Source organism: Pleurodeles waltl, chromosome 3_1, assembly GCF_031143425.1.
Source record: "Pleurodeles waltl isolate 20211129_DDA chromosome 3_1, aPleWal1.hap1.20221129, whole genome shotgun sequence".
Taxonomy (NCBI): Eukaryota; Metazoa; Chordata; class Amphibia; order Caudata; family Salamandridae; genus Pleurodeles; species Pleurodeles waltl.
The window spans coordinates 1991351658-1992486331 of record NC_090440.1 but is presented as its reverse complement, the minus strand read 5'-3'; the positions used below and the strand labels follow the sequence as shown (position 1 = coordinate 1992486331).

The 1134674-nt window shown below is 46.9% G+C and overlaps 1 protein-coding gene and 1 pseudogene across 4 annotated transcripts; both read left to right on the top strand.

Moving 5' to 3' along the window:
• Positions 1 to 175771: 175771 nt before the first annotated feature.
• TRIM37 (tripartite motif containing 37) lies at positions 175772 to 1119285 on the top strand. 4 transcript variants are annotated; one of them, XM_069226401.1, is made up of 25 exons: positions 175772 to 176336; positions 189852 to 189953; positions 242736 to 242776; positions 254659 to 254775; positions 281928 to 282015; positions 320373 to 320495; positions 326782 to 326905; positions 368384 to 368451; positions 434998 to 435122; positions 435640 to 435690; positions 436157 to 436238; positions 534672 to 534748; positions 612634 to 612813; positions 613122 to 613236; positions 654977 to 655177; positions 719601 to 719737; positions 774077 to 774165; positions 874916 to 875113; positions 932827 to 933132; positions 1013650 to 1013781; positions 1051080 to 1051275; positions 1051759 to 1051877; positions 1106234 to 1106380; positions 1117819 to 1117897; positions 1118037 to 1119285. In XM_069226401.1, exons 1-25 carry the CDS (start codon positions 176160 to 176162, stop codon positions 1118038 to 1118040), a joined length of 3078 nt encoding a protein of 1025 aa, XP_069082502.1. In that variant the 5' UTR covers positions 175772 to 176159; the 3' UTR covers positions 1118041 to 1119285. The 4 variants fall into 4 exon arrangements, with proteins under 4 accessions (XP_069082502.1, XP_069082501.1, XP_069082503.1 ...); XM_069226400.1 differs by having other exon boundaries at positions 176016 to 176336; positions 719598 to 719737; XM_069226402.1 differs by lacking the exon at positions 242736 to 242776 and having other exon boundaries at positions 176057 to 176336.
• On the top strand, positions 581048 to 587180 carry LOC138285941 (CYFIP-related Rac1 interactor B pseudogene; annotated as a pseudogene).
• Positions 1119286 to 1134674: the final 15389 nt, after the last annotated feature.

The following is a 1134674-nucleotide window of genomic DNA, read 5'->3' as shown; positions in this document are numbered from 1 at the left end:
CCCTGGTGTCAAATTCAACTATTTGTGACAAGTTAGGCCTCTTTGAAGTGTAACTAGCCCTTGGGCCCAGGCCACTCTGTCAAGGGAAGGCCAACACCTCCCCACATCCAAGCCCTTTGATCACTGGGATCAATTCACAACTAACCACAGAGGAGCCATCAGCAGTCAGGTGAGAGTTGAATACTGGCAGAAAGGCCTCCAGAGGTTTCGGGAAGGACAGGTAACTTTTCTAAAAATGCATTGACCACCATAGTAACAATTCAACCTCCCTATTAAATTGGACGTCAAAAAACTATTTTAATTTGTCCTTAAATTATATTTTTTAGCTGCTTCTAACCCAACATTTTCATTCTAAGGTATTAAAATGTAAAACAGTCTTTTCCTATTGGGCAGCTAACCCTGCCACAGTTGAAAGGGCTGTTGTGGCCTTATCACAGCAAGAACGTGTGTATCGTTAATTTCTACATGTCCTAATTTTAAGTACCATGAATCCTGCCTTCTTGGTCAATAAGGCCTACCTCAGTGGTAACATATATATATATATATATATATATATATAAGGTTTAGGCTTGTCGAAAGTGTGAGTTTGACAGGTCAAATTGGCAGTTTAAAAACTGCACAGCCAGGCTGCATTGGCAGGCCTGAAGATGTGCCTGCCTTATGGTGCTACTGTAGTGGATGGCACAATGAGTGCTGTGGCCCACTAGTAGCATTTAATTAACAGGTCCTTGGTACATGTGGTACGAAACATTATGGACTAATAAGTAAATTAAAGGTGTCAGGTGTGTGTCAGTTTCGGCACACTGTACGGGAGGGCACATCACTTTACTAATTGTTAGCGGGTGTAAAGTATGCAGAGCCCTAACACCAACAAAGACACTTCAGGTAAAAATCTGGAGCAATACCAGAAAAAAAGATGCTAATTTCAAGCACTGGCCCCTCAGGCAGAAGGTGGGGAGAGGTACCCACTCTGGTACCCATTCTTGTGGGAAGCTCTCATTGCTGGTGTGTGGGCGGGGAGGGGGGTGTCGGGAAGAAAATTTGCATTGGTGTGGTGAGTCCCAAGGTGGTGATACACTGCAAAGCACATTCCCTGTAGGGATAAGGATCACCTCAACAGTTTTGAATTCTCACACTCCATTTTTGTTATTCATCTGTGATCTGTCTGAACCGGAAGTAAGTCCCAAGCAGGTATGGTCTCAGCTTAGTCAGTGCCACAGGCAACTGCAAATGTCTCCCTCTCAATTGCACTCCACATTTGTTCCCTGGGAAGTAACCTGCTGATAAAGGCTACAGACTTTCTTAGAAGTCAGCTGTGTTAAGGGGGTAACAACAGTGTCATACCTTTAACACAGATTCTGTATTAAACATTGAGGCTCAGGAAAGCCCTCGCCTGGGTCTTGGGACATTCCTGGGCCCTTATGGCTTGTTTCTTAGTCTAAACGTGGTGACCCAAGTATAGAACTGACCCTTGCCTGATTTGTCCACTGGACTGGAATGTCTGGTCCCCTGGACTGGATCAGGTGCTACATGAGGGCTCAGTTCCCTCCAACATCTCTTGACACTTCATCTTTGATGCTACCTCTTTGACTGACAGCCTGTAAATTTATTTTTGACAGGTATGCTGTCATAGGTATGCCATTCAGTGACCCTTGTAGTAAGGGATCATAAAGGGTCAAACTGCTGCAGCAAATGGCAGTAGTCCCTCTGTTGTTCTTGTCCGGGTAGGGGAGAGGATGACTCCTTCCAGTGACCCATCTTGCACCTTTGAAGACAGGCGGTCTGGGAGGAGTTCACTTTCCTCCTCTTTGTTAGACTTTGCATGGTTGCCCCTAACGTTTTTCCCTTTGGCCTGTTTTTACAACCTATTTCTGCTGGCCTTTTGGGATATGTGCACATAACCACTGCGGACAAGAGCTAAAGTGCAGGTACTTTGTCCTCTAAAACATGGTAACAATGGCTTCTCCACAATTGGCATATTTAATTTACTTGTAAGTCCCTAGTAAAGTGCGATATGTGACCAGGGCCTGTAAATTAAATGCCACTAGTGGGCCTGCAGCACTGATTGTGCCACCTACCACAGTAACATCTCAAACGTGTCTCAGCCATGTCACTGCAGAGACTGTGTGTGCAGTTTTAAACTGCCCAACCCTCCCCTTTTATTGGATGTAAGCCACCCCTAAGGTAGGCCCTATTTACCCGCAAGGGCAAGGTGCTGGGGACAAGGACACCATGTAGGGAGGAAGAAGAACTGCTGTGCTGCCAGAAGGGACTGCCACTCTGCACTGTATTGCTGTGTTGGCCTACTGCTGCTGTGTGCTGGACTGCTGTTGTGTTGGCCTGCTACTCCTACCCTACTGGAGTAAGAACTGGACTCTCCTCGCTGTCTCTGCCCCAAGAGTCTCCAAGGGCTTAATGGCTTCCCCCAGTTCTCCAGAGGACCACGAAACATCAAAGACCTTTCCTGAATAGATTGGTGGCAAGAGTGCATCAGATTGCGCCTTGAAAGATAGGGTGTGGTGTTTTTCTTTGGGTGGGTACCCCTCAGCAACTCTCTGACATTGTAGTTCAGGTACCTGCAAGGATCACAAGTGGGGCCTCACCATCCTGCCAGTGCTGTGTCTACATCTGCAAGGTGCGCCCCCTTTCGGCCGATGGGCCCTGATTCGGAGCCGGGCAACCCCGCCTAACATCACCAGGAGACTTGAGGAGCCGCACTGTGCCTCAGTCCCGTCTCCACTCACAGCAAGCCGCCCAGCACAAGCCTTACTCCATTCACCAGATTCCGAGCAGGAGGGCTGCAGGGCTCATCTGGTTCTCTGCAGCCCAACTTCTCACATGGGGGAGCCTGTGTCCTCCAAGTTGGGCGCACCGTAGGGTGACCAGATTTTGAGGAGCAAAAACTGGGACAGGTCAGACATAAAAGGACTAAAGACTTTACTCTCACTTTTATATCTGGCCTGTCCCGTTGTGTTTTTTTTTTTTTTTTGCGTAGCTTTGTGAATGTGTGCCTATAAACGTGTGTGTGTATATATTCTCTCTGTCTCTCTGTCTCTGTCTCTCTCCATACATAAAATTATCTATGGCTTGACCTCCCACCCTGCCCCCACCTACCTCTCTCTCTGCTGGGAGCAGACAGGGGACTGTGTTGCCTGACAGTAATAGATAAATTATTTTAACTATTCCATACTTTACTTATGCTTCCTTGCATGATCTGATCTTTGTCCCAAAAATCGAGACATTTAATTATCTGACCTTTGTCCCAAAAACTGGGACGTTTGTTTAAAATTAAAAGAAGCGTCGGGACAGTCCTCTAAAAACCGGGACTGTCTGGGGAAATCCAGGATGTCTGGTCACCCTACTGCACTGTAATACTCCTAAAAGGAGCACTGCTTATTTTTCTGCATTCGGGGGCCATATCCAAAACCCCAGGATACACTTTTTCCGCCTCTCAGTGCTTTAACATGGGCACTGCAAGACAGTCACCACTCCTCTGACATTGCAAGGAGATTTATACAGCAATTCTTCATTGAACTCAGCAATTCTTCAGTGAACTTGCAAATTAATTTATTCCCAATGGTATAACCCCTGAATAGCTTATTGGATTTTTTGTCATTTTGGTCTTGTTTTCATCAGATAAATATCTATTTTTCTAAACTGGTGTTGAGTCTTTTTGTGGTGTTTTTCACTCTGTTACTGTAAATAAGTGTTGCACAAATACTTTACGCATTTCCTTTTAAGTTAAGCCTGTATACTCTGTACCTATCTACCAGAGGATGAGCACAGGTTAATTTAGGTTGTGTATCTGACTTATGACTAGGATTGTGGTTTCTACTTGGACAGGGTACATACCTCTACCAACTAGAGACCCAATTTCTAACACTCATCTGTCACCAAGAGCATAGTGACTTCAGACATCTCACAGTGGGTCTTGAGGTGGGTAACACACAGGACCCTTAAGGGTTCTTCGATGTCTCGAGGTCCGTCGGGTAGGTGACCTCCACTTTCTCCTCTTTCACCTTGTAGGGCCTGTTCCTGTAAGGCCCGGGGCTCCATAGGCTGCTTCACAGTTTTCCTGGCAGGGTTATGTCATCAGCCAACTCCATTAGGAAGGAACGGTTGCACTAGGAACCAACAACACTGGTTGACCCAGGCTCAAAGAACTTAGGCTCACTATACAGGAGACCATTTTCCCAATTAATGTGAATACCAGAGGTGTCGCCAGATGCCTGGACCTCAGCCGGTCACTGCAGAACCTCAAGGGTGGGGGTAATTCTACCCTTGACAGAACTCTGCTTAGGACCGTCCTCCTGCAACTTGCCACCCGGCTCCCTCAGGCGGGTCTCTCAGAGCAGCAATGTCCTGTAGGTTCTACGGCGTTACCCTAAAGATAAGGCTCCTTCAGGAGTGTGAGCACTTCAGGGGGTGTGTTTTCCGCACCCCTGACCTTCCTCTTGCTGGCAGGTACATGTGCCTCTTTTTCATGCTCGAGGTTCTTCTGACTCCCCAGAGGGACTGCCATGGACTGTAGTTAGGCAAATGAAGTAAGGCAATCTCATCTTCTCCATGTGAGACTTGAGCTCCATCTCTTTCCAGATGGTGTGCTGATTTTCCCCCTGAAGCATACTAAAAAGTGATGGATGGAATGGTTGAATTAATCTGGGCTACTGGTGTTCTGTTGCGCACCATGCCACCATAGTTTGGGCCCAGACATATGCAAATCAATCTTGACCCTGCTTCAGTAGGAACAGTCTTGTCCAAAGTGCCAGGCCAGGTCCTCCTTGAACCAGAAGACAGCCCTAAGACTGGTTTTGCCCTTAGTAAGGCTCATCAGTCAGGTTTACCTTGGTTCAAGTGGTAGTTTGCATAAGACCCACATCTGGGCATACGTGTCCCACTTAGGGTGTCACACTGAAGTATACAAAAAAGTGATGGGTAGAATGCTAGAAATAATCAAAGAAATAGCTCCCTGGTAATTCCTCTGGCTGCATAGCAGACCATTGTTATTTTGCACAGCATGCCACCTCAGGTTGGACCCAGCCTTATACAAATCAGTCTTAACGCTGCTCCAGTAGGAACAGCCTAGCCAAACTGCACACTGCGCCACTGGAACAAAGCTATAGCCGACTGATGGGCCCTAATAAGGGCAATGCCAGTCTTGGATTGCTTGTATTTTTTTAGGGAGAGAATGAATGGCCTGGACTGTACCCACTGAAGTAAAGTCAAGACTGATTTGCATATGGCTGGGTCCAAACTGAGGTGACATGGTGTGCAAAATAACAATAACAATGGACTAGGATGTGGCCTGAGAAATTCCTAATGGCTGAGATAAATTCAAGCATTCCATCACTTTTTTTGTATACTTGCCAAAGTCATTTTCCAACAGTCAACAGGTATGCCTAGACTAACCTCTGCCTTTAACCTACCTGAGACTCCTGTATCCCCCCTCCCCCCAATCAAAAGGAACTAAAGCCAGTGGGTTGTGGCTTACCTGGTTGTAATCTGTCATAACCTGGTGGACTATATTAGGGACTCTGGCTGTAAATACACCAGATGACACCTCACAGGTCTCACACTGGCTCTGTGTCTCTGAATACTTCCAACCTCTTCCCATTGATGGTGATCTACAGCCTATACTTGGTGCCAAAAGCTCACACTCCTGACAACAACTCCTCACCCAGGAACACAAGAGTAGCCTCTGCACTCTCACCAAAACTAACTTGGGAAATCTTCTCCCAAGCACTACACTGGTGATATCCTGAGTAGGCCCACCAGTGGAGGGAGGCTGCTTTCTGCGGAGGCAGATGGTGCCTCCTCCCAACCCACTACCTTTTCTATGCCCAAGCTAGTAGCACTGAAAGCATTTGGGCTGGGAGAAAGCCCTGTATTTTCTTCCCATAAAACCGTCCCTTCTTCTGGAGAGGATTAGAATAGAATTCCCTCCCCTAAAAGCACTTGGGAGAACTCACTTGAGTTTTCCCTGTCTTCCCCCTCCCCTTATGCTGGTGGCAACCCTGTCCACCATCTTGGGGTCCCGTCCTCCCAGGTACCTTCTTGGACAGTGGTAGTAAGTCTGCTTCCTTTGCAATATGGATCCAGTGAGCTTGAAGTCAGTAAGGTGTTGGTGCAGCTCTGTAAAACAATTACTGAACATGTGCTCTCGTAAGCAGATTGTACAGTGAATCATAGTTAATCACTTTGCTGGCCTTCACCCAACCATCCAGTGCCTTACTGAGGTCAACCCAGGGCTGGTGGGACCGCTTTAGCCTATCCCTAAACCTTAAGCAGTATTTCTCGGGATTAAGCCAAATTTAACAACAAGGGTGACCTTCATGTGGGCACGTCTGCTTTATCCAGGGCATAAAGGATATACCTCCTGATGACTGACATGGTTCCAGAGACTAAACCATGACGTTGGCCTCCTCCCCCCCTTCCCCCTCCCCCCTCCACCCCACCCCACCCCTAAATTTTACTGTGGGTCCCTGTTCATGCACTGGAGCACCTGGTAGGCCTCAAATCACTTGTCACTGTCATCGCCCACCACAAAGCTAGGCACCAGTTCTTTGGGGATGTATACTTTTTTTTAAATCTCCTCCAGGCACCTTTGTGTCACTGCCACCATCTCCACTGGACTCTGTGGACCATCTCACTTTCAGGTCCAGCTCTTCATGACTCACTTAACCAGCTAACAACATTCACTGCTCTGGGGCCAGTCTCTTTTCCTCCAGGACCCTGGCTGTGCATGCTTCATCTTTGTCCTCCTCCATAGATATCTCTTTCTTCTCTAGGGCAAGGGTAGCTAGTTGGAAATTTAAGGACCTCTAAGCTTTCATCCCCCCCTCCCCCCCACTATGAGGGGCTTAGGCTGGCAGTAGGGGTGCAGCAGTTCCCAGCCACCCACAGACAATGCAGGTGACTTCATTCCTGTGGACACCTCTTCCTCATTGTGGTGACCGCTAAATTGTTCACCTCTTCTGCCTCCCTCTCCTCATTTTCATCAGTATCATTCTCTTGGTCCTGTATGGTAGCTTGCAGCAGGAGGACCTCTTTCTAGTCCCTCTGAGCTATTTGATAGTCAACCTACGTGGACCCCCTCCCCAAGGTCAGCTCCCTATCTTTACACAGCTTCCATAGCTCCCCCATAGTGAAGCCTTCAGTGCTGCCATGCTCTACCTCCATCCTTGCAAAATATCACAGGTTCAAAAATCTGAGAGGAGAGGAGTTTGGGCAAAATTAGAAAAATGACCAATTAAGAAGCATAGAAAATGATTTTAGATATCATATTCTAGAAAGGGATTTTTGGTTTTACACAAATTCTGGAGTGGTACTGCACAAAGACAAGTACTGAATCTCACTGCTGAACACCAATGTAAGAAATTGGAATATTAGTTGAACGCTGTGAGGACCCACCTCAAATAATAATCACATACCTTGTCAGGGTGAATCACAAAATAAGCCTGTGATCAAACCTATGGTAGGAAAGGCACAGTGCAGCTAGACCTAACTTAAAGGCATTAAGTAAAGTATTAATGTAGTACTCCAGCAGGACTAAAGTGAAAACACTGCATAAGAAAATACCAAACCAATTTAGAAAAAGAGAACATTTTAATAAATATGACACAAAAACAACAAAAATCCAATTAATAGAACCAGAGTTATGAATTTTAAAATTTGTATTTAAAAATAGTGCTAAAATGTACCAAGCACCAACCATGGGCAACAGGTCACATTGGACTTGGACAAAGATAAGATGTAAGGCCAACTGTGATGGAGCACAGCTCGGGCACAAGGACTAGGTTCACCCCATTCACAGTTACCATCTCGCTTAAAAACGTTTATGAAGGTAGAATGTCTTCAGCAGGGCAGCAGCTGACTGGATCAGAAGAATGGTTCCACGCTGATAGGTGTTGCTGCACAAGGTCTTGGAGCCAGTTGGAGGCTGCTTAGTGTTGGGTCCAGTGAAGCTGGCAACAAAAGATGTCTACACTGGTCAGATGCAACTCAGTGTTGAGTCTGGTGAACCCTGGGCACACCCTTGCCAATTAGGTAAGAGTTACAGAAGTGAACCTACCCACTTTTACAGCACTCCCTATGTGTTGTACTGTAAACCTTTCCACAATGCTCCTCTCTGCCTGAATCCAAGGTGACAGAGCATTTCTTCCCATAGTCAGAGCTCCCTGGGCACACCCAGAGGTGTGGCTATGATAATGGTAATGGTAACTCTCCTTTTTGTCACTGTAAATCAGTTCTGGAGCAGCCCCTACTGGGTTTGGAGCCAAGCCGACTATTGTGACAAAGGAAAGGCCTGGTGTTAAGCTCATCTGCTTGTGAGAGGGTAGGCCTCTTTGAAGTGTAACTAGTCCTTGGGCACAGACCCCAGACCACTCTGTCAAGGGAAGGCCAGCACCTTCACACACCCATGCCCTTTACCCTCTATGAGCAATCCACATCTCACCACGAGGTGGCATCAGCAGTCAGATGACAGTTGAATACTGGCAGAATGGCCTACTGAGGATTAGGCAGGGAGAGGTAACTTTTATATTTAAAAAAATATATACTTTTTTCAACATAGTCAAAATTCAATTGCATCATTAAATTGGATTTCGAATAACTACTAAAACGAGTCCTTGAATTATACTTTTAGCCGCTTATAATCTGGGATTATCATCATAAAGTGTTCTAATGTAATCCTGTTTTTTCCAAATGTGGCAGCTAACCTTGCTACAGTGAAAAGGGCTTCTGGGACGTTTTCACGGCCAAGACATGTGCAGCATTAATATCTACATGTATCATGCACCCTGCCTTACTGGGCTATGAGGCCTACCTTATCAATAACTTATAAATATTCAAAAGGAAGGTTTAGGCCTGTGGAAAGGGTGATTGACAGGTTGATTTGGCAGTTTCAAAACTTCGCAGCCAGGCTGCATTGGCAGTCCTGGAGCCCACTACTAGCATTTCCTTTACAGGGCATGGGTACATGTAGTACCTTATACAAGGGACATATATGTAAAATAAATGTTCCAATCATATGTATGACAATTTCAGCATTTTTTTTTTTTTTTTTTTTTTTTAAGGGTGAGAGCAGCACTTTGCAACTGGTCAGAAGTAGTAAAGTGTGCAGAGTCCTAAAGCCAACAACAACACTTCAGTCAAAAATCTGGGGCAATACCACGCAAAATATGCTGATTTCCTACTGTCAGACAAAATAGAGCTTCTGAATTGGAAACCGCGATCAAGCACGTTTGTTGGCATTAAAATTCAAACAATACTCTTGTCTATGTCCTAAAACTAAAAGCACATTCTCTAATGTTAATTGGTGTCATGTTTACAAGCAGTCAGGCCTGTCTTGCATCATTATTGCACAAAAGCGCTGCCATACATGATATCCCTGGATTGTGCACTGATTGTCATGAATAACATTCACTTGCCCCTGTCTCTTATGCTGACTAAAACCGTGCAACTTTTTTATTCTGTGATTAATATAGTGTGTATGTTGTAGTATTAAATGTGGCTGTCATGCAGAAAAATGGTCTCGATTGGGAATTCAGGATACCGCTCAGTGCTTCAGACCATCAGGGTGCCATTCTTTAGTGTACCAGTAGAGTGTGGAGTTCCATTCCTTGTATGGGTCTGTGGAATGAACCCTCTCAGGTCAGAGATGCTCAAACACACAAAAGTCTTTCAGGACCAGTGCCTAATTTGAGCCGGTGGCTTCCGATACTCAGCACCGGCATCTGATTGTCAACACCGGCCCTTATTACAGTCTGCCACATGGTGACGCTGTCTGTCCAATTTACAGGGGAGTACAATAACAGTTATTTATTAATTAAATATACATTTAAATAACTAATGCCTTCTGCCCAAGCCATTATTATAGCTTTGGGGCAAGGAATAGTCTAAATTGTTACACTTGTAGGAGTGTGATGGTCAGTAGTTTTGTCGGTACGCTGCAGTGGTCTCTTGACGAGGGCTCTTTTTTTTTAAACAAATTAAGCAATGCTCAGCATGCAGTACTCTTGTGCTTGTGTGCTATTATTAACCCATTTCTCATTGATTTACACACTAAGCATCTCATTCAGGCAACTGAGCTTATTTATTTCTTCAGCAATAGTAACGTCATGACAAATGTGATTCCAACCAAGGTTACAACTGGAGCTAATCCAGTAATTAAACTAGATGTTAAAAACCCTTGTGTTTCTAGAGCTAATACTAATGTGTATTAGAATGTATGTAATCTTCCTTACCAAACGGTTCTATAAATGAAAATAGTACTTTTGGGTTCGAAGCAAAACAAAAAATAGTTTCGGTGCTCTCGTCAAACGCTGGAGGGTAAACCCTCTGAGTTCTTATTTGTGTTGCAGAATATTAATTTGCTGCATCAAATGTTGGGTCCTGTCTTAATGAAATTATGCTAGTTAATTTGTCAAAATGTGCACATAAGAATCTTAATGTCTGGCCAGTGGATCAAGGTAATTGCTCCTTACGATGATGGATATTTCATGTGAAGACAACATTACTCTATTTCAGTTACAGCCACTATATAACTGTACCCCGCTTTAAAGGAACAACCTGTTTTTAGAATCTCTCTAAATGTATACCATTTTTCATGGCTGTACGTATTACAGCTATTTCTTGTCTTGGGGACACTTTTGCTGTACAAATGTCATTCAAATTAGTTGTGTTACATTCTCCTTAGAATGAATTGTGCTTGCATACGAGAAACGTTCCCAGTGGACTAGAAACCTCCCTTGCTATCAAATAAACGAGACTGTTTTTAACAGATAATGCAGTTAAAATGGCCTTTCCAAGATAAACACTAAAATTAATTTCATACCTGTGTGTACCAGCCTATGTTTTTACAGACAGCAACCTTCGAAATGAAAAACACGTTGATTAAATTTATAATAAAGCCATGTATCAGTCATGTAATACTTGTGGCGTTGCATAAGGAGTATATTGTGACATGTTAAACTTCCGTACATGCCCATTTAGTTTACAAGGTTCACAAATAGTGGAGTGATTGATAATCCAGGGCACTTGGTACAATTATAACACCTGTAAAAAATGATTGCAATGCAGATATTTCGTTATATTGTTCATGTTGGGGGCTGTCTGATTTGGCTTTTACAGTATTAAAGGCAGACGATCCTTTAAGTGAACATATTTTTTTCTATCATCATTCTAAAATCACTTGAGTGCTCCTTGAATATATTGTCAAGTTTCCTAATTTTGTTCCTCGCTGCTTATTTGGTTTGCCAATTTCTACATAAGGGCAGTAAAGATGCATCACACCAGGTCAGTTTGTGATTTGCCCTTTTGTTTCGCCCGTTCGAGAAAAGCATTCAGATTAATTACTTCATGAAACATTTGTATGATTTGAGCGATGGTTTCTAATGAATTATCATTAACCCAGTGCTGACGTAATTTACCAATACTGTATTAATATGGACCTTACCATATCCAGATTCCTGTCTGTAAGTGGTTTTACAACACATGTGGAAAATCTGGCATTGATTTCTGTGGAAATTCCAGACACATACTTCCTCTAATTCAAAGGTTAATTTCGTAAATGTGCCAACGGTAGTCAGTTCATGTATTTAATCACTGGTCTATGCTCTTTTCCGCCTCCAATTTGCAAAGAGTAAATAATTCATCTAGCCACTAACTAAATTAATAACTAACACTTGCAAAAACCAAAACATGTAGTCGGTTGTACAGTGTCTTTCAGAACGATGCCACCTTTAGGAAAGCAACGAGCACGAAACAATGGGCCGTATTTATACTCTGGTTGCGCCGAATTTGCGTCGTTTTTTTCGACGCAAATTCGACGCTCAACTAACGCCATATTTATACTATGGCGTTAGACGCTTCGGGCGCCAAAGTGCCCGGAGTGGGCGTCATTTTTTAGCGTGAACCCCTTCCTTGCGTTAATGATATGCAAGGGAGGCGTTCCCGTCTTAAAAAATGACTCCCAGGCCTTTACGTGGTATTTATACTCCCGGGCAAAAATGACGCCCGGGAGTGGGCGTGGCCAAAAACGGCGCATTTGCGCCGCTTTTTAACGCCTGGGTCAGGCATGGCGTTAAGGGACAAGTGGGCTCAAAATGAGCCCAGAGTGCCCTCCCCTGCCCCCAGGGACCCCCCCTGCCACCCTTGCCCACCCCAGGAGGACACCCAAGGACGGAGGGACCCACCCCAGGGACATTCAGGGAAGTTCAGGTAAGTATTTTTTTTTTTTTTTTTTATAATTTTTTTTGGCATAGGGGGGCCTGATTTGTGCCCCCCTACATGCCACTATGCCCAATGACCATGCCCAGGGGACAGAAGTCCCCTGGGCATGGCCATTGGGCAAGGGGGCATGACTCCTATCTTTACAATGATAGGAGTCATGTTGATGGGGGATGGGCGTCGAAAAAAAATGGCGCAAGTCGGGTTACGACGATTTTTTAGCGTCAACCTGACTTGCGCCATTTTAAGACGCCCTAACGTCATTTTTTCCCAACGCCGGAGCTGCCTGGTCTACGTGGTTTTTTTCCACGCACACCAGGCAGCGCCGGTCTGATTGCGCCGTCTAACGCCATTCCATAAATACGGCGCCCGCATGGCGCTTCAGAATGGCGTTAGACGGCGCAAAATTTTTTGACGCTAAACTGCGTTAGCGCAGTTTAGCGTCAAAAAGTATAAATATGGGCCTATGTGTCTGATCACTAAAATTGCCAACCTTCGTTTCTCCTCCCTGATTGCAGTTGTATTCCAAACCACAATCCCCCGTTCAGCGTATTCTTCTAACAATGCATTCAGAGAGTGTGTAGACACGCATGCAAAGAGGATGCACACGAGCCCTTTCGCTGGCTGGGCCAGTAAGGGATCACATGCTATCTGAGGAGTAGCACATCATCCTTCAAAGGAAATTGGAACACGTTGAAAGCTACTTCCAAAGTAATAATGTCAGTATACAGGATTATCATGAGAGGTCCCGAAACTGGCCCTGGAGCAGTATGAACTTTACCTGTTTGATGCAATCCTGGAGATGCCGCTGGGGAGCCTAATCAAGTTCAGCAGAACTCATAGGGTTGGCCCTGCCCCCCCAAAAAACATCCTGTCAGACAAATTGGTGAGAGTATGTTTTTTCACTGATGTGGAGACACCTATATTAAGGGCCCTACAAGGGGGTGGTATTTCCTTAAATGGTGTCTAGATCCAACTCTTACAGAATTTATATGCAATCACTATTGCATAATCACAGATTTATTAAGAGCTAAGAATGTGAAATAATTCTGAGGCAGGCCAGAACACTAATGTGAGATACATAGCACAAGGGCACAAGAACTAGCTATGACAAAAAAACCCAAACAGGCTTGGCAGAAATCCTGACTAGCAGACGGGGGTGGCTCCCAAATAAAATAACCATTGGATCATCATATATGGTAGCACATTACTCTTAGATGACTCTGGAAGGAGGTATGAATTTGGAGGAGGCTGACAATAGTTGCTGGGACTGGAAATATGGTGCGTTAAGGGCTATCAAAGCAGGATATTGGATCTGGAAGGAGGGCATCTGAAATGATCACCGTAGAGTGAAATCCTTCTCGCAGTAGATGGGTGAATTATGTTGTATATCCTGAGCTTCACACTCATTCAGACTTCCAAAAAGGCTATTGTTCTTATTATTACAGGTTATTGATACTTGTAGATGGTGAGGCCTCTCTCCCGAACTTCAATACCTCAAAAGGAAGGTAGGAAATGGGTGTGTCTCGTTGACGAAGAACAGTTGGGGGATTGTTAGGTGGGTGGGAAGGCGTACTTGGTTGTAGAAGGTACTTAATGACAGAATCCTCAAACCTCCTGTGGACATGGAGGTTTAGGGCCTTAGAGTCTTACAGCACGTAGAAACCAAATGATGGCTCTGAGGCTCCCCACCTATAATGTTAAGGTCTTGAATAGCCCAGTTAAAAGATTGAGAATTTTGTGTGAGCTTGAGGCTGTAGGGTAGAAGGGATGTGTATTTCATCCAAGAAATCAACCTACTAAAGGTGGGTAAAATCCCAGACATTCCAGTGACCATTCTCATCTGCCCAGATTCCTGGTGTGCTTATGTTTATTTGGGCTAACTGCTCGTTTGTTGGTAGTGATGTTGTTGATTAGTAGACAGTGGACACGGGGCTGGGCCACTAGTTTTCCTGGTGCTGGCTTCGATTTATGGCCCCTCGCCAAGAGCAGGAGTTATTCTTTGCATAAAACAATCCAAGAGATTGTTATGGTTCCATCTGGATCCCTAATAGGTGTTAGTGGGCAAGAATGTAACAAATTCCATCTGAGACCTGGTGAGGCGGACATTGTTTACTCAACCTAGGACAAAAAAAAAAGCCTCCATGACGTGGGCCTAATTGAAACTTGGAGGCTGTGCCATCCCCTAGCAAGTAGCTTCTCACACTTCTCCACAACACACCAGATGTATGCCACAATCGATTTCCTTGTAGTGGCTGTTTTTTGTCTGAGCTGAGGAGATGATCCAGATCTTGCACATACAGGCTGGTAGTAGTGCACACAGCGTCTCTCCCTCTCTCACTCACACACACAAAAAAGAAAAAAGATGGAGAGCTTAATAAGGTCAGCAAAAAAGGTAGTCTAGGGGTTGCTCAATGCTGTAGTAAGGAGGCACATTTATTAAAGAGGCATCTCCTGACCTGAAGGCAATAAGGGAGGCTTTATTGACTAAACTAAACTTAACTTCTTTACAAATTAAGAAATCTAGACAGTAAAGGAAAAGCATTACTGCCCAGGGTCACCTGGCACAAACTAACAATGCCCTGGGGGCAGACAGGGCAACAACAAGGCTCATTACATCTTGGCCCTTCTAATGATGATTTATCATGAGGACGGACATAAGATAACTAGATTTATAGTGACTGAACTAAGCCCAACATATGCAAATCTTCATATTGAAGATGATAAATGAAGGCAGAATTGCACAGACCGAAGAGGGATAGCTTAAAGCCTGTAATTCTTTCTTCAGAATTTCTGTAGGGCTGTCCTGATAGGGGTCCGGTTGACATAACATTTATCTTCCCCTAAACTACCTAAGCTAAATGAGGTCCACTAAACACCAAGGAAGAGGTTTGGGGCAAGCGGTATATTGAAACTTGAAGACTCCAGACCTAAATGTTATTCAAGGCTGCCTTTTATAAGACTTTCACCCCCTACTACCAATAGTAGAAGTCTCTAAAGGCTGACCACGACTAAGGTGTCAATAATTGTGATACCAAAACCAGGCAAGGGTAGCACTTTGTGTGTCTCACACTTTCTGACATTCTTGTTAAACCTAGACATTAAGTTATTTACAAAAAAGGTTAGTCACTATACTAGAAGACGACTTACTGTCCCTCATCCATGCTTATCATACTGGCTTTCTTAAGGGTCAAGCCATGATTGGTAATCTTAAGAAGGCCATCCACTTGATGGAAATGACCAAGCATAGGCCAAAAGAGGTGGTGCTTTTCTCTCTTGATGCCAAGAAAGTATTTGACCTGGTGGATTGGGAGTATATGGCAAATGTGCTAGATACTCCGGGTTTGACCCACACTTCACCCAGTGGAAATGGGCTAGTTAAACCTGACAAAGATGTCGGTTCAATTAAATGGAAGATGGTTGGCTAACACCCTCTGCTGTTCTTTGTTTAGGTTATGGAGCCATTTGAGGATAATGACCTATTCACCCTCACAAAACAGAAGTGTTCCATGAAATTAGTAGTTAGAGAATTGGAAGAGTTCCAAGGAGCGTTGGAGTTTCAAGTGAACGTTCACATATTGGCAGGACTGATCCATTTGGAAGATGGTGGGGCAGCATTGCTTCTGGCTTTGCAGGCACATACATTAATCACATTGTTCTGATGGTCAATAGCAGGAATGCAATACCTGAGAAACCCCCAAACGTGCACATTTGTGCTTCTTATTTTCCATCCCCTAATCCATTTAGGACTAAAGGGGTGTGAGAATAGAAGGCTTACTCCTGTTTCAGCGACCCCTTCTGCTAATACCCTGGAGGTAAAAGAAGGCTCTTGATCAGAGGTAAAGATATAAACTTCACCCATCAATTTCAAGTGCAGCAAATCTTTTGTGACTGCATGAGTGTGACCTGGTGAACACCCACATAAAATATGCACAGGAATTTTCCACCATCAATATATATTTTTAATTTATGGGTTAGAACAGGGCGATATAATCTTAGAAAAGTATATGAAAGAGTCATGTTGTTTTCATTTGAGGAGTTTATGGTGACCTTAGTATGATTTATTTGAATAGGGACTTTAGGGAGTCCATCTAGTCCTATGAAGTAGTTGTACTTCTCTGGAAAGTCCGTGGATGGCGCTTCTTTTATGAGAGTTTTTGTACGCTTGATATTGGTTTGCAACCGGGTAACAGCTGCTACTTTTCAGATCTGCACCTGTACAGCAGATTTCTCAGCAGAGTTGCATTTGGTGTGGATTCCTTCATTTTGAAGGGCCAGCATGTGCTCAGTCTCCCCAATGGAAGCCTTCTTTTGATCTGTGCCCAGAACTGTTTCAATTTTATTGTCTTCTCTCCAGTGCTTACAATTGTAAGCATCGGAGTCCCAGTGTTTTAAATCTACATTGTACAATTGAATACAAAATGAGGAATCGGATACTATTAAAGTAGGACCTCAAGCGTAGCATTCTGCAATGCCAGGGTGAGAGCATAATATTCTGCTGTTTGTACCATTGAGTCACCTAAGTTCTCATTATATATATAATTATACTAAAACAACCAGGAATTTGCGCACTCACGGAGACTGGAATATATATTTATTTTTCGGAGGAGCACCCGTGTGTGTGTGTGTGTGTGTGTGTGTGTGTGTGTGTGTGTGTGTGTGTGTATATATATATATATATATATATATATATATATATAAAAATATAAAATAGGGTTGTATAAAGGAATACACCGAATTTATGAATCATATTTTAAAGTTGAAAACATTCATCAAACATACATAATGGAGGCTAGAGTGGCAAAATGCACAACTAAAGCAGCAGCTTTATTTACAATGATGTATGGGCTTGTCACAAGCTAGCAATACCAAAAGTACGACAAGGGAAAAGACAAAACCAACATTAAAACAGTAATTCTATCAAATAGAGAACTTACAGTGCTGAAGCCCCCAGATTCAAGGCCTGCCATGCTCCAAGAATGGGGGGATGATAGCATGCAATGTTTCAAAAATATGTGCATCTTGAAAAAATCTGCTAAAATCAAATTAGAGGGCATACATAAAATACTGAAAGAAATTGAAAATAAAAGGAGGAAGTACAAAAGTGTAAATACATAAAGTTTATGAAAGGCAAGAAGGATTATAACCAGGGCATGATATCCACATTTGCAAAACAGTTTGAAGCCTTCAAAAAGAAACATGCCCTGGATCAAACTCTGGCCAAGCCAGGCCCCAAAGCTGAAACTAGTGAATTGAATCCGGATATAAGTGAGCCTGACAGAACATTAGTGGCTGACAAGAGTACTAAACTAACTTTTTTAGAGGGGAGGAAAATAATGTTTATAGATCAAAGAACATCAAGGGAAAAGGTACGAGGTTGGGGTTGAGGCATGGGACAATGAGAGACAAAATGAAAACGAGAAGAGGACGTAAAAAGAAAGCAATATCATCTGAATATGAAGAAGAAAACCTAGGGAGTTTAGTAATTCTTAATTTATCTACTCGCGAATTATCAATGGATGAATAAAATGTCTGGAACAACACATTGATTATGATGAAACCAAAGCTGATACTTAAAACTATGCAGGAAAATTTAAGTTGGCCAAGATACATGTCTCCAAATCAACAGGACAGAAAACAGAATGCGAGCGTGTAGCTGTAGGTCAATCTAATATGACGATTGAACAGATTCTTGACATCAAGAATTTATTTGATCTTGTTCATAAGCTCAAGGATGATGAAATGATTGAGACTGAACTTCTACAAGAATAATCCATCAATACTAATGTGCATAAATATAGTAATTTGAAAGACAAATCAAAGCATTGTCCTAATCTATCTCCGGGTGATAGCCTTGATACCTTTTTCTATCTTGTTTTCTCATACAATGACAAACAAAAGAGAAATTAACAATGAATGAACAAATTGTATTAAAAAAAATCAAATGGAAAATGAGTAATTGATAATCAAGCCAGCTGACAAAGGTGGTAACACTGTAACATTGTGCTCCTCAACAATAAGGAAGATTATGTGAGAGAGGCTTATCACCAATTAAATAGTGAAATCAATTACAACAAAATGAAGAAAAATTGATGAAATCAGATGATTATTTCTTTGCATAATAAACTGAAAGAATGGCATACTGAGCTCTTAATTAATGATGATGAGTTTAGGTTTTTGAGGAATGAAAGTCCGATGATGCCTACAACCTATTTTCTTCCCAAAATCCACAAAATATTAATGAATCAACCAGGAAGACCAATTGTTTCAGCTTGTGAATCTCTCCATGAAACAGTCTCCATTTATGTCGAGTACTATTTGGCATCCATTGTAAAAAATGAATTCCATATATAAAGGACACCAGTGATTGTTTTGGAGAATACTGGCAAATATGACATGACATGAGGATTATCTTCTGGTTGAATGTGGTATTTCTTTATACCTCAATCGGTCATGATATCGGCCTAAAAGCATGTAAATGTCCTCAAGCAAAGAAATATTGGGTAATTACAACATTCAAAGATGTTCTTAACCATGATTGACATGTTCAACCAGTAACGTCTTTCTATTTAACCATAAAATTATTAATATTATTGTTATTATTATCGTTATTACTATTATTATTATTAATGATAAAAGAGCTTATAAAGCACAACACAAACAGCCACCCACAACAGGGTTTCCTGGTTGGTAAAGACAGATAGGGAGTGGTCATATCTCACTACTCAAACAACCAGGTCTCCAGCCATTTCCAAAAGAAGGACAAAGAAGTGCAGCTTCTCAAACGTAGCGGAAGACTGTTCCAAAGCTTGGGGCCTGTAGGAAAATGCCACTATTGGCATGGTCACCCCCTACATTTTGCCTAATGTTGATGCCAGCTTTGATTGGAAGTGTGCTGGGACCCTGCTAACCAGGCCCCAGCACCATGTTCTTTCCCTAAAACTGTACCTTTGTTTCCACAATTGGCACAGCTCTAGCACACAGCTAAGTACCCTGTAAAAGGTACCCCTGGTACCAAGGGCCCTGTGGCCAGGGAGGGTCCCTAATGGCTGCAGCATCCATTATGCCACCCTCAGGGACCCCTCACTCAGTACATGCACACTGATTTGCAGCTTGTGTGTGCTGGTGGGGAGAACAAGACTAAGTCGACATGGCACTCCCCGTAGAGTGAAATGCCCACAAATCACTGCCTGTGGCATAGGTAAGTCACCCATCTAGCAGGCCTTACAGCCCTAAGGTAAGGTGCACTATACCACAGGTGAGGGCATAGCTGCATGAGCACTATGCCTCTACAGTGTCTAAGTCAATTCTTAGACATTGCAGGTGCAGGGTAGCCATATTGAGTATATGGTCTGGGAGTTGTCATTACGAACTCCACAGCACCATAATGGCTACACTGAATACTGGGAAGTTTGGTATCAAACTTCTCAGCACAATAAACCCACACTGATGCCAGTGTGGGATTTATAAAAAAAAAGCACACAGAGGGCATCTTAGAGATGTTAGCCCAAGAGCTAGTGCAAGGCTGACTGATCTGTGCCAGCCTGCCACTTCCAGACGAGTTTCTGACCACATGGGGTTAGTTCTTTGTGCACTCTGTGGTCATAAACAAAGCCTGCTTCACACCTCACCCTGCAGGAACTGTAACACCTGGCTGTGAGGCTCAAAGGCTCAAGCCTGGTGTTACAATACCCCAGGGCACTCCAGTTAGTGGAGATACCCCCCCCCCCCCCCCCCCCCGGACAAGCCGCCACTTTTGGCAGCAAGTCCAGTGGGATAATGAGAATAACAAGGAGGAGTCACCCCCTCAGCCAGGTCTGCCCCTAAGGTGACCAGAGCTGAAGTGACCCCCCTCCTTGGGAAATCCTCCATCTTGCTTTGGAGGATTAGGACCAATAGGGATAGGGATGTGTCCCCCTCCCCAGAGGGAGTGTGAAGAAGGAGGGTGTAGTCACCCTCAAGGACAGTAGCCATTGGCTACTGCCCTCTGACCCTAATACACCCCTAAATTTAGTATTTAGGGGCGCCAGTGAACCCAGCTCTTCAAATTTCTTGACAACCTCAAGAAAGAAGAAGGACTGCTGAGCTGAAAACTCCGCAGAAAAGAGGAGACACCAACTGACTCGGCCCTGGTCCTACCGGCCTGTCTCCTGCTTCAAAAAGCTGCAAGAAAAGAAGCAACGCGTTCTGCAGGACCAGTGACCCCTGAAAAGCCTCCAGGGGATTGCCTGCATCACCAAGGAGCAAGAAACTCCTGTGGACAGGGGACCTGCCGAAAGAAAAGTTCAAGAAACCAACTTTAAAGCGACTCTCACCTCACTCCAGAAGAGTGAGTCCAACTACTCTGCATGCGATGCCCCCGGCCCATGTCAAGAGAAACCAACTTTCCAGAGAGGACCCCCAGGCGACTCCCACGACGTGTCCACCATGTGCTGAACTCCCTGCACCCCCACGACGACGCCTGCAGAGGGAATCGCGAGGACACCTCTGACCGCGACTGCCCAGGACAAAGATATCCGATGCCTGGAGAAGCACTGCACCCGCAGCCCCCAGGCCCGAGAGAAACCGACCACCGGTGCAGCAACGACCAGCAGGCAGCCCTCACACTTGCCCAGTCTGTGGCTTGCCCGAGAGGCCCCCTGTGCCCTTTCTGCAGCGCCTAAGTGACCCCAGGGTCCCGCCACAGAGTTCTATTGAGAACTCGATGCCCTGCTGGCACACTGCACCCGCCCGCGTGCCACTGAGGGTGTTGTTTTTATGCCTACTTGGGGCCTCTCCATTACTCCTCCAAACCCCCCTGGTCTGCCCTCCGACAACGCGGGTACTTACCTGCAAGCAAACTGGAACCAGAGTACCCCCTGTCACCAAAGACGCCCACGTCATTTTGGCTCCTGTTTGACCTCTGCACCTGACCAGCCCTATGTTGCGGGTGCTGGGTGCTTGGGTTGCCTTGAACCCCCAACGGTGAGCTACCTATGCCCCAGAAACTGAACCCGTAAGTGTAGTACTTACCTCAGAAACTGTATTTTACTTACCTCCCCCAGGAACTGTTGAAAATTGCAGTGTCCACTTTTAAAATAGCTTTTTGCCATTTTAATGAAAACTGTGTACAATATTGACTCTATTCAAAGTCCTAAGTATTACTATGCAAAGTACCTTTCATTTAATGTACTTACCTGCTAAATGAATCGTGTGGTTCTAAAATAAATGAAGAAAATAATATTTTTCTATATAAAAACCTATTGGCCTGGAGTTAAGTCATTGAGTGTGTGTTTTCACGTATTGCTTGTGTGTGTACAACAAATGCTTAACACTACCCTCTGATAAGCCTAACTGCTCAACCACACTGCCACAAATAGGGCATTAGTATTATCTATTACTGTCTCTATCAAGCCTCTTGGGGAACCCCTAGAGTCTTTGTGCACTATATCTTAGTTTGATATAGTATATACAGAGCCCGCTTCCTACAGGGCCCATATGGGCAAAGGGCTGTCCTCCAGAGGGAGTTCATTTTACTCTTGGAACCACACATCAAGAAAGATCACTGGACTGTAGGGAACGAGTAGGAAGATAGGATTTCACTAGTCCATGGCATTAGCAAGGGCCAACTCCTGATGTAGCACAGTGCACAAAGCAGAGAGTTTTAAACTGAATGTGCTTCTCCACCATAAGCCAGGGAAATTCCTTCAGTAGAGAAAAAGTCGGCGCACTATTTGGGAGTCTAAAGTAGCCTGGCTGCCAAGTTTTGGACCACCTGCAACCTTCTTAGAGAGGCTCTATCCGCTTGCAAATAAAGGATGTTGCTGTAGTCCAATCTGGATAGAATAAGGGCCTGAATGACTGTCCTTTGAGCAGAGAAAGGAAGAATCCAAAGGAACCTTCCCAACCATTTCAGACCCTCAAAGCACGTGGCAGCCACCTTTGCAACCTGAGGCTTCATGGACAAGTTGTTGCCCAGTAAGAAGCAGGGGTTTTTCACCTGTACAAGAAGTCAGTGCTATGGCTCCACAGAGACGGATTATTTTCCAGTAACAGAATCTCCGTCTTTTCCCCATTCAGCTTCAAGGTGTTCAAATTCATCCACAAAGCAACCCTGGCCAGGCACACATTCAAGGCCACTGAGGAGTATCCTTCACGGAAGACATGTGTCATCCACATAGGAAAATATGGTCAAGCCAAAGCTTTCCACAAGTTCTGCAAAAGGTTGAACAAAGATGTTGAACAGGTCCAGACTTAAGGCAGAACCCTGCGGAACCCTGAAGTAAGAGCATGTCGTGTGGAAGAAACATTAGCTGAGGAGACCTGGAAGGTACGGTCTCTCAAGAAAGATGTCATCCAAATAAGGCAGTGCCTTGTAGCCATATAGAAGCCAGTCTCTCCAACAGCAAAGCATGTGATGCAGTATCAAAAGCAACGCTGAGGTCTAGTAAAATCAGCACCTGCATCTCGCCCTCATCCAGGAGCTGCCTGAGATGTTCAGTTCTAGTTCTAGAAGAGCAGATTCCATACTGTGTCCTGCTCTAAACCCCGACTGAGAGAGGTGTAACAGATTATGTGTCCCCACAAAGAAAGACATTTGTGTGTTGACATGCTTTCAAAAGATTTTAGCCATTATAGGAAGCTTTGAAATAGGTCTATAATTGGACCAATTCAGAGAGTCCTTATAGGAAGCATTGAAATAGGTCTATAATTGGACCAATTCAGAGAGTCCAGGTTAGGTTTCTTCAGGAACTGCAAAATCATGGCATGTCTCCATGGTTGAGGAATGCAGTCTGCCTGTAAGGAGTTCAGAAGGTCCAGCAATAACTGCAAAATGTCAGTATCCAAAGCAAGACGGTTGACTGGAGGGAGAGGATCGGTGGGAGAGCCTGATATTATGGACTGTATTAGTGGTATGAGTAACAGCAGAGCCAACGTTTTCCATGCATTGAGTTTCTGGCTGGTAGGGGATTTAGAGGTAGGAGTTATGGCTAACCGGGTGGGATCCTTCATAGCTGGAGGTGACATCATGAGGTACGCCTAAGGCCAAACAGGCCCCTCCAGTTTTAGTGAGAGTCGAATGCCCTCTATCTTTTTAAATTGAAGGGCCACTTCTTCACACTGAGTTTGAGAAAATTAAGGGGGAGATAACTTGTAGGGGTCAGAAAGTTCTTGAACTACCCTAAAGATAGCATTTCAGTTGCTCTTTATACTTAAGTTTGGCTACTTCATCATATTTAGAACTACAAGCACTCTCTAAACCCTTTCACCTAGTTGTCTCCGCACGAAGCACCTCAGTGAACCAGGGAGCCGGAGGATGAGTCCGGACAGAATGGATTAGTTTGGAAGGCAGGACCTCATCCAATGAGTTCTGCCGCCACGCATCAATTATAGGCTCTTCACTTTCAGCCACCTAGGCTAAATCAGACATTGAACTCCTCAGCTGGGAGTTAAGGGCTGAGGTAGCTAATCTCGGCCAGGATCTGAACCTGCCCAGAGATCTGCCTTTCTTTTTACAGGGAGACAATCTGGCTGAAATAGTAAATAGAACTTTGTGATGATCTGACCATGGTATGGGCACTGTAGTAGTAGTGGGAAGATTGTTTAAGCTAAAAAAAAGATAGGTTCCAGAAGATGAGCTGCTATATCAGTTGGGGTAGAATTCATAAGTGTCAGGTTCAGGGCTTAAGGTCTCTATCAGAGTTTGCCCAGCACCATAGAGACTATCTCCTAGTTGAATATTCAGGTCTTCTACTTCAATAAAATGAGCAGATTTAGAATGAGGAGGGCAAGAATATCAGGTAGTCGTGTGCACCAATTCCCAGCATAATGCGGGGATGATATATTAAAACCCCAGATAAAGTAAATTTAGGAGTCAATTCCTGCGAGAAGGAGACCGCTTTACAAACAGGAACAGACAATTCTTGAATTTAGCATTTATATATATTCCTAAACAGAATGGCGATCCCTCCACCTAATTTGTTTGATCTGTCCCTCCTGATGGGGAGGCGCTATAACATCAAGCATAGAGGCCTCTTGAAGTCAGGTTTCTGTAGTAAGATACACCAACAACAATGCCATATAGGTATGGGCACTTCTTTCTCTCCAAGCTATGCCAATATTACCATGGGGTGGGGGGAAAAAGAACATGCTTAGGGACCAAATTAAGAGAACTTTGTAGAGAAAATTGTGTCATGGTTAAGATATATCTCTTTATAATTTGGAATGGATCACAAGATACATTTTTGTTCTATTTTGAGCACCTCAACAATAACAACTTGGGAATTAAAATTCACCTGTATGACCAATAAAGAGCGAGGGGATTTATTGGACATTACAGTGTATATACAAGATGACCACTGAGACAACACTATTTTTAAAATCCACTGCTACCATTAGTGTTCTGCATAGATCAAGCTTCCATCCAAAAGACGAAACTGCTCAAACGATATTGATGCACTCAACAAATATGACAAATTCACTAGGAGATTTACAAATAGAGTATATCCATGGAGAGAATTGAAAAAGGGCTTAGAGAGAGTTAAACAAAAAGCAATGATGCAGACTTTGATCACAAAAAAGAACATAAAAAGGAAATATCAACAAGTATAAATATCAAATTGGTTTCAACTTACAGCAAAGAAAGTGAAGATATTTGTAAAATGTTCAGTAGACATTGGAATCTTATAAGCCAAGACACTGATATTGGGGAGAGACTAGGCAAGAGACCTCAGATTACTTTTAATAAGGCACCATCTGTAAAAGAGAAATTAATGGGGAAATATTTTGGTGATTAAGGGCCCACCACCTGGGAACTCAAACTTCAAGCTGGCTTCACTTAGGGCAATATCTGCAAGGCCTGCAAGATTGGTAAAAACATAAAATGCATAAGGCACAAGAATAACTGCTCAATAACAATAAAAAAAAAGAGAACATGTGAGTCTCAATTTGTAGTATATGTAATTGAATGTGGAATAAAGTACATCAGCAGCACAACCTGTATGCAAAAAAAGATAATTTTTTAACATAGATGCACAGTACAAATCAAAATGTCAACTATGCCATAGCCAAACATTACATGTGAGAACATGATAGTAGTGATATCCACATGTGCACCTCAATGACAACACATTGCCTTCATCGCAAAGGGTTCGACACCACACCTCGAAGACATCTCATCAACGACTGCATGACTTGACGACAACGCTACACCAACTGCGCAGATCAGAACCGATGCATCGCTTTCGCATCAGCTCTCCTGCTCCTCACATCGGATCTTCAAAGTTAACCCAAGGTACTCATTCAACGGGACAAGGTTGTTCCCTGTAGCCGGCCTGCGCTCCATCGTGGTCAGCCTGAACTTTTGAATTTTCCCCAGTCTAGTGCGACCAGATAGCCCCAGGTGGCACTTAGAACTTTTAAGCACATTTGCAGATATTCTTTAAAAATTCATAAATGTACTTCTACTTTTTGGATTTGCATTGTTTTTGTCTTGTTTAGTTCACTAAATTAAGCTCTATTTCTCTAATCTGGTGCAGATTATTTTTGTGTGGTGTTGTCAATGATTTACTATAATAAGTATTGCAGAAATACTCTACACATTGCCTCTCAAGTTACGCCTGACTGCTCTGTGCCAAGCTATCAGAGGGTGGGTGAGCACATGTTAATTTAGGGAGTGTATCTGACTTATCCCTACTAGGAATGTGGTCCCCACATGGGCAGGGTGCGTACATTTGCCAACTAGAGACGCAATTTCTAACACTTTTGTACTAAACACTTGTTCTGGAATTTCTGGCAGCTTATGGGTAATCCATGGTTAACTGCAGCAGGCCATGGTGGGCAAAGGTGAACTCCTCAGGATGTTTTTCAGTAGAGTGGTGCTGGTTTTCCCTCCATCCCTAGAGAGGTATTTCCTCTGGAGGAGGCAGATGTTGTCTCTCTATCTCAAGTAGCTGGAGTATATATGCACACCATACTTGACAGCTCAGGTTTGCAGCTAAAGAGGATCATTGCACATCCTGGCCTGTCATCTAGAAGTGCCATGCCCTGTCAAACATCAGGCTGCCACCGAGTCCTCTTGTCCATCAAGGAAACAAGCTGATCATCTGGAGGCCAAGCGAGTGGCATGAAGCTAGGTAGCCACTGGCTTTGGTGAAGATCCCACTCCTAAGGAGAGTGAGTACTCCTGTGCAGACTATCTACCTTGGGGGTTTTGATTCTGTAGTGTGAGAGATAAGTGTGAACATACCATTCTAGAGACATTCTAAAGAACAACACAATCACCGCCAAATATTGGCTCAATTTTGGACACAGTTTCACTTGTACATCATCTTGCTTCTGGACTATGCTTGGAGAAATACAAGTTTATGCTCAACCTGTGTGAAGAAGCTGTGCATTTAAAGATTCCTATCACAGTATATCAGATCTTTTCTGTTGTAAATACTTTTTAGCCTCTGGAGGGTTCTGTAATGTTGGAATAGTTGGAAAATCGCTTGATTGCATGACAACAATAGCTTAACAGTTCTCACTCAATGAGAAAACGAAAAGGTGTCTCTGGAAAGAAATTTCCTCTGTTCTTCCTTGATCAGTTTTATCTTTAACATTGTAGCAAAAGGCTTGCCTTATGGGATTCAGTCCAGATGCCTAAGAATTCTATCTGTTGATTTAGGGCCATTGATAATGAACCTCAGATTCTGTAAAAGGTCTGTGGTTGATGATAGATTCTTCCTGAGAGTCATGGCATCTTGGGACATTTTTATCTTATCATCTAAGTAAATGATAATATTCATCCTGTGAGTTCTGAGAAACATCACTACTGGTCTCATTATGTTGGTAAAATATCATGGTGCTCAGGAGAGGCTAAACAGTAGAGCCGAGGATTCATAAACCTGTTTTTTTCACAGGAATTTTCTAAACCTTCAGTTAGAAGGAAGGCCACAAAGGTTAGGCAAAAGTTCTTTAGACTTAGATGAACTATCCTGTCTCCTAGATTGAGGCTATTCCACATAAGGTGAATGCCGTCAGTCTTGAAATGGCATTAGAGAATAAAGGTGTTGAGCTCTTTTAGCTTTATCACCAAGTGAAATCTTTTGTCTTTCTTCTTCATCAAGAGTGAATTGCTGATAATCCTTTTTGACTGACGGAACTTGGTATGATCACTCCTCTTTATAGGGGTGACTGGATTTCCATCTCTGAGCACAAGTCTGAGGTGAAAAATTGAGAAAATAAGGAATGTTTGTTTGCACAGCAGTCTGAAAGAATTCCAGGTGGAGTCCCCGAACTGTCTGTAAATACCATGCATTTGAAGTGAGTGAGTCAACTTGCAGAATAACTGGGCCAATGTGACACACTGCAATGTTGCAAGAATGAGTCTCCCCTATGTGTCTAGGGTAGTAAACTGAATTCATTCTCTGGCTCATCTTGTTTATGTTTATTTGGGCTTGGCTTTCATGTCTGGCAGTCTTTCTTGATAATTATCAAACCCCGCTAAAAGTGCATTGGACAAGTAGGAGCTACTGGACCCAACTGTGAGGGTTGAGACCTTTTACTCATAATCTCTTGGGGCCCGACCAATCATGGATCTTGAGCAACTGGACCAAGTACCCTTTCAGCACTTGAATTTCAGTGGTAGCACATATTGAGCAATCTAAAGCTTTTCAGGTGGAAATAGGCGTGAACACAGGTATACAACTCACTGTACATTCAATAGCAGTAATAAATGATTGTCTAGTCAAATACTGTCTTTCATGACAAAAGTAGTATTTATGTACAAACACAAAGTGGAATATGGCATTAATAAACAATACACACAGGCCCCTGAGGTCAGGGCTCTAGTGTTAAATAGGAAGAGCCCGGAGACCCACTTCCCTCTCACTAACAGAAGTCAGGTTAGGCCTCACTAGCAGTCCAAGCCTCAAGAGAGACGCTCCTTAGAAGAAGTCAAGTGTTCCAGCGCCATCCCACTATCTGGCAGACATGTTCCCCTGGGCCCTTCAGGCTCTTCTATCTGTCTTACCCATACCAACAGGGAATATATGACCAGAGCTTCCAAAAGTGCCCCAAGTTCCACTGATCTTTACCACGGGGGTTTGAAGGTTGCTTTGGTTCCATACTCAGTCAAGATTTGGGGCCCGCATGGGTCACCATGGCAGCCTTTCCTCATGATCACTGCTTGAACTGGGCAACAGTCCTTGTCCTTTCTGTGGTCCATGGACTGGTAGTCGTGGATGCTCCATGGCGGTGCCCCCTCACCCAGCTGGGAGATTGGCAGGTCTTAGCTTTCAGCCTTGCTCACAAGCAGAAGTTTTGAAGAGCTTCTCCTTCTCTTGTACAGCCCAACTGGCTGCTTGACAGTTGACAATTTTGGGGGCCTCAAACTTCCCTTCTTATAGTCCATTTCCTGACACCTAATGTGATTTAGGGGCTGAGTCTTTCAAGTTTGTGTTGGAGGTCTGCTTTTTGTAACAGTCCTCTCTTCTGCCCTGCCCTTCCCCCGTAAAGCAGTTTATTACAGCAGTTGTGACTCTAACTCTGATAGCCCTACAACACAGACCATAGGATTCTCTAGAGGTTCACACCTGAAATTCAGCCACATTGATATGTATATTAAGAACTTACTTCAGGGCTTCAGCTGTACTCTTCATGATTCTCTCAGCAGTCCCATCTCATTCCTGAGATGTGGCCAGACCCCTTTCCAGTGACCTCTCCTTAAAACAAAGAGCACCCTTTGAAGTGTAGTGTACCAAACAGCCTGGCTCTTGTTCCTCCAGTGTGTGCCCCACCCAGCTCACATGAATGCAGCAATCCACATAGCAGTGTGGGGGAATTCCTCTACCTCCTCATGCTCCTCTAGTCAGCCCCGGGTGTCCCAAAATGAAACCCAGAATTTTCCATGTACTGTACAATTCACATGCACACACACTCCCAGCACATACACATTGAACACACGCACTGCACAGCACAACAAATTAACTTGAAGTAGCCAAAAGGTGAGTTAAGCACCCAGCAGGGGAACTTTACATGAGTGAGTCTGTAGACCTCACTCCAGTGACACAGGGGAAAAGGCATGTTCACTTCTACTTATCACTACACAGTATGCTGCCACCACAAGGCTTACGCTGCTTAAGTCCTGCCAAAAGCAGAAGCCTTTCATGGCTATGAGGGAAGTGGTTTTGGCGACCTTTCCAGTCCAACAAGACTGCAATAAGTGAGACAGGCCTTTGTCATAGCGCACAGGCATGATCCATGTTTGCCTATGACAACAAAAATCAGCACCAGAGATCCAGGCATCGTTGCAGCTGGGGCAGTTAGGGCTGGGATGGACATCCGTGACCATAATAGGGACTTTTCTGTTCCAACAATAATCACATTCAATATTTACACAAGTTTTGTGGTCTTTATTATCATCTTCCAATGGGGTGGTTGAAAAGTTAAGAAATTAGCAATGGACTGGCTTTACTCTATGTACTCTTTTCTGCACTGCAAATCAATAATCTGGGGTAGGTTATCAGCACAGGCTATTCTCCTGAAATGAGTACATCTACGAGCATACATCACTTGTCATTGATGTCACATATATAAAAAAAAACAGAAGCCTTTCATGGCTATGAGGGAAGTGGTTTTGGCGACCTTTCCAGTCCAACAAGACCGCAATAAGTGAGACAGGCCTTGGAAGTCCTTTGTTCTGCTTTCCTGGGCCAGGCCTGGCTGGACCCCAGGAGGGCAGAAACCTGTCTGAGGGGTTGGCAGCAGCTGCAGTGAAACCCAGGGAAAGGCAGTTTGGCAGTACCTGGGTTCTGTGCTAGAGACCCGGGGGATTATGGAATTGTCACCCCAATGCCAGAATGGCATTGGGTTGACAATTCCATGATCCTAGACATATTACATGGCCATGTTCGGAGTTACCATTGTGACGCTGTACATAGGTAGAGACCTATGTACAGTTCACGCGTGTAATGGTGTCCCCGCACTCACAAAGTCCGGGGAATTTGCCCTGAACGATGTGGGGGGCACCTTGGCTAGTGCCAGGGTGCCCACACACTAAGTAACTTTGCACCCAACCTTCACCAGGTGAAGGTTAGACATATAGGTGACTTATAAGTTACTTAAGTGCAGTGGTAAATGGCTGTGAAATAACGTGGACGTTATTTCACTCAGGCTGCACTGGCAGGCCTGTGTAAGAATTGTCAGATCTCCCTATGGGTGGCAAAAGAAATGCTGCAGCTCATAGGGATCTCCTGGAACCCCAATACCCTGGGTACTTCAGTACCATATACTAGGGAATTATAAGGGTGTTCCAGTATGCCAATGTGAATTGGTGAAATTGGTCACTAGCCTGTTAGTGACAATTTAGAAAGCAGAGAGAGCATAACCACTGAGGTTCTGGTTAGCAGAGCCTCAGTGAGACAGTAAGTCATCACAAAGGGAACACATACAGGGCACACTTATGAGCACTGGGGCCCTGGCTGGCAGGGTCCCAGTGACACATACACTAAAACAACATATATACAGTGAAATAAGGGGGTAACATGCCGGGCAAGATGGAACTTTCCTACAGGCATGATCCATGTTTGCCCATGACAACAAAAATCAGCACCAGAGATCCAGACATCGTTGCAGCTGGGGCAGTTAGGGCTGGGATGGACATCCGTGACCATAATAGGGACTTTTCTGTTCTAACAATAATCACATTCAATATTTACACAAATTTTGTGGTCTTTATTATCATCTTCCAATGGGGTGGTTGAAAAGTTAAGAAATTGGCAATGTACTGGCTTTACTCTATGTACTCTCTTCTGCACTGCAAATCAATAATCTGGGGTAGGTTATCGGCACAGGCTATTCTCCTGAGGAAGGAATCCATTGTTTGCAATGACAGATCATGTTGGAGACATCAGGGAAGGCCCTGAATCACGCCCTTCAATCTTTTGTTTAAACTTTTCAAAAGATCAAACCAGTTTATCCTTGGATTGGATGGAGTCTCTCAGTTTATGGTTCAAATCTCTTCATTTGGTATCTCAAGAAGAAAATGAAATGAGCACATCTACGAGCATACATCACTTGTCATTGATGTCACATATATAAAAAAAACAGAAGCCTTTCATGGCTATGAGGGAAGTGGTTTTGGTGACCCTTCCAGTCCAACAAGACCGCAATAAGTGAGACAGGCCTTGGAAGTCCTTTGTTCTGCTTTCCTGGACCAGGCCTGGCTGGACCCCAGGAGGGCAGAAACCTGTCTGAGGGGTTGGCAGCAGCAGCAGCTGCAGTGAAACCCAGGGAAAGGCAGTTTGGCAGTACCTGGGCTCTGTGCTAGAGACCCGGGGGATCATGGAATTGTCACCCCAATGCCAGAATGGCATTGGGGTGACAATTCCATGATCCTAGACATATTACATGACCATGTTCGGAGTTACCATTGTGACGCTGTACATAGGTAGAGACCTATGTACAGTTCACGCGTGTAATGGTGTCCCCGCACTCACAAAGTCCGGGGAATTTGCCCTGAACGATGTGGGGGCACCTTGGCTAGTGCCAGGGTGCCCACACACTAAGTAACTTTGCACCCAACCTTCACCAGGTGAAGGTTAGACATATAGGTGACTTATAAGTTACTTAAGTGCAGTGGTAAATGGCTGTGAAATAACGTGGACGTTATTTCACTCAGGCTGCACTGGCAGGCCTGTGTAAGAATTGTCAGATCTCCCTATGGGTGGCAAAAGAAATGCTGCAGCCCATAGGGATCCCCTGGAACCCCAATACCCTGGGTACTTCAGTACCATATACTAGGGAATTATAAGGGTGTTCCAGTATGCCAATGTGAATTGGTGAAATTGGTCACTAGCCTGTTAGTGACAATTTAGAAAGCAGAGAGAGCATAACCACTGAGGTTCTGGTTAGCAGAGCCTCAGTGAGACAGTTAGTCATCACAAAGGGAACACATACAGGGCACACTTATGAGCACTGGGGCCCTGGCTGGCAGGGTCCCAGTGACACATACACTAAAACAACATATATACAGTGAAATAAGGGGGTAACATGCCAGGCAAGATGGTACTTTCCTACAGGCATGGTCCATGTTTGCCCATGACAACAAAAATCAGCACCAGAGATCCAGACATCGTTGCAGCTGGGGCAGTTAGGGCTGGGATGGACATCCGTGACCATAATAGGGACTTTTCTGTTCTAACAATAATCACATTCAATATTTACACAAATTTTGTGGTCTTTATTATCATCTTCCAATGGGGTGGTTGAAAAGTTAAGAAATTGGCAATGTACTGGCTTTACTCTATGTACTCTTCTGCACTGCAAATCAATAATCTGGGGTAGGTTATCGGCACAGGCTATTCTCCTGAGGAAGGAATCCATTGTTTGCAATGACAGATCATGTTGGAGACATCAGGGAAGGCCCTGAATCACGCCCTTCAATCTTTTGTTTAAACTTTTCAAAAGATCAAACCAGTTTATCCTTGGATTGGATGGAGTCTCTCAGTTTATGGTTCAAATCTCTTCATTTGGTATCTCAAAAAGAAAATGAAATGAGCACATCTACAAGCATACATCACTTGTCGTTGAAGTCACATATATAAAAAAAACAGCAAAACACCACTTCAAGATGTCCCCCCACTCCATAGCCCAATTGCACGTAGAGCAATAAAACTTTATATAATATGGCACTTCATGACTGACTTACTGGCACTTCATGAGTTGAGTGTTGTCATCCTAGTCGGTATCTTCGTGTTGTGTTGGGGTGCTAATGTCTGTCAGGCATAGCAAGTGGAGGTATTTGGGGCATGTTAGTTCCCTAAACCTTGCGGAGAGTACGGTGATGTATGGGGGAAGAGTTCACCATATAAGTCGCCCTGCACAGCGAGAGTAAGTTTCTCCATCCCCAGTATATCCATCCCTGATGCGTTGGAATGTGTCCTGTGAACCAGGCTAAGGCTAGTCCAAGTTGTCACCCCCTGCGGGATTTTAATTGGAAGGTGAATGCATTTGGAAGCCCCAGAACCGTGTTAGCAGGAAATTGAGGTAACTGAATATTTAGGTGTTTCTCAACATCGAGGATCTTGTACCAGTACTTTGTAAGCTTAGGACAATTCCACAAAAGTCCTTGGGGATCCACAGCCTTGCCAGCAATCAGCACTTCGCACTGGGTTGCCTCTATATAGGGATACCGGCGTGAGGTACCAATATGTGGCTATCTTTTGGCAGTTTTGATGCTGGCTGTGTCTCGTAGTACACCTTCTCCCACTCCTGTGTCAGTTGTTGCCCAAGTTCTAGTTCCCATCACTTTTTGGCATGCTGTTTTAACCTGTGGGGTGGCCTGGTGTAGGATGCTGAACAGTTTGGTTACTGGGCAGCTATCTGAGGTTTTTGTCACCAACCATTTTTTGAAAGGCGTAAGGGAATGGTGCACCCCTGGTGGACCGTAAGATGTACAAGCCACTTCCGAATTCAGAGATAGTGCAATCTCTCCATTTGTGATAGCGTGTAATTGGTGCAAAGTTAGTCAAAGGAAAGTGGGCCCTCCTCACTGAACATGTGGCCTACGGATTTGCATCCAGCTTGCTGCCACGGCAGGAACGTCATCTGGTCTAGGCCTGGGGTGATGTCAGCGTTGTCTATGATCTTCGTCAATGGGGAGGGGAACAAGGACAAATCTGTTGCACTCCCACCTGGTCTCATACCTCTACTGCAGCTTTAGTAACGGGAAAAGAGTAAAGGACTCTTTGGCCAGTCCATCTTTTCAAAGAAACAAACTTTCCATAAGTGCTGCCTAGCAACTGCCAAGTCCATAAACAGACAGTGTTTCTCTGATTCCTCTCTGGTCCATTCTTCCAAATAGTGAAGTTGTGTCACTCGATAGTACTGATAACGCGTCCCTTTATGTCAATTTATACACATTAGGACTCGTTTTAGGCCAATGAGTCTTTTGACCCAGTGGTGAGACACCGTAGGACAAGATAACTGATCATTGTGTCGAGCAATATGTCAATAATGTCACCAAGATTTATCACCACAATACACTTTACTTTGGATAAGAACATTGATCAAACTGTGGGCGCGACCATGACCTTTCAGTCATGAATAGCCACACCCTTTGATAGAATTTTATGAATTTTATTCCCTATTGATTACAATCTACTAGCAGGAGTGTTAATCTCAAAACCAAGAAGCATAAGAGCATAAGAGCATAGTTACAACATGGCAACCTTAGTAAGATTTCATTAATGCAAGAATCATAAACATAAGAATGTAACACGGAGTAAACATAGATCGGAATACAAAGAATTTTACGTAATTCTCAGTTCAGCATAGTGTAACATCAGTCAGTGTTTTATTAAGTCAGTCAAAGTGATTACCTACCCTAACCACTAATTAGCATCAGCATGTTGGGCTTCATGCAAAATAATTTAGAACACCAATTTAGAAAACATCTAGCTATGGCCTCTATTCAAAAAAACAGCAGTTGGTACCTAGGAAGAAAAGCAAACAGACAAATTATAATAGCATTGTCATAATTACTCTCCAAGGATTTATTTAGCACACAGGATCAGACTTCGTCTTCAGGTCATCAGTCGAATCTCCTTTAGTCTAGCTTCGTCTAAGAGACAGGGAGCACTTCCCTCATAAGGAGGAGAAGTGTAAGGGCAGTCTATGGGCAAGGATAATTTTATTAAGTCCCCAATCACCAAACAGAGTGACAGAGTTTCTGGATAAAATCGTCAGCATTCCCTACCTAGTTCTCTCGACCCTTCTGTGACATGAGTTTTTATCCCTTTTTCGTATCCCCTTCCCCCAAAATTCTATTGGTCATTTACTATGCCCTGCTATCTTTGACCTATCAAATTATACATTTGGTAATCCCAATTGTCACCCCACGATAATTTACAACACTTTGATTGGTCTTCATAATTGACGTCTTCGGAGGTGGCACATCCTGTATTAGTTCACCATTTTGGCACATTCCTCGGGTCATAAGTTCTTTAATCCGTTGGCTAAATGTCCTTGAATATTTCTTTCAATCTACTTTGTTGCGAATTGTATAGTAATCCATAGAAAAGCAGCTAGCATGCGGATGGGAACAAACCATTATGGTTACATGAAATGAAGAAAAGAACAAATGCAGGGTTATGGCCCTTTGTGAGTCAGCACACTGTAAAACAGAGAAAAATGCTTTAATATGAGAGCTTAGGCAGCTAAACCCACAGCTCACGCTAACTTAAGGCCTATGGTTTAATGCGATATTGTAAACACCAATATAAGCTCGATTAATTATCATGCAAGCAATCATTTTCATATTAGTTTGTGCACGCAATAGTATTTCTACGTTTCATTAACATAATTCAAATGCACATTAAGCAAATTACTATTCATTGTCGTTTTTCTATGCAGCATTTGTTAGACAGTTATATATGCATAATTAACATATTCAAACTACGCTCTCTCAGTCCTTCCTCTGATGACGTTCGTCATCACACAAACCTTTTCAATTTCTTGCCTTCCGCATAATGCGCATTTCAACATCTTGCCCTTTATGTGAGCTTTCCCAAATTTCATTGAATATTTTCTCTCTTTCACTTTCTTCATTTCTTCTTGTTCTTTTAGTCCAATTTCTCTTAATTTTATCATTAATTTTGCATGCCCCCCATAATCCTAATAGGCACATCAAGATAATCAGTAACCCCATTAATATTTTTGCAAGTACCCCATTCCAAATGTTGGTAAACCAACTCCCAACTCTGGCAATTCCCTTTCCAAATTTCTCCCAAACCCCAAGTTCCTTCAGATCCTTCAAATCTGTACTATCTCTAGTAAGGTTAGTAAGCATACTTCTAATTTTCTTACTGTTATCTGGAATATATGAACAACAATGACGCTTGTTGAGCATCTTGCAGACCCCTCCACTCTTTGCTAAAAGAATGTCTAAAGCAAGCTGATTTTGAAGAGTCATAGCTCTCTCTGCAGCAAGTTCAGTAGCCATCAGGAGTATAGCCCCTGTAAAATTTGTCAGCATGTTATCCACAATAGTAGACAACTTTTGTATCTTCATAGAGTTTAACCCCTTCGCTGCCAGGCCTTTTCCCCCTCCTGTGCCGAGCCTTTTTTTGGCTATTTGGAGCAGTTCGCGCTTAGGCCCTCATAACTTTTTGTTCACATAAGCTACCCACGCCAAATTTGCGTCCTTTTTTTCCAACATCCTAGGGATTCTAGAGGTACCCAGACTTTGTGGGTTCCCCAGAAGGAGGCCAAGAAATTAGCCAAAAAACAGTGAAAATTTCGTTTTTTTCAAAAAAAATTGGAAAAATGGGCTGCAGAAGAAGGCTTGTGGTTTTTTCCCTGAAAAGGGCATCAACAAAGGGTTTGCAGTGATAAAATCACCAGCTTCCCAGCTTTCAGGAACAGGCAGACTTGAATCAGAAAACCCAATTTTTCAACACAATTTTGGCATTTTACTGGGACATACCCCATTTTTATGATTTTTTGTGCTTTCAGCCTCCTTCCAGTCAGTGACAGAAATGGGCATGAAACCAACGCTGGATCCCAGAAACCGCAACATTTTTAAAAAGTAGACAAAAATCTGAATTCAGCAAGGGGTCATTTGTGTAGATCCTACAAGGGTTTCCTACAGAAAATAACAACTGAAAAAGAAAAATATTGAAATTGAGGTAAAAAAACATCAATTTTTCTCTACGTTTTACTCTGTAACTTTTTCCAGCAATGTCAGATTTTCGAAAGCAATATACCGTTACGTCTGCTGGACTCTTCTGGTTGCGGGGATATATAGGGCTTATAGGTTCATCAATAACTCTAGGTACCCAGAGCCAATAAATGACCTGCACCCTGCAGTGGGTTTTCAATCTATGCCGGGTATACAGCAATTCATTTGCTGAAATATAAAGAGTAAAAAATAGCTATCAAGAAAACCTTTGTATTTCCAAAATGGGCACAAGATAAGGTGTTGAGAAGCAGTGGTTATTTGCACATCTCTGAATTCCGGGGTGCCCATACTAGCATGTGAATTACAGGGCATTTCTCAAATAGACGTCTTTTTTACACACTGTCTTACATTTGGAAGGAAAAAATGTAGAGAAAGACAAGGGGCAATAACACTTGTTTTGCTATTCTATGTTCCCCCAAGTCTCCCGATAAAAATGATACCTCACTTGTGTGGGTAGGCCTAGCGCCCGCGACAGGATATGCCCCAAAACACAACGTGGACACATCACAGAAAACAGAGGTGTTTTTTGCAAAGTGCCTACCTGTAGATTTTGGCCTGTAGCTCAGCCGCCACCTAGGGAAACCTACCAAACCTGTGCATTTCTGAAAACTAGAGACCTAGGGGAATCCAAGATGGGGTGACTTGTGTGGCTCGGACCAGGTTCTGTTACCCAGAATCCTTTGCAAACCTCAAAATGTGGCTAAAAAAACACATGTTCCTCACATTTCTGTGGCAGAAAGTTCTGGAATCTGAGAGGAGCCACGAATTTCCTTCCACCCAGCGTTCCCCCACGTCTCCCGATAAAAATTATACCTCACTTGTGTGGGTAGGCCTAGCGCCCGCAACAGGAAATGCCCCAAAGCGCAACATGGACACAGCCAAATTGGTGAAGGAAAACAGAGGTGTTTTTTGCAAAGTGCCTACCTGTAGATTTTGGCCTGTAGCTCAGCCACCACCTAGGGAAACCTACCAAACCTGTGCATTTCTGAAAACTAGAGACCTAGGGGAATCTAAGATGGGGTGACTTGTGTGGCTCGGACCAGGTTCTGTTACCCAGAATCCTTTGCAAACCTCAAAATTTGGCTAAAAAAACACATGTTCCTCACATTTCTGTGGCAGAAAGTTCTGGAATCTGAGGAGCCACGAATTTCCTTCCACCCAGCGTTCCCCCACGTCTCCCGATAAAAATGATACCTCACTTGTGTGGGTAGGCCTAGTGCCCGCGACAGGAAACGCCCCAAAGCGCAACGTGGACACAGCCAAATTGGTGAAGGAAAACAGAGGTGTTTTTTGCAAAGTGCCTACCTGTAGATTTTGGCCTGTAGCTCAGCCGCCACCTAGGGAAACCTACCAAACCTGTGCATTTCTGAAAACTAGAGACCTAGGGGAATCCAAGATGGGGTGACTTGTGTGGCTCGGACCAGGTTCTGTTACCCAGAATCCTTTGCAAACCTCAAAATTTGGCTAAAAATACACATGTTCCTCACATTTCTGTGGCAGAAAGTTCTGGAATCTGAGAGGAGCCACGAATTTCCTTCCACCCAGCGTTCCCCCACGTCTCCCGATAAAAATGATACCTCACTTGTGTGGGTAGGCCTAGCGCCCGCAACAGGAAACGCCCCAAAGCGCAACGTGGACACAGCCAAATTGGTGAAGGAAAACAGAGGTGTTTTTTGCAAAGTGCCTACCTGTAGATTTTGGCCTGTAGTTCAGCCGCCACCTAGGGAAACCTACCAAACCTGTGCATTTCTGAAAACTAGAGACCTAGGGAAATCCAAGATGGGGTGACTTGTGTGGCTCGGACCAGGTTCTGTTACCCAGAATCCTTTGCAAACCTCAAAATTTGGCTAAAAATACACATGTTCCTCACATTTCTGTGGCAGAAAGTTCTGGAATCTGAGAGGAGCCACGAATTTCCTTCCACCCAGCGTTCCCCCATGTCTCCTGATACAAATGATACCTCACTTGTGTGGGTAGGCCTAGCGCCCGCGACAGGAAACGCCCCAAAGCGCAACGTGGACACAGCCAAATTGGTGAAGGAAAACAGAGGTGTTTTTTGCAAAGTGCCTACCTGTAGATTTTGGCCTGTAGCTCAGCCGCCACCTAGGGAAACCTACCAAACATGTCCATTTCTGAAAACTAGAGACCTAGGGGAATCCAAGATGGGGTGACTTGTGTGGCTCGGACCAGGTTCTGTTACCCAGAATCCTTTGCAAACCTCAAAATTTGGCTAAAAATACACATGTTCCTCACATTTCTGTGGCAGAAAGTTCTGGAATCTGAGAGGAGCCACGAATTTCCTTCCACCCAGCGTTCCCCCACGTCTCCCGATAAAAATGATACCTCACTTGTGTGGGTAGGCCTAGCGCCCGCGACAGGAAACGCCCCAAAGCGCAACGTGGACACAGCCAAATTGGTGAAGGAAAACAGAGGTGTTTTTTGCAAAGTGCCTACCTGTAGATTTTGGCCTGTAGCTCAGCCGCCACCTAGGGAAACCTACCAAACCTGTGCATTTCTGAAAACTAGAGACCTAGGGGAATCCAAGATGGGGTGACTTGTGTGGCTCGGACCAGGTTCTGTTACCCAGAATCCTTTGCAAACCTCAAAATTTGGCTAAAAATACACATGTTCCTCACATTTCTGTGGCAGAAAGTTCTGGAATCTGAGAGGAGCCACGAATTTCCTTCCACCCAGCGTTCCCCCACGTCTCCCGATAAAAATGATACCTCACTTGTGTGGGTAGGCCTAGCGCCCGCGACAGGAAACGCCCCAGAGCGCAACGTGGACACAGCCAAATTGGTGAAGGAAAACAGAGGTGTTTTTTGCAAAGTGCCTACCTGTAGATTTTGGCCTGTAGCTTAGCCGCCACCTAGGGAAACCTACCAAACCTGTGCATTTCTGAAAACTAGAGACCTAGGGGAATCCAAGATGGGGTGACTTGTGTGGCTCGGACCAGGTTCTGTTACCCAGAATCCTTTGCAAACCTCAAAATTTGGCTAAAAATACACATGTTCCTCACATTTCTGTGGCAGAAAGTTCTGGAATCTGAGAGGAGCCACGAATTTCCTTCCACCCAGCGTTCCCCCACGTCTCCCGATAAAAATGATACCTCACTTGTGTGGGTAGGCCTAGCGCCCGCAACAGGAAACGGCCCAAAGCGCAACGTGGACACAGCCAAATTGGTGAAGGAAAACAGAGGTGTTTTTTGCAAAGTGCCTACCTGTAGATTTTGGCCTGTAGCTCAGCCGCCACCTAGGGAAACCTACCAAACCTGTGCATTTCTGAAAACTAGAGACCTAGGGAAATCCAAGATGGGGTGACTTGTGTGGCTCGGACCAGGTTCTGTTACCCAGAATCCTTTGCAAACCTCAAAATTTGGCTAAAAATACACATGTTCCTCACATTTCTGTGGCAGAAAGTTCTGGAATCTGAGAGGAGCCACGAATTTCCTTCCACCCAGCGTTCCCCCACGTCTCCCGATAAAAGTGATACCTCACTTGTGTGGGTAGGCCTAGCGCCCGCGACAGGAAACGCCCCAAAGCGCAACGTGGACACATCAAATTTTTTCATTGAAAACAGTGCCTACCTGTAGATTTTGGCCTCTAGCTCAGCCGGCACCTAGGGAAACCTACCAAACCTGTGCATTTCTGAAAACTAGAGACCTAGGGGAATCCAAGATGGGGTGACTTGTGTGGCTCGGACCAGGTTATGTTACCCAGAATCCTTTGCAAACCTCAAATTCTGTCTAAAAAAACACATTCTCCACACATTTCGGTGACAGAAAGTTCTGGAATCTGAGAGGAGCCACGAATTTCCTTCCACCCAGCGTTCCCCCACGTCTCCCGATAAAAATGATACCTCACTTGTGTGGGTAGGCCTAGCGCCCGCGATAGGAAACGCCCCAAAGCGCAACGTGGACACAGCCAAATTGGTGAAGGAAAACAGAGGTGTTTTTTGCAAAGTGCCTACCTGTAGATTTTGGCCTGTAGCTCAGCCGCCACCTAGGGAAACCTACCAAACCTGTGCATTTCTGAAAACTAGAGACCTAGGGGAATCCAAGATGGGGTGACTTGTGTGGCTCGGACCAGGTTCTGTTACCCAGAATCCTTTGCAAACCTCAAAATTTGGCTAAAAATACACATGTTCCTCACATTTCTGTGGCAGAAAGTTCTGGAATCTGAGAGGAGCCACGAATTTCCTTCCACCCAGCGTTCCCCCACGTCTCCCGATAAAAATGATACCTCACTTGTGTGGGTAGGCCTAGCGCCCGCGACAGGAAACGCCCCAGAGCGCAACGTGGACACAGCCAAATTGGTGAAGGAAAACAGAGGTGTTTTTTGCAAAGTGCCTACCTGTAGATTTTGGCCTGTAGCTTAGCCGCCACCTAGGGAAACCTACCAAACCTGTGCATTTCAGAAAACTAGAAACCTAGGGGAATCCAAGATGGGGTGACTTGTGTGGCTCGGACCAGGTTCTGTTACCCAGAATCCTTTGCAAACCTCAAAATTTGGCTAAAAATACACATGTTCCTCACATTTCTGTGGCAGAAAGTTCTGGAATCTGAGAGGAGCCACGAATTTCCTTCCACCCAGCGTTCCCCCACGTCTCCCGATAAAAATGATACCTCACTTGTGTGGGTAGGCCTAGCGCCCGCAACAGGAAACGGCCCAAAGCGCAACGTGGACACAGCCAAATTGGTGAAGGAAAACAGAGGTGTTTTTTGCAAAGTGCCTACCTGTAGATTTTGGCCTGTAGCTCAGCCGCCACCTAGGGAAACCTACCAAACCTGTGCATTTCTGAAAACTAGAGACCTAGGGAAATCCAAGATGGGGTGACTTGTGTGGCTCGGACCAGGTTCTGTTACCCAGAATCCTTTGCAAACCTCAAAATTTGGCTAAAAATACACATGTTCCTCACATTTCTGTGGCAGAAAGTTCTGGAATCTGAGAGGAGCCACGAATTTCCTTCCACCCAGCGTTCCCCCACGTCTCCCGATAAAAGTGATACCTCACTTGTGTGGGTAGGCCTAGCGCCCGCGACAGGAAACGCCCCAAAGCGCAACGTATACACATCAAATTTTTTCATTGAAAACAGTGCCTACCTGTAGATTTTGGCCTCTAGCTCAGCCGGCACCTAGGGAAACCTACCAAACCTGTGCATTTCTGAAAACTAGAGACCTAGGGGAATCCAAGATGGGGTGACTTGTGTGGCTCGGACCAGGTTATGTTACCCAGAATCCTTTGCAAACCTCAAATTCTGTCTAAAAAAACACATTCTCCACACATTTCGGTGACAGAAAGTTCTGGAATCTGAGAGGAGCCACGAATTTCCTTCCACCCAGCGTTCCCCCACGTCTCCCGATAAAAATGATACCTCACTTGTGTGGGTAGGCCTAGCGCCCGCGATAGGAAACGCCCCAAAGCGCAACGTGGACACAGCCAAATTGGTGAAGGAAAACAGAGGTGTTTTTTGCAAAGTGCCTACCTGTAGATTTTGGCCTGTAGCTCAGCCGCCACCTAGGGAAACCTACCAAACCTGTGCATTTCTGAAAACTAGAGACCTAGGGGAATCCAAGATGGGGTGACTTGTGTGGCTCGGACCAGGTTCTGTTACCCAGAATCCTTTGCAAACCTCAAAATTTGGCTAAAAATACACATGTTCCTCACATTTCTGTGGCAGAAAGTTCTGGAATCTGAGAGGAGCCACGAATTTCCTTCCACCCAGCGTTCCCCCACGTCTCCCGATAAAAATGATACCTCACTTGTGTGGGTAGGCCTAGCGCCCGCGACAGGAAACGCCCCAGAGCGCAACGTGGACACAGCCAAATTGGTGAAGGAAAACAGAGGTGTTTTTTGCAAAGTGCCTACCTGTAGATTTTGGCCTGTAGCTTAGCCGCCACCTAGGGAAACCTACCAAACCTGTGCATTTCAGAAAACTAGAAACCTAGGGGAATCCAAGATGGGGTGACTTGTGTGGCTCGGACCAGGTTCTGTTACCCAGAATCCTTTGCAAACCTCAAAATTTGGCTAAAAATACACATGTTCCTCACATTTCTGTGGCAGAAAGTTCTGGAATCTGAGAGGAGCCACGAATTTCCTTCCACCCAGCGTTCCCCCACGTCTCCCGATAAAAATGATACCTCACTTGTGTGGGTAGGCCTAGCGCCCGCAACAGGAAACGGCCCAAAGCGCAACGTGGACACAGCCAAATTGGTGAAGGAAAACAGAGGTGTTTTTTGCAAAGTGCCTACCTGTAGATTTTGGCCTGTAGCTCAGCCGCCACCTAGGGAAACCTACCAAACCTGTGCATTTCTGAAAACTAGAGACCTAGGGAAATCCAAGATGGGGTGACTTGTGTGGCTCGGACCAGGTTCTGTTACCCAGAATCCTTTGCAAACCTCAAAATTTGGCTAAAAATACACATGTTCCTCACATTTCTGTGGCAGAAAGTTCTGGAATCTGAGAGGAGCCACGAATTTCCTTCCACCCAGCGTTCCCCCACGTCTCCCGATAAAAGTGATACCTCACTTGTGTGGGTAGGCCTAGCGCCCGCGACAGGAAACGCCCCAAAGCGCAACGTATACACATCAAATTTTTTCATTGAAAACAGTGCCTACCTGTAGATTTTGGCCTCTAGCTCAGCCGGCACCTAGGGAAACCTACCAAACCTGTGCATTTCTGAAAACTAGAGACCTAGGGGAATCCAAGATGGGGTGACTTGTGTGGCTCGGACCAGGTTATGTTACCCAGAATCCTTTGCAAACCTCAAATTCTGTCTAAAAAAACACATTCTCCACACATTTCGGTGACAGAAAGTTCTGGAATCTGAGTGGAGCCACAAATTTCCTTCCACCCAGCGTTCCCCCAAGTCTCCCGATAAAAATGATACCTCACTTGTGTGGGTGGGCCAGGTGCCTGCAACAGAATAAGGCCCAAAACTTGTAGAGATAGAGGGGATAGCACAGCAAGTTTATAAGGACATATTCTTTTATACATCTTTAGACTGACTCTGCTTTGGGGACCCACATAAGTGAGGTGTCATTTTACTTGGGAGGCTGAGGGGAACACTGGGGAGTAGGAATTTTGTGCTGGAGTGGTGATCCTACGAAGAAAAGTCAGGAAAATATGCTTTTTTTAAGCACATTGAGGTTTACAGAGGAGTCTGGGTAAGAAAATGTTGGGGGATCCACGCAAGCCACACCTCCCTGGACTCCTTGGGGTGTCTAGTTTTATAAAATGTCTGGGTTTGGTAGGTTTCCCTAGATGAAGGCCGCACACAGGACCAAAAACATAGGTGCCCTCTCCCCCCCAAACACAGGTAGTTTTGTAATATATCGTTTTGATGTGCCCACATACGTCCGTGATGTGCCAAACACTAAAATTTTGAAAAGAAACACAGTTAGGTTATGTGAAAAAGACCCCTCACCCACCAACCAAGTTGGTGGCATGCCTCATCATCGGGGTCCCACCTGAGGCACCTAGCGTGTCACAGGTGTGCTGCGACGCCTGATTACAGCGGAGCAGGTTTTGTCATTTTTACCACACATACTGGTTGGATTTGGCACGAGGGTGAGTGATGGTTCAGTGGATCAAATTTTACTAACAAGAGCTTTCACAAAAATGAAATGCACTGTTAGTAACTGAAAGGCAAAAAACTGAACCAATGACTCACAGCTCGTGAGCTGTAAAGCCGCGACAAGGCACCAACCGCTTTACAGTCCATTCACACAACTTTCATACATGACACACACAAGGCCATTCACACCGCCAGCCACGGGCCCAGCACATTACAACACTCACATCGACAGACAGCGCCACCCAAGGGCCCATCACTTACATACGCACACGTGCCTGATACAACAATCACACCAGCTGATGGGAGTGTGTGGACTGGTGTTTGGCTGGCAGTGTGTTGCAGTAGCCAACAGCAAGTCAATATGTACACTCTCAGCCAAGCCCCACTCCACCCACAATGGCATCATTTTTTTTTTTTTTTTTTTAACAGAGGAACCCCTAACTAAGTAGAAAGAATTACAAAACTACAAACACAAAAGCTCTAACTAAGAACATGACAGAAATGCTAACCATGAAACTAAACACATGAAAATACAAAACAGACATGAGTTTACACTCATGGTTGTTCCCAGAAATTCTTCTGGGTGTGGTAATTCTTAAAACAAGCACCGACACACAGCCCAGGCTTTGAAGGACAATCCGGGCAGTACATTCGAGACTCCCTCCGGATACCTCTTCGAAAACACACTCTACATTTCTTAGCTGGAAAGTCTTTTTTGGGTGTGGGAGGAATGTGCTCAGCAAAGTGGTGATCTTTCAATCTAGCCACATCCTCCACCACTGCTTCTCTAGGAACTCTGGCCTGTTCCACCACAATAAGGCTCTCTATCACTGACTCCTGAAATTTCACAAATGTAATCTTTGACTCTGGAGACCTATCCCTAAACACAATAAAAGCATTGAAGGTTGCTAAGTGGAAGAGGTGAAGTGCTAACTTCTTATACCAAACGTAAGACTTACGAATAGCAGTATAAGGTTCCAACCTCTGGTCAACTCTATCTACACCTCCCATGTGCTTATTATAATCTAAAATGCACACAGGTTTGCGCACTTCAGCAACCTGGCCCCAAACAGTCACAGGGGAAGTACTCTCATCATGGATGGTACTTAGCATGTAGACATCCCTCTTATCTGAAAATTTCAAAGCTAGCAGCTCCTCGTTCCGCAAGGCACAGCACTGTCCTCTCTCAAGTTTTTTACAGACAAGCTCCCTTGGATAGCCTTTCCGGTTAGAACGGATTGTGCCACAAGCAACTGTGTCCACTCTAAACAATTCCTTGAACAATTGCACACCAGTGTAGAAGTTATCTACATACAAATGGTGACCTTTGTTGAACAGTCGTCTACCAAGATCCCACACAATTTTCTCAGTAACTCCAAAAGTGGGAGGACAACCAGGGGGGTCAATATTGGAATCCCTACCAGTGTACACACGGAAACTATACACATATCCTGTCCTACTTTCAGACAGCATATACAATTTAATTCCATATCGTGCCCTTTTGCTAGGAATGTACTGCCTAAAAACCAAACGACCCTTGAAGAGGACCAAAGACTCGTCCACACTTAACTCTTTGTCTGGAACATAGACCTCCGAAAACCGATCTACAAAATGATCAAGGACAGGCCTAATCTTAAAAAGACGGTCAGAATCTGGGTGATCTCGTGGCAAGGCTAATGCATTGTCAACAAAATGCAGCATCCTAAGAAGAAGCAAATACCGATTACGACTCATGGTCGCTGGAAATATAGCTGTTGCCATCAAGGGACTAGTAGACCAATAAGAAGCCAGTGACGGCTTCCTTATCAACCCCATCAAAAAAGTCAAACCCAAAAACTTTTTTAACTCCTCCAAATTTGTGGGAATCCACTGGGCAGCTCTAGAGTGTGGCCTAAGTCTAGCAGCGTTGTCCCTCAAATGCTGCTCCGCATACAAATTAGTCTGCTCAACAATCTCTTCCAAAAACACATCATCCATGAATAACTCAAAGAAATTGATAGGCATAAAGTTCTCTGTATTGGCGTTACACCCCGGGAGACCAGTAAAGGCAGGCAACTCTGGCTGCTCCATGTTTGGGGCAACCCAGACATCAGGTCTTATAACGGGAAACCTTTCAGCCCCAGGTTGCTGCACTATTGGCACATCAATGTCCTCCTCTAAAACAGGCCCTTCATCTGCACTGAGTGTGGCTTCATCATCAGAAGATTCCCCTCCAAGAGAAACATCACTGCCAGAATCTCTGACTTCCTCCTCTGCCTCAGATGCAGAGTCTGTCTCATAGTCATGATCAGACTGTGACTCAAAAAGCATACCAACCACCTGCTGAGCGGTCATCCTGCGGCTAGCCATGATATCTCCTGCTAAAATTAACTGGACAAATTCACCACCAACAACCAGCACTGTGTAAGACAAGTGACAAAGTGTAGCTTTGTTAGTAAGAGTTATAAACTCAAAAACTATACCGCTCACTTGCCTGAAAAAGTTTGATTCACCAGCAACTACACAGCAATCACCAATGATATCCCACTAAAAATAAAGAAAGAAAGGCAAATTAGAAATAAGACAAAACAAATATCATTGTGCACAAACCTAAGGACAATTTCACACACAATCCTGCATTTAGTACACCCCCTACAAACATGTCATTCATGCATGGCAACAATACTCCTTTGGAGTAAATTGTTTTTACTTACCTAAAACATGCAACTGTGCAAACTGCAGGTCAACCACCGCCAAAACCGCAAGGAGCCACAGCAAATAAAGCAAAAGCTTTGAACTAGAACAAAAAGGAGGAAAACATTTTTTATCACAAATGCAAAGACTTCTTCAGTTGACAAACACCCCACCATCAAACATTTAGAAATTGGTGCCTAAGTGGATTCTGCCATAGGGGCAGATGGGCCTACTAATAAAATAGACCTGTCTACCCCAAGGAAGCCAGAAAATACCTTTAGTAGTGTGTCCCCATGGAGAGCGACCCTTGCCAAAGGGGACAGCCCTAAAAAAAAAAAAAAAAAAAAAAAAAAAAACACACACAACACTATCCCTGGTGCCTAAGTGGCTTCTGCCCCCCTTGGGGGCAGGTGGGCCTAAGAAAATAGGCCCATCTGCCCCCAGGGGGTGTAGAAATGGGCAACAGGTCAATGCCCCCCTTGGGGGGGCACCCCGTGACCAAGGGGACGCCCCCCCCACAAAAATAAACAAATAAAAAAAAATCACTGGCGTTCTAGTAGTTTCTGCCCCCCTTGGGGGCAGACCAGCCTAAAAATAATAGGCTGATCTGTCTCCAAGGGGTGCAGAAATGGCCTGGGTACATGTGCCCCCAAAGTGGGGGGCGACCCTTGCCCAAGGCCCCACCCATCCACTAACACACACACACACACACACACTATCCCTGGTGTCTAAGTGGCTTCTGCCCCCCTTGGGGGCAGGTGGGCCTAAGAAAATAGGCCCATCTGCCCCCAGGGGGTGTAGAAATGGGCAACAGGTCAATGCCCCCCTTGGGGGGGCGCCCCGTGACCAAGGGGACGCCCCCCCACAAAAATAAACAAATTTTAAAAAATCCCTGGCGTTCTAGTAGTTTCTGCCCCCCTTGGGGGCAGACCAGCCTAAAAATAATAGGCTGATCTGTCTCCAATGGGTGCAGAAATGGCCTGGGTACATGTGCCCCCAAAGTGGGGGGCGACCCTTGCCCAAGGCCCCACCCATCCACTAACACACACACACACACACACACACACACACACTATCCCTGGTGTCTAAGTGGCTTCTGCCCCCCTTGGGGGCAGGTGGGCCTAAGAAAATAGGCCCATCTGCCCCCAGGGGGTGTAGAAATGGGCAACAGGTCAATGCCCCCCTTGGAGGGGCGCCCTGTGACCAAGGGGACGCCCCCCCACAAAAATAAACAAATAAAAAAAAAATCCCTGGCGTTCTAGTAGTTTCTGCCCCCCTTGGGGGCAGACCAGCCTAAAAATAATAGGCTGATCTGTCTCCAAGGGGTGCAGAAATGGCCTGGGTACATGTGCCCCCAAAGTGGGGGGCGACCCTTGCCCAAGGCCCCACCCATCCACTAACACACACACACACACACACACTATCCCTGGTGTCTAAGTGGCTTCTGCCCCCCTTGGGGGCAGGTGGGCCTAAGAAAATAGGCCCATCTGCCCCCAGGGGGTGTAGAAATGGGCAACAGGTCAATGCCCCCCTTGGGGGGGCGCCCCGTGACCAAGGGGACGCCCCCCCACAAAAATAAACAGATAAAAAAAAATCCCTGGCGTTCTAGTAGTTTCTGCCCCCCTTGGGGGCAGACCAGCCTACAAATAATAGGCTGATCTGCCCTCAAGGGGGACAGAAATGGCCCTAAAAGACATGCCCCCCAAAGGGGAGCGACCCTTGCCCAAGGGGGCGCCCCCCCATCCACTACACACACAATCCCTGGTGCCTAAGTGGCTTCTGCCCCCCTTGGGGGCAGATGGACCTAAAAAAAATAGGCCGATTTGCCCCCAAGGGGGGCAGAAAAGGCCAACAGTTCTCTGCCTCCTTGGGGGGGGGCGCCCCTTGCCCAAGGGGGCACCCCCCCACATAAATACACATAAAAATAAAAAACCCTGGTGATCTAGTGTTTTCTGCCCCCCTTGGGGGCAGATCTGGCTAAAAAGTAGCCAATCTGCCCTCAAGGGGGGCAGAAATGGCCCGAAAAGACATGCCCCCCAAAGGGGAGCGACCCTTGCCCAAGGGGGTGCCCCCCCATCCACTACACACACAATCCCTGGTGCCTAAGTGGCTTCTGCCCCCCTTGGGGGCAGATGGACCTAAAAAAAATAGGCCGATCTGCCCCCAAGGGGGGCAGAAAAGGCCAACAGTTCTCTGCCCCCTTGGGGGGAGCACCCCTTGCCCAAGGGGGCACCCCCCCCCACATAAATACACATAAAAATAAAAAACCCTGGTGATCTAGTGTTTTCTGCCCCCCTTGGGGGCAGATCTGGCTAAAAAGTAGCCAATCTGCCCTCAAGGGGGGCAGAAATGGCCCGAAAAGACATGCCCCCCAAAGGGGAGCGACCCTTGCCCAAGGGGGCGCCCCCCAATCCACTACACACTCAATCCCTGGAGCCTAAGTGGCTTCTGCCCCCCTTGGGGGCAGATGGACCTAAAAAAAATAGGCCGATCTGCCCCCAAGGGGGGCAGAAAAGGCCAACAGTTCTCTGCCCCCTTGGGGGGGGCGCCCCTTGCCCAAGGGGGCACCCCCCCACACATAAATGCACATAACTATATACATCCCTGGTGATCTAGTGTTTTCTGCCCCCCTTGGGGGCAGATCTGGCTAAAAAGTAGCCAGATCTGCCCCCAAGGGGGGCAGAAATGGCCGTAACTAATTGCCCCCCAAAGGGGAGCGACCCTTGCCCAGGGGGCCGCTCCCCGCGTGCCAGAAACAGGTAAGTAAACAAAAACAAAAAAATCCCTGGTGTCTAGTGGGCATTCCTGCTGCCCGATCGCAATGCGATCGGGCAGCAGGAATGCTCAAAGAGACACCAGGGAAAAGGAAAAGCCTTTCCTTTTCCCCGGTGCCTCTTTAGCCCCAACCCCCCACCCACCGGGAAGAGATTCTTACCTCTTCTCTCTTCGCCGCACAGGAAGCAAATGGCTTCCTGTGCGGCGAGGATCCCATAATGAAGTCAGCGCGCGATCGCGCGCTGACGTCATTATGGGGGTGTCGGGGGTGGAAGGGGAAGGGCTTCCCCTTCCATCCCCGACTTTGGGGGGTGGGAGGGAAGCACACAGAGGGAGCGAGAGCGCTCCCTCTGGGCTGTGTGCCGAGGACGTAGTGGTTACGTCCTCGGCACAGCAGCACTGTGCCGCGGGACGTAACCACTACGTCCGCGGCACAGAAGGGGTTAAGATAACCCCTACTGAAGGGATTATTACTCCAAATATATCACCAATGACAGCCGCCACTGATTCGCGTTTTTGCCTAGTATGTTGTATTTCAGACATTTTAGGTATCTGTTTTAGGTCATCAATCTGGTAGATCTTTGGGAAAATTATCCCCAAATAACATGTCCCATCCCATCCTTTAGGAAGACGGTAATATGCATTAAGCCCACAGATGTAATAGATCCCAGGGATCACTGGATCTTGTCCATTCAACATAAAAGTCCATTTACTCTGAAACAAAAACACATGCCTGCATTCACTCGTTCCCACAAATAAATTGTCTTGTTCAGATTTAAGTCTATATAAACAAAGCCTTCCTACATGTAATGCATCTATAGCTAATTTCCCTTGTGTTTTGATTACAGTGTAAGCATAATCATTTGCATATGTACGTTTCTCGAATCCTTTTTCTAATCTTTCTTTTAATGCTTTGCGTCTATCATCAGTGTGGTCTAAAAAGCTCTTTTCTACAGGTGATAGTAAGCAGGTCAAATTATTGCGATGTGCATAAGCAGTTCCAAATGTAAGTGTCGGCTCAAAGAAACCTCTAACTAATTTTATATCATGTTCTTTAGCTAATCTATTCAAAAATTCAATCACAGGCACAAAGGAAAACACAACATCCAGGTTTGAATAGAAATATTGCACATGCTCTTGATTATAGAATCTTGTTAATAGCAAGCTACAACTAATCCCATAGGTTAAAGGGAGGCTATGATAAGTAACTCCCTCCTGCATAGATGAAGGAATCTTAGTGCACACATAACAGTCTTTCGCATCCATAGTCTCCACATATTAATTTAGCAAGCGATAGAAGACATTAGTAGAAAGTTCCCCCTTTGAATTAGTTCCCTCATGCATGTGTCGTGCATCCTGCTCGAATCTTTCCCATGGTGTTAGTGTTGTAGTTACAGGTTTTGAGGTAGCATTAATAGTCTTTTTCTCCAACCACGGCATTCCTACAATCACACCCACAATCATTATTGCACACACAATACCTACTATAAGGCTCAACCATCCACACACTTTACTTTTCTTGCTACTACTTCTATTATTAGCCATGTCTGTATACAATCAGATAGCAGAATAACAATCAACTAGAGGATGATCTAGATTTTTTTTCTTTTTTCCGTGTATTTACAGCGTTTTCACTCGCAGCAGGATCCCTTTTGTCAAATCAGGTTAGCAGCTTGTCACAATCAGGTTTGTTAAAGTCAAATCCGGTTCTAGTGTCACTTTTGGTAATTTATAAAGTCTTTCTTTTTCCTTTCTTTCAATTTTCAAAATTTTCAGATTTTAACCAAGATTTCTTTAGACTCGTTCAGGTACCGTAGTATTGGCCCGGTACTTCTCGATCAAAACAGAATGCCAGGAATTCTTGTTGCCATTCAGATGTTGTAGCATAAGCCCATTTAGGACCTGTATACCTCCTGTTTGCAATTCTTTTTCTTTTCAATTTTCGTTCACCTTGTTGTTCTCCTTCGCTCAAGTCTTCTACTCGAGATGTATCTCCTTCCTCTATTACTGTGTCTCTTGACACACCTCGTATTTTAGAAAGTGGTTTGTTTGGTCTGCCGTCACCCTTATGTGTCTGATGTGTCTTTTCAGGACTTTGGACAGCACCCTCCTCTTGTACTATGGTGTTTTCGCTTGATGGACCTGCAATTGGTTCAGGAGACTTCAGCTCACTCTGACTTTTCTCTCGTATTTCTCCTTCCTCTTCTTCTTCTACTTCTGGGTCTGTAACAGGTTCAAGTTCTAGCCTGTATCTGTCTATTTCTGGGAGGACTTCCTCTGGATTTTGTTCTCTTGTCGTTTCCACTGAGATAGGCTCTCTGTCACCTCTCTCGAACTCATTGACTGTTTGAGGGACGAGGCTGTTCTCAGTGAGCTCTCCAGCAGTCTCAATTCTTTCTTGACTGTTTTCTAGACTTGAGACTTCTCCCTCTGAAACAGGTGTGCTGGTAACTTCGAACTCTTCTTCATCTGGACATGTTACCCTTTTGGTGTGGCTAGCATGTATCCAGTTTGGAATTCCGGCACACTTTGCAGCAGTGGTAGTTGTCAAAATCACTTGATAGGGCCCTTTCCAACGTGGCTCCAGACACGACTTTCTCACATGCTTTTTGACAACCACCCAGTCACCAGCTTGCAGAGAGTGGCCTGGATCTCCGATCGGTGGCAAAGTGTTAGCTTCCACCTGGTGAGAGAAAGAGCGAATCACATCAGCCAAACCTTTGCAGTAATCCAACACCATATCATCTGTAATATTCACTAGAGCATTTGCAGGTACTGCTGGTAACCTCATAGATCTACCCATGAGGATTTCATGGGGGGACAATCCCGTTTTCTTATCTGGGGTGTTTCTCATTGACATCAGTACTAGAGGTAATGCATCTGGCCAATTCATATTGGTAGCTGCGCACATTTTTGCCATTCTCGATTTCAGGGTACCGTTCATCCGTTCTACTAGTCCTGATGCTTCAGGGCGATAGCTACAATGCAGCTTCTGTTCGATGTTAAGTGCAGCACACAGACGTTTGATCACCTCATTGTCGAAGTGTCTGCCCCTATCTGATTCTATAGAGACCGGAAACCCGAATCTTGGTATTAGTTCCCTAAGTAGTAGTTTTGCAACTGTGAGACTGTCATTTCTTCGTGTAGGGTATGCCTCAATCCAGTGACTGAAAACACACACAATCACCAACACATATTTCAATCCTCCGCAAACAGGCATCTCAATGAAATCCATTTGCATTTTGCTAAATGGACCTCCAGCACTCCCAATGTGGCTCATATTTACCATTGTCCCTTTTCCCGCATTCATCTGTTGACAGATGATGCACCTGTGACATATGACTTCAGCAGCGTGTCTGAATTTTGGATTGAACCAATCAATCTTAAATGACCTGATCATTGCGTCCCTCCCAAGGTGAGCTTGTCCATGGTACAATCGGGCAAATTGTGATAAAAGGCTATTTGGTAGAACTAATTTTCCGTCCTCTGAAACCCATACATCATCAGCTCTCTGGGTACATTGCATTCTTTGCCAAGAACGTTTCTCTTCTTTGTTTGCACGGCTCTGTAATGTCTTTAACTCATCTAAGGTATCAACTACTCGTAATGCAAGATTCAAACGTGTCATTTTCAGTCTGTGGTAACAATTCCCATTGCTCCTTGAACGATATACAGTTCAATGCGCAAAGTCTTGCGACTTGATCTGCATAGCCATTTCCCATGGACACAAAGTCTTGTGATCTAGTATGAGCACTGCATTTTACCACTGCAATTTCAAGAGGTAACTGAATTGCATGTAACAAATCTTTTATGTGTTCACCATTTTTCACAGGGGAACCAGATGAGGTCATGAAACCTCCCTGGGACCAAAGTTGGCCAAAATCATGCACAATTCCAAATCCGTATCTGCTGTCAGTATAGATAGTGACTTTCAGATTTACAGCTGCGTGGCATGCCTTAGTAAGGGCAATTAGTTCTGCCACCTGTGCGGAAAACACTCTTTCGAGCCAGGAAGCTTCAACAATGCCGGTTATAGTACATACTGCATAACCAGCTTTCAGCGTTCCTGCAGAATCTCTTAGACAGGACCCATCAACAAACATAATACAGTCATTTTCTTTTAACTGGGTGTCCTGAATATCTGGGCGAGGTTTGGTACACAGTTCGGTTACCTCCAGACAATCATGTTCAAATTCTTCCTCATTTTTAATCTCAGTGTTTTCAACAGGAAGTAAAGTTGCCGGGTTCAATACACTGCAGCGCTTCAAAGAAACATTTGGTGACCCCAATATGATCGTCTCATACCTAGTGAGACATGCATTAGTCATGTGCTGTGTTTTAGTTCGAGTCAACGGTATTTCAACTGAATGTGGAACCATTACTGTTAGAGGATATCCCATGACAATGCCTTCACATTGTGTGAGGCTCTGACCAACTGCTGCAACTGCGCGCAAACAACCCGGTAAGGCTGCTGCGACAGGGTCCAAGGTAGCTGAAAAATATGCTACAGGGCGATTTGCATCTCCATGGACCTGTGTTAAAACAGACAAAGAACAAGCATCACGTTCATGACAGAACAGTAGAAAAGGTTTCTCATAGTCTGGCATTCCTAATGCTGGTGCCCTGCACATGCATTCTCTCAACTCCAAGAATGATTTGAGCTCTTCTTTAGACAACACTATGGTATATGGCTCATCTTTGATCTCTTTGCCTGTCAGTTTTATTAATGGCTTTGAAATGATCGAAAAGTTGGGTATCCACTGACAAAAGTAACCCACCATTCCCAAAAACATCCTGACATCTCTTTTTGTCGTGGGGGGATTCATTTGCAAAACAGCTGTTATTCTTTCCTTTGATATTCTTCTGGGACCCTTTTCAATTAAGTGCCCTAAGTATTTCACCTCCTTCTGACAGTATTGTAGCTTTCTGGGTGACACCTTATGCCCGTTCTTTCCCAGATGATTCAGTAATGCAATGGTATCATATTTACAGCTGTCTCTAGTTTTGGACGCAATTAACAAATCATCGATGTACTGCACCAGAGTAGAATTAAAAGGCAGTACTAAAGGTTCCAAATCCATTTTCAATATCTGATTAAAGATGGACGGTGACTCAGAGAATCCTGTGGGAATTCTGCACCAGCTGTACACCTTATCCAGGAATTTGAAACTGAACAAAAATTGGCTGTCCTCATGAAGAGGTATTGAAAAGAAGGCTTGTGACAGATCCACAACAGTGAACCATTCAGCATCGCAAGGGACATGAAACATTTTTACTGCTGGGTTGGGTACCACAGGGCAGCACTTTATCACAATTTCATTTATTTTTCTCAAATCTTGCAAAATTCGGACCTTCCCACAGGGCTTCTTTAAACCCATTATGGGAGAGTTACATGGACTGCTCAAGACCTCTTTCAGAACTCCCTGCCTGAGAAAGTCTGCAATTATTTGTGACACTTCAATGAGAACATCTTGGGTCATATGGTATTGTGGTACTTGTGGGAATACTGCATCTGGCTTTATTTGGACTTTGACGGGTTCTACCCCTTGTATTAATCCTACTTCTTTTCTAGTCAGATCCCACACTTTCTCTGTTACTGTCCCCTGTAGTTCAGCAGGCAGGTCAATCAAGGTAAGCATTGGGAACAGGGTAATTAAAGGATAATCTTCATTAGCTGTTCCTGTATCATCTTCTGAGAACTGCCCTTCATCTCCCTCATCGTCACTATTTGTTTGTACTTCAATTCCGTCATTGGAACAGGTAATTGAACATTTTGTCTTACACAATAAGTCCCTTCCCAGTAGGGGGGTCCCGGACTTGAGTCACAGACTACAAACCTATGCAGTCCCTGAAAATTACCAATCTCAACCTGCACCGGATCTGTAACCGGATTTGTCAAATATTGGTTTGCCACTCCGACCACTCTTATAGTACGTCCTGAAAGTGGTAACTTTGGGACCTCAACACTTCTGACCGTAGAACGTGTAGCTCCTGTATCCACCAGGAATAAAACCTTGTAACCCATCACTTTCCCTTCTACATATGGACCCCTCTGATCCACCTCTAAGGATGCTGCAAGCCTGCACTCTTCACTGTCTGAGCTATCATCTGACCATTCCCCATTCATGTTATTTTCACCTCGTAATGGGAACTGTTGTACTGTATTATTTTGACTCATTATTTGACCTGTGACCTGCTGAGGAACCATCACCTGTTGCTGTCCCATCGGAGCCATTGGAATTGCATTTGCTGTCTAAGTACCATAGGAATCTGCTGTTGTGCTGGTTGCAATTGCACTGACTGAAAACGTGGCATTTGCATTTGTTGCATAGGCTGTGCCCCTCGCATTTGTACTGGATTGTTCTGAAAATTCGGGTTTTGATGTCTCACTTTCGGACCTCGTGAATTTTGTAACGCACCAACGTTAACACCTTGCTGAACAGCACCATCCTGCACCATATTCGGGCACTCCCGTTTCCAATGCCCCACGCCCCCACACGCGTGACATGGTGACATCTTCTTTGCCCCCTGCGTGTCATTTTGAATTACAACAGTATTCATGTCTGAACCACGGTTCACAAACCCTCGGCCTCGACCCCTTGATTGGGTCTGAAACACACTGTTCATTTGCGGTTGCTGCTGTATCATTTGTTGTACGTTTCCCTGTATTCCTGCCTGTGCAGCCCTTATCCGCATCACCATCACCTTTTCTTTCAACTTTTTCTGGTTCAGCTCAATCTCGTCACTACAGTACTTTACATACTGCAACACCTCATCAATCGGTTTTGCTTGCCAACAAATCAAATGATTCTTAATCACCTGGCTAACTTCTGGTCGTAACCCTTCAACAAATCTGAACACGAGATGATTCATATCTTTCGGTTCAATAGTTTCAGTACCACTGTAATGTTTAAATGCCTTTAACAATCTTTCATAGTATGCATGTATTGATTCCTTAACCTCATGAGAGGTCCGGTCGATTTTCTGCCAATCGGTCACTTTCGGCGACACCTTTTGCTTCAAAAACTCAATCACCTTATGATAATACTTCATCACCTCTTCAGAAGGTGCCCCGGTCACCTTATCCCTTGCTGGTTCCTTTGTCGGCCAATCGACTCCTCTCTTACACTCAAGCCACAAATCGGGCGGAACAATGATCTCAAACAAGGTATTCAGGTCTTCCCAAAGACATTTCGCAAGTTTCACAAACCTATCTGTTTGCTGATACCACTCGATCGGTTTCTCTCTCAGTCTAGGATAATCGTTAGTAAAAGATAGAATGTCTCCTCTGGTCCATGGCACATGAACTAGGACACCGCCAGCTGTCTCTCTCATAGGTAATATTTTTACTGATTCCAGATCGGGTGACTCCTTGGCTTGATTAGACCATGGACTGTCACCTTTTCCCTTATCTCTTTTCTTTGCCCATCTGCCTTCCCATTTCTCCAAAGCCCCCCAAATTTGCGCACTTTGTAATAATTCTCTCAAATGCGCCTTCATTCCTGCAGACCTCATGTGTTCAAAATCTTTTGAGTCAAAATCTAATCTAACTTCTTTTCAAATGTTTAGTGTTCCCAATATCAATGTTGTATTTATCTGCCAGGTTTGATAATTTCTGATGCACCTTGCCTACTTCTTTGGTAATATTAGGGCATAGGTATCTCAATTCTGCTTCCGTGTATGACTCCAGTCTGTTTACTCCCATTGTACCTTCCACTAACTCAGCAGCTTCTGCCCCTAATCTTACAAAATTCAGATATTCGTCTTGTTTTCCTTTTTCTGGTTCGACTGTAACCACTGCAGTCTTCTGTGAAGTATAAGTTTTTTCTAACCAATCATTTAACTGCTGGACTGTGAAACCCTGCAATGAGATGTTCCCTGCATGCACCATTGGAGAATGCGAGGTATTTATACTCATTGTCTGTGGTGTTAGAACTCCTAATCCTGCTTGACGCATTGCTTCAATGGGTGCTCCCACTGGACTAAGGTCCATTAAAAACCTCGGTGGTTCAACTGCTTGTTCTCCTGGGGCCATAATCTGGGGGGTTCCCATAGACCCTCCTCTTATTGCATCTTGAGTCATCACTCCCTGATCACATACGCTGGGTTTACCCTGTGCATACAATGGCACTGGTGGACCAACAGTAATTGGTAATGATATAGCGGCAGGTGTTTGACCCGTACCTAAACTGCGTGGAGCAGTGGCACCATAAGTCTACTCTAATGTACCTGGGAGAGGTACTAATGGTGGACCAGTTACTGGGTTGTACCCTGGCATTGGTTGTGGTTGTGGCTGGGACACTAACTTTGGAGTTGATTCAATCTGTATTAATTTTGGCTTTGTATATATCGACTCTGGCGGTACCATCCGATTTGTAGTAGTCTCAAGCACTGGGACGTCTGGGTAGATTCTTTGTATCTGCGGTGGAGGTTGCAACTGTATCGGTATGTCTGGTGCAGTGGGTACACTGTCACCATTCTGTATCGAAACCGTATCACTAGTCTGTACCGCATCAGCAACTCTCTTTTCCTGCGTCTGGTTCCCAGGATCCATGCTAGTACTTGGAGCACTGTCGCTCACCGCATAAGGTGGCGGGCGATCATGTAACAGTCCATCCATAAATTCTTCATTGTCTGAATCATCTTCCTTTTCCCATGATCTTTTATTTTCTTTAGATTTGCCTGAGTCTTTATCTGTTTTACATGAGTCTTTCTTTCCCTGTGTTTCTTCCCCTTGTGCTAATGCTGGAAACAGTTTTATCCCGTCAACTATTCCCCTTCTCCACATTTTACTCTCATCATCCCATCTAGCTTCCGCATAAGATTTTTCTGCCTTTCGCAACCTTTTCTGAAATTTCTCCTGCTTTTGTTTAAGAGCCATCAAATCCCAAACCGCTAACGCCTCATATTGTTCTGGCCTCGGAGGTGGTTTCTGTTCACTTAACATCCACCTCAATCGTGCAAGGATTCTCGTATTGAATGTTCCATATTTTGGGGAAGCTAAACATCCCTCCTTCTCAGTTAGTTTGCGCCACTGTTTCATCCATAAACAAGGAGCAACACCATTTTCTTCCATGACTATATAGGCTGGGGTACCTTCAGGTGGTGTGGGCTCCCCATCAGTCGCTATGATATATTTATCTCCCTTCAAAGCGCTCTTGAATGCTTTAACAAAATTCATTTTTTGCGATTTTCTTTTGTTTTGTATTTAATCAGATTTGACTTAGTTCCCAGGACACTCTTACCCGCCTTTCTCAACCTATTGCCTCTCACGGACGGCAGCCAATCCGTGCGCGACCCCTCTCGACAACTGACCTATCTCAGCGCGGCACCACTGACGTCACACTAACACACACTGCAGCTGACAAAGTCTTGCGCTCGTCCGCTCCTTATTGAATTCATACAAACCCATACAAACTATTGCAATTATTGCGAGCACCTTAAATGACAACACAAATCTGCCGGTTTACTACAGGAAGGGTAACTCATTTGCTTCAGAATTTTACAGAGATTTCACTTGAAGCCTCAGCCGCTACTTTCTCCTTATCAATTCCCGCATACGCAAGCAGAATTCTACCCGCAAATTCTACTCTCGACTTGTCAATGACTCCTTCTAGTGCACTTTAGAATTTGTCAAATCTCCATCGAAGGTTTCACACATACGTTTTGACTCAAACTCGATTTGTCAACCACGCCCGATTGACCTCTTAAATCGCACAGATTACAACATAAATCCAAATGTCTCCTACACTTGTTAACATACTCCGGAGTCTTAGACCTCAACAGGTCCGTACACAAACAACCAACCACGTGGATAATTTTGAGCATTAAGCGCCGCACTCACATGAAGTACGCCAACTTCCCTACTCTCATACCGCGGAGTACACCCACTCCTACTAAACAACACTTAATTCAGTCTAACACACACAAATCCTCACAATCTTCTGCAAAGAGGCATAAGCTAAGCAAGCGCAAAGACCCTAAACCACATACATTATGGCGCCGAGAACATTCCCAACTCACTTAGGCAGGCTCCGAGATCCCGGGAAAGTCATGGTGAACTTAGAAACCCATCATACCTCCAATTTGCATTATCACAGAAAAACTATTTAAACAATGAATCTTCGTCCTAGGGCCCTGTAAAGAAATGGCTCCCTGTTGCAGTTACCCCCCACTTTCTGCCTGATACTGATGCTGACTTGACTGAGAAGTGTGCTGGGACCCTGCTAACCAGGCCCCAGCACCAGTGTTCTTTACCCTAAAATGTACCATTGTCTTCACAATTGGCACAACCCTGGCACCCAAGTAAGTCCCTTGTAACTGGTACCCCTTGTACCAAGGGCCCTGATGCCAGGGAAGGTCTCTAAGGGCTGCAGCATGTCTTATGCCACCCTAGGGACCCCTCACTCAGCACAGACACACTGCTTGCCAGCTTGTGTGTGCTGGTGGGGAGAAAATGACTAAGTCGACATGGCACTCCCCTCAGGGTGCCATGCCAACCTCCCACTGCCTGTGGCATAGGTAAGTCACCCCTCTAGTAGGCCTTACAGCCCTAAGGCAGGGTGCACTATACCACAGGTGAGGGCATATGTGCATGAGCACTATGCCCCTACAGTGTTTAAGCAAAACCTTAGACATTGTAAGTGCAGGATAGCCATAAGAGTATATGGTCTGGGAGTCTGTCAAAAACGAACTCCACAGCTCCATAATGGCTACACTGAATACTGGGAAGTTTGGTATCAAACTTCTCAGAATAATAAACCCACACTGATGCCAGTGTTGGATTTATTAAAAAATGCACACAGAGGGCATCTTAGAGATGCCCCCTGTATTTTACCCAATTGTTCAGTGCAGGACTGACTGGTCTGTGCCAGCCTGCTGCTGAGAGATGAGTTTCTGACCCCATGCGGTGAGAGCCTTTGTGCTCTCTGAGGACAGAAACAAAGCCTGCTCTGGGTGGAGGTGCTTCACACCTCCCCCCTGCAGGAACTGTAACACCTAGCAGTGAGCTTCAAAGGCTCAAGCTTCGTGTTACAATGCCCCAGGGCACTCCAGCTAGTGGAGATGCCCGCCCCCTGGACCCAGCACCCACTTTTGGCGGCAAGTCCAGGAGAGATAATGAGAAAAACAAGGAGGAGTCACTGGCTAGTCAGGACAGCCCCTAAGGTGTCCTGAGCTGAGATGACTCTGACTTTTAGAAATCCTCCATCTTGATTTTGGAGGATTCCCCCAATAGGAATAGGGATGTGCCCCCCTCCCCTCAGGGAGGAGGCACAAAGAGGGTGTAGCCACCCTCAAGGACAGTAGCCAATGGCTACTGCCCTCCCAGACCTAAACACCCCCCTAAATCGAGTATTTAGGGGCTCCCAGAACACAGCAAGATAGATTCCTGCAACCTAAGAAGAAGAGGACTGCTGAGCTGAAAAACCCTGCAGAGAAGACGGAGACACCAACTGCTTTGGCCCCAGCTCTACCGGCCTGTCTCCCCCCTTCGGAAGAAAACTGCTCCAGCAACGCTTTCCCCAGGACCAGCGACCTCTGAATCCTCAGAGGACTGCCCTGCTCTAAAAGGACCAAGAAACTCCCGAGAACAGCGGCCCTGTTCAACAAAGACTGCAACTTTGTTTCCAGAGGAGCAACTTTAAAGACCCCTGCAATTCCTGCCAGAAGCGTGAGACTTGCAACACTGCACCCGGCGACCCCGACTCGACTGGTGAAGAAACAACGCTACTGGGAGGACCCCCAGGCGACTCCAAGACTGTGAGTAACCAAAGTTGTCCCCCCTGAGCCCCCACAGCGACACCTGCAGAGGGAATCCCGAGGCTCCCCCTGACCGCGACTGTCTGATTCCCAGATCCCGACGCCTGGAAAAGACCCTGCACCCGCAGCCCCCAGGACCTGAAGGTTAGGAACTCCAGTGCAGGAGTGACCCCCAGGAGGCCCTCTCCCTTGCCCAGGTGGTGGCTACCCCGAGGAGCCCCCCCCTTGCCTGCACCGCTGAAGAGACCCCTTGATCTCCCATTGATTCCTATTACAAACCCGACGCTTGTTTGCACACTGCACCCGGCCGCCCCCGCTCCTGAGGGTGTACTTTCAGTGTGGACTTGTGTCCCCCCCGGTGCCCTACAAAACCCCCCTGGTCTGCCCTCCGAAGACGCGGGTACTTACCTGCTGGCAGACTGGAACCGGGGCACCCCCTTCTCCATTGAAGCCTATGTGTTTTGGGCACCACTTTGAACTCTGCACCTGACCGGCCCTGAGCTGCTGGTGTGGTAACTTTGGGGTTGCTCTGAACCCCCAACGGTGGGCTACCTTGGACCCCAATTTGAACCCCGTAGGTGGTTTACTTACCTGCAAGAACTAACAATAACTTACTTCCCCTAGGAACTGTGAAAATTGCACTGTGTCCACTTTTAAAATAGCTATATGTGTTTTATGGAAAAAGTATATATGCTACTGTGATTATTCAAAGTTCCTAAAGTACTTACCTGCAATACCTTTCAAATGAGATATTACATGTAGAATTTGAACCTGTGGTTCTTAAACTAAGAAAAAATATTTTTCTATACAAAAACCTATTGGTCTGGAATTGTCTCTGAGTGTGTGTTCCTCATTTATTGCCTGTGTGTATGTACAACAAATGCTTAACACTACTCCTTTGATAAGCCTACTGCTCGACCACACTACCACAAAATAGAGCATTAGTATTATCTCTTTTTGCCACTATCTTACCTCTAAGGGGAACCCTTGGACTCTGTGCATACTATTCCTTACTTTGAAATAGTGCATACAGAGCCAACTTCCTACAGGACTCGTTTTAGGCCAATGAATCTTTTGACCCAGTGGTGAGACACCGTAGGACGAGATAACTGATCAATATGTTGAGCAAAATGTCAATAATGCCACCAAGATTTATCACCACAATACACTTTACTTTGGATAAGAACATTGATCAAACTGTCGGCGCGACCATGGCCTTTCAGTCATGAATAACCACACCCTTTGATAGAATTTTATGAATTTTATTCCCTATTGATTACAATCTACTAGCAGGAGTGTTAATCTCACAACCAAGAAGCATAAGAGCATAGTTACAACATGGCAACCGTAGTAAGATTTCATTAATGCAAGAATCATAAACATAAGAATGTAACACAGAGTAAACATAGATCGGAATACAAAGAATTTTACATAATTCTCAGTTCAGCATAGTGTAACGTCAGTCAGTGTTTTATTAAGTCAGTCAAAGTGATTACCTACCCTAACCACTAATTAGCATCAGCATGTTGGGCTTCATGCAAAATAATTTAGAACACCAATTTAGAAAACATCTAGCTATGGCTTCTATTAAAAAATACAGCATTTGGTACCTAGGAAGAAAAGCAAACAGACAAATTACAATAGCATTGTCATAATTACCCTCCAAGGATTTATTCAGCACACAGGATCAGACTTCGTCTTCAGGTCATCAGTCGAATCTCCTTCAGTCTAGCTTCGTCTAAGAGACAGGGAACACTTCCCTCATAAGAAGGAGAAGTGTAAGGGCAGTCTATGGGCAAGGATAATTTTATTAAGTCCCCAATCACCAAACAGAGAGAGAGAGTTTTTGGATAAAATCGTCAGCATTCCCTACCTATCCCTTTTTCGTATCCCCTTCCCCCAAAATGCTATTGGTCATTTACTATACCCCGCTATCTTTGACCTATCAAATTATACATTAGGTAATCCCAATTGTCACCCCACGATAATTTACAACACTTTGATTGGTCTTCATAATTGACGTCTTCGGAGGTGGTACATCCTGTATTAGTTCACCATTTTGGCACGTTCCTCGGGTCATAAGTTCTTTAATCCGTTGGCTAAATGTCCTTGAATATTTCTTTCAATCTACTTTGTTGCGAATTGTATAATAATCCATAGAAAAGCAGCTAGCATGCGGATGGGAGCAAAACCATTATGGTTACATGAAATGAAGAAAAGAACAAATGCAGGGTCATGGCCCTTTGTGAGTCAGCACACTGTAAAACAGAGAAAAATGCTTTAATATGAGAGCTTAGGCAGCTAAATCCACAGCTCACGCTAACTTAAGGCCTATGGTTTAATGCGATATTGTAAACACCAATATAAGCTCGATTAATTATCATGCAAGCAATCATTTTCACATTAGTTTGCGCACGCAATAGTATTTCTACGTTTCATTAACATAATTCAAATGCACATTAAGCAAATTACTATTCATTGTCATTTTTCTATGAGGCATTTGTTAGACAGTTATATATGTATAATTAACATATTCAAACTACGCTCTCTCAGTACTATAAGGGATTTGGGACGCCTAGGCCTCTCTCCTTCGGGGTCTATAACTCGGTTCCCTCCGCATCCGGGATCATCCCTCCGCCCAAAGCAATTGATTTCCCATTGTAGGGACTGGATCGAACTCGTAGGAGATTCCACTGGGTAAGCCTGGAATAAGAAAAAGATCTTTCGCTGAGCAGTCATCTTCAGGGCGGCCACTTAGCCGAGCTAAGAGAAGCGGTTGTGCTTCCACCTGATCAGGTCACTTTTTATTTGTTGGTGTAGGGTACTATAGTTTAGAATTGAGGTCGTTTTTTGCCAATGAGGCCAGTTGAATTCCCAGATAAGGGATGGAGGTGGCCGCCCTTTGGACTGGATATAGATGGGCAAACTGCAGCTCTGTCGCGGAAGACATGGAGAGGTTAAGAGTCTGTGATTATTTTTTTTAACACTGACGCGTGTAAGAAAGAGGAGGATTATGTGATATGGGAGTTAGTCCTCACCATGTAGTACTCTCATAATACCCCAAAGATGGTCCTTGGATTCACACTAGTAAATCCTTAGCTCAGTCCTGATAGTGTGGCAAAGAGCAGTCAGGCTTTACTTAGAGGGACATGTTAAGCATTTCAGAGCACAAACATGGACGATAACTAATAGACACAACTCAAGAGAAATCCAACACCAATAAATAGAGTTTATTTTAATCTTAATTTAGACACCAAAATGAACAGAATTACATAAGTATAACCAGAGTTATGAATTTTAGAAGCAAATATTTATCACACCAAAAATGTCATTTAAACATTGCGTTGAAGTCTACAGAGAAAATATTACTGGCTGCAAAACAGTATTTAAAGAACGAGTTGCGTGGGACCCTTGCAGGGTTAAGGTTGTGTGGTCCCTAGGACCAAATCAGTTCAGTTCTACCTGGCCCATGGCGTCTGGTTGCATAGTTGCCCTAGCTGTCCGTGGTGCTGACTGGGACTCTCAGTGGTGCTTGTTTTACCGCTTACAGAATGGTGCTGACAAAGGGATGCAAAATCTCAGCTGAGGCTGGGTTACAGATGACGGGTGCAGTCTGCATGATGTGCCATGCACTTGTAGCATCGACTGTGAGGGTTAGTTACCGGACTGGCAACCAACAAGCCTTGGCAGCGGCAATGGTGAAAAAATCCTCTGGGAACTTCACAGGGTCCAGGGGAGCTACGAAGCGGACTGAAACTTGGGGACAGGCAAAACTACAACTCCCAGAAGACACTGGATCACCTGGCTTTGGTTGATCCTAAGGCAGGCCCAATGGGCGGTGAATTTTGGATCCTGCAAGTGTTTTTGTCTGTAGTTTGCAGGGAACTAGTGCCACTAGTCCAAGGGAGTCTGAGGGTGCTTCTGGCTTCCACAAGGGTCCCTCTGCTCAGGAGTGACGAGTTACAGCAAAGGAAGAGGGTAGTTCACGCAGTTCCCAGTCTGTTGCCTCAGGGATAGAGTATCCCTCTTTTGCATTGGTGCAGTGGACAAAGCCTGGCTGTCGGTGATGCAGAGCTCCTTCTGGTCCTTCTTCGAAGTTGGTCAATCAGATCTGAGGTTCTAGAGTCAGGGGTGTCCTTTTAATCCTGGATTTAGGAGAGTTAGTGGTATGGAGAATAGTGGCCAATGGGCAGCTGTATCCTGCAACTAATCTGCCCCTGAGGTGACCACAACCGATGGGGAAGTGCACCTTTAGCCATCCAGAACCCTCTAACCTGCCACTCCTAGGAAGGCAGAAATCAAAATTTAGTGCACATGCTGGGATGCTCAACCTAGAAGTGTGGTTTGCCTACTGGGGGGTATGCACTGCCCTGTATACCTAATTTCCCTCCTGACCACGAACCAATGTATCTGGGGGCAGGGAGATGGCTGTTTCCTCCACTTGAAGACAGCACAGGTGGCTATCAGGGGCAGTGAAGCCTTTGAAGCACACAGCCCTGATGACTCTATTCACTAGCCTAACCCAGCTAGGAAGCAGGAGGTGTGACCTTCTTCCTGCCTCAGCCTTTGTCCCTGACTCCTGGGAGTGCCCACACTACCTGGCAGGGGGTCAGAAACCTGTCTTGGTGGCAGCAAGCATGGGAAAAAGTGCAGGCTGACCAGCCAGAGCACAAAAAAAGGTGGCACACAGGTGGGCAACCTCTAGTGTGCCACTTGGGTGCATGCCAGCCATCCCTTGACACAATATTCATACTGAGAGAGAGAAAGCATGTTGTTTGATACCATACTTGACTTGACTAGGCAGTACTATAATGGAGCTAGCAGTCCGGGTCTGCCCTGCCAAAAGTCTCATGTTATCCTATGGACCGTCCTGCACTTATAGTGTACCTTCATGGAAAGGACACTACAGAGACATATAAACTTGTGCTTACATACCTGCACCTTAAATATAATACACCCTGACTCCTGGGCTGCAGAGGCGTTCCTTAGGGGTGTTTGACATATTTGTAAAGCAATGCATGGGACTGTGCCAATCATGACAAGAGCACAGTCGAACTCAAGCAGTTTGCACCGTTCTGGCAGTCTGCAATGGCATCAACAATCTGTGTAGGTCATCTAGGGTGGCAAAAACTCATGCTGCAGCCGTGGGGCCCTCTCTACCACCTATGTCCTGGGTACCATTTATCAGGGACCTATAAGAGGGTAAAGTCTTTGCCAATCAGGAAATTACCAAGTCGACAAATCAATTTAGGGAAAGCTCAGGCATTGGGGCCTGGTCAGTAGGCTTCCAGTGCACTAATAGAGTCATACACATCAGCATTGGGGCAAAAAAGTGGAGGGTGCCCATACATAAAGGGGTACTTTCCTACAACAGCAAACACCACCTGGCCAAAGGTGTCTAACTCCAAGAAGGCCGGAAGGGTCATAATTGGATCTTCCATTGCCACGATTCCGTTAAACACATAAAGGATAAAATGCCACCCCCCCCCTCCTTTGAAGGTGACTGCCTTAATGTTAGAATTATTGTGAACACGCTGAGCCAGACTCCATGTATAGCTAAATAACAGGGGTGAGAGTTGATGTGTGCCTCTGTTTATAGGAAATGGAGTTGATGTCTGTCCGTTCACTTGGATTGTCACACTGAGTTGGCCATAGTTGTTGAGAATCCATGTGCGTAAGCGCCCGCTGAAGCCAAAATGGTTCAGTACAGCCTCCAGGTAGGGCCAGTGGACACGATCAAATGCTTTCTCAGTGTTTATAAACAAGAGCATTCTCTTCTGATTGGAGCGCTGGGTCTTGTGAGACATTTAGTGTTGTCATTACACCGTCTACTCGGCACAAAACCCGCCTGATCTGGGGCGATCAGGTCTGGCAAAAGAAGGACCTGTCAGGCAGCTAAAATACTAGTGAATAATTTGATATCCACATTAAGAAGTGATATTGGGTGATAGGAGCCACATTGTTGTTTGTCGTTCCCTGGCTTTGGAATGACCACACTAGAGGCCTCCAACATGGAAGGTGGAACTGTATCCAGACCCGCTAATATAGAGGCAAGTGTAGTGCAGAAGATTTTGTAAAAGAGCGCTGGAAAGCTGTCTGGCCCTGGGGACTTGAGAGGTTTCTGTTGAGCAATGGCAGAAATTACTTATTTTGTCCATCTCAGGTCAATTCAAAGTATCTGCCTGTTCTGGTGTAAGAAGCGATGTGCATGCTTCTTGGAGGTAGAGATCTGGTCCTTCCAGAACCAGGGTCTGCCCTGAGTAGAGCTCCTCCTAGAAATCTCAAAAGGCAGAAGCTATGGGGCCGTCTCCCTTAATTTCAGGGGTGTCCTTGGCCAGTAGTGAATGCACGGCTGCAGCCTGTCAGTGCACTCTTAATCTATTGGCCAAAAGGCATCCACATCTGTCACCCCCCCACATAAAAGGAATGTCTGAGCCAAAGTGCAACATATTTGGCCTTATCTAAGTCAAGTCCCACGAGTTGTTCATGCACTACTTCTTTTGTCAGACTCTCGGAGTGCTGGTGGGCATGTGTATGCGTTGAGTTCCTGTAATTGCTGGTGGCTTTTTTGTCCCCGCTAAGACAGTAATCAACTACCTTCGAATGACAGCCTTCCGGGTTTCCCATAGTGTGGTAATGGAAGTGTCAGCAGTGTTGTTTAGTGCTAGAAAATATACTATTGTTTGATTGACCCTCTTAACTACCTCGGGCTTATGCAGTAGGGTTTCCCGCATCAGCCATATCTGGGAGGGACGTCTCACTAGAGGGAAAGCTAGGGTAAGGGATACTGCAGCGTGGTCTGTTAGGGAGCGGGGCTCGATCTCCCTAGCTGTGATTAATGTCTGAGCTCCTTTGTACCCAGGAAGTGTCTAAGCTGGCAAATATTTTATGAGCGTGTGAATAAAATGTGTAATTCTGAGTGTGTGGGTCAGGTTCACACCAGAGATCTCTCAAACTCATCGCCTGTAGCCATTGTGCTCCCTCCCAGGATAGGACCCCAGTGTGCCCACGCATTGTGCTGTTCTATGAAGGTCGTTGTTGAACACTAAATTGAGGTCACCCCCGAAAAACACAAGCCTATGCTGGGTGGACATTACCTCTGCTACAGCACGGAGTAGGAAGCAATCCTGTCTATCATTTGGGCCGTACAGGGTACCTATGGTAAATGTATGATCGCCTAAGCTCACTGTGTGTGCCAGTAGCCTGCCTTTGAATTCAACCAATTTGGATCCCACCTTAAAGTGGAAGGAGACACATAACTAATACAGCCACCTCTACAGTCTTGGAGGGGACAGCTGTGAAGAATTGTTGTGAGAAGGCGTGAGAGCACAGCCTGTGCTGTAACTGGTGACTAAATGAGTTTCCTGCAGGAGGCAAAGGTCAGCCCCAGACTACTCTAAGTAGGACAGAATGGCACAGCATTTGATTGGCCATTCAGTACAAGCAGTGAAACCTCTTGTTCTGCGGGTTTAACCCCCAACAAACAATAAGAACAAGAAACAATAACAAAGGTGGCATGGCTCTTAGGCAAAAGACCTCAAAAGGTATCACAAATGTCCCATTGGGAATAAAATGATCAGGTCTGTGCAGTGGCTCAAGGTGTCCGTTCCCAGCCCCAACCGCTCAGTTCCACCTGCCGCAGGAGTCCTGACGGCTGTCATGTTGTATCTGTCCCTGCGGAGGTGCCAGACAGCATCTCCAGCACTGCTCGCTTCTCCATCGCAATAGTATCTGGGTCTGGTTGCAGCCCTTTAGGTCTGTTTTTGTTCCCTTGCCATTGTAAGCGCTTACGGGCCTTTTGGTCTCGTAAGTGGGGCTGTTGTTCGCTAGCAAGAGATTCCTCAACTCCTAACAGCTGGCAAGCTTCTGTGAGGGATTGGAACTGTGAATTTAACCATTCAGGTGGAAGATTATCTGGAACGGGTGACCCCAGGAATATGGAATGCCCCTAATCAACAAGTAAGGAGTCACTGGGCGGAAATCACAGCATTTTTGCAATGTGATGGATGATAGGTCCTGATAGAGCATCGGCATGTACCCTCTGAATTGCACATGGCGGTTGGCTCTGCGGAGAATGAGCTCTTTGAGCTGAAAATCCGGTTTCGGAAGGCCTACTCTATGTACTCTGTCAAGCTGTATCTCCTTATCACGTGGTGATTCCAGGATGTGTCGAAAAAGATCTCTAACAAATGCTCCCAAGTCTGCACCCTCTGCGCTCATAAGCACCCCCCTCAATGCATATGTTATTACGTCTCGACTGGCTTTCCAGATCATCAGCCTGGGCCTGCAAGACAATCTGAAATTCTCGTGCCTGATGATTTCCTGTTGCAGCTGCTTGATTTTTTCATCCCAGCTAGTTTCACGGTCTTCAAGGGTGGACACCCTGTCTCCCACTTCTTCAAGATCTTAGCGGACTTCTTTGAAATCATTTGCTAAGTCCTTCTTTACTGTTTGGATGCTATCGCAGAGAGAAACAAAGAAAGCTTCTAAGAAGAATCGGGTCCCTGGTCCCTCCCCATCATCACTGTCAGGCCTGTGCTCTAGCTAGCTTGTTGAGCGCGATCTCCAGACAGGCCTATAGCATACTTCATCAGCATTTCTTTCAGGGAGCAAACCTTCTTCCCCCCTGTTGCAGCCATGGCTGCTTGTTCTGCGGAGCTCAGTTTGGAAGAAAGTACAAAAGCCACCATGTGGCCTCTCTTCAAACGGGATCAGGGTCCAAGAGCGAGTCAATGGGTTAATCTGTGGGTGTCTGAACTCCTGCCACCCACTGTGGCAACTCCAGAGGCAGGGGCCTCTTCCAGGCTCTAATCTCTTCTGCCCACTTGCTGCAGCTCCTCCAGTCTCTGTGTTTGCCTCAATAGGAGCCCAGACTTTGCTGCCACCACTGTTTCTTTGCCACAGCTGGGGCAATATCTGAGTGCGTCTCTGAGCCCATCAGACAGTTTGTATTACCAGTACCTTACTTGTGGCTCTCCAAGCTGTCTCCTATGCAGTCAAGTCGCTGAATTCTCTCCTGGGTTTCTTCCAGAACACTACTTTCCATTCATGCAACCCACTGGGCCTTTCCTGGATAGGGGATGCTGCTACTGTTGCACGCCAGGAGAGCCCCGGATTGAGAGCACAATGTTCACCAGCGTAGGTCAGTCGTGGGAGTGGGCTATGGCCTTTTCACAAATCCTGTCCAGATGTAGGTGGACCCACCCCCCCGGTTCCAGTTCAGTGGGGGTGGTAAAAGGTAGCGTGTCTGGGAACTCCAGTGCTGCCTAACCTGCTGTTTGTGCCTCTCTGACCGTAAAACCTGCTATCTCAGGAAGTTGGTGGGTGCTGCGTGATAGTCTCCCCCTTCCCCCCACGAAAGATGCTGGCGCCATGGATCACTCATGCTGCCAGTTACAGCTGGACTTCAACGGGCCGTTGACCACGACGACTGCGTTATTCCCTATCTGTCCCCGCTTTAGGCAACAGTCTCTCCTGGGGTGCGAGGCCCGTGTTTACAGTAACCGTCCCCTTGCGCTTCGTGCGGGCAGCAGCACTCACCCATTTAGGATGCGGCGAGGGATCGCATCACAAGGGTACCTGGTATTCTTCCTGGGGCTATGGAGGCTGGGACCAGCCTGAAGAGCTCCAAATATGTCTGCGGGCGGCCCCTGCCCAGACGTCGTCCGGTGACCAACACCGGATCGCAGCACGGAGCATCAGGAGCGTCCCCGCATAGGCGGGCCCCTAAGTCAGAGTGGGCCACGTGCAGCGGGCCTCACATCTGCCTTGGCATGGCAGCCGGCGCGGAACACCGCGCTGTACTCCTTCCACGCAGGTCACTGCTCCGCGGGGGCGAAGTGGGAATTATCCGAGCAGCGCTGAGTGGAAGACCCTCACGGAGGAAGCAGGTGGGTCAGACTCGGTCTTACAAGCGCGGCAGCGCGGTCGCTGCCATTACACTTCGCATGGCCCAGCTCACCTTAAGTGACTGCCACTGGCTGTGGCTCCATTGGAGTGTCAGGGCTCTCCTCATAAGCCTACGCTGGTGCTGCGCCAGCTCTGGTGGTGGCGTATGCACCATGGGCTCACATAGCTCAAACATAGCTCAAACTGTAAAAGGCAGATAGCTGGGTCGGCGGGTAGCGGGGACACGTCTTATCCGGCTGCCATCTTGGCCATGCCCCGAGCGTCTGTCAGTTTAAACTGCACCTTACAGGGTCTCTCACTAAGAAGTGGGGCGAGGGAATTCCATTGAGAACAGCTTTTATAAAGAGATTCCAGCAGGCCACCTCAGTAATTTTAAAAGCAAGGCTGGGGTCATGAAAATTGGTAAGGGCGTGCAAAAGTCTCAGAGCGCTCGAAGGATAGAAATAAACCATTAAAGGAGATTGCCTGGAGTGGATGCACTGTAGGCTCCGTGCATCAGCATTTTTATATGGCACAATACAGGTCAGAGGGATGTAAAAAAAAACATTCGTAACATATTAAAAAAGCAAAACCCAAGCTATGCGTAAGTAATTTAAGGCAATCGGTGATCAGCACAAGAGGGAATATCACTTGTTTGAGCTGCTCAGCAAAAGAAAGTGGAGAGGATGGCTGCTGCACAGAAGTTTATAGGCTTACAGACTGTTGATTGTGCCATGGTGATGCTGTGTTTTATAGGCCATACCGATGGTATTGTAGTCTGTTTTATTTTTTCACTTTGGTAGTAATGAGCTGCTGTAAATTTCAAAGTAAGGAAAGCAGAGCATAATCCTCCCCTCTGATCCTGTCATGAAATCCAAATCTGGCATTTATGGAGACCAGTGCTGGAAATGCCAGCCTATTGGCCCACTTTGTAAATCAGTTTTCTCACATAAATCCCTACCCCATTGAGTCTTCAATTGCTCCACTGTAAACTTGGCCATACTACAAATTGACTTATGTAGTTTTGTGTGTCACTCTTCTAGTTTTTCCATTGGTCATCCGTGTATCTAGTAAAGTGAGAGTTGAGGGTTCACTTGCTCGGCATCCACATGCCTGCTTTTTTGTGTTTACTAAAGTTCTAAGGCCAGGAATAGGACCATAGGGATAGGATATACTTCCCTAATGCTCTAAAATGTATGGAGTTCCTCATTTTAAAATATATCGCCCATATGTAAAGTTTTCCCTTCATCCCACTTTTGCAAGTTTGCAATTACAGCCAATTCCTTGATTTTGGGAGTGCACCGTAGGGGTAGGCTCTGTGCATGTTATGTTTTGGTTTTGGGTAAACATTACTTCTGGCAATACCTAGCAGTGTCTATCAAAACATTAATTTTGAACAGTTTGTCTTTGTATCCAGACAGTGCTTCCAATAGGGAAGTTATGGAATTTTGTATCTGAGGGCCCTACTTTTCTTCCATTTCTATCTCTAGGCTATTTCATCACCCAATGCAGTTGCATTGACAGGTAATAATGTTCATAATCTGTTGCACCCGAGCTGCCATTTCCAAGTGAGAGTTGGAGTTTACAAAGTCCCACTCTCCTCCTGCACCATGCCCATCTTAGATCAGTTAGGAGCATGCTCAGGAAACTCAACAGCAAGTGGAGTATTTTTTTGGGATATTTGTAAAATAGTATTAGAATCTTGGAAGTAGTACCTGGAAGTAGCACCTTTTTGGATAGTGACACTCGTCCTGTAGTTGTGAGGGGGAGTCTCCTCCAAAATACCACTATAAGGGTCCGTTAGTGCTTTATTAATGTCACCGTCTACTGTCTTGGACATATTATAATAAACCTGGATGCCTGAACTTAAGGTTTCAGTTTCCCATTGAAACAGTGTGTCTTAAGTGAGTTTGTTAGTTCTTTAATAAGTTAACAGTTTCAGTTTCTCATTGAAGCAGTGTGTTTTAAGTGAGTTTGTTAGTTCTTTAATAATTTAACAGAAAAGTATTTGATGGTACACAGTATGCTACTGGAATTTGGTCCACTCTTGGAGGAACAGATATAACCATGCCAAAGAAAGGTAAGGACCCTGAATACTAGTTGTAATTCTCTGTCTGATGTTAGATAGTGTGCGTGTTGTAGTTTCTATTTATTTATAAATGCCATCTATGCTCTCCACCTGCGGCAACTGATCTTTTGCCCTGGTTTTATTATTGAGTGGGGAGTTGTGTCAGTCTTAGGTGACCTGCATCATTTTGCAGATTGTTACATGGTATATGGTATTCTCTGTCACAAACTTGACAGATATCCCGTCAGCTGCCTCACCAGAGCATTATATCCTATGTTACTTGTAATAAGGCAAACTGGACATCCCTAATGTTTGTGATGGAGTAACCCGTTCGCTAAACTCAAAATCAAGCCCCTAGTCATAGAGTTCAATGCCAGCAGACTGAGGTGGGGAGCCAGGTGTGGCTCTGTGTCCACTGTTGGGAGATTTATAGCTTGCTGAACATAGACAACGACTTGGCAGTGCATTATACGTCAACAAACTGGGAGGCACAGATCCAAGATCCTTGCAGTGACAGATACCTATGTAAGAAGGACGGTCGGTGGCAAACTGGAATTCCAGGCATCTTAGGGACTCCAGCAAGTGGAAGTTAGGTGTGCTATACTTTCACGCTCCGAGGAACCTATTGGGTCCTTTTCTCACAGATCATTTTCTCTCCTAACTCAACAACTTCCCAATTTTTTTACAGCTGTAAGAGCAGTACCAATAGGGGCCTTTCTCCAGAATTGGTCAGTGGGCCTCTCTTGTGCCTTGAGTCATGACGCAGATCAGGCATCAGCAGGCAGAGTTGGCCTTGTGACTCCATGATTAAAACCTCACACATGGTTCCCAGTACTTCTGGAACTGTTCAGAGGTTTCCTGATTCTGTTTCCTCCAACACAAACTCTTCTGATGAATCTATTTGGCCAGCTACGTCCCATGATGGCATGGAGAATTTCTGCTACCGATAGAAAGTCAGTGGCCTTTCGAGAGAATCTCTGGAACTCATTTTGCAGACCTGGGAAAATGGCCTATGAAACAATATAAATCGTCATGGTCTAGATGTATCAGGATGCAGTATGTATGTGCTTACCATTGCAGACTTGTGCCACGCAACACTATTCCAAGGCTCATGAGCATGCATGTCTTCAGGTGCAAGGAGGATGGAAGGGTGTGCTGCCAGGACCTAGGACTTATGTCTAAGAAGGATGCGTTTCATGAAAAACCTGAGTATTAACAAGGACTACATGTCCCATGAGCCCACAGGACTCTGAGACTTGCTGAAGACGGCAGCCATCCTGAAGCAAGGAGCATAGCTGCCTTGTGGTCCATTGCATCCTTGTTAGGCAACCGTCATACATAGTTGCTGAAGCCAAGAGTTTTTTTTAATCCTCTTATTTGTTTTTTTCCCCTGAAATTGAGGGAGACATCTGGGAACCAGAAGTACCTTATAAGTATAGACTTTCAATTATTTGTTTCACAAGTGGGAGTCACTCATAGGAATTACAAACATTGTACTCTTTTCGCAAGGAGTTGTCCTTAGGAATTATGAACTTTATATCATTTATTTGGGGCTGTTTTTGCTCAGAGTTTGTACTAGATTAAAAACCTTGTACAACCAGCTAGCTAGAAACTGTCTGAGGTTAAACTCAGGTGAAACAGAGGTCATGATCTTATGAAGTCTCTCCTCTCCTTGGTTGTCCAGTTGGTGGTGTGATTCTCTCCTTGTCCTGCCCTATAGCTGGTGAGTTCAGTGAGAAATGCTGGGTGATCTTTGATCTTCCCTCTCATTTCAACAGCAGATTTATAAATGTACCTCAACATGTTTTTTAGATCAACCTCTTAAGAAACATTCTTTCTTTTCTCCCAGAATCAGCTCACTTTCTTCCTGTCCAAGCCACAGTTGGAGCCTTGTTGTTTTACCGTAATGCCTTGTATTACTTGTATTCGATCGTTCACAATCCAGTACCCTCAAATCATTCAAAACAGTGCTGCTTGGCTACTTCTGAATCTTCTTAAGAATGATTCTGTGGTGTACCATTTCCAGTGTTTGCACTGGCTGACAATAAAGAAACTAAGAGCCTTTGCATTTGTTTTAAAGCTCTCAGTGATGTTAGTTTATGTATCAGCTATTTCTTTTTTCTTTTCTTTTTTCTTTTAGTATAAACAAAGTAACACTATAGCCAATAACATCGTTATCACAACATTTTGATTTTGCATACATAGCATAACAACAGCTTATATCAGTATCTTCACTACCCCTCTCACATTGTGGGACATATCCATCATATTTCAGCAAAGTAAATTGTCTAAAGGGTCCCGGCGGTAACCTTGGCGGATTGCAACTGCCGGGACACCAGGCTGCAGGCTGGCAGAAGCCAGGCGGTATCGGCGGTATTACCGTCATGGGTCCGCCATGTTCATAATGTGGCGGTAAGTACCGCCAGCCTGTTGGCGGTACTACTGCCACATTATTGCCTCCCGCCGGGGTCATAATGACCCCCATAGAGTCCACAAAAGAGTTCACTGCACAGTCTTCTGCTGATGTTAACCTGCAAAGAGACACTGGTTAGTTAATGTGCTGTGCCCTCGACTTACATCCAGCGAAGCCTCTCGTCTTTTTAGGAAAAAACACAGTCTAGAGCTGGGCACTGAAAGGTGCTTTCTCACTGAATGCCTGCATGTTGCATAGCCAGTTCACTATCGTAGGTGTGCTATACCTATGTCCATGCATTGCAATTCTGTGTTTGGTAAGCAAGCAACAAAGCTACGGCCATAAGCCTTGTAGGAAGTTGGCTCTGTATATACTATTTCAAAGTAAGAAATAGTGTGCGCAGAGTCCATGGGTTTCCCTTAGAGGTAAGATAGTGGCAAAAGTAGATAATTCTAATGCTCTATTTTGTGGTAGTGTGGTCGAGCAGTAGGCTTATCAGAGGGTAGTGTTAAGCATTTGTTGTACACACACAGGCAATAAATGAGGAACACACACTCAAAGACTTACTCCAGGCCAATAGGTTTTTATATTGAAAAATATTATTTTCTTAGTTTATTTTAAGAACCACAGGTTCAAAATTTACAGTTAATACTTTAAATGTAAGGTACTTCACTTAGATACTTTAGGAACTTCGAATGAATACAATATCATGTACAGTCTTTGTAAAAATGGCAATAAGCTATTTTCAAAGTGGACACTTGGGGCAAAAATCAACAGTTCCGGGGGAGGTAAGTAAAGGTTGGATTAGGAGGTAAGTAAAACATTTACAAGTCTCAGTTCTGGGGCATAGGCAGGTCACCGTTGGGGGTTCAAGGCAACCCCAAATTTACCACACCAGCAGCTCAGGGCCGGTCAGGTGCAGAGGTCAAAGAGGTGCCCAAAACACATAGGCGCCTATGTAGAACAGGGGTGCTCCGGTTCCAGTCTGCCAGCAGGTAAGTAACTGCATCCTCGGGGCGCAGACCAGGGAGGTTTTGTAGAGCACTGGGGGGGACCCAAGTAGGCACACAAAACACACCCTCAGCGGCACAGAGTGGCCGGGTGCAGTGTGCAAAGCAGGCGTCGGGTTTTGTATAGGGAACAATGGAGGGACCCGGGGGTCACAGGGGGGCTTCTTGTGACAGCCACCACCTGGGGAAGGCAGAGGGTCGCCTGGGGGTCACTCCTGCGCTGAGATTCGGTTCCTTCAGGTCCTGGGGGCTGCGAGTGCAGTGTTGGTTCCAGGCGCCGAGTCCCTTGTTACAGGCAGTCGCGGTCAGGGGGAGCCTCTGGATTCTCTCTGCAGGCGTAATTGTGGGGACTCAGGGGGGTTGTCTCTGGTTACTCACGGGCTCGCAGTCACCAGGGAGTCCTCCCTGAGGTGTTTGTTCTCTGGATCTCGAGCCGGGGGCATCGGGTGCAGAGTGTGAAGTCTCACGCTTCCGGCGGGAAACGTGCAGTCTTTGAAAGTTGCTTCTTTGTTGCAAATAAGTAGCTGGTTTTGAACAGTGCCGCTGTTCACTGGAGTTTCTTGGTGCTTTAGTCCAGGGCAGCCCTCTGAGGCTTCAGAGGTCGCTGGTCCCTATCGGATGCGTCTCTGGTGCAGGTTTTTCGAAGTTGGAGAAAGGCCGGTAGGGCCGGGGCCAAAGCAGTTGTCGTCTTCCTCCTTCTCTGCAGGCTTGTAGGTCAGCAGTCCTTCTTGTTTCTTCAGGTTGCAGGAATCTGATTTCCTGGGTTCTGCGTGCCCATAAATACTAAATTTAGGGGTGTGTTTAAGTCTGGGAGGGCAGTAGCCAATGGCTACTGTCCTTGAGGGTGGCACCCTCCTTGTGCCTCCTCCCTGAGGGGAGGGGGGCACATCCCTATTCCTCCAATCCTCCAAAACCAAGATGGAGGATTTCTAAAGGCAGGGGTCACCTCAGCTCAGGGCACCTTAGTGGCTGTCCTGACTGGTGGGTGACTCATCCTTGTTTTTCTCATTATCTCCCCTGGACTTGCCGCCAAAAGTGGGGGCTGTGCCCAGGGGGCGGGCATCTCCACTAGCTGGAGTGCCCTGGGACATTGTAACACGAAGCTTGAGCCTTTGAGGCTCACTGCTAGGTGTTACAGTTCCTACAGGGGGGAGGTGTTAAGCACCTCCACGCAGAGCAGGCTTTTGTTTCTGTCCTCAGAGAGCACAAAGGTTCTCACCCTAGGGGGCCAGAAACTCGTCTTTCAGCAGCAGGCTGGCACAGACCAGTCAGTCCTGCACTGAAGGATTGGGTAAAATATAGGGGGCATCTCTAAGATGCCCTCTGTGTGTATTTTGTAATAAGTCCAACACTGGCATCAGTGTGGGTTTATTATTCTGAGAAGTTTGACACCAAACTTCCCAGAATTCAGTGTAGCCATTATGGAGCTGTGAAGTTCGTTTTGACAAACTCCCAGACCATATACTTAATATGGCCACACTGTACTTACAATGTCTAAGAATAGACTTAGACACTGTAGGGGCATAGTGCTCATGCAGTTATGCCCTCACCTGTGGTATAGTGCACCCTGCCTTAGGGCTGTAAGGCCTGCTAGAGGGGTGACTTACCTATGCCACAGGCAGTATTTTGTGGGCATGGCATCCTGAGGGGGATGCCATGTCGACTTTGCCTTTTTCTCCCCACCAACACACCCAATCTGCAATGGCAGTGTGCATGTGTTAGGTGAGGGGTCCCTTAGGGTGGCACAACACATACTGCAGCCTTTAGGGACCTTCCCTTGTCACAGGGCCCTCTGTACCACTGGTACCTTTTACAAGGGACTTATGTGTGTGCCAGAGGTGTGCCACTTGTGGAAACAATGGTACATTTTAGGTGAAAGAAAACTGGTGCTGGGGCCTGGTTAGCAGGGTCCCAGCACACTTCTCAGTCAAGCCAGCATCAGTATCAGGCAAAAAGTAGGGGGTAACTGCAACAGGGAGCCATTTTCTTACAAGCCTTCTGTTAGTTGCTGTGAGCAACTTAACATCGCTGAGTAATGCAGTCAACAGATTTAAATTCAGCCTACATTCAGTCATTTGAGGTATATGGTCTAATACCTCTTTCCAAAATGTAAGTATGGAGCACATACCCATGCTTTATGGGCCACTCCTGCACATTCTGCCTGACAGCAGGAACAGCGATGCGAGCTCGAAGGATCTATGCCCTGTTACTTCACTGGGGTGTGGTATGCGTGACAAAGGAACTTTTAATACAACAATCTGATAGAGACTTTTAGTTGTCTATTCCTTACCTTAGAATAATTCCCAGGCATCAGACTGGATCCAGAAACATTTCCAGCAGTACTTTTGCTCGCTGGTAGGTGGTGTTCGGTTCTGCATTGACCATGCTGGAAGTGACATATGCAGTGCCTATATAGGCACTACTCCAGCGCACTGATATCATTTTTTTTTTACGCCAGTCAGCGCAGATTTGGAGAGAGCTACCTCCAGTCAATTTTTGACTGACTGACATTTTTTTACTTTTAGTCAAGCCTTTTTTGAAGACTTCGGGCCTGATTTAGATATTGGCGGACAAGTTTCTCCATCACAACGGAGACGGATATCCTGTCTGCCAAAATATAAATCCCATTATGTCCTATGAGATTCATAATTCAGCGGACGCGATATTCATCACCGTTGTGATGAAGTAACCCGTCCGACAATATCTAATTCAGGTCCTTTGTCTCCGAGTGTGGCAGGATGTCCCCTAAAAAACTGTGGGTTTTAAGTCCTGTGGTTCAGACTCTCATATGGTTTGCCTTTGGTGCTTGGAGTCGGACAACAATTCCAAGACTTCTGAGGACTGCCACAGCATGAACACCAAGGTTCTGAGGGAGTGCTCTGTAAACCTCCTTCTCACCCAATGGCAGTTACCTTCACGATGCTTGTGAGGAAATGGGGTTATTATATGGTGTGGTTATGCGACCTCACCAACCACTTTAGGACCCTTAGGTTTTGTTTGTCACACCTTCATCTCAAACCTGATTAGCTGTGGCTCTGAGCAGGTTCCCCTCTCCTTCCTGAGTGCCAGGTGCAGGGCTAGAAAAATCTACTCCACCACTCACTATGGCAAGTTTTATTTTATGAGGTAGAGCTATTTTTAGATTCCACTTGACCCTTCTGGCGAGTGGGTAAAGAAGAGGTGTTCTGTTCAGTCAGAAACTGAATTAGCAATTAAGATGCCTTTAAATCTTATTCTTGTCACATATGCTCTATGTTCAGAGACAGAGGACATTTGTCAGTTTGTCTTCTAGCAATGCAAATACTTTTCCTTGTGACTTCAGAGTTCCAGGATTTTGTAAGGTGAACTGTCTGACCTATGTGAAATGAAAAGCTTTTGGTATCAGGTTTATCCTAACACACAACATTTATATAACTAAGTCAACTTTACAAACATTTCAAAATATATTTCAGTAGCTGTGAAAGACCATTTTTTGTACTTCTGGGTAATGAAAAAAGATTTTAATAGGATGAAAAAAAAGTCAGAACACCTTACTTGGTGATGTGCAAATGATAAATGTTTTCTGAAACCCAATTTTTACAGATTATTGTTAATATACTATATAGTTTTATCAGTGAAGCTGCAAGTTAGTGGGAAGATTTTTGGCAATTTCTTGGAAATTTACTGTCTGTAAATGACAGTGCGCTACCACACCATGCTTTAGTAATATATTTATTTAAAGTGAGTGTTTAAACATAAACTGAGAAACACTCCTGCCCTGATGGCAAAGCTATTAGTAAACTAAGGCTCATATTTATACTCTGTTTGCACCGGATTTGCGTCATTTTTTTTTAACGTAAATCCGGGGCAAACTTAACTCCATATTTATATTTTGGTTCTAGACATGTCTAGCGCCAACATTTTTGAGTTAAAGTCATTTTTTGCATGCAGAAAACTACCTTGCGTCAATGAGATGCAAGGTAGGCGTTCCCGGGCAAAAAATGACTCCACGGCCCTAGCGCCTTATTTATCATCCTGTGGAAAAATCACGCACGGGAGGGAGGCAAGCCAAAATAGCAAGCTTAGCGCCATTATTTAACGCCTGGGTCAGGGCAGGCGTTAGGGGACCTGTGGGCCTATTGCCATGGTGGAACACCATGGAATAAGCCCACAGGTGCCCTCCCCAGGCCCCAGGGACACCCCCCAACCACACCAAAGGGACAACGGAGGATGGGGGACCTCATCCCAGGTAAGTATAAGTAAGTAGAGGTAAGTATTAATTTTTTTTTTAAGTGCCATGGGAGGCCTGACTTAAGTCCCCTGGGCATGGCCATTAGGCTGGAGGGGCATGACTCCTGTCTTTACTTAGACAGGAGTCATGTCCATTGGGGTTGTGTGTCTAACAATGGCGCTAGTCAGGTTAGAGGTATTATTTTGACTCTAACCTCACTAGCGCCATTCTTTCATGCACAACCTCCAGTTTTCCCTACACCTCCCCTACGCGGGTAGCATCATGTGTTTTAATGATAACTGGGCCTTAGCGCCGGTTTGCGCCATTCCTTAAATATGGCGCCCGGCTGGCATCCTGGAATGGCGCTAGCCGGAGCTATACTTTTTGATGCAAACCTGCACTAATGCGTCAAAAAGTATAAATGTGGGCCTAAGAGGCAAGTCATGCATGGATCATGTGTACCCTATATGTGGGCTAGATTTATTATACATGGAGCAAACGTTTAGTGTATTTAATCAATACAAAGAGGATTTTTTTACAGCAGAAATGCTGAACTCACATATTTGAAGGTGCACTCATATGTGAGAATGAGGAAAAAGGCGACTGTAAAATACAATATTTGCCTAGAATCACACAATTTGAGATCCATTTTCGGGTCAAGTACATTACAGTTAGGTCGAGTAGATTATTTAAGCTACTCGACCTGCAGGTCTAATAACATTTTTATGATTTTTCAAGGCCTGAGGTAGTCTGCCTAAACAGTGGGGCTGCCCCTCTCCCAAAAGTTTCCCATTTGCCCTTTAAAGGCAGCTTCAGCTTTCAAGCTCACCTTTTGGGACTTTTGGGTCAACACCCGTGTGGCTTCCTGCAGGAGAGAGGTAACACTGCTCTCCAGTACAGACCCCTCTTGTCTCCTTTCCAGGGAATCATTAGCACATCTGCCCAGGAGGAGAGAAAGCTGTCACGGGTTCAAGCTTCATGAGCAATCATTAAGGGCACAGACGATTGAAGGCAACAAAGTGCCAGCTTTGTAAAAGTTGCCCACTGTAATTTGTTAGATTAATTTTGATTTGAGACCCAAATTGGGCTTAAAATAACAAGTTGTTTAACACCTTGAAGTACCAACTTTGGTCGCACCATTGAGGAGTTAGCACAGCTGAGGGGTCAGTGATAACTCTGCACTCACCAACTGGACAACCATGTCTTTCCACAGTAAAGACAACAGTTTTATGTTTTTACTGTCAGAACATGTAAAACTCATGTTCTGCCCATGCAATATGCTGCACCCTGCCTTAGGGCTTGGTAGGGCTGCCATAGGGGTGATTTGCACGTTTCAGGGGGTCAGTGGACTTTGCTATGGCTTTTAAATGGCAGAGTTGGGCTAGCAGTTTGAAACTGCCCTTCCAGTCTGCACTGGCAGACTGGGAGACTCTTTTTACTCTTCTCACCCCCAGGTTGACCCAACCAATGCTACAATCTCTGGGGGGGGCTCTCTTTCAGGCCTGGGTAATGGATACTATGGACTTACAGGTAAGTTAGCCTATGCCAGTTGGTTATAGCTAATGTAACATTCTCATTTTTGGGTCTAGTTGGCAGGCGTCAGTGCACTCTCAGATTTGAAAAACCATCAGAAATTTATGAGGCCAAGTCTCTCATATTTGGGGAGGCCTCCCATCTGGAGTGTCTTCAGGCCCCATGGGTTTGGTGTGTGCTCACAATGGATTCACGCCGGTGGGCTCACACACTGCATCAGTCAAGTCCCTTGGATCTAGTTTCTGATCTGGAACAACTCTGATCACTAGACCGTGAGCTTTCCCGAAGCCAATTCCAGTGACATTGTTTCTGGCGGCACTGACCCCCTAATCATCCCGAACTCACATATGCAGCCAGATTGTCATCCGACATCAACTCTGGCTGAAACTCGACCATTCTGAGTCAGACCCAGTGCCTCCTTTCTTCAACAGGCCTGGAGAGGAGTATGACTGGGGAGGATCTGGGGATACTTATGGTTATACCAACCCCTTTGATGAGGCCAAAGATAATTGGTACGAGGAACTGGTGCATGCCAGTAGTTGAACACCTTCCCAGACACTGGCCTGGTCTCTCCTCCCAGTGTGGCTATGGAGGAAGGGGTTTCATTTGATATGGTAGTAAGAAGAGAGCCTGAGATCCTGGTCATTAAGCTGCCCTCAGTGGCAGTCAAGACGAATGCCTTGGTAGAGGTGCTTCAACCGGGAGTTGCCCTCCCGGAACCTCTCTTCCCTTTTAACTAAGCCTGCACTAATATTCTGCTCAAGCCTGGGCACAGCACTGCACAGGGGCGCCTGTGCACAGGATTTTCACCCTGCACCATCCTCCCGCTACTGGAGACCCAGCTTTCTCACACAGCATTTCACCCTGGAGAGTCTGGTGCTTTCCCTACCACTCCACCGGATAGGGAATCCAAGAGGCTGGCCACCTTTGGCAGAGGATGTTCTCTTCCGCTAGCTTTGAACTGTGGTCAGTGAACACCACATACCTTTTGGGGTGATACACCCACATACTTTGGGATTCAGCAGCGGAAGTGCTGCTCATGATCCTGAAGGAGACCTGAGCCATACTGTCACAAGCTATTGTAAATGGCAGCGATGAAGCAAAGTTCACCATTTGCTGTACACTGGATACAACTGACTTGCTAGACAGAAAAATTGCATCATCAGTGACACTCAGACGCCATGCCTGGCTGAGAACGACTGGCTTTTCGTGGAATGTCTGGGCATCTCTTATGGACATGTCCATCAACTGCACCTGTCTGTTCCGAGACAAACCAGATTCAGCCCTGAAGTATTTTAAGGACAGCCGAACCACTGCCAGCTCCTTGGACCTCTCTATGGTCCCATGCCAACCCCATTCTGCCTTCCGCCGCTTCCGTGGCTATGGTAAGGGCTACCAACCCCATCCATTCCCGCCCAGCTACCAAGGACAACAGACTCCCAGTCCTTTCATAGAAACTGACGCTTTTCCCACAAACCTTGTGGAACACATAGTCAGAGGTCCACTCGCTGTGCCAACCCCCCGCCCTCCTGCAGCTGCGGTCTCAAAACTACTTTAGGTTGCCCTAGTACCATTGCGAGCACCCAGTTTGTGGCATTGTTCATCATAAACGTGTTAGAGCAATCTGACTGGCATTGAAAGCCTTTCCTTCCTGCTATCAAGGAAAGTCTGATTCAGGTGTTCACGGATAACACCACCGCCATGTGGCATTAAGTTAGAGTTGGGGAAGTGGACCCTGTGTCATGACTCTCTGCACCTCTGGACATAGCCGGAATGTCAGGGCATTTCCCTGATGGTTCAACAGCTGACACGCTGTCTGAATGCCAGAGCAGATGAACTCAGCAATCGATGCCTAGTGGATCATGAGTGGCAGCACCATGTTGAGGTGGTACAAAGTCTCTTCAGCGATTGGAAAGAACCTTGGTTATCTCTTTTTTGCCACCGCTGACAATGTGTAATAACAGCACTTCTGAGCACTGGAGTTTTCAAGAGACTGTTGCTCTGTGACGCCTTTCATCTAGAGTGGAGCTCAGGCCTCCTATATGCCTTTTCGCTGATACCACTCCTGCCCTGGGTTCTCAAGAAGACCAGGAAGAACTGGGCCCTGTCAAAGCAAAACTTTGTCTGGAAGAGAAATGACAGTCAATACACAGTCATGGGATGAAAATCATAGCAAAGTTTATTTTCTAGCGCCTATGGGCAGAAGACTCTGCTCATAATAACACACTGTGGAGCTCTTCAAAAACATCAAGTCATCAGAGGCTTTTTATGAGGTTCAATGCTCATTAGTTTGCATTACAACACTATTTCACAAGCTACAAAAAGCTGTAAAAACATACAATTGACAGCAAATGTAATTTAGGATATGGCGCCTCCAAGAGGGCCTCCTTGTCTCAATTTCAAAGCCCCTGTCTAGGGCACATTGTATTTCATGTGTAGCATCCTAACCCCTCTAAAAGTCAGCTTCATAGTGTAAGAAGCTATAATTCTGTAACACGTCACTTTTATTTTCTCAAACATCCTGAAGAAGTTCCATTTACTAAATAACAAATTCTTTCTGTAAGCTTCAAAGGTTTAGTGATTTGCGACTGCACAAAGCTGAGATAACATCGTCTCTGCATCATGTCTGTTTTTACAATTAGAAGACAGTAGGAGAGAAAACCTCACGTTTTAGCTCAAGAGGTCATACAGAGGAATCGTATGCATGTTTAAAGAAAACGACCTTTAAACAGTATCCTAAATACAATTGCTGAATGCTTGGACAATGGTTCAAGTTCTCGTGTTAATTTTATTTTGCTTTCAAAGCCCAAGTTATTCTTGTGGCCTGGATTTGGCAGGGTATCCAAACTCCTGAGCATGACCATCAGTCCTCTGATCAGGCTGCCTTCTTGGGAGGATCTACTGTCATAGCAGTCTTACACTGAACCTGCATACACTCCACCTTTATGCATGGATATTGAGCGACAGCAACTGACAGTTGTAGACCTCCCCTACTAAAGGTTGTGATGCCATCCTGGTAGATAGGCACCCCTTAACCAAGACTGTTTTTGCCTGCTGTTTGGAGAAATGAGTGTCTTGGTGTACTACCAAAAAGGTTGATCCTCTTTCTGCACCTGTGTTAAAGGTTTTGTTATTTGTTTTTATTAGCCCAGCAAGGCTTTGCTTTGGGTACAGTTAAAGAGTATCTTCTGGCCATATCTGCTTTCTTTGCCGGATGAGCCTGCCTTCTTTAAGTCACTTGTTATGACTCAGATTTACAAGCTCTACTTAAAAGCTGTTCTGCATCTGTTCCCTCCAAAACTCTTCTCCTGCTTCAAGGGGATTTGTACATTCTTGATGAGCTCGTCCTTTGAGCCTCTCTACAACCGCCTTTTACTACCTCTGACCATAAAAACTGCATTTTTAATGGCTAGGAGGATTAGCGACCTTCAGGCAGTATCTGTGCACTCTCCATACACCACATTTTTTCCAGACAAAATGGTTCTGACAACACATAACTCTTTCCTGACAAAAGTGGTGACACTCTTTTCCTGTCAGCCAGGCCATCACACTGCCGACCTTCCTTGCTCCACCTCACCCTTCCAAAAAGTGGGAGAGACTCCATTGACTGGACACAAAAATAGCATTAATATTATACATTATTCAGACTAGGGAACATTGGGTGGATGATCAACCCTTTGTTGGGTTTGCCGGAGCAAAAAAAGGGAAAGCCATTGTACTCTCTATTAAAATCTGCAATGCACTGGCCAGGAAGCAACCCCAGAGGACTTGCATGCTCATTCTATCAGAATCAAAGCTGTGACCACTGCATTAACTTGCAGAGTCCCTGTCCTGGATATCTGTCAGGCTGCGACATGGGCTGCACACGTTTACCAAGCACTACTGCGTGGACCATCAAGTCTGTTGTGATGGGTTCTTTGCCCATTCTGAGTAGAAGGACTAGGCCTGTTTTGAGGTATTACGGTGTCTCCAGACATTAAAGAGCTCACACATATCTGTAATATCTTCCTACACCCCCTACAGATAAGGGCCTTCTGACCTCAGAGTGGCAGCTGCAGTCTAAAGTTGGATCGAGTGAGGGAGAAGTCTCCCTCCACCCATCTTGTAGACTCAGGTTCTGTATTTCTACGGATAGTAATTATATTCCTTGGAAAAATTCGGAAGTGTCCATGCTGGGAGCATATATGTTCGCCAGCAATTCCTTCTGTTGTAGAGCAACTCCTCTAGTATGATATAGCGACCTTCATGGTCAACATGTTGTCTAGCCAGCCACAAATCCACATGCCCACAGATTAAGATGATCCCTTGTCATGAACACGAGCTGTATGAGGAATAATATCTGTGAGGACCTCATTTCCTAGCCAGCGTGTCAGGGATTGTTGTTGATTTGTGCATTCCGTGAACCATTGCCAAATCCATTTTGTGCCTGTACAGGTTAGCCATGACCCTTCTTATCGTCTGTAGGTTGTTTACATTCCATGATATTAGTTTCAGAGCCTTGCTGGTCAGTGCTGAGATGTCTGTAATATCTAAGATATCTGTGTTAGTAGTGAAGTTGCTAAAAGTTAGCGAAATTGTTTGTGGTGACTTGATTTCTGGCATTACAAGAACACGTGAAATCCCATTAACCACTGTCCTCCCCACACTGAACACCTCACCTTTCAGTGCCATGTGATCCTCCCATATCCCATTTGAACATAGGTCAGACAAAACATGGTGATATAAACCTCGGGCATGGACCATCAGCAGCCCACTCCACTTTCCCTTTGGGTAATTTAGGCCTGCATATGCTGGAAATAAAAATATCAAAGCACATTCACATACTGTATTTGGAGCGTGTGGTGTAATCCATCCAGAGAGAGCAAACAGTTCACCATGAAATCCTACACCAAAAAGCGATACCTGTCCTTTCTGCAGTTCGTATCAAACCAGTAGAAACACTCCTTTAATCTACGTCTTTTGTGGATAGTGTCTGAGGCCGGCTATCTTGCTCCTGTGAGCTACAGGAGGGGTGATGGACTTGAAGTATCACTTTGGTGGCAGAAGTGAATATATGAGTGTTACCACCCTCTTCAGCTCTTCATCGGGCTGCAGAGAGCATGGCATATATGAGTCCCTTACAATGCAATGCGTGTTTCTGTGGGGAAAATGTCCCCTGGCCTCTTGTACCACCATGGTGAGTCAGAATAGATGCATATGTCCGAGCCATGTTATTGAAGGGAGACCCACTCTTGTGCCAGTTGCAGCACTGCACCTCGATTATGGAAGTTAAGGAGCTGTGGCACCATGGGACATGGGGGAGGCCCAGATGGGGGCCTCGGGTCCAACTAAGAATGTGCACACTCCAAAAGAAACACCTTAGAGAAGGATGCTCTCCTGAATGGTTTCACAAGCAGCATTTTAACATATGCATAAGAACATTGTCTTGGTTGTTTCTACAATTCCTGTAATTCGCATGAACATGCCTCTAGATCATATTTCATGGCAGCAGTTGATGAGAGTTTTTTCTCCATTTTCAGCACTTTCTCAGTAGTAGTGGTCTCTTCTTTCACATCCGCTATTCGCCTTTCAGCTGAATCTAAGCTTACATTCTGGCGATCTAGATGCTCTCAGAACTCCCCCTGTGGTCCCCAGTCCATCCATACAAGGCCGGAGATCCAGCCAATGAGCTCTGCCATCCTAGGCCAGGCCGCGCAGGTATTTTATCATTACTGCCCCTCAAGTGCTCTGCGCTTTGCCTCTGGTTATTACCTTCTGATTCCTTCAGCTATTAAGAGGCACTAGCATGAATGTAATTTAGCTTACCTTGTAAAATTGGAACAATATACCTCTTCGTCTTCGCTCGTTCTGGGATGACACTTATGATTGCTAGGAGGATGAAGTCATCTCAAAGATCTATTTCTTGACTGCTTTTTCTGAACAATTACAAATTGTTCATCAGGACACAAAGGTAAAGATTGTGCTTCTGTGAAGCTTTCTAGCCTCAAGCTTACTAACCTCAAATAAGGCCATGTCATTAGATGTTCTGAAACGGAACGTTTTGAATTACACACTCCAGGCTAGTCAACTACTTTCAAAAGGTCTTCAAACTTAGCCCCTACAGCCATGGTCTTCGATGTTATGGAGCCTCATTTCAAGTGTGTACCAAATATTTTAAAATAAATACCTGCCAGCTGCATCACCAGCGTAGCAATGAAACAGGTGCATAGGGTTTATATTTCACTTACTTTTTATTACATTTTAAAATGATTGACACACTACCAACGTTATTTAGCCATATATTAGCCTCCCCTCCCACCTGACAGTGACAGTGTGGTGTTCTCTCTGTCGGATACTCTGTCATGTCATCCTTTAGGTATCACTTCTTTTGTTTGGAATCTATGTTAGACCTGGCATCCTTAGGGTCGTCTTAACCCAGACTTTTTGTCTTTCCCTCCTGTTTTGTTGCTGTATCTTTTTGTTGGCCTTAGGACTCTGAGCACTTTACCACTGCTAATCAGTGCTAAAGTGCTTGTGCTTCTCTCCTACAAACATGGTAACACTGGTATACTCACAATTGGCCTGTTTAATTTACCTGTAAGTCCCTTGTAGAGTTTGAAATCATACTACCAGGGCCTGTAAATGAAATGCTAGTAGTGGGTTTGCAGCATTCATTGTGCCACCCACCTACGTAGCCCTGTAAAACTGTCTCAGGCTCACCACTGCAGAGCCTGCGTGTGCAGTCCCACTGCCACCCCAACTTGGCACTTAAAACCCCTTGCCAAGTTTTACCCTCTCCTTTAGCTTACATCTATGTCACCCCTAGAATAGGCCCTAGGGAGCTCATGGGGCAGGGTGCAATGTAAGTAGAAAGGCTGGACATGCACCTCACTGTTCCCATGTCCTGGTAATGAAAAACTCCTCCAATGCTTTTTCATTATTGTGAGGCCGAACCCTTTCATAGACCAGCATTAGGAATTCGTTATAAAAACCTTAAGTTGTTATTCCTGATCTGAGAGGAGTGGCTAGGTCATGTTTAGTACCATTGGAATGGTAATAATAAATCCTCTCTACTGGTAGGGTTGGATTTGTTACTACTAGTCTAGAAATGCTATTTTTAGAAAGTGGACATTTCTCTGCACTCACTGCTCTGTGAGCCTACAGCCTCCCTCCAATGCACGTCTGGCTTGGATGGGGTGACAGTTCCACTTGTGCATTCCCTTCAGACACCCACAAAACAGGACAATCAGCCATATCTGCATACTGATGGGTTTTCCTGGGGAAGGGGTGGGAAGGATCTCACTCTTACATTGCAAAGGGTAAGGGCTAGGATGCAGACAAGAGGGCTGCCACTCAACTTCCCCGGCTGCTCCAAGGAGCACAGCGCGACCTGGAGAAGTGCCTTAGTCCCCTGAGGCGAATCGCCTCCAACTTTACTGACTGCCTATCCGGAGTGGGACTCCAGCGGGACGCCCGTGTGCGACCGCTTCAGGCAGCAGAGCGCACCTGGCCCCATGGTCCAGCACTCAAGACGAGGGGCCTCCATCTGCACTGCTGCCCCTCCCGGGATCAAAACTCCCAATGTAATATGTTATGTTCTGTTTCTTTAACTTATCTGTTCTATTTGTGTTCTGTATTCCATATTGCATCAGTGCCCTGGCGGGGGTTTTAGAGCCGGTGGTTGACAGTTGGTGACTGGCTCCGGACTCGACAAGGTACTGTTTGCTGTCCTGGATCTTAATTAATAAAGAAGCTACAAGAACTTACACAGGAGTGTGAGCGGTCTTCCCTTGTGCTTTAAACTCTCCACCATTCTACAATTTTTGGTACCAGGAGTGGGGCACCGAAATTTGATCCACTGACCGCAACCGGTGTTTCTACTACGCGCTTTGGACGTCTTCGAAGAAACAACGTGCGTTGAACGTCTTCAAAGAACAATCATACCGCGGGCAACACTTATCTTTCTTTATTTCTGCGCTGCCCAGGAGGTAAGCTTTGGCAAGGAGAGCGAGAGAAAGGATTTTCTGGTTCAGCGCTCGAGCGGAAAAGGGTTTCCTCGTTAAGCGCTCGAGCGCACAGCTGACTGCTGACGTGTGGAAACACAAGCGTGCCTGCTTGCGTCACTTGATGCCAACCGCTACCTAGCAACTTCGTGTCTCCTGCTGCGTGTATTTCTGACGCTTGAGTTGCTAGCGCAACGCTTCCACACTGGAGACCGTCTCCTTGACTTCCGCTGACAATCCATTCGGACGCAGGTAGATGCTCGTTTAATCCCGTGAGTCCATGCTAGGCTCTGCAATATACTGCAGACACGGTAACATTTAAGAGGTGAATTATTTATTTATCCCAAATCGACGCTTTGCTTCTGCGTTACAAAAAAAATAAATTTGGAGTTTAAGACATTGAACCAGACGCAAAAAAAAAGGGGTATTTAAAACAACAACAAAAAACGGTGAGACACTATTTGCCTACGTTTTGATCTGTCTTATTCTTGAAACATTTATTGAGACAGTATCATTTTTTTGCTTATTTACGTGCTTGTTTGTTTGGAGCACTCACATTATACCCTGTTATTATGGCTTCAAATCAGCTGGTGATGCAATCTCCTCCTTTCTTGCAAAAAGCTGGCAAGCCGGAAATAAGATGGAATGAATGGCTGAGAATTTTTTTAAACTAATTGTCGGTGATAGACGCTGTTGGATACTCACCATCTAGGAAAATGGCGCTTCTGTTTAACCATCTGGGAATTGCTGGTCAACTTATTTTTGACAATCTACCTGTAATCCAACCACCGGCTGGAGATAACATTGTTTGGGACGTTTACATCGAAGGAAAGGAGAGGATAAAAAAACAATATTCAGATGACTCGAATGTTTTGCTAGAGAGGCTCAACTTTGCAATGTGCAAGCAGTCTGCAGATGAATCTGTAGATGAATATTTAGCTAATTTACGTGTACTTGCAGCAAAATGTGATTTTGGTAACATTGTTGATACATATATTAGAGATCAGTTTGTTTTCCATTGCTATTCGAAGAAAATTCAAGAATGCCTACTAGCTTGTCGCAACCCTTCCTTAGATGAGGTTGTTGATTTAGCTAAAGCTATCAAGAGATCAATCGTCACATCCAGAGTTGTGTGTGGACAGAGTGTTGCATATGGGCAAGGTGAACAAACTAATGTTAATCAGTTAGTTAATGAATCAGCAGTAAGCTTTATTAGAGAGAGATCAATTAAACAGAAGAAAGTTCAACCCCAATTAGGTAGGGCCTGCTTCCGTTGTGGTTCTCACAATCACATAGGTAACAATCCTACTTGTCCTGCTGTAGGGAAAAGGTGTTTAAAATGCCGTAAAATTGGTCACTTCCAAGCAGTTTGTAAGCAGTCAAGCTTTAATTCGAATTCTGGGTCCAAGATGAGAATAAGCAACGTGTATACTGAAGATGCAGAGGAAATAGCTTATTGTTTTAGTAGATTATCTAATGTAGTTCTCACTGTGGACCTTCCTAATCAGAGTAAGGGGTGTTTTGGGGAACACTTCAAGGGTCCAATATGAGAAGCAAATGTAGATTCAAGAGTAATATTTGTAATGGCCGACTCCGGTGCTCCTATCACCATTCTGGCAGACAAAACATTTTTCCAACTATGGCCAGAAACTAAAAAACTAGAAAGAGCCGACATCGCACCCAAGGCATTTGGAGATCAGGATATTGATCTTTTGGGTTTCTTCTATGCTGCTTTAGAAATGTTGGGTAGATCTATTATTACAAAAATCTATGTGGCTTTGAAAGGCAGGAATATAATAGGGTGGAAGGACTTAGCACGTTTGGGCATTGTACTATGCCCAGGGCAGGAGAATCCTATAAGATTAGGTGAAAGGCCGCACATGGATGAAGGTGGATCTGTTTTACACATCATGCCCAATAATATAGTTCCAGAACACTATACACGTAAGTTTCCCAAGTTTTTGTTGATAAAGTTGGGAACGTCAAAGGTTTTGAGCACACTATCAAACTCAAAGAAGGAGCTATTCCTGTTTCTCATAAAGTGAGGTCGGTCCCGCTGTCCATCAGAGACCAACTTAAGGAGTTGCTCAACAAGTTAGTAACAGACAACATAATTACTCCAACAAATGCATCAGAGTGGGTTTCTCCGATAGTGGTCACAAAAAAGAAAAATGGAGACCTTAGACTATGTGTAGATTTGAGATCACTCAATAAAAATATCCTAGTTGATTGTCACCCTCTACCACATATACAAGAACTGATAACCACAGTGGGAAACTCAAAAGCTTTCTCAACCATAGACCTACATTCAGCTTACCACCAAATTCCCCTTAGCAAGGACTCCCAAGATTTAACTACTTTCGTTACACCCTACGGTGCATTTAAATTCCTCAGATTACCTTTTGGTCTTGCCTCAGCGGCAAGCGTTTTTCAAAAAATGATGAATACTTTGTTTGGGCATCTTAAGGAAGTTTGCACTTTCCAAGATTACATTCTAATTCATACGGCAACTATAGAAGAGCATGAGAAAGCTCTAGATAAAGTATTTAGTATCCTCCAAAATTGTGGATTGACTATCAAGACTGAGAAATGCAATGTTTTGGTTGAAAGTGTGGACTACCTCAGTCATTCTATATCTGCTGAAGGCATCAAACCCAAAATGTGCAATCTGGAAGCCATTAGGAAAGCCCCTTCTCTGTCTAACAAAGATGAAGTACGCTTCTTTCTTGGACTCTGCGAGTATTATTCCAGATTTGTTAACGGTTTTGCAATAATAGTTCAACTTCTCCGGTCACTACTGAAAAAGGGGATCAAATTTGTCTGGGACAAGCAAGTCGATGACGCCATTGAGCATATCAAACAAGCTGTTCTATCTGCCCCTACTTTGAAATCTTTTATTCCTTCTTCTAGGTCGTTCATAACAGTTAATGCTAGTCTTAAGGGGCTTGGAGCGGTGTTTGGGCAGTGGCAGAATGGTCAAGAACATACAGTTGCATTTGCATCCAGAGCCCTTTCTGGTGCTGAAAGTAACTATAGCACTATTGAAAGGGAAGCCTTAGCTTGCGTTTGGGCCGTTCAGAAGTTTAAGACATACATTTGGGGAACTCATTTTGAGATCTACACAGATCACAAACCTTTAGTATACTTATTGAGCGGCAATAGTCTGGGTAAGGCGTCTGCCCGGTTGGTGCGACTCTTATCTAAATTGCAAGAGTATAATCTTGAAGTGAAGTACGTAACTGGAGGAAAACATGTAAGAGCAGATTGCCTATCTAGACTTCCACTGCCATACACTACTGATGTTGGTGATAATCAAGACACGGAATGTGTAGAAGGGGTGTTTTTTTTGCATCAGATGGGTTTTTCACACAAGAAGACTGGGAGTTGGCCATGGCCAATGACGTCTTACTATCACAAGTCCTGTTTTATATCAAGCATAGTTGGCCCAAGAAAAAAAATTATTGTGGGGAAATTAATACTTACAAACAACTTGCTATGGAACTGTCCTGCGAAAATGGCTTCTGCATGAGGGGATCTGTGTGTGTACCTCCCAGTGATTTGAGACCAAGATTGGTTAAAATAGCACGTGAGGGTTACCTTGGTGTTTCTGCCAAGTGCAAAATACTGAAGGGAAAATATTGGTGGGCCAATATGGATAAACAAGTAGCTGAGTTTGTCAACACATGTCCGTCGTGTGTAGTGTCTGATAAGCATTGGAAAAGTGTTAAACCCCTCCATACTGTTACTTTGCCAAAAATGTCATGGGAGAGAATTGCTTTGGATTTTTCTGGTCCGTTTCATTTGTTGCCTAAAGATATGAGGTATCTGATTGTGTCTATAGACTACTTTTCGATGTGGATATATTTTTCATTTGTGGAAAGTACAGATACAGATTCTGCAATTCAATTCTTATCAGATATTTTTGCTCTGGAGGGTGCTCCATCAGTGAGTCACTGATAATGGGGTACATTTCACGTCAAAGTAAATGGCATGTTTCTTAGAAAAGTTCAACATTCAACATCTACAAGTTGCTTTGTACAGTCCTGCTTTGAATGGCTTGGTAGAGAGGGCCAATAGAATCCTGAAAGAAGGAATTCAGACAGCTTTAGCAAGCAATCGTGATGTCAGAGATTTTCTCAAAGAGAAAATTTGGGCCTATTTGAATACGCCACATTCCAGACAGGGATTTTCCCTTTTACTCTTCTCAGAGGTAGGGAATCAAGGTCCAAGCTTGTACCGGTTTGGTTGGCCAACTCGCTTATGGACAATTCAAATAAGTCTGCTGTAGCCATGAGTGAGATGAGAAATCGTGTCTTAGAGAAACAATTAATTCCAAAAATAAATTACGATAAAAGAAACAAGGCCAAGGACATAGAGATAAACATTCATGATTAGGTGTTGATAAAAAAAACTCAGAGAGTTGCTAAAGGGGAATCGAAGTATTCTCTCCCTGTGATAGTATTAAAGGTAACCAAAGCTTCTGTTTTACTGGAGGGTAAAGGGTGGTGGAACAGAAACAGTGTTGTTCCTATCACTAACAGACAGGCACAGATATTCAAGGAAGTTTACTCAGATAGGAATGTTGATGTCTCTAGCGGTCTTTTATATCACGATGTTCCTACATCTTCATTTACAGGAAAAGGTATATCATTTTGTTTTAGAGATGTTGAAGATGGATTGCAAACAGATGAAACAGTTGACATTACAGAAACAGAAACATATCTCAGTCCACATGAGATAGACTCACCTGGTACTGACACAGGCAATTCGGATATCTGTAATTCACCAGGTTTGAAGTGTACCCGCAGTATGTTTTGATTTCTCTCTGCTTTTCCGACTTTGCATGTGTGCTGCACTGCACACCACAATACAAAGTGGGAAAAGCATTTGCACTTGTCTAGGCATAGTATTTTGTACAGGAAGGATACCGTTCCTGTACAAAACCTATGCTAGACTCACACACACACCCTAGCACTAGGCCGCTAAGGTGTGTGCATGGCGCATGGAATCTGAAATCAAATCAACACCGGTGCTAGGGAGAGGGCAGGAGAGTGCCCTTTGTATGTGAATATGGCACTCTCCTCCTCTCTCCTTGTCACGCAGCGTAGCACATCTTTTTTGGATGCTGCACTGTGCTGCATGACACCTACCAGAATCTGGGCCTGCAGAAAGAGATTAAACAGGCAGGTATCTGCCCACTTAGAGACTTAAAAAACTATTGACACAAGTAATAAAGAACACCCCTGCGACCCTTCAGATATACAAACTACGGGTAGAGGTCATAATTGCGGTAAAATGTACAGGCCAGATGAGTTGGAGGTAGGAACTGCCAGTGGAATTTTCACCTGAACAATGGGACACTATCTTCAGCAAAACCTACAGAGGAATCATACATTTATAGGACATGTAAACAGCTAGCACGATTCTACTCCTTGGACATCTTGCCCTGCACAGGATCCACTTGATTAATGAACACATTTCAAACCTTGCTGAAGGGGTTGTAACCCGATTTATCAGATGCAATGTATGCTATGGGACTTCCAGAAGGTGACAATGTTCTTGGAAAATATCCTCAACAAAACTGACAAGATAATCAATGCTAAAGCGCCCAGGTCCCCAGGCAGCATCCTGCTACGATGGAAGCACATTCTTAGATGTTGAAATCTGTGAACGCAAAGACGCTTGGTAAATGATTTTTTACTGGTTGTACCAAAGTATATCCTCATTATGTGGGGTAAAATTGCTTGTTCCCTCCACAAGAGACTGATACAACAGACTTAAACAGATTTTGGGCATGGAAAAGATCAGCTCAGAGTTACATAGCAATGATCAGATGTTTCCAAAACCTTGGAGCCCAGTGTTGAAATTGATTGCTAAAGACTACAGAGCCATGATATGTCTCAGATCTCTTAAAGCCCTAGAGATAGTCATTCTACGAATTAAGTGTTAAAATGGGGTTTCTGGTTGGCTAGGGTATGTACCTTGGTCAAGCAGAATTCACCCACTCTAGTCAGGACGAGTCAGAAATACAACTTAGGTTAACCTATGCTCACCCTCTGGTAGCTTGGCGCAAAGCAGGCACGCTAAACTTAAAAGGCAATGTGTAAAGTACTTGTGCAGTTTATCCACGCAGTGACTCCTCCGCATGCATCACATAAAGGATTTAACACAGGGATGTAGAAAAATACACAGAATCTTTATATTTTGAGGTATGTGCAAAAGTATCAGGAAACTATTTAGCAATGATCTTTCATGTATGATTGGAGTGAATCAATTTGGCAGTGTTCCACGAAAGTACAGTTTATATTAGCAGTGCTTAAGGTGAAAGCAACAGTTACCTGTTTAGTAGTAATCTGGCAAAACTTGGAGAATTGTGATAATAATTTAAAAATAGCAGCGCCCTAGGATGAGCACCACGGTAACATCGCACCAGTACAGGGTTGTATAGAAAATTATTGGGGCACTTCTGCCCGGGGTAATACAGTAATTTCCTTGGGTGCGCTTTCCGTCCCCGAACAGCCAATGAGGTATGCCTCTGACGCAAGATGCGGCTTCCTCGCCGCTGCGGGTGAAGAGCCATGGTGTGGGGGCATCAGTGAAGACGGTGCAGGGCTCAGTAGTAGCCGCAAGCCCCATGCCTTTCCTCTATGGCAGGTGAGGAGTGCAGGGGGAGCGGCGCCAGCAGTGAGTTGAAGGCGATTTGATTCGGTGTGTTATGGTATTCTCCGTTTGTGCTCTTTCCTGCCAGAGCGGCCGCAGAAAAGAAATGCTTTAACTGGCTGTAGAATGGTGGCGAGTTTAAAGCACAAGGGAAGACCGCTCACACTCCTGTGTAAGTTCTTGTAGCTTCTTTATTAATTAAGATCCACGACAGCAAGCAGCACCTTGTCGAGTCCAGAGCCAGTCACCAACTGTCAACCACCGGCTCTAGAACCCCGCCAGGACACTGATGCAATATGGAATACAGAACACAAATAGAACAGATAAGTTAAAGAAACAGAACATCACATATTACAACATTTCCCCCCTTTAAAATGAAAACAAAAGAAACATTTAAATGGTAGGACCCACAAACTAAGTAACATCAAAATCAATCTAAAACAAAATCATCAAACTTCACATCATACACACACATACACACACTCATACCCACCTGTTTTTAAAAGGTGTTAATTTTTGGCGCTAAACCTTTTCTTCTGATCTTTAAGAATAGGGTTTAGCGTCGAAAAACATAGGTGGTAGCACGGGTACACCCATGTGCCACCCATGTAACGTCCCTTTGATGCAAAGTAACGCAAAGCAGTGTTTCACCCTGCTTTGCGTTACTGTGCAAATCAAACCAACGCAAATACCTATTTGTGTTGGTTTATGAAGGACAAATAAGTTTAGCGTCGGTTTAGCGTTTAAAAAAGCAATGCTAAACCGATGCCAAACCTTTGAGAATCTGGGCCCTAGTTTCTAATCTAAGAGTGCCTAGAGCGTTTGTTTTCTTCCAAAGCAAAGTCTCTTTTTGCAACCAGTGCAAATCACTGATATTTATATGCCGATAGGGCCACAATATTAACCTCTTTGCAGCCAGAGCTATTTTTCTCTGTCATAAGGCCCATTCATAGACTCACTATAGTTATGCCTCATTTCTTAGCACGCTAGTAATTATGATGTTTCTGCTCTGCACTGTCGTACATTGCACATTTTTCGTTTGTGTCATTGTTTTGAAACACACTGTAATGTCACTTGTGCAGGCATTTTCCTGGGATTCTGTCTGTACATTCTCCGACTGCTCAGCAGGCACAACAAGTGCCAGGTGTTGTTTTCTGTCCATCCAGCAATTGTTCACAGGCTCCTATAGGCATAAAATAGTAGCTTTTCACTGTATCAATCTATTGTTATAAATTAGGTCCAATAGTGTTTAGCTTTAGAGAGGAGGATTCTCGCAGAGCTGACCCGTCTGTGGAACAGATGCACTCCGGGGCATGCAGCCTCTGTAAACTGGGTTTACACTTCTGTAGGAGGACCACTTGACTTTGCAATCAGAGGTATAGGGTTTGCTGCTACCAGAAATGACTAATAACAATAGTCTTCCTGCGCATACCATAACAGGATAGGCGTAGGCCACTAGCTTTGCATTATGGTGGCACTATTTGTGTAATACAGTTTTCTAATTGCTATTCTGATTTTTATAATTATTGCCAGTATTGTAATCACATCTAATTTGCTTCATATTAGAATAAATCAGCTGCAATACATATAGGCTCTCATTACAACCCTGTATTTTGGAGAAAGGTAATGCCAACAGGCTGGCAGTACTCTTCCCCAAAATATGACATTCCAATGTACCACTCCGTCCGCCAGGGCGGTAAAAGCCGCCAGGCTGGAGACTTCGGTCTATAGCCAGGCGGCCGTCACTGTCCCACCCGCGGGATTATGACCCCACCTACTGCAATGGTTTTCGTGGCTTCCTTACCGCCATGAAAACCATGACGGTAGGCACTATCAGTGACATGGAATCCCTTCCCTGTCACTGATAGGGGTCTCCCCCCCACCCTCCCCCTCCCACTCCAGACCATGGAAGTGATGGAGCGCTTTGATCATGCCGGGAGGGGGCAGTACCTTGAGTGGCATTCTTCATCAATGTGTTCAGTTCACCTTAACCAAAGCCTCGTTTGCTTCCAAGAAGGAGTATAGTAGTCTCTGTGTAAAGCTTCTGATATCTGCACCCTCAGCCTCTCTCAGGATGCCCTGAATTCTCAAATTATTCTTGCATGACCTGTTCTTGATACCTTTGAGCTTTTCCTGCAGGAAGATGTCTTGTTCACAGAGTACAAGCAGTTTTCTGTAAGAAGGAGGAGGATGAAGATGTCAACTTACCTGCAAGGGATCCCACACTGCTGCTAACTCATGCTGGACCAGACAGCCTTAAAAGAGAAAATGAACAACATAAAGGACAAATAGAGAGAGACGAAGGAACAAGCCAAGTATAGGCAGAAACAATCCTCTTCCATCAGTGATAGAGGGGTGGCTGCCTGCCACAATCCAGAAGGGTTGTGGCCATAGCAGGTGGGTGCTGGTCTTAGGCAGGAAGAGGAGTGGGTAGACCCCAGTCAAACAAAACCTCCCAATCCTTTGAATTAAAGTAATAAGCAAAATTCATGACTCAAAAGACTTAAAAGGGATAGTGTAAAAGGGAAGTCTAGCTCGATGTTATATGTGACATATGTGATTCTGCTGCCCAACGGAGTAAAAACAGGCCTTATTTTTGCTTTGCTGAAAATTTTTCAATTAAGAAGCAGATTGTTATAATTACTTATTACCATTATTGGCTCATAGGATCCAGGCTGAAAATTGTGCCTTTATTTAACTTAATTAGTTATTATTAATATTATTATTGCTTAATTTGGAAAAGGAAAGCTCTTGATGCAGGGTCATTGATCACCTACCCAACAGAGTATTTTGTTAAAATGAAATAGCCACTGAACTGTGAGTATGGCCAGTATATTGATTACTCCAATAATCAAAAGACTTAGGGGGTCATTTTGACCTTAGCTGTATTTTTCCAAGACCGCCGAGGGACCGCCGTGCGGAAAACCGCCAGTGGTGGCGGTTTGCCGCTCGGCCTATTATGACCGTTGGCAGCTCTCCGTCCTTTTACGGACGGAGAGCTGGCAACAGCCATACTGGCGGGAGGCGGGGAAGTGGAGGTTGCTCCACCTCCACCGCCACGCCAACAGAATACCACCCAGCGAATCACGTCCTGCCGGTGTTCTGTTGACAGTGTGGTGTCGGCGGAGCTGGCCCCATGGCTCCCGTCCCCTCCCGGAGGATCGTCGGACCAGGTAAGTTGATCGTCCGTGAGGGGAGGGGGGGGTGTTGTGTGTTGTGTGCGTGCATGGGGGTGTGCATGTGTGTATGTAGAGGGGGTGTGTGAGTGCGTGTATGCTTGCGGGGGTGTTGTGTGTTTGGGAATGAGTGCGTGTATGTCTGTATGGATGTGTGCGTGTATGTTTGAATGTGGGTGTGCGTGTCTGACTGTGTGTGTGGATGTTGGCATGTATGTCGGTGTGTGTGCGTGTATGTGTGTTGGCGGTGCCTGCATGCGTGTCGTGTGTGTATGAATGATGTTATGTTGGGGGTCGGAGTGGGGAGGGGGGTCCTGCCACCTTTGGGGGGTGGCAGGGGTGGTGGGGGGGTAGGAGAGGGAGTCGGGTGGGGGAGACCCCTATCAGTGTCAGGGAAGGAATTCCCTGGCACTGATAGTGCTCACCGCCATGGATTTCATGGTGGTTTCAAACCGCATGATATCCATGGCGGTCAGCAGGGTCCAAATACCGCCGGCGGTATAGTGACGGCTGCCGGGCTGGAGACCCAGGTCTCCAGCCCAGCGGGCGGAACGGAGAAGCGGCGGATGACCATGGCGGTAACCGTCATGGTCATAATACAAAAAAAAAGACCGCCAGCCTGTTGGCGGTCTTACCGCCGCTTCTCCGCCTTCCGCCAGGGTCATAATGACCCCCTTAATATTGCTTCTTGACATGTAAATCATTTGCATGGGGTATGGCACCCCAGGGCGTAGTTATCACCCACAAATTGGATTCCTAGGGCACAGCTGAAACTCCATAAAGGTTTTTTCTCTTCTTACATTTTCCCCCACCAACCTCATTTTCCTCGCCTTTTCTTTTCCAGTGTTACATTTCATGCAACTCACCTGCTGTTATTTTTATTTGCTTAATTTGTTTTCAGTTTGTTCACAATTGGAGGGGCCAGGGACTGTCTGGGAACTAGAAAAGAACAGCAAGAATACATCAATACCCGAAAAGAACTTGACCTACAGCGTACAACTGCAAGTTAACTGATCAATAAACTGTGAAGATTAGTATATTAGCCCATATTGTGTAATTAATTATTACCACAGCTCCACATTCTCACCTGAAGAACTCAATTTCTTCTTCTTGACCATTGTTCAATTCTTCCAGCCTGCGAACTCTTTGGTCAAATTCGTTGACATCTCTTAAACTTCCTGCAACTCCTATGTGAGGTCATCACAAATGTCAGCAAAGCCATCCTTCCGCCCCTGAAAGTATTCTTCCAGGAAATGTCTTCTGGCCAGGTGGCTATTAAAACCACACAGAGAGTCTATGGGCCTGATTACAACTTTGGAGGAGGTGTTAATCCGTCCCAAAAGTGACGTTAAAGTGACGGATATACCACCAGCCGTATTACGAGTCCATTATATCCTATGGAACTCGTAATACGGCTGGTGGTATATCCTTCACATTTGGGAAGGATTAACACCTCCTCCAAAGTTGTAATCAGGCCCTATGTTGGTATCATCAATCTGTTTCTTTTCTTGATTTTCATGCTTGGAAACCATTGCTCTGGCAGAACAATAGTTACCAAGCATGAAAATCAAGGAAAAACACACATCTGATGCTGACATATAAGGTTCCATGATCTCATCTAAAGCCGTAAGCAGTGATGTTTGTTGTTAACTCTTTGTCTGCAGAATATTCTGAAAACATGGGTAATCCTGTTTGTGCTTTATATGTGTGGGGTAAAGGTAGAAAAATTGTTATAAAGAAAAATGTGACAATTTGTTACAGATGTGTATTAAAGAACGACACAGATAACAATCCTACTTGCCCTACATGACTTAATCATTGCAACGTGTGTAAAAGGATAGGTCATTTTGAAGCAGTATGTAAAAGTTAGAAAAGTCCTGCGGGAATTGGTAGTATTGATGTTTCTGAAAATGACTGCTTTGAAGCAATTAACAATGTAGTGTTGACTGTTGAGAGTAACTGTACAGGTGATGTGAAGTTGGTTAAAGGACCTTTGTGTGAAGCACCTGTGGATAGTGTTGTTTTGCAGATAATGGCAGATGTTGGATCTTGTATTACTATTTGGTCGGATTTAACATTTTATGAGAATTGGACAGGTGTTGTTGTTTCCGAAAGTGATGTTAATCCCATAGCTTTTGGAGAGGACATTGATATGTTGCTTTGGTGTTGATGTTGTGGAATGTCTGGGTAGGAGTGTAACTACAAAGAATTATGTTGCCATCAAAGGGCTTGTTAATCCCATGGTTTAGGGTGACATGCCAATTTATTGTGGAAATTATCTGAATTTTAGCTTTGGTGTGGATTAAGGGCCATAGTTATACTTTTTGACGCAAAACTGCGCTAACGCAGTTTTGCGCCAAAAAAATTAGCGCCGGCTAACGCCATTCTGAAGCACCATGCGGGCGCCGTATTTATTGAATGACGTTAGCCGCCGGCGCTGTCTGGTGTGCGTTAAAAAAAACGACGTACACCAGGCAGCGCCGGCGTAGGGGGGAAATGGCGTATGGGCGTCCACAAATGGTGCAAGTCAGGCTGAGGCAAAAAAATCGCCACAACCCGATTTGCGCCATTTTTTTACGACGCCCATCCCCATTGAAATGACTCCTGTCTTAGCAAAGACAGGAGTCATGCCCCCTTGCCCAATGGCCATGCCCAGGGGACTTCTGTCCCCTGGGCATGGTCATTGGGCATAGTGGCATGTAGGGGGGCACAAATCAGGCCCCCCTATGCCACAAAAAAAATTAAAAAAAAATACTTACCTGGACTTACCTTAATGTCCCTGGGGTGGGTCCCTCCATCCTTGGGTGTCCTCCTGGGGTGGGCAAGGGTGGCAGGGGGTGTCCCTGGGGGCAGGGGAGGGCACCTCTGGGCTCATTCTGAGCCCACAGGTCCCTTAACGCCTGCCCTGACCCAGGCGCTAAAATCCGGCGCTAATGCAGGTTTTTTAGACCCGCCCACTCCCGGGCGTCATTTTTGCCCGGGAGTATAAATACGACGCATATGCATCGGAGTCATTTTTTAAGACGGGAACGCCTACCTTGCATATCATTAACGCAAGGAAGGTGTTCACGCAAAAAAATCACGCTAACTCCATGAACTTTGGCGCTAGACGCGTCTAACGCCAAAGTATAAATATGGAGTTAGTTTTGCGTCGAATTTGCGTCGAAAAAAACGACGCAAATTTGGCGCAAACGGAGTATAAATATGCCCCTAAATTCTACAGAAACTTTAGGATGTCTCACAGGATCACGTAGGATCAGTTAAGGGATTTGAGCATCAGATTAGATTCAAACCCCATGCTGAGCCTATGGAACATAAATGACAGCCAGTTCCCCTAAGTGTGAGGCGGGAGCTTAAACAGTTACATAGTAAATGATCACACCTTGTGACTCCTCACAGTGGTAGTAGTAGTAGTAGTAAGTTTATTATTTAGTTACTTAAAACCATAAGAAGAGTAAAAAAAAGATAGAAGAAGCTGACACTTTTAAAATGCATTGCTAATCATCATCAAGGGGTTATGCACACTCTCCACTCGTTTCAATATGCGCTCAGTATGAGCTCGTGAGTCACAGGGAGGATAGTGCTATTTTGTTAAATGTGGCTTTTGCATCCACAGTGATGTAGATTTCACTAAGGCACATTTCTTCTGCAGATCCCTAGGTGCGAAGCATGCCATCACTGCTTGTCTCCGTGTGCGTATGCCTTTTTTGTTGAATTTGTTCTTTAGTGGGACTTTTTGTTCCAGTGCAAGACGGTTGCATGAGCAGAGGACATGCAGGAGCTCTTCTGTGTCCTCGCCACACAGATGGCAGATAGAATTGGTTACGTCCCTCAGCCAAGGGGCTGCATTTGAAGCAAGTGATAATAGACCAAGACGATACTTTAAGAATTGCTCCTTTGATCGTCTCTCGAAACCCTGGCCTAGGTATGACTGGTGGTGCCAGAAACGTGTAGGTGTGCAAAGTCATCCATGCATGAGACCTCCGTGAGAAGGCTGCTTTGTCCTCCAGTAGTGACTCAAGCCTAATTGATTTCCCAACTGCTTTCTTAAAGGCGCTGTGCGGGATTGGGATCCTCCAAAGGCCAGTAAGCCTGGTCTTCTTAAGTGAATCGTCTAAGTGGATTCAAAATGGGGAGGTGTTCTTACGTTCAAGCTCTTGCCACATATAGTAATTGAGAGTGTCCGGGGTGGTACTACGGGCTTTGCTCCAGACGTTTTTATATGCACCGCGTCGTGCCAGGGATTGGTTCAGTAGGCCAAAATCCAGTCTCAGTTGGGCAGGGGAAGTGAACCTCGGTATGGTGAATATCATCAGGTGTACTTTGCTCACAGCGTGGTTTAAGATGGCTAGATCTCTGCCTCTTTGTACTTCGCTCCCGTATGTTACTGTGGGCAGAAGCTTTGCATTTAGCACCTGTAGGAGAGGGGTGTATGAAGGCCCATTCAGATAAGTGTTATGGCTATGGCCAGACTTTTTCCCATTAGGCTTTTTCTTTGATGCACAAAGTTCCATGATTTGTCAATAACGACTCCAAGATATTTATACTTGTCTGTTTGAACAAGTCGTGTCTTACCCCAAAATCATGCTCTCGTAGGTGCCTTAGATCTGATTAACAATGTTTGTGTTTTACCAAAGTTCACTGTCAAGGCATTGGGGGCTGAATAGTGTTGAATAGCATTTATTAGTCTCTGAAGGCCTATTTCCGTGTGACTGATCAGTACGAGGTGGTCAGCGTACATAAGGCACAGTAGTTCCAAGTCCCCGATTTTTGGGGGTGCGAGTTTGTGAGGGTGAGTGAGCCCACCATTTTGCTAAATAGAGATTGAACAGTATGGGGGCAAAAACAAAACCCTGTTTTAAACCTTTGGTAGTAGGGATCCGCCTTGACAGATGAGTACCTGTACCCAATTTTATCTGGCCCCATGTGTCTGACTGGAGGGCTATTATCAGGCGTAAGAGTGGATGTGGAAGCCCCCAGGTTTCAAGCTTCCTCCACAACAGATTCCTGTCCACGTGGTCGAATGCGTCCTTGAAGTCAACAAAGCATAGATGCAGCTGACGTTTCAGTGTTATAGCTTTGTTGATTAAGAGGGCAATGGTCATAATGTTTGTGATGGTGCCAGTCTGTTTGGAAAATCCTGCTTGGATCATGGGGATTATTCCTTTTTCAGTAGTCCATGCACGATGATGATCTAGTAACAGGCCTGCAAAGTACTTTGCGTCATTGCCAATTAAGGCAATCGGGTGATAGCTATTGGGAAGCGACCCATAATGGGGGAGATTATGGACCCCTTCCAGGACTGTGGGATCGTTCCGATCAGACCTATTTCCAGGTAGAGAGGTTCAAAAATATTTTCCCAGAAGGGGCTGTTATGCTTGAAGACTGCAGGCGGAAGTCCGCTCGGGCCCGGGGCACCCTCTCTCCTGCCCTTGGCTATCTGATTTTTTATAGTAACTGAGTCAGTGAGTAGTATAAATGTGGTCTCTAAAGAGGGCCTATGTGGGAGAAGAGTTCCTGGCGAAGTCGTGCTTTGTGTGGCCATGCTGAGTGATGTCTGGCCACTGAAATGGACTCCTAGATTTTGGGCCCAGACAGCTTCTTGTATATACAATATAATATTGTGTGATTTGGGTGTGTAAGGTTACATATTGTATGCCAAAAGTGCGCGCTATTGTTGCTCCTTGCCTCCGAGTGTAGCTTGGCCCACAAGTCTTCACTGTGTTTCCTATTGATTGCCCATTTTAGCTTGTTCAGTGACTGTTTGTGATGCCTTAAGTTTGCCAGAAGATCTGGATTGTCAGGGCTGCCATGGCGATGCCTTATACTGGAGTACATTTTTCTCTTTGGGTCTTGTAGTGCTGTCTTGTGGTCATGTGCCAAGAGTGTTGAGGCTGAGGGAGGTGCCAGTCGCCTGTCTGTGATTGGCTCGGAAAAAGTTCCACTAAGACTGGTTGTGAGTTGCTCCCATTTCTGCACTTCGCTATCATTGTTTATTCCTACTTCAAGTGCAAGATCCATTGTTGCTTCGGTGACAAGATCCATGTTTGATTGCCCACAATTGACCCGTTTGCAGTTTGTGGTGAAAGTTGTTATATGTGCAGTACTCATTTCCTCCATTCTGGTTATCTCCAGGTTGATGGATATTTCCTGTGGGCAGTGCTCACTCTCACTCCTGTTGCCTAGATGGTTGGAGGCTACTTGTTTGAATAGTGGTAGGGTGACAAACATGTATTCAATTGTGTTAGAGGCTGTAGCAGAAAAGTATGTTGCTGCTGGAGGCGAGTCCTCAATAAATCTACCATTCAGGGCTCTTAGCTGCAACAATTCTAAGCCATTGAGCAAAGACCTGCCGATCTTTGTGGGACGGCCGTGTTTGTTGGCCCCCTGTATAGGATGGTCCCAAGCACTTGAAAGGGCATTTGAGGTTTTATCTGTGGAGGATCCTAGTAGATGCAGATTGAAGTCGCCTGAGACGATGATATCAGCCATATCAGCTATACCATTGCTGCTCATAGAACTCTTGAGAAGAGGCAATAGATTATTTTACTTTGGGGTGAAGGTAAGTGTTTACGAGAACTATCTCTGCTGTAGGCACACTCGTCATGGCGGCAATTGTCACAATATTGGTAGAGGAGCAGGTGGAAAGCAAGGGGGTGAGTCGGACTGATAGTGCTAAAGAGAAGTAAGTGGCCAGACCACCTTGTGGATGACCATACTTCGCCTTCCTGGTTGCTGGGGTGATAAAGCACATATAGCCCTGAAAGTGGAATGGTTCATACAGCCAAGTTTCCTCCATTAGTATAATGTCAAAGGTGCTGATCTATTGGATGAAGTCATGGTCCAAAGCTTTAAAAAGGAGGCCATTTACATTCCAAGAACACAGGCAGAGAATCTCCTTTGACGATATAGGGCCTGCTTTTTATCTGAGGTTTGTCACCCTTGCCTCTTGCAGTTGTTGATTGTTTTTGAAAACCACCTTAAGTCATTGTTGTTTAAAGAGAAGTTAGTTGAAGGGAAGAGTTTATTTGGCCGGGAGTGACCCCTAGCAATAGAGGAGGAGCCTGAGGACACAGAGGAGCAGCCCCAGGTGCTCCTGAAAATGGAGCGTGTTCCCTAAGCCGGGGGTCTGGTTCAAAGGCAGGACCCGATGTTAAGAAAGGGCTTGGGTAGCCAGTCTCCTGATGCGTGGTAATACTAATGACCCAGCATTCAAAATTTGAACTTTCTCCTTAGAATGGTTGGGCGATTAATCTTGTCTTCCATGTGGCCTTAGTAGCTTCGGAGGCAGTAGCGTTGCTTGGGTGGAGAAATTCTACTGTTAGAAGATTAGTTGAATTCAGGCCACTTGTAGAGGGGATGTGTGAAAGTAGCCAAAGAACATTCCCCCTATTCAAGATATCACCAGATCCCCTGGATTTGTAGGGAGGATGGAAAATTAAAGAGTTAGTGGTAAGGGATCCGGTCGCGTTTCAAATTCCTGCGGCGGATGCAGAGGGTTCCCTAGGGAGGAGTCCCTTCCCAGATTCCAGCGGTTGTTTGGACCTGTTGGTTGTAGAGTTCCCCACTTGTGCTTGATGTGTGGGGCTTGGAGGTGTAATAATTGCTCCCTGGTCCTGTAGGGGAGGGGCCATTAGCTGGTCGGGGGAGGGAGAAGGGGAAGTTGCTTGTGTGGGTTGACTGCAACTGCCTGGAGATGGGGCCACAGCGGTGCGCTTGGGCTGCTGGGATTGCAGTACTATGGCATTGCCTGCCCTTCCTGTAGGCCAGGGGTGGACATTTTCAGTTGCGTTCCTTTGCCTGATAGCCATATTTAAAGGTGGGTCCTCAGAGGTTGTTGCTGGTGCAGGTGACCCAGAAGACGTAGCTTTATTGGAGGCCCAGATGGCGGATATAGTTAAGTTTGGGTCAGCTGCCAAGTCCACTCCAATCCCTGCGGTTCCCTTCTTGTGGCCTTTCCTCCGCTGAATGCTTCTCTCCTTAGCATTGGTTTTCACCATAGTGTTGACATCCACAGGGCTGTCGGTTGGGAGTTGGTTCTTTAAAGGTTCGGGTCCAGTAGCTGTTGAAGTCAGATTGCAGAGGGTTGCTAATCCAGGAGTCGCCTGGTTGGACCCATTTGTTTTGACATTGCTTCCTGTACCCAGGTCGATAGTTGTGGTCTCTGAAGGATCTATGTAGGTTTTTTTCAGGATATGTGTTGAAAGGCCGGATGAAGAGTGCGAGTGTGGATGATGACTGGAGGCTCCCATTTTTAGAGATGCACAGAGGTTAGAGAGCATGGAAGGTAATGTGGATAGTTTGTCTATTATTGGCCCACATGAACAACTCATGGGAGTGCTCCAGAGGTTTCCTTGTAAGTGCATGAAAAGGGATTTGAGGTCACCTAATTTCTCATCAGTACCAGCTACGAATACTGCCAAGGTGTTGAGCAGAGTTAGCTGAACGTCCATTGTCCGATTGATAGTGTAGTGCTTCCACTAGGAGCTGCATTTTTTTGAGCAGGGCGGCCCAGGCACCATCGTATGTGGGTGGTAACAGTTTGTGACAGGGTCCTGGCCAGTTGGTGATGCAGAGCTTGTGTCTGTGCTTGCTCTGATCCTTGAGTAGTCATTGCGAGATGGGTGACTGAAAGGTGGAATGATTGCATTGGTCCTTGCTTCGTTATCAGGAGACTGCTGGCTGGGATCTAAGGTGAATCGAGCAGCAAAGGGGGAATCTTGGGAGTATGCGACAAGCATATCTTCCCACTCTTGTGTGTTTAGGTAGGAAAAAGTTTCTTCATCTGCCTGTGCTAAGCCCCTCTGTTTTCATATTTGCTGGGAGAGATGTTGTGGACGGGGGCTGAGATCCTTCATTTATTACGGTTCCATGGCAAGCAGAATCTGGAGGCAAGGGTGTGGGCAGGGCGTCTGTGAGCAGCTAGCCCTCTTTTTTGATGAAGTCGGACTGTGCCGCTTTCAGTCCACAGAGCGCTAGATTGATTTGGTGGGTCGCACTTTGGTGAGGGGAATCCCACCATGGGTTTACTGGAGCCTGTCTGGGCTCCACAGTCACCACTGCTCTGATGAATGTCACAGGTTGCCCCTGGGGTGACAAGGTTGTGCTGGTTACAGAAGGCTGAACAGGGCTTAGGCATGATGTAACCCCCATTGCAGCAGAGTCAAGTCGTAACGGAGAGCTATCTGCTGTGTTTGTAACAACTGACAGAAAAAATGGTGGCTGTAACCCCAGTGTTTCAATGCTATTTGAAAGGAGAGTGAGTCCGACGTTTTTAAGAAAGGAGAACCTATACATTTTCAGTTGGCTGTTAGTGTTGCAACGCTTTTTAGATTGTTCCAGGCTGTTTTTGAGTTCCAGACTGTGCCCAGCATGAAGTCTGGAGATGGGTTGCTCCCCTTGCCCTTCCTGGTCTGGCTCTGACTCAATCTCGATAAGGGGTAAGACATTCTGTGCCTTGTGATGGCTATCCGGAGCCTGAGGTCTCCTCTTCCTTTTTCCCATTCCGAGTTTGTGGTGGGGTGTCTTTCTTGTTTTGCTTCACCGCATGGTCATGTGTTCCCCTTCCTTCTCTTCTTTCCCTTATTTACCTCCTGCGGTCCCCGTGGGCTTCTGCTGATGAGGTGGGGGAGTTAGTAGAAGCGGTAGCGCAAAGGAGTTGACGGTCGACTGTTGAAACTGTCGCTCGTAAGGACACTGGGTTCCGCTGGGACAGAGTCAGGTGCAAATTGAAGAATATCTGGAGAACCTATACTGGTGCCACCAATACTGCTGGCTTGGCAAGTGGGTCTCGCCGTCCGCAAGCTGCATCCACCCTAGGAGGGCCGCTTCTGCAGATACTGGGGCACACCGTTAGCCGTGGCTGAGTACAGTCGCGGCACTCTACTGTGACCTGGCACCTGCGCGCCGAAGAATAGATATAGCTGCTCCAAGAATTGTGCCCCGAAGCTGTCAGACAGATTAGGTTTGCCTCCGGGTAGCAGCGTCCAGCCTGGGACCAGAGAGTCCAATGCAAGGGGCCTGGAGGCCTGGTGAGCTGCAGGAGACCCGAGAGTGGGGAACAGACAATGGTGGCGCGATCAAGGGCTGGGCAGGACCAGCGGTCTCCTGCTCTGTCACTTGCCCTGACCAGCACCAATCCCCCTCGCCGCCCTCTCCCCTCAGCCTGCCCCTACTGCTCGTGGCAGCACCTGGCCAGCCGGAGCGGGGAGGCTCAGGAGAATCAGAAGCCCAGGATCTGGGAAGCTCTGGGACTCTGGGCCCGGGGGATCGATAGGCAGAACACAGGACGGGGGGTATGAGGTGGATGAGCAAGGACAGGGGAGCAGAGAGGGCGGAGCCGAGCTGGAGGAACCGGGAGAGCAAGGAGGGAGGCAGGGCGCAGATGCGCAGATTGCAATGCAACAGCAGGACAACAAGCCAGGCGGGTTGGTGAGTGAGTAAGTGGGCCGGCCCGTCCTGAAACCACAGACACCCCCTTTGACCACACAGTGCAACCCGGCTGAACACCTCTCCAGCCCCATGCCCCCACACACCACCCCGCACTTCGCACCACCCCTCAGCCCTCAATCCTCTTGCCTTACCTCGTTTCTCCCTCCTGTCTCCTGTCCCCTACCTTGCAACGGGGGTCCAAACATGGACGCAGAAGACGTTCGTCTCTCCCACTGCTCCACTGCTCTACTCGGCTCCGCTTGCAATTCGCAGCACGGCTCCGTCGGCTCTGTCTCAGTTTCCAGCAGGCAATGTACCAGCTCTCTCACACGTGTTGGCACTGCAAATGGATGCAGTCGTCCTGTGTCACAGCGGGTGTCTTTGGTTGTTATCTCACTTAAGACATCACAGGAGATTAGGCTTTGTGCGGATCTTCGAACCGTAAATAAAGGCATTAAGGTGGATTATCATTCATTCCCAAAAATACATGATCTTTTAGTCAATTTGGGGGGGGCTCCAAATGTTATCAGTCATTGATTTGAGGTCTGCATATCACCAGGGTACATCAACACCTGATTCACAAGAACTTACCACCATTGTAACAACGTTCGGTGATTTCAAATATATGTGGTTACCATTTGGACGTGCCTTGCCCAAAAGCTCATGGATAATTTGTTTGGAGATTTAGGTATGGTGCAGGCCTATCAGAATGATATGTTGACTTTTGCTGAAATGTGATCTAACTATATTATGTCAGAGAGGGGTGACTGTGCAATGAACCAAGCGCACATTTCTGGTGTAAGTGCTAGAGTATTTGGGTTATACCATTACTTCTACAGGTATTAAGCTGAAGTTTAGCTTAAGTGAGACTACTAAACTTGCAAGTTTGCCTCCAGATGAGGATGCATTGGGCCCATTTCTGGCTTTTAGAAATTATTATGCTTGATTTGTACAGGACCATGCACAAGTTGTTAAACCACTGCATTGCTTAAAATTGGATACATTTCTATGGTGTTCAGAACTGGATGAGGCATTTAGTATGGTTAAGCGTCTTACTGAAGAAGCTCCAGTATGGAAACATTTTATTTTAGGGAATAAATATATATTATCACAGTAGATGCAAGTTTAGCTGGACTTGGAGCTGTTTTAAGTCATTGGGTGTCTGGCAAGAAACATACAGTAGCATTTACATCCAGAATGATAAAGTTGTCTGAAACACACTGTAGCACTATTGAGCATGAGGCCCTAGCCTGTACTTGGGCAGTGGAAACATTCAAAGCTTACATACGGGGATCAAATTTTCAATTATTTACCAGTCATAAACCATTAGTGCATATTTTGAATGGTCAAGGAGCCACTATGGTTTCAGCAAGACCTTTAAGACTGCTTTCAAATCTCCAAGAATGTACCTTTCAGGTGAAATATCTTGCAGGGGGTAAGAATTACAGAGAAGGCTTGTTAAGCATTACATTAAACAACACAGGGGAAGTTGAATCCCTGGATGATTTAAAATGTGTTGTTGCTGCAGTGGATGCTATGAATGTCTGTGTCAGCAAAATATATGAAGATGATTAGTTGTAAGCTTATGTTAAGGACAAACAATTTTGTCAAGTGAAAGAGTACATTAAGATGGTGATAGAAATTGGATTTCTGGTTGGCAGAGGTATGAACCCTGTCCAAGCAGGAACCACAATCCTAGTCAGTCACCAACACACCCTTAATTAACCTGTGCTCACCCCCTGGTAGCTTGGCATAGAGCAGCCAGGCTTAACTTAAGTGGCAATGTGTTAAGTATTTGTGCAACACTACAAATAGTAAAACAGCACACAAAAAGATACCACAGCGGGTTAGAAAGATAGAGCCTACTATAATGAATAAAATAAGACAAAAGCACAAAAATCCAATAAGTAGAAGTCAAAATATCACTTTTTAAAGAATAAGCTTAGTTGTAGTGCTTAAAAGCATAAAGCACCAAATAGGGCTATCTGGTCATGCTAGGGTCAAATTTTAAAAGTCACGCAGCCCGCGATGGAGCGCAGGTTGGATATAGGGAACAACTTTGACCAGCTGAAACAGTCCCTTGGTTCGAAATTCCGTCAGCATTGAGAACCAGATGTGAGGAGCTGTCGCGTAGGCTCTCATTATCCTAATGAGACTACTGGATTTTGAGCGGCAAGATCGTTCACAGTGTGGGGGACTAGGTCTGACCCACGGTGGAGGACCCTTGTCACTCTAAATCTGGGTTTTGCTCCGGGTAACTAGCAGTGCCTCATCTCCCCCGAATGGAAGAGACAATTTGGCAGCCGAGCGCATGACATCTTAGCACTTCCCAGGGAAGTCGTGGTCACTCAGGTCACAACCGGTTCTCTCATACACAATACGGTCTCATATATAAATGACAAAGGCATCTGCAACGGGGCAGTCAGCATCTAGTTGTAGGTTCCTAGCCGGAATCTTCCTCTTGACGTATACTAGGACTAGGAAAAGTTTTTATAACTAACACGCAGATGTTCTAAGAAAATGACCCTACGTAAGGATGTGTATTTTTTACAAATACTGGAGACTAAACTTCTACCACGTTTACCGGCAATGTACCAGACTTTAACCTTGACTGAAGCACAGGGCGATCAAGAATGCATTATTTGAGAACACAGTGCTGAACTAAGCTAAACAGTGTGATAGAAGAAATTAAAACAAGACCGTAAAACTGGTTACTGTAAAATAACAACGCAAAGCTGAATAAAATATATCTAGGGCAAAGTGCACAGCGGCCTAATATGATAAACTAACGTGCATGAAGCTATATTAAAAATGGCTACACTACAGAGCAAAGGAGGTGATGACCTAGCATTGACCCCAAAGATAAAGGCAAAGCATCGGCTCCGAGTTGGCAAGTCATAGATGCATCAGGAATGGAGGCAATGCATTGCGCAGTCGGCAATATGGTGTTCCTGACCCTCGCAGCAGCAGTGATGCACTGGTGTTGATGGTGATACGGTGTCGTCGATCTTCGAAGCAGAGGCAGTGCAATGGTGTTGATGGAGATGCACCAGTTCCGAGCGGTGCAACATTGTCAATGTGTGAATTTTGGATTAGAACAGTACCTTATACCCACTTCCAAGGGCCCACGACTGGATTGGCACCACTTGGCAGGGCAAGACTTGCAACAAGCAAAGTCAAGGTGCTGGAGGTGATGAGTTGGAAGTCATTTGTGTTCCTGAAACTTCAGAAGAATAGGAGGCATGCCAGCAAGCCCTTGGAGTCACTCTCATTCTGGGTTCAAGAGTTGTGGTTCCAGTCCTTCTCAACAAGGCAAGCAGCAGGCAGCAGGTCAGCAGATTAGCAGTCCTTGTAGCAGCAAAGTAGTCCTTCATCCTGACAGAGTATCCACAGGTCCAGAAATGTATTAAATTGGTGGCGTTGGAGGTCCAGTGCTTGTACTTTGGTGCCCTGGTTCTGGAACATGGGAGAAGCTTATAGACAGTGGCTTTGAAGTACAAGGAATCCCTTTCCTCCCCTGGGCCGGCTCCAAACTGGCTGTGGTGAAAATAAAGGGTCGTTAGACCTATTGTGGGGAGACAAGACACAGGCCCTCATTGTGGCTTTGGCGGTCTTTTTCAAAGATCGCCGAAGCCACGTGTGCCATCATAACGCCAGTGCTGGCGGTATGATTGCCTCCCTGTTAGGAGTTTTCCGCTGGGTCAGCGGACAAAAACAGCGTTTCCGCCCATTGGCCCAACTGAAAACTCACCACAACATTGAAGCAGGCTTGTAGCAGGTGGCAGTGTTGAGATGCGTTGGGTGCAGCAGCACCTGTCTCGCATTTCACTGCCCGTAATTCCGGCAGTGAAATGTTCAATGGGGCTGTGCATGGGGGCCCCTGCACTGCCCATGCCAAGTGCATGGGCTTTGCAGGGGTCCCCTGACACCCACATTCCGCCAGCCTTTCCATGGTAGTGTTTACTGCCATGGAAAGGCTGGCGGATGGGGACTCGTAATCCCCAGGGCAGTGCTGCTTGCAGCAATGCCCTGTCGGATTACAACCACCAGGACCGCCAGGCTGCAGGCTGGCTGCAGCCTGGCGGTGTCGGCGGTAGGACTGTGGCAGATCAGCCAGGTTCATAATGGGGCGGGTCAGACCGCCCTGTCTGCGGCGGTCTGACCACCATCGCGAGGCTGGTGGTCTTAAGACCGCCAGCCTCGTAATGAGGGCCACAGTCTATTCAGGTGCAAGTGAGGCTGTGCTTTGCTTTCCCTCCCCCCCCCATTAACCCAGTTAATGGTCCTTCAGTGCCTCTTGAGTCACACCTAAGCTCCCTTTGTGAGTGGCTATCTGGAGGGAATGCGCAAGCCCAGCTGTCACCCCACCCCAGACATATACAGGCTGTAGGCACAAAGGGCGAAGAGCAGCAAAATGCCAACTTTCTAAAAGTGGCATTTTCAAAATTGTAACAATAAATCCAACTTTATAATTAAAAGGATTTATTATTACAGTTGCATAGGCACTAAACATTACAGCTCTAACCCTTCCTAATCAGGATTTACAGCTTATTAGATGTAATAAGGAATCCCCAATGTTATCGTATGTGAGTGGTAGGCTTCACAGCAGTGAAAAACGAATTTGAGAGTTTTTTACTTCCAGGACATGTAAAACTTAACAGTACATGTCCTTCCTTTTAATTACACAGCACTGTGTAAAAGCTTTACAAGATGCTCTACAGAGGTATGAGACTGAAATCATGAAAGCAAAAACAAAATGCTATTCTAGACCTATCTTGGCTGCACCCAACAGCGCAAAAAAAGTGTTCAATATAATGCGTGACTTGTCCATTCCGGATTGCTTGAACCATTCTCTACCCGCATCACAGGATCTATGCAATGATCTTGATATTTGATTCAAACACTGGGAACTGAACATGGTGGGTAAGCACTGGTTGGAGGACGGATGCTGGGCCCCGAAACATCAGCAATCGGTTGAGTGCTTCTTCAAAGGTTGTGGCTTTAATAGACTGCTTTAAAAGGGGTAACGGAGAGCACCTCTATAACTATAGAGGAGCGAGAACATAGCGAAGCATTAGTCTGTATTAAGGAGTTTTAAACTTGCAGTTCATGAGAGTTTAAATTAATAGTGTGGATGGAATAATGGCAGCAGCAAGAGATTCAAAACAGCGTGAGGCAGCTGATAAACTGTAACTGTAAATGATAAAACTAAAAAGGAATTGTGGGATATTCTATGGAAATATTCGAAACAGGAACAATCAAAGTGGTGGGAGGCGGTCACATTACAGAAATATATCAACTGTGGGAGGATTCCCGGAGGATTGAGGATTTTTGGGACACCAACTTTTGAGAACCCTGATCCAGAAATGATAGCTGAATGGGCTGCAAATAACCATCAGTGTTGCATTAATATGTTAGAAATTTGAATCAAGTATGAATGGAAAGAGCGAGATAAGAGGGGCGTGGCCAGGATGGCGACTGCGACGGGTGCCTGAAACGTAGGCTCCGTCCTGGGCCCACAAATAAATCCTGATCGGCGCCCCCAGAGGAGTTTTAAGCACAGGCGTGGAACAGCAGAACCCTTTGAAAGCCAATAGGGGTGTGGAGAGAAATCGCAGCGGAATGAGCGTGCCCCAATGGACCTACAGGCCGGAAGAGGCCTTGTTGTCGACCGGGGTGTTCTGCCTTCCTACTTATCTCGTATCAGAGCTTACAGAACCTCTCTGGAATGCACTTCTGAGTTCAAAGAAGACCTTTATTGTTGTTAATTCTTCCCCACCCACAAGTTCTTGAGAGACAAATTAATAGACTTCAAGCACACGTTCAAATGAGTAAAAGTAGTCGCAGCAATGAAAACAAAATATATCACAGTACTTCTCAGTTGCAATGTACACAGCAGATTATATATTCAATGCAAAGCATATAAATCAAAATGCATCACCGTTTGAGCAAGGCGGCAGGGCCTAACTCAGCTTCATCTTTCTGGGGTCTGCAAGTTGATAACTCCGGTCAACTGCGAGAAAGAGATTATCTACCCAAACGGGAGACTGGCAACTGGCGTCTAGTTCCAGCCTGAAGTCAAGCAGATTTGAATCTAAATCTCTGAAGCCCAGAGTCATCCTTACAAAAGCGTGCCCCCTCCTCTCAGACTTGGGAAAGCCTTTGGAGACTGGCCAGATCTCCTAGACTTCTCCTCTTCCCAAGCCTGAGCAGAAAGGAAAACACCAAAAGTACTCTCTCTTATCATGTCTAGTCTGGTGTGAAGAAAACAGCTTGGTTCATCTTGTGGAAAAACACAGCTTGGAAGAATACAGACATCTGCGATGTTTCAACTGCAATGTCTAACTCCACGTTAAAGCCAATAGGCAGCTAACCTAAATATCAAATGTAATGTCTAATATGTCAAAGCCAATAGGCAGCTGAGCTGAATACAAATTGTAATGTCTAATATCATGTCAAAGCCAATAGGCAGCTAAGCTGAATACAGAATGTAATGTCTAATATCATGTCATAGCCAATAGGCAGCTAAACTGAATACAGCATGTCAAAGCCAATAGGCAGAATACAGAATGTAATGGCTAATGCAATGTCAAAGCCAATAGGCGGCTAAGCTGAACAAAACATACAATGTGCTACTGGTGAACATTGAGCAACTAAAATGCGCAGTAGTGAAACAGAAAGTCATTGGTCAAACACAATTAATAGCATCACATTCCACCCTATGACCAATGAATTTTTGTTTCACATATCTCTTGTTTCAAACAAAAACAAAAAACATCAGCACAAAAAAAAACATTAGCAGCAAATCAGATTTGAATGATCAAAGCAATCACTGTAAAGCAATGGAAGTGGATTAACATATTGATCTCATAACCTTTCACATCAGAAACATCTACACAGAAAAGACTGAAACTTTTATACTCTGAATGAGATGATAGTGTCTCTAAAATAGCAATTTGAAATAGCATGAGTTCTACTCATGTAAAGGTGCACGGTCCACCTGAAAGGTTTGCTGGAAGGTAAGTGAAAGTCAGAGTTCCACACGAAAAAACACAGACAGTTAACTGTTAAGGTTGCTTAGTTCCAGTGGAAGAATGCAATCAAACAAGTTGAACTTGAACTGAAGGCGCCATTTGTGCAAAATGGATCCATGGTGCTTGCACTTTACTCAGCCAGGTTCAAGTTGGGGGTTCGGTCCCTTCCCCAACCCAACACGCACACACCCGAAGGGGGACCACACAGCACACTCAGGGACAGTGGCGAAACGTGGTAGGATCTGCAAAAGAAAAAAGTATGACTTTTCTTGCAAAAAACATTTGTCATTTGAAATGTACCCTTCCTCTTTTCCCTGTTTTATAATCAGCATGACGTTTTTGGGGCCCTTTATTATAATTTCTCCAGATTCTGGAGGGTCATCTGGGGCTTCAACCCGCACCTCAGCACTGAGGGTTTTATCTGCTGCACCACAGCTTCCCTTTTCTTGCACTGTCAGAAGGGCTGGGGCAGACTCATTCTTTACCAAACCTCCATTCACTGCATTTTTGACAAGTTGGGCCATTCTGTCTCCAATTTGTATGAATAAATCAGATTATTTTCTAGTTATCAGCATAATTTTGATTTCTCCTTGGTAATCTGCAGCAATCATTCCCCCTAAAACCTGATCAATTTGCCATATCTGTCCTGGTAACTTTCCTCTCTCCAACTGCTCTGTGACTGCTTGTGGGACAGATTTCTCTTGTGCGTGCTGCACAGTTTTTATCAACTCTAGGGGAATGTGCATCTCTCTCATCTCTGCCCACCTATAAGTGGCTTTTTCTCACAGCTGTTCACATTTCTGGTCCACCCACTTAGCCATCCCCAATAAGTCAGAATTCTGGGTGTACACTTCTCTCTCTGAATTTTTCTCTTTAACATCTGCAAGGGAATTGAACCAGTTAGGTACAAGCCATGTGGAAAACCAAACGGCTAAACCATTGGCAGTGAACCAAGAATCAGTGTAAAAATGACACATCTCACGTAGCTCTTGCTTTAAAATCTGACACACATTGTACAACACTGTTCCTTTTCTTGTGCTATACAGTAAAACAACATTTCAGTCAATGAATCATTAGTCAAACAAACATGCTTTTTATCCTCAGGGGACACGAATTCAAATGGTGCACTCAATTTCACTGGTGACTCTTTTACCTGTGGTACTCTCCAGTGTATGATCCTAGCTAGGGGCACTCTTTTCTTCCCCTGTTCCTGATTTACATGTAAATCCGTGTTTCCCTCTTGCACTGCGCAAAAACCTAAAGTCTGCATTATTTCATTTGCAAAATCACAAGCGCGCAGCTGCTTATATTTTTTCTTAGTGACCATATACCCAAGTGTTAGGATTTCACTCGGATGAGGGCTATTCTGTTTCCAAAAATCAAACAAGCTAATGAAACTCGGTGTCTCTTGCTTAGTGCAAACATTAAGAAACTCTAAAATCTTTCGTTTTACTTGTGCATTTTGCAATGGTACCTCGTACTCCGTGTTATCAGTTAAGGAATGCACTTCGACTGCCAAAAAACCTGGCTCACACGGAGGCTCAGACTGTCTCACAGCTGTCTTAACCCCCTCATTACTGGAATGGGAAAAGACAGATTCTTCTAAAACAGCAGTTTTATAACTTTCAGCATTATCTTGCATTAATGTATTCTGGCTAATTTGCTCACGTAAATTCTTATTTTCATGTTCCAACTGCCTACATTTCTCCTGCATTTTTCTGTAAGCAGATAAAAGTATCCAAACCCTTCTGTCAAAAACAAAAGGATCATCATTGCTTCCAAAAGGCACATTTTCTAAATATGCTTTATCACAGAAAGAAAACATGTTTCTCACAGTACCATCAGGCAGTTTAACTACACCTGCATTTTCAAACATGGTCTGCCGTGCTTCTGTAATTCTCCAAACAACAAAAAACAATACACTTTTAAATTCTGCACGTAGAAATCTATAATTCGACCCCACTCCTGGTACCAAAATGTTCTGCCTTCCTACTTATCTCGTATCAGAGCTTACAGAACCTCTCTGGAATGCACTTCTGAGTTCAAAGAAGACCTTTATTGTTGTTAATTCTTCCCCACCCACAAGTCCTTGAGAGACAAATTAATAGACTTCAAGCACACGTTCAAATGAGAAAGAGATTATCTACCCAAACGGGAGACTGGCAACTGGCGCCTAGTTCCAGCCTGAAGTCAAGCAGATTTGAATCTAAATCTCTGAAGCCTAGAGTCATCCTTACAAAAGCGTGCCCCCTCCTCTCAGACTTGGGAAAACTACGCAAGCCTTTGGAGACAGGCCAGATCTCCTAGACTTCTCCTCTTCTCAAGCCTGAGCAGAAAGGAAAACACCAAATGTACTCTCTCTTATCAGGTCTAGTCTGGTGTGAAGAAAACAGCTTGGTTCATCTTGTGGAAAAACACAGCTTGGAAGAATACAGATATCTGCGATGTTTCAACTGCAATGTCTAACTCCACGTTAAAGCCAATAGGCAGCTAACCTAAATATCAAATGTAATGTCTAATATCATGTCAAAGCCAATAGGCAGCTGAGCTGAATACAAAATGTAATGTCTAATATCATGTCAAAGCCAATAGGCAGCTAAAATGAATACAGCATGTCAAAGCCAATAGGCAGAATACAGAATGTAATGGCTAATGCAATGTCAAAGCCAATAGGCGGCTAAGCTGAACAAAACATACAATGTGCTACTGGTGAACATTGAGCAACTAATATGCGCACTAGTGAAACACAAAGTCATTGGTCAAACACAATTAATAGCATCACACGGGGCCGGGATCTCGCGTTGCTGGAGAAGCCGAGGGCTGGATCCAGATGACCAGAAGCGCCCAGAGGAGTCGACGTCGGCAGATCTCGTCGGGGTGTGGTGAGCGGATGGTTGGGGCCGGCAGGGGGGTCGTCACAAGCCAGGTGGCCCCATCTTCCCCCCCCCCGCCTCCCCCTCTCCCCATAGACACTGCTCGGCGCCCTAAGCAGAGTTGGACCTGTAGGCGCAGCCCAACGGAACCCCACTGAGATCCGGTGGGGGGGCGGAGAACCGCCGTAGTGCGGCCGGCAAGTCCCTGCGGGTCTCCGGATCAAGGGAGAACTCGACGATCGCCTGACTTGAGAAACAGCGCCTACTGGTGACATCGGGGGAGCAAAATCCGATGACTCCTCATGTCTGCCAAGCGGACACGAGTTGAAGTTGATAAGGTACGGTGTGCGGTGGCGAGGGCTCCCAGTGGGGGGGGCCGACACAACCCAGTGGGGCGCTTATCCTCCCCTACTCACCCTTCTTTCGGAGGAAGCGAGGCAGCAGTGGGCGGAGCCCCTCAGTGGCCCCCACCGGACAACTTCTGTGATACAGTGAGGTCTTTCTCCCACACCCCCCATCCCTCACTAGCGAGAGGAGTCTGCGGGGAACACACACTTTAAAGCAGGGGCCCGGAGTGGAGATACTGGGCTGTCGGGTCTGGTTGGATGGGATCTGGGCGCCGACCCATACAGAAGCTGAAGTGGGAGCTCTGCCCTCCACACTGCCCCTCCCAATGCCATAACTTACTTAAATGAGTGGGCAGTCTGATAGGATCGTCAACTTTCACACTGGCTGCTGCTGTTACCAAGGGGGAGAGAAAAAAGAAAAGAGAAGGGACTGAAAGGACCAACGGTGAGACTGTCGAGGTACGAGCCCCCTATATCCGCAGGGACTCCTGTTGAGGCGAAGCAGGGGAGACTGCACGGAGTGATTCTACGCTGGATCGTGGGGGCAAGTCCGCTGAGGAAATTACTACACGAAACACACATTGGAGCACGGACCCAAACCACGGCGGAGTGTCATTGAACGGAGGGCATGGTGGGTAAATCCAAGACAGCCAAGGCCCAGGAACGGCCGGCACCCACGGTAACACCAGGTGACCAGCAAACAATGTCCAGTCTACAATCCCTAGAAAACACGCTGCAAGCCCACTCGACTCAATTCGAGAAAATCCTGCAGGCGATCATGGACACCAAATCCTCACTAGAAAATAGAATTAACAGTGTCCCAAGAACTCAACCTACTAAGGGTGGACCACCGCAATCTGTCAGAAAGAGTCAGAATAGTAGAAGATACGATGAGCGGGCTCAACCCATTGGTAATAGAGAACCAGAAACAATCCAACGCTTGGATGCTGAGGTGAAGGTCCTATGGCGACGTGCTGAGGAAGCAGAAGGCAGGTGCCGCCACAAGAATGTTTGCTTCTTGAGGTTTCCCCAAAGATCGAAGGGGCAAAACTCTGAACTATTTCTGGAGCAATGGCTGATCACTGAAGTACTGCACAGTGCTCCATCAAAGTTTTTATCTGTGGAAAGGGCACACAGAGTCCCTGGGAGACAACTGGCCCCAGGGCTACAGTCTAGACCGTTGATAGCAAGATTTCTAAACTTCAGGGACAGGGACGCAATACTGCAACACTTCCGCAGCAAAGGCCCTATACAACACGAGTGCTCCTCCATCACTGCCTACCCAGATTTCACCCAAGAGGTACAGAGACAGCGCAATTCCTATATGAAAATCAAACAACGTCCCCGTGAGCACAACATCAAGTATGCCCTGATGTTCCCTGCTAAACTGAGAGTCATTTCGGAAGACCGAACACACGTTCTCACCTCCCCTGAAGATGCGTGGACATGGTTGCACGCCAAAGGACCGGGGGAGGATGAAGCATGGATCACTTCACCGGCACGGAGGAGACCCAGGAAACGCTCAAAGGCCCAACCTACCGAAAAACAAGCAGCAGCTGAGAGAGAAAAGGTGTTGAAGGAAGCGACATTACACACACAGAACCCCTTTGGTGCGCTATGGACTGATCTAAATGCTCATACAGACTCGGACTCAGTTAGTTCTGATTCAATGATACTGGAGGCGCTTAGGGGCCCGAAGCTCACACCCAGATCTGCAGATGCATTGTGACGATCAGAGGAGAGGATGGTGGAACTGTATAATTCCTTAAAGAATTCTGGGGCGGGATGGTGGACCTCTAGTTCTGTGGAATTGGCCAGAACAAGAAGGACATTGTGTAGGAAGTTGGCTCTGTATGTACTATTTCAAAGTAAGAAATAGCATGCACAGAGTCCAAGGGTTCCCCTTAGAGGTAAGATAGTGGCAAAAAGAGATAATTCTAATGCTCTATTTTGTGGTAGTGTGGTCGAGCAGTAGGCTTTACAGAGGGTAGTGTTAAGCATTTGTTGTACACACACAGGCAATAAATGAGGAACACACACTCAAAGACAATTCCAGGCCAATAGGTTTTTATATAGAAAAATATATTTTCTTAGTTTATTTTAAGAACCACAGGTTCAAGATATACAAACAATACTTTAAATGAAAGGTATTTCACTCAGGTATCTTAGGAACTTTGAATCATCACAATAGCATGTACAGTTGTGGCAAAAATGGCATAAAGCTATTTTCAAATTGGACACACTGCAAAATTCAACAGTTCCCGGGGGAGGTAAGTATTTGTTAGGTTCACAGGTAAGAAAAGCACTTACAGGGTTCAAAGTTGGATCCAAGGTAGCCCACTGTTGGGGGTTCAGGGCAACCCCAAAGTTACCACACCAGCAGCTCAGGGCCGGTCAGGTGCAGAGGTCAAAGTGGTGCCCAAAACGCATAGGCTTCAATGGAAATAGGGGTGCCCCGGTTCCAGTCTGCCAGCAGGTAAGTACCCGCGACTTTGGAGGGCAGACCAGGGGGGTTTTGTAGGGCACCGGGGGGGACACAAGTAGGCACAGAAAGTACACCCTCAGCGGCACAGGGGCAGCCGGGTGCAGAGTGCAAACAGTGTCAGGTTTGCAATATGATTCAATGGGAGACCCAGGGGTCTCTTCAGCGATGCAGGCAGGCAAGGGGGGGGCTCCTCGGGGTAGCCTGGGCTAGGAAGAGGGCCGTCTGGGGGTCGCTCCTGCACTGGAGTTCGGATCCTTCAGGTCCTGGGGCATGCGGGGGCAGTGTGTTTCTCAGGCGTCGGGTTCTTTGAAGCAGGCAGTCGCGGTCAGGGGGAGCTTCTGGATTCCCGTCTCCAGGCGTCACTGTGGGGGCCCAGGGGGTCAACTCTGGCTACTCACAGGCTCGCAGTCGCCGGGGAGTCCTCCCTGTAGAGTTAGTTTTCCGCAGGTCGAGCCGGGGGCGTCAGGTGCAGAGTGGAAAGTCTCACACTTCCGGTGGGAAACGTGTGGTCTTTAAAAGTTGCTTCTTTGTTGCAAAGTTGCAGTCTTTGTGGAACAGGGCTGCTGTCCTCGGGAGTTTCTTGGTCCTTTTAGATGCAAGGTAGTCCTCTGAGGCTTCAGAGGTCGCTGGACCCTGGGGGACGCGTCGCTGTTGCAGTTTCTCTTGAAGTGGGGAGACAGGCCGGTAGGGCTGGGGCCAAAGCAGTTGGTGTCTCCGTCTTCTCTGCAGGGCTTCAGGTCAGCAGTCCTTCGTCTTCAGGTTGCAGTAAACTAGTTTCCTAGGTTCTGGGGAGCCCCTAAATACTGAATTTAGGGGGGTGTTTAGGTCTGGGAGGGCAGTAGCCAATGGCTACTGTCCTTGAGGGTGGCTACACCCTCTTTGTACCTCCTCCCTGAGGGGAGGGGGCACATCCCTATTCCTAGTGGGGGAATCCTCCAAAATCAAGATGGAGGATTTCTAAAGGCAGGGGTCACCTCAGCTCAGGGCACCTTAGGGGCTGTCCTGACTGGTGGGTGACTCCTCCTTGTTTTTCTCATTATCTCCCCTGGACTTGCCGCCAAAATTGGGAGCTGTGTCCAGGGGGCGGGCATCTCCACTATCTGGAGTGCCCTAGGGCATTGTAACACGAAGCCTGAACCTTTGAGGCTCACTGCTAGGTGTTACAGTTCCTGCAAGGGGGAGGTGTGAAGCACCTCCATGCAGAGCAGGCTTTTGTTTCTGTCCTCAGAGAGCACAAAGGCCCTCATCACATGGGGTCAGAAACTCATCTCTCAGCAGCAGGCTGGCACAGACCAGTCAGTCCTGCACTGATCAATTGGGTAAAATACAGGGGGCATCTCTAAGATGCCCTCTATGTGCATTTTTTTATAAATCCAACACTGGCATCAGTGTGGGTTTATTATTCTGAGAAGTTTGATACCAAACTTCCCAGTATTCAGTGTAGCCATTATGGAGCTGTGGAGTTCGTTTTTGACAAACTCCCAGACCATATACTTAATATGGCCACACTGCACATACAATGTCTAAGAATAGACTCAGACACTGTAGGGGCATATTGCTCATGCAGCTATGCCCTCACTTGTGGTATAGTGCACCCTGCCTTAGGGCTGTAAGGCCTGCTAGAGGGGTGACTTACCTATGCCACAGGCAGCATTTTGTGTGCATGGCATCCTGAGGGGGATGCCATGTCGACTTTGCCTTTTTCTTCCCACCAACACACATAATCTGCAATGGCAGTGTGCATGTGTTAGTTGAGGGGTCCCTTAGGGTGGCACAGCATATGCTGCAGCCCTTAGGGACCTTCCCTGGTCACAGGGCCCTTGGTACCACTGGTTCCTTTTCCAAGGGACTTATCTGTGTGCCAGGGGTGTGCCAATTGTGGAAACAATGGTACATTTTAGGTGAAAGAACACTGGTGCTGGGGCCTGGTTAGCAGGGTCCCTGCACACTTCTCAGTCAAGTCAGCATCAGTATCAGGCAAAACATGGGGGGTAACTGCAATAGGGAGCCATTTCCTTACACAAGCCCCCCCCAGCCCGCAGGCCAGGAGACTCAGCCAAAGCTGGGAGAGTCTTCCTAGTCTGTCAGGCGAGGAAGAGTAGAGGAAATAGGCTGGTTTGTTGCAGGGCCTACTCTGCCTTACATCCTCCTGTTCAGGTCATTCCCTATGGGGAACTGACCCACTTCCACAGTGATAGGACCTAGTCTGAATTGCCTCTTGTCTGTGCTTTTAATGTCTTCACCCATTCTCTCTATTTTGGGGTTAGAGGTATCCACCTCTGCTAATCTTATCTTAGCCATGGTCACCCCTAGCTTACCCAAAGAGGTTACCCAGAGCTGGAGTAACCCCACCATGACAAACAGGGTCAGGGGCTCTAACTTGCTATTTGGCATGGGGTCAGACCACCATGCCAAGGATAGTGCAGCCATAAAGGCTAACACCCAGCAGAGGCCACTGACAGCTGTCAGTGCCCAGAACCACACCTTTAGCTCTTCACCTACAAGGGAAGGAGCTAAGTTACAGGCTTCTTTGGGTTCAGGGTGCCTGTCTGCTGTGTAAGAGTGGGGGGTTACTATATCTGGTAGTAAACACCCCTCTTCCACTCTTTCTTCTGTTAACTGCAGAGCCACCCACTCAGGTTTAACAGTTGCCTGACTAGCCAGGACTTCTTGTGGGTCAGGTTGGACTTTACCAGTACCATTTTTGGAGTTCTTCCCTACTGGAGCAGAATCTCCTTGGCTTGCTGGAACCTTGGCTAAAGGTTGTCCACCTTTCCTACTCTGTTTTCCTTTCTTTTTCTTTTGGGGCCTACTTGCAGTTACTGCAGGGGTAGCACCTCCAGAATCATTGGGCGACGACTGGCACTGGACCAGTTCCTCTCTTGGGCTCTGACTAACCTCTGGGTAGTCATTTCCAAGGAGACAATCAAGGGGGAGGTATGTACTGACTACCACCCTTCTCCAGCTAAAAGTCCCACCCACTTCTATGGCCACAAAAGCCACAGGCCTATCAGTGACCCTGTCTGGGCTAACTCTTACTCTGGCAGTCTCACCTGGGATGTACTGGTTTGAGAACACCAGCCTGTCATGCACAATAGTGTGACTGGCACAAGTGTCTCTCAGGACAGTGTCTGGGATTCCATTCACCAGTAGGTGGTGGAAGTGTCTACTTCCCTCTGGAATCTCCAACTCACCTGTTGGGCCCTTTTTCCAGTTGAAGGCTATGAAGACCTCCTCATCTGAGGAGTCATCCCCAATGGCTACACTGGTCACCCCTGGGATTTTGCTAGGGGGTTTGTTTTTGGGACAAGAAGTGTCCTTGGTGTGGTGCCCTGTCTGTCTACAGTTTTGGCACCATGCCTTAGTGGCATCCCAGTTCTTACCCTGGTACCCACCTGTAGCCGGTTCTCGATCAGCTCAGCTACAGATTCCTCCGACTGGCGCTGTTCGCGCGCGTCGGAGGAATGCGTCTACCGTCCCCATGACTACAGGGGGGCGGATCGCGACGCCATGAACCCGGATTTCCGGGTTCCAGCAACAGAAAAGCTGGACGACGGACTCCGGAAGGGCGCGCAGGAGGAGGAGGAGACTGAGGACGCAAACTGGAGAGCCGAAGAGAAAGAGAACGCCGGTGTGCAAGACGGAGAAGGCGCGGCTGGGAACTTCGGTGTTCCCAGCACGAAAACGGACACCGTGAAGGAAACCAACCAGGAGGAGACGTGCATTCACCGCCACGTCCCAGGAGGGACGTGGCTAAACAAGGTACGGTCCTTGTTCAAAGGACAGAAAAGGAATACAACAACAAGGGACGGAGGGGAGGAGAGCGAGGACGGAGGGGGAGGGCTGGAGAGGGGAACAGCTGAGAGGGTTTAGAGGGGAGTGACCAGGATAACTGAGAAGGACAGGAATACATGCTCTAACTGAAATACGGCATTAAGAAGTGTGGAGAGATAAGACCCTACTCGGGAGCACAGAGGGTGTCTGAGTGACGTGCACCTGTTTTCATCCACTTTCATACACAACCGGTTCTCTCTCTCTCTCTCTCTCTCTCTCTTTCTCTCGCTCGTTCCCTCTCTCTCTTCCAGTCTCACTCTTACGTTAGAGGTACACATATACCCTGACTTACCTTCCCTTTCGTTCCTTTCTTTCCGGTACACTTGGGAGTCCACCGGGAATCAGCGCCAGTCAAGAAGGGGACCTGGGAGGAACAATGTAGGAGGCTGGCCTGGTTTGTAGTGAGTACCAAGGGGTACTTACACCTTGCACCAGGTCCAGGTATCCCTTATTAGTGTAGAGGGGTGTCTAGCAGCTTAGGCTGATAGAAAAGGTAGCTTAGCAGAGCAGCTTAGGCGGAACTAGGAGACGAGTGAAACTCCTACAGTACCACTAGTGTCATATGCACAATATCATAAGAAAACACAATACACAGATATACTAAAAATAAAGGTACTTTATTTGTATGACAATATGCCAAAGTATCTCAGTGAGTACCCTCAGTATGAGGATAGCAAATATACACAAGATATATGTACACAATACCAAAATATGCAGTAATAGCAATAGAAAACAGTGCACACAATGTATAGTCACAATAGAATGCAATGGGAGCACATAGGGATAGGGGCAACACAAACCATATACTCTAGAAGTGGAATGCGAACCACGAATGGACCCCAAACCTATGTGAGCTCGTAGAGGGTCGCTGGGACTGTAAGAAAACAGTGAAGGTTAGAAAAATAGCCCACCCCAAGACCCTGAAAAGTGGGTGCAAAGTGCACCTAATTCCCCAGAGAGCACAGAAGTCGTGATAGCGGAATTCTGCAAGAAAGACCAACACCAGCAATGCAACAACGATGGATTTTCAGACGAGAGTACCTGTGGAACAAGGGGACCAAGTCCAAGAGTCACGATCAAGTCGGGAGTGGGCAGATGCCCAGGAAATGCCAGCTGTGGGTGCAAAGAAGCTGCCACCGGATGATAGAAGCTGTGGATTCTGCAAGAACGAAGAGGGCTAGAAACTTCCCCTTTGGAGGATGGATGTCCCACGTCGTGAAGAAGCTTGCAGAGGTGTTTTCGTGCAGAAAGACCGCAAACAAGCCTTGCTAGCTGCAAGGGTCGCGGTTAGGGTTTTTGGATGCTGCTGTGGCCCAGGAGGGACCAGGATGTCGCCAATTGCGTGAGGAGACAGAGGGGGCGTCTAGCAAGACAAAGAGCCCACTCAGAAGCAAGCAGCACCGGCAGAAGTGCCGGAACAGGCACTACAAAGTGGAGTGAACCGGAGCTCACCCGAAGTCACAAAAGAAGGTCCCACGACGCCGGAGGACAACTCAGGAGGTCGTGCACTGCAGGTTAGAGTGTCGGGGACCCAGGTTTGGCTGTGCACAAAGGAAATCCTGGAAGAGTGCTCAGGAGCCGGAGCAGCTGCAAATCACGCGGTTCCCAGCAATGCAGTATAGCGTGGGGAGGCAAGGACTTACCTCCACCAAACTCGGACTGAAGAGTCACTGGACTGTGGGAGTCCCTTGGACAGAGTTGCTGAGTTCAAGGGACCTCGCTCGTCGTGCTGAGAGGAGACCCAGAGGACCGGTGAAGCAGTTCTTTGGTGCCTGCGGTTGCAGGGGGAAGATTCCGTCGACCCACGGGAGATTTCTTCAGAGCTTCTAGTGCAGAGAGGAGGCAGACTACCCCCACAGCATGCACCACCAGGAAAACAGTCGAGAAGGCGGCAGGATCAGCGTTACAAGGTTGCAGTAGTCATCTTTGCTACTTTGTTGCAGTTTTGCAGGCTTCCAGCGCGGTCAGCAGTCGATTCCTTGGCAGAAGGTGAAGAGAGAGATGCAGAGGAACTCTGATGAGCTCTTGCATTCGTTATCTAAAGAATTCCCCAAAGCAGAGACCCTAAATAGCCAGAAAAGGAGGTTTGGCTACTTAGGAGAGAGGATAGGCTAGCAACACCTGGAGGAGCCTATCAGAAGGAGTCTCTGACGTCACCTGCTGAACCTGGCCACTCAGAGCAGTCCAGTGTGCCAGCAGCCCCTCTGTTTCCTAGATGGCAGAGGTCTGGAGCACACTGGAGGAGCTCTGGGCACCTCCCAGGGGAGGTGCAGGTCAGGGGAGTGGGCACTCCCCTTTCCTTTGTCCAGTTTCGCGCCAGAGCAGGGCTGGGGGATCCCTGAACCGGTGTAGACTGGCTTATGCAGAAATGGGCACCATCTGTGCCCATGAAAGCATTTCCAGAGGCTGGGGGAGGCTACTCCTCCCCAGCCCTAACACCTTTTTCCAAAGGGAGAGGGTGTTCTGCCTTCCTGGGCCAAGCCTGGCTGGACCCCAGGAGGGCAGAAACCTGTCTGAGGGGTTGGCAGCAGCAGCAGCTGCAGTGAAACCCCAGAAAAGGCAGTTTGGCAGTACCCGGGTCTGTGCTAGAGACCCGGGGAATCATGGGATTGTCTCCCCAATACCAGGATGGCATTGGGGGGGGCAATTCCATGATCTTAGACATGTTACATGGCCATGTTCGGAGTTACCATTGTGAAGCTACACATAGGTAGTGACCTATGTGTAGTGCACGCGTGTAATGGTGTCCCCGCACTCACAAAGTCCAGGGAATTTGCCCTGAACAATGTGGGGGTACCTTGGCTAGTGCCAGGGTGCCCACACACTAAGTAACTTAGCACCCAACCTTTACCAGGTAAAGGTTAGACATATAGGTGACTTATAAGTTACTTAAGTGCAGTGGTAAATGGCTGTGAAATAACGTGGACGTTATTTCACTCAGGCTGCAGTGGCAGGCCTGTGTAAGAATTGTCAGAGCTCCCTATGGGTGGCAAAAGAAATGCTGCAGCCGATAGGGATCTCCTGGAACCCCAATACCCTGGGTACCTCAGTACCATATACTAGGGAATTATAAGGGTGTTCCAGTATGCCAATGTAAATTGGTAAAATTGGTCACTAGCCTGTTAGTGACAATTTGGAAAGAAATGAGAGAGCATAACCACTGAGGTTCTGATTAGCAGAGCCTCAGTGAGACAGTTAGTCATAACACAGATAACACATACAGGGCACACTTATGATCACTGGGGCCCTGGCTGGCAGGGTCCCAGTGACACATACAACTAAAACAACATATATACAGTGAAATATGGGGGTAACATGCCAGGCAAGATGGTACTTTCCTACACAACCCCCCCCCCCCAAACGAAGGACAAGACTAGCCATGACCTGATGAGTCTTCATTGTCTAAGTGGAAATATCTGGAGAGTCCATCTGCATTGGAGTGGGTACTCCCAGGTCTATGTTCCACTGTATAGTCCATTCCCTGTAGAGATATGGACCACCTCAACAATTTAGGGTTTTCACCTTTCATTTGTTTTAGCCAAAGTAGAGGTTTGTGGTCTGTCTGAACAATGAAGTGAGTGCCAAACAGGTATGGCCTCAACTTCTTCAGTGCCCAGACCCCAGCAAAGGCCTCCCTCTCTATGGCAGACCAACGCTTTTCTCTAGGGGTCAACCTCCTGCTGATAAAAGCAAGAGGTTGATCCTGGCCCTCAGAATTAAGTTGTGATAAGACTGCCCCTACCCCTAATTCAGATGCATCAGTTTGGACAATGAATTTTTTGGAGTAACAGGGGCTTTTCAGGACAGGTGCAGAGCACATGGCCTGCTTCAGCTCCTCAAAAGCTTTCTGACAGCTAGCTGTCCATAATACCTTTTTAGGCATTTTCTTAGATGTGAGGTCATTAAGAGGGGCTGCTATGGAGCCATAGTTCTTTATGAACCTCCTGTAATACCCAGTGAGGCCTAAAAAGGCTCTCACCTGAGTCTGAGTTGTAGGGGGAACCCAATCTATAATAGTTTAGATTTTCCCCTGAAGTGGTGCAATCTGTTCTCCACCTACCAGGTGTCCCAGATAAACCACTTTCCCCTGCCCTATCTGGCACTTTGAAGCCTTGATAGTGAGGCCTGCCTTTTGCAGGGCCTCCAAAACTTTCCATAGGTGGACCAGGTGATCATCCCAGGTGGAGCTAAAGACAGCTATATCATCTAGATATGCTGCACTAAAAGCCTCCAACCCTTGCAGGACTGTTTCACCAACCTTTGAAAAGTGGCAGGTGCATTTTTCAACCCAAAAGGCATTACTGTGAATTGGTAGTGCCCTCCAATGGTTGAAAATGCAGTTTTTGCTTTAGCATCCTCTGATAACTTGATCTGCCAATACCCTGCAGTCAAATCAAAGGTGCTTAGATACTTGGCAGATGCCAGTGTATCTATTAGCTCATCTGCCCTGGGTATAGGGTGAGCATCAGTTTTAGTTACCTGGTTGAGACCTCTATAATCTACACAAAACCGCATTTCCTTCTTTCCATCTTTGGAATGAGATTTTGGTACAAGTACCACAGGAGAGGCCCATGGACTTTCAGAGTGCTCAACCACTCCCAGTTCAAGCATTTTCTGAACCTCTTGTTTTATGCAGTCTCTGACATGGTCAGGCTGCCTATAGATCTTACTTTTGACAGGCAAGCTGTCTCCAGTATCTATAGTGTGCTCACACCAAGAAGTGGTGCCTGGCACAGTAGAAAAGAGTTCAGAAAACTGACCCAGGAGATTTATGCAGTGGTCTTTCTGCTCAGCAGTAAGACAGTCTGCCAAAACTACACCTTCCACTAGAGCATCTTGTTCTGTGGAAGAGAAGAGATCAGGGAGAGGGTCACTCTCTTCTTCCTGTCCCTCATCTGCTGCCATGAGCAGGGTGAGATCAGCCCTGTCATAGTAGGGTTTCAGGCGATTGACATGGAGCACCCTAAGGGGACTCCTGGCAGTGCCTAAGTCAACCAGGTAGGTGACTTCTCCCTTTTTCTCAACAATAATGTGGGGTCCACTCCATTTGTCTTGGAGTGCTCTTGGGGCCACAGGCTCCAAGACCCACACATTCTGCCCTGGTTGGTACTGAATCAGAACAGCCTTCTGGTCATGCCATTGCTTTTGGAGCTCTTGGCTGGCCTGAAGGTTTTTACTGGCCTTTTTCATGTACTCAGCCATCCTAGATCTTAGGCCAAGTACATAGTCCACTATGTCTTGCTTAGGAGCTTTTAAAGGTTGTTCCCAACCCTCCTTCACAAGTGTTAGAGGACCTCTTACAGGGTGTCCAAATAGGAGTTCAAAGGGGCTGAAGCCCACTCCTTTTTGGGGTACCTCCCTTTAAGCAAAAAGGAGGCAAGGTAACAGGATATCCCATCTCCTGCGGAGTTTTTCAGGGAGTCCCATTATCATTCCTTTGAGAGTTTTATTAAACCTCTCAACCAGTCCATTTGTTTGTGGATGATAGGGTGTGGTGAACTTGTATGTCACACCACATTCCTTCCACATGGCCTTTAAGTAAGCAGACATTAAATTGCTTCCCCTGTCTGATACCACCTCTTTTGGGAAGCCCACCCTGGAAAAGATTCCCAGGAGGGCCTTTGCCACTGCAGGAGCTGTAGTGGTCCTTAGAGGAATTGCTTCAGGATACCTGGTGGCATGGTCCACTACCACCAAAATAAACCTATTGCCTGAAGCAGTAGGAGGGTCAAGGGGGCCAAGTATGTAAACCCCTTTCCTTTCAAAGGGAACCCCAACCACAGGCAGTGGAATAAGGGGTGCCTTTGGAGTGCCACCTGTTTTGCCACTGGCTTGACAGGTTTCACAGGACTTACAAAATTCCTTTGTGTCCTCTGACATTCTAGGCCAATGAAACAAGGGGACAAGCCTGTCCCAAGTTTTCATTTGCCCTAAATGTCCAGCTAAGGGAATGTCGTGGGCTAGAGTTAGGAGGAACTCTCTGTATTGCTGAGGAATCACCAATCTCCTGGCAGCTCCAGGTTTTGGATCCCTTGCTTCAGTATACAAGAGGTTGTCCTCCCAGTAAACTCTGTTAGAGTCACTGACATCCCCATTTGCTTGTTTGACAGCTTGCTGTCTTAGACCCTCTAGTGTGGGACAGGTCTGCTGTGCCACACTCAGCTCCTCCCTGGCAGGCCCCCCTCCACCCAAAAGCTCAGCAGTGTCTGCTTCCAGCTCCTCTGGTGTAGGTTCTGCACAGGGTGGAAATTCTTCTTCCTCAGAAGTTGAATCCACTGTAGAGGTAGGGATAGTAGGTAGTGTTTTACCTTTACTAACCCTAGCTTTAGGGAGAACTTGGTCCATTCTTCCAGGATCCAAGTCACCCTGTCCTTTTTGCTTTTTGGCCTGAGCCCTTGTCAAAGCAAAACTATGCCCAGGAATGCCCAGCATTGCTGCATGAGCCTCCAACTCCACTTCTGCCCAAGCTGATGTCTCTAAATCGTTCCCTAGTAGACAGTCTACAGGTAAATCTGAGGCAACCACAACTTTCTTTGGACCAGTAACCCCCCCCCCCCCCAGTTGAGATTCACAACAGCCATGGGGTGGCTCTGAGTGTTGTTATGAGCATCAGTCACTTGGTACTGGTGACCAAGTAGGTGTTGTTCAGGGTGGACCAGTTTCTCTATTACCATGGTAACACTGGCACCTGTGTCCCTGTAGGCCTGAACCTCAACACCATTTATTAGGGGTAGTTGCTTGTACTTATCCATATTAAGGGGACAAGCAACCAAGGTGGCCAAATCAATGGCCCCCTCAGAGACTAACACAGCCTCTGTGGTCTCCCTAACAAGACCAACCCCAACCCCAACTAAATTACCAAAAGTGAGCCCAGCTACTCCCTTGGATTGGCTATTAGTAGGTTTGCTCCCACCACCACTGCTATTACTAGGGGCACTAGGTGTAGCAGTAGGGGTTGTGGTAGTGGGAGGCTTGGTGCTTTTCTTTGGACAACTGGGATCAGTTGTCCAATGGCCTTTTATTTTACATAAATAGCACCATGGTTTCTTTTCTTTATTTTGATTTGAAGAGGATTTGGGCCCACCACCCCCACCAGAGTGTTTTTGTGGGCCTGATGAAGACTCATTTTTAGATTTGTCCCCACCCTTGTCAGGAGACTTACCATCCTTCTTCTTGCCATCCTTGTCACCCCCTGTATGAACTTTTCTGTTCACCCTTGTTCTGACCCATTTGTCTGCCTTCTTTCCCAATTCTTGGGGAGAGGTCAGATCAGAGTCCACTAGGTACTGGTGCAACAAATCAGACACACAATTATTAAGAATATGCTCTCTCAGGATTAAGTTATACAGGCTTTCATAGTCAGAAACTTTACTGCCATGTAACCACCCCTCCAAGGCCTTCACTGAATGGTCAACAATGTCTACCCAGTCTTGTGAAGACTCCTTTTTGGTTTCTCTGAACTTGATCCTGTACTGTTCAGTGGTTAAGCCATAACCATCTAGGAGTGCATTCTTAAGAACTGTAAAATTATTGGCATCACTTTCCTTCACAGTAAGGAGCCTATCCCTACCCTTTCCACTGAAAGATAGCCATAGGATAGCAGCCCACTGCCTTTGAGGGACCTCCTGTACAACACAGGCCCTCTCAAGTGCAGCAAACCACTTGTTAATGTCATCCCCCTCCTTGTAAGGGGGAACTATCTTGTGCAGATTCCTAAATCATGCTCTTTTACAGGATGACTATTTGGAATACTGCTGCTGCCACCATGGGGTCCAAACCCCAACCTCTGCCTTTCTTTTTCTAAGTCAAATGCTTCCCTGTCTAGATCCAGCTGTTGCTTTTTAAGCTTCAGCCTGGACTCTTCCACTCTCAATCTATTGAGTTCCCTTTCTAACATTCTGTCTTCAGGGAGGGTGGGTTGGGCATGCCTTGACACAGAAGAATGGTGTGAATGAACAGAGGGAGACCTGTCCCTAACAAATGGCACTCTAACACTCTGTCCTACAGAAGTAACACTCCTACTGTGATGAGAACTCACATTAGTACCAGCCATGCTAGGTGGCCTGCTAAGGGGCAGGTTGGGAAGGTTCCCTTCTAACACTTTTACTGGGGCTACCCCAGAATCAGAGTGTGAACCATCAGCTAATCTCTCACCAGATGTGCCAACTAAGGTCTTATCCTGTTCAATGAGCATATTAACTAACAATTCTCTTGAGGGATTCTTCCCTACCCCTAAACCTCTTTCAATGCAGAGACTCCTTGCTCCTTTCCAGCTAAGGTGGTCATAAGCAACTTTGGTCAGATCAACAGTTTGACCTGTACCAGACATTATAGAAAAGGTTTAAGGGATAGAAAAAGATAGAAAAAGGTTCAGAACTTTTTAAAGAACAGAAAAAAAAACTTTTTAAACTTTTTAAGAACGTTTTGAAAGTTTTAGAGGTACTTTTCAGCACTTAGCAAAAAGAGTAAGAGAAGAAAAGCAAAACTTTTTGTTTAGGTGTACATACACTGAACTTGTTTTGTATATTTTTTTCTTATGAAAAGTACAAAATGACAAAGTGGTAAGTAGTTGCAAGTACTTATCCCACCGCTGCACAACCAATGTAGGAGGCTGGCCTGGTTTGTAGTGAGTACCAAGGGGTACTTACACCTTGCACCAGGTCCAGGTATCTCTTATTAGTGTAGAGGGGTGTCTAGCAGCTTAGGCTGATAGAAAAGGTAGCTTAGCAGAGCAGCTTAGGCTGAACTAGGAGACGAGTGAAGCTCCTACAGTACCACTAGTGTCATATGCACAATATCATAAGAAAACACAATACACAGATATACTAAAAATAAAGGTACTTTATTTTTATGACAATATGCCAAAGTATCTCAGTGAGTACCCTCAGTATGAGGATAGCAAATATACACAAGATATATGTACACAATACCAAAATATGCAGTAATAGCAATAGAAAACAGTGCAAACAATGTATAGTCACAATAGAATGCAATGGGAGCACATAGGGATAGGGGCAACACAAACCATATACTCTAGAAGTGGAATGCGAACCACGAATGGACCCCAAACCTATGTGAGCTCGTAGAGGGTCGCTGGGACTGTAAGAAAACAGTGAGGGTTAGAAAAATAGCCCACCCCAAGACCCTGAAAAGTGGGTGCAAAGTGCACCTAAGTTCCCCAGAGAGCACAGAAGTCGTGATAGGGGAATTCTGCAAGAAAGACCAACACCAGCAATGCAACAACGATGGATTTCCAGACGAGAGTACCTGTGGAACAAGGGGACCAAGTCCAAGAGTCACGATCAAGTCGGGAGTGGGCAGATGCCCAGGAAATGCCAGCTGTGGATGCAAAGAAGCTGCCACCGGATGGTAGAAGCTGTGGATTCTGCAAGAACGAAGAGGGCTAGAAACTTCCCCTTGGGAGGATGGATGTCCCACGTCGTGAAGAAGCTTGCAGAGGTGTTTTCGTGCAGAAAGACCGCAAACAAGCCTTGCTAGTTGCAAGGGTCGCGGTTAGGGTTTTTGGATGCTGCTGTGGCCCAGGAGGGACCAGGATGTCGCCAATTGCGTGAGGAGACAGAGGGGGCGTCCAGCAAGACAAAGAGCCCACTCAGAAGCAAGCAGCACCCGCAGAAGTGCTGGAACAGGCACTACGAAGTGGAGTGAACCGGAGCTCACCCGAAGTCACAAAAGAAGGTCCCACGACGCCGGAGGACAACTCAGGAGGTCGTGCACTGCAGGTTAGAGTGTCGGGGACCCAGGCTTGGCTGTGCACAAAGGAAATCCTGGAAGAGTGCACAGGAGCCGGAGCAGCTGCAAATCACGGGGTTCCCAGCAATGCAGTCTAGCTTGGGGAGGCAAGGACTTACCTCCACCAAACTCGGACTGAAGAGTCACTGGACTGTGGGAGTCACTTGGACAGAGTTGCTGAGTTCAAGGGACCTCGCTCGCCGTGCTGAGAGGAGACCCAGAGGACCGGTGAAGCAGTTCTTTGGTGCCTGTGGTTGCAGGGGGAAGATTCCATGGACCCACGGGAGATTTCTTCGGAGCTTCTAGTGCAGAGAGGAGGCAGACTACCCCCACAGCATGCACCACCAGGAAAACAGTCGAGAAGGCGGCAGGATCAGCGTTACAAGGTCGCAGTAGTCGTCTTTGCTACTTTGTTGCAGTTTTGCAGGCTTCCAGCGCGGTCAGCAGTCGATTCCTTGGCAGAAGGTGAAGAGAGAGATGCAGAGGAACTCTGATGAGCTCTTGCATTCGTTATCTAAAGAATTCCCCAAAGCAGAGACCCTAAATAGCCAGAAAAGGAGGTTTGGCTACTTAGGAGAGAGGATAGGCTAGCAACACCTGGAGGAGCCTATCAGAAGGAGTCTCTGACGTCACCTGCTGGCCCTCGCCACTCAGAGCAGTCCAGTGTGCCAGCAGCACCTCTGTTTCCAAGATGGCAGAGGTCTGGAGCACACTCGAGGAGCTCTGGGCACCTCCCAGGGGAGGTGCAGGTCAGGGGAGTGGTCACTCCCCTTTCCTTTGTCCAGTTTCGCGCCAGAGCAGGGCTGGGGGATCCCTGAACCGGTGTAGACTGGCTTATGCAGAAATGGGCACCATCTGTGCCCATGAAAGCATTTCCAGAGGCTGGGGGAGGCTACTCCTCCCCAGCCCTAACACCTTTTTCCAAAGGGAGAGGGTGTAACACCCTCTCTCTGAGGAAGTCCTTTGTTCTGCCTTCCTGGGCCAAGCCTGGCTGGACCCCAGGAGGGCAGAAACCTGTCTGAGGGGATGGCAGCAGCAGCAGCTGCAGTGAAACCCCAGAAAAGGCAGTTTGGCAGTACCCGGGTCTGTGCTAGAGACCCGGGGAATCATGGGATTGTCTCCCCAATACCAGGATGGCATTGGGTGGGCAATTCCATGATCTTAGACATGTTACATGGCCATGTTCGGAGTTACCATTGTGAAGCTACACATAGGTAGTGACCTATGTGTAGTGCACGCGTGTAATGGTGTCCCCGCACTCACAAAGTCCGGGGAATTTGCCCTGAACAATGTGGGGGCACCTTGGCTAGTGCCAGGGTGCCCACACACTAAGTAACTTAGCACCCAACCTTTACCAGGTAAAGGTTAGACATACAGGTGACTTATAAGTTACTTAAGTGCAGTGGTAAATGGCTGTGAAATAACGTGGACGTTATTTCACTCAGGCTGCAGTGGCAGGCCTGTGTAAGAATTGTCAGAGCTCCCTGTGGGTGGCAAAAGAAATGCTGCAGCCCATAGGGATCTCCTGGAACCCCAATACCCTGGGTACCTCAGCACCATATACTAGGGAATTATAAGGGTGTTCCAGTATGCCAATGTAAATTGGTAAAATTGGTCACTAGCCTGTTAGTGACAATTTGGAAAGAAATGAGAGAGCTTAACCACTGAGGTTCTGATTAGCAGAGCCTCAGTGAGACAGTTAGTCATAACACAGGTAACACATACAGGGCACACTTATGAGCACTGGGGCCCTGGCTGGCAGGGTCCCAGTGACACATACAACTAAAACAACATATATACAGTGAAATATGGGGGTAACATGCCAGGCAAGATGGTACTTTCCTACAAACAACAAGAGAGACATTAAAAGAAGAGAAACACGCCAAGACACCAATTCCATATTTGCAAGAATTCATAAATAAATTCTCACTTACCCCTATTCAAGTCTCCGGGTCCTTCATATCACCTAACCCACCCCGTAACAGTGGTGTCAGAAGTGGGATCTTGTATAGGTGATACGAAGGAGACATCGAACATGGGGGAAAGGCCAACACTGCAGGACATGATTCAACAACTAGCGGAAGGTCAAAGGCACCTTCAGCTAGTATGGGAGGCCCATCAGAGAGAGGCAAAGGAAGATCGGGAAGCCTTACAAACCGCTCTAAAGAGCCAAGCCACCATCATGGCTAATAATCAACTGGTGCACGAAACAGCATTACAGAAACTGACAGATACCAACGCGGCGAGCAAGGTACATCCTAATGTCCCGAGTTCTGTCCTTCAGAAATTCCAAGACGGAGAAGATCCCTACGCGTTCTTCACGAACTTTGAACGCGTGGCCTCCTCTGCTCAATGGCCAGAAGAGCGGTGGGGACAATACATTGCACCACTCTTAACAGGTATTCTGCAAACAGCATACCAAGCCGCCAATCCAGGAGGTACTACACCCTATAAGGACATCAAGAGCCGTATATTAGAAAGGGTAGGCCATGACTCCGAGTATTATAGAATGAGGTTTCGGAAGATCAGGTGGGGACAGAGTGAGGATCCCAGAACCTTCTATTTCAAAGTTAAAGATCTCGGACTGAAATGGTTAGGTCCCCTGGGCACCGAGAGGGAAGATGTAATCAAGGCGGTAATATTAGAACAATATCTAGACTCTCTTCCCGCCCCTACTAGGAGTTGGATAAGGCAACATCCAAAAGTTCCCTCTATCTCTTCCAGTCTCACTCTTATGATAGAGGTACTCATATATCCTGACTTACCTTCCCTTTCGTTCCTTTCTTTCCGGTACACTTGGGAGTCCACCGGGAATCAGCGCCAGTCAAGAAGGGGACCTGGGAGGAACAACAAGAGAGACATTAAAAGAAGAGAAACACGCCAAGACACCAATTCCATATTTGCAAGAATTCGTAAATAAATTCTCACTTACCCCTATTCAAGTCTCCGGGTCCTTCATATCACCTAACCCACCCCGTAACACCACCTTTGTTTTGGGTTGTGGATTGGGGCCCACCCACCTGGTCTGGTTTTTGGGGGCCTACAGAGGACTCTTTTTCTTTATTCCTAGTGTCACCCACTTTCTCCTGGGGAGGCTTTGTAACCCCTTTCTTTTGGTCACCCCCAGTGGAAGATTTGGTTACCCTAGTCTTGACCCAGTGGTCTGCCTCCTTTCTCAATTCTTGGGGAGAAATTGGACCTAGGTCTACCAGATACTGATGCAACTTTTCATTGAAGCAGTTACTTAAAAAGTGTTCTTTCATAAACAAATTATAAAGCCCAACATAGTCATGCACTTCATTTCCAGTTACCCAACCATCCAGTGTTTTCACTCAGTAGTCTACAAAATCAACCCAGGTCTGGCTCGAGGATTTTTGAGCCCCTCTGAACCTAATCCTGTACTCCTCAGTTGAGAATCCAAAGCCCTCATTCAGGGTAGCCTTCATGAGGTCATAGGACTCTGCATCTTTTCCAGATAGTGTGAGGAGTCTATCCCTACACTTCCCAGTGAACATTTCCCAAAGGAGAGCACCCCAGTGCGATTTGTTTACTTTTCTGGTTGCACAAGCCCTCTCAAAAGCTGTGAACCATTTGGTGATGTCATCACCATCTTCATATTTTGTTACAATCCCTTTGGGGATTCTTAGCATGTCAGGAGTATCTCTAGCCCTATTTAAGTTGCTGCCACCATTGATGGGAGCTAAGCCTATCTCTTGTCTTTCCCTTTCTATGGCTAGGAGCTGTCTCTCCAAAGCCAATCTTTTGGCCATCCTGGCTAACAGGAGGTCATCTTCATTGAGGCTGCCCTCAATGCTTCCAGGGTTGCTGGACTCCCCTGTGGGAGAAGCAGCATCTCTGACTATCGCTTGTGGAGTCAGGGTTGGAGGAGCCCTGTTCTCCCTAACTAGGACTGGAGGGGTGAAATTCTCCTCCACATCACTAGCTTCCCCCTCTGTAAAGCCATCATCAGAGGGATTGTTTTTAGCAAACTCTGCCAAAAGCTCCTGGAGCTGTACTTTGGTAGGGTTTAAACCAGTTTTTATCTTTTTGATTTTTCAGAGAGACCTTAACTCTGACATCCTAAGATGCAGGTAAGGGGTGAGGTTGAGTTCCATCGCTATCTCTTCTGCAGCAGACATTTTGTTTCTAAAAGTTGGAATACTTTTTAAGAATCTAAAACTATCTCTAGAACTTAATTCAAACTTTTACAAAACTTTTAAACTCTAAAAGAAATGCTAACAGGGACTAACACAAGGCCCTAGCAGGACTTTTAAAAATGTAGAAAAATAGCTCAAGTTTCAAAAATCAGTTTCTAATGACAATTTTTGGAATTTAGTCGTGTGATCAGGTATTGGCTGAGTAGTCCAGCAAATGCAAAGTCTTAGACCCCACCGCTGATCCACCAATGTAGGAAGTTGGCCCTGTATGTACTATTTCAAAGTAACAAATAGCATGCACAGAGTCCAAGGGTTCCCCTTAGAGGTAAGATAGTGGCAAAAAGAGATAATTATAATGCTCTATTTTGTGGTAGTGTGGTCTAGCAGTAGGCTTATCAGAGGGTAGTGTTAAGCATTTGTTGTACACACACAGGCAATAAATGAGGAACACACACTCAAAGACAATTCCAGGCCAATAGGTTTTTATATAGAAAAAGTTTATTTTAAGAACCACAGGTTCAAGATTTACAAACAATACTTTAAATGAAAGGTATTTCACTCAGGTATCTTAGGAACTTTGAATCATCACAATAGCATGTACAGTTTTGGCAAAAATGGCAATAAGCTATTTTAAAATTAGACACAGTGCAAAATTCAACAGTTCCTGGGGGAGGTAAGTATTTGTTAGGTTCACAGGTAAGTAAAGCACTTACAGGGTTCAAACTTGGGTCCAAGGTAGCCCACCATTGGGGGTTCAAGGCAATCCCAAAGTTACCACACCACCAGCTCAGGGCTGGTCAGGTGCAGGGGTCAAAGAGGTGCCCAAAACACGTAGGCTTCAATAGAGAACAGGGGTGCCCCGGTTCCATTCTGCCAGCAGGTAAGTACCCGCGTCCTCGGAGGGCAGACCAGGAGGGGTTTTTAGGGCACCGGGGGGGACACAAGCAGGCACAGAAAGTACACCCTCAGCGGCACAGGGGTGGCTGGGTGCAAAGTGCAAACAGGCGTCGGGGTTTGTATTGAAAGCAATGGGGAGACCTGGGGGTCTCTTCAACGATGCAGGCAGGCACAGGGGGGGCTCCTCGGAGTAGCCACCACCTGGGCTAGGCAGAGGGTCGCCTGGGGGTCGCTCCTGCACTGGAGTTCGGTTCCTTCTGGTCCTGGGGGCTGCGGGTGCAGTGTTGGTTCCAGGCGTCGGGTCCCTTGTTACAGGCAGTCGCGGTCAGGGGGAGCCTCTGGATTTCCTCTACAGGCGTTGCTGTGGGAGCTCAGGGGGGTCAACTCTGGCTACTCACGGGCTCGCAGTCGCCAGAGAGTCCTCCCTGTAGTGTTGGTTTTCCGCAGGTCGAGCCGGGGGCGTTGGGTGCAGAGGACTTAAAGAAGAAATAAAAGATGAGTTAGTACACTCCACCCGAGTTGAAGATCTTCGTGGTCTGATGGATCAAGCACTTTCCATCGACTACCGTCTCCAAGAACGACGATTGGAGAAGAGAAAGAGTAGAGGACCTTCCCAGCCAAGCACTTCACAGGTTTATCTGCATCGTTCCGAGGAACCTCGCCCTCCTGCTAGAGACATAGAGGGAGAACCTATGCAAGTGGATACCACTCGAGGCCCACTTTCCGTTAGCGAGCGGGAAGACAAGCGTAAGAAAGGATTGTGCCTGTACTGTGGTGCTGCTGGCCACATTCTTCGTACCTGCCCCGTGCGTCCTCAAAGGCCATCGAGAAACGCCACTTCCCGTCCTCTGTAAGAAGGGAGGGGACGGGATCATCGGCTATACCTTCCATCAGTTCATTTAAGGACAATGCCACGACCTTGTTCATGTTACCTGTCATGTTACAGCTACCTGACGGCCGTCAAGAAACAACAATGGCTTTACTTGATTGTGGTGCAAGTGGTATATACATGGAAAAGACTTGGGCAACTACTCAACAAATTCCAACATGACCCAAAGAAATTCCAGAACAAGTGCACACAGTGGATGGATCCTTAATATCCTCTGGTCGAGTCGATACTACCACCCTGACAATAAGTTTACAATTTGGTAACCATCAAGAACACATCTCCTTTGATCTAATATCATCCCCCAACCATACCATAATTTTAGGAATTCCGTGGTTCATAAGACATAATACGTATGTGAATTGGGAAACCCGGACTATTTCCTTGGCTTCACAGTTTTGTCATGAGAACTGCTTTGCTTCAGACACATATTGGTCACCTAAGAGATTGATGCCTACTGAAATTACTACTGGATGTTCCATCAATACAGTCCAAGGAGTCCCTGAACACTATTTAGAATTTCAAGATGTGTTCCAAAAACCATCCAGACCTGTGTTACCCCCAAATCGAGATTACGATTGTGCTATTCCCTTGGAACCTGGAACTGTCGTTCCCTTTGGGAGGATGTATTCACTCACGGAACCTGAAAGGGAAGTCCTAAAGGAGTATCTGGAAGAAAACTTACAGAGTGGTTTTATTGTACCATCGTCCTCTCCGGCAGGGGCTCCCCTCTTTTTTGTACCCAAGAAGACGAAGGATCTTCGTCCTTGCCTGGATTTTCGAGGCCTGAATAAGATAACTATAAAGGACTGTTATCCTTTGCCCCTCATCAAGAATATACTAGAGGCAGTCAGAGGGGCTCAACGATTTACCAAACTGGATCTACGGGGAGCCTACCACCTTTTACGTATTAAAGAAGGAGACAAGTGGAAAACAGCTTTCAGGACCCCATTTGGTCACTATGAGTACAGAGTTATGCCTTTTGGTCTCACTAATGCCCCCTCCATTTTCCAAAGATTTATGCACTCTGTGTTTTCTGATCTTTTGAACCAAACGGTTGTCATCTACTTAGACGATATTCTCATTTATTCTAGACGTCCTGAACAGCATTCACCTCACGTGAAACAAGTCCTTCAAAGACTCCGGGAACATCAACTATCTTGTAAACCAGAAAAGTGTGAGTTTGACAGGACGGAAGTCAAATATCTGGGTTATCATTTAAGTCCCACTGGCATAGCTATGGACCAAGAAAAGGTACAAGCCATCCTAGATTTGCCTTCTCCTTCTTGTATTATGGAAACACAATGTTTTCTAGGATTAGCTAATTTTTATCGGCAGTTTATCTTAGACTTTGCAAAACAAACCAGCCACATAACTCAAACTTTAAAGAAGGAAAATGTAAAGAAAGGTTTTGTCTGGACTAAGGCGGCTGAAACTGCTTTTCAAGGTCTAAAGAAGGCTTTCACTCAAGCTCCTATATTGAGACACCCAGATACCAACAAACAATTTATTGTTGTTACTGATGCCTCCGAAAGAGCCATCGGAGCTGTCTTACTCCAACAACAACAAGATGACGGTCTTGAACATCCTGTTTTCTATTTGTCCCATGTACTCTCTACGTCGGAACAACATTACTCGGTACTAGAAAGGGAGTTATTAGCTCTGAAAACAGCCTGCCTAGAGTGGAGACAGTTTCTTATGGGTTCCAAGGAGCCTTTCGAGGTGAGAACAGACCATCGTAATCTACAATGTTTACGTGATTTTTTATGCCAGAATAGTCGCCAGGCTCGTTTGGCCTTTTTCTTCAGTCAGTATGATTTTTACATCACCTATGTTCCTGGATCCCAAAACATTCTGGCTGATGCTCTGTCTCGGCGTTATCTAGATTGTACTCCTACCCCATCACAGTATCTACTTGAGCCTAGTAAGATCATCGGAGTAGCTCAGTCTTTCCTGGATGAGGTACAACTGGAATATTCCAACCTGTCTGATCACGAATTAGAGAAATTAAACCCCCTTATATGTAAAAGGCAAGGATATTATTATTATCAGAACCTGTTGTTCCTCCCTACTAATGGAGTAAGAGAAAGAGCACTACAAATGTGCCATGATTCGCCGGTTGCTGGTCATAGAGGGATCAAGGCCACACAAGAACTTCAATCGCGATCTTTCTGGTGGCCTACCTGGAAGTCGGATGTCGAAAGATACGTTCAGGCTTGTCCCATATGTGCTCAAGTAAAGATTCCCCGTACCAGACTTACAGGATTACTACAACCATTACCTGTTCCACCAGCTCCCTGGAACACCATTTCTACTGATTTCATGTGTTCGCTCCCTCCATCAGCAGGAAACCGGGTTATCATGGTCACAATCGATTCCTTTACTAAGATGGCTCACTTCACTGCCCTGAAAAAGTTACCTATGTCCCAAGAACTAAGTCAGATATTTATCCATCATATTTTCCGTCTCCATGGACTTCCACATACCATTGTATCTGACAGAGGATCTCAGTACATCTCCCGGTTTTGGAAACATTTTTGTAGGACACTGAATATCAATATAGCACTATCATTGGGTTTCCATCCTCAAACCAATGGACAGACTGAGCGTCTTAACCAAGGATTAGAGCAATACCTTCGCTGTTTTTGTAATTCTACCCAGAGCAACTGGAACACTTACCTCCCTATTGCTGAATTCTCCTATAATAATACTGTCCATAGTGCCTCCAAAGTCACTCCTTTTTTCTGTTCTTATGGTTATCATCCTACCTCTTTTCCTACTTCTCCTCAGTCTACCTCTCCTCTGCCTGCTGTTACTTCCCTTTCCAGACAACTTCTACAGATCCATAGATTAATTCGATCTAACTTGTTGAACACCAAGAGATATATGAAGAAAATAGCAGACAAGAAATGTAGGGACATTCCAGACTATCACCTTCAGGATAAAGTCTGGCTTTCATCAAGATTCTTGCCTTTACGCCTTTCTCAGAATAAGTTCACACCCCGCTACTACGGTCCTTTCCGTATCCTTCAGCTGATTAATCCTGTCACTGTCCGTCTTCACTTGCCTCGTACATGGAAAATTCATCCGGTCTTTCATGTTTCCCAGCTCAAACCTTACGTACCTGATCCTTACTCTTGTCAGTTTCCTTGTCCTCCTCCTGTGTTAGTGGATGATGTACCTGAATATGAGGTACAAGAAATTTGTGACTCTCGTATCTTTCACAAACGTCTTCAGTATCTGATTCATTGGAAGGGTTATCCTCTCAGTGAATGCTCTTGGGAAGATGCATCTTCTGTTCACGCACCTCTTCTGATTCGCCATTTTCACCGCTTGTTTCCTCACAAACCTGGACCTTTGGGGGGGGGCCTACTGTCGCGCCGCCACGTGCGTCTCGAGCCAAACATTCGGCTTGGGACGTCGAAAGCGGCCACAAGACGTGCCGCGCCCCCAGACTACTCTGCATTCTCAGAGGGCCCACAATTGACATGGGGCCTCGTTTTCCTTTTCTGCAACACGCGTACATGCAGGTCTGAACCCCCCCACTCACCTGTTCTTTTCTTTTCTTCTCTGCTTTTCCCTGGCTATCTGGTTGTGCCTTCCTTTATGTTTTTTTCTCCCTTCCCATATCTTCCTTCGTTTCCCAACATTCCTTGTTCACTGCTCTCTATGGCTCCTAGTTCATTCTATTCTATGTATCTTTTCCCTATCTAAGATGGTGTCTTTGTACTTCCTGTCGGTCGCTTCCTGTTTGTTGGTATTTAAGGACTGTGATTCTTTCTCTCCTTGCGCTGCAACACTTTCTGTTTGGATGGTGTCTTCGCTCCTGTTTCTTTGCCTTCCTGTGCTGCTTCTCGTAGATTCAGTGTATTTCCTGTATTTTGCCTCTGTTGATTCCTGTTCTTTTGTTCCTGTTTCAGGAATCTATCTGTTTGGAGGTTTTTTCCCCTTTTCAGGGTTTGTTTCCCTCTGGCGCTATTTCTGAAGGGCACGGTCTGTTCTTGCCGTTTCCATTGCCTACAGCACTGTGGCTACCAGAAAGAGTCACCCCTATCTGGGCCAAAGCCGAACATTCAAGACCCACGCCACCCGAACTGCGGATTCCAGGCGTAAGCAGCACGTGAGTCGTGACAGTAAGTGTTTTACTTACCTGTGAACTTAACATTTACTTACCTCCCCCAGGAACTGTTGATTTTTGCACTGTGTCCACTTTTAAAATAGCTTATTGCCATTTTTGTCACAACTGTACATGCTATTGTGATTATTCCTAGAATACCTGAGTGAAATACCTTTCATTTGAAGTATTACTTGTAAATCTTGAACCTGTGATTCTTAAAATAAACTAAGAAAAGATATGTTTCTATATAAAAACCTATTGGCCTGGAGTAAGTCTTTGAGTGTGTGTTCCTCATTTATTGCCTGTGTGTGTACAACAAATGCTTAACACTACTCTCTGATAAGCCTACTGCTCGACCACACTACCACAAAATAGAGCATTAGAATTATCTCTTTTTGCCACTATCTTACCTCTGAGTGGAACCCTTGGACTCTATGCACACTATTTCTTACTTTGAAATAGTATATACAGAGCCAACTTCCTACATTGGTGGATCAGTGGTGGGGTACAAGACTTTGCATTTGCTGGACTACTCAGCCAACACCTGATCACACGACTAAATTCCAAAAATTGTCATTAGAAACTGATTTTTTTAATTTGAGCTATTTTTCTAAATTTTTAAAAGTCCTGCTAGGGCCTTGTGTTAGTCCCTGTTAGCATTTCTTTTAGAGTTTAAAAGTTTTGTAAAAGTTTGGATTAAGTTCTAGAGATAGTTTTAGATTCTTAAAGAGTATCCCAACTTTTAGAGAAATAATGTCTAGTACAGATGGGATGGTGGTGGAGCTCAACCGCACCCCTTACCTGCATCTTAGGATGTCAGAGTTAAGGACTCTCTGTAAAATTAAAAAGATAAAAACTCGATCAAACCCTACCAAAGTACAGCTCCAGGAGCTTTTGGCAGAGTTTGCTAGAGACAACCCCTCTGAAGACAACCTTACAGAGGGGGAAGCTAGCGACCTGAAGGAGAATTTCCTCCCTCCTTTCCTAGTTAGGGAGACCAGGGTTTCTCAAACCCTGACTCCACAAGTGATAGTCAGAAATGCTGCTTCTCCCAAAGGGGAGACCAGTAACTCTGGAAGCATTGAGGGCAGCCTCAATGAACATGACTTCCTGTCAGCCAGGATGGCCAAAGGATTGGCTTTGGAGAAGCAGCTCCTAGCCATAGAAAGGGAAAGACAAGAGATGCGTTTCGCTCCCATCAATGGTGGCAGCAACATAACTAGGGTCAGAGAGAATACTTACATGCTAAAAATCCCCAAAGGGATTGTAACAAAATATGAAGATAGTGATGATATCACCAAGTGGTTCACAGCTTTTGAGAGGGCTTGTGCAACCAGAAAAGTAAACAAATCTCACTGGGGTGCTCTCCTTTGGGAAATGTTCACTGGAAAGTGTAGGTATAGACTCCTCACACTCTCTGGAAAAGATGCAGAATCCTATGACCTCATGAAGGCTACCCTGATTGAGGGCTTTGAATTCTCAACTGAGGAGTACAGGTTTAGGTTCAGGGGGCTCAACAATCCTCGAGCCAGACCTGGGTTGATTTTATTGACTTCTCAGTCAAAACACTGGATGGTTGGATTAATGAGAGTGGTGTAAATGATTATGAAGGGCTGTATATTTGTTTATGAAGGAACACCTTTTAAGTATGTGTTTCAATGATAAACTGCATCAGCATCTGGTAGACCTAGGTCCAATTTCTCCCCAAGTATTGGGAAAGAAGGCAGACCATTGGGTCAAGACTAAGGTGACCAAGACTTCCACAAGGGGTGACCAAAAGAAAGGGGTCACAAATACTCCCCGGGGGAAGAGTGTTGCGACATCCAAGGGAAAAAGTAAAGAGTCTTCTACAGGGCCCCAAAAACCTGCTCAGGAGGGAGGGTCCAAAGCTTCTTCACAATCCTCATTTGGGTACAAGGATAAAAACTTTGTTCCAAAAAAGGCCTGGTGTTGTAGCTGTAATCAGCAGGGACACCAAACTGGAGACAAGGCCTGTCCCAAGAAAGGTTCCACTTCTACTACTACTCCAGTTAGCACTGGAATAGCCAGTCTCCAGGTGGGATCAACAGTGTGCCCAGAGCAAATCACACACTGAAGCTACATTAGTCTCTGAGGGTGGGGTGGGCCTAGCCACCCTAGCTGCCTGGCCTGAAACATGGCCTAACATGGCCTAACATGAAAAAATACAGGCAGCAGCTCTTCATTAATGGGATTAGTGTAGAAGCCACGTGTGACTTCAAGGCTGATGGAACGGACCCCATTCCGCTTCTGTCCAAAATGCCATAACAAGTATCCGTATACGGATCAGCATCTGGCCTGTAACTTGTGCTTGGTCCCAGAGCACAAGGAAGATACTTGTGAGGCCTGTCGAGCGTTTCGGTCCAGAAAGACGTTAAGAGACCGAAGAGCCAGAAGACTGCAGATGGCGTCGACGCCGACAGGACACGAGCTTTTCGAGGAGGAAGAGGAAGCTTTCTCTATCCACGAGTCGGACTCGGAAGAGCTCGAGGCCGAAGAAATGCCGAAAACCGTGAGTAAGATGTCGAAACATAAGACTCACGAGAAGTCAACAAAAGCTCAGGGGACGCCACCGCCAACAGGCCATGGCTTAACCCAAAAAATAGGTGACCGAGCCAAGGCACTGAAAAAGGGCACGCTGGTGTCGAAGTCATCCGACTCCGGTCGAGATACCGCCACACAGCAATCTCAGACCCGAGACATCGGCTCAGAGAAATTTCGGCACCGTGACAGCGGCACCGAACAAATTCGGCACCGAGAAACCACCACGCCGAAAATTACAAAGGTTTCTTCGGAGCCTAAAAAGACGTCCGAAAAAGTTTTGGTTCCGAAACATCCAGCCTCGGAGCCGAAAACAGGTTCCTATACAGAGGAACAAGGATTGTCCTCCCAAATGCAAAAACATAGATTTGGAGAGGAACTTCAAGCTGTAGAGCCAGACTATACTCAAAGGAGGCTCCACATTCATCAAGACACAGGGAAGATAACCACTCTTCCCCCAATTAAAATAAAAAGAAAACTTGCCTTTCAAAAAAAGGACAAGGAGCCACAGGCAAAGGTGGCAAAGAAAACAACTCCACCACCGTCTCCACCACCATCAGTGCACACATCACCAGTAGCAACTCCTCCACTGATGCACTCCCCGACTCATACTGCCATGAGTCAAGATGATCCCGATGCATGGGATCTTTACGATGCTCCAGTATCGGACAACAGCCCAGACTCGTACCCTGCCAGGCCGTCCCCTCCTGAGGACAGTACTCAGGTGATCGCAAGGGCAGCTGCTTTCCATAACGTCACCTTGCATTCCGAACCAATTGAGGATGACTTTTTGTTTAACACTCTATCCTCCACTCATAGCCAATACCAAAGACTACCTATGCTCCCAGGAATGCTAAAACATTCAAAACAAATCTTTCAGGATCCTGTTAAAGGCTGAGCCATAACTCCAAGGGTGGAGAAAAAGTACAAGCCACCGCCAACAGATCCTGTTTATATTACAACCCAGTTATCACCAGACTCAGTAGTTGTCGGGGCAGCTCGTAAGAGAGCAAACTCTCATACCTCGGGGGACGCACCACCTCCAGACAAAGAGAGTCGCAAATTTGATGCTGCGGGTAAAAGGGTTGCAGCACAAGCAGCAAACCAATGGCGCATTGCCAATTCACAAGCACTTTTGGCAAGATATGATAGAGCTCACTGGGATGAGATGCAACATTTGATAGAACACTTACCCAAGGAGTTCCAAAAAAGAGCACAACAAGTGGTGAAAGAAGGACAAAGTATCTCTAATAATCAGATACGGTCTTCAATGGATGCAGCAGATACGGCTGCAAGGACAGTAAATACTGCAATAACAATAAGAAGGCACGCATGGCTGCGCACGTCAGGTTTCAAGCCGGAAATTCAACAAGCCGCGCTAAATATGCCATTTAATGAACAGCAGTTGTTTGGGCCGGAAGTCGACACTGCTATTGATAAACTCAAGAAAGACACTGATACAGCAAAAGCCATGGGCGCACTCTACTCCCCGCAGAGCAGAGGCACATTTTACAAAACACCTTTTAGGGGAGGGTTTCGAGGACAACCTACAGAAACCACAACATCACAAACAAGGCCCACTTACCAAAGCCAATATCAGCGGGGAAGTTTTCGGGGGCAATATAGAGGGGGACAATTCCAAAAAAATAGAGGAAAATTCCAAAGCCCCAAAAGTCCTCAAAATAAGCAGTGACTTACAAGTCACACATCCCCATCACATAACACCTGTGGGGGGAATACTAAGCCAATTTTACAAACATTGGGAGGAGATAACAACAGATACTTGGGTACTAGCAATTATCCAGCATGGTTATTGCATAGAATTTCTCGAATTCCCTCCAACAGTCCCACCAAAAACACACAGTATGTCAAAACAACATATAAATCTTCTAGGATTAGAAGTTCAAGCATTGCTCCAAAAAGAGGCAATAAAATTAGTACCAAAACAAGAACTAAACACAGGAGTTTACTCACTGTACCTTCTGATACCCAAAAAAGACAAAACTCTAAGACCTATACTAGATCTCAGAATATTAAATACATACATCAAATCAGACCACTTTCACATGGTTACATTACAAGAAGTAATCCCACTGCTCAAACAACAAGACTACATGACAACACTGGATCTAAAGGATGCATATTTCCATATACCAATACATCCTTCACACAAAAAGTACCTAAGGTTTGTATTCCAAGGGATACATTACCAATTCAAAGTGTTGCCATTCGGAATAACGACTGCACCAAGAGTTTTTACAAAATGTCTAGCAGTAGTAGCTGCACATATCAGAAGGCAGCAAATACATGTGTTCCCGTACCTAGACGATTGGTTAATCAAAACCAACACGCAAATACAGTGTTCACAACACACAAATTATGTCATAGAAACCCTACACAAACTAGGTTTCTCAATCAATTACTCAAAGTCACACCTTCTGCCGTGTCAAACACAGCAATACCTAGGAGCAACAATCAACACAGTAAAAGGAATTGCCACTCCAAGTCCACAAAGAGTCCAAACATTCCACAATGTAATACAAGCCATGTATCCAAACCAAAAGATACAGGTCAAATTAGTAATGAAACTCCTAGGCATGATGTCCTCATGCATAGCCATTGTCCCAAACGCAAGGTTGCACATGCGGCCCTTACAACAGTGCCTAGCATCACAGTGGTCACAGGCACAGGGTCAACTTCTAGATCTGGTGTTGATAGACCGCCAAACATACATCTCGCTTCAATGGTGGAACAGTATAAATTTAAACCAAGGGCGGCCTTTTCAAGACCCAGTGCCACAATACATAATAACGACAGATGCATCCATGACAGGGTGGGGAGCACACCTCAATCAGCACAGCATCCAAGGACAATGGGACATTCAGCAAAGACAGTTTCCTATAAACCACTTAGAACTGTTAGCTGTGTTTCTAGCGCTGAAAGCATTTCAACCCATAATAACCCACAAATACACTCTTGTCAAAACAGACAACATGACAACAATGTATTACCTAAACAAACAGGGAGGAACACACTCGACACAGTTGTGTCTCCTAACACAAAAAATATGGCATTGGGCGATTCACAACCACATTCGCCTAATAGCACAATTTATTCCAGGGATTCAGAATCAGTTAGCAGACAATCTCTCTCGGGATCACCAACAGATCCACGAATGGGAAATTCACCCCCAAATACTGAACACTTACTTCAGAATGTGGGGAACGCCACAAATAGATCTATTTGCAACAAAAGAAAACTCAAAATGCCAAAACTTCGCATCCAGGTACCCACAACATCAGTCTCAGGGCAATGCACTATGGATGAACTGGTCAGGGATATTTGCATACGCTTTTCCCCCTCTCCCACTTCTTCCATATCTAGGAAACAAGTTGAGTCAAAACAAACTCAAACTCATACTAATAGCACCAACATGGGCAAGGCAACCTTGGTACACAACACTACTAGACCTTTCAGTAGTACCTCATGTCAAACTGCCAAACAGACCAGATCTGTTAACACAACACAAACAACAGATCAGACATCCAAATCCAGCATCGCTGAATCTAGCAATTTGGCTCCTGAAATCCTAGAATTCGGGCACTTAGACCTCACACAGGAATGTATGGAGGTCATAAAACAAGCTAGAAAACCTACCACTAGACACTCCTATGCAAATAAGTGGAAAAGATTTGTTTATTACTGCCATAATAATCAAATTCAACCTTTACACGCATCTGCAAAAGAGATAGAAGGATACTCACTACATTTGCAAAAATCTAAACTAGCTTTCTCTTCCATTAAAATACATCTTACGGCAATTTCAGCTTACCTGCAAATTACGCACTCAACTTCATTGTTTAGGATACCAGTCATAAAAGCGTTTATGGAAGGCCTAAAGAGAATTATACCACCAAGAACACCACCAGTTCCTTCATGGAACCTCAACATTGTCTTAACACGACTCATGGGTCCACCTTTTGAGCCCATGCACTCTTGTGAAACGCAATACTTAACGTGGAAAGTTGCATTTTTAATTGCCATCACATCTCTAAGAAGAGTGAGTGAAATTCAAGCATTTACCATTCAAGAACCATTTATTCAAATACACAAAAATAAAGTTGTTCTACGGACCAATCCTAAATTTTTACCAAAAGTAATCTCACTGTTCCACTTGAATCAAACGGTAGAATTACCAGTGTTCTTCCCACAGCCAGATTCTGTAGCTGAAAGAGCACTACATACATTAGACATCAAAAGAGCACTAATGTACTACATTGACAGAACAAAACTAATTCGAAAGACAAAACAACTATTTATCGCCTTTCAAAAACCTCATACAGGAAATCCAATTTCAAAACAAGGCATTGCTAGATGGATAGTTAAGTGCATTCAAACCTGCTATCTTAAAGCTAAAAGAGAACTGCCTATTACACCAAAGGCACACTCAACCAGAAAGAAGGGTGCTACCATGGCCTTTCTAGGAAATATTCCAATGAACGAAATATGTAAGGCAGCAACATGGTCTATGCCTCATACATTTACCAAGCACTACTGTGTAGATGTGTTAACTGCACAACAGGCAACAGTAGGTCAAGCTGTACTAAGAACATTATTTCAAACTACTTCAACTCCTACAGGCTGAACCACCGCTTTTGGGGAGATAACTGCTTACTAGTCTATGCACAGCATGTGTATCTGCAGCTACACATGCCATCGAATGGAAAATGTCACTTACCCAGTATACATCTGTTCGTGGCATTAGTCGCTGCAGATTCACATGCGCCCACTCTCCTCCCCGGGAGCCTGTAGCCGTTTAGAATTAGATCTTAAACATTTGTACATTTGTAAATATATTACTTGAAACTTCATTATGTACATACGCATTCACTCCATTGCATGGGCACTATTACTAGCATACACAACTCCTACCTCACCCTCTGCGGGGAAAACAATCTATAATGGAGTCGACGCCCATGCGCAATGGAGTCGAAATGGGAGGAGTCCCTCGGTCTCGTGACTCGAAAAGACTTCTTCGAAGAAAAACAACTTGTAACACTCCGAGCCCAACACCAGATGGCGGGATGTGCACAGCATGTGAATCTGCAGCGACTAATGCCACGAACAGATGTACACTGGGTAAGTGACATTTTCCATATATATATATATATATATATATATATATATATATATATATATATATATATATAAGCAAAGAGTTCATTGACAGATATAAGTTTTGATTAACTGTATACTAAAATGCATCACACTACGATATTCAGGAAGCAGAATATAAATGAGTTGAATACTTGTGATAAGCTTTGATTTACTGCACACCAAAATTCATGTTTCAATTACTGCAGCAGGCTCTCACTACGATGTTCAGGATGCAAAATATAAACGAACTGAATACTTCAGATAAGCTTTGATTTACTGCACACCAAAATGCATGTTTCAGTTATTGTAGCAGTTCACACTAAGAGGTTTAGAAAGCAAAATATAAACGACCTGAATACTTCAACGTTATTTCACAGCCATTTACCACTGCACTTAAGAAACTTATAAGTCACATATATGTCTAACCTTCACCTGGTGAAGGTTGGGTGCAAAGTTACTTAGTGTGTGGGCACCCTGGCACTAGCCAAGGTGCCCCCACATCGTTCAGGGCAAATTCCCCGGACCTTGTGAGTGCGGGTACACCATTACACACGTGCACTATACATAGGTCACTACCTATGTGTAGCGTCACAATGGTAACTCCGAACATGGCCATGTAACATGTCTAAGATCATGGAATTGTCACCCCAATGCCATTCTGGCATTGGGGTTGACAATTCCATGATCCCCCGGGTCTCTAACATAGTACCCGGGTACTGCCAAACTGCCTTTCCGGGGTCTCCACTGCAGCTGCTGCTGCTGCCAACCCCTCAGACAGGTTTCTGCCCTCCTGGGGTCCAGGCAGCCCTGGCCCAGGAAGGCAGAACAAAGGATTTCCTCCCTTTGGAAATAGGTGTCAGAGCTGGGGAGGAGTAGCCTCCCCCAGCCTCTGGAAATACTTTGATGGGCACAGATGGTGCCCATCTCTGCATAAGCCAGTCTACACCAGTTTAGGGATCCCCCAGCCCTGCTCTGGCGCGAAACTGGACAAAGGAAAGGGGAGTGACCACTCCCCTGACCTGCACCTCCCAGGGGAGGTGCCCAGAGCTCCTCCAGTGTATCCCAGACCTCTGCCATCTTGGAAACAGAGGTGTTTGTGGCACACTGGACTGCTCTGAGTGGCCAGTGCCAGCAGGTGACGTCAGAGACTCCTTCTGATAGGCTCTTACCTCTCTTGGTAGCCAATCCTCCTTCCTTGGTAGCCAAACTTCCTTTTCTGGCTATTTAGGGTCTCTGCTTTGAGGAATTCTTTAGATAACGAATGCAAGAGCTCACCAGAGTTCCTCTGCATCTCCCTCTTCACCTTCTGCCAAAGGATCGACCGCTGACTCCTCAGGACGCCTGCAAAACCGCAACAAAGTAGCAAGACGACTACTAGCAACCTTGTATTGCCTCATCCTGCTGGCTTTCTCGACTGTTTCCAGGTGGTGCATGCTCTGGGTGTAGCCTGCCTCCTCCCTGCACCAGGAGCTCTGAAGAAATCTCCCGTGGGTCGACGGAATCTTCCCCCTGCTAACGCAGGCACCAAAAGACTGCAACACTGGTCCTCTGGGTCCCCTCTCATCCTGACGAGCGTGGTCCCTGGAACTCAGCAACTCTGTCCAAGTGACTCCCACAGTCCAGTGACTCTTCAGTCCAAGTTTGGTGGAAGTAAGTCCTTGCCTCCCCACGCTAGACTGCATTGCTGGGTACTGCGTGTTTTGCAGCTGCTCCGGCTTCTGTGCACTCTTCCAGGATTTCCTTCGTGCACAGCCAAGCCTGGGTCCCCGACACTCCTTCCTGCAGTGCACAACCTTCTGAGGTGTCCTCCGGCGTCGTGGGACTCCCTTTTGCGACTTCAGGTGGACTCCGGTTCACTTTCCTTCCAAGTGCCTGTTCAGGTACTTTTGCGGGTGCTGCCTGCTTCTGTGAGGGCTCCCTGAGTTGCTGGGTGCTCCCTCTGTCTCCTCCTCCAAGTGGCGACATCCTTGTCCCTCCTGGGCCACAGTAGCACCCAAAAACCTTACAGATGCCCTTGCAGGTAGCAAGGCTTGTTTGCGGTCTTTCTGCGTGGAACCACCTCTGCAAGCTTCATTGCGACGTGGGACATCCGTCTTCCAAAGAAGAAGTCCCTAGCTCTCTTCTTTCTTGCAGAACTCCAAGCTTCTTCCATCCGGTGGCAGCTTCCTTGCACTCTCAGCTGGCATTTCCTGGGCTCCTGCCCACTCTCCACACTGTTGCGACTATTGGACTTGGTCCCCTTGTCTTACAGGTACTCAGGTCCGGAAATCCACTGTTGTTGCATTGCTGGTGTTTGTTCTTCCTGCAGAATCCCTATATCATGACTTCTGTGCGCTCTCTGGGGGTAGTAGGTGCACTTTACACCTACCTTTCAGGATCTTGGGGTGGGCTATTTTTCTAACCCTCATTGTTTTCTTACAGTCTCAGCGACCCTCTACAAGCTCACATAGGTTTGGGGTCCATTCGTGGTTCGCATTCCACTTTTGGAGTATATGGTTTGTGTTACCCCTATACCTATGTGCTCCTATTGCAATCTATTGTAATTCTACACTGTTTGCATTACTTTTCTTGCTATTACTTATCTAAGTTTGGTTTGTGTACATATATCTTGTGTATATAACTTATCCTCATACTGAGGGTATTCACTGAGATACTTTTGGCATATTGTCATAAAAATAAAGTACCTTTATTTTTATTAATTCTGTGTATTGTGTTTTCTTATGATATTGTGCATATGACACCAGTGGTATGGTAGGAGCTTTACATGTCTCCTAGTTCAGCCTAAGCTGCTTTGCTATAGCTACCTTCTTTCAGCCTAAGCTGCTAGAAACACCTCTTCTACACTAATAAGGGATAAGTGGACCTGGCACAAGGTGTAAGTACCTCTGGTACCCACTACAAGCCAGGCCAGCCTCCTACAGTTCACATTTACCATACACCTGGAGACTTGAGGCACGGCAATCTGGGGCGCGCACTGAAATCCATGAGGGGGTCACTACGCTTCTGGTGCTCACTACCACTATCGCCGTTAGGCAGAGTGGCGGTGGCGAACATGTTTTTACTCCCCCGACTTCTCTACTTTTTTGCGGGATTGCCGGTTGCAGTGCCAAAAAGCTTTTTCCGCAAATTAAACACAGTATTATTGGGACCTATATGGGGGGGGAGCAGGACCCGAGTGGCACTTGCCACCCTGCATCGTCCATTGAGTGAGGGTGGACTGGGCGCCCCTAATTTTGAACTATACTTCGCTTCCGCGCAATTGCAATTAATAATATTAAATTGGATACACAGACCCGAATCGGCAGAATCCACATGGATCAGGACACAGTTGCATTACGTGCCGCTGATTACATGGCTGTCGAATGCCCTAGTGAAAGGGGCCCCCGGTAATCCATTAATGATAGCTGCACATGAATGTTGGACATGGTATTAACAAAAGGACCGCGGGGTTCCCGTACTCTCCCCTTATCCCCCAGGACAAATTCCGGAGAAGGGTAATATATCTGGAATGTATTCTACTACTGTTTGGGCAGAGGCGGGGATATCAACGGTAGGAGACTGCTTTGAGGAAGGAGTACTAATGTCATTTGAATCCATAAATGATCTTACGGCAGTGGGACCAGGGCAATTTATGGCATATTATTTTATACGCCGCTTAATCAAGAAGGCATGGTCGTCAGGTGACCGGGAGCCAAATATCTCCCCCGCATTACACCATATGTTGCTAGATGACACTCAAACTAAAGTCATAACAAATTTATCTAAAATCTTAAACAGATTTCCCGAAACCGGATTAGAGAACGTAAGGAGCCGTTGGAACCCTGTTCTACCGAACCAGTTATCACCCGAGGAGTGGTCACAGGCCCTGCAACATGCCCGAAGGGTGTCTAGAAACCCCTGGTTCAGATACACCCAATTCAATTATACACACCAGACGTACCTCTCACCAGCTCGGCTGAGGCGTATGTTTCCTGGTTCTGACCCTCTCTGCCCTCGCTGCGGCTCCCCGTTGGCCCATTTCTATCACATGGTTTGGGAGTGTGGTCCCCTTGAGGTGGAGTGGCGGAGGGTAGTGACTGACATTTCAGAGATAACGGATCATTTATTCCTGCTGGACCCCGGCTCCTGCTTATTGGGAGTTAGGATAAGGGAAAAACAGCACAGACACATACATAAGTCCGCAGACCTAGCACTCATAATGTACAAAAGATTGATTGCAATGAACTGGAAAGCCTCTAAGGCACCAGATTTGAAAACATGGCAGACAGAGGTCAGACACACACTGGATGTGATGCCTGGGAAACATTTGTCACTAATTTGGAGGTCAAAAACAATGAGCGTCCACCATGAAACCCGACATTATCATAAGGCTGTGGGAAGAGGAAATCCGATACACAGCCCTGCACATACGGGAAATAGTTACACAGAATACACCCACTGTGAACGCACAAACAGACTGATACTGACCCATGTAACAGCAGGGGTCAAAACTACGGGGTTAGGAAGGAAATGCCGTCGGGCTCCATATACAACGCGGGAGCGCACTCTCTCACAACTGGCCTCGGTGAGGAACGGCTCAGACCACAGGCGTTCCACAAGGAAGTAACAAATACACAATTGGAGCATACATCATAGCGGGGACTATTACATGATATACCCCGTCACATACTAAGTGTGAAAAATAGATAACGGAATTCGCCAAACTACTGTTCATAACTTCATTTATAACTTATGACTCAGCTACGCATTAAAGAAGAGGAATCCTGTGAAATGCAAGTAGACCTATGTTGTTATTAATGTAATATGTTATCACGGATCAACGAGATCCTGTTACTGTAATTGTAGAATCGATTGTCAAAATCTGTGCAGAAAATAATAAAAAGATGTTTAAAAAAAAAAAGAGCGAGATAAGTTAATAGTCGAGACTGATTGAGTCACGATTGAAATGAAGGAGAAATGTAGAACTGAAGAATTTGACAAGGAAATGGAGAGACTTGACACTAATAGTATTGAAATTGAAGAAACAACATAAGTTCCTAAGAGATCAAATTGATTATGAGAAAGGACAGATTTTGGTGGTCATTACAACCCTGGCGGACGGTGTTAAAGGTGCGGTAATACCGCAAACAGGCCGACGGACAAAAAAAGAGAATCATGACCGTGGCGGAAACCGCCAACAAAGATAGCCATTTTAACACTCCGCCCGCCACGGCGGTACAGACAGGCAGCGCGACGTTCACCGCCAACAGATAGGCGGAAGACAATGTACCGCCCATAGTGTCACAACCCGCCAATCCGCCACCTTTTCCGGGGCGGATTCACTGTGGATAAAAACACGGCGGAAACAATTTCTGCAATGGGAAAACGCTCACCTTAACACATCCCACGAGGAAGGAGGACATGGAGCCGGAATTACAAATCCTACCTGCCCTTCTCTTCCTACTCATCTACGAAGACCAGCACCGGCGGCCGCGAAGACAACGGTGAGTACTGCACCTACAACATAGGGGAGGGGGGAGGCAAAAGTCAGGGACACACACACGAAACACCCCCACCGCCACCCCCACCCTCGCATATTACAACACACACACCAATGCATTTACAAACATCACAGTAACAACCCACAACCCCCCCGGAAGAATGCAAGGACAAAACAAAATCAGTTCAAACATTGTAATGTATCAATATACATGTGTCAATTATATACAGAAATATACAAACTCATACAAAGGTATATACATTACGAGAAGTTGTGCAAATATGCACATCTCAATGTCCGTGCACCACTAGGCCAAAAATGCATGGGCGAGGCCAACACAAGATACCTGTCCACAAATGGAGAGAACACTGCCGGGGCATCAGAGAGAAAAACAACAGGCACCTCAGGGGGAAGGGAAGGGGGGGGCACCTCAGCCGGATTACAGCACCACGCCACATCCACGACGGGGCTCCATGCCCATTGATGTATCCTGGGGAGTGCAAAGCCACAGTCTCACAAGTCTCTACAGTGGGTGGCTTGCCCACTGTTCAATCCTGGGGAGTGCAAAGCCACAGTCTCTCAAGTCTCTACAGTGGGTGGTTTGCCCACTGTTACATCCTGGGGAGTGCAAAGCCACAGTCTCTCAAGTCTCTACAGTGGGTGGGTTGCCCACTGTTCAATCCTGGGGAGCGCAAAGCCACAGTCTCACAAGTCTCTACAGTGGGTGGGATGCCCACTGTTCAATCCCGGGGAGCGCAAAGCCACAGTCTCTCAAGTCACTACAGTGGGTGGCTTGCCCACTGTTCAATCCTGGGGAGCGCAAAGCCACAGTCTCTCAAGTCTCTACAGTGGGTGGTTTGCCCACTGTTACATCCTGGGGAGTGCAAAGTCACAGTCTCTCAAGTCTCTACAGTGGGTGGGTTGCCCACTGTTCAATCCTGGGGAGTGCAAAGCCACAGTCTCACAAGTCTCTACAGTGGGTGGGTTGCCCACTGTTCAATCCTGGGGAGTGCAAAGCCACAGTCTCTCAAGTCTCTACAGTGGGTGGTTTGCCCACTGTTCAATCCTGGGGAGTGCAAAGCCACAGTCTCTCAAGTCTCTACAGTGGGTGGGTTGCCCACTGTTCAATCCTGGGTAGTGCAAAGCCACAGTCTCTCAACTCTATACAGTGGGTGGGTTGCCCACTGTTCAATCCTGGGGAGTGCAAAGCCACAGTCTCACAAGTGGATAACAATCTCCACTGGTTCTGGAGGGGGACTGGTGCCCAGAGTGCTTCATCCTGTGAAGGACAGACGGAGTGGATGCATGTCTCCACTGGTTCTGGAGGGGGACTGGTGCCCAGAGTGCTTCATCCTGTGAAGGACAGAGGTAGTGGATGCATGTCTCCACTGGTTCTGGAGGGGGAATGGTGCCCAGACTGGATTAGTCTCCCCGTGACAGTTCCTGTCCCGTCACTGTCCCAGCTGCACATGGGATAACGATGCTTGATGTGGCGGTCTTTTCCTTCTTCAGCGGTGCTTGCCCTGTTCAGCGGTGCTTCGCCATGGCGGTCTCTGGACTGTTCAGTGGTGCTTGCCCTGTTCAGCGGTGCATGCCCTGTTCAGCGGTGCTTCGCCATGGCGGTCTCTGGACTGTTCAGCGGTGCTTTGCCATGGCGGTCTCTGGACTGTTCAGCGGTGCTTGCCCTGTTCAGCGGTGCATGCCCTGTTCAGCGGTGCTTCGCCATGGCGGTCTCTGGACTGTTCAGCGGTGCTTGCCCTGTTCAGCGGTGCATGCCCTGTTCAGCGGTGCTTCGCCATGGCAGTCTCTGGACTGTTCAGCGGTGCTTTGCCATGGCGGTCTCTGGACTGTTCAGCGGTGCTTGCCCTGTTCAGCGGTGCATGCCCTGTTCAGCGGTGCTTCGCCATGGCGGTCTCTGGACTGTTCAACGGTGCTTTGCCATGGCGGTCTCTGGACTGTTCAACGGTGCTTGCCCTGTTCAGCGGTGCATGCCCTGTTCAGCGGTGCTTCGCCATGGCGGTCTATGGACTGTTCAGCAGTGCTTTGCCATGGCGGTCTCTGGACTGCTCAGTGGTGCTTGCCCTGTTCAGCGGGGCATGCCCTGTTCAGCGGTGCTTCACCATGGCGGTCTCTGGACTGTTCAGCGGTGCTTGCCCTGTTCAGCGGTGCATGCCCTGATCAGCGGTGCTTCGCCATGGCGGTCTCTGGTACTGGGCATTGGTGTGTGGCATGACGGTCCCTCATTGCCCAGCGGGGCTGTGGCTGCCGGGGCCCTCCTGGGCAATGCCTATGGCGGTGGTCTCCTGACCAGTGACGATACTTGGGCCCTCCTGGGCAATGACTCTGGCGGTGGTCTCCTGACCAGTGACGATACTTGTGCCCTCCTGGGCGATGCCTATGGCGGTGGTCTCCTGACCAGTGACGATACTTGTGCCCTCCTGGGCAATGACTCTGGCGGTGGTCTCCTGACCAGTGACGATACTTGTGCCCTCCTGGGCAATGACTCTGGCGGTGGTCTCCTGACCAGTGACGATACTTGTGCCCTCCCCTCCTGGGCAATGACTTTGGCGGTGGGCTCCTGACCAGTGACGATACTTGTTCCCTCCTGGGCGATGCCTATGGCGGTGGTCTCCTGACTAGTGACGATACTTGTGCCCTCCTGTGCAATGACTCTGGCGGTGGTCTCCTGACCAGTGACGATACTTGGGCCCTCCTGGCCAATGACTCTGGCGGTGGTCCCCTGACCAGTGACGATACTTGGGCCCTCCTGGGCGATGCCTATGGCGGTGGTCTCCTGACCAGTGACGATACTTGTGCCCTCCTTGGCAATGACTCTGGCGGTGGTCCCCTGACCAGTGACGATACTTGGGCCCTCCTGGGCGATGCCTATGGCGGTGGTCTCCTGACCAGTGACGATACTTGTGCCCACCTGGGCAATGACTCTGGCGGTGGTCTCCTGACCAGTGACGATACTTGGGCCCTCCTGGGCAATGACTCTGGCGGTGGTATCCTGACCAGTGACGATACTTGTGCCCTCCCGGGCGATGCCTATGGCGGTGGTCTCCTGACCAGTGACGATACTTGTGCCCTCCTGGGCAATGCCAATGGCGGTGGTCCCCTGACCAGTGATGATGGTGCTGGCGGTGGTGTCCCGGCCGCCGGGAAGGATGCCGCCCTTCTCCGCCGTGATGCTCACACCAGGCTGTGCAGACTTTTTCTGTCCCTTCCCCACTTTTGGAGGAGTCAAAGCTGACTCTGCAATCCCCCTGGGACCCCTGTGAGTTGTTTTGCCTCCAGGAGTCTTCACCCGGTCCTGTCGGCCACTTTCCAACTTCAGAGCCTTTACAGGGGGTGGACTGGCAGTGCCTTGGCTCCGTGTCACACTGCCTGCCCTGGTGGCCGGTGCACTCCACACACCTTGAACACGCACCACTGGTACTGGAGGCTTTTTGGCTGAGGCGCTACGACGGGACTGATGAATTGGAGGGGTGGGGGCAAAAAGGTCAACTTTGCAGTGGGACAGTTTCTGACAAACACTGGGATGGGTAGCTGGAGGGGGTCTGGGAGTGGAGGAAGAGGAGGTGGTTGTAGGAGGTGTCACTTTAGGTGTTTTGGGTGCAGGTGCTGGAGGCTGTCGTGAGGTGGATGGATTTTGGGTGTGTGGGTGCCCGCGTTTGTGTACTTTGGGAGGGGGCGTCACAGACACACTGGGAGAGGACACAGGGGACGTGTAAATGGGAGTGAAGGTGGTGAGTGCAGGTGAGCGGGGTGTGGTGCTGGGTGTTCTGGTGCGAGTCCTGGTGCCTGTAGATGTAGTGCATGCAGGTGAGAGTGTAGACGACACTGGGAGGGAGGAGGCAGACGACGACGAGGGGGACACAGTGGAGGCAGTGGATGTTGCTGTGTCTGCATGTGTGTGATGCTTGTGTGTGTGCCTGTGGGTTGTGTGGTGCCTATGTTTGCGTGAGCTACTTTTGGGTGTTGAGGTGTATGCATGCTTGTCTGATGGTGTGCTTGGGACAGGCTGGGGTACAGTGGATTGGGTCTGGGAGGAGGAAGTTGGAAGGGGGAGGCTGGAGACAGGGACAATGGCTACCATCAGTGCTGAGGCCAGAGATTGCAGGGTTCGATGATGGGCAGCCTGACCAGAATGAATGCCCTCCAGGAATGCATTAGTGTGTTGCAACTGCCTTTCTACACCCTGGATGGCATTCACAATGGTAGACTGCCCAACAGTGAGTGACCTGAGGAGGTCAATGGCCTCCTCACTGAGGGCAGCAGGGGTGACTGGGGCAGGGCCTGAGGTGCCATGGGGCGAAGGTAATGCCCACCCTCCTGGGTGAGCGGGCACGGGGCGAACGCTGAGGGGCTGCTGGGAGGGCGGTACTGGTAGGGGAGGTGGCGGCTGTACCTGTAGAAGTGGGGGGCACAGATGTTGCCGCCACCACAAGGGAGCTCCCATCGGCGGACGAGTCCGTGTCGCTGGTTGGTGATCCGGTGACCGACGTGTAGCTCCCCTCGCCCTCCGTCCCACTGGTGCATTCTGAGTCCGTGGTGTGGCCCTCCATGGCCATGTGGGATGCAGCTCCCTCGTGCCCCGGTGCCACTGTACCTCCGCCTGATGATGCAGATGCACATAAGAACAGGGAGAGCAGAAAAAGGGGGAGAGGACGACATAAGAAAGACAGGTTGAGTGCATGGCTTACCGCTACCGTTGGCGGACAATACAGACAAAGCAGCCCCCTGCACTACGCCATGCTCTTGGCCTCTACAGAAGCAAATCCTGCGATCTGGCCTACATGCCTATGGTGGACATCTGCACACATGGATGCCACAGGGGCATCCATACCTGTACTTGGGCCACTACTGAGGTGGGGTGGAGTGCCACATGCCCTGCATTACGGAGGGGCCTAGCCTACGTATTTCTGCTTGGCCTAGGTACACCCACAGCCCTCCTCCCTCAGCCAGCCCCTCAACTGCGCGCCAAGTACCCAGAATGAGGTTGTACTCACCCCATTGTGTCTGCTGTGATGCCCTCAAGCGCCCATCCAACTCAGGGTAGGCCACCGCCAGGATCCGGAACATCAGGGGGGTCATGGTGCGACGGGCACCCCACCCACGTTGGGAGGCCATCCCCAGCTGAGCCTCCGCCGTCTTCTTGCTACAGCGGTGAATGTCCTCCCATCTTTTCCAGCAGTGGGTGCCCCGTCTCTGGTGGGCCCCAGGGTCCGGACTTCCTTGGCGATGGCACGCCAAATGTCCTTCTTCTGGTGGGCGCTGACCTACATGACATGCACAAGGGAAGAAGAGAAGTCATTACCAACTGCACCGTTGATGTAAGTGTCCCCCCTCCCTACCCTTGCCATGTGGCACATGCATTAACATGCATTCATGTTCCCTGAACTCTGCCACCTTCCCTCTTACAACCAGCCCTCTCCACCCAGGCCTAGCCCATACAACGTGCTCCCCTTGTACTTACCTGTTGGTCTGGAGGACCGTAGAGTAGCGTGTACTGGGGGAGGACCCCATCTTCTAGTTTCTCCAACTCCTGAGCAGTGAAGGCAGGGGCCCTTTCCCCAGACGCAGCAGCCATCGTCGCTTAGAGACCGAGGTCACAGCAGCACTTGCAGTGTAGGTCCTCTCCTGTCGAAGGTCAGGTATTGAGTGATTGGAAAGATAGAAAATGGCGGTCACGTACGCAGCGGTGACGTCCGCGGCGGTGCGTATCATCAACGCCGGCACACTTGTTCATTGGCTCCTGGGACCCATAGGGTCCAATGTTAACCAATGCAGCATTGCGCCGCGGTCTACCACCGCCTACTGCGACAGTGTGCAACGCCAGCACAGTTACCTCACAATACCATTGTCCCAGTTTAGAGGTCAGGCAACCGCCATTTCAGGGGGCCACATGGCTTCATTTACTTCTGCGTCACACATAGCTAGGCCTACACTCAACACACATACAGGAAGGGTTTTGTGTTCTGTGTATCTGTTGGTACATACCTGGAAATTTGTTGACTCTGTGGTCGCTGTTGTCCTTCCTAGGCACCGTCAGCTGGGACAATTGAGAAGATGGCGGAATCCTCCGGTGTACCGACCGCTGGTGGACCTGTTAACAATGGAGGAGCGACATTTACTCGTCACCTACAGGTTTGACCGTGCCACTATCCAGGAACTATGTACCCAGTTGGAGCCAGACCTGATGTCACCAATCCGCCATCCCACTGGAATCCCCCCTGACGTGCAGGTGCTGTCAGTGCTCCATTTCCTTGCAAGTGGGTCTTTTCAGACAACAGTGGCCATGGCTTCAGGGATGTCCCAGCCTATGTTTTCCAACGTGTTGTCCAGAGTGTTGGCTGCCCTGCTGAAACACGTAAGGAGATACATCATTTTCCCTGAGGTGGAGGATTTGGCTACAGTGAAAGGTGACTTCTATGCCCTTGGACATATCCCCAACATCATCGGTTCTATTGATGGGACCCATGTAGCTCTGGTCCCCCCCCCACAGGAGTGAACAGGTGTACAGGAACCGGAAGAGTTATGATTCCATGAATGTACAGATGGTATGTTTGGCAGACCAGTACATCTCCCAGGTAAATGCTATGTTCCCTGGCTCAGTGCATGACGCCTACATCCTGCGGAATAGCAGCGTCCCTTATATGATGGGTCAACTCCAGAGGCACTATGTGTGGCTATTAGGGGACTCTGGTTACCCCAGTGAGGAATCCCAGGACCAGGGCAGAGGAACGCTACAATGAGGCCCATGGGCGGACTAGGAGGGTGATCGAACGCACCTTCGGCCTTCTGAAGGCCAGGTTCAGGTGCCTCCATATGACAGGTGGATCCCTATTCTACTCACCGTAGAAGGTGTGCTAGATCATCATCGCCTGCTCGATGCTTCACAATCTTGCTTTGCGACGCCAGGTGCCTTTTCTGCAGGAGGATGGTCCAGATGACGGTGTTGTGGCAGCTGTGGAGCCTGTGGAGCCTGTGGACAGTGATGAGGAGGAAGCTGAGGAAGAAGACAACGACAACAGGGAGTCAGTCATACAGCAATATTTCCAGTGACACACAGGTGAGAACATTTTCATTTTTACCATTACATTCACTGTCACACGTCTTCCTCTATCCTGTGTGTAATTTCATAGCATTATTTGGTAACTGAGTTGTACCTTTCCATTACGGTTTCACAGGTGTGGTTACCAACGTGTGTTATCTGCTTGCATCCTTCAAGAACTTCTGATGTGTGACATAGGTATGTTGGCTTTACAACTAGAAACGCATTTTGACACTGTCATTGATAATACATTTTACCAAATCCCAGACTGACTCCAGATTGTTTTGTGGTTCAAGGGTGTTTATTTAAGTGTTCAAAATTGGAGGGGGGTTGTAATATGGTGATGGGGGACGGTGGAGGAATGTCCATGGCAGAGTCCAGTCCATTGGTCACACAGGTGCACTGGCCATATGGGCAAAGGAAGTGGAGCTGGGGCAGTTAAAGTATGGACAGGTTAACAAAGTGGGACAGTGGGAGGACAATCAGGGTGGTCTCATTTCCAGGGGGGGGGGCTTGCCATCTTGCTCTGTCCTGTTCCTGGATCTCAGGGACCGCTTGCGTGGTGGTTGTCCGTCTGCAGGGGGTGGGGTGCTGGTGTGGTGGTCCTGTGGCAGGGCGTCCTGTCCACTAGCGCCGGCGGAGGTGGTGGGCAGTTCATCGTCCTGGCTAGTGTCAGGGGCCCCTTGGAGTGCCACGGTGTCCCTCAAGGTCTGCTATATGTCCTTCAGCACCCCTACGATGGTGCCCAGGGCGGAGCTGATGGTCCTGAGCTCCTCCCTGAACCCCAAATACTGCTCCTCCTGCAGGCGCTGGGTGTCCTGAACCTTGGCCAGGACCGTCGCCATCGTCTCCTGGGAGTGGTGGTATGCTCCCATGATGGAGGAGAGGGCCTCGTGGAGAGTGGGTTCCCTTGGCCTGTCCGCCCCCTGTTGCGCAGCAGCCCTCCCAGTTCCCCTGTGTTCCTGTGCCTCCGTCCCCTGAACCGTGTGCCCACTACCACTGCCCCCAGGTCCCTGTTGTTGTTGGGGTTGTGGGTTATCCTGGGTTCCCTGTAGTGGTGGACACACCGCTGATTGACGTGTCCTGGGTACGGAGGTATGGGCCCGCTGGGTGGGTGCTGTGCTGGTGTTACCAGAGGGTGGAAGGTCAGTGTTGGGCTGTGCCTGTACAAGGGGAACCGACTGTCCCGAGGCCCATGATGGTCCGGGCTGGTCATCAGGATCCAGTAGGGCAGAGCTGCTATTGTCACTGTGGGCCTCTTCTGTGGGTGGAGTGGAGTTGTCTGGACCCTCCGGTGTGGTGACGGTCCTTCGTGATCCTGCAGGGGCATAAGTGCACGATTATTGCATGTGTGTGTGTCATGGTGTGCAATGGGTGGCTCACCGTGTACACCAGTGCAAGCATTCCTGTGGGGGGGCTTGTGTGATGATGGTTGGGGGGGTGTTCTGGGTATGTGCAGTGAGCATGCTTTGGTGAGGGGTGACCGTGCTTAGTTGTGTCATGCAGGGCTTGGTGTTGGGATGAGTGGTTTGTGTTATTAGTACATTAGTGAGGAGTTGGAGTGATAGGGGAGGGTGTGAGGGTGGGGGGGTGTGATAGCATGCAGGTAGGGTGGGGGATATGATAGTTAAGATTTGACTTACCAGTGTCCATTCCTCCACCTACGACTCTGAGGCCCTCTGGATGCATGATGGTCAAGACTTGCTCCTCCCATGTTGTTAGTTGTGGGGGAGGAGGTGGGGGTCCGCCGCCAGTCCGCTGAACCGCGATGTTGTGCCTGGAGACCGCTGAACGCACCTTCCCCCGTAGGTCGTTCCACCTCTTCCTGATGTCCTCCATATTTCTTGGATGCTGTCCCACAGCGTTGACCCTGTCCACTATTCTGCGCCATAGCTCCATCTTCCTGGCTATGGGTGTGTGCTGCACCTGTGAGCCAAATAGCTGTGGCTCTACCCGTAGGATTTCCTCCACCATGACCCTGAGCTCCTCCTCGGAAAACAAGGGGGTGTCTTTGGCGTGACATGGGGTGGTGTAGGTGATGTGTGGGGTGGTGTATGTGGTGATGAGTGTGGTGATGTGTAGTGGTGTGTGGTGTTTTGTGCGTGGATGTTGTGTGGGTGATGGTGTTGTGTGCCTCTGTGTGGTGGGTTGTCTATTCTGTGCTCTCTTTCTGGCCTTCGTCTCTATTTTTTGGTCGTAGGGGTTTGTGGGTGATGTGGGTGTGTGTTTTATATTGTGTTGGGTGTGTGGGAGTGTTGTTTGTATGTGTATCAGGTGTGTGTATTTGGAATTGTCCAATGTGGCGGTGTTTTGGAGATGTGTGTGTATTTTGAGCGTGGCGGTGTGTACCGCCAATGGAATACCGCGGTTGAAAGACCGCTGCGTGGATTCGTGGGTCGTAATAGCATGGGTGTGTTTCTGTTGGCGTGGAGGTGGAGGTTTTGTTTTCGCCAGTTTAACACTGACCTTTGGTGTGGCGGACTTGTGTGGGTGTCTGAATTTTGGCGGATTCCGAGATGTGTATCATAATAGCTGTGGCGGAATTCCGCGGCCGCTGCAGTGTATTGGCGGTCTTCTGCACGGCGGTAAGCGCCTTTTACCGCCAATGTTGTAATGACCCCCTTTGACTTTTGGCAGGAAATATGATTGGATTAGAGAGACACCACCTAACAGAAAAGGAACTAGTGAAATTTTAATCCACTGAGTGGTTCATTTGAAATAGTTAAGGAAGTTTTCGTTCAAGATTCTGGAATGGGTTCTAGAGAAGTAGGAAGTGATGATAGTGAAAGCGATGCATCTGTACAGTCTGACATGGGTGGAGTAAAAACCAAAATTTTAAAGGAGTTCGCCCTTATAGCCCAGGGAGGCTAGCGGTACAAGCAGGAAGAGGAATAGAAAATTGCAGTGTTCACAGAGAAGGAAGAGGAGCAAACAAAAGAGGAAGAAGTGATTTAACAGAAGGCCCAGTGGGCGAATGAAGAAGGGGCCATTTGGCAACAAAATGATGAATAGAATGACAGTGGTTAATCTCTCTGATGTCTGCTTGATGGAATCAGAGGAGGATGTACTTTCTTTAGGATTATCTTTCTGTCCAATAGCACAGTTTGACTATAGTCAAAGTCAGAATGATTTGTTTCATTTTACTAGAAATTTAAATTGAAAAAATGGTTTGCCACTAAATCTAGTGAGGTACAAAGAAAAAACAGATTGTACCATCAAATCTACAGAAAAGTGACATTGATGTATTACATACAATTTGTGAGTTGGATGAAGAAGTGGGCGCAATTTCTGATCCTGTCCTGAACTTGATTGGTATGGGAATAGATATTGAGGTGGGGTGCCCAAGTGGAAGTAAATCTAAGTCAGTGGTTTGCCACCAGTGAATAATGATGCCATTAATGTTTCTGAGAAGTGTATCATTAAAGAATTGAGCAAATTGAGATTTAAGACCAGGGTACAGTACGATAACCTTCAACTCCGACGTAGAGAGGCTATCAAGTCATTGCAGAGCAATAAGGCCATTGTGATTAAGAAATATGATAAGGGAGGTAATGCAGTGGTGCTATCAAGAGATATATATTTGAAAGAAGGCCTCAGGCAGTTACAAGACGTCAGCAGTTATGAAATCTCGAGTAGGGGTGAGGTGTTACAGGCCAAATTGAGATATTTTGAAAAACTAGAAGAATGGCGAGTTAGAGATTTGATCAAATGGGAAGAATATCAATTTTTTAGAGAGAATTTCCCATGATAAAAGCATTTTTGTATCTTAGTTACATAAAGATGCAACTAATCCCCTAGGAAGACCCATTGTTTCTTCTAGAGGCAGTTTATTAGAAAATACTTCAAAATATGTAGAATTTTTTTCTACATCCTTTTGTGGAAACATTGCCTTCATACATTAGCGATACAGGGGACTTTTTTAGGATAATCAATGGAGTTGCTTGGGAGGATGATTTTCTCCTTATGAGTCTTGATGCCAGTAGTCTTTACACATGTATACCCCACGATGATGGAATTAGGGCCATTAGACAGTTTTTGAGAGCCTGGTCTTTGCCATATCTGTTACATACAGAAATGTTACTCAATATGATCTATATTTGCCTTACCAATAATTTCTTTATCTTTGACAAGGCAGTATATATCATCAAACCCAAGGGAATGCGATGGACACCTGTTTTGCCCCAGCTATGCTAGTTTGTACCTCGGCTGATGGGAGGAACAGGGGGTTGGTAACATCATCGAGTTTGAAGAACACGTGGTTCTTTGGGTTAGGTACATCGACAATGTTTTCTGCATTTAGAAGTGCAGTGTTGAGTCTGCATTGCAATTCACTACCATGCTTAATGATAATTCTCTCAATTTGAAGTTCACCTATGAAATTTGGTTGGAAGCTATTGAATTTCTCAATGTGAGGATCTTCATTGAAAATGGTAAGGTGGAGATCCCACTATTTAAAAAGAAAACTGCAGGGAACAGTTTGCTCCATGCTAACAGTAATCACCCACAGAATCTGATACATAGTATTCCCTATGGAGAATTATTAAGAGCTAGGAGAAAGTGTAGTTCAGAGGCAGCTTTTTGTAAAGAGACTGAAATCATGATAGAGAGATTTAGGGAAAGAGGATACCCTGAGTCCACTATTACAAAAGCTCTGACGAAGGTAAGACAAGTCAAAAGAGATGATTTGTTGACGTTTAAAAGGAGGATGTAAAAGAAAGTGAACTCATGAGGTTTATTACAATTTACCACAACAAAACATGGGAAGTGAAAAAGATATTTTGGAAATGTTGGCCGGCATTACAAACAGACAAAAGTGTGGCCAAGATAGTGGATGAACACCCTATATTCACTTTTAGGCGAAGAAAGCCCTGAAGCCCTCGAAGGATAAATTGAGACAATGTTTGTTACCACAAATAGAAACTAGTAAATCCATTAGTTTGTCCCTGGAATTGCAAAGCTTGTAAGTACAGTGGCAATTGTAAGGAGGTAACATTCCCAGGAACATTTAAACCATATGTTATAAAAATAATGTGTCCTGCAAGCGTACATAATGATAAGACCTATCCGGTGGCACGACATTACAAAATGTGTCACGATCAGAATGTGAAAACACTTACATTTGTAGTTTTGGACGGAATCCTATTGAGAGAGAGAGAGAGAGAGAGAGGAGATAACAGAACCTTGGAATTGAGAAAACTTGACTCAAGATTTATCATTAGCCTGAATACATTAGATCCTGACGGACTGAACAAGGACGAAGAATTGGTGGTCCATTTATCTTAAAATGCATGATTAACATACTGTATTGGGTTGTGATTTGGTTCTTTGTTGGTTTTGTTTTAAAGTATGTTTAAGGGTCTCACGCTGTTGTTTACATATATACTGAATTTTAACTGTTGTTTTTAACTACAGGTGGGGTGCACAGTTTTATAAATGTGTCACACAGTTGGACTTTGTGATATTGGATATATACTCTTCCTGAGTATGGATGAGAAAAGCAGAAGAGCTGTTGTATCCTGTGTGGGGGTGTAATAATATGTTTTTGTAGTGTGAAGTAAGAGACATGAATTGGCTGTTTTGTGCAAATAGGAGGAGGTTTCAGGAAGCAGTGTCAATATTAGGAGAGGATGGCACAAAAAGAGGTAATCTTTATGGCCCACTTGGGCTGATAGGATGATAATGATATGAGATTAAAATTTTAAGGCTATACATTGAAAATGGTTATACCTATAGGGGTTGATATTTGTATTTTAGTATTATGAGGGTGGGTTGTCATTTGGAAGTAGCCCAATTATTAATGCTAATGTAATAAAATATAAATAAATTAAAACGAAAGAAGATTTAAGAAAATACAATGAAATAGTATAGAACAATAATTCAATCATTAATACAATAGCAAAGTCGCATAATGCAAATAATATTTTTACAAACTGTTGTACAGGTTTGAATATCTACTGTACTTCTATAAGGCGAGCAGCGCATTGGATATATATCGTAAGATGGTTGATTTGTTCCTACTGAAAACATGCGAGTTGTCACGTTAGTCCGTTTTTATATTATTACAAGGGCACCGGTGATTAAAAATGGTGGATGTTTTGTAATTGTTTTACCCTTTATCAAGGAAACTGAGATTTCCGAAACGTGTTGGGTGTTTCTGCTGCCTTTTGCAATAAATGTTTGCTTTGTAAGATGAGCGTGGCCTTGGCTTTTCCTTTACTTCGTACTCAAGATAGGAGGAGTCGCTTTAATAGGGAACTGTTGATGTGATTTATGGCGGTTCGCAACCCCGCCAGGCCTGCCGCGAAAGGGCTGGGGAAATGGCGACTTAATGTTTCATTTTATATATATATATATATATATATATAAAGGAAGGCAGGTGATGGATGTGATTGGTCAACATGGTTGGGAGGCTCTGACAATAATGTTAGTGGTCAGCCAACTGATTATGACAATTTGCATATGTTGAATCCTCAGCAAACAGTTTTGTAGTCTGAAGAAGTACATATAAATGACACTAATTCTTCTGTGCAGGTACGGGATAATCCACAACTTTCTTCAAGTTCTTCATTTTGTTTGAAGATTTCAAGTGAATCTTCAGAAAGTTCAACATTGATGATGTATCTAGCAAAGCAAGCCCAGTTGTGACTACTGATAGAAAAGTCAGTGCTAGAGTTTCCAAGTTCCCTGAGATATTTTGTGATTATTATTTGTACAAATGAAGTTAAAGAAAATGATGATAAAGTGGGATAGATGATACGATACTGTGTTATTGTTGTAGCTGGTTAGTTGGCAGATTTGGAATTATTTGTATGGATCTGTAAATAGGCTAAGATTTGTGTTTTGCGATGTATTTAATTGGTTGACTCTGTTCCAGTGTTCTGTATTGTGGAAGGGTCGAGCCGGAGATTCTGTAAATTGCAGTTGCAGGAGACTTCTAGCTGGCAACAGTTCATTCGTGGGCCGAATTTTATGGAAATAAACCACATTTATACTTAAAGAAATTTCGCGTTTCCAATTCAACACATTGTATTGTATTGTAATAGTATTTATATAGCGCCTACTACCCCTGACGAGGTGTTGAAGCACTTTTCGGCGAGTAGCACGCTACTCCGGAACCCAACAAGAATTAGTGATGGATTAGTATCGGGAAATATGAGTACAGTTTTAGTATTATTATGCGATACATATTTTCCAAAGAACTATACATAACTAGAAATGGTTTATTCTTGTTTGTGAAGCCTTTTACATCACAGTGTTTCTGGTGATGTTTCTGACAATTTAAGAAACAATGCATGAATGAAGATGTTACCTTATTATCTGCGTTTAATGATTTCAGACGTCATGGAAGTCTAAACTCGAAAAATATTAATTTCCCATAGAAATTATTGATAATGACATCTCAAATATGCATGGACTGGATATTTTCTAAAAAAAAAAAGTAAACCTTGATATATTATAAACAGCTATTTCGCAGAACTTTGATAAAACACTGTTTTTTGTTTTTCTATTGGCCCATAATAACATTTGGTTTTCTACGTAACTTTAGCGTGGCTCTTAAGTTTATTTTAAACATTTTAGCCGCGCTGTATCACTGCGGAGCACATCCAGTGAAAGACAGTTTTGAAGCGTTGCATAACTGCACTGCAGTTGTGTCCACTGGGCAGGCGCGGAACCGATTGAAGCGTTTCCATGGTGACAGTTTAGCCTCATTATTTAAAACTAAACGCTGTCGGTCCACAATCTTCCGAACGCTGGTTCCGCATTCCTTAGAAGGATTTAAAAAGATTGTAGAATGGACTCAGTCCAGAGTAACGACACAATAACATTTTAATTTCAACGTATTGTTATTAATATCGGCAAGTCAAAACACTGTTTAGTAATTGGAAGCACAGCCTAATAAGTAGTAGCGATATTTCGTAAATTGATGCTTACCACTGTGAAGCTTATATTCGTGATATTCGCAGAGTAGTAGGCTATTGGTTCTTAATCGATAACGTGCTACAGCGTTCTTACATTGTACGTATTTTCTGCTGTGCTGCACATGTAACGCACTCACTTTAATATGGCCGCCATACAAGAGGTTTTGTTGTTGCTGCTACCTTGGTTAAGCCGTAAATCTTAAACCGTAACTGGAGAGGAACATACCCAGAGAGAGAGAGAGAGAGAGAGAGAGAGAGAAAGAAAGAAAGAGGGGGAAAGAAAGAAAGGGTGCGCGCAGGTGGCTGCCATGTTAGGTGAGGGAGAACCCAGCGTCCACTGGAGAGAGAAACGACATTGATCTGTTAACATTCCTCCAGCAGTACCATTGCATTCTTAGTTACATGCGCGAGTTCTAGTACAAGTAGCGGTCCAGTAAACATGGCGGCATAAACTGAGAGGCGTTGGTGAGCTGTTGAGGGAGACCAGGACGAACCCCTGACCGAGGCAGAGCAGGGCTGCTGCATGTCTGGGAGGGGGAGCCTGACAGACCAGCTTTTCACCTGTTTCTGCGGCACCCTGCGTTACCTAAGCGATTTGCGTGCACTGAAGAGAAACGAGACCGGTCAGGGTGGCGGTGGCAGACCAAGGGTGCGAGCGCTCTGTACCAAGCTGGAGACCATGGACGAACAGAGCGTGGAGGTTAGTCAGAGCAGGACTGCATAAATGAGTTGGGGTGCGGGACTGATTCTAAACACCTAGCGTTTTTATCCCCATTTATCGAATACTGTTTTCGCATGTATATTCATTATAATTTTATCCCTGCATGAAAACTGACCTCGAAGTTAATCTGTTGAGTGTTCTCTCTTTTTATAGAATGTTTCTCACCCTCCACATTCCTTACTGGCTCATAATATAGCTAGCCTGTCACATTCCTGTCTGTCTTACTCTACTATAATTCTGCAGACTGCAACTGGTCAAACCTCTTGTTGGAAAGGGCCTTTTCTGCAGGGTTATTTACAAACTTTTTACCTTTCTCCACCTATTTTTCTGACCCTCTTTTTGTTGGCTTTAGGATTCTGGGCACGATACCACTGCTAATCAGTGCTAAAGTGCATTTGCTCTCTCCTACAGCTTGGTATAATTGTCTTACTCCTGTTTGGCTTATTTAATTTACCTGTAAGTCCCTTCTAAAGTGTTTTACCATATACTCTGGACCTGTAAATTAAATGCTACTAGTTGGCCTGCAGCCTGGATTGCTCCACTCACAGAATTAGCTATTCAAACCTGTCTCAGGCCTGCATGCACAATTTTCTGCCACACTGACCAGTCCTAAAGTCCCATTTTACTACACCTAAGTCACCCCCAAGGTAGGCTAGATAGCCCTATGGGCAGGGTGCTGTGTATGTAAAAGGTATGACATATGTCTTTATGTACAGGAGACCCAAAACAATGCTGCTGCTTGGCTCATTCTGAATATTAGCCGACATGTTTTGGTTAGGGAAGGTCTGCAGGCTCTTCACTGGCTGAGAATTTCTTTCAAAGTTTTGTGTATGGTTCATAAAACCCTCTGTCTTAAAAACACTGAACAGCCTCATGCCATATTCCATTGGTATGTACCTGCAAGACCTCCCAGATCTTCCTCTTGCAGACTGGCATATTGTCATAAATAATGTACGACAAATGATAGGAGTTCCCGAGATTTATTTACACATAAAGAAAACACGTCCTGTCAGTCCCACATCCATCCACGATTAACCGTCATCCCCGTGCCTTCCCCATTCCCCCCGTTCTACATTCCAGATTCCCTCTTACCTTCCATTATACCACATTCTCTCTATAACATACTTTCCCTCTTTAAACAAAAAAAAATAAAACAGGTATGTATCTATAGCCATAAAATGATGAACAAACTTAACAAAATAAACTTAGAAACCCACTGCAATAAAACATCGTAATAAGAGTCTTTTTTTCAGATGTACTGTTTTTCTAAACAAAATCCTTGAACTTGGCTGGTTGACGTCTTACCCTAAAGTTGGACTTTACTCGTGATGCAACAGAGGTATCCCCCACAGCAACAATAACGTCACCGTCACACGTCTGCATCGATTCTTCCTCTCCAGAACTATCCTCCACCACTTCCTGATGATCACAACCAACTTCACCATATCGCATACCATCTTCAATCCTAAACAAAGGATTTCTAGCATAACTCCTGTCCTGGTCCTTGTCATTCCACGCACACTTTGCTAGTCTACTTACATTCCACACCTTGCCATCCTGCGTAACAACACTATTCCTGAACACTTTTATAACTTTCAAAGTCTCTCCAAACCTAGCCGCTCCTTTCACCAAGAAACCAGGTTCACGCACCTTCACCCAATCACCCACCTCAAAACAAGGTTCTTTCACTTTCCACTTATCATCATACCTCTTCTTGAAATACTCCTGTTTCCTCCTTAACCTCTCTCTAACTTCTTCAACTGAGACTTCCTCCCAGTCTCTATTCTGCTTCTTCTTGAACCACCAAGGGCACAATTTAGACACGGGGTGTCTGCCTTTAAGTAATCTAAATGGACTTACCTCTGTAGTACTTTGCGGAGTGATACGATAATGCCACAACCTCTCCCTCAATTTTTCTTTCCACAATGCACCAAATCCACGCGCCCAGAAAATACTATCTTTAAGAACCCGGTTAAATCTTTCAACTTGACCATTGCCTTTAGGATCATACAAAGGAGTAGTTACATGTTTGATGTTACTGTACTTAAGAAAACTTTTCATCTCACTCGAAGTAAGCTGGACACCATTATCTGAAATCAAAACTTCTGGATAACCTTCTCTAGCAAACACCTCTTTAAGGAATTCAACAATAGTTGCTGATGTCACCTTGGAAACCAACTTCACCTCTGGCCATTTGGAAAAATAATCTATCAACACCAGAGCATAACGTGTATCTGTTGGAAGAGAAAAGAACGGGCCCGAAATGTCAAATCCTAATTTCTGCCAAGGTGAACTCGGCCAGGGAACAGGAATTAGAGGAGCAGGAACTGTCTTCAACATTTTCTCTGCATTCACACACACTCCACACTCCCTCACTACCCTGTCCACCATTTTATCCAGTCCTGGCCACCAAAAACAAGTACGAATCAGTCTTTTCATGGATGACATTCCTGGATGACCCTCGTGTGCTAGTTTTAAAATCACATCCTGCATTCCCTTTGGAGGAATACATTTCCCTTCCTTAAACAACATATCGTTCTCTATGTCCAACTCATCTTTCACCTTACCATACGGCTCTACTTCAACAGTTACACTTCTTCTGTTCGGCCAACCTTCCCTCACATACTTCTTAACCTCTTGGAGCACTTGGTCCTCCTTATCACAACTGATCCACTCATTCTCGTCTATACTACCAAATTCAGCAGACATATAACCCGAAACAGCAGAAACCAAGTCACACTCCAAAACACTCTCACAAGCTCCTCTCTCCATCTGTGGAAGGCGCGACAAACAATCCGCTACAGCATTGTTTCTTCCTGGCACATATTCAACCTTGAAACAATACTCCTGCAACCTGGAGACTAATCTGGCAATACGAGCAGTAGCATTCCAGCCACCACCTGGAGATAAGATACCAACCAAAGGTTTGTGGTCTGTTTGCAAAATAAATTTAGATCCCCAAATATAATCCCGGAAATGTTCAACCGCCCAAATGCACGCTAACAGTTCCTTTTCAATCACTGCATACCTTCGCTCTGCCTTGGTCAAAGTACGAGATGCGAAGGTAACATTCCATCTGTCCTTCCCACACCACTGAGATAACACACCACCAAGTCCATACATACTTGCATCCACCGTCACAATGCATTGTGCCCCCACACAGAAAGGCTTCAATGTAGGTGCCTCAACAATTTTTTTTTTGATTATCTCAAATGCATTACTTTGTTTATCGGTCCAAACATACTGACCACCTTTGCGTGTGAGCTCTCTCAAAGGTTCCATCTTGGTAGCAAAATCCTTGATAAATTTGCTATAATATTCACACAAGCCGGTGAAAGACAACAATTTCTCCCGATTATCAGGCACTGGAGCATTAACTATTGCTTCCACAAGAGATTGTTTGGGAACTACCCCTTCACCTGAAATAGAGTGACCCAAATACTCAACAGATTTCGCAAAGAACTTGCATTTCTTCGCCTTCAAGGTCAATCCATTCTTACTCAGTACTTTACATACATTCATCACATGCTGTTTATGTTCATTCTCATCCTTCGAGAAAATCAGAACGTCGTCTTGAAAACATTTTACGTATTTGTCCATGTCCTTAAACAGATGAAACATTGCTCTCTGGAAGACAGACACAGCTGATGCCAAGCCAAAAGGCATCCTTTTGAACTGGTATAATCCTTGCGGGGTAATAAACGCTGTTAAATGTCTAGAGTCTTCAGTTAACTCAATCTGATGGTACGCTGATCTCAAATCTAGTGTGGAAAAGATCTCCGCCCCTTCCAACATACTAATAACCTCGTTGATCTTTGGCAAAGGATGACAATTGACAATGATATTGGTATTTACAGCTCTCAGATCCACACATAGTCTCAAAGATTTATCAGACTTACGTGCCAAAACAATCGGAGAAACCCACTCAGAGGATTCAATCTCCTCTATCACACCTTCACTCACCATCTCTGATAACATCAACTTTAACTCTTCTCTCACACTGATGGGAACATTTCTAAGTTTCTGTATCAGAGGTTTAGCATTAGCCTTAACCTTGATTTTATGACTATAATTGGCTAATTTGCCTAATTTGCTAGTGAACACTTGTGGAAATCTGGACATAATCCATTCAGTCACCTCCCTTGACTCTACCACCAAGACAGGCTCGCTACACCGGGGGTTCAAAATTATACCCAGTTTCCCTTGGTCTCTCCATCCCAGGACATTCACACCCTTAGCAGCAACATACAATTTAATACTCGCACATCTCCCTTTAAAATTGATAACAGTATCCACAAAACCAATCACCTCAATAGTACCCCCATCAAAACTTTCCGCAACAATATCAGATTCTTTTAGATCATCCTTATTCCAAATCCCCTCAAAGGTCTGTTTAAAATACTCAAACGTGACGATGGTCCAAGGGGACCCCGAATCTGCGATTAACTCCAATTTCCTTCCAGCAATATGCACTTCACACCTAGGTTGACTTAAACGTTCATACCCTATTACATTTCCCTGCTTGAGCGACAACACCATCCCTCTGTGCTCGCCATCAAACTCCAGACACTCTTCACTATCTTTCTTGACACTCATGCACGCCATCTTTCCCTTGGCAACATAGTTCCCTTTCTTGACATCTTTACACACCCGTGCAAAATGTCCTAACCTTCCACACTTCATGCACTCTTTTCCAACCGCAGGACACTGAGGTGACGAAGCCAGGTGGTTCAGACTACCACAACGAAAGCATGACAGTTTTTCCGGCCTGTCATGTTTTACCCATTTCCTGCCTGCTGCAGTATGCTTGACAGCAACATTACTATTCAAATTACTGCCCACCATTGCACCCACCACCTCAGACTCTAAACATTTGACCTTGTCAGTATCTTGTACTGATCTCATCCATTGTTCAGATTGCTCTAAAGCTTTCGCAGTTGTAATTACATCTTGTAATTTGGGATCACCCATAACCCATAGATGCTCTTGGATTTTCCTGCTTTTGACATGCACAATAATTTGATCTCTAATCATTGCATCAGTCATATTTCCAAAATTGCAATGTACAGATAGGCCACGTAACGCTGTAAGAAATTCATCAAATGTCTCTTCTGAATGTTGTACTCTTGTGTAAAATTTGAATCTATTCAATGCTAGACTCGCAGTAGGTTTGAACCTCTTCTCCAATCTCATTAGCGCCTCTTTGAAGACATCCACCTCTCCATCGCCTTGATCTTGTACTGGAATCGGGGGTAAAGTTCTAAAAACCATTTGCCCCTCAGAACCCAAACAATGCAATAAAATATTCTTTTTCCTTTCCTGTGACATGTTGTCATCATCAATAGCTTTCATGTAGGTTAAAAACTCCTCCTTCCACCTAGACCAGTGCATTGGTGGATCACCCTTGCTCTGTAAAAATTTAGCTGGGGGTTCAAATTGCATGTCTTTGTCTTTTTACCTTACTGAGAAAAGAATAACCAAATAGAAATATATCAGATTCCACAAGTTATTTCCTTAAAAAAAAATCTGAACTTATCCAAGATGTTCTTTTTTGAAAAATAACATTTCCAGATATTAAAATTGGTCTTAGCAAAAAAAAAAAACTGCAGAAAAGTCCTCTTCTAATGTCAACACAAATGTCTTTATCTTTATATAGTCCTTTCTCGTTGACACTACAGCCAGAAACAAAGTCCTTTCACCATGTCCACACCTTGAGAGGAGAAAAAAACACAGGCCCGCCCACCTTCAGACCAAATACGGCACAAGCGGCAGAAATGCAGGACACAGATAAGCAAATCTTTAGTAACACGGCCTCAACCAGAAAAGAAAACGCTCGTAAAGCTCAGAATGCATCTGAGCTTAAAAATTCCAACAGGATGACGCGCTTATGAAGGACAAAAGCTGTCTTGCGGCGCGTTGTTCAAGATAATGCAGCGCGACTGTCTTTAACTGCCGTTACACCAACAGGCAGGTAGGTTCAAACTGGAAAGATAATCCCAAGAAAAGTGCCAAGTTACCGCAAATTTGTCGAATTACTTAAACTCCCTTCTCAATGTTTGCCGTATTCTTAAAGCGTGGGCGGCTTCCTCCTAGTGTGCAGCTTGCTTCGCGCTAAATAGTTCAGGCGGGCGGCTCCTATCTTGCTGCTCCTTGAATTGTTCAGGCGTGGGTTCGTCGTAAACTCGTCGCCAAAATGTCATAAATAATGTACGACAAATGATAGGAGTTCCCGAGATTTATTTACACATAAAGAAAACACGTCCTGTCAGTCCCACATCCATCCACGATTAACCGTCATCCCCGTGCCTTCCCCGTTCTACATTCCAGATTCCCTCTTACCTTCCATTATACCACATTCTCTGTATAACACATATGTCCCTAGATTTTGTAGAGCTAGATGGGGAGGAAGGGCATTTTCTGTGGGAGCAGCCAAATTATGGAATATCCTGCTGCCTGACATTGCAGATGTGGAAATCTTCTCAGTCTTAAAAAAAAGACTGAAAACTTGGCTTTTTACCCAAAATGGCTTTGAATGAATATATTTCCTCTACTCGGAGCAGGTTTTTGCCATTGCCTTCATACCCTCTGGTTTAGTGTGCTCCATAAAAGCCTATAACATACCATATCTACATGTCCTAGTAGTGACAAACAGCCTATTTAATTTCTCACTACTGTGAGTGCTGCTCATCTCATAGTATTTTATTGGAAATGCTCTGACATATGTATAAGTGGTATCTTCTCATCTATGAGGAATAGCGTGGGCACGTTTAGTATGTTTGGAATAGTAGTGAGAAATCATGATTATTGTTCTGGATGGATTTTTTTTATTACCATTGTAGAAATGCCACTTTTAGAAAGTGCATTTCTCTGTGCTTATAACTCTAGTGCTGTTGCAGCCTGGCGCCAATCCACATCTGGGACAGAGCGACAGCTCCACTTGGTGCATACTTTCTAGAAAGCCAAAACACAGAAAGGGCTGGGTGTGACAGAAGTGGCATCTGCATACTGATAGTCTTCTTGGGCTGGGGAGAGGGAGGGTCGTTCCCACCTTACAAGTGGATAGGCTGTGTCCTGCCCTCACACAATGGACTGATTACCCCCTACTGATGCCTGGAGACAGGGCTGGGTTAAAAGGGTGTTGTGCTTCACTTGGAAGGACTCTTTTGAAGTTTCCCCCGATCAGAGTAATTTTTTAGTATAAGTAGAATGGCTCCACCCCCTGATTGAGAGAGCACTTAGAGGACTGAAACTCTGCTGGACTTCATAAAGGAAAAGAACCCTTGACAAAACACTATACATTTCTTATTATTGGAATGGACTGGGGATTACCAAATTTCATCCAGCTGGAATCAGGATTACTACTTTTTTATTTGTTTATTTTATTTATTTATACAAATTTGCATATACCAACAATAACAACCCCAGGAGCTATGAACATAGCACAAGAAGCCCACAGGTGTGCTCACAAGAATATCAGGGATAATCAGTAACAAATTCCAATGGGCAAGTGTCCCAGCGAGGCCGGAGCCATAAATCCAAGTAGCATCCCATACCCATACCAATAGCAACAACATAGAGCACACCCCCAGGGGGAGTCTAATTGCAAGAGCTCTTGGGGTACAAACCAACAACAACCATGACAGCAGAAGGGCGGAGGCGGTGCAGCAGACTCACGCAGCGGGATCGTCCACCAAACAACATTTCCAACACATGCAGGAGCAATGCCCAATCCAGCCCATCATATGCCTGGCCTCGCACGCCGCAGAGACTCTCGCAATTTAACCGGATGATTTCAAGAAGGAATGGAAAGGCGCCCATATGTCTCTAGGGCGAGAGCACGCCGGAGCCATCTCCCAAAAGATTGACAGAATGCGGCATCCTGCAGCCAATCAGAGCTCCGCGGAGCCCTGTCTCGCCCCCAGCAGATCGCCACTCTTCTCTTCGCCAAAAAAGCAACATGCCCACGAGGCATCTCCACTCCACCGGCACCTCATCCAGCAGGCCCAGCAACGCCATCACCGGGGAAAAGGGCTGATTCAAACCAGTCACCCCAGCTATCACATGCATCACTTCACCCCAAAAGCCGCGCACCTCTCCACAAGTCCATGCCAAGTGCAGAAAATCAGCATCCGGAGCATGGCAGCGTTCACATTGCGCATCATCACGCAGGATTACTACATTTCATCTGACTGGAACAGGGATTAAAACATTTCATCAGGCTAGAACCGGAATTACTATGTTTCATTTCCCATACACATTATAGTATTAGGAAGTAAACAAACTATCATGCGTGTGTTTCTTTAATCTTCCACGTTGTCAATGCCAAAGAATCATGCAACTGCAAATTTTATGGTATGAAGTCAGAGCCCTCCTCAACTGTATGACGGCAACCTTGGAATCTACGGGCCTGTGTGAAATGGCAGATCTTTAGTAAAGCAGTGTGTCTGATTACCTTTTTTTCGGAGCAGTAATCTAATCAGTCAGGGCAGGCAGATCTCCATTGGCAGCAGTCGATGAAGATGAACTGGACTCCTATCTGGCTCAACAAATGTTGACCAGGAAGACACAATTCAGTTGGCAATACAATATAGTTTTAATCACAATATAGCCAGGAGGTCAGTCAACCCCATAAAGCAGAGGCTGATCTCACAGTACTGCTCGCAGGCCGCTACTTTTATATTCAAAAACTACAATGACTTCATGCACATTACCTTAAGCAGTAAACGGGCCATGGAATAAGACAAGCTTTTGATATATTTCCATGTAAACACCACACCACCTGCATCCTTGAACTCATGTCCTTCTCCTCTTGGTATCCCTTATCTTGAAACTGACACAACTTTGACACATTAACCTTTCCTCCCCAGTGTTCATTGCACTGTTCACAGGGTTTCTTATCTAACTTTCTGGCCTGCTGTTAAAACTAGCTTTTACTACATATTTTCTGAGCAGCATCTATGCTAACAGTGGGAGTGAGGGGGGTACGTCCTTGTGTGCCATGACTGCAAATTCTTCAAGGCTTTTTTAATTACGTTTTCCCGTTTAACTAAACTTGCTGATCTTTTTTCTGTTTTCCTGTGAAATCCCACCTACTCTGTGTCCTTGTGAAACTTAGGCATGTATTGTTCTTTAATTACATACAGTTCTACAAGGCTTTCTGCTGATGTCTGTGGTGGTAAGATTTCCTGGCATTTTATGTTTTTCTTACTACATGTGGTAAGAATACTGTTCACAACTGAGAGCAGGCTTGGTGTAGAGTAGCATGCAAAAGCCTGAGTGCATTACTCAAAGTTGTTTACAAAGAGGTGATTGTTTTTTATTTTTTTTTTGCATCTTTTTTTATTGAGTTTACTATCTCATTTACAGACAGAATATTGGCATCAGTTGTTATGGAATCTCTACAGTGTATTTTGTCACAAGTTCTAAAACACTGTAGTCACTCCAGTGTCCTCATTCTAACCTTCGCGCATTTGTTTACTATAGCAGTATTTTCAACAGTGGACATATTTTTGTCAAATTCTAAATTTTTCATAGTTCGTGATTATGTTGAGGGCTAGATAGTATTTTTTTTTAATTTCAAATGTTGTTTAGTGAGCTTTGAGAGAATATACATAGAACAAAAGAAAACATAAGTACTGTACAGTATAAAAGATTTTAGGTAACAAAACAGCTTTAGTAGATTGTTGTCTGAGCAGAATTATGCTAGCCATATAGGGAGGATTGCAGATCGTGGTTGAAGTGTTATACAGCTGATCTTTTTCAGGAATTCAATATTTGGAACCTGCAATAATATACTCATGTACTACTTAAGGCTTTAGCCTGGGTAAATTGTATGATTATGTTGGAGTTTTTTTAATCAATAAAGGTAATATTCTATGAAATACACATAGGATAACACATAAAAATGATACATTTGCAGACAGGGAGAAGGTGACCATATATTTTGTTGACAACATTTATACTGTCTTGGCGTATACCACAAAATAGTCTTATTAAAGTCCAGCTCAGTTATATTTTTAGATGTTAGGGTGCCAACCCTGCCCACCTTGTAGTAAGTGCACTGCTTCTCATTATGCTTCACGGTTGACTCTTGGAGCGGCAAAAGTGAGCAGTCACAGGCTTCTCTGAGAGGTAGTGTGAAAGTGCTCGAACCTAGAGCTCAACAATCAGTTAACAACACAAAAAAGTGAGTGCCCAGTTCACTGCTTATCTTTCTTTCCAAGAAGGAAAGTACCTTATTACACAGATATTCATTACTCTACACTACTAGCAGCTGAACAAAAGTCAATATAACTGGGGGCTATGCAGCAGATGGTGTGCCTGTCCCCGCTCCTGTTCTGCATTCACTGTACCCAGGCTCCCTTCTCGATTCTTGGTTGCCCCCTCTATCTTTCGGGGGAAACAGGAGTAACATCAATTTAGCACAGGTGCAGTCACCCCCAAACCATCTGTGCGCTCAGTCTTTTACCCGCTCATGAGGGTAATTTCATACATTCTGATGTTTGCGGACATGCCTGCACACTACGATGAGTGGCAGTCCACCGGCAGGCTATCTCATGGTGGTACTTGCCTTGGGTACTGGGCTGCATTCCGCAATGGACCAACTCCAATTCATCGGTTTCTGGGAAGTGGCAACCCTAAGATGAATCCGTCCCAATTAGACTAAGTGGTATGTATTGTGTTTCTAGGGCTAATGTCTGAGTCCACCTGAGGCCAGATAGACCAAGGATGAAGACTCAGACAGGGCGGTACGATACTTGAGAGATACAGCCCCCATGTCAGCTGCTCATGAAATCTGATGTAGCGCAGCACAGACTGGTCACAACTTCAGCTGTTGCAGCCCTTCACAGGCTGATCACAGCCTGAAATTACAGCGCTTATTGGGACCAATCAACTTTCCCTTTCATCCACCAGAGGACCAACAAACAACTAGGCCTATGTCCTCTCAAAAGCTCAAGTGATTTGCACCCTGTCATCGAATTGGCTGTAGTTTTGTTTGACAATAAAGTCAACTCGAGAGCCTTACTCCAATTAGTCCCTCTATTGTTGGCCAATTGATTGAAGTGTTCCACTTGCTCATTGGCTTCTGGGTGACTCGCTTCTTTTCTTTGATGGATCCCATCCTCGTTGCCAGTGAGATAATGGAATAACAAAGATTCCACACACTGGTAGGTTTAAAAGATTTATTGTAGTAGTACAACACGGGAGCAACGTTGTGCTGAGCCAGTCATAGTGGCTGCCACATTGAACGCCACACACAGGGAGTTGGTTCCTCTAAGGAGTGGAGGAGCATCACCCGCCTGCTGCAAGCATAGCAGGCAAACATGAATAAATAAAATTACATAATATTGCCATTTTATTTTGCCCTCATTGTCGTGCTGTATACAGCGTGAGGGCATGGGGCGGGGCTGCATCCTGCAATTGCAGGATGACTGCTGCCCCTTCCATCGCACATGTCGGATTGGCCGACTGATGAGCTACGGCCAGCCCGACACGCACACTGTAAACCCAGCAATCCCAGGACTGTCAAACAGCTGGGGGATTGCTGGCACAGGCTCCCAGCCTCAAAACGAAAACCGCATGAGAGCAGCTAGAGGATTGGTTGGAATCGTGTTCCACTGAGCATGGAGAAAGTCCTTCTTTTCCTCCGCGTGGATGCGGAGGAAAAGTGCAGCACTGGGGGGGAGCCTCCAATATGGTGAGTTTGGCACCATATCTCCCGAGCATAGGTTACACCTGTAGGTCACCACTGGCCACACACCTCACTTTTCACCACCCCTCGAGAAATATGCAGCTGATGTGATAACATTTCGACCCCTCCACTTCACACAGAGTGGGAGAAAAGCCAAATACCACAAGACCCAACTCCTTATAACCTTTTTCCAGGTCTTTAATTGCTCTTTTTGAAAATAGCACTGATCACTTGTATTACTCGACTTTAAGATATACTAGGATTGTGTTTCTCAAGTTTCACCCACTATAGCTTACTGACTTTTATAGGCCATAATAGACTTACCAGGCATCATCTGTCAGCAAAACAGTTTAATTTGATATTCATATCATCCTATGCTTTTAATTCTCTCATTAGGCAACATTGCACATGCTACAGGCACCATTTTCGGTTCGTAAATGGAGGAACTTGCTGGCAGCCTTCTGTGCCCTCTGCTTAGAGCAAAACGTTTTGACAGAATCCTGTTAAACAACACTCCTTGTAGGAACATTGTATTAAATGTTAACCATTGAAAATATCCTAGTTCAAAGCCAGGCAGTTCTAGTACTGTGAAAACATAAGTTCTTTCGTACCAGTTGAATACTTCTTTTAAATTGGTGAAGAGCAGCATTACCATCTGGTTGTTCGTTTACCAAAGATGGATAAGATCAGTACTTTTCGTAATATTATCTACTTGATGTTACCGTACAAGCCCAATCTGCTTCCTTCACCCTGAGTTGGTAGATATTTGTCCAAATTGCTTGTAAAGCCATTTGCCTGCACTGTTAATTCTACAATAAGTAGAGACAGTGGTTAATAAGATGCAGAAAGGAGGATTTAGCCGCCTTTAGAAACTACTGGAAATGATGACTTCAACTATGAAGGCCTGAAGTAGCTGTTTCTAGAAAACCCATTTAAGTAGTCAGACAATTAAATTTACAAATTTAAAAGTATTTAAAAAAAAAAAGACTCGGTAAAACTATTTCCCCACAGTCTTTGCTTCCTGGTAGGTAAATAATATTTTGTTTTGTAGGGGGGGCAGCCATATCCCGAGCTTATTGTTAATATTCAGTGTAAAGTTGAACTAGGTTAATTTAGTTTTCATCCGTTTTAGAAAATTGCCCAGTTGAAGAAACTATGCCAAATAGCTGTTTGTGCATGCATAATGTCTAATCTTGTGACATAGTATTGCTGGGTGTAAAATTAATTTTCAGGACCAAGCATTCAAAATTATTTCAGCCATTAAAATTTTTTGTAGACTTGAAAAGGCTAGATTCGTTATAGGCTATTTTATCTTTGCACATCTGCTAACATGCGTTGATATGACTGCTCCCACACCTTAGCTTTTGATGCCCTTCACCTGGCAGAACACAACTACTCCAAACATTTAAATTCAATTTTTAGCATAAATGCACATCTAGGGCAAGAGATCATGAAATAAGTAAGGGTCGGCAGTAGAGAGTGCTTGAAATAAAGTTTATGAGTTCCATGAGAATGTTACTTTTTCCAGGAAGGGTCATAAATGCATGGAGACACGTTACAAGCGGGTGTAGAGGGACAAAATCAGTAACACCATTAATTCAGAAACATAATATGGACAAATTGGATAAGAATCATTGGCTGAGAGCAAAGACTATACCTAAAGGTAGCCTGTGTTTTTGCAACTACCAGTGAAATCTGCATGCTAGATGAAACTGATTTGCTGCCAATAACATGTATCAGTGATTAAACTGTAAATATTTCGTGAGGTATAGTTTTAATGTTGTTACCTCTGATCATTCTAGAGCATTGCAGAGGTGTTTCGGTGCTTTATTTGTATGGAAAAGCTGCGTGACGCACGTCTCTGCCCACACTGCTCCAAGCTTTGCTGTTTCAGTTGCATTCGTGTAAGTCTTCTTCATGTTATCCTTAAAAAGGCCTAACCAAAATGTACTGTTTTCTAGCTTCAGTTCTGTAATAGTTAGCACACTCATTATGTATCAGTCGTTTCTTTAATTTGTTGAATACCATTGCCTATGCATACAAAGACTTGATTGAAAAATGTTTAATAATTTATTTATATTTTCTGATATTGCGTGTGTTGCCACCTGCTGCAAATTAAGTAGCTGAAAAAAGGTAGTGGTCTTTGCTTCATAAAAATATTTGGGCAATTTTATATTCCCCTATTGTTGGCTTTCTGACAAGTTTGAATATTGGAAAAAGTATTTTGTGTGCTCTTATATATCTTATGAAGATTCAGGACTAGCCTATATCTGCCTGTTTGTGCAAGGTATTTTGTGGACCAATCCAAACTTAAAGTATGCTTTTGTTCCACCCCACTGCTTACTATTCGTTGGATTTCCCATCAACCTCATTTTCTTGAATCTTATTTGATAGCTTTCCTTCCGTTCTTTCTATTTGTCCTTCTCCTGGAACATAATTTATTTACTATCCTTTTGATTGTATTACCTGTGTACTTCCTCTGCTCACATTCAGGGAACTACGGCGCATGACCTATTTTGGACTTACCAAGAACATACAGGGACTTGGAGTCTACCCATTGTTTACCATTAGTTAACTTAATTCAGTTATTTGCCTGCTCCATATTTAGTGTCCCAGCTTGTCATTCTTGTGCTTGTTCCTCCCATAGTGCATAGCCTCTTTATCGTCTCTTTTGATTGACTGGCTTTCATGCTTCCGCTGCTTGCTTTTCAAGCATTACTCTTTTACTTTTGGGTTAAGCAATCCGTAGGAGTGCATTTATGTTCCAGCTGTCTCCCTCATGTACTTCTCTTCCCCCTGCACTCTGTGTTGCCATGTGCTCCTCCTTGCCTCTCTCCATGTTGCAGTTGCTTTAGTGTGCTTCCACACCTTTAGTTCTTGCCCTTGTGTTTCTCCCCATCAGTCCAAGTTGTTCTGTGTGTATGCCTGTTGTGTCTTGATGGCCACATCATAATTTCATAACCCCTCCACCCTTTTTTCCAGTTTTTTAACCATACTACACAGCATTGGGGAGGCTGTACAACATTGCTAAAAACGATTTCCAAAGCCAGTTATTCCCAAAGGCAAGACCTATTGGCTTTGCCAGTGCTTATTTCCATTTCTTTTTAGCATTTCATGGGTGTTGGCTTGATTTCCTCCTTGTGTGCTGATTCAACTTCTGATACTCCTTGTCATTTCAACACACTGTGTTGCTCCCTCCTTCATAGTCTGTTGCCCCTTCCCTACACAGATTTTTTTTTTTTTTTTTTTTTTTTTAATTGAAATGCCTACCCTCCCTCCCACCCAAGTCCCCTTTTGTTCCCTTCCATCACCCCACCTCCCTTGTCCTTCCTCTTAGTCTTTGTGTTCTTTTATAAAACATCAATGCTTTTTAAAATTATTTTTTAGAGTTTGTGGCAGATGCTCTTTCCTACCAGCAGCATGATTTTTTTTCGATGCGCTTTCGCACATATATATATTAGAAAGGTGAGCTAAAAATTTGTCAAATGAAAAAGGCCACAGAGTCATTACTCTCTTGTGCGTTTACATGGTGCAATGGTAGTTTCCCTGCTAAGTCTGAGTCGGGAGGACATTCTAGCAAACACTAATAAAACTCTGGTCTTCTATTATCGATTTTTGATTTATCAGCTGTACCTTTACTTGAAGAGCGGGCTGCAAGTCCCTGGCAATTCAGAGTTAATACTATGCACAGTTATTGGAGTGAATTGTCAAAATTAAATCACTGGTCATTCAGAGTTGATACTATGAAAAGTCTCTGGATAAAATGGTCAGAATTTGAGTACTGGCACCTAGAGCGGGCTTTCTATTTGGACTCAGCACAGACAAATCACACAAAACAGGCGTGAATATTAAAAGAATGTTAAGGTTTAAGATCTCATCCCACTCTTTAAACGTTGGGAGTAAGGAGTGAAGTTATTCCATCTGATATAATGAGTCTGACAAAAGAGAATCCTCATATTGTACCAGGTATGGTGCGGTCACGTGCAGTAGTTATGTGATTTATCGAAGGTTTAACATAAAATCCCAAAACAAATGATGCACAATGTTGTATTATCTTTTTTTCACAAATAATTATCTTTTAGGAGTCAAAGTTTTGTCTTCCTGTATTGTTAATTTGACTAATGCACCTAATTTTTGGGAACAAATGCTTCTGATAAGTTTTTACTTTATATCAAGCTAAAAAAGTAGTTCTCCGTTCCTGTCTAGACCTTCTGGTCTAGTGCCTTATCCTCTTAAGTATTTCATTCACCTGCCTCTGACTACATTGTCTTCATCCATCATTTCACTTAAAATTCTGGAGTAATTCAGAATTAGTAAAATAAACAGCAAGCTTCTTCTTTTCAGCTGTGTCCTGGCCTGGATGTTTATTCTTGCAGAATACCAACACCAGGCTGCTCTTTTGCAGAGGTCAAAGTGAGAAGGAGCAATGTTCCCATGGTGTGTGTGTGTGTGTGTGTGTGTTTTTATTTTTTTATTAATTTAAAACCATTCCTATACTATTCTGAATAAAACCAAATCTGTTCCAACTCTGCATTTTCTTGACCTATCATTTCCACATAGAAAGCAGCAGTGGCTCCTCCGCTATGGCAGCTGAGCGTCGCCCCACTGGCTCAGAGCGGGCAGCTGAAAAATAAAATGATCTTTTAATATGGTTTTATTTTTTTAGCTGCTGGCTAAGCCAGCGTGTACAGGGAGGGGCGGACCGGGCCATGGGCTGAGGGGGGAGGCATGGAGTGCAAATAAATTTGTGCATGTCAGTTTGCCCAGCCATCTTAGGCCAGCCAAACTGACATGCCCACTTAGGTTTCTCCAACCCAGGAACAGCACAAACTCTCATGCACTGTTTGATCGGTAGATCAAGCTGCTCAGTCCAATTCTGGCACTGCTTTCATGCTAGTTATAGCACGAGAGCAGCACCAGGATTGTGTGTGTGTGTGTGTGTGGGGGCGGGGGGAACCTGTGCTGGTTCCCAGTGACCGCTGGGACACCTTTAGGAGCAGGAGAGGAGCGAGGTGGCTGGCAGTGTTGGCGGCGGGACAGGTACGTTTTTTTCCCCCCTAATCCTCCGTTCTCTCTACTCACCCCTGCCCCCCACCCTTGAGAGTTGCGGCGGCAGCCACTGATAGAAAGAAAAATATATCATGATGTAAAAGGGGCAGCTGTCATAACGGCTGTTCATGTTGTCGTACTGATGCTCACCTGAAAGTATATGAAGTAACTGGAAATTCCAGGTACTTCTTGTGGCGAAAATCAACTGGGTGCTTAAACAACAGCGATTCACTTCCACATGAACATTTTAGTGTGGGTGTGGCACATAGCATACTGCAGCAATGTTTCACAAAATTGAAGAAATAATAGATGGATGCTGCAAAGAGTTCTCACTTCAAGGTTAAATTTGCCAACTTTTATAGAGTAGCTTTCAGTTGATGTTAACTGTTCCTTGAAATGCCTTCTTGGCATGGTTACCCCCTAACTTTTTGCCTTTTGTTGATGCCAGCTATGATTGAACGTGTGCTGGGACCCTGCTAACCAGGCCCCAGCACCAGTGTTCTTTCCCTAAACTGTACCTTTGTTCCCACAATTGACACAGCCCTGGCACACAGATAAGTCCCTTGTAAATGGTACAACTGGTACCAAGGGCCCTGTTGCCAGGGAAGGTCTTTAAGGGCTGCAGCATGTCTTATGCCACCCTGGGGACCTCTCACTCAGCACATGCACACTGCCTCACAGCTTGTGTGTGCTGGTGGGGAGAAAATGACTAAGTCGACATGGCACTCCCCTCAGAGTGCCATGCCCACCTCTCACTGCCTGTGGCATAGGTAAGTCACCCCCCCCAGAAGGCCTTACAGCCCTAAGGCAGGGTGCACTATACCACAGGTGAGGGCATTTGTGCATGAGCACTATGCCCCTACATTATCTAAGCAAAACCTTAGACATTTTAAGTGCAGGGTAGCCATAAGAGTATGTGGTCTGGGAGTTTGTCAAATACGAACTCCACAGTTCCATAATGGCTACACTGAAATCTGGGAAGTTTGGTATCAAACTTCTCAGCACAATTAATGCACACTGATGCCAGTGTGGAATTTATTGTAAAATACACCCAGAGGGTATCTTAGAGATGCCCCCTGAATACCAGTCCGACTCCTAGTGCTAGGCTGACCAGTTTCTGCCAGCCTGCCACAACCAGACGAGTTTCTGGCCACATGGGGTGAGTGCCTTGTCACTCTGTGGCCAGGAACAAAGCCTGTACTGGGTGGAGGTGTTTCTCACCTCTCCCTGCAGGAACTGTAACACCTGGTTCATGCCTTTTGTTACAGTACCCCAGGGCATCCCAGCTAGTGGAGATGCCCGCCCCTCCGGCCACTGCCCCCTCTTTTGGCGGCAAGGCAGGAGAGGATAGTGAGAAAAACAAGGAGGAGCCACCCACCAGTCAGGACAGCCCCAAGGTGCCCTGAGCTGAGGTGACTCCAGCTTTTAGAAATCCTCTATCTTGAGATAGAGGATTCCTCCAGTATGAATAGGGATGTGCCCCCCCCTGCCCTCAGGGAGGAGGCACAAAGAGGGTGTAGCCACCCTCCAGGACAGTAGCCATTGGCTACTGCCCCCCAGACCTAAACACACCCTTCAATCTAGTATTTAGGGGCAACCCAGGAAATCAGATTCCTGCAACCTTAACAAAGAAGAAGGACTGCTGACCTGAAAGCCCCGCAAAGACGACGTAGACGACAACTGACTTGGTCCCAGCCCTACCGGCCTGTCTCCAGACTCAAAGAACCTGCACAGCGACACATCCGACCGACCAGCAACCTCTGAGGACTGCCCTGAACCCGAAGGACGAACAAACTCCTGTGAACAGCGGCACTGTTCAAAAACAGCAACATCTTTGCAACAAAGAAGCAAATTTTAAAGAACTCACTTTTCCCACCGGAAGCGTCAGACTTTACACTCTGCACCCGATGCCCCCGGCTCGAGCTCTAGAGAACTAACTCCACAGAGAGGCCTCCCAGGCGACTACGACGACGTGAGTAACCTGAGCTGACCCACCCCCCGCTTCCCCACAGCGATGCCTCCAGAGAGGATCCAGAGGCTCCCCCTGACCGCAACTGCCTGGTAACAAGGAACCCGACGCCTGGACCAAGCACTGCACCCGCAGCCCCCAGGACCGAGAGGAACCAACCTCCGGTGCAGGAGTGACCAGCAGGCAGCCCTCTTCTTAGCCCAGTTAGTGGCTGGCCCGAGAAGCCCCCTGTGCCCTGCCTGCATCGCCTAAGTGACCCCCGGGTCCCTCCATTGCTCCCTATAGCAAACCCGACGCCAACTTTGCACACTGCACCCGCCCCCCCTGTGCCGCTGAGGGTGTGTTTTGTGTGCCTGTTTGTGTCGTTGTCACCTCCGCCCCACAAGTGCTCTACAAACCCCCTCCCCCGGTCTGGTCCTCGAGGATGCAGTTACCTGCCAGCAGACAAGAACCGGAGCACCCCTGTTCTCCATAGGCACCTATGTGTTTGAGCCCTCCTTTAACCTCTGCACCTGACCGTCCCTGTGTTGCTGGTGCAGTGACTTTGGGGTTGCCTTGAACCCCCAATGGTGTGCTGCCTATGCCCAGGAGACTGACTGTGTTAGTGCTTTACTTACCTGAGAAACCTAACAATACTTACCTCCCCCAGGAACGGTTTATTTTTGCACTGTCCACTTTTAAAATAGCTTATTGCCATTTTAACCTATACTGTGTGTACTACTGCTTTAATTCAAAGTTCCTTACTTACCTGTGTGGAGTACCTTGCATTTTATGTATTTACTTCAAATCTTGAATCTTGTGGTTCTAAAAATAAATTAAGAAAATATATTTTTCTATATAAAAACTATTGGCCTGGAGTAAGTCTTTGAGTGTGTGTTCCTCATTTATTGCCTGTTGGTGTACAACAAATACTTAACACTGCCCTCTGATAAGCCTACTGCTCGACCACGCTACCACAAAATAGAGCATTAGAATGATCTAATTGTGCCTCTATCAACCTCTAAGGGGAACCCTTGGACTCTGTGCACACTATCTCTAACTTTGAGATCGTATATACAGAGCCAAACCTCCTCCTTTGGTGTATCAGCGGTGGGGTCTAACACTTTGCATTTGCTAGACTACTCAGCCAATACCTGATCACAAGAATACAATTCCCAAAATTGTCATTAGAAATAGATTTTTGTAATTTGAACTATTTTTCACAATTTTTAAAAGTCCTGCTAGGGCCTTGTGTAAGTCCCTGTTAGCATTTCTTTTAGAGTTTAAAAGTTTGTAAAAGTTTGAATTTAAGTTGGTGTGGCTTGGCGGCAGCAATGGCGGACGTGTAGAAGCGCTGCTCCGCTGAGGCCTACAGGTTATCCTTTAATTATCAACCCCAGAGGCAGCCTGTGAGGAAGATACGGGTGCGGGGGTGAAGAGGTCAGGGCGCACTGCAACACTGCAAAGGAGCAGAGCGGAGCCTGCACGCGGCGAAGATGCGGCGAGAGCTGGGATGCGGCCGACACCGGCGGGCTCCTGGAGGCAGACCTGGGGCTTAAGCGGCCCCGAAACTGAGCTAGCGCCAGAGGAGGCACGATCAAAGCGCGGCCTAGCGGGCGCTGGAGCTGGCGGCTGGCCTGCGGGACGCACCACGGCGTTGCGAAGGAGCAGAGTGAAGCCTGCACGCGGCGAAGACGTGGTGAGGGCTAAAGTGGCCCTGAAACTGAGCTAGCACCGGAGGAGGCAAAACCGGAGAGCGGCAGGCCAGGGAGGCATGGTTTATCTTCGACAGGGGCAAGGACTCTGCCCATCGGGGGAGCGCATGGCCTTGGAGGGAGGCCCGGGACTTGCTGTGGCCCTTCAGTAACGAAGCACTGAGCGCGCTAGAACACAGGTGAGCGCTGGGGTCCTCGAGGGGGCCCTCTGGCAAGGAGAAGGAGGCTGGCCTGAGAACGCACTGCCCCGGGGGAGTAAAGCAGGGAGAGGACTGTGAAACACAGGGCCGCCAAGATGCCCGAGTGAGCAGGTCCAAGAGAGAGTGCACAGAGCTGGACAGAGGGTCTATGCCCCTTCGGCTGGATGTTAAAATATTCACAGCTGCAGGTGAGACGCAATGATGGGGCATGACCAAAATGGTTAACCAAAGGTATGTAGGGTGCCTTTTGGAGCGGAGAGCTCAGCTGAAATAAAAGGAGAGGAGACAGAGGGTGATCACTGACCTAAGGTGCACCATATCTGGGGCTGTGCTTGCCTTGAGCGCATTGAGAGGAGGACAGAGGTGTGAGCACAGCGACTGCTGCTGATTCCTGGCCCGAGGCTGAATATCGACCCATAGCCTCAAGAAGGGAAGGCTGCAAGGGAAATAACGCACTGGTAGCCAAAGCGCTTCGGAAATGGCCGAACCGGTACCACATTCTTTACAGGTGACACTGGACAAGATCCTGGGGGCAATAGAAGAGTCCAAGACCACGCTCCAGTGTGAAATTGGTCAGGTATCGGTAGAACTAGGCCTGCTGCGCGCAGATCACCAGAAACTAGCGGACAGGGTTTGAGAGGCTGAGACGACGCTCACAGGGGTGGCACCAGCGCAGCAGAAGATACAGGTCACGCTGGGGCAACTAACAGACAGTGTTCAGAGACTGGAATGCAGAGCAGAGGATGCAGAAGGCTGCAATCGGCGAAATAACGTGCACATTATTGGGCTGCCAGAAGGAGCTGAAGGGACGGATGCAGTGGCCTTCCTTGAAAAATGGATGAAACAGGAAGTGGCCCCAGGCCTACTCACATCATTCTTTGCCCTGGAGAGAGCCCACTGAGTACCGACAAGACCGGTGGTGCCTGGGCGCCCTCCGCAGACCGTGATAGCCAAATTGCTCCACTACAAGGACATACTGTTGCAGCGCACAAGAGAAGCAGGGCCTTTCAGGATAGGTAATGGGCCAGTGACCCTATGTGTGGACTTTACTGCTGAGGTACAGACCAAAAGAGCATCCTATATGGTGGTGAAAAGGGCCTTGAGAGATGCTGGTATCCAATATTCGTTCCTATTCCCAGCCAGAATGAGAGTAATGCAGGAGGGGCACAGCACATTTTTCCAGACACCGGAGGAGGCCTGGGAATGTTTGGAGGCGCATAAGGCTGAGGGGAACTCTGGGTCCTTACCAGTGGCATCGCAAAGACGAAGGCGCAGAGGAGAGAGGAGACTCCGGAACAGACCACGCTCAGGCATCAGATCAACACCAGCACAGAAAGATCTAGCCAGGAGATCGGCCTTAGAAGCTGTAGCATCACTGCAGTAGGGAAAAGCGACAGCTGAGGCCAGTGGTGGGGATTCGGACCACCGAACTTACTCCACGGACTCGGATTCCAACCATTCTGATGGAGCCCCAATAGTGACCCCACAAACAGCAGATGACATGTAAAGAGAACAAAAGAGAAAAGGGTTGGCCTCCCTCTGGGGGAACAACCCGGTTAATGGCCTGTAGGCAATAACGGCCCCCCACCCGGATTCTTGACCAACATCACCAAATGGCGAGTATTCTACATGACTTAATGTTACTGTTTTGCTCACTGAGTGTAAACTGGACAACCACCCGTTGTGGAATTGCCCTGGGAAGAGGGAGTTGGGGGTTTGATGTTTTTGTTACATTTCATGTGCAGGGGTCAATTATTCTGGAATCAATCTATATGGCGTGCCTGAGACACGTAAGAGTGATGAAGCGTTGCGAACACTGGAGGGGGATAATGATGATCCTAATTAACTCTGTACCCGCATTCCGATGGAATACAAACTGATAACTTGGAATATCCGGGGGATGGGGTCACCGATTAAGCGTCATAAGATCCTGTCATACTTCAAGAGAAGGGGGCTACACATAGCAATGCTCCAAGAAACGCACCTCACCTCACAGGAGGTAGACAAACTGAGGCATAGGTGGCGGGGACAGCTCTTTGCAACTACATCTTTGGCGTTTGTAAGGGGGCCACTGATCTAGGTCAGGGCTCGGGTCCCATTCTAGGCCCCCTCTATAGATCTAGATCCAGATGGTAGATATGCCATTGTGAAGGGTAGGCTGCAAGGTGGCCTCGTAGTGCTGAGCTGTATATATGCACCTAACCAGGAACAGACCTCATTTTGGCGGACACCCTCGGGGCGCATGGCTAGGTGCACTGGGGACCACTTTCTGCATGGGGGTGATTTTAATTGTGTATTAGACCTCAGAATGGACCGCTCCTTTCCTCTCATGTCAGGGGGGGGGGGGTACATAAGATAGTGGAGAATTTTGGAGAGTGGGTGAAACACTGGGGAGTAGAAGACGTCTGGCGATTACAGCACCCACAGATCTGGGACTACTCATTTTACGCTACATCATCTGCACACCAGGATAGACCGGGTGGTGTGCTCGGGCTCCATTACACACAAAATAGTCGCTTCTGAGTATTTGGGGCGTACGTTGTCAGACCATAGCCCATTACTGGTCACCTGGCAGAGATCAGAGGGGAGGGCCCCCATATCGACATGGAGACTTCAGCCGAGAGCACTGGAGGATCCAGTGTACAGAGAAGAGCTTTGGACACACCTCAGGGAACACACGAGGATTAATAAGGGCTCCGCAGGGTCCCGCAGTGTAGGATGGGAGACTCTCAAAGTAGTGACTAGAGGCCATTGCATGGGGCAGTCAGTGGGGATCAGACGAACTCTTGTGAGTGAATTGACGCAGCTAGAAAAAGACCTCCATGACGGAGAGATTGAACAAGGGGTGGACCCGGAAGCCCGCCATAGACTATTTAAGGCTAGAGAGGCATTTCACTAGACACTAGATAGATTAAGATGACACTATTACCTGAGGCACATGATGTCTGTACAAGCTGAGGAGGGTAGGGTGGGCAGATTTGCTATGTTGGTATGACCCGTAGGAGGTAATGCCCCGATAACAAGTGTACGAGGGGTAGCTGGGGACCAGGAGTACACACTATTGGAGATTAACAATGCTTTCAAATCCTATTACACGGCTCTTTACAGGCACCCAGGGGACGACTTGCCACAGATGCTGGGGGATCAGCTAGAGTCACTTCCATTGGTTGGCCTCGGGTTGGACGATAGGGGTTACTTGGGGGAACCGATATCAATAGAGGAGGTGAAAATTGCTATCACACAGCTGGCTGCGGGTAAGACTCCGGGTACAGGTGGGCTACCTATGGAGTTCTATAAGACCGATGTAGACATCCTTGCCCCAGTATTGGTTGATCTGTACGTGGAGGCATTTGAGACTGGTATTCTCCCGGGGACCCGGAGAAAGGCGCTGGTGGTTCTGCTGCCCAAGACCAAAACAGCCGAAAGATCAGTGACCGATTACCGCCCACTGTGCATGTTAAATTGTGATTTAAAATCCTTAGCAAGACGCTGGCTAATAGGTTGTTACAACACATTCCCGCTCTTATCCACGAGGATCAGAATGGCTTTGTGCCTACATGAAGCACCTCCTTGAACCTTAGATGGCTGTTTGTGATACTGCACCGACCACTAGAGGAGCGACGCCCTGAGGCTATGCTCCTATCGGTAGACTTAGAAAAAGCATTTGACTCGGTGAGATGGGACTATCTTCGGGCAGTGATGGTAAGAATGGGGATGGGAGAGATCTGGATACGGTGGGTCGAGCTGTTATACTGCTGACCAGTGGCCAGGGTGCGAGTAGGAGGAACGATATCTGAATCTTACCCCATATGTCGTGGTACCAGACAGGGATGTCCCTTCTCGCCTTGTTGTTTGCAATTGCCATTGAGCCATTGGCGGCACAGTTCCGAGTAGAGGGACAGGGTAAGGGTGTAATGCTGAACCGGACAGAACATATTATATCGCTCTATGCAGATGATCTGCTGATATATTTACGTGACGGTGGTTCTGGGATTCCATGGGCACTGATGCTGCTGGAGGGTTTTGGTGCGCAATTGGGCCTCAGAGTTAACAGGGGGAAGACGCATGTTTTTCCGTTGTCTGAGGGTGCCATCCGCCCGTCCGCGTGCCCTGCCAATCTCCCATGGTCGCCACGCTCTTTTCAGTACTTGGGCATCCAGGTCTTTCACGATCTGTGTGATCTGCGCAACGGAAACTTGGGAGCGGCCCTCCAATCCTTACGATCTGCTGTGCCGTTCTGGCGCTCCCATAAACTCCCAATGATGGCCTGGGGGGCCTTATCTAAAATGATCATGCTACCTCGCCTCCTCTATTACTTCACAAACCTACGGTGTCTATTCCAGGGAGCTGATTTAGAGAACTAAACGTATTCCTTTGGGGCTCTTATGGGAGGGGGGGTGCCACGAACATCGCTCTCCACTCTCTGCTGACCTACACTTGAGGGGGGACTGGCGGTCCTAGATTTTGAATCGTACTAACGGGCATGCCGGCTCCAGTGGGTGGCTAGATGGGTCTCTGGGGGACATGAGACGGAATTGAGTGTGGTTGGTGGTAAAATAGTGACGGATGCTCTGGAGGCGGGTCTGCTGGAGATTAAGAACCTCCCGCCTGGGAGATCGGTCTTGCTGACGGCGGCTCTTTCCTGGGAAGAAGAGTCTGAAGCATACTGAGGTGACGGTCGCCTATTCCCCTGAACTGCCGCTGACGGGCATACCGTTGGGAGCACCAGGCCACACTTGGAGTGGGGGCTGGGTCAGGGCGTGGACCCAGGCGGGGATACTGACGCTAGGAGACCTTTTCTGAGACGGGTACTGAGACCCTTTGTGGGACTAATGGAGGAGGATGGAATCCCTGCGGGACAATTTCTGACATACCAAATGCTGGTGCTAGCTGTGTGAAGATTATGGCCCACAGTAAACGCGAAACTGGAGACCCATGCCTTATTGCATCTACTATTGACTGCGGGGAGGACAGTCATCTGGTCACTAAACTTTACAAGACTTCCATTGATACTACATTGAAGCCCTTAAAGACCTTGAGAGCGAAGTGGGAGGAGACCGGGGGTAGAGCCTTAACGGACACCGAGTGGCAAAGAGTATTGGCATATCCTCGGACAGTAACACACGGTTCAAATACATTCAATACAACTATACAACTATATCCACAGAACATACCTCACCCCACGTAGACTTAGAGTGATCTACGGGGGGAGCCCAGGAATTGCCCCAGATGTCAGGTGGTGGACCCGGACTTTCTTCACATGGTTTGGGAATGCCCCAGCATACAGGGGGGATGGGTGAGAATATTGGAGGAACTAGGAGAGGTCGTTGGTGCTCGATTACACATGAGCCCTCTTCTGTGCTTGGTGGGACTGCACAAAAGACCTGCATCAAGTGGGTAGTAGGTTTTTGGATCTTGCAATGGTCTTGTTTAGGCGCAGAATTGCAATGACCTGGAAGTCTCAGGTGGGACTTTTTGTTTTTAGTAGTTACTTTTTAGCTACCTTGTTGTTTATATGGTTTACAGTTAAATGGGGCTATCCAGCACGCGGGTAGAAATAGAGCATGAGAATGATGGAGAGCATTAACGGCAGGCACATGTGGATGATTACAACAATGACTAACTGAATCACGAATGACCCTGTCGTTGAGCGTGACCCGAATGTATACAATGAGCCCTTAAAGTAAAGATTGTATTGAAGAATATATATATATACCAATGATTTATAAATGGTAAGAAAAACCAATAAACAAAGTTTAAAAAATAAAAGTTTGAATTTAAGTTCTGGAAGTAGTTTTTAGATTCTTAAAATGTAATCCCAACTTTTAGAGTGATAATGTCTAATACTGATGAGATGGTGATGTAACTCAACCTCACCCCTTACCTGCATCTAGGGATATCCGAGTTAAGGTCTCTCTGTAAAATCAAAAAGATAAAAACTGGGTCCAACCCTACCAAAGTAAAGCTCCAGGAGCTTTTGGCAGAGTTCAGAAGGGACCACCCCTCTGGGGATAATCCATCAGATGGGGAAGTTAGTGAACAGGAGGATGATTCCCCCCTCCTGTCCTAACCAGAGAGAACAGGGTTCTTCAAAACCTGATTCCACAAATCATAGTCAGAGAGACTGGTTCTTCCACAGGGGAGACCAGTAACTCTGGAAGCATTGAGGGCAGCCTCAATGACCATGACTTCCTGTTAGCCAGGATGGCCAAGATATTGGCTTTGGAGAAGCAGCTCCTAGCCATAGAAAGGGAAAGACAAGAGATGTGTTTAGCTCCCATCAATGGTGGCAGCAACATAACTAGGGTCAGAGAGAATACTGACATCCTAAAAATCCCCAAAGGGTTTGTAACAAAATATGAAGAAGGTGACGACATCACCAAATGGTTCACAGCTTTTGAGAGGGCTTGTGCAACCAGAAAAATAAACAGATCTCACTGGGGTGTTCTCCTTTGGGAAATGTTCACTGGAAAGTGTAGGGATAGAGTCCTCACACTCTCTGGAAAAGATGCAGAATCCTATGACCTCAAGGCTACCCTGATTGAGGGCTTTGGATTCTCAACTGAGGAGTACAGGATTAAGTTCAGGGAGGCTCAAAAATCCTCAAGCCAGACCTGGGTTGATTTTGTTGACTTCTCAGTCAAAACACTAGATGGTTGGGTAACTGGCAGTGGTGTAAATGATAATGATGGGTTGTATAACTTGTTTATGAAAGAACATCTGTTAAGTAATTGTTTCAGCGACAGACTGCATCAACATCTGGTAGACCTAGGTCCAATTTCTCCCCAAGAATTGGGAAAGAAGGCAGACCATTGGGCCAAGACTAGGGTGACCAAGTCTTCCACAGGGAGTGACCAAAAGAAAGGGGTCACAAAGCCTCCCCGGGGGAAGAGTATTGAGACATCCAAGGGAAAAAGTAAAGAGTCTTCTACAGGGCCCCAAAAACCTGCTCAAGAGTGTGGGCCCGAGCCTCTTCACAGTCCTCAAATGGGTATAAGGGTAAAAACTTTGATCCCAAGAAGGCCTGGTGTCGAACCTGTAGTCAGCATGGACACCAAATTGGAGACGAGGCCTGTCCCAAGAAAAGTCCCACAACAAATATTACTCCAGTTAGCACTGGAATAGCCAGTCTCCAGGTGGGATCAACAGTGTGCCTAGAGGAAATCAGGGTTCACACTGAAGCTACTTTAGTCTCTGAGGGTGGGGTGTATCTAACCACAATTGCTTCCTGGCCGCCTAAGAGGCAAAAATACAGGCAGCAGCTCTTAATCAATGGGACTATAGTAGAAGCCTGAGGGATACAGGTGCCAGTGTCACAATGGTGACAGACAAACTGGTTTCCCCAGGACAGTAACTGGCTGGACAGACATATCCAGTTACTAATACTGACAATCAAACTAAAGTCCATCCCATGGCAATGGTAACTTTAGAATGGGGAGGGGTCCCTGTCCTGAAACAGGTGGTAGTCTCCTCTGCAATTCAGGTAGAATGTCTGCTAGGGAATGATCTGGAGTCCTCAGCATGGGCTGAGGTAGAGCTCAAGACCCATGCAGCCATGCTGGGTATCCCTGAACTAGTGTGATTCAAGACAAGGGCACAGAGCAGGCCTCAGGGTGAAAAGGAAGTGTTGGAGCCTGGAATAATGGCCCAACCTTCTAAGAGAAAAAGAAAGAAGACTGGGAACCAGCTTCAACACAGCAAAAGAGAACCTATCTTCCCAGGAAGATGTTTTATCCCCTGAGTGAACTGAGTCCATGGAGTTGGAGCCTTACCAGATTGAGCTCTTGGGCCCAGGAGGACCATCAAGGGAACAGCTATGTAAGAGGCAAGGAACTTGTCCCTCTCCTGGAGGCCTAAGACAGCAAGCAGCTGAGCAAGAAAAAGGAACTGTCAGTGGAACCCACAGGGTCTATTGGGAAGATGGGCTCCTTTACACTGAGGCAAGAGATCCAAAACCTGCTGCCACTAGGAGAGTGGTAGTGCCTCAGGAATTTAGGGAGTTCATTCTGACCTTAGCCCATGACATTCCCCTTGCTGGGCATTTGGGACAAACCACGACGTGGGAGAGATTAGTCAACCCTTTCTACTGGCCCAATATGTCCCAGAAGGTAAATGAGTTTTGCACCTCCTGTGTCACCTGTCAAGCCAGTGGTAAGACAGGTGGCCATCCAAAGGCCCCCCCCTCATTCCACTTCTAGTGGTGGGGGTCCCCTTTGAAAGAGTAGGAGTGGACATAGTGGGCCCACTGGAACCTCCTACAGCACCAGGGAACCAGTATATCCTGGTAGTAGTGGATCATGCTACCAGGTACCCTTAAGCAATTCCCCTTAGGCCCACTACTGCCCCTGCAGTAGCAAAAACACTCATTGGTATTTTTACCAGAGTGGGATTTCCAAAGGAGGTGGTTTCTGACAGAGGTACCAACTTCATGTCTGCTTACCTAAAGCACATGTGGAATGAGTGTGGGATGATGTAAGGAAATGCCTCCTTGGCATGGTTACCCCCTAACTTTTTGCCTTTGTTGATGCTAAGTTATGATTTAGCAGGGTCCCAGCACACTTTCAACCAGGCTAGTGTTCTTTCCCTTAACGGTACCTTTGTCCTCACAATTGGCACAACCCTGGCACTCAGGTAAGTCCCTTGTAATTGGTACCCCTGGTACCAAGGGCCCTGTTGCCAGAGAAGGTCTCTAAGGGCTGCAGCGTGTCTTATGCTACCCTGGGGACCCCTCACTCAGCACATGCACACTGCCTCACAGCTTGTGTGTGCTGGTGGGGAGAAAATGACTAAGTCGACATGGCACTCCCCTCAGAGTGCTATGCCAACCTCACACTGCCTGTGGCATAGGTAAGTCACCCCCCCCCCGAAGGCCTTACTGCCCTAAGGGAGGGTGCACTATACCACAGGTGAGGGCATATGTGCATGAGCACTATGCCCCTACAGTGTCTAAGCAAAACCTTGGACATTGTAAGTGCAGGGTAGCCATAAGAGTATATAGTCTGGGAGTTAGTCAAACACGAACCCCAAAGTTCCATAATGGCTACACTGAAAACTGGGAAGTTTGGTATGAAACATCTCAGCACAATAAATGCACACTGACACCAGTATGCAATTTATTGTAACGTACACCCAGAGGGCATCTTAGAGATGCCCTCTGAATACCTACCCGACTTCTAGTGTAGGCTGACCAGTTTCTGCCAGCCTGCCACACACCAGACATGTTGCTGGCCACATGGGGAGAGTGCCTTTGTCACTCTGTGGCCAGGAAAAAAGCCTGTACTGGGTGGAGGTGCTTGTCACCAATCCCTGCAGGAACTGTAACAAAGGCCTCAAAGGCTCACCCCTTTTGTTACAGCGCCCCAGGGCATCCCAGCTAGTGGAGATGCCCGCCCCTCCGGCCACTGCCCCCACTTTTGGCGGCAAGGCTGGAGGAGATAATGAGAAAAACAAGGAGGAGTCACCCACCAGTCAGGACAGCCCCTAAGTTGTCCCGAGCTGAGGTGACCCCAGCCTTGAGAAATCCTCCATCTTGCGTTTGGAGGATTCCCCCAATTGGATTAGGGATGTACCCCCCCTCCCCAGAGGGAGGAGGCAAAAAGAGGGTGTAGCCACCCTCAAGGACAGTAGTCATTGGCTACTGCCCTCCCAGACCTAAACACATTCCTAAATCTAGTATTTAGGGGCAACCCAGGAAATCAGATTCCTGCAACCTACACAAAGAAGGACTGCTGACCTGAAAGCCCCGCAGAGATGACGGAGGCGACAACTGACTTTGCCCCAGCCCTACCGTCCTGTCTCCAGACTCAAACAACCTGCACAGTGACACATCCGACAGGGACCAGCGACCTCTGAGGACTCAGAGGACTGCCCTGAACCCGAAGGACGAAGAAACTCCCGAGAACAGCGGCACTGTTCAAAAACAGCAACATCTTTGCAACAAAGAAGCAACTTTTAAAGAACTCACTCTTCCCGCCGTAAGCGTGAGACTTCACACTCTGCCCCCGGCTCGAGCTCCAGAGAACTAACCCCGCAGAGAGGACTCCCAGGCGACCGCGGCGACGTGAGTAACCTGAGCCGAGCCCCCTGCACCCTCACAGCAACACCTGCAGAGAGGATCCAGAGGCTCCCCCGACCGCGACTGCCTGGTAAGAAGGAACCCGACGCCTGGACCAAGCACCACACCGCAGCCCCCAGGACCGAGAGGAACCAACCTCCAGTGCAGGCAGCTCTCTTCCTAGCCCAGTTGATAGCTGACCCGAGAAGCCCCCCTGTGCTCTGCCTGCTTCGCCTAAGTGACCCCCAGGTCCCTCCTTTGCTCCCTATAGCAAACCCGACGCCAACTTTGCACACTGCACCCGGCCGCCCCTATGCCGCTGATGGCGTGTTTTGTGTGCCTGTTTATGTGTCCCCCCCCCCCCCTCCCCCCTCCCTCCGTGCTCTACAAACCGCCCCTGGTCTGCTCCCCGAGGACGCAGGTACTTACCTGCCAGCAGACCAGAACACCCCTGTTCTCCTTAGGCGCCTATGTGTTTTGGGCCCTCCTTTGACCTCTGCACCTGACCGGCCCTGTGTTGCTGGTGCGGTGACTTTGGGGTTGCCTTGAATCCCCAACGGTGGGCTGCCTATGCCCAGGAGACTGACTGTGAAAGTGCTTTACTTACCTGAGAAACCTAACAATACTTACCTCCCCCAGGAACTGTGTGTACTACTGCTTTAGTTTAATGCTCCTTACTTATCTGTGTGGAGTACCTTGCGTCTTATGTATTTACTTCAAATCTTGAATCTTGTGGTTCTAAAATAAATGAAGAAAAAATATTTTTCTATATAAAAACTATTGGCCTGGAGTAAGTCTTTGAGTGTGTGTTCCTCATTTATTGCCTGGGTGTGTACAACAAATGCTTAACACTACCCTCTGATAAGCCTACTGCTCGACCACACTACCACAAAATAGAGCATTAGAATTATCTAATTTTGCCACTGTCAACCTCTGAGGGGAACCCCTGGGCTCCGTGCACACTATCTCTCACTTTGAGATAGTATATACAGAGCCAACTTCATACACCTGTATTCTCATGCATGGTGCACCATGATCTAAAATCTTAGGCCTGAACTGACCTAAAACAGGAAACGTGTAGATTCGCCTGCTGGCATGGGCTGTCCCAGTTGGAGATGGTGCAATTGTCTAAGCACGTTTGGGAAAAGCTTCATACAATGAATTGTATGTGTCAACGATGAACAGAAAGTGTTAAAGATGATCTTAGATGAGCAGTTTAGAAAAATGCCATAAGAAATATGAAGGAGAATACCGACCGCAGTATGTCCACTGTTCCTCAGTCATGAGCACCAACACTGATACTGAAGTACTGGAACCTCCAAACATCTCTGCCAGTACACCTCAAATCTGACTAAAACACAATCCACTATTTCTTGGGAAATAGCCTTTATCACAGCTCCTTTACCATGTATGCTTTTACCACTCTGGTAATTACATGCAGGTATTTGTACCTTTCTCATGCAATACTTAACCACAGAGGTCATTGTTTTCTAGCATAACATAATTTTTATTATTATTATTATTTTTTTTTTTTAAATGTGGTTTAGCTGTAGGTAGAAGTAAAGGTGATTTAGGGTTTAGAGATGGGTAAAGGGAAGTAAGGTTAATTTTGAAGTTTAAGGGTGGGTAGAGGTAAAAGGAGGTTAAAGTACTTTCAGGGTTCAGCGGTGGATAGAGGTAGTGATAATTTTAGGGTTTAGGGGTGGATAGAGGCTTTGGTGGGTGTGTTCACATATAGGTGTGTGTGTGTGTGTGTGTATACGTGTGTATACCTAGTGGCACTCGCCACTAGGTAGTTATAGGTAGGACCTACTTTCTCTAGAAAGTGTTTTTTATATTTTTATTTTTGTTTTAATTTTTTTTTTTACTTGCCTATATCTTTGGTGCTGGTTGACAAATGTTTCCAAAAAAAAACTTGCTGCTCACGTGAGCTGCTGTCAGGAAAGTTTTGGGGTGATCCATCAAGCGGGGGTCGAGGGGAAAAGAAGGGGATGGGGGAGGTTTCTCAAAAATCTTTTTCCCCGTTCATTTTTCCATGAGGATTTTGAACAGCAATAGTGCCGGTACCTGTGGATGGAATTACACCAAATGTGGCAGAAAGGTAGCTCTTGGTTCAGAGAGCGACCTTTTCGTGTAAATCCGATCAGTAATTTTAGAGAAGTTTCATAATGTACCTTCCTGGGTGCCATAAAGAAACATGCAATTTACAAATGGTGATCATAATATGGGCTGAGCAACGTCTGAAAGTAAAAATAAATTGATTATAGTAACTTTAAACAAATACTAGTCAAATTCACTCTGAGTGCTGTCAGTCTTCATCATGGAAAATAGCAGACTAAACATCTTGACAGAGAGCAGCCAAACAAATATGGAAGCATACGGCCCAAGTAGGCGAGTAAGGGTTGTACAATGCACCAAAAGATACAAAATGCAATTTCTGAATATTGAACACAACAAAGGCACATCAAGGTCCACTAACAGTAAAAAGAGGTGAAAAATAAATGCCATGACTTCCCCCAAGTATTAACCTGGGAGCATGTCCCAATCAAAATATACTGCAAATATCGAAAAGCACACAAACGTTTGTGGGGAGAGACTGAGCTTGTCTGCTCATTGCGGTTCCCCAGGGATACTGGGTCCCCCTGCCCTTGCTTACTGGGGCTTGACGAGTTTTCTCAGTTGGGCTGCCCTTGTTTTTTCAGTGTCATGATGTACAGACGGCTATTTAACCTTGATGTCCTCTTGACAATATTCCGACCGAAACAAATTGGCATCCACAACTTTCCTTTCATGTTGCGGTCAGCCAATCAAGGTCTTGCTTTTTACTAAGATCCACAGATACAGCAGATTCGTGGAGGATCCTCGTCCAGAGATATTTATATTTTTCTCCCTTTAATAACTCCGAAATTACTCCACAGATTTACACCAAACCTCAAAAAGCACAATCTGCGGACCACGGTCTAGCTTCATGCCCAATTTGGTGTAATTCAGTTTAGCGGTTTGGGCTGTAGTGTCTAAATATTGTGAAATCCCCTTAGACATAAAATAAGGAAAAAACATATTGGGACCCCCACCCCCAATTCTCAGCCTGCTTCATGAATCGTCTTGAAAAATTCCAGATAGCAGCTAAAGTAACTTGTACACTTCTTTTGAAATGTTTGTGAAAATTAGTTAAACCTCACCAAAGTTATTAGCAAAACAAAAAAACGCTTCATCTATGGGAAAAGTTGGTCGTGACTGTAACTACTTACTGGCGTTCACCAGTAGTTAATGCATACATATCGACATACCCCTGCCTCCCCTTGTCGGGACTGTCGATACCTGCCTTGTGGGGAATAACCTTTTCCAATGTTTTTAAAATATACTAATAACAGAAAAATGTTAAGAAAAAAATTGTGATTCAGAATCCTTCTTCAAATTTGCAAATATATTGTTATTTGGTCATGTGCACTGAACTGTCCGTTTGGACTTGAACATGTGCTACTATCCTTATGAGGACCTATTCCATAATCATCATTTGTGATACAAATTTAGCCATGTGCCTTTGACTGTATTTTATCTGTCATACACATAAATAGCATAATGTTACAGTCATATTTGATATGCTGTACATATTCCTGGGGTATAGAAAGATGGATTATGTCAATGTGTCAGAAATATCACATATCATGATTAGAAAAACTCACTTAAACATGTATTCAATCAATTGCTTAGTGCACAAAATCTCAGTGGAACCCAGAATTTGGTTGGTTACAGTTTTCTGTCAAAGTAACTACTACAACATATCTCCCTAGGAACAACATGTAATGCTAACATCTGCATGTGAATGGTGTGTGATGATGCCCACAGAGGTGGTATGTGATCACAGTAGCACCAGAAATGGTGTCTTTAGCTGAGGAGGAAGTACCCCCAGAGATAGAATGTAATTATAGTGATATTCAGGTCCCCACAAATATATTGTTTTTAATACAGCAATGTTAATGCCCCACAGAGATAGTGTGTGATCAAGTCTTCACTGCACTTGGGTAGAGTATGAAGATAAGGTTGCTCAAGTCCAAACAGAGATTGTATGCAAGTCTAATAGGAATGTTCATTTCACCACAGAGAGTCCCCACAAAGATAGTGTGTGATTATATTGATGTTCAAGTTTCCATAGAGATAGTGTGTGTGATCATAGCAATGTTCAAGTCTTCGCAGAAATAGTGTGTGAAGTTGTGTTAATGTCCCACTGAGAGTGTTTAAAGTTAATGCTAGAGTTTCCACAAACACAGTGTGAATATAACGATTTTCAGTCCCCACAGTGTGATTTTTGAATTTCCATAAAGATAGAGTGAGTTCATCCTGTTTGAGAGCCCACAACGGGAGCATGTGTTTATTTTGATGTTCAGGTCCCGACAGACGTAGTGTGTGGTAGAGTGATGTTCAGCTCTCTAGAAAGATAGCGTGAGATTATAGTGATGTTTAGGTTCTCAAAAAGATAGTGTGTGATTATAACGGTGGTCAAGTAACTACAAAGATTGTGTGCAATTTTAGTGATGATCAGGTTTCTGTAAAGATAGTGTGTGATAAAGGTGATTTTTAAGTCCCCACAGAGATAGTGTGTGAATATAATGATGTTCAAGTCCAGAGGTAATGTCTTTGTATTGGCAGGGTCAAGCCTCCATATAGGTGCTGTGTGATTATATTATAGATATATTCAAGTCCCACAAAGATAGTATGTGAAGGTAATTCTGGTCAAATCCTCAGAGTGATAGTGTCTAAAGATAATGGTATAGCCCCCATACCATGCTTAAAGATAGTGATGTTTAAGTCCAAATAGAAACAGTGTGTGATTGTTGGCATTTTCAGACCTCCACATAAGTGATTGATTACTGTAGTGTTCAAGTCCCAACAGATATAGGGCCTGATTTAGGGTTTGGCAGATGGGGTTACTCTATCATAAACGTGACAGATATCCCATCTGCTGTATTGATCCCATTATATCTCAAGGGAATCGTAATAAGGTGGACAAAATATCCGTCACGTTTCTGAAGGAGTAACCGGTCAGCCAAACTCAAAATTATGCCCATCGTTTGTGATTATAGGGATGCTCAATTCCTACAAGGAGAGCGTGTCAAGATAATCTCTAAATCTCGATAGAGTAGGAATGTTCATGTCCCCACAGAGTTGGTGTGTGAAGGTTAATATGTTTAGGACACACCAAAGGTAGAGTGTGTTTATTGAGATGTTCAAGTCCCCACAGAAGAAGTGTATAAATATAGTGATGTTCAAGGTCCCACAAAGATAGTGATTATAATAGTGTTCAAGTCCTTAAAAGATAGTATGTGATTACAAAGGTGTTCAAGTCCCTAAAATATAGCATGCAATAGTGATGTTCTCTTCCCCATAGGGATAGTGTGTGATTATAGTGATGTTCAACTTCCCACAAAGATAGCGTGTGATTATATTGATGCTCAGGTTCCCACAAGGATAGTGTGTGAGTATACTGATGTCCAGACTCCCACAAGAATAGCGTGTGATTTTAATGGTGGCCACATTGATACAAAGATATTATGTGATTATAGTGATGTTCAAGTCCCCGCAAAGATAGTGTGTGATTATAGGGTTTTTTAAGTCCCCACAGAGATAGTGTGTGGATATAATGATGTTCATGTCCAGAGTTACTGTCCTTATATTGGCATGTTCAAGCTTCTAGGTAGATAGTGTGTGTTTATATGGTATTCAAGTAACACAAAGATAGTGTGTGAAGGTAATTATGTTCAAATTGCCAGAATTATAGTGTGTAGAGGTAATGGTATAGCCCCCATACAATGCTTAAAGACCGTGATGTTCAAATCCAAATAGAGACTGTGTGATTGGAATTATGTTACTAGTGACATATTGACAATTAATACCTTATAAGTGTCAAATGTATATGTTATCAAAATCTGTAAAGGGCCAAGAACATTTGCATTCCTCAAGTGATTAAGCTGTGCAAAAATACAAGTTCATAATCTTGATGTGATGACTCTTGAAGCAGTACATGGAAATGCAATCTAAATCACTAAACACACGTACTTTCCTAGAATACTTCTCTGTACCCAGTGAAGTCTTTCATTGACTCCAAAGCACTGCAAATAGTCTGCCAGGTGTCGCCTAACTCTGGCAATAAGATCCCAAATGTAGCAGTTATTGACTACCTAAGCACAAATAGATTTGGTGTTTGGTAGGTAACGTCTGCATGAAATAGGAGCACATTACATTGTTTAGCCCCCCGCCCTCACAAAAGGAGTAATCACCCTCCAAAATACAGAGAAAGACATCAGATTCTGTGGTATAATTGTCAGTATGCTGAGAATCATACACCCAGAACGGGGCTTTTCTTTTAGCTTCGAATATTTTATTACAGCTTTAATTGTATAACTACTCAACTAGAACTCCCCAGTGAAAAATAAGTTATTACTGTGATAAAAATCATTTCACCAGACTCTCCAGACATATAACTATTCCCACAAAAAAATAAAATGAGGGAGAAAGCAGTGAAAACAAAGAGAGAGCAAGGAGAAGGCACACAAAATACAGGAGGAAATGCGAGGAGAAAACATTGAAAACGGGAAAATCAAGGAGCGGGTGTACAAAAAAGGGGGGGAGCAAGGAGAAAGAAGTAAATAAGAGGGAAAAGCAAGAAGAGGGCTCACAAAAATACAGGTAAAAAACAAGGTGAAAGTAGTGAGAACGAGGAAAAAGCAAACGGAAGGCACTAAAAAAAACTTGGGGGGGGGGGGGAAGCAAAGAGAAAGCAGTGATAACGTTGGAAAAGCAAGGAGAAGGCACACAAAAACCGATGAAAAAGCAAGGAGAAAGCACTGAGAACGAGGGAAGAGCAAAGAGAAGGCACGCAAACAAGGGAAAAAGCAAGGAGAAAACAGGGAAAACGAGGGAAAAGGAAGGAGAAGGCACACAAATCGAGAAAAAAGCAAGGAGCAAGCAGTGAAAATGAAGGAAAAGCAAGGAGAAGACACTAATAAAACAGGGTAAAAAACAAGGAAAAAGTAGTGAGAACAAGGAGAAGGCACACAAAAAACAAGGAAACTGCAAGGAGAAAGCAGTGAAGACGAAGGAAAAGCAAGGAAAAGGCACTCAAAAAAAAATCTGGGAGAAGGCACGAGCAAGAGTGATGCAGCATCAATGAGAGAGATGGTCCTTTAAAAAAAAAAAAACATTGCTGGGGATTCGTGGCAAAAATATAAAAAAATATTTAGCCCCCAGTGGGGTTACTCTGGGACCCCACGTCCATGCCTAAGGAGTCGGAGTATCTGTTCCCTGCCCCTACTTATTTTTTTTAATGTTTTTTCGTGGGACTTGGTGGAATCTGAGTCCCAAGATGGCTGCCAGCACTTCTGGTTGAAGTGTTGACAGTCAGTCAGATCTCACCATGAGATTTGTGCTTAGGCTCTGCACATATATCTATATTTATTTTTTCTTTAATAATTACAAAACTAGGGAACAAATTTACACCACATCACTAAAAGGGTTCTTTCTGGACCAAGAGCTACCTTTCTGCCAAATTTAGTGTAAGCAGTTCAGGCTGTAGTTTTGTTCAAAATCCCTATGGGGAAACGGCATGAGGAAACAAGTTTTGGGACCAGTCCCTTTTTCTCAGCCCCTACTTGAGGAATCACTCCGAAACATTCAACAAACCAGCTGAACTGACTGTTGTACTAGTTTCAAAAATTTTGTGAAGATTCGTCAAACTGTGACAAAATTATTGGCAAAACAAAAAATGCTTTTTTTTTTTTTTTTTTTAGGGTATGTTTGGGAGCAAAGATATTTTTAGGGTGGGTATGAGTTTTTGGGTGGCAAGGGCCACTATTAGGGTTTAGGGTTTAGGATGGGTTATTGGGTGGCAAGGGTGTTCTTAGGGTTTAGGGTGGGCATGGGTTTCTAGGTGGAAAGGGCATCATTAATGACATCTCAAATGACATCACTGACATCATCCAATGGTTGTGACAGTTTGCTATATGGTTTTCATACTAGAAAGTGTTCAGCAAGTACACCTTAGAACAAATTAGAACACATCTGTAGTGCTAATGGTTGTAACTTTTACAGCATGTAGGATATTTGGTCAATCACTCACATTTAATAGTTATATTTTTTTGTAGTTATTTTGTTGTGTAAAAAAGTTGGAGCCATATGTTCAAAAGCAATTTTTCAGTAAGAATTGGGCTGTTACCGACTGCAAACATGCTTTCCCATATTTACAGAGTTCAAATTGAGATTAGGTAACATGTTACTACATCATAATTTGTATTTAGCAATTTGGTATTTGGAAGGGGTGTGTTTAGGGCGTCCCTTCCTAATACCAAATCGCAGTGGTATGTATGAATGTTTTGCGACCAAATAAAAGTTGCAAAACATACATCTTTTACTGACACCTCAAGGGTGGTGCTAATCATTTACAAATGGGAAGGAGTCCCCAGGGGGGCCCTATGTGTATTTTGCAACAAATATTTATATATATATTTTTTTAAAGCCAACAGTGGTACAAGGGACCACCGTCTACTCTTAAACAAGCATTTGCAACGCAATGGGTCTTGCGTTTGCTTGAGTTAGTTATTAGCGTTGTAAATTCCTAACTGGACTTTTCTTGCCCCATAAATTGAAAATGAAAAGTAAAACAGTTGACATTAGCAAGCCGGTTCAAACCGCCACAGCTGCCATGAGCATGAGCACGAAGGAGAGACACTAAAGGAAAAAGAAGTATGCTCGCAGTCAAGCATATTGGCAAAAATGCAATTATCCATGTAACTGGGTCTGGCCAAGGCGTTAACAAAAAAGGAGGGACAAACGTAAAGCATTTACCAATGATATAGTATTTTTGAATGGCGAGCCCATGAACTAGTGATATTGATGGGCGTGCGGTGGCTGTGGTTGAAAGCCCACAGATAGATTATAACAGGCCAGAGCGCTTGCATGCTCAACTAAAAATGTAATTTTATAGCTTAATGTTTAATTTTTTAAGACCTCCCATTTTCCTTTAAGGAAAGAAAGTTTGCTTTATTTTTGCTTTATTAAAAAGCAGTCACAGACCTGATGGTCTAGCCCTAGCAGGCCACCATCCCTGTGATAGCCACGATTCTTAATGGGTCGCACATTGCATCCTACTGCATTAATATTCATAAGGTAAGTCGATTACGAAACAATTAGGAATCAATAAATGAAACTCAATGGGTTTCGTACATTAGGAATTGTGGCTTGCTAATTGTCATTCACAAAGAATCTCAATTAGAAAATTGAAATTCCTAACATTTGTACATATGGCCCTTAGTATCTCTGTAGACTTTTTAACATGATCCGCAGTTTTATACCTTGAATAATATATATTATACTATTACTATTAAGGTAATATATACTATTATCTATATACTGTACTATACTGTTACTATACTATTAAGGTAACAGCTTCACATCTATGCGTTAGACACTGATAAGGCATGTACAGCCAGGCTCTATGGACAACCGTCTGTTGTTTGTAAAAAATACACTACATATATTCCTGAAATGAGCAGAATGTTGCACACTTTTGGAACAAGTGTTACAATTGTACTACAACTTAAACCATTTGTGAATTAGTTTTCCATGCATAATAGACTATTCAACAATTTAAAATGTCACTATGTGCAACTTACAAATCTCCAGTTTATAGAGAAATTGTTGAGTGGAGTAGCCTGGATGGATTGGTTTGGAGTGCCCTAGATGGAACTGGGATGGGGTGGACTGGATTGGGGTAGAGTGGGGTGGGGTGGGGTGGGGTGGGGTGGGGTGGGGTGGGCTGAAGGAGGTGGATTGGATTGAGGTAGATTGAATTGGGTTGTAATGAGGTGGATTGAACTGTGGTGGATTGCTTTGAAGTGAGATGGATTGGATTGGAGTGGGGAGAGCCTGGATGGAGTGGAGTGGAGCGGAGCGGAGCGGAGTGGATTGAATTGGGGTGAGGTGGATTGGAGTGGAGCATATTGTTTTGCATTGGTGAGAGGCATATTAGAGCGTGCAGGACTGTTTTTTGATTGGAGTGGGGCAGACTGGAGTGTGGCGCATTGAATGGGGTAGATTGTTTTGGATTGGAGTGGGGCGGATTTGAGTGGGACAGATGGTTTTAGATTGAAGTGGGAGGGAGTGGGCCAGGTTGTTTTGGGTTGCAGTGGGGCAGATTGGATTGGGGGATATTGTTTTGAATGTAGTGGTGCAGATTGCTTTGAAGTGGTTCAGATTGCTTTTTATTAGAGGGTGCAAACTGGATTTGGACATATTAGTTTGAGGTGGGTTGGGAGGATTGAAGTGGGGTGGATTGCTAGAATGGAAGTGGGGGGGATTGGAGTGGACTGGACTAGATTGGGGTGGATTGGTGTGGGGGTAAAGTGGGTTGGATTGGGGTGAATAATAGTGGGGCATATTTGAGTGGGGTGGTTGGGGTGTACTGCATGATTATATGATAAAGCATCATTTCAGATAAGACGTAGTTTTACAATACTTTTAACAAGTTAATTGCCATCTTTAAGAATAGAGCCCCCAAGCAAAAACAAAAGAAAACATTAAGAGAAAGTGAGAATAGAGGACTTGGAAATATATTTTTTTTTAAAAAGCCAGCTTTAAAAAATACAACTTTGCAATTTTGTTTGTCCTGCTGGGCACATTTTTGCCAGTCATGAGCCTACTGTTTGTAGGGCACTAGAATATAAAAAGAACAAAATAGTACCTTGATCACGTCGGGAGCAGCAGGCGGACACTTAATAAGTGTAATTAATTAGTGCTTGATCCCTGCTCCACGCAGAGGAATGGAAATGATGCCAGGCGTGCCTTGACGAATTACAAGGAGTAAAGAAGAGTGCCACGCAAACCCAAAAATAGTGAGTGACAGGCGGGCTCCAAGACCACAACAGAGACTCGCAAGAGAGACACATGCGCTAGAGCATTCACTTGCAGACTCGATCCAGAAAATGCCAGGGGGAGGAGGGAAGGGTTGGGGGGGAGGTTGCTGAAGTAAAACAGAGATGCTAGGGGACTGGGAAGCAAATTTGGGAACATAGGTCATAGGAAAGCAGCAGGGGGAACAGAAACAACAGAGAAGGTGCAGAAGCGCACAGGTGCAGACCAAGCAGCCTGGGGTGAACACATAAGTACAGGGAGCTCATGGCAAGACAGAATAACACAGAGGTGTGGGAAGCACCAAGGGGGATGGCAACAACATGGGGAGAGGGAGGGGAAGCAGAAAAGCACACAGCAAGACAGAGCATCACGGAGACAGGGGCGGAGCACAGAAGCACACAGTGATACAGAGCAGCATGGAGACAGCGGCAGAGAAGCATATAAAGAACACAGCTGGAAAACACATCTACTTTTCTAGAGTGCTTAACTAAAAAGAAAAAGTAGTACCAAAAATGAGCAGCATAAGTAAACAGGAATGTTTCATTGCTTCATTGAAAGGACAAACTCACCAGAGAAAGTAAAGGCCAAGCAATCATTGAAATAAGAAGCAAGCAAATAAGAGAGTCAGTGAGGCCAACCAGTGAAAAACAAAGTCCGGGCTCTAAGCACAATGTAAGTTAACTAAAAGTGTCACAACAGACAGATCAAGCACTTTTTTGAATAAGGCCTAACATGTCCTGGCACACCATGGTATTCTTGCAACCAGTAATAACTCATAGAAAGAAATGGCATCATGAGTATAGTGTGATATATATGTTCTAAAATATATCTGTCAGCCTTTTGAGTCTCCAAGAAGGGTATGATTCAATGGTTTTGGCAGGTGAGCCCTTAGAACTCAATGGAGGGTGATTCTCACTTCAGTCTACGGGAGGCATTTTGCTTGTTTCAAGGGTAGAAACGAGCAAGAGTGACATTTTTCAAATGAGGTTGACCTAAGAGTTTTTTTGGCCATGTATTTAAAACAACTCCTTTGCTGCAGAACTTCATTTAAAATTTGCAGTTGATAAAATCTTCTATTGTCAGTATTGCTTATATTATTTTATTTATTTATTTGGACTGTTTTATGTAGCGCAAACTTGGCCCAGAGCATCAGATATACATGAGAGGCAGACGTTACAACTTTTTTGTTTTGAGGCATGAGGAACTTAACTGATTTGCCCAGAATCACAGAATGTTGAGCTGAGGCAGGGATTCAAACCTGGATCCCCAGTTCCAAAATTGACAACTATAGCAATTAGCCCATATCTCTTCCCTAAAACTCTTAAACAAAAAAAAAAAAGATAATAATAATAAAGGTGTGCTGTAAAAAAGCCTTGATGTTGTGACTAGTTTTTAAAAGCCCAGCCCTCCAGAAATCCTGAGCACTAATCGTAAAATGAAGGCAACATAAATAGGATTTGTATCTCACTCATAATTAATATCGGGCTCCAGGCTCCTTAGGGCCTAAATTAGAGGCATGTGGTATCTAGGATCTAACAGATTTCAATGGATAAAACTGTATCAGGGTCCAAGGTTCAGTAGGATGTCATTACATGACAATGTCGGTGAGATAAAAAACAAAACTGCCTGTGATGGCTCATCCTGTGGGCCACAACATTAATAGGAGGTATTTACAGCACACGCCAAACACTTCACCCCAGAATTTTTTTATTTCCCAGGTGCATCCCTTTCTACCACTGTCATGAACAAGGCCTAAGTATTCAATCAGTAAATGGGCTTTAGGCTTGGATATGCTATTGCTTTATGTGGGTTTTTTAATAGTTTGTTAAGCTGTGCAAAGGGACGTGTTATGGGACAGGAACACTCAGAGTATGCCACTCAAAAACAGAGTAACTTAACTATCATGACCTAGCTTTCAGTGACGTCTTGGTGCCCAATGAAATCTGACAGCAACAACAGTTGGTACTGTGCTAGAGAGTTTATCTTAAGTGCAAGTGGAACACAACACACCACCCATTCCCCTTTGTACAGTAGCTCAGTGGTTAGCAACATAATTAAATACCAGTTTTAGAATTAGCATGGTGGATTACATAATCAGTTTTCAACCTTTTGTAACTGTGGCGCTACACAATTTCCCCTCCCATTAGTGTAACACAGTGTTGCAGATTTTGACACAATTCTAAATTGCGAGTATATTGGCATATCTTTCCCAGAGTGGGATTGATAAATTAAATATATACTTCCCACTAATCTGCTCAATGTACCTTTTAGCCCCAATAGTTTACAACAGCTAAAATCCCCATTGAAATTTAAATCAATCTGTTGCTACAATAACCACTTACAAATGGTGAGATGAAGATTGGATTTTGCAAATATGATTGTGAAATGTTGATAAACAGTTAAAGTTTGTGAGACTAGGAGCAGTTTTTAATTAAACTATCACCATATTTTAAATGTAACCGCAAAATAAGGTGACATTTAAAGGAACATTATATGACGTTTGTCAAGGTTTTAAGGTATATCTTTTTGTTTATTGATATGTCACCGCGTTTGAAGGTGTGGCCATAAAAGACCATTAAGAATGTAGATATGGTTTACTCAGCCTTTAGGGCAGAGCAAGATAAATCGCTCATTCACTTAAACCACCATACATCAAAAGAAACATTTCCAAGCAGCTTAACAGACTATGACCAAAGAAATTGCTATAAAGACAATAATATCAGCCTTCTACCATTACAATGCAAAGAACACATTTTTGTGTGATTTACTTTCCAGTGCAAGACTTGTTTTGTGCTAGAAAGTTGCCTGAAAGTAACGCAAAGCAGTGCAAAGCGCTGTTCTATTAACAATGGTAGATAGAGTTTTGCACCATAAATGAATGCTAATTTGAAGCAGGTGTTAAAGTATTTCCCCTAACATTTTCCAATTTGCATGTGTGCTGCACTGTACAGCACACATCTGAAGTGGGAAAACTTTTAAAGTTAGTTGTAGCATTATAATTGGTACTGGAAAGCTACACTTCCAGTACAAAACCTATGCTAGCTTCAAGCAGATAGCTTTGCACTATATTGGAAAGGTGTCTGTGTGGGGCACTCAGCACCCTGATTGTGCTTCAGCGCTAGGGCAGGATAGTGAAATGTCTCTGTAGATAAAGCACTTTCCTCCTCTCTCTACGTCAAGCAGTACAGCACAGAAACTTTGTTTGCAGCACTGCATTCTGTGACCATTTGTTAACTTTAGGCCATCATTTACCTGTGGATTAGCTGCAAACCCATACAGAAGTTAGATTGTACACTCAAGTAAAGGACACACATATACACGATGATTCACATATCTCTGCAGCAGGCACATGAATCTATTACATTGTCTAAACAGTTGCCAGACAGAAAGGAGGAGTTAGGGGCAGACATTGTAACTTTTCCTTTGAGATATTGATAATGTGACTAGATTTTGAAACCTAAAAATCAGAACAACCACAGACATAGAAGTATGACTAAATAGTGGCATCGGCCATGGACGGGAAGAAATACAGTGCAACCACAGAAATAGTGCAGCGTCCGACTGTGTTAGTTACAATCTTTGACCATTTTGTGAAGGCATCATTTGGGCCACTAGAACTATGTGGCAATAAAGGACAACATATGTGCGCGAAGTGACGTAAATATGAAGTAAAGATACATACCAATCAATTAAATAAAAGTATTTTGACATATTATGTGGCATTTTTACCTATTTTGAATTTTTGTTTAAAAATGAGCTCAATAGTTTTTTTTTTTTTTACTGCTAGAATTTATACATGTTACTTGAAGAAAAGTAGACCTGCATTGCAAAACCAAAAATGTTTTATGTGGTCCTTCTGTCATCTCTAAGAATTGTATGTAACATAATACTTTTATTTAAAACCTGCATATCACATGTTTCATCGTGAGTGTTTAGGTCACTAAGCCATACTGATTGTTGTTCTGTTTTACTAAAGACATGATGTTGCATTCACCTGAAAACAAAGCTTGTAATGAAGGTAGTGCCTCTTTTATTCTGCACATCCCAATAATGTTTGCAAGTGTCTTCAATGCTGGGCTTACCCTGTGTTCATTCCATAGTGCTAATGAAGGATCTCTGTCCTCTACAGGTAAGCCGCCCAGAAAAGCGTACTACACTGTATATACATATACATGTACATAGTGTCCGTGTTATAAGCATGTGTATAACACACTGTGGCGGTCAACAGAGCTTCTATAAGGAGAGTTTTTTTTCTTTTGCTAATACCTCTGGCACAATCAAATAAATTTTCGCAAAACTTTAAAAAAAAATAAAAAAATCGTTTACCTCCTGATCCTCCTGGAAAGTTTCGGGTGATCTATCAACTGGAGGTCAATGAGAAGGGAGGGTTCCCTTTCTCCCTCCTTGCAATTTAAAGAGGATTTTTTTTACAGGATTACAATCAGAAAGGCTACATATAATTACACCAAATTTGGCAGAAAATTACATGTTTACACAGAAATCATGCTTTTTAGTGTAAATCTGTTTAGTAGCTTTGGAGAAAGTAAGGTTCAAAATGTATAGATATATTGACAGTTGGGCTGAAATTCACAAATTCAAGCTTTCTAATTGAAACGTTATGGCGGTCCTTACAGGACTTGGTCTCCGGTCCTGAAAATGTTATAAAAAAGACCCAAGTAGGAAGGGAATGGAAGACCCCCGAAACTCTGCGGGAAGTCCCAGAGGTACCCCTCTTCCTTGAGCTAAAACTAAACAAAAAAAACTTTCTGGTTCACAGTACTGCAGTAGTACCTGTGTGGTACCGGGCATTTAAAAAAAAAAAAAAAAAAAAAATGTGGAGGTGCCATTTTAGTTTGAAACCCCCGTCAGGTAGATCAAGGCCTGTAGGGTTTGGCATTTTTTTGTTGTGGGGAGGTAGGCATAAGTATTTTACCACTGCTGGTGATAAACCATTTAGAAACAGGAAGGGGTCCCCACAAGAGAGCCCTTCTCCTTTGTGAATGTTGACAAAAATATTTTTAGGAACAGGCAGTAGTCCATGAGACTCTGCCTACTCCTATAAAGGTTTGTTTAACTCTTCAGTTTATTTAATGCATCCCAATTTTCATTTAGGAAAATGGGATGAATTCAAAGAAACAAAATGCTTTATTAAAAAGCAATTACAAACATGGTGATCTGTATTTTGTGAATTGTGTAAGACAGTTTGCTAAATCAGAATCCATTTGGTAAATGTTGGTGAGGAATTTGCAACCACTTCTACCATTTGAATTGTCGGTCCATGTGGCCCTAGGAGTTTCACGAATGCCTTACTGACAGTCTAATAATATACATTTCAAACTAGTTGTTAGGTTTTGTATGTATGTTATTGTGGTATCTAATATGGCACACATTGTACAACCGTGATGAGGAAAGAAAACCAAATCCGAACTTCTCACTGTAATACTTGGATTTGTATAACTGTCCTCCCCGTGTACCCTGCTAACTCTCCGGATGTGCGACTATAATCCCCTATAAATCAATGTCGATGTTCTTGGTGGGTTAAACAGGCAGATTTGTATGTGAACTGTAAGTTCCAACTTCAATGTTTGCTTTAAGTAAATAATGTTATTGAATTGCAAAAAATGGGCGTGTGGGGCTCAAAATGTGTAGGGCTAAATCATTAGAGTAAAACAACTGTGTTAACAATGTATTTCTTATGCAACAGATTTTCCCTGCTATTCATTTGTCATCTCACTAAAACTTCAATATAATGTTCCAGAAGTTAATGTGGAGCGGGTTCCTGTGCAGACCGTTAACTTCTCCAAATACACACTCACCTGTTCCATTCTCATGCATAAAGCAGAGCAGGCAGGCTAGTTCAAAGGCCAAGATTAATTTTCATGCGAGAATTTGGGTGCTGCACATTTACAGTTCAAAATGAATGGGATTCTACCCCCTTGCTCTCTATTCCTTAGGCTAAAGAGAACACAATCATCATTGAATGTTTTGAGATTCAGTCGTCTGTACATGCTGTAATAGTGCCCTGCTCCTTAAGTGAATAAAGAACAATCATTTTGGAGCTGTGTTTACTTTCTATTTAGCTTTTTAAAACTTAAGAAGGAAATAAGATGAATAGATAGAATCCTCTTAATGGCCATGTCTCGGATTAAATGTTTAGTATTGAGCTGTCTACAAAAATGTTATTTTCCGGATATCAGTGACAGAAACAACTATTTTTATGTGTGAAGTTTTCAGAGCAATTTTTGAATTAAACAAATAAAATGTAAATGTAATTACAGATTATGGTGATATATGAATATATCTTCTAAGCAGTTCCCTAGTTTTATAAGAACTTGCCTTTTCCGATAAAAATGAACTTCTCAATGCTGTGGGTATAAAATTCCTTCGGTGCGTTACCCTAGTCACTGAATCATCTAGCCATCCTCTAAAAGAACGTATACTGTAGTGCTTATTAATATGTAACCAAAGTCAAAGCAACATAAAGACTCTGAATTCCTAGTGCAAGCATTAAAATGTAGCAATTGGCATTGGTGCTTCTAGGTTATTTGAAAAATAAAAAAACAATCAGGTCAGTTTTAATTTGTATCACAGTGTAGTGCACCATCATTCTTTAATTGCAGATAAGGATCAAATGGCAATAATGAAGTATTCTGCGATACGAAATGACCCAAATTGCTTTTAGCAATATTTATAAAACCACTAACCATGTTCACAAAAAGTCTAAATTCAATAGCATCATGTAAATATAGTTCTGATGGATACAACTACCTGTGGATTCCTCACCTCATGAATACTCCCATGGCGCCAGCATTCTACGGAAATCTTCTTACTAGTCTCTGCACGTCGACGAGGACGTCACTGTCTCGCACGCGACGCCGTCTGACGCCATACAGGCAATAAGAGGTCCTCGACGACGTGCGGACGTCAGTTCCCTTTTTTCCGTGCATTCCAAACGGTTATCTTCGAGGGAGCAACTGTTACTCTTGCGGTTACAGTGTATATCTTGTTGCGTACTCTTTCTCTGTGGAAATAATGTCGCAGAGAAAGTCTGGATTTAAGCCTTGTCGTGAGTGTGGAGGCAAGATGTCGGTGACGGATCCTCATTCCGATTGCCTTTGGTGTTTGAGCTCCGACCACGACGTCTCGACTTGTGATTCGTGTCAGCACATGAATCCGAAGGCCATTAAAGAACGCGAGGCGAAGCTGTTTATGGCCAAGTCAAAGGAGAAGCATCACAAGAAAAAGTCTTCTCCAAGACATCGGCGTCATCGAGACTCCCGGCGCCGTAGAGAATCTCGGCGTCATTCAAGGGAGGCTCGTTCCAGGTCTCCGGATCGGCGCCGGAGGACATGGGAGGTCAGCCCCACGGTGACGCCGCATCCTTCGACACCGTTGCTCTCTCCGACGTCTCCAACTTCGCCTGGACAGGCGTCGGTGATTGAGGTATTGGAGCCTCAGGTGTTTTCTCCGGCGCAGACGCCGAGGCCGGCGTCGGGGTCGCCTCCGAGTCAGGCACCCCAGTATCCGGCTTTTCCCACCCCTGGAGCCGATAGTTCCGCATTCTTGAATGCGATGTATGCCATCTTCCAACAGATGGCTCCAGGGGGTGCTCCGGCTGGGCCTTTGGCCTTTTCTTTGGGTGATCCTGCGCCTCTTCAGCCGGCACCCTTTATGCCCTTTCTCCCGTTTGGGAACGTGGGCTCGGCGCCAGTGTCGGCGCCGGTGGCCGCTCCGATGGCTTCGGAGGGATTGGCCCCAGGGATTTCCATCCCGTCGACGTCGAGATTTCGGCCTGTGACTCCGGTGGGTCCATCCGTTTCATCTGCTCTTCAGTCGGCGCCGAAGTTACCTGTGGCGCCGGATGCGGCGTCGGTGGCTTCGGAAGATCGGCGCCGATCTCCGACTTCGGCGGAGGTGTTGTCGACTCCGCGGATTGAGCAACGACTGCATTCAAGGAGGCGTGCTCTCCGGGTACTAGAGGAGCAGGAGTACCAACGAGCCCTAGAGGAAGGAGAGCTAGAGGACTCGGGTGATGGGCTGCGTGGATTGGAGTCGGCCAGTGGGCTGGACACTTCCCCTGAGTGGGACCTTTCGTCCCCGGGGGAATATACCGAGGAAGCTGCTTCCTTTCATACAGTGGTACGGAAGGCAGCTAGTTTTTTGGACCTGCCTTTGCCGGTGGTGGAGGCGAAACAAAACATTTTGACAGAGGTGTTGCATCCGGCCTCAGCCGCGGCGGAGCCTCTATTACCTTTTAATGACGCTCTGCTGGATCCGGTTTTAGAGGTGTGGAAGAAGCCGGCATCTTCCCCAGCAGTTCACAGAGCCGTGGCCAGGAGGTATCGGACGGCTCCAACTGATCCTGGTTTCCTATCTAGGCACCCTACGCCGGAGAGCTTGGTTGTGCAGGCCTCCTGTTCGACCAAATCAGCGCCTGGTTCTTTCCCGACGGTGCCTGGGGACAGAGACTCAAAAAAGCTAGAGGCGCAGTCGAAGAAGATTTTTTCGTCCTGCAGTCTGGCGTTAAAAGCCACTAATGCGACCTGTATCCTGGGGAGGTATATTCATGCTCTGATGGATGACATCTCCTCTTCGTTTACAGAGCTTCCCCAGGGTCTTTTGGATCTTGTCTCTGATGCCCAGGCTGCTGCGACCCAAATTATCCAGACGGGACTGGATACCACCGACTCGGTAGCCAGAGCAATGGGCACAACTGTGGTGGAAAGGAGACAGGCCTGGCTACGTAACTCGGGCTTTTCGGCAGATGTACAGTCCACATTGTTGGATCTCCCGTTTGATGGGGACAAACTGTTTGGGGTTAAGGCTGATTCGGCCTTGGAACGTTTTAAGGAGAGCAGGGCCACGGCTAAGTCGTTGGGACTCCAAGCTCCTTCTTCCACGGCCTCTTCCAGATTCTTCAGGAGGTTTCGTGGTTTTGGGCGTGGCTCTTCCTCCTCTTCCTTTCGGGGAAGATATCAGCAACCTGCCTCTTCCCATCCCTATAGATCTTTTAGGGGGAGGGGTAGGGTCCGCACCAGGGGAGCCTCTCAGCAGCACTCTGCCTCTTCCTCATCCTCTGGCGGGGTGCAGCAGGGGAAGCAGCCTTAGGCTTCCACCATTTCCCACTCACTCCTCTCCTGTAGGGGGAAGATTACAGCATTTTCTCACCAAATGGGAGACTGTTACGTCGGACACTTGGGTTCTCAGTGTTGTGGGAAAAGGCTACACCCTTCCCTTTCGGGAGTTTCCGCCCCTCATCCCGCCCCGCCCTTCGTATTGCTCACAAGAACACCTCCTGTTGCTAGAACAGGAGGTAGAAGTCCTCCTTTTAAAGGGCGCGGTGGAGTTGGTCCCGGAGCAGGAAAGGGGTCAAGGAGTTTACTCAAGGTATTTCCTGATTCCCAAGAAGGATGGTCGTTTGAGACCAATTCTGGACCTGAGGATCTTGAATTGGTTCCTCAAGCAGGAAAAGTTCAAGATGCTGACCCTAGCACAGGTGCTTTTGGCGTTGAACATGGAAGACTGGATGGTGTCTGTCGACTTGCAGGATGCTTACTTTCATATCCCGATACTCAAGTCACACAGGAAGTATCTCCGGTTTGTGGTGGGATCGCAACACTACCAGTTTGCGGTCCTTCCGTTTGGTCTTACTTCAGCACCTCGAGTCTTCACGAAGGTGATGTCGGTGGTTGCGGCAGAGCTCAGAAGGAAGGGGATAGCAGTATTCCCTTACTTGGACGATTGGTTGATCAAAGCCAAGTCCCCGGAGCTTGTGTTGCGTCATCTGCAGTCAACAACCCAGTTGTTGTTCGACCTGGGCTTTTCGGTGAACGAGCCCAAATCTCACCTGGAGCCCTCTCAGCGCCTCCTGTTCATAGGGGCAGTACTGGATACGACATTGGGTCGGGCCTTTCCTCCGCCTCAGCGGATTCAAGATATTCAGGATTTGGTTCCAATGTTTCGAAATGGAGCGGTAGTTCCAGTCCTCAAGGTCCTTCGTCTGCTCGGTCTTTTTGCCTCCTGCATTCTGTTGGTCACGCATGCTCGCTGGCACATGAGGGCTCTTCAGTGGTGCCTCCGAAGGCAGTGGTCTCAACACAGAGGGGATCTAGAGGGTACTGTCAAGATCTCCAGAGATGCTGCTGTGGATTTGAAGTGGTGGATTGCAAGCAACAATCTTTCACAAGGAAAACCGTTCCAGCAGTCGCCACCAGTGGCCACAGTCATAACGGATGCTTCCACTCTAGGGTGGGGAGCTCATCTGGGGGATCTGGAGATCAAAGGTCTTTGGTCTCCAGAGGAACAGATTTTTCACATCAATCTGTTAGAGTTACGGGCTGTACGTCTGGCTCTCAAGGCCTTCCTCCCTTCCCTTCGTGGTCAGTCGGTACAGGTCCTAACGGACAATACTACCACGATGTGGTACATAAACAAGCAGGGAGGAGTGGGGTCGTACCTTCTCTGCAGAGAAGCTCTTCGACTATGGTCCTGGGCAAAGGACCATCGGATTTGCTTGATAGCAAACCATCTGGCCGGAGTTTTGAACGTGCGTGCGGACAGTCTCAGTCGCCACTTCTCGGCAGACCACGAGTGGCGTCTCCATCCAGATCAAGTCCGTTTAATCTTCCAGAAGTGGGGGTTTCCTCGGGTAGATCTGTTCGCCACTCGAGAGAACGCGCATTGTCCGTTGTTCTGCAGCCTTCAGTATCCGATGCAGGAAGCATTGGGGGACGCGTTTCAAATGACCTGGTGCGGCCAGTTGCTTTACGCGTTTCCTCCCATACCCTTGATTCCTCGAGTATTGAGGAAGATTCGCCAAGACCGGGCTCTAGTAATCGTAATAGCTCCGGATTGGCCAAGGAGGGTGTGGTACTCCGACCTTCTCCAACTCTCAACGTGCCCGCCGCTCCGTCTCCCTTTCAGGGCAGACCTCCTCTTGCAGTCGCAGGGGCAGGTTCTTCACCCCAACCTCCAGAGTCTGCACCTACATGCCTGGAGATTGAACGGGGCAACCTGAGTTCCTTCTCTCTCCCGCCTGAGGTAGTGGATGTTATATTAGCGGCCAGGCGACACTCCACTAAATCTATCTACGCTAATAGGTGGTCTAAATTTGTTGCGTGGTGTGGAGAGAGGCAGATTGATCCTTTACAAGCTCATCTATCGGACGTTTTGTCTTTTGCTCTATCTCTGGCGCAGAAAGGTTGTGCAGTGGCTACCATTAAAGGTTATTTATCGGCCTTGTCAGCCTTCATATGTCTTCCAGACCAACCATCTTTATTTAAATCCCCTATTGTTATCAGATTCTTGAAAGGTCTTCTAAATCAATATCCTCCAAAGCCATTCGTTATGCCGCAATGGGATTTGTCCTTAGTCCTGACTTTCCTTATGGGGTCCCCTTTTGAACCTATGCATTCTTGCCCCTTGAGGTATTTGGTTTTAAAAACAGTCTTCCTGATAGCTATAACATCAGCAAGGAGAGTGAGTGAGTTGCAGGCCTTATCAGTAAAACCCCCTTATACAACTTTTTATGGGGATAAGGTGGTGTTGAGGACCAAGGCTGCTTTCCTCCCGAAGGTTGTTTCGCCCTTCCATTTGGCTCAGGCAATTACTTTGTCCACGTTCTATCCTCCGCCTCATCCTTCCAAAGAGGAAGAAAGACTGCACCGTCTGGATCCAAAGAGAGCGTTGAGCTTCTTTATCGATAGAACAAAGGATTTCAGGCTGGAGGATCAGCTGTTTATTGGATACGTGGGCAAGAGGAGAGGAAAGGCAGTCCACAAGAGAACACTATCCAGGTGGGTTGTTCTTTGCATTAAAATATGTTACTCTTTGGCAAAGAAGGATCCTCCTGAGGGCATTAGAGCTCATTCCACCAGAGCTAAGTCGGCCACTTCGGCCTTAGCCAGAGGTGTTCCTGTGGTCGACATCTGCAAGGCCGCAACTTGGTCGTCCCTTCACACTTTTGCAAAACATTACTGTTTAGATTCTGAGGTTAGAAGGGACGGCCATTTTGCACGGTCAGTGCTGCAGGATTTCTTGGTTTGACCATTTAGGCACCCACCGCCGGGCGTGGTACTGCTTTGGGACTCTATTCATGAGGTGAGGAATCCACAGGTAGTTGTATCCATCAGAAGAACGAGTTACTTACCTTCGGTAACGACTTTTCTGGTGGATACATTAGCTACCTGTGGATTCCTCACGGTCCCACCCGCCTCCCCGTTGCCTTTATGGTCTTGCCAAGTAATCCTTGAGTGCGCTCCTCTTGATCTTTGAGGGTGCAATAGATGTATATATATAATATTTATATATATATATGTATATATCTTTGTGTATATACTTGGTGTGTGTATATATTTTAAAAGAGAGATTTTATATATATATATATATATGTACATAAAGAAGATTTACAGTTATTCATACAATGTGGTGTATTTTTACAATATAATGGATGTTGCTTTGTTCTTTCATTGCATTGCCTGGTTGTTCTCATGCACGTAAAAAATGATTGGTACTGACGTCCGCACGTCGTCGAGGACCTCCTATTGCCTGTATGGCGTCAGACGGCGTCGCGTGCGAGACAGTGACGTCCTCGTCGACGTGCAGAGACTAGTAAGAAGATTTCCGTAGAATGCTGGCGCCATGGGAGTATTCATGAGGTGAGGAATCCACAGGTAGCTAATGTATCCACCAGAAAAGTCGTTACCGAAGGTAAGTAACTCGTTCTTCTATTTTAATAAATAAAGAAAATGTTAATTTCCATGACAATATTTTAATAAAACAATGTTTTTAGGTTTTCCTTTGAAATGCCTGTCCTTTCTGCTGCTAGGGTGTTTCTGGTGAGCAAAGTGTGTTTAAATGCAAAGTGTGTTTAGGACTGAAGTACCGCTTCCTGTCTACAGCAGCAGAGCTGAGCAAAAATATAAACACACTTGATGAAACACAGGTCCCCACAAGGCACCTTTCAAAAAAGTTGTAAAAATTTACACAGATGTTCCTGAAGTCATTTTTTTTATCATTTACAAGAGATTGCCTTGTAGGGATGCGAGTTCAGGTCCCCACAGTGCAATCAAGTCCCCACAGTGTGAGTATGTTATCACACTCAAGTCCCCACAAGGATAATAACACAACCACCCCCCCCACACACACTTGTGTATAGAAAAATAAACAGAAACGTGTGTGTGTGTGTGTTTGTTTATATGTATATAACTACTGTCCGCACCGTCAGAATCTTCACTTTGACTTACATGAGCAGAAATGCTATACATGTCTGTATATAAACGAACACCTACACGTGTGTGTATATGTATAGTGTGTGTGTGTGTGTATATATATATATATATATATATATATTTACGTATATATATATATATATATATATATATATAACTACTCTCAATTAGAACAGTCCGAATCTTCACTTTGAGTTTATTACGTGAGGAGAAATTAAGTCACTGTCTGTTCACAGCAATACCATCTGTAGTACCCTGTATAGAAAGCCCAGAGCGGTCTACAACATCTCCCACAGTAATACTAATTGCCTGAAATAGTGGAGGTGCAGTGTTCCTTATGGGAACTTGCTTTACCCAAAATGTAATTGTTATAGTCGAGAAGGTTTTAAAAGGTTACAAGAAGAAATGAGTGAGGGATTTAAAAGCACAGGATACTCCGTTCTGGTACCTGAGTAAGCCAAACCTTTTATCCAACAGTAGGTGTTAGCTGACAAGATCAAGCACATAGGTGAGCCTGAAGCAAGATTAATTACCATCTATTCTGGTGACCCTTTCCAGATATACAGAATATTATGCAGAAATTGGCATATTTTGAGATTTCATGAGATCATAGAACACAGTCAAGCACGTATTCACAGGTGACATAAGTACTTCCATAAAAAACATCTTGTATATGGTCTCTTTATAACATCAGGCAACATAAGATAAAATATAACCACAACAGACTTTTACCATTGCATGAAGTGCATGGTATGCAGATGTAGCAGCAAAACTACAAAATATTGAGTCCCAGGCAAAAGTGAACCAGTTTTGATGAATTTCTCAACTGCAATTTCAAATTCCACAGTCTGCTGCTTGTAATGTCCGTGCGATTAAAAAGTATGTAGGCAGCATGATACACCCTACCACAAATAGAGACCTTAGAGTGCATGGGTGGCATCCCAAATGTTGATTTATTATATATGGTGGCAAGGCACTTCCAAGTATACCATCAGCATTCACCACCTTTCAATTTTTTCTGCCTACATAGGATACTCCCAAATGAACAAGGAGATAGAGTTTTAGCCCTAGAGAGCCTTGAGTCTAATTACATCATTCAGCTACAGACTAGAATCCCCTCGGGCTTAACAGCCATGAAGATTCAGCCACACATCTGGAGTAAAATAAATGCAGAATTAGCTCTTAAGTCTGTAGGTTGTATGGAGGAGGCATATGAGGCATGTTTCTAATATGTAGTGGATAGCTTGGCACTTTGAGCCATATTTATACTCTGGTTGCGCCGAATTTGCGTCGTTTTTTTCGACGCAAATTCGACGCAGAACTAACGCCAACTAACGCCATATTTATACTCTGGCGTTAGACGCTTCGGGCGCCAAAGTGCCCGGAGTGTGCGTCATTTTTTAGCGTGAACCCCTTCCTTGCGTTAATGATATGCAAGGGAGGCGTTCCCGTCTTAAAAAATGACTCCCAGGCCTTTACGTGGTATTTATACTCCCGGGCAAAAGAGACGCCCGGGAGTGGGCGTGGCCAAAAACGGCGCATTTGCGCCGCTTTTTAACACCTGGGTCAGGGATGGCGTTAAGGGACAAGTGGGCTCAAAATGAGCCCAGAGTGCCCTCCCCTGCCCCCAGGGACCCCCCCTGCCACCCTTGCCCACCCCAGGAGGACACCCAAGGACGGAGGGACCCATCCCATGGACATTAAGGTAAGTTCAGGTAAGTATTTTTTTAAAAAAAATTTGTGGCATAGGGGGGCCTGATTTGTGCCCCCCTACATGCCACTATGCCCAATGACCATGCCCAGGGGACATAAGTCCCCTGGGCATGGCCATTGGGCAAGGGGGCATGACTCCTATCTTTACAATGATAGGAGTCATGTTGATGGGGGATGGGCGTCGAAAAAAAATGGCGCAAGTCGGGTTACGACGATTTTTTCGACGCAACCTGACTTGCCCCATTTTAAGACGCCCATACGCCATTTTCCCCCTACGCCGGCGCTGTCTGGTGTACGTGGTTTTTTTCCACGCACACCAGGCAGCGCCGGTCTGCTAGCGCCGGCTAACGCCATTCAATAAATACGGCGCCCGCATGGCGCTTCAGAATGGCGTTAGCCGGCGCTAATTTTTTTGACGCAAAACTGCGTTAGCCAACCCTGATACCTTTCAGTTTACAGCACCTAGAAGTTCCTTTGTGTTCATTTTTTTAATGATTATTGAGCATTTAAGGGCAGTAGGGAGTAATCACACAGTACAGTGAACAGGATTGTTAGCCATCTATTTTGTTTGCCATCAGTGAATAAAGAAGCAGTTTGGAATTTCCTATCATCGCCTGATTCAAAGTTTGTTAGAGTTTCTATGATATCTATTTATCTGTCTGTCTGTCTATCATTACATTACAGAGTGGCAGTAACCACTCTGTAATTATAGTTAGGGTTACCAGAGGTAGGGATTCCTCATATTTTTACCCATTAAAAACTTAGCTCCTGTAGGAAGCTGGCTCTGTATATACTATATCAAAATGAGATATAGTGTGCACAGAGTTCAGGGGTTCCCCAAGAGGCTTCACAGAGGCAATGATCGATAATACTAATGCTCTATTTGTGGTAGTGTGATCGAGCAGTTAGGCTTATCAGAGGGTAGTGTTAAGCATTTGTTGTACACACACCAGCAATAAGTGAACACACACGATTTATTTATTTATGACCAATAGGTTTTTATATAAAAAAAATATTCGGTTGTTAATTGATCTTTAGAACCACAGGATTCAGTTAGCAGGTAAGTACATTAAATGAAAGGTACTTTGCATAGTAATAGTTAGGACTTCAAATCAAATCAATATTGTACGCTGTTTTCATTAAAATGGCAAAAAACTATTTTAAAAGTGGACACTGCAATTTTCAACAGTTCCTGGGGGAGGTAAGTACAGTATAGTTTCAGAGGTAAGTACCACACTTACAGGTTCAGTCTCTGGGGCATAGGGAGCCCACCATTGGAGGTTCAAGAAAACCCCCAGCACCAGCAACACAGGGTCGGTCAGGTGCAGAGGTCAAACAGGAGCCAAAATAACCTGGGCGCCTATAGAGTCAGTGGGGTTCCGGTCTTCTTGCAGGTAAGTACGCGTGTTGTCGGAGGGCAGACCGGGGGGCTTAGAGGAGCACTGGGGGCCCAAGTAGGCACCAAACATGCACCCTCAGCGGCACGGGGGCGGCCGGATGCAGGGTGCAAACAGGGCGTTGGGTTCCCAATGGAACTCAATGGGTGGACCCCACGGGGTCACTTAGGCGCTGCAGGCAAAGCACAGGGGGGCATCTCAGGCAAGCCACCAACTGGACAAGGAGGAGGGCCACCTGCTGGTCACTGCTGCACCAGTGGTCGGTTTCTCTTGAGTCTGGGGGCTGTGGGTGCAGTGCTTCTCCAGGCATCGGAAATCTTCATCCCGGGCAGTCGCGGTCAGGGGGTCCTCATGATTCCCTGTGGAGAGGTCAGCCCAGGGTGGACACAAGGTCGGAATCACCTGGGGGTCCTCTCTGCATAGTTAGGCCACCTGGACACGGACCGTGGTCGTCGGGTGCAGAGTTGTTTTGGAATCACGCTTCTAGAGTGAGGTTAGAGTCCCTTGAAAGGAGTTTCCTTTTCTTCTTGTTGGACAGGTCCGCTGTCCACAGGAGTTTCTTGGTTCTCGGTAATGCAGGCAGTCCCCTGGAGGCTTTTCAGGGGTCGCTGGTCCTGTAGAACACGTCCCTTTTCTTGTGCAGGGTCTGTGAAGCAGGAGACGGGCCGGTAGGTGTCTTTTTCTTCTCTGCAGTGTTTTCAGCTCAGCAGTCCTTTTCTTGAGGTCATCCGGAATCTGACTAGCTTGGTTCAGGAAGCCTTTAAATACAATATTTAGGGGCCTGGGGGCAGTAGCCAATGGTTACTGTCCCTGTGGGTGGCTACACCCTCCTTGTGTCCACTTCCTTTGGGAGGGCTGGCACATTCCTATCCCTATTGGTCTCTGTCCTCCAAACCAAGATGGAGGATTCTGAAATGAGGGGGTCACTTCAGCTCTGGACACCTGAGGTGGTGACTCAGTGTTTTTCCTAATTATACTTCTGGACTTGCCTCCAAAAGTGGGGGCGTGTCCGGGGCGGGGGGGGGGTGTTCTTCACCACTAGCTGGTGTGCCCTGGGGCACTGTAACACGTGGCCTGAGCCTTTGAGACTCACCGCCAAGTGTTACAGTTCCTGCAGAGGGATTGGGGTGGGGGGGGGGGGGTGAAGCACCTCCACCCATAGCAGGCTTTTAATTGTGGCCTCAGATGGTACTAAGGCCCTCACCCCAGGAGGGTCAGAAACGTGTCTGCTAGTGGCAGGCTGGCACAGACCAGTCAGTCCTACACTAGAGGATTGGGTAAAATACAGAGGGCATCTCTAAAATGCCCTCTGTGTGCTTTTTCTTAAATAAATCCAACACTGGCATCAGTGTGGGTTTATTATTCTGAGAAGTTTGATACCAAACTTCCCAGTATTCAGTGTAGCCATTATGGAACTGTGGAGTTAGTTTTGACAAACTCCCAGACCATATACTTAATATGGCCACACTGTACTTACAATGTCTAAGAATGGACTTAGACACACTATAGGCATATTGCTCATGCAGCTATGCCCACACCTGTGGTACAGTGCCTTAGGGCTTTAAGGCCTGCTAGAGGGGTTACTTACCTATGCCACAGGCAGTGTTTTGTGTGCAATGGGATGACATGTTGACTTTGTGTGTGTTGGTGGGGAGTAAAAAGGCAATCTACAGTGGCAGTGTGCATGTGTTAGGTGAGGGGTCCCTTAGGGTGGCACAACACATGCTGCAGACCTTGGGGACCTTCCCTGGTCACAGAGACCTTGGTACCACTGGTACCTTTTACAAGGGACTTATTTGTGTGCCAGAGGTGTGCCAGTGGTGGAAACAATGGTACATTATTAGTGAAATAACACTGGTGCTGGGGCCTGGTTAGCAGGGTCCCAGCACACTGTCAGGTCAGCATCAATATCAGGCAAAAAGTGTGGGGGTAACTGTAACAAGGGACATTTTCCTACAGGTACTATCAGTAAGTATTTGTTAAGTTATGAGGCATTTTAATTTAGTGATATCTGTCACAGTATTTTACCTAAATTTTGCAGTATTGCATGAAAGTACTCTGGTACATAGTGATGACAAGTCATTATGTGATTGGCTAATGACTGCCTTTACCAAAGTTAAAGGCAGCCATGTTGTTGTTAGGTACACTTTGCTTGTGTTCTGCGTTTCACCCTTAAATGTATGCAAGTATTAGGTTTAATAATTTTTCCTTACCTATTACCACTTTATTGAAGTGGCAATAGGTACGGAAAATTATAAATTTCATATATATATATATATATATATATCTATATATATATCTATATATATATCTATATATATATATATCAAACAAAGGCCCTTTCAGGGTTAGAGCGACGCATAAATTATGCAAAAAACAAAGGAGAACTCTGGGAAGTTCCCAATTTTAGGTGGAGAGCTGCTCTAGTAAGGAGCACCCTGCAACACCAGCGACACTCTAGATTTGCTCACCTCAAATGTCTGCTTATCTAGCAAAGTTTTTAAGCATAGGATCAGCACAGTGCTATCCTCGCCGAGCTAGATAGTGACAAAGTCTTTTGCCATTTGTACAGCAAAATCTTTAAGCATAGGATTGACACAGTGTCATCCTCGCCGAGCTGCAAAATGACAAAAGCCATTTACCACTCCAGGCACAGTATTACAGCTTTGGACTGGTCAAATACCGTCCAAGCCAACCTGGAATGAGTAAAGCAACCCCTGACACGTGTTTCGCTCTCATTAGAGCTCTTCAGAGGAGTATAGCTTTGTCCAGACACAAGGGAGCACCCAGTATAAGTCAAACAAAGGCCCTTTCAGGGTTAGAGCGACGCATAAATTATGCAAAAAACAAAGGAGAACTCTGGGAAGTTCCCAATTTTAGGTGGAGAGCTGCTCTAGTAAGGAGCACCCTGCAACACCAGCGACACTCTAGATTTGCTCACCTCAAATGTCTGCTTATCTAGCAAAGTTTTTAAGCATAGGATCAGCACAGTGCTATCCTCGCCGAGCTAGATAGTGACAAAGTCTTTTGCCATTTGTACAGCAAAATCTTTAAGCATAGGATTGACACAGTGTCATCCTCGCCGAGCTGCAAAATGACAAAAGCCATTTACCACTCCAGGCACAGTATTACAGCTTTGGACTGGTCAAATACCGTCCAAGCCAACCTGGAATGAGTAAAGCAACCCCTGACACGTGTTTCGCTCTCATTAGAGCTCTTCAGAGGAGTATAGCTTTGTCCAGACACAAGGGAGCACCCAGTATAAGTCAAACAAAGGCCCTTTCAGGGTTAGAGCGACGCATAAATTATGCAAAAAACAAAGGAGAACTCTGGGAAGTTCCCAATTTTAGGTGGAGAGCTGCTCTAGTAAGGAGCACCCTGCAACACCAGCGACACTCTAGATTTGCTCACCTCAAATGTCTGCTTATCTAGCAAAGTTTTTAAGCATAGGATCAGCACAGTGCTATCCTCGCCGAGCTAGATAGTGACAAAGTCTTTTGCCATTTGTACAGCAAAATCTTTAAGCATAGGATTGACACAGTGTCATCCTCGCCGAGCTGCAAAATGACAAAAGCCATTTACCACTCCAGGCACAGTATTACAGCTTTGGACTGGTCAAATACCGTCCAAGCCAACCTGGAATGAGTAAAGCAACCCCTGACATGGCAAAAGACTTTGTCACTATCTAGCTCGGCGAGGATAGCACTGTGCTGATCCTATGCTTAAAAACTTTGCTAGATAAGCAGACATTTGAGGTGAGCAAATCTAGAGTGTCGCTGGTGTTGCAGGGTGCTCCTTACTAGAGCAGCTCTCCACCTAAAATTGGGAACTTCCCAGAGTTCTCCTTTGTTTTTTGCATATATATATATATATATATATATATATATATATATATATATATATATATATATATATATATATATATTTGTTTTTTGTGTGTGCACGGAGTACCGCATTACTGCCTCAGTAGCACTGCAGTACCGAAAATACATTTAAAAAAAGTTTTAAAAAAATGCACTGCATTACCCTATATTTTGCAACTATAGGGTACTTCATATCTAAAACTTCAGTACAAAGAGTAAGCAGTACGGCGGTAATACCTAGAAATTATTGTGGTACTTAAAGAAACAACTGCTCTACAGATATACAGAAGAGTTTAAATACGTTTCTCTAACTATTAACACTTTAATAAAAGTGGTAATGGGTAGGGAAAATTAATAAAACCTACTACTTACCTAGATCTAAGTCCCTTACTCACAACACAGCGGAACCCAGCCAAATGTGCTGAAAACTACATGGCTGCCTCTTACCTTTGATAGACACAGCAGCTACTTGCCAGTCACATACTGCCCTATCATGCCCATGTGCAGCCGTATTTGATGAACTTACCACAGTATATCGCAATACAGTATATAACGTATTTTAAAAAGTATAACTTTATCATTATTTACACTATTCACACAAGCTACCAAGAATACAATTTACACCAAATCTATTTTCCTGCCACATTAACATCTAAATCCGTGAACACAATTTCACGTTACGTCTGTTTCAATTACCACACTTCACTGTACACCCCTACACTTTACGCTACTTCATTCTACACCATTCTACCCCAAACCACTCCACACTAATCCAGTGTAGTCCACTCTACACCACTAAACTGCACACTATAGCACACTACATGACTCCATTGTCTAATAACCCAGTTTCTGCAAGTACGTTTTACGTCCTTCAACACTATGCTTCTCCACTCTACGCTAGTCCACTGTGCACAACTCCACTCTACGCTATTCCACTGTATGTCACTTCAGTGTATGCTAATACTCTGTATGCCACTCCACTGTACACCACTTCACGACAATCCACTGCATGCTAGTACAATATACATCATTCCATTCTATGGCACTACACTCTACATCTCTACATCACTCTACTCTAATCCACTCTACCGTAGTACACTCTACTCCACAGTACGACACTCAGCTCTACACCACTCCACTGTACGCCATTCCAGTCTACGCTATTCCACTGTACCACGCTTCTCTACATTAATGTACGCCACTCCACTTTATGCTATTACACTCTCCACGCCTATCTACCTCACTCCAGTGTACGCTGTTCTACTATGTAACATCTGTATATGCCACTCTACTCCACGCTATTCAATTGAATGCCACGATACTGTACCTCACTCCACCGTATGCCACCCCTTTCTACAATTCTCCACTGTATGACACTCCACTCTTCATCACTCCACTGTACGCTCTTCTGCTCTACTTCACTCCACTCTATGCTGTACTACTGTATCCCACTCTTCTATACAGTATTCCAGTCTGTGCCACTGCCCTCTATTGCTAGTCTCATCTACGCTACTCCACTCCATGCAGCTCCACCCTTGTCGCTTCCTTGTATGCTGTTACACTACGCCACGCCACGCCACTCTGACACACCACTGTGTGACACTCTACTATATGTGATTTGTGAGGATTTGGATGTACTATATGATATGGCTGTGGTGCCTTATCATGCAGTACTCTCATGAATACTGTCTTGGGTCCAGTCAAACCTGTTTACTTAACCTCAAGATCAATCCCTGGCTAGATGTGGCTGTGGCAGTAAGGCTTAGCAAAGGAACTATATGTAAAGCATTTAACAGCACCAAACAACAAAATAAGAAAGCAATGACACACAAAAGAAAAAATACACCAGTTTATAAAAATAGATTATGTTTTTATAAAGTTTTAGAGACCTTGATGAACAAGATCCACAGGAGAGTTCTTGAGCTACATTTTTTGAAGATATTATCACTTTTCAGTGCAACTGCAAACAAGCATTGCTCAACAAAAACGTTTGAAAATTTTGAAACGGTTAGTTTGGCTTCTCTGGCCTGTGTTGGGCAACCAGTTCCGGCAGGTTAGAGGTTTAAAGGTCCAGAGTAGACACTTTGGACAGTTATCTGTTTTTTTTAGCCAAATCCAAACTTTACAGGACAACCTCAATAGACTTTAATGGAGTGGTCTTGAGGCTAATGGGTGAAGGCAAAAGAGGCTCAAAGGATGTTCCGGTTGTGGTGCGGTTGATGGGGATGTCTTTGCGTGTGTTCCTCGGTTCACGGGTGAAGTGGGGCGAACTTGGCCACAGATCAGGGTCTCTGGAAGTCCTATAAGTTACAGTAGCAGGCCAGCTGATCCTGGTCATTGTGCCCCGTGGTTGGGGTGAAATCCTTAGTTAGGTGCTACTGTCCAGTGGGTACAATGAATCTGGGCTTGGATAGCACCTCTGGGTCAGGCAAATTCAGGTGCAAGTTTCTCAGATTTGCAGAATTTCTGTGGTGGCTACCAGCTTGTCGGTTTGGGCTACTTCATCTCTTGTGCCCCTAGAGCTGGTTCCTGGAGATCAGCCGACTGATCCTTCGAGCCACTGTTGTAGGTTAGGGCTGGGAATCAACTTCTCCCCCAGCCACGAGCCATAGACACAGTCCAAACTTTGCAACGTAAAATGAATGGCTGTGATGTAATGACTACGTAAATTCTGCCTTAACTGAAAATCTTACACTGCTGGACACAGAGGAAAAGAATAGCAGAACATTGTTTCCAGGTCTATCCATTATGTTGTTCATCACTCATGGTGTTGCATGCAGATTAATGAAGCAGCCTAGGCCACCTCCTTCAGGGATTGCTGGTGCCCAGAAAATATTGGGTACTGCCAGACTCTTTCCAAGCACCGAACAGCAGGAATAGGATTTTACCCTGTTTGGGAGGACAATTGAAAAAAGAAAAAAAGGTGGGGGGGCAAGGACGTTCTCTTTGATGCATAGCTTTATATACATGTAATAAGGGTGGCCTAGCCACACCCTTTTACAACATGTATGTATACGTCAGTAGACTAGCCAGTGGGTTAAAATGTGACAAAAATATTGGCCCTTTGTCAAAGGTACCTGCTAAGCATCATTTTCCCGTGGATACCATTTAAATTCACGATTTAAATTATAAGCTTCATCTTCTGTTTCCATTTAAAAAAGCCCTACTTTGAGGGTGTAGTTTGACTCTGCTTTTGCAGTCTGTTAAGTAAAAGGGTCCTTTGTTTAGTTGTTTTTTATTAATATTTTTTTAAAGCACCTAGAAGCAATTATATTAAAAATCCAATCATTTTCCTCTCCTTCAGGGCCGGATTGATATATTTCATTCTTTAAATTGTAAACAACAAACACGCACAATTTACAGAATTAGATATAATAAATCATTTATTTATAAGTAAGACTGTGTGCTTTACTAAAATCAGCATATTTTTGTTTCTCATTACCAATGTTATGATTTGCAAAACGAAGTATAGAACATTCTTTAGTAGCACAAACCTTTATATGATAGCTAACTCTCTTTACCAGCCTGACATAACAAACACCACCCTTAACCTGTCATACAGACCACTCCTACCTACAGTTCAACCTGATGCTAAACACAACCTACCATACCAAATCGATCACGTCATCTACTTATGATATTTAATATACTTTCCTGTGATACCTACCATATCATACCTCTACTAACCAACCTCTTCATCTCAGGCATATGTACCTTGATACATATACCTGAGATGTCTATGTTACCTAACATACCTAACCGACCTCTACTAACTGACCTCTACACCTCAGGTATATGTATCTTAAACTTGCACTGAGGTTGCTAGTTAGTGGAAAAGTGCAATATTATGCTGTGCGACCTCAATTAATGCCTGAAGGCACTGCAGCCTGCTGCGAAAGTACTTTTGTGTAACTTGAGTGAACTCTAGTAAGGGCCTAAGATACAGCAGGAACTTGTGAATGACATTGCTTCTTTAAAAATAATGAGGGGTGTTTGCTTTTCCAATGCTTGTACTACTCTGAGGTGCATGCTTTATTTTGGTAAGTCTTTGCAGTCATCAGTTTTAAAGGTGCAGTGTTCAAATAAACAAAAATATGAGCATTGGGAAGCAGGGCTGCATATAGTGTTTTGTCTTTCTAAGGGTAATAGCATTTTTTTGCAGAACAATTCAGAAGCTTATTTAATTCTCTGAGAATGACTTATGGGATTTATTCTGCATTCTAAAGGTCTTTGCTTTTATTGTTGTCTTGTTAATTGAATGCCGAGCTAAGGGAATGAATACCTTTTATATTCCTACAGCGACGCTACATGGTATGGTGGTTAACATTTTCAAGGATATACTCTGCCATTACACCTTCTGCCAAATGTATTTTGTATTTTTTCAAAATGGAATGGCCTTGTGGAGAATTGGGGGGGGTGGTGGGGGCTTTGTGTGTGTGTGAATGTGTATGTATGTGTGTGTGTGTGTATATGTGTGTATATATGTGTGTGTGTATATATATATATATATATATATATATATATATATATATATATATATATATAATATGTGTGTGTTTTAATAGGAAAGGTGTTATTGATCTTCTCTCTCTGTTTTTGTTGTTGACCTTTAGCGTTGGCTGACAGAACAGAGAGCACAGTGCCCTCACTGCAGGTAAGACTGCTGCTATTTTTGCCATATGATTTTGTTTAAAATTCATGTCAGGTTACCTATGTTTGTGTCTGTTCTGCCATAAATTAACGGTTCTTAACCATGTGATGGATTAATTCAAGTGCTTGAGCCTGATTCCCAAATGTATTTCCCGCCATAAATATATGTTCTGATGGATACAACTACCTATTTTTGGTCGTAAAGAATAAGTTACTTACCTTCGGTAACGCTTTTTCTGGTGGATACATTAGCTACCTGTGGATTCCTCACCTTATGAATTCTCCCAATGCACCAGCATTCGGTGGACATTTTCTTCCCAGCTCTTCACGACGAGGATATCACAATTGCACAGCTCCGCACGCGACTCCGCCTGATGTCATTGTGGCAATAATAGGTCCACGTTGGCGTGCTGACGTCGGTTCCCTTTTTTCCGTGCCTTCGACGCAAACGGTTTTCTCCTAGCTCTCGGGGAGCTACTGTTTCGAAGGTGTCTTTCTATCTCTAGTTACAATGTCTCCTAGAAAGTCAGGGTTTAAACCTTGTCGTGAGTGTGGGGGTCTGTTTGTCACAGAACCTCATGATGACTGCTTACGGTGTCTAAGTTCCGAGCATGACGTGGAGGAGTGTGTGTCCTGCCAAAGGATGAATCCGAAGGTGCTGAAGGAGAGAGAATCCAAACTCTTTCTGGCTAAGGCGAAGAAAGGACACAGAAGTCATCGGAGATAGTCTTCCCATAACTCATCGAAGAAGCATAAGAAGTGGTGCAGGCACAACTCTCGCCGTCGGTCGGCTAGAGGTCATTCACAATCCAGGTCTCCATCTAGACGGCGTCGTGCGACATGGGAGGTTAGTCCTACTGTGACCCCACAGCCTCAAAGTCCTCAGGCTTCTCCGGTGCCATCGGTCTTCGAGGTGGTTGGGCCCCAAGAGAGTCCTCGCTTTTCGATGCCCAGCCGACCCAAATGCTGCAGGAAGATCAGCGGTATCCTTCCTTCCCTGCTCCAGGAGCGGATCAGGCAGCATTTGTGAATGCCATGTTCAACATGTTTAAGGCTATGGCCCCTGCTGGTGCACCGGCTGGTCCCACATGTCCTTTGGCATTCTCCTTTGGATCTCCGGGTCCATATAAGTCAGCGCCGTTAATGCCTTTTTTTCCGGCTGAGGGTGCTGGTTAGGTGCCGATGACACCGCCTCATAGGCCTACGACGCTGATGACATTGCCTTTTAGTCCTGCGGCCCCAATGACGTCGCCTCATACGCAGTCGACGCCAGTGACGGACGTTTTGCACCAGGCTCCTTCCCTGTTACACCTTCGCCCGCAGTATGGCCCTAAAATCAGTCAATGCTACCTGTGTGTTAGGTAGATATGTGCACACCCTGATGGACGCGGCTAAAGCTGTAGTTCCTGACTTACAGCAGGATAGGCAGGGGCAGTTCAGTGAGCACCTGTCAGACGCTCAAGCTGCGGCTAAGCAGATCATCCAGTCTGGTCTAGATACTACAGGCTCTGTGGCCAGGGCGATAGCTACTTCAGTCACCACCAGGAGGCATGCATGGCCGAGGTCTTCCGGCTTTCTAAGGATATCCAGACCACTTTATTGGACCTGCCTTTTGACGAAGAAAAGTTGTTTGGGGACAAAGCTGACTCTGCCTTAGTGCGCCTCAAGAAAAGTAGGGCCACAGCGAAGTCTTTGGGTCTACAGGCTTCTACTACTACCCCTTTCTGGTCCTTTCGAAGACCCCACTCCACAGTCCAGCAGCCTGCCAGCCTTCCATATAGATCCTTTAGAGGGTGGGGGAGAGTTCGGACAAAAGGGGCCACCCAGCAGCACCATGCATCATCCTCTTCTTCTGGGGGAAGCACAAGGAAAGCAGCCCTAGTTTTCTACCCATTTTGAGTCACACTTCTCCTGTAGGGTAAAGGTTACTTCTTTTTTTCTGCGAGTGGGAGTTAGCCACATCGGACTCCTGGGTTCTAAATATTGTGAGGAAAGGGCCTTCCTTTTTGGGAGTTTTCCCCGCCCATCCCTCCCCGTCCTTTGTTTTGTTCAGAAGACCATCTCCTGCTGTTGCAGCAGGAGGTTCAAGTCCTGTTATCAAAAGGCGCAGTGGAGTTGGTTCCAGAGCAGGAAAGGGGTCAGGGTTGTTATTCAAGATATTTCCTGATCCCTCAAGAAGGATGGTCGATTGAGGTATCTCCTGGATCTGAGGATTTTGAGCTTACTTTCATATCCCTATTCTCAAGTCGCACAGGAAGTATCTCCGGTTTGTGGTGGAGTCGCAACACTACCCGTTTGCGGTCCTTCCTTTTGGTCTTACTTCAGCACCTCGAGTCTTCACGAAGGTGATGGCTGTGGTTGCAGCAAGTCTCAGGAGGAAGGGAATATCGGTATTCCCTTACCTGGACGATTGGTTGATCAAAGCCAAGCCTCCAGAGCTCGTGCTGTATCAGCTTCAAATGACAACTCAGTTGTTGTTCGACCTGGGTTTTTCGGTAAACATGGCCAAGTCTCACCTGGAGCCCTCTTAGCGCCTCCTGTTCATAGGGGCAGTACTGGACCCAACATTGAATCGGGCCTATCCTCCATCTCAGCGGATTCAGGACATTCAGGCGTTGATTCCAGCATTTCAAAATGGAGCGGTTGTTCCAGTCCTCAAGGTCCTACGTCTGCTCGGTCTGTTCGCTTCTTGCATTCTGTTAGTCACTCATGCACGCTGGCACATGAGGGCTCTTCAGTGGTGCCTCCGCAAGCAGTGGTTTCAACACAAAGAGGATCTCGGAGTCGATAAAGATCTCCACAGACGCTGCAGCGAATATATGATGGTGAGCTGTGGACGGCAACCTTTTCCAAGGAAGGCCGTTTTCACTACCGCCTCCGGTGTCCACGGTCATAATGGATGCTTCCACTCTAGGGTGGGGAGCTCATCTGGGGGACCTGGAGATCAAAGGTGTTTGGTCTCCAGTGGAACAGACTTTTCATATCAATCTGTTAGAATTGCGGGCGATACGTCTGGCTCTCAAGGCCTTCCTCCTGTCCCTTCGCGGTCAGTCAGTTCAAGTCTTGACGGACAACACTACTACAATGTGGTACATCAACAAGCAGGGAGGAGTAGGGTCGTACCTTCTCTGCAGAGAGGCTCTGCGACTCTGGTCCTGAACCATCGAATTTGAAAAGTAGCAAACCATCTGGCTGAAGTTCTCAACGTACGTGCGGACGGTCTCAGTCTGCATTTCTCGGCCGATCACGAGTGGCATCTCCATCCAGACCTGGTCCTTCACATCTTCCGGATGTCAGGTTTTCCACAGATAGACCTGTTTGCCACTCGGGAGAATGCGCACTGCCCGTCGTTCTGCAGCCTCCAGTATCCGGTACAAGGAGCATTGGGGACGCGTTTCAGATGTCTTGGTATGGCCAGTTACTTTACGCGGTCACCCCTGCCCCCTACCCCCAACACCCTTGATTACTGGAGTTCTGAGGAAGTCTCTCCAAGACCGAGCCCAGGTCATTTTAAAAGCTCCGGATTGGCCAAGAAGGGTGTGGTACGCAGACCTTCTTCAACTCTCACTGTACCCTCTGCTCTGTCTCCCTCACAGGGCAGACCTCCTTTCGCAGTCGCAGCAGCAGGTTCTACACCCCACCTCCAGGGCCTGCACCTGCATGCCTGGAGATTGCATCGGGCAACCTGAGTTACTTTTCTCTCCCACCAGAAGTGGTGGATGTTATTTTATCGGGCAGGCAACACTCCACCAAGTCTGTTTATGCCGGCAGATGGGCGAAATTTGTGGCTTGGTGTGGAGAGAGGAAAAATTGATCCTTTGAAAGCCCATTTGTCTGATGATCTGATGTTTGCTTTGACTTTAGCACAGAAGGGTTGTGCAGTTGCGACGGTCAAGGGCTATTTATCAGCGCTGTCGGCGTTTCTGTGCCTTCCTGATCAACCTTCCTTAAGTCCCCTATAGTTGTTAGGTTCTTAAAAGGTCTAACTAATAGGTTTCATCCCACTCCGTTTCTCATGCCTCAGTGGGATTTGAATTTGGTTCTTACTTTCTTAATGGGTTCACCGTTTGAGCCTATGCATTCTTGCCTGTTAAGGCTTTTAGTTTCATCACTGCTATCACGTCTGCTAGGCGTGTGAGTGAGCTCCAGGCTCTTAGTGTTAAACCTCCCTTTACATCATTCTATGCTAAGAAAGTGGTGCTGAGAACCAGGGCCGCTTTCCTTCCTAAGGTTGTCACTCCCTTCCATATGGGGCATTCTATAACACGCTAATCCTTTTACCCTCCTTCCCATCCATCGAAGGAGGAGGAAAGACTTCATCGCTTGGATCCAAGAAGGGCTCTGAGTTTCTACATTGAGAGGACAAGAGACTTTAGAGTTGATGATCAACTTTTCGTTGGATATGTGGGCAAGATGAAAGGCATAGCTGTCCACAAGAGAACCTTATCCAGGTGGGTCATTCTTTTTATTAAGATCTGTCATTCATTGGCAAAGAAGGTTCTGCCTGAGGGTATTAGAACTCATTCTACCAGGACTGAGTCTACCACTTCGGCCTTGGCTAGAGGTGTCCCAGTTGCTGAGATCTGTAAGGACGTAACTTGGGCTTCCTTCCACACTTTCGCATTATTGCTTGGACTCCGAGGTTAGGAGGGACAGCCGTTTTGCACGTTCTGTGCTGCAGGATGGTGTGACAAGTCAGGCACCCACCTCGGTGCGGTACTGCTTTGGGACTCTATTCATAAGGTGAGGAATCAACAGGTAGTTGTATCCATCAGAAGAACAAGTTACTTACCTTTAGTAACGCTTTGTTCGATGGCATCTGTCGCTGTAGATACGCATGTTCTGCAATAGCTCGCCATCTGGTGTTGGGCCGGAGTGTTACAAGTTGTTTTTCTTCGAAGAAGTCTTTCGAGTCACGGGACCGAGTGACTCCTCCTTTTGTCTCCATTGCGCATGGGCGTCGACTCCATCCTCGATTGTTTTTTTTCCGCCATCGGGTTCGGACGTGTTCCTGTCGCTCCGAGTTTCGGAACGGAAGATTAGCTAATTTCGGAAGATTTTCGTCGGTATTGTTGCGTTCGGGATCGGCGTACTTAGATTCCACACCGCATCGAAGATCGAAGAGCTCCGGTGCCCTTCAGGGTAGTTTTTCGATCCCCCGTCGGGGCCTGGTCGGCCCGACCGCGTGCTGAAGAACGCCGATGGAACGGACCCCGTTCCGTTTCTGCCCCAAATGCCACAATAAATACCCCTACACAGACCAACACTTGGTCTGCAACCTGTGCCTGTCACCTGAGCACAGCGAAGACACCTGCGAGGCCTGTCGTGCGTTCCGGTCCCGAAAAACACTCCGAGACCGTCGAGCCAGAAGACTTCAGATGGCGTCCGCACCGACAGCCCAACAGGAGTTCGAGGAACAGGAAGAGGAAGGTACCTTCTCGATCCAAGACTCAGACTCCGAAGGATTCGACGATACACAAACCGTGAGTAAGACGTCGAAAACCACACAGAGACACATTTACAAGGCCCAGGGGACGCCACTGCCATCCGGCCATGGCTCCACCCATAAATTCGGTGACCGACCGTCGGCACCGAAAAAGGCCCAAACAGTGCCGAGATCGTCCGACTCCGGTCGAGACACCGGCACGCAGCCTTCTCGGGACCGAGAAAGTGCTGGAGACAAGCCTCGACACCGAGATGCCGGTGTGGACACGGCTCGACGCCGAGACAGCGGCACCGAAACAGATCGACGCCGAGAAGTTTCGGCCCCGAAAAAGAAAAAAGTCACCTCGGAGCCGAAAAAACACGCAGACAGGGTTTCGATGCCGAAACAAACTGCAAGCGACCCAGCTTCAGGCTCTTATACAGAAGAGCACTCGCTAACCTCCCAAATGCAAAAGCATAGGTTTGAGGAAGAGCTACAAGCAACTGATGTGGACCATACGCAAAAGCGTATCTTCATACAGCAGGGGACAGGAAAAATAAGCACCCTTCCCCCCATTAGGAGAAAGAGAAGGTTGGAGTTCCAGACTGAACAGACACCACAACCAAAAGTGGTGAAAAGAGTTACCCCACCACCCTCTCCTCCGCCCGTGATTAACGTCTCACCAGCACAAACTCCATCACACTCCCCAGCTCACACCACCATGAGCCAGGGTGACCAAGACCAGGACGCATGGGACCTATACGATGCCCCAGTGTCAGATAACAGTCCGGAGGCATACCCTACGAAGCCATCTCCACCAGAAGACAGCACCGCGTATTCTCAAGTGGTGGCTAGAGCAGCACAATTTCACAACGTAAGCCTCCACCCAGAACAGGTCGAGGATGATTTTTTATTCAACACACTCTCCACCACCCACAGCTCATACCAAAGCCTGCCTATGCTCCCTGGTATGCTCCGGCACGCAAAAGACATCTTTAAGGAGCCGGTCAAAAGTAGGGCCATCACACCAAGGGTGGAAAAAAAGTATAAGGCGCCTCCTACAGACCCGGTTTTCATCACTACACAGCTGCCACCAGACTCTGTCGTTGTAGGAGCAGCTAGGAAAAGGGCCAACTCTCACACATCTGGAGATGCACCACCCCCAGATAAAGAAAGCCGCAAGTTCGATGCAGCTGGTAAAAGAGTCGCAGCACAAGCTGCAAACCAGTGGCGCATCGCGAACTCCCAGGCACTACTTGCGCGCTATGACAGAGCCCACTGGGACGAGATGCAACATCTCATCGAACATCTGCCCAAGGACTTACAAAATAGGGCAAAACAAGTGGTTGAGGAGGGACAGGCCATTTCCAACAACCAGATCCGCTCCTCCATGGACGCTGCAGATACAGCTGCACGGACAATTAATACATCTGTAACTATCAGAAGGCATGCATGGCTCCGAACGTCTGGATTTAAACCAGAGATTCAACAAGCAGTTCTCAATATGCCTTTTAATGAAAAAGAACTGTTCGGTCCAGAAGTGGACACAGCGATTGAGAAACTCAAAAAAGATACGGACACTGCCAAAGCCATGGGCGCACTCTACTCCCCGCAGAGCAGAGGGAATTACAGCACATTCCGTAAAACGCCCTTTCGAGGGGGGTTTCGGGGTCAGAGCACACAAGCCAGCACCTCACAAGCAACACCGTCCAGTTACCAGGGACAGTATAGAGGAGGTTTTCGGGGACAATATAGAGGAGGGCAATTCCCTAGAAATAGAGGAAGGTTTCAAAGCCCCAAAACCCCTACTACTAAACAGTGACTCACATGTCACTCACCCCCTCCACACAACACCAGTGGGGGGAAGAATAGGTCATTACTACAAAGCGTGGGAGGAAATCACTACAGACACTTGGGTTCTAGCAATTATCCAGCATGGTTATTGCATAGAATTTCTACAATTCCCTCCAAACATACCACCAAAAGCACAAAATTTAACAACACACCACTCCAATCTCCTGGAGATAGAAGTGCAGGCACTATTGCAAAAGAATGCAATCGAATTAGTGCCAAACACACAAATAAACACAGGAGTTTATTCACTGTACTTTCCGATACCAAAGAAGGACAAAACGCTGAGACCAATCCTAGACCTCAGAGTAGTGAACACTTTCATGAAATCGGACCACTTCCACATGGTCACACTACAAGAAGTATTGCCATTGCTAAAACTACACGACTACATGGCAACTTTAGACCTCAAGGACGCTTATTTCCATATACCAATACACCCATCGCACAGGAAATACCTAAGGTTTGTATTCAAAGGAATACATTACCAATTCAAGGTACTGCCTTTCGGATTAACAACCGCACCAAGAGTCTTTACCAAATGCCTAGCGGTAGTCGCTGCACACATAAGAAGGCAGCAAATACATGTGTTCCCATATTTGGACGACTGGCTAATCAAGGCCCATTCGTTCATAGAGTGCTCAAATCACACAAATCAGATCATACAAACCCTCTTCAAACTCGGGTTCACCGTCAACTTTACAAAATCCAACATTCTGCCGCGCAAGGTACAACAATACCTAGGAGCCATAATAGACACATCAAAGGGAGTAGCCACTCCAAGTCCACAAAGAATTCTAAATTTCAACACCATCATACAACGCATGTATCCAACACAAAAGATACAAGCAAAGATGGTATTACAACTCCTAGGCATGATGTCTTCATGCATAGCCATTGTCCCAAACGCAAGACTGCACATGAGGCCCTTACAACAATGCCTAGCATCACAGTGGTCTCAAGCACAGGGTCACCTTCTAGATCTGGTGTTAATAGACCGCCAAACTTACCTCTCGCTTCTGTGGTGGAACAACATAAATTTAAACAAAGGGCGGCCTTTCCAGGACCCAGTGCCACAATACGTAATAACAACAGATGCTTCCATGACAGGGTGGGGAGCACACCTCGATCAACACAGCATACAAGGACAATGGAACGTACATCAATCAAAACTGCATATCAATCACCTAGAACTTCTAGCAGTTTTTCAAGCACTAAAAGCTTTCCAACCAATAATAGTTCACAAATACATTCTCGTCAAAACAGACAACATGACAACAATGTATTATCTAAACAAGCAGGGGGGGGACGCACTCCACGCAGTTAAGCCTGCTAGCACAAAAGATTTGGCGTTGGGCAATTCACAACCAAATTCGCCTAATAGCACAATTTATACCAGGGATCCAAAATCAACTCGCAGACAATCTCTCTCGAGATCACCAACAGGTCCACGAATGGGAGATTCACCCCCAAATTCTGAACACTTATTTCAAACTCTGGGGAACACCTCAGATAGACTTGTTTGCGACAAGGGAGAACGCAAAATGCCAAAACTTCGCATCCAGATACCCACACGAACAATCCCAAGGCAATGCCCTATGGATGAACTGGTCAGGGATATTTGCTTACGCTTTTCCTCCTCTCCCTCTCCTTCCTTACCTGGTAAACAAACTCAGTCAAAGCAAACTCAAACTCATATTGATAGCACCAACTTGGGCAAGGCAACCCTGGTACACAACGCTGCTAGACCTATCAGTGGTACCCTGCATCAAACTGCCCAACAGGCCAGATCTGTTGACACAGCACAACCAAAAGATCAGACACCCAGATCCAGCATCGCTGAATCTAGCAATCTGGCTCCTGAAATCCTAGAATTCGGGCACTTACAACTTACCCAAGAATGAGGTTTGTTTGCTACTGCCATATTAATCAAATACAACCATTACACACAACTCCAGAACATGTAGTGGGTTACTTGCTTCACTTACAAAAATCTAACCTAGCTTTCTCTTCCATTAAAATACACCTTGCAGCAATATCTGCATACCTGCAGGCTACCTATTCAACTTCCCTATATAAGATACCAGTCATTAAAGCATTCATGGAGGGCCTTAGGAGAATTATACCACCAAGAACACCACCTGTTCCTTCATGGAACCTAAATGTTGTCCTAACTAGACTTATGGGTCCACCTTTTGAACCCATGCACTCCTGCGACATACAGTTCCTAACCTGGAAGGTGGCATTTCTCATCGCCATTACTTCCCTAAGAAGAGTAAGCGAGATTCAGGCGTTTACAATACAGGAACCTTTTATACAACTACACAAAAATAAAGTCGTCCTAAGGACCAATCCTAAATTTTTGCCAAAGGTTATTTCACCGTTCCACCTAAATCAAACAGTGGAACTTCCAGTGTTTTTTCCACAGCCAGATACCGTAGCTGAAAGGGCACTACATACTTTAGATGTCAAAAGAGCATTGATGTATTACATTGACAGAACAAAAAACATCAGAAAGACTAAACAACTATTTATTGCATTTCAAAAACCTCATGCAGGAAACCCAATATCAAAACAAGGTATAGCCAGATGGATAGTTAAATGCATCCAAATCTGCTACCTTAAAGCTAAACGACAGCTGCCCATTACACCAAGGGCACACTCAACCAGAAAGAAAGGTGCTACCATGGCCTTTCTAGGAAACATCCCAATGCAAGAGATATGTAAGGCAGCCACATGGTCTACGCCTCACACATTCACCAAGCACTACTGTGTAGACGTGTTATCCGCACAACAAGCCACAGTAGGTCAAGCCGTATTAAGAACATTATTTCACACTACTTCCACTCCTACAGGCTGATCCACCGCTTTTGGGGAAATAACTGCTTACTAGTCTATGCAGAACATGCGTATCTACAGCGACAGATGCCATCGAACTGAAAATGTCACTTACCCAGTGTACATCTGTTCGTGGCATCAGTCGCAGTAGATTCGCATGTGCCCACCCGCCTCCCCGGGAGCCTGTAGCAGTTTGGAAGTTGCCTTCAATTATTTATATATGTATCATCTCAACCTTAAATAGGTGCATACTTAGTCACTCCATTGCATGGGCACTATTACTACAATTCAACTCCTACCTCACCCTCTGCGGGGAAAAACAATCGAGGATGGAGTCGACGCCCATGCGCAATGGAGACAAAAGGAGGAGTCACTCGGTCCCGTGACTCGAAAGACTTCTTCGAAGAAAAACAACTTGTAACACTCCGGCCCAACACCAGATGGCGAGCTATTGCAGAACATGCGAATCTACTGCGACTGATGCCACGAACAGATGTACACTGGGTAAGTGACATTTTCATTTTGGTGGATACATTAGCTACCTGTGGATTCCTCACAGTCCCTCCCCCTTGCCTGTCTGGTCATACCAAGCCTTTTGTTGCTGGATATGTATATACATTTTTGCTGTTTTTATATGAACAAGATGATGATTTAGCTTTGCGGGAGTGTGTTTTTTCCTATTTGGCTGCCCTCCACCAGTATGTAATTGTATGCCATATAGCAGGGTAACAGTCTTTTTATTTTATTTTTATTTTTTTAAATTTTTTAAGTCAGTAGTACACTTGGAAATATGCAATTGATGTGGCTTTCCAGGTGTACTATTTACACCTATGTTGTGAATCTTCAAAAAGTTTGAGTGCATTCAGAGAGTTCTAGAGCTCCCAGGTACTTTTGCACTCATCTTTTTGATTCTGGCTCATTGTTATTAAAGAGAGGTCTCACATGGCTGTCAAATAATTATGATCAAGGTGTTCATAAAAGTTTTTTTTTATTTTTTTCTTGATCTGATGATTTACTTGCAAGTTATGCTCCTATTTCTTTTTTTTTTTTTTTTTTTTTTTTTTTTAAGGCAGTAGGTGATTCTGCTGAATATGTATGTACAAGAGTGTGTTGCCACATGCCCCTGTAATATATTTGTAGCATCCATAGTCTTGGTGTCAAGTAGAAGTTGAAAGTCAATCTGTCAAACTCAAAATATAGATTTTGCATCTATTTCCCAGAAGGTTCACTTTTAGGTGTAATGACTAGCTGCTGATCCCCCAACCTAATACCTGTGCGTGAGGCACTGAATCGAGATGGGAAATCGGGTCTTGATTTATGGTATTATGCTGTGTGCCACCATTGCATTCGACAGCTGCTGATAAACCCATATTGGGCCCCTCTAACTGCTGAAAATTGCCTTTTGACCATGGCACCCACTTTCCTTTAGTTAGGTCGCACTACTATACAAATACTGCATACATCATACATCCAGCTTGAATTAAATCAATATTTTATTTTGTTTTCTTGTCCTGCAGAAAATGTTAGTAAATCCAGAGTATAGTAGCTACTATTTAGGAGTGGATTTTGATGAACAAAAAATGGTTTTGTAATCGTTCTGCAAAAACACTTTAAAAATGTATTATATGTTTAATGCTAAGACCTGGCTCCACAGATGAAAATTACTTTTTGACATTAGTGTTCTAGATCCTTGTTTACATGCATGCAAAGCCATTCTTATGAGCATATACATTGCATGTTTTTCTTTTGATGTGAATCTTGATATCTTACAGAGCACCATTGCAGCTGAGAGAGTTGGTCAACTGTCGGTGGGCAGAAGAGGTTACGCAGCAGCTTGATACCCTACAGCTCTGTAATCTCACCAAACATGAAGAAAATGAGAAGGACAAGTATGTTGATATCTTTCTTCTAATATCTGTGGTGCACTACATGTTATGTTTGGACATATATTGTAGTTCCTATAGCTGAAAGCATGTTTCGTCACATGGGTTGATTCCTCTTTTTGGTAAGTTTACCTGTGAAATGGATTAGGAGTCTGATTAAATATTTTTTCAAACTGGAGCTGGTATAAAGCAAACACCTACCTCACCTGACATTTCATCACACTTTTACTAGTATTCCTTTTACACAGATTGCTTCTGTAATTGTTACTGTAATGTTGCAGATTGGTGTTAAACATATGTGACCTTTTGATGATGAGCAGGAACAGGATATCTGAAGGAGTCAAACAAATCTGAAACAATTTCAAAGACATTCATGGATGGAGCACGATGATCCACCCTAGAAAAGAGCAAGTCACCTGCTTAACTAGCAATATATTTGTCTGCTTATGTTCTGTTCTGTGTGATAAATGGGAAATGCTAACAAGAAACAGCGGAAGATAGAAGACTTTCTGTCCACAGTAAGCAACAACCAGGGGCAGTCTTCTGCTGACAAAATGTCTAATTATGGGAATTGGCCTGAATCTCCTCAAGCTACACAGAACATATTGTACTGCCTGCTGAAATGAAATAGATGATAGTTATACTGTCTGGTAAGGTTGACTCTGTGGACATAGAATTGGACTTAATGGAGAAGCATTTATATTCAGTGACTTACAGACACGAAAGTGGTGGATAGGACACTTCAAATACTTTATTAGGAAAAGTGCAGAGCCTAACTCAGGGGCTCAAGACACCCCTGGCTTGAGGATCAAGAGAAAAGAACTAATAGGAATAGTATTTGCTTCCTTGGGGTACCTGAGAATATGTAATCATGCCCAGTCAAATCATTTGTCAGAAATTATATTTATTAGAGATATGTCTAGGGCAACCCTGTCTGATGTGCAGCCATCTCATTTGCAGAAAAGATGAACAGACAAATGCAGTTTCTGCAACAGCTGCTTAGTGACTTGCTTTATGGTTCTGGGGCTGTTCTAGGTGTGCCGGGCTGCTGACACTATATTCAAGGACACTCTCCTACCAGTGGCTGATGTCGATTTATGGCATTTCATGGGACAACTCGGTTGTTATTGAAGTTTGCCTCAGTTGCTTATTTCAGATAACATAAATGAACCTTTCATTTGTGGATTTGTAGTGCACATTTGTAATGCTTCCTCCCTCTGTGCAACTGGATGGCAAGCTCTTTCTCTTAGGGACGCCTGGACTTGGATCCTGTGAGGTCTTTAAGGGGTCCCTGAGGGTGGAGGGGTGGGGGGGCGGAGAGGTGGTGTGTGTTTGTGTGTGTTGTTTGGTTGACAGTGTTTTTGCACCTCCCAGTTCAGTCAGAGGGGTTTGGCATCTGCTCTTCTGGTGTCTTGGGCATCACTTCCACGCTAGCTTCCTCTGCTACGCTGATACTTTCCAGTGTGTGGCCCAATAGAGGGTCGCTACATGGGCCAGAGTAAATGGCATTGTCCCACTCACATGTCAAGCCATGTTTGGTTCTGGCAGGGACACGGAAGGACTATGATGTCATGATTGCTTTTTACCTGGGCACTGTGCTGGAGGACTCATGAGTTCAAGCCGCCTCAAGGATCAGCAACACACTGATGGTGCGAAGCTGCTTGTACATTACATGTGATAGTGCCACCTAGGTAGCAGTCTACAAGCTACTCAGTGCATAAGGTTGTTACTGAGCTAAGTGCCTGGACCCTCTAGGAGACCGTTCCTGGAGTGGTGTCACTCATTCCAGTCGGGGATACTACCAGTGATCCCCTGAGAACTTGATATCGAAGATTGACGTTAGTTGAAATGTATGTGTATATCACTTAAACGTATCATTCTAATTTATTTTACCCCTGGTAGTTTGGCAAAGAGATTTTCTGCCTTCTTCGGGTGCTGCATGTACTAGCTAATGACTGTGCCATCATTTTGTACTGACATTTTCTTTACTTTTGTACATGAAGTCTTCCTGTGGGGCAGGATACGTTTTATGCATTAATTAAAATGGGGGAGGAGGGTTTAGTGGTGTCAGTAGGACCTCTGAGGATGGAAAGGCTTTCCTCTCATGCTCATCACAGAGCTTTAGTGTGGAACACTCAGTGTTGTTATCCTTAGAAGGGTGGGATATAACCACTAGTTCAGGTTTGGCCACTGTCGTTGGTGAGGGGTTGGGGGAAGTCACCTTGGTTACACAATGACCTGCTTTGTACAAACACAACTTGTTAGGTTGATATTGCAGTTGGAACAGTGGGTTGTAGTCCGTGTTGAAATGGTCAAAGGTGAATTTCTTCTGAAATTTAGCTTGACCAATGGCATTCATAATAAAGGTAACGTCTTGGAACGTTAGGGGTCCCAACAAGTCTTGTAAATCTAGAAGTGTCACCTCGTATGCTAAGGTGCATGGTGTCAATGTTTTAATGATGCACAGTTAGCCTAGCAGGGTGTGGACCTGGCAAGGGACGGACGTTTATACAAGTGTCACCTTCTGCACATATCTTATTCAAGGGGCACATTAATTGTTTTTGATAGAGAGTGTGGCTTTTGAATGTTCCACCATGGTGGGTGCACAGGGATGGTCTGGGGGAGAAGGTAGGCCTGTGTATGGAACTGGCACTTTAATGGATCTCATCGCTAGATTAGTTAAGTTATGCTCCAAATGCTGATACACTAAAATAGCTAGATAAAATGGTCAACTGCTTACACCTGTATCTGGGTTTAATGTAATCTGGGGAGGTGATTATAAAAACAATGTTGGTATCCTGCCCCTACAACATAGAAGTGACTAGGCACAATAATTTCATATTACAACTTGACAGATGGCTGGCACACTTACAATCAATGGATGATCAAATATACTTTTTGCTTGTCAATGGTATGCATTACTGAATCTATCTCCTGTTTTTTGGCTTTTAATTTTAGATTGCTGCATTTTTCCTAGAACTCCCTTAGATCACTTGCCAGTCATTTTAGGGCTGATGCTCCCCACATCCACTTCTTCTTTGAGGATTTGCAGGTTAAATGTTGACAGATACAGTGTTTAGAAATCAATATGAGAAGGTGAAGGTCCTCTTTGAATGTAACCTGGGTACAGTTAAGAGCAACTGCTCTCTTCGTGAACCCTTTACATTGTATGTAAGGTGTGTTGTATATCTGGAAAGTGTGGATTCTCAGGGCCTATAAAGGGGAAGCTGTCCGAGATAGACACCTTGGATGGGCAGGAGAGGAAGTATGCATGTACTGAAGATGAGGCTATCATCCAGCAATTCAGCAATGCTTTTGCAGAATACCATGCTACAACTGATCCTGAAACTAAATTCATGTTTCATAAAAATGTGGTGCGGAAGTATGGCAAGAAAAACCGCCCCAGCAGCTTCTTGACATCGACCATGTAGAAGGAGAAAACTGATGCATTTTTTATTTTTTTTACTTATTCAAGATAGAACATTTTGGGCAATAGTCAGTCCTATGAGACTCGCATGAGTACTTGTTAGTAGGTTCGAAACCTCCTTTCACCATGAATAGACACTCTAAAGAATGCACACTAAGAATATACTTTTATGATTTTTATTAATATCAGAATCGTATTCTAGTGCGTACAATATGTATAGTTGTGACTATAAAAACAAGCGGACTAGTGACAACAGTAGCAGCTAATAAACAAAATATTTAGAAAACATTGCAACTTTAGAACAGTAATTTACAATTTCTCTGCATTTGTTTTCAAACCCCTCCAGCCTCTAAATAAACTATATTGGCATCAAAAGGAGCTTGTATGAGTTTCTTAAGTGGCCTTGACTTTCACATGCGTACCTTGATAAAACAACGGAGATATTTTTCCTTATTAAGTGAGATAGTGGGCTGGTAAAGCCTGTATGGGGGTCCTCGGGGTCCATGCTCGTGGCCTACCAGATGTTTGCAGCTCTTGCTTGCACAAGCCCAGTTTCTCAGCTCCCATCTCCCTTGAAGCATAAATATTGCTCTATCCCTAACACTTTTTTGTATTTAACTTAAATACTCTTTTCCAGATTGTTTTTAAAAGAATTGGTCTTTTGTTGACCTTTCTGTGCGTGTGAAACATTGATTGTTGAAATTACAAACACTGAACAATACGAAACATTGTTGTCTGTTGGAATTCATATACATAAAATTGCTGAATTATAAAAGCATACTGAAATAAACAGTATCTATGTGCTAATGTTACTAAATGGAATATTAATGAAAATATAATGTGCAAAGGGGATCCACAAGAAGGAAAAATGCGAAGAATAAATCATGATGGAGATAGTTACATTGAGGAATGGGAAATCAAACAATCCCTAAGTCAACTGGCCTTGGCTTGGATTGAAGACTGCCAATGTGATTGGCTAAATAAGCCGCTCACTGTGGGGTAGGTTAGGAAGGTCACATCTGACAATGTAGATATTGAGTTCTATAAATAACTCTCCCATCTAGTGGTGCCTCATCTCTTAAAGATGTATGGGGGATCACTGCGAAGGGGACGCTTGCCAGACTCTACCAGTGAAGTCCTCATTATGCTCCTGCTGAAGCCTAGCAAATGATCTACAGAATGTTTTTCATATAGGCCCCTTTTCATTACTTGATAATAAAATTCTGGCAAAGCTTTTCTCTTTCACACTCTTTCCATATATGCCATACTTGGTCCTTCGGAACTGAGAAGGATTAATAATTTGAGAGGACTTTTTTTCTATTATTCACAATATTAACTTGGAAATACTAGTGTTAGTGGCAACTGTAGGTGTTGTGTGTCATTTTTCGTTTGAAGCACTATGCAGAATTGGAGTTATTGGATGCTTTAATTCACTAGTCAGATTACTGAATGTCTCACCTGTGGCTAACGTTATAGATAATGGATTGCTCTCAGACTAAAATTGTTCTAGCCCGAGACACTAGAATGGGCCTCTCTTTTTTGGCCCTGTTGATGCAACTATTGGCTTGCATAGTACAAGCGGCCCATGCTAGTAGGGTTTGTGTACATAAACATGTTATCGGTCTGTAACATTCTCTTAATTGTTAAGTTCCTACAGATCACCTTAGCCTCTGTAATGGAGAATGACACCACTGTGGGTGAATGCTCTGGCCTATGCATACACTGGAACAATTCAGAGTTACACTCTCAGACCCCTGTCAGGTAGCAACTTAGCAACAAATGGTTGTATTACCCAAGTTGCTTTGTGTATTTTAAAATGTCCCAATAGTAGTCCCCAAACTGTTATTCCAGTAGTTATGCTCTGCAGTGTTGCGCCTAATATCAGCACAGTCAACCCTGACCGTGAGCTATGAATGCTTGGCATGGCCTATGAGGCAGGGGGTTAGCTTTTCATGGCTTGAAGTACTATCTGATAAAGCAGTCACACTATAGTTATGTTGGTGCCATCCAGGTGCCGACCTTCCAGTGTGAAGATAGAAAGGGTCAAGGCCAACCCCTCTCCCATCTTTTACTTAATGAATGTCAAACTGATGGTCTACCTGGTGTCATCACTTTCTTTTCTTTTCTCTTCCCACTCTGAAAGTTCAGTGAGTTGAAATTACATTGAAATGTAAGTTTCCAGGGAATTTGAAGAGTTGAGTAAATTTAAGTTTCCAGGGAATTTGAAGAGTTGAGTATCAAGCTGTTATGCTATTTTTATTAAATATCTGTACTTTTGACTCCAGAACACTAGAAGCGAAAATGTGGCTTATGTCCATTACAGTTAATTCAAATTAAGTAAAATTTACATAATTCCTGAAAGGTCCAGATGAGTCAAAATTGGTTCAACTCATCCATGAAGGCACCTGGTTTCTAATATATGCTCAGTAGTGATGAAGAACAAATCACAAATGGATCATGATTTGCATCAGGCCGCAAAAAAAACTATCTGGGTACACACTGTTGGCTCAACAATGGTCTCTTTAAACTACAAACATAAATTAATCCATTCCAGTTTCTTGCATCAAGCTTGTGCCATCTGTATTGGTGTGACCCAGTCATACTCTTTCCATGCCTTAAATGCTGTGCAGATGCAAGGGTTTTTCCCATTAATTATTGAATTTTGGCATAATATAAACTTTAGATTATCTGCTTTGCTTGGTGAATCCTTGTCTATGATGCCAGAAATAGGAATGTTGCTGCACGATGTGCAGCCCACTATCAGATGGCAGTTTCTTTGCTATGTATGGATCACCATCCAGCCAAGCAATGGATCGCGCTGAAGTGTCTCATAAAGCCCCATCCAAGATATGGAGAATGGCTCAAGGAATTAATTAATTTAAATAAAATTAGTGGACAAATAGTGTCCTCAGATTTAAGAACAGCTAGAGCCAAAAATGTCTGGTCAGACTTCTTGGCATTCCTCTTAAGAGGTTGATCGACTCCCACTGGAGGTACTGCTTTAGGACTAAAGTATAGTATATTTTCCACCCCCCCCCCACCACTCATTGAAAATGTAATAACTGTGTGATTTTATAGCCGTCACAATTATATTCTTTGCTTTGTTTTTTGAGGATGAATGTTTTGATGTTTTTGACAATGAATTCTAAAGTTATAAATAACGTTTTTAAAAATATATCTTCTCTCGTAGGGGATTTCCATGTATAGTCATAAGCACTGAATAGTTCCGCGCGCCTGCGGGGACCCCGGAGCACTGATGTGAAGTATATTCTTAAGTGCAAATACCAGCCCTTTGAAAGGTCTGTCAAAAAACCCACTTAAGAATAACATTGTGCAGCCTATGTGAACAGCTACACAGGCCAAATTGTTGAAAAGAAAAACAGCTGTAGTGTAAATTTACGTTCAAATACCTATTTATTTTAGAAATGTAATAACAAATACATTCTCATACTTTATTTGCACCTCTCATGAGAATAAAACAATGCAGGGCAGTGTAGCCCATAGGCTGCCATTATACAGAATGTAAATAGAGCTGTGCCTTTAAGAAAGTAAAGTCTTCCTGCATCCCATCATGCACAGCAAAAGGCAGTTGCCTCAGTTATTTTTTCCGGCTCCTTTCTGACAGGACCCTGAAGCATTGAGCTCTACCTCACAAAGCCTTTTTTTGACAGAAATTCATTTAAAATCTTTTGAATTTCAATTTCACTCGACGTTTTTAATATTGAGTGAACATTTGCTAATCTTTTATGTCAAATTCTGACAGAAATTTGAGGTTTTTCTAGTTTAGAAATGCCTTCACTTTTTGATAAATGCCCTTCTTGTGGCAGAAAAAAGGCTAAAACAGACCCACATCGAGTCTGTATAATTTGCCTTCCATCCAGCCACAAACCTGAATCATGTGACATCTGTAGAACTTTCTCCAGAAGAACTCTTCGTGATAGGGAGAAAATTCGACTTCAGGCAAGAGAGGACAGGAGAAAAAGTGGTCATTCTGCCACAGAGCGAGGAGAAGGTCAGTCTTCTACCAGGGCTCACCCTGTTTCCTCTGCAACTCCTACCAGACCTGCTCAGAAACTGCATAGTTCTCAGATGACGTCGAGACCAGGAACGGCGCCAACATGCTCGCCGTCGAGGACCGGTTCACCGGCGAGGAAGAAACCTCGTTCGACGTCGGCAGCCATTTCGCCGTCGAGACGACGTGGACGCTCGCCGTCGAGAGGGTCTGGGTCGCCGGCGAGGACGATCGACGTCGAGAAGATCTGGGTCCGGTTCGCCGTCGACATGGCGAGGGCGATCGGCGTCGAGAGAGAGTGCTCGCCGTCGGAGACGCTCGCCGTCACCACATCGACGTCGAGGAAGGTCGTCGTCGAGAGGATCTCAGCGGCGAGAGAAATCGATGTCAAGAGGCACTCACCGTCACCGTACTTCGACGTCGAGGAGTGTGTCGACGTCGAGGCGACAATCAAAGAGACCTAGAAGGGTTTATACCACTTCAGAATCCTCAGCCTCCCTCATCCTGCTTCCAGCGTCGCCACAGCTCTCTCCTCAACAGTCGCCATTGCCGCAGACACCAGTAACACCTACGGCTCCTCTTCCGGCTCCCCCTTCAGAGTCTGCTCCGAGGACTCCAACGCAATCCATAAGGCATTCTAGACATTCCTCTAGACGTTCGTCTTCCTCTCGGCACCATCGTCATGAGTCACGGCAGAGATCTCCACATTCACGTCATAGATATTCTTCTTCGTCGACACGGGACTACTCTCCAACCCTATCGGACTCACCGTCCCCGAGAGTGTCCCCCATAGACGACGTGAATACATTCCAAGAGGTCTTAGTGCGCGGAGCGACCAAACTAAATATCCTGCTGGCGGTACCCGCTCCATCGACCTCAGTAATCTTCGAGACTTTAGACCAGAGGACATCTTCAAGACCTTTGCTTCCACTGGTTCCGGGTCTTATTGAACCGGCAATGGATATTTTTCTGACACCGGCCACAACGAAATCTGCTCCTTCCAGACTTATTAAGAAGTATCGTCCACCGGAACAAGATCCTCTATTCTTGAGGTCGGACCCAGTGCCGGACTCGGTGGTTATAGTAGCGGCAAAGAAGTTGCACTCTACATCACCGTCTTCCTCCTCACCTCCGGATAAAGAGAGCAGAAAGATCGATGCTGCAGGCCGAAAAGTATGCTCTACCGCAGCCATCACAATGAAAGCAGCCAGGGCCACTGCTTTATTAGGGAGATACGACCGGGCCCTCTGGGACTCTATGCTGCAGTTTGCAGAGCATCTTCCTAAGGACAAAAGGGAAGATTTCTTGGAGGTCGTGGGTGAGGGAGCCATGGTTTCCAACCAGGTAATGAGCGCTGCTGCTGATTCTTCGGTGCTGTCTGCACATAACTACGCTCACGGAGTAGCGTTAAGACGACACGCATGGTTGCGATTGACATCTCTCAAACCAGAAGCACAGCAGAGAATACAGAATTTACCATTCTCAGGCTCCACTTTGTTCGGCTCTCATGCCGATGACGAGATGGCCAGGATGAAGTCTGAGCTAGACACTCTAAAAGCGGTAGGCATAGAACGCCCGAAAGAACAACTAAAAGTATTCCGTCCCTATCAGCGAAGACTTTTCACCCACAGGTATCAGACACCACACTGGATGTCTTCACGCCCCCAGCAGCAACAGCAACATCAAAGGGCCTTCTCGACACAGCGAAAGTCGACAAGGGGTCGTTCAACGCCACAAACTCAGGCAACTCGCCAGGCTCCCGCATCTAAGCCCTGAATCTTCGCTTCCCCCTCCTCCGTTATCCACTCCGGTAGGGGGAAGTATCTCAAATCATCTGGACGAGTGGCTAAGCATCATATCAGACATCTGGGTATTGAATATTGTGCGACATGGTTACGCTCTCAGATTCACCAGTCCTCCGCCATCTGTTCCACCCAAACCAGCCAGCCACCACCTCGAAGCTCTTCAGTTAGAAGTCACTATTCTATTACAAAAAAGAGCTATAGAACCCGTCCCGATCAGCCAACAAGAAAAAGGGATTTATTCGAGGTATTTTCTAGTGCCAAAAAAGGACAAACAAGAGTTTCGGCCCATTCTAGATCTAAGGACAGCAAACAAGTTGATTTGCAAAGAGAAATTCAGGATGCTGTCCTTGCACCAAATTTACCCACACCTTCGTCAGGGCAACTGGCTCTGTGCGATAGACCTTTGCAACGCTTATTTTCATATTCCGGTGAGCAAGAAACATCGAAAATTCCTAAGGTTCACCGTCGGCAAACGTCATTACCAATTGGCGGTTCTACCCTTCGGCCTCAAATCAGCGCCGAGAACTTTTTCCAAATGCATGGCGGTGGTAGCCGCCCACTTGAGGAAACATTGAATATTTGTCTACCCCTATCTAGACGATTGGCTCATAAAGGCCTCCAGTTATCTAGAGGCCCAACAACATTTCAAATGGGCTCTACAGCTGTTACAGAATCTCAGTCTTCAAGTCAATCTCCTGAAGTCCACAGCAACGCCTGTTCAGAGGTTGCATTACTTAGGGGCCATTATAGAAACCAATCTAGGAAAGGTGTTTCCTTCGGAGGAACGACGATTATCGATTCTCCAAAAGTGCAAACAACTAGAGAGAACTCCACAGACCACTGCAAGAGTAATAGCCTCACTACTGGGCTCGATGGCGTCTTGTATCCATCTCGTTCCCAATGCTCGCCTCCATATGAGACCCTTACCAGAAGACCTGGAGGATCAATGGTGTCAACTGATGGACGATTGGGAGAGCAAAGTCCTCCTTTCTCCCCACGCCCTACAGTCCCTCAAGTGGTGGTGTTCACCCAACAATCTCTTGGTGGGGATTCCTTTCCAACAACAGCTTCCAGCGCAAACCATCGTAACAGACACATCACTGCTCGGATGGGGAGCGCACATGGATCATCTTCGAGTCCAAGGCAAGTGGTCACAGAGAGAGAGTCTCTATCATTCATATCAACCTGCTGGAGCTTCGCGCAGTCCACCTTGCGCTCAAAGCCTTCCTACCCTCTCTGAAAACGGAAACTCTCCTCCTCCAGACGGACAACGTCGCCACTATGTATTACGTAAACAAACAAGGCACCAGGTCCAGGATATTATCCAGAGAGGCTCAGACAATCTGGCATTGGCTTCTAGCCAGGAACCTGTCGCTAGTGGCAACTCACCTGCCTGGCAGCCAGAATGTTCAAGCGGATGCTTTCAGCCGCGTAATGGACGAGAACCACGAATGGGTGTTACATGACGACGTCGTTCGTTCCATTTTCGCACTATGGGGTACCCCCTCTATAGACCTATTCGCAACCCCAGAAAACAAAAAATGCCAAAACTTCGCCTCCAGATATTACCATCCAGGGACACTGGGGAATGCCCTGTGGATAAGCTGGTCAGGAGCATTTCTTTACGCCTTTCCACCGCTTCCCCTGATTCCGGCAGTCCTCCAGAAGTTATCCAATGCTCAGTCCAAAATGATCCTAATTGCTCCAGAATGGCCACGCCAATGGTGGTTTCCAGACCTTCTTCACCGGTCACTCAAGCCACACATCAGGCTGCCTCATCGTCCGGACCTGCTCACGAAGTTCAGAGGGCAGATATCTCATCCCAACCTCTCATCGTTGGGTTTGGCAGCATGGCTCCTGAGCTAGTGCAATATGGACACTTGAACCTACCTCAGGACTGTATGGAAATCCTAAAAGAAGCAAAGCGCCCTTCCACACGATCGGCTTATGCAAGCAAGTGGAAAAGATTCTGTGTGTGGTGTTTGGACAACAACATTGACCCGGAATCTATCCTGCCATACTTATTAAGTTTGGCAAAATCGGGCTTACAATTGTCATCAATAAAGGTACACTTGGCGGCTCTAACGGCATACAGAAAGAGCCCCTCACAAACCTCCTTTTTTCGGATTCCAATTATTAAGGACTTCCTGGAAGGTTTAAAAAAGGTCTTTCCTCCCATTAGGAGGCCATCTCCTCCATGGGAACTGAATGTTGTCCTATCGCGTCTGATGCTACCTCCATTCGAGCCAATACATAAGGCATCACTTCAACACCTCACATGGAAAACTGCTTTTCTGGTTGCAATCACTTCAGCGCGTAGGGTCAGCGAAATCCAGGCCCTTTGCGCTCAAGAACCCTACACGGTTTTTCATTCTGCGAAAGTGGTAATGAGGACTCATCCAAAATTTTTACCAAAAGTCGTTTCCGACTTTCATGTGAACCAAACCATTTCATTACCAACTTTCTTTCAAAATCCAACTACTCCTGCTGAGAGAACTCTGCACTCTCTGGATGTAAAGAGGGTTTTGAAATTTTACTTGGACAGGACAAAATGCTTACGTAAATCACAGCAGCTCTTTGTTAACTATGGCCCAGTTAGAACAGAGTTGGGCACATCTAAGCAATCATTATCCAGGTGGATTGTTTCATTTATAATGTTATGTTATCAGTTAGCGAACAAATCCCTTGGTGGTAGGCCAAAAGCCCACTCTACTAGAGGGAAGGCAGCTACTGCGGCCTTGATGAGAAATATCCCTTTGGCAGAAATATGCAAGGCTGCCACTTGGAAGTCGGTCCATACCTTTACTCAGCATTACTGCCTTGATACAGACGCTAGGGCAGATGCGCAGGTTGGACAGGCCTTGCTTAAGAATTTATTTGCATAACTCATGTTTTTGTCAGTATTATTCTGTCTACTCCACCGCGGTTATGGGGATGGGCTTGCTACTCTATTCAGTGCTTATGACTATACATGGAAATCCCCTACGAGAGAAGCAATGGTTTCTTACCTGTAACTCCAGTTCTCTCGTAGGGGTATTTCCATGATAGTCATAAGCAACCCTCCCTCCTCCCCGGTGGAATACTCCAACAAATGTTTTGTTCCTTCATGTCAGGTTACAAGCCTTCAAAAAGAACTGAGGCAACTGCCTTTTGCTGTGCATGATGGGATACAGGAAGACTTTACTTTCTTAAAGGCACAGCTCTATTTACATTCTGTATAATGGCAGCCTATGGGCTACACTGCCCTGCATTGTTTTATTCTCATGAGAGGTGTAAATAAAGTATGAGAATGTATTTGTTATTACATTTCTAAAATAAATAGGTATTTGAACGTAAATTTACACTACAGCTGTTTTTCTTTTCAACAATTTGGCCTGTGTAGCTGTTCACATAGGCTGCACAATGTTATTCTTAAGTGTTTTTTTTTGACAGACCTTTCAAAGGGCTGGTATTTGCACTTAAGAATATACTTCACATCAGTGCTCCGGGGTCCCCGCAGGCGCGCGGAACTATTCAGTGCTTATGACTATCATGGAAATACCCCTACGAGAGAACTGGAGTTACAGGTAAGAAACCATTCCATCTAGCCCGAGACACTAGAATGGGCCTCTCCTTCGTATTATTATTTCGTGTACTTTCAAAACTAATGTATATATACTAGGCTGACAAAGTTTTGATTTCATTAACTTCAGCTGAGGCTTTTTCCCGGCTGATGTCTGAGCCTTTTTTAAGGTCTGGCAGCTTTAGCAGCCTATTTATAGGGAAAATTATACATAATTGTTGTTTTTTTGCACTAGATCACTTGACTGGAATGCAGTGACAATCACTTTGAGGTCACAACATTCCAGGCACTATCAAGATTCCGGGGTAGATTTGAATGTGGTCAGTTACGATCGGTTCGCTGCTTGAGGAGGTTGGATAAATGTGCTACGAACCTGATCAACGTTTATGAAGAGCCTTTGAAGTGATAAGTGTGTTCTTAACACTGTAGACGAGGGAGAAACTGTTGCCAACCCCCTAGATGAATTGGAACCCACGCAACCCATATTAAGCGTCTATTGAAGTGATATTGTGGACACCGCCATGAGAGGGGAGCCGTCGAGAGGGTGGAAGCACTGTGTATGTTTTTGCTGACCTGAGGTGTGGGTGGAAATTTGGCATGTTTTGCGACCGGCTGAAGGCAGTGAACAGAGCCGAGGTGTGAGCGGAACCTTGGCTCAGGTGCAACTGGTTGGAGGGACTGAGTCTGGAGAGAAATGTGCTTGCGTTGCTGTCTGCTAGCAAAATGAAGATGCTGTGAGCACTTGGGGTTCCGTCCAGCGTGATTGGATAAAGCTGGGGAACCTGTGAACTGGAGAGCAGGCAGTTTTGTTGCAACGATGTTTCTTCTTGCGTAACAGGGAAAACTTGATCGTAAATGCTTACGCCCATTTTTGATTAACCCTTCTCACACGGGTCACTCGGCAACAAGCGGTGATCTGCAGACCATTAATATTTAATTGTTTATTAACACGTGAATCAATTGGCAACAAGCGGTGATCCGGACACCCTTTTATTACTTATTTGCTGACAATAAATGAGACAGAATTTCATTTTTTCTCTCTCTCTCACTATATATATAAATATGTGTATAGGATGGCATGTGTAGCTGCAGATACACATGCTGTGCATTATTCTGCCATCTAGTGTTGGGCTCGGAGTGTTACAAGTTGTTTTTCTTCGAAGAAGTCTTTTCGAGTCACAACACCGAGGGACTCCTCCCTTTCGGCTCCATTGCGCATGGGCGTCGACTCCATCTTAGATTGTTTTCTTTCCGCCATCGGGTTTGGATGCGTTCCTCTTCGCTCCGTATTTCGATTCGGGAAAGTTAGCTAATTATTGGAAAATTTGGCGGTATTGTTCGCGCTCTGTACTGGTTTAGTGTTAGCACATCGACACCGAAAAGAAGAAGCACTCCGGCGGCCCTTCGGGGCTTCCACTCTTCAGCGGGGCCTGGTCGGCCCGACCGCGTCCATCTCCAAACCTCATGGACCGGACCCCCTTCCGATTCTGCCCGAATTGCCACGCAAAGTATCCTTATACAGACCAGCAATTGGTCTGTAATCTTTGTCTATCACCGGAACACAGGGAGGATACTTGCGAGGCCTGCCGGGCATTTCGATCGAAGAAGACCCTACGCGATCGAAGAGCCAGAAGACTTCAGATGGCGTCGACTCCGGCCGAACAGATCGACGTCGAAGAAGAGGAGAGATTCTCCATTCACGAATCGGACTCGGACGACTCCGAAACTGAGCAGCCGAGGGCGCAGCCGAAAACTCGGAGTAAATCTGCCCCGGCCAAGACCCACTCGAAAATGATAAAGGCCAAGGGAATGCCACCGCCAACAGGCCATGGCTGAACCCGAAAACACAGTGACCAAACATCGGCACCGAAAAAGGCCTCCCAAGAGCCGAAGACATCCGACTCCGGTCGAGATACCGGCTCCGAAACAACTCGACGCCGAGAATTCGACACCCCCAAAATTAAAAAGGTTTCCTCAGAGCCGAAAAAGAGTGTACCGAAACCTTTGGTGTTGAAACATGCAGCCTCAGAGCCGAAAACAGGCACCTACACAGAAGAGCACAGGCTTTCCAGCCAGATGCAGGGGCACAGATTTGAGCAGGAATTAGGTATGGGAGAGCCAGACCATACTCAAAGGAGGCTGCACATCCAGTAAGAGACTGGTAAAATTCAAACTCTTCCACCAATAAAAATAAAAATAAAGCTGGCATTCCAAGAGGCGGAAATGCAGTCAAAAGCAAAAGTGGCAAAAGACAAAACACCACCAAGGTTTTCGCCACAGACTTCACCACTGCACTCACCGCATCTGTCCCCGGTAGCAACACCCCCAATGCAGTCGCCAACACACACGGGGATGACACAAGATGACCCAGATGCATGGCACTTATATGATGCACCGGTCTCTGACAATAGTCCCGATTGCTACCCAGCAAGGCCATCATCACCAGAGGACAGCACTGCATATATGCAGGTGGTATCAAGGGCAGCTACTTTCCATAATGTAGCAATGCATGCGGAGCCAATAGAAGACGACTTCTTGTTTAATACCTTGGCATCCACGCACAGCTCTTACCAGAGTTTGCCAATGCTCCCAGGCATGCTAAAGCACGCCAAACAGGTGTTCGAGGACCCAGTGAAAGGCAGAGCCATCACGCCTAGGGTGGAGAAGAAATATAAACCTCCCCCAACGGACCCTGTGTTTATAACGCAGCAACTGACACCAGACTCAGTGGTCGTGGGAGCAGCCAGGAAAAGGGCAAACTCCCAATCGTCAGGAGACGCACCACTGCCCAACAAGGAAAGTCGGAAGTTATATGCTGCAGGCAAGCGGGTGGCAGCAAAGGCAGCCAATCAAATGCGAATTGCTAATTCGCAGGCTCTACTGGCTCGCTACGACAGGGCACACTGGGACTAGATGCAGCATATAATACAGCACTTGCCCAGGGAACACCAAAAGCGTGCCCAACAGGTTGTTGAGGAAGGACAAGTGATTTCCAACAACCAAATAAGGTCTGCAATGGACTCTGCAGACACAGCAGCTCCGACAGTGAGCACTGCGGTAACCATTCGCAGGCACGCATGGTTACGGAGCTCGGGTTTTAAGCCGGAAATCCAGCAAGCTGTGCTAAATATGCAGTTCAACCAAGAACAATTGTTTGGGCTGGAGGTGGATACGGCAATCGAAAAGCTAAAAATGGACAAGGACACTGACACGGCCAAAGCCATGGGCGCGCTCTACTTCCCACAAAACAGAGGCACTTTTAGAAGGCCACAATTTAGAGGGGGGTTTCGTGCACAAACCACAGAGCCTTCCACCTCACAAGCCAGACCCACATATCCGGGCCAGTACCAAAGAGGTGGTTTTCGGGGAACATACAGGGGTGGACAATTTCCAAAAGCAAGGGGGAAATTCCAAAGCCCTAAAACCCCTCCAACCAAACAGTGACTTCAATGTCACAAACCCTCACCACTCAACACCAGTGGGGGGGAGACTTACTGCATACTACCACAACTGGGCAAACATAACTACGGACGCATGGGTCCTAGCCATTATCCAACATGGTTATTGCATAGAATTCATAAATTTCCCCCCAGATGTGCCCACAAGAGCACACAATATGTCCAAGCAACACTTAGACCTCTTACAACTAGAAGTTCAAGCATTGTTACAAAAACAAGCAATAGAACTAGTGCCCAAACATCAGAAAGGAACAGGTGTCTACTCCCTGTACTTCCTAATTCCAAAGAAAGACAAAACGTTGAGACCTATATTAGACCTCAGAACTCTGAATCTCTACATCAGATCATTTCCACATGGTAACACTTCAAGACGTGATTCCCTTACTCAAAAAACAGGACTACATGTCAACGTTAGATCTAAAGGATGCCTATTTCCATATACCAATACATCCTTCTCACAGGAGATACTTAAGGTTTGTAATACAGGGAGTGCATTACCAGTTCAAAGTGTTGCCATTCGGGATAACAGCCCCAAGGGTATTCACAAAATGCCTTGCAGTAGTAGCCGCTCATATAAGGAGACAGTACATGCACGTATTCCCCTACTTAGACGACTGGTTAATAAAAACCAGCACTCAACAACAGTGTCTGCTTCACACACAATACGTTATAGAAACCCTACACAAACTAAGGTTCTCTATAAACTACCAAAAATCACATCTACAACCGTGCCAAATACAACAATACTTGGGAGCAACACACAAAAAGCGATTGCCACTCCAAGTCCACAAAGAGTACAAGCCTTCCAAAATATAATATTACCCAAACCAGCACTACCAAGTGAGGTTTGTAATGAAACTTCTAGGCATGATGTCTTCATGCATAACCATTGTCCCAAACGCAAGACTACACATGCGTTATGGATGAGTTGGTCAGGGATATTTCCTTACGCTTTTCCCCCTCTCCCACTCATTCCTTATCTGGTAAACAAACTGAGTCAAAACAGACTCAAACTAAAACTCATAGCACCAACTTGGGCTCGCCAACTGTGGTACACAACACTGCTGGACCTATCAGTAGTACCTCACGTCAAATTACCAAACAGGCCAGATCTGTTAACTCCACACAAACAACAGATCAGACACCCGAATCCAGCATCACTCAATCTAGCAATCTGGCTCCTGAAGTCTTAGAATTTGGACACTTAGACCTTACACAAGAATGTATGGAGGTCATTAAACAAGCTAGGAAACCTACTACAAGACATTGTTATGCAAACAAATGGAAAAGATTTGTTTACTACTGACACAATAATAAAATTCAACCACTACATGCTTCCTCAAAAAACATTGTAAGTTACTTATTACACTTAAAAAATCAAACCTAGCATTCTCTTCTATTAAAATACATCTCACAGCAATATCTGCCTATCTGCAGATTAAACATTCATCATCGCTTTTTCGAATCCCAGTAATCAAAGCATTTATGGAAGGATTAAAAAGAATCATACCCCCGAGAACACCACCAGTCCATTCGTGGAACCTCAATATTGTATTAACACGACTCATGGGACCACCATTTGAACCCATGCACTCTTGTGAAATTCAATACTTAACTTGGAAAGTAGCCTTCCTGATAGCTATCACTTCTCTTAGAAGAGTAAGCGAAATACAAGCATTTACCATACAAAAACCCTTTATACAAATACATAAAGTGGTTCTCCGTACAAACCCAAAATTCTTAACAAAAGTTATATCACCATTCCACCTAAACCAAACAGTGGAACTCCCAGTCTTTTTTCCACAACCAGACTCAGTAGCAGAAAGAGCCTTACATACGTTAGACATCAAAAGAGCACTCATGTATTACATTGACAGAACAAAACAGCTTCGCAAAACAAAACAATTATTTGTAGCCTTCCAAAAACCTCATGCAGGGAATCCGATATCCAAGCAAGGCATTGCTAGATGGATAGTGAAATGTATTCAAACTTGCTATGTCAAAGCAAAAAGGGATCTACCTGTTACACCAAAGGCGCATTCCACTAGGAAAAAAAGGCGCCACAATGGCTTTTTTAGGGAATATACCTATGACAGAAATTTGTAAGGCAGCCACATGGTTTACGCCTCATACATTCACAAAACATTACTGTGTAGATGTGCTAACAGCACAACAAGCCACAGTAGGACAGGCTGTATTACGAACATTATTTCAGACAACTTCAACTCCTACAGGCTAAACCACCGCTTTTGGGGAGATTACTGCTTACTAGTCTATGCACAGCATGTGTATCTGCAGCTACACATGCCATCGAACGGAAAATGTCACTTACCCAGTGTACATCTGATCTGGCATGAGACGCTGCGATTCACATGCGACCTCCCGCCTCCCCGGGAGCCTGTAGCCGTTTTAAGTTGAATGAAACTTGTACATTTGTAAATATATACTATTCTTATACACATTATGTACATACATACTTACTCCATTGCATGGGCACCTTTACTATATACACAACTCCTACCTCACCCTCTGCGGGGAAAACAATCTAAGATGGAGTCGACGCCCATGCGCAATGGAGCCGAAAGGGAGGAGTCCCTTGGTCTCGTGACTCAAAGACTTCTTCAAAGAAAAACAACTTGTAACACTCCGAGCCCAACACTAGATGGCAGGATAATGCACAGCATGTGAATCTGCAGCGTCTCATGCCACGAACAGATGTACACTGGGTAAGTGACATTTTACATATGTGTGTTATTTGTTTTGGTGCTCAGCACACTGTAGTCCTTTTAAACAATGGTGAAGTAAGTTGTTATCCCAAAGTACCTCTGGTGTTACTAACAATTCAGACATCATGGCAGGAGGTAATATGTCTGAACCTCCTCAGTCCCTTTCAGATAAGGGTGATTCTATTTTGCAGTGGAAAAGATGGAAGCAGATATTTGATTCGTACTTACTTGCAATTGGGGGAGAAAAATTTTCAGCAGTTAGCAAACAAGCTGTATTATTACATAATTTACGAATAGAAGGGATAAATGTGTATGAGAGTTTGGAGGAAATCATCATTGATCATGAGGACCAGACAATGTTTTTGACTTGTCTGTAATAATGTTGGAGAACCGTTTTGGTGCACAGATTAATGTGGTACTGGAAAGGCACACATTTTTCACAAGAGTTCAGGTGAAACCGTAGAAAATTGGCACATATGTCGCAGCCTTGAAAACGTTAGCTCGTACATGTGAATTTGAACAACTGACTGATTCGCTTGTCAGAGACCAGATTGTCAGGTGCATGAACAATGTAAAAGTACGAGAAAAATTATTAGCAAAAAATCCCACTTTGAAAGAGATGATAGCTATAGTTGAAGGTGTGGAGAATACTAGTATGTGGGTGTGTGAAATGCGTTATGAAAAAGGCAACATGCTTGTGGATGAGTCTGTGAATGAAGTAAGAGGAGTAGGTATAAATGCAGAGAATTAAGTAGACCAACATGAGAGAATGAAGAGCGAGGAGGGAGATAAAACATTTGAGAATAAGAAGTTTTCCCAACATCATACTCTAATATAAAAAGAAAAGTGGAGGTGTGAGATATTTTAGATGTGGGAGCGACGGACTTCTTTCCAATAGTCCTGGATGTTTTGCAAGGTTAGCAGTCTGCAAGAGATGTGGTAAGAAAGGGCACTATGCCAAGGTGTGTAGTTGGAATAAACAGGCGGTGAGTTGTATTGAAGGAGAAGAAAAATTTGAAGGAACATTTATTTTCAGTATGGAGGATGATGGATGTGTGGATGCAGATCCAATTGAAATGCCAGAATGTGAAATTGTGGTGGGAGGAAAAAAAGTTGTTGTATTTGCTGATTTGGTGTGATGTTTTGAGACTGAAGTTTGGGTCATGAAAGACATATAGGGAGAAATTTGACCAAGTCTCATTTGCGTGAATGGTACTAGTGCCCAAAAATGGATCAAGGTTGAAGTGGTGGTAAATGATTGTTGGCATTGTGCGAATAATGACAAAACAAAGAAACTCACACAGTTCCTTTGTCACCTGTTGAGGTTCCAGTGGAGCCATGGACTAAGCTAGGTCTAGAATACAGCAGGGCCATTTGAACTTCTAGCCAATGATGAACAATATGTTATGCTGCTGGTATACTATACGTCCAAGTGGGTGGTCACGAAGTGTGTGGCTATGGTAAACACTAAAATAGTACTCACATTTTTAAAAGAAGAATTTTCAAGGGAGGGAGTTTCAAAAACGTTTATAACTGATAATGGGGTACAGTTTGTATCCCAGGAAATGAAAACATTTCTTAAAGAATTGTCAATAACTCATTTCAAGACAGCCCTCAATTCACCTCAAGTCAGAGTATGAATAAGATAATATAAAATGGTGATCAGCGTTCACTTTTGAATAAAACATGAAAGAAATGCTGAGAGAAACCTGGTGAGCACACTGTCACTCTGAATAGTGTAACATATACATCCCCTATTGTTTCACTTAAAGGAAGGAAACCACATTGTAAACTCAATCCTGTGTGGTTAAGATAAGGGGGGAACAAAATGTGGACTTTTCAAATGATGAGCTTGTTCTGCATAGGAGGGAACATCAAAATAAATATAAAACTCACTACGATGCTAAGAATTGTGCTCATGAATCAAAGTTTCAGGTCTGTGACAGGGTTTTAGTGAAAAGATCTAATATAATAAGAAAGGAACGTTAAAAATTAATGGGTCCTTTTATGATAACTTCTCCTTAAAGGAATGTTTCTATTTTAGACTCTGGGGATGTCTGGAGTATATCTAGATTAACAAAACTAAATGGGGCTGGCTCAGAAACTATGCTAAAAGAGAGCCATGGGATGTAGGATTTGAAGGATGATGATTTTTTGTCAAGGAGAGAGATATAAACCTACTTGCCACAATTACTACGTAATGGGGAAAGTTACAAACTACAGACTTGATTAAGTCATAAAATTGAAGAATTTTATTAAATAAGGGAACCTTCTACTGTTATACATAAAGTGAGGGTATGTATACAATAGGTTTAATTTTCTTTTTGTACACATGATTTCCATGATGTAATTGGTTTCATTAAAAGCTTATCATTTTAATATTGATTTTTAACTATTGTATTCTGATATGATGTTATAAGGGAGGGAGATGTGTTGTGGTTTGCACTAGATCACTTGGCTGTAATGAGGTGACAGTCACTCTGAGGTCACAGCATTCCAGGCAGTGTCAAGCTTCTGGAGGAGATTTGAATGTGGTCAGTTATGATTGGTTTACTGCCTGAGCAGGTTGGATAAACATGCCACAAAACTAATAAAGGTTTATGAAAAACCTTTGAAGTGATAAGCGTATTATTAACAATAGTACACACATGTAGTGGCTCTTGGCAGATATCTTCACCCATTCATGTTTTGCTTTCACCCAATACGGCACCCAGTATGGGTCACTGGGTCAGCTCAGCAGCTTGCTTGGCTGACTGTGAAGGACTGTAATTTACTTGGGCACATTGTCAACAAATGTAGCCCCTCTTCAGCTGCAGGGTTTGTGGATTAAGAAGTGTAATATATTATTTTAGAAATGAGCTTTTTCCCATTTTCTGATGATCCACGCACATTGCTACCTGACTTCTTGCTGCAGCTTGTTATTTTTTTTGCTTGAGGGCAAAATAGAAAAAAAGGCTGGCACCACTCTGGTATGCATAACTAGCTTGGGTTTGATCTGGTAATCTCCAAACCATGCCAATCATAGAGAAAGGTGGCAATATGTTTGTTTTAAAAAAAATCTAAATAATGATTTCTTGTAGTCTGACTAATAAATTGGTACTTGGAAAATTGGTACTTTGAAAACAAAATAAATTGCCACCTTTAAAAGAGGCATCAGCTCATTTATGAGCATCTTTATTATGCATTTCGGAGTGCCTTTTAAGTCAGTGCTTGACCATCTTGTGCATTTTTCTCTAGGAATAAAGATACCAGTCTGACAGGAAAATCTCTTCACCTATTCCATTCCCTTGTCAAAACACTATTTTTAATTGATTACTTGAGTTCAACGCACATGATGGCCAGCACCAGTTTGTATAAACCATTTATGTTGGAGTGTTTTTCCACAAGAGTATGAGCTGGTCATTCTAAAAGTGAAGCTGAGGTATGCCTTCCCAGTAAACAGTTCTCTTCAGCAACCTCTGAACACCAGATGTCAGCTGAATTGAAATATATCATTATTTATTAGGATAGGGTGCACCACACAATGCCTTCCAATTTTAAAACTGTGCAAAAGTGCTCAGAGTAAAATTATAAAGACCCTTGGAATTCTAAGGTAGTGACACCCATAATTGGCCTGAAATTCATCCAGCACCACAGAATCTATTGGCCATATGATGATGCATTCCCTCTCACCCGCTCGTATTCCACATTGAAAGAAAGAGGGTGCTCATGCAAGGTCCTGGGGACTCGTCAGATAAGGACGAATCTTGGTGCAGCAGGCAAGTACATCATGCTATAAGCAGCAACGCAGTGGTACTTGGAGAACTAATTTGCGGTTTCAACAACATTTGACAGGGATCAGTAGGAGGATATGGAACTCTTGTTGCAACACTTTCTGGACACTCACAAGAACAGTGCTAACAAGATAGTGTGGGTTGGGGAGGGAGGTGGGCGAAATTACCACCATTTACGTCATACACAACAGTCTAGCTGCTCAGACACAATATTTATGAGAGTCCATCAGTGTTCTGCAGAGGCTCCTTTTATGTCTTAGAGACTTTTGCCCAGAATGCAGCATCCTATATGCCCCACTTTTGATGGCAGGCATATGCCTGGCCCTCAAATAGATGATATGGTTGGAAAAACATTCTGATGGTGTAGCAAGGTCATCATGAATCCTAATGCAAACTTGGAAATGAGGCCTCGCAACCACCCTTGCCTCTCCTCAGCCACACGTGGCTCCAACTGTGCTGACACAGAATGCACAACTGGTGCCATTATTGTAGCATCCAACAGAAATTTAACAGGTCTTCCCTGGTGAGTTTGGGAATCGTCACTAGTACATGTTTGGTAAAAGCAACGGAGCATGTAGAAAATAAGAAAAAGGCAGAATAAGGTAGTCACAGGTGTCATGGGATATTTAGTGTGTCTGGGTGCTTTTGTCACATGTTTATGGGAGGATTTTTATGATCTTCTAAAAAGAAATATGCATTTATCTTCAGCTGAACTAAATCGGGAATGAGTATCTCCTTCAGTCCAACTTAATATTCTGCATTTTGGGAATTTTAGTTTTGATATTCCCATTATCAATGCTAAAGTACCAATGTCCGAGTACAAGGAATAAAGAGAGGACTTGATATTCTACCGATGACGGACACAGAAAAACTTTAAGAGGTCTAACACTTTAAAAAAGTGATTATTATGGCTCTGCCCTTGTATGTCAACCATGGCGAGGTATGTATAAGTAAAGTTTTTTTTAATTTTTTTTTTATTTCCCTCATTCTGATTGCAGCTCATCTGTCATGGGTGCAGATAAGCGGTAGCAGCCCTCTTTCTGCATGTCAGGTTTTCTTTCACCAGCACCAGTGGGTTCAAATGTCTGCTTCTGATGCTTATTCTAATGAAAAGGCATTCTGCAGCACTTATTATTGAGATGAGTGACTTGAAGAGCAGGTGGTTCACTGCCTTGAAACCACACCCGTTTCTCCCTGAAGGATTTTGGTATCCTACAAAGCAAGTTTCCAATCCTCCAGTAATCTCTGGTTTCTGGATTAATTCATTAAAGCTTGCTCTATTGTGAAAATTAGCATGTACTTGAACGGTCACTCAAATTCTGATGCCATCTTTTAAAGTACCACATTTGGGAATTAATGTACTGTGAGGATGTTTCATCCAAACAAATCATTACTTCACTGTCTTAATAACATCAAAGGCACACATCGCATTCAAAGATTGATTTGGCAAGTTATTTTATTTTTTTGAGGGGGAGACAAGGGGCACAGTTATAAATTATAATTTGTTTTGCAGTGTTGAGCCTGTTTATTTATTCACCATTGACATGACAGATGCTGCGGTGTCAGCTCAAATGACTGAGCCGTCGTTAAAATACCTGCCATTGACATCTTGATAGGATGGACGAGACGAGGCTACAAAAAAGCAGCATGACATGCAGTGGCATGATTGGTGGGTGACATGCTCTCTCACCTAGAGAGCAGCAGCAGCTTTGGGCTTGGACAACTCCAGCTCAGGATTATTTGAAGGCCTTCAATCTCATAGCCACTTACTAAGTGAGCAGGCATGAGTGCAACAGCTACACTAAAAACTCCTTAATGAAGCTCTTGTGAGCTGCTTCAGTAACTTTACAAAATGACACAAGACATACAGAGTGCCGCCCCAACCTTTTGGCCCAGGTCCCATTGCACTGGCTGCACCAAAGATAACTATGCCCCTGGAAGATACAGACACTGCAAAAGCTGTAGGAGTTTTACAGTATCACCAGAAGAAGCAAACCTTTCGGAGACCTCAAGTATATGTTTCAGAAAAAAGGGTTTCAGCAACAAATAAATAGTGGCTTAAACCGCAAGAGCACTTTCAGGAAGGTTAACAACAATCTAAGCAAGCACAACGTACAAGAGGGGGCTTTAGAGGAATTGGCTAAAACAGAGGTAGAGGCGCACAAAGTAGAGGCACCTCCAAGCACTGACCTCATAGCACTTGCTGCCACCCAGCTTCAACTCCATGACTATCCAACACCTGTAAGGCCATGACTTAGTTTGTATCTTCCACAGTGACTGGATATATTTTCTGCTATAGCCCAATGTTATTGTTTAGACTTTCAAACCACCCTTCCAGCATTATACCCTGTTCACACATCATCACCAAAGAGCATTGCAAACTGTTGCTAGAGGAGGTTCGGACTCCTATTGAAACAAGTGATTGCAAATCCTTGACGGCAACTGGCTTTGCCTATGCTTCTTCTTAGACCGGTCAGCTCTTGGCATGGTTTACCCTGTCTTTTTGCTTCTGACTTTCCTGTTTTTGATCATTTGCTAAATTTCATTTTTGCTGGCTTTAGTACTCTAGCACTGGTCAGCAATGGTAAAGTAACCAAAGTGCAAGTGCTGTCTGTCTGAATGGTGTTGGTGATTGGTATAGTATAATGCACCAGGTGTGCCCAGGGCCTGGAAATCAATTGCCACTAGTGGGTCTGCAGCACTGATTGTGCCACACACGAGTAGCCCTGTAAACATGTCTCAGATCTGCCAATGCAATGTCTGTGTGGGCAGTTTTGAACTGCCATTTCGACTGGCAAGTACACAAATTGCCAGGCCCAAACCTTCCCTTTTACTACATGTACGTCAACCCTAAGGTAGACCATAGGCAGCCCCATGGTCAGTGTGGAGTGTATTTAAAAGGTAGGACATGTACTGGTGTGTTTTACATGTCCTGATAGTGAAATAGTGCTAAATTTGTTTTTTCACTTCTGCAAGGCCTATCACTCCCATAGGGTAACATGGAGATTGCCTTCAAATATCTTTGAAGTGTAATTTCCCATTGGGAGCAGATAGAGCTATGAAGTTTGGGGGTCTCTGAACTCTCAATTTAAAAATACATCTTTTGGTTAAGTTGGTTTTTAAATTCTAAGTTTGAAAATGCCCCTTTAGAATGTGGCATTTTCTTGCTTAACCATTCTGTACCCCTACCTGTCTGCTGAATACACGCCTCGGTCAGGGTGACAGTTGGGCTGTTTGTGAATTCACTCTAGACAGTGACACGAAGGGAGCTGAGGTGTGCCCTGCATATACTGATGGGTCTTCATGAGCTAGAATGGTGGGAGGAGCTGACACTTGCACCTGAATAGGGCTGTGCCAGTCCTTACACAAAGCAGTGTCCAACCTCCTGGAATGTGTCTGGGGCCTGGGCAGGAAGGGCATGGCAAATGTGGAAAATGTTACTTACCTGCAACTGTTGTTTTTATTTTACTTATTCATATTTCTTATACCAGTTTTGCTGACGCTTAGCAGTTACATTGTAACACATACCCAGATGGAAAAAACAAAATCTGAGCTGAATTCTGAGTTCCAATGCATTGAGGGTTTCAGGGGACAGATCGCAAGTCACCTCAAAATCTTAACTCAGAAAAACAAGTTATAGTGCCCAAGCCCAACACTAGACAGAAAGAGTGTGTACAGCACAAGCTCTTGTTTCCGTCCGCCATGACAATCTATTATTGTCCCAAAAATTTATGAAAATTATTTTTTTTATTTTGATTTTAAAATGAAGGTGAGTAAAATTAATTTGTATTCAGTAGTGACCTAAAAGTCTTCTGCCATCTACCTTGACCCACTAAAATTATACTAACGTGTATCAGGAATGGATAATTTTAGGTACAGGTAAAAAAACTGTTCGTTGTTGCTTTGAAAAGCTGTGGACCTGACCTCATGCACGATCCACTACAAAGAAAATAATTTATTATACCCACGACTTTTCATGAGAGGCCCTCTTTTTTTAGTTGAAAAAAAAAGTTTGTTAATTTTTTTAATGTTGCATATGAATATAGATTTTCCAGCATCCTGCTCAAGTTTTAGATTCTTCTTCCCTGCTCTTTTGATGATGTTCTATTTATTTTGATTTCTCTTATAATCAGCCTTTTGTCTTGTATAATGTCCTAGCTCATAGTCTGAAACATATGCACTATGTAAAATAAATACAGAATTCTCAGCCCTTTAAAATATAGATTTGAGAGAATTCAGGGGTCTCTTAACACTTGAAAGTGTAATTAAATTATTTTTTCATGCTTTGCAGATAGCCGTAGCTCCAAAATTAATAGGGGATCTTAATTGTATGCCTTATTATAGATATAGCAATTATAGAGGCTGCCACCTCTTCTTTTGTTGTTTTTGTGCTAGGTGTGAAAACCATCACGAAAAGCTAAGTGTGTTTTGTTGGACATGTAAGAAGTGCATCTGCCATCAGTGTGCTCTATGGGGAGGAATGGTGAGTGAAAAATAGAAATATGTTAAAACGTCTTGGTTGGAGAGATACTCTAGTTGATCATATATATTGGATGATGCTAATGCAATGCACTGGTTTGTGATGTTATTTATACTTTGTGTCCATTAATGTCCACAACACCTTTCTTTAGATATTTCCTTTTGATAGGTTTCTTTTTCTTGGATCAGAAAAAAATGTAAATCCGTATCTTCTTGCCCTTTTCTCCTAGCAGATGCACCTTGAAAAACTGTGCACTCCTTCACCATAACTGCTGTTTATGTATTGCTTCACATTTTGTGCCTTCCATCTAAAAGCCATTCTGCAAATTTTGCCCGTTTGCCTTCTGCGTTGTCATTAGAATCCATAAACATCCAATCATATGCCGAGTGTTAAACTTTCGCTTATCTTAGTTTAATACAATTTTGTACACTGGAGGCACATACTCATATAGAAATCTTACTGCGTATGCAGGAAAGATTGGTTTTGTAGAGATACAAGTGTATGCGAGCAGTGGACACACTTAGAACTATATGCTTTTAACAGCCCCACTCCACCCCATTTTAAGAGTTTTCATCTGGGTATTCGGCACAGAGGTGAGTATCCATTATTCCAATGATGAACAAGCTCACATCCTTGCATTGAAAGCCCGGAAGAATATTTTATTTTGATTTGTAACTAAAACATTTTTTTTTAAATATCTTTTAAATAATCACCATCAAATGTGTATTTCATCCAGTTGGGGATATGTAGGAAGCTCTGTATGTACTATTTCAAAGTAAGAAATAGCATGCACAGAGTCCAAGGGTTCCCCTTAGAGGTAAGATAGTGGCAAAAAGAGATAATTCTAATGCTCTATTTTGTGGTAGTGTGGTTGAGCAGTAGGCTTATCAGAGGGTAGTGTTAAGCATTTGTTGTTCACACACAAATGCAATAAATGAGGAACACACACTCAAAGACAATTCCAGGCCAATAGGTTTTTGTATAGAAAAATATATTTTCTTAGTTTATTTTAAGAACCACAGGTTCAAGATTTACACACATTACCTTAAATAAAAGGTATTTCTGATGGATACAACTACCTGTGGATTCCTCACCTTATGAATTCGATCCTTGCGCCAGCATCCGACGGAAAGTCTTCTTCCTAGCTGTCTACGTCGACGTCCTAATGGCACGGCTCCATGTGACTCCGTCTGACGTCAACGTGCCAATAAGAGGTCCTCGTCGGCGTACTGACGTCAGTTTTTCCTTTTTCCGTGCCTTCGACACCAACGGTTTTTCTTCCTGGCTCGTTGTTAACTGTAACAATTTTTGAAGGTTACAATGTCGCCTCCGAAGAAGTCCGGTTTCAAGCCGTGTAGAGAATGCGGGGGTCGGATGTCAGTGACCGACCCCCCACTGGGACTGTATTTGGTGCCTTAGTTCAGAACATGATGTAGAAGGTTGCTCTTCGTGTCAGGGCATGAATCCAAAAGCTCTGAAGGAGCGTGAGGCGAAGCTCTTCTTAGCTAAAGCAAAGAAGAAGGGCCATAAAAAGGATTCCTCCCTTGCTTCTCCCAAAAAGTATAAGAAGCGGCGTCATCATGACTCTCGGCGCCGTCATGACTCTCGATGCCGTTCGGAGCGGAGCCGATCGAGGTCGAGGTCTCGTTCTTCACGACACCAGAAAACATGGGAGATGAGTCCTACTGTCACGCCTCAGCAGGAGAGTCCAGAGTTGTCACTGGCGCCTTCAGTTTTTGAGGTCACTCGATGTAGCCCTCAATTTTCGCTGGCGCCGAGGGATCCAGATATTCAGCAGACGTCTGCGCAACAGTACTCGGCTTTCCCGACGCCAGGGACGGATCCGGACGCATTTTTGAATGCGATGTATACTAGCTTTCAGTCCATGGCCCCTGCTGGTGCACCGGCGGGTCCCACGGGGCCATTGGCGTTCAATTTGGGCTCACCGGCGTCATACAGGGCTGCTCCATTCATGCCCTTTTGCCCTACAGAGACTGGCGGTTCGGCGCCTAGGGTCTCCCCTAGCAAGAGTCCTCCACCTGTGACTGTGGATCCGCCTGCACGTCAACTGACTCCTTCTCCGCGCCATCCGGCGTCGTTGTTGTCTCCGTCCAAACCGGCTCCATCACCTTCCGGCCATTCAACTTCGAGAAGGTCATCAGACGAAGGTGATGTCAGTTGTTGCAGCACATCTCAGAAGGAGGGAGGTAGCAGTTTTTCCCTACCTGGACGATTGGTTGATCAAAGCCAAGTCTCCAGAGCTTGTGTTGTCTCATCTGCGAATGACAACCCAGTTGTTGTTCGATCTGGGTTTTTCTGTAAATGTGCCCAAATCTCACCTAGAGCCCTCCCAACGCCTCCTGTTCATAGGGGCAGTACTGGACACAACAATGTTTCTGGCCTACCCCTGCCTCAGCGGGTTCAGGACATTCAGGCACTGATTCCGTTGTTTCAAATTGGAGCGGCAGTTCCAGTCCTCAAGGTCTTACGCCTGCTAGGTCTGTTTGCTTCTTGCATTCTGTTGGTCACTCATGCTCGCTGGCATATGAGGGCTCTTCAGTGGTGCCTCCGCAGACAGTGGTACCAGCACAAGGGGGATCTCAGGGATTCATTAAAGATCTCCAAGGACGCTGTGGCGGATCTTCTTTGGTGGGCAGAGGACGGCAACCTTTCCCAAGGAAAACCGTTTTCACTGCCTCCTCCAGTGGCCACAGTGATTTCGGATGCTTCCACTCTAGGGTGGGGAGCCCATCTAGGGGACCTGGAGATCAAGGGTCTTTGGTCTCCAGCGGAACAGATGTTGCATATCAGTCTGTTGGAATTGCGGGCAGTACGTTTGGCGCTCAAGGCCTTCCTCCCTTCCCTTCGCGGTCAGTCAGTTCAAATCCTGACGGACAACACTACCGCGATGTGGTATATAAACAAGCAGGGAGGAGTAGGGTCGTACCTTCTCTGTAGAGAAGCCCTGCGACTCTGGTCCTGGGCTCAGGACCATCAGATTTGCTTAATAGCAGATCATTTGGCCGGGGTGCTGAATGTACGAGCGGACGGTCTCAGTCGTCACTTCTCGTTAGATCACGAGTGGAGTCTCCATCCGGATCTAGTCCTCCACATCTTCGGGGCGTGGGGTACTCCTCAGGTGGGTTTATTCGCCACTCGGGAGAACGCATATTGCCCGTTATTCTGCAGCCTCCAATATCCGATGCAACGGCTTTGGGGGACGTGTTTCAGATGTCCTGGAGCGGCCAGTTGCTTTACGCGTTTCCCCCATACCCTTGATTCCTCGGGTTTTGAGGAAGATTCGTCAGGACCGGGCCCAAGTCATCTTGGTAGCACCGGACTGGCCGAGAAGGGTATGGTATACAGACCTGCTTCAACTCTCTCAGTGCCCTCTGCTCCGTCTCCCGCTCAGAGCAGACCTCATCTCGCAGTCGCAGGGGCAGGTTCTACACCCCCACCTCCAGAGCCTGCACCTTCATGCCTGGAGATTGAACGGGGCAACCTGAGTTTCTTTTCTATCCCACCGGATGTAGTGGATGTTATACTATCGTCCAGGCGACACTCCACTAAATCGATTTATGCCGGTAGGTGGGCAAAATTTGTGCTTTGGTGTGGAGAGAACCAAAAAGATCCCTTGAAAGCCCACCTTTCAGATGTACTTTTGTTTGCTCTTAGTCTGGCTAAGAAAGGCTGTGCGATAGCTACAGTTAAGGGTTACTTGGCGGCTCTGTCTGCGTTTCTTTGCCTTCCGGACCAGCCCTCTTTATTTAAGTCTCCAGTTGTAAACCGGTTCCTTAAGGGTTTGGTGAATAGATTTCCTCCTACTCCCTTTCACATGCCTCAGTGGGACTTAAATCTTGTTCTGACATTCTTAATGGGTTCGCCTTTCGAGCCCATGCATTCATGTCCATTGAGATTTTTAGTCTTGAAGACCGTTTTCTTAATAGCAATCACTTCTGCCAGGAGGATTGGAGAGCTTCAGGCACTTTCCGTCAAGCCTCCCTTTACCATGTTTTTCCCTGATAAAGTGATTCTAAAAACCAGGGCTGCTTTTCTGCCGAAAGTTGTCACCCCTTTTCATATAGGGCAAACTATCACTCTGCCTGCGTTTTACCCTCCTCCCCACCCGTCTAAAGAGGAAGAGAGGCTCCATAGGTGGGACCCCAAGAGGGCCCTGAGTTTTTACCTAGAGAGAACTAAGGACTTTCGCTTAGATGATCAACTGTTTGTTGGGTATGCTGGACAGCGAAAGGGCAGAGCGGTCCAGAAAAGAACACTCTCCAGGTGGGTCATCTTGTGTATTAAGATTTGTTACTCTCTGGCAAAAAAAGTCCCTCCTGAAGGTATCAGGGCCCACTCTATTAGGGCGAAGTCTGCATCTTCGGCCCTAGCGAGAGGAGTTCCGTTAATAGACATATGTAAAGCGGCAACTTGGGCGTCCCTCCATACTTTCGTGAAACATTATTGTTTAGACTCTGAGATGAGGAGGGACGGTCATTTTGCTCGCTCAGTATTGCAGAATTTCTTAGTGTAATCAGGCGGGCACCCACCACAGAGTGCGGTACTGCTTGGGACTCTATTCATAAGGTGAGGAATCCACAGGTAGTTGTATCCATCAGAAGAACAAGTTACTTACCTTCGGTAACGCTTTTTTCTGGTGGATACACTAGCTACCTGTGGATTCCTCACGGTCCCTCCCGCCTCCCCTTTGCCTGCCTGGTTACACTCTTATCTTGCAGTTTTTGGATTAATATTTCTTCTTATATTTATATATTTGTATATATCTGTCTATATATTTTGGTATATTCATGTATTTGAGGTGATAATATGAATATATGGTTTTAATGTACAAGATTTTTGTGTTCGTATAGATTTATATTTTTCAATTTTCATGGTCGGTTTACACCTGCTAGCCGTAAAGGCACGAAAAAAGTGAGGTGAAACTGACGTCAGTACGCCGACGAGGACCTCTTATCGGCACGTTGACGTCAGACGGAGTCATGTGGAGCCGTGCCGTTTTATGACGTCCTCGTCGACGTAGACAGCTAGGAAGAAGACTTTCCGTCGGATGCTGGCGCAAGGATCGAATTCATAAGGTGAGGAATCCACAGGTAGCTAGTGTATCCACCAGAAAAAGCTTTACCGAAGGTAAGTAACTTGTTCTTCACTCAGGTATCATAGGAACTTTGAATCAGCAAAATAGCATGTACAGTTTTGGCAAAAATGGCAATACGCTATTTTAAAACTAGACAGTGCAAATTTCAACAGTTCCTGGGGGAGGTAAGTATTTGTTAGTTTTGCAGGTAAGTAAACCACCTACAGGGTTCAAAGTTGGGTCCAAGGTAGCCCACCGTTGGGGGTTCAGGGCAACCCCAAGGTTACCACACCAGCATCTCAGGGCCGGTCAGGTGCAGAGGTCAAAGTGGTGCCAAAAACACATAGGCTTCAATGGAGGAGGGGGTGCCCCGGTTCCAGTCTGCCAGCAGGTAAGTACCCGTGACTTCGGAGGGCAGACGAGGGGGGTTTTGTAGGGCACCGGGGGGGACACAAGTCAGCACAGAAAGTACACCCTCAGCGGCACAGGGGCGGCCGGGTGCAGAGTGCAAACAGCCGTCTGGTTTGCAATAGGTTTCAATGGGAGACCCAGGGGTCTCTTCAGCGAAGCAGGCAGGCAAGGGGGGGGGGGTTCCTCGGGGTAGCCACCACCTGGGCAAGGGAGAGGGCCACCTGGGGGTCGCTTCTGCACTGGAGGTCGGATCCTTCAGGTCCTGGGGGCTGCGGGTGCAGTGTCTTTACCAGGCGTCTGGTTCTTTGAAGCAGGCAGTCGCGGTTAGGGGGAGCCTCTGGATTCCCTCTGCAGGCGTCGCTGGGGGGGATCAGGGGGGTCAACTCTGGCTACTCACAGGGTCATAGTCGCCGGGGAGTCCTCTCTGCAGGTTGAGCCGGGGGCGTCAGGTGCAGAGTGGAAAGTCTCACGCTTCCGGCGGGAAACATGTGGTCTTTAAAAGTTGCTTCTTTGTTGCAAAGTTGCAGTCTTTGTGGACCAGGGCCGCTGTCCTCGGGAGTTCTTGGTCCTCTTAGATGCAGGGTAGTCCTCTGAGGCTTCAGAGGTCGCTGGACCCTGGGGGACGTGTTGCTGTTGCAGTTTTTCTTGAAGTGGGGAGACAGGCCGGTAGGGCTGGGGCCAAAGCAGTTGGTGTCTCCGTCTTCTCTGCAGGGCTCCAGGTCAGCAGTCCTGCTTCGTCTTCAGGTTGCAGGAATCTATCTTCCTAGGTTCTGGGGGCCCCTAAATACTCAATTTAGAGGTGTGTTTAGGTCTGCGGGGTTAGTAGCCAATGGCTACTAGCCCTGAGGGTGGCTACACCCTCTTTGTGCCTCCTCCCTGAGGGGAGGGGGGCACATCCCTAATCCTATTGGGGGAATCCTCCATCTGCAAGATGGAGGATTTCTAAAAGTAAGAGTCACCTCAGCTCAGGACACCTTAGGGGCTGTCCTGACTGGCCAGTGACTCCTCCTTGTTTTTCTCATTATCTCCTCCGGCCTTGCTGCCAAAAGTGGGGCCGTGGCCGGAGGGGGCGGGCATCTCCACTAGCTGGAATGCCCTGTGGTGCTGTAACAAAGGGGGTGAGCCTTTGAGGCTCACTGCCAGGTGTTACAGTTCCTGCAGGGGGAGGTGAGAAGCACCTCCACCCAGTACAGGCTTTGTTCCTGGCCACAGAGTGACAAAGGCACTCTCCCCATGTGGCCAGCAACATGTCTGGTGTGTGGCAGGCTGGTAAAACTAGTCCGCCCACACACTGGAAGTCGGGTATGTTTTCAGGGGGCATCTCTAAGATGCCCTCTGGGGTGTATTTCACAATAAAATGTACACTGGCATCCGTGTGCATTTATTGTGCTGAGAAGTTTGATACCAAACTTCCCAGTTTTCAGTGTAGCCATTATGGTGCTGTGGAGTTTGTGTATGACAGACTCCCAGACCATATACTCTTATGGCTACCCTGCACTTACAATGTCTAAGGTTTTGCTTAGACACTGTAGGAGCATAGTGCTCATGAACCTATGCCCTCACCTATGGTATAGTGCACCCTGCCTTAGGGCTGTAAGGCCTGCTAGAGGGGTGACTTATCTATGCCATGGGCAGTGTGAGGTTGGCATGGCACCCTGAGGGGGAGTGCCATGTCGACTTAGTCATTTTCTCCCCACCAGCACACACAAGCTGGCAAGCAGTGTGTCTGTGCTGAGTGAGGGGCCCCCAGGGTGGCATAAGACATGCTGCAGCCCTTAGAGACCTTCCCTGGCATCAGGGCCCTTGGTACCAGGGGTACCAGTTACAAGGGACTTACCTGGATGCCAGGGTGTGCCAATTGTGGAGACAAAGGTACAGTTTTAGGGAAAGAACACTGGTGTTGGCGCCTGGTTAGCAGGCCTCATCACACTTTCAAATCATAACTTGGCATCAGCAAAGGCAAAAAGTCAGGGGGTAACCATGCCAAGGAGGCATTTCCTTACAGGATTCATCCATTTCTCACACATTATCTGCATAGAAAATTGTAATGCTAAGAAATTTTAGTTCTAAACAAGACCCACGTGTGTTGTAAGGCATTGAGAACTGTTGTTTAATCTTGTAGCAGCATGTTTTTTGGTAATATGTCTGAGATAGTTTCTATGTTGGATTTTGTGCTGGACATAACAGCATTTTTAATTCTCAGTTTCTCAGTTAGATGTTCAGTAGTAACTTCTGCGTAAACAGTGTCTAGTTTCTGGGAAAACACAGTGTTAAATATTATTTCAACTGGTAGTATTTACTCTAAAGCTGGTAGATTGTTGGTAGGAGCAATTCATTCAAACATTCCACCTGTTACTGTCTTTATATTCCTCTGACACAGTCATGGCAAAAGAAAGCCAAGCCTCTTTCTCTTTCTGAGACATCTCCTATAGACTGGGTTGCAAATTTTCTAACTCCCGAGATTTTAACACATGAGTATTTTTAGTATATAGTTTATGGAGCAAAGCTATGCATTTTGAATTTAGGTTAATTTTTGCACATACAGCTCATCAACTCTCATTTTGTGTGTTTAGTATAGTTTATCTGAGTCTCTCTAGGTTAATTGTTCTTATAAACTCATGAAACTGTAATTAATGCTTCAGCTTTAAATCTTTGACATGGCCAAGCTATTGGAACTATAACTACTTGCACGATTCAGATCCAGGGGAGATGATGTTTCTGTATCTATATTACCTTTGAATGAATTCAGAGTTAATTTATGATGGCGTTCAGAATGTGGCCACGGACTAAAGATTTCTGGTGCAACGCATTCTTGGATGTTAGTTTCTTATTGGTATGTGGAGTTTTAAAGTTAGCTTGTTCTCTCTGTTGGTTACACTTGTTTGTGGATCCCTTTCCTTCTGCTAAATTACTTATTCTCTCACCACTGTTTCTACTCTGACGGGGAAGCAGAGCTGGCAGTTTTGTACAGTTTGGCCTTTTACTTCTTTGTTTCCATTGATAGTTTTCTTGGTGCAAAAGAGTTGGGGGCCAAATATAATCTCCAGCTTTGTTTTGTCTTTAGTTTCATTAATTGAGTTGCTGTTAAAAGAAAATCAGCAGATGTTGAATGTGGGAGAAGAAAAATGCCCGATGTTCATTGATGGTGTGTTTTGAGTGTTGAGGATTTTCCTACATTGATAGTCTGGGGCACAAGGCCTTGTGCACACGATAACCACATATAAATTAGGTATGTAATATTTCCTTAGCTCAAGCCTACCCAAAAGGCAGCAGAACACTGTACATGGTCAAAGACTAGCATAAAATCATTGAAGAGGTAGCTAGTATGTGGATGGTTAATGTATTGTGATGTAGTGTTGTTTAAAGAGGTGTGCCTTCAACCCTTTCCTAAACTGGAGCAACATTGGGGCAGCCCTGAAGGATCTGGGGATGTTCCAGACCCCGGGTGCATACATGGAAAAGGTGTGCTGCCTTGTTTTTTCTGTATTACACTTCTTAGTCTGCGTACTGGTGATGTTGTTGTTTAGGGTGTGCAGAGTACCTCTGATATGGTGAGCTTGTCTGCCAGATAAGAAGGGTGCAGGTTATGATGGCTTTGCAAATGATGCAGTTAATTGTGAGGATTGTGCTGGCCAGCGGGGGGTGCCAGTGGAGTTCCGTTGAGTTGGGGGTGATGTGTTCAAATTACTTCATGCTGTGGCCTGTGCACTGCTCTTAAATAGTGCAAGTCTGAAATCTGTGAGGCCATGGAGCAGGCCATTACCATGCATCAAGATGCAAGGGTATAGGGGATTGAGCAACTGATCTGAATGTGCTTCATGAAAGAAATAGTTTGTTTATAGGAGAGAGCTGGTACCAGTCCTTCCTTGTTTTTGGCAAGGATATTCTTGAAGGTGAGGTTGGTATCCAGGGTGAATCCAAGTGACATAGCATTTAGTAAAAACTGGGGTTTGAAGCTGTCAAGGTTCATCTTATTGAGCCAGGCTTGTGCTGGTTCCTGTTTGTTGTTCTTGGCAAACAATAAGACTTCTGTCTTGGTTTGGTTGAGCTTCAGGTAGATGCAGGACCTCAGGTCTGGATGATATGCAAGTGGTGTTTGAGGTATTCGAATATTGAACTAGAGGAGACTTTCAAGTATAGTTTTGTATTACTAGCATTTTGTGAATCTTGATGCTATTATATTGAATGGAGCACGGAGTGTCTCCCTGTACAGGTTAAACAAGATTACAGGACCCTGGATGACAGGTGATAGTTATCTTTTGGGATTTGGAGGTACCCATGCCTATGTGAAAAAAAGTATTTGGTTTGGAAATATAGAAGGAGTACCAGTGAAGAACTTTGCCATTCAGCCCCATTGAAGACTACAGGGTGCGTATGAGGGTAGGATGCTGAACTAGTGAATGGACCTGAGAACTCCACCTAAATCAGGAGGCAGGGGTCATCTTCAACTGTGGTTCGGAGGACAAGGTGTATGATGTGTAAGTTAGTAGTCACTGTGCTACAGCGTGATCTGGATCCAGACAGATAGTCATACAGGAGATGGTTGACATTAATGTGAACTTGAAGTTTAACATAGCCAGCTTTTTCAGTAAACTTGTTGATGAATAGTAGATGAGTTATAGATATTAAATAAAATTGTGCCCCCTGCTTTTAACCAATGATTATTAATGTGGCCATCCAAGGCATGGTTCACTCTTCCTAACTTCGTAATATCGCCTGGCTAACAGTTTCTGATGGATACACCTACCTGTGGATTCCTTACCTAAAGAAATCTCCCCTTGCGCCAGCTTCGACGGAAATTTCTTCTAGCTCTGCACATCGATGACATCACAATAGCCCGACTCCACGCGACGCCGTATGACATCTAGGCAATAAGAAGCCCTCGTCGACGTGCAGGTGTCAGTTCCCTTTTTTCCGTGCCTTCGAATAACTGTTTTTCTTCAAGGCTAACAGGGAGCTACAGTTGCGCATCTGTAGTTACTATGTCGCAGCCAAGAAAATCTGGCTTTAAACCTTGTAGCCAGTATTGACACCGGGACTCGAATCCAGGCTCCGGTCCAGCAGACTAGTTTACGCCTCCTGCAGGAGGAGGAATATAGCAGACAACATCTGGAGGAAGACAAAATCTTGGAGCCTTCAGGTGATTTTCAGGGCCTGGACACTGCAAGTGGTATTGACACTTCGCCTGAATGGGATTTGGCTTCCCCTGGGGAGTATACCGAAGAAGCTGCATCTTTTCATGCAGTAATAAGGAAGGTTGCAGACTTTTTAGATCTTCCTCTTCCGGCTGCTGAGGTGAAAAGGAACCTTTTGACTGAAGTGCTGCATCCGGCTTCAGTGGTGGCGGAGCCTCTCTTGCCCTTCAATGAGGCTCTCCTGGACCCCATCAAGGACATTTGGAGAAAGTCTGTGATTTCTACAGCTGTCAACAGGGTGTGGTATTCGGACCTTCTCCAACTCTCTCTGTGCCCTCCGCTACGTCTCCCTTACAGGGTAGACCTCCTGTCGCAGGGGCAAATTCTACACCCCCACCTCCAGAGTCTGCACCTTCATACCTGGAGATTGAACAGGGCAATCTGAGTGCTTTTTCTCTCCCGCCGGAAGTGGTGGATGTTATTTTATCGGCCAGGCAACACTCCACCAAATCAATCTATGCAAGTAGGTGGGCTAGATTTGTAGGTCGGTGTGGAGAGAACTAAATTAAGCCCTTAAAGGCTCACTTGTCTGACATATTATTATTTGCTCTTTCCTTGGCACAGAAGGGTTGTGCTATTGCCACAGTTAAGGGCTATTTATCAGCACTGTTGGCTTTTCTGTGACTCCCAGATCAACCCTCCTTGTTTAAATCTCTACTTGTTTTGAAGTTCGTTAAGGGTCTCACTAAATAGGTTTCCGCCCACTCCGTTTGTTATGCCACAGTGGGATCTTAACTTGGTATTGACATTTCTAATGGGATCGCCATTTGAGCCAATGCACTCTTGTTCTTTGCGTTTGCTGGTCTTAAAGACTGTATTTCTGGTAGCCATAACATCGGCCAGAAGAGTCAGTGAGCTTCAGGCTCTTAGCGTAGAGTCTCCATACCTTTCCTTCTTTAGAGACAAAGTGGTGTTAAGGACCAAGGCGGCTTTCCTCCCGAAGGTTGTTACACCCTTTCACTTGGGGCAGTCTATTACTCTCTCTTCCTTTTACCCTCCGCCTCATCTATCCAAGGAGGAAGAGAGGCTCCACCGACTGGATCCACGAGGAGCATTGAGCTTATTTGTCGACAGGACGAGGGAGTTCAGGCAAGACGATCAGCTCTTCTTTGGATACGTGGGGAAGAGGAAAGGCAGAGCAGTCCACAAGAGAACGCTGTCCAGGTGGGTCATTCTCTGTATCAAGCTTTGTTATTCCTTAGCGAAGAAAGAACCACCTGTGGGGCTTTGTGCTCATTCCACCAGAGCTAAGGCTGCTTCTTCGGCTTTGGCTAGGGGTGTTCCTGTGGTTGACATCTGCAAGGCGGCAACTTGAGCATCCCTCCATACTTTTGTCAAACATTATTGTTTGGATTCTGAGGTCAGGAGGGATGGCCATTTTGCACACTCAGTGCTGCAGGATTTTTTGGTTTGACTATTCAGGCACCCACCTCCGGAGGTAGTACTGTTTGGGACTCTATTCTTTAGGTGAGGAATCCACAGGTAGGTGTATCCATCAGAAGAATAAGTTACTTACCTTCGGTAACGCCTTTTCTGGTGGATACATTAACTACCTGTGGATTCCTCACGGTCCCACCCACCTCCCCGTTGCCTGGCTGGTCCTACCACGAAATCCGTGGGTGAGCACTGTTGTCTTGTATATTTGTATATACTTGGATCATGTATATAGTTATGGCATGGATATATGTATTTCTTTCTCTGATTTATATAATTCAAGGAAACATGATTGAACTTGACTTACATATTTGTTTCCAGATGTAAGAGTAATTGCCGTTAGTTTCTTTTTATTCTTATTGTAATAAATGTTGCGTTTTCACTTAACTTCACTTGATGTGATTATGTTCTCTTTAAGGTCAATGTTCGCCTCAAAGGCACGTAAAAAATGGTGATAACTGACGTCTGCACGTCGACAAGGGATTCTTATTGCCTGGGTGACGTCATACGGCGTCGCGTGGAGTCGGGCAATTGTGACATCATCGTCGACGTGCAGAGCTAGAAGAAGGTTTCTGTCGAAGCTGGCCCGTGGGGGAGAATTCTTTAGGTGAGGAATCCACAGGTAGTTAATCTATCCACCATAAAAAGTGTTACCGAAGGTTAGTAACTTATTCTTCTCGGCCGATCATGGGTGGCGTCTCCATCCAGACCTGGTTCTCACATCTTCTGGATGTGGGGATTTCCACAGATAGATGTGTTTGCCACTCAGGAGAACACACACTGCCCGTCATTCTGCAGCCTCCAGTATCCGGTGCAAGGGGCGTTGGGGGACGCGTTTCAGATGTCTTGGTGCGACCAGTTGCTTTACGCGTTTCCCCAAATACCTTTGATTCCTCGAGTTCTGAGGAAGATTCAGCAAGATCGGGCTCAAATCATTTTAATAGCCCCAGATTGGCCAAGAAAGGTGTGGTACACAGACCTTCTCCAACTCTCACTGTGCCTGCCGCTCCGTCTCCCTTACAGGGTAGACCTCTTCTCGCAGTCGCAGGGGCAGGTTCTACACCCCCACCTCCAGAGCCTGCACCTACATGGCTGGAGATTGACAGGGCAATCTGAGTTATTTTTCTCTCCCTCCAGAAGTGGTGGATGTTATCTTATCGGCCGCTTGATTTGTTGGTGGAGGAGGAGGCGGCGGCGGCAGCACGAACCAGGGCAGGAGCCCTTTAAATCAGTCCTCGCGCTCGCGGGACGCGCGCGGGCCAAGGGCGGGCCCGTCCTGTGCCCGGGCTGGGCCCCCCCTCTGAGAACTTGGTTCGTAAGTCTCCAAACAGGTACTGCATTTCTCTTCCTTGACTCCCCGCGACCATACTCTCGTAGCCTGCACCTCTGCCTTTCTACAAAAAAATCTCCAAAATACTGGGATAAATCCATCTACCTCTCTGTGCCTCCATTTCCCTATAAACAACCGATAGTTACCTTACCGCCTAAGTGAACTCTTACTTCGCAGTCAACCACTATAGAACCTCTGTGCCTAAGGCAGTTAGTAATAATGGGAAAAAGGAAGCAATCTAGCGTAAATGATACCTCTCTTCAAAAATACCATACGTCAATTTTTAAATTTATCTCAGGAGCTATGGGGGAAATCGACAAACAGATTACCAATGTCGAGGGAAAAATACTCACCCAGAATAGGCCATTAGTACTACTTACCCCGCCCCCCACTAACAATAACTCCTGAGTACTCGGCAAACATAAATGGCTGTATTCAAGACACAACTGATTTTATTTCAGATGGTGATGACAAGCCTCCTTCACCAAAACGCAAGAGGAAACCCCAACTAGCAAGGAAGGACATAGCATCCGAACAAGAGCCGCCTGTTAATGTTAGATCTGACTCTTTGAAAGCCCAATCTAACGCATTCATCCAAAATGCTCAAACTCGCCCTCAAAACGAAAAACCTGATCATAAGAATAAACATCATATAGCGAAAGGGAAAACTAGTGCTGCAGAGCCACTGACTGCTTTAGAAAAAATAGTTAGCTCACGCTTTGATCAAGTAATGGAACGCCTAACCCAACTGGAAGGAAAAAAGGACTATTTGCTTAAAACACTGAATCCACAACTAATAAACCCATTAGCCTCAATTACACAGCAGCTTCGTGATACTGATCTTAAGGCTAGCTCCTCTCAAATGCATCGGACCCAACCACCCACTCCTCAGATTACCCAAAGACAAGTTGACCCTTGTGTCTCACCCGATAGAATTTGTAATGCCCAATCCCACAAAATGGCGCTAAAAAGTGGGGAACACGTAACTATTCCTAAAGTTTACCAGGGCGCCCCTTTAACAGGGAGAGATATACTTGACCTCCCGCCTGCGGCAACCCCCTATGTGGCAGTTCTTGCTAATGTTCCCACTCTATCTGGAGCACAGGGGGAATCATGGGCAGCTTTGAGGAACAAGGCCCTGAATTGGATTGCATTCCGTCTGAAACCTGGTCTGACAAATACACTTTTTGAAGACATTAAGATGGTTAGAAGGGTGAAATGGGTGGGTAGAAGCCATAAAATATTTAGGGGCGATTGCGTAGTTCTTTCATTCAAAACCCCTACGCTGGTTGAAGACATCTTAAGAAATCTAAGCCCACATCAGATTACCGACCATGGCCCTGCTTCCCTTGGGTTTTTTCTATACGAGTACTAAAGGCCATGATGGGCCTGGCCTTCGTCTTGAGGACCAAAGAACCAGGCCTGAGTCGCAATACACGATTTCTACTGCGAATAGATTCTGGGGGCTCAGCATGGAAGATACAGATTGACTATTATCTGATAAGGAACCTTGCAGGCTCAAGCACCCTACAGAAACGCCAGACCTCGCCCATCTGGGTGCTGACAATTCAGCAGTAGACCCTGGAGAAGAACGATTGGACACAGAACCTTCCTTTAGACATTCTGCCAAAGATGAACTGTTTCCAAGAGCCCTGCCAAAAAAAATCTCTACCCGTGCACTGTCTCCTCTCGTACGTATAGAAAGCAATATCATACCAGGGAAAACTTAGGCAATTGATAAGTCCCCTGCGGGCCAGGTTAAAACCATGCGTAAAGACCTCTTCTCATTTTTATTTTGGAATGTGGCTGGCCTCCGATCTAAGGTGGAGAATGAGGTCTGGTTAGAATATATCCAGCGTTTTCCCTGGGTGTGTCTTCAAGAGACCTGGTCTGTGAACCCGATTCACATAAATGGCTATAGGACATTACATACTCCTGCCGTTCCCTCTGCACGGGGCAGGGCAAAGGGCGGTTTGTGTACTTTTATATCCAACAAGTGTGATATAATCAAGGACATTGCTTTAACATCTAATATGTTTTATCAAGTGGTTACATGTGACTTAAAAAATATTGCACAATTGGTGGTCATCAACTTTTATAATAATGTACCTCTTCAAGATCTCCGATCAGTACTTAACCTCCTCCAGGATGATATAGATCGAGCATGTGATTCTTCAAATAAACAGTCCTATATTGTGTGGGGAGGCGACTTTAACATATATCTGTGCCCTCGATCGACTAAGGGCTACTGCCCTTATGCTCCTGATGGCGATGATGATGATTCATTACACTTCACACACAATAATTCAGGCAATCTGTTGAATGAAGTTCTATTTAGCCTTGACCTCATCCTGTGCAATAGCCTGACCCATGGTAGACCACAATTGAAACCCACTTTTAACGGTAGACATGCCAACACGACAATTGATTTTATTTTACTTTCCAATAACCTTCTCCCTTATGTACTTGATTATGACATTCAAGATATCATATTTAGCGACCATAACCCTCAAACCGTAGGCCTCGCATTTCCCCAACATGCTCTCATACACAGGGAAATGGAAGAGATAGTAGAAAATATTGAACTGGGAGCAAGAAACGGTTATACCATCCGGTGGTCAGACATTGAACCCACAGGTTTTATGAAACGACTAGTGACTAATTATTTTAAAGAATTTAATACTTGCCTTACAGATAACATGAGTCCACAAGATTGTATTGGGGCCTTTACCGTAATTACGGCTGGTATAAAACAGTTTCTTAAGGCAAGTTTTAGCAAATCGAGATCGAAGGAGGATAAAGGCTGGTTTAACGCTGAATGCACACACGCCCGTAAGAATCTAAAATGGCATTTATACCTACAAAACCCGGACAAACGCCAATTAAGTTTAAAGAGGAAGGAGTATAAAAATGCCATAAAGAAAAGAAAACAGAACTTAAAAAATGAGGCATGGCAATCCCTCCACGATGCAAGCCTCCGGAATGATAATATCAAGTTCTGGAAAATTATGAACTCCCGCTCCTATGTGATGAAGAAATACCAAAAATTGAAATCGCCATCACGGAAGAAGAGTGAGTTGCCTTCTTTTCTGCCATATACTCCTCAGAAAATTTGGCACTGGAAATAAATCTCCCTAAATTAGACTCTCATGCCATCATTTCGCCATTTACTCTAAATGAGGTTATTGACACTATCAATGCAAGTAAAAGCGGAAAAGCCCCAGGCCCAGATGGAGTTCCAGTTGACATCTACAAATCTAATGTGCCTCTCTGGGGTCCACTATTGACGCAGGTCCTACGCGCCTGCTGTTCAACTACTTTCATCCCGACCTGGGCTGAGTCTATAATCATTCCAATCTATAAAAAGGGAGATCTCCATAATCCCGCATGTTATCGTCCTATTTCATTGCTCGACACACTTGCAAAGATTGCGGGACGTATCATTTTAAATAGATTACGAGACTGGACAGAGGAAAATCATATCCTCTCTGATCTACAATACGGGTTTAGGGCTGGTATAGGGACAACGGAACAGGCTCTTAACCTAGAGATCATACTTGGCAAATATACAAGGGCCAATCCCGGAGCCCTATACCTTGCATTTGTCGATCTAACCTCCGCATTCGACTGTGTGGTGCATTCAAAATTGTGGCCTATCTTGCTGGACATGGGGGTTGACACTACCATAGTCCACTTTATTAGGGAATTGTACGCTGGAGCAAACGCTAAGGTTTGCTATGGGCGTCCGGGGGAATGCACCTCACCTTTTCCCATTGAACGAGGGGTGCGTCAAGGCTGTGTGTTAGCTCCCCTACTGTTTGCTTTATACATTAATAGCCTAGAGGGGACTCTATCCGATGCCTGTGGTGATCTCCCGCAAGTAGGCTCTCGGAAGATCCCGGCGCTCCTGTATGCGGATGATGCTGTTTTGATGGCCCGCACCCCAGTCGCTTTGCAAAGACTAGTAACAACCTTTGATAATTGCATGGATACCTTGGGTCTTAAAATTAATCACACTAAAACCTTTTCTATGACATACTCCAGAAGTCGCACAAAGAATTGTCATATTGATTTAAAAGGCGCAAAACTAGTCGACACAGGGACATTCTCGTATTTAGGCATTGTGTTCGATGACAAAGGCACATGGGTGCAAGTCATAAAAGCGAGAAAACTGTTATTCACAAAAACCGTTATGGCGATAAAAAACTTTTCTAAAAGGGTGGGGAGAGGAATTCCTAAAGATGTGATGACTCTCTACAATGTGAAATGCGTTTCAGTAGCTTTGGGGCTACCAGGACTCCACTACCCTACAGTTGACTGAAAACGCTTTCCTGAAAACAGTCCTAAGCTTCCCGCAATCAACGTCAACATTAGTATGCCATTCAGAAATGGGAATAACATACCTTACAGATCTCATCCGTGTTCAACCAATTTTACTTTGGCATAAAGTATGGACCTCTGACCCTGTGAGGCTGAATAGGGCTATCATAGCAGATGCCCTAGCACTTACTTACTCGCACAAAATCCCATGGTTAAATTATATAAAGAATGTTCTTATTAAATTAGGCCACCCGAGCTGTATTTTACTCCAGATGAATTGAAAACAATTTCCAGGAAAGATCTGAAAAACACTTGCCTCACTCACCTGGCTGAATTGAGATGGGATGTGGAGGCAAATAAACATAGTGTCAGGAGAAACCATATGATACAGCAAACGAATGGTATGGAACCATACTTATGTAATGTTTGAACCCAAGACATCGGTTTGTTCTTACGCGTTTGAGACTAGAGTCCTTTCATCGCCTCGTTAGCTTTCCCCTGATTTATGACTGGTCTCTACCACTGGAAAAATGCCCTTGCGATAATGTCTCTGACCAAAATACAATGCATACACTCCTCTTTTGTAAATATTATTCAACTTCTAGGAAAATGTTTGTGATACCACTTTTAAAATTAATGCACTTTAAACAATGTTGTCCAGCTTTTTTGTATCTTTTATCCCTTCCGTCTATTATGGTTTGCAACGGATTAGCCTTATTCCTGTGTTCAGTGATTAAGGCCAGATCATACTTTGAGGCAATTGAGTGAGACTTTTAAGCGTTATATTTGAGATTACCTTACCTGTTTTAACCAAATTGTTTATTAACTTTTACCACTTCTTTTATTCTTTTACCTGGTTGTATTCATATTGATATTTATATGCATTTTACTATTTGCATTCTTCTTTTTTCCTCTTTGAAAATCGTTTTTTATGTACAATGACTTTTATGATTGTTAAAATCAATCGAATAAAGTTTCTTTGATGATGATGATGATGATGATCTTATCGGCCAGGCGACACTCCACCAAGATGATCTATGCTGGCAGATGGGTGAAATTTGCTGCTTGGTGTGGAGAGAGACAAATTGATCCCTTGAAGGCCCATTTGTCTGATATTTTGCTTTTTGCTCTTTCCCTGGCACAGTGGGGATAGTGCAGTAGCGAAAGGTAAGAGCTTTTTGTCAGCACTGTCGACCTTTCTTTGCCTTGCTGACCAGCCTTCCTTATTTGTCCCCTTTAGTTCTTAGGTTCCTTGAAGGGTTAACTAACAAGTTTCCTCCCACTCCGTTTGTAATGCCTCAGTGGGATTTGAATTTAGATTTTACTTTTTTAATGGGTTCACCGTTTGAGCCCATGCATTCTTGCCGTTGAGACTTTTTAGTTTTAAAAATAGTTTTCCTCACAGCTATCACGTCTGCTAGATCTGTGCGTGAGCTTCAGGCTCTTAGTGTGAAACCTCCTTTTACAGCCTTTCATGCTGACAAGGTGGTGCTGAGAACCAGGGCGGCTTTCCTTCCTGAAGTAGTCACTCCCTTTCATCTGGGACAATCTAAAACACTCTTGTCCTTTTACCCTCCTCCCATCCTTCAAAGGAGGAGGCAAGACTGCATCGCTTGGATCCAAGAAGGGCTCTGAGTTTCTACATTGAGAGGAGAAGAGACTTTAGAATTGATGATCAACTCATCGTTGGATATGTCAGCAAGATGAAGGGCAAAGCCGACCACAAGAGAAACCTTTCCAGGTTGGTCATTCTTTGCATAAGGATTTGTTATTTGCTAGCAAAGAAGGTTCCTCCAGAAGGTATTAGGGCCCATTCCACCAGGGCTAAGTCTGCCACTTCGGCTTTAGCTGGAGGTGTACCAGTAAGGCAGCAACTTGGGCTTCCCTCCACACTTTTGCAAAGCATTATTGCTTAGACTCGGAAGTTAGGAGGGATGGCCATTTTACACATTCTATTTTGCAGGACCAGTTGGGCACCCACCTCCGAGCGCGGGATTGCTTTGGGATTCTGTTCATAAGGTGAGGAATCCACAGGTAGTTGTATCCATCAGAAGAACAAGTTACTTACCTTCGGTAACGCTTTTTCTGGTGCTACCTGTGGATTCCTCACAGTCCCACCCATCTCCCTGTTCCTTGTCTGGTCATACCAAGACTTCTTTTATTATACTGTAAATGTACATATATGTTTTTGGTGTTTCTATATAAACAGATATTCTGGTTTATATTTGTATTTGGATTGGCATGTATTGTTCTTGTGAGGTCGGTATTCACCTGTTCGCCTTGAAGGCACGTAAACAATGCTGAAACTGGCGTCAGCACGCCGGCAAGGACTTCTTATTGCCACGATGACGTCAGATGGAGTAGCGTGTGGAGCCGTGCAATTGTGATGTCCTCGTCAACGTGGGGAGCTAGGAAGAAAATTTCCGTTGAATGCTGGTGCTTTGGGAGAATTCATAAGGTGAGGAATCCACAGGTAGCTGCTGTGTCCACCAGAAAAAAACGTTACCGAAGGGAAGTAACTTATTCTTTAGGGAAAGAACACTGGTGCTGGGGCCTGGTTAGCAGGGACCCAGCACACTTTCAATCAAAGCTGGCATCAATATACATACAAAAAGAGGGTGAGTGATGAGTAATGAGCGCTCCCTACTCTATTTCTATACTATTTGAATCTCATTAAGACTCACGGTGCAGCTGACCAAGGTGACACCCTCTGAAAACCCTGAAACGACAACCACCTATTGTCAAAACATAGAAATAAATTCAATTGCACACGTGACAATAATACAAAAAGAAACCTAGTCTTAATACAGTAATCAGATTATATTATATACACATATTATACAGAAAACAAATCGAATAGCACAGTTGAAACATCAAGTTCGATGGCATCTGTCGCTGTAGATACGCATGTTTTGCAATAGCTCGCCATCTGGTGTTGGGCCGGAGTGTTACAAGTTGTTTTTCTTCGAAGAAGTCTTTCGAGTCACGGGACCGAGTGACTCCTCCTTTTGTCTCCATTGCGCATGGGCGTCGACTCCATCTTCGATTGTTTTTTTTCCGCCATTGGGTTCGGACGTGTTCCTGTCGCTCCGAGTTTCGGAACGGAAAATTAGCTAATTTCGGAAGATTTTCGTCGGTATTGTTGCGTTCGGGATCGGCGTACTTGGATTCCACACCGCATCGAAGATCGAAGAGCTCCGGTGCCCTTCGGGGTAGTTTTTCGATGCCCCGTCGGGGCCTGGTCGGCCCGACCGCGTGCTGAAGAACGCCGATGGAACGGACCCCGTTCCGTTTCTGCCCCAAATGCCACAATAAATACCCCTATACAGACCAACACTTGGTCTGTAACCTGTGCCTGTCACCTGAGCACAGTGAAGACACCTGTGAGGCCTGTCGTGCGTTCCGGTCCCGAAAGACACTCCGAGACCGTCGAGCCAGAAGACTTCAGATGGCGTCCGCGCCGGCAGCCCACCGAGAGTTCGAGGAGCAGGAAGAGGAAGGTACCTTCTCGATCCAAGAATCGGACTCCGAAGGATTCGACGATACACAAACCGTGAGTAAGACGTCGAAAACCACACAGAGAAAGATTTACAAGGCCCAGGGGACGCCACTGCCATCCGGCCATGGCTCCACCCATAAATTCGGTGACCGACCGTCGGCACCGAAAAAGGCCCAAACAGTGCCGAGGTCGTCCGACTCCGGTCGAGACACCGGCACGCAGCCTTCTCGGGACCGAGAAAGTGCTGGAGACAAGCCTCGACACTGAGATGCCGGTGTGGACACGGCTCGACGCCGAGACAGCGGCACCGAAGAAGATCGACGCCAAGAGGTTTCGGCCCCGAAAAAGAAAAAAGTCACCTCGGAGCCGAAAAAACACGCAGACAGGGTTTCGATGCCGAAACAAACTGCAAGCGACCCAGCTTCAGGCTCTTATACAGAAGAGCACTCGCTAACCTCCCAAATGCAAAAGCATAGGTTTGAGGAAGAGCTACAAGCAACTGATGTGGACCATACACAAAAGCGTATCTTCATACAGCAGGGGACAGGAAAAATAAGCACCCTTCCCCCCATTAGGAGAAAGAGAAGGTTGGAGTTCCAGACTGAACAGACACCACAACCAAAAGTGGTGAAGAGTTACCCCACCACCCTCTCCTCCGCCCGTGATTAACGTCTCACCAGCACGAACTCCATCACACTCCCCAGCTCACACCACCATAAGCCAGGGTGACCAAGATCAAGACGCATGGGACCTATACGACGCCCCAGTGTCAGATAACAGTCCGGAGGCATACCCTACGAAGCCATCTCCACCAGAAGACAGCACCGCGTAATCTCAAGTGGTGGCTAGAGCAGCACAATTTCACAACGTAAGCCTCCACTCAGAACAGGTCGAGGATGATTTTTTATTCAACACACTCTCCTCCATCCACAGCTCATACCAAAGCCTGCCTATGCTCCCTGGTATGCTCCGGCACGCGAAAGAAATCTTTAAGGAGCCGGTCAAAAGTAGGGCAATCACACCAAGGGTGGAAAAAAAGTATAAGGCGCCTCCTACAGACCCGGTTTTCATCACTACACAGCTGCCACCAGACTCTGTCGTTGTAGGAGCAGCTAGGAAAAGGGCCAACTCTCACACATCTGGAGATGCACCACCCCCAGATAAAGAAAGCCGCAAGTTCGATGCAGCTGGTAAAAGAGTCGCAGCACAAGCTGCAAACCAGTGGCGCATCGCGAACTCCCAGGCACTACTTGCGCGCTATGACAGAGCCCACTGGGACGAGATGCAACATCTCATTGAACATCTGCCCAAGGACTTACAAAATAGGGCAAAACAAGTGGTTGAGGAGGGACAGACCATTTCCAACAACCAGATCCGCTCCTCCATGGACGCTGCAGATACAGCTGCACGGACAATTAATACATCTGTAACTATCAGAAGGCATGCATGGCTCCGAACGTCTGGATTTAAACCAGAGATTCAACAAGCAGTTCTCAATATGCCTTTTAATGAAAAAGAACTGTTCGGTCCAGAAGTGGACACAGCGATTGAGAAACTCAAAAAAGATACGGACACTGCCAAAGCCATGGGCGCACTCTACTCCCCGCAGAGCAGAGGGAATTACAGCACATTCCGTAAAACGCCCTTTCGAGGGGGGTTTCGGGGTCAGAGCACACAAGCCAGCACCTCACAAGCAACACCGTCCAGTTACCAGGGACAGTATAGAGGAGGTTTTCGGGGACAATATAGAGGAGGGCAATTCCCTAGAAATAGAGGAAGATTTCAGAGCCCCAAAACCCCTACTACTAAACAGTGACTCACATGTCACTCACCCCCTCCACACAACACCAGTGGGGGGAAGAATAAGTCATTATTACAAAGCATGGGAGGAAATCACTACAGACACTTGGGTTCTAGCAATTATCCAACATGGTTATTGCATAGAATTTCTACAATTCCCTCCAAACATACCACCAAAAGCACAAAATTTGACAACACACCATTCCAATCTCCTGGAGATAGAAGTGCAGGCACTATTGCAAAAGAATGCAATCGAATTAGTGCCAAACACACAAATAAACACAGGAGTTTACTCACTGTACTTTCTGATACCAAAGAAGGACAAAACGCTGAGACCAATCCTAGACCTCAGAGTAGTGAACACTTTCATCAAATCAGACCACTTTCACATGGTCACACTACAAGAAGTATTGCCATTGCTAAAACTACACGACTACATGGCAACTTTAGACCTCAAGGATGCTTATTTCCATATACCAATACACCCATCGCACAGGAAATACCTAAGGTTTGTATTCAAAGGAATACATTACCAATTCAAGGTACTGCCTTTCGGATTAACAACCGCACCAAGAGTCTTTACCAAATGCCTAGCGGTAGTCGCTGCACACATAAGAAGGCAGCAAATACATGTGTTCCCATATCTAGACGACTGGCTAATCAAGGCCCATTCGTTAATACAGTGCTCAGATCACACAAATCATATCATACAAACCCTCTTCAAACTAGGGTTCACCGTCAATTTCACAAAATCCAAAATTCTGCCGCGCAAGGTACAACAATACCTGGGAGCCATAATAGACACATCAAAAGGAGTAGCCACTCCAAGTCCACAAAGAATTCGAAATTTCAACACCATCATACAACGCATGTATCCAACACAAAGGATACACGCAAAGATGGTACTACAACTCCTAGGCATGATGTCTTCATGCATAGCCATTGTCCCAAACGCAAGACTGCACATGAGGCCCTTACAACAGTGCCTAGCATCACAATGGTCACAAGCACAGGGTCACCTTCTAGATCTGGTGTTAATAGACCGCCAAACTTACCTCTCGCTTCTATGGTGGAACAACATAAATTTAAACAAAGGGCGGCCTTTCCAAGACCCAGTGCCACAATACGTAATAACAACAGATGCTTCCATGACAGGGTGGGGAGCACACCTCGATCAACACAGCATACAAGGACAATGGAACGTACATCAAACAAAACTGCATATAAATCACCTAGAACTTCTAGCAGTTTTTCAAGCACTAAAAGCTTTCCAACCAATAATAGTTCACAAATACATTCTCGTCAAAACAGACAACATGACAACAATGTATTATCTAAACAAGCAGGGGGGGACGCACTCCACGCAGTTAAGCCTGCTAGCACAAAAGATTTGGCGTTGGGCAATTCACAACCAAATTCGCATAATAGCACAATTTATACCAGGGATCCAAAATCAACTCGCAGACAATCTCTCTCGATCACCAACAGGTCCACGAATGGGAAATTCACCCCCAAATTCTGAACACTTATTTCAAACTCTGGGGAACACCTCAGATAGACTTGTTTGCGACAAGGGAGAACGCAAAATGCCAAAACTTCGCATCCAGATACCCACACGAACAATCCCAAGGCAATGCCCTATGGATGAACTGGTCAGGGATATTTGCTTACGCTTTTCCTCCTCTCCCTCTCCTTCCTTACCTGGTAAACAAACTCAGTCAAAGCAAACTCAAACTCATATTGATAGCACCAACTTGGGCAAGGCAACCCTGGTACACAACGCTGCTAGACCTATCAGTAGTACCCTGCATCAAATTGCCCAACAGGCCAGATCTGTTGACACAGCACAACCAAAAGATCAGACACCCAGATCCAGCATCGCTGAATCTAGCAATCTGGCTCCTGAAATCCTAGAATTCGGGCACTTACAACTTACCCAAGAATGTATGGAAGTCATAAAACAAGCCAGAAGGCCATCCACCAGGCACTGCTATGCAAGTAAATGGAAGAGGTTTGTTTGCTACTGCCATGTTAATCAAATACAACCATTACACACAACTCCAGAACATGTAGTGGGTTACTTGCTTCACTTACAAAAATCTAACCTGGCTTTCTCTTCCATTAAAATACACCTTGCAGCAATATCTGCATACCTGCAGACTACCTATTCAACTTCCCTATATAAGATACCAGTCATTAAAGCATTCATGGAGGGCCTTAGGAGAATTATACCACCAAGAACACCACCTGTTCCTTCATGGAACCTAAATGTTGTCCTAACTAGACTTATGGGTCCACCTTTTGAACCCATGCACTCCTGCGACATACAGTTCCTAACCTGGAAGGTGGCATTTCTCATCGCCATTACTTCCCTAAGAAGAGTAAGCGAGATTCAGGCGTTTACAATACAGGAACCTTTTATACAACTACACAAGAATAAGGTCGTCCTAAGGACCAATCCTAAATTTTTGCCAAAGGTTATTTCACCGTTCCATCTAAATCAAACAGTGGAACTTCCAGTGTTCTTTCCACAGCCAGATACCGTAGCTGAAAGGGCACTACATACATTAGATGTCAAAAGAGCATTGATGTATTACATTGACAGAACAAAAAACATCAGAAAGACTAAACAACTATTTATTGCATTTCAAAAACCTCATGCAGGAAACCCAATATCAAAACAAGGTATAGCCAGATGGATAGTTAAATGCATCCAAATCTGCTACCTTAAAGCTAAACGACAGCTGCCCATTACACCAAGGGCACACTCAACCAGAAAGAAAGGTGCTACCATGGCCTTTCTAGGAAACATCCCAATGCAAGAAATATGTAAGGCAGCCACATGGTCTACGCCTCACACATTCACCAAGCACTACTGTGTAGACGTGTTATCCGCACAACAAGCCACAGTAGGTCAAGCCGTATTAAGAACATTATTTCAGACTACTTCCACTCCTACAGGCTGATCCACCGCTTTTGGGGAGATAACTGCTTACTAGTCTATGCAAAACATGCGTATCTACAGCGACAGATGCCATCGAACTGAAAATGTCACTTACCCAGTGTACATCTGTTCGTGGCATCAGTCGCAGTAGATTCGCATGTGCCCACCCGCCTCCCCGGGAGCCTGTAGCAGTTTGGAAGTTACCTTCAATTATTTATATATGTATCATCTCAACCTTAAATAGGTGCATACTTAGTCACTCCATTGCATGGGCACTATTACTACAATTCAACTCCTACCTCACCCTCTGCGGGGAAAAACAATCGAAGATGGAGTCGACGCCCATGCGCAATGGAGACAAAAGGAGGAGTCACTCGGTCCCGTGACTCGAAAGACTTCTTCGAAGAAAAACAACTTGTAACACTCCGGCCCAACACCAGATGGCGAGCTATTGCAAAACATGCGAATCTACTGCGACTGATGCCACGAACAGATGTACACTGGGTAAGTGACATTTTCATTATATACTACCCTATTACCTAGGTTTCCCAAAATTCACCACAAACTGTATAATTTCTTTGTTGTCCTATCCAATGTCCCAAATTTTAATGTCTATCCAATGTCCCAAATTTGATGTCCATCAATCCAAATTAGTATCCTTATTTGGTTTGGTTCAAAGTTGCCAATTGATATCCCATCCAGCCGCTTCTACTCTTCTCCCTTCGTCTTTAATCCATTTGTCTTTGTCTTTAGTCCCTTTATCTTTATCTTTGATCCCTTTGTCTTTGTCTTTAGTCCCTTTGTCCTTTATCTTTAATCCCTTTGTCTTTGTCTTTAGTCCCTTTGTCAACACGTGTTTCATCCAGGGAGTACCCCCAGGATTTCATCAGGACTTCCTACAGTGGCAAATGTATATTGTTTTATATAGTGAAATATTATATAATTGAAATATAACACCGATTTTTATATTTTAGTATTTTATAGTAACATAACGTGCTTGGTGGTGAGAGTCTATTTGTGCACCCTAACACTAATTGTGACAAATTAATAATTTTTATATCACCTCAAATTTCCCATTCCAATGTGTATAAATAATGATTGAATTCCCTTAGTGTGAGTACACCCTTAAACATAATATGTCAGGGAAATGCACATCCCGTACTTATTACACCTTATATTTGTGGAGTATTATTATAAAATTATTCTTAAATATTGTTAATATGTATCATAAATTAGTTCCAAACTTCACTCCTCTAATTCCAATATGAATATATATGACACTCACCTAATGTAACTATATAGTCCATATACCTTCAATTAATGTAATTCCGTAGCGTGAAACCCTATAAAATCGTATTAAAAATACAATTTTTTTGAAATTTTAAATCCCAATATAAACATCTCGTTCGTTACAACTATTAAATGTCTCCATATTGTTTATGTAAATTCTTACCGATTAATTATATTTTTAGTGATGCGAGTACGCTAAAACGCCGACCGCACGTGTCTAATCGCTAACGTGTTTTAAGCCGAAGCCGCCATGATTCTCACTTGTTTATGCGTCTCTTTAGCGTAACGAAAATAGAGGACGGACTCTAAGCAATACAGTGCTCCGATTCAAGAGTACTAGAAATTGACGATGGACTATTGATTTTCTCGATATATTACTATAGTTCAAAATAGTAAATACTAACGATGGACTAGTTCCGTTTTTATGTATACATCGGTATGTTTATTTTTATATCTAAAACAATAGTAGATGGAGCTGTCATGTTCCAAGTATTAAAAATTATTTTGTTTTAATTTATTTCTAATCGACATATTAATAATTATGCCCCCTTCCTCAATATTAGTTATTATTATATCCAAAGTCATAGAATATACTCATTTTGACCTCCCATGATGTTATGGAGAGCTATAATTTGAGCATTTTTTTATATTGTACCATAAGCCCAATTTAATATGAAATATTTCATTGTAATGTGTTAGATACAATACGCACTTATAAGAATAATGGTTATTTGTTTATGATCAAACTTCACAACGTCCTAGTGGTCTATATTCCTATTTCTCACCAAATTCTAATATTGTGGAATTAGCTATTTGTATATAATACTTATGTTAAGTAATTTACAAGATGGGTTTTCCACTCGGGTTTCCGCCAGATTATTTATCCCCTAGAAAATATTCCATTTCATGGTCCGTATTCAGACCATGTTCCACTGCTCCCATTCTCATGATCCATTTTGATTCTCTCCTACGCAACTCCAACTCTCTATTACCTCCCCGTGGATTTAGTTCACAGTGATCAAAACCTAAAAATTTAAACATTTTATGAGTACCCTGTGCACTACAAATTTTCATATGGGATGCTATAGGATAGCGTTCATCCTCTTGATTAATTGCCCTCAGATGTTCTGAAATCCTAACTTTCAATGATCGAATCGTACTCCCTATGTATATCTTATTGCAAACACATATAAGCATATAGATAACATATTTTGTATTGCAATCTATATGTGATTTTATAAGTATTTTCTCACCTTTCAAATCCTCTACATCTTTCTTGGGTTGCCATGCCCACTTACATACTGTGCATGACCCACATTTAAAAAAAACCAAATTTTGTTTAGTAAGCCAATCTTTCGTAGTTACATCTGCCATATAACTTGGACAAAGAATATAAAACACGTTAGCGATTAGACACGTGCGGTCGGCGTTTTAGCGTACTCGCATCACTAAAAATATAATTAATCGGTAAGAATTTACATAAACAATATGGAGACATTTAGTAGTTGTAACGAACGAGATGTTTATATTGGGATTTAAAATTTCAAAAAAATTGTATTTTTAATACGATTTTATAGCGTTTCACGCTACGGAATTACATTAATTGAAGGTATATGGACTATATAGTTACATTAGGTGAGTGTCATATATATTCATATTGGAATTAGAGGAGTGAAGTTTGGAACTAATTTATGATACATATTAACAATATTTAAGAATAATTTTATAATAATACTCCACAAATATAAGGTGTAATAAGTACGGGATGTGCATTTCCCTGACATATTATGTTTAAGGGTGTACTCACACTAAGGGAATTCAATCATTATTTATACACATTGGAATGGGAAATTTGAGGTGATATAAAAATTATTAATTTGTCACAATTAGTGTTATGGTGCACAAATAGACTCTCACCACCAAGCACGTTATGTTACTATAAAATACTAAAATATAAAAATTGGTGTTATATTTCAATTATATAATATTTCACTATATAAAACAATATACATTTGCCACTGTAGGAAGTCCTGATGAAATCCTGGGGGTACTCCCTGGATGAAACCCGTGTTGACAAAGGGACCAAAGACAAAGGGATTAAAGATAAAGGACAAAGGGACTAAAGACAAAGACAAAGGGATCAAAGATAAAGATAAAGGGACTAAAGACAAAGACAAATGGATTAAAGACAAAGGGAGAAGAGAAGAAGCGGCTGGATGGGATATCAATTGGCAACTTTGAACCAAACCAAATAAGGATACTAATTTGGATTGATGGACATCAAATTTGGGACATTGGATAGACATTAAAATTTGGGACATTGGATAGGACAACAAAGAAATTATACATTTTGTGGTGAATTTTGGGAAACCTAGGTAATAGCAAAACTGGCATCAACACTAGGCAAAAAGTGTGGGGGTGTGGGGTGTGACCATGCCAACAGTGGCATTTCCCTACAGGTTCTGTTTAAGCTTATACTAAAAATGTGCTGTCTAGCTTCTGCAAAATAGCTCCTCAATCTTTGGGCCTTGTGGCTATTCATCCATCAATGGCTTTATTGGCTGTTCTTGTAGAAAAGCTGCGTTGGAGCAGTGAGTGGTTCTTCGACTGGTCTTTGCCTTACTCTTTCCCCATGTGACCTTATCAAGAGAAATTCCACACAGCCCCTGACCCCACTTACTCCTCCCTGTCTTGCACCTGTGATACTGCTGTCTTTCCTGCCTCTTTGGTTTTTGCTTGCCTCCAGTCAATCACCATTCTTTTTGCAGCTCTTCCCATTCTCTACCCTCCTCCTTAAACGTTGTAGCGCCACACAAACTTTATAATTGTATTTAAATAGAGCGAACGTCTACCGATAGGACATCTGACACTGAGAGATAATTCCCAGAGAAAGTAAGAACAAAATCTAGAACGTTTTTTTGGAACCGATACATTTATCGACGTTACTGAAAACTGACAAGACTTGGAATAGTACTGAGCTCAGAGGGTTGTGAATTCCAAGCCTTTGCTGTGCAGACCAACAGTTCATGTCCCCTATAGCAAGACTTGGAAAAATGAGGAACAACAAGCAGGTTGAGACCTCTTAAGGTTGGAACTTAAGGCTTTAAGAATACCTTTCATATAATGGGTCGAGCCAAGAGAAGGTAGATTGTTCTAAAGCAAGTAACAAGAGTCTTACAATGCCAGTAGCTTTTCATTGGAAACCAGTGTTGGTTCTTTGGATCACCTGATGTTTGTGCATGCTTTGAAGAGAAAATCTACAGCAGGAGTCCTGAAGTGACTTTAAATAACCTGGTCCCAAGATTACAAGAGCTTGGACCACAGAATTTATGTTAGATACTAGCAGAATGGGTAGCTTTTTTCACAGGGTACGCAACACAAGAAGTCAGCTTGATAAAAGTTTGCCAAAATGATTTTTTGAATAGAAGATAGTTGTAAAAATGTATCCCAAAGTTTTTTTTACAGATTCTGCACGGATTGGCAGGAGTACTCTTTCCTCTGGCCACCAACAAATGGACCAACAAGAGGTGTTACCAAATAGCTCTGTTTTATCTGCCTTAAGACACAGGTAATTCATGGTCCTCTAGACTTAGACTGAAAGCAGGCGTTCGCCAAGACTGTGATGATCATCATTTTAAAAGCAGTCTAGGTAGACTGTTAGATGCATACCATCTGCATAGGAAAAAGTGAATCTCAGAAGGTATTATTAGTCAGCAGAGCAACATGAATATTAAACAAAGTAGGAGTCCAACCTGATCCCTGAGTTACTTAGCTTTTTGAATTCTGATTTAAAGTATTACAGATATACCACCTGGACACATAATGAAAGAAAAGAGTTCATTTAATCAAGGGCATCTCTAACTACTGAATCTGTACAGGATGGGATATTTTGTTGAACTCCGTGGCAATTCAGTTGAGATTATAGCAGTGGTACCATTATTAACTAGGATCTTACAAATATGGTCTCCTACTGAAACCAGGATGGTTTCAGGGCTGTACAAGACATGCCTTCCAGACTGAGTACAGTCCTGAATAATATGAGCCTCAATAAATTGTGTGAATTACAAAAAAACTTCCAGAGTTTTTATCCACAAATAGTGATAAAGATATGGGATGATTGCTGGAGGAGATCTCCGGATGAGATTCAGGTTTCTTTAACAAAGAAGTGCTGATTGCTTGTTACTAGATTCAAATAATGGCTTGACATGTGACGTCACGAGGTGCCAGCAAGGAGGAGAGTGATTTAGAACACTTAAGAGGGCACAGGTTTAAAGGAGTTGCCGAAGAAATAACATAACTTTTAGAGTGTACTTGGTCAACTGTGACTGTAGAAAAAATGAATAATCTATATAAAGTGACAGTCTGAAAGGGAGATGTTAGTCTGTTACTCTTTCCATCTCTCTTCCTCCTCAGGTAGTGATTCTCTGTCTGCTCCTTTATTCTCCTTCGTTCTCTGGCACCCTCTTTTTAACATAAAAATCACCACCAGTACCTACATGCCTGCCGCTCTTAAACTTCCTGTGAGAATATGTCTTATAGGTTACTGCTGTTACTGGCAAATAAAACAAATGCTGTCTGTGTGCAGAGAATGATTGGGAACAAATAGCATTGAAGCACCTTATCAGAAAGAATCACTTCATAATCTTTTAAGTTGTGTTGTTCAGTGGAGGATGAGTTATGTTTCCATGTGCCTAAATGAACTTGGGTAGACATGGCATTAACTACACGCCTTTCATAGTTGCTCTTGCACTGCTCGTTTTATTCACTTTGCTCCCTCAACTTCCTGTCTATTTACTAAGTAGCCATTGCCAATCTTCCAACATTGGGATGAGCAATTTGAAACCCAGTTGCTGGACCACACCTGTTATGAGCTTTCTAAAATAAAGCAATTTTTGTTCAGCACTGCAGCCTGTCAGCCTAGCCATTTGAGGAGCCCAGAAAGAGAAATACTAGTGACTACTGGTATGAGAGTTACCAAAGCGAGCTATTTGTACGAAACTGCATAATGAAAATAGTATGTTCGATGGCATCTGTCGCTGTAGATACGCATGTTCTGCAATAGCTCGCCATCTGGTGTTGGGCCGGAGTGTTACAAGTTGTTTTTCTTCGAAGAAGTCTTTCGAGTCACGGGACCGAGTGACTCCTCCTTTTGTCTCCATTGCGCATGGGCGTCGACTCCATCCTCGATTGTTTTTTTTCCGCCATCGGGTTCGGACGTGTTCCTGTCGCTCCGAGTTTCGGAACAGAAAAAATAGTTAATTTCGGAAGATTTTCGTCGGTATTGTTGCGTTCGGGATCGGCATACTTACATTCAACACCGCATCGAAGATCGAAGAGCTCCGGTGCCCTTCGGGGTAATTTTTCGATCCTCCGTCGGGGCCTGGTCGGCCCGACCGCGTGCTGAAGAACGCCGATGGAACGGACCCCGTTCCGTTTCTGCCCCAAATGCCACAATAAATACCCCTACACAGACCAACACTTGGTCTGCAACCTGTGCCTGTCACCTGAGCACAGCGAACACACCTGCGAGGCCTGTCGTGCGTTCCGGTCCCGAAAAACACTCCGAGACCGTCGAGCCAGAAGACTTCAAATGGCGTCCGCACCGACAGCCCGACGGGAGTTCGAGGAACAGGAAGAGGAAGGTACCTTCTCGATCCAAGACTCAGACTCCGAAGGATTCGACGATACACAAACCGTGAGTAAGACGTCGAAAACCACACAAAGAAACATTTACAAGGCCCAGGGGACGCCACTGCCACCAGGCCATGGCTCAACCCATAAAATCGGTGACCGACCGTCGGCACCGAAAAAGGCCCAAACAGTGCCGAGATCGTCCGACTCCGGTCGAGACACCGGCACGCAGCCTTCTCGGGACCGAGAAAGTGCTGGAGACAAGCCTCGACACCGAGATGCCGGTGTGGACACGGCTCGACGCCGAGACAGCGGCACCGAAACAGATCGACGCCGAGAGGTTTCGGCCCCGAAAAGGAAAAAAGTCACCTCGGAGCCGAAAAAACACGCAGACAAAGTTTCGACGCCGAAACAAACTGCAAGCGACCCAGCTTCAGGCTCTTATACAGAAGAGCACTCGCTAACCTCCCAAATGCAGAAGCATAGGTTTGAGGAAGAGCTACAAGCAACTGATGCGGACCATACGCAAAAGCGTATCTTCATTCAGCAGGGGACAGGAAAAATAAGCACCCTTCCCCCCATTAGGAGAAAGAGAAGGTTGGAGTTCCAGACGGAACAAGCACCACAACAAAAAGTGGTGAAAAGAGTTACACCACCACCCTCTCCTCCGCCCGTGATTAACGTTTCACCAGCACAAACGCCATCACACTCCCCAGCTCACACCACCATGAGCCAGGGTGACCAAGACCAGGACGCATGGGACCTATACGACGCCCCAGTGTCAGATAACAGCCCAGAGGCATACCCTACAAAACCATCTCCACCAGAAGACAGCACCGCGTACTCTCAGGTGGTGGCTAGAGCAGCACAATTTCACAACGTAAGCCTCCACTCAGAACAGGTCGAGGATGATTTCTTGTTCAACACACTCTCCTCCACCCACAGCTCCTACCAAAGCCTGCCTATGCTCCCTGGTATGCTCCGGCACGCAAAAGACATATTTAAGGACCCGGTCAAAAGTAGGGCAATCACACCAAGGGTGGAAAAAAAGTATAAGCCGCCTCCTACAGACCCGGCTTTCATCACAACACAGCTGCCACCAGACTCTGTTGTTGTAGGAGCAGCTAGGAAAAGGGCCAACTCTCACACATCTGGAGATGCACCACCCCCAGATAAAGAAAGCCGCAAGTTTGATGCAGCTGGTAAAAGAGTCGCAGCACAAGCTGCAAACCAGTGGCGCATCGCGAACTCCCAGGCACTACTTGCGCGCTATGACAGAGCCCACTGGGACGAGATGCAACATCTCATTGAACATCTGCCCAAAGACTTCCAAAATAGGGCAAAACAAGTGGTTGAGGAGGGACAAGCCATCTCCAACAACCAGATCCGCTCCTCCATGGACGCTGCAGATACAGCTGCACGGACAATTAATACATCTGTAACTATCAGAAGGCATGCATGGCTCCGAACGTCTGGATTTAAACCAGAGATTCAACAAGCAGTTCTCAATATGCCTTTTAATGAAAAAGAACTGTTCGGTCCAGAAGTGGACACAGCGATTGAGAAACTCAAAAAAGATACGGACACTGCCAAAGCCATGGGCGCACTCTACTCCCCGCAGAGCAGAGGGAATTACAGCTCATTCCGTAAAACGCCCTTTCGAGGGGGGTTTCGAGGTCAAAGCACACAAGCCAGCACCTCACAAGCCACACCGTCCAGTTACCAAGGACAGTATAGAGGAGGTTTTCGGGGACAATATAGAGGAGGGCAATTCCCTAGAAATAGAGGAAGATTCCAAAGCCCCAAAACCCCTACTACTAAACAGTGACTCACATGTCACTCACCCCCTCCACACAACACCAGTGGGGGGACGAATAGGTCATTATTACAGAGCATGGGAGAAAATCACTACAGACACTTGGGTTCTAGCAATTATCCAACATGGTTACTGCATAGAATTTCTACAGTTCCCTCCAAACATACCACCAAAAGCACAAAATTTAACAACACACCATTCCAATCTCCTAGAGATAGAAGTGCAGGCACTATTGCAAAAGAATGCAATCGAATTAGTGCCAAACACACAAATAAACACAGGAGTTTACTCACTGTACTTTCTGATACCAAAGAAGGACAAAACACTGAGACCAATCCTAGACCTCAGAGTAGTCAACACTTTCATCAAATCAGACCACTTCCACATGGTCACACTACAAGAAGTATTGCCATTGCTAAAGCTGCACGACTACATGGCAACTTTAGACCTCAAGGATGCTTATTTCCATATACCAATTCACCCATCGCACAGGAAATACCTAAGGTTTGTATTCAAAGGAATACATTACCAATTCAAGGTACTGCCTTTCGGATTAACAACCGCACCAAGAGTCTTTACCAAATGTCTAGCGGTAGTCGCTGCACACATCAGAAGGCAGCAAATACATGTGTTCCCATATCTAGACGACTGGCTAATCAAGGGCCATTCGTTAATAGAGTGCTCAAATCACACAAATCATATCATACAAACCCTCTTCAAACTAGGGTTCACCGTCAATTTCACAAAATCCAAAATTCGGCCACGCAATGTACAACAATACCTGGGAGCCATAATAGACACATCAAAAGGAGTAGCCACTCCAAGTCCACAAAGAATTCAAAATTTCAACACCATCATACAACGCATGTATCCAACACAAAAGATACAAGCAAAGATGGTATTACAACTCCTAGGCATGATGTCATCATGCATAGCCATTGTCCCAAACGCAAGACTGCACATGAGGCCCTTACAACAATGCCTAGCATCACAGTGGTCTCAAGCACAGGGTCACCTTCTAGATCTGGTGTTAATAGACCGCCAAACTTACCTCTCGCTTCTGTGGTGGAACAACATAAATTTAAACAAGGGGCGGCCTTTCCAAGACCCAGTGCCACAATACGTAATAACAACAGATGCTTCCATGACAGGGTGGGGAGCACACCTCGATCAACACAGCATACAAGGACAATGGAACGTACATCAAACAAAACTGCATATCAATCACCTAGAACTTCTTGCAGTTTTTCAAGCACTAAAAGCTTTCCAACCAATAATAGTTCACAAATACATTCTCGTCAAAACAGACAACATGACAACAATGTATTATCTAAACAAGCAGGGAGGGACGCACTCCACGCAGTTAAGCATGTTAGCACAAAAAATTTGGCATTAGGCAATTCACAACCAAATTCGCCTAATTGCACAGTTTATACCAGGGATACAAAATCAACTCGCAGACAATCTCTCTCGAGATCACCAACAGGTCCACGAATGGGAAATTCACCCCCAAATACTGAACACTTATTTCAAACTCTGGGGAACACCTCAGATAGACTTGTTTGCGACAAGGGAGAACGCAAAATGCCAAAACTTCGCATCCAGATACCCACACAAACAATCCCAAGGCAATGCCCTATGGATGAACTGGTCAGGGATATTTGCTTACGCTTTTCCTCCTCTCCCTCTCCTTCCTTACCTGGTAAACAAACTCACTCAAAGCAAACTCAAACTCATATTGATAGCACCAACTTGGGCAAGGCAACCCTGGTACAGAACGCTGCTAGACCTATCAGTGGTACCCTGCATCAAATTGCCCAACAGGCCAGATCTGTTGACACAGCACAACCAAAGGATCAGACACCCAGATCCAGCATCGCTGAATCTAGCAATCTGGCTCCTGAAATCCTAGAATTCGGGCACTTACAACTTACCCAAGAATGTATGGAAGTCATAAAACAAGCAAGAAGGCCATCCACCAGGCACTGCTATGCAAGTAAATGGAAGAGGTTTGTTTGCTACTGCCATATTAATCAAATACAACCATTACACACAACTCCAGAACATGTAGTGGGTTACTTGCTTCACTTACAAAAATCTAACCTAGCTTTCTCTTCCATTAAGATTCACCTTGCAGCAATATCTGCATACCTGCAGACTACCTATTCAACTTCCCTATATAAAATACCAGTCATTAAAGCATTCATGGAGGGCCTTAGGAGAATTATACCACCAAGAACACTACCTGTTCCTTCATGGAACCTAAATGTTGTCCTAACTAGACTTATGGGTCCACCTTTTGAACCCATGCACTCCTGCGACATACAGTTCCTAACCTGGAAGGTGGCATTTCTCATCGCCATTACTTCCCTGAGAAGAGTAAGCGAGATTCAGGCGTTTACTATACAGGAACCTTTTATACAACTACACAAAAATAAAGTCGTCCTAAGGACCAATCCTAAATTTTTGCCAAAGGTTATTTCACCGTTCCATCTAAATCAAACAGTGGAACTTCCGGTGTTCTTTCCACAGCCAGATACCGTAGCTGAAAGGGCACTACATACATTAGATGTCAAAAGAGCATTAATGTATTACATTGACAGAACAAAGAACATCAGAAAGACTAAACAACTCTTTATTGCATTTCAAAAACCTCATGCAGGAAACCCAATTCAAAACAAGGTATAGCCAGATGGATAGTTAAATGCATCCAAATCTGCTACCTTAAAGCTAAACGACAGCTGCCCATTACACCAAGGGCACACTCAACCAGAAAGAAAGGTGCTACCATGGCCTTTCTAGGAAACATCCCAATGCAAGAAATATGTAAGGCAGCCACATGGTCTACGCCTCACACATTCACCAAGCACTACTGTGTAGACGTGTTATCCGCACAACAAGCCACAGTAGGTCAAGCTGTATTAAGGACATTATTTCAGACTACTTCCACTCCTACAGGCTGATCCACCGCTTTTGGGGAAATAACTGCTTACTAGTCTATTGCAGAACATGCGTATCTACAGCGACAGATGCCATCGAACTGAAAATGTCACTTACCCAGTGTACATCTGTTCGTGGCATCAGTCGCAGTAGATTCGCATGTGCCCACCCGCCTCCCCGGGAGCCTGTAGCAGTTTGGAAGTTACCTTCAATTATTTATATATGTATCATCTCAACCTTAAATAAGTGCATACTTAGTCACTCCATTGCATGGGCACTATTACTACAATTCAACTCCTACCTCACCCTCTGCGGGGAAAAACAATCGAGGATGGAGTCGACGCCCATGCGCAATGGAGACAAAAGGAGGAGTCACTCGGTCCCGTGACTCGAAAGACTTCTTCGAAGAAAAACAACTTGTAACACTCCGGCCCAACACCAGATGGCGAGCTATTGCAGAACATGCGAATCTACTGCGACTGATGCCACGAACAGATGTACACTGGGTAAGTGACATTTTCATTTCAATGACTGATATATTTCTGACATTTTGGATGTAAAGTTTAAATATGTTAAAAGCTTAATTAAAGGATAATTCTAAAAACCCACCTTGCTAATTTAGTGTCATGTTAAGTGTTTTTTCCCTTTGTTCTAGCATGGCGGACATACCTTTAAGCCTTTAGCTGAAATTTATGAACAACATGTAACAAAAGTTAATGAAGAGGTGGCAAAACTTCGGCGGCGGCTTATGGAATTAATCAGTCTTGTGCAAGAAGTGGTAAGGCAACAATAACAAAAGACTGTGCCATCCTCTGTTGTTCATGCATGTTATTGGTCTGTAGTTTGCTTCATTTTTGGGTGATTTAATCATGCCACTGGGGTTTTGTGTATGCTTCAAGAGGGCTCAAATTGTTGGAGAATCAAACTGCTCAATGTTGAGTTTTTAAAAATTAAGCTTGAACTTCACACAGTGGTGGCATTATCTTTTTTCAGCCAACTCCGTTAATACCTTTTTTCCGACTGCATTTATAACGTTTCAGGACATCTCAGAAACCTTCCTTGGATCGAACTGAATGCAGTTAGGTGAAATATATGTGCGGAAATGATGCGTCTGCAGCTGTTTCCAGTGCTCTTCGTTGATAGCCCGGGCACTTGTGTGTTGTAGATTGTCCTTTGGTTTTTTCCTATGCCCATGCCACCAGAGCTGGATTGAGAATTAACCACTTATAAGCCACTTAACATTGTCTGGTGAGTGCTTCCTGGAAAGTGTACTGCTGTGTCCTGTCGGCTGCCTGCCCTTAACCTGATGCTGTCTTTCTTTGAGCAGCTGCTGGGTCTTAATGTGGCAGAGTGGCCCACTTTATGCGCTGCTTCCTCTTGTCCTATTGACACATGAGAATAGAAGTCAACTGATAGCGTGAGGCCTGTGCATGAGGTCTGGGAGAAAGCGTTATGGAAATTAGGCAGTCAATAGACTATTATTTTTACTATGCTGATGCCTCATTTTGCTGCCTCAGTGTTTTTTGTTTTTCAGCCACTAATCCAAGTGCAGCATTATAAGTTTAAGGAAAAGCAAATGTTCTAGGAGAAAGCCCCTGGCAAGTGTAATGTCCGCATATACACAAAATACCTCTACAAATGACATTCTGTTGCTTGGGATAAGGTGTGTTTTCCATCTTATGGGTCCTACCAATTTCCTTATGCATTACTACTTGTGATTGAAGAAGTCACTAGTTAGCTGCTCTCGGCATCTTTTCTAGCGTTAGCCTCAGTGCTTAATTTGTAAATAAAGAGGTGCCGGTGCTCAAAGCCCTTCTCTTAAAACACGAGGCTGCTATAATTAAATCTGCCAGCACTGAATACTGAGGCAGTGTAATCCTGAAGCCACCTCGGGTCTCTCCAATCCATTTACGGCCACCCCTGCCCCTCCAGCTCATCCTGCAACTTTTTACTTTCTTCCTTTATGACGCTTTTTAGTTTTTCCTTCTTCCGTCTTTCCCATACGTGTCTTTTGCTCGCAGCAAATGCTTGAGGCAGAAGAATAAGCCACGGCCCTCACAAATAATTGCCGGTGCTCAGCACCGGAAACAACAAACACAAATTAAGCACTGGTTAGCCTCCACATATTGACCCATATCTGGCTAGTAGTTTACAGCCCTTACCCCTGTGGTAGTTCATCCTATTTTGTTATGTTGATCTAAGGTGACCAAGCATGTGGACAGTTCTTTTAGATGCAGGAAAACAAATGAAAGGAAGGAATGTATTAGTCTTCAAAATGATGAAAGAACAAATGGGTTTATCCAAGTCTGATTAGTGTGCATGCCACAGATTACACCACCAGCCATACACCCAGTAACAAATCCCAGAGATGTTCTACTGTAGACCAATTAAAATAAAGGAGAAATTGAGAGTACCTCCTGAGCTTAGAGGTGCTCACTGGCATAAGACAGCAAGTATCTCGAAAAGGGGCACAGACGTCCAAACAACGTTTTAAACTGCTTCACAATAAATTTAAAAGTGGACTGGGAGGGGATCTAGCAGGACCTGGAAAGCAACCTTCAAACTACTTGACCATTCATATAAAAGCCATTTGCACCCAGTGTGTCCCGACGTTACTTGACACAGGTAAGAATTTAGGCATCAATGAAAATGATGGGCAAGCAAGAGATTTGGGGACGAACATATCAACCCTTGTGCGCCAATAACCAGTGCTGAATAAGGGCACTTTTGGGGGATATATTGTGAATCTTCATTCATTCAGTTTATTTACCTTCTTGCAATTAAGCAATCTCTAAGTACCTGAAAGAATATTTTTGCCACTATCCTTAACAGTAGATTAAATAATGAGACTTTGGTCCCTGCAGGACAGCACTGCCCAAGTGCTCAATTTCAAAGAGTTTAGTTTTCTGGTCCTGTTGTTTCAGGCCTTAGCCAATCCGGATTTGAAACAAGCAATGGCAAAGCCAATAGGTCTTGCATATGATATAGCTATTGGCTTTGGCAATGTGTTTTAGCTATGTACACCAGTGTGGCTGCTGTTCTGCATAGCTAAAGGTTAGTGGAGTGGGGTTGATTGGGGTAGAGTGGGGTTGATTGGGGTAGAGTGTGGTAGGGTTGATTTGGGTGGAGTGGGGTAGATTTGCATAGTATTGAGTGGGGTAGAATGGAGTGAGTTGGATTGGGGTGCGGTAGATTGTAGTGGGGGAGTGTAGGAAGTTGGCTCTGTATATACTATTTCAAAGTAAGAAATAGTGTGCACAGAGTCCAAGGGTTCCCCTTAGAGGTGAGATAGTGGCAAAAGTAGATAATTCTAATGCTCTTTTTTGTGGTACTGTGGTCGAGCAGTAGGCTTATCAGAGGGTAGTGTTAAGCATTTGTTGTACACACACAGGCAATACATGAGGAACACTCACTCAAAGACTTACTCCAGGCCAATATATTGAAAAATATATTTTCTTAGTTTATTTTAAGAACCACAGGTTCATGATTTACAGGTAATACTTTAAATGTAGAGTACTTCACTTAGATACTTTAGGAACTTTGAATGAAAACAATATCATGTACAGTCTTTGTAAAAATGGCAATAAGCTATTTTCAAAGTGGACACTGTGCAAAAATCAACAGTTCCTGGGGGAGGTAAGTAAAGGTTAGATTAGGAGGTAAGTAAAACACTTACAAGTCTCAGTTTTGGGGCATAGGCAGCCCACCGTTGGGGGTTCAAGGCAAACCCAAAGTTACCACACCAGCAGCTCAGGGCCAGTCAGGTGCAGAGGTCAAAGAGGTGCCCGAAACACGTAGGTGCCTATGGAGAATAGGGGTGCTCCGGTTCCAGTTTGCCAGCAGGTAAGTACCTGCGTCCTCGGGGGCAGACTTGGGGGGTTTTGTATAGCACTGGTGGGGACACAAGTAGGCACACAAAACACACCCTCAGCGGCACAGGGGTGACCGGGTGCAGTGTGCAAAGCAGGCGTCGGGTTTCAGGTAGGAAACAATGGAGGGACCCGGGGGTCACTCTAGCGGTGCAGACACAGGGGGGCTTCTCGGGACAGCCACCACCTGGGCAAGGCAGAGGGTCCCCTGGGGGTCACTCCTGCGTCGAAGTTTGGTTCCTTCAGGTCCTGGGGGCTGCGGGTGCAGTGTTGGTTCAAGGCGTCGGGTCCCTTGTTACAGGCAGTCGCGGTCAGAGGGAACCTCTGGATTCTCTCTGCAGGGGGCTCAGGGAGGTGGTCTCTGGTTACTCACGGGCTCGCAGTCGCCGGGGAGTCCTCCCTGAGGTGTTTGTTCTCTGGATCTCGAGCCGGGGGCGTCGGGTGCAGAGTGTGAAGTCTCACGCTTCCGGCGGGAAACGTGCAGTCTTTGAAAGTTGCTTCTTTGTTGCAAAGAAGTAGCTGGTTTTGAACAGGGACGCTGTTCACAGGAGTTTCTTGGTCCTTTAGTCCAGGGCAGTCCTCTGAGGCTTCAGAGGTCTCTGGTCCCTGTCGGATTCATCGCCGGAGCAGGTTTTCGAAGTTGGAGACAGGCCGGTAGGGCTGGGGCCAAAGCAGTTGTCGTCTTCCTCCTTCTCTGCAGGCTTGTAGGTCAGCAGTCCTTCTTGTTTCTTCAGGTTGCAGGAATCTGATTTCCTGGGATCTGGGGAGCCCCTAAATACTGAATTTAGGGGTGTGTTTAGGTCTGGGAGGGCAGTAGCCAATGGCTACTGTCCTTGAGGGTGGCTTCCTGTGCGGCGGGGGGCACATCCCTAATCCTATCGAGGGAATCCTCCAAACTCAAGATGGAGGATTTCTCAATGTAGGGGTCACCTCAGCTCAGGACACCTTAGGGCAGAGGTCTTCAAACTGGGGGGCGGGCCCCCTTAGGGGGGGCCTGAAGTGATCCCAGGGGGGGGCCCCAGACTCCGGCCAAAATAAATATTATACAGATAACAGGCCTTTGTTTTAGGCAGAAGCATGTTATTGAAGTTTTTAAAAAAGGTAACAGTACTTAACTGCAATGTTTAAATAGGTTTAGACATATTTAAACATTGCCATGTTTATAAAATAATTGTGAAAAATTCTGAGGGGGGTTAAATGATTTTTATTTTTCAATTGGGGGGGCGCGGCATTAAAAAGTTTGGAGACCTCTGCCTTAGGGGCTGTCCTGACTGGTGGGTGACTCCTCCTTGTTTTTCTCATTATCTCCTCCAGCCTTGCCGCCAAAAGTGGGGGCAGTGGCCGGAGGGGCGGGCATCTCCACTAGCTTGGGATGACCTGGGGCGCTGTAACAAAAGGGGTGAGCTTTGAGGCTCACCGCCAGGTGTTACAGTTCCTGCAGGGGGAGGTGAGAGGCACCTCCACCCAGTACAGGCTTTGTTCCTGGCCACAGAGTGACAAAGGCACTCTCCCCATGTGGCCAGCAACATGTCTGGTGTGTGGCAGGCTGATCGAAACTGGTCAGCCTACACTAGAAGTCGGGTAGGTATTCAGGGGGCATCTCTAAGATGCCCTCTTGGTGTATATTAGAATAAATTGCACAGTGGCATCAATGTGCATTTATTGTGCTGAGAAGTTTGATACCAAACTTCCCAGTTTTCAGTGTAACCATTATGGAACTTTGACAAACTCCCAGACCATATATTCTTAAGGCTACCCTGCACTTACAATGTCTAAGGTTTTGCTTAGACAGTGTAGGGGCATAGTGCTCATGCACATATGCCCTCACCTGTGGTATAGTTCACCCTGCCTTAGGACTGTAAGACCTGCTAGAGAGGTGACTCACCTATGCCACAGGCAGTGTGAGGTTGGCATGGCACTCTGAGGGGAGTGCCATGTCGACTTAGTCTTTTTCTACTCACCAGCACACACAAGCTGTAAAGCAGTGTGCATGTGCTGAGTGAGGGGTCCCCAGGGTGGCACAAGACATGCTGCAGCCCCTAGAGACCTTCCCTGGCCTCAGGGCCCTTGGTACCAGAGGTACCAGTTACAAGGGACTTACCTGAGTGCCAGGGTTGTGCCAATTGTGAAGACAAAGGCACAGTTTAGGGAAAGAACACTGGTGCTGGGGCCTGGTTAGCAGGGTCCCAGCACACTTTCAAATCATAAACTGGCATCAGCAACGGCAAAAAGTTAGAGGGTAACCATGCCAAGGAGGCATTTCCTTACAGGGAGTTCGGTAAATTAGCATAGTAGATTGGAGCAGGGTAAATTGAATTGGAAAAGATTGGGGTGGAGTGGGGTAGATTACAGTGGAGTAGATTGAGGTGGGGTAGATTGGCATAGTATGCAGCAGGGTGCTGGGACCTGGTTAGCAGGGTCTTAGCGCACTTCCAATCAAAACTAGCATCAACACTAGGCAAAAAGTGGGGGATGACCATGTCAACAGTGGCATTTTCCTACACAAAGCACAAAGCCAATGGTAAGCAATGGGCGGAATGCATTCCTAGGTCAGCTTTCTGAATGTCCCCAAGATTACTTTAGCAAACCATCTATGCTGTCTGGTAGTCATAGACGTGAAAAATAGTAGCTATCCAAAAGAAGGCATTTCTACTACTCTCTGTGGTTACAAGCGACAGAATAGATGGAAAGCCTGTGTTGAAGCGTACCTTCTTATAATATGTTAATAGTCAGCCTTGTTAGTAATTCATCAACACGTATGATTGAACTTTTACTATTTAGAGATACTAAGGTGAAATGTACTTTATAATGGCAGCGCATTTCAAATATACTAGTCTTCTCATAAAATAAATAAAAGAAATGGTCTCCCAGTCAGTTGTACAACCTGTATCAGAATTGTTAGCCACAAAAGGAAACAAAGCACTGGCTACACATGGTGACAAATGAAGTATTCCGATCGAGTGCTTTGGTGGTATGATATGAAGATTTTCCAACCAGTAAATGGTTTATTTGTTAAACTAGGAATCTTAATTAGTTTCCTAGTTTAACTTTACTAATTATCTTTTGTCTTCTTTAATTCTTCTTTTTGCCATTTATATGCGTTTTGTGAACTGCTTTTTTTCTGGTTAAATTAAAAACTAAAGGAGTGAAAAGTGGTGAAAGTAAATAACAATACTATCTGATGGAAAATTACAGGAGAGGAACGTAGAAGCTGTGCGAGGAGCAAAAGATGAACGCGTCCGAGAAATCCGAAATGCCGTAGAGGAAATTATTGCACGCCTTGACAAACAGTTGAAGAATAAATTGATAACACTAATGGGTGAGATGTTTCACAATTCTTCAAATGCATACCACTTTTTTTTTAACAACATACATTACATATGTATAGCAGTGCGCAGTACTTAATGTGTTACGTAAGGCACACGCGCATACAAAGTGCTGGTTGTGATGTACATAATGCATAACGCATTGCAAACACATTAGTAGTTAATGTAGTTTAGGGAAAAAACGGTGATTAACCTACCGAAAAACTTAAAAGCAGTAAAAGCAGCTTGGCAAGGGTCGGGACTAGAATGGGAGGGCTTTGGGGTGGTGATAGGGAGGAGGGCCAAGACATGACAAGCGAGGGGGAAAAGGAGTCTGTGGGTGTCAAAGGGGGGGCAGCCGGAATTTACACAACCACCCGCCACCACCATTCCCAAGAGGGAGCACTCTCCACATATGATGAAGTGAGTTCATGCATACCACTGTTATCATAAAAATAAAAAAAATCGTTCACACTCTCAGCACTGCCCACCTTCGAAGCACCCAGCTGCTCTTGAAGGCATCTAGGCAATCACATTTACTTCTAAACCTAACATTATATACTTCTATATTCCTCAAAGAATGTTGACAGTGTTTCCTTACTCAGATAGATAATCAATTGTTTCAAATAAGGAGTCTTTTGAGAATAGCTGGGATGCTACAGAAGCCTTGGCTTGATCCATGGACTCCAAGGTGGTATTAAGAATGCAAGCATGGATGCAACATTGCATTTTCAGGAGGTGGTAAAGCTTAATCAGCGGATATGCTTTTTGATGGCCAGTGGCACTTTGGAAAGAAAGCTGACTTTTTTTGGCTTGAAGTCTTTAGTGCATAAAAAAAAAAAATCACAAAAGGGGCTTAGAACCCAACCCTTACTTACCTGAATTTAGCATTGGTTTATTCCAACGTTGCTCTAAATTACATGCTTCTGATTGGCCAACACGTCATCTGGTTTCACTTCCTGCTGTCCCATCATGCCATCGTGTGAAGGCTGGCCAAGTGCAGCTTCCGGTCACTGGCCACTGGCTGCTAACCAGTGTTCGTCCAGTTTGGAAGGTAGTCTTTTTTTTTAGTTTTTTTTTTTTTATTTGGTATCTGGCGCTCCATATGATTGGAGCTGCAGACCACCTCCTCTACTTATTGGCTTTACAAACATCGTTGAACTGCAAACAGTCACATCAAAATCATAAGTATTATGGAGGTTTCGGTTTCATTTAATAGTCTTTTGCTTCCTGCAACACTGAATGCAGAATCCAGCTTTGAAGAGGAACGTTTGGAAGCAATTTGCTTGTAGTTGATGTTGAGGTGTAACTCCATTCATGGTAAAGTTGTTTTACTGTACTGTAGTGTGGTAAAGCAGCATCAAATAATTACATTATATATTAATGGAATTGAGAGATGTAAATAAAGTGTTGGTTTTTGTGTAAGCAGTGTTTTATTTGGGTGACTTCAATAATATGAGTCTATTGTAGTTTGGCTGCTTTAACTTTAATTCCACTAGATGGTGATGTAAGCTTTCATCTATCACAGATTTTGCACTAGCTCGCAGGATCTGCTTTGTTAGCAAGTTTCTTAACCATCTTAGGACAAACTCACCCATCACATACGTTGTTGGTTTCCTAATCAAATTGGATCACAATGGCAAAATAATGTTGTTAAAAGTATAAAAAAACATAAATCTACATTCTATGGTAGCCTTTAAGGAAAAAATATCTTCAGGTTGGAATGTGGAATACATGCATGCATGTAGTATTTCAGTAGCGCAAACCATACCAAACGACTGCGGAGCTCTGTACAGGATTCGAAGGCAGTGATACAGTGACACAGTAAATCTAAGTGGGTTGGCTTCTGAGAGGAAAGTTGGGCTATTTACTGTGCCATGCGTAGCTGTGAATGCAGTTGGAAATCTGCGACACATCTGATTGTTTGATGTTTTTGGAGATACATTTTCTTCAGTGTATTTCTTTGCCTCCTGTTCCACTGGCCTGACATTTCATTAGCCTGAATGTGCTTCCTTCACTTTCTTTGCTGGCGAGCGTTCTATTCCCTCATTCTTAACACCTTATCCTCTGCCCTCACAGTGAGGCGCTGTGCTCCAGGCGGGGTAGACTACAGTTGAAGACTTTTACTAATGTAAATCAGTGATCATCAGATATGCAACTGGCCCCTATACTTGGGTGACTGTTACAGCAGATGTCCATCAGGTCTGTCGTGACCAGCCCACATGGATGTGGTCTGGTGCTGAGCTCTCCTCCCAGTGCTTATTGGCAAACCACCTACCCTTTCCCCGCCCCTATCTTAGTTACCAATATGTTGTATTGCCAACTGTGCTCTTCTTTATTTATGCAGTCTAGTGTTTTAGATATCTGCTTGCTAGATTTTTCCTGCAAAGCGCTTGTGCTGCACTTGTTGAGTCTTTTGTAAGTAAAATAAAAAATCTTAAAAGGGGCTTAGAACCCCACCTTACTTTCCTGAACTTACAATTGGTTTATTCCGTTGTCACTCTAATTTATGTGCTTCTGATTGGCCAGCACGTCATCTCCACGTCATCCGCTTTCACCTCTGCTCTTTCTTTACCCTCCTTGCCTGGCATGGAGTTTGATCAAAGTACAGCGTCCGGTCACTGCCCACTAGCTACTGGCCAGTGTCCTTCCACTTGCTACTTTACAGTAAAGGTACTTTCTGATGGATACAACTACCTGTGGATTCCTCACGTAATGAATTCTCCCCCATGCGTAGCATTCGACGGAAACTTCTCTCCAGCTCTGCATGTCGGCGAGAACGTCACAATTGCCCGACTCCACGCGGCTCCGCCTGACGTCATCGAGCAATAAGAGGCCCTCGCCGGCATGCTGACATCAGTTCCCTTTTTTCCGTGCCTTACATAACGGTTACTTTTCCAGCTACCTGTATCGTTAGCTGTTCGGAAGGGATACTTTGTGTTTTTATCGACATGTCGGCCCCGAAGAAGTCAGGCTTCAAGCCTTGCAGGGAATGCGGAGGTCGGATGTCAGTTACTGACCCCCATAACGACTGTCTTTGGTGCCTGAGTTCAGACCACGACGTCCAGGAATGTGGTTCATGCCAAAAAATGAACCCTAAAGCCTTGAAAGAACGTGAGGCTAAATTGTCCTTAGCAAAAGCTAAGAAGGAGAGAAAAAGGCACCATAGATCATCATCGGGGAAGTCGAGTCACAAGAAGCGGCGGCATCGTGACTCCAGGGGAAGCCGTTCGGAGTTGAGGTCTCCGTCACCCCGACGCCGTAAGTCCTGGGTGGTCAGCCCGATGGTGTCTCCTCAACCGTTGACTCCGCAATCTTCTCCGGCGCTGTCGGTCTTTGAGGGGGTGGAGCCTCAGAGTCAACATGCCTCTCCGGCGCATCAAGGCGCTCAGGATTCGAGTCCGGCTCCTCAAGATTATCCTGCTTTCCTGGCTCCGGGTACGGATCCGGCAGCATTTCTTAATGCCATGTTTACTATTTTTCAGAACATGGCGCCTGAAGGTGGTTCGCCGGCTGGCCCCACTGGTCCCCTGGCATTTAACTTAGGCCTTCCGGCTCCGTACAGGCCGATATCGTTTATGCCATTCTCTCCGGCAGGAGACACTAGCCTGGCGCCGGTGCCGGCGGTGCAGCCGTCGAGGGAGAGGCCTTTGACGCCAGTTTCCGTTGAGATGGAGGAGTCCCGAAGCCGAATGGTGTCGGTGGGTGCAGGTCGTGTTTCCACGGCGCCGATGGATCCATCTCCGTCGTCAGGAGGATCCGGAGATCCTGTGATGACGCCTTCTCGGCGCCACTCTCCGACGTCGTTACACTCCATGTCAACGCCGGGGCTGGAGGCCAAATTGTGGTCCAGGAGAAAGGCCCTCAGGTTGTTGGAGGAGAGAGAGTACCAGAGGCAGCTCCTTGAGGAAGGGGAGATTGCGGAGCCCCAGAGTGAGTTTCTGGGGTTGGATACGGCCAGTGGACTGGATACTTCCCCGGAGTGGGATCTAGCCTCGCCAGGCGAATATACTGAGGAAGCAGCCACGTTCCATTCTGTCATCAGGAAGGCTGCTGATTTCCTGGAACTCCCCCTTCCTATGGCACAGGTTAAAACCAATATCCTGACTGAGGTGCTTCATCCTGCCGCAGCCATTGCGGATCCACTGTTACCATTTAATGAAGCTCTCATGGATCCCATAGGAGAGGTGTGGAAGAAACCTGTTTCTTCGTCGGCAGTGAGAAGGAAGGGTGGCCAGACGGTATAGGTCTGCACCTGGAGACCCCGAATTTCTTTAGAAACATCCGTCTCCAGAGAGTCTGGTCGTACAGGCATCCTGTTCTTCCCGATCTGCTCCTGGCCTCTTTCCTGGTGTACCATCTGACCGGGAGTCCAAGCGCATGGAGCAGTCGGCCAAGAAGGTTTTCTCCTTGTGCAGCATGGCATTGAAATCTGCTAATGCTACGTTTATCCTTGGCAGATAAATTCACGCAATAATGGATGCGGCAAAGACAGCGTTACCGGACATGCCCCAAGACTTGCATGGTCTCCTCTCGGATGCCCAGGCAGCGGCTACGCAAGTCATACAGTCTGGGCTGGACACCATGGACTCTGTTGCTAGAGCCATGGGGACCTCTATTACCACCAGGCGTCATGCTTGGTTGTGCACATTTGGGTTCTCATCGGATGTTCAGGCCACGCTCTTGGACTTGCCTTTTGATGGGGCTGAACTATTTGCCACTAAAGCCGACTCTGCGTTAGAGCGCTTTAAGGAGTGTAGAGCCACTTCTAAATCCTTGGGCCTGCAGGCTGTTTGACCCCTTTTAGGTCCTTTAGGCGGCTGCAAGTTTTTGGATGAGGGGCTTCCTTTCGTGGGAGATTGCAGCAGGCAGGCCAGCAGTCTTCAAGCCTCCCTTATAGATCATTTAGGGGGCGGAGTAAGGTCCACACTAGAGGGGCCACCCAGCAGCAGCACCCTTCCTCTTCCTCAGGGAGGATGCAACAGGGGAAGCAGCCCTAGTCCTCTCACCATCGCGTCGCATGCCTCTCCGGTAGGGGGAAGGTTGTCTCTTTTTCTTCCCATGTGGGAGTCCATAACATCCGATTCCTGGGTCATCAGCATGGTAAGGAAAGGCTATGCCCTTCCCTTTCGGGAGATTCCTCCTCCTTTCCCTCCCCGTCCTTCCTTTTGTTCAGAAGATCATCTCCTGTTGCTAGAACAGGAGGTTCTGTCCCTATTGTCAAAAGGTGCAGTGGAGTTGGTTCCCGAGCAGGAGAGGGGTCAGGGATGTTATTCAAGGTACTTTTTGATTCCCCCAAAAAGATGGTCGTTTGAGACCTATCCTGGACCTGAGGATTTTGAATTGGTTCCTCAAGCAGGAGAAATTTAAAATGCTGACTCTAGCACCGGTACTTATGGGGTTGAACAAGGAGGATTGGATGGTGTCTGTCGACTTGCAGGATGCTTATTTCCATATTCCCATTCTCAAGTCGCACAGGAAGTATCTCTGTTTTGTGGTAGGGTTGCAACACTACCAGTTTGCGGTCCTTCCTTTTGGTCTTACTTCCGCACCTCTGGCCTTCTCGAAGGTGATGGTGGTTGTTGCAGCAGACCTCAGAAGGAAAGGGATAGCGGTATTCCCTTACCTGGACGATTAGTTGATCAAAGCCAAGTCTCCGGAGATTGTGTTGCATCATCTGCAGCTGGCAACCCAGTTGTTGTTCAGTCTGGGCTTTTCAATAAATGTGCCCAAGTTTCTCCTGGAGCTCTCTCAATGCCTCCTGTTCATAGGGGCAGTACTGGACACTACATTGAATCGGGCCTTTCCTCCGCCACAGCGGATTCAGGACATTCAGGCGTTGATTCCAATGTTGCAAGAAGGAGCGGTTGTTCCAGTCCTCAAGGTCCTTCGTTTGCTCGGGTTGTTCGCTTCTTGCATTCTGTTGGTCACTCATGCACGCTGGCACATGAGGGCTCTTCAGTGGTGCCTCCGCAGGCAGTGGTTTCAACACAAAGGGGATCTCCAGGAGTCGATAAAGATCTCCAGAGACACTGCAGCGGATCTACAATGGTGGGCTGCGGGTGGCAACCTGTCTCAAGGAAAGCCGTTTTCACTTCCTTCTCCAGTGATAACGGATGCCTCCGCTTTGGGGTGGGGAGCTCATCTGGGGGACCTGGAGATCAAGGGTCGTTGGTCTCCAGTGGAGCATATGTTTCATATCAATCTGCTGGAACTGCGGGCGATTTGTTTGGCCCTCAAGGCCTTCCTCCCTTCCCGGTCAGGCGGTTCAAGTCCTGACGGACAACACGACCGTGATGTGGTATATCAACAAGCAGGGAGGAGTAGGGTTGTACCTTCTCTGCAGAGAGGCTCTGTGGCTCTGGTCCTGGGCACAGGACCATCAGCTTTGCGTAATAGCAAACCATCTGGCCGGGGTTCAAAACGTGCGTGCGGACAGTCTCAGCCGGCTCTTCTCAGACGATCACGAGTGGCCTCTTCATCCGGATCTGGTTCTTTACATCTTTCAGATGTGGGTTTTCCCCGGATAGACCTGTTTGCCACTCGGGAGAACACGCACTACCTGTCGTTCTGCAGCCTTTAGTATCTGATGGGGGACGCGCTTCAGATGTTCTGGTACGGCCAGTTGCTTTACGCGTCTCCCCCCCCCCCCCCCCCCCCCCCAAATACCCTTGATTCCTCAGGTTCTGAGGAAGCTTCGCCAAGACCGGGCCCAAGCCATTCTAATAGCTCTGGATTGGCCACGAAGGGTGTGGTACGCAGACCTACTCCAACTCTCGCTGTGCCCTCCGTCTCCCTTTCAGGGCAGACCTCCTCTCACAGTCGCATGGGCGGGTTCTACACCCCACCTCCAGAGCCTGCTCCTTCATGCCTGGAGATTGAACGGGGCAACCTGAGTGCTTTTTCTCTCCCATCGGATGTGGTGGAAGTTATTTTATCGTCCCGAAGACACTCCATCAAGTCTGTCTATGCGGGCAGATGGGCTAAATTCGTTCATTGGTGTAGAGAGCGACAAATTAATCCCTTAAGTGCCCATCTGTCAGATCTATTGATGTTTGCTTTGTCGTTGGCGCGGCGAGGTTGCGCTGTGGCCACTGTCAAAGGCTCTCTCTCAGCTCTTTCGGCCTTCTTATGTCTTCCTGACCAACCCTCTTTGTTTAAATCTCCTTTAGTGTTAAGGTTTTTGAAGGGGCTTACCAATAGGTTTCCTCCCACTGCATTTATCATGCCCCAGTGGGATTTAAATCTCGTGTTAACCTTTTTGATGGGCTCCCCTTTTGAGCCTCTTCATTCTTGCCCTGTAAGGTTTTTAGTTCTAAAGACTGTGTTTCTGACGACCATCACGTCTGCTAGGCGTGTGAGTGAGCTTCAGGCACTTTCTGTTCACCCACCTTTTACAACCTTTCATAAGGACAAAGTGGTTCTGAGGACCAGGGCGGCTTTCCTCCCCAAGGTAGTGACTCAGTTTCATTTGGGACAGTCCATCACTCTCTCGACATTTTACCCTCCTCCACATCCATGTAAGGAGGAGGAGAGACTCCATCGATTGGAGTTCCGCTTGGACGACCAACTCTTTGTTGGATACGTGGGGAAGAGGCAGGGGAAGGCCGTCCACAAACGAACGCTATCCAGGTGGGTCGTTCTTTGTATTAAGATATGTTATTCATTGGCGAAGAAGGATCCTCCTGAGGGGATCAGAGCCCATTACACCAGGGCTAAGTTCTGGCTAGAGGTGTTCCGGTGGCGGATATTTGTAAGGCCGCGACTTGGTCTTCCCTCCACACCTTTAAGCATTATTGCTTGGATTCAGAGGTGAGGAGGGATGGCCATTTTGCGCGGTCTGTGCTGCAGGAGTTCTTGGTATGACCAGACGACACCCTCCTCCGAAATGGTACTGCTTTGGGACTCTATTCATTAGGTGAGGAATCCACAGATAGTTGTATCCATCAGAAGAGCAAGTTACTTACCTTCGGTAACTCTTTTTCTGGTGGATACACTAGCTACCTGTGGATTCCTCACGGTCCCTCCTGCCTCACCGTTGTCTGTCTGGTCATACTGAGATTTCCTTGGGTAGGCATATGTGTATTTTATTCTTTCTGTATTATGAGGTTGTACATTTTATATATATATATATATATATATATATATATATATGTTTATTTATTTATTTGTATTTGTTTATTTTATAAGTTCTGATATTTGTTCATAATTTTGCAAAACTTTTACGAATGTGGATTGGTATCGTTTCTTTTATTGGCTTTTGCTTTTTCCATAAAGGTTTATTGGATACGGTAATGAAGTGTTTAGAATGTCAATGTTTATCTATTCGTCTCAAAGGCACGTCAAAAATGGCGTAAACTGACGTCAGCATGCCGGCGAGGGCTTCTTATTGCCTCGAAGACGTCCGGCGGAGCCGCGTGGAGTCGGGCAATTGTGACGTCCTCGCCGACGTGCAGAGCTGGAGGGAAATTTCCGTCTAATGCTACGCCTGGGGGAGAATTCATTAGGTGAGGAATCCACAGGTAGCTAGTGTATCCACCAGAAAAAGCATTACCGAAGGTAAGTAACTTGCTCTTTTTTGCATTTCCAAATGAGCAGTAATTTCAGTGCGTCTGCAGGCCGTCTTTTCTCCTATTCCATCTGCCAAAAGTAACCTAGCCTCCACTCCCCTCTGCCCCTTCAATTATTGGCCTGATTGCACTGTTTTGGTGGTACCGCTGAATCACAGAAATTCACTACAAACATGCTAGCTCTTTTTACCTTTTAATAGATGCCTTCGTGCTAGCACTTCACAATGCCAAGAATCCAGGCGTGTGGTCTACTGTTTGTATGTTTGGTTTCATTGGCAGGGTCGGTGGCTATTAATCCAACTATCTTAGTGTCCCTTTCTGTTCTGCTGCTTATGTATCTTTCCTTCTACTGGCTTGTCAGCCATGAAACAGAATATTCCAAGGATTTTCGGGTAGTTTTGCCTACGTAACAATTGCTGGGTATTATGCTGCATCTTTTCCCTTTTTTTCTGCTGATGAAGACAGCGTTTTAATGTGGAGCAGTATGTTACTGATTTTAAATGTTAACTTAAATTTATTCTGAAACTTGGTACTAGAGACTTGATTTCATTGTTCTTTTACTTATTAACGTCAAGACATTGCAGCACAACAGCCAGCTTTTCAATTCGGCTGAGCTTATTTGAGGCTTACCATGATAGAGTGAATGGAAGGCTCATAGGAAGCTCATCCTAGTGTTAGTTCGATTTGAAGGGGTTTTGACAGATCACTTAATCTCCCCTTGCCTATAACAATAAAGTAATGTGACCCTGTGTAATGTAACTGGTGCTCATGTAAAGTGCTCTAAAACCTTCAGATAGAATTTGCACTATATTTTACTGCAAACAATAAGCATTGGCAGAGCAAATAGGTTTTGCCTCCCCAAAATCTATTGGGTTTGTCAATGTTTTTAGACATGTTACATAGCAGATATGCAAGATCTTAAAGTGAAAAAAAAAAAGTATGATGCGGTATATGCTGTCCGCATCATAGCTCTTTAAAAAAAAAAAAACTCTGAAGCCATGTTCTACAGCAGCTAGCACCACTGTGCAACATATCTTCATTAACCGCATCATATTTCTTTTTGCAGCTAGTGCTGTTGTGTAACATGTATAAAAATCATTGACAAAAATAACAGCTTTGTAGAGGTCAAACCCATTGGCTTTGCCACTGCTTTGTTTTCTTTCATTCTTTTTTTAATGTATGACTGCCCATGCTTTGAGGTTGGCTTCTTCAACATATAGATTCCATCACTTGTGTCTGAGGTTTAAAGGGTACAGCTGTCAGATCTGTCAAGGGCTTCAGAACCAACAGCAACCTCAATCCTTTTGACCCTTTTAGAGTAGGGGATGGAGCTGGACTGAATCGTCAGCAGCCTCCCCTTCAGCTACTTTCATTATGCCTCCATATGATAAACTGCTCTTAGTTCATCTTTACTACATTTCTGCTTGACGCTGGTTTGGAGGGAGGGGGAGGCAAATAACATTTTTCTTTTTAAATTAGTCACAAAAAACTTTAGACCAGTGGGTCCTTCAGATTGTTCATCAGGGTTATTTTCCACCCATCTAGAAGAAACAATCATCCAGTAGCTCCTCCCCACAGACCCATCCTCTAGTTAAACATATTGATGGAAGAGATTAAGTTTCTCTTAAAGAGTATAATAAAGATTATACATCTGATAGAGACTGTTAGCTGCAGATTCCTTACCTTTAGAATTTGCGGGACCACTCCAGGAGCCCCAAGTCCTCTTCATCTCACTCAAGGTCCTCCAGGCACTGGGAGAAGAGGCACAAAAAGAAGTCCCATCGGACTTCGGCTTCCCCTGACCTGATGAGGCAAGTCAGGAATGTCAATGTTCAGGTACTGTTCCGCTGAACCATTGCAGGGGCCGACTCAGAGCGTTCCCCCTTTCTAGAAGCCAGAGCACCCTCGCTCAAATTGAAGAGTTTTGCGAGGCCATGAGTCTTCTGTTTGAGCGGGCTGGCCCGCTGGTGCCCCTTCCAGCCCAGCGGGGTTGGTAGAGGCTCTCTGGTCCCTTGGATCCAATATCGGACTCAGAACAACACCCGGTCCACAGAGTCGAGCTGCGATATTGCTCCTGACGACGATGCTCCCAACGCGACCGGCAGCCCACCGTTTGCGCGAGCCCCATTCTCATTACCAATGATCTGGAGGCGGAATGGCATCGCACTACACTGATTCCGGCACCCACAGGTGCCAGATCATTGCCTAAGCATTTCTACGAACAGCTAGGCACTTGTGAGGAATTGGAGGGGGTCTCAGGACTCTCTAGAGTCCCAATTAGAGCCTTTAGACTGTTATGAGGAGCTAGGAGAGGCCAGTAGACTTGACACCTCTCCAGACACTGGCATGTTTTCACCTCCTTCTGTGGTTACGGAAGAGGGTGCATTGTATGCAATGGTGGTGCACTGGGCAGTAGAGGTCCTGGACCTAGATCTGCCTACGGTGCAGGTCCGGGCTAACCTCCAGACATTGGTGCTTCAGTTGGAAGTTTCCATATCGGAACTGATGTTGTCCTTTAATGAAGCCCTCACTGATGTCCTGCTGGGGACATAGTTCAAACCCAGCAGAGTAGCACCTGTAAACAGGACAATTGGCCGCCGCCATCGTAGATGTTTGTCTTCCCCTACCTCGATGACTGGCTGTTAAATGCTCCTTCGCCACAAGCTGTTGTCACCCACCTTCAGACTACAGCGAACCTCTAGCATTCGCTGTGGTTCACTATACACGTGCCAAAGTCATACCTGACTCCCTTTCAGGTGCTCCCTTTCATCTGAGCTGTTCTGGACACAGTGCAGTTTCGGGCCTATCCTCCCGAGCAGCGATCCCAGGATATTCAGCGTAGGAAGCTGGTCTGTGTGGTGAACACCTGTGGTGTTATCACCTTTATACCAGGTATCCCCTATTAGTGAAGTGTAGGCAATGTCTAGGAAGTCAGGGCTCTCTACAGGTAGCTGTGGATGAGCAGCCAAGACTTATCTAATAGACGTGGAAAGCTTATACAGTACCACTATAGTCACACAGCATTTTCACACATGAAAGAACCACTCAGTGTTACAAAAATAAAGGTACTTTATTATAGTAACACAAATACTAAAATACTGTATAGGCAATACCCCCAATTGGAGGTAAGTAAACTCACTAATATATTCACATTAGCAATCAGTAAATAGCATAGAAAGCAACAGGGATTGGTTAAAGCAATAGCAAATAGTGAGGGCCCTGGGGTGACCAAACCATATACTAAGCAAGGTTGAATGTGAGAGGCAGTCCCCAACCCTAGAATGTGGAATCGGCAGAAGGGAGCTGGAGGAACAAGGAACCCCAAAATGTAAGTACCAGGGTGCCCCCAGTGACCAGGAGAGGTCCCCCAGACTCAATAGGAGGACTTTGGAAAAGGATTGTGCAAGACCCAACCATGACTGGAAGAACCCAAAGAAAAGGATCCTGACAGACAGGACCTGCAAAGAAAGGGGACCAAGTCCAGTTCGAATTGGAGTGTCCAGTTGTGGCACAAGCCACTACCCACCCTTCTGTGGATTCAGGACCAGGTCGATGGTGGACCAAGAAGATTGGCAGTCCAGCAGAGGATTAGAAGAGGAGTTCCAGAAATGATGCAAGTGATGTCCCACGTCGGCGGTCGTGATGCAGTCGGTTAGTGGTGTCCGAAAACCACCACCAAGCCTTGGCAAATGTAAGAGTTGGAGAATAAGGTTTTGCTAGGCTGAAGAGGACCAGCAAGGGCCAGTGGACGTGACCCAAGGAGGGTAGTCCGGGGTGAGCCCCGCCGGCTGGGAGAGTCACAAGAAGAGAAGGCAGTCCCACAGACTACCCACGGGCAGCAGGCACAGGAGTCACAGTGAGGCCCATTCAGCTCACCTGAAGAAGTGTTCCACGTTGCTGGACCAGCAGCCAGGACACTGTGCGTTGTAGGAAAAGGTTCTGGGGCTGGGGCTACACGAAGCCTGAAGCTCCCTTGGAGGAGGAACAAACAAGCATTGGTAGCTGCAAGAGTCGCTGTGCACAGGGGTACTGTCCTGCAAGAAAAGGCAAGGGCTTACCGTCTCCCAAGTTGGACAGCTGGTAGCGAGGGCCAAGGGACCACTCCAGACCACCACCTTTAGCGCAGGGTCCACACAGCTCTGGAGGAGGGAAGATCCACACAGTGGGCCGTCGTTGCAGTTGGTGCCTGCGGATGCAGGGGAGTGACTCCTTCAATCCAAGGGAGATTCCTTCTTACTTCTTGTGCAGGCTGAAGATTGTCGCTCTCCGAGGATGCACAGCCGGGAAATGTTGCAGTTGCTGGAACGAGATGGTGAAACAATGTTGCAGAGCAGAGTCATCACTTAAGTTGCAGATTGTCAGTTCCTGTAAGGTCCGGTTGCTGAAATCTTGCACGTCGACTCAGAGGACCCACCCAAGAGTGAAACCCTAAATAGCCCAGGAAGAGGGATTGGTCACCTAGAAGGGTGACCAGCTATCAGGAGCGGGCTGTGACGTCACCTACCTGACTTGGACACTCAGATGCTCCTAGGGGCCTCTGCCCACCTTACATTCAAGATGGCAGAATCAAGTGGCCACCTGGAGGAGCTCTGGGCACCACTCCTGAGGTGGTGATGGTTGGGGGAGTGGTCACTCCCCTCTCATTTGTCCAGTTTCATGCCAGAGCAGGGACTGGGGATCCCTGGACTGCTGCCAACCGGTTTATGCAACAAGAGGGCACCAAATGTGCCCTTCAAAGCATATTGGTGGCTTGGGGAGGCTACCCCTCCCAAGCCATGTAAAACCTATTTCCAAGGGGAGAGGGTGTTGCCTCCCTCTCCCACAGGAAATCCTTTGTTCTGCCTTCCTGTGCCTAAGCTGGTCAAGCAGCAGGAGGGCAGAACCCTGTCTGAGGGGTGGCAGCAGCACGGATTGCCCGGAAAACCCCAGAAGACTAGTAGGAGCAATGCTAGGGGTCCTCTAAGGAGCCCCCACAGTGCATGGAATCGTACAACAAATACTTGCATCAGTATTGAGGTATGATTCCGGCATTTTTTATACCAAACATGCCCAGTTTCGAAGTTACAGTTATGTAGCTGGACACAAGTAGTCACCTGTGTCCAGTACAAGGGTAAAATGATGTCCCCGCACGTGCAGTGTAATGAAGCTGGAGTTTGTAGGTGCCCCTCTGCTCAATCGGGGGTGCCCTCACACACAGGTACCTGCACCCTGCCCTCTTGGCTAGGAGGGCCTACCATAGGAGTGACTTACAGTGACCTGGTGTAGTTACCTGTAGTGAAAGGGTGCATGTACCTTTTCATACAGTCTGCAATGGCAGGCCTGAGGACAGAGTTTGCATGGGCTCCCATGAGTGGCACAATGCATGCTGCACTTAATGGGGAACGCCTGGTGCCCCAATGCCCTGAGTACACAAGTACCATATACTACGGACTTACATGGGCACCAGTATGCCAATTGTGGTCTGGGAAAAGTCCTAAGCAACCAAATACGCATTGAGGATACTTTCCTACAGTCAGGTTATGATTCCGATGTTTTGTCCTCTAGCCTGGATTTCGGTGAAACAGACTCTAAGGTTGCTGGGCCTTATGGCCTCCTGCATCCTCCTAGTAAAACATGCCAGATGGCATATGAGGGCTCTGCAGTGGGACATGAAGTTCCGGTGGGCACAGCATCAGGGAAATCTTGCCGACACTGTTCAGATCTCGGAGGGAACTGCAAAAGATCTGCAGTGGTGGTTAGTGAACCGTGATTGGGTCAGAGGCAGACTCCTCTTCTTTCCCTAACAAGATTGTACAGTGGTGACGTGTCACTTCTGGGATGCGGTGGCCATCTGGGAGAGGTGGCGATCAGATTCGTCTGGTCTGGTGGAATCTGGACTCCATATCAACTTACTGGGGCTCTGGGCAATCTGACTGGCATTGAAGGCATTTCTTACTGTTGTCAAAGGGAAGATGGTGCAGATGTTCACAGACAACATCACTGCAGTGTGGTACTGCAACAAGCAGAGCAGTGTGGGGTCATTGACCCTTTGTCAAGAGTCCTTGCATCTCTGGACATGGCTGGAACAGCAGGACATAACCCTGGTGGTTCAACACCTGCCTGGTTCTCTGAACGCCAGGGCAGACTAACTCAGCCGTCGATGCCTAGTGGGTCACCAGTGGTGTCTCCATCCAAAGGTGGCAGAAGGACTCTTTCAGCAGTGGGGAGAGCTTTGGTTAGATCTGTTATACTCTGAAGAGGATGCGCAATGTGAGCAGTATTGTGCGTTGGAGTTTCCAAGGCTCACTCGCTTAGCGATGCTTTTTCTTGCAAGTAGAGTTCAGGCTTCCTATACGCCTCTCCGCCCATACTGTTTGTGCCCAGAGTTCTCAAGAAGATTTAGAACTACTGTGCCCAAGTAATCCTTTTTGCTCCAGACTGGGCATGGAGAGTTTGGTATTGCAAGCTTCTGAGAGCATCAGTCCTCAAATCAGGCTGCCCCTTCGGGAAGATCTTTGGTCGCAGCAGCAAGGGAAGGTTCTCCACACGAAACAGTCGACTCTGCGCCTTCATGTGCGGAGATTGAGCGGTGGCAGTTGGACCTTCCTCCTGAAGTCTGTAAAGTTATTTTGGCAGCCGGGCATCCCTCCACTAAGTTACTATACGCCTGCCATTAGAAACGCTTTGTAAATTATTGTACAGAAAGATCTATGGATTCTCTTTTTGCTTCTCTCTCTTACATTCTTCTCTTTTTCTTATCCCTTGCCCGGCAGGGCTCTCCACTGGGCACTATTAAAGGGTATCTTTCTGCCTTATCTGTGTTCCTTCGGGTGACTGATCAGCCTTCGTTATTCAGATCTCGTATTGTACATAGATTTCTTAAAGGGCTTGTACATATGTATCCTCCTATGCCCTTTGTCATGCCTCAGTGGGACTTAAATCTGGTCCTCACTTTTCTCATGTGTGCTCCCTTTGAGCCACTGCACCACTGTCCCCTTCCGGCTGCTCACCATCAAGACTGCCTTCTTAGAGGCAATAACATCTAGCAGGAGGGTGAGTGAGATGCAGGCTCTCGTATCTAAGCCACTGTATCCTACCATGTTCCCGGACAAGGTGGTACTTGGAATTCGTGCCGGTTTCCTCCCGAAGTTGGTGACCCCATTTCACTTGGGTCAGAATATCACGGTGCCCACCTTCTTTGCTCCAGCGCATCCCTCTAAAGAAGAGGAGCGACCCCACTGGCTGGACTCAAAAAGAGCATTGTCATTCTACTTTGACTGCACAAAAGAGTTCTTTTTTTCTTTTAAAAAAAAACTCTTTTTATTAAACAAAGCTCAACGTGCATTGTATACATCAGACTTCACAGGATTTCTTAAACAGCCATAATTCTTCTTAGTGTCACTTAACATCATGTTGAATTCAAATTGCATAAGACCGTTCAGTCATCTTCCCACTGTTTGCTGGACCTACCCTCCCCCCACTTGGGCTCTTCACCTCTTCTCACTCCTCATATTCTGTAAACGATGACCATCGCAACCATATTTTCTTGTATTTCCTGGGACACCCCCGACTCTGATAGACAACCTTCTCTCCCACTTTGCACCAATACAGATCCCTCTGCCACTCAAGAACCCCAGGTGCCTCAAACCCCCCCCCCCCCCCCCCCCTACCCCCTCCACCCCCAGCATCTCGCTAGCACAAAAGAGTTCTTGGTAGATGACCAACTCCATATGTCCATATGGGGTACGTTGGAGCAAAGCAAGGTCAGTGTAGGAAGCTGGCTCTATATATACTATATTAAAATGAGATATAGTGTGCACAGAGTCCAGGGGTTCCCCAGGAGGCTTGACTGAGGCAACAGTTGATAATACTAATGCTCTATTTGTGGTAGTGTGGTCGAGCAGTTAGGCTTATCAGAGGGTAGTGTTAAGCATTTGTTGTACACACAAGCAATAAGTGAAAACACACACTCAATGACTTAACTCCAGGCCAATAGGTTTTTATATAGAAAAATATTATTTATTTCTAGAACCACAAGATTCATTTAGCAGGTAAGTATGTCAAATGAAAGGTACTTTGCATAGTAATACTTAGGACTTTGAATAGAATCAATACTGTACATAGTTTGCTTTAAAATGGCAAAAAGCTATTTTAAAAGTGGACACTGTGCAATTTTTAACAGTTCCTGGGGGAGGTAAGCCAGTTTCTGAGGTAAGTACCACATTTAAGGGTTCAGTCAACACAGAGACGGTCAAGTGCAGAGGTCAAACAGGAGCCAAAATAACGTGGGCGCCTATGGAGACTGGGTACTTCAGTTCCAGTCTGCTTGCAGGTAAGTACCCATGTTGTTGGAGGGCAGCCCAGGGGGGTTCGGAGGAGTACTGGAGGGGCCCCAAGTAGGCACAAAAACCACACCCTCAGCAACACTGGGTAGCCGGGTGCAGTGTGCAAACAGGGCGTCGGGTTCTCAATAGATCTCTGTGGAGGGACCCGGGGGGGGTCACTGAGGTGCTGCAGGCAGGGCACAGGGGGGCCTCTCGGGTAAGTCACAGACTGGGCAAGGGTGAGGGCCACCTGCTGGTTGTTGCTTCACCAGTGGTCGGTTTCTCACGGGCCTGGGAGCTGTGGTTGCAGTGTTTCTCCAGGTGTCAGATATCTTCGTCCCGGGCAGTCGCGGTCAGGGGGGTCCTCGGGATTCGATCTGCAGGCGTCGTTGTGGGGGTGCAGAGAGGTCAGCCCAGGGTGGACACATCGTTGGAGACGCCTGGGGGTCCTCTCTGGATAGTTGATTTCTCTGGACACGGGCTGGGGGCGTTTGGTGCAGAGTAGTTGGGCTTGCGCTACTCTGGAGTGATGTGAGAGTGAGGTGAGAGTCCCTTTAAAGTTGGCTGCTTGGTCTTTTCTTTGGACAAGTCCGCTGTCCACAGGAGTTTCTTGGTCCCCGGTGAGGCAGGCAGTCCCCTGGAGGGTTTTCAGGGGTCGCTGATCCTGCAGGACATGTTGCTTCTTTTCTTGCAGCTTTTCGAAGTAGAAGACCGGCCGGTAGGGCTGAGGTCGAGTCAGTTGGTGTCTCCTTCTCTTCTCTGTGGGGTTTTCAGCTCAGCAGTCCTTCTTTCTTGAGGTAAGTAATCTGAAGAGCTAGGTTCAGGGTAGTCCCTAAATACTAAATTTAGGGGTGTGTTACGGTCAGGCCAGTAGCCAATGGCTACTGTCCCTGAGGGTGACTACACCCTCCTTGTGCCCACTCCCTCTGGGGAGGGGGGCACATCCCTATCAGTATTGGTCCTAATCCTCCAAAGCAAGATGGAGGATTTCTCAAGGAAGGGGTCACTTCAGCTCTGGACACCTTAGGGGTTGACCTCCCTGAGGGGGTGACTCCTCCTTGTTTTTCTCATTATCACTCTGGACTTGCCACCAACTCCAGAGCTGGAGTGCCTTGGGGCACTGTAACACCAGGCTTGGGCCTTTGAGGCGCACCACAAGGTGTTACAATTCCTGCAGGGGGAGGTGTGAAGCACCTCTACCCAGGACAGGCTTTGTTTCTGACCACAGAGTGCACAAAGGCACTCACCCCATGTGGTCAGAAACTCATCTGTAAGTGGCAGGCTGGCACAGACCGGTCAGCCTTGCACTAGCAGTTGGGCTAACATACAGGGGGAATCTCTAAGATGCCGTCTGTGTGCATTTTTCAGTAAATCCCACACTGGCATCTGTGTAGGTTTAGTGTGCTAAGTTTGATACCAAACTTCCCAGTATTCAGTGTAGCCGTTATGGTGCTTTGGAGTTCATAATGACAAACTCCCAGACCATATACTCTTTATTGGCTACCCTGCACACTGCCACAGGCAGTGATTGGTGTATGTTGAATGAGCTTTTTTCTCCTCACCAGCACACTCAAGCTGCAAAAGCACATGTAGTGTACATGTGGTGGCTGAGGGGTCTCCTAGGGTGGCATAATACATGCTGCAGCCCTTGGTGACCTTCCTTGGCCACAGGGCCCTTGGTACCTTTTCCAAGGGTCTTAACTGTGTGCCACGGTTGTGCCAATTGAGGAAACTCCGGTACAGATTTTGGGAAAGAAAACTGGCACTGGGGCCTGGTTAGCAGGTTCCCAGCATCTTTCAATCAAAGTTGGCATCAAAACTAGGCAAAAAGTGTGGGGGGGGGGATGGGGGGAGGAAACATGCCAACAGTGGCACTTTCCTACAAATGTACATATAAAAAATCATGTATTAAACCAGGCCCCTTGTACAGTGTCTTATGTATATGTTTTATGTACTTATGCTCTTAATGGAGCACTGCGTCGTCCGCACTTTTTGTTTTGCACAATCTCATATTGACTATTGAATGTATTTTGGAGAATACATAACAGGAACCCCTTCAGTATGTTTTTGTGTTCTTTGTATATATTTCAAATAAGAGTTCATTGTGGTTGAGTGAATACATTTAATGGTGGACACCCCTAATAGCCTATAGGGTTTCCTACATGTTAAATGAGACCCACTGTACATTGTGTACATAGTAAATACTGGTCCTGGTCCCTGTGGTCGTGCAGGGTTGTCCTTGTGATGTATTACATTAGCAGAAACCGAAAGCACTCTTAGTTTTGTTTTCTGGAGTTTGATTGGAGGGGAAGTAATTGGAACCTGCTTTGATGTTCCCCTAAATAGGTCTTCTCCATTGTGCCTTTCCACTGTATCTGAGAATGACGCAGTGGACTCCTCATTACAAGGTACATTTTTTTATTGCTCTGGATTGGGTTTGAGACCTTGGTATCCAGATTTGTAGTATCTCAGTTCAAGACCCAATTTTGACTTCTACTAAGATCAGACCTTCTATTCAGAAAGGGGGGAAAGTTATCTCAACCGAACTTGGAGACCTTGAGTATGACAGCTTGAAACTTTCTTTTTATAGATTGCCTATAGAACTGTTGGAGGTTTTTTGGACAACAAGACATCCCTCTGCAAAGGCATTGTGTTCCAGTGCATTGAGATTTTTTTGTTTTTTGGTGCTGTTTCGATTTTAAGGAGCTGTTGTTTAATCATTATATCTAGATAGTTGGAATTCAGGTTCCTTTAGCATAGAATGACCATTGCACTGATAGGGGGAAGAGTTAGCAGTGATATTTGCCTCTTTTTTTTCACTTGGCAAAGGTTTTTTATTTGTTACCTGTGAATACTAGATGTAAATAGACTTCCTCCCACTCTTTTTTATAGTAAAAGATTGGGATTTAAATTTGCTAGCTTCTTTTTATGGTTCCTCCTTTTGAGCCCCTTCATTCTTCTTGCAAATTTCTGTTAAAGAAGATTGTGTTTCTTTTAGCCGTTACACCTGCTAGGAGAGGTAGCAAGTTGCTGGCTTTACCCTCATCTTCACCTTTTATGGCATTAACAAATAACATTGATGTATTAAAAGTGAAACTTTCCCTCTTACCCAACATTACTGCTGGATTTGATATCATTATGGATTTTGTATTATTTTTGTCTTCCTTCTTATTCTTGTAGGGATGGGTTAAGCGTAGGCTTGACCCAAAATTCAATGAGGGTGGATGATAATCTGTTCATTGTTTGTGGATAGTAAGCTAGGTGTGGCCATTTGCAAGATGACTATTTCTAGATATTTCTTTTGTGGATAAATACTGTTATGAGAATTACTGACACACCATCTCCCAGATGGAGATAGCTCAGGCATGTTTCACTTGATCATAGAAGGACTAAAAGTATTGTGCTGTGGGTAACGCACTTAGCCTGAGAGTGAATCTTGGATGAGAGTTCCTTGAAAAATGCATTCCTGTTGAATCGATTGCCATAAGTCACAGGAAATGGATTGCAAGTGTTGGGCAGAGCATGTGATGTGTCCAGGGAATTATGGCTCCAATCACTCACAACTCTGAGAGCTGCCTAGAGACTGGAAAAGAAGGCAACTTGCCTGTAAGAATTACTGACTGCTTGCGAAAGGGCAGTGAAATGCTTGATCCCAGTTTTCTGCTGAATCTCCGTTCTTGAAAAAGGCATCTCTTGCTGCCTCATAAGGAGAGGAGGCTCCCAGATAATTCACAAGAAAATTGCCTCCTCCTACGTCCCATAGGCTGAGGAAGCTGTAGAACTTCAGACAAAGGGAGTTGCATTTGCCACAGGTAAACCAGCAATGCTAGTGGCGTCTAGACCTTTGACTATGGTCCTGGCTGCTTGAACCCATGACAGTGCCCACTACACCCCTAGTTTCATATCCTAGTGCCTTAAAACCAGTCCCTGACGTGCATGTTTAGCATACCGGGGAAGAATTTGTATTGGTGTACTAGATGTTTTCTTTAATTTACATTTTAAAGATACACCATTTGCTGCTGCAACTAAGTGGAACTGTTCTTTGGAAGGAAAATATTTTCCTAAAATGTGTACTGCTGCCCATAGTGGAAATTTTTTGAAAATCTTAACCGGTTCGTTGGTCTGGTTCAAAATTTGATTAAAAAAAAAAAAAAAAAATTCATTCTAGAAGCATCCTATTTTTATGACTGCCTTTGATCTCTTGATCATACATAAGTTTTATATAATTTTTGTGCCATTTCAATCATTAACTGCTTTTCTTTTAGCTAAGTTGACTTATGGAACTGTATGCCTTAATTTGTAATGCTGTTTCAGTGATTGGGTCACACAAACATTTCTGTGAGGAATGTTTTACTGCATATGCCAAGCTACCATGGTAATGATGAGAGTCCTTGCCGAGATCTACTTTTGCTTTCAGGCACTAAATTGTTTGACTCTGTTGGAGTCTTGGACAGGAGCTTTGGCAGAACTGTAACACAGTCAAACCCAAGGGTGGGTTCAGCTGTTGAGGGTCTCAGGACCCTGTTGGCACCGTCAACTCCTTCGGATTCGGGCTGTGGGCCTCAGGTGCAAGAGATGCTTTGAGGTGTCAGATCACAGTGGTCAGAGACTCTCTCTGTGTCTGGGTGGCCCGGTGAGGAGGGAAACAGGGCAGTGGGGCTGCTCTTGATGCTGACCTTGTGGATCCTGACGTTCGTCAATGGTAGGTCTACCTTTGTGATGTTGAAGTAATGGATTGGACCACCAACAAGCCTTGGTTGCTACAAGGGCTCCAGTAGCCCTGGTATAGGTGCAAGGAGACTCCTGGAGCGGTCAGAATCTCGGAACGTGGGTGAAATGGTGGGGGCTGACCTCCTGAGCTCCAAACAATCATCTTCTGGCTTGTTGTTCCCTCTTGGGGCCTGATGGCCAACAGGACAGAGTACTCGACTTTGCTGGCGGTTTCTGCAGATGGTGGGGAGCAGCTCCTCTGCTCCAAGGGAGATATTTTCTGGTTGGTGAGGTGCTGGGCAGTCCTCCAAGGTTTTTGGGGAGGATGTCCACCTCTTTGCGAAGTCGGTCACAGTGATGGTTGGAGTGCAAGCAGCATGGCAGGGTTTTGGGCCAATCTTGGGTGCAGGTCTTCTCGCTCTCTAAGTTCCTTCTTCTGTCTTCCTTGGTTCCCAGTAGTCAAATCTGATTTCCTGGTTTCAGGGGGCCACCTAAATACTCAACTTAGGGGTGTTAAGGGGAGTGAAGGGTAGTAGCTGATGGGCTGCTTACCCTTGGGGTAGCTACCCCTCACCCGCCTTTGAAATGCCACTTCCTGGGAAGTCAAGTGGTAGCCCACCTTAGTGGTGTTTCTAGCTTGACAGTGTACCACGCCTCTTGACTATCTAATTTCCTGCCTGCCTTGTTGCCAAATGGCCTCAAGGCAGGGGATTGCCTCTCCCGGGTCTGGTGGAAGCTGGGGTCACATATCAAAGGTGGCAGGGACTTTGAAATCCCTGACCTTGGTATGCAGATTTACTAGCCATCCTGCTTGAGGAGGCTCTTGAGTTGTAAAGTGTTTGGAAGAGTATCCTATATTAGGAGTGATGGACATGTCTAAGTTGAATCTGCAGTAAGGAAAAGGAATTGAGTAAAGCTACTAAAAGTACCTCCTGGTGGACTCCCACATTATTTTCTTGTTGCTAGTGGGTTGTAGGGATTCGTTCAAGAAGGGATGTCAACATGTTTGCACCTTGATTGTACCCTCCAACAGAAGGCATTCAGGCATTCTTCAGGACCAACTGCCCTTCTTCTGGTATGACTCACTGAGTGAAAGTACAAAATAGATCATTAAAAGAGGTTATGATGGCATCATCATGGAGAACATACCAAGCCTACATTAGCAAGGCGTCTGTTTTGTCAACTGTACCTTTGTATTTATATTTATGATATGCCACATTTTTAGTATGAAATCATACTAATTTCATAGTCCCATGACAGTCTCAGATTATTCAATCCATTACTAACTATATGCCCTTTGTGAGGTTATTGGTCACTCATGCCTTGTCTGGAGGTAGAGAGGTGAGTTGATCGAACTCTCCACTTTATTCACTGACTCATCGTAGGTCTTTTAGTTTTGTGTGCGTTCGCTGTTCTCTAATGTTTACAGGTTTTCCAGCTGGTGGACTTTAAGGACAATCAGTGAGCCACTAGCTTGGTATCTCTTTTCGGGTTTTGCCTGCAGACAGCGCTTGCATTCTCCACAGGAGACATCTCTTGTAGACTAAAAACTTAAAGGGGGCGTAGAGACCCCCCCCCCCCATTACTTTCTATTGGTTGGCTGATATGTCGCTCTTGTTTCCTTGCTTCTTATTGGTCAGCAGCTCCCTGCTTCCTCCTGGGCTTTGAGTTTCTGTCCCTTTAGCAGGGGCATGGACCAACCAGAGTTTCCTGTACTCTGAATGCATGTATCTGCAGTCCCCCCCGCCCATGTTCTGTGCTTTTCCTAGCACCCTCCAGCTGACAATGATCTTGCCTAGACCTCCCTCCCCCAGCATCCCCTTGTGTATATTGCTCATCCCCTCTCTGTGCCCCCCTACCTTACTGCTTCATTTCATCATCTTTCACCAACTCTCTTCCTCACCTCTCCTCATATTACTTGCCCATCCTTCCATACTCTTCCCTGTTTCAGGGCTATTTGGCTTTGTTAATGATTTTAGAGATGTTTCACAGCAGTACAGCTGCTGTGCAACATGGCTTAAAGTAAACAAAAAAAGCACTGACACCATCCATGCTGGCCATGCCATAGTGCTTTGTTTTCATTTACTTTGAGCCATGTTGCAAAGCAGCCTGTGCTGCTTTGCAATATGTGTTAAAACATTTGATGACCCTAATAGGTCTTGCAGAGGCGAAACCTATTGGCTTGTTTTACCAGCAGAGTGTGTTGGTCCTAAAGATTTACTAAACACTTCATTTGAAGGTACATTCAAGGCAAAAATAGTTTGACATCCCTTGTCAGGTCGAACTAAACCATGCTTTTTTTCTTTTAGCCTCTACCCTCTCGTGAAAACAGTGAAATTTGAAGTCCATTAGGAGGTAGTTTAGGGAGTTTTACTTCTTTACTCTTATGCAGATTCCACTTACACCCACCTCACTCCTCATATAGGGTGCTCTTCCATCAGTTTTACTCCTCAGCAGCTCCCCTTCAGGAAGGTTCTAGCCCACACTGGCTCCCAAAGCTAGTGTCTGTGTTAGGGGGAGCCCTATGATGAAGCGGGTGGGAGAGGGCTTTCGTCCTTTAAAAGGAGGGCATACTGTTACACCCAGGAGACGGCAAGGTTAGTGTAACACTTCTTTATTGGCACGATGCTCAACACTTCTCTTCTCCCCAACTGTCCCCTTATTTTTAAACACATTCTCAATTCCATAAGCTCATTTCAAATTCCATCCCCACGTCACGTAGAACAATCCATGCCATGGAATACCTTGCGCATGGCATTCCAGAGAAAGCGTTTACATCACATTTCCTTCCCTTAACAAACAGTAACAAAACATATAATGAAATAATTTGTAACAGGAGAACATCATAGAGAATAGATAAGAAAAATTACTTAAACTTTAACAAATCTTTGATTAGATCACACTAATTATGTACAAACCCACAAAAAAATTAAATCTAACTGAGGAGGGAAACTGATTCTTCCCCCTCGTTTGACACAGAAAGCAACTGTTTCATATGCCACCATGGGCAAAGACCTGACATAGGCTCACTCCTTCTAAGCAACTTAAAAGAACTAATTTCAGTGGTACTATGTGGTATATGATATGATATAACCATGCTTTTTCTCGAACATAGTCCCTCCAGTCGTCACCACCAAAACTTCTCTTATCCTTAATATAGCCCTTGAGAACTCTGTTGAACCTTTCCACCTGACTATTACAGTGTACATCATACAGTGCAGTGGTGATGTGCTGAACTTTGCTTTTATGCAGAAAATCTGTCATTTCATTTTAAATGAGTTGAACTCCATTGTCAAGGTGGCTAGGAAATTCGTTCTTAAAAATACCTCTTTTAAATATTTGAATGCTATCTGTAGAGTGACCCTTTTAACTAATGTAATCTTTAGCCATTTAGAACGAGAATCTGCAAGCACCATAGCAAACTGGAGAGCCTGCAAGCAGTTGATCAAACAGACCAGAAATAGCAAAACCCACTTTCTCCCATGGGTGCTCCTCCAAGCAACAGGACACATGGTAACGTGAGGTTTTCAACATATTCAGAGTTGTTACAGTCAACACACTCTCTGACCTGACAGCAAATCTGTCTATTCCTGGCCACTTGAAATGTTTGTGACGTATGACGCACAAGCTTTGTGGGCCATATACAAAACGCCGTTCCTCAAAGCTTCTAGAAACGCATGTTTACTTTTTTCCTATAAAATATCATTGTCTCCTTCTAACTCATTGCAAACATTCCAATAAGATGCTTTTGACTCAATGTGGATTTTTTCAGGCAAACCTTGAATCACCCATTTACGTACACTACCATATAAAGTATCAGAACTCACGCACTCCTCCCACTGCTCTTCAGTTATCCCACTATAGGAAGACGACAACCCATTGTTTATTGTAGACGCAATAACAACATCATCAGTATGACTTTTGTTTTTCTCCTCATATGGGTAGTCTAGACAGTCCGCTGTGACATTAATTTCACCCAAAACATATTCAGTTTCAAAGTTGTACTCTAGTAATTCTGATGATAACGTAGCAATACTGACTGTAGTACTCCACCCTTGCCCTATAAAAAGGATGTTAACTAATGGCTTGTTGTCTAGTCTTAAAACAAATCTAGGGCCCTAAATGTAAAGCTGCATGACATGGACAATGCTCTTACAAAGTCATCAAGCAATCAAGATTGACGTTGATGTCTGGTACAGGAACTTAAATCTTTCTAAAGCAATGCTTACAGTAGATTTAAACCTCCTCTCCATTCTGATTAAAGCCTCCTAAAATTCATCATGATTCCCCTCATCATCTCGAGATCTCACTTGTAGTAAAGTTCCAAATACTCTTGACCTTCTGATCCTAGGTAATGAAGAATAATATTTTTTTGCCTTGCTGCCAGTGAGCCATCTACTCCAATTGCCATCATATAAATTAATGTTTAAATATTTTTATTAATTTCAGGTGGACTAATGATCAGGGTGGGTTAGATGCAGGGACACGCAAGTATGTCTGGCATGTCAGTTCTCTAAATGAGTCAGATAGATAATGTATCCATGTCCCCCCACGTTTTATCAAACTGTGGAAAGATATTGGACGCTACTGCTTTCAACTTCTCTAGTCCCAGGAGCTCCCAGTGCTTATGTAGCCAATCCAGTTTCGTTGGAACCATATCAGAGTCCCACCGAGCAAGTAAGGCCTGCTTGGCTGCTCCGTGTGCCAAATAATGGCATGACCCTAGGCAGATTTTTGGGTCTAAGTATTGGGATTGGGATGACCCATAGACCCGCAGCGGTCGGTGATGTTTCGGGAGCCATGGTACCTTCCAGATATAAGATGCCCACCGCTGCCTGATCTATAAAATACCAATGTTTTTTCGGTGCTGGGTCTAGACTACTCCACCATATAACGCTACTGTGCTGCCTGGTAGTAGCATAACAGATGGGGGTTTCCCACCTCTCCCTCCGATTGGGGTAAATATGCTTGCCTCCTCACCATGTCTGCCTTATTCCCATTCAATATGAAGTCCTCAATAAGATGTTGTCGCTTATCAATTATCTGGGGGGGGAGGGGTTGTTTGAAGCAGAAGGATTTGTGTGATGTAAAGAATTTTCAGTAAAAATGTCATCTGAATGGCTGCTAGGTGCCCCTGCCACAAAAGGTCGTAGGCCTTTCACTAAGACAGATTGGAGCAGGCGGTCGTCAAGATCACGGAATAATTGTGTTAGACAGTGTGTCCAACTGTGGAATGGATCTAAGCCCAGGTATCCTATCCCTTGTAGTGCCAAGGAGAACCGAATTTAACATTTTAGGTGTGATTGATCTGCCTTCACGATAGTGAGATTCAGAGCTAAGGAAATTTGCAGGTTTGTTTTGAATTCAGAGGCCAACCCAAAACATTGCCAGTTCACTCATCACGGTTGGCAAAGAGGCCTGGGGGTTTGATAAGAACAGCAGAACAGGCCTGGGGGTTTGATAAGAACAGCAGAACATCATCCACATACAACACTGCATTATGTTCCCTGCCACCCATATGTATCCCAGTGATTTTCCAATTGCCACGTATCCGTTTTGGCAAAGGGCTCCATAAGTAGACTGAAGAGCAAGGGACACAGAGGGCAACCCTGCTCAGTGCCCCTGTAGATAATAAAAGGCTGCAACATGAGTCCATTAACCCTCACCACTGCCTTGGTAGATGACTAGCTACACTGGACCCACTGACTGAACTGAAGACCTAGGCCAAATCGCCCCAGCACCGAGCAAAGATATGGCCAGTGAGCCCAGTAATAAGGCCTTCTCCTCTTCTATTGACAGGAGAAGAGATGAGTTACGAGAGTGCAGCGTCTTATCCAACTAGTGGCAAATACGCTTTCTGTTATCACTGTGTTGGTGGGGAGGGTGGGGGAGAGGCGGGGACAACACGAAGCGCCAAAATCCCGGTGAATCTTTTGGCGTCTACATTAATTAATGCGATAGGACGATAAGAGGAGCATTGCGCAGGGTACTTACCAGGCTTGGGGAGCATCGTGATCGTGGCAAGTTGCGTTGCATTGGTCAAAGTGCCAGTAGCACTAAGCAAGTTATATAAGCATGCTAATAGAGGAGCTAGCAGTGGCCTTAAAGTTTTATAGAAGTCTGAGCTATAGCCATCTGGCCCAGGAGCCTTGCTTGATTATAAAATTTTGAATGGCTGTTAGGACTTCATTGGTGGATAGATCCCTGTCTAAGGTGGAGGTGTCCTGTTGAGGAATGGAAGCCAAGGGAGCCATGGCTAAATACGAAGCAGCGTCCTCATCATCCAGTTCCTCTGCTGAGTAGAATTCGCCATAGAACTGTTCGAATTCTTTTACAATCTGTTCATCTTGTTGTTTTGTGTAAACATCTGAGCCCTTGAACTTATCCACTCTGTTTTGAACTACTTGGGAGCAAAGGTGGTAAGCCAGCAAGCATCTTGTCCTGTTCCCTCCTACACAATATTTCTGTCTAGTACGTAACAGGGCATATTCTGCCCTGTCCATATCTAGGGCCTTAAGTTGCTTGTATAATGCCATAATCTGGCGCTGCATCGCAAATGAACCACTAAATGTGTGTGTTTCTTCTAGTTCCTTTTATACTAGTCTCTAACTGAGCACGGATATCAGGTCTGTCTTTATTAAGGCGTGCTGCCATAGCTATAAACTGACATCAGACAACGGCCTTCCGCGTGTCCCACAATAATGCTATAGGTGTAAGTGGTGTGTTGTTAGTGGCTAAAAAGGTATTAATAGCAGTTGTGACATTTGTAATTGCTGTCTCATATGTGTGGAGCTTGTTAAGACGCCAAATGTGAGGGGCAGGGCGAAGTTGGGAAGGGCAAAGCTAAGGATAACGGGGTATTGATAGGTGTGGGCGGCCACTCTGATATCCACCTTCTTATTTGCATGGGTAAGGTGCGGGAACAAGGAAAAAGTAAATTCTGGCATAAGTCTGGTGAGCAGAAGAGAAGAAAGTGTAGTTTTTTGTGGACGTATGCTTGTGTTGCCATTCGTCCACCAATCCCACCTCTGTTAGCCATTGTTTACATGCAGGGGTAAGGGCCCCGGGTTGTCCCTTCGTCAGGATGGACATGTCCGTAAGTGCATCGGGGACTATGTTAAAGTTCCCCCCCTATGAAAATGTTTGTGTCTGGGAGGTATGAAGGACATTGCCTATGGCTTCCTTCAGGAAAGCTTCTTGGTGGTCATTTGGGGCATATATGTTTGCTAAAGTAAACATGTGGCCCATCAGATCTGTTCGCAATGATAGAGGCCTGCCAGGCAATTCAATATGCGTGTGAAGCACCCTCCCTTCGCTCCCCGTGTCTGCGTGCGAAGAGGATCTCCAAGCCTGCCTTCTTACTCTGGCCTGAGGAGAAATGTTGGCAGTCATATCATCTGGAGCGTAAGAGCTTCCAGTTAGTTTTGAGCAGGTGGGTTTCTTGTAGAAGACAGATGTCCCATTTAGTATCCCTGAGAAAGAAGAGGAGTGCAAGGCGCTTCACTGGTGCATTGAGACCTCAGACATTCAAGCTAAGCATGTTAATCATGGGTAAGAAGGTATGTAGGAGCCAAAGAAAGCAGAGATGGCTAAGTGTTGGGTAAGTACCTCCCACCTACTGAGCCGCAATGTAGTGCCTGCAGTGTGTGTGACAAAGGCACTGGTTGTCAGGGAAGGGGGAGAGAAAAGAACAAGAAACAAGTCAACAGGAAGGTTCCTGGTCTGGGAATATATGAAACCACAATCTGAGGGTTTATGCTGTCGGAAACAGTTCATAGCGTTCCTCCAGCATGATGTGGTCAAGGAGCTCTGCTGCCAGGAAACACTGCTACAGTGGAGGGGGAACTGGTCCCCAGGGCTCTGTGTCACAGACAGTATGAGGCGTGAGTCTTGAAGAAAAGGGGGGGGAGCATCATCAACTGGGTTATTGGCCCTTGAGCAACCATGGGACATCCAGCTCATCAGTGTACGCTGTCTTTCGGAGGCACTGCCATAATGGTGGATTTAGCACAGCAGTACCCCTCTTTCCTTGCAGCTTTCAGCCCCAGAGGGTTTACAAGCCTGTTTCTTTGCTGGACGTGTAGCACAGCGGAGCCCTGGAGGAGGATGTTGAGCCTCATGAGGGAGACATAGTGGATGGGTCAACCTGTAAAGTATCCATATCGAACAGTGAGCGGGCTTCAACCAAGGTTCGGGCGCTTCTAGTGTCGTCATTCCAGGCAAAATGAATTCAGAAGGGGTGAATCCTGTGAAAAGAGGTTGCATGCTCAGACCAGGAGGCCAGTCTGGCTAAACCAACAGCGTGGCTCAGGCTCACAGTGCTAGGGCACAGATAGGCACCTTTAGTCCTCTTCTCCAGTGCAGAGGTGTCTTCAGGTGTTTTCCTTACCAGAGCAGTCGCAGCAAAGGGGGGCTGGGTGCAGAGGCTGCAGGCGTCGTCGGGGAGTCCAGGTGGGGTGAAACCATGATGGACTCTGGAGGGCTAGGGAACCTTGTTGGCACAGGTGTCCATCTTTGAATCTGATCGAAGACGGCGGATGCAGAGATGACTTCAGGTGTTGGGTTTTGAGGTTTCCAGAGGCTTCAGAGTCCCTGCTTTTGGAGTTTGCTGGAGAACAGGTCTGCTGTTCACAGGAGGTCTTGAGTCTTTATTGAAGTCAGGCAGTCCTCCTGGGATTTCTGGAGTCATGGCTGCAGGACAAGTCGACTTTGATGCAGATTTTGACAAGGGATGCAGACAGGCCGGCAGGGTTGGTACCAGGTCAGCTGCTTCTTTTCTCCTCTTCTGCGGCTCTTTGGGCCCGTGGGCTTCTTAAGTCATCAGGATCTGCTTCTCTGGTACCAAGGGATCCCCTAAATACTGAATATAGGGGTGCTTAGGGGTGTCTAGGGTAGTAGCCAATGGGCTACTGACACTGTGGGTCACTACACACCCTCTATGACCACTTCTTGTGAGAAGTGGGCCTAACCCTGTCCCAGAATAACTAGGTATGCCACCTCAAAGAAGGCTACCTCTGAAAACTCGTGTTCACTACAGCTTAGTCCACTGTAGGGGTGGTACTAGCCTGGAGGTGGCACGCCTACCTGACTAGCTAATTTTCCCGCTTTCCAGGTGTCAAGTGGGCCTTGGACAGAGAGGATGGCTTTCTCTCCTCTGAGAGGAGCCAGATTGGTATCAGGTCATCCTGTGGGGGAGGGTGTTACACCCTCTTCCTAGACTGGCTTTTGTTCTGGGCCTCCTGATAGCAGAAGGCTGTCACCCTAGGGGCTCAGAATCATGTCTTGAGTGTCAGGCTGGCAGAAACCCGCCAGAGGCTGGTAAGGTTTCAGGGGGCACCTCTAAGGTGCCCTCTGGGTTCATGTATTGATAAATCCATCACTGGATGAGTGTGTAGAGAATATGTATGAAAGAAAGAGCAAAAGCGCAGCAATTACTATCTAAGCAGACAATGCTTAGACCCTTTAAACTGAAAGGAAACATCACTGTAGGAAGCTGGCCTTCTATATGGTGCACTAAAAAGAATTACACTGAGCAGAGAGTCCAGTGGATCCCCAATTGGTTTGCAGAGGTAAAAGTAGATAGGACTAATGCTCTATTTTGTGGTAGTGTGGGCGAGCCATTAGGGTTATCAGAGGGTAGTGCTAAGCATTTGTTGTACTCACAGTGGCAATAAATGAGACACACACTCGAAGGATAAATTTGAGACCAGTTAAAAAATAACACTTCTTTTTATATATACTTTAAACCCAAGGACTTTGTTATAAGCTAAGTATGTTTTCAAGCATAAATACATTTTAGTTTCCCATGCCCTAGGTACCAGGAGTGCCATTTACTAGGGACTTACAGTGGGCTGACGGGCCTTGGGGATCAAGTGACCAGGTGTCTTGTTTTAGGGAAGGTACACTAGCACTGGGGACCTGGGTAGCAGGGAGCCCAGTGCACTTCAGTCGAGTTGCATCTAAAACTCAGGCAAAAAGCAGGGGGATACTGCAACCAGAACCCAGCTCCCTACAGTCACTGTCTCTGGTGTTAGTCAAAGCGCAGATTTGGCACTATCCAAAAGACAATGCCATAAATAAACAAGTTGTTTGGAGCTGTCAAGAGCCAGCGCCTGCCTCCCAATGATAAAGATGAAATCAATATGCTAACGGTGCTCATGTCTTCCCTGTGTTCAATGCATCGTTATGCCTTTTCTATTCCCCCGGCCTTAGATTCTCTTTGGCTTGTTTTGTTGCGCCCTTCCGCTACATTCTTTCCTTTGTCTGTCTCCTATTTCAATCTCTTTCCGTTTCCTTTTACATTCCGTGGATGCTAATCTGTTGTGTTCATGTCTGTAGCTGTTTTCTTAATCACTTCACTTTTCTTTGCATCCTCGTTACATGTTTTTAATTTCGTTTCCTCGGTTTAGAATTCTGCCATAGGGTCCACTTTTTGTTTGAGTGGCTTATTTATGAGACATGGAAGGCCTAGCCTGCGAAGCACTGACTTGAACTGCATTGCTTTCAGCATCTGATTAGCGCTGGGGTGGTCTCCACCTTACAGCAGTAGATTCACTGTCATGTCTTGCGCCAAAAAGACAACCTGGCAGGTTGATAATTTGCGGCGTATAATATTCATGTGTTGTGGCTGAATCAAGGGGGGCAGGCCAGCACAGGTTTTGATTGACTTGATAAAAAAAAAAAAAAAAAACACACAAAATCATTCAGGTGGTATTCAAAGCGCAAACTGGATGTACTGTGTGCATTAGTATCGTCAAACGCTAACAATTCTGTTTGAGTTGGTTTCATTTGTAGTAAGAGAAGGAGCTAAATATTGGTAAAGTGTCATTTACATATTTCATCAGAAGCAAGCTAAGTGATGTAGTGAGAAGTGTAATTTGTGTCTGTATTTGCATGTACTTGCAGATGCACCAATGTCTGATTACGTACTCACATTAATTAAGCAGAATCAGTCAAACGAAAAGGCTTTTCATTATATACAATCTAAAATAACATCTTTACATTTATTTTACATTAGCCCTATTGATTAATGTTTAAAAGACCCAGTGGGACAGGCTTTGCGGATAGAGAACATTGTAAACATGTCTGTGACAAGTGTGTTTTATGCCAAAGTGCATCATTTAAGTGTTTTTCTTTGCTTGACAGCCTAAACTATTTTGGCAGGCTTTATACAGTTTTCAAAACTGTGTTTCCTTCCAGTGTGTTGATAAAATGGTCCAAATTCTTAAATTCAATAGTATTAATATTCATACTCCTGTCACAAACTACTACTAACAGTCAAAATTCAGCCACAAAGGCATAATTGCGTGCTACTACAACATCCTAACTGGCTTGGGAATACAATAGTTTTTTTTTTTTTAAACTGGTTACATTCTGTATATAGTGCACTCATGGGGTCAGTACCTTTGATCTCCCTTCACTTCATTTCTTGTATTCTTTGCCTTTCTCTCCCCTCCGTCAAGCTGCCTACAAGCTTTCTCCTCTGTTTCTGTGACAGAAAACCAGCATGTGACATAACATTAACCATTTCCACTAATTAATCCACCACTTCACACTCACCCAGTCACTCGCATTCACTTATTCAACCTCTTTTTCATTGACCGCTCACCCATACAGCCGTGCATTAACACATGCAAATTCATTCATCAATCAATATCCTTGCTAGAGGTACCAGAGGCACTGGTGAAGATGCACCATTCTAAGCGAGAGGCACGGAGGTGCATTCAAGGAATACAACATTGTGCTGGCAGAGAGGCTCGCCAGGCTTACATTCAGAAGATGCGAGATGGACAAAATTCTATAGGAAGATGACCCTCTACTTGACACAGATAAGGGTGATGATGTGATATATACTCTTGCTACCTCATTCTTCTGACCCCACAGACGATCTCGTGTTGCAGAATGCGAATAGCCTGGTTACATTCCGGATATGAATTTAGACCCCATCACCAGACCCTGCTCTAGCAGAAATGGCATAATTTTATGCTGTAGTTAAATCAGCTGTTGACCTTCTAGAGCTACCACTGTCACCTCTGGCACCTGCCTCCACTATCCCTCCTGACGTTTTGCAGCTACAACAGTGTCAGCAGAGCCACTTTACCCTTTTAATTATTCCTTGACAACACAGACTTGGCCCAAGGTTACTCACATTTTTTTCCCTCTTCCCATGTCTGGAGACTCTGGTGGTTCAGGCCTCATCTTGGAGGAATCAAAATCGAGGATCTTTCATCTTTCGCTTACAGGACAAGGAACCAAAGAAGCTCTAGGCAATTGATAATAAGTCATTTTCAAAAGGGAGTCTATGGCTGAGGGATCTAAATGCAGCTTGTTTTTTGGTTTGATGCAAACATCCACTGTGGGATATGGCAGCTTTGGTCACATCGACCTGACTGAATAGTTAAGAGGCCACTTCTCAGAAGTCATAAGAGATAAGCAAGATGCATTAAGGAATATCATCAAAGTTGGACTTGATACAGCAGATTCCTTTGCCAGAGTGATGTATTAATCTGTTTCACTATGTCGACATGCCTTACTTAGATCTACTGGCTTCTTGGGTTATGTCCAAGCCACCTTTATAGACATGCCATCGATGGCCAACTACTTTTTTATGAAAAAATCAGATTCTGCTCTTGAGCTTTTCGAAGTTGCACAAGCAGCAGCCTTAAACTTATGCCTAAAAGCATCTCAGAAGGACTTTCGCCGAATTAGAACATTTTGAGACTTTTCCAAAGGCTTTTAGTTAAGGCAGTGCCAGACAACACGGATCCTACAGCAGTAGCAGAACCCTTTGGCCTGCCATAACAGAGGCAGAGAGAAAGGTTGACCTTGACAATCGCAGCAGCTCTCCTCAACCTCCTCATCTTCTGCTCCACACCCTTTAGCTTGTCCCTGAAGGAGCATGTGCACCCAGGCACCAAGTGGGAGGAAGGGTTTCTCTCTATAAATCTGGAAAGACACAATATCGGACCAGTAAATCCTTCAAGTGGGAGAAAGGGATTATTTCTTAACTTTCCGGGGTACCCCATCCAATGTTCTCCTCAGCAATCCATCACATCACAAAAACTTGTTCCCATTCTGCTGCAGGAAGTAGCAGTTCTAGAGTACAAGGGAGCGGTAGAGTTGGCACCAGAGCAGGAAATTGGCCATGGTTCATACTCAGTACTTCCTGGTTCTCAAGAAGAAGAGATGTCTTTATCTGATCCTAGACTTCAGGCTCCTGAACTTGTTCCTTCAAAAAAGAAGTTCAGGATACTTTTCTTGATGCAGGCTTTGTTTGTGATTGAAGCAGAAGACTTAATGGTGTCCCTCGATTTTTCTTTCTTTCTTTTTTTTTTTTCAGGATGCATATTTTCACATATCGTTCTTAAAGAAGCATGGAAGGTACCTGATTTTTGTGATAGGGTCAACCCACTTCATGAAGGTGATGGTGGTTGTGGCTCATTTCAGAAAGTCCGGAATTCCTCTATTGCTGTACCTGAATGACTGACTGCTGAAAGCTAGATCACCATGCAAGGGGTTGCACCATTTGAAAGCAACAATATCCTTGCTATTTCTGTTTGGATTTTCATTCTCAACTGAGCTCTCTCAGCACCTCCTGTTCATAGGGGCAATACACGATGCAACATCTCTGAGCATGGCTACTCTTCTTAGGATCCAGTATATTCAGGTTATAATTCTGATGGTGCAGAAGGGTGCATCTGTACCAGTACTAAGGTTCTTCACCCGCTTTCTCTGTTGGTTTCTTGCATCTCCTGGTTACGTAAACATGTTGGTACCTGAGTGCTCTCCAGGCTTGCTTCCTCAGTCATTGGTTCCAACATGAGGGAGACCTATTGGACACCCTGGTGGCTTTTCAGCACACACAGCTGTGGACCTAGCATGGTTGTCGGTGGAGGAGCACTTATCTTAAGGGATCTCCTTCTGCCCTCTTCCAGCTGTAGCCATGGAGTCAGAGTAGGGTGCTTATCTGGAGGAGGAGCTGAAAATTGAAGGACTTCGGTCTGCAGAATAGTGGATTATGCACATTAGCCTGCTGGATCTGAGGGCGCCTCAGCTAGAACTTGGGGCATACCTTCCTTCTATTTGCAGCAGGTCTGTCCAGATCTTGACTGACAATATGACTGCAATGTGGTATGTCAAGAAGCAGTAAAGAGTGGGACGCATCTTGCTTTCAATGTCTTTCTGGGTGCATCAGCATAGTATATGGCTAGCTCACATCCATCTGGCGGTGGGTCTTAATACCAGAACAGAGAGTCCGAGTTAGCATCACCTTGCCAACCGCAAGTGGCGCCTTCACCCAAATGTGGTTTGGTACATTTGAGTCCTTTGGGATCCTCCTCAGGTAGACTTATTTACCACTCGCAAGGAGGCTCTTTGCCCAATGTTTCTCCATTATTCCTTGCCTGGGGCCATGGGGAATGCATTCCGGTTCCAGGGCCAGGCAAAAATAATTGTATTTTCCCCAGACTGGCTGAGAAGGTTGTGGTACAAGACCTACTGCACATCTCCAGCTGTCCACTGCTCCCACTTCCTTTGAATGGACCTCCTGTAGGAAAATGCCACTGTTGGCATGCCCACCCCCACTTTTCGTCTAGTGTTGATGCCAGCTTTGATTGAAAGTGTGCAGGGACCCTACAAACCAGGCCCCAGCACCAGTGTTCTTTCCCTGAACTGTACCTTTGTTTCCACAATTGGCACAGCCCTGGCACTCAGTTAAATCCCTTGTAAAAGGTACAGCTGGTATCAAGGGCCCTGTGGCCAGGGAAGATCCCTAAGGGCTGCAGCATGTATTACGCCACCCTCAGGGACCCCTCACTCAGTACATGCACACTGTTTTGCAGCTTGTGTGTGCTAGTCTAGATAAAAGACAGTGACATGGCACTCCCCTCAGAGTGCCATGCCCACAACCCACTGCCTGTGGCAGAGGTAAGTCACCCCTCTACCAGGCCTTACAGCCCTAAGGCAGGGTGCACTATACTACAGGTGAGGGCATAGCAGCATGCACACTATGCCCCTACAGTGTGTAAGTCAATTCTTAGACGTAAGTGCAGGGTAGCCATACAGAGTATATGATCTGGGAGTCTGTCATTACGAACTCCACAGCACCATAATGGCTACACTGAATACTGGGAAGTATGGTATCAAACTTCTCAGCACAATAAACCCACACTGATGCCAGTGTGGGATTTATTTAAAAAATGCACACAGAGGTCATCCCAGAGATGCCTCCTATATGTTAGCACAACTACTAGTGCAAGGCTGACCGGTCTGTGCCAGCCTGCGACTTTCAGACAAGTTTATGACCACATGGGGTGAGTGCCTGTCCTGTGTGGAGGTGCTTCACATCTCCCACTGCAGGAACTGTAACACCTGGCGGTGAGCCTCAAAGGCTCAAGCCTGGTGTTACAGTGCCCCCAAGGCACTCCAGCTAGTGGACATGCCCACCCCCGGGACAAGCCCCCACGTTTGGTAGCAAGTGCGGAGGGATAATGGGAAAAACAAGGAGGAGTCACCCCTCCAGCCAGATCAACCCCAAAGGTGACCAGAGCTGAAGTGACCCCCTCCTTGAGAAATCCTCCATCTTGCTTTGGAGGATTAGGACTAATAGGGAAAGGGATGTGCCACCCTCCCCAGAGGGAGTGGACACATGGAGGGTATAGCCACCCTCAGGGACAGTAGCGATTGGCTACTGCCCTCTAACCCTAACACACCCTTAAATTTAGTATTTAGGGGCAACACTGAACCTTATTCCTGATGACCTCAAGAAAGAAGGACTGCTGAGCTGAAAACCCCGCAGAGAAGAGAAGGAGACGACAACTGACTCGGCCCAAATCCTACCGGTCCGTCTCCTGCTTCAAAAAGCTGCAAGAAAAGAAGCAACGTGTTTTGCAGGACCAGCGACCCCTGAAAAGCCTCCATGGGACTGCCTGCATCACTGAGGACCAAGAAACTCCCGTGGACAGCGGACCTGTCCAAAAAGATCAAGAAACCAACTTTAAAGGGACTCTCACCAATCTCCAGAACCGTGAGTCCAACTACTCTGCACCCAATGCCCCCGGCCCGTGTCCAGAGAAACCAACTATCCAAAGAGGACACCTAGGTGACTCAGACGACGTGTCCACCCTGGTCTGACCCTTCAGTATCCCCACGACAACGCCTGCAGAGGGAATCCCGAGGACCCCCCTGATCGCGACTGCCCAGGATGAAGATATCCGACACCTGAAGAAGCACTGCACCCGCAGCCCCCAGGCCCGAGAGAAACTGACCACTAGTGCAGCAACGAACAGCAGGCCGCCCTCACCCTTGCTCAGTCGGTGGCTTGCCCGAGAGGCCCCCCTGTGCCCTGCCTTCAGCACCTAATTGACCCCCGGGTCCCTCCATAGAGCTCTATTGAAAACCCGTCGCCCTGTTTGCCCACTGCACCCGGCTGCCCCCGTGCTGCTGAGGGTGTGATTTTTGTGCCTACTTGGGGCCCCTCCAGTACCCCTCCAAACCCCCTTGGTCTGCCCTCTGACAACACGGGTACTTACCTGCTGGAACCGGAGAAACCCCTGTCTCCATAGGCGCCCGCATTATTTTGGCTCCTGTTTGACCTCTGCACCTGACCGGCCCTGTGTTGACGGTGCTGGGTGTTTGGGGTTGCCTTGAACCGCCAACGGTGGGCTACCTATGCCCCGGAGACTGAACCTGTAAGTGTGGTACTTACCTCAGAAACTGTACTTTACTTACCTCAGCCAGGAATAGCTTTTTGCCATTTTAAAGAAACGTGTGTACAACATTGATTTTATTCAAAGTCTCAGGTATTAATATGCAAAGTACCTTCCATTTAATATACTTACCTGCTAAATTAATCTTGTGGTCCTAAAATAAATTAAGAAAATAATATTTTTCTATATAAAAACCTATTGGCCCGGAGTAAGTCATTGAGTGTGTGTTCTCATTTATTGCCTGTGTGTGTACAACAAATGCTTAACACTACCCTCTGATAAGCCTAACTGCTCGACCACACTACCACAAATAGAGCATTAGTATAATCTATTATTGCCTCTGTGGGAACCCCTGGACTCTGTGCACACTATATCTCATTTTGAGATAGTATATACAGAGCCAGCTCCCTACACCTCCTCTCCCAATTCAGGGCCTCCATCTTAATAGCTTAAGATTGAGCAAGACCTTTGAGTGCTGTTCAGATGCCATTGATTGTGGCTGGCTACGTTCTTTCTGTCAGTTGCCATTCCACAAAATTGGTCTACACTGAGAGGTGGAATAGGTTAGTTGTCTGGTGTGGAGAGTTGTGAAGTTTTCTGATTTGCACTTTCACTGACCCAGCTGGGGTGCGCATTGGACACTGAAAACAGGTACCCGGACGTTTGCTGGCATTTTTTTGCTTTCCAGATCAACCATCCTGACTTAAGTCACCATTAGTTATTTGATTTTCAAAATGATGGGTAATCTTTTTCCTCTCACACCTTACATTGTTCCTCAATGGGATTTAAACCTAATGCAGACATTTTTGATGGGGTGTCCATACAAGCCCCCCTCCAAGTTGTCAGTTGAATCTTTTAACGTTCTATACGTTTTTCTAATTGTGATTACCTTTGTAAAATGTGCCAGTGAGTTGCAAGCTCCGATAGTCCATCCACCATTCACATGCTCCTTCTTGCTCAAGCTAGTCCTCTGTCTAACTTTCTTCCCTAGGTGGTATCCCCTCTAGATCTGGAGAAAGCTGTTACTGTCCTTTTACCATCACTTCAACCCACCAAGTAGAAGGAGAAATGGCATCCATTGGATTTGAGATAGCTGTTAGCTTTTACATTAATCACACCAAGAAGTCCAGAAAAAGTGATCAACTGTTTGTTGGCTATTATGCATGCAAGAAAGGCAAAGACATGCAGAAAAATACATCATCTTGTTAGTTCTTTGCATAGCAATGTGCTTTGCACTGGGGGAAAAAAGCATGAGTTTTAGCTCAGCCGCCTAAAACTGAACTCAGACAAGACGGAGGTCCTCATCCTCGGACAATCCCCATCTGCCTGGGATGACTCCTGGTGGCCCACGGCGCTGGGCACCGCACCAACCCCCTCGGATCAAGCACACAACCTCGGGTTCATCCTGGACTCTCGCCTCACGATGACCAAGCAAGTCAACGCCGTCTCGTCATCATGCTTCAACACCCTACGCATGCTCCAGAAGATCTTCCGGTGTATCCCCGCCGAAACCAGAAAGACGGTTACCCATGCCCTCGTCACAAGCCGACTGGACTACGGAAACACCCTATACGCAGGAACCACCGTTAAGCTTCAGAAACGACTACAACGCATACAGAACGCCTCTGCACGCCTCATCCTCGACATTCCTCGCCACAGCCACATATCCACCCACCTCAAACACCTGCACTGGCTCCCCATCAACAAGAGGATCACCTTCAGACTCCTCACCCACGCACACAAAGCACTTCACGACATGGGCCCGAACACCTCAACAGCCGCCTCTCGTTCTACACGCCCACCCGTCAGCTCTGCTCAGCCAGCCTCTCCCTCGCCACCGTCCCACGGATCCGCAGAACCACCGCCGGAGGAAGATCATTCTCCTACCTGGCAGCCAAAGCATGGAACTCCCGCCCCGCACCCTTAAGAACTACCCAGGACCATCTCGCCTTCAGGAAACACCTCAAGACATGGCTCTTCGAGCAGCAGTAACACCCCCCCCCCCCTCCAGTGCCTTGAGACCCTCACGGGTGAGTAGCGCGCTCTATAAATGGACTGATTGATTGATTGATTGATGAGGGTCTTAGTGCCAGTTTAACCAGGGTGAAAGCTTCCATCTTTGTCCTGGTTGGGGGTGTCTCATTTGCTGACATCTGAGAAGATGTGCCTCCCTTCACACCCTTATCTAACATTATTACTTTGATGATTTTGAGGGGAGACGGGGTGGTCAGCTTGGAAATTTGGTGCTTACCGATTTTCTGGTCTGAGCATTCCTTCAGCTAAGGGCGATATTGCTTTGGAATATGTTCAACAGGTGAGGATTCCACACATAGAAGTATCAGAAGAAAATTACTTACCTGTGGTAACAATCTTTCTTCTCGATGTTCTTGTCTACTTGCAGATTCTTCACCGAAGAATTGTCATGTTCATCTTTATGCATTGTATATAATCAATGCGTTTCCATTACCTCCCTTAAAAGTTCTGGAAAAGATGGATAGTAAACTGCCTCTGGTACACCAGGAGTGATGTCACTAGGGTGCAATTTGCAGCACCAATAATGAGTCTGCAACCTTTAGTGCATCACGGGAGCTATGGACAATTTCTTGATCCAGTCTGGCATCTGTGATTATTCTGTAGGCAAGCAATCGGCAGGTAAATGCAATAGCCACCAAATAAATTGATACTGAAGGTAGTTATCCCATGTGAATGCATTGCATGTGTAAAAGTGGTATTTTAGGCCGTAATCCTAATTTTGTGGCTGTTTGTAACTCTGAATAACCCTTGTTAATTCTCTGCAGTGATGGTGTATGCTGCGTGACAATACTTATAAGCGACTTTAGATGTTTCATGAATGAAAGACTGCTGTGCTTCTTTTTTTTATGATCTTTGTAGAGTCTTGCATCTGTCCATGCAACAGCCACATCATTCTTTATATTTCTATTACTAAGGTTGATGAATACTCCGAAAGCTGTGTGCAAAAAAAGATGTCTTTGGGGAAGTCTGTGCTTTGACTGTTACCCTTAAGTGTTTTCATTTATATTCCTCCTCCAATGCTGGAGCTCTGTATCTAAACTCCTCAATCAGGATGGATGTGCTTATTCAGCATGCCCGCTATATTCAAATGGAAAAATCCAGCCTCCAGATTTGCAGTGTTTTTGCTGTGTTGACTTTTATTTCAGTAGACATATTATTTCTATTTACAGATCAAAAAAAGTCACTTACGCAAGAGACTGAGCTTCTGGAATCGCTGCTACAGGAAGTAGAACATCAGGTGAATGGCCCTTTAAAAATATTAAATAAAAGCAAATTATAAATCATGTTGACTATTTTTCAACTGTCCTCTGATTACGTTTGTTGTTTTGCACAAATCAAACATAAATTTATTTCCTTCACCAAAGGTTTTGAAATATTTGTTTAGCCTTTACTTTGCTATGAATTATTCTTGAAGGAAGCATCTGCACAGCAATAAGAACATCAGTGTGAATATTTCAAACTGTGAGGCTTCATCAGTTCCATGTAAAGTTGGTATCAAATTCATGCAGTATACTTTCTGTTGCAGTTTTTTTCTGTGTAATCTCTTGTCTGCAATTTGTAAGGCGGAATACAGTTGGATGTTCATTTCTGATGCAGTCATAACTGATCTCCTGGGTGCTTGCACTTGCAAATAGATATGCTCTTCGATTACCGTTGTTTGAATCAGGCATGTACCTATACCAGCCTACTTTTGTTAGTAACTGCAGCCTCGAAAGAATTACTTAGGTATCATAATGTGATGGTAGCGTCCAAGGTAAATGTCTTCATCTGATAGAGACTTCTAGTTGCAGATTCCTTATCTTAGAATTTCCTCCCAGGCATCAGACTGGATCTGGAAATTTTTTCTTTGAGCAATACCCTTGCGCATTGGTAGGTGGCGTCGGTCGACTCCGCGGGCGTCGTTGGCGTGGGAGTCACCATAATGACATCGGGAAGTCCATAGACGCCGCCTCAGTACAAGGATGTCAGTTCTTTTCTTTCAACGACACACGCTGATCTGGAGAGAGCTACCCTGGTCGTATTTTGACTGACTTCGACTCTTTTTTAAAAAAATTTGGCGAGTTTTTTGGTGCGTCGAGAGATGTCCCCGAAGACCGGTTTCAGACTGTGCGAGGACTGTCACAGCATGATGTCGGTGACTGATCCGCATCGAAGTCTGTTTGTGGTTCCTGGAGCGTGACCACGACCCGAAGTCGTGCTCAGAGTGCCAGGCCATGCGCCTGAAGGCCTTGAGGGACCGGTTGCGAAGCCACCACCATTCTTCTTCTTCGAAGTCTTTGGGTCAAGGTAAGAAGAAGAAGTCAAAGAGATCCTGTCACCCTTCGACTTCACCCTGTCGCTTGGATGATGCGATGCAGGAGGAGCATCGACACTCGAGGCCTCTGTCTTCGGAGCGTGTTTCTGGGCCCGCTCCACGTGTGTCTGAGTTTCCGGGAGTCGGAGCAACCCCTCCGCAAGTAAAGGAATTTTATGAGGCCATGCCCCTCATTTTTGGGCAGGCCGACCCAGATACAGTGCCTTTGGGCCCAAGGGGTTCTGTCAGGGGGCCTTCGGGTTCTGTGCCGGCAGATCCGGCCACCGAGGTCCTCTCCGGATGCGCTCTCGGATCCACACCGGCACCGGTCGTACCATTGAGATCTTCTCTGGTGTCGGTTCGATTTGTCGCTGCTACTGACAATGGTGGTGCCAACCATCGATGTCGACTCGATCCTCATCCCCGATGACTCGGGGTCGGACTGGCATCAGCCGACACCACCTCCTTCGATGGGGCCAATTCACCCCAGGTTGTATTCTGACCCTTTTTCTTATGGGGAAGGATTGGAGGGGTACCTGGACCCTTATAAATACCAGGATGACCCTAACTTGGACTGGGCCCAGGAGTTGGGTGAGTCCAGTGGTCTGGATACCTCTCCAGATGCTGACATGCTGTCTCCTCCTACCGTGGCTAAGGTGGAGGGATCGACTTTTCCATGGTAGCCAGTAGGGCGCCTGAGGTCCTCTGCCTTGAGCTGCCTACAGTTCAGTTCAGGTCTAATCTCCTGATGGAGGTACTTCAGCAAGGGGCTTTCACGTCGGAGCCTCTTCTACCATTCAATGAAGCCCTCACCGATTATCCTTTTGGGTAGTTGGTCCAGATCCAACCCAGGGGCTCCTGTGAACAGGATTATTGCACGCCGCCATTAGCCCGCCCCTACTGACCCTAAATTCCTGTCCCAACACCCCTACTGACCCTAAATTCCTGTCCCAACACCCCACGCTTGAGAGCCTTGTCATCCAGGCATCCTCATCCTCTGTCACATTCCCTTCCACACCCCCGGATAGGGATTCAAAAAGTCTGGTACAATTTGGGTAGAAGATGTTTTCTTCCTCCAGTCTTGCGCTGTGGTCAGTGAACACCGCATGCCTTTTGGGACGCTATACCCACTCTGTGGGATACAGTCATGCAAGTTCTGCCACAGATACCAGAGGAGGCCTGTGCTATCATCTCCCAAGCTGTCACCAATGGGAGAGATGCAGCAAAGTTCACAATAAGTTGTCGGCTGGACACGACCGACTCTCTAGGTAGATCGGTTCCGACGATGGTGGCCTTGAGGCACCACTTCTGGTTGCGTACATCTGTTTTTTCAGGGAATGTCCAACTGACTCTCTTGGACATGCCCTTTGATGGCTTTCATCTCTTTGGAGACAAGGTGGACTCTACTTTGGAGAGGTTCAAGGACTCCAAGGCTACGGCTGGGTCCCTTGGCCTTTCAACTGCCCCTCGCCCCCAACAGTCCCCCTTTTGTGGCCACGGGAGGGGCTCCCTGTCACGTCCTCAACCCAGCCACCGTGCCACCCATGCTGTTCAGTCAGTGCATGGCAAGGGGACGCGGAATCCCACGTGAGCGTGGGACATGGAGCCAGAGGTCTACTCAGTTCACCCCTGCCCTTGCTACAGCCTCCAAACCCTCCTAGTCTGTCCCCTCACTCCGGTCCAGTTGGTGGAAGGATTCATCATCACCTACCCTACTGGGAATTCATCACTACGGACAAGTGGGTTTTGCAGCGTTCAAAGGGGCTACTCCCTCCCCTTCAAATCTGCCCCACCAGCCATGTCTCCATCAGTCAGCCGGATTCCAGAGGATCATTTGGCAGTTTTCCTCCAGGAAGTTGTGGCTCTCTTAGCTAAGGAAGCCATAAGTAGGTCATGGTTGTTACTCCCGCTACTCTCTGGTGCCCAAAAAAGACAAGGGCGTACGTCCTATCCTAGAACTTTGAATTTCTCCTTCTTGAGGAGGAGATTTAAGTCACAAAGTCCTCAACCTGGCTCAGGTCCTGTCTGCTTTGGACCCATGAGACTGGATGGTAACGTTGGACTTGCAGGACGCTTATTACATATTCCTATCCTGCCTACCCCCAGACATTACCTACGATATGTGGTAGGTCACGAGCACTTTCAATTTACCGTGCTCCCCTTCGGCCTTACCAGCGCCCCTCGGGTGTTCACAAAAGTGATGAGGGTGGTTGCAGCTCATCTGCGAAGGTTGGGGGTTTGTCTTCCCCTACCTTGATGACTGGCTGTTGAAGGCAGACTCGACCCAGAAAGTCGTCTCCCACCTTCAGACTACGACAAACCTCCTGCACATGCTGGGGTTCGCTATACACGTGCTGAAGACACACTTGACTCCCTCTTAGATGCTCCTTTTCATTGGTGCTGTTCTGGGCACAGTGCAGTTTTGGGCCTATCCTCCTGAAAAGGGACAAGATATTTAGGCTATGATTCTGATCTTTACGCCTCTATCATGGTTTCGGTGAGACTGACTCTGAGGCTGCTGAGTCTCATGCATCCTGCTAGTATCACATGCCAGATGGCATATGCGGGTTCTGCAGTGGGACTTGAAGTTCCAGTGGGCGCAGCATCAGGGAAACCTCTCCAACATGGTCCAGATCTCAGGGGGGACTGGGAGCAACCTGCAGTGGTGGCTTTCGAATCCCCATTGGGTCAAGAGCAGATCCCTCTCCCTTCCCCATCTGTCTATAGTGAAGGATGCGTCACTGCTGGGATGGGGCGGCCACATGGGAGGGGCGGAGATCAGGGGGCTCTGGTCTCTGGCAGAGTCTGGGCTCCATTCTGCAGCCTTGGGTGATCAGGCTTGCGATGAAAGCATTTCTTCCCTCTCTCAAAGGGAAAGTAGTGCAAGTGTTCACAGACAACATTACTGCTATGTGGTACTGCAGCAAACCGAGTGGAGTAGGGTCCTGGACCCTTCTGGAGGCACTGCAGCTCTGGACATGGCTGGCACATCAGGACATTACCCTGGTGGTTCAACATTTGGCAGGCTCTCTGAACGCCAGAGCAGACGAACTCAGCCATCGATGCAGAGCCGATCACGACTGGCGTCTCCATCCGGAGGTGGCACAAGGTCTCTTTCAGCAGTATGGAGAGCCTTGGTTCGATCCGATCGTCTCCGGAGAAAACGCACAATGTCAGCTGTTAGAGTTTCCAAGGTGGCACTCGCTCAGAGACACTTCATCTCAAATGAAACTCCGGCTTCCTTTCTGCCTTTCCGCCTATACTACTTCTGCCTAGAGTTCTCAAGATCAGGAACACCTGGGTCCAAGTTATCTTGGTGGCTCCGGACTGGGCACAGAGAGTATGGTATCCAGAGCTAGTAAGCATGGCCATCGATCCTCCACTCAGACTACCTCTTCGGGAGAATCTTCTGTTGCAGCAGCAGGGGACAGTTCTCCACCCGAACCTGTCCAATCTCCGCCTTCATGCGTGGAGATTGGGCGGTGGCAGTTGGCGGCTTTAGACCTTCCACCCAAAGTCTGTGACGTTATCTTGGCAACCAGGCCACCAAAACGGTATACGCCTGTAGGTTGCATAAATTTATGGCATGGTGTCCAACAAATCTGTTTACCTCCTCTGCTCCTCTTTCTGAGGTTCTTTTGTTTATTCTTTCTTTAGCCCAGCAGGGTTCTGCTTTGGGCTATTTTGGCCTTTCTTAGGTTGCCTGTCCAGCCTTCACTCTTTAAGTCTCCTATTGTCAGTCAGTTCCTTAAGGGTCTCACCCATTTGTTTCCTACCACTCCATTTATCATGCCGCAATCTTGTACTTACTTTCTTAATGTGTACTCCCTTTGAGCCAATGCACAATTGTCCATTACGGCTCCTTACTTTCAAGACTTTTTTTCACGTTGCTATCACTTCTGCTCGCAGAATGTCCTAGCTTCAGGCTTTCTTCAAAGCCCCCATACTTGTCAGTGCGTAGCACCACTTTGTCAAGGTGCCAAAGGTTTCGTTCCTTCCCAAGGCCGTTACACCTTTTCATGTAGGCCAGTCCATCACCTTGCTGACTTTTTACGCACATCCATCTCATGAGTAGGAGAGACTCCACCATCTGGCCCCAAAAAGAGCATTGGCATTCTATCTCAATCGTACTAAATATTTCCGGGTAGACGATCAACTCTTTGTTGGATATATGGGTGTGAAGAAGTGCATCAAGATGTGCTATTCTTTGGCCAAGAAGCAACCACCTGAGGGCTTGTGCGCTTATTCCACCAGAGTGACTACTGCTTCCACTGCGTTAGCACACGGAGTTCCTGTCCTGGAAATCTGCCAGGCAGCTATGTGGGCATCGTTGCACACGTTTACTAAACATTACTGCCTGGGCAGTCGGGTCCGTCGGAATGGCTACTTTGGTCGTTCGGTCCTGCAGGACTTTCTAGTATGATCTTGGTTCGCAGCCCACCTCCGAGGTTAGCATTGCTTGGGTATCTATTCTAAGGGAAGTAATCTGCAACTAGAAGTCTCTATAAGATGTACAAGTTACTTATCTTCGGTAACAATATATCTTGGACAGACATAATGTAGTTGCAGATTCCTTACTATCCCACCCTAGGGACAGGACTTCCCCATTCAGGACCTTAGTTCTGATGCAACAATATCAGTGTTCTTCGCGGCTCTGCGCTTTGGCGTGGAAAGTCTTGAAAAGAAACTGACGTCACTGCGCTGAAGCGACGTCTATGTACTACTCCCAATGTCACCAGGGCGACTACGATGCCAATGATGTCCGCCGAGTTGAACTACGCCACCTACTGACACGCAAGGGTATTGCTCGAAGAAAAAAATCTCCAGATCTAGTCTGCCGCCTGGGAGAAAATTCTAAGGAAAGGAATCTGCAAGTAGCCAGGTACATCTCTGCCGAAGGTAAGTAACTTGTATGTTAACTATATAAATTGTAAATGACAAAGAATACCTGTAGGAAAGTGCCACTGTTGGCATAGTTAAACTCCCCCCCACCTGCACACACACACACACACACACACACACACTTTTTGCCTAGTTTTGATGCCAACTTTGATTGAAAGTGGGTTGGGACCCTGCTACCCAAGCCCCAGTGTTCTTTCCCTAAAACTGTACCTTTGTATCCACAATTGCCACATCCCTGGCACACAGTTAAGTTCCTTGTATAAGGTACCCATGGTACCAAGGGCCCTGTGTCCATGAAAGGTCTCTAAGGGCTGTAGCATGTATTATGCCACCCTAGGAGACCCCTCGCCAAGCACATACACACTGCCTTGCAGCTTGTGTGTGCTGATGAGGAGAAAAAGACCAAGTCGACATGGCACCTCTCTCAGGGTGCCATACCCACAAATCACTGCATGTGGCATAGGCAAGTCACCCCTCTAGCAGGCCTTACAGCCCTAAGGCAGGGTGTACTATTCCACAGGTGAGGGCATAGCTGCATGAGCAATATGCCCCTGCAGTGTCTAAGCCAATTCTTAGATATTGTAAGTGCAGTGTACCCATATTGAGTATTTGGTCTGAGAGTTTGTCATTACGAACTTGTAGGAAGTTGGCTCTGTATATACTATTTCAAAGTAAGAAATAGTGTGCACAGAGTTCAAGGGTTCCCCTTAGAGGTAAGTTAGTGGCACAATTAGATAATTCTAATGCTCTGTTTTGTGGTAGTGCGGTCGAGCAGTAGGCTTATCAGAGAGTGGTGTTAAGCATTTGTTGTACACACACAGGCAATAAATGAGGAACACACACTCAAAGACTTACTCCAGGCCAATAGGTTTTTATATTGAAAAATATATTTTCTTAGTTTATTTTAAGAACCACAGGTTTAAGATTTGCAGTAAACACTTTAAATGCAAGGTACTTCACTTAGATACTTTAGGAACTTTGAATAAAAGCAATACCATATATAGTCTTTGTAAAAATGGCAATAAGCTATTTTCAATGTGGACACAGTGCAAAAATCAACAGTACCTGGCGGAGGTAAGTAAAGGTTAGATTAGGAGATAAGTAAAACACTTACAAGTCTCAGTTCTGGGGCATAGGCAGCCCACCGTTGGGGGTTTCAGGCAACCCCAAAGTTACCAGACCAGCAGCTCAGGGCCGGTCAGGTGCAGAGGTCAAAGAGGTGCCCAAAACACATAGGAGCCTATGGAGAACAGGGGTGCTCCGGTTCCAGTCTGCCAGCAGGACAGTAACTGCGTCCTCGGGTGGCAGACCCGGGGGGTTTTGTAGAGCACTGGGGGAGGACACAAGTAAGCACACAAAACACACCCTCAGCGGCACAGGGACGGCCGGGTGCAGTGTGCAAAGCAGCGTCGGGTTTCAGGTAGGAAACAATGGAGGGGCCCGGGGGTCACTCTAGCGGTGCAGGCACGGGGGCTTCTTGGGACAGCCACCACCTGAGCTAGGCATAGGGTCGCCTGGGAGTCACTCCTGCGCTGAAGTTCGGTTCCTTCAGGTCCTGGGGGCTGCGGGTGCAGTGTTGGTTTCAGGCGTCAGGTCCCTTGTTACAGGCAGTCGCGGTCAGGGGGAGCCTCTGGATTCTGTCTGCAGACGTCGCTGTGGGGTTTCAGGGGGGTTGTCTCTGGTTACTCGCGGGCTTGCAGTCACCGGGAAGTCCTCCCTGAGGTGTTGGTTCTCTGAATCTTGAGCCGGGGGCGTTGGGTGCAGAGTGAGAAGTCTCACGCTTCCGGCAGAAAACGTGCAGTCTTTGGAAGTTGCTTTTTTGTTGCAAAGAAGTAGCTGGTTTTGAACAGGGCCGCTGTTCACAGGAGTTTCTTGTTCCTTTAGTCCAGGGCAGTCCTCTGAGGCTTCAGAGGTCACTGGTCCCTGTCGGATGCGTCGCTGGTTGCAGGTTTTCGAAGTTGGAGACAGGCCGGTAGGGCTGGGGCCAAAGCATTTGTCGTCTTCCTCCTTCTCTGCAGGCTTGTAGGTCAGCAGTCTTTCTTCTTTCTTCAGGTTGCAGGAATCTAGTTTCCTAGGTTCTGGGGAGCCCCTAAATACTGAATTTAGGGGTGTGTTTAGGTCTGGGAGGGCAGTAGCCAATGGCTACTGTCCTTGAGGGTGGCTACACCCTCTTTGTGCCTCCTCCCTGAGGGGAGGGGGGCATATCCCTATTCCTATTGGGGGAATCCTCCAAAATCAATATGGAGGATTTCTAAAGGCAGGGGTCGCCTCAGCTTAGGACACCTTAGGGGCTGTCCTGACTGGTGGGTGACTCCTCCTTGTTTTTCTCATTATCTCCTCCAGCCTTGCCACCAGAAGTGGTGGCAGTGGCGGGAGGGGCGGGCATCTCCACTAGCTGGGATGCCCTGGGCTGCTGTAACAAAAGGGGTGAGCCATTGAGGCTCACCACCAGGTGTTACAGTTCCTGTAGGGGGAGGTGAGAAGCACCTCCACCCAGTACAGGCTTTGTTCCTGGCCACAGAGTGACAAAGGCACTCTCCCCATGTGGCCAGCAACCTGTCTGGTGTGGGGCAGGCTGGCAGAAACTGGTCAACCTACACTAGAAGTCAGATAGGTATTCAGGGGGCATCTCCAAGATGCCCTGTGGGTGTATGTTACAATAAATTGCACACTGGCATCAGTGTGCATTTATTGTGCTGAGAAGTTTGATACCAAACTTCCCAGATTTCAGTGTAGCCATTCTGGAACTGTGGAGTTCGTATTTGACGAACTCCCAGACCACATACTCTTATGGCTACCCTGCACTTACTATGTCTAAGGTTTTGGTTAGACACTGTAGGGGCATAGTGCTCATGCAGCTATGCCCTCACCTGTGGTATAGTGCACCCTGCCTTAGGGCTGTAAGGCCTGCTAGAGGGGTGACTTACCTATGCCACAGGCAGTGTGAGGTTGGCATGGCACTCTGAGGGGAGTGCCACGTCGACTTAGTCTTTTTCTCCCCACCAGCCCCCACAAGCTGTGAGGCAGTGTGCATGTGCTGAGTGAGGGGTTCCCAGGGTGGCATAAGACATGCTGCCGCCCTTAGAGACCTTCCCTGGCATCAGGGCCCTTGGTACCAGGGGTAGCAGTAACAAGGGACTTATCTGAGTGCCAGGGTTGTGCCAATTGTGGAGAGAAAGGTACAGTTTAGGGAAAGAGCACTGGTGCTGGGGCAAGGTTAGCAGGGTCCCAGCACACTTTCATCAAAACTTAGCATCGGCAAAGGCAAAAAGTTAGTAGGTAACCATGCCAAGGAGGTATTTCGTAACAGAACTCCACAGCTCCATAATGGCTTCACTGAATACTGGGAAGTTAGGTATCAAACGTCTCAGCACAATAAACCCACACTGATGCCAGTGTGGGATTTATAAAAAAACGCACACAGAGGGCATCTTAGAGATGCCTCCTATATGTTAGCACAACTACTAGTGCAAGGCTGACCGGTCTGTGCCATCCTGCCACTTTCAGATGAGTTTATGACCACATGGGGTGAGTGCCTGTCCTGTATGGAGGTGCTTCACATCTCTCCCCATTTATTGAAAAATGGACACAGGGGGCATCTTAGAGATGAGTAGTATAAGATGATACCGTCCATCAGACTTTTGACAGGTGCCCCCGCCCCGTGATGACGTAGTCAATGACGTGGGTGCCCCGCCCCATGCTGACATAGGCACTGATGTAGGTGTGTCTCGTGGGTTGTGACATCATGGGGTCATGTGTTAATCATGTGCCAGGGTCCTAGCCCCTGTTTCTAGGTCTATGGGATGTGTAAAATGAGGGCCTTGCTGGTGTGCAACCTGTTTCAGAGCCTAAGAGGACAAGTCTGGACATGTCAGACATTCAGGACCAAGTGGCTGCTTGGGGACCTTCTCACAGGACAGAGCATTAGGAGTGTAAGCCCAAACCTCCACACTGCTGGCTAATCCAAAAAGAGGGGGGCTGGGTAAATGCTGCAGAGGTTGTGACATATGGTTAGCGTTACGTTTAACCCCTCATCGTATCTGAGCCATCAAGACGAGTATGTGACCGCTATGTGCTGTAGAGGGGGTGCGCCCTTTTTGAACCATTGAATGCATATAAGGAGCCAGTTAGAGCAGCATGTCAAACCATGAACCATTGCTGAAATAGGTTGTCAAGGCAATATGAAGAGATACAATCCGCTCACCAGAAAAGCTGCCTCCTCAGGGGTCCAGGACACTATCAGTAGATATTATCGGACCCTAACACCGCTGGTGCTGGATGAGGATGCACAGCAGGCTGCCCCTAAAGATGGAGGTTCTGACGTTATCGGTTTTCAAGAGGAACTTTGCCAGCGGCTTGAAAGCTCAGCCTCGAGAATTTGCCGAAACTGAGATCTCCTATTAAGGTTGACAACAGCGGCAGTGAAGCCTCAAAAGACTAATTAAGTTTGACATTGAAGATGATGAAGAAGGTATAGCACTGCCGAATTCGCCAGTCTATGAAGACATGGGCTTTCAGGAGGACCTAATCCAAAGGCAGTCGTCATACAGCCGGCAAGTGTAAACTCTGAAGCTGCCTATACACCAATGGACCTATACAAGTGTAGCGAAAATGCGGAGGTTAGTAAAAACTCTATAGACAATTATCGTGTATACGCTGATGATCTACTTTTAACTAATAGCTTGTCTTTTGCTTTCCGTTTGAACCGTAGAAAACAACTGCAGAAAGAGATGCTCTAGAGGGGTCTACGCCAAAGGTTAACTATGTAACTTTTTTACTGCTATTAGGCAGTTGCGTTGGTCATTGTGAAAACATACGGGAATCTCTCTATGTACAGGGCCTATTATAGAGTCCAGGCCGGCTATGGAGGACCGCAGCCCTACTTTCAAGGGCCCATGTTATGTACGGGCCGGATTGGGGGGCTTCTTTGGGAGTTTGTTTAGAAGAGCCATGCCTTTTTTGAGAAGAGGGTACGAAATTGCAAAACCGCACATTAAAGCGGCTACTACGAACATAGCCCATGATGTTGTGGGCTCTGTAATGTCGGATGTCGCCGAGCGCATGAACAACCAACCCCTAGAAGAAGCAGGGTTTTTGTTCAAGGACCGTGCAGGTGTTAAAAGGAAGCAAAGGGATTGGAGGCGCAGGGGCCCACCAATGCCCTATGAAAAAAAGGAGGACTTCTTTAAAAGGCCCACACGAAAGAAGAGTCGTAAGACAGAAGAGATCTTCCAAGAAGAAGAAGAGAACACACGCTAGTGCGAATATTTTTTACATCCGCTATCATGGCCTTCCTAAACTGCGCCTTGAAGCCTGAGGGGCTATCTGAGCTAGATTTGTTTTCTCTTAAACCAACACAAACCAGCATTGAGAACAGTTTTTTCAAAGAAGTATCAACTCTAACCACTCTGGCACGGATAGAGTTTAATGTGTCGGGGTCCACGGATATGTATTTGGATCTCAGCAGCACTCCGCTACACCTCGTCTGAAAAATAACAAAAGCGAACAGCACCAACATTGAGGTCGATCTTAAAGTGGCGCGGATCACCTACCCCGTCACAACTATGTTTAATCAAGTGGACATTAACCTGGGTGATCGACTCGTCACGCAAAGTGGTAACATGTACGCCTACAGGGCCTACATAGAGAGTATTCTAAATTACATTCGCGAAGCCCTGGACACACAGCTTTCAGCAGGGCTCTTCTACAAAGATACTCAAGCGCTTTTAAGGACATGGCGTTGGACGGGGCCAACAATGGTTTTTAAAAAAGAGCCAGCTTCGCCACCGGCAATAGACATTTTGACCTCCTGGGGCGCATACATTCAGACCTTTTCTTCCAAGATAAGCTTCTCGTCAACGGTACAGATTTTAAGATCAAACTCAACCGCAACAACGACGCATTCGGTCTCATCAGCGGCTATGCGGAGCAGTGTAAACTGGTTATATTGTCCGCAAGACTGTTTGTAAAGAGTGAAAGTGTCACCAAGCACTAGACTGGCCCACGCCGAAGCTTTACAACTATTGAGCGCTAAGTATGCCATTGAAAGAGTGTCTCTGAAGATATTCAGCATCCCCGCTGGTACTAGATTAACACAGCAGCATAATCTATTTCTGGGGCAACTCCAGAAACCCATCATCATGGGGTTTGTGGAAAATACAGCTTTTCGCTGGCTCTATACCTCTAACCCTTTCAACTTCAAGCACTACAACATCAACTATGCTGCTTTGGTCCACGGGGGAGCTGTCATCCCCGCAAAACCGTTCACCCCGAGTTTTGGAACATCCAATTTTGTCAGGGAATATCTTGGTCTGGTCTCGATAACGGGAAACATCTGCATGACTCAGGAGTTGTTGTTTCAAGAGCGGGGTATGGGTCCGGCTACACACTGTTTGCGTTCAACCTGACTCCTGACATGGAAGACGGTGACCTCTACGTCTTGATCAAAAACGGAAATCTAAAAGCTGAAATACGCTTTACACAGGCGCTGGCTACCAACATGAACATGGTTGTATTCTCTGTATTCAACAGCGGCATCCAAGTCATTGTAAAGTAGACACTGTACAGATAAGTGACTTCTTAAGCAGGCATAAATATGCTAAGAAATACTTTTTAGGTGTATTTCCTAGCGACGGGCTACCGGGGGAGATAGGCCCAGAAACACCCTGCATCCTAGTCTTTAACACCGACCCGCATTACAAGGGTGGTACACATTGGGCAGCCCTGTTTCTGGATGAAGACAAGGTTATAGTGTTTGACAGTTTAGCGGAGTTTCCACAGCATAACAATTAAACAAAAACGATTTTTAAATATGCAAAAAAAAAGCATCGACCACGGTCGAGTATAACAAGATGCATGTACAGGATTCTCTAGCCATCACATGCGGGGAACATTGTATATATTTTATTAGTAAAATGTCTGAGGGTATGACGTTTAGAAGTTTTATTTTAAATCTGTATTCCGCCGATCTAGTAAACAACAATGGTATTGTTATGAAATATGTGAATGAAAACTCAAGGACTATGTCGAGCGTTGTTAAAACAGAATAAGGTATTTGTAAAAAGTGTAAGGCCTTGTAACACCTCTATTTGTACTGAGAACTGTAAACATTTTAAACACAAATTTAGACTATGCATTTTTTTTTTATTCACCCACCGCATATTTTAAAACCATTTTAAAAAAGATGACTGATGTAGGAAAATGCCACTGTTGGCATGGTTACCCCTAACCTTTTGCCTTTTGTTGATGCTAGTTTTGATTGAAAGTGTGCTGGGAACTTGCTAACCAGGCCCCAGCACCAGTGTTCTTTCCCTAAAACTGTACCTTTGTCTCCACCATTGGCACAGCCCTGGCACACAGATAACTCCCTTGTACATTGTACCCTTGGTACCAAGGGCCCTGTGGCCAGGGAAGGTCTCCAAGGGCTGCTGCATGTATTATGCCACCTTGGGGACCCTCCACTCAGCACATGCACACTGCCTCACAGCTTGTGTGTGCTGGTGGTGAGAAAAAGACTAAGTCGACATGGCACTCCCCTCAGGGTGCCATGCCCACAAACCACTGCCTGTGCACAGGTAAGTCACCCCTCTAGCAGGCCTTACAGCCCTAAGGCAGAGTGCACTATACCACAGGTGAGGACATAGCCGCATGATCACTATGCCCCTCCAGTGTGTAAGTCAATTCTTAGACATTGTAAGTGCAGGGTAGCCATAAAGAGTATATGGTCTGGGAGTACCTCAAACACGAACTCCACAGTTCCATAATGGCTTCGCTGAATACTGGGAAGTTTGGTATCAAACTTCTCAGCACAGTAAATCCACACTGATGCCAGTGTGGGATTTATTGAGAAATGCACACAGAGGGCATCTTGGAGATGCCCCCTGCATACCAGCCCAACTTTTAGTGCTAGGCTGACTGGTCTCTGCCAGCCTGCCAATTCCAGACTGGTTTCTGGCCACATGGGGTGAGGCTCAAACCTGGTGTTACACTGCCCCAGGACACTCCAGCTAGTGGGGATGCCTGCCCCCCGGACACAGCCCCCAGTTTTGGCGGCAAGTCTGGAGGCGATAATGAGGAAAAACAAGGAGTCATCCTCTAGCCAGGACAGCCCCTAAGGTGTCCATAGCTGAGGTGACCCCTTCCTTAGGAAATCCTCCATCTTGCTTTGGAGGATTTAGCCCAATAGGATCAGGGATGTGCCCCTTCACTAAAGGGAGGAGGCACAAGGAGGATGTAGCCACCCTCGGGGACAGTAGACATTGGCTACTGCCCTCCAGCCCTCCAGCCCTAAGCATACCCCATAAATTTAGTATTTGGGGGCGACCCTGAAGCCAGGAAAACAGATTCCTGACGACCTGAACAAGAAGAAGGACTGTTGACCTGAAAACCCTGCAGAGAAGGAGACGACAACTGCTTTGGCCCCAGCCCTACTGGCCTGCCTCCAGATTCAAAGAACCTGCAACAGTGACGCATCCAGCGGGACCAGCGACCTCTGCTGACTCAGGGGACTGCCCTGCAACCCAAAGGACCAAGAAACTCCTGTGGACAGCGGCTTTGTCTAGATAACAAAGAAGAAACCATATTTAAAGGGACTCCAGCCTCACTCCTGAAGCGTGAGTCCCCAACACTGTGCGCCCCGGCTCGTGTCCAGAGAAATCAACACTGCAACGAAGACCCCCCCAGGCGACTCCCACGACGTGGCCACCCTGAAACTACCTCCCTACACCCCCACGGCTACGCCTCCAGAGAGAATCCAAAGGCTCCCCCTGACCGCTACTGCCCGGTAACAAAGAACCCGACACCTGGAAGAAGCACTGCACCCACAGTCCCCAGGCCCGAGAGGAACCAACTATCGATGAAGGAGTCACCAGCAGGCGGCCTGCATCTTTGTCCAATTGGTGGCTGGCCTGAGAAGCCCCCCTGTGCCCTGCCTGCATGGCCATAGTGACCCACGCGCCCCTCCATTGAAACAATACAAAACCCATCACCTACTTTGCACACTGCACCCGGCCACCCGTGTGCCGCTGAGTTGTATTTTGTGTGCCTGTTTGGGACCCTCCCCAGTGCTCTGCAAAACCCCCCTGGTCTGCTCCCCGAGGACGAGGTACTTACCTGCTAGCAGACTGGAACCGGAACACCCCTAGTCTCCATAGGTCCCTATGTTGTTTGGGACCCTCTTTGACCTCTGCTCCTGACCAGCCCTGTGTTGCTGGGGCTGGGTGTTGGGGTTTACTTGAACCCCCAACGGTGGGCTGCCTATGCCCCGGAGACTGAACTTGTAAGTGCTTTACTTACCTGCTAAACTAACCTGTACTTATCTCCCCCAGGAACTGTTGAATTTTGCCCTGTCCACTTTTAAAATAGCTTATTGCCATTTATGCCAAACTATTTACATTACTGTTTTACTTCAGCGTTCTATATTTACCTATGCCAAGTACCTTACAATTTATGTACTTACTTGAATTCTGAATCTTGTGGTTCTAAAATAAATTAAGAAACAAATATTTTTCTATATAAAAACCTATTGGCCTGGAGTTAAGTCTTTGAGTGTGTGTTCTCATGTATTGCCTGTGTGTGTACAACAGATGCTTAACTTTACCCTCTGATAAGCCTAAGTGACCTTATATTACAAGGTTTAGAGTGTAAATGTTATAAAAGTCCTTTTAATGGGTCTTTTTATAGGCTTTAGGGACTGTCTTCGGCGTGTAAGTGACTGGGAAGTCAGGGTGGAAAATACCAGAGCGTAGTCTGTAGTCTTCCAGAGTATTGTGTTTTAAATCTACCAGTAAGTAGCTGTGGGGTTCTGCGGTAGCGTCGTTAAATGCATCCATGAAAAACTGCGTGTTTCCGGGGTACATCTGTTTAGCTATAATTGATATCTAAAGCTTGTCGCAGTTTTTTTTAAATAAGACCAGGTATGAGGCGTTGAGAGTTACAGAACGACTGCTCTTACCCTTGTATAACAAGTTCTGCACGATGTAGCATATGCTTAGATTACGATGATGTGAAAATTGAGTAAAAGCCCTCTCGATCTCTGGGTGGTCCCCACCTTCGTGCATGAGATCGTCCACAATGACCATGTTTACAAGGTGTTTAGGTAACAAGTCCTCGACGTTGAGATTACTGGGGATGCCTTCTATAAATCAGATATGTGGGAAATTTAGGGATAGTTCCATGTAAAGATCTTGCCAGCAGGAATAAAGCCATACGATGTTGTTAGGGGTCTGAGATGAAACACCAGGAGCGTTTTCTAACAGGTTCTTTATAAAATAACTTTAACTGCTATTTGAGGGACCTGCTAAAACACAGGAGAATGGGTGTAGCAGCCTGGTGTCCATAGCGGTTGGGGTTCAGCCCTCTAATGTCTTTTAATAACTGTAAGGCAGTGTTTTGTAGTCCTCGGTCAGGACCCATTTATCAAACACCACTTGCAGGGTTTTGTGCAACAGCTGTGTTGTAATTTCCCACCATTATTTGGACCTGACTATGCTAGGGTGATTTATGACTATTGCTTTATTTTCGCAATCGCTCAATGCGTTGTACTTGTGCACCAGACTGTCAACATTTTTTTTTAACCGTATTGCTGACGTTTAAAGTGATACCTTTGACTTTCATGCAAACCTTGTTGTTAGAGGTTTTGTAATTATAGGTCTGTGGTCCAAAGGAGGTGTATTCGAGTATGTACTCATCCTTTTCAAGCTCGCTGGTCAAATCCCCTAGATAATCACCTAGCACAGGATCTTCATCACCCTCTTTACTCACAAAAATAGCAGGGTCAGTGTTGTGGTGCAAACAATTATTCTGAAGCTTCTCCAACAAACTGTAAAGCTCTAGACAAGTGTGAGCGGTTGTGAAGCACGCTATGAAGATGTTTATATTGTTAGACGTTGTGGGGTACTCTTTGGCGTATTTCCAGGATAGAACGGCCGTCTCATTGTCGATAAGTTCACAACTGGACACATCCTAGGATGGGGCAAATAGATACTTAAAAAGATTGTCTGGATCTGTGACGATGGATGTGTTTGGCAAATTGGTACGCTGTGCGAACTTTCCCCACAAGGCATTAAGACAGAGCTTAGCTAACTGGCGTCTGACGGGGTTAACCTTAATGAACTCAGGTCTCAGCGTAATACCCTCACAAGCTTGTTAATCAGAAATGTACTTTTGCTTCGAGGGCTCATCGACGCACCAGTCGGGATACCCAGTTGCCTCTTGTTTGTCTCTGAGAAACAAGTTGATGTACTCAGAAAGTGTTGGGTTGTGGTGTGTGGAAAGTGCCAAATTTCCAGTATTTTACTGAGACAGTACCCTTTCTCGAGGGCTGTTTGCACCTCAATGGTACACCATGTCCCCTCCAGCAGCCTTTGCTCATCCCTATGTCTACATTCGCTAGTCTGTTTATTTTCAGCGCATGTTCGACATAGGGGGAACATTAGCTTGCCTTCGGCTCTGTGCGGAAGCACCTGGAAGTAAAGCTTCCACGGAGGGTGGATTTGACACTTAACAAGACCAAAGTACTCGTCTAGGGACTTAAAGTTCCTGTATATGATCCTAGGATGCCCCACCAGATACAACTTCACCTTGGTCACAAACGGATACAGACTGGTGAAGTCTTAGTAGTGTATTTTTTCACCCTCACCAACGACCCTGTACAGCTGTGTGGCGTTTGTACTACCGCTGAATAAGGCATTGCGGGGTTCCAACGGTGCTGATAACTGCCAGCTCTTAATGAAAGCGCTGATTTCCCCATCCTTTGTTAGCTCGTCTAACCACTCGTGTTCCCAGAGGGTTCTCAGAACAAAGCTGCTGTTTTCAATTTACTGCAACTTTGCCAGAGTACGACGATGCAGATGTTCAAATGTGGTGCCTTGCAATCTATTAAACTTGTGGGGTTTGTAACAACGCGGAGACCCGTGGTAAAAGCAACCGTTGAACTCAAAGGCGGTTTGTACCCGTTAATTAATGTATACTCGTCTAGTAGCAGCCCAAGTGGTATTCGCCCCTCTGCAACGCGCGTTGAATGAAGATGTTCTCTTTCTCCAAGACGTACATGAGCCACTGTATAGACTGGGTGGATTAACGTTTCTGTTTACCGCTATAGAGGTCAGGCGGTACTAGAGCTATGGTTTCAGGTTTTAAAAACATTTGCTGAGAAATAGACAAGCACATGGAAGCCAGAGTAATGTTCTTAAATGGGTCTAGGTATTCCACGATTTCTTTGCTCTTACGGGATTTAGTTTTGATAATCCTGACCCGTTTCGTCATCTCCACCACGTCTCTGAAAGGGTTGCATGCTTTTCGCAAGATCACTACATCTGCCTGACAGTAAACTTTCAACTCTGTTTGAAAATGAAACCGATTTTCACGGTTTTCATCGTACCATTGTAGAAAGCTCTCTTTTTCAAATGACATCATGCACTCAATGCCATTACTGTCGGGCGGAAGCATAGGACCGCTGTAATTCTGATTAGCCCATGTGTTAAAAAAGTGAGGGAAATAACCTTTACAGCCTTCAAAGGCAAAGGCAACTTGCTCAACTTCATGGGCAGAAATTTCAAGGTGTCTATGAACCTAATTTCAAAATGCACAACCTTTAACAGCATCAGTTTGGAACCATGGATGATGAGCTCCATGGTCAGCTTTTCACAAATCCGGTCCCAGAGAATAAAGAACAAGTCGTAAGCTTTCGAGTTGTGAGCCAGCATTGTATACTCGTAGTAGTTCGGCTGCATGAACGTGTTGAGGAAATCGTTCATGCACGACCGGCCTTCAAACTCCCAGTTTTCATCGGCTGTTAGATGATGCGCGTAAATTTAGTTAGGCTGGTGCACACCCATCACTTGCGTACACTCTATATCGAACACGATATCGTTTTCAGTTGTTTTCTGGGGTAAGCCTTCGAGCGTGTAACACTTGTGTGCTGTTCCGGCTATAAAATATGCTTTACACCTGGGACATTGTCAAGCTTGTGGACGATTGTCAAGGTATACAGTCTGATTTACAGACGCACTGTGCAAGGCTGTTCAAGCAGTCTTGCGACCGACAAAACATCTTATTCGTCGAGCAGTTCACCTTCTGAGCATCGGCTTCGATGCACCCGTCCCTCTTGACACATTTTACAGTGCATTTAACACTGGTGTCTGGTCCAGTTGTTGTATATGTGGTCTCAGTGCTCGCACACGTACTTGGCTCGTAGAAAACCCTTCAGGTTCAAGATAGTGTAAAAGTGGTTTTCGTGATGTAGCACATAAATGTTCTTGTTTTTCACACGCTCATCGGTAGTGAAGTACTTCCAAGAACCGCTGTGGTACAGAACTGTAACGGCCAAATGGTTCTCAGAAAGGCCCAGGACCCCAAAAACCAACCAGTCTGTCCGGCGGTATTTAAAGCGCCTCGTGGGCTGCCGCCGCCATATGCATAATGACGTCTGGGGTAGCTCGGTCCACCAGCAACCCTGTGATGCTCACCGCCAGACACATATAGGTAGCTCTGTTGTAAAAGTTGAGCAACCATCGATATTTCTTGCCGATGATTTTAATGTACATGACACTCTTTAAGGTTCTGGAAGCACCCCCCCCTCCTCATGACCCATAACAACGAGGGCGATGATTCTAAAGGTTTCGTACACCATTAATTCAGCCTTGCTCTGTAAAAGCTCAGACAGGCTTTCTAGAACCGTCAGTGTCAAACACATCTTGAGAGGACCGTCTGGTGAACAGAGGACTGAGACCCTGCCCCTGAAAACATAGCTGGAAGAATTCGTAGGCCCCACATTGTGTAACAATCGGTCTTTGAGCGTTTGTACGGCCTGGTGTATAGCTATAACACCCTGATCAGAGGAGTTTATACGGGCTAGGTTAACGAACCCAAACTCCTCATAGTGCTCTGTAGCGTTAAACCTCTCTTCAGTAGGACTGTACCTTCTGACACTTTCGAAAAACACCAGTTCTGAATCCTCACCTTGAGGATCGCCGCAAAATGGAGGACTCCTTGGGGTATCATTCGGTGGTAGTTGACTACAGCTCGTTGTTGGGGTATTTTTAAGCCACTGTGTAACGCATAGTCTGGCTTTCTTTAATTTTCTTATTCAAAGCTTACGGTTTCTAGCGCTACTAGCCCACTTCTGTTTCTTACAAGCCCAGCTGTTTTTAGGCAAGCGACCACAGCCTATTTGAACAATAGTTGGTGTATTTACAGGAGGTGTCCTTACCGTTTCACCTAATATGGGTGGGGGTCCTTTAGGATGTTTGGGGTTGAGCCGGCTCTGAACTTTACCCCTTGAGGCCTTGAAAATGCCTATATTCTCTCCTAACTTTATATTTTGGGGCCTTATGGGGAGTGTTTTAGGTGTTGAGGGTGCAGCGTTTAAGAGTTTTAAGCAGTTGTGGGTTGGCTCTTGCAGCTTTTTGGTTTTGAACGCTCGTAAAACACGTAGAGCTTTACTGAGTACATCCTGGGCCTCCTTTTTATATTTAGACCTATGGACACCCTTTTTACAGAAAGCAGATTTTGCACTCCTTAGGGGTACATGGTTGCCTAGTCAAGCCAATATATTGTCTGTGGCGACTGATTCACAAGCTACGACCACCTCCCTTCTACACCTTGCTAACCGCAGGATAAACGCTCTCTGGGATGGTCTGGAGGGCCCATTATCGACCCCTGACTTCCCCAGTTTTTAAATCTTGAGCTTCAGGCCCGATTTTAGTTTCCTACCGGCCTGTTGTATTTCTTTTAGGTATGTTTCCAAAACCCTGTTGGGGGTCAGGGCACCAAATTTTGTGGCGTTACGTGTGTCCTTAGCTGTGTGCTGTATATTATCCATAACCACCCCAGACGTCTGATCACTGTTAACTGCAATAAGCCCTTTTTGAACGGGTGGGTTGGGACTTGTCAAAAGAACAGAGCCCCAGTGTGAACACACTAGTGATTGGGAGGCCTGATCATCGCTAGATGGCATTCCAAAAGTCTGATTTTGTGAACTGCTACATCCTGTACTGCTATCAGGGTATATTAAGGAGGATGGTGAAGACCATTGCGTGCAGGCACTTGGTGATGGGCCGGTTGGGTCGTACGCTCCAGGGGGTGTAATTGGTGACATCAGACATGAGGAAGTTAAATGTTGGTCATAGTAATTCAAGGCCTCTGATGCATATGAAGCACTGTGTCTGGGTGTGGTTGATTGAGACCCTGTTGATTGGAACCCGTCGGGGGTGCATTAGAAGGGTCACAGGGTGTTGCTGTGGCTTCAGAACTCTCTGCCAGACCAGCTGGTGCCTTTAGAAGTCCTATACACCCAGAATATGGATCCTCTACGGGGCTATCTGTTTCCATGCGTGAGTCATGTAAACAGGGAGGGCTAGTTATACAGGCTGCCGGTACTAGGGCGTTGACAGACTCAACTATATTAGGCTCCTCAAGTGTTGAACATTTAGAACGTGGTGGGCTAGGTGGAACAGCCTGAGTCTTAACAACATTTTTAAAAGACAAGTCTAAAGGCAAGGCTTGTAGCTCAGGGGTCTGCAGCTTCTTTTTGCGGTTCTTTAAGGACAACCAACTTACTTTAGGCTTGTTGCTCTGGTTAGGGTCCCAACCATAGGTTCTAGAGGGTCCAGGATGGTGTGTGTCTGAGGCTGTAAGTGCTACGCTGTCAGATTGTCCAAACCCTTGTACACATGTAGTTACTGTAGATGTGTTTGCTGTACTAGGCATAGCCCTTATTACTGTTGATGCAGTGTAGTTAAGGGCTGTACCTGGTCCATGATAGCTGTCTGTAGAGCCGATACAATGCTTGTCCTGGTGTCTGGCGTTGTTCACAGATGCTGCTGGTGCCGTCGGGCTTTGAAGGGTCACGTTGCTGTCCTTTAAAAGACTATGCAGTCCGACTAGCCTGATGGCCGACTTTTCCAGAGCTCTTTTGTGCGGACTCTAGGATGTAAGGATCACAAAATACATATTAGGTTGCTACAGCCACTATATCTTGGGGGTGAAAGAGGTTTGAGAAACACTAAGGATTTAATTCATCTGGCTCTACAGTTTCTGAGGTGTTCGATGTGAAGGGCCTTTCTTTATAGGTAGACCTTCCTTAGACGCTGGGGACTTCCTTTTGTAGACCGTCTTTTTAATGCCCCCTACCACATTCTGGGTCGTTACCACAGGAGTCGCTTGTACCGCAGGGGGGTCTGGGGATTAAAAATAATTAAATGTTACATTTACAATACAATACACAGACTATACAGGATCTCTGAGGGTTCCTTCTATGCTGTTTTTATGGGGGCTTTTTAGGTTTTCACAGCATTTACACAAGGACTTTATTTACCTGGAAAAGCTGCATCCTGAGACATTGTGCTTGGACCATCTTGAGCCTGGAGGATTTGTTGCAGAGCACCAACTACAAGCTGTAGTTCCGCATCATAACCTGTAAAAGCACACAAACACATAGGAAGCCATTAATGGTAAAATAAAAAATAACAATCAAGACATCTTTGTTTAGGACGGCCGATGACATAGATCTCTGATCTATAAATGTCTAGATACATATACTCTGCTGCAAGGTCTCCATTTCCTCTGGGGACAGCGTTGGCTCTTGGGGATCCTACGTACAGAAGAGACAGAGGACTTTTACCCCCTAATGCTTTTCTTTATGCTGCATTCATAATTGCAAGGTAGCCACGCAAATAAATATTAGTTGAAGCGTTACCAATTCTCATGATTGTAAGCCTTATTAATTATCAGGGTATACACACACTTTTAGAGGTATATACTACTACATGTGTCACATTCAAGATTTTTTGCATATACATTTAAAAATACAATTTATTTTAAGCATTCTCGCTCATGATGCTAGCTGTTAAGTATCCTCGCAATCTATACATAGGTTCTCAAAAGTACAAGCTAGAAAAAAACCTAATGTTTACATTTCTCAATTCCCCTGAGACGTTTATCAAAAAGACCACATGGTGGCGCTGGTGCATACTATAAGCTATAGGAATCTATCAATAGGCCCTTATTTATGTTTATGTGGCTCCAGACCCCGTAAAATATTATATATTATTTACACACATTACTGTATCATTTATAAAACAATATAACACATTTTAGAAAACAAAACACATCTAAAATATATATATATATATATATATATATATTATATGTACATAGGAATGGCTACTAGATCCTGAAATCAGTTCCAGGTTTTTACCCTCACTCTCAAAGTTCTCAACCATGTGTGGGGGTGGGGCTACCATACTAGGAAGAAGGGTGGAGCCAGCTACCGCACAGCCATTCTTCCTCCCTAGCACATGGAGTTCCTGATGGCTTCCTCAAGCCCATGGATACCACTAGGGCCCCCACGTCTGAGGGACCCCATTTGGCCCCTCAGAAAGGGGTATGTAAAGGGGCACCCCTTTAATGGGGCCCCCAACTAGGGTCACTTTTATTTTTTCAAACCTTCACTCCAGAGGGTACCATAAAAAAAAAAATAATAATACCTGTGCCACCCCCTACTTGGGGGTTTAAATTATATATTTCTGATGGATACCACTACCTGCGGATTGTTCACCTTATGAATTCTCCCAATGCGCCAGCATTCAACTGAACCTTTCTTCCCAGCTCTTTACGTCGACGAGGATGTCACAATTGCATGGCTCCACACGGTACTCAGTCTGACATCATTGTGGCAATAAGAGGTCCTCGTCGGCATGCTGATGTCGATTCCCTTTTTTCCGTGCCTTCGACACTAACGTTTTTTTCCTGGCTCTTGAACAGCTACTGTTTCAAAGGTGTCTTGTTGTACTTGTTACAATGTCTCCACCTAAGAAATCATGTTTGAAGCCTTGTCGTGAGTGTGGGGGTCATATGTCAGTCTTGGACCCTCATGAAGACTGTTTGTGGTGTCTGAGTTCGGACCATGATGTGGAAGGGTGCGTGTCTTGCCAGAGGATGAATCCAAAGGCTTTAAAAGAAAGAGAGGCTAAACTCTTCTTAGCAAAAGCTAAGAGAGGACACAAGGGTCTGGGAGATCTAGGTCAAAGGACTCTTCTTCTCATACGTCATTGAGATCGCACAAGAAGCGGCACTGGCACGATTCTTGACGTCGTTCTTCCAGAGATCGGTCTTGGTCCCCTTTGAGACAACGTCGTACGGCGTGGGAGGTCAGTCTGACTGTTACTCCCCAGCCTCAGAGTCCTCAGGCTTATCTGGTGCCATCGCTGATCGAGTTTGTCGAGTCCACGGCGAGTCCTCACCTGAGTTGGTTCAGGAGCCGGTGGCGCAAGTTTCAGATCCGACCCAAATGCCGCAAGATGAACAGAGGTTTCCTGCCTTCCCGACTCTGCGAGTGGATCCGGCGGCTTTCATAAATGCTATGTTAAGTATGTTTAACAAAGCTATGGCCCCTGCTGGTGCCCCAGCTGGTAGCACAGGTCCATTAGCATTCTCCTTGGGTTCGCCGGCGCCATGCAAGTCTTCTCCGTTTGTGCCCTGCTATCAGGCTGAGGGTGCTTGTTCGGCACCGATGATGTTGTTGCCTCAAATGATGCGGACGGCGCTTATGGAGGCAATACCAGCGCTGGATGGGTCCCGGTCGGGACGCAGTGTATCTCCACCATCTCCTCTGCCACGTTCATCTGTCTTGAAGCCGGTGTCATCGACGTTGGGTAACTCTGTTGTTGCAGAGATTGGAGGCCACATTGAGATCAAGGAGAAGATCATTGAGACTCTTGAAAGAGCAGGAATACCAGGACAGTTATTGAGGAAGGGAAGATTTCTGAGCCTATGGGAGAGTTTCAGGGTCTGGACTCTGCGACTGGACTTGATACCTCCCCTGAGTCGGCTCTTTCATCCCCGGATGAATTTACAGAGAAGGCAGCATCCTATCACACTGTCATAAGGAAGGCTGCAGACTTTTTGGTGCTTCCATTGCCAGCTTCAGAAGCAAAGACAAACATTTTGATGGAGGTATTGCATCCTTCCTCTACTTCTGCGGAGCCCCTGCTCTTACTGAACCTATTTTGGACATTTGGAGAAAGCCTGTTCTGTCTCCAGCAGTGTCCAGGACTGTAGCAAGGAGGTACAGGGTTGCTCCTGGGGAGCCTAGATTTTTATCCCAACATCCGACTCCTGAGAGCTTGGTGGTCCAAGCTTCTCGATCTGCACCTGGCTCGTTTCCTACTACTCCATCGGACAGGGAGTCCAAAAGAATGGGGCAAGCACCCAAGAAGAGTTTCTCCTCTGGTAGTATGGCCCTAAAATCAATCAATGCTACCTGTGTGCTGGGGAGGTATGTTTATACCCTGATGGACACGGCTAGAGCAGTGGTGCCTAACTTGCCTCAGGATATGCAGGGGCAGTTTGATGAGCTCCTTTTGGACACTCAAGTGGCGGCCAAGCAGATTATCCAATCTGGTCTGGATACAGCAGACTCAGGAGCCAGGGCAATGGGTACTTCGGTGGCCACCAGGAGGCATGCATGGCTTAGGTCTTCTGGATTTTTAACGGACGTTCAAACAACTTTGTTGGACCTCCCGTTTGACAGTGAAAGGTTGTTTGGGTCCAAGGCGGACTCTGCTTTAGAAAGTTTGAAAGACAGCAGGGCTACTGCAAGATCTTTGGGGCTACAGGCGTCTGCATCTACTCCCTTCATATCCTTTCGGAGGTTTAGGAGGTTTGGCAGTGGATCCCCTTATCGTGGAAGGCCACAGTCCAGCACTCAACAGCCTGCCATCCCTCTTTATAGATCTTTTAGAGGGCGGGAGAGGGTTGGGACATGAGGAGCCACCCAGCAGCATTCTGCTGCATCCTCTTCCTCTAGAAGGAAAGCAGCCCAGATTTTCCATCCATCTTAAGTCATGCTTCTCCCGTAGGGGGAAGGATATTTCATTTTCTCCACAAGTGGGAGTTAGTCACATCGGACTCTTGGGTGCTAAGTATTTTGGGGAAAGGTTATGCCCTTCCTTTTCAGGAGTTTCCCCCTCCAATTCCTCCCCATCATTCGTTTTGTTCAGAAGATCATTTCCTGTTGCTGCAACAGGAGGTTCAAGTCCTTTTATCAAAAGGTGCAGTGGAGTTGGTTCTAGAGCAGGAAAGGGGTCAGGGATGCTATTCAAGATATTTCCCGATTCCCAAGAAGGATGGTCGATTGAGGCCTATCCTGGACCTGAGGATTTTGAATTGGTTCCTCAAACAGGAGAAATTCAAGATGCTTACTCTAGCACAGGTGCTTTTGGTGTTGAACAAGGAAAACTGAATGGTGTCTGTCGACTTACAGGATGCTTATTTTCACATTCCCATTCTGAAGTCGCACAGGAAGTATCTACAGTTTGTGGTGGGGTTGCAACACTACCAGTTTGCGGTCCTTTCATTTGGTCTTAATTCTGCACCTCGGGTCCACACGAAGGTGATGGCGGTGGTTGCAGCAGACCTCAGAAGGAAGGGAATATCTGTATTCCCTTACCTGGACAATTGGCTGTTAAAAGCCAAGTCCCCAGAGCTTGTGCTGCATTACTTGCAAGTGACAACAAGGTTGTTGTTCAACCTGGGCTTTTTGGTGAATGTGCCCAAGTCTCACCTGAAGCTCTCTCAGCGTCTCCTGTTCATAGGGGCAGCATTGGGTACCACATTGAATCAGGCCTATCCTCCACTTCAGCGGATTCAGGACATTCAGGCGTTGATTCCAATGTTTCAAATGGAGCAGTTGTTCTAGTCCTCAAGGTCCTACGTCTGCTCAATCTGTTCGCTTCTTGCATTCTGTTGGTCACTCATGCACGCTCGCACATGAGGGCTCTCCAATGGTGCCCCCGCAAGCAGTGGTTTCAACACAAAGGGGATCTCAAAGTCGATAATCTCCAGGGATGCTGCTACAGATCTACAATGGTGGGCTGTGGACAGCAACCTTTCCCAAGGAAGGCCGTTTTGTTTACCACCTCCAGTGACCACGGTCATAACGGATGCTTCCACTCTAGGGTGGGGAGCTCACCTGGTGGACCTGGAGATCAAAGGTCATTGGTCTCCAGTGGAACCGATGTTTCACATCAGTCTGTTCGAATTGCGGGCGATATGTCTGGCTACCAAGGCCTTCCTCCCGCCCCTTCGCGGTCAATCAGTTCACGTCTTGACGGACAACACTACCGCAATGTGGTACATCAACAAGCAGGGGGGAGTAGGGTTGTACCTTTCTGAAGAGAGGCTCTGCGGCTCTGGTCCTGGGCTCAGGACCATCGGATTTGCGTAGTAGCAAACCATCTGGCTGGGGTTCTCAACGTACGCGCGGACAGTCTGAGTCTGCATTTCTCGGCCGATCACGAGTGGTGTCTCCATCCAGACCTGGTCCTTCACATCTTCCGAATGTGGGGTTTTCCACCAGACCGTTTTGCAACTCGGGGGAATGCGCACTGCCTGTCGTTCTGCAGCCTCCAGTATCCGGTGCAAGGAGCATTGGGGACGTGTTTCAGATGTCTTGGTGCGGCCAGTTACTTTACGTGTTTTCCCCCCCTTCCCCCCACCCATACCCTTGATTCCTCAGGTTCTGAGGAAGATTTGCCAAGACCCTCCTCAGGTCATTTTAATAGCTCTGGATTGGCCAAGAAGTATGTGGTACTCAGACCTTCCCCAACTCTCATTGTGCCCCCCCCCCCCCCCGGCTCACGTGCCCCCACGCGGCAGACCTCCTCTCGCAGTCGTAGGGGAAGGTTCTACACCAACACCTCCAGAGCCTGCACCTACATGCCTGGAGATTGAACGGGGCAACGTGAGTTCTTTTTCTCTCCCTCCAGAAGTGGTGGACGTTATTTTATCAGCCAGTCGACACTCCACCAAAACTGTCTATGCCAACAGGTGGGCACAATTTTTTACTTGGTGTGGAGACAGGCAAATTGATCCCTTAAAGGCCCATTTGTCTGATGTTTTGCTTTTTGCCCTTTCCGTAGCACAGAAGGGTTGTGCAGTTGCGACTGTGAAGGGTTATTTATCGACGCTGTCGGCTTTCTGTGCCTTCCTGGTCAACCTTCCTTGTTTAAATCTCCTATAGTTATTAGGTTCTTGAGAGGCCTGACTAACAAGTTTCCTAATGGGTTCACCGTTTGAGCCTGTGCATTCTTGTTCGTTGAGGCTGTTAGTCTTGAAAACAGTCTTCCTCGTAGCTATCACGTCTGCTAGACGTGTGAGTGAGCTCCAGGCTCTTAGTGTGAAACCTCCCTTTACATCCTTTCATGCTGACAAGGTGTGTTGAGAACCAGGGTGGCTTTTCTTCCTAAGGTTGTCCATCCCTTCCATATGGAGCAATCTATATCACTTTCATCATTCAGCCCTCCTCCCCATCCTTCAAAGGAGGAGGAAAGACTTAATTGCCGAGATCCGATAAGGGCTCTGAATTTGTATATTAAAAGGACAAAAGACTTTCGTATTGATGATCAACTCTTCGTTGGATATGTGGGCAAGATGAAGGGCAAGGCAGTCCACAAGAGAACCCTTTCAAGGTGGGTCATTCTTTGCATAGAGATTTGTTATTCACTGGCAAAGAAGCTTCCTCCTGATGGCATTAGGGCCCATTCCACCAAGGCTAAGTCTGCCACTTCGGCCGTGGCTAGAGGTGTCCCAGTTGCTAAAATTTGTAAAGCTGCAACTTGGGCTTCCCTCCATACTTTCGCAAAGCATTATTGCTTAGACTCGGAAGTTAGGAGGGAAAATCATTTTGCACGTCCTGTGTTGCAAGATTTCTTGGTGTGACCGGTCAGGCACCCACCTCAGAGAGCGGGACTGCTTTGGGATTCTATTCATACAGTAGTTGTATCCATCAGAAGAACAACTTACTTACCTTCGGTAATGCTTTTTCTGGTGAATACAGTAGCTACCTGTGGTTTCCTCACAGTCCCTTCCCGTTGCCTGTCTGGTCAAACCAAGACTTCTGCTAGATATGCACATATGTTTTTGGTGTTTTCTACATAAATGAATATTGTGATTAAATTTGTGTTTGGATTGGCATATATATGTTGTTCCTGTGAAGTCGGTATTCACCTGTTCGCCTCAAAGGCATGTAAGAAATGGTGAAACTGACGTCCGCACACCGGCGAGGACCTCTTATTGCCACGATGACATCAGACGGAGTTGCATGCGGAGCCGTGCAATTGTGACGTCCTCGTCGACTTGAAGAGCTGGGAAGAAAGTTTCCATCTAATGCTGGTGCATTGGGAGAATTCATAAGGTGAGGAATCCAAAGGTAGCTGTTGTATCCACCAGAAAAAAGCGTTACTGAACGTAAGAAACTTGTTCTTTAGACCCCTACTATGTGGTAAGCTGGGGCTCTAGGGTTATGGAGGGGTTGGGGCTGTGGCCGGGACCCACAGTCCTCTGTCGAGGTCCTCGTCCACCATTACAAACGTGCTGTTAGGGTTGGTCGGAGTCTCCGACCTCCCCTAACAATACATGTATAATGGCAGGCAGGGACCCGGACAACACTCTGCCCTCGACCCGCCCTGACAGGCCTGTATGTAAGGGCGGCCGGGGGCTGCGTGCTGTCCAGGTCCCCGGACGTCCCTTACATAGAGGCCTGCTAGGGCTGTGCTCGGGCCGGTTCTGCAGCCCTAAATACTCGATTGTAATGGTGGCCGGGGACCCGGGGCCCGTGTGCGGCTGCAGTACCTGGGTGCCATTACAAATGCCTAGTTAGGGTAGGGACCGCAGCCCCGGCCCAAACAACACTTTTTGTAATGGCGGCCAGGGCCCGAGCACGGCCCGGGTCCTCAGGCTGCCTTCACATGTACACATTTAGGGCAGGGATTGGGGACCCTGCCCTAAATAGGAATTTGTAATGGCAGCCGGGGACCCAGTGCTGAGCGCTGGATCGGGTCCCCAGGCCGCCTTCACATATACACAATTAGGGCAGGGGTTGTGGACCCTGCCCTAACACTTCTGTATTGGGTGGCTGAGGACACGTGTTGCACACTGCACGTGTCCCCGCCGTCTTCACATCTACACAGTTAGGGCAGGGGTTGGGAACCCTGCCTAAACAACACTTTTGTAATGGGTGGCTGAGGACACGTGCCTTATTCGACACGTGCCCTCAGCCACCCTTTACAGATACACAGTTAGGGCTACCTTTACTAATCCACACCGCACGCCCTCTAAACATATAGTTCTGTTCTTTACAGCTTACATGTTAATCCCCGGTGCCACTTTAAGACCGGTCAAAAGCTGCCTTGGTGCATAACTCGTGCATAAACATTAATTACAAGCGGTATCACGACATTATAAATGCATCCTAAAAACAATTTTCAGTATGTGTTTTTACATTGCTAGTTTCATAAGTTATCGCTCCCCCTGAGACGTGCGCCACCCAAGCCACATCATTAACAGCTCTAAAGCAGCCAGTGCTAATAACTTTTTAAAAGCATACATGGTCTGATAAACCTATTTTATAAAGGCAGCAGAGTAATAAAATGTGGGGGGGGGGGTCTAAACTAGAAAGCTAAGGATTACAATATTATAGAACATTTAATCATCATGTATATTCTCCTATAAATTTAGACACTTTTGTTTTTACCACAACCATTGTTTTTATGCCTTTAAACATACTGTACCCCTCTACAACTTAAACAGCTGTTTCAACACAATATAAATGTATGTCTCAAAATGACCTGTACAAAAACAAATGCATTTTGCTCTGCTAGGTATAGCTTGAAGGGTTGAGGATAACATCTATGTTAAACTACACTAGAACATACATGCAGCACAGCATTACAGACCTTAAAGAAGAGGGTTAGCATCAACAGTCTGTGTTCTGCCCTTCATATTTTTCTCCTTGAGGGGTTCTGGAAGCCCAGGCCCTACGCAAACTTCAAATATGTAGTTCATAAAAAAAGAGGTCTGTGAATGTGGGGGCTCTTATATGGCCCTCATTGTGCTAATTATGCCAAGGCTTTGTGTTGGGTGGGGCTTAGACATAGACATCTGTTTTAGGGGGGTGCATTGATTGTCTTCTATTTCAAAACTTTTTTTTTAATTGCCTTTTCCCTTTATACTTTGACATATGCTGAACACCTTTGAACCCAGGTCTGGGAACTCTTGGTGCTACATCTGTTTTAGGTTTGCATTGCGTGTCTTTTGTCCATTTTAAAAATATTTTTAAATTGACTGGTCACTTTATACTTTGACATATGCTGAACACCTTTGAGCCCATGTCTGGGAACTCTTAGGGCTACATCTGTTTTAGGTTTGCATTGCGTGTCTTTTGTCCATTTTAAAATATTTTTTCATTGACTGGTCACTTTATACTTTGACATATGCTGAACACCTTTGAGCCCATGTTTGGAAACTCTTAGGGCTACATCTGTTTTAGGTTTGCTTTGCATGTCTTCTGTCTATTTAAAAAAAGAAAGAAAATTGACTGGTCACTTTATACTTTGTCATATGCTGAACACCTTTAAACCCATGTCAGAGAAATCTTACGGCTACATCTGTTTTAGGCTTGTATTTCTAAATTGATTGACTGGCTCTAATACAAGCAGCATTTGCCCAGCCCCTCTTTTTGGATTAGCCAGCAGTGCGGAGGTTTGGCCTTACACTCCCAGTGCTCTGCCCTGTGAGGAGGCCCCCAAGCAGCCACTTGATCCTGAATGTCTGACATGTCCAGACTTGTCCTCTTAGACTCTGAAACAGGTTACACACCAGCAAGGCCCTCATTTTACATAGACCTAGACACAGGGGCTAGGACCCTGGCACATGACGAACACGTGATCCCAAGATGTCACAACCCATGTGACACACCTACTTCAGTGCCTATATCAGCCCGGGGTGGGGCACCCATGTCACTGCCTACATCATTGCCTACGTCATCACTGGCCGGGGGCACCTGCCAAAAGTTTGATGGAAGGTATCCCCTTATACTACTGAGACTGCCCCCTGTATATTGGCCATACAGCTAGCTTAGGACTGACCGGTCTGTGCCAGCCTACCACTTTCAGGCAAGTTTCTGACCACAAGGGGTGAGTGCCTTCGTGCACTCTGTGGTCCGAGACAAAGCCTGTCCTGGGTGGAGGTGCTTCTCACCTCCCCCCTACGGGAACTGTAACACCTGACGGAGAGCCTCAAAGGCTCAAGCCTCAGGTTACAGTGCCCCAGGGCACTCCAGCTAGTTGGGATGCCAGCCCACCAGACAAAGCCCCACTTTTGTCAGCAAGACTGGTGGGAAAATTAGGGAAAACAGGGAGGAGTGACCACCTCAGCCAGGACCACCCCTAAGGTGTCCAGAGCTGAGGTGACTCCTTCCCTGCAGAATCCTCCATCTTGGTTTGGAGGACAGGGACAAATAGGATTAGAGAGAGAGCACAAGGAGGGTGTAGCCATTGGCTACTGCCCTCTGACCCCTAAAACGCCCCTAAATCTAGGGTTTAAGGGCCTTCCTGAACCCAGCTCACCAGATTCCTGGTGACCTAACAAGAAGAAGAAGAAGAAGAAGAAGAAGAAGAAGGACTGCTAAGCTAAAAACCCCCAGCAGACAAGAAGGAAGACAACAACTGCTTTGGCCCCTACCTGCCTGCCTCCTGCTTCAAAGACCGTGCAAAAGACCAGTGACGCATCTAGCGGGACCAGCGGCCTCTCCAGAGGACTACCCTGCACTCAAAAGGACCAAGAACTCTAGAGGACAGTGGCTCTAAGAAAACCTTCAACCAAGAACTCCCACCTCTCTCCGTATGCGCAAGTCTTTACCCCTGTCCACCCATGGCCCATGTCTATGTGGTCCACCCAGCAAGAGAGGGTCCCCAAGTGATTGCGAGCAAGTGCCCACCCTAAGTTGACCTCTCCACCCCTCCCCGACGACGCCTGCAGAGGGAATACCGAGTGCCCCCGACCACGAAGCTCCGTACAAAGATATCCGACGCCTAAAGACACACTGCACCCCCAGGCCTTGGAGAACCCGACCCCGGTGTCGCTACGTTCAGCAGGTGGCCCTCCTCCCTGTCTGAATGGTGGTGAGCCCGAAACACCCCCCTGGGCCTCGCCTGTAGCCTCTGGGTGACCTCCGTGGTCTCCTCATAGACCAGCATTGAAAATGAGATGTCCTATTTGCACCCAGCACCCGGCCGCCCCTGTGCCCCAGAGGGTGCGTTTGGTGCCTACTTGTGGCCCCTTTAGTACTCTTCTAATCCCCCTGGTCTGCTCTCCGAGCCGCGGGTACTTACCTGCAGGCAGGCCTGATTCAGAGTACCCCCTTTCTCCTTAGGAGCCCACGTTAAATTTGCTCAACTTTGACCTCTACACCCGAACGGCCCCGTATTGCTGATGGTTGGTGTTTGGGGTTAACTTGAACCCCAGGCAGTGGACTTCCTAAAACCCAGAGACTGAAACTGTAAGTGTTGTACTTACCGGTAAAACAACCTAACATTTCTTCCCCCCAGGAGCTGTTTCTGAAAATTGTACTGTGTCCATTATTTTTGCCAATAATTCAAAAACTGTATTACTTACCTATCTCAAAGTACTGTTGATACCTGTGTAAAATACGAAACATTTAAGGTACTTACCTGCAACTTGAATCTTGTGGTTCTCAAAATAAATTTTAAAAAATACATTTTTGCTACATTTAAACCATTGGTCTGGAGGTAAGTCATTGAGTGTGTGCTTCTTCTATTGTCTGTGTGTGTACAACAAATGCTTTGCACTACCCTCTGATACGCCTAGTGCTCGACCACACTACCACAAAAGAGAGCATTAGTATTATCTACTCTAGCCTCTGTTAAACCTCTGGGGTACCCCTGGACTCTGTGCACACTATATCTCACTTTGATATAGTTTATACAGAGCCACCTTACTACAATAACCTAAAAAATGGCTGAGTAACCTTTTTTGTTGGTGATGTCACAAGCATGAGAGTTTCCCTTCCATTTCATTTGCACAGATAACTTTTTTTACCAAGGGAGCATATGGGCAAATGCATGGGAAACATTTTGCATTTAATTGCTATCCTTTTTGCACTTCCACCTACATCGGTCATAGCATATTGAGGAAAAGTGGATAAATAGCAGTTGAAAACCGTATCGGGGGTATACAAATATCCTCTGTAGGAAATATGTTGGCTTGGTAATTCTTACACTTTTTAAAATTATAAAGTCGATAGTTACGTTCTTTCTGGATTTGGTCTATGTATTTTCTTTCAATTAAAACATCACAGGAAGAGGGAACCTCTGTGGGAATGGACACCCATTCTTCTTTAATGATCATAAATAATGAAAATCTTCACCCCATTTGTTGCTGCCTATCTATAGACAAATTTTCTGTTTCAGAATCCCAAAGTGCAGTGTCAGCAGTCCTTGATTTGTTTTCTGCATTAACAGTAGGTCTCTTGCTACCCATTCATCATTATTTCTATTAAAAATGTATTGTGTGAAGTGATTTTATCTAAAGATTTATGTTAAAGTTTTTTTTCTCAAATTAAGTTTTATTTTTGTGACTTGTTGGTTGCAAACTCATCCCACAATTTCAGATGCCATAATTTTAGATATTTTTTATATCTGATTACCACAATTCCAGCCTAATATGTTTGTGTACCTTTATGTTGGCTTTCAATGTTTTAAAGTTTTTTTTAATACTTCTTTTTAATGTTTACATTTAATGTTTATTTTTGAAATGTTTAATGTAAACCCGCCTAGGAAGCATGGCTAGCCAGCGCCGAAGATGGCCGCACATTAGTGCAGCTCCATAGCTGCAGAAATATTACACCCCAGGCCACTGGTTTGCTTTGAAGGGCTCATTTGGTGCCCTCCTTGCATAAACCGTTTTGCACCAGACCAGGGACCCCTGGTCCCTACTCTGGCATGAAACTGGACAAAGAAAAGGGGAGTGACCACTCCCCTGTCCATCACCACCCAGGTGGCTGATGGATTCTGCCATCTTGAAACCAAGATGTGCAGAGGCCTCTGGGAGAATCTGAGTCGCCAGGTCATGTATGTGACATCACAGCCCCCTCCTGATAGGTGGTCACCCTGTTAGGTGACCAAACCCCCTTCCTGGCCTATCTAGGGTCTTCCTCTTAGGTGGGTCCTCGATTCAACGTGCAAGATTCCACCAGGACTCCTCCGCATCGTTACTTCATCTTCTGGCCATTGGAACCACAACTGGACTCTTAAGGAACCAACAATCTGCAACTTCAGCCATGATTCCACTGTGGAACATTGTTTCCCCGGCTCCTTCCAGCAACTGCAACATTTCCCCAGCTGAGCATCCTCGGAGGTCGACGAGACTTCAGCCTGCACCAAGAAGAATGAAGGAATCTCCCCTGGAGTGAAGGACTCACTCCCCTGCATCTGCAGACACCAACTGCAACGACGACCTGCTATGCAGATCCTGCATCACCGGTCGTGGTCTGGAGTGGTCCCCTGGGTCCTCTCTACCTGCTGTTTAGCTTGAGCGACGGTACACCCTTGCCTTTCCTTGCAGGACAGTACCCTGTGGACTGCGACCCTTGCAGCTGCCAAGGCTTGTTTACTCCTGCTCCAAGGGATCTTCAGACTCTGTGTAGTCCCGGCCCCCAGCACTTCTCCCAGCCAAACATAGTCTCTTCTTTGCTGCTCCAGCAATGTTGGACTCCTCTACAGGTGTACTGACTGGGCCTCCCTGCCACTAGCTGTGCCTGCTGCCAGTGGGTTGCCTGTGGGGGTTGCAACTGCTTCTGTGGACCCTCTCGACTGCTGTGGGTCCCATCTGACACCCCTCCTTGGGTCGAGTCCACTGGACCTTGCTGGTCCTCTTCAGCCTGGCAACTCATACTTTTCTTCTTTTGCATTTGTGAAGGCTTGTTGTGGGGTCCTTCAGCACTACTGACCCACTGCAACCTGACAGCCAACGTGGGACACCGTCCGCGTCGCTTCAGGAACTCCTCTTCTGCGCAGCACAGATGCTCTTCTTTGTCCCTCTTTGACCTGGTCCTGCATCCACAGAAGGGTGGGTAGTGGCTCCTGCCACAACCGGACACTCCATCACAAACTGGACTTGGTCCCCTTGTGAGAAAAGGTCTCTTTTTGACATGGCTAGCCCCTACTTTTTGCCTGATCTATGATGTAGCCTAGGAATTGTAGTGCCCAGGGCCCCTGCTAACCAGGTTCCCTGAGCCAGAGCTCTTTACCTAAAACTGTTGTGATGAATTGGCACAATTGGATACACCTCTAGCTACCACTATAAGTCCCTAGTAAAAGGGTACTTATGTAACCAGGGCAAGGGGTACTATGGGTATTCTCCTGAGGGCAGCAGCATTGATTGTGTCACCCTCTAGGGCCACGCATCAAGATGCCCCCAGCACTGACATTGCAGGCTGGGTGTACTGGTCCAAACCTAAAACACAAACTAGACTTGGCACACTGGGTACCCTGGGTAACTCTGGCAGGCCTTCCAGACCTAAGGCAGTGTGCTTAATATTATGTGTTCATAGCTGCATGAGCAATATGCTCCCACTGTGTCCTTGCCTACCTGGGACATAGTGAGTGAACAAAGCAGTCATTTTAATACATATGCTGGACACTGGTCAACATGAGTTTCCCAACTACATGATGGTCACTCTGAACCCTTGGTTGTTTGGTATTAAACAACTCAGAATGATAAATCCAAACTGGTACCAGTATTGGATTTATCCCTAAATGTACCCAGGACTCACTTTAACGGTTCCCCCTGAAAATGGGCACCCCTAGTCCAGGTGATCACATTCAAAGGACACAAAGAAGACCAGCACAAAGAAGATCCTTTTCACGAAAACTGCAAAATGAGAAGGTGCCAAACGCTGCCTACTACACCCAGGACTGGACTGGACAACCGCCGCTGAGGAGATGCTAGACAACTTGACTGACATCAAGAACCCCAGAGGACCTCCAGGCTTGGCCAGTCACCCAAGAACTCCCTCCGAAGTGAAGATACCACTCTGCAACAAAAAAGAAACCAGCAACCCATTGAGCATCACTTCACTGACCGGCCGCTAACTGCCGAACCGGAAGTCGCAGCCAGACCTGCTGACACACCAACGACCACGAGGCCAAACCTTGCAAGAGTGCCAAGTTTGGTGGCACTGCGCCCTCCATTGGCCAAACCATACCAATACCCTGGGTACTGGTCAGCTGACATCGGACACCATGAAAACCAGCCCACCTGGTGCTGAAAAAGGACCAGAAGGAAGCCCCAGTCGAGGGACCCTGGACCTCCTGCTAGAGTGCCCTCGTTGTCCTACAAACAACCCTTGAAGCGCCTCACCTCCAGATCCAAAGGGCATTTTTGCGCACAGCTCCTGGCTCACCGATTCGTTCTGCACCCACCGACCTGTGCCCTGCAACGAAGAACCTGTAGTGTCCAAAAGGTCCCTGACCCCTTGCGACCTCAACTCTCCCAAGGGCACCCCATGGAACCATCTCTAAACTTACCTGCACAGACCTTTTTCAAGTGGCCCCCTGCAGTGTCCCTGCACCAGTTCCAGAGACTTTCCACCGCTGCTCCTGCCGGAACCTCTCCACAGCTGGCACAGTGTGCCCACCGACAACCTCGGCTAACCTGCAAAAGAAGAACTTGGTAGAGCAACTGTGTGAGTTTGTCTTTTTAAAGGTGACTGTCCATTGATTCCTATGGTGCGTAATTACGCACAAAAAGACTACTTTTATTTAACTTCAGAAATCCATATCTCATAAAATACTTAACAAACTGTGATAATCTTGGTCTTAAAAATTATATAAAAATCGGAAGTGTTTTTATAAATTGATCTTGAGTTATTCCTTCGAATATGTGAATTTGCATGATACTGTGAGTACAATAAACGCTTTGCACTTCTCCAAGACTGGCCTAACTGCTCGAACAAGCTACCATTAAAATTAGAGCGTTAGGTGATCTAGTTTTACTCCTGTAAACCAACGTGTGGTTGACTGGACCCTCTGCACAGTGTACCAGCTTTAAACACTACATAGAGGGCCAGCCTCCTACACCCCTTCCTTTGCAGGTGCTCTTCTGTCAGAATCCACCTTTGGGTTCTTCCCGTCTGATCTTGGTCTTGCACAGTCCTTTTCCTAAATCCTCCTGTTGGTTTTGGGGAAAACCAGGTACTTCCCTCTGCTCTCCTGGTCGCTGTGGGTCACTGTGGTACTCACCTCTTTGGGTTCCTAGTTCCTCAAGCTCCCCTCTAATGACTCCACATCCTTGGGTGGAGGACTGTATATTCCATTCCATTTATTTAGTATATGGTTTGGCCCTCCCTTAGGGCCCGCACAATTTTCTATTACTTTTGCCAATACTGATTGCTAATGTGTATATAATAGTGTGTTTACTTACCTCCAGTTCACAGTACTGCCTTATTGGTATTTGTTACCATAATAAAGTACCTTTATTTTTTTAACTCTGAGTGGCTCTTTCATGTTGATAGTGCTGTGTACCTACAGTGGGATTGCATACGCTTTGAATGTCTCTTAGATAAGTCTTGGCTGCTTATCCACAGCTACCTCTAGAGAGCCCTGGCTTCCTAGACACTTCCTACACTTCATTAATAGGGTATACCTCGGCCTGGCATAGGGTGATAACACCACACACCAGGCCAGCTTTCTACCGCTCCTATTGCTAATAAGGGGGGGGAGAAACTTGGCCAAAATAGTTGAAAATCTGGGCTTCATTGGCAGTTGAGGCCACCAAACAAAACATTGCACAGGCCTGGGGCAAACCCACGCCACTGTCAGTAGGGGAGTGGGAGTCGTATCTAGACTGGTTTCAGTGGGCAGAGAAGGTGAAATATCAAAGCCTTGGAAGCCCTAAGAAATGGGTAAAAACTTGGGGTCACTGGTACAGTTTCAGGGGCTACTTGGATATTGGGGTCATCATAATGCTCAACATGCCGCAACTGTGGTGATTACTATGTGTTGTTGGGTGAGACTACTGATCGTATAAGCATAGTTCTGCTGCGGTTATTTCTTCCCAGTGTGAATGGTAACTACTGTTATGCTTTCTATGCACATATCTGTACTTGCCGTACCTCGAGTTTTGTTTAAATAAAAAAAAAAATGTTTTAAATGTAAAGCCACCTTGTTTTTCATACTCACTGTATGTAGAGCTGAATATGTATGCATTTATATAATATAATAATTATACTAGCAGTGCCAGCTGTAGGAAAAGCATTTTTTGTTTCTTTAATAACTTTGGTCCCATTTGACAAATCTGCATGAAACTTTCCCAGAAAACGTCCTCCACTTTACTTCCTTCATGGGATGTTTTTGCGCTTATAAGGCCCAATAAATAAGGTGGGATGTCTTCAGTAGTGCAGTTTCCCATTTTTATTTCCATAAGAAGGTTTGCTGACTGATGCAGGAAATAACAACTAAATGGAATTGCACCAGATTTGTCAGAAAGTGAGAACCTTTCTCAGAAAGCATTCTTTTTATGGTTTGGTGTAAATCCGTTCATTTTTGAGACATTAGCATTTAAAGACTGGCTCAAGTTGGACATTGAAGGGGTTAACCTTCAGAAAGTTAGCGTAGAAGAGGCAAGGAGTAATAGAGATCTGAACCCCCCCACTTTAGTACTTTATATGTTTTTAAAAAGTTTTTTTTTCAACAGTATCTTGTGGTACTGCAGTACTACCATAGATAAAGAAAATAGGTTGGCTATTGTTTTTCTGCCCCACAGCAATTCAGGCACAGAGCCTACAGACTTAGCCACCCTGCAGACACTTGGACGCCGGGTCTAGTGGGGCTTGGCCACCTGAAGATCATGCACAGCAGGGGTTGGCCAACCTTTTGGGGGGGGGAGATGGTGGGGGTCATATGAAGTGCCTTGCCAATGGCAAGGCATTGCAGCTAACCTGTTGTGCATGGCCAAAGGAGGTATGCTGCAGGAGTGCCTACCAAGCGGGGTGTTGGGCGCAGCTCCTGGCTTCCCCAGGGGGTCAAAAGCTGCTGCCCGTCAGGCTCTGAGACAAATAGCTAATGTGTTTTGTCGCTTCGCTGGGGTTGAGCACAGGGCCTGGCTCTGGCAGAGTGATGACAGGCATGACGATCTGCTGCCCAGCAGGTATCTGTGTGATGACAGACAGTTTTAGTAGGTTGCAATTTGCAGCCTATCTCATATTTATGAGGTAGGTACAAATGCAGTCCACTATGATCCAGTATTTTGAAAACCAACCTATTAGTAAAAAGGTTCATTTACAACATTTCATTGGATTTGCAAAAATCACAACCTACATTGGTACTCCTTTTTGCAAATCTTATTTTAATATGGTGGGACCCAGGTTCATAGTAACAAACAGTTATGGATAGAAATGACAAAGCCAATTTCTTTCTGTTTTTGAACCTATACAGATGGTTCTGACAAGAATCGTATGTGTCTTTTGCTTCATTGGTTTAAAAAACTAATTCTGAACTTTGGGAGATTAACTAAAAATGCCAAAACAGGGCACCATTACTTTTTTGCCGTTAGCTTCATGAGCAGCCTCTTGGTGATCTCAAGCAGTGGCATTCTGTTCGCCAAATTCCTTTTGCCAAACTGAATGCAATATTACCCAGTTAGGGAGTATTCAGGGTTCAAGTGCAGCTGTTAGGCAGAAAGTACATCCGGTGGAAAGTGTATCATCAGGAGCCAGACCTTGCTGGAGGGCAGTGGAGGATGTAGAAGTACACTAGTCTTCTTGTTGCCTCCTTTTGCCTCCACTGAACTGCTGGGAATGTCATGCATTTAGATCTTATGCATTCCAGAAGTTCCGGAAAAAGTACTTCTTCACAGTTCTTATGAACTCCTTGTCACACATTTTGCATGTGACTACCTTTGCAGTGGAATTCAGAAACCATTAATTCACGCATGTCTCTACTTTCCCCCTGCAAGTCTTGAAGTTCAAGGTGGTATTCTCCTGCTGCCATTCTTGGAGCTATTTTTTGCTGCAATCCACCAAAAAAACACAAGCTTTGGTAAAGTCAATAGTTCTCATCTTTGGGACCTTTTGGATTTGCCGATGGTTTTAGCCATGCTGCACAGCATCCCTGATGTACCGCACAGCTGAAGAATTGAAAAGAATGTTTTTAACATACCTGGCAGCGTCGGTTTGTATCTGCGCACACCACACATGAAAAACGCACATAAAATCTGTTTTTAACAGAGGGTGAAAACAAGGGGGTCGTGTGGAGAGTAAGCAAAGTGGATGTTGGTTGTGGGGCAGAAGCAACATAAGGGGACAGATCAGATCTTGGGAGCAACATGGGCATGGTTGAGAAATGCAGATGCAACTGGATGAAAGAACGTGGGTTGGGAGAAGGACACAGGCGACGGAGAAGCTTCATGAAGTGCAGAGATAGAGAAGGAGAGAGAGAGAGAGAGAAAAGGATAAGAGGGAAACACATGCAAACCCATTGTGTTCTTCTCCCTAAAAATAAAGTAGTGCTTAAAAAGCAAGAAGTGAACGCAGCCAGCCAATCCTAAGAGATATTAAAAAGGCTGTGGTCCCTGAGAATTACATACACAAGATTAACAATCTGAGACACTATAAAGAAGCTGACAAATGAGTAACAGGGAAGCCAACCAGTAAAAAGCATCGGATTGGCTTCAAGTTCCGGTATGTTTTTGTTAAGTCTAGAGTATCTCTCACAACAGGCAGTGTGTTTGCTGTCTGGTAGGCGTGACCTAAAGTGGCAAGTCCAATCAAAAATAAGGTAACATCGCACAAAGTCTGAACTAACTGAAATCCAAATCACTAATGCTGGAAATGGACCTGGACCTATTTCATATTGCATGAATATTCACACCAACTTATCAGGTGTGGTTTTAATCCTAGTCACTGGTAGAGCGTGTAGGAAGCTGACCTAGTGTGTGGTGAGCACCTATAGTGTTATCACCTTATACCAGGTATCCCCTATTATTGAAGTGTAGTCACTGTCTAGGAAGCCAGGGCTTTCTAGAGGTAGCTGTGGATGAGCAGCCAAGACTTATCTAGGAGACATGCAAAGCTTATGCAATACCACTATAGTCACACAGCAGTCACACATGAAAGAACCACACAGTGTTACAAAAATAAACATACTTTATTATGGTAACACAAATCCTAGCATACTAAATAGGTAGTCCCCCTGCTGGAGGTAAGTAAACACACTGTCATATACACATTAGCAATCAGTTAGAGCATAGAAAGCAATAAACATTGGCAAACGTATAGGTAAACAGTGAGGGCCCTAGGGGAGGGCCAAACCATGTACTAAAAAAGTGGACTGTGAAAGGCAGTCCCCAACCCAAGGAAGTGGAATCAGTAGAAGGAAGCTGGAGGACCTAGGACCCCCAAGAGGTGAGTACCAGATTGACCCCCACCCAGCGACCAGGGGAGCAGAGTACCTGGTTTTCCCCAAAACTAACAGGAGGACTGTGGAAAAAGCCAACAGGAGGACTTTGGAAAAAGGATTATGAAAGACCCAACCAAGACTGGAAGAACCCAATGGCGGATGTAGAAGAAGGTTGGTGGACAAAGAAGGCCAGCAGTGCAGCACCGGAGATAAAGAGAATTCCCAGGAGTGATGCAAGTGGTGTCCCATGTCGGTGGTCGAGATGCAGTTGGTTAGTGGTGTTGGAAAACCACCAACAAGCCTTTGCAAATGCAAGAGACGGAGAAGGTTTGCAAGGCTGACCCAAGGAGGGGAGTCCGGGGTGACCCTCAGCAGCTGGGACAGTCACAAGAATAGGAGGCAGCCCTGACAGGCAGCCCACTGGCAGCAGGCACAGTAGTCGCAGTGAGGCCCACTCAGTGCACCTGAGGAGGAGTCATTGGAGCAGCAGGCAGGAGAGACTGTGCTGGTCAGGAGGTGGTGCTGGTGGCCAGGCCTACAAGGAGCCTGAAGCTCCCTTGGAAGAGGAGCAAACAAGCCTTGGTAGTGCCAAGATTTGCGGTGCACAGGGTTACTGTCCTGCAAGAAGAGGCAAGGGAGTGCAGTTAACCAAGTTGGACAGCTGGTAGAGAGGACCAAGAGGACCACTCCCGACCACCACCTTTGTTGCAGGATCCACACAGTTCCAGAGGACAGCACATCCATGGAGCTGGTTGTCATTGGAGAGATTCCTTCTTACTTCTTGTGCAGGCTGAAAACTCGCTGCCCTCAGAGGATGCACAGCCGGGGAAATGTTGCAGTTGCTGAAAAGGAGCTGGAGAAACAATGTTGCAGAGCGGATTCGTCGCTGGAGCTGCAGAGTGTTGGTTCCTGACAAGTGCAATTGCGGTTCCAGTGGCCAGAAGATGAAGTAAACAATGTAGAGGAGTCCAGGCAGAATTTGCACTTCAAATCTCAGGACCCACCCAAGAGGGAGACCCAAATAGTCCAGGAAGGGTGATTGGTCCCCTAGTAGAGTGACCACCTATCAGGAGGGGGCTGTGACGTCACCTACCTAACCTGGCCACTCATGCTTCCAAGGGCCTCAGCCCACCTTAGATTCAAGATGGCAGAATAAAGTAGCCACCTAGAGGAGCTCTGGGCACCACCCCTGGGGTGGTGTTGGACAGGGGAGTAGTCACTCCCTTTCCTTCGTCTAGTTTCGCGTCAGTGCAGGGACTTGGGGGGCACCTTGACTGGTGCATACCTGTTTATGCAAGGAGGCCACCAAATGTGCCCTTCAAAGCTTACCGGTGACTTGGGGAGATTACTCCTCCAAAGCCATGTAACACCTGTTTCCATGAGGAGATGGTGTTGCCTCCCTCTCCCACAGGAAATCCTTTGTACTGCCTTCCCCTGCTTGAGCTTATCAAGCATCAGGGAGGCAGAAAGAAGTCTGGAGTGTGACAGCAGTACGGGCTGCTCACAAAACCCTGGAAGACTGGTAGGAGCAATACTGGGGGTCCTCTAAGGAGCCCCGAGAGTGCATGGAATCCTACAACCAACTTTGGCACCAGTATTAGGGTATGATTGCAACATGTTTGATACCAGACATGCCCAGGATCAGCGTTACCATAATGTAGCTGGACACAGGTGACATCTGTCCAGTACTTGGGTAAAATAACTTTCCCGAAGTCCAATGAAATGGAGCTCGAGTTCGTAGGGGCACCTCTGCTCATGCAGGGGTGCCCTTACACACAGATACCTGCACCCTGCATTCTGGGCTAAGAGGGCATGCCATAGGGGTGACTTGTAGTGAAAGGGTAGCATGCACCTTTTCAAATAGGCTACAACGGCAGATCTACGGACACATTTTGCATGGGCTCCCATGAGTGGCACAACACATGCTGCAGCCCATGGGGAACCCCTTGTGCCCCAATGCCCTGGGGACCTAAGTACCATTTACTAGGGACTTATATGGGGGCACCAGTATGCCAATTGTGGGGTGTGCCAAGTCCTAGACAACCAAATTTAGAGGGAGAGAGCACAATCACTGGAGTCCTGGGTAACCGGATCCCAGTGAAGACAGTCAAAGCATACTGGCAGCAGGCAAAAAGTGGGGGTAACCATGCAAAAAAGAGGGTACTTTCCTACACAGTGTCTCCTAAACATGTAGAACGTTTAATTTGAGGTTGAAAACTGTTATTTAAGCCTGTCGGCAAAACCTAGCCTAAAACTTGAAAAAAAAATGCCCCCTTCATACTAAACTATTTTTTTTAACTGCTGAGTCTCTCTGTATGTTTTATTACAGTGGTACCCGGAAAAGGAGGTGTAGCTGTTGCGATTGTAATGCAGCACTCTACCACTGTTTCTGTAGGTCCTGCTGGAGTACCCTGGGACCAATAGGATGCCAAAAACCAGGAATAAAAATTGAAGCAGTCCTCTGTTTGGCCATTCAGGATACACTACATAACTACATATCATTAGAAAAAAGATCCAGGGCATGTTCTGGATACTGTTCACACACCCATGTTATGCAGAGGGAGATTACTATGGAGGAAATGCAAGTTCATCATGGCCTCGTGACATCCAGGACAATAACAAGAATAGACAGTATTTTGCTACATACACAAAACACTGCTAGCTTCTGACAAGACTCATTAGATTTTTTTTTTTTTTAAACACAGGACAGTCTGAAAAAAGGACTTGTACAAAAAAGAAAAATAATCACAAAAAATGATTAAAAAGTTAAAAAATCAAATAAGGGGAGAGAGAGGAGGTGAGTCTTATAAAGGGAATGTGACCTTCAGTTGAGGAATAAGTTCTGCTCTTTAGTTGAATTACGAACAAGAGGAAGATTTGGAATCAATTATAATATAATGTTAACCCAAAAGATGAACCTCAAGTGAACCCTGAATTAAATGCCCTTTGTCTTCACAAGGGATCATGTAGTGTGTGTCCCTTTATAGACACCATCATGAGATCTTAATATTCATAAGCATTTCTGTGAAGATGATTGTTTCATGAAGAGAGGTCTTCTGTGAAAGTATGTTATAAATATTTTAGACATTTTTGGAAGGCTTTTGGAGTTAAAGCTAGCTAATCAATTGGTCCATTAATTATGTAATATTATTTTCCTCTTGATCCAGAAGTAATCTAAAGTTGTGGGGTCTGCAGTCTAATACTTATACTAATTTCTGCCTTTGAAGTAGGCAGACCTCAAAGGAAAGTCTTTGTAGTGCACAAGACCCTGCCTCTTTCTTGCCCTGCCCCTGACACACACTAGTGGGTCGGAGTCTGTATTGTGTGAGGGCAGGCACAGTCCTTTTAAATAGCAGGTGTCCGCTCCTCTCTTGCCGAGAGAAACTCATCAGGATATGCAGGGCACACCTCAGCTCCCTTTGTGTCACTGTCTAGAATTAATTCACAAACAAGCCCAACTGTCAGTCTGACCCAGATGTGTATTCAGCAGCCAAGCAGTGGCACAGAACAGTTAAACAAGAAAATTCCCACTTTCTAAAAGTGGCATTTTCAAACACAATCTAAAAAACAACTTTACCAAAATATGTATTTTTACATTGTGAGTTCAGAGGCCCCATAACTCCATCTCTCTCTGCTCCCAATGGAAAACTTAACTTAAAAGATATCTAAAGGCAATCCCCATGTTAACCAATGGGGCTGCCTTGGGCCACCTTAGTGGTGATGTACATGTAGTAAAAGGGAAGTTTTGTGCCTGGCAAGTGGGTACACTTGCCAGGTCCAATTAGCAGTGAAAAGCTGCACACACAGACACTGCAGTGGGATGTCTGAGACATGTTTACAAGGCTCCTCATGTAGGTGGCACAGTCGGTGCTCCAGGCCCACTAGTAGCATTTTCTTTACAGGCCCTGGGCATCCATTGTGCACTTTACTAGGGACATACCAGTAAATCAGATGTGTCAATCATGGAAAAACAATTATCAATATCTTTTAGACAGACAACATATGCACTTTAGCACTGGTTCACAGTGGTAAAGTTCCCAGAATTCTAAAACCAACAAAAACAGGTCAGAAGAAATAGAAGAAAGGAGGCAAAGTTTGGGGATGGCCCTGAAAAAAATGATCCAGGTCCAACAATTTCAGTGTGCATAATCTGGATCTACTTTCAAATTTACGTGTGTACACTTTATATAATGCTGGTGGTGTGAGCTAGTAATCACTGTTTGCTGGCATTCTATAATAAAAGTACATTTAACTTACACACACATACACAGACACACACACACACACACACTCTCTGTCTCTCTCTCTCTTTCTCTCTCTTTCTCTCTCAAATTAAACATTAGGATAGTAGACAGTATCTAAGCACTTTATCATATAGGAGGGTGTTACTTTAAATCAGGGAGGTCTATTGGTTACCTCCTCTATATCACTGACATGAATAAGCATGTTTAATTTGCAACAATTAATGTTAGTCAAGCTTTGCAACATTTGTGTAAAATCACTGTCAGTAATACATGAATGAATAAAGCATCTTAAAACAACATTGCATGTGCCTGTGTCTTCCTTTGAGGCCACAAAACATGGAGCCATAGAACCCACCGCTAGAGGTTGCTGCACTCTCAGGCTGTAGAGTAAAAGTTACAGCTTTGGAAATACTTAAACCTAAGCTGAAAAGGCAGAGGGTCATCATTTTGTTGACGAGGGGGGGGGGGGGTGGGGTGAGGGTGAGAAGGACTGCTTCACTCCTACCCCTGACATCCCACAACTCTCCGATGAACGTTGGTGATGCCCCTGCCATCCTGGGGCTGCCACATGCAGCCAAATACTTGGGCAGTTGTAGGCCCTGCAGAGTATCATTGAGTGCTCCCTCCTGGGAGCCTGCATATTTGATTAATGGCTCCGGCCGTGAACTTTAATTTGTGTTGCACGGGGACTTGGGACTCTTGTGACCCAAGTACCCGTGCAGCTTATCTTTTTGCTCTGGGGTCCCACCCAGGCACTCCCTTTCGTTGGTGCGATGCTTTGAGCCCACCCCCATGTTTCCTTTATTTTCATGAGAGGGTGGGTGCTCATTGTTAGTGTTAACCCAAAACACGGAGCGGTGACAAGGCTTGTTGCTTTTATTTCTGCTATGTGAGATCCAGTAGCTGTAGCTCTTCCTGGGTGTCTGAAGACAGTTGCAACTGTTTTATTGCCTAAGTATTGTGCGCATTGACAAAGTATTGTGGGCATGAGAATGCATTTGTGGAATCAAATGAGCAAAGGACTGAATTGTAACAGAAACCTAATCCAAAACTACTGAAAATGCAAATTATGTTAATTGTTTTCTGTTAAACCCAGTACAGACTGCATTAGGCATGTTGAGGGATCTCCTGGTAGCAGAGGATGTAAAATAAATGTTAATTGGCAGGTTGCAATTTTTTTTTTACATTTGGATTTCTCCTGAATATAAGTATGTGCTCCCCGACATTACATTCCACAGCCTACTATTTGCCTGGCAAAATGCAGATTGGGATGGATTCAATGACCAGGGCTTGCAAAAGGTACTGGTTCGATAGAAAGAAAATACAAGGTGTGCCAGAGCACTTGCAGCAGAGATGTATCATTTGCCAGAGAAATAATCAGGGAAAGAAATTTCTTCGTCGTTATGAGCTATATTAGCAAATCATACTAGACTTCAAATAGACTTCATTGAGATGCCTGTTCACAATGGCCTAACTATCTACTTGTAATTGTCTGAGATCAGACAGCATGACTGTTGCAAAACTCTTGTTGAGAGAGTTAAATCCACATTTCGGTCTGCCATCATCTATTGAGACAAATTATGGAACTAATTTTAAAAATGAAATCCTTAAATTAATGTGTGCAGCTCTTTAGATTGATTAGAAGTACCATTGTAGATATTATCATTAATCATATGGAATTGTGGAGAAAGTGAACGGAACCATAAAAAAACGAGCTGCCTCTACTAATTTGAGATGGCCAAACGGTCTTTCTCTTGTTCACACGCACATTAGAAGTAACCCAGGCAAAAAGAGTGGACTGTAGCCCGTTGAAGTGTTAATGGGCAGAGCCTTGAGGACTGCCTACATAACTTCAGCAACACTTAATAACTGATAGCACTGTATTGTACTACTGCAAAGGTCTGGCTGATGTGGTGAAATCTAGCAGGTGAATTTGACAACAGCAGTGACAAAAGGAACTCAGGCCCTAATTAAGAGTTTGGCAGGTGGGAAAGGCCGCCCGCTGAACTCCCACTTTGAGGAGACCACCGGTGTGGTCTCCCTCCTGCCAGCCCTATTATGAGTTTCCGCCCGCTGGTCCAGGGGGAAACGCACAACAACATTGACGCTGGCTCATATTGCCGATTTGGCTGCGGTCCGACCATTAACGTGCCGGTCTGGAGACCGCCAAGGTCATAATGAGGGCCTTAGTGCCATCAACTCAAACCAGGAGACTGGGCCCTGCTTAAGAAGTGGGTCTGTAAGAGCTGCCTTGAACCCTGCTGGAATGGGTGATATCAAGTCATATTTGTGACTAACACTGCAGTAAAGTGTAAAACCAACATCAGATGTTGCACCATCAACAAATATCTCTAACCAAAAAGTGTCCTGTTTGTATCGTCCGAATTGTGTCGAATTGATTTTTGAGCCCTGAATTTCTTTATAGTTTTTTGCTTTTGATCTCATAGAAATGGAATACAGCAGATGCTCTAGAATTGTTAGTGTGATTTCAGTAATAGGGGTACTAATAGTTTCAGTTGGCGTTTTGTGCCTGGTTCTGCAGTTAAACATCCTTCTTCACAGGTTGAATAAGGTATTTTTCATGAGGAAATTAAACATAACACACTAAAACATAGCAAAATATTAGTGTTTTTAAAGATAATATTTATGCAAATATGTTGGGTGAAAATGTGGACATCATGGGAGTTAGAAACTGCCTAGTTTGTATATTTCTTCCCTTTTCTGCCTTTGAATGAGCAACTCTCTACAATAGTAGATGTCTTACAGTCTTTCAGTGCTTCGCTACAGGATCTTTCTGAAAGTACTTGAGAATAAGGTAATCTATGCTAAATATTTTAATGTAGTTGCAAAAATTGACCCTAACACTAAGTAAGCTGAAAGGGCGTGTGTATGTAGGTTGAGTTTTCTAAAATGCTCTAAAACTCACTTCCTTAATTTGATATACTGTTGTACACCTTATCTTGGGACACATTGCCTCATGAAATTGAGGTTTAACACTGTCCTCGATCCATCCACCTGTGTGCGTGTTGCTGAGGTGTCTTTTGTGGTGTAAGATTTTAGGGGTCTCCTGCACCCACATCACTAGAATGTGGTAGGGTTTTTCAGGTTTCAAAATATCTGATTGAATGCAAGAAACTGCATCATATGCCTCTATTTGTAAGAAATTGCTATGTGGCCTCCACCCCACCTGGCATTGCATGAAATGACATCTCATAAAATGAGTGGTATCCCTGACGAAGTATGTCCTATTCCTAGTTCATTGGGACAAAAGCCAGAGAGCATGAAATTAAATGCTTCTGGAGCCTGTCTCTTTTCTTGATAAAGACAGCAGATGGTTAACATGTAGTAGTGCTCTCTGTAAGGTTAAGTCCATTGTCGCTACCGGATACTGTGTATATGAGCCCCTTCTGCTGCAGAGAGTGGGATACCCTGGCTCCTTGAGGTGAATACCTGAGAAAGCTGCAAAGAAGCAGCCACTTCCATCGAACAGTGCCTTCTTGAATGGTTTTCCCAGCATTAACGGGTGTCACTGACATTGTGAGAATTGCAGCACAAGATCCTTGAGAACATTCAAAGCTGTAAAGTGTGGAATGCATGCACTTCAATCTATGTGCTTCTGTGACCTAGTGTGGTTATCACTGTATCACCCTGCCACTGGTAAGTATGCCTAGAACTCCAACTATCTCCCCCTAGTATCTAAGTGTTCTTACCCAGTCTCTCCTGTGATCTACCTTCATGGGAGGGTTGTCATGTCAGTGAATCTGATAGACCATCTCAAATCAGACTGAGTGCTAGTCTCAACCAGTATCAGTGCTTCAGGGCAAGCTATATATTTGACTATCCTGTAAGCTCCATGTTTCATTGGGGTATGGTTATACAGTTCATCAACATGGCTCCCTCCGAACACTCTTCCTACCCTAACCATTCACTTACCCAACATTTCTGATGGATACAACTACCTGTGGATTCCTCACCTATTGAATTCTCCCATTGCGCCAGCATCCGACGGAAATCTTCTTCCTAACTTCTGCACGTCGACGAGGATGTCACAATTGCCCACGCGACGCCGTCTGACGTCATACAGGCAATAAGAGGTCCTCGCCGACGTCAGTTCCCTTTTTTCCGTGCCATTCGAACAACTGTTATTCTTCGAGGGAGCTACTGTTACTGCTCGACGTAGTTAGTTATTTTTGCTGTTTTCACTGTGAGACAGTTTACAATGTCGCAAAGAAAGTCTGGGTTCAAGCCCTGCAACGAGTGCGGTGGCAAGATGTCTGTTACGGACCCACATTCTGACTGTTTGTGGTGTCTTAGTTCCGACCACGATGTTGACAAATGTGACTCTTGTCAACAGAGGAATCCAAAGGCCTTTATAAGAGCGAGATGCAAAGCTCTTTTTGGCGAAGTCGAAGAAAAAGGAGAAAATACATCATCGCAAGTTGTCTTCACCGAAGTTGCATCGGCGTCATCGGGACTCCCGGCGCAGTCGAGAATCTCGACGCCGGTCGAGTAGGGAGAGATCGCGATCGAGGTCACCTTCGACTCGACGTCGGAAGACTTGGGAAGTGAGTCCCACCATCTCTCCCCAACCGCAGACGCCGTTAGCATCTCCGACATCCCCTACTTCGCCGACGTCGCCTGTGAATTCTCCTTCTGTGTTCGAGGTTCCTCGGCATCAAGAGTTTTCTCCAGCTTTGCAGACGTAGGGACCGGCGTCGATGTCGCCTCCAACCCAGGCTCCTCAGTACCCGGCTTTCCCGGCCCCTGAAGCCGATAGTTCTGCATTCTTAAATGCGATGTTCTCCATCTTTCAGCAGATGGCTCTGGGTGGTGGACCGGCTCGTCCTTCGGGCCCTTTGGCCTTCAATATGGGTGCTCCAGCTCCGTTACGACCAGCACCTTTTATGCCCTTTCTTCCCATTGGAAATGTGGGCTCGGCGCCGGCGTCTGCACCTATAGCGTCAGCATCTCAGCCAGTGACGCAGAGTAGACCTGTGGTTCCGGCACCGGAACAATCTTCTGTCCGTCCGTCCTCCTTGTTCGGCGCCGAAGAAATCCATGGCACCGTTAGATCCGGCGTCTGATGGATCCGAGGAGCGGCGTCAGGCTTCGACATCTGCTGAAGCCATGTCGACGCCGAGGATAGAGGAAAGATTGCATTCGAGGAGGCTTGCTCTTCGACTCCTTGAGGAACAAGAATATCGGAGACAGACATTAGAAGAAGGAGAGATTGAGGAATCTCGAGAAGATCTCCATGGCTTAGACACGGCTAGTGGTCTGGAAGCCTCTCCAGAATGGGACTTGTCATCACCTGGAGAGTATACGGAGGAGGCTGCAACATTTCATTCAGTCATCAGGAAAGCAGCTGACTATTTAGACCTCCCTTTGCCGGTGTCGGAGCCTAAGCCGAACATTTTAACGGAAGTGTTGCATCCTGTGGCTCCTGCTGACCCAGACTTCCTCTCCAGGCACCCAACTCCTGAAAGCCTAGTGGTTCAGGCTTCATGCTCAGCCCGGTCTGCCCCAGGATCATTTCCAGCTGTGCCCTCAGATAGAGACTCTAAGAAAATGGACCTTTCTTCAAAAAAGGCTTTTTCGTCATGTAGCATGGCTTTAAAATCCACTAATGCTACCTGTATTTTAGGAAGATACATTTACCCCCTGATGGACGAAATAAAGTCGTCTCATACTGAGGTGCCCCAAGAAATAATGAACCTGGTTTCTGATGCTCAAGCAGTGGCAACCCAAGTTATTCACTCTGGGCTAGATACTGACTGACTCTGTTGCCAGGGCTATGGGTACTGCTGTAGCTACAAGGAGGCAAGCCTGTCTTCGTAGCTCTGGATTCTCTTCTGATGTACAGTCGACCCTCTTGGACCTTCCTTTCGATGGCGATAAACTTTTCGGCTCCAAGGCTGACTCAGCTCTAGAGAGGTTCAAAGAGATTAGGGCCACTGCAAAGTCTTTAGGCTTGCAAGCTTCTTCTGCTTCCTCCAGACTTTTTAGGAGGTTTTGAGGATTTGGTCGTGGTTCCTCCTCCTCCTTTCGAGGGAGATTCCAGCATCAACCCGCCTCTGCTCTCTCCTCTAGATCTTACAGAGGGAGGGGTAGGGTCCGGACCAGAGGAGCCGCCCAGCAGCACTCTGCCTCTTCCTCTTCCTCTGGAGGGGTGCAGCATGGGAAGCAGCCTTAGACTTCCACCAATTCCTTCTCACTCCACTCCTGTAGGGGGGAGGGTATTGAACTTTCTCCACAAGTGGGAGGTTATAACATCAGACTCCTGGGTCACCAGCATTGTGGGGAAAGGCTATGCCCTTCCCTTTTGGGAGTTTCCGCCCCCTATCCCGCCCCGCCCTTCCTACTGTTCAGAAGAGCATCTCCTGTTACTAGAACAGGAGGTTCAAGTCCTCCTTTCAAAGGGTGCGGTGGAGTTGGTTCCAGAGCAGGAGAGGGGTCAGGGTTGTTACTCAAGATACTTTCTGATCCCCAAGAAGGATGGTCGGTTGAGGCCAATCCTGGACCTGAGGATCTTGAATTGGTTCCTCAAACAGGAGAAGTTCAAGATGCTGACCCTAGCTCAGGTGCTTTTGGCGCTGAACGATGGAGATTGGATGGTGTCTGTCGACTTGCAGGATGCTTACTTTCATATCCCGATACTCAAGACGCACAGGAAGTATCTCCGGTTTGTGGTGGGGTTGCAGCACTATCAGTTTGCGGTCCTCCCGTTTGGTCTTACTTCAGCACCTCGAGTCTTCACAAAGGGGATGTCGGTGGTTGCGGCAGAGCTCAGAAGGAAGGGGATAGCAGTATTTCCTTATCTGGACGACTGGTTGATCAAAGCCAAGTCTCCGGATCTCGTGTTGCATCACCTACAGTCGACAACCCAGTTGTTGTTCGACCTGGGTTTTTCAGTGAATGTGCCCAAATCTCACCTAGAGCCCTCTCAGCGCCTACTGTTCATAGGGGCAGTTCTGGACACAACATTGAATCGTGCCTTTCCTCCGCCTCAGCGGATTCAGGACATTCAGGCATTAGTTCCAGTGTTTCGAAGTGGAGCGGTCGTTCCAGTCCTCAAGGTCCTTCGTCTGGTCGGTCTGTTCGCTTCTTGCATTCTGTTGGTCACTCACGCTCGCTGGCACATGAGGACTCTTCAGTGGTGCCTCCGGAAGCAGTGGTCTCAACACAAAGGGGATCTCGAAGGATCGGTAAAGATCTCCGGGGACGCTGCTGCGGATTTAAAATGGTGGATTGCGGACGGCAATCTTTCCCAAGGAAGGCCGTTCTCGCAACCTCCGCCGGTGACCACAGTAATAACGGATGCTTCCACTCTAGGGTGGGGGGAGCTCATCTGGGGGACCTGGAGGTCAAAGGTCATTGGTCTCCAGTGGAACAGATGTTTCATATAAATCTGTTGGAGTTGCGGGCAATACGTTTGGCTCTCAAGGCCTTCCTCCCTGCCCTTCCCTTCGCGGTCAGTCGGTTCAGGTCCTGACGGACAATACTACAGCGATGTGGTATGTAAACAAACAGGGAGGAGTAGGGTTGTACCTTCTCTGCAGAGAAGCTCTGCGGCTATGGTCCTGGGCAAGGGACCATTGGATTTGCTTGGTAGCAAATCATCTGGCCGGAGTCCTGAACGTGCGTGCGGATACTCTGTCGCCATTTCTCGACCGATCACGAGTGGCATCTCCATCCAGATCAAGTCTGTCTAATCTTCCAGATGTGGGGGTTTCCTCGGATAGATCTGTTTGCCACCCGGGAGAACTCGCACTGCCCGTTATTCTGCAGCCTCCAGTATCCGGTACAAGGAGCGTTGGGGGACGCGTTTCAGATGACCTGGTGCGACCTGTTGCTTTACGCGTTTCCCCCCATACCTTTGATTCCTCGAGTTTTGAGGAAAATTCGCCAAGACCGGGCCCAAGTCATCTTAATAGCTCTGGATTGGCCAAGGAGGGTATGGTACACGGACCTTCTCCAACTCTCACTATGCCCTCCGCTCCATCTCCCTCTCAGGGCAGACCTCCTCTCGCAGTTGCAGGGGCAGGTTTTACACCCCCACCTTCAGAGCCTGCACCTTCATGCCTGGAGATTGAACAGGGCAACCTGAGTTCCTTTTCTCTCCCGCCTGACGTAGTGGATGTTATTCTATCGGCCAGGCGACACTCCACTAAATCTATCTACGCTAATAGGTGGGCTAAAATTGTGAATTGGTGTGGAGAGAGGCAAATTGACCCCTTACGTGCCCACTTATCGGATATCTTGTCTTTTGCTTTGTCTCTGGCACAGAGGGGTTGTGCAGTGGCTACAGTCAAGGGATATTTATCTGCCCTGTCAGCCTTTCTATGTCTTCCGGACCAGCCTTCTCTATTCAAATCCCCTATAGTACTTAGATTTTTAAAAGGTCTCATTAACAAATTTCCTCCCACTCCTTTCATTATGCCTCAGTGTGATCTAAACCTAGTCTTGGCTTTTCTTATGGGTTCACCGTTTGAGCCTATGCATTCTTGCCCTTTAAGGTTATTAGTCCTAAAGACTGTTTTCCTTGTTGCAATTACTTCCGCAAGAAGAGTGAGTGAGCTACAGGCTCGATCTGTTAGACCCCCTTACACATCTTTTTATGGGGACAAGGTGGTGTTGAGGACCAAGGCTGCTTTCCTACCGAAGGTTGTTTTACCCTTTCATATTGCCCAAACGATTACTCTTTCCTCGTTTTATCCTCCACCTCATCCTTCGAAAGAAGAAGAAAGACTACACCGCTTAGACCCGAGGAGAGCGCTAAGCTTCTATGTGAACAGAACGAAGGATTTCAGGTTGGAGGATCAGCTGTTCATCGGGTACGTGGGAAAGAGGAGAGGAAGGGCAGTCCACAAGAGAACACTCTCCAGGTGGGTCATTCTTTGCATTAAAATGTGTTACTCTTTAGCAAAGAAGGAACCCCCTGATGGTATAAGAGCTCATTCCACCAGAGCTAAGTCGGCCTCTTCGGCCTTGGCTAGGGGTGTTCCTGTGGTCGACATCTGCAAGGCCGCAACTTGGTCATCCCTCCACACTTTTGCAAAGCATTACTGCTTGGATTCTGAGGTTAGGAGGGATGGCCATTTTGCACGGTCAGTGCTGCAGGATTTCTTGGTTTGACCATTCAGGCACCCTCCACCGAGTGCGGTACTGCTTTGGGACTCTATTCAATAGGTGAGGAATCCACAGGTAGTTGTATCCATCAGAAGAACAAGTTACTTACCTTCGGTAACGACTTTTCTGGTGGATACATTAGCTACCTGTGGATTCCTCACGGTCCCACTGCCTCCCCTTTGCCTGTCTGGTCTAACCAAGTTGTTCTTGGGTGTGCTCCTCTTGGTATGTAAGGGCTTGTACATATACTGTATGTATATATTTATTTATTTAAAAAAAAAAAAAGGATCTTGAATTTTTGGAATGATGTGTTTATCTTCGATATTATTAAACATTGTTATTTGATTGTTTGTCTCAATGGCCTATTAGTCTCAGGCACGTAAAAAATGTTGGTACCGACGTCGGCACGTCGGCGAGGACCTCTTATTGCCTGTATGACGTCAGATGGCAAAGCGTGGGCAATTGTGACGTCTTCGTCGACGTGCAGAAGCTAGGAAGAAGATTTCCGTCGGATGCTGACGCAATGGGAGAATTCAATAGGTGAGGAATCCACAGGTAGCTAATGTATCCACCAGAAAAGTTGTTACCGAAGGTAAGTAACTCGTTCGTCTGCCCCACACATTTGTCTTCCTCCTATAGGGTAGGGCACATTGGGACAGGGGATGGGCTGATGCATTGCGTTCCATGAACCACAATCACACAGCAGCATCATGAATGCTAGAAGTGGAGAGAAAGGCTGTTGTGATGCAGCTTACTCCAGTATTGGAACTTTCATAGATTCACATGCTTGAATCATTTCCCGTCGTCGCCCTTCGGCCTCTCAATTTAGCACTCTGATAGTCATTTCAAGAAAAAGGACCAATCTCCAGGGTCCACCAATCAGGCGACACCACCCTCTAGAACCTTCCTGAGAGAAGCTCCAGCACCTCAGATTTTCTACCACATGTTGTGCTTGGGAGTCTCCTCAGAGCTCTGCTCTATTCTTCACATCTGTTGGCATAACTTCAAGGTTATACATGTCTGACAAGGAAAAGAAGGGTTTGTTTAGATCCTGCAAGGCCTGTGGGAAAAAGAGATTACACTCATCGGGACTGCATATACTACTTTACCCAGACCACTCTGCCAAGGACTGCAAGGTATGTCGCACCTTGTCTTCTAAGACCCTGAAGGATAGAGAGGGCAGATTATTAATATGGCTGCAGAAACTAAAATCTAGAGACAACCTAGTCTGTGATTCAGACAACGATGATTCTTCCACATCTTCCAGAAAGTCATCTAAGAGACCTAGATCTCATTCAAGGTCTTCCTCAGAGCAGCCAAGAAAGACCTACAAAAAGACCACCTTAGGGTCTTAACAGAGGCCGCAGCCCTTCATCACCTCACAAATTCTCCACAAAAGGAGAAAGAGGACATGTCAGCAGTTCTGAAAGGCCTAGAAAATCATCAGCTATGCCTTCATCTAAGTCTGCTGAACCATTTAAAAGGTCTTCCTCTGCTCCTACAGTTGACAGGCCATTGGCCAAAACTATACAGTTGACGACATCCTCATCGACGATGGCAGCGGTGAGTGCCATTCCATCGCCCACAACAGTTTCTAGATCAATGCCGTCTACAGCCGCTAAGCGTTTTGCACTTCCAATGCCATCCAAGCAAACTTATGGTTTTCTCTATGATATTAAAGAACCATTTCATGATTTTGTATGCTCCATGCCTAGAGTCAGTTACATATGGGAGGTGGGTTTAAAGGTTATGCAAAACCCTGCCACAGTCACAGCAGTACAAAGCACCGGAAGATGCCCCAGCATGCTCGACTGGTCACCCCAATCCAGATTCAGTGGTAACACAAGCAGGCCAGAGAAGATCCTCTGCTCCAATTTCCGCACCTCCCGACAAAGAGGGCAGACGATTAGAAAACATTGGTAAAAGATTTTCAGCAATGTCTAGTCTCACTATAAGAGCGGCTAATTCCCTGGCAGTGTTAGCCAGATATGATAGACAATTATGGGCTGACATCGCCCCATGTCTTTATCAGTTGCCGGAGGACATTAAATTGGAGGCTAGAAAGACATTGCATGAGGGAGAATGCAAATCGGCGGAGATAATAGATGCAATGGACATAGTCACTACTGTGTTTCGTCAGCTTGCAGGTGCGGCTGTCCTCCGAAGACAAGGTTGGCTGAAGGCCACATCATTCCATCTGAAAGTTCACAATAAGATACTAGATCTTCCTTTTGATGGTCAAGCGCTGTTTGGCAAGCATATTAACAAGGCATTGCAGTCAATTAAATCCGACATGGACACTGCAAAATCTTTGGGTACACTCCAGTTTCGGAAGCCTTCCTTTTGAGCCACAAGAGGGTGTGGAATGCCTTCATATAGGGGAGGCTACCAGCAATTCAGATATTCCCCCTCTCAGCAATTTTGTCACCATTACACCCAGAGACAGCTGCCACAAGCGGCGTACAGTAAGTCTGCCACCAGGGGACGGTCAGCTCGTCCAACTAAAGACTCAGCTTGCAGAGCATGATGTGTCCAGGGCTCCGGCTACCCTCAACCATATGCCCCCAATTCTAGGTGAGGAAAATATCTTACTTTCTCCAGTAATGGCAAACCATAACATCGGACAAGTGGGTCTTACAGCTGATAGTGTGGACACACACAAGAGTTTGTCCGCATGTCTCCTCCCAATCCTCCTCGCAGAACTTCCCCATAGTATCCAGAACAACTCAAGAGAGATCAACAAAATGCTCCTCAAAGGTGCAGTAGAAATGGTGCCTCCATCACAACGAGGAAAAGGTTTTTACTCCAGATTCTTCTTCATTCGCAAAAAGTGGAAAGACTGGAGACCAATCCTCGATCTCAGAGAATTAAACACCTACTTGAGAGAACAGTTGTTCCGCATGATCACCCCTGCAGGACGTCCTTCCACAGTTGAACCAGGGAGACTTTATGTCTACCCTAGACCTAAAGGATGCGTATTTCCATATCCCAATTTACCCAGCCCACAGACAGTACCTGAGATTCATGGTACCTGGAAGCCATTTTCAATTATGAGTCCTTCCATTCGGTCTAAAATTAGCTCCCAGAATATGCATGGAGTGCCTAGCTCCTATTGCAGCCTTTCTCAGGAGAAGAAAACATAAAGTATTCCCATACTTAGACGACTGGCTGATAAAAGCAAAAACCTATTCAACAGCACGCAGGTCAACAAGAAAGTGCATTGCCTTACTCAACAGTTTAGGCCTGACTATCAACTGGGATAAATCCAAACCTCAACCATCACGCACGATCACTTTCCTAGGGGCAAACCTGGACACTCCAATCCACCATGGCCTGCCCCACTGTAGAAAGACAACAGAAACTGCCATCTCTGGCAAAGTCACTACAAAGAAAAGAATACATTTCTGTATGCTTTTACAAGTCCTTATTGGGGATGATGTCTTCATGCATACCTCTAGTTCCTCTGGAGGCTTCAAAGATCAGATAAGAATTATTCCAGTAGTCACCAAGGCTCTGGTGTGGAGGTCTCAGGAACATCATCTTTCTATCGGTCTATCTTTTCTTCATCGCCCAGCCCCATGGACAATCACCACAGGTGCCTCTTTGGAGGGTTGTCCTCCGAAGACAAGGTTGGCTGAAGGCCACATCATTCCATCTGAAAGTTCACAATAAGATACTCGATCTTCATTTTGATGGTCAAGCGCTGTTTGGCAAGGATATTAACAAGGCATTGCAGTCAATTAAATCCGACATGGACACTGCAAAATCTTTGGGTACACTCCAGTTTCGGAAGCCTTCCTTTTGAGCCACAAGAGGGTGTGGAATGCCTTCATATAGGGGAGGCTACCAGCAATTCAGATATTCCCCTTCTCAGCAATTTTGTCACCATTACACCCAGAGACAGCTGCCACAAGCGGTGTACAGTAAGTCTGCCACCAGGGGACGGTCAGCTCGTCCAACTAAAGACTCAGCTTGCAGAGCATGATGTGTCCAGGGCTCCGGCTACCCTCACCCATATGCCCCCAATTCTAGGTGAGGAAAATATCTTAGTTTCTCCAGTAATGGCAAACCATAACATCGGACAAGTGGGTCTTACAGCTGATAGTGTGGACACACACAAGAGTTTGTCCGCATGTCTCCTCCCAATCCTCCTCGCAGAACTTCCCCATAGTATCCAGAACAACTCAGGAGAGATCAACAAAATGCTCCTCGAAGGTGCAGTAGAAATGGTGCCTCCATCACAACGAGGAAAAGGTTTTTACTCCAGATTCTTCTTCATTCGCAAAAAGTGGAAAGACTGGAGACCAATCCTCGATCTCAGAGAATTAAACACCTACTTGAGAGAACAGTTGTTCCTTCAACGATCAGATAAGAATTATTCCAGTAGTCACCAAGGCTCTGGTGTGGAGGTCTCAGGAACATCCTCTTTCTATCAGTCTATCTTTTCTTCATCGCCCAGCCCCATGGACAATCACCACAGGTGCCTCTTTGGAGGGTTGGGGAGCGGTTTTACAACGCCTACAAATAAGTGGCAAATGGCCACCGGAGTTGCAAACAATGCAAATCAGTCTGGTAGAGCTGAAAGCAGTCCTCCTAGCTTTACAGGCTTTCCTCCCAAAGATTGCTGATTCAGAATTGGTAATAAGAACAGACAACACCACTACAATGCATTACCTCAACAAACAGGGAGGTACAAGATCTCTTCCTCTCACCAGGGAAGCTCAGGAGATTTAGAACTGGGCTGTACAGCATGGCGTACTCCTCACAGCAGTTCATCTTCCAGACATCCAGAACAGGATAGCAGACTCGCTCAGCAGGCAAAAATCAATTTGTCACTAATAGGAACTAGACTAGTCCACGGTCAACCACATTTTTTCTCAGTGGGGATCACCCGACCTCGACCTCTTCGCCATCAGTCAAACACCAAATGCTACTACTCTGCAAGCTGGCATCACCAGAGGGGATCATGGAGGAATGCATTTTCCATAGCGTGGTCAGGAATCTTTGCATACACTTTTCCACCAATTCCCTTGATCCAAAGATGGAGAGAACCATGCACCCTAATATTAATAGCCCCATTCTGGCCTCGTCAGCATTGGTTCACGCAGCAACTTCTCCTGTCAGTGAAGCCTTGCATCTCACTGAGAATATTTCTGCATCTCCTAACAATGAACAACAAACTTATCTTATATCCAAATCCTCAATCAATACAGTTATCAGCATGGCTCCTGAGCACCTAGAGTTTACACACCTAAACAATTCCGCAGGAGTGCCGAGATATACCGTCCAAAGCCAGGGCAATTAGCACCAGCAAGACTTACTCATGTAAGTGGAAAAGATTTTGTTTGTGGTGTCATCAACAACAAATTGATCCTCTTTCCTCATCACCAGATCAGATATTGGCATATTTGCTACATTTAGCGCACTCAAGGCTTGCACATTCCTCCATAAAGGTTCACCTGGTGGCGATTGCGTCTTATAGACGGTCAGACTCTTCACCTTTGTTATGGTCCTCTATGTTGATTAAGCGATTTCTAAAAGGGCTTTTCAGAGTTTTTCCACCATTCAGACCTCCTCCTCCCTCCTGGAATTTAAATATTGTTCTTGTGCAAATTATGAAGCAGTCATTTGAGCCAATCCATAGAGCTTCTACGAAATTCCTTTCCTGGAAAGTTGCCCTCCTTATTGCTCTGAAATCAACCAGGTGTGTCAGTGAGATACAAGCACTTTCCATACAGGATCAGTTTTTACAGATTAAACAAGATAGAATAATCTTGCGTACAAATCCACGTTTCATTCAAAAGGTCCCCTTGGATTTTCATTTGAATGAGCCCTTTTTCCAAATCCATCAACTCCAGCGGCGTAAGCATTACACTCTTTAGACATTAAAAGATGTATTAAATTCTTTCTGGACAGGACTAAAGCATTTCACAAAACCAACCAACTATTTGTGGCTTTCAGCGCACCCAGACTGGGTCAGACGCTCTCTAAACAGAGCATCGCTAGATGGATCTCTTCAGCAAGTTGATTTTGCCATCTGGCGGCCGGCAAGACACTGCAAGCCTCTGTCTGTGCACATTCTAAGAAGGCAGTTTCCTCTTCAGCAGCGCTGTTTGCAGGTGTACCGCTTCAAGACATTTGTAGGGAAGCAACTTGGAAGAGCTGCCATACTTTTACTAGATATTACTGCTTGGAGGCATTATCTCAGAGAGGTAGCGGTGGGCAAAGCAGTCATCAGGAATCTTTTCAATTGAAGGTGAGCTATATCTTTCATCCCACCATCCTAATTCAGGTATGCACATTACCTATTAAAAAGACGTTTGAAATACATGCTAAATTCTCATTAAAGTTTTGCCTATAACGTTTAGAATTTTTGCTTATGTATGTGTATTTAAACATGTGATTAATGTATGTATTGAACTAGATGCTGTAGGAAGTTGGCTCTGTATATACTATCTCAAAGTGAGGGATACTGTACAGAGTTCAAGGGTTCGCCTTAGAGGTTGATAGTGGCAAAATTAGATAATACTAATGCTCTATTTTGTGGTCGAGCAGTAGGCTTATCAGAGGGTAGTGTTAAGCATTTGTTGTACACACACAGGCAATAAATGAGAACACTCACTCAGACAACTCCAGGCCAGTAGGTTTTTATATAGAAAAATATTATTTTCTTAATTTATTTTAGAACCACAAGATTCAAAATTCAAGTAAGTACATAAATTGTAAGTTATTTGGCATAGGTAAATATGGAACTTTGAATTTAAACAGTAATGTACACAGTTTTGGCAAAAATGGCAATAAGCTATTTTAAAAGTGGACACAGTGCAAAAATCGACATTTCTGGGGGAGGTAAGTATTGGCTAGTTTTTCAGGTAAGTAAAGCACTTACAAGTTCAGTCTCCGGGGCACTGGCAGCCCACAGTTGGGGGTTCAAGCTAACCCCAAACACCCAGCACCAGCAACACTGGGCCGGTCAGGTGCAGAGGTCAAAATAGGGCCCAAATAGCATAGGCACCTATGGAGAATAGGGGTGCTCCGGTTCCGGTCTGCTAGCAGTTAAGTACCTGCGTCCTTGTGGAGCAGACCAGGGGGGTTTTGTAAAGCACTGTGGGGGGTCACAAACAGGCACACAAAATACACCCTCAGCGTCATAGGGGCGGCTGGGTGCAGTGGGCAAACAGGGCATCAGGTTTGTAATAGGTTTCAATGGAGGGATCCGGGGGTCACTCAGACGTTGCAGGTAGGGCACAGGGGGGGTTTCTCAGGCCAGCCACTGACTGGGCAAGGGTGAGGGCTGCTTGCTGGTCACTGCTGCACCAGTGGTCGGTTCTTCACTGGCATCAGTGTGGATTTATTCTGCTGAGAAGTTTGATACCAAACTTCCCAGTTTTCAGTGTAGTCATTATGGAACTGTGGAGTTCGTGTTTGACAAACTCCCAGACCATATACTCTATATGGCTACCCTGCACTTACAATGTCTAAGAATGGACTTAATCACTGTAGGGACATATTGCTCATGCAGCTATGCCCTCACCTGTGGTATAGTGCACCCTGCCTTAGGGCTGTAAGGCCTGCTAGAGGGGTGACTTACCTATGCCACAGGCAGTGGGTTGTGGCCATGGCACTCTGAGGATAGTGCCATGTCGACTTAGTCTTTTTCTCCCCACCAGCACACAAAAGCTGTGAGGAAGTGTGCATGTGCTGAGTGAGGGGTCCCCCAGATGGCATAATACATGCTGCAGCCCTTGGAGACCTTCCCTGGCCACAGGGCCCTTGGTACCAGGGGTACCATTTATAAGGGACCTATCTGTGTGCCAGGGCTGTGCCAGTTGTGGAGGCAACGGTACAGTTTAGGGAAAGAACACTGGTGCTGGGCCTGGTTAGCAGGGTCCCAGCACACTTTCAATCATAACTAGCATCAACAAAAGGCAAAACGTTAAGGGGTAACCGTGCCATCAGAGGCATTTCCCTACAGATGAGTAATACAATGTGCATCAATACTGCTTACTACTCTGATTCAAGCATGTGAATCTATGAAAGTTCCAGTACTGGGGTAAGAAAACCTGTAACTTTAGTTCTCCAGTATTGGAATCTTTCATAGATTCACATGCGACCCTCCCATCTCCCTGGAGAAGCTCACCTTCACCTCTCTTTTCTCTTTTATATCCTATACGCACTTGTGCTTAGAAAATCTGAGGTGCTGGAGTTTCTCTCAGGAAGGTTCTAGAGGGTGGTGTTGCCTTATTGGTGGACCCTGAAGTTTGGACCTTTTTCTTAAAATGACTCTGATAGATTGCTAAACTGAGAGGCCTAAGGGCCTTTAGGTTTAAACCTATGTTAATACTACTTAATTAAGTATACTAGGGGCTCCCATCTCAAATATGGGGAATGATTCAAGCATGTGAATCTATGAATGATTCCAATACTGGAGAACTACAGTTACAGGTAAGTAACTCATTTTCTTATTACTCGTGTGCCTTATTTGCTTCTCTACATTAGACATACCTTCAACGTGTTGCTGTCCACTAGTGTCAGTACTTGAAGCCAACATTTGAAAGGAATGGGCATCTGGAACTAATCGGAAGTCTCATAGATATTAAAGCAGCCAGGTTCCCCTAGAATTCCACAAGACCCCATAGCAGTGATACACAAAGTACATCCCAGGGGCCGCATGCGGCCCTCCTGACATTTACATGCAGCCCCCAGGTCAACAGCAGCACTGTGCTGCTGTTTACTCGGCTCAGCACTAACATCAAAAAAATTAAAATAAACAGGCAAGTATTTATTTAAAGGCTGATTGAAGTTGAAGAAAGGGAGTAACTAGAGTGTGCTGGACCTATTAACGTTTGAAACACCTTCATTATTAAAGACATCTTGCAGCAAAAGTATGATAGTCTGTTTGAAATTCAAAAATTGCATTTCATTAACATACAGAACTGTTTCACCTTAGTACACAAGATATCAGTGCATTGACAAGTATGCTTTTGAAAGTGATAGTTTTCAAACATGAATTTAGAAACTTATATCGCCCTCCCTTCCCCTCCACCCAGACAACAGTGTGAATTAAGAGGCAGGTCAGTTATTATGTGAACCCTTTGGGGGAGGCCTGGGTTTCTAATATACATGAACAACATTGTAGTTTATTATCTGACACAGAATGTTATGTACAGCACACATCCTGAAGTCATGTATTTCAAGGTTCGGTTGTGATAATGAAGAAAACAGAAAAAGGAGGTAAAGTGAAATTGCCTAGGGTCACACAATTTGGTTAAGTGGAGAAGCTGGGGTTTATACCCACGTTTTTGGTTTCACATTGTCCAATTCAGACATTAGATGTATATGCTTCACTTCCCCTACATCCACATACCACCACCCTGCTGGCATCAAAGTGGCCCTCAGTCACATCACAGACCAAACTGTGTGGCCTCTGGGAAAATGTTTGAGTACCCTTGCCCCACAGTAACAGTTGTCCTTCATTTAGTTATTCTTTTATATGGAACATGCACACCTGAACTCGGGGATTTGACATTTGTTTTGTTACTTCTAAAGATCAGTTATTCAATTAAATATTTGAATTAAACCTTTCCTTTTAGTGAAGTTCAGTTTATTTTTTGACTGATTCAGCTGTTTTTCATTAGCTGTATTCCTATACACCACACGGTTACACTTGAACAAATATCTACATTTGCTGAAGAAGAGACGCAAGGATGATCATTCCTTGTGCATTATTTTGCTTCGGGACTCTTGCACTGACACGTCTCCTGTTTTGTCAGATAATACCATATGAGATGCTGAGGGGTTATGATGATGTTAACTCTCAGGATATGCGTAGTGTTCCCAGGAAGTGCTCCAGGTGTTAATCTGAGATGAGCACCTATCTCTCAGCAGCAGGGCCCCCAGACCAGCAAGAAGGTGAGCTGTTCCAGTCCTCCTCCCTTGGACCTTTCTGGGACCTGTTGTGCCTCATTCGTTGATATCTTCAGTGTCAAGATTTCATTGTTGTTGCACTCTTCTCAGCAGGCCACTGGCAAGGAATTATTTATTTATTTCAAGGATAATGTCATTGATGGATTTCATGTTGATACCCAAAACAGGGGACCTTACAATTTTACTTGGCAAAATGTTCATGAACTCAGGAAAAATCTCCTGCTGCTCTACTGAAGAAGGTTGCAGTCTGTTACATTTTGAGAGTGGTCAGCAATTAGATCAGAGCACAACATTGCTGTTCCCTTCTGTCTGGATTCCAGTTTTAGAACAGACAACCAATTGGTCAGACCAAACCTCTGATGGATCTTTTTAATTGTCAATTTATGATCTGTATTCACCTCTCCTGTATGCTTTGTATTTGCACCATCGTGACCAACGTCTATAATGGAGGAAGTTACTCTAACGTAATCGGGCTGGCAACATTCCATAGTGGAGAAAATATAAAATTACTGAAAAACTTTTCCCTCTAAAATATTATTTGTTTTGTGAAAAAGGTATATGTCTATTTTTTTTTTTAAAAGGGGGGGGGGTGAAGTAGTGGGGACAGCCCTAGGTGTTAGACTGGGTAGAGAGCGAAAGATTAGGGGGTGTAGGGCGACCATCCCCCTTAAAAATGCAGGGTGTTAAGAATTGGGGTGGGGGTGGGTTTAAAGAAAAACTCAAACTTGAAGAAAGAAATGTTTCTTCACAAGTGATTTTCTCAATGTTGGTTTCCTCAGCCTATTGGGAACAATTGAGAGAAACGGTTTGATGCTTCATTGTTTATTTTTCATGTAAAACATATACAACCAGATTCCTCACATAAAGGTGCTTGTGGTATTATTACAAGTAAGTAAACATTCCTTGGTTCCTCCCGTGTTTCTGGGCCCATATGCGTCCAGGCAGGACATATTGTTTATTCTCGGCTATCTGGTTCCAAAATGCTCAGGTAAGGCGTGTTGCCCTAATTCATAATAATTCTATTTCTTTCACAGCTGCGTTCTTGCAGTAAGAGTGAGCTGATCTCGAAGAGCACTGAAATTCTGCAAATGTTCCAGCAGGTTCATCGCAAGCCTATGGCTTCATTTGTCACTACACCTGTACCGCCCGACTTTAATAGGTACTAAGAATTTGTAGCTTTATTTTATCTTGCTGCTGCTCTTGTTCTTTTGGTTTTGTTTCCTGTAATATTTTAAGGTGGATATCCTGGTTGAGGCGAAATAGCTAATGTCTGGATAGTGCACTCATTCTTATTTCTAATGGCCAATCTGTTGGTTTACCTTGTGCCTTTTTAGAATTTTATGGTGCAAGTTACTAGTGGCTGCTCCTAAAGTAGAGAGTTTCCCAGCTAGGCAGCATATGAAAATTTATTTTTTTCATGGTGGCTGTGAATTGCATTTTTGATTGTTAATTTTATAGCTCAGCCTTGATGGCACCAATTGACAGTAAGCACATTTAGGAACTGACCAGTGAATTAGTGAGTGCTAATGACATATACTTTGTTCCTCGTGTCTGCGCGCAAAGATTGTTTCATTTGAGTAACACTATGTGCTATTTTTACTAAGACTATGAATAATGTAAATAGTTGCCTATTTTATTAATATTTTTATAATTAAAACATGTTTTCACCTTCACAGTGAGTTAGTCCCAGCCTATGACTCCTCCACATTTGTTCTTGAAAATTTCAGGTAAGATTACTAATTTAGCAGTGAATTGCTTGGCATTAAGGAGTTTTAACTAATTGTACAGATTATGTTGTTGACGAGGGACAAGAATCTGAAAAACCTCTTATTAGGCTGCTCATGATACTCTTCTTTCTGTGTTTCTCCAGCCATGTAAATCCTTCTAATTCATTGTGGCTTTCTGTGTTAATATATTTGTTGTTTGTTTTCATCTCATTTTATGTGAAACATTAATAGCAACAATTAATTCACACTATATTTTTGGCCAGAGTTTTTTTTTTTTGTGTGTGTGTGTGAATATGATCCTCCCTTTAATTACCATTGACCATCTTAATATGCAGTTTTCATTGAGAGGACATGCCCTATGTAAAACCTATCCCTTTCTGAAAGTTCTGTTTTATATTTCTATTTGTTTTAGCCTCAGATAGAGAAAGGCTTTTATTTTATTTTTGTTTTTGTTACCACTCCACAGTACTTTGCGGCAGCGAGCTGATCCTGTTTACAGTCCTCCTCTACAAGTCGCTGGTCTGTGTTGGAGGCTGAAGGTTTACCCAGTGAGTGTTCTTCTCTAGGCTAATATCACTTATATAACATTGTTTTCATCACAACAACTTGCCAGTGGCCCCCCGCCCCCACATATGTTATTTTGTAGGAATTATGCCTGTCGCATGCTATTATTCCCTCGTCATATGCATTACCACTTACTGCAGGCCTTGCTATGAGATTGCAGCTGTTGCCTCCTTTTTAAAAAACAAAGCATTTTTAGTCAGATGTTCTTACCTATTCCAAAAACCACCATCTTCCTCATCAAAAATCCTTGTTTTGTGCTGCTACTTTTCTGAAAAGGTGGTCTGCCTTTCTTGCTGCCTATGCCAACAAAAAATTGATTTGCGAAATGTATGCGAGCATTGACATTTCTTATTTGTTATAAACATGTTACTATGGCCACCCACATCATTTACAACCTGTGAAATATTTTTTGCTTTTGCAATGCTTTTTCACCCTGTCTTTAAGCATCCTTTGCTCTCTCTCACCTTTCCTGTTCCTCACTCCCTTTTACCCTGTCTGTTCCTCTCCATTCTTATCTTATTTCTTTCTCCCTTCCTTTAATTTCTTTCTTTAGTTTCTTATTTCCTCTCTATGAGCCAGAAGTAGAATTGCACAGGTCTATTTCTGCATTGTCTTTCATAGCATCTGGGATGTGATCTTGTCAATTGTTTGTGCCTGACGTATCAATCTAATCACATATATTTCCAGTAATCCTACTTCACTGATACTGATAAGACAGGATTCCTGCGCCAGGATAGCAGTTTTTCTTGTAGCAGAGCAACACCGCAATCGTCCTGAGTTTTCCAGAGGTTCACATGTATACTGAAGAGTTTGGTCTGAGGGTCCACTATTTATACCTATTCTCCCTTTGACTCCCTGCCTGGAAGTAATACACAGAACCAGCTACCCTATCCACCTAGTCATATGACACAGAGTACATGCACCAAATAGTACAAAAAATGCCAGCTTTCTAAAAGTGCCAATTTCGGAATTGTGACTCAAAATCTGACTTTACTGTTAAAGAGGGTTTAAAATTAAAACAATTTAGATACCAAACTCTACATTCTTACTTGGTCCCAATTGAAGGTTATCACTTATTAAATTTAATAAGGTAACCCCAATGCTATTGTACGGTAGAGGTAGTCCTTGCAGTAGTGAAAAATGTATTTAAGCGTTTATCAGTACCAGGACATGTACCCCTTAAAAGTACATGTCCAACATATTAAATACACCAAACCCAGCCCTCTGGGCCTACCCTAAGGGTAAGGAAGGTTTAGGCCTTGAAAAAGGTTTACTTTGTCAATTCAAAATGGCAGTTTAAAACTGCACATGCAGGCTGCAATGGCAGGCCTGAGACGTGCCCTTTGGGATTCCTAGGGCACTTTAGGGGTGACCTGCATGTAATAAAAGAGGAGATTAAGACTTGGAAAGGGGTTTTAAATGACAAGTTGACATGACAGTGTAACACTGCATTCAGTCTGCCATGGGACATATTTTAAAGTACTACTTAAGTGGGTGGTATATAAAGTGCTGTAGGCCCACTACTATCATTTAATTCACAGACTCTAGGTGCCTGTAGTACCACTTTACTAGGGATGTAAATTAAATGTGCCAACTGGGTGTAAGCCAGTTTTCACCATATTTAAAGAGGAGAGCACAATTACTTTAGCACTGGTTAACAGGGGTAAAGTGCTCAGAGTCCTAGGAGTGACCAAAACAGGTTCTGAAAACAGGAGGGTGAAAGCACACAGTTTGGGAATGACCCTGCATATAGGGCCAAGTCCAACAGACAACTTTTGGAAAACGCTGCCATTGTTTAAGACCGACAGAGAGGTATTAGTGAGTATGTTAATATTGCCCTCAATTATAAAAGTCTTTGCTAATTATTCTGGTGTTGCTTGATGAGGAATTGCAACCTGTTTTGGTGGGGTAGCAGACAATGGCTTGTGGTGATACAACAGTGACATGTAGCTGAAGGTAGTCTAGATTATGTACTTCTAATGCAAATTAATAAACACTCCTGGTAAGTGGGTGACTGAGCAGTTGGAATGTTGATAAGCATGGCTTTGCAAACATGCTGTTAACCAAAAATATGTGTAAGTGAACAAACATTATTGGAACTGAGCCATGTCAACACCCTATAAGAGCAGCTGAGTATGGGATCAACAAGGAAGTAGAAGATGGCTGGTTTGGAGGAAGTAGTAGGGGGTCGAGTCAACCATGAGCTCTTGGGTGTTGAGGGAGATGGGTCCTAGAATTATGGCCTTATTCAGTTTGTTGGAAAGAGGAGGGAAATGGACACTGTATCTTATAAGAACTCAAGACAGTAAGGTATCCCAAATATCCAAATGTATTGCTGGTGCTAAGAAAATGCATTCAGTCTATCCGCCAGAATCAATCTTAATCATTAGTTTCAATTTAAGCGCACTAAGTGTCCGAGCAAAGAGGAGATACCAAAGCAGGTAGCACTAGTGATTTCTAATAGCTGCAAGAGTAAAAAATAAAATAAAGATTAAGGCAAACTCCAAGATACATATTCTACTTCTTCATAAATGGGTCATGATTATCAGATGTGCCAGGAACTTCAGTGAAATCATCATGAAATGAGATGTGAAAGCCACATTATATACCACCAAAACCAGCTTAACACTTACATCACAATGTTGCAGAGATATGATAACATGTAGGGTGGGAGATGATATTGAGGAAGGAACCTAAATGTGATGGAAATCATCTTAGGTCCGATAGAGTAGGCTCTCTATACCAGGTGAGACGGGAATACCTGTGCTTGAGGCAGTTAACAGATCTTTAGCGGGAGATGCATAAAGAAGTAGTTTACACTTACTACTCTATCTCCCAAACGAACATAGCCACACCTACTCCATTTTTTACTTAGTAAAGCATTACAGAAAAGTGACTACTTCAACCACTAGTGAAAGTGAATTTAACTAATTCACAGCAGAAACGGAGTGTGTGAAGAATATATGACAACCTTGTACAGGTACTGGGTGATCCTGGGATACTATAAAACAATATAAAGTAGAATTATTTGCAGAAATTGCAGGAATGTATAAAGGGCCCTGTAACACTCAGAAACCAGTACTCAGTGGGCAACTAATCACAGCTGCATTGTGCCTTAATAAAATGAAAGCTGTGGTGAAAGAATAATTGAGGGACAACTGTGTTAAGACGGAAAAGCCCCTTGCATGGTAATGGGCATGAATCTCTTCCCAAAGTGGACCAGCTGCAGTAATATCTGGATACTTGGTAAAAGTTTTTGGTCATGGGCAAGCACGGATCATGCATATGCACCATGACCTATGCCTGTCAGCTGGTTACACTGGCGGCTGGGGTGCATGATGCGCGCCCCTCATAGTGGTGAAGAGCTAGTGCACTTACCAAGAGCTAAGTAGCACATGCAAGGTGATGGCAGCATATCATTTTGTCAGAAGTAATCAGCATTGTGGCCAAGCCTTTTTCCCTGCATCAAGGGAGTGGAACCTATTGGACCATTCAAGTAAAGTTCTGGTGATGTGTGCTTAGCTTTCCTTTGGTCTACACCAGGGCAGTGAATGCATGCATTGGGTGGCATCTGCGGGTTCAGTACATGGAGTCCTGCTCGTGCTTGTATGTATGTGTGCCTGTGGCTGCTGTACATGGAAGCCTGCACATGTGTTTTGTGTGGCATGCTGGTATGTATGTGTGCCTTAGTGGTGCAGTACATGGAAGGATAAAGATGTCTCTGTGTGCAGCGTCTAAGGATGCATATGTGCTTGTGAAAGGTATAGTGTTTGTAGACCTGTGGGTTCCATTTTGAGAACCCTAGGGCCTGCTGAAGAAGGCATGTGAAGGTAGACAAGCCCTTAAGACATATTTGTAGATTGCTACATTTCTGAGCGCTGGATGGGCCACACACACACACTCGAGAAATGGACTTTCAGGCCCCTTATGCACTTGAAAGCAGCTCTTTGATTCTAAAGCGGGTCACTGGTCAGAGGGGATCTGAGTACATCTCAAGGCAGAAAGGGGGCTGATAAATGAATTGTAGAGTAGAGCTGGGCCCCTTTAGCAACCTTTTTCTGAGCATATATCAGTGAAGTTGACACTCTGGTATGATCCTCGAGACCCACTCATGGTCTGTGTGGTGAGGCTTTGAAACTTGGGGTTGCTTCTACTGTGACAGACTGCTTATTGGACAAATGATAGAACAGTGTAGAGAGCACTTCAAAACGGTCAACACCCCTACCAAGAATTTCAAAGAATGAGTCACTAAATCACATTTGTGTTTGGAAAAGGTTTATAAAAAGAGGAGCTAGAGGCAAATTGGCAACTGAAGCTGTACATCAGCGTGTAGAAGCTCAGCACAAATTATGCCTGTTATGAGCAGGACTAGTGACTGAGAGTCTACTAGTCTCTTCTTGGTGAGGGAGCATCACCAAGGAGATTCAAGAACACTTCACATTGAGCACCATCTTCTGCCAGAGGACACTTTGAGGAGGAGGAGATTGCCTGGAGGGAGCAAGGTCCAGTGGGGATCCTGCTGTATGGATTCTGCCAGCTACAGGCTGCAGAGAAGTAAACGGGTCATCATAATGGTGCTATGAGCAGCGAGAGACAGGCAATTGTGCCACTCATGACCCCAGTATCCAGATGGGAGATGCATTAGGGCGACAACCCACAAACTTCACAGCATTACTGCAATGTGAGGAGGGCTATTGCTCTGGGTAGTGTTGTGACTTTAAGGGGTCTAAGCAATGTGTGCCTTTGTTTGCGACTTCCCGTTGCCTGAAGGGGCCAGTGATGAAGTGAAAAGGCATTCGACCTGGAACAGAATGCATCCATGAAGAACTGGGTTGTGACCCTGCAGAGGAAGAACAACTATTCAACTGCTCAAATCCAGGAGCACCCAAAACCTGCCATTGGACTCAGGGAGAATTACTATGTTACCGGAGGAGAGCTATGTTGAGCTGCGGTTGAGACAGCAAACTTCTGCATTGCCTGAGCCCTCTGCACCACCGCTCCAGTGAAAGTGGGTAACACTGAATGCCAGGCCGCCAGGTCTCTAAGGGATCTTATTCTGACTAATGCCAACAATATAGCCCAAAGGAGAGCAGCTATCAGGCTATTAGAACATTCCACTCACTGAGGGTAGAATGTTCTAAATTTAAAAGGGAGAAACAGAAAGACAAACATTGGAATGTTGGAGCATAAGATTTATACCAGCCACTATTTGCCCCGGACCACTTAGTTGTCTTTAATTGAGCTCACAAGATCCCAATTTTCTACTATAACCTTATAGCCCACCATAGTGGGCTTTACCGTGCATTAAAAGCCTGCTCCAATGTTAAAGGCATGAGGCAAAGGTAAAGCCCTTTAACAAGGGAGCAAGCCTTTAATGGCCAGTATAGCCCACTACGGAGGGCTATAAGGCTATTAGAGCATTCCACCCCTAGAGGGCAGAATGTTCTAATTAGTAAATCAAAGGCTTTACGGGGCCCGAGGGGGTTGAAATTCCCTCTGGCTCCATGAGGCCTTAGTTCACAGCTGTTGCTTTGAATAAAGATCATTGGAATGTTGAGGCTCTGGGCTTTTACCAGCCATTAGAAGCCCGGAGCACTCCATTCTTTCCAATGGAGTTTCCAACATTCCAATATTCTAATATACTTTGTGTTCATATATAAATACTACCTTTTTCAGAAAGGCAAGTATTTGACTGGAAAATCAATTATTATGGTTGCTGGATGTATTTTAAGTTGTGAGCCTGAGTTCACCCAGAGTTCATCCTGCACCTACCTCCTCCCAAGAAGCTATGGACTGCTTGACCCGCTCTACCACTGAGAGTCAGCTGCTGATGGGGTACTTGTCTAGTTCATCAAAGGCCATAGTTGGCCAGGCACCTGGGACATCAGGAGTAAAAGGTCTCAACCATCATGTTGGAACCAGTAGCTCCAGACCTTCTAAATGAGGTTCTGAGAAGCTGGAATAGTTAGTTACAGAAGCAACAGTGTGCGCCAAATGTATGGCAAGATTGCAAAATGTTATATTTGTGGACAAGATGCTGATAGTTGCATCAAGGCAGGTTCCGATAGTCTACATCGCAGGCTGGCAGACTGAGGAGCCCAACAATTATGATTTTTTTACACAGTGGTGTAGAGAAGAGTACAAGAAATATGGGTACTTTGTGGTAGCCAAATTCACTCTCTCGACATGATCAAGGCTTGGTATGGAGAACTCCGATAAGTGTTTACAGCGAACCCATTACCAGATTCACCAAGTAATATGAAATAAGGTAACTGAAACTGACACTCCCATATTCTTCCCCTCTCTTCTTAGCCCAATAAGGCCAAATCTTCTCTTCACATTCTGTTTCCTTGATAAGGAAGTTGCTTATTGTAAAGAGAAAAGTTACAGAAACATGTTGACATATATAAATATGGAGTAATTAATCCTTTCAACAGTTAAGTCAAATGTTAATGTATACAAATGGTAAGATTATAATAAACTAAATCTGACAATGGGTGTCCCATACCGCCATCAAGAAATAAGTACTAGATAGCTCAACTGAAAAGTATATTGAATGTAAAGGTAACAAGGGACCACACATTTCATATCTTTACTGACTATTACTGCTATGTAAAGTGGGTAAGAAGAAAGTGTTTCAAAAGGTTTTGGAAAGAGAAGTTGGTAAGTTATTCCAAGAAGTAGAATGCAAAGAAATCATGCCAGGAGCATGATGATTAGAATCTAGCAACAGTTAACCTGCTAGTATACCCCAGCAAAGATTCACAAATGAGACAAGGGGAGATCAAACTGTTGTTGGTTGGTGGGAGAGGGGGAGAGGTCAAACTGGCACACAGTTTTTGACGATGTCGTACATTTCTAGAGTACTTTGAAGATACAGCATTGATGATTGAAAAAAATGTGCACCACTCCTGTCCCACAGAGTTCCGAAGTAGTTCTGCTACCAGGCAGTTACCAAAGTTCACTAATAAAAACGATAAACAGGATCTGTCGGCCCCATGAACTATGCCATATCAATAAAGAAGAGAGTCAATATTGTCCACAAATTAATGGCTTCTTAGTTTATAGAATCTGTTGTCAATTGAAAATGTGGCCCACTTAAAATCCAAGACAAGAGTTTGAAGCCAACCAGAGCTTTTGGAAATTCGGGAAACTCACTTGCCCATGTTAATTAAGGGACTTGAAAATGATAACGCAAGAGCAGAGAAGCATTCACATCCTACAGAAGGAATGGCAGAATTGAATGATATGCTTCCAGGATTCAGGAGCACATGTGTATATCAGTGGTCATCAGGCCAGTGCAATGTTTGTAACAAATATTCAATTCTTCACTTTCTTTTGACGATCCTTAGATGGATTATATAAATAAATGGTCTGTCTTTGCTTGCACCTCAATAGTTAAAAGGGCATACGAACCTCCATGAGGCATTCTTTTTGCCTCATTTTGTGCTTTTAGAATTATTTGATTGAGTTTTATTTTCCAATTTTCTCAAATATGTGTTTGTCTTTTCTTTTCATTGCCTTTTTAAACAGATATCAGTGGATGAGGCATAGTTTGCGTGGCTCACAGTTGAAAACTGCATTTATCACTGAGGGGACAAGCTAGGCAAGCAAATACACGGACTTTGCTCCAACGATACCACCCACGACCCAATTGGCTCTTTGATAGATGACTGTAATAGTTATGTCAGCGAGAAGCTCTTAATAGCTTACTGTGCTGATCTTTACTCCAGAGCTAATGAAACTACTGAATGTGCATTGGCCTAGTTTGTGGCTGATTTGCTCACTCTGTGATTGAACCCAGATGAAAGGCCTCTTTTAGAGAGTGCCATCACACTCTAACCCAATTACAATCTGGCAAGTCCCTGAGCTCCAAGAGTTTCTTGGAGGAATTTCTCAAGGGTTGCTGGTTCCAGTTGGGCCCGGCTCTTTCAAATGTCTTTGGTAAAGTTCTCAGGAGCGGGCAGCTCCCATTGGGTTTTTGGTTGACTGACCTTGTGGTTTTCCTAACATTTGGTCTAACCATAACAAGCTGCTCCTCTTACCATCCTATTTATCTCCTCAGTATGGAGGTAAATATCTGGGCGCAAGCCCTGATCAATTTGTTGTTTAAGGTAGGTGGGCCTCTGCTATGCTCCAATCAGTCTAGAATTATGCCTAAGCAGGCTACAAGGTACAATTTCCAGCAAGTTCAGAACCCTGGCCCCTGTTATATCAACTTTGTTAAACTCTAGTACATAGGCCTTATGGGGCTGGTCCATGTTGGGGGCTCGGTTTCCCATATGTTTTCCTTACAGCAGAGAAATTAACAAGGTTGTCCCCTGTCTCCCCTGCTATTTGCAGTAGCCATTAGGCACTTCGTGGAGTGGATGAGGATTGACTAGCTGGTTGAAAGATTTGACTGGGCACCTGGGGTGATTGGAGTGCACTGTACACAGATGACATGCTCATTTTTCTAAATGACCCTCAGGGCTGAGGTCCTAGGGATCTCCACATGCTGTGTACTTTTAAAGACCACTCAGGGCTATGAATTAACTGAACTTTATTTTCTCCACCCTATTGGGGGAATATGCAATCAATGTCTTGGGCAGGTGACTTACAGGTGCATATATATATATATATATATATATATATATATATATATATATATATATATATATATGTGTATGTATGTTCGATGGCATGTGTAGCTGCAGATACACATGCTGTGCACAGTCCGCCATCTGGTGTTGGGCTCGGAGTGTTACAAGTTGTTTTTCTTCGAAGAAGTCTTTTCGAGTCACGAGACCGAGGGACTCCTCCCATTTCGAGTCCATTGCGCATGGGCGTCGACTCCATCTTAGATTGTTTTTTTTCCGCCATCGGGTTCGGACGTGTTCCTTTTCGCTCTGTGTTTCGGGTCGGAAAGTTAGTTAGAATCTCGGAAAAAAATCGTCGGTATTGTTTGCGTTCGGTATCGGGTTAGTTAGAACAAATCGACACCGAATTCTGAAGAGCTCCGGTGGCCCTTCGGGGTTTTTTCGATCCCCCGTCGGGGCCTGGTCGGCCCGGCCACGTGCGACTTCAAGGCTCATGGAACGGACCCCATTCCGCTTCTGCCCAAAATGCCATCACAAGTATCCGTATACGGATCACCATCTGGTCTGTAACTTGTGCTTGTCCCCCGAGTACAAGGAGGATACTTGTGAAGCCTGTCGAGCGTTTCGGTCGAGGAAGACGCTGAGAGACCGAAGAGCCAGGAGACTACAAATGGCGTCCACGCCGACAGGTCAAGATCGTTTCGAGGAGGAAGAAGAAGCTTTCTCCATCCGCTAGTCGGATTCTGAAGAACTCGACGCCGAAGAAACACACCAAACCGTGAGTAAGACGTCGAAAAGCAAGACTCACGAGAAGTCCACAAAAGCCCAGGGGACGCCACCGCCAACAGGCCATGGCTTAACCCGAAAACTAGGTGACCGATCCAAGGCACCGAAAAAGGGCATGCTGGTGTCGAAGTCATCCGACTCCGGTCGAGATACCGCCACACAGCAACCTCGGAGCCGAGACAGCGGCTCCGAGAAACTTCGGCACAGAGACAGAGGCACCGAAGAATTTCGGCACCGAGACACCACGCCGAAAACAAAGAAGGTTTCTTCAGAGCCTAAAAAGACTTCCGAAAAGGTTTTGGTTCCGAAACAGCCAGCCTCGGATCCGAAAACTAGTTCCTATACAGAGGAACAAGGATTAACCTCCCAATTACACAGATTTGGAGAGGAGCTTCAAGCTGTAGAGCCTGACTACACGCAAAGAAGGCTTCATATTCATGAGGACACAGGGAAGATAACCTCTCTTCCCCCAATCAAATAAAAAGGAAACTTGCCTTTCAACAAAAGGACAAGCAACCACAAGCAAAGGTGGCAAGGAAAACAACCCCACCACCGTCTCCACAACCATCAATACATGCATCACCAGCAACAACTCCACCACTGATGCACTCACCAGCTCATACCACAATGAGTCAGGATGATCCCGATGCATGGGACCTCTACGATGCTCCAGTGTCTGACAATAGCCCAGACTCTTATCCTACAAAACCGTCACCACCTGAGGACAGTACATCCTATACACAGGTGGTCGCAAGGGCAGCCGAGTTTCACAATGTCTCCTTACATTCGGAACAAATTGAGGATGACTTTCTCTTTAACACCCTATCCTCCACCCATAGCCAGTATCAATGCCTTCCCATGCTCCTAGGAATGCTAAGACATTCAAAACACATTTTTCAGGATCCAGTTAAAGGCAGAGCCATAACTCCAAGGGTGGAGAAAAAATATAAGCCACCGCCCACAGATCCAATATATATTACAACACAACTAACACCAGGCTCAGTAGTTGTGGGGGCAGCTCGTAAGAGAGCCAACTCTCATACCTCAGGCGACACACCACCTCCAGGCAAGGAGAGCCGCAAATTTGATGCTGCGGGAAAAAGGGTTGCAGCACAAGCAGCAAATCAGTGGCGTATTGCCAATTCACAAGCACTTTTGGCAAGATACGACAGGGCTCACTGGGATGAAATGCAACATTTCATCGAACACTTACCCAAGGAGTTCCAAAAAGGAGCGCAACAGGTGGTGGAAGAGGGACAAAGTATCTCAAATAATCAGATACGGTCTTCCATGGATGCAGCAGATACAGCTGCAAGGACAATAAACACTGCAGTCACAATACGAAGGCACGCATGGCTGCGCACTTCTGGGTTCAAACCGGAAATCCAGCAGGCTGTGCTCAATATGCCGTTTAATGAACAGCAATTGTTTGGGCCGGAGGTAGACACTGCCATCGAAAAACTAAAAAAGGACACCGATACAGCCAAAGCCATGGGCGCACTCTACTCCCCGCAGAGCAGAGGCACATTTCGGAAAACACCTTTTAGGGGAGGGTTTCGAGGTCAACCCACAGAAACCACAACCTCACAAACAAGGCCTACCTACCAGGGTCAATATCAAAGGGGAGGTTTTCGGGGGCAATTTAGAGGGGGCCAATTCCCAAAAAATAGAGGAAAATTCCAAGGCCCCAAAACCCCTCAAAATAAGCAGTGACTCACAAGTCACACACCCCCATCACATAACACCTGTGGGGGGAAGACTAAGCCAATTTTACAAACTTTGGGAGGAAATAACAACAGACACTTGGGTCTTAGCAATTATCCAGCATGGTTATTGCATAGAATTTCGCCAATTCCCTCCAAACGTCCCACCGAAAACACACAATATGTCAAAACAACATATAGATCTTCTAGGACTAGAAGTTCAAGCATTGCTACAAAAGGACGCAATAGAATTAGTTCCAATTCAACAGAAAAACACAGGAGTTTACTCACTGTACTTTCTAATACCCAAAAAGGACAAAACTCTGAGACCAATACTAGATCTCAGAACACTAAATACCTACATCAAATCAGACCACTTTCACATGGTCACGTTACAAGACGTAATCCCACTGCTCAAACAGCAAGACTACATGACAACATTAGATCTAAAAGATGCGTATTTCCATATACCAATACATCCTTCACACAGGAAATACCTAAGGTTCGTATTCCAAGGAATACATTACCAATTCAAAGTGTTGCCATTCGGAATAACAACTGCGCCAAGAGTTTTTACAAAATGCCTGGCAGTAGTAACTGCACATATCAGAAGGCAGCAAATACATGTGTTCCCGTACTTAGACGACTGGTTAATCAAAACCAACACGCTAAGACAATGTTCACAGCACCCAAACTACGTCATACAGACCCTTCACAGGCTAGGTTTCTCGATCAACTACGCGAAGTCACACCTTTTGCCGTGTCAAACACAGCAATACTTAGGAGCGACAATCAACACAGCAAAAGGGATTGCCACTCCAAGTCCACAAAGGGTTCAAACATTTCACAAGGTAATACAGGCCATGTATCCAACACAAAAGATACAAGTCAAAATGGTAATGAAACTCCTAGGCATGATGTCTTCATGCATAGCCATTGTCCCAAACGCAAGATTGCACATGCGGCCCTTACAACAGTGCCTAGCATCACAATGGTCACAAGCACAGGGTCAACTTCTAGATCTGGTGTTGATAGACCGCCAAACATACATCTCGCTTCTATGGTGGAACAGTACAAATTTAAACAGAGGGCGGCCTTTCCAAGACCCAGTGCCACAATACGTCATAACGACGGATGCTTCCATGACAGGGTGGGGAGCACACCTCAATCAACACAGCATCCAAGGACAATGGGACATACATCAGAGGCAGTTTCACATAAATCACTTAGAACTGTTAGCAGTATTTCTAGCGCTGAAAGCATTTCAACCCATAATAACCCAAAAATACATTCTTGTCAAAACAGACAACATGACAACAATGTATTATCTAAACAAACAAGGAGGGACACACTCGACACAGTTGTGCCTCCTAACACAAAAAATATGGCATTGGGCGATTCACAACCACATTCGCCTAATAGCACAATTTATTCCAGGGATTCAGAACCAGTTGGCAGACAATCTCTCTCGAGATCACCAACAAACCCACGAATGGGAAATTCACCCCCAAATACTAAACAATTACTTTCAAATTTGGGGAACACCTCAAATAGATCTATTTGCAACAAAAGAAAACTCAAAATGCCAAAACTTCGCATCCAGGTACCCACAAGATCAATCCCAAGGCAATGCTCTATGGATGAACTGGTCAGGGATATTTGCGTACGCTTTTCCCCCTCTCCTTCCATATCTAGTAAACAGGTTGAGTCAAAACAAACTCAAACTCATACTAATAGCACCAACATGGGCAAGGCAACCTTGGTACACAACACTACTAGACCTTTCAGTAGTACCTCATGTCAAACTACCCAACAGACCAGATCTGTTAACACAACACAAACAACAGATCCGACATCCAAATCCAGCATCGTTGAATCTAGCAATTTGGCTCCTGAAATCCTAGAATTCGGGCACTTAGACCTCACACAGGAATGTATGGAGGTCATAAAACAAGCTAGAAAACCTACCACTAGACACTGCTTTGCAAATAAGTGGAAAAGATTTGTTTATTACTGCCATAATAATCAAATTCCACCTTTACACGCATCTGCAAAAGAAATAGTAGGATACTTACTACATTTGCAAAAATCTAACCTAGCTTTCTCTTCCATTAAAATACATCTTACGGCAATTTCTGCTTACCTACAAATTACGCACTCAATTTCATTGTTTAGGATACCAGTCATAAAGGCGTTTATAGAAGGCCTAAAGAGAATTATACCACCAAGAACACCACCAGTTCCTTCATGGAACCTCAACATTGTCCTAACACGACTCATGGGTCCACCTTTTGAGCCCATGCACTCTTGTGAAATGCAATACTTAACGTGGAAAGTTGCATTTTTAATTGCCATCACATCTCTAAGAAGAGTGAGTGAGATTCAAGCATTTACCATTCAAGAACCATTTATTCAAATACACAAAAATAGAGTTGTTCTACGGACCAATCCTAAATTTTTACCAAAAGTAATCTCACCGTTCCACCTAAATCAAACGGTAGAATTACCAGTGTTCTTCCCACAACCAGATTCGGTAGCTGAAAGAGCACTACATACATTAGACATCAAAAGAGCACTAATGTACTACATTGACAGAACAAAACTAATTCGAAAGACAAAACAATTATTTGTCGCCTTTCAAAAACCTCATACAGGAAATCCAATTTCAAAACAAGGCATTGCTAGATGGATAGTTAAGTGCATTCAAACCTGCTATCTTAAAGCTAAAAGAGAACTGCCTATTACACCAAAGGCACACTCAACCAGAAAGAAAGGTGCTACCATGGCCTTTCTAGGAAATATTCCAATGAACGAAATATGTAAGGCAGCAACATGGTCTACGCCTCATACATTTACCAAGCACTACTGTGTAGATGTGCTAACTGCACAACAAGCAACAGTAGGTCAAGCTGTATTAAGAACATTATTTCAAACTACTTCAACTCCTACAGGCTGAACCACCGCTTTTGGGGAGATAACTGCTTACTAGTCTATGCACAGCATGTGTATCTGCAGCTACACATGCCATCGAACGGAAAATGTCACTTACCCAGTGTACATCTGTTCGTGGCATTAGTCGCTGCAGATTCACATGCGCCCACCCGCCTCCCCGGGAGCCTGTAGCCGTTTAGAAGTAGATCTTAAACATTTGTACATTTGTAAAAATATTACTTAAAACTTTATTATGTACATACGCATTCACTCCATTACATGGGCACTATTACTAGCATACACAACTCCTACCTCACCCTCTGCGGGCAAAACAATCTAAGATGGAGTCGACGCCCATGCGCAATGGACTCGAAATGGGAGGAGTCCCTTGGTCTCGTGACTCGAAAAGACTTCTTTGAAGAAAAACAACTTGTAACACTCCGAGCCCAACACCAGATGGCGGACTGTGCACAGCATGTGAATCTGCAGCGACTAATGCCACGAACAGATGTACACTGGGTAAGTGACATTTTCCATATATATATATGTGTGTGTGTGTGTGTGTGTGTGTGTGTGTGTGTGTGTGTGTGTGTGTGTGTGTATGTATATATATATATGTATAATGATGGACAAAAGGCTAGAGATGAAAAACTGCAACCCCAGTTAAACAGATTAATTGAAGATTTTGGGTTCTGGTTCCCACCACCTTTTGGACAAGGGTTTTCACATACCTTTGAGTGGGTATTGTGGTAGTGTGGTCGAGCAGTAGGCTTATCAGAGGGTAGTGTTAAGCATTTGTTGTACACACACAGGCAATAAATGAGGAACACACACTCAAAGACAATTCCAGGCCAATTAGTTTTTATATTGAAAAAATATATTTTCTTAGTTTATTTTAAGAACCACAGGTTCAAGATGTACATTAAACACTTTAAATGCAAGGCACTTCACTTAGAAACTTTAGGAACTTTGAATAAAAGCAATATCATATACAGTCTTTGTAAAAATGACAATAAGCTATTTTCAAAGTGGACACAGTGCAATAATCAACAGTACCTGGGGGAGGTAAGTAAAGGTTAGATTAGGAGGTAAGTAAAACACTTACAAGTCTCAGTTTTGGGGCATAGGCAGTCCACCGTTGGGGGTTCAAGGCAACCTCAAAGTTACCACACCAGCAGCTCAGAGCCGGTCAGGTGCAGAGGTCAAAGAGGTGCCCAAAACACATAGGTGCCTATTGAGAACAGGGGTGCCCCAGTTCCAGTCTGCCAGCAGGTAAGTACCTGTGTCCTCGGGGGCAGACCAGGGGGATTTTGTAGAGCACTGGGGGGGACACAAGTAGACACACAAAACACACCCTCAGCGGCACAGGGGCGGCCGGGTGCAGTGTGCAAAGCAGATGTCGGGTTTCAGGTAGAAAACAATGGAGGGACCCTGGGGTCACTCTAGCGGTGCAGGCAGAAACAAGGGGGGGCTTCTCGGGACAGCCACCACCTGGGCTAGGCAGGGGGGTCGCCTGGGGGTCACTCCTACGCTGAAGTTCGGTTCCTTCAGGTCCTGGGGGCTGCTGGTGCAGTGTTTGTTCCAGGCATCGGGTCCCTGGTTACAGGCAGTCGCGGTCAGGGGGAGCCTCTGGATTCTCTCTGCAGGCCTCGCTGTGGGGGCTCAGGGGGGTCATCTCTGGTTACTCACAGGCTTGCAGTCGCCGGGGAGTCCTCCCTGAGGTGTTGGTTCTCTGAATCTCGAGCCAGGGACGTCGGGTGCAGAGTGAGAGGTCTCACGCTTCCGGCAGAAACCGTGCAGTCTTTGGAAGTGAGACTTCAGAGGTCGCTGGCCCCTGTCGGATGCGTCACTGGTTGCAGGTTTTCAAAGTTGGAGACAGGCCGGTATGGCTGGGGCCAAAGCAGTTGTCGTCTTCCTCCTTCTCTGCAGGCTTGTAGGTCATCAGTCCTTCTTGTTTCTTCAGGTTGCAGGAATTTGATTTCCTTGGAACTGGGGAGCCCCTAAATACTGAATTTAGGGGTGTGTTTAGGTCTGGGAGGGCAGTAGCCAATGGCTACTGTCCTTGAGGGTGGCTACACACTCTTTGTGCCTCTTCCCTGTGGGGATGGGGGCACATCCCTAATCCTATTGGGGAATCCTCCAAACTCAAGATGGAGGATTTCTCAAGGCAGGGGTCACCTCAGCTCAGGACACCATAGGGCTGTCCGGACTGGTGGGTGGTGACTCCTCGTTTTTCTCATTAACTCCTTCAGCCTTGCCGGCAAAAGTGGGGGCAGTAGCCGGAGGGGCGGACATCTCCACTAGCTGGGATGCCCTGGGGCGCTGTAACAAAAGGGGTGAGCCTTTGAGGCTCACCGCCAGGTGTTACAGTTCCTGCAGGGGGAGGTGAGAAGCACCTCCACCCAGTACAGGCTTTGTTCCTGGCCACAGAGTGACAAAGGCACTCTCCCCATGTGGCCAGCAACATGTCTGGTGTTTGGCAGGCTGGCAGAAACTGGTCAGCCTACACTAGAAGTCGGATTGGTATTCAGGGGGCATCTCTAAGATGCCTACTGGGTGTATGTTACAATAAATTGCACACTGGCATCAGTGTGCTTTTATTGTGCTGAGAAGTTTGATATCAAACTTCCCAGATTTCAGTGTAGCCATTATGGAACTGTGGAGTTCGTATTTGACAAACTCCCAGACCATATACTCTTATGGCTACCCTGCACTTACAATGTCTAAGGTTTTGGTTAGATACTGTAGGGGCATAGTGCTCATGCCCATATGCCCTCACCTGTGGTATAGTGCACCCTGCCTTAGGGCTGTAAGGCCTGCTAGAGGGGTTACTTACCTATGCCACAGGCAGTGTGAGGTTGGCATGGCACTCTGAGGGGAGTGCCACGTCGACTTAGTCTTTTTCTCCCCACCAGCCCCCACAAGCTGTGAGGCAGTGTGCATGTGCTGAGTGAGGGGTCCCCAGGGTGGCATAAGACATGCTGCAGCCCTTGGAGACCGTCCCTGGCATCAGGGCCTTTGGTACCAAGGGTACCAGTTACAAGGGACTTACCTGAGTGCCAGGGTTGTGCCAATTGTGGAGACAAAGGTACAGTTTAGGGAAAGAACACTGGTGCTGGGGCCTGGTTAGCAGGCCTCAGCACACTTTCAAATCATAACTTGGCATCAGCAAAGGCAAAATGTTAGGGGGTAACCATGCCAAGGAGGCATTTCCTTACAATTGAGTTACCTAGAATCACAACTCTGCACTGCGAGCTGCACTCTCAACTCCAGATTTAGGAGTACAGGTGTTCAAAGTGATGATTTTGCCCATATTTTACTTTCCTAGTGGAACAGCAGTTCAAATTGTGTGCAGAGGTCAAGCACAAATGCACCATACAGCAGACCTACATGCTCCTTTACCCTGCGAAGCCAAAAGTGCTCCACCATGGCAAACACTTTTTTCAACAGGCTGCTATGCCCTTGAGACTGGATTGATGAAAGAAAAATCTTCCAGCCAGATACCTGCAATCCCCCATTGTGTTGAGTGGAGTACGACGGGATGCTCCACCTCCACAGAGAGAAAATGGAGCAAAGAGAGGACAGCAGCACCGTGCTGCCTCACAGCCACTGCGGAACACTTCACAAGCAAGAATTTCCCACAGCAGTGAAGAATAGTGCGGACCTGGCCTGTGACCAACAGACTCCTAATCACTCATTTGCACTACTAGTTGTTAAGACTACTCATGGGATGAGTGTGGCAATTTATGGGGAGGTACTGCTAGGCTCTTCTGGGACATCAGACACAATACCATAATTAACTTGTTACATGCTTGTGAGAATATGTGGTTTATTACATGGAGTGGTTGTTAGACCTCACATTGTAATAAACTCACAACCCCATCTTGGGTTCCATTAGGCTCATTTATCAAACCTTGCTCAACCATGGCTAGCTGTGGCTTCCCCCTCCCACGTCCTCATTAGCTGTTGCTTCTAGCAGTCAACCTTAGACAAAGGAACTAGTGTTTAGTATTAAACAGCACCAGAATAAATGAACAAGAATGAAGCACAAATTTCACGAAATCCAACACTAATTTATAAAACTAGACTATATTTTATAGGCACCTAAAGGAACAATATCCACTAGAAGGTTTCAGAGGTGTAAATATTTGAACAAACAGTAAATCACAACTGTTCACTCAATCATGAAAAAGCATTGACATTTGGGCCACTTACTCTCGCAGGAAGCAGTTCAGGGGGACCAACCAAGTCTGGCAGGACACTTACAAGAGAGCAGACTCCAATCTAGTTCCAGTGTCAGTGGCAACTTGCCATATAGTTCAATGGAGCGAATGTGGCCACAGGGGTGGAAGTACCTCGAAGTCCAGATGAAGTTCAGCACTGAACCAGGTACCATTGGTCTAATGGCCCCCGGTTACAACAAAGCCAGAGGGTCCCTTCTTTTGGCAATAGTGTGTTCTCTGAATGACCAAACTGCACTTTAACGGCTCTCCCATGTCCGGCAGACTCTAGTGCAACTTCTGAACAACAGGTCTCTGTCTTGCAGGCTGCTCTTTGGTTGAGGAGCGATGATCTGGTGATGCCAACTGAGAAAACCCTTGGCCTCAACGGTCACCCCTCAGATTTCTTCAAGAAATATACTTCTGTCCTCTCCCCTCAACTGTTGGTGCTCTGACAGAAGCTCACGGTCATATGACTTATGAGGTACTAGTAATACAGTCATACCCAAGCACAGTGAGGCCACCTCGAGCTGTGCCTCCTACTCTCGCCCATTTTGCAGGTCAATACCAAAACAAACATTTTGGTGAAAGCCCTGGCAGATATATTAATAAAGGTGATCTGCTCCTTAACCCAGAATTGGTTTATGCTGAAAGATTGTACTTGACACTACCTCAGCCAGCTCCAAGTGCGCTAACCACTGAATCGCAAGCTTGAAGGAGCTGTTGGCTTTCGAAGGCATCTGTTAAAGTTCACTGATTTGTTTTTCTTTTTTTTATGTTCCTCCTCTTGGAGAAAATAAAAATTGGCTCTCTCTTCCTCCGATGTGTTAATGTCCTGTACACTAACCCATTGTGAAGAGTGACGTTTAACAGGGTTTCACATTGAGCGAGGTACAGAACAGGGCTATCAGTTGTCACCACTTCTCTTTGCCCTGGTCATTGAGTCACTAGCTGAGTTTATCCAACAGGATGTGCAATTCCCTGGTTTTCACAGTTTCATTTTGTCCAGCAGCCAGAACTTACACCGAATAGGCTAATGCACATGCCTCAAACATTCGCAGATGCATCAGGTCTTCAAGTGAACTGGGACAAATCCACATATGTCCCGATCTCTGGCACCCACTCCAGATCACCTGAGTGGAGCATCCCTTTAGTTGCTCATTTTTATTGTTTTGTTTTAACTTTACAGCCATTGTGCATACAATCATGCAAGGTCTGTCATCGGTATGTAGTTTGCACTGAAGTTGTTACCTTCTGCTCCTCCACTTTTGCTGCCCTTCTCGGTCCGGTTCTAATTTTAGATTAGATCTGTTATAAAGTGACTCCTTTTTGCGTGGGCACTTTCATTTTTTCTAGGAATCACCTGCTCATAATCTTGAACTCTCAACACAGTGACACAGCTGTCCAGTGCCCATTTGTAAGAAAGTGGACAATTAGTTGTGAACAGTGTGAGTCCCTTCACAAGTAATACATTTTTTAATTGTATTTTTACTGGGAACTAAGTACTCCATTGCAGCACTTGACAGCCTCAGGGTAGCGAATCAGTGCAGCTCAAGGCATACTTTGGGGATGGGACGTGGCCTAGTAAACCCAGCCTGCTAATACACAACACCTAGTTTTTCAGTCAATGTTTTTTCTTTTAAATACGAAAAGTAATTTTTTAATACCCACACACAACTAAACACTACACATTAAATTACAAACATGTATATCTAGTAGATGGAAATACATTTGTTGACATGCTTCAATCATGTTACATCACTAATGGGTCCTGAACCCTATGATAACGATACCAGATGCAGCTTCTCGATGTACGGGGTGTCATGATCAATAAGCAGGCCTACTGGCTTTGTTAGGTGTCGCCACGTGAGTAAAAGCAGCCACATGTTACCATTCACTGTGAAGAAATGGGGTCTTCTATATGGTGTGGTTGTATCACCTCGCTGTGTAATACACTGCTGATCACTTTAGGACTAGTCCGTTTTAGTTTGTTAAACCTTGGCTCAACCGTGGGTAGCTGTGGCTCTGAACAGACAGACTTAAACAAAGGATCAAGTTTAAAACATTTAAACATCAGCAAAGCAATTGGAAAATAAAGAAACTCTACACTCAAGAAATCCAACATAAAGAAATATTATATTTTTATCAATTTGTGGACCCCCGACACATAATAGATCCTCTGGAGCATTCAGGAGATATAGATTTCACAAGAAACAATAAATCTGACTTTACACTGAACCACGAGGAAACATTGGAATATCCAGCTAAGTTGACAATTTAGAAACTGCCTGAAATCCCAGGTCCCTGGGGTCATCCAGCCGGGGTCGAGCTTCAACGGCAGCTGCAGTAGGTCACTGCCCCTCCTACGAAGCTTGGCACAAAGGAAGGGCTCCATTGCAGCCACAACTAAACGCAAACGCCACAGGACCTCGACTGGGGTGGGCGGGATGGGGAGTGTCTTGGCGAGATCCAACAACTCTCAGATGCGGGTGAGGAGGGCTCCTGCTGCACCACAAGCCTGCTGGGATGCACCGACTGCGGCAACAGACTGTGAAATGGCACCTGGGCCCAACATGGCTGGAGGGCAGGGTCTGACGCAGGAGGTCGCACTACCTGGCTACAGGTCTCCTGAGCCCAGGTGATCAACGAAGTGGGGTGCCTATCTGGAAACTGCTGAGCGCCGGAAGGAGACTGCCCTGGAATCCTTATTAGATGCCTGGGAGGCAGAGTGGGGAGACCTCTGAGGCCTGCAAGGAGTGCGGGCAGCGACTCATCAAATGGTGAGTGCCATGTGGCCCCCCGTGCATGAGTGTTGAGCATGGTGAAGCGGTGTGCCTGCCTTGATAGACACTGGGAGCTGGGGGGGCACCTCTAGGCTCAGAAACTCACCGGCCAGTTGTGGCCAGGGAGGGCCCATTGTCACACTGATTTGGTGGGGAGACTGGGGCAGAACCATCACTGGGGCCCAGAATAGACCCTACTTTGTTGTGGGGGAGAGAGGGGAGGAGGCCACACAGCCAGAGAGTGAGAGGTCTCGACTGTCGACTGTGTTGGGGTCTCTTCCCCTTTTCTGAGGCCCCAGACTCTGGATAGACCACACAAAACTGATCGTGCCCAGGCATTGATCCCCTTGCCGGGTGGTATGGAGAGCTTGGGGGTGGCTGATGGCCTGATAACCATCTCTAATTCAATGGGTCAGGGATGAGCCAATTTGTTTTCTTCCTGCTGCTCTCTTCTCCCTTTTCCCCAAGCGACGGTCCTCGGGAGTCTGGCTGGGGTCTCCCTGTGACGAGAGGGGTGCCGACCACACGGCGTGTCGGGGCGCACACTAAGCCCCGGGATAGCTGGAAGGCTGTGCGGAGGGGAGGTCCAGACGTAATGACTTGCGCTTGTGGGAATCCCTGAAGGGGCAGAGGGCCCTGCACCCACTAAATTCATGTGGGACTGGCTGTTGAGTTGGGGCCCCAAAGAGAATCAACTGTTTTATCATTTAGGGGGCACACAGAGCCCTAACTGCTAAGCCACCAGTGGGTGTACCTCTGGCCCCCCATCAGGACCAATCACCACGGGAGCGCTCAACTATGCTGATCGAGACTCTATTCTCATGGTGGCATGCAAGGCTGGTCAGCTGAATTAGAAATCTTCCCCTGTGATGATCTTCCTGCACTGCACCCTGAAAGTGCAGCAACAATGGTGCTCCTTCCAAGAGTCGAAACAAAAGCTAAGAGCCGTGGAGATCACTTATATGCTTCTATACCCAGCCCGCCTAAAGGTTTTCTTTCAGGGAAAATCCTTCTTCTTTGACTCCCTAGAGGCGGTCTGGGACTGGATTGAAAAGTGCCTGCATAAAATGCCACGAATCCTTCGCTGTGGGGAGGTGTAAGGCCTCCAAGGGACTGGCACACAGCTCTGAGAAAACGATCACGACATTGAAAGCGCGGTCCTTGGGTCCTGAATACTCTGATACAAGGAAGGGCCCGGTTCTGCTGCTTGACGACCCTGCTCTATAAACTGAATCTATTGTCCCAGCGCAGGCACTGCTGGGTACCCCGTAATGTGAAGCATAGGACATAAGTGTGTGCTTCAGACCAAGACTTATTTCTGCATGTGTGTTTCACTAGGTTGCTAGTCAAGTTCTTATGTCCTTTGTTTAGTTGGGGGTTGCTTTAGTTGGGGGTGGGGTTTGCGTGATAGGAGTGATACACATCACATGTTAGTCTGGCTGGCTATATCCCTAGTCACACCACAACAGGTGCTTCTAGTTCATAAAGTATGAGGGGGGATTTGCGGTCAAGGGGGAGGTTTGTGGGTATTGTTTCTGGTTCCTTTTCAGGTGACGATGTCGAGCATGGGGCGTATATCAAACGTGCGAGTCAGAGCACAAGACACTCTTTAAATATAGCTGACCCTACTTCTCATGGTGCCTGCAGGCAGGGGACCATGGCTTCGAATAATCAAAGTTCTATCATGGAATGTGAACGGAATGCTGGGCAAAATCGAAACGGGGGCGGTCCTCAAGGCGGCCTCGAGAAAGGATGCAGACATAATCATGCTTCATAAACCATGAATCATAAACCTCCTAGGCAATAAGTGTCCCCTTCTAGGCTGCAGTGGTTATACCCAAGTGTACCACGCTGGATTCCATTGCGTCTGCCGGGGTATGGCCATCTTAATCAGGAAACGCCCACCCTTGGTGGATTCCAAGGTATGGTATGATGTCCTGGGCTGATATGTGGCGGTGTCATGGCTTCCCTATCTCCTTGGTTTCTGTGTATGCCCCGCCTCCCCTCATGTCTGACTTTTTACCTAAACTAGGAGACCTTGTTAGGAAGCATCCAGAGGCCCTCTGGCTTCTAGATGGTGACCTCAATGGGGTATGTGATACAAGCCTCGACCATTCCTCTGCCACTGCTGAGGCTTGTGGCGGACAAACACTCCTTGGAAAATTTGCTCACAACTTAAACCTGACTTACATATGGAGGGCATACCACCTAGGGGAGAGAAGCAACATCTTTTTTTCGGGGGCACACCGCTCCTTCTTCTGATTAGACTACTTTTTTATGCAATAGCCTAAGAGCCATTGAATCCTCAAAGTTAGACTCCTGGGCAGGGGACTCTGACCACTCACCAGTGGCAGTGGATTTGGCTTGGGGGACCAGGAGACCGGCGCCGGGCTGGCACCTGGATGGCTTGTACCTCCAAGAAGGAGGATTTAGAGAAATGTCAACAATTCCTTATTGAAAAGAAGGGATCTGTGTCTTCACCATGTACAATATGGGAGGGCCAGAAAACCACGATCAGGGGGCACATTAGTATCTATTCCAAATGTCAGAAGGAAAAAGACCATACGTGGGTCAAAGACCTTTAGGAACACACATGTGACCTGGAGGGCCTCCTTGCGATGTCAGTGCAGGATTGCCTTATGAGGGACTCGCTTCATGTGCAACAGACCTTGCTCTGACAAGAGCTCACACAAGAAACGAGGGAGGTTTGGATGGCCACTCACAGTAGGATTTACCAATGGGGTGATAAGGCCAGTAAGACTTTACACTGGCTTTGTATCTGCAGGAAGACGGGGCTTCCGTGGCTTACTAGATGACAGAGGACGGGTCTGGAGTGACTGGGTGTGAGCCCATTGCATGACCCTTCGCAGCCTACTGCCAGGAGTTGTACAGTGCTGACCTATTGAGCCCCCCGTGCAGACTTGCATCAATTTCTATTAGACCTGCTGATGCCTTGCCTGTCTCCTGAGGAATGTGAATCTTCAGAGACTGAAGTCACTGGCGACGAGCTGCACGCAGTTGTTGTTCAGTTGCAAGCTGGGAAGAGGATTGGTTTCCCGGTGGAGTTTTGGCATCTGGCGTGACCCCAGTCTGGCCCACTGTTACTGGAGACATTTCAGGAGGCTCTAGAGAGGGGTGAACTACCTCGAGACCTTAGAACAGTAGAAATTGTGGTGATACCGAAACCGGGTTCGGAGGGTACGCACTGCAAGGGCTTCAGGCCAATATCAGTCCTGAACCCAAAGTTGAAAATCTGAGGCAAACTGCTGCCTACAGGAATTAATAATCACATGGTCCACCCAGACCAGTTGTTGTTTATGCCCCATCGAGCCACTCAGCGTGACTTAAGTACACAACTTGATTACATTAAAACCTTCCGAGTCCATAGGGCTTTCCTACCCATTGATTTTCGGAAGGCCTTCGACTCAGATGACTGGGCATACTTGTATGCCCGCTTGTCCCCAATGGGGTTTGATCCGAAGTTTATAGGATATGTTCACCTCTTACTCACCACTATTAAGGCCAGGGCTCATTAGGGCCAGAGGGGGACAACTCACAGTGGTTCCCTGTGGCACGTGGCAGATTGTCTTCTGTCGCCCTTGCTGTTTGCACTGGTGATTGAACCTCAGGCAACCTAGGTGAGGATTGACACACTGATTAGGGGCTTCCAGTGGTCTAACGAAGTGTGCAACAGAATTTCACTCTATCCTGACGATATCCTACAGTTTGTGGATGACCCGAACTTGTCAGGACCCATCATGCTCCAAATTTTACCCACATCCGGCTTCTACTCCGGTCTTCTCATAAATCCTCAAAAATCTGAGATCTGTCCCATGGCCAGTAGATATGCCATGGGCATTGGGGATACCGGTTCTTCCCTCCAGGTTCCTTTATCTAGCGGTCTGTCACGGAAGATGCATCACGCTCCTATGAACGGAACCTATTACCTCAGATGGATGGCATGGTGCACTACAGTAATTTTTGGACCACCCTCCCTCTGTCCCTGTTGAGTCACTCTGCCGTTTTCAAGATGGTCTCTGTAGAAAGTATCGTCTTTATAACATAGTTACCCCAACTTTTTGCCTGATGTCAGTGTGTTTACACTGTAGGTCACTGGGATCCTGCTAACCAGGACCAGTGGCTGTGCTCTTTCCTCTAAATTTGATTGCTGGTAAACGTTTTACACCCACAATTTATCATACTGGTGCATCTGTGTAAGCCCCTAGTATATGGTACTTGGGTACCCAGGACACTGGTACACCAGGGGTCCCTCATAGGCTGCTGCATGTAATATGCCACCCATGGGAGCCCATGCAAACTGTGTCTGCAGGCCTGCCTTTGCAGCCTATGTGAAGAGGTGCATGCACCCCTTTCACCACAGATATAAAGCTTGACTTATATCTGGGTCACTGCACTTGGACACTGTCACCCCTCTGATAGGCCCTTCAGCCCAGGGGCAGGCTGCATGACCCTAAGTGTGACTGTGCCCTTGCATGATCAGGGTACCCTTACAAACCCCAGACTCCATTCTCTGGGCTTTGTAAGTGTGGGAAGCCATCTTAAGATATGTAGTTGACACTGGTCAACACGAGTGGTCCAACTACATAATGGCTTCTCCCAACCTAGGTGTAGGAAGTTGGCTCTGTATGTATTATTTCAAAGTAAGAAATAGCATGCACAGGGTCCAAGGGTTCCCCTTAGGGGTAAGATAGTGGCAAAAATAGATAATTCTAATGCTCTATTTTGTGGTAGTGTGTTCGAGCAGTAGGCTTATCGGAGGGTAGTGTTAAGCATTTGTTGTACAAACACAGGCAATAAATGAGGAACACACCCCCAAAGACAATTCCAGGCCAATAGGTTTTTATATAGACAAATATCTTGTCTTAGTTTATTTTAAGAACCACAGGTTCAAGATTTACAATCAATACTTTAAATGAAAGGTATTTCACTCAGTATCATAGGAACTTTGAATCAGCAAAATAGCATGTACAGTTTTGGCACAAATGGCAATAAGCTATTTTAAAACTAGACACAGTGCAAATTTCAACAATTCCTGGGGGAGGTAAGTATTTGTTAGCTTTGCAGGTAAGTAAACCACCTACAAGGTTCAAAGTTGGGTCCAAGGTAGCCCACCGTTGGGGGTTCAGGGCAACCCCAAAGTTACCACACCAGCAGCTCAGGGCCGGTCAGGTGCAGAGGTCAAAGTGGTGCCCAAAACGCATAGGCTTCAATGGAGAAGGGGGTGCCCCGGTTCCAGTCTGCCAGCAGGTAGGTACCCGCGTCTTCGGAGGGCAGACCAGGGGGGTTTTGTAGGGCACCGGTGAGGACACAAGTCAGCACAAAAAGTACACCCTCAGCGGCACGGGGCGACCGGGTGCAGAGTGCAAACAGGCGTCTGGTTTGCAATGGAGTTCAATGGGAGACCCAGGGGTCTCTTCAGCGAAGCAGGCAGGCAAGGGGGGGGGCTTCCTCGGGTTAGCCACCACCGGGGCAAGGGAGCGGGCCACCTGGGGGTCGCTTCTGCACTGGAGGTCGGATCCTTCAGGTCCTGGGGCTGCGGGTGCAGTGTCTTTACCAGGCATCGGTTTCTTAGAAGCAGGCAGTCGCGGTCAGGGGGAGCCTCTGGATTTCCTCTGCAGGCGTCGCTGGGGGAGGCTCAGGGGGGTCAACTATGGCTACTTACAGGGTCGCAGTCGCCGGGGAGTCCTCCCTGTAGTGTTGTTTTTCTGCAGGTCGAGCCAGGGGCGTCTGGTGCAGAGTGGAAAGTCTCACGCTTCCGGCGGGAAACGTGTAGTCCTTTAAAAGTTGTTTCTTTGTTGCAAAGTTGTTTCTTCTTTGGAGCAGAGCCGCTGTCCTCGGGAGTTCTTGGTCCTTTTAGATGCAGGGTAGTCCTCTGAGGCTTCAGAGGTCGCTGGACCCTGAGGGATGCGTCGCTGTTGCAGTTTTTCTTTAAGTGGGGAGACAGGCCGGTAGGGCTGGGGCCAAAGCAGTTGGTATCTCCGTCTTCTCTGCAGGGCTTTCAGGTCAGCAGTCCTTCTTCGTCTTCAGGTTGCAGGAATCTATCTTGCTTGGTTCTCGGCGCCCCTAAATACTCAATTTAGGGGGGTGTTTAGGTCTGGGGGGTTAGTAGCCAATGGCTACTAGTCCTGAGGGTGGCTACACCCTCTTTGTGCCTCCTCCCTGAGGGGAGGGGGGCACATCCCTAATCCTATTGGGGGAATCCTCCATCTGCAAGATGGAGGATTTCTAAAAGTCAGAGTCACCTCAGCTCAGGACACCTTAGGGGTTGACCTGACTGGCCAGTGACTCCTCCTTGTTGTTCTCATTATCCCCTCCGGCCTTGCTGCCAAAAGTGGGTCGTTGCCGGAGGGGGCGGGCATCTCCACTAGCTGGAGTGCCCTGGAGCGCTGTAACAAAGGGGGGTGAGCCTTTGAGGCTCACCGCCAGGTGTTACAGTTCCTGCAGGGGGAGGTGAGAAGTACCTCCACCCAGTACAGGCTTTGTTACTAGCCACAGAGTGACAAAGTCTGGTGTGTGGCAGGCTGGCAAAACTAGTCAGCCCACACTGGAAGTCAGGTATGTTTTCAGGGGGCATCTCTAAGATGCCCTCTGGGGGTGTATTTCACAATAAAATGTACACTGGCATCAGTGTGCATTTATTGTGCTGAGAAGTTTGATACCAAACTTGCCAGTTTTCAGTGTAGGCATATGGTGGAGTTCGTGTATGACAGACTCCCAGACCATAAACTCCTATGGCTACCCTGCACTTACAGTGTCTAAGCAAAACCTTAGACATTGTAGGGGCATAGAGCTCATGCACCTATGCCCTCACCTATGGTATAGTGCACCCTTCCTTAGGGCTGTAAGGCCTACTAGAGGGGTGACTTATCTATGCCATAGGCAGTGTGAGGTTGGCATGGCACCCTGAGGGGAGTGCCATGTCGACTTAGTCATTTTCTCCCCACCAGCACACACAAGCTGGCAAGCAGTGTGTCAGTGCTGAGTGAGGGGTCCCCCAGGGTGGCATAAGACATGCTGGAGCCCTTAGAGACATTCCCTGGCATCAGGGCCCTTGGTACCAGGGGTACAAGTTACAAGGGACTTACCTGGATGCCAGGGTGTGCCAATTGTGGAGACAAATGTACAGGTTAGGGAAAGAACACTGGTGCTGGGGCCTGGTTAGCAGGCCTCAGCACACTTTCAAATCATAACTTGGCATCAGCAAAGGCAAAAAGTCAGGGGTTAACCATGCCAAGGAGGCATTTCCTTACACTAGGCATGTTTGGTATCAATCATGTTGGAATCGTAATCTCACAGATTACGGTGCTAGTTGCACGATCCCCTGTACTCTGTGGGTTCCTTAGAGGATCCCCCAGTTCTTCCTGTCTAGCTTTATGGGGTCTGGCTGCCAGTACGTTCTGCCTTCCGACTCCAGACACTGTTCTGCCCTCCTGCTGATGAGCCTGGCTCAGGCAGAGGAAGGCAGAACAAAGGATTCCCAGCAAGGGGGAGGTGTGACCATCGCCCCCTCTGTATTAGGTGTCTAAGGGTTGGGGTGGGTTGGCCTCTGAGCACCACCAGAGTGCTTTGAAGGGCACATTTGGTGCCATCTTTGAATAATCCGGTTTGCACCAGTTCAGGAACCTCTCGTTCCTCCACTGGCACGAAACTACACAAAGGACTGGGCACGGACCATCCCCCTGTCTAGCTCCTCCCCTAGGGAGGTGCACATAGCTCTGCCAGGTGGCCACTTGATTCTTCCATTTTGACAACAAGATGTGGAGCGGCTCCTGGGAGCATCTGACTGGTTAGGCCAGGTAAATGACTTCCCTGACCCCCTCTGATAGGTGGGTTACCCCAGAAAGTGACCAACCCCCCTTTTAGGGTTACTTGAGGGCTCCCCTGAGGGTGGGTCCTCTGATTCGTCGAGCAAGACTCAACAAGGAACTCTCTGCAGGACATCTTCTGCTCCTGGCCTCTGAAGCTGCTGCTGGGCTGCTTTGGAACTGGAACACTTCTGCTTCTGGTGGTAAGGCTCCCATTGCAACATTGTTTCTCCAGATCCTTCAATAATTCTGCAACATCCAAGGCTGTGCATCATCCAGGGTCACAAGGACTGTGTTTGCACCTGGAGGCATGAAGGAGTGAAGAAGTCACTCCCCTGCATCCGTAGGCACCTCAAGACAACGTTGACCGGCTGGTGGGATCTGCTGTCCCACGGGCATCAAAAGGCTCTGCGTCACATGTGGTGGGTTTGTGGCCTCCTCTGGGTCCTCCTTGTCTTCTGACCAACTTGGGAGACTGTGTGCCCCGTTGCTGCCACTGGACTGGAACCCCTGTGCACTGCAACTGTTGCTTTTGCCAAGGCTTGTTGACTCTTCCTCCAGGAGATCTTTAGGCGCCAAGATGGCCTGGTCTCCAGCACTCTGCAACTCAAAGATCAACCCCTGTCCTGCAACCACTTTGATGTGTGACTGTTTTGTTGTGCTGCTGTGGCCTCCTTGTGACTCCCTGTGTCCATCGCCTTTGGATCACTTGTGGGGAGTCCAATGACTTCTGCTGGCCTTCCTGTGTACTGAGGGCCAGCCCAGGCTCCCCCTCAAGGGGGGAGTCTCCTGGACCTTGCCGGTCCCCAAAACTCTGCAAAGACATCTTCTTCTCCTGCTTGCATTTGCCAGTGCTTGTTGGTAACCTGGCTGGTCACGGACCCTTCTGCAATCCGACCACCATTGAGGGACAGCTGGTAGACTACTCCTATGATCTTCTCCAGCTCCTATACCCCGCAGCTGAACTTCTTCCTCCACTGACTTGCAGGAACTTCACCTCTAGGAGGGTGGGCATTGCCACCTTCACTACCTGGGGACCTCTGTGGTTTCTGTACTCTCTCCTCTTCCTTTTCAGGTCCTCCCCGTCTGGAATCCATACTTGGGTTCCACCGGCCTGATCCACGGGTCGTGACAGCAACTGGATAATCTGAGGCTTCCACAGAATCCCTTCGCCCCTCTGCATCGTGATCCCCTGGTGTTGGTACTCCTGTCTTCTGGGTATCCTCGGGCAAGGACACTCTTCATCCTTCCCCTGGTTTGTTGGTTTCCTCGGGGTCCACTGGGAAGGGCCCTGAAACACACAAACTCCAACCACTACTTCCCTATGTTAGACTATTTGACGATTGGGTAGCTCCCCTGCACCTGGTCGCTGTGGACACTTGCTGTACTTACCTCTGTTGTTTTTATCTTTCCCCAGCTAACTTCCATATTCACCTTAGTTGAGTTCACTATTTCACATTGCACTTAATTAGTATATGGTTTGATTTCCCCACAAAGGTTTTTTTTGCAGCACTTGTATGGTTCCTTCTTGTGAGTGAGAGGAGGGCATTGAAATCTGGGCCAAGGGCAGGGCAGGGACTAATGTATGGGACTGGAACACCCAATATATACTGCAAGAAGATGCCCCCTGAAGTACTATAAGATTTGGAAATATTGGACAGGGCTTACAACTGGATCCCTGGGCATACAGACCATGGTACAGTGTTGGAGACGTATGTCAATGTAGCATTGATGCATTCAGTACTTAAGCCCTGGTTTGATATTCATTGTTGCTCCGCCATATTTCTCAATATCGTTATCTTAATGCCTTTTTGTAGTTCTACTCATGTTGCTATGTCTTGTGCATATGTTGCATGTGACGTTCCATTTCTCACCTTGGTTGTAAAATCAAGAACAAAGAGACGTGTACAAGTGGGAATCCAATTACTTTGGGAAACCAACTCTGGTGGGTAGCCAGTTCAAGGGCAACAGCAAGGTGCAAATAAATAGTTTTCTCCTCAAGGAAAGCAGTTTTCAGTCCACTTCCAACATCAGTGCCCCCTTGCCATTGACTTGTATGAAGTGGTTCTGATGCAAAGGATATAGGATGCTAAAGATGCTCACTGATATTCAAGATGCTGTGCAGTCGATAGGGGTTGTTCCTTGGGTTACTCCTCGAACCACAGTCCTGGTGAGGTGATTCTGGCCACAGGGATCGACGTCCCTCATATACTCTCTGGGTCAGCAGAAGTCCAGTCGCCACTGAGTTGCCAGTCGCCTGGCACAGCTGTTTCAGTGGTTTCCTCCTTTTGGTGATAACTGTCCTTCTGGGTGACCAAACTGCACTCTAACGGCTCTTCCGGGTCCAGCAGACTTTCGTACAATGTTTGAGCAGTGGATCCTGGTTTCATGGGCTGCATGGTGGTGAGGAGTAGCAATCCAATCTGGTCTGCCAGCTTGCCCCCGCAGGCTTCTTCAGCTTTTTTTTTTGGCCCTGTGCTGTTAACAGAAAGTTGGCCAACTGACTTTTGGGATCTCTGTTTTTAGCTGGGTTTGGGAGACGACTTCTGCATGAGCAGGACACAGCAGACACAGTCCTATCCTTCAATAGCTCAAGGAGGCAGCAGGTGCAGTCTAACATTGGTGCAGCCTCTTCTTTGCCTGTTCCAAGGTCAGCAAGGCAGTCCTCCTTTGGTCCTCTTCTCCAGTCAAGCGAGGTCAGAGATCTAAGTGCCGGGGGTGCCCCTTTTTTGTACCTAAAAAATATCCTCAGGGGAGTTATTGGTCAGAAGCCAATGAACTACCAGGTTCCGTCCTGCATAATAACATATGGAGAAGTGTGGCATCTAGCTGTCCCAGAAGGCTCTATTCTGCACACTCCCAAGATGGCAAGACTCTTCTTTCAGGCCCCCCTGCCAGCCTGCTTGTATACGCAATAGAGCAGTTTCTTTTGAATGTCATCACCATTTGATCTTGAAAGGCGGCTTCCCCTTGGAAGTTTGTCTTTTGATTACTAGAAGTGGGGGTAGGGGTTTTGAAGAGTATTTGGAGTCCCTTTGCTTTTAACACATACTCGCAGCTTGGTTATAATTGATAAAACATGTTAGCAATGGCCAATTATGGAGTGGTTTACTGCTGCTCACTTTTTCAGCTAAAAAAAAAAAAAAGCCCTGCTATTAGCATAATGCTTCTTTTGGCCAGAGCTTGATCCCCACTCCCCCCGGAATCATCTGAGGCCCCCTTAAGGGGGCCCACCACCTAGTTTTAAGACCCCTGCTGTAGGCCTAATCTGTGCTTTACTGCAGGTTTAATCTACAATGTATAATAATAATAGTGTGTAAGGACATGCCTCCTTGGCATGGTTACCCCCTGACTTTTTGCCTTTGCTGATGCCAAGTTATGATTTGAAAGTGTGCTGAGGCCTGCTAACCAGGCCCCAGCACCAGTGTTCTTTCCCCTAACCTGTACCTTTGTCTTCACAATTGGCACACCCTGGCATCCAGGTAAGTCACTTGTAACTGGTACCCCAGGTACCAAGGGCCCTGATGCCAGGGAAGGTCTCTAAGGGCTGCAGCATGTCTTATACCATCCTGGGGACCCCTCACTCAGCACAGACACACTGCTTGCCAGCTTGTGTGTGCTGGTGGGGAGAAAATGACTAATGGACATGGCACTCCCCTCAGTGCCATGCCAACCTCACACTGCCCATGGCATAGATAAGTCACCCCTCTAGCAGGCCTTACAGCCCTAAGGCAGGGTGCACTATACCATAGGTGAGGGCATAGGTGCATGAGCACTATGTCCCTACAGTGTCTAAGCAAAAAATTAGACATTGTAAGTGCAGGGTAGCCATAAGAGTATATGGTCTGGGAGTCTGTCATACACGAACTCCACAGCACCATAATGGCTACACTGAAAACTGGGAAGTTTGGTATCAAACTTCTCAGCACAATAAATGCACACTGATACCAGTGTACATTTTATTGTAAAATACACCCCAGAGGGCATCTTAGAGATGCCCCCTGAAAACATACCTGACTTCCAGTGTGGGCTGACTAGTTTTACCAGCCTGCCACACACCAGACATGTTGCTGGCCACATGGGGAGAGTGCCTTTGTCCCTCTGTGGCCAGGAACAAAGCCTGTACTGGGTGGAGGTGCTTCTCACCTCCCCCTGCAGGAACTGTAACACCTGGCAGTGACCCTCAAAGGCTCACCCCCTTTGTTACAGCGCCACAGGGTGTCCCAGCTAGTGGAGATGCCCGCCCCCTCCGGCCACGGCCCCACTTTTGGCGGCAAGGCCGGAGGAGATAATGAGGAGGAGTCACTGGCCAGTCAGGACAACCCCTTAGGTGTCCTGAGCTGAGGTGAGACTGACTTTTAGAAATCCTCCTTCTGATGGATACAACTACCTGTGGATTCCTCACCTAATGAATACTCCCATGGCGCCAGCATTCAACGGAAATCTTCTTCCTAGTCTCTGCACGTCGACGAGGACGTCACTCTAGCCCACGCGACGCCGTCTGACGTCATACAGGCAATAAGAGGTCCTCGACGACGTGCCGACGTCAGTTCCCTTTTTTCCGTGCATTAGAAACGGTTATCTTCGAGGGAGAAACAGTTACTTTTGTGGTTACAGTGTATTTTTTGCTGCGTAGTCCTTCTCTGCAGTAATAATGTCGCAGAGAAAGTCGGGTTTCAAGCCTTGTCGAGAGTGTGGGGGCAAGATGTCAGTTACAGATCCTCACTCCGACTGCTTTTGGTGTTTGAGCTCCGACCACGACGTCTCAACTTGCGATTCATGCCAGCACATGAATCCGAAGGCCCTCAAGGAACGTGAGGCTAAGTTGTTTATGGCGAAGTCGAAGAAAGAAAAGCATCACAAGAAGTCTTCTTCGCCAAGGCATCAGCGTCATCGAGACTCCCGGCGCCGTAGAGATTCACGGCACCATTCAAGCAAGGAGACTCGTTCCAGGTCGCCTTCGGATCGGCGCCAGAGGACTTGGGAGGTCAGTCCCACGGTCACGCCGCATCCGTCGACGCCGTTGCCCTCTCCGGCGTCACCGACTTCACCTGGGCAGGCGTCGGTGATTGAGGTGATGCAGCCTCTTGTGTTGTCTCCGGCGTCACAGACGTCGAGGCCGGCGTCGGGGTCGCCTTCGATACAGGCACCCCAGTATCCGGCTTTTCCCACCCCTGGAGCCGATAGTACCGCATTCCTAAATGCGATGTATACCATCTTCCAACAGATGGCTCCAGGGGGTGCTCCGGCTGGTCCTTTGGCCTTTTCAGTGGGTGATCCTGCGCCTCTACGGCCGGCACCCTTTATGCCCTTTCTCCCTTTTGGGAACGTGGGCTCGGCGCCGGTGTCGGCGCTGGTGGCTTCAGAGGGATTGGCCCCGGAGATTTCCATCCCGTCGACGTCGGGATTTCGTCCTGTGACTCCGGTGGGTCCATCTGCTCCAAGTTCTCTTCGTCCTGCTCTTTCATCGGCGTCGAAGTTGCCTGTGGCGCCGGACGCGGCGTCGGTTGCTTCTGGGGATCGGCGCCGATCTTCGGCGGAGGCCATGTCGACTCCGCGTATCGAGCAGAGGCTACATTCGAGGAGACGGGCTCTTCGTCTATTGGAAGAGCAGGAGTACCAACGAGTCCTGGAGGACTCTGGTGATGGACTGCATGGTCTGGATACAGCCAGTGGGCTGGACACTTCCCCTGAGTGGGATCTTTCGTCTCCAGGGGAATATACGGAGGAGGCGGCTTCCTTTCACGCTGTAGTACGGAAGGCAGCTAACTTTCTGGACCTGCCTTTGCCGGTGGCAGAGGCGAAGCAGAATCTTCTAACGGAGGTGCTACATCCGGCCTCTGCTGCAGCGGAGCCTCTCTTGCCGTTTAATGAGGCTTTGCTTGATCCGGTGCTAGAGGTGTGGAAGAGGCCAGTATCTTCCTCAGCGGTTCATAGGGCTGTGGCCAGGAGGTATCGAGCTGCGCCATCTGACCCTGGCTTTCTTTCTAGACACCCTACACCGGAGAGCTTGGTGGTGCAAGCCTCCTGTTCATCAAAATCAGCGCCTGGATCTTTCCCGACGGTGCCTGGAGACAGGGACTCGAAAAAGCTGGATGCGCAGTCCAAGAATTTTTTTTCATCCTGCAGTCTGCCGTTGAAGGCCACCAACGCAACTTGCATTCTGGGGAGATACATCCATGCTCTTATGGATGACATTTCGTCACCATTTACGGAGCTTCCCCAGGGTCTTTTGGATGTTGTTTCGGACGCCCAGGCTGCCGCGACCCAGATTATTCAGTCTGGGCTGGACACCACCGACTCGGTGGCTTGGGCAATGGGCACGGCTGTGGTGGCAAGGAGACAGGCCTGGCTCCGTAATTCGGGGTTTTCTGCGGATGTGCAGTCAACCCTATTGGACCTCCCGTTTGATGGGGACAAACTGTTTGGGGCCAGGGCAGATTCGGCCTTGGAGCGATTTAAGGAGAGCAGGGCCACAGCCAAATCGTTAGGGCTCCAAGCTCCTTCTTCCTCTGCCTCTTCCAGATTTTTCAGGAGGTTTCGTGCATTTGTGCGTGGCTCTTCCTCCTCTTCCTTTCGGGGGACATTCCAGCAACCTGCCTCTTCCCATCCCTATAGATCTTTTAGAGGGAGAGGTAGGGCCCGCACCAGAGGAGCCTCTCAGCAGCACTCTGCCTCTTCCTCGTCCTCTGGAGGGGTGCAGCAGGGAAAGCAGCCTTAGGCTTCCACCATTTCCCACTCATTCCTCTCCTGTAGGGGGAAGATTACGGCATTTTCTCCGCAAGTGGAAGACTATTACAACGGACACTTGGGTTCTCAGTATTGTGGGAAAAGGCTACACCCTTCCCTTTCGGGAGTTCCCGCCCCCCATCCCGCCTCGCCCATCTTATTGTTCAGATGAACACCTCTTGTTGCTAGAACAGGTGGTACAAGTCCTCCTTTCAAAGGGCGCGGTGGAGTTGGTCCCAGAGCAGGAAAGGGGTCGAGGTTGTTACTCAAGGTATTTCCTGATTCCCAAGAAGGATGGTCAGTTGAGACCAATCCTGGATCTGAGGATCTTGAATTGGTTCCTCAAACAGGAAAAGTTCAAGATGCTGACCCTAGCTCATGTGCTTTTGGAGTTGAACAAGGAAGATTGGATGGTGTCTGTCGACTTGCAGGATGCTTACTTTCATATCCCGATACTCAAGTCACACAGGAAGTATCTCCGGTTTGTGGTAGGATCTCAGCACTATCAGTTTGCCGTCCTTCCGTTTGGTCTTACTTCAGCACCTCGAGTCTTCACGAAGGTGATGTCGGTGGTTGCGGCAGAGCTCAGAAGGAAGGGGATAGCAGTATTCCCTTACTTGGACGACTGGTTGATCAAAGCCAAGTCTCCGGAGCTTGTGTTGCATCATCTACAGTCAACGACTCACTTGTTGTTCGACCTGGGCTTTTCGGTGAACGAGCCCAAATCTCACCTGGAGCCCTCTCAGCGCCTCCTGTTCATAGGGGCAGTACTGGATACAACATTGAGTCGAGCCTTTCCTCCGCCTCAGCGGATTCAAGATATTCAGGAATTGGTTCCAATGTTTCGAAGTGGAGCGGTAGTTCCAGTCCTCAAGGTCCTTCGTCTGCTCGGTCTGTTTGCCTCCTGCATTCTGTTGGTCACGCATGCTCGCTGGCACATGAGGGCTCTTCAGTGGTGCCTCCGAAGGCAGTGGTCTCAACACAAAGGAGATCTAGAAGGTGCTGTCAAGATCTCCAGAGATGCTGCTGTGGACTTGAAGTGGTGGATTGCGAGCAACAATCTTTCACAAGGAAAGCAGTTCGCGCAGTCGCCACCAGTGGCCACGGTCATAACGGATGCTTCCACTCTAGGGTGGGGAGCTCATCTGGGGGATCTGGAGATCAAAGGCCTTTGGTCTCCAGAGGAACAGATGTTTCATATCAATCTGTTAGAGTTACGGGCTGTACGTCTGGCTCTCAAGGCCTTCCTCCCTTCCCTTCGTGGTCAGTCGGTACAGGTCCTGACGGACAATACTACCACGATGTGGTACATAAACAAACAGGGAGGAGTAGGGTCGTACCTTCTCTGCAGAGAAGCTCTTCGACTATGGTCCTGGGCAAAGGACCATCAGATTTGCTTGGTAGCAAATCATCTGGCCGGGGTCTTGAATGTACGTGCGGACAGTCTCAGTCACCAATTCTCGGCAGACCACAAGTGGCGTCTCCATCCAGATCAAGCCCGTTTGATCTTCCAAAGGTGGGGGTTTCCTCGGGTAGATCTGTTTGCCACTCTGGAGAACGCGCATTGTCCGTTATTCTGCAGCCTCCAGTATCCGATGCAGGGAGCGTTGGGGGATGCGTTTCAAATAACCTGGTGCGGCCAGTTGCTTTACGCGTTTCCTCCCATACCCTTGATTCCTCGAGTATTGAGGAAGATTCGCCAAGACTGGGCGCTAGTCATCTTAATAGCTCCGGATTGGCCAAGGAGGGTGTGGTACTCCGACCTTCTCCAACTCTCAATGTGCCCTCCGCTCCGTCTCCCTTTCAGGGCAGACCTATTCTCGCATTCGCAGGGGCAGGTTTTACACCCAAACCTCCAGAGTCTGCACCTACATGCCTGGAGATTGAACGGGGCAACCTGAGTTCCTTCTCTCTTCCGCCTGATGTAGTGGATGTTATATTAGCGGCCAGGCGACACTCCACTAAATCTATCTACGCTAATAGGTGGTCTAAATTTGTTGCGTGGTGTGGAGAGAGGCAGATTGATCCCTTACATGCTCATCTATCGGACGTTTTGTCTTTTGCGCTGTCTCTAGCGCAGAAAGGTTGTGCAGTGGCTACCATTAAGGGTTATTTGTCGGCCTTGTCAGCCTTCATTTGTCTTCCAGACCAACCATCGTTATTTAAATCCCCTATTGTTATCAGATTCTTGAAAGGCCTTCTAAATAAATATCCTCCAAAACCATTCGTTATGCCGCAATGGGATTTGTCCTTGGTCCTGACTTTCCTTATGGGGTCCCCTTTTGAGCCTATGCATTCTTGCCCCTTAAGGTATTTGGTTATAAAAACAGTTTTCCTGGTAGCTATAACATCTGCAAGGAGAGTGAGTGAGTTGCAGGCCTTATCGGTAAAGCCCCCTTATACAACTTTTTATGGGGATAAGGTGGTGTTGAGGACCAAGGCTGCTTTCCTCCCGAAGGTTGTTTCACCGTTCCATTTGGCTCAGACAATTACTTTGTCCACGTTCTATCCTCTGCCTCATCCTTCTAAAGAGGAAGAAAGACTGCACCGTCTGGACCCAAAGAGGGCGTTGAGCTTCTTTATTGATAGAACAAAGGATTTCAGGCTGGAGGATCAGCTGTTCATCGGGTACGTGGGCAAGAGGAGAGGAAAGGCAGTCCACAAGAGAACACTCTCCAGGTGGGTTGTTCTTTGCATTAAAATCTGTTACTCTTTGGCAAAGAAGGATCCTCCTGAGGGCATTAGAGCTCATTCCACCAGAGCTAAGTCGGCCACTTCGGCCTTGGCCAGAGGTGTTCCTGTGGTCGACATCTGCAAGGCCGCAACTTGGTCGTCCCTTCACACTTTTGCGAAACATTACTGCTTGGACTCTGAGGTCAGAAGGGACGGCCATTTTGCACGGTCAGTGCTGCAGGATTTCTTGGTTTGACCATTTAGGCACCCGCCACCAGGCGTGGTACTGCTTTGGGACTCTATTCATTAGGTGAGGAATCCACAGGTAGTTGTATCCATCAGAAGAACGAGTTACTTACCTTCGGTAACGACTTTTCTGGTGGATACATTAGCTACCTGTGGATTCCTCACGGTCCCACCCGCCTCCCCGTTGCCTTTCTGGTCTTACCAAGTAATCCTTGAGTGCGCTCCTCTTGGTCTTCAAGGTTGCAATAGATGTTGTATATATGGATACTTGTGTATATTTATCTGTACATATATATATATATATATATATATGTTTATATCTTTGTGTATATACATGATTTGCATATATTTGTTCGTTTAAAAAAAAAAAAAAAAAAAGTTATATTAAATTTACAGCTATTCATTGCAATATTGTGAATTTTACAAGGTTATGGGATGTTGCCTTGCTCTTTCATTGCATTGGGTTGTTGTTCTCATGCACGTAAAAAATGTTGGTACTGACGTCGGCACGTCGTCGAGGACCTCTTATTGCCTGTATGACGTCAGACGGCGTTGCGTGGGCTAGAGTGATGTCCTCGTCGACGTGCAGAGACTAGGAAGAAGATTTCCGTCGAATGCTGGCGCCATGGGAGTATTCATTAGGTGAGGAATCCACAGGTAGCTAATGTATCCACCAGAAAAGTCGTTACCGAAGGTAAGTAACTCGTTCATCTTGCAGATGGAGGATTCCCCCAATAGGATTAGGGATGTGCCCCCCTCCCCTCAGGGAGGAGGCACAAAGAGGGTGTAGCCACCCTCAGGGCTAGTAGCCATTGGCTACTAACCCCCCCAGACCTAAACACCCCCCTAAATTCAGTATTTAGGGGCTCCCAGAACCTAGGAAACTAAGACGAATAAGGACTGCTGACCTGAAGCCCTGCAGAGAAGACGGAGACACCCACTGCTTTGGCCCCAGCCCTACCGGCCTGTCTCCCCACTTCGAGAAAAACTGCAATAGCGACGCGCTCCCCAGGGTCCAGCGACCTCTGAAGCCTCAGAGGACTAGCCTACATCTAAAAGGACCAAGAACTCCCGAGGACAGCGGCCCTGTTCCAAAGAAACCAAAACTTGCAACAAAGAAACAACTTTAAAAGGACTCCACGTTACCCGCCGGAAGCGTGAGACTTTCCACTCTGCATCCGACGCCCCCGGCTCAACCTGCGTAGAAACAACACTACAGGGAGGACACCCCGGCGACTGCGAGCCAGTGAGTAGCCAGAGTTGACCCCCCTGAGCCCCCACAGCGACACCTGCAGAGGGAATCCAGAGGCTCCCCCTGACCGCGACTGCCTGCTTCAAAGAACCCGACGCCTGGTAAAGACTCTGCACCCCAGGATCTGACCTCCAGTGCAGAAGCGACCCCCAGGTGGCCCTCTCCCTTGCCCAGGTGGTGGCTACCCTGAGGAGCCCCCCCCCCCCCCCTTGCCTGCCTGCTTCGCTGAAGAGACCCCTTGGTCTCCCATTGAAACCTATTGCGAACCCAACGTCTGTTTGCACATTGCACCCGGCCGCCCCCGTGCCGCTGAGGGTGTACTTTTTGTGCCGACTTCTGTCCCCCCTGGTGCCCTACAAAACCCCCCTGCTCTGCCCTCCGAAGTCGCGGGTACTTACCTGCTGGCAGACTGGAACCGGGGCACCCCCTTCTCCATTGAAGCCTATGTGTTTTGGGCACCACTTTGACCTCTGCACCTGTCCGGCCCTGAGCTGCTGGTGTGGTAACTTTGGGGTTGCCTTGAACCCCCAACGGTGGGCTACCTTGGACCCAACTTTGAACCCTGTAGGTGGTTTACTTACCTGCAAAACTAACAACTACTTACTGCCATTTTTGCCAAAACTGTACATGCTATTTTGCTGATTTCAAAGTTCCTATGATACCTGAGTGAAATACCTTTCATTTAAAGTATTGATTGTAAATCTTGAACCTGTGGTTCTTAAAATAAACTAAGAAAATATATTTTTCTATATAAAAACCTATTGGCCTGGAATTGTCTTTGAGTGTGTGTTCCTCATTTATTGCTTGTATGTGTACAACAAATGCTTAACACTACCCTCTGATAAGCCTATTGCTCGACCACACTACCACAAAATAGAGCATTAGAATTATCTCTTTTTGCCACTATTTTACCTCTAAGGGGAACCCTTGGACTCTGTGCACACTATTTCTTACTTTGAAATAGTATATACAGAGCCAACTTCCTACATTGGTGGATCAGCAGTGGGGGGTACAAGACTTTGCATTTGCTGGACTACTCAGCCAATACCTGATCACACAAAAAAAAATCAAAAAATTTTCATTAGAAACTGATTTTTGAAATGTTAGCTATTTTTCTATTTTTTAAAAGTCCTGCTAGGGCCTTGTGTTAGTCCCTGTTAGCATTTCTTTTAGAGTTTACAAGTTTTGTAAAAGTTTGAATTAAGTTCTAGAGATAGTTTTAGATTCTTAAAAAGTATTCCAACTTTTAGAAACAAAATGTCTACTACAGAAGAGAATGTGATGGAACTCAACCTCACCCCTTACCTGCATCTTAGGATGTCAGAGTTAAGGTCTCTCTGTAAAATCGAAAATACAAAGACTGGTTCAAACCCTAAAGTACAGCTCCAGGAGCTTTTGGCAGAGTTTGCTAAAAACAACCCCTCTGATGATGGCCTCACAGAGGGGGACACTAGTGAGTTGGAGGAATTCCCACCTCCAGCCCTAGATAGGGAGACCAGGGTTCCTCCAACCCTGACTCCAGAAGTGATAGTCAGAGATGCTGCTTCTCTCACAGGAGAGTCCAGCAACTCTGGAAGCATTGAGGACAGCCTCAATGAAGATGACCGCCTGCTAGCCAGGTTGGCCAAAAGATTGGCTTTGGAAAGACAGATCCTAGCCATAGAAAGGGAAAGACAAGAGATGGGCTTAGGTCCCATCAATGGTGGCGGCAACATAAATAGGGTCAGAGATTCTCCTGACACGCTAAAAACCCCTAAAGGGATTGTAACTAAATATGAAGATGGTGATGACATCACCAAATGGTTCACAGCTTTTGAAAGGGCTTGTGCAACCAGAAAAGTAAACAGATCTCACTGGGGTGCTCTCCTTTGGGAAATGTTCACTGGAAAGTGTAGGGATAGACTCCTCACACTCTGGAAAAGATGCAGAATCCTATGACCTCAGGAAGGCTACCCTGATTACAGGATTCGGTTCAGGGGGGCTCAAAAATCCTCAAGCCAGACCTGGGTTGATTTTGTTGACTTCACAGTCAAAACACTGGATGGTTGGATTCATGGCAGTGGTGTAAATGATTATGATGGGCTGTACAATTTATTTGTGAAAGAAAACCTGTTAAGTAATTGTTTCAATGATAAACTGCATCAGGTAGACCTAGGACCAATTTCTCCCCAAGAATTGGGAAAGAAGGCGGACCATTGGGTCAAGACTAGGGTGACCAAGACTTCCACAGGGGGTTGACCAAAAGAAAGGGGTCACAAAGACTCCCCAGGGGAAGAGTGTTGAGACATCCAAGGGTAAAAGTAAAGAGTCTTCTACAGGGCCCCAAAAACCTGCTCAGGAGGGAGGGTCCAAAGCCTCTTCACAACTGAATTTTGGGTAAAAGGGTAAAAACTTTGATCCCAAAAAGGCCTGGTGTCGTAGCTGTAATCAGCAGGGACACCAAACAGGAGACAAGGCCTGTCCCAAGAAAGGTTCCACTTCAAACTCTACTCCAGTTAGCACTGGAATAGCCAGTCTCCAGGTGGGATCAACAGTGTGCACAGAGCAAATCAGGGTTTACACTGAAGCTACATTAGTCTCAGAGGGTGGGGTGGACCTAGCCACACTTGCTGCCTTGCCGCCTAACATGCAATAATACAGGCAGCAACTCTTAATTAATGGGATTAGTGTAGAAGGCCTGAGGGATACAGGTGCCAGTGTCACTATGGTGACAGAGAAACTGGTTTCCCCAGGACAATACCTAGCTGGACAGACATATCCAGTCACCAATGCTGACAATCAGTCTAAAGTCCATCCCATGGCAATGGTAACTAGAATGGGGATGTTGCGTGGGCTCTCATTATTCTAAATGAGACTACTGGATTTCTAGGTAGCAGGATCTATAACGGTGTGGGGGACTGAGTCCGACCCACGTGTAAAGAACTCTGTCACCCTAAATCCGGTTTTTGCTCCGGCTAACTAGCAGTGCCTCATTTCACCCATGTGGAAGGAATGACATCTTTGGAACTTCTCAGGGAAGTCGTGGTTACTCAGATCCAAACCAACTCTCGTATTTCCAATATGATCTCATATACAAATGACAAAGACAGTATAAGTTTTATATAATGTTTTAATAAAACGACTGTATTTTAGATATTAAGGCGTGAGCCGCAATAACCAGAACGATACAACACAGTAGGATTGAAATAGTCACCAGGAGAGTAAAACATAAAAACAAAGCTATCATATTGTCTAACAGTTTCTACTCTCCCTCTGCTTGTTCTATTTAGAGCACAGCATGTTAAGCTTCTAGCTTGCCTATTAGAATCACTGTGGAGACATCAACCCTCATACTTGAGCAAAGACCTGTGATCTTGGTTCAGCATCTGCAACGAGGCAGTCAGCGTCTAGTTGTGGTTCCCTGGTCGGAATCTCCCTCTTGCGTGTATTGGGACAAGCAAGTGATTTTATAACTAACATGTCATCGTGATCACAAAATGTCCCTACGCAGGAATGCCAAGTCTAAACTCTTACCACGTCTATCGGCAATGTACCAGACTGTATCCTTGACTGAAGCACAGAGTAAATATGTTATGGAGAACTCCAGTGCTGAAGTAGGCAAAACCGTGTGATATGAATAAAAAAACAACACCGTAGAACTGGCTATTTGAAAAATAACAGTACGAAGCCTAATAAAAAGCATGTAGAGCAAAGTGCACAGAGGCTCCAAGCTGTCAGCAAAGGAATAAAATATATTCAGGGCAAAGTGCACAAAGGCCTAAAGCCTGAAGCTAAAGCGCAATGAATACGTAAAACTAACCACACTACACCCTCCCCTTGTCGGTAGCAAGTGGTTCCAATAATATAAAAGGATGCCCTAAATATAAACAATACCTAAAACAATTATTTCGACAAAAAGAGAAGACAACAAAGTCATAAATTTAGGTAACACGTGACCATAAAGCCAAATTCAATATAGTGTCAATTTCGTAAAAATCCAATCGTCAGATAGAAGCAATAGAACGCAGGAGTTCCTCCACTTCGATATATGTCAATATCGGAAGATCCACGCCACAAAGCACCATGGAGCAGGTGTGATCCAAAGCCCCAAAACCATTCAGGGCAGCACCCCGTGCAGGGCCTATGAAAGAGACAATACCATCTTCCTCCAGGAAGGGAATCTCATAAACTGCCTCACGAAGCAAGCGCATCCGTAGTGCACAAGTCTGGGAATGAGCCCTAATCGGGAACATCAACAGATCAGTATCGACCATTGGAGGGCGCTGCAATGAGAGACAGAGAGCCAGTGCATGTTCAAACGAGCACCAAAGGCACCGAAACACGGGTTGCACACAATCCAAAACCGGTCTGAATGACAGAGACCAGTCACACTCCAAATGTCCCAGGAGTGTCGCTCCAAAATGCTGCATCATGCGTTCACGACACAGCTGCGCTGACGGGAGCAGCAATACAGGATCTCGTTGTGACGGGACAGCCATTGCGAAAAAATAGCAACAACAGCAAGACTCCAGCCAATAAAGCCAAAGTAATCGGGAAACCCCCAAAAATGCTTCAGAAAATAGAATGTATAGCTGAAGGTATCAAACCGAATATGGAAGAGAAGGTGTGAGCGAAACCAACACCAACGACTTTGAAAAAATGTGCAATACCAGCAGTGCTGGATGCATTAAATATACGTCCCACAAGTTCACCGAAGTGATTCGGAAAGTTAGTATTCAAAAGGGACTGTATCTCCGCCGATGACCTTGCCACCTGAAGTGCGTAGGTCTCGCTAGCAGATGTAAGGGCCACATGCTTTTGAAACAATAAAGCTTTTAGCCGACTCAATTTGTCAAAATCAACCTTGGAAGTAGCAATATGAGGCCAGATGTCCGCTACCTCCCTAATTTGAGTGGGGGGAAACAACACATTCCCGCAGCACGTAACGGCCTTGTTGACAACGACGATGTAAACTATTCCGGCACGCATGCCACAGCAGCGTTCTCTGTTAAGGACAATGTAACTGCCGTTAGAAAGCACCTGGAAAGTGTTTTTAATAACCGGGACTGGAACTCCCTTCAGATAACAAGCTAAGTTAGCAATCGAAGCGTTACATGCCCCGTGCAAGGACAGCTGTTTACAAACCATTGAATGGCTGACAGAAGCTTCGCATTCGCTGCCGCTAAGAAAAACCTCCTTCAAACCATTAACACATCTGTACTGAAAGGGAAGGTCCCACACCTCGTGTATGTAACTGTCTCCCAATAGTTCATAACTTCCCACCGGAATGTGTTTCAAACATGAAGTAAATTGCAAAGTAGAGATAGGCAAATTAATAACCCCATGATTCAACCATTCAGCTGACGGAATCTCAGCTACCGTGAAAGGCAGTTTCTCTAATTTCTCAATATTTAACATAACATATGTCGCTTCCTTTTTAGCCATCAGTTGTTGTTGACGAGTCAAATTAAAAGAGATAAAGATCTCTCTGGCACGAACGTGCTGCCATGGAACGCGACCCGCCTTCAAGGTCTGAAGAGTCCAACCCAGCTGCATGATGGACCGCGTCTGACTCTGCCCATGATATAAAGAAGACATGTCCGATTTAATAATGTCAATGGCAGAGGAAACAATGCTGTCAATCGTGTAAAGACGGTCAGAAAGGGTATGCATGCCATTATCAACAACAGATAAAGTCTGCATCAGATTTTCTTGATCAATCTGCCTCAACCGGGCTGCAGCCTCCTGTTGTGAAAGCTTCCAAATCTCATTATAAACCTCGTATAAGAACCTTTTCTTTCGTGGTAATTTGGGACCTGACAAAAAATCTTGTAAATCAGTATCATTAGACAGTAACGTGAGATGTGACTTAACTGCATCCAGCGTGGATGACTTCAACCATTGCTGACAAAGCTTCCCCACACTGTATGTAGTTATAATATCAGCATGTTCTGGTGAAACGTAACGAGGGTCTGCCCTACTAGTCCTGAACCCCCCTGAAGAGGTGACAAAACATTGATGACACATATTAGTGTCCACAGGCCATAATAACCACCCGCCTGGATGTAACGATGAAGTGTTAAGCGTACCATTCTGGACCCAATGTGTAAAGTCACTAAAAGTAGCATTCACATAGTGCTGCCAATTTTTTAATTTAGAAGGGACAGGTATACTAGGCAAAGTCAACTCCCTAATTGTCGCTAAACCCAAACAGCTAGTCTGTTGTACTGTGTCATTGAGGAAAATCATCTGCACAGGGATAATGCATGCTCTAAATAGCGTGTCCCTGCCTTGCATGTGCCAATTTTTCGAACCCCAAACACTTTTCAAGTCAACAGTTTTAAACCAGTATTCATATCCCTAGACCGAAAGTTTAGATACAAACAAATTGGAATACAGTAATTTAGTATCGGTCAATAACATTTGCTTATTAGAATACGGTGCAACTTTAAAATAGTAGGACTTAGCATTTCGTTGATCATGCCCAGAAAAATATGCAAATTTATCATAATACGTTTTCGAACTCCCTTGTGGAGGAGTCGAGCAATGTTCCCATTGCACATAATTAAACATGGGCTTAGGGCTACTAGCTTTATGAATAAAGTGGTGTCCATAATAGTTGTAACAAAACATGTCACCATGATTATCTCTAAACTGGTAAGCATCTTCATCGTCATAGACAGTGCAATATTGCAAATCCGTTAGCATAGAATCTACTGTCTTCACATCCCAATCATCAGAAACAATACCAGGTATAACAATATCATTCATTGATAATTTGAGGACATACGGTATTTGAATCAATTCAGTGGGACCATATATATCAAACATTACTTTATCCCACACAATTCCATCCGGAACTGGTATAGCAGAAATGTTTACTGTGGACAAGTCTCTTCGAACCATATGAGACGAAAAATGCTGTTTTAACACAGTCTCCACGTGCTCAATGTCAGATCGATCAGGAAGAAAATGACCATGTATGATCAGAAAAAAAGTAACCACAAATCCCAACCATAATAAAATAGTCATCACGGCCAAAAACAGCCAAAAATAGTTCCAAGGAAACACAAAATATGTGCGTTTAAGCCAACCCAGCAGCCGTCGTGGACCGTGGACAGAAGACATTGAGGACGAGGAGCCGGACCCATCATTATCAGCGTCGTTGAAGCAGCCAGAAGCAGTTCCAGCAAAAGGTGCAAATGTGAACGAAGAAGCAGATGGAGGCTCTCGCCGTGGCACGCTATAAACCACATGTTCAGAAACGTCAGTAGAACGTACAGCAATTTGATCACAAGATTCCATATTAATCGCTGTCGGTGGAACAATCGCAAGATCATCATCCACCCTCCCCAAGCTCGGAGAGGAAACAGTGTCGGTGAAAATCACCTGCAGCGGGACTTCCTCCCCAGTAGTGAGAGGGATTCCGGAACTACTGGGTGTCCCTCTTGGTCTGCTGTGCAGAATCGGCCACATGTTGTAACTTGACATTATCAATGGAAACAAAGCGATTTCCTTTGGCCCCTCGCAGCGGCGGTAAAATCACAGTTCTCGTGCCGCTCACCCCCCAACACAGGGACAGGTTCTCGATAAGAAGGACCAAATTCTTTTTTAACTGCGACCTTTTCACGCACTAGATCCCCAGTCCTGGGTATCCAACCAGTAGGTGTTACTGGCTCATCCTTAATTCCTGAGGAGGCAGCACTGGCAGAAGAGTTATCTTCACGGAATTGTTGTAAATCCTGCAAAACAGTGACACGATCATTTATGTCAAAGGGCGTATCTGCCGCCTCCACACCAGGACCATCTAGATCAGGAACATACATTCGTGTTCCAAACAGGCACTCATGTGAAGTACGACCCCCCAGTGACCTTCTAGGCAAGTTATTAAGTGCTCTCTGTACTCCATATAGGTGGGCTAGCCAACCACGACCCGTACCTATAACTCTGGCCGTTAAGGACTGCTTTAAATCACGATTTAAACGCTCCACGACAGAATTTCCCTCGGGATGAAATGGAGACGAGAATTGGAGTTGGACCCCCCTGGACTGTCAGTCCATGTGTCAACAGATGTCCCGTGAGCGGGTGACGCATATTAATTGCTATATTCACTACATTAGGATTCGCCATTATATATAAAAAATAGCTTCAGGTCAGAGAAGGCACACCAATATCGGGGTTTTCCTTTTCAAAGGTCAAGCTTGAACAACCAACCACTAAGCAACAGGAAGCACCTATGCCGTGGCGGCGGAAACCCTCAGCCCCACGGACGTCTCCGTAAACGGAACCGAGGAGTCAAAATATATATGAGACCAAGAGAGTCAGTCGGACCTAATCATTAGAGCCAGACCAAACGTTGGGCGCCATGTCGCGTGGGCTCTCATTATTCTAAATGAGACTACTGGATTTCTAGGTAGCAGGATTTATAACGGTGTGGGGGACTGAGTCCGACCCACATGTAAAGAACTCTGTCACCCTAAATCCGTTTTTTGCTCCGGCTAACTAGCAGTGCCTCATTTCTCCCATGTGGAAGGAATGATTTGGCAGCCGAGCGCATGACATCTTTGGAACTTCTCAGGGAAGTCGTGGTTACTCAGATCCAAACCAACTCTCTTATTTCCAATATGATCTCATATACAAATGACAAAGACAGTATAAGTTTTATATAATGTTTTAATAAAACAACTGTATTTTAGATATTAAGGCGTGAGCCGCAATAACCAGAACGATACAACACAGTAGGATTGAAATAGTCACCAGGAGAGTAAAACATAAAAACAAAGCTATCATATTGTCTAACAGTTTCTACTCTCCCTCTGCTTGTTCTATTTAGAGCACAGCATGTTAAGCTTCTAGCTTGCCTATTAGAATCACTGTGGAGACATCAACCCTCATACCTGAGCAAAGACCTGTGATCTTGGTTCAGTATCTCCCTCTTGCGTGTATTGGGACAAGGAAGTGATTTTATAACTAACATGTCATCGTGATCACAAAATGTCCCTACGCAGGAATGAATACGTAAAACTAACCACACTACAGGGAGGTGTCACTGGCCTGAAACAGGTGGTAGTCTCTTCTGCTATACCAGTAGAATGTCTGCTTGGAAATGATCTGGAGTCCTCCGCATGGGCTGAGGTAGAACTCAAAAGCCATGCTGGGTATCCCTGAACTGGTGTGTGTCAAGGCAAGGGCACAGTGCAGGGCTCAGGGTGAAAAAGAAGTGTTGGAATCTGGAATAAAGGCCCAACCTTCCAAAAGAAATAAGACTGGAGAACCAGCTTCAACACAGCACAAGAAACAGAACCACTCTTCCCAGGAAGAAGTTCTATCCTCTGAGGGAACTGAATCCATGGAGCTGGGACCTTATCAGGTTGAGTTCTTGGGCCCAGGGGGACCCTCAACGGAACAGCTGTGTAAGGGGCAAGCAACTTGTCCCTCTCTTGAAGGCCTAAGACAGCAAGCAGCTGAACAAGAAAAAGGAAATGTCAGTGGAACACACAGGGTCTATTGGGAAGATGGACTCCTTTACACTGAGGCAAGAGATCCCACACCTGGTGCCACTAGGAGAGTGGTAGTGCCTCAGGAGTTTAGGGAGTTCATTCTGACCTTAGCCCATGACATTCCCCTTGCTGGGCATTTGGGACAAACCAAGACATGGGAGAGATTAGTCAACCATTTCTATTGGCTCAGTATGTCCCAGAAGGTAAAGGGGGTTTGCACCTCCTCTGTCACCTGTCAAGCCAGTGGTAAGACAGGTGGCCACCCAAAGGCCCCCCTCATTCCACTTTCAGTGGTGGGGGTCCCCTTGGAAAGAGTGGGAGTGGATATCGTAGGTCCACTTGAACCTCCCACAGCATCAGGGAATCAGTATATCTTAGTAGTAGTGGATCATGCTACTAGGTACCCTGAAGCAATTCCCCTTAGGTCCACTACTGCCCCAGCAGTAGCCAAGGCACTCATTGGTATTTTTACCAGAGTGGGATTTCCTAAGGAGGTGGTTTCTGACAGAGGAAGCAACTTCATGTCAGCTTACCTAAAACACATGTGGAATGAGTGTGGGGTACTTACAAATTCACCATACCATCCACAAACCAATGGCCTTGTTGAGAGATTCAACAAGACATTGAAGGGCATGATCATGGGGCTCCCTGAAAAACTCAAAAGGAGATGGGATGTCCTCTTGCCATGCCTGCTTTTCACCTACAGAGAGGTGCCTCAGAAGGGAGCAGGGTTTTCCCCCTTCGAACTTCTGTTTGGCTATCCTGTTAGGGGACCAGTAGCAAATGTAAAAGAAGGCTGGGAGAGACCTCTCCATGAGCCTAAACAAGATGTGGTGGACTATGTACCAGGCCTACGTTCAAGAATGGCAAAGTACATGGAAAATGCAAGCAAAAACATTGAGGCCAGCCAACAGCTCCAGAAGATGTGGTATGACCAAAGGACTGCTATGGTTGAGTTTCAGCCAGGGCAGAAAGTCTGGGTTCTAGAACCTGTGGCTCCCAGGGCACGTCAGGACAGATGGAGTGGCCCTTACCCAGTGCTAGAGAAGAGTCAGGTCACCTACCTGGTTGACCTAGGCACTAGCAGGACCCCCAAGAGGGTGATCCATGAGAACCACCTCAAACTCTTTCATGATAGGGCAGATGTAAACATGTTAATGGTTACAGATTAGGACCAGGAAGCAGAGAGTGAACCTCTCCCTGATCGCCTCTCCACTGACCCTAAAGATGGCTCAGTAGATGGAGTGATCTATTCAGACACCCTCTCTGGCCAACAGCAAGCTGACTGCAGGCACGTCCTCCAGCAGTTTGCTGAGCTCTTTTCCTTAACCTCTGGTCAGACACTCCTGTGTACCCATGATGTGGACACAGGAGACAGCATGCCTGTCAAAAACCATATAAACAGTCTGACCAAGTTAAAGCATCAAAGTGGAAGTCCACATGATGCTGGAGTTGGGAGTGATTGAGCCCAGTGGTCTTCGTCCCCAAACCTCACACAAAAGATGGCAAGAGAGAGATGAGGTTTTGTGTGGACTACAGAGGGCTTCATTCTGTCACCAAGACAGATGCTCACCCCATTCCAAGAGCAGATGAACTAATAGACAAATTGGGTGCTGCCAAATACTTAAGTACCCTTGACATAACAGCAGGGTACTGGCAAATAAGAATGCCACCTGGAGCAAAAGAGAAAACAGCATTCTCTACACCTTATGGGCACTACCAGTTTACTGTGATGCCCTTTAGCTTAAAGAATGCCCCTGCCACCTTTGAAAGGTTGGTGAGTCAAGTCCTTGCTGGCTTGGAGTCTTTTAGTGCAGCTTATCTTGATGATATTGCTGTTTTTAGCTCCATCTGGCAGGATCACCTGGTCCACCTGAAGAAGGTTTTCCAGGCTCTGCACGCAGCAGGCCTCTCTATCAAGGCATCTAAATGTCAGATAGGGCAGGATACTGTGGTTTACTTGGGTCACCTTAGGTGGAGGCCAAGTTCAGCCACTTCAACCCAAGATCCAGACTATTCTGGACTGGGTAGCTCTAAAAACCCAGACTCAAGTCAGGGCATTCCTTGGCTTGACTGGGTATTACAGGAGGTTTGTGAAGGGTTATGGATCATTAGTGACACCCCTCACAGAACTTACCTCCAAGAAAATGCCCAAGAAAGTGAACTGGACAGTTGACTGTCAAGAGTCCTTTGACATCCTGAAGGAAGCAACATGTACAGCACCAGTTTTGAAAGCTCCAGATTACTCTAAGCAGTTCATTGTGCAGACAAATGCCTCTGAACATGGGATAGGGGCAGTCCTGTCCCAAACAAATGATGATGGCCTTGACCAGCCTGTTGCGTTTATTAGCAGGAGGTTACTCCCCAGGGAGCAGCGTTGGAGTGCCATTGAGAGGGAGGCCTTTGCTGTGGTCTGGTCCCTGAAGAAGAGACCATACCTTTTTGGTACTCACTTCATAGTTGAAACTGACCACAGACCTCTCAGATGGCACCAGTGTTCTGTCCCTAAACTGTACCTTTGCTTCCACAATTGGCACAGCCCTGGCACTCAGATAAGTTCCTTGTAACTCGTACCCCTGGTACCAAGGGCCCTGATGCCAGGGGAGGTTTCTAAGGGCTCCAGCATGTCTTATGCCCCCCTGGGGACCTCACCACTCAGCACATGCACACTGCCTCACAGCTTGTGTGTGCTGGTGGGGAGAAAAATACTAAGTTGACATGGCACTACCCTCAGAGTGCCATAACCACAACCCACTGCCTGTGGCATACGTAAGTCACCCCTCTAGCAGGCCTTACAGCCTAAGGCCGGGTACATTATGCCACAGGTGAGGACATATGTGCATGATCACTATGTCCCTACAGTGTCCAAGCAAAACCTTAGACATTGTAAGTGCAGGGTAGCCATAAGAGTATATGGTCTGGGAGTTTGTCAAACACGAACTCCACAGTTCCATAATGGCTACACTGAAATCTGGGAAGTTTGGTATCAAACTTCTCAGCACAATGCATGCACACTGATGCCAGTGTGGAATTTATTGTAAAATGCACCCAGAGGGCATCTTAGAGATGACCCCTGAATACCAATCCGACTCCTTGTGTTAGGCTGACCAGTTTCTGCCAGCCTGCCACAACCAGACGAGTTGCTGGCCACATGGGGAGAGTGCCTTTGGCACTCTGTGGCCAGGAACAAAGCCTTTACTGGGTGGAGGCGCTTCTCACCTCCCCCTGCAGGAACTGTAACACCTGGCGGTTTTGTTACAGCATCCCAGCTTGTGGAGATGCCCCCCCCCCTCCGGCCACTGCCCCCACTTTTAGCTGGAGGAGAGAAGGAGGAAAAGGAGTAATCACCCACCAGTCAGGACAGCTCCTAAGGTACCCTGAGCTGAGATGACCCCTGCCTTTAGAAATCCTTCATATTAAGTTTAAAGAATTCCCCCAATAGCATTAGGGATGTGCCCCCCTCCCCTCACGGAGGAGGCGCAAAGAGGGGTAGCCACCCTCCAGGACAGTAGCCATTGGCTACTGCGCTCCCTGACCTAAACACACCCCTAAAATTAATATTTAGGGGTACCCAAGAACCCAGGAAATCAGATTCCTGCATCCTGAAATAAAAAGGACTGCTGACCTACAAGCCTGCAGAGACAACAGAAGACAACTGTTTTGGCCGCAGCCCTACCGGCCTGTCTCCTGACTCGAAAACCTGCAACCAGCGACGCATCCAACAGGGACCAGTGAGCTCTGAAGCCTCAGAGGACTGCCTTAAATCCTGAATCCTGAATACAGGGGGGGAAGGAATCTCACAGCTTCAGCAGGGATTTTTTCCTTATGCCTCGCCCTCAATTTCCTTCAGAAAATGCATCAAGAACCATGCCGTGTAATACTAATTGCTCCGACGTGGCCAAGGCACTATTGGCACACAGAGCTTCTTCTCTTATTGGAACGTCAACATATTCTTTTCAAGCTGGTACCGGATCTCCTAACAATAAATGAGGGCCATGTATTTCATCCATAGATAAAGCCGCTCAATTTATCAGCCTTGCTTCTCATGGCAATGAATTTGGTTCTTTGAACGTATCTCGAGATTGCAGAGCAATTCCAGAGAAATCTAGGTCTTAGATTACAAACAAATCTTATAAAGCTTAATGGACTACATTTTGTTGTCAGTGTGTGTAGGAAGCTGGCTTTGTATGTACTATATCAAAATGAGATATAGGCGATGATTACAAACGTGGCGGTGTGGCCCGCCATGACGGCGGTGGCGGGTAAAACCGCCAGCCGGCATGGTGGGCCACACCACTTCATAAAGAACCCCATGAGGGCTGCCATCAGCAACCCTCACTCACCGCCAGGCTGCCTCCGTTAGGCAGCATGGCGGCGGTTGGAAACATTATCCGACAGGGCAACTGTGCTGCCCCTCGGATAATGTTTCCTTAGCCACCATCCTTTTCCTGGCGGAAGGGGTGCACCGGGGCACCGCCCATGCACTTGGCATGGGCAGTGCAGGGGCCACGGTGCAGGGCCCCATTGCGAAGGCCCGCTTTTCAGGCAGTGATCTGCACGACGGGTGCAGCTGCACCAGCCGCACAGTGGCATTGCCGCCGGCTCCATGTGGAGCCGCCGTCAATGTCTCGGCCAGGCCGTCCTATGTGCCGGCGGGCGGAAACAATGTTTCAGCCCGCCGGCCCACAGGAATGTTCTTTATGCACCCGATGGGGATCCGGGGACGCTGGTGGTCAGTGTTTTGACCACCAGCATGAACACGACGGTTTTTACCGCCGTGTTCATAATGAGAGCCATAGTGTGTAGAGAGTCCAGGGGTTCCCCAAGAGACTTGACAGAGGCAATAATCGATAATACTAATGCTCTATTTGTGTTAGTGTGATCGAGCAGTTAGGCTTATCAGACAGTAGTGTTAAGCATTTGTTCTACACACACACAAGCAATAAGTGAGAACACACACTCAATGATTTAACTCCAGGCCAATAGGTTTTTATATAGAAAAATATTATTTTCTTAAATTATTTTTAGAACTACAAGATTCAAATTGCATGTAAGTACATTAAATGTAAAGAACTTTGCATAGGTATAGTTAGGTCTTTGAACCAAAACAGTAATGTACACAGTTTTTCATAAAATGTCAATAAGCTATTTTAAAAGTGGACAGTGTAAAATTCAACAGTTCCTGGGGGAGGTAAGTACAGGTTGATTAAGACGGTAAGTTAAGCACTTACAAGTTCAGTCTCTGGGGCATAGGTAGCCCACTGTTGGGGTTCAAGTCAACACCAAACACCCAGCAACACAGGGCAGGTCAGATGCAGAGTTCAAAGAGGGGCACAAATAACATAGGCACCTATGGAGACTAGGGGTGATCCGGTTCCAGTCTGCTAGCAGGTATGTACATGCGTCTCCGGGTAGCAGACTAGGGGGGTTTTGTAGAGCACTGGGGGGCCCCAAGCTGGCACACAAAATACTCCCTCAGCGGCACAGGGGCAGCTGGGTGCAGTGGGCAAACAAGGTGACAGGTTTTGGATAGAATTCAATGGAGGGACCCGGGGGTCACTCTGGTGATGCAGGCAGAGCACAGAGGGGCTTCTCGGGCAAAACACTGACTGGGGAAGGGTGAGGGCCACCTGTTGGTCACTGCTGCATCAGTGGTTGGTTCTTTACGGGCCTGGGGGCTGCAGGTGCAGTGCTTCTTCCAGGCGTCTGGTTTCTTTCTTACCCGGCAGTCGTGGTCAGGGGGTCCTCTGGATTCCTGCTGCAGGTGTCGTCGTGGAGGTGCAGAGAGGTCAGCTCAGGGTGGACACGTCATCAGAGTCGCTGGGGGTCCTCTCTGCGGCATTGGTTTCTCCGGACACGGGCCAGGGGGTCATCGGGTGCAGAGTGGTGGGGACTCATGTAGTGAGGTGAGAGTCCTTTTAAAGATGGTTTCTTCTTGTTGCTTTAGACAGGGCCGCTGTCCACTGGAGTTTCTTGGTCCTTTGGAATTGCAGGGCAGTCCTCTGAGTCGGCAGAGGTTGCTGGGCCCGCAGGATGCGTCGCTGTTGCAGGTTCTTTGAATCAGGAGACAGGCTGGTATGGCTGGGGCCAAATCAGTTGTTGTCTCCTCCTTCTCTGCGAGGTTTTCAGGACAGAAGTCCTACTTCTTGTTAGGTCGTCAGGAATCTGAAATACAGGATTCAGGGTTGCCCCTAAATACCGAATTTAGGGTCACAGGGCAGTAGCCAATGGATACTGTCCTTGAGGGTGGCTACACCCTTCTTGTACTCCCTCCCTCTGGAGGTGGGAGGCGGGCATCTCCACTAGCTGGAGTGCCCTGGGACATTGTAACACGAAGCCTGAGCCTTTGAGGCTCACTGCTAAGTGTTACAGTTCCTGCAGGGGGAAGCTGTGAAGCACCTCCACCCAGTGCAGGCTTTCTTTCTGGCCCCAGAGAGTGCAAAGGCTCTCACCCCAGGGGGGTCAGAAACTCGTCTCTCAGTGGCAGGCTGGCACAGACCAGTCAGTCCTGCCCTGAAGGATTGGGTAAAATACGCAGGGCATCTCTAAGATTCCCTCTGTGTGCATTTTTTAATAAGTCCAGCACTGGCATCAGTGTGGGTTTATTATTCTGAGACGTTTGATACCAGACTTCCCAGTGTTCAGTGTAGCCATTATAGAACTGTGGAGTTCGTTTAGAAAAACTCCCAGACCATATACTTAATATGGCCACACTGTACTTACAATGTCTAAGAATTGACTTAGACACTGTAGGGGCATATTGCTGATGCAGCTATGATCTCACCTGTGGTATAGTGCACCCTGCCTTAGGAGAAGCTACTTCTCTACTTGCTGCACCTGGCGTGGTAAGGTCTTTCACATAATTCAATTAAAGTCCACCTGGCAGTAATCACAAAATTTCGTAGCATGAGGAATCCCGGGTCTCTGTGGTCTGATAGACTAATAAAATGACTTATATGGGGACTCGCCAGAGTTTTTCCTCCTTAAAAAAAAGCCAGCTGTGACATGGCAGTTGAACACAGTTCTATCACAGCTGCTGAGAGGTCCATTTGACCCTCTTCTTAAAGTTGAGTTAAAATATGTATCCTGGTAAAAAGCTCTTGTACTGGCTCTCACTCCTGCCAGAAGAATAAGTGAGGATCAAGCCTTTACATTAAAAGAGTCCTACTCACATTTCAAGGACAATAGAGAAATATTGAGAACCACCCCTCATTTTATCCTGAAAATTCCACATTCTTTTCGCTTAAATGACCAGTTGTCTTAAAAACATTCTTCAAGAACCCATCTAATACAACTGAGAAAGCCTTGCATAGTATGGATGTCAGAAGATGTTAAACTTTCTGTATAGAAAGAACAAAGAACCTCAAAAAATTAGACCAACTTTTAATAACTTTTGCTTTTCATAAGAATAGTTAAGCTCTCTCATGGAACAGCATAGCTTGCAGCGTTTCTGTGGCCATATTTTACTGTTACAATAAATCAGGGTGACCATTAACGGGCAGTGTAAAGGCACTCTCTGCAAGAGATGTTGCCACTTCTTTAGCCCCATTTCCCGGAGTTTCCTTACTGGACATTTGCAAGAGCAGCAACCTGGGCTAATATACATGCTTTTACAGCTCTTTTATGTCATCTTTTTCAATAAGGTGAGACTAATATATGTATGAAAACGATTACACTGGTATGCAGCTATTATGAATTATTTTGTATGTGATTGTATTATTTCTTCATATGTTTACTTTTAACAATGTCTTACTTTATTCTGAGTGGTTTGCGCTAAACACCTACTATTCTCTTGGTATTACTGCTCACTACTTGGATTCAAGCATGTTAATCTATTAACAATTCAATACTGGAGATAAAACAAGTTACTTAACTGAACACTGTGGTTCTTCAGTATTGATATCTTTCATAGATGCACATGCGATCCTCCTTCCTCCCCATGCAACTCACCCCTCCGAAGACTTCTTCTATTCACTTTTAAGACACTTGTGCTTGACATCTGAGGTACGGTGTCCCTGCAGGGGAAGAGTGCCTCAGGGGTTGTGCTCTGATTGGCTGAGTTTTGTAAATTGGTTCCTAGTGTCACTTAGTTTCCCCTGTTGCTTTCAAGGCTTCTCTATGCACTGCTTGTGATTATTACTGTAGGTCTGACCACCATAACGATGGAGAAGAGTCAAGCATGTGAATCTATGAAAGATATGAATACTGGAGATTAGTGGCTTGTTTTTCTCCTCATCTTGATGTTTAAGAGTTGAAGCACTGGGATTGTTTGAAATACTGTCTTCGACCTGAGAGGAGTGATGTAGACCAGGACCTGCTCCCACTCATACCCAGGAAAAAGAAGGCGCCTCTAAGGTTCAGTTGGCTGAACTCCTGTGTGGCAGCAACGTGCTACAAGAGGCATTTTCTAGAAATGCCCACCAGATGAGTGGCAACTGGATCTGAACAGGTCTTTGCTTTTGGTCTCTGCTTGACACCCAGGAGTGCCCTCTTTTGGCTGACCGGAGGTCTTAGAAGTGTACTGTTGTGGTTATTTGGGCACCAGAAGAGAGTTTTGGAAACTTTGAAAAATGTTTCTCTAGAGCTGTAGCAGGCATTCATGGCACTCAAGTATTTCACTGGCAGCTAGATGGGTACAGATTGAATTTCAGCTTCGGACCACTCAAGCCTCCCAGCATCTCCCAAATAAAACACAAAGGGCCAGATGTACGAAAGGATTTGACCCATTCTGTGTCTATAGGAAAAAGCTTTCGTACATATGGCCCAAAGTCCCATTCTGCAGTAGGACTTTTTCAGCAAGAACTCTCCAAAGCTCCCGCAGGACAAACCTTCCTAAAGTATCTGTGCTTTGGTTTCACAGTGTGGCTACAGTTTCAGTTGGGGCTGTTCGAGGGGGAATTTTCATCTTTAAAAAAGGCAGTCCCCAATCTGTGCTGGGACTTTGGAACATTTTTGAATTTTTAATCCTTTGACTTCCAGACTTTCACCAGGACCCAATCCCTGACCAGGGCTACATTGCAGTTAGACTCGAATCATGTCTAGGTCTGGGTCTACTGCCTCCATAGCCTATCTTTGGCGCTTTGTGCTTCCTGGCCTTTTTCACTTTAATCTTAAAAACGTAATATCTCTGGTTTCCCTTATTGGATTTTTGCAGTGTTCTGTGACTTTTTCAAATGTGTTGCACAGCATAAATACTTTGTATATTGTCTTTGTTATAGGCTTGACTGCTTCGTGTCTGGTTTAGAGTGATTAAGCACAGGTTTTTCTTTTAATTTCTGTGACATTTAGCAGGTGATTTCTCAAAGGAAAAGGCCACTTGTCCTCCCAAATAATACATTTCTTTTTAAAAGGAACCCAAGGCTTGATATACAACTTTAGCTTGCATCTTATCCCATCGCCCTGGCCACTGAGTCTGACAGGAGTTCATGGAACTGTCCCTGCATATCCTGCGGCAAGTTAGGCACTACAGCTCTAGCCGTGTCCATCAAGGCATGCACATATCTACCCAACACACAGGTAGCATTAACCAACTAAAGAGCTATACTGCAGGATGAAAAAGTCTTCTTAGCCGTTTGCTCCTTCCTCTTCGACTCCCTGTCCGATGGAGTGACAGGAAAGGAGCCTGGAGCAGAGCGAGCCGAACAAGAAACCTGGACTACCAAACTCTACGGAGTTGGATGTTGTGACAAAAATCCCGGATCACCCAGAGCAACCCTGTACCTTCTTGCAATAGTTCTGGACACAGCTGGTGATGTAACAGGCTTTCTCCAGATATCTAAAATAGGCATTGTAAGAGCATCAGTGAATGGGAGCAAGGGCTCAGCTGAAGTAGAAGGAGGATGTAATACTTCAATCAAAATGTTAGTTTTAACTTCAGCAGCTGGCAATGGAAGGTCCAAACTTTCTGCAGCCTTCCTGATAACAGAGTGGAAGGAAGCTGCCTCTTCAGTAAATCCTATGGAGATGAAAGATCCCACTCAAGGGAAGTGTCCAGCCCACTAGCTGAGTCTAGGCCCCTAAATTCTCCCAAGGGCTCAGCAATCTCTCCATCCTCTATCAGTTGACCCCGGTACTCTTGCTCTTCCAAGAGACTCAACGCTCTTCTCCACGACCTCAACCTGGCCTCCAATCTAGGCGTCGACATGGAGTTTGCCGACATCGACAACGCCAGTTTCAAAAGCGATGGGCGCGGACTGGGAGAAGAAGATGCACTCCGTCCCGACAGGGATCCATCCGATGCCGGAGCGGACTTCATAGGCGCCGTTGGCATATGAGGCGCTGCCATCGGCGTCGTATGCCCAAGCAGTGATGCCATTGGTGCCGGAGGCCTAAGAGGTGATGTCATCGGCGCCAAACAGGCATCCTCAGCCTGATAATAAGGCATGAATGGCGCCGACTTGTATGGAGCCGGAGAGCCCAAGGAGAATTCCAAAGGACCTGTGGGACCAGTTGGTGCACCAGCAGGGGCCATAGCCTTATTAAAGATAGTGAACATGGCATTCAGAAATGCTGCCGGATCTGTTCCTGGAGTTGGGAAAGAAGGAAACCTGCTATCTTCCTGAGATGACTGGGCCGTGTTCGGAACCTGTGGCGCCGATTCTTGAGCCCCAGGTGAAAGCTGAGGACCTACAGGGGACTCAACCACCTCAATGAGCGATGTCACCAACGAAGTCTGAGGACTTTGAGGCTGGGGAGTTACAGTGGGAGTAACCTCCCATGTCATACGACACCGTCTGGATGAAGACCGAAACCGGGATCGAGACTGACCTCTAGAAGAACGATGCCGAGAGTCGTGTCGGCGCCTCTCCTTATAAGACTTATTGGATGACGAGTTTCTAGACTTAGACCTCCGATGTCTTCTGTGTTCCTTCTTTGCCTTAGCTAAAAAGAGTTTAGCCTATCTTTCCTTCAGCACCTTCAGATTCATCCTTTGGCAGGACATGCACTTCCCCACATCGTGGTCTGAACTGAGTCACATAAGCAGTCTTCGTGAGGGTCTGTGACAGACAATCGACCCCCGCACTCCCAACAAGGTTTAAACCCTGACTTTTTAGGAGGAGACATTGTAACAGAGTACAATAAGACACCTTTGAAGCAGTAACTTCTTGAGAGCTAAGAGAAAACCCTTAGCGTCAAAGGCAAGGGAAAAAGGGAACTGACGTCAGCACGCCGGCAGGGATCTCTAATTGCCACAGTGACGTGAGACGGAGTCTCATGCGGAGCTGTGCAATTGTGACTTCCTTGTCGATGTGGAGCACTGGAAAGAAGATTTCCGTTGAATGCTGGCGCATTGAGAGAATTCATAAGGTGAAGAATCCACAGGTAGCTAGTGTATCCACCAGAAAAATCATTACCGAAGGTAAGAAACTTGTTCTTTGGGCTACCACCTGCTACTAGGGGGTTCAAACTTCTGCTACTTTCTTATACATCCACATCTTTTGTAAACAGTTTCTTCTGCTGATATGCAGTTGTCCATGTCTCAGGGCCATACTGCCAGTGTGGGGGTGATCTACATTCCTTCACTTTTGTGCAAAGTCTCGCTTAACCACTTGGAGTCTTATCCTCACACGGTGTTTGAGCTTACTATACCCTCCCAGCTGTCCATAATGCCCAATACTTACACTTTAAGGTCTAGTGCCATTGAATGGCCCACAACCCTGTAAGGTGTGCAGTTAATTTGCTGCCAGTAGCTTGTGATTACTGGGCAAATCCATATCAGGTGCAAAAAAGTGCCCTGTGAGCTCTTGCACAGTAAGCTACTGGGGACATGCTCTACACATCTGCCATGCAGGTTTAAAATAAACTTAATGGAGATTTTTTAGTTAAATTAGCCTAAGAAGGGAGGAAGTGGCTAGACCTCATATGGCTTTCTTTGCCTTTGTCCACTCCCCACCCTCAATGCTCTCAGTCCTGCTTTTACTGTGTGAAGGGCTCTGGTGCATTGATCAGTAAAGACTTTTAAACCCAGGATATGCCCCTCATACCCAGCTGTTTTGTTTTTATTTTGCCTTCTAGACAATTAAATTCAGGCACAACCATTACTGTAGCGTTCCAGTGCATGGCAGAGCTGCACATAGTTAAATAGTTCAGTTTTAATAAAGGCATAATCATTTGCCAGTTGCTCAATTGATTTAATGTGGTTTGATGCTCAGACGTTCCCTACTATAGAAATGCAAATACAGTATCAACAGTGCAATCCCTTCAGTAAGGCTACCCAGGGGAGCCACTTTCCATAATCACAAAGTAATTCCATCAGTTTAATTTACCTGCCATTTATTTGCCACTTTGCTCCTATCTTGCATATTAGGTGTGTTTTTGTGACAAGTGGATGACATGATGTAATGGTGCTCCATGTAGCAGTCCATACAAGTCGTATGGCTCCAGGAGATCTGGTTCCAGTCTCCCACTGAATCATTATGTCACAAAAGGAGCAGTCGTTGATCGGAAGCAGCTGAGGGGGCCCAGTAATATCGTTGGAGGTCACATATTCCTAACCTTTTAACCCTTGATGTGCCACCCACCCACAGAAAATTACAGTAGTAAGAGTGGAAATCAGATAGTTGCTCATCTAACCCCCTTCTACAGACTCTTCCAGCCTCCATCTCTCCTTTACTCATCCCAAACCTCATCTTTCTGCTATGATCTCCCAATTAACACTTCTGGATTCTTCCCTCCTCCATCCCTCCATTATTTTATTCAATTCAACTAACAGACTCCCATGTCTTCTGCTCAAATTAACTCATACGTCCATATACTAATACTAATATTGTACTTCTGTTTCCTGATACTAATCCTCTTTGGTTCCGGAGTAGGATGTGACTCGCCAAAAAGGGCTTTGACGCCTTGACAGGGGTTGTAAGCGCTATAAAAATACAATTACCCCCTAGTGGAAAATAATTATGTCAAAACGGTCCACTTAATGTCATTCTAAGTTAGGTGCAAATTATGTGAGAATTTGGCTCACCAACTATGACATCCTGCTACTTCAGTGTGCTAAGTGAGTAAAGAGATGACAACTGTAACTCAAAAGTGAGTTATAGGCTTATTGGAGCACAATCAGACTACTGCAATTCATTAATCAGTGTCCATGTCACACAGTATAAAGTTTTTCTTATTCATTTTTTATTAATTTTCAATAAGGTATTGGAGCTGTACACATGGATCACTGGCTGTTGGCCCTTTTGAGTCATCAGTATTTTACACACCACTAGTGTGGCTTTATACCCAGCACATAAGGATAGTCGGATATAATAATATGGGATAAACAGCTCTTCTGTAGTATCACTACTATTAACACATGCAAACTGTCTGGGTAGAGTATAATCATGATCACTTTTGTGGTGGGGTATCGGTCTGACTGTCAGGGATCCCCTTCCTCAGAGTTCCATAGGATGTCGGAACTGTACTCATCTGTGCTATTGGCACACATAATTAAGATGTAATTTACCTTAGGCATACTGATTGTTCAGAGGGTACGTGTGTCTGTTTTGGCCTCTTCTTTTTTTCCTAGATATCAATTCCAAACATCAATACTTTGTTGGGTTGTACTGAAGGTATGGAGCACCCATAGCTCTGCACTGGTACATTTCTGTATGGTGTGAACCCGCAGTGGAATACTTTGGTGCCACTCATGCTTTCCAGGACATTGATGTACTGTGTTTTGCTAAGACTAGTGCTAGGCCCACAAAACCCAATAGATGTTTAGACTTTTTTGTGTGATTCGCCAGGCTTATGTAGATGATATGTTCTCTTGGAAACAGTGCTCCTCTGATGTCGTTTAAGGTCTCTAATACTCCATCCCAGAAGACAGAGTTCGGTGCAGTGCCAAAGCCCTGCCCTAGGCGTTCCTCATCTTTGGCAACATATTAAACCGTTAATAGTGGTATGCTTAATTAATCTTGCTCCAGTTGTTCAGTGTGAATACAAGTAGTTTTCGAAACAGCCAGAAACAAGGTGATTCAGAAGCTACACACCTCGAACAATTGGAAACGAGATTTATTAAACATACCACTAATAATGTTTTACTATATGATATGATATATGATATGGACATTGATTAACTATGATTGATTGTCCTCTTATATGCATAAGCCTCAGAAAATAACAGAGTACTAACTGCAAGGGTTGGCAGAACTGTGCTGCTAGGGGGTATGAATAACTTTGTTATGTATATAAAGCAGGGTAAAATTACCATCTTGAACATGGCTCCCCCTCCTCATGGACAAAGGCAAATTAGCACACCTCAGGTTCTCGTTTTGCTTGTTGGAGCTACAAACCGATTGTTCAGATCCCAATACATCTTCTCTAAAACCATACAAAATGACCAGTTATAGTTAACTCAAGTAACTGTAACTTGTGACATAAGGTAACTATAACTTTCACCCCAGTTTCCATTTCAAATGTTACATGTTATTATCAATGATGTCAAAGAAGTTGTTATGAGTGATGTAATATGTGGTGTAATTAGCAAATACTGCATGTTACAGTTACCTGAGGACACGCATTATAATTACTTGATAAAACTAGAACTGGTGAATTTCTGTGGTTTTTAGAGATTAAAAACATTACACTTATTGAACATTTCACCTATTAAGTTACTTTAACCTTCGGGTTTGTTTGTTTTTTCATTGGATTTCTAGAGTTTTTTAATGTAAAGGATTTTTTTTTTTACCACACGTTAAGCCAACTCCTTGCCACGCACAGCCTTTCGCCGTGTACAGTGAGGGGTTGGCCACAAGGCCTGGTCCGTGACCAACTCCCTGCAGGCAGCCAACTCCACACTGCATTGCGCAGCACTGTGTTGGCCTCATTGCCTGGCCGGTTGCTAGGCCCTGTAGTTGAACCCCGCAGGCAGCCAAACACTTCCCCCAACTCCACACCCAACAACCTATATTTAAAGCAGATCTATTGTCTCTCTCTAAAAATGGACCATTAATTGTAATCAAATGTATATTTGAATAATGCACATAATGCAATGTTTATTATTATTGACTACTTAAAAAAATAAAATAAAGTTGTATTAAACTATGTGTCTGTGACTTTTTTTAAAATAGGTTTTATTACATTTTGAGGCTGTGAAAATAGAGATATATTTTTTCCTTTAACAAACAAAAATAAAACAAACATGTCTGTTAGTCTACCTTTTAACATTTTACACCCCCAAAAATCCAATCATAAAAATAACCACATAAAGGCCTTGTATTTTATGTGATTTTTCTTTGGATGACATAAAATGCAACCATATAACCGGCCTTCAGGTGACACTGCAGTCCCAGCTGTAGAACGAAAGTTCCAGCTTGGGAAATGCTTTTAGAAAATTGGTAATTGGTAAGTAACTGACCATGATTTCAATGACCCAGAAGACAGACTTGTGTTTTTTTGACTGTTGCGGAGGGGCTGCAAACCTCTCTGCAGCCCCCCACAGCATTTAAAAACAAATTGGTGATGTATTTGCCCCTCCTAGGGACATGGCCCCACTCGCCAAAATCATCAGACAACACGGCCTAAACATTGTCTCCTACGCCGACGATACCCAACTGATCCTCTCGCTGACCGATGACCTAACAAAGACCAAGAGAAATTTCCACAACGGAGTGAGAGCATTCGCCACCTGGATGGAAGCCAGCTGCCTCAAACTGAGCTCGGACAAAACGAAGATCCTCGTACTCTGCTCCACCCCCTCTCGCTGAAAAGACTCCTGGTAGCCTACCACCCTGGGAAACGCCCACCGACCACGCATGCAATCTGGGCACCATACTGGACTTTTCTTTGTCCATAACATGTCAAGTCAACACTCTCATGCTTCCACACCCTTCAGCTCCTTCGAAAGACCTTGAAGTGGATCCCCACTGAGACGAGGAGGACACACTTGTCAGTAGCAAACTGGACTACGGTAACACCCTCTATGCCGGCATCACAAAGAAACTGCAGTCAAGCATACAAAGAATCCAGAATGCAGCAGCCAGGCTCATCCCCACCCCATACAGCCACATCTACTCCCACTTCAAAGACCTACACTGGCTCCCCGTCAACAAACGCATCACTTAAAAGCTTCTGACACACACCTACAAGGCATTACACAACATAGGACCTGCCTACCCCAACCACTGCCTCACCTTCTACGCGGCCAACAGACAACCCCCTTCTTCCCAGCTTGCCCTCGCAGCCATTCCCAGAATACAAAAAAGCACAGCAGAGGGGAAATCCTTCTCCTACCTCGCAGCCTGGACATAGAACATGCTACCATTCAAACTCAGCGCATCACTGAAGCAGTTCGGGAAGAACCTCAAGGCCTATCGAGTGAGCAACACACCCGCAAACAGTGCCTTTTGACCCTACGGGTGATCAGCCGAGCTATAGAACTATTGATTGATTGATTAACCAAAAGTAAAATTAAAAAAACACAATTATCTATGGGTTGCCCATACACCATTATATGTTTTTGGGGGCCACAGGAGGAGCCCCAGGATCCGTGCCAGCTACTTGTTCCTGCAGGAGCTGGCATTTTTTTTTTTTTTTTAGAGTGTCTCTCTCTCTCTCTCTCTCTCTCTCTCTCTAGCCCTCTCTCTCTCTCTAGCCCTCTCTCTCTCTCTCTCTCTCTCTCTATATATATATATATATATATATTACAGATTAATACTGCCTTTATTTTTTCTTGGGCCCAGGGGTCTTTGTATAGTACTGCAATATTACATAAGCAGGGGCCAAACGTCATCCTCTTAAGCAACCTAATGCATAAAAGGTCAATGGACTATATTAAAATGCTTTTTTGAAGCCCAGTGACAGCAGAGCTGCTATACCCTGCAGAGTGCTCATCTCTGGCATGAAGCCATTCTGATGACTGTGGATTAAAGTACATATCACCATAGTCAACCTAGTGGCAAGGATTTTTGCCAAAAGCTTTGCTTTGACATTTGAGCAGTCTGTTATTAAGGAGTTTGCTGGGCTTCTCAATTGCTGATAATAGGGCACCCATCAACTCCCGCTGGAACATGCCAGTATTTTGTGTTCACAATATAGCTAGGCATATTGGCCAAAATCCAACATTTTCTCTCCCAGGGTATTTTTTAGTGCCTCAACCTATCTAAACATATTATGTGTTTGCATGAAGAGTAATTGTGCCCCTTGTTTTCTAATCTGCTCCTCTAATTGCACCACGTCGTGTGTCCATTCCCTATCTTTACCCTTGCAAAACGATGTGGCCTGCCCTCTAGCAACAGTTTTGAATGCTTTCCACAGAAATGCCTTAGCGTACTCAGCGAGTACATTCCTGAGTATATTGCCAGCCGCCATATCCCTCTCAGGCCTTCATCCGTTCCTTGAAATCTTCTCTGAGTTGGACAGTGGTGGGAGTATCCCCTTGAGAGGACCGCACCTAAAAAAAAAAAAATGGTGGCCAGCTCTGCTGCAGATGCAAAGATGCAGCCAATGCTTGTGCTGTGCTTTAGAAAAATAAGTGTACTGTCTTTCTTCTGTATTCCACTGGCGCCATGTGCCAATAAGACCCAGGGAAACTGTGCATTTACCTAGGGCAGTGGTTCCCAACTTGTTCTTCCGGGGGCCCCAGGGGTCTGCGAAGCCTCCTTAGGGGGTCCACGACTGCTTAGAACATTAAACAATACTAACATTTATGGTCTCCATCTTTCAGTAATTCCTGGTTCGGGGGGGAGGGGGGTTGCCGGATTCCAATAATGATTCAGTGGGGTTCCCTGGGTTCCAGTAATGAAAAAGTGGGGGGCCACAGAAGTCAAGAGGTTGGGAACCACTGACCTAGAGACAATCATCCGACTATGGAGGCCACACTGTGCACGTCCGATGTCGGGCCAATTACTAAAATTAAATTCTCCTCAGAGGATTGTTATCCTTGGAGGGGCACCCAACTGGGAGCTGGAGATGAGCTACATTTTGATTTTCGCAGGCTTGGAGGTAAATATATGCTCATGAGCGACCTTTGGTATCCCTTCACCCACCTCTTAACAATGACAATTCCTCTCAGAGGTCTTTGTGTTGCTAAGGTGATAAAAGTGCACATTTTCCAGAAGAGGATGACGGCTCCTCTGAAACCTCGGCAAAACTAAGTAAACTATTGTCCTATAACCATCTCTGTTTAAAAGTTCACATTTAAGATAATTGCGTCACCTTGAGCAAAAGGGATCCAGGGGCATGCTTCATGGCATAGAGCATGATGGCTCCCGGTTTGACTCTATTGATCAGCCTTTTCATATTGATTAAATTAACTGACCAAACGCAGTTGAAGTGGCATCTCCGAATCAGACTGGCCCAACACCCTGCGCCAGCTTGACCCCACCAACAGCAATCTAAACAACAAAATTGAACAGCTTGATGAGAGGATTAATAAACATGCAGATGTCTTAGCACCCCGCAAACACAACACACAGAGAGAACCCAGAAATAAGCTCACTACCATAACACTCACCAACTCCTGGACACAACTCATTTGGCTTTCCGTCCCAACTACAGCACTGAGACCACCATCATTGCAGCCACAGATGACGTCAGGATGATCCTTGACTGGGGCGAAACAGCAGCCCTCATACTGCTGGACCTCTATGTGGCCTTCAGCACGGTCTCTCACTCAGTCCTGATGAAGACTACAAAGAAATCCAAGGACCCGAACCACCTTCAAGTGGATCTGCTCCATCCTAATGGGAAAAACACAGTCAGCCTGCCACCTTACACGTCGGAAGCCAAGCACCTTATCTGCAGAGTCCCCCAAGACTCTTCTCTCAGCCCAACCCATTTTAGTATCTATATGATTCCGCTGACAGACCTCCTCACTGCATCATCGTGCTTTACTACGCTGCTGACACCCAACTTATACTCTCCTGCAGGACAAGTCCCCACTACAAAAAGTAACTTTGCCACTTGCATGTCCACGGTGGATGAACTCTAACTGCTTGAAATTTAACAAAGACAAAACAGAAGTGGTGATCTTTGAAAGGAAAATCTTGGCTTGAAACTCCACCTGGTGACTGGCAGACCCTGGCCCCATTCCTATGCGAGAAATCCAGTAATCATCCTGGACAACAAACGCGATATGACAGTAAACACAAAAACCTCCTCATACTTCTGCACCTTGAGAAGGCTACAAAAGACATTTCAAGTGGCTCGCAGAAAATGTGGGCCCTGATCACCAGCAGACTTGATTATGGTAATGCACTTTGCGCAAGAATCACCAAGAAGCTCCTGAACCGGCTTCAAACTATCCAAAACGCCACAGCAAGGCCACATTATCATACAGCTCAGGCTACTTCACTGTCTCCCCATACACAAACGCACTGAGGGGAAGTGCAGAGAACTCTCTATCATTGCTCGTGGCCCTGCCCCTCCCCCCCCAAAACTATAATAATTTATTATTGTTTTTGTGGAAGAGGTTTGCAGCTTCTGCTGCTGGGGGACGGCAACAAGTGGGGGTGATGACGCTCCTCCGCCCTTATGGAAGAGCCGCCCCTGGAGAATTGGTCATACAGGAGCCACCAGGGGGGTTAGCCTTACACATCATGGCGTCCTCTTCCCTGCACAGAGCACCAGGAAGAGGATTTTTGGAGGGATCTAGGTCTTCATCCAGTCTGAGGAAGCACTCCATGCACATGCTGTCTGCCCCCTCTAGGATAGCCACTATTCTAATATTGATCCTCCGGAACCGCCCTTTAACGTCTTCAAAATATTCTTCTAGGCGCCTGGTTACTTACAGTAGTCTGGAGATCAGGTTTAGAGTTGACCGAGCCTGGTCCTCAGTCGCTGATAGAAGTTTCTGCTTTTTTTTTTTACCCACTCTACTGTGTTGCAGAAGAGGCACATCGCCTCAAATTTCTTCCCTTCAAGGAACACCCTACTGTTATTAATAGCCAGCAGTATATATTTGGTTGAGGATAACAGTCTGTTGCTGTGCACAGGCTAGGGTGTTTGTGATGTAGTGGCCAAATCTTCTTGGGATGCCCTCCTGTAAAGCTCTATTTTAACCTGCGACTCATGGTTGCATTTGTCTTTAACCATGATTAACTCCCGGCTGCTTTTTTCTCTATCACATCTGTTTACCAGCTGAATAACTTGATCTTGGCCCGCAGGTGGGGGTAGATCAACGCATGAAGGGGGTTGATCCCAGGACACTCCAAACTGCCTCTTCTTTGTGCCCCCCCTGAATGCAGTTGTGCTGCAGAATGTACCCATCTTCGATCAGTTGTGGGAAAGAAGAGAGGAAGGAGGGTGCACTACAGCCCCTCACCCTCTGCTCCTGGAGCCACCCACTTCTCCTGTGACAGCCCTGGACTTGTTTTTTTTCTGTAGCGAAGCTCGGCTTATTTCTCAGGCCAGTAGGGAGATCCTTCACAATGGAGGGCCACCCTGCTTGTTGTACCTTTGAAGCTCTACGATGTTGGGACTTGTTGATGTTGCCAGCCAAAACTCTGGGGGTAACGGGCCTGCTGCCAATAATCAACTTCTCTCAGCTTCAACATCAGTCTTTTTAGCTGAAAACATTTAGGTGGATTTACTAAGTCTATATTTTATTTAAGGAAAGTTTGCCTTCATGCAAAGCCTGTGGAGGCTAATGGTGGCAGGATATGAAAGAAAAGAAATAATAAGCGAATATTGGCTTTGTTTTCGGCAACCCTGTTCAAGGACACTAACTGAAAGAGACCGGAAAAAAACATTACACGTTTGTCTGTTCTGTTTTCGACAGATTGGAAAAAAATAAAAACATATAATATCATAACATTCCTGCAATTGCTGTTCCTGCCAGTGAAGGTTGATGAGCCTGTATTTGTCGGTGATTGGAGAAGTCATTAAAGAGATTATATCTAAGTGCCTGAGGAGCAACTGCCTGAGCCTAGTTCCCACAGCAGCCTGGCTTAATAAACAGCTGCAGCACCTGGTTAGAGCAGATTATGTCAAAGCAACAGCGTTTTTAACCAAAAGACCACCACTTGGTTTCAGAGCAATAGGAAAATGGGAACACCAGTGTGGAGGACTTTTCTGGAAATGAAGGAAAATGTTCCATTCCAGCTAATGACATGAGACTAGACTAAAATCTAGTTGCCCCATAATTAAAAAATTGACACATTTTTATATTTGTGTAGATCTCCTTTGGATACTGTAGATTATAGGGGGTGCGGTGCTGAAAATAGTCCCCAAGGTTTACTGCAGCACCTGAGATAGGTCGAGTGTTGTTACCCCGCCATTACTGGCACCTCTTTCTTATCAGTGTAAACTCTGTTAAGGTGGACTTCAGCCTGTTGTCTTTAATAATGGATACTGGGGCGCCACACTAGAGGGAGCATGAATTACTTTAAGGCTTGTTTAAGATTAAAGTGTTTATGCCAGTTAGGATGGGCCAGTTCCCGTGTTTCGAAGTTGCAGGTGAGTAGCATGGTTGTGCAGACTTTCACAGTATCAAATTACCTTAAACTGCTGCTTAATTGCATTCATGGCTCTGCTGACCCAGACCAGTCAACGAGTCTTGAATAGGTATGATTTAACATCAAGTTGCAATAGAAAGTGTTGATTATTGTGACCTTTTTTTCATTTAAAACTGTTATTGTTGGTCTTTATAATTTAGATCTATTGTAACCGTTTGTACAGTCCACTTTTAAGTAAAGCAATAGAAGTAGCACTCAACAGACATGCTCGCCGGGCTCCGCGCCAGGGTGTGTTAAGTCTCAGGCCCCAGCCTGCCTGATGGAGCAGACAATGCTGGGGCGTGGGCGCTATGGCACAAGTTGATCCTTGTGGCTCACTTTCTTAATTCACAGCAGATCCATGACCGATGGCCTGGATACTGAAACCAGCTGCTGATCGTTTATTGGAGAGGGGTACTGGCAGCTCCTGTGTTTTGACCCTCAGAATGAGTCCACGCTATAGGAAAAAAAACTATTAATAAACAAAGTGCCTTATTACAGTCCTAGCAGTCTTTGTTTAGTCTCATTTGTTATGGGATAGACCCCAAAATAGTAGCTAGTATCAGTATGAAAATACACAGCTTACCCATGCAGCATGCCAAGCCCACTGCCCACAGGTCCCACACCTGGCTCATGTTGGTGCAGGGAAGTCACAACGCACCATAAACATCAGCCTTGCTGAAAATCCTTGCCTTTCTCTGAGTGGCCAGGCTGGTGAAATCAGCTACCTGGTTGAGATCATGTGGTAGCTTGATTTAGAGCAACCACTAGTTGAGAAAGATATTTGTTGCTGTTTGAAAAAAAATACTTGTGCCCTGTTGCCATCTGCACGCGGCATTAGCGGCTGGGAAGAGAAGGAGTAAGAGAACAAAACTTGTTGCTGTTTGTGTAAAAAAAGAAGAAAAAAAATGAACCGAAAACGTGCTGACATAGCGAAAAATTATGGAGGTTTTGGAGGGGCAGGAGTGGTTTGGAGATGATAGAGCTTCTAAAAACATGAGCACTCCTATGAAGTGCTCAAACCCAAAGAAACAAAATAGCTCCTACATCAGTAGCAGTGGACGGACACGTACTTGGTCCATGCTCTGGGGAAAGGCTAAACATAAGAGAAAGTATGACGAATAATGCCATAGACAAATGGGGACAAAGAATATGAGAGCGATGATAGAGTAAGCAAATGGTAAGCCTATAGCCGGGCTGAAGCCCACAGTCTGTACACAACACTTCTCTTTGAGACAACGCATGCACTGTCTAGCCGAGACCTAAAAAGAGGGAACATCCCGGTTCAATTTGCAGGGCTCCCAGGCAAACCTGCCCGCAGTCCAACGAGCACTCAGCATGTACCGGGCACCAGGCTCTTTACATCAGCAGTCTTGAGGGTTGGAGGGAACCTCCGTACCACCCCAGGCAGGGGTTCTCACCAGCTTGTCTGGCCGCCAGGGGCTACACACAGCCCCCACAGTTTCGCCAGCAAGCGTACTGGGTCAGGCAAGACCACCCTGCACCCACCCCACCCGTTACGGCCACCAGTTCACATCTGTCCTAACCATAGGTGTAGGAAGTTGGCTCTGTATATATTATCTGGAGAGATAGTGTGCACAGAGTCTAAGGGTTCCCCTTAGAGGTTCATAGTGGCAAAATTAGATAATACTAATGCTCTATTTTGTGATAGTGTGGTCGAGCAGTAGGCTTATCAGAGGGTAGTGTTAAGCATTTGTTGTACACACAGGCAAAAAATGAGAACACACACTCAAATACTTAACTCCAGTGTACTATTTCAAAGTAAGAAATAGCATGCACAGAGTCCAAGGGTTCCCCTTAGAGGTAAGATAGTGGCAAAAAGAGATAATTCTAATGCTCTATTTTGTGGTAGTGTGGTCGAGCAGTAGACTTATCAGAGGGTAGTGTTAAGCATTTGTTGTACACACACAGGCAATAAATGGGGAACACACACTCAAAGACAATTCCAGGCCAATAGGTTTTTATATAGAAAAATATGTTTTCTTAGTTTATTTTAAGAACCACAGGTTCAAGATTTACAAACAATACTTTAAATGAAAGGTACTACTTCACTTAGCAACTTTAGGAACTTTGAATTAGCAAAATAGCATATACAGTTTTCACACAAATGGCAAATAGCTATTTTAAAACTAGACAGTGCATTTTTCAACAGTTCCTGGGGGAGGTAAGTGTCTGTTAGTTTTGCAGGTAAGTAAACCACCTACAGGGTTCAAAGTTGGGTCCAAGGTAGCCCACCGTTGGGGGTTCAGGGCAACCCCAAAGTTACCACACCAGCAGCTCAGGGCCGGTCAGGTGCAGAGGTCAAAGTGGTGCCCAAAACGCATAGGCTTCAATGGAGAAGGGGGTGCCCCGGTTCCAGTCTGCCAGCAGGTAAGTACCCGCGTCTTCGGAGGGCAGACCAGGGGGGTTTTGTAGGGCACCGGGGGGGACACAAGTCAGCACGAAAAGTACACCCTCAGCGGCACGGGGGCGGCCGGGTGCAGTGTGCAAACAGGCGTCGGGTTCGCAATAGGATTCAGTGGGAGACCAAGGGGTCTCTTCAGCGATGCAGGCAAGGGGGGGGGGCTCCTTGGGGTAGCCACCACCTGGGCAAGGGAGAGGGCCACCTGGGGGTCGCTCCTGCACTGGAGGTCGGATCCTTCAGGTCCTGGGGGCTGCGGATGCAGTGTCCTTACCAGGCGTCGGGTCTTTGAAGCAGGCAGTCGCGGTCAGGGGGAGCCTCGGGATTCCCTCTGCAGGCGTCGCTGTGGGGGCTCAGGGGGGTCAACTCTGGCTACTCACGGGCTCGCAGTCGCCGGGGAGTCCTCCCTGTAGTGTTTGTTCTCCACAAGTCGAGCCGGGGGCGTCGGGTGCAGAGTGCAAAGTCTCACGCTTCCGGCGGGAAACGTGTGTTCTTTCAAAGTTGCTTCTTTGTTGCAAAGTTGCAGTCTTTGTGGAGCAGAGCCGCTGTCCTCTGGAGTTCTTGATCCTTTTAGATACAGGGTAGTCCTCTGGGGCTTCAGAGGTCGCTGGACCCTGTGGAACGCGTTGCTGGAGCAGTTCTTTTGAAGTGGGGAGACAGGCCGGTAGAGCTGGGGCCCAAGCAGTTGGTGTCTCCGTCTTCTCTGCAGGTTTTTCAGCTCTGCAGTCCTTCTTCGTCTTAGGTTGCAGGAATCTAGTTACCTAGGTTCTGGGAGCCCCTAAATACTCGATTTAGGGGTGTGTTTAGGTCTGGGGGGTTAGTAGCCAATGGCTACTAGCCCTGAGGGTGGCTACACCCTCTGTGTGCCTCCTCCCTGAGGGGAGGGGGCACATCCCTATCCCTATTGGGGGAATCCTCCATCTGCAAAATGGAGGATTACTAAAAGTCAGTCTCACCTCAGCTCAGGACACCTTAGGGGCTGTCCTGACTGGCCAGTGACTCCTCCTTGTTTTTCTCATTATCTCCTCCGGCCTTGCCGCCAATAGTGGGGCCGTGGCCGGAGGGGGCGGGCAACTCCACTAGCTGGAGTGCCCTGGGGTGCTGTAACAAAGGGGGTGAGCCTTTGAGGCTCACCGCCAGGTGTTACAGTTCCTGCAGGGGGAGGTGAGAAGCACCTCCACCCAGTACAGGCTTTGTTACTAGCCACAGAGTGACAAAGGCACTCTCCCCATGTGGGCCAGCAACATGTCTGGTGTGTGGCAGGCTGCTAAAACTAGTCAGCCTACACTGGTAGTCGGTTAAGGTTTCAGGGGGCACCTCTAAGGGGCCCACTGGGGTGTATGTTACAATAAAATGTACACTGGCATCAGTGTGCATTTATTGTGCTGAGAAGTTTGATACCAAACTTCACAGTTTTCAGTGTAGCCATTATGGTGCTGTGGAGTTCGTGCATGACAGACTCCCAGACCATATACTCTTATGGCTACCCTGCACTTACAATGTCTAAGGTTTTGCTTAGACACTGTAGGGGCATAGTGCTCATGCACTTATGCCCTCACCTATGGTATAGTGCACCCTGCCTTAGGGCTGTAAGGCCTGCTAGAGGGGTGACTTATCTATGCCATGGGCAGTGTGAGGTTGGCATGGCACCCTGAGGGGAGTGCCATGTCGACCTAGTCGTTTTCTCCCCACCAGCACACACAAGCTGGCAAGAAGGGTGTCTGTGCTGAGTGAGGGGTCCCCAGGGTGGCATAAGACATGCTGCAGCCCTCAGAGACCTTCCCTGGCATCAGAGCCCTTGGTACCAGGGGTACCAGTTACAAGGGACTTACCTGGATGCCAGGGTGTGCCAATTGTGGAAACAAAGGTACAGGTTAGGGAAAGAACACTGGTGCTGGGGCCTGGTTAGCAGGCCTCAGCACACTTTCAAATCATAACTTGGCATCAGCAAAGGCAAAAAGTCAGGGAGTAACCATGCCAAGGAGGCAGTTCCTTACATCCAGGCCATAGGTTTTGATGTAGAAAACTATTATTTTCTTAATTTATTTTAGAACCACAAGATTCAGAATTTAGGTAAGTACATAAATAGTAAGGTACTTTACACAGGTAAGTATGGAACTTTGAATTAAAACAGTAATGTACACAGTTTTGGCAAAAATCGCAATAAGCTATTTTAAAAGTGGACACTGCAGAAATCAACAGTTCCTGGGGGAGGTAAGTATTTGTTAGTTTCTCAGGTAAGTAAAGCACATACAAGTTCAGTCTCCTAGGCATAGGCAGCCCACCGTTGGGGGTTCAAGTTAACCCCAAACACCCAGCACCAGCAACACAGGGCCGGTCAGGTGCAGAGGTCAAAGTAGGGCCCAAATAACATAGGCACCTATGGAGAACAGGGGTGCTCCTGTTCCAGTCTGCTAGCAGGTAAGTACCTGCGTCCTCGGGCGCAGACCAGGGGGGTTTTGTAGAGCACTGGGGCGTCCCAAACAGGCACACAAAATACACCCTGAGCGGGGGCGGCCGGGTGCAGTGTGTGAACAAGGCATCGGGTTTTGTATTGAAGTCAATGGAGGGACCCAGGGGGTCACTCTGGCGATGCAGGCAGGGCACAGGGGTGCTGGTCACGGACTGGACTAGGATGAGGGCCGACTGCTGGTCACTCCTGCACCAGTGGTTGGTTCCTCTTGGTCCTGGGGGCTGCGGGTGAAGTGCTTTGTCCAGGCGTCTGGTTCCTTTGTTGCTGGGCAGTCGCGGTCAGGGAGAGCCTCTCGATCCTCTCTGCGAGTGTCGCTGTGTTAGCTTTATTTAGAGCAACCGCTAGTTGAGAACAACAATTGTTGCTGACCAGGGAGGTCAACTCAGGGTGTCCACATTGTTCGATTTGCCTGGGGGTCCTCTCTGCGATGTTGGCTTCTCTGGACATGGGCTGGGGGCGTCGGGTGCAGAGTGTGAAGACTGACGGTTCTGGAGTAACGTCTTCTTTAAAGTTGGTTTCTTTGGTGTTGATTTGGACAGAGCCGCTGTCCTCAGGAGTTTCTTGGTCCTTCAGTTGCAGATCAGCCCTCGGAGTCCTCAGAGGTCGTTGGTTCCGCCAGATGTGTTGCTGTGCAGGTTCTTTCTGACTGGAGACAGGCTGGTAGGGCTGGGGCCAAGTCAGTTGTCGTCTCTGCTGGGCTTTCAGGTCAGCAGTCCTTCTTTCTTCAGGTCCCAGGAATCTCATTTCCTGGGTTCAGGGTCGCCCCTAAATACTAAAATTAGAGGTGTGCTTAGGTCTGGGGGGCAGTAGCCAATGGCTACTGGCCTGGAGGGTGGCTACACCCTCTTTGTGCCTCCTCCCTTTGTGCCTCCTCCCTTTGGGGAGGAGGGCACATCACTAATCCTATTGAGGGGAATTCTCCAAAACAAGATGGAGGATTTCCTAAGGCAGCTGGGGGCTGTCCTGACTGGTGGGTGACTCGTCCTTGTTTTTCTCATCATCTCATCCGGACTTGTCACCAAAAGTGGGGCCTGTGTCCGGAGGATAGGGCATCTCCACTAGCTGGATCAATCAATCAATCAATCAGTACACTTATAGAGCACACTACATACCTGTGAGGGTCTCAAGGCGCTAGGGAAAAAAAGGAAGGGGGGTGCTGCTACTGCTCGAAGAGCCAGGTCTCGAGGTGTCTTCTGAAGGTGAGCAGGTCCTGGGTCTTTCTTAGGTCGGTCGGGAGGGTGTTCCAGGTCTTGGCGGCGAGGTAGGAGAAAGATCTGCCGCCGGAGGATTTGCGTTGGATGCCGGGGATGGAGGTGAGTTGTCGGGTGGGTGTGTAGAAGTGGAGTCTGTTGTTCAGGTGTGCTGGTCCGGTGTTGTGGAGTGCTTTGTGTGCATGGGTGAGGAGCTTGAAGGTGATCCTCTTGTCGACGGGGAGCCAGTGCAGGTATCTCGGGTGGGGGGGTGATGTGGCTGCGGCGGGTATGTTGAGGATGAGTCGGGCAGAGGCGTTTTGGATGCGTTGGAGGCGTTGCAGGTGTTTGGACGGGATGCCTGCGTAGAGTACGTTGCCGTAGTCGAGCCTGCTGCTGACGAGGGTCTGTGTTACTGTTTTTTTTGTTTCGGTTGGGATCCATTTGTAGATCCTGCGAAACATGCGGAGGGTGTTGTAGCAGGAGGAGGAGATGGCGTTGACCTGTTTTGACATGGAGAGGGATGAGTCGAGGATAAAGCCAAGGTTGCGTGCATGGTCAGTTGGTATTGGTGGGGTTCCCAGAGAGGCTGGCCACCACAAGTCGTCCCAGGTGGAGGGGGTGGGCCCAAGGATGAGGACCTCCGTTTTGTCCGAGTTCAGTTTCAGCCGGCTGCCTCTCATCCAGTCGGCGACGGCCTTCATGCCCTCGTGGAGGTTGGTTTTGGCTGTGTGTGGGTCCTTGGTGAGGGAGAGGATGAGTTGGGTGTCGTCGGCGTAGGAGATGATGCTGAGGTTGTGTTGGCGGGCCACTTGTGCGAGGGGGGGCCATGTAGATGTTGAACAGCGTTGGGCTGAGGGATGAGCCCTGGGATACGCCGCAGATGATGTTGGTGGCTTTGGATTGGAAAGGGGGGAGGCGGACTCTCTGGGTTCTGCCGGAGAGGAAGGATGTGGTCCAGTCGAGGGCTTTCTCATGGATCCCTGCTTCGTGGAGGCAGATTTTCAGAGTGTGGTGGCAGACTGTGTTGAAGGTGGCTGACAGGTCTAGAAGGATGAGGGCTGATGTTTCTCCATTGTCGAGTTGGCTTATGATGTCGTCTGTGGCGGCGAGGAGAGCGGTCTCGGTGCTGTGGTTCCATCTGAATCCGGACTGGGAGGGGTCGAGGATGTTGTTGTCTTCGAGGTTTCGGGTAAGTTGTGTGTTGACGATTTTCTCAATGACCTTCGCCGGGAATGGGAGCAGGGAGATGGGCCGGAAATGCTTAAGGGCTTTGGGGTCCTCCTTCGGTTTTTTGAGTAGAGCGTTGATTTCAGCGTGTTTCCAGCTTTCCGGGAAGCTTGCTGTTTCGAGATGTTGATGACCTTCCGTAGGTGTGGTGCGATGGCTGTGTCTGCTTTGTTGTATATGTGGTGTGGGCATGGGTATGACGGTGATCCAGAGTGGATGGAATTCATGGTCTTGCGAGTCTCGTCGTCGTTGATGCTGGTCCAGGAGGTCAGGCGATTGGTGCGGGTGGAGTTCGTTGAGGGGGAGACTGGCGTGTTTGGGGTAGTAGGGGTGTTGAAGCTGTCGTAGATGTCAGTGATCTTTCGGTGGAAAGCGTGGCTAGGGCGTCGCACAGTTCTTGGGAGTTCTTTGCAGTCGTGAGCGTTGTTTTCCAGACGGGTTTTGAAGAAGGATCTCTTTGCTAGCCTGAGGAGTTGGTGATGTCTGCGTGTGCCGTTCTTGAGTGCTGTGTGGCTGTCGGGTGTGCGTTTGTGGATCCATTTCTTCTTGAGGTTACAGCAGTTGCATTTGGAGGCTTGGAGGTCGTTGGTGAACCAGGTGGCTTTCTTATTGGTTTGGTTGTTGGAGGGCTTTTTGAGTGGTGCGAGGCAGTTGGCGCAGTCGTTGATCCATAGCCTGAGGTTGTGGTTGGCGGTGTCAGGGTCGGTGGGTGGTTTCTGGGCTTGGGCGTTGGTCAGCTGATCTTCGGTGACTTTGCTCCAGCATCGATGGGGTGGTCGCTCGGTGTGGTGGTGTTTGGTTTGTTTCTTGAAGGTGAAGTGGATGCAGTGGTGGTCGGTCCAGTAGAGTTCGGTGGTGCGGTTGAAGGTGATGTGGTCGCTTGTGGAGAAGATGGGGTCTAGAGTGTGACCGGCGGCGTGGGTGTGTGCGTCGACAAGCTGTCTGAGGCCGAGGTTGTCAATCAGAGTGGTGGAGTTGACGTTGTTATTGTTTTCGAGGTGGAAATGTAGGTCCCCGAAGAGGATGTAGTCCGTGGAGGCGAGTGCGTGGGTGCTGGCAAGGTCGGCGATGGCGTTGCTGATCAGAGCCCTGGGTCCAGGAGGTCTGTAGACGAGTGTTCTTCTGAGGGTGGTGTTGGGGTTGGTGTGAATTTGAATGTGTAGGAGTTTGGCGGAGTTAAGGGAGTCGTCCAGGCGGGTGTGGACTTCGAGGGTGGCCTTGTGGACGATGGCTATGCCTCCTCCGGTTCCGTTGATGTGGTCTCTGCAGGAGATCTTGTACCCATCCAGAATGGCTATGGCAATGTCAGGCGCTGAGGAGTCGTTCCACCAGGTTTCGGTAAGGAAGGCTACGTCGGGGGTGGTGGGGAGTATGCAGTGGAGGTGGTTGGTCTTGGTCCTGGGAGGTTTATAGGCTCTGTCGCAGGTGAAGCTACAGTTGTGGCAGGAGAAGGGTCCGTGTGTGTTTTTCGGAGTGGCTGGAAGCAGGTGGTGTCTCGACCGGTGTTGAGTGCGAGGAGGGTGCTGGCGTCGTAACGGAGGCTGGCGGTGTGGCTGTTGCGGGGTCCAGGGGTTCTGGCGCTGGGCGCGGTCCAGGCGCGGACGGGCGCAGACGGGCAGCGACCGCCATTAAGAAGGGAGGGGGGAGGGAGGAGCAGCTGAGAAAAAGTAGAAAAAAGCAGAACAAGAAATGCAAGAATGCAGGAAAGAAAGACAAAGATCGAAAAAGATGGACAGAGCAACAGAGAACCAGAAAGAAACACTCTAGCGCTCAGCAGGCACCAGGGCGGATCGGGTCCAGGAGGGCCTCGATCCCTTGGAGCAGCGAGGGCGGGGAGGGGGAGACACGGGCACGGCTCAGTGGTGCTGTGCGCGCGGGGAGTGTTTCACCTGGCCAAAACAGGTCAGCGGACACTCACCTTAGCGCGCAGCGACCGCCATTAAGAAGGGAGGGGTTAGGGGGGAGCAGCTGAGAGACGGGAGGCACGGGCGAATGGGGGCGGGGGAGTGGCGAGAGAGTGGGGGAAAAAAAAGGCGCAAAACGGGGGAGCAGTGGGCAGAAAAAGAGAAAAAAGACAAAAGGTGAAAAAGCAGAACAAGAAATGCAAGCATGCAGGAAAGAAAGACAAAGATAGCCAAAGATCGAAAAAGATGGACAGAGCAACAGAGAACCAGAAAAAAACACTCTAGCGCTCACCAGTCACCAGGGCAGATCGGGTCCAGGAGGGCCTCGATCCTTTGGAGCAGCAAGGGCGGGGAGGGGGAGACACGGGCACAGCTCGGTGGTGCTGTGCGCGTGGGGAGTGTTTCACTTGGCCAAAACAGGTCAGGGGACACTCTGGAGTGCCCTGGGGTGCTGTAACACCAGGCATGAGCCTTTGAGGCTCACCGCCAAGTGTTACAGTTACTGCAGGGGGAGGTGTGAAGCACCTCCACCCAGTGCAGGCTTTGTTCCTGGCCACAGAGTGACAAAGGCACTCATCCCATGTGCCCAAAAACTCGTCTGGTTGTGGCAGGCTGGTAGAAACTGGTCAGCCTAACACTAGTATTTGGACTGGTATTCAGGGGGCATCTCTAAGATGCCCTCTGTGTGCATTTTTCAATAAATACCACACTGTCATCAGTGTGGATTTATTGTGCTGAGAAGTTTGATACCAAACATCCCAGTATTCAGTGCAGCCATTATGGAACTGTGGAGTACAGACTCCCAGATCATATACTGTTTATGGCTACCCTGCACTTACAATGTCTAAGATTTGGCTTAGACACTGTAGGGGCATAGTGCTCATGCAACTATGCCCTCACATAGGTATACTGCACCCTGCCTTAGGGTTGAAAGACCTGCTAAAGGGGTGACTTACCAAAGCCACAGGCAGTGGGTTGTGGGCATGGCACTCTGAGGGTAGTGCCATGTCGACTTAGTCATTTTCTCCCCACCAGCACACATAAGCTGTGAGGCAGTGTGCTGAGTGAGGGGTCCCCTGGGTGGCATAATACATGCTGCAGCCCTTAGACACCTTCCCTGACCACAGGGCCCTTGGTACCAGGGGAGCCAGTTACAAGGGACTTATATGTGTCCCAGTGCTGTGCCAATTGTGGAAACAAAGGTACAGTTTAGGGAAAGAAGACTGGTGCTGGGGCCTGGTTAGCAGGGTCCCAGACCACATTCGGTCATCACTAACATCAACAAAAGACAAAAAGTTAGGGGGTAACCATGCCATGACAGGCATTTTCCTACAATAGGCCATATTTGTCCACTGGCATGGCCAGGGTCTCTTGCTGCCTTGCCAGGCTCCTGTTGGCAAAGGGCAGCACCTGCGGCACCTCCATTGGGCGTGCAGCACTGTTGACAATGGAGAACTCCATTTCACAGCTGACCTCATTGTATGCTACACTTGTTATCCACCGTTGCTTAGTAAACACGCCCTAATTTTTTCATTGATAGGGTGCGTAGGTTGGGATGAAAAGACGAGCTGGGAGCTTAATTTAATCCCCCTGCTTCAATGAGTGTGACAGGAAATGGACATGTGGCATATATTACCGCTCTCGATAGTGGGGAGAGCAGCACTATTTTTTTTGTAATTGTATGTTCGATGGCATCTGTCGCTGTAGATACGCATGTTCTGCAATAGCTCGCCATCTGGTGTTGGGCCGGAGTGTTACAAGTTGTTTTTCTTCGAAGAAGTCTTTCGAGTCACGGGACCGAGTGACTCCTCCTTTTGTCTCCATTGCGCATGGGCGTCGACTCCATCTTCGATTGTTTTTTTTCCGCCATCGGGTTCGGACGTGTTCCTGTCGCTCCGAGTTTCGGAACGGAAAATTAGCTAATTTCGGAAGATTTTCGTCGGTATTGTTGCGTTCGGGATCGGCGTACTTAGATTCCACACCGCATCGAAGATCGAAGAGCTCCGGTGCCCTTCGGGGTAGTTTTTCGATCCTCCGTCGGGGCCTGGTCGGCCCGACCGCGTGCTGAAGAACGCCGATGGAACGGACCCCGTTTCGTTTCTGCCCCAAATGCCACAATAAATACCCCTACACAGACCAACACTTGGTCTGCAACCTGTGCCTGTCACCTGAGCACAGCGAAGACACCTGCGAGGCCTGTCGTGCGTTCCGGTCCCGAAAAACACTCCGAGACCGTCGAGCCAGAAGACTTCAAATGGCGTCCGCACCGACAGCCCAACGGGAGTTCGAGGAACAGGAAGAAGAAGGTACCTTCTCGATCCAAGACTCAGACTCCGAAGGATTCGACGATACACAAACCGTGAGTAAGACGTCGAAAACCACACAGAGAAACATTTACAAGGCCCAGGGGACGCCACTGCCACCAGGCCATGGCTCGACCCATAAATTCGGTGACCGACCGTCGGCACCGAAAAGGGCCAAAACAGTGCCGAGACCGTCCGACTCCGGTCGAGACACCGGCACGCAGCCTTCTCGGGACCGAGAAAGTGCTGGAGACAAGCCTCGACACCGAGATACCGGTGTGGACACGGCTCGACGCCGAGACAGCGGCACCGAAACAGATCGACGCCGAGAGGTTTCGGCCCCGAAAAGGAAAAAAGTCACCTCGGAGCCGAAAAAACACGCAGACAAAGTTTCAACGCCGAAACAAACTGCAAGCGACCCAGCTTCAGGCTCTTATACAGAAGAGCACTCGCTAACCTCCCAAATGCAAAAGCATAGGTTTGAGGAAGAGCTACAAGCAACTGATGTGGACCATACGCAAAAGCGTATCTTCATTCAGCAGGGGACAGGAAAAATAAGCACCCTTCCCCCCATTAGGAGAAAGAGAAGGTTGGAGTTCCAGACGGAACAAGCACCACAACCAAAAGTGGTTAAAAGAATTACACCACCACCCTCTCCTCCGCCCGTGATTAACGTTTCACCAGCACAAACTCCATCTCACTCCCCAGCTCACACCACCATGAGCCAGGGTGACCAAGATCAGGACGCATGGGACCTATACGACGCCCCAGTGTCAGATAACAGCCCGGAGGCCTACCCTACAAAGCCATCTCCACCAGAAGACAGCACCGCGTACTCTCAGGTGGTGGCTAGAGCAGCACAATTTCATAACGTAAGCCTCCACTCAGAACAGGTCGAGGATGATTTCTTGTTCAACACACTCTCCTCCACCCACAGCTCCTACCAAAGCCTGCCCATGCTCCCTGGTATGCTCCGGCACGCAAAAGACATATTTAAGGAGCCGGTCAAAAGTAGGGCAATCACACCACGGGTGGAAAAGAAGTATAAGCCGCCTCCTACGGACCCGGTTTTCATCACTACACAGCTGCCACCAGACTCTGTTGTTGTAGGAGCAGCTAGGAAAAGGGCCAACTCTCACACATCTGGAGATGCACCACCCCCAGATAAAGAAAGCCGCAAGTTCGATGCAGCTGGTAAAAGAGTCGCAGCACAAGCTGCAAACCAGTGGCGCATCGCGAACTCCCAGGCACTACTTGCGCGCTATGACAGAGCCCACTGGGACGAGATGCAACATCTCATTGAACATCTGCCCAAGGACTTCCAAAATAGGGCGAAACAAGTGGTTGAGGAGGGACAGACCATCTCCAACAACCAGATACGTTCCTCCATGGACGCTGCAGATACAGCTGCACGGACAATTAATACATCTGTAACTATCAGACGGCATGCATGGCTCCGAACGTCTGGATTTAAACCAGAGATTCAACAAGCAGTTCTCAATATGCCTTTTAATGAAAAAGAACTGTTCGGTCCAGAAGTGGACACAGCGATTGAGAAACTCAAAAAAGATACGGACACTGCCAAAGCCATGGGCGCACTCTACTCCCCGCAGAGCAGAGGGAATTACAGCACATTCCGTAAAACGCCCTTTCGAGGGGGGTTTCGGGGTCAAAGCACACAAGCCAGCACCTCACAAGCAACACCGTCCACTTACCAGGGACAGTATAGAGGAGGTTTTCGGGGACAATATAGAGGAGGGCAATTCCCTAGAAATAGAGGGAGATTTCAAAGCCCCAAAACCCCTACTACTAAACAATGACTCACATGTCACTCACCCCCTCCACACAACACCAGTGGGGGGAAGAATAGGTCATTATTACAAAGCATGGGAGGAAATCACTACAGACACTTGGGTTCTAGCAATTATCCAACATGGTTATTGCATAGAATTTCTACAATTCCCTCCAAACATACCACCAAAAGCACAAAATTTAACAACACACCATTCCAATCTCCTGGAGATAGAAGTGCAGGCACTATTGCAAAAGAATGCAATCGAATTAGTGCCAAACACACAAATAAACACAGGAGTTTACTCACTGTACTTTCTGATACCAAAGAAGGACAAAACGCTGAGACCAATCCTAGACCTCAGAGTAGTGAACACTTTCATCAAATCAGACCACTTCCACATGGTCACACTACAAGAAGTATTGCCATTGCTAAAACTACACGACTACATGGCAACTTTAGACCTCAAGGATGCTTATTTCCATATACCAATACACCCATCTCACAGGAAATACCTAAGGTTCGTATTCAAAGGAATACATTACCAATTCAAGGTACTGCCTTTCGGATTAACAACCGCACCAAGAGTCTTTACCAAATGTCTAGCGGTAGTCGCTGCACACATAAGAAGGCAGCAAATACATGTGTTCCCATATTTGGACGACTGGCTAATCAAGGCCCATTCGTTCATACAGTGCTCAAATCACACAAATCAGATCATACAAACCCTCTTCAAACTCGGGTTCACCGTCAATTTCACAAAATCCAAAATTCTGCCACGCAAGGTACAACAATACCTGGGAGCCATAATAGACACATCAAAGGGAGTAGCCACTCCAAGTCCACAAAGAATTCAAAATTTCAACACCATCATACAACGCATGTATCCAACACAAAAGATACAAGCAAAGATGGTATTACAACTCCTAGGCATGATGTCATCATGCATAGCCATTGTCCCAAACGCAAAACTGCACATGAGGCCCTTACAACAATGCCTAGCATCACAGTGGTCTCAAGCACAGGGTCACCTTCTAGATCTGGTGTTAATAGACCGCCAAACTTACCTCTCGCTTCTGTGGTGGAACAACATAAATTTAAACAAGGGGCGGCCTTTCCAAGACCCAGTGCCACAATACGTAATAACAACAGATGCTTCCATGACAGGGTGGGGAGCACACCTCAATCAACACAGCATACAAGGACAATGGAACGTACATCAAACAAAACTGCATATCAATCACCTAGAACTGCTAGCAGTTTTTCAAGCACTAAAAGCTTTCCAACCAATAATAGTTCACAAATACATTCTCGTCAAAACAGACAACATGACAACAATGTATTATCTAAACAAGCAGGGAGGGACGCACTCCACGCAGTTAAGCCTGCTAGCACAAAAAATTTGGCATTGGGCAATTCACAACCAAATTCGCCTAATTGCACAGTTTATACCAGGGATACAAAATCAACTCGCAGACAATCTCTCTCGAGATCACCAACAGGTCCACGAATGGGAAATTCACCCCCAAATTCTGAACACTTATTTCAAACTCTGGGGAACACCTCAGATAGACTTGTTTGCGACAAGGGAGAACGCAAAATGCCAAAACTTCGCATCCAGGTACCCACACAAACAATCCCAAGGCAATGCCCTATGGATGAACTGGTCAGGGATATTTGCTTACGCTTTTCCTCCTCTCCCTCTCCTTCCTTACCTGGTAAACAAACTCAGTCAAAGCAAACTCAAACTCATATTGATAGCACCAACTTGGGCAAGGCAACCCTGGTACACAACGCTGCTAGACCTATCAGTGGTACCCTGCATCAAATTGCCCAACAGGCCAGATCTGTTGACACAGCACAACCAAAAGATCAGACACCCAGATCCAGCATCGCTGAATCTAGCAATCTGGCTCCTGAAATCCTAGAATTCGGGCACTTACAACTTACCCAAGAATGTATGGAAGTCATAAAACAAGCAAGAAGGCCATCCACCAGGCACTGCTATGCAAGTAAATGGAAGAGGTTTGTTTGCTACTGCCATATTAATCAAATACAACCATTACACACAACTCCAGAACATGTAGTGGGTTACTTGCTTCACTTACAAAAATCTAACCTAGCTTTCTCTTCCATTAAGATTCACCTTGCAGCAATATCTGCATACCTGCAGACTACCTATTCAACTTCCCTATATAAAATACCAGTCATTAAAGCATTCATGGAGGGCCTTAGGAGAATTATACCACCAAGAACACCACCTGTTCCTTCATGGAACCTAAATGTTGTCCTAACTAGACTTATGGGTCCACCTTTGAACCCATGCACTCCTGCGACATACAGTTCCTAACCTGGAAGGTGGCATTTCTCATCGCCATTACTTCCCTGAGAAGAGTAAGCGAGATTCAGGCGTTTACTATACAGGAACCTTTTATACAACTACACAAAAATAAAGTCGTCCTAAGGACCAATCCTAAATTTTTGCCAAAGGTTATTTCACCGTTCCATCTAAATCAAACAGTGGAACTTCCAGTGTTCTTTCCACAGCCAGATACCGTAGCTGAAAGGGCACTACATACATTAGATGTCAAAAGAGCATTAATGTATTACATTGACAGAACAAAAAACATCAGAAAGACTAAACAACTCTTTATTGCATTTCAAAAACCTCACGCAGGAAACCCAATTTCAAAACAAGGTATAGCCAGATGGATAGTTAAATGCATCCAAATCTGCTACCTTAAAGCTAAACGACAGCTGCCCATTACACCAAGGGCACACTCAACCAGAAAGAAAGGTGCTACCATGGCCTTTCTAGGAAACATCCCAATGCAAGAAATATGTAAGGCAGCCACATGGTCTACGCCTCACACATTCACCAAGCACTACTGTGTAGACGTGTTATCCGCACAACAAGCCACAGTAGGTCAAGCCGTATTAAGGACATTATTTCAGACTACTTCCACTCCTACAGGCTGATCCACCGCTTTTGGGGAAATAACTGCTTACTAGTCTATGCAGAACATGCGTATCTACAGCGACAGATGCCATCGAACTGAAAATGTCACTTACCCAGTGTACATCTGTTCGTGGCATCAGTCGCAGTAGATTCGCATGTGCCCACCCGCCTCCCCGGGAGCCTGTAGCAGTTTGGAAGTTACCTTCAATTATTTCTATATGTATCATCTCAACCTTAAATAGGTGCATACTTAGTCACTCCATTGCATGGGCACTATTACTACAATTCAACTCCTACCTCACCCTCTGCGGGGAAAAACAATCGAAGATGGAGTCGACGCCCATGCGCAATGGAGACAAAAGGAGGAGTCACTCGGTCCCGTGACTCGAAAGACTTCTTCGAAGAAAAACAACTTGTAACACTCCGGCCCAACACCAGATGGCGAGCTATTGCAGAACATGCGAATCTACTGCGACTGATGCCACGAACAGATGTACACTGGGTAAGTGACATTTTCATTTTTTATTGAGTGTTGTAGGCATTATATTACAACAACGAGTTTGACTGCTCTCCAGCACAAAGCGGTCCCAAATTTACCACCACAACTATAATTCACCATAGTTTTAGCACCCCACGTCAGCCATCCAACACAACAGAGTATTATCATCATCATATACAGGACATAGTGCCCCTTAGACCTTCAAGGAGACCTATTATCTAGGAGCGTTATTTAAAATATCACTTCCACTGCTCCGGTATTTCTTCCAGCATTATGCATTTGACATCCTTTTAAACACTGAGGTCTGGGCCTCATGGAATGTGCCTTCTTAATAACTAGTTCTTTAAGGGGCGTAGTGACTCAGTATTTAGCTACAATTTATAGAAGACTTTTGCCTCTTCTCTACACTGTAGTTTCCACCGCAAAATGCACACAGTTGCTAAAGGCCCCAATAATATGCTGGTGTCGTGCAGCTAGAGGGATTAAATAGGTAGGGAACCCCACAGCTGAAACCTCGTTGTGGCAGAGTGAAGGGTTGATGCAGGTAGCGGAGTTGTCAGGTTTACAGTACTGGGACATAACTAGCATATTAGTGGATGTGTTGGAGGTCAGCCACATCATTAAGATACATGACCAGTTGCCATATTCATGGCACAAGTCTCAATTTTATCAATATTTGAGACTGCAACATTCAATTGAGGCCCACAATGATCAGTTATCTTCAGTGCCAGAATTTAATCTGCTAGAGTGTAAACTCTTGTTGCACCCACTAGGGATAAAGCGGATGTCTTGACTTTATATATCCCTTATAATTAATGCTCCTGATGCTCTTAAACATAGTGGCCTCCTGTATGTGGGCTATTTTGTCCTTTGTTAGATTATTTTAAATAAAGTAGTTTCATAGAATTTAAAATACTTCCATAGGCTGTGGGAGATGGGATCTGTCTCACCTGAGGAACAAAGGTGGGGCCCTTTTAACAAATAATGGGGTTGTTCTCATCATTGCAAAATATTGATCCATTATTAACCAATCTAACACAAGTGACTGGCAGGCCATTCATAAGAGACCGAAAACTGTCTCTACTAAAAATTATGGAAGAATTAGGAGATCAGGTGGGTCGTGCCTATTGGCTATGGAAATGACGATTGCTAAAAGAAGCATTGCTCAGAAATCAAGATCAGCTGGTTCTCCGTCCCGCTTGGGATGGTTGTCCCTGCTGCCTGGACTATTGCAGGGCAGTGCAGAAGAAATGGTTTATAAAGAATGTGATTGACCTGGGAAATATAACAAAATTTGGACCCCGTGGTGGGCACACTTTGAGTGGATCCTACCAAACTGCACATATCTGCTATAGCATAGACTAATTGATTATATACTTGAGAAATATGTTGGTGGACTTGTTGTGAATAGACTGATAATTAGGTGTGTGAGCAATGCTATGTTTAAACTGTTTGAATTGAAAACAATAAAGAAATTGTACAAAGTGTTAGCACAAATTTGCTTGATTTGTGGAGGCACACTGCAATACCATCAACAACTCTGAGAGTGTATGTCTTAAAGTGTTTGGTTAGAATGAGCAGTTGAGGAAGGTAGCAACTCTAATCACTTTTTGGTTAAAAAAAATAATAATATTGCCATTACATCGAGTAATTGCATTTTGCAGGAAGCAGGGTGACCTTATGTGCTGCTGACAGAGAACATAGGTGGCCTTTTGGTTCATTCACTGATTTGCGGTGTTGAGAAAATTTGGTACAAATGCCTCCTTGTTGTGTATCACACACTTATAGGTTTCCATCAGTTTGCTGAGTTATGGTGGACTGCAGACTCGACTCCCTTCATCTATCCATGTGTGAAGATGCTTCTTATGTTTAGAGGACTGCTTTCATCTGTCAAGCATGCAGGAGTAAACATAAATGCAAAAAAAGAGGACAGTAAGAGAGTCTGTCCTAAACACCAGAGAGAAGTTTTACTCTAGATCAAGGGCCTCGGACTCAATTTATTCTGGTTAATCCAGCACATTTTTCATGATCGGTAATTGGCCGATGTCTTTCACCGGGCTCTACATTTTCAGGGATAGTGCAGATAATGAGAAAGGGTGATTGTCCAAGGGCCACCTCCATCCATTCACACGGAGGCAATGTCAATGGCATGACAAAAAATGAGTGTGCCATGTTTGTTCCAATTGAACAGGTTGATTTTATTTTTGGCAGGGTTTGTGTTTGGGTTTGTCCGACGTTGCTGTAGGCTCAATTCATCTAATGCTAGCGCAATAATTTCTATCTACTTAATAATAAAAAAAAGTCTGATTATCTCAACCCTCCATTATCAGATAAAACTAAGGAAGTTACCTAGTGCTTTCTACCTCCACCATGGTTTACTGTCACTTGGGATTTTTGTCTCCCAGATAAATAAATAATTTTCTTGATTACAGCATTTTTAATTTTTTTTTAAATGTTACATCTTTCTTATATTAAAAACTTACGGCAGCAAGGAGCACTTCCACACACAAAGTAGTTCCCTACAGTGCCAGGAAGTCAAATTGGTAATGTCAGCTTTTTGGAGACCAAAAATATTTGTTTCCTTTATCCATTTTTTGTTAATAGGTTGAGGGTCTGGCTGCTTCCTGAACAATACATTTTCACAAAAACCATGACAAAAGAAAACAAGACTTGCCAAAATGCTGGTAGCTAATGCTTATTGGCTTTGCCAGTGCTTGTTTAAAGAGGAACTGCATGAGTTGTTTGTCTTGTGCTACACATGATAGTTGTAGGAAAGTACCATCTTGGAGCTGTGGAGTTCATAATGACAAACTCCCAGACCATATACTCAATATGGCTACACTGCACTTACAATGCCTAAGAATGGACTTAGACACTGTAGGGGCATATTGCTCATGCAGCTATGCCCTCACCTGTGGTATAATACACCCTGCCTTAGGGCTATAAGGCCTGCTAGAGGGGTGACTTACTTGTGCCCCAGGCAGTGGTTTGTAGGCATGGCACCCTGAGAGGGGTGCCATGTCGACTTTGTCTTTTTCTCCCCACCAGCAGACACAAGCTGCAAGGCAGTGTACATGTGCTTGGTAAGGGGTTCCCTAGGGTGGCATAATACATGCTGCAGCACTTTGGGAGCTTCCCTGGCCTCAGGGCCATTGGTACCTTTTACAAGGGACCTAACTGTGTGCCAGGGTTTTGCCAGTTGTGGAAATAAAGATACAGATTTTGTCAAAAGAACACTTGTGCTGGGGCCTGGTTAGCAGAATCCTAGCACACTTTCAATCAAAGTTGGCATCAACACTAGACAAAAAGGTGTTGGGGGGGGGGTGACCATGCCGACAGTGGCACTTTCCTAGAAACAATCATTAATGACTTATGGCCTGCATATATCCATTTCATTGGTACAGCAATTGATACAGCCTTTTTTTAGGCAGCATGGGCAAACACATTTATTTTTCTTTTGAACTAAGTGTTTGCTCACCTCAACCTACTCTCACTTGTTAGCCTGAATTGGCTGCCCCTCTACTCCTTGTACTGCCCCTCTCCTCCCTGCAACTTTGGATGTTGGCAGTTGTCGTTTCCTGCCCCCCTCGTCCCCCACCCCATACTCGGCCCTGGGAATTGCTGGACTGGACTTGATGAGTAAGAGCAGCAGGTATTGCAGTGTATGTTCTGCTCCAGAGTGGCCTCTGAAGTGGTACAGGTGCTTTGGGTCATATAGTCTTGGAAGTGGATCTCTCACAAGGGCAGTGCAGGCAATTTGTTATGTATAGCATGCCATCAGTGAGGGTGCTTTGCTGCTACATCCAGAGTTATGGGCCATCGTGGTCTCACTGTGTGGTGGAGACCCCTTCTCAGCCCCATATTTTGGGGACAGTGTGGAGTTATTGTGAAAGCATAATTTGAGATGTTATGGTGACAGCCAGAGATGAGCCCTCTTTTGGCTATCAGTCATACTTAGTCACACTACCTGTATGCTGTGTTGTTTTTCTGAACTGCAGCTCGGATTTCTTGAAGCTGAAAAATAGCCTTTCTCAGGGGAAGTTTGTGCGTGCCATAGCTTCTTTCTGTGTATCCCTTAATAGTAAGGTAATTCCTTTTTAGTTCTTCTGTTAGCCAAGACCTTTTGATTTTACTAAAACTATATGTTTAATATAATTACTTACATTTTCCTGTGGTTTGTGGCTCCCCACTTCCAGTCTTCTTATATGCAGACAATGTAGTTTTATTGGCTTGCACGCCTAGAGCCCTGTGATTATTGGTCCATTCGTTTGTGAAATTTATGGGCTTCCTTGATTTGTTAACCAACTTTTCCAAATCATTTGTTATGGTCTGTGGCCCAAAGGATTCATCTTTATCAAGTATTTTGGTGGGTTCAAGCCCCTTACTCAGTATTAACATTTTTTTGTATTTGGTGGTGATTTTTTGTTCCACCGGTTCGTGGTCACTGTAGGAAGCTGACTCTGTATATAATATATCAAAATGAGAATTAGAGTTTACAGAGTCCAGAGGCTAAAGTAGATTTATTTAAATAAAATGAGGCCCATCCTAGGGGATCGGCCCGTGTCAGAAGGGCCGACCTCCGCCATTATGATTTTTTTTTTTATTCCCTGAGGTGGGTGCCATTGCCTCCTGGGGGGGGAGAGACAGAGACCACTTACATGGGGGCCAAACCTAATTTCCTCCCCCCCCACACCCCTCCCCCCCCAAAAAAACAAGATCCTTGGGGCCTAGGGCCATTTACTGGCATGGATCACAGCTGTGCTGCGATCCATGGCCAGGAAACGTTGCCAGGAAGGCATCAGTGGAAAGGGCAGACTCTCCCCTTTTCATCAATGCCTCCCTGGCATCTGGTGAAGCAGTTTTCGCCTTTTTTCCCCCACTATAGAGGGGAGAGGAAACTTACCTCGTCCGTTCCGGTGGGGAAAGTGTGTTGTCAACACGCCTCATTGCTTGGTCACAGATGGGTGGGAGTGGTGGGGGATAGGGAGTGGGGGGGGGGGAATGGTGAGATGCAGATGCTCTTCTGTGTCTCTCAAGGGGATTAAAAAAACAAAAAAGAAATCCTCTGGACGATTTTTAAAACCCCTCCCTTGCTTCGGCCAGTGATCATGGCCTGCACCAGAGAGGGTGTGCGTGTGTCAGCCATTAGCCGACACATGCACTGATAGGGTTAAAGGGCTTTTAGCCACCTCTCTTCGTTTATAGGCCTGTTGTGTCATTCACATTTCGCTTCCGTCTACTACAGCACACGGCATAGGGCAATGGGACAGCTTTCTTAAGCAATTGACTAACTTCACTTTGAGTGAATGCATTCTTCATTACGAATACATCCTCACACAAGGTAGTCCCCTTTATGGGCCAGTGTTTTTGTTTTTAGTTTTTAATTACTTTCGTGTTGTATTTGTGTTTAGAGCCTAATGTAATAGCATGGTGCTTTTGATGTGACCACAGGGCACATTCCAGCTTGGTCAGACCCCATCTGCTGGTAATGCTGTTGTAAATGTGTTTGGAGTGGCCTTGTTTACCTGACTGCTGCCATTTCACCTCAGCTCACATGAACTCTGAATATAAGCTAATTGGTGTGCTCTATCTAGCTTTGCAACCTTGTGTTTCTTTCCATCTTTTTTTCTTTCCCTCCTTTTTTCCTGTCTTTTAAATTCTTTCATAATTTTCTCTTTTTTTCCTGCCTTTTTCCTTTGTCTTTTTTTTCTTTCTGTCTTTCTTTCTGTCTTTTGGTCTTTGCTTCCATCCCTTTTTCTTATTTTCTTGTAACTGGTTTCGGTTTTTCTTTATCTCCTTTTCCTTATTTTTCTTCTTTCTTGCCTTTGTTCCTCCTTTTTTTCTTAACTTTTTGTTTTTCTTTTTCCTACTTTCTTTTCAGTCATTCGGTTTTTCTTCTTGCCTTCAGCTCACATTAACTCCATGAGCTAATCAGGGTGCTCTAGGTAACTTTACAGTCCTGATTTTCTTTCTCTCTTTCTTTCTTGATTTGTTCTTGTTTCTTTCCTTCTTTGTCTGAGGCAAGAGGCTAGCAGCCGATGCCAGACCAATTGTTTTTTTAATTTATTTTTTATTTTTTATTTATTTAGGTCAAGATCTTTTGATATTAATAAAATGATGTGTATACTATACCTATAGGGGTTTTCAGACAGTCCCCATCCATTAGTCAGTTTAGTTTTGCTGACTTAACTAAGACTTACGGCAGCAAGGAGCACTTCCACACACAAAGTAGTTCCCTACAGTGCCAGGACGTCAAATTGGTAATGTCAGCTTTTTGGAGACCAAAAATATTTGTTTCCTTTATCCATTTTTTGTTAATAGGTTGAGGGTCTGGCTGCTTCCTGAACAATACATTTTCACAAAAACCATGACAAAAGAAGACAAGACTTGCCAAAATGCTGGTAGCTAATGCTTATTGGCTTTGCCAGTGCTTGTTTAAAGAGGAACTGCATGAATTGCTTGTCTTGTGCTACACATGATAGTTGTAGGAAAGTACCATCTTGCATGGCATGTTAACCCCATATTTCACTGTATATATGTTGTTTTAGTTGTATGTGTCACTGGGACCCTGCCAGCCAGGGCCCTAGTGCTCATAAGTGTGCCCTGTATGTGTTACCTGTGTGATGACTAACTGTCTCACTGAGGATCTGCTAACCAGAACCTCAGTGGTTATGCTCTCATTTCTTTCCAAATTGTCACTAACAGGCTAGTGACCAATTTCACCAATTTACATTAGCATACTGGAACACCCTTATAATTCCCTAGTATATGGTACTGAGGTACCCAGGGTATTGGGGTTCCAGGAGATCCCTATGGGCTGCAGCATTTCTTTTGCCACACATAGGGAGCTCTGACAATTCTTACACAGGCCTGCCATTGCAGCCTGAGTGAAATAACGTCCACGTTATTTCACAGCCATTTACCACTGCACTTAAGTAACTTATAAGTCACCTATATCTCTAACCTTTACCTGGTAAAGGTTGGGTGCTAAGTTACTTAGTGTGTGGGCACCCTGGCACTAGCCAAGGTGCCCCCACATTGTTCAGGGCAAATTCCCCGGACTTTGTGAGTGCGGGGACACCATTACACGCGTGCACTATACATATGGCACTACATATGTATAGCGTCACAATGGTAACTCCGAACATGGCCATGTAACATGTCTAAGATCATGGAATTGTCACCCCAATGCCATTCTGGCATTGGGGAGACAATTCCATGATCCCCCGAGTCTCTAGCACAGACCCGGGTACTGCCAAACTACCTTTCCTGGGGTTTCACTGCAGCTGCTGCTGCTGCCAACCCCTCAGACAGGTTTCTGCCCTCCTAGGGTCCAGCCAGGCCTGGCCCAGGAAGGCAGAACAAAGGACTTCCTCAGAGAGAGGGTATTACGCCCTCTCCCTTTGGAAAAAGGTGTCAGGGCTGGGGAGGAGTAGCCTCACCCAGCCTCTGGAAATGCTTTGATGGGCACAGATGGTGCCCATCTCTGCATAAGCCAGTCTACACCGGTTCAGGGATCCCCCAGCCCTGCTCTGGCGCGAAACTGGACAAAGGAAAGGGGAGTGACCACTTCCCTGACATGCACGTCCCCTGGGAGGGGCCCAGTGCTCCTCCAGTGTGCTCCAGACCGCTGTCATCTTGGAAACAGGTGCTGCTGGCACACTGGACTGCTCTGAGTGGACAGGGCTAGCAGGTGACGTCAGAGACTCCTTCTGATAGGCTCTTACCTGTGTTGCTAGCCTATCCTCCTTCCTAAGTAGCCAAACCTCCTTTTCTGGCTATTTAGGGTCTCTGCTTTGGGGAATTCTTTAGATAACGAATGCAAGAGCTCATCGGAGTTCCTCTGCATCTCTCTCTTCACCTTCTGCCAAGGAATCGACTGCTGACTGCTCTGGACGCCTGCAAAACCGCAACAAAGTAGCAAAGACGACTACTGCAACCTTGTATCGCTGATCCTGCTGCCTTCCCGACTGTTTTCCTGGTGGTGCATGCTGTGGGGGTAGTCTGCCTCCTCTCTGCACTAGAAGCTCTGAAGAAATCTCCTGTGGGTCGACGGAATCGTCCCCCTGCAACCGCAGGCACCAAAAGACTGCATCACCGGTCCTCTGGGTCCCCTCTCAGCACGACGAGAGTGGTCCCTGGAACTCAGCAACTCTGGCCAAGTGACTCCCACAGTCCAGTGACTCCTCAGTCCAAGTTTGGTGGAGGTAAGTCCTTGCCTCCCCACGCTAGACTGCATTGCTGGGTAACGCGTGATTTGCAGCTGCTCCGGCTCCTGTGTACTCTTCCTGGATTTCCTTTGTGCACAGCCAAGCCTGGGTCCCCGACACTCTAACCTGCAGTGCACGACCTCCTGAGTTGTCCTCCGGCGTCGTGGGACGTTCTTTTGTGACTTTGGGTGAGCTCCGGTTCACTCTTCTTCGTAGTGCCTGTTCCGGCACTTCTGCGGGTGCTGCTTGCTTTGGAGTGGGCTCTTTGTCTTGCTGGACACCCCCTCTGTCTCCTCACGCAATTGGCGACATCCTGGTCCCTCCTGGGCCACAGCAGCATCCAAAAACCCTAACCGCGACCCTTGCAGCTAGCAAGGCTTGTTTGCGGTCTTTCTGCACGGAAACACCTCTGCAAGCTTCTTCACGACGTGGGACATCCATCCTCCAAAGGGGAAGTTCCTAGTCCTCTTCGTTCTTGCAGAATCCACAGCTTCTACCATCCGGTGGCAGCTTCTTTGCACCCACAGCTGGCATTTCCTGGGCATCTGCCCACTCCCGACTTGATCGTGACTCTTGGACTTGGTCCCCTTGTTCCACAGGTACTCTCGTCCGGAAATCCATAGTTGTTGCATTGCTGGTGTCGGTCTTCCTTGCAGAATTCCCCTATCACGACTTCTGTGCTCTCTGGGGAACTTAGGTGCACTTTGCACCCACTTTTCAGGTTCTTGGGATGGGCTATTTTTCTAACCCTCACTGTTTTCTTACAGTCCCAGCTACCCTCTACAAGCTCACATAGGTTTGGGGTCCATTTGTGGTTCGCATTCCACTTCTAGAGAATATGGTTTGTGTTGCCCCTATACCTATGTGCTCCCATTGCAATCTATTGTGACTGTACATTGCTTGCACTGTTTTCTATTGCTATTACTGCATAATTTTGGTATTGTGTACATATATCTTGTGTATACTTGCTATCCTCATACTGAGGGTACTCACTGAGATACTTTGGCATATTGTCATAAAAATAAAGTACCTTTATTTTTAGTATATCTGTGTATTGTGTTTTCTTATGATATTGTGCATATGACACCAGTGGTATAGTAGGAGCTTCACACGTCTCCTAGTTCAGCCTAAGCTGCTCTGCTAAGCTACCCTTTTCTATCAGCCAAAGCTGCTAGACACCCCTCTACACTAATAAGGGATACCTGGACTTGGTGCAGAGTGTAAGTACCCCTTGGTACTCACTACAAACCAGGCCAGGCTCCTACAATAGTCGAGGCTAATCATGGTTTAACTACATTTCTCCTTCTCTCTCTGCCTTTGAAACAAGAATGTGAAGATTTAACTCTTCTCCTCCACAATAGCTCACTCAGCTTGATGTGCTGCTGTTTTTGATTGCTTATTGTTCACACTCTACAGCAGTCGACTGAAACATCACCACACGTAACTAGCTGAGCTAACTGTTCACATTAGCAGAGATCCGTGTGCTGCAAATACTACCTCTTGTCTCAGTTCACGTAAAGAAGTGTTTCCCGGACCTGACAAGTTTACAGCTTACTTGTACGGTTTTTCCCTCTTACATGAAACACTAGGACTTTTTTTTTTACCAACAGTACTTTACAGTATGGCGTTTTTAATGGCATACATACAATGGTAAGATTAAAACTACAAGTATCAAAGTGGAAATTATTGTTGGTTAAAAGGTGCAGGTGTTGTCATGACATGGGCCCATATGTCAACTTTCTTATGTATTTTTGTCTGTTTGTATACACAATTAGTAAACTGAAAAACATACACTTGACAATGTCAGTCTGTCTGACACCTCAATTCTTGCCAACATGGGGGACACAACCATTTTTTCTGGGAGAACCATATATATGAGGCTGAGAGTGAAGGGAATCCTGTAGCAGTAGGTGGGAACCGCATTGGATGTCACTCATTCATCTATTTGATTCACTCACACATTCTTCTGTCTATTCACAAATTCATATGTTGTCACTCTTTCATCTATACCCGCTCATGCGTTCACTTACCGATTTGTTGATTGACTGTCACCTAGGTATTCGTCTATACATATGCGCTCACACATCTATGCATCCATTGTCTTTTTCTTAGATCTACTCACATGATCCACACCTACAAGTTCGTTATATAAAATAATGCAGTTCTGTTGGTATTCTAAGCGTTCATTTTTAAACTACTGTCAAATCTTTTCTCTTCTTCATGTAACACTGGCAGTCTTCAGATGTAAAAGACCTGGACCCTGCAGTTTTACATACAAAATTCCAGTTATTTCCCAAACGATAGTTACACCTCTGCTCTCAGCATGTTTTTCAGCATGCGTACGTGTCTTCTAATATAGAGCTTCTACTTGCCTCATAAAAAGCAGTTTGTCATTTTCACATCCTATTCCTGTTCTAGGAATTGTGAAGTCCCTGGGCACTGCAATCTCTGGATTCTCCACATATTACAAACTGCATAATAGATGACTGTGCGTCATAATCTGCTTTTCTAATGCCTGCTATTTTCTGCTCTCTTATGGAGTGTAGTCTCAAACGGCTGCAGAATAGATGTCTTACTTGCATGCCAGCTTGACAGCCATTTTGCCTTCAATTGTAATGATTAAAATTTAGTGCCTTCTATTTGCTACTGAAACCTCTTAATCCAGCCGCATCCTGTGGCATGGAAAAAAATGCCACCTCCCCCCCCCCCCCAAAAAAAAACCCTTTTCTTTTTTCAGTGCCTGTTGTTTAGTTCAGCATAGACATCCTTTTACAGCTGATTGTGACTGTTTTCTTCAAATGTTTTTTTCTAGGATGGAAATGGAGTGGTGCGCGGTTATTACCTTTCTGTCTTCCTCGAATTGTCAGCTGGGTTGCCAGAAACTTCCAAGTATGTACATTTTTTTTCATAATTTTAGATCTTGGAATCATTCTTCCTTAAATCATCTAGAGTCCGCATCATGCAACTGATTCTTTTTCGATCTCAGGTAGACGTTGCTTGCTCTGTCTCTGCGAGTCATGTTGTGTATACTTCATGACTTGCAGCCCACACATTGGCTTTTTATTCATTTCTCGCAATGTTGATAAAAAATGCTAATTTGCTAGTAGTGAATTATTTTTCTTTGTCCCTCCATTATATGTTTTGTTTCGTCTAACAGAGCAAAAACCAAAGTAGTGTATCTTTACGATTTGGTAGTTTGCGTTCGTTTTGTGGGACTATTTTTTTTTCTTTCTTTCCTGCTGGTATTACTGGTGGGTGCGTGTTCAGCTAGATCTCACATTACAGAATAAGGAATGCAGCATCCGGATCAGTAACAATTCAGGAGTTAATTACGTGCCCCAGGCTTCCTCCATAAACAGGCCTGTAAATATTGTTCTTTTTTTGTCACATTTGCATGCTGTTTTCCGAGGGTGCCCAGTGTGCTATGTCAGTCCAGACTTGCCTCTACATCGTTGTGGGCCACTCCCAGGCACAGCTTGTTGCCGCCTCTGCACACCAGGCTAGAGGGTGCCAGTGGGGCCATGAATCAGAGCTTTAAGTAGAGCTCTGCTGATCCCGCATGCCTTCCTCTGCTCTTTGCCAGCCACGTCAGGAGACAGTGACCCTTTTATTGCATCATCCCAGTGCCCTGTTCATGGCCACCTCGCTTCATGCATGTGTTTTTGTTATCTGCATTCAAAACTGAGGACGAAAATATGTCATAAGATGAGGGACACAACTGAAAGGAGCATTTTGCGCCATTGTGATCAAGCGGCTGTACGGTTCCTGTCCGTGCTGGTCAAAGGATAAATACATCGGATGTGTTGAGGCTTCAAGAAAGGAGTGTGTATAGAATAGAACTCAAAAGATCTGCAGTTTAATAAACAATGTCACCAACACAAAGGGTAAAAGAGATTTCATGAAATGTTGTGTCCATTAGTTATATAGAGTCTGAAGAATACATTTTTTGTGTTCTCATTTGAGCAGACCATGTAACGCTGCAGTGCTGTCCTTTCAAAAGGACCACGAGACAGGAGCATGGGACAGGAGCGCGGTACCTAGAACCTTCAATGCAAACAGCAGCAATTTGACGGCACAGAAACTGTTTGGGTGTGACATAAGATAGCCGACCCCCACCCGGACACTGTTCTTTGGTTACTTAACACAAAATGTTTAATCTCTATTCTTCACCCCATGGAGCCTTCTCCGTTTAGTCAGAGGGAACTGGAGCATTACTGACTACAAAAATCCGAAAAAATAAGCGTACCCTGTTTATAAACTTAATTGTAGACCCTCTACCCAGAGCTGTTGATCCGAAGCAAAGACCTACTGAATTATTCATTTGTTTTCTCATATATGTTATCTAGTGCTGCACAAGCACTGCGTTTTACAGACGCACATCCAGGTGCATGCATGCAAAGTCATCTTTTCACTTGGATAACCAGCGCAGCCTATTGCATCTTTCAACATTACTTATGTTTCATCAGCAAATATTTTCTTGGCTGCACTGTATCCAGAGTCAAACTCTGGGACCGCTGGACCATCCAGACACATTCATACAAACATAAATCTAATTTTCATTTTCATGAAGCAGCGGCGTTTATTAAAAGCTGGAGATTTGTTCTGTTTAAATGACTGTAGCAGAGCTCAGACTAGCAGCTAACAGTAAGTAGCAGGGACCTTCTTGATGAAGCTTATGTAGTGATGCGGAAACAATCAACTTATTATGCTAATCACTTTTGAACCAATTAGATGCACACATGGCCGTTTGAAACGGAGACACAGTATGTTTGGCAGGCCAAGTGGAAAATCTACCCGCTTCAGTGTCTGACTGGTGACAGTGTAAACACAGGCATGTGAAGGCACTGTGCCACTCAAGTAGAGTAACCCTCACTAAATCAGTGGTGGCAGTGATGTGCCCAGACACTCCAACCTCCCTTATTGATGCAGTTTGGTGGTCCCGGGAGCCCCCTTACAGGTTTCTTCAGCTTACAAGAACAGCCTTCATTAATGAAGTAATACAACTGATGGCAGATACCACTCTCCTAAGACTTAGCCGGAAGTAAATAATAATGCTGGTGGTAAGCACTGTTGGCTGTAAAGGTACAACACACAGCTGTTACCATATCTAGCATCTAAACAAACAGTGCCAGAATCAGATTTTATCTCTGCGCTTGAAAAAGTGTCCCAGCCCCAAATGTATAAATTGCTGGGGCAGTGATGGCTACCATCCGACAAACAAATCTTGCTGCCTTAGTGTTAGGTGACCCCCCAATAACCCTACACTTAAGGGATCTGTCTTTGACACAGTTCATCATGCCTGATAACCGAAGCAGCTCCACATAGAAATGATAACAGGGCGTCATTGCACAGCTCCCTGAGTCAGTCACGGCATTCAATAAGCTGTGTTTTATTGCAGGTAGGTGTAGGTAGGACAGTAAAGCTGCCAAGCACCTTGGTGCAAGCTGCCAAATGGGCACCATCTCTGCAGGTGGGCTATAAAAATGAAGCCATAACTAGCATTCAGATGCCACCTAAGACTCCTTGTACCCGGTGCCACTGCACCTGATGCACGAACTATAGCTTCACCCGGCACACTACTTTAGGATCTGTAACTTTTTTGAAAATACCATTAGCATTGAACACGCTTGTGAATACATTTTTTTTAGCACTTGTCTGAAACAGATGACCTTCAAGTGCTGGTCATCCGAGTAAAGATGCTGCCCAGTGTGTGTTCCAATACTGTACAGTCCTGCTAAAAGCAATTGCCAAAGCCAATGGCCCAAAGGTGAGACCTCTTTACTATGCCAATGCTTGTTTTTATCCTGTCTTGACAGTTATTTGTTGTACGTGGCATGTATAAACTGTATATTTGGGATAGTCCTTTGTTATTGCAAATTAGAGATCACTGTGACAATACACCCACAACATAAGGAAATAGTTATACTATTTTGCATTAACATTTTAATGAATCATTTACCCAGCACTAAACAAAATTCAAAATAAAGGTTGTCAGCCTTTTTGCCATTTGATGTAATCATGAGGAAGAATGAATGTGAAAATACCCACAGTTGAACTGCACTAAAGAGTTCTGCAAAAATGAATTGTGTTAGAGTTCCTAAACACCTGCAGTCCACACTATGTTTTTAAACAATGTATGATCCCTTTTGCCATTTAATGTTTTCAGCAGTTCAAACTGTTCTGGGTGCATTGGGAGACTTAATAACACTCCCCAGTATTGGTTGCTGAGCTGGCTACACTGGTAACTTGAATACCTATTTACAAGCCTATTCAAGAGTAACCCGGAATGCAGTCACTGTGATTCTTCCTCTGCCCTCAGATCTGACAGTGTAGCCACTTTCCGGTGTATTGTCTGCTGGATAGAGAAGAAGAAAGACATATGTGAAACGATATTATAAGCAAGCATTCCCCAGTAAAAACACAATTAGTACGTTTGCTTCATTTATCTTGTACTGTGACAGTTTTATCTGGTAGAGGCTTCTATCTGCAGATACTTTACCTTAGAATTATCCCCAGGCATCAGGCTGGATCCAGAAGTTTTTGATGAGCATTACCCCTGCACAGCAGTAGTTGGCGTTGTTCAGTTCCATGTGGTGTCGTTGGCAACGTGTGCCCTGGAAGTGACATGCGTGGTGCCCATAAAGGCACCACCCCAGCCCCCTTACGTGAGCCACTCCCAATCTTGACTTTTTTCGACTTCTGTCCCAGTTAGTGACGTTTTTTGAGATTTTTCTCCTGGTGTGGCAGGAATGTGTATGAAGAAAGCTGACTCTACACCCTGCAGCTCCTGTCACCAGCAAATGTCGGTGACGGACCCACATCTTGTCTGTTTCTGGAGCCTTGAGCACCACCAGAATACCAAGAGCTGCATCGATTGCCATGCACCCCAAGGCCTTGAGGAAGTGATAGCTCAAGCTCCTTGCTACTTTACGTGTGATGCTGCTGTGATCTTGATCACGGTAAAGAGGAAGGCCCTGGGGTCAGTTGCAGAACCATAGATCTTCATCGCAATCTGTCCTCCAACTCCGGTAAGTCCCCCAAAAAGGAAAAGAGCAAGAAGTCTAAGGGGTCTTCATCTTCACCTTGTCTGTTGAAGTCATCTGACGTGACAGAGCATCGACACTCGACACCTGGCTCCACAGTTGAGCCTGTGCCTAGGCCATCTCTGCGCCTCCCAGAGTTTCCCAGAGCCAGTCCAGCCCCTGCCAAACTCTGAGAATTCTATGAGGCCTTGCACCTCCTATTAGAGGTGGCCTCTTCCTGCTAGAGTGGCTTCCAGCTCAGCAGGTTGGGTAGGGACCCCTACTGATTCACTGCTGGCAGGTGCGCCCGCAGCGCTATTTGGGGCCCTCTGATCCACATATGGATTTGGACCAGCACCTCACCCTTCCCTGACGCCAGTCCCTCGGTCGACACTCCTGGCACCACAGTATCCATTTAATCCCGCTCTGACAGGGAGTCGGAGGGGCATCATCAGAAGCAGACTCCAGTGCCGCCTGGAGCCATTCCCTCCAGGCCTGAACCCTATTCTTATAGGCTAGGACTGGGGAAATTGGGCAGGGTCACTGGACCCTGAGTAATACCAGCTCCTAGACCCTAATATAGACTGATGTTAAGAATTGGTGGATACCCATGGACTGGCAACCTCCCCAAATACTGGCTTGGTCTCTCCTCTTACAGTGGCTAAGGAGGAGGGTGCCACGTTTGCTATGGTGGTGAGGAGGACAGCTGAGGTCCTTAACCTTCAGTTGCCCTCTGTGGCTGTCAAGACTAACGTCTTGACGGAGGTGCTTCAGCGGGGAGTCACACCTTCAGAACTGTTTCTCCTATTTAATGAAGCCCTTACACTTCAGATGTCCTTCTTGGGGCCTGGCCCAAGACCTGCACAGAAGCTCCTGTGGAGAGGACGATTGTCCACTGCCATGGCCCCACCCCAGAGATCCCTCTTTCTTCACCATGCACCTTACCCTGGAGCTTGATGGTCCAAGCCTCCCGTTCCTGAGTAAATCGTTCCACATTTCCAATCACTAAACTGGATAAAGAATCCAAAAGGCTGGACACCTTGGGAAATAAAATGATTTCTTTCACCAGCCTGACATTGCAGTCTATGAACACTGCTTTCCTTTTGGGCCATTGCACACAGGTCCTGCCTTTCGTCCAGGAGGAGGCCTGTGCCATACTCTCTCAAGCTATGGCTGATGGGTGAGACACAGGGAAGTTCACAGTGAGATGTGGGCTGGACACAGCTGACTTTCTAGGCGGAGCACATTCTTTGTCAGTGTGGCCTAGGGCACCTAGCTGAGGATGACTGGCTTTTCGGGTGTTGTCCAAGCTTCAGTTATAAAATTGCCCTTTGATGGCTTCTTTCTCTCTGGAACCAAGGCAGACTCCGTGCTGGAGTGCTTCATTGACAACAGAGCTATGGCCAGGTCCTTGGGCTTTTCCATGCCCCTCCGCCAACGCCAGTCCACCTTTTACTCCTTTAGTGGCCAATGAAGGGGCTTCCAGCAGTATCTCTACCTGCCCAGCCACCATGGCCCTCAAGCCTGCCACCCCTGTGTGGCCGTGGACGTGGCACCCACAGAGCCACTGGCTCAGTGTTGTAATGTATTTCTCCTTTCTTTACATGTTAATTTGCTCTCTTTATTTCCCATTTGGTACTGTCTTTCCCTACCTCCTTTACCATATTAGTACTTGCTTACATTTGGCAAGGATTGTTCCACTTAGAATGTTATGAAAAGTCTGTTCTGTCAGAGAGAGAATTGACGGTGTGAGTAAATGGTTAATAAACAAATCTTACCTTTAGACCGTTTGTATTTTCTCTACAAAACTAGCAGTTGAGGAATTTCTGCGTAAGGGAACAGTTACCCTCTCCTCACCCTTCTGGCTTCTTCACACTAAGCTATAGTTGATGCTGAGTTCACCGGAGCTGCCTCTGTATCCGGCCTTTGCCGCCTCCACCAGTTTCCTTTTGAACTGATCAGAGCTGCTCATCGCATCCAGCCTTGCTGCCTTCATAATTGGGTTCTAGGAGGAATTTCCCAGGCTTGGTTCTCCGAGCGCTGCTGTCCTCACTCAAGAAATCTCAAGTCTTTCAGTGCTGGGACTCCGGTGAATGACCCCCTTGATTCCCAGCTGTTCTTCAGGATGGAATGTCCTCATGGAAAATTAAGGTGTTACACAGCAAGCCCCCCATTTAAGGAGTGTTTCCTCCAGTCCTATGCCTGTGGTGCACAACCGCCTCCTGCCTCAGTGAGTCTTCCTGTCTTTGTACGTCTCTTTGGAGATCAGTCATTACGCAATGCACCCTCCATAGGCGCTCCCATTGTGCAGTGATGATACACACCCCCTTCTATCCATGTGTGTCTAATTAAGGATATTTGGTGGTGCCATGCGCGACCTACTTGTTTTCACTAAGATATGATTTACTACGATATGGGGTTTCAGCAGAATTATAATTGGGGAACACGCACGCTTTGTTGAAATGAATAGGTTCTTTTGCTATTCCCATATTTACTTGGGCAAGCCCTGCTTTTATCAGTAAGGCTGTTACTCTACAGTCTGAGGATTATGTTTTCATATTAGTATTGTTTATTAAGCAATTGTTTTCATATCTTTAGACATGCCAGTTTCATTGTACTATATTGTTTAAATTGTATGTGTAGGATATATCTATTACTTTATTTTTGCTTTTCATTCCTGCTGCTTCCCACCTGAAAAATAAAGCTTTTGATAACCATCACACTTTATTCTGTGTGATTTTTTTATTTGATTTCTGACAGTATTTATCTCCAGAAGGGCTGCTGAAAGCATGTCCACAACCCTTTCTGTTCCTAAATGAACTAGGAGAACCTAACATACCATGGAAGGAGTAAGTATTGAATCTGATTTATTAGCTATCAGAGGATAAAAATTCAGTCCTGTAAGGAAACAGCATATCCTGCTTCATAATTTAAGAACCCACTGGGGAAAAATACATAAAACTTTACCAGAACCAATCATTCGAAAAGACCTAGATGAGCAAGGTTTGGATGGATTTAAGGATAACATTTTTTAAGTAAAAAAAAAAAAAACAATACAGATAGTCAATATTGTACTGGAACACCACAATTCTTTTAGTAGAATCCAAGGGAAGCAAAAAAGGGTTACAAAATACATTACAGTACTCAGAAGGTTAAGTAAACAATGTAACTTTGGCACCCTACATAATTCCGTTATTATAGACCATTTGGTTTGATGCATGACTAACCAACGGCTAGAAGAAAAGGTATTAGAAAAACAACCCAATCTACAAGCAGACTGTTGCAATTACTGAATCCATTGAACTCACTGCCATTTGCTAAAAAGAAATCTGATCCCCCTTCAGAACAAACTGCATGAATAAAGGAAGAAAAAGGTAGAACAAGAAGTAAGTAAGATTCATAATTTAGCTGTTCACCGCACAAAAATGTATCTGAATCTAACAAGTTAAAATGCTATTGTTTTATAGCAGCAGCCATTTAACTAGCAATCCTAATTGCCAGGCTGGAAATGCCACATTAAGAGAGGCCATTTTGCCAGAGTTTTTGGAAACAACAAAAACAAAATTATAAAAGATAATTCTCAAAAAATAAGAAAGGAAGTTTTCCAAGTAAATGACAAGAACAATCAAATCAAATATCCAGAGTGCAAGGTATATTTAAATGGTAATCCTAGTAATAAGTTCACTGACTCCTGTTGTACATTTACATTAATTAATAGTAAAGTCTTCAATTTCATATCAGACAGGGAACATTCCATTTTTTAATCTCCTGATATTTCACCTAGTATAGTGAAAATTGAAACTTGATGCCAAGCCTGTTGTACATAAAACTCACCCAATACTTCAGTTAATGAGAAAAACTTTAGAAAATGAGGTTTTAGGTTAAGTGATCTTGGTATCATACAACCAATAGAGTGCGTAAAAGGGATAGCCCCCATTGTTGTACCTAAGAAGGCCCACAGTGGTGGAATAAGATTGTGTGTTGATTTGCGTGCATTTATCAACAATATCTGGGTAGAAAGACGCCCATTAACACTCATCCACAAAATGTTTAGCATGATGGGTGAAGACACATGATTCAGTGTTAAAGTTTTCCATGGCATACCACCGGGTTGAACTACACCCTGAGAGTATGTTAAGTGCCTTCACCACATCCATAGGCACTTAATGTCCGCAGGATACCATTTGGACTAGCATATGCGGCAGCTGTTTAAAAAAAAAAAAAAAATCATGGAGCGAGTTCTCAAGGATATACCCAAAACATTCTGCTTCCAAGATGATGTTCTTGTTTATGAAGACACTGAGGATGAACCAATTTGAGAAATGTACACTATGCCAATTTGAGAAATGTACTAACCAATTTGAAAAAAATGCTGGTCTCACATTAAAACAGATAAATGTCACATTGGAGTCAGCTCTGTGGATTAACTACGATGTACTATCTCTAAAAATCAGTTTAGGCCCAAAGTAGGTCTTTCAGATGCTATCGGAAAAGCACCAAGGAATAAGAAGGAATTTAAATCTTTCTTAAGACTGGTAGAATACATGCCAAGTATGTAAAAAAAAAAAAAAAATGTTGCACATTTAGCATGTAATCTCCGAGACCTAATAAATGAATAACACTCAGTTCAGTTGGCAGAAAGAGCATCATACATCCTTTGAAAAACTCAAGAACCCATTCTCTATGGTTCCATACTTATGCAATTTTTCAAGTAATAGAAAAACAGTCCTAGCCACAGATGCCAGCAGTAATGGTCTGGGTACCACATTATCCCAGATTGTTGCTGGTAAAGAAAGAATTATTGCTTTTGCTTCTCGTCGCCTCACTAAATCTGAACAAAATTACTCGGTTGTGGACAAGGAATCTCTACCGTGTTTTTGGGCTCAACCTTTTATTTTTTTTCTGTGGGGATTACAGTTCAGCCTACGTACAGATCATAAACCTCTCATATACATGTTCACATCAAAAGGAACCACTAAATGGGTGTTGTGTCTGGAAGGATTTTGTTTCAAAGTAGAATATATACCAAGTCACCTAAACAAAATGACTGATATCTTGTGCAGAGCCCCTTTAGACATTGAGGAAGTGTACGAGAGTCCTGAAAATCCCATGTTTGAAATCTTGTCCTCTGCCATTTCTTTGAAGGAGTGGAATGAGTATTGCAAAAGAGAAGGCCTTAAACCAACTCTCATCATATGTGTTATAAGATGGGCCTAAATCATGTAAAGAAATAGATGAAGTCATTAAAGGGGTATTAGAAAGTCAGACATGTAATCAACATTAGTTGCAATTTAATCCTAAGAAATGATACAAGCGTACCTCCCATGGAAATAAGAAACAAAATCATCTATTTGGAACATGAAGGCCACTTAGGCTGAAGCTTAACTAAATCTAGAATCAGAGCAGTCTTGGTTCCCCAATATGACTTATGGTAAAACTAAAAGTTAGGGACTGTACTATTTGTGTCAAATCAAAAAATAAATTGTACCACTCCTCTAGCTCATGTACCTATGCAAGACAAACCGTGGGAAAAATTAGCACTCGACATCATTGGCCCCATTAACTCCGAAGGTGTAATGAAGTGTTTCATATTTGTCCTCATAGAATACCACACAAAGGTGGAGCAGTGGTGGCCGGTGCGTACAAATTTGAGGGGGGGAGCAGGAGTGGGGAGGAACACACAGACACACTTACACACATGCATTCACATGCAGACGCGCACACACACTCATTCACAACACTAACTCTCAAATACACATACACACACGCACCAAACAGTCATTAAAAAAAAAAATACTTACCTGCTGCAACTCTCTGGAAGAGACACCTTAATGGTGCCAGGAGGGTTGGGACTGCTGCCTTCCCTCATTGGCTGACGGAAGGGAGGACACAGTCCCTACCTCGTCACAAACTAGGATGGAGTCAGAGAGACTGCTGACCCCACCCACTCTGTGCAGAGGTGTCAGTGATATACACTCGGCCCTGGGCACTTCAGGGCTTAAACCTGAAGTGCCCGGGGACAAGGCTGTCACTGACGTTATCCAATATTGGATCTTTCGCAGATTCACATGCTTGGATCTTTCCCCCGTCGTAGAAGTGGAAGTTCCCCACGGTACCTTAGGAAAGCAGTATTTAGGAATCACCATAGGCGGTAATGAAAGTAGCCCTCAATCAAATAACCTATCTTTGTCCTTTTGGATAAAGAACCAAACTTGACCTATGACCAATCAGGTGCCGGCACTCCCTAGAATACTCCCAAGAGAGGCTCTACCGCACGTCGTGTGAAGGGAGTCTCCCTGAGCTGTGCTACTTTTTTTTCCTTTCAAAGCTACTTTCTACAACAAAAGATGTCAGATACCTCAACAACAACAAAAAAAAATTGTTTTCGTCCCTGCAAATCTTGTGGCAATAAAAGGCTCCATATTGAGGACTTCAAGGACTGCCTGACCCCAAACATCAAGTGAAGGACTGCAGAATCTGTCTGACCTTCTCCTCTAAAGCTCAGGGAAGGAAGGCTTATATTGTGGTTACAGACTAAGTCCAGGACTTCAGGTGAGGACAGTAACACGGCTTCAAAGCCCTAAAACTGGTCAAGACCATCTGACCAGGGACATTCTGAGGAGAGCAGGAAGGCTGCTAAAACTCACGAGGAAGACCCAGGATCAGCCTCCTCACAGCTGTCCACGCTATATTTAAAGAAAAAGGAGACTCGTCATCGCTCTCCTTCCTCTGAACTGTCGACATCAAGAAAAGCATCACTGAAGTTCCAGTCGACAACGACACCGTCTTGTCGACGAGCCCGTCGTCGTCATTAATATCATCGACAGCAGCCATACAGACACCAATCTCCTCAACGACGGTATGTGCCACAGTGGATTTGACATCACCAGTAAAAAAGAAACTGTCGACAACCATACCTTTGGAACCGTTGGCAAAGACTCCTCCACTATCTACGTCCTACCTGTCGACAGAGCCATCATCGATGAGGACCCCGACGATAACACAGTTGTCGACGAGACAGTCATCATTGTTGCCACTAGCAACGAATCTGTCGATGACAGCACAGTCGACAGTGCCACCGACATCATCTGCCTCAAAAGAAAGAGTGCCACACTAAATTATTGCTGCCGCTTCTTCTGAGTGCGCTACCACAATCAAGATTGCTAAAGTCACAAAGACTACTTTGCATCCTGACAACACATCTCCAGCAAAATTTCAACCTTACTACTTAGTTAGGTCTTGAACTGGGAAGAGTCTGAGGATGAGGGACCATTCGGGGACATGTACAGTCCATCAGAATTACACGTCAGATACCAATATGATGATGATGAATATGACCAGCAGGATTATGAGTCATATTATACCTCTCATGACAGACCATACAAGCCATTCCAGTGTTTTCAACCACGCAGTATGGTGCAGATGTGTACATCCCTGATTCAAAACCTTCAGGCCATGCTTCAGGACTACAAACAAAGGTTTTTGGATTCGACTCCAGACCGACCACAACAGCCTCCCCGACAGCAGCCTACCTCTCCGGCTAAACCAAGAAAAATGCCTCTGCCTCCAACGACACCTAGGTTTACACCAGCTTCTACTATAGCTGCGTCTTCCAGAGAGTATAACTCCTCAGATGAGGAGAGAAATGAAGCAGAAATCATTGCTCCTCAACACTCTCATGGTGAGTGGGATGATTACTTAGTCCCTACACCATCAACAAACCCCCAGCACCCCTCCCCACGCACCCCCCTGACCTCATCCATCGGACTCTCCACCAGAAGATATTGGAGAGCTTCATAATTTGATGGATAGGCCTGCCACTCGTTTTCATTTGCCAACATTGGTCTCTCACATGGATTGTTTCCTCTAGGAGTTCAAGGAGCATGCAGAAAGTCTTTAAGGGCAATCCCAATTATTGATTATATATGGAGCAAAGGAATTAAAGATAATAAAAAATCCAGCCACAGTGTCATTACCACCTTGTCTGGATAAGAAATATAAAGTTACGGAAGATTCTCTGGCCTGTTTAATAGGCCATACAAAGCCAGACTCTGTTGTGTACCAAGCTGTCCAGCGGCACTCTAAGAATCTGTCCATTCCTCTTTCAGCTGCACCGGACAAGGAAGACAGGTATTTGGACAATGTACGGAAGAGGTTCTCCCTTATGTTGGCGATCACTGTCCATGCAGCCAGTACCTTATCAATTTTAGGACGCTATGACTGCCAGATGGGGTGCGATGTGAGTAGCTTAATCAGTTTCGTCCTGGCAGATAAACAACCCAAAGCTTGGAAAATATTGCAGGAGGGCAAATGGATGTACATTGGCAGAAATAATCAACTGCGCCTTCGACACCGCTTCCACAGGAATGCAACAACTAGCTGGAACAGCGGTTTTGCGCCACCAGGGTTGGTTTAAGGCTACTTAATTTCTACCAGAGGTCCAATCCAAGATACTAAATATGGTCTACGATGGCAGAACTTTGTTTGGCAAGCATATAGACTATGCATTGTTGGCTTTTCAAACCGGCACAGATATTACCTGCTCTCTTGCCACTTTGCTGTATTAAAGACAGCCCTTTCGCAGAGCCATAAGTAGAGGCTTCTCTTTATTAAGAGGTGGTTACCAGAGACAACACCAGCCACAATCACAGTACAGTCCTCACTATCACCAAGCCTACCGTCAACCACCCGCAGCAGCCTATAGCAAATGAGGCGGCAGAAGGAAACAGCCCCCCAAGGTCGGGACACCAACTGCAAGCAATGATCTCTATCGGGTACCGGCTACAATATCTCCTTCCTCTCAATCCAGCCACGTGGGTGCGAACATCTCCAATTAGCCCCATCAATGGAAGGAGATTGAAGAAAGCTGGCTTGGTGTGTGGCGAGTACCTATGGTATTAGCACCTTATACCAGGTCCAGGTATCACCTTATTAGTGAAGTGTAGGCAGTGTCTAGAAGCCAGGCTCTCCAGATGTAGCTGTGGATGAGCAGCCAAGGCTTATCTAGGAGACATGCAAAGGTCATGCAATTCTACTGTAGTCACACAGCACGTACACACATGAAAGAAAACACTCAGTGTTACAAAAATAAAGGGATCTTTATTTAGGTAACAGTACCAAAAATACTAAAGCAATACCCCAACAGGAGGTAGGTAAACACGGAGCTAAGTAAACACACTAAATATGTACACTAGTAAACAGAAATAGGCATAAATAGCAATAGAAAACAGTGCACTAGCAATAGACAATAGTGTCCCTAGGGAGAGCCCAAACCATATAGTAAAAAATGGAGTGTGAATGCAGGACCCCTGCAGCGGTAAGTGAGATTTGTAGAGGGGAGGGGGAGGAACTAGAAACCAGAAGAGGTAAGTACCACAGTGCCCCCCAGCGACCAGGAAGAAGGGAGTAAGCTACTGGTTTTCTCCCAAACCACCAAAAGGCCTGAAAAGAAGAACAATGCACCATACAGACAATACTGCAAGAAACTAGCAGTGGATCCTGAAGAAGGGAAGACCTGAAAAAGAAGGGGACAAAGTCCAGCACTCGTAGAAGTGTCCGATGGTGGCAGGAGCCACTACCCACCCGTGTGTGATTGCAGGTGTTTGTCGACAGTAGGGCGAAGACTGTGAGCAATGCAGTCCTGGAGTCGGTGAAGAGTTCCTGGAGGATGCAGCTGACATCCCACACCGGATGGAAGATTGCAGTCTGTCTGTGGTGTGGAAAAGCCACCAACAAGCCTTGGCAAAGGCAAGAGTCGCAGTAGACTAAAAGCGGAGCTACTGGGGACCAGTAAGATCCAGGGGGACCCTTAGTAATGCAGAGAGTCCACAGAAGAAGAGGCAGCCCCCACAGAGGCCCCACTGGAAGAGGAGTCGCAGAGCAGCCCACGCAGCACAACTGAAGCAGAGTCCCATGCCACAGGAGAAGCACACAGAGGGCTGTGCGTCGCAGGGAATAGTGCTGGGGACTGGGGCTACACGGAGCCTGAAGGGCCCTTGGAGAAGATGCCAAAAAACCTTGGTAGCTGCAAGAGACGTTGGGCACAGGGGTACTGTCCTGCAAGGAAAGGCAAGGGCTTACCTTCACCAAAGTTAGACAGCTGGCACAGAGGACCAAGGGGACCACTCCAGACCACCACCCGTGATGCAGTATCCACGCAGCGCAGGAGGAGAGGAGATCCATGCAGCTGTTCGTCGTTGTAGTTGGTGACTGCGGGTGCAGGGGAGTGAATCCTTCACTCCAAGGAAGATTCCTTCTTCCTTCTCATGCAGACTGAAGACTTACAGACCTCAGAGGATGCACAGCCGGGGAAATGTTGCAGAAGCTGGAAGGAGCTGGAGAAACAATGTTGCAGGGCAAAGTCATCGCTGGAGGTGCAGATTGTAGGTTCCCGTGGAGTCCAGTTGTGGTTCCAGTGGCCAGAAGTAGACGTTGCAGAGGAGTCCTGTTGGAATCGTGCATGTCGATTCTGAGGACCCACCCAAGAGGTGACGTCAAAGCCCCCTCCTGATAGGTGGTCACCCTGCTAGGTGACAAATCCCCCTTCAAGGGCTATTTAGGGTCTCCCTCTTGGGTAGGTCCTCAGATTAGTCATGCAAGATTCCACCGGACTCCTCTGCACCATATACTTCATCTTCTAGCCACTGGAACCGCAAGTGGACTCTTCAGGAACCAACAATCGGTAACACAGCGACGACTCCGCTTTGCAACATTGTTTCTCCGGCTCCTTCCAGCAACTTCAACATTTCCCTGGCAGTGTATCCTCTGAGGTCGATGAGACTCCAGTCTGCATCAAGAAGTAAGAAGGAATCTCCTTTGGAAAGGAGGAGTCACTCCCCTGCATCTGCAGGCACCAACTGCTACGACGACCAGCTGTGTAGATCTGCACTCCTCCGGAACTGCATGGATCCTGCATCACAGGTGGTGGTCTGGAGCTACCAGTTGTCCAACTTGGAAGACGGTAAGCCCCTTGCCTTTCCTTGCAGAACAGAACTCCTGTGCTCTTGCAGCTACCAAGGCTTGTTTACTCCTTCTCCAAGGGATCTTCACGCTCCATGTAGCCCCAGCCCCAAGCACCTCTTCCTGCAAAGCACAGTCTCTGCTGCTCCAGCGACAGGGGCCCTTCATCAGGTGTGGTCCCTGGGCCTCACTGTGACTTGCTGTGCTTGCTGCCAGTGGGGGCTATATCTGCTTTTTGTGACTCTCCTGACTGCTGAGGGTCACCCTGGGTCCCCCTCCTTGGATCGAGTCCCCTGGACCTTGCCGGTTCGCTTCAGCCTTGCGACTCGTCCTCTTCTACTTATGCATTTGCCAAGGCTTGTTGGTAGGCATCGCCTCAGGAACTCCTCTTCATCTTCAGCACTGCACAGGTGGTCTTCTTCATCCCCCGTCGGCATGGTCCTGCATCCACAGAAGGGTGGGTAGCGGCTCATGCCACAACCGGGTACTCCATCACAAACTGTACTTGGTCCCTTTCCTTTGCAGGTCCTCCTCTGTCAGAATCCACCTTTGGGTTCTTCCAGTCTGGTCTGGGTCTTGCACAATCCTTTTCCTAAGTCCATTTGGTTTTGGGGAAAAGCACATACCTACCTTTGCTCTCCTGGTCGTTGAGGGTCACTCTGGTATTCAACTCTTGGGGTTCCTGGTTCTTCCAGCTCCCCTTTAAAAATTTGTCATGCTTGGTTGGGGGACAGTATCTTGCATTCCATTTTTTAGTATATGGTTTGACCCTCCACAAGGTCCCTCACTATTTCCTATTTCTTTAGCCAATGCTTATTGCTTTTTATGTTCTTTACAGCGCCTTGAGACCCGCACGGGTGAGTAGCGCGCTTTATAAATGTTAATGATTTGATTTGATTTACTGATTGCTAATGTGTATATAATAGTGTGTTTACTTACCTCCAATTGGGGGACTGCCTGTTAGTATTCTAGTATTTGTGTTAACATAATAAAGTACCTTTATTTTTGTAACACCATGTGGTTCTTTGATGTGTGATAGTGCTGTGTGACTATAGTGGTATTGCATAAGATATTCATGTCTCCTAGATTAACCTTGGTTGCTCATCCACAGCTACCTCTAGAGAGCTCTGGCTTCCTAGACACTGTCTACTCTTCACTTATAGGGGATACCTAGACCTGGTATAGGGTGATAACAGCATAGGTGTTCACCACACACCAGGCCAGCTTCCTACAGCACCCACCTCAACAAGAAGCATTTCCCAAGCTCTCCAATGATTAAATATAGAAGGTTCCCCCTCATCAGAGAGGACTAGGTTTTTTTTCCTGGTTCTGCCTAGTGAGAAAAAAGTCAGGAGAATAGAGGACAATTCTAGATCTTAAGCAATTAAACAATTTTTTGTGCAAACAGTCTTTCCATATGAAAACCCTGTCAGGCATCCAGGGAAAGTGGTCCAACTATCAGAAACATATGCATATCAATCCTTGGAGTGAAAGGCAATTTTTCTCACTCTCCAGGCTTTTCTCTCATGGATATCGGGTTCATCTGTGCTGGTCCGCACAGACAACACGGCCAGCATGTATTACATCAACAAACAGGGAGGAACACGATCCCTATCCCTTTGACAAGAAGCTCAAACTCTCTGGGATTGGCTCACGCTACACAGGTTTCAAGGGCAGAACACCTGCCTGGTGTCAACAACGCTCTTGCAGATGCACTCAGCAGAACGGGTGACAGTTGCCACGAATGAGAACTGGATCAACAAGAGGTGAACAAGATCTTTTCACGCTGGTTCTGACGGCATTGGATTTCTTTGCTACCGACAAGAACACCAAATGTTGGTTCTACGCCAGTTGATATCCACTCCCAGAGTCATAGTGGAATGCCCTTTCAATGCGATGGTCCTGAATCTTTGCATACGCTTTTTCCCCCTTTGGCTTTTGTCCCCAGATTTCTCAACAAGATAAAAATAGAGCGTTGACGGCTCATGTTAATAGCTCCCAGGTGGCCCAGACAACACTGGTTCACAGAGCTGATCCTCTTATCTGTGACCAAACCCATTCGACTTCCCAAGAAGTGGACACTATCAATGAGGAGCCAAGGTCAGATATTATACCTGGAGCCAGCCTCTCTCCAGTTGCATGCATGGCTCCTGAGTTCTATGAATTCCGATACATGAATATTGACCAGGAATGTAGGGTGATAGTTTCCAGAACACAGGCCGAAAGTATGAACAAGACTTAGTTTGAAGTGGCAAAGATTCTGCATTTGGTGCCAACAAAACAACTTGCACCCATTTGTGGCTTCTTTTGAACAAATCATACCTTACATCCTTTCCCTGGCCAAAGTCTGGACTCGTCCATACCACTGTTAAAGTGCACCTGGCTGCAAGGTCTAGATACAGGTGTTCCTCAAACACGGCTTCTCTCTGTTACTCCAGCCTCATAAAGCAGTTTATGAAAGGGATATTTTGCACCTTCCCTCCTGTGCGACCACCTCTTCCGGAGTGGCACCTCAATATTGTTCTTTCTCAACGAATGAAATTCCCATTCGTACCGATACATAAAGCTGATCCAAAATTCCTCACGTGGAAGGTCGCCAATCTTCTTTCTCTCACTTCTACCAGGAAGGTTAGTGACACACAGGCTTTTATGACTAAAGAACCCTTCCTTCTTTTCTCATATGACTTTGTCCATCTCAGAACAAACCCAAGATATATCCCAAAGGTTCCTTCTCATATTCATTTGAACGAGCCAAGCATATTGCAGATTTTTTTTTTTTTTTAACAAATCCATCTACCCCAGCTGAAAGAACTCCTCATACACTGGACATCAAACAGTGTTTGACATTTTATTTTCAGTGCACTAACTACTTCTGCAGGACAGTTCAACTGCAAGTCTCTTATAGTGAAGGACGTGAGAGAACAGCAGTAACAAGGATGACAATAGTGGGGTAGATTTCATCAACCATACAGTTTTGCCACTCTAAAGCTGGCAAACCTCTGACCAGACCACCCAAAACACACTGTACAAGAGCTGCAACATGGAAGACTACTCATTCCTTTACACAGCAATACTGTCTGGAATCAGCATAGTGCAGGGATTCGGCCATAGGACAGGCTGTGTTGTGCAATCTATTTCATTAAGATGAGCCTCTTTCTTAATGTAAGTTAATGTCTTACTGATTAATGCTTGTTTGCCTTGAGTTCCTTCTCCAAGTATTCACAAATGCATGTTTTAAAGTTTCAGAAGTATTTTCAACCAGATTAAACATATTATTTTAAATACTGCTTATACATAGCTATTTGTAGCTTATGTTTACTATTGTGAACTGTTTTTTGTCTTGGCCCACCATCCACTAAAGGTCATGACAGTTGCTGTAAGAACTGCTTGCTATTCTGATTCAAGCATGTTAATCTATGAAATATTCAATAATGGATATGAAAACAAGTTACTTACCTGTAACTGCATATATCCAGAATCAGTATATTTCATAGATTCACATGCAACCCACCCTCCTTTCCTTTGAGGCTCACCTTTCATTTCAGTATATACTTCACTCTTGTGCTTGAAACTTTGAGGGAAAGAGCCTCTCTTGGAAATATACTAGAAGGTGCTGGGCCCCTTATTGGTCATAGGTCAAGTTTGGTCCTTTTTTCAAAAGGACATGGATGGGCTTTTTGATTGAGGGCTACTGCCATTCTAGCCTATGTTGATTCCTACTTTCTGCTTTCCTAAGGTACCGTGGGACTCCCACTTCGACGCCGGGTAATGATTCAAGCATGTGAATCTATAAAATATACCAATCCTGGATAATTGCAGTTACAGGTAAGTAACTTGCTTTCCTCTCCCTCGTCAGGATGGGGGAAAGGCCTCAAGGACCTTTGCTGAACTGAGGAGGTCACGCTCACAGAAGCTGTGACCTCAGCCCAGCAAAGTTCAGCTCAGGCGCCTGCACATTTAGCGCGTGTGTCACTCCTAGCTGTCTGACCTGAAAATAAGGAGTGTTTGTCAGGCTGATCTTTTCCAGCCTGACAGACACTCTTTATGTCCAAAACGTGTTGGGGCATGGCCCCTCTGCCCTTAAAGATGGGCCGCTGCTGCACTGGAGGCCGATAACATCAGACCGCTGGGTTCTCCAGATTGTCCGAAGGGGCTTCTCTATCTCCTTCATGACTACCCCCCTGACTATGCCACCTACTTGGGACAGGATGAAGGAGGACCATCTGTAGGAATGTACCCTCTTTTTGGCACGGTATTACCCCCTTTTTGCCTACTATCGGTGTGTTTTGACTGTTTTCACTGGGATACTGCTAACCCAGGACCCCAGTGATTGTGCTCTCTCCCTCTAAATTTGGTTGCTTTCGACTTTTCACACCCCACAATTAGCATACTTGGGCCCCATACAAATCCCTAGTATATGGTACTTTGGTACCCAGGGCATTGGAGCACCAGGTGTTCCCCATGGGCTGCAGCATGTATTATGCCACCTATGGGAGCCCATGAAAAATGTGCCTGCCATTGCAGCCTGCGTGAAAAGGTGCATTCACCCTTTCACTACAGGTCACTGTAATTCACCAATATAGTAGGCCCTCCAACCCAGGAGGCAGGGTGCAAGTACCTGTGTGAGAGGGCACCCCTGCAGACAGTATTGGTTGCATGATTCTGTGCACTCTGGGGGCCTCTTTGAGAACCCCAAAATTGCTCCCACTAGTCATCTAGGGTTTCCCAGGCAGCCTCTGCTGCTACCACTCATGAGACAGGTTTCTGCTCTCCTGCTGCTTGACCAGCTCAGGCATAGGAAGGCAGAACAAAGAATTTCCTGTGGAAGAGGAAGGTAACACCCTCTCCCTTGGAAATAGGTGTTAAATTGCTTGGGAGGAGTAGCCTCCCTAAGCCACCGATATGTTTGGACCTGGTATGAGGTGATAACACCCTAGATGCTCACCATACACCAGGCCAGCTTCCTACACCATCAACCGTTGGTCTGCCAGGAATTAGCAGCTCTCTTGCCCAAGGGAGCCAGAGAGAGGATGCCAGCATCAGAAGTATGACGTTGTTGCTATTCCTGCTATTTTCTGGTGCCCAAGAAGGACAGAGGCTTTCACCCAATCCTAGATTTGTGCCCTCTCAATTTCTTTCTGAGAAAGGAAAAATTAAAAATGCTCACGCTCTCACAGGTCTCGTCTGGCCTGGACCCAGCAAACTGGATGGTAGTGTTGGACTTGCAGGATGCTTATTTCCACATCCCCCTTTTTTCCTGGCTACAGACCTGCAGTTCACTGTATGCCACAAGCACTTATTTTGCAGTGCTACCTGTTGGCCTTACCAGTACCCCTCAGGTGTTCAGCAAGGTAATAGCGGTGGTTGCAAATGATCTGTGGAGATCAGGGGTACCAGTCTTCACCTAACTCGACGGTTGGCTGGCAGTCGTCTCCCACCTACAAACTATGGTGGACCTCTTACACTTGGTGGGGTTCACTATCAACATGGTGAGGTCACACCTGACCACTTCTCTGACACTTCCTTTCATCTGAGCTGCTCTGGACACAGTGCGGTTTTGGGCCTATCCTCCTGAATGGTGGGTCCAGGATATTGAGGCTATGATACCGATGTTTAAGCCTCTCCTGGCGGGCCCCATGGCCTCCTGCTTGTGACACATGCCCATTGACCTATGCGGGCTCTGCAGTGGGATCTGAAGTTCCAGTGGGTGAAACATTAGCAGAATCTCTCCGATAAGGTCCAGGTCTCTGAGCGCACTGCGAAATATCTGCAGCGGTAGTTAACTAACCACGATTGGGTAGTAGCAGGCGCCTCTTTCTTTACCAACCAGGTGCAGGCGCCTCTTTCTTTACCAACCGGATCTGACAGTAGTGACAGATCCATCACGCCTGAGAAGTAGCGGCCATCCGGGAGAGGTGGAGATAAGAAAACTCTGCTCTTCAGCGGAATCTGGACTTCACGTCAGCCTCTTGGAGCTCTGAGTGATCTGGCTGGCATTGAAAGCCCTTCTACCCTCATCAAGGAAAGGCTAATTCAGGCGTTCACAGAGAATACCACCGGCAAGTAGTACTGCAACAAATAGGGCGGGCTAGGGTCGTGGAACCTTTGTCAAGAGACCTTGCACCCCTGGACATGGCTAGAATGTCAGGGCACATCGTACGGTTCAACACCTGCTGGGCTCTCTGGACCCCTGGGCAAACAAACTCATCCGATGATGCCTAGCGGATCACGAATGGTGCCTCCATCCCAAGGTGGTGCAAGGTTTCTTCAGAAGGGAGAGCCTTGGTTAGATCTGTTCACCCCCCCGAAAATGTGTAATTTCTGGTGGATACATCTACTTGTGGATTCCTGATCTTTTGAATTATTTCCACTGCGCCAGCATTCAGTGGAATATTTTTTCTTTCTAGCTTGCCACATCGATGTCACAATGGAACGGCTATGCACTCGACTCCGTCTGATGTCACCGGAGCCATAAGAAGTAAGTTTTCTTTTTCACGCACCTTTGACACTAATGTTTTTTCTACCTCTCCAGGTGGTTACACTGTGTCGAGAGAGCTTCTTTGTTGAATTTTCTTCGTGTGACAATGTCTCCGCTGAAGAAATCGGTCTTTAAGCCTTGTAGAGAGTGTGAAGATCATGTGAAAGCCACTGACTCACCTAAAAATTGCCTCTGGTGCATGAGTTCCGACCACGACATCGGAGGATGCTCTTCTCGTCAGAGTATGAACCCAAATTCACTAACGGAAAGGGAAGTGCAACTGTTTCTAGCAAAGGCTAAGAAGGAGAAGCATGGCCGTCGAAGATCCAGGCCACAAGAGGAGTCATCATTCCACCAGCCTTCATGGTTGCACAAGAAGCGGCGTCACCATAGCTCTGCGTCGCTCATCCCGAGATACTAGCCCTTGGTCTTTGTCACCAGCTTCCAAATCTCGGTGACGATTGACCTGGGAGGTTAGTCCCACCCTATCTCATCCACAGCCAAAGTCGTCTGAGATGTCACTGATGCCGTCTTTGGTTGAGATTTCTGCGTTGCCCGCGAGTCCTGCGGCACAGTTCTCTCCTGTTGCTCCACAGGACCACAACTCCATATCAATCGCCTGGAATGGTGCCCAGGAAGACACCATCACCTTCGGAGATGTCAGTGCTACTGGTGCTGATACCGACGTCGGATAAATCTGGTCTGTCGAGTAATTCTACTCCTGCCCGAGTAAGATTCCGGCTCTGGCTTCACAGACGCCGCAACAGGCATTCTCGACGTCAGCGCATTCAATTCCATATTGAGGTCTAGGAGGGAAGCCTTGAGGCTCTTGGAGGAGCAGCAGTATTTAGAAGAGCAGCAAGACCTCGAGAAAGGAGAGAGATCCCTCTGCCTTCTTATGACTGTGAAGGTATTGAGGTGGCAAGTGGCTTGGACACTTTACCAGAGTGGGAGTTGTATTTCCCCGGGGGTATTCCTCCTCCGGAGGTTACTTCAAATCATGGAGTAATCAGGAAGACATCTGTTGGACCTGTCACTGCCGACAACGGAGTTGAAATCTAACATTCTGACTCAGGTTCTTCACTCAGCCTCTGCTGTCAGAACCCCTGCTGCCTTTTAATGAGGCTTTGTCAGAGCTAGTCCTGGATCTGTGGTGGAGGCCCTTGACTACTCCTGCTGTTTCAAGAGCCATTGCCAGGAGGTACAGAGCTGCGCCAGGTGACCTACAGTTTCTGAGCCAGCATCTGTCACCTGAAAGCCTGATGGTGCAGGCTTCCTGTTCTTCGAAGGCTGCTCCTGGTTCCTTTACTATGACTCCAGCTGACAGCGAATCAAAACGTATGGAACAATCTGCTAAAAAGTTCTTTTTCTCATGTAGCATGGCATTGAAGTCGCTAATTGCTACATGTGTTGGGCAGATATATCAGTGCACTAATGGACTCAGCAAGGGGGTTGTTCCCAAACTGCCGCAGGATGTCCAGGAACATTTTAAGAGCTGCTTCAGGATAGTCAAGCGGCAGCTAGACAGGTTATTCAATCAGGCCTTTATAAGGCACTCTTTTGCCATGTGAACATCAATTGCGAGCCAAAGGTCTGTATTGCTTAGGGGGTTGGGGTTCTACCCTGATGTACAGTCCACTTTAATAGGTCTCCTTTTTGACGGGTCCAGATTGTTTGGCGACAAGGCAGACTTAGCCTTAGGAAGGTTTAAGGGGAGTAAGGCCACTGCCAAGTCATTAGGTCTTCAGACGCTCTCCTCGACCTATAGACCTTTCTGTAGGTTTAGGGGGTTAGGGTGCAGCTCCTACCTTTGTGGGAGGCAGCACTTCCAAGGTCAGCAGTCTGCCAACCCCCTCTATAAATCCTACAGAGGTTGTGGAAGACCTAGGCAGAATGGTGCCGTCCATCAGCCTTCCTCCTCCTCTACTTCATCCTCCACTGGAAACCTTGCAGGAAAGCAGCCCTAGTTCTCTCCCCTTTCAAGAGCGTATGTTGCCTGTAGGGGAAAGGTTAATTAATTTTCTCCAGGAGTGGGATTCAATAACACCAGACTCTTGGGTGTTTAGCATTGTAGGACATGGGTATGTCCTTCCCTTTCAGGAGTTTCCCGCTCCCTTCCCTCTCTACAAACTTTTTGTTTGTAAAAGCATCAGCTGCTGCTGTAGCAGGAGGTACAAAATATGATTTTAAGAGATGCAGTAGAATTGGTTCCGGAGCAGGAAAAGGGTCAGGGTTGTCATTCAAGATATTTGCTGACCCCAAGAAAGATGGATGTTTGCGACCCATCCTGGACCTGCGGATTTTGAATTGGTTGCTCAAACAGGAGAGATTCAAAACGTTGACCCTAGCTCAGGTGCTTCTTGGCTTCCCTCCATACTTTCGCAAAACATTAGTGCTTGGACTCGGATGTGAGGAGGGATAGCCATTTTGCCCGTTCTGTGCTACAGGACTTCTTGGTATAGTAAGGCAGGCACCCACCTCCGAGTGAGGGACTGCTTTTGGATTATAGTCAAAAGGTGAGGAATCCACAGGTAGATGTATCCATCAGAAGAAATAGTAACTTGCCTTCGGTAACGCTTTTTCTGGTGGGTACAGTATCTAGCTGTGGATTCCTCACTGACCCACCTGTCTCCCTGGTGCCTGTCTGGCTATACCAAGAAGGAAAGTGTATGTTTAGTATATATGTATTTCTGGCAGGTTGTGTATACAGAATGTATGTTTATATATAAGGATGTATATATAAATTCTTGTGTGTAGTTCGCACATGTTGTGCTTGTGATTTTGGTGTTAAACCCACTTGCCTCGAAGGCACGGTAAAAAAAGTGGGTGAAACTGGCATAATCGCCCCAGCGAGGACTTCTTATGGCTCAGATGACGTCAGATGGAGTCGCGTGTAGAGCTGTTCCTTTGTGACATCCTCGTCGACATTGAGAGCTAGAAAGAAAACTTTTCAGTCGAATGCTGGTGCATTGGGAGCATTCAGAAGATGAGGAGTCCACTGGTAGATACTGTACCCACCAGAAAAAGCAATTCTAAAGGTAAGTAACTTGTTCATCAGCAGTTGTGCGTGCTGGAGTTTTCAAGGCGGCTGTTGCTAGAAGATGCTTTTCATCTCAAGTGGAGCTCAGGCTCCCCCTGAATGCCTTTTTACCCGTACCACTTTCTGACCAGAGTTCTCAAGAATATCAGGAACAACTGTCCCCAATCATCCTTGTAACTCCAGACTGACTCTGAGAGTTTGGTATCCAGACCTGTTGACCATGGCTATTGGTTCTCTGCTGGCGCAGCAGTAGAGTTTTTCACCTAAACATGTCAATTTCTCTGCCTTCATGCATGGAGTATGAGCGGTGATAGTTGACCGCTTTCAACCTTCCTCTCAAAGTCTGTAATGTTATCTAGCAACCCAGTGTCCCTACACCAAGACGGTATATGCTGGCCATAGGAATACATTTGTGGCATGGTGTGCTGAGAAACTGATTGATCTCTTATCTGCTCCCCTTTCCCAGATTCTTTTGTTTATCCTTACCCAAGCCCTGCAGAGCTCTTCAGTGTTTACCTTGAAGGGTTATTTATCTGCCATCTCCGCCTTTCTGTGGCTTCCAGGTCAACCCTCTCTCTTCAGGTCCTCTATTGTAGATAGGTTCCTTACAGGTCTACAACACATGTCCCTGCCCCCCCACCACCCCTCCCTGCCTCCCCTCCCCAACTCCCTTTGTAAAGCTTCAATAGAATCTTAATTTGTTTCCTACTTTCTTAATGTGCACTCCCTTTGAGCTGCTTCATTCTAGTCCTCTTAGGCTCCTCACACTCACAACAACTTTTCTGGTGGCAGCTACATCTGCCTAAAGAGCCAATGAGATACAAGCACTGTCCTCTCAGCCTCCCTACATCTCCTTTTTGGACTGACAAACTTGTCCTTGAGAGTCAGGCATCCTTTCTGCTAATGGTAATCACCCTGTTTCATATAGGCCAGTCCATAACGTTGATTACACTTTATGCTCTGCCTCATCCTTCTAAGGAAGAGGGGAGACTCCAGCGGCTCGATCCAAAGAGAGAGTTTTAATTTTAACGTGACTGCACAAACCTGTTCTGTGTTGAAGGTACAGTACCTTACAGACAAGGCGGAGTCAGACGTGGCACGGAGTCAGGAAGGTGAGGCGTTGCTTGAGCTGGTGTGGCGTCAGTTCTGTGTACTGCCACCCAGGAGGCTATGGAGGTGATGTGGCAGCGGCGGCGAGGCCACGGTTCCTTATGATCCAGCAGGGTGGATGAATCCGGTGGGTCAAGATGCAGAGGGGCGACCTTGTGGTCAGTCATACCACAGGCCCACAGATGCTGTGGCAGAGTCAGGTTGAACAGACGTTGGTGGCACACCACTCCGGACTCACAATGTCATTGGATTTCAGTGGGGACTATTGCTTCGGATGCAGGCAGTGGTGCGGAGTCTGGCAGCTGTGACGGTTCTGGAGTCGTCAGGAGTTATTGTGCCTGGTTTTTCTTGTTTGTAGGCCAGCTTTCACTCCCAAGGGACCAGGAACTGGAGTGGCCACCACTTGGCAAGTAGGTGTCCTCAGCAAGAGAACCCAGGGGCCGGCAGGTGAAGTCTTTGATGTTCCTGAGACTTTTTAACAGGAGGCAAGCTCAGTCAAAGCCCTTGGCAAAACTTCACAAGCAGGATACACAGCAAAGTATAGTCTTTGTCTCCTCCAAAGCAGATGCAGCAACTGCAGACTGTAGGAGGCCGGTTCAGTTTATGGTTCCACGCTGCCAGAGAACCACGCAGGAGGCTGTGCTTTGACGGAAGGAGTGCTGCGGGCTGGAGCTACACATCACCTGAAGATCCCTTGGAGGAGATGCAAAGAAGCCTTGGCAGCTGCAAAAGACATGGTGCACAGGGGTACGGTCCTGCGTGGGAAGGCAAGGGCTTACCTCCACCAAAGTTGGGCAGCTCGCAGAGAGGACCAAGAGGAATACTCCAGACCACCACTCGTGATGCAGGATCTGCGCGGCTCAAGATGAGGGGAGATCCATGCAGCCGGTCGTCGTCTGTTGTAGCTGCCTGCGGTTGCAGATGAGTGACTCCTTCACTCCAAGGGAGATTCCTTCTTCTTCTTATGCAGGCTGAAGAGTGGCTGTCTTCTGAGGATGCACGTCCGGGGAAATGATACAAAGCTGGCAGGAGATGTAGAAACAAAGTTGCAGATCAGTCTTCTTCGTTGATTGCAGCATTGTCAGTTCCTGGAGGGTCCAGTCGCAGTTCCAGTGGCCAGAGGTCGAAGTGGAGATTACAGAGGAATCCTGCTGGAGTCTTGCAAGTCGAATCTGAGGACCCACCCAAGAGAGAGAGACTCTAAATAGCCCTGAAAGGGGGATTGGTCACCTAACCAGGTAAGCACCTATCAGGAGGGGGCTCTGATGTCACCTTCCTGGTCTGGTCGCTCAGATGCTCCCAGAGTTCCCTGCCAACCTTGGAAACAAGATGGCAGAACCCTGTAAGACTGGTGGTAGCAATGCTGGGGGTCCTCCAGAGTGCATGGAATCATACTTCCAATACTTGCAACAATATTGGGGTATGATTCCGGCTTGATTGATACCAAACATGCCCAGGTTCGGAGTTATCATTACGTAGCTTGAAATAGGTAGTGACCTATGTCCAGTACATACGTAAAAAGGTGAGCCCGCACTCACAAGGTCCAGGAAATGGATCTGGAGTTTGTGGGGGCACTTCTGCTAGTGCAGGGGTGCCTTCACACACAGGTACTTGCACCCTGCCCTCTGGTCTAGGAGGGCCTGCCATAGGGGTGACCTGGTACAGTGACTTGGTAGTGAAATGGTGCATGCACCCTTTCAGGCAGACTGCAATGGCAGGTCTGCAGAACACTTTGCATGGGCTCCCCATGGGTGGCATAATACATTCTGCAGCCCATAAGGATCCCCCTGGTACCCCAATGCCCTGGATACCTATATACCATATACTAGGGATTTACAAAGCGGTACCAGTATGCCAAATGGGGTGAAAAAGGTTCCAGCAACCATGTTTAAAAGGAGAGTGCGTATTCACTGGGGTCCTGGTTAGCAGGATCCCAGTGAACACAGTCAAACACTGACAAACAGGCAAACAGTGAGGATAACCATGTTAGAAAGAGACTACTTTCCTACACTGGGGAAGAACGAAAACACCAGAGGTAAGTACAGCAATTGTCCCCAGCGACCGAGTGCAGAGTGGTAACCTACCCTGTCGTCCCCTAGGCTAACACAGGGAAGTTGCGGTTGGAATGTTTGAGTGTCAGGACCCTTCCCAGTGAATCCTGAGGAAACCCAAATACAGGAGGAAGTTTGGAGAGTGTCCCCACCCAAGGATACCCAAAAGACAGGAGTACATACACCAGGGACCCAGATGAATAGGGCTGAAAGGAAGTCCGAAACCCTCGTTGAAGTCAATAAAGGCCTTGCTTGTCCCGCTTCTGTTGTGACCCGTGGACCAGGCCGGTTGAACTAAAGGACGGATTCTGGTCCTAGAAGACCTGAAAAGGAAGGGGGCAGAGTCCAGCACCCTCGGAGGTGCCCAGGTGGTGCAGGTGGCAATGCCCACTCTCCTAGAGGTGAAGTTCCTGCAGGTTTGTGAAGGAATAAGTCCCGCTGCGGGGTCCAGGAGCTGCAGAACATCCTAGGAGTCACCTACGAGCTGACCCACATTGGTTGCGGGATTGCAGGATCTTCAGTGACCTTCGAAGCCACCAACAAGCACTGACTAATGCAGGCCGGAGCTGAAGATGGGTCTGCAAGTTTTTGGAGACCAGCAAGTATCAGGAGACTTTACCCTTGAGGGGGAGTCAGGGCTGGCCCTCAGCTCACAGGGAGGCCAGCATAAGTTGTCAGAGCCCCCACAAGTGACCCACAGGCAATGGACACAGGGAGTTATAAGGAGACCTCAGCAGTTCAAGAAAACAGAAATCCCACGTCGCAGGAGCTGTAGAACGGGAGGCTGATCTTCGAGTTGCTGAGTACTGGAGGCTGGGGCTTCTTGGTGCCTGAAGATCTCTTCGGGGAAGAGCTGACACGCCTTTGCAAGAGCAGCAGTCATGGTACAAGGAGTTCTGTTCCAGTGGCTGCAATAGGGGGCCCAAAATCTCCCAAGTGGATCAGTCAACAGGAGGGACACAAAGAGGACCACATAACCACCACCTGTGAACAGAGCCTTCACATTGTCTGTGGGACAGCAGGATCCACCAGCCAGTCGTCGTTGCCTTGAGGTGCCTGCAGATGCAGGGGAGTGGCTCGTTCACTCCAAGGGAGATTTCTTTGTGCTTCCAGATGCAAGCAGAGACCTTGTGGCCCAGTGGGATGCACAGCCTTCGATGTTGCAGAATTCTTGCAGGATCTGGAGAAACAATGTTGCAGTGGGAGCCTTCCCACCAGAAGCAGAAGTGTTTTGGTCCCAACGCAGACCAGCACCGGTTCCAGAGGCCAGGATGTCTTGCAGAGTGTTTCTTGTAGAGCCTTGCTCGAAGAATCTGAGGATCCATCCTCGGGGAACCCCTTAAGTAACCCTAAAAGTGGGTTTATCACTCACTGAAGTGACCCACCTATTAGAGGGGGTCAGGGACGTCATCTTTGTGTCCTAACCAGTCAGATGCTCTCAGGGGGCCTCAGCACATCTTATTTTCAAGATGGCAGAACCAAGTGACCACCTGGAAGAGCTCTGTGCCCCTCCTCAGGGGAGGAGCTGGACAGGGGAGTGGTCAATCCCCTGTTCTTTGTGTGGTTTCTTGCCAGAGAGGGAACTTGGGATTGCTGAACTGGTGCAAATCAGATTATGCAAGGAGGGCACCAAATGTGCCCTTCAAAGCAATCTGCTGTCGCTCAGAGGTCAGCCAAACCCAGCCCATAGACACCGAATACGAAGGGGGAGGTGCTCACACCTCTCCCTTGCAGGAAATCCTTTGTTCTGCCTTCTGCTGCTTGAGCCCAGCTCACCAGCAGGACGGCACAACATTGTCTGAGGTCAGCAGCAATGTGGACTGACAGCCAGACGCCAAAAGGCTGCAGAGGCAGAACTGGGGGATCCTCTAAGGAACCCCCAGAGTACAGGGAATAATGCAACTTGCATTGGATTTGGTGTAGTTGGATGATTCCGACATGTTTGATACCAATGATGCCTAGGTTCGGAGAAGCCATTATGTAGTTGGACCACTCGTGTTGACCAGTGTCCAGTACATACCTTATGATGGCTTCCCCACACTTAACAAAGCCCAGGGAACGGAGCCTGGGGTTTGTAGGGGTACCCTGCTCATGCAAGATTACCCTCAAACTTAGGGACTTGCACCCTGCCCTTTGGCTGAAGGGCCTGCCAGAGGGGCAGCTTATAGTGTGACCAGGATGTAAGGCAAGCCTTATTTCAGTGGTGAAAGGGTACATGCACCATTTCACGCAGGTTGCAATGACAGGTCTGCAGGCACAGTTTGGATGGGCTCCCATGGGGTGGCACAATACATGCAGGAGCTCATGGTAGACCCCTGGTGCACCAATACCCTGGGTACCTAAATACCATATTATAGGGACTCACATGGGTGCACTAGTATGCCAATTGTGGGGTGTAAAGGTTACCAGCAACCAAATTTGGAGGAGAGCGCACAGGCACTGGGGTCCTGGTTAGCAGGATCCTAGTGCATAACAGTCTAAACACACTGACTCCAGGCAAAAAGTGGGGGTAACTATGTCAGAAAGATTCTACTTTCCTACCAGGCCAACCCAGCAAAGCACACTTCGCAAAGGGGCAGTAATCATCCTCACAGCTCTTCAGCTCTTCTCCTTGGCAGAGTCTCATCTTGATCCAGAAATGTTCTAAAAGTTGGTTTGGGTCAATACGTATACTCATTTCTGCATTTGAAATAGGCAAACTTCAAAGGAAAGTCTTTGTAGAGCACAAAACCCTGCCTTTCCTTCCCCGGTCCCAGGCACACTCTATGGGTTTGAAGACTGAATTGTGTAAGGGCAGGCACAGCCCTATTCAGGTGCAAGTGTCAGCTCCTCCCACTACTCTAGCCCAAGAAGACCTATAAGGATATGCAGGGATCAGCTCCCTTTGTGTGACTGTCTAGAGTGAATTTGCAACCAGCCCAACTGCCAGTGTGAAATAGGCGTGCATTCAACAGCCAGGCAGAGGTGCGCAAAATGATTACGCAAGAAAATACCCACTTTCTAAAAGAACAGATGATGGACAGAATGCTGAACAAGCCAAACATTCACCACCAGTCACAAAGATCTGGGTTTAATCCATTGTTGAACAGGGTCAAGACTGATTTGCCTATGCCTGGGTCCAAACTGGAATGGCATGGTGAGCAAAAAAACTGATAGATTAAACCGAGATCTGTGACTGGGGGTGAATGTTTAATTTGGTCTACATTCCGTCCATCAACTGTTCTTTTTTTAATTTCTAAAAGAGGCATTTTCAGACTTACAATAAAAAAAAAACACTTCACCAAAAGATGTACTTTTAAATTGTTAGTTCAGAGACCCAAAACTCCACAACTAGATCTGTTCCCAATGGGAAACTGCACTTAAAAGATATTTCTAGGCAGTCCTCTTGTTATCTTATGGGAGAGATAGGCCCTGCAATAGTGAAAAATGAATTTGGCAGTATTTCACTATCAGGACATGTAAAACAGACCAGAATATGTTCTACCTTTTAAATACACTGCACCCTGCTCATGGGGCTACCTTGGGCCTACCATGGGGGTGCCTTACATGTACTAAAATGAAAGGTCTGGGCCTGGCAAGTAGGTGCACTTGCTAGGTCGACATGGCAGTTTAAAACTGCACACACAGACGCTGCAATGGCAGGTCTTAGAAATGTTTACACGGCTACTCATGTGGGTGGCACAATCAGTACTATAGGCCCACTAGTAGCATTTGATTTACAGACCCTGGGCACATATGGTGCACTATACTAGGGACTTACAAGTAAATCAAATATGCCAATCATAGATAACTAATCATAATTAACATTTACACAGGGAGCACTTGCACTTTAGCAATGATCAGCAGTGGTACAGTGCCCAAAGTAACAAAACCAGCAAAAATGAAATCAGCACACAGTCAAAAATAGAGGAGGCAGAGGCAAAAAGACAGGGGCAATCACACCAAGGATGCCAGGTCTAACAGTTTGTATCTCAACTTCTGTTGATTGTTTTTTTGTTTGTCATTTTGGTCTCATTTTACTCAGATAAGTGTTTTGTATTCTTTTAAACCTGTGTGGAGTTTTTTTGTGGTGTTACCAGAGTACAGGTTATTTTTAAGTGTGAATCTAACTTACCCTGACTAGATTTGGTTCCTGCTCGTACAGGGTGCATACTCTGACAACCAGATACACCAGTTCTAACATTGGTGATCAGCAAAGATATGACTTGTTTGTGCAATACCCTATAGCAGCTCAGCGTTTACTAAAACACAACACCAAGACCACTTCCACCCTTTTCCAGTTCTCTCTAATTGGCTTTTTGAATTTTCTGCAAAATTGACTCACTCTGGAGAAGCAGCACCTGCAGGAAAGGAATTTGTGCTAGTCAAGTTGGAATCCTACACTGTACTTCAGCTGAAAGGTTTCTGCAAGGAGTTTCATGTTTCTACAAACCACCAGGAAGGTGGAGATGCAGAAAGCCCTGCAAACTTGGGCAGAGGCCCAGTTAACATGGAAAGACATCCTGAAAGAGCAGCAGAAAATTCCAGAGGAATATGATAACACAAATCTGGAGTTCTAGGTGGCCCTCAAACTGCCAGTGGAAAGGGCCAACAGCTTGCCAGGAGCAGGTGAGGTTCCCAGAGCAGTTAGCAGTGTCTGCTCCAGGAACCTGTTCCCAGAGCAGCTGGCAGAAAGGTTGGAGCTTGCTAAATTAGAGAAGGCACGCTCTAGAGTAAATAAGACTGGCTCTAGAGGAGATGGAACGTACCCATGAGCTCAGTTTGAAAGAGCTAGACATAAGAGCCCTGGATGTGGGTTCCAGCAATGGGAATGGTGGCAGCATATATGCAGTGTCCACTGTTGAGTCAAGAGTCTGGTTACCCAAGGATTAGGAGTCCTGCCTGCTGTTGGTGGGGGTTGACATAGGCAAATTGTTTGCAGGATATGAAGTGGCTCTGAGAGTGCACAAGGTCCCAGAATAGCTCTGGGCGTTTTAGTTTGTGGAGGTACATGCCCACAGTGGGAGGGATACATTTCTTGTGTTAGAGGTGTGTGACCAGGCACACTACACTGCTATGAAGGCTGTACTAATCACCAAGTTTGGACTGACATCTGAGAAATACAGATAGGAATATAGAAAATCAGGGTCAGTCACAAGATTGCATCACAGAGTTGGGTGAATTTCTTGGACTACGCTAGCAAGGCACTGGAGGGCTGGGTCAGGGGCAGCAAAGCAGAAAATTATGAAGGGCTGTGCAACCTGAGTTTGACAGAGAACATGCTTGATCTTTGTTTTACAGAGGTGCACCAACACCTGGTGGACAGTAAGCTTTCTGATCGTAAGAAACTTGTTGAGAAGTGGACATCTGCTTTAACACCAGTGTGCCCAAAAAGACAGTCAGGGTTCCCACTCGAAGAAGGAAGTGGAGAATAAAAAGAGTTCTCTGAAGGCCCCCAAAACAACTCTCAGGTGAAAGGATTTTGGTTCTCATTCCCAATGTGTACACCAAATGAAAAACTACCCTGACGAGTCAGCAGCCCAGAAATCCCAAGTGCTATGAATGCTACTAGTATGGACATTACAAAGGGGATCCCAAGTGTCCAAAAAGAGCACCAGCTCCCACTGGAGGGAAAATTCCAGGGGTGGTTAGAGTAGGATGAGGGAGAAGGAGTTTGTCCCAGTTAGTAGGGGTTTGTGGGGTTACCCCAGTGTCCCTGTGTGATAGTGAGATGGTTCCTAAGATCCATGTGCCCTGAAAAACTACCAAAATATAGGCAATGGGTCACTGCCAATGGGCAAGGTTTTGAGATTCTGAGGGACACAGATGCCAGCATGCCTATGGTAAGACGTCAGCTGGTGTCCCCAGAGAGGTGATTTCCCATGCATTCAACCAAGTTGTGGTGGCTTACTACAGAGAGGGTCAAACGCCTGTCGGCCATGTTCATTTGAGTGGTGGTTGGGGGTGGTTTAGGACTTCTGAAGATTGCTGTGAGTCCTGCAATGCCTGTGTACTGTTTGTTGGGTAATGGCCTTGAGTCCACTATCTGGAAAGAAGTGGAGCTCAAGACTCATGATTGGATCTGTGCTACCACAAGGTCTGTGGCTGCCCAGGAGGAGGGGAGTCAGAAAGAGCTGGAGCCTGGAACAATAGCCCATCCAGCTGCTAAAAAGGAGAAAGGCGGAGGGTGTGGGAAAACCAGCCCCTAAGTGTACCCCTAGTAAGATCGAGGGGACGCCTATGGTGGCCACCCTGGAGTCCACTGAGGAGGGCACTGATTTCCTTGGTGACCTTCCTACACTTGCTTGATGGCATGCAGAAGGAGGCCCCACCGAGGAGTTCTGTAGGGCACAAAGCCCAAGCAGCAGGTAATGTCTCTGAGAGCTATCACATTGACTGGGAGCTGGAAGGACAACCTCCTTTACAGTGAACCTAAAGCTCCTGTGCATGGGAAGCAAGGGCCCTGGTAGTGCAATGCTACACGGCTTTCCTACTGGAGCTGACTCATTAGATTCCCCTGGCAGGACACTTGAACCAAGAGAAGACCGTTGGAAGGCTTGTACCCCACTTCTACAGGCCCAAGATCAGAACTTCCTCAGATACCTTTTGTAGAACGTGTGTCACCTGCCGGGCCAGTGGGAAGACAGAACAGAGGCTAAAGTCCACTCTTAATCCCTTGTCTGTCAATGGCACACCCTTTGAGGTGGTGGGCATTAACACTGTACGGCCTATGGGTCTCCAGACTACTTCCAGTCACAGGTTTATCCTAGTTTTGATGGGTCTTACAACTAGGTACCTAGAGCAATCCCTCTGAGGACCACAACTGCACTTGCAGTGGCAAAGGCCCTTATGGGATTTTTACCGGAGTGGGTTTCCCCAAGGAAGTTGTCTGATAGGAGTGCAAACGTTCCTTACATGCAGTCAGTGTGGAAGGAGTGTGGGGTAACCTGCAAGTTCCTCCACTCCTTAACACCCATAAACAAATGGGCTTGTTGATAGATTCAACAGTACCCTCAAAGGCATGATTGGAGGCCTTCAGAGGCCTTAAGGGAAAAGTAGGATTTCCTTTTGCCATGCCTGTTTGCATACAGGGAGGTACAACAGAAGGGAGTGGGCTTTAGCCCCTTTGAGCTTCTGTATGGACACCCTGTCAAAGGACCTCTGAGTTTGGTCATGGAAGGCTGGGAGCGAGCTCCCAGGAAGACTCCCTAGGATGAGGTAAGCTACATGGTGGCCTTCAGGAGCCAAATGGCTACGCGTGGAAGAAAAGCTTCTGACAACTTGGAAGCCAACCAGGTTGTAATGAAAAAGTGGTATGACCAAAATTCTACGACTGTGGAATTCCAGCTTGGGCATAAAGTGTGCGCTATGGAACCTGGCGCCCTCCAGAACTGTTGGGCTGGGCCCTACGAGGTAAAGGGTAGTGACAGCCTACTTGGTGATTCTTAAGGCCCCTAGGTAACCCCACCAGGTGCTCCACTTCAGTTGCCTCAAACCTCACTTAGAGAGGTCTAAGCTCACCATGCTGTTGCTGACCGATGGAGGAGAAGAAGAGCAGAGTGAACCTCTCCCTGACCTCATAGACTCCAAGGAGAAGGATGGGTCAGTGGAAGGAGAAATCCTTTCCCCCACTCTAACTCTTGAATAACAGAGTGACTGCCACCAAGTGTTGGGACAGTTTGTCTCTCTGTTCTCCCTTACTCCTTGGATTACCCATGACGTGGACTCAGGACAACCTCCTGCCAAGAATAAGCCTTGTACGTCAGATAAGGTGAGGGTCAACATTCAGAGTGAAATCTCTAAAATGCTGGAGTTGAGGGTGACAGAACCCTCTGTGGCTCTCGTACCAAAGGCTACCCCACCAGGCACCACACCTTCACTGATGATCGTCGTGGAGAGAGGGTAAAATTATGTGACTGACAGATGCTTATCCCATCCCCCCGGCTGATGAGCTGATTGACCGGTTAGGGGCTGCCCAGTACTTTGATCTTACACCTGGGTACTGGCACTTCACCCTAACAGAAGGACCTGGGGTGAGAGGTTAGCCTTTTCCACCCCAGAGGGCCATTACCCTTGTAATGCCCTTTGGACTCACAAATACCCCTGCCACCTTTCAGAGGTTGATAAGCCGGGTCCTTGCTGGAATGGAGGCCTTCTCAACTGCCTGTCTGGATGACATAGCTGTCTTCATTTGCAGCTGGAAGGGCCACCTCTCTTACCTCCAGGAAGTGTGTCAGGCTCTGCAACAGGCAGATCTGACTATCAAGGCCAGTATGTGTCAGGTAGGGCAGGGGTCTGTGGTGTACGTGGGACACCTGGTGAAAAGGGGGTAAGGTGTAGCCCCTCCAGGCCAAGATTGAAACTATGATGGCCTGGGAGCCCCCCAAAACTCAGATTGAGGTCAGAGCATTCTTGGGGCTCATTGGGTACTACAGGAGGTTTGTCAAAGGATATGTCACCATTGGTGCCCACTTGACAGAGCTGATTTCTAAGAAGCAGACCAGAAATGTGATTTGGACAGAGGCATGCCAAAAAGCATTTGACTCCCTGAAGCAATCCAGGTGCACAGCCCCAGTGCTGAAGGCCCCTGACTTCTCCAACAGCTTTATTGTTCAGACAGGCGCCTCAGAGCATGGCATAGGGGCAGTTTTATCACAGCTCAATGAAGAAGGCCTAGACCAACCTGTTGCCGTCATCTCTAGAGGTTACTTCCTTAGGAACAGAGGTGGAGTGCTATAGAAAGAGAAGCTTTTGCTGTGGGCCCTCAAGAAGGTGAAGCCATTTAATATCAACAGGAGTGTAACCACTTGTCCCAGCACTCACCTTCTATATATATGTGTTCCCCATGGGAGCAGTTGGGCACCACAAGTATGGAGCTTGCAAGGTCATCGCAGTAGATTGAGAAGTCCAGGAAGGTAAAATCCATATCTGAGCACTTTGAGATACATAGATTCTTTGGTCCTGAAGAAAGCCTGTGACCTTTTGGGGCAAGATTGGGCTGAAACATGTTGACCTGACCTGGTATATGTGAAGGACATGTAATTCGTTCCTATCACCTATTTGTTTTTTAAACATACCCTATCCCAGCCATAGTAAAGTTGAATTGTAGCTGAGTGAGAGAGGTATTTTTAGCTCACTTTCTCACTTTCACTGCACTTATATAGAATTTTTGTTCACGGATCCCTAATAGTTTCCTGGACTTGTGTGGAAACTATCCCCTTAGGGGAAGGAGGAGACCCCATGATGATGCTATAATGCAATGAGTTTACCGGAGAAATAATATACTTGTGATAGAAAATATCTGGTGAGGGTCTCCCAAAAGAAACTAGAAGGACTCCTTGGTGAATATTGGGACAAGTTGTTACACTCCTGTTGATATTAAAAGACTGTTGGTTGAGAAGCTGAGTCGTAACCTGATACTTCTACCTCTCCTGTTTGATTCTGGTGAAGTTGAAGCCATACCTATTTGGCACTCACTTCCTGATTCAAACAGACCAGAGACCCCTCAGGTGGCCCATGCAAATGAGTGAAAATCCAAAATTGTTGAGGTGGTCCATTTCCCTACAGGATACAGACTTCAAGGTGGATCACAGACCAGGGTTAGACCACACCAATGCTGATGGTCCATCCAGGATTTTCTGCCTTCGTGATGAGAACTCCCAAGAGGTTGGGTATCTCTCCCCACTTTTAACTGGGATAGGGGAAGCACGTGTTAGACCTGTCAGCCTTAGGGTGGTCTTCTCCCAATCATTTTGCCCATTTGCCTCACATTTTTGTTGTGTTTTTGTGGTTGGCCTTATGACTCTGAGCATTTTACCACTGCTGCAGTATTTAGGATCCCCTATATACTGAGTTTAGGGGCGTTAGGGGTGTGTAGGATAATAGCCAATGGGCTACTGACCCTTTGGGCTCACTATGCTCCCTATCTGACCATTTTCTGTAGGAAATGGGCATAACCCTGTCCCAGAATTTCTAGTTATGCCATCACAAAGATGAGTACATCTGAAATTCCGTGTCCACCTCACAGTAGCCCACCCTGGAGGTGGGGGGGTTGTACTAGCCTGGAGGTGGCACACCTACCTGACCAGCTAATTTCCCCACCTGTCCAGGTGCCAAGAGGGCTCTGGACAGAAAGGGTGGCTTCCTCTCCTGTGAGGGGAGCCAGATTCGCACTGCAAAGGTGACAGCCCTTTGATGCTTGCCGCCTTCGGAAGGCTAATCAGTAGATCATCCTGCAGGAGGGGGTGTTACACCCTTTTCCTGGACAGACTTTTGTTCTGGGCCTCCTGAGATGAGAAGGCTCTCACCCTAGGGGGCCAGAACCATGTTTCAGGTGGCAGGCTGACAGAAACCAGTCAGTAAGCACACCAAAGGCTAGTAGGGTTTCAGGGGGCACCTTTAAGGTGCTCTCTGGGTGCATGTATTGGTAAATCCAACACTGGCAGCAGTGTGGGTTCACCAATACGAGATGTTTGATACCAAACATCTCGATCTTCAGTGAAGCCATCATGTAGCTTGGGAACTCTTATTGACCAGTTTCCAGCAAATGCATTTAAAATGGCTTCCCTGACCACTTACTATGTCTGAGAATTGACAGAGACATAGCAGGAGCCATATCTGCTTGTGCCATTATGCCCTCACACATAATATAATGCGCCCTGCCTTAGTGCTTTAAGGCCAGCTAGAGGGGTGACTTACATATTGCATGCAGTGTTAGGGTACATGGCACACAGGCTGCGTGCCATGTCGTGTTTTCACTTTTGTCTGCACCAAGACACGCAGCCTGTAATGGAAGCCAGTTATGTGCTTGGTGAGTCATCCCTTAAGGTGGCACAATTCATGCTGCAGTCCTTAGGGGACTCTCTTTAGCACCTCAGGCCTTTGGTACCAGGGGTACCATTTACTAGGGACTTACGGAGGTGCTAAAGGATTTGCCAATTGGACAGTTTTGGGAGAAGGGACACTGGCACTGGAGATCTAGTTGGGAGGGACTCAGTGCATTTCAGTCAAAGGTGCATCAAATACCAGGCAAAAAGTTGTGGGATACTGCAAAAAAAATAACCAAAAAAACATTTCCCTACAGCTGCTGCCCTACGCTCCCCGAAATGCCCCTAAATGCAGTATTAAGGGGAGACCCTGGCACCGGGAAAGCAGATTCCTGCAGACCTACGAAGGAAGACATCCAAGAGCAACATAAGTAGAGCCTGAAGAATAAGCATCTGACTTGGCCCCAGCCATACTGGCCTGCCTGCTGTTCCCACCAATTTGCTCCAAAGTCAACTACTTCTGCAAAAGCCTGGAAGACTGCCTGCCTTCAACAAAACCCAGGATCTCCCATGGAGCAGCAGAGCTGCTTCCCTTCACCTTGCAGGCACCCCAAGAAGAACTGAGAGGACTCTGGACCTCCTCAAACCTGAAACCTGAAAGCACCACCACACCCACACCTCACAGCCCAAGTTGAAATGTGGTTCCCCAGCCTTCCAGAGACAAAGCCCACCTTGGACTTGCCCACTGAAACCTCATTGACGACGCCTGCAGCCTCTGGACTCGGACACCCTCAACCGCAAGAGAAAACCCAACACCTCCAGAATCCTCTGCACCCATTGCCCCGGACCTTTGGAGAAGAGAACCCAGGGTGTGCCCATGTCCCGGACATCCCAAGATTAAAACCCACTCACTGGTTTCCCAGACTGGATCCCCAGTTCTCACCTGCAGCATCTTTTCGACCGGACCCCTACATTGGCACCAAATGCCATACTACACCTCTGCACCCAGCTGCCCCTGTGCCGCCCGGTGTGGCCTGTTGGTGTGGTTGTGCCACCTGTCCAGTACTCACCGTACGTCCAGGAGATTGTCCTGTAAGTTGCTGTACTATACCTGTTTGCCGTGTTTGTTTTTCCTCCGTAGGATAACATTGCAGCTTTCAAAAAATTGCAATTTTCAAAACTGTAAAGATTTTTCTTGTAAAACATGTTGATTATGGTGCCAAAATATTTATAAAGATACTTGTTATTTTTGTAAAGTGGTGTGGATCTCCTTCTTGAGTCGTGTCTCTCATTTATTCACTGTGTGTGTATTTGCAGATGTTTCAAACTCCTCTCTCATAAGCTTAGGGTTGCTCGACCACACTACACCCTAGAAAAAAGAGCACCTTGGCATTGCTAAAGCAAGCCACTATCCGCTAGTAACAGAAACCCCTGGACTCTGCACCGGATACCTTATTTTGGTATGGTATATAAAGAGCCAGCTGCCTACACCAATGAACTGGTGAAGACCTCCAAAGCTATTAAATGCACAACGTACTTTTAAAAGTGAAACATTGCTGAAATCACAGATAAATGCTATCTCGTATTGAAGCAATAACCCACAACGGACATTGGCCTCGATTTACAGACATTTCTTGTAATTAACAGACAGCTGGTCACCCTAGATGGCAATGGTCATAGCGACCCTTGGGAGTTTGGGTGTGCTAGTTTCCCCTACTTCAGCAACTGTTGTTGAAGTGATTTGCCCCAGGCAGTTGTTGACCAGCACCAGATGATGGTGAACTTCCTAGCATCATTGGGGTTCACTATCAGTGTGCCAAAGTCACACCTGACTCCTTTGCTGATGCTCTGGTTCATAGGAGCCATTCTGGATGTGTTGAAGCTTCGTGCCATTCCCCCCCAACCCCCGAGTGGAGCATCTAGGACATTTGGGCTATGATATTGATGTTTCAGGGCTCTGTTCTGGTTCTTAGTGAGGATGACATGGGGGCTACTGGGACTGTTGGCCTCCTACATCCCTCTAGTCAACCATGCCATATGGCACCTGTAGGCTCTGCTGTGGGATCTGAAGTCACCTTGGGCACAGGAGCAGGGGAATTTACCGGATTCCATTCTGGTTTCAGAGGAGACTGCAAAAGATCTTCAGTGGTGGCTACTAGAACGCAATAGGATTAGTGGCACACTCCTCTTCTTACCCAACCCAGAGCTGATGGTGGTGAGGGCTGCATCACTATTGGGCTGTGGAGACCATTAGGAGAGATGGCAATCAGATGACTCGTGTCTCTGGCCACTCCCACATCAATTTATTGGAGTTATGGGTGATCCTCTTGGCATTTAATGCCTTCCTACCGAAAAATTTAAAAAGGCTACTACAGGTCCTCACATACAACAGTTCTGCCAGGTAGTACTGCAGTAAGCAGGGTGGAATGGGGTCTTTAATCCTGTGCCTGGAGGCTCTGCACCTTTGGAAATGGCTTGACTCTCCAGTGCATTTCTCTGGACGTGAATCACCTGGTGGGATCTCTAAACACCAGGATGGGCAAACTGTCACCGATGTCTAGCGGATAACAAATCTACTTTATTTTCTAGCAGTGGGGAGAACCCTGACTCAGTCTTTTCGCCACTGCCGAGACCGCATAATGTCTGTGTTTTTTTGCTCTAGAGTTTCTGCTATGCCTACTTCCTAGAGTCTCATTCCACTCGAGAATCCTGTATGCTCTACCCCTTGCAGCTCAAGTTCTGAAGAAGATCAGAACTGACCGGTTTCAAGCCATCCTGGTGGCTCGGTATTGGGCCAGGAGGGTGTGGTACCTAGAACTTCTGGATATGAGCATCTATCCTCCGATCAAGCTGCAGCTTCGGAATGATCTACTGTTGTAGCAACAGGGCTCAACCATGTACTTAGGCCTCTACAATCTGTGCCTCCATGGATGGAGATTGAGCAGCAGCTTTGAATTTCCTCCAGAGGTCATTGATGTTTCTCTGGTTGCCAGATGCCCATCTATGAAATCATTGTAGGTTGGTTGGTTTGGGCAAGTTTGTTGCTTGGTGGTGCATTTGCCAGATTAACCCGCTACTAGCTAAAGTATCTGATGTGTTGTTTGTTTTGTTGTTTACCCTTTCGGACCTGCATTGGGCATTATTAAAAGCTATTTATCAGATAATTTAGCTTTTTTATGGTTGTTGAATTAGCCTTTTGTTTAAAACACGTGTGATGAGGTTTCTAAAAAGCTTGCAGCATTTGTTTCCCAGAATCCCTTTGTGATGCTACAGTGAGACTTAAATCTGGTCCCTTACCTTCCTCGTGCACCTCTTTTGTGCAGATGCAGAGGTGACACAAGGTCTCTTTCAAGAGTGAGGAGAACCTTGGTTAGATGTTTTGGCTTCCTGGGAATGTGCTGTGTCATCAGTTTTGCTTGCTTGACTTTCCAAAGAAGCTCTTGCTCTGAGACACTGTTTGGCTCAAGTGGAGCTCGGGCCTCCTGTACACCTTTCCGCCAGTACCACTCCTTGCTAGAGTTCTCAAGGTCAAATGGGGCACAGAGAGTTTGGTATCCTTAGCTGTTGAGCATGAGCATTGGTCTTCCCATCTGCTGCTGTTCGTGAGAATCTTTTGTCACAGCAACAGAGTAGGGTTCTGCAACCAAACCTTAAACTTCACATTCATGTGTGGAGATTGAGCAGCGATAGTTGACAGCTTTCGTCCTTCTGTCCGAAGTCTGCAATGTTATCTTGGCAGCAAGGTGTCCCTCTACCAAGATCGTAAATGTCTACCATTGGAGCAGGTTTGTGGCATGGTGTACAGATAAACGTGTTTGCCCTCTATCTGCACCATTTTGTCAGGTACTTTTTTTCATCACCTCTTTGGTCCAGCAGAGCTCTATTGTATTTTTATTTGTATTTTGTATTTTACCCTATTGTATATAGGTTTCTGAAAGGTCTCCAGCATATGTTCCTGAAAGGTATCCAACATATATTCCCACCAGCACCTCTTATTCTTCCCTAGTGGGATCTCAACTTGGTTCATACTTTTCTGCTGTGCCGATACACAGCTGTCCACTCATGCTTCTGACCATCAAAATGGCCTTCCTAGTGACAATATCATCTGCCTAAATGGTTAAGGAGTTACAAGCATTGTCTGTACATCTACCATACTTTAACTTCTATCCCAAAAAACTGGGTCTTCAAACTAGAGTATCTTTCTTAGTGAAGGTGGTCACTCTTTTCCATTAAGGCTAGTCCATTACTTTGCTTACTATTTACCCTCCGCCTCACTCACTCAAAGAAGAGGAAAGACTACACTGTTTGGATCCTAAAAGAGTGTTGTTCTACTTTGATCGTCCTTGTTAGTTCTTGGAGGACGATCAGCTCTTCGTAGGATATATCGTAACCAAACAATGGAAGGCAGTGTAGAAGCGGACCATCTCGCAATGGATAGTTCTCTGCATCAAGATCTGCTACATATTGGTTAAAAAGCGGCCCCCTGACGCTTTGTGTTCTTACTCTGCCAGGGCCAAAACTGCGACTACTGCATTAACCTGCAGAGGACCTGCCCCAGATATCTGTCGGGTAGCAAATTGGGCTTCATTGCACACATTTACAAAGCACTACTGCCTAGACAAGCAGTTCTGGCGTGATGGTCATTTTGCCTTTTGGTCCTACAGGGCTGTTTAGTCTAATCCATGTTAGACCCGACAGCTTTAGAGTGAACCCCCCCCCACCAATTGTTTGCATATCTCCTCCATTTTTCTGACCCCGTTTTTTGCTGGTACTGGGGCTTTGTGCACTTTACTACTGCTAACCAGTGCTAAAGTGCTCTACCCCCTATACATGGTAATATTGACTTATCCCCAATTGCCTTGTTTAATTTACTTCTAAGTCCATAATAAAGTGCACTACATGTGCGTGTAAATTAAATGCTACTTGTGGGCCTGCAGCACTGATTGTGCCACCCACTTAAGTGGCCCGTAAACCATGTCTCAGGCCTGCCGTTGCAGAGCCTGTGTGTGCAGTTTTACATTGCCATGTCGACCTGGCAAAATAACCTGTTTACCAGGCCTTAACATTCCTATTTATACTTATAATAATTCACCCCTAGGGTAGGCCCTGGACAACCCAGAGGGCAGAGTTCAATGTGTTTAAAAGGCAGGACGTGTACTTTTAAGTTTTACATGTCCTGGTAGTGAAAAACACTCAGTCACTTTTCCCTACAGCAAGGCCTATCTCTCCTTGCCTATAAGATGCCTTAATGCATCTTATAAGTGTAATCCACAATCTGAAAGAGAAAGACAATTCACGTTTGGTGTCTCTGGAAACCCAATTCAAAATCACATTTTATGGTGAAGTCTGATTTTAAATTGCAATTCTGAAAATGCCACTTTTAGAAAGTTGGCATGTTCTTACTTTAGCCACAACTCGCATCTGGGTTTAATGCATTTGTAGGAAGCTGGCCCAGTTTATGGTGCACCCCATACTGAGTCCAAGCAACCCTTAGTGATAGTGAATAGGTGTCCAGATAGCAGAAGCGGTCAAGGGGCAGCTGAAGCTAATAGCTTATCCAGGAGGAATGTAAAGCAGTTGCAATACCACAGTAGTCATGTAGAAGCGTCCGAAAATCACAGGCAGGAACTTATAAGGAAAAATACAAGATATATTAATTTTAACATGATACAGAGCTGTTACTTGTGGAGCCCAGTTCAGGATTCCGATTGCGGAACTCCAGTGCAATCCTTTATGCGTAAAAACCACAAAGGCGTGAAAATACATCATCCAATCGGAACAACAGAAAGGTAATTTCTTCATCAACTACATGGTGTGATGCTGATGAGGAGATACATGGTGTTACACATATATTAGGCATCTAAACAATCACAGTAAAACAACATATCTGATAGAGACTTCTAGTTGCAGATTCCTTACCTTTGAATTTTCCCCCAGGCGTCAGACTGGATCCGGAGATTTTTCTTCGAGCAATACGCTTGCGCGTTAGTAGGTGGCGCCGGTCGACTCCGTAGGCGTAGTGGTCGCCGTGATGACGTCGGGAGTAGTACATAGACGCCGTCCTCGTGCAGTGACGTCAGTTATTTTCTTTCCGCGCCACGTGCTGATCCGGAGAGAGCTACCCTGGCTATTTCTTGGCCGAATTCGACCCTTTTGTCGAAGTTTTTTGTGTACAACTTTGGTGCGTCGAGATGTCCCTAAAGACCGGGTTCAAGCCTTGTGAGGACTGCCATCGGACGATGTCGGATCCTCATCGCGTTTGTCTGTGGTGCCTCGAGCGCGACCACAACGCGAAGTCATGCAAGAGTGTCGGGCCATGCACCCAAAAGCTTTGAGGGAGCGGTCCCTAAAGCTAATGGCGGCCCGGCACTCGACGCCGCATAGGTCCCAGTCTCGCTCGAGAATAAGGTCTCGAGATCGGTCACGGAGTCATCACCACTTGTCTTCTTCGAAGTCCTCGGGTCAAGGTAAGAAGAAGTCGAAGAAGTCCCATCGCTCTCCGACTTCACCCCGACGCTCAGCCGACGCGACACGGGACGAGCGTCCACACACTAGGCCTCTGTCTTTGGAGCCTGCGTCTGGGTCAACTCCACGCTTCCCTGAGTTTCCCGGAGCGACCCCCGCCCAACTGAAAAAGTTTTACGAGGCCATGTGCCTCATCTTTGGGCGGGCCAACCCCGATGCGGCGCCTTTGGGCCCAAGGGGTTCGGCCTTTGGGTTCCGCGTCAGCGGCTTCGGCCCCGGCCACCGAGGTTGCTTCTGGATCCGTGCGCGGATCCGCACCGACGCCGGTTGGACCTTCGAGACCTTCCCCGGCACCGGGTCTTATGTCGACACTCCCGACGTCGACCCCATTCTTATCCCCGACGACTCGGCGTTGGAGCCGTGTCGACCGACGACGCCATCGGCTTCGGTGGGCCCGATTCGCCCGAGGTTGGATTCGGACCCTTTTTCCTATGGGTACGAATACAGGGAGGAATTAGAGGGGTCCCTAGACCCTTATGAATACCAGGATGACCCTGCTATGGACTGGGCACAGGATTTGGGCGAAGCCGGAGGTCTGGATACTTCTTCTGACACTGGAATGCTGTCTCCTCCTACCGTGGCTACGGTGGACTGAGCTACTTACAGTATGGTGGTCAGTAGGGCAGCTGAAGTCCTTGGCCTTGAGCTACCTACTGAGGAAGTCAGGTCTAATCTCCTGACAGAGGTGATTCAGCCTGGGGCTCTACTTCAGAACCCCTTCTCCCATTCAATGAGGCCCTCACTGATGTCCTTTTGGGTACGTGGTCCAAACCCAACACAGGGGCTCCTGTGAACAGGACTATCGCTCGCCGCCATCGGCCCGCACCAAACAACCCAAATTTCCTGTCCCAATACCCTACGCCTGAGAGTCTTGTAATCCAGGCTACCTCATCTTCTGGCGCGTTCCTTTCCGCACCCTGGATAGGGAATCCAAAAGGCTGGAACAATTTGGCAAGAAGTTGTTTTCTTCCTCCAGCCTCGCACTGTGGTCTGTGAACACCGCATGTCTTTTGGGCCGTTATACACACTCCCTGTGGGATACGGTTGCGCAGGTCCTGCCGCAGATACCGGAGGAGGCCTGTGCTATCATCTCCCAAGCAGTGAAAGATGGGAGAGACACGGCAAAGTTCACTATCCGTTGTGGGCTGGATACGACAGACTCTCTGGGCAGATCGGTTGCGACGACAGTGGCCTTACTCGCCACGCCTGGTTACGCACTTCTGGCTTCTTGGGGGATGTCCAACAGTCACTCATGAGCATGCCCTTTGATGGCACCTGTCTCTTCGGAGACAAAGCCGACTCGGCTTTAGAAAGATTCAAGTATTGCCGGGCTACAGCTCGGTCCCTGGGTCTTTCCTCTGCCACACGTCCACCACAGTCTGCTTTTCGTCCCTTTCGTGGACACTGTTGCGTCCTCTACCCAGCCACCGTGACACGCACACTGGACATCCTATGCGTGGCCGTGGACGCGGAATCTCATGTGGCCGTGGGACAAGGAACCAGAGGTCTGTCGAGTCCGCCTCTGCCCCCTCTGCAGCCTCCAAACCTTTCTAGTCCATCCCCTCACGCCCACCCAGTTGGTGGCAGGATCCGCCATCACCTACCCCACTGGGAACATATCACCACGGACGGGTGGGTTTTGCAGATCATTCGGAAGGACTACTCCCTCCCTTTCGAATCTGCACCACCCCACATGCCACCATCCTTTCATCATCTTCCGGAGGATCATTTGGTGCTTCTCCACCAGGAAGTCGCGGCTCTCTTGGCCAAGGGAGCTATAGAAAGGGTCCCTGTGCCAGAAGTAGGTTGTGGTTGTTGTTCCCGCTACTTTCTGATACCAAAGAAGGACAAGGGCTTACGTCCTATCCTAGATCTTCGGGACCTGAACTACTTCCTCAAGAAGGAGAAATTCAAAATGCCCACCCTGGCTCAGGTTCTGTCTGCCATGGGCCCAGGAGACTGGATGGTAGCGTTGGTCTTGCAGGATGCCTATTTCCACATCCCCATCCTGCCTGCCCACAGACGTTACCTACGATTCGTGGTAGGTCACGAGCACTTTCAGTTTACCGTGCTCCCTTTCGGCCTAATCAGCGCCCCTCAGGTGTTCACGAAAGTTATGGCAGTTGTTGCAGCTCATCTGCGCAGGTTAGGGGTCTCAGCTGGGGTTCACTATAAACGTGCCAAAGTCACACCTGACTTCCTCTCAGACGCTCCCTTTCATCAGAGCTGTTCTGGACACAGTGCAGTTTTGGGCTTACCCTCCCGAAAAGGCTATGATTCCGATCTTTCAGCCTCGGTCTTGGGTTTCGGTGAGACTGACTCTGAGGCTGCTTGGCCTCATGGCCTCCTGCAGGCTCTGCAGTGGGACCTGAAGTTCCAGTGGGCACAGCATCAGGGAAATCTCTCCGACATGGCCCAGATCTCGGAGGGGACTGCGAAAGATCTGCAGTGGTGGCTTTCGAATCCCGATTGGGTCAACAACAGATCCCTCTCCCTTCCCCAACCAGATCTCTCTATAGTGACAGATGAGTCACTTCTGGGTTGGGGCAGCCACAGGGGGGAGGCGAAGATCAGAGGCCTCTGGTCTCTGGCGGAGTCGGGGCTTTACATAAATACGCTGGAGCTCCGGGCGATCAGGCTTACGTTGAAAGCATTCCTTCCCTCTCTCAAAGGGAAAGTGATGCAGGTGTTCACGGACAACACTACTGCCATGTGGTACTCCAACAAACAAGACTGGGTAGGGTCCTGGACTCTCTGTCAGGAGGCGCTACGCCTCTGGACATAGCTGGAACATCAGGGCATTACCTTGATGGTTCAACATCTGGTGGGCTTTCTCAACGACAGAGCAGACGAACTCAGCCGCTGACGCACAGTCGATCACAATCCATCTGGAGGTGGCTAAAAGGTCTCTTACGCAAGTGGGAGAGCCTTGGTTAGATCTGTTCGCCTCCGCAGTGAACGCGCAATGTAAGCTATTTTGAGCGTTGGAGTTTCCAAGGCGGCACTCGCTCGGAGATGCTTTTCGTCTCGAGTGGAGCTCCGGCCTCCTTTACGCCTTCCCGCCTACCCCTCTTCTGCCCAGAGTTCTCAAGAAAATCAAGTACGACGGGGCCCAAGTTATCTTGGTGGCTCTGGACTGGGCACGAAGAGTGTGGTATCCAGAGCTATTGAGCATGTCCATCGATCCTCCACCCAGACTGCTTCTTCGGGTGGATCTTCTGTCGCAGCAGCAGGGGACGGTTCTCCACCTGAACCTGTCCAACTTCCGCCTTCATGTGTGGAGATTGAGCGGCAACAGTTGACGGCATTTGCCCTTCCGCCTGATGTCTGTAATGTTATCTTGGCAGCCAGGCGTCCATCGACTAAAACTGTATACGCCTGTCATTGGAATAAATTTGTGGATGGTGTACCAACAAATCTGTTGACCCCCTTTCTGCCCCTCTTTCAGAGGTTCTTCTGTTCATTCTTTCTTTAGCCCAGCAGGGCTCTGCTTTGGGCACCCTTAAAGAGTATTTGTCTGCCATTTCCGCCTTTCTTAGGCTTCTTGATCCGCCCTCACTCTTTAAATCTCCTATTGAGTAGATTCTTAAAAGGGCTCACCCACTTATTTCCTCCCACTCCCTTCATCATGCCTCAGTGGGATCTTAATCTTGTACTTACTTACTTGATGTGTACCCCCTTTGAGCCAATCCATAATTGTCCCTTGCGGGTCCTCACATTCAAAACTGTCTTTCTGGTCGCTATCACCTCTGCTCGCAGGGTAAGTGAGCTTCAGGCCTTTTCTTTAAAGCCTCCATACTTGTCTGTACACCCTGACAAAGTAGTGGTAGGCACTAGAGCTTCCTTCCTTCCTTCCTTCCTTCCTAAGCTGGTTACACCATTTCATGGAGGCCAGTCCATCACTTTGCCTACTTTCTAAGCACCCCACATCCTTCTCATGAGGAGGAGAGACTCCACCGTCTGGACCCAAAAAGAACGTTGGCGTTCTACCTCAATCGTACTAAAGATTTCCAGGTGGACGATCAACTCTTTGGCTATGTGGATGTGAAGAAAAGGAAGGTGGTTCAAAAGCGTACCATCTCTCGATGGGTGCTTCTTTGCATCAAAATGTGCTGCGCTTTGGCTAAAAAGCAACCTCCTGAAGGCTTGCATGCTCATTCTACCAGAGCAGCTGCTGCTTCCACTGCGTTAGCATGCAGAGTTCCTCTCCTGGATATCTGTCAGGCAGCTACGTGGGCATCCCTGCACACGTTTGCTAAGCATTACTGCCTTGATAGTGAGGTCCGTCGAGAGGGCTACTTTGGTCGTTCGGTCCTGCAGGACTTTCTAGTATGATCTTGGTTCGCAGCCCACCACCGAGGATGGCATTGCTTGGGTATCTATTCTAAGGTAAGGAATCTGCAACTAGAAGTCTCTATCAGATGTACAAGTTTCTTACCTTCGGTAACTAAATATCTGGTAGAGACACATTCTAGTTGCAGATTCCTTACCGCCCACCTACCCACCTACCCTCCCCGCAAACTGATTTCTAGGGACAGGGATTCCCTCTTTCAGATCCTTAGCTCTGGTGCACCAATCTCAGTGTTCTTAGCAGCTCTGCGCTCTGGCGTGGAAAGTCGTTAAAAGAAACTGACGTCACTGCGCGAGGGCGGCGTCTATGTACTACTCCTGAGGTCATCATGGCGACCACGACGCCTGCGGAGTCGACCGAAGCCACCTACCGACGCGCAAGGGTATTGCTCGAAGAAAAATCTCCGGATCCAGTCTGACACCTGGGGGAAAATTCTAAGGTAAGGAATCTGCAACTAGAATATGTCTCTACCAGATATTTCGTTACCAAAGGTAAGTAACTTGTACTTCATGACGGCAGCGTGATACAAGATGACCACAAGCATGAGCTTCACCTTACTCAGACGGTTGGGACTTTCCAAGGCATCATCAAACCAGTTTCTTCATAACCTCTCCTCAGACCTATGTGGGCATCCAGCTGTCTGTTTGTTGCTGGACGGTCAAAGCAATGTATGCTATGTGAGGTGTCTCTTTCCAGCAACCCTTGCATTACAAGCTATCTGTCAGAGTTATTTTAGTAAAGGTCATCCAACCTTTTGCATACGTTTTCCAGGCCTGTTCATCATTGAGTATCACAGGATGACGGCAGGCCTGGGGAAATATAAAATTGATTCTTTAGCCAGTTTCCATATTCCCTCCTCTGGTAATCAATGATGAAATGGTGTTCCCAATCCTCCTGGCACTGTCTTGCACCCATCAGTGTTTAGGTTTAGATATTGTGTCTGGTATGCATGCTGTTGCTATCTTGGGAATCATTACTATTGTTGTCTTGTATCACCCTACTATACCTATTGCTCAAACTTCACTGGATACCTGATCTATCACCAAGTGGCTTTTTGTGTAGGCAGTGTTGCACATGGGACATTAACAACACCCTAGATAGTCATTAGTTACTATCTGTTGTGTGTGCAATTAGGAACAAATATTTGTTTCCACCTGGAATCTGGGAAGCAAAGTTGTGCCACTACTTATTAATCTAGTCTTAACTTAATACCAACCCATTGCTACAATTATTATACCTGCACTTGTACTTGACATTATGCATTGTAATCAATGACAACTCCTATTTGACAGGAAATGGAACGTTCATGCTGTTCTATGTCTTTCACAGCTATAGTTGGTAAAGGTGATGTATGAAACTACTGTATAGTTTGTTATTCACTAAGCACTGTTGGAGCAGTTGTGCGCAAACATCAAATGAAAGAATACATGTAACTTTGAATCATACTTCACTTTCAATGTAACATTCTTCTTCCTATTTTGAAGTAAGAGGTATCTGTGGGAAATCAGCAGACACCAGGAGAAGTAGCACAAAGAGTACCACTGGTTCCCATAGCCATTTATTGGTGGGCCTTGAGGAGGTGTCGGGCATCGTTGCCTTATTGAATTTCAAAAGACAGCGCCAAAATGATCAATTTCCTATACCTTATATTTTTGCTCCAGAGGTCACCAGTACTTGAGGCAAAAAAGTATTGTAGAATGGAGGCCAAATACTCTAGAGCTGAAGGTTTAATGAGGTCTTTCAGCCAGAACTGCAGGCGATGGAGGTTATGAAATTGAAGTTGACGGGTAGTGATGTTGACAGTGCCCCTAGTCCTTGCAGTTATACCCTTTGATGGAGATAAGGAGATCCTTAAATGTTGATGTTCTAGAGGGCCCCTCTCCCCGGAGCCAACTGCCTTCATTCACTGTACTATGGAATGGCAATCAGTTGTGTCAGTCAATGGTACCCCTTCAGCGTGGCATCAGAGGTTAACCAGCACTTAATGCTCACTTGGGTACTTTGTATGAAAACCAAACCGTGCCCGCTAACACCCCCTGCCTCATGGAGGCTTGTAGCGCGAGCAACCATTGTTTAACGGAGACTGTACCACGATGGTCATGGTGGGGCCGTCAGTTGTTGAACTTGTTTCTGCTGATGCGGATGTCCATCTTCCGCTGCCTTCTTGGTTTGAGAGCTGCGGATCGAGGCGGTCCGGCCCAATCTCCCTGTTGGAGATCATGTCCAGGTGGTGTTGTTTAGCCAGGATGGCCCTGCAATTTAAGGTAACGCAACATTGCTGTCAAAATGACTTACCAGATGCTAACAGCTGAAGACTAGACATGTGGTAGGCCAGTCAAATAGTATTTCAGTTGGTGCTCCCTTTGGCCACTTTGTCAAGGTTGATTCTCCTCACCAGTGAAGCAATTCATGGTGAATCAATCCAGGACAGCTAGGGAGATGCACAAATCTTTCCAATTTCCATTTTAATACACCAGTCTTGAATATACTGCGCCCTCTCAGGGGAACCATCTAAAAGTTTTGACTTGAACAGGCCTTGAACATGGGCTGAATTATGTCCTTTGTTTTGAAAATCCCGAACCAACAGAATTTGAAAAGGAGATCTACATTCAGGTGAATGTAGTGTTAAAAGATGCAGAAGGAATATTGAACTACTTACAGTCATACAGCAGTACAGGTCATGGAATTAGAAAGACAATTCAGCATCCAACTGATAAAAAAATTGCAGGAGAAGGCATGGGGTGATGTTAATCCTTCAGTCGGAAAACTAAAGAAATTCTATGAATTTTCACAAAGACGTGTAGCAGTATTGCGTGATTTACTGGGAGCTTTGACAAGCACACCATATTCTCCTACACAGCATCTAGAGCGAGAGCAGGCTCTTAAAAAACAGATTGCAGAAGTCCTCCATTTTATACCCCGATTTGACAAGTTGAAGATGACAAATCCTGCCATACAGAATGACTTAAGCTATTACAGAAAGATGTTAAGCCATATGCGGATGAAGAATGTTCCAACCACACCAGTGTTGCAAAAATAAAGTAATAAACTATCCTTTTTTACAGCACTACCAAACAGACATTGGCATATCTCCCTTTGGAGATATTACATACAATTATACACATAAACTAACCATCAGAAATAGCATAGATATATACAGAGCTAAACTAACCATCAGAAATAGCATAGATATATACAGAGCTCTAATGGAGGGACAAACCATATACTAAAAAGTGGAATGTGAACTAGTGACTCCAGCCAAGGTAAGTGTAGTGGTTAGCTAGGGGCAGTTAGGAACACCAGAGGTAAGTACAGTAAGTGTCCCGAGCAAACAGGAGTAAGTCAGTTACCCACCCTGTTGTCCCATAGGCTAACACAGAGTGTAGTGGTTGGAGTTTGTGGAATTCAGGACCCTTCCAAGTGGACCCAGAAAAAACCAGAAGGCAAGGATACCCAGAAGACAGGAGTACCTACACCAGGGACATGGAAAAGAGGGGAGAAGGGACTCTCTCTCTGAAGAATGTGTATGCCTCGGATTGTCCAGCTGTTGTCGGAACCCAGGGACTGATTCCAGCCGTGGAGGACATGCAAAGAAAGGGGGTGGAGTCCAGCACCTTTCGAGGTGGTGCAGATGGCAATGCCCACACACCTGAAGATGAAGTTCCTGCAAGTCAGTGGAAGAAGTTGTCAGCTGTAGGGCCCAGCAGCTCCAGAAGTGGTCTACTAGCTGTCCCTCGACGCTGCCGGATTGCAGGAGGGTTAGTGACCAGTCAGGACACCAACAAGCACTGACAAATGCAAGAGTGGGAGAGGAGTTTGCAAAGTTTTGAGGACCAGCAAGGTACAAGAGACTCTACCCAGGAGGGGGAGTAAGGGCTGGCCCTCAGCACACAGGAAGGCTAACAGAAGTCGATGGAGCCCTCACGGGTGACTCACTGGCGATGGACACAAGGAGACCTGATCAGTATGACAAAACAGAAGTTCCACGTCGCAGGAGCTGCAGGACAGGGGCTGAGCTTCGGATTGCAGCGTGCTGGAGGCGGGGCTTTACGCTACCTGAAGATCTCAAAAAGGAAGTCAACAAGCCTTGGCAAGTGCAACAATCACAGTACACATGGGTGCCAGTCTAGTGGCAGGAGCGAGGACCCACAGTCTCCAAACTTGGATAGAAGACAAGCAGGATCCAGAGGAGGCCATACACTCAACAGTTGTGAAGCAGGATCATCAGAAGTCCACGGACCTCAGACCCCACCAAGCAGTCTACGTTGTCTTGAGGTGCCAGCAGTTGCAGGGGTGCAACTCCTTCAGTCCAAGGGAGATTTCTTCATGCTTCCTTGTGCAAACAGAGCCCATGTGACCCTGGAGGGTGCACAGCCTTGGATTTTGCAGAGTTCTTGCAGGATCAGGAGAAACAATGTTGCAATGGTAGCCTTCCCACCAGAAGCAGACGTGTTTAGTTCCAACGAAAACCAGGAGCGGTTCCAGAGGCCAGGCGCAGAAGATGTCTTGCAGAGAGTTCCTTTTAGAGTCTTGTCTTAGAAATCTGAGGACCCACCCGCAACGGAGCCGTTAAATGGCTCTAAAAGGGGGTTGGTCACTCTCTGCAGTGACCTATCTATCAGAGGGGATCAGGGACTTAATCTACCATACTGAACCAACCAGATACTCCCAGGGACCTCTGCACATCTTATTTTCAAGATGGCAAAATCAAGTGGTCACCTGGCAGAGCTCTAGGAACCTCCCTAGGGGAGGAGCTGGACAGGGGGATGTTCACTCTCCTGTCCTTTGTGTAGTTTCGCGCTAGAGCGGGAACCGGGGGTTCCTGAACTGGTGCAAACCGGATTATGCAAGAAGGGCTCCAAATGTGCCTTTCAAAGCAGTCTGGTGGTGCTCAGAGGTCACCCTAGCCCTTAGACACCTAATACACAGGGAGAGGTGGTCATACCTCTCCCTTGCAGGAAATCCTTTGTTCTGCTCTTCCGCCATGAGCCTGGCTCATCAGCAGGAGGGCAGAACAGTGTCTGGGATCAGCAGCAGCATGGGCTGGCACCTAGACCCCGTAAGTATGAACAGGCAGAACTGGGGGATCCGCTTGGGTACCACCAAGGTACTTGGTTTCATGCAACTAACACGGGAATCACTGTAGTTGCATGATTCCAACATGTTTGATACCAAACATGTCTTGGCTCGGAGTAGTCATTATGTAGTTGGACTACTTGTGCTGACCATTGTCCACTACATACCTTAAGATGGCTTCCCCGCACTTACAGAGTCCAGAAATTGGCCTGGTGGGTGCCCTGCTCATGCAGGGGTACCCTCACACTTAGAGACATGCACCTTGCCCTTGATCTGAAGGGCCTACCAGAGGGTTGACTTATAATGTCTAAGTGCAGTGGTTAGGTTTAACAGTAAAGGGATGCATGCACCCTTACATGCAGGCTGCGATGGCAGACCTGCAGTCACAGTTTGGATGGGCTCCTGTGGGTGGCATGATACATGATGCAGCCCATAGGGGACCCCTTTTGTATCAATACCTTGGGTACCTAGGTTCCATGTACTAGGGACTTACATGGGTACACCAGTATGCCAATTGTGGGTGTAAAAAGTAACCAGCAATTAAATTTAGGGGAGAGAGCACAGTCACTGGAGACCTGGTTAGCAGAATCCTAGTGAACTACAGTCCAAACACACTGACATCAGGCAAAAAGTGGGGCTAACTATACCAGAAAAGTTGCAAGACCCATTGATGGGATCCTTGATGTCAACACACCCGGAACCAATACATCGCCTCGGCTTCATGATCCATCTTCGGCCTGGATCCACGCAGGGCTCCGCAACCAGATTCAAAAGTACTTTGGTACAGTGGGCTTAACTGGGTCCCTAAAGCAAGCCCACGGTCCAGCTCAGTCGGCCTGAACTTTTGACCTTTTGTCCTGGTCCAGCACGGCCAGCTATCCCCAATAGCGCTTTTTGCTTCTTAGTGCTATTTTTACTTAAAACTTAGAAATTCAATATCTCAAGTTATAATTACTGAAATTTTGTCATTTTGGCCTTGTTTTATTTATAAAACTAAGTTATATTTTTCTAACCTGGGGTGGAATCTTTTGGTGTGGTGTTTTCACTGTTTTACTGTTTGAAGTGTTTCAAAGATACTTTACATGTTGAGTCTATGTTAAGCCTGACTTCTCTGTGCCAAGCTACCAGAGGATGAGCACAGGTTAATTTAGAATTTGCCTGACACCCTGACTAGGATTGTAGTTGCTGCTTCACCAGGGCTCATACCCTAGTTACCTGCCAACCCAGTTTCTAATAATTCATATTGCAGCCCAACCTCTGGGAAATATTGCTTGGATATCTATTCTAAGGTAAGCAGTCTGAGGCTTGAAGTCTCTATCAGATGAATAAGCTGTTACCTTCGATAACACCTTATGTGGTAGAGATGCTATCTAGCTGCTGATTCATACCAATCCCCCTCCTTTCTCTCATTTCTCCAAATGGATTATGGTGTTAATGGTTAACCTCTCTGGTTTCAGTATCTGCCTCCCCTTTAAGCCCACCCTTTTTAAAGTGGTCTCTACTTCCTGGCAGAATGCCGGTATGGGGTCGCACGTCCTGGTCACATGTTAAAACATGGGTTTGGGGATGCAAACCCCTGCACTCGAGCTAAGGCTGGTACTTTCTGTTGGCATGCTAGGTACCTATTTTGGATGTCTGTCAGGCTGCTACGTGCACATCAGAGTACACGTTCACAAAGCACTAATCTCTTGATAGTCAAGTCCATAGAGATGGGCATTTTGCCATTATGGTCCTGCACAGCATTTTCATTTGAACCATTCCACAGACTCGCCACGGGGAGGTATGGCTTTGGTTTTTATTCACAAGGCGAGGAATCTGCAGTTAAAAGCATCCATCAGAAGAAAAGCGTACATACTTTCGGTAATGCTCTTTTGGTGGATTCTTTAACTGCAGATTCCTAACCACCATCCTACCTTCCTGTTCTGTGGAATGGGCTCTTTTTCATCTAAGAAAAGGTCCCAAATTAGACATCTGTACTCTGTTCAAGCAAATTTGCAGTCCTACATTAGATATCTGTACACTGGTCAAGCAAATTTGCGAATGAGCTCTGCGTCTGAGGGCAAGGGCAAGCTTTCGAAAGCCAGTGTGCCTGTGTGGTTCTTCTGTGCGGCCCTCCACATTACTTCATGTGCGGAATGGCCCTGGTACGGAGCCACATGACACCACCTACTGGTTTGCTGGAGTACTGCTTTTGAGTTTCTGGGCCAGACTAATACCTTGGGGAATAATCACAAGGTGAGCCATCTGCTGTTAGCTTAGTCGTCAAAGAGAGTTCTACCGAAGGTAAGTAACTTTTTTTCTTCCATTACCTAGAGAGCAGTGATAGGAAATGTTGAAGAGCTTTTTTAATTTAAGCTATTTCAAAATCCCAGTCAACCAGCTTTGGGTATAGTTCCCCCTCATGAAGGAGTTGGGGCAGGCCCTCTCCAAGGATGCACTGCTTGGGCATGCCCTTAAGTGCAAAATTTGAGGTACAACTTCTAGGGTGTTCTGATGGAAAACTAATCTGGCCCCCTCCTAACGGGACCTCCAACAAAGGAAAGAGGGGAAGAACTGGGAATTGGGACTGCCTTCTGTGGACAGCACCTTTCATAGAGCACTCTTACTTTAAATTACATGTTTACAGTTATCTATGGGTATCTCTAATAGCAGGTGCACCAGTAGTGTTGCGAAACATTTGCCTTAAACATTTATAATTTTTGCAAAGGGCGTGTCAGTGATTCTCTTTGTAATGTTTGCAAACCGTACACTTACAATAACATTACAAAAATTGAGACGCATGGCTCCCCAACCCCTCACCAAACTACCCGCTGAATGCTTCATAAATTCATGAATACATGATGTTCAGGAAGCAACTCTTCTGCACACAACTTTGTAGCCCACAAATCAGTATAAGCTGCTCCCAGAAAGAGCTTGTGTAGATATGCTGGTAGTGGTAACTGCTTGAGACTACCAAGGGAAGGGCTCCCATTCTCACCCAAGGTGTTAGGATATGGTCCCTAGGATTATGTTCTTCTGAAAAACAAGCAGCCAGGTGACTATCAAGGGTACATGAAAAAGGGGAGGAAGGGTACAGCCATTTAGCTGGTCATTGACTCTCACTCTGGTGGCCCACATCCCTCAGTGCCTCCCCTGCACAAACTGAGCACACCCGTAACCTAGGCATCATCCTCGACTCCTCCCCATCCAAGACCCGCCAAGTAAACTTAGTCGCCTCCTCCTGCTGGCACACACTCCGCAAACTTCAGAAAATCTTCCGTTGGATCCAAGCAGACTGCCGCAGGACAGTCATTCACGCCTTAGTCACAAGCAAGCTCGACTACGGCAATGCCCTCTATGCCAGCACCTCAACCAGAAACATAATACAACAACTCATCCAGAATGCCGCCGCCAGACTCATACTGGACCTCCCACGCCAAGAACATATCTCCCAACACCCGAGGACCCTCCACTGGCTCTCAGTCGAGAAACAAATCACCTTCAAGCTACTCACCCACATGTACAAGGCCATACACAGCGCAGGACCAGCCTACCTGAACCACCGTGTGTCCTTCCACACTCCAGCCAGATCCCTCTGCTCTGCCTAGCTGGCCCTGGCCACCATCCCTCACATTCGTAAAACTACCACCGGAGGACGATCCTTCACCTACATCGCAGCAAAGAGCTGGAACAACCTGCACCTCAGACAAAGCCCATCGCTCTCCATCTTCAGGAAGAACCTCAAGACGTGGCTCTTTGGAAGAGGCCCCCCCAGCACCTTGAGACCCTCACAGGTGAGTAGCCACGCTTTACAAAAACAGATTGATTGATCCACAGAAGATCCGCATTCCTATACATCTATCTTCTTTTTCCTTTAATATCTCAAAAACTACTGAACCGATTTACACCAGATCACAAAAGCACAATCTGTGCACCAAGATCTATCTTCTAGCCAGATTTGATGTAATTCCGTTCCAGCGGTTCAGGCTGTAGTTGTGTCTAACAACTGTATGGGAAAATGCATAGGGAAAAGGCATTTTGGGATCCTCCCCTTTTTCTCGGCCCCTGATTATTGGATCACCCCAAAACTTACGGCAGCAGCTGAACTGACTGCTGTATTAGTTTTGAAAATTATGGGAGGATCCGTCAAACGGCATCAAAGTGACTGGCAAAACAAAAAAGTGCTTTTTTACTATGGAAACTAGGTTTTACCTACTGGTGATATGTATGTGTGTGTATATCTCCCCGCTGCAGCAGTTTTTTCATCATTTTTCTTGCCCACTTCACTTTGGGCAGGTAAACCGATGAAAAGTCCACTCCCAGTGGATGGGAGCATTTTTCCTTCCACTAGGAGTTAACTTAGTGTTTGCTCTCACTTGGAGGGAGCTCTAAATTGTTCCCACCAAGCGAGAGCAAACAGAGGTTTCCCTCCCTGCACCAGTGCCCCCCGGGGCATAGCTGAACCTGGCCCTGGGGAATGGGGAATGGGGTCCCCGGGACCAATAATGGTTCCAGGAAGGGTGGCCGCAAGGCCCCCCCCCCCCCCCATGTTTTTTTTTTTCTTTTTTTTTTTTTTTAGCACTGCCGGGCCCCAGGGTTGGACTACCTTGGCCTGAAAACAATCCGGGGGAGGGGGCTGCTTGCCCCCTCCTCTTAATTGAGCTGGGCCCCAAGGGTTTATTAGTTTATTATTTAGTAATAAAATGGCACTCCTTGTGGGGGATGGGGGGGGGGGGCTGTTTGGTATTTTGGGTTCTAGATATATAAATGTCTTTTTGTCTTTAAGAATTCAATAACTACTGAACGGATTTGCACCAGATTACTAAAAGCACTGTTTCTGGACCACGATCTAGCTCTCTGCCAAATTTAGTTTAATTCCATTCAGCGGATGGGGCTGTAGTCATGTTTAAAATCCCTGTGGGAAATTGCATGGGTTAAACGTGTTTTAGGACTCCCCCTTTTTCTCGGCCCTGACTTGATGATTTACCCCTAAACTTTAAAGACAGCAGCTGAAGTGAGTGGCAAACTAGTTTTTACAGTTTCACGAAGATGTTTCAAATGGTGAAGTCTTTCCCTGGACTGACAAGAGGGTTTGCATGACACTTCACACTCCTCTGCCAATGGACTCCAATTCATCCCAGGGAGACCGACATGGCCGGCCATCAAAGACTCCAGTGAAGCATTGCAATAGCTCTCGTTCCAAATGGAGGAACATCCGGCAAGCTGAAGACGCTCCGGCCACTGAGGGCAGACCCCAGACCTCCCAGACATTGACCACAGTACCCTCTAAGTAACATTGATAGGAACTTTCATTCATTGTGGTGCTTCCTCTGAACTTTGATGTGCTTTCACTTGTGTATGACTGTAAGACATTTGGAGTGGTTGTTTGCTTTCCCCAATTATTATTTTCTTTTCCTGTTGGGTATGGGGAACCACTGGGTCGGGCCTTAATGGGCACACTGTTAGAACTTAGAGATGGTCTGCCTTGCTACAGATAGTGGGGGGGATTGGTTGTTATTGACATTTTTTATATTGTTTTCTTATTATTGTTGTTTTGTTATTGTGTTGCATGCCTGCCACGTGCCTATCTTCACATGCACCTCATCTGTCGACACTCACGCCCCTCTCCTTTGAGTGACCCACCACCTGATGGTCTAATGGCCACTTGTGGGTTGTGTCTTGGAACGTAAATGGCCTACTCGACCAGGTTAAGAGAGGAACGGTTCTAAGGCATGCTAGGAGGATGTTCTTCTCTTTCAAAAGACACACCGGCTTGGTAACAAAGTCCTGTGCCTGGCTTGCTTTGGATACACTTATGTCTTCCACTCTGGGTTCTTGGAGGCATCCAGGGGTACAGGTTTCCTGAGAAAAAATACTGACCCATTTCAACTCACTGACCTGGGCAGACCTACAGGGCCGATACATTGCAGTTACAGGAATACTATTTGGAGAATCCCGTACATGTCTTTGTGCTTATGCCCCTCTCCCTTTGGTCCATCGTTTGTAGAGCAGTTGATGAGATTGTGGGGAAACATCCTCTGTGGGGCTCATAGTGCTGAGTGGAGACTGGAACGGTGTTGTGAACCCAACTATGGATCAGTGGCATTCTTGTGGATCGCCCCCAAAGTCTGGGGCAATGCCTTTGCCCTCCTGTATTTCAGTTTTGGGCTTGGTGGATGTATGGAGTGCCCATCATGCAACTGAAGGGGGCTATATGTCCTTCTCACCTGCTTACGGCTCATTTTCCCTCCTATATTATTTTTTTTGTCCCACGGTCCTACTTGCATAGAGTCTCTGACATCACAATTTTAGCTAGGGGGCTCTTTGATCACGCTCTGGTCAATATGCAGCTTTGTGTGGACCGTCAGCACCCACCGTTTTGCTGATGCCTTTCACCCTGGCATCTGCAGAACCCGGAATATCGCCTTCACATGGAGTGCTCCATTAAAGAGTATTTCATGCTTAATTTTGCATCTGCAACATCACCTCTGGCGCTGTGGGATGCCCCAAATCCACATGAGGGCGGTAGACATTACTTATTGTACAGAGGGGCGGCTGCATAAGACACATGATTTAGAGGATCTTGAAACCTGACTGACAGTCCTAGACGAACTGAGTCGTTGGGCTGACAGGCAGGTGGCTTGTAGTCAGCCGGGTCTTTTACAGCAACAATACCAGCAGATCAGGCGGCCCAGAGCTGCAACTATCAATGGGCAAACAAATCGAGTAAAATGCTCCAAAGACTCAGGGGGTCATTACGACCCTGGCGGTATAAGGCGCTTACCGCCGTGCAGAAGACCGCCAATTCACTGCGGCGGTAGACCGCCACAGCTATTATGACACACATCACGGAATCCGCCGAAATTCAGACACCCACGCAATACCGCCACACCAAAGGTCAGCGATAAACTGGCGGAAACACATCCTCCACCTCCACGCCAACAGAAACACGCCCATGCTATTACGACCCACAAATCCATGTGGCGGTCTTTCAACCGCGGTATTCCATTGGCGGTACACACCACCGCGCTCAAAATACACACACATCGCCAAAACACCGCCACATTGGACATTTTGAAATACACACACCTGAGACAGATACACACACCACTCCCACACACCCAACACAATATAAAACACACACCCACATCACCCACAAACCCCTACAACCAGAAATTCTGAGAGAAGGCGAGAGAGAGAGCACAGAATAGACAACCCCATCACACAGAGGCACACAACACCATCACCCACACAACATCCAAGCACAAAACACCACATACCACTACACTCACCACACTCATCACCACATACACCACCCCACACATCACACACACCACCCCATGTCACGCCTAAGACACCCCCGCTTCTCCGAGGAGAAGCTCAGGGTCATGGTGGAGGAAATCCTACGGGTAGAGCCACAGCTATTTGGCTCACAAGATGGAGCTATGGCAAAGAATAGTGGACAGGGTCAACGCAGTGGGACAGCACCCAAGAAATAGGGAGGACATCAGGAAGAGGTGGAACGACCTACGGGGGAAGGTGCGTTCAACGGTATCCAGGCACCACATCGCGGTACAGCAGACTGGCGGCGGACCCCCACCTCCTCCCCCTCAACTAACAACATGGGAGGAGCAAGTCTTGACCATCTTGCATCCTGAGGGCCTCGGAGGAGTCGTCGGAGGAACGGACACTGGTAAGTCAAATCTTAACTATCACATCCCCCACCCTACCTGCATGCTATCACACACCCCCACCCTCACACCCTCCCCTATCACCCAAACTCCTCACTAATGTACTAAGAACACCAACTACACATCCCAACCCCAAGACCTGCATGACACAACTAACCATGGACACTCATCACTAAAGCATGCCCACTGCACATACCCAGAACACCCCCAACCATCAGCACACAACCCCACACACAGGAATGCCTGCACTGGGGTTCACGCACACCCAACCATTGCACACACACATGCAATAATCATGTACTTATACCCCCGCAGGAACCCGAAGGAACGTCACCACACCAGAGGGTCCAGACAACACCACTCCACCCCAGAAGAGGCCCACAGTGACGAGAGCAGCTCTGCCCTACTGGATCTTGATGACCAGCCCGGACCATCGTGGGCCTCACGACAGTCGGTTCCCCTCGCACAGGCACAGCCCAACACTGACCTTCCACCCTCTGGTAACACCAGCACAGCACCCACCCAGCGGGCCCAAACCTCCCTACCCAGGACAGGTCAATCAGCGGTGTGTCCACCACTACAGGGCACCCAGGCTAACCCACCACCCCAACAACAACAGGGACCTGGGGGCAGTGGTAGTGGCCACACGTCCAGGGGACGGAGGCACAGGAACACAGGGGAACTGGCAGGGCTGCTGTGCGACAGAGGGAGGACAGGCCAAGGGAACCAACTCTCCACGAGGCCCTCTCCATCATGGGAGCATACCACCACTCCCAGGAGACGATGGCCACGGTCCTGGACAAGTTGCAGGAGACCCTGCGTCTGCAGGAGGAGCAGTATTTGGGGTTCAGGGAGGAGCTCAGGACCATCGGCACCGCCCTGGGCACCATCGTAGGGCTGCTGACGGACATTCAAAAGACCTTGAGGGACACCGTGGCACTCCAAGGGGCCCCTGACACTAGCCACGACGATGAACTGCCTACCACCTCCGCTGGCGCTAGTGGACAGCACGCCCCGCCACAGGACCACCACACCAGCACCCCATACCCTGCAGAAGGACAACCACCACGCAAGCGGGCCCTGAGATCCAGGAACCGGACAGAGCAAGATGGCAAGACCCCCGCCAGGAAATAAGACCACCCTGATTGTCCCCCCACTGTCCCACTTTGTTACCCTGTCCAAATTGGAACTGCCCCAGCTCCACTTCCAATGGGCAGATGTGCAATGTACCTGTGAGACTAATAGACTGGACTCTGCCATGGACATTTCTCCACCATCACCCGTCACCATTTTACAACCCCCCTTCATTTTTAGCACTTAAATAAACACACTTGAAACACTAAAAAAACTTGAGTCAGTCTATGATTTGTATTTTTCTATTATCAATGACAGTGTCATAATGGGTTACCCATTGGAAGGCTAACATACCAATGTCACACATCACAAGCCCTTCAAGGATGCAAGCAGTTGACACGTAGGTTACCACATTTGTGAAACTGAAATGGAAGGGGACAACTCAGTTAACAAATAGTGAGTGAAATGTCGGTACAGGATAGAGGTAGACGTGTGAAGGTTAATGTAATGTTACACCGGAAAATGTACTCACCTGAGTTTCACTGGAAATATTGCTGTATGACTGACTCCTTGTTGTCATTTTCTTCTTCCTCAGCTTCATCCTCATCACTGTCCACAGGCTCCACAGACTCCACAGCTGCAACAACACCGTCATCTGGATCATCCTCCTGCAGAAAAGGCACCTGGCGTCGCAATGCTAAATTATGGAGCATGGAGCAGGCGATGATGATGTCGCACACCTTCTTCGGTGAGTAGAATAGGGACCCACCTGTCATATGGAGGCACCTGAACATGGCCTTAAGAAGACCGAAGGTGCGTTCGATAACCCTCCTAGTCCGCCCATGGGCATCATTGTAGCGTTCCTCTGCCCTGGTCCTGGGATTCCTCACTGGGGTCAATAGCCAGGAAAGGTTGGGGTAACCAGAGTCCCCCAATAGCCATACACGGTGCCTCTGGAGTTGACCCATCATATCAGGGATGCTGCTATTGCGCAGGATATAGGCGTCATGCACAGAGCCAGGGAACATAGCATTTACCTGCGAGATGTACGGGTCTGCCAAACAGACCATCTGGACATTCATCGAATGATAACTCTTCTGGTTCCTGTACACCTGTTCACTCCTGCGGGGGGGGGGGGACCAGAGCTACATGGGTCCCATCAATGGCACCTATGACGTTCGGGATATGTCCAAGGGCTTAGAAGTCACCTTTCACTGTAGGCAAATCCTCCACCTCAGGAAAAATGATGTATCTCCTTACGTGTTTCAGCAGGGCAGCCAACACTCTGGACAACACGTTTGAAAACATAGGCTGGGACATCCCTGATGCCATGGCCACTGTTGTCTGAAAAGACCCACTTGCAAGGAAATGGAGCACTGACAGCACCTGCACGTCAGGGGGGATTCCAGTCAGATGGCGGATTGGTGACATCAGGTCTGGCTCCAACTGGGTACATAGTTCCTGGATTGTGGCACGGTCAAACCTGTAGGTGACGATTAAATGTCTCTCTTCCATTGTCAACAGGTCCACCAGCGGTCGGTACACCGGAGGATTCCGCCATCTTCTCACATGTCCCAGCTGACGGTGCCTACGAAGGACAACAGCGAATAACCAGTCAATATTCCTCCAGGTATGTATCCACAGTCACACACAAGACTACACCAGACAATGAACCCTTCCTGTATGTGTGTTGAGTGTAGGCCTCGGTATGTGTGACGCAGCTGAAAAAGAATCCATGTGGGCCCCTGAAATGGCAGCTGCCTGACCTCTAAACTGGGACAATGGGATTGTGGGGTAACAGCGCTGGCGTTGAACACCGTCGCGGTAGGCGGTCGTAGTCTGCGGCGCACTGCTGCATTGGTTAACATTGGACCCTATGGGTCCCAGGAGCCAATGAACAGGTGCGCTGGCAGTGATGATGCGCACCGCCGCGGACGTCACCTCCGCGGACGTCACCGCCATTTTCTATCTATTCAATCACTAGATACCTGACCTTCGACAGGAGAGGACCTACACTGCTAGTGCTGCTGTGACCTCGGTCTGGAAGCGACGATGGCTGCTGCGTCTGGGGAAAGGGCCCCTGCCTTCACTGCTCAGGAGTTGGAGAAACTGGTAGACGGGGTCCTCCCCCAGTACACGCTACTCTACGGTCCTCCAGACCAACAGGTTAGTACACAGGGAGCATGTTGTATGGGCTAGGCCTGGGTGGGCAGGGCTGGGGGGGAAGAGTGAAGGGGGCAGAGTTCATACTACAGTAAAGAATGGGAATAAATGGGCCACATGGTCAGAGTAGGGAGGTGGCCACTCACATTGATGGTGCAGTTGGTAATGACTGTTCCTCTTCCCTTGTGCATGTCATGTAGGTCAGTGCCCACCAGAAGAGGGACATTTGGCGTGCCATCGCCAAGGAGGTCCGGACCCTGGGGGCCCAACAGAGACGGGGCACCCACTGCCGGAAGAGATGGGAGGACATTCGCCGCTGCAGCAAGAAGACGGCGGAGGCTCAGCTGGGGATGGCCTCCCAACGTGGGAGGGGTGCCCGTCGCACCATGACCCCCCTGATGTTCCGGATCCTGGCGGTGGAGTTGGATGGGCGCTTGAGGACATCACAGGGGTGAGTACAACCTCATTCTGTGGACTTTGCGTGCAGTGGAGGGGTCTGGGTGGGGGAGGTGGGCTGTGGGTGTCCCTAGGCCAGGGCGAATTCGGTAGGCAAGGCCCCTCTGTAATGTAGGCCATGTGGCACTCTACCCCACCTCAGAAGAGTGCCAAGTTGAGGTATAGTTGCCCCTTTGGCATCCATGTGCGCAGATGTCCACCATTGCCATGTAGGCCATATTCCAGAAATTGCATGTGCAGAGGCCAGGAGCACGCCGTAATGCATGGGGCTGCTGCGTCTGTTTTGTCCGCCAACGGTAGCGGTATGCCATGCACTAAAACTCTTACTTCTGTCTCCCCCCCTTTTTCTGCTCTCCCTGTCCTTTAGTACATCAGCATCATCAGTGGTACAGTGGCACCGGAGCACGAGGGAGCTGCATCCCACATGGCAATGGAGGGCCACACCACAGACTCTGAATGCACCAGTGGGACGGAGGGCGAGGGGAGCTTCATGTCGGCCACAGGATCAGCAACCAGCAACACGGACTCGTCCGACGATGGGAGCTCCCTTGTGGTGGCGGCACCATCTGTGCCCCCCACTTCTACAGGTACAGCCGCCACCTCCCCTACCAGCACCACCCCTTCCAGCAGCCCCTCAGCGTTCGCCCCGTGCCCGCTCACCCAGGAGGGTGGGCATCACCTTCGCCCCAGGCACCTCAGGCCCTGCCCCAGTCACCCCTGCGGCCCTCAGTGAGGAGGCCATTGACCTCCTCAGATCACTCACTGTTGGGCAGTCTACCATTGTGAATGCCATCCAGGGTGTAGAACGAGAGTTGCAACACGGTAATGCATTCCTGGAGGGCATTCATTCTAGTAAGGCTGTCCTTCAGCGAACCCTGCAATCTCTGGCCTCAGCACTGATGGCAGCCATTGTCCCTGTGTCTAGCCTCCCCCCTCCAACTTCCTCCACCCAGACCCAATCCCCTGTACCCCAGCCCATCTCAAGCACACCTACAGACCAGCATGCACACAAGTCAACACACACAAGTAGCTCAAGCAAACATAGGCACCACACACACACCACAGGCACTCACACAAGCATCACACACATACGGATACAGCAACATCCACTGTCTCCACTGTGTCCCCCTCCTCTTCTTCTCCCTCCTCCCTCCCAGTCTCGTCTACACACACACCTGCATGCACCACATCTACAGGCACTAGGACTCGCTCCAGGACACCCAGCACCACAAGCCGCTCACCTGCACTCACCACCTCCACTGCCATTTACACGTCCCCTGTGTCCTCTCCCAGTGTGTCTAACGCCCCCTCCCAAATTACCCAAACCCCGGTAATCATTCACCCAACATCCACCCACCTCACGACAGCCTCCAGTACCTGCACCCAAAACAGCTAAAGTGACACCTCCTACAACCACCTCCTCTTCCTCCACTCCCAGACCCCCTCCAGCTACCCATCCCAGTGTCCGTCAGAAACTGTCCCTCTGTCAAATTGACCTTTTTGCCCCCCCGCTCCAATTCATCAGTCCCGTCGTAGCGCCTCAGCCAAAAAGCCTCCAGTACCAGTGGTGCGTGTTCCAGGTTTTTGGAGTGTACCGTCCACCAGGGCAGGCAGTCGGACCCGGAGCCAAGGCACTGGCACATTTCGTGCCCTCTTTGCATAAACTGGTTTGCATCAGTCCAGGGATCCCCAGTCCCTACTCTGGATGAAGAACAAGGGAGTGACCTCTCCCCTGTCTATCACCACCCCAGGGGTGGTGCCCAGAGCTCCACCAGGTGGCCACTTGATTCTGTCATCTTGAATCCAAGGTGGGCAGACAGAGGCCCCTGGGAGCATCCGAGTGGCCAGCTCAGGTAGGTGACATCACAGCCCACTCCTGATAGGAGGTCAACCTGTTAGGTGACCAGACACCCTTTCGGGGCTATTTAGGGCCTTTCTCTCCTCTTCTGTCAGGATCCACCTTAGCTGGCTGTTGACTATCTTCTCGATGATCTTCGCTGGGAAGGGGAGTAGGGTGATGGGCTGATAACGCTTGAGGTCTTTGGGGTCTGCCTTGGGGTTTTTTGAGCAGGGCGTTGACTTTGGCGTGTTTCCAGCTATCAGGGAAGGTGGCGGTCTCGAAGGAGCAGGTGATGATGGTACGGCGCTGGGGGAAATGATTTTGCTGGCTTTATTGAAGACCTGGTGAGGGCAGGGGTCGGCGGGAGATCCGGAGTGGATGGTGCTCATGGCCTTGGTGGTGTCCTCGTCGTTGGTGTGGGTCCAGTTGCTCAGGAGGTTGGGGTGGTTGGGTGCGTTGGGGTTGGCATGTGCAGCGGTGGTCGTGGGGATCGGGGAGGCGAAGCTGCAGTGGATTTCTGTGATGTTGCAATGAAAAAAGGTGGCGAAGGAGTCGCAGAGGTCTTGCGAGTGGAGGGGGGGGACCGGGTGGCAGAGCAGGACTTGGGGTTGGAGAGTTCCTTGATGATGCTGAAGAGCTCCTTGCTGTCGTGTGCGTTGTTGTAGATTTGTTCTTTGTAGAATTATCTTTTGGTGGTCTGGATGAGCTGGTGATGCTTGCGGATTGCAGTCTTGAGGGCGGTGTGGTTGCTCTCTTTGTTCTTGGTGCCTGATCTTCTCGCTTTTTCGACACTCCTGCTTGGAGGTCTAAAGGTCAGTGGTGAACCAGGGTGCTTTCTTGCTGGTGCCAGTGTTGGTAGGTTTCTTAAGTGGAGCGAGGGTGTTGGCGCAGTCACCTAGCCATTGTTTGAGGTTGAGGGTGGCGGTATTAGGGTTGCTGATGTTGAGTGGCCGGGCAAGGGTGGAGATCAGTTGGTCCTTTGAGATCTTCTTCCAGCTGCTGTGAGGGGTCTGTTGCTGGTGGTGGTGACCAGTGGGTTTCTGGAAGAAGAGATGGACACAGCAGTGGTTGGTCCAGTGGAGTTCGGTGGTATGGGTGAAGGTGATGTGGCTGCTGGTGGAGAAGATGGGGTCAAGTGTGTGGCCAGCTGAGTGGGTGGGCGTTGTGACAAGTTGTTTGAGTCCAAGGTTGTCGAGGTTGTCTAGCAGGGCTGAGGATTTGCTGTCGGTGGTGTTCTCCAGGTGAAAATTCAGGTTGCCGAGGAGCATGTAGCCATGGAGGTGAGGGCGTGGGAGCGGATTATGTGGGCGATGGCGTAGCAGAATTGTGGACTGGGGGCCTGGGGGTCTGTAGACCTCTCAGGGTGGTGTTGACGTAGATCTGGAAATGCAGGTGTTTGGCAGCATCGATTGTGTCCTGGGTGTTGGTTGAGATCCTGATGGAGCTCCTGTGGACTATGGCGATTCCTCCTCCCGGTTTGTTGGTGCGGTCTCTTCAGGTGATTTTGTAGCCTTTAGGGATGGCTATGGGAATGCCGGGATCCGAGGAGGGGTTCATCCAGGTTTCTGTGAGGAAGGCAATGTCCGGGGATGTAGAGGTGAGCAGGTCCCACAGTTTGACGGCATGCTTTTGGACGTAGCGGGTGTTGAGGAGGATGCAGCTGAGGTGGTGGTTATGGGTGGAGTTGTTGTGGTGCTTGGCGGTTTGGGTGCAAGTGAAGTTGCACATCCGGTAGGAGAAAGGTCCATGAGTGTGCCTTGGGGAAGTCTGGACGCAGGTGGTGGTGCGGCCAGGGTTGAGTGCGTGGAGCTCTTAGGCGGCGTAATGGCGTCTGGCGGTGTGGGTGGCACGTGAGACAGGGGCACTGGCTCTAGGCACGGATGGGCGCAGACGGGCTTGCCTCTGGTGTGCCTCTGGAGCCCCAGCGGCGCGGACGCCATTAAGAAGGGGAGGTGGGAGGGAGGAGCAGCTGGGAGGCGGCAGGCGGGGAGCGGTGGGCAAATGGGGGCGTGACCGGGTGGGGCCGCAGGGGACGCAGCGGCGGGAATGGGGAGAGCGGGAAAAGCCTAAAACAGTAAAATGGGCAGAAAGACAAGGAAAGGCAAAAAGACGAGGAAAGTCACAAAACGGAGTCAGACAACAGATAAAGCCCAAAAAGATGAAAAACTGCACAAATAACACACTGACAAATTACAGGACAGACACACAATACTTACGGCAACCACTAGACACCAGGGATGAGGCACAGACGGGTGCCTGCGGGTGGTGGAGGGCCTCAAACTCGCAGCGAGGGCTGGGTCGGGGGCACGGAGGCAGACAGGAGGAGCTGCGCAGCGTGTAGATTGAAACCTGGCCTTAAATCAGGTCAGCTGTGTGTTTCTCATTTATTGCCTGTGTGTGTACAACAAATGCGTAACACCACCCTCTAATAAGCATACTACTTGACCACACTACCACAAAATAGAGCATTAGAATTATCATATTTTGCCACTGTCAACCTCTAAGGGGAGCCCTTAGACTCTCTGCACACTATCTCTCACTTTGAGATAGTATATACAGAGCCAACTCCCTACAACTCTGATCTGACCTCTCCCCATGAATTGGGAAAGAAGGCAGACAAGTGAGTCTGCACCAGGGTGAGTAGAAAAACTCACACAGGAGGTGACTGCAAAAAGAAGGAAGCAGGTAAGCATCAGGATAAGGGTGGGGACAAAGATAAACCTACAGAGTCTTCATCAGGCCCACAAAACTCCTCTGGGGACGGGAATAAATCCTCTTCCTCAAACTTAAGGAAACCTTGGTGCTATATCTGTAAGAACAAAGGCCATAGGGCAGGGGACAGCTCCTGTCCTAAGAAAGGCACCTAGTCCCAACCACTACAAATAGCACTTCTACTCCTAGTGCCCCAAGCAATAGCAATAGTATTGGTAACAATAATAACATTAGTCAGTCCAAAAGTGTAGCTGGGCTCACCTTGGGGACTTTAGTGGGATCTGGGCTAGTCAGGAAGACCACAGACTGTTGGTCTCTGATGGGGGCGTTGACTTTGCCACCCTAGTTGCCTGTCCCCTTAACATGGGTAAGTACAGGCAGCATCTCATAATCAACGGTGTTGAGGCGGAGGCCTACAGGGACACATTTTCCAGTGTCACTATGGGGACTGGAAAACTTGTGTCTCCTGAGCAGCACCTACTTGGTCACATATACCGAGTGACTGATGCTCACATTAACACTTTGTGCCATCCCTTGACAGTTACTGACTTTAGCTGGGGGTTACTGGCCCTGAAATGGTTGTAGTGTCCTCTGATCTACCTGTAGAATGTCTGCTAGGTAATGACTTGGATACTTCAGCTTGGGCTGAAGTGGAATTGGAGACCCATGCAGCAATGCTGGGAATCCCTGGGCATATATTTGCTGTTACCAGAGCAAAGGTCAAAAACCAAAGGGAACAGGAAGCCCTGGAGCCTGGAACAATGGCCCAGGCACCTAAACAGAAGAGCAGAAAGTGTAAAAAGATACCCCCGCTCAAGCCTCTAGTGAAGATTCAACTCCTGAAGGAGAAGAATATACTCCTTGGGTGGAACGTACACCAGAGGAGTTCAAAACTGACACAGCTGAGCTCTTGTGTGCAGGGGGGGCCACCAGGGAGGAACTCAGTATGAAACAGAAAACCTGTCACACACTGGAGAGCTAAAGGCAGCAAGCTGCAGCACAACAGGCAGGGGATGTCAGTGGCACCCATAAGGTATACTGGGGTAATAGCCTCCTTTACTCAGAAGCAAGGGACCCTAAACCAGGTGCCACCAGGACACTGATTATCCCTTTGGACTTTAGGTAGTTCCTGTTAACTCTAGTACATGACATCCCTGTTGCAGGCTACTTGGGGCAAAGAAAGACTTGGTACAGGCTTGTTCCTCACTTTCACTGGTCCCACATATCTGAAGACACTGAGTAGTTGTGTTGCTCCTCTGTCACTTGCCAAGCCAGTGGCAAGACAGGTGGCACTCCAAAGGCCCCTTTAATTCCACTACCAGTGGTTGGGGTGGCCTTTGAGAGGGTTGGGGTGGCTATCTTGGAAATTTTCTCAAGGGTGGGCTTTCCTAAAGAGGTCTTCAAGTCTGCTTACCTTAAAGCCATGTGGAAGGAGTGTGATGTCGCTTATAAATGCGCACTACTCCTTACCATCTTCAAACCAATGGATTAGTTGAGAGGTTTAAAAAAATTCTCAAAGGCATGATAATTGGACTCTCTGAAAAACTCAGAAGAAAGTGGGATGTCCTGTTACCTTGTGTCCTCTTCACGTATAGGGAGGTTCATCAGAAGGGAGTGGGCTACAGCCCCTTTGAACTTCTGTTTGGACACCCTGTTAGGGGTCCCCTTGCTCTTGGGAAAGAAGGCTGGGAGTAACCTCTCAAGCCTCCAAAACAGGACATTGTGGACTATGTATTAGGCCTTATATCTAGGATGGCCGAATACATGAAGGGGGCTCCAAAGAAATCTTCAGGCGCATCAAGAACTGCAGAAGCCGTAGCTTGACCAGAAGGATGTGCTGATTGTTTACCAGCTACAACAGAAAGTGTGGGTCCTGGAGCCTGCGGCTCCCAGGGCACCCCAAGACAAATGGAGTGGACCACACACTATTGTGGAGAGAAAGGATGAGGTCACCTACCTGGTTGACCTAGGCACTCCTAGAAGCCCCAACAGTGTGCTTCATGTGAACTCCCTGAAACCCTACTATAGTAGGTCTGACATTGACATTGCTCATGGCAACTGAAGAGTGACCCTCTTCCTGACCTTCTCTCCCACAATACAGTGGATGGCTCAGTAGATGGGGTTGTGCTTGCAAACTGCCTCTGAGTCACAGAAAGATGACTGCAGACATCTCCTAGGACAGTTCTTTGAAGTGTTCCCTCTGACCCCTGGTCAAACTACATGGTGTGAACACACCATTGACACAGGTGACAACCTGCCTGTCAAAATCTACAGGCAGCCTGATCATGTCAGAGTGTGCATCAACACTGAGGTGCAAAAGATGTTAGACCTAGGAGTTATTGAGCCTTCATACACCCCTTGGGCTAGTCCTGTAGTGCTTGTCCCAAAGCCCCACTCTCAGAATATTAAAAGAGAGGTTAGGTTTTGTGTAGACTAAGAGGCCTCAATACTGTAACTAAAACTGATGCTCATCCTATCCCTATGGCATATGAGCTAGTAGATACACTGGCTTCTGCCAAGTATCTAATCACCTTTGACCTGACTACTGGCACTGGCAGATCAAGTTGTTAAGAGGATGCCAAACCAAAAACTGCTTTCTCCACTCCTAGTGGGCACTATCACTTTACAGTAAAGCCCTTTGGACTAAAGAATGCACCTGCCACTTTCCACAGGTTAGTGAACAAAGTTCTCCAAGGCCTGGAAAGCTTCAGTGCAGCTTATCTAGATCATACCAGTCTTTAACCCCACCTGGGAAGATCACCTGGTCTACATTGGGAATGTATTGGAGGTTCTGCAGAGAGCAGGCCTCACTATCAAGCCCTCAAATTGCCAGATAGGGCAGGGGAAAGTGGTTTACTGGTGCCACCTGGTAAGAGGAGGCCAGATTCAACCCCTGCAGGAAAAAATCCAGACTATTCTGGATTGGACTGCCTCCACCACACAGACCCAGGTCAGAGCCTTCCTAGGCCTGACGGGGTACTATAGGAGGTTTATTAGGGACTATGGCTCCATTGTAGCCCCCTTAAATGACCTCACATCCAAAAAAATGCCCAAGAAACTTTTATGGACCGCTAGCTGCCAAAAAGCTTTTGATGACCTTAAACAGGCCTTATGATCTGCTCCTATGCTAAGAAGCCCTGACTACTTCAAGCAGTTTATTGTGCAGTCATATGCTTCTGAGGTAGGGATAGGGATAGTACTATCGCAACTGAATGAAGCTCCTCCTATGGTAAAAATGCCAGCTTTCTACACGTGGAACGCGAACACCTCATGAATCGTGCAGCAGGTAGCTCCGAGCTGATGATAAAGAAGGACATCGAGGCCATGGGGTGAAGCGGGTCGTCTGTTGCCATTAGGAGCAAGAGCTAGGTCTCATAGTATGGGTCTGCAAATGCTAAGGCCTTGCTTGTGTGCTCTCACGCTGTCATCCTGCAGCTGTGGCAGTAGGGGTTGCGCACAATGGGGATGGAAGTAGCGTATATGCAAGGGAGCCCGGCGTGACACTGCACACCATCCCATTCCCACTGTACACACTCTAATATATTAGTTTGGCCCACTGTGACTTGTAGGGTTGGAACAGTGCTATGGTCAGAGGGTAGGTTGCTTCCTGGTCCTCCTCAAGTGCATTGTGAAGTTAAAATCAAATGGTATAAAGCCAAAAATAGACATATTGGGCCTGTGTGCATAGTGTGAATAGTCTCATGTCAGGTGTGTTTAGGTCCCCCTGCTGAAATGGCAGGGTGAGCATCTCTCATGTAATCCTTGGCTGCTTGCCAGCCCAAACCAGGGCCTCAAGATTGGAGCTCAACTGCTGAAGGAAATGCTCAGTGTGTCGGATTGGCAGGTTTAGAAAGAGATATAAAAATTTGAGCAATACAATCATTTTCACAGTTGCAAGCCGCCCTATTGTAGACAGGGGCAGTCGAATCCAGGACAGGATCCTGTCCTCCAGCCATGACATTGCACAACTGTAGTTGGCCCTCCAGTGTTTGTCCAGGACCTGGCTCAGCCATATACCTAGATAGCCTACTGGTTTGGAGGCTCATTGTACTGAGTACTCAGATTTGAATGACTGCGTGCCCGTGGTAAGGGGAACCAGAGTAGTTTTGGACCTTTTAACGTGGATGCCTGAATATCCTCCAAATCTAATGTGCTCTCCGCCGCCCAAAGCAGTGGTCTCATCTTTTTCCCTGCCTACAGACATGGGCAGGGAAAGAGATGAAACGATTGCTCTTGCACACAGGGAACTGCATGTTTAGCGGCTCCCCATGTGCAATAGCAATGCCGGCTAGGACCACGGGGCCTTGAGGCTCCCCCCACTGTTCCTTTGCACACTGGGTGCCCTGGGTAGGCTCCAAGGCACCCAGGGAGGCATGGCTGGGACCGGGGTAATGGGATCCCCAGGGCCGAAATTGGCCTGAGATGGTGGGGCCGTGCCGCACCCCTCCTCCATTTGTTTGTGGCTGGGCCTTGGGGGATGGGGTCCTGGGGCCACAATTGGCCCGGGGAGGGGCACCACGTGCTCCCCACCCTATTTAATGAAGGCTGGGCTCCAGGGAATGTGGTTCCTGTTCCAAGATTGAAGAGGGTGGGGGCTGGGGTTATGCAGCCCGAATTAAGTTGTGGCCTGGCCCCCCTAAGAATAGGTCCCTTGGGCCATTCTGGCCCGATGCTCATTTCACAGAAATTATAACTCAGCAGGAAGCCCTTACACTTATAAATGTAACAGGTACACCCCGTAAAAGCTCCATGTCTGTAAAGGAGACATTATCCTATATCCTATACCTGGGCTTGGTGAAGGCAAAACAAGTGTGTTTACTCTGCGATTCCATATTGAAAAACAATCTGAAATCCTTTGTGGAGGTGAAGCATTGTTGATCTATTGGAGCGCAATCTTTTGACTGAGACAAGTGGGTTTTCTCTTGTCCTCTCCGGGTGAGAGCAGAGTCCATGATTCTCCCCTTAGATGGCTGCGAGCATGCAAATGTGCAAATCACCTGGAAGCTCTGTCTGCTTGGCCCCTTACCATCCACCTTAGTAGTATGCAAAGGTCTTCCTGCCTTTTACCAGGATGATGGACAGCTTATCAAAGGGCCACCCAGTGTGTTTGCCGCCGATTTTGGTGGCACATTCTTAATGCCGAGTGATATGAGGCGATCTACACATAATAAAGAATCACTTATGTCATATAGATAACAAGAAGGACCGTGGTTTGGTGGAGATTTACGTCTTTGTAGTGTCGTTAGCCCCGCTATAGGAGGATTAATGTTATCACATATATCTAGGTAAAGACGCAGTAGGAACAATCACATTGCCAAAATGCACACAAGATCACTGGTGACATTTCCTTGTGCTTCATTACGCAGCTGTAGTGTATAATATGTCGTGGACATTTACCCAAGGTGTCAGAAAGAACTCCACTTGGGTACATATTTTGTGCAAAACTGTGGTCTCTTGCTGGATAAAAGGGCAGGTGAGATTCCTTTGTGGCCGAATCACTCACACAGCTACTGACACCCACAAAGACACTCACACACCCACTCACAGACGTACTCAGACACTCATGTACCCACCCACTCAGACATATACACACCCACTCTCAGACATTCATGCACCCACTCAGAGACCCATTCAGGCTCACACACCCACTCGGACCCACTCAGAGACCCGTGCACCCACTCAGACCTTCCCAGGCACTTAAGCCCCCACTCACTTACTCACCCACACACTGAGTCACGCACCCACAGACCCATTTAGACATTCATGCACCCACTCACACAGACCCACTCAGAGACTCATGTACCCACTCACAGACCTTCTCAGGCACTTAAGCACCCACTCACAGACCCCCTTATACATTCACACACCCAGACATTCACTCACCCACAGACCCACTTAGATAAACACACTCACGGACCCACTCAGTCATTCACGCACCCACTCACAGACCCACTCAGACACACACACACACACACACACACACACACACACACACACTCACAGACCCATTCAGAGACTTATGCCCCCACTCGCAGACCCACTCAGACATTCATGCACCCAATCACAGACCCACTCACTCACGCACCCACTCGTAGATCCATTCAGGCTCGGAAACCAACTCAGACTCATGCACTCACTCACAGAGCATCTGAGACACTCAAGCACCAGCTCACAGACCCACTTAGATACTCACACAGCCACTCACAGACCCATGCACCTACTCAGACTCGCGCACCCACTTACACCCACTCAAACCCACACACCCACTCACATCCACCCAGAGACTCACTCAGACTCTTGCAGACCCACTCAGACACACACACTCACAGAGACACGCTCATACCCTCTGTCACACCCAGAGACCCTCTCGCACCCATTCTCACACCCACACACTCTCACACCCACATAGACCCCCTCACACACAACCATACAGACACACTCACACCCAGAGACACCCTCTCACACCTCTTCACCCCCAGAGAGACAGGCCCTGCGACCAACCCCTGCCGTATTTGGCCGAAGGTTGTGCGCAGTGGTGGTTGGGTTAAAGTACAGAACATAGAAATTCACTGAAAAAAACAAAGGTTTCAGGGACGTTATAGTTAGGAAATAGATGTTTTTTTAAACGTAGTCACTTAACAAGCCAAAGGTTAGAGAGACATATTTAGGTTTTGAATTTGTCATTTCAAGTAAGTATAACTCGCGCCCTAAGGTAACTATTGCTCGCGCCCCCGTCATGCACTGCTAATTATCCGAGATATTACAACACTAATGACAACTTTTATAGCATCAATAAATATATCAATGAAACATTAGCATCCAGTTTATTGAGGAAAAAACTGTGCATGATGGGGCGGGAGTCAGGGCATGAGTTATAGTTGCTTGAAATAACTCTCCCTGCTGAACTTATATGGATTTGTGCAAATAAATTCAGAGCCTAACTGTAAAACTCACAGGGTTAATAACTTCCATTACACAGTATCATGGCACCTATTATACAGTGATCTGGGATGCTTTTAAAACGGTGTGCAGCCGCAGTGGTATTGCTTACAAATTACAGGGTGGAACATTGGGGGAAGAATTTTTTTTTTTTTAAGAAAAAGCTGCTTCTATATGCTCAGTAACTATGTTCCTAGTTCCGTCCATTAAAAACGCTGCTGTCTGGGCTGCCTACTGTAGGTGGAGGAGCATGGGACTGAATTTCTGGCAGGTTGATTAGAGGATGGTTTTCTTTAGGAGCAGTTTAGTCTGAACTTGACAGGTGATGCTTCTCTGGGCACGTTGATAGGTATTTTCTTTTTATTTGGTCTTTCCACTCCTTTTGCTCCTTCAGTAGTAACTATGTTAATAAACAGTGTTTCTGGAAGCGCTGTAATTCCATTATATTTAGAAGCTCACCGCTGCCTTAGCAGAAATTTAATTAAGTACGTGCATGTATCCTACTTTGTTAATGTTGTATAGTAAATGGATTTAAACCTAACTTTCTTAATATTGTCTTCCAGATATGAGTATAGAGTGGAGATGGTTCATCAGTGCTCAAATGACCCTTCAAAAAACATCATACGAGAATTTGCTTCTGATTTTGAGGTCGGCGAGTGCTGGGGGTACAACAGATTTTTCCGCCTGGACTTGCTTGCAAACGAGGGATATTTGAACAGACCGAATGATACTGTTGTTTTGCGGTTAGACATCATTTTTTACTTTTTTCAAGCTCTTGAAATTCATTACTTCAGATTTGTTTGCCCACTTTTTTGTGAAAATGTACCTGTTTTATTTATTGTGCTTTAGGGATCTATTGTAACAAAATCCTCTAATACTTGAATTTGCCATGGCTGCCAGACATCAAAAATATTTGTGATTGTTATACATTCAGTGTTTTGACCAGTTACAGTTGACTATTTTTTCAACCTCATTTTTCAGTTTCAGTTTCAGTTATTTATAAAATACTGCTAATACTACAGCAATTCTTTTTTTCAATTACATTTGAAAGGTTCCAGGTGCGTTCACCTACCTTCTTTCAGAAATGTCGAGACCAGCACTGGTACATAAGTCAACTAGAGACTGCACAGACTACCTACATTCAACAAATAACCAACCTAAAAGAGGTAGGTTTAAGCACTTTGTGTGTATGCACTTGGTATTCCTTAGCCATTGAGCTTGGTATCTACATTATTTTCAGTTTGAGTGCCTGGTAATTTTTTCATGATAATTAGACACTTATATAGGATTATGCATTCTCTCCAATTTATACAGTTGATTAGATAATGTGAGAGTGGAATTGATGAGAACGCCATCCCAAATAATTTCCCTTTCTGGGCTAGTAGACCGCGTTTCCCAGAATCTGGTTTTCAGGGAGTGCTGTTGTTGGCTAAGAGTGGTACCACTAACCGATAAAGTTGGCTTTAACCAACATATGCAACAGTGATCCTAGATCGTGTATATGTGTGTGTTTGTGTGTGTGTGTATATGTATATATATATATATGTATATATATATATATATATATTTGCAAATGAGACTAGACAACTCTGGTTGCCACTGGTGTTGTATTGTGTGCTATACCAGAGATGGTCTCCACCTAAACTTGGGAACTACCCAGCGTTCGCCCTTCTTTTTAGCATATTTTATGCTCCACTCTATGCCTGAAACTGTATTGTTTTGACTTGTACTGGGTGCTCCCTCATGTCTAGACAAAGCTAAACCTCTCTGAAGAGCTATAATAACGAAACACGTGTCGTGGTGCTTTTGCTCACTGCAGGTGGGCTTGGATGGTATTTTACCTATATAAAGCTATAATAATACTGTTCCTGGAGTGGTAAAAGGCTTTTGTCATTTACAACGTGGCAAGGATGGAACTGTGCTAATCCTATGCTTAAAGACTTTGCTTTATAAATAGCAAAAGATTTTGTCCCTTTCTAGCACAGCGTGACTAGCACTTTGCTAGTCCTATGCTTTAAAACTTCTCATCACACATTAATACAAGAAAATATTGGCAGCACACATGCTTTTCTTGACCCTTATACTCTCATATTCTCAGGATTAAAGAATCACATCCATTTTTTTGGTTGGTTCTCAACTACTAATATGTTACACTTGGTGCTTATCCTGCTATTGGCATGGTCTTACGGTGCTACTCTGGTTTTGGTAACTTCTTTCGCTGGATTTGAGGATCCCATCGCAGGCAGTAGTATAGTATTGATTGTGAATTGGGTAGTTCTGCAGAACCCTAGTTTCCACTTGCTGCCTTTTATGGACTGTGTATGGTGTGTGTAATAAGTCTGATTTAGATTTTTACAGTTTTATGATGGTGTGTTCTGAGTTGAATGCAGTTGTGGGCATGCTGATGTCCCCCTAAGTATTTATTGGATATCTGAGAAGCTCTGTCCAGTATGTTGGGTATATTACTTACTGCTTTTGTGAGCATAGTGACCTCTAGACTATTTGTGAAGTCTTTCCTGTGTTCTGTAGGAGGATGCGCTGGTGTTGAAAGCTTTTGAACAAACCTGTGAAGCTTCACAAGGAAAGATAACTGATGTTAAAAATCAAAGGTAAACCGTAACTAGCTGTTATCTAAATTAAGTAGCTCTCTTGAAGGACATACAAACTAGGTGAACCTGTGACTAGTTTGATGTAGGTTGTACAAGACTTCTTCTGGGGATGAGAGAGCGATGGTGAGGTATCAGTGTATATAGACCATTTGAGGAGACTATTCTGGTGAGGAGCCTTGCCCCGTCCAATTGCTGGAAGAATCACTGCTCAGAGATTGGAAAAGGTCCCAGACAGCGCTTTTAAACCCAGAATGAAGGCTACAGCAAGAGCAGAGGCCTAGTAATGGATTCATTGAGTTTGTGCATGGGGTTTGTAATGCGATAAAAAAATAAGAGCACCAGGAAATAGGGCTTGAGGTTATAGAGGAGGTAAAAAGGTAGAAGAATTGAAGATAAAACAGAAGGGTGGAAAGCAATATAAGTGGATTAATTTTGTTTGGAGTCAGCTGTTGAAGGAAAGAAATGAGTGATGTGACAGTGGGATATGAAGTATGCAAAGAAACTATGAGGCGAGAAATTGAACAAAGGAGAAGGGAAAGATGGTATTGATAGTTATATAGGAGAGTAAAGAAAAGGAGATATGAACAGGAGATGAAAAGTCTTAATAGGAGGATAGGAATGGAGTAAGTGGAAAGGACAAATAACAAAGATAAAGAAGGAAGAAGGAGATTTGGAGGGGAAATTTGAGTGTACAGTGAGAAAGAGGCGTTTTATGGAGAGGGAGAACTGTAGAAGTGAGATAGAAAAAGGAAGATGTCAATAAGGAAGAAGCGGAGAGGCAAAAAAGGGGCAAAGCAAGGAAATATAGCAAGGAGAGGAAGCAGCGATGGAGTATAAGGAACAAAAGGGATATGAGAACAAAAGTAACAATGAAGGTGAATCTCAGTGGTTTTTGAGCCTTGAATGTTACGTGTTAACTGACATTTTCACCTAACTGTAAATTCATATTAACCTTTGGTTTTTCAGTTTAAAGTTTTACATATCAACAATCCTAGTACTCAATCCATAAGAGAGGACAGCACACTCCCCGATTTTCTTCAGTTTATTGAATTTTCATTGTGGCTTGGAACGCTTGATGTGTTTTCAGCTACTAAATAGCCTTTCTCACAGTCCACGGTATTCTGAGCAGGGTTACTGAGATACCAATACCAGGTAGTGTTTAAGTCCAAGCACTGCTTTCCCCAAGTATGCACTAGGAGTGTTAATTGTTCTAAGTTCTCTTCATGTGTTTGACGGTGCTGTGTATTGGAAAGAGGAAAGGAGTTTTTCAAGCAGACCCTTTTTGTAATAAGGGTAACTGACTTCCCAGGAATTACTTGACTGATGTAATTATAAATTGCTAGCTTACCAATTAGTTTCATGTTTTATAGTCCCTCCATGCTGCCATTGTACAGACATTCCTCAGATGAATGCATAGCAGTTCAATAACTAAGCACCTTGTGTGCGTATGCTCTGAGATAGGTGCACTATCTTCTGTTTATCATTAGAACGTATAACTATGTGCAGTCATCCAGACTGTTAGTTTCTCCTCAAAATGGGAATCCTGTTATCCATTTGGGTGATTAAGACCAGTTTTTTGGGTCGCTTAGCTGTTATGACTGACTTGTCCTAAAGTAAATCCAATACTGTAACTTCTGAAGGATAAATGTCTACATGATTTTAGATGATTTCTTCTGTAATTAATCGGTGCAGGGCATATTTTATAGGACCTCTTCAGAGGAATTTTGTCAGGGAGAAGCAATACCAGGAACTATTTTAGTTTTTAAAAGGTACAGAGTATTAACAGACTACAATTAAGCTTTTTGGATTCGTTCCATACTAGTGTCTGTTTTGTACTTTGGCAAACTCTTAAAGTATAGTGTGTTTCTTCTCTTCTCCATCTAGCAAAGTTGCCCTTAAACTTCAAAGGTGTTGGTGGATTACAGCTCGAGAGCATACTCTCCCTTCAAATTCCTACTATTCTATCTTCATTATCCTTAAAGTGGTAAGCCCCACGAAGGGACATTTTCTTAAAGGTCTGTTTCATACGTTTCCACCGAAGCCTTTTGTGATGCTGCACTGGGACCTTCATTTGGTTCTGACTTTGTGTACCCGATTTGAACTGATGCACACCTGCTCTCTGTCTGCTGTCTCTCAAAACCACCTTTGAGGCATTATATGGGTATAGGTTTAAACCTGTAGCATGATAAAAGACACAGGGATGACACTGATGCAGAAACATCAAAGGCTAAAAGCAGGCTATGGTCCGCCTTGTGGTGGTAACAGTGTCCCCCACCAGAAATGTCAGGATTAAAGCTGTGCTGCAGGAAGCAGATATTGGTCACAGACCATCACAGGGTGTGCCTACGGTGCCTGTCTTAAGAAATCAACGCTAAGTTGTGTAATAAGTACACCTACATGCACCAGAAGGAGATTCTTGGCTCAGAAGTGAAGTTTTATGTCTGTGAATACAAGAGGAAATTATGCTTTTCACATAGATCCCATACCAAATCCTTATTCTGATCTGATTCCTAGAGCTGTTCCTGTGACCTTTCCAACTTTGCTTGAAGTTCCAAGGTAAATCCAAGTATAATAGCAAGCATAAAGCCAGCTTCCCAGGCCACTGTCGACCCTGCAGCAGATTCATGCCTTCAAAAAGGCTATGGTGGATATAATTAGCTGGCCTCCAATCTGGTTACCCTGGTGGGTCCTCTCCTGTGCACCATCTGTGCCCTTTGGACCTGTTACTAGGCTGTACAGACTCTGATATGGGCTTTCATCCTGTCCCTGAGCTCCACGCTGGTCACCAACTCCATCATCCAATACAGACTCCCATATTGTATTCTCAACTGACTCCTGTTCCAGCTCGACTGATGTTGCACTATGAAATTACAAAAGTATAACCCACTGTTATGCACCTTGACTTTAGCCACCTGCCTCAACTGCAATGCAGCTATCAGCCGTGTCTCCACTCTTTTTGGCACTGACCCTGTAACCAGAGAACAGTTCAACCCAGAATACCTTGCTTTACAAAATGGCCGTGGCCTCGTTGCCTCCCCTAAAACAGAGCTTCACACTCGTTACAGGGACCACCAATGAAAAAAGTGCCTTGTTTGCAGTGGTGGTCCAGAGGACAGTGCTAGAATTACAGCTGCCCTCCATTCAAAATAGGGTGACTGTTTTGGCGGACATCCTAAGTCGTGGTCGGAAGCCTCTGATGTCCTCCTCCAATTTAATGATGCTTTCATAAATAATCTGAAGGGCAACCATATTCTTGCCCTACTTGTCACCTGAAAGGTAGCCAGACGACTTATACTGGTCCCTGCTGACCTGGATTTGTGACCAAGACCACAGTTCAGTGAATCTTATTGTATAGACTGTGGCCATTATAAAGAACCTTACCTTGTTTCAGACCAGTCCTCCAGATAAAGATTTCAAAATGATAGGCACCTTTGACAAACATATTTTTCCTTTTCCAGCTTGGCACTGCAGTCTGTAAACAAAGTCTGTTAGGTGGATACTCCCATGCCTTTGGAAAAGGCCAGCAAGGTCTCACCGGCAGTACTGAAGGATACATGATGGGCAGTATGCAGCAAGTATGTTACAGGCATCTGTTTAAATACCACAGATTGCATTGGCAGGGAGGTTGGTACCAGTGTAGTCCTTTGTAGATAAGCCTCGACGGGATCTGCTAAGTCCTCTGGCGATGCACAGACCTTGCTAATGGACATGCCCTCTAGGGGTGGGGTGGGTCTCTTCTCTTGAGCGATAAGGCGGACTCCACTTCGGAATATTTAAGGATAACAAAACTATAGCACATTGTTTGTGGCTGTTAACCCCTGCCAACCAATTGCTTGCACCTGTTGCAGACACTTAGGTCCCATTCCAGAGGGCTGGCATAGATGTATAGACAGCCTTCTGAGCCATTGATGATGCATGCACCCCAGTTCTTTTCGGGCCACGGATGCAGAGCCCATGGGTAACATGTAGGCCAGCTGGGGATGCCAGTCTTCCAACGGCCTACAAACCTCCTCAGTTTGCCTTCAGTGGCACATATGCCCAGCTAGTGGGTGGGTTGGGGTGGGTGGCTCAGCATTTTGTCCCGGATTAGTGATCCATCATGTCTGAGGGATGGGTTTTGCAATTTGCTCAAACGGACTACACCCTATCTTTTCTCTTGTCCCTCCACCCAGTATTGCTCTCACACAGAACAAATGTAAGCAGAGCCTCTGTCCATCCTACTACAAGAGGTACACCTATTGCTTGCCAAGGGTGCCACAGGGAAGGTATTGGACTTCAAGAAAGACAGGCTTGTTACTCTTGCTATTGCCTCATCCCAAAAAGGACGGAGGGCCTTTGACCTTTCTTGGAACATTTGTTTGGCGAGGGATTCTTGCTGTAATAGGACAAGCGACTCAGGTACACCTTCCCACTAATAATTCTCCTGCCAAGAGTTCAGAAGATAATCAAGAACAACTGGGCCCAAGTCATCCTGATGATTTTTGATTGGGCCACAGGAAGGTGGTACCTAGAGGTCCTGACCCATTAGCATCTGTCCTCCAATCAGGCAATTACTTTTTGAGGAACTTCTGTCCAAATAACATGGCAGAGCCTATCCCCCGATTATTTGCAGCTTACACCTCTATACATGAAGATTAGGCAACGGCAGACGTTCTGCCACCGGAGGTTGTAGATGTCGTACTCGCCACGAGACACCCTCCACAAAATCCATCTACACTGGTGTGAGGAAATGGGATGTATTATATGGTGTGGTAGTGAGACCTCACCATGTAATACACTTCCAACAAATTTAGGACAAATTTTTATTTGTCAGGCCTTAGCTCAACCCTGGGTAGTCTTGGCTTCAAGCGGTCAGGCTTTAACAAAGGAACAAGTGTAAAGCATTTAAACAATACCTAAACAAATGAAAAAGAAAGAAACATAACTCTAAAAAAATGTGACACCAATTCATAAAAATAATGAAAATTAATAAAAATTTATGAATTTATAGACACCAAATGAAAAAGATCCACCAGAGGGTTCTGGAGATATAGATTTGATAAGGAACAATAAATCAAGAGTTTTCACTCTTCAACGAATTTGACAAAATTTTCCAACAAAAAGTTACCCTACAGATGAATGCTGTCACTTAGAAATACTTTGGGCTCCCTCCTCTGGCATGGATTCTGTCAAGGGACCAAAAGGTCCAAAGGAGCAACTACCTTCGTAAGAAAAGCAACCTCCAATCCATTTCCAGTATTACTGTCCGTTTGCAATTAACGTCCTGATGTAAGGGATACAGGATGCTGAAGCAAGGGATACTGAGTGCAGATGATGTTGAAAGATACTGTGCACTCAATAGGGATCTTATCAGGGCTACTCCTCAGTACACGGGCTTGGTGAGGAATGATGATCGGTGACCTTGGCTGCCAACTTTCCAGGCAGGCTTCTTCAGCTTTTGTGGCCTTGTGCTGTGAACAGGAAATCAGCCGACTGTATCTTGGAGTCTCTCCTTCTGGCTGGGGCCCGAGGCGTCTTGTCCTCCAGCAGGACACAGCAGGCACAGTTCTTTCCTTTGCTACTCGAAGGGGCAGCAGGTGCAGTCCAACTTCATTGCAGCCTCTCTTTGTCATGTCCAAGGTCAGCAGGGCAGTACTTCTTCAGTCCATTTCTCCAGTTCTCTTCACCAGTCTAGGTGAGGTCTGAGTTCTGGGTGCCATTGTTGAACTTTGTATGCCCAGAAAGTGCCCTTAAGGGGCAGATTGCAGTCACTAGCTGAAGGCCTCTTGGTTCCCTCTAGTCTTATGACACCTTCCTGTGAAGTGTGGCATCTATCTACCCCAGCTTTATTCTGCCACTGCCAGGATGACTGAAACCCTTTGTTGGTTTGTGGAGCTTGGTAGCCCACCCTAGAGATATAGCTACCAGGGGGCTACATGCCCACAAAAAACGGTTTGGCCTCTGTGCCCTCTTTCTGTCCCTGGTGCCAAACTGTCTACCCAGGCAAAGTGCAGCTCCTTCTGGTGGATGTTTACCATTTGCCCTTCAAAGGCGGTGTCCCCTTTGAATCTCACTTTTTGGGCTAACACCCCGTGTGGCTTCCTGACAAGAGGAGGTAACACCTCCTTCAGCAGCAGGCCTCTATTGTTCTCTGTCTTGGTAGTTGTTAATACGTCTCCCTTGGCGGGCCGGAAGCTATTTTGTGGCCATCAGCTGCAAACGGCCACTAAGAGACTTGGGCTACAGAGCAGCAACTTTCTAAAGTTTCATGTAGCAACAAGTTACATTTATTTCGATCTGGGCATCCAGTCTGGCTTAACGTAACAAGTTGTTTGATACCTTGAAGTACCAACTTTAGAAGTCCTGTTCAGAAGTTACCACAGATGAGTAGTCGGTTGTTTTTTTTCACTGTCAGAGCATGTAAAACACATGTTCTGCTTTTCAGTGTGCTGCACCCTGCCTCAGGACTTCATAGTCCTGCTGTAGAGGTGGCTTATACACCTTTAAAAAAGGAGGTGTGGGCTTTCACATTGTTTAAAATGGCAAAGTCGAGATAGCAGTGTTTAAAACAGCAGGCTGGGAGAAGTATTGTACCTTGTCCCACTGAGGGTGGCACAACAAGTGCTGCAGTCTCTTGGGGTGGGGGCACTATATCTCACATGTTCTGGGGACCTCTGGTACCAGACACTATAGACTTATAAGTAAGTTAGGTTATGTAATTTTGGTATAGGCGAATCAAACATACATGTTTATTGGTCAGGACAGTGGCACTGAAGTCTAGTTAGCAGGCCTCAGGGCACTCTCACGGTGGGAAAACCAGCAGCATCATCCCAAAACATTTGGGGTGATCATGACAACAAGACAGTTCCTTACAGCTGGACACTGGAACAAGTTCTTAACCTGATGTTTTTCCTGGGACACTGACAAAGCAAAGCTGTTGGACGTTGTTTTCTTTTTGTGTTTGTTTATCCTTAACCCAGTAAGACCTTGCAGTGGGCAATGTAAAAGGTTTTTTTCTCCAGCTCTTTCAGTCTTTCAAATTTTCCCGGCCAGCCATCCTTGCTGAAATCACCTGTTATGTACAGATTTAATAAGGTGTGACACATATATTCCCTCCCAAACTGCTTGAGATGCTACAGTGGGACCTTAAATTTGGACTTGACTTTCTTCTCCTTAATTCCTTTTGAGCCTAAGCATAGCTGTTCCTTGTGTCTCCTGACCTTGATGACTGTTCTCCACGCTGCAATTACGTCAGCTCTTCACATGAGTGAACAGCAGGCAATGTCAGTGTCACAGTCTTGCCCAATTGTTGCTGGACAAATTGGTGCTGAAGACTTGGGTGGCCTTCTTGCTGAAAGTAATCCATCACTCTGCCAGTGGGTTTTGCTAACCCTTCGAAATGAGAGGTTCCTTTTGTTGGACCCCAATTGGAGTTTAAGCTATTACATAAGTTGCACCAAGGACCATTGAGTAGACTATCAACATATTGTGTGGTTCACTGGAGCAAAGAAAGGAAAGGCTGTGTAGAAAAGAACCTTGTTGAGATGGATAATTCTCTCTGGCCAAGAAGTTCCAACATACCTGCCCCCAAGAATGTCTGGGGGTCCATTCTGCCAACAACAAGGCAGCTACCACAACATTGTGTGAGGGGTGCCAGTCTTTGATATCTGGGAGACGTTGATGCATACATTCACAAAGCACTACTACCTTGACAGCCAGGTCCATTTCTTCAAGACATTTTGGTCTGACCTACTCCACTCACCCACTACCTTGTACTTCTTTAATATCTATCTTAGGCACTGAATCTGTGGTTATAAGTATCCGGTAGCAGAACTAGTTACTTAAATTCTGTAACACTCATTTTGGTGGATACTCTACTTAACTGCAGATTTCTCACTGACAACACCGCCCCCCCACCCCCCACACATCCAGCCCCGACTTCCTGTTGTGCACATTGGCTTTTTTTTTTACCATCTAAAAAGGTCTCCCGTTGGTCATCAACACATTATTACCAATAATTTGTTCATGCTCTGTGTCTGAGGATGTGGAAAGGCGAAACGGACATCAGTTGGCAGAGGTGGGACTTGTATGCAGTGGCACCAAGATCTCTGCTAGAAAAAAAATCCATTGAGGCACCTGGAGGATGTTCTGAGGTGAGGAATATGTGGTTAGATAGAGTATCCCCCCAGAAAGGGCGTTATCAAAGGTAATTACCTCACTGTTCAGGACACAAGAGAATAAAGTGGAAGAGGGGACCTCCCCAAGAAGTACACCACATATATCCACTAATTTACAGAAGGCTAGTGAGTTGGACTCTTCCCTAAAAGTGGACTGTCTCTTGTTGGAAGGCCTGTTATCCTCCGAGCGGACACACAGTGGTATTGCTGCAATGGTCAACACTGCAGTGAGCTTGGATACCCCTTCACAAAGAACAACCAAGTCTTCTATCATTAGCTAATTTATTGCAAAGGCAGGCTACATATACAAGTCTTCTGATGGATACAACTACCTGTGGATTCCTCACCTAATGAATTCTCCCATGGCGCCAGCATTCGACGGAAATCTTCTTCCTAGTCTCTTCACGTCGACGAGGACGTCACTCTAGCCCACGCGACGCCGTCTGACGTCATACAGGCAATAAGAGGTCCTCGACGACGTGCCGACGTCCGTTCCCTTTTTTCCGTGCATTCGAAACGGTTATCTTCGAGGGAGCAACTGTTACTTTTGTGGTTACAGTGTATTTTTGCTGCGTAGTCTTTCGCTGTGGTAATAATGTCGCAGAGAAAGTCTGGATTCAAGCCTTGTCGTGAGTGTGGAGGCAAGATGTCAGTGACGGATCCTCATTCCGACTGCCTTTGGTGTTTGAGCTCCGACCACGACGTCTCGACTTGTGATTCATGCCAGCACATGAATCCAAAGGCCCTCCAGGAACGTGAGGCGAAGCTGTTTATGGCGAAATCGAAAAAAGAAAAGCATCACAAGAAGTCTTCTTCGCCAAGACATCGGCGTCATCGAGACTCCCGGCGCCGTAGAGAATCTCGGCGTCATTCAAGCAAGGAGACTCGTTCCAGGTCTTCGGATCGGCGCCGAAGGACATGGGAGATCAGTCCCACGGTTACGCCGCATCCTTCGACGCCGTTGCCCTCCCCGGCGTCTCCGACTTCACCTGGACAGGCGTCGGTGATTGAGGTATTGGAGCCTCAGGTGTTATCTCCGGCGTCGCAGACGTCGAGGCCGGCGTCGGGGTCGCCTCCGAGACAGGCACCCCAGTATCCGGCTTTTCCCACCCCTACAGCCGATAGTTCCGCATTCTTGAATGCGATGTATGCCATCTTCCAACAGATGGCTCCAGGGGGTGCTCCGGCTGGGCCTTTGGCCTTTTCATTGGGTGATCCTGCGCCTCTTCGGCCGGCACCCTTTATGCCCTTTCTCTCTTTTGGGAACGTGGGCTCGGCGCCGGTGTCGGCGCCGGTGGCCGCTCCGGTGGCTTCAGAGGGATTGGCCCCGAGGATTTCCATCCCGTCGACGTCGGGATTTCGGCCTGTGACTCCGGTGGGTCCATCTGCTTCGACTGCTCTTTCGTCGGCGCCGAAGTTACCTGTGGCGCCGGACGCGGCGTCGGTGGCTTCTGAAGATCGGCGCCGATCTTCGACTTCGGCGGAGGCACTGTCGACTCCGCGTATTGAGCAACGGCTTCATTCGAGGAGACGTGCTCTACGTGTATTAGAGGAGCAGGAGTACCAACGAGCCCTGGAGGAAGGAGAGCTAGAGGACTCGGGTGATGGGCTGCGTGGTCTGGAGTCGGCCAGTGGGCTGGATACTTCCCCTGAGTGGGATCTTTCGTCCCCGGGAGAATATACTGAGGAGGCTGCTTCCTTTCACGCAGTGGTACGGAAGGCAGCTAGTTTTTTGGACCTGCCTTTGCCGGTGGTGGAGGCAAAACAAAACCTTCTAACAGAGGTGCCTCATCCGGCCTCAGCTGCGGCGGAGCCTCTTTTGCCATTTAATGACGCTCTGCTGGATCCGGTGTTAGAGGTGTGGAAGAGGCCGGCATCTTCCCCAGCAGTTCACAGAGCAGTGGCCAGGAGGTATCGGGCGGCTCCAACTGACCCTGGTTTTCTGTCTAGGCACCCTACGCCGGAGAGCTTGGTGGTGCAGGCCTCCTGTTCATCCAAGTCAGCGCCTGGTTCTTTCCCGACGGTGCCTGGGGACAGAGATTCAAAGAAACTGGAGGCGCAGTCCAAGAAGATTTTTTCGTCCTGCAGTCTGGCGTTGAAGGCCACCAACACAACCTGTATCCTGGGGAGGTATATCCATGCTCTGATGGATGACATTTCCTCATCATTTACAGAGCTTCCCCAGGGTCTTTTGGATGTTGTTTCAAATGCCCAGGCTGCTGCGACCCAGATTATCCAGACTGGACTGGATACGACCGACTCGGTGGCCAGAGCAATGGGCACAACTGTGGTGGCAAGGAGGCAGGCCTGGCTCCGTAACTCGGGCTTTTCTGCGGATGTACAGTCCACATTGTTGGATCTCCCGTTTGATGGGGACAAACTGTTTGGAGCCAAGGCTGATTCGGCCTTGGAACGTTTTAAGGAGAGCAGGGCCACGGCTAAGTCGTTAGGGCTCCAAGCTCCTTCTTCCACGGCCTCTTCAAGATTTTTCAGGAGGTTTCGTGGATTTGGGCGTGGCTCTTCCTCCTCTTCCTTTCGGGGAAGATATCAGCAACCTGCCTCTTCCCATCCCTATAGATCTTTTAGAGGGAGAGGTAGGGTCCGCACCAGAGGAGCCTCTCAGCAGCATTCTGCCTCTTCCTCATCCTCTGGCGGGGTGCAGCAGGGGAAGCAGCCTTAGGCTTCCACCATTTCCCACTCACTCCTCTCCTGTAGGGGGAAGATTACAGCATTTTCTCAACAAATGGAAGACTGTTACAACGGACACTTGGGTTCTCAGTATTGTGGGAAAAGGCTACACCCTTCCCTTTCGGGAGTTCCCGCCCCTCATCCCGCCCCGCCCTTCTTATTGTTCAGAAGAACACCTCCTGTTGCTAGAACAGGAGGTACAAGCCCTCCTTTCAAATGGCGCGGTGGAGTTGGTCCCAGAGCAGGAAAGGGGTCGAGGATGTTACTCAAGGTATTTCCTGATTCCCAAGAAGGATGGTCGTTTGAGACCAATCCTGGACCTGAGGATCTTGAATTGGTTCCTCAAGCAGGAAAAGTTCAAGATGCTGACCCTAGCACAGGTGCTTTTGGCGTTGAACAAGGAAGACTGGATGGTGTCTGTCGACTTGCAGGATGCTTACTTTCATATCCCGATACTCAAGTCACACAGGAAGTATCTCCGGTTTGTGGTGGGATCGCAGCACTATCAGTTTGCGGTCCTTCCGTTCGGTCTTACTTCAGCACCTCGAGTCTTCACGAAGGTGATGTCGGTGGTTGCGGCAGAACTCAGAAGGAAGGGGATAGCAGTATTCCCTTACTTGGACGACTGGTTGATCAAAGCCAAGTCGCCGGAGCTTGTGTCGCATCATCTGCAGTCAACAACCCAGTTGTTGTTCGACCTGGGTTTTTCGGTGAACGAGCCCAAATCTCACCTAGGGCCCTCTCAGCGCCTCCTGTTCATAGGGGCAGTACTGGATACAACATTGGGTCGGGCCTTTCCTCCGCCTCAGCGGATTCAAGATATTCAGGATTTGGTTCCAATGTTTCGAAATGGAGCGGTAGTTCCAGTCCTCAAGGTCCTTCGTCTGCTCGGTCTGTTTGCCTCCTGCATTCTGTTGGTCACGCATGCTCGCTGGCACATGAGGGCTCTTCAGTGGTGCCTCCGAAGGCAGTGGTCTCAACACAAAGGGGATCTAGAGAGTACTGTCAAGATCTCCAGAGATGCTGCTGTGGATTTGAAGTGGTGGATTGCAAGCAACAATCTTTCACAAGGAAAGCCGTTCGAGCAGTCGCCACCAGTGGCCACAGTCATAACGGATGCTTCCACTCTAGGGTGGGGAGCTCATCTGGGGGATCTGGAGATCAAAGGCCTTTGGTCTCCAGAGGAACAGATGTTTCACATCAATCTGTTAGAGTTACGGGCTGTACGTCTGGCTCTCAAGGCCTTCCTCCCTTCCCTTCGTGGTCAGTCGGTACAGGTCCTAACGGACAATACTACCACGATGTGGTACATAAACAAGCAGGGAGGAGTGGGGTCGTACCTTCTCTGCAGAGAAGCTCTTCGACTATGGTCCTGGGCAAAGGACCATCAGATTTGCTTCATAGCAAACCATCTGGCCGGAGTCTTTAAACGTGTGTGCGGACAGTCTCAGTCGCCAATTCTCGGCAGACCACGAGTGGCGTCTCCATCCAGATCAAGTCCGTTTAATCTTCCAGAGGTGGGGGTTTCCTCGGGTAGATCTGTTTGCCACTCGAGAGAACGCGCATTGTCCGTTATTCTGCAGCCTCCAGTATCCGATGCAGGGAGCGTTGGGGGACGCGTTTCAAATAACCTGGTGCGGCCAGTTGCTTTACGCGTTTCCTCCCATACCCTTGATTCCTCGAGTATTGAGGAAGATTCGCCAGGACCGGGCTCTAGTCATCCTAATAGCTCCGGATTGGCCAAGGAGGGTATGGTACTCCGACCATCTCCAACTCTCAATGTGCCCTCCGCTCCGTCTCCCTCTCAGGGCAGACCTCCTCTCGCTGTCGCAGGGGCAGGTTTTACACCCCAACCTCCAGAGTCTGCACCTACATGCCTGGAGATTGAACGGGCAACCTGAGTTCTTTCTCTCTCCCGCCTGAGGTAGTGGATGTTATATTAGCGGCCAGGCGACACTCCACTAAATCTATCTACGCTAATAGATGGTCTAAATTTGTTGCGTGGTGTGGAGAGAGGCAGATTGATCCCTTACATGCTCATCTATCGGACGTTTTGTCTTTTGCTCTGTCTCTAGCGCAGAAAGGTTGTGCAGTGGCTACCATTAAGGGTTATTTATCGGCCTTGTCAGCCTTCATATGTCTTCCAGACCAACCATCTTTATTTAAATCCCCTATTGTTATCAGATTCTTGAAAGGTCTTCTAAATAAATATCCTCCAAAACCATTCGTTATGCCGCAATGGGATTTGTCCTTGGTCCTGACTTTCCTTATGGGGTCCCCTTTTGAACCTATGCATTCTTGCCCCTTAAGGTATTTGTTTTTCAAAACAGTCTTCCTGATAGCTATAACATCAGCAAGGAGAGTGAGTGAGTTGCAGGCCTTATCAGTAAAGCCCCCTTATACAACTTTTTATGGAGATAAGGTGGTGTTGAGGACCAAGGCTGCTTTCCTCCCGAAGGTTGTTTCACCTTTCCATTTGGCTCAGGCAATTACTTTGTCCATGTTCTATCCTCCGCCTCATCCTTCCAAAGAGGAAGAAAGACTGCACCGTCTGGACCCAAAGAGGGCGTTGAGCTTCTTTATTGATAGAACAAAGGATTTCAGGCTGGAGGATCAGCTGTTTATTGGATACGTGGGCAAGAGGAGAGGAACGGCAGTCCACAAGAGAACACTATCCAGGTGGGTTGTTCTTTGCATTAAAATCTGTTACTCTTTGGCAAAGAAAGATCCTCCTGAGGGCATTAGAGCTCATTCCTATCAGAGCTAAGTCGGCCACTTCGGCCTTGGCCAGAGGTGTTCCTGTGGTCGACATCTGCAAGGCCGCAACTTGGTCGTCCCTTCACACTTTTGCAAAACATTACTGTTTGGATTCTGAGGTTAGAAGGGACGGCCATTTTGCACGGTCAGTGCTGCAGGATTTCTTGGTTTGACCATTTAGGCACCCACCGCCAGGCGTGGTACTGCTTTGGGACTCTATTCATTAGGTGAGGAATCCACAGGTAGTTGTATCCATCAGAAGAACGAGTTACTTACCTTCGGTAACGACTTTTCTGGTGGATACATTAGCTACCTGTGGATTCCTCACGGTCCCACCCGCCTCCCCGTTGCCTTTTTGGTCTTACCAAGTAATCCTTGAGTGCGCTCCTCTTGGTCTTCGAGGGTGCAATAGATGTTGTGTATAATATATTTATATATGTATATATGTATATATCTTTGTGTATATACTTGATGTGTATATATATATTTTTTTTAAAAGAGAGAGTTATATATATATAAAAGATTTACAGCTATTCATGCAATGTTGTGTATTTTACAATGTTATGGGATGTTGCCTTGCTCTTTCATTGCATTGCCTGGTTGTTCTCATGCACGTAAAAAATGATTGGTACTGACGTCGGCACGTCGTCGAGGACCTCTTATTGCCTGTATGACGTCAGACGGCGTCGCGTGGGCTAGAGTGACGTCCTCGTCAACGTGAAGAGACTAGGAAGAAGATTTCCGTCGAATGCTGGCGCCATGGGAGAATTCATTAGGTGAGGAATCCACAGGTAGCTAATGTATCCACCAGAAAAGTCGTTACCGAAGGTAAGTAACTCGTTCTTCCTGTTTAATGATGCCTTGCTGGGTTGTGTGAAGGAACGATTGAAGAAACAACAATCAGCTTCTTCTGCAGACTCCTCTAAATGTTGAGCAGTTCCCTCAGATGATCCCTGCCTCTTTACACGCAACACTGAATAGCCTGGTAGTTCAGTGCTCTGAATCCAAGAACAGTAGCACCAAAGGTGGTGAGAGAAATGCCTGCCAAACGCTCGGGGTAGCGTTCCAACCCATTGTTCTTTTGCCCATTATGCAAGTTTGCACCCAGCTATATGCAGATCAGCCTTGAACCTGCTCCAACCTCAACAGCCCAGCCCGAACTGCCAGGTGACGTACTTTAGGAACTGGAACACAAACAAAAAACAGTATCCCTCGGATTCACTTGATATAATCCAGAAGACCAATACTTTAGGGTAGAAAATCTTCATCTAAGGCAGCCTTGCCCTTAAATCGTCTAATGCCATTTGTCTTTTGGTAAGATACAAACATGTACTGAAGTGGAGAGCAGTCTTGGCTACCCAAAATCATCCAGAAATGCTTGTTAATGATTTTCAAAATATTCTGGTGGATAGAATGGAAGCATCCAAACAAGCTGTGCAGGCTGGTCTTTTCTGGACACCGTTAATGCTGCTGCCAGATCTATGAGGTCCATTGTGGTGCTTTGAATACAAGCTTGTATGGAGGACACAGACCTTCTTGGGACGTACAGGGCCAGCAACTTGATTTGCAACACCTGCTGTCTGAAGAGGCTGAGTCCACCTTCGAAAAAGTCTGACAGAAACAGACCACAACATGTGCTCCAGGCTTAACCAAATGATTTAATCAATAATCTTGTAAAATGATGGACTGTAGCCATGACACTGAGCCATGCCCTGGCATATGTGCTTAGTTTTAGAGGCGGTGAAAAACTGAACTTCCCAAATTAAGACCAAACTTTACTAAGCCCTAGCTGGCTAAATGTTTTTTTAATTAAACCTTTCAGCATGAAACCTCAGCATTTTTCCCCAGACTCAGTTATTTTTCTAGCTCTTGCAGAAAGGATCCCCGAATACCTCTAGGCCCTAGGGTTTTGTCACTCTGTTTTATGAGGTTTAATTCTCTGATTTAAAATTTTCTTTGTTTACATTAAGTGTTTTAAATGATCCTAAAGAAAGGAGGGGGTAGTACCCAGTGGATTGAGTTGCTCAAAATTGGCAAAATGTTTAGGTCTGCTGCTATACTCTGGAGAAAGGGCAGTACCTCTATACCCACACTAAAAGTATCCAGACCGTAGTGACCGCAAGCATGAATAATTGCTTACACCCGAACGTGACCACAATGACCTGTTTCCTTGCTCAACTTTATTTGAGTCAATTCTTCCCTTTCCTAAAATCTCCATAACAGAACCATTTTTTTTCCAGACCTTAATTTAACATAACGCATATTCAGGGAGAAAAATATTCAGAACCAAAGCACTTCTCCATCACTTTTAAGACACTCGCCATCAAGAAGGACACTTGTGAGACACTTGTGAGACACTAGACCTTTTACAAATGAATGTTGAGACATTGTGCACCTGATTACATGTGGCTGTTGAAGTGTGATCTCTACACAAGCTCTTGGTGCAGGGATCATAATTACAAAGGTGCAGTGTTTGACACTCCGTAATTACGAGATTGGATAAAGATTGCACTAAATGACAGCACATACACCCTGCTGGAATTTAGCAAAGGGAAAGGCACAGTATTTACTGGAACATGTAGCGTTTGGTGCACTAAGCACCACGTTCTGCATGTCATCCCCCAAAACCCTGGAATATATGATAATTATTGCATCCAATAAACTCAAGACACCTAGATGTCAGAATGTATTAGATACATTATCTATTGCATCCAACAGTACTTACTTGTAATCGGGCTCTCTCTGTCCAGGACATCAACTTTCATAGATTCAGCTGCCTAAGGGGTGTAGGAAAGTACCCCCTTTTTGGCATGGTTACCCCCACTTTTTGCCTGCTGTCAGTGTGTTCTGACTGTGTTCACTGGGAGCCTGCTAACCAGGACCCAGTGACTGTGTTCTCTCCTTCTAAATTGGGTTGCCTAGGACTTTGCACACTTAACAGTTGGCATACTGGTGCCCCCATATAAGTCCCTAGTATATGGTACTTAGGTACCCAGGGCATTGGGGCACCAGATGTTCCCCATGGGCTGCAGCATATATTGTGCCGCCCATGGGAGTCCATGCAAAAGGTGTCTGCAGGCCTGCCATTGTAGCCTGTGTGAAAAGATGCATGCACCCTTTCACTACAGGTCACTGCACCCGGTTACTGTAAGTCATCCCTATGGTAGGCCCTCCTAGCCCAGATGGCAGGTTGCAGGTCCCTGTGTGTGAGGACACCCCTGCTTGAGCAGATGTGCTCCTGCGAACTCCAGTTCCATATCACTGGACTTCATAAATGCGGGGAAGCCATTTTACCTGTGTACTGGACACAGGTCACACTACCTGTGTCCAGCTACATAATGGTAACTCTGAACCTGGGAATGTTTGATATCAAACCTGTCGGAATCATACCCCAATACTGTTGCTAGTATTGATTGTATTATTCCATACACTCTAGGGGCTCCTTAGAGGACACCCAGCCTTACTCCTACTAGTCTTCTGGGGTTTTCTAGACAGCCCGTGCTGCTGCCACCCGTCAGACAGGTTTCTGCGCTCCTACTGTTTGACCAGCTCTGGAGTGGTTCCCTTGGTCCTCTCTACAGTTGTCCAACTTGGGAGACGGTAATCCCTTGCCTTTTCTTGCAGCACAGTACCCCTATGCATTGCAACTCTTGCAGCTACCAAGTCGTGTTTGTTCCTCCTCCAGGGGATCTTCAGGCTCTGTGTAGTCCCAGCCCCCAGCACTCCTTCCTGCAATGCAGAGTCTCCTGCCTGCTGCTCCAGGGACATGGGACACTTCTTCAGGTGTGCTGAGTGGGCCTCACTGTGACTCCTGTGCCTGCTGCCCTTGTGTCCCTGTGGGGGCTGCCTCCTCTTCTTGTGACTCTCCCAGCTGCTAAGGGTCACCCGGACTCCCTTCCATGGGTCAAGTCCCCTGGACCTTACTGGTCTTCTTTAGCCTTGCAAAACCTTGTTCTCCACCTCTTGCATTTGCCAAGGCTTGTTGGTGGTTCTCCAGCACCACTGACCGACTTCGTGACTGCCGACATGGGACATCACTTGCATCACTCCTGGAACTCCTCTTCAGCTCCTGTGCTGTACTGCTGACCTTCGTCGTCCACGTTGACCTGGTCTTGCATCCACAGAAGGGTGGGTAGTGGCTCCTGCCACAGCCGGACACTCCAACTCGAACTGGACTTGGTTCCCTTCCTTTGCAGGTCCTCTTCTATTGGGATCCATCTCTGGGTTCTTCCAGTCTTGTCTGGGTCTTGCACAATCCTCTTCCAAAGTCCACCTGTTGGTTTTGGGGAAAACCAGGTACTTACCTCTATTCTCCTGGTCGCTGGGGGTCACTCTGGTACTCACCTATTGGGATTCCTAGTTTGTCCACCGCCGCTCTGATTCGACTTCCTTAGGTGGGGGACTGCCTTTCACATTCCACTTTTTAGGGGCGAGCGCAAAGCTTTCCGTCCCCTGCAGTAATCTCTCTGTGGACTTCTAACCATGTCATGTCAGTCACTTTCATTGGTTTGTGGGCTTGTCTTTTAAAATCCGCTTGCTTTCATTTGTGAAAGGCATGCATACACCATGCCTTTTCTGGTGTTTAGCCCACCTACACAGCACTGGTAAACTACTGAAAACATACGAGGCTCCATGTTTTCAGCATGGTTTCCTGGCTACTTTATCCTTTTATTTTCCACGCAGTGCGATTGCGCTGGGGTTTACATAACGCGATCGTGCTCTGTTTTTCTGTTTTCAATTTCAGTGCGATCGCGCTGCATTTTAAATTGTGCGATCACGCTTTGTTTTTTTTTCTTTTGATTTGTGTGGCAAGAAACGTCCGGTTAGGAGTTTACAACGCTAATAGCTCTAACTCGAGCAAATGCGAGTAACAAGTATGCAACATTACTAATGGTTGTTAGCATTGGTTTCACCAATGCCTATTGCTTTCTATGCTACTTACTGATTGCCAATGTGTATATAATAGTGTGTTTACTTACCTCCAGTTGGGCTATTGCATATACAGTATTTTAGTATTTGTGTTACTTTAATAAAGTACTTTTATTTTTGTAACACTGTGTGGTTCTTTCGTGTGTATAAGTGCTATGTGACTGTAGTGGTATTGCATATGTTTTGCATGTCTCCTAGATAAGTCTTGGCTGCTCATCCACAGCTTGGAGATCGTGGTTTGGGGGGGTCGAAGTTGTTGTATATGGTGGTGACCTTGGCGTGGAAGCAGTCTGAAAGGGTATTGCAGAGTTCTTGGGAAGAGTGGATGGTACTGTCAGTGGCTGCTGGGTTGGAGTATTCCTTGACTATCTTAAAGTTATTTTGTGCGGTTGGATGCCGATGGGGGTCGTGATGGCCTCTTTGGCCTCCTTGAATTGTGTGTGGCAGTTGCTGAGGGCTGCTTTGTGGGCTGTTACGGCAGAGGGCTTCCTGGTGGATCACTATTGTTTCTCAAATTTGTAGCAGCTGCGCTTGGCGGCTTGGAGCTCCAGAGTGTACCAGCTGGTGCTTATAGAGGTTTTGTCGGTTCTGGCTGCTTTAAGCAGGGCAACTGAGCGGGCGCATTCAGTGATCTAGGCTGAGAAGTTTAGGATGGTCTGGTCGAAGTCAGATGAGGCCTTGAGTTTGGATGAGCTGAGGGCCTGCGTCCACTGTGATTCAGTCACGGTAGTCTGCTCCTTGGTTCCTGGTAGTGGTGTGTTGGTCGTTGGTGATGGTGAAGTGGATGAAGCTGTGGTCTGACCAGGAGAGTTCTGTGACGTGACTGAATCTGACAGCCACTGGAGGTGAAGAGGTGGGTTGAGAGTGCGTCTGGCCTTGTGTGTTGGTACATTGATTAGTTGGGTGAGGCCTATGGATGAAGAGAAGTTCCTTTCTTTTTCTATGATCATAATTGCAACATCAAGACTGACAAATAAAAAAAATACATAACGCAAGATCTGGACCGATTTTTATATCAACTGGAGCCAAGGTCTGAATTGGTAATAGAGACTTGCTGCACTTCCTGCAGAATCTGTTCCTCTCGACATAGTGCAAACACACAGATGTGGCAAGAAGAAAAGTCTGTGGCACAGCAGCATCAGGTTTTAAAGTGTTTCTGGGATGTTAATACAAACCTTTCTGTGAGACATTCCTTGTGGCTGCATCTATCACCTCTAAAACCTCCATAGTTTAACCTTATGAATCTTCCTTTAAGGGGGTTGTTCTGTCTAGACCCCATACAAATGATGAGATGCAGTGCATGAGAAGTAAGGCTGAAGTCCTCCAAGCGGTAGGCTTTGAGAAGAAGAGATTTTACAAATCACAATATAGGTGCAGGAACACTATACTGTTCATGCCAGCTTTAGCCTCAAGGATAGCGACTTGACCGGCCATATCACTAGAGATCGTTCAGGGGCAGATAACAGCAGGAACAATAGCATTTCTGATGGATACAACTACCTGTGGATTCCTCACCTAATGAATACTCCCATTGCGCCAGCATTCGACGGAAATCTTCTTCCTAGCTTCTGCACGTCGACGACGAAGTCACAATTGCCCACGTGACACCGTCTGACGTCATTCAGGCAATAAGAGGTCCTCGCCGACGTCAGTTCCCTTTTTTCCGTGCCATTCAAAACAGTTATCTTCGAGGGAGCTACTGTTGCTGTTCGACAGTTAGTGTGTTTTTGGTTATTTTTACTTTGAGACATTACAATGTCGCAAAGAAAGTCAGGATTCAAGCCCTGCCGAGAGTGTGGAGGCAAATTGTCGGTAAGGGACCCACATTCTGACTGTTTGTGGTGTCTGAGTTCCAACCACGATGTTGACAAGTGCGATTCTTGTCAACACATGAATCCAAAGGCCCTGAAAGAACGTGAGGCCAACCTTTTTCTTGCAAAATCAAAGAAGAAGGAGAAAAGACGTCACCGAAAGTCGTCGTCACCAAAGTCACATCGGCGTCATCGGGACTCCCGGCGCCATCGAGAATCTCGGCGGCGGTCGAGCAGGGAGAGGTCTCGATCGAGGTCACCTTCGACTCGACGTCAGAAGACTTGGGAAGTTAGTCCCACTGTCTCTCCCCAGCCGACGATGCCGTTACCTTCACCGGCTTCTCCGACTTCGCCCATGTCATCGGTTAATCCTCCTTCAGTGTTCGCGGTTCCACAGCCTCAGGTGTTTTCTCCGTCTATGCAGACGTCGAGACTGGCGTCGATGTCGCCTTCGAACCAGGCACCTCAGTACCCGGCTTTCCCGGCCCCTGGAGCTGATAGTACCGCATTCTTGAATGCGATGTTCTCCATCTTCCAACAGATGGCTCCAGGTGGTGGACCTGCTGGTCCTTCAGGCCCTTTGGCCTTTAACATGGGTGCTCCGGCTCCACTTCGACCGGCACCCTTTATGCCCTTTCTTCCCCTGGGAAACGTGGGCTCGGCGCCGGTTTCGGCTCCTGTGGCTTCGGCCCCTGCGGCTTCAGTTCCTGCGGCTTCGGCGTCTCAGCCAGCGACGCCGACTCGACCTCCTCCGACTCCGGAACAGTCTTCACTTCGTCCTGCTCCACGTTCGCCGCTGAAGAAAACCATGGTGCCTTTAGACCCGGTGTCTGACGGATCCGAAGATCGGCGTCAGGCTTCGAAGTCCGCTGACGCCATGTCGACGCCGAGGATAGAGGAGAGACTGCATTCGAGGAGGCTTGCTCTTCGCCTCCTTGAAGAACAGGAATACCGGAGACAAGCTTTGGAGGAAGGGGAGATTGAGGACTCTCGTTAGGGTCTCCATGGCTTGGACACTGCTAGTGGCCTGGACACCTCTCCTGAATGGGACTTGTCATCACCTGGGGAGTACACAGAGGAGGCAGCCTCTTTTCATTCAGTCATTATAAAAGGCGGCTGATTTTCTGGACCTCCCTTTGCCAGTGACTGAGACCAAGCCTAATATCTTGACGGAAGTGTTGCATCTTGCCTCTACATTTGCAGAGCCACTTTTGCCTTTCAATGAGGCACTACTGGACCCCATTATGGAAGTCTGGAAGAAGCCGGTGTCTTCTTCAGCCGTGAATAGATCTGTGGCTCGAAGGTATCGGGTGGCACCGGCTGATCCAGGCTTTCTTTCCAGGCATCCAACACCTGAAAGCCTGGTGGTTCAGGCTTTGTGCTCAGCTCGATCTGCTCCTGGGTCCTTTCCAGCTGTGCCCTCGGATAGAGACTCTAAAAAGATGGACATGTCGTCGAAGAAGGTCTTCACGTCATGTAGCATGGCTTTGAAGTCCACCAATGCTACATGCATCTTAGGGAGATACATTTACGCCCTGATGGACGAGATTAAATCGACGCACACAGAGGTTCCTCAAGAATTGTTGACCCTGGTCTCTGATGCTCAGGCAGCAGCAACCCAGGTTATTCAATCTGGGTTGGATACATCTGACTCGGTTGCTAGAGCAATGGGCACTGCTGTGGCTACGAGGAGGCAGGCCTGGCTTCGTAGCTCTGGTTTTTCCTCTGATGTGCAATCGACCCTCTTGGACCTTCCTTTTGATGGTGACAAGCTTTTCGGCGCCAAGGCGGATTCGGCCTTAGAAAGGTTCAAGGAGAGTAGGGCCACTGCCAAGTCATTGGGCTTGCAAGCCACTTCTTCTGCTTCCTCCAGATTTTTTAGGAGGTTTCGAGGATTTGGTCGTGGTTCCTCCTCCTCCTTTCGAGGAAAATTCCAGCAAACCATCTCTGCTCTCTCCTATAGATCTTTCAGAGGGAGGGGTAGGGTCCGTACCAGGGGAGCCACTCAGCAGCACTCTGCCTCTTCCTCATCCTCTGGAGGGGTGCAGCATGGGAAGCAGCCTTAGGCTTCCGCCAATTCCTTCTCACTTCACTCCTGTAAGGGGGAGGTTACTGAATTTTCTCCACAAGTGGGAGGTCATAACATCAGACTCCTGGGTTACCAGCATTGTGAGAAAAGGCTATACCCTACCCTTTCGGGAGTTTCCGCCCCCCATCCCGCCCGGTCCTTCCTATTGTTCAGAAGAACACCTCCTGTTGCTAGAACAGGAGGTTCAAGTCCTCCTTTCAAAGGGCGCGGTGGAGTTGGTTCCAGAGCAGGAAAGGGGTCAGGGTTGTTACTCGAGATACTTCCTGATTCCCAAGAAGGATGGTCGGTTGAGGCCAATCCTGGACCTGAGAATCTTGAATTGGTTCCTCAAACAGGAAAAGTTCAAGATGCTGACCCTAGCTCAGGTGCTTTTGGCGCTGAACAATGGAGATTGGATGGTGTCTGTCGACTTGCAGGATGCTTACTTTCATATCCCGATACTCAAGTCGCACAGGAAGTATCTCCGGTTTGTGGTGGGGTCGCAGCACTATCAGTTTGCGATCCTCCCGTTTGGTCTTACTTCAGCACCTCGAGTCTTCACAAAGGTGATGTCGGTGGTTGCAGCAGAGCTCAGAAGGAAGGGGGTAGCAGTATTTCCTTATCTGGACGACTGGTTGATCAAAGCCAAGTCTCCGGAGCTCGTGTTGCATCACCTTCAGTCGACTACTCAGTTGTTGTTTGACCTGGGTTTTTCGGTGAACGTGCCCAAACCTCACCTAGAGCCCTCTCAGCGCCTCCTGTTCATAGGGGCAGTACTAAATACAACATTGAATCGAGCCTTTCCTCCGCGTCAGTGGATTCAGGACATTCAGGCGTTGTTTCCAATGTTTCGAAGTGGAGCGGTTATTCCGGTCCTCAGGGTCCTACGCCTGCTCGGCCTGTTTGCTTCTTGCATACTGTTGGTCACTCACGCTCGCTGGCACATGAGGGCTCTTCAGTGGTGCCTCCGAAAGCAGTGGTCTCAACACAAAGGAGATCTCCAAGGTTCTGTGAGAATCTCCAGAGATGCTGCCACGGATTTGAAATGGTGGATTGCGCACGGCAATCTTACCCTAGGAAGGCCGTTCTCGCAAGCTCCGCCTGTGGCCACGGTAATAACGGATGCTTCCACTCTATGGTGGGGCGCTCATCTGGGGGACCTGGAGATCAAGGGTCTTTGGTCTCCAGTAGAACAGATGTTTCATATAAATCTGTTAGAGTTATGGGCTGTACGTCTGGCTCTCAAGACCTTCCTCCCATCCCTTCGCGGTCAGTCAGTTCAGGTCCTGACGGACAATACTACCGCGATGTGGTATATAAACAAACAGGGAGGAGTAGGGTCGTACCTTCTCTGCAGAGAAGCTCTTCGGCTATGGTCCTGGGCAAAGGACCATCAGATTTGCTTGGTAGCAAATCATCTGGCCGGAGTCTTGAACGTACGTGCGGACACTCTGTCGCCATTTCTCAGCTGATCACGAGTGGCATCTCCATCTGGTTCAAGTCCGTCTAATCTTCCAGATGTGGGGGTTTCCTCGGATAGCTCTGTTTTCCACTCTGGAGAACTCGCACTGCCCGTTATTCTGCAGCCTCCAGTATCCGGGACAAGGAGCATTGGGGGACGCGTTTCAGATGACCTGGTGCGACCAGTTGCTTTACGAGTTTCCCCCCATAACCTTGATTCCTCGTGTATTGAAGAAAATTCGCCAAGACCGGGCCCAAGTTATCTTAATAGCTCTGGTTTGGCCGAGGAGGGTATGGTACACGGACCTTCTCCAACTCTCACTGTGCTCTCCGCTCCATCTCCCTCTCAGGGCAGACCTCCTCTCGCAGGGGCAGGTTTTACACCCCCACCTCCAGAGCCTGCACCTTCATGCCTGGAGATTGAACGGGGCAACTTGAGTTCTTTCTCTCTCCCGCCTGATGTAGTGGATGTTATCTTAGCGGCCAGGTGACACTCCACAAAATCTATCTACGCTAATAGGTGGTCTAAATTTGTGGTTTGGTGTGAAGAGAGGCAAATTGATCCCTTGCGTGCTCACTTGTCAGATATTTTATCTTTCGCATTGTCTCTGGCACAGAGGGGTTGTGCAGTGGCTACGGTTAAGGGATACTTGTCTGCCCTATCAGCCTTTGTCTTCCAGACCAGCCTTCTTTATTCAAATCCCCTATAGTACTTAGATTCTTGAAAGGTCTTGTTAATAAATTCCCTCCTACTCCTTTCATTATGCCGCAGTGGGATTTCAACGTGGTTCTAACTTTTCTTATGGGGTCCCCTTTTGAGCCTATGCATTCTTGCCCCATAAGATTATTGGTCCTTAAGACGGTTTTTCTGGTTGCAATTACTTCTGCAAGGAGAGTGAGTGAGTTGCAAGCTCTATCTGTAAAACCCCCTTATACATCTTTTTATGGGGATAAGGTGGTGTTGAGGACCAAGGCTGCTTTCCTACCGAAGGTTGTTTCACCCTTTCATATGGCCCAGGCGATTACTCTTTCCACGTTTTATCCTCCGCCTCATCCTTCAAAGGAAGAAGAGAGACTTCACCGCTTAGATCCAAGGAGAGCGCTAAGCTTTTATATAGATAGAACGAAGGATTTCAGGCTGGAGGATCAGCTCTTCATCGGGTACGTGGGAAAGAGGAGAGGAAAGGCAGTCCACAAGAGAACACTCTCCAGGTGGGTTGTACTTTGCATTAAAATGTGTTACTCTTTAGCAAAGAAAGAACCCCCTGATGGTATAAGAGCTCATTCCACCACAGCTAAGTCTGCCTCTTCGGCCTTGGCTAGGGGTGTTCCTGTGGTTGACATCTGCAAGGCCGCAACTTGGTCATCCCTTCACACTTTTGCGAATCATTACTGCTTGGACTCTGAGGTCAGAAGGGATGGCCATTTTGCACGGTCAGTGCTGGAGGATTTCTTGGTTTGACCATTCAGGCACCCACCACCGAGTGCGGTACTGCTTTGGGACTCTATTCATTAGGTGAGGAATCCACAGGTAGTTGTATCCATCAGAAGAACGAGTTACTTACCTTCGGTAACGACTTTTCTGGTGGATACATTAGCTACCTGTGGATTCCTCACGGTCCCACCCGCCTCCCCGTTGCCTGTCTGGTCTAACCAAGTAGTTATTGAGTGCGCTCCTCTTGGTTTTGAGGACTTGTACATATTCTGCATTTATGTTCATATGTATATATATTGGTTCGTATATTCATTTACTTGTTTTGTTTTTAGAAGAAAAAAAAAAAGAAGAATTAAGTTCTTCGAATGATGTATTTATTTGGTATTTCATTAAATATTGCTATTTGTTCATTTATCTCAATGGCCTATTATTCTCAGGCACGTAAAAAATGTTGGTACTGACGTCGGCACGTCGGTGAGGACCTCTTATTGCCTGAATGACGTCAGACAGTGTCGCGTGGGCAATTGTGACGTTCTCGTCGACGTGCAGAAACTAGGAAGAAGATTTCCGTCTAATGCCGACGCAATGGGAGTATTCATTAGGTGAGGAATCCACAGATAGCTAATGTATCCACCAGAAAAGTCGTTACCGAAGGTAAGTAACTTGTTCTTTGCATCCTCAAGAAGAGTTCAGTCTTGTTTCAGGCAATGACTGCTCCGCTTCCTTTTCTCTTTATGTATCATTCTTGAAGAGTGGCAGAATATAACCACTAAGTGGGCTTTGCAAAAAATTCAAAATGGGCACAATCTCCAATTCAGTTCAAGGTGTTAACTCTGTGGATTCCCCTGAAGTATGTTCCAAAACATCAGTTGCATTCATTGTGAAAATAAGCTGTTGCACTCTTTCAGAAGGTATCAATAGATCCTATTCTTACCTCTCAGAGTGGAAAATACATGTATTTATATTTTTGGGTGTGTAAAAAAAGGCCCCACTAAAAATCTTGTGCCTCAAGTTAGCCAACAAAATGGATCAAGAAGTTAAAATTATGTATTTCAGTACTCCTTCAAATGTTTCCCCACTGCAGGAAAAGGGACTGGATATGAGCAGTCGCCCAACACAATGCTTACTTTCTCATACCTAGAGTAAATAATCACCGAAAGTTCTTCACATTCACAATGGCCACTCACAGTACAAGTACAAAATTCTGCCATCTGGTCTGAAATCAGTTGATACCCCTGACAGTGCAATTCTGCCCCAGGAGGGAAGTATGTGTGCTGCACCTGTCCGTAGAGTTATCTTAGTGTTGTAGCAGGCAGGTATCACATACATGCTTTCCTGGAGGGAAAGCTGCTTTGAAGAGCATTGTCAGGGGCCTGCTTGTGTAATTAACTCCATCTAATTACATTGTCAGGTCTCTGACAGTGCTGGTGGCATAAGCATTCCTCTTTCTGTGCATTCCTAGCTTCTGGGACTTAGGTAGCCTTGTCCAGCAAGGCATTTTACCTTCTTTCCTACTTTTTTTTTACAATCCAGGGCAGGCTTATGCGAAACAGTGAAATTGGCCACTGTTTCGCAAATAGTTACCCCCACCCCTAATTCTGTGACTTTAAATTGATGCATTTCTATCTGTGGTGCCAAAGGTATGACTGTCATCCTGTGTCCTGCTAGGAGGATGTGTTCATTCCATTTCTTCTTCCTCCTTCGCAATCAGATCTTCAATTTTCTTCTTTCTAAGTACCTCTTGCAGCTGTTAAAATATACAGAAATGGCCTGACTCAAAGATCAATCTTCACAGTCACACCCATAACAAATTCTGGAGGAATTTAAGAAAGCCTATCCTCCTTCTATTCATATTCAATCTAGTCCTATCAAAATTGATTGCACCTCAGGTTTGGTGCGCAAACATCGTCCTCTATTTGCTTTTTAGCTTTACACACTTTCAGAGGGTGATTTACTTTTTGGTGCATTGAATATGTCGCAGAAGACCAGGCTCAAACTGTGTGACTCCTGTCACCGAATGATGTCGGTGACGGATCAGCAGTGTGTGTGTTTGTGGTGTCTGGATTGCGACCACGACCTGAAGTCTTGCTCAGAGTGCCCAGCCATGAACATGAAGGCTTTGAGGGAGCGGTCCCTGAAGCTCATGGCGGCCCGCGCTCGACTCCGCCTCGCTCCGGGTCTCGTTCAAGAGGAAGGTCTTGAGGTGGTCTGCAGATTCCTCACCACCCTTCGTCGTCCCATTCTAAACCTTTGGGACACTCTGGTCGCAAGAAGAAGTCGAGGAAGGCCAAACGTTCTTCAGCTTTGCCCCATCTCTTGACCAATGCAACATGGTAAGAGAATCGATGCTCTAGGCCTCTGTCTGCGGAGCCTACTTCTGGGTCCGGTCCGTGTCTCCCTGACTTCCTGGGAGCCGAAGCCACCCCAGCCCAGCTGAAGGAGTTTTATGAGGCCATGCACCTCAACTTTGGGCAGACCGATTCCCCTGCGGCGCCTTTAGGGCTTGGGGGATCTAATAGGGGCCCCCATGGGCTCAGTGCCGGAGGCTTCCACTCTGGCCACTGAGGGCCCCTCCGGATCCGTTGTGAGATCAGTGCCAATGCGTCCTTGTAAAGACAAAGGAAGTGGGGAAAGGGTTATAGGGATGGGCGCTCACAGATAATCACCAAAATTATTTTACAATCATATATTAGTATACACGGTGCTCCCAGCAGGAGGGTCCTCCCAACTCCTCCAATGTTTTTCAAGGAAAAACAAACCAAAATACAAAGAGAGACCAAGGCACTCGTCAAATAGTATATACTCTAGAATCCGTGTTAGGATAAAGTGAAGTCCTTTTCAGTTGTTCGCTTCACAGTACATCATGTAGTCAGTAGACTCGGTATTTTAAATCCATTTCTGGTTTATTTTTGAACATATTTTCAAATAAGGTCGTGGTAAACAAACAGCCAACATGTATTTTGGGTAAAGTGTATATGCATGGATGTCTAGGTCTGAAGACTCGAAGGTACATGTATTCTTCATTTAGCAAATGCATTTCAAAACATTGTTTTAGGAATTTGTTCATATTATTGGCCAGTCCTGGCATAGGATCTAATGTAATTTTCTCATAACAAGTACTATCCGCCAGTTGGCCATGGATCTCTAATTCGTAGTCATGAGTGTTCATGATGACAATGTTGCCACCCTTATCAGCTTCTTTGATGGTTATATCATTGCGTGTTTGTAAGTACTTCAGGAAAGTGCACTCTTCATGTTTCCAACCTATTAACGTCTTGCCAAACCAGCTTAAAAAATGTGTCAATACAGTTACCACTAACAAGATTGGGTGTCCACTTAGATTTGGGTTTTAGACCACTACTCAATGAATCAGAAGGAATATCCAAGTCTGCAAGAATCTGTGATACTGTAGTATGGTCCTGCTCATAATCTGTGATAGATAATAATGTTACTGTGTCATGAACATCTTATATTGACAAGGGATGGTAATCTTTGTTAATATCATTTCCTCTATTATCAGTGTGGAGAGCAAAATACTTTTTAAGTTTCAAACGTCTGATAAACTTAAAGAAGTCAATTTTTATTCTCTGAAAATCTCCAAATTTCCCGGGACAAAATCCAAGACACCTGCTCAATAATGTAGCCCCATGTATCGTTAGGTCTAGTTCTGATAAGTTCTTAATAGATATTGTACCTTCATTCATCTTTTACTTTTGCTTCTTCCATGATCTGGTCTGCATTCCCTTCCTTACTTCTGTTTCCCTCCTCTCTTGCCCCTTCTTGTTTTACAGGGTCTTCCTTTTGTCTATTGGTTTCCCATGGCCCTTGTCTGATTCTTTGGACCTCTGTTAAAAAAGTCAGGGTACCCTGTTGTATCGTAACATCTTGTCTTGCAGTATTAGAACTCATGCTTGCTTCACTTCTTCTAATTGAAATAGCAGTGATGACTGAGAACCTGTATCCTGAGTTCGTATTTCATAAACCTTTCCAATCAGATGGTCATATTTCTGTGAAAAAGTAAAAATCCTGCCATTTTTATAGTCTATTTCAACGCGTTTGAGTTTGCGTGCTTTTCTTTGTATAATTTCATTTTGGTGTTGGTTAATGATCTCATTGAGGATTGCATAATTTTTGGCAGTTGCTTCTTCTAAGTCTAGTCCCTTTATTTCTGCCTCTAAGTTAGAAATTTCTAGTTGAAGTTTAGTGACTTTCCTGTCTGCATTCTCTATCAAAATGTTCATTAATTTCAAGGAGTTCAAAGTTAGTTCTTGTTCCCAACATTCCAATAGGTCTGAGTCTAAATCATCAAATGTAGGAAAGATGTGACATCTTAATCCCCTTGGTATTCTGTTTAGTTTTACATATTGTCTCAATGTGGCTCCATCCCACGATCTCAAAACTTCTTGTTTTTTAAGTTTCTCAAGTTTTATAAATTTATCCCAAAACTTAGGTGTGGCTTGGCGGGCCCCTAATGTATTGGGTCTCTATAGATTCCCAGCTGATTCTAAGTTGCTAAATAAGTCAGCCGCTAGCTTGTCCCGATCCATATTGATAAGCAAAGAAGACTAACAAAAGAAAATAAACATCAAGGTGTCTGGAGCATTCTGCCTATACACAGAGTAATCGTAAAGACAAAGGAAGGGAAGAAAGGGTTATAGGGATGGGAGCTCACAGATAATCACCAAAATTATTTTACAATCATATATTACTGTACACAGTGCTCCCGGCAGACAAAGACGTCAATGCTCTCGACACATGTTGGGCCCACAATCTACTTTGACCCAGTCCTCATCCCCGAGGAGCCCGGAATGGCATTGCTCGATGCGGATCCGACTTCAATGGGGCCTTCTCACCCAGGTTGGATTCTGACCTGTTTTACTATGGTTATGAATATGCAGAAGGTTTGGAGGGGTCGCTGGACCCTCTGGATTACCAGCTTGACAACCCAAACAAGGACTGGGCACAGGAATTAGGCAAGGCTAGTGGACGGGATACTTATCCAGATGCTGGCATGCTTTCTCCTCCTGCCGTGGCTACGGCAGAGGAAACATCATTTTCTGTGGTGATCAGTAGGGCAGCTGAGGCCCTCGAGCTTTCTTCTGTGGTTGTCAGGACTAACCTCCTGACTGAGGTGCTTCAGCCTGGGGCTTCCACTTTGGAACCCCTTATAACCTTCAATGAAGCCCTCAGTGATGTCCTTCTGGGTACCTGGTCCAGCACAGAGGCTCCTGTGAACAGGACAGTCCCAACAACCTATACCTGAGAGCCTTGTCATCCAGGCTGCTTCTTCCTCGGGTGCATTCCGATCTGCTCCCCTTGATAGGGAATCAAAAAAACTGGATCAACTTCGGAAGAAAATGTTTTCTGCCTCCAGTCTGGCATTGCGGTCCGCGAACACTGCATGCCTTTTGGGCCTCTACACCCTTTCATTGTGGGAAATAGTCCCGCAGGCATTGCCACAGGTCTCGTAGGAGGACAGGCCATCATCTCCCAAGCCGTTGCTGATGGGAGGGATGCGGCTAAGTTCACGATTCGTTTTGGGCTGGACACGATCGACTCACTAAGCAGATCGGTTGAGTCGACGGTGGCCTTGAGGCGCAACGCCTGGTTGAGGACGTCTGATTTTTTTTCGTGCCATGTCCAACAGTCTCTCATCTTGTCCAGCACAGTCCACTTGTCACCCCTTTCGTGGTCACGGAACGGGCTCCCGGACGCATCCTTTCCCTGCCAGCCACCGAGCTGCGCATGCTGCTCAACCGCTGCATGGCTGGGTACGCAGAATCCCACAGGCTCGTGAGACAGGGCACCAGAGGTCTGCCCAGTCCACTTCTGCCCCTGCTGCAGCCTCCAAACCCTCCTAGCCTGTCCTACCATCTCTGACCAGTTGGGGGCAGAATCCGCCATCACCTACCCCACTGGAAATCAATCACAATGGACAGGTGGGTTTTGCAAATAGTCAGAAGGGGCTACTCCCTCCCCTTCGAGACTGCCCTTCCAGGCATGACTCCATCCTACGGCCGTTTACTGGAGGATCCTCTAGCACTTCTCCATGAGGAAGTCTCGACTCTCTTAGCCAAGGGAGCCATAGAGACGGTCCCTGTGCCACAAGTAGGTTGTGGTTGTTATTCCTGCTACTTTCTGGTGCCCAAAAAGGACAAGGGCCTACGTCCTATCCTAGACCTTCGGGCCCTCCATCTCTTCCTCAAGAAGTTCAAAATGCTTACTCTGGCTCAGGTCCTGTCTGCCTTGGACCCAGGAGACTGGATGGTAGCGTTGTACTTACAGGACGCTTACTTCCATATACCCGTCTTGCCTTGCCCACAGACGCTACTTGTGATTCATGGTAGGTCACAAGCATTTTCAATTTACTGTCCTCCCCTTCTGCCTTAGCAGCTCCCCTCGGGTGTTCACGAAAGAAAGAGCGGTGGTTGCAGCTCATCTGCGCAGGTTAGGGGTTTCAGTCTTCCCGTACCTTGACGACTGTCTGTTGAAGGCGAACATGCCCCAGAAAGTCGTCTCCCATCTTCAGGCTACGGCGAACCCTTTGCGATCGCTGGTGTTCACTACAGACATGTCAAAATCAAACCTGACTCCTTCTCAGACATTCCCTTTTATCGGAGCTGTTCTGGATGCAGTGCTGTTTCGGGCCTATCCTTCCAAAAAGCGAGTCCAGAATATTCAGGCTGTGATTCCGATGGTCCAGTCTCTATTCCGGATTTTGATGAGAATGACTCTGAGGCTGCTGGGCCTCATGGCCTCCTGTATCCTGCTGGTGACACATGCCAGGTGGCTCATTCAGGCTCTACAGTGGGACCCGAAGTTCCAGTGGATGCAACATCGGGGAAATCTCTCAGATATGGTCCAGGTCACAGAGGGAACTGTGAAAGACCTGCAGTGGTGGCTTTCGAATTGCAATTGGGTCAATCTCCCTTACTCATCCACACCTTACAGTAGTGACAGATGCATCACTTCTAGGATGGGGCGGCCACATGGGCGAGGTGGAGATCAGAGTTCTCCGGTCTCCTGTGGAGTCCGGACTCCACATCAATCTTTTGGAGCTCTGGGCAATCAGGCTTGCATTGAGAGCATTCCTTCCCTCACTAAAATGGACAGTAGTGCTAGTGTTCACAGATAACACTACTGCCAACATGCCGGTACTGCAAACAAGCAGGGTGGAGTGGAGTTGTGGACTATTTGTCAAGAGGCTTTGTGCCTCTGGGCGTGGCTGGAACATCCGGGCATAATCCTGGTGGTTCAACATCTGGCGGGCTCTCTGAACGCCAGAGCAGACTAACTCAGCCGCTGATGCATAGTCGATCACAAATGGCATCTCCATCTGCAGGTGGTTGCTTCCCCCACCTGCTCGCCATTGCCCCCAACTCCCACAGACTTTTTTAAACGAGTAGATGTAGGAAGTTGGCTCTGTATATACTATCTCAAAGTGAGAGATAGTGTGCACAGAGTTCGAGGTATCCCGTTAAAGGTAGATAGTGGCAAAATTAGATAATACTAAAGCTCTATTTTGTGGTAGTGTGGTCAAGCAGTAGGCTTATCAGAGGGTAGTGTTAAGCATTTGTTGTACACACAGGCAATAAATGAGAGCACACACTCAGACTTGACTCCAGGCCAATATGTTTTTATATAGAAATCTATTCTTTTTTTAATTTATTTTAGAACCACAAGATTCAGAATTTAGGTAAGTACATGAATTGCAAGGTACTTCACACAGGTAAGTATGGAACTTTGAATTAAAACAGTAATGTACACCGTTTTGGCAAAAATGGCAACAAGCTATTTTAAAAGTGGACACTGCAAAACTCAACAGTTCCTGCGGGAGGTAAGTATTGGTTAGTTTCTCAGGTAAGTAAAGCACTTGCAAGTTCTTTCTCCTGGGCATAGGCAGCCCACCATTGGGGGTTCAAGTTAACCCCAAACACCCAGCACCAGCAACATAGGGCCGGTCAGGTGCAGAGGTCTAAGTAGGGCCCAAATAACACAGGTACCTATGGAGAACAGGGGTGCTCCAGTTCCAGTCTGTTAGCAGGTAAGTACCTGCATCCTCAGGGAGCAGACCAGGGGAGTTTTGTAGAGCACTAGGGGGGTCCCAAACAGGTACACAAAATACACCCTCAGCGGTGCAGGGGCGGCTGGGTGCAGTGTGTGAACATGGCGTCGGGTTTTGTGTTGAAGTCAATGGAGGGACCCGGGGGTCACTGGCGATGCAGGCAGGGCACAGGGGGGCTTCTCGGGCTAGCCACCGACTGGACTAAGCTGAGGGCCACCTGCTGGTCACTCCTGCACCGGTGGTTGGTTCCTCTTGGTCCTGGGGGCTGCGGGTGCAGTGCTTCTTCCAGGCGTCGGGTTCCTTTGTTACCAGGCAGTCACGGTCAGAGGGAGTCTCTGGATCCTCTCTGCAGGCGTCGCTGTGGGGGTGCAGGGAGGTCGACTCACGGTGTCCACGTCGCTGGAGTCACCTCGGGGTCCTCTCTGCGGTGTTGCTTCTTCTGGACATGTGCTGTGGGCTTCGGGAGCAGTGTGTGAAGACTCGCGCTTCCGGAGTGAGGCTGGAGTCTTCTTTAAAGATGGTTTCTTTGTTGTAGTTTTGGACAGAGCCGCTGTCCTCAGGAGTTTCCTTGTACTTTAGGTGCAGATCAGTCCTCAGAGGTCTTTGGTCCCGCTGGATACATTGCTGTGCAGGTTCTCTGAGTCTGGAGACAGGCCAGTAGGGCTGGGGCCAAGTCAGTTGTCATCTCCATCGTCTCTGTGGGGCTTTCAGGTCAGCAGTCCTTCTTCTTTCTTCAGGTTGCAGGAATCTGGGATCAGTGTCGCCCCTAAGTCCTCAGTTTTTGGGTGTGTAGGTCTGGGGGGCAGTAGCCAATGGCTAGTATCCTTGAGGGTGGCTACACCCTCTTTGTGCCTCCTCCCTTTGGGGAGGGGGGCACATCCCTAATCCTATTGGGGGTAATCTTCCAAAACAAGATGGAGGATTTCCTAAGGCAGGGGTCACCTCAGCTCAGGACACCCCAGTGCAGGCTTTGTTTCTGGCCCCAGAGAGCACAAAGCCTCTCACCCAAGGGGGTCAGAAACTCCTCTCAGTGGCAGGCTGGCACAGACCAGTCAGCACTGAAGAATTGGGTAAAATACAGGGAGCATCTCTAACATGCCCTCTGTGTACATTTTTTAATACATCCATCACTGGCATCAGTGTGGGTTTATTATTCTGAGAAGTTTGATACCAAACTTCCCAGTGTTCAATGTAGCCATTATGGAACTGTGGAGTTCGTTTTGACAAACTCCCAGACTATTTACTTAATATGGCCACACTGCACTTACAATGTCTAAGAATAGACTTAGACACTGTAGGGGCATATTGCCCATGCAGCTATGCCCTCAACTGTGGCATAGTGCACCCTGCCTTAGGGCTTTAACGCCTGCTAGAGGGGTGACTTACCTATGCCACAGGCAGTATTTTGTGTGCATGGCATCCTGAGGGGGATACCATGTCGAATTTGCCTTTTTCTCCCCACCAATACTCACAATCTGCAATGGCAGTGTGCATGTGTTAGTTGAGGGGTCCCTTAGGGTGACACAACACATGCTGCAGCCTTTAGGGACCTTTCTGGTCACAGGGCCTTTGGTACCACTGGTATATTTTACAAGGGACTTATCTGTGTGCCACGGGTATGCCAATTGTGGGAACAATGGTAAATTTTTAGTGAAAGAACACTGGTGCTGGGGCCTGGTTAGCAGGGTCCCAGCACACTTCTTAGTCAAGTCAGCATCAATATCAGGCAAAAAGTGTGGGGTAACTGCAACAGGGAGCCATTTTCCTACAGTATATTTCTTTTTTTCTTGTTTTTGGGAAGGGGGTTGGGAGCAGGCAGTAAATGTGCCTATAATTTTTAAAAAAAATGGAGGTACTTATTTTTCCTTTCTCTTTTTTATATTTGCTGATGCATCTCAGAGTGGTAAAAAAATAAAACCGGGCACCCCTTCATTTTGTAGGCACACTTGCAAAATCGTAGATAGGTAGGCCAATCAGGGTCCTAGTTGTATAGCCAGGTCTTCAGTTTGTTGTAGAACTCGAGTAGGGATGGGGAGGTCCTGATGTGGTGCAGAAGGTTGTTACAGGGATTGGCAGTGATGTAGGAGAAGGAGCGTCCTGATTTGCTCCTGCGGATATGGGGTATTTGCGCTAGGTGGAGTGTGGCTGAGCACAGTTGCCTGGTGTGTTGGTGGTGGTTGAGGTAGGCAGGCCTGATGTTTTGAAGGGCTTTTTATGCGTGGGTGAACACGTTGAATTGTCATTGCTTCTGGATTGGTGGCACATGTAGCTCTCTGGGGTGTGGCATGATGTGTACGCGGAGGGAGATGTTGAGGATGAGTTTGGTTGCAATGTTCTAGGTAGTTTGGAGTCTTTGTACGAGTTTATTCGTAATGGCGGTGTAAATTGTGTTGCCATAGTTTAGTCTGATGGTGATGGAAGGCGTGGGTGACCATCCGTCTGGTGGTGTTGGGGATACATTGGAATATTTCGCAGAGCATACGTAGGATGAAGAAGCAGAAGGAGGTGACTGTGTTCACTTTGCCTACCGTGAATCTGTCATCTAAGATTATGACAAGGTTTTTGGCGTGGTCTGTATGGTTTGGGCCGGGGTCTCAGGTCTGTTGGCCGCATGGAGAAGTCCCATGGAGAGCTCTAGTTCACCTTATGACAGTGTCTAGGAAGCCAGGGCTCTCTAAAGGTAGCTGTGGATGAACAGCCAATCCTTAACTAGGAGACATGCAAAGCTCATGCAGTACCACTACAGTCGCACAGCGCTTACACACATGAAAAAACACACAGTTTACAAAAATTAGAGGTACTTTATTGTAGCAACACAAATACTAAAATACTATATAGGCAATACTTCTATAGGAGTTAAGTAAACACACTATTGTGTACGCATTAGAAGGGATTACCATCTCCCAAGTTGGACAGCTGGTTCAGAGGACCAAGGGGACAACTACCTGTGATGCATGATCCACCCAGTTCCGGAGGAGAGAGGATCCACGCAGCCGGTTGTCGTTGCAGTTGGTGCCTGTGGATGCAGGGGAGTGACTCCTTCACTCCAAGGGAGATCCCTTCTTCTTGTGCGGGCTGAAGACTCGTCCCTCTCAGAGGATGCAGAGCCAGAGAAATGTTGCAGTTGCTAGTAAGAGACAGAGAAACAATGTTGCAGACCGGAGTCGTCACTGGAGTTGCAGATTGTCGATTCCTGGAGGGTCCAGACGCAGTCCCGGTGGCCAGAAGATGAAGTAAACGATGCAGAGGAGTCCTGCTGGAATCTTACACATCGAATCTGAGGACTCACCCGAGAGGGAGACCCTAAATAGCCCAGCAAGGGGGATTGGTCACCTAGCAGGGTGACCACCTGTCAGGAGGGGCTGTGATCACCTGTCTGACCTGGCTATTCAGATACTCCCAGGGGCCTCTGCCCATCTTGGATTCAAGATGGCGGAATCAAGTGGCCACCTGGAGGAGCTTTGGGCACCACCCCTGGGGTGGTGATGGACAGGGAATTGGTCACTTTCCATTGTCCGGTTTCACACCAGAGCAGGGATCGGGGGTCCCTGGTCTGGGGCAAACAGGTTTATGCAAGGAGGGCACCAAATGTGCCCTTCAAGGCATACCGGTGGCTTGGGAGGGTACCCCACCCAAGCCATGTAACACCTATTTCCAAGGGAGAGAGGGTGTTACGGTCCTCTCCCACAAGAAATCCTTTGTTCTGCCTTCCTCTGCCTGAGCTGGTCAAGCAGCAGGAGGGCAGAAACCTGTCTGAGGGGTGGTAGCAGCTTGGGCTGCCCGGTAAAAACCTAAGACGACTGGTTGGAGCAATGCTGGGGATCCTCTAAGGAGCCCCAAGAGTGCATGGAATCATACAACCAATACTGACAACAGTATTTGTTGTATGATTCCGACATTTTTGATTCCAAATATGCCCAGGTTCGGAGTTACCATTATGTAGCTGGACACAGGTAAAATGGCTTCCCTGCACTTATGAAGTCCAGTGAAATGGAGTTGGAGTTTGTAGGGGCACCTCTGCTCATGCATGGGTGCCCTCATACACAGCTACCTGCACCCTGCCCTCTGGGCTAGGAGGGCCTGCCATAGGGTTGACTTACATTGACCTGATGCGGTGACCCGTAGTGAAAGGGTGCATGCACCCTTTCATGCGGTCTGCAATGGCAGGCCTGCAGACCCATTTTGTATGGGCTCCCAAGGGTGGAACAATACATGCTGCAGCCCCGGGGGAACCCCTGGTGCCCCAATGCCCTGAGGATCTGAGTACCATATACTAGGGACTTATATAGGGGCACCAGTATGCCAATTGTGGGATGTACTAAGTCCTAAGCAACCAAATTTAGAGGGAGAGAGCACAGTCACTTGGGTCCTAGTTAGTAGGATCCCAGTGAACACAGTCAAAACACAATGACAGCAGGCAAAAAGTGGAGGTAACCATGCCAAAAAGAGCTTACTTTCCTACAATGTGGCTGCAACGGGCGCACCATCGCAACTTATTTTGGCTTTTGTTTTTTTTCTTCTGGCAATACTATACACCATTGTCTTAAGGCGTTGGCTAAGCCAACGGATCCCAGAGCCAGGTCCTATTGTCTTTGCCAGTGTTTGTTCCTTCATATGCTTTCTTTCACCTTTTTCGGTTGAAGTTTTCTTTAGACAGCAGCATGTTGAGGTTTTATGCCGAAAGTGATTGCTTATCTATCATTTAAACTAAAAAAGATAAGATTCGGAAAAAAAGTAGCCTGCTGTGGCTTATTGAGATTAAGTCTGCATTTGGAAACATTTGTTTGCCGGTCTGTTCCACCGGCATGCCTGGAGGCTGAAAGACTACCATTACCCCATGTAAACTCCTATTTATTGTTAACTGCTTGCAGTTGGGCCCTTCTCTATACAGGTGCTCGAGCAGGTGTTCACTGTTCATGAATTGGGGTCACATTAACACTACTGATCCACTTCAAGGAGAGACTGGCCAGATCCCAGTTTTTTCAGTGTTCCTGGCAGAAAATAGTTTAAGTATTGGCACGGTTAAAGTTTATTTGATAGACACCTGCCTGTATGATTTTTCCTGATCAAAGTTAATTATTTAAACTTCTACTTTTTTCTTAATTGTTGAAAAGTCTACAGAATAAATTTGCTACTCCCCTATTTCATGTCATCTCACTGGTTCTCAGCTTGGTTCTTGTCTTTTTGATGGGTCCCATGTTCAGACTGTTTTGTTCTCGGCCCTTGATCTTTATGTTGAGGAAAATTGTTTTCTTGCTCCCGAGTCAATAGGAAGGCTCTTCAACGTTTACTACATTATCAAACATTAAAATGACAATTAGTATCAAACCTAATCGTAACTTAAGCACCACTTAACACTTTAATGTGAATCAAGTAGTTTTAATTTCCTTTGTTCTTTCCTCCACCTCACTTTATTCAGACAGACGAGGAGAGGAGACATGTTTTAGTCTTTAGTGTGCTGAGCCAATACACCTGCAGAACGCAGACTTCCCAAGATAATAGCCTCTTCCTAGGCTTTGACAAAAATTACAGCAACATTCTTACCAAAGGACAAAGTTTATTGAACTTGATGTCAGATTCCCTTCTCCTCGGATTTATTGCAGGTGTAGACACTTACCACATAAAACTCCTTAAGCATTGCAAGAGATTAATATCAAATCAATCAATCAAAATTTTTTATAGAGCGCGCTACTCACCCGTGAGGGTCTCAAGGCGCTTGGGGGCGGTCAACAGGGGGAAGGCAGGGAGGGTCACTGGTCGAACAACCATGTCTTGAGGTTCTTTCTGAAGAGCAGGAGGTCTTTGGTTTTGCGGAAGTTGGTGGGGAGGGAGTTCCAGGTTTTGGGGGTGAGGTAGGAGAAGGACCTGCCTCCTGTGGTGGTGCGTTAGATGCGGGGGACTGTGGCGAGGGCGAGGTCGGCTGATCGGAGGTTGCGGGTGGGAGTGTGGAAGTTCACTCTGTCGTTGAGGTAGGTTGGGCCGATGTTTTGGAGGGATTTGTGTGCGTGGATGAGTATCTTGAATGTGATTCTTTTGTCTATGGGGAGCCAGTGAAGGGATTTGAGGTGTGGTGAGATTCGTTCGTGGCGGGGGAGGCCAAGGACGAGGCGCGCGGCTGTGTTCTGGATTTTCTGGAGTTTGCGTTTGAGTGTGGTGCCGGCGTAGAAGGCGTTACCGTAGTCAAGTCTGCTGATGAGTGCATGGGTGACTGTCTTCCTGGTCTCTGGGGGAATCCTTTTGTTTTTTTTTTTTTTTTTTGAGTGCGGAGTGTGTGGAAGCAGGAGGAGGTTAGAGCATTGATTTGCTGTGTCATCGAGAGGGAGGGGTCCAGGATGATGCTGAGGTTGCGTGCGTGGTTTGCGGGGGTGGGTGCGGGGCCTAGGGCGGTGGGCCACCAGGAGTCATCCCTTATGGTTTTGTTGGCGCCAAAGATGATGATCTCGGTTTTGTTGTGAGGTGATTAGCTGTCATCCAGTTGGCGGTGTCGAGGAGAGCAGCGTGTAGGTTGGTTTTGGCGGTGGTGGTGTTGCGGGTAAAGCAAACAATTTTGAGATGGATCCCTCTCGCTTTCTCTCTTCTCCCGAGATTAAAGTATTACTATGGGAGTATAAATTTGCTATGTAAAACCCTTTCCCTTGTTGGATAGCTATTTGTACATCCTCTAATCTCTCGTGTGCCTCCTGCTATCCATGTTGCTATTCATTGTGCATGAGTTGCAAAAGGTGCAGAGTACAATTTCTATTGCCACCTCTTTGCCAGACTCCTGCGTTCCTGTTTGCTCAAGTGTGTTTCTTGCAATAGGACTAAGTGGATTATTTTTCTCTTTAGTCGATTGTGACATCATACAATTTAGTTTTTTGTGTTTATATGACTGCATGAGCTATTTTTGTAGTAAACCTATTTCTTTATCTTTTTTTCATGATGAAGAGACTGGCGATTGAACTATCACGCAGTCAAAAATCCAGAGGCATGTCACCACCAGACAATCACATCAGCCCACAAAATGATGACGGCACGAACATTCGGTCAAAGAAGCCAGAGGAACATATTGAAGGCTTATCTTCTGCAGCAGCTGCAAGAGATAAAGATGATGACGAGGATGAACAAATCCTGCATGATGTGCTCAACGTAGATATTCCTTTTATTATTTCAAGTTTGATTTTTATGTTTTGAAATCAAGCATTAACTTGTTAGAAGAAATTGCTCTGCGTGTATTTAATTTTACATAATTTTATTTTACTGTTGGACTTTCTGAATCATTGAAATAGGACCACTAGATTAACAACTCTGAATCACCTAGATGCTTATGCGATCTAACCATTAACCTTTTTACAAGTTACAGGGTAAGCGTGAGTGTGCATTGTGTGTTTACATAAATGTATGAGCCTCAGAGGAGGGCAGCGCGTTCTGCAGTAATTTTGAAGCTGGCAAGCAAGAGTTGTGTTCAATTACTCTCTATCACTGCTAATGATATAATGGATAAAACGCCTTCTGAATGCAGGTAACTGCATCTCAGATAATCAGTACTGCAGACAATAAGTGTTTTGTAATAAATGAAGGTTAATGCCTGCACTGATATGCCACGCACTCAGAGTGCTAATACTGAACTTGATGTAGGAATCCATCTGGTGGCTTTCAGGGCCTTTGTGGAGTCCCAGATGACTTGCAAACATTTGCAAGTGTCCAGAACATTATCAGATAATTCAGTGCACACTTTTGGAACAGTTGTGGGTGTATGTTCAGTGTTGCTTTAGTCTACTTGTTACATCAAGAAAAAATGATTTAAAATGTAATGCTTGTAATGAGTATGCCATAGTTCCAGCAAAAGATGGATATACCCATTTAGAGTCCGAACACAAAAACAACCTAGTGACCTCCATCAGGATGTGAACTGCGAATGATCAGATAGTTCAAACACTGTTAGGTGCCATGTCCTTCTGCAGTCTCTGAAATTTAATTGTGAAGCCTTCTAGGAACAGCTCAACTCCTAGAGGAAACAGGTCATGGGGAAATAAGACGGTAAAGAGCAAGCTGTACTACTAATCAAATTGGGACCGTTTGGTGGATGGACACAAATAACATATCAGATGTACTCTACTTCCACCTGTTCTCTTTGCGACTTCAGATGCTTCCTTAGAAGTCTGAGACTCGCAGTCAATAGCCATTCATCAAAAGTTGATACACATAACCAGCTTCAGTTGGGAGGAATTTGTTTTTTCAGAATGTTTATCTTCTCACAATAAGATTTCTAGGTACTATATATGGGAAACAAAGAAGCACAAAATACTTCGTCGCACATTGGCCTGTGATGGTGAGTCTTCGAACACTTGGTTTCACTGGAAATAGAAACAAACTAAACTAGATCAATGAATATGACTGCTTTTTTTTCGTGATAGTGAGTTGACAATTTTTGATTGAGAAATGGAGTTTCCCGTGGCTGTGACATCCAACGAGAAATTTAACTATACTAGCACTCTCTGGCAGAGTCTCGAGGAGGAGCTACAATGAGATTTTAAGATTTGGACTGATTTTTATGCTGGCAGCTTTCTAACATATCCTGTTATCCCAAGTTTAATGGCAAAGGAGGTCTGTACATCAGTAGTATTTGTCCTGATATGGGCCTGCCATTTTTGGTTCACAGTGCTTCTCCATTTAATTAACAACAAGGGCTATTCCTATATTATAATCCTGCATGCACATTCTTAAAGAAGCAATAATGCTTTTGGCTATCAAGATTTACTCTTCCAAGTAGACGAAGTTCCATCTTTTATGCTGAGAGATGTTTACATCCCCTCGCAGCACAACCCCTTCAAATGTTTGACTTTTTATTTTTGCACTTGGTATATTGCTTGCTATGTATTTATTTATTCATAGGAATACATCTGGCACCATTCTCAGCTGCTAGTAGGTATACAATATCTGCTGTCATGCAGGCTTTTCTGATGGATACTTCTAGGTTTAAATCTTTTTATTGGTTTTGATATTGAAGAATAACACTACAGAAAATACCTCACCTACATCCCATGGCCAGTGAGGAACAATAGCTGGTGAATATAGAAACTAAGGAGAATAGACAAAGAGAAAGGGATAGTTATGGTAAAGGTAAGACTGAGCCTCCCGTCACATTGAGACGAAGGCCTTCGGATTATGGACGAAGCGTGCCACCTATTCAGAGACAGAAGATGGGTGCAATGATAGTGCTGGGGGTGGGAGGGGAACAGTTGCTGTTCTGGTCTACGGGTGTGAGTTGTAGGACACATAAGTAGATGGGGCATGTCAATTCTAGAAAGTCCTGGGACAGGAACCGCAAACAAGGTGCCAGTGTTTCGTCAAATTGGGGCCGTTTTTGCTCTACATAAGCCATTAGCGTCTCCATACTAAGGAGATCCCAGATTCTGTATACCCTGTCCAAGTGAGTAGGTATTTTGGCAGTGCCCCAGCGTGTCCGCAAAACCTGTTTGGCATCCAATAGGGCCAAAGTGATAGTTCGCTCCCGCGTGGGCGTCAAGGGGATAGGTCAAGGCATTCGGGAGCCTCAGCAGAATGAACCTAGGGAATCTGTAGAATTCAGTATCATACATGTGGTCAGTGGGGGCGAGGACTTCAGCCCAATAATGTTGAAGCTTCAGGCACTACCAAAGATCAGTCAAGGTCCCCTCTTGGCCACATCCCCTCCAGCAATGTGCATTCCCATTCATCTTCCACTGAGCTGGTTCTGCAGGGGTATAGTATCAATAGTGGACTATTGTGAGGAATGTTTCTTTGCCTGAAGTGCAGCACAGAGCGGAATGAGCTTGTTTTTGAATGTTGTACTGTTCTTTATAGGTGAAGGGGTGTTCGCGCTTTTCCTCCCAGCACAGCTGTGCCGACGATTTGATGTGGGTCTGTGGAGCGATTCGAAATGCATATATGTCAGCGAGGAGATGCTTATCAGTACTTCTAGTGAGAAGCCATTTCTTAAATAGCAATAAAGGACTGCTAGTGTGGGGCGAATGGAAGGCTGGGTAACACAGTGACGTATAGCTAGGTACTGCCAACTGGCGGTGGTTGGGAAGTTATAATGTCACTGAATCTGAGGAAACTCCAGTAGCCCTGTGTGGTCAAAGAAGTCACCTATTCTTTTGCAGTTTTCCTGTTGCCAGTGTAGGTAGCTAGAGCTCTGGCATGCCGGGGGAAAATCTGGATTTCCAATGATCAGCATTTGTGGGGAGATGCGTGTAAACCGTTTCGGGATCTGAATGCTGTCCCAGGTCCCCAGTGTATCTCTAAGAACCAGTGAAATATACACCCCTGAAGGTTGGTGATGTTTGGGCAGCCAGGGCACCTTCCAAATGTGAATGCCGGCGACCGCCTTATCATTGAAGCGCCAGTGCTTCTCCAAGAGGGGTCTGTTCCATCCTACTAATAACCAAAGTTGTGCCGCCTGATAATAATGTGTAAGATGGCGAATCCCAAGACTGCTCTCTGCCGGGAATAAGTATACCTGCTTTTTGACTATGCACGCTTTCTTACCTGCCCAGATGTAGTCTTCCACAAGTTATCATAATTTTTTTCAGAGCCTTTGGAGGGGGTTGTAGAGGTAAGGTCTCCATTACATATATAATCTTAAGCAGCAGAGTCATCTTAATAGCTGCCAGGCGCCCAAGCCAAGAGAGTGTATAGGTTTTCCCAGTCTGGAGGTCAGATCTCGCTTTGGACATAAGGGTACCAAAGTTACTCTCTGCAGTCTTTGTTGGTGTGGAGAGGATTTGGAGCCCTAAGTATACTACCCCTTGTATGGCCCATGAGAAGGGAAAGTGATATTTAAAGGTAATCTGCTCTGCTGTCTGGACCATTAAATTGAGGATCTGTGGTTTCTGGAGATTGACTTTAAACTCAGAGGCTTTCCTGAAAACCTCCAGTTCCTCCATTAAAGGGGGGCAAGGACTTAAGAGGATGTGTCAGGGCTATCATGATGTCGTCCACATAGAGAGAAAGCTTATGGTCCCTCCTTCCCATAGTGATGTCAGTTATTGTGGGATTCCTGCGAATAAGCTCTGCGAGAGGCTCCCTATAGAGGACAAAAAGCAGCTGGGACAAGCAACAACCCTGACATGTGTCAATGGCAATGTCAGAGGAGGAGGACATCATCCATTAACCCGTACAGTCACCCGGGGATCCTCATGGATACAGCAAACCCATCGTCTGAACCGCTCACCAAAGCCCTATAGGAAGCTGGCCTGGTGTGTGGTGGACACCTATGGTTGTTGGCACCTTCTAACCGGTCCAGGCAACCCCTGTTAGTGAATGAAGACAGTGTTTAGGAAGCCATGGCTCTCTAGAGGTAGCTGTGGATGAGCAGCCAAGACTTATCTAGGAGATAGGCAAAGCTTATGCAATACCACAATACTCACATATTAACTTTTCACACATGAAAAGAACCACACAGTGTTACAAAACTAAAGGTACTTTATTACAGTAACACTACACTAGATGACTTCACACACAAATTAGCATAGAAACAGCAAGCATTGGCAAGAATTGTAGAAAATGGCTAGGGCCCTAGGGGAGGGCCAAACCATATACTAAAATAGCGGAATGCAGAGTGAAGTCCCCACCCAAGGGCATGGAGTAGTTAGAGGGGAGCTGGGTGAACTCGGGACCCCAAGAGGTGGGTATCTTAGTGACCCTCGCGACTAGGAGTGCAGGGTTAAGTACTTGGTTTTCCCAAGGACTAACAAGAAGACATAGAAAATGGATTGTGCAAGAACAGGATCAGACCAGAGAAACCCATGGGTGAATTCTGGAAGAAGAGGACCTGAAAAGGAAGGGGACAGAGTCCAGTCCACAATGGAGTGTCCAGTCGGAGCAGTAGCCACTACCCACCCTTCTGTGGATGAATACCCATGTCGAAGGGGGAAGGAGAAGACCAGCAGTGGAGCCCAGGAGCTGCAGAGGAGTCCTTGGAGCAGTGCAGATGATGTACCATGTCGGGTTTCAGATGGTCAGTGGTTAGGAGAACCACTGACCAGCCTTTGCAAATGCAAGAGTTGCAAGGCTGAATAGGACCAGCAAGGTCCAGGGGACTCAACCTTTGGAGAGGAGTCGGGCTGACCTTCAGCAGTCTGGAGAGCCGGCAGAAGCAGTCGCTGCCCCCACAGGCGACCCACTGGCAGCAGGCATAGTAAGTTGCAGTGAGGTCTAATCAGCACGCCTGGGCAGGGGTCCCGCATCGCTGGAGCTGCATAGTAGAGACTGTCCTTGCAATGATGAAATGCTGGGGGCCGGGACTACTCAGAGCCTGAAGATCCCCTGGAGCAGGAGACAACAAGCCTTCGTTGCTGCCAGAATTGCGGTGCACAGGGGTACTGTCCTGCAAGGAGTGGCAAGGTCTCACCATCTCCCAAGTTTGACAGCGGACAGAGAGGACCAATGGGACCACTCCAGATTACCACCTGTGATGCAGAATCCACACAGTTCCAGAGGAGAGCAGAACCATGCAGCCTGATGTCGTTGCTGTTGGTGCCTGCAGATGCAGGGGAGTGACTCCTTCACTCCAAGGCAGATTCCTTCTTGCCTTTTGGTGCAGCTGAAGTCTTGCCGACCCCAGAGGATGCACAACCGGTGAAATATTGCAGTTGCCAGAAGGAGCTGGGGAAAAAATGTTGCAATGCAAGGTCGTCTCTGTAGTTGCAGTCTTGTCAGTTCCTGAAGTGTCCAGTTGCGGTTCCACTGGCCAGGAGCAGAAGTAAACGATTCAGAGGAGTCCTGGTGGAGTCTTTCACGTCTAATCTGGGGACCCATCCTCAAGGAAGGCCCTAAATATCCCTAAAAGGGGGTGTGATCACTTTGCATGGTGATCACATATGAGCAGGGGTCTGTGACGTCACCTGCCTGACCTGACCACTCAGATGCTCCCAGGGGCCTCTGCACATTTTGGTTTCAAGATGGCAGAATCAAGTGGCCACCAGGAGGAGCTCTGGGCTGGACAGGGGAGTTGTCACTTCCCTTTTCTTTGTCCAGTTTTGCACCAGAGCAGGGACCAGGGGTCCCTGGACTGGTGCAAACCGGTTTTTGCTGGGAGGGCACCAAATGTTCCTTTCAGAGCATACCAGTGGCTTGGGGAGGCTACCCGTCCCAAGCCATCTAACACCTATTTCCAAAGGGAGATGATGTTGCCTCCCACCCCCAAAGGAAATCCCTTGTTCTGCCTTTCCGGGCTTGAGCTGGTCAAGTAGCAAGAGGGCAGAAACCTGTCTGTAGGATCACAGCAGCGCTGGCTGCTGGGAAAACCCTGGAAGACTGATAGGAAAAATATTGGGGGGGGGGTCCTCTAAAGAGTCCCCAGAGTGCATGGAATCATACAACCAATACTGGCATTAGTATTGGGGTATGATTCCGACATCTTTGATACCGAACATGCCCAGGTTTGGAGTTACTATTCTGCAAAATGAGTCTCAAGACCTGCCATTGCAGCCTGCATGAAAAGGGGCATGCACCCTTTCATCACAGGTCACTACACCAGGTCACTGTAAGTCACCCCTAAGGTAGACCCTTCCAGCCCAAAAGGCAGGGTGCAGGTCCCTGTGTGTGAGGGCACCCCTACATGAGCAGAGGTGCCCCTACGAACTCCAGCTTCAGTACACTGGACTTCATAAGTGCGGGGATGCCCTTTTACCCGTGTACTCGACACAGGACACCTGTGTCCAGCTACATAATGGTAACTCCGAACCTGGGCATGTTTGGTATCAAACTTGTCCGAATCATACCCCAATACTGTTGCCAGTATTGGTTGTATAATTCCATGCACTCTGGGAGCTCCTTAGAGGACCCCCAGTATTGCTCCTACTAGTGTTCTGGGTTTTTTCCAGACAAGCCACACTACTGTCTCCTGCTGCTTGACCAGCTCAGGAAGCAGAAGGCAGAACAAAGGAATTCCTGTGGGAGAGGGAGCTAACACCTTCTCCCTTGGAAATTGGTGTTACATGGTTTGGGAGGGGTAGCCTCCCCAAACCACTCGTATGCTTTGAAGAGCACATTTGGTGCCCCCCTTTCATAAAGTGGTTTGCACCGGTCCCTTCTTTGGCATGAAACCAGATAATGGAATGGAGAGTGACTACTCCCCTGTCCATCACCACCCAGGGGTTGTGCCCAGAGCCCCTCCAGGTGGCCACTTAATTCTGCCATCTTGAATCCCATGTGGGCAAAAGCCTCTGGGAGCATCTGAGGGCCAGTTCAGGTAGGTGGTGTCACAGCCCCCTCCTGATAGATGGTCACCCTGCTATAGGTGACCAGTCTTCTTCCTGGTCTGTTTAGGGTCTCCCTCTTGGGTGGGTCCCGATAATCAACGTGAAAGGTTCCAGCAGGACTCCTCTACATTGTTTACCCTCCAAGAATCGACAATCTCCAACTCCAGTGACGACTCTGCTCTGCAACATTGTTTTTCTGGCTCCTTCCAGCAGCTGCAACATTTCCCCAGCTGTGCATCCTCTGAGGGTGACGAGACATCAGCCTGCACAAGAAGTAAGAAGGAAACTCCCTTGGAGTGAAGGAGTTACTCTCCTGTGTCCACAGGCACCAACTGCAACAACAACTGGCTGCGTGGGTCCTCTCTCCTTCTGAACTGTGTGAATCCTGCATCACAGGTGGTGGTCTAGATTAGTCCCTTTGGTCCTCTCTACCAGCTGTTCAACTTGGGAGACAGTGAGCCCTTTCCTCTCCTTGGAGGACCGTACCCCTGTGCACTGCGACTCCTGAAGGTACCAAGGCTAATTTGTTCCTCCTCCAAGGGATCTTCAGGTCCTGTGTAGCCCCAACCCCCACCGCTTTTTCCTACACTGCACTGTCTCCTGCCTGCTGCTTCAGCGACTCCAAGTGTGCCTAGTGGGCCTCACGGCAACTCCTGTGCTTGCTGCCTTTTGAGGGATGCCTCCTCTTGCGACTCTCCAAGCTGCTGAGGGTCACCCCGGACTTCCCACCTTGGGTCGAGTTCCCTGGACCTTGCTGGTCCTCTTCAGCCTTGCCACACCTTTTCCCTGACTATTGCATTTGCCAAGGCTTGTTAGTGGTTTTCCAGCACCACTGGCGGACTGCATCACAACCGCTGACGTGGGACATCACTTGCATAACTCCTGGAACTCCTCTTCTGCTCCTGTGCTGCACTGCTGACCTTTGTCCACCGTCAACCTGATCCTGCATCCAAAGAAGGGTGGGTAATGGCTCCTGCCACAGCTGGACACTCCATCACAAACTGGACTTGTTCCCATTCCTTTGCATGTACTCGTCTGTCAGGATTCATCTTTAGTTCTTTCTAATCTTGTCTGGGTCTTGCACAATCCTCTTCTAAAGTCCTCCTGTTGGTTTTGGGGAAAACTAGGTACTTACTTCTGCTCTCCTGGTCGCTCAGGGGTTCCTAGTTCCTCCAGCTCCCTTCTACTGATTGTACTTCCTTGGGTGGGGCACTGCCTGTCATATTCCACTTTTTTAGCATATGGTTTGGCACTCCGCCAGGGCCCTCCATATTTGCTATTGCTCTTATAAATGCCTATTGCTTTCTATGCTATTTACTGATTGTAAATGTGTATATAATAGTGAGTTTACTTACCTCCAGTTGGGGTATCCCCTATACAGTATTTCAGTATTTGTGTTACTATAATAAAGTACCTTTTATTTTGTAACACTGTGTGTTTCTTTCATGTGTGTGTAAGTGCTGTGTGACTTTAGTGGTATTGCATAAGCTCTGCATGTCTCCTAGGTAAGTCTTGGCTGCTCATCCACAGCTACCTCTAGAGAGCCCTGGCTTCGTAGACACTGCCTACACTTCACTACTAGGGGATAGCTGGACCTGGTATAAGGTGATAACACCATAGTTGCTCAGCACACACGAGGCCAGTGTCCTACTCAGGGTGTCCCCTAAAACCGCTATGGGAGAATTGGGGTTATCATTGGTGTCTAAGAAGTCACTAATTGCTCCCTGTAGGAAAGTACCCTCTTTGATATGGTTACCCCGATTTTCTGCCTGTCAGAATGTTTGACTGTGTCTACTGGGTTCCTGCTAACCAGGACCCCAGCAGTTTTGCTCTCTCCTCTAAATTGTACCTTTTTCTTCCCACAGTTGGCATGCTGGTCCCCCCGTGTAAGTCCCTAGTATATGGTTCCTAGGTACCCAGGGATTGGGGTTTCATGGGATCCCTATGGGCTGCAGCAGTTATTCTGCCACCCATAGGGAGCCCATGCAAAGGGTTCTGCAGGCCTGCCATTGCAGCCTGAGGGAAACTGGTGCATGCACCCGTTTTCACTACAGGTCACTACACCAAGTCACTATAAATCATCCCTATGGTCGAGAGGGCAGATTGTAGGTACCTGTGTGTGAGGGCACCCCTGCACTAGCAGAGGTGCCCCCACAAACTCCAGACCCATTTTCCTGGACTTTGTGAGTGTGGGACGCCATTTTACTTGTGTACTGGACACAGGACATATCTCCTGCTACATAATGGTAACTGTGAACCGGGGCATGTTTGATAGCAAACGTGTCAAAATCATACCCCAGGACTGTTGCAAGTATTGCAAGTATGATTCCATGCACTCTGGGGGCTCCTTAGGGGACCCCCAGCATTGCTACCACCAGTCGTACAGGGTTTTCAGGCAGCCCGGCTGCAGCCACCCCTAGACAGGTTTCTGCCCTCCTGCTGCTTGATCTGATCATGCCCAGAAAGGCAAAAAAAGGATTTCCTTTAGGAGAGAGAGGTAGCACCCTCTCCGTTTGGAAATAGGTGTGACTGGCTTGGGAGGGGTAGCCTCCCCAAGCCACTGGTTTGCTTTGAAGGGCACATTTGGTGCTTTCTGTGCCTAAACCAGTCCACACCGGTTCAGGGACCCCAGTCCCTGCTCTGGCGCAAAACTGGAAAACAGGGGTGGTGCTCAGAGCTCCTACAGAGGGCCCCTGTGTTCTGCCATCTTGATTCCAAGATTGGCAGAGAACTCTGGTAGCATCTGAGTGGCCAGGCCAGGCTGATGACGTCAGAGCCCCCTCCTGATAGGTGCTTACGTGGTTAGGTGACCAATCCTCCTTTCAGGGCTATTTAGGGTCTCTCTCTCTCTCTGTCTCTCTGTCTCTCTGTCTCTCTCTCTGTCTCTCTGTCTCTCTGTCTCTCTCTCTCTCTCTCTCTCTTGGGTGGGTCCTCAGATTTGGCTTGCAAGATTCTAGCAGAACTCTTCTGAAACCTCTGCTTCGACTTCTGACATCCGGGACTGCGACTGAAACCTCCAGGACCTGCCAAGCTTCTTCCAAAAAGAAAAGACTCTTCAGCAACATTGTTTCCAGGGCTCCTGCCAGCTTTGCAACATTTCCCTCTCTGTGCATCCTCAGAAGACTGCAACTCTTCAGCCTGCACAAGAAGAAGAAGGAATCTCCCTTGAAGTGAAGGAGTCACTCCCCTGCAACCACAGGCACCTACAACAAGCGATGATCGGCTGTGTGATCCCCTCACCCCTCACCTGCTGAGCTGTGTGGATCCTGCATCACTGTTGGTGGTCCGGAGTAGTTCTCTTGGTCGTCTCTGCTAGCTGTCTGACTTTGGTGGAGGTCAGCCTTTTCCTTCCCATGCAGGACAGTATCCCCGTGCTCTGCGTCCCTTGCAGCTGCCAAGGCTTGTTTGCATTTCCTCCAAGGCATCTACAGGCAACGTGTAGCTCCAGCCCCCAGCACTCCATCCTACAAAGCACAGCCTTCTGCGTGGGATTCTCTTATGTAGTGCTGCGTGGGCTCCTTCTGTGACTCCTGTGTACCCATCCTGTGGGACTCCTGTGAGTGCTGCCTCTGCTCCTGTGGACTCTACACTGAGGGTCAACTGTGACTCCCCCTCCTGGGTCTTGCTGGTCACCGGCAGCACCTCTTTTCCACTAACCGTGAGTTTGCCTTTGCTGAGGCTGAGACACCCGTCTGCAATTTTCTTTCCAGCGTGGCACATCTTCTGCATCCATCAGGAACTCTTCTCTGGCTTCTGGGCGCAGTGCTGACCTGCTCTTCAGTACCGTCAACCAACTCCTGCATCTACAGCTGGGTGGGTAATACCTCCTACTCCTCCTGGACTCCACTGTGACTCTTGGACTTTGTCCCCTCTCTCCGCAGGGCTTCTTTCTTGAGGACTCCACCGCTGGTTTTCTTGCAGTTTTCTCTGGGTGTCTTCTTTTTCTCCTTTTGGGTGGTTTGGGGAAAATCCAGTGTTTTACTCTTGCATTCCTGGACGCGGGGGTACTGTGTTAGTTACCTCTGTGGTTTTCTAGTACTCCAGTCTACACTTCTTACTTACCTAGTTGGGGGGTACCTTATTCACATTCCATTTTTTTTTAGTATGTGGTTTGTGCTCCCTTTAGGGTCACCATTGGTTATTACTGTTCGCACTGTTTTCTAACCTTTTCTATGCCTATTTCTGATTGCTACCATATATATTTAGTGTATTACCTAGCTCCTAAAGGGGGGGTCACCTGTCTAGTATTTTGTGGTGATTTGTGCCAAAAAATAAAGTACCTTTATTTTTGTACAACTGGGTGTTTTCTTTCATGTGTGTAAGTGCTGTGTGACTACAGTGGTATTTGCATGAGCTTTGCGTGTCTCCTAGATAAGTCTTGGCTGCTCACCCACAGCTACCTCTAGAGAGCCTGGCTTCTAGACACTGCCTACACTTCACTAAGAGGGGATACCTGGACCTGGTATAAGGTGTAAGTACCATGGGTACCCACCACACACCAGGCCAGCGTCCTACACTCCCTTTATCTCTGTAACAGTCGCCTCGTATGCTTAGACCCTATGGTTAAGATGACAATTGAGGTGTTCGGGTGTCAGACCTGGCCGGTGTATAGTGATGTTAAGTGGGGCGTGATCTGAGAGGGCTGCTCCTCCAATATCAACTTGCAAGGTAAAAGTCTAGTCTAACGTAAATCTGGGGTGCAGCGGAGAAGAAGGCATAATCATTTTGTGCGGGGTGATGTTTACACCATGAATCTGTGAGGGCATAGGACAACAGTATCAGTCACCACCCCCAGTGCGTCAAGAGTAAAGGCCACCTGGTGGTCATTTAGGGCATATAAGGTGGCAAGCGTAAATGTGAATGCCTGAATAGTGATGCGAAGTGATAAGTCTACCAGGGACTTCAGCCTTTGTCTGAACAACCTTGCCCGTGAAGTCAGAGGCTAACGGAATCGCTTCCCCGCTTTTTTTCCTGTTGGAAGAGAGGTATTGATGTCGAACTAACGGGATCTCAAGCGCCTCCAATCCGCCTTAAGGAGATGTCTCCTCTAAATGAGACAAATGTCACACCCATAATATAGACAGGAATGCCAAGTATTTTGCAGGTGCGGTTGTGCCTTGAATGTTATAACTAATTACGTGGAGCATCGTTCATATTATGGGCTGATGCGGGCAAATAGCTCTGGCAACGTACGGCTATGGTAAGTCTGAGTAGTGGTCTGCATAGTGGTAGGGTGTGAAGGTCATGTTGCAGCATGAGCGATAGATAGGTAGTGGAGGGAAGGAAAATAAGAGAAAACAACAGAACTAAGGCAGCCTCTCCAGAGATAGTAACCAACTCAGTTGGGGTCCATGTCACAGCAGCCCAGTTCAGTTGGACATAAAGCTATGGAGCGGTGGGCCCGCCACCTGCACAGAGGAATCCAGCATTGTGGAATCAGGTCCCAAACAGACCGCACACTGCTGCAGGGGAGCGTTCAACCATGCAGGTGTCAGGAAAGAGAACCAGTGAGGCTTTTGCTGCAGTAGTGACGCTAATCAGTCATTTTCAGGTTCAGAGGCAGTATCTCAATGTTTGAGCTGACTTGCTCTTTATAACTCTCCACTTCGATGGGTTTGGCTGATTTTGTCTTTCGCCTGGAATGTCTAAAGCCTGTTGATAATTGTGTAGGACTCAGCGGAGCGGAACAAGAGGTTTCTGCCTCTTGCCAGTTAAGACTGTTTTTGCTTCCTCCCAAGTGCCCACGCTTTGTGTTTCATTGTTCCATACAAAGGTGAGATGGAGTGGGTGCCCCCGCCGCTAACAAATTCTCTTCTCCTAAGAATTCTGTGATAGGTCGTAGCAGATGATGACATTGCAAAGAAATGGAGAGAAGTCCTGGTAAAACCAGACTTTGGCACCCTCGAAGTTTATGGTGTTTATGGTGTTGCAGTCTTGTACGACTGTCATGATGGTTTCTTTCTGCTGGTAGTAGTGAAAGCATAGTAAAATGTCCTGGGGTAGACCAAGGGATTTGGCGGGGTGACGCACTCTGTGGCTTCGGTCCAGTACGATGTCCTGCAGGCGAGGTCCGGTGCTATGTGGTGGAAGAGCCTGCAGACATAATCTTCCATGCCTCCCACAGCAGTCTGCAATGGGAGACGTCTAATCCTTATATTGTCCCTCCAAGACCTGTTTTCAAGGTAATCTGTCTGGTAGCTTAGGTCTGCGTTCTTATCTTGCAACTCCAGAATTTCACAATAGTGTGCATCAAGTTCCTGTCCGTAAGCGTCTCTGGTTTGTTCAATGCTGGTAACTCTTTTGCCTGTCTCACTCACTTCTCTTGTTAGACCCTTGATTTCTGCAGCCATATCTTGCTTAAGGTTTGCAGTATCTGCCTGTAAGACTGCAAAAAGGCTCTCCAGAAAAGTGCGAGTGACTGGTTCGTCTCCATTGGGTGATTCTGAGATGGCTTTGTCTGCAGCAGGCGATGCTAAGGGGGATGTCTCCCTGTGGTTTTCTGTTGTTTTGCTTGCTGCCTCAGTGAGGAGGTCTCTTATGGAGGCATCTTTTTGAACATTGTGTGGGCCGGCCATGATTGTGTGAATTCAAGGCACCAGTTGGTTTCGTTACACCAGTGTGGGAGCGGCCCAGTCAGATGAGCATCGGTGGCCGTTGTTCAGCAGTTAATAAAGTCCCCCCAAGATCCACCCCATGGCGACAGCATCCTGCAGGTTACATTGGGAAGCCAATGATGCTAGTGGGCCGATCTCTCCGGTAGTCAAGTGGAGGAAGTGCTGTACCAGTAGGCCCCGTTGACGAGGTGGCTAAGCTGAGGTGGTGCTGTGGCAGTGCGATTTAGTCTCTGTTTCATGTGGAGGATCGAGTGTTGCAGCTTGTTCAATTCCAAGCTGCTAAACACCACACAGGGGGGTGCCAGCACTGGGGAGGGCCTCCAATTACTCTCAACCTGAGGGGCAGCACATAACTTGTGTGCAAGGGAGAGTGTCTGGAGTGGTTGCAGGACATGGGGGCACTGATCGCGTTGCGCTTTTGCCGCGGGAGGAGGGGGAGATAGGACTCCTCAAATTCACCTTTGGCTCTTGGGTGACAATATTCAACTACCCCCAGTAGAGTGCCATTGTCCAGGTGGGTGATCACTCCACTTTTGGTGAATGGGACCCTGTCCCTCGCTGCCTCAAGCTGCTCCCAACTGAATTCTCACTGATCCCACGGGCCAAAGACAGACGAGCAGCTCACTCTGACTTCTCCATTTAGGAATCAGTCTTCACCTCACGGCGATCGAGTCACACACCTCACAGTAAGCCCAAATAGGTTCTCTTGGCTCGCCGAGTGTTCCTCTGTTGTCAGTCCCCGGGCCAGGTGCTCCACCCATACACCACCAGCCTGCCTCACCCGCCACGTGGGTTTTAACTGGTCACCCCCACGGTGATCCTCTGGGGCGATCACCTGTAGGGCTGTGGACCAGTTGGGGGTAGGGCGTGCGGGGAGTGTCATCCAATGGTGTGGAGAGGCACTGTGCGGCACTCTGTGATGACAACCAGGTCCTGGGGGCCTCTATGTTGGATGGAGACCGGCCGATGCATGTAGCAGCAGGGCACGATATCAGTACAAGAGGTCGCTCCAGCGTCAAATAAGCAGCCCACCTTCAGTCCTGCCAGTCTCACACAATCTTGTGAGAAGTATGAGCCAGGTGGGGTATCTCGCTTTTGCCATTATTAGCAGGGCAGGTGGCCGAGCTCCGCAGGTTCCTTACCATCTGGGCGTCATCTTGGATGTGCCCCCCCCCCCGATAGATACTTCTAACTGCAAACTCCTCATGTTTAGAATAAACCTAGGCACCAGGTTGGATCTGTATTTTCAACAGCACTTGCTCCTGCGAACCAGAAGGTGGTGCAGTTGGACCCACAATGGCCTGGTGATGCCCCAGAAGTGAAGGCAGAAAGTATGAAATTTTGCAGAACAATGGAAGCAGTTGCGCTTGATACAGTGATCCCACTCCAAATCGTGGGGCCTTTCCCTCGCCAAGTCCCAATCTCCATTCAAGTCATGGGGTAAGTTAGAATCACGCCACTAGTGCGTAAGGCCAAGCAGGAATCTCCCCCCCTTCTGACACTCCAGAACAGGTGAGAGGATGTGCAGTCACCAGTCCAAGGGTACAATTCAACAGGTGTCTTACGAGTCTGAATTAGATCCTGAGGCTGATCGAATGCCCCGTGCCATTGTCAACTTCACAACATATAGAGGCATTTAAAGAGACAATGCTGCAGGGAGCTGGGAGACCTGCAGGGGCCACCAGTTGCACTTCCACCGATGGGTCCTTTTCCAGGGCCTACAGACCCTGCTGCACCTCCTCCCTGTTCCTTTCTGGTGCCGGACAACAGCTCCACGTGCCACTAAGACTCTGCCAGTCTCTGCCCCATCAGTACCAACCCCGACTCAAGTGGCACCCATTTCGGATCTGTTCCCTACACAGATCTCCAGCCTTGGGAAGACCTATGTCACATTATGAATTGACCAAAATACTTCCTCCAACTCTGAATGGTCTACAGTCTCTCTCTCTCTTAAGTTTCAAAGCTTTAGAATATACTGCACCATGATTACTATGAGGAAGAGGACAACTAGCACACTCCTTACTACACTGATATTGTACTGCATATGAACTTAGAAAATGTTAGTGTGTGAAGGTGAAGCAAAATTACATGATTTAAAAGTACCTGTGGTTGAAACAGAAGTAATATTTTTGAGGAAAGTCTTACATCCTGGGCCTGCCACATCAGAACCCTTAGTGCCGTTTAAATGACACCCTAAAATATAATTTAATGACTGCTTGGACAAAGCGATGCTCCACCCTTCCTGTCAGTCGCCTAGAGGCAGACTCTGGATACTCGGCCCTTCTCACCCAACATCCAGACCTGGAAAGCTTGATGATTCAGGCATTCAAAAGCAAGGTCAACACAAACGCGTTCCCTTCTGAGCCACCAGATAGGTGATCAGAACCTATTGATGCATTTGACAAAAGAATATTTTCCTCCTCCATGTTTGACCCTTTGGTCTCTAAATGCAGTCAGTCTACTGGGTCATTATACTTCTTTTGCAATCGCTTTATTTGTCTTAACCCTGGGCCATACCATAATAAAAAAAGTGATAAAATGATCAAATAAAAAAATGGAGAATAAAGAAGATATTTAATATGTTCATTAGAATTCTGTGAAATACAAGAATAAAAAGTAAATACTGCAATTTTCTTTGGATCATTGCCATTGACAAGAATGTGGGATGTGGAAAAATATATAAAAATAAAAATCAACCAGGTCTAGCCTGTATCAATGCTTGAAAAATGTACAACAAAAGTTCAGAATCTAACTGTAGCAAAATAACATGGCCTCACTACCTCTCTTTATGTTATGTTTTAAGAGCAGGGGCCAAACAATCTTTTCCTGTAAGGTATAATAACATAAAAGCATAAAATATAACACTGAGTCCTGGCCTTATATATATATATATATATATATATATATATATATATATATATATATATATAATATATTATTTATATATATATATTATATATTATTTATATATATATATATTATATATTATTTATATATATATATTATATATTATTTATATATATATATATATATATATATTTATATTATTTATATATATATATATATATATATATATATATATATCAATATCATGATGTGGACCTGATGGTACTTTTTAATGATCTTCAAGATTGTTCTGGATATAGAGCCTGGCTTATCCCAAAAGTCAGCATCCAATGTTTTTTAAGGTTACAGATATATGATCGGGCCAACAGAATTTAAAGGAACCTTTAATTTCCAGGATGTCCAGAAGTGCTTTTTGGTAATTACCTAGTTGCCAATAAGTCCACGGTCTGCTCCATTACAAGAGTGACTTCATTGAGATCTCTTATTCTGTATTATGGAGGCCCAGTTCACCACGTAGGGCTGCCATAGGTGTGCTGGGACCTAGATATAGGATCTATCTAAATAATCTCTTCTTTACCGTTCGTAGATTTCTGGGTTTCCTGTAGCCACATTGTTCTTTGCCATATAATCCCACAGCCATGGCTTTCAATTTGTAGGTGCACAAGGTCGTGTCCAGGGATCTCCAGCCAAAAGTATTTGCAAAACATATGAGTATACCAGTACTTTGGCTCATAAGAGGCGATTATACACATGCTTTTTGGGACACGAGCAGTAAGAACCTACCTGCTGTCCCTGAGGAATTCAAGGCATTATTGATCCAAACGATTCAGGACAAACAGGATATTACTAGCTTTGTGTTGAGGGTTGCCCTGGACACAGCAGACTATGTGGGCCCTGTCATGGGTTCCAGTGTTGTTATAAGACATCATGCCTGGATCCAACTGGCTGTGTTTTTCGGTGACTGCATCATTTAAAGACATGTTGCTTGATGTATCTAGACTGATTGTAGAAAAGGCAGACACTGTGCTAAAATGTTTTAAAGAGAGCAGCATCATGGTCTGTTCCTTAGGCTTCCTTTCAGTGGCCTGTCAGTTTAATCAACAATACAGAAAACTCAAAGCCTACTCAAGGGGTCTGGCCAGTTGATAACAGCAGCCCTGGCAACCTGCTAAACAGCCAGCCCAGATGTTTTTTGCAGCATGATGGCTGCTGGGGTTCACACATCACCAAGGGCAACAGTCTTCCACCTCCTCCTCACCCACTGCATCGGACTCATTGCTGCTTTGATTTTCCTTTACAGGACCAACCACAGCTGATAGGGCGAAGGATTTCATTTTTTTTACTCTGCTGGGAATCCATCACTTCAGAAAGATGGTTGCTGCAGATTGTTCAAAGAAGATATTTCCTACATTTTCTTTCATTTAACGCTTGTGTCTCACCCATTCCTAGTCAAGCTTCAGCGCATCATGTTGCCATCCTTTTGCCGGGCATCCTGTCACAACAGGCCAAGGGGGCAATACCACATTATAGCAGTCAGAAAGGGGTGATTAGTGTTACTCTAAGTATATTGAAACAAATGGATGTATCGGGTCTACTTTGGGTCTCTGAAAGCCTTTTTAGGGAAAGACAAACTCAGAATCCTCATTCTGGCCCAAGTTCTTTCTGTCCTGGCCCTGGTGTATTGAGTGGTACCCTTGGACTTGTTCGGAGTCTTCTTGTACTGCTGGTCTCATACATCCTCCTGGACACTTGTGTTTGTTGATACATGTAGGCCTTACTGTGGAATCTCCTTTTCCAGTGTGTGCAACATCAGGGGATGTTATTCAATATCGTCATCTTGAAGGAGACAACCCAAAATCTTCAGTGGTTGCAAGTAAACACCATCTTGTCATATGGCATGCTGTTATACCTACCCCTTCCATAGATTATGGTATTGATAGATGCATTATCATTGGATTGGGGCAGTCATATGGAAAATGTGGAAGTCATAGATCTGTGGAATGAAGGCTCCTTTTCAACCTCCTGGGGACTTGTGGCCTTCAGCTGACTGAAAGCCTTTCTCCCTTCCTTCAAGGGAGGGCCTTTGTGGGTCTCGAAGGTACAACATGACCGCCATGTGATGCTGCATCAAGCAGGGTGGTGTGCAGTTTTCGATCTTGTGCAGGAAATCACTGCACCTTTCTAGATGACTGAACCCTTAGGGTATCATGCTAGTGGCCAGTCATCTGGCAGTGTCACTGAACACAAGGGTGGACAAGCTTAGCAGACATCAACATGTAAATGGTGAATGGCACTCATTTCAGAGTGGCACTGGATATCTTTGACCAGCAGGGCGTGCCCTTGCTGGATTGTTTTACCGCTGTTGAGAAGGCACAGTATTTAGATTAGTGTGCACTTGTAAGAAACGTTTTTTCATGATATTGCCAAGTTCTGTATGTATATTAAATATATCCTATTATTATTGTTTGATGAATTCCCAGAATGGATATGTTTGCAGGAGATGAATGTGTGTTCAAGGTCACCCAACTTATAACAATTTCAGTGTTTGTCTAATGACGTGACCCCTAGTTTCGCAAGATTAACTGATATGCAAAAGGCTTAGTGAATGAAAAAACATTTGCATTTGGTAAATTTTGAACTTGTCTTTCTGCAGGTGTTGCCCAAGATGCTTTATAGAAAAGGGAGCTTTATTTAGCGCTTGTTGTTCTTTGGTCCATTTCAACAGTATGAACGGGGATTTTGTAATATTCGAAGACTTAAGGATCCTATAGATTTTCAATGTGGAGTGTCTGGTTTGGTTTATCCCATTAGGTAATATAGAGAAGTCAAGACTTTTTAACCAACCTTGTTTAGTAAGTCTAGCTTTTAGTTGTAGTACAGTTCTGTGTTGGAGATAGAATGTTTGACTTGATGTTACCTGAAGAAGACAGGGCTCACTGAAACTTCGAGATCCTAGGCAAATAAAATGCCGTTCTCTACCAATGAGGGCCAGAGTGTGTAATGTTATTATTAATTCTAATTCTCATATTGTGCCAAAGTACTTGTAAGCTGGATATGTTGGTGGAATTCTTTAATTTTCTGTCTAATTGGCGTAGAACAGTAGCTGTATCAAGTAGGGTGTTGCACACCTAATTAGTCTCTGTGTAAGAGTGATGTGAATGTGAATCAGGGATATGAGGGTTTGGTAAAGCACAGTGATCCCGGCCTATCCAGGGAAGTGGACTGTTAGTTGTTGTAGTTGGGCCCAACCTCTGGACTTGACTGAGCAGAGTTTTTTTAAATTTATTATTCCATTCCAAAGAAACAGAAATATATTTAATCAAGATTGAAAAATAAATTAAATAAGAATCGTCTTCCTACATGCTATAGAGGTTATTTACAATTGCTGTGATCTTCATTTTTGGAATTTTCACTCTCTCCCACTAAATATATACTTGGAGGAACAGGAAGCCATTAGGGCTTTGAGTCGATGAGGCATACATAATGAGGAGAAGATTCTAAACAAACTCATTTATATGTATGCAGAACCAGATGCTTAAGTGTCTAATGTTGGTTGCCAGTAAACCTGAATTGCTTATGATGTCTGGGAGGCATGACATGTTAAGAGGAAGAACGCTTGTATTCGTTGCATGTGTTGGCTGCAGATGCACATACTGTGCACACTTGTGCCATCTAGTGCTGGGCCCGACTCTGCAATTGTTTTTCTTACGGGAGTCTTGAGTGCTGAAATCGTGCATCAAATCTCCTTCTCCTCGAGGCATTGCGTATGTTCAATGGCTACTTTGTTAAATTATTTTTTTCTGCCATCAGGCACGGACAGTGTGTGTGTCAGAGCTCTGAAGGTTTCGACTCCCAAGCGGCCTTCAAATGCCTAAAGGCTACAGAATCGACAGCAGAAACAGAGACATAGCTGCTTCGACAGTTGGAACCTTGTAGGACACACTTGGTTGCTGTCGGCTTCAAATTTCTTCATCCGCAGCACCTGTTGAGACTGGTCCTCTCTGGATAATGGAGGATAAAAAGGACAGCTTATTAATAAAGTCCCCTTGGTGCGGGGTGAAGTATGCCTACTCCAACACCCACAGCGTCTGCAACCTGTGTCTGTCGCCGGAGTACAAGGAGCAGGATTGTGCTGCATGTAACTTGTTCAAAAACAAGAAATCACTCAGAAGCAGACGTGAGTGGAGACTAGACCACACCATGGAGATGGCAACAGAGGCAGAGTTATCTCAAGAAGAAGCCCACAGCGAGGGTGAGTTGGTCGTCATCATCACACCTATTCAGGAGTACATCATCCTCAGCCCGTACTATGTCGCCACCGATGAGTCCAGCGCTGGAGAAGAGTCGAATGTGCACATTGAGGAAGCTATGCACCAGACTCCACTACCTGATTCAGGACCCAGAATGAAGACGACACTAAGGGCTTGAAACCAAGTGAGCCATCCCGACTGATGAAAATCTTACATAGCCCTCCCCTCCGTGCCACGGTGCGCCACAGCCCTCGGCTCTGTTCGACATTGAGAGCGCGCCTTGGAGCCGAGACAGGATGAGGAGGTCGAGAGTGAGCCAACACCAGACATACATCGATGGCAAAACAGCCGTCGATGTTAAATCACACAACTACACCGCTGAAGCATCTGCCGGCAAGTTCAATGCCAGAGAAGCACTCTGATCCAAAAAAAAGCTCTACATCGCGTCATTCGGAGTCCAAGCAGTCATTACCTCTGAAGAAACAAAAGTTACATGATCGTTCTTCGACGCCAAAAAAAAACTGTGGCTCCAACCATGACAAAGTCAAAAGGGCCTTCCTCAGCTACAATAACAGGACCAGAGAAGCAGGCAACAGGATCAAAAAAACAAATCTTGCAAGAGGAAGAACTTCATGCTTTTGAAAGCCTTCAAAGCATGTCATCCAAAAGACAGGGTCAACAATTGGATGTGCCACAGTGTAGGAAGCTGGCTCTGTATTTACATCAAATAGAGATGTAATGTACACAGAGTCCAGGGGGTCCCCAGAGGCAAAAGATGATAATACTAATGTTCTCTTTTGTGTTAGTGTGGTCGAGCAGTTAGGCTTATCAAAAGGTCGTGCAAAGCATTTGTTGTACAAACAAAGTCAATAAATGAGGCACAAACTCGATGACTAACTCCAGGCCAATGTGTTGATATTGGAAAAATATATATTTTGACCTTTAGGTGCGTACTGTGCAGCCACAGGTCAGCACTAAACACACACCCTCAGTGGCACATGTGCGGCTGGGTGCAGGGTGCAAACGCAGCGCCAGGCTCCTAATGCTTTTCAATAAGGAGACCCGGGGGTTAACAAGTAGGTTGCAGGCGGGTTTCATGGGGGCCAGTTCCTGAAAATCACAGGCTAGACAAGGAGAAGGGCTGCCTGCTGAACGTTGCTGTACCGGACGTCAGATTCCCCAAGGGCAGGGGGCGGCAGGTGCAGGGGTACCTTTAGGCATCGGGAATCTTCTCTCACGGTCAGGGTTATCCTCTGGATTTAGGTTGCAGGTGTTGTTGTGTTAGCCAAGAGGGGTCAACCCAGGATGGACACAAGGTTGGAATTTCCTGGGACCTGCTTTGGACAGGGGCAGTGGGCGTCGGGTGCAGAATCTGCAGGACCCGCAGATACGGGGCAGTTCTGGAGTCCTTGCTGGAGTTTCTTGTGGACAGGGCCGCTGTTCTTTGGAGTACTTGGTCCTCTCGTGGGCAGGCAGTCCTCTGGGGGTTTGGAGAGGTCAGTGGTCCTGCAGGATGCATCTCCTTTTGGTAGCAGGGTTTCTGAAGCTGCAGACAGGCCTGTAGGCAGGTCAGTTGGTGTCTGTAGTCTTTTCTGCTGGGGGGGCCGGCTTAGCAGTCCTTCTTCTTTCTTCTTGAAGTTGCCAGGAATCTAATGACCTAGGTTCAAGGGAGCCCTTAAATCCTGGATTTGGGGGCGTTACAGGGGTCAGAGGAGAGCAGTCAATGGCTACTGTCCCTGAGGGTGACTACACCCTTCCGGTGTCATCTCCCTTTTGGGAGGAGGACACAGACCTAACCCTATTGGTCTCTGTCCTCCAAACCAAGATGAAGAATTCTGCAAGGAGGGGGTTCACTTCAGCTGTGGACACCTTAGGGGTGGTCCCAGCTGGAGTGGGCAGTCCTCCCTGTTTTTCCTAATTTTCCAGCCGGACTTGCTGCCAAAAGTGGGGCTTTGTTCGGGCACTAGCTGGAGTGCCATGGGGCACTATAACAGGAGGCCTCAGCCTTTAAGGCTCACCGCCAAGTGTTACAGTTCCTGCAGGGGGAGGTGTGAAGCACCTCCACCCAGAGCAAGCTTTGTTTCTGACTCCAGAGGGCACAAAGGCTCTCATCCCACGGGGTCAGAAACTAGTCTTTTAGTGGCAGGCTGGCACAGACTGGCTAACCTTACACTAATGTGTTGGCTAAAATACAGAGGACATCTCTAAAATGCCCCCTGGGTGCATTTTACAATAAATCCAGCAATGGCATCAGTGTGGGTTTATTGTCCTGAGACGTTTGATACCAAACTTCCCAGCCTTCAGTGAAGCCATCATGGAGATGTGGTTTTTGTGATGACAAACCCTTAACCCATGTACTTAATATGGCCACGCTGCACTTACAATGTCTAAGAATGAGGGCATATTGCTCATGCACCTATGCCCTCACCTGTGATATAATGCACCCTGCCTTAGGGCTGTAAGGCCTACTAGATGGTGAACTTACCTATGCCACAGGTAGTGGTTGGTGGGCATGGCAGCCTGAGGGAGAGGCTATGTCGACTTTACCTTTTTCTCCCCACCAGCACACTCAAACTGCAGTGGCAGTGTGCATGTGGTTGGTGAGGGGTCCCTTAGGGTGGCACAATACATGCTGCAGCCCTTAGGGACCCTCCATTATCACAGGCTCCTTGGTACCACTGGTATCTTTTACAAGGGTCTTTTCTGTGTGCCAGGGGTGTGCCAATTGTGGAAACAATGTTACAGTTTTAGGGAAAGAACACTGGTGCTGGGGCCTGGTTAACAGAATATCAGCACACTCTTTCAAGTCCGCATCAGTATCAGGCAAAAGGTGTGTGTGTGTGTGTTGGGGGGGGGGAGAGGAGGGGGTTGGGAGGGTAACCATGGCAGAAAGCGCACTTTCCTACACACAGCCACTACCTAAGAGTGGCTACTGAACATAGGGCCACAAGCCCATGCCTTTACATCAACCTCTGTCCTCACACACAAGATCACCCTCACTGTTGCACCTGGCCCTTTTTGCACCCCAATCTTTGTGCCTCCTTCCTCCTATTTTTTCTGAGCAGTTTTTGTTGGCTTTTGGACGCTGGGCACTTTAACACTGCTAAATAATGCTAAAGTGCATAGCATATGCTCTCTGTGTAAATTGTACAGTTGATTGGTTTATCCATAATTGGCATTACTGGTAAATCTCTGGTAAAATGCACCAGAGATGCCAAGGGCCTGTAAATCAAATGCTACTAGTGGGCCTGCAGCACTGGTTGTGCCATCCACATTAGTAGCTCTGTAAACCTGGCTCAGACCTGCCACTGCAGTGTCTGTGTGTGCAGTTTTAAACTGCCAATTCGACTTGGCAAGTGTACCCACTTTCCAGGCCTAAACCTTCCCTTTTACTACGTCAGGCACCCCTAATGTAGGCCCTAGGTAGCCCCCGGGGCAGGGTGCAGTGTATGTTTAAGGTAGGACCAGTGTGTCTTATATGTCCTAACAGTGAAATACTGCCAAATTCGGTTTTCACTGTGCAAGGCCTATCTCTTGCATAGGTTAACATGGGGCTGCCTTTAAATATCCTTAAAGCGCGGATTCCCCTTGAGGGCAAATAAAAATGTGGAGTTTAGGGTCTCTGAACTCACAATTTAAAAATACATCTTTTATTGAAGTTGGTTTTTAAATTGACTGTGTGAAAATGCCACTTTTAGAAAGTAGGCATTTTCTTGCTTAAACCATTGTGACTCTGCCTGTTTGTGGATTGTGTGTCTGGATCAATTTGACAGTTGGGTTGTTTTGCACCTCTCTAGACAGTGACACAAATGGGGCGGGGGTGTAGCCTGCGTATCCTGATGAGCCATCTGACCTAGAGGGGAGGGAGGAGTTGTCATTCACATCTGAAAGGAACGTGCCTGCCCTCACACAAGGCAGTCTCTGTCCCCTTGGTGTGTGTCTGGGGCCTGGCCTGGACAAGGAAGGATCTGTCAAACACTTGAGACTTTGCTTTGAAGTTTGTCAACTTTAAAGGCACAACGGGGTATAAGAGGAAAACCCAAAACCCCAGACTTTTAGAATCTTTCTCGAATCAAGAGGAACCTCTGCAACGAGAAGAGTTGAAGAGCTGGAGGAGGAGTACTGTCCCTTTGCTGTGTTGCTTTGCTGGACTGACCTGCAGTTGCTGCTTCTGCCTGAAAAGAGTGCAAAGGGTAAACATTGCTGTGTATCCTGCTTGAGGGAGTTCTCAATGGGCTTGGAGTAGAGCTTGCCTCCGGTTGGAAGTCTCAGGGACACCAAAGACTTCAGTTTCCTCGACCTGCAGCAATGGGAACTGTGTGTTTTGTGCTGTTCAAGAGGAGAAACCTGACCCTGGTCTCACAGACGGCATCATCAGACGACTTCACCGAGCCGCTGCTTGCACCGTGACCTGTGGGCCCCCCACTCCGGCATCGCCTGGGCCTCCCCGATGACGACACTCCTGCTGACACCAGCGCCGCTGCCTTCACCGTGGCCTGTGGACACCGCTCGTGAGGTACATGAAGCACCGTCCCATCCCACACTGCAGCCCCGGTCCACCGACGCCAGCATCATTGACTCCAGTGTCGTCACCAGGCATACTGCCTGCACCGTTGCCTGTGGACACCGCTCGTGAGGGTCACGAAGCACCCTCCAAGCCCGCACTGCTGGCTTGGGCCTACTAACGACAGCACCTCAGCAATGATGACGACGACGCTGTCTGCACTGTGACATGGTGACACCGCACGTCGCACCACCCCACTTCACACTGCAGCCCTGGTCTCACCGACGCCGCTGGATGCCGCCACCGAGCTGCTGCCTGCACCGTGACCTGTGGGCACCGCATTGTCCTGCTTCACACTATATCCCCAACGCCATCCACGAGCGCTCCTGACTTCACCAGCCTGGAGTTTGATCCGAACGTATGGGACTTTAAGGGCCCGTTGACTCCTGCACTGACTCCGGAACTGACACCCCAACGCCACTCTCCGGAGCTCACCGGGAGGATCACGATGCCCTGCAAATCCAAGGTACTGTTTGCGGGTCTTCCTGACACCATAGCTGGTCCGCAATGCCACGGCCGGCCTGAACTGATGTTGTTGTTGATCACAACGCCGTGATAGCCGCAGGTGGAGCTATCGACGTCAAAGAACTGTTTTTTTAAGATAAATCTTACAAAATATATATCTTTAGCACTGTATGTTGGATTTTTATCGTCTTGGACTTGTTTTACACAGATAAATATAGACTATTTTTCTAAAACTGGTGTGGTTTCCTTTTGTAGTGTTTTCACTGTGTTACTGTGTGTTCTGTGCAAATGCTTTACACATTGCTTCTGAGATAAGCCTGACTGCTCGTGCCAAGCTACCAAGGGGGTGAGCGTGTATCTCCCTTATCCTAATAGAGTGAGGGTCCCTACTTGGACATGGTGCAAACCGATTGCCAACTAGAGACCCCATTTCTAACACTCACCTACTCTGGAAGACGAAAGAGGGGATAGCCCTGAGCTTGAGGAGTATTACACAGAGAGATACCCACCTCAGCGCAGACGCATAGGATGTCCTCCTGGACATGGACATAGAGCCGCCAATCCCAACAAAAGCTTCTCCACCTGATGATGCCTCCTATTTCCATAGTGTCATACAGAGGGATGCAGAATACAATAAAGTACCCATGCAAACCACACAGGAGGAAACCAATTTCTTGGTGGAAAACTGAACATACTGTACAGTAGCTACCAAAATGTTTAAAGATCTTGTCAAATCCAGGGTACTTATACCAAGAATAGAATGCAAATACAGGCATTCTCCATCGGACCGTGTATATATGTTAGGGGACACCCTACTGCAGTCTCCCTAGCTGTCACTACAGCCCATTAAATAACTGCATCACAAGGCATTGGGGAAGCTCCACGTCCTGACAAGGAGAGTAAATGCATTGGCAGAGTGTGGAATAGGGTGGCTACAGGACATGTCACTCACTGGAGGATTGCTAATGTTTTGGGCTGATTGTCACGCTTTAACATGGCCACAATGGATGAGATGGAGGGTTTACTACAACATCGCCCAGACCAATACAGGAAAAAGGGATGATCTAATAGTAGAAGAGAGACGGATATAAAACGCAAACATCAGATGTGCGTTTAGTAGTGCAGACACCAAAGCACGGGGCATTAACTCATCAGTAATGCTCCATAGACATGCATGGCTTTGCATATCTGGGTTCAAACCAGAAGTGCAACAACACATTTTGAACGTTACTTTTGATGGTGAACATATTTTTGGCCCAGAAGTTGACACACAACAGGAAAAGATGAAAAAGGATACAGAAACAGCCAAGTCAATGAGGGGCTTGCAGTCCACAATGCAAATGCAGCAGCCCTTTCGGCGCTACCAAGGGTGGGGGACTCAAAGAGTACCACGCCTGAGACCCCAAGCTACCAACGCCAACAACAGCAATACCACCAGCAATCAGGAAAAGGCTATTACGGAGGTGGCTATAAATCACAAGGTAGAGGTAAAGGTAAAGGAGCACCCACATAGGGAGCCTCTGACACCAAACTGTAGCTACCCAACCATTCCCCCGACTACACATCACCTGTTGGAGGACGGCTACAACACTTCCATTAGTTCAAATCAATTTATAGAGCACAACTTATCACACGTGGGGTATCCAGGCACTGGGCATTGTGGCTGCGAGCTGCATGGCTAATCCTCAGAGGCATGTTTTGAGTTTTCTCCTGAATTCGATGATGGTCTGGTAGGTCGTGCCAGGTCTTGGCAGTGAGGTAAGAGAAGACGCAACCTTGTCTGCTGTTTTGTTAAATTCTCAGGATTTGGGCAAGTTCGAGGTTTGTTGATCGGAACTCTCTTGCAGGCCGGCAGAAGGAGTGTCTGTGGTTAATGAAATTGGGTCCGATGTTGTGGAGGACTCTGAAGGCGATGGTGAGAGGACCTTGAATATGCATCTCTTGTGCACAGGCAGCCAGTCTAGGGCTTTGAGGTGGGGGATGATGTGGGTTTGTCTGGGTAGATCCAGGACGAGTCTTGCGGCTGCGTTCTGGATGGTCTGGAGTCAGCGGAGAAGGTGGGTGGGGAGTCCGAAATAGAGGGCATTTCTGTAGTCCAGTCTGCTGATAATGGTGGCCTAGGTTACTGTCTTTCTGGTTTCGGCCAGAATCTATTTGAAAATCGTCCATAAAATGTGGAGTCGGTGGAAGAATGATGATGCCATGGCGTTTATCTGCCCTTTGAAGGTGTTTGTTGTCTACGATGGTACCGAGATTTCATGTGTGCTCAGTCGGACTCTGGGGTTATCTGAGAACTGAGCACCACCACGGTTCATTGCAGAGGGGTTGTTTTGCACCTCTCTAGACAGTGACACAAAGGGGGCGGGGGTGTAGCCTGCCTATCCTGATGAGCCATCTGACCTAGAGGGGAGGGAGGAGTTGTCATTCACATCTGAAAGGACCGTGCCTGCCCTCACACAATGCAGTCTCTGACCCCTTGGTGTGTGTCTGGGGCCTGGCCTGGACAAGGAAGGATCTGTCAAACACTTGAGACTTTGCTTTGAAGTTTGTCAACTTTAAAGGCAGAACGGGGTATAAGAGGAAAACCCAAAACCCCAGACTTTTAGAATCTTTCTCGAATCAAGAGGAACCTCTGCAACGAGAAGAGTTGAAGAGCTGGAGGAGGAGTACTGTCCCTTTGCTGTGTTGCTTTGCTGGACTGACCTGCCGTTGCTGCTTCTGCCTGAAAAGAGTGCAAAGGGTAAACATTGCTGTGTATCCTGCTTGAGGGAGTTCTCAAAGGGCTTGGAGTAGAGCTTGCCTCCGGTTGGAAGTCTCAGGGACACCAAAGACTTCAGTTTCCTCGACCTGCAGCAATAGGAACTGTGTGTTTTGTGCTGTTCAAGAGGAGAAACCACTGCGCCGCCGCCAACGATGCTGCTGGCCTGCACGTGGCCTACCGACGCCACATGGAGTTGCATTGCCCCGCTTCGCACCCTGACCCTGGTCTCACAGACGCCATCATCAGACGACTTCACCGAGCCGCTGCTTGCACCGTGACCTGTGGGCCCCCCACTCCGGCATCGCCTGGGCCTCCCCGATGAAGACGCTCCTGCAAACACCAGCGCCGCTGCCTGCACCGTGGCCTGTGGACACCGCTTGTGAGGTACATGAAGCACCGTCCCATCCCACACTGCAGCCCCGGTCCACCGACGCCAGCATCATTGACTCCAGTGTCGTCACCAGGCATACTGCCTGCACCGTGGCCTGTGGACACCGCTTGTGAGGGTCACGAAGCACCCTCCAAGCCCGCACTGCTGGCTTGGGCCTACTAACGACAGCACCTCAGCAATGATGACGACGCTGTCTGCACTGTGACATGGTGACACCGCACGTCGCACCACCCCACTTCACACTGCAGCCCTGGTCTCACCGACGCCGCTGGATGCCGTTACCGAGCTGCTGCCTGCACCGTGACCTGTGGGCACCGCATTGTCCTGCTTCACACTATATCCCCAACGCCATCCACGAGCGCTCCTGACTTCACCAGCCTGGAGTTCGATCCGAACGTATGGGACTTTAAGGGCCCGTTGACTCCTGCACCGACTCCGGAACTGACACCCCAACGCCACTCTCCGGAGCTCACCGGGAGAATCACGATGCCCTGCAAATCCAAGGTACTGTTTGCGGGTCTTCCTGACAGCATAGCTGGTCCGCGATGCCACGGCCGGCCTGAACTGATGTTTTTGTTGATCACAATGCCGTGATAGCCGCAGGTGGAGCTATCGACGTCAAAGAAATGTTTTTTTAAGATAAATCTTACAAAATATATATCTTTAGCACTGTATGTTGGATTTTTATCGTTTTGGACTTGTTTTACACAGATAAATATAGACTATTTTTCTAAAACTGGTGTTTCCTTTTGTAGTGTTTTCACTGTGTTACTGTGTGTTATGTGCAAATGCTTTACACATTGCTTCTGAGATAAGCCTGACTGCTCGTGCCAAGCTACCAAGGGGGGGTGAGCGTGTATCTCCCTTATCCTAACTAGAGTGAGGGTCCCTACTTGGACATGGTGCAAACCAATTGCCAACTAGAGACCCCATTTCTAACACTCACCTACTCTGGAAGACGAAAGAGGGGATAGCCCTGAGCTTGAGGAGTATTACACAGAGAGATACCCACCTCAGCCCAGACGCATAGGATGACTATGATGTGGTCCTCCTGGACATGGACATAGAGCCGCCAATCCCAACAAAAGCTTCTCCACCTGATGATGCCTCCTATTTCCATAGTGTCATACAGAGTGATGCAGAATACAATAAAGTACCCATGCAAACCACACAGGAGGAAACCAATTTCTTGGTGGAAACACTTTCAAAAACTGAACATACTGTACAGTAGCTGCCAAAATGTTTAAAGATCTTGTCAAATCCAGGGTACTTATACCAAGAATAGAATGCAAATACAGGCATTCTCCATCGGACCGTGTATATATGTTAGGGGACACCCTACTGCAGTCTCCCTAGCTGTCACTACAGCCCATTAAATAACTGCATCACAAGGCATTGGGGAAGCACCACGTCCTGACAAGGAGAGTAAATGCATTGGCAGAGTGTGGAATAGGGTGGCTACAGGACATGCCAATCACTGGAGGATTGCTAATGTTTTGGGCTGATTGTCACGCTTTAACATGGCCACAATGGATGAGATGGAGGGTTTACTACAACATTGCCCAGACCAATACAGGAAAAAGGGATGATCTAATAGCAGAAGAGAGACGGATATAAAACTCAAACATCAGATGTGCGTTTAGTAGTGCAGACACCAAAGCATGGGGCAATAACTCCCCAGTAATGCTCCGTAGACATGCATGGCTTTGCATATCTGGGTTCAAACCAGAAGTGCAACAACACATTTTGAACATTACTTTTGATGGTGAACATATTTTTGGCCCAGAGGTTGACACACAACAGGAAAAGATGAAAAAGGATACAGAAACAGCCAAGTCAATGAGGGGCTTGCAGTCCACAATGCAAATGCAGCAGCCCTTTCGGCGCTACCAAGGGTGGGGGCCTCAAAGAGTACCACGCCTGAGACCCCAAGCTACCAACGCCAACAACAGCAATACCACCAGCAATCAGGAAAAGGCTTTTACGGAGGTGGCTATAAATCACAAGGTAGAGGTAAAGGTAAAGGAGCACCCACATAGGGATCCTCTGACACCAAACTGTAACTACCCAACCATTCCCCCGACTACACATCACCTGTTGGAGGACGGCTACAACACTTCTATTAGTTCAAATCAATTTATAGAGCACAACTTATGACACGCTGGGTATCCAGGCACTGGGCATTGTGGCTGCGTGCTGGATGGCTAATCCTTAGAGGCATGTTTTGAGTTTTCTCCTGAATTCGATGATGGTCTGGTAGGTCGTGCCAGGTCTTGGCAGTGAGGTAAGAGAAGACGCAACCTCGACTGCGGTTTTGTTAAATTCTCAGGATTTGGGCAAGTTCGAGGTTTGTTGATCGGAACTCTCTGGCAGGCCGGCAGAAGGCGTGTCTGTGGTTAATGAAATTGGGTCCGATGTTGTGGAGGACTCTGAAGGCGATGGTGAGAGGACCTTGAATATGCATCTCTTGTGCACAGGCAGCCAGTCTAGGGCTTTGAGGTGGGGGATGATGTGGGTTTGTCTGGGTAGATCCAGGACGAGTCTTGCGGCTGCGTTCTGGATGGTCTGGAGTCAGCGGAGAAGGTGAGTGGGGAGTCCGAATTAGAGGGCATTTCTGTAGTCCAGTCTGCTGATAATGGTGGCCTAGGTTACTGTCTTTCTGGTTTCGGCCAGAATCTATTTGAAAATCGTCCATTAAATGTGGAGTTGGTGGAAGCATGATGATGCCATGGCGTTTATCTGCCCTTTGAAGGTGTTTGTTGTCTACGATGGTACCGAGATTTCATGTGTGCTCAGTCAGACTCTGGGGTTATCTGAGAACTGAGCACCACCACGATTCATTGCAGAGGGAAAGGCTGTTCCCAAAAATGATCGTATCTGTTTTTTGTGTGTTCAGTTTTAGGCAGCTGGATTTCATCCTAACGACTATGTAGCTCATGACTTTACTGAAGTTGTCTCTAAGGGGAGGCTTGGTCTTTGGAAAGGGAGAGAATGAGTTTAATGTCATTGGCGTATTAGAGGATGTTAATCCTGTGGGAACGCTCAATCTCAGCCATTGTGTTATGTGGGTATTGAACAGGGTGGGGCTTAGAGAGGATCCCTGGGGGACTCCACATATGGTACTCTTGGGTTCTGAAGTAAGAGGTGGGAGGCGGACTCTCTGGGTGCTTCCTGTGATGAAGTTGTGGATCCATTTGAGGGTGTTGCTCTGATCCCAATGTGGTGGAGTCTGGAGGTGAGGGTGTAGTGGGAGATGGTGTTGAATGCGACTGAGAGGTTGAATAGGATCAATGCCGCCTTCTCTCCCCCGTCAAGGAGGGACCTGATGTCTTTTGCGGTGATAAGGGTGGACTCGGTGCTGTAGTTGGTGCGGAAGCCATTTTGGGAGGTGTCCAATAGATTGTATTTTTCTAGTGTTCGGAGAGCTTTTTGTTGATGGCTTTTTCCAGGATTTTAGCAGGGAATGAAAGCAACAAGATGGGGCAGTATTTTTTTTTATTTGCTGGGGTCTGCCTATGGTTTCTTGAGGAGCAGCTTGACTTCTGCTTGTTTCCAGGCTTCGACGATGGTGGCCGTTCTGGTAGATTGTGTTGAGAATGGGAGTGAGGACATAGCTAGTTTTCTTCTAGCCAAGGTTGAAGATGTGATGGGGCAAGAGTCGTTGGTAGAGCCGGAGTGAGTCGATCTCATGAGGTCTGCTGTTTCCTGAATGGATAGAGGCTTCCAATCCGTGATCTTGTGGCTGTGAGATCGTCCTGATGCTGTGAGTAGAAGTTCTATGTCGGGTTGGGGAGGGAAATTACTGTATATTGCTGTGATTTTATTGTGAAAGTATTCGGTCAATGAGTTGCATAGGATCTGCATCAGTTGGATGGGGATATCTGTGGCTGCTGGACAGGAGCACTCTTTGATGCTCTTGAAAAGTTCCTTTGGGTGGTTGGCGCTTTCCTCAATGCAGTTGAGAAGGGTGATCTTTGTTGCGCCTTTGATGTGGATCAGGTATTTGTTCAGAGCCTCTTTATAGGCTGAGTGGTCGTTTTGGTCTCTGCTGGTGCGCCACTGTCTTTCTAGCCGCTTGCAGTCTCTTGAGTGTGCAGTGTAACGGAGTGAACCATTTTGCAGGTTTACTGGATCTTCTGGAGGTGGAGCTCGTAGTTGGATATACTTTATTGGCGCTTTGTGGAGCCATTCGGATAGACTGTTGGCGCCTTGCTGTAGGTTGTCTGAAAGAGTGGGTCTGTCGGAGTGAAGGGTGTGGATCCATTGTGTTTCTGTTACTTTCCTCCATCTGCAAAGGGGGGAGGCTGGTGGGGTAATGGTGGAGTGCTCTGATCTGTAGGCTATGGAGAAGTGCACTAGGTGGTGGTCAGTCCACGTGAGTTCCGAAGTGTGGGAGAACTTGATTATGTTGCTGGCTGAAAAGGTGGGGTCAAGGATGTGACCTGCTGTGTGGGTGGGGCTGGTGACTAGTTGTCTGAGTCCCATGTTGCTGAGGTTATTCAAGAGGTTGTTGATGTTGTGGTCGAGGGGTTCGTCCAGGTGAAAATTGAGATCTCCTAGAAATATTTAGTCTGTTGAGTCAATAGCTAGATGGCCGATGCAGTTGGCGATGCCCTTTTAGAAGGTGGGACGTGGCCCTGGGCATCTGTATGCGAGGGTCTCACTGATGGTGGTTCTGGTGTTGATTCTGATGAGAAAGTTGAGGTGTTCCATGAGGTTGGATGATGCTTCCTCAAAGGTGGAGCACAAGAGTCTGTCTTGGTGTATGATGACAATGCCTCTCCCTGTGCATGTTTTGTGAATCAGTTTGTAGCCTTCTGGGGTGGTGCAGGCGATGTCCGTGGCCGATAAGAGTGTGAGTCAGGTCTCGGTGATGAATATAAGGTCCGGGCTGAGTGGCTAAGGTGTCCCATAGTTCTGTGGTCTGTTTGCAGAGGGATCTTGCATTGATCAGCAGGCAGTGCAATAGTTTCTCAGGATTGGAGGGTGGCGGTGATAGGCAGATGAGAGTCTCTGTGAAGCAGCACCGGTGACATGCGAAGGGTCCGACTTTGTTCCAAGGGGAGGAGCTGCAGCAGTTGTCGTCTTTGTTCCTAGGGGCTAGGTCCAGGAGTTTGGTGGCGGAATAGCGGGTGGTGGGTGAGCCAGGATTCCTGGCACTGACTGGTGCAGACTGCTTGCCTTTGGCGTGGTCGTGCAGTGACCGCCATTAAGTAGGCCCTGGGGAGGGCCGGCCGCAGTAGGAGAAGGGCAGGCAAAGGGAGCGGGATGAAAATGGCGGGAAAAGGTGGTGGGGTCCTGGGGGCACGATGAGCAGAAGGAGTAAAAAAGACTAACAAAGACCAACAAATAGACGATAACAATAGACAGACAACAACAGGAGAAACAGATGGCAGCGACAAGAAGCAGCAACAGGAGCACAACTCTGCACAGAGCAAGTGGCAGCGGGGGTAGCAGGGATCAGGACCTGCTCAGTGGGGTCGCGCAGCAGCTGCCATTAGATACGTGGGGCACAGTGGGAGGAGGGTGGGCGAAAGGAAGGGCAGGGGATGAAAATGGTGGTAAAAGTCAGTGAGGGCCTGGGGATACGACAAGCAGAAGTAGTGACAAAGACTAAAAAAGACCAACAAATAGACCACAACAATAGACAGACAAGAACAGGAGAAACAACAGATGGCAGCAACAACAGGAGAAAAACTCAGCACAGAGCAATTGACAGCGGAGGAGCAGGGTTCAAGACCTGCTTGGTGGGGTCGCGCAACGACTGCCATTAAACCATAGAACCTGTCCCATACTAACATCAAGGACAAGGAGTATACTCCTTATAGTTCCTAATAGCCAAAAAGGAAGGCACACTCCGTCCCATATTGGACTTACGCCCACTCAATCAGTACATCATATCCAAACACTTTCACATGGTGATAACACTATTACAAGAAGGAGACTTTGATGGCTGCATCAGACCTGAAGGACTCATAATTTAATATCCCAAGCCATCCGGCACATCTGATACCTCCGGTTTGTGGTAAGTGGATGTCGCTGTCAGTTCAAAATACTACCATTTGGTGTAACAGTCCCACACATGTTCACCAAATGTTTAGCAGTAATAGCTGGAAATCTAAGAAGGGTAAACATACTTCCTTTATCTGGAAGATTGGCTCATCAAGAGTTCCAGGAAACAAAAATGTCTACAGGACACTCGGACAACTATCGACCTCTTACACAAATTGAGATTTACAATAAATGCAACCAAATCCCATCTACAACCGCTCCAGATACAACCTTACCTTGGAGCCATGTGCAATTTGATCACAGCAAAAGCTTACCCCAATCCACAGAGTTCTCAATCTCCAGAATTAACTGGCTCTCTTTCAGCCACATTGCCGCTTACCAGCCAGAATGGTGAGGAATACACAATACACTCAATAGGGAAAAGCCTTCAGGGACCCAATCCTGCAGGTCACAATCACGTGGGATGCATCACTTATTGGTTGGGGAGCTCACATGGAGGACATTGTGGTACAGGGATAGTGGTCACCACAACAAACATTCCACATCACTGTTATGAAAATACTAGATATATAAATGGCTTTCAAAACATTCCTGCCCAACATATCAGGGAGGAATGGTGTTTTATGCACAGACACTATGACACCAATGTACTAAATCCAGAAACAAGGAGGGGCCATTAATTACAGCTATCCAACTACCACAGATCCTCTAGAAATCACCCACTAGATCCACCTCCTGGTGCAATGCATACCAGGGATAGACCACCAAACAGGACACAAAAACAAGTCCATGAGTGGGAATTCCACATTAACATCCTACATACATACTTCAAACGATGGGGACTCCAACAATAGCTCTCTTCGCCACCATAGAAAAGACAAAATGCCAATACTTTGCATCCAGGCACCAACATCCACAATCCAAAGACAGTGCTCTATGGATGAACTGGTCATGGATGTATGCATAAGCTTTTACCTCTCCCACTCATGGGAATGTATGGACATTCTAAAGGATGCCAGAAGACCAACCACAAGAGTGTGTTATGCAGCAAAATGGAAATGCTTTGTTCACAGTTGTGCTACTGTCATGACCACACAAACTTGCCAAGTCAAATCAAAGAAGTGCATGAGAAAAGCAAAGTGATACCCTCAGTGGAGACAGCAAAGCCCAACTGGAAGAAGGTTTGCAGAGTAATCTTGCGCTTATTTCAAAGGAAGAATCAAGAAGAGAAGATCCAAGATGGCCGCTGTGAGTCCTGAAGGTTAGTTACAGTTCTAGTCTTGCAATTGGTTGGTTGCTAGGTTACGAGCTCTCCAGCTGGAAGCCTTGCACTTCAACTGAGGTCTGACAGGAATCAGCTGTGTGGAGAGAGAGCGCGCTTCAGAACAGAAACTCCTGTGAGGTAAAATTACATTTGAAGATTATATTACAGAAAACTGATAAATATTGTCAAGGTTTATTCAAAGAGTTTGATAGTAGACCGTTCCCGTGGAAGTCGGCAAGGCTACAGAGTTAATATATGAATTAACCTTATGTTTACAAGGTTCTTGTTTAAGATATTAAAGTCAAAGAAAAAACGAACTTTAAAAGAGCAAGTATCTACAAATGTCAAGGTTATAAACAAAGGCCAAGTTTAAAGGAGAAACGAACTGTTAACAAATAAGCATTTACAAATTCAATGGTAATAAACCAAAATAGAGTTTAAAAGAAAAAAAAAACTTAAATAAACAAGCATTTACAACTACAAGTTATCAACAAATGTCGAAGTAAGAAAGGAGAAACAAACTTTAATAAACAAGCATTTACAAATACAAGTATTGACAGAAGTCACAATAAGACAGGAGAAATTAAATAACATCAGCTGATTTGAAGAACACATTATCACCAACTATATATATATATATATATATATATATATATATAGCAACATAAAACCAATCTCTAACAAAGGTTGAGAAGTTCTTCCAGAATCAGTAATAAGCATTTTTTAAGAAGAGCTATCATTTATAGAGAGAAGCAAGGCTACAGAGAACTCAGGGTGAGTGAAGAAATAATAGAATTAAAGAGAATTAAGTGTTGAGAGTAGAAAGTGAAAAACTGATGTTGTATGTCCCTAGTAATTGCGACTGTGACTCTTGCAGGTGCTGTATCCAATCTTAGATGTGAAGAGGCAGACTGAGTACTGGCGTTCAACATCTCTGTGGCAGTCTCTCTACCATCCCTTTCCCCCTCCGGGGTACTCAGCACGAAGGATTAATATTCGTTGTGAGTAGCTCGGGTCGGGACTGAGGAGTTATCTTCTGCTTCTGAGGAAATCGAATTGAAGTATCCTGACAGCTACAACCAACATAAATCCTTCATCACCATCTGAACAACTGCCATTTTACTTGTAGATCTTCAATAATCACGTTTAGTGTACACAAGTATAAAGCTGCATTTAGCAGTAGTTGCTGCATACCTACAAAACCGAAAACAACAATCGCTTTTGTCATATACCTGTCATAAAAGCATTTCTCCAGTATTGGATCTTTCATAGATTCACATGCTTGAATCATTCCCCGTTGTCGAGATGGGAGTCCCCGGTAACTTAATAAAGCAGTATATATATCACTATCATAGGCTATAATGGCAATGAAAAGGTCAGTTTAATAGCCTATCCATGTCCTTTTTCAAAAAAGGACCAAACGTGAACTATAACAAATCAGGCGACAGCACCCTCTAGAACACTCCCAACAGAGGCTGAGCCCCTCAGGTTTTCTACTGCACGTCGTGTGAAGGGAGTCTCTCTGAGCTCTGCTCAGTTCTTCAGCTTTTACTTCTTTTTGGCTCATCCAAGATTATATTTCCTGTTTCATTTCTCTAACCCTGGCACTAATATGTCAGAGTAGCAGTAAACAAGGTAAAATACTACATAAATATGTCTAACCTTTTCCTCAAAAACTCTCACGTTCTGAGAGATGAGGCTATTACTGGCTGGGATTGTAAAATCTTAAATCTGTCACTAATAATGAGGACAGTGAGGATTCCTTCACCTCACAGGAGAGGTCAGAGGGAGACGTTGCGCCAGGGTCTCCAGAAGTCACGCGGAAAAGCCATAAAAAGACTTACCATGAGTCTTTTTAAGGCACTTCTCAAAGAGAGGGGAAAAAAACTCCCACTTCCACTCTGGCAATACATCAGAGAGACCCTCATAACCTTACAGTGGGGCGTCTGAAAACCGCCTGCAAAATCAGCATTCACAGGAATTACTTTGAGGTGGTTGATGACAATGTTGACTATTATTATTGTCTACGACGGTCATCTACAGTGGTCGTCTACCACGGTCATCTACAGTGGTCTATGATGGCCTCATCTGCGGTGGTCATCGTCGACGGTCGTCTGCGGTGGTTGACGGCGACGGTCGTCAGCGACAGTGGTTGTCGTGGTTGTCGACGACGGTCGTCGGCGACAGTGGTTGTCGGTGGTTGTCGACGACGGTCGTCGGCGACAGTGGTTGTCGGTGGTGGTCGACGACGGTCATCTATAGTGATTGTCGACGAAGGCCTCATCTGCGATGGTCGCCTACAACGGCCTCATCTACGATGGTCGTCTACAATGGTCATCTACGAAGGCCTCATCGACGATGGTCGTCTACGGAGGCCTCATCGACGATGGTCGTCTACGGAGGCCTCATCGACGATGGTCGTCTACGAAGGCCTCATCTACGATGGTCGTTTACGACGGCCTCATCTACGATGGTTGTCTACGACGGCCTTATTGGCCTCGTCTACGATGGTGGTCTGCGACGGCCTCATCTACGATGCTCCTCTATGACAGTCATCCACGCAAGCCTCATTCATCTATGATGGCTGTCTACGACAGCCTCGTATATGATGGCAGTATCATCTACGACGGTCTTCTACGGCGACCTCATCTATGATGCTCGTCTATGACAACCTCATCTACGATGGTCATCTACGACAGCCTCATCTACAATGATAGTCTACGATGGTCATACACAACGACCTCTTCTATGATAGTCATCTGTGACAGTCTCATCTATGATGTTCATCTGCAACAGCCACTTCTGATGGTTGTCTACTACTACGGCCTTGCCTACAATAACCTAATCTATGGAACCACATCTACGATGGCCTTGTCTCTGTATGCTTTGTTGACGACGGCCTTGTTTGACTGCATCCTCTACGAAGGCCTCATCTGCGGCGAAGGCCTCGTCAACAGCAAACCGTGTCTAATGAGCCTAGTCGTTTACATCCCCCTTGACAAACTTGATCACAATACAAATTAAGATCAAAACACATAATTGTCAACAAGAGCAAAACACATGTAATCCAGAATAATTTAGTGTCCAGCATTGAGGTACCAATCTGAGCATGTCTTCAACAGTCAATATATTGAGGGTCAATATATGGAGCAATTTCACCACTCCGTCTCCAACTGCAGAGCATGGGTCAGGTCTATGTATCTCATACTAGAGCTTCACAGCATATTACAGCCGCAACTGGTGGATTTCCCCGCCAGTTTTATTTTGGGGGTTTCCATATCCTTCGGAGCGAGCGACCAAACACTTCTAGTTTCATATAGCAAACAAGAAATTAGTTTGTTTTTTCTTTATGAATTCAAATAGGAAAGCTGTAAAACTTATTTCAATTGCTCATATATCCAGGAGGAATTACACCCATGGAAAACCCAATCATTCATAATTCCGCCTAACCAGCAAGGACACGTTCTCATCTAGGTCCAGACTACTGTACGGGCTGCCAATTCACTGGTAATACGGGGCAGGTATAGCCACCAGATGTGGTCAGACATGGCCACATAAATAAAATGTTTGCCGGAAGAGGGGAAACAAATAAATGCTGCTGTAGTGGAGTGAGGTGTCAGCATAGACTGTGCTATAAATAAAGTTTCAATAGTATTCCCACAACTGGTAGGGTCAGTGGTCCTTGGATATTACTGATCAAGACCACAACATTTAAAAATGTGAGGTACAACTATATCTAATATATGTCATAGTACCATGCCGATGCTCTGTATGCCATGCATATTAATGACTACTTGCAAGCAGTCACCGGTGAGTCTTGACCCTGCATGATCTTTTGGGGCATTACAATTTCGAATGACATTATCTTTAGAGAGACCCAAAAAAAGATAATTATCCATTGATAATTATCTGACTTAGCAACCCTCTCAGTAGCACTTAGGCTAGCTTACCTACAGTGACAACGTTCTGATGCTTATTACACCATCCGGTGGGAAAAAGCATTCCAAAAATGTTGTCATCTATGGCAGAAAATGGCACTGGACAAATAAGTCCTGGATCTCGTCACATATATATGTTGCAGTTCACCCACATTCCACCATTTACCTTCGGAAGGAAGTGCTAGCTACTCTGACCAAAGGGTCCATAGAGAGAAACCCACATTCTCAGCAAGAAAGAGGTTTCTGTTCTTGGTTAAACCAGAAAATAGAGGAGGGTCCATCCATCATACACCTTCAGAAATTAACAAGTATGTCTGGAAACAATCCTTTTATTTGGTCTCCTTCAGCACAGGATATAAATATTTTTGTTTGTGCATTCCCACTCATCAGAGTTCTTCCATTTGGCTTCAGATCAGCTTTTTTAGGAAGGGTTTCCCCAACTTCGACAACTCGTTGATAAAAGCACCAACAGCATTTCAAGCGCCCAAGGCCACAGAGGCTTGCCTAAAGTTGTTTCACAGGCTGCCTCCTTGTGAATTATCGGAGATAATCAACTCCTCCATCAAAGAAGATACTTTCTGTTCAGTTAGCTTTTGGGGCGTCAGGTCCTCAGCGATCAATAGGATCCCTCTTCTATGTCTGAAAATGAATGCCTCACAGGAGCAGCTACAAAAATAATAGATTCAATCAAACAAATCATTTCAGGGCCTGATACATTTTCACATAGGTGATGGAAGCTCTAGTCTGATAGTCTCCGACTACAAATACGTCCCTGAAAAGCTGGGGCAGTCATCTACAGAACCTCTAATTCAAGGAAAGTGGTCTCTGCTGCAGAAGAGCATACATATCACTTACCTAGATCTCAAAGCCAGCTGTTCAGTCTCCAAATTTTCCTGCCAATGTAGCAGAGTCTTCGGTGTTAGTTCGCAAGGACAGTACTACCAGCATGCAATACGTGAATAAACGAAGAGGCACAAGTTCCTTGGCGCTGTCCAAGGAAGACCAGGAAATTTGGTGTCAGTTAATGACACACAGGATAACTCTTCAGGCTGAACATAGTCCCTAGACTAGAAATCTCATAGCAGACATGCTAAACAAAACTGGAAACAGCCTCCAAGAAGGAGAATTGATAATCTTGTTCTGGGCAAACTGGCTCTACATCCCTTTGCAACAAACTAAACCGGCAAATACCAGTTCTATGCAAGTTGGCATCCACATCCAGGATCTTGGTGGAATGCCTTTCAACAGATGCTCCAGGATCTATATCTACCTTTTTCTCCAATAACTTTAAAACCAAAGATTCTCACCAAGAGGAAAGCATAGCAGTGTTTTCTTGTCCTGATAGCCCCAGGTGGCTAGTTCAGCATTGGTTCACTGAGCTTCTCCTGCTATCAGAATACAACCACATTCACCTTCCAACATTCTGTAAACCTCGGATGATAAACTAAGGCCAGGCCCTTCATCCTGATCTGACTTCTCTCCTCTTAGGCGCACAGCTCCTAAATTCCATCAATCCAAAGATCTCAATATTCCTCAGGACTGCAGGTGTATTCACTCCAAACCAAGGAGGAGGCCACGATAAGGACATGTAAACGTTAATGGGAAAGTTTCTGCCTGTGGCGCCAGAAAATCAAACCTACATCCTCTACTAAAAAAAAAACCTGAAAAAAACCTATCCTATGACTAGCTCAGTCACAGTTGGTACACGCGTCCGTTAAGGTACAGCTTACAGCATCAAGATATAGCTGTTCATCACATTTTTACTTTCTACTCTTGCAGAATCCTCAAACAATTCATTAAATATGTTTTTCAGTGTTTCCTACAGAAAGGGCTGCTTCCCCGGACTGGCACCTGAACATACTTCTATTTTCAACTCATGAAGAGTTAATTTTAACCCATTTTCATAGCACACCTCATATTTCTCACCTGGAAGGTCGTCTTGCTACTGGCTCTCACCTCGAAAAGTAGGGTAGAGAAGTTGCAGGCTTTCTCAACAAAGGAGCCTTCTTGCGTCTCACAGGCAATTTAGTTCTTCTCTGAACCAATCCCCAGAAGTATTCCCATGGTTCCTTCAGATTTTGCCTCAATGATCTTATAATATTTCAGACCTTTCTCCTGAATTCAACATCATCAGCTGAGAGGTCTATTCAAACTCTAGGTATCCAGTGATATCTAAAATTTCTACGTTCGATGGCATCTGTCGCTGTAGATACACATGTTCTGCATAGCTCGCCATCTGGTGTTGGGTCGGAGTGTTACAAGTTGTTTTTCTTCGAAGAAGTCTTTCGAGTCACGGGACCGAGTGACTCCTCCTTCTGTCTCCATTGCGCATGGGCGTCGACTCCATCTTCGATTGTTTTCTTTCCGCCATCGGGTTCGGACGTGTCCCTGTCGCTCCGAGTTTCGGAACGGAAAGTTAGTAAATATCGGAAGATTTTTGTCGGTATTGTTGCGTTCGGGATCGGCGTAGTTAGATTCAACACCGCATCGAAGATCGACGCGCTCCGGTGCACATCGGGGTAGTTTTCGATCCCCCGTCGGGGCCTGGTCGGCCCGACCGCGTGTCGAACAATGCCGATGGAACGGACCCCGTTCCGTTTTTGTCCCAAATGCCACAACAAATACCCGTATACAGACCAACATTTGGTCTGTAACCTGTGCCTGTCACCTGAGCACAGTGAGGAGACTTGCGAGGCCTGTCGCGCGTTCCGGTCCCGAAAGACACTCCGTGACCGTCGAGCCAGGAGACTTCAGATGGCGTCCACGCCGACAGCGCACCGAGAGTTCGAGGAACAAGAGGAAGAAGAAACCTTTTCGATCCACGAATCGGACTCCGAGGAATTCGACGATCAAAGAACCGTGAGTAAGACGTCGAAAACAACACATAAGAAAAGTGACAAGGCCCAGGGGACGCCACTGCCACCAGGCCATGGCTCCACCCATAAATTCGGTGACCGACCATCGGCAACGAAAAAGGCCCAAACAGTGCTGAGATCGTCCGACTCCGGTCGACACACCGGCACGCAGCCTTCTCGGGATCGAGAAAGTGCTGGAGAAAAGCAACGACACCGAGATAGCGGTGTAGAAACGGCTCGACGCCGAGACAGCGGCACCGACGAAGATCGACGCCGAGAGGTTTCGACTCCAAAAAAGAAAAAAGCCACCTCGGAGCAGAAAAAAGATACAGACAGGGTTTCGGTGCCGAAACAACCCGTAACCGACCCAGGTCCAGGCTCTTATACAGAGGAGCAATCACTGTCCTCTCAGATGCGAAAGCATAGGTTTGAGGAAGAGCTGCAATCCACTGAAGTGGACCATACGCAAAAACGTATTTTCATACAGCAGGGAACAGGAAAAATAAGCACCCTTCCCCCTATTAGGAGAAAAAGGAGACTGGAGTTTCAAACAGACCAGGCGCCACAAACCAAAATGGTGAAAAAGGTGACTCCACCACCCTCTCCTCCACCTGTAATTAACGTCTCACCAGCACAAACTCCATCACATTCCCCGGCTCACACCACCATGAGCCAAGGTGACCAAGATCAAGACGCTTGGGACTTATATGATGCCCCAGTGTCGGACAACAGTCCGGAGGCATATCCAACAAAGCCCTCACCACCAGAAGACAGCACAGCATATTCTCAAGTGGTGGCTAGAGCAGCACAATTCCACAACGTAAACCTCCACTCAGAACAAGTCGAGGATGACTTTTTATTCAACACCCTCTCCTCCACCCACAGCTCCTACCAAAGCCTGCCTATGCTGCCAGGTATGCTTCGGCACGCAAAGGAAATCTTCAAGGAGCCAGTCAAAAGTAGGGCAATAACGCCAAGGGTGGAAAATAAATATAAGGCACCTCCTACAGACCCTGTTTTCATCACCACACAGCTGCCACCAGATTCCGTCGTAGTAGGAGCAGCTCGGAAAAGAGCCAACTCCCACACATCTGGGGATGCACCACCCCCAGATAAAGAGAGCCGCAAGTTCGATGCAGCTGGGAAAAGAGTTGCAGTACAAGCTGCAAACCAGTGGCGCATCGCTAACTCTCAAGCACTACTTGCGCGCTATGACAGAGCCCATTGGGATGAGATGCAACACCTCATCGAGCATCTACCCAAGGAACTACAAAAGAGGGCAAAGCAGGTGGTTGAGGAAGGACAGAACATATCAAATAACCAGATACGATCCTCTATGGACGCAGCAGACACAGCTGCAAGAACAATTAATACATCTGTGACCATTAGAAGGCACGCATGGCTAAGAACGTCTGGGTTCAAACCAGAGATACAGCAGGCAGTGCTCAATATGCCATTCAACGAAAAACAACTGTTCGGACCAGAAGTGGACACGGCAATCGAAAAACTAAAAAAAGACACTGACACTGCTAAAGCCATGGGCGCACTCTACTCCCCGCAGAGCAGAGGAACCTACAGCACCTTCCGCAAGACACCCTTTAGAGGGGGGGTTTCGGGGTCAGGCCACACAAGCCAGCACCTCGCAGGCAACACCGTCCAGCTACCAGGGACAGTACAGGGGAGGCTTTCGGGGCCAATACAGAGGAGGGCAATTCCCTAGGAATAGAGGAAAATTTCAAAGCCCCAAAACCCCTACAACCAAGCAGTGACTCAGATGTCACTCACCCCCTCCACACAACACCAGTGGAGGGAAGAATAGGTCATTATTACAAAGCATGGGAGGAAATAACTACAGACACTTGGGTCTTAGCAATTATCCAACATGGTTATTGCATAGAATTCCTAAAATTCCCTCCAAACATACCACCAAAAGCACAGAATTTATCAAAACAACATTCCGAACTTCTGGAAATAGAAGTTCAAGCACTATTGCAAAAGAATGCAATTGAATTAGTACCAAACACACAAACAAACACAGGAGTCTATTCACTGTACTTCTTAATACCAAAAAAGGACAAAACACTGAGACCAATCCTAGACCTCAGAATACTAAACACCTACATCAAATCAGACCACTTTCACATGGTCACGCTACAAGAAGTGTTACCATTGCTAAAACTACAGGACTACATGACAACCTTAGACCTCAAAGACGCGTATTTCCATATACCAATACATCAATCGCACAGAAAATACCTACGGTTCGTATTCAAAGGAATACATTACCAATTCAAAGTATTGCCTTTTGGTTTAACAACCGCACCAAGAGTCTTTACAAAATGTCTAGCAGTAGTGGCTGCACACATCAGAAGGCAGCAAATACATGTATTCCCGTATCTAGACGACTGGCTAATCAAAACCAATTCAGTAACAAAGTGCTTACACCACACAAATCAAATCATACAAACCCTCTACAAACTAGGTTTCACCGTCAACTTTGCAAAATCCAACATTTTGCCGTGCAAAGTACAACAATACCTGGGAGCCATAATAGACACAACAAAAGGAGTAGCCACTCCAAGTCCACAAAGAATTCAAAATTTCAACAAGATCATACAACGCATGTATCCAACACAAACAATACAAGCAAAGATGATATTACAACTCCTAGGCATGATGTCCTCATGCATAGCTATTGTACCGAACGCAAAACTGCACATGAGGCCCTTACAACAGTGCCTACCATCACAATGGTCACAAGCACAGGGTCAACTTCTAGATCTGGTGTTGATAGACCGCCAAACTTACCTCTCGCTTCTATGGTGGAACAGTATAAATTTAAACAAAGGGCGGCCTTTCCAAGACCCAGTGCCACAATACGTAATAACAACAGATGCTTCCATGACAGGGTGGGGAGCACACCTCGATCAACACAGCATACAAGGACAATGGAACGTACATCAAACAAAACTGCATATAAATCACCTAGAAATGCTAGCAGTTTTTCAAGCATTAAGGGCTTTCCAACCAATTATAACTCACAAATACATTCTTGTCAAAACAGACAACATGACAACAATGTATTATCTAAACAAACAAGGGGGGACACACTCAACGCAGTTGAGCCTGCTGACACAAAAGATATGGCGATGGGCAATTCACAACCACATTCGCCTAATAGCACAGTTTATTCCAGGGATCCAGAATCAACTTGCAGACAATCTCTCTCGAGATCACCAACAGGTCCACGAATGGGAAATTCACCCCCAAATTCTAAACACTTACTTCAGACTCTGGTGAACACCTCAAATAGACTTGTTTGCAACAAAAGAGAACGCAAAATGCCAAAACTTCGCATCCAGATACCCACACAGGCAGTCCCAAGGCAATGCCCTGTGGATGAACTGGTCAGGGATATTTGCCTACGCTTTTCCTCCTCTCCCTCTCCTTCCTTATCTGGTAAACAAATTGAGTCAAAACAAACTCAAACTCATATTAATAGCACCAACTTGGGCAAGGCAACCCTGGTACACAACACTGCTAGACCTATCAGTAGTACCCCACATCAAATTGCCCAACAGGCCGGATCTGTTAACACAACACAACCAACAGATCAGACATCCAGATCCAGCATCGCTGAATCTAGCAATCTGGCTCCTGAAATCCTAGAATTCGGACACTTACAACTTACCCAAGAATGTATGGAAGTCATAAAGCAAGCCAGAAGGCCGTCCACTAGGCACTGCTATGCAAGTAAATGGAAGAGGTTTGTTTGCTACTGCCATCATAATCAGATCCAACCTTTACACGCAACTCCAAAGGATGTAGTGGGTTACTTGCTTAACTTACAAAAATCTAACCTAGCCTTCTCTTCCATTAAAATACACCTTGCAGCAATATCTGCATACCTGCAGACTACCTATTCAACTTCCCTATATAGGATACCAGTCATTAAAGCATTCATGGAAGGCCTTAAAAGAATTATACCACCAAGAACACCACCTGTTCCTTCATGGAACTTAAATGTTGTCTTAACAAGACTCATGGGTCCACCTTTTGAACCCATGCACTCTTGCGAAATACAGTTCCTAACCTGGAAGGTTGCATTTCTCATCGCCATTCCATCTCTAAGAAGAGTAAGCGAAATTCAGGCGTTTACAATACAAGAACCTTTTATACAACTACACAAAAATAAAGTCGTCCTAAGGACTAATCCTAAATTTTTACCAAAGGTTATTTCACCGTTCCACCTAAATCAAACAGTGGAACTACCAGTGTTCTTCCCACAGCCAGATTCCGTAGCTGAGAGGGCACTACATACATTAGATGTCAAAAGAGCACTAGTGTACTACATTGACAGAACGAAAAACATCAGAAAGACTAAACAACTATTTATTGCATTCCAAAAACCTCATGCAGGAAACCCAATATCAAAACAAGGTATAGCCAGATGGATAGTTAAATGCATCCAAATCTGCTACCTTAAAGCAAAACGACAACTGCCCATTACACCAAGGGCACACAAAAAAGGTGCTACCATGGCCTTTCTAGGAAACATCCCAATGCAAGAAATATGTAAGGCAGCCACATGGTCTACGCCACACACGTTCACCAAGCACTACTGTGTAGACGTGCTATCCGCACAGCAAGCCACAGTAGGTCAAGCCGTGTTAAGAACATTATTTCAAACCACTTCCATTCCTACAGGCTGAGCCACCGCTTTTGGGGAGATAACTGCTTACTAGTCTATGCAGAACATGTGTATCTACAGCGACAGATGCCATCGAACTGAAAATGTCACTTACCCAGTGTACATCTGTTCGTGGCATCAGTCGCTGGAGATTCACATGTGCCCGCCCGCCTCCCCGGGAGCCTGTAGCAGTTCGGAAGTTAGTTTCAACTTTGTACATTTGTATATATATTATTTTAACCTTAAATAGTCACTCCATTGCATGGGCACTATTACTACAACACAACTCCTACCTCACCCTCTGCGGGGAAAACAATCGAAGATGGAGTCGACGCCCATGCGCAATGGAGACAGAAGGAGGAGTCACTCGGTCCCGTGACTCGAAAGACTTCTTCGAAGAAAAACAACTTGTAACACTCCGACCCAACACCAGATGGCGAGCTATGCAGAACATGTGAATCTCCAGCGACTGATGCCACGAACAGATGTACACTGGGTAAGTGACATTTTCATTACATCGCACCAAACAACTAACAGACCAACTGTTGGAATCAGATAGTCAGACTCATAAGGGTGCTCCAGTCACAATGGCAACCATCGCTGAATGAATTTCAGCTGCAACCCAGTTCTGCCATTCAGACTAGCAATCCTCTCACAGAGAAAAGTAGGGTGCATTCAACTGGGGCGGTTCCGCTTCAACTATTTTGTTTGCGGAAGTACCTCTGGAGAAGGTGTCATGATGCGACTTGGAAAAGTGTGCATATTAGTCTTGCAGCATTATTACCTGGAATCGGTGCAGCGCAATCCTCATTTGAACCAGTGCGTAAATGCAAACTACAATTCTTAACCTGGAAAGTAGCTTTCCCTGTTGCAATTACATCACTAAGAAGAGTAAGCGAAATACATGAATTAACTGTTGAGGAACCTTATTTCCAAGTATTCCAAGAAAAGGTTCGCCTGCGTACAGACCCCAAATTTCTACCAAAAATTATATCGCCTTTCCACTTAAATCAGACATTAGATTTACCAGTTTTCTGTCCAGAAACAGTTGCAGGAAGGGCATCACATACATTAGGTGTTAAATGCACTATGTGGAAAAAATAAAAACATTTAGAAAAACACATCTATTTGTATTTTTGAGGACATTTCGCTGTATAGGCTGAAGACATCTTATAAGCTAATGCAGGCTACTGTTTGAACAGAAATAAAGAAGTATTTTACTTACCCTCTAAGCATCTATTTGTTGTGTGTAGTGCTGCAGATTCACATGCTATGCACACTCCTGCCATCTAGTGTTGGGCCCGGACTCTTCAATTTGTTTTTCTCGAGCAAGCCTGCATTAGCTTATAAGATATCTTCAGCCTATACAGCGATTCTGAGAGTATAGCCCTGATTTTGAGTTGGGCGATTTAATTCCCACCCTTGTGTAAACCCCTATTTATGCTCTGGTTGGAATTATGAGTTTTTAGGTATTTAGCACATCATATAATTATCAAATGTATTAAACAATTCAACTATCATTCAATTTTAGCAGGTCAAACCTGGTGGAATTTAATGGGGAAAACCATATGCTATTTCCTGTAGCTTGTGAATTTTTATGTTAAACACTAAAATCTGCATGTTATTCCCTAACAACTCATAATAGGTGGTATTTATCGCACTCGTAATCTGGCTTCCTGTGATTTGAGGTTAATACTGTTAATATCTAATTGGGTATTGTAGAATTGGGTCAAAAACTGAAATAAATAAGAGTACTGAAAAAGGGTGACCTTGGCAGGTGCTTTACGCTAGGTGAAATGCATCAGATAAGGTACCATTAGTTCTAATTATTGATTTTAAGCAAACAGAGAGGACCATCACCTTTCTTATGAAACGATTCCCAAGACTCCTTAAGATGTACTATTTCAATGTATTCACCTATTCATTCATTACAATTAGTCAAGTCTCTGAGCCATACTGAGTGTTTGGGCAGTCTAGCACTCATCCAATGCATCGCCACACCTCTCTTGGTCAGCAGAGGTGGCGTAAACAATAATCCACAAACCTTTTTTGGAATGGAGGTCTTGGAGCCCAAAAGAGCTAGCACTGGCTATTACCTTCAAAGAGACAAATACCTCTTTCCAAAACTCTAGCACCATGGAATCGGACCACACCATATTGAGAAAAACTACATGTTGATAGGCATGTGTGGCTGTAGATGCACATGCTCTGCATACTCCTTCCATCAAGGGTTGGGTCCGGATGTGTGCAGGTTGTTTTTCTTCCAAGAAATCTCTAGAGTCATGAGGTAAAGTGATTATTCCTCAGTGATAATGCTCATGGGCATCAACTCCATTGTTAGATTGTTTTTTACCTCGTCATCGGGTTCAGACGTGTTCTTTGGTGCTCCGGTTCAAGACCGTTGTTTCGGACTCCATTAGATACCATTACACCTATATTCCCGCTGGTATTGTTCTCAATCGCATTTTCTATCTCACCCTTTGAAAATAAAGAAAACTGAAACTCGTCAATTCAACGTTCTCCATTTGCATCTTTCTGTCCTTGCCCATACAGGCCTTATTTTTTCGTCTCGGATTGGAACTACGGTAAGCTCCTAATGGAGCAGGCTCCATTTCGATGTCATCCTAGCTGCCACGCAAAGTAACCACACACAGACCTCCATCAGGTTTGTAACATATGTCTGTCTCCCGACCAAGACGAGGAGAACTGTGTGATCTGTCATTCGTTTTGATTGAAGAAAACGTTTGCAAAGGGTGTCGAAAGGAGATGCAGTTTAAGGACCTAGAGGAGACTCCCAACATCTTTGAGCTCAATGACATCAAACAGAGGGAAGAACTGCACGATGCCTCTGCCGCAGAAGAAGTCCTTTCCTTCCTGGACTCCGAGTTAGACAGTTCAGTATGCAGATCCAAGATCTTCTTTTGGTACAACGAGCAGTGAGTACTGATGCCCCTGTCCAGCCTACTAAAAGATATTCAGTTTCAACTGAAATTACAGCTCCCACATCTCCACTGCCTTCAGGCCCTGGTAGGCACTGACCATCTGTTAAGGATGCCCCGCCCTCGGGCCCAGCCCCGAAAGCCAAGAAGAAACACACCTCTGCTGTTCAGAGCCGACCAGTCTTGGCACCCAGTCGAACATCTTCCTTAATGACTCCAAGCACTTCCACCACCACAGCTTTAGCTCCGTCCACCTCTGTTTTGAAACACAGGGCACCTCCGGTACCAAAACATACCATTTCTGCGCCAAAACTGATCCTAGAGACTATGGTGGTGATTCCTAGTTTGGCGGGCGGCGGTCGCCGCCCGCCAAGCAGGAACCGCCAGAAGACCGTACCGCGGTCAAAAGACCGCGGCGGTCATTCTGGCTTTCCCGCTGGGCGGGCGGGCGACCGCCAAAAGGCCACCCGCCCGCCCAGCGGGAAACCCACAGCAACGATGAAGCCGGCTCCGAATGGAGCCGGCGGAGTTGCTTTTGTGCGACGGGTGCAGTTGCACCCGTCGCGATTTCCAGTGTCTGCTATACACTGGAAATCAATGTGGGGCCCTGTTAGGGGGCCCCTGCAGTGCCCATGCCATTGGCATGGGCACTGCAGGGGCCCCCAGGGGCCCCACGACACCCGTTCCCGCCAGCCTGGTTCTGGCGGTCGAAACCGCCAGAACCAGGCTGGCGGGAAGGGGGTCAGAATCCCCATGGCGGCGCTGCCTGCAGTGCCGCCATGGGGTATTCTGCAGGCCAGGGGAAAACCGGCGGGAAACCGCTGGTTTCCCTTTTCTGACCGCGGCTTTACCGCCGCGGTCAGAATGGGCCTGGATGCACCGCCAGCCTGTTGGCGGTGCATCCGCGGTCCCCTAACCTGGCGGTCTCGGACCGCCAGGGTAGGAATGACCCCCTATGTGTTGGAAGCTGGCTCTTTATATATGATATCAAAGTGAGATATAGTGTCCACAGAGTCCAGGGGTTGCCCACAGGCTTAACAGTGTCTAAAGTAGTTAATACTAATGCTCTATTTGTGGTAGTGTGGTTGAGCAGTTAGACTTATCAGAGGGTAGCGCAAAGCATTTGTCGTACACACACAGACAATAGAAGAAGCACACACTCGATGATTTAACTCCAGACCGATGGTTTTTATATTGCAAAAAGTATATTTTCTTAGTTTATTTTTAGAACCACAAGATTCAAGTTGCAGGTAAGTACCTTAAAAGTTTCGTATTTCACACAGGGATCAACAGTACTTGGTTTGAAATAGGTAAGTAATACAATTTCTGAATTGACAAAAAGCTATTTTAAAAATGGACACTGCAATTATCAAACATGTCCTGGTAGGAAGAAAAGGTTTACAGGTAAGTACAACACTTACAGTCTCAGTCTCCGCATTTTAGGAAGTCCACTGGTTGGGGGTTCAAGTTAACCCCAAACTCGCAACACTGGGCCGGTCAGGTGTAGATGTCAAAGTTGAGCAGAATTAACGTGGGCTCCTCTGGAGACATGGGGTACTCTGAATCTGTTCAGCCAGCAGATAAGTAACTGCGACTCGGAGGGCAGACCAGGGGCCACAAGCAGGCACCAAACACACACCCTCAGCGGCACATTGGCGGCCGGGTCAGGGGGCAACCAGGACATCACGTTTCCAATACTGGTCAATGAGGAGACCCTGGGGGTCACTCAGAGGCTGCAGGCGAGGTCCAGGGGGGTGTCTCGGGCGGACAGGGAGAAGGGCTGCCTGCTGAACGATAAGGCCCCAGGGGTCGGTTTCTCCAAGGCCTGTGAGCTGCAGGTGCAGTGTGTTCTCCAGGTGTCTGATATCTTCATCCGGAGCTTGCCATCAGGGGGGGTCCTCGGGATTCCCTCTGCAGGTGTCGTCGGGGAAGGGTGGAGAGGTCAATCCTCTCTTGCTGGGTGGACCGCCTGGAGACACGGGCCGTGGGCGTCGAGGACTCACGCATCCAGAGTGAGGTATTTGTAAGTTTCTTCAGACAGAGCCGCTGTTCTCTGGAGCTCTTGGGCCTTTTGGGTGCCAGGCAGTCCTCTGGAGTTGGCAAAGGTTGCTGGGCTCGCTGCATAAGTTGCTGGTCTTGTTGCAGTTTCTTTGAAGAATGAGACAGGCAGGTAGGGCTGGGGCCAAAGCAGTTGTCGTCTTCCTTCTTCTCTGCTGGGGGTTTCAGCTTAGCAGTCCTTCTTCTTGTAAATCCCCGCAATCTGGTGAGCTGGATTCAGGGAGGCCCTTATATCCTAGATTTTAGGGGCATGTTAGGGGTCAGAGGGCAGTAGCCAGTGGGTACTGTCCCTGAGGGTGGCTACACCCTCCTTGTGCTCCCTCCCTTTGGGTAGGGGAACACATTCATATCCCTATTGGTCCCTGTCCTCCAAACCAAGATGGAGAATTATGCAGGGAGAGGGTCACCTCAGCTCTGGACACCTTTGGGGTGCTCCTGGCTGGGGTGGTCACTCCTCCCTGTTTTACCTAATTTTCCCACCGGACTTGCTGCCAAAAATGGGGCTTTGTCCGGGGGTAGGCATCTCCACTAGCTGGAGTGCCCTGGGGCACTGTAACCCGAGGCTTGAGCCTGTGAGGCTCACCGCCAGGTGTTACAGATCCTGCAGCTGGAGGTGTGAAGCACCGCCACCCATGGCAGGCTTTGTTTCTGACCACAGATTGCACAAAGGCACTCACCCCATGTGGTCAGAAACTTGTCCGAAAGTGGCAGGCTGGCACAGACTGGTCAGTTCTACACTAGCAGTTGGGCTAACATACAGGGGGCATCTCTAAGATGCCCTCTGTGTGCATTTTTCAATAAATCCCACACTGGCATCAGTGGGGGTTTATTGTGCTGAGAAGTTTGATACCAAACTTCCTAGTATTCAGTGGAGCTATAATGGAGCTGCTAAGTTTGTAATGACAAACTCCCAGACCATATACTCCGTATGGCTACACTGCACTTAAAATGTCTAAGAATGGACTTAGGGCTGTAAGGCCTACTAGAGGGGTGACGTACCTATGCTACAGGCAGCGTTTTGTGGGCATGGCACCCTGAGAGGGGTGCCATGTTGACTTGGGCATGTTCTCCCCAAGGCTGCAAGGCAGTGTGAATGTGCTGAGTGAGGGGGGTCCCCTAGGGTGGCATAAAACACTCTGCAGCCTTTAGAGACCTTCCCTGGCCACAGGGCCCTTGGTACCATGGGTACCTTTTACACTTTTACAAGGACTTGACTGTGTGCAAGGACTGCGCCAATTGTGGAAACAAAGGTACAGTTTTAGGGAACGAACACTGGTGCTGGGGCTTGGTTAGCAGGGTCCCAGCACACTTTCAATCAAAGTTGGCATCAACACTAGGCAAAAAGTGGTGGTGGGGGTAACCATGCCAACAGTGGCACTTTCCTACACTATGGCAGAGAGGATGGACCCGAAGCAGAAGTAAATTCATATTCGACCTTCTACGAGCCGTATCTTGTCAAAAGCAGTGCAATCAGCACCTACTCCATCAAAGCCCTAGTTTACTTTTGAGGAGACTATTGATCTAACCGCACCTCCTAAAATAGAAAAAAAGACATTGCCAATAGTCCTCTACATCCACCTCTGCCTGCTTCTCCACCACCTCCTTTATCTCCGTTCTCACCACCACATCACTCATTTTGTGACATAAGTGATGTTATACCACAAGGAACTCATGGCTAGGGCAGCTGCATTCCACCTGGTCCCATTTCATAAAGACCCAATAGAGGGGGACTTTCTATTTGAAACTCTATCTTCCACTACCAAGGCGTGCCAATATCTACCCATTCTAAAAGGGATGAGCAAACATGCATAGGAGATTTTTAAAGATCCAGTGCGGTCACGTATTGTTACTCCACAAATTGAATAAAAAAATTCAAGGCTGCACCCTCAGATCCTCCATATATTACGGGTGGACTCTCTCCAGACCCATTGGTAGTATCTCATGCCCTTAAGAGAGCTAATTCACAAACATCATCAGATGCCCCTTCTCCAGGGAAGGAGGTTAGGTTGATTGATGCGTCTCGTAAAAGAGAAGCAGCCCAAGCAGCTAATAACTGGCGCATAGGTAATAATCTGGGCCATTGGCAAGGTATGACAGATCCCATTGGGATGAAATGGAAGAACTCCTCTAGCATCTCCCCGAAGAATATAGGATTAAAAAGGCAGCAAATTGTTCAGTAGGGTAAATAAGTCTCACGGAATTCCATTAAATGTGCCTTTGATACAGTGGCCAGGGGCGTAAATATTTTAAGTATTTTACTGTGCAGACATGCCTGGTAGCGTGTATCCGGCTTTAAGCCAGAAGAACAACAAACACTTTTAAATACCCCGGTTGAGCAACATCATCTATCTGATTGAGACTTCTTGCTGCAGATTCCTTACCTTTGAATTCCCTGGCGTCCGCTTTCAATCCAGATTTTTTTGCTGAGCAATACCCTGCGCTCGTCGGTGGATGGCGACTTACGGATCCGCGCGCGTCGTTCAGCTCCACGTGGCGGCATCGGAGCTGTCTGAGAAGTCACAGTTGTCTATAAAGGCACCACCCTGGGGCACGTACGTCAGTTCCTTTTCTTCTGCGCTGTTTAAGCGCAGGTCTGGGATGGAGATACCCTCTGCCTTTTTTGGCAGGCCTTTTTCGACTTTTTTGTCGAAGATTTTTTCGTCTGTGTCTGATGTCCTCGAGGAAGACTGGGTTCAAGCAGGACGCAGGACCACTCTAGGAGCCCCAAGTCCTCTTCCTTGCACTCAGGGTCCTCGGGGAAGAGGCACAAGCAAAAGTCCAAGAGGACTTCGACTTAGTCATGCCCTTCAGTTGACGAGATGACTGTGGAACGTCTGCATTCCGTGCACGGTTCAGCGGAACCGATGCCAGGGCCATCTTCGCGTCTCCCCCTTTATCCGGGAGCCGGAGCGACCTTCGCTCAATTTAAAGACTTTTACGAAGCCAAGCGCCTCGTATTTGAGCGGGCTGCCCCTGCTGGTGAGCATTTGGGGTCGGCAGGGGCCCCATCAGGTTCAATGCCGGTGGCTTCTGCCTCGGCACTGTTGCAGACCCCCGGATCCGCTATCGGATCCACATTGATGCTGATTCCACACAATCTGCCTCCTCCGGCATCGGTCCCGACGTCGACGCTCCCCCTTCTGGCGGCACCCAACATTGGCGCGAGCCCCATCCTCATTCCGGATGATGCAAAGCAGAAATTACGTCATACAACGCAGATTCTGACTTCGACTGAACCAACACGGCCCAGATAAGTGCCTGAGGCTTATTTCGAACAGCCAGGCACAGGTGAGGAATGGGAGGGGTCTGAGGACCCTTTACAATATAGATTGGAGCAGGACTAGTATGAGGCTCTAGGGGAAGCCAGCGGATTGGATACTTCTTCAGATACTGGCATGCTCTCACCTCCTTCTGTGGCTATGGAGGAGGGAGAGTCATACGCCATGGCGGTGCATAGACCAACCGAGGTATTGGACCTAGATTTGCCTGCGGTGCCGGTCAGGACTAAAATCCTGACAGAGGTGTGTCAGCCGGGGGGTTTCCACATCAGAACCAATGTTACCCTTCAACGAAGCCCTCAATGATGTCCTGCTGAGGACATGGTCCGAATCCATCACAGGGGCTCCTGTAAATAGGACAATCGGACGCCGCCATCAACCAGCTCCTGCTGACCCGAGTTTCCTCACCCAACACCCCACCCCAGAGAGCTTTGTGGTCCTAGCCTCCACTTCCCATGGTGCCTTCCCTTCTGCATCCCGGATAGGGAATCCAAGAGGCTGGATCAACTTGGTAAGAGGATGTTTTCTTCTAGCCTGGTGTTGAGATCCGTAAACACCTCATGCCTATTGGGCCGTTTATCCCATTCTTTATGGGATACAGTGGCACAGGTGCTGCCCCAGGTCCTGGAGGGCATGCGGGACACTCTCACTCAAGCCGCCAAAGATGGGAGCGACACAGCCAAGTTTACAATTTGGTGTGGTTTGGACATGACCGACTCGCTGAGTAGGGCGATTTCATCAACAGTGGCCCTTCGACGCCACTCCTGGCTTCGTACTTCTGCCTTTTCGGGGGATTTGCAGACAAACCTCATGGACATGCCCTTCAATGGCTTACGCCTTTTTGGAGAAAAGGCAGACTCTGAGCTTGAGCGGTTCAAGGCTTCGGAAGGGGTGGGGTACCACGCCACCCTCAAATCAGCTACTGTCCCCCATTATCTCAGCATCCAGTGCGAGGATGAGATTTTTGTACCTTTAGACCCAGAGAGTCTAGCCAGAGGTCGTCAACCCTCCCCCCCCCCTCACCCCCCCCCCCCCCCCAGTTTCCTCGCTGTCTGTCCATAACATCAGACAAATGGGTCTTGCAGATTATACAAAAGAGCTATCCCCTCCCCTTCCAGTCTTTCCCTCCCTCCATGCCTCCAGTGAAAGAACAGCTGATGGAGGGTCACGTAATTTTGCTCCACGAGGAAGTTATGGGTCTCTTGGCCAAGAGAACTACAGAAAGGGTCCCGATGTCAGAAGTAGGCAGTGGTTGTTATGCCCTCTACTTTCTGATTCCCAAAAACAAGGATCTTCGCCCCATTCTGTATTTGTGAAACGTCAATCTCTTCCTCAAAAAGGAGAAATTCAAGATGCTCACTCTTGCTCAGGACTTGTCTGCCCTAGATCAAGGAGACTGGATGGTAGTGTTGGACTTGCAGGATGCGTATTTTCACATCCCCATATTGCCCTTCTACAAGCGTTATTTGCGATTCAAGGTGGGCCACGAGCACTTTCAGTTTACTGTGCTCCACTTCGGTCTCACCAGCGCCCCTCAGGTGTTCACCAAGGTGATGGCGGTAGTAGCAGCTCATCTACGCAGGTTGGGGGTTTCAGTCTTCCCCCTACCTCGACGACTGGCTGTTGAAGGCTTTTGCGCCAGAGGCTCTTATCAACCACCTTAAGACTACGCAGACCTCCAGCATTCGCTGGGGTTCACTATAAACATGCCGAAGTCGCACCTGACTCCCTCTCAGAAGCTCCCTTTCATCTGAGCCGTTCTGGATACAGTGCTGTTTCTGGTTTATCCTCCTGAGCAGTGAGTCCATGATATTGAGGTTATGATATGATGTTTTGGCCTCTGTCCTGGATTTCGGTGAGACAGACTCTGAGGCTGTTGGGACTCATGGCCTCTTGCATCCTGTTAATCAAGCATGTCAGATGGCATATGAGGGCTCTCCAGTGGGACTTGAAGTTCCAGTGGGCGCAGCATCAAGGAAATCTTACTGACACTGTTCAGATCTCGGGAGGGGGAGGGACTGCAAAAGACCTGCAGTGGTGGTTAGTGAACTGCTATTAGGTCAGAGGCAGACTCCTATCCCTTCCTCAGCCATATCTCACAGTAGTGACAGATGTGTCACTTCTGGGATTGGGGCTGACATCTGGGAGAGGTGAAGATCAGTGATCTGTGGTCTTCGGCGAAATCCGGACTCCAATCAACTTACTGGAGCTCCGGGCGATCCGACTAGCATTGAAAGCGTTTCGTCTTGTTTTAAAAGGGAAGATAGTGCAGGTGTTTACGGACAACACCAGTGCAATGTGGTACTGCAACAAGCAGGCCGGTGTGGGCTCGTGGACCCTTTGGCAAGAGGCTCTGCGTCTCTGGACATGGCAGGAGCAGCGGGCATAACCCTGGTGGTTCAACAACTGGAAGGTTCTCTGAATGTCAGGGCGGACAAACTCAGCCGTCTGTGCCTAGCGGATCACAAATGGTATCTCCACCCGGAGGTGGGGCAAGGACTCTTTCAGCAGTGGGGAGTGGCTTGGTTGGATATTTTCACCTCCGCAGAGAATGCACCATCTCGGCAGTATTACATGTTGGAGTTTCCAAGTTGGCAATCGCTCTGCAACCAGGCCCCAGCAACAGTGTTTTTACCCTAAAACTGTACCTTTGTCTCCACAATTGGCGGAGCCCTGGCACACAGTTAAGCCCCTTGTAAAAGGTACCCCGGGTACCAAGGGCCCTGTGGCCAGGGAAGGTCTCTAAGGGCTGCAGCATGTATTAGGCCACCCCGGGGGCCCCTCACTCAGCACATGCACACTGCCTCACAGCTTGTGTGTGCTGGTAGGGAGAAAAAGACTAAGTCGACATGGCACTCCCCTCACAGTGCTATGCCCACAACCCACTGCCTGTGGCATAGGTAAGTCACCCCTCTAGCAGGCCTTACAGCCCTAAGGCAGGGTGCACTATACCACAGATGAGAGCATAGCTGCATGAGTACTATTCCCCTACAGTGACTTAGTCAATTCTTAGACAATGTAAGTATAGTGTGGCCATAGTGAGTATATGGTCTGTGAGTTTGTCAAAAATGAACTGCACAGTTCCATAATGGCTACACTGAATACTGGGAAGTTTGGTATCAAACGTCTCAGCACAATAAACCCACACTGATGCTTGTGTGGGATTTATTGAGTAATGCACACAGAGGGCATCTTAGACATGCCCCCTGTATTTTATCCAATCGTCTAGTGTAGGACTGAGTGGTCTTTGCCAGTCTGCTACTAGCAGACAAGTTTCTGGTCCCCTGGGATGAGAGCCTTTGTGCTTTCTGAGGCCGGAAACAAAGCCTGGACTGGGTGGAGGTGCTTCACGCCTCCCCTGCAGGAACTGTAACACCTAGCGGTGAGCCTCAGAGGCTTAGTCTTTGTGTTACAAAGCCCCAGGGCACTCCAGCTTTTGGAGATGTCCAGCCCCCGGACAAAGCCCCACTTTTGGCAGAAAGTCCAGAGGTGTAAGGAAATGTCTTCCTTGGCATGGTCCACCTCTGACTTTTTGCGTTTTGTTGATGCCAGTTTTGATTGAAAGTGTGCTGGAACCCTGCTAAGCAGGCCCCAGCACCAGTGTTCCTTCCCTAAACTGTACCTTTGTTCCCACAATTGGCACAGCCCTGGCACAGAGATAAGTCCCTTGTAAATGGTACCCCTGGTACCAAGGGCCCTGTTTCCAGGGAAGGTCTCTAAGGGCTGCAGCATGTCTTATGCCACCCTGGGGACCCCTCACTCAGCATATACACACTGCCTCACAGCTTGTGTGTGCTGGTGAGGAGAAGATGACTAAGTCGACATGGCACTCCCCTCAGAGTGCCATGCCCACCTCTCACTGCCTGTGGCATAGGTACGTCACCCTTCTAGCAGGCCTTACAGCCCTAAGACAGGGTGCACTATACCACAGGTGAGGGCATATGTGCATGAGCGTCTAAGCAAAACCTTAGACATTGTAAGTGCAGGGTAGCCATAAAGAGTATATGGTCTGGGAGTTTGTCAAACACAAACTCCACAGTTCCATAATGGCTACACTGAAATGTGGGAAGTTTGGTATCAAACTTCCTAGCACAATAAATGCACACTAATGCCAGTGTGGAATTTATTGTAAAATACACCCAAAAGGCATCTTAGAGATGCCCACTGAATACCAGTCCGACTCACCGGTTTGTCAGCCTGCCACAACCAGATGAATATCTGGCCACATGGGGTGAGTGCCTTTGTCACTCTGTGGCCAGGAACAAAGCCTGAACTGGGTGTAGGTTCTTCTCACCTCCCCCTGCAGGAACTGTAACATCTGGCAGTGAGCCTCAAAGGCTCATGCCCTTTGTTACAGCACCCCAGGGCATCGCAGCTAGTGGAGATGCCCGCCCCTCTGGCCTCTGCCCCCACTTTTGGTGGCAAGGCTGGAGTAGATAATGAGGAAAACAAGGAGGAGCCACCCACCAGGCAGGACAGCCCCTAAGATGTCCTGAGCTGAGGTGACTCCTGCCTTTAGAAATCCTCCATCTTGAGATTGGAGGATTCCACCAGTAGGAATAGGGATGTGCCCCCCTCCTCTCAGGACAGTAGCCATTGGCTACTGCCCGAGACCTAAACACCCCCCTAATTTTAGTATTTTGGGGTGGCCCTGAACCCAGGAAATCAGATTCCTGCAACCTGAAGAAAGGAGGACTGCTGACCTGAAAGCCCTGCAGAGACGACGGAGACACCAACTGACTTGGCCCCAGCCCTACCGACCTGTCTCCAGACTCAAAGAACCTGAACAGTGACGCATCCGACAGGGACCAGCGACCTCTGAAGACTCCGAGGACTGCCCTGAACCCGAAGGACCAAGAACTCCCGAGAACAGCAGCACTGTTCAAAAACAGCAACAACTTTGCAACTTTTTAGCACCTTCCAAAGAACTCTCTTCCCGCTGGAAGTGTGAGACTTCTCACTCGGCACCCGATGCCCCCGGCTCGAGCTCCAGAGAACTAACACCGCAGAGAGGACTCCCAGACGACTACGACGACGTGAGTAACCTGAGTCGACCCCCCCCCCCCCCATACCTCCACAGCGACTCCTGCAGAGAGGATCCAGAGGCTCCCCCTGATTGCGCCTGCCTGGTAACAAGGAACCTAACGCCTGGACCAAGCACTGCACCTGCAGCCCCCAGGACCGAGAGGAACCACCTTCCAGTGCAGGAGTGACCAGAAGGTGGCCCTCTTCCTAGCCCAGTCGGTGTCTGGCCGTCCTGAGAAGCCCCCCTGTGCCCTGCCTGCATCGCCTAAGCACCCCCGGGTCCCTCCATTGCTTTCAATAGCAAACCCGACGCCTACTTAGCACACAGTACCCGGCCGCCCCTGTGCCGCTGAGGGTGTATTTTGTGTGCAACCTGTTTGTGCCCCCCCCACCCTGCCTCTACCCCCCAGTGCTCTACAAAACCCACCTGGTCTGCTCCCCGAGGACGCAGGTACTTACCTGCTAGCAGACTGGAACCGGAGCACCCCTATTCTCCATAGGCACCTATGTGTTTTGGGCCCTGCTTTGACCTCTACACCTGACTGACCCCGTGTTGCTGGTGTGGTGACTTTGGGGTTGTCTTGAACCCCCAACGGTGGGCTGTCTATGCCCAGCAGATTGACTGTGTAAGTGCTTTCCTTACCTGAGAAACTTAACCAAACTTACCTCCCCAGGAACTGTTGTTTTTTTGCACTGTGTTCACTTTTAAAATAGCTTATTGCCGTTTTAACTAAAACTGTGTGTACTTCTGCTTTGAATCAAAGTTCTATCCTTACCTGTGTGAAGTACCTTGCATTTTATGTACTTACCTCCAATCTTTAATCTTGTGGTTCTAAAATAAATTAAGAAACTATATTTTTCTATATAACAACTTTTGGCCTGGAGTTAAGTCTTTGAGTGTGTGTTCCTCATTTATTGCCTGTGTGTGTACAACAAAGGCTTAACACTACCCTCTGATAAGCCTACTGCTCGACCACACTACCACAAAATAGAGCATTACTATTATCTACTTTTGCCACTATCAACCTCTAAGGGGAACCCTTGGACTCTATGCACACTATCGCTCACTTTGAGGTAGTATATACAGAGCCAACTTCCTACAAGAGGGATAGTTAGGAAAAACAAGGAGGAGTCACCACCTCAGCCATGACAACCCCTAAGGTGTCCAGAGCTGAAGTGACCCCCTCCTTGCAGAATCCCCCATCTTGGTTTGGAGCACAGGGACCAGTAGGGTTAGGAATGTGCTCCCCTCCCCAAAGGAAGTGAGCACAAGGAGGGTGTAGCCACCCTCCGAGACAGTAGCCGTTGGCTACTGCTGTCTAACACCTAAAATCGTTCCTAAATTTTGTATTTAAGCACTCCTTGATCCAAGCTAGTCAGATTCCGGACAACCTCACAAGAAGGACTGCTTAGCTGAAACCCCAGCAGAGAAGGAAAGAAGACAGCAACTGACTTGGCCCCAACCCTACCGGCCTGTCTCCTGCTTCAAAGAACCTGCAGAAGAAAAGTGACTCATTCAGCTACCTCTGAAAAACCTCAAGAGGACTGCCTGCATCACAGAAGATCAGCCCTGCCCAAAGAAGAACAGAAGAAGAAACCTCTTCTGAAGGACTCCCACCTCAGTCCAGAAGCGTGAGTCCTAACCGCTCTGCACCCGGCGCCCAAGGCCCGAGTCCAGGTGGCCCAACCGACCAGAGAGGACCCACAGACGACGGCGACCAAGTGCCCACCCTGGGTGGACCTCTTCACCCCTCCACGACGACGCCTGCAGAGGGAGTCCCGAGGACCCCCCTGACTGCGACTGCCCTGGACGAAGAAAACCAATGTCAAAGGACCCACTGCACTCACAGCCCCAGGCCTTGGAGAAATTAACACCCGGTGCAGCAACGATCAACAGCCGGCCCTGTCCGACCGGTGGTGTGCCAGAGACACCCTCCTGGACCTCGCCTGCAGTGCCTGAGTGACCCCCGGGGTTCCCTCATAGGGTTTCATTAGAAACCCAACACCGTGTTTGCACCTGGCCGCCCCTGATCTGCCCTCTGAGCTACGGGTACTTACCTGCTGGCAGACCGAATTCCGAATACCCCCTGTATCCATAGGACCCCACATTAAAATTGCTCAACTTTGACCTCTACACCTAGCCGGGCCCCTGTTGCTGGTGGTGGGTGTTTGGGGTTGACTTGAACCCCCAACGGTGGACTACCTATAACCCGGAGACTGGAACTGTAAGTTGCGTACTTACCTCTAAAACTGTACTTTATTTTCTTCCTTCAGGAACTGTTATGAAAGATGCACTAAGTGTCCCCTTTTGAAATAGATATTCTCTGTTTTCTTAAAAACTGTTTACTTGACTAAAGTGAAACAAACTTTACTTCTGAACTGAGTCTTGTTGTTCTAGTAATAAAGTAACAAAAATATTTTTTTCTTTATAAAAACCTATTGGTCTGGAATTAAGCCATTGAGTGTGTGTTTCTTCTATTGCTTGTGTGTGTACAACAAATGCTTAACACTACCTTCTGATAAACCTAACTGCTCGACCACACTACCACAAATAGAGCATTAGTATTATCTATTATTGCCTCTGTCAAGCCTCTTGGGGAACCCCTGGACTCTGTGCACACTATATCTCATTTTTATATAGTACATACAGAGCCAGCTTCCTACAAGGCAACAGTACAGTTGGGCACTCAGAGCAATGGCATACGTCTTTACCATGCAGAGGACTTTTCGGTCCCAACACCACTGTTAAAAAAACGTTGTTTCTCAGTCTTACTCTGTGTGTGAAGGAAAGGGGACAGACATAACAATTAACAATATTACTCACCTTACTGACTATTTTTCTAGTAGTCTGTTGATGTTCCTTACCCATCTCCCCTGCACTCCCCCATGATCTGGACACCCTGTGTATCCGACCCCTCTGTTTTCCATCTCAATATAGATGGAAAAAAGTGCTGACATGGCACTAGCTCTGAATGTTTGCTGTGCAAGCTACTGTCTGGATCCTCACTTCTCGGTTCCGACATCAAACAAATGAGTGAAGTGCACATGATGGAAGCTATAAACACATGAGCCACTGCCAAGAGACATCCTGCCTTAGTATTTTAGCTTCACTGTTCACATTGGAAGAATTTTAAGTTTTTACTGTTTCTCTTGCATGATGGGCATATACGCAACTAAAAATTAACTCAGCCTTTTTATTTCTAAGGATAGATAACCTATCTTTTGTAGATTTCTAGACGTCCATTAGCTGGTAACAGAACTGATTCTGTTGTCTATACATTTTGCATTGAGTGTAATTTTTGGATTGATTGGCAAAGATCTTAGTTGTTTAGTACACTACAATTGCTCTATTTATATATTTTGTTCCAGCAGCATGAGCTCTCAGATGGGGATTTGGATGTTGAGCTTGTTGCTGAGGATGAAGTAATCCACCTGGATGGCAGTTGCTCGTCTGCCAGTTCGACAGCAACCAGCAACACTGAGGAGAACGATATTGATGAGGAGACAATGTGAGTTGCTGTCTACCAAATATGACGTACAAATCCACCAGGAGTGCATGATGAAAGTTCAGTGTTCATATTTTCTTTCCAGGAGTGAACTGTACATTTCAATGCACTGCAGAGAGCCCTTGAGCTCTTTCTGGAAAACCTGGTACTGCAGGAGATGGTCCTTAACCTTTTGTTTGGCCTTGGCTTATGCATCTGCTCCCTTCTCTGTGTTTTCTCATGCGTCATTTTCCTCAAGCACTTCAGGCTGTCCTCCTCTCTTGTCTCAATCAGTCTCTGTCTGTAACCATCCCACATGCCAGACTTTGTCTGTGGCTCTGTTGAAATGTTAATACAGCAGTCCTATAGATGGCCCTTCCTCACTGTTGAGTACTGTTTTCAAATCTTTTAGCATGGTTGCTGCGGTCCCAATAGTAATAGTCCCTGCCTGACTTCAAAACGGCCACCCCAGTTGATAGTCCCTCCTCCAAATTGCCCACCAGTTGATGTTTCCAATGTACTAAAAAGTCCCAGTCCTTTAAATACTTTGTATGCTTCATTGGTTTTAAAATGGCTGCTCCCTGTTTAGTTTTCCACTGACTGACTCCATGGCAAATACTACTTGAAGATCCACAATTCTGTTCCTGAGCTCAACCCAACATAGCTGTCACTACTCCATGCTTCAGTTCCCTTTTCACTGTCTATTGACTAGACAGTCTGTGCGCCTTTGTCCTTTCCACAGCATGTCCAGCACTACCATCTACATAAGCTAAAGCATGGGTAAGTGGGGATGCTTTCTTTCTGCTGTTGCACTTATTTCACCTGAGTTCTCGCATAAAGATCACACTCCTTGTCTGTGACTATGCCGGTGCATGCCTCTAATCTGTTAATCATGTTCTCTGCACATCTGAGGTCAGTGCAAAGCCCCTTATGGTGCTCAGGGAAATGTGGCCATCTTCATTGGCAGTTGCCTTTGCCACCTAACCTAAATGGGACCTTACAGGCCTATTCTAGTCTCAGTCCTCTCAACAACTATTTCTACTCAGAACATTTTCACATTGTCACTCCGCAGGATATGATGACTTAATGTCCACACTCTTTCTGAAAAATGCCCACTTCCACATGTCCATCCCAATCATTGCCACTCCCTATAGTTAGTGGTAAGTGATCCACATTATCAGTTCAAAGTGTTGCCTTTCGGTGTAACCACTGCCCCTAGGGTATTCACTTAATGCCTAGCTGTGGTTGCCACCCGTCTTAGAAGTGGAGGGCACTCACTTGTTCCCCTACCTTGCTGATTGGCTGATTGAAAGTGTACGTGTAGGAAGATGGCTCTGTATATACTTTTTTTTTATTTTATTTTTTTAATCTGTTTATTAGTTGTTATCGTTGTGTACATTTGGTAGATCATATTTCCATATTGTTACATCAGTTTATCATTGCATTTGATGAATCACCGGTATGTGCATGACATATCAACAGATCTACTGTGTAGGTTCGATTAGAAATAAAACAAAGAGAAAAAAGAAAACAAGCATTTAACAATAACAAATGACGCCATGGATGAGTTACATTGCTCATATGTGGTAACGGTCTTTGACCATCATGTGTGCAGATTTAACCCAAGGAGAGAGAGGGATTGTTTGGGCAGGAGAGGAGGTTAAGAGGCAGGTGTCTGGGGGGAGTGGGGTGGGAGGCCTACAGTCTGGGTTCAGTTGTAGGGATGAGTCGTCTTATTTTCATATTGTCTAGGTTTCATGATTAATGGTGTGTAAGTGTTGCAACTCTTAGTGCAGGTACATGTCCGATTCAGGGGGGTCGGGTGTCATCCTTGTGTTCCAGCTGTTCTATGATGGAGTCCCATATACCTGCCCCTTTAATTACCACTCCACTGTCGCTTAATGTACGTAGCACTTGTGTTTCTGCTTTAGTCCAGTGTAACATCTCTTGCGTCCAGCGGTGTATGTTTGGTGCGCAGGGTGATTTCCACTGTGTAGCGATTAGGCGTTTAAGTAAGATAAACGCGAGATCTGCACATCTGTGTTTTTGTTTGTCTTCCCCTTTTCGCGTGCGTATTCCTAGTAGGCATGACTCAGGGAAGGGGAGGCGCGGCAGACCCGACCAGCTAGCTGTTTGTGTTGTTGCTTCCTGCCATGTGCGATGTATCGGTGGGCAACTCCATGTCATGTATATAAAGTCTGCCTCTGGTGTCCCGCATCTCGGGCATTCCGGGTTAGAATGCGGGAACATGCGTTTAATTTTAGCTGGAGTGAGGTAGGTCTGGTGTAAATAATTTAGTTGTGTGTATCTGAAGCGGGCATTGCGCGATACATCTTTTGTATTTGCCAGTGCCGTGTTCCAGTTTTTTGTGGGTAGTGGCGCCAGCAGCGCCGTCTTCCATCTGTTTTTGGCTTGTGTTTGGGCCTCGTCTGGGTGATCCTGTAATGTCCGGTATATCCAGGATATATCTGTTTGTGTGCCCTGTCCTGTCAACAAGTTGTGGAGTACTGGAGCGGTTTTAGGTTCATTTCTGCCATATCTCCAAATTTTGTGTACCACTTGTTGTAGTGCCCTATGCGCAATGAATTCGCCCTTGCCTAGATTGAACCTGTCTGCTAGTGCTTCGTATGCTAAGAAGTGTCCCTCTTCAAATATGTCGCCAATTGCATTGATGCCTTTATCTACCCAGTTTGCTAATTTAAATTGTCGGGTGACATTGTGCAGCCCTGGGGTAGCTAATAGTGGGATTTTGTGTGAGTATGGTGGTGTCTGCCCTGTCAGCGTCATATATCGGTGCCAAATCCAGTCTGCCACTTCCAGTAAGATATTGCTGTTATTCGCTGGTTTGTCCCGTCCAATAAGCCATTGTAACTCATCTGTTTGTCCCAGCAGAGTACCTACCATTTGCCCCTCCGAACCTCTTGCTTAACCAGTCCATAACTCAGTGTATTTGTACCGCTGCATAGTATAATTCGAATTGGGGTGCTCTCATCCCGCCCCTCTCCAATGGTAGATAGATCTTGTTCAAGGCCACTCGACGGCGACCTGTGTTCCAGATCAGGTCCGTCAGCAGGCTAGTAAGTGGTGTGAAATAGCTCTTAGGGAGCTTAAGTGGTAATGCTGAGAAGTAATACAGTATTCGTGGTAGTATGATCATTTTCGCTATTGCTACTCTTCCCATTGGTGAAAGCGGGAGTGAGCACCAAAAGGGCATGGAGCTTCTTATAGACCTGATCGTTCGGTCTAAGTTGCCTTCTTTGAGGTCCTTCTCATTGTGGTATATTTGTACCCCTAGGTATTTGAAAGTGGTATAGCACCATTGCAGTTTATGTGTAGAGGTTGTTTCCCTATGAGGATCTGGGACTGATTGCATCGGAAATAGGCATGATTTTGTCCAGTTTATGTGTAGGCCCGATATATCACCGAATATATTTAATAGGCGTAATAAGTCTGACAGGGATTCCAAAGGATTACGTAGATATATCAGTGCATCATCTGCGTATAGAGAGATGATCTTGTATGTATTGCCATCAGGGATGCCCCATTTTGGGGCCTCTTGTCGCAATCGTGCTGCCAGTGGCTCTATTGCTAATGCAAATAGTAGCAGTGACAATGGGCATCCCTGTCTAGTACCTCTGCCTATTACAAATCTCTCCGATATAATTTCTCCCGTCCTCACTCTTGCTTTCGGCTCAGCATATAGTGTTTCTATCCATCTTGTGAATACTTTACCAAAGCCCATGCTGTTAAGGGACTTCATCAGATATGGCCAGCCCAGTGTGTCCAATGCCTTTTCTATGTCTAGTGAGACCGCCGTCCTTAAATAATCTAATTTTGGGGTTGCAGTTATTAGTCGGATGAGACATCTGATATTTGTATGTGTGCTGCGGCCTGGTATGAAGCCGGATTGGTCTGGGTGGATTAGTGTTGGCATTAGTGGGAGAAGGCGGTTTGCCAGCACCTTCCCTAGTATTTTACAATCAGAGTTTAGGAGGGTCAGTGGACGGTAGGATCGAACATCCAGCGGGTCGCGTCCTTTTTTGTGTAGGACCACTATTATTGCCTCGCGCTGCGATTCTGGTAGGTGACCTTTTTCTAATGCTTCTTGTAGCATTGCCAAGTATGGTGGTGGTGTTTGTTTGGCGAACGCTTGGTAGTACTCTGCTGGAAATCCATCCCTCCCTGGTGCTTTATTGTACACCAGTTGTCTCAGCGCCTGCTGGATCTCCTCCAGTGTGATGGGTGTGTCTAATTCTGACTGTTGTTCTTCTGTCAGCTTGGTTAATTGAAGTGTTTGAAAGAATTTGTTTATTTGCTGCTCGGGCGGGGGAGTTTTAGCTTCGTATAGGGTGGCATAATATTGTTTGAAGGTCTTATTGATTTCTGACTGTGTGTTGACTATGTTGCCTTCATCTGTGTGACTGGCATTTATATTGTAGTGTTGTTGTCAATAGCCTCTTAATAGCCAGGACAGCAGCCTACTGGATCGGTCGCCTTCGGCATGTATTCGCGCTGTATAGTGTCTGTAATCATATTTACGTAAGCGCGCGTCCGTTTCAGCCCATTGTTTTTTCAGCTCAGCTGTTCTTCCTTCATCCTCCCCATTTTGTCCTGCTGTCCTCTCCGTTTCCCTAAGTCCTCTCTCAACATCGCATAGCTCCTTATGCAATATCTTACGGACTCCGCCTGCCGCAGCCATACACAGGCCTCTTATCACAACCTTGTGGCCGTCCCATTCTATAGCTCTTGACGATGCCGTGTTTGCGTTTATTTTAAAATATGAGTCTATTCCCTCTGCTAGTTCTTCTCGGAAGGGGGATCACGTAGTAGGGACGGCTGTAAGCGCCAGGTGGATGTGCGCGCGTGCGCTCCTCCCCAGCGCACTGCAGTTACTAAGGGGCAGTGATCTGATATTGTTTTAGCTAGATATAGTGCCTTAACTAGTGATTGAGTAAGCTCACCTGTGTATAGCTGCAAATCTATGCGGGTGTGTAGTTTGTGCACAGGGGAGAAGAAAGAATACTCTCTGTCCGTGGGGTGCAGGCATCGTCATGTAGTCTTCTGTCTGTCATCCAGTTTCGTAATGCTTGGGATAATCTTCTACTTGGTGCGCATTCTAGTGGGGGGTGAGATCTGTCCACGTTTGCATCGGGTACGCAGTTGAAATCTCCTCCCCATATGCTGGGTATCAATGGGTCCCATGTTAGTGTTGTATAAGTGGACAGTAGGAAATCCGTCTGTTTAATATTAGGTGCGTATATGCCTGTGATGCACAATTGTTTCCTGTCTAGCTCCCCTCTTAAGTGGACATATCTACCGTCTTTGTCTATTTGCGTGTGCTTTACTGTGTATGGAACATTGGGTGCTATCCATATTAGAACGCCTCTTGTGTATGTCGATGTGTCAGTGCTGTATATCTTTCCTGACCACTTCCTGTCTAATTTGCTTAGTTCTTCTGCTGTGAGGTGTGTTTCTTGCAATATTGCTATGTGAGTTTTATGTCGTTTAAGATAGCTGTAAATTCTATTGCATTTATTTATATTGGCCATCCCTCGCACATTCCAGGTTAAGATATTGTAAGTGGCCATAGAGTTAGTGTTACTTCCCACAGTGACTTCACTGTTTTGATTGTAGATCCCCCTCTATTCTGCGTCTTCCCCTTGTGTCCCCTTTCTCCTAGGTACATTATCTGTGACCCCTTATGAAATGTGTATGCTGGCGAACTAATACTAACAAAAACCATAACTGTGACTAACTGTGTGGCACAACCAGTGCCGTTTTTTTACATTGTTCAGTCTCAAGTCCATTCGGTAATCCTACTGGATGTGGAGGCGTGGTCGTGAAAGACCCAGGCTTACCGCTGTCCGTGGCCCACCTGGATATTCCTGTATCCCTGCGCGTCTAGGCCGTCCGGCCTCAACATTACTTCCGACACCTTGAAGCCAGTCTGTTACTGCCTATCATTCCGGGCAGTCATCTGCTATTCTTGCTCCCGATGAAATTTAGCCTGCGCTGTGCATATAGTGTCCTGTTGGCTCAGGCAGTCGTGTTCTAGTTGCGCCTCCAGTTGTTGCTCTTTTATGACCCTATTTATATAGTGTCCTGATTTTTCATAATTTGCCTGCATGGTTTCATAAATCATCTGCTGTGCGTAGGGTCAGAGCAGGGCCGAACATGAGCGGCGACGAAGGGGGGCTTGGGTGACCCCGCGAAGAATTTGAGTCTCTGAGTCTTTATTTTCGATTCTAGTCGGTGATTGCGATGATGCAAATTGTGTTGCTGCTTTGAAGACCTGTGCTTGCGCATCTGCAGCCTGGGATTTTGATGGTCTAGTTTTGATCCTGGAGTTGGATTTTTTCTTTCTTTCAGAGCGTTGTACCATCCACTCACCATGCCCTTCGAGTTCCGTCACTGGGTCTACCAGGCCTTTGGCATGTAGCCATGTCCACGTGTCTTCCGCTGACGGGAAGAAGAGAGTCCTGTCACCGTCTATTACTCTGTCTAGCCGGGAACATAAGAGTAAGCAATATTCTTGTCACAAAGTACCTGTTTCACTTTGATGAAGGTGGCGCGTTTGCGCTGGACTTCCATCATGTAATCAGGGTATGCTGTTATTTCAGCATTTTCCATATGGACCGGGCATTTATTACGAAAGCTTTGCAGCACTAGGTCGCGGTCCCTGTAGTTTAGGAACCTTGCTATCAGTGGTCGGGGTGGAGCGCCTGGGCGGGGAGGTCCACCCGGGATCCTGTGTGCGCGTTCTGTTACTAGCGTTTGTGATGTGGCTTGAGGTAGCACCATGTCACTTAGCCATTTTTCCAGGTAGAGTTCAGCATTCAGGAGTTCCGTGCGTTCCGGGACCCCAGGAACCTTACGTTATTCCTGCTTGAGCGACTCTCTGTGTCTTCGGCTCTGCGTTGTAACGATGTTATGTCGCTTTCCATACGTTGAATTTGGGCCTTCAGTTCTACTATTGTTGGCAGGGCCGATTTGAGTTCCGATTCAGTGATAGTGATTCTTTCTGTCAATCTCCGTTGATCTGTGCGGAGGAGATTAACTTCCAGTACCACTGAATCTATTTTTCCCTCTAGTGAGGTCTTCGTGTCTAGTACCGCCTGCAATACTTTGTCGAACTGTGCTGAGTGGGCGGCCAAGGCTCCAGCCATTTTTTGCAGAGCGTCCGTTTGAGTCCCTGTTTCTCCCTCGAGAGAATTTATCTCGGCGTCTGGAAGTGGCAGACTGGATTTGGCGCCGATATGTGACGCTGACAGGGCAGACACCACCATACTCACCCAAAATCCCACTATTAGCTACCCCTGGGCTGCACAATGTCACCCTACAATTTAAATTAGCAACCGCACCGGCACAGCTCCCCTCCGCGGTCCAATGCGGCCTCCTTGGGAGTGCGGTGCTAGGCCTCGGCGAAGGAGGAAGGCCTCTCTCCCTACCGCTCAGTTCTTGCGCGGTGTCGCGCCGCCTGCTTCGATTGTCCCGATCTTCGGTTGGATTAACGACCGGGGTCTGAGGACCCCACGCAGCCGATTCCGGTCTTCAGACGGCTGCAGGGACACCAGGATTTCGCCGATAAGTGGTGGGCCGTGAGCAGAGCTCGTATTCACACGTCCGCTCCGGCCGCCATGTTGACCACGCCCTCTCGGCTCTGTATATACTATATCATAATGAGATATAGTGTGCACAGAGTCCAAGGGCTCCCCAGAGACTTAACAGAGGCTAAAGTAGATAATACGAATGCTCTCTTTTGTGGTGGTGTGGTCGAGCAGTTAAGCTTATCAATGGTAGTGCTAAGCATTTGTTGTACACACGCAGACAATAGAAGAAGCACACACTCAATGACTTAACTCCAGACCAGTGGTTTCTATATAGCAAAAAATAACTTTTCTTAGTTTAGTTTTAGAACCACAAGATTCAGGTTGCAGGGAAGTACTTCAATAGATTCATATTTCACACATGTATTAAAAGTACTTTGTTTGAAATCGATAAGTTTTACTGTTCTTGAAATATTGGCAATAATCTGTTTTTAAAAATGGACACAGTGCAGTTTTCAGAAACATTTCCTAGGGGTTAGAAAAGTTATATTGTTTTACAGGTTTGTACAACACTTACAGTTCCAGTCTCTGGGGGTTAGGAAGCCCACAGGTTGGTATTCAAGTTAACCCCAAACACCCACCACCAGCAACACGGGGCCGGGGCGGTTGCAAAGGTCAAAATGTAGGCAAAAGTAACATGGGCTCCTATGGAGACTGGGGGCACTTGGATTCAGATCTGCAGGCTGTTAAGTACCCGTGACTTCGGAGGGCAGATCTGGGAGGTTTAGAGGAGCACTGGCGGGGTCGCCTCGGGCAAATCACAGGCTGGACAGGGAGGAGGCCCCTTGCTGCACCGGATATGAGTTTCTCCAAGGCGTTGGGGGCTGCTGGTTCAGTGGGTGTTTAGGCATCGGATATCTTCGTCTGGTGCTTTCGTGGTCAAGGGTGTCCTCTGGATTCCCACTGCAGGCGTTGTAGTGGAGGGGTGGAGAGGTCAACCCAGGATGGGCACTTGCTCAGAATCGCCTGGGGATCCTCTCTAGCTGGTTGGGCCACCTGGACACGGGCCGTAGGCGTCGGGTGCAGAGTGGTTAGGACTCACGCATTCGTAGTGAGGTGGAAGTCCGTGGTCGTTTTTTTCTTCTTGGACAGGGCTGCTGTCCACAGGAGTTCTTGGTTCTTTTGGGTGCAGGGGAGACCTCTGGAGCTTGTCGGAGGTTGCCGGTCCCACTGGATGCGTTGCTGTTCTTTTGCAGGTTATTTGAAGCAGGAGACAGGCAGGTAGGGCTGGGACCAAATTAGTTGTCGTCTTCCTTCTTCTCTGCTGGGGGTTTCAGCTAAGCAGGCCTCCTTCTTGTCAGGGTGCCAGGAACCTGACGACTTGGGTTCAGGGAGGCCCTTAAATCCTAGATTTAGGGATGTTTAGGGGTCAGAAGGCAGGGGCTACTGTCCCGAGGGTGGCTACATCCTCCTTGTGCCCACTTCCTTTGTCGAGGGGGCACAAACCTAATCCTATTGGTCCCTGTCCTCCAAACCAGATGGAAGATTCTGCTGGGAGGGGGTCACCTCAGCTCTGGACACCTTAGGGGTGGTCCTGGCTGAGTTGGTCACTCCTCCCTGTTTTCCCTAATTTTCCCACCGGACTTGCCACCAAAAGTGAGGCTTTGTCCGAGGGGCAGGCAGCTCCAGTACCTGGAGTACCCTGGGACACTGTAATCCGAGGCTTGAGCCTTTCGAGGCTCACCTCCAGGTGTTACAGTTCCTGCAGGGGGAGGTGTGAAGCACCTCCACCCAGGACAGGCTTTGTTACTGACCACAAAGTGCACAAAGGCTCTCAGCCCATGTGGTCAGAAACTTGGCTGAAAGTGGCAGGCTGGCACAGACCGGTCAGTCCTACACTAGCAGTTGATCTAACATACAGGGGGCATCTCTAAGATGCCATGTGTGTGCATTTTTCAATAAATCCCACACTGACATCAGCGTGGGTTTATTGTGCTGAGAAGTTTGATACCAAACTTCCCAGTATTCAGTGAAGCCATTATGGAGCTGTGGAATTCATAATGACAAACTCCCAGACCATATACTCAATATGGCTACACTGCACTTATAATGGCTAAGAATTGACCTGGACACTGTGGGGCATATTGCTCATGCAGGATTGCCCACACCTGTGGTATAGTGCACCCTGCCTCAGTCGTTTGTGGGCATGGCACCCTTAGATGGGTGCCATTGTCGACTTTGCCTTTTTCTCCCCACCAGCACACACAAGCTGCAAGGCAGTGCATATGTGCTTGGTGAGGGGTCCCCTAGGGTGGCATAATACATGCTGCAGCCCTTAGAGACCTTCCCTGGCCACAGGCCCTTGGTACCATGGGTACCTTTTACAAAGGACTTAACTGTGTGCCAGGGTTGTGCCAATTGTGGAAACAAAGGTACAGATTTTGGTAAAGAACACTAGAGCTGGGGCCTGGTTAGCAGGATCCCAGCACACTTTCAATCAAAGTTGGCATCAACACTAGGCAAAAACAGTGTTTTTGGGGTGGGGGGAGTAACCATGCCAACATTGGCACTTTCCTACAGTAGGCAAGCAGCAGTGTCTTGCTCACACTCAAACTATCATATTTCTTTTCCACAGATTGGGGTTCACCATAAATACTGTGAAGTCCCTCCTCCAGCCCCTTCGTATGCAACCCTTCCTAGGGCCGTTCTCAATACATTCACCAGCAAGACCTGCCCTAGTTAAGAACAGTTACGTGCCTCTTTGCGATGAGGTCCTGATGCATAGCTATAGTCCCCCATACTATGCCGCACATAGGTCTGCTCCAACAGTGCCTGTTAGCACAATGGTCATAGGCGGAAAGTCACTTGGAAGATCTAGTGTTGATATGGGCCAGCAGTCATTGCTCTCTGCAGTGGTGGAACAGCAACAATCTGTTGCAGGGCCAGCCCTTCATAGACCCTTTTCCACAGGTGACCATCACCATGCACTCCTCACTCTCGGGATGGGGAGCACACCTTAAACAACTACCTGTTAACGATGTGTGGTCAATGCAACAGAGGGATTTCCATATCATTTACCTTGACCTCCTGGTCATCCAGCTAGCTCTTATAGCCTTCTTTCATAGGATTTAGCACAAAGTAGTCCTCATAAATATGAACAACATGACCACTGTGTACTAACTTTAAAAGCACAATGGCGAACACTCACAGCAGTTGTCAATAATGGTGCAGAGCATTTGGCATTTCACCGTTGGATACATCTTCTGCAGAGTACCTTCTGGGAGTGGACAATGACTTTGCAGACCTCAGCAGAATGTAGGAAAAAATCCACAAGTGAGCTCCATCCACAAGCCTAACCCAGTACTTCATTGTTGGGTGGTGCACAAGGTCGACCTCTTTGCCATCTCCCAAAACGTAAAATGCCAAAGTTCGCCTCCAGGTTCCCAGTCCCACAGTCTATAAGCAATGCTCTATGGATGAAATGATCAGGAATATTTGCCAATGCATTTCCTTCTCTCCCACTCCTTCCGTATGTGATCTGGAAACTTTGGCAAACATCCTCCCAGTAGCTCTCACGTGGGCTAGACAAGCCTGGTTCTCGACCCTCCCTGAGATGTCTCTTGTTCACTATGAAAAGCTTCTCAGCAGGTCTAGTCTTCCTTCTCAGAACCAAGGCCAAATTAGGCTTCCCAGCCCCAGGCTGCTCAATTTAGCAATTTGGCTCCTGTGGTCTTAGAATATGCTTATCTCAATTTCCCCCAAGAATGCATGGCCATCCTGAAGGAAGCAGGCAGCCCCACTATGCGAGGCTGTTATGCTGCCAAATGGGAAAGGTTGGTCCCTGTCCTTTACTGCATTTTTTATCACTTAGACTCCTTTAACTTGCATTCTATGATATATTCAGTTAACACATCTTCACTTGAAAAAATGAGGCCTAGATTGCAATTACGTACACCTTCGCTTAGCTGCTGTGGCAGCCTACATGCACAACAGGGAACACACTCTTTATTCAAAATCCCAGTCATTAAGGTTTTCATGGAAGTACCCAGATGGGTTATCCCACCCAGAGTTCTACAATCCTCTTCTGGAACATTAATGTCCATACTAGACTAATTGGCCCTAGCTTTGAACCATTACACTTGTGCAATTTACAGTTCCTCTCCTAGAAGGTTATCTTCTTTGTCTCTCTTACATCCTTAAGACATTTTAGGAAACAGCAGGCGCTCCCTTTATATGAGCCCTTCTTCAAAGTTCATAACAACAAGGTAGTCCTCAGGATTAACCCTCTATTTCTTTAGAAGGTGTTCCACCTCGACTAGACTAGAGAGCTCTCTCTTTTACCTTCAGCCAGACTCTGTAATAGAGAAAGCCCTTCACACACTTGACTTCAGGTGTGCCCTCATATACTATTGTGACAGGACCAAACCCTTATACAAAAAAAATACAGCAACATTTGTTGCTCCCGCCAAACCCCGCATAGGACATGCTTTGTCAAAGGCAAGCATAGCCATCTGGATTGTCAAATAAATCCCAACCTGCTACACTAAGTTTATAAGTACTTTGCCTCCCCTGCATAGACCACATTGGCTTTAATTGGAAACGGGTCCCTTTAGCTGACATTTATAAGGCAGCTGTATGGTCCACCCCACACACATTTACCAAGCATTATTGTGTGGTTGTCTTAACATGCCAACAAGCTATAGTTGGTCAGACATTTCTAAGAACTTTGTTACAATCTTCTGCACCAGCCAAACACCGCTTAGGGGAGCACTGCTTTACTGTCTTTGCAAAGCATGTGTATGTAGGAAAGTCACTCTTTCTGGTTACCCCCACTATTTGCCTGTTATCAGTGTGCCTAGATGGGTTTCAATGGGATCCTGCTAAACAGAACCCTAGTGATTGTGCCCTCCCTTCTAAATTTGGTTTCCTTGGTATCCTTTACACCCCACATTTGGCATACTGGTGTACCCCTGTAAATCCCTAGTATATGGTACTTGGTACCCAGGGCATGGGTACACCAGGCCCCCCCTTGGGCTGCAGCATGTATTATGCCACACATGGGAGCCCATGCAAACTGTGTCTGCAGGCCTGTCATTTGCAGCCTGCATGAAAAGGTGCATGCACCCTTTCACTGCTGGTCACTATACCAGGTCATTGTAAATCACCCCTGTGGTAGACCCTCCTAGCCCAGAGGGCAGGGTGCAGATCCCTGTGTACGAACTCCAGTTCCAATGCACCGGACTTTAAGTGCGGGGAAGCCATTTATCCGTGTAGTGACCACAGGTCACCTGTAGTCCAGCTACCTAATGGTAACTCCGAACCTAGGCATGTTTGGTATCAAACATGTCGGAATCTTACCCCACTACTAATGCCAGTATCAGTGGCATGATTCCATGCACGCTGGGGGCTCCTTAGAAGACCCCAAAGTATTGCTCCTACCAGTCTTCCAGGCCTTTGCGAGCAGCCCATGATGCTGCAGTGCCTCAGACAGGTTTCTACTCTCCTGATGCTTGGCCAGCTTAAGCAGGGGAAGGCAGAACAAAGGATTTCTCATGGGAGAGGGGATGCAGCACTCTCTCCCTTGAAAATAGGTGTCACAAGGCTTGCTTTAAAGAGCACATTTGGTGCCCTCCTTGCATAGTCTGGTTTGCACCAGTGCAGGGACCCCCTGGTCCCTGCTGTGGCACAAAACTATTCAAAGGAAAGGGGAGTGACCACCCCCTGTCGCGTGGGCTCTCATTATTCTAAATGAGACTACTGGATTTCTAGGCAGCAGGATCGATAACGGTGTGGGGGACTGAGTCTGAGTCTGACCCACGTGTAAAGAACTCTGTCACCCTAAATCCGGTTTTTGCTCCGGCTAACTAGCAGTGCCTCATTTTTCCCATGAGGAAGGAATGATTTGGCAGCCGAGCGCATGACCTCTTTGGAACTTCTCAGGGAAATCGTGGTCACTCAGATCCAAACCAACTCTCTTATTTCCAATATGATCTCATATACAAATGACAAAGACAGTATAAGTTTTATATAATATTTTAATAAAACGACTGTATTTTAGATATTAAGGCGTGAGCCGCAATAACCAGAATGATACAACACAGTAGGATTGAAATAGTCACCAGGAGAGTAAAACATAAGAACAAAGCTATCATATTGTCTAACAGTTTCTACTCTCTGCTTGTTCTATTTAGAGCACAGCATTTTAAGCTTCTAGCTTGCCTGTCAGAATCACTGTGGAGACATCAGCCCTCATACCTGAGCAAAGACCTGTGATCTTGGTTCAGCATCTGCAACGAGGCAGTCAGCGTCTAGTTGTGGTTCCCTGGTCGGAATCTCCCTCTTGCGTGTATTGGGACAAGGAAGTGATTTTATAACTAACATGTCATCGTGATCAGAAAATGTCCCTACGCAGGAATGCCAAGTCTAAACTCCTACCACGTCTATCGGCAATGTACCAGACTGTATCCTTGACTGAAGCACAGAGTAAATATGTTATGGAGAACTCCAGTGCTGAAGTAGGCAAAACAGTGTGATATGAATAAAAAAACAACACAGTAGAACTGGCTATTTGAAAAATAACAGTACGAAGCCTAAAAAAAAGCATGTAGAGCAAAGTGCACGGAGGCTCTAAGCTGTCAGCAAATGAATAAAATATATTCAGGGCAAAGTGCACAAAGGCCTAAAGCCTGAAGCTAAAGCGCAATGAATACGTAAAAACTGACCACACTACACCCTCCCCTTGTCGGTAGCAAGTGGTTCCAATAATATAAAAGGATGCCCCAAATATCAAATAAATTATTTCGACAAGGTGAGAAGACAACAAAGTCATAAATTTAGGAAACATGTGACCATAAAGCCAAATTCAATATAGTGTCAATTTCGTAGGAGAAAAAAAAATATCCAATCGTCAGACAGAAGCAACAGAACGCAGGAGTTCCTCCACTTCGATATATGTCAATATCGGAAGATCCACGCCACAAAGTACCATGGAGCAGGTGTGATCCAAAGCCCCAAAACCATTCAGGGCGGCACCCCGTGCAGGGCCTATGAAAGAGACAATACCATCTTCCTCCAGGAAGGGAATCTCATAAACCGCCTCACGAAGCAAGCGCATCCGTAGTGCACAAGTCTGGGAATGAGCCCTAATCGGGAACATCAACAGATCAGTATCGACCATTGGAGGGCGCTGCAGTGAGAGACAGAGAGCCACTGCATGTTCAAACGAGCACCAAAGGCATCGAAACACGGGTTGCACACAATCCAAAACCGGTCTGAATGACAGAGACCAGTCACACTCCAAATGTCCCAGGAGTGTTGCTCCAAAATGCTGCATCATGCGTTCACGACACAGCTGCGCTGACGGGAGCAGCAATACAGGATCTCGTCGTGACGGGACAGCCATTGCGAAAAAATAGCAACAACAGCAAGACTCCAGCCAATAAAGCCAAAGTAATCGGGAAACCCCCAAAAATGCTTCCGAAAATAGAATGTATAGCCAAAGGTATCAAACCGAATATGGAAGAGAAGGTGTGAGTAAAACCAACACCAACGGCTTTGAAAAAATGTGCAATACCAGCAGTGCTGGATGCATTAAATATACGTCCCACAAGTTCACCGAAGTGACTTGGAAAGTTAGTATTCAAAAGGGACTGTATCTCCGCCGATGACCTTGCCACCTGAAGTGCATAGGTCTCGCTAGCAGATGTAAGGGCCACATGCTTTTGAAACAATAAAGCTTTTAGCCGACTCAACTTGTCGAAATCAACCTTGGAAGTAGCAATATGAGGCCACAAACAAATGGGTTAGTTGAGAGATTCAACAAAACCCTCAAAGGCATGATCATGGGACTCTTAAACACTCGGGAGGAGATAGGATGTCCTATTGCCTTGCCTCCTCTTAGCCTACAGGGAAGTTCCACAGAAGGGAGTTGGCTATAGTCCCTTTGAGCTTTTGTTTGGACATTCCGTTAGGGGTTGCAAGGAACCTCTCAAACCCTACAGACAGGACATAGTAGGTTATGTACTGGGCCTAAGATCGAGAATGGTTGGGTACATGAAGAGGGCATCTAAAAACCTTGAGAGCAGCCAAAAACTGCAAAAGCAGTAGCATGACTAAAATGCTATACTGAATGTTTACCAGCTAGAACAAAAGGTGTGGTTACTCAAGCCTGTGGCTCCCAGGGCACTCCAAGGTAAGTGGAGTGGTCCTCACCCATTGTGGAGAAGAAAGGTGAGGTCACTCATTTGGTTGACCTAGGCACTCCCAGAAGCCCACACAGGGTGCTTCATGTGAATCGCCTGAAGCCTTATTATGACAGGGCTGACATAACTTTGCTCATGGCCACTGATGAAGGTCAGGAAGAAGAGAGTGTCCTGTCCCTGAACTCTTCTCCCATAACCCAATAAATGGCTCAGTAGAAGGAGTAGTTCTTCCTGTCTGCCTCTCTCACCAGTAAAAGGATGACTATGAAAAACCTCCTGGGTCAGTTCTCTGAACTGTTTTTCCTGATCCCTGGTCAAACCACCTGGTTTGAACACACCATTGACACAGGTGATAGTCTGCCAGTAAAAAGTTAAATATATAGGCAGCCTGACCACGTCAGAGAATGCATCAAAGCAGAAGTGCAAAAGATGCTTGATTTAGGAGTCATTGAGCCTTCAGACAGCCCTTGGGCTAGTCCTGTAGTCTTGGTACTAAAGCATCACCCTCAAAATGGTAAGAGAGAGGTGAGCTTCTGTGTTGACAACAGAGGCCTCAATACAGTCACCAGTACTGATGCTCTTCTAGTCCTTAGGGCAAATGAGCTGTTAGATACTCTGGCTGCCGCCGAGTATCTCAGTACATTTGATTTGAATGCTGGATATTGGCAGATTAAATTATCAAATTATGCCAAACCTAAAACAGCATTCTCAACACCCAGTGGGCATTATCACTTTACAGTGATGCCCTTTAGTTTGCAGAATGCCCTTGCAACATTTCAAAGGTTGGTGAACAAAATTCTCCAAGGCCTGCAAAGCTTTAGTGCAGCATATCCGGATGGTATAGCTGTCTTCAGCTCCAGCTTGGAGGATCACCAGGCCCACCTTGGAAATGTACTTGAGGCCCTGGAAAAGGCAGGCCTCACTATCAAGGCATCAAAATGCCAGATAGGGCAGGGCAAAGCGTCTTTTTTTTTTTGGGCCACCTGGTAGGTGGAGGCCAAATTCACCCACTCCAGGGCACAGTCCAAACTATAATAGATTGGGTTGCCCCTACTACTCAATCCCAATTCAGGACCTTCCTAGGCCTGACTGGGTACTACACGAGGTTCATTAAAGGATATTACTCCAGTGTAGCACCCTTAAATTACCTCGCATCCAAAAGGATGCAAAAGAAGGCCCTCTGGACAGCTAGCGGCCAGAAGGACTTTGACCTGAAACAGGGCATGTGCTCTGCTTCCATTCTGAGAAGCCCTCACATAGGTGTCCCCCACACACCAGGCCAGCTCCCAACAGTGTATCTACAGCCACACCTGATATGAATGGAGTATGTTACCCTGTTTGCATCTGTTCGTAGTTTGTAGTGCTGTGGATTCACATGGGCCCACCCTCCTCCCCGGAAGCCTTTGGGTGTTATAGATGTACTCTTTTTAATTTACACGTTTATACTTTTTGTATATAAACTCTTGCATGGTCATCAAACTGTCCTATCTATTACACCATCTCTACGATTGCCTACGGTGCGAAAAAAAATCTATCATGGGAGCTAGTGTCCATGGACATTGACAACTAGGTGAGGAGTCAATGTTCCTCATGACTCGAAAGACTTCTTAGAAGAAAAAAAAAGAAGTTGCAAACGTCCCAGACAAACACTAGATGGCAAAAGTATGCAGAGCAGGTGAATCTACAGCACAACATGCTATGAACAAACACAGGATAAGTGACATTAATTTTTGCAGCTCAGCTCAAGAGAGTGAGGAAGCAGAAGGGAGGGAGAACAGGTAAGGGATGAGAAAAGTGCTCCATTACATCTCCAACCAAACAGCACTAAAGAGAAGCATACAGAGACTAATGGCATTTATCTTTGTATTGTTCAAGGAATCTTTTTAGTCTCTTTATGCTTCTCTCTATATAATTGATAAATGCTTTACTAAAAAAAAAAAATCCATAACGCGGCTCTCCTGGCACAGCCGGAGAACTGTTACTACAATGTTCGATGGCATGTGTAGCTGTAGATACATATGCTGTGCATAAGTTCGCCATATAGTGTTGGGCTCGGAGTGTTACAAGTTGTTTGTCTTCTAAGAAGCTTTACGAGTCATGAGATCGCGTGACTCCTCCTCTCGGTGATAGTGCACATGGGCATCGAGTCATTTGTTACATTGTTTTCTTTCCGCCGTCGGGTTCGTACGTGTTTCCTCTCGCTCCGGTGAATCTTGGTTCGGTACTTCAGAACTTATTCTTCCTTTTCTATAATATTGTCTGTATTGTTTTCGATCGTGTTTCCATCTGTACTCGATCCGATTTAGATCGTCAGGGTCAAATTTCTCACCCTTACCAGAGCACTGCCCTTTTAGGGCCTACTTCAATGTAGGTCTGATGGAACAAACTCAGTTTCGATTCTGCCCTCAGTGTCACGCCAAATTTCCGTACACCAGTCAACATTCCGTGTGTAACCTTTGCCTACCTCTAGATCATCGAGTAGAGAATTGTGATGCCTGCAGATCATTACGATGTAAAAAGACTCTTTGGTCAAAAAAATACTTTTAGAGCTTGTTGTCTCGAAATGGCATCGAAATCCATAGAAGACACACCGTATATCTTCGGTGAAGAACATGCTCAAGAAGAAGTTCGGCAAGGGTCAGTCTTTTCCATCCAAGACCTTGACTCCGATAAACATTCCGATGACGATAGCCACTACGTGCTTCCGAGGCAGTATGTGAGCAAACCTGCCCCATCGTACCACTCAGAAATACTTAAAAAGACTCCAGCACTAGTCTTCGGTCCTCCACTGCCTTTGGGCCATGGTCGAATTCGAAAAGAAAGTCCGATGACCAACCTTCGGGTTCAGCACGGAGATTCAAGATTCAAGTGCATTCGGCATCGACCAAACAGACTCCTACACCAGTCTTGGAATAGAGCCGAAAATCAGAAAGCACATCTTCGGAGCCGAAAAAATCAACACCACCTTCAGAGCTGATGCTTTCGGTTCGAACAAAAAAACATTTCAGAGTCGAAAGACATAGGTAGTAAGCAAACTACTTCTACCCATGAATCTATGGACATAAAACCTCTTTTAGAGGTGATTGACGCTAAACAGTGAAAGATACACATTCAAAAGGGGACAGAAAGAATAATTGCCTTCCCTCCTATGTCTTTGAAAAGGAAATTAACTTTTAAAGACGCTTCAAAAGATGTCCCTCCATCAAAGAAGGTCTTCAAAGACAAACAACAGGAAGAGGCAATAAAGCATAAACAGCCTTCACCACTACATTCTCCTGTTATTCCTTCCACACCACCACCATCACCCACATATGATGCACAGTTATCACCACATACATCCTTATTTTCACCACATAGGGATGACCTTAGTGATGACCAGCAGGATACAGATCCATTTGACTCTGATCCCAATCTAGCAAATGACCCACACCTGTATCCTGCTAGACCCTCACCACCAGAAGACACTACTGCATACATTCAAGTAGTGGCTAGAGCTGCAACTTATCATAATGTGCAAATGCATACGGATCACATAGAGCAAGATTTTCTTTTTGACACACTAGCGTCTACACTTAAACAATAGAAATGTCTTTCCATGCTTCCATGAATGCTGAGACATGCTTCTGATATTTTTCAAGAGCCTGTTAAAGCTAGAATTATCACTGCTAGAGTGGATAAAAAAATATAAACCAGCACCCTCAGACTAAGTGTTTATAAGAACCCTGTTGCCTCCTGATTCAATTGTAGTTGGTTCAGCAAGGAAAAGAGCTAACAGTCAGTCCACAGGAGATGCCCATCCTCCTGATAAAGAAAGTAGGAAAATAGTTGCAGCTGGGAAAAGAGTAGCTTCACAAGCTGCAAATCATTGGAGAATAGCCAGTTCAAAAGCTCTTGATAGGGCACACTGGGATGAAATGGAACAGCTATTACAATACCTCCATCCATGGTTATGGTCTAGAACTCATTTCCACTCCACCAAACATTACACTTCCTTCACACAAACTAATCCAGGAGCATCTCATTCTATTAAAACAAGAAGTACAATCACTACTGATCAAAGGATCCTTAGAGATAGTACCTATATCCCAACTGGGGTCAGGAGTATATTCACCATACTTCCTCATATAAAAAAAGGATGGTACTCTCAGACCAATCCTGGATCTCAGACCCCTCAATATAAAATACTTTCAGAACACTTTCATATGGTCACTCTACAAGATGTCATTCCCCTATTATAAAAACAGGACTACGTGACCGCATTAGATCTCAAAGATGCTTATTTTCACATTACAGTACATCAGAAATATCTAAGATTTGTAATAGCCGGAAAGTATTACCAGTTCAAAGTACTAACCTTTGGTGTAACAGCAGCACCAAGGGTATTCACTGACTGTCTAGCAGTGGTTGCAGCATTCCTCAGAAGACAACACATACATGTCTTTTCGTATCTGGATGACTGGCTCTTTAAAACCAGTACAATTCAAACCTGTCAACAGCACACACAGTATACAGTGGACACTCTACACAACCTAAGATTTACAATCAATTATCAAAAATCTCACCTGCAGCCAGCACAGATACAACAGTATCTGGGAGCAATTCTGAACACTCAGTCAGCATTAGCATACCTAAACCCAGTGAGAATTAAAGCTTTTCACAATCTCAAATCTCAACTGCACTTACAAAGTGAAGTTGATCATGAAATATTAGTATGATGGCATCATGCATAGCAATAGTACCCAATGCACGCCTAAGCATGAGACCACTACAACAGTGTCTCTCGCAACAATGGTCTCTGACAACAGGTCTTATTCAGGATCTAGTGGTGTTGGACTGCCAAACTTACCACTCTGTGCAATGGTGGAATCATACCAACCTATCAAAAGGGCAGCCCTTTCAGGACCCTGTGCCTCAGACTATAATAACAATTGATGCGTCAGTGATAGGTTGGGGAGCTCATCTAAACAACCTTACTATACAGGGAAAATGGGACTCAATCCAACAGACTTATCACATAAACCACTTGGAATTACTAGCAGTATTCCTAGAGCTCAAAGCATTTCTCACACAAATCACACACACAATAGTGTTAATAAGAACAGGTCGTATGAACACTACGTATTATCTGCAAAAATAGGGGGGACACATTCATCTCAATTGTCCCTTCTAGTGCAGACAATATGGAAATGGGCAATTCACAATCAAGTTCAATTAGTGGCAGAGTATTTCACAGGGATATACAACCAACTTGCGGACCTCTTAAGCAGGACGCAGCAGCAAGTACACGAATGGGAGATTCACCTACAGGAGATTTAAAAATACTTCCATATGTGGGGAACCCCAAAAATAGACCTTTTCTGCCACAAGAGAAAATGCAAATTCCAAAACTTCACATCCAGGTACCCACACCCTCAATCCAAGGGCAATGCTCTGTGGATCAATTTGTCAGGGACATTTGCTTATGCTTTTCCACCTCTCCTACTAATACTGTTTCTGATCAAAAAGATGAAACAAACCTCGCTCACCATGATACTCATAGCTCCTACGTGAGCACGTCAACATTAGTACACAACACTGTTAGATTTGTCGTAGTACCACATCAAAAGCTACCAAACAGACCAGATCTATTGACTCAAAATAGAGGTCAAATCAGACATCCAAATCCCAGCAAACTCAACCTGGCGATTTGGCTCCTGAAGTCATAGAATTTGACAATTTACAACTTCCCTGTGAGTGTATGGATATTCTAAAAGAAGCACGCAAACCCACAACTAGACAGTGTTATGCATCTAAATGGAAGCGCTTTGTCTACTATTGTCAAGCTAAAAGCATTGACCCACTTAAAGCTGCAGTTCAGGATATTGTTTGCTATTTGCTACATTTACAAAAATCAAACCACGCATACTCCTCTATTAGGATACATTTACAAAAATCGAACCATGCACACTCCTCTCTTAGGATACATTTAACAGAAATAGCTGCTTACCTCCAAAACAGACAACATACTTCACTACTTAGAATTCTTGTTATAAAAGCCTTTATGGAACACCACCAGCTCCTATAAGCAATCTTAACATTGTACTCACAACACTAATGGGACCACCATTTGAACCCATGCATTCTTGCCCTCTTCAGTTTTTATCATGAAGGTTGCATTTTTTAGTAGCAATCACTTCTTTAAGAAGCGTTAGTGAAATCCAAGCATTGACTTTAGAAGAACCTTTCTTCCAAATTCACAAAAGCAAAATAGTTCTTAGGACAAATCCAAAATTCCTAACAAAAGTGGTTTCACCTTTTCATATCAATCAGTGGAATTGCCAGTCTTCTTTCCACAGCCAGATTCAGTTGCTGAAAGAGCTCTTCACACCCCAGATGTTAAGAGCTCTCATGTATTATATAGACAGAACAAAACATTTCAGAAAATTGTGGCTTTTCAACAGCCTCACAAAGGTAATCCTATTTCAAAAACTGGAATAGCATAATGGATATTCAAATGTATACAAACTTGCTTTCTTAAAGCCAAGAAACAGCTACCAATAACTCCAAAAGCTCATTCCACTAGGGAAAAAAGGGGCTTCAAAGGCATTCTTAGGCAATATACCAATGGCAGACATATGTAAAGCAGCCACATGGTCTACACCACACACACTTAATATACACTACTGTGTGGATGTATTATCTCGTTAACAAACAAATGTTGGACAGGCAGTGCTTAAAACACTATTTCAAACTACTACAACACCTACAGACTAGCCACTGCTTATTTCTTAGGAGGGACTGCTTTTCAGTCTATGCACAGCATGAGTATCTACAGCTACACATGCCATAGAACGGAAAACGTTACTTATCGATTATTGGATCTTTCATAGATTCACATGCTTGAATCTTCCCAGTCGTCAAAGTGGGAGTCCCATGGTATCCTATAAAGCAGTATGTGACACCCACAGAGCCTACAATAAAAATAGGCCTTAAATTTGCTAGTCTATCCATGTCCTTTCTTAAAATGGACCAAACTTGAACCATCACCAGTCATGCGACAGCACCCTCTTGAACACTCCCAAGAGAAGCTCCCTTCCTAGTGACTCTGTGCCTAAGTCACATAAGAGGGCTAGATCTTTGGAGTGAACTTCTGAGGAGAGCAGAAAATCCTTTAAAATTCACCACCAGTCGAGGGATTCTAAGAAAAAGAAAAACACTCCTCTACAGAGGTAGCTTCATCTGCTCCAGCTACTCCATGTACACCAGAAAAGTAAAAAGTTAGTTTCCTCAGACACGTCGACAACAGGAGAAAAATATCCTTTTCTAATCCCGTCGACGACTAAATCACTGTGGACGGCAGCATCGTCGACAGTCACCACCATATCATCAGCGAGACCATCTGCACTAACGACGACGACCACATCTTCACTTCAGGTTCCCATATCGTCCATGAGAACCTCGGAGATGAAAGGCGCCTCACTTCCAGCGACAACGGTTTCCCCGACAATGGTAAACATCATGCCTTTGACATAGTTAGTGACCAAGACCTCCTCGACGACACCGTTGACGACCCCACTGTCAATGATCCCATCATCTACGATCTCACCGTCGACAATACCACCGACGATGTCGACGAGATTAAAAATAAAAACATTCTATAAACCTACTCTGGCATACGCGTCAAATATTTCACCCCTTCTCCCAAGTCACTTTTTAGACATGGAAGAGTCAGATGAGGAAGTCCTTTTGGACCAGCTCATAGTCCTTCAGAACTCCTTGTTAAGTATCAGGAGGAAGAAGAGTATTATGAGGGTGGCCAGTCAGGACTTTGAGGGTTACTATCGTCAACCCTCTACTCATAAGTACACTGAGCACCAACAGTACTTTTCGGAACCCCATCGCTCTCAGGAACATGTATTTATGTGTCTCTAGTAGAGGATCTTCAAGACATGCTATCAGACAACAGATGGCGTTTCCCTCCACATACTGGGGTACAACCATCAACCCCTCCACGTACAGTTCCTATTCCACCATCAAATATACTGCCTGCAGCTATGCCTAGAATGACACCATCACCACCTGCTGTCTCCCCTCTCAGAGACGATCCTTCCACATCCGAAGATGAGGCCAGGGAAGAATGTGAACTACTGGCTCAACCAGACGACTGGGATGATTACATCATCCCTACTCCATCTCCACCTCAACACCCTCTGGCTGACTTCCCTCCGGAAGACATTGGGGAGTTTCATTGTATTATGGAAAGGGCAGCGGATAGATTTCACCTACCCATTACAGTGAAGCTTTCTGATTGCTTCTTATATGTTTTTAAGGACCAGGCACGGAAATCAGTAAGGTCCATCCCCATCATTGACCACTTATGGCAGGAGGGTATTAGAATCATGAAGAATCCCGCTACAGTACCGGCAGTCCTGCCCCGTATTGACAAGAAATACAGGGCCCCTGATGCTTCCCCTGCATGTCTCACGGGACATCCTAGGCCGGATTCCATAGTTTTTCAAGCTGCGCAGAGAAGATCTAAAAGTCTGGCAGCCTTCATCTCAGTATTACAGGAAGCAGAACGTGCCTCTTCTGAGATTATTGACACAGCCATGGATATCACCTCAACAGGGTACAGGCGGCTGGCAGGCGCCACTGTTCTGAGGCGTCAGTTGGTTCCAAGCCACTTCATTTCGACCAGAAGTGAAAACGAAGATTCTGGATATGGCTTATGACGGGGATATGCTTTTTGGCAAGCACACAGATTAGGCTTTTCTTGCCATTAAAACGGACACTGACCCCACCAAATCCCTAGGTGCTTTGCAGTATAGAAGATTGCCTTTCAGATGTGCAAGAGGGAGATGTTTTTCCACCTATAGAGGTTCCTACTACCGCTCCCAACAGTTTCAGCCTTACCAATCTCAATATAGAGCATCGCAAACGTATCGTCAACCAACTACTGCTGGTTTCTCTAAACAGGGAGCTTGTCAGAGATATTCCCATCAATCTAGAGACCCAGGATGCAAACAATGGCCCAGTCCAAGTACCAGCTGCTCAACCTTTCAATCATCAAGTAGGGGCAAATATATCGAAATATTGCTACAACTGGAAAACTATCACCTCGGATCAATAGGTATTGGACATAGTTGCTTATGGCCCTGCCTTGGACTTCACACTGAAACCACCAAACAACCCCTCCTAAAGGGGCGCATTCCCCTCATCTTCCCTTATTGAAAAAAGAAACCAAATTGATGCTACACAAAGGAGCAAAGAGAAAGTTCCAATGGTTTAGATAGGAAAAGGATTCTATTCTTGTTTCTTCCTAGTGCGAAAGAAAACAGGGGAATGGAGACCTATTCTAGACTTGCGGCAAGCAAACTTTCATAATGATCACACTTTCAGACACATTAAGGGCCTGATTACAACTTTGGAGGAGGTGTTAATCCGTCCCAAAAGTGACGATAAAGTGACGGATTTACCACCAGCCGTATTACGAGTCCATTATATCCTATGGAACTCGTAATACGAGTGGTGGTATATCCGTCACATTTGGGACGGATTAACACCTCCTCCAAAATTGTAATCAGGCCCTAAATCTCCTAAAAAACTGAGATTATATGACATCTCTAGACTTGGAAGATGCATACTTTCATATCCCTATTCATCCCAAGCATCGCAAGTATCTTCGATTCACAGTGGCTGGTACGCATCAATTTCGAGTCCTTCCCTTCAGACTCAAGTCAGCCCCACGCATTTTCACCAAGCCTTTAGCCCCAGTAGCAGCCGTTCTCTGAAAACAAGGTCATCAGGTTTCCCCATACCTAGACGACTGGCTACTAAAAGCATCAACTCCACCAAAAACACTCAAAGCGACAAAGGACTGCCTAATGCTCTTTCTAAAGTTAGGTCTTTCAGTCAACAAAAGAAAATCTTTCAAAATACCCTTTTAGAGAATTACGTTTCTCTGAGCTGTTCTGGACACTCAGCACAACAAGACTTTCCTTACACAGGAACGACAAAAGAGACTGACGTCTTTTGCCACAACAATATCAAGAAGAAAGTCCTTTTCAGTGAGGTTATACAAATCGCTCCTAGGTTTGATATCTTCCACAATCAACCTAGTCCTAAATGCATGTCTTAAAATGAGACAGTTGCAAGAGGAATTACAAGTTCAGCGGAACCAATCACAAGGTTTGTTCGAAGATCGCATTTTCGTTCTGCCAAAGATGATAAAGGCATTGAACTGGTGGGCTCACCAGTCTCATCTTTCTCAAGGCCTCACTTATATCCCATTAGATCGCACAGTTTATAATTACAACCGATGCATCAATGGAAGGATGGGGAGGTCATCTCCAAGATCTGAAAATCCAGGGTATAGGAAGCTGGCTCTGTATATACTATATGAAAATGAGATATAGTGTGCACAGAGTCCAGGGGTTCCCCAGAGGCTTGACGGAGGCAATAATAGATAATACTAGTGCTCTATTTGTGGTAGTGTGGTTGAGCAGTTGGGCTTATCAGAGAGTAGTGTTGAGCATTTGTTGTGTACACAAGCAATAGGAGAAAGACACACTCAATTACTTAACTACAGAGCTATAGGTTTTTATATAGAAAGATATATTTTGTTAATTTATTTCTAGAACCACAAGATTCATTTAGCCATTAAGTACATAAAATAAAAGGTACTTTGCATAGTAATACTTAGAATTTGAATGGAATCAACAATGTATACAATTTTCTTCAAAATGGTAAAAAGCTATTTTAAAAATGGACACTGCAATTTTCAGCAGTTCCTGGGGGAGGTAAGTAAAATACTGTTTCTGAGGTAAGTAACAAACTGACAGGTTTAGTCTCCGGGGCACAGGTACCCCACTGTTGGGGGTTCAAGATAACCCCACACATCCAGCAGCAGCAACACAGGGCCAGTTAGGTGCAGAGGTCAAACAAGAGCCAAAAAAACATGGGCCCCTATCGAGACAGGGGATACTCCGGTTCCGGTCTGCTTACAGGTAAGTACCTGCGTTGTTGGAGGGCTGACCAGGGGGGTTTAGAGGAGGACTGGAGGGGCCCAAAGGAGGCACCAATCCCACACACTCAGCGGCACAGGGCGACCAGGTGCAGAGTGCAAACAGGCCACCGGGTTTCAAATGGAAATCTATGGGGGGGACCCCAGGGGTCACTTAGGCGCTGCAGGCAGGGCACAGGGAGGCTTCTCGGGCAAGCTACGGACTGGATAGGGAAGAGGGCCGCCTGCTGGTTGTAGCTGCACCAGTGATCGGTTTCTCTCGAGTCTGGGGGCTGCGGGTGAAGTGCTTCTCCAGGCATTGGATATCTTAATCCCGGGCAGTCGCGGTCAGGGGGTCCTCGGGATTTCCTCTGCAGGCGTCGTTGTGGAGGGGTGGAGAGGTCAGCCCAGGGTGGACACACTGTCGGGGTCGCATGAGGATCCTCTCTGGCTAGTTGGGCCACCTGGACACGGGCCATGGGTGTCGGTTGCATAGTGGTTTAGGACCCACGCTTCTGGAGTGAGGTGGGAGTCCTTTAGAAGCAGTTTCTTCTTCTTTCTTGTTGGACAGGTCCGCTGTCCACAGGAGTTTTTTGGTCCTCTGTGATGCAGGCAGTCCCCTGGAAGCTTTTCAGGGATCGCTGGAGCTGCAGAAAGCGTTGCACTTCTTTTGCAGCTTTTTGAAGCAGGAGAAGGGCCAGTAGGGCTGGGACAGAGTCAGTTGTTGTCTCCTTCTCTGCTCTGCAGGGTTTTCAGTTCGGCAGTCCTTCTTCTTTCTTGAGGTCATCAGGAATCTGGTGAGCTGGGTTAAGGGGGGGCTTTAAATTCTAAATCTAGGGGCGTGTTAGGGTCAGGGGGCAGTAGCTAATGGCTACTGTCCCTGAGGTTGGCTACACCCTCCTTGTGCCCCCTCCCTTTGGGGAGTGGGACACATTCCTATCCCTATTGGTCCTAACCCTCCAAAGCAAGATGGAGGATTTCTCAAGGAGGGGGTCACTTCAGCTCTGGAAACCTTAGGGGTGGTCCTGGCTGGGGGGGGTGACTCCTCCTTGTTTTTCCTAATTTTTCCTCTAGACTTGCCACCAAGCGTGGGGCTGTCTCCTGGGGGCGGGCATCTCCACTAGCTGGAGTGCCCTGGGGGCACTGTTATCCGAGGCTTGAGCCTTTGAGGCTCACCACCAGGTTTTACAGTTCCTGCAGGGTGAGGTGTGAAGCACCTCCACCCAGGGCAGGCTTTGTTTCTGACCACAGAGTGCCCAAAGGCACTCACCCCATGTGGTCAGACCCTTGTCTGAATGTGGCAGGCTGGCACAGACCGGTCAGTCTTACACTAGCAGTTGGGCTAACGTACAGGGGGCATCTCTATGATGCCTTCTGTGTGCCTTTTTCAATAAATCCCACCCTGGCATCGGTGTGGATTTATTGTGCTGAGAAGTTTGATACCAAACAGTATTCTGTGAAGCCATTATGGAGCTGTGTTGTTCATAATGTCAAACCCCCAGACCATATACGTAATATGGCTACTCTGCACATACAATGTCTAAGAATGGACGTAGACACTGTAGGGGCATATTGCTCATGCAGCTACGCCCTCACCTGTAGTATAGTGCACCCTGCCTTAGGGCTGTAAGGCCTGCTAGAGGGGTGACTTACCTATGCCACAGGTAGTGGTTTATGGGCTTGGCACTCTGAGAGGAGGGCCATGTCGACTTAGCCTTTTTCTCCCCACTAGCACACACAAGCTGCAAGGGAGTGTGCATGTGCTGAGTGAGGGGTCCCCAAAGTGGTATAATACATGCTGCAGGCCTTAGAGACCTTCCCTGGCCACAGGGCCCTTGGTACCAGGGGTACCTTTTACAAGGGACTTAACTATGTGCCAGGGCTGTGCCAGTTGTGGTATCAAAGGTATAGTTTTATGGAAAGAACACTGGTTAGCAGGGTCCCAGCACACTTTCAATCAAAGTTGGCATCAACACTAGGAAAAAAGTGGGGTGGTAGCTATGCCAACAGTGGCAGGGAAAATGGCCAAACCAATAAAAGCTGATGCACATCAACAGCTAGGAACTCAAAGCCATCTTCCTCACTTTGCAGGCCTTTCACCCAAGGATACAAGGCTCTCGAGTGCTGGTGCGGACAGAGAACACAACCAGCATTTATTATATGAACAAGCAGTCTTAACACTCTCAGGGGAAACCCAGGAGCTATGGAACTGGCTAGCAAGCCACAACATCTCCTTGAATGTTGAACACGTCTCACGAGTACATAACACGTTAGCGGATGCACTCACCAGGGCCAAAAGCGATTGTCACGAATGGGAACTGAATCAAACCCAACTAGACAAAATATTTGCAACATGAGGGAGGCGAGCTCTAGATCTTTTTGTAACAAACAGGAATACCAAATGCTTATTTTACTCAAGTCGATATCCCCTTCCAGGGTCTTGGGGGAATGCCCTTTCAATGCCATGGTCCAGGATCTATGCATATGCTTTTCCCCCCATCCCATTGATTCCTAAGGTCATCGCCAAGATGAAGGCGGAATCCTGTTGCCTAATACTAATAGCTCCTAAATGGCCTATGAAGTTCTGGTACACGGAACTTCTGATGTCAGAAGCCACACCAATGCGCCTCCCACCAACTCCAATGCTACTATCAATGCCTCAAGGGGAGATATTGCATCCAGATCTGACGTCACTGCACTTGCATGCATGGCTCCTGAATTCCATGAGTTCGAGCATCTGAAGAACACTCCAGTATGTAGAAACATTCTTTCTAAATTGAGAGAGGACAGTACAAACAAAACATATTGACTTAAGTGGAAGCGGTTCTGTTGTTGATGTCAACAAAATAACTTACACCCATATGAGGTCTCTTCAGAACAAATATTACCTTATCTGTTAATGCTAGCGAAATCCGGGCTCGTGCATTCCTCAGTGAAAGTGCATTTACTAGCAGTTTCAACATACAGATGGTCTTCAGACGCAGCCTTCCTTTGTTCATCACAACTAATTAAGCAATTAATGAGAGGTTTATTCAGGGCTGTTCCTCCAGTAATGTTGTGCCCTCCTGAATGGCACCTTAATGTTCTCTCACAATTAATGAAATCTCCGTTTGAACATATCTGTAAGGCAGACCTCAAGTTTCTTTTGTGGAAGATAGCTTTCCTACTAGCGATCACTTCCACCAAAAAAGTCAGTGACATCCAAGCTTTCACTACACATTACTGAGGATTTCGGCATTTTCAAAACGAATCCAAAATTAATTCCTAAAGTTCCTTCTCAATTTGATCTCAATCAACTAGTTATTCTCCGGACATATTTTCCTAATCCAATATCACCAGCAGAAAAATCCCTCCATACGTTGGGCATACAGAGATGTGTTAAGTTCTGTCTTCAACACACTAAAACCTTTCGCAAGTCTGATCAATTATTACTGTCTTACGGACCTGGGTGACAGGGCACTGCAGTAACAAAGACAACAATAGCAAGATGGCTGTTAGCAACCATCCAGTTCTGCCATTTTGCAGCAGGGAAACCTCTAGAAAGGCAGCCAAGAGAACATTTAACAAGGGCATTATCTTCCTCTGCTGCTCTGTTTGCTGGAGTTAGAACAAATATGCCATGCTGCTACTTGGAAGAGTACCCACTCGTTCACGAAGCACTACTGCCTCCAGTCCACACAAAGAAATGATGCGGCCGTGGGTCAAGCAGTCCTATGCCATCTGTTCCAGTAAGGTGAGCCTCTATGGTAATGAAGAATTTTATTTCTAATACTGGTGATTATTATTATTACTATTGTTATTATTATAAGTCGAACATTTCTGGATACAGTTTTTGTGTTATTATGACTACAAAACATGTTATGATATATGATGTAGAAAATTCTTTCATACTCATCATCCGCAGCGATTTCCTTATTCTACATGGTTCAAGCATGTGAATCTATGTAAGATCCAATACTGGATAAGAAATGAGTTACTTACCTGTGACTCCAGTTATCCAGTATTGGTATTTTTCATAGATTTGCATGCGACCCACCCTCATCCCCTTAGAGGCTCCGTTTACTAACTCAGGATACATACTTAACTCTAGTGCTGAAAATCTTAGGAAGGGAGCTTCTCTTGGGAGTGTTCTAGAGGGTGCTGTCGCCTGATTGTTTATGGTTCAAGTTTGGTCCAAAGGACACAGATAGATTAGCAAATTTAAGGCCTATTTTTATTGTAGCCTCTGTAGTTGTCGCATATTGCCTTATAGGATACCATGGGACTCCCACTTCGACAGGGAAGATTCAACGATGTGACTCTATGAAAGATACCAATACTGGATAACTGCAGTTACTGGTAAGTAACTAATTTCTTATACAGAAGACATCCGTTCGTGGAATGTAGTGCTGTAGATTCACATGCGTCCTCCCCTGAAGCCTGTGGCCGTAGTTTTATTATATTGTAACTATGTATATACATTGCATGGACATCTAATTTCTTTACTATATATGTACATATACACTTGTACACTCTTTACTTCACCCTCCTGCAGGAAAACAAGCTAACACAAAGGACTCAGTGCCCATGCGCACTATCACCGAGAGAAGTCACTTGATCTCGTGACTCGAAAAGCTTCTTCAAACACAAACAACTTGTAACACTGAGCCCAACACTAGATGGTGGATTTATGCACAACATGTAAATCTATAGCACTACATGCCACGAACAGATCTCTACTTGGTAAGTAACATTTTTAATTCATTGCACTTTGGAAAAGTCACCCCATAATGCTTGGCAAGCATTCTTTTTCAAAGCATGTTTGCCCATAACTAAGCCTGTTGTTGTCCTAGGACACACTCTTTCAGCGTGACACACTCTTTCTTTTTAGGTTATCTCTGGGTCCCCACACTCGGCTTGTGGGGATCCCAAAATAACCCCTTCCACCATTCAATCACTTTTAATGCTTTCTCATGGCTGGAACTTTTTGTGTTACAGCTGAGAGTAGTTTGTGTTCTAAGTGCCTTAGTATTGTAGTAGGCTTGTTAGGCCTGAAATTGTGGAAGGCTGTATGCTCTCTAGGGCCTAAGTATATGGTAGCACAACATTACTTTATGTCATTCTATTTTCATGTGATTATACCCTCTAGGGGCTAATTATATGGTTACATGATTATAAATGGTATTGTTATTGTGGTGTCCTCTAGGGGCTGTTCTGAGCATTACAGTCAACATACTACAACATTTGCTGCACTTTGTTGTCCCATAATGCTTTGTAGGGCATTCTTTTACAAAACATTTTTGCAAACAGTGATCACCTCCTTAGTACACCCAGATCAATTGTGTTTTATGCCCCAGAGAAGCACCCGGCTTAACATTTGTCGACTGTACGGAGCGCTCCACATGATGCAGTCACTGGGGGACACCCGGGCAGCCTTGTTGCCCCTAAATGCCAAGAAAGCATTTGACAGTCTGGAGTGGGGATACATGTTTGGCACGCTCCGCAGACTTGGAGTGGGCCTGCAGTTTTGCGCCTGGGTTAAGCTGCTCTACCAGAAACCACTGGCGAGGGTGAGAGTAAATGGGGTTGCTTCCCACACTTTTGAACAGCAGAGGGGCATGAGGTAGGGATGCCTGCTCTCCCCTATGCTATTTCCATTGGCCCTAGAACTGCTTGCAGCCTGGATCTGACATCCCACTGGTCCAGGCAATCGAGGGTGGGAGGAGCGTATTTCACTTTACGCAGATGACATACTACTGTATGTCACAGATCCAGTTTGCTCCATAAGCAGGCTACTACAAATCTTCTGCATCTTCGGAGAATAATCTGGGTACCATATTAACTGGGACAAATCCCTGATGTACCCCTTAGCGGGGGGACTCCTGCTCTGCCTCCCCTTGCCAACATTCTTGTGGCACCCGATGGCTTCCAATACTTTGGGATTTACATTACCAGAGACCCACAAGAATTCCTCTGGGAAAACTTGACCCCACAGGTGGAAAGGCTAGAAAGAGATGTAGGACACTGGTGACAATTACTGTTGATATTAATGGGCAGGGCAGCTCTGTACAAGATGATGGCACTCCCCCGGCTTCTACACGTGTTTGAGAACACAGTGGCGATTCCCAAAGGGGTCTTTCATGAAATCACCTTAGATCACAGTTATGCAGGGGATTGGGGGGGTATCCCCCACATGAATAGTGCTGAGGAAGCTTCAGAGGGGGATTTATGAGGGAGGACTGGCCATTCCTGATGCTCGGATGTACTGCTGGCGACCCAACTGGTGGTGATCAATGAATGGGCCTTCGCAGGGCCCATGGAGCCAGCCTATAGAGTCGATAGGGCAGCGATGGGCACCTCAGGCTATGAGAAAGTGCTCTACAACCCGCCGGGGCCCTGGACTTACCGACCCACATCTTGACTGTAGTGCAAGCATGGAGAGATGCAAATCATTACCTGGGTGTGGGGGAGCTGTTGTCGGCCAGTGCCCCACTTTGGACCAGTGACTGCCTGAAGGAAGTGAGTGTGGTGAAGGGGTTCTCTAGATGGGCCTTGATTGGTATAGAGCACCTAGGAGACGTGTCAACGAATAATACTATGATATCCCTATAGGACCTACTGACGGAGTTTGACTTACAAGATGCGGAAAGATATAGATACTTGCGACTGCGTCATGAGCTTCGTAGCCATTTACACATGGGGGAGCAAATCAAAGACACCGTGCTGCTTGAGGACAGGGTCCTCACAGAACCGCTGCCGGAACAGGCAATCTAAACAATTTTGGGGTGAACTGTCCAACAACTCCCTCAATCCAAATGAGCGACTGAGGGTAGCATGGGAGGAGGACATAGGTCCCATGGATTAGGATGAATGGGCCGACATCTTAAAAAGCGCTAGAGAAATCACAATTCAGACCCACTTTCGATTGGTGCAGCTTTGGATACTGCACAGGTCTGATCTTTCCAGGGTGCGGTTGCAGCGGATGGGGCGCACTCAGTCAGATCTATGTGTGAGAGGGTGTGATATGCCGGGGGCATTCTATCACACACTATGGTCCTGCCACAGATACAGATGTTGTGAAGGGAAGTGGTGGACGAGATGTCAAGGGTGAAGGGAGGCCCAGTCCCGATGGACCCCAGGCAGTTGCTCTAATCAATTACCGGGAAAATGCGTGGAGAAAAACCCAATTTGTATGGCTGAGGTTGGCAGCAGGAGTGGCAAAAAGGAGCATGGCCAGGGCATTGGGAGCTCCCCATGTACCAAGGGGGGTAAATTGGGTGGCAGATATGGACTGGTGCTGTGGGCCCGAAAGAGTGGTCTACAAAAGTAAGGGCTTTCCAGCGAAATGGGACAAGATATGGGGACAATGGAACGCAACATAGGGCATGTGAGGTGGAGAAGGGCACCGGAGGGGAGGCCACAAGGGATGCAGAGACTGGACTTTTTCGCCATGGAGGGAGGGTCGAAAGTAGAAGCATGCTAAGTGGGATCCATTGGCAAAAGCTCCTGAAAAGTCTTAGTACTCCGTTGCACCCGTTCACCAACTGTAATGTCAAATCTCCACTGTTTATATGTATTTTATGCCACGCGGTGTTAAATAAAAAGATTTATTTAAAAAAAAAAAACTCGGCCTGTGGTGGTCCTAGGACAATGGGACCACCTTCAAAACGTTCACCACAACCTTTTCTTTCTGTCCAGGTTGTCCCTGGGTCTCCACTCTAGGTTCGTGGGGACCCCAAAATAATAACTCCTCCCACCATTCATTGTCTTTTTAAGCTCTCTCATGGCTGGAACTTTTGTTTTAAAACTGAGAGTAGTTTGTTTTCTAAGGGCCTTGTTTGTACTGTCATTGCAGGAGGCCTGCTAGCCTTGAAAACATGTAATGCACTATACCCTTTAGGGGATACATTGCAATATTTTTCAGTCGTTTTTTCATGTGGTTAAGCACCTCTAGAGGCTAACTATATGGTAACGTGACCATGTTTCTTACAAATGCTATTTTCATTGTGGCGTCCTCTAGGGGCTGTTCTGAGCTTTCGAGTCTAATGTCAAACATTTATTTCTGATAAAGGTTTTTATTGGGCATATATGATAATTGTATATGGTTTAATAATCTCTCCTTATTGCAATGTGACCCTGATTCAGGCCAACTTAACATACTTATTATACTATAACTGTTTAAACACTCTTGATATGTTTGGGGGACCCTTCTAGTTTTTCTCTCGTTACTTCTCCATGGCGGTCTTGTTTTGGGAATTGTATTAGCCAACCAGCAACTCTAATGATGGTTTTGTGAAAGTGGTATTTAATTGGAATTAGCATGGTAGATTTACATTAGGATGCTGTAGGAACCTGGCTCTGTATATACTATATCAAAATGAGATATAGTGTGCACAGAGTCCAGGGGTTCCCCAAGAGGCTTGACAGAGGCAATAATAGATAATACTAATGCTGTATTTGTGGTAGTGTGGTCGAGCATTTAGGCTTATCAGTGGATAGTGTTAAGCATTTGTTGTACATACACAGGCAATAAATGAGGACACACGCTCAATGACTTAACCCCGGGCCAATAGGTTTTTGTATAGAAACATATTCTTTTCGTAATTTATTTTAGAACCACAAGATTCAAACTGCCGTTAAGTACATCAAATGTAAGGTACTTTGCATAGGTATAGTTAGGACTTTGAACCAAAACAGTAATGTACACAGTTTGTCAGAAAATAGCAATAAGCTATTTTAGAAGTGGACACTGCAAAATTCAACAGTTTCTGAGGGAGGTAAGTATAGTTAGGTAAAGCACTTACACGTTCAGAGTCCGGGGCATAGGTAGCCCACCGTTGGGAGTTCAAGTCAACCCCAAACACCCAGCACCAGCAACACAGGGCTGGTCAGCTGCAGAGGTCAAAGAGGAGCCAAACTAACATGGGCGCCTATGGAGACAGGGGGTGTTCCAGTTCCAGTCTGCTGGCAGATAAGTACCTGCGTCCTCGGGGAGCAGACCAGGGGCGTTTAGTAGAGCACTTGGGGGGGGGTCCCAAGTAGGCACACAAAGCACACCCTCAGCAGAATAGGGGCGGCCGGGTGCAGTGGACAAATAGGGCGTCAGGTTTCAATGGAGGGATCCGGGGGTCACTCATATGTTGCAGGCAGGGCACAGGGTTTTTTTTCGGGCCAGCCACTGACTGGGCAAGGGTGAGGGCCACCTGCTGGTCACTGCTGCACCAGTGGTCGGTTCTTCACGGGCCTGGGGGCTCCGGGTGCAGTGTTTCTTCCAGGCGTCGGGTTTCTTCGTCCCGGTCAGTCGCAGTCAGGGGGGTCCTCGGGATTCCCTCTGCAGGCTTCGTCGTGGGGTGCAGAGAGGTTAGCCCAGGGTGGACACGTTGTCTGAGTCACCTGGGGATCCTCTCTGGGTCGTTGGTTTCTCTGGACCAGGGGCTTCGGGTGTAGAGTTGTGGGGACTCATGCTTCTGGAGTGAGGTGAGAGTCCCTTTAAAGATGGTTTCTTCTTGCTTGGTTGGACAGGTCCGCTGTTCACAGGGGTTATTGATCCTTCTTAGGTGCAGGGCAGTCCTCTGAGTCGGCAGAGGTCGCTGGTCCGCAGGATGCGTCGCTGGTGCAGTTTCTCTGAAGTTGGAAACAGGCTGGTAGGGCTGGGGCCAAAGCAGTTGTCCTCTTCCTCCTTCTCTGTGGACTTTTCAGCTAAGCAGTCCTTCTTCTTTGTAGGTCATCAGGAATCTGCAATTCTGAGTTCAGGGTCACCCCTAAATACTAAATTTAGGGGTGTGTTAGGGTCACAGGGCAGTAGCCAATGGCTACTGTCCTTGAGGGTGGCCTCCCTTTTGAGAAGGGAGCACATTCCTATCCCTACCGGGCTAAATCAGCAAAAACGAGATGGAGGATTTTCTAAAGCGGGGGTCAGTTCAGCTCTGGTCACCTTAGGGGTGGACCTGGCTGAGGGGGTGACTCCTCCTTGTTTTTCTCATTATCTCCCCGGACTTGCCACCAAAAGTGGGGGCTGTGTCCGGGTGGAGCGGGTAGCTCCACTAGCTGGAGTGCCCAAGTGCATTGCAACACAAAGCCTGAGCCTTTGAGGCTCACTGCTAGGTGTTACAGTTCCTTCAGGAGGGACGTGTGAAGCACCTCCACCTAGTGCGGGGTTTGTTTCTGGCCCCAGAGAGCACAAAGGCTCTCACTCCATGGGATCAGAAACTCGCCTCTCAGTGGCAGGTTGGCACAGACCAGTCAGTCCTGCACTGAAGGAATGGGTAAAATGCAGGGGGCATCTCTAAGATGCCACCTGTGCGCATTTTCTAATAAATCCAACACTGGCATCAGTGTGGATTTATTATTCTGAGAAGTTTGATATCAAACTCCACAGTGTTCAGTGTAGCCACTATGGAACTGTGGAGTTCGTTTTGACAAACTCCCAGACCATATACTTAATATGGCCACACTGTACTTACAATGTCTAAGAATGGACTTAAACTGTAGGGTCATATTGCTCATGCAACTATGTCCTCACCTGTGGTATAGTGCACCCTGCCTTAGGGCTTTAAGACCTGCTAGGGGGGGTGACATACCAATGCCACAGGCAGTATTTTGTGTGCATGGCATCCTGAGGGGGATGCCATGTCAACGTTTCCTTTTTCTCCACATAAACACACACAATCTGCTATGGTAGTGTGCATGTGTTAGGTGAGGGGACCCTTAGGGTGGTACAACACATGCTGCAGCCCTTAGGGGCCTTCCCTGGTCACAGGGCCCTTGGTACCACTAGTACCTTTTACAAGGGACTTATCAGTGCACCAGGGGTGTGCCAATTGTGGAAACAATGGTACATTTTTTGTGAAAGAACACTGGTGCTGGGACCTGGTTAGCAGGGTCCCAGCACACTCTGTCAAGTCAGCATCAATATCAGGCAAAAAGTGGGGGGGGGGGGGTTTAACTTCAACAAGGAGCCATTTTCCTACATATGCTAAATGGCAACAATTTCCTTTTTGCCTGCAGATTGAGGAAGAAGGTAAATGGATGTGGTTTAGTTATATGCAGAGCCACTGGAATAATGTGTCAGGAAAAGACAAAATTATGAGGCAGGGTTGACCAATTTATGTGTCGAGCAAAGTCAGGTTATGAATTTACAGCACCAATAGCTCTAACTCAAGCAAATGTGAGACCCATTACATTGCAAAAGTTTGTTATTGCATGTCGTAACTACATTAATCACCAGATTCTGTATATTGATATTATATTTTGTCAAATTCTAATTGAACTTCTTTCTTAAATATTCTTCATCCATAGCAGTATCCCCATGCATGATAGTGGGAATGGGCATTTTCTGGCTTTGCTGTCTGACCAGCAGCCTGAGATTAGCAACATAGTTGTCACTATTGGAATTGATCCCTTTGCTCCATGAAGATTGTGTCTGTGCCTTTGCCATCTGTTCTTTATTTCTACATGCACAGATGCAACTGATCTGGCGCTGACCGACTGTTCATGGTTTTCTTTTTCATTTTATGAACTTAACATTCCATTTTGAAGTACTTAAATCTATGGACTACACCCACCATAGGTTTTTCTCACTAAAGAAAAGTGAGTTTTTGGATTTTGACAATGAACCTACGATGTGCAAGTTCTGTCAGAGTTTGCACCCTGCTAGAATTAATGACCCATAAGCTACAGTCTTCCTGAGCATGCATTGCCCAGATAAACCTGGGTCTCAATTGCACTCCTTTGAATCTATACAGTGACTATGTAATGCAGAGCAGCATTGGAGAGAGTGACCATAATCCGACTCTGCTTCACAAGTAGAGACATCAAAAGTGGGGATACCTTCTTTCTCTTTTCAAGTCATCTTACCCTTTCTTAGAGATGAGTGACATTCTCTCCTCCCCCTGCATGTTCTGCTCAATTCTGGGAGTTATGCAATCCAGGTCTTTAGAAATCAGCCTCACCACACCTGTACAGCCTCTATCATTCTTTTGTAGGGTGACACTGCCTTGGCTCGTTCCAATACCATTTTTATTTCAAAATCACCATCTGCTTTGACACAGATTTGGTCAGAGCTTCACTTTCAGCACTAACCATGAGCCCAGTATCTCCCCATGGACTTTGGTAGCACTGCCGAACTCTTGTGCCTTTTGACACTATTCCTTGTAGTGATCTCAACTTTATCCTTCTTGCCAAAACATGCCAAAACTAAAACTTGATGGCACCTCTCTTTCGGACAAAGATTGAGGACTGGCGCTTTTCATAGTCTTATGGCATTGGGGCCATAGTTTGAAGTCTTAGTAACACACATGCAGTTTATTTCCTGATTTGTAAAATGATGTTCGGCTACACATTCAGATTGTTTTATAACGTTTCTTCTGTGTTGAGAAAATGTGCAACGTCCACGTGCATTATGGTAATGACTACTGAATCAACTCACACAGGAATATATCGATGTTGAAACATCTGGAGTACACACCTGAGCCTCGTCTGTCTTTTAAATAATTTTTTGTGATGCCTTTGAAGACACCTTAGTAGAAACCCTACTATTCAACTGTAGGTAAAGGTGCATTCAAAATGATGGTGCTGCTCCCTGGAAATTTAGACTGTTTGAAAGCTCACCTTAACACTGAATGATTACTTGGAGGATATAGCTTTTAGTTTCTGAGAGAATATATTCCAATTGACCGGGGTAACAATAGAGAAGGTTTAATTCTTGCAAAATGTGGGCAAGGTTTTTTTGCATAAGTCTGTGTTAAGATGCCAAATGTAGTATAGTGAGTAGGTAGAATAACGTTGTTGCTTCCATGTTGTCACAGATATTGTTCGTTCCAGTAAAGTATGGTGTAATGTATGATGTTGAACAGCTTTGGACAGAGAGCACTTCTAAATGGTTACATGTAAGTCGTAGCATTCATTTTTTTTTTTATAAACAACTTTCATTGAGTTTTTAACAAAGTTCACAAAGAGAAAAGCACATCAGTCCCCCACACTAATCCCTCTGTACGGGTCCACAGCCCTGTATGTTATCATTATCATCCATAATTAGTTCAAAGCCACAGGCGCACTTAAAGAGATCCATGATAGCATATTAACCATACATGTGTTCATGGTAGCTGGCCCAGCCTTCCCCCCCATACCTTGGCATAATTACAAGGATACCCTCAGGATTCATACACTGGTCACTCTTGTTGCGTGCATCAGTCCACTCCACATCTCCATTTCAAGAGGGATGGTAGACTCGGAAAGTTCCAACAGGCTGCAATGTCTCTCTGCGCCATCATCAAGGCCATCCCTACAAAGATGCTTTCTGATCGTGTACCATCTACACCTTCCATTACTCCCAAGAGAAACAACAATGGGGACATCCAGACTACCCATCCCACTTTATTTGTGAGTTCATGTAAAATCATGGTCCAATACTGTACCATGTGTGGACAAGTCTATATCACGTGGAAGAAGCCTGCGGCTGTTGCCAAACATCTAGGGCATTTAGAATTGGAATGGACCCCAGCTCTATATAGTCTGTTGGGTGAGAAATAGGACCTGTGCAAGAAATACAACTGTATCAGTTGTAATGTGTATGACATGGTGATCACTCTCTGTGCCATCAGGGTGTCTCCCCAGTCCTCCTCCTCTAGGGGGCCCAACCAATGTTACCATTGAGTTCTGATGTGAGTCAAGTTACCTAGTGCATGATTAATCAGCATTTTATACAATTGTGACACACTGCCCTTCCCTAGAGCCCCCATAAGTAACTTGGCCTCCAGCGGACTGTATTCAGAAAAAGAACCCTGATGGGATAATTACGTAGTGAGGGCATGGCGTAGTTGCAGATATTTATAAACTTGAGTGTGGGAAAGTTGGTAGGTAGCCTGTGGATCTTGAAAGGACCTCATGGATGTACCAACCCATACGTCCCCATACGTTCACTATGCCTAGTAAATCCCATTTGCTAAATCCTTGCAGGGCCAGTGACTCCTTCAACCAAGTGCCTTGCCTAAGAGGTGTCTGGTAAGTCATAGTGTTTATCCATTGGGTATGTCACAAGGCCGCCCGCCGGATGAGGAATACCACTTTGGTCGTGGGGGACATTGCCATTCGGAGCGGGGAGCCGTATAGCAGGCCTAGGATCCGCGGGAAGCTGAGCAAGGCAAGTTCCAGCCGGTACGCTGGGTTCGCCCATCTCCCAGTAAACCAATTGTTGATGACCAATAGTTGAGTTGCAAGATAATACAGGTACGGATTAGCCAAACCCATCCCACCGTTATATGTACCCTTCTGACCGTGTACCAAATTGATTTGGTGCGTAGTCCCCCACCAGAGAAAAATGTTTCTGTCCAGGGCATGAAACCAGGAGCGTGGGCTCAGGAGTGTAAAGTTTTGAAATAGGTATAAGAACCGTGGTAAAATCATCATTTTATACAGCGCCACCTGGCCCATCGCGTTTAAGGGGTAGGCATTGCCATCTCATCAGATATGCATTGACCCGATGTGCCAATGGCGCTAAATTGAGGGACCACATCACCTGAGGAAGTAGCGAAACCCAGGTATGTAAAACCTAACCTATGGATAGGCACCAAGTCCTGCCAGGCATAACAGTCGCAAGATGTCACCAATAGCCCCAACACTGATTTAGAGAGATTCATATGAAACCCCGGCTCCTCTGCAAAGCAGCCCAGTAAATGAAGGTTCCGTGGACCTGTTTCAATAGGGTTTGCCATGTAAAGTAGCACGTCGTCAGCATATAATGCTCTACAAGCTTCTTGGACCCTAGTGCCAGCCCTGATAGAGGGCATCCTCCTTAATCTGTTGCTTCAGCGGCTCAATGGCCAGAGCAAAAAGAAGAGGGGAGTGGGGCAACTCTGCCACGTCCCCTTACGAATTGAGAATGCATGGAAGAGATTAAGCTGAACACGGGCTACTGGGCTGACATAAAGGGCGTTAACTAGCCTGTGGAAAGGAGGTCCCATACCCATCCGATAAAGGACTCCTTTACCTCCCAGTCCACCTTAAAGAATGCTTTCTCGAAGACAACAAAAAGGAGTTCCAAATCGTGGGACAGACAGCAACGCTGGGTTAGAGCCACGTGTAGACTTTGGATACAGTGTCTTGTGCTCCGGTTAGCCATAAAACCGAATTGATCCAGATGAATCAACAGCGGTAATACCTTCTTGAGATGAGCCGCCAGAATGGTAGCAGCGAGCTTAACATCGCAAGTAATGAGCGAAATTGGCCTGTAGGCAGTGCACGATCTTGACGGAGGGTGAGTTTTAGGAATTACCACTTCAGTGGCCATTTTCAGTCCCTCTGGGAAGGAACCTATTCTGTCTACCTCATTATACAAGGCCATTAATTTGGGTGTCAGACTGTCTTGAAATACTTTATAATATTCAGATGGGAAGCCAACTGGGCCTGCCGTTTTCCCTGAGGCTAGTGACGAGGTTGCTTCCATTATTTTCAAGATGGGCTCATCTAGGATTTCTGCCTCTATTCTAGGTAGCACAGGAAGAGGCATGTCTACCAGAAATTGAGGTGCGTAATTCGGGTCAACAGTCGACACCTCCCCATACAACCCATGGTAGTAATCTGCAAATACTTCCACCACCTCCTGTAGTTTGGTTACTGTATCTCCCTGTGTGTTTGTTATTTCAGCGACTAATCTACATTGATGAAGGTGGGAGACCAACCAGTAAAGTAGTTTCCCATTCTTATCTCCCCATCCATAAACTCTGGCTGTCAATGCACGCCCCAAAAGTTTAGCGGCTTCTGTTGAGTTATCCCGAATTTCTTCAGGCATTAACAAAAGTTGTCGAGCTCCTAGGCCTGCCGGGTGTAGTGTCAGGAAGTTTTGAGTCAGAGGGCACGATCCTCCAGCTGAGTGATGTGCAGAGAGCGCTTCTGTTCTTGAGCTCATATGTAACCCCTTGCCATCCCTCGGATAACTGCCTTACCAGCCTCCCAAGGGGTTCCCTTTGAAACGATCAAGCCCTCATTGAGTTCAAAGTAGTTCTGGATTACTTTCTGTAGGTGGTGTACACGTGTTTTCTGTTGCAGGTACCCCGCATTCAATCGCCACATAGGGTGAGTCCCCTCTCTCTTGGAGCCAGTGATACACTGCAGCGGGGCATGATCAGAGATGCCCCAAGGAAGGATCTCTATGTGGGCAAGGTGACAGCAGTCTAGTGCCGGGAGGAGGAGGAGATGTATCCTAGAACGAATGTAGTGTGCCGCTCATGTATGGGTATATTGGTGACGCTGTGGGTGCCATGTCCTCCAGGCATCACAGAGCCCCAGGGAGGTCAACCAGCTCGCCAGGCAATTGGCTGTGGTATTCCTATGAGCTGAGGGCGATTTGTAGATGTCCAATCTGGGAGCGCATTAAAATCCCGGCCTATGAAAGTGATTCCTTGAGGTAAGGTCGGGAGTAATTTAGCTAAGTTGGTCAAACATACGTGGAGGGCCACTGGAGGGGGGATACACACTTACCAGGTTGATCGAGTGTCCCTCTGCAGACCCTGTGAGGGCCAGGAAGCACCCATGTTTGTCTCTCTGTACCTGGGTGACCACCATAGGGAAGGAACGACGTAAAAGAATGGCTACCCCCTCGATCCCTGGAGAAAGACAGCATAGTAGACCCTGTCAAACCCTCTACAGACCAGGAAGGTACAGTGTTCTCCCAGGAGGTGGGTCTCCTGGAGCAACAGCACATCCGAGCGATGACATTGTGCTTTATTTTATCCAGGAGACCGTTCACATTCCAGGAGATTTCTTGTATGGGACCTACCATATATCTTTGTATAGGGCATAGATTGTTCTCCTCGTGGTTACTCCCTACCTCCCCTCCCCCCCTTCCAAGGATTGTCTTAGGGAATCTGTAGGCGTCCTGTGAGTGACTACAAGAGCGCCTTGCTTGCTGAGGTGTGTGCTCATATTCGGGGACAGCAAAAGAAAAGGGGAAAACCATAAATTGCAATGCAACACCAATTAGAGCATATCAGAGTGAATGCTTGCCTACTCCCTACCCCATAATTCACCTCAGAAGCATCTGTCACCCCTATAAAACATCTATATTGGAAAATCATAATCTCAAAATTAACGAACAGTGGCAGACCCCTCCATTACATTGTGAATAGCCAACACCCAATACAAGCTCATACAGTCATTGAATTACTCGCCTGTTTCCAGATTCATTCATGTTGGCCCATCACAGCACCAGGCTCCAGGATAAGTCTGTCATTCGAGGCCACGATACGGTCAGGGGAAGGCTCCTCTGGCAACATCCCCTTGGCTGCGTTCTGTTCAGTGTTTCCCACTGCCCCTCCCCTCGACCCAGGGCCAGGGCCAGGGCCTCCACTCCAGGACTGAAGCTAAGGGGACCCGGACCTCGACCGACTGCGTGACCTCTTCCTCCGGGAGCGAGCACGCTTTCTCTGGTGCTTGGGGTGCACCAATGGGCGACCCATTCCCGCTCACTCACAGCCCCTACGGGAGTCATGATCAGAGGAGGCCAACGGGTGCTCCTCTGTGAGCCACGTCCAGGCCGCGGTAGGATTGTCGAAAAAGTGCATTTTATAGGAGTAGATAACTGTGAGCCAAGTCAGGAAGAGCAGGCGGTACTGCACCTCCATTGTCCACAGCTTCAGTTTTACCTCTGTGTAGGCCCTGTGCTGTTGCTGTACCTCCCTGGTATAGTCAGGAAACAAAAGAACTTTGGTGTCTCCACAATGTAGACCCCCCCCCCCCCCACCCTCCTGGGATTTAGCCTCCTGCAGGACCGCATCTCTGTCTCAATAGTTGAAGAACCGAAGTACCACAGGTCGTGGTGATAAGATGGGAGGAGGCCTGGATGTCAGGGCATGGTGTGCCCCTTAATAGTGATCCACTGAGAGAGTCGGTTGGATGGCATCCATGTCCTGAACCATTTCTCCTGGAAGGGGACCAACGGCCAGGGCTCCATAGTTTCAGGGAGGCCAATTATTTGTACATTAATGCACCAAGAGTGGTTTTCAGTGTCTTCAACCCTAAGGTGCAGTTCAGAGGTTTGTACCAGCAGTTTGGACACCTGAGTCATAATGGTTTGCATGTCATCCTCTACATTGGAGATCTTGGTCTCTGCCTCAGTCAGTCTGGCTGTTGCGTTGCAGAGATCTTGGCATACTAGGGCCACGTCAACTCTGACCTCTCAGATTTTTGTCTCCACCGCTGCTTGAATTGCCTGGAGAATAGTGGCCAAATCTCCAGTGGGCAAAGTCTTTGGCCCATGATCCACCTCCGTGGTTTGGGCAGGTGATGAGGCCGTTGTGAACTGGTCCATGTGTGTTTGTGCAGTCGCTGAGCTGGCTATTTTAACTTTCACCATCTTGGGTCCTGCCTCTAGACTTAATTGCAGATGATATGTCAAATCCCCAAAAGAGGCACGTGTCAATGTGCCCTCAAAGCTCTAAACAGCTACACTGAAGAGGCGAATGCCAATCCGCTTCCAGGGTCCAGCGAAGTTCCCAGGTCCCCCACCTCAGGGCAGTTGCACCAACCCCGAGAGTCCTCCGTTGTCCATACTGCATTGCCGCCCTGGCCTCCCGTTGTTAGTGATCTTCCTCACACAGGGGAATCAGAGTTGAAGTCCCGTCCCTGGGAGGGCAGGGACGGCCACAGAAATCAAGTCCTGGGTGCCTTAAGAACTCCTGCCACAGGGCCCTCACCCTTAGTAAAGCTATAATCTTATCCGTCCGTGTATATAGTCTTATCCGCCCTGTGTATCTATTTTAGGGTTCTTGAGTATGTAGGTCCAGGTTGGCCGCCCAGATGGTCTGTTCTTCCCTCCGTCCCTAGGATTCTCATTCAGGTTCACTGGCCCTCACAGCCAGTTTCATTGTGCCCAGGGCAACGGATCACTGGTTACACATTGTAGGAAAATGGCCCTTGTTGCACTTACCCCTCTCCCCCCCTTTTTTTGCCTGATATTGTCGCTGACTTGACTGATAGTGTGCTGGGATTGGCACACCCCTGGCGCACTGATAAGTCCCTTGTAAAAGATACCAGTGGTACCAAGGGCCCTGTGACCAGGGAAGGTCCCTAAGGGCTGCAGCATGTGTTGTGCCACCCTAAGGGGCCCCTTGCCTAACACATGCACACTGCCATTGCAGATTGTGTGAGTTGGTGAGGAGAAAAAGGCAATGTCGACACAGCATCCCCCTCAGGGTGCCATGCACACAAAACACTGCCTGTGGCATAGGTAAGTCACCCCTCTAGCAGGCCTTAAAGCCCTAAGTCAGAGTGCACTATACCACAGGTGAGGGCATAGCTGCATGAGCAATATGCCCCTACAGTGTCTAAGTCCATTCTTTGACATTGTAAGTACAGTGTGGCCATATTAAGTGTATGGTCTGGGAGTTTGTCAAAACGAACTCCACAGTTTCATAATGGCTACAATGAATACTGGGAAGTTTGCCATCAAACTTCTCTGAATAATAAACCCACACTGATGCCAGTGTTGGATTTATTAAAAAATGCACACAGAGGGCATCTTAGAGATGTCCCCTGTATTTTACACAAGCCTTCAGTGCAGGACTGACTGGTCTGTGCCAGCCTGCCACTGAGAGACGAGTTTCTGACCCCATGGGGTGAGTGCCTTTGTGCTCTCTGGGGCCAGAAACAAAGCCTGCACTGGGTGCAATGTATTGTCTGAACAAACAGGGGGGGACACATTCGAGGCAGTTGTAGCTGGAAGTTCAGACCATTTGGAAATGGCTTCTAGCAAACAATTTAACAATTATGTTAATACATCTTCCAGGAGTGCATAGCAAACAAGCGGATGCATTAAGCTGAATAATTCAAGAATATTACAATTGGATTCTATACGACAAAACTCTGCACTGCATATTTGAAGAATAAGGCTATCCAGAATTAGACCTTTTTGCTGAGGCACACGACAAAAAAATGGCCAAACTTCACATCAAGATATTATCAACCAGGATCCATGGGGAATGCCCTTTTGATAAACTAGTCATGAAAATGTCTCTACGCTTTTCCTGCCATCCCTTTGATTCCAACGTTGTTGATCAAACTTCAGGATTCTAAGACAAGTGTTGGACTTGCCCTATTTGTAAGGTTATCCCAAAACCTTTTGCCTTCTTCCTCCTATTTTTTTTACTTGTTTTGGTTGGCTGAAGGACTCTGGGCACTTTACCACTGCTAATCAGTGCTAAAGTACATATGCTCTCTGTCTAAAATGTATTGGTGATTGGTTTTTCTATAATTGGCATATTTGATTTACTAGTAAGTCCCTAGTCTAGTGCACCAGGTGTGCCCAGGGCTTGTAAGTCAAATGCTACTAGTGGGTCTGATTGTGCCACCCACATGAGAAGCCCTATAAACATGTCTCGGGCCTGCAATTGCAGAGCCTTTGTGTGCAGTTTTAAATTGCCATGTTGACCTGTCAAGAGCACCCATTTGCCAGGCCCAAACCTTCCCTGTTACTACATGTAAGTCACCCCTAAAGTAGGCGCAAGGCAACACCATGGGCACGGTGTAGTGTATTTTAAATGTAAAACATGTACTGGTGTGTTTTACATGTCCTGATAATGAAATACTGCTAAATTAGTTTTTCACTATTGCAAGGACTTTCTTTACCATAGGATAACATGGGGATTGCCTTGAAATATCTTTTAATTGTAATTTCCCGTTGGGAGCATATAGAGATATGGCGTTTGGTGCCTCCAGACTCACAATTTAAAAATAAATCTTTTGTGTGAAGTTGGTTTTGGAATTCTAAGTTTGAAAATGCCACTTTTAGAAGGTGGGCATTTTCTTGCTTAACCATTCTGTGCCTCTGCCTGTCTGCTGAAAACACGTCTGGGTCAGGATGACAGTTGGACAGTTTGTTTATTCACTCTAGACAGTGTCACAAAGGGAGCTGAGGTGCACCCTTCATTTCTTGATGGGTCTTCCTGAGCTAGAGTGGTGGGAGGAGCTGACACTTGTACCTGAATAGGGCTCTGCCTGTCCTTATGCAAAGCAGTATACAACCCCCTGGAGTGTGTCTCAGGCCAAGGCAGGAAAAGGCTGGGTCTTGTGCACAACAAAGCCTTCTCTCTGAGGTTTGCCTACTTAAAAGACAGAATTGGGTATAGGTACTGGACCTCTAACCCCTCAAAGTTAGAATGCTTCTTGATAGAGGACATTCTGCCAGGAAGAAGAGGTGGATGCTGTAGGAGGGACTGCCACTCTTCCTGTTGCTTTGCTGTGCTGGCCTACTGCTCCTGTCCTGGGAGTAAAAGGACTGGCTTTCTAAATCCTGCTTTCAAAGGTTTTCCAAGGGCTTGGACTGAGCTTGCTTCCTGTTAAGAAGCCTGAGGGACAGCAAAAAATTCATCTGCCAGCACTTGGACTCTCTTGCTGCCAAATCCAGTTCCTGGGCCCTTGAAATTGAATTCTGATACAACCAAGAAAAAAACAAACACATTGACTCCAGAGCCACTTGGAAACCGGAGCTGCTGTCCAACTCCAAGCTGCTACATGCACCAAAGCCAATGTCCCCGCTGAGTGCAACACCCACGACTAACGCTGCTACAGCGCCTCCAAAGTACCACCACAGCGTGAGTCCCAAATGCTGTGTCATCGACATCCGTGACACCCGAATCCAACTTCACAGCAGCACCTGTGGCCCCATGGTGTGATCGCAACACCAAAAAGTCGAAGCCTCACATCTTGAAGTGCTGGATTCATTGACCCCGCTGGAATGTAAGGAATAGACGCCTTGCCACTGACGCCGCATCACCTCCCCTGCAATCTTAAGGAGACAACGCCTTACATCCCCTGCCTAGCAGTAAGAAACAGATGCCTCACCTCCCCAGTACCAGTAAGGAACACCCCACCGGCTCCATTAACGCCTCACGTCCCTGACTCTGTGCAATGTCTTTGTTTCCTCATACTTTCCTAAGGCACTGTACCTGGGGTCCTTGCAATTCTATGCACGTCCCGCAGTCCCTCGCTTTTACAGACCACAGTTTAGAAGAGGATTAAAGCCACAATCCTCTGACGCATCTACCTCCCAGACAAAGCAGAGACAACAAAGACAATATTTCTGGAACAGAGGCAAGTTCCAAGCCTCAAAACAAACCACTACACCATCTAAGCAGTGACTTCCTTCTCACCCCTCCACTCCACACATCTCCTGTGGGGGGAAGACTACAGAAATTCCACTCTCATTGGCAAAATTTCACAACAGACAATTGGGTGTTATCAATTATCCGCAATGGCTGGTGCCTAGAATTAATCGCCACCCCTCCAAATGTACCACCACGTCACAACAACTTGTCCCCAGAACACAACGTTCTGCTGCAAGAAGAGGTACAATCTCTACTATTAAAACAAGCAATAGAATTGGTTCCACATTCTCAACAGGAAACAGGAGTATATTCACAATACTCATTCCCAAAAAAGATGGCACCCTCAGGCCCATCTTGGACCTGAGGCCTCTCAATCTATACATCCTGTCAGAACATTTTCACATGATAACGCTGCAGAATGTCATTCCACTACTACAAAAACAGGAATACATAACTGCTTTAGACCTCAAAGATGCATATTTCCACATACCCATCCATCCAGCTCATAGAAAATACCTCTGGTTCGTCATAGCAGGAAAACATTACCAATTCAAAGTTTTGCCATTCGGCATAACAGCTCCAAGATTTTTCACAAAATGTCTAGCAGTAGTAGCAGCTTACGTAAGAAGACAAAACATTCACGTCTTTCCATATCTAGACGATTGTCCAATAAAATCAAGCAATTTTACACAATGCCAAGAACACACTCAATATGTGATACTCCAAGCCCTACATACACTAGAGTTCACAATCAATTACCTAAAATCACACCTTCAACGAGCACAAGTACAACCTTACCTAGGTGCTATTTAAATACTCAGAAAGCCCTAGTATATCTAAATACACAAAGGATACAAGCTTTCTACAATCTCATACCACAAATCCAGCCAAATCAACAATATACTGTAAGATTCATTATGAAAATTCTAGGGATGATGGCATCTTGCATAGCTATTGTTCCACATGCCTAATGTTCCACATGCCTCTCAACAGTGGTCTCAGGCACACGGTCAACTTCAAGATCTAGTGTTGATGAACCGGCAAACACATATGTCTCTTCAATGGTGAAATCTCAGCAATCTAATGAAGGGGCGGTCATTTCAAGACCCTGTGCCTCAGACCATAATCACAACAGACGCATCCATGATAGGTTGGGGAGCTCATCTCAACAATCATACCATTCAAGGGGAATGGGATGCCAAACAGAAACAGTTTCACATAAACCACCTAGAATTATTAGCTTTATTTCTTGCCCTAAAAGCGTTTCAACCTCTTCTCAAACAGAAGACTGTTCTAATAAAAACAGACAACATGGCAACCATTTATTACCTCAACAAACAGAGGGGGGCACATTCATCTTAACTGTCCCTGCTAGCCCAAACAATATGGAAATGAGGAATTCACAATCACATTCATCTGTTAGCACAATACATTCCAGGGATAGACAGTCTGCTGGCAGATCTCCTAAGCAGGAATCACCAACAAACTCACGAATGGGAGATTCACCCCCAAGTACTTCAAAAGTACTTTCAAAGGTGGGGGACTCCAGAAATAGACCTATTTGCAACAAGCGAAAATGCAAAATGCCAAAACTTCGCATCCAGACACCCACATCCCCTATCCAAGGGCAATGCTCTTTGGATCAATTGGTCAGGGATATTTGCTTACGCTTTTCCCCTCTCCCACTCCTTCCCTTTCTGTTCAGCAAACTACGTCAAACATCACTCACCATGATACTCATAACCCCAATGTGGGCACGTCAACATTGGTACATAACACTCCTAGATCTGTCTGTAGTACATCATTCCAAACTCCCAAACAGACCAGACTTGTTAACACAGAACAAAGGTCAAATATGGCACCCAAGCCCCAATGCTCTTCCATCAGAATGTATGGAAGTAATTAAACAAGCATGTAAGCCTACTACTAGACAATGTTACCCAAACAAGTGTAAAAGATTTGTTAACTACTGTCAATCTAAAAACACAGAACCACTTAAAGCATCTATACAAGATATTCTATGCTATTTACTTTGTTTGCAGAAATCAAATTTAGCTTTCTCATCCATCAAAATCCACCTTACTGCAATATCTGCTTATTTACAAACTATTCAACACACTTCTCTATTCAGAGTTCCTGTTATTAAAGCCTTCATGGAAGGATTAAAACGCATTATTCCACCCAGAACACCATCTATTCATTCCTGGAATTTAAATATCGTATTTACCAGACTTATGGGCCCACCTTTTGAACCCATGCACTCTTGTCAAATTCAATTTTTAACATGGAACGTTGCCTTCCTTGTAGCTATTACTTCTTTACGAAGAGTTAGTGAAATACAGGCGTTCACTCTTGAAGAACCTTTCTTCCAAGTACACAAACATAAAATTGTACTTAGGACAAATCCCAAATTTCTACCAAAAGTAGTATCTCCTTTTCACATCAACCAAACAGTGGAATTGCCAGTCTTCTTTCCACAGCCAGACTCTGTGGCAGAAAGAGCTCTTCATACCTTAGATCTCAAAAGAGCTCTTATGTACTACATTTACAGAACTAAAGATTTTAGAAAAACACTATTGTGTTGATGTTTTCTCACAGCAACAGGCTTCTTTAGGCCAGGCTGTATTAAGAACACTATTTCAAACAACTTCAACTCCTACAGGCTAGCCACCGCTATTTTTTGGGAGGACTAACTGCTTTGTAGTCTATGCATAGCATGTGCATCTGCAGCTACACATGCCATTGAACGGAAAATGTCACTTACCCGGTGTACATCTGTTTGTGGCATGTATTGCTGCAGATTCACATGCACCCTCCCTCCTCCATGGAAGCCTGTAGGTAGTCTTTCAAGTTTAACATTTGTACACATGTATATACAGTTACATTTGCATGGACATCTCTTTATATTCTTATACTCTATCACTCCTTCCTTCACCCTTTGCCGGAAAACAGTCTAACTATGGAGTCGATGCCCATGCGCACTGTAACCAAGAGGAGGAGGCACTCGAGCCAGTGACTCCTAAAAGACTTCTTAGAAGAAAAACAACTTGTAACACTCAGAGTCCAACACTAGATGTCAGAAGAGATATGCATAACATGTGAATCTGCAACACTACATGCCACAAACAGATGTACACTGGGTGATATTTTCCAAATATATATATATATATATATATCTGTTGCACTCCAGGAGAGTTTATTACTTTATCCAAAAGTGTACTACAAACAACACCACCAACGCGTTTCGACCTCTCAGTCTTGTTCACAGTTTGTAAAGAACCTTCTCATGAGTCCCTTCTCATATGGAGAATGTATCAGGTTCAAACGGAACTGTTCTACGGAACAAGAAATGAAATCAAAATTCACAGAAACTCGACAAAGAATTATTCAGAGAAAATATAAGCGAAAAGATATAAATCTTGGAGAGCAAAAAGCGAGATCTAGAACGAGAGGAAATATTAAATAAGTCTACATTGAATAAAGTAAACAAAGATTCCGCCATAAGAATGATTCTGACGTACAATAAAGAAAATCATTTAATTCTGAACATCCTCAATAAATATTGGGACATCATAAGAAAAGATCCAGATATTGGTAAACTTGTTGGAGTAAGACCTATGGTTACAGACAAGAAGGTATCATCTTTACAAGTTGACAAAGTCTCTGAATTGGCTACAAACTCAGACAACTGGCTTTATATGTTGTGCAAAGTGTAAAGCCTGTCGCATAGGGGCAAATACAAGAGAATATCAAGATCATAAAGGCAATCCAATTAGGATTACCAAAAGAATCACGAGCAATACCACCTACATAGTGTACATAATTGAGTGTGGATGCGGGCTATGCTACGGGGGTAGTACGATTTGCCCCCTAAAGAAACAGATACTAGAACACATAAGAGTTGTACAAAATAAAGATGTAAATTATGCTATGGCAAAAAATCTGAACACACATAAGGATAAAAATTGGACCAACACGAAGTTCTTTGGCATCGCGACTGTTGAAAAAAATGAGAGAGGAGGGGATCGGGAGCTGAGGGAGGCCCTGGATGAACATTAGAGTTTGCTAACATAAAGGGGAGAGAGTACTATATGTATATGTAAATATGAATATGTTCAATGAGGATCTGACCCTGGAATTATGCTAACTGTATATATTAGATGAGGAAGTATAAGGAATATAGGTTTTCCCCGAATATGGTTTTCTTAAACATGATCTCTTAGAATAACATGATTTCCTCCTGATGTATTGTATTTAGATGTTTTTCTGGAAACATCTTTCATACCATCGGTATTATATGATGTTTTATTCAATTTGTATTTCCCTCTTTTTGTTTGATAACCATTATTATTAATATTTTTTAGCACTTTTTATTAATTTTGAGTTCGGTGATGGAAATTGATGTTTCTGGGCTATTGATATGCTCTGTGTTTTATCTAATTTTGTTGAAACCACATCTTCTATAATGCACTTGGTTGGTAGTGGGGAAAAAAGACTATAAAAGAGACTCATGGGAAGGTTCTTTACCAACTGTGAACAAAACCGAGAGGTCGAAATGTGTTGGTGGGGTCGTTTGTAGTACACTTTTAGATAAAGTAATAAACTCTCCTGGAGTGCAACGGATACATATATGTATGTTTTTTTCCAGACTTTCCATAGCCTGAAAAAAAAGTGTGTGTGTATATATAAATATATATATATATTTATATATATAGAGAGAGAAAATCCAGATAGATACATACTGGTAGTTGTATTTAGGACCGAATAACCATTCCCAAAAAGTTTTTATATATATATATATATATATATATATATATATATATATATATACACACACACACACACATTTTGGGAATGATCCAAAGAGGACTACATCATCCAGCGGTCAAAAGAGGGTCGCATCATGTAACAATCCAAGGTGACCATCCAAAATGGGCTATGTGCAATGGTCCAAACTGGACCGCATGCAATGGTTACTGTGGGATCACTTTCAACAGTCCAAGAAGCGCAGTATGTTCACAGAAATGTTAAATTTAATGTTCTTAAAATGAGCCATAATTAAACGTTTCCTACCTGTAATCCGGGTTTCCTCCAGGGAAATCCTCATCAAACTTATAAGCTGTTTGACAAATCTTCCCAAAATGTTTGTATATATATATCATTGAAAAACGTGTCCTACCATGTACCACTGGATGACTTGGCTCTACTTTGATTGCATGATGCGACCCTCCTTTGACCGTTGCTTATAGCACTTGCTTGCTTCCGGATTACTTCATTCATATTTCCAACTTAATTCATTCTTTTACCCAACTATTGGATAGTCACTAATAAGTATGAATGTTATCACCATCTCATGTTTATTGTCAGTAGCAAATCTTGTAACAAATCAAAAAAAGAATATGCCTTACTTTTACTGATGCAGCTCTACAGCACTCAGCTGGAGGTGGTTTGCTAAAATATGTTTGGAACTTGTGATGACATTTCATAAGAAGCAACTGTGTGTAGCTGACTGTTGTATTAAATTCTACTAGCTTGAAGTTTCTACTTTTTTTTCATAGGTCTGGTGAAAATGACGTAGAGTACAGTAATAACATGGATTTAGAGGAGGGAGAGTTAGTGGAGGAACCTTCTGCCGCTGGAGCATCAGGTAAGCAATGGCTGTGTGCGATAGGAAGGCTACATATAGCTCGATACCATGTGAGCTGGTTTATTTTAAAGGCTGTGGATTAAATACACAAAAACGTAAAAACTAAATGGGGGGTCGGAGGAGGTGTGTGTGTGTGTGTGTGTGTGTGTGTTTTTATTATTTTTATTTTATTTTGTGGAACTCACAAACATTTCCATTCCTATGCATGTGCATGGAAAGTTGTGCTTACCACAGGTTTTCTTGCCTATACTTGGGAAGTCTTTGTGACCTCTCCAGCACAATGACTGTTGCTGCTGTGTAGAGGCCTCCATTGTTGAAAACTGAACACAGGGGGAATATGATCCCTGTGCAGGCACACATTTTTTGTGTTTTTGTTTTCCTCTGGGTGGTTGGGATGAGGGATGTTTTTCCCCATGGAGTCACTGTCCGAGTCTTTACAGTGTGAAATGGATCAGGAGAGAGGTTTGTGAGTGCTGACAAACCTCTTTGGCATTTCATATTTCAGGCTATCCACACCTTGAAATTCCCAATTTCTGTTTCTTAAGTTGCATTTATGGGTGTGGAGAACACTACACACATGGCAGGGTCTCTGCAAATGTTAATTGACTTTAGCCTGACAGGAATCTTTGTGTATTCCTAGCAGTTTTAAGGTAAATTTAGTTGTAAAGATAGTTACGTCCTAAGTTACCTTTGTGATTAGGCCCCCCTGTTTTGGGGTACTAAGGGTACTAACACTTGTGTTATTTATTTAATCTTATTTCATCAATGTTGTATTTTATTTACTCTTTCCTGCAGTGCTATTACAAACCTTTCTATTTTCTATGTAATTAAAGGCATCCCAATCAAGACTTCTCTGGGACCCTTGAACATGCATTTCAGTGGTGTGACTTCACAGATTGTTTACTGATGTTCTGGTTATTTAAAATTTCATGCAATAAAATTACAAGATAAAACAATGATGGGATGACACACAGTCCATAAAAATATTCAAGCAAATTTTGTTAACCTGAAAATCATTTACCTTCTACTGGAAATAAGCACTATTTACTACACTTAGTTTTAAGGAATGAGCAAAATTCATTCACGTTCTAGGAATCCCATCTATCATGTTTTAGCACTTTGGAGCATCATTTCTCTGCCATATGATCTTCTTTCAGTATCCCCTCTTACAGATTCACTTTTTTAAAAGATCTCCTGAAATATAGCATCTGCTTGCATGGATTCTGAAAACGACAACTATGATGATTGACAGTTATGTTCCACAGTAGGGGGATAACTGGTATGAAGAGCTGCAGAATGTCGATGAGCTTGACACTTACTGGCCTTGTCTTCCCAAGGTCCTGCTACAGAGGAACATCCCTCTTTTGCTGTTGTGATAGGAAGGGCAGCTGAGATATTGGACCTATGATTGCCAACCATAGAAGTGAAAAACAATGTTTTGACCTAAGTTTTGTAACCTGACCAGATTTTCCACTGAGCCACTCTGACCATTTACATGGCACTTATTGACGCCCTTTTGGGCTCCTGGCTCAATCTGTGTTCAGGGCCACCTGTCAAAAGATATGTTGGCCATCGCCATTGGGCCTTTCAACCCTGCCTCTCCAACACAACACCCCACTTAGGATAGCCTGGTGGTTCAAGCATCCATCAGCAGGGTCAGTTCTAATGCTTTCCCTAGCACTCCTCCTGAACATAAGTCAACATAAATTGACTTATGGCAAAATACAGGGAGTGCAGAATTATTAGGCAAATGAGTATTTTGACCACATCATCCTCTTTATGCATGTTGTCTTACTCCAAGCTGTATAGGCTCGAAAGCCTACTACCAATTAAGCATATTAGGTGATGTGCATCTCTGTAATGAGAAGGGGTGTGGTCTAATGACATCAACACCCTATATCAGGTGTGCATAATTATTAGGCAACTTCCTTTCCTTTGGCAAAATGGGTCAAAAGAAGGACTTGACAGGCTCAGAAAAGTCAAAAATAGTGAGATATCTTGCAGAGGGATGCAGCACTCTTAAAATTGCAAAGCTTCTGAAGCGTGATCATCGAACAATCAAGCGTTTCATTCAAAATAGTCAACAGGGTCGCAAGAAGCGTGTGGAAAAACCAAGGCGCAAAATAACTGCCCATGAACTGAGAAAAGTCAAGCGTGCAGCTGCCACGATGCCACTTGCCACCAGTTTGGCCATATTTCAGAGCTGCAACATCACTGGAGTGCCCAAAAGCACAAGGTGTGCAATACTCAGAGACATGGCCAAGGTAAGAAAGGCTGAAAGACGACCACCACTGAACAAGACACACAAGCTGAAACGTCAAGACTGGGCCAAGAAATATCTCAAGACTGATTTTTCTAAGGTTTTATGGACTGATGAAATGAGAGTGAGTCTTGATGGGCCAGATGGATGGGCCCGTGGCTGGATTGGTAAAGGGCAGAGAGCTCCAGTCCGACTCAGACGCCAGCAAGGTGGAGGTGGAGTACTGGTTTGGGCTGGTATCATCAAAGATGAGCTTGTGGGGCCTTTTCGGGTTGAGGATGGAGTCAACCTCAACTCCCAGTCCTACTGCCAGTTCCTGGAAGACACCTTCTTCAAGCAGTGGTACAGGAAGAAGTCTGCATCCTTCAAGAAAAACATGATTTTCATGCAGGACAATGCTCCATCACACGCGTCCAAGTACTCCACAGCGTGGCTGGCAAGAAAGGGTATAAAAGAAGGAAATCTAATGACATGGCCTCCTTGTTCACCTGATCTGAACCCCATTGAGAACCTGTGGTCCATCATCAAATGTGAGATTTACAAGGAGGGAAAACAGTACACCTCTCTGAACAGTGTCTGGGAGGCTGTGGTTGCTGCTGCACGCAATGTTGATGGTGAACAGATCAAAACACTGACAGAATCCATGGATGGCAGGCTTTTGAGTGTCCTTGCAAAGAAAGGTGGCTATATTGGTCACTGATTTGTTTTTGTTTTGTTTTTGAATGTCAGAAATGTATATTTGTGAATGTTGAGATGTTATATTGGTTTCACCGGTAATAATAAATAATTGAAATGGGTATATATTTTTTTTTGTTAAGTTGCCTAATAATTATGCACAGTGATAGTCACCTGCACACACAGATATCCCCCTAACATAGCTAAAACTAAAAACAAACTAAAAACTACTTCCAAAAATATTCAGCTTTGATATTAATGAGTTTTTTGGGTTCATTGAGAACATGGTTGTTGTTCAATAATAAAATTAATCCTCAAAAATACAACTTGCCTAATAATTCTGCACTCCCTGTAATGTTCTCTCTCACAAGCCTTGATGTAAGATTAATCAATGGCAACTGTCTCAATGGCCATTATCCTCATGCATTTTTTGGATACGTTGGCTCTAGTTTTATCAACCTTTTGGGCAATATTTTGGGGGTCTCTCACACAGGTTATTCACGACAGTTGCGATGCAACAGAATTTGTAATATGTACCAGACTGGATGCAACTGATTGCCAGGAACATACCATGAGCACCAGTGTGGCTGTCTGCCATCACGTAAGTATGAGATCCACAGGGTTTTCTGAAAACATCCAGGCATCCTTAATGAACGTGCCTTTTCATGGCTCTGTTGCCCTTTTGGAGAAAAAGCAGACTCATCCTTGGAGCATTTTAAAGAACAGATCCACAGCACATTCCTTAGACTTGCCTACTCCCACAAGGCATTTCCACTAGTGGCCACAGAAGGGGTTTCCCTGCTTGTCAACACCAGACCCCTCCTTCTGCACACTAGACTTTACTTTTGTGGCTGAAGTCGTGATCCCCAAAGACCATGGGTACAGCAGGGACAACATGCAGATCAGTCTCGCCAGCTTCTGCAAATGCAATGCTGCTTTATTGTGTCCAATATTTCCTCCCAGGGTGGCAGGCCATAACAGTCAAGTCCTACACACTGTCTGCCAGAGCTATGCCCTCCTTCATATCTGTCTGCCACAGCTTCAGGAAAACTGAGGACCATCTGTCCATCTTAAAGCAGGAAGTGCAAAACATTTTGGCCGTAGGGCTATAAAGAGAGTTCCTTCCTCAGAAGTTGAAAATTGGTGTTAGTCCTGCTACTTCCTTGTACAAAGGAAGGATCTGGGCCTTTGTCAAATATTAGAACTTCACCCTCTCAAACGCTTCCTCTGGAAGGGCAAATTCAAAATGATCATGATAGCCAAGATCCTGTCTGCTCCTTAAGAATAGATGGTGGCTTTGGACCTACAGGATGCTTTTTTCCACATCCCTGTTCTGCAGGTACACAGATGCTGTATCAAAGTGGACCAGGAGCATTTTCAGTTTGCACTGCTCCCCTTTGCGCACACCAGTGCCTCTTGGATGTTCACAGTAGTGATGGCGGTGGTCTTAACATCAACATTTTGGAGTCACACCTGACTTTTGTAGATGCTTCATTTCATCATAGCCATTCTGGATACAGCATAGTTTTGCACCAAGGCCCCCCCATTAGTGGAGAGCCAGGACATTTGGGCTATGATACAGATGTTTCAGCCTCTGTCCTGGATCTCAATGTTTGCTGGGATTGTTGGCCTCCTGCATCCTGTTAATATTGCATGCCAGATAACACACACACAGACTCTGCAGTGGGGCCTGAAGTTCCAGGAGGCTCACCATCAGGGAAAACTGGCTGATTGTATTCAGATGTCTTTGGAGACTGCAAACGATCTGCATTGGTGGCTACTGGAATACAAATGGGTCAGTAGCAGGCCCCTTTTCTTACCTCGCTGAGAGCTGACTGTGGTGATAGATGCATCACTACTGGGTTGAGGAGGTCATTTGCGAGAGGTGGAGATCAGAGGACTCTGGCCTCCAGTGAGACCTGACTCCACATCAAATGTGTTTGAGTTAAGGGCAATTTGATTGGTGCTGAAGGCTTTCCTAGGACTATAAAAAGAAAGATGCTGCAGGTTCTCACAGATAACAAGCCGTGCAGGGTGGGGCCCTGAACGCTGGACTAGGAGGCCTTGAGCCTCTGGAAATGGCTAGACAGCCAAAGTATTTTTCTGGTGGTGAACCACATAGTGAGATCTTTGAATACCAGGGTGCACAAACTCAGCCACAGGTGCCTAGTGGATTATGAATGGCAGTTATACCCAGAGGTGGCACAAGCTGTCAACCAACAATGGGGAGAATCCTGATTTGATCTTTTTGCCAATCGCTGAGAACGCACAATGTTCACACTTCTTCATGCTGGTGTTTTCAAAGCAGCTCTTGCTTGGAGACACCTTCCTTTTGAGGTGGAGCTCAGGACTTGTGTGCCTTCCAACCAATACCTCTCTCCTCTCCCAGTTTATGCTTTGTTATATGTATTTGTATGCAGGTAGACCCACCTTGGAGTGTATCCTGGTGCTGAAGAAGGAACTGTATGGGTTGCCCCAGGGCAGAGGCTATGTGAAGAGCCAGGTCTTCAGTTTCTTGTGAAATTCAAGAATTGAGGCAGCAGCTCTGATATGCATGGGCAGGTCATTCCAGGCTTTCGGAGCAAGGTAAATAAAGACACCTTGGATGGATCTTGTTCTGTGTATGTGGGGAGGGAAGAGTGTGAGTAGATCTCCTCTTGAGGAGATGTCTGGTAGGTTTGTGGAAGTTTGTGATTGTTGAGGTAGGTGTGGCCTATGTTGCCTATGTTGCCTAAGGCTTTGTAAGTACATGTGCATGAGGAGTTTAAAAAGTGCTCATTTGTGGAGTGGGAGCGATTGAAGCTCTTTGAGATGCGGGGAGGTGTGCGTGCAGCGTGGGAGGTTGAAATTGAGGACAGCCGTGGAGTTTTGTATGGTCTGGAGTCTTCTGGTTCATTGAGAGATTCCAGCATAGAGTGTGTTGCAGTAACCCAGCTTGCTGGTTATGAGGGTTTGAGTGACAGTTCTGTGAAGTTTGGTAGAGAGCCTTTTGAAGATCGTCTTGAGTGCAAGGAAGAAGGAGGTGGCGACATGGGAGACTGCATTCACTTGACCAGTCATGATGAGTTAGTTGTTGATTATCATTCTGCTGTACTTTGTGTGGTTTGCCAAAGGGCAATGGTTCAGAGTTTGGTAGACCACCTAGGGGAGTCTGAGAGCGAGGTGTCTTTGCTGAGGATGACTAGTTGCAGATTACGTACCGTAGAAATTCCCCCAGGCATCAGACTGGATCCAGAGATTTTCTTCAAGTAGTACCCTTGCGCACTGTCAGGTGGCTTCAGTCAACTCAGCATCTGTCATTGGTGTCATAGTCACCATGATGACGTCTCGTCATATATAGGAGCCACCCCGGTGCGCTGACATAATTTATTTTCTTTCCGACGCCACCCTACATGCAGATTCAGAGAAGAGCTACCCTCCGTTGTTGTCTGACTGACTTTTCAACCCTTTTGTCGACTTTTGATATTTTTGGTGCGTCGAGATGTCTTGTTGTGTAGCTATTTTAGCCATGTTCTGAACACGTTGTTTTAGCTAACTAGGCCTGCAGCTGTGCACTTTAACCCAAGTACATTTTCTTCAGCATTGTTTTATTTTTCTAGCAATGGCTACATTCGCGGCACTGTTTTATTTTCTCTATTTCATTGTTCTTTCACCTAGGAATGTATCATGTTCTTAGTAGGACATGTAGTTCACTTTGTACTTTTTCCAAGGCTACAGTCTGATAGGGTTGCCGACAAACATGGTATGCTGTGTCTCCAGTATTTACAGAAACACACTCATACGTGGGGACCATTTCTTAGAATGTCATCTGTTTTATTATGGAAACACCCTTTAGTCCCAGACGCATCAGAGGAAGATTCCAGTCAGAGGACCACAACTGTATGCTCATTGCTGCAAGCTTCGCTACAGCTACTTGCTTAGACAGCCGAACCCTGACCCAGATGGGGACGGTGTCTCTTTAGACCTCAGTCCTCTTCTTCAGGTATGAGGGATGATGTTCTCCTAGGTTATTGACTATAAATCCACTCTCCTGTTTAGACAGCATGGTAGGACTGTTTTTGTGTTTTACATGTCTGCTCCTATTGTTTTTTATTCTCCTCGTTATTGCTATGCACCGGCTTTTATCGAAGATGCAGATATTGTAATAAATGCTTATTTAAATATATTCTGCCTCCGTTGTCTTTGCCTGAGTGAGATCTTGGTAACTGAGAGAAAGGGATGCGATCTGATGTACCACGATTCCCTGGGGAGTCTACCTTTACCATGAGCCCGGTTGCCACAATCATCTTGGTCAGAGACAGGGCACTGCTAGTTAGCCAGAAACCCCGGATTAGGCCGACCGGTGTCATCTGGTGTGGAATTGTACTCAAGTACCCACAATCCAGGCGATCCTACTGGCCAAATCCAGTAGCCTCGTTACCCTAATGAGAAACTACACGACACCGTAAGACCGGATTCAAACCGTACGACTGTCACTGCATGATGTTGGTGACGGATCAGCATCTTGTGTGCTTGTGGTGTCTGGAGTATGACCACAACCCAAAGTTGTGCTCCGACTGCCATGCCATGAACCCGATTCTTTTGAGGGAGCAGTCCCTAATGCTCAAGGCGGCCCAGCGGTCGGCTTTGAGTCGCTCCCAGTCTCGCTTGAGAAACATTTCACAAGACCGTTTACGGAGCCATTACCACTCATCCTCCTCCCACTCCAAGACACAGGACATTCGGGTCACAAGAAGAAGTAAAAAAAGAACAAGTGTTCTTCGACTTCACCCCGTTGCTCAGCCGATGCGATGCAGGAGGAGTGTCGTCCTTTCAGGCCTCAGTCTTCAGAGCCTGCTTCTGGGTTGACCCTGCGCCTCCCTGAGTTTCCAGGAGCCATAGGCACCGCTGCCCAACTCAGGACGTTTTATGAGGCCATTTGCCTTAAATTTATGCAGACTGACTTTCCAGTTCTGCCCTTGGGTCCGGGTGGGGTCCCCATCGGGCTCTGCGGCTTCGGCCTCATCTCCGGCTGGCACCCCAGGATCTGTTTCTGGGTCTCACCCGAAGCCGGTGGTGCCATTGCAACCTTCCCTGGTGCTGAGGCAGAAGTTGACCCTTCCAATGTCTGTTAGGCCAATAATGAACGTCAATCCCATACTTATTCCTGACTCTGACCCAGAGGCAGAACAACGTCGATGGGGACATCAGTTCCCAGGTTCGATCGTGACCTTTATATCTATGGGTATGGTGAGTGTATGGAGGGGTCGCTGGACCCTCTTGAATACCAGCTTGAAGACCCTTACATGGACTGTGCTCAGGAATTGGGAGAAGCCAATGGGTTGGACACTTCCTATGACTCTGGCATGCTTTCCCCACTACTGTGGCTAGCTATAGAGGAGGTAGCCTCCTACTCGATGGTGGTGCAAAGGGTGGCCGAGGTCCTGGGCCTTGAGCTGCCTTCAGTGACTGTCAGGACTAACCTCCTGACTGAGCTTCATCCTCTTCTGGCACATTCTCTTCGGCACCCCAGGACAAAGAATAAAAAAGACTGGACCAACTGGGGTAGAAAATGTTCTTTTCCTCCAGTCTGGCATTGCGGTCCGTGAATGCTGCATGCCTTTTGGGCTGCTGCATCCATACTTTATGGGGTACAGTCACGCAGGTGCTGTCACAAGTCCCGGAGGAGGCCCGGCCATTCTCTCCTAAGCAGTTGTTGACGTGAGAGATGCACCCATGTTAACAATTTGATGTGGACTGGACACCATCAGCTCACTGGGCAGATAGATTGCGTCCACAGATGCCCTTCGGCGCCATGTTTGGTTGAGCTTTTTCAGGGGATGTCCAGCAATCACTTATGTACATGCCCTTCGATGGCACCTGTCTCTTTGGAGGCAAAGTGGACTCTTGAGTGCTTTAAGGAGTCTGGAGCTATGGCTTGGTCCCTTGGCCTAACAGCTGCTCCTCGCCCCCCTCAGTCGACTTTTCGCCCCTTTCGTGGCTACAGAAGGGGCACACTTTCCCTCAAGCCACCGTGCTGTGCATGTTGCCCAGCCTCTCCATGGCTGATTGAGGACACGGGATCGACAACTTCTGTGAATCATCGAGCCAGCTTTTGGGCTGATACAGCCCCTCGCCTAACCCCACTCCACAAAAGGATCAGTTGGCACTTCTCCACAAGGAGTTTACGGCTCTCTTGCCCAAGGGAGCCATAGAGAGGGTCCCTGTGCAAAAGTAGGTCATGGTTGTTATTCCCGCTAATTTCAGGTGCCCAAAAAGGACAAGGGCCTTTGTCCCATCCTAGACCTTCGGCCCTCAATTGTTTCCTCAAAAAAGGGGAAGTTCAAAATGCACACTTTGGCTCAGGTCCTTTCTGCCCTGGAGACTGGATGGTAGCGTTGGACTTGCAGGATGCCTTCTTCCATATTCCCATCCTGCCTGCCCACAGACATTACTTGCGGTTTGTGGTAGGTCACGAGCACTTTCAGTTCACAGTGCTCCCCTTCGACCTTACCAGCGCCCCTCGGGTGTTCATCAAAGTGATGGCAGTGGTTGCAGCTCATCTGCGCTGGTTAGGCATTTCAGTTTTCCCCTACCTCGACGACTGGCTGGTGAAGGTGGGCTAGCCCCAGGCTGTCGTCTCCCACCTCTAGACTATGGAGGACCTCCTGCATTCGCTGGGGTTTACTATAAACGGGCCAAAGTCACACCTGACTCTCTCTCACATGCTCCCTTTCGTCTGAGCTGTTCTGAACTGTAGGAAGTTGGCCTGGGTTGTGGTGAGCAACTATGGTGTTACCACTTTAAACTAGGTCCAGGTATTCCCCTATTAGTGAGGTGTAGACAGTCTAGGAAGCCAGGGCGCTCTAGACGTGACTGGGGATGAGCAGCTAAGACTTATGTAGGAGACATGCAAACCTTGTGAAATACCACTCTAGTCACACAGCACTCTCACACATGGAAGAACCACAAAGTTTTACAACAATAAATGTACTTTATTATGGTACAACAAATAATAAAAAACTATGTAGGCAATACTCCACTAGCAGGCGAGTAAATACATTATTATATACACTTTAGAAGTCGGGAATTGGCATAGAAAACAATAGAGAACAGTGAAATAACAGAAAATAATGGAGACCCTAGGGGGAGACCAAACCATATATTAAGTAAGTGGAAAGCGAAAGTCAGTTCCCCACCCAAGGAAGTGGAATCTGTAGAGGAGAGCTGGAGGAACTAGGAATCCCAATAGGTAAATACCAGGGTGTCCCGTTCAACCCTCCCCACTGTGTCCCCCCCCCCCCCAGCAACCAGGAGAGAAGAGGTTTTTCCCCAAACCCACAGGTAAACTTTGGAAAAGGACTGTTCAAGACCCAAACAAGGCTGAAAGAAACCTAAGGTGGATCTTGACAGGAGAGGAACTGCAAGTAAAGAGCAACAAGTTCAGTTCGAGTTGGAGTGTCTGGTTGGGGCAGGAGCCCCTACCCACCCATCTGGAGATGCAGAACCAGGTCGATGATGAAGTCCACGAGTCTGCTATACAGCACAGGAGAAGGAGAAGAGTTCCAGGAGTGATTCAGTCAATGTCCCACGTCAGAAGAAGAGTTTCAGTCAGTTGTATGTAAAAACTACTAACAAGCCTTGGCAAAGGCAAGAGTCACAGATGAAGAGTTGCAGAGCTGCTGAGGACCAGGAAGTTCAAGAGGGACTCAACCCACAGAGGGGAGTCCCAGGTGACCCTCAGCAGTGAGGAGAGTCATAAGTCGAGGATGCAGCCCCCACAGGCAGCAGGCACAGGAGTTGCATTGAGGCCCACTCAAAACACCTGGAGAGGAGTCCCACGTCGCTGGAGCAGCACGCAGGAGACTAGGCTTTGCAGGGGAGAGTGCTGGAGGCCAGGGCTACACGGAGCCTGAAGAGCCCTTGGAAAAAGAGCCAACAAACCTTGGTAGCTGCAAGAGTTGCGGTCTACAGAGCTACTGTCCTGCAAGGAGAGGCAAGGACAGTTGGTAGAGAGGACCAAGGGGACTACGCCAGACCACCACCTGTGTTGCAGGATCGATGCAGTTTTGCAGGAGAGAAGATCCATGCAGCTGGTCGTTGTTACAGTTGGTTCCCTACAATTGTAAATTGTATTTATATATCTCTTACACTTAAAGCACTTTGTGGCGAGTAGCTGTCTACTCCGGGACCCCCAGATTAGAGGTTTAAAGTTAGTAGATTTGTATTTTTTTCTTTCTTTATAATTTGTTAGGTTTCTGCTCTTGATTTCTTGTGTGTTTAGTTGACTTTTGAAGAGTGATTGAATTATGGGAATAGATATGAAAGTGGAATGAGTAAGTTGTTTTTGTAAGTAGTGGTTAGTTGAATGTCATGGAGGGGAAGTTTGAGAAGCTTAAATGGGAGTTCATAGTAGTCAAAAAGGAAGGTTTGGTATGAGTCAGAGATGGAGGGATGAAACAAAAGTTGAAAGCGGATTTCCGTTTTAATAACAATAACCTGGAAGCTTATGCATACATATATGCAAATGGCAAGGGTTTATTGGCAGGAGTGCATAGAAGCGGCAATATTTACATTTTCGGATGTGCACTTTAATCTTGTGGTGATGTATGCTGATGTTTTCTTTACATTTCATGAAGTTTAAGTAGAAGGCATAATTCCACTGTATATGCACATATTAACATATAGAGGCAGCTATAATGACAGTGTCTGACATACACTCTATCTTGCAGTGTAATGTAAATTTTTCCCTATATATTTCCTTGCTTATAACAGGAATGACACATGTATAACAACAACTTTATCTCTATACCATGAGAAGTATAGTTTGTCTTGTCAGAATATACTGTTGTGAGTATAGTTGTCGTGTGGAAGAGCAGCTTTTGACTAAATGTGAAGCTAAGTTGGTTGTCAGTGGATCTTAAGTGTGTAGGTAGTGAATTCAATAGAGAAAGATGTTCCAACCGTGTTTATTTTCTTGTATGCAGGAAGGTTGAGGAGAGGAACCATTCTTGAGCGTAGGTACATTTGTTGTATTTGTCGATTTTCTTCCTGATGAAGAGTGGTATTTTGCCTTATATTGCTTTGTGTGTGCTACAAAATAGATTATTGGTGGATCAACTGGTAACCAGTGTCGAGCCTTCAAGGCAGTGGTGCTTGTGGCCTTGCATGTTAAGGAGGTGCAGAATTGTAATTTTACAAATGTAGCTTTGCAAATTTGCAAGCTTTATATTCTCAGGTTGTGAAATAGATCATGTTTCCAAAACGTTGCCAGTACAGGAGAAATTTCCAACAGTAAAAGTTTCCTTTCAGTAAGGAGCCTTTGCTGTTTGTTTCCCATCACACAAAACATACTTTCTGTAAGATTTTCACCCACTATTACACACACAAAAAACTAAACCTTTTGCACCTTTGAGAAGTTGACAAACGCTATCAATCAAATTTAAATCCTCCTTTAGAAACACAGACCTTCAATGACCTTTGCATGTTTATAAGTTCCCATCTCGTCCCTGGCATGAACCTAAATATGCATGAATGTAAAGCTCACTGGAGCCACAAGCAGCAGTGGGTCTCCCACCTCTTCATCTTTACAGAATAAAGTAAACAAAAAACAGAAACACTGGCTCAATCCAGTCATTGAATTTCCTGCTTTCTTTTTATGCACAGATCCTGCATTGCCTTCAATGTCATTTAGAGGTCAACAGAGGTTTTTAATTGCACCCCCGGTTTTCCTAGCAAACCCAAGAAGATTCTTAGCTTTCTGACTGACAACTTACCTTCGGACTCCCTCAGTACTCATGTCATGATAGATAATGATGCTGTTGTGTATGAGCAAGTCCTGAAAGAGCTGGTGGACAGAGACCGAGGCTGCAATTTGTGTGGCACAGGAACTGGTGGCTGGGAATTGGGTGTCACAGGAGATTGAGGAAATACATTTTGAGGCACAGGACCTGGTGGTCAGTTACTATGTGGCATAAGGAGCAGTGATTGGACATTATGTGGTAAATAAACTTGCGACCATGTATTATGTGGCACAGGAAATGATAGACATTACAAGGCACAGGGACTGATAGCAGGGGGCATCATTTGAAGGTTGGGGTGTCTTCATGGACTACTATTGCAACTTTTGTACTTTCCTTTATGGTACTATGACTACATTTTAGCCACTTGTTACATTTTGAAGTTATTTACTTTATACTTACAGGAGTTTCTACACGTGTAATACGTATAGTAGTATAATCAAATAGTATAATCAAACATGTTAGACCTCCACCACAAAGAATCCCCAATTCTTGTCCTTTCTGCAGGGTCAGCCCACATTTTGTTCCCTTTTTGCTGGTTATAGAACTCTGTGCACTTTACCCCTGTTAACCAATGGTAAAGTGCATGTGCTCCTCCTTTCAACATGGTAAAATTAGTATACTCCTGATTGGCACACTTAATTTACACATAATTCCCTACTGTATGGTATCGAGTTTACCCAGGGCCTAGAAGTTAAAGGTTTCCAGTGAGTTGGAGTACCCATTGTTGCACCCATTATAGTAACAGGGCAATACATGACAGCAGGCCTGCCCTATGTAGCACAGTGGTGCAGGGTATGAACTGCAAATTCGACATGTCAAAGTAACTCACTTCCTTTTAAAAGTTTACAAGTCATCTCTAATTAGGACATATTGTCCATACACGCAGTGTGCATGGCATTTAAAAGTAGGGAATGTACATATTTACTGTTAAACATGTCCTTACAGGTAAAAAGCCTTCAAGGCTATTTTCACTGTAGCAGGTTTGGCTTTTCCGTAGGAAGATATTGGGATGCAATGTTAAATACTAACCTTGAATTTCAGGAGCAGGATTAGGTAGAAAAATAATTTAACAACCATTTTAATAGTTGTTAACAATCCTATTCAGTGGTAAAGTCAGATTTGTTCTTAATATTACGGAAATGTAATTTTTAAAAAGTCTCAAATACTTGGAAGCTAAATCTGCATTTTGCCCTCCAACTTCAGCCAGCCAGTGATTACCATTAATATATGTGAAAGACATGTGAACTTCCGCCCACTGGAAAAACTGTAGGCTGACCTGAATGGTCAGAGATTACCCTTCTTAACCTGGCAGAATACGCAAGGAGGGCTGAGGTGATAGTTTTTTAAATTAAAGTGTCAAGTCCTGTTTGAATGTCCCAGTATGCTTGACAGGTCTGCTGGGGCTTTTCATACACCTGAGGCACACTTCAAAGAGGCTTCCTCATCACAGGCATATGTTAGCTGACTCTTGAGGAGGGTCCATTTGTAGTCTTCTCAACTAGTTAGGCTTCAATCACAGTTTGCCTCTTTTGACATTACAGTGTCACGGCCTGCTTGACAGGTCTGCTGGCTTTTCTTTTAACATATGGGGTGCACTTCAAAGGAGGGAAACAGGTTGGCACAACACTTTGTGTGTATCTTCTGTCTGGTTGCCTAAAAAATCAGCTTTGTTATACCAGGTGTTTGTCTCTGAGGTTGGTGGAGGTACAGGGATTACCTAAAGATGGATTTTAGTGTTAGATTTAGGAGGATACTAGTACATGTGACCAACTTTTTTGTTTAGTAATTTAAACCAGTCAAGGTAATACACAATTAATAAACTTCAAACATATCAATGAATATTAAATAGTTAAAGAAGCATAAATCTTCATCATTTTGTAGTCTATAATTTGAACAGTTCCTAGCCTCATAACACATTAAAAAAATAATTAGTCACATGAATTCTGTGATTCCAAGCTACATCAATGTCCTTTGAGCAGCAATTGGTGGGCCAGTCACGACTAAGTGATGCAGTTTTTTTAATGGCAAAAAGGAAAAATAAGTTGCCATGCGACTGTCCTGATCACCCTCCAGGGGACCCCTGTAAGGTAGATGCCCTTGGCAACTGCCCACTCTGCCCATGCACTAAAACATCTCTCTACTTCCAACAAGCATATAAACCCAGGGGAGTGTAAAAGGGAATGTACTGGGTATAAAGTACAAAATTAATTTAAAAAAGGAGAATAACTGATAACCTGATCATCTAAACCTCCTTCATCCACTGGTGTAGAGTACTTCAAACAAACACAAAATTATAATGATGACTAATGGAGACAAAATGGAGGCGGAAGACTATGCAGAACATCCCATGACAGTTTGCACTGAGTCAGCTTGAATGAATGAAAAGCAAATGGTATTCTAGAACATTAATGCATTTGTGAATCATTTGAAATATGAATTATTCTGACCCATCATAAGCTTTACCAAGGATCTCCAAATAGCTGTCTTAAGTAGCACTGTGATCCACTGAGACATGAAAACAATGTGTTTCCCACATGTAATTATCCAAAATAGGCTTAAAAACATGGGTCTTACCTCCATGTTGAGGATCCTATAAATACATATGTATATATGATGGATGGCATGTGTAGCTGCAGATACACATGCTGTGCTTATCTCACCATCTAGTGTTGGGATGAGTGTTACACGTTGTTTGTCTTCGAAGAAGTCTTTTTTTTGTGTCGCGGGATCGAGTGACTCCTCTCGGTGATAGTGCTCATGGGCATCGACTCCTTTGTTAGATTGTTTTCTTTCCGCTGTCGGATTCGGACGTGTTCGCTCTCGCTCCAGGACTTTCAATTCGGAAACTCTATAATAACGAAAACTTTTCTCATACCGTTGGTATTGTTTTGAATGCAGTTTCTTCTGCACTCGATCCGATGGTGCAGTCGGAATCAAGAAAACACCTTTTCTAGCATTTGCGCCCTCCTGTTTGGGCCTACTACGCCATAGCCTGATGGATCAGACTCCATTCCCATTCTGTCCTTGGTGCCACGCTAAATTTCCTTATACCGACCAGCACTCTGTATGTAGTCTCTGCCTTTCTCCGGAACATCGTGAGGAAAGCTGGGGAGGCCTGTCGCTTGTTTCGATCGAAGAAGAAACTGTGATCGAAGGGCATGAAGACTGGAGATGGCGTCCAACCCCACAGAGTCCACCACTGACACACTTGAAGAGGAGCAGGCACACACGGCAGTTTCGATCCCAGATTCCGACCAGGGATCAGAAGACGACAGCCAGCCAGTAGCAGTGGCGCAATATGTGAGTACACCTACCCCAACACCCACTTTTAAAAGAAAATCAGGCAAGGCCTTGGGTGCATCACTGCTGTCAAGTCATGGTTCTGCCCGAAGAAAACTAATCGTCGACCGACCTCTGGGTTTGGTGCTGAAAAAGGCCAAAACACGCCATCAACAGGTCACGCCTGTTTCGGTGTCGGCGTCGAGCAAGAAAATCCGAACCTCAGCCTCCGATCTGACGCCCACAATCTTCGGATCCGAAAATAATGCGTTCAGCTTTGGAGCCGAAACCTCTGCCAATGGCCTCAGGACTGAAACACCTCTGTTCCTCTTTGGAGCTGAAAACATCATTCTATACAGAAGAAACAGGACTTTCAGCCTGAATGAAACATGTGCCTAAAACATTCACTGAACATTCCTCTAAGGGCACAAAACATACCTCTGAACATCAAATAGAGGAATCGAACATTCAACCTATTTTGGAGGTTATGGACAGCAAGCAGAGAAAAATACAAATCCAGAAAGAGACTGGAAAAATGATTACTTCCCCACCTCCACAGACTAAAAGAAAGCTAGCATTTCAAGAGACTCTTGATACTGCCCCACCACCGGCAAAAATATTCAAGCGAAAGGAAAAGCCGAAAACTCTTCAGCTTTCTCCACCACTTTCACCGCAGCTTTCTTTCTCATCACAACCACCACCACTACCGTCACCATCACATTCCCATACTTATTCTCAAGTAGACACTGTAGACCCATGGGACATGTACGATTTGGATCCTATACCGTCTAATGATCCAGATCTCTACCCTACTAAACCATCCCCACCAGAGGATAGTACGGTTTATACCCAAGTTATATCTAGGGCAGCTGCATACCATGGGGTACAAATGCATGCAGAATCTTTAGAAGAGGTTTTTCTTTTTAATACACTATCTTCAACCAATAAGCAATACCAGTGTTTACCAATGCTTCCTGGCATGCTTAGGCATGCAGAGGAAATATTTAAAGAACCAGTTACAGCTAGGGTTCTAACACCAAGGATTGACAAGAAATACAAGCCTGCACCAACAGATCCAATTTACATTACAAAACATTTACCAGCAGATTATTTTGTGGTCAGTGCAGCCAGGAAGCGTGCTAATAGTCAGTCTTCAGGGGATACCCCACCCCCTGACAAAGAAAGCAGAACATTTTATGCTGTGGGAAAAAGGGTGGCAACACAGGCAGCCAACCAATGGCGTATTGCCAACTCCTGGGCCCTGTTGGCAAGATACAACAGGGCACTTTGGGGGTGAAATGCAAGAATTCTTGCAATACCTACCCAAAGAACACCAAAAGAGGGTGCAGAAAATTGTAGAAGAGGGTCCGGGCCATAACAAATAATCAGATTAGGTCTGCTCTAGATGCAGCTGACACTGCAGCTAGAGGAATTAATACCAGCTTCACAATCAGAAGACATGCATGGTTGAGGTCCTCAGGTTTTAAAACTGAAATACAGCAGGCGGTCCTTAATATGCCATTTAATAAACAGCATCTCTTCGGACCAGAGGTAGACACAACCATTGAAAAACTCAGGAAAGACTCTGATACTGCAAAAGCCATTGGAGCCCTTTATACCACACCTTTTCGGGGTTCCTTTCGGAAACCACAATTTAGGGGAGGTTTTAAAACCCAGACTGCAGAGGCTTCCACCTCCCATCCAAAACAAGGACAGCAGTACTACTCAAGAATGTCATTTAGAGGTGATACAAAGGACAGAATCTCAGGGCCAGAGGAACATTTACAGCCTCAAAAGGTGCTTCCACACCCACTAAACAATGACTTCCCAAACATCCATAATCCCATATGTCTCCTGTGAGAGGAAGACTGCAACAATTCCATTCTCACTGGCAAAACATCACCACCGATCAGTGGGTACTCTCAATTATCCACAATGGTTGTTGCCTAGAACTCATCTCCCCGCCACCAAATATTCCCCTTGTTCTCACAGACTCTTTCCAGAACACACTGTTCTACTAAAAAAAAAAAGAGGGGCGATCTCTATTACTCAAGGGGGCAATAGAAATGGGTCCCATCTCACAGCAAGGGACAGGAGTATACTTGCTATACTTCCTTGTATCAAAAAAGGATGGTACTCTCAGACCCATTCTCGATCTCAGACCTCTAAATCTATATATCCTGTCAGAACATTTTCACATGGTCATTCTACAGGGCGTCATTCCCCTGCTACAAAAACAAGATTACATGACCGTGTTAGATCTAAAAAGCGCTTGCTTCCACATTCCAATACATCTAGCTCACCGCAAGTACCTAAGGTGTATAATATCAGGCAGCCACTACCAATTCAAAGTACTACCCTTTGGAGTAACAACAGCACCAAGAGTGTTCACAAAATATCTAGCTGTAATAACGGCATACCTCATAAGACACCACATATATGTCTTCCCTCATCTACACAATTGGTTAATAAAATCCAGAACCATCCTATAATGCCAACAACACAAACAATACACAATAGATGCCCTACACACATTAGGGTTCACAATCAGGTACCAAAAATCTCATCTTCAATCTGCACAAATTCAACCTTATCTAGGTGCAATTCTCAATACCCAAACAGCATTAGCCTACCCAAATCCACAACGGATACAAGCTTTTCAACACCTCATATCACAAATGCAGGTCAACCAAACTTACACAGTAAGATTTGTCATGAAACTATTGGGAATGATGGCATCATGTATAGCAATAGTACCAAATGCGAGACTAAACATGTGACCACTGCAACATTGTCTCTCACAACAGTGGTCTCAGGCACAGGGTCGGTTACAGGATTTAGTGATGTTAGACCCCCAAACGTACAAATCTCTGCAAAGGTGGAATCACAACAATTTAACAAAAGGGTGGTCCTTTCAAGACCCAATGCCACAGACCATAATCACAACAGATGCGTCCATCTCAACAATCTAACGATACAAGGGGAATTGGACTCAATACAATCAACTTACCACATAAACCACTTGGAATTATTAGCTGTGTTCTTAGCCATCAAGGAGTTTCAACCTCAGATCGTACACAAAACAGTCTTAATAAGAGCAGACAACATGACAACAATGTATTATCTGAAAAATCAAGGGGGGGCACACTCATCCCAATTGTCCCTTCTAGCTCAAACAATATGGAAATGGTCAATTCACAATCACATTCACCTAAAAGCAGAATATATCCCAGGAAGCCTTCTTCGAAGAAAAACAACTTGTAACACTCCGAGCCCAACACTAGATGGCGAGATATGCACAGCATGTCAATCTCCAGCACCACATGCCATGAACAGATGTACACTGGTTAAGTGACATTTTTCAAATATAGATATATACTAAAAAAACAAAGGTTAAAGTAGTGTTATAGATAAGCCCTAAGGGAACTATAACCTGCAACTCCGCCATTCACAGATTTCTCATCAATAATTTAATTGCGAGTGTTGCAGTGATATTATCAATGCTGTCATATAAGAGGTCATGAGTGATTGTATTATGTGGGGTAACTAGCAGTGCGAGGCGAAAGTGCGAGTTACAGTTACCTTGGGGCACGAATTATAGTTACTTGAGATAACTAACTGGTGAATTGTATTGTTTTTTTACATTTAAAATGTTACATAGTCACTGAATTTTTCACCCAGCTATAATGTTACTTTAACCTTTGTTTTTTCAGTGAATTTCTAGTGTTTTTTAATGTAAAGTAATTTGGAATATGAGTCCATATATAAAGCCAAACCCTGCCCCACCACCACCCCTTGCGCACGCTGGGGCCCGACCGTTTGGACAGACCTTGTGGTCACCACCCCGCAGGCAGGCAACCCCCTCGATCCTTTGACAGACCTTGTGGTCTGTGGCAGCGGCGGTTCCTCCATTGGAGCGGAGGAGCGTTGCCCCTCCGCACACACTCACACTCCTGTACAGAAAGCTGAAAAACCAAAATAGTAATTACCATTTTATTATTTACTCTCTTTTGAACAGAGTGTGGGGGTGGGGTCACTGCGTCATTGCTGCCAATTGGCAGCAGTGAGGAGTGGGCCCTTCGTTTGAAGTGCGCATGTAGGTTTGGTAGGCTACCTTGCTTCCACCAAACCGACATGTGCAATTCAAACCTCTGGGAGGAGAGAAGGCACAAGGCTCCAGTGCCTTTCGGAGCGCTGGCCCAGCCTGCTCCAGCTAGTCCAGACACTTCACTCATGCCGCTTCACATCATGAGAGCAGTGTCTGGATTGGATAAGGCTGCAGGACCTCACGCTCAGAGTAGCCTGGAGTAGAGAATATTGAGGACGTGCTGCAGGCTAAGTTAAGTTACAATTTTTATTTTTTCTTTGTTAACTTTGGTGCCTTCCTGACTTGCAATATTGTGATAGTGTGTGTGTGTGTGGCTGTCTTTCTGACTGTGACTGCATGTGTGTGTGCTTGCGAGCTCGAGTGTGTGGTTGTGCCCATCTTTTGTGGGCCTGTCTTTATGTGTTTTTATTGTGTGTATTTGTGCCTGTGTATTTGTCCCTCTGTGTAGGTAGGCCTATGAGTGAGATGTTACACAGCAACACCTGGCTTTCACTAGCATTAACAACTTTCCCCTACTCTGGTCTTGCACGGCTGCACCACCGGAGAGCGCAGAGACTGAAAGTGACTCCGAAGAATTGTGTGCGTTGGTTTAATTGGGATTTTATGGGATGCTGTTTATAGGTCACCGGATGTTTGCAAAGCCCATCAAGGTATTTTTTTTTTTTTTTCTTTTTTTTTAGTAGAGCTCTGAATGCTGGCAAATTGTAATTGTTCTTGTCGGGCTAATAACTCGCTTTTTGATCCTTTCTTTAAGGTAATACAAGGTGAGTTTGGCATTACTAAAAAAACTCTCCCTGAACTCTTACAGTATGCATTTGGCCACAGCAGTCTGCAGCTTCATAATCAGATATGCGGAAACCTGAAAGTCAAATGCTGGTTGGATACTGAATAGGACAGCTTGGAGAGTTAATGTACCTACTGAAGAGATCCGGATGTCGTAGGTCAAAGCTATTGATACCCCAAGACCAACCAGATTATTTACCATCATAGAAGCACTTTGCATTTTTAAAATATATTTAAAAGCCCCCTAGGAATTTTTCAGCATGGTCCATACTACATAATCGATGTGCCTAATTCTAAAAAAAAAATCAAATGTTGGCACTTAAGTGAACAAGGGCAAATGGACTTGAAGTGATGAAGCAAATAACCATAATCACAATTGTGCAAAAAATCAGGATTGCACCTGCAGTTTCTTAGCTCCACAGTTAGCAGCGTTTCTCTTGACTATATTTTTCCACCCATCAAAATGTCCCTTAAAAGAGAGGCAGTTAGTTTCAGCCTCCACATCGCTGCTCAATGCACAGATGTAAAAACTGAGTGCAGACGCAACGTGGACGTGCATGCTTAGTCTACATTACAAACATAGGCCCTGATTCTAACCCCGGCGGTCGAAGACCGCCGGGGCGAGGGTCGGCGGGAGCACCGCCGACAGGCCGGCGGTGCCCCGCAGGGCATTCTGACCGCGGCGCTTTGGCCGCGGTCAGAAAGGGTAAACCGGCGGTCTCCCGCCGGTTTACCGCTGCCCTCAGAATCCCCCATGGCGGCGCAGCTTGCTGCGCCGCCATGGGGGATTCTGACCCCCCCTACCGCCATCCTGTTCATGGCGGGAAAGCCGCCATGAACAGGATGGCGGTAGGGGGGGTCGCGGGGCCCCTGGGGGCCCCTGCCGTGCCCATGCCAATGGGCACGATTACGAGCCGGCATCCTCGTGGGAAGGGAGTTTTTCCCTGGGCTGGCGGGCGGTCTTTTGGAGACCGCCCGCCAGCCCAGGGAAAAACTCATAATACCCTCCGCGGTCTTCTGACCGCGGAGCGGTATTATGGGGGCGGAATTCTGGCGGGCGGCCTCCGCCGCCCGCCAGGATTAGAATCACCCCCATAATGTCTCTTCCTTACTGAAGAGCACTCATTCACTTCCCTTCTCCACTAGAACGAATGAAGCTGTTCCAGAGATCAGATTACATTACAGAAGTAAAGAGTTATGTACGTTTAATTTCTTTCCACAGACGTTTTGTGAAGTCTCTAACCTTGATGGTTACAAGAGCAGCATATGCATCAAGGGCAAGGATGGGATTTTGTCCCTTGCTTATGTTCTGATGAATGGCATGCTGCCTGAATAAAACAGTGGTTTGCACAAAGCTCAGGTGACCCTTCTGCCCCTTCGAAGTGAGAGCGATAAATTCAAACCATTTGTCAGGACATAAGCAAGGGACCTGGAAACAAATGGCTGGCTAGGATTGATGGGGCGGGTAGGTAGTGGTGGTAATAATGACATAAGACCTCAGGCTCTAGTCTGTAAACTTTGGAAAAAGAAATCCCAGCCTTGCCTTTGATGTACACTCTGCTCTTGTGACTCCAGTAGCAGTCCTAGTTTTAGAAAATGTTTCTTGCTTTGAAGGTGCCCACTGATCAGCTCACGTTCCCTGGGGCTCTGAAGTTTCACCTGCCCATGGCGCCCAAAATGCTCATGCACAAGTTGTGCCAAGGGGCTGATGTTCATTCCACTGCCAAAGAAAGTTGTGAACGTACTCTTCTTCCACCTGCACAATCCCCACTCTTTTATTCAAAATGTTCTCGAGGGGAGAAACTTCGAACCACCCTTATGACGATCAGGGTCGCTTGTGGCATAACTCTCATCTTCAACTTTTACGCCCCACTACTTTCAAATGTCACCATCCACCACTGATCTGTGGTAAGACAACAGGTAGGCAACACTATGCTGTGCAGGACCTGCATCAAATCTCAGCAGACATCCCTCTGGGGCTTTTTGTTTGTTTTTAAGGGGAAAGGGGTAAACAACCCCATCCCCTGTGGTCAAAAGATATTTTGAAAGAGAAGGGGGGCTGGTAGCACACCTTCCATGAGCCACAAGGGCCCAGATCACTCCGCTCCCGGGGCATTTAATGCGCAAATTCAACAGTATTTAGGAGCCACACTAAATACGCGAACAGCGCTTGCAAGCCCAAGTCCACAAAGAATACAAGCATTTCGCAATATATTGCCACAAATACAGCCAGCCCAACAGCACACTGTCAAATTCGTCATGAAACTGTTGGGCATGATGGCATCCTGTATCGCCATTGTCCCACATGCAAGACTAAACATGCGGCCTTTACAACAGTGCCTTGCACAGCAATGGTCACAGGGTCAACTTCACGATCTAGTGTTAATAGACCGCCAAACATGCATATCACTTCAGTGGTGGAATTCCACAAACCTAAACAAAGGGTGGCCATTACAAGACCCCGTGCCTCAGACCATACTTACAACTCATGCATCAATGATTGGCTGGTGGGCGCACCTCAACAATCACAACATTCAAGGACAATGGGACCCCAAACACAAACAGTTAGACATAAATCACCTAGAATTGCTAGCTGTATTCCTAGCGGTCAAGGCTTTTCAGTCTCTTCTCACTCACAAAAACATCCTTATCAAAACAGACCACATGACAACAATGTATTACCTAAACAAACAAGGAGGGACCCATTCATCCCAACTCTCCCTCCTAGCCCAAAAGATTTGGCAATCCACAACAACATTCACCTGGTAGCACAGTACGTTCCAGGGATACACAACCAATTGGCAGATGTTCTCCGCCGAGATCATCAACAAACACACGAGTGGGGGAGATTCATCCTCAAGTGCTTCAGATATACTTTCACCATTGGGGAACACCAGACATAGATCTATTTGCCACCAGCGAAAACACAAAATGCCAAAACTTCGCATCCTGGTACCCACATCCCCTATCCAAAGGCAATGCTCTATGGATGAATTGGTCAGGGATATTTGCTTACGCTTTTCCCCCTCTCCCGCTCATTCCATTTCTAGTCAACAAACTACTTCAAAACAAGCTCAAACTCATACTCATAGCGCCAACGTGGGCACGTCAGCCCTGGTACACAACACTATTAGACCTGTCGGTAGTACCACATATCAAACTCCCAAACAGACCAAAACAAACAACTGATCAGGCATCCAAATCCCAAAATACTCAATATAGCGATTTGGCTCCTGAAGTCATAGAGTTTGGGTATCTACAACTACCAACTGAATGTATGGTAGTAATTAAACAAGCAAGAAAACCCCCTACCAGGCAGTGCTATGCAAACAAATGGAAAAGATTTGTGTATTACTGTCAATGTAAACAAATTACCCCTCTTTCAGCATCAATACAAGACATTGTATGTTATTTGCTTCATTTGCAAAAAGCAAACTTAGCTTTTTCATCCATAAAAATACATCTCACTGCAATCTCTGCGTACTTGCAAAATATACAACACAGCTCTTTATTTAGAGTTCCTGTTATCAAAGCTTTCATGGAAGTATTAAAATGCATCTTTCCACCTAGAACGTCTCCAGTGCCTTTGTGGAATCTAAACATAGTGCTCACACGACTTATGAGTCCACCATTTGAACGTATGCACTCATGCCAGATTCAATACCTAACATGGAAAGTTGCCTTCCTAGTTGCAATAACTTCATTAAGAAGAGTTAATGAAATCCAAGCTTTCACAATTCAAGAACCGTTCGTACAAGTTCTCAAACATAAAGTTGTACTTCGAACTAACCCAAAAGTTCTCCCAAAAGTTATATCACTGTTTCATATCAATCAAACAGTGGAACTACCAGTCTTCTTCCCACAGCCAGATTCTGTAGCAGAAAGAGCCCTGCATACATTAGATATTAAAAGAGCCTTAATGTATTACATAGATAGAACAAAATCATTTAGGAAAGCCAAACAGTTATTTGTGGCATTCCAAAAACCACATACTGGTAACCCTATTTCAAAACAAGGTTTAGCAAGATGGATAGTAAAATGCATCCAGACATGTTACCTTAAAGCTAAAAGGCAGCTCTTAGTTACACCTAAGGCACATTCCACACGGAAAAAAGGGGCTACAATGGCTTTCTTGGTCAACACTGCATACATTTACCAAGCATTACTGTGTAGATGTGTTAGCAACACAGCAAGCCACAGTAGGTCAAGCTGTACTAAGAACACTATTTCAAACAACTTCAACTCCTACAGGCTAACCACCGCTTTTATGGAAGGTAAAACTGCTTTGTAGTCTATGCATAGCATGTGTATCTGCAGCTACACATGCCATTGAACGGAAAATGTCACTTATCCAGTGTAGATCTGTTTGTGGCATGTTCCGCTGCAGATTCACATGCACCCTCCCAACTCCCCGGGAGCCTGTAGCCGTTTTAGTTCAAAATTCACTTGTACATATGTGTGCGTGTGTGTGTGTGTGTGTGTGTGTGTGTGTGTATATATATATATATATATATATATATATATATATATATATATATATTCCTTTTGCATGGACATCTCTTTTCTTTATACTCTATCACTCCTACCTTACCCTCTGCAGGAAAACAATCTAACATGGAGTCGATGCCCATGCGCAGTGGAGTCGAAGAGGAGGAGTCACTCGATCCCGTGACTCAAACACTTCTTCAAAGAAAAACAACTTGTAACACTCCGAGCCCAACACTAGATGGCAGACTATGCATAGCATGTGAATCTGCAGCGGAACATGCCACAAAAAGATGTACACTGGGTAAGTGACATTTTCTATATATATATATATATATATATATATATATATATATATATATATATACATTTTTTTGTTTGTTATTGGTGATTGGTTGTCACAGTTAGGACCAAAATTTTTAATAGATAAAGCAGTTTTTGTTTTGCTAATAGCTTTGGCCCCGTTTGGTGAAAATTTCAAAACTCATACTCTTAAGTAGTTCAGTTGCTGGGTGGAAAGATTCAGGGTGATTCGTCAAGCGGGGACCCAGAAAAAGAGTGTGTCCCAAAACACTTTTTCCCCATGTATTGTCAATGGGGATTTTGCATTGTCAGAATACAACTACAGCCCAAACCGCTGAACTGATTTGCACCAAATTAGGCAGAAAGCTAGATCTTGGTCCAGAAAGATCTTTTTGTTATTTGGTACAAATTTGTTCTGTAGTTTTGGAGTTATTAAAGAAAAAAAAATACAGTTATCTAGGGACGCAGATCCACTGGCAGAGGATTTATGGATCCGGGCGGAAAGCAAAGTCCTGATTGGCAGGCTGCAACCTGAAACGAAAGTTGTGATTTACATTTTGTTTGTTGCTTGGGCTGGGACAGAAAAGTATGTGTAAAGATGCATAAGGAGTCAGGATACAGTTTTTGGAGGGGGCACCGAAGCGCACACTATACAGTGTTGAGACCAAGTTCATTTGACAGTAATAATGTGTGTTCACTAGATCTGGTTGCTGAGGTCCGTCTGTTTATTCTTCCAATCTTTTGATACAGTATACACAACTTTTTCCATCAAGGCAGCTGACACGTGTTTCGTCCACAGGACTTTTTCAAGGCTGCAGAAACGTACAAAGCGAATTCAGCTAATAGTATGGGTAATCCAACACCTCAGATACCGTATAGCCCCACTGTAGCACTGATAAGAAAGTAACAAGGAAATACAGAAAAGTATGGAGGAGAACCAAAAAGCACTGTGTGTAGTAATATAATTGGCACACGTTAGAGGGTAACAAAGCACCAACACCCACAGAGTGCTTGTAACACAGTGACATCACGCAAGAAATTAATATAACTAAAACAGAAAAATTACATTCACAACCAGGGTTCCCCTATAATTCTTATGCTATGGACAACCCCAGTATCCAACCAAAAAGAACTTTGCAAGCATAAAGGCAAACCAATAAAATTTCACTACCTAATAATGCTGTAGTGTCACAAATAAAGCGCACCGGAGAAGCACAAACATGTAAGCTTCTAAAGAAAATCTGCGAGTCACAGACCAGGGTCAGCCCAGTGAAAACAGGTAGTAGGAGAGTCCAACAAGGCCATACCAACTCGAGCGATATCTGAAAAAGACTGCATAAGTTTAAAAATGGCTAGTGACAAAAAGAGGTGCAGCAAAAATACAAATAAAGATTTGGGAGGCAAAACAACTGGGTGGCCTAAACAGAGAGCCTCTTAAGAACAGCCAATATCATGTGAAAAGAATGACGCTGAGGTGATGAATGGACCTACTCAAATAAGTAATAGGGAGTTGTAACACACAGTTACCCGAAGGTACAAGTCATAGCAAAACAAACCTCAGTACTGTGAACCAAGTCACTTTAATCAATGACATAGTGGCTGCAAAATATCACCAAACCATCTACCTGCCCAAGTGCATGCAGGCGAAAGCAGAAACTCTAAGCAGCTTCACACGAAGGGGAAAGGGTCCGAGTAGTAGATGCACTAGAAAAGGACCAGAGCCTAATTGTACACAGTACAAAATAATTCCAGGCACACAGAGAATTAAACAAATGGTCAAGCTTCGCAGGGGGTGGCTTACCGTTAAAGAGAAACGAGCGTCAAACAGGTGTTCCGATTCAAGCATCCATGAGAAAAATATTGACCATGATAAGCCTGTAACAAATACAGTGTACCATGAGAACCTGACAAATAAAAACCACATATATTCTGGCCTGGCAAGCCACACTCATAAGTAATACAGGAAGAGCACTCACCTGATGTTCATAGTAACATGGGAGCCCGAAGTTGGGTGAGTCGCGCAAAACGCAGGTAATAAATAACACTGCATTCTTGTGCATTAACAGAGAAAGGCGACAAAGCTGAAAAAGAAAAAATAAGACCTTTGGGCATGGTAGCACTGTGTTCTAACTGAATACAACAAAGTAGGCAACCATTATCAAGTGTATACTAAGAGTATGACCTGAAGGCCCCAGGGCATGTAGGTGTGAAATTGGAAACGACCAATGGCTGAATAGACAAAATATTTGTATACAGTAAGGATAATGAGAAATCGTTATAAAAATTGTCTCGCAAGGTAATGCAAGAAAGAAAGAGACAGAGTGGCACATGTGTAGAAAACACAAATGGATAGCAGTTAATTACTTCAGTGGTAGGCCTTGTGTAAGTAAGTCATGATTTATGTATGTTAATAGACTTTTGTCATGATGTTATCTTATTTTGCTTTTCACTATTCACTATTATCCTTCCTCTTGTCAGACTAGATTTTTGGTGGTATTGTTGTGTTTTGTCCGCCATGTTTTGCCATCCCTGTTGCATGCCACTATCCACTTGTGTGTTCTATGCAGTTGCCACTGTCTTTCTTTCTTGCTCTGCATTCAAATCTGCTACGCACTGGCCTAGAAGCACCCCTTGAGGGCTTGCACGCTCATTTCACAAGAGCCAAAGCTGCAACCACTGGATATTTGTCAGGCAGCTGCGTGGGCCTCGCTGCACGTTTACTAAGCTCTACTGCCTTGACAGTAAGGTCGGTTGTGACGGGCATTTTGCCTTGTCGGTTCTGCAAGACTTCTTTGTTTGAAATTGATCTACAGACCCCTCTGGATGGTATTGCTTGGTTTTTTATTCTAATGTAAGGAATTTGCAACTAGAAGTCTCTATCAGATGAACAAGCTACTTTGGTAACCCCTTATCTAGTAGAGAATGTATCTAGTTGCAAAATCCTAACTGACCCATCCATCCTCACTCTCTGCAAACAGATTTCTAGGGTTATTCTCTTTCAGGACCCTAGTTATCCACACCAGTGGTCAGTGTACTTCATGGTTCTGTGCTTCTGATGTAGAAAGTTGTGAAAAGTACCTTACGTCAGCGTGCCTGGGTGGTGACTATAGAGGTGCCATGGACGTTACTTGTGTGTACAGCAAGGGAAACAAATAAATAGCATGGGACCAGGGATACTTATTATCTACAAGGACCAGCGGTCCCATGTGAACACCATTAAGAGTAATAATATGGGAATACCATAATGCCCGTATCACAAGTCCAATCACCTTAAATTGAAAAATATACATTTTAATATTGATTTAAATAAAAAGAAAACTAAAAGTGAGGAAACCAACAAATCAAACCGTAGAAGCTCAGACGTATATGTGACAGTAATCAATAAAATACATTAGTTACAATTTCAGAGCAAACACAACATGGCCCTTATATAAGATCGTAAAATAGAAATGGGTCAGAGTGTAAAGGTTGACAACATTTGGATTCTCCAAACAATACCCGGATCATCATCAGGAAACATAAATAATTCATCCTGAGAGCATTATCTGAGCAGAAAGAGACTGTATAGAAAAAATTACATAAACATGAAAGGCTGCCAAAAATGGTTGAACAAAACATGAAGGGAACCAAACAGTTAGGGTGGTAATTATTTCACTAAGCATTCCAGGACAACGTCAGTGCGGCACAGAGAAAAACTGTAAATACAGGAGTCACTATGTTAAATGCACCTATAATCTTGTGCCAAAGGGCCGGGCAGTGTCAGGGTGGGAGGCACCCATGCATTCTGAATGGACATTTTATTGATTACTGTCACATGGACAACTGAGCTTCTGCTGTTTGGATTTGTTTGTTTCCCCACGCTTATACCTATTTGTATTCCAGTCAATATTAAAATATGTAGTTGATTGGACTTGTGATATGAACATTATTGTATTCCCATATTGTTCTTAATGGCGTTAATGAGGCACCGGGCGTCACTTCTAGCGCAGACAATGCCAATAACACACGCGAAGCCGATACAACTAAATGTACCGGCGCGCAGATACTGCTAACAAAAATCTCCCAGATACAGTCTGATGCCTAGGGATAATCTAAGGTAAGGCATCTGCAGCTAGATATAGGGGCTCATTATGAACACGGCAGAATTTGCCGCCATGTCCATGCTGGCGGTCTAATCCTAGACCGCCAGCCATTTTAAGACCCCGCCGGACGTATAATCAACATTCCACTGGGCCGGTGGGCGGAAACTGGGCCAGGACATTGCCGCAGTGTGGCAGGTGCAGCAGCACCTGTCACGCACATCACTGGACCTGCTCAACGGGGCTGTGCACGGGGGCCCCTGCACTGCCCATGCCAAGAGCATGGGCTGTGCAGGGGCCCCTAGGAGGGCCCCGGGGCACCCCTTGCGCCAAGGAAAGGCTGGAGGAACAGTAGTTTTCTATCCGGAGGGCGGAGGTCCTTGCAGCGCTGCCCTGTCGGATTGAGAAATACTCCATCGTCAGGCTGCCTGTCTGCGGAAACCTGGCGGTGGCAGAGGACCATTTGTGGCGGTCCTACCTTGTTTGTAATATGGCGGTCCAGACCGCCATGCCGGTGGCGGTAATTTCATAATAAGGCCCATAGTCTCTACCAGATAAAGCATGCAACTTGTTCAGTTAGTCATACCTGCTGTAGATGCAGAGCCCATGTGCTGATTTCTTTCATTTTACATAGCTATGCCACTTTATACTGAGTTAGTAGGCTGGAGTCCTAGAAAAAATTATGAACATAACTTGTCATGCTGTCTCCTACATACGCTGTTGGGCTCTATCTTGGACTTTTCTGAATGGTCTACAAAACGTACAGCATCACCCCTGGCATGGGCTAAATGTTGAGTGTTGATAAAAGCCCCCACCTCCTAGTGTTAGAAATAAGCATAAACGGTGCAGCCTTGTTTAATGAAAATTCAGAGGCATATTTTACTTTTTTACTGATTTAACACTCAGTGATATCTATATTTGGGGTAAATATCTGATGGCCACTGTGAGGCAATGATAGCACCACATTTTTAAAAATTGCTCAATAATTTATAATTTAGTTGTCGTAAGTACATTTTAAAATGTGTTTATTTCCTTGTTACTCTGTATACCATTAACTTGTACAACTTCTCTCTGCTTATGAGTTCTTTCTTTTCAGCTCGACACCTGCCCAGTTGACATTAAAATTAATTTATGATCGGGTTTTCACTACTTATACTGCTTACATGAAATGTCTTGAAAGGCATCTTTTTTATTATTCCTCTGAAGAAATATGCTCCCTTGGCTGTCAAGAAGACTTGATCTAATGAAGAAACTAGTATTATGGTGTGCATATTATTCTGATATAGGACTTTCATCATATGTACTTCTGTTGTTAACAGAAAACGGATAATCTACCAAATTTACTATGGTTTTTTTCCCCCTGGAGCAGGCCTTGCTCATAACTTGGTCTGATACAGTCAGCACAGGGGCATAACAGAAGCCCCAACAGCCATGTGGGTTGGCACAAATCCTATGTTCAAGAAGGGGGCCTCTTCTGTTCTGGTCAAGCTGGCCACCTGCTAATCATTGCTTAAGCATGGAAATCACCTTTTTAGCTGTGACTGAGGAAAGAAGTGCAGAATGTTGGTCCAAAGCTGCATTTGGTGTGCAGGGAAAGAGGCCAATTAAGCTTGTTTCAATAGAGCCATTAATAACAATCACGCGGTTGTGCTGACAGTCATTTGAACAACACATACATTGAATCAGATGCTAAATATTTTATTGGACCATATGACCTTTGCCAGCCAGCCTGATGTTTTAAAGTACAAGGAATGGCACATGATGACACTGAAGCATTTAGCAATATTACATGTTATTCAGTAACTATCATGAGCAGAGTGGAGAGAATCATGAGTTATGTGAAAGAAAAATATGGGAGTCGCGAGGAATGGACTCCTATCCTCAGAAGGCAGAGCAGCTTAGCAGAGAGAACCTGTTTTAAAACACAGGGCACCCTGTTTCATACTAGCTAAATCCCTGGACTACATACCTTTCCCTATAGGGCTAAATAATAATATTTTATATGTCTGCTAAGTAAAAACCAAAGCAGATCTCATGGGGGCAGTTCCCCTTTATAATCTTTGCAGAATGGCTGTATTGTAGCATCATTTCTTATTTATAGTAGGGTGAATTAAAGAAAACCTCTCATACATACTTCTAACCACGGATCCCTCACCTAGAGAATACCCCGAAGCACCAGACTGGATCCAGAGATTTTTATCAGAGTTGTTCCCACTCATGGGAGGTGGTGGTGTGCGGCTTCGTCCCACCTCGAAAGAGATGCCGGAGCCACATTTATGGATCTCCCTCATATGCTGATCTTGGTTCCTTTCTTTCCATGCCTTTGGACATGAAGCTCCCTCCCTCCACTTTTTCTTGCCATATTGATCAGTTTAAGTCAAACATTTTCTCCACAGTGTGCAAGAGACCTTGTTTGCTCTGTAGAAAACAGCATTTAAACCTTGCAAAGACTGTCTGTCAGATGTCTGTGACAGATACCCACTAGGTATGTCTACGGTCTTCACACAACCCCAAAACCTGTGCGAACTGCACCAGGATGAATCCCAAAGTAATGTGGGACTACAAAGCCAATCTCTACATTCCTGAACATGATCATATGAGGGCCAATTCCAGTTCAGGACGCAGACCCATTCCTATGAAAAGTGCTCTTCCCATTCCAAGTTGTTGGGTAATTCCAAATCTAAAAGAAACATAACATACTTATCATCAGGAGAAGTTGTTTGGATGCCAAGATACCTCTCAATCTCTGTCCGTGTCTCTTACCATGGAACTGATCCCACAGTTTATACTGATACAGGCCGAATTCCCGGGTCCTTTGGCAAAACACATCACCTATTCAAGGAGGCCATATTGCACATGTTTGGCACCATTCTGGCTTCCTCTGTTGCATCTTCAGGCCCTAAAGATCCAAGAAGGCCTCCAGTCCGATTACTGTTGGCAGATTGGTTCACTTCCTCTCTGATTCAGATGGAACTCTGCCTTTGCCCAGCACTCTCCATACCTGTTTTGCTTTCATTCTCATCACAGCCACTATGATGATGGAGATGACTGGGATGAAACATTCCAATATTATGAGGGGGAAAATGTGTTTATGGACATTCAAGATGCCAGTGGGTGAGTTAGATACCTCCCCTGTCACTGGGTTGAACTTTCCCCATGAGCCCCCCACAGACGCATCAGTCTTGTTTACTGTGGTAGTACAGAGGGTGGATGAGGTTTTAGACCCCCAGCTTCTGTCTGTCGAAGCTAAGGCCAATTTCCTGACTGAATTCCTAGACCTGGATAGACTTTGACAGAACATCTCTTCCTTTTATGAATCCATTAATCTTCATTTGGACCAAACTGTTCTCTTGCCCACCGGTTAACAGACTGTTTTCCAGATGACACAGACTTGCTCCTGGTGACCCGCCGTTCTTCTGAAAGCTTGGTGGTCCAAGCATCAACAGGGAGACTCAGCCCTAACTTATTCTCTACTATGCCTCCTGATACGGATTCAAAATGCATGGAGGAATTTGGAAAGCCTTGCTTTTTGCTCAGTGATTGCAAGTTGCCTTCTTATATGCTATTTGCATGCATTGTGGGTTGTGGTTGGCAATATCTTGCCAACAGTTCAATACAATTTCTGTGCCAACCTTACACAGATTACAAAAGATGGACAAGACACAGTAAAATACATTGTACATGGGCTGGACAACGCCAAGTGCTTAGGCAGGGCAGTTGTTACCAGTGTGATGCTTCACTGCCACTCGTGAATGAGATTCACTGGCTGTTCAAGTGATATTAAGGCATCAATAATGAACATGCCATTTGATGGCACCTGTCTCTTTGGGGGGCAGGCAGACTTGGCCCTGGAGTGTTTCAAACTAAGCGGGGTCATAGTGGGCTCCTTAAGCCTTTCCACACCCATGCAGCAGAATCTCTAGCAGTTTCACCACTTTCAAGGCTTCGAAAGAGGCTTGGCAGAAAGCCAATACCCAAATTCAGATACAGACCTGCTCAAGTGCTTTTGAGGCTGGGGTCGGGATTCTGGCTGACAGCATCCAGGTGTGTAGGTGCAACATACTGCTTAGTCTCCTGCCACCAAACCACTTTGGGTTATCCTGAATGTCAAATGACCATCCACAGGTTGGGGGATAAGGTGTTACTTCCACATGTGACAGAGCATTACATTGGGCTGATGGGTGCTTCAGATAGTCCTCCAAGGATATGCCCTACCATTCCTTTCCACCCTGCCGCATATTCCATCTACACCAGAGTGGCCATTGGAGGACCATTTATTCATCTTACAGCAGGGGTGTCTAGGATGTTTTGAATAAAGGAGCCATTGATGGGTCCCAGCATCGGAAATAAGGATGGAATGTCACTCCCGTTATTTCCTGATGCTGAACAAGGACTTTGGTCTCGGACAGAATGGTTTTGAGACATCTTGGCCTACTGTATCTTGCTGGTAGATTATGCCAGGTGGCATATGTAGGCTCTGCAGTGGGACTTAGTCTTAGTAAACTCAGTACCGAAGGAACTTGGCAGATTTCACCCAGGTTTCAGAGGAGGCCGCAAAAGACCCGTAGTGGTGGCTGCTCGACTGCAGTTGGAATAGTGGCAGGCCCGTCTCCATACCTCACTCAACGCTGACTCTGATGCTAGGCATGTCACTATTTGGTTTGGGAGGTCATCTGGGGACTGGAGATTGGAGGATTCTGGCCAACACCTGCCTCCACATCAATCTGTTGGAGTCGAGGGCCATTCATTTGGCGTTGAAGGCCTTTCTACCACTCATCAAAGTGAAGCTGGCTCAGGTCCTTAGGGACAGCCCCACCGCCACATGGTAATGCTTTAAGCAGGACAGTGGGTGGTCATGTGTCAGGAGGCTTTGCACCTCTCAAACTGGTGCAGTTGTCTGGGCATCTCTCTTATCGTGAATCGCCTGTCAGTATCTTTAAATACCAGATTGAATAAACTCAGCTGCCCATGCCTTGCAGATCTTTCAATGGCAGCTGCATCTGGAGGTTGCACAGAGCATCTTTCAGCAATTGGAGAGCCACTGCTGACAGTGCCCAGTGTCAAGACATTTTTCTGCATTGGAGATCGCAAGCAGGGTCTCTTGGAGACTCTGGAGTCATGTATACCGTCCCACCGCTACTTTCCCTGCCCCGAGTCCTTAAGAAAATCAGGAACGACCAGGCCCCACTCATTATAGTATTCCATTATTGGGCCTCACAAGCTTGGTCCCACAACCTCTGAGGATGAGTGTAGGAAAGTCCCTTTTTCTGGTATGTTTACCCCCACTTTTTGCCCTTTGTCAGTGTGCTTAGAATGTTTCCACTGGGATCGTCCTAACTAGGACCACAGTGATTGTGCTCTCTCCTCTAAATGTAATTGTCTTGGTACCCTTTACACCCACAATTAGCATACTAGGGTACCCCTGTAAGTCCCTACTATATAGTACTTAGGTACCCAGGGCATTGGTACACCTTTGCCCCCCAGTGGGCTGTAGCATGTATTATGCCACCCGTGGGAGCCCATGCAAACTGTGTCTGCAGGCCTGCCATTTGCAGCATGGGTGGAAAAAGGTGTATGCACCCTTTTACTGCTGGTCACTACACTAGGTCACTGTAAGTAACCCCTATGGTAGGCCCGTCCAGCCCTAAGGGGCAGATCCCTGTATGTGTGGGCACTGTTGCAGGAGCAGATGTCCCCCTTTGAACTCCAGTTCCAATTCCCTGGACTTTGTAAGTGCGGGGAAGCCATTTTAGTTATCTACTGGCCATTGGTCACTACCTGTTGTCCAGCTACATAATGGTAACTCTGAACCTAGGCATGTGTGGTATCAAACTAGAGCTAGTATTGTTATGATGATTCCATGCGCTCCGGGGACTCCTTAGAGGCCCACCAAGATTCGCTCCTGCAACTCTTAAGTTCTGAGAGCAGTCCACGCTGCTGCAGCCCCACAGACATGATTATGCCCCCCTACTGTTTGACCAGCTCCGGCAGGGGAGGATAGAACAAAGGATTTCATGTGGGAGAGAGGTGCAACCTCCTCTCCCTTGGAAATAGGTGCTACAAGGCTGGGGAGGGGTAGCCTCCCCACACCACCCGTTTGCTTTGAAGGGCACATTTAGTGCCCTCCTTGCATAATCTGGTTTGCACCAGGCCAGCGACCCTGGTTCCTGCTCTGGCGTGAAACTTCACAAAGGAAAGGGGAGTGACCACATCCCTGTCCATCACCACCCAAGGGGTGGTGCCCAGAGCTCCTCCAGGTGGCCACTTGATTCTGCCATCTTGAAAACAAGATGGGCAGAGGCCCCTGGGGGCATCTGGTTGATTAGGTTATTGCAGATGACATCAGTGACCCTCTCTGATAGGTAGTCAACTTGCAAATGACCAACTCCATTTTTAGGCAATTTAGGGACTCCCTTGTGGGTGGGTCCCCAGATTTGGCATGCAAGACTCCACCATGATTCCTCTGCAACAACCTCTTCTGCTCCTGTCCACTGGAGCCGCTGCTGGACTTCACAGGAACCAAACAACACTGCCACACAAGATTACCTCTCCTTGCAACATAGTTTCCACTGCTCCTGTCAGTAACATGCAACAGTTCCACCACTGTACATCGTCTGGGGTTGGCAAGACTTCAGTTGCACCAATGAAGCAAGAAGGAATCTTCCTTGGGATGAAGGAGTCACTCTCCTACAATCACAGGCACCTAAAGCAACGAAGGCTGGCTGCTGGGATCTGCTGTCCTCTGGACCCGTGCAGATTCTCGCAGTGGTGGTTCGGAGGGGTCCTCTGGGTCCTCTCTGCCCTCTGTCCAACTTGGGAGACAGTGATCACTTTCCTTTTCCTCCAAGACATATCCCCTGTGCACTGCGACTGTTGAAGCAACCAAGACTTGTTAACTCCTGCTGAGAGGAATCTTCAGGCTCCAAGTAGCCCCGGCCCCCAGCCCTCTACCGCTGCAAAGATAGACTCCTCTCTGATGCTTCAATGACGTGGGTCTCCTCTTCAGGTGTGCTGCCTGGGCCTCAGTGCGACTTAATGTGGCTGCTGCCAGTGGTTTGCTTGTGAGGGCTCAGACTGCTTCTTCCAGCTCCCCTGTCTTCTGAGAGTCATCCCAGACTCCCCTCCAAGGGTCGAGTCCCCAGGACCGTGTTGGTCCTCTTCAGCTCTGCAAAACTTCAACATCTTCAGTTGCATTTGCTTACGCTTGTTGGTGGTCCTCCTGACCACTGACCCATCTGCAATCCGGCGATCGTTGAGGGACAGCTCCTAGGTGACTTAAGGGACTCCTCTGCAGCTCCTGGACTCCGCAGCTAGACTTCGTCCACCACGTCAACCCGGATCTTCACCCATAGAAGGGTGGGCATTGCCTCCTGCCCCACCTGGACACTCCTGCGTGGACTGGACTTTGTCCCATTCTTTTGCAGGTCCTCCTCTTCCAGAATCCACCACTGGGTTCCACCAACTTGTGGCACGACCAGGTAACTTACCTTTGCTCTCTTGGTCGCTAGGGGGGTCTTCTAGATACTTACCTCTTGGGGTTCCACTCTCTCCCAGCCATTGGCTAACTACTCTATATCCCATATACAAAGGTGGGGACAAATCTAAGGACAATAGAGTCTTCAGGCCCACAAAACTCTTCTGGGGGTGGGTCTAAATTCTCTTCCTCCCACAAGAAACCTTGGTGCTATATCTGTAAACAAAAAGGCCCTGCGACAGCACCTGCCCTAAAAAAGAGTTCCAAGCCTGCCACTACCACTTCTACCCCTAGTGCCCCTACCAATGGCACTAGTAGTAGTAGACAGTCCAAGGGTGTAGCTGGGTTCACCTTGGTAAACTGCAGAGGGCTCTGGGTTAGTCAGGGAGACCACTGAGGCAGTGTTGGTCTCTGAGGGTGATATTGATCTTGCCACCTTATCTGCTTGTCCCATTGATATGGGTTAGTACAGGCAGCATCCCCTTATGTTGAGGCTTAAGCCTACAGAGACTCAGGTGCCAGTGTCACAATGGTGACTGAAAAACTGGTGTTCTCTGAACAAGACTTACTTGGTCACACTTACCAAGTCACTGACACTCAAAACACTCAGTGCCATCCCCATAGCTGTTGTTGACCTTAGGCTTGGGGGGTGGGGTAGTACCCTCTGACCTGCCTGTAGAGTGTTTACTGGGCACTAATTTGAAGACTTCAGTCTGGACTGAAGCGTAGTTGGAAGCCCATGCAGCAATGCTGGACATCCCTGGGCGTATCTTTGCATTGACAACAGCACAGGCCAAGAGACAGGGAGAACAAGGAGCACTGGAGCCTGGAAAAATGGCCTACGAGACTCCCAAAAAGAAAGGCAGGCAGGGTGAGAAGTTACCCCCTGTCCAGGCTTCCGGCGAGGATCCTCCTCCTCAGGGAAAGTAATCTGCCCTTTGGGTGGAACCTATACCAGAGGAGCTCAAAGCTGATACAACTGAGCACTTAGGTATGGGTGGGACCCACCAGGAAGGAACTTAGCCTAGACAGATGTCTTGTCCTTCTCTGGAAAGCTTGAGACAGCAAGCTGGTACTCAGGAAGCAGGGGATATCAGTGGGACCCATAAGGTCTACTGGGACAATGGCCTCCTTTATGCTGAGGCAAGGGACCCCAAACCAGGTGCAACCAAGGAGGTTGGTCATTCTTCAAAAGTTTAGGGACTTCTTATTGACATTAGCACATGATATTCCCCTAGCAGGCCATTTGGGGCAAAGCAAGACTTAGGACAGACTTGTCTCTCACTTTCACTGGCCTCATGTCTGAAGACACAAAGGAGTTGTGTTGCTCCTGTGTTACCTGTCAGGTCAATGGCAAGACAGGTGGCACTCTAGAGTTCCCTCTAATTCCACTCCCTCCCAGTGGTTGGGGTACCCTTTGAGAGGGTGGAGATAGACATTGTTGGCCCTGTAGACCCTCCAAATGCAGCTGGGAACAGATTTATACTGGTGGTGGTGGGCCATGCCACCTGGTACCCAGAAGCAATTCCCCTTACGACCACTACAGCCCCTGCAGTGACCAAGGCCCGCATGGGAATTTTCTCCAGGGTGGGTTCTGCTAAGGAGGTGGCCAGATAGAGGTACAGACTTCATATCTGCAAACCTGAAGGCTATGTGGAAGGAGCGTGTGTAACATATAATTTCACCATCCCTTACCATACAAAAACAAATGGTTTAGTTGAAAGTGTAAAAAAGTACCCTCTTTTTGGCATAGTTACCCCCCACTTTTTGCCTGTTGTCAGTGTGTTTTGACTGTGTTCACTGGGATCCTGTACTGCTCTCTCCCCCTAAATGTGGTTGTTCCTGACTTAGTACACCCCACAGTTGGCATATTGGTGCCCCAATGTAAGTCCCTAGAATATGGTTCCTAGGTGTCCCTGGCATTGGGGCACCAGGTGTTCCCCATGGGCTGCAGCATGTATTATGCCACACGTGGGAGCCCATACAAAATGTGTCTGCAGGCCTGCCATTGCAGCCTGCGTGAATAGGTGCATGCACCCTTTCACTACAGGTCACTGCACCAGGTCACTGTAAGTCACCCCTGTGGCAGGTCCTCCTAGCCCAGAGGGCAGGGTGCAAGTGCCTGTTGCCACCCCTGCATGAGCACAGGTGTCCCTACGAACTCCAGCTCCATATACCTGGACTTCGTAAGTCCGGGTAAGCCATTTTACCCATGTCCTGGACGCAGGTCACTACTTGTGTCCAGCTACATTATGGTAACTCCAAACCTGGGCACCCTGGTGCTTACCTTTTGGGGTTTTTAGTTCCTCCAGCTCCCCTCTACTGATTCCACTTCCTTGGGTAGAGTCCCAACCTTCACATTCCACTTTCTTAGTATATGGTTTGGGCTTCTTCTTGGGCCTTCAGTACTTACTATTGGTTTCACTATTTTCTATTGTCTTTATGCTAATTCCTGACTTCTAATATACTTATAATAGTGTGTTTAATTACCTCTAGTTGGGGTACTGCCAATTCAGTCTTTTAGTATTTGTGTTACCATAATAAAGTACCTTTATTTTTGTAATACTGTGTTTTTTTTCCTTGTGTGTAAGTGCTGTGTGACTCCAGTGGTATTGCATAAGCTTTGCATGTCTCCTAGATAAGTCTTGGCTGCTCATCTACAGCTACATATAGAAAGCCCTGGCTTCCCAAACACTCACTTCACCTCACTAATAGTGGATACCTGGACCTCGTATAAGGTGATAACAACATAGGTGCTCACCACACACCAGGCCAGCTTCCTACATTCGTGGTGCAGCAATGGGATAAGCACTTGCAATTGCCTTACCACTCTGTCACGAGGTACTTTCCACAGGAAAGACTATTAGCTGACTGATAGGTACACACTGCACTTAGTGCGAGGGAGCCAGTCTCCTAAGTTTGGGTAAGCTAGAAGTCTAGCATAGCCCTTGCTCCAGTCTTCTTTGGGAGCCTAGTAGTTAGGGTCACCTACACCACTCTAGCTAAACATCATGTCCTCAGTAGAGCACACCTCTCAGGCCCTGTACTCACAGTATGTGGGTCTAACCTTCCAAGAGTTGAGGGAGATGTGTACTGAGAGAAAACTGAAGACAGAAGAAATCCCAAGAAGAGTCTGCTTCTAGGCCTACTTCTGTCGGCTGACGAGGACCACGCTGGCAACCAGGAGGAGGAGGAGGAGGAGGAATAAACTGAATCTGATCTCCCAGTAATAGAGAGAGTAGATCTAGACACTGAGGAAGGTCAGGAAGTACCCAGGGAGGATCAGAGAGAACCTGGGAACCATCACAACCTTGTTAGAAGCACTACAGGTAGCAGGAAGGGGACTCATACAAGTAGGCCCTCCTTTGTCCCTAGGGGGCTGGTACAGCGGGATCCCCAAAGGAGAAACCGATCCTCCCCTGCCTATTCTCATGTCTCCTCAGCATCTGAGGGGACCCACTGCTCCACTTCAGGGGAGGATTACCTAGATAGGGAAGTAAGACAACTGAGGCTAGAGAAGGCCAAGCTGAGACTGCAGCAGCAATAGCTGGCCCTAGACAGGGAGGCCTTGTCAGTGGAGAGAGAAAGGCAGGGAATAGGGTTATAGTGGTAATAGTTTTAGTTTCAGGAACACCAGAGTCAGGGAGGTCTCTTAACTTAAAAACTTAACAAAGTAGTCCCACCTATCTGATAGAGACTTCTAGTTGCAGATTTCTTACCTTAGAATTTCCCCCAGGCGTCAGACTGGATCCTCAGATTTTTCTTTGAGCAATACCCTTGCGCGTTGTTAGGTGGTGTAGTCATCGTGATGATATCAGGAGTGGTACTTAGAGGCCGCCTTAGGGCAGTGATATCAGTTCCGCGCAACACGCTGATCCAGAGAGTGCTACCCTGATTTTTGGTGAAGTTATGGTGCGTCGATGTAGGAAAGTACATCCGTGTTGCAGTTACCCCTCACTTTTTGCCTGATATTGATGCTGACTTGACTGAGAAGTGTGCTGGGACCCTGCTAACCAGGCCCCAGCACCAGTGTTCTTTCACTAAAAATGTACCATTGTTTCCACAGTTGGCACACCCCTGGCACACAATAAGGTCCCTTGTAAAAGGTACCAGTGGTACCAAGGGCCCTGTCACCAGGGAAGGTCCCTAAGGGCTGCAGCATGTGTTGTGCCACCCTAAGGGAGCCCTCACCTAACACATGCACACTGCCATTGCGGATTGTGTGTGTTGGTGGGGAGAAAAATGCAAAGTCGACATGGCATCCCCCTCAGGATGCCATGCACAGAAAATACTGCCTGTGGCATAGGTATGTCACCCCTCTAGCAGGCCTTAACGCCCTAAGGCAGGGTGTACTATACCACAGGTGAGAGCATAGCTGCATGAGCAATATGCCCCTACAGTGTCTAAGTCCATTCTTAGACATTGTAAGTACATTGTGGCCATATTAAGTATATGGTCTGGGAGTTTGTCAAAACGAACTCCACAGTTCCATAATGGCTACACTGAACACTGGGAAGTTTGGTATTCTGAACACTGGGAAGTTTGGTATCAAACTTCTCAGAATAATAAACCCACACTGATGCCATTGCTGGATTTATTGAAAAATGCACACAGTGGGCCTCTTAGAGATGCCCCTGTATGTTAGCCAAACTGCTAGTGTAGGACTGACCGGTCTGTGCCAGTCTGTCTTTTTCAGACAAGTTTCTGACCACATGGGTTGAAAGCTTTTGTGCACTCTGTTAACAGAAACAAAGCCTGTCCTGGGTGGAGGTTCTTCACACCTCCCCCCTACAAGAACTGTAACACCTGGCAGTGAGGCTCAAAGGCTCAAGCCTCAGCTTACAGTGCCCCAGGGTACTCCAGCTAGTTGAGCTGCCAGCCCCCTGGACAAAGCCCCATGTTTGACAGGAAGTCCAGCAGGAAAACAGGGAGGAGTAACCACCCCAGCCTGGACCACCCCTAAGGTGCCCAGAGCTGAGATGACCCCCTCCCTGCAGAATCCTCCATCTTGGTTTGGAGGGCACGGACCAATAGGATTAAGTTTGTGCCCCCCGCCAGAAAGGGAGTGGGCACAAGGAGGGTGTAGTAGCCACCCTCAGGGACAGTAGCCATTGCCTACTGCCCTCTGACCAGTAAAATGCCCGTAAAACTAGGATTTAAGGGCCTCCCTGACCCAGCTTACCAGATTCCTGGTGACCTGACAAGAAGAAGAAGGACTGCTAAGCCCCCCCCCTCCCCCCCCCCCCCCCCCCCACCTCGCCTGTAGCCTTTGAGTGATCCCCAGGGGCCTCTCATGGATCAGCATTGGAACCCCGACGCCCTGTTTGCACCTTGCACCCGGCCACCACTGTGCCGCTGAGGGTGTGTGTTTTGTGCCTACTTATGGCCCCTCTAGTGCTCCCCTAACCCCCAACTATTCCCCCCCCTCCCCCAATCTGAGTACCCACCTGTCACCATAGGAGCCCATGTTAAAATTGCTTATCTTTGACCTCTGCACCCGGCCGGCCCCGTGTTGCTGATGGTGGATGTTTGGGGTTAACTTGACCCCCAACCAGTGGACTTCCTAAAACTTGGGGACTGAAACTGTAAGTGTTGTACATACTTCGATTTGCAGGTAACATTTCTTCCCACCAGGAACTGTTTCTGAAAATTGTAGTATGACCTTTTTTTAAACAGATTATTGCCAATAATTCAAAAACTTTATAACTTATTTCAAACAAAGTACTATTGATACATGTGTCAAATCTATTAAAGTACTTACCTGCAACTTGAATCTTGTGGTTCTAAAAATAAATTAAGAAAATATATTTTTGCTATATAAAAACTATTGGTCTGGAGTTTAGTCATTGAGTGTGTGCTTCCTCTATTGTCTGTGTGTTTACAACAAAAGCTTTGCACTACCCTCTGATAAGCCTAACTGCTCGACCACACTACCACAAAAGAGAGCATTAGTAGTATCTACTTTAGCATCTTTTAAGCCTCTGGGGAACCCCTAGACTCTGTGCACACTATGGTTGTCATTATGAGAATGGCGGTGACTGTTAAGGTGGTGGTAATACCGCTAACAGGCTGACGGTAATTACCACCAAATTATGACCATGGCAGGGATAACTCCCATAGACAGCAAATGTACCACACCAACCCCCATGGCGTTAACACCACTGACCACAGCGGTAGCCGCCTACAGCTAGACGGAAGCCAAGGTACTGCCCACCATATTATGACATAGCAAACCGCCACGATTTCCAGGGTGGTACCACGTCATCAAAAGCCTTGCGAAAACACAGTACAGAAAACGAAAGACTCACCATCTGGGACACAGAAGACCACCACCACCGCCGCCATGGAACCGGATTTTCAAGTCTTCCCGACGCACTTGTATGCCATGCTCCACCTGGAACAACAACGCTGACGAAGACTATGACGGTGAGTACAGCCGCCTAGCGCACAAGGGAGGGAGGGAGGAAGCACACACCATACACACACACACACACACACACAACCAGCTGCAGAGGAAAACCAATGTCACAGGACCCACATCATAATAATGCAAGGACTACAGTTAGGTTTAATTCATATTGTAATTTGATGCCAACAGCCACCATATTGTCTAAGTGAAAACAAGAATAGGAGTAAATGTCCAGAAAGGGCCAGTGGCCAGCCCAAAATACAAAAGGCCCACCTGGCCACAGGGCACAGTACAAGCCCCAACTTGCCTCCTGACAATATCCGCACTACACTGTGCAGGGGCATCATGTTGGAAATGGGCAGGCACCTCAGGGGGGAGGGGGTTGGGAGGCACCTCAGCTGAAGTGGGGAACTTGACCACTGGTTCTGGAGGGCCTTCATGCCCATTTCTCTTTGCTGGGAAGTCCATGGTCATAGTCTCTGAGGTGGGGAACTTGCCCACTGCTGGTGGAGGTGTTACCCTGCCTGCCTCTGCTGGAGGTGAGGGCTCCTGGCTTTTCTTGGATGGTGGAGTGGGATCCTTTCCTTTTTTGGGTGGTGGAGTGTGAACCTTCCCTTTCTTGCCTCCACGACTAAGAGGTGCCTCCACAGTCCCAATATCCAGTCCCTTGTGTTTCACCACCCTAGTCCTCCCTTTCTGAGGTAGAGGTATGCTCACAGAAGGAGTGGCAGCCATCACACTCTGGGGTCCCTTTGTGCGAGCAGCTGTTGATTTGATGGACAGACCGTTTGACTGAGGTGCTGGGCTGGGTCGTTGGGGCCCTGCTCTTACGGGCAGGACGGGGGTGCGGGATGGAGGGTGAGGGAAGAGGTCAAGTTGGGCAAGGAAAATCTTCCTAGGGACGGTGGGGCGAGATGAGGGAGGATGCATGGGAGTGGAGGTTGAGGGAGTGGTTGTTGGAGGTGTACGCCTGCTGGACTTGGATGCAGGTGTATGGGCAGTGTGCTGATGTGAGGTGGATGGCTGTTGGGAGTCTGAGTACGTGCGTTTGTGTCTCTTAGGAGGAAGGGCAGACAGGGTGGGAGAAGACACAGGGGACACGTGGATGGATGTTGTGGAGGTGTCTGCAATTGAGGTGTGTGTGCTGCTTGGTGTGGTGATGGTGGCTGTTTATGCAGTGCATGCATGTGTGAGTGCGGATGTGACTGAGGGAGGAGAAGGAACAGGAGAGGGAGACAGTGGAGGCAGTGGATGTTGTGTGTGCAACTGTCTGGTGTTTGTGTGAGTGCTTGTAGCCTGAAGTGTGCTGCCTGTGTTTGTCTGTGCCACTCTTGTGTGATGTTTTGTGTGCTTGCTTGTCTGTAAGTGTGCTTGGGATGGGTTGGGGTTGAAGTGACTGGGACTGGGAAGTGGTAGTTGGAGGGGGGGATGGTAGGAACAAGGACACTGGCTGATGTCAGAGAGGAGGCCAGAGCCTGAAACTATCTCTGGTGGGCCACCAATACACCGTGGATGCCCTCCAGGAATGCATTGCATTGCTGTCTCTGGGATGCCAGCCCCTGGATGGCATTCACAATAGTTGACTGCCCTACAGAGATGGATCTCAGGAGGTCAATAGCCTCCTCTCTGAGGGCAGCAGGACTCACTGGGACAGGGCGTGAGGTGTCTGGGGCGAAGGAGATGCCCACCCTCCTGGGTGAGCAGGCACCGGCAACTCGCTGGGCGGCTACTGGGAGGGCGATGCTGGTTCTGGGGGTGGCAGCTGTAGCTGGGGTGGTCCCAGAGGTGTCTGCCACCACCAGGGAGCTTCCATCGGAGGATGAATCTGAGTCAGTGTTGTCACCTCCTGTCTCCGCCGTGGTGCTCCCCTCGCCCTCCATCCCACTGGTTCCCTCGGTGTCGGTGAACTCTGCCTCCTGGGTCCTGTCGAGGCAGCTCCCTCTGTCGCTGGTGCCCCTGCTCCTCCGCCAGATGATGCTAATGCACACATGGACAGGATGACAGAAGAAAAAAGGGGAGGGAGAAAGTGAGCAGTGGGTCAGTTACACCACCACAGTTGGCATACACATTACCATTACACACAGGGATCAGGATTGTGCACTGCACTGGCATTCAATTGGCTAGGTGCCACAGCAAGATGAGAGCCAACCACAGCCAACTGCACCCCTCCTGGGACCCACTAAGCCCTGTCTGACATGAAATACAACCTAGCTAGTTCACCAGATTTTGCAGTACATCCATTTCCTTTGAGCTGGATCATGCTGCTGCAATGTCTGACCTTGCATTAAGGGACACTGTAGGAAAATGGCTCCTTGTTGCAGTTACCGCCCACCCCGACGTTTTGCCTGATATTGATGCTGACTTGACTGAGAGTGTGTTGGGACCCTGCTAACCAGGCCCCAGCACCAGTGTTCTTTCACTAAAAATGTACCATTGTTTCCACAATTGCCACACAGATAAGTACCTTGTAAAAGGTCCCAGTAGTACCAAGGGCCCTGTGACCAGGGAAGGTCCTTAAGGGCTGCAGCATGTGTTGTGCCACCCTAGGGGACCGCTCGCCTACCACATTCACACTGCCATTGCGGATTGTGTGTGTTGGTGGGGAGAAAAAGGCAAAGTCAACATGACATTCCCCTCAGGATGCCATGTACACAAAACACTGCCTATGGCATAGGTGGGTCACCCCTCTAGCAGGCCTTACAGCCCTAAGGCAGGGTGCACTATACCACAGGTGAGGGCATAGCTGCATGAGCAATATGCCCCTACAGTGTCTAAGTCCATTCTTAGACATTGTAAGTACAGTGCGGCCATTTAAGTATATGGTCTGGGAGTTTGTCAAAACGAACTCCACAGTTCCATAATGGCTACACTGAACACTGGGAAGTTTGCTATCAAACTTCTCAGAATAATAAACCCACACTGATGCCTCTGCTGGATTTATTGACAAATGCACACAGAGGGCATCTTAGAGATGCCCCCTGTATGTTAGCCAAACTGCTAGTGTAGGACTGACCAGTCTGTCTTTTTCAGACACGTTTCTTACCACATGGGGTGAAAGCCTTTGTGCACTCTGTTATCAGAAACAAAGCCTGTCCTGGGAGGAGGTGCTTCACACCTCCCCCCTTCAAGAACTGTAACACCTGGCAATGAGGCACAAAGGCTCAAGCCTTAGCTTACAGTGCCCCAGGGCACTCCAGCTAGTTGAGCTGCCAACCCCCTGGACAAAGCCCCATGTTTAACAGGAAGTCCAGCAGTAAAACAGGGAGGAGTGACCACCCCAGCCTGGACCACCCTTAAGGTTTCAAAACAAACTCCACATTTCCATAGTGGCTACACTGAATACTCTGAAGTTTGGTATCAAACTTCTCAGAATAATAAACCCACACTGACGCCAGTGTTGGATTTATTAACAAATGCACACAGAGGGCATCTTAGAGATGCCCTCTGTATTTTACCCAATCCTTCAGTGCAGGACTGACTGGTCTGTGCCAACCTGCCACTGACAGACATGTTCCTGACCCCCTGGGGTGAGAGCCTTCCAGCTCTCTCGGGCCAGAAACAAAGCTTGCACTGGGTGGAGGTACTTCACACCTCCCCCTGCAGGAACTGTAACACCTGGCGGTGAGCCTCAGTGGCTCAAGCCTGGCGTTAAAATGCCCCAGGGCACTCCAGCTAGTGGAGATGCCCGACCCCCAGACGCAGCCCCATCTTTTGGCGGTAAGTCTGGGGAAATAATGAGAAAAACAAGGAGTCACCCCCTCTGCCAGGTCCTCCCTGTATGAAGTTGGCTCTGTATATACTATTTCAGAGTAAGAAATAGCGTGCACAGAGTCCAAGGGTTTCCCTTAGAGGTAAGATAGTGGCAAAATTAGATAATTCTAATGCTCTATTTTGTGGTAGTATGGTCGAGCAGTAGGCTTATCAGAGGGTAGTGTTAAGCATTTGTTGCACACACACAGGCAATAAATGAGGAACACACACTCAAAGACTTACTCCAGGCCAATAGGTTTTTATCTAGAAAAATATATTTTCTTAGTTTATTTTAAGAACCACAGGTTAAAGATTTGCAGTAAATACTTTAAATGCAAGGTACTTCACTTAGGTACTTTAGGAACTTTGAATAAAAGCAATATCATGTACAGTCTTTGTAAAAATGGCAATAAGCTATTTTCAAAGTGGACACTGCAAAAATCAACAGTTCCTGGGGGAGGTAAGTAAAGGTTAGTTTGTGAGGTAAGTAAAACACTTACAAGTCTCAGTTCTGGGTCATAGGCATCCCTTCGTTGGGGGTTCAAGGCAACCCCAAAGTTACCAAACCAGCAGCTCAGGGCCGGTGAGGTGCAGAAGTCAAAGAGGTACCCAAAACACATAGGTGCCTGTGGAGAATAGTGGTGTTCCGGTTCCAGTCTGCCAGCAGGGAAGTGTAGGAGGCTGGCCTGGCTTATAGTGGGTACCTTGTGGTACTTACACCTCGTGCCAGGTCCAGTTATCCCTTATTAGTAAATTAGAGGTGTTCTAGCAGCTTAGGCTGATAGAGGTAGCTATAGCAGAGCAGCTTAGGCTGAACTAAGAGACATGCAAAGCTCCTACTATACCACTTATATCACTTAGTACTATATCATAAAGCACAGTACCCAGAGTTACTAAAAATAAAGGTACTATATTTTAGTGACAATATGCCAAAAGTATCTCAGAGGATATACTCCCTTAGGAGGTAAGTAAAATACACAAAATATACACACACAACCAAAATCAGGTAAGTAAACTGTTAGAAAAGTAGTGCAAACACTGTAGAACACAATAGAATGCAATAGGGGAAAATAGCCCTAGGGGCAACACAAACCATTTACTCCAAAAGTGGAATGCGAACCACAAATGGACCCCAGGCCTACTGTAGTGTGTAGAGGGTCGCTGGGAGTGTAAGAAAACACTAAGGGTGTCCAAGATACCCCACCCCAAGACCCTCAAAAGTAGGAGTAAAGTTACCCTACTACCCCAGAAAGACAGTAAAGTCGAGATAGGGGATTCTGCAAGGACAACTGACTGCAAAGCACTGAAGACGGATTCCTGTACCTGAGGACCTGTAAAGGAAGGGGACCAAGTCCAAGAGTCATGCAAGTGTCCAGGGGGGGCAGGAGCCCACTAAGCCCCAGATGAAGGTGCAAAAGGGCTGCCTCTGGGTGGAAGAAGCCGAAGATTCTGCAACAACGAAAGGTGCCAGGGACTTCTCCATTGGTCAGAAGATGTCCCACGGTGTGCTGGAGGATGCAGAGTTGTTTCCACGCAGAAAGACCGCAAACAAGCCTTGCTAGCTGAAAGAGTCTTGGTTGAGGATTTTGGGTGCTGCCAGGGCCCAGGAAGGACCAGGAGGTCGCCCCTTGGAGGAGGAGACAGAGGGGGCGCTCAGCAACACAGAGAGCCCACGCAGAAGCAGGCAGCACCCATAGAAGCACCTGAACAGGCGTTCAGAATATCTGAGCACAACGGTTGACTCAGCACAACAGACGAGGGTCCCACGAAGTCGGAGTCCAACTCAGCGAGTTCGGCAATGCAGGACAGAGTGCTGGGGACCTGGGCTAGGCTGTGCACAAAGGAAGTCTTGCAAAAGTGCACAGAAGCCCTAGCAGCTGCAGTTCATGCAGTACACAGGATTACTGTCTGGCGTGGGGAGGCAAGGACTTAACTCCACCAAATCTGGACAGAAAGGCCACTGGCCTGTCGGGGACACTTGGATCCAGCTCTTGTGTTCCAGGGACCACGCTCGTCAAGATGAGAGGGGACCCAGAGGATCGGTGATGCAGATGTTTGGTGCCTGCGTTGGCAGGGGGAAGATTCAGTCGACCCATGGGAGATTTCTTCTTGGCTTCCAGTGCGGGGTGAAGGCAGACAGCCCTCAGAGCATGCACCACCAGGAAACAGTCGAGAAAGCCGGCAGGATGAGGCGCTACAATGTTGCTGGTAGTCTTCTTGCTACTTTGTGGCGGTTTTGCAGGCGTCCTGCAGCAGTCAGCGGTCGATCCTTGGCAGAAGTCAAAGAGGGAAGTGCAGAGGAACTCTGGTGAGCTCTTGCATTCTTAATCTGGTGAGATACCCACAGGAGAGACCCTAAATATCCCTCAGAGAAGGATGGGCTACAGAGAAAGGTAAGCGCCTATTAGTAGGGGTCTCTGACGTCACCTGCTGGCACTGGCCACTCAGAGGTGTCTATTGTGCCCTCACACCTCTGCATCCAAGATGGCAGAGGTCTGGGACACACTGGAGGAGCTCTGGGCACCTCCCCTTGGGAGGTGCTGGTCAGGGGAGTGGACACTACCCATTCCTTTGTCCAGTTTCGCGCCATAGCAGGGCTGGGGGAATCCCTGAACCGGTGTAGACTGGCTTATGCAAGGAGGGCACAATCTGTGCCCTTCAAAGCATTTCCAGAGGCCAGGAGACGCTACTCCTCTTAGGCCCTTCACACCTATTTCCAAAGGGAGAGGGTGTAACACCCTCTCTCATAGGAAATCCTTTGTTCTGCCTTCCTGGGACTGGGCTGCCCAGGCCCCAGTGGGGCAGAAACCTGTCTGAGGGTTGGCAGCAGCGGTAGCTGCAGAGAAAACCCCAGAGAGTTTGTTTGGCAGTACCTGTGCTCTATGCTGGAGCCCCGGGGAAGCATGGAATTGGCACACCACTACCAGAATGGTATTGGGGTGACAATTCCATAATCCTAGACCTGTTACATGGCCATGTTCGGACTTATCATTGTGACGCTACATATAGGTATTGACTTATATGTAGTGCACACGTGTAATGGCGTCCCCGCACTCACAAAGTCCGGGGAATTTGCCCTGAACCATGTTGGGGTTCCTTGGCTAGTGCCAGGGTGCCCTCACACTAAGTAACTTTGCACCTAACCTTCACTAAGTGAAGGTTAGACATATAGGTGACTTATAAGTTGCTTAAGTTCAGTGTAAAATGGCTGTGAGATAACGTGGACGTTATTTCACTCAGGCTGCAGTGGTAATCCTGTGTAAGAATTGTCTGAGCTCCCTATGGGTGGCAAAAGAAATGCTGCAGCCCATAGGGATCTCCTGGAACCCCAATAGCCTGGGTACCTAGGTACCATATACTAGGGAATTATATGGGTGTTCCCGTGTGCCAATCAGAATTGGTAAAATTAGTCACTAGCCTGTAGTGACAATGTTAAAAGCAGAGAGAGCATAAACACTGAGGTTCTGGTTAGCAGAGCCTCAGTGATACAGTTAGGCACCACACAGGGAACACATATAGGCCACAAACTTATGAGCACTGGGGTCCTGGCTAGCAGGATCCCAGTGACACATATCAAACACACTGACAACATAGGGTTTTCACTCTGAGCACTGGGCCCTGGCTAGCAGGATCCCAGTGAGACAGTAAAAACATCCTGACATATACTCACAAACAGGCCAAAAGTTGGGGTAACAAGGCTAGAGAGAGGCTACCTTCCTACAGTAAGTATCTGTGTCCTCGGGGGCCAGACCAGGGGTGTTTTGTAGAGCACTGGGGGGGGGACACAAGTAGGCACACAAAACACACCCTCAGCGGCACAGGGACGGCCGGGTGCAGTGTGCAAAGCAGGTGTCTGGTTCTGGATTGGTTTCAATGGAGGTACCCGGGGGTCACTCTGTCGGTGCAGGCAGGCACAGGGGGGGCTTCTCCGGACAGCCACCACCTGGGCTAGGCACAGGGTCGTCTGGGGGTAACTCCTGCACTGAGGTTCGGTTCCTTCAGGACCTAGGGGCTGCGGGTGCAGTGATGGTTCCAGGCGTCGGGTCCCTTGTTACAGGCAGTCGCGGTCAGGGGGAGACTCTGGATTCTCTCTACAGGCGTCGCTGTGGGGCTTCAGGGGGGTCGTCTCTGGCTACTCACAGGCTCGCAGTCGATGGGGAGTCCTCCCTATGGTGTTTGTTCTCTGGATCTCAAGCCGGGGGCATTGGGTGCAGAGTGTAGAGTCTCATGCTTCACGCAGGAAACGTGAAATCCCTGGAAGTTGCTTCTTTGTTGCAAAGAAGTAGTTGGTTTTGAACAGGGCCGCTGTTCACTGGAGTCTTGGTCCTGGGCAGTCCTCTGGGGCTTCAGAGGTTGCTGGTCCCTGTCGGATGCGTTGCTGGAGCAGGTTTTCGAAGTTGGAGACAGCCTGGTAGGGCAGGGGCCAAATCAGTTGTCGTCTTCCTCCTTCTCTGCAGGGTTGTAGGTCAGCAGTAATTCTTCTTTTTTCAGGTTGCAGGAATGCTGATTTCCTGGGTTCTGGGGAGCCCCTAAATACTGAATTTAGGGGTGTGTTTAGGTCTGGGAGTGCACTAGCCAATGGCTACTGTCCTTGAGGGTGGCTACACCCTCTTTGTGCCTCCTCCCTGTGGGGAGGGGGGCACATCCCTAATCCTTTCGGGGGAATCCTCCAAAATCAAGATGAAGGATTTCTAAAGGCAGGGGTCACCTCAGCTCAGGACACCTTAGGAGCTGTCCTGACTGGTGGGAGACTCCTCCTTGTTTTTCTCATTATCTACCCTGGACTTGCCGCCAAAAGTGGGGGCTGTGTCCAGGGGGCGGGCATCTCCACTAGCTGGAGTGCCCGGGGGCATTGTAACACGAAGCCTGAGCCTTTGAGGCTCACTGCTAGGTGTTACAGTTCCTGCAGGGGGGAGGTGTGAAGCACCTCCACCCAGAGCAGGCTTTGTTTCTGTCCTCAGAGAGCACAAAGGCTCCCACCCCAGGGGGTCAGAAACTCGTCTCTCAGCAGCAGGCTGGAACAGACCAGTCAGTCCTGCACTGAAGGATTGGGTAAAATACAGGGGGCATCTCTAAGATGCCCTCTGTGTGAATTTTTCAATAAATCCAACACTGGCATCAGTGTGGGTTTATTATTCTGAGAAGTTTGATACCAAACTTCCCAGTATTCAGTGTAACCGTTATGGAGCTGTGGAGTTCGTTTTTGTCAAACTCCCAGACCATATACTTAATATGGCCACACTGTACTTACAATGTCTAAGAATAGACTTAGACACTGTAGGGGCATATTGCTCATGCAGCTATGCCCTCACCTGTGGTATAATGCACCCTGCCTTAGGGCTGTAAGGCCTGCTAGAGGGGTGACTTACCTATGCCACAGGCAATATTTTGTGTGCATGGCACCCTGGGGGGGATGCCATGTCGACTTTGCCTTTTTCTCCCCACCAACACACACAATCTGCAATGGCAGTGTGCATGTGTTAGGTGAGGGGTCCTTAAGGGTGGCACAACACATGCTGCAGCCCTTAGAGACCTTCCCTGGTCACAGGGCCCTTGGTACCACTGGTACCTTTTACAAGGGACTTATCTGTGTGCCAGGGGTGTGTCAATTGTGGAAACAATGGTTCATTTTAGGTGAAAGAACACTGGTGCTGGGGCCTGGTTTGCAGGGTCCCAGCACACTTCTCAGTCAAGTCAGTATCAGGCAAAAAGTGGGGAGTCACTGCAACTGGGAGCCATTTCCTTACTCCTACTCACTCTTGTGTCCCTTAGATACCTACCACTGTGGATGAATAGGAGGAGGAGACAAGATCCAGTGTACAGACCCCTTGTGGACTTGGCTACACTGGAGGACAGGCACATAATACTTACCTATAGACTGGACATGGCCACTATCAAAGAGCTGTGTGCTCAGTTGTAGTCTGATCTGATATCAGTTTTCCATCATCCCACTGGGATCTCCCCTCTTGTGCAGATTCTATCAGTGCTCCATTTCCTGGCATCTGGTTCTTTCCAAGTGACAGTGGGCTTGGCAGCAGGAATGTCACGGCCAATGTTCTCAGTAGTGCTGGTAAGGGTTTTGTCTGCCTTGGTCAAACACAAGTACAGCTACATTGCTTTCCAATCATCTGGATGGCGAGTTGGTGCCTTGCTGCCACTGAACGTACCTATCCCCGTAGGTCTTCCACCGCTTCCTGATGTCGTCCCTTGTTCTTGGATGCTGTCCCACGGCGTTCACCCTGTCCACGATCCTCCGCCATAGCTCCATCTTCCTGGCAATGGATATCTGCTGTACCTGAGCTACAAACAGCTGTGGCTCTACTCTGACTATTTTCTCCACCATGACCCACAACTCCTTATCATTGAAACAGGGGTGCCTTGGTGGGGACATGGGTGTTGTGTGGTGTGTGTTGTGTAGAGGGTGTTGAGTAATGTGGTGGGTTGTGGGGTGCGTGGTGGATGAATGGGTGTTTGTGGTGTGTGTGTGTAGTTGTGTCTTTGATATTTGTGCCTGTCTCTTTGATATTTGTGCCTGTCTCGTGGCAATTTTTGGTGTTTGTAAAGGGTTGTATGTAATGTGGGTGTTTGTTTTATAGTGCTGTGGGTGTGGTGTGTGTAACGGTATCAGGTGTGTCTTTTTGGTATTGGCCAATGTTGTGTTTTTTATTTGGGTGGCCATTCAGACCGCGCCGGTGTGTACAGCCAATGGTTTACTGCCGTTGAATGTCCGCTGTGGTGATTCGTGGCTCATAATGAGGTGTGCATTGTTTTGTTGGCGCAACGCTATGGGTGGTAGTACTGACACTAACACTGACCTTTGGTTTGGCTGATATGTGGTTGTGGCAGTATTCTGTCAGTTTGGTGTGTGTGTCATAATATGGCGAACAGATGTTCGCTTCCACAACGGTATGTTGGAAGCGGTAAGCGGGATTTACCGCCATTGTCATGATGAGGGCCTATATCTTATTTTGATTTAGTATATACAGAGCCAGCTTCCTACAGCTTTCTATCTCCGTCGTACTAAAGATTTCTGGGTGGACGATCAACTCTTTGTTGGATATGTGGGTGCGAAGAAAGGGAAGGCGTGCAAAAACGTATCATCTCGCAATGGGTCCTTCTTTGCATCAAGATGTGCTACGCGTTGGCAAAGAAGCAACCCACTGAGGGCTGACGTGCTGTTTCCACCAGAGCAACTGCTGCTTCCACAGTGTTAGTACGCAGAGTTCCTGTCCTGGATATCTGCCAGGCAGCAACTTGGGCATCCATGCACACATTTACTAAACATTGCTGCCTGGACAGTCATGTCCGTGTGGGTCGCTACTTTGGTCGTTCGCTCCTGCAGGACTTTCTAGTATGATCTTGGTTCACAGCCCACCTCTAAGGATGGCATTACTTGGGTATCTATTCTAAGGTAAGGAATCTGCACCTAGAAGTCTCTATCAGATGTTCAAGTTACTTACCTTCAGTAACGTTACATCTGGTAGAGACATATTCTAGTTACAGATTCCTTACCGACCCACCTGTATGAAAGTAGCCTCTTTCTCACATGGTTATCCCCACCTTTTGGCCCGTTTTTCAGTGTGTTTGACTGTTCACTGGGATGCTGCTAACTAGGACCCCAATGATTATGCTCTCTCCTTGTAAACTTGGTTGCTGGAACCTTTTGCACAACCACATTTGGCATACTGATGCCCCCATGTACGTCCCTAGTATATGATACCTAGGTACCCAGGGCATTGAGGTACCAGGGGAATCCTATGGGCTGCAGCATGTATTATGCCACCCATAGGGAGCACATGCAAAGTGTTCTGCACGCCTGCCATTGCAGCCTGTGTGAAAGGGTGCATGCACCCTTCTACTACCAGGTCATTGCACCAGGTCAATGTCAGTCACCCCCATGGCAGGCCCTCCTAGCCCAGAGGGCAGGATTCAAGTACCTGTGTGTGAGCTCACTCCTGCACTAGCAGAGTTGCCCCCCCCAAACTCCAGCTCCTCTTTCCTGGATTTAGTGATTGCGGGGATGCCATTTTTTGCGTGTACTGGACATAGGTCTCTACCTATGTCCAGCTACATATGGTAACTCCGAACCTAGGCATGTTTGATGTCAAACATGTCGAAATCATACCCCAGTTCTATTGCATGTATTGGAAGTATGATTCCATGCACTCTGGGGGCTCCTTAGAGGACCCCTAGCATTGCTACCACCAGTCTTACAGGGTTTTCCAGGCAGCCCAGCTGCTGCCACCCCACAGACAGGTTTCTGCCCTCCTGCTACTTGATCTGATCAAGCCCAGGAAGGCAGAACAAAGGATTTCCTTTGGGAGAGGGAGGTAACACCCTCTCCCTTTGGAAATAGGTGTGACTGGCTTGGGAAGGGTAGCCTCCCCAAGCCACTGGTATGCTTTGAAGGGCACATTTGGTGCCCTCCATGCATAAACCAGTCCACACCGGTTCAGGGACCCCCAGTCCCTGTTCTGGTGCGAAACTGGACAATGGAAATGGGAGTGACCACTCCCTTGTCCATCACCACCCCAGGGATGGTGCTCGGAGGTCCTCCAGAGGGTCCCTGGGTTCTGCCATCTTTTTTCCAAGGTTGGCAGGGAACTCTGGGAGCATCTGAGTGGCCAGTCCAGGCAGGTGATGTTGGAGCCCCCTCCTGATAGGTGCTTACCTGGTTAGATGACCAATCCCCCCATTCAGGGCTTTTTAGGCTCTCTCTCTCTTGGGTGGGTCCTCTGATTCAGTTTGCAAGACTCCAGCTGGATTCCTCTGCAGCCTCCACTTCGATTTCTGGCCACTGGAACCTCGACTGGACCCTCCAGGAACCGACAACACTGCAATCAATGAAGAAGACTCTTATGCAACTTTGTTTCCATACCTCCTTCCAGCTTTGCATCATTTCCATGGCCGTGCATCCTCAGAAGACAGCAACTCTTCAGCCTGCACAAGAAGAAGGAATCTCCCCTGGAGTGAGTCAGTCACTCCCCTGCAACCGCAGGCATCTACAGCAAGTGACGACTGGCTGTGTAGATCTCCCCTCATCTTGAGCTGCGTGGATCCTGCTTCACGGGTGGAGAAGTGTGGCTCAATGGTTAGAGCGGCAGACCCTGATGCAGAAATCTGGCCCGGGACCAGGGTTCAATTCCCACCTCTGCAGGTCTTGAGCTCAATTTCCTCGGACCTGATAATTCTCGCATCGGTGCCTAATCTAATTCATGGGTCCCACTCTGTAACTCTGGGCAATAGCTTGCTTAATCTCCACAACGGCCCCAACAGCGCTGGGATGCCTGGCTTCACCTTGGAGGTTGCCCAGGAGTGGGCACCTCACAGGGAAAAGCCAGGAGGGGTTCCACAGCGGTATGCGTACAGCGCCTTGAGACCCTAACGGGTGAGTAGTGCGCTATACAAGTACGAAGTTTACGGGTGGTAGTCTGAAATAGTCCTCTTGGTCTTCCCTGCCAGCTGTCCAACTTTGGTGGAGGTAAGTCTTTGCCTTCCCACGCAGGACAGTATTGCCGTGCACCCCGTCTCTTGCAGCTGTCATGGCTCATTTGCATCTCCTCCAAGGGATCTTCAGGTGACCTGTAGCTCCAGCTCCCAGCACTCCTTCCTGCAAAGCCCAGCCTCTTGTGTGGTTCTCTGGTGGCGTGGGATCTTCATTTGTAGTGCTGCGTGGGCTTCTTCTGCGACTCATGTGTCCCTGTCCTGTGTGGCTCCTGTGGGTGCTGCCTCTGCTCCTGTGGACCTTCTGCGAGGCTGAGGGTCCCCTCTGGTTCCCCCTCCTGGGTTGAGTCCTCCTGGACCTTGCTTCGGGAGCACCAGTTTTTCACTAACTCCGAGTTTGCCTTTGCCAAGGTTTGTTGGTGGAATTCCGGCACCAACACCTGTCTGCAATCTTCACTCCACCGCGGGACAGCTTCTGCATCCATCAGGAACTCTTGGCCGCGTCCGGGGCTGCAGTGCTGACCTGTTCTTCATCACGGTCAACCAACTTCTGCAAGTACAGCTGGGTGGGTAGTAGCTCCTACTCCTCCTGGTCTCCACTGTGACTCTCGGACTTGGTCCCCTCTCTCCACAGGTCTTCTTTCTTCAGGAATCCACTGCTGGTTTTCATGCAGCCTTCTCTGGGTGTCTTCTTTTCTTCCTTTCAGGTGGTTTGGGGAAAATCTAGTGATATACTCCTGCATGCCTAGTCGCTGGAGGGCACTGTGTTACTTAGCGCTGTGGTTTTCTAGTACTCCCAGCTCCCTTCTGCACATTCCACTTACCTAGGTGGGGGTACTTTGTTCGCATTCAATTTTTTTTTAGTATATGGTTTGTTCTCCCCTAGGGTCACTATTGTATTGGTTATTGCTATTTGCACTGTTTTCTAACCTTTTCTATGCCTGTTTCTGATTACTAGTGTATATATTTAGTGTATTAATTACCTCCTATTGGAGGCTTTGCCCTTCTAGTATTTTGTGGTATTGAGTTCCAAAAATAAAGTACCCTTATTTTTATACAACTGAATGTTTTCTTTCATGTGTGTAACTGCTGTGTGACTATAGTGGTGTATTGCATGAGGTTTGCGTGTCTCCTAGATAAGCTTTGGCAGCTCAACCACAGCTACCGCTAGAGAGCCTGGCGTCTAGACACTGCCTAAACTTCACTAAAAGGGGATACCTGGTATAAGGTGTAAGTACCTTAGGTACCCACCACACACTAGGCCAGCTTCCTACACCACCCATCCTCTGCGCTTGAGAACTGATTTCTAGGGGCAGGGCTTCCCCATTCAGGGCCTTAGCTCTGGGGCACCAATTTCCGTGTTCTTCGTGGCTCTGCGCTTTGGTGTGGAAAGTTGTGAAAAGAAACTGATATCACTGCGCTGAGGCGGGGTCTATGTACCACTCCCAACGTCATCATGGCAACTACAATGCCAACCACACCCGCCGAGTCGACCGATGCCACCTAACAACACTCCAGGGTATTGCTCAAAGAAAAATCTCCGGATCCAGTCTGACGCGTGGGGGAAATTCTAAGGCAAAGCGTCTGCAACTACAATATGTCTCTACCTGATAAGTTGATAGTGAAGTTAAGTAACTTGTACTATAAGGTGTGTGATGACATCTACAAGTGGTTCACTGCTTTGGAGAGGGCCTGTAAGGTACAGAGCATCCCCGAAAGGCAGTGGTCAGCAATTTTGTGGGTCTTTTCTGATAAGGGTCGGGACAGGCTCCTCACTGTCGGTGAAGAAGATGCAGGCAATTACACAGTTTTAAACACAGGACTGTTAGATAGATTTGGTCTGACTACTGAACATTATGGGATCACGTTCAGAGAGACCAGAAAAGAGTCCTCCCAAGATTGGGTAGATTTTGTGGACTGCTCTGTATAAGCTCTGGAAGGCTGGTTGCATGGAAGCAAAGTTAGTGATTATCAGGGCTTGTATACCCTGATCCTAAGAGAGCACATTTTGAATAACTGTGTATCCGATCAGCTGCATCAATACTTGGTAGACTCTTGTAGGAAGTTGGCTCTGTATATACTATCTGAAAGTGAGTCCAAGTGTTCCCCTTAGAGGTTGATGGTGGCAAAATTAGATAATACTAATGCTCTATTTTGTGGTAGTGTGGTCGAGCAGTAGGCTTATCAGAGGGTAGTGTTAAGCATTTGTTGTACACACACAGGCAATGAATGAGAACACACACTCAAAGACTTAATTCCAGGCCAATAGGTTTTTATATAGAAAAATATTATTTTCTTAATGAGGCATTTTCCTACAGTTCTAATCTGACCTCTCCCAAAGAAATGGGAAAGAAGGCAGACAAGTGGGTCCCCACCAGAGTGAGTAGGGAGACTCACACGGGGTGAACACAAAAAGAAGGAAGCAGGTAAGCATCAAGATAAGTCGGGACAAAGAAAAAGCAAGAGAGTTTTCATCAGGCCCACAAAACTCCCCTGTGGATGGGAACAAAACCTCTTCCCCTAACTTTAAAAATCCTTGGTGCTATATATGTACTATTTCAAAGTAAGAAATAGCATGCACAGAGTCCAAGGGTTCCTCTTAGAGGTAAGATAGTGGCAAAAAGAGATAATTCTAATGCTCTATTTTGTGGTAGTGTGGTCGAGCAGTAGGCTTATCAGAGGGTAGTGTTAAGCATTTGTTGTACACACACAGGCAATAAATGGGGAACACACACTCAAAGACAATTCCAGGCCAATAGGTTTTTATATAGAAAAATATCTTTTCTTAGCTTATTTTAAGAACCACAGGTTCAAGATTTACAAACAATACTTTAAATGAAAGGTATTTAACTTTAGGAACTTTGAATTAGCAAAATAGCATATACAGTTTTCACACAAATGGCAATAAGCTATTTTAAAACTGGACACTTAGTGCAATTTTCAACAGTTCCTGGGGTAGGTAAGTATTTGTTAGTTTTGCAGGTAAGTAAACCACCTACAGGGTTCAAAGTTGGGTCCAAAGTAGGCCACCGTTGGGGGTTCAGAGCAACCCCAAAGTTACCACACCAGCAGCTCAAGGCCGGTCAGGTGCAGAGGTCAAAGTGGTGCCAAAACGCATAGGCTTCAATGGAGAAGGGGGTGCCCCGGTTTCAGTCTGCCAGCAGGTAAGTACCCGCGTCTTCGGAGGGCAGACCAGGGGGGTTTTGTAGGGCACCGGGGGGGACACAAGTCCGCACAAAAAGTACACCCTCAACGGCACGGGGGCGGCCGGGTGCAGAGTGCAAACAGGTGTCGGGTTCACAATGTAATCCAATGGGAGACCTAGGGGTCTCTTCAGCGATGCAGGCAAGGGGGGGGGGGCTCCTCGGGGTAGCCACCACCTTGGCAAGGGAGAGGGCCACCTGGGGGTCACTCCTGCACTGGAGGTCGGATCCTTCAGGTCCTGGGGGCTGCGGGTGCACTGTCCTTACCAGGCGTCAGGTCTTTGAAGCAGGCAGTCACAGTCAGGGGGAGCCTCTGGATTCCCTCTGCAGGCGTCGCTGTGGGGGCTCAGGGGGGTCAACTCTGGCTACTCACGGGCTCGCAGTCGCCGGGGAGTCCTCCCTGTAGTGTTTGTTCTCCACAAGTCGAGCCGGGGGCGTCGGGTGCAGAGTGCAAAGTCTCACGCTTCCGGCGGGAAACGTGTGTCTTTTCAAAGTTGCTTCTTTGTTGCAAAGATGATTCTTTCTTGGAGCAGAGCCGCTGTCCTCGGGAGTTCTTGGTCCTTTTAGATGCAGGGTAGTCCTCTGAGGCTTCAGAGGTTGCTGGACCCTGTGGAACGCGTCGCTGGAGCAGTTCTTTTGAAGTGGGGAGACAGGCCGGTAGAGCTGGGGCCAAAGCAGTTGGTGTCTCCGTCTTCTCTGCAAGTTTTTCAGCTCAGCAGTCCTTCTTCGTCTTAGGTTGCAGGAATCTATCTTGCTGGGTTCTGGGGGCCCCTAAATACTCGATTTAGGGGTGTGTTTAGGTCTGGGGGGTTAGTAGCCAATGGCTACTAGCCCTGAGGGTGGCTACACCCTCTTTGTGCCTCCTCCCTGAGGGGAGGGGGGCACATCCCTAATCCTATTGGGGGAATCCTCCATCTGCAAGATGGAGGATTTCTAAAAGTCAGAGTCACCTCAGCTCAGGACACCTTAGGGGCTGTCCTGACTGGCCAGTGACTCCTCCTTGTTTTTCTCGTTATCTCCTCCGGCCTTGCCGCCAAAAGTGGGGCTGTGGCCGGAGGGGGCGGGCAACTCCACTAGCTGGAGTGCCCTGGGGTGCTGTAACAAAGGGGGTGAGCCTTTGAGGCTCACCGCCAGGTGTTACAGTTCCTGCAGGGGGAGGTGAGAAGCCCCTCCACCCAGTACAGGCTTTGTTACTAGCCACAGAGTGACAAAGGCACTCTCCCCATGTGGCCAGCAACATGTCTGGTGTGTGGCAGGCTGCTAAAACTAGTCAGCCCACACTGGAAGTCGGTATGGTTTCAGGGGGCATCTCTAAGATGCCCTCTGGGGTGTATTTTACAATAAAATGTACACTGGCATCAGTGTACATTTATTGTGCTGAGAAGTTTGATACCAAACTTCCCAGTTTTCAGTGTAGCCATTATGGTGCTGTGGAGTTCGTGCATGACAGACTCCCAGACCATATACTCTTATGGCTACCCTGCACTTACAATGTCTAAGGTTTTGCTTAGACACTGCAGGGGCATAGTGCTCATGCACTTATGCCCTCACCTATGGTATAGTGCACCCTGCCTTAGGGCTGTTAGGCCTGCTAGAGGGGTGACTTACCTATACCTATAGGCAGTGTGAGGTTGGCATGGCACCCTGAGGGGAGTGCCATGTCGACTTAGTCATTTTATCCCCACCAGCACACACAAGCTGGCAAGCAGCGTGTCTGTGCTGAGTGAGGGGTCCCCAGGGTGGCATAAGACATGCTGCAGCCCTTAGAGACCTACCCTGGTCACAAGGCCCTTGTTACCAGGGGTACCATTTACACTGGATTTATCTGTGTGCCAGGGATGTGCCAGTCTTGGAGACAAAGGTACAGTTTAGGGAAAGAACACTGGTGCTGGGGCCTGGTTAGCAGGGTCCCAGCACACTTTCAATCATAACTAGCATCAACAAAAGGCAAAAGGTTAGGGGGTAACCATGACATCAGAGGCATTTTCCTACAGTTCTAATCTGACCTCTCCCAAAGAAATGGGAAAGAAGGCAGACAAGTGGGTCCCCACCAGGGTGAGTAGGGAGACTCACACGGGGTGAAAAAGAAGGAAGCAGGTAAGCATCAAGATAAGAGTCGGGACAAAGAAAAAGCAAGAGAGTTTTCATCAGGCCCACAAAACTCCCCTGTGGATGGGAACAAAACCTCTTCCCCTAACTTTAAAAATCCTTGGTGCTATATCTATAAACACAAAGGCCATAGGCCAGGAGACAGCTCCTATCCTATAAAAGGCACCAAGCCCTCCAGCACTACTAACCCCACTTCTACTTCTAGTGCCCCTAGAAATAGCAGTAGTGGTGCGACTACTAAAGGTAGTCAGTCTAAAAGTGTACCTGGGCTCATCTTGGGGACTGTAGTGGGTCCTGGACTAATTAGAGAGACCACAGAAGGATGTGCTAGTCTCTGATGGGGCATTGACTTTGCCACCCTTGCTGACTGTCCCCTTAACATGGGTAAGTACAGGCAGCACCCCTTGATAAATGGTGTTGAGGCTGAGGCCTACAGGGACACAGGTGCCAGAGTCACTATGGTGTCTGAGAAACTTGTGTCCCCTGAGCAACTCCTACTTGGTCACCTGTACCAAGTGACTGATGCTCATAATAACATTTTGTGCCACCCCATGGCACTTATTGATTTCAGCTTGGGCTGGAGGGGGTTGTTTACTGGTCCTAAGAACAGTGTGGTTTCCTCAGACCTACCTTTAGAGTGTCTACTAGGGAATGCCGAGGAGACTTCAGCTTGGGCTGAAATTGAACTGGAGGCCCATGCAGCATGCTGGGCATACCAGGGCATATCTTTGCCCTCACATGCAAAGAAGCAAAAAGAGCAAGGATCCTTTTGCCCTGGAACAATGGCCTAAGAGTTTCCAAAACCCAGAAGCAGAAAGGATAAAAAGGTACTCCCTGCTCCAGCCTCCAGTGAGGATTCAACTCCTGAGGGAGAAGAATCCACTTCTTCAGTGGAACCTACACCAGAAGAGCTTCAAGCTGACACAGCTGAGCTCTTAAGTGCAGGGAAGGGCCGCCAAGGAGGACTTAATTTGGGAACAGACTGGAGAGCTTGAGGCAGCAAGCTGCAGCAGAAGAGGCAGGGGATGTCAGTGGCGGCCATAAAGTATACTGGGAAGACAGTCTCCTATACTCAGAATCAAGGGATCCCAAGCCTGGTGCCACCAGGAGGTTGGTGGTCCCTCTGAAGTATAGCGAGTTTCTGTTGACCTTGGCACATGATATTCCCCTGGCAGGTCACTTGGGGAAAAGGAAGACTTGGGACAGGTTTGTCCCTCACTTTCACTGGCCCCACATGTCTGAAGACACAAAGGAGTTTTGTCTCTCCTCTGTCACCTGCTGTAGGAGGCTGGACTGGCTTGTAGTGAGTACCAAGGGGTACTTGCACCAGGCCCAGTTATCCCTTATTAGTGTATAGGGTGTCTAGCAGCTTAGGCTGATAGATAATGGTAGCTTAGCAGAGCAGCTTAGGCTGAACTAGGAGACGTGTGAAGCTACTACAGTACCACTTAGTGTCATATGCACAATATCATAAGAAAACACAATACACAGTTATACTAAAAATAAAGGTACTTTATTTTTATGACAATATGCCAAAGTATCTTAGAGTGTACCCTCAGTGAGAGGATAGGAAATATACACAAGATATATATACACAATAGCAAAAATATGCAGTATAGTCTTAGAAAACAGTGCAAACAATGTATAGTTACAATAGGATGCAATGGGGAAACATAGGGATAGGGGCAACACAAACCATATACTCCAGAAGTGGAATGCGAACCACGAATGGACCCCAAACCTATGTGACCTTGTAGAGGGTCGCTGGGACTATTAGAAAATAGTGAGAGTTAGCAAAATAACCCTCCCCAAGACCCTGAACAGTGAGTGCAAAGTGCACTAAAGTTCCCCTAAGGACAAAAGAGTCGTGTTAGAGGAATAATGCAGGAAGGACACAAACCAGCAATGCAACAACTGTGGATTTCCAATCTAGGGTACCTGTGGAACAAGGGGACCAAGTCCAAAAGTCACAAGCAAGTCGGAGATGGGCAGATGCCCAGGAAATGCCAGCTGCGGGTGCAAAGAAGCTTCGACTGGACAGAAGAAGCTGAGGTTTCTGCAGGAACGAAAAGGGCTAGAGACTTCCCCTTTGGTGGACGGATCCCTCTCGCCTTGGAGAGTCGTGCAGAAGTGTTTTCCCGCCGGAAGGACGCCAACAAGCCTTGCTACACGCAAATCGTGCGTTTGGCGTTTTTGGACGCTGCTGGGGCCCAGGAGGGACCCGGAGGTCGCAAATTGGACCTGAAGAGAGAGGGGACGTCGAGCAAGACAAAGAGCCCTCACTGAAGCAGGTAGCACCCGGAGAAGTGCCAGAAACAGGCACTACGAGGATGCGTGAAACGGTGCTCGCCGAAGTTGCACAAAGGAGTCCCACGTCGCCGGAGACCAACTTAGAAAATCGTGCAATGCAGGTTAGAGTGCCGTGGACCCAGGCTTGGCTGTGCACAAAGGATTTCCGCCGGAAGTGCACAGGGGCCGGAGTAGCTTGCAAAGTCGCGGTTCCCAGCAATGCAGCCCAGCGAGGTGAGGCAAGGACTTACCTCCACCAAACTTGGGCTGAAGAGTCACTGGACTGTGGGGGTCACTTGGGCAGAGTTGCTGGATTCGAGGGACCTCGCTCGTCGTGCTGAGAGGAGACCCAAGGGACCGGTGATGCAGCTTTTTGGTGCCTGCGGTTGCAGGGGGAAGATTCCGTCGACCCACGGGAGATTTCTTCAGAGCTTCTGGTGCAGAGAGGAGGCAGGCTACCCCCACAGCATGCACAAGCAGGAAAACAGTCGAGAAGGCGGCAGGATCAGCGTTACAGAGTTGCAGTAGTCGTCTTTGCTACTATGTTGCAGGTTTGCAGGCTTCCAGCGCGTTCAGCGGTCCAATCCTTATCAGAAGGTGAAGAGAGAGATGCAGAGGAACTCGGATGAGCTCTTGCATTCGTTATCTAAAGTTTCCCCAGAGACAGAGACCCTAAATAGCCAGAAAAGAGGGTTTGGCTACCTAGGAGAGAGGATAGGCTACTAACACCTGAAGGAGCCTATCAGCAGGAGTCTCTGACGTCACCTGGTGGCACTGGCCACTCAGAGCAGTCCAGTGTGCCAGCAGCACCTCTGTTTCCAAGATGGCAGAGGTCTGGAGCACACTGGAGAAGCTCTGGACACCTCCCAGGGGAGGTGCAGGTCAGGGGAGTGGTCACTCCCCTTTCCTTTGTCCAGTTTCGCGCCAGAGCAGGGGCTAAGGGGTCCCTGAACCGGTGTAGACTGGCTTATGCAGAATTGGGCACATCTGTGCCCAACAAAGCATTTCCAGAGGCTGGGGGAGGCTACTCCTCCCCTGCCTTCACACCATTTTCCAAAGGGAGAGGGTGTCACACCCTCTCTCAGAGGAAGTTCTTTGTTCTGCCATCCTGGGCCAGGCCTGGCTGGACCCCAGGAGGGCAGCTGCCTGTCTGAGGGGTTGGCAGCAGCAGCAGCTGCAGTGAAACCCCAGGAAGGGCAGTTTGGCAGTACCAGGGTCAGTGCTGCAGACCACTGGGATCATGGGATTGTGCCAACTATGCCAGGATGGTATAGAGGGGGCAATTCCATGATCATAGACATGTTACATGGCCATATTCGGAGTTACCATTGTGAAGCTACATATAGGTAGTGACCTATATGTAGTGCACGTGTGTAATGGTGTCCCCGCACTCACAAAGTTCAGGGAATTGGCTCTGAACAATGTGGGGGGCACCTTGGCTAGTGCCAGGGTGCCCTCACACTAAGTAACTTTGCACCTAACCTTTACCAGGTAAAGGTTAGACATATAGGTGACTTATAAGTTACTTAAGTGCAGTGTAAAATGGCTGTGAAATAACGTGGACGTTATTTCACTCAGGCTGCAGTGGCAGGCCTGTGTAAGAATTGTCAGAGCTTCCTATGGGTGGCAAAAGCAATGCTGCAGCCCATAGGGATCTCCTGGAACCCCAATACCCTGGGTACCTCAGTACCATATACTAGGGAATTATAAGGGTGTTCCAGTAAGCCAATGTAAATTGGTAAAAATGGTCACTAGCCTGTCAGTGACAATTTGGAAAGAAATGAGAGAGCATAACCACTGAGGTTCTGGTTAGCAGAGCCTCAGTGAGACAGTTAGTCACTACACAGGTAACACATTCAGGCACACTTATGAGCACTGGGGCCCTGGGTTACCAGGGTCCCAGTGACACATACAACTAAAACAACAGATATACAGTGAAAAATGGGGGTAACATGCCAGGCAAGATGGTACTTTCCTACACCTGCCATGCCAGTGGCAAGACAGATGGCACCTCAACACCCCCCTTAATGCCACTTCCAGTGGTTGGGGTACCCTTTGAGAGGGTTGGGGTGGATATTGTTGGCCCCCTGGACCCTCCAACAGCCTCTGGGAACAGATTAATACTGGTGATAGTGGACCATGTCACCAGGTACCCAGAGGCCATTCCTCTTAGGACCACTACAGCTCCTGCAATGGCAAAGGCCCTCCTTGGCATCTTCTCAAGGGTGGGTCTTCCTAAAAAGGTGGTATAAGCTTTGTGTCTGCTTACCTGAAATCCACGTGGAAGTAATATGGTGTTACTTACAAGATCACCACTCCTCACCCCCACCCCCCAAACAAATGGCTTAGTTGAGAGATTTAACAAAACTCTCAGGGGTATGATAATGGGACTCTGGAAAAACTCAGAAGGATGTAGAATGCCCTATTACCATGCCTCCTCTTTGCCTATAGGGAGGTCCCTCAGAAGGGTGTGGGCTGCAGCCCATTTGAACTTCTGTTTGAGCACCATGTTAGGGGTCCCCTTGCTCTTGTTAAAGAAGGCTGGGAGCACCCTCTCAAGTTTCCCAAGCAAGACATTGTGGACTATGTGCTTGGCCTCAGATCAAGGATGGCTGAGTACATGAAGAGGGCCACTAAAAACCTTCAGGTCATCTAGGAGTTACTGAAACAATGGCATGACTAGAAGGCTGTACCGACTGTGTACCAGCCAGGACAGAGTGTGGGTCCTGGAGCCTGAGGTTCCCAGGGCACTCGAGAACAAGTGGTGTGGTTCCCCCACCATTGTGGAGAAAAAGGGTGAGGTTACCTACTTGGTAGACCTTGGCACTCCCAGAAAGCCCCCTCAGGGAGCTTCATGTGAACCGCCCTAAGCCCTACTGTGGCAGGTCTGATATGACTGTGCTCATGGCAACTGATGAAGGACAGGAAAGAAGACCCTCTCCCTGACCTCTAATCCCACAGTACAGCTGAAGGCTCTGTTGATGGTATAGTGCTTGCTGACTGCCTTACTGAGTCCCAAAAAGAGGACTGCAGAAATCTCCTAGGGCAGTTCAGAACTGTTCTTCCTGACACCTGGTCAAGCCACCTGGTGTGAACTCACCATTGACACAGGGACCAGCTTGCCTGTTAAAAGCAACATTTACAGGCAGCCTGATAATGTCAAGTCCGAAGTTCAAAAGATGCTAGACCTAGGAGTCCTAGATCCCTGAGACAGCCCTTGGGCTAGTCCTATAGTACTTGTCCCAAAACCCCACTACCAGAATGGAAAAAGGGAAAATAGGTTTTGCATAGACTACAGGGGTCTCAACACTGTTACTAAAATAGATGCTCATCCTATCCCTAGGGCAGATGAGCTCATAGATACACTTACATCTGCCCAGTATCTAAGCACCTTTGATCTGACTGCTGGCTATTGGCAGATCAAGTTATCAGAGGATACTAAACCTAAAACAGCATTTTCTACCATTGGTGGGCACTGTCACTTCAGTGTGAACTGTCACTTCATTGTGATGCCCGTTGGGTTACAAATGCATCTGCCACATTCCAAAGTCATGTGAATACAGTTCTCCAAGGTTTGGAAGACTTCAGTGCAGCTTATCTTGATTATATAGCTGTCTTTAGCTCCACTGGGGAGGAGCATCTGGTCCACCTGTGGAATGTCTTGGAGACCCAGCAAAACGCAGGCCTCACTATCAAGTCCTTTAAGTGCCAGATAGGGCAGGGGAAAGTGGTATATCTGGGCCACCTGGTAGGTGAGGGCCAGATTCAGCCACTACAGGGGAAAATCCAAACTATTTCAGATTGGACTGCCCCTAGTGCCTAGACTGAGGTTAGAGCCTTTGTAGGCTTCACTGGGTACTACAGGAGGTTCATTAATGACCTCACCTCCAAAAAGATACCCAAGAAAGTTTTGAGGAACTTAAACAAGCCATGTGCTCTGCTCCTATTTTAAGAAGCCCTAACTACGTAAAGAGGTTCATAGTACAGACAGATGCTTCTGAGGTAGGGGTTGGGATAGTACTGTCACAACTAAATACAAAGGGTCATGATCAACGTGTAGCTTTTATAAGCAGACGGTTGACCCCCAGACAAAAGCGTTGGTCAGCCATAGAAATGCCATGGTTTGGGCTTTGAAGAAGCTGAGGCCATACTCATTTAGCCCTCACTTTCTTATTCAAACAGGCCACAAGCCCCTTCTATGATTAAAACAAATGTAAGGTTAAAATCCCAAACTTTTGAGATGGTTCGTATCCCAGTATACAGTGGAACATAGACCTGGAGGTAACCACTCCAATGCAGATGGGCTCTCCAGATATTTCCACTTAGACAATGAAGGCTCATCTGGACAAGTTTATCCTCATTGTCCTTCGTTTGGGAGGGTGAGGGGGGGTTATGTAGGAGAGTACCCTATTTTTGGCATGGTTACCCCCACTTTTTGCCTGCTGTCAATGTATTTTGACTGTTCACTGGGATCCTGCTAACCAGGATCCCAGTGACTGTGCTCTCTCCCCGTAAATTTGGTTGTTCCTGACTTAATACACCCCACAATTGGCATACTGGTGCCCCCATGTACGTCTCTAGTATATGCTACCCAGAGCATTGGGGAAACGGGGGTTCCGCATGGGCTGCAGCATGTATTATGCCACCCGTGGGAGCCCATGCAAAATGTGTCTGCAGGCTTGCCATTGCAACCTGCGTGACAAGGTACATGCACCCTTTCACTACAGGTCAGTGCACCAGTAGTAAGTCACTCATATGGCAGGCCCTCTTAGTCCAGAGGGCAGGGTTCAAGTATCTGTGTGCGAGGGCACCCCTGCATGAGGAGAGGTTCCCCATAAACTCCAGCCCCATTTTCCTGGACTTTGTAAGTACGGCGAAGCCATTTTACCCTAGTACTGGACACAGATCACTACCTGTGTCCAGCTACATAATGGTAACTCCGAACATGGGCATGTTTGGTATGCTCTGGCACGCAACTGGAGAGAGGAAAGGGGAGTAAACACTCCCCTGTCCATCACCACCCCATGGGTGGTGCCCAGAACTCCTCCACATGGCGACTTGGTTCTGCCAGCTAAAATCTAAGATGGGCAGAGGCCTCTGGGAGCAGCTGAGTGGCCAGGACAGGCAAGTGACATCACAGCCACCTCCTGATAGGTGGTCACCCTGTTATGCGACCAATCCCCTTTTCTGAGCTGTGTGGGGTCTCCCTCTAGGGTGGCTACTCAGATTTGACGCACAAGATTCCAGCAGGATTCCTCTGCAATGTTTACTTCTCCTTCTGTCCACTGGAACTGCAATTGGACCCTCCAAGAACCGACAGTCTGCATCCACAGTGACGACTGTGCTTGCAGCATTGTTTCCACGCTCCTTCCAGGAACTGCAACATTTCCCCGGCCGTGCATCGAGCGACAAGTCTTTAGTCTGCGCAAGAAGGAATCTCCCTTGGAGTGAAGGAGTCACTCCCCTGCATCTGCAACAACCGGCTGCATAGATCTCCTCTCCTCCAGAGCTGCGTGGATCCTGCATCACAGGTGGTGGCCTGGAGTGGTCCACTTGGTCCTCTCTACCTGCTGTCTAACTTGGGAGACGGTAACCCCTTGCCTCTTCATGCAGGACAGTACCACCCGTGCACTACGTCTCTTGCCGCTACCAAGGCTTGTTGACATCTGCTCCTAGGCATCTTCAGACTCTGTGTAGCCCCAGCACTCTCTCTGTGATGCACAGCCCTCTGCATTTTTCTCCAGCGACTTGGGACTCCTTTCCAGGTGTGGTGTGTGGTCCTCACCAGGACACCTGTGCTTGCTGCCTGTGGGTCACCTGTGGGGGCTATCTCCTCTTCCTGTGACTCTCCTTACTGCTGAGGGTCACCTTGGACTCCCTTCTGTGGTTTGGGTCCCCCTGGACTTTGCTGGTCTCCGGCAGCTTAGCATTTCTTCTTCCATGACATTTGCCTTTGCTAAGGCTTGTTGGTGTTTTTTTCACACCACTGACCAACTGCAATCTTTCTTCTGGTGTGGGATGTCGACTGCATCACTTTAGGAACTCTTCTGCTGCTCCAGGGCTGCACTGCTGGCTGTCTTCGTCCACCGTCAAGCTGGTCCTGCATCCACAGATGGGTAGGTAGTGGCTCCTGTCACGTCGAGACACTCCAGCGTGAACTGGACTTGGCACCCCCTACCTTAGAGGTCTTGGTCTCCCTCTACCAGGATCCACCTTTGGTTTCTTGCAGTCTTGTCTGGGTCTTGCAAAACCCTCTTCTGAAGTCCTTTTGGTGGGTTTGGGGAAAACAAGGTGCTTACCTCTTCTCTCCTGGTCGCTGGGAGACACTGTGGTACTTACCTTTTGGGGTTCCTAGTTCCTCCAGCTCTCCTCTACCGATTTCACTGCCTTTGGTGGGGGCTTGACCTTTGCCTTCCACTTTCTTAGTATATGGTTTGGCTTCCTACAGAAAGATTAAAAGGCATGATCATGGGAGTCACTGAAAAACTCAGGAGATGGGATGTCCTATTGCCTTGACTCCTCTTCGCCTACAGGGAAGTTCCACAGAAGGGAGAGGCTATTGTCTGATTGAGCTTCTGTTTGGACACCTAGTTAGGGATCCACTTGCTCTTGTAAAAGAGGGTTGGGAGCAACCTCTCAAAGCCCCCAAGAAATACATAATAGATTATGTACTAGGCCTAAAAGCTAGGATGGCAGAGTACATGAAGAGGGCAACCAAACACCTTGAGGCCAACTAATAACTACAAAAGCAGTGACATGACCAAAAGGCTGTGGTGACTGTTTGTCAGCCAGGGCAGAAAGTGTGGGTCCTGGAGCCTGTGACTTCCAGGGCGCTCCAAGATAAGTGGAGTGCCCCCCACCATTGTGGAGAAGGATGAGGTCACCTATTTGGTTGACCTAGGCATTCCTAGAAGCCCCCAGAAAGAAGAGTGACCCTCTCTCTCCCTCACCTCTTCTCCCACAATCCAGTTGATGGTTCAGTGTAGGGAGTAGTCCTTGCTGATTGCCTCCCTGACCAGCAACAATCTGACTGCAGAAATCTCAGCTGTCAGTTCTCACAACTCTTTTCTTTGACCCCTAGACAATCCACCTGGTGTGAACATGATGCTGACAAATGTCAGTCTGTCTGTGAAATGTAAAATATATAGGCAGCCTGACCATGTCAAAGAATGCATCAAGACAGGAGTGCTAAAGATGCTTGAGTTTGGAGTCATTGAGGCTTCAGGCAGCCCTTGGGCTAGTCCTGTAGTCTTTGTACCCAAGCCTTGCTCCCAAAATAGAAAAAGAGCAATGAGGTTTTGTGTTGATTATAGAGTCCTCAGTGCAGTCACCAGGATTGATGCCCATTCAATTCCAAGGGCAGATGAATTGATTGATACTTTGGCTGCAGCCAAGTATCTCAGCACTTTTGACTTGACCGCAAGATATTGGCCGATCAAGTATTCTGATGCTGCAAAGGCCAAAACAACATTCTCAAATCCTAGTGGGCATTATCAGTTCACAGTGATGCCCTTTGGTTTCAAGAATGCCCCTGCAACATTTCAGAGACTGATAAACAAAGTTCTCCAAGGCGGAAAGCTTCAGTGCAGCTTTTCTAGATGATATAGCTGTCTTTAGCTCCACCTGGGATGATCACAGGCCTCCCTATCAAGGCATCCAAATGCCAGATAGGGCAGAGAAAAGTGGTTTATTTGGGCCACCTATTAGGTGGAGGCCAAATTCTGCCACTACAGGGCAAAATCCAAACCATCATGGATTGTGTTGCCCCTAAAACTCAAACCGAAGTCAGAGCCTTCTTAGGCCTGACTGCTAACCAGGACCCCAGTAGGTTTGCTCTCTCCTCTAAATTTGGTTGTCTTGTTACCTTTTACACCCCACAATTGGCATACTGGTGTGCCCCTGGAAGTCCCTAGTATATGGTACTTAGGTACCCAGGGCATTGGTAAACCAGGGGTCCCCAGTTGGCTACAGCATGTATTATGCCACCCATGGGAACCGCGTCTGCAGGCCTGCCATTTGCAGCCTGTGTGAAAAAGTGCATGCACCTTTTCACTGCTGATCATTACACCAAGTCACTGTAAGTCACCCCTGTGGTAGGTCCTTCCAGCCCTAAGAGTAGGGTTCAGGTCCCAGTGTATGTAGGCACCCCTGCAGGAGCAAAGATGCCTCTTTGAACTCCTGTTCCAGTTCCCTGGACTTCATAGGTGCGGTGAAGCCATTTTAGCTATGTACTGGCCAGAGGTGACTACCTATAGTCCAGCTACACAATGGTATCTCCGAACCTAGGCATGTTTGGGAACAAACATGTCAGAATCATACCCTAATACTGATGCCAGTACTGGTGGTATGATTCCATGCACTCTTGGGGCTCCTTAGAGAACCCTCCAGTATTGCTTCTACCAGTCTTTCTGGGTCTGAGAGCAGTCCACGCTGCTGCAGCCCCTCGGACAGGATTCTGCCCTCCTGCTGCATGACCAGCTCAAGCATGGAAAGGCAGGATTTCCTGTGGAGAAGGGTGCAACCTCCTCTCCCTTGAAAATAGATGTTACAAGGCTGGCGAGAGGTAGCCTCCCACACCATCGGTTTGCTTTGAAGGGCACATTTGGTGCCGTCCTTGCATAATCCGGTTTGTACATGTCAAGGGAACCCCGATCCATGCTCTGGCACAAAACTGCACAAAGGAAAGGGGAGTGACTGCTCCCCTGTCCATCACCACCCCATAGGTGGTGCCCAGAGCTCCTCCAGCTGGCCACGTGATTCTGCCATCTTGAAAACAAGATTGGCAGAGGCCCCTGAGCTCATCTGACTGGTGGCTATTTAGGGACTCCATTGTGGTTGGGGTTCCCAGATTCGGCGTGCAATACTCCACCAGGACTCGTCATCTACGACCTCTTCTGCTCATGGCCGCCAGAGCCGCTGCTGGACTTCACAGGAACCGAACAAGACTGCAACACCGAGATGACTTCTCCTTGCAGCATTGTTTCCGTGGCTCCTGTCAGCAACTTGCAGCATTTCCTCGGCTGTGCATCCTCCGGGGTTGGCAAGACTTTAGCTGCACCAAAGAAGCATGAAGGAATCTCCCTTGGAGTGAAGGAGTCAATCCCCTGCATCTGCGGGCACCTAAGAAAACGATGTCCAGCTGTTGGGATCTACTGTCCTTAGGACCTGCGAAGATTCTCCAACACAGGTAGTGGTTCTGAGGGGTCCACTAGGTCCTCTCTCCCTTTTGTCCAACTTGGGAGACGGTGAGCCCTTGCCTCTTCCTCCAAGACAGAACCCCTGTGCACCACAACTATTGCAGCAACTAAGGCTTGTTGACTCCTGTTCTGAGGATTCTTCAGCCTCCAAGTAGCCCCAGCCCGCAGCACTCTACCTCTGCAAGGAGAGTCTCCTCTCTGCTGCTCCAGCGACGTGGGACTCCTTTAGGTGTGCTGCCTGGGTCTCACTGCGACTTACTGTGCCTGCTGCCAGTGGATTGCTCGTGGGGGCTCCGACTGCTTCTGCCGGCTCTTCTGTCTTCTGAGGGTCAGCCCAGACTCGAGTCCCCAGGACCTTGCCTTGCTGGTTCTTTTCAGCTCTGCAAATCTCCAACAGCTGCAGTTGCATTTGCTTGTGCTTGTTGGTGGTCCTCCTGACCACTGACCCATCTGCAGTCCGGCGACTGTTGAGGGAGTGCTCCTAGGTGACTTCAGGGACTCCTCTGCTCCTCCTCGACTCCGCAGTTGGACTTCGTCCTCCACCGTCGACCCGTATCTTCACCCACAGAAAGGTAGACATTGCCTCCTGCCCCACCTGGACACTCCTGCGTAGACCAGACTCTGTCCCCTTCTTTTGCAGGTCCTCTTCTTCCAGAATTCACTATGGGGTTCCATCGGGCTGGTCCTGCTTTTGCAGTATTCCATTCACGAGTCCCCATGTTAGCCTACGCCATGACCAGGTAATGTACCCCTGCTCTCCTGGTTGCTGGGGGGGTCTTCTAGATACTTACCTCTTGGGGTTCCACTCTCTCCCAGCCCTTGGCTAACTAGTCCATATCCTCTGGTGGGGGGACCCATTCTTGCATTCCATTTTTTTTTAGTATATGGTTTAGCTCCCCATAGGGCCATTGCTATTTTGTGCTATTTCGTAACAGCTACCTGTGTGCTATTTCTTAATAGCTACACAGGTAACTACTAAGAAATGTGCACTTACCTCCAGAAGGGGGTTTGCCTGTAGTAATCTGGTTTGGTGTTTCTGTAATAAAGCACCTTTATTTTTACAACACTGTGTTGTTCCTTTCATGAGTGATAAGTTATTGTGTGACTATTGTAGTATTGGAGGTGCTTTGCACTCCTCCTAGATAAGTCTTGGCTGCTCACCACAGCCACCACTATAGAACCTTGGCTACCTAGACACTGTAACACTATCTAATATGTGTTGCCTGGTCCCAGTATAAGGTGTAACACCATAGGTGTCCACCACACACTGTGCCAGACTCCTACAATGAGTATCTATCCTCCGATAAATCTGCCTTTTTTTGGTGGATGTTCTCCCGCAGCTACAGGGAAGGGTCCTGCACCCAGGCCTGTGCAACCTACACCTCCTTCATTAGAGATTGAGAAGTAAAAGTTGACTTCCTTTGATCTTCCTTCCACAGTAGTGATGTCACTCTAGCAGCAAGTCTCCCATCTATAAAATCTGTTTATGCTGGACACTGGCATAAGTTTGCGACTTACTTGATGCAATTCCTGCCACAAACACTTGTTAAAAGTTAAGCTATTGGATGTTGTGCTTTTGTGCTGTCTTTGGTTCAGAAAGGATTTGCGGTGGACACAAATAACTCCATCCCTGCACCACCCTCCACCATCCCCTGCCCCTTTCTCCCGACTCAACCCCACCCCACGACCCCACCAGCCCTTCCCTCCCGTACCAGGTCTAAGACCTTTTGTGGCTAATTGGGGTAGTTCGCTCCTAGGCCTACATAAAGTTTGTTCCACATAAGGTATCCTTGCCAACTTTGTCCTTTTTTCCCCAACTTCCTGGGGATTCTAAAGGTACCCTGGGTTTGTGAATTTCCCTGGAGGGGGCCGAGAAAGTAGACAAAATATGGTTAAAGTTTGGAGTTTTGGAGAAAAATAGGAAAAACGTCTGGATGAAAGTCTGTGTTTTCCCTAAAAATGGCATCATTGACATCGACGGCTAAGCGTCGATATAGGGGATCAGTGTAAGGAGTCGATCAACGTTGATACCTAGATGGCGAAGAGAGCGGTCAAGAAGACCACAAAAATCTTCAAAACGAAGGAGGATTTACTCTTCATCGGAGTCATAGCGTTCCAGAAATATTTCTCCTTCTCTGGTACTGGTGTAGTCCTCTCTTCCTCCTCACTCTTCCTATCTGCCAGCTGCAACACTTCATTCACAGCCTCTGCCTCTTCAAGGACTTCCACTATCTTTGGTGCAGTCGGGACCTGCACTTCCACCTACTCCAGTGCCGCATGTACCTACTATCGAGCCAGCTCCTGTGTCTCGAACACGCTCTAGTTTGCGCCATCACTCCCATCATGGCTGCCATACATCTGGGCGGTCCTCCACTAGATCAAGGCATTCACATCCATGTCACAGATCGCGCCATAGGTCAAGATGGAGATATCACAGACGCTACCATGGGGATACGTCCTCATCCACCAGGGACTATTCACCCACATTGTTAGATTCTCCTCAGCCTGGTTCCTCACAGGTTGACGATATAACCACCTTTCATGAGGTTCTCGTGTGAGGTGCGGCTAAGCTGAATATACCCATGGCTGTTCAAACACCATCCACGTCAGTAATCTTCGAGATGCTCCATCAGGGCACAGCCAACTAGTGCCGGTTCTTCTTGAACCCGCCATTGATTTGCTTCTTACCCCAACTGTGGCTAAGTCTGAAACACTATCACCCTCTGGACCAAGATCTGTTATTCCTGCACACGGACCCTCCACCTGACTAGGTGGTAATGCTGGCTGCCCGCAAATCTCATGCCACATCCCCTTCTGCCACTTCTCCTCTGTACGAAGCTGGCTCTGCATATACTATATCAAAATGAGATCTAGTGTGCACAGAGTCCAGGGGTTCCCCAAGAGGCTTGACAGAGGCAATAATAGATAATACTAATGCTCTATTTGTGGTAGCGTGGTCGGGCAGTTAGGCTTATCAGAGGGTAGTGTTAAGCATTTGTTGTACACACACAAGCAATAAGTGAAAAGACACACTCAATGACTTAACTCCAGGCCAATTGGTTTTCATATAGAACAATACTTTTTCTTAATATATTTCTAGAACCACAAGATTCATTTAGCAGGTAGGTACATTAAATGAAAGGTACTTTGCATAGTAATACTTAGAACTTTGAATGGAATCCACAATGTACACAGTTTTCTTTAAAATGGCAAAAAGCTTTTTTTAAAGTGGACACTGCAATTTTCAACAGTTCCTGGGGAGGTAAGTAAAGTACAATTTTTGAGGTAAGTAACAAACTTACGGGTTCAGTCTCCGGGGCATAGGCAGCCCACCGTTGGGGGTTCAAGATAACCCCAAACACCCAGCAACACCGGGCCAGTCAGGTGCAGAGGTCAGACAGGAGCCAAAATAACATGGGCCCCTATGGAGAGGCAGGGGGTACTCCGGTTCCAGGCTGCTGGCAGGTAAGTACCAGCATTGTCGGAGGGCAGACCACAGGATTTAAAGGAGCCTGGAGAGGCCCCAAGTAGGCACCAAACATGTACCCTTAGCGGCACGGGGGGGGCAGGGTGCAAACAGGGCGTCTGGTTCCCAATGGACCTCAATGGGCGGACCCAGAGGTCACTTAGGTGCTGCAGGCAAGGCACAGGGGGGCTTCTCGGGCAAGCCAGCCGACTGGACAGGGAGGAGGGCCGCCTGCTGGTCACTTCTGCACTGGTGGTTGGTTTCTCTCGAGTCTGGGTGCTGCGAGTGCAGTGCTTCTCCAGGCATCATCGTGGAAGGGTGGAGAGGTCAGCCCAGGGTGGACACTTGGTCAGAGTCATCTGGGGTCCTCTCTGGCTGGTTGGTTCCTCTGTACACAGCCAGGGGCGTCTGGTGCAGAGTAGTTTGGACTTACGCTTCTGGAGTGAGGTGGGAATCCCTTTAAAGATGGTTTATTTTTCTTCTTGTTGGACAGGTCCGCTGTCCATGGGAGTTGCCAGAGGTGTGCCAATTGTGGAAACAGTCATACATTTTTTTAGGGAAAGAACACTAGTGCTGGTGCCTGGTTAGCAGGATCCTAGCACACTCTCAATCAAGTCAGCATCAATATCAGGCAAAAAGTGTGTGGGGGGGGGGGAGGTAACTGCAACAAGGGCCATTTTCCTACATCCTCGGGATAAGGAAAGTAAAAGATTGGCTTTTACGGACTGCAAAGTCTGTAATACCGCAGCTACTTTAATGAAGTCGCCCAGAGCAACGGCCCTCTTGGGCAGATATGACAGAGCCCTGTGGTATTCCACCCTCCATTTTGCAGATCACCTCCCAAGAGAGAATTTTATAGAACTCGTTATGAAGGTGCCATGGTCTCTAATCAGATCATTAGTGTGGTGGCAGATTCATCTCTTCTTTCAGCTCACGGTTACTGCCACGGAGGGTCCCATCAGAGGCATTCCTAGCTCCGACTGACGTCACTTAAACTGGACATTCAGCAACACATACAGAACTTGCCATTCTCAGGCTCCACACTGTTCGCCTCACTGGCTCAGGACGAAATGGCAAGGATGAATGCTGAAATGGACACTTTGAAAGGTCTTGAGAAATCTAAGGATCAGCGCAAATCCTTCTGACCTTTCCACCGCTGTTTTTTTTCGCAAAGGGTTCAAACCTCTCATTGGCTGCCTGGAAGATCTCAGCAACAGTATCAAAGATCTTACCAACCTCAGTGAAAACAGCAAAGAGGACGCATGGTCCACCAGCCCAACCAGGGTGGTCAACACCCAACAGCCTCAAACCCCTGAATACTTTCTTCCCCCTCTTCTGTTACCCACCCCAGTAGGGGAAAGCATCACAAATTACCTGACAGAGTGGCAAAGCATTACGACAGATGCCTGGATCTTGAATATTGTGCAGAATGGGTCTTGTCTCAGGATTACTGCCCCACCACCGTTCATTCCACCAAGGTCATACTCTTCTCACCTCGACCTTATAGATGTGGAAGTCACTATCCTGTTGCAAAAGAAGGAAGTGGAACCTGTTCCCCTTAACCAACAGGGGGGAAGGCATTTACTCCAGGTACTTCCTCAGGCCAAAAAAATGACAAGCAAGAGTTCAGACCCATTCTCGATCTCAAACTCACCAACAAATGGATTTGAAAAGAAAAGTTCAGTATGCTGGCCTTTTGCCAGATATACCCCCAGATTCACCAGGGAGACTGGCTTTGTTCCATCGACCTGCACCATGCATACTTTCATATTCTCATTGCAAGGAAACTTCGGAAGTTCCTAAGGTTCGTTGTGGGGCAAGATCATTACCAACACATTGTCCTTCCGTTTAGTCTCAAGTCAGAACCCAGAAGCATCTCCAAGTGCATGGCTGTGGTTGTAACACACTTACGAAAACACCAAATCTTGTCTACCCATATCTGGACGACTGGCTGATCAAGGCGCCCACCTTTTCAGAAGCCCAACAGCATTTCAAATGGACTTGCGATCTCCTTCATTGGTTGGGTCTTCATGTCAAGTTTCTCAAGTCCATGTCAACACCAATCTAGAAGTTGCACTACTTAGGGACTACCTCCGACACGCTTCACGAAAAGGTGTGTCCTTTGGTGGTACAACACTTATCAATTCTCCAGAAGTGTCGCACTCTCAAAACAATGCATTGTCCAACAGTGCACAGTCTTCACTCACTTGCCGGCTCCATGACCACCTGAATCTTTCTTACTCCCAATGCTCGGCTCCGCGTGCAACCTCTCCAGGAGTATCTAGAGGACCAGTGGGACCAGCTGATGGGAAACTGGGAAGACAGGATCACTCTGTCCCTTCATGCTATCAGACCCCTCAATTGGGTGGTGGTCTTCAAACAATCTCCTACAAGGAATGACATTCCGTCAACAGATTCCAGCACAGACCATTGTGACGAATGCCCCTCTGCTCAGAAGGGTAGCCCACGTGGGGCATCTACAGATACAAGGCTCATGGTCTCCAAGGGAGTCAAGATACCACATCAATCTCCTCGAACTCCGTGCCCATGTTTCCCCCATCTTTCAACACCAACACCTTGCTTGTTCAGACAGGCAGTACAACCACCATGAACAAGCAGGGAGGAATGACAGAGCCCTGTCACAAGAAGCCCAGATGATCTGGCACTGGCTCCTTGCCAGGAATTTGAAGGTGATAGCAACTCACCTTCCAGGCGTTCAGAATGTCCAGGCAGGTGTTTTTGACGAAAACCACAAGTGGGTATCAAATGAAGTTGTTGCTCGCAATATCTTCAGCATGTGGAGCACACCTTCTATCGACCTCTTTGCCACAGCTGAAAACAAAATATGCTGCAACTTCGCTGCCAGGCTTTTCCATCCAGAATTGTTGGGGAATGCCCTAAGGACCAACTTGTCCAACAATTTCTTTAAGCTTTTCCACCAATTCCCCTGGTCCCGGCAGTCCTACTCAAACTCTTATCGCACCAGAGTGGCTGAGGCAATTGTGGTGCCTGGACCTTCTTCACAGGTCACTCTATCATCATCTCAGGCTGCCATCCAGGCCAGACCTCATGACGAAATTCGGAGGCCAGATGAGACACCCCAAACTCTCCTCTTTGAATTTGGCAACATGGCTCCTGAGCTAGTACAGTATGGACACCTAAAAATACCACAAAACTGTATGAAGATCGTGAAAGAGCCAAAGCAGCCATCCACCCGATATGCACATGCCTTCAAATGGAAGAGATTCTGCATCTGGTGTTCCTCCAAGAACATAGACCCTGTTCTTGCCAGGAGGTTGTCATTCCCTCATATTTGTTGCACCTTGCTAAATCTGACCTGCAATTCTCTTCCATTAAAGTCCACCTTGCAGCTTTCATGCATACAGGAAAGGTCTTCACATATCTCTTTCTTCAAAATCCCCATCATCAAAGATTTCCTAGAGGGGTTAAGGAAGGTCTTTCCTCCTGTTAGGTGTCCTTCTCCACCATCAGAGCTTAACGTGGCTGTAGGAAGTTGGCTCTGTATATACTATCTCAAAGTGAGAGATAGTGTGCACAGAGTCCAAGGTTTCCCCTTAGAGGTTGATAGTGGCAAAATTAGATAATACTAATGCTCTATTTTGTGGTAGTGTGGTCAAGCAGTAGGCTTATCAGAGGGTAGTGTTAAGCATTTGTTGTACACACACAGGCAATAAATGAGGAACACACGCAAAGACTTAACTCCAGGCCAATAGGTTTTTATATAGAAAAATATATTTTCTAAATTTATTTTTAGAACCACAAGATAAAAATTTGAGGTAAGTACATAAAATGCAAGGTAATTCACACAGGTAAGTATAGAACTTTGATTTAAAACAGTAGTACACACAGTTTTGGTCAAAATGGCAAATAGCTATTTTAAAAGTAGACACTGCAAAAATCAACAGGTCCTGGGGAAGTAAGTAAACGTTAGTTTCTCAGGTAAGTAAAGCACTTACACAGTAAGTCTCCTGGGCATAGGCAGCCCACCATTGGGGGCTCAAGGCAACCCCAAAGCCACAGCACAGGGCCGGTCAGGTGCAGAGGTCAAAGGAGGGCCCAAAACACATAGGTGCCTATGGAGAACAGGGGTGATCCAGTTCCAGACTGCTAGCAGGTAAGTTCCTGCGTCCTCAGGGAGCTGACCAGGGGGGTTTTGTAGAGCACTGGGGGACACACACACAAGCACACAAAACACACCCTCAATGGCACAGGGGCGGCCAGGTGCAGTGTGCAAAGTAGGCATCGGGTTTTGTGTTGAAAACAATGGAGGGACCCGGGGGTCACTCTGGCGAAGCAGGCAGGGCACAGGGGGGCTTCTCGGGCCAGTCACCGACTGGGCTAGGATGTGGGTCGCTTGCTGGTCACTGGTAGGTGGCTCCTCTCGGTCCTGGGGCTGCGGGTGCAGTGCTTGGTCCAGACGTTGGGTTCCTATGTTACCAGGCAGTCGCAGTCAGGGGGAGCCTCTGGATCCTCTCTGCAGGCGTCTCTGTGGGGGTGCAGGGAGGTCGTCTGGGAGTCCTCTCTGCAGTGTTGATTTCTCCAAACTCGAGACTTGGGCGTCGGGTGCAGAGTGTGAAGACTCAAGCGTTTGGCGGGAGGTGAGAGTCTCTTTAAAGTTGCTGTTTCTGGACAGAGCCGCTGTCCTCAGGTGGTTCTTGGTCCTTTAGGTGCAGGTCAGTCCTCTGAGTCCTCAAAGGTTGTTGGTCCCGCTGGATGCGTCGCTGTGCAGGTTCTTTGAGTCTGGAGACAGGCCGGTAGGGCTGGGGCCAAGTCAGTTGTAGTCTCCGTCGTCTCTGCGGGGCTTTCAGGTCAGCAGTCCTTCTTTCTTCAGGTTGCAGGAATCTGATTTCCTGGGTTCAGGGTCACCCCTAAATACTGAATTTAGGGGTGTGTTTAGGTCTGGGGGCAGTAGACAAAGGCTACTGCCCTGGAGGGTGGCTACACCCTCTCTGTGCCGCCTCCGTGAGGGGAGGGGGGCACATCCCTATTCCTTTTGGGGGAATCCTCCAAAACCAAGATGGAGGATTTCTTAAGGCAGGGATCACCTCAGGTCAGGACACCTTAGGGGCTGTCCTGACTGGTGGATGACTCCTCCTTGTTTTTCTCATTATCTCCTCCGGACTTGCTGCCAAAAGTGGGTAAGTGTCCGGAGGGGGTGGGGGCATCTCCACTAGTGTTGTAACATTAGGCTTGAGCCTTTGAGGCTCACCGCCAGGTGTTATAGTTCCTGCAGGGAGAGGTGTGAAGCACCACCACCCAGGACAGGCTTTGCTCCTGGTCACAGAGTGCTCAAAGGCATTCGTCCCATGTGTCCAGAAACTAGTCTGGAAGTGGCAGGCCGGCAGAGACCGGTCAGCCTAGCACTAGCAGTTGGGCTGGCATGCAGGGGGCATCTCTAAGATGCCCTCTGAGTGCATTTCTCAATAAATCTCACACTGGCATCAGTGTGGATTTATTGTGCTGAGAAGTTTGATACCAAACTTCCCAGTATTAAGTGTAGCCACTGTAGGGGCATAGTGCTCATGCAGCTATGCCCTCGCCTGTGGTATAGTGCACCCTGCCGTAGGGCTTTAAGGCCTGCTAGAGGGGTGACTTACCTATGCCACAGGCAGTGAGTTGTGGGCATGGCTTTCTGAGGGGAGTGCCATGTCTTTTTCTCCTCACCAGCACACACAAGTTTTGAGGCAGTGTGCATGTGCTGAGTGAGGGGTCCCCAGGGTGGCATAATACAGGCTGCAGCCCTTAGAGACCTTCCTTGGCCACAGGGCCCTTGGTCTCAGGGTTTCCATTTACAAGAGACTTAACTGTGTGCCAGGGCTGTGCCAATTGTGGAGACAAAAGTACAGTTTTAGGGAAAGAACACTGGTGCTGGGGCCTGGTTAGCAGGGTCCCAGCACACTTTCAACCAAACTGGCATCAACAAAAGGCAAAAAGTTAGGGGGTAACCATGCCAACAGTGGCATTTTCCTACAGTAGGCATCTATGTTTACATGTGAGAACTCTACTAGATCTATAGTGTAGGGCTTTAAAAAGATAAGGGCCAAAATATCACTTGTACTTCTGAAGTGGAGGCCTGATTAGGGGTTTTATAGGCCCACACTAGATTTTGTCTTGTTGCACCTTTCCGGGTCTGTAATGAGGATATGTAATTTAGGTGAGCTACATGTCGTAAATACTTTCTCTGACAATGCTACTGTTACTCTGCTTTCTTTCTTTTTTTTTTTTCTTTGCCCACACCACTCCTTTCAAGACTATACAAAGGGCAAGGCTATAGAACAAGTTACTTATCTTGGTAATGCTCTCTGGTGGCAACTCTAAGTGTAGATTACCTTGTGAATTACCCCAGGCATCAGAATAGATTGAGGATTTTTTTCTTAGCATTGCTCTTGTGCATCGGTATGTGGTGTCAAATCCCTCTGTGTCTGCTTTGTCCCACCCCCTTGAGTGACGCTGAAGCCACATATATGCACTATCCTCAAATGCTGCTGTACGTTTCTTTCTTGCTTCTGACGCACTGTCAGATGCAGAGCTTATTAACTGATTGGACAGGATAGTGTGCATACCTTTAAACTGGAATCTTTCTAAGGATTGTGAAAGGTGTCCATTCCTCAGAACAGGACAGGAGGGAGAGCAGTGAAATATCTAAAGACAGAGTATCTACCACAAATAGAGTTACTGAAGGTAAGTAACTTGTTCCTCTGATGGATACTTCTCACTGCACGTTCCTCACATTTTGAATAGGTACAGAAGAAGAAGCTCAACATGTATTGGGTCTGTGGAGAGGCTCAGACCACAAAACCCTGCAAGACCAAAAGGGCAAATGCCTCTCCTTTAGGATCTGGTTATCAACGCAATAATGCTTTGTGAATATATGGGTTGCTGCCTGCACCACAATCTGGCACATACATGTCCAGAAGAGGTACTCCACATGCCAATGTGGTGGTAGAAGACTCTGGTTGACCTAACCAATGCATAGCAGAGCTTTATATAGAGGCCTAGTCACTTTCATAGGCTCTTTTTTTGCACTGTCTTAGCCTTTTTTGGACTGCAAATCCCACAAAAAGCTGAACGTCCATCCAAAGGCCTTTTGTATGATCTCAAAGCTGTTTTGCGGTCCAAAAGATGGAGTCTCTCTTTCGAGGAGTGAGGCGAAGTAAAGCTTGCCAGATGTGGGATAGATTGTTAGACATGAAAAGGTGTCAGAACTTTCACCAAAAATGCTGCTCTTGTCCACAGCACCAGTTTATCTGGAAATAAAGTAGTTTATGATGAGTAAACAGACAGAGCTTGTAACTTATTCACGCAACGAACCCAGGTTGTTGCTACATGGAAAACCATTTTAAGAGTCAGAAGCCTCAAACGACAGCTATGCATTGGCTCAAATGGAGTACTCATCAGAAGGCGAGGACCAAATTAAGGCCCCATTAAGGCATTACAAAAGATGTGGGTGAAAACATATGAACAAGACCTTTAAAGAAACATATCAAAAGCGGTAACTTCAACAAGAATGGCTGGTCTGGTGTAGGAAAGTACCATCTTGCCTGGCAGGTTACCCCCATATTTCACTGTATATATGTTGTTTTAGTGTATGTGTCACTGGGACCCTTCCAGCCAGGGCCCCAGTGCTCATAATTGTGCCCTGTATGTGTTCCCTGTGTGATGCCTAACTGTCTCACTGAGGCTCTGCTAACCAGAACCTCAGTGGTTGTGCTCTCTCTGCTTTCTAAATTGTCACTAACAGGTTAGTGACCAATTTTACCAATTCACATTGGCATACTGGAACACCCTTATAATTCCCTAGTATATGGTACTGAGGTACCCAGGGTATTGGGGTTCCAGGATATCCCTCTTACCTGTGTTGCTAGCCTATCCTCCTTCCAAGGTAGCCAAACCTCCTTTTCTGGCCATTTAGGGTCTCTGCTTTGGGGAATTATTGAGATACCGAATGCAAGAGCTCACCAGAGTTCCTCTGCACTTCTCTCTTCACCTTCTGCCAAAGGATCGACCGCTGACTGCTCAGGAGGCCTGCAAAACCACAACAAAGTAGCAAAGACGACTACTGCAACCTTGTATCGCTTCATCCTGCTGGCTTTCTCGCCTGTTTCCTGGTGGTGCATGCTCTGGGGGTAGCCTGCCTCCTTCTTGCACCAGGAGTTCTGAAGAAATCTCCTGTGGGTCGACGGAATCTTCCCCCTGCAACCGCAGGCAACAAAAGACTGCATCACCGGTCCTCTGGGTCCCCTCTCAGCACGACGAGCGTGGTCCCTGGAACTCAGCAACTCTGTCAAAGTGACTCCCACAGTCCAGTGACTCTTCAGTCCAAGTTTGGTGGAGATAAGTCCTTGCCGCCCCACGCTAGACTGCATTGCTGGGTACCGCGTGATTTGCAGCTGCTCCGGCTCCTGTGCACTCTTCCAGGATTTCCTTCGTGCACAGCCAAGCCTGGGTCCCGACACTCTAACCTGCAGTGTACAACCTTCTGAGTTGTCCTCCGGCGTCGTGGGACTCCCTTTTGTGACTTCGGGTGGACTCCGGTTCACTCCTCTTCTAAGTGCCTGTTCCGGTACTTCTGCGGGTGCTGCCTGCTTCTGTGAGGGCTCCCTGACTTGCTGGGCGCCCCCTCTGTCTCCTCATCCAAGTGGCGACATCCTGGTCCCTCCTGGGCCACAGCAGCAGCCAAAAACCCTAACCGCGACCCTTTCAGCTAGCAAGGCTTGTTTGCGGTCTTTCTGCGTGGGAACATCTCTGCAAGCTTCTTCACGACGTGAGACATCCATCCTCCAAAGGGGAAGTTCCTAGTCCTCTTCGTTCTTGCAGAAACCAAAGCTTCTTCCATCCGGTGGCAGCTTCTTTGCACCCTCAGCTGGCATTTCCAGGGCATCTGCCCACTCTCGACATTGTTGCGACTCTTGGACTTGGTCCCCTTGTTTCACACGTACTCAGGTCCGGAAATCCACTGTTGTTGCATTGCTGGTGTTGGTCTCCCTTGCAGAAACCCCCTATCACGACTTCTGTGCTCTCTGGGGGTTATAGGTGCACTTTACACCTACTTTTCAGGGTCTTGGGGTGGGCTATTTTTCTAACCCTCACTGTTTTCTTACAGTCCCAGCGACCCTCTACAAGCTCACATAGGTTTGGGGTCCATTCGTGGTTCGCATTCCACTTTTGGAGTATATGGTTTGTGTTGCCCCTATACCTATGTGCTCCTATTGCAATCTACTGTAACTTTACATTGCTTGCATTACTTCCTTTTGCTATTACTGCATATTTTTGGTATTGTGTACATATATCTTGTGTATATTTGGCATCCTCATACTGAGGGTACTCACTGAGATACTTTTGGCATATTGTCATAAAAATAAAGTACCTTTATTTTTAGTATATCTGTGTATTGTGTTTTCTTATGATATTGTGCATATGACACCAGTGGTATAGTAGGAGCTTTGCATGTCTCCTAATTCAGCCTAAGCTGCTCTGCTATAGCTACCTTCTATCAGCCTAAGCTGCTAGAAACACCTCTTCTACACTGATAAGCGATAACTGGACCTGGTACAGAGTATAAGTACCCCTTGGTACCCACTACAAGCCAGGCCAGCCTCCTACAGTGGTTGTGCAGCGGTGGGATAAGTACTTGTAACTACTTACCACTTTGTCATTTTGTACTTTTCATAAGAGAAAAATGTACAAAACAAGTTCAGTGTATGTACACCTAACCAAAAAGTTTTGCTTTTCTCCTCGTACACTTTCTGCTAAGTGCTGAAAAGTACTCCTAAACTTTCAAAAAGTTTCAAAAAGTTTGAAAAAGTTATTTCTTCCTGTTCTTTAAAAAGTCCTGAAACTTTTTCTATCTTTTATCTGTCTCTAAACCTTTTTCTATCATGTCTGGTGTAGGAACTCCTCTTAACTTGGTCAATACAACTTATGACCACCTTAACTTTAAGAGCCTAAGGAGTCTCTGCATTGATAGAGGTTTAGTGGTAGGAAAGAACCCTTCTAGAGAATTATTGTCTAACATGCTCATTGAGAATGATAAGGCCTTAGCTGGCAGTTCAATTGAGAAGTTAGGAGATAGCTCACACTCTGACTCAGGGGAGCCCCCAGTGGGAGTGTTGCAGGATTTCCTTCCTAATATGCCCCTTAGCAGACCACCTAGCAATGCTGGTAGTAATAGAAGCTCCTATCATAGTAGGGATGTTTTTGTTCCTGGAGGCCAGGTTGTTAGAGTGCCAACTGTTAGGGACATGTCTCCCTCTGCTCATTCAAATCTTTCTTCTGTGTCAAAACATTCCCAACCCACCCACATGACAAGATGTTAGAAAGGGAACTCAATAAGTTGAGAGTGGAAGAGACCAGGCTGAAGCTTAAACAGCAACAGCTGGCTCTAGACAGGGAATCCCTAGACTTAGAAAAAGAGAGACAGAGGTTGGGGTTTGGACCCCATGGTGGCAGCAGCAGTATTCCTGATAGTAATCCTGTTAGAGATCATGATTCCAGGAATCTGCACAAGACAGTTCCCCCTTACAAGGATGGGGATGACATTAACAAGTGGCTTGCTTCACTTGAGAGGGCCTGTATGGTACAGGGGGTCCCTCAAAGGCAGTGGGCTGCTATCCTATGGCTATCTTTCAGTGGAAAGGGTAGGGATAGGCTCCTTACTGTGAAGGAAAGTGATGCCAATAATTTTACAGTTTTGAAGAATGCACTCTTGGATGGATTTGGCTTAACCACTGAACAATACCGGATTAAGTTCAGAGAAACCAGAACTGGGTAGACTTTGTTGACTATTCAGTGAAGGCCTTGGAGGGGTTGTTACATGGCAGTAAAGTTTCTGACTATGAAAGCCTGTACAATCTAATCCTGAGAGAGCATATTCTGAATAACTGTGTGTCTGATTTGTTACACCAATATCTAGTGGACTCAGATCTGACCTCTCCCCAAGAATTGGGAAAGAAGGCAGACAAATGGGTCAGAACAAGAGTGAACAGAAAAGTTCATACAGGGGGTGACAAGGATGGCAAGAAGAAGGATGGTAAGTCTTCAGACAAGGGTGGGGACACATCTAAAAATGAGTCTTCATCAGGCCCACAAAAACACTCTGGTGGGGGTGGTGGGTCCAAATCCTCTTCTAATCAAGTAAAGAAACCAAGGTGCTATTTATGTAAAGTATAAGGCCATTGGACAACTGATGCCAGTTGTCCAAAGAAAAGCACCAAGCCTCCCACTACCACAACCCCTACTGCAACCTCTAGTGCCCCTAGTAATAGCAGTGGTGGTGGGAGCAAACCTACTAATAGCCAATCCAAGGGAGTAACTGGGCTCACTTTTGGTAATTTAGTTGGGGTTGGTCTTGTTAGGGAGACCACAGAGGCTGTGTTAGTCTCTGAAGGGGCCATTGATTTAGCCACCTTGGTTGCTTGTCCCCTTAATATGGATAAGTACAAGCAACTTCCCCTAATCAATGGTGTTGAGATTCAGGCCTACAGGGACACAGGTGCCAGTGTTACCATGGTAATAGAGAAACTGGTACACCCTGAACAACACCTACTTGGTCACCAGTACCAAGTGACAGACGCTCATACCAACACTCTTAGCCACCCCATGGCTGTTGTGAATCTCAACTGGGGGGGGGGGTTACTGGTCCAAAGAAAGTTGTGGTTGCTTCAGATTTACCTGTAGACTGTCTACTAGGAAATTATTTAGAGACATCAGCTTGGGCAGAAGTGGAGTTAGAGGCTCATGCAGCAATGCTGGGCATTCCTGGGCACATTTTTGCTTTGACAAGGGCTCAGGCCAAAAAGCAAAAAGGACAGGGTGACTTGGATCCTGGAACAATGGACCAAGTGCTCCTTAAAGCTAGGGTTAGTAAGGGTAAATCCCTACCCACTATCCCTCCCTCTACAGATGATTCAACTTCTGAGGAAGAAGAATTTCCCCCCTGTGCAGAACCTTCACCAGAGGAGCTGGCAGCAGACACTGTTGAGCTTTTGGGTGGAGGGGGGGGGGCTGCCAGGGGGAGCTGAGTGTGGCACAGCACTCCTGTCCCACATTAGAGGGTCTCAGACAGCAAGCTGTCAAACAGCAAAATGGGGATGTCAGTGACTCACATAGAGTTTACTGGGAGGACAACCTCTTGTACACAGAGGCAAGAGACCCAAAACCTGGAGCAGCCAGGAGATTGGTCATTCCCCTGCAGTACAGAGAGTTCCTCCTAACTCTGGCACACGACATTCCCTTGGCTGGACATTTGGGTCAGATTAAAACATGGGAAAGGCTTGTCCCCCTGTTTCACTGGCCTAGGATGTCAGAGGACACAAAAGACTTTTGTAAGTCCTGTGTGACCTGCCAAGCCAGTGGCAAGACTGGTGGCACCCCAAAGGCTCCCCTTATTCCACTGCCTGTGGTTGGGGTTCCCTTTGAAAGGATAGTGGTTGACATAGTTGGCCCCCTTGACCCTCCTACTGCTTCAGGCAATAGGTTTATCTTGGTGGTAGTGGACCATGCCACAAGATATCCTGAAGCTATTCCTCTAAGGACCACTACAGCTCCTGCAGTGGCAAAAGCCCTCCTAGGAATCTTTTCCAGGGTGGGTTTCCCAAAAGAGGTTGTATCAGACAGGGGTAGCAACTTTATGTCTGCATACTTGAAGGCCATGTGGAAGGAATGTGGTGTAACATGCAAATTCACCACACCTTATCATCCACAAACAAATGGACTAGTAGAGAGGTTTAATAAAACTCTCAAAGGAATGATAATGGGACTCCCTGAAAAACTCAGGAGGAGATGGGATGTCCTGTTACCTTGCCTCCTTTTTGCTTACAGGGAGGTACCCCAGAAAGGAGTGGGCTCCAGCCCCTTTGAACTCCTATTTGGGCACCCTGTAAGAGGTCCTCTAACACTTGTAAAGGAGGGTTGGGATCAACCTCTAAAAGCTCCTAAGCAAGACTTAGTGGACTATGTACTCGGCCTAAGATCCAGAATGGCTGAGTACATGAAAAAGGCCAGTAAAAACCTTCAGGCCAGCCAAGAGCTCCAAAAGCAATGGCATGACCAGAAGGCTGTTCTAATTCAGTACCAACCAGGACAGAAGGTGTGGGTATTGGAGCCTGTGGCCCCAAGAGCACTCCAAGACAAATGGAGTAGACCCCATCTCATTGTTGAAAAGAAGGTAGAGGTCACCTATTTGGTTGACCTGGGCACTGCCAGGAGTCCCCTTAGGGTGCTCCATGTCAATCGCCTAAAACCCTACTATGACAGGGCTGATCTCACCCTGCTCATGGCAACAGATGAAGGACAGGAAGAAGAGAGTGACCCTCTCCCTGATCTCTTCTCTTCCACAGAACAGGATGCTCTTGTGGAAGGTGTAGTTTTGGCAGACTGTCTTACTGCTGAGCAGAAAGACAACTGCATAAATCTCCTAGGTCAATTTTCTGAACTCTTTTCTACTGTGCCAGGCACCACTTCTTGGTGTGAGCACACTATAGATACTGGAGACAGCATGACTGTCAAAAGTAAGATCTATAGGCAGCCTGACCATGTCAGGGATTGCATAAAACAAGAAGTTCAGAAAATGATTGAACTAGGAGTGGTTGAACATTCTGAAAGCCCATGGGCCTCTCCTGTGGTGCTTGTACCAAAGCCTCACTCAAAAGATGGGAAAAGAGAGATGAGGTTTTGTGTAGATTACAGAGGTCTCAACAAGGTAACTAAAACTGATGCTCACCCTATACCCAGGGCAGATGAGCTCATAGATACACTGGCATCTGCCAAGTATCTAAGCACCTTTGATTTGACTGCAGGGTATTGGCAGATCAAGTTATCAGAGGATGCTAAAGCAAAAACTGCATTTTCGACTATTGGAGGGCACTACCAATTCACAGTAATGCCCTTTGGTTTGAAAAATGCGCCTGCCACTTTTCAGAGGTTGGTGAATACAGTCCTGCAAGGGTTGGAGGCTTTTAGTGCAGCATATCTGGACGATATAGCTGTCTTTAGCTCCACCTGGGATGATCACCTGGTCCACCTGTGGAAAGTTTTGGAGGCCCTGCAGAAGGCAGGCCTCACTATCAAGGCTTCAAAGTGCCAGATAGGGCAGGGGAAAGTGGTTTATCTGGGACACCTGGTAGGTGGAGAACAGATTGCACCACTTCAAGGGAAAATCCAGACAATCATGGATTGGGTTCCCCCTACAATTCAGACCCAGGTGAGAGCCTTCTTAGGCCTCACTGGGTATTACAGGAGGTTCATTAAGAACTATGGCTCCATTGCAGCCCCACTTAATGACCTCACTTCCAAGAAGATGCCTAAAAAGGTATTGTGGACGGCTAGCTGTCAGAAAGCTTTTGAGGAGCTGAAGTGCACCTGTCCTAAAAAGCCCATGTTACTCCAAGAAATTCATTGTTCAAACTGATGCATCTGAATTAGGGGTAGGGGCAGTCTTATCACAACTCAATTCTGAGGGCCAGGATCAACCTGTTGCTTTTATCAGCAGGAGGTTGACCCCTAGAGAAAAGCGTTGGTCTGCATTTCTTTTGCCACCCAAAGGGAGCTCTGACAATTCTTACACAGGCCTGCCACTGCAGCCTGAGTGAAATAACGTCCACGTTATTTCACAGCCATTTACCACTGCACTTAAGTAACTTATAAGTCACCTATATGTCTAATCTTCACCTGGTGAAGGTTGGGTGCAAAGTTACTTAGTGTGTGGGCACCCTGGCACTAGCCAAGGTGCCCCCACATCGTTCAGGGCAAATTCCCCGGACTTTGTGAGTGCGGGGGACACCATTTCACGGGTGCACTATACATTGGTCACTACCTATGTATAGCATCACAATGGTAACTCCGAACATGGCCATGTAACATGTCTAAGATCATGGAATTGTCACCCCAATGCCATTCTGGCATTGGGGAGACAATTCCATGATCCCCCGAGTCTCTAGCACAGACCCGGGTACTGCCAAACTGCCTTTCCCGGGGTTTCACTGCAGCTGCTGCTGCCGCCAACCCCTCAGACAGGTTTCTGCCCTCCTGGGGTCCAGCCAGGCCTGGCCCAGGCGGGCAGAACAAAGGACTTCCTCAGAGAGAGGGTGTTACACCCTCTCCCTTTGGAAAAAGGTGTCAGGGCTGGGGAGGAGTAGCCTCCCCCAGCCTCTGGAAATGCTTTGATGGGCACAGATGGTGCCCATCTCTGCATAAGCCAGTCTACACCGGTTCAGGGATCCCCCAGCCCTGCTCTGGCGCGAAACTGGACAAAGGAAAGGGGAGTGACCACTCCCCTGACCTGCACCTCCCAGGGCAGGTGCCCAGAGCTCCTCCAGCGTGCCCCAGACCTCTACCATCTTGGATTCAGAGGTGTGCTGGCACACTGAACTGCTCCGAATGGCCAGGGCCAGCAGTTGACATCAGAGACGCCTTCTGATAGGCTCTTAAATGTGTTGCTAGCCTATCCTCCTTCCTAGGTAGCCAAACCTCCTTTTCTGGCTATTTAGGGTCTCTGCTTTGGGGAATTCTTGAGATACCGAATGCAAGAGCTCACCAGAGTTCCTCTGCACTTCTCTCTTCACCTTCTGCCAAAGGATCGACCGCTGACTGCTCAGGACGCCTGCAAAACCGCAACAAAGTAGCAAAGACGACTACTGCAACCTTGTATCGCTTCATCCTGCTGGCTTTCTCGCCTGTTTCCTGGTGGTGCATGCTCTGGGGGTAGCCTGCCTCCTTCTTGCACCAGGAGCTCTGAAGAAATCTCCTGTGGGTCGACGGAATCTTCCGCCTGCAACCGCAGGCAACAAAAGACTGCATCACCGGTCCTCTGGGTCCCCTCTCAGCACGACGAGCGTGGTCCCTGGAACTCAGCAACTCTGTCCAAGTGACTCCCACAGTCCAGTGACTCTTCAGTCCAAGTTTGGTGGCGGTAAGTCCTTGCCTCCCCACGCTAGACTGCATTGCTGGGTACCACGTGATTTGCAGCTGCTCCGGCTCCTGTGCACTCTTCCAGGATTTCCTTCGTGCACAGCCAAGCCTGGGTCCCCGACACTCTTAACCTGCAGTGCACAACCTTCTGAGTTGTCCTCCGGCGTCGTGGGACTCCCTTTTGTGACTTCGGGTGGACTCCGGTTCACTCCTCTTCTAAGTGCCTGTTCCGGTACTTCTGCGGGTGCTGCCTGCTTCTGTGAGGGCTCCCTGACTTGCTGGGCGCCCCCTCTGTCTCCTCATCCATGTGGCAACATCCTGGGCCACAGCAGCATCCAAAAACCCTAACTGCGACCCTTGCAGCTAGCAAGGCTTGTTTGCGGTCTTTCTGCGTGGGAACACCTCTGCAAGCTTCTTCACGACGTGGGACATCCATCCTCCAAAGGGGAAGTCCCTAGTCCTCTTTGTTCTTGCAGAAACCAAAGCTTCTTCCATCCGGTGGCAGCTTCTTTGCACCCTCAGCTGGCATTTCCAGGGCATCTGCCCACTCTCGACATTGTTGCAACTCTTGGACTTGGTCCCCTTGTTTCACAGGTACTCAGGTCTTGAAATCCACTGTTGTTGCATTGCTGGTGTTGGTCTTCCTTGCAGAAACCCCCTATCACGACTTCTGTGCTCTCTGGGGGTTATAGGTGCACTTTACACCTACTTTTCAGGGTCTTGGGGTGGGCTATTTTTCTAACCCTCACTGTTTTCTTACAGTCCCAGAGACCCTCTTCAAGCTCACATAGGTTTGGGGTCCATTCGTGGTTCGCATTCCACTTTTGGAGTATATGGTTTGTGTTGCCCCTATACCTATGTGCTCCTATTGCAATCTACTGTAACTTTACATTGCTTGCATGACTTCCTTTTGCTATTACTGCATATTTTTGGTATTGTGTACATATATCTTGTGTATATTTGGCATCCTCATACTGAGGGTACTCACTGAGATACTTTTGGCATATTGTCATAAAAATAAAGTACCTTTATTTTTAGTACATCTGTGTATTGTGCAAGGCCAGCCTCCTACATCTGGTCAACACAAAAATGCCGACAGGGATCAGAAGTGAATGGATGAATGAAGCCATTTATGAACCATAAACAGCTACTTCAAGTGAAGAGTCATAGAGTTTATGAGGAAATAATCAGAAACCTTACAACATCCCCAAGGTTATAGAAGGTCAGATAAGGGAAGGGTAGAATAACACCATAACAGAAACATACTGAAAGATTACACAATTAGAAAATAAAAGTTACGGATAAATAGAAAAGTCTTGAGGTGTTTCCTGAATATCAAGAGACTCAGTCGGGAATGGAAGGCTGGGTACAGAGTTCAAACTGTGGCTTTAACCACTGACCGTGAGCAGCCATCTTGTCTTGATTATCTGAAAGTGGGAAGTTTAACCAAAAATAGGTGTTTAGATTTTAAGTTCGTAGGTGGCATATGCCAAGAAAAGAAAGGATGCCATATTGGATGGTTTTATGGCACAAACGCAAGGCCTTAAAGTAGCATAGCAAACGTTTTTGTAAATATTGTTAGATTCATGAGTCTCTTTTAACCAAGGATCATCCTTCCGGCTGCATTTTGAAGTAGCTGTAAGCTTTGGATGAGAGGTTTAGGCAGACCAACCAGTAGGTAGTTAGTTAATAATAACACTACCCTTTGATAAGCCTAACTGCTCAACCACACTACCACAAATAGAGCATTAATATTATCTATTATTGCCTCTGTCAAGCCTCTTGGGGCACCCCTGGACTCTGTGCACACTATCTCTCACTTTGAGATAGTATATACAGAGCCAGCTTCCTACACCTACCTAGGTTGGAAATACGTAAGGAGCAACAACTCTTTTAAAAAGTTGCAATACAGCAATGTTTTCTGACATTGGTCTGTTCTAAATTCCTTTCCATATGACGGTTCTCTGAGAACACCACCCAAATTTTCCACCTAATAGACAGAGTCTGTATATCCAAAATGAATGCTTTCCTACTAACCATCAGTGCTAAAAAGGTGTTGGACAAGGTTCACTGGCCATATCGCATGGCAGCCCTTCAGGAATTTGGATTCGGAGACAGGTTCCAACGATTGGTTCAGTGTGGATACTCCTCACCCATGGGATTAGAATAAATAGTATCCTTTTTAACCCTTTCCCTATCCAACAAGAAACATGACAGGGGTGTCCTCTATTGCGTCTTCTGTTCACCTCACCTTTTATATGAATCCACTTGCACAACAGGCAGGATGCACAACTCCATCAGAGCATCACATTCAAGTGGGAGGTACATAAGATCAGCCTGTATGCCGATGACTTGATCCTGGAAGCATATTTCAAGTGTAGCATTAAGTGGGGTGCAAACACATTGGGGACCTGGTGTACGAAAAAGTGTGAACACATCTGGCATACTCAAAACAAATTGAGGCCTCCTGGAGACAGAGCTTCTACACTTCAATCAAATTAGACACTGTCTATCCAACAAAGAGTTAAACGAAGTGGTAAGTGGGCATTGTAGGAAGTTTGCTCTGTATATACTATTTCAAAGTAAGAAATAGTGTGCACACAGTCCAAGGGTTCCCCTTAGAGGTAAGATAGTGGCAAAAGTAGATAATTCTAATGCTCTATTTTGTGGTAGTGTGGTCGAGCAGTAGGCTTATCGGAGGGTAGTGTTAAGCATTTGTTGTACACACACAGGCAATAAATGAGGAACACACAATTAAAGACTTACTCCAGGCCAATAGGTTTTTATATTGAAAAAATATATTTTCTTAGTTTATTTTAAGAACCACAGGTTCAAGATTTACATTAAACACTTTAAATGCAAGGTACTTCTCTTAGATACTTTAGGAACTTTGAATAAAAGCAATATCATATACAGTCTTTGTAAAAATGACAATAAGCTATTTTCAAAGTGGACACTGCAAAAATCAACAGTTCCTGGGGGAGGTAAGTAAAGGTTAAATTATGAGGTAAGTAAAACACTTACAAGTCTCAGTTCTGGGGCATAGGCATCCCACCGTTGGGGGGTTCAAGGCAACCCCAAAGTTACCACACCAGCAGCTCAGGGCCGGTCAGATGCAGAGGTCAAAGAGGTGCCCAAAACACATAGGCGCCTATGGAGAACAGGGGTGCTCCGGTTCCAGTCTGCCAGCAGATAAGTACCTGCGTTCTCGGGGGACAGACCAGGGGGGTTTTGTAGAGCACTGGGGGGGACACAAGTAGGCACACAAAGCACACCCTCAGTGGCACAGGGGTGGCCGGGTGCAGTGTGCAAAGCAGGCGTCAGGTTTCAGGTAGGAAACAATGGAGGAACCTGGGGGGTCACTCTAGCGGTGCAGGCAGGCACGGGGGGGCTTCTCGGAACAGCCACCACCTGGGCTGGGCAGAGGGTCGTCTGGGGGTTCACTCCTGCACTGAAGTTCGGTTCCTTCAGGTCCAGGGGGCTGCGGGTGCAGTGTTGGTTCCAGGCGTCGGGTCCCTTGTTACAGGCAGTCGCGGTCAGGGGGAGCCTCTGGATTCTCTCTGCAGGTGTCGCTGTGGGGGCCCAGGGGGGTCGTCTCTGGTTACTCACGGGCTTGCAGTTGCTGGGGAGTCTTCCCTGAGGTGTTGGTTCTCTGAATCTCGAGCAGGCGGCGTCAGGTGGAGTGATAAGTCTCACGCTTCCGGCAGGAAACGTGCAGTCTTGGAAAATTGCTTCTTTGTTGCAAAGAAGTAGCTGGTTTTGAACAGGGCCGCTGTTCACTGGAGTTCCTTGGTCCTTTAGTCCAGGGCAAGCCTCTGAGGCTTCAAATGTCGCTAGTCCCTGTCGGGTGCGTCACTGGTTGCAGGTTTTCAAAGTTGGAGACAGGCCGGTAGGGCTGGGGCCATAGCAGTTGTTGTCTTCCTCCTTCTCTGCAGGCTTGTAGGTCAGCAGTCCTTCTTCTTTCTTCAGGTTGCAGGAATCTGATTTTCTGGGATCTGGGGTGCCCCTAAATACTGAATTATCGGGGTGTGTTTAGGTCTGGGAGGGCAGTAGCCAATGGCTAATGTCCTTGAAGGTGGCTATGCCCTCTTTGTGCCTCCTCCCTGTGGGGAGGGGGGGGACATCCCTAATCCTATTGGGGAAATCCTCCAAACTGAAGATGGAGGATTTCTAAAGGCAGGGGTCACCTCAGCTCAGGACACCTAAGGGGCTGTCCTGACTGGTGGGTGACTCCTCCTTGTTTTTCTCATTATCTCCTCCAGCCCTGCTGCCAAAAGTGGGGGCAGTGGCCAGAGGGGCGGGCATCTCCACTAGCTGGGATGCCCTGGGGCGCTGTAACAAAAGGGGTGAGCCTTTGAGGCTCACCGCCAGGTGTTAGTTCCTGCAGGGGGAGGTGAGAAGCACCTCCACCCAGTACAGGCTTGGTTCCTGGCCACAGAGTGACAAAGACACTCTCCCCATGTGGCCAGCAACATGTCTGGTGTGTGGCAGGCTGGCAGAAACTGGTCAGCCTACACTAGAAGTCGGATTGGTATCCAGGGGGCATCTCTAAGATGCCCTCTGGTTGTATGTTGCAATAAATTGTACACTGGCATCAGTGTGCATTTATTGTGCTGAGAAGTTTGATACCAAACTTCCCAGATTTCAGTGTAGCCATTATGGAAATGTGGAGTTCGTGTCTGACAAACTTCCAGACCATATACTCTTATGGCTACCCTGCACTTACAATGTCTAAGGTTTTGCTTAGACACTGTAGGGGCATTGTGCTCATGCACATATGCCCTCATCTGTGGTATAGTGCACCGTGCGTTAGGGCTGTAAGGCCTGCTAGAGGGGTGACTTACTTATGTCACAGGCAGTGGGAGGTTGGCATGGCACTCTGAGGGGAGTGCCATGTCGACTTAGTCTTTTTCTCCCCACCAGCACACAAGCTGTGAAGCAATGTGCATGTGCTGAGTGAGGGGTCTCCAGGGTGGCATAAGACATGCTGCAGCCCTTAGAGACCTTCCCTGGATTCAGGGCCCTTGGTACCAGGGGTACCAGTTACAAGGGACTTACCTGAGTGCCAGGGTTGTGCCAATTGTGGAGACAAAGGTACAGTTTAGGGGAAGAACACTGGTGCTGGGGCCTGGTTAGCAGGGTCCCAGCACACTTTCAATCAAAACTTAGCATCAGCAAAGGCAAAAAGATAGGGGATAACCATGCCAAAGAGGCATTTCCTTACAGGCATCAATTCCCATAGGAGAGATGCCTATTAGCCAAAACATATGATAAACATATACATACATTCAGAACTACATTTCCTTTTACAGGTACACCGCCGCCCCACATTAAAACTACGACCCAACAATGATGGGAAGAGGAACTAGGATGCATTGTAATGGATCAAGAATGGGGAGGCATATTTCACAGAGCCTGCACGACAGCATACTCAGCGGCCAGCAGGGAAACAGTGACAAGACTAGCATTGTATTAATGTTATACCCTCACCAGAATAGAAAGATGGTCCCAAAAGACCAGATTTGTGCTTGAGAAATGGTGGGACCACAGGCATGCTCATTCATTTGTATGCCCCAGACGGACACAGCACTGGCAGGAAGTACTGAATGATGCAAAAGAAATTACAGGGCTGGACATTCCACATTTCTCAGTGTACACTTTACTCTTCTTTCCTCAACAAGCAGACTTGCGCACTTCATTCCCCCGCAGGCAGGCTGATGGTCCTCAAATTATGCGCTGCGCAACAAAAATCGGTGGCACTGAATATGATAAGCTGTGTGGCACTGGAGTCTAAATAGATAATCTTGGAGCTCGACAATCAATGGACTATACAGCCTCTTTGATTTGTGTTACAAGTGTTCTAAAGATGTAGAAGTAGAGGGGTCTAGGGTCCGCTTTGGGTTCCGCATAGCCTCCCTTGGTGGTCCATTATTGCTTAAAATAATAGCTAATATTAACAGATTAATAAAGTGTATTTAAAGAAAGAATGAAAATTTAAAATGTTAAAACATTCTGTTAATGTGAAGGAGTTTGAAATTGGAGGCTAAACATTAAAATGTAAGTATCCTCAGCTTGATTCTTGTGAGCAGTGCAAGTCCATGAAACAGAATATAGTACAGATGATTTTTTTGAAAAATAAAAATGTAAATAAAATATTTCAGCATTTATAAATCTGTTTCATGAATGCTTGCTTCAGTATATTTTGCTGTATTGGTTTGCGGTTCAGGTCATCAGAAATTGTTAGAATGTGATCTCCCACTAATAACCCAGTGGGGGTCCCCGGTTTCCAATAATGATTAAATGGGGATCCACAGAAGTCAGAAGCTTAAGAACCACTGGCGTAGAGTGTGCGATTAGATAGGGATAAGTAGTTTGTTGATATTCAATATCAAGAGCTGGCCTCTGGGTTGTAGGCTCTGCAGCTTTGGATATGATTAACTTTTAAATTTGTGAAAATCATGTGAAGAAAATTGATCCATAAATTCCTTTCAAGGATTCTTTTCTGATTATCTTCAGAAAGTACCTTTTAAAACCAGGTTATTAGATTGCAGTTTTATGTGTTTACTCCTTCAATTCAGTTTTGTTCCTTTTTTCATCTTTTTAATTTTCCCTCCTGTAACAGTGTATATTGAATAGATATACTAGCATAACCAATCATGTATGACTCATTTAGCCAGTTCATTCTTTTTAGTTAAATTTTGTTTACTTAATGGAGTCTTTAAGTCTCGGAATTGAAAGTACTTTGGTCTGTAATGTCAGAGCGATTTGAAGTAGTTGAACATTGCCTGGGGCCACATAGCAACTGTACATACAGGATCCATGGTCCATGTCAGGTGATTGCAGATCTTGAGCCTCTGACTTTGTGCTCCCCCTAGGCTGAAAATCACAAAGCCCTTAGCGTTACTGACCCTTTGTCAGTCAGTGTATAATGGAAGAATTGCCCTTCCACATTGCGTACTACTGGGCATCACAGATTAAAGTAATTAATGAGAAATGGGCAATATCCTTTGCATTTAGGGTGCTCATCAGCAATACCCTTGATGGTCTCAAAGCTCTCCAGGGCAGGTGGGAATGAGAAATGGGAGAAATAGAGGGCATGGACTGGGAGGCGGCGCTGATGCATCCCTGGGAAGTAGCCAACAGAGCACAGTTCCATCTTAAAAGGTTCTGTAGGGTGTCTTTATAGCAACAGAACATGTGGCTGAAATTGGGGTTGATCCTACTGTCCACATATCTGGAATGGACATTTGCATGGGAGCTATAAGAGTGGCGTACACTGCTAAAGGGTGTCCCTGGAAATTCTAGAAAATATGGGGCAGCTGGAGGGAATTTTATGATCTCGGATGAGGAATTCACAACCATTGCAGAATTGAACTGTGCATGCCAGTTTCCACTTGTAAAGCAAAATAACCTGAATGGTACGTGGGGAATCCTTCTTGTGCCCTTTTATGCTCCCCCCCTCATTGACCCATGGGGCAGTAAGATATGGATAATACAGTCCTTTGCATATGATGTAACCTGGGCTGTTACAGACTTGTTTGATAATGGCACTGATGTGCTGTGCATATTCCCTAGCTGTTTGTTTCTGTATAAAACAAACAAAACAAAAAAAGTAAAATAATATATATCACAAGGCCCTTATTTTACTTGCAATTCTTTCCAAACTCCAGTGAACCTTTGCTTTTTGTTACTTGAATGAAAAATTAAAATGTGTTATCTTTTTCACAGGAAGCAGCCATGGGTTTGCTGGTGCAGGTAGTAGAGCTTCAAAGCGTGGGTCGAGTAACTGTCCTGCAGCCAGTAGCAGTTTACTGGACCTAGATCCACTGATTTTAATACACTTGTTGGATCTAAAAGACAAGAACAGTATGGAAGACATTTGGGGTCTACAGTCACACCCTACAGCATCCTTTCTCCAAGCTGCAGGTATTTTATCTTATTGAGAAAAAATACTTTCTTGTCCTGAACTATGTTTTCTGATGTTTGGGTAACATGACCAATATTTACAAACAATTCAGTTTCCTTACATGATAAGTGTAGGTTATTTTGTCATGATTTAGGGCCTGATTTAGAGTTTGGCAGATGGGGTTACTCTGTCACAAACGTGATGGATATCCCTTCCGCCGTATGTATTATGGCATATCTGTCATGTGTGACAGAGTAACCCGTCTGTCAAACTCTAAATCAGGCCCTCAGTCAAATAGGATGAGAGGTTATGTACTAAAATATTATAGTTGTAGGTCTTTGCATGAGAGCTATTAGACTGCACAATAGGATTTCCTTTTTATTTTGTGATTGTGAACATTGTTTTTACACAAATGTGGTAAAGGCCACTGTAGGAAGTTGGCTCTGTATGTACTATTTCAAAGTAAGAAATAGCATGCACAGAGTCCAAGGGTTACCCTTAGAGGTAAGATAGTGGCAAAAAGAGATAATTCTAATGCTCTATTTTGTGGTAGTGTGGTCAAGCAGTAGGCTTATCAGAGGGTAGTGTTAAGCATTTATTGTACACACACAGGCAATAAATGGGGAACACACACTCGAAGACAATTCCAGGCCAATAGGTTTTTATATAGAAAAATATATTTTCTTAGTTTTTAGTTTATTTTAAGAACCACAGGTTCAAGCTTTACAAACAATACTTTAAATGAAAGGTATTTCACTTAGGAACTTTAGGAACTTCGAATTAGCAAAATAGCATATACAGTTTTCACACAAATGGCAATAAGCTATTTTAAAACTGGACACAGTGCAATTTTCAACAGTTCCTGGGGGAGGTAAGTGTTTGTTAGTTTTGCAGGTAAGTAAACCACCTACAGGGTTCAAAGTTGGGTCCAAGGTAGCCCACCGTTGGGGGTTCAGAGCAACCCCAAAGTTACCACACCAGCAGCTCAGGGCCGGTCAGGTGCAGAGGTCAAAGTGGTGCCCAAAACGCCTAGGCTTCAGTGGAGAAGGGGGTGCCCCGGTTCCAGTCTGCCAGCAGGTAAGTACCCGCATCTTCGGAGGGCAGACCAGGGGGGTTTTGTAGGGCACCGGGGGGGACACAAGTCAGCACAAAAAGTACACCTTCAGCGGCACGGGTGCGGCCGGGTGCAGAGTGCAAACAGGCGTCTGGTTCGCAATGTAATCCAATGGGAGACCTAGGGGTCTCTTCAGCGATGCAGGCAAGGGGGGGGGGGCTCCTCGGGGTAGCCACCACCTTGGCAAGGGAGAGGGCCACCTGGGGGTCGCTCCTGCACTGGAGGTCGGATCCTTCAGGCCCTGGGGGCTGCGGGTGCAGTGTCCTTACCAGGTGTCGGTCTTTGAAGCAGGCAGTCGCGATCAGGGGGAGCCTCGGGATTCCCTCTGCAGGCGTCGCTGTGGGGGCTCAGGTGGGTCAACTCTGGCTACTCACGGGCTCGCAGTCGCCGGGGAGTCCTCCCTGTAGTGTTTGTTCTCCACAAGTCGAGCCGGGGGCATCGGGTGCAGAGTGCAAAGTCTCACTCTTCCGGCGGGAAACGTGTCTTTTCAAAGTTGCTTCTTTGTTGCAAAGATGATTCTTTCTTGGAGCAGAGCCGCTGTCCTCAGGAGTTCTTGGTCCTTTTAGATGCAGGGTAGTCCTCTGAGGCTTCAGAGGTTGCTGGACCCTGTGGAACGCGTCGCTGGAGCAGTTCTTTTGAATTGGGGAGACAGGCCGGTAGATCTGGGGCCAAAGCAGTTGGTGTCTCCGTCTTCTCTGCAGGTTTTTCAGCTCAGCAGTCCTTCTTCATCTTAGGTTGCAGGAATCTATCTTGCTGGGTTCTGGGGGCCCCTAAATACTCGATTTAGGGGTGTGTTTAGATCTGGGGGGTTAGTAGCCAATGGCTACTAGCCCTGAGGGTGGCTACACCCTCTTTGTGCCTCCTCCCTGAGGGGAGGGGGGCACATCCCTAATCCTATTGGGGGAATCCTCCATCTGCAAGATGGAGGATTTCTAAAAGTCAGAGTCACCTCAGCTCAGGACACCTTAGGGGCTGTCCTGACTGGCCAGTGACTCCTCCTTGTTTTTCTCGTTCTCTCCTCCGGCCTTGCCGCCAAAAGTGGGGCCGTAGCCAGAGGGGGCGGGCAACTCCACTAGCTGGAGTGCCCTGGGGTGCTGTAACAAAGGGGGTGAGCCTTTGAGGCTCACCGCCAGGTGTTACAGTTCTTGCAGGGGGAGGTGAGAAGCACCTCCACCCAGTACAGGCTTTGTTACTAGCCACAGAGTGACAAAGTCACTCTCCCCATGTGGCCAGCAACATGTCTGGCGTGTGGCAGGCTGCTAAAACTAGTCAGCCCACACTGGAAGTCGGTATGGTTTCAGGTGGCATCTCTAAGATGCCCTCTGGGGTGTATTTTACAATAAAATGTACACTGGCATCAGTGTGCATTTATTGTGCTGAGAAGTTTGATACCAAACTTCCCAGTTTTCAGTGTAGCCATTATGGTGCTGTGGAGTTCATGCATGACAGACTCCCAGACCATATACTCTTATGGCTACCCTGCACTTACAATGTCTAAGGTTTTGCTTAGACACTGTAGGGGCATAGTGCTCATGCACGTATGCCCTCACCTATGGTATAGTGAACCCTGCCTTAGGGCTGTTAGGCCTGCTAGAGGGGCGACTTATCTATACCTATAGGCAGTGTGAGCTTGGCATGGCACCCTGAGGGGAGTGCCATGTCGACTTAGTCATTTTATCCCCACCAGCACACACAAGCTGGCAAGCAGTGTGTCTGTGCTGAGTGAGGGGTCCCCAGGGTGGCATAAGACATGCTGCAGCCCTTAGAGACCGTCCCTGGAATCAGGGCCCTTGGTACCAGGGGTACCAGTTACAAGGGATTTACCTGGATGCCAGGGTGTGCCAATTGTGGAAACAAAAGTACAGGTTAGGGAAAGAACACTGGTGCTGGGGCCTGGTTAGCAGGCCTCAGCACACTTTCAAATCATAACTTGGCATCAGCAAAGGCAAAAAGTCAGGGGGTAACCATGCCAAGGAGGCATTTCCTTACAGCCACTCACTGGGTTATATGTTTGGGCAGCTACAGTCAAGGCTTGGAGCATTACCTAACCCTGCTGTCTCATACACTGTGATGAGACTTAAGTATGTGATTGTTCTATGGTTCTGATTATGCCAGTATACTACACAAACCTAAAAAAACAGTACTTCCCAAACATCTTACAGCCAGGATAAAATTTTTAGAAGGGCAAATATGCGAAACCCAGTTAGCTTTAACAGTCATGAGACGAGGACAGATTTTAAAAAATGTAATAGTGGACATGCTTTCAAATTGTTGTCAGACAGCAATTGTTTGTAAATGTCACAGCCTTGATTGCACCATTTTGTGTCTTTAACGGACTGTGGCCAGGATATTGATCTGCTCATAGAAGTGGCAGATGGTGAACTACACTACAGTCCGGAGATGAAACACTTTTCTGAGTGGGGTGCTGGCCAGTGGCATCAATTCATTAAAATCACAAGCCTTCCAAAAATCTTTTTTCATGCATTTTTAATTGCTATTTTGTATAAACAAGGAAAACATTTTTGCTCCACTGGCGAATCACACATATTTAGAAGGGGACGTGCATTCTCCCCGGTGACTATATACCACCCTTTGTTTGTCCCCAGTCCGTTCCGTTAGGTGAGGTCTTCATGATTTTTTTTTGTATAGAATTATATGGCCTCTTTGGTCAGGAACTGCAGTGCTGAAGTGGGATTCTGAACATTACGCAGGGCTCTCTGAACAGATATGCTTACTCCTATATCATGCATTAAAGACAAATGGCAAAGGCTCTGCAAGATGGAATTCACTGCCAAGGAATGAGACAAAATATAGTCTGTGAGAAATTGGTTTGTTGATGTGGAGGGGGTGGGGGTCGGTCTAAGCCTTTCTCTAGCAACAGCCACAATCCTTGTGAGGGTGAACCACAGAAGTCACTTAATTAACCTGTGCTTAACCCTCTGGTAGCTAAGCACAAAAGCCATCAGGTTTTACTTTGAGGCAATGTGAAAAGTACTGATGCAGCACTCAAGCATTAATAAAGTGAAAACAGAACACAAGGAAAATCCCACACCAAACTAAAACAATAAACATAATAAAATAATACCAGAAAATATCTAACCAGTAGCCCTGGAAGTTTTAAACCTTAGGTAAAAACAGTGCCAAACAGCTCAAAGTGCCTATTTTGGTTATCTGGTTGTGAAAGGACCGGGACAAGGTCACCATTTCAAGTTGACTATGATGGAGCGTGGGCTAGGTACAGGACTGAGATCAGCTGGGCAATGTACCTGGTTGACATGAGATGTGAGACCTTACATTGCCCTGCGTCAAGTGGTCAGTTCTTAGGGGTCTGCTGATCATGAGCTGCAAGGTGCTGTGTGGAGTTGTCATTCCGCTGGTTTCCGTTAAGACAGCCTATAAGGAGCTGGTAGGTGCAGCAATGTGAGTTAATGCATTACGCCGCACCCTTTTTAATGAGGCCACCAATAAAAAGCTGTAAGGTACTTCGTTGAGATGTGCCGCATTGTGTCAGTTCCAATGAGGTCGCAGATCAGGACTTGCGAGGTCCTGGGTCGAGATGAACCACGTTGCATCAGTTTCAGTGAGGCCGCCAGTCAAGAGTTGTGCGGTGCCCTGTGTTGAGTTGCATCATGCTTCGTCAGTTCTGAGGGAAGACACAGGCCAGAAAAAGTAAACTGATAGCAGCCAAGGGTCTGGGACCTGGGGAGGGGTTGTCACCTTTTAACGATCAGGACTCCCTCCAGCATAGGCCAGCAGGAGGAAACAGGCAGGTCCGGTTGAGTCTCAGCACTTGGACAGATCTATGGAGCTTGTTATGTCCATGTAGCTTAGAGCAGGATACCAGTCAACTATCCCTTGGGCTCACTCTGGTTCTGGGTTCAAGGCGGTGGTCCAGTCTTTTTTCCTCAGGCAGCAGGGCAGTCCTTCTTGCTGCAGGAAAGCAGGGCAGTCCTTCCTGCAGCAGGGCTGCAGAACAGTCCTTCTGAATCTCCCACAGGGCCAAAGTGATCTGAAGAGTTGATATTGAGGGGCTAACATTTATACGTGCTTCCAGCATTGAAATGGGACAAACGTTTAGAGTTCCCCACACATCTGGTTCTGGAATTGCTTTCTTTCCCCTGCCCTGGCTTCGAGAGGTCTGGGGTTACAGACTAGTGTGTAGTCCTTTGAGAGTGTGAAGAAGCAGCCCCTTCGAAGGGCAAGCATGGTAGGTGATAGCTCCGCCCCTCCTATGAGGTCAGGATGACCCATCCTGCCAACACTCAGTCCCTCTTTGTAACACTCTCTGGGAGGAATACACAAAGGCTAACTGCCAACATACTTTCAGGCATGTGACCCAGATCACAGGCTGCAGGCATGAAATGGTTAGGACCAACTTACTGCACTCTGCCCACAGGGCTGTTCAGGGACTACACTATGGGTGACATATGTATTAAAAAGTAAGGTTTAGGACTTGCAAAAAGTTTATTTTACAAGGTCGAAATTACAGTTTAAAACTGCACACAGGCTGCCATGGCAGGCATGAGATATTTTAAAGGGCTACTTAAGTGGGTAGCACCATCAGTGCTGTAGGCCCACTTGTAGCATTTACTTTGCAGTACCACTTTTTAGGGACTTAAAAGTAAATTAAATGTGCCAATTGGGTGTAAGATAATATTTTCATGTTTAAAAGCGAGAGCACAAGCAATTTAGCAGTCCTAAAACCAACAAAAACGAATTCAGCAGAGAAGGAGGGGTGAAGGCAAAACGTTTAGGGGTGACCTTGCACAGGTGGCCACGTTCATCATGTTCCAAGTAAAAAAAATGTTGTGAAACACTGTGCAGGAAATGCTGCAATTTAAACTGAAGTAGATTAATTTTAAATAGTTTTCTTCAGTCTCCCTATGCACAGCAACCTAACTTCACTTTGATTTGACTGCTGTGCCCCAATGAAACTGCACTGAAAAATGCTATTAGACCCCATTAGGGGTGCTACGGAACAATTAGGCGTTACTGGGCTTTAAACTTGGAGCCTGGGGATTTTTTTGTCTTCAGCTGTATTGTAATTTGTTCTACTATGGCTCTGCAAAGTGGACCAAGTGTAGATCCTTCAGCTCTTGACCCTGAGTTGTAGCAATGGCAAGCAGTCACATGCTTTTGTGGGCGATAGTGGAAGGGTACTCAAGCTCAGAACTCAACAATCACACAGCCGCACAATAACGTATTGTCCAACCCAGTGCTTTAAGGTTTTTGTTTTTTTTTAAGTAATTTATTACACATTGAAACTAAGCAGTAGAGTTGCAAGAATGATTGAGTACAATTTAGTGAATTTGGTGTGGGGCCAGTTACACCTCAATCGGCCATCCTATTTCTCAACCCTGGGATCCTTCGGGTCAGGAATAGTGTGAATTTTGGCTCAGGTGCAAATCATCTCTTGAATTGTCAGTGCTATCAGTCTTACAGTTCATACAGTGTTTTTTTCACCATGGTAAATCCTGAAGGCTTTCGGCTGTCTGAAGACAGCCAGCCCAGAACAGCACACAGTCCCTATCCTGCTTGTGGGAGGATGAGCTTGCTACAGTTTTGATGGAGCCTCCCCCGGCTGCAGCAATATCACCGGTGAAGATCCGGGTCAGGTGCGGACGTCTGAGTCTGCAAAATGGGTAACCTATAGCTATTATGGCCCCACATGGGGGAGGGGAGGCGATGTATCTCATCACAGTCACTCTCTGGATGGTGGGCCCAGCTTTAAGGCACTATCTTTTGTGAAAGTGGCTTGAGCTGGGCCTCAGTTTCTTCGAGCAAATGGGCAAGCTAAACCCTCAGCAGCTACACTTTCTTAAAGAAGTAAAAGCTGCGCTGCAAAAGGGTGCCATTGAGCATATGGCCATACAGACATCAAGGGCAAGGAGTGTGCTCCCTTTACTGTCTGATACCCAAGAAAGATGGGACACCTAGACCACTTCTGGATTTACAACCACTCAACCATCGCATCCTGTCAGAACACTTCCACTTGGTGACACTATAGGGACTTCTTGTTGCAGATTCCTTACCTTAGAGTTTGCCCCCAGGCGTCAGACTGGATCTGGAGATTTTTTCTTTAAGCAATACCCTTGCGTGTCGGTAGGTGGTGTCGGTCGACTTCGTGGGTGTCATTGGCGTTGTAGTCGCCTTAATGACATCGGGAGTAGAACATAGACGTGGCCTCAGCACAGTGACGTCAGTTCTTTTCTTTCCATGCCACACCCTGATCCGGGGAGAGCTACCCGGTCTCTTCTTGACCAAGTTCGACCGTTTTGTCGAGTTTTTTGGTGAGTTTTTGGTGCGTCGAGATGTCCCTGATGACCGGTTTCAAGCCGTGCGAGGACTGTCACAGCATGATATCGGTGACGGTTCCGTAATGGGTCTGTTTGTGGTGCTTGGAACGCGACCACGACCCAAAGTCATTCTCTGAGTGCCCAGTCATGCACCCGAAGACCTTGAGGGAGCGGTCCCTCAAGCTCATGGTGGCCCAGTGCTCGACTCTGCGTAGGTCCTGGTCTCGTTCGAGAGGAAGGTCTCGAGACCGTTCGCAGAGTCACCACCATTCTTCTTCCTCCAAGTCTTCAGGCACAGGTAAGAAGAAAAAGTCATTGACGCGGTCCTGTCACCCTTTGACTTCGCCCCATCGTTAGGCTGATGCGAAACAGGAGGAGCGTCAGCGCTTGAGGACTCTGTCTTTGGAGTCTGCTTCTGGGTCCGCTCCGCGCTTCCCCGAATTTCCGGGAGCTGGAGCGACCCCTACCCAATGAAAGGAGTTTTATGAGGCCATGCGCCTCATTTTTGGGCAGACGACCGCGATACGGCGCCTATGGGTCCAAAGAGTTTGGACGAGGGGCCTTCGGGTTCTGCGCCAGTGGCTTTTGCTCTGGCCACCGAGGTACCCTGCGGATCCGCACCGACACCGGTCGTACCACTGAGACCTTCCCCGGCGCTGGTTCGATTGTCAACGCTTCGAACGTTGGTGGTGCCCACCATCGACCCGATCCTTATCCCTGATAACTTGAGTCAGAACAGTGTTGGCCGCCTCTGTCTTCGATGGGGCCTACTCACCCCAGGTCAGATTTGGACCCATGTCCTTATGGGTACGAATTCGGGGAAGGATTGGAGGGTTGCCGGAACCCTTATGAATACCAGGATGACCCATCTTTGCACTGGGCACATAGCCAGATGTGATGGATTTTGTTTCGATAGTAAAAGATCAGAAGAAACTGGCTTCCTGAATAAGGGCTGGTGTTGTTGAGTTGGCATTGTTTTGGCTGCTTCTAAATGAGTACTTTCAGAAAGGTTTACCTTAATGTTCCAGTTGGGCAATATGTGCTCCTTAAACTAGCCCTCCTTTTATATCTCAACTTGTTAAAAAATACAATGTTTTAAAAATAGTTGTTGAGGGGAATAAAGGCAAAACCCAAAACTACCCTTGTCTGCATTCCTTTTATCTGAATGCTAGATCACGTCCCACATAACTTCCATGCTGTGTTTCTGCATAGTGAAGACCAGTGAGATATAATTTTTGTTCATATTGATAGTATCAAAAAGCTGCACTCATACAAAGCTTGGAAGTAATGATACATACTTGACTGCCTGCTTCACTTGCCACTACTTTGAAGAAGTTTGCGTACAGGATGAAGTTGCTGCTCCAGGAAGTGACTGTCATTCCAATGGATACTTCTAACTGCAGAATCCTTACCTTAGAATGCTCCCAGCAATGCTTCACAGCAGTGCTTCAGAGTGCTGGTATGTGTTGTGTAGCTTTGAGCTTGTTCCAAACCACCCCTGAAGTGACAGAGCAAAGACTAATTTAAGCACTACCCCGGCACGCTAATGTTATTTACTTTCTTTCGGTGCCTTCCGACGCAGATCTGGAGCTACACTCCCACTTTGTGTTTTTTTCCAGCGACTTCTAAACAAATTCACCATTATGCTAAGGAGTATTGTCCCCTCCCAAAAGAGGTTTCAAGAAATGCTGCAGGATGCAGAGGGATCTGCATGAGATGTGCCTTTGGTGCAAAGGTAATCTGAGACCAAGCGTCAAAGCTTATGTCGCTGGGGACAAGGGGAAGCTTCAGCCTTCACCTCTGCTGATCCATATAATGGACCATGTCCTGATATCTCTACTGTTCACTTGACCATTCAACTTTGTGCTCAAAGTACTCCAATGCTATTATTCTGATGGATACTTCTACATGTAGATTCCTCACCTGCTGAATATCCCACCTGCCAGATTGAACCTGCAAACTTCTGACATAGGTCTCCTGATGTAGGGAGCACTTGCTCCATCTCGATACTGGAGGCGTCTTCGTGGTGATGTCACTGGAGCCATATAGAGCCAACCTTGGCTGTCTGACATCTGTTCCTATTTTTCTTTCCTTCAGAGTGGCTTCAGAACTTTTTTGTTTCTTGTCACTTCCAAAAGTCTCCTCGTCTTTTTTAAAAAAAAACTTTTTTATTTGATACAAAAGTTCTTAAAGTGCACTTTATTAGAGATGTCTTCCACCTAAAAACTCTGGGCTTTAGCCCTGCGCCATTGCGACAAGCACATATCCATCACTGACCCACATGAGTTGTATCAGTGGAGCCATGGCTTGAGACATGATGCGTTGACTTGAGACATGATTCTAGGTTTCCTGACCAGTGTTACTGTATGAATGGGAAGACCATAGAAGAGTGCCTGGCCAAACTCTTTATGGCTCGTTATGACCGTTGGGCTAGACATTGTTTGCTTCCTATTCTTCGTGTTCCAGGTCCTCAAAAAAAAAAAAAAAAAAGGCTGCTCTACAAGAAGAGAAAGCATGGGATTTGCCTCCACTTTGCTCGAGTCTATGGGTAAGTTTCCACAGCCCTCATCTGCTCCAGCAAAGTCATTTTTGGAGCTGAAGCGAGTTATATACCGCCTCAGGAGCCTCCAACACTGGCACTGTTGACAGTAGTTCAAATTACCTTTCCAGTCCAGTCACTGGCTTTAGTTTACCCTGAAGTCAAGGCACCATGGGCTAATCCAGCCCTTTTTCCAAGCTATGATAAATGTGTTCCAGCACACATCAGTCCCTGCTGGAGTGCCCTTATGCCCCATGGGACTATTTCGGGTGCTGCTCTAAATCCAACCTATTGGTCCTTGCTCAGTGCTGAGCATTAGGTTTATTCAATTAGGAACTTTTCAGGCAGCTGTCATTAAGCTGTCCCTGAATCCTTTACCACTTGTTTTGGCATGAACACCACGGATGCCTCCACAGAACCAAACAAAAGGATTAGTAAAAAAAAAAGAAAAAAAAAAAAAAACTCAATCCAGAAGAGAGAGAGAGAGAGAGAGTGTTTTGGAGGAAAACGTAGAGGCAAGAGAGTGCTAGTTCTTAGCAACAATATTGGCAAATCATGAGTAATATCTTTGAATCTGATTCAGACACCATAGAAATGCCTGAAGGACCACAACATGACACAGATGACAGCAGCGAGGCAGTCCATATGCTGCCACCATCTCGATCTGACACAGCCAGTTACCTGGTACTATAAAATGTCAGTGTACTGGGCATTTCCCCAAACATAGATGTCAACCTCACTCCAGGACCAGTCCCTGCAGTAACATCCATGGAGTTGAAGTCCAACATCCTGTCCTACACTCCACCTCTACTTCTGCACAGTCATTAGCCTTTAATGATTCCCTAAAGGAGCCAATAGATGACACCTGGCAAAGCCCACGTCAGCCTCCAGCATTGAGCTGCACAGTGGCAAGGAGATATAGACCAGAGTCAGGGAACACTTCATTTTATCTGTTCACCTTTCTCTGGAGAGCTTAGTGGCACACGTCTCGTACTGTATCTTACAAAATCTAGTGGTTTTCCGCCGCACTTGCCAGATCAAGAATAAAAAAAACTGAAGGATGGAGAAAAAGCTTTTATCGTCCGACAGCCTGGCTCTGTGCTCCCTAAATGCCACCTGCCTTTTATGGAGATTCACCCAAATCCTGTGGGGCATGGGAGCCATGACAATTCCCAATTTGCCATGCAGTTTAAAGGACTACTTTGCAGAGGTAGTTTGTCACCTCCAGGACTCATCCAGACATATTATATGGGCTAGGCTTGACATGGCTGAGGGATCATCAGTAGCCCTAGGTAGAGTGTTTCAGGTCTGCAGGCTTCTCTAGAGACATCCAGGCCACATTGATGAACATGCCCTTTGACATAATGTATATCTTCAGAGATAAATGAGATACGGCCTAAAAAGATTTTAGGCAAAAGGGTCCACAGCTAGATTGTTGGGTTTGCAGTTTCCAGTAAGAGAGCAGCAGAATGTGACAATGCCTAACATACATTGAGACAGTAGTGTCCGTACTCCACATCTTGAGGTGGACCTTCAGGATCAAGAAATCCTATCTCCAGCCCTTCTTGGGCTCCCTACTAAGCACAATCAGAGGGAAAGCATGCCCCACTAAACAGAGAGTGAAAGCAGTCCAACAGCTGTTGGCATGTTTTCAGACACAACATTTTCTCACTTTAAGTGCTAGGATGAAACTGTTGGCAATAGTGACCTTGTGCATTGCAATAGTACCACATGGCATTTTACACATGTGGCTGCTGCAGGAGTGCTTTGTTGGCCCTAGGAAGATCTGATGATGTTGGCTAGAGTTTAGCACTCTAAGCGATAAAGCAGTGGCAACAACCTGATGCTGTACAAGGCTGTACCTGATAGAGACTTCTAGTTGCAGATTCCTTACCTTAGAATTTCCCCCAGGCGTCAGACTGGATCCAGAGATTTGTCTTCGAGCGATACCCTTGCGCGTCAGTAGGTGGCGTTGGTCGACTCCGCGGGCATCGTTGGCGCCGTGATGACGTCAGGAGTATTACATAGACGCTGCCTCAGCACAGTGATGCCAGTTCTTTTCTTTCCGCGCTGATCCTGAGAGAGATACCCTGGTTTCTTTTAGACTGAATTCAACCGTTTTGTTCAATCAATCAAATATTTCTAAAGCGCGCTACGTACCCGTGAGGGTTTCAAGGCGCTGTTGGGGGGTACGGGGGGTATGCTATTGCTCGAAGAGCCAGGTCTTGAGGAGTCTTCTGAAGGAGAGCAGGTCCTGGGTCTGTCTTAGGTCAGCCGGGAGGGTGTTCCAGGTCTTGGCGGCGAGGTACGAGAAGGATCTGCCGCCGGAAGATTTGCGTCGGATGCGGGGGATGGTGGCGAGGGCGAGGTTGGCGGAGCGGAGTTGTCGGGTAGGGGTTTAGAAGCTGAGTCTGCTGTTAGGTATGTTTTCTAGTGAGTTATTTGGTGCGTCGGGGATGTCCCCAAAGACTGGTTTCAAGCCATGCAAGGACTATAACTGTATGATGTCGGTGACGGATCCGCAGTGGGTTTGTTTGAGGTGTCTCGAGCGCGACCACGACCCGAAGTCGTGCTCCAGGTGCTGGGCCATGCACTGGAAGGCCTTGAGGGGAGCGGTACCCCAAACTCATGGCGGCCCGGCGCTCGACTCCATGTGGGTCCCGGTCTCGATCGAGAGGAAGGTCTTGAGACTGTTCGCGGAGCCATCACTGTAGGAGGCTGGACTGGCTTGTAGTGAGTACCAAGGGGTACTTGCACCTTGCACCAGGCCCAGTTATCCCTTATTAGTGTATAGGGTGTCTAGCAGCTTAGGCTGATAGATAATGGTAGCTTAGCAGAGCAGCTTAGGCTGAACTAGGAGACGTGTGAAGCTACTACAGTACCACTTAGTGTCATATGCACAATATCATAAGAAAACACAATACACAGTTATACTAAAAATAAAGGTACTTTATTTTTATGACAATATGCCAAAGTATCTTAGAGTGTACCCTCAGTGAGAGGATAGGAAATATACACAAGATATATATACACAATAGCAAAAATATACAGTATAGTCTTAGAAAACAGTGCAAACAATGTATAGTTACAATAGGATGCAATGGGGAAACATAGGGATAGGGGCAACACAAACCATATACTCCAGAAGTGGAATGCGAACCACGAATGGACCCCAAACCTATGTGACCTTGTAGAGGGTCGCTGGGACTATTAGAAAATAGTGAGAGTTAGAAAAATAACCCTCCCCAAGACCCTGAAAAGTGAGTGCAAAGTGCACTAAAGTTCCCCTAAGGACAAAAGAGTCATGTTAGAGGAATAATGCAGGAAAGACACAAACCAGCAATGCAACAACTGTGGATTTCCAATCTAGGGTACCTGTGGAACAAGGGGACCAAGTCCAAAAGTCACAAGCAAGTCGGAGATGGGCAGATGCCCAGGAAATGCCAGCTGCGGGTGCAAAGAAGCTTCGACTGGACAGAAGAAGCTGAGGTTTCTGCAGGAACGAAAAGGGCTAGAGACTTCCCCTTTGGTGGACGGATCCCTCTCGCCTTGGAGAGTCGTGCAGAAGTGTTTTCCCGCCGGAAGGACGCCAACAAGCCTTGCTACACGCAAATCGTGCGTTTTGCGTTTTTGGACGCTGCTGGGGCCCAGGAGGGACCCGGAGGTCGCAAATTGGACCTGAAGAGAGAGGGGACGTCGAGCAAGACAGAGCCCTCACTGAAGCAGGTACCACCCGGAGAAGTGCCAGAAACCGGCACTACGAGGATGCGTGAAACTGTGCTCGCCGAAGTTGCACAAAGGAGTCCCACGTCGCCGGAGACCAACTTAGAAAGTCGTGCAATGCAGGTTAGAGTGCCGTGGACCCAGGCTTGGCTGTGCACGAAGGATTTCCGCCGGAAGTGCACAGGGGCCGGAGCAGCTGCAAAGTCGCGGTTCCCAGCAATGCAGCCCAGCGAGGTGAGGCAAGGACTTACCTCCACCAAACTTGGGCTGAAGAGTCACTGGACTGTGGGGGTCACTTGGACAGCGTCGCTGGATTCGAGGGACCTCGCTCGTCGTGCTGAGAGGAGACCCAAGGGACCGGTAATGCAGCTTTTTGGTGCCTGCGGTTGCAGGGGGAAGATTCCGTCGACCCACTGGAGATTTCTTCGGAGCTTCTGGTGCAGAGAGTCGAGAAGGCGGCAGGATCAGCGTTACAGAGTTGCAGTAGTCGTCTTTGCTACTATGTTGCAGGTTTGCAGGCTTCCAGCGCGGTCAGCGGTCGTTTCCTTATCAGAAGGTGAAGAGGGAGATGCAGAGGAACTCGGCTGAGCTCATGCATTCGTTATCTGAAGTTTCCCCAGAGACAGAGACCCTAAATAGCCAGAAAAGAGGGTTTGGCTACCTAGGAGAGAGGAAAGGCTACTAACACCTGAAGGAGCCTATCAGCAGGAGTCTCTGACGTCACCTGGTGGCACTGGCCACTCAGAGCAGTCCAGTGTGCCAGCAGCACCTCTGTTTCCAAGATGGCAGAGGTCTGGAGCACACTGGAGGAGCTCTGGACACCTCCCAGGGGAGGTGCAGGTCAGGGGAGTGGTCACTCCCCTTTCCTTTGTCCAGTTTCGCGCCAGAGCAGGGGCTAAGGGGTCCCTGAACCGGTGTAGACTGGCTTATGCAGAATTGGGCACATCTGTGCCCAACAAAGCATTTCCAGAGGCTGGGGGAGGCTACTCCTCCCCTGCCTTCACACCATTTTCCAAAGGGAGAGGGTGTCACACCCTCTCTCAGAGGAAGTTCTTTGTTCTGCCATCCTGGGCCAGGCCTGGCTGGACCCCAGGAGGGCAGCTGCCTGTCTGAGGGGTTGGCAGCAGCAGCAGCTGCAGTGAAACCCCAGGAAGGGCAGTCTGGCAGTACCAGGGTCTGTGCTACAGACCACTGGGATCATGGAATTGTACCAACAATGCCAGGATGGCATAGAGGGGGCAATTCCATGATCATAGACATGTTACATGGCCATATTTGGAGTTACCATGGTGAAGCTACATATAGGTAGTGACCTATATGTAGTGCACGCGTGTAATGGTGTCCCCGCACTCACAAAGTTCAGTGAATTGGCTCTGAACAATGTGGGGGCACCTTGGCTAGTGCCAGGGTGCCCTCATACTAAGTAACTTTGCACCTAACCTTTACCAGGTAAAGGTTAGACATATAGGTGACTTATAAGTTACTTAAGTGCAGTGTAAAATGGCTGTGAAATAACGTGGACGTTATTTCACTCAGGCTGCAGTGGCAGGCCTGTGTAAGAATTGTCAGAGCTCCCTATGGGTGGCAAAAGAAATGCTGCAGCCCATAGGGATCTCCTGGAACCCCAATACCCTGGGTACCTCAGTACCATATACTAGGGAATTATAAGGGTGTTCCAGTAAGCCAATGTAAATTGGTAAAAATGGTCACTAGCCTGTCAGTGACAATTTGGAAAGAAATGAGAGAGCATAACCACTGAGGTTCTGATTAGCAGAGCCTCAGTGAGACAGTTAGTCACTACACAGGTAACACATTCAGGCACACTTATGAGCACTGGGGCCCTGGGTTACCAGGGTCCCAGTGACACATACAACTAAAACAACATATATACAGTGAAAAATGGGGGTAACATGCCAGGCAAGATGGTACTTTCCTACACAACCCCCCCCCCCCCCCCCCAAACGAAGGACAATAAGACTAGCCATTACCTGATGAGTCTTCATTGTCTAAGTGGAAATATCTGGAGAGTCCATCTGCATTGGAGTGGCTACTCCCAGGTCTATGTTCCACTGTATAGTCCATTCCCTGTAGGGATATGGACCACCTCAACAATTTAGGATTTTCACCTTTCATTTGTTTTAGCCAAAGTAGAGGTTTGTGGTCTGTCTGAACAATGAAGTGAGTGCCAAACAGGTATGGCCTCAACTTCTTCAGAGCCCAGACCACAGCAAAGGCCTCCCTCTCAATGGCAGACCAACGCTTTTCTCTAGGGGTCAACCTCCTACTAATAAAAGCAACAGGTTGATCCTGGCCCTCAGAGTTAAGTTGTGATAGGACTGCCCCTACTCCTAATTCAGATGCATCAGTTTGGACATATAATTTTTTAGAGTAACAAGGGCTTTTCAGGACAGGTGCAGAGCACATGGCCTGCTTCAGCTCCTCAAAAGCTTTCTGACAGCTTGCTGTCTACAATACCTTTTTAGGCATTTTCTTGGATGTGAGGTCATTAAGAGGGGCTACAATGGAGCCATAGTTCTTAATGAACCTCCTGTAATACCCAGTGAGGCCTAGGAAGGCTCTCACTTGAGTCTGAGTGGTAGGGGGAACCCAATCAATAATAGTTTGGATTTTCCCCTGAAGTGGTGCAATCTGTTCCCCACCAACAAGGTGTCCCAGATAAACCACCTTACCCTGCCCTATCTGGCACTTTGAAGCCTTGATAGTGAGGCCTGCCTTTTGCAGGGCCTCTAAAACTTTCCATAGGTGGACCAGGTGATCATCCCAGCTGGAGCTAAAGACAGCTATATCGTCCAAATATGCTGCACTGAAAGCTTCCAGCCCTTGTAGGACTGTGTTCACCAACCTCTGAAAAGTGGCAGGTGCATTTTTCAAACCAAAAGGCATTACAGTAAACTGGTAATGTCCTCCAATGGTAGAAAATGCAGTCTTAGGTTTAGCATCTTCTGACAATTTGATCTGCCAATACCCTGCAGTCAAATCAAAAGTGCTTAGATACTTGGCAGATGCCAGTGTATCTATAAGCTCATCTGCCCTGGGTATAGGGTGAGCATCAGTTTTGGTTACCAAGTTGAGACCTCTATAGTCTACACAAAACCTCATTTCCTTCTTTCCATCTTTAGAATTGGGTTTTGGTACCAGTACCACAGGAGAAGCCCATGGACTGTCAGAGTGCTCAACCACTCCTAGTTCCAACATTTTCTGAACTTCTTGCTTTATGCAGTCCCTGACATGGTCAGGCTGCCTATAGATCTTACTTTTGACAGGTAAACTGTCTCCAGTATCTATAGTGTGCTCACACCAAGAAGTGGTGCCTGGCACAGTAGAGAAGAGTTCTGAAAATTGTCCTAGGAGATTTATGCAATTGTCTTTCTGCTCAGCAGTAAGACAATCAGCCAAAACTACACCTTCCACAAGAGCATCTTGATCTGTGGAAGACAAGAGATCAGGTAGAGGATCACTGTCTTCTTCCTGTCCCTCATCTGTTGCCATGAGCAGGGTGAGATCAGCCCTGTCATAGTAGGGTTTCAGGCGGTTGACATGGAGCACCCTAAGGGGACTCCTGGCAGTGCCTAAGTCAACCAAGTAGGTGACTTCACCCTTCTTTTCAACAATTGTGTGGGGTCCACTCCATTTATCTTGGAGTGCTCTTGGGGCCACAGGCTCCAAGACCCACACTTTCTGCCCTGGTTGGTACTGAACCAAAACAGCCTTCTGATCATGCCATTGCTTCTGTAGCTCTTGGCTGGCCTGAAGGTTTTTACTGGCCTTTTTCATGTACTCAGCCATCCTTGATCTGAGGCCAAGTACATAATCCACAATATCCTGCTTAGGAGCTTTTAAAGGTTGTTCCCAACCCTCCTTTACAAGTGTGAGTGGACCCCTAACAGGGTGTCCAAAAAGAAGTTCAAAGGGGCTGAAGCCCACTCCTTTCTGGGGTACCTCCCTGTAGGCAAAAAGGAGGCATGGTAGAAGGATATCCCATCTCCTGCGGAGTTTTTCAGGGAGACCCATAATCATGCCTTTGAGAGTTTTATTAAATCTCTCCACCAGTCCATTTGTTTGTGGATGATAGGGTGTTGTGAACTTGTAAGTTACACCACACTCCTTCCACATGGCCTTTAAGTATGCAGACATGAAATTGCTTCCTCTGTCTGATACTACTTCCTTTGGGAAGCCCACCCTGGAAAATATTCCCAGGAGGGCCTTTGCCACTGCAGGAGCTGTAGTGGTCCTTAAAGGAATAGCTTCAGGATATCTTGTGGCATGGTCCACTACCACTAAGATAAACCTATTGCCTGAAGCAGTAGGAGGGTCAAGGGGGCCAACTATGTCAACTCCTACCCTTTCAAAGGGAACCCCAACCACAGGCAGTGGGATAAGGGGTGCCTTTGGAGTGCCACCTGTCTTGCCACTGGCTTGACAGGTTTCACAGGACTTACAAAATTCCTTTGTGTCCTCAGACATCCTAGGCCAATGAAACAATGGTACCAATCTGTCCCAAGTTTTCATTTGACCCAGGTGCCCAGCTAAGGGAATGTCATGTGCCAGTGTTAGGAGGAACTTTCTGTACTCCTGAGGAATCACTAATCTCCTGGCAGCTCCAGGTTTAGGATCCCTATGCTCAGTGTACAAGAGGTTGTCCTCCCAGTAAACTCTGTGAGAGTCACTGACATCCCCATTAGCCTGTTTGACAGCTTGCTGTCTGAGACCCTCTAATGTGGGACAGGTTTGCTGTGCCACACTCAGCTCCTCCCTGGCAGGCCCCCCTTCACCCAAAAGCTCAGCAGTGTCTGCTTCCAGATCCTCTGGTGTAGGTTCTGCACAGGGAGGGAATTCTTCTTCCTCAGAAGTAGAATCCACTGTAGAGGGAGGGATAGTAGGAAGTGGTTTGCTTCTACTAGCCCTAGCTTTAGGGAGCACTTGGTCCATTGTTCCAGGATCCAAGCTTCCCTGTCCTTTTTGCTTTTTGGCCTGAGCCCTTGTCAAAGCAAAAATATGCCCTGGAATGCCCAGCATTGCTGCATGGGCCTCCAACTTCACATCTGACCAAGCTGATGTCTCCAAATCATTCCCTAATAGACAGTCTACAGGTAAATCTGAAGCTACCACAACTTTCTTTGGACCAGTTACCCCCCCCCAGTTGAGATTTACAACAGCCATGGGGTGGCTTTGTGTTATGTTGTGAGCATCGGTTACTTGGTACTGGTGTCCAAGTATGTGTTGTTCAGGGTGCACCAGTTTCTCAATCACCATTGTGACACTGGCACCTGTGTCCCTGTAGGCCTGGACCTCAACACCATTTATTAGGGTTAGTTGCTTGTACTTCTCCAAGTTATGGGGGCAAGCAACCAAAGTGGCTAAATCAATAGCCCCTTCAGAGACTAAAGTAGCCTCTGTGGTCTCCCTAATTAGACCAACCCCAACTAAATTACCAAAAGTGAGCCCAGCTACTCCCTTGGATTGGCTATTAGTAGGTTTGCTCCCACCACCACTGCTATTAGTAGGGACACTAGGTGTAGCAGTAGGGGTTGTAGTGGTAGGAGCTGTGGTGCCTTTCTTTGGACAACTGGGATCTGTTGTCCAATGGCCTTTTATTTTACATAAATAGCACCATGGTTTCTTTTCCTTGTTCTGATTAAAGGAGGATTTGGGCCCACCACCCCCACCAGAGTGTTTTTGTGGGCCTGATGAAGACTCATTTTTAGATTTGTCCCCACCCTTGTCAGAAGACTTACCATCCTTCTTTTTGTTGCCATCTTTGTCACCCCCTGTATGAACTTTTCTGTTCACTCTTGTTCTGACCCATTTGTCTGCCTTCTTTCCCAATTCTTGGGGAGAGGTCAGATCAGAGTCCACCAAGTACTGGTGCAACAAATCAGACACACAATTATTAAGAATATGCTCTCTCAGGATTAAGTTATACAGGCTGTCATAATCAGTAACTTTACTGCCATGTAACCACCCCTCCAAGGCCTTCACTGAATGGTCAATGAAATCAACCTTTTTGGTCTCTCTGAACTTTATCCTGTACTGTTCAGTGGTTAAGCCATAACCATCCAGGAGTGCATTCTTAAGAACTTGGAAATTATTAGCATCATTTTCTTTTACAGTAAGGAGCCTATCCCTACCTTTTCCACTAAATGATAGCCATAGGATAGCAGCCCACTGCTTTTGAGGGACATCCTGTACAGCACAGGCCCTCTCAAGTGCAGCAAACCACTTGTTAATGTCCTCCCCCTCCTTATAAGGGGGAACTATCTTGTGCAGATTCCTTGAATCATGCTCTTTTGCAGGATGACTATGGGGAATACTGCTGCTGCCACCATGGCTATCTAAACCCAACTTCTGTCTTTCCCTCTCTATTTCTAAAGACTGTCTATCCAAATCCAGCTGTTGCTTCTTGAGCTTCAGTCTGGTTTGTTCCACTCTCAATCTATTGAGCTCCTTTTCCAACAATCTGTCATCAGGGTGGGTGGGAGGGACATTTCTAGATACAGAGGTATGATGGGAATGAACAGAAGGAGACCTGTCCCTTACAGAGGGCACCCTAACAGCTTGGCTACCAGCATAATGTGAGAGCACACCATCAGTATGGTGTGATTCAACCTCTGTACCAACTATGCTAGACTGTCTAGTAATGGGCAGGCTGAGAAGTTTCTTTCCTGAACCTTTTCCTGGGGGAGTCCCTGGATCAGATTGAGAACCATTAGCTACTTTTTCTACAGATTGGGCACTTATGGCCTTATCCTGTACTCTAAGCATATTAATTAACAGTTCTAAGGAAGGATTCTTCCCTACACTCAAACCTCTCTCTATGCAGAGACTCCTTGCTCCTTTCCAGCTAAGGTGATCATATGCAAGTTTGGACAGTTCAACATTTTTTCCTGTGCCAGACATTTTTTAGAGAGAGTTAAAGTGATAGAAAAAGAGTAAAAAGTTTTCAGAACTTTTTTGGAAAGACAGAAAAAACTTTTTTTAAACTTTTAAGAACTTTTTGAAAGTTTTAGAAGTACTTTTCAGCACTTAGAAAAGAGTGAAAAGAGGAAATGCAAAACTTTTTGGCTATGTGTATATACACTGACCTTGTTTTGTATATTTTTCTCTTATGAAAAGTACAATGACAAGAGTGGTAAGTAGTCTCAAGCACTTATCCCACCACTGCACAACCAATGTAAGAGGCTGGACTGGCTTGTAGTGAGTACCAAGGGGTACTTGCACCTTGCACCAGGCCCAGTTATCCCTTATTAGTGTATAGGGTGTCTAGCAGCTTAGGCTGATAGATAATGGTAGCTTAGCAGAGCAGCTTAGGCTGAACTAGGAGACGTGTGAAGCTACTACAGTACCACTTAGTGTCATATGCACAATATCATAAGAAAACACAATACACAGTTATACTAAAAAATAAAGGTACTTTATTTTTATGACAATATGCCAAAGTATCTTAGAGTGTACCCTCAGTGAGAGGATAGGAAATATACACAAGATATATATACACAATAGCAAAAATATGCAGTATAGTCTTAGAAAACAGTGCAAACAATGTATAGTTACAATAGGATGCAATGGGGAAACATAGGGATAGGGGCAACACAAACCATATACTCCAGAAGTGGAATGCGAACCACGAATGGACCCCAAACCTATGTGACCTTGTAGAGGGTCGCTGGGACTATTAGAAAATAGTGAGAGTTAGCAAAATAACCCTCCCCAAGACCCTGAACAGTGAGTGCAAAGTGCACTAAAGTTCCCCTAAGGACAAAAGAGTCGTGTTAGAGGAATAATGCAGGAAGGACACAAACCAGCAATGCAACAACTGTGGATTTCCAATCTAGGGTACCTGTGGAACAAGGGGACCAAGTCCAAAAGTCACAAGCAAGTCGGAGATGGGCAGATGCCCAGGAAATGCCAGCTGCGGGTGCAAAGAAGCTTCGACTGGACAGAAGAAGCTGAGGTTTCTGCAGGAACGAAAAGGGCTAGAGACTTCCCCTTTGGTGGACGGATCCCTCTCGCCTTGGAGAGTCGTGCAGAAGTGTTTTCCCGCCGGAAGGACGCCAACAAGCCTTGCTACACGCAAATCGTGCGTTTGGCGTTTTTGGACGCTGCTGGGGCCCAGGAGGGACCCGGAGGTCGCAAATTGGACCTGAAGAGAGAGGGGACGTCGAGCAAGACAAAGAGCCCTCACTGAAGCAGGTAGCACCCGGAGAAGTGCCAGAAACCGGCACTACGAGGATGCGTGAAACGGTGCTCGCCGAAGTTGCACAAAGGAGTCCCACGTCGCCGGAGACCAACTTAGAAAGTCGTGCAATGCAGGTTAGAGTGCCGTGGACCCAGGCTTGGCTGTGCACGAAGGATTTCTGCTGGAAGTGCACAGGGGCCGGAGCAGCTGCAAAGTCGCGGTTCCCAGCAATGCAGCCCAGCGAGGTGAGGCAAGGACTTACCTCCACCAAACTTGGGCTGAAGAGTCACTGGACTGTGGGGGTCACTTGGACAGCGTTGCTGGATTCGAGGGACCTCGCTCGTCGTGCTGAGAGGAGACCCAAGGGACCGGTAATGCAGCTTTTTGGTGCCTGCGGTTGCAGGGGGAAGATTCCGTCGACCCACGGGAGATTTCTTCGGAGCTTCTGGTGCAGAGAGGAGGCAGGCTACCCCCACAGCATGCACAAGCAGGAAAACAGTCGAGAAGGCGGCAGGATCAGCGTTACAGAGTTGCAGTAGTCGTCTTTGCTACTATGTTGCAGGTTTGCAGGCTTCCAGCGCGGTCAGCGGTCGTTTCCTTATCAGAAGGTGAAGAGGGAGATGCAGAGGAACTCGGCTGAGCTCATGCATTCGTTATCTGAAGTTTCCCCAGAGACAGAGACCCTAAATAGCCAGAAAAGAGGGTTTGGCTACCTAGGAGAGAGGAAAGGCTACTAACACCTGAAGGAGCCTATCAGCAGGAGTCTCTGACGTCACCTGGTGGCACTGGCCACTCAGAGCAGTCCAGTGTGCCAGCAGCACCTCTGTTTCCAAGATGGCAGAGGTCTGGAGCACACTGGAGGAGCTCTGGACACCTCCCAGGGGAGGTGCAGGTCAGGGGAGTGGTCACTCCCCTTTCCTTGGTCCAGTTTCGCGCCAGAGCAGGGGCTAAGGGGTCCCTGAACCGGTGTAGACTGGCTTATGCAGAATTGGGCACATCTGTGCCCAACAAAGCATTTCCAGAGGCTGGGGGAGGCTACTCCTCCCCTGCCTTCACACCATTTTCCAAAGGGAGAGGGTGTCACACCCTCTCTCAGAGGAAGTTCTTTGTTCTGCCATCCTGGGCCAGGCCTGGCTGGACCCCAGGAGGGCAGCTGCCTGTCTGAGGGGTTGGCAGCAGCTGCAGTGAAACCCCAGGAAGGGCAGTCTGGCAGTACCAGGGTCTGTGCTACAGACCACTGGGATCATGGAATTGTACCAACAATGCCAGGATGGCATAGAGGGGGCAATTCCATGATCATAGACATGTTACATGGCCATATTTGGAGTTACCATGGTGAAGCTACATATAGGTAGTGACCTATATGTAGTGCACGCGTGTAATGGTGTCCCCGCACTCACAAAGTTCAGTGAATTGGCTCTGAACAATGTGGGGGCACCTTGGCTAGTGCCAGGGTGCCCTCACACTAAGTAACTTTGCACCTAACCTTTACCAGGTAAAGGTTAGACATATAGGTGACTTATAAGTTACTTAAGTGCAGTGTAAAATGGCTGTGAAATAACGTGGACGTTATTTCACTCAGGCTGCAGTGGCAGGCCTGTGTAAGAATTGTCAGAGCTCCCTATGGGTGGCAAAAGAAATGCTGCAGCCCATAGGGATCTCCTGGAACCCCAATACCCTGGGTACCTCAGTACCATATACTAGGGAATTATAAGGGTGTTCCAGTAAGCCAATGTAAATTGGTAAAAATGGTCACTAGCCTGTCAGTGACAATTTGGAAAGAAATGAGAGAGCATAACCACTGAGGTTCTGATTAGCAGAGCCTCAGTGAGACAGTTAGTCACTACACAGGTAACACATTCAGGCACACTTATGAGCACTGGGGCCCTGGGTTACCAGGGTCCCAGTGACACATACAACTAAAACAACGTATATACAGTGAAAAATGGGGGTAACATGCCAGGCAAGATGGTACTTTCCTACAATCACCACTCGTCATCAAAATCTTCAGGTGCAGGTAAGAAGATGATGAAGAGGTCCCTTCGCTCTCTGACTTTGCCACTTCGCTGATGCAACGCAGGAGGAGCGTTGATGCTCAAGGCCTCGGTCCTCGGAGCCTGCGTCTGGGTCCGCTCCGCGCTTCCCCGAGTTTCCAGGGGCCAGAGAGACCCTCGCCCAACTTAAGGAATTTTATGAGGCCATGCGCCTCATCTTTAGGTGGACCAAGCCCGATACGGCACCTTCGGGGCCAAGGGGTTCCATTCCGCACTGCGGCTTTGGATCAGTCTACCGAGGTCCCCTCTGGATCTGTTGGTGGATCCGCACCGGTCGCACCATTGAGACCTTCCCCAGCGCTGGGCCGATTGTCGACGCTCCAGACATCGGTAGTGCCCACTATCGACGTCGACCCGATCCTTATCCCAGACGACTCTGAGTTAGAGCGGCATCTTCAATGGGGCCTATTCACCCCAGGTCGGATTTGGACCCTTTTTCCTAAGGGTACGAATTCGGGGAAGGATTGGAGGGGTCCCTGGACCCTTATGAATACCAGGATGGACTATCTTTGGACTGGGCACAGGAACTGGGCGAGGCCAGGACTGCACACTTCTCCAGATGCTGGCATGCTGTCTCCTCCTGCTGTGGCTACGGCGGAGGGAGCGACTTATGGTATGGTGGTCAGTAGGGCGGCTGAGGTCTTTGGCCTTGAGCTTCCTACTTTAGAGGTCAGGTCCAACATCCTGACAGAGGTGCTTCAACTAGGGGCTTCCACATCTGATCTCAAAGTGAGAGATCTTGTGCACGGAGTCCAAGGGGTTCCCCTTGGAGGTTGATAGTGGCAAAATTAGATAATACTAATGCTCTATTTTGTGGTAGGGTGGTCGAGCAGAAGGCTTATCAGAGGGTAGTGTTAAGCATTTGTTGTACACACACAGACAATAAATGAGGAACACACACTCAAAGACTTAACTCCAGGCCAATAGTTCTTATATAGAAAAATAATATTTTCTTCATTTATTTTAGAACCACAAGATTCAAAATTCAGGTAAGTACATAAATTGTAAGGTACTTGGCATAGGTAAGTATGGAACTTTGAATTAACCCTTTCGCTGCTAGGCCTTTACCCCTTCAAGTGCCAGGCCTTTTTTTGGTCTATTTGGGGCAGTTCGCGCTTAGGCCCTCATAACATTTTGTCCACATAAGCTACCCACGCCAAATTTGCGTCAATGTTTTCCAACATCCTAGAGGTACCCAGAGTTTGTGGGCTCCCCTGTGGGAGACCAAGAAATTAGCCAAAATACAGCAAAAAATTAGTTTTTATAAAAAAAAAATGGGTGAAAAGGTCTGCAGAAGAAGGCTGATGTGTTTTTCCCCTGAAAATGGCATCAACAAAGGGTTTGCAGTGCTAAAATCACCAGCTTTCAGGAACAGGTAGACTTGAATCAGAAAACCACATTTTTCAGCACAATTTTGGCATTTTACTGGGACATACTCCATTTTTACTATTTTTTGTGCTTTCAGCCTCCTTCCACTTAGTGACGGAAATGGGTGTGAAACCAATGCTGGATCCAGGAAAGCTAAACTTTTCTGAAAAGTAGACAAAATTCTGAATTCAGCAAGGGATAATTTGTGTAGATCCTACAAGGTTTTCCTACAGAAAATAACAGCTGAAATAAACTAATATTGAAATTGAGGTGAAAAAAACTGCCATTTTTCTCAATGTTTTACTCTCTAACTTTTTCCTGTGATGTCAGATTTTTTAAAACAATATACCATTACGTCTGCTGGTTGCGGGGATATATAGGGCTTGTAGGTTCATCAAGAACCCTAGGTACCCAGAGCCAATAAATGAGCTGCAGCTTGCAATGGGTTTTCATTCTATACCGGGTATACAGCAGTTCATTTGGTGAAATATAAAGATTGAAAAATAGGTATCAAGGAAACCTTTGTATTTCCATAATGGGCACAAGATAAGGTGTTGAGAAGCAGTGGTTATTTGCACATCTGTGAATTCTGGGGTGCCCATACTAGCATGTGAATTACAGGGCATTTCTCAAATAGAAGTCTTTTTTGCACACTGTCTTACATTTGGAAGGAAAAAATGTAGAGAACGACAAGGGGCAGTAACACTTGTTTTGCTATTCTGTGTTCCCCCAAGTCTCCTGATAAAAATGGTACCTCACTTGCATAGGTAGGCCTAATGCCCGCGGCAGGAAACGCAACATGGACACATCACATTTTTACATTGAAATCTGACGTGTTTTTTGCAAAGTGCCTAGCTGTGGATTGTGGCCTCTAGCTCAGCCATCACTTAGGGAAACCTACCAAACCTGCACAATTTTTAAAACTAGACACCTAGGGGAATCCAAGATGGGACTCTCACCAGGTTCTGTTACCCAGAATTCTTTGCAAACCTCAAAATTTGACCAAAAAAATACTTTTTCCTCAAATTTTGGTGACAGAAAGTTCTGGAATCTGAGAGGAGCCACGAATTTCCTTCCACCCAGCATTCCCCCAAGTCTCCCGAAAAAAATGGTATCTCACTTGTGTGGGTAGGTCTAGCGCCCGGAACATGAAATGCCCCAAAACGCAACCTGGGCACATCACATTTTCCCAAAGAAAACAGAGCTGTTTTTGCAAAGTGCTGTTTTTGCAAAGTGACTAGCTGGGGATATTGACCTCTAGCTCAGCCGGCACCTAAGGAGACCTACCAAACCTGCGCATTTTTGAAAACTAGACACCTAGGGAAATCCAAGATGGGGTGATTTGTGGGGCTCTCACAAGGTTATGTTACCCAGAATCCTTTGAAAACCTCAGAATTTGGCCAAAAAAACACTTTTTCCTCACAATTTGGTGACAGAAAGTTCTGCAATTTAAGAGGAGCCACAAATTTCCTTCCACCCAGTGTTCCCCCTAGTCTTCCAATAAAAAATTAAAAAAAAGGTACCTCACTTGTGTGGGTTGGCCTAGTGCACCCGAAAGGAAATGCCCCAAAGCACTATCTGGACACATCAAAATTATCAAATACAAAACTACCTGTTTTTGCCCGGGGCATCTGTGTTTTTGGGCTCAGCAGCCATCTAGGGAAATCTACCAAACCCAGACATTTCTGAAAACTAGACACCCGAGGGAGTCTAGGGAGGTGTGACTTGTGTGGATCCCCCAATGTTTTCTTACCCTGAATCCTCAGCAAACTTCAAATTTAGCTACAAAATCACATTTTTCCCACATTTCTGTTTGGGATCTCCGCACCGGGACCAATTTCCTACCACCCAATGTTCCCCTCAGTCTCCTGGTAAAAATGATACCTCACTTGTGTAGGTGGGCCAAGTGCCTGTGACAGGGAAGAGCCAAAAACATGCCGAAATTGAGGGGGGGCCAAAGCGGGTCCAAAAGGGCAGTTTGGGAAAAAAACATTTTTAGGCTGACAAGTGCAGCAGAATTTTTATCGGTATAGATGAGACAATGCTTAATGGTAGGAATTTTGGGGATTCCTGCAGATTCCGGAAGGTTCCATCACAAAAATGTGGAAAAACGTGTGATTTACAGCTAAGTTTGAGGTTTGCAGGGCATTGTGGGTAAGAAAATGATGCATGGTGCATGTGAAGCACACCACCCTGGAATCACCCAGATGTTTAGTTTTCAGATGTGTTTAGGTCTTGTAGATTTTTCTACATGGCAGCGTCCCAAAGTCCAAAAAGTGCAGCCCTCACCATTCCAAGCGGGACGATTTTGAGAGTTAGCCAAGCTCTCATGGGCCAAATGTAAAACCAAAACCTAAAATAATCAAATGTCCTTTTGCTTGCCGTGGGATAAGATGTTTTAGTGTTCGGGGGGAGAGCTGAAAGACTGTTACCCCCTTCAGTTGGGGTGGGGGCATAACCAGGCCCATACTGGTTGGTAGCCACCACACCATTATTTTTTATTAAAAATTTTTTTTATTCCCTGGCATCTTGTAGACTTTCTGCCTCCACCCCCCCTCCCCCCAGAACAACTTTGGCCCCATTTATTTGGGGTGGGGATATGGCCATGCCCTCCCCACCCCCCTCTTATTTTGAAAAAAATATCTTCCCTGGTCTCTGTTGGGCATTCTGCCCCCTTGGGGGCAGATGGGCCTTCCAGAAATAGGCCGATCTGCCCCCAGAAATGGCCAACAGTAATGTGCCCCCATGGGAAGCGACCCTTGCCCAAGGGCTGCCCCCCCAAACAAAACACACACACCCCAATCCCTGGTGCCTAATCAATCAATCAGTCAATCAGTCAGTTATTTGTTAAGCGCGGTGCTCACTGGGTAGGGTCTCAAGGCGCTGGGGGGAGCGCTACTGCTCGAAAAGTCAGGTCTTGAGATGCTTCCTGAAGGTCCTGGGTCAGATGTAGATTGATGGGGAGGGAGTTCCAGGTCTTAGCGGCGAGGTGGGAGAAGGATCTGCCGCTGGCTGTGGTAGGGGGGAAGGTGGTGAGGGCTAGGTTGGCAGAGCGGAGTTGGCGTGTCGGGATGTGGAAGTTGAGACGTTCGTTGAGGTAGGCAGGGCCGGCGTCGTGGAGAGCCTTGTGAGTGTGGATCAGGAGTTTGAAGATGATCCTTTTGTTGACGGGGAGCCAGTGGAGGCCTCTGAGGTGGGCTGAGATGTGTTCGTGGTGAGGGAGGTTAAGGATGAATTGTGCTGAGGTGTTTCTGAATGCGCTGAAGTTTTCTCTGGAGCTTGGACGTTGTTCCTGCGTAGAGTGTGTTGCAGTAGTCCAGTCTGCTGCTAACGAGGGCGTGAGTGACCGTTCTTCTGGTTTCAATGGGGATCCATCTGAAGGTCTTGCGAAGCATGCAGAGGGTGTTAAAACATGAGGATGAGATGGCGTTAACCTGCCAGGTCATAGTGAGCGATGAGTCCAGTATGAAGCCGAGGTTGCGTGCGTGGGCGGTGGGAGTTGGAGCGGTTCCTAGAGTGGCAGGTCACCAGGAGTCGTCCCATGCTGATTTGTTGGAGCCGAAGATGATGAGCTCGGTCTTATCAGAGTTCAGTTTGAGGCGGCTTGCCTCCATCCAGTTGGCGATGGTGTGGAGGTTGGTGTTGGCGGTGGCGGGGTCCTTCGTGAGTGAGAGGATCAGTTGTGTGTCGTCCGCGTAGGAAACTATGTTAAGGCCCTGGGAACGGACGATGTTGGCGAGCGGCGACATGTAGACATTGAAAAGGGTGGAGCTGAGAGAGGATCCCTGGGGAACTCCGCAGATGGTCTTGTGGCTTTTAACAGGAATGGAAGGAGGCGGACTCTCTGAGTTCTGCCGGAGAGGAAGGGTGTGATCCAGTCCAGGGCCTTGTGACGAATTCCAGCGTTGTGGAGGCGTGTGCAAAGTGTGTGGTGACAGACTGTGTTGAAGGCTGCAGAAAGGTCAAGGAGCATGAGGGACACGGTTTCACCTTTTGTCGAGCCTGCTCCTGATGTCTTCGGTAGCGGGATGAGAGCGGTCTCGGTGCTGTGGTTCTTGTGGAAGCCGGATTGTCGAGTAGGCTGTTGTCTTCCAGGAAGCGAGATAGTTGGCTGTTGACTATCTTCTCGATGACCTTCGCTGGGAAAGGGAGTTGGGAGATGGGTCGGTAGTTCTTGAGGTCTTCGGGGTCGGCCTTGGGCTTTTTGAGCAGGGCGTTGACTTCGGCATGTTTCCAGCTCTCCGGGAAGGTGGCCATCTCGAAGGAGCTGTTGATGATGGTACAAAGCTGGGGAGCGATGATTTGGCTTTCTTGAAGACCTGGTGAGTGCAGGGGTCGGTGGGTGAACCGGAGTGGATGGTGCTCATGGTCTTGGTGGTTTCCTCGTCGTTGGTGTGTCAGTCCAGGCATTCAGGAGGTTGGTGTGGATGGGTGCGTTGGGGTCAACGATGGCAGTGGTGGTCATGGGGATCGGCGGTGCGAAACTGCCATAGATGTCCATGATCTTGCGGTGAAAAAAGGTGGCGAGGGAGTCGCAGAGGTCTTGCGAGTGGAGGGGGTCGACTCAGCAGGACTTGGGGTTGGTGAGCTCCTTGATGATGCTGAAGAGGTCCTTGCTGTTGTGTGCTTTGTCAATTCGTTCTTTGTAGAATGATCTTTTGGTGGTCCGGATGAGCTGGTGATGCTTGCGGATGGCAGTCTTGAGGGTGGCGTGGTTGCTCTCTGTTTGTTCTTGGCGCAGGATCTTCTCGGTTTTCCGGCATTTCCGCTTGGAGGTCTGAAGGTCGGTGGTGAACCAGGGAGCTTTTTTGCTGGTGTGGGTATTGGTGGATTGGTGCAGTCGTCGAGCCTTTGTTTGAGGTTGAGGACGGCGGTGTTGGGGTCGCTGGTGTTAGGTGGCGGGGAGTGGGCGAGGGTGGAGATCAGTTGGTCCATGGAGACCTTGTTCCATCGGCAGTGAGAATTCCGTTGCTGGTGGTGGTGAGCGGTGTGTTTCTGGAAGGAGAAATGGACACAGCGGTGGTCGGTCCAGTGGAGTTTGGTGGTGTGGGTGAAGGTGATGTGGCTGCTGGTGGAGAAGATGGCGTCAAGTGTGTGGCCGGCTGAGTGGGTGGGTGTTGTGCCGAGTTGTTTGAGACCGAGGTTGTCGAGCAGGGCCGAGGAGTTGCTGTTGTCTGTGTTCTCCAGGTGAAAATTCAGGTCGCTGAGGAGCATGTAGTCCGTGGAGGCGAGGACGTGGGTGCTGATTGTGTCGGCGATGGTGTCGCAGAATTGAGAGCGTGTCCGGAGGGGGCTCATGCAACTATGCCCTCACCTGTGGTATAGTGCACTCTGAGGGGAGTGCCATTTCGACTTTGTCTTTTTCTCCCCGCCAGCACACATGAGCTGTGAGGCAGTGTGCATGTGCTGAGTGAGGGGTCCCCAGGGTGGCATAATACTTGCTGCAGCCCTTAGAGACCTTCCCCCGTCACAGGACTCTTGGTACCAGGGGTACCATTTACAAGGGACTTAATGTGTGTGCCAGGGCTGTGCGAATTGTGGAGACCGAGGTACAGTTTAGTGAAAGAACACTGATGCTGGGGCCTGGTTAGCAGGGTCCCAGCACATGTACAATCATAACTAGCATCAACAAAAATGCTAAAACGTTAGGGGGTAACCATGCCATCAGGGGCATTTTCCTACACCTGCATGGCAATATGTTCTAATCGTAGATTCAAATAAAATTCTGTAGTATACAATTCCCAATTAATATATTTAGACCCTCCCATGCATGATCTTAGTCTGCTAACATTTATAGATATTACCAGATAGTTACAATGATTTGTAGCTATAAAATCTCTTTTCACACAGATTGTGGATATATACCAAGCTGTAAGGTTTTAGCTATTGGGCCTAGGGCCTAGCTGAAAGGGCTTGGTGTTTGCTCGAATAACCCAACTGCTATGTGAACACTTGACCACTGCACACACAGTAGCCTATTTTGTTTCAGCTCACAGCAGCCTAAGAGCAGTGGAACACTGTCTCGCCCCAAGTTGTCTACAAATAGGTATATTTCACCTTTACCTAGGACACGCATAGCACGGGCAGAAGGAAAAATAATGCAGGTGTGTCTCATCTGCCCATAGGCAGACTAGACACACAGTGACAAGGCTCACTGTGCCCTTCCATTTTTGACAAACATCAGTACAGGGAGTGTACCAAAATAGAATTGAATATACAGTTTCCTAGCTACTTGTGGAGAAATTAAATCCAAAAATGCTTCAAACCTGAAATTTAAGATTCATGAAACTAGAAGTAAAGTGACCTATACTTTTTGCGCTCGCCTCAAAGCCCCATACTTGTATCCAATACTGTTCTTTTAGGTTGGCCTTTGGGAGCGGGGTCCTAGGGACCTCCATACCCTAAAGATTTTCCAAACCCAACCTACAAAGCCCTAACTTGAGAAAAGAAAGCCACTTGATCTTACCACCCTTATCCAGGGCCACTGTCTCCCTAAAGGCTTGATTATAGCTATCAAAAGCTGGAGTAGACCTCAATCTGCGCCAATTGCAATTGGTCTAAATCTAGCCTTGCTTGTGATAGATTTTTCTCCAGTATCCCAAAGCATTGGGAGGATTAGCATACTTGCAGGAAGGCTTAGAATTGATATTAAAAGATTGTTTTGCCTATTGCCAAGGGCTCAAGCCCCACAGTCAGCTCCACAGCGGTCACTTCCTACTGCTTTTGTTTGGTAGATCTTAAGGGCTGGTGAAACCTGCCTAGTTTTAGAAGAGTTGAATAGTCTTAGTATCCCTGACGCATAATGGGCCATGCTGAGGGCACTCTTCCTGACTTGAGGAAGCCAAGACATGTTGAAAGAAAGCCTTATACCCAAATTCCATAATAGCACCTTGGAATGTAATCGACCCTCTAAAGGATCTGTGGTGGTTGATGACCATGAATTTGGTTTTGCTCAGGTTAACTATTAACCCTCTATCCTTAAAACAATCCGCAAACTCGTTCATAACAGCCTGAATGCCCATTGGGGACATGAATACCAGCAATGTGTCCTCTGCAAATAACAGGATTGGTATTTTCCAACTACCTAACGGTGCATCTCGTCTCCCCTATTTCATGGGGGCCACAACATCATTCAAATATAATGCAAAAAGGCTCGGTGCTAATACACAGCCCTGTCGCACCTCACGCCTAACCTTGATCTGATCTGTGAGTTCTCCTTGTTGCCCCGCCGCACTTGCATAAAAGTATTTGAGTGCAGGTGCATTAGAATATCGAGTGGTGCAGGGATCCCCTTATCCCTAAGTGTCTTCCACAGTTTATCTCAGGGGACTAAGTCAAAGGCTGTGTTTAGGTCCACGAAGATAATATAAAGGTGTCCCTTCTGGATAACCACTGTTTTCCAGTAGATAGGCATGAATCTAAAAACCTTGTCTATAGTGCTCACTTCTTTCTAAACCTTGCCTACAGGGCACCTGTCTCTTCAGTCAAGACAAAAAATGATCTGCCTTTCAAATATTTCTTGGGAAGTGTCTATAGGAAGTTGGCTCTGTATATACTATTTCAAAGTAAGAAATAGTGTGCACAGAGTCCAAGGGTTCCCCTTAGAGGTAAGATAGTGGCAAAAGTAGATAATTCTAATGCTCTATTTTGTGGTAGTGTGGTCGAGCAGTAGGCTTATCTGAGGGTAGTGTTAAGCATTTGTTGTACCCACACAGGCAATAAATGAGGAACACACACTCAAAGACTTATTCAAGGCCAATAGGTTTTTATATTGAAAAATATATATTTTCTTAGTTTATTATAAGAACCACAGGTTCAAGATTTACATCAAACACTTTAAATGTAAGGTACTTCACTTAGATACTTTAGGAACTTTAAATGAAAACAATATCATGTGCAGTCTTTGTAAAATGACAGTAAGCTATTTTCAAAGTGGACACAATGCAAAAATCAACAGTTCCTGGTGGAGGTAAGTAAAGGTTAGATTAGGAGGTAAGTAAAACTCTTACAAGTCTCAGTTCTGGGGCATAGGCAGCCCACCGTTGGGGGTTCAAGGCAACCCCAAAGTTACCACACCAGCAGCTCAGGGCCGGTCAGGTGCAGAGGTCAAAGAGGTGCCCAAAACACATAGGCACCTATGGAGAACAGGGGTGCTCCGGTTCCATTCTGCTAGCAGGTAAGTACCTGCGTCCTCTGGGGCGGACCAGGGGGGTTTTGTAGAGCACTGGGGGGGGGGGGGGCACAAGTAGGCACACAAAACACACCCTCAGCAGCACAGGGGCGGCCGGATGCAGTGTGCTAAGCAGGCGTCTGGTTTCAGGTAGGTTTCAATGGAGGGACCCGGGAGTCACTCTAGCGGTGCAGGCAGGCACACGGGGAGACTTCTCGGGACAGCCACCACCTGGGCAAGGCAGAGGGTCGCCTGGGGTCACTCCTGCGTTGAGGTTCGGTTCCTTCAGGTCCTGGGGGCTGCGGTGCAGTGTTGGTTCCAGGCGTCGGGTCCCTTGTTACAGGCAGTCGCGGTCAGGGGTAACCTCTGGATTCTCTCTGCAGGCGTCACTGTGGGGACTCAAGGGGGTCGTCTCTGGTTACTCACGGGCTCGCAGTCGCTGGGGAGTCCTCCCTGAGGTGTTGGTTTTCTGCAGGTCGAGCTGGGGGTGTCGGGTGCAGAGTTTAGTCTCATGCTTCCGGCGGGAAGCGTGAAGTCTTTGGAAGTTGCTTCTTTATTGCAAAGAAGTAGCTGGTTTTGAACAGGGCCGCTGTTCACTGGAGTTTCTTGGTCCTGTAGTCCAAGGCAGTCCTCTGAGGCTTCAGAGCTCACTGGTCCCTGTCGGACGCATCGCTGGAGCAGGTTTTTGAAGTTGGAGACAGGCCGGTAGGTAATAACGTTTTCAAGCATAAATACTTTTTAGTTTAAAAAATCGTCTCTTAGTGCGCTTTCGGAGTTCTTCAATGTTAAACTATGAGAGGAAAGCACAGTCGGCAAACAGGCACTTAATGATGACTCACGGGACTGATCTTCTAGAAGGTGAGTACTGGGCAAAAGTCAGGGCGACACCATCAGGTCACTCCAGACAGCACTGGGGTGGCCGGGTCCAGAGGTGCAGTATGCGTTGGGTGCCCTATGTATTTAAATAGGGATTGGTCTCCATAGATTTAGGCTGCAGGTTCTTGCTGGGGGCCAGTCGGGAGGGTGCTCAGGATGTAGGTGCACTATTGGTCCTCTTCTCCATGGCCCAGGGGTGACGGATGCAGGAGTGTCTTTTCGCATCGGGTTTCCTTGTCCAGGAGCACTCGCTGTTGGGGAGGGCCCTGTGGTCTGAGGCTGGAAGCTGCAGGTTTCGTCAGGGAGTCCAGGAGGGGTGAAACACAGTGGACTCGAGCTCAGGATTGCTGGGGTACGTCGTTGACACCAAGGGTCCACTTCAACTTGGGCTGGTGGCGACAGGTGCAGTGGTTGTATCAGGTGTCGGGTTTCTCTCACCACAGAGGCTAGGGAAAGGGAACCTACCTGCAGAGGCTGCAGGTGACTTCTGGGAGTCCAGGAGGGATGAAACCACAATGTACTCCGACTCTGGACAGCGGGGGAACCTTATTGGCACCGGAGGTCCACTCCCACTCGGGTCAGTGAGGGCGGGTGCAGTAGTGACTTCAGGTGTTGAGTCTTTGCTGTTCCAGAGGCTGCAGAGTCCTTTCTTTAGAGTTAGTTGAGGAGAAGGTCTGCTGCTCATGGAAGACTTGAGTCTTTTTCAAAAGCAGGCAATCTTCCTGGGTTTCTGGAGGTTCAGCTGCAGGGTGAGGAGTCTTTTTGGTGCAGAGTCTGTCGAGGAGTGCAGACAGGCCGGTGGGCTTGGTGTAGCAAGTCAGCTGCTCCTTCTTCTCCTCATCAGTTGGTGTGTCTTTTCTTTGTCCCTTTCTTCTTAGGTTGTCAGGATCTGAGTTCTAGGGCTCAGGGGTGCCACCTAAATTGTTGTTAATTCATTTTAGTACCTCACTCGGCAAATATATTTTAGCTTGGCTTAGGCCTGCGGTCTGTGCCTTTTAGCTAGTTAATATGCTGTTGTCTCATTTGTTCATTTTAGAATAGCTTGCTTTTCAGTGGGGATGTTTTATTTTCCCTAATCAGCTGCTATTCTGCGAGAGTGTTATTATTAGTAGTAGTAGTAGTATTATTATTATTATGCAGAGCATTTTTCATCATGTTCCGGACTCAAGGTTGACAAAGAACAGTATGAGACCAACACGAGATAATGTTTGGCATTGCTACCACAAGAGTATACACACACCGTCTAACACTTAGGCATGCCCATGTCAGGCCTATTTCACAGAACAAAAATATGCTTTTCTATAAAACACAATGTAGGCCAAAAGAGGGTTGCAGGGGTCCTTCCAACCAGTATTTCGATATGTGCTGAATGCCATTTTCAGCAAGAGCTCAGCCTTGTCTCTCCAAACCAACCAATCAGGAGATGAAGGGCAGACTTTCATTCTAAGGTAATGGGGGCGGGTGCTCCTCTCACTGACTGAGTATGGACAGATTGGGCTATCGCCACTCTGCTTTCGCTACGAGCTAGGCGTTAGGTAGGAATTCTAAATACATGTTTAATGCAATATGTTGGGATTGTTCATCTTTTTCTCACTAACCATTACCATCCTAGTTTTTTACTCCTTATTATCCTAATAATTACAGCTTATATATTTTTTCATAGATTGCAGTCCTTTCAATAAATATATTGAAAACCACCCTGCATCTTTTTATTGCCTGTGTGTGTGTGTGTGTGTGTGTGTGTGTATGAGACCTTTTGCTAATGAGAGAAAGGAGTGAGATCTGTTCACTGCGACTTCCCTGAAAGGTCACTACAGTGTCATGCTATAGGGTGCCTCAAGTCCCCTTTCCTTATTTGGTTGAGTGAGGTGCTGCTAGCAAGCTGGCCGGGTTGGGCCTGCAGCAGCAGCCAACTGGTGTGGAAATGACTCAGTCACCCACAAACTGTGGTGCTGCTGCCTGAAACCAGCAGTCTTGTTCGAACAATGAGAGCCCTACGACAAAATACTCATCTTAGGGGCATTACATGGAGTGCCAGATGGCAGCCAATGAGTTGCCCACCTTTAGGGTGACTACACTCTTTCTATGACTATTTATGTTGGGAGGTGGGTATAACTCTGACCCTAGTGGCTTAACTCCTTCCAAGCGAAGATGGAGGAATTAAAAAAGTGGTGTCCACTTCATCCCGTCCACTTTGGGGTTGGGACTGGTATGAAAAGGGCACACCTGCTTATCTGCCTAATTTTCCAGCCTGCCCTGCCGCCATAAGTGGAGTCAGGACAGGGAGGCTGGTCATCTCCTCCATTTGGTGAGACCTGGGTCACATTTGAAAGGTGGGCAGGCCTTTGAAGCTTCCCGCCCTGGAATGTCCATATAGAGGAGGTGTCAACACCCCTGCCCAGTGCCAATGTTTGTCACTGGCTGTAGGGAGTACCCTCTTTCTTGACATGGTTACCCCCATTTTCTGCCTGTTGTCAGTGTGTTTGACTGTGTTCACTTGGATCCTGCTAAGCAGGACCGCAGTGATTATGCCCTCTCCCTTTAAACTTGGTTACTTAAATCATTTGCACCCCTCATTTGGCATACTGGTGTCCTCATGTAATTCCCTAATATATGATACGCAGGTACCCAGGACATTGGGGTACCAGGGGATCCCATTGGCTGCAGCATGTATTATGCCACCCATGGAGAGCCCATGCAAACTGTATCTGCAGGCCAGCCATTGCAGCCTGCGTGAAAGGGTGCATGCACCCTTTTCACTACAGGTCACTGCACCAAGTCACTGTAAGTCACCCCTGTGGCAGGCCCTCCTAGCCCAGAGTGCAGGGTGCAGGTACTTGTGTGTGAGGGCACCCCTGCACTAACAGAGGTGCCCCCACGAACTCCAGTTAAATTTTTCTGGACTTCGTGAGTGTGGGGATGTGAGAAGCTGGCCTGGTTTGTAGTGGGTACCAGAGGTACTTACACCTTATACCAGGTCCAGTGATCCACCTTAGTGAAATGTAGGCAGTGTCTAGCAGCTTAAGCTGTCTAGGGGTAGCTGTAGCAGAGCAGGCAAGGCTGAACTAGGAGTCCTGCAAAGCTCTTGCAATACCACTATAATCACACAGTACTTATAAAAGACAATGATCAGTGTTACCAAAAATAAAGGTACTTTATTTTAGTGACACAAGGCCAAAAATATGTTAGAGGCAATACTCCTTCTGGAGGTATTATACAGAATATATACACTAGTAACCTAAATCAGGTAAGTAAACAGTCATAGAATAGTGCAAACAGTGAAAAACACAATAGATTGCAATGGGCTTAGGAGCAACACAAGCCATATACTAAAATCGTGGAATTCTAATGTCGGTTTACCACCTAGGCAAGTGTAGTGTGTAGAGGGGCTCTGGGAGTGTAAGAAAACACCAAAGGTAAGTAAAATACCGCCCCCCGAGCCCATGAAAACAGGTGTAACCTACAGAAAGTTTCCTCAGAACACACTAGGAGTCGTGGTAAGGGATTATGCAAAAAACAAGCAAGAATGCAAGGCACCAACAATGGATTCCTGGACCTGAAGACCTGTGGAGAGAGGAGACCAAGTCCAGAAGTCCGTTAAGAGTCCAAGAACAACAGGTGCCCCTTATAACCTGGATGAAGGTGCAAAAGTGGATCCTCCTGTTGGAAGAAAAGAGCAGAAATGCACCAAAGAAGATAGCTGCGGGTCCCTGCTTGGTGCAGGAGATGTCCCACTTTGTCGTTGGATGCAGGCTGGTTTTCGTCACTGGATTCTGCCAACAAGCCTTGGCTCCCACAGATGTCGCTGTTGGCGGGAAAAGGTGCTACCTGGGCCCAGGAGGGACCTGGGTGCCTCAACTCAGACTGAGGAGACAGAGGGCGCTCTCAGCACATTAGAGAGCCCTCAGAAGACCAGACAGCACCAACAGGAGTCCCAGAACATGGGGACAAAGGAGTTGCAGAATGTGGTCATTGCAGCACTACACAAAGGGACCCCATGCCGCCAGAGAACAACTCAGGGAGCTGAGCGTCACAAGATAGAGTGATGGGGACCTGGGCTACGCTGTGCATGAAAGACTTTTGGAAGAAGTGCACAGAAGCCCAAGGAACTGCAGAACATGCGGTGAACAGGGGTACAGTCTGGCACGGGGATGCAGTCTCTTACTAGACGGGATAGAAGGCCCAGAGTACCAGTTGTCATTGTAGAGAGGTGCCTGCTGAAGCAAGGAAGTGACTCCGTCACTCCACAGGAGATTCCTTCGGTCCTTCTGGTGCAGAATGAAGACAGGCAGTCCTCAAAGCGTGCACAACCTGGAAAGTGTTGCAGTTGCTAGCTGGAGCTGAAGTTGCAGGGTCACAGTAGCCTTCTTGGATACTTTGTTGCCGTTACAGTGTTACTGGAGCAGTCTGCGGTTGATCCGATGGTCATAAGCTGAAGCAGAGGAGGCCTGGTGGAGGCTTGCAAACCGAATCTGAGGAAACACCCAGAGGAGAGACCCTAAACAGCCCTGAGAGGGGGTTTGGCTACCTAACCAGGTATGCACCTATCAGGAGGGGTCTTTGACTTCACCTGCTGGCACTGGCCACTCAGACGCTCCCAGAGGGTCCCCACACCTTGAAATTCAAGATGGCTAACTCCGGGGACAGTCTGGAGGAGCTCTAGGCACCACCCTTGGGGTGCTGATGGACAGGGGAGTGGTCACCCATTGGAGGTTTGCCTGTCTAGTGTTTTGGTATTGTTACTGTAATAAAGACTTTTTTTTTTTTTTTTTTTAACATTGAGTGTTTTCTTTCATGTGTGTGTGAGTGCTGTGACACTACAGTGGTATTGCATGAGCATAGCATGTCTCCTACATAAGCCTTGGCTTATCATCCACAGCTACCTCTAAAGATCCTGACTTCTAGACACTGCCTACATTTCACTGATAGAGGAACCCTGGACCTGGTATAAGGTACCCTAGGTACCCACCACACAACAGGTCAGCTTCCTACACTGGCCCAGGGAGCGGGGGAGAGGAGTCAGAAATGTGGCTAAGTTGGCTGAACTGGTCAGTACCAGTCAGTTAACAGACTAGTAGTGGGTGGGTTTAAAGTGCCCTCTGGGTGCATGTATTGGTAAATCCAAGACTGGCATCAGTGTTGGATCGGTAAATACAACACTGGCATATGTGTTGAGCTGGGATACTAAAACCTGAATAGTCTACCCTGTGTACTGATTCTACATACCATGTCTCCTGAAATAGGCACACTTCAAATTAGTCTATAAACTTGCACCCAATCCAGGTCGTTCAATTTGTTTTTTAGGTCTGCAACATTCCAAGGTAGTATATTACTGTATTTTTCAATCATTATCGACTCTAAAGTGGCAAAAAACATCTGACAAACATTCACCTGCACAAAATCCATCCGCAACCCCCTCTCTTAACCTATGAATATTAGGAGGTAGACCTGTTCACAATCTCCCCTGCCGGGGATACTAGGATGTGGACTTTGGTCTTCCCTGCATAAACAATGAACTGGGGGCTGGAGTTGGTCAGTCGGTTGTAAAAGTCCCAAAGAGCTCGTTGTCATTTGGAGTGTTGGGAGGAACAGAGGTGGCCTGCTCACACCAGCTGGAGGGCTAAATTTGTACTAGATTGATTAGCAAGGAAAGCTTTTTGCATAATCCCATATTCACCAAACGCTCTACCAGTGACATATGTTTTACTCTTAGCTCTGTATAATCCCAACTTGCTATTCTTGGGTCATGACATTTTATAACTTGGACTATATCAGAGTAAACTAAAGAAAAACATACTTTTATGTGCATGTCTTATCAAACGAATACACTTGTTTTAAGCAAGTCCTCATCTTCTTTTGCCCCAGCAATTAGCTTTAGGACTTTAGTTAGGTAAACAACTGGAAATCAAGGCAGAATTGCTTCAGTGCCCCCTCTTAAACAGGATCCCTCCCTTGCATGTTGGATTTGTAGTTTCCTGTATGCGCATGTAGGTTGGTCAGGCACTGGTGGTCTATGCTCCTTCACCATCCTAGAAATAACAAGGCCAACTCCTTGGAGTCTGTTGATTGCTGCCTGAGAAGCATGCGTGCTGGTATAAGAATGCTTTTGGCTCTTATTTATGCTCCCTGTGCCTCTTTAACTTGTGTGCTTTTGTACATATTTCGCTCGTCGATAAGTGATGTGTATGTATGATTGTGGGTAGAATCTCAGATTTCCTTGGGGAGATTTTGGTATCCTTAGAATCCTTAGTTCGTTAGTTAGATCTGCCATTTGGGCTTCTTAATCGCTAACATGTGCCTGGAGGCTCATTACTGTCTCAAGCAGTTCTTCTAATGTTGCAGACCCAGGGATGGTATTGCTTGGGTATCTATCCTGAGATAAGGAATCTGCAACTAGATGTCTGACAGATGGACTAGTTACTTACCTTCGGTAGCGCCTTTTCTGGTAGAGGCAAATGTCTATTTGCAGATTCCTAACCGATCCATCTATCTTCTCTGCTCTGCAACCTGATTTCTAGGGACATGGACTCCTTTTCAGGACCCTAGCTTTGACGCATCAGTGGTCAATGTTCTACATTGCTCTGCGTTTCTGGCGTGGAGATGTGTGAAAGGAAACTGACATCAGCGTGTTTGGGTGGCACCTATATAGGACCTGCGGGGGTCCTATATAGGCTGACGATGTCTCTACCAGATAAGGCGTTACCAAAGGTAAGTAAATTGTCTTTTAGCTTTGTTTTATATTTTATAATCTACACATTTTAGCTGACATCGCTTTTAGCTGTGACATTTTACACACTTGGGCTTGCACGATATTGTTCTAAGAATATATTGTACATAGTGTTTGTTTTTTAGTTAGCCTTTCCCAGCATATATGAATCATTATGAGTTTAGTGGTTCCAAGACAGCCATGTTGGCGGTGGTGGTTGTACTGCCAACAGACAGGCGGACAAGACTGCCAAATTATGACCATGGTAGTCCGCACTACAGAATACAGCCAATTCACCGCCAGTACGATCAGGCAGCTATAGACGGCGGGAGGCAGCTTTAGGCCGGCGGAGACCATGTTTTCACCAGACAGATTACAAAGTTGCACACTGCCAAGGTTTCTGCTGCGGTCGCACCAGCACAGAAACCCTGGCGGATACCAACTGTATGAAAGGAGACACTTACCTTCAGGAAGTCATACCTGTCTGGAGCCACCATGGAACCTGAACTGGCCGTCTTCCTGCTGCTACTGCTTGCCCAACGACTCCAGAACCAGCGATGACGACAACGGCAGCAACCATGAGTACACACACTTACCTGTCATTGTCGCATAACGCCAAGGTCGCAATGCACACACAACCTGCACATCGGGTATGGGTGGCGATGGCGACACACACGTACTCCTTCACTGACATGACAATCACACACAGCCACATACACACACGCATAGACTCAGTACACACACCATGGCCAACACACACTACCAAAACACACACCGGGCCACAGCACCCGCACTGTCAAACACAACCGTAAACAACACCAGCCAAGTACACAACTACACAACAACCACAAAACCTCACACGCACCATCAACACTCCACAACACACACCCCACCTCACAGTACCTACAAACACAATGTAACACAACACCATTGCACCTTTACACCCAAGCACACAGCTAAACGACAAGCCATACATCACACCATGCAAACACATCACACAGGGGGTCATTCCGACCCTGGCGGTCATGGACCTCCAGGGCCGGGGACGGAGGAAGCACCGCCAACAGGCTGGCGGTGCTTCAGGGGCAATTCTGACCGCGGCGGTAAAGCCGCGGTCAGAAAAGGGGAACCAGCGGTTTCCCGCCGGTTTTCCCCTGCCCCAGAGAATCCTCCACGGCGGCGCTGCAAGCAGCGCCGCCATGGGGATTTCGACCCCCTTCCCGCCATCCTGGTCCTGGCGGATGGCGGGAACGGGTATCATGGGGCCCCCTAACAGGGCCCCATTAAGATTTTCAGTGTCTGCACCCGTCGCACACCAGCAACTCCGCCGGCTCCATTCGGAGCCGGCTTCATCGTTGCTGGGGCTTTCCCGCTGGGCGGGCGGGCGGCCTTTTGGCGGTCGCCCGCCTGCCCAGCGGGAAAGTCAAAATGACCGCCGCAGTCATTTGACCGCGGTACGGTCTTTTGGCGGTCTCCGCCCGGCGGGGTCGGAATGACCCCCACAGTGTTTTGGACATACCAATCACCACACACACACACACAATAAAGCTACACAAGGGCACACCACCAACCAAATTTCAAATGCCAACACTAACAAGTGCACAAAACCAACACAAATGAAGTCCCAAACACAGACATGCCCAACACACCATACCCAACTATCATAGCAGGACAAATGTTAAGCACGCAAGCAGCCCAGACACAACTGGTAGCACAACCACAACACACAAAACACACAGACCCACAAAAGAAAGCAGGCAAGACCATGACAGCCATGAGGAATGAAAGGCAAGACAAAGATGTAACTTTGGGACCAAATACTGGGAGTTTCCAGATGTATGTATATTAAAAAATATAAATAAATAACTATATACAATCAAACATTTCTATTAGGCCAGTCCAAACATGATCATGCACAATGCACCGATGGCATATTATAGTGTGCCAGCTAATCAACCTCCACGACTAGGGGCCAGGCACCTCCGGTATTGAGGGGTGTCTTGGGGGGGGGGGGGGGGGGCTTGGTTTAGTTTTGGGAGGTGGGTCTTTGGGTTTGGGGGGAGGTCTGGAAACCCTTTGGAGGGTTCGATGACTTGGCAGGGGGAGGGGCATGAGTACAGGTTAGGACTTGGATGTGGTAGGGGTGGACTTTGGGAGGGAAACTGATCTTTTAGGGGGTCACACAGGGTGGGAGAGTAGCATGGAAAAGGTTAAACTTGAGAGAAAATACTTCTTATACACACGGGACGGTCATGGCAAGAGGGTTTGGGAGTGGAGGGAGAGGAAGTGCTTGGAGGAGGTGTCATGGATGTTTTCGTTGCATGTGTGTGCAAGGAATGCTTATGTGTGCTGGGTGTCTGTTGGGTGGGTGAGGGTGGGCGTTTGTGTCTTGGGAGGAGGTGATGCCGTGCTGGATGGTTGTCTGTGTGTTGCGGTGGTGACTACTGGTATGGTGGATGTGCTGCATGGTGGGGGTGTGGTTGTGGTGTCCTCAGATGTGGTGACTGGGGCGATGCCTGTGTGTCTGCTATTGTGCGGACTGGTGGTAGGATAGGTGTTGTGGCTGGGTCGGGGAATGTGGGTATACTGTCTCCAGGTGTGTCAGGTGTAGTGTATGTAAAGGTGGGGGTGGTGGGGGAGTCTGTGCAGGTAGTGGCTGTTGGTGTGTTTGCATGTGGGTGGTGTTTGTGTGCATGCCGGTGGGGGTGTCTTGTGGTGCGTGTGTTTGTCTGCAGAACCCTTGGATGTTGAGGTGGATGCATGCTTGTCTGTCTGTGTGGTCTGGCTGGAATGGGGAAGAGGGTTGTGGGATTGGGAAGAGGAGATGGAGGGTGGACGGAAGACAAAGGGTGACTGGCTGCTGTCTGGGCAAATGCCAGAGCCTGAAAGGATCTCTGTAGGCCAGCTAGTACACCGTGAATGCCCTCCAGAAATGCATTGCTCAGTTGTACCTGAGTTGCCAGTCCCTGGATTGCATTCACGATGGTCGACTGACCCACAGAGATCGACCTCATGAGGTCAATAGCCTCCTCACTGAGGGAAGCAGGGCTGCCTGGGGCAGGGGCAGAGGTGCCTGTGGCGAAGGAGATGCCCACCATCCTGAGTGAGGGGGCATGGAAAACTGGGTGGGGAGCTACAGGGAGGGCAGTGGTAGAAAGGGGGATGGCAGACAGAGGGTGCTGGGGAGGCGAGGGGGGGTCCTAGATGGGTCCGCCACCACCAGGGAGTGTCCACTGGAGGAGAATTCTGAAGATGATGATGCGGAAGATCTGGTCTCCCCCGTAGCCCTCCCCTCACCCTCTGGGTCACTGGGTCCCTCGCTGTTGCTGGTCGCAGCACTCCGGGTTCAGTGCCCCACAGCATCCCCACTTGCCTGTGCCCCGTCTCCCTCCCCTGCCGATTTTGGAGGTGGGGGATGGGTATCATATTCCTTACACACACACACATTTATACATACACAACTGTAGGTACACATCTCCAGGCTAGGCAATCCCTGTTGGCATTATACATATTCTACAACGTGTTACAGCTATCCACCCCTTAATGTCAACCTTCACACCCACATCTGATTCCAAGTAAGTTTGCACAACTGTAGTAATCCTATTGAACACCTGTAAAACCATGCCAACATGCTACTCATGCCCTGCCACAAGTAGGCATATCAAGAAGATTCCAGAACATATCTCTCAATACTCTTATCGCTTATTGGAAGTGCAAGTGGCTGATCACAACTCATAATGCGTGTCCTGAGAACACCTGACCAGTCCTTCTCAATTAGCAATGTTCCTTGATAGTCTAGACTATCCTATTCACAGACCACACAGCACCTGCCATACAGATCACATATCTGGATGACCCCCTATACATATATGGCAACATGAATACATGAACTGATGAACCTAGAACAAGTGGGACTCCCATACAGGTGACCAATGATGTGTAGAATACAGCTCTGGAGTACAGGCATGGCATGACATTCACACATTCACAGAGGGGCATCTGACATACAACACAGACACCACCACATCACTGCATAAATGCATATGCAGCTACAATGGCCTACAAAGCACATATGATATATGAGAGGTTGATCAAGGCCATCATCATTGGTTTGGGATAGAACTGCTTCTATCCCATGCTCAGAGGCATCCGTCTGCACAATGAACTGCTTTGAATAATCTGGAGCTTTCAAAACTGGTGCTGAGCACAGGCTCCATGTGTTTTGATCTCTACCTCAGCCCATGCTGAGGTCTCCAGATCATTCCCTAGCAGACATTCTACTCGAATTGCAGAGGAGACTACCACCTGTTTCAGGCCAGTGGCCTCTCCCTATTCTGAAGTTACCATTGCCATGGGATGGACTTTAGTTTGATTGTCAGCATTTGTGACTGGATATGTCTGTCTAGCCAGGTACTGTCCTGGGGAAACCAGTTTGTCTGTCACCATGGTGACACTGGCACCTGTGTCCCTCAGGGCTTCTACTCTGTTCCCATTTATCAAGAGCTGCTGCCTATATTTTTGCATGTTAGGATCCGGGGCAGCAAGTGTGGCTAAATCCACCCCATCCTCTGAGACTAAAGTAGCTTCAGTGTAGACCCTGATTTGTTCTGGGCACACTGTTGATCCCACCTGGAGACTGGCTATTCCAGTACTAACTGGAGTAGTTGTTATTGTCAAACTTTTCTTTGGACAGGCCATGTCTCCAGTTTGGTGTCCATGCTGTCTACAGTTGTGACACCAGGCCTTCTTGGCATCAAAGTTTTTACCCTTATACCTATTTGTGGACTGTGAAGAGGCTCGTGGCCCACCTTACTTAGCAGGTTTTTGGGGCCCTGTAGAAGACTTTGTTTTTGTCCTTGGATGTCTCACCACCCTTCCCCTGGGAGGCTTTGTGACCCCTTTCTTTTGGTCACCCCCCTGTGGAAGTTTTGGTCACCCTTGTCTTGACACAGTGGTCTGCCTTCTTTCCCAATTCTTGGGGAGAAATTGGACCTAGATCTACCAGATGTTGATGCAGTTTGTCATTGAAGCAATTACTTAACAGATGTTGTTTCAGAAATAAATTATACAGCCCATCATAATCACTTACACCACTGCCTGTTATCCAACCATCTAGTGTTTTGACTGAGAAGTCAACAAAATCAACCCACCCCATTCCCTATTCCTCAGTTGAGAATCCAAAGCTCTCAATCAGGGTAGCCTTCATGAGGTCATAGGGTTCTGCATTTTTACCAGAGAGTGTGAGGTAAACATTCCAGTGAACATTTCCCAAAGGAGAGCTCCCCAGTGAGATCTGCTTACTTTTCTGGTTGCACATGCCCTCTCAAAAGCTGTGAACCGCTTGGTGATATCATCACCTTCTTCATATTTGGTTATAATCCCTTTGGGGATTTTTAGGATGTCCGTATTCTTTCTGACCCTATTTAAGTGGCTGCCACCATTTATGGGACTTAAACCCATTTCTTTCCCTTTCTATGGCTAGGAGCTTCTTCTCCAAAGCCAATCTCTTGGCCATCCTGGCTAACAGGATGCCCTCTTCGTTGAGGCTGTCCTCAGTGCTTACAGAGGCACTGGTCTCCCTTCTGAAAGAACCAGGTTCTTTGACTATGATTTGTGGAGTCAGGGTTGTTTTAGCCCTGTCCGCCCTAATTAGGACAGGAGGGGTGGGTTCTACCTCCTGTTCACTAATTTCCCCATTTGAAAGAAGTTTCTCTATATCAGAGGGGTGGTCCCTTGTGAACTCTGCCAAGAGCTCCTGGAGCTTTGCCTTGGTAGGGTTGGACCCAGTTTTTATCTTTTTTGTTTTACAGAGAGACCTTAACTCTGACATCCCTAGATGCAGGTAAGGTGTGAGATTGAGTTCCTTCACTATCTCTTCTGTTTGACTCATTATCACTCTAAAAGTTGGAATTACTTTTTAAGAATCTAAAAACTACTTCTAGAACTTAAATCCTAACTTTTACAAACTTTTAAACTTCAAAAGAAATGCTAACAGGGACTTACACTAGGACCTATCAGGACTTTTAAAAATGTAGAAAAATAGTCAAGTTGCAAAAATCTATTTCTAATGACAATTTTTGGAATTTTAGTAGTGTGATCAGGTATTGGCCGAGTAGTCCAGCAAATGCAAAGTCTTAGACCCACCCGCTGAGCCACCAATGTAGGAAGTTGGCTCTGTATATACTATCTCAAAGTGAGAGATAGTGTGCACAAAGTCCAAGGGTTCCAGTTAGAGGTTATTAGTGGCAAAATTAGATAATACTAATGCTCTATTTTATGGTAGTGTGGTCGAGCAGTAGGCTTATCAGAGGGCCTTTGTTAAGCATTTGTTGTACACACAGGCAATAAATGAGAATACACACTCAAATACTCCAGGCCAATAGTTTTTATATAGAAAAATATTATTTTCATAATTTATTTTAGAACCACAAGATTCAGATTTTAGGTAAGTACATAAATTGTAAGGTACTTCACACAGGTAAGTATAGAACTTTGATTTAAAACAGCAGTACACACAGTTTTGGTAAAAATGGCAATAAGCTTTTTTTAAAGTGGACACTGTGCAAAAATCAACAGTTCCTGGGGGAGGTAAGTATCGGTTAGTTTCTCAGGTAAGTAAAGCACTTACAAGTTCAGTCTCCTGGGCATAGGCAGCCCACAGTTGGGGGTTCAAGGCAACCCCAAACGCTCAGCACCAGCAACTCAGGGCCAGTCAGGTGCATAAAAGGAGGGCCCAAATAACAAAGGCGCCTATGGAGAACAGGGGTGTTCTGGTTCCAGTCTGGTAAGTACCTGTGTCCTCGGGGAGCACACCAGGGGGGGGGTTGTAGAGCACTGGTGGGGGGGGGACCACACACAGGGCACACAAAATACACCCTCAGCAGCACAGGGACAGCCGGGTGCATTGTGCAAAGTAGTGTCGGGTTTTGCGTTGAAAGCAATGGAGGAACCCGGGGGGTCACTCTGGCGATGCAGGCAGGGCACAGGGGGGCTTCTCGGGCCAGCCACCGACTGGGCTAGGATGAGGGCCGCCTGCTGGTCACTCCTGCACCGGTAGTTGGTTCCTCTCGGTCCTGGGGGCTGCGGATGCAGTGCTTGGTCCAGGCGTCGGGTTCCTTTGTTACCAGACAGTCGTGGTCAGGGGGAACCTCCGGATCCTCTCTGCAGGCATCGCTGTGGGGGTGCAGGGAGGTCGACTTAGGGTGTCCACGTCGTTTGAGCCACCTGGGAGTCCTCTCTGCGGTGTTGGTTGTCCTGAACTCGAGCCGGGGGCGTCTGGTGCAGAGTGACGACTCACGCTTCTGGCCGGAAGTTGGAGTCTCTTTAAAGTTGCTTTCCTTGATGTTTCTGGACAGAGCCGCTGCCCTCTGGAGGTTCTTGGTCCGTTAGGTGCAGGTCAGTCATCAGAGGTCGCTGGTCCTGCTGGATGCGTCGCTGTGCAGGTTCTTTCTGTCGGGAGACAGGCCGGTAGGGCTGGGGCCAAGTCAGTTGTTGTCTCCGTCGTCTCTGCGCGGCTTTCAGGTCAGCAGTCGTCCTTTCTTCAGGTTGCAGGAATCTGATTTCCTGGGTTCAGGGTCGCCCCTAAACATTCAATTTAGGGGTGTGTTTAGGTCTGGGGCAATAGCCAATGGCTACGGTCCTTGAGGGTGGCTACACCCTCCTTGTGCCTCCTCCCTGAGGGAAGGGGGGCACATCCCTATTCCTATGGGGGGAATCCTCCAAAACAAGATGGAGGATTTCTTAAGGAAGGGGTTACCTCAGCTCAGGACACCTTAGGGGCTGTCCCGACTGGTGGGTGACTCCTCCTTGTTTTTCTCATTATCTCCTCCGGACTTGCCGCCAAAAGTGGGGGCTGTGTCCTGAGGAGCGGGCATCTCCACTAGCTGGAATGCCCTGGGGCGCTGTAACAACAGGATGAGCCTTTGAGACTCACCACCAGGTTTTACAGTTCCTGCAGGGGGAGGTGAGAAGCACCTCCACCCAGTGCAGGCTTTGTTCCTGGCCACAGAGTGACAAAGGCACTCACCCCATGTAGCCAGAAACCTGTCTGGTGTGTAGCAGGCTGACAGGAACTGGTCAGCCTAATACTAGGAATTGGACTGGTATACAGGGGGCAACTCTAAGATGCCATTAGTGTGGATTTATTGTGCTGAGAAGTTTGGTACCAAACTTCCCAGAATTCAATGTAGCCGTTATGGAGATGTGGAGTTCGTGTTTGTCAAACTCCCAGACTATATACCTTTTATGGCTACCCTGCACTTACAATGTCTAAGAATTGACTTAGTTGCATGACCACTATGCCCCTACAGTGTCTATGTCCTCACCTGTGGTGTAGTGCACCCTGCCTTAGGGCTGTAAGGCCTGCTAGAAGGGTGACTTAGCTATGCCACAGGCAGTGGGATGTGGGCATGGCACCCTGAGGGGAGTACCATGTCGACTTATATCTCCCCACCAGCACACACAAGCTGTGAGGCAGTGTGCATGTGCTGAGTGAGAGGTCCCCAGGGTGGCATAATACATGCTGCAGCCCCTAGAAACCTTCCCTGGCCACTGGGCCCCTGGTACCAGGAGTATCATTTATAAGAGACTTATCTGTGTGCCAGGGCTGTGCCAATTGTGGGAACAAAGGTACAGTTTACTGGTTAGCAGGGTCCCAGCACACTTTCAATCCTAACTAGCATCAACAAAAGGCAAACTGTTAAGGGGTAACCATGCCATAGAGGCATTTTCCTGCAATTACTGCAGAGCGCTGTCACACAACAACTACACCTCAGACAGCCACAATTGACATAGGCCAACTATTATTCCACCTGACATGCAGTTCCAGTTCCAGGACTTCACAACATCAGTAAACCAATATCATTCATACCATTACTGACTAGTGAGTCAATGTACCTAACTCCAGACTGCACATATTGCACACCACAATGACATGTACACGTGGACATACATGACTGCTAATGCATATACATTTCCCATTGCAACTAATACCTGCACAAGAAATAGTGATTCAAATATACCATTACATCATTATCACATAAGTAATGCTAAACATAATTCTCACCAGACTTGACACATCAGCTAGGTCAAGGGTAGCAAAGATTGCCCCACTTCATATGTTGTTTTCCTGAAGTAACCATTGAGACATGATGTAGGCAGCATATTACCCTGTTTGCTAAGGAATTGGTAGGGCATTGCCAGACATAGCATATTGTAAAAGGCAAACTCTGCCAAGGAATTCGCAAATGCCCACATGTCAATCACATGGAAGAGGATGACGGGTCCAAATACACAAGTTAGACACCCAAAGTAGAATGTTCTATTGTAGCAACCCAGACATACACCATTTAATGGAGATGAGCGGACAATGGGTGTACATAAACAAACACAGATATGTACTGCCCTACACAGGGCAAACCTGTGTTGTATTTGAGAAGTCGGCCTCACATGTAGGCCATACCTGTACCAGTACTAGTTATATTTTGACCTTGTACCATAAAAATTTGTCACCCAGTTGACACAACAGGTGTTCAGCACAGCTGGGAGTGGTCCGACACCTTGGAGCCACTAACGTTCACATGCAGATGGATGGGCCAGGTTAAAGTCAATGGGTATGGTGAAACACCAGCTCACATCCTTAGGAATGGCAGGATGGAGCAACATGTACCATTGACATTTGAGCATCTCCACGTGCAGTCAGAATGAAGTCTTGATACAGGAGTCCAAAACTTACACATAGCTAACCATGATGCCAGATCCACATCGCCTACATTTGCAAGATGGTACCAACTGATTTACACTTGTCTACAAAAATTCATCACCTACTACATTGTCACAGAAGCTACAGTGAGACAGCAAACCCCGTACAACCAGAGCCAAGTACAAGTCAGTACCTACTCCCTTGTGGCTGCTGTGCTGACCTCAAACGCCCATCCACCTCAGAGTAGGCAACTGCCAAAATGCGGGCCTTTAGGGAGGTCTGGGTCCGACGGGCACCCCTCCATCGTTGGGAGGACATCCGCAGCTGGGCCTCCGCAGTTTTCCGGGCTCAGCGTCTCAGGTCCTCCCACCGCTTGCAACAATGGGTGCTCTGCTGGTTGTGGACCCCCAGGGGGCACACCATGTACTAAAAAAGTGGAATGCGAGAACGGGTCCCCCACCAGAGGATATGGGGTAGTTAGCCAAGGGCTGGGAGAGAGTGGAACCCCAAGAGGTAAGTAGCTAGAAGACCTCCAGCGACCAGGATAGCAGAGGTAATTTGTCTGGTCATCCCATAGGCTAACATGGGGACTCGTAAATGCAGCAGGTCCAGGCCAGTGGAACCCAATGGTGGACTCCGGATGAAGAAGACCTGCAAAAAAAAAGGGACAGAGTCCAGTACACGCAGGAGTGTCCAGGTGGGGCAGGAGGCAATTGGTGAAGATCTGGGTCTACGATGGTGGATAAAGTCCATCTGGGGAGTCCAGGAGCTGCAGAGGAGTCCATGAAGTCACCTAGGAGCTGTCCCTCGACAGTCGGCGGATTGCAGACAGGTCAGTGGTCAGGAGGACCACCAACAAGCACAAGCAAATGCAACTGGAGCTGTTGGAGATTTGCTTTGCTGAAAAGGACCAGCAAGGTCCTGGGGACTCCCCCATTGAAGGGGAGTCCAGGCTGACCCTAAGAAAATAGGAGAGCCTGCAGAAGCAGTCAGAGCCCCCATGAGCAACCCACTGGTAGCAGGCACAGTAAGTCGCAGTGAGGCCCAGGCAGCACGTCTGAAGAGGATTTCCACGTTGCTGGAGCAACAGAGAGGACACTGTCCTTGCAGAGGTAGACTGCTGGGGCTGCTTGAAGCATGAAGATCCCTCGGAGCAGGGGTCAACAAGTGTTGGTTGGTGCAACATTAGCGGTGCACAGGGATTCTGTCCTGGAGGAAGAGTCAAGGACTCACCGTCTCCCACGTTGGACAGAAGGTAGAGAGGACCTAGGGGATCACCTCAGAACCTTCACCTGTGTTGGAGAATCTTCGCAGGTCCAGAGGACAGCAGATCCCAGCAGCCGAACGTCTTTGACCTAGGTGCCTGCAGATGCAGGGGAGTGATTCCTTCACTCCAAGGCAGCTTCCTTCTTGCTTCTTTGCTGGAGCTAAAGTCTTGCCGACCACAGAGGATGCACAGCCATGGAAATATTGCAAGTTGCTGACAGGAGATGCAGAAACAATGCTGCAAGGAGAGGTTGTCTCAGTGTTGCAGTTTTGTTCGCTTCCTGTAAAGTCCAGCAGCAGTTCCGGTGGCCAGGAGCAGAAGAGGTTGTTGCAGAGGAGTCCTGGTGGAGTTTTGCATGTTGAATCTGGGGACTTTCCCGCAGGGGAGTTCCTAAATAGCCCAAAAAAGGGGCATGGTCACTTTGCGATGTGACCTCCTATTAGAGGGGGTCACTGGCTTCATCTGTCTAACATAACCAGTCAGATGCTCCCCGGGGCCTCTGCCCATCTGGATTTCAAGATGACAGATTCAAGTGGCCACCTGGAGGAGCTCTGGTTACCATCCCTGTGGTGGTGATGGACAGGGCAGTGGTCGCTCCCCTTTCCTTTGAGCAGTTTCGCTCCAGAGCAGGGACCGGAGGTACCTGGACTGGTAGAAACCGGACTGCGCATGGAGGGCACCAAATGTGCCCTTCAATGCAAGCTGGTGGCGTGGGGAGACTACCCCTCCCCAGTCTTGTAACTCAGATTTCCAAGAGAGTAGGTTGCACCCCTCTCCCATAGAAAATCCTTTGTTCTGCCTTCCCCTGCTTGAGCTGGTCAAGCAGCAGGCAGGCAGAATCCTGTCTAAAGGGCTGCAGCAGCGTGGGCTGCTAGCAGACCCCGGAAGACTGGTAGAAGCAATTCTGGGGGTCTCTAAGGAGCCCCCATAGTGCATGGAATCATGCCACAAGTACTGGCTTCAGTTTTGGGGTACGATTCTGACATGGTTCATACCAAACATGCCTAGGTTCCAAGTTACCATTAAGTAGCTGGACCATAGGTAGTGACCTATGGCCAGTACATAGCTAAAATGGCTTTCCCACACTTTCCAAGTCCAGGGAATTGGAACTGGAGTTCGTAGGGGCACCTCTGCTCTGCTCTTGCAGGGCTGCCCACACACACCGGGACCTGCACCCTGCCCTGATGGCTAGAATTGCCTACCATAGGGATGACTTACAGTGACTGGATGTAGTGACCAGCAGTGAAGGGGTGCATGCAGCTTTTCACGGAGGCTGCAAAGGACAGGTCTGCAGACACAGTTTGCATGGGCTCCCATGGGTGGCATAATACATGATGCAGCCCTTGGGGGACCCCTGGTGTACCAAATGCCCTGGGTTCCTCAGTACCATATACTAGGGACTTACAAGGGTAACCCAATATGCCAATTGTGGGGGTGTAAGGAGTACCAAGACAACCAAATTTAGAGGAGAGAGCGCAATTACTGGGGTCCTGGTTAGCAGGGTCCTAGTGAAAACAGTCTAAGCACACTGACAACAGGTCAAAAAAGTGGGGATAACCATGCTAAAAAGAGGGACTTTCCTACAAATATGGATTGGTCATGCCATAAAAGACTGTTAGGCAGTTGATGACTGTAGGAAAGTACCATCTTGCCTGGCATGTTACTCCCATTTTTACTTATATGTCAGTTTGTTTTTGCCTGTCTCTCTGGGATCCTGCTAGCCAGGAACCCAGTGCTCATAGTTTGTGGCCTGAATGTGTGTCCCTGTGTAGTGACTAACTGTGTCACTGAGGTTCTGCTAATCAGAACCTCAGTGCTTATGCTCTCTCTGCCTTTAAAATTGTCACTATAGGCTAGTGACCATTTTCACCAATTCTAATTGGCACACTGGAACACCCTCATAATTCCCTAGTATGTAGCACCTAGGTACCCAGGGTATTGGGGTTCCAGGAGATCCCTATGGGCTGCAGCATTTCTTTTGCCACCCATAGGGAGCTCAGACAAATCTTACACAGGACTGCTACTGCAGCCTGAGTGAAATAACGTCCACGTTATTTCACAGCCATTTTACAGTGCACTTAAGTAACTTATAAGTCACCTATATGTCTAAACCTCACTTAGTGAAGGTTAGGTGCAAAGTTACTAAGTGTGAGGGCTCCCTGGCACTAGCCAAGGTGCCCCCACATAGTTCAGGGCACTTTCCCCGGACTTTGTGAATGCAGGAATACCATTACACGCGTGCACTACATATAGGTCAATATCTATATGTAGCTTCACAATGGTAACTCCAAATATGGCCTTGTAACATGTCTAAGATCATGGAATTGTCCCCCCACCATGCCAAATCTGGTATTGGGGTGCCAATCCCATGCATCCTCAGGGCTCCACTATGGACCCTGGGTACTGACAAACCAGCTCTCTGGGGTTTTCTCTGCAGCTACCGCTGCTGCCAACCCACAGACAGGCTTCTGCCCTCCTGGAGTCTGGGCAGCCCAGTCCCAGGAAGGCAGAACAAAGAATTTCCTCTGAGAGAGGGTGTTACACCCTCTCCCTTTGGAAATAGGTGTTAAGGGCTGGGGAGGGATAGCCTCCCCCAGCCTCTGGAAATGCTTTGAAGGGCACAGATGGTGCCCTCCTTGCATAAGCCAGTCTACACCGGTTCAAGGAACCCCCAGTCCCTGCTCTGGCGTGACACTGGACAAAGGAAAGGGGAGTGACCACTCCCCTGTCCATCACCACCCCAAGGGTGGTGCCCAGAGCTCCTCCAGTGTGTCCCAGACCTCTGCCATCTTGAATCTAGGTGTGTGAGGGCACAATTGTGGCCTCTGAGTGGTCAGTGCCAGCAGGTGACGTCAGAGACCCCTCCTGATAGGTGCTTACCTGACTAGGTGGCCAATCCTCCTCTGAGGGCTATTTAGGGTCTCTCCTTTGGGCTTTTCCTCAGATAACGACATGCAAGAATTCTCCAGAGATCCTCTGCATCTCCCTCTTCGACTTCTGCCAAGGATCAACCGCTGACTGATCCAGGACGTCTGCAAAATTTCAACAAAGTTGCGAGAAGACTACCAGCGACATTGTAGTGGCTAATCCTACTGGCTTTCTTGACTGTTTCCTGGTGGTGCATGCTCTGGGGGCTGTCTGCCTTCACCCTGCACTGGAAGCCAAGAAGAAATCTCCCTTGGGTTGACGGAGTCTTCCCCCTGCTAACGCAGGCACCAAACTTCAGCTTCACCGGTCCTCTGGGTCCCCTCTCATCATGACGAGCGTGGTCCCTGGAACACAGGTGGTGGATCCAAGTGACCTCGACAGTCCAGTGGTCCATCTGTCCAAATTGGGTGGAGGTAAGTCCTTGCCTTCCCTTGCCAGACAGTAATCCTGTGTACTGCGTGAACTGCAGCTGCTAGGGCTTCTGTGCAGTTTTGCAAGTAATCCTTCATGCACAGCCCAGGTCCCCAGCACTCCGTCCTGCATTGCTCAACTCGCTGAGTTGACCACCGGCTTCGTGAGACCCTCCTTTGTAGTGTTGAGACAACCGCTGTGCTCAGTTTTCTTGAACCTGTGTACTTCTGCGGGTGCTCCCTTCTTGTGCGTGGGCTCTCTGTGTTGCTGAGGGCCCCCTCTGTCTCCTCTTCCAAGTGGCGACCTCCTGGTCCTTCCTGGGCCCGGGCAGCACCCTTTTTCTTCAACCATGACCTTTGCAGCTAGCAAGGCTTGTTTGCGGTCTTTCTCCAAAGAAACAACTCTGCATCCTCCAGCACGCTGTGGGACATCATCTGTGCAAAGCAGAAGTTCCAGGCACCTTCTGTTGTTGCAGAATCTTCAGCTTCTTCCACCCGGAGGCAGCCATTTTGCACCTTCATCCGGGGTTTAGTGGACTCCTGCCCCCACCTGGACACTTTCATGACTCTTGGACTTGGTCCCCTTCCTTTACAGGTCTTCAGGTCCAGGAATCCGTCTTCAGTGCTTTGCAGTCTGTTGTGGTCTGTGCAGAATCTCCTATCACGACTTCAGTGTGTTTCTGGGGAAGTAGGGTCCCTTTACTCCTACTTTTCAGGGTCTTGGGGTGGGGTATCTTGGACACCCTTAGTGTTTTCTTACACTCCCAGCAACCCTCTACACACTGTACTAGGCCAGGGGTCCCTAGGTGGTTCGCATTCCACTTTCTTAGTATATGGTTTGTGTTGCCCCTAGGCCTACTGCATCTTATTGTATTCTACAGCGTTTGCACTACTTTTCTAACTGTTTACTTACCTGATTTTGTTTTGTGTGTATATTTTGTGTATTTTACTTACCTCCTAAGGGAGTATATCCTCTGAGATATTTTTGGCACATTGTCACTAAAATTAAGTACCTTTATTTTTAGTAACTCTGGGTATTGTGATTCTTATGATATAGTGCTATATGATATAAGTGGTAAAGTAGGAGCTTTGCATGTCTCCTAGTTCAGCCTAAGCTGCTTTGCCATAGCTACCTTCTGTCAGCCTAAGCTGCTAGAACACTACTAAGTGATAACTGGACCTGGCACAAGGTGTAAGTACCATCAGGTACCCACTATAAGCCAGGCCAGCCTCCTACAATGACCAAATGATTGGGCAGCATTGACAAAATTATGCAGGAAGAACAGGCTGTAGGGGACTATACCGTCCATTTAAGGCCCGCTCCTTTGGCTTGGGCCTTTAACAAGGTTGGGGGACTTTAATGGCCGGGTATAGCCAAGCTATGGAGGCCACTAAAGGGCATAATGTTCTAATAAATTAAAGCCTCGTGGACCCAGAGGGGATTGAAATTCCCTCAGTCTTCCTGAGGCCTTTGCTCAGGGCTGTTGCTGTGTGAAAAACAATGGAATGTTGGCGCTCAGGGCTTTTACCAGCCATTAGACGCCCGGAGCACTCCATTGTCTTCAATAGAGTTCCCAGCATTCCAGTCTTCTAATATAGCCTTAGAACCCGCCGTAGCGGGCTCTACCGGCTATTATTAAAGGCCCGCTCCCCGCGTTAAATGCCCGAGCCGAAGGCGAAGTAGGGAATGAATGTTCTATTAAAAAAGAGAAAATTTTCACGGAGCCCGAGGGGATTTAAATCCCCTCGGGCTCCGTGAGGCTTTGTTCACAGCTGTTAACAAAGCGAACATTGGAATGTTGGGGCTGCGGGCTTTTACCGGCCAGTAAAAGCCCGCAGCACTCCATTGTTTTCAATGGAGCCTCCAGCATTCCAATGTTCTAATGCAGCTTAATGTAGCATATTTTGTGGCAGTGTTTCTTCATTATTTTGTCATTTTAGACATTAAACTGTCTAGGCAAAGGTTTCACCTAATTAGTACCACTTTAACACCCACAAACGGCAATATGCAGCTGAAAAATGCCTTGTGAAAATTTTGTAACGGGCCTTCCACTACGTAGTCAAATGTTGCACTATAGTAGAAGTTCCATTAGCCAAACAGTTATTGAAGGTGGGTAACACGTTGTACTCCATATGACACCTAAGGGCCCTCCTTTTCAATTGTCTGGTATATAATGTATGCCCACGGATCTTGCTCCTCATCCCTTTCTACTCCAATGTACTGTTACTGCTAAATATTGATGTATCTGTTGTAGCTATATGAAGTGCCTGCATACATTGGTGAAATAAATAAAATACTCGTACAAAGGACAAAACATAAAGAGTTCATATTTGTTTGCTTGACTGCATATTAGTTAATTACAGGCTATTTTTTTTTCTATAAAGGATCATGTTCTCGGAAAGATAGAGATCAAGGGAGACAACCAGTTTCTTGGCATGTCCCATCCGACTTAAAGATGTTAAAGCGATACAAAACGCAAATTGCTGAAGTACGTAGTAAAATGTCTGATGTGAAGAGCCAGCTTTTGGACATTAAAAGCAACAGAAGCAGTGCTTGTGATCTACAGCCCAACTATTCATCTCCTGATTATGGCACATTACCCTCCTGCGGTACAGAAAGCTGTGTTAAACTTCAAGACTTTGGGTTGGAGCTGCTGGCAAAATCTTCACTTTCAGGTTATTCCAGAAATGGTGAGTTGCACTGGAATCATTTGTTCATGCAGGATTTCTTAAATATTTATGTAACATTAAGTTGGTTATTGTTTTTGCTGAGGACATTGGTTGGAAGGTAATGATGTGATAGAGACTTCTAACCGCAGATTATTTATTTTTGAATTTCCCCAGGTGTGCGAGTGAAACCAGAAGAATTTCGAGCAGTATTCCTGCGTGTCAGTAGGTAGCAACGTTTGGCTCTGCGTCGGCGGCATTGGCATCATGACGTGGGAGGTATCTATATACATGGCATCTCGGCCACTGGTGTCCGTTCTATCCTTTCTGTGCCAGTTAGGGCTGATCCGGATTGAGCTACCCCTCTCAGACACTTTTTGACAAGTCTGTTTTTGAATTTTTGTCAACTTATTTGGGATTTCATCTCTTGGTTTAAGGATGTTGCCCGAGAAACCAGCTGGTTTCAAACTATGTGGAGCCCGTCATAGATAAAAGTTGGTGACAGACCCCCAGTGAGTTTGTGGTGCCTGGAGCCAGGACACAACTCTAAGGCAGGTGAGGACTGCCGCGCCATGCACCGAAGGCGCTGAGGGAGCGCTCCCTCAAGCTCCTTGCCACCCATCGTTGGTCGACTCTGCAATGCTGGAGGTGCTGTTCATGTCGGGGTCCTGGAACTGTTGCCAGAGCCTCTCCCGGCGTTCTTTGTCACATTTTGTCATTGAGGTGGTCGGGGAAGGTCCTACAAGCTCAAGAAGTCCAAACACTCTTCGACTTCTCCACGTCTGTCAAAGTCATCCAGTGAGACAAGGGAGAGTCTGCACACCAGACCCCGTAAGTTGGCAAGGCCTAGCCCTGGGTCCTCGATGCGCATTCCTGGTTTTCCCAAAGCCAGAGCGAAATCTTCAGGTGAGTCGGCCCTTTTGAAGTGCCTTCAGACCCCACAGGCACAGAAGGGGCCAGTACTGTGACCACGCTGACTCGTTGCCCCTTGGAGCCATTTGGGCCCCAGTGATCCCTTACTGGATCTTGAGCAGAGCCGCCAGTGAGACTGAGACTTTCCTCGGCACCCACTCCAAAGCTGATGACCCCAGCGCCTCCGACACCTCTAAGTGGCGCCATCCCCATTGTCATTCCCATCTCCACCACTGAGGTGGATGGGCATTGTCCTACTTCGTATCTGGCACTGATCAAGGAAATCCTTCCCAGAGCGGGCCAGTTCCTTATTTGATGGATTTGCCTGGTGAGGGAGATGTTTAGGAGGGGTCTGTGGACCCTTATGGAGAAGACCCAGTTGAGGAGAACTGCGCTAGGCCAGTGAGTTGGACACCTCACCTGACTCTGGCTTGATTTCCCCTCTTACTTTTTCTAAGGAGGAGGAAGCCTCTTTTGCAATGATGGTGCGCAGGGCAGCGGAGGTCCTGGACATTAACCTACTCTCAGTGGAAGTCAAAACTAACGTCTTGACAGAAGTGCTTCAGCCAGGAATCACCCCCCCAGGACCCTTACTTCCATTTAGTGAGGCCCTTACCGACATCCTACTTGGGGGCCTTGTCCAAACCCTGCAAAGGGGTTCCTGTGAATAGAGCGAGTGCCCGCCACCATTGCCCTGCTCCTGGGGATCCCAGTTTCCTAACCCAGCACCCCACCCCTGAGAGCTTTCTGATCCATGTGTCCTCACCCGCATGAACCTTGACAGGATCCCTACTGCCCCATTGTATAGAGAATCAAAGAGGCTGGACACCTTCAGCAAGAGAATGTTCTCTTCCACCAGCCTGTCACTGCGGTTATTGAACACCACATGCCCATTGAACCATTATTCCCATATACTATGTGATTCGGTTTAGTAACATCAGACTGTTGAGTACTCTGGATGGTCCAAAAGGGCTACTCCCTCCCCTTTGTGAAACCCCCTCCATCATGCCACTCGCTTACGATTGGCTGACAGAGGGCCATCTCTCCTTGCTTCATCAAGATGTACAGGCTGCCTTGGCCAAGGGACCCATAGAGAGGGTGCCTGCATCAGAAGTAGTTTGTGGTTGTTATTGCCACTACTTTCTGGTGCCAGAAAAAAGAATAGAAGACTTCCTCCTATCCTGGATCTGCACCTTCTCAAACTCTGTTTGAAGAAGAAGTTCAAAATGCTTCAGGTCATCCACGCTTTGTCTGCCTTAGATCCAGGAGACTGCATTGTGGTGTTGTACATGCAGGACTCATATTTTCACATTCGTGTCCTGCCGGCCCACAGTTGCAATCTGCGGTTCATGGTGGTCCATGTGCATTTACAGTTTGCTGTACTATCTTTTGGCCATACCAGCACCATTCAGGTGTTCACCAAGGTGATGCTGGTGGTAGGATCTCATCCGCAGGGGTCAGGGATTTCAGTTTTCCCCTTCCTCGATGGTTGTTGAAGGCAAGCTTGCCCAGGTGATTGTCACCCACCTTCTGACTATGACAAACCTTCTGCACTCGAGTTTCATTATCAATATGCCGAAGTCACACCTGACTTCCTCTCAGGTGCCCCCTTTCATTGGAGCTGTTTGGACACTGAGCAGTTTCGGGCCTATCCTCCTGAGTGGCGGGTCCAGGATATTCAGACTATGACACTGATGCTTCGGCTTCTATCCTGGATTTCTGTGAGTGTGACTCTGAGGCTGTTGGGCCTGATGGCATCCTGCTGGCGACATATGCCCACTGGCATATGTGGGCTCAGCATTGGGACCTGAAAGCTCAGTGGGCACAGCATCGGGGAAATCTCAACAACATGGTCCTGATCTCAGAGGAAACTGCAAAAGCAGTGGTGGCTGACAAACTGCAATAGGGTCTGTGGCAGACCCTTCTCCAGTCAGATCTAAAGGAGGTGACAGATGTATCACTCCTGGGCTGAAGTGACCATCTGGGAGAATTGAAGATCAGAGGACTCTGGTCTCTGGTGGACTCCGAGCTTCACATAAATCTGTTGTACCTTTGGGCGATTCAGTGGCATTAAAAGCCTTTCTTCCTTCAGTCAAAGGAAGGCTAGTGCAGGTGTTCACTGCCCTGCCATTTGGTTGTGCAACAAACAGGACAGGGTGACGCTGTGGACCCTGTGTCAAGAGGCTCTGCGCCTCTGGATATGTTTGTAAAGTCATAGCATTTCCGTAGTTGTGTAGCATCTGGAGATCTCTGACTGCAATAGAGACAAAGATGCCTAGTGAATTATAATTGGGATTTCCACCCGGAGGTGGTGCAAGGTCTCTTTTAGCAATGGGGAGAACCTTTGTTAGATCTGTTTGCCTCTGCTGAGCAGTTCTGCTCTCTGGAGTTTCTAAGGTGACTCATTCTGAGACACTTACCTTCTTGAGTGAAGCTCCGGCCTCCTTGTGCACCTTTCTGACAAAACCGCTCCTGCTTACAGTTTTCAAAAAGATCAGAACGACCAGGCCCAAGTCATTCTTGTGGCTCTGGATTGGGAACAGATAGTCTGGTTTCCCAATCTGTTGAGCATGGCCATCAGTCCTCCAGTCAGGCTGCCTCTTCGGGGAGGATCTTCCGTCGCAGCAACATGGCAGGGTTCTGCATCAAACCTGCTCACCCTCAACCTACATGCGTGGAGGTGGAGCAGCAACAGTTCACAGCTTTCAACATTCTTCCTAAAGTCTGTGATGTTATTCTGACAACCAGGTGTTGTTCTACCAAGTCGGTATATGCCTGCCTTTTGGGGGAAATTTATGTCATGGTGTGCTTCCCATTGACTTTGGCCCAGCAAGGCTCTGCTTTGGGCACAGTTAAGGGTTACCTGTCTAACATCTCTACATTTGTGCAGTTGATGGGCCAATCTTCTACTTTAAGTCAACTGTTGAGGGTAGGTCCCCTAAAAGCCTGTAACATATGTTCACACCTACGCCATTCATCATGCCTCTTGTTCTTCCTTGACTGCACAAGGGAGTTCTTTGTGGGCTGTGTGGGAGCCAAAAAAAAGGGAAATCTGCAAAGAAGAGAACCATCTCATGGTGGATCGTCCTGTGCATTAAGATTTGCTACGCACTGGACAAGAAACAGCTCTTTGAGGGTTTGTGGCTCAGTCTACCAGAACCAAGGCTGTGACCACTGCACTAGTGCGCGGTGTTCCTCTACTAGACATCTGTCAGGTGGCAACATGGGCATCCCTGCACACGTTCACAAAACATTATTGCCTGGACATTAAGGTCCGTTGTGACAGGCACTTCACCCGTTCTTTCCTGCAGGACTTCTTCGTTTAATCAAGTTTGCAGATCCACCTCTGGGGAGATGTTGCTTGGATATTCATTCAGAGACAAGGAATGTTGACTAGAAGTCTCCTAAAGATGAACAAGTTACTTACCTTTGGTAACTCTTTAGAGACTATATCTAGATGCAGATTCCTAACCTATCCTCCACTCTCTGAAAACCGGTTTAGGTGTAAGGGGCACCCTTTTCAGGGCATTAGTCTTTTCCACATCAGTGGTCAGTTCTCATTCTGACTCTCCGCTCTTCTGGCGTGGAAAGCCTCAAAAGTAACTGATGTCAGTACTCCGAGGGGGCGTCTGTGTATATACCGCGCATTTCACTTCCGGGTGCAGACAACACCACTACAAGTAGCCAAACCACGCCACCTACAGGCACGCAGGGGTTCTGCTTGAAAATCTGTCAGATTCAGTTTGATGCATTGGGGTATTCGAAGGGAGTGAATCTGTGGCTCGATAAACTCTCTACCAGATAAGGCATTGCTGAAGTTCATTTACTTGTTCTTCATTTCAGATGTTTTTTTGTTGCAGCAAAGAGCTCTACTTCCTCGCTTTTCCAATAAGCGACTTATTTTATTATGTCAGTGCTGTATCTGTTCCCTCACCCCCTTCTGTTCTTATTAAAGAATTCGTTTCTGGTTTTCATTTAAAACTGATTATAACCTTCAAAAAACAGAATAATTTGCTTTTCAGTAGAGATCTGAAATCGCCAGATTTTGCCACACATTTACTGCTTTGGCACACTGGTGTCACATTATAAAATTTTCCCTGAATTCTAAACACATGTATATGATGGAAGCTCCTGCTATGACCCACAAGGGACATAGTAAGCCACTTAATATGCACTTGTGACCATTTGCAAAGTCCCTGGAGCTACAGTACCTGTTTTGGGAGTCTGGCTCTCCTCATGTGGCTTTAGCTTACTTTTTCATTCCCTATTGCTGTGTAGTGACCGGAAGGTTCATAACTAAATTCTAAGAAATATCTCAGTCCAGGGCAGGTGGCACCTCAATTTTGTAAACATATTTTTATCAACTTTTCATAAACTTTCCCCTTTTTACTACAGGTGCCATCCGAAGTCCAGGATGTTACAGCCCAATGTGCCATTGCATTGTGAAATGATACAACAGAGAACATAACCACACTGATTTATTTGCCCCTGCAGAGTATGGTAACTCAGTGACATTTTAGTACCATTTATGGTGTGAGAAGTGAAAGGAAGCATTATTCTTTCAGACAACAATCTGCAGACAGAAACAAACAACAATAAACAAGACGTTTGGAGTTACTAGGCAGTTAATAAAACCTTTAAGAGCCTGAAGGGTCTGAGTGCTCATTTTAATTTTGTAATTTTGCACCCCAGGCTTGTACTCAGTCTGTTTTCCTCAAGCTCTGCTGCAACTCCCCTTGAATTGCCGCTCGCTGTCTTCCGCCCACTGATCAATTCATTGTTTCTCCCAAAGAGGTTAGAGCCATCAGGGGCTATCAAATTCCTAGCTATTTGGTGACTGGCTAATTTAAGCGTCACGTCAGTGTATCTTGACAGGACAGCCTTTGCCATTACCTATGGATAAAAACCAAGGAAGCAGTACTCTGGGTGTTTAATGGTACTCCTGTCTGTAGCATCATTAATAAATTGTGCTATAGTATCCCAATTGTTCGGCAGTGAGGGGCATCCCGTACATATGATAGAAAATCCACTCCATCCGCATCAAATCTTGGGCATGCTGCATGTGTTTCAGAGAAGATATGTTGGTCCATTTGGGAATAATGCAGTCCCTGTGTAAAAAAATGTTGGATCTGGCATTTCTGATGGATACAACTACCTGTGGATTCCTCACTCATTGAATTTTCCCCCCTGCGCCAGCTTCCGACGGAAATTTTCTTCCTAGCTTCTGCACGTTGAAGAGGACATCACAATTGCCCATGCGACGCCGTCTGATGTCATACAGGCAATAAGAGGTCCTCGCCGACGTCAGTTCCCTTTTTTCCGTGCCTTCAAACGACGGTTATTCTTCGAGGGAGCTACTGTTTCTACTCTACGTAGTTACAGTTACTGTTTCTTTCTTCGAGAGAAAAGATGTCTCAGCAAAAGTCGGGATTTAACCCATGCAGGGAGTGCGGAAGCAGGATGTCGGTGACGGACCCACATGTAGACTGCTTGTGGTGTCTCAGTTCCGACCACGACGTGGAGAAATGTGACTCCTGTCAACGTATGAACCCGAAGGCGTTGAAGGAGCGCGAGGCAAAACTTTTTGGCGAAATCCAAAAAGTAGGAGAAGCGGCATCGGCGCAAATCATCATCGCCTTGGTCACATCGTCGTCACGTTCAGTTCGGCGCCGAAAGACATGGGAGGTTAGTCCCACCATCACACCTCAGCCGCAGACGCCTCCTGCTTCACCGACTTCGCCTATGACTCCACCATCTGTTTTTGAGGTTCCTCAACGTCAGGAGTTCTCACCGGCTTCTCAGACGCCAGGGCCGGCGCCGTTGTCACCTCGAGCTCAGGCTCCACAGTATCCGGCTTTCCCGGCTCCAGGTGCTGACAGTTCCGCATTTTTAAATGCAATGTTTGCCATTTTCCAACAAATGGCTCCAGGTGGTGGACCGGCTGGTCCTTCGGGGCCGTTGGCCTTTAATATGGGTGCTCCGGCTCCTTTACGTCCGGCACCTTTCATGCCCTTCCTTCCTTTGGGAGGTGTTGGTTCGGCACCGGTACCTTTGGCGTCGACTTCACAGCCTGCGACGTTGAGTAGATCTGCTGTTCCGGCGTCGGAGAGTTCTCCTTTTCATCCTTTGCCTCAGCGCTGAAGAAGTCCACGGCTCCAATAGATCCGGGGTCAGATGGATCGGAGGATCGGCGCCAGGCATCGACGTCGGCTGACGCCCTGTCGACGCCGAGGATTGAAGCCAGACTGCATTCAAGGAGGCTTGCTCTTCGCCTCCTTGAGGAGCAAGAGTATCGGAAGCAGGCCCTGGAGGAAGGGGAGATTGAAGAACCTCTGGGAGATCTCCAGGGTTTGGATACGGCAAGTGGTTTAGACACCTCTCCAGAGTGGGACTTAACATCTCCTGGAGAATATACAGAGGAGGCTGCTTCATTCCACTCTGTAATAAGGAATGCAGCTGACTTTTTGGACCTTCCCTTGCCGGTGTCTGAATCTAAGCCCAATATTTTGACGGAGATGTTACATCCTGCTTCGACAGTTGCAGAGCCACTTCTGCCATTTAATGAGGCTCTGTTGGACCCAATTTTAGAGATCTGGAAAAAGCCGGCCGGTGTCATCTTCGGCCGTTAATAGATCAGTGGCACGCAGATATCGTGTGGCTCCTGCGGATCCAGGCTTTTTGTCTAGGCACCCGACGTAAGAGAGCCTGGTTGTGCAGGCTTCATGTTCATCTCGCACTGCCCCAGGCTCTTTTCCGGGGGTACCTTCTGACAGGGACTCAAAAAAGATGGACCAGTCTTCCAAGAAAGCGTTTTCATCTTGCAGTATGGCTCTCAAGTCTACTAATGCCACATGCATTTTGGGCAGGTACTTCTACGCCCTTATGGAAGAGATAAAGTCGTCCCATTCGGAGGTGTCTCAGGAGGTGTTGAGCCTGGTTTCGGATGCTCAGGCTGCGGCAACCCAAGTAATTCAGTCGGGGCTGGACACTACTGATTCTGTGGCCAGAGCTATGGGCACTACCGTTGCTTCAAGGAGACAGGCCTGGCTTTGTTCTTCTGGATTTTCATCTGATGTCCAGTCAGCCCTGCTGGATCTTCCCTTTGATGGGGATAAACCTTTTGGATCCAAGGCGGACTCAGCCCTTGAAAGATTTAAGGAGAGTAGGGCAACAGCAAAATCATTAGGCTTGCAAGCCTCCTCTTCTGCTTTTTTTGGACTGTTCAGAAGATTTAGGGGGTTTGGTCGTGGCTCATCCTCCTCCTTTTGGGGCAGATTTCAGCAGCAACCCGCCACTGCTCTTCCCTATAGATCATACAGGGGGAGGGGTAGGGTCCGAACCAGAGGAGCCGCCCAGCAGCACTCTGCCTCTTCCTCTGGAGGGGTGCAACATGGGAAGCAGCCTTAGTCATCCACCAATTCCTTTACATACCACTCCTGTAGGGAAGGAGGTTAATGAACTTTCTCCACATGTGGGAGGTAATAACATCGGACTCCTGGGTCACCAGTATTGTGGGGAAAGGCTATGCCTTTCCTTTTCTGGAGTTTCCACCCCCCATCCCGCCCCGCCCATCCTACTGTTCAGAAAAGCACCTCCTGTTACTAGAACAGGAGGTTATAGTCCTCCTTTCAAAGGGTGCAGTGGAGTTGGTTCCAGAGCAGGAGAGAGGTCAGGGTTTTTACTCAAGATACTTCCTGATCCCCAAGAAGGATGGTCGGTTGAGACCAATCCTGGACCTGAGGATTTTGAATTGGTTCCTCAAACAGGAAAAGTTCAAGATGCTGACCCTAGCTCAGGTGCTTTTGGCATTGAACTAAGGAGATTGGATGGTGTCTGTCGACTTGCAGGATGCTTACTTTCTTATCCTGATACTCAAGTCGCACAGGAAGTATCTCCGGTTTGTGGTGGGATCGCAACACTATCAGTTTGCGGTCCTTCCTTTTGGTCTTACTTCAGCACCTCGAGTCTTCACGAAGGTGATGGCGGTGGTTGCAGCAGAGCTCAGAAGGAAAGGGATTGCGGTATTTCCCTTACCTAGACGATTGGTTGATCAAAGCCAAGTCTCCGGAGCTCGTGCTGCGTCACATGCAGTCGACAACCCAGTTGTTGTTCGATCTGGGCTTTTCGGTGAACGTGCCCAAATCTCACCTGGAGCCCTCTCAGCGCCTCCTGTTCATAGGGGCAGTACTGGACACAACATTGAATCGTGCCTTTCCTCCGCCTCAGCGGATTCAGGACATTCAGGCTTTGGTTCCAATGTTTCAAAGTGGAGCAGTCATTCCAGTCCTCAAGGTCCTTCGTCTGCTCGGTCTGTTCGCTTCTTGCATTCTGTTGGTCACTCATGCTCGCTGGCACATGAGGGCTCTGCAGTGGTGCCTCCGAAAGCAGTGGTCTCAGCACAAAGGGGATCTCGAGGGATCGGTAAAGATCTCCAGAGACGCTGCAGTGGATCTAAGATGGTGGGTTGCGGACGGCAATCTTTCCCAAGGAAGGCCATTCTCGCTGCCTCCTCCAGTGACCACAGTGATAACGGATGCTTCCACTCTAGGTTGGGGGATCTCATCTGGGGGACCTGGAGGTCAAAGGTCATTGGTCTCCAGTGGAACAGATGTTTCACATAAATCTGTTGGAATTGCGGGCGATACGTCTGGCTCTCAAGGCCTTCCTCCCTTCGCGGTCAGTCAGTTCAGGTCCTGACGGACAACACTACCGCGATGTGGTATATAAACAAGCAGGGAGGAGTAGGGTCGTATCTTCTCTGCAGAGAAGCTCTGCGGCTATTGGCCTGGGAAAGGGACCATAGGATTTGCTTGGTAGCAAACCATCTGGCCAGAGTCTTGAACGTGCGTGCGGACAGTCGGCACTTCTCGACCGATCACGAGTGGCGTCTTCATCCAGATCTAGCCCAGCAAATCTTCCAGATGTGGGGATTCCCTCAGGTAGATCTTTTTGCCACTCGGGAGAACACGCACTGCCCGTTGTTCTGCAGCCTCCAGTATCCGGTGCAAGGAACGTTGGGGGACGAGTTTCAGATGTCCTCGTGCGACCAGTTGCTTTACGCGTTTCCCCCATACCTTTGATTCCTCTGGTTTTGAGGAAAATTCGCCAAGACCGGGCCCAAGTCATCTTAATAGCTCCGGATTGGCCAATGAGGGTATGGTATTCAGATCTTCTCCAACTCTCTCTGTACCCCCCGCTCGGTCTCCCTCACAAGGCAGACCTCCTCTCGCAATCGCAGGGGCAGGTTTTACACCCCCACCTCCAGAGCCTGCACCTTCATGCCTGGAGATTGAACAGTGCAACCTGTGTTCCTTTTCTCTTCCACCTGAGGTAGTGGATGTTATTTTATCGGCCAGGCGACACTCCACTAAATCTGTCTACGCTAGCAGGTGGGCTAAATTTGTGAATTGGTGTGGAGAGAAGCAAATTAATCCCTTACGTGCCCACTTATCAGATATCTTGTCTTTTGCGTTGTCTCTGGCACAGAGGGGTTGTGCAGTTGCTACAGTCAAGAGCTATTTGTCGGCTCTGTCAGCCTTTGTGTCTTCCAGACCAGCCTTCCTTATTTAAATCTCCCTTAGTATTGAGGTTTTTAAAAGGCCTCATTAATAAATTTCCTCCCACTCCTTTTGAGCCCATGCATTCTTGCCCCATAAGGTTATTGGTGTTAAAGACTGTTTTCCTTGTTGCGATCACTTCTGCTAGAAGAGTGAGTGAGCTGCAGGCTCTTTCTGTTAAGCCCCCGTATACATCCTTCTACGTAGATAAGGTGGTGTTGAGGACCAAGGCTGCTTTCTTGCCGAAGGTTGTTTCACCCTTCCATATGGGTCAGACTATTACTCTCTCCTCTTTTTATCCTCCACCTCATCCTTCGAAAGAGGAAGAAAGGTTACATCGTTTGGACCCGAGAAGAGCACTGAGCTTCTTCGTAGACAGAACGAAGGAGTTTAGATTGGAGGATCAACTCTTCATCGGGTACGTGGGAAAGAGGAGAGGAGGGGCAGTCCACAAGAGAACACTCTCCAGGTGGGTCATTCTTTGCATTAAGTTGTGTTATTCTCTAGCAAAGAAAGAACCCCCTGATGGAATAAGAGCTCATTCCACCAGAGCTAAGTCAGCCTCTTCAGCTTTGGCTAGGGGTGTTCCTGTGGTTGACATCTGCAAGGCCGCAACTTGGTCATCCCTCCACACTTTTGCAAAACATTATTGCTTAGATTCAGAGGTTAGGAGGGATGGCCATTTTGCACAGTCAGTGCTGCAGGATTTCTTGGTTTGACCGTTCAGGCACCCTCCACCGAGTGCGGTACTGCTTTGGGACTCTATTCAATGAGTGAGGAATCCACAGGTAGTTGTATCCATCAGAAGAACGAGTTACTTACCTTCGGTAGTGCCTTTTCTGGTGGATACACTAGCTACCTGTGGATTCCTCATGGTCCCACCCGCCTCCCCGTTGCCTGTCTGGTCTTACCAAGTTATCCTTGGGTGAGCTCCTGTTGGTATTGTTAAGATGCTATACATAGTCTATATGTATATATGTGTGTATATATATATATATATATTTTTGCATATTTCCATATTTGAGCTGATGTTTTATCTATTTCATTTAATTAATTTAAATATTTGTTTCAATTGTGTGTGTGTGTGTGTGTATATATATATATATATATATATATATATATATATATTTCGCTGGTATTTGTCTGTTCGTCTCAGAGGCACGTAAAAATTTTTGGTACTGACGTCGGCACGTTGGCGAGGACCTCTTATTGCCTGTATGACGTCAGACGGCGTCGCGTGGGCAATTGTGATGCCCTCTTCGACGTGCAGAAGCTAGGAAGAAAATTTCCGTCGGAAGCTGGCGCAGGGGGGAAAATTCAATGAGTGAGGAATCCACAGGTAGCTAGTGTATCCACCAGAAAAGGCGCTACCGAAGGTAAGTAACTCGTTCTTCTGGATGATCGAGGTGTGTATTTTAGAATATGAAGCCAATCTCTCATCAAGAAGCATACCCATGTCCATTGCTCACTTGTTTCAACAAAGTGGATCGCCATGTGTTTACCATCTATTGTGGATTTTTCTTTCAGACAGCCATGCAGTGGAGGCTCTGCTGTGCCATTCATCCACCATTTGCATATTGGAGCCAGCACACCCACATGTAACAGGAATTGATGTGCTGGGATCCCATGTGTGTCAACCAATTCTCTACACTCCACTGTTCCTTCCCCCAACCCTTCAAATCCTAGAGTAGCCTACTCATAGTGGCCAACCCACTCACCACCCACACATGGTGTCCATACCAACTCTTGTGCATATGTTAACCGTGTGCAAGTCCTCTGGAGAGTGCAGGCTCAGACATATTGAGAAGTCTCCAACAGAATTACCTGTAACTGAAGCTGCTCCGATAAGCTGAGCTGAGGAGCAACAGCAGCAAATCATCACAGGCAGACGTGTCTGTTACATTCGTAACAGGCACACCCCAACTGACATTTCTCCATCTATTGGCCCACTACAATTGTACTGCCAGATAGTACAGTTCTAGGTTCGGGACTGCCATTCCATTCTTGTCAATTGAAATAAAGCCTGACAGCACTAATCCTCCACCTGTATGACCCGACATCAGATTTAGTAACAGCGCATCTATCTCATGAAAGACTCTTCTAGGTATTTGTATTGTTCAGGCAGTGCAAAGACATAAGAGTCACGAAAGAAAGGTTCTCTTCCAGGGGATCCTCATCAAAGTCATAAACATTGAATATTCCCGCCCTTGTGCGGGGACCCCGGAGCATATATATAAAATACATACATATTATCATGTGTAAAACAGCAATGCAGGCTATAATCATAAATAGGCTAAAATGCTTTATTTCTATGCAATTTTTTTTTTTTTTTTTTTTTTATATTATAAAATCACAATAGATCATAAATATCTACCTAAGCCCCCAAAAACTGGACTTAGGGAAGTAAACAGCAGTAAATAGCAGAGAAAAATAGAAAAAACTACATTGAAAAACAATGAAGCATTCTTAGCCAATAGGCTGCATGCAGGTTAACACAGGAGAACCATAAAAACTTTGGCACCGTGCCTTTAAGACCCTGAGCACCTCCAGTATCCCACCATGCCTCAGGGGTGAAGGGAAGGTGACAGTTGGTTCACAGTTAGGTCAGTTCTTTTTTCCGGCTTCTTCTGAGAGGATCCTGGAGCATTGAGCTCTCAGTTTTTCTGAGTTTTTCTTCAGAAAAATCCTTAAAAATAGTGTTTTTCCTGTTTACTCGACAGATAACATCTTTTGTCTGAGTTTGGAAGTCTTTTTTGACAGAAAATGCCATCTCTTTTTGTAAAATGTCCTTCTTGTGGGAAGAAGAAAGCCCAGTCAGACCCACACTCTCTGTGTATTGTCTGCCTGCCACAGAGTCACTTTCCTGACACCTGCAAGTATTGTAAGAACATGTCAAGGAGGACTCTCAAAGACAGAGAGAAGATCAGGCTACATGGGCTTCAGGAGAGGAAAAAGTCAACATCCTCTTCACTTCCCAGACCTACAGCAGAAGGAATGGCCCGATCGACGTCGACAGGTAGGATTGTGCCTGTTTGTTCCCCATCGACGTCATCGGCACCACCGTCTCACCGGCATAGATCGCCGTCGACGGCGACCAGACCGACGTCGAGGGACAAAACGTCGAAGCATGGACACAGGGGTACATCTCCGTCGACGGCAGGCCGCCGTTCGGCGTCGAGCCATCTCCGGCGCTCCCGTTCGCCGTCGAGAACGTCTCACCCCTTGGCGTCGAAGGACACGACACCAAAAACACCTCGACGGCATGAACATCCGCCGTCGACCACTCACCACTCAACGTCGAGACACACGACGGCGAGTAGGTCCAGGTCCCGCGGTAGGCGATCGGCGTCAAGACACTCGACGGCAAGACCTCCGACGTCAAGACCTTCGACGTCGAGAACAGACCAGCCATCGCAACTTTCGACGTCGAGGATGCAATCGACGTCGACACAACCTTCAGCTGTGTCACAGGCAGTAGAGCCAGCGGACAAAGCTCCCTCACCGGTGGTCTCTATAAGGAGTGCATCATCCCATTCCAGAGCATCGGGGCATGTTTCTCCCATCACTCTATCACCCAGATGGTTAGAGAGCCTGAATAGACCGGCAGCATCCCCGGATTCACAATACTCTAGGATGTATTCTCCTACTGCCTCATTACCGAGAACGCCATCGCCTACAGCTAGTGCAGGACGGGCTCGTTCTGCTTCTCGTCAGCCGACCACAAGACCTGCACACTCTGCTACAGCCTCTCGGAGCAGGTCCCGTTCCCGAAGGAGAACCAGGTCACGAACACCACGCAGAAGATCACCTTCTTGGTCTTCTTCAGGATCGTCTGTTGGGCGCTACTCCCCCACACTGACAGATTCTCCACCTGCTAGGATTTCCCCGGTGGATGATATCACCACTTTTAATGAGGTTCTTCTAAGGGGAGCGCAGAAGCTAAATATTGAGGTACCGGAGCCGGCCACCTCATCCTCAGTTATCTTTGAGACCCTACAACACAGATCAGTCTCGAGAAAACTGCTGCCACTAGTACCGGGTTTGCTGCAACCGACTATGGACACTTTTCTGTCTCCAGCCACTCTCAAGTCTGCCCCGGCTAGGATTCAAAAGAAATACAAAGCTCCGGAACAAGATCCTTTATTCCTGCGGAAGGATCCGCCACCGGACTCTGTGATCTTAGCCGCAGCCAGAAAAACACACTCTGTGGCATCATCTTCCACAGTCCCCCCGGATAAGGAGAGCAGACACCTAGACTCTCTGGGGAGAAAGATGTGCGGTACGGCGGCATCTGCTATGAAGGTCTCCAGCGCCTCAGCACTTCTGGGCAGATATGACCGCTCTCTGTGGGACTCACTCCACAGATTTACAGAAAAGTTGCCCAGGGAAGATAGACAGGACTTCCAGGAAATCTTGCAGGAAGGGGGCCTAGTATCTAACCAGGTCATCAGCGCGGCGGCGGACGGGGCGGATTTGGCTGCGCATGGGTATGCGCACGGAATCTGCGCTAGGAGGTCTTCCTGGCTACGGCTCACGGGTCTGAAACAGGAAGCACAGCAGCGCATTTTGAACCTCCCATTCAGCGGGAGTTCGTTGTTCGGTACCCACGCGGATGAAGAGATGGCCCGAATGAAAACGGAAGTCGACACGATGAGGGCAGTGGGCCTGGAACGTAAAAAAGACTTCAGGCGGAGGTACAGGCCGTATGACAGACGACCATTCCAGCAGAGGGTTCAAACCCCTCACTGGTCTCAGAGGCCACAACAACGACAGGGACGTCCCCTGTTTCAGGCACATAGACCCACAAGAGACCGAGGGTCAAGTAGACCTCAACAGTCTACAGCAAAGACACCATCAAAGCAATGAGGCATTGCTTCCCTCAGCACTGTGCACCACTCCGGTGGGGGGGAAGTGTTACGCATCATCTTCGCGAGTGGCACTCCATCACAAAAGACAAATGGGTGCTCAATATTGTCGAACATGGCTATTCTCTCCTTTTCAAAAAACCTCCTCCACACTTGCCGCCAGCAAGGTGTTTTCCTTCTCATCTCAGCCTGCTACGCAAGGAAGTTCTCGCACTCCTACAAAAGAAAGCTGTAGAAAAGGTTCCTCCGGCACAAAAAGGAAAAGGGGTGTACTCCCGTTACTTTCTGGTGGCGAAAAAAGGTCAACAGGGCCTCTTCAGGCCAATTCTGGACTTATGGCTCCTGAACAAGTACATAAGAAAACAAAAGTTCAGGATGCTAGCCCTTCACCAGATTGTCCCGCAACTGCATCAGGGAGACTGGATGTGCTCCATCGACCTACAAGATGCATATTTTCACATCCCAATAGCAACCAAACATCGGAAATTTTTACGTTTCCAGATAGCGTCACAGCACTACCAATTCAGAGTCCTTCCATTCGGCCTGAAGTCTGCACCCCGAGTCTTTTCAAAATGTGTAGCAGTGGTAGCGGCACACCTTCGAAGACAAAAAATATTCGTCTACCCCTACCTGGACAACTGGCTAGTGAAGGCCTCATCTCCGGATCAGGCGAGAAAACATCGAGATATCGTTCTAAGAACTTTCGAGTCTCTAGGTCTTCAAATCAACCACGACAAGTCAACCTTGATTCCAACACAAAACCTCCACTACCTGGGAGCGATACTAAACACAGAGCTCCAAAGAGTGTATCCTTCGGAGGAACGACTTTTATCAATCCACAGGAAGTGTCAACAACTATTAACAGCCGATGCACCTACAGCTCGTCAGGTGACATCGCTTCTGGGCTCCATGGCTTCATGCATCTTCATTGTCCCGAATGCCAGGCTACGCATGAGGCCCCTTCAGGAGGCATTAGAGAACAATTGGAGCCAAAAGACTGGTCACTGGGAGGACAGAGTTCGACTACCAGCAGTGGCTTTTCAATCACTACAATGGTGGATGCACAGACCTCACCTGTCGATAGGTTCTCCGTTTCACCAGACAATTCCAGTCGACACTCTGGTAACGGATGCGTCTCTTCAGGGTTGGGGTGCTCATCTGGGTTCCTTCCAAGCTCAGGGTCTGTGGTCCGACAAGGAAAAGAACTATCACATAAATCTACTGGAACTCAGAGCAGTCCATCTGGCTCTCAAATCTTTCTCTCCATTGGTTCAGGGGAAATCTATCCTAATTCAGACAGACAATACAACCACAATGTATTACCTGAACAAACAGGGGGGAACAAGATCACTACCTCTGTCTCGAGAATCCCAAACGATATGGCATTGGCTCCTGGCCAGGGGAATGTCTATCACAGCGGTACACCTGCCAGGTCAGCAAAACGTAGAGGCAGATTTCCTGAGCAGACATCTGGAAGACGCGCACGACTGGGTCCTACACGACGAAGTCGTCGAGGACATCTTCGGTCAATGGGGTCGACCCCAGTTGGATCTCTTTGCAGACGAAACAAACAAGAAATGCCCAGACTTCGCATCCAGGTTCTGCCGTCCGGGATCTCAAGGGAATGCCCTGTTGATCAACTGGTCAGGGACATTTCTCTACGCCTTTCCACCGATTCCCCTCATACCGGCAGTAATCAACAAATTTTACAACTCCAGAACCAGAATGATTCTGATAGCGCCACAATGGCCCCGCCAATTCTGGTACACGGACCTACTCAACTTATCGGAAAGACCTCACAGGAGGTTGCCGTGCAGACCGGATCTCCTGAGCAGAATGGAAGGCAGAATCCTACATCCCAACCTTCCCTCTCTGAGCTTGACGGCATGGCTCCTGAATTCCTACAGTATGGGCACCTAGGGCTCTCACAGGAGTGCATGAGCATCTTGAAAGAGTCAAAACGACCTTCCACGCGGCGTTCTTACGCTTTTAAGTGGAAGAGATTTTACATCTGGTGCTCTCAACAAGGTATAAATCCCATACGAGCTCAGGAGGACGTCATACTGTCCTATTTACTTCATCTGGCGAAGTCTGGTCTGCAGGTATCTTCTATTAAGGTTCATTTGTCTGCAATTACAGCGTATCGTAAGTCGCCTTCTCAGGAATCCTTCTTTACGATACCTGTAGTCAAGGATTTTTTAGAAGGCTTGAAAAAGGTTTTTCCTCCCATTCGGAGACCTTCTCCTCCATGGGAACTGAATGTAGTCCTGTCAAAACTTATGGGCCCTCCTTTTGAACCTATCCACAAGGCCTCTTTACAGCACCTTACGTGGAAGACAGCTTTTTTGGTGGCCATTACTTCAGCGAGGAGGGTCAGCGAAATTCAGGCTCTGTCTTGCAGAGAACCGTACACGGTTTTTCACGATAATAGAGTGGTTCTGCGAACTCACCCATCTTTCCTTCCGAAGGTGGTGTCAGAATTCCATATCAATCAGACTATATCTTTACCGACTTTCTTTCCCAAGCCGGAGACTCCGGCTGAGAAAGCATTGCACTCTTTAGACTTGAAAAGAGTGCTGAAATTCTATTTGGACAAAACAAAACCGATTAGACATTCTAACCATTTGTTTCTAAATTATGGTCATTTAAGAACAGGAGAGGCAGCGTCTAAACAAACGATATCAAGATGGATTGTGTCTTGTATTGTTAACTCTTACCAACTGGCTAATAAGAGATTACTGGCTAGGCCAAAAGCGCATTCCACAAGGGGAAAAGCGGCTACTGCTGCCCTCCTTAACAATGTACCAATTTCCGAGATTTGTAAGGCTGCTACATGGAAGTCTGTGCATACCTTTACTAAGCATTACTGTTTAGACTCGGATGCAAGAGCGGATGCCCAGGTGGGGCAGGCCTCTCTTAGAAATCTATTTGCATGAATATATATCTTTTCCTGCACTTCTTTCAGACAGTCCGCAGAGTTTAGGGATGGGCTTGCTAATCTATTCAATGTTTATGACTATTGATGAGGATCCCCTGGAAGAGAAGGATAAGTTACTTACCTGTAAATCCTAGTTCTCTTCCAGGGGTATCCTCATCAAAGTCATAAACAACCCACCCTCCTCCCCGGACTCAAGTCTCCTGGAAGTGCAGGACAGATTATCTTTCTGATCAGTTACACAGATTGTCACCGTAAAAAAGTACTGACCTAACTGTGAACCAACTGTCACCTTCCCTTCACCCCTGAGGCATGGTGGGATACTGGAGGTGCTCAGGGTCTTAAAGGCACGGTGCCAAAGTTTTTATGGTTCTCCTGTGTTAACCTGCATGCAGCCTATTGGCTAAGAATGCTTCATTGTTTTTCAATGTAGTTTTTTCTATTTTTCTCTGCTATTTACTGCTGTTTACTTCCCTAAGTCCAGTTTTTGGGGGCTTAGGTAGATATTTATGATCTATTGTGATTTTATAATATAAAAAAAAAATAAAAAAAAAAACTTGCATAGAAATAAAGCATTTTAGCCTATTTATGATTATAGCCTGCATTGCTGTTTTACACATGATAATATGTATGTATTTTATATATATGCTCCGGGGTACCCGCACAAGGGCGGGAATATTCAATGTTTATGACTTTGATGAGGATACCCCTGGAAGAGAACTAGGATTTACAGGTAAGTAACTTATCCTTATCTTCAAGATGGTACTCTCCTCATCACAGACAATATGAGTGTTTGCCAGAAGCTGAAACATTTCCCCGGGAAGGAGAGGGTGGGTGTTATACTCCCTTCTAATAATGTATCCTCCTTTGGAAAAATGCATACCCAAGGCACTTAATGGTATCAGGTTCACAGCAAGGATTGCTAGCTATTGCAGGAGGTTTGGCCTCACCTCTGGGGGCTCATATGCAGTGCTTAAATTGTAAATAAAAAGGTGCCGGTGCCCAAAGCCCTCCTCTTAAACACGGCTGCTGCAATTAAATGTGTTAACACAGAATACTGAGGCGATGTAATTCTCAAGCCATCTCGGGCCTCTACAATCCATATAAAGCCACTCCCTGCCCCTTCAGCTCACTCTTGCAGCTTTCTACTTTCTCCCATGTGACGCTTTTACGTTTTTACCTTCCTCCGTCTTTCCCATATGTGTCTTTTGCTCGGAGCAAACGCTTGAGGCAGAAGAATAAGCCCCGCCCCTCAAAAATAAGTGCAGGTGCTCAGCACCGGAACCAACAAGCACAAATTAAGCACTGCTCATAAGGAGTAAACATTAGTCTTCCCCCAATTTACATATAAGTCTGTCTAGTTGCTGAACTGCTAGAGAGCGTCAAAGGTGCCTGCTATGTGAAATTGCTGGCTACTCTGATACAGCGTCATCTGCGTATAGTGATATACCCAAGAGCAAGCCATAAATCAGAAGGCCCCAAAAGTGATCTCTTTGCCTGATCGTCTACGCAAGTAGTTTGCCTGCCCTGGGCGAAGAGCACTTGCGACAGCAGGCTTCATTGCCTGGTGTCCCCAATTAATTGTGCATGTGTCCGAGATTAACCTCCCAGTCTTAGTATGTGCAGTAGGATTTGTGTACAACAATTGGGACAATTTCAGGAAACCTCTGCCCAATTCCATACTGGCCAGTACTACATAGAGGTACTCCCATTGTAAAGAATAAAAGGCCTTTTCTAAATCTACTGAGAATACCAAGGCTTTGGGATAGTCCTGTAAAGGATAATTTAACATTTGTATTAACCTTTTATTGATTATCGTAATGCGCATGGAGATGAACCCCGGTTGATAAAAGTGAATCATATAATTGAGTTTGGGGAGTGGTCTGTTTACCAGGTCCTTATTAAGTACTTTATAATCAGTTTTGAGAATAGACAACTGCCTATACGAGACTACCTGTTACCCTTCCTGCTCCGGCAATGAGCACCTCTCTCATAATTGGCAGAAGGTTGCCTAATGCTCCTGATTCCTTATACATTTAAACAAGCTTGAGAGCCAGTGTGTCTGCATAACCAACATAGAAATTTATAGGGAGCCTGTCAGCTCCAGGCACCTTTTTTCTAGCGGGGAAAGAAAGGAACTGCAGGTGGTGCATGGTGGTGGCAGCTATGTAAGGACCACTTCCAGGATAGGATGGACCTGGCACAAAGCCGCACAACGGCCCTACTGACACATGAGGGAGTTGCTATGAAAATCTTCAGGGTCCAGTGTGGTGCCTAGGTGTATTCAGGACGTGAGGAGTCTGCTGTTAGATAGAATATCCCCCAGAAAAAGCTTTACCAAATGTAAATAACGTTTTCATCATACCCCTTTGAGCAGCCCAACCTGCCTAGCAGTTTTTCAGTTTTCCCCTCAAGTTAGGGCTGGTGAACAAGTCTCACACTACTTTTTTCCAACTTGTTTAGAAGTGATTCTTGCTTACTAATGTCTTTAGTGAGCTGTGCTTGAACTCCAGTTGTAGTAGCAATATAGTGCACTTGTGCAACTAATTTGAAACTTTACCATTCTACCAAGGAAGGCGTTGCAGTCCCTTTGTTTTCAGATAAATATTTATGAATAGTTTCTCCAAGTGAACCTTGAGGGCTATTACATTTAGCTTCTAGTTTGAGATCACTGTTTAGGATGTGTCCCAGTATATTGCTAACAACACAGGATTATGGTCAGAGAAAGTGCTGGAAAGATATTCACCCTTTTTCACTCGTGTGCGCCCTGCCATTGCACAGAAATGTGTCCCACCTGACATGCGGATCATGCATGCATGCAAAAGTAGTACAAATACCCCGTTCTGTCATGGTTATGCGGTCTCTTGCAGTTCACCAGCCCCCACTGCAGTATCCAGTTGCAGAATCTCCTAGACATTTTATGAGCCATGGCAGAGTTTGGGGTTAGATGTAATCTTTCCAAAGCAATGTAATTAAATTCTACTCCAGCAACTAATGGATAATGCGATATGACCACCTTGTGGGATGCCAAACCATTCAGGAAAAGTTGCTGCTCTGCATTTGGAGCGTTTATATTTATATTTCTACGTGTGTGTGTGTGTGTGTGTGTGTGTGTGTGTGTGTGTGTGTGTATATATATATATATATATATATATATATATATATATATATATATATTTATAATTTATCCCTCGCCTCCATCCTACCCACTAGTATTATATATCTAAATTCGGTATCTATAATTTCCAGCAGTGGTTGGAATGGTATGCCTGGCTGAACGCAAATCAGCACCCCTCCACTTTTTCTGCAAAGCCTGGATCCCTCCTTCCTAAGATGTGTTTCCTGGAGGAGAGTAATGTAAGCTTGCTTTTTATATATACCTTTATATTGTACCTTTTGCATGGGGAATTGATACCTCTCACATTGCATGTGAGTATTTAATCAATACTGCTGTTTATTTTTATGCACAATCAACTCTTCAGTCTGACCTTTAGTAACCACCCGTCCCCTCTGGTCTCCAGGTGACTGACTTGTATAATGAAATTGTCTGTTCTCCAGAAGAAATTAACTGTATAACACATATGCTATGGTGTAGGAAGTTGGCTCTATATATACTATCTCAAAAAGAGAGATAGTGTGCACAGAGTCCAAGGGTTCCCCTTAGAGGTTGATAGTGGCACAATTAGACATTACTAATGCTCTATTTGTGGAAGTGTGGTCGAGCAGTAGGCTTATCAGAGGGTAGTGTTAAGCATTTGTTGTACACACCCACAGGCAAGAAATGAGAACACACACTCAGACTTAACTCCAGGCCAATAGGTTTTTATATTTATTTTAGAACCACACAATTCAGAATTCAAGTAAGTACATACATTGTAAGGTACTTGGCATAGGTACCTATGGAACTTTGAATTGAAACAGTAAAGTGCACAGTTTTGTCAAAAATGGCAATAAGCTATTTTAAAAGTGGACAGTGCAAAAATCAACAGTTCCTGGGGGAGGTAAGTACAAGTTAGTTTCTTAGGTATGTAAAGCACTTACAAGTTCAGTCTCTGGGGCATAGGCGGCCCACTGTTGTAAGTAAACCTCAAACACCCAGCACCAGCAACACAGGGCCAGTCAGGTGCAGAGGGCAAAGTAGGGCCCAAATAACATAGGCGCCTATGGAGACTAGGGGTGCTCCGGTTCCAGTCTGCTAGCAGGTAAGTACCTGCGTCCTCGGGGAGCAGACCGGGGGGGGGGGGTTTGTAGAGCATGAGGGGGGTCACAAACAGGCACACAAAATACACCCTCAGCGGCACAGGGGTGGCCGGGTGCAGTGTGCAAAGTAGGTGTCGGGTTTTAGATAGAAATCAATGGAGGGACGCAGGGGTCACTCTGACGATGCAGGCAGGGCACAGGGGGCCTTCTTGGGCCAACCACCGACTGGGCAAGGATGAGGGCCGCCTGCTGGTCACTCCTGCACCGGTAGTTGGTTTCTCTCGGGCCTGGGGGCTGCGGGTGCAGTGCTTCTTCCAGGCGTCGAGTTCTTTGTTACCGGGCAGTTGCGGTCAGGGTGAGCCTTTGGATTCTCTGCAGGCATCGCCGTGGGGGTGCAGGAGGTCGTCTCAGGGTGTCCACATTGTTAGGAGTTGCCGGGGGGTCCTCTCTGCAGTCTTGGTTTCTCTGGACATGAGCCGGGAGCATCGGGTGCAGAGTGTTGGTAACTCACTTCCGGAGTGAGGCTGGAGTCCCTTAAAAGATGGTTTCTTCTTGGATGTTCAGACAGAGCCACTGTCCTCAGGAGTTTCTTGGTCCTTTGGGTTGCAGGGCAGTCCTCTGAGTCGGCAGGGGTCGCTGGTCCCGCTGGATGCATCGCTGTTGCAGGTTCTTCGAGTCTGGAGACAGGCTGGTAGGGCTTGGGCCAAGTCAGTTATTGTCTCTGTCGTCTCTGACCGGCTTTCAGGTCAGCAGTCCTTCTTCTTGTTTCAGGTCATCAGGGCTCTGATTTCCTGGGTTCAGGGTTGCCCCTAAATACTAGATTTAGGGATGTGTTTAGGGCTGGAGGGCAGTAGCCAATGGCTACTGTCCCTGAGGGTGGCTACACCCTCCTTGGGCCTCCGCCCTTTGGGGAGGGGGGCACATCCCTATTCCTGTTGGGCTAAATCCTCCAAAGGAAGGTGGAGGATTTTCTAAGGAGGGGTCACTTCAGCTCTGGTCACCTTAGGGGTGGATCTGGCTGAGGGGGTGACTCCTCCTCGTTTTTCTCATTATCTCCCCAGACTTGCCGCCAAAAGTGGGGGCTGTGTCCGGGGGGGGGGGGGGGGGGGGGGGGGGGTTGGGTTCGAGGCATCTCCACTAGCTGGAGTGCCCTGGGGCATTGTAACACAAAGCCTGAGCCTTTGAGACTCACTGATAGGTGTTACAGTTCCTGCAAGGGTGGGGGGAGGGGGCGATGCACCTCCACCCAGGACAGGCTTTGTGTAGGAAGTTGGCTCTGTATGTACTATTTCAAAGTAAGAAATAGCATGCACAGAGTCCAAGGGTTCCCCTTAGAGGTAAGATAGTTATAAAAAGAGATAATTCTAATGCTCTATTTTGTGGTAGTGTGGTCGAGCAGTAGGCTTATCAGAGGGTAGTGTTAAGCATTTGTTGTACACACACAGGCAATAAATGAGGAACACACACTCAGATAATTCCAGGCCAATAGGTTTTTATATAGAAAAATATATTTTCTTAGTTTATTTTAAGAACTACAGGTTCAAGATTTACAAACAATACTTTAAATGAAAGGTATTTCACTCAGGTATCTTAGGAACTTTGAATCAACTCAATATCATGTACAGTTTTGGCAAAAATGGCAATAAGCTATTTTAAAATTGGACACTGCAAAATTCAACAGTTCCTGGGGGAGGTAAGTATTTGTTAGTTTTTCAGGTAAGTAAAGCACTTACAGGGTTCAAAGTTGGGTCCAAGGTAGCCCACCATTGTGGGTTCAGGGCAACCCCAAAGTTACCACACCAGCAGCTCAGGGCCGGTCAGGTGCAGAGGTCAAAGTGGTGCCCAAAACGCATAGGCTTCAATGGAGAAGGGGTTGCCCCGGTTCCAGTCTGCCAGCAGGTAAGTACCCGTGACTTTGGAGGGCAGACCAGGGGGGTTTTGTAGGGCACCGGGGGGGACACAAGTCAGCACAGAAAGTACACCCTCTGCGGCACGGGCGGCCAGGCGCAGTGTGCAAACAGGCGTCTGGTTTGCAATAGGTTTCAATGGGAGACCCAAGGGGTCTCTTCAGCGATGCAGGCAAGGGGGGTGCTCCTCGGGGTAGCCACCACCTGGGCAAGGGAGAGCCCACCTGGGGGTCGCTTCTGCACTGGAGGTCGGATCCTTCAGGACCTGGGGGCTGCGGGTGCAGTGTCTTTACCAGGCGTCGGGTTCTTTGAAGCAAGTAGTCGCGGTCAGGGGGAGCCTCTGGATTCCCTCTGCAGGCGTCTCTAGGGGGGTCAACTCTGGCTACTCACAGGGTCGCAGTCGCCGGGGAGTCCTCCCTGTAGTGTTGGTTCTCCGAAGGTCGAGCCGGGGGTGTCGGGTGCAGAGTGGAGAGTCTCACGCTTCCGGCAGGAAACGTGTGGTCTTTAAAAGTTGCTTCTTTGTTGCAAAGTTGCAGACCTTGTGGAACAGGGCCGCTGTCCTCTGGAGTTCTTGGTCCTTTTAGATGCAGGGTAGTCCTCTGAGGCTTCAGAGGTCGCTGGACCCTGGGGGACGTGTCGCTGTTGCAGTTTTTCTCGAAGTGGGGAGACTGGCTGGTAGGGCTGGGGCCAAAGCAGTTGGTGTCTCCGTCTTCTCTGCAGTGCTTCCGGTCAGCAGTCCTTCTTCGTCTTCAGGTTGCAGGAACCTATCTTGCTTGGTTCTGGGAGCCACTAAATACTCAATTTAGGGGTGTGTTTAGGTCTGGGGGGGTTAGTAGCCAATGGCTACTAGCCCTGAGGGTGGCTACACCCTCTTTGTGCCTCCTCCCTGAGGGGAGGGGGGCACATCCCTAATCCTATTGGGGGAATCCTCCATCTGCAAGATGGAGGATTTCTAAAAGTCAGAGTCACCTCAGCTCAGCACACCTTAGGGGTTGTCCTGACTGGCCAGTGACGACTTCTTGTTTTTCTCATTATCTCCTCCGGCCTTGCTGCCAAAAGTGGGGCCGTGGCCGGAGGGGGCGGGCATCTCCACTAGCTGGGATGCCCTGTGGCGCTGTAACAAAGGGGGTGAGCCTTTGAGGCTCACCGCCAGGTGTTACAGTTCCTGCAGGGGGAGGTGAGAAGCACCTCCACCCAGTACAGGCTTTGTTACTAGCCACAGAGTGACAAAGGCACTCTCCCCATGTGACCAGCAACATGTCTGGTGTGTGGCAGGCTGGTAAAACTAGTCAGCCCACACTGGAAGTCAGGTATGTTTTCAGGGGGCATCTCTAAGATGCCCTCTGGGTGTATTTCACAATAAAATGTACACTGGCATCAGTGTGCATTTATTGTGCTGAGATGTTTGATACCAAACTTCCCAGTTTTCAGTGTAGCCATTATGGTGCTGTGGAGTTCGTGTATGACAGACTCCCAGACCATATACACTTATGTCTACCCTGCACTTACAATGTCTAATTTTTTGCTTAGACACTGTAGGGGCATAGTGCTCATGCACCTATGCCCTCACCTGTGGTATAGTGGACCCTGCCTTAGGGCTGTAAGGCCTGCTAGAGGGGTGACTAATCTATGCCATAGGCAGTGTGAGGTTGGCATGGCACCCTGAGGGGAGTGCCATGTCGACTTAGTCATTGTCTCTCCACCAGCACACACAAGCTGGCAAGCAGTGTGCATGTGCCGAGTGAGGGGTCCCCAGGGTGGCATAAGACATGCTGCAGCCCTTACAGACCTTCCCTGGCATCAGGGCCCTTGGTACCAGGGGTACCAGTTACAAGGGACTTACCTGGATGCCAGGGTGTGCCAATTGTGGAGACAAAGGTACAGGTTAGGGAAAGAACACTGGTGCTGGGGCCTGGTTAGCAGGCCTTAGCACACTTTCAAATCATAACTTGGCATCAGCAAAGGCAAAAAGTCAGGGGGTAACCATGCCAAGGAGGCATTTCCTTACACTTTGTTTCTGGCCTCAGAGAGCAAAAAGGCTTTCACCTCAGGGGGTCAGAAACTCGTCTCTCAGTGGCAGGCTGGCACAGACCAGTCAGTCCTGCACTGAAGGACTGGGTAAAATACAGGGGGCATCTCTAAGATGCCCTCTGTGTGCATTTTGTAATAAATCCATCACTGGCATCAGTATGGGTTTATTATTCTGAGAAGGTTGATACCAAACTTCCCAGTGTTCAGTGTAGCCATTATGGAACTGTGGCGTTCGTTTTGACAAACTCTCAGACCATATACATAATATGGCCACACTGTACTTAGTGTCTAAGAATGGACTTAGACACTGTAGGGGCATATTGCTCATGCAGCTATGCTCTCACCTGTGGTATAGTGCAGCCTTCCGTGGGGCTTTAAGGCCTGCTAGAGGGGTGACTTACCTATGCTGCAGGCAGTTTTTTGTGTGCATGGCATCCTGAGGGGGATGCCATGTCGACTTTGCCTTTTTCTCTCCACCAACACACACAATATGCAATGGCACTGTGCATGTGTTAGGTGAGGGGTCCCTTAGGCTGGCACAACACATGCTGCAGCCCTTAGGGAACTTCCCTGGTCACAGGGCCCTTGGTACCACTGGTACCTTTTCCAAGGGACTTATCTGTGTGCCAGGGGTGTGCCAATTGTGGAAACAATGGTACATTTTTAAGTGAAGGAACACTAGTCCTAGGGCCTGGTTAGCAGGATCCCAGCACACTTCTCAGTCAAGTCAGCATCAATATCATGCAAAAAGTGTGGTGGGGGGTAACTGCAACAAGGAGCCATTTTCCTACATATGGGATTTCAGGAGTCACGTAGATCCTCTATCGGACCTATGAGTCAGTTGGGCCAAATAGTGTTTTCCCACTGCTGGTGGGTTGCCCCCCACAAATGCTACAAGTGGATTCCCATCCAATGTGCACAGAGCACTTTTCCTTTCGCTGTTTCGGCATCCATATCTATCATGATATACAAGACCCCATCGACAGAAATCTCACACACCCCATTTCCTTCCTTCGTCCTCAAGTGGCCTTTTGGAATACATTGCCTCTTACAGTTCAGGGGCAGGGGTCCCTGTCCAAAATTGTGATGCTTCCCTGGCTACTGTTGTTCTTCCACAACCTTCCCGTAGACCTCCCAAGATCTACCTTTCATGTTTTGCATGTGACCCTAGGGAGTTTCATATGGAGCAAAGACAGGCAACGTGTGGCACAATGTAAACTACAGCCGCCTGTAGATAAAAGGGCTTTAGGAGTGCCAAATTTTGAACACTATTATTTGGTGGTACAGTTACAATGGTCTGCCTGGTGGCTAGCAGGGTGACAGAGGAGGTGGGTTCAACAACTGTGACTGAAGCGAAGTCAATAATCGGTAGTGTTGTTCCTATGCACGACTCCCCAGAGAGACTAACAATTTAGTGCATGGCGTCTGATAGCTACCAATAGGGCCTATGTGTCATGCGGGACACTACCCCATACTTCATTCTGCACACAACTATGACGGGAAGGTCTGACGCCGTGGGTTGCCACTGGATTGGACATCATTGGTGATCTATTTAGGAACAGCACGCTAATACTGTTTGATCAATTGCATGAGGAATGTGAGTTACCGGTGGGGCATTTTTTGGCCCTTGAAAAACTAGTGGTCAAACTGGGCTTCTTACGGCACATAACAGACTTAAAACAAGAGCAACATCCACTCGTACATACCCTTCATATTATAGGCAGTGGTCACGGGCTCATCACGTGGATCACCAAAGCACTGGCACACACAACCCTAGGCCGCTTACTGGCGATGCAGAGATGCTGGGCAAAATATTTTGGGGGTGAACTGACCACAAAGGAATGGAAAAGAGCACTACACTACCTGTAGGAGGCTGGACTGGCTTGTAGTGAGTACCAAGGGGTACTTGCACCAGGCCCAGTTATCCCTTATTAGTGTATAGGGTGTCTAGCAGCTTAGGCTGATAGATAATGGTAGCTTAGCAGAGCAGCTTAGGCTGAACTAGGAGACGTGTGAAGCTACTACAGTACCACTTAGTGTCATATGCACAATATCATAAGAAAACACAATACACAGTTATACTAAAAATAAAGGTACTTTATTTTTATGACAATATGCCAAAGTATCTTAGAGTGTACCCTCAGTGAGAGGATAGGAAATATACACAAGATATATATACACAATAGCAAAAATATGCAGTATAGTCTTAGAAAACAGTGCAAACAATGTATAGTTACAATAGGATGCAATGGGGAAACATAGGGATAGGGGCAACACAAACCATATACTCCAAAAGTGGAATGCGAACCACGAATGGACCCCAAACCTATGTGACCTTGTAGAGGGTCGCTGGGACTATTAGAAAATAGTGAGAGTTAGAAAAATAACCCTCCCCAAGACCCTGAAAAGTGAGTGCAAAGTGCACTAAAGTTCCCCTAAGGATAAAGAAGTCGTGTTAGAGGAATAATGCAGGAAAGACACAAACCAACAATGCAACAACGCTGGATTTCCAATCTGGGGTACTTGTTTAACAAGGGGACCAAGTCCAAAAGTCACAAGCAAGTCGGAGATGGGCAGATGCCCAGGAAATGCCAGCTGCGGGTGCAAAGAAGCTTCTACTGGACAGAAGAAGCTGCGGTTTCTGCAGGAACGCAAAGGGCTAGAGACTTCCCCTTTGGAGGACGGATCCCTCTTGCCTTGTAGAGTCGTGCAGAAGTGTTTTCCCGCCGAAAGAACGCCAACAAGCCTTGCTAGCTGCAAATTGTGCAGTTAGCGTTTTTGGATGCTGCTGTGGCCCAGGAGGGACCAGGAGGTCGCAAATTGGACCAGGAGGTAGAGGGGATGTCGAGCAAGACAAGGAGCCCTCTTAGCAGCAGGTAGCACCCGGAGAAGTGCCAGAAACAGGCACTACGAGGATGCGTGAAACGGTGCTCACCCGAAGTTACACAAAGGAGTCCCACGTCGCCGGAGACCAACTTAGAAAGTCGTGCAATGCAGGTTAGAGTGCCGTGGACCCAGGCTTGGCTGTGCATGAAGGATTTCTGCCGGAAGTGCACAGGGGCCGGAGTAGCTGCAAAAGTCGCGGTTCCCAGCAATGCAGTCTAGCGAGGTGAGGCAAGGACTTACCTCCACCAAACTTGGACTGAAGAGTCACTGGACTGTGGGAGTCACTTGGACAGAGTTGCTGGATTCGAGGGACCTCGCTCGTCGTGCTGAGAGGAGACCCAAGGGACCGGTAATGCAGCTTTTTGGTGCCTGCGGTTGCAGGGGGAAGATTCCGTCGACCCACGGGAGATTTCTTCTGAGCTTCTAGTGCAGAGAGGAGGCAGACTACCCCCACAGCATGCACCACCAGGAAAACAGTCGAGAAGGCGGCAGGATCAGCGTTACAGAGTTGCAGTAGTCGTCTTTGCTACTATGTTGCAGGTTTGCAGGCTTCCAGCGCGGTCAGCAGTCGATTCCTTGGCAGAAGGTGAAGAGAGAGATGCAGAGGAACTCGGATGAGCTCTTGCATTCGTTATCTAAAGTTTCCCCAGAGACAGAGACCCTAAATAGCCAGAAAAGAGGGTTTGGCTACCTAGGAGAGAGGATAGGCTAGCAACACCTGAAGGAGCCTATCAGAAGGAGTCTCTGACGTCACCTGGTGGCACTGGCCACTCAGAGCAGTCCAGTGTGCCAGCAGCACCTCTGTTTCCAAGATGGCAGAGGTCTGGAGCACACTGGAGGAGCTCTGGACACCTCCCAGGGGAGGTGCAGGTCAGGGGAGTGGTCACTCCCCTTTCCTTTGTCCAGTTTCGCGCCAGAGCAGGGCTAAGGGGTCCCCTGAACCGGTGTAGACTAGCTTATGCAGAATTGGGCACATCTGTGCCCAAGAAAGCATTTCCAGAGGCTGGGGGAGGCTACTCCTCCCCTGCCTTCACACCATTTTCCAAAGGGAGAGGGTGTAACACCCTCTCTCAGAGGAAGTCCTTTGTTCTGCCATCCTGGGCCAGGCCTGGCTGGACCCCAGGAGGGCAGCTGCCTGTCTGAGGGGTTGGCAGCAGCTGCAGTGAAACCCCAGGAAGGGCAGTTTGGCAGTACCAGGGTCTGTGCTACAGACCACTGGGATCATGGGATTGTGCCAACTATGCCAGGATGGCATAGAGGGGGCAATTCCATGATCATAGACATGTTACATGGCCATATTTGGAGTTACCATTGTGAAGCTACATATAGGTAGTGACCTATATGTAGTGCACGCGTGTAATGGTGTCCCCGCACTCACAAAGTCCGGGGAATTTGCCCTGAACAATGTGGGGGCACCTTGGCTAGTGCCAGGGTGCCCTCACACTAAGTAACTTTGCACCCAACCTTTACCAGGTAAAGGTTAGACATATAGGTGACTTATAAGTTACTTAAGTGCAGTGTAAAATGGCTGTGAAATAACGTGGACGTTATTTCACTCAGGCTGCAGTGGCAGGCCTGTGTAAGAATTGTCAGAGCTCCCTATGGGTGGCAAAAGAAATGCTGCAGCCCATAGGGATCTCCTGGAACCCCAATACCCTGGGTACCTCAGTACCATATACTAGGGAATTATAAGGGTGTTCCGGTAAGCCAATGTAAATTGGCAAAATTGGTCACTAGCCTGTTAGTGACAATTTTGAAAGAAATGAGAGAGCATAACCACTGAGGTTCTGATTAGCAGAGCCTCAGTGAGACAGTTAGTCACTACACAGGTAACACATTCAGGCACACTTATGAGCACTGGGGCCCTGGGTTACCAGGGTCCCAGTGACACATATAACTAAAACAACATATATACAGTGAAAAATGGGGGTAACATGCCAGGCAAGATGGTACTTTCCTACACTACCCACGAAAAAACTCACACAATGCTTGAAGTATATCCAGCATAATATCCTTCACAGGGCCTACTTAACCCCTACCAGTCTTCATAAAACATGTGGCTCCCTCTCCCATTGCCCCAGATGCAGGGCTTCAAATGCCAATAAGGTGCATATGTTTTGGAGCTGTCCTAAGGTTGCAACACAGTGGAGGGAGGTCACAGAAGTTCTATCAGAATTAACGGGGCGCCGTGACCTACTCGCCATGGAAGGAAGGTATTAGTCAGCCTATACACGAAGAGGAAAACCCAATAACCAACCAACAGATTCATAGACCTAGCACTACTCTCATTCAGTGCTCTATGGCGATGCACTGAAAAGCGAATGCCATCCCGCCTTTGCAACACTGGTGTGCTGCTACACTGAAGTGGAGCAAAGCTTAGAGGATAGCGCTGAGGCGAAAGGAAGTCTGAAGGTTGTGTAAAGTCCCCATACCAGCGTTGTGGGAAGTCCTGCTGCGTGACTTGTAGACGTACCAAGATACTCTTAATGCCTAAAAAAAGGGTATTCTAGAAAGTAGTACCGCACCATCATGTGTTAGCAGTAAATGTCCTTCAGTACGTAGTTGTCAACCCCCTATTGACAGACCTGTCTTTGCACAAACAAGAGAGGAGAAGAGAAACTACGTAAACGGCTGCTTGAATTGATTTGGTGGCATAAGTGTAAAAGAAAAACAGTCCCTGGAATAAACACCTATTTTACAACATTATTTGTAATTGGACCCTTGAGTTGTGATCTGTAGTTCGAAAATGTAACTGTATTGTTTCTGAACCATCAGCTTCTGCTGAAGTGTCTAATACTACTACACTTGTGTGTCTGTGTTCATTGTTCCCCAATCTCCAGCAGAGAATAGAGGAGACTACAGCCGGTGGTGCAGTAAAAGAAAAAGCCTACAAATTTCAAACCTGAATTGTCCACCTCCTGGGTTGTCAGGAATGCAAAAGGATACATGAGCACCTGACTCCTAACTTATAAGCTGCAAAAGCATTGCTTGTCATGGGCAGTCTATCCATTTTATTTAATTTCATCAGCTATGGCTGGATTAATGTCCGGTAGTATCACACTGTCCTCTGACAGTTTGGCCCTCTACTCTCCAGTTCCAGACTCCTAATTTTCCTCTGTGCCCTCCAAGTGGAGACATGGGGTGTATTATTTGATGTGGCTGTGACTCTGAGCAGCAAAGCTTACACAAAGGAACAAGTGTAAAGCATGTTAACAGCGGCAAAACAATTGATGAGGAAATACATGAGACACTCAAAGAAATCTGACACTAATATATAATAATAGACTGTATTTTTATATATTTTTAGACACTACAACAAGAAATCCATAAGTGTTTCGGAGATGTACATTGTACCAGGTACAGTAAATATGGACTTTTCACTGAACCACGAACAAGCATTGGCAAATTTAGTGAATTTAACTAACAATTTTTGGGTAGTTGTATTGTGGTCAATTAGAATTACTTTGGGTGACCAATTCTGACAGGGAGCCAGTCAGGTCCTCAGAAACAGGTACCTCAGTAGCTGAAGCAGTCTTTAGGCAGTTCCATGCACTTTTATCCTTTGCTGTAGGTTCTTATGGAAGTGGTCCTGATGCAAGGGATACAGGATGCTGAAGATGCTAAAGGATTCTTTGAATGCACTGCAGTTAACGGGGATGTGCCTGCAATGACTACATAGTCCACTGAGGAGGTGGGGCTGTCCTGGCTTCGAGGGTCGACGTCCCTCAAAGTCCTATCGGTCTGAGCAAAAGTTCAATTGCCCCTGGACTACCAGTTGCCCGATAATGTGGTCACAGCCAAATACCTCCATGGGTGATAAGTTGTCTTCTGGGCTACCAAGCTGCACTCCGAGGAATCTTTTGCGTCCAACGGACTCGGTGCAACTTTGAACTTTGTGTTCTTGTCTCTGGTGCTGCATATCAGCAGTTGGTGATGGTCTGACGATTTTGGGATACAGACTTTACCCAGCAGGCTTCTTCAGCTGTTGTACCCTTGTGCTATGAATAGGAAATCAGCCAGCTGACTCTTGGAGTCTCTTACTTCTTCTGGGCTCTGGAGACAACTCCTCCACGAGCAGGACACAGCACGCACAGTCCCTTCTCCTTTGCTAGCCACCAGGTTCAGCAGGTGCAGTCCACCCCAGTGCATCCTTTTTTTTGTCAGTTCTGAGATGCAGCAGGGCAGGACTTTTTCAGTCCTTCTTCCAATTTAGTCTTAATCTGAGTATTTATGCTCAGAAAATGCCTTCAGAGTAGGATGTGGTTGGTAGCCAATGGCCTACCAGGTTCCCTGTAATGCTATCTGTATTTAACCAACAACTCCATCTTGCCCACAACTCCATTTTGTGCTTAGCTTAGCTTCGGATGCTGTCACATTGGTGGCGCAGGTATTTTTCCACAAAAATTGTTTTCTGCACTGAACGTGTTTTCGCTTCTTCTCACCAGCACCTTGTTACACCGTGCAGGAACATAACATAGAGGATATGGACGGTAAACATGATGAGAATATCAGACTAGGAATAGTTTCATTGTTTTCATTACGGAAAAGTACTGCTCCTCTGTCTCCGGAATGCAAATCGGGCAGGGCCAGTTCCTCTTGGTGTTTTTAGCGCAGACCGAGTACAGCCAGCGCTTAATTTTAATAACTTACGCAATGGGTGGGGGAGGTTGCCAGAACCTTTGTCTTCGGTTTAAGGTATATAAGGTTGGAAAGCTTGGCACTGGGGCAGAAGGAACTCATTTTGTGGGTGGACACACTACCCAGAACAAAGTCCCATCGGGGAAGCTTCCCCTGTCTCAGCTGTTCAGGGTTCCACAGCTTGACTTTGGCACCAGAACAATGTTGTTGGATTTGTTCCCCATGGGGAAGTGCCTTAATAAACTAACTACTCAAACTAGGAGTGCTGCAATCCTTGTCATCGTTCTCCTCTTAGTTTGAAGTAGAGCAGAACAATCCCCCTCTCCTGATGAGCACTTCCTGTGAAGTGTGGTATCTGGCTATCCCAAGACGCACCATTCTACCCACTTCCAAAATGGCAGAACCCCTCTCTCGGCATCCAGAGCTCCCTAACCCAATCCAGAGATGTGGCTACTAAGGAGCCTACACACCACTGAAAAATCGATTTGGCAACTGGTTTCCCCTTCCCTGTCCCTAGTGCTAGCCTGTCTACCTAGACATTGAAGGAGCCCCTCTTCTAATTGTTACCCATTTGCAGATTAAAGTCGGCTTCTCCCTTGAAGCTTTGCTTTTGGGTCAACACCCTTGTGGCTTCCTGCATTTGGGAGGCAACACCTCTCTCCAGTGCAGGCTTGTTTTGTCTTTTTTCCAGGAAGTTGTAAGAACATCTCCTCAGGAGTGCGGAAAGCTCACCGGGGACAGGCTCCTTATGCAGCAGTTAAGGGCATAGGAAATGTAAAGCCAACAAAGTAGCAACTTTGTAAAAGTTGCTCACTGCCACATATTACATTAACCCTGACTTGATTTTCAAGTTGAAATTAATGTAACGAGTCTTTTGATACATTGGAGTATCAACTTTGGTTGCGCCATTTAGTAGTTAGCACAGCAGAGGGGTCAGAGTATAACCCTGTTGTAGGAAGTTGGCTCTGTATGTACTATTTCAAAGTAAGAAATAGCAGGCACAGAGTCCAAGGTTTCCCCTTAGAGGTAAGATAGTTATAAAAAGAGATAATTCTAATGCTCTATTTTGTGGTAGTGTGGTCGAGCAGTAGGCTTATCAGAGGGTAGTGTTAAGCATTTCTTGTACACACACAAGCAATAAATGAGGAACACACACTCAAAGACAATTCCAGGCCAATAGGTTTTTGTATAGAAAAATATATTTTCTTAGTTTATTTTAAGAACCACAGGTTCAAGATTTACAAGTAATACTTCAAATGAAAGGTATTTCACTCAGGAACTTTAGGAACTTTGAATTAGCAAAATAGCATATACAGTTTTCACACAAATGGCAATAAGCTATTTTAAAACTAGACACAGTGCAATTTTCAACAGTTCCTAAGGGACTTCCACAGGGGGTGACCAAAAGAAAGCGGTCACAAAGACTCCCCAGGGGAAGAGTGTTGAGACATCCAAGGGAAAAAGTAAAGAGTCTTCGATAGGGCCCCAAAAACCTGCTCAGGAGGGAGGGTCCAAAGCCTCTTCACAATCCAATTTTTGGTACAAGGGTAAAAACTCAGAAAAAGGCCTGGTGTCGTAGCTGTAATCAGCAGGGACCACCAAACTGGAGACAAGGCCTGTCCCAAGAAGGGTTCCACTTCTAACTCTACTCCAGCTAACACTGGAATGGCCAGTCTCCAAGTGGGATCAACAGTGTGCCCAGAGCAAATCAGGGTTCACACTGAAGCTACACTAGTTTCGGAGGGTGGGGTGGACTTAGCCACACTGTCTGCCTGGCCCCCTAATATGCAAATATACAGGCAGCAACTCTTAATTAATGGGACAAGTGTAGAAGGCCTGAGGGATACAGGTGCCAGTGTCACCATGGTGACAGAGAAACTGGTTTCCCCTGGTCAATACCTGGCAGGACAAACTTATCCAGTCACCAACGCTGACAATCAGGGCTAAAGTACATCCCATGGCAACTTTAGAGTTGGGAGGGGTCAATGGCCTGAAACAGGTGGTGGTCTCCTCAAATATCCCTGTAGACTGTTTGCTTGGAAATGACCTGGAGTCCTCTGCATGGGCTGAGGTAGAACTCAAAACCCATGCAGCCATGCTGGGTATCCCTGAACTGGTGTGTGTCAAGACAAGGGCACAGTGCAAGGCTCAGGGTGAAAAAGTGGTGTTGGAGCCTGGAAAAAGGGCCCAACCCTCCAAGAGAAAAGGAAAAAAGACTGGGGAACCAGCTTCAACACAACAAGAGAAAGTGAACCTCTCTTCCCAGGAAGAAGTTCTGCCCTCTGAGGGAACTGAGCCCATGGAGTTGGAACCTTATCAGGTTGAGCTCCTAGGCCCAGGCGGACCCACCAGGGAACAGTTGTGTAAGGGGCAAGAAACATGTCCCTCTCTTGAAGGCCTTACGCAGCAAGCTGCTGAAGAGTCCAAAGGAAAAATCACTGGAACACATAGAGTCTATTGGGAAGGTGGTCTCCTCTACACTGAGGCAAGAGATCCTAAACCTGGTGCCACTAGGAGAGTGGTAGTGCTTCAGGAGTTTAGGGAGTTCATCCTGACCTTAGCTCATGATACTCCACTTGCTGGGCATTTGGGACAGACCAAGACTTGGGAGAGGTTAGTCAACCATTCATATTGGCCCAACATGTCCCAGAAGGTAAAGGAGTTTTGTGTCTCCTGTGCCACCTGTCAAGCCAGTGGTAAGACAGGTGGATACCCAAAGGCCACCCTCATTCCACTTCCAGTGGTGGGGGTCCCCTTTGAAAGAGTGGGTGTGAACATAGTGGGTCCACTTGAACCTCCCACAGCCTCAGGGAACCAATACATACTAGTAGTAGTGAATCATGCTACTAGATACCCTGAAGCAATTCCCCTTAGGTCCACTACTGCCCCTGCAGTAGCTAAAGCACTCATTGGTATTTTTACCAGAGTGGGATTTCCTAAGGAGGTGGTGTCTGACAGAGGTACCAACTTCATGTCAGCATACCTGAAGCATATGTGGAATGAGTGTGGGGTGACTTACTGTAGGAAGTTGGCTCTGTATGTACTATTTCAAAGTAAGAAATACTCTTCTGCAGGTTTTTCAGCTCAGCAGTCCTTCGTCTTAGGTTGCAGAAATCTATCTTGCTGTGTTCTGGGAGCCCCTAAATACTCGATTTAGGGGTGTGTTTAGGTCTGGGGGGTTAGTAGCCAATGGCTACTAGCCCTGAGGGTGGCTACACCCTCTTTGTGCCTCCTCCCTGAGGGGAGGGGGGCACATCCCTATCCCTATTGGGGGAATCCTCCATCTGCAAGATGGAGGATTTCTAAAAGTCAGTGTCACCTCACCTCAGCTCAGGTCACCGTATGGGCTGTCCTGACTGGCCAGTGACTCCTCCTTGTTTTTCTCATTATCTCCTCCGGCCTTGCCGCCAAAAGTGGGGCCGTGGCCGGAGGGGGCGGGCAACTCCACTAGCTGGAGTGCCCTGGGGTGCTGTAACAAAGGGGGTGAGCCTTTGAGGCTCACCGCCAGGCGTTACAGTTCCTGCAGGGGGAGGTGAGAAGCACCTCCACCCAGTACAGGCTTTGTTACTAGCAACAGAGTGACACAGGCACTCTCCCCATGTGGCCAGCAACATGTCTGGTGTGTGGCAGGCTGCTAAAACTAGTCAGCCCACACTGGTAGTCGGGTATGGTTTCAGGGGGCATCTCTAAGATGCCCTCTGGGGTGTATTTCACAATAAAATGTACACTGGCATCAGTGTGCATTTATTGTGCTGAGAAGTTTGATGTGTAGCCATTATGGTGCTGTGGAGTTTGTGTATGACAGACTCCCAGACCATATACTCTTATGGCTACCCTGCACTTACAATGTCTAAGGTTTTTCTTAGACACTGTAGGGGTATACTGCTCATGCACCTACGCCCTCACCTATGGTATAGTGCACCCTGCCTTAGGGCTGTAAGGCCTGCTAGAGGGGTGACTTATCTATGCCATAGGCAGTGTGAGGTTGGCATGGCACCCTGAGGGGAGTGCCATGTTGACTTAGTCATTTTCTCCCCACCAGCACAGACAAGCTGGCAAGCAGTGTGTCTGTGCTGAGTGAGGGGTCTCCAGGGTGGAATAAGACATGCTGCAGCCCTTCGAGACCTTCCCTGGCATCAGGGCCCTTGGTACCAGGGGTACCAGTTACAAGGGACTTACCTGGATGCCAGGGTGTGCCAATTGTGGAAACAAAGGTACAGGTTAGGGAAGGAACACTGGTGCTGGGGCCTGGTTAGCAGGCCTTAGCACACTTTCAAATCATAACTTGGCATCAGCAAAGGCAAAAAGTCAGGGGGCAACCTTGCCAAGGAGGAATTTCCTTACACCTGTACTCGCCAATGGGCAACCAAATCTCTTCACAGTAAAAACGGCAGTTTCACTTTTTTACTGCCAGAACATGTAAATTACAGGTGCTTCTCGTGAAATAAACTGCACCCTGTCATAGGGGTGACTTACACATACTACAGAGCAATGTTCCCTCTAATTTTCTTTCCCTTTGTGCACCAGTGAATGGTCTCTGTGCGCTGCAGCCAAGGCCATGTGCGTCAAAGATATATGACAACTTGCTAAGCAAGCAAGTGAGCTACCAGAATTGGTGGGTTTGCCAACAGTGAGATGACGCCTCAGGGCTGACCCCTTGAGTGAAACCTATCTCATTAGCAGCCATCTATTGATGTGTTGATAGGGGACGGAAGAACCAGGAGTGGACACTACAGAAAGTTAACAGATTGTTTAGGAAGTATACTATTGCAATTACATTTATATAGCTCTTACTGGACCTAACAAGGTAAGACTTGATTTTGAGTTCTCTGTCGTCCACAGACCCTACCACATTGCGAACAGATGTTGCGCTTATGTCGAAGGCTGTAAGAACAAGTTGTCAGTTCATGCTTTTAGTCATTGGCTCTGATGCAGCGACTCATGTCGCGAAACACGTGTTGCCCGACATTTGTTAAAAAAAAAAAAACAATGAAAAAGGAAGATTTGTTGTGTCATTTTCCTTGCACATTTTTTGTGGACATTGATTGCTTTATAAAGAGACCTCAGAATCAAGTCTTTTGTTGCAATTACTTGCAGGTTTTGAGGGTTTTACCCCACAAAATCTTTGAGGTCGCCATGTCAAACCTTTATTAAGCCTCTGTATCCCTCTCATTTTCTTAGCCCTAACAAGGTGTTGAAGTGCTTTATGCCAAGCAGCACTATGCTTGAGAACCAAGTTAAGTGGCTAATCTATTGGTTGTTAGTATAGGGTTTAGTTCTCTCGTAGAGAAAAATTCCATGTCCACTCCAGTGTCTATCGGGGATCAGTTGAGTATGATCATTAGTGGGGTCATGCATGTAAGTTCATGCAGATGAACAGTGGATTTAGTAGATGAACTAGAACAGATTAGTTATTGCTAATTTGTGCGTTCTGATTTACCAAAAAAAAAGTTTGTACGCTTTGAGATGAGGTGTGCTCAGATTGCACAAATGCAATACTACATATCAAAGATAGACATACATGTGGCATAGAGGGGATGCATGCAGAGGTTCATTTAGAGAAAAAAAAAAAGAAAAGACAATTGAAAGTTTTCAATCGAGGCCAACATTTTTGACAGAGGGTATCTGATAGAGACTTCTAGTTGCAGATTCCTTACCTTAGAATTTTCCCCCAGGCGTCAGACTGGATCCGGAGATTTTTCTTCGAGCAATACTGTAAGAAGTTGGCTCTGTATATGCTATTTCAAAGTAAGAAATAGTGTGCACAGAGTCCAACGGTTCCCCTTAGAGGTAAGATAGTGGCAAAAGTAGATAATTCTAATGCTCTATTTTGTGGTAGTGTGGTCGAGCAGTAGGCTTATCAGAGGGTAGTGTTAAGCATTTGTTGTACAGACACAGGCAATAAATGAGGAACACACACTCAAAGACTTACTCCAGGCCAATAGGTTTTTAGATAGAAAAATATATATTTTCTTAGTTTATTTTAAGAACCACAGGTTCAAGATTACAGGTAATACTTCAAATGAAAGGTATTTCACTCAGGTACTCTAGGAACTTTGAATAATCACAATAGCATGTACAGTTTTGACAAAAATGTCAATAAGCTATTTTAAAAGTGGACCCAGTGCAAAAATCAACAGTTCCTGGGGGAGGTAATTAATTGTTAAGTTCACAGGTAAGTAAAACACTTACAGGGTTCAAAGTTGGGTCCAAGGTAGCCCACCGTTGGGGTTTCAAGGCAACCCCAAAGCTACCACACCAGTAGCTCAAGGCCGGTCAGGTGCAGAGTTCAAAGAGGTGCCCAAAACACATAGGTTTCAATGGAAACAGGGGTGCCCCGATACCAGTCTGCCAGCAGGTAAGTACCTGCGTCCTCGGAGGGCAGACCAGGGGGTTTTGTAGGGCACCGGGGGGGACACAAGCAGGCACAGAAAGTACACCCTCAGTGGCACAGGGGCGGCCGGGTGCAGATTGCAAACAGGCGTCGGGTTTTGAATTGGAATCAATGGGGAGACCCAGGGGTCTCTTCAACGATGCAGGCAGGCACAGGGGGGGCTCCTCGGGGTAGCCACCACCTGGGCTAGGCAGAGGGTCGCCTGGGGGTCGCTCCTGCCCTGGAGTTCGGTTCCTTCAGGTCCTGGCGGCTGCTGGTGCAGTGCTGGTTCCAGGCGTCGGGTTCCTTGAAGCAGGCAATCGCGGTCAGGGGGAGCCTCTGGATTTCCTCTGCAGGCTTCGCTGTGGGCGCTCAGGGGGGTCAACTCTGGCTACTCACGGACTCGCAGTCACCGGGGAGTCCTCCCTGTAGTGTTAGTTTTCCGCAGGTCAAGCTGGGGGCGTCGTGTGCCGAGTGGAAAGTCTCACGCTTCCGGCGGGAAACGTGAGGTCTTTAAAGTTGCTTCTTTGTTGCAGAAAGTTGCAGTTTCTTGAACAGGGCCGCTGTGCTCGAGAGATTCTTGGTCCTTTAGATGCAGGGCAGTCCTCAGAGGCTTCAGAGGTCGCTGGTCGCTGTTGCAGTTTTCGTCGAAGTAGGGAGACAGGCCGGTGGGGCTGGGGCCAAATCAGTTGTCGTCTCCGTCTTCACTGCAGGGCTTCAGGTCAGCAGTCCTTCTTCTTTAGGTTGCAGGAATCTATCTTCCTCGGTTCTGGGGGCCCCTAAATACTGAATTTAGGGGTGTGTTTAGGTCTGGGAGGGCAGTAGCCAATGGCTACTGTCCTCAAGGGTGGCTACACCCGCTTTGTGCCTCCTCCCTGTGGGGAGGGGGGCTCATCCCTAATCCTATTGGGGGAATCCTCCTTCTACAAGATGGAGGATTTCTAAAAGTAAGAGTCACCTCAGCTCAGGACACCTTAGGGACTGTCCTGACTGGGGAGTGACTCCTCCTTGTTTACCTCATTATCTCCTCCAGCCTTGCCGCCAAAAGTGGGGGCAGTGGCCGGAGGGGCTGGGATGCCCTGTGGCGCTGTAACAAAGGGGGTGCGCCTTTGAGGCTCACCGCCAGGTGTTACAATTCCTGCAGGGTGAGGTGAGAAGCACCTCCACCCAGTGCAGGCTTTGTTCCTGGCCACAGAGTGACAAAGGCAGTCTCCCCATGTGGCCAGCAACATGTCTGGTGTGTGGCAGGCTGGCAAAAACTAGTCAGCCCACACTGGAAGTCGGGTATGGTTTCAGGGGGCATCTCCAAGATGCCCTCTGGGTGTATTTTACAATAAAGTATACACTGGCATCAGTGTGCATTTAGTTTGCTGAGAAGTTTGATACCAAAGTTCATGTTTGACAGACTCCCAGTCCATGTACTCTTATGGCTACCCTGCACTTACAATGTCTAAGGTTTTGCTTAGACACTGTAGGGGCATACCCTGCTAACCAGGCCCCAGCACCAGTGTTCTTTCCCTAAAACTGTACCTTTGTCTCCACAGTTGACACAGCACTGGCACACAGATAAGTCCCTTGTAAAATGTACCTCTGGTACCAAGGGCTCTGTGGCCAGGGAAGATCTCTAAGGGCTGCAGCATGTCTTATGCCACCCTGGGGACCCCTCACTCAGCACATGCACACTACCTCACAGCTTGTGTGTGCTGGTGGGGAGAAAAAGACTAAGTCCACATGGCACTCCCCTCAGGGTGCCATGCCCACAACCTACTGCCTGTGGCATAGGTAAATCACCCCTCTTACAGCCCTAAGGCAGTGTGCACTATACCACAGATGAGGGCATAGCTGCATGAGCACTATGCCCCTACAGTGTCTAAGCCAATTCTTAGACATTGTAAGTGTTAGGGTAGCCATACAGAGTATATGATCTGGGAGCCTGTCATTACGAACTCCACAGCACCATAATGGCTACACTGAATACTGGGAAGTTTGGTATCAAACTTCTCAGCACAATAAAGCCACACTGATGCCAGTGTGGGATTTATTGAGAAATGCACACAGAGGGCATCTTAGAGATGCCCCCTGTATACCAGTCCAACTACTAGTGCTAGGCTGACCAGTTTCTGCCAGACTGCCACATCCAGACGAGTTTCTGGCCGCATGGGGTGAGTGCCTTTGTGCACTCTATGGCCAGGAACAAAATCTGTACTGGGTGGAGGTGCTTCACACCTCCCCCTGCAGGAACTGTAACACCTGGTGGTGAGCCTCAAAGGCTCAAGCCTGGTGTTACAGCACCCCAGGGCACTCCAGCTAGTGGAGAAGACCCCCCCCCGCTGGACACAGCCCCCACTTTTGGTGGCAAGTCTGGAGGAGATAATGAGAAAAAGGAGGAGTCATCCCCCAGCCAGGACAGCCCCTAGGTGCCCTGAACTGAAGGGACCCCTGCTTTAGGAAATCCTCAATCTTGTTTTGGAGGTTTCCCCCCAATAGTAATAGGAATGTGCCCCTCTCCCCACAGAGAGGAGGCACAGAGAGGGTGTAGCCACCCTCAAGGACAAGACCTAAACACCCCCCTAAATTGAGTATTTAGGGGTGACCCTGACCCCAGGAAACCAGATTCCTGACGACCTGCAACAAGAAGAAAGACTGCTGACCTGAAAGCCCCGCAGAGACGCCGGAGACGACAAATGACTTGGCCCCAGCCCTATCAGCCTGTCTCCAGACTCAAAGAACCTGCACAGCGACGCATCCAGCGGGGCCAGTGACCTCTGAGGACTCATACGACTGCCCTGCACCCAAACGACCAAGAAACTCCAGTGGACAGCGGCTCTGTCCAAACAGCAACAAATAAACCATCTTTAAAGGGACTCCAGCCTCACTCTGGAAGCCTGAGTCCCCAACACTCTGCACCCTACGCCCCTGGCCCGTGCCCAGAAGAACTAGCACTGCAGAGAGGACCCCCAGGTGACTCCGACGTGGAAACCCTGAGACGACCTCCCTGCACCCCGACAGCGACGCCTGCAGACAGAATCCAGAGGCTCCTCCTGACCGGTAACAAAGAACCTGACACCTGGAAGAAGCACTGCAACTGCAGCCCCCAGGCCCAAGAGAAATCAACTACCGGGGCAGGAGTAACCAGCAAGCAGCCCTCATCCTTGCCCAGTCGGTGGCTGGCCCGAGAAGCCCCCCTGTGTCTTCTCAGGGTATTGGATCCTTCCCCCTCAGGAAATCCTTTGTTCTGCCTTCCCCTGCCTGAGCTGGTCAAGTAGCAGGAGGGCAGTAGCCTATATGAAGGGCTGCAGCAGCGCTGGCTGCCCAGAAAACCCTGGAAGACAGGTAGGAGCAATACTCGGGGTCCTCTAAGGAGCTCCCTGAGTGCATGGAATCATACAGGCAATACTGGCATTAGTATTGGGGTGTGATTCTGACATGCTTGATACCAAACATGCCCAGATTCGGAGTTACCATTATGTAGCTGGACATAGGTAGTGACCTGTGTCCAGTACACAGGTAAAATAGCTGCCCCGCACTTAGGAAGCCCAGTGCAACGGAACTGGGATTCATAGGGGCAACTCTGCTCATGAAGCAGTACCCTCACACACGGGGACCTGCACCCTGCTCTTTCAGCTGGATGGGCCTACCATAGGGATGACTTTCCGTGACCTGTGGTGAAAAGGTGCATGCACCTTTTCACGCAGGCTGCAATTGCAGGCCTGCAGACACGTTTTGCATGGGCTACCATGGGTGGCATAATACATGCTGCAGCCCATGGGGGAGCCTTGGTGTCCCCGTGCCCTGGGTACCTAAGTACCATATACTATGGACTTATAAGGAGACACCAGTATGCCAGTTGAGGAGTGCACAAAGGTTCTAGGTAACCACATTTAGAGGGAGAGAGTGTAGTAGATCCAATTTGGTTTTATTAGGAATCAGGAGATAGCTTAGCCTTCTGGCTTGCAGGCCTGTACCCCCATCACCTAGTGACTTTTAACCTACTTACCGTGCTCTGTTTTAGCGCATTTACTTAATTATTTCTTCCAAAATGGCTGCTATGTTTATAGTTAGGAAGATGTTTTGATTTCACGTTATCATTGCCACTCTGTGAAGGCATCACTATCACTGTCAAAGACAAGTGATATACGTAGGTATTCACATCATGACCCTTTCCCACTTATGTGTGACAGGAACATAATGTACTCTGGATAGAATTGTTTATATAATTGCCACCCCAAGCATGCCTTCTTATTTATTGTTTGGGAACGTACCTGTGTCAGGGGTCCTACAAGATCTGTATAAATACATCTCATACAGACAAGGTTATCAGAGGGATTCCTACCAGATGCCTTCAACTCTATCTATGCAACATGTCGCCATGATGCAGACCCAGCCTTTGTGCCTCCACGGAGTTTGATCTAGAGACCTCATTCCAAGTTAACGAGGGTTGGTGGGGGGGTCTTCTCATGGACAGATTAGGTTTATCACACCTATCTCTCTTTAGGTTAGAGATCTGATGGAGACTTCTAGCTGCAGATTCCTTACCTTAGAATTCCCTGGCGTCAGCTTCAAATCCGGAATTTTTCTGCTGAGCAGTACCCTGCGCTCACCGTCTGAAGGCGTTGTTCGTAACTGCATGCATGGTCCGACTCCGCGTGGCATCGTCAGCGTTGTCGGAGTCGTCTGTGACGTCACAGTCTTCTATATAGGTACCACCCCGGTGCGCATACGTCAGATCTTTTCCTTCTGCTCCAGTTAAGTGCAGATCCGGAAAGAGCTACCCTTTTTCGACAGTTTTTTCAACAGTTTTGTCAACGTTTTTTCGATTATCTGAATGATGTCTTCGAGGAAGACCGGGATTCAAACCATGTGGTGCATGCCATCGCACCATGTCGGTTACGGATTCTCACCAGATGTGCCTTTAATGCCTGGAAAAGGGGCACGACTCGAAGTCGTGTTCCGACTGTCGGGCCATTGCTCCAAAGGCCTTGAGAGGGAGATCTCAAGCTTTTAGCGGCCCGGCAGCCGTCTTTGGTTAGTGCGACTCCGAGTTCACAATCCTGCTATAGGAGGAGGTTGCGGCACCGCTGCAGGAGCCCCAAGTCATCTTCCTCTCAATCTAGGTCTTCGGGCATTCAGGTAAGAGGCACAAGAAGAAGAATAAGTCCAAGCGGACTTCGATTTCGCCACCCTTGTTGGCCGACGAGGCATCCAGGGAACGTCAACATTTCGTGCATGGTCCAGCGGAGCCGACGCCAGGGCCGACTCCTCGTCTTCCCCCTTTTCTGGGGACCAAAGTGACTCCTCTCAAATTAAAGAATTTTACAAGGCTATGCGCCTTGATTTTGAGTGGGCTGCACCCTCTGTGGGTCTTTGGGCCCCACAGGGTCAGCAGGGGCCCCATCGGATTCAACATCGGCGGCTTCGGCCTCAGCGCCATTGGGGACACCGGGATCCGATAGCGGATCCGGACCGGCGCCAGTCTCTCACAGTCTACCTCCTCCTGCGCCAGGCCAGACGTCGACGCTTCCTCCACCACTGACACTCATCAGTGGTGGTAGCCCCATCCTTATTCCGGATGATCCAGAGCCGGAACGACGTCGTGCGTTGCCGATTCCGACTTTGACGGCACCGTCTAGGCCCAGATCAGTGCCTGAGGCTTATTCAGAACAGCCAGGCACAGGAGAGAAATGGGAGGGGTCTGAGGACTCTTTAGAGTACGGATTGGAGCAAGAACAAGACTGATATGAGGATCTAGGGGAACCCAGTGGACTGGATACTTCTCCAGATGCTGGTATGCTCTCTCCTCCCGCTGTGGCTATGGAGGAGGGTGCTTCTTATGCAGTGGTGGTGCAAAGGGCAGCTGAGGTCTTGGACTTAGATTGGCCTATGGTGCCAGTCAGGGCTAATCTCCTGACGGAGGTGCTTCAGCCGGGGGTTGCTACATCAGAGCCGATGTTACCCTTCAATGAGGCCCTTACAGATGTCCTTCTGCGTACATGGTCCAAACCAAGCACAAGGGCTCCTGTTAATAGGACAATTGGCCGCCGCCATAGACCTGCTCCAAATGACCCTAGTTTCCTCACCTAACACCCCACCCCAGAGAGCTTGGTGGTCCAAGCCTCCACTTCCTGTGGTGCCTTCCCTTCAGTCCCTCCAGATAGGGAATCCAAGAGGCTTGACCAACTTGGAAAGAAGTTGTTTTCTTCCACCAGCCTGGCTTTTGAGGTCAGTAAACACCTCTTACCTATTGGGCTGTTTTTCCCATACTTTATGGGATACAGTGGCACAGGTGCTACCCCAGGATCCCGGAGGGCGTACGGGACACTCTCACCCAAGCTGTGAAGGATGGGAGAGATGCAGCCAAGTTTACTATCAGGTGTGACTTCGACACGACTGACTCGCTGGGCATGGCGATTTCTTCGACAGTGGCCCTACGTCGCCACGTCTGGCTCCGTTCTACTGGCTTTTCAGGGGATGTCCAGTCGAGTTTGATGGACATGCCCTTTGGCTCTCGCCTTTTTGGTGAGAAGGCAGGCTCTGCATTTGAGAGGTTCAAGGATTCTCGAGCTATGGCCAGATCCTTGGGCCTTTCAGCGCCGACTCGTCAGCAGCCTGTCTTGTGTCCCTTTCGAGACTTCGGAAGGGGCTCGGTACCACGCCAACCACAAGTTAGACACCGTCCTCCGGCTTCCCAGCATCCCATGCGAGGAAGAGGTTGTGGTACCATCAGACCCACAGGGTCTAGCCAGAGTTCAGCCGCCACCCCCACCCCCCTTCCCCAGCACCCAAGCCCTCCTAGTGTGGTTTTGCAAGACCATGTCTGTCCAGTTGGAGGGAGGATTCAATTTCATCTCCCTCACTGGCAATCCATCCCATCGGACAAATGGGTCTTGCAGATCATACAGAAAGGCTATTACCTCCCCTTCCAGTCTTTCCCTCCCTCTATCCCTTCGATAAAAGAATGGCTGATGGAGGATCATTTGGTTTTGCTCCGCGAGGAAGTTACAGCTCTCTTGGCCAAGGGAGCCATAGAAAGGGTCCTGATGTCAGAAGTAGGCAGTGGTTGTTATTCCCGCTACTTTCTGATTCCCGAAAAGAACAAGGCCCTTCGCCATATCCTGGATTTAAGGGACATCAATCTCTTCCTCAAAAAGGAGAAATTCAAGATGCTCATTCTTGCTCAGGTCTTATCTGCCCTAGACCAAACAGACTGGATGGTAGCGTTGGACCTGCAGGATGCGTATTTTCACATTCCCATTCTGCCCGCCCACAGGTGTTACTTGCGGTTCAAGGTAGGCCATGATCATTTTCAGTTTACCGTGCTCCCTTTTGGTCTCTCCAGTGCCCCTCGGGTGTTTACGAAGGTGATGGCGGTAGTGGTAGCTCATCTGCGCAAGTTAGGGATTTCAGTCTTCCCCTACCTGGACGATTGGCTGTTGAAGGCTCCGACGCCCCCAGGCTCTCGTGACCCACCTCCAGACGAAGGCGAACCTCTTGCACTCGTTGGGGTTCACCATAAACGTGCCAACGTCACACCTGACTCCCTCTCAGAAGCTCACTTTCCTCAGAGCTGTTCTGGACACAGTCCAGTATCGGACCTATCCTCCCGAGCAGCGACTCCAGGATATTCAGGTTATGATACCAATGTTTCGGCCTCTATCCTGGATTTCGGTGAGACAGACTCTGAGGCTGGTGGGACTCATGGCTTCCTGCATCCTATTGGGCAAGCATGCCAGATGGCATATGAGGGCTCTGCAGTGGGACCTGAAGTTCCATTGGGCACAGCATCAGGTAAATCTGGTGGTTCCGATCTCGGAGGGAACTGCAAAGGATCTGCAGTGGTGGTTAGTGAACTGCGATTGGGTCAAGGGCAGACTCCTCTCCCTTCCCCAACCATATCTCACAGTAGTGACGGATGAGTCACTTCTGTGATGGGGGGGCCAAGTGGGAGAGGTGGAGATCAGGGGTTTCTGGTCTCCGGCGGAATCCAGGCTCCATATCAACTTGTTGGAGCTTTGGGCGATCCAGCTATCATTAAAGGCATTTCTTCCTGTTGTGAAAGGGAAGGTAGTGCAGGTGTTCACGGACAACACTATCGCAGTGTGGTACTGCAACAAGCAGGGCGGTGTGGGCTTGTGGACCCTTTGTCAACAGGCTCTATGTCTCTGGACTTGGCTGGAACACCAGGGCATAACCTTGGTGGTTCAGCACCTGGCAGGTTCTCTGAATGCCAGAGCGGACGAACTAACCCGGCGATGCTTAGCGGATCACGAATGGTGTCTCCATTCGGAGGTGGCGCAAGGACTCTTTCAGCAGTGGGGAGAGACTTGGTTAGATCTGTTTGCCTCTGAAGAGAACATGCAATGTCAGCAGTATTGTAAGTTGGAGTTTCCAAGGTGGCTATCGCTAGATGGCACTTTTCGTCAAGAGTGGAGTTCAGGCTTCCTGTACGCCTTTCCTCCCATATCACTTCTGCCCAGAGTTCTCAAGTAAATCAAGAACGACCGGGCCCAAGTAATCCTAGTGGCTCCAGATTGGGCACAAAGAGTCTGGTATCCAGTGCTTCTTAAAATGAGAATCAGTCCTCCAATCAGGTTGCCTCTTCGGGAGGATCTTCTGTCGCAGCAGTAGGTGAAGGTTCTCCACCCAAACCTGTCAACTCTACGGCTTCATGCGTGGAGGTTGAGCGGCGACAGTTGATGATTTATGACCTCCCTCCAGAGGTCTGTGATGTCATTCTGGCAGCCAGACATCCCTCTACTAAGTCGATCTACGCCTGCTGTTGGAAACGTTTGGTATAATGTTGTACAGAGAGGTCTATTGATCCTCTTTCTTCTTCTCTTTCTAATATCTTTCTGTTCATTCTGTCACTAGCCCAACAGGGTTCCTCCTTAGGTGACTCTTAAGGGCTAGCTTTCTGCCTTATCGGCTCTTCTTCGTTTGCCTGATCAACAGTCTTTGTTTAAGTCTCCTATTGTATAGAGATTCTTAAAAGGGCTTGTACATATGTTTCTACCTACGCCTTTTGTTATGCCCCAGTGGGACCTTAATCTAGTGCTTACTTTTCTATTGTGTGCTCCTTTTGAGTCCTTACATAATTGTCCTCTCCGGCTGCTCACTATCAAAACAGCCTTCTTAGTGGCGATCACATCTGGCAGAAGAGTGAGTGAGAAGCAGGCTTTATAATCGAAACCACTGTATCTTACGATATATCCTGATAAGGTAGTCCTCAGAACTCGCACCTCTTTCCTCTCCAAGGTGGTGCCCCCGTTCTATCTGGGTCAGAATATCACCCTGCCCACCACCTTTGCTCCACCGCATCCCTCTAAAGAAGAGGAGCGTCTCCATCGGCTGGACCCAAAAAGAGCGTTCTTGTTGTACCTTGACCGCACAAAAGAGTTCTGGGTGGACAACTAACTCTTTGTGGGGTACATTGGTGCAAAGAAGGGGTGAGCAGTCCAGTAACTAACCATTTTGTGCTGGGTCATTCTCTGCATTAAAATTTGCTACGCTTTGACTAAGAAGCAGCCTCCTGAGGGCTTGAGAGCTCACTCTACCAGAGGGAAAGCTGCTGCCACAGCATTAGCTCGAGGCGTGCCAGTGCTGAACATCTGCCAGGCGGCAAAGTGGGCTTCCTTGCACTAGTTTGCAAGACACTACTGCCTGGATAGCCAGGTTAGAAGAGAGGGGCATTTTGCTCCTCAGTCCTGCAGGACTTCCTTGTGTGAAGTATATCTTCGCAACCCACCACCCGGAGTTATAGCGTGGGTATCTATTCTAAGGTAAGGAATCTGGGGCATGGCCAATATGGCCGCCGAGTAGGAGCGTCCTGCCGGAGCTCCACCGCCAGATGACACAGCAACCCGGATCGGGAGCCAGAGCACGCTGCCGGAGGGAGTAGGGGGATGCCCTGGGCCCCTTGGATGCTCCGGTCACCGGTTGGTGGTGCGGAGAGGCGACGCTGGGCCCTGTGGGGCCCGGAGCTGCAGACCGCCGAGGGCCGCGGCTGGAGCGGCTTCAAAATGGCGGCCGCGTGACAGTCACACCCCGCAGGGCAAGCGGCGGGGACGGAGCTTTTTTATTGGTTCCCCTGCAACTGTGTTGCTGGGGGAGGCCGCTGCACCACATTGAGCTGCCCCCCCCCCCCCCCGATTGCAGCAGCGGCAGCACAGGGGAAGCCCACCTAGCGGACCTGCAGCAGAGTGTGGGGGCAGGGCCCGGTCAGGGTTGTTCTTGAGGGGCCTACGTGGAGCGCAGATGAGAGGCATCTGACGGCCTGGCCTACCGGATGCGGTAAAGCTGAAACAGCATGCGACTGGTGGAAGACTGTCTCCCATAAGGCGGGGTGCTTGGCGGGCCGCCCCCGGGAGGGGAGCCTTTGCTGTGCACAGTGTGGAGCAGAGGTGAGAGGCCAGCTGAACCAGAGGTACGGAAGGGGGGGTGGCTCGTGAGGGACCCCTGGAGTGGCGGATGGGGAGCCAGACGGGAACAGACCCCGCGTCGCTGGGCCATAGAATAGAGTGAAGGTGGCGCAAAGTCAACTAAAGCCCAGCTGAGTACCCTGGCCAAGGCGATTTTAGAGATGACATCGGTCATGTTGGGGCTTTCAGAATGGCATCCAGAAGCACAGCAAAAAGGAGGGTTCCCTCAGAGATGTTTTTGCCAAAACCCCTGCCAAAAGAATAGCGCAGTCAGGACCACAAGAACCGGAGAGTGGTGATGAGACAGGACCTGCGTCGTCAGAGGGTGATGGAGCTCCCTTCACAAGAGCATTTATGGAACAACTCTTCGGGTCCTTACGTGAAGACTTTGCAATGCTGAAACGGGACATAGCGGCAGACATTAAAGACCTCAAAAAGAAGGTGATAGATCTGGGCCAGCGAGTGGACTCGGTGGAACAAATGCAGGATGCGAGAGAGGAAGAGCTGGACTGTCATAGAAGGGAACTCCTCACCCTACAGGATAACAACCAAGACTTGCAATATCAGATAGAGGACCTCGAAAACAGATCACGTCGCTCTAATATTCGGATAAAAAGGGATTCCGGCTCAGGCAGTGGTGGGGTCCCTGGAAGAATTGTGGTGCATCTCTTCCGTCATGTGGTGCCATCCTTGAAGGAGCAGGACATTGTGCTTGTTATAATGCACAGGGCAGGCAGACCTGCCCGCACTGCAAGACAGGCTCAAGACATATTAACTTGCTTACACTACTATAAACAGAAAGAGGTTATCATAGCAGCAGTACGAGACACGACAACTATAGAGTTTGAAGGCCATCAGGTCGGGCTATATCATGATCTTTCTACGTTAACACTACAGCGCCGTAGACTGCTCAGACCAGTGACTGAAATCCTCAGGGAGGAAGGCATCAAGTACCAGTGGGGTCATCCCTTCTGACTACTCTTCACTTGGCACAACAAACTACGCAGTATCCGCACCCTAGAAGAAGCTCAGAGACTGGAGGGGATGCCACAGAATCTTAAAGAGCGGGCCCAGACGGCAGTGCCACTGGCGCGGCAGCGGAGCCCAGGCCAGGACCGCCTGAAACCAAACAATCGACGACCCACAACTCATAAACCCTCAATGGCCGAGAGACAAAAGGAGAAGGAGGCACTAATTAGAAGCCTACGCAGCCAGGATAGTGTGCCCGAAATGGACTCGGACCACTGAACTACATTACGCAGACATGTGCAATTTTATATGCTCTCTTGGACTGGACCCTCGTGAGTGCAACCAATGACATGGCCACAGCTATGAAGGACTGGGATCTCCGGACGGCGGAGCTCCACGTCAACGGAGAGACGGTCGAACCCTTGGCGGTTCAGTGTACAGGAACAGATGCCAGACGATGCTGAAGACTGTTCCCAGTTTTCCCCAAGTTATTTGTTCACCTTACCCTATCCCATACACCATCCTTGAGGAGAAAGACGCCTTTTACCCTATAAATTCTGACCACACGGGGGAATCACCTCACGCTTTACCCACTAACACGGCATATAACACAGCGACATCTGTCAGTTTTTAGATGATAACTATACTGAGTCTTAATGTGAGAGGTCTTAATGTGCCGGTGAAGAGACAGGCCCTCATGCTCCAGCTTCGAGACATGCACTGCCATATATGCCTACTGCAGGAGACACACTTACTCCGCCAAGACTGGAAGAAGACAAGGACGCGTTGGTTTGACCGACAGTTCCACTCTTCGGGCCCTGGGCGGCGGGCGGGAGTGGCGATCCTCCTCGCCACGAACTTCCTGGGAAGGGTGATCTGTGTGCAGGCTGAGATCCCTGGCCTGCTCCTCTTGCTGCAAATTGATATGCAAGGGCATCACTTAATGATTGCTAACATATATGGTCCAAATGACTATCAAGAAAGCTTCCTAAGGGATGCACTGGGGAAGGTTCTGACGACACCTGACAAAGACATAGTGGTGGGTGGAGACTTTAACTTGGCACCAGATTCCCAACTAGACAGGTCAGCTCAAAGATACGGTCAGACCGGCACTTTCACACAGGGTTTCCAGGATTGGCTTCAGGGGGCGGGCTTGACGGACATCTGGCGACAACAACACCCAACAGATAGAGCGTACTCTTTCTTTTCAGCTGCACACCAAACATACGCCCGTATAGATCTCTTCTTCACCTCACCACGCATTACCACCTTGTCCACTAGCTCAGCTATTGGGGTGGCCTCGATCTCAGATCACTCCCCACTCACACTTTCTCTTACACTACCGGCCCACAAACCAGGTAGACGACAATGGTGTCTTAATACAAGGCTTTTAGTGTATGAGGACACCCTAACGGAAATTAAGGACACGGTCAGCCACTTTTTGGCTGAAAATGATACTCCTGAAACCAGTATTGCAACCCTCTGGGAGACTCTCAAAGTGGTAGTCAGAGGACAATTTATAGCGATATCTGCAAGACAGAACGCCCTGCGTCTTGACAAGTGTCAACAGCTAGAGGATGACATACGAGCATTAGAAGAGACACATAGACAGTCCGGGTCCCTGGCAGTGAGAAGACAGCTCGCCGTCCAACGAAAACAGCTACGAGCTTTAGATGAGGGTAAAGCGGAGTATGCTCTACTCTGCACTAAGCAAAAATTCTACACGGGGGGAACAGAGCGGGACGATTGCTTGCACATAGACTCCGTGTACAGGCCACGGATTGCCGAGTGGCGGAGCTCAGGCTGCCTGACGGAACTCTGACCTGCCGGGAAGAGCCAATCCGCCAACAATTTGAACGATTTTACACAGACCTATACTCCGCGAAGGGGGTCAACCAGTCGGAAGTGGAGGACTATTTGGACTCTGCGCCGGTGGCCCGTCTCCCCCCTGTGGATAGTGCCGCACTAGAGAAGGATATAATGCCCACGGAGGTCCTCGAGGCTATACAATGCTTGAAGCCAGGCAGGGCCCCGGGTGCGGATGGCTTTGGGGTAGAGTTTTATACATTGCTAGGCGCACAGTTGGCTCCAGTTCTGCCCAGACTCTATAATGCGTTGGGCCCATCTCTCTCTCCCTCCCACCCACGATGCAACTGGGCATAGTGACAGTCATTCCTAAGCCCAGGAAGGATCTCCGGAGCTGTTCTTTCTATCGCCCCATCACACTGCTCAATGTAGACGTAAAGATCTTTATGGGCATATTGGCCCACAGGCTGTACCCGTACATGCAGCACCTGATTGACCCAGATCAGACCGGCTGTAGGAAGTTGGTTCTGTATATACTATTTCGAAGTAAGAAATAGTGTACACAGAGTCCAAGGGTTCCCCTTAGAGGTAAGATAGTGGCAAAAGTAGATAATTCGAATGCTCTGTTCTGTGGTAGTGTGGTCGAGCAGTAGGCTTATCAGAGGGTAGTGTTAAGCATTTGTTGTACACACACAGACAATAAATGAGGAACACACACTCAAAGACTTATTCCAGGCCAGTAGGTTTTTATATTGAAAAATGTCTTTTTTTTATTTATTTTAAGAACCACAGGTTCAAGATTTACATTAAACACTTTAAATGTAAGGTACTTCACTTAGACACTTTAGGAACTTTGAATGAAAACAATATCATGTACAGTCTTTGTAAAAATGGCAATAAGCTATTTTCAAAGTGGACACAGTGCAAAAATCAACAGTTCCTGGGGGAGGTAAGTAAAGGTTAGATTAGGAGGTAAGTAAAACACTTGCAAGTCTCAGTCCTGGGGCATAGGCAGCCCACCGTTGGGGGCTCAAGGCAACCCCAAAGTTACCACACCAGCAGCTCAGGGCCGGTCAGGTGCAGAGGTCAAAGAGGTGCCCAAAACACATAGGTGCCTATGGAGAACAGGGGTGCTCCAGTTTCAGTCTGCCAGCAGGTAAGTACCTGCGTCCTCAGGGGGCAGACCAGGGGGGTTTTGTAGAGCACTGGGGGGGACACAAGTAGGCACACAAAACACACCCTCAACGGCACAGGGGCGGCTGGGTGCAGTGTGCAAAGCAGGCATCGGGTTTCAGATAGGAAACAATGGAGGGACCTGGGGGTCACTCTAGCAGTGCAGGCAGGTACAGGGGGGGCTTGTCGGGACAGCCACCACCTGGGCTAGGCAGAGGGTCGCCTGGGGGTCACTCCTGCGTTGAAATTCGGTTCCTTCAGGTCCTGGGGGCTGCGGGTGTAGTGTTTGTTCCAGGCGGCGGGTCCCTTGTTACAGGCTGTCACGGTCAGGGGGGGAGCCTCTGGATTCTCTCTGCAGGCGTTGCTGTGTGGGCTCTAGGGGGTTGTCTCTGGTTACTCACGGGCTCGCAGTCGCCAGGGAGTCCTCCCTGAGTTGTTGGTTTTCTGCAGGTCGAGCTGGGGGCATTGGGTGCAGAGTGTAGAGTCTCATGCTTCCGGCGAGAAACGTGAAGTCCTTGGAAGTTGCTTCTTTGTTGCAAATAAGTAGCTGGTTTTGAAAAGGGCCTGCTGTTCACTGGAGTTTCTTGGTCCTGTAGTCCAGGGCAGTCCTCTGAGGCTTCAGAGGTCGCTGGTCCCTGTCGGATGCATTGCTGGATCAGGTTTTCGAAGTTGGAGACAGGCCGGTAGGGCTGGGGCCAAATCAGTTGTCGTCTTCCTCCTTCTCTGCTGGCTTGTCGGTCAGCAGTCCTTCTTTCTCCAGGTTGCAGGAATCTAGTTTCCTAGGTTCTGGGGAGCCCCTAAATACTGAATTTAGGGGTGTGTTTAGGTCTGGGAGGGCAGTAGCCAATGGCTACTGTCCTTTAGGGTGGCTACACCCTCTTTGTGCCTCCTCCCTGAGGGGAGGGGGGCACATCCCTATTCCTATTGGGGGAATCCTCCAAAATCAAGATGGAGGATTTCTAAAGGCAGGAGTCACCTCAGCTCATGACACCTTAGGGGCAGTCCTGACTGGTGGGTGACTCCTCCTTGTTTTTCTCATTATCTCCGCTGGACTTGCCGCCAAAAGTGGGGGCAGTGTCCAGGGGGCGGGCATCTCCACTAGCTGGAGTGCCCTGGGGAATTGTAACACGAAGCCTGAGCCTTTGAGGCTCACTGCTAGGTGTTACAGTTCCTGCAGGGGGGGAGGTGTGAAGCACCTCCACCCAGAGCAGGCTTTGTTTCTGTCCTCGGAGAGTACAAAGGCTCTCGCCCCAGGGGGGCAGAATCTCGTCTCTCAGCAGCAGGCTGGCACAGACCAGTCAGTCCTGCACTGAAGGATTGGGTAAAATACAGGGGTTATCTCTAAGATGCCCTCTGTGTGCATTTTTTAATAAATCCAACACTGGCATCAGTGTGGGTTTATTATTCTGAGAAGTTTGATACTAAACTTCCCAGTATTCAGTGTAGCCATTATGGAGCTGTGGAGTTCGTTTTTGACAAACTCCCAGACCATATACTTAATATGGCCATACTGTACTTACAATGTCTAAGAATAGACTTAGACACTGTAGGGGCATATTGCTCATGCAGCTATGCCCTCACCTGTGGTGTAGTGCACCCTGCCTTAGGGCTGTAAGGCCTGCTAGAGGGGTGACTTACCTATGCCACCGGCAGTATTTTGTGTGCATGGCATCCTGAGGGGGATGCCATGTCGACTTTGCCTTTTTCTCCCCACCAACGCACACAATCTGCAATGGCAGTGTGCATGTGTTAGTTGAGGGGTCCCTTAGGGTGGCACAACATATGCTGCAGCCCTTAGGGTCCTTTCCTGGTCACAGGGCCCTTGGTACCACTGGTACCTTTTACAAGGGACTTATCTGTGTGCCAGGGGTGTGCCAATTGTGGAAACAATGGTACATTTTTAGTGAAAGAACACTGGTGCTGGGGCCTGGTTAGCAGGGTCCCAGCACACTTCTCAGTCAAGTCAGCATCAGTATCAGGCAAAACGTGGGGGGTAACAGCAACAGGGAGCCATTTTCCTACACCGGCTTTATACCTGAACGGTCTTGTAGTGACAACACCAAGAGACTATGCCACCTACTGGACAAAGTCCATCGAGCTAAAATCCCAGCACTTCTCTTCTCCATTGATGTGGAGAAGGCATTTGACTGAGTTCACTGGTAATACCTCCACACAGTTTTAAAAAGGATTGGACTGGGCCCCAGATTTCAAGGGTGGATGGAGTGCAGTTATGACAAACCTAGAGCGGCGGTTGCTGTGAATGGGGGCCTATCCCAGCAGTTCCCCATACAACGGGTCACTCGTCAGGGCTGCCCTCTTTCGCCACTACTATTTGCATTATACATAGAGCCTTTTGCTGATCACATACAACAACGCCCGGACATTTCAGGAGTGCAAATGGGTGGCAGGGAACATAAGCTGGCCTTTTACGCAGATGATATGCTCCTTCACTTGGTACAGCCCCAGACTTCGCTCCCCAGCATTATGGCGGAGCTGACGGCTTTTGGAAAGGGTTTAAAGCCAACCTAACTAAATCTTCCATACTGAACCTTACTACCTCGGAGGCCGACCAGACCTCCTTGGAGTCTGTCCTCCCCTTTCTGTGGGCCAGGCAGGGGATTATGTACCTGGTTTGCGTATCCTCCCCCCTATAGCGGCTACAGTTGACAGTAATTACAATCAGATACTGGACACTACTCGCTCCGACTTAACCAAATGGAAGTCACATGGCCTCTCCTGGCTGGGGCGGCTAGCGGCACTAAAAATGACACTCTTGCCTAAGATACTTTATCTCATGCAGACCTTGCCACTGCAGCCACCATCCGCCCTATTGGACAAAATGCAAACCCTCCTCTGGAAATTCATATGGGGCGGTAGGAGGGCTAGGGTGTCAAGACCTCAGGCATATTTACCACAGTCAGAGGGTGGATTGGGGGTCCCACACCTTTTAAGATACTACCAAGATGCACAGCTGCACTATATAGTTGAATGGCACCGACTCATGACAGAGAAATACTGGTGCTTTATAGACCAGGCGATGGCGGGAGACCATATTTGGAGGGTGCCATGGCTGCCGAAGAGACACAGACCACCTGGGGTATATGTCTCACCGATCTTGAGGGCCGCACTACATGCCTGGGACAGGGTACAGATCGCGAAAGAACTTTCCACAATGGTGTCACCACAAACACCGATCATTGGTAACCCGGACTTCCCCCCGCACTTGACGAACCCGCCTTCTCATCATGGCAGGTAGCGAAGTGCAAACGGATAGGCAACCTTTTTGATGAAAATGGCATCATGGACTTCAACACCCTCCAAAAAGAGTATGGTCTCCCTTCCTCGGTCTACTGGTAATTCATGGCCTTACATCACTGGGTGACTTCACCCATGTTACACCCACATGCCGGACGCCCCCTTACGAAATTTGAGCAATGGATACTGACCAAAGATACGGACAAACGGCTCTTGTCCGAAATTTACACCTTCCTGACCACAACACCTACACTCCCCATGACACCAGCAAGACTTAGATGGGAGAGGGAATGCGAGCGCAGTTTCACAGATGGGGAGTGGCGGGATATCCTTCACCAAGCACGAGTCACAGCACAAGCAACGAACACCAAAGAAATGTTTCTGAAAATAGCACACTACATGTAATACACACCCGTACGGGTAGCCCCATGGAGGGCACACGGGATGGCGAGTGTTGGCGCCAATGTGGTCAGAAAGGCACACTTACTCACATATTATGGCATTACCCAGAGATAGCCCCCTTCTGGCAAGCTGTCCTCACTGCAGTCGACGACATGTACACTACCGCTATACCGCGCTTTCCGAGTTACGTGCTGCTGGGCCTTCCCAATCCTCAAACATTTCCACTCCGCACACCTAAGGGGAAAGCAATTACCCTCGCACTAGGGGCTGCTAAACTGTTACTGCTTTCACACTTGGGTACAATGACCATCCCCCACACACAATGACTGACTACACAGACTATAGGCACTCTTGGGCATGGAAAGGCTGACAGCCGCAGTGACTGGCTCGCTGCCCCACTCTGATAAAACATGGGGACCATGTATACAATACCTGTCGGACGAATTTCGGGAACTAACCTGCCCTTCCTACTTGCGCATCTTATGCCTGATGAACCCATCACAGACCTCCCGCAAACCGAACTGACGGTCCAGGCCTGGGTCCTTCTCCCACATCGTGCATGATTAGAATTAATATACTGAACAGGGTGCCTCCCATGACATAGGCTCAGCACCCCTCTTTCCCCTCCTCTCCTACCCCACTCCTCATGTTATCTGTTATCCCACCGGCCTGTGGTTGTAGGTGGGTATGTTGTGTTTATTTTGCAATACAAAACCAATAAAAGAGATTTAAACCATAAGGTAAGGAATCTGCAGCTAGAAGTCTCTATCAGATGAACAAGTTACTTACCTTTGGTAACAAATTATCTGGTAGAGACTCTATCTAGCTGTAGATTCCTTACACCCACCCAAGTCTTCCCGCTCTGCGGATATATATTATTCTGATTTTTACCCTTTCTCCAGGGCATGACTTTTTGTTCAGACAATCAGAAAGACGAAGAAAAAAAAAGAATGCTAAACGTTGGTTCTTCCATGGCTCTGTGCTTCTGGTGTGGGAGAATAAGGAATCATACTATTTCAAGTTACCACTTTCTAAAGTTAGGAACATTTTGCTAACAAACACAAAATTGATCTATTCTGATTCCTTTGTATCCCGACATGCATTTGGAGGATACAAATACTGGAAGAACGCTATTGATGTAAAAAGTGTATGAGGAACACAAGTGTAGGAAAATGCCACTGTTGGCATGGTTACCCCCTACCCTTTTGCCGATGCTAGTTATGATTGAAAGTGTGCTGGGACCCTGCTAACCAGTGTTCTTTCCCTAAAACTGTACATTTGTCTCCACAATTGGCACAGCCCTGGCACAAAGATAAGGCCCTTGTAAATGGCACCCCTGGTACCAAGGGCTCTGTGGCCAGGTAAGGTCTTTAAGGGCTGCAGCATGTATTATGCCACCTTGGGGACCCCTCACTCATCACATGCACACTGCCTCACAGCTGATGGGGAGAAAAAGACTAAGTCGACATAGCACTCCCCTCAGGGTGCCATGCCCACAATCCAATTCCTGTGGCATAGGTAAGTCACCCCTCTAGCAGCCCTTACAGCCCTAAGGAAGGGTGCACTATACCACAGGTGAGGTCATAGCTGCTTGAGCACTATTCCCCTACAGTGTCTAAGCCAATTCTTAGACATTGTAAGTGCAGGGTAGCCGTGAAGAATAATATGGTCTGGGAGTTTGTCAAACACGAACTCCAAAGTTCCATAATGGCTACACTGAATACTGGAAAGTTTGGTATCAAACTTCTCAGCACAATAAATCCACACTGATGCCAGTGTGGAATTTATTGAGAAATGCACACAGAGAGCATCTTAGAGATGCCCCCTGTATTCCAGCCCAACTACTAGTGCTAGCCTGACCAGTTTCTACCAGCCTGCCACATCCAGACAGGTTTCTGGCCACATGGGGCTGCACCCGGCCGCCCCTGTGCCGCTGAGGGGGTGTATTTTGTGTGCCTACTGCTCGGCCACACTACCACAAATAGAGCATTAGTATTATCTATTATTGCCACTATCAACCTCTTAGGGGAACCCTTGGACTCTGTGCACACTATCTCTCACTTTTGAGATAGTATATACAGAGCCAACTTCCTACAACAAGATTGGCAAATTCGGGGTAGGGGCGCTTTATTTAGAGCATGCCTTATTCCTGTTCAAATTATATTTTTGAATGACGCAATTCAACAGACATCCTGTCTAGGGTTAGCAAAAATAAAGGAAATGAATGCGCCCAATATCCCCACACCAGCAAAATTCAACAATTGGCAGTCCTTCCCAAATGTTACTGATGAAGCATTAGATGCAAAGGTTCAGGCTGGTACCTATAATTCTTCACTTTCTAGTCCTGGTGGGTGGTTTTTGTGGCCATTGGACTGTTACAACAGTTAGATAAACATCAGACATGCATCTCCAGCAGTCATGTTTTTTTTTATTTTTATATAAACACATTTTATTGAACTTTCTTAGGAACAATTAGGCACTTTCAGAGCTCTACAGTGATGATCTTTGTTCGACATTAGCCAAAGGTTATCAATATCATTTATAACGTTTACAGCACAGTATTTCAAAACAGTGGGATTTTTGCCTTATGGGATCCGTGTCAGCAGGCAGGGAAGACAATTCGATCCATAACTCCCTGCGACCTCCCCTTTTCTGATCATCTTGTTTTTTCATTTGTTTTAATTATATTGTGCTTGAGCTCAGGTGCCTCTCCCCTTCTACATCCCTCCTCTCTATGTGCCCTCTGCCACCCCAGTTCTCCTGTGTACTCTTTAGGTCTAATCTCCCATATTTCTCAAAATCCTCCAGTGTGCTCCACTCCTAAATTCCTGCCTGTCCCTTCAGGTTATATTCTTTGTGATATCATTGTGTACTGGCTATCGAATGGGATATGTTTTGTATCATATTGATTATTGTTCAAGATGGTAGCATATCATCATTTGGTGGATTACCCGACTTTTCTAACAGAAATATTAAAACGCTCCAGGCCGAGCTCTCTCAATCAAACCCTGACCTCACTTGGCCTCACGGTCTCTCACCATCTCCTCAATCTTTGCCTACATTATTACTTTCCTCTTCCAGGTCTCGCTTTGGGGGCCTCTTGTTTGTTTCAAATTTCTAGTTATCTCTCTCTTTGCTATCAGTAGCGCTAGGTCCTGAAACCGGTTAGTCACTTTTTGTCTGGATGTGTGTGGATAACCGTTCCTCCAGCAGTCATGTTTATTGTAGTTCTCTATCTCAGACAGCAATAGCTGTGTTTTGTCCTGACGTGTTCTTTCTAACATATTTAGTGGCATTTAGGTCAGTCACTTGCTCATGATTGTAGGGTTTTATTGTCTTTCTCAGTTGTCTCATTGTGATTCAATGGCTTTCTTCCCTTTTCTTGTGTGCCCTACCCAGCAGCATTTATATCTCTGTTTTAATTGGTTGACTTCAATCCTTACACAGCCTACATTGCTTGCAGTCAGGGAAGTACTTTTTTTGTTCCCTTTAAACACTCCAAGGGAGTGCATGTGTTTTCCTGCTGCCTCCACCGGGTATTGCTTCCCCATTCACTTTGCCGCCTGGAACCATTACACTCCATGTTGCTCGGCCACTGAAAGCTTGTTCTTGTTATGTGTTCTTTCTCAGCTTGTCTTGTCACTTTTTCCGCCACCATTAGCTTTGTTTTTTAAAATATTTACCCTGGATTTCTGTTCCTTACTCGCGCCCGCACCTTACACCACTTGAAGCCCCTTTCTCCCACCTTGCTATAACTTTGATTATTTTTCTTTATTTTTTGTGCCTGCTGGGGGAGTCGCATTAAAATAGGTTAATGATGGATACCTCTAAGAGCTGATTCCACATCTTAGAAATACACCCAGGTGCCAGACTGGATCTGGAGATTTTTCTCATCACTGCTCCCACGTGGAATTAAGTGGCGTCAAGCGTCTCCGCATAATTTTTGTCCCACTCCGGAAGTGCCACCTTAGCCACATATATGCTCCACCCCCACATGCTTACATCAGTTCTTTTCTTTCCACATGTTCAGATATAGAACCAGAGCTCGCCTATTCAACTTTTTCTTGTAGCATTGACAAGCTTTTGTCAAAATGTTTCTCTGTAGTGTGCAGGGGACCAGGTTCCCTCCAAAAACAATAAGTTTGACCCTTGCAAAGACTGTTACAAACAGATGTTTGCTAGCATCTGTTTCTGACATGTACGCCCTGGTGCCTATGACTTTCGCATGACTCTAATGCTTTTTGACAATCCAGGACCATAAATCCAAGCTCTACATAACAGAACACATTCTAAGGTGAGTGAGGGCCTGTTGCAGTGGAAGTTGTGGACACTGAACCATTCCTGCAAAATTTTCTTTTCCCATTCAAGTACAAATCAAAAAAGAAACCTAACAAGTAAAAGTGTGACCCTCGCTTTTCCTGTCACTCTTTTCAGAGGTTCCAAAAATGTCAAGGTGCCTCTCAATCTCAGTGCCAGTCTCCTACCGCAGGAACAGTTCCACAGCTTACACTGCACTAGCCTAATATTATGGGTCCATCAGCAACACTGCAAAAAGTTCAAGCCTTCAAGGGTGACTTGTTGCACATCTTTGGCACTCTTCTGGCTTTCTCTGGTACACCTTTAGGTCCAAGGATCTGAGGAGGTCTCCTGTCAGATTACCGTAAGCAAATTTGTCCTCCGTGGCATTTGTGCCTCCCTCATCCCGCTGCACAGTCTGCCATGACTCGGGAGCCAACTCTGAAAACAATTTTAAGCCTGGCAACAGTGTTTGCCCTTCTGCTGCATGCCGGCACTATTGCCGGAGGAAAAAGCCATTGTTGTGTTAGCCGCTGAAGCAAATCCTGCACTATCTCAACCAAAGTCGTGCCCTCCACAACCTTAGGCACAACCAGTTTATCCACATTCTGACTCGGGTGGAACTCTGCTTTTGCTCAGAATACTCCACATTTCTTTTTGCTTCTGATTTTGAGCAGTCACCATATTGATGGCGATGACTGGGATGAAATATACTATTATGACAAGGAAAATCTGTTTATGGACCTTCAAGACGCCAGAGCATTGGACACCTTCCCAGACACTGGATTGACCTCTTCCCCCTGATCCCTCCACAGAGGAATCAGCTTTGTTTGCTATTGTACTAAAGAGGGAGGCTGAAGTTTTAGACTTTACATTTCTGTCTGTCAAGGCTAATATTCTGATGAAAGTCCTGCAACGTGAGCAGACTTCCATAGAAACTGATTCTCATTTTAATCAACTCTTAACAGAGACACTAACGGGCACTTGGGCCATGCGTGGCTCCTGCCTACCAGTTAACAGCCAAGTTGCCAGATGTCACAGACTTGCTCCTGGCGATCCATCCTTGCCCCTAAACACGCTACACTGAAACGTTTGGTGGTCCAGGTATCAATAAGAAGACTCCACCCTAACTCATTCACCCTAACTCATTCCCTTGTACGCTTGATAGGAAATGCAAACATATGGAGATAGAGAATGATTTTCTCAGCTAGCCTCGCCCTCTACTTAGTGAATGCTAGTTGCCTCCTGGGACAGTATTTGCATGCGCTCTAGGATATGGTCGATGAGATCTTGACAACAGTACCTAAAGTATTCTGTGCCAACCTTTCACAGACTACACGATGCAGCAAAATATATCATCCATTCTAGCCTGGACACCACTGACTGCTTGGGCAGGATAGTTGTTTCCAGCATGGTGCTTCAGCAAAACACATGGCTGCAATCCACAGATTTTCAAGAGACCTTCAGGCATCACTAATGGATATTGTAGACAAAGCAGACTCTGCCCTGGAGCGCTACAAAGAAAGCAGGGCTACAGTGGGCTCACTCTGTCTTTCTATGACCATGCTGCCATATCCCCCAGCGTTCACCCCATTCATGATTTCGGAAGACACTTGGGACAAAGACCACGCTAAGTTCTACCTCCATAACAGTGCCAAAGCAGAAAGTGAACATTGCTATATAGTGCTGGCCTGAGGGGGGCTCTCTACTGCCCATGCCAAGTCCATGGGCAGTGTAGGGGCCCCCCTTGCACCCCCTGCACCTGTTCTCCTCCAGCTTTTCATGGCAGTGCTACCACCATGAAATCACTGGTGGAGAACAAAGTCATAATCCCCAGGGCAGCGCTGCCTTGGCAGATTGGGACCACCATGACCACCGGGACGGCTAATCTTGGCGGCGCTGGTGGACCAACGATGGCCCGACCGCCATGGTCGTAATATGATGCTCGGACCACTGCACTGGTCGCAGTTCAACCCCACAGCGAACCTGGCTGTCATGAGACTGCCAGGTTCATAATGAAGGGTCTACATCTGATACTCAGTCCCAGCATTTGGCGTATAGCAAACTAGGGCTCCGCTTGGACTGCTATGCGAGACACAGATGGTATGCCTGACCCTGGGTGTGATATGGGGTTCTGCTTGGACCGGTGGGCGAGACAGATGGTATGCCCGACCCTGGGTATGATATAGGGTTCCACTTTGACCACTGGGCAAGACAGAGATGGTACTCATGACCCTAAGTGTGATATAAGTTTCTTTTTGGACCACTGGGTGAGACACAGATGGTACACTTAGGCTCTGGGTGTGATATAGAGCCAACACCTCAATCTTATTTTTTTAGTCTAAAGGGGTTTCTCTGCAGTACCAGTCTGGAGTCTGAAAGAAGTGAGGGGTGTTATTCGCTTGGACCGCTGGGCATGACACAGATGGTACTCTAAGCCCCTTGGTGTGAAACAGGGTGCAACTTGGATGTTATGGGAACTTTGGACTTTGGAGATTGGGTGTAGCTTGTGCTTGGCCAAGAAGGGCCTGTAGTAGTCGAATTGTTCCTTCTTCTCTGCGTAAATTGTTGCTGTCTTTGTTCCTGAGCCAATATTGACAGAATATTGGGCTCCCTTGGTCCCGTGTACCGCGCAGAGCCTCCCCACAACATCCAGCAGCATGCGATGTGAACCGGCTAAGGTTTTTTTTTTTTTTTTTTTTTTAACAAAGTCATCTTTTTTTTTTTGTTGTCTTTTTTTTGTCTTCTCTTTTCTCCATTTCTATTGTGGTTTTCAATTGGTGCATTTTTTGACGCTGATTAACTGTTGCAACTATATTTCATGTTGAAATTCTAAGTCTCATTATGTGTTTTTATGTGCATATAAGGAAGTCACTATCTTTCTATCACAAAGATTTATTCCATGCCAGCTAATCAACTACTAAAACTGTTTACAATGTTTAAGGTAACCATTGTACTTTCTAACAGGTTGTGATTCTTCATATGCGTTTTATGTATTGTGAAAGTCTATTTGATGCATCTCTTTCCAAAGTTGAGCTCATAGCTAGTAGTTATTCCCAGCATAATTCTGTGTACATATTTCCCCACGATTAGAATAGGATTTAGGACCATCTAAAACTCAAGGAAGTTAGAACCATAACAGTCCCCTAAAAAGGTTTCCAACTCATCATGGAGTCTCTTTTAAGCCATATGCAAACTAGATTTGACACCAACACAATAGAACACACAAAAACACACATTCAGACAAAATCTGTAGGGAGGAAAATGCTAAAACAGAAGCACTGTTAGAGCGAAGGGCCATCTTCGAGGTGGCCCCGACCTGCAAGCACCCAGAACCCACAAGCAAGGTTTTCATACACATCCACCACAGCCTGGAGTTAGAAGAAAGGTGTGGGTTGAGGAGAGAGAGCCAGCTGTCACCTGGGAAGTGCAAAGGGGGAACAGAGCAGCATACCCTCATCCAAAGGAAAGCAGAGGTAGGCCTCAGCCTCCACGCGAAGAGGAATTCAAAGTAAAACCAGAAGGAAGGCCCCTGTCAGAATCTCAAAACCCCACCAGACCTTCAGTGAAGGAGAGGGGCCGACCAAGAAACAAGAGATCAAAGAAGCCTAGCCCAAACCCAACTAAGGCATATAAGAAGCAAAATGGCCCCTTTACGCATGTACGAACAGAGCAGCAATTAAGATTTCCTCTTCTCCCTCTGAACGTGCTGCTCAGACAGACGACCCCTAGAGAGAGAGAGAGTATCCAGAGAAGGAGGGGAGGTCTTTGCGCAACCTGTCTGACATCTGCTGCCCTGCTAGACTGAAAGGGAGGGTCAGTATAATAACCCCTGGTTGGAGGCGTGATCTTTGGAACCAGAAGACATGGCCATCGCAGAAGACTGCATCCGGCATGGAGGGGGAGAGCTCAAATAGAATTTCTTCTTCGTGTAGGAAGGCCTGAGAAGAAGGGAGCTCTACGTTGAGGAAAAGCCAGTGGATGTCAGGGACCATCTATCTGCTATGGGCGCAGATGGACAATGAAGGGCTCAGGACCAAACTACTTCCATTGGTGGACGGGGCAGGAAAATGGATCTCATGTTTTGAGACAAACACAGCGGGAATAAACCTTGCAATAGGTGATATCAAGAGTCTGCTCAGCAGCATAATTGATAAGCAGACCAATATGGTGTTTTCTGGAGCCCACATCCCAACCCTCACACTGACTAACACAGAGCATTACGGGGCCACATTCGATTCATTCAGACCGAGAGGGATAAGCCTTGGCCTAGTACAGCAAAATCCCCATCTTTAAAACCAATCCCAGGTCAACCCAAATGCCTCTTGCATTCAGCAGACAGGAAACCCAAGGAAGTGGAATCAGTAGAGGAGAGCTGGAAGAACTAGGAACCCCAACAGGTAAGTACCAAGGTGCCTCCCAGTGACCACAAGAGAAGAGGTAAGTACCTGGTTTTCCCCCAAACCCAACAGGAGGACTTTGGAAATGGACTGTGCAAGACCCAGATGAGACTGGAAGAAACCAAAGGTGGATCCTCACAGAAGAGGACCTGCAAAAGAAGGGGACAAGGTCCAGTTCGAGTTGGAGTGTCTGGCGGTGGCAGGAGCCACTACCCACCCTTATGTGGATGCAGGACCAGGTTGACAGTGGATGAAGAAAATCAGCAGTGCAGCACAGGAGCAGAAGAGGAGTTACAGAAGTGATGCAAGTGATGCCCCATGTTGGGGGATGTGATGCAGTCGGTCAGTAGTGCTGGAAAACCACCAACAAGCCTTGGCAAGTGCAGGAGTCGGAGAAGAGGGTTTACAAGGCTGAAGAGGACCAGCAAGGTCCAGGGGACTAGATCGTAGGATGGGGTTTCGGGTGGACCCTCAGCAGCTGGTAAAGTCACAAGAGGTGGAGGCAGCCCCCACAGGCGACCCATGGGCAGCAGGTACAGGGGTCGCAATGAGGCCCACGCAGCACATCTGAAGAGGAGCCCCACATCGCTGGAGCAGCCGGCAGGAGACTGTGCTTTTCAGGAAAGAGTGCTGGAGGCTGGGGTTACACAGAGCCTAAAGATCCCTTGGAGAAGGAACAAACAACCCTTGCTAGCAGTGCACAGAAGTACTGTCCTGTGAGGCGAGGCAAGGGCTTACCGTCTCCTAAGTTGGACAACTGGCAGAGAGGACCAAGTGGACCGCTCCAGACCACCACCTGTGATGCAGCATCCACACAGTTCCGGAGGAGAGAGGACCCACGCAGCCGATCGTCATTGCAGTTGGTGCCTGCGGATGCAAGAGAGTGACTCCTTCACTCCAAGGGAGATTCCTTGTTACTTATTTTGCAGGCTGAAGACTTGTCGCCTTCAGAGGATGCACAGCCAGGGAAATGTTGCAGTTGCTGGAAGGAGCCAGAGGAACAATGTTGCAGAGTGGAGTCATCACTGAATTTGCAGATTGTTGGTTCCCGGAAGGTCCAGTTGCAGTCCCGGTGGCCAGAAGATGAAGTAAACGATGCAGAGGAGTCCTGCCGGAATCTTGCACATCGAATCTGAGGACCAACCCAAGAGGGAAACCCTTAACAGCCAAGGGGGATTGGTCACCTAGCAGAGTGACCACCTATACCTTGAACACAGAGAAATCTTCCATGTATCCTGTGACAAGAATGTCGTTTTAGGGAACAATCCTGCATACTGGGGTGGGGAAGGCTTTCCGCTCAGCAGAAAGAGTAACTAAATGCTGAACCTTGACGAAGGAAGTTTGGTCAAAGCAAACATCGTCCGTTGGGACAGACACTCTTAGGCTCCTATCTTCTTGCATCAGCCTGATTTCTTGTTTCAGACTTCGGATGAGGTCTCTTTAGCAGGAGCTAAATCTCTAGTAGAAACAGGTGACTAGGTCACGGAGCAACGCATCAAAAATCAACTGACGGCTCAAACGAGTTTGCTATGGCGAAGTTCCCATCAAATGTCAAAGCAGGTCTTACATTCCAACCTTCAGCAAACGGGGTAATCATGATGGCAGATGTGTCGCTTGAAGGATGTGGCATTCACATGCAAGGAACTGGCCGCAAAAGGCTTCTGGTCAGAGCTGGTTAGACTAAACTTGCTGTTTCTTCTGAGGTGAACATAAAAACCTCAACATACTACATAGCGAAGCAAGGAGGAACAAAATTCCATTCTCTATCAGAAGAGGCACAAATGCTGTGGAATTTGACAACATGAACAAAGTGAACATTTTCATAAAACCTCTTCTTGGGTGCCAAAATGTCTTGGTAGATGTGCTCAGCTGTACTCTTTAAGATTGCCACAAATGGGAACTTGACGAGGACCAAGTAGAATCCATCATTCGAAAGTGGGGCCAGGCTACCATAGACCTGATCTCTACCCTTGAGAAAAAGAAATGCTAACCCTACGCCAGTAGATTCCATCAACTGGAGTTGAATGTCTGTGCTTGTGCATATCTTCCTTTTTCCCTCATTCCCAAAGAAGTTGAAGAGGACGAAAGCAGATAATTGTTCCTTGAATCAGATTGCCCTTGTACCTCTCCCGCAGCTTCTCTGGTGAGAGAAACCTGATGGCTCAAGCAGCCACTGCACCCTTTGCTGCTGGCCTGAGTTGAAGTGGACCCCTGCTGTCAACAACATCCCCCAACTCTCCTGGGCTCAGCTGCACTGTGTTTCACCCCTCCTGAACTCCACGACAGCACCTGCAACCTCAGACCACTGGACCCCCCCAAACCGCAAGTGCTCCTGGACATGGAAACCCGATCCCAAAGTATTCTCCTCATCCATTGCCCCTGGGCCCTGGTAAAGAGGACCAAAGGTGCACCTACGTCCCCTAGCACCACATGTTTGTGACATACCTGTTGGTTGTCCCTGAATACCACGCCCATCCCGCCCCCCCTGCCAGAGCCTGCAGGAATTGGGCACCCAACGCCGTACTACACCTCTGCACCCAGCTGCCCAGAGTGATCTGTTGGTATGGTCCTGGTCCTGGCCCCTGCCCTGTACTCTCCTTAAATCTACAAGATTGGTCCCGTAATTTGTCATAAAGTGCTTATTTACTGAATGTTTTCCTTCCATAGGTTTAACATTGAAGAACTCAAAAATGGCATTGTATCCATTTTTGCAAGTGAAAAGTATTTATGCTTATAAATGTGCTTACCTTGTAACGAAGTTCTTGATTTCAAAATCTAAACAAAAATGTGTGTTATTTTTTCTAAATTGGTCTCAGATTTATTCTTTGAGTGTGTGTCTCATTTGCCTCGGAGTATGAATTAATTCAATTATATCACAATAATCATAAAACACAATAAATCTAACAAAACCCATGAAAACCATCCATTCTGTATAGATTAAAAACACAGTGGCTCAGTATATTTAATAATTCAAAGCCTTACTCCAAGCCAATACATCCTTGAAAAAAGAGAGCACTGGCCATGCCACCTCCTCACAATGACTGTAAAAACAAGTGGTATTCTGTACTGCCAAAACAAAAATCCCCGGTTTACAAAATAGGCAGCAGGTATCTACATCGCAAAAAATCATAATACCACAAAAAAACTAAATGTTATAGCATCTGGGGTCAATAACCATTGCAGGGGCACACCAGTATTGATTTTGAATCATATTGTCCCTGGGGAAAACAAATTACGGTACGAAAAGAGCCGAACCTAAACATAGTTAATAAAGATTTATCCCATGGATGCCTCACAAGGGTGAGATACAGCCAGGGCCTGCTCCCATTTGGAGGAGGAAAGATTGGTTACTCTGTTTTACAAATAGCTCCTTCTCCCTAACCCCCGTGCATGAGCCATAGAACTCCCTTTCTTTTCTCTTGGTGTGCCTTTGTGGGTTACAGAACAGGTCTAGGCATCCTATCTCCTTGAAGGCTGAGTGGGTATACCTCAACCATGGAATCTTGTGCCCATACAATCCCTAGGCAATCCTCTATAATATCTTTGTTCATTGCCCCAACCCGACATCCACAATAACAACAGGGCTAATTTCACTAGGTCCTCAACGTAATCTAAGCCCAGCTATTCATGAACAAAAAAAGTTTCGTCCCACCCCCAATAAATTTTCTGAAAAAGTGATTCTCGTCGCTTTAATTGCTCCACAGCTGCTAACCCCCCAGATGGCAGCACTGTACATCCACACAGGTAAACACTTTATTGTATAAACCTGCAGCAACAGCCTGACTGGTTTGCTCCTCACAGAAAGTGCAAAATTAAATAAAGCGCTACACATTTGGTTGAAATTGACACATCGAATTTGGAGACAAGGCAGCACATTCACCCACTTGATCAGGTGTCACACCTAGATAGGGGAAGGATGCAACCTTACTAATAGCCTTACCGCTGATAGTTGTAGGTCTTGTTTTGGGATTCAATTTCCCACACACCATATAATGGTTTGTTGTATTGTTAGTATCAAGGCCTAAGTCCTCCATGAAATTTATTAATAAATAAATAAGAACTTTAACGCCATTTGCAATGCAAGCCATTAGGACAGCATCATCTCCATACATTTAGGAGAGGACAAAAGATGATTTCATTTTAAGTATGTCCCTGCCATTTACAGCCAGGTGATGATTGAGGCCATTAAGATATAATAGGCACAAAATGAGGGCCAAGACACACCCCTGCCTAACCCCATGCAGGAGATCAAACAAGTCTGAGCATTCCCCACCCACTCCATACCTAACTGAGGCCTTGGTTCCAGAATACAGATCGGTTAGGAGCTCAACCAGGGAAGGTGGCAAACCTATAGTTACCAAGATGTGCCATAACTTAGACCTAACTACACAATCAAAAGCACAACTAAGGTCCATGAATGCTGAAAATAAGGATCCCTGCTTTGCCACCACATATTCACCAATTATAGGATTCAGGTTTAGGCATTGCTCCATGATGTCCTTCTCCTCCCTAAACCCATACTGTGCTGGGCTCAAACTATTGTTAGCACAGACCCACTTTTCTATCTTCACTAAAACAACCCACCCCAACATTTTTACCACAGAATTTAGCAAGGAAATCGGACGGTAAGATCATGTCGGTCCCCCTTTTTAAAAACGGGTACAATCACTACTGCCTTCCAGGCAGGGGGAGATTGAAACCTGGTCAGCTGTGTAAAGACGTTAGTAAGTTCTGGAGCCCAGAGGGAAACTTCCCTTTTATACATATCCATAGGTATCCCATCAGGACCCATAGCTTTATTTGATGGACTGGTTAGATTAGCATCCCCCACTTTGGCCAATTCAGAAGTGATATTCAGGGATGTCTCCTTCCTTCCTCTTCTGCTCCTCCTCACTAGTGGCATAAACCCCTGGAAAATGGGACACCCATGATTTGATTGTAGAACCCTTCCCACTACTCACAAAGATAGGATAATGTGGTGATCAGTCCTTAAAGACATCAGGTTGTATAGCCCTGCACCATCCAACGCCTTCCATAGTCTTTTACCCCTGAAATCGGAGGAGTGCATACAATACGGTGACTCTACCCTGAGAAGTGGTTACTGTTAGGTTGATTGTGCCCCAACCTAGCATTGAAGTCCGACCCCGTGGGTACAACAAATACTTGGCACTACCATCTGATAGCCTAATTGCTCACCCACACTACCATAAAATAGAGCATTAGTCCTATCTACTGTTGCCTCTGCAAACCAATTGGGGATTCACTGGAAACTCTGCACAGTGTACTTCCTTTTAGTGCACCATATAGAGAGCCAGCTTCCTACAACATCCCATCACCTTATGATTTTGTTAGGGAGCCCCATAATCATGCCTTTTATCGTTTTGTTGAACCTTTAAACTAAACCATTTGTTTGGGGATGGTATGTGGTGGTGAGCTTAAAGGTCACACCACATTCCTTCCACACTGCTGTAAGGTAAGCAGACGTGAAGTTTGTACCTCTGTCTGATACCACCTGCTTAGGAAAGCCCACCTTAGTAAAGATACTGATGAGGGCTCTAGTAAATGCAAGGGCAGTGGCAGTCCTAAAGGGTATTGCCTCAGGGTATTGGTGGCATGATCCACTACCACCAGTATAAAGCAGTTCCCTTATGCTGTTTGAATATCCAGGGGGCCAACAATGGCAACCATACCCTTTCAAAGGGAGCCCAACTACAGCTAGTGGAAGTAAGAGGGTTTTTGGTTTACCACCTGTCTTGCCACTGGCCTGACAGGTGACACAGGAGTTGCAAAACTCTCACTTTCTGGGACATGCCTGGCAAAGAGATGTGGTTCACCAACCTACTCCATGTCTTGGCCTGTTCAAATTCCTAGCTAAGGGGGTGTCGCGGGCCAAGGTGATTCAGAACTCCTTGCACTTTGAGGCACTACCACTCTCCTAGTGGCACCAAGTTTGGGGTCTCTGGCCTCAGAGTAAAGAAGCCCATCCTCCCAGTAGGTCCCATGGGAACCACTGACATTTCCCTTTTTCTGGTCAGCAGCTTGCTGTCTCAAGCTTTCAAGAGTGGGACAGGACTTCTGTCCCTGGCAAAGTTCTTCCCTAGAGGGTCTCCTTGGGCTCAGGAGTTCTGCAGTGTATGGCCAGGTTCCTGGAGCTCAGCTCCCCTAAGGCCTTGCAGTTCTTCTCCCTGAGCAGAGGGGACGTGACCTTCGGTTCCCTCAGAATTTGGTTTCCCAGACTTCTTGCCTTGCCTCATCCCATGCTGAGGTCTCCAGATGGTTCCCCAGCAGACATTCTACTGGAATTACAGGGGACACCACCACCTTCTTCTGGCCAGTAACCCCTCCCCACTCCATAGTCGCCATAGGATGGACTTTGACAGTGTTGTCAGTATTGATAACTGGCTAGGTTTGTCCAACTATGTATTGGTCTGGGGACATCAGCTTTTCAGTCACCTTAGTGACACTTGCACCTTTGTCCCTCAGTGCTTCAGCCTTAACCCAATTGATGTATGGCCTTTGTCTATACTTCTCTAGGTTTTCCGGCCAGACAACCAGGGTAGCTACATCCACCTTACCCCTTGAGACTAAGGTTGCTTCTGTGACTTCCCTCACCCTGTTAGGCTCCACTAAGGCTCCCATCTGGAGATTCACCACACCAGCAGTAGCTGATGGTGCACTAGAAGGGGCCTTTTTGGGACAAGAGGAGTCCCAGTTCGGTGTCCATTGTCCTTATAGTGGAAACACCAAGCCCTTTTGGGATCCTAGTTCTTACCCTTGTACCTACCCTTGGATTGGGAAGAGTCTAGGACCCACCCTCCTGAGCAGGTTTTTGGGAGCCTTTGGAAGTCTACTTAGGTTTTTCGTCTTTGTGCCCACTGTCTTTACCCTGGGATGGGGATTAGTACCCCTTTCTTCTGGTCACCCTCACCATGGGTCATTTTGGACCCACTCGTTTTGGCACAGTGGTCGGCCTTCTTCCCAGCTCTTGGGGGAGAGAGAGCAGCCGTAAGTCCACTAGGTACTGGTGTAGTTATTACTCAGCAAATTATCTTTCATAATCAAAGTGCGAGCCCTTCATAATCATGCACCTTACTTCTCTTCAACCAGCCTCCCAGTGTCTTGACTGAAAAGTCTACAAAATCTACCCAGCATTGGCTCGAGGTTATGTGAATCCCCCTGAACCTAATCTTATACTGCTTAGTCGTGAGTCCAAAACCTTCAATCAGGGTATCCTTCAGGAGGTTGTAGGACTCGGATTCTTCCTCAGTGTCAGGAGCCTATTCCTGCACTTTACTAAGAAAAATTCCCAAAGTAGAAAGACCCACTTGGTAATGTCATCTCCTTCCTCATATTTGGGGACAATCCCTTTGGGTAATTTGGGATCAGAAGTTTCCTCTCTCTCCCTAGTTAGTTTACTGCTACCACTGAGGGGGTGTAACCCCATCTCAGCTCTTTCTTTCTCGATAGCCAAGATCTTGGCTTCAAGGGCTGCGTTTCTGGCTAGTCTCTCGAGGATAACCTCCTCATCGAGCACTTTTCTGTGCCTGGAGTTACTTGCCCTCTCCTCAGTTGAGTTGAGGCCTTATGAGCACAGTCCTAGGGTATAGGCTGGAGGGTACCTCGTCATCTTCCTTGTCTAGGAGTGGGGGAGTACCCAACTTTCCTGATCACTGTCCACTGCACCCTCTGGGACGGTGGCAGGATCCACATCTAGTTAAGGGCATTGAGCTCTGCAAGTAGCTTCTGGAGCTTGGCCTTGGTAGAATTCGAGCCAGTTTTAAGGTTTCTAGTCTTGGAGAGGATCCTTGGCTGCTGCATCAACAGCTGCCAGTAAGGGGACAGGTTGAGCTGCACAACACTCTTCTCTGCACCAGATATGTTTTAAAGTAGTTGGGTTTCTTTTAGTGTCCTAAAAAGGGAGAACTAACAGTTTTAACAGGCCTTACTAAAGAACCTTTTTTTAAATGTAATACAGTTTTAGGGGACTTAACCACGGGCCCCACATGTCAGGTTAGAACATTATAAAAAGGAAAACAAAATTGGAAAAATATTTTTGGTTCTAAAGTCAATTGTGAGTTGCTTTGTGGAACCACTTATTGACAGTGTGGTCTCATCAAATGCAAAGTCCTCTATCCCACCGCTGCCACCAATGTAGGAATCTGGCTATCTATGCAGTTACCTATTGTAATAGATATTACGCAGATAGTCCAGGGTGACCCATTATTGGTTTACAGGGGTTAAAATGACAATCCTAAAAGCTCTTTTTTTGCTAGTTGGACAAGCAGTTAGGCTTATCAGAGGGTAGTGCTAAGCATTTGTTGAAAGCACAGTCAAGAAATGCATCTGGTGTCCAGTAGAGTCCGGGCTCCACATCAATCTACTTGAGCTCAGGGCAATCAGGCTGGCTTTGAAAGCATTCCTTCCCTTTTTCAAAGGTAAAGTAGTGCAGGTGGTACTGCAACAAGCAGGGCGGGTGGGGTCGTGGACCCTTTGTCAGGAGTCTCTGCGCCTCTGGACATGGCAGGAACATCCGGGCATTTCCCTGGTGGTTAAAAACCTGGCAGGCTCTCTGACCGCCAAAGTGGATGAACTCAGCTGACAATGCCTGCTCCATCACCAATAGCATCTCCATCCAGAAGTGGCTCAAGTCTCTTTCAGCAGTGAGGAGAGCATTGGTTAGAGCTGTTTGCCTCAGCAGAAAATGTCAATGTCAGCTGCTTTGCGTGTTGGAGTTTCCAAGACAGCATTTGCTCAGTGACCCTTTGGATCTTGAATGGAGCTCAGGCCTCCTGTACACCTTTCCACCCATACCACTTATGCCCAAAGTTCTCAAGAAGATCAACAACGACTGGGCCCAAGTAATCCTTGTGACTCTGGACTGGGCACGAAGAGTCTGGTATCCTGAATTGTTGAGCGTGGCCATCGATCCTCCAATGAGACTGCCTCTTCGGTAGGATCTTCTGTCTCAGCAGAAGGGGACAGTTCTCCACCCGAACCTGTCCAGTCTCCGTCTTCTTGTGTCGACATTGAACAGAAGCAGTTGACAGCTTTTGACTTTTCGCATGAAGTCTGTAATGTTCTCTTGGCAGCCAGATGTTTCTCCACCAAAACGGTATATGCCTGTAGATGGAACAAATCTGAGGCATGGTGCACAGACAAGTCTGTTGATCCCTTTTCTGTCCCTCTTTCTGAGGTCTTGTTGTGTATACTTTCTTTGGTCCAGCAGGGCTCTGCTTTGGGTACCCTCAAACGTTATTTGTCTGCTATCTCTGCTTTTCTGAGATTACCTGACCAACCTATTGTTAGTAGATTCCTGAAGGTTCTTACTTTTCTAGTGTGTGCTCCTTTTGAGCCACTTCATAACTGCTCACTCAGACTTCTCACATTAAAAACAGACTTCCTTGTGGCCAACACTTCTGCCTGTAGAGTGAGTAAGCTGCAAACACTGTCATCTAGGCCACCGTTCCTTTCCATCTATCCTGACAAGGTAGTGCTTTGCACCAGGGCTTTCTTTTTGCCAAAAGTCGTTACGCCCTTTCATGTAGGCCAATCCATCACCATACCTACATTTTATGCATCCCCACATCCTTCTAAGGAGGAGAGACTCCACCAAGTGGCCCAAAAAAGAGCATTGGCATTCTACCTTGATTGTACTAAAGAGTTCCGGGTGGATGATCAGCTTTTCGTTGGTTATGTGAGTGCAAAGAAAGGTCAGGCAGTGCAGAAGAGAACCATCTCCAGATGGAGTGTTCTCGGCTTAAAAATGTGCTATGAATTGGCCAAAAAGCTACCCCCGGAGGGTTTGTGTGCTCACTCTGTCAGAGCAACAGCTGCAACCACTGCGCTAGCATGCTGAGTTCCAGTCCTGGACATCTGTCAGGCAGCAACTTAGGCATCCCTGCACATATTTACCAAACACTACTGCCCGGACAGTCCAGTCCTTATGATCTTGGTTCGCAGACCCTCCGGGATGGTATTGCTTTGGTGTTTATTCTAAGGTAAGGAATCTGCAAATAGAAGTCTCTATGAAATGAACGAGTTACTTACCTTCGGTAATGCCGTATGTGGTAAGGACATATTCTAGTTACAGATTCCTTACCGACCCACCCATCTTCCCTGCTCTGCGAACTGATTTTTAGGCAAGGACTCCCCTTTCAGGGCCCTAGTCCTGATGCACCAGTGGTCAGTGTTCTTTATGGCTCCATGCTTCTGGCATGGAAAGTCGGGAAAACAATCTGACGTCAGCACACTGGGATGGCGCTTATATAGGTCCTGCATTAACCACGCCAGACGCAGTGCTTACCGATGCCACCTAACAGCGCACAGGGGTACTGCTTGAGAAAAATCTCCAGATCCAGACTTACGCCTTGTGATATTCTAAGGTAAGGAATCTGCAACTAGTAAATGTCTCTGCCAGATAAGGCGTTACTGATGGTAAGTAGCTTATTTTTTAGAACTGTGTCCTGTCAACACCTTCCCCCAGAAGGAAAAGTTCAAAATGCTCACACTGGTCCTGGTCTTGTTGCCCTCTACCCTGGGGAGTGGATGGATGCGTTGAACCTCCAGGACGCCTATTTCTATATATCCACCCTTCAGGCCTATCGGCACTGCCTGTGGTTCATGGTGGGGCAGGAACATTTTCAGTTTGCAGTGATCCCTTTTGTTCTTACCATTGCCCCTCTGGTGTTCATGAAAGCGATGATGGTGTCAGCAAATCCTCATTGAATGCCAGCGTGGGCAAGCTCAGCTATCAGTGTCTAGAGGGTCATGAGTGGCAGTTACACGCAGAAGTGGCACAAGGTCTCTTCCTGCGAATGGAGAGAACCTTGTTTTGAACTGCTCGCCCCAGTAAGAACGCGCAGTTGCTGAGAGATGCATGCAGTCTTGAGCAAAACTTGGGACTCCTTTATACCTTCTGTCTGATACAACTCCTACCCTTAGTGCTCAAGAAGATCAGGACTGAGCGGGCTCAAGTCCTCTTAGTGGCCTCAGGCTGGGCACAGAGAGAATGGTATCCAGTACTCCTGGGCATAAGCATCTGTGCTTCGACCAGGCTGCCTCCCAGGAGGATCTGCTGTCGCAGCAGCAGGGCAGAGTTTTGCACCTGGGCCTTCATAATCTCCATCTTCATGCTTGATCATTGAGTGGTGATAGCTGAACACCTTTGCCCTTCCGCCTGAGGTGATTGATGCTGTATTGGCAGCCAGACGTCCCTCGACAAAAAATTACATGGCTGTCCTTGGGACCAGTAGTTCTCTTGGTGCTGTGGTCAACAGACTGCCTGAAGGAGGTCTAAGTTATATGATGTTTTGCTTGTTCTCTCCCTAGCCCTGCGAGGCCTTGCTTTGGGCATAGTTAAAGGTTATCTTTTTTGGATAAGCCTTCTTTGTCTAACTCTCCAGTATTTATGCACTTTTTAAAAGGTTTACAATATTTGCTTCCTCCCTTTTCCTTTGTCATGCCACAGTGAGACCTTAACTTTGTCCTCACATTTCTGATGTGCACTTAATTTGAGCTGCCTCAGAGAAGTTCCTTGTTGCTCTTCTCTCTCAAGACAGTGATCCTTAAAGCCATAACATCAGCGGTGCATGTGAGCGGACTTAAAGCACTTTTTGTGATCCCACCGTACAGCACCTTCTTCCCAGACAAGCACAACTGGACACCAGCATCCTTCTTGCATAAAGTTGTGACATCATTCCACATCAGTCAAACCATCCCCCTGCCAGGGTTCTATGCACTCTCACCCCTCTAAGGAGAACGAGGGACTCCATTGCTTGGACCCCGGAAGAGCACTGCGATTTTACATCGCTTGTACCATAGAACACTGAGTAGACGATCAGCTCTTTTTAGGGTTCTCTGGAAGGAAGAGGCAAGGCTGTGCAGAAGAGAACCATCTCCTGCTGGATCCTATTCTGCATTATGATCTACTATGCATTTGCTAAAATTCAGCCTCCCGAAAGACTGCATGCTTACTCTACCAGGGCCAAAGCAGCTACCACTGCATTGGCATGTGGAATCCCTGTCCTGGATGTTTTTTCAGGCACGTACTTGGGTGTCCCTCATTCATTTACTAAGCACTATTCCCTGGGCAGTTAGATTTGCCCAGAGGGGCATTTTGCTTGGTTGGTCCTGCAGGACTTTCTGGTTTGAATCCATCCACAGACCCTCCTCCATCTAAGTACTGCTTTGTTACTTATTCAAAAGATGAGCAATCTGCGGCTAGATGTTTTATTAGAAGAATAAGTTACTTAACTTCTCTAACGCTCTTTCTGGAAGAGACTCTACAGATTCTTCACTGACCCTCCCATCTTCCCCATTCTGTGGTTGGCTTCTATCCATTAATAAGATTCCAAGTCTAGGAATTTGCACATTGGTCACCCAGTTTGCTTTTGGAGTTCTGCATGGGGGGATGGAGGGGAGGAAGAAGGGGACAGGGCAGACAGTCTTAAAAGCAACTGCCATCATAACATTGGAGTGGTGCCCATATAGGCTCGGTATGTCATACCTGGCCCGGAATGGCGACATTGTGGAGCCGTACAGCACCATTTACCGGTGCGCAGAGATACTGCTGAAAAGTTTCTTGATCCAGTCTAATACCTGAGGAATGTTAAAAAAAAAAAAAAAAAAAAAAAAAAAAAAAAGGTGAAGAGTCTGCAGCTAGACAGTCTCACCAGAGGGATTTACAGAAGGTAAGTAACATATTCGTCTTTTAGGTACCCTAATGACGATGGACTGTCAAGTGATTTTGGGAGTTATAATAAAGTTGCACTTAAGATTTTAATGTGTTCTGTGCTTTAAATTATTGTGGGTTATTTTTACATGTTTTGTCAACATTTAATATTTTGATTGAAACATAAAAATAGCATAGGGAAAGGCTGTTTAATACATTGTTTCCTACCTTATTTCCAGAATGACTCATTGCAGTGCACTAAACTTACGATTTGGTCCATTAAGAACAGTTTGGTTATTAACATAACTGCTATAAGTGCAATTATTCACTTATAATTTGATTAGCTTTTATGCTTGACATCCAATGAAGCCAATTTTAAAAACTGTTAGTACTGATGGGTCTGGTAGTGTTATCTGAAATAACATTGTTTTAGTTGCATTTTGAGGCAAAGATTTCTTGGCATCAAATATAGTTGGGTCATCTTCAGAAATTAACTTGAAAAGTAAAATGATTGAATAAGTTTCATTTTTGTTCTGCTTTGCAGGCGTAGCTGAAAGTCTAGCACTGTGCACATAAACCCTACTGTTAAAAAAAACAACTAATCTTGTTTTTGTTTCTGTATAGTGAGACTGGTCTGACAAAAGTTCTCTCACTGGCAATAACTTTTTGGGATGTGTCCTCAGTTGATACTGACTATGCCTAACTTACTCGTGGCGAACATATATTGATATTTACTGCACTAAGTATGCAGCTAAATGGCGCTTTACATACGCATGATGTGCGTTATGGTGTTTAGTCATAAATGGCATGAATGTTTATTTTAACATAAAGTGAAAATTTTACTTCTGCAGCTATGAACAAGAAGGGCAATTCATCCAAACACAGTCGGTCTGGAGGATCAAACAGTCTTTCTCTACGAAGAGCAGTGAACTGTGGAGACAGTAATCATGGTGCCAAGGGTGACTGCCAGAATTCATCTGATGGTAAGCATGAATGACAGAACAGTAACTCTCCAAAGGTCATCTGACAGTCGTTAATTCTGAAGCAATACTATTAAACCGTAATGGTTTTTTTTTTCTGAAAGAGACTTCTAAACGCAGATTTCATACCTTAGACTCCTTAGAGTATTGATTGGTACCTCTGTAAGCTGGTAGGTGGTGTTGATGGCTCCATGTCAACGCTGTTCATGCCAGATGTGATGTGTGCGGTGCCTCTGTAGTCTCGACTTCAGAAGGCTGCCATCAGCTACTTTTTTTTTTCCTGTGCTAACTGTAGGAAAGTACCATCTTGCCTGGCATGTTACCCCCAATTTTTACTTTTATGTATGTTTGGTTTTGCCTGTGTCACTGGGATCCTGTTAGCTAGGACCCCAGTGCTCATAAGTTGTGCCCTGTACGTGTTCCCTGTGTGGTGCCTAACTATATCACTGAGGCCCTGCTAACCAGAACCTCAGTGTTGATGCTCTCTCTGCTTTTAAAATTGTCACTGCAGGCTAGTGACTAATTCTATCAATTCTTATTGGCTCACTGGAACACCTAGTATATGGTACCTAGGTACCCAGGGTATTGGGGTTCCAGGAGATCGCTATGGGCTGCAGCATTTCTTTTGCCACCCATAGGGAGCTCAGACAATTCTTACACAGGCCTGCCAGTGCAGCCTGAGTGAAATAACGTCCATGTTATTTCACAGCCATTGTACACTGCACTTTAGTAACTTATAAGTCACCTATATATGTCTAACCCTCACTTAGTGAAGGTTAGGTGCAAAGTTACTAAGCGCCAGAGACCCCTCCTGATAGGTTCTTACCTGGTTAGGTAGCCAATCCTCCTCTGAGGGCTATTTAGGGTCTCTCCTGTGGGTTTCTCGTCAGGTAACGAATGCAAGAGCTCACCAGAGTTCCTCTGCACTTCCCTCTTCGACTTCTGCCAAGGATTGACCACTGACTGCTCCAGGACGCCTGCAAAACCGCAACAAAGTAGCAAGAAGACCACAAGCAACATTGAGTGCCTAATCCTGCCGGCTTTCTCGACTGTTTCCTGGTGGTACATGCTCGGAGGGCTGTCTGCCTTCACCTTGCACTGGAAGCCAAGAAGAAATCTCCCGTGGGTCGACAAAATCTTCCCCCTGCCAACGCAGGCACCAAACTTCTGCATCACCGGCCCTCTGGGTCCCCTCTCATCTTGACGAACGTGGTCCCTGGAACACAGGAGCTGGATCCAAGTGACCCCGACAGTCCAGTCGTCCTTCTGTCCAAATTTAGTGGAGGTAAGCCCTTGCCTCCCCACAGCAGACAGTAATCCTGTGTACTGCGTGATCTATCTGCAGCTGCTAGGGCTTCTGTGCACTTTTGCAAGACTTCCTTCGTGCACAGCACAGCCCAGGTCCCCAGCACTCCGTCCTGCATTGCCCAACTAGCTGAGTTGACCTCCGACTTCATGGGACCCTCTTTTGTTGTGCTGAGAAGACCGCCGTGCTCAGATTTCTTGAATGCCTGTTCACGTACTTCTGCGGGTGCTGCCTGCTTCTGTGTGGGCTCTCTCTGTTGCTGAGCACCCCCTCTGTCTCTTCCTCCAAGGGGTGACCTCCTGGGCCCTGGCAGCACCCAAAACCTTCAACCGTGACTCTTGCAGCTAGCAAGGCTTGTTTGCGGTCTTTCTGCGTGGAAACAACTCTGCATCCTCCAGCACGCCGTGGGACATCTTCTGACCAAAGGAGAAGTTCCTGGCACGTTCCATTGTTGCAGAATCTTCGTCTTCTTCCACCCGGAGGCAGTCCTTTTGCACCTTCATCCGGGGTTTAGTGGGCTCCTGCCCCAACAAGACCCTTGCGTGACTCTTGGACTGGGTCCCTTTCCTTTGCAGGTACTCAGGTCCAGGAATCCGTCTTCAGTGCTTTGCAGTCAGTTGTTGTCTTTGCAGAATCCCCTATCTCGACTTTACTGTCTTTCTGGGGTAGTAGGGTAACTTTACTCCTACTTTTCAGGGTCTTGGGGTGGGGTATCTTGGACACCCTTAGTGTTTTCTTACACTCCCAGCGACCCTCTACACACTACACTGGGCCTGGGGCCCATTCGGGGTTTGCATTCCACTTTTGGAGTATATGGTTTGTGTTGCCCCTAGGCTTATTGTCTCCTATTGCATTCTGTTGTGTTCTACAGTGTTTGCACTACTTTTCTAAGTGTTTTACTTACCTGATTTTGGTTTGTGTGTATATTTTGTGTATTTTACTTACCTCCTAAGGGAGTATATCCTCTGAGGTACTTTTGGCATATTGTCACTAAAATAAAGTACCTTTATTTTCAGTAACTCTGAGTATTGTGTTTCTTATGATATAGTGTTATATGATATAGGTGGTATAGTAGGAGCTTTGCATGTCTCATGGTTCAGCCTAAGCTGCTCTGCTCTAGCTACCTCTATCAGCCTAAGCTGCTAGAACACTACTAATCTACTAATAAGGGATAACTGGACCTGGCACAAGGTATAAGTACCACAAGGTGCCCACTACAAGCCAGACCAGCCTCCTACACTAACAATCACCACCTCAATCTCTTTTTGACCAGCTTTTTCTCCACTTTAGTCAAGCCATTTAAAAAAAAAAAAATTGTTTCCAGTGTGTTCAGATATCACCTCACAAACCTACAGGTTTCAGATCTTCCTAGGAAAATGCCTGTGACTGAGTGCCCTCCTCCCTCCCCCATTCCCACCCACCACCCCCCCACCTTACTTAGTTTGCCTAAAGTGGCTGGGGTCGACCCACAACTCCAAGTCCTTTTCGATGCACCCAAAGGTAATTCATGATATGTTTCTGAAGCTTCTTGTGGCACGGCAACGCAAAACCCTATGTTGTTCCTGCTCTTGAGGACTATCTCTGTCATGCAAACAATCTCGGGCCCACTTCTGAGCTGTTACCCGTGACCATTTTAGTTTGAGTCTGTAGGAGGTCGGCTCAGTTTATGGTGTACACCATGATGTGGCACCCTATACTGAGTCCAGGCAACCATTAGTGATAGTGTTTAGATGTCCAGTAACTCTTTCCCAAGAAAGAACCACACCAGGTGTTGCAAAAATAAATTTAGTATTCTTTATTACAACACTAAGATTACTCTAACATTGATATATCTACTTGGAGATGTCTACACACAAAATATACACTTAGTAACAAGCAGTAAAAGTATGGAAATACATTGAGCCATATGGGGTTACCAAACCATATACTACGAAAGTGATATAAGAATGGAGATGCCCAACCGAGATAAGTGTATTAGAATCCCAGGGCCTGGGGGAGTCAGAAATGAACTTAGGTAAGTACCAGAATTCCCACAGCCGCCCGGATGCAAAGTTGTTATCGAGCAGGATGTCTCATAGGCTAACACGTGACCATCGCAGTTGGATTTTTATGGATTCAGGACCCTTCCCAGTGGCCCGAAGAAACCAGTTGGCACAAAGACAATTGGAGTGTGTCCTGACCCGTGGATATCCAGAAGACCAGAGTACTTACACCAGGGAGCCCAGGTGCATAGGGATGAAGTGGCATCGGAAACCCTTGTTGGAGTCAATGGAAGCCTTGGTTGTCCAGCTGCTGTCTCGACCCGTGGACCAGGCTGGCGGAACCAAAAGGTGGAATCTGGACGGGAAGAACGTGAAAAAGAAGGGGACAGAGTTCAGACATCTCGTAGTTTTCCAGGCAGTGCAGGTAGGCAATGCCCACCCTCTTGGAGGTGAAGTTCCTGCAGGACGGTGATGGAAGAAGTCCAGCTGCGGAGTCCAGGGGATGCAGGAAATCCTTGGATTGGCCTATGAGGTGTCCCACATCAGTCACTAGATAATAGGAAGGGCAGTGGCCAGCAGGGCCACCAACAAGCCTTGGCAAATACAAATAGTTTTTGCAAGGAAGATTGTAGGTTTTTGAGGACTAGCAAGGTCCTAGTTACGCCACCCTTGGAACATTTCAGGTCAGGCCTTCAGTAGGGAGGAAAGCAAGCTGGAGTTGGAGGAGCCCCCCAAGTGACCCTATGGCAGCAGGCACAGGGAGTCACAGGGAGGCCTCAGCCTGTGAGCAGTGTCTTTTCGTTGTCCGTGGGACAGCAGGGTCCACCAGCCGGTTGTTGTCATCTTGAGGTGCCTGCGGATGCAGGGGAGTGACTCCTTCACTCCAAGGGGGGAGTCTTTGCTTCTTGGAAACAGAGTCCTTGTGACCCTCGAGGATGCACAGCCATGGATGTTGCAGAAATCTTGCAGGAGCTGGAGAAGCAATGTTACAGGGAGTCCTCCAAATTAGATAGTCTTTTTTCAGTTTTAAAATCAGACCAGCAGCGTTTCCGGAGGCCGGGAGCAGAACATATATTGCAGAGAGTTCCTTGTAGTGTCTTCCTCGACGTATCAGAGCACCCACCCTCGGGGGAGCCCATAGGTAACCCTAAAAGGGTGTTGGTCATTCTCTGTATTGACCGACCTATCAGATGGGGTCAGAGACTTCATCTACCTGGCCTTAGCAGTCAGATGCTCCCAGGGACCTCTGCCTACCTTGTTTCTAATATGGCAGAATCAATTGGTCACCTGCCATAACTCTGTGCTGCTCTCTAAGGGAGGAGCTGGACAAGGGGGTGGTCACTCCCCTGTCCTTTGTGTGGTTTCACACCAGAGCAGAAATTGGGGGGGGTGGTTCCTGAACTGGTGCAAAACGGATTATGCAAGGAAGGCACCAAATGTGCCCTTCAAAGCAGTCTGGTGGCACTTAGAGGCCACCCCAGCCCAGAGACACCTATTTCAAAGGAAGAGGTTGTCACACCTCTCTCTTGCAGGAAATCCTTTGTACAGCCTTCCCTGCTTGAGCTAGGCTCATCAGCAGGAGGGCAGAACAGTGTCTAGGGTCGGTAGCAGCATGGGCTGGCAGCCAGACCCCAGGAGGCTATACAGGCAGAACTCTGGGATCCTGTAAGGAACTCCCAGAGTACATGGGATCTTGCAACTAGCATTGGAATCGGTGTAGTTGCGTGATTCCAACATGTTTGACACCAAACATGCCTAGGTTTGGAGAAGCCATAATGTAGTTGGACTACTCATTTTGACTAGTGTCTTATACATACTTTAAAATGGCTTCCCCGCAAAGCCCAGGGAATGGAGTCTGGGGCTTGTAGGGGGCACCACTGCACATGCAGGGGTGCCCAGGACCATGCACCCTACCGTTGGGCTCAAGGGCCCACCATAGGGGTGACTTAAAGGGTCCAAGTGCAGTGACTGAGATATAAGGTAAGCCTTATATCTAAAGTGAAAGGTGCATGCACCATTTCACGCAGGCTGCAATAGCAGGCCTGCAGACACAGTTTGCATAGGCTTCCATGGGTGGCATAATACATGCTGCAGCCCATGGAAGACCCCTGGTGGAGCAGTGCCCTGGGTACCTGAGTATCATGTACTAGTGACTTACTTGGGTGCAACGATAGGCCAATTGTGGGGTGTGAAAGTTATCAAACAACCAAATTTAAAGGAGTGAGCACAGACACTGGGGTCCTGGTTAGCAGGATCCCAGTGGGGAAAAAGTGGGGGTAAAGATGCTACTTTCCTACACTGGGCCCAAGACATCCGTGTGGCACTGGGCTGGGCACGATGAGTCTGGTATCCCGACCTATTGAGCATAGCAATCGATCCTCCGATCAGACTGGCGCTTTGGGAGAATCTTATTTCACAGCAGCAGGGGGAGGGTTCACCACCCGAAACTGTCTAACCTCTGTCTTCTTGCATGGAGATTGAGCAGTGGCAGTTGACAGCTTTTGAACTTTCGTCCGAAGTCAGCAACATTACCTTGGCAGCCAGGCGTCTCTCCACCAAATACAGTATATGCCTGTTGATGGAACACATTTTTGGCATGGTGCACAGACAAGTCTGTTAACCTCCCCCCCCTTTTCTGGCCCTCTCTTTCCAAGGTCTTTTGTTTATACTTTCTTTGGCCCAGGAGGGCTCTACTTTGGGCACCCTAAAAGAATATTTGTCTGCTATCTCTGCTTTTCTGATGCTACCTGCCCAGCCCTCCTTGTTTATATCTCCTATTATCAGTAGATTCATTAAGGGTCTTACCCAAACTTTTCCTCCATCACCATTCATAATGGCCTAATGGGATTTGAATCTGGTTCTTACTTTCTTAATGTTCGTTGCCTTTCGAGGCGCTCCATCATTGTCCTCTCAGGCTTCTGGCGTTAAACACAACTTTCCTTGTGACCATTACACCTGCCTGCAGAGTGAGTGAGCTGTAGGCATTGTCATTGTAGGAAAGTATCCTCTTTTTTGTCATGGTTACCCCCACTTTTTGCTTGCTGTCAGTGTTTTTTGACTGTTTTCACTGAGGTCCTGCTAACCAGGACCCCAGTGATTGTGCTCTCTCCCTCTAGATGTGGTTGCTTAGGACTTTGCACACACCACAGTTGGCATGCTGGTGCTCCCATATAAGTCCCCAGTATTTGGTACTTATGTACCCAGGGCATTTAGGCACCAGGGGTCCTCCATGGGCTGCAGCATGCATTGTGCCACCCATTGGCGCACATGCAAAATGTGTCTGCAGTCCTGCCATTGTAGCCTGCATGAAAAGGTGCATGTGCTACAGGGCACTGCACCAGGTTACTGTAAGTCACCCCTGTGGCTGGCCCTCCTAGCCTAGAGGGCAGGGTGCAGGTACCTGTGTGTGGGGGCACCCCTGCATGAGCAGAGGTGCCCCTACGAACTCCAACTCCATTACACTGGACTTCGTAAGTGCGGGGAAGCTACTTTACCTGTGTCCAGCTACATAATGGTAACTCCCAACCTGGGCATGTTTGGTATTAAATTGAATATGTCGGAATCATAGCCCAATACTGTTGCCAGTATCGGTTGAATGGTTCCATGTACTCTGGGGGCTCATTAGAGGACCCACAGCATTGCTCCTACAAGTCTTCTGGGGGTTTCCGGGCAGCCTGTGCTGCTGCAACCCCTTACACAGGTTTCTGGCCACCTGCTGCTTGACCAGCTCAGGCAGGGGAAGGCAGAACAAAGGATTTCCTGTGGGAGAGGGAGGTAACACCCTCTCCCTTGGTAATTGGTGTTACATGGCTTAGGAGGAGTAGCCTCCCCAAGCCACCGGTATGCTTTGAAGGGCACATGTGGTGCCCTTTTTGCATATACCAGTTTGCACCAGTCCAGGGATACCCAGTCCCTTCTCTGGTGCAAAACTGGATATTGGAAAGGGGAGTCACTCCCCAGCACATCACCACCCCAGGGGTGGTGCCCAGAGCTCCTCCAGGTGGCCACTTGATTCTGCCATCTTGTTGAATCCAAGGCGGACAGAGGCCCCTGGGAGCATCTGAGTGTCAAGGTCAGGTAGGTGATGTCACAGCCCCTTCTTGGGCTATTTAGGATCTCCCTCTTGGGTGGGTCCTCCGATTCGACGTGCAAGATTTCAACAGGACTCCTCTGCATCGTTTACTTCATCTTCTGGCCACTGGGACAGCAACTAGACCCTCCAGGAACTGACAATCTGCAACTCCAGCGACTAGTCCACTTTGCAACATTGTTTCTCTGGCTCCTTCCAGCAGCTGTAACATTTCCCTGGCTGTGCATCCTCAGGAGGCGACGAGTCTTCAGCCTGCACAAGAAGTAAGGAAGAAACTTCCCTGGAGTGAAGGAGTCACTCCCCTGCATCTGCAGGCACCAACTGCAACGACTGGCTGCGTGGATCCTCTATCCTCCGAAACTGTGTGGATCCTGCCTCACATGTGGTGGTCTGGAGTGATCCCCTTGGTCCTCTCTACCAGCCTTCTAACTTGGGAGACGGTAAGCCCTTGCCTCTCCTTGCAGGACAGTACCCCTGTGCACCGTGACTCTTGCAGCTACCATGGCTTGTTTGTTCCTCCTCCAAGGCTCCGTGTAGCACCAGCCCCCAGCACTCCTTCCGGCAAAGGACAGTCTCCTGCCAGCTGCTCCAGTGGCGTGGGACTCCTCTTCAGGTGTGCAGAGTGGGCCTCACTGCGACTCCTGTGCCTGCTGCCAGTGGATCACCTGTGGGGGCTGCCTCCTCCTCTTGTAACTCTTCCAGCTGCCGAGGGTTGCCTCGGACTCTCCTCCTTGGGTAGAGTCCCCTGGTCCTTGCTGGTCCTCTTCAGCCTTGCAATACCTTCATCTCCGACTCTTGCATTTGCCAAGGCTTGTTGGTGGTTTTCCAGCACCACTGACTTACAGCATCACGACCGCCGACGTGGGACATCACTTGCATCATTTCTGAAACACCTTGTGCTGCACTGCTGACTTTCTTCATCCACTGTTGACCAGGTCCTGCATCCACAGAAGGGTGGGTAGTGGCTTCTGCCACAGCCGGACACTCCAACTCGAAGTAGACTTGGTCCCCTTTTTTTTCAGTGATCATTCCCTTTCATGTAGGCCAATCCATTACTTGCCTACATTTTACTCACTCCCCTCATCCTTCTAAGGAAAAGAAGAGAGTTCACTGCCTCGACCCAAAAAGACAGTCGGCGTTCTAGCTTGATTGTACCAAAGAGTTCCAGTTGGATGATCAACTCTTTGTTGAGTATGTGGGTGCGAAGAAAGGTCGGGCAGTTGAAAAAGAGAACCATCTATAGATGGGTTGTTTGCTGCATTAAAATGGGCTACGCATTGGCTAATCAGCAACTCCAGGAGGGTTTGCGGACTCATTCTACCAAAGCAACAGCTGTAACCACTGCCTTAGCATGCGACGTTCCTGTCTTGGACATCTGACAGGCAGCAACGTGGCCATCGCTGCACACATTCACAAACACTACTGCCTGGGCAGTCGGGTCCGGAGGGATGGGTACTTTTCCTGTCGGTCCTACAGGACTTCCTAGTAGGATTATGGTTCACTGACCCACCGCCGGGGATGGTATTGCTTGGATATCTATTCTAAGGTAAGGAATCTGCAACTATAAGTCTCTATCAGATGGACAAGTCACTTACCTTTGGTAATGCCTTATCTGGTAGAGACATATTCAAGTTGCAGATTCTTTACCTACCCACCCATCCTCCCTGCTCTGCGAACTGATTTCTAGGGGTAGGGGCTTCCCTTTCAGAGCCCTAGTTCTGACGCACCGGTGGTCAGTGTACTTCATGGCTCTGCGCTTCTGGTGTGGACAGTCGTATAAACAAACTGACATCAGCACGCTGGAGTGGTGCCTATATTTGTCCCGTAGCGTCACATCCGACGTGCACGACACCAACGATGGACACGAGTCGACCTAAGCCACCTAACGGCGCATTGGAGTACTGCTCAAGAAAAATCTCCAGATCCAGACTGACGCCTAGGGGAAATTCTAAGGTAAAGAATCTGCAAATAACTTGTTCTTCTGTGGGACTGTATGGCATAGTGCTACCCATGGTCCCATAGCAGGCTCAAGTGATCCTAACACAAGCCATGTTTGATGAACAGGACGGAGTACTATTCACCATCTAATGAGGGTTGGACATTACAGATTCCCTAGCCAGGGTGATGGGTTCCACGGTGGTTCTTTGCCACGCTTGGTTATGTTTAGCAGGCTTTGCGGGGGATGTCCAGGTGAGCTTCATGGACACGATGTTTGCCGAAAAAGCAGATGCAGTGTTTGAGTGCTTTAAGGATAGCAGGGTCATGGCTCACTTGTTGGGTTGACTGGTGCCCATCGACAAATGTATTCCTCTTTTTGTCCCTTCCATGGTTACGGTAGGGGACTCCAGACATGCCAGTACCAACCATACTTTCAAGGTCAGCAGACTTCTCTTCCCTTTCGTGGCTTCGGCACCTGGAGGGGCAGCAGGGGTACCACATTGCCCAGTCATCCGCCCCTATGGCTGCCGTCTGTCCCAAATCTCATTAACGCGCCCTCCTTGCTTCAAGGTGGGTGGCCTAATATGGCTTTTTTTTTTTACCACAATGCCAGTCTTTAAGAAGTGGGTGCTACCCGCCAGCCATGTCACCGTCTGTATAACGGGTGTTGGAAGCCCACCTGTCCTTGTTATGCCTTGAAGTGCAGGCTCTTTTAGCCAAGGAAGCTATCTATTTAGAGGGTTTTGACACCATAAGTAGGGCATAGCTGCTGCTTCTCCTACTTTCTAGTGCCAAAAAAGAACAGAGATCCACCCTACTCTAGACCTACGCCCTCATCTTCCTGAGAAAAAGACAGGGTCCTGTCTGCCCTCGAGACTAGATGGTAGGATTGAACCTGCAGGACACTTATTTTCATGTCCCCGTCTAGCAGTCCCACAGACATTACCTGCATTTCACGGTGGGTTAGGAGCATTTCTAGTTTGCTGTTTTCTCCTTTGGTCTCACCAGTGCCCCTCGGCTGTTAGCAAAAGTGATGGCAGAGGTAGGTGCTCACATTTGGAGGTTCAGGGTTCCACTCTTCTCCTACCTGGCTGTTGAAGGTGAGCTCATCTACAGCAGCCTCCAGCAACCTCAAGACTGCGGCGATCCTTATTCATTCGTTGTGGTTCATTATCAACTTGCCAAATCACACTGGACTCCATCTCAGAAGCTCCCTTTCACAGGAGCTATTCTGAACACAGTGCAGTTTTGCGCCTTTTCTGCAGCATGGAGCGTCCAGTTCGTTTGGGCTATGATCCTGATGTTTCAGCCTTATTCCTGGATTTCTGAAAGACAGCACTCTGAGGCTGCCGGGATCTGATGGCTTCCTGTATCTTGCTGGTGAAGCACGCTTTGATTGCACTTGTAGGCTCTGCAGTGGGATCAGAAGTCGCAGTCGGAGTAGCACCAGGGGAATCTCACTGATCGTGTCCAGATTTTGGAGGAAACTGCAAGAGATCTGCAGTGGTAGCTACTGAAGCTTAATCTGGTCTGCAGTAGTCCCCTCTCCCTTCCTCTCTAAGAGCTGACAGTGTTGACTGATGCCTTGTTTTTGGGATGGGATGGCCACCTGGGGGAGGTGTAGATCAGAGGACTCTACATCACCCTGTTGAAATAGTGGGCTATCCATCTGGCATTGAGCACCTAAGTGCCATCTATCAAGGGGAGAGTGGTGCCGGTTTTCATGAACAACACCAATGCCTTGTGTTATTGCAATAAGCAGGGTGGGGTGGGGTTGTGGACCCTGTGCAAAGAGGTTATGCGCCTCTGGACGTGGCTGAATTGTCAGGTCATCTTGTTCATTCAGCACCTGCTGGGATCTCTTAACACCAGGGCAGACTAACTCAGCCATCGATACCTTGTGGATAACGAACGGTGTCTACACCCAGAGGTGGTGCAAGTTCTGTTCCACGACAGGGATGAACCTCTGTTCAATCTATTCGCCACCACCGAGACTGTGCAATGTCAGCACTTTTGCGCTTTGAAGTTTCCAAAGTGGCTCTGTTTCAGAGATCCGTTCCACTTGAAGTGGAACTCGCCATTTCTGTACGCCTTTCCGCCAATTCCGCTCCTGCCCCATGTCAGCAGAAGGTTCAGAATCGACTGAGTCATCCCAGTGGCTCCGAACTGGGCCCGGAGAGTATGATATCCCAAACTCCTTGACATTGAGTATCTGTCTTCAGGGCAGATCTCCTGTCGAAGCAGCAGGGCCAGGTCTTGTATCCCAGCTTGTGCACACTCCATCTTCATGATTGGAGAGTGAGCAACGACAATTGATTGTTTTTGATATTCCTCCCGAGGTTGTTTGTTATGAACGCGTGCCTCCTTTCTTCCGAAGATGGTGACCCCCCATTTCACTTCGGTCAGACAATCACCCTTCCAGTTTTCTTTGCTCCCCCTCTACAGAGGAGGGGAGGCCTTATCATTTGTATCTAGAGAGCCTTAATTTTGTTATTGATTGTACCAAGGAACACCGACTCAGTGATCACCATTTCATTGGATTCACTGGAGCAAAGAAGGGCAAGGCTCTGCTTTCTCAACAGATTGTACTCTGCATTAAAATCTGCTATGCATTGGTAAGAAGCAGCCTCCAGAAGGCTTTAGTGCTCATTCCACCAGATCCAATACTGTGATTACTGTGTTAGCATGTGAGGTGCCTGTCCTCGACATCTGTAAGTAATGCTAGGCCGGTGTTGCACTTCATGTTCATAAAGCACTACAGGGAGTGCAGAATTATTAGGCAAGTTGTATTTTTGAGGATTAATTTTATTATTGAACAACAACCATGTTCTCAATGAACCCAAAAAACTCATTAATATCAAAGCTGAATATTTTTGGAAGTAGTTTTTAGTTTGTTTTTAGTTGTAGCTATGTTAGGGGGATATCTGTGTGTGCAGGTGACTATTACTGTGCATAATTATTAGGCAACTTAACAAAAAAAAATATATACCCATTTCAATTATTTATTATTACCAGTGAAACCAATATAACATCTCAACATTCACAAATATACATTTCTGACATTCAAAAACAAAACAAAAACAAATCAGTGACCAATATAGCCACCTTTCTTTGCAAGGACACTCAAAAGCCTACCATCCATGGATTCTGTCAGTGTTTTGATCTGTTCACCATCAACATTGCGTGCAGCAGCAACCACAGCCTCCCAGACACTGTTCAGAGAGGTGTACTGTTTTCCCTCCTTGTAAATCTCACATTTGATGATGGACCACAGGTTCTCAATGGGGTTCAGATCAGGTGAACAAGGAGGCCATGTCATTAGATTTCCTTCTTTTATACCCTTTCTTGCCAGCCACGCTGTGGAGTACTTGGACGCGTGTGATGGAGCATTGTCCTGCATGAAAACCATGTTTTTCTTGAAGGATGCAGACTTCTTCCTGTACCACTGCTTGAAGAAGGTGTCTTCCAGGAACTGGCAGTAGGACTGGGAGTTGAGCTTGACTCCATCCTCAACCCGAAAAGGCCCCACAAGCTCATCTTTGATGATACCAGCCCAAACCAGTACTCCACCTCCACCTTGCTGGCGTCTGAGTCGGACTGGAGCTCTCTGCCCTTTACCAATCCAGCCACGGGCCCATCCATCTGGCCCATCAAGACTCACTCTCATTTCATCAGTCCATAAAACCTTAGAAAAATCTGTCTTGAAATATTTCTTGGCCCAGTCTTGACGTTTCAGCTTGTGTGTCTTGTTCAGTGGTGGTCGTCTTTCAGTCTTTCTTACCTTGGCCATGTCTCTGAGTATTGCACACCTTGTGCTTTTGGGCACTCCAGTGATGTTGCAGCTCTGAAATATGGCCAAACTGGTGGCAAGTGGCATCGTGGCAGCTGCACGCTTGACTTTTCTCAGTTCATGGGCAGTTATTTTGCGCCTTGGTTTTTCCACACGCTTCTTGCGACCCTGTTGACTATTTTGAATGAAACGCTTGATTGTTCGATGATCACGCTTCAGAAGCTTTGCAATTTTAAGAGTGCTGCATCCCTCTGCAAGATATCTCACTATTTTTGACTTTTCTGAGCCTGTCAAGTCCTTCTTTTGACCCATTTTGCCAAAGGAAAGGAAGTTGCCTAATAATTATGCACACCTGATATAGGGTGTTGATGTCATTAGACCACACCCCTTCTCATTACAGAGATGCACATCACCTAATATGCTTAATTGGTAGTAGGCTTTCGAGCCTATACAGCTTGGAGTAAGACAACATGCATAAAGAGGATGATGTGGTCAAAATACTCATTTGCCTAATAATTCTGCACTCCCTGTATTGCCTGGATAGTCAGGTCTGTCGAGCGTGGCATTTTGCTCGATCTGTCCTGCACAACTCTTTGGATAAAGTTGTTGCAGCCCCTCCTCTGGAGAAGTTATTTATGTTGTGTCTATTCTAAGGTAAGGAACCTCCAGTTAAAACTTTCTTCCAGAAGAACAAGTTACTTACCTTAAGTAACGCCATTGCTGGTAGAGGTTCTATCTAACTGCAAAAGCCTTAATTGACCCTTCCTTCCTCCCCGCTTTTCAAACTGTACTCCTTAGTCCGGAAGGTTCTCTTTAGCTTCAGCACCGTGGTCACAATAAAGTAGATGTGGTTTTGTATATTTGGGCAGGGAATGTGTCACAAAAGACACTGATGTCAGCTCGCTGTGGTGGCATCTACATCTTACAGGTGGTTTGTTCAAACTAGGCCCTTCACCAATTTTAACATTTGTCCAAGGTCCATGTAGATTAGGATATTTATTGGTCCTTATAAATTCCCATAGATAATTTGTGACTTTGTTTAAATCAAGAAACCTGTCGACCCTCACTTAACTCTTTCCCTTGAGTTAAACAAGTAGGAACATTATGTTCGATGGCATGTGTGGCTGTAGATAAACATGTTTTGCAGAAGTCCGCCATCTAATGTTGGGCTCATAGTGTTGCAAGTTGTTTTTATTCGAAGAATCTTTTTGAGTCTACAGCACTACATGCCTCAAACCGAGGTCTATTGGGTACGTAACATTTTCCTTCCTGCCTAATTTCACTTTGTTTTTAATCTTGACAAGGACCACAATTGTAATAAAAGAGGGACAAGGTGTCATTTTTACCATTTCACTCACTCCCCTTCCAGTCTTCACTTTTAGGCTTATTACGGTGATTCATTTGAAAAGATCTCTGGCAAAGAGTTCCCTCGAGGTGCCCTTTGGTCATTGCAATGTCAGCCCAACAAGGAGCTGCCCAGTGATGAAGCATGCCATTCATTTGGGTGGGTGAGGGCTAGTGATCCTGAATATTCATATTCCACCAACCTCCCTTGTCAGTGGTATACACTAGTTGTGTTTTCCCAAGAGACATCTTTAGGAACTGCAAACATAGCACATTGTATATTTGTATATGTAGGCACCGCACACGTCCTATCCGGTGTGGACGACATAGTCATGGAACTGTCAACACCACCTACCTGCGCACACAAGTACTTCTCAAGATTTTCTGGACCAAGTCTGATGCTTGGGGAATATTACTGAAGGTAAGTAACTTGTTCATCAGTCGCACCAACGACCATCAGGTTGTTTTGCTTTACTAATGACCGAGCTGAAACACTCGTGCACTGACAAAAATCTCTGGAATGCGCTTCTTAGTCTAAAGAAGACATTTATTTATTCACTTTGCTAGGTTCATAAAGGAGATTAGCATGCTGAAAGCACTCGTTTGAAAATGGTCACAGCAATGAAATGAAAACATGTACAAATGATTCTCTACTGCAATATACACAGCAAATATATGTATCTATATATATATGTATATGTCACACTGTGAAGCAGATAACAAGAATTAAAAAATATGCATCACCATGAGGCAGGGGCACACCTGCTTTATCTCCCTCCTATCAGCATCAGATCGCCAGATCCCAGAAACGATCGTGGAGAGAGAGAGATCAATTATCCTCACAGGAGGGATGACACACCTCAGCGTCCTGAGCATGTCTGAGATCTGAATCACTCCCCGGTCCATCTGGTTTCGGCATCTTATGCTTTGAAACAACAAGAGAGGAGACTTCTAGAAACTCCTTCTCACTATATAAGATTATTATTTAAAAAATGCTGATTAATTTAGGTCATCTTTGAAAAGAAAACATGTCGGGACATGGCCAATACCCAAGGTGCCCTCAATCAAAACAAAACCGTTCCCTGCAGTCCTAGGACATTCTTATCAGCCTAAGCCTTTGGTGAGAAAAGAACACGTAAACATGCAAAATAAAAACATGAGCACATTGTATAAGGTGAGCATGCAAAATTACTTGCAGCTTTTTATGTGGCGATGGCTAATGCTAAAATAAAATCAACAGGCAAAATGAAGTTGATGGTCACTAATGTGACGGTGTGCTGCTAAACTAAGTGCAACGTGGCTGAGTGCAACATGGGGTCAGTGGTCAAAACACAAATATCATTACACTCTACCCTTTTGTTCAATGACTCATATACCGTATAGTCCTAGAATCAACTTTCTTTTCCCTTTAAAACATTACAAGCAAATTAGGTATGCATTGTACACAACAACATAATGAATTGACAAGAGCAATCACTATAACGCAATGAAAAAGCGATTAACTTATTGAGTATTCATGTATTATAAACAGTTAAACCAGGCACACCTACAACAAAAAGACTTATGCTTAGATACTCTTATTGGAATGATAACTGAATCACAGTCTTCACTTAATTGAATAGTGTCTCTAGGTTAACGAGTTGGTATAGACTTAGATGGAAACATTTGTCGTAATCATGTAAAGGTACACGGTCCACCTGTAATGTTTGCTGGAATGTAGGTAAAAGTGAGGTGCCCATACGAGAATAGTAAGCCAACTGGTGACTTAAACATTTTTTATGTGACTGGCAGCAGTCATCAGGTGATAGCAAGCCATGTGGTTGGTTCCATTAGAATTGCAATCAAACAGGTTGATAGGACATCCATGGTACTCTGCATTATTCCCATGCAGAACTTTGATATGTGAAGCACAACTTGCACCAAATAGATCAATAGGTATCGCCTTCAAAATCAGCAGGGGTGTTACGCAACGTGATCGATCTATCAATCAGGTTCAGGTTGGGGGTGCTGTCCCTCCCAACCCCGCACGCCCAAAGGGAGACCACACAGCACACTCATGGTCAGAGGCAAGTCGTAGTATGATCTGTAAAAGAAACAAGTATGATCTTTCTTGCAAATACCATTTGTCAGCTGGAATACGTTCCCATTTTCCATTCCTAGTTTTATGATCAGGAGGGTATTATTAGGACTCTTGGCTATAATTTCTGCAGGTTCTGGACGACCATTTGGGGATTCCACCAACACCTTAGCATCAGGGTTTTTGTCAGTTGACCCAAAACCTTCCTTTCCCTGTACTGTCAGAAGGGCTGGGGCAATCCCCTTCTTCACCAATCCTTCATACACTGGACTTATGACAAGTTGGGCCATTTTGTAAACATATAAGTCAAGACCTGCAGATTCGGGTGTGGCTGTGTAAGGAGCTGAAGCTCCGGGTTTTATTTCCCAGTACACAATGGTGTTGGTGGCCACATGTGGTTGTATCTGAGTTAACATTTTCATCAGGGCATTTTCATAATTTGTCAAGGGTCAGTTATTCAGAACCTGGAGGGCTTCAGTTAAATGCCCTCTCCAGTTTTTCAGAGTCCCATCAGATAATGTTTTAGCCAGAACCCCAGGGACTCTCCTGTTCTTCTCTGCTTTTGCCACCTGCTCCAATCTACATATTGTCCCTCGATAGTTAAATGCAACACAATGTCTCCTTCCTGCACTGTCCACAAGTCTAAAGCCTGTTGTATTATTTATTTTGCCAAATCAAAAGCACGTTGCTGCTCTTCACCCCATTCAAAATAATGTTTTTTTCTTGTCACTTTGTACTAAATGGTTAAGATTTTACTCAGATGAGGGTCATGCTGTCTCCAAAAATCACACAATCCCATGAATCACCGTCTCTCTTGCTTAGTTCGAGGAGTAGCAAACTCCAAAATCCTTTGTTTTACCTGTAGCAACATTTCTCTATATCCTGGCCACGTGTTACTCTGCAAAAGCACTGTGAATATATCTTTAACATCCTTAACTTCTTGCTGGGAGTAATCTTTGAAAGAATGCATTTCAACTCCTGCCAAAATCTGTGGGCTACTCTGTATTTTTCGTCTAAATATTGGCCATGTAGCTCACTCTGGCCCCCACCTTTTTTAGCCTCCTCATTACTGGAATGTGAAAAATCAGCTTTCCCTGCGACGGCTTGGTAGATATCAGCCTTATCTTGTAAAACGTATTCTGACAAGACAGCATAGTTACAGTATTTATTGTCATCAAGTTGTTTCTCTAATTTATTATTCTCATTTTCTAACTGTTTACACTTCCCATGCATGTTTCTGTAAGCAGACAAAAGTATCCGAACCCTCCTGTCAAGAACCAAAAAGCCATCATTCTGTTCAAAAGGCACCTTTTTTAAACCTATAAGTACAGTTAATAATTCTGTTTTATACAAGCACCCATCCCAAAATTTAGAAAGTCCTGATAAACAAGAAAACACATTTGCCAAAACATCATAAGGCATTTTAAGAGAAGGTTTGCAGTGCTTCCTTTAACTCTCTGAATACAAACATATTTTCACTTTTAAATCATACACTTCCAACCTCCCTTTAGTCTGTCCGACTGTGGCAAAATGTTTTGCTTCACTAATGACAGAGCAGAAACACTCATGCACTGACAAAAATCTCTGGAATGCACTTCTTAGTCTAAAGAAGACATTTATTAATTCACTTCGCATGGTTCGTAAAGGAGATTAGCATGCTGAAAGCACACGTTTAAAAATGTTCACAGCAATTAAATGAAAACATGTACAAATGATTCTCCACCGCAATATGCACAGCAAATATATGTATCTGTGTGTGTGTATGTATATGTGTATATATATATATATATATATTTATATATATCACAGTGCAAAGCAGATAAGGATTAAAAAAATATGCATTACCATGAGGCACGGACACATCTTCTTCATCTTCCTCCTATCAGCATCAGATCGCCAGATCCCAGATTGTGGAGAGAGAGAGAGATCAATGATCCTCACTGGAAGGATGACACCTCAGTGTCCTGAGCATGCTTGAGATCTGAATCACTGCCCAGTCCATCTGGTCTCGGCCTTTATACTTTGAACAAACAAGAGAGCAGAATTCTAGAAACTCCCTCTCGCTACATAAGACAGGTGAATAATAATCTCTCTGTGGGTTTTTTTGAGGTAAGGAAGGTAAAGTGGTGAAGCAAAAGATTTTGTTTAGATGAATAGTCTTCTTTTATTGAAATCTGCTACACGATAACCAAAAAAGTAGCCTCCAGAAGGGTTGCGGGCCAGGGTGCCACCACTACGTTAGCACACAGTGTACCTCGCTAGGATATTTGTCATGCTGCAACTTGGGCATCAGTGCACGTGTTCGTGAAGCACTACAGCCCTTATAGCCAGGTCCAACATGAAGGTTATTTTGGTCTGAGTCATAACACAACCTCACCACCAGGGGAGGTACTCCGCTTTGGCAGCTATTCAAAAGGTGAGGAATTTGTGGTTATGGGTATCTGTCAAAAAACGTATCTGTAATGGGTATCCGTCAAAAATTACTTACCTTTGGTCACTGTTTGTTTATCTAACTCTCAGCTCCCTCTTGCTCCTCTTTCTGTGAAATAAACTCTTTTCTATATAAAAAAGGTCCTAAATTAGAGATCTGTATACTGACATGAACAATTAGATTTTAGGCTTCGCGTCTGAGGCGCTGATGAATTCTGAAAGAAACTGACATTAGTGCACTTGGGTTGTGCCCAAATGCGGCTCCAGTTACTTCGGGGCCTAACGGAGTAGATGCTAAGAAGCTTAATGCCATCTACAGGCGCACAGGGGTTGTGCTGAAAACTTTGATCCTGTCTGGAAATTGGGAATATTTTAAAGATGAGGAATTTGAGTTAGAGTATCCACCAGAAAGACCTTTACCAAAGGTAAGTAACTTATTTGTCATGTTCGAAGTTTTTGGCCTGGTCATGGTCACAGTTGTTGAGTAAGTCTAAGTCAAAGTTGAAAGACAAATCTCAATGAAACCACGAATAATCTTAGCAGTAGTCCACCCCTGTCTGCTGTTTTTGCTCCAAGGAGAGGTTGCAGTGTTTGTTCTAAGGAACATTCCATTCTGAAACCTAATCCACAGTTGGAACAGATGTACCCTGAATTCCACAGCAGTTAGAGGCCCTCAAGAAGCAATTTCAAATGATTACTGGTGCCTCTCAAGCACACTTGGGCCCCATGGATCAACCAGGGCAGGCAGGGAAGATTTCTTATGATGGGGCTTACCCCGGAGCTGACTTGCCCCCATTATACCCTTGCTCTGCACCTTGCTGGCTCCAGGCCACACTTTGGGCAGAAGTCATGCTGGTTGCAACTGGATCAGTGCTAGCCACCCCTCTATAGGTGCAGGTTTCCCTTATGCCAATTTTAAAGCCAAGCTGAGTTCAGCTCAATTTCGATTTCAGCCAAATACTCATTACATATGTACCAAGGCCCAGTTTCTAGTCTGGGGAGGCCCTTACTCTGACTCTGACTGAACTTTTGTGTTCAGACTCTGAAGATCTACAGGGCAGTCAGAGAGTTCCTCATGACGAATATGATGAAAAGGAGGTTGGCGATTTACTTGCCCCTCACTACACTCATGCCTGTGTGTATTTAGACCTGCAAAATGCTAGTGACATCCATTCTTCCCATGAGATTGATTTGAACTTGCCACTGGGACCCTCTTATCAATGAGAGTTCCTCATTTGTGTTGGTGGTTCGCAGCGGTTATAGAATTTCAGTTGTCTGCGGTGGAGACCAAGGTAAATTTGCTCACAGAAATTTTGCTGCCAGATCCTTCAACTTCTAAAAATGTTGCTGCCCTTCAGTGAGGCCCAAATGGAGATTTTGATGGTGGCGTAATCATCTTCTTTTTCAGTACCACCAGTGAATCTCCCTTTTGCTAGGCGCCATAAACCTGCTTCACAAGACTCTGCTTTTTTGACGCAACACCAAGAAGCTGGGTTGTGTAGAACTGGTCAGTATAATAAACCAGAACGCTTTCCCATGACTCTACCTGATAGAGAATGAAAGAGCATTAATGCACTGGGTAAGAGACAGTTTAGCTCTGAGATCTTTTAATGCTGTTTTTCTGGAGCCGTACACATGTGGCCTGTGAGAAATGATTGAGATCTTACCTGATGTACCCAAGGAGTTTTGGAACTCACTTGCTCCCATGATTCACTTTGGACAGTATGCTGCTAAATATATTTTACATGCTGGTCTGGACACCACAGGCATTGTGGTCCATAGTAAAGGCACTGATGTGGAGGTACGGTCTGTGCCTGGGCGTGCACCACATGTTTCTCTGAAGACATACAAGTGTTTCTTGTTCATATGTAGTTTGTATCCAAGCTCTTCAGAGAAAGACTCAGTCTTGGAACATTTCAAAGATAGCTGTGCTGCTACTCTCTCCTTAGGCTTATTGTCTCCGGTGTGCTAATTTCACTAGCAATAAGAAAATTCTGAGGCTTATTTGGAGACTTTCCTAACTAGGGCCTTTTACAATATCCCACCCAGTTGTTCATGACTCAAGGTGGAGGAGGTGAAGGCAGAGGCCCTGGACATTAGCAAGGTCAGCAGTCTCTGTCCTCTTCGTCCCCTGGTGCAACTGATGGCAAGCATCTTTGAGTCCTCTTCCGTGATCATCTGTGGCCATTAGGAGGCAGGATCTGTATGTTTACCCTTAATGGTGTGCAAATAGCTCAGACCAGTGGGTCTTCAAGATTGTTTATACTGCTTAAGCCTGGTTGCAATCACTCTCATTGTTTATACTGCTTAAGCCTGGTTGCAATCACTCTCACCCTCTCTCTTCCCCTCTGCATTTCCAGGGTTCTGCATTTTTTTTTACTCTGACTTCAGTGGCTGATACTTTTATCTCTCAAAATAAGTACCGATTCTGCTTACCAAAGGGTCAATAGAGAGTCCCCATCGTAGAGAAGGGCACAGGGTGCTACTACCAGTACTTCTAGGTGCCCAATATAGATTCTGGGATGAGGCCAATCTTAGATCTTTGGTTCTTGAACAGCCTCCTTTAGTAGGACAAATTAAACATTGTGACACTTGTTTGACTCTGGAGGTTGGCTGGCATCCTAGGACTTGCAGGACTCATAGTTGCAGGTGCCTGTCCTGCAAATCTTTCATTCACATTGTGGTGGGGTCAGAACACATTCATTGCATCATCCTGCCCTTAAACTTCACGTTGGCTCTCCGAGCGTTAATGAAAGTATTGGCAGTGGTCACTACCCATCCTGGCAGGTCAGGAGTTCACATAGTCCTGTACCTCGATAAGGGGATGTAGGTGGGCTAGCCAGTAAGTCGGAGACCATCTATTGACAATCGTCCCATTGCTCTCTTTCTTGGGGATTCTTTGTCAACGAACTAAAATCCCATCTTCAGCAAGTTCAGATAATCCCCTTTATTGGGACTGTTTTGGACACAGTGGGTTTCAAAGCCTTTCCACAGTCACAAAAGACCAGAAGCATTCAGGATATATTCCTAATGTTTTGAACTTGTTTCTGAGGCTTCTTGATTTTTTGGCCTTGTGCATCCTGCTGGTGCCTTATGCCCATTAGTACATATGAGCTCTGCAGTAGGGTATTGACCTTCTGTGGGTACAGCACTTTGGAGTCTCTTTTGGCAGAATTCATAACTGGAACAAGGCAGCCCTAGACCTTCAGTAGAGGATGCCAACCTGACATCCAGCTGACCATTTTCCCTCTCCCATCCAGAGGTCATTGTGATGACTTATGTGTTATCTCTGGGGGTGTGGGGAGGGGCCTTTGTGGATCACCTGGACAAGGCAAAGATTAGATGCTTCTGCTTTCAGGTGGAGTGGCTGCACTATATCAACCTTCTGTACATGCATGCCATCTTGCTGGCCATGAAGGTTTTCTGCTTCCTGAAAGGGCACAACTGCTCAGGTTCTGATGATAGCACAACTGGTGTTCAGTACTACATAAAGGCAGGGTGGAGTGGGGTGCATGCATTCTGCCAGGAGGCACTTAGACTGCAGCGATGGCTAAACCTTTAAGGGGTTCTCTTGACTGTTTGTCATCTAGTGAACTCCCTCAGTATCAGGCATGAATCGCTCTGCAGATGTCATCTTACCCTCCGTGTGTGATATCTGCATTCAGAAGTGATTCAAGGCATATTTACCCAGTGTAATGTGCTTTTGGTGTATCTTTTCGTCTTCACTAGAACACTGTGTCTTGCCTTTTGCATTGTGGAGTTTACACCAGAGGTCTCATGGAGAGACTGGTTTCACCTTCCCTGGGACTTTGTCCCATTTATGTTTTTCCATCTGTGTCACTGCTTCCCCAAGTTTTGAAGGTCATGAGGGTCTCGGCTCAGCTCATCCAGGTCTGGTACTTCTAGCTGCTGACTCTGTGCATCTGCCCTCCTCTCCACTTGCCTCATCGGGGGGGAGGGGACGAGGGAACTGCTGTCCCAACAGCAGTGCAAAGTTTTTAACCCAAGCCACCACAACCTACACCTCCATGCGTGGCGATTGAGCTGAACCAACTGCGCGTTTGTTGACAAGTCTATGAAAGTTTTTGATGTGATTTTTACTGCACGTCACCCATGTATGAATGTAATACGGAAGTTCTAAAGAGCACACCTATCCAAATGGCAGCAGAGTGCTGGACAGAGTCAAAACAAAAGAAAGGCAATGAGTGATAGGAAAGGTAGCTGGGTTGTAGCTGGTTAATGCATTGTGATGTAATGTTCTTTACAGAGGTGAGTCTTCAACAATTTCCTGAACTGGAACCTTGTTCAGACGGCCCTGATGTATATGGGATGTTGTTCCAAATCCTGGGGGCATCGATGGGGGAATCCCTGTCACCCTGTTTTTTGTTGTGTGTTTTTTTTTTTCTCACACTTTATAGTCAGCAGTCTGATGGTGTCCTGGCTGTGTGTTTGCTGATGACTACCAGCGATGGGTAGGTTATTTGCAAGAAAAGTGCGGGTGGTAGTTGTGATGGTTTTGGAGATGATGCAGCTAGTTTGAAAGATGGTGTGGGACAGCATGGTGTGGCAGTGGAGTTCCATCAGGATGGAGGGGGATGTGTTCATATTTCTTAAGGCCCTGGTTGAGATGTGCTACAGCGTGTAGGATGCCCTTACAAGGTTCCAGTGTGGAGCCTGGGAGGCCAGTGAGTAGAATGTTAACACCATCCACATGTGGGAGTATGAGGGTCTGAACAGCAGTTCTGTAGCCACTTTCTCGAAGAAACAATTTCACTTCCTTTAGATGAGAGAACTGGTGCCATGCCATCTTTGGTTTTTAATACAATGTTTTCCTTGAAGGTGAAGTTGGTGTCCAGGGTCAATCCAAGCGACTTGGCATTCAGTGAAAGTTTAGATTTAAAGCTGTCAAGGTTCCTTTCATTAAGCCAGGTTTTTATTGTTTCTTGTTGTTCTTGTCAAATAATAGGAATTCTGTGCTAGCTGGGTTGAGCTTCAGTTAGGCACTGAAAATCTAGGTCTGGATGATGTGCAGGCAGTGTTTGAGGCATTGGTTGTCTGTAGCAGAGGAGACCTTTAAGTAGAGTTGTGTATCATTAGCATATTGGTGGCTCTTGATGCAGTTATCTGTGAGTAGAGCACCAAGCGGTTCCATGTAGGTAGAGCTTGAAGATGACAGGAAAAAATATCAACCCCGCGGGAACCCTACAAGTGATAGAGGCCTTTTGGGCCCTTGAGGAGCGCATGTGAATAAACAAGTGTTGGTTGGAAAGGGAGGAGGAGAACCAGTGAAGGAAATAGCCAGTGAATCCCATAAAAGTCTCCAATGTGCATTTGAAGTGTAACGGTTGACTGTGTCAAAGGCTGCCCAACCATAAAGTCAGTCTATTCTAGCCCTGGTGCATGGGCCGTCTGGTTGATACAGTTTAAGCTGAGCTTTCTTACAATTTGTTTAGTGTTTGGCCCAGCAAGGTCTTGCTGTGGTCACTGTTAACAGTTACTTGTCAGCACTTTTACCCTTCCAGCGTTTGCCTGATCAGCCCTAATTTTTTAAGTCAACAGTTGTGATGAGTTTGTTGAAAGGGCTTGCATATGTGTCCTCATGTGCCTTTTCTTGTGCTGCAGTGGGACCTTGAATTGGTCTTTGAATCGCAGACGTTTTTGAACCCATGCACCGTTTTTCTTTAAAGTTGCTGACTCTGTTTTCTTCACAGTGGTCTCCTCTGTATGCAGCATCATTTAGCTGCAGGCAATGTCTGTAGGAAGTTGGCTCTTTATATAATACAAAATGAGATATATTGTGCAAAGAGTTCAGGGGTTCCCTTACTAGTTGACAGGGACCTGTCCTAGCAATTTAAAGGTGCTCTTTTTGGGGGGTAGTGCAGTCGAGGAGCCTTAGGCTTATCAGAGAGGAGTGTGAGACATCTGCAGATACACACAGTCAATAAATAGAAACACGATTCAAAATGGAGATCCACACCAATTTACAAAAAATAACAAGTATCTTTATATATGTTTAGGCATCAGAATCAATTAGATCAGTTACGTATGTTTTGCAAGAAAAATCTTTACACTTTTTAAAAGTCGTCACTTAGTGCAATTTTTGGAAGCTGCAGTATTATCTTATGGAGGAAAAACAAAGACGGCAAATAGGTACAGTACAACAACTTACGGCATCAATCTCCTGGACTTGAGGTGTGGTCCTGACCTTTACCCAGTACACACCAACAGCCCAACTGGGCAGAAATGCGGAGGCCGGGTACAGAGGTGTAGTCCAGCGTTGGTTGCCCAATATTAGTCAGTAGGGATCGGTCCGGTTGCAAAGATGCTACAGATGAGGACTGGGGATCCAGTGGAGGAGAACCAACAAGTGGGTTTAAATTTTTGGATGGCCGGGGACGTGGGGACACCTCGGGTCCTCTTCTCCACGGTCCGGGGGTGACGGGTGCAAAGGTGTCTTGATGTGTTGGGTTTTCTCCACTGGGGCACTTGCGATTGAGGAAGTCTGCGTGCAGAGGCTGCAGGCAGCGTTGGTGAGTTTACAGTGGGTAAGTCTAAGGTGGGCTTCATTTCTTGAGGGCTGGGAAACCACGCTGACACTGTTGGTCCACTTCGACTCGGGCTGTGTGGCACAGGTGCAATGGTGCTTTCAGGTGTCAGCTTTTAGGCGGTCCGGAGTCCTCACAGTTTGTCTTGGGATGCCTGTAAGATGCAGGGAAGCACCTCTGCTGCTACACAGGAGTACCTGGGTCTTTGTTGAGGGCAGGCAGTCCCCCCAGGTTTTGGAGGCACAACAGCTGCAGGACAAGACAAACTTGGCGCAGTTCGGCAGGAGCAGCAGAAAGGCCAGCAGGGCTGAGTCCAGGTCAGGTTATTCTTCCTTTGGCTTCACGGCTCTTCAGTGTCCTCCTCCTTAGGTCAACAGGAATCTGCTTTCCTGGTGTCAGGGGCTCCCCTAAATGCTGCATTTAGGGGTGTTCCGGGGAGTGTAAGGTAATAGTCAATGGGCAACCTACCCATGGGGTCACTGCACTCCCTATATGACCACTTCTTGTGGGAAGTGGGCATAACCCTGTCTCAGAGTTCCTAAACACCAAGATGGCAGCTTTCTAAAAGTGGTGTCCACATCAGGCAGCGCAACTTAGCGATGAAACTGACCTGAGGGGTGGACATACCTCCCTGAATACAAAATTTCCTGCCTGTCGTGGTGCTAAGTGGGCCCTGGGGTGGGCAACTCTTCAGTGAGTGACACCAGATCTGCAAACTAATGGTGGCGGGCTTCTTTGAAGCCCCCTGCCTTGGAATTCAGAGTCACAGGTCTTCCGGTTGGATGGGGTGTGAAAACACCTCTCCAAAGCAGTCTTTGTCTCTGACTGCCCGAGAGCAAAGGCTGTAACTCTAGGGTGCCATAATCTTGTCTGATGGTGGCAGGCTATCTAAAACTTGTCAGTCCCCACACGGATAGTTGGTAGGTTTCCAGGGAACACCTCTAAGGTGCCCTCTAGAGGCATGCATTAATAAATCCATCACTGTCATCAGTGAGAGTTTATTAACATGAGATGTTTGATACCAAACATCCCTATTTTCAGTGAAGGCATCATGTAGCTGGGGAAATCCTAGTGACCAGTGCCAGCACATGTACTTAACGAGCATTTGCAATGCAATCGATCTTGCATTTGCTCCAGTTAGAGCTTTTGGCGTTGTAAATTTGTAACTGGACTTTTCTTGCCTACATTAGTTGACAAAAACGAAACGATTTAAAGCACCATGGCTGCCATGAACGTGAAGGAGAGACACAAAAGGAAAAATAAGTTTGCTCACAGTCAAACATATTGGCAATTGTGCAATTATCCATGTAACAGGGTCAGTCTACATAGCGATAACAAAATCTCCTCAAGGAGGGACAAACGTAAAGTATTTACCATTGATAACAGAGTATTTTTGAAAGGCAAGCCCACAAACGAGTGAAAGGGATGAGCGTGAGGTGGGCGTCGTTAAAAGCACACAATACTTAAAACAGGTCAAAGCGCTTTAGCGCTCAACCTAAAAATGGATAAAGACTTTAGCAACAAGGATATAGGGGACAGAAAAGGACAGACTGATAAAGGAGCAGAGAGAAGTGGACAGAAAGAGAAGGCTAATTATAGGGAGAGGAAAAGAGCAACAGAAGAGATACACTGGGAAAACAGGTGAGGTGCAGCAGAGAAAAAAAAGTAACTGTTTAAGCTGGAAAAGGGGTGCAGAAAGGCTGGAGGGGCAAACAGAAGGGAAAGTGGTATGGGAGAAAAAGATGGAGAACTATTGGTAGTGGAAATTCAGTATGAGGAGAATGATAGAGCTGAGGGAGGCGAGTGAGAGTGGTGAGGAGGCTAAGAAAACAGAGTTGGTTCTGCCAGGGTCTCCAAAGTAGGTACTCCATCTTCCCAGGATCTAAGAGCAAGTTACAAGTCTCTGCTTGATACATAATATTCAGCTCTTTTCCAAAATGTAAGTACAGTGAGGGATGCCTGTCACATACAGTGCATGAGTGCCTTCCCACAAGTTACAAACAGTGCAATCTCTCCTGTCTGCCTACACTATGCACCAGGTAAAAACAGTCTCTTATAGATGCCAATCAAAAGCACTCAGCAGGCGCTGCGGAGTCCAGTTTTTAATGAGGAAATCCAAGTGGTATTGCTGGGGAATTTCAAGATCAGTTAGAGCTCGTTGATGCTTTGACGTATGGAGTGGAGTGCACTGAAGGTGGTGGTGAGGAAGGAGAGCCTCTCAAGGGTCTCTGGCACTAGGCGGTGACTACAACAAGACCTACTTGAGGGAGAGGGGGTATTGACCCGACTGCAACAGCAGGTGGGAGGTCAGTAGATGAAGATGGTGGACGGGGCTCTACATTCGGCACAGCGTAGAGTACGAGAGTTATGGGACAGGTTAGATTTTTACACAAGGCTTCATAGGGAGGGAGGGAATTTGGGCAGCTGTTGGCATAGTTGCCTAAATGGGGAGACCTCCCCCTTTGATTCCTTCCTTGATTAGCCCAGGCAGAGCTGGCATAGCAGGTCATCTTGGGTTAAGTTGGGAAAAGTATACACCTGGAAGGGGTATACGGGATGCCTGCTGAAGACACACTGAATGGGATGCTGACCTTCATGGATCAGATTGATGTACCCTGCCATGCAGTGGCCCAGAGGGAGGGACTAGAGGGGGAGATACAACACAAAGAAAAAAGAACTGGCATATTTGATATGGCTTGCGGTAAGTGCCCAGGTCCTGATGGTCTCCCAGTGGAGTATTATCGGACTTACTCCGATTTGCTAGTTCCCAGAAATGTTTTTGGAGGCCAGGCCACAAGGTACACTGCCTCCTCCTATGCTCGATACCCTCATTGTGATGATCCCTCAGCCAGATAAAGATTCGAGAGACCCGGGATTCTGTAGGCTGCTGTCCATGCTGGATGTTGATACAACAATACTTTTGAAAACACTTGCAATGAAATTACAGCAAGTCGTGACACATCTGGTAGGTGAGGACCAATGTGGGTTTATGCTAGAATGGGGTACCCATATGAACCTTCAGCACCTTTCACACGTGCTGCACTCGGTTCCGGAGTCAGGCATAGAAGCTGCACCAGTGGCGCTGGACATCGAATAAGCTTTTGACACCCTGAACTGGGAATATCTGTGGGAGGTGTTAAGGTGCATGGTGCTGGTGCCAGGTTTCATATCCCGGTTTGTGACTCCTGTACACTGAGCCCACCACAAAGGTGCGGACTGTGAGCTGAATGTACGAGTCTCCATATAGGGAGGGGCACGCAACAGTGCTGCCTCATGTCACCACTCCCATTTGCCTTGGCGATGGAGCTACTGGCAATATACTTGAGACAAGATCTTAGGAACTGGGGTATACAAGTCTGGAACACCGTCCATATCATGTCAATGTATACCGATAACACCGTCTTTTACTTTAGTCGGCTGGCGAGTTCAGTGCCGGTGATGTTGGGGATAATGCTGCAGCCCTTCAGACAGGTTTCTGCCCTCCTGGTGCTTTACCAGCTCAGGCAGGGGAAGAAAGAACAAAGGATTTCCTGTGGGAGAGGGAGGCAACACCCTCTCCCTTGGAAATAGGTGTTACAAGGCTGGGGAGAGTAGCTTCCCCAAGCCACTGGTTTGCTTTGAAGGGCATATTGGTGCTCTTCTTTCATAAACTGGTTTGCACCAACTCAGGGACCCCGGTACCTTCTGTAGCGCAAAACTAGACAAAGAAAAGTGGAGTGACCACTCCCCTGTCCATCACCACCCTAGGGGTAGTGCCCAGAGCTCCTCCAGGTGGTCACTCGTTTCTGCCATCTTGAAACCAGATGTGCAGAGGCCCCTAGGAGCATCTGAGTGGCCAGGTCAAGCAGGTGATGTCGGAGACACCTCCTGATAGGTGGCCACCATGCAAGATGATCAAACCCTCTTTTAGGGCTATTTAGGGATTCCCTTGCGGGTGGGTCCCCAGATTCGGCATGCAAGACTCCATTAGGACTCCTCTGCATCATTTACTTCTGCTCCTGGCCACTGGAACCGCAACTAGACACTACAGGAGCCGACAAGACTGCAACTCCTGAGACGACCTTGCCTTGCAACATTGTTTCCCTGACTCTTTCCAGCAACTTCAACATTCCCCTGGCTGTCCATCCTCTGGGGTCGGCAAGACTTCAGCTGCACCAAGAAGCAAGAAGGAATCTCCCTTGGAGTGAAGGAGTCACTTCCCTGCATCTTCAGGCACCTACAGCAATGATGTCCGGCTGAAAGGATCTACTCTCCTCTGGAACTGCGTGGATCCTGCATCATAGGTGGTGGTCTGGAGTGGTCCCCTTGGTCCTCTCTGCCCACTTTCCAACTTGGGAGATGGTGAGCCCTTGTCTCTTCTTGCAGGACAGTACCCCTGTGCACTGCGACTCTTGCAGCAACCAAGGCTTGCTGTCTCCTGCTCTAAGGGATCTCCATGCTCCTAGAAGCCCTGGCCCCCAGCACCTCATCGTTGCAAGGACAGTCTCTCCTCTGCTGCTCCAACGATGTGGGACTTCTTTCCAGGTGTGCTGATTGGGCCTCAATGCAATTTACTGTGCCTGCTGCCAGTGGGTTGCCTGTGGAGGCTACATCTGCTGGCTCTTCCGACTGCTGAGGGTCAGCCTGGACTCCCCTCCAACGGATGAGTCCCCTGGACCTTGCTGGACCTCTTCAGCCTTGCAACTCTTCTTTTGCCTCCTCTTTCATTTGCCAAGGCATGTTGGTGGTTCTCCTAACCACTGACCATCTGTGACCCGGCGATTGACATGGGACACCATCTGCACCGCTCCAAGGACTCCTCTACAGCTCTTGGACTCCACAGCTGGACTTCTCCTTCCTCTGTCGACCCAGATTTTCATCCACAGAAGGGTGGGTAGTGGCTCCTGCCCTGACTGGACACTCCATCATGGACTTGATTAGGTCCCCTTCCTTTGCAGTTCCTCTTCTTCCAGAATCCACCTTTGAGTTCCTCCGGTCTGGTTCTGTTCTTGCACAATCCATTTTCTAAGTCCTCTTGTTAGTCCTTGGGGAAAACCACATACTTAACTCTGGTCGCTGGGGGTCACTAAGGTACTCACATCTTGGGGATCCGAGTTCTCCCAGCTCTCGTCTAACTACTCCATACCCTTGGGTTGGGAAATTCATTTCAAATTCGACTATTTTAGTATATGGTTTGGCCCTCCCCTAGGGCCCTGGCTATTTTCTTCAATTCTTGGTAATGCTCGTTCTGTCTATGCTAATGTCTGATTGATATCGTGTGTGTGTGTGTGTGTGTGTGTGTGTGTGTGTGTGTGTGTGTGTATATATATATATATATATGTGTGTGTATATATGTAGATATAGTATACTTGCCTCTGGTTGGAGGACTGCCTATAAGTAATCTAGTGTAGTGTTACTGTAATAAAGTACCTTTATTTTTGTAACACTGTGTGGTTCTTTTCATGTATGATAAGATACTGTGTGACTATTGTGGTGTTGTACAAGCTTTGCATGTCTCCTAGATAAGTCTTGGCTGCTCATCCACAGCTACCTCAAGAGAGCCCTGGCTTCCTAGATACTGTCTTCATTCACTAATAGGGGTTGCCTGGACCTGGTATAAGGTGCCACCATACACCAGGCCAGCTTCCTACAACCACAACTCAGTTGTGTTCTGACTGCCGGGCCATGGCTTCAAAACCTTTGAGGGAGCAGTCCCTGAGTCTAATGGCGGCCCGCAGTTGATGTCGACAGGCACAACTCCTCGGTGGTCACCGTCCCGGTCAAGAAGGTTGTCGCGGGACCGCTCCAGGAGCCCCAAGTCCTCTTAGTCCCACTCGAGGTCCTCTGGGCACTCAGGGAAGAAGCACAAGAAGAAGAAGTCCAAGCGGACTTCACCCTGCCTGTCGGCCGACGAGGCAAATCAGGAACGTCAACCTTCCAGGCAGTGTTCCGCGGAAATGTTGCCAGGGCTGTCTCCCAGCCTCCCCCCTTTCTGGGAGCCAGAGCGACACCCACTCAGCTCTAAGAGTTTTACGAGGCCATGCGTCTCGTATTTGAGCTAGCTGGCCCCACTGCTACACCTTCAGGCCCTGCGGGGTCGCAAGGGGCCCCATCAGGTTCCATGCCAGTGGCTTCGGCCTTAGCGCCGATGGGGTCTCTTTGATCTGATATTGGATCTGGAACAACACGAGTCCTCACAGTCTGCCTCCTCCGGCTTCGCTCCCAACGTCGACTTTCCTGGCTCCAACAACAGCATGAGCCCCATTCTGATAACCGATGCTCCGGAATAGTCTCGCTTGACGCTGATTCTGACGTGACCAGCAAGAATGGGAGGAGTCCCAGGAGCCTCTGGAGTCCCGATTGGAACAAATGGACTGAAATGAGGAGTCTGGAGAGGCCAGTGGACTGGATACCTCTCCAGATACTAGCATGCTCTCCCCTCCTACAGTGGATAAAGAGGAGGGAGCATCGTATGCAATGGTTGTGTATAGGGCAGCTGAGGTCTTGGACCTAGTTCTGTTTAGGGTGCCAGTCAGGACTAACCTTCAGCCGGGGGTTTCCACATCGGAAGCTTTTAATGAAGTCTTCACGGATGTCCTGGTGGGGACGTGGTCCAAACCCAGCATAGAGGCTCCTGTAAATAGGACAGTTAGCTGCCACCATCGCCCGGGCCTGGGGCGATCTGTTTGCCTCCTCAGAGAACGTGCATTGTCAACACTATTGTGCGTTTGAGTTTCCAAGGCGGCACTCGCTCGGCGATGCTTTTTGTCACGAGTGGAACTCAGTCCTCCTTTACGCCTTTCCATCCATTCCACTTCTACCCAGAGTTCTCAAGAAGATCAAGAACGACCAGGCCCTAGTAATCCTTGTGGCTCCGGACTGGGCAAGGAGAGTCTAGTATCCTGAGCTTCTGAAATTGAGCATCGGTCCTCCGATCAGGCTGCCCCTTTGGGAAGGTGTTGTTTCGCAGCAGCAGGTGAGGGTTCTCCACCCAAACCTGTTACCTCTATGCCATCATGGGTTGAGTGACGACAGTTGACAGCCTTCGACCTTCCTTGTGATGTCTGTAAGGTTATTCTAGCAGCCAGGCGTCCCTCCACCAACATAGTATATGCCGGCCATTGGAATTGTTCTGTAAGTTATTGTACAGAAAGATCTATTAATCTGCTTCTCTCTCTGATTTTCTTCTCTGTGTCTTATCCCTTGCCCAGGATGGGTCTGCCTTGGGCACTCTCAGTCGTTATCTTTCCACCTTATTGGCATTTCTTCAGTTGCCTGATCAGTCTGTTATTCAAATCACCTATTGTACATAGATTTCTCAGAGGGCTTGCGTAGGAATCTGGCTCTGTATAAACTATATCAAAATGAGTTCCCCAAGAGGCTTGACAGAGGCAATAATAGATAATACTAATGCTCTATTTGTGGTAGTGTGGTCGAGCAGTTAGGCTTATCAGAGGGTAGTGTTAAGCATTTGTTGTACACACACAAGCAACAATTGAAAAAACACACTCAAAGACTTAACTCCAGGCCAATAGGTTTTTATATAGACAAATATTATTTTGTTAATTTATTTTAAAGATTGATTTAGCAGGTAAGTACATTAAATGAAAGCTACTTTGCATAGTAATACTTAAGACTTTGAATAGATTCAATATTGTACACAGTTTTCTTTAAAATGGCAAAAAGCTATTTTAAAAGTGGACACAGTGCAATTTTCCACAGTTCCTAGAGGGGGGTAAGTAAAGTACAGTTTCTGAGGTAAGTACCACACTTACGGGTTCAGTCTCTGGGGCATAGGTAGCCCACCGTTAGGAGTTCAAGGCAACACCCAGCACGTAGCACCAGCAACACAAGGCCGGTCAGGTGCAGATGTCAAACAGGAGCCAAAATAACGTTGGCGCCTATGGAGACAGGGGGTACTCCGGTTCCAGTCTGTTTGCAGTTAAGTACCCGCATTGCCGGAGAGCATACCAGGGTGGTTTGGAGGAGTACTGGAGGGGCCCCAACAAGGCACAAAAACCACACCCTCAGCGGCACAGGGGCAGTCGGGTGCAGTGTGCCAACAGGGTGTTGGGTTCTCAATAGAACTCTATGGAGTGACCCGGGGGTCAATTAGGTGCCGCAGGCAGGGCACATGGGGGCCTGTCAGGCATGCCACCGACTGGGCAAGGGTGAGGGCCGCCTGCTGGTCATAGCTGCACCTGTGGTCTGTTTCTCACGGGCCTGGGGGCTGTGGGTGCAGTGCTTCTCCAGGCAGTTGCGGTCAGTGGGGTCCTCAGGATTCCCTCTGCAGGTGTCGTCGTGGGGGTGCAGAGAGGTCAGCCCAGGGTGGACACGTCGTCTAAGTCGCCTGGGGGTCCTCTCTGGATAGCTGCTTTCTCTGGACACGACCCGGGGGCGTCGGTTGCAGAGTAGTTGGACTCGCGCTTCTGGAGTGAGTCCCTTTAGTGTTGGTTTCTTGGCCTTTTCTTTGGGCAGGTCCGCTGTCCACAGGAGTTTCTTAGTTCTCAGTGATGCAGGCAGTCACCTGAAGGCTTTTCAGGGGTCCCCGGACCTGCAAGACGCATTACTTCTTTTCGTACAGCTTTTCAAAGTAGGTGACAAGCTGGTCGGGCTGGGGCCGAGTCAGTTGGTGTCTCCTTCTCTTCTCTGCAGGGTTTTCAGCTCAGCAGTCCTTCTTTCTTGAGGTCATCCGGCATCTCAAGAGCTGGGTTTAGGGTCGCCCCTAAATACTAAATTTAGGGGTGTGTTAGGGTTAGATGGCAGTAGGCAATGACTACTGTCCCTGAGGGTGGCTACACCCTCCTTGTGCTCTCTCCCTTTGGGGAGGGGGGCACATCCCTATTGGTTCAAATCCTCTAAAGCAAGATGGAGTATTTCTTAAGGAGGGGGGGTCACTTCAGCTCTGGTCACCTTAGGGGTGGACCTGACTGAGGGGGTGACTCCTCCTTGTTTTTCTCATTATCCCTCCGGGCTTGCTGCCAAAAGTGGGGTATCGTCTAGGGGGCGGGCATCTCCACTAGCTGAAATGCCCTGGGGCACTGTAACACCAGGCTTAAGCCTTTGAGGGGGGTCAGAAACTCGTCTCTTAGTGGCACAGACCAATCAGTCCTGCACTGAAGGATTAGATAAAATACAGGGGGCATCTCTAAGATGCCCTCTGTGTGCATTTTATAATAAATCCAGCAATGGCAACAGTGTGGGTTCATTATTCTGAGAAATTTGATACCAAGCTTCCCACTATTCAGTATTCCAGTCGGTGGCTTGCCCGAGAGGCCCCCCTGTGCCCTGCCTACAGTGCAAAGTACTCCGACAAACCCCCCCCCTGGTCTGCCCTCCGACAACGCGGGTACTTAACTGCAAGCAGACTGGAATAGGAGTACCCCCTGTCTCCATATGCACCCATGTTATTTTGGCTCATGTTTGACCTCTGCATCTGCCCTGTGTTGCTGGTGCTGGGTGCTTGGGGTTGCCTTGAACCCCCCCAGCAGTGGGCTACCTATACCCCTGAAACTGAACCCGTAAGTACTTACCTCCCACAGGAACTGTTAAAAATTGCAGTGTCCACTTTTAAAATAGCTTTTTTTCCATTTGAATGAAAACAGTGTACAATACTGAATCTATTCAAAGTCTCAACTATTACTATGCACAGTACCTTTCATTTAATGTACTTACCTGCTAAATGAATCCTGTGGTTCTAAAAATAGATTAACAAAAGAATATTTTTCTATATATAAAAAAAAAGTCTCTATCAGATGAACAAGTTAAATTCAGTAACGCATTATCTGGTAGAGACTTTATCTAGCTGCAGATTCCTTATACCCACCCATGCCTCCACACTCTGAAGACACGTCTAATACAGTCAGGGATTGTCGCTTTCAGGGCCCACGTTTTTTGCACAGTCAGACTGTTATTTCTTTCCATGGCTCTGTGCTTAAGGCATGGAAGTTTGTGGAAAAGGAACTGATGTACGCGTGCCTTTGTGGAGCCTTCATAGGCGACGGTGACGTCACATATGGCTCCAAAGACGCCGACGACTCCACACAGATTTGAACAATGCCACCCGGCGGCGCACGCAAGGACATTGCTTTGCAAAAGTTCTGGATTTCAAGATGACGCCAGGAAATTCTGAGGTAAGGAATCTGCTGCTATATAGAGTCTCTACCAGATAATGTGTAGCTGAAAATGAGTAACTTCTTCATCATGAAAAATTTTAGTAAAAACATTTTTTTTTTAAAAAGAAAGAAAGAAATGCTACACCTTCACCAAGAATGCGCCTCCTGAAGGCTTTCGGTCTAATTCTGCAATTTTGGCTAGGATTTTCCAGAGCTGAACGTCTGCCAGACTGCTATCTTCACAGGAAAAGTAATTTTGCTTCTTCATTCCTGCAAAATTTTCTTTGCTAAAATGTATTCCTCAGATCCACTACCCCTTTGTGTACTACTTTGTTAGCTGTTCATAAGGTTAGGGATCTACAGTTGGAAGTATCCGTTAAAGTTACTTGCCTTTCGTAATGCTCTTTCTGGTGGATATCCTATCTAACCTCAGTTTTCTCACTGATCCACCTTCCTCGTTCTGTTGAGTAGACTTCAGATAGATCATAAGGTCCCAATTAAGATTCAGCACACTGCCTGATTAAGAATTAGTCAGTCAGTTCCTCTGCCTCTACAGGTACAGAATTATTATTATTATTTTTTTTTAAAGAGACTGAGGTCCTTAAACGGGGTGGCAGGGAGGCCATTGGTGGTCAGCATTTCTGGAGGAATTGCAAAGCGCTGCAAAGGTTCCAAAGGTGACAACTATCAGCTCGTGTGAGCTTTTGCAGAAGAAGATTCAGGATCCTATTTGACGCCTGGGGAATTCAAAAGGTGAGGAATTTGGTTAAGTTATCCACCAGAAAGAATGTTACGGAAGGTAAGCTCTTGTTTCTCTTTCAGTGTTACTAGATGATATCTGTGTCCTGGTATTTACATTCCTCTTGCTTTTTTTTTTATTTATTTTTTATAGGTGTGCATGTTGCTACCTCAGGAGTCTATTACACCTGTTAACAGTTCTGTATTTTTCATTTGCAACTCCCTCAAAGTTAGATTAAGGAATCAACATACCCTTTACATTCATGATTGGTAGACAATAAATTTCTAGCACCATCTTCTTATGGTTTGCCGTTTGACATTGAGCAATCACTAATATAAAAGCTGCCATCCGGAAAAACACAGGATGTGAATCTAGGCAATTTTTCTACTCCATTTTTTTAAGCGTGTAGGAAAATTCATAAGGAGAACACAGATGCACACTTTCTTCGACTGAAGTTGGGCCACATCCGTTTTTGTTGCCCATGATGTTGGAGTTGGACAGACATTCTACTTTTTGTAGCTACCAGTTCATTTTGATACAGAACAGGATTTTCAAAGCCACAGTATGTCTGTACTGAGTTCACTGTTTTTTAATTCTTGTATCATCCACACCTGTGTCTGGAAACCCATTGAGATTTCCTCTTTTGAAGAACTCTGCTCTTTACTGAAGCCCGCCATCATAATTGATGCATCACTGCTCTCATAGTTGTATAAACTAAGGGTATTTGGTTTCTTTCAGTAGCCTTTAAAACAAAAACATTGAGAGAGTTGGTAATGGTTGCAGGTCACTTACTTCAAACATGCTGTATTGAAGCAGACAACAACAGTGTGCAGAACACAAAGTGTACAGTGTTGAGGTTGTGACTGCAGGATAGTTTCAGCAATGGGTTTACGGCTGTCAATGTTAGAATTTCATTGCTCCATCTTCTGGCAAGTAAATGTAACCCATGTTTTGCTTTTCTCAAAGGCTGTGTCGGAGCTGCAAAACAAAATGGCAGGCGCGGATCTCCTCGATCAGTAGGAAGTGGTACTCACATGGAGGTATCAGCTAGTGCCAAGCCTGATGAAAGGCAGTCTGATGTTTTGGGATTGAGTGTTCAGAGTGTTTCCAGCCTGAATGGGTTCACGTCTGCTGAGAAGGCAAGGAAGATTGGCACATTTGGGTAAGTGAGAGGTTTTACTAAATATCATTCTGTAATTTGAATATACGAATGATGTGCTTGCTGAAACCCACTGGCACTTTAGAGTCTTCTTCCTCATTAAGGTAGTAAAATTTGTGTGCAGATTGATGACTCCGCGAGTGGTTAAGCTATTCTTTCTGAGGTCCCAATATGATACAGTTATGTACAGCAATGAGCTTGCAGTGTTTGTGAGTAGAGTTAACTTTTCCCACCATATTTAATCTTATGTTTCGAAGAGGAAAATTTGCTTTGACATGGACAAAGTAAACCATTTAGTGGTGCTATAACAAGGAAGACATTATACCGTCGTCTTTTAGGAAATCTAGAACACCTCAATCTCATTAATTGGAACACTACTTGATTATTGTTGAGACTCTTTCCTACTCAATAATGAATTGTTTGATTGTGAAGATATATAACATTTCTTAATCTTCTGATCCGTCACCCTGTTTGCTTTTCCTGTAGGCCCAGTTCGAAAGGGTGTGGTTTAGATTCTGCATTGCTGGTCAGCTCGGACTCTGGCTCTGAACCTGGAGAGGTGCAAGCTGTGCTGTCTGAAGAGGCCTCATCCACAATAGATGACGGTATGTCAGCATTGATATTTAGGTATTGCTTTGTATGGCACTAAAAGGTAATGTAAAACTTATTTTTCACTTGTAAAAACGTTATAGGAAGAGGTAGTAAAGAGACTGTCTGGATGAAATACATGTTTACTTGCATAGGCTGACCACCTCCACTGTTTCCAGTCCTATATTTTTGTGTAATATCCTAATCACTATTGAGATTGTTTTAGTTGTTGCTGATGCTGGATTTGCATTGGTATGGTAAGAGTGAAAGATCTGACGTATGAAAGTTGCATACCTTGTCTTGTCCACAGCTGCTGGCGAGTCTACAAACAAAATCCCGTTTGGAATGCAGTCTCTTAACATGAGTACTAGTATCTCATTGCAGGTGTGTATGTGCCCTCATCCTCTGTTTGCTTTTCCAACTCCCCTAGGTTAAAACTTCTTAGTGGAATTCCCATTTTTTCGTCAATGACATTTTTTTGCCATCTCCACTCACCACTTTTTGTGCTCACTGCACTTGCCTCACTGTATTCCATGGTCCCTTTAGCACCTGCTTCAAGGAATGCATTTAGGATGAAGGACCATTTCCAGTAACTGAACTAGGCAGTGATTGTATTTAATACCTTAGGAACATCAATCTAAAGAATTCAGGTGTCTTCTGCACCTGCTTTATATATATTAGGTCTCATTGCCAAAGAGGCATATGGGCCTGTTGACGTTCAGGTGGGATAGTCCCAGAACAGTTATCCTGGCTTGGAAGCCTAATGTAGAAGCCCCCGAAGATCTGCCTTTTAAGACCAGATTGAGGGAAACTATTTGTAATTATTTTAGAAAGAACAAAGGTTCGGCTGCATCCCCTCTCTGAGAATGGGAAGTGTTTAAAATTGTGATAAGACAACAGTGCATAGTCACAATGTCTCAGGGCCAAGTGCAACTCCCCGGGGAAATTCTGAAGCAGGAGAAGTTAGAAAATGCTGGCACAGGAAATCTGCTTCCGCTTATAGTTTTCCGGAGGAGGAACTGTTTGAAATGATAGTTGCAATAGTCGCGTGACAAGTGCGATAAAGCCTGGCCTGCCAACCCCGTTAAATGGAGCTCCCAAATACTGAAGACACATAACACGGAGGGACAACTGGTTCATACTCAGTCAGAAATTAACACAGCTTTTAAGGCTTCTTATACTCCGCTTCATGCTGTGAGGGAGGACTCCAATACCTAGCCCCTTCATGATTGTCGTAGTGGCTAGGAAAGAAGGTCTGGTGAGGCTGCAACCTCTGAAGGCCATGATTATTTCAGTGCAGAAAGTGTGAGGTTCAGTAAAAGCTCTGGCAACACCAGAGGCAAGGTGTTTGGATTGGATGCTTCACCTATTGATCTTTATGCAACCTACATAGATGATTTGACTTCTATTCTGACTGAACTTTATAGCAAAGCCATTGGTGCTAGGCTACCTCCCACCAGCAGTGTCGGAGACATTGATCATCCCACTACTGAAAAAGAGAAAGGACAAGGAAGAGATGACATGTTAGAGGCCAGTATCTGTTCTTAATGTGGATTATAAGGTGCTCAGTATCATTATAGTAAATAGTTTACTTCCCAGTCTTGACCAACTTACCTACACTGATCAGACAGGATTTGTTACCACTCATAGTACAGTACCCTTTATAGAAATGCTGGAGCAGGCTTTCATTCTCCCCTGAGAGGTTTCTTCGAAGGCCCTAGCGGTTTCAATAGATATTGAAAAGTCCTTTCATCCCCTACAATGGTACTTTATTTACACCATTAGCTAAGTAGCTGGTTTCTTACATGGACTCATTTATAATATATTGGCCTACCAGTCCGCATACAAACGTGGGGGGTCATCTCGGACAAAAGTATGGTTGGCAGGGTTACCTGCTCCCACTGTATTATTTTGCAGAGTCTGTAGTACCGCTGGCCTTCCGCTCAGGCAGGGTAATTGTTAACATAATTGTTATTGTTACCATAGTCTTGGACTGTTTACCATTATATAATTCAGTGAATGTGGATGACATCTCATATTTACGTGGGGAGCCTTGAAATGTGGTTGGTGCCTTTCAGGGCTTAGATGGCTTTAAGTTTCTGGATTGGAGTCTAATGCTCACTAGTTCAATGCTTCTGAAAATATGTTAAAACTAATTGAGACTGGTGATGAGCTCCACTGCCAACTGATACCTTTAGCTATTTGGAGATACATATTTTTCGCACTGAAAATCAATTGTTGGATGGTAATGTCAGAGCGACTCTGGCCTCCCTAATGTATTATATACATTTCTGGCTTATATTGTTAGTAATGAAGAGGCTTGCATCCTCTCCTCCCATGGCTGTTATACTTTTTTACCATTCTCCTGATACATTTACTCAGATCTGATTTATTCCTTCCAGATCAAACATTTCTGTCAAAGTCCACTGTTGTGTTGAGATTGTTGAAGGGTCTAACATACGTGTTCCCACCTACTCCTTTTGCTATGCCCCTATGGGACCTTAATTTGGTTCGGGAATTCCTATTAGGAGTCCCGTTTGAATCCTTACACAGCTGCCAGTTGCAGCTTTTATCCCTCAAAATTGTGTTTTGGTGGTCATCACTTCAGTGTGCCGCATCAGTGAACTGGAAGGCTTGAGTGTATGTCATCCATCCTTTGTCTGTTTTAACCAGACAAGTTGGTTCTGAGAAGTGCTTTCTTGTCTCTTCCCATATGTGCTAGTCTATTACTCTTTCCACATTTTCCCTCTGTCCCTTCCCACCAAAGAGGAGGAAAGGTTACCTTGGCTTGGCCTTCAAAGGGCGGTCAGCTTTTATATTGACATGGCTGTTATATTTGTCAGTGCTGGGAAGCCTGTTTTGAGGAGGCGTGCGTGCACTACAAGATTAATAATAATAATGATAATATATTGCACAAAACAGTTTGTGTCTGGTGATCAGCTCTTCATTGGTTATGTAGGCAACAAGAAGGGCACGGCAATCCAGAAGAGAACTCTGTCACTATTGTCCTCTGTTTTGAAATCTGTTATACTGCTGCTAAAAAGGAACCAATTGGAAGAATTCATGCTCATTTCACTAGAGCTAAAGCATTGAGGTTGGCTTTGGCCAGGGCAGTTCTCATAGTTTAGATTTTTCATGCAGCGACCTGGGCTTTTTTTCACACATTAATAAAGTGTAACTGCTTGGATTTGGAAGTGTTCAGGATTGCCATTTTGTTCTTTCCGTGCAGCAGAATTCTTTGATCTAACCACTCTTTCAGACCCCACCACCTGGGAGAGGATACTGGTATCTTTTCAAAAGACGAGGGCCCTGCTGCTAGAAATATCCATCAGAAGAAAAAGTTACTTTTGTTCAGAAACAACCATTCTGCAGATTACCGTGCCTGCAGATTACTCGCTGATCCCACTTGCCTCCCAGTCCTGAAGAATGATCATGAGTACAAAATGTTTAATAAGGTTTCAATTTAGTATATTGTTCCGCATTCTCATTTTGAATCAAAGCTGCAATTGTCTGTTCCTCTGACGGCTCCGAAAAGATTGACACCAAGATACCAGGGTGACGCTATATGGACCCCATAATGTAACTTCCACAGTGCAGCAAACGCTGAGGTGAAGTCAGTGCAGAAGTATTGCAAAATTTCAAGATCCAATCTGGCCCCTGGGGATATTCATAAAGTGAGGAATCTGCGGGTAGGTAGAGTATATACTAGAAATATCATTACCAAATGTAAATAGCTTATACCTTTAGCCTCTCCTGTGTTTATTAGGGGCTTGGCATTCAGGTGCATTGTTGTGATTTCTGCAGACTGTTTACAACATCCCATGTCCACTCCTCAGTCTTCAGGAGTGCTCTCTTTTCTGATGACACCCTGTCTCTTAGTTCAAATTGCTGTTTTATTGCCATCAGCCAGTACACTGGTGTCAGTTGCTGTTTTTCTAGACCTCATTGAAGCACTTCTCAGCACTTCTAAGAACAACTGTGCCTAATATCTTTTCCTAAGATTACAGGTGCTTAAACCCTGTCACGAATTTTGTAGGAAGATGTCCTTATCGAACCACAGGACATCTGCAGGTGGTGTGTCTGATACAAAGATTTCCTCCATGTCTGCAACTCCTGTTCCTTGATGAACCACAAAGCCATCAGAACGTGGGACGCCAGGCTATTTTGGCCAGTACCCTTAGGGATGTGCCAGAGCAGTCATTCTCACCATCAGATGAATCTCCAGAGAGGAAACAATTTCCCAGGAGGTCTTCCAACAAGATATAAAAAATATCATAGAGCAAGTTCTCTTGTTCCCCAGGTACATGGTCCTGCTCACAGGCATGTCGGGGCTATGCTTTTGTAGGAGATTGGGTTATTGGTTGAGAGGGGTGGAAGCCACACTCAGGCGACAATTGCAATCCCTTTCCAGGGTGAACCACAAAAAGTCACTTAATTAACCAGTGCTTAACCCGCCATTAGTTTGTCACAAAGCAGGCAGGCTTAACTTAGAGGCAATGGGTAAAGTATCTGATAAGAGACTTCTAGCGGCAGATTCCATACCTTTGAATTTCCCTAGGCGTTAGACTGGACCTGGAAACTTTTGCTTGAGCAGTACCCCCTTGTGGGCCATCTGGTGGCTCCATTTGGTTCAACGAGGCGTCATTGGCGCGAGATGTGATGTTGTGGTCACCTATATAGGCGCCACCCAGGCGCGCGGCCATCAGTTCTTTTCTATCTGCGCCAGTCAGTGATGATCCAGAGTGTAGGAAAGCACCCTTTCTGATGGATACAACTACCTGTGGATTCCTCACCTAATGAATACTCCCATGGCGCCAGCATTCGACGGAAATCTTCTTCCTAGCTTCTGCACGTCGACGAGGACGTCACATTTGCCCACGCGACGCCGTCTGACGTCATACAGGCAATAAGAGGTCCTCGCCGACGTCTGTTCCATTTTTTCCGTGCATTCGAAACGGTTATCTTCGAGGGAGCTACTGTTGCTTTCGAAGTTACAGTGTGTTTTTCTGCTGCGTGTTTTTTCTCTGAGGTTACTATGTCTCACAGGAAGTCTGGTTTCAAGCCCTGTCGGGAGTGTGGGGGCAAGATGTCCGTTACTGACCCACATTCGGACTGCTTATGGTGCTTAAGCTCCGACCATGACGTCGCAACATGTGATTCATGTCAACACATGAGTCCGAAAGCCCTAAAAGAGCGAGAAGCCAAACTCTTCATGGCAAAGTCAAAAAGGAAGGAGAAGAAACATCATAGGAAGTCCTCCTCACCGAAGTCTCATCGCGTCATCGAGACTCCCGGCGCCGTAGGGATTCACGGCGCCATTCGAGCAAGGAGAGGTCTCGATCGAGGTCGCCTTCGGCTCGGCGTCGAAAGACTTGGGAGGTCAGTCCCACAGTCACTCCACATCCATTGACGCCGCTGCCTTCTCCGGCTTCGCCGACTTTGCCTGGGCAGACATCTTCAGTGGTTGAAGTGACGCAGCCTCAGGTGTTCTCTCCGGCGTCCCAGACGTCGAGGCTGGAGTCGGGGTCGCCTTCGATCCAGGCACCCCAGTATCTGGCTTTTCCTGCCCCTGGAGCCGATAATACCGCATTTTTTAATGCGATGTTTACCATCTTCCAGCAGATGGCTCCAGGCGGTGCTCCGACTGGTCCTTCGGGGCCGTTGGCTTTCACCTTGAGTGCTCCGGCGCCGCTACGGCCAGCACCCTTCATGCCCTTTCTCCCCTTGGGGAATGTGGGCTCGGCGCCTGTGTCGGCTCCGGTGGCTCCAGAGGTTTCAGCCCCGGAGGTTTCCATCCCATCGACTTAGGGGTTTCGGCCAGTGACCCCGACAGGACCATCTGAGACTCCGAGACGCACCTCTCTTCATCCGGCTCCTAGCTCAGCGTCGAAGCTTCCTGTGGCGCCGGACTTGGCGTCGGATGGATCCAGCGATCGGCGTCGTTCCTCGACTTCGGCAGATGCCATGTCGACGCCGGGTATTGAAGAGAGGCTACATTCTAGGAGACGTGTTCTCCGTCTCTTGGAGGAACAGGAATACCAACGGGTCTTGGAGGAAGGAGAAATTGAGGATTCTGGCGAGGGTCTTCATGGACTGGATACAGCTAGTGGGCTGGATACTTCCCCTGAGTGGTACTTGTCATCTCCAGGGGAGTATACTGAGGAGGCAGCCACTTTTCATGCTGTAGTAAGAAAGGTAGCTAACTTCCTCGAACTGCCTTTGCCGGTAGCGGAGGCGAAACCGAATTTATTAACTGAGGTTCTACATCCGGCATCTACTGCGGCAGAGCCTCTTTTACCATTTAACAAGGCTTTTTCCTTGATCCGGTATTGGAGGTTTGGAAGAAGCCGGTATCTTCCTCGGCTGTTAATAGGGCGGTGGCCAGGAGGTATCGGGCTGCACCATCTGACCCTGGCTTTCTGTCCAGACACCCTACGCCGGAGAGCTTGGTGGTCCAGGCTTCCTGTTCTGCTAGATCTGCGCCTGGATCTTTTCCGACAGTGCCGGGGGACAGAGACTCCAAAAAGTTGGACTCACAATCGAAGAAAATATTCTCGTCCTGTAGCATGGCGTTGAAGTCCACCAACGCTACATGTATCTTGGGGAGGTACATCTATGCTCTTATGGACGAAATAACATCATCGCATACGGAGCTTCCCCAAGGACTCTTGAATATCGTGTCGGATGCTCAGGCTGCTGCAACCCAGGCTATCCAATCTGGGTTGGATACAACTGACTCAGTGGCTAGAGCGATGGGCACGGCGGTGGTTGCGAGGAGACAGGCTTGGCTTCGCAACTCAGGGTTCTCTTCGGACGTGCAGTCGACCCTGTTGGACCTCCCGTTTGATGGGGACAACCTTTTTGGGGCCAAAGCGGATTCGGCCTTGGAAAGGTTTAAAGAAAGCAGGGCCACAGCCAAGTCATTAGGACTGCAAGCTGCTGCTTCTGCCTCCTCCAGGTTTTTTAGGAGGTTTCGTGGATTTGGACGTGGCTCTTCCTCCTCTTCCTTTTGGGGGAGATTCCAGCAACCTGCCTCTTCTCTCACCTTTAGATCAATTAGAGGGAGGGGTAGGGTCCGCACCAGGGGAGCCTCTCAGCAGCACTCTGCCTCTTCCTCGTCCTCTGGAGGGGTGCAGCAGGGGAAGCAGCCTTAGGCTTCCACTAATTCCCACTCACTCCTCTCCTGTAGGGGGAAGGTTACTGCATTTTCTTCACAAGTGGGAAGCTATTACATCAAACACTTGGGTTATCAGCATTGTGGGAAAAGGCTACACCCTTCCCTTTCGGGAGTTTCCGCCCCCCCATCCCACCCGCCCATCTTATTGTTCAAAAGAACACCTCCTGTTGTTAGAACAGGAGGTTCAAGTCCTCCTCTCAAAGGGGCGCAGTGGAGTTGGTTCCGGAGCAGGAAAAGGGTCAAGGTTGTTACTCAAGGTACTTCCTGATCCCCAAGAAGGATGGTCGATTGCTTCCAATTCTGGACCTGAGGATTTTGAATTGGTTCCTCAAACAGGAAAAGTTCAAGATGCTGACCCTAGCTCAGGTGCTGTTGGCGTTGAACAAGAGAGATTGGATGGTGTCTGTCGACTTGCAGGATGCTTATTTTCATATCCCGATACTCAAGTCGCACAGGAAGTATCTCCGGTTTGTGGTGGGGTCGCAGCACTATCAGTTTGCGGTCCTCCCGTTCGGTCTTACTTCGGCACCTCGAGTCTTCACGAAGGTGATGTCGGTGGTTGCGGCGGAGCTCAGAAGGAAGGGGATAGCAGTATTCCCTTACCTGGACGACTGGTTGATCAAAGCCAAGTCCCCGGAGCTTGTGTTGCATCATCTGCAGTCGACAACCCAGTTGTTGTTCGACCTGGGCTTTTCGGTGAACGTGCCCAAATCTCACCTAGAGCCCGCTGAACGCCTCCTGTTCATAGGGGCAGTACTGGATACAACATTGGATCGAGCCGTTCCTCCGCCTCAGCGGAATCAAGATATTCAGGAGTTGGTTCCAATGTTTCGAAGTGGAGCGGTCGTTCCAGTCCTCAAGGTCCTTCGTCTGCTCAGTCTGTTTGCCTCCTGCATACTGTTGGTCACACATGCTCGCTGGCACATGAGGGCTCTTCAGTGGTGCCTCCGAAGGCAGTGGTCCCAACACAGAGGGGATCTCGAAGGTTCTGTCAGGATCTCCAGAGATGCTGCCACGGATTTGAAGTGGTGGATTGCGGACGACAATCTTTCCCAAGGAAGGCCGTTCACGCAGCCTCCACCAGTGAGCATGGTCATAACGGATGCTTCCACTCTAGGGCGGGGAGCTCATCTGGGGGACCTGGAGATCAAAGGGCTTTGATCTCCAGAGGAACAGATGTTTCATATCAATCTGTTAGAGTTACGGGCTGTATGTCTGGCTCTCAAGGCCTTCCTCCCATCCCTTCGCGGTCAGTCAGTTCAGGTCCTGACGGACAATACTACTGCGATGTGGTATATAAACAAACAGGGAGGAGTGGGGTCGTACCTTCTCTGCAGAGAAGCTCTTCGACTATGATCCTGGGCAAAGGACCATCAGATTTGCTTGGTAGCAAATCATCTGGCCGGAGTCTTGAATGTACGTGCGGACGGTCTCAGTCGCCATTTCTCGGCCGACCACGAGTGGCGTCTCCATCCAGATCAAGTCCGTCTAATCTTCCAGTTGTGGGGGGTTCCTCGGATAGATCTGTTTGCCACCCGGGAGAACTCGCACTGTCCGTTATTCTGCAGCCTCCAGTATCCGGTGCAGGGGGCTTTGGGGGACACGTTTCAGAGAACCTGGTGCGACCAGTTGCTTTACGCGTTTCCCCCCATACCCTTGATTCCTCAAGTATTGAGGAAAATTCGCCAAGACGGGGCCCAAGTAATCTTAATAGCTCCGGATTGGCCAAGGAGGGTGTGGTATTCCGACCTTCTCCAACTCTCAATGTGCCCTCCGCTCCGTCTCCCTCTCAGGGCAGACCTCCTCTTGCAGTCGCAGGGGCAGGTTTTACACCCCAACCTCCAGAGTCTGCACCTACATGCCTGGAGATTGAACGGGGCAACCTGAGTTCCTTCTCTCTCCCGCCTGATGTAGTGGATGTTATCTTAGCGGCCAGGCGACACTCCACTAAAACTATCTACGCTAATAGGTGGTCTAAATTTGTGTTATGGTGTGGAGAGAGACAGATTGATCCCTTACGCGCTCATTTGTCGGATGTTTTATCTTTTGCTTTGTCTTTAGCGCAGAAAGGTTGTGCAGTGGCTACTATTAAAGGTTACTTGTCTGCCTTGTCAGCCTTCATTTGTCTTCCAGACCAACCATCGTTATTTAAATCTCCTATAGTACTTAGATTCTTGAAGGGCCTTATGAATAAATACCCTCCAAAACCTTTCGTTATGCCTCAATGGGATTTGTCCTTAGTCCTGACTTTCCTTATGGGGTCCCCTTTTGAGCCTATGCATTCTTGTCCATTAAGGTTCTTAGTTATTAAAACAGTTTTCCTGGTGGCCATAACATCTGCAAGGAGAGTGAGTGAGTTGCAGGCTTTATCGGTAAAACCCCCTTATACAACTTTTTATGGGGATAAGGTGGTGTTGAGGACCAAGGCTGCTTTCCTTCCGAAGGTTGTTTCACCCTTCCATTTGGCTCAAACAATTACTCTGTCTACGTTCTATCCTCCGCCTCATCCTTCAAAGGAAGAAGAGAGACTTCATTGCTTGGACCCAAAGAGGGCATTAAGCTTCTTCATAGACAGAACGAAGGATTTCAGACTGGATGATCAGCTTTTCATCGGATACGTGGGCAAGAGGAGAGGAAAGGCAGTCCACAAGAGAACACTCTCCAGGTGGGTTGTTCTTTGCATTAAAATCTGTTACTCTTTAGCAAAGAAGGATCCTCCTGATGGTATTAGAGCCAATTCCACCAGGGCTAAGTCGGCCAGTTCGGCCTTGGCTAGGGGTGTTCCTGTGGTCGACATCTGCAAGGCCGCAACTTGGTCGTCCCTTCACACTTTTGCAAAGCATTACTGCTTGGACTCTGAGGTCAGAAGGGACGGCCATTTTGCACGGTCAGTGCTGCAGGATTTCTTGGTTTGACCATACAGGCACCCACCACCAGGCGTGGTACTGCTTTGGGACTCTATTCATTAGGTGAGGAATCCACAGGTAGTTGTATCTATCAGAAGAACAAGTTACTTACCTTCGGTAACGACTTTTCTGGTGGATACATTAGCTACCTGTGGATTCCTCACGGTCCCACCCGCCTCCCCGTGCCTTTTTGGTCTTACCAAGTAATCCTTGAGTGTGCTCCTCTTGGTTTTGAGGACTGGTGTAGATTATGTATATATGGATATTTGTATATATATATTTATTTGTGTATATACATATTAAGTGTATATATGTATTGTTTAAAAAAAAAAAAAAAAAAAAAAAAAGGTTTTATTAAATCTATAGCCGTCTTCTTGCAATGATGTGTAGTTTGCGATGTTATGAAATGTTGCCTTTATTTTTCATTACATGGGATTATTGTTCTCAGGCACGTAAAAAATGTTGGTACTCACGTCGGCGAGGACCTCTTATTGCCTGTATGACGTCAGACGGTGTCGCGTGGGCAAATGTGACGTCCTCGTCGACGTGCAGAAGCTAGGAAGAAGATTTCCGTTGAATGCTGGCGCCACAGGAGTATTCATTAGGTGAGGAATCCACAGGTAGCTAATGTATCCACCAGAAAAGTCGTTACCCAAGGTAAGTAACTCGTTCTTTAGGCATGGTTAGCCCCCACCTTGTGCCTGATATCTAATGTAATTTTGACTGAAAGTGCACTGGGTTCCTGCTGTCCAGGTCCCCAATGCCAGAGCTCTTTCCCCAAAACTGCACAGTCATTTCCCCAATTGGCTAAACCTTTATCACCTTCTAGGTCCCTAGCAAATGTTACCCCCTGGTACCTAGGGCCTGGGGTATTAAGAGAATTCCCTAAGGCAGGGCTCGAAAAATCTACTCAACTGCTTGCTATGGCGAGTTTTATTTTATGAGGTCGAGCTATTTTTAGATTCCACTCGACCCTTCTGGTGTGTGAACAAAGTACAGGTTTCTGATGAATACAGCTACCTGTGGATTCCTCACCTAAAGAATTTTCCCCATGCGCCAGCATCCAACGGACATTTTCTTCTAGCGCTGCACGTCGATCGATGACTTCACAATTGCGGACTCCCACGCGACGCTGTATGACGTCATCCAGGCAATAAGAGGTCCTCGACGACGTGCAGACGTCCGTTCCCTTTTTTCCGTGCCTTCGAGTAATGTTTTTTTCTTCGAGGCTACCAGGGAGCCACTGTTTCACTTCGGTGTTACAATGTCTCAGCCACGGAAGTTGGGTTTTAAACCCTTTAGGGAGTGCGGCGGCCGAATGTCGGTAACAGACCCACACGAGAATTGTTTGTGGTGTCTGAGCTCTGACCATGAGGTCGAAGCGTGCGGTTCATGCCAGCGCATGAATCCGAAGGCTCTCAAGGAGCGGGAGGCCAAGTTATTCTTGGCACGATCGAAGAAGAAGGAGAGACATCATCGCCGTGGGTCTTTTTCCAAGTCGTCGAAATCGCACAGGCGTCATCGAGACTCCCGACGCTCGCATGATTCACGACGCCGATCAAGTAAGAACCGTTCCCGTTCGAGGTAGCCGTCGGCTTGACGCCAAACGACATGGGAAGTTAGTCCAAGTGTAACACCTCCGCCTCAGAGGACTCTTACTTCTCTGACGTCTCTGCTGTCGGTCTTTGAAGTCGATCCTCACCAGGATCCGGCGGTCTCACTGGCGCAGACAGAGATGCCCGAACCGACGCCGCCTCAGGCACCGGCTCCGCAGGGATATCCAGCGTTCCCGGTGCCTGGCACAGAGCCTGCCGCACTTCTTAATGCGATGTTCAACATCTCCGCGACCATGGCTCCGGTAGGTGGTCACTCGGGATCTTCGGGTCCTTTGGCTTATGACATGGGTGTTCCGGCTTCATACAGACCGACGCCCTTCATGCCTTTCCTTCCTTCGGGAAGTGCTGGTTCGGCGCCAGTACCAATAGCGTCGCCTAGAAGGCCTGTAACGCCGACGAATTCGACTGCCCCGGCGCCGATGAGTTCGCTGCAGCTTCTATCTACACTGAAGAAGCCTACGGCGCCAATGGATCTGCCGTCGGAGGAATCCGAGGGTCGACGCCATCCGAGGTCTTCGGCAGACGCCTTATCGACGCCAAGGATAGAATCCAGGCTCCGCTCCAGAAGATTTGCTCTGAGACTGCTTGAGGAGCAGGAGTATGAGAAGCAGCTCTTGGAAGAGGGTGAGATTGTGGGGCCCCTGGGAGACCTGCAGGGTTGGGACACTGCTAGTGGTTTGGACACTTCCCCTGAGTGGGACTTGGCATCTCCAGGGGAGTACACCGAAGAGGCTGCCTCTTTCCATTCGGTGGTCAGGAAGGTGGCGGATTTTCTTGACCTTCCTCTTCCAGCTGCGGAGGTTAAGATGAACATTCTTATGGAGGTTTTGCACCCTTCTTTAGCGGTGTAGAGATCCAGCGTTCTTGTCCAGACATCCGACTCCAGAGAGTTTGGTGGTGCAGGCTTCATGCTCCTCACGCTCTGCTCCAGGATCTTTTCCAGGGGTTCCTGCGGACAGGGATTCCAAGAGAATGGACCAATCTGCTAAAAAGGCGTTCTCTTCATGTAGCATGGCCCTCAAGTCAACGAATGCTACCTGTATCCTGGGCAGGTACATCTATGCTCTGATGGATGAGGCCAAGACACACACTGCATTACCTCCGGAGGTGCTTAACCTTTTGGCGGACGCTCAGGCGGCGGTGACCAAGGTTATCCAATCTGGGCTTGACACATCTGACTCTGTGGCTAGGGCTATGGGCACATCCATAGCGACAAGACGGCACGCCTGGCTACGGTCTTCAGGATTCTCTTCCGATGTGCAGACAACCCTACTTGATCTGCCCTCTGATGGGGATAAACTGCTTGGGACAAAAGCAGACTCTGCCTTGGAACGGTTCAAAGAGAGTAGGGCCACAGCAAGATCCTTGGGCATGCAAGCTTCCACCTCTACTTCCTTGAGATCATTTAGGAGGTTTAGGGGGTTTGGGCGTGGCTCTTCCTTTCGAGGGAGATTCGAGGCAGCAGGACAGCAACCTACTACTGCTCACCCCTCTAGATCACTTAGGGGAAGGGGTAGGGTTCGTACTTGAGGGGCCACCCAGCAGCACTCTGCCTCTTCCTCTTCCTCCGGAGGGGTGCAGCAGGGAAAGCAGCCTTAGTCCTCCATCACTCCCTTTGCATGCATCTCCTGTAGGGGGAAGACTGTCTCAGTTTCTCCACATGTGGGAGTCAATAACATCGGACTCCTGGGTCACCGATATTGTGGGGACAGCTTATACTCTTCCCTTTCGGGAGTTTCTCCCTCCCATCCTTCTGCAGTAGAGTTGGTTCCAGAGCAGGAGAGGGGTCAGGGCTGTTATTCAAGATATTTCCTGATCCTGAAAAAGGATGGTCGGTTGAGGCCTATCCTGGACCTGAGGATTTTGAATTGGTTCCTCAAGCAGGAAAAGTTCAAAATGCTGACCCTAGCACAGGTTCTTTTGGCATTGACGAAGGGGATTGGATGGTGTCTGTCGACTTGCAGGATGCTTAGGTTCATATCCCGATCCTCAAGTCACACAGGAAGTGTCTCCGGTTTGTGGTGGGGTCGCAACACTATCAGTTTGCGGGCCTTCCGTTTGGTCTTACTTTGGCACCTCGAGTCATCACGATGGTGATGGCGGTGGTTGCAGCAGAGCTCAGAAGGAGGGGAGGGATAGCAGTATTCCCTTATCTGGACAATTGGTTAATCAAAGCCAAGTCTCCGGAGCTCCTGCGGCGTCACCTGCAGTCGACAACTCAGTTGTTGTTCGATCTGGGCTTTTCGTGAACATGCCCAAATCTCACCTGGAGCCCTCTCAACGCCTCCTGTTCATAGGGGCAGTACTGGACACAACGTTGAATTGGGCCTTTCCTCCGCCGCAGCAGATTCAGGACATTCAGGCGCTGATTCCAATGTTCCAGAATGGGGCGGTCGTTCCAGTCCTCAAGGTCCTTCGTCTGCTCGGTCTGTTTGCTTCTTGCTTTCTGCTGGTCACTTACTCACGCTGGCACATGAGGGCTCTTCAGTGATGCCTCCACAGGCAGTGGTTTCAACACAAAGGGGATCTCAAGGAATCAATAAGGATCTCCAGAGACACTGCAGTGAATCTTCAATGGTGGGCTGCGGTCGCAACCTTTCTCAAGGGAAGCCGTTCTCGCTGTCACCTCCAGTGGCCACAGTGATAACGGATGTCTCCACTCTAGGGTGGGGAGCTCATCTGGGGACCTGGAGGTCAAAAGCCATTGGTCTCCAGTGGAACAGAGGTTTCACATCAATCTGTTGGAATTGCGGGCGATACGTCTGGCTCTCAAGGACTTCCTCCCTTCTCTTCGCGGTTGGTCCGTTCAAGTCCTGACGGACAACACTACCGCGATGTGGTATATAAACAAGCAGGGAGGAATGAGGTCGTACCTTCTCTGCAGAGAAGCTCTATGGCTCTGGTCCTGGGCTCAGGACCATCGGATTTGCTTGGTAGCAAACCATTTGGCTGGAGTTCTGAACGTGCAGCGCATTTCGACCGATCATGAGTGGCGTCTTCATCTAGACCTGGTCCTTTACATCTTCCAGGTGTGGGGGTATCCACAGATAGACTTGTTTGCCACTTGGGAGAATGCACACTGCCTGTCGTTCTGCAGCCTCCAGTATCCGGTGAAAGGAGCTTTGGGGGACGTGTTTCAGATGTCCTGGAAGGGTCAGTTGCTTTACGCGTTTCCCCCCATACCCTTGATTCCTCGGGGAAGATTCACCAAGACTGGGCCCAAGTCATCTTAATAGCTCCGGATTGGCCAAGAAGGGTGTGGTATTCAGACCTTCTCCAACTCTCTCTGTGCCCTCCGCTCCGTCTCCCTCACAGGGCAGATCTCCTCTCGCAATCGCAGGGGCAGGTTCTACACCCCCACCTCCAGAGCCTGCACCTACATGCCTGGAGATTGAACGGGGCAATCTGAGTACTTTTTCTCTCCCACCTGAGGTGGTGGACGTTATATTATCGGCCAGGCAACACTCCACCAAATCTATCTATGCAAGCAGGTGGGCTAAATTTGTGACTTGGTGTGGAGAGAATCAAATTGATCCCTTGCGTGCCCACTTATCTGACATTCTGTCATTTGCGTTGTCCTTGGCGCAGAGGGGTTGTGCAGTTGCCACTTTTAAGGGTTATTTGTCCGCGCTGTCAGCCTTTCTGTGCCTTCCAGACCAACCATCCTTGTTTAAGTCCCCAATTGTTTTGAGGTTCATTAAGGGTCTCACTAACAGGTTTCCGCCCACTCCATTCGTTATGCCTCAGTGGGATTTGAACTTAGTGTTAGCCTTTCTGATGGGTTCACCGTTTTGACCGATGCATTTATGTCCCTTGAGGTTTTTAGTTTTGAAAACTGTTTTTCTAGTTGCCATTACATCTGCTAGAAGGGTGAGTGAGCTCCAGGCTCTTAGTGTGGAACCCCATATACTTCCTTTTATAGGGACAAGGTGGTGTTGAGGACCAAGGCGGCTTTCTTACCGAAGGTTGTTACACCCTTTCATTTAGAACAGTCCATCACACTTTCTTCCTTCTATCCTCCACCACATTTATCAAAGGAGGAAGAGAGGCTACACCGACTTGACCCAAGAAGAGCGTTGAGCTTCTTCGTCCACAGGACGAGAGAGTTCAGACAGGACGATCAGCTCTTCGTCGGTTACGTGGGGAAGAGGAGAGGCAAAGCTGTCCACAAGAGAACGCTTTCCAGGTGGGTCGTTCTTTGCATTAAAGTGTGTTATTCTTTAGCAAAGAAGGAGCCTTCTGTGGGGTTAAGAGCCCATTCCACCAGGGCTAAGGCGGCCTCTTCGGCCTTAGCTAGAGGTGTTCCTGTGATTGACATCTGCAAGGCTGCAACTTGGGCATCCCTCCACACATTTGCTAAACATTCTTGTTTGGATTCTGAAGTCAGGAGGGATGGCCATTTTGCACGGTCAGTGCTGCAGGATTTCTTGGTTTGACCATTCAGGCACCCACTACCGAGTGCGTTACTGCTTTGGGACTCTATTCTTTAGGTGAGGAATCCACAGGTAGTTGTATCCATCAGAAGAGCAAGTCACCTACCTTCGGTAATGCCTTTTCTGGTGGATACACTAGCTACCTGTGGATTCCTCGTGGTCCCACCCGCCTCCCCGTTGCCTGGTTGGTCTTACCAAGATATCCTTGGGTGAGAATCTGTATATTGTTGATGTGTATATACTGGTGCAATGATTTATATATGTGTATATAGTTGTTTATGTATATAGATATATATATGTGTTCGATGGCATGTGTAGCTGCAGATACACATGCTGTGCCCTGTTCCTGCCATCTAGTGTTGGGCTTGGAGTGTTACAAGTTGTTTTTCTTCAAAGAAGTCTTTTCGAGTCACGGGACCGAGTGACTCCTCCCTTTCGGCTCCATTGCGCATGGGCATCGACTCCATTTTAGATTGTTTTCTTTCCGCCATCGGGTTCGGACGTGTTCCTCTTCGCTCCGTTATTCGAATCGGAAAAAGACTATAAATCCTCAAAGTGTTGGTATTGTTTGCGATCGGGAAACATCTTCCATCAACACCAGCGAGACACACTTTCGGTGGCCCTTCGGGGCTTCCGCGCCCAGCTGAGGCCTGGTCGGCCCGACCACAGACGTCGTTGAAGCCTAATGGACCGGACCCCTTTCCGTTTCTGCCCGAAGTGCCACGCTACGTATCCCTATACAGACCAGCATCGGGTCTGTAATCTGTGTCTGTCACCGGAGCACAGAGAAGATACTTGCGAGGCCTGCGAGTCCTTTCGATCAAAGAAGACCTTGAGGGATCGGAGAGCGAGGTGGATGCAGATGGCGTCGAAAACTTCGGAACACCTCGACGTCGAAGAGAAGGAGATGGCTATCTCCATCCAGGGATCGGACTCAGACGACTCAGACAGAGACCGACCGCCTACAGCAGACCAACAAGTGAGTACGCCTGCCCCGACCCAACCCCACAGTCAGTCGAAGAAACAAAAGGCCTCAGGGACGCCACTGCCTGAAGGCCATGGCTCGACCCATAAAAAGCAAAGCGGTGACCAAGCAACACCTTCGGCACCGAAAAAGGCCCAAATCGTGCCAAAGTCTTCGGACTCGAGCCGAGAACCCGGCGTCGAAAAATCTCAACACCTACTTGTCGAGTCAACTAAGCCTCAAAAGAGCCTTTCGGAGCCGAGGCCTTCCATCAGCATGGGCATTTTGGTGCTGAGAAAACCGGCTTCGGAGCCGAAAAAGACCTCATACACCGAGGAACATGGGCTCTCCAAGCAGCTAAAAGAGAGGCACAGATTTGAAGAGGAGCTTCAAATTGAAGAGTTTGACCAAACGCAGGCACGGATACAGATCCATAAGGATACTGGGAAGATCCAGACTGCCCCTACTCTCAAGTTCAAGAGAAAGCTGGCTTTCCAACCACAATCAGAGACTGATCAGCCAAGAGCTAAAGTGGCCAGGGAAAAATAGCCAACTAGAAATTTTTCGCCCGAAATTTCTCCCCCACATTCGCCACAAAGGACAGGGTCACCTATTGCCTCGCCCACTGCACAGTCACCCACACACACTGTGCAGTCGCAAGATGATGTAGACCCCTGGGACCTCTATGATCCCCCTGTCTCGAGTGCTACCCTTCAAAACCGTCTCCACCAGAGGATAGCACCTCATACACCCAAGTCTTGGCCAGGGCTGCTGCATTCCATAATGTTAGCATGCATTCAGAGCCATTGGAGGACAACTTCCTCTTTAATACCCTGGCCTCCACGCATGCCTCCTGCCAGAGCGTGCCTATGCTCCCAGGCATGCTTTAACATGCTTAGCAAGTTTTTCAAGAGCCAGTCAAGGGGAGAGCCATCACACCGCGGGTGGAGAAGTACAAACCACCCCCGTGGGACCCAGTGTTCATCACGCAACAGCTGTCCACAGACTCTGTAGTGGTTGGTGCTGCAAGGAAGAGCCAACTCACAATCATCGGGAGATGCACCACCTTCAGATAAAGAGAGTCGGAAATTTGACGCAGCGGGAAAGAGAGTGGCATCACAGGCTGCCAACCAGTGGCGTATTGCAAATTCACAAGCCTCCTTGCACGTTATGACCGAGCTCACTGGGACGAGATGAGTGATATCATCCAGCATCTCCCCAAGGAATATCAAAAACGGGCTCAACAGGTGTTAGAGGAAGGGCAAGCAATATCGAACAATCAAATTCGTTCCGCATTGGATTCCGCAGACACTGCCGCAAGAACAGTGAACACGGCAGTCACAATTAGACGGTACGCCTCGCTAAGGTCCTCAGGGTTCAAACCTGAGATACAGCAGGCAGTACTGAACATGCCTTTTAACCAGCAACAACTGTTTGGCCCACAAGTGGACACAGCCATCGAAAAGATGAAGAAAGACACTGACACGGCCAAAGACATGGGCGCGCTCTACTCGTCCCAATATAAAGAGACATTCAGGGAACCGCAGTATAGGGGAGGTTTAAGACAACAGCCTTCAGAGGCATTCACCTCTCAAGCAAAACCCACCTACCAATCCCAATATCAGAAATGGGGGTTTTGCGGCTCCTTCAGGGGACAATTCCCAAGATCAAGGGGAAAGTTTCAGCCCACTAAGCAGACCACCAACACCAAACAGTGACTTGCCTGTCACCCTTCCCCAACACACATCACCAGTGGGGGGGAAGACTAACATTTTACCACAAACATTGGTCAGACATAACCACGGGCACATAGGTCCTATCAATTATCCAACATGGTTACTGTATAGAATTCACACATTTCCCTCCAGATATTCCCCCAAGAGCGCACAAACTGTTGGCGCAACATCTAGACATGTTACAAATAGAGGTGCAAGCTCTATTAACAAAACAAGCCATAGAAATGGTACCTCACCATCAAAAAGGAACAGGGGTTTATTCCCTATCTTTCCTTATTCCCAAAAAGGACAAAACACTAAGACCAATTTTAGATCTCAGGACTCTAAACCTATTCATCAAATCAGAACACTTCCACATGGTCAAACTACAAGATGTAGTCCCCTTACTAAAACACGGAGAATACATGTCAACACTGGATCTAAAAGATGCTTATTTCCATATACCCATCCATCCATATCACAGAAAATACCTCTGGTTTGTCATACAGGGCAAACATTACCAATTCAAGGTATTGCCCTTCGGGATAACAACAGCACCCAGAGTATTTACAAAATGCCTCGCTGTAGTAGCAGCCCATATAAGGAGACATCACATGCACGTATTCCCATATCTGGACAATTGGCTAATAAAAGCCAACACTCAACAACGGTGTCACAATCACACACAGTATGTAATAGATACCCTACACAAACTAGGGTTCTCTATAAATTAAAAAAAATCTCACTTACAACCATCCCAACTACAACAATACTTGGGAGCAACACTCAAAGAGCGATTGCCACTCCAAGCCCACAAAGAGTACAATCATTCCAAACCATGCTATCAAACATACAACCAGATCAGCACTACATAGTCAGATTTGTCATGAAACTCCTAGGTATGATGGCATCATGCATCGCAATTGTCCCAAACGCGCGGCTACACATGCGGCCCTTACAGAAGTGCCTTGCAAAACAATGGACGCAGGCACAGGGTCAACTCCAAGATCTAGTGTTGATAGACCACCAAACACACTATTCGCTTCAATGGTGGAACCCTGTAAATTTAAACAAAGGGCGTCCTTTTCAAGACCCTGTGCCTCACGCCCTTCTCAAAACAGATGTGTCAATGATTGGGTGGGGAGCACACCTCAACAATCACAATATACGAGGGCAATGGGACAGTCAACAAAGACAACTACACATAAATCACTTAGAACTGCTAGCGGTCTTCCTAGCACTAAACGCATTTCAACCTCTTCTAGTTCACATACACATTCTTGTCAAAACAGACAATATGACAACAATGTACTACCTAAACAAACGGGGGGAACACACTCATCACAACTATGCCTCCTAGCACAAAAGATTTGTCATTGGGCAATTCACAACAACATTCGCCTATTAGCGCAATATATTCCAGGCATTCACAATCAATTAGCCGACAATTTAAGTCGAGATCACCAGCAAACTCACCAGTGGGAAATACATCCCCGCATACTACAAAAATACTTTCACCAGTGGGGGACACCAGACATAGATCTGTTTGCAACAAAACGCAAAACGCCAAAACTTTGCATCCAGGTACCCACACCCTCAGTCCAAGGGCAATGCTCTATGGATCAGTTGGTCAGGGATATTTGCTTACGCTTTTCCCCCTCTCCCACTCATTCCTAGTCAACAAACTGAGTCAAAACAAACTCAAACTAATACTCATAGCACCAACGTGGGCACGCTAATCGTGGTACACCACACTGTTGGACCTCTCAGTAGTACCTCACATCAAACTCCCAAGTAGACCAGATCTGTTAACACAACAGATCAGACACCCCAATCCAGCAACGCTCAACCTAGCAATCTGGCTCCTGAAATCTTAGAGTTTTAAATCTTCCAAATGAGTGTATGGAAGTCATAAAACAAGCAAGAAAACCTACCACAAGGCATTGCTATGCTAATAAATGGAAAATGTTTGTTTTCTACTGCCAAGCAAACCAAATCACACCGTTAGATGCCTCCATACAAGACATTGTGGGTTATTTACTACACCTACAAAAATCAAATCTCGCTTTTTCTTCCATCAAAATTCATCTCACTGCAATCTCTGCTTACTTGCAGATTAAACACACAAAATCACTATTTAGAATACCAGTTATTAAAGCCTTTATGGAAGTACTAAAAAGGATCATACCTCCAAGAATCCCACCTGTACCCTTGTGGAATCCTAACATTGTACTTACATGACTCATGGGCCCACCTTTTGAACCCATGCATTCTTGCCAAATCCAATTCTTAACTTGGAAGGTAGCATTTCTAGTAGCCATCACTTCACTACGAAGTGTTAGCGAAATACAGGCGTTCACTATCGAAGAACCCTTTATACAAGTACACAAACATAAAGTGGTTCTCCGCACAAATCCAAAATTTCTGCCAAAAGTCATCTCACCGTTTCATGTAAACCAAACTGTGGCGCTCCCAGTCTTCTTCCAACAGCCAGACTCAGTAGCAGAAAGAGCACTGCATACATTAGACATAAAAAGAGCACTAATGTACTATATAGATAGAACAAAACCATTTCGTAAAAGTAAGCAATTGTTCATTGATTTCCAAAAACCCCATGCTGGTAACCCCATTTCCAAACAAGGTATAGCCAGGTGGATCGTTAAATGCATACAAACTTGTTACCTAAAAGCATTGCATCAAAGGCACACTCCACTAGGAAGAAGGGGGCAACAATGGCCTTTCTAGGTAACATACCAATGACAGAGATTTGTAAGGCAGCCACTTGGTCTACACCTCATACGTTTACCAAACACTACTGTGTAGATGTGTTAGCAACACAACAAGCCACAGTAGGACAGGCTGTACAAAAACATTATTTCAAACAACTTCAACTCCTACAGGCTGACCACCGCTTTTGGGAGGATTACTGCTTTGTAGTCTATGCACAGCATGTGTATCTGCAGCTACACATGCCATCCAACGGAAAATGTCACTTACCCAGTGTGCATCTGTTCGTGGCATGTTCTGCTGCAGATTCACATGCGCCCTTCCACCTCCCCGGGAGCCTGTAGCCGTTTAAGTTGCAGTTAGAAATTGTATATATGTAAATAAACATTCCTTTAGCACAAACTATGTACATACATATCTATTCCATTGCATGGACATCTTTACTATTCTCATTCTACCACTCCTACCTCACCCTAGGCGGGAAAACAATCTAAGATGGAGTTGATGCCCATGCGCAATGGATCCGAAAGGGAGGATTCACTCGGTCCCGTGACTCAAAGACTTCTTCGAAGAAAAACAACTTGTAACACTCGGAGCCCAACACTAGATGGCAGGAACAGTGCACAGCATGTGAATCTGCAGCAGAACATGCCACGAACAGATGTACACTGGGTAAGTGACATTTTCCATATATATGTTTATATGTAAGATATATGCATATATTTTGTGTTGTAGGACTGTATACGGTAGGATGTTTATTTCTACTAGGATGTTTCATATTGGTTGTAATAAATGATGGTAAATAAGTTTGATTGATGTGTTCATGTCAAATATGTAGTGTCAATGTTCACCTGTTCGCCTCAAAGGCATGTAAAAAATGGTGTTAACTGACATCTGCACGTCGACGAGGACCTCTTATTGCCTGGATGACATCATACAGCGTCGCGTGGGGGTCGGGCAATTGTGACGTCATCGTCGATGTGCAGAGCTAGAAGAAAATTTCCGTCGGATGCTGAAAATTGTTTAGGTGAGGAATCCAAAGGTAGCTAGTGTATCCACCAGAAAAGGCGTTACCGAAGGCAAGTAACTTGTTTGTTCTGTTCAGTTAGAAACGGAATTAGCAATTAGGATGCCTTTAAATCTTATTCTTGTCACATTTTCTGTGTGTTCAGAGAGGGAGATCAAAAGTCAGTTTGTCTTCTTGCTGTGCAGAGTTCCTGGATTTTGTAAGGTGAACCGTCTAACCTATGTGAAATGAAAGGCTTTTGGTATCAGGTTTTTCCTAACACAACATTTATATAACTAAGTCCACTTTACAACCATTTCAAAATATATTTCAGTAGCTGTGAAAGGCCATTTTTACTACTGTGTAATGAAGAAAATATTTTAATAGAATGATAAAAAATCAGAACACTTTACTTGATGTGCAAATGCTAAATGTTTTCTAAAACCCAGTGATCACAGATTATTGTTAATACACTATATAGCTTTTTCAGTAAAGTTGCAACTTAGTGGGAAGGTTTTGGACGTTTCTTGGAAATTTACTGTCTGTAAGTGACAGTGTGCTACCACATCATGCTTTAGTAATATATTGAGACCGAGAAACACTCCTGCCCTGATGGCAAAGCCATTAGTAAACGAAGAGGCAAGTCATGCATGGATCATGAGTACCCCTTTGTGAGCTAGATTAATTATACATGGAGCAAACCTTTTGTGTATTTAACCAATAAAAGAGCATTTTTGTACAGCAGAAATGCTGAACTCACATATTTGGAGGTGCACTCATATGTGAGAATGAAGAAAAAGGCAACACTAAATACAGTATTTGCCTAGGATCACACATTACAGTTAGGTTGAGTATATTATTCAAGCTCCTAGGCCTGCAGGTCTAGTAATATTTTTATGATTTTTCAAGGCCTGCCTTAGGGCTGCAGCACGAATCGTGCCACCCTAATGGACCCCTCAGAAAAGACCATGACAGGCTGCCAGTGCAGGCTAAGTATCTTGGTGCAGACAGAAGAGAACACAACATGGCACTCAGCTTGTGTGCCATGTCCCCTAAAGCTGCATGTAAAATATGTACGTCACACCTCTAGTGGGCATTACAGCTCTAAGGCAGAGGGTGCTATGTTACATGTGAGGCCATATCTGCACGAGCAGATATGCCCCTGCTATGTCTTTGTCGATTCTCAGACATAGTAAGTGACCAGGGAAGCCACCATTTCAAATACATGTGCTGGGTACTGGTCACTACAAGTTTCCCAGCTTAAGGATGACTTAACTAAAGATAGGGATGTTTGGTATCAAACATCTCGTATTGGTGAACCCACACAGATGCCAGTGTTGGATTTGCCAATACATGCACCCGGAGGGGACGGTAGAGGTGCCCCCTGAAAACCTAGCAGCTTCTAGTATGTTGACTGACTGGTCCTGCCCAGTTCAGCCACCTTAGCCACATTTCTGACCCCCTAAGGTGAGAGCAAGCGCTCTTACGATCCACAGACAAAAGCCTGCACTGGGTCTGGGTGTTTACACCTCCTCCAGGCATGATGGACATTACAGGGCGGGAAGCTTCAAAGGCCGGTCCGCCTTTGAAATGTGACCCAGGTCTCTCCAAATGGCAACGATGACCAGTCTCCCAGTCCTGACCCCACTTTTGTCGGCAAGACGGGCAGGATAATTAGTCCGATTAGGAGGTATGCCCACTTCATGCTAGCCCCACCCTTAAGGTGGGCGAACTGAAGTGGACACCATTTTTTAAATACCTCCATCTTGTTTTGGATGGAATTAGAGCTCTAGGGTCAAGCTTATGCCCCCATTCTGACAGAAGTGGTCATAAGAAGGGTGTAGTCACCCTAAAGGTGGGCAACCCATTGGCTGCCCACTGACACTCCCTGTAACAACTCTAAATTAAGTATTTAGTGGCCGCCCCTGAACGCAAGATCTCAGATCCTGACAACCTAAGAGAACAAAGGACAAACAAGAGACCCACCCGCAGAAGAGAATAAGCAGTAGCTGACCTGGTACCAACCCTGCTGGCCTGTGTGCACTCCTCGATTAACTCTGCACCAGAAGACAGCTCATCCTGCAGATGAACCTCTAGAAACCTGGGAGGACTGCCTGTCTTAAAAAAAAAAAACTCAAGTCTCCCAGGAGCAGCGGACCTGCTCCCTAACCATCTCTAAAGAAAGGATTCTGCTGCCTCAGGAACCACAAAGACCCGACACCTGAAGTCACCACTGCACCTGCTGTTACCAACGTGAATGGGAGTGGAGCTCCGGTGCCAACAAGGTTACCCAGAGTCTGAGTCCATCGTGGTTTCACCTCTCCCTGACTCCCTGAAGTCACCTGCAGCCTCTGAAAGCAGGCCCCCTCTCCAGCGGCTTCTGTGGTGAGAAAAACCTGATACTTCAAGCAACCACTGCATCGGTCTCCACTGGCCCGAGTTGAAGTGGACCTCTGGTGTTAGCGACGTCCCCCAGCTCTCCTGAGCTCGAGTTCACTGTGGTTTCACCCCTCCTGGACTCCACGACGACGCCTGCAGCCTCAGACCACAGGACTCCCCCCAAACGTGAGGGCTCCTGGACAAAGAAACCCAACACCAAAGGACACCCCTGCATCCGTCACCCCTGGTCCCTGGTAAAGAAGACCAGAGGTTCACCAACATCCCAGAGCACCCCAAATTTCCAACCTGCTTGTCCGTGATTGGCCCCCCAGCCAGAGCCTGCAGCCCAAATACATTGAAACCAATCCCTATTTAAATACATTGGGCACCTGTAGGAAGTTGGCTCTGTATGTACTATTTCAAAGTAAGAAATAGCATGCACAGAGTCCAAGGGTTCCCCTTAGAGGTAAGATAGTGGCAAAAAGAGATAATTCTAATGCTCTATTTTGTGGTAGTGTGGTCGAGCAGTAGGCTTACCAGAGGGTAGTGTTAAGCATTTGTTGTACACACACAGGCAATAAATGAGGAACACATACTCAGACAATTCCAGGCCAATAGGTTTTTTTATATAGAAAAATATATTTTCTTAGTTTATTTTAAGAACCACAGGTTGAAGATTTACAAACAATACTTTAAATGAAAGGTATTTCACTCAGGTATCTTAGGAACTTTGAATCATCACAATCGCATGTACAGTTTTGGCAAAAATGGCAATAAGCTATTTAAAAATTGGACACAGAGCAAATTTCAACAGTTCCCTGGGGAGGTAAGTATTTGTTAGTTTTGCAGGTAAGTAAACCACCTACAGGGTTCAAAGTTGGGACCAAAGTAGCCCACCGTTGGGGGTTCAGGGCAACCCCAAAGTTACCACACCAGCAGCTCAGGGCCGGTCAGGTGCAGAGGTCAAAGTGGTGCCCAAAACGCATAGGCTTCAATGGAGAAGGGGGTGCCCCAGTTCCAGTCTGCCAGCAGGTTAGTACCCGTGACTTCGGAGGGCAGACCAGGGGGGTTTTTGTAGGGCACCGGGGGGGACACAAGTAAGCACAAAAAGTACACCCTCAGCGGCACAGGGGCGGCCGGTTACAGAGTGCAAACAGGTGTCGGGTTTGCAATAGAGTTCAATGGGAGACCCAGGGGTCTCTTCAGTGAAGCAGGCAGGCGGGGGGGGGGGCTCCTCGGGGTAGCCACCACCTGGGCAAGGGAGAGGGCCACCTGGGGGTCCCTCCTGCACTGGAGGTCGGATCCTTCAGGTCCTGGGGGCTGCGGGTGCAGTGTCTTTACCAGGCATCGGGTTCTTGGAAGCAGGCAGTCGCGGTCAGGGGGAGCCTCTGGATTCCCTCTGCAGGCGTCGCTGGGGGGGGTCAGGGGGGCCAACTCTGGCTACTCACAGGGTCGTAGTCGCCGTGGAGTCCTCACTGTAGTGTTGGTTCTCCGCAGGTCGAGCCGGGGACGTCGGGTGCAGAGTGGAAAGTCTCACGCTTCCAGCGGGAAACGTGCAGTCCTTTAAAAGTTGTTTCTTTGTTGCAAAGTTGTAGCTTCTTTGTGACAGAGCCGCTGTCCTCTGGAGTTCTTGGTCCTTTTAGATGCAGGATAGTCCTCTGAGGCTTCAGAGGTCGCTGGACCCTGGGGGACGCTTCGCTGTTGCAGTTTTTCTTGAAGTGGGGAGACAGGCCGGTAGGGGTGGGGCCAAAGCAGTTGGTGTCTCCGTCTTCTCTGCAGGGCTTTCAGGTCAGCAGTCCTCCTTCGTCTTCAGGTTGCAGGAATCTATCTTCCTAGGTTCTGGGGGCCCCTAAATACTCAATTTAGGGCTGTGTTTAGGTCTGGGGGGTTAGTAGCCAATGGCTAATAACCCTGAGGGTGGCTACACCCTCTTTGTGCCTCCTCCCTGAGGGGAGGGGGGCACATCCCTAATCCTATTGGGGGAATCCTCCATCTGCAAGATGGAGGATTTCTAAAAGTCAGAGTCACCTCAGCTCAGGACACCTTAGGGGTTGTCCTGACTGGCCAGTGACTCCTCCTTGTTTTTCTCATTATCTCCTCCGGCCTTGCCGCCAAAAGTGGGGCCGTGGCCGGAGGGGGTGGGCATCTCCACTTGCTGGAATGCCCTGTGGCGCTGTAACAAAGGGGGTGAGCCTTTGAGGCTCACCGCCAGGTGTTACAGTTCCTGCAGGGGGAGGTGAGAAGCACCTCCACCCAGTACAGGCTTTGTTACTAACCACAGAGTGAGAAAGGCACTCTCCCCATGTGGCCAGCAACATGTCTGGTGTGTGGCAGGCTGGCAAAACTAGTCAGCCCACACTGGAAGTCGGGTATGTTTTCAGGGGGCATCTATAAGATGCCCTCTGGGGTGTATTTCACAATACAATGTACACTGTGTGCATTTATTGTGCTGAGAAGTTTGATACCAAACTTCCCAGTTTTCAGTGTAGCCATTATGGTGCTGTGGAGTTCGTGTATGACGGACTACCAGACCATATACTCTTATGGATACCCTGCACTTACAATGTCTAAGGTTTTGCTTAGACACTTTAGGGGCATAGTGCTCATGCACCTATGCCCTCACCTATGGTAGAGTGCACCCTGCCTTAGGGCTGTAAGGCCTGCTAGAGGTGTGACTTATCTATGCCATAGGCAGTGTGAGGTTGGCATGGCACTCTGAGGGGAGTGCCATGTCGACTCAGTCCTTTTCTCCCCACCAGCACACACAAGCTGGCAAGCAGTGTGTCTGTGCTGAGTGAGGGGTCCCCAGGGTGCCATAAGACATGCTGCAGCCCTTAGAGACCTTCCATGGCATCAGGGCCCTTGGTACCAGGGGTACCAGTTGCAAGTGACTTACCTGGATGCCAGGGTGTGCCAATTGTGGAGACAAAGGTACAGGTTAGGGAAAGACCACTGGTGCTGGGGCCTGGTTAGCAGGCCTCAGCACACTTTCAAATCATAACTTGGCATCAGCAAAGGCACAAAGTCAGGGGGTAACCATGCCAAGGAGGCATTTCCTTACAGCACCCAATGCTGGACTACATCTCTGCATCCAACAGCCCCAGTGCTGCCTGGAGTGACCTGTTGGTGTGTTCCTGACCCTTGCCTAGTACTCCCCTTAATTCTACAAGATTGGTCCTGTGAGTTGCCGTAAATTGCTTGTTTGCTGAATATGTTTTCTTTCCTTAGGTTAACATTGATGATCTCTGAAAATTGCACTGTCGATTTTTGCAAGTGAAAAGAATTTGCTTAAAAACATACTTAAATTATAATGAAGTTCTTGAGTTTATTATATTTATATATAAAAGAAGTGTTATTTTTATAAATTGGTGTCAGATACATTCTTTAAGTATGTCTCATTTATTGGCTCGGAGTACAACAAATGCTTAGCACTACTCTCTGACAAGCCCAACTGATTGCCCACACTATCACAGAATAGAGCATTAGTACTGCAAATCATTTGGGGATTGTATGAAAATGCCACTGTTGGCATGGTTACCCCCTAATTTTTTGCCTTTTGTTGATGCCAGCTTTGATTGAAAGTGCGCTGGGACCCTGCTAACTAGGCCCCAGCACCAGTGTTCTTTCCCTAAAACCGTACCTTTGTCTCCACAATTGGCACAGCTCTGGCACACAAATAAGTTCCTTGTAAAAGGTAAAAGGTACACTGTACCACAGGTGAGGGCATAGCTGCATGAGCTCTATGCCGCTACAGTGTCTAAGCCAATTCTTAGACATTTTAAGTGAAAGGGTAGCCTAAAAGGATATGGTCCGGCAGTTTGTCAAACACAAAATCCACCGTTCCATAATGGCTACACTGAATACTGGGAAGTTTGGTATCAAACTTCTCAGCACAATAAATCCACACTGATGCCAGTGTGGGATTTATTGAGAAATGCACACAGAGGGCATCTTAGAGAAGCCCTCTGCATGCCAGCCCAACTGCTAGTGCTAGGCTGAACGGTCCCTGCCAGCCTGCCACATCCAGACGGGTTTCTGGCCACATGGGTTGAGTGCAGGAACTGTAACATCTGGTGGTGAGCCTCAAAGGCTTAAGCCTCAGATTACTCCAGCTAGTGGAACTACCCGGCCCCCCGGACAAATCCCCACTTTTGGCGGTAAGTCCGGTGGGAAAGTTAGGGAAAATAGGGAGGAGTGAACACCCCAGCCAGGACCACCCCTAAGGTGTCCAGAGCTGAGGTGACCCCATCCCCCTTCAGAATCCTTTAGGATCCAATAGGATTAGGTTTGTACCCTCTCCCCGAGGGAGTAATCACACGGAGGGTGTAGCCACCCTCTGGGACAGCCTTTGACTACTGCCCTTTGACCCCCTAAAACACCCCTAAATCTATGATTTAAGGGCCTCCCTGAACCCAGCTCACCAGATTCCTGGCGACCTGATAAGAAGAACTGCGTAGCTGAAACCCCCAGCAGAGAAGAAGGAAGATGACAACTGCTTTGGCCCTAGCCCTACTGGCCTGTCTCCTGCTTCAAAGAACCTTCAAAAGAACAGTGATGCATTCAACGGGACCAGCGATCTCTAACAAACTCCAGAGGACTGCCTGCACCCAAAAGGACCAAGAACTCCCATTGACAGCGGCCCTGTCCAAGAAGAAACCAACAACTAAGGACTCCCATCTCACTCCGAATGCGTGAGTCCTAACCACTCTGCACCTACGGCCCGTGTCCAGCTGGTCCAACCAGCTAGAGAGAATCCCCAGGCGATTCCGAGTAAGTGCCCACCCTGAGTTGACCTTTCCACCCCTCCACGACGACGCCTGCAGAGGGAATCTCAAGGACCCCCCTTACCGCGAAAGCTCCGGACAAACATATCCGACGCCAAAGGACCCACTGAATCCGCAGCCCCCAGGCCATGGTAAACTGACACCTGGTGCAGCCACGTTCAGCAGGCGGCCCTCCTCCCTGTCGATTTGGTGGTGAGCCCGAGACTCCCCTCTTGACATCGCCTGCAGCCTCCGAGTGACCCCCGGGGTCCCCTTGTTATGAAGCTTGGTATCCCACTTCTCAGCACAATAAACCCACACTGATTCCAGTTTGGATTTATTGAAAAATGCACACAGTGGGCATCTTAGAGATGCCCCCTGTATGTTAGCTCAACTGCTAGTGCAAGGCTGTCTGGTCTGTGCCAGCCTGCCACCTTCAGACGAGTTTCTAACCACATGAGGTGAGTGCCTTTGTGCACTCTGTGGCCAGAAACAAAGCCTGTCCTGGGTGGAGGTGCTTCACACCTCCCCCTGCAAGAACTGTAACACCTGGTGGTGAGCCTCAAAGGCTCAAGCCTGGTGTTACAGTGCCCCAGGGCACACCAGCTAGTGGAGATGCATGCCCCCCTCCCCCCGACGAGCTCCCACTTTTCGCGGCAAGTCTGGAGGGATAATGAGAAATACAGGGAGGAGTCACCTCCTCAGCCAGGACCACCCCTAAGGTGTTCAGAGCTGAAGTGACCCCCTCCTTGATAAATCCTCCATCTAACTTTGGAGGATTAGGACCAATAGGGATAGGGATAGGGATGTGCCCACCTCACCAGAGGGAGTGGGCACAATGAGGATGTAGCCACCCTCAGGAACCATAGCCATTGACTACTGCCCTGGGTATGGGGACATGGAGCAGCAGAATGGCACTCTTATATTCTTTATTGGGGGAGGTATATAGCTGACTGTTTCATGATATGAACAGGAACCCTTGAATACTTAAATAGCAATGAGGTAAATATGAAATTTATCTCTCAATATAGCACAACACACATAGAATTTTTGGATGTCGAATTGTATGTATTAGATAACAAAATTGAATGTAAATTGTATAGAAAACCTACATCATGTAATTCAGTACTGTACGCTACAAGTGCACATCCTGTATGTCAATTAGAAGCAATACCATACGGAGAGATGATTAGAGCAAGAAGAAACTGCAGCAGAGACAAAGACTTTTATGAATGTTTACATGACATGAGCAAACATTTTTTAGCTAGAGGATATATTGAAGAGATTGTATGGGAGGCTTTGGGAAAAGCTTCCTATATGTCTCGGAAACAAACATTAAGATTAAGAACGGAGAATAATTTGAAAGATGATGAAATAAGAATAATTTTGGATTATACAGAAAATTCTGGTATATTATTGAAAAGTATGAGGAAATATTGGAAGATCTTTTTACAGGATCAGACATTGAGAAAATATATTGGCAAGAAACCTATAGCCACCTATCGTAAAGGTAAAACAATGAGCAGTTCTTTATGTCCTAGTTACCCTAATAAACAAAAAGAAAAAAATTGGTTACATACATATAATAAAGGTTTCTTCAAACGTGGTAGCTGTGGGGAAGGTAAATGGGCATGTCAAGCACAGAGAGACTTTGTCACAGCCGGAAACAAGAGGTATTCAATACAAACATACATTAATTGTTATACTACTCATGTAATATATATGTTGATTTGTGAATGTGAACAAATTTATGTTGGTAGCACAGTTCGTCCACTTAAAGTCAGGATTGCATAACACTGGAGAGCCATTCGACAAGATGCGAAAGATATCTGATTGCATTACATATGAGGGGATGTAGTGCACAAAATACACATAAAGAATTTAAATGTTTTGGCTTTGATCATATTAAGATAAGTCTGAGAGGAGGTAATAGGGAACTTTAATTTAGGAGGAAAGAATCCTTGTGGATTATGAGATTACAAGCAGTAGAGTGTGGTTTAAACTCAGACTATGAATTGGAATGTTTTTAGGAGACAGTTACTTTATGCAAATAGAACTAGCAGCGATATGTGTAACAAACTATGCACATACAAGGAGAGTATGATTTTCGAGTTTGTAATGGGGAAGGGATTGTTGTCAAGATGTTATGTATGGAGAGGTTAAAAGGTACAAGGATAATTTGGCAAATAGGAGATATGAGTATGGGTAGCAGATTATTATTGTATACAATATGGTCCGGTTTAATAATTATGTATTGTAGATTAACTTGTTGATACTTATCTATATAGATTTATGATTAAACTCATATTAATTAGCTGAGGGTGCTCATTTCTTTAAATCGAGTTTGATATTGTTCAAGAAATACTAGTTTAATGTAGATGAGCAAACGATTATAATACCTAATGAGATATTACTAGTGAAGCATCAATACTAATAATAACACCATTTGCATGGGCGTGGCCGAGGCATCAAGATGGCGGACGCACTTTTGTAGTGCTCTGGACCCCTCCGTCATCCGCCTGTAGCCGATATGCCATCCAGCTCCATCGGAGCCTAAGACTGACCCCCTAAGACCCTGCTGCCTCTCCGAAGTGGAATTGCCGCTCCCCTGGTCGAGCCGTTGAGCGTTTCGGCTTGACTCTTGCACGCCGCAAGGCCGGAGCTGACTGTGCCAGAATGGCGGAGGACCGCTGAGGCTGCGCTGCGAGCCACGGGGAGGGGACGCGCGGCTGCAACCTGCTCGCCGCGGATCGACTGCGGAGCCTGGGGCAGAAGGCGGAATGCCGTGCCTCTTGGAGCGACCTTCGGCCTCCGCGGCCCGCTGCAACCGGACCCGCCTCGTCTCCTGGGTGCGGACCTGGATTGAGAACTGGAGGCGCGGGCGGCTGGCCCATGACCGAACCGGAGGACCTCGGCGGTGGCCGGGTCACCCCCCTCCGAACAACGCTGCAGGTGAGCCGCGCTCGGGGAGGCCCTGATGAGCGGGCGCCCCCCCCCCCCCCCCCCCCCCCCCAAAAAGTGACTGGTGGCCCGCAACACTTGACGGGACGGGCGGGGTTCTCCAACCCCCCCCCCCCCAGTTCTAGAAGGGAGGTAATTATATGGGCGGCAGATGCTTCTGGGGGGAAGTATGGGGTGGGGTGGGAGTTGGGGGGCAAGGGAGTTCAGGCCTGGTTCCAAAGGCCACTGGTACTGCGTTTAGGTCACCACAATGTTTAATTTTTAGGTCTAGCAGACAGAGCAGGAAATACAGGGATTCCACAGATTTTGGGAAAGCACATACCCCACAGAGTCAAAGACCGGAGGAGGGCTCTCCAATATTCCCGGGTCCAATAAAAAGAAGCCCAGGCGGCCATGACGAGCACCTCTTACATATTCACCCCCCATGAACCAAACACAGATCATCTCATGGAACGTCAATGGTCTCCTGGATAAGATTAAATGCACCGCTGTGTTTACTTACATACACAGTCATAAGCCAGACGTACTCCTGTTGCAGGAGACTCACCTCCTGGGAAGCAAATGTCCTTTTCTGGCCCGCAGGGGATTTGATAGGGTTTACTATGCCGGGTTCACTCGTGGCTCAAGGGGAATGGCCATACTGCTTCATCGGTCATTCCCCATGACAAATATTCAGGTACGAAGAGATCAACAGTGGGCGATATATAGCCATTACAGGCAAAATTGAAGGGAACACGATTAGTATGGTCAGCGCTTATGTTCCCCATCCCCCCCCCCCCCACTAGTTCGCAAAACTTTGGACGACCTCTCCCAGCTCCTCCTGAACCTACCACCAGGGCTCATGATGATGGGAGGAGACTTTAACTCCACTCCAGACCCAACAATAGACGTGACCAGCCCAATCTCCGCACATAGACACACATTGGCAGCGGGGCTCAGGGGTTGGTTTTCGGCGACGGGACTCTGTGACGCTTGGCGAGTATGGCACCCAAGTCAGCGTCAATTTACCCACACATCAGCTGCTCATGGTTCCCAATCCAGGATAGACCTGGTTCTACTTCCAAGCACAGACTGCACAACCCTCTCCCACATTGAAATATTGACAAGGGGAATCTCCGACCATGCTCCACTCCGATTCATTGTAGGTCACACACAATCTCAGGTCCGCTCAATGTGGTGACTAAACGCATGGTATCTCCAAGACCAAAGCTATGTGGAACAGATGCGCGAGGAAATACAAGACTACTTTGAATTAAATGAGGGGTCGGTGTCATCCACGGGTACTTTATGGGCGGCAGGCAAAGCGGTACTCAGGGCTAGGGCCAAAAACCTGGTACGGATCCAGGAACGCACACGAGCCCAGCATATTGAACAGTTGGAGCTCCGGGCCAAGGTCCTTGAAAACGAAAATGAAATAAGCCCGAACGACAAAACGACGCAACAACTATTCTTAATCCGAGAGGATATAAGAGACCAATCCCTAGAGGCAGCTAAGCACTTATGGAGAGCAAGCACGGCAAGACTCTGGGTGGGGAGATAAGACCGGAAAAATGCTACACTGGCTGGTATCTCACCACCAGGCTTCTAGGATTGTCCCTGAAATTCGGGATGGAGAGGGTAACCTTGTCGCAAACCACGCAGAAATCGCAAATGCCTTCAATACGTACTACTGAACACTATATCAAGCGTCGGGACGACGGGTCAATATGAGTGTAGCCAGACAGTTGCTGGATGAAATCCCCCTCCCAAGGTTGTTAGAGCCAGAGGCGCGGGCCTTGGACGAATCCATTGACGCAGAAGAAATCCAAGCGGCCGTTTCGGCTTTGGGCACTGGGAAAACCCCAGGACCCGACGGACTCCCCTAAGAATACTACAAGGCCTTTAGAGAAGAATTAACACCACACCTATTAAACCTCTTTACAGAAGTAGATAACAATGGTGTCTTCCCCACTGAACTAGATACAGCTATCATTGTGGTACTCCCCAAGACTCAACCCCCCTCAACACATTGTGCCGACTGCAGGCCGATCTCACTGATCAGCACTGAGATTAAACTCTTTGCAGCCATCCTCACTGCCCGTCTCAAAAGGGTTCTGCCACAACTAATACACCCAGATCAATGTGGCTTCATGGCCACTCGCAGCACTCGGCATTGTATCCGTCGGTTGCATATAGCACTAGCCGTTTAACCGGAGACCTTGCCCTTTTACTCATTGATTTCGAAAAGGCCTTTGATTCGGTTGATTGGGGATTTCTCCGTTTGGTGCTCCGGCGCGCGGGCCTCGGCCCGAGATTCTGTCACTTGGTTCAGGCATTAAACGTCAACCCCACTGCCCGGGTGCAAGTTAATGGGTCCCTGTCCTCGACCTTAGAGATTCACCGGGGCACACGGCAGGGTTGCCCTCTGTCTCCCCTCCTATTCACCCTAGCCATTGAACCCCTGGCCCAGATGGTCAGATCCGACCCAATATATCGCGGCTGGCATTGGAACCACTCCCAGGAAGACAGAATAGCGCTTTATGCCGACGATGTCCTGCTGTACATGGGAGAGCCCAGCGTAACAGGCCCAAGATGCCTCCAGCTGCTAGATCGCTACGAGGTGGCGTCAGAACTGAAAATGAACCCTGTCAAATCCATACTAATCCCGCTTGCACACTCACGAGACTGCTTTGATTGGCAAGAGCAGATACCACTGCGCAGTCTAAGCTTTAAATACCTGGGCATCTGGGTGTCACTATTGCCGGAATTGACCTGGGCCAAAAACTTGACTCCGCTGTTGTCACGTATTAAAGCTGACCTTCAGAAATGGCAGACTCTGCCACTAAACGTAATGGGCCGAGTGGCTCTGTACAACATGATGATCCTGTCGAGGCTCCTCTACATCTTTCAAAACTTACCTTTACTCATCCCCCATTCGTGGTTTAGAGCCCTTGAAAGCGCCACAGGGTTGTCTCTCTGGAGGGGTGCTAGACACCGAGTGGCGGCCCAACACAGCCGAAAAGGGGTATACGATGGAGGCCTGGGCGCCTCAGACCCCTACCTATACTATCTAACCTCCCAACTAATCGTGATACATGACTGGTTTAACGGGGGATGGGGAGACCCAGCTTACCGGGTGGAGTTGGAACTCCTCGGTTTCCCTCGCCTTCTAGATATAATGTATGGAAGTCCCCTACCCCGAGGAATGGGTGATGTCACCAAGGTAATTTTTCTGGCATGGCGTGCTGCCCTACGATACACCCACTGGAACGCCATTGTTACCCACCAGACACCATTGTGGAGAGGGAAATGGCTAACTGCAACTGCGGCTCTGGAGGGATTTGTGGAATGGGATTTGGTGGGCATCTCCCTGGTGGGAGACGTGTGGTCAGGGGATTCTATGAAATCTTTCCAAGACTTAAGGGAGGACTTTCAGCTAGTCCAAACACAATTTTTCCGATATCTCCAACTTAGACATGCGTTAAGAACCCACATATTGACAACAGGCTCTCTGCCAGAGTTTAACCCGCTAGAAGCCAAATTACTCATGAGGAACTTAAGGGGGAAGGGTGTCTCCCAAATCTACAAAACACTGATCAACAATGCTCCCGGGGATATGAACCTCATTAGATGTAGATGGGAGGTTTGGGTGGGCGCCCTAGAAGACACAGAATGGAAAGAAGCCATGATGGCACCCAGGTCATTAGCGGTGTCGGCTAGGCTCCGTACAGTGCAATTCTACTACCTACACAGTGCATACTTATCTCCTGCTAGGCTACACCGCGCAGGCCTTCGACCCTCTGCCCTGTGCCCACGATGCTTGATCGAGCCTGACGATTTTTTCTACATGGTTTGGTCCTGTCGAATTATTCAGCCCTACTGGGACTCGGTGCTCCACGTGCTGGGGAAAGTCTTGGGTTGTGAATTACAAAGATCTGCCAAACTGGCCCTACTAGGAGTGATGGATGACATGAGAGGAACACGGGCTCATCGGGCTCTGGTGGCCACAGCCCTGTTGATAGCCAAGAGAGATATAGCAGCAATCTGGATCTCCCGAGAGGGCCCATCATTCTGAAAATGGAGAGTAGGGGTAGATTGGTGCGCAACCCAGGAGAAAGTGGTCTACGACTCTAGGGGTAGCCCCTGAGAATTTGAAAAGATATGGGGAAAATGGATAGACTTGCTGCCATAATAAGTGATAAGAGGCTGGCCAAGATGGCCGTACTGGAAATAGGACCGCGACCCTCCTCTACCGGTCTAAATTTCCATCCCCACATAGTGACTGTTTGGAATTTACTACTGTCCTTGATATCTACTGCAATGTCATACGGAACTGTAATTGCTCTCTGCTCGTTATACTTCTGTTCTTTGTCCTTAACTTTAATTTTATTTTCCTTTTGTTATATCTTCTTATAAAACAATAAAATGTTTATCAAAAAAAAAAAAAAACACCATTTGATTTAGGTGTTCAGGTGTATAATTGTTTTGATACGAAAGAGGTAGTCCTCTTTTGATATCTCTGAATAGCGAGTAGAAGTAGACAACGGACTCTGTTGAGGGTTTTAGATGGTTGTACAGGGAATGGTTAGCGATTGTCCTCTTTCCTTGACTAGTACAAATATAGAGGGACTATTTAAGCAATGGGGAGACGTGCACTCTGTTATCTCTCCACCTAACTCCCTCACTCACCCCCTCCTCCTATCTACCTATTTTTCTATCTCTCCACCTCTCTCTCCATCTATCTATTTCCCTATCTCTCCCCCTGTCCCGACACCCCCTATGTTACCTATCTCCCTATCCTCTCACTCTACCTCTCACCCACCTCTACCACCCCCCCCTCCCCTATCTTTTCAACCATACTCCTATCTATCTCCCTATTCTCCTAAAACTCTAACACTCACCCCCCCTCCACCCTTAAACCCCCCTCCTCCAGCTCTTCTCACTCTACCTGTCCCCCCCTCCCTCGCGCTTTCCCGCCGCGACCTCCTGCACGCCCCGCCCCCCAGCTCCCATTCGCCCCCAGCTGACCCCTCCCCCCCCCCTCCTCCCTCTTATGGCGGCCGCTGCGCGACAGTGGTAGCGACCCTTGACCCAAGGGTAGGTCACTCCCCCTGCCGCTGCAGCTCCTCCAGGTTCCTGAGACCCACCTCACAGTAAGTACCCCCCACCTCACAGCCCCTTGCCCTGCCCCGCGCTACTCACCCTCTCTCCTGCTCCTGCTTCTTTTCCTCCTCTGTCTCTTCCTCCTCGCTCCTCCTCTGCAATCTTCTTCTGTACTCTTCTTCTCCCTGTCTTCTCTCTTCTTCTGTGTGCTCCTCAGCCTCTCCTGTCGCCTCTCTTCTTCCTCATCTCGTTCTGTGGTCTTCTGCCTTTTGCTCTTCGTCTTCTTTATCTTCTTTGGTGATCTTCTGTTCGTCTGCTCTTCTGCTTCCTTGTCCCCTGCATCTTTGTGAGAAAGTAGCCTCTTTCTAGCCTTGTTACCCCCACTTTTGGCCTGTTTGTGAGTGTATGTCAGGATGTTTGTCACTGTTTTCACTGTCTCACTGGGATCCTGATGGCTGGGCCCCAGTGCTCATAGTGAAAACACTATGTTTTCAGTATGTTTGTTATGTGTCACTGGGATCCTGCTGGTCAGGACCCCAGTGCTCATAGGTTTGTGGCCTATATGTATGTGTCACTGGGACCCTGTCACACAGGGCCCCAGTGCTCATAGGAGTGCATGTATATGTTCCCTGTGTGGTGCCTAACTGTCTCACTGAGGCTCTGCTAACCAGAACCTCAGTGGTTATGCTCTCTCATTTATTTCAAATTGTCACTAACAGGCTAGTGACCATTTTTACCAATTTACATTGGCTTACTGGAACACCCTTATAATTCCCTAGTATATGGTACTGAGGTACACAGGGTATTGGGGTTCCAGGAGATCCCTATGGGCTGCAGCATTTCTTTTGCCACCCATAGGGAGCTCTGACAATTCTTACACAGGCCTGCCACTGCAGCCTGAGTGAAATAACGTCCACGTTATTTCACAGCCATTTTACACTGCACTTAAGTAACTTATAAGTCACCTATATGTCTAACCTTTACCTGGTAAAGGTTAGGTGCAAAGTTACTTAGTGTGAGGGCACCCTGGCACTAGCCAAGGTGCCCCCACATTGTTCAGAGCCAATTCCCTGAACTTTGTGAGTGCGGGGACACCATTACACGCGTGCACTACATATAGGTCACTACCTATATGTAGCTTCACCATGGTAACTCCGAATATGGCCATGTAACATGTCTATGATCATGGAATTGCCCCCTCTATGCCATCCTGGCATAGTTGGCACAATCCCATGATCCCAGTGGTCTGTAGCACAGACCCTGGTACTGCCAAACTGCCCTTCCTGGGGTTTCACTGCAGCTGCTGCTGCTGCCAACCCCTCAGACAGGCATCTGCCCTCCTGGGGTCCAGCCAGGCCTGGCCCAGGATGGCAGAACAAAGAACTTCCTCTGAGAGAGGGTGTGACACCCTCTCCCTTTGGAAAATGGTGTGAAGGCAGGGGATGAGTAGCCTCCCCCAGCCTCTGGAAATGCTTTCTTGGGCACAGATGTGCCCAATTCTGCATAAGCCAGTCTGCACCGGTTCAGGGACCCCTTAGCCCCTGCTCTGGCGCGAAACTGGACAAAGGAAAGGGGAGTGACCACTCCCCTGACCTGCACCTCCCCTGGGAGGTGTCCAGAGCTCCTCCAGTGTGCTCCAGACCTCTGCCATCTTGGAAACAGAGGTGCTGCTGGCACACTGGACTGCTCTGAGTGGCCAGTGCCACCAGGTGACGTCAGAGACTCCTGCTGATGGGCTCCTTCAGGTGTTGGTAGCCTATCCTCTCTCCTAGGTAGCCAGGCCCTCTTTTCTGGCTATTTAGGGTCTCTGTCTCTGGGGAAACTTTAGATAACGAATGCAAGAGCTCATCCGAGTTCCTCTGCATCTCTCTCTTCACCTTCTGATAAGGAAACGACCGCTGACCGCGCTGGAAGCCTGCAAACCTGCAACATAGTAGCAAAGACGACTACTGCAACTCTGTAACGCTGATCCTGCCGCCTTCTCGACTGTTTTCCTGCTTGTGCATGCTGTGGGGGTAGCCTGCCTCCTCTCTGCACCAGAAGCTCCGAAGAAATCTCCCGTGGGTCGACGGAATCTTCCCCCTGCAAACGCAGGCACCAAAAAGCTGCATTACCGGTCCCTTGGGTCTCCTCTCAGCACGACGAGTGAGGTCCCTCGAATCCAGCGACTCTGTCCAAGTGACCCCCACAGTCCAGTGACTCTTCAGCCCAAGTTTGGTGGAGGTAAGTCCTTGCCTCACCTCGCTGGGCTGCATTGCTGGGAACCGCGACTTTGCAGCTACTCCGGCCCCTGTGCACTTCCGGCGGAAATCCTTTGTGCACAGCCAAGCCTGGGTCCACGGCACTCTAACCTGCATTGCACGACTTTCTAAGTTGGTCTCCGGCGACGTGGGACTCCTTTGTGCAACTTCGGCGAGCACCGTTTCACGCATCCTCGTAGTGCCGGTTTCTGGCACTTCTCCGGGTGCTACCTGCTTCAGTGAGGGCTCTTTGTCTTGCTCGACGTCCCCTCTCTCTTCAGGTCCAATTTGCGACCTCCTGGTCCCTCCTGGGCCCCAGCAGCGTCCAAAAACGCCAAACGCACGATTTGCGACTAGCAAGGCTTGTTGGCGTTCTTCCGGCGGGAAAACACTTCTGCACGACTCTCCAAGGCGAGAGGGATCCGTCCACCAAAGGGGAAGTCTCTAGCCCTTTTCGTTCCTGCAGAAACCTCAGCTTCTTCTGTCCAGTCGAAGCTTCTTTGCACCCGCAGCTGGCATTTCCTGGGCATCTGCCCATCTCCGACTTGCTTGTGACTTTTGGACTTGGTCCCCTTGTTCCACAGGTACCCTAGATTGGAAATCCACAGTTGTTGCATTGCTGGTTTGTGTCTTTCCTGCATTATTCCTCTAACACGACTTCTTTGTCCTTAGGGGAACTTTAGTGCACTTTGCACTCACTTTTCAGGGTCTTGGGGAGGGTTATTTTTCTAACTCTCACTATTTTCTAATAGTCCCAGCGACCCTCTACAAGGTCACATAGGTTTGGGGTCCATTCGTGGTTCGCATTCCACTTTTGGAGTATATGGTTTGTGTTGCCCCTATCCCTATGTTTCCCCATTGCATCCTATTGTAACTATACATTGTTTGCACTGTTTTCTAAGACTATACTGCATATTTTTGCTATTGTGTATATATATCTTGTGTATATTTCCTATCCTCTCACTGAGGGTACACTCTAAGATACTTTGGCATATTGTCATAAAAATAAAGTACCTTTATTTTTAGTATAACTGTGTATTGTGTTTTCTTATGATATTGTGCATATGACACTAAGTGGTACTGTAGTAGCTTCACACGTCTCCTAGTTCAGCCTAAGCTGCTCTGCTAAGCTACCATTATCTATCAGCCTAAGCTGCTAGACACCCTATACACTAATAAGGGATAACTGGGCCTGGTGCAAGGTGCAAGTACCCCTTGGTACTCACTACAAGCCAGTCCAGCCTCCTACAATCTTCCTCTGTGTTCTTCTGTTCTTCTGTGTTCTTCTCTTCTGTTCTTCTGTGTTCTTCAGTTCTTCTGTGTTCTTCTCTTCGGTTCTTCTGTGTTCTTCGGTTCTTCTGTGTTCTTCTCTTCTGTTCTTCTGTGTTCTTCCGGTCTTCTGTGTTCTTCTCTTCTGTTCTTCCGGTCTTCTGTGTTCTTCGCTTCTTCTGTTCTTCGGTCCTCTCCGACTCCTGTCTCTTCCCGCCCCTGTCTCTGCCCTCCTGCTCCTGCCTCACCCCCCTCTATCTCTCCACCTATCTCTCACTATCACCCACATCTACCCTTTCGCTACCTGCCTCCCTCACTCCTCTACCTATCTCTCCACCTAACTCCCTCACTCACCCCCTCCTCCTATCTACCTATTTTTCTATCTCTCCACCTATCTCTCCATCTATCTATTTCCCTATCTCTCCCCCCGTCCCGACACCCCCTCTGTTACCTATCTCCCTATCCTCTCACTCTACCTCTCACCCACCTCTACCACCCCCCCACCTATCTTTTCAACCCTACTCCTATCTATCTCCCTATTCTCCTAAAACTCTAACACTCACCCCCCCTTCACCCTTAAACCCCTCTCCCCCAGCTCTTCTCACTCTACCTGTCCCCCCCTCCCTCGCGCTTTCCCGCCGCAAACTCCTGCACGCCCCCGCCCCCCAGCTCCCATTCGCCCCCAGCTAACCCCTCCCCCCCTCCTCCCTCTTATGGCGGCCACGCCAGAGGCGCGCCAGAGGCAAGCCCGTCTGCTCCCGTCTGCGCCTGGCCCGCGCCCAGCGCCACGACCCCTGGTCCCCAGCCCTCCCCTACCCCGCTGACCCGCTACGACCCCACCACCCTCCACGCCCTCAACCCCGGTGCTCCAACACCTGCTTCCAAGCCCACCCCAAGCGCACCCATGGACCCTTCGCCTGTAACTCCTGCAAACGCATCTTCCACCACGCAACTACCATGACCACCAGCCCATGCGCCATCAACAACCTCAAGTGCATCCTGGTCAACGCTCGCTCTGTCCACAAGCACGCCGTTGAACTCTGGGACCTCCTGGACTCCACAGCTCCGGATGTCGCCTTCATCACGGAAACCTGGATGAACGCCTCATCAGCTCCAGACATCGCCACTGCCATCCCCGAAGGCTACAAGATCTCCAGAAAAGACCGCACCAACCAAGTAGGAGGAGGTATCGCCATCGTCTTCATAGACTCCATCAGCGTCACCCCCTCCACCGAAGACACCCCTTTCGCCGCTGAACATCTGCATTTTCAAATTCGCACCGACCCCAGGAGCACCCTCAGAGGATCCCTCGTCTACCGTCCCCCCGGACCGCGCGCCACTTTCAGCGACGCCATCGCCGACTTCATCTCCCCGCACGCCCTCGCCTCGCCGGACTACATCCTCCTAGGCGACCTCAACTTCCATCTGGAACAGAACAGCGACCCCAACACCACCGCCCTGCTCGACAACCTCGCCAACCTCGGCCTCAAGCAACTGGTGAACACCGCCACCCACATCGCCAGACACACGCTCAACCCTATCTTCTCCGCCAGCAAACACATCTTCTTCAGCCACACCTCCGCTCTACACTGGACCGACCACAGCTGTGTCCACTTCACATTCCGACGCGAGACCCGCCACCTCCGCACTCAACCCATCCCTCGTCGACAGTGGAACAAGATCCCCGAAGAGCAACTCTTCTCCGCACTCGCCGCCAACCCACCCTCACCACCGACCCCAACGACGCAGCCCTCAGCCTCACAAACTGGATCTCCAACTGCGCAGACAACCTTGCTCCCCTCAAACGCACGCATCGACAGACCAACACCAAAAAACCTCTCTGGTTCTCTGACACCCTCAAAGAATCAAAGAAAACTTGTCGCACCCTCGATAAGGCCTGGCGCAGGGACCACACCGCTGACATGACCGCCCTCAAGAACGCTACCCGCGAACACCACCACCTGATCTGCGCTGCCAAAAGGAACTTTTTCACCGACAGACTGGACAAAAACAGCCACAACAGCAGAGAACTCTTCAACATCGTCAAGGAGTTCTCCAACCCCAACGCCCTCACAGGATTTGTGCGAATCCCTCGCCACCTTCTTCCATCACAAGATCAGCGACCTCCACGACAGCTTCGGACACCAGACCCAACCAAACATCACCGAACCCGCACCCCCGGCCTTCACCCTCAACAACTGGACCCACATCAACACTGAAGAAACCAAATCCATCATGAACTCTATCCACTCCGGCGCCCCTACGGACCCCTGCCCTCACTTCATCTTTAATAAAGCCGACGACATCATCGCCCCGCACCTCCAGGCCGTCATCAACTCTTCTTTTTCTTCTGCTACCTTCCCCGAATGCTGGAAAGACGCTGAAGTCAACGCCCTCCTAAAGAAACCTACGGCTTACCCGAGCGACCTGAAAAACTTCCGCCCCATGTCTCTCCTGCCTTTCCCAGCCAAGGTAATAGAGAAGACCGTCAACAAACAGCTGACCACCTTCCTGGAAAACAACAACCTGCTCGACCCTTCACAAACCGGATTCCGAACCAACCACAGCACGGAAACCGCCCTCATCTCAGTCACAGACGACATCAGAACCCTGATGGACAACGGTGAAACAGTCACCCTCATCTTCCTCGACCTCTCGGCTGCCTTCGACACCGTCTGTCACCGCACCCTAATCACCCGCCTCCGCTCCACCGGGATCCAAGGCCAGGCCCTGGACTGGATCGCCTCCTTCCTCTCAAACCGTTCCCAAAGAGTTTACCTCCCACCGTTTCGCTCAGACCCCACCGAGATCATCTGCGGCTTACCTCAAGGCTCATCGCTCAGCCTGACACTCTTCAATATCTACATGAGCCCCCTCGCCAACATCGTACGCAAGCACGACATCATCATCATCACCTCCTACGCCGACGACACCCAACTTATACTCTCCCTCACCAAGGACCCCGCCAGCACCAAGACCAACCTACAAGAGGGGATGAAGGACGTCGCAGATTGGATGAGGCTCTGCCGCCTAAAGCTGAACTCTGACAAAACGGAAGTCCTCATCCTCGGCAACTCCCCGTCCGCCTGGGACGACTCCTGGTGGCCCTCGGCACTGCACCGACCCCCACAGACCACGCCCGCAACCTCGGCTTCATCTTGGACCCCCTTCTCACCATGACCAAGCAAGTCAACGCCGTGTCCTCCGCCTGCTTCCTCACCCTCCGCATGCTCCGCAAGATCTTCCGCTGGATCCCCGCCGACACTAGAAAAACCGTGACCCACGCCCTCGTCACGAGCCGCCTGGACTACGGCAACACCCTCTACGCTCGAACCACCGCCAAACTCCAAAATCGCCTGCAACACATTCAAAACGCCTCGGCCCGCCTCATCCTCGACGTACCCCGCAACAGTCACATCTCCGCACACTTGAGACACCTGCATTGGCTCCCAGTTAGCAAAAGGATCACCTTTCGACTTCTCACCCACGCACACAAAGCCCTCCACAACAAGGGACCGGAATACCTCAACCGACGCCTCAGCTTCTACGTCCCCACCCGCCTCCTCCGTTCCTCTGGCCTCGCGCTCGCTGCTGTCCCTCGCATCCGCCGCTCCACGGCGGGTGGGAGGTCTTTCTCCTTCCTGGCAGCCAAGACCTGGAACTTCCTCCCCACCAGCCTCAGGACCACCCAGGACCACTCCGCATTCCGGAAACTCCTAAAAACCTGGCTTTTCGAGCAGCAGTAACCCCCCCCTTTCCCCTAGCGCCTTGAGACCCGCACGGGTGAGTAGCGCGCTTTATAAATGTTAATGATTAATAATGATTTGACTCTGTTTGATCGCGTACTCGCGGTGAAGAGATACGGAGTCGCTTTACACAGAGGTGGGTGTGACAATAACTTTGAGTGTTAATATGAGAAACTTAGGCATATATTGTTGGGCATTTATATGAATATTTACTAAGGCCGTTTCAATTCGTTCTTCAGGACACGCTCTAAAGTGAGCTTCCAGTTTAAATATTTATATTCAGAAAAGCAATACTGAGGTAAGCTAAAAAAAAAAAAGATAATATATGGCGGATTCTAAAATTATAAAATCTTTATTACAATAATAAAATTACATGATTCACAATCATATAGGAACGAAATTGGAACAGAAGATATAGAAGTTTTGTTTAAACTGATCCTATAAAGACAAATGAATTTGGGACATTCACACTAACAGGTAGAGTGATTTGCAAGTAGAATATTTATTTAGAGCACTAACATTTTGGACAAATAATAAGATGGGGTGAGGGACTCCACTTGTTGTACATGTTTGAAACACCTAGAGCTTAGTCACGTCACTAAGGAGATATTTGTACGTTGGATATTTATTGGGTATGCACTACTATTTGTATAGAAAACCATAAAGTTGTTATTTTTACTTCCACCTGGTGCCACATAAGTGTAATGTTGTGCACCATTTAAGAGATTATGGATATGTGTTTGTGAAGAGTTTGAATATAGAGAAAAGGAATAGGTAAAACAGATAATTTTGTATATATTATTTACAGCCTTAAGAAGCCCTGAGGAAGTCAAAGGGGAAAATAACCCTGATGAAACACGTGTTGGCTTGGCTGGAGCATAATGTGAAGAATTAATAAAGAAGAATATTGTGGAACTCTAATGTGTACTTATATATGTTGTTTGTATAATACACTAAACATGAGTGCTTAAAGTTGTTGTAGATGTTTTGGATCAATCTAGGGATTGTCCATATACAAGGTTTTGTAGGGGAGGTACCTTGTAATAGCACTGTGTAATACTTTCAAAGATATTAGTGGTGAGCGCTAGTTCTCCTTAATACTTCCCCACCCTAGTTGTCAAATTGCCCTCTGACCCTAACACACCCCTAAATTTAGTAATTAGGGGTGACCCTGAACCCAGCTCTTCAGATTCCCGACGACCTCAAGAAAGAAGGACTGCTGAGCTGAAAACCCAGCAGAGAAGAGGAGGAGACACCAACTGACTTGACCCCAGCCCTACCGGCCCGTCTCCTGCTTCGAAAAGCTGCAAGAAAAGAAGCAATGCGTTCTGCAGGACCAGCGACCCCTGAAAAGCCTCTAGGGGACTGCCTGCATCACCGAGGACCAAGAAACTCTTGTGGACAGCGGACCTGTCCAAAAAGAAGATCAAGAAACCAACTTTAAAGGGACTCTCACCTCACTCCAGAAGCGAGAGTCAAACTACTCTGCACCCGACGCCCCCGGCCCGTGTCCAGAGAAACCAGCTATCCAAAGAGGACCCCCAGGGCAACTCTGACGACGTGTCCACCCTGGGCTGAGCTCTCTGCACCCCCACGATGACGCCTGCAGAGGGAATCCTGAGGACCCCCCTGACCGCAACTGCCCAGGACGAAGATATCTGATGCCTGGAGAAGCACTGCACCCGCAGCCCCCAGGCCTGTGAGAAACCGACCACCGGCGCAGCAACGACAAGCAGGCGGCCCTCACCCTTGCCCATTTGGTGGCTTTCCCGAGAAGCCCCAGTGCCCTGCCTGCAGTGCCTAAGTGACCCCCGGGCCCCTCCATAGAGTTCTATTGAGAACCTGACACCGTGTGCGCGCACTGCACCTGGCCGCCCCCGTGCCACTGAGGGTGTGGTTTCTGTGCCTACTTTAGGCACCTCCAGTACTCCTTCAAAGCCACCTGGTCTGCCCTCCGACAGCGCGGGTACTTACCTGCAAGCAGACTGGAACTGGAGTAACCCCTGTCTCCATAGGCACCCATGTTACTTTAGCTCCTGTTTGACCTCTGCACCTGACCAGTCCTGTGTTGCTGGGTGTTTGGGGTTGCCCCAACAGTGGGCTACCTATGCCCCAGAGACTGAACCCATAAGTGTGGTACTTACCTCAGAAACTGTACTTTACTTACCTCCCCCAGGAACTGTTAAAAATTGCAGTGTCCACTTTTAAAATAGCTTTTTGCCATTTTAAAGAAAACTGTGTACAATCTTTAATCTATTCAAAGTCCTAAGTATTACTATACAAAGTACTTTTCATTTCATGTACTTACCTGCTAAATGAATTTTGCGGTTCTAGAAATAAACAAAAGAATATTTTTTTAATATAAAAACCTATTGGCCTGGAGTTAAGTCATTCAGTGTGCGTTTTCACTTATTGCTTGTGTTGTACAACAAATGCTTAACACTATCCTCTGATAAGCCTAACTGCTCAACCACACTACCACAAATAGAGCACTAGTAGTATCTAGAATTGCCTGTGTCAAGCCTTTTGGGGAACCCCTGGACTCTGTGCACACTGTATCTCATTTTGATATAGTATATACAGAGCCAGCTTCCTACACCCCCATTCCCCGTAAGAGGCCACGTTACATTTTCTTATCTTTGACCTTTGCACCCAGCCGGCCTGTGTTGCTGGTGGTGGGTGTTTGGGGTTAACTTGAACCCGAACCGGTGGACTTCCTAAAACCCAGAGACTGAAACTATAAGTGTTGTACTTACCTGCATATCGAACTAACATTTCTTCCCCCCAGGATCTGTTTCTGAAAATGCAGTGTCCATTTTTAAAACAGATTATTACCAATAATTCAAAAACTGTATAACGTATCGATTTCCAACAAATTACCATTGATACCTGTGTGACATATGAATCTATTGAAGTACTTACCTGCAACTTGAATCTTGTGGTTTTAAAAATAAATTAATAAAATATATTTTTGCTTTATAAAAACCTTTGTTCTGGAGTTAAGTCATTGAGTGTGTGCTTCTTTTATTATCTGTGTGTGTACAACAAATGCTTTGCTCTACCCTCTGGTAAGCCTAACTGCTCGACCACACTACCACATAAGAGAGCATTAGTATTATCTACTTTAGCCTATGTTAAGCCTCTGGGGAACCTCGGGACTCTGTGCACACTATATCTCATTTTGATATAGCATATACAGAGCTAGCTTCCTACAAGTTTCACGCCAGAGCAGGGACTGGGGGTCCCTGGACTGGTGCAAACCGGATTATGCAAGGAGGGCAACAAATGTGCCCTTCAAAGCAGTCTGGTGGTGTGGGGAGGCTACCCCTTCCTAGCCCAGTAACACCTATTTCCAAGGGAGAGGAGGTTGCTTCCCTTCTTCCACAGGAAATCCTCTGTTCTGCCTTCCCCTGCTTGAGCTGGCCAACCAGTAGGAGAGCAGAATCCTGTCTGAGGGGCCGCAGCAGCGTGGGCTGCCCGCTGACCCTGAAAGACTGGTAGGAGCAGTACTGGCTGGGTCGTCTAAGGAGCCTCCAGAGTGCATAGAATCATGCCACCAGGACTGGCATCAGTATTGGAGTATGATTCCGACCTGTTTGATACCAAACATGCCTAGGTTCGGAATTACCATAAAATGGCTTCCCCGCACTTACAAAGTCCAGGGAATTGGAGTTTGCAGGGGTACCTCTGCTCATGCAGGGTTGTCCACACACACAGGGACCTGCACTCTGTCGTTTGGAATGGAAGGATTTACAATAGTGGTGACTAACAGTGACCTGGTGTTGACCAGTAGTGAAAGGGGGCATGCACCTTTTCACACAGGCTGCAAATGGCAGGCCTGCAGACAGTTTGCATGGGGAACTAAATGTGGAGGAGAGAGCACAATCACTGGGGTCCTGGTTAGCAGGATCCCAGTGAAAACAGTCTAAGCATACTGACATCAGGCAAAAAAGTGGGGCCAACCATTCCATTAAGAAGGGACTTTACTACAAGAATTCCCATCCCTCAGAGCCTTTTGGGAATCCCTTTTCTGCTAGCACTTTGTACCTGCCTCTACCCAGAAAACCACAGTTGTTGCCAAGTAGATGAGTGTTTTGGAACAGGATTGTCTGGGTCGTGTCTAAGGAGGCATTTTCTCCTCACCACCCCTCTCCTCAGCTTGTCCTCTAAGCCATCTACATTCCGTGAGAGAAGCTTCAGAGTCAGGTCCCTGTTCAGGGCCCCTTCTATCTCATCCTTCATTGGCCCTTAGAGTCATTATTGTATCTGTCCATACTTGCCCTGCTGTATCCTTGTGAGTCTGTCCATGTCCTTGTTGAACAATATCCTCTATCCCAAACTCCCCCCTCCCAGTCACCTTGTGCCATGGGCTTAAAACTACCCACCACCCCAATGCCTGAGATGCCTGTTGCCCTATTACAAATAAAAAGCAATTCATGCAGAACACTGTTTATTGCAGGAGGCTGGCTCGGTCTATGGAATAAGCCTATAGATGATTCACCCTGTACTGAGTCAGGCAACCTTTAGTGATAGTGTAAGTGGTTCCTAATAACCACAGCTCTCAAAGGGTAACTGGGGGGCAGCTAAGGCTTATCGGGTAGGGTGTAAAGCAATTGCAATAATCACAAAGTCAGTCTGTGATTTACATACAAGAAAGAACCACACCAGCGTTAGCAAAATAATGTGTCATTTATTCAAACACAGGCACTAAACTAACTTTGGTATATCTCCTAACTGGAGATAGGAACACACAAAACTATACTTCAAAACAGGTAGGTAAAAGCATAAAATAATATGGGCCCCTAAGGGAGGGCAACATATACTGAAAAAAATGGGATGAGAAAGTCACAACTAACCTAGACTTACACCCAAGGATCTTCGGAGCTGAGGGAAGTACTAAAATACCAGAGTTAAGTAGCAAGGATTCCCCAGGTACCCGTGTGCAGAGTTGTTACCCTGGGTCAGGTGTCCATAGGCTAATATGGGAAAGTTGCGGTTAGAGTTTGTGTTTCAGGACCCTTCCCAGAGGACCCTGAGGAAACCCATTACGACAAGGAAGATTCGAGAGTGCCCCCACCCATGAATACCCAAAGAAGTGGAGTACCTACAACAGGGATCCCTGTGCATAGGAGTGAAGTCATGTCAGAACATCCAGTTGAAGTCAATGGGGACCTTGGCTGTCTGGCTGCCGTCATGACCTCTGGACCACTTGGGTGGAACCCAGGCATGGATTCTGGATGACGGGGACCTGTGGAAAGAGCGAACAGAGTCCAGACCACCTGGAGATGCCCAGGGGGTGCAGGAAAGTAATGCCCACCCTTCTTGTAGATGATTTCCTGTTGGACGGTTGTGGTGAAGATGCAGCTGTGGCGTCCAGGTGATGCAGAAGGATCCTAGGAGTCGTCCACGAGTTGTCCCATGCCGGTTGTCGAATTGCAGAGCGGTCAGTGGCCATCAGGGCCACTAACTTGCCTTAGCAAATGCAAGAGAAGAGATGCAAGAAGAGTTGAAAGAGGGAGACAAGCAAGGTCCAAGGGACTCAACCTTTACAGGTAAGTCGGGACCAGCCCCCAGCAAGAAGGAGAACTAGCAGAAATCAATGGAGACTCCAGGTGGGCCCACTGGCAGCAGGCATAGGGAGTCGGAAGGAGGCCTCAGCAGCACAGAGAAGATGGATACCAACATTGCAGGGAGGATGTCGGTCTTGGGGCTGTGTGACATGTGAGGCTAGGGCTTCTTGAAGCTAGGAGGTCTTTGGACTGAAACGCTAAAAAACCTTGGTTACGACAAATAGACATGGTGCACAGGGGGTCCATCCAAGCAGCTCCAACGAGGGCTTTTCGTTTTGTGTTCCCCTGCCCACGTTGCAGGGAGGATGTCTGTCTTCGAGCTGTGTGATGCGTGAGGCAGGGGCTTCTTGAAGGTAGAAGTCTTCGGACTGAAGAGCCAAGAAGCCTTCGACAAACTGACGCAGTGCAAAAGGATTGCATCCAAGCAGCTCCAACAAGGGACCACAGTCTTCCCAGTTGCAAAGTAGACAGGTTGGACCTCTGGAAAGCCAAAAAAAACACCACCTGTGTTGCTTAGCGTTGAAGAGTCCACACACTGGTCATCGACATTGAGGTGCCTGTGGCTGAAAGGGAGTGACTCCACTCCAAAGGAGATTCCTTCTGGATGTCCTTAGTGCAGGCAGAGTCCTTGCAACTCTGGGGCATGCACGGCCATGGAGTTGCAGAGTCCTTGCAATACCCGGAGACAAATTTGCAGTAGGGGCCCTCCTACCAGTTGCATTCTTGTCTTGGTTCCCGGTGAAGCCCAGCAGCAGAATCCGGTGTCCAGATCGCAGAAATGTCTTCAAGAAGGATCTTGCGGACGAATCTGGGGTCCTACCCTGAGGGTAGCCCTTAGGTAACCCAGGAATGGGGTTGGGTGACTTCTGCTGTGACCCACCTATCAGCGGAGGTCAGGGATGCTGTTCTGCTAGACAGACTAGTCAGATGCTCCCAGTGGCCTCTGCTCATCTTAGTTCAAAGATGGCAGAATCAAATGGCCACCTGGCAGAGCTCTGAGCACTTCCCAAGGGGAGGAGCTGACCATGGGGGAGGTCACTCCCCTCTCCTGTCTTTGTTTTCACACCAGAGTGGGAGCCAGGCATTCCTGCATGGGAGAAAACAGGTTTTGCAAGAATGGCACCAAATGTGTCATTTGAAGCAATATGGTGGCAGTCAGGAGCACCCCCACCCTAGCCTAGAGACACCTATTTCTAATGGAGAGGTGGTAACACCTCTCGTGTACAGGAAAAGTCGTCATTCTGCCTTCCCCTGCCCGAGTTAAGCTCAGCAGCAGAAAGGCAGAACAGTGTCTGGAGTCGGCAGCAGCACTGGCTTGCAAGGCTGCACAGGCAGACATGGGGGATCCTCTAGGGAACCCCCAAAGAACATGGTACCTTGCAACTAACACTGGAATCGGTTTAGTTCTATGATTACAACACGTTTGATACCAAACATGACCAGGTTCAGTGAAGTTATTATGTAGTTGGACATCTTGTGATGCTCAATGTCCACTATATGCTTTAAAATGACTTCCCCGCAATTAAAAAAAACAGAAAATGGAGTCTGGGGTTTGTAGGAGTACCTCTGCTCATGCAGGTGTACCCTCACACTTAGGACCATGCACCCTGCCCTAGAGCTGAAGGGCCTACCCTTGGGGTGACTTACAGGGTAAAAGTGGAGTGACCAGGACCTAAGGTAACCCTTATGCCTGGAGTGAAAAGCGCATGCACCATTTCAGATAGGTTGCAATGGCAGGCATGTAGTCACAGCTTGCATGGGCTACCCTGGGTGGCATAATCCATACTGCAGCCCATGGGAGACCACTGGTGTACCAATGCCCTGGATTCCTAAGTACCATATACTAGGTTCCTACAGGGGTACAGCAGTATGCCAATTGTGGGGTGTAGGAGTTGATTACCAACCATATTTAAGGGGGAAAAGCACTGACACCGGGGTCCTGATTTGCAGGATCCCAGTGTACTACAGTCAAAACACTCACAAGACAAAAAGTCGGGGTAACTATGTCAGAAAGATCCTACATTCATAACAGACACTCAGGTGAATATTTGTGTGTGAGGGTGTGGCCCTCCTGTATACTCAATGTTGTCCGTCTATTTCCCCCCCTTTTATCTGACCACCCCTGGTATCCCACATGTGCTGTCATCAGGGGTCACTATCGGCTCCTTCTCAGACTCCTCGTCTGGCCGGGATTCAGGGGAAGAGTCATCTTGGTCTTCAGAGGTATGTGCTAGTTCTGCCCACCTGGCGCTCACTGGTATAGTGTACGTATGTTGTACCTCTGTCACCAACTTTGCCCTCTCTGTCTTTGCTTTCGTAGGGGCTGCCTTTGGCCGATTGCAAGCCTTCTATTTCGATCTGGGCGCTGTCCTGCGCTCCTGGGTCGAATCCTCTTGCTTTGGTGGTAGGTCACATCCTTTGCTCTCCAGCCATGTCCATGCCTCCCTAGCAGTTTAGAAGAAGTGTGTTTTGGTCTCGATCCACCACTCGTAGATTAGCTGAAAACAGGAGTGCATATTTAAGATCAAGTGCCCTCAGTTGCTGTTTCACGGCCCTGAAAGTTTACGCTGTTGTTAAACTGCTCCTCCACCCACCTGCTAGGGGCCATGGACCCGAGTACACTAAAGTATGTCGTCCCTGTCACTGTAGTTTAGAAGATGGACCACCACTGATCTAGGGGTACAGTCTGTGTTTATTCAAAAGTAAAGAACTTGGAGCCTCTACCGCTCAGGACCTCTTGCAGAAGTCGTTTCTATTTTTAGTTCCATACTGGGTCCCTCACAGCATCCGGGGAGACCCACTACTCTGATGATGTTGTGGTGGGAAACCACATTTGGGTCCTCAAACCTGTTGCATAACCACCCCACTTCATGCTTCAGAGTTTGCAGTTGTTCCTTGTGGTCTGTGATCAAAGGGTGTATCTTTTGCACCACTTTCGCGGTTCACCCCACCGTGTCTGCCAGCTTATGTTGGTCTGCCCTCAGCAGGCCTAGGCTCACGGCCACTGATCGATCTTCCTTTCCAATGCCAATTTGGTGTCCCCTGTAACCGCTAGTATGGCAGCAGTGTGGGCCTCCAACCCCTCGCCAGTTGCTGGGTGGGTCGGCTGCAACCCAATCTTCGGGTCACACTGTCCAGATGGTGGGCTTGATCGCAGCTGCTTATTGCGCACCATTGTACAATCTGCAGTAGTTTCCGGCGTTCTCGGATTGTTGCTGTACCGGTTCAGACAAACACAAGGAGCCGCGTTGCACCCCGCCCACCACCCGATCCAATTACTCAGAACTCCTGGGCTGCTGTGCCAGCCAGCCCCTCCCCTGCCCCCTACCCCAGGCCAACTGCACCCCCCAGCTGGCACGAGCACCCCTCACTTACCTCCAAGTCTCTCGCCACCTGTGATGGGGTCGATTCTTGCAGTGCCACTCCTCCCTTCAGCATCGTCGACCTTTGTGTCCTACACCTTCATCCTAGAATTCTAGTTTACCCTATGTGTACCAGTGGCACTGATTCTGCATGAGTCATTTATCAAAATGTCTGAATAATGCATGATGCATTATTTTGTTATCCCTGTTTTGAGGAAGATAGTATGGTCAGATTGCTCCCATCACTGATAGTATTGCTCCCTTTTTCTTTAGATCTGTTCTTCCATGTTAACATCCTGGCTGTTGAATAGAATGTGCATACTGGTTGCAAAACCGTTTTAGCAAACCTACCAATGTGAGCTGTAGGATCAAGTGAGGATAACTGTATTTGTCAACTTTTTATTTGAAAGACAGTTGATGTTAAATCATAAGCATCACAATTGTGCTTTCTTTTCAGATGCTGCATGTCATAAGCATGTTCTTCACCTTCTGCCTGGCATGAGTAGCGACAGTGATATTGAGTGTGATACAGAGAATGAAGAGCAAGAAGACAGCACCACCTGTGATGGATTTAATGACACCTTCGCTGTACATCCCACACAAGGTACGAGCTCCAGCTTGCCCAAATGTATAACACCAATTTCAGGTACCATCAATTAAATATTTTCTTTTGAGACTTTGTTGTCTAGCATTGAATTTTCAATAGATTTGCATGCCTGAATTTGTTTCTGTTGTCAGGCTGTTCCTGGTCCCAGGTGGGTCCCTTTGACCCTCCTCCACCCCAGGGGTTCAGGGTATCCCTTCCCTGCCCCTATGTATCTTTATTATTTTTCTGTCTTCAGGCAGACCCCGAGTCCTGTAATGCTTGCCAGCAACATGTTTCTTATGTGCTGGCAGCTAATCAGAGCACTCGCTCTCACTGAAGTCTGACTCCCACTGGAGCAAGATGGACCATAGGAAATAAAGCTCCATGGGCCAATCAGAATGTTCAGTCTTTAAATTTGCCCTGCCACAAGAGTGTCTCAAGACGCTCGCAAGCCCAGCCGTCCTAGCACCTAGTGAGACTTCTAGCTGCAGATTCCTTACCTTCGAATTAACCCCAGGCATCAAACTGGATCTGGAAAGTTTTTGTGAGAAGTACCCCTACGCACTAGTAGGTGGCGTTGATCAGCTCCCCCTGGCATTGTATGTGTAGTAGTGACATGCACAGTTCTAATATAGGCGCCACTCCAGCTCGCTGACATCAATTCTTTTCTTTCTGAAAGAGACTTCTTGCCACAGATTCCTTACCTTAGAATTATCCCTAGGCATCAGGCAGGATCCAGAATTTATTTTTGTGAGCATTACCTCTGTGCACAGGCAAGTGTCATCCGCTTGGCGTTGTCTCCACTGCACGTTCACAGTGCCTATATAGGTGCCACCCAGGCACACTAACATCAATTCTTTTCTACCTGATAGGGATTTCTAGCAAGAGATTCCTTACCTCCGAATTTCCCAGGTGCCAGTCTAAATCCGCAAGATATGCGTGAGCACCTTGAGGTGGCGTCGATTGGCTCTGCGTGCATCGTCCATGCTGGAATGACGTTGCTGTTCCGACATAGGCATCAACCAGCCATGTTGACATCTGATAGAGACATGTAATTGCAGATTCCTTACCTTACAATTTCCCCAGACATTAGTCTGGGTCCATAGATTTTTCTCCAGCAGTGCCCCTCTGTGCTGTTAGGTGGCATCAGTCATCGGCATCATGCGCCGGATATGGCATTGCGGGTCCTATATAGGTGCCATCCCTGCATGCTGATGTCAGTTCTTTTCTTTCTGCGCCAGTGCTGATCCGAAGAAAGAGCTACCCTTCAGTCACTTTTGGACTGGTCTTTTGTTTAAGATTTTTTATCGTCTACACTTCTGGTGCGTTGAGGATGTCTTTGCGTAAGACTGGGTTCAAGCCGTGTAGATCCACTCATCGCATGATGTCCTTCACAGATCTGCACTTTGTCTGCCTGTGGTGTCTTGAGTGCGACCACAACCCGAAGTCTTGCTCTGAGTGCTAGGCCATGAATGCAACAGCTTTGAGGGAAGGGTCCGCTTGGCTCCGCATAGGTCCCGATCTCAATCAAGAGGAATGTCCCGTGATCATTTGCGGAGGCCACCCTCCTACACACACACCCACGCTCTTCGTCGTCCAACTCCAAGTCCTCGGGACAATCAGTAAGTCGAGGCACAAGAAGAATTTGAAGAACAACAAAAATTCTTCGACTTCATCCTGTCCATTGGCCTAATAAGTCAGGGAAAAGTAGCGTCGTCGCTCTAGGCCTCCATCCTTGGAATCTGCTTCTTGGTCAGCACTGCACCTCCCCGAGTTTCTTGGAGTGGCCCAGGCTGAGGACATGCACCTTATTTTTGGGCAGGCTGACCCCGCTGGAGCTCCTTCAGGCCCTGTGTGGTCGGACGGGCCCGCTCTGGTTCCGCGCCGGCAGCTTTGGCTTCAGGGGACACTCGTGGATCTGTTCCTGGATCCGATTCGGCGCCGATTGTACCACCTTGACCTTCCCTGACACCGGTTGTGACACATCTTCTGTGTCGTATTTTATAGTTGTGTGAAGAGTGGCTGAGGTCCTGGGCTTTAATCTGCCTTCTGTGGCAGTCAAGACTAACCTCTTGACAGAGGTGCTTCAGACTAGAGCTTCATCCTCTGAACCCCTATTTCCCTTTAATGAAGCCCTTACCAATGCCCTGCTTGTACCTGGTCCAAAACTAGCACAGGGGCTCCTGTGAACAGGACTATTGCCCACCACAATTGGCCTGCGCCAACTGACCCAGTGTTCCTGACACAACATAATATGATGATGGGTGACCAAACAGGAGTAAGTGGCGCTGCTTATCAACTATCCAATATATTCCAAATGATACTGATGATGCACTTAAAAGATCATCACCCTTTACTTCTTTATCTCAGTGACAAGTCACTGATAACAGTGTACCTTTATATAAGGCACACATCCAACATGAAGTCCATTGAATCAATGTTCATATCTTTATTCCTCAGTTCGAAAACAATCATGCATATCCTTGTTCTTGAAATCATCAATTTCCAGTCATTAGTATTCAGTTGCTACCAGAGTTCGCCAAACTCCACGCCAACACGTGTTTTGTCAGGGGTGTACCCCATGACTTCATCAGGACTGTTAAATCTATATTTTTGTCTTTCATAGGTTTCTCATTAATTTAGATTGATGACTCCGCATTACCGCGGCTTCCTAATCATCGTGAGTACGCCTGTTTTGCTCCTGATACAACATGCAAACCCTGACAGCTTGGTTATCCAAGCCTCTGCATCCCAGGGTGTGTTCCCTTCGCACCCCCAGATAGGGAATCCGAGAGGCTGGACTAACTTGAGAAGAAGATTTTTTCTTTCTACAGCCTGGCATTGCAGTCCGTGAACACTGCCTGCCTTTTGGGCCATTACTCCCACATGTTGTGGGATACAGTCGCGTGAGTGCTGGCACATGTCCCGGAGGAGGCATGGGCAGTACTCTCTCAAGCAGTCGCTGATGGAAGAGATACAGCAAAGTTTACTATCTGAACACGGCTGACTCACTGGGCAGAGCGGTTGCAATGACGGTGGCCTGATGCGCCATGCCTGATTGGGGACATCTGGCTTTTCGGGGGATGTCCAGTCTAACCTTATGGACATGCCCTTTGATGGCACCAGTCTCTTCAGAGAGAAAACAGTCTTGCAACTGTCCTTCGCTCCACTCAGTCTGATTTCCCCCCCCCCCTCACAACTGTCCCTCGCTCCACTCAGTCTGAATTTCACCCCATTCATGGCTACAGAAGGGGCATGCCGTCAGGTCCGTTCCCTGCCAGGCACCGCGCCATGCACGCTGCACAACCTGTATGTGGCCAGGGACATGGGATCCACCGCCTTCGTGGATCGGGAGTCTAGCTTTCTAGCCAGTCTTGTGCCCCCAGTTCCCCCCCTCTTTCTGCAGCTCCCTCCAAACCTTCCTAGTTTGACTCTTCCCCACCAGGGACAGTTGGAGGCAGGATTTGCCATCACCTGCCCCATTGGCAATCCATCACGTCAGACAGGTGGAATTTGCAGATAGTCTGAAGGGGCTTACCCACCCGTCCCCCTTCAAGACTACTCTCCATCCATGCCACAATCCTACAATCGGATGATGGAGGATCACTTGGCTCTTCTCTGCAAGGAGGTTACAGCTCTTTGGCAGAGGGAGCCATAGAGAGGGTTCATGTGGCAGAAGTAGGCTGTGGTCAATATTACCGTTACTTTGTGTGGCCCAAAAAGGACAAGGGCCTCCGTCCTATGTCAGACCTTCAGTCCCTGTAGGAAGCTGGCCTGTGCGGGGTTTGTACCTATGGTAATTGTACCTTATACCAGATCCAGTTATCCCCTCTTAGTGAGGTGTAGGCATTGTCTAGAACCCTGGCTCTCTAGAGGTAGCTGCGGATTAGCAGCCAAGGCTTATCTAGGAGACATGCAAAACTCATGCAGTACCACTGTAGTCACTCAGCACTTACACACATGAAAGAAAACGCTCAGTTGTACAGAAATAAAGGTACTTTATTTTTGGGACAAATCACCACAAAATATTAGACAGGTAACCCACCCTTAGGAGGTAAGTAAAATGCTAAATATATACACTAGTATTCAGAAACAGGCATAGAAAAGTTAGAAAACAGTGCAAATAGCAATAACCAATAGTGACCTTAGGGGGAGCACAAACCATATACTAATATAATGAATGTGAACAAGGTACCCCCACCTAGGTAAGGTAAATGTGTAGAGGGTAGCTGGGAGTACTAGAAAAACACAGAGGTAAGTAACACAGTACCCCCAGCGACCAGGAATGCAGGAGTAAATCACTAGATTTCCCCAAACCACCCCAAAGGAGGAAAAGATGAAAAATAAGACACCCAGATGACTGCAAGAAAACCAGAGGTGGATTCCTGAAGAAAGATCATCTGTGGAAAGAGAGGACCAAGTCTGAGTCAAAGTAGGGTCCAGGAGGAGTAGAGGCTACTACCCACCTAGCTGTGGATGCAGGAGTTGGTCAACACTGATGAAGAACAGGACAGCACTGCAGCCCTGGAGCCGGAGAAGAGTTCCTGATGGATGCAGATGAAGCCCCAAGCTGGAAGGAGGATTGCAGACGGATGTCTGTGCAGGAATTCCACCAACAAGCCTTGACAAAGGCAAACTCGTTGTTAGTGGAAAAGAGGTGCTGCGAAGGACCAGCAAGGCCAAGGAGGACTCAACCCAGGAGGGGGAGTCACAGGGGACCCTCAGCGTTGCAGAGAGCCCACAGAAGCAGAGGCAGCACCCACAGGCATTACAGAGGAAGCCCACGCAGCACTGCAAAAGAGGATCCCACGCCACAGGAGAACCACGCAGGAGGCTGTGCTTTGCAGGATGGAGTGCTGGGGGCTGGAGCTACACTTCGCCTGAAGATCCCTTAGAGGAGATGTAAACAAGCCATGGCGGCAGCAAGAGCCACGGTGCAATGGGGTACTGTCCTATGTGGGAAGGCAAAGGCTTACCTCCACCAGAGTTGGACAGCTGGCAGAGGGGACCAAGAGGACTACTCTCGACCACCACCCATGATGCAGGATCCACGCAGCTCAAGATGAGGAAATCCACACAGCCGGTCATCGCTTGTTGTAGGTGCCTATGGTTGCAGGGAAGTGACTCCTTCACTCCAGGGAGATTCCTTGTTGTTCTTGTGCAGGCTGAAGAGCTGCAGTCTTCAGAGGATGCACAGGCGGGGAAATGTTGCAAAGCTGGCAGGAGACGTGGAAACAAGTTGAGCCTTCTTCGTTGTAGCAGGGTTTGTCGGTTCCTGGAGGGTACAGTCTTGGTTCCACCGTGGACCAACTCCTGCATCTACAGCTGGGTGGGTAGTAGCCTCTACTCCTCCTGGACGCCACTGCGAGTCTTGGACTTGGTCCCCTCTCTCCACAGGTCTTTTTTCTTCAGGAATCCAACGCTGGTTTTCTTGCAGTCTTGTCTGGGTGTCGTCTTTTCCTCCACATGTTACTTACCGTGGGGGGGGATGGTACCTTGTTCGCATTCCATTATTTTTTAGTATATGGTATGTGCTCCCCCTAGGGTCACTATTGGTTATTGCTATTTGCAAAGTTTTCTAGCCTTTTCTATGCCTGTTTCTGATAACTAGTGTATATATTTCGTGTATTACTGCCCTCCTAAGGGTGGGTCAACTGCCTAGTATTTTGTGGTGATTTGTCCCAAAAATAAAGTACCTTTATTTTTGTACAACTGAGTGTTTTCTTTCATGTGTGCATGTCTCCTAGATAAGCCTTGGCTGCTCATCCACAGCTATCTCTAAAGAGCCTGGCTTCTAGACACTGCCTACACTTCACTAAGAGGGGATACCTGGAATAAGGTGTAAGTACCATATGTACCCACCACATACCAGGCCAGCTTCCTACATTGGTGGTGCAGCGGGGGGATAAACACTTGCAGTTGCCTTACCACTCTGTCACTTGGTACTTTCCACAGGACAGAACACTTACTACCTAGGGGTATACAAATACACCCAGTGCCAGGGCATTGTCTCTAAGGTTTGGGTAAGAGAGGTGTCTAGGCATAGCCTTTGCTCCAAACGTCTGTAAGAGAGACTAGACGTTAGGGAGGTTAGGCACACCCTACACCACTCTAACATATCTTCAGTACCTAGAAAATCTCAGAACATGGGTTCTCACTATGAGGACCTCACCTTTCAGGAACTGAGGGAAGTGTGTAAGAGTAGGAAACTGAAGACAGGGAGGAACCCTAAGTCTGCTCCTAGGACTTCTTGTAGGAGGTAATCTAACCCCCCAGTACTAGAAAGAGAGGATCTGGATGCTGAGGAGGATCAAGAGGGTCCCTGAGAGGATCACATAGTCTCTAGTAAGCCCCCTAGTGCAGTTGGGAGCACTACAGGTAGTGCCAAAGGTGACCATGTTAGTAGGCCTCCCTTTAGAGGACTAGTTCAGCGGGTTAGTAAGCCTAGGGACAGATCCTTATCCTGCCACTCATGTCACATCAGGGTCTGAGGGGACAAACTGCTCCACTCCAGAGAGGAGTTCAGTAGGGCACAGCAAACCGGTCCCACACTGGACGGGTTAAGACAGCAAGCTGTCCTTCAGGAAGCAAGGGATGTCAGTGGCACCCACAAGGTGCATTGGAAAGACAACCTCTTATACTCAGAAGCAAGGGAACCCAAACCTGGTGCCACCTGGAGGTTGGTAGTCAGTGGCGGCCGGCAGCTTTGGGAGGAGGGCGGGTGGGGCACACACACACACACACACACAGACTCATTCTTTAACACCCAAACACACACGCTCACCCATTAACAACACTCATTCCATTCAAACATGCACGCACGCACCAAACATTCATTTTACAAATTCACACACATTCATTCTTCCACACACACACGCACGCACTCACATCCATTAACAACTCATTCCATTCAAACATGCACGCACGCACCAAACATTCATTTTACAAGATCAAACACATTCATTCTTTCACACACACACACGCACGCACATCCATTAACAACACTCATAACACTCAAACATGCACGCGCGCACCAAACATTCAATGTAAAACATAACACACATACATATACACACACACACACACACTTACCTTTGGCCTCCAGGTCCCAGGAGGGTAGAGACTGCTTCCCTCATTGGCTGACCTTAGGTCAGCCAATGAGGGAAGGCAGCAGTCCCAGCCTCGTCACAGAGTGGGATGGGGTCAGTGAGACTGCTGACCCCACCCCACTCTGTGACGAAGTGTCACTGATTGACACTCGCCCTGGGCACTTCAGGGCTTAAACCTGAAGCGCCCAGGGAGAGTGTCAATGGGTGACGCTTTCCTCGTCACCCAGGGGAGGGCCTGGAGGCACCTTTGCTGGGCCGAGGAGGTCACGTCCATAGGGGTCGTGATCTCCTCAGCCCAGCAAAGTTCAGCTCAGGCAGCCAGGAGTCTGCGCAAATCGCGCATGTCTGCTCTTGGCTGCCTGACCTGAACATAAAGAGTGTCTGTCAGGCTGACCTTTGTTCAGCCTGACAGACACTCTTCATGGGGTGGGGGGGCGTGGCCCCTCCGCCCTAAAGGACGGGCCGCCACTGTTGGTAGTACCTCTGCAGTATAGAGAAGTTTTGTTGACCCGTGCATATGACATACCCCTGGCAGGTCACCTGCGGCAAAGCAAGACTTGGGACAGACTTGCCCTACACTTTCACTGGCCCCATATTTCTGAATATACAAAGGAGATCTGTTGCTCCTGTGTCACCTGTCAAGCCAGTGCCAAACAGGTGGCACCCTAAAGGCCCCCTTAATTCCACTACCAGTGGTTGAGGTTCCATTTGAGAGGGTTGGGGTGGATATTGTTGGCACCCCTAGACCCACCCACTGCCTCTGGAAACAGATTCATACTGGTGGCGGTGGACCATGCCACTAGGTATCCAGAAGCTATACCTCTAAAGCTCCTGCAGTGGCAAAGACCCTCCTGGGAATCTTCCCCAGGATGGGCTTTCCAAAAGAGGTGGTATCAGACAGATGTACAAACTTCATGTTTGCATACCTTAAGGCCATGTGGAAGGAATGTGGTGTAACCTACAAGTTCACCACCCCTTCCCAAACCCAAACCAATGGTTTGGTTGAGAGGTTCAATAAGACTCCACCGTGGCCACTCCCCTTGTCCAGTTTCACGCCAGAGCAGGGACTGGGGGTCCCTGAACCAGTGTGGACTGGTCTATGCACGGAGGGCACCAAATGTGCCCTTCAAAGCAAACCAGTGGCTTGCAGAGGCTACCCCTCCCAAGGCAGTCACACCTGTTTCCAAAGGGAGTGGGTGTTAACTCCCTCTCTCAAAGGAAATCCTTTGTTCTGCCTTCCTGGGCTTGATGGGATCAAGCAGCAGGAGGGCAGAAACCTGTCTGAGGGGTGGCAGCAGCTGGGCTGCCTGTAAAATCCTGTAAGACTGGAAGTAGCAATGTTGGGGTTCCTCTAAGGAGCCCCCAGAGTGCATGGAATCATAATTCCAATACTTGCAACAGTATTGGGGTATGATTCTGACATGTTTGATATTAAATATGCCCAGGTTCGGAGTTACCATTATATAACTGGACATAGGTAGTGACCAATGTCCAGTACACGCATAAACTGGCGCCCGCACTCTCAAAGTCCAGAAAAATGGATCTGGAGTTTGTGGGGGCACCTCCACTAGTGCAGGGGTGCCCTCACACACAGGTACCTGCACCCTGCCCTCTGCACTGAGAGGACCTACCATAGGGCTGACTTATAGTGACCTGGTGTAGTGACCTGTTGTGAAGACTGGTGCAGGACTGGAGAACTCTTTGCATGGGCTCCCTTTGGGTGGCAGAATAACTGCTGCAGCCCATAGGGATCCCTTAGGTACCTAGCTACCATATATTAGGGACTTACATGGGGGGCCAGTATGCCAATTGCTGGAAGAAAAAGGTACAATATAGAGGAGAGAGCAAAACTATTGGGGTCCTGGTTAGCAGGAACACAGTGGACACAGTCAAAAATACTGACAACAGGCAGAAAATGGGGGTAACCATGCCAAGAAAGAGGGTACTTTCCTACACAAGTGTGTAGTGTGGTTAGTTTAGCTTCAGGCTTTAGGCCTTTGTGCACTTTGCCCTGGATGTATTTTATTCCTTTGCTTGCAGCTTAGAGTCTCTGTGCACTTTGCTCTAAATGCTTTTTATTCGGCTTCGTACTGTTATTTTTCAAATAGCCAGTTCTAGGGTCTTGTTTTATTTTTTATATCAAACTGTTTAGCCTACTTCAGCACTGGAATTCTCAATAACACATTCCTGTTCACTCTGTGCTTCAGTCAAGGATACAGTCTGGTACATTGCCGATAGACGTGGTAGGAGTTTAGTCTTTGGCGTTCTTGCGTAGGGACATTTTGTGATCACGCTGACATGTTAGTTATAAAAACACTTCCTTGTCCCAATACACGCAAGAGGGAGATTCCGACCATGGAACCACAACTAGACGCTGACTGCCTCGTTGCAGATGCTGAAGCGGATCACAGGCCTTTGCTCAGGTATGAGGGTTGATGGCTTCCCAGGAAATCTGAAAGGCAAGTTAGAAGCTTAACATGCTGTGCTCGAAATAGAACTAGCTGAGAGAGAGTAGAAATTATTAACACCATGATAGCGTTATTCTTATGTTTCACTCTCCTCGTGACTATTTCAATCCTACTGTGTTGTATGGTTCTGGTTATTGCGGCTCACGCCTTAATATCTAAAATGCAGTCATTTTATTAAAACAATCTATAAAACTCAAACTGCCTTTGTCATTTGTATATGAGATCATACTGTAAATGAGAGAGCTGGTTTGGATCTGAGTGACCACGACTTCCCTGAGAAGTTCCAAAGATGTCATGCGCTCGGCTGCCCAATCATCCCTTCCTCTTGGGAGAGATGAGGCACTGCTAGTTAGCCGGAGCAAAACCGGATTTAGGGTGACAGAAGTCCCTCCAAGTGGGTCAGACTCAGTCCCCCACACCGTGAACGATCCTGCTACCTAGAAATCCAGTAGTCTCATTTAGGATAATGAGAGCCAACGCGACAAGTGAAATGTAACCAGGACCAATCTCATTGACATGAGTTTGATTCTTGTGTTTTACAGTAATTAGTGTTTTTTACAGTTATTGTTGAATCAGAGAAATTGACCAGTGTTTTTCTCCATGACATCAATAATAAGGGTCAGCACAGGCCCGCTTCAAAGTCAGTGTTTAATTACTGCCAGGGTTGAGACCCAGAGGGACCTACCCGACTTAAAGTCTTGCGTGCAGCACAAATTAATCATCCCATATGATCATTCAAACCAGTAGCTCTTAAACAGGAGTCTTCAACCTAGAATGAAGTCATGTATATTTCATTATGTACATTCTATAGAGGAGATCATAATGATTATAATAATTACAATGCTTGGCGGCTGGAGCATTTGCATTTTGGGTTTGACCTTCGGCTTTGTGTTGTCAAAAACCTATCATGGACATACCCATACCTACAGTTGTCTTTGAGTCAGCTCATTGCTTACCAGTGGTTGACTTTCTTGTCACTACCATTTGCTTGCTTATTTGATGGCTTCCGTTCTTCTTTCATTGCCCCTTCTCTGGAGCAGAGCTTCCTTGCCATCCTTTTGACTGGATGATTAGTATCCTTCCAGTGCTCACACTCTGGGAACTATTTTGTTTATTTTTTCTCGATTGCTAACTCGCTACCTCATGTGCTGAATCCCCCTTGCTGGCTTTTCCACTTTGCTCCTGCCCATCTCCCTGTTCTCCCCTGCCCCCTACTCTCGTCTCCTTCTTCCCCCAGCCCTATCCACACAGGTTTTTATTTTATGGTCTCACCTCCCCCTTCTCCAAATTGGACTTAAACCACCCCCCACCTCCACCCCCCCTTGGATGCTACCCATCATGGTTTTTTAATAGTTTCTTTTTTTTTTTAGGTCTTTGCAGTTTGAGATTTCCACTGGGCCGCTCCTTTCTATTTTTTGCAAGCTTTAAACATATTTTTATAATAATAATTTACTGCCACACGATTGGTCTCCACCATCTTGTAATGGTAAATAAAAAAATGTAAAAGAAACAAATGGCCGCCACATCATGACGCACAGCTATGGGAACTCATACTCTGTACATCATCACAAAAAGGCCTTTTTTGTCAATGCTTTCATGCTTAAGCATGCAAGCATTTTTTTCCCAAAGAGGAATAGCATTGGCAAGGCCAAAATGTTGGCTAACGCAATGAAAAGGTCCTTTTGGCTTTGCCAGTGCTTGTTAATTAGTGAAAAGGGTGTATGTGTTGCTTGTAATTTGGAAATTTAAAAAAACGAATAGTTAATCACACTGTACTACTTTCTTAGTATGGTTGCCTGAAATGTCCTCGGATCGTATATAGAGCTGTGCTGGAGTTCTTGACAAGCTAATTGGAGTGTTTCTCTTTTTAATCCTAAAGAACCTGGTTTAGACTTCCCTGACAGTAACCCGATTACCTCAGAAGATCTCGGCTTTGCTACTGGAGAGGACAATGGAAGGTAACAGTTTTTTTTCTGAAATGAGTGTTTTAACTGATTGCTTCGACAATTAAACATGAAAGAGAACATATCATGGTCTGAGAGAAGAGTTTTTGCAACTAAGAGATTTCTAAACGTTACTTGTATTTTCTCTTGCTAGGTAATGTGCTGGAGAGAAGTGAACTAGTGATTGATAGAATCGGAAAACAACACTAAACTACGTGATTGTGCGAGGAGGACATGCACCAGAGGTGTGCTCTTATTTGCCTGGATTTTCATTCCATATCCCGGTTGCACAGTGCTCATAAGTGTCACGTGAACATGTTTAACGAACTTTTCTCTAAATTCTGATTGGAAAAAACATACCAATGAAACTGAAATAGACTGTTCAGTGAATTTAATTCAATATTTCTGTTTTAGCGGAAGTTTTTGCTTCAGTTGTAACTTTTTAAACCGCTCAATTTAAGCTCCACTAAGATGGATTGTTTGCATCTTTTAACACTGCCAGTTATACCTTCCATTTGAGGGGAAAACATAACATAAAAGCATACCTTTTATCACTATGTCAAAGCCACACTAACTGGTTCTAATTTCTAAATGGCCTCATTATTAGGTATAATTAGCCATGTTTTGGGGGTGCTTTACTGACAAACATTTTGGTGTATGCATTGATGCAGGATTTTGACTTTTGCCCCATTTTAGTCGTACGAAAAATGATTCAAATATTCCTCATACCATGCAAGCTGAGGTTATTATAGCTCCCGTGGCATAGCGCTCCTGAAAGGTTATGAATTTACATTGATTGAATAGATTAATAATCTATAAGGTCTGTGGAGACATGTAAATGTATATATTTGCATTTAAAGGTAAGATATAAGTAGGGCAATCACTAAAATGACCACAGAAACATGATTGTTTTAACCTACTGGTGATTAAATCAACATTTTATATCCAGCCATATGATGTCTGTAATGCACTCTGTAACAGAAAAAAACGGCATTTGCATAGTCTCTTTAAATGTGTATTTTTACAAGAAAGTTTTACGACTGGTTCCACATTTATTTTATTTTTTAACAATTTGCATTGCAACCCACACCCCCTTATTTCTTTGTGTTTGTTTTGGACCAACAACACAATAATTTTCTAAGCCTATATTACATTCGTGAACCTGCTCAAATGTGTTCAGAAAACAGATTGAAATCTGAAACCTTGTTACTCAACTAACTGCTTGGATTTTAAGGTGTGGTAAGGGTTACATGCTGTCATGCCAATGTATGTCATCTCATTGTTTATGTATGTGTAAGGATACAAATGTCCACTTATATATGTAATTTGTGTGTTTTAACTTAATCCTCTGTATTGATATAGTTCATGTTTGCACTTTTTGTTAATAAATTGAAACAAAATCAGAGTTTGTTATTTTGTCCATCTTTATAGTGATGCAATCAGAAAAGGTATGTCTTGTACGGGTTCAGCTGGAAGCTGTTTCCTCTATTCTTATGAACAACAATGATTTCCTAAAGTGGTACACAGCCCCTTTTATGATGGGTTTATATCCATTTATTATAGCTCAACAAAATGCAGTATGATAGGAGATTCAGAATGAAAATACCATAAAAATATGATTATGAAATTACTTCCAATAAGCAAAAATCGAAAAACGTTGGTCCTCCAGAGGAGCCTACGTGTAAGAATGGGAACAGAGAGAATGAACAAGAAATCTAAAGCAATAAACACTGCTTAAATGCCTGCCTCCTGTAGTTTGTTGTGTCACCTCTTACCTAAAGAGCACCCCCTAGCCCTGCCCTCCTAATCCTGTATTGACCCCATGTTCCCAGGATGCTACCTGCAATGGACTGTCAACCTAGGAGTAACCCAGGGTGAAGTTGTAACCCCTATAGAAAAGCCCTCTGCAAGTATGCCTGTGTGAAAATATATCTTTTACTTTGGTGTTTCACTCTAACTAGAAAGTCCTACAGTCCACTTTAAATCAAGTCCTTCTTGGAATCCAGCAAATCCCCATTTCTCGTCAGGCTGCAAGCACTCCAATCTAAGAAGAAAATGGCTCAGACTCGCTCACCAAAAGTACATTCTTTTGTGTACCTGTGCTTACCTTCTGGACCCTTCACGTTTTGTGACTACACTACCACTATTACAGTCCTTCCATGAATGTTTACACTTCCCAGGTTCCTAGCAGGCAGCTTCCAATCGATCAGATTCGTTTTGTATAACCAGCAGTTCACAAAGCACTCATCAGCCATTCATAAATAACTCCAGCCAAGCCTTCATTTGAGATATCCCTCCTCATTTTCTCAATGAAAATTACATAATAGTCTAACTGTAATTGCTGCGCCCTGTTTTTCTTGTTCATGTTAGCTGTGCTAAAACTGATGCTCCCAGCTATGACCAAGCGGAGCCTCTCTTTCACATATTGCCCTCAAGCCTTGAGATGCATTGAAAGCATGTTTGTTACATTCGCTTCTAATGGATACTTCTTAGTTCAGATTACTCACCTTTTGAATTATCTTAGGCACTAGACTGGATCCAGAGAATTTCAGCAGCAGTGCTCTGACATGCCAATAGGTTTCATACCATCCTAGAATAGACGGGTGAAGCTGAACATAAGCCCTCTTGAGCGCTGACTTCATTTCTTGTCTTTCTGCATCTTCTGATGTAGATCAGAGCTTCGCTTCCAACTTTGTTTCCCTTCCAAATGCTTGGGCTATATGTCAGTTACAAAAATTACAGCCCTACAAAAATGTAACCGGGAGGCAAAATTATACATCATCAAACACAAAAAGAGGTCCTGGTTAAAACACAGGCTGTGGGCTTGGTCTTGGACCCTGTAATGAAGCTTTTACAGCAGAAAACCTACTTCAAGCTGGAAGTTTCAAGTAAGTCAAAGTGCTAGTGTAAACACAAAAAGATGAAGCAGTAATCAACTCCATCCTGCTGCACTAGTTAAGAATAGAAGGGTAGAGAGCATCAAGATAAAAATTGTTTGCCTTCAAAGTCCTCATTATCTGATAGAGGATTCTAGCTGTAGATTCCTTACCTGTGGATTTTCCCAGGTGTCACACTCAATCTGGAAATGCTTATTCAGCAGTACCCCTGCACGCTGGTAGGTGGCATTTCTTTGCGCCGGAAGTGACGTGCGGTGCCTATATAACCAGCACTTCAATGCGCTTATATCGATTCTTATCTTTCCTCTCCAGTCAGCACAGATCCAGAGATGGCTAACCCCTCAGTCACTTTTTGACTGAGCTTTTTTCAACTTTTGTTGAAGCTGTTTTGAGAGGTATTTCTCCTGGTGTGGTAGGGATGGCGTCTGGGAAGGCCGGCTGTAAGCCTTGTGGCGCTTGGCACCGACCGATGTCGGTGAAGGACCCACACCGTGTTGCCTCTGGTGCCTGGTGACCATGACGTGAGGACCTGCATCAACTGCCGTGCTATGAATTCAAAGACCTCGAAGGGAGCGGTCGTTCAAGCTCCTGGTGGTTCGACATGAATCGCCCCAATGCTCTCAATCCCAGTCAAGAGGAAGGTCCTGTGATCGGTTGCAGAGCCCAAAATTTTAATCGCACTCAAAGTCAGCCACTTGGGTAAGTCCCTGCACAAGAGTAAGAAGTCAAAGAGGTCTTTGAATTCACATTGTCCGTAGAAGTCATCTGATGAGACGAGGGAGCGTCACCATTCAAGGCCTGGCTCAGTGGTTGAGCCAGCACCTAGGCCGGCTCTACAGCGCCCTGAGCCCTGGGAGCCGAAGCGACCCCCACATGAGGCCATACGCCTCATATTTGAGAGGCTTGTTCCCTCAAACGCGCCTTTGTGCTCTGCAGGTTCCACTCCAGCAGCTATGGCACCAGTTGGGCCCCTTGGATCCATTGATGGATCCCGACTGGGACTGGTTGTACCTCTATGACCTTCCCCTTTCCTGGCACTGGTCTTGCTGCTGATGCTCCTGGTGCTGCCGGCACCCCCCAGCAGCACCATCCCCATTCTCATCTCAGACTCCGACACGGCTCCCAGGTCGGATCCTGAGCCCTATTTCTATGGGCTGAGAATTGGGGAAGAGTGCGAGGGGTCGTTCGACCCTGAGGAATACCAACCCGTAGTCCCAAACATGGACTGGTGTGAAGACCAGGCGGATGCCGGCGTACTGAATAGTTCTCCAGATACTGTTGATCCTTGGCTACGGAGGAGGAAGCCTCATTCACAATGGTGGTAAGAAGGGCCTCTGAGGTCCTTGACCTTCAGTTGCCTTGAGTGGCAGTCAATACTAATGTCTTGACGGACGTGCTTTTCCCGGGAGTGTCCCCCTCAGAACTGCTTCTCCCTTTCAATGAAGTCCTCACGGACATCCTGCTAGGGTCTTGGTCCAAACCCTATACAGGGACTCCTGTGAACAGGACAATTGTCCCCCACCCCTGCCCGCCCCGGGGACCCTAGTTTTTTCACCCAACACCCTACCCCAGAGAGCTTAGTGGACGAAGCCTCAACTTCCTGCCTAAATCCAAGCGCATTCACTACCACCCCACTGGACAGGGAATCCAACAGGCTGGACACCTTGGGAGGATTTTTTTTTTTCGTCCACTAGCCTGGCACTGTAGGCTGTGAACACCAAAGGAACACTTTTGAACCTTTACTCCCACGCACCATGGGATACAGGGTGTGCAAATGCTGCCATTCGTTCCAGAGAAGGTAGGGGCCAGACTCTCCCAAGCTGTTTCTGACGGAAGAGATGCAGCCAAGTTCACAATCTAATGTATACTAGACACCATAAACTAGCTGGGCAGAGCAGGTTCTTCGGCGGTGGCTTTATGGTGATGGTGCCACACCTGACTGAGGACTGGCTTTTCAAGGGATGTCCATGCAGGCTGTTATGGACGTGCCCTTTATTGGCACTGATCTCTTTGGAGACAAGGCTGCGTACTGGAGTGCTTCGAGGATAGTAGGGCTACGGCCAGACCACTAGGACAATGATGGCCCCTTGCCAGCTCCAGTCCTCCCTTCTGTCCTTTCATGGCCACAGAAGAGGCTTCCAGCCACGTCATTACATGCCAAGCCACCTCGGCATGCAAGCTTCCTAGCCTCTGCATGGCTGATGACGTGGTACCCGCAGACCCTATAAGTCGGGCAGCCAGAGTTCGGGCAAGTTCACCACCCCCCAGCATCCACAGCCCCCAATCCCCTATAGTTTGCCCATATTCCATCACGGGCTCCCAGTGAGAGGCTGGATATGCCATCACTTGCCCTACTGGCGGTCTTTAACATCAGTCCAGTGGGTTCTTAAAATTGCTTAAAGGGGCTAATCCCTCCCCTTTGTGACCTTCCTTTCTTCCTTGTCACCCACTGCGACAGACTGAGTGAGGACCACCTCTTCTTTCTCTGCCAGGAAGTGACAGCTCTCTTGGCCAAGGGATCATAGAGGGGGTGTAAACACAAGAGGTAGATTGTGGTGTTATTCCTGCTACTTTTTGTGCCCAAATTGGACATGGACCGTTATTCTATCCTTGACCTGCGCCCTCTCAACTAATTCCTCAAGAAGCAGAAATTAAAAATGCTCACCCTCGCTCAAGCCACGTATGTCCTGGATCCGGGAGACTGGATGATGTAGGAAAGTAGCATCTTTCTGGCATAGTTACCCCCACTTTTTGCCTGGTGTCAGTATGTTTCAACTGTAGTACACTGGAGTCCTGCTAACCAGGACCCCTGTGTCAGTGTTCTCTCCCCTAAATGTAGTTGTATGGTATCTTTTACACCACACACTTGGAGTACTGGTGCACTCATATAAGCCCCTAGTATATGGTACTTAGGTACCCAGATCGTTAGTACACCAGGAGTCCCCCATGGTCTGCATCATGTATTGTGCCCCCCATGATGGCCCATGCAGACTGTGACTAGAGGCCTGCCATTGCAGCCTGTGTGAAACGGTGCATGCACCATTCACTCCAGATATAAGGCTTGCCTTATATCATGGTCACTGCACTCTGACCCTGTAAGTCATCTCTAAGGTAGACCCTTCGTGCCAAGGGCAGGGTGCATCATTTTAAGTCTAAGGGGACCCCTGTATGAGCAGAGGTGCCTCTACAAAGCCCAGACTTTATTTACTGGGCTTTGTAAGTGTGGAAAGCCATCTTAGGGTACGTAGTGGGCATTGTGCAACTACACAATGGCTATACCAAACATATGCATGTTTGGTATCAAACATGTTGGAATCATGCAAGTACACCAATTCCAGTGCTAGTTGCATGATACCATGTACTCTGGGGGTTCTTTAGGGGATCCCCCAAAGTCTGCCTGAGCTGCCTTGTAGGGTCTGCATGCCAGCCCATGCTGCTGCCGACCCCAAACACTGTTCTGCCCTTCTGGGCAGGGGAAGGCAGAACAAAGGATTTCCTGTAAGATGGAGGTGTGTCCACCTCTTCTTTACAAATAGGTGTCTCTGGGCTGGGGTTGCCTCTGAGCTCCACCATACTGCTTTGAAGGGCACATTTGGTGCCCTCCTTGCATGAACTGGTTTGCACCAGTGCAGGAACTCCCAGTTCCAGCTCCGGCGTGAAACCACACAAAGGAAAGGGAAGTGACCACCCCCCTGTCCAACTCCTCCCCTAATGAGGTGCATAGAGCTCTGCCAGGTAGACACGTGATTCTGCCATCTTGGAAATAAGACTGGTTAGTCCAGCTAGGTGGCGTCCCTGACCCCCTCTGATAGGTTTCTCTTTGCAGTAAGTGTCGAGCCCCCTTCCTGGATTACTTAGGGGCTCCTGTGAGGGTGAGATCTTAGATTCTTCTGCAAGACTTCAGAAACAGCCTTCAAGTCTCTTCTGCAAGACAATTCTGCAGCATGGACCCTGGAACCACTGCTGTTCTTCACTGGAACTAAAAGCAAGACTGTAACCAGTAGGGCGGCTCCTACTGCAACTTTGTTTCCAAGTTCTGCAAGACGTCTGCAACCCCTGTGGCCGTGCATCCTCCAGAGTCACTGGGACTTTGCCTGCACTTATGAAAGCAAGAAGGAATCTCCCTTGGAGTGAAGGAGTCGCTCCCCTGCATCCGTAGGCACCTCAATGACAATTACTGGCTTGTGGATCCTGCTGTCCCACAGATTCTTCGCAGCTTTACAACACAGGTGGTGGTTTTGTGGCTCGCCAGATGTCTGACCTATCTTCCTTGCAACTGGGAAGTTTGTGGTCCCTTGCAGAAGCTGCTTGGCTGGAACCCCTGTGAACCGCGTCTGTTTGTCATTGCAAAGACTTGTTGGCTCTTCAGTCCGAAGACCTTCTAGCTCCAACAAGCCTCGGCAGCTTTACAACACAGGTGGTGGTTTTGTGGCTCTCCAGAGGTCTGACCTATCTTCCTTGCAACTGGGAAGTTTGTGGTCCCTGGCAGAAGCTGCTTGGCTGGAACCCCTGTGAACCGCGTCTGTTTGTCATTGCCAAGGCTTGTTGGCTCTTCAGTCCGAAGACCTTCTAGCTCCAACAAGCCCTGGCCTTCAGCATTCTCAGCTCCAAGAACTACTTCCTCTCTGCAACTCCTGAGATGTGGGCATTCCCTTTTGCTGTGCTGTTGAGGCCTGCCTGTGACTCCCAGTGTCTTCTGCCAGAGGGTCTGCTCGGGGCTCCAAAGATTCCTGCTGGTTCTCCTGCTTGCTGAGGGCTGGCCTCAGGGTCCTCTGGGAAGGGTCCTATAAAGCAAACACTCCAACCGCGACATCCCCATGTTATCCTATGGACACTGACCCAGGATTACAACTCTGCACACGGGCAACTGGGGAATCCTACCTGCTTACCTTTGGGGTTTTAATACTTCCCCAGTCTTAAGGGTCATTGGGTTGTTGTGTGGGTTGGAAGTGATTTTTGCATTCCATTTTTTAGTATATGGTTTACCCACCAATAGGGACCCATATTATCTTATGCCTTTACTTACCTGTTGCTGAGTATATTTTTGTATGTTCATTTCTCCGGTTAGGAGATATACCAAAGTTAGTCCTAGAGTGTGTGTTACAATAAATATAACCTATTCTTTTTTTTTTTTTTTTTAACACTGGTGTGGTTGTATCCTGTGAGTACATCACTGACTGACTTATGTGGTATTTGCAACCACTTTACACAATTCTGGATAAGCCTTAGCTGCTCTCCACAGCTACCCTTATGAGAGATCTGGTTAACCAAAACCTCCTACACCATCACTAATGGTTGCCTGGACTTAGTACAGTGTGCCTCACCTATAGGTGTACACCATTCGCTGAGCCAGCCTCATACTGGATTGCATTGCAGCTTCCTGAAAAATGCTCTAACAAGTCATAACTCAAAAAGTACTCACCTGACTCCAGTGATTTTGGTATCAAAGTTTATATAAAAGTGCATGCTATTTTTATGAATTGGTGTCGGATTTCTTTATTGAGTGTCTCACTTACTGCATGAGTGTGTGCCTTACATGGTTAGCACTACCGTCTGAAATGCCGAACTGCTCGATCACACTACCCAAAAAGAGAGCATTTTGGATGTCATTAATGCCTCTGCAATACCTATGTGGATTGTTTGGACTCTTCACAGTGTACCTCATGTTGGTCCACTATATAAAGGGTTTATGTGAAAATATACCTCTGTACCTATGCCTTAATCTGAGGAGGCAGACAAATTAATTGTGTTGTTAGCATTAACATCTGGGTTTGTAATAGGCTTATCTGATTATTCAGAACCTTGACCTTGTTCTGGTCTGAGAGCTGTTTTCTTTGGGTGTTCTAGTTCACGTTTACAGGGTCAATAAGAAGCCTATTTACCCAGTCTTTGTTCTGCTCTTAATTCTGTTGCCATGGACTGACTCTGTACCTGTGCTTACCTGCTGCAGAAGCTCTCACTTAAGTATCTGAAAATGTTGGTTCTACCTCGGTTTTGCTGTGTCCCAAGCTTAAGCCACACTGTTGTAAACCATGAAAACTCAAGACCTTTCTATGCCAAGATTATCGAGATACAAATTTGTGTTGTTTTCTGCATCATAAAACACTTGTACAATTCTTTTCTGAATCCTGCTTCTCTTTTCCCATCTCTCTAGATTGGGAACCTTATCACTGCATTGTAGAGACTACCTGCCTAACCAAACCTTGGGTTCATCTCATAAGTGTGCCTTTACCCAAATATGATCTTGTAAATTATGTCTAAGTGGAGTCTTTGAAAGCCTGAAGCCCAGATAAGGGTTCCACTGATTTAACCCACTGACCTGGTCAGAGGCCGAGAGCTGTGACACGGCTGCCCTTTTCATCAGTTTGCTCTGGCGGCTACTAAAGGTGAGGTCGAAGTACATAGGCCTTATCTGATAGAGACATCTAGTTGCAGATTCCTTACCTTAGAATTCTCCCAGCCGTCAGTGTGGATCCTGAGATTTTTCTGAAGCATTACCCCTGCGTGCCGTTAGGTGGTGCGACTGGCTCCAAGTCCGTGGTAGTCCATGCCAGATATGACATCACGGATCCTATGTAGGCTCCATCCCAGCACGCTGACGTCAGTTCTTTTCTTCCTGCGCCAGCCAGCACTGATCTGAAGAAAGAGCTACCCCTCAGTTGCTTTTTGACTGGTCTTATTTCGACTTTTGTTGAAGCTTTTTTTGAGTATTTCTACTCCAAGTGCATCAACTGGGTTCTAGACCTGCGGATCCTGCAATCAGGTGATGTCTGTGACAGAGCCCCACCTCTTGTACCTTCAGTGTCTGGAGCGCGATCACAACCCAAAGTCATGATCTGAGTGCCGGGACATGAATCCAAAGGCTTTGAGGGAGCGGTCCCTAAAGCTAATAGCAGCCCGGTGCTCAGCTCTGCAAAAGTCCTGGTCGAGAGGAAGGTCTCGAGATAGGTGGAGGAGCCCCCTCTCTTCAGCCCTGTCCAAGTCCTCGGGATGATCAGGAAAGTCAAAGTATAAGAAGAGTCAGAGAAAGCTAAATGTTCTTTGACTTCACCTCGTCCATCGGGAGAAGAAGTGTTGTCGATCTAGGCCTCCCCCTGCAGAGCCTGCGTCTGGGCCGACACTGTCTCTCTGAATTTATGGGAGCCAGAGAGACCCCTGTCTGACTTAAGGAGTTATAATAGGCATGTGCCTCATTTTTGGACAGTCCGACTCCGCTGGTGCGCTATCGGACCCCGCAGAGTCAGAAGGGTCCCCTTCAGGTTCCATGACGGCAGCTTTGGCCTTGGCTCCGAAGGGCACCCACAGGATCCGTTCTTGGATCCGAACCGGCGTTGGTTGTACCACCTTGACCTTCCCCAGCACCAATGCCAACGTAGACCCCATGGACTTGCGTACGGACCTGGGTGAAGCCAGTGAACTGGATACCTCCCCAGATACTGGCATGCTCTAAACCCCCCCCACCACCACCACTGTGGCTACAGATGAGGGAGCAGATGTGGAGAGCAGCTAGGGTTCTGGACCATGAGCTGCCTTCGGTGGCAGTCAGGAGTTATCTCCTGACAGAGATGCTTCAGCCTGGGGCTTCAACCTCTGAATCCCTGCTCCCCTTTAATGAAGCCCTTACAGATGTCCTACTGGATACCTGGTCCAAACCCAGCACAGGGGCTCATGTGAACAGGACAATTGCGCAGTAGTCTCTCTGCACCCGGTGACTCAGGTTTCCTGACTCAACACCCCGCCCCCGAGAGCTTGGTTATCCAAGCCTCCTCTTCCCAGGGAGGCGGGACACATTTGGTAAGAAGATGTTTTCTTCCACCAGACTGGTATTTGCGATCTGTGAACACCGCATGCCTTTTGAGCGGTTATTCCCACATGCTGTGGGAAACAGTTGCACAAGTGCTGCCACAGGTGCCAGAGGAGGCCCGGGCTGTACTTTCCCAAGCAGTGGCTGATGGGATAGATGCAGCAAAGTTCATGATCGGATGTGGACTAGACAGGATTGACTCACTGGGCAGAGCTGTTGCGTTGACAGTAGCCTTGAGGTGCCACACCTGGTTGAGGACGTCTGGCTTTTAGCTAATCTTATGGACATGCCCTTTGATGGCACCTGTCTGATACTCAGTGCCACTACTTGCACTTTACCTTAAACTATGTGTGTATCCTCTTACACTGCTTTATTGTATTAGCACCATATTTGGGCCAATTCAATATATTTTTATAGTCTTTTGTTCATATGTTTTCTAACTGTGTGGCTTCCTCCCACACGGTTTTGTCTTATAGGCACCGTACTCTGGCCAGTATTTTACAATTCAGTTGTTAAATCTCGACCAGGCACCTAAATGTGTGAAATATAATTAATTTTTTCAAACTTGTGTTTTTGCCCAGCACCCTGATACTACCATTCACAGTTTATTTAGCCCACTAATGGGTCTTCACACACCATACTTATGGCAGTGCAACCCAGATTAGCCATATTATATATGGCTATTTCTTATGACTCCACATGCCACTTGAAGTTTCTTTGGTCTTTTCCAGTGCCAGGGTTTCTGGTATGTTTATTTCTTTTTTTACATTAGGCTTATCATGGTCATCTTTGTGACATTCACTTCTCATGACTGATCCACTGGAAGTTCTACACCTACCAATTATCTGGAACTCCAGTTCATTTCTCCGTACCTTCATGTGTCCACAAATCCTAAGGTACTTAACCTCTGACCTATTACCTTTGTACTGTCTCACCAATACGCTTGCCATGACGCTCTTTTATTTGACAAATCACCTTGTTTCCCATAAATGCACGGTTCACCCACTGGGTGGTTTGTTTTCTAAATGTTCTCTGACATGTCTGGTGTGTGGCAGGCTGGCAAAAACTAGTCAGCCTATACTGGAAGTCGAGTATGTTTTCAGGGGGCATCTCTAAGATGCCCTCTGGGTGTATTTTGCAAGAAATTGCACACTGGCATCATATCATTATGTCTGGGTGGCTTGATTATTCACACACGTTATTCTTGTGTGAGTTCTGCTTGTTACTGCCACAGTATGTACTCTTTGTAGGTTATGCTCTTTGACTTGTGATGCGCATACCTCACTCTAAATTAGTTTGATCTTGTTTAAATCATACTGGTTTCAGTGGTCTGGCTTTTACCCCTCTTTCCTACAATGTACATTGATGTTTGATACTCTATTGTACATTTCCCATCTTACCTACTTGTATATATCGTTCGTCTATTCCACAGCCTTGACAAAGTCTAGAAGACGAAACACGTGTCGGCTTGTTTTGCTGTGTGGAGTTGTGTTGTTTTATGGTCAATTTCGATTGGAACTCTGACCACTGTTTCTCATCTACAATAAATATCCAGTATCACCTGTTTGCCGGACTTCGACTCAATTCCTGAAATACCACTTGGACCAACTACACAGAGTTTTTACCTTGGGTGTGCCCTGGCCTTTGTGTTTTCATTGTACAGGCAACCACTCACTTTTCCAGAAGTGTTTGGTCCTCTGACACCCGTGGTGGCGGGTGTATGGTTAGCCTGGCACCCACGACTACCTGCTGTTTATAAAAAGACTCTCACAGATGGACAGTAGACAAACCTACGTTGAATGTGTGAGCGCCTCTGGCATTCTCCACCTTTTTCGCTTTGTCTTTACACACCAGACATGTTGCTGGCCACAGGGGGAGAGTGCCTTTCTCACTCTGTGGCCAGGAACAAAGCCTGTACTGGGTGGAGGTGCTTCCCACCTCTCCCTGCAGGAACTGTAACACCTGGCGGTGAGCTTCACCTTGTTACAGCGCCCCAGGGCATCCCAGCTAGTGGAAATGCCCGCCCCTCCGGCCACTGCCCCCACTTTTGGCGGCAAGGCTGGAGGAGATAATGAGAAAAACAAGGAGGAGACACCCCCCAGTCAGGACAGCCCCTAAGGTGTCCTAAGCTGAGGTGACTCTTACTTTTAGAAATCCTCCATCTTGTGGATGGAGAATTCCCCCAATAGGATTAGGGATGTGCCCCCCCTCCCCACAGAGAGGAGGCACAAAGAGGGTGTAGCCACCTTCAAGGACAGTAGCCATTGGCTACTGCCCTCCCAGACCTAAACACAGCCCTAAATTCAGTATTTAGGGGCTCCCCAGAACCTAGGAAACTAGATTCCTGCAACCTAAAGAAGGACTGCTGACCTGAAGCCCTGCAGTGAAGACAGAGACAACAACTGCTTTGGCCCTAGCCCTACCGGCCTGTCTCCCAACTTTGACGAAAACTGCAACTGTGACACATCCAACAGGGACCAGCGACCTCTGAAGCCTCAGAGGACTGCCCTGCACCCAAGGACCAAGAAACTCCTGTGAACAGCGGCTCTGTTCAACCCTCTGCAACTTTCTTGCAACAAAGAAGCAACTTCAAAGACTTCATGTTTCCTGCCGGAAGCGTGAGACTTTCTACTCTGCATCCGACGCCCCCGGCTCGACCTGCGGAAAACCAACACTACAGGGAGGACCCCCCAGTGACTGTGAGCCCGTGAGTAGCCAGAGTTGACCCCCTGAGCCCTCACAGCGACACCTGCAGAGGAAATCCAGAGGCTCCCCCTGACCGCGACTGCCTGTAACAAGGAACCCGACGCCTGGAACCAACACTGCACACGCAGCCCCCAGGACCTGAAGGAACCGAACTCCAGTGGATGAGCGATCCTCTGCCTAGCCCAGGTGATGGCTACCCTGAGGAGTCCCCCCTGTGCCTGCCTGCATTGTTGAAGAGACCCCCGGGTCTCCCCATTGCTTTCAATACAAAACCCGACGCCTGTTTGCACTCTGCAACCGGCCGCCCCTGTGCCGCTGAGGGTGTACTTTCTGTGCCTGCTTGTGTGCTCCCCCCCCCCCCCCCCCCCCCACCCCCCGGTCTGTCCTCCAGGACGCAGGTACTTACCTGCTGGCAGACTGGAACCGGGGCACCCCGTTCTCCATTGAAGCCTATGTGTTTTGGGCACCTCTTTGACCTCTGAACCTGACCGGCCCTGAGCTGCTGGTGTGGTAACTTTGGGGTTGCCTTGAACCCCCAACGGTGGGCTACCTTGGACCCAACTTTGAACCCTGTAAGTGTTTTACTTACCTGTAAACTTAACATTTACTTACCTCCCCCAGGAACTGTTGATTTTTGCAGTGTCCACTTTTAAAATAGCTTATTGCCATTTTCGTCAAAACTGTACATGCTATTGTGATTATTCAAAGTTCCTAGAATACCTGAGTGAAATACCTTTCATTTGAAGTATTACTTGTAAATCTTGAACCTGTGGTTCTTAAAATAAACTAAGAAAATATATATTTCTATATAAAAACCTATTGGCCTGGAGTAAGTCTTTGAGTGTGTGTTCCTCATTTATTGCCTGTGTGTGTACAATAAATGCTTAACACTACCCTCTGATAAGCCTACTGCTCGACCACACTACCACAAAATAGAGCATTAGAATGATCTCTTTTTGCCACTATCTTACCTCTAAGGGGAACCCTTGGACTCTGTGCACACTATTTCTTACTTTGAAATAGTATATAGGGAGCCAACTTCCTACAGGGCCCCTCAGAGATGCAGAACAACTTGTACCACTCTGAGGGACCTGGGACCTAGAACCAACCTTATGCAGACTGCCATTGCAGGCTGCTTGACATGGTGCATCCAAAATTGAAATAACAACAGCGTGTGTGCCATGTCCCCTAAACACTGCATGCAATATATGTAAGATGACCTTCTAGCAGGCCTTGAAGCCTTAAGGGAGGGTGCATTATAGTACATGTAAGGTCATATGTGCATGGGCACGAAGAAGGACAAAGAAGAGTCAACTCTGCAGAAGCAGAGGAAGCAGCTACAGCTGACCCGAAATTAGCCCTTCCAGCCTGCCTGCTAACCTCACCAGCCTCTGCACAAAACAACTTGTCCTGCAGCTTCAAGAAACCCAGGAAGTCTGCCTGCCTTCTAAAAAAAAACTCCGACTCCCGCAAGCAGCGGACCCGCTCAAAAACAAAGTATCCAACAAGGACTCTGCAGCCTGGAAATCCGAGACCTGAAGTGACCTCTGCCCTGAAGAACTCAACCCGGTGAGAAGCCCCCCAACGGTGCCAACAGAGTTCCCCAGATGTCCTGAGCCGGAGTCCACCCGGGTGTCACCCTTCCTGAACTCATCCAAATCATCTGCAGCCTCTGCATATAGGCTGTCTCTTCTCCTAGCATGTGGTGAGAGAAAATCTGACACCTACAGCAACCACTGCTCCGGTGACACAGCTAAGGTAGGTCATCCGTGCCACTGACGTCCCCTAGCTCCTGAGAGCTTGAGTCTACCCTGGGGCCATCCCTGCCAGACTCCCCCCCACAACGCCTGCAGCCTCAAACCACAGGACCCCCTGATCGGGAGTGTTTCCAGATGAGAAAACCCGACACCAAAAGACACCCCTGCATCCGTTGCCCCTGGGCACAGTAGAAGAGACCCAAAGGGCACCTTCGTCCCTGAGCACCCAAAGTCTACTACCTACCTGTTTGTTGTCCCCGGCTGGCTTCCCAGCCAGAGCCTGCAGCCTGTGTTCATGAGGACCAAACTCCCATAGGAAACCATTGGGCACTTGACGCCTAACTGCACCTCTGCACACGGCCGCCCGAGTGCCGCCTACGTGTGATTCTGATCAGTGCCCAGTACTTACCTTAACTCCCTAAGATTGGCTTTGTAAGTCGTCGTTAACCCTGTGTTTGCTGAAAATTTTTTCCTTAATAGGTTAACATTTTTGAAGCTGCAAAGTATTTATGCTTAAAAGTCTACTTACCTGATTATGAAGTGCTTGGGTTTAAAACATATATAAAAATTATTATTTTTCTGAATTGGTCTTGGATTTATTTTTTGAGTGTCTCATTTATTGCCTCTGTGAGTACAACAAATGCTTAGCACTACCCTCTGAGAAGCCTAACTACTTGTCCAGACTACCACAAGTAGAGCATTTGTCTTACCTACTTGTGCCTCCTCAATACGAATTGGGGATTTGCTGGACTCTGCACAGTGTACTCCACTAGGGAACAGTCGGAGGAAGGATCTGCCATCACCTGCTCTGCTGGCAGGCTAGCACGTCAGACTGGTGGGTTTTGCAGATAGTCTGAAGGGTCTACTCCCTCCTGTTTGAGACTGCTCCTCCATTCAAGCCACCATCCTACGATCGAATGACAGAGAATGACTTTGCACTTCTCCGAGAGGAAGTTATGACTTTCTTCGCCAAGGGAGCCATAGAGAGGGTCACTGTGCCACAATTAGGTCATGGTTGTTATTCATGCTACTTTCTAGTGCCCAAAAAGGACAATGGCCTCTACCCTGTCCTAGACCTTTGGCCCCTCAATCTCTTTCTCAAGAAGAAGTTCAAAATGCTCGCTGTTGCTCAGGTTCTATCTGCCCTGGACCCAGGAGACAGGATGGTAGCATTGGACTTGCAGTACGCACACTTCCATATCCTCGTCCTGCCTGCCCACAGACATTACTTGCGTTTCACATAAGGCCACAAGCACTTTCAACCCACTGTGCTCCCCTTTTGCCCTACCACCGTCCTTCAGGTGTTCACCACAGTGATGGCGGTGGTCACAGGTCATCTGCGCAGATTGGGGGCTTTAGTCTTCCCCTTTCTCGAAGACTGGCTGTGAAAGCAGGCCAGGCCCAGGATGGTGCCACCCATGCCAGATTACAACAGACTTCCTGCATTCGCTGGGGTTCACTATAAACATGCCAAAGTCACACCTGATGCCCTCTCAGATGTTCCCTTTCATCAGAGCTGTTCTGGATACAGTGGAGTTTCGGTCTTATCCTCCCAAGCGGCGAGTCCAGGATATTGAGGCTATGATACCGATGTTTCAGCCTAGATCCTGGATTTTGGTAAGAATGAC

Coding starts and splice junctions, on each gene's coding strand:
- TRIM37 (XM_069226400.1), top strand. CDS start 176,160: ATGTCTGGGAGGGGGAGCCTGACAGACCAGCTTTTCACCTGTTTCTGC. Junction 189,954..242,735: donor GCTGTTTCAGTTGCATTCGT/GTAAGTCTTCTT, acceptor GTTGACCTTTAG/CGTTGGCTGACAGAACAGAG. Junction 613,237..654,976: donor AAATAACCAACCTAAAAGAG/GTAGGTTTAAGC, acceptor TTCATGATGAAG/AGACTGGCGATTGAACTATC.